Below are 1,153,433 nucleotides of genomic sequence, written 5' to 3'. Positions count from 1 at the left end.
ATTTCAATATAAGTTTTACATAATTAATTCTGTAAGTCGAGTTTTCCCAAGCATTGCAATTTTGAGCCTTGTCACTGTTCTTTCCGGGTGCGATAAATACCAGTTTGAACGTCAAGATTGTGTATTGTTGTAAATACTGATGAATAGACAGAAACTTCAGACATAATAGAAAGAATACCAATATAGTGAAAGTATGAAAACAGCCGTCCTACCTCTCCTGAACACTCAAAAAAGCACGGTCATGAACCAAAAAAATGGTTGAAATGGCTCTGAGCACTATGGGACTTAACTTCTGAGGTCATCAGTCCCGTAGAACTTAGAACTACTTAAACCTAACTAACCTAAGGACTTCAAACACATCCATGCCCGAGGCAGGATTCGAACCTGCGACCGTAGCGGTCTCGCGGTTCCAGACTGAAGCACCTAGAACCGCTTGGCCACTCCGGCCGGCGCTTAGGAAACAAAAGGAAGCCAAAAGCGTATTGCACAAGAAACAAACAGCCTTTTATTTAGGCGTTAGACGATCTGTATCTCTAAAAAGGTACAATAATAATGATTTAAATATACTTTCACTTCCTTAAACCCTATTCCCGCGTAACAATGGGGGCAGTTAACAAAGTATTCAAAAATGAAAAGATCGCCACCGTTATGAGGCACTAACAAATGAAGCGATGAAATACGCACTTGGCGTAGGACTGAACCCATCATCGACGAGCATTAACATGGATAGCTACGAAAGCAGGAATGTATGTGCCAGTTTTCAAGCTTTATGACTGTACGGGTGTCTTTTTATGCCGCCTTATACAGATCATCTGTAAGCACATATCCCGTAAAACTGAAGTGAAATTACCTTTTTCAGAGCACCCGTTATCGCTCGACAACGTCAAATGTACCTATTCGCGCCACCTGAGTGGCATTAAAAGCGATTCGCGTCCCTCTCAGGGTCGTTTTCTTCTTCTGTAGCAGTCCTCCGCATCGAGCTGCGTAAGGTGATGTTCATTTCTCCGGAAATGCAGCGCTTTGCCCATAATGATGATACAGCTGTTGCTGTCGTGACTGCGGGTAATAACAGAATGAAGTCATTAGTGCATGAGAACGCCCTGTAATTTATTAACCTCTGTCACGAACGAAGGAAAATTAGGCTCACGCTGTAATGAAACATTAAGTGTAGCGCCTGCTCGCGAATGTGGTGTAAATGCCGTTCCACTTTGTCGATAGAATATTGACGTGTATGTCTTCAGACAGAACAGAAGAATTGAATAAGAAACTCTGTCTGGGATTTTGCAGATACACTTGAAAGCTCTTTGGCTTCTAAATATTATCTGCTGTATTGTTCACTGTACCATAGGAGAACCATTATTTTTAAGATATATTTACCGTTACTCACACAGCTGAGTCGCCGATCTTCAAGAGTATATCAATTTTATATTCGTATATTGCCTGACAGATATTCAAAATTGTATCACTTTGAAATTCATATGATCAGTTTCAACCTTTCCTTTTACTCCTACGTAATATTACTTTGAATATTTGATATGAGAAATAGTTTGTAATATTAGGTCAAGGAAGCGAACCTCTCTTAAACACAATAAACACTTACAGTTACCAGGTGTCCAAACGTTTTGGTCGTGCATGCGTGACCTTCGTACTCACAAGCTAAGTCATGACGATATATTCTTTTTAATTTCTATGGAAACTTTACTATTTTTAAGCACCAAATTCCCTGGTTAAAACCATTGCAATATTTCCCGCTATATAGGTGAAATATTTTGACATTTCCCACACAATAAGTGACATTGGGAGTAAAGGGGCATGCTCTGTTGATTGAAACTAAATAAATTGAAAAAAGAAGCAAATTAAGGAGATGGAACCTGGAAAATTAGAAAGAACCAGAACTTGCTTAGAGTATCAGAGGGAGCATTGAGCAACGACTGACAAGGACACAGGACAGGAATTTAGGCTGAAAGGAATGGGTGGTTCTGAGAGATTAAATAGTGAACACAGTAGAGGATCAAATAGGTAAAAAGACAATGCCTAGTAGAAATTCTTGGATAACACAGGAGGTGATAAACTTAACTGATGAGAGGAGAAAATATAAAGCTGCAGTAGATGAAGCAGGCGAAAGGAAATACATACGCCTAAATAATGAGAGTGACAGGAAGTGCAAAATGGCTTAGCAGCAATGGCTAGAGCAATAATGTAAGGATTTAGAAGCATATATCACTAGGGGGAAGGTAGATACTGCCTACGGGTAATTAAAGAAGTCTTTGGAGAAAAGAGAAGCAGTTGTACGAGTATCAAGAGCTCTGACGGAAAACCATTTCTAACAAAAGAAGGGAATGGTGAGAGGTGGAAGGAGTATATAGAGGGTCCAAACAAGAGAGACGTACTTGAAGAAGTACATCAAGAAGAGGTATGTGTTTTAAACAAAGCACTGTCTCTTTATCTAATGAGTATCATTCTCGTGTTTCAAAGCAAACACTAAATCATCAGTTTTCTAAAACTTTGTTGAAGGACCACATTCTGTTTGAGATGTTTCCGTTCATCCTTAGTCACACTGCAAAATACTAGAACAGAATTCGGTTATTACATTTCAAGAATATCTATTTATCGTTTTTGGTAAGTTCAGTGACTCATTGAGGAATCGTGAATGCTTTGGGAATAAAAAGATATCTCACAAAAATTGAGAGAAATAAAAACAGCGTTAATGACCAAGAGTTTCGGTAGTGTTTATCACTTAGGCACCATTCAGCATTGGAAGAATTACGGACGGAATGGATAAATTGGTTAGCGTTGCTTGTCTGTGGTAGTCTTCGGTATGTAAATAGTGCTAAACTTCTTCATATGTGAAGTATATATAGTATCCACATCAAACCTCATAATTAATATTTGATATTACATTAAATGTATTCACAGTTGAGAATACGCACATCATCAGCTGTATAAGGGCATGACGACAGGGAAAATTTGTGCCGCACCGGGACTCGAACCTGCTTTACGCGAACGCTCGACTTGAACGCTTTCGCTATCCGCGTAGGCCTCATGGCTAGACCAAAACTTCCATGTGTCACCGTCCCTGTGTAACAACATGTACTCGTACACACATCACGTAACTCCAGCACTGGGGAGGACATTTTAGAAAGTCATTGCCGGGTATCGGTGGATAAATACGACATTGCAGTACTGTCTTGATAAAAAGAACGATGCAATGTTCCTTCAGACATGCATGTATGTCGAAGGGAACATTGCATCGCTCTTTTAAACAATACAGGGACTTTAATATTGTAATAGTTGATTATTTTGTAACATCATATAGTTAGTTAATCTGTTTTTCTTTCCATCTCGTTCTGCTGCGAAGCCGGCCGTTGTGGCCGTGCGGTTCTAGGCGCTTCAGTCTGGAACAGCGCGACGACTACGGTCGCAGGTTCGAATCCTGCCTCGCGCATGGATGTGTGTGATGTCTTTAGGTTAGTTATGTTTAAGTAGTTCTAAGTTCAAGGGGACTGATGACCTCAGATGTTAAGTCCCATAGTGCTCAAAGCCATTTGAACCATTTTTTTCTGCTGCGAAGCAGAAATCATCAGAGACTGCACATGGACAAAGTACGATTGAAGGTTGAAACTACCAACTGTGACATTACTTCATGACATATGAAGGAAGCACACCGTGCATATACTCTTACTTTCCTTAAAATACACTTTCGCCGTAAGTTAACATCATAAACGATGATCGGTCAAAAAGTTTCCCTTCGAAGGCCGTACATTCCAGAATCGGTATGCCAAGCAGGCAAAATTGCCGTGAGCTCTTAGGAAATCATCCCACCGCTGCATCATGTGGAAGAAATCCATTTGGTAAATCACTGTGTCCTGCTTCGTGAAGAAGTCCATAACTGGCTGCCGCACATCCTCGTCCGACAGGAATCGACTTTCTTCAAGAACCAAAGGGGTGTTAATCGTGTGGGGAGAGCTCGGGACTATAGGACATGTGCTCATATGTCTCTCACTTGAGTTGGTGTAAATTCTGCGTAACTTCGAGATCTGTTGGCGTCTTATGTCGAATCGCGACAGACATGGAACTTAGTGCTCCATTACACAGCGGTCATTTTCGACAGACATCCTGCCCCATATCTTCATTTGTGGACGGATTACAGTGGTGTTTGTCATCCGGTAACCAACAAAAGAAAAACAGCACAGTGGTCCTAATTAGGCGCATTTAGTAATAACGTCACCATAATGAGATTTTTCACTTTGCAGCGGAGTGTGCGCTGATACGAAACTTCCTGGCACAATAAAACTGTGTGCCGGATCGAGATTCGAACTCGGGACCTTTGCCTTTCACGGGCAAGAGCCCTACCACGACCCGTCCTCACAGCACTTGCCCACGAAAGGCAAAAGTCCCGAGTTCAAGTCTCGATCAAGCACGCAGCTTTAATCTGCCAGGAAGTTTCTTAAAGTCGCCATAGTTCGCGTTTCCACGTTTACGGCAAGCACGTCGGAAAGACACTAATGCCACCCTAAACACTTCCTTACGTGTCTGACCTTATACACTCTCAACGGAGTCGCGCTACGTTGCACATATGCTGCAGCAGCAGCACCGTCAAACGGAAACTTTCTAATCGCGCCTTACACGTCATTCATTTGCTACACTGTAAACCTTGTGGTAGCTTACAGTATCATACAGGTAACTTTTCCATCCAATTTCCGCAATTTATTGGCATAGACACAATTGAGAGCAAATCGTACAATATTCTTCTTGAACTTCCTCAAGAATTAATATCTGTTGTGACAGGAGCAGTTTCCCAGGACAAGATTTAATTTGGCAGGAGATTGTTCTTCTTCTTCTACTTCATCATCGTTTTCTGCTCCACATGGAGTAGGTGCCTGGCTGTTTGTACTTGACTTTAGGTTGCTCCGGCGGTCAAATTTCGTCATAGAGAATGTTGGTTTCAGCACCATAGTGTTTTTGTGGGTGTGGTCCTCTTGGAGGTGGTATATCGTTGCTTGATTCAGACCTTTAAACTGACATACCCAGTCAGTTTAACGTGGAGTCCAGCCCCACGTAGCACCTCAGCCTTCTTCACATATACAAATCATTGGTAGAGGTGAAAAGCCATAGTGAACCTCTTTTAGTTACATGACCAATGTTTATTGCACCATGTGGAATTTTTACGTACGTCTATCCTTCTATACTGTACTGAAGAGGTAGCGTCTTTGAATAATAGTCATCGTTGAGAAAAATACACTGAAGCGCCAAAGAGACTGATATAGGCATGCGTATTCAAATACAGATTTAAGTTAACAGGCAGGATACGGTGCTGTGGTCGACAGAGCCTATATAAGACAACAAGTGTCTGGCGCAGTTGCCAGATTGGTTACTATTGCTACAATGACAGGTTATTAAGAATGGTTCAAATGGCTCTGAGCACTATGGGACTTAGCTACTGAGGTCATCAGCCCCCTAGAACTTATAACTACTTAAACCTAACTAACCTAAGGACATCACACACATCCATGCGCGAGGCAGGAATCGAACCTGCGACCGTAGCAGTCGCGCGGTTAGAGACGGTAGCGCCTAGAACCGCTCGGCCACGCCGGCCGGCGGTTATTTAGATTTAAGTCAGTTTGAACATGGTGTTATAGTCGAAGCATGAGCGATCGGACACAGCATTTCCGAGGTAGTGTCGAAGTAGTGATTTTCCCACACGACCATTTCACGAGTGTACCGTGAATATCAAGAATCCCATAAAATATGAAATCTCCGACATCGCTCCGGCTGGAAAAAGATTCTGCTAGAATGGAACCAACTAGGACTGAAGAGACTCGTTCAACGTGACAGAAGTATAAACCTCTCGAAAATTGCTGCAGATTTCAGTGCAGGACCATCAACAAGTGTCAGCGTGCGAACCACTCAAAGAATCGTCGAACAAAGCTCTACTCCTCCCCTGAGGCCGTTAACACTGACAATGGACTGTTTATGACTGGGAACACGTTGTCTGGTCGGACGAGCCTCGTTTCAAATTGTATCGAGCGGATGGACGTGTACGGGTATGGAGACAACGTCAAGACTCCATCGACCCTGCATGTCAGCAGGCGACTGTTCAAACTGGTGGAGGCTCTGTAATGATGTGGGGGCATTTGCTTTTGGGATCCCTGATACGTCTAGATACGACTCTGACAGGTGACATGAACGTAAGCATCCTGTTTGGTCACCTGCATCCATTCATGTCCATTGTGCATTCCGACGGACTTGGGCAATTCCAGCAGGAAAATGCGACACCCCATACGTCCAGATTTAATACAGAGTGTCTCCAGGAACACTATTCTGAGTTTAAACATTTCCGCTGGCCACCAAACTCCTCGGGCATGAACATTATTGAGCATATCTGGGACGCCTTGCATCCTACTCTTCAGAAGAGATCTCCACTCTTACAAATGGTTCAAATGGCTCTGAGCACTATGGGACTTAACTTCTGAGGTCATCAGTCCCCTAGAACTACTTAAACCTAACTAACCTAAGGACATCACACACATCCATGCCAGAGGCAGGGTTCGAACCTGCGACCGTAGCGGTCGCGCGGTTCCAGACTGTAGCGCTTAGAACCGCTCACGGCTGGCTACTCTTACAAATTTAAGAGCAGCTCTGCAGAATTCATGGTGTCAGCTCCCTCCAACACTGCTACAGACATTAGCCGATTCCATGCTACGTCGTGTTAGGTTACTTTTGCGTGCTCGGCGTGGTCCTACACGATATTAAGCAGGTGTACAATTTTCTTTGGCTCTTCAGTGTATGTCGCATTCAAGGGCAAATATGTAAAGGACTAATACCATAATGGACACAGCATGAAACTTCATTGTATCCGGATTCATAAAATGAGCTTTATGTCTACGCCTGGTGCTTGCTGGTTGACCTGGAGACGAGGAAAGAGCGCATGCCCGTAGACAAAGGGAACAGTGATACAGTGATACTGGGTATGTGATTTGGGGGGTGGGGGGGTGGCGGGAATAGAGGACGGTGGAAGCTTAGCTCGAAGACGGGGTTGCTCTTCTCATCGCCACGGTCGCCTTGGTAGCCTATCAGGCCGAGTGAAACGTCATCTGGCCAAACGGCCGGCGCCGGCCACACTCCAATCGGTGGCAAGTCCTGCGGAACTCGAGTTACGAGTTGGCCATTGCGACGGCCAGGGCGAACAAGCGACCCACTCCACTCTGCTCCGGCTCTGCCGGACCGGACGGCCGCAGAAATCGAAACGCGCTCAGGCGGACAGAGCAGGTCAGGGAGGGCAGCGGCGTCGCGACGCCGGGCGTCGGCTGCACCTGCGGCTGCCTGACGGGTGGCGCCGTACATCGCCGCCCTGACGCCGATTACCACATAAAACTCCCCGAGACGGGCTGTTGGCGCGCCGCGGAATCACGCCGGACGCACCCACTGCGCTCCGGTACTTCCGTTGTCGAGATTAACGTGCGCGATTTATCAGCTGCGCTCATCTGTCCCTGTGGCCGTCGGGCAGTAGTCGTTGCTCAGAAGGCGCCGGTTGGCGATTTTAGCCACAATGTCGTGCCCTGTTACTTCGATACATGCTGGCCTTTGACGTTAGTCTCCGCAGTATTATTTTAAGTTCTTGTAAATCTGAACCGTCTAAGCAAGTAAATCAGATGATGTTTTCTTTGTGCATTAGGCGTTTTGTTTCTTTTTTATTATAGTACAATGTCGATATTATGTTATTATTCCGTCGTGGTGAGCAGCCTTATGACCACAGAATATGGATTGAGAGTAGACCGAAGAGAGACAAAGGTACTTAGGACTAGCAGAAATGAGATTAACGTAAAACGTAACAACAAAATTGGAGCGAGAAAGTAGATGAAGTGAAGGAATCCTGCTACCTTTGATGAAAAATAGCACACGACACACGAAGCAACCATTACATAAAAAGCCGATTAGCACAGGCAAAGAAGGCATTCATGACAAAGAGAAGCCTGCTCGTATCAAACATCGGCTTTAATCTATAACAGTAGTCAAACATCGCTTTGCAATACTAATTAAATTTAGCAGCTGAATTTTTCTTACTTAGCTGGGGGGAAATACATGAAAGTGGAAGATTTTTAAATTTCTCTTCCTTAGGCCAAGCCTGAGCAGATATCTTGTGAGAAGTCTGCGTAGTCTGCGCACTTTCAATGCGGGACGGTTTACAAACCGTGTTGGGCTCTGGGTTGGCAGGATTTCCCGGCCGAAAACTGGCCTGGTTGCCTTGCCCGTGTGTCGTCGGCATCGGCCTCCGAAATTAGGAGACTGCGACCGCAGCTGGCGCGACGAATGTGCACATCTTGTAAGCTGATAAACATGCGAAACCGCCATTTTGCCGTCTCCAGTCTGGGAAAACTTCGGAATTTTACATTCCAGCCAGTCAGTCGGATCAGCAGCATCGGTGCTGTGACGCGAGTGTCTTTGCTAATGAGTGGTACTAATCTCTGGTTAGTAAGTTGACATACAGTAAGCGATGGTGGAGAAGTTTTAACTGACTTCTTCTGCGTTTTAGTGTACTCAGGGAAAACCTTCCTCGTCACTGTAGTGCAATTCATGAATCCACTCCTCCAAGTACTCTGTTTCTGGGAGCGCAGAGAAGCGTAGCGAGGACAGAGAGTTGCTGCGGAGACGCATGGCCATGAGGCCATAAAATTATCCGGAGGGAGGCACCTGGTCACAGCCTGGCGCACTTTGCTGCGTTTTGAGCAAATGTTGTTGAGCAGCTTACAATTTGCAGGGTGTATTCCACTATTTGTGTTACTTCTTCAGTGATTTCACTTAAGTGCGTCATGGATCCAGTTTTTAACTTGCGTTTGCGAGCTCAACAGATCTGGGAAGCCAGACGCGGTTCCCTAGCAATCTTCCAGTTACTTTGAGGTACCTACTAATTTTTAACAGTACAGTCACAAACGAAGCTTCACCTAAGCAGTCATTTATCGTATTTTGGTGCACATCAACATATATGCTGTTATGTAATGGACTTTGTTAAACTAATTTTGAAATACATAACTTTTTCGAGTTTCATCAAAGCAGTTATCTTTGTCGTCATTAAGTGAGTTGATATTCAACTTTTGGTTGTAACAATGGATCAAAAAAGTCTTTAATGTGGAGACCTTATTTTCCTTTTAACAGCTAATATATTAAATCTGTTTATCGCATGATCTTTTTCGAAACATCAAATTTCTTTTTTCAAATGTTCCCACACAAATCATCAACACCTTCCACAATATTGCGTTGTACTTCGCCCGTATATACACTCTGCAAATAAATTTTGACAATGCAAAGGCCGTCACACATTTCCACACATGACGTCATGCATGGGTACTAATACAAACATACTGAAATTCAAATATGGCGTTTCGAAAGCGGTCATGTTACAAAAAAGCTATTATTACTCGTACATGGAAAGTAAGTTCTACATATTCCACCCCCTTCATGTTTTTTATACCTACTCATACAAGGCTGTCGTCTGAACTTCAGCTACTTTTACGTCATCGTAATATCATAGTGCATTGTTTATTGTCGTGTCGGATTCCGTAAAATGGGGTGAAAATTTAGAGCTGTCAATTCTAAAAGAAAAAATTGATAATTTAAAAATAATAAAAATCTTTATTATATGGGATTATGGTGTTGTGGTTAGCTTTACACGTACAATTAGTGTTGGGACCTAGCTCATGATTTCATAACATAAACAAAATAAAAAGTTGATATGTCTGTTCCTCCAGCAGAGAGAGGTGAACAGAAGTAGTGTTAATTCATCGTTTCTATTTGTTGGTCCTTTGAGTGAGGTGAAAAATCTGTTTTGGTTCTAGGAGAATACCAAACACAATGTAACTATTTCAAAAACAGTTTTACTCAGTACAAAACTAATAATACAGGATTAATTGTGACTTATAAATTCTTTTCTCCAAATAAACTGTGTTATATCCTTAATTACGTTATTGTAACGGTAAATAGATTATCTTGGTTTGTTTGTTAATACATTAAGTTACTAACATTATCTTTCAAAATAATAATGTTTTTCAATCTACAAGTCTTAGGTGCACAAGGAGATAACGGAGAACTTTCCTTGACTAAAAATGACTCCCGGCCTGTTAAAATAGGATATTTAGTCGACCTCGATCTTGCAAAAAAAGAAAAGGAAACAACAACAATCTTTGCCTTCTAAGTAACAAATTTTACTTGCATGGACTCTAAATGACTGCCTGCTGTTTCCGTATACGTTAATCACAGCATAATCTGCTGGACTGAGAACAGTGCTCCGTGGTTCTTCACTTCAGTCGAAAAACAAAAGTCAGATTAAAATATACTTTAAAAATGAACTTTTGATTAATGCAACAGAATTTGCAATTTATTTTCCATGTGCTTAATTTGAAATGTGTAACAATTTTAGATTAGTGATTACAGATCAAGTTAGAAAGCAAAATCAGAGCCACACCCGAAGTTTACCATAGAGTAAACAAAACATCATCTGATAGTGTCGCCAAATTTGAAACTGATGATTGCTCTGTCAGTCTGGTTCATTACCAACCAAAAAAACCATATATAATGCTATTCCCATTTGTCATCCGTCACAATAACACCAAATTTTTCTGGAAGTTTGGTTTCTATTCATGCCATTACTTATAATAAGCCCAATTTACAGCATCAAACGGGATTTGGGACTGAATTGTCATCCGTCACAATAACACCAAATTTTTCTGGAAGTTTGGTTTCTATTCATGCCATTACTTATAATAAGCCCAATTTACAGCATCAAACGGGATTTGGGACTGAATTGCAAATATTTTGGTAGGAGGAAGGTAGCTTGTTATCTTGGATGGAAATTCGTTGGTAGATACAGAGGGAACTTCAGATGTGCGCCAGTGGAGTGTATTGGGACAGGCAGACTATATTCACAGTAGCCTCAGACTTCTTGCATGTGTTGCAGTTAATATCTGTTATGAAGTACTAACAGAAAAAATTTGCACTAATATTAAGTCAGAGCTTCAAAAAATTTTTAAAGTAGTGCAAAAGTTAATAAATTGTCTTAAATATTAGTGAAATGGTGAAGAACGTAGGTGACGGGGAATAGAAAGTGCTGTATGTTTTACTGGATATAGTTTAAGTTTATCATTTATTGATATACGAGGTGCGACAATAAAGTAATGAGACTGATTCTCTTTGCAAGATGTAGCAACCCTGCAGGCTTGCGTAGGCACAATATCTTTGACCTTGGTCTATAAGCTGCTTCTAGTCCAGGCGCCACATCGATGCAACTCCTCAGTCGTGAGTTGTGCTGTAATAAGTTAACATGTGTTGGTGTCTCTCGTCACGGAAATGAAACCTCATAATATTGCGTCAAGGTATGCCATTTCTTTTTGCCTTAAATTGGGTGAAAACGCGACGATAACTTACAGTAAGCTTCAGAAGGCTTTTGGAGAGGAGGGAGTTCAAGTTTTTCGTTGGCGTAAAATGTTTAGTGAAGTTAGAACGCATGTTGAAGACGAAGACCGCAGTGGACGACCATCAACCTCACGGACGGATGTCAGCTTGGCCAGGGTGCGTGAACTCGTACGATCTGATAGAAAATTATCCATGAAAATGACTGCGGAAGAACTGAACATCAATCGAGAAACGGTTCGTCTAATAATAACCAAGATCTTGGTATGAGAAAGATTTGTGCAAAAATGGTCCCCAAAAATCTCACACCACAACAGCGAGAAACACGGAAAAATGTGGCAGCCGATGTCTGAGAGCAAACGGAAATAATTCCAGAATTGTTGAGCCGTGTTATAACTGGCAATGAAAGTTGTTTTTTTCAGTACCATCCATAGACAAAACGCCAAAGTTTGCAAAGGTGCTCAAAGGGATCACGCAGACCAGAAAAAGTCAAAAGTGAAATGCATGCTTGTGTGCTTTTTTGATTCCAAGGGAATTGTTCATAAAGAGTGGATGCCTCCTGGACAAACAGTTAACCAATATTATTACAAAGAAATTTTGGAAAGACTTCGTAAAAGAGTTTTTCGTGTCCGTGCCAACATTGCTGATAAGTGGATTCTGCATCACGATAGTGCGCGGTCCCATACTGCTCTGTCAGTACAGCAATTTTTAACCTCAAAACAAATTTCACTACTACCACAGCCACCTTATTCACCAGATATGGCTTCGTGCGCCTTTTTCTATTTCCAAGAGTCAAAACGGCGGTCAAGGGACACCATTTTCAATCAACACAAGATGTACAAAAAGCTGTGACGAGGATATTTCAGAAAATGAGTTCCCGAAATGTTGGCATCAATGGCAGAAGGACTGGAAACAGTGTGTGCAATCAGAAGGGAACTACTTTGAAGGAGACAACACTAAACTTGACTAAAATGGTAAGCAACATTTGTTTCACATCAGTCTCATTACTTTATTGTTGTACCTCGTACATAGTATCACCATATTACACTTAGTGGTATCAGTGATTTTACACACATCAATCACGACTCAACTTAATAGGCATTTGCGCCACAATTGTCAGCAAATTAAATAAAACTTTGATCTTGCCACTCACGAAAAACTTTTACAAGACAGTTCTCCATGGCTTTTAAAATGCTCAACACACACATTAAAATATACACAATAAAACACATCAATTTCACGGATATTAAACGCTTCACATAGCCGTAGCGCAGCAAGCACTCGCAAACTCTACACAGTGGAACGGTTATGGCCACCTAGTGGCCATCAAATTAAACTTCAAGTGCCGACAGCTCCCATTTACGTGGTACCATCTGTATACACTCTCGGCGCTATCACTGCAAAACACATACACGACAAGTGGTGACTCTTTTCATAACCCAAGAATCGTCGGATCGGCTTGAGTCACTTAAAGACATACGTAATGAACAGAAGGGAAGTCAGACTTAATATTAATTAAAATATATGACTGACAAGGAAAAAATCTTGTCATTGCAGACAAACCTCACACTTGTACTAGGTACAATTACACTTGAATATATAATTTAACAAGTCACGAATTCACAGTAGAAGGGGACGATTATACAAGACTTTAAAAAAATGACCAAAGTACACCACTGACATTTTAAAAGAATGTCACTTGTACACCGAATAAAACTCGCTGACTCCTAAGCAACGTCACTCAAAACTGAACAACCTAATGATTGCCACAAAAAGGCGCTTAACCACTGACAACTCACTCTCTAAATACCCGTCACACAGCTGTACCAGCGAGTACCAGTAAAGACGAAAGCGGACAAATAGCCTCTACCAGAGGGAGGCTCGGTGAACCACAACATACAGACCACGACTTCACTCCGACGATCACTGGCGCCGTGGCTATTCGTCCTAGACTGTGCACTTCCGACGTGGCTCAGTTGTCGCACCTTCGTGACTCCGTACATGGGATGGCTGCTCCCTAACGCTCTCTAGCCGACGGAGGGTTGTCTTCCTAGTCTGGAAGCTTCAAGCGTGATGGAGCGAGAAGGAACCCTAATAAGTGGTGCGAAGTGAAAAATCCTCCGCCACGTACTTCACAGTGGTTGAAGAGTGTGAATTCCGTGGAAATGCTGTTGTAGTAACAAAGCGTTTGCAGATCTTGAAGCAAATCTTCTGATGTAAAGATGCATTGTGACTTCCGATTGGTGTGGCGTTGGGCATGGCTAATACTCGTGCAGCACACACCTCATAGCCATGATATCCATCACTCAGGATGCATAATTCGTGTGTCTTATGCAAGCGAAGCGTTTAACTGTGTATCATTAACTCTAGATCGTAGGCGTACGCTAACAGATACGTCGCTTTACCTGTACACAGGAAAGGTCCGTGGGTAAAGTGTAATGAAGTTGTTAACACGCATTATACGGGCACTTTTTTTTCCAACCTCCGACTTTTCACGGAATGGAAGCCACAGTGAAAATCAAAAATGTTTCTTTGCAAAATGTACCAACACCTTCCAGCTACTTCTCTACATCGTCACCACTCGGACGTAGACATTTGTTGTAGCGTGGTACAACCTTTCGAATACCTTCCTCATAGAAGGCAACCGCCTGCGCTTTTCACCAATTTCCTGCATGGGTGTGCCGCACGCTGCCTGTCCCAAAATGCTATCCTCATAGTCAGCGGTTCATGTAAGCAAAGAGATGAAAATCAGAGGGAGCCGTTTTGGGCTGTATAATTGGTGATCAGTTTCCGTTGAAAATGCAGTAGGAGCGTCTTCGTTACACTTTCAGTGTGCGACCGACTTTCGTCTTGAAGAAGGAAAAGCATGACAATTACGTTCTGTAGATTGTATGAAATTGGTGAAAACCCCTCAACTGGCACTTCATACTGGGCGAGATACCTTTGTCCTAAGCATCTTTACGTGCTCACTGTACGCTCAGAATTGAAAAGTGGTATGTGAAGTGATCGACGGACGCACTAGGAGGTTGGAAAGAAAACAGTCCTCATATTAGGGATGTCACAGGAAAAATGATTTTTTTCTCATTTACAATTGTTTTCAGATTAAATTTTTACTCTACAGCGGAGCGTGTACTGTTTTAAAACTTCCTGAGAGTTCGAAACTGTAGACGTACTGGACAGTTTTAACTGAATAGCATTTGTCATTAAAACAAGATTTACCCTGCAGGTCAATCAGCTACATCTGCACAAGCACAGGAGGTCTTTCAGGTGAAATAGCAAACGGTTTGTAAACATTTAGGAGATTGGCAGTGTCCTGAAAGCATTTAGTAAACTATACTTTTAGTTCTTTCAAAGCCACAATGAATTCTTCTAACATCGCATTTTCTGTAACGACAATGAGCTTGAGGAACTCGACTGTGTTCGTCACAATGTGTCCCTTCTGTAACGCGATTTTATTTTGTAATGCATCTTCATCAAATCAGAAAGAAATCGTTTCTCACCTGCCACTGTGCAGTCAAGTCCACTTAAAATACGAGCTCTGCATTTATTCCGGATATTCTCATTCTCGTTCCTGCACTCCTTTTTCCCTCATACATTCACAAGTAGCGAGTTTTAAATCATATAATCTTGCTAGGCATGCTGCTTAACGTAAGCAATATACTTTGCAGCAGTATATAAGGTACCAGACTCTTCATTCAGTTCCATCTAAAACTGTTGCAACAGACAGTTGAATAATGCTTGAGACTGTTCATACCAGCAGTTTCTTCAGGTGTTGCATTCCTGCAAATTAGCATAAAGTGCAACTTGATGTACACAACAATGAATGTTATATGCGGATCGTTGTAACTTTTTGCTCTTCCATTGTGAACTAGATCTTTTAATGCCTTCTGCGCAGTATTGTGATATCATTTCGAAGCAAATTCGCAGTACCTGTCGCCTTTGCGATTCCATAATATACGTCGAGAATTCTCACCCCTCTCTTCTGTCATTCCCATTATTTTTAATGGCTTGTGATGATATACCGCTAGACCGTCCCTTTTTTTGCAAACAGCGACTGGACTTGTGAACGTCCTCCATACCACGAAGGAGTAGGAATGGGTAAACAGCCCTCACACCACGATTCTGACGAACTGAAGAGAGTTGTGCCGACCAAAAAATGCCACACCACAATACTAAATGAAATGTAGTGCTGTACCGAATGCTTCTAGGAAGGAACGAGCAAAGCCGAAACGCTTCGAACCTTGGCACATACGCACCCCGCACACCCTATCATGGGGTATTATATCTGGAATGGAATTTCAGTCTGCATCGGAATGTGCGTTGATCTGAAGTTTCCTGGCAGGTTAGTTGTTCAGGACTATGTTTAGAACCTGGGGCGTTTGCCTTTCGAGGACAGGTCGTGTACAGCCTGAAATATCCAAGCACTACTTACGTCCTATCAGCCTTCATTCCTAAAACAAGCAGTAAAGAACGAAACGTTTCAAGTAACAGAAGTACTATTATACGAAAACAAAAATACATCTAGGAAATGACATTGCATAAAAGTAAACAATGTTTATAACAATAACAATAAGGATAATAATAATAAAAATAATAATAATAACAGAAAATAGTGTAGTTGACCTGCCAGAGAGGTCACAGAATTGAGCTTTATAAATACGTCTACACTGTTTCCTTAGCAGTGCAGAATCCCCTAATACATTATTCGTCTTACACGCGCAATAATATCGCAGCGTAATTGTTTCTCCCGCAGTATCGCGTAGGAAATCTAAAACTTTCTCGCTCGATACGATACTCCGGCCGCCGAGTAATTATTTTGGCTGCGTTTATGCACAGGAAATCTCAAACTTTTAAACAGCTCGTTTCGTCGAGCAATTAGTCATTACGGCTGTAGCTACGACAAAGTTTCGAGCACGCAATTGCTAGAATTATACCTGGGGCCCGACACTAGAGACGGCAAGCCCATTACTATGAAGCAGTCATAGTTCTCTGTGGCAACAGTTATTGCGTTCCTGCGGAAATTTCGAAATAACATGAAGTTAAACTGTCCTTAAACAAATTGTGCACAGTTTACTAACCACTTTGCTTTTAAGGAACGCAGATACACAACTGTAATATCTGAGAAACTGCGAGAATGTATATATAATGTCTTAGGTACAGGTAACGCAATAATAATGTATAGTACAAAGTGACAACCATATGACGCTTCGGGACCATCAGGAACTTATTCTCTTTTATGTACGTTTTTTGGCGAACATTTCTAATGACCTGATATGTTGACAGCGAGGCTGAATATAATTTATGGTTAACTCTAAAACTAAACCAATTTGAAAAAATGAACGGTAAAATATGTGATATATGCCTGACAAATGCTCACGTAAATTATTTAAAGGCTAAACTTGTCCCACTAATTAGCTGCTATCAATAGATGAATAAAAAATAAGAAAACGCATGCTGGAAGAAATGTAACGACATTACATTAAACAAAATAAATACATATCTAAATTTCACAGAGTGTAAACGTGGTCCTGTATTTCTTACCCGATGGCTCTCCCGCAATATACTATAGGCCATCATAGCTGCAGGCACTTGTAGAGAAATGGCTCGGGATAGCTCTTGCAAGTCCTCATACACTGATGAATCTGAACTTCATCTAGTTAATAAAGTGTTTGTCCATCTATGAAACGCAATACAGCAGCCATTCTGTGTGGCATCGATTCTTCAAGCATTTAGTAAATTATTGACTAGACGTCTAAGCACGAGTGAGACTATTCACTTAAATTACGCACAGGTTGTTTGCTGACACGTAGCTGACGCACGATGACGCCAGCAGTATTCTATCGGGACTATATAAGGCAAATTTTGTGGCCATGACATCAACTTGAGTTCATTGTCAAGCTCCTCAAACCACTGTATCACAATTTTTTGCCTCCAGATACATTCAGTTATCTTGCTGGTCGATGCAGTTGCTGTCGAGGAGGACATCGAGGCCGGCCGCGGTGGCCGAGCGGTTCTAGGCCCTTCAGTCTGGAACCGAGCGACTGCTACGGTCGCAGGTTCGAATCCTGCCTCGGGCATGGATGTGTGTGATGTCCTTAGGTTAGTTAGGTTTAAGTAGTTCTAAGTTCTAGGGGACTGATGACCTCAGATGTTAAGTCCCATAGTGCTCAGAGCCATTTGAATAATTTTTTTCAGGACATCGAGCTTGAAGGGATGTAGGTGGTCCGCATCAACGGTCACATAGTCCACAACTGGCACTGTGCCTTCGATTACCATTAGAGGTCCCATGGAAGCCCAGGTGAATGTCCCCGTAGCATAATACGGCACCGACGACCTTCCTCCGTGACGTGGTGCGTGTTTCAATGTGTCGAGCAGCAGTTAGCCTGATTGGTTAGTTGGTTGGACCAGACAGTGAGGTCATTCGTCCCATTAGATTAGGGAGGGATGAGGAAGGAAATCGGCCGTGCCCTTTCAAAGCAACGCTTCCAGCATTTGCTGAATCGATTCAGATCAATCACCGAAAACCTAGATCTGGATGGCAGGACGCAGGTTTGACCGTCGTCCTCCTGAGTGCAAGTCCAGCGTGCTAACCACTGCGCCACCCTGCCTGGACGACGGCGTATCCGGACACGACAATCGACACCGTGTGACAAGAAACGTGATTCAGCCGAGCAGGAGACACGTTTCCATTGATACATGGTCCAGTCTAGATGATCCGATCCTCTTTTCAATGTGATTGACAATGCAGTTCTCTCGACTTCTGAAAACGTAGGAATTATCTTCTGCGCAGCCCCATGGACTGAAAGGTGTGCCCCGAAAGGTGCCTGAACCAGCTTTGTTCTCTGTCACCAGATCTTGTATTGATCGACAATTATCCTGTTTCACAGAATGGACTCGCATGCGACCTCCATGTTCTTTGATGAGGCCTCGACGTCGAACGTTTTGTCACTTATTCGTAGTTTCGCCCTCCTTAAACCACTTCCCATAGGTGTTCACTATAGTATCACGCGAACAGCGTTTTGCTTCACCGTTTTCGAGATGATCCGTCCCAGAAGCCGGACCGCAGCAATCTGCCCTTTCCAGAAGTCGCCTACGCCAGTGAGTTCCCTCATAATATCATGACAGAATGATTACTGTTCGTTCTGCTCCTTTAATACTGGGTGATTCCGTTCCTATGTTAAAAACTTTCAGGGACAATGGAGAAGGGTAAATGTATCAGTTTGAGATAAGGTATTGTGCACCGGAAATTAATGGGTCGAAAGTCATAAGCGATTATCGCCCTGATGATACGTCGTGTTACATGGTTGCGACTGGTGCACCACTCCTTGTCGACACCTTGCCCAGCCTGTCTCGATACACCAACACATCTGCAAATTTTATGCACGGTGTGGTAATACGCACATCCAAACACGATAGCATCTTTATTACATCCTATAACATCTCTTCGTCGACCCGTCATTATGGGCTCATTCCATACAACCGCGAGGCACAACACAACACATGACGATCATGACCTACGTCTGCTGTTGAGGGTCATATGATTGTCTAACACCAGTTTGACAGCATTTACGAATCTCTAAAGAAGCCAGTGTGCTTTCGTGACTTGTCAAGCTGAATGACAATGTCAACATTTCCTGAACCTCCAGACAAGCGAAATCTAAAACCAGTGATCCTCCAGGGAGATTAACTCGTCCCACAGTTCTAGAGACTGGTCCTTGTACTACAGAAAGTCCGTTGTCCAGTAAGACACAGAAATTTATTAGAAGTGAGTCGTTCGAAGGTACTCCGACTCTCGCGCCACGTCCTGTTCCACCTACGCCTGCAGCAGCTAGCAGGCAGCTTCAGGAGGTTCCTACTCAGCTGCACCGCCAGCAGCTGATAATCGACCCTTCGATCGCAAGGAGAGGACCCCTTCTTGCGAGCGTGGAAAATTTACGCTATCGCCGGGCGGACAACCTCTCTGCAGTCCTTATCGGATCTACTCCTGGGCTCGCGTCAGCAAATGCGCCGGAACTTCCGCTGGGAGTTTATCTCTCCACCGTTCATCTTCCGTTAAATGTTTGGGAACAGATCTTTTCGGCTAGGAACGCGATATAAAAAGCTGCTTCCACAACAGCGTATCTGATGAACTTGGCATAGTTGTCGTCGCGGTCGTCGTCTTTCAAAGAGGTATTAGTCATATGTCTATTCCGTCTGCATAAGGTTAATGTCCATCATGTTGTTGGTCGACCTATGGCTCTTCTTCCTTTCGGGCTGTGATTAAGCATTTTCTTGGGTAGTCTTTTATATTCGACTCAGTTCAAATATTTTTTCCGATGCTCAATGCATTCGGCTAAATTCCTCTTTCCTAGCAAGTACATTAAACCCGTGACCAACATTTTCAGTCCCCATATCTCTTCTTGTGTGCCCATGTATTCTCCTGAAGAATATCTCTAATACATGTATTTTTCTATTATCTTCCTTTTTATTTCTTCAACTCTCGCTTCCATTCAACGGTAATGTTCTTCTAATGGTTTTATAAAATTTATTTGTTTTTATTATTTCTGGTTTTGTAACTAAGTGTCCTGTTTATTGTTCCACATATTTTTTGAAATTTGTGAAGCTCTACAAGGGACATTCAATAAGTAATGCAACACTTTCTTTTCTCTGCCAATTTCATTTGAAAAATATGAGGAATTTCGTGTGGGATATCGTGGAATATTCCCACTTCAGCCCTTATAGCTCCATGAACTTCCGACAGGTGGCGACGATATGCATAGCGTCTGTAACGGAGATGCGGAACAGAGAGTTATCAATGAGTTTGTTTTGGTGGCAAAGCAGATCATCACAGATATTCACATCTACGAAAATCTGGCAGTGAACAAAAGCACGGTGAGTACTTGGTGAGACATCTGTCTCCATCGCAACAAGGTCGCGCAAACCTCGCCGATCTCAGACTTGTCGTCCCACCGCACAGAGTGACTCTTGTAATGTTGGAACTGGGTACTCTCCACTCGCGGTGGTTGACGAATCACAATCAGTCACCTCGCTGCTCAATTTGACGTCTCTGTTGATAGTGTTCACACACTCGCCGACCAGTTGGGGATCTCAAAGTTGTGTATCCAGTGGGTTCCTCGCCGCCCATCAGGAGACCATAAAGAGCTACGATGCACCACCTGTGCGGAACTGCTTGTGCATTACGAGGCTGATCGCAATCCGCGGAGTAGGACCACACCACCTCTGCTCCGAAGATAAACTTCGGAACCGTACCATCAGCGTTAAAATCATGGCGACGGTCTCCTAGGACTCTGAAGGGGTTATTCTATATAATGTCTCTCTGATTGTACAACAATTAACTCTGAACTGTATTGGGCTATCCTCAGTAAATTTAGGAAACTATTTCAGCGTGATTCTTCAGTTTCTCCCCGCGTATTTCTTACGTGAACAGTCCACTGGTGTACTACCAGTCCATAGTGTCCAACGGGTACAATATTCCTGCGATCAGACGTGTCGCCATCGTCAGATGCGCTGACGAACTGGTTTGTTCAGTTCGTCAGCGCACCTGACGATGGCGACATGTCTGGACTGGCAGTACACCCGTGGGCTGTTCGAGTATTTCAGCGTGTTCGTCCCCACAAAAATCCAAACGGACGTCTTTTCAACGGCAACGCAAGGCACCGCACAAGTCTACGAGACTCACGAAACTGTTTGGGTTGTTCTCCAACGGTCGGGATATCCCACCTTATCACTTGCATCTGTTTGGTCCAAAGAAGGATTTACACCGTGGGAAGCAGTACGTGGGTGACGTGAATGCTACTGATGCAGCAAGACGTTGGCTCAGACTTCAGCCAGTAGTGCGGTACGATGCGAGCATACAGGCCTTCCCATAAAGGTGACGTAAGGCCATCGCATTGACCGGAGATTATGTTGTAACCAAAAGCATGGGGAATAATATAGTATTCTGGAATCCTGAATAAAACCAATATACTTTTTGAACGCCTCTCGTAAATCAGTGTCGTTATCATGGCTTTATCACTGCTCAAATATTTAAAAGTTCAACCTTTAAGTTACTTGGTAGTTAATTACTGTTTTCTTCTGCTAGGACTTTGACTTGCAAGAACATAATTTACGTTGAAATTTTTTGATTATATTCTGTAATATTTGGTTTTGACAATGTACTGCTAACTGAGGGTCGTCCTCAACTTCTTATGTTATTAGATTATCATCTGAGAACAGCAATGGACTTATATAGTGAGTTTATCTAATTAAATTCCAGGGTATTTATCTGATTTTCCATTTTTAATGACTATAATTGATTATTATCTCAGTTTTGCTTTTCTTTCCTGTATTTATTAGAATTTTTATTTTCATGTTGCAAGCTTTTGTTCACCCTTATGAGGTGCGGTGGTTACCTTCACCGTATATTATTGAACACAATTTATTTAGATGAACTTGATCGAAAGCTTTTTCCAATATATACCAGTGTTTTGGGTTTCAGGATTAAATTCTCTAGCTTTTTTTAGAGTTGTATTACTGAAAAATATTGTCAGTACACGAACGTCTAAATCCACGTTGATATTGTGTCCATGGAGTTTTTCCCAACAGCATGCCTTAGTAAAATTTTCTTGGTTTTAAAGCCGCAGTTAGAATTTTATGCGAATTTACGCGGCTTGAAAACCGAGAAGATTTTATCCTCTTGGAAATGAGCGTCAGTTGGAACTGTTATTCTCATGCTCCAGAGTTTTGAGTAGACCTTGTGTACCATGTTAAACTACTGCCACTGTAGTTTCCACATTCGCTTCTATTACCCATTTTCAAAAATGAGATAATTTCCATCGAGTTTAACGAGCTTGAGATTTTATACCTTTCCCGGAATATATGAAATCGTAAAAACACAGAGGAAATATTTGAGAAAGCTTTGAAGCACATATTACAGTCGTACTATTATTAATAAAGAAGGTGTGTATAACGTACTATTATTAATAAAGAAGGTGTGTATAACAGAGTGGACACACCGTAACACAACATATCATCATATTTAATACGATGTAGGAAACTTCCAGTCGTCTCGGAATCGAAAACCACAGGTCCTGTATGATTTTCAGTAGGAACTTATACAGCTCTTCCTGCAAAATATTGCCTAGTTTAGGTAATGACGATTAGGTGAATATAGATCACGCACCCTTCTCTTCAAAGTAGACCAAAAAGGTTCAATTATTTTGAAGTATGATGACTATGGTGGCCAGGGGAAGTGCAACAATTCATCCTCATGCTCACAAAACCGGTTCTGGATGATGTTATGAATGGAAATTCGTCAAATTATCGATTTATTATTCATAAGGAGTTAGCGTACCGATAACGAATATTTAAGAGAAACTGTGATCCTTTATAATATTGGGAGGTTATAATTAAAATACAGTTACTCACAAAGGTGCAGTGTGGACTGTATTTATCGTATGACAAAGAACCCTGGTAGCTATTCTGATGCGTTAATGCAGAACCAATATATGCTGGAAAAAAATTGTTCTAATTATGGCCACCAGGTGCTAATCTGATTCTGTGAATGCAAGGAAGACGCACAGAAATGTTTCCATATGTAATGGATTAGGAACGGGACGTCGGCAGAAAATTTTTTAACCGTAACATTCGCCAAAAGCCATGTAGTTCATATATTATTTTATTTTATTTTTACTACCGGTTTTGGTATTCCATTATATTATCTTCAGGTCGCATATGCAGAAAAAGTCAAACAAGTGAGAAAGGCAAATTGTCGATTTTACTTTTTACCGCCGTTTTAATAGCTTGTTGAATATAATCACCGGGGAGTTCGACGAGATGCTGTGCAGCGCCAGATTAACATTAGTGGCCAAAATTCGAACTAATTTTTTTCTTGCGTTAATTCCTAATTAACGCATTAGCATATCTAGCAAGTTTCGTTGCCGTATGGTAATTACAGCCCACACTGGACCTCCATGAGTAGCTACACTTTAAATTACAATTAACCAGCATATTTAGAGCTTGAGAAATAAATGTAGATTACAAAAATTTGAATCAGCTATATAGATAATAACGGGATGTACAGGATCATTTTGGTGGTAATCGGCAAGAGTGGGCCGTTGCGGGGCACCACGCTTCATCCTGCTTCTCCTCAGAACACAAACACGTCACCACACTACACACAAGCACATGGCTGTCAACTACATTCGGTGTTCAGTGGACACACTTAAAGACGTAACTCTGGCGTGTAAGGGAAACACTATGTGCGCGGAAGGATAACGTTTTCGTATTAGAAGTCTGCATATATCCGTCCAGGTCTGTTGGCCAACAATTTCACAAGATGTTTCCATAAAGTGTTTTATAAAATGTATTTTAACCATCAGCTGTTTATTGTCCCTTTACTCATCTACCGGTTTCGATTATTAACCTTCATCCACGATGTAGGTTACAACAGATTAGTTAAAAACTTCCCATATTCTTCAAAACAGTATCTGATGTTTTCGACTAATCTATTGTGCGCTACATCCTGAATGATGGTTAATAACCGAAAACGGTAGGTGACTAATGGGACAATTATCATCTGACGATTAAATAAAATTCAGTAAGATTCTTTCACGTTTCTTCTAGCACTATTGCTGATCCACGTATCAAAAGTATGTTCGTAATCCTTCCATTTCTTACCTTACTGTTAACAGTATCCTGGAACGAGAGATATACATCAGAAATTTGTTTCTGCTACCGTTGCAGCAACTGTAGTATCATTATTGGATTTTCTCCTTCTCGTTTCAGAATCTCTGCTCCTTTTCTATTCTTCTGTCTCCATGTCTTCCTAGATCTGCAATATAGTCTAGCATGCCCCACTGGGTACTCTTTACCCTTTTCCCCTATACTTCTCGTTTGTTGATCTCTGGCATATTGCTCGAGGTGCCTTTTATTCTCCAGTTTTCGTTCACTTTCGCCTTGATTCTTAACTCCAACAAGTCCACCTTGAGTCCAATAGCCGGCATGGTCATGTGTCTTGTCCTATCCATTTATTCCCCAGGCTCGTCTCGTTATTCTATACATGTGTTTCTTGGTCACATGTCCCACAAATGTTGCCCTTCTCAATACGATGCCTCCTCATACTGTTTCCCGTACAGGTCCTTCATGACTTTGCATCTGTCTCTGACCAGCACTTTTAAGATAGTACTTTACTCACTTCGTCTCTCTGTGATTGTTCTGCAACTAGAGTTATCGTCTTAGCGTTATTGTCGCAGTGGCATGTAATACAGCATATTATCACGGTTGTCTTGTAGAGTCTCATCTTTGCATCTTTAGACATATTCTTCGTGTTCTGTATCTCCGATCACGTTGAAGGCTGATCTCATGTTCTTCATCCCCTTTACAATTCCCTAGTTTCTCCTGTTCCTTCGTGTTACGTATATTCCCACGTATTTAAATTTGTCCATCTTCTGTATGGTGCCTACTGGTGTTTACCGATCCTAAAATTTTTCTGGTAGAATTCCTCTGAATCTTAATTGCGTTTGTGAGAATTTCCGTTGTTATTCCTTGAACAGTAGTATCTATTCGTCTGTTCTGAGGTGGTTCCAAGATTCTGACCGGAGACAGAGTCGCTTTCCTTCAAGAGGTCCAAGAAGGCTACTATCATCTTTTTGTTTTTGCAGGCCCTATCTGCTACCCGTTGTTGTTAGACACCTTTTCAGAACTTTTGTACATTGATTAAGAATACTGAGTACTTATAAATGGTGGCCAAATCGAAATTTTTTATGACTTTATTAAATTCTGTAGTCTTTCCTTATTACATTGATATGTACATTATAGGGTTTAAAATGAAAAATGACCTATATATATAAAATTATAAAGTTGCGGCCATCTATGTCGCCATGTCCCCTTTATTTCTGTTACAGAAACCAGTATTATTTCGAAAAGAACTGTGAACTTTCTATTTCCAGCTATTATATGTGTGATACATTGTATATGTTGGTAACAGTGCAGGTTTCTAGTGTCTGTAAATGATTATCTTTGCTAGTATTTACTTATTTTTGCTAGCATTTACTTTTGTTTCGCTGAAGCAGTTTGTTCAGGTGTTACTGAATGTTTGTTGCCCAAGTGCTATGTATATTTGTGGACGTACGTATCCTTTAGAGTGCAATAAATACGAACTATGCGAAACATCAAGAAATTCAATAAAAGTAAATTCCATGGAAACCAGTTCGCAAACAAAGCAAGCCACACTGTTGAAAGTAACGTATGTATCAGTTCTTCAGGAAAGAAATTCCCAAATGGCATGCCTCCTGGTGATTAAAATTTTTGTGTTAACAATGATGCTGTTTGTAGTGGATTTGTTGTTGATGATGTGGACATCTTATCTTCTTTGATAAAGGAAGTGGCGAAATTTAAACAATGTGATGGTGTAGGCTGTTTGGAAACAACTGAACAACAACGTAGCAGGAAGGGTTTAGCGTCAAAATTAGTTGTTCTGTGTAGATCCTGCAATAAATGTACCTCGAAAATGGCTTCGAACATTGTACATAATTCATATGGTGTGAAATTGAAGTTATTGTTTGCAATGCGTGCAATAGGAAAAGGAGAAATAGGCTGCTCAAACATTTTGTGGTTTGAAGGACCTTTCTCCTCCTCCTCCTCCTTCAGCAAGTACATAAAAATACTTTTAGGTGCCTTGACCTTTGTGTCCAAAGCATCTATGAAACGTGCAGTAGAAGAAACTGTAAATATTAGTGAAACCAGGTAGATTGCTGTTTTACTTGATCGGACATGGCAACATCGAGGACATCGTTCCTTGAATGGTGTTGTAAGTGCTACTTCTCTGGAGAATGGAGATGTTGTTGATGTTGAGTGCTTATCTAAGTACTGCCACACCTGTCATGGTACCACTGAAGGACATATTGAACATCAGTGTTCTAAGAATTATGATGGTTATACTGGAGGTATGGAGTGTGATGGAGCTCTAAAAATATCTGAGAGGTCGGTGCCCGTTTATAAAGTTAAATATACAAAGTACCTAGGCGATGGGGACTCTAAAGCTTTCAATAAAATTAATGAGTTCAATGTTTATGGTGATATCTTGGAAACAAAACTGGAGTGTTGTGGACATGCGCAAAAGAGGATGGGTGTTAGACTGTTGCTACCTGACGGAAAATCACTGTCTGGTCGAGGCAGATTGTTAGAAACTGAAGTAGACCTTCTTCAGAGTTATTATGGACTGGCCATTAGATGAACTGCACATCTGAATGATGTTACAGCAATGATAAAATCTGAATGGGCCACCTACTTTGATAAGTTGTTCACAGATGACCATCCTGATCACGGACTTTGCCCTAAAGGAGCAGATTCTTGGTGTCGTTACCACAAAGCAAAAGAAAGAGGTCAAAAATACCATCTTAAGCATTCTCTTCCTGAGCCTGTTATGAATGAAATAAAACCAATTTTTGGAGACCTGAGTGACTCGTTTTGCCTAGTAAATGTCCTCATGGGGGCACGCAGAATACAAATGAAAGTTTCAGCCATTGCATATGGGAAAGATTACCCAAGAATGTTTTGCAGGACTAAATACATTAAAAGTTCGTGTACCAGATGCAGTGATATGTTGTAATGATGGAGTGATAGGAAGCTTGGAAGTCCTGAGAAATCTAGGCACAAAATGTGGCTCTAATATGGAAGATCAATTGCTTGCGTGTGACAGACAATGAGTGCACAAAGCTGAAAGTTTCTCTCTTCAAGTTACCAAAGAAACAAGGAGTGCTAAAAGGAGTGCCAAGAGGAAGTCTGAAGATAAAGAAATGCTGCAGGAAACGTCCTGCGGCACAGTTTAATTGGACTCATATCTTCATTCGCAATTTCCCGCAAGTTATATTTTTCAGAATTCAGGTACAAATATTTCCTAAAATTTATAATGCATTGTTCTAATTTTTTTCTGTAACTTATAATAGTCCATACCTAAGCTTTATTGTAGAATCACCTATATTATAGAAAAAATAAATTTTTTACTAGGAAAAAAATTATTAACAATTAGAATGTGATATTTTTTTATCCTTGACATATACATAATAGGTGGATTAAATGGTACGTCAATTTTAAGAAGAATTTTGGAAAAAATTTGCATGAATTACTTTGTAATTCTTTTAATAACCCTAAGCAGGTTCAAAAATATTCAAAATACTTCTAATTAGTTTAGAAAGGGTGCTGCATAACCTGATATCAACAAAAAATCTGTAAAACATACACATTATAAACAATTTCTAAATGAAATAGGTGTTGATTTTTATATAACATTGAGCCGGAAAAGTACGTTGTATCCTTAATTGTTACTGACGTCTTACACTGAGGCGGCAGAAGTCATGGGATAGCGATATGTACATATACAGATGGCGGCAGTATCGCGTACACATGATTAAAAGAGCGGTGCACTGGCGGACCTGTCATTTGTACACATGTGATTCATGGGAAAAGGTTTCCGACGTGATCATGGCAGCACGACGGTAATTAAGAGACTTTGAATGCAGAATGGTAGTTGGAAATAGATGCTTGGGACACTCCATTTCGGAAATTGTTAATGAATTCAATATGCCACGATCCACAGTGTCAAGAGTGTGCCGAAAATACCATATTTCAGGTATTACCTCTCACCAGGGACAACGCAGAGGCCGATGCCCCTGTCTTAACGATCGAGAGAGCAGCGTTTTCATACAGTTTTCAGTGCTAGCTGACAAGCAACACCATTTGAAATAACCGCAGAAATCAATAGGGGACGTGCGACGAGCGTATCCGTTAATATAGCGCGGTAAAATTTGTCGTCAATGGGCTATGGCAGCAGACGTCCGACGCGAGTGCCGTTGCTAACGACACGACATCTCCTGGGCTCGCGACCATATCGATTGGATCCTAGACAACTGGAAAGTCGTAACCCGGTTAAATGAGTCCCGATTTTAGTGGTAAGAGGTTATGGTTGGGTTCGAGTGTGGCGCTGACACCACGAAGCTCCTTACTTAGCTTGCATTTATCGTGAATCTCTTGCCCAACGTAAAGTCCCGAGCGACTGGAAAATAGCGCAGGTGACGCCTGTATATAAGAAGGGTAGAAGGACGGATCCTCAAAATTACAGACCAATATCCTTAACATAGGTTTGTTGCAGTATTCTCGAACACATTCTCAGTTTGAATATACTGAATTTCCTTGAGACAGAGAAGTTGCTGTCCATTCATCAGCACGGCTTTAGAAAGCATCGCTCCTGCGCAACGCAACTCGCCCTTTTTTCTCATGATATCTTGCGAACCATGGATGAAGGGTATCAGACGGATGCCATATTCCTTGACTCCCGGAAAGCATTTGGCTCGGTGCCCCACTGCAGACTCCTAACTAAGGTACGAGCATATGGGATTGGTTGCTACGTATGTGAGAGGCTCGAAGACTTCTTAAGTAATAGAACCCAGTACGTTGTCCTCGATGGTGAGTGTTAATCGGAGGTGAGGGTATCATCTGGAAGGCCCCAGGGAAGTGTGGTAGGTCCGCTGTTGTTTTCTATCTACATAAATGATCTTTTGGAAAGGGTGGATAGCAATGTGCGGCTGCTTGCTGATGATGTTGTGGTGTACGGGAAGGTGTCGTCGTTGAGTGACTGTAGGAGAATACAAGATGACTTCGACAGGATTTGTGATTGTTGTAAAGAATGGCAGCTAACTCTAAATATAGATAAATGTAAATTAATTCAGATGAATAGGAAAAAGAATCCTGTAATGTTTGAATACTCCATTTGTAGTGTAGCGCTTGACACAGTCACGTCGATTAAACATTTGGGCGTAACATTGCAGAGCGATATTAAGTGGGACAAGCATGTAATGGCAGTTGTGGGGAAGGCGGATAGTCGTCTTCGGTTCATTGGTAGAATTTTGGGAAGATGTGGTTCATCTGTAAAGGAGACCGCTTATAAAACACTAATACGACCTATTCATGAGTACTGCTCGAGCGTTTGGGATCCCTATCAGGTCGAATTGAGGGAGGACATAGAAGCAATTCAGAGCTGGGCTGCTAGATTTCTTACTGGTAGGTTTGATCATCACGCGAGTGTTACGGAAATGCTTCAGGAACTCGGGTGGGAGTCTCTAGAGGAAAGGAGGTGATCTTTTCGTGAATCGCTACTGAGGAAATTTAGAGAACCAGCATTTGAGACTGATGCAGTACCATTTTTACTGCCGTCAACTTACATTTCGCGGAAAGACCACAAAGATAAGATAAGGGAGGTTAGGGCTCGTACAGAGGCATATAGGCAGTCATTTTTCCCTCGTTCTGCTTGGGAGTGGAACAGGGAGAGAAGATGCTAGTTGTGGTACGAGGTACCCTCCGCCACGCACCGTATGGTGGATTGCGGAGTATGTATGTAGATGTAGATGTAGATGTAGAACCCAAGTTGTCAACAAGGCACTGTGCAAGCTCTTGGTGATTCCATTATAGTGTGGGCTGCGTTTATGTGGAATGGACTGGAACCTCTGGACGTTCTGCCACTTGGAGACAATTTGCAGCCATTCCCAAACAATGGTAGTATTTTCATGGATGACAATGCGTCACGTCACTGGGTCACAATTGATCGCGATTGGTTTGAAGAACGTTCTCGACAGTTCGAGGCGGAAGAGGAGAAGAAGGAGGAGGTGGAGGTTAATGATTAATGTCACATCCACAACGAGGTCTTTAGGGACGGAGCACAAGCTCGGACTATGGAAGGATTGAGAAGGAATGCGGCCGTGCCCTTCAGAAGGAAACATCCCGGCATTTATCTGAAGTGATTGAGGGGACGGACAGTTCGAGCGAATGCTTTGGCCACCCAGATTGCCCGACATGATTCCTATCAAACATTTATCGATCATAACCGAGAGGTCAGTTCGTGCACAAAATCCTGCACCCGCTACACTTTCGCAACTACCGACGGCTGTAGGGGCAGCATGGCACAATTTCTAACTCGGACTTCCAGCGACTTGTTGAGTCCATTCCACGTTGAGTTGCTGCACTAAGGAGGTACGACACGATATTAGGAGGTATCACTTTGTAACCTCCCCGTGAGAAATTTGAAAGTCAATGATTATATAAAAAATGTAAATGAGCCAAGCGTAACCTTCTTGCAAAATTAAAGAATAATAATGGCCCAAATGTAAACTCTCCACAAACATTAACGAATGAACATTGCTCATAAAACCCACAATAATGTTAATTAAATAATGAACCATGAACTGAATGTAACATCTCAACACAAATAATTAAAACTGATAAATCTTATAAGGGCACCAACGCTGACCTTCGGCCCTGTGAAATAATTAAACCTGACAAATTCTTACCTCAGTAAAACTGCATCTATATCTGCTCTTATTTTTCGGCATAGCTTCGTGCAATGCTGGCTTATATTTAATTTTGATTCTTGGAGGGAATGCATAGGAAATATTATTTAGCTTGAAATGAATCTTTTCTTTAAATGAGTTACTTTATAAAAATTTATTATTGGGGCATCATTTTGAACAAATTAATTACAATTAACATACGTTATTAGCTGAGCGCAATGCTGCTTCATTACCTTCTACAATAATATACGTATCGTCCATCACATTCCTGACCAGACTCGTGGGCAGAGCACACCGCGGACGCATGCCGACTCGCTACACACTAGCACTGACTGGGTACAACTATCCAACTGTCTACTCCCTCTGCCGACTCGCCACACACTAGCACTGTCGTCTCGCGCGGTCAAGCGCAGATTAGCCACTATAAATAACTCTCTGGTCAGAGATTCTGTCATGCGTCGCCATCGCTGGTAATGAATACACATGAAACGTACGCGTTTCATAATCCTCCATTGGGGGGGGGGGGGGGGGGCAATAATTTGGCAGCGATGGTGAGTCATTTGGACTTGTCATGAGCAACAAATTTTTTCTTAACTAATTAACTTTACAATTACAGAATATATACAGATATATATAGGTGTAGAAGGTGAAGTAAATATAGTGCACATGCGCTGAGTACAGAACATATCAGGCAAAGACAAAATATATACAATGAGTACAAAACATATTCACAAATGGCAAAAGTGTACACGCACAGCAGTACAGAACATATCATCAAATCTCAAAAAAAATGTATATGCAATGAGTAGAAAACATGTTAACAAAATGACAAAAGTGCATATGCGCTGTAGTTCAGAACATATCAGCAAATCACAAAATGTATAGGCCATGAATACAAATCATGATAACAAAATGACTTTTAATATGTTACAAGAATTAGGATAGGAAAGGGAAGGATTGCGTCATGGTTGTAGCACTTTAGGTTGCACGCTGCTGCACTGAAAGTCCATATCTTTCTACAGAAGCACAACACCAAGTGAGGCAATCTAAAGTTCTTTTCCCAGAAGTATTAATCAGCGTAGCCAAGACACTGAAATGCCGTAGTAATATTCCATGTTATCCTTTTGGTAGTACATTAGGTACACCAAAGAGTGGGACCATAATAGCATCTCATCTCTCATTGTGGTGGACAGCATGTCGTGTCAACACCACGTTCTTGTCTGTTACAGCAACGTAGAATTAGTGCAAAAACCCAAATATAGTGCTCCATGGTCATGAGGATATACAGGACAAACGGATATTGCAGTAATTCCAGGTAATTAGGTTAGAAGGTGAAGGACATTAAGTCACATACTAGTCTTCATTGAGAATTACACTAGTAATGGGTGGCACTCATTGCCCAGTCATTGAACATTTCTGTACCATGTACGTAGTATTACAGAATAATGTTCATGAGTAACTTTACAGAGAACATTGGCACTCATTGCCTAATTACAAACCATCAGAAGTCATTTACAGAGAACATTGGCACTCATTGCCTAATTACAAACCATCAGAAGTCATTTACAGAGAACATTGGCACTCATTGCCTAATTACAAACCATCAGAAGTCATTTACAGAGAACATTGGCACTCATTGCCTACTTACAAACCATCAGAAGTCATCATTGAAAATGAGTTAATAAATGGCATAATTAATCTAATTATAGTAAACATTGTCCTCATAGTTCATCTTATTATATTAATCAGTGGCATTCATTTGCCAGTTACAAAGCATTTTTTTGTGCTAGCAATGCATTGCGTTGGGATCGATAATTAATAACAATATTTGCTTTTGAGTTATTGCTGCAAATGAAGCTGTGTGACGTCAATCGTCATGAGTCAGCTGTATCAAGGTTATGAAACAAGTGGAGTAATTGTAATCACATTCATGAATGACACACACAAATGGGTAAGAAAAAATGCAAGTGCTAGAACAGGTTTAATGATTAACTGCTTATAGCACATTAATTTCATGAATAATTTCTCCTACAAAAGATACAAAAATGGATTATTAGACTGAAAGAAGAAACGCATTTTATGCTGAAAAGTAGTGAACTTCGAATTAACAGGTAGTGAAATGTGTATAAAATGTGTTCCCTAGCTGTCCTTTCCAAAACCTTCAGTCATCATACTATGCAATACAACACATACTGTCAAAACGAACTGCAACAAATACTTAAATAACTACAGAGCATAAATACATAAACTTCAACATCATCCTTATCTGTAAAGAAAAAACTTCATTATCCATCACTTCATTATCATAACTCCATTATTATCATCACCTGTAAAGAAAAACTTCATTATTCATAGCTGCATATTCTTCATCATTATTCGTCACCATTCATTATCATCTGCAAAAAAAAAAAAAATCACTTCATTATTCATTACACAACTATCCCTTATTTCTAACATATTTCCTCACTAAAACTAAGATGTGAAGTTCTGTCTGACAGCCTGCATCAATCGCTTCGTATTCTGAAAGAAAAAAGACTGCTATTCTACGATGTGTATAGTATATTCTTGTTAATGCTTGTTAATTCTGATCCATTTACTCTTCCTCATAAGGTTTTTCATCTTCTTTCGTTTATTCCGTAGGTGAAATTCCCATTTCTGTTTAATTTATTTCCTTTACACGTTATTTCTTTCTGAAAATGATGAACGAAGATTAATGTCTTGCATTTAATTCATATACCCATTAGATAAAAACTGGTTTATAGTGATATAATTAAGCATACAGCATAGCATGACAGAAAACGTATTATGTCAAAAAACATAGACAGTGTTCAGATGCAAAAATGTACACAGAATATCATAATGCAGCAGCAAAAAATGTAAAAATAGTCACGATGTTGAGATAACATAGGGCAAAAATGTCAAAGTCAACTGGTGTTGCTATATCTTCACTATTTCATAATGCATACAAACAAACAGGAAAACAATCATACATACATAAAAAATGGAAAATGTGCACGGTCTGATGTGTAACGACAAGAAAAGCGACCTGCTAACCTTACCTTGCCAGGCACTTGCCAAAAAATATACGACAATCGTCAGTAAGTAGTCACATAAATATAATTGCATAAGTCGTCATAAAAATTAGGAAATGGCACTACAGCATGTTAAATCATAAAGTATCTTCATTCAATAAAAGGTTTAAAATTCGATATGCGGTGGTTTCCTTTGGATTTTCTGGTTCTCAAAGTTTCGACGTGTACAACATTGGGGTGAGGAATGCTGCGAATCCGATATGGACCTGCGTAAACAAGTTCAAATTTACTGCACCTACCTTTTATTTTGTTGGATAAATAGTGTGTACGTACTAATATCTTCTGTCCAACGTGAAAGTCACGGCGTATACAAACCTGTTTTTGTTGTGTTCTCCGGCGCTCTGCGGCACGTTTGATGTTGCTCAGCGCAGTGTCCATTATTTCATGGTGTCGTAGTCGACGAGATGTAGGAAACGTTACTAATTCTATAATTTTGTTAGGTGGTTCGACATTTTTCAGTATAACAGACGGAGATAGCATAGTCGATTCATTTGGTATGGAATTAATTACATCCTGGAATGAGAGTATGTGTGTGTGCCAATCAATATGTCTTTTATGGCAGTATATTCTACACAGTTTACCAATTTCTTTCATTAATCGTTCACAAGGGTTCGAAGAAGCATGGTACCTGGATATATAGATCGGAGAAATGTTTCTAGCTCGTAACATACGTGTCCATATAGCAGATCGAAACTGTGGTCCATTGTCGGAAATTACTTTCAACACATGCCCTACATGAAATAGAAAATGTTTTACAAATACTTTAGAAACAGTTTTAGCAGTAGCTTTGCGTAACGGAGTGAAGGTAACAAATTTTGAAGTGAGTTCAACAGCGACAAAGATGTAGCAAAAACCTCTATTAGTTCTGGGAATCGGACCAAAAATGTCTACAGCGGCCATATGTCTCAATTTAACAGGTACAATGGGATATAATGGAGGAATATGTCAAGTCGTATCTGATTTCGCTTTCTGGCAGATTTTACATGACGCTAAAACTCATCGAATACGTTTCTCCATGTTGGTAAAATAACAGTTCAATCTCAGTATAAGAAAACATTTTCTAGCTCCGTAATGTGCATAACTTAAATGAGTATACCAGATCAATTTGTTAACCAGTCGTCAGGAATGCATAATAACCAATTGTTGCTGTCAGGGTGAGAGGGGCGAAACAGAATGTGATTGTGTACAGTGTAATGGTTTCTAATCGTAACATTATTCCTATCTTGCCAAAGGTGTTTAATCTCTTTCCGTAAGTTGTCTTTATTCTGCTCTTGTGCTGTGTCTTGTAATGACGACGAAGTAAAATTTTCAAATGCAACTTGTTGAATGTACATGACGCTGAAATTTGCTTTGCAGAAGTTGGTTGCGATGTCTTGCTGATTGTTGCTGAGAGAACGAGATAGTGCGTCTGCTACAACATTTTGTGTGCCGGGAATGTGAACAATTGTAAAATCAAATTCCTGCAAATAAAGTTTCCATCTGCTTAATCTGTCGTGATTAAATTTAGCCGAAAGTAAAAATTGTATCGCTCTGTGGTCTGTGTAAACGGTGGTATGTCTTCCATAAAGAAAATGCCGAAATCTCGTAAAAGCCCAAACAACACATAATGTTTCCAGTTCTGTAACAGAATAATTTCGTTCAGCAGGTGACACAATGCGACTTGCAAATGCGATGTTTTTAATTACTGTTGAGCCATCTTCTTCAATTTCCTGAAAAATATGTACGCCTAAAGCGGTGTTAGAACTGTCGGTGGCAATAGAAAAATTTCTGGTAAGATCTGGATGCGATAAAAGTGGTGCATTCAACAAGGCTTCTTTCAGGTTCACAAATTCAGAATGTGCTTGCCTATCCCAGGACCAAATAGTGTTTTTATCAGTCAATTGACATAATCTGGGGGTGTCTAAAGCAGAGTAATGAATAAATTTACGAAAAAAGTTAATTAAACCCAAAAAGCTGCGCAGTTGTTTTTTCGTCGTAGGAACAGTAATGTCACGTAAAGCTTGTAGTTTTTCCGGGTCAGGCGCAATGCCTTCTGCTGTAATTACATGTCCAAGAAATTTTATAGACGTTTTACCAAAGTGCGATTTAGTTAGATTAACTCTAAGTCCTTGTGCACGAAAAGTTTGCAACAGTTGTTCAAGAATCAGATTGTGTTCAGACCAGTTAGCTTCTGCAATAAGAATGTCGTCTACATACGTTGTGATTCTGTCTTTAAGTTCTGTCGGAAGTATTGTGTTCAAACCGCGAATAAAAGCTGCTGAAGAAATTGTTAAACCGAATGGTAATTTACAAAATTGATAACAGTCACCAAAACAGAGAAATGCTGTGTACTTTCTGCAGTTCGTATGGAGCTGAATTAGCCAAAATCCCGATTTAAGATCTAATGTAGAATAAATAGCAGTACCGTGAAATTTCTGTAGTAGTTCCTCTAGTGTCTGTGGTCGATCTGTTTCATTAATAATAATGTCATTGATGTGACGCGAATCAAGTACGAGGCGAAGTGAACCATCTTTTTTCTTAACAATATGGAGCGGGTTTATGTACGGACTAACTACCGGTTCAATAATTCCTTGGTCGAGCATATCTTGCAATTCCTTCTTAACTTGTTCTCTATGGCTATATGGAATGGAATAATGCTTGGCTTTAAATGTATCGTGCTGTTTGACTTGAAATTCATACATAAAGCCGGACATCGTACAAGGAATGTTGTCAAAAACTGGAGCTTGCTGTAAAAGAATTTTGTGTAGTTGCGTGCGTTCGTCGTCTGTATTTGCACTGCTCTGTTTAACTTTATCAGAAATCTTCTGCATAACGTCGTAGTCAGCTTGGTCTGGAGTATTATAGTTGTGTACGTGCGTATCTGTGAACAATGTGGAATTACAGTCTATGTTACGTGATACGGAAATGACCTCTGTACGATTAATTGTTTGTTCTTCTGCAGATAATGAGTGCTGAAATTCTAAAGCCAATTGTACGTTTTCATCCTTCAACATTAAATAGGAATTTTGAAAGTTAATAATTGCGTCGTGTTGTACCAGAAAATTCGTACCCAAAATAACGTCTGTTGTCAATAAAGGAACAATCCAAAAATTTGAGTGAAATGTGTAATCTGCAATATAAAATGATAAATGTGTCTGTAACTTTACATCTACTCCTCTACTCGATACTGCTCCTTTTACTTTAGTTTTACCTAATGGTAACGTAGGATAAGCATTCTCTTTGTTACACTCGTTGAAAGATTCTTCATTTATTACGGACATAGGTGGTCCGGAATCGACTACTGCTGAAAATTTTGATGAACCAATTTTAATTTCGATGACAGGATGTGAAATGGTTTTCTGAACAATTGGTCTTTCCTGCAAAAGAGTGTCTCAGATGTCGTCAAAAGTAATTACATTTTCGTGAACAACATTCTGCGTGTCTAAAGTAGTGCTTGTGGTACTGGAAGATGCGACCTGTACAGTATCTAATCAAATTCTATCTGACGTGTTATTATTTTCGGGAGGATGCTGTGGCATTTCCACTATTTGAACTGTTCTGTTATTTCTTCCAGACGTATTACGCTCTGGATGATACTTACTGTCGGGTTCATTCATGAGAATATGTTGTTGCTGATCATTTTACTGCTGGTAAGACCGACTGTTATTATACGTACGCTGAAAATTGTGATCATTAATTTTACGTCTGTCGTGATAGTCATTTCTATACGGTGCATTCCGATAGGAATTGAAGTACTGTGTTTTCTGCACGTAGTTATTTCCTTGCTGCCGTGCGTTACTATTTGTTGGAGCTGAGACTCTACGTGCACGCGGCGAAACATTGGAGCCTCTCTGACCTTGCACACTGCATTGTTGGTTAGGTATGTTAACCGGCTGGCTTTGATGCTGTTGCAGAGAAAAACGTCTATTGTTATTAAAATGTGGTTCTTCCTGCTGATAATTTTGTCGATACTGATAATCAAAATTTTGTCTGCTACTAAAGTTCTGGTGGTTGTCGTTCCTAAAGCGTCTATTACCTTTGCTATTGAAATTGCGTGGCTGATCGTAATTACTGCAACTTTGTTGGCCTTGGTTGTTATATGAAAAATTTTTGTTTACGAAGGAATAATCTGATTGCTGCACTTCCAAAAGCTGTAACAGATCTCTGAATGCAGAAATATCTTCCTTCTGCTGACCCGTTAAAAGTGACACTCTCAATGACCGTGGTAATTTAGAAACGCATAATTGTAATAAGTGCAGATTCACTGTATGGTTCACTTAGGTACTAGTTTTGTTGAACCATGTGTTCAAAAAATTGCGTGACAGTGGAAAAATTTGAGGTCTCATAATTTGGTAAACTAATTAATTGATCCTTAATTCCGCGCTGTGTCGTCTTCGACCAATACGCTGACAGAAAAGCATTCTAAAAATCTTCTACCGAATAACTTTGTCTCGCGATCGGTCTCATACGAGTTGCCGGTTCACCTTCCAAAAAACTACAAATAAATTCAAGTTTATGTGTTACAGGCCAAGTCGGCGGAAAAGCAAAGCTAAATTGTTGTATCCAATCCAGTGGGTGAATCTGTGTTCTGTCATTTTTAAATACTTTAAATTTTCTCACTGATGGAAAATGCTTATAATCAAAATTATCGTCTTTGTATGACGGAACAGGTTCAGGATTGTATGGGAATCTATTTGACTGTGACTGTTCGGAATCTAACTCACGTGCCCTCTGTATATTACCTAAGTTGTACTGGCTGTGTGAGTGTGAGAAATGTTCGGAATTCGCCGTATGCTGTGACGTGTTATTAACTGAAATATTTTTTATCTCTGTTACCTCTTGTTGTAAACTTGACAATTTTCAATGTAATGCATTATTAGACGAATCTATCTCACTGATTGCCTGCTGTAGATTTTGGAATTCAGGTGTTTGGTTAAACGAAACCGGTGAAGTATCGTCTGATTTGCTGTCATTGTTATTTTCAATAACGTCAATACGACTGGCCAATTCATCATATTTTTCAGTCAGTCAGTCAGTCAGTCAGTCAGAAGTATTAATCTGTTTTTGTAATTTACGTGTGGTTTCGTTCAATTTTTTAACGTCAGCTTTGATGACATCAGAATCCTGTGTTAGTTCTAATTGTTCGAGTCTGTCTGTCACTGTCTGAAAGTCTGCTGTGTGTGTGTGTCCGTTTTTTATTTTAGATCGGAAATTTCATCACGCAATTTGGTGTTCAACTGTTTGATGATATTAATTTCGTCGGACACTGTAGCAATATTGTTGTCTACGTATGTTTTTGCCTTCGCAAACAATTTACGTTTATCTTCCTGCCTCTGTGCAGTGATTGTTTCCATGACTTGTCGTTTTACTTTATTCTGATCCTGTATAAATTTACGGAAACGCGTATCACTGTTTTGTACGTGAAGATTAAAACGTTCGTCAATTTGAGTGTTCTGTTGGTCGAATTTCGCGTCTATCTTTGCATCCATTGTGCTCGAAAGTTCTGCTGTCATTAGCTTAAACTCGTCGCGTAATTGTGTTGCCATCTCAGAGCATTGTTTACCGATTGCACTAATTTCGTCTCTAAGTGATTCTGTTGCAGTTGTTTGCATATCTCTTAATTCTTGCGCAACAGATCTAATTTCTTCGCTACTTTTCCTAGCACAAGCCTCAATTTCCTCGCGTAATTGTTCCTTAGTATCATGACACTGCGCGGCAATGGCTCTAATCTGTTCACTAAGCTGTCTGGAATTGTTGTCTAATTTTTCATTTAACTGTCTGGAATTGTTGTCTAATTTTTCATTTAACTGTCTGAAATTGTTGTCTGATTTTTCATTAAGCTGTTGTTTGAGATTTTCGTTATTTTCATTAAGTTGTTGTTTGAGATTTTCACTAAGTTGTTTGTGATTGTTGTCTTGTTGTTTGAAATTTTCCTTAAATTGTTTGTTATCTTCATTAAGGTTGTCTTGTTTTTCATTAATTTCATTAAGTTGCTTCAAATTTTCATTAACCTCGTTCTTAAACTGTAGCAATATTGCCATAATTTGATCCATACCAAAAGTAGCTGTTGCATTCTCTGTACTGTGTGGTGGTGTATGTCCATTTGTCACATTTTGTGTATCCATTTGGATATTCTGTGATTCTTGAAAAAGTTTGCCAATCGGATGTGCACTGTTAGTCACTATTTCGGAATTAAATAAATCCGACGCATTCTGATTACACTGTCCATTTTCATTAAAAAAATCTGTCCGTTCGTCACGTAAATCCTGCAAACCGGTTGTGTTAAGCTGGGCAGCGCTCACTGCAACAGAACGCCCCGCGTCATCAATTGTCGTTAAATTAACAGACGACGAAATTGAATTTATCTGTTCATCAATAAGATCAAAATCAACATTGGTGATCGGTACACACTGATTGTCACTAAAGGAGGATTGTCATCATTACATTGTGTGTCACAATTACTATCGGTCAAGTTGTTTAAATCGGTTATTGCACTCACTATACCTCACGATGTACTATTAACAGTTTTTCGTGGCATTTTAACACTAATCACAATTATTCACAAATGAAACAAAGACAATGCAAAATCTAACAAACACTATTACCACAAAGAGCAACAAATTGCCGATGATCTGTGGAAGAAAGTGACAAAGTTAGTAAAAGCGTTGCGCCAAATGCTAATTATACTAAGTAAATACGAGCAGATATATGACTACTTATCACAAGATTCAAAAAGATATACGATCCTGGTCCGGATGTCGCCAAGTGTATCCTCCCCGTAAGAAATTTGAAAGTCAATGATTACATAAAAAATGTAAATGAGCCAAGCGTAACCTTCTTGCAAAATTAAAGAATAATAATGGCCCAAATGTAAACTCTCCACAAACATTAACGAATGAACATTGCTCATGAAACCCACAATAATGTTAATTAAATAATGAACCATGAACTGAATGTAACATCTCAACACAAATAATTAAACCTGATAAATCTTATAGGGGAGCAACGCTGACCTTCGGCCCTGTGAAATAATTAAACCTGATAAATTCTTACCTCAGTAAAACTGCATCTATATCTGCTCTTATTTTTCGACATAGCTTCGTGCAATGCTGGCTTATATTTAATTTTGATTCTTGGAGGGAATGCATAGGAAATATTATTTAGCTTGAAATGAATCTTTTCTTTAAATGAGTTACTTTATAAAAAGTTATTATTGGGGCATCATTTTGAGCAAATTAATTACAATTAACGTACGTTATTAGCTGAGCGCAATGCTGCTTCATTACCTTCTACAATAATATACAATAATATCGTCCACCACATTCCTGACCGGACTCATGGGCAGAGCACACCGCGGACGCATGCCGACTCGCTACACACTAGCACTGACTGGGTACAACTATCCGAATGTCTACTCCCTCTGCCGACTCGCCACACACTAGCACTGTCGTCTTGCGCGGTCAAGCGCAGACTAGCCACGGTCAGATATTCTGTCATGCCTCGCCATCGCTGGTAATGAATACATATGAAACATACGCGTTTCAACTTAACTTTTGGCACACCAGCATAGACAATACACGATTTAGCAAGTTTCATATTTCAGTCAATACAGATTTTAAAGAAAACGAAGTAAATATTCCTGAATTCCAATCAAGAACAGCTGCCAAGGTGAGAAACATAAAAGTCGATATCCTCGGGGTAAGGGAAGCAGCTTAAATCACTTAATAAAGGCAAGGACTCCGGTCCACATTGTATGCCAGTCAGGTTCCTCTCAGAGTATGCTGATAAAATAGCTCCATATTTGTCAGTTATATACAACCACTCACTCACAGAAGGATCCATACCTAAAGACTGGAAAATTCCTCAAGTAACACCAATACCCAAACGAGAATTAGGAGTAATCCGCTGAATTACAGGCCTATATCACTTATGTCGATTTGCAGTAGGGGTTTGGAACATATACTGTATTAGAACATTTATTGACACATAGTTTAATGAAATAAAATATATATATATTTATTTATTTATTATGTAAAAAAGAAAATGAAAATAAAATGAATCGAAAATGGATTTGCAAATGTGGGGATGGAAATGTTGCCTTATATATTTTTGTTATTTTTTCTTTCAGTACGAACTTTGTTGTAGAACCCCTTATTTACGTGTGGTAATAAAAATTCATTTAGACAGAATTAAGCACATTTAAATTTACGTGAACCTTCAACCCTCTCATGCTGATAAATTCATACTAACTGATTAAGAACATGTATTTGAAAATTGTATAAATTAAATTTTTTTTACGTATTTCGGCCTTGGCAACATTTTCTAAATGCTGTGGTTTTTTTTTTTTTTTTTATATTTACTGAATTCTTTCCTGGCGTTAGCTATGGAACACAAGACTGTCTCTGTTAGCATAAAATGGTTAAATATTGCCAAGCCGACCTGAACGTTTAATTATCATTGACAAAACACACTTCACTATACGTTCAAGTTATTTGCTTTAGAAATCGAAAGAACCAACAGATTGTTAAACTTAAACGTTAACTATCCGCCTATGAATGCACAAATGTGAAACCAGTAATAAATTCCGTCAGTCTCAGGATTGCTGTAAAAGAAAAATATTTTCGTAATTCACTGCTAGTTTTATCTGCTCCCGATTTACGGGTTTAGTTAAATTTTCTTAGCGGAACAATTGTTTAAATGTGCCGCCGCTGCAAATCGTTCGGTCGCGGCACAGCCCAGCAACACCAACGATAATTGCTAAAAATGCTGAAAATTCTTTAAAGAAATATTATAGATGACATGGGCAAACTAATTTACATTAGTAATACACAATTATGATAAATTATAATGTATTTAGACCACTACAATATTTCAACTTACATTACTTTGTAATTTCTCCTCTAATGGCGGCTAAAGATAGATATAGACAAAAGAAGTATACTCATTCATAAAATGCTACGTCGCAGCTTCCTCTCTCTCTCTCAGCTCTCGAGGAAGACGACAAAGAATGCACATTATGTATTCCTATTTATACTATTGCTGATTGTGAATGTCTCTTTGTAATCTTACAACATTATTTTCCTCTGTGGCTGTATTTTACATTTTTTTTATCGCAGGTATTAACATATTACGTAATTGCACAATGAGTATAGAAATATTACAATCATAAATACGTCGAGAATATTATTACAGAAAATATTACAATAATAACGAATGTCCTTTATACAAAATTAAATAATATCTTGTTGTTAAACAATTACAGTCCATACGAATTGCTTCATAGCGTACATAGTACAATTAAATGCCATTTCCTTTGATTAATAGTGTGTGTGCTGCCAGGGAACGTTACATTGCCCCCTGGCAGCATTTGGCAAAGAGTTTCTATACTTTGACACAATGGTGCCAGTAACTTTCTTTACAAATCTGTATTTTTTTATGGAATGGCTCTTTTAATTAGTCACAGGGTTAGATATGTTCATGGCTCCCCCATTTCGGCGAAGGCAGACAGGAAACCTGGGCAAAACTGTGCCGGAACCCAGCCATCCCAATTGGTTCATGATTAATCTTGTCTCTTTAACAGTCATTCTTTTGAATTGATTTAGCAGTTTGTCATCAACGGTTACATAATGTCACAGTCACATACAGTTCAACGAAAGTTTGTTGTTTGTTGTGTGTGATTAACAACTCGTAATTATCATTTTTGCGGTATACTGCAAGGTCACTTGTCCTAGGATATATCACTTAGTTTTTTTTAAATTATTTAGTAGAACGTCACTTTTCATAATGTTCCCACTACCTACGTGTTACAAATCCATCTCCTACACTTGTTAGTGTTCATTTTCTCTCGTCAATTTACGGGTATACATAGTAAGTGTTCAATGTTAGTCAAAAATCGAGTTCATTGACATGTTATGCAGTTTGTGTAAATATTTTGGAATATGTCAATAATGCTGTAGTTGGTGAGCGATGCGGAGTGATTGTTGAGCGGCGCTCGGCGCGGCGCGTCGGCTCCGTGTAGGTCACCGTCCTCGGTGTTGACAGCTACGGCGCGGAGAGGCGTGTGGCTGTCTGGTCTGCTACCGGCTGCTGCGGCCGCTGCATGGCTGAAGTAGCCGGATGCGCGTTGTATATCAGCTCGCCCGTGTGACATCTTCATGCAGTGCTCCAGCAAACATGGAACAAGTTCACAGTGTACTATCCTTATAGGCATTTTTCCTGCTGTGGGAAAGAACGCACGCAGTTATTGGCAGTTATTATTCAGTAGGCCTTCACTAGTCTGCTTTTGCACAATGTTTCGTTGTCACAGTAACACGTTTTATGGGCACACAATATTTTTTCACCATGTCATGACTTGTCATTAGTGACACGCAAGTTTTCACCTTAGGATAAAATGTATCTCTGTAGTCAATGCGCTTTCCTGGCGTCCCTTGACACACAAAGAGTTATAGTTTGACACTAGCTTGGTCCGTCATCTGTTATCGACTCACTGTTCGTGTCGTGCTAGTTCCTTGTCCACTTGCGCACACGGCGATGATACAGTTTCTTATTGCTTGTTCAAAACAACCTCGTGACGTATTGCTGCAGGTTTAACAGTCTCTGTCTGTCTCTGCCACACAATACTGCACTTTTGTTTAAGTTTTTTCAGTTACAATGTCCATTGTGCAATTTTTTTGTAACAGCACATTCGTAACTTCTTTGTTCGCTCTTTACCAAGGTGTGTGATAATTGCGTACATGGTAACAAATATTAAAATTTCGTATTAGTTTGCCCAAAAATCATCTATATTTATGTTCGAGTAGATTTTATTTGTGCATTCCAGCCGGATTAAGGCATATTGCTCAATAACTTCTTTGAAATTATGTCTCACTTTACTTGCAAGGTCCTACATAACTACAGTGTAGTCTCTGTAGGCTAAAATTGACTTGGACTGTATCGGGCTAGCTCTTTTTACTGATTCGATCTGCACATGCTTCAATTGAAGCTTCTTTGTGCGTAACTTTGCGTTACTTAAATTTGCAATAAGTTTGCCTCCCATGGTGCCCTCGGGTCACTACTGGGTGCATTACTCTCTTTGATAATACTGGTTTGAAAATAAAGTTCTCAGGGTCTCATATTAATATTATTCTGGGTTCGAACCTGTCAATCTGACAGCTACACACACACACACACACACACACACACACACACACACACACACAGATATATATATATATATATATATATATATACACATGTAATAGAGAAGACTGTAGCAAGAAATATTTCAAGTTTGACACACATATAGGATATTATGCAGCACACAAACTAATCACTACTAAAATGTTCCTCCTGACTGATCTCTGTCACAATTTAACACTACAAATAATTGCACTAATCAGGTTATCTGTGCACACATTTAGAGCATGTTTAAGCTAACACTAATTAAAAAGAAGATATAACACAAATAATCATAAACAAAAGGGAAAGTCAATCATATTCTTATAACTAAATACTTCAACACTAGTACATTATCTCTACAGATCACACATCATTAATGTTCATTCATTTTCAAAAGAATGGTGTACCTTTTTTACACATAACACATAGGACTATTAGTCATTTACTGTAGGAATATTTTCACATCCTTACGTGGATACAGTTCCCGTACTCTCCCTGACTGGGGATCTGCTAAGAGATAGCTACTATTTCCTTCTTGGACCAAGGAATGGAGTATGAGGCTCGACAGTAGGTTTTGTGAGGCTTCACCTCGATACTGTATTGATATCCCTTAGCAATTCCTGGTCGTTCTGAAAATACATCTGCATAGTTAGATAATAACTGTACCAAATCCTTCCGTTGCATTGAATTCAAATTTTCGGACTGTGATACTTTGTTCACAAGTGCGTCCACATTTGCTTTTAATTGATCACTTTGTACGTCTGGATAATAGAGATTTTGCCCTAGAGAATGATTGTCTAAATGTAGTATCCACTGATTCCTACATTTTATGTTAATAGCATTACAATTAGGCACAGGTACCTCTTCAGATCTGAGCTTGGACAATTCTATCCTCCTAACTGCGTTCATCAAACTTAAATTTCCCCGAGAAAGGTCGATTACTTCGTCCCTTTCTCTCAAAAAATCTACCCCCAAAATGCAGGCTACCTTTAAACCCTTTACTACCAGGAACGAGCACGCTATAGCTTCTCCCCCTATATACATCTCTACCCGCACTTGGAGTTTAATTATTTGTCGCTGTGCACTGATGGCTCCAGTGACTCTGCAATTGTTCACAGGAAAAGTCAGCATACGCTTTTCTTTCCCCAGTACTCTGAATAAGTTCATACCCATGACACTGACAGTAGCACCTGTATCTACGATTGCTTGCACATCAATATTGTTAATTTTGATCTCTATTATCGCTTGTACTTCGTCTTTGTGCTCCTTTATGCACGTGGGTGTTTCAGTTATTAATTCATGTCCCATCTGTACCCCGTCATTATACCTGAGGATACAGGTTTCCGATGTTTTGTTCTGTGTCGGGCTGCTCTCACTCCAAACCTCAGCCGGCGATGGAGAGCGTATCTCGGCTGAATCTAGTTTGTTGGATTACTACTGGTGGATGGGTGTGGCTGCTCTGTGTCGCTGACCTCCACTATGTATAAGTTGTGTTGCGTCGGCCACCACGATTGCGCAATTGACGCATTTTGTGGTGGCGGTCGGTTATTGTCATATCTTTCACTGTTTTGCCGGTCCGGACTGGGCCCCTGGTTCTGTGGCCAAGTTCGGTTTGCATCTTTATAGGTATTAGTGTTCCACGGCCCCCTGGCATTTTTCCATCTACTATTGCTTGGTGGGCCTGTTTCATATCGGTTATCGGACCTCCTTTTCCGGTCATTATTCACCGACGGACTGTTGCCGTTCGGGTCTCTACCTCTATTCCCGTTTTGTACATAATCTTGTCTCCTATTGTTACCTCCGCCGTTTCCGCTATTTGGTGGAGGCGTGTTATTTCGACCATTTCTTTAACAGTTTCCGTTACTTCTAGCCTGTTCAGAGGCTGCTTTAACATCCTCCTGAAACAGGTCAATTGAGTCCAGAACAGACAAGAAATGTTCCATGTCGTTCTCCGGTACGTGTATAAGTTTTTCCTTAACGCGTATCGGCAAGTGTGATTTCAAAAGTCTGATCAAATCCCGGGATGAAATCTGCTCGTCCCAGTAACGGGTCTTATTAATGTATTTCTCAAAATAATTTCGTAAATTGCCTAATCGTGGAGAATACGGCTCTGGATTATATACCTCTTTCCGTAATCTCTCCTGAATACATGTTGACCAATATTTGGCCAAGAATGACTTTTCAAATTGCTCATATGTGTCACAACTGTCGGCTGCTTCGGTTGCCCATAATGCAGCATATCCTTGTATGTAAGACATAACGAACTGTATTTTCTGTGTATGACTCCAAACGCTAGGCAAAATGTTTCTAAATCCCTTGATAAATACTACAGGGTGAACAGATTTCTTCTCCGTTGTAAAGTTCTGAAACTGTCGGTTTCTAATTAGGCTTTCTTCAATCACTATTTTGGAGTGACATTTGTTTGTTTCGCTAACATTGGTTGTCTGTTCCGTCTCGCAGTCGCAATTTTTCACTGCTGTATTTATATGCCTAGCATTGTTGGACCTGGCTGGCGTGACACACGCCTGTGCGTCAACGTGCAACAAGCTACTTTCCAGCTCCGCAAGACGACGGTTGACATTCCGCTGCCACAGCGGACCCACGCCTGTGCGTCGCCATGCAACAAGCTGCTTTCCAGCTCCGCAAGACGACGGTTGACATTCCGCTGCCACAGCGGAATGTCAGTGTGCACCGCCCTTTTTAGGTCCCGCACTCGAGCCCAAGTCTTTGGCCTCAATCGCGACGTGCACCTTCTCGTCTATTTTTTTTGTAAATTCGTTTTCAATTTTGTTCGCCTGTTCGGACATTTTCTGCTCTATTGCTTGACTTGTGTCAATTTCTAATTGTTCCATCCTGTTAGCCAGTACACTGATTTCACCCAAGTCTTTGGCCTCAATCGCGACGTGCACCTTCTCGTCTATTTTTTTTGTAAATTCGTTTTCAATTTTGTTCGCCTGTTCGGACATTTTCTGCTCTATTGCTTGACTTGTGTCAATTTCTAATTGTTCCATCCTGTTAGCCGTACACTGATTTCACCCACGATACTGGCGTTAGCCACCTGGATGTTTCGCACAGTTCTTGCACCGCTTTGGGTATGGTTTCATAGTTTTGTTTCAAACTAACAATCTCACTTTGCATAGCTTCCAAAGATTGCATTAACTGCAAATCTCTCTCATGCTGGCGTCGATCACGCTCTGCTTGTTCATGCATAAACGTAGCTTGGAAATTGAGCATGCGCTCGAACATAACTGTTAATGATTGCACTTCTGACACCTCACCACTCTCTGGTCCGTGTCTAGTGCTTGTGGGTGGCACAGTATTTCTACTTTCAACTGGATCACTGGCTGGCAGTGGCAACACTTCTTGCCTTTCTGCCCCCAGAGTCTCACATTGTACTTCCTGAACTACGCCGCTAGCATTACTTTGTGCCCCACTTTCTAACTCGGTATCACTGCTTGCTAACTGTTGTTCATTATCCATGTTTATATTTTTCTGACTACGCAATATAACCATAGTTATCTGAACTAAATATCCTAACACTCAAGTTTCACTGACATAATCACACAAGAAATGGTCATTTGTTGAAGCACACTTTTATATACTACGATGACTAACTACTCAAATGTCCTGTTATTTTAAAAAAAGAACATTAACAACAAGAACACCACTAATGATCCGAGAACACCGCACTTTACTACCCACAGGACAACTACACTGTAGCTATACCTTCTGGTGATCTATCTTGGGTGCAGCTGCCCCCTGGTATTGTGGTAGCTAATTAAGTTTTTCACATAATGAGCTCTTTTCCTCAGCTTGTCTCTGGGTATATAGTGTTCTCATGCAAAAAATCATATACAGGTATTACCACACAATATTGGTTAGGCAATACATACAATACATGAAAAAATTATTAATTGTTCTCCAACAAAGTTCGACTACAATAATTCCCTAGTTATCTCATGGGTATTTTGTGGCCACTGCTTATTCGAGCCCCACGTTGGGCGCCAATTTAATGAAATAAAAAAAAATATTTATTTATTTATTATGTAAAAAAGAAAATGAAAATAAAATGAATCGAAAATGGATTTGCAAATGTGGGGATGGAAATGTTGCTTTATATAGTTTTGTTATTTTTTCTTTCAGTACGAACTTCGTTGTAGAACCCCTTATTTACGTGTGGTAATAAAAATTCATTTAGACAGAATTAAGCACATTTAAATTTACGTGAACCTTCAACCCTCTCATGCCGATAAATTCATACTAACTGATTAAGAACATGTATTTGAAAATTGTATAAATTAAATTTTTTTTACGTATTTCGGCCTTGGCACACATTTTCTAAATGCTGTGGTGTTTTTTTAAAATATTTACTGAATTCTTTCCCGGCGTTAGCTATGGAACACAAGACTGTCTCTGTTAGCATAAAATGGTTAAATATTGCCAAGCCGACCTGAACGTTTAATTATCATTGACAAAACACACTTCACTATACGTTCAAGTTATTTGCTTTAGAAATTGAAAGAACCAACAGATTGTTAAACTTAAACGTTAACTATCCGCCTATGAATGCACAAATGTGAAACCAGTAATAAATTCCGTCAGTCTCAGGATTGCTGTAAAAGAAAAATATTTTCGTAATTCACTGCTAGTTTTATCTGCTCCCGATTTACGGGTTTAGTTAAATTTTCTTAGCGGAACAATTGTTTAAATGTGCCGCCGCTGCAAATCGTTCGGTCGCGGCACAGCCCAGCAACACCAACGATAATTGCTAAAAATGCTGAAAATTCTTTAAAGAAATATTATAGATGACATGGACAAACTAATTTACATTAGTAATACACAATTTTGATAAATTATAATGTATTTAGACCACCACAATAATTCAACTTACGTTACTTTGTAATTTCTCCTCTAATGGCAGCTAAAGATAGATATAAACAAAAGAAGTCTACTCATTCATAAAATGCTACGTCACAGCTTCCTCTCTCTCTCTCATCTCTCGAGGAAGACGACAAAGAATGCAAATTATGTATTCCTATTTATACTATTGCTGATTGTGAATGTCTCTTTGTAATCTTACAACATTATTTTCCCATGTGGCTGTATTTTACATTTCTTTTATCGCAGATATTAACATATTTCGTAATTACATTATGAGCATAGAAATATTACAATCATAAATACATCGAGAATATTATTACAGAAAATATTACAATAATAACGAATGTCCTATATACAAAATTAAATAATATTTTTTTGTTAAACAATTACAGTCCATACGAATTGCTTCATAGCGTACATAGTACAATTAAATGTCATTTCCTTTGATTAATAGTCTGTGTGCTGCCAGGGAACGTTACAATAGTCAACACGGATTCAGAAAATATCGTTCATGTGGAACAACTAGCTCTTTGTACTCATGAAGTAATAAGCGTTATCGACAGGGGATGTCAAAATGATTCCATATTTTTAGATTTCCAGAAGGCTTAAAACACCGTTCCTCACAAGCGTCTTCTAACCAAACTGCATGCCTACGGAATATCGCCTCAGTTGTGCGACTGGATTCGTGATTTCCTGTCACAAAGGTCACAGTTCGTAGTAGTAGACGGGAAGTCATCGAGTAAAACAGAAGTAATATCCAGCGTTCCCCAAGGAAGTGTTATAGGCCCTCTATTGTTCCTGATCTATATTAACAATATAGGAGACAATCTGAGTAACCGTCTTAGATTGTTTACAGATGATGATGTCATTTACCGTGTTGTAAAGTCATCAGATGATCAAAATGACTTGCAAAATGGTTTAGATAACATATCTGTATGGTGCGAAAAGTGGCAATTGACCCTGTTTAAGAAAAAGTGTGAAGTTACTCACATGTGATTCATTGGCAGAACACTTGGAGGGTGCAACAGGTCTACTAAAGAGACTGCTTACCCCACGCTTGTCCGCCCTATTCTGGAGTATTGCTGTGCGGTGTGGGATCCGCATCAGGTGGGACTGATGGGTGACATCGACAAAGCACAAAGAAGGGCAGCTCGTTTTGTATTATCGCGTTATAGGGGAGATAGTGTCACAGACATGATACGTGAATTGGAGTGACAATAATTAAAACAAAGGCGGTTTTCGTTGCGACGGTATCTTCTCATGAAATATCAATCTCCAGCTTTCCCCTCCGATTGCGAAAACATTCTGTTGGTACCCACCTACATAGGGAGAAATGATCATCACGATAAAATAAAAGAAATCAGGGCTCGCACAGAAAAATTTAAGTGCTCGTTTTTCCCGCGTGCCGTTTGAGAGTGGAACAGTAGAGAGACAGCTTAAAGGTGGTTCATTGAACACTCTGCCAGGCACCTTGTTGTGGATAGCAGAGTAATCACGTAGATGTAGATGTAGATGTAAAATAATTGTAAATTGACATAGAACACTGTATGAGGCTATGAAATTTCATCTCTGCACTCTAAGTTTACAGCCGGCCGAAGTGGTCGTGCGGTTAAAGGCGCTGCAGTCTGGAACCGCAAGACCGCTACGGTCGCAGGTTCGTGTCCTGCCTCGGGCATGGATGTTTGTGATGTCCTTAGGTTAGTTAGGTTTAACTAGTTCTAAGTTCTAGGGGACTAATGACCTCAGCAGTTGAGTCCCATAGTGCTCAGAGCCATTTTTCTAAGTTTACATATCTCATCACGAACGTCTGCGAACTTCGCAACAGTTCTCCGCAATTAGTATTCATTCGATACTGTTAGAAATGCGTGAAGTGATTCGAAACTAACTTGTCAAAATGTTTTGCAGAGGTGACAAAGGGACTCTGAAACACCCATTCGGGCGCGCCGTCACAAGGCACTTGCGATGCATGAAATCCACGAGCGGCCGTTCAGGCGTTGCTGTTTAATGGAGCAGGACGGGGAACGAGCACCATATAATTTATTGAGCGAACGTGCAGCTTCCAAGTGAGCTATCAGCTTCAAATATTTTGGCCGCGAGCGCTCTCCATTTCGACCAGCTGCGAGGCTTTAAACGCGGATATACGGGCCGCCGCGTCAAGTGTATGAAATACTTTGGGCCGTTTGAGCGGCGTGCTTGCAGCCGTTATGAATTAACAGTGGCGGCTCAGTCACGTCATGTGGGACGTGATACTGCCTCTCTAATGTCGGTGCTCTCAAAATTGTGTTCCCACATCATGTCATCCCTTTACGGTATTACGTCCCCGTTACGTATCGAGCGATGCTATAAAGCAATCAAAATGTGTCGTTGCTGTAACTTATGCCTTTATAAAGTAGATTTGCATATGTACCCTATGTCCTTATTCACAGTACTCGTTGGCTTTGTTTCCATCTCCGTCTTTGCCTACAGTTTTTATTGTCCACAGTTCCCTCACGTACCGTGGAACATATTTCTTGACATCTTAACCAACGACCATTGACACAGTCCACTCTTCTTGCCAACGTTTACCGAATGTCCCTCTCTTCCCCGATTCCACGGAGAACCTCCTCATTTCTTATTTTAATATTCCACCTCATTTTCAGCATTCTTCTACAGCACCACATATCAGACGCATCGATTCTTTTCTTTTCTGGTTTTTCCCGCTGTCCATAATTCTCCTCCACACAATTCCATGCTCCAAGTGTAGATTTTCAGAAATTTCTTCCTAAAATTAAGGTACGTCTTTGATACTAGTGAACTTCTTGTGTTCATAAATGCCCTCTTTCGCAGTGCTAATCTACTTTTTATGTCCTTCCTTCTTCCATCCTAAGTAGTCTTTCACTTTGTCTAATTCGTGATCCCTATTTTTTTTAAAATTATCAGCATTCTCATTTCCACTCTTGCTCGTTGCTTTTGTATTCCTTTGTTTCTCTTCTAGTCCGTAGTGTGTGCTGATTAGAGTGTTCACTCCATTAAACAGTTCTTGCAGCCCTTCGTCACATTCACTGCGGATGGAAATGTCACTATCGACTCCCACGACTCATATCGTTTCACCCTGAATTGTAATTCCACTCCTGAAACTTCCTTATTTCCATCATTACAGTTAGTAATACAAAAGTTTTCTGTCTCGACTGCCAAGTATTTTTAATAACATTTGCCCGGTTTCAATGCCTTATGCGCCATCACCAGATATAAAATGATTACCAAAGAACAGCACGTCATTGTGACGATCAGCATCAGAATCAACCATCTGACGACGGAACATAATACTTTAAAGCCGGCCATATGTTTGCAGACGTATTTTCCATCCAGTGAAACAGTTTTTTCATTACGTACAGTACTGTTAAAGCTACATCCCAGCGATGATGTTACAATGCGACTATTCATACTAGTTATTGAAAGCAACAGATCTACTTGTATAGCTGAAGGCGCAGCTTTCTAGCATGTGAGATAGGGAGGTGCGGCAGCCTCTGATGGAATCTGCACAGTCTGTTCTCGTCTGGTACATCGACAAGTCTGAGTGTGGTTTTTAGGTGATTTTCCAAGCTCATTTGAGGAAAATTATTGGGTTGCTGCCCAACTTCTGTCTCGCAAAACACGATACACAAACACTTACAGTGGGATAACACATCTGTGTGTGTGTTTGAGTGCGTGTGTGTGTGTGTGTGTGTGTGTGTGTGTGTGTGTGTGTGTGTGTGTGTGTGTGCGTGTGCGTGTTCCACGTTTCGTCCTAAACGATTGGACCGATTTCAACCAAACTTGGTACACATATCCCTTACTACCAGGCAACAACCACTGTGGGGGTAAGAATTACCTACCTACCTGTATCATAATTCAGGAGATATGACGTCATAAAGAATGAGATGTTTGAAAAACAATCGCATCAGGCATAACGTTTAAATTTATTACTTCTTTTTTACTAAGCCTCTTGGCAACAGGTTTTTTGACAGTACCCACATACGCCGCTGAGAGTACCTAGGCATATACATAGTTGTACGACACGTAGTTTAAAACATATGACGTCATAAACATTGAAATATGTGAAAAAACATCGCGTCATGCATGAAGTTTTAATACATTTATTTTTACATTGTAAACAAGCGAAACAGCTGTTTCCAGCGTACAGAAACTGTCCGATGTCATGTTTCTTGATTTGGAGACTGTACTTATACATTTAAACATTACGCGTATTTCTTTGTACGACTGTTTCATAATTTCAAAATTGTTTTCACGAATGTATGTGAATGAAATTTTATTCCATAATTCACTATACATTTCATTATATGTTTTCATTTCTAATAGAAAATTGTCAAAATGAATACCAGGGCCAAAGTGGGTTTGTCATGTAGTATATTCATACTCCCGAACGACAAATTACTAATTTAGGAATCAGTGGGCGACAGATACGGATAATTAATCACTTGGATATAAAAATTGCTGAACTATCGGGTATTAATCAATATGTTGTAAGTCAAAGTATAAAAAGTCCATGGGGCTTCAATTACAGTCAGGGTAAATATATACGTGGTCCAAATACTGAAGTCCCACAATGCGTGACCACGTGCAATTGGAAGTAAAACTCTCACGAACGCACACATTGATAGCAAAAAGGCGCAGATTAAACTCATTGAGAGAGAGTATGAGAGACTATAAAGAAATAATACGGGATGCTAGAACGTCCTTGTGCTCCTGCACAAGTATCTAATTACCCATTAGCTGTCATACACGTAAAGATTCTAGTGTGGGAGCGGGGAAATGCAACTAATCGAAATTCCACGACCATAATATGCCCAAAATGCAGCTTTAATTGTGGCGGACAACTAACAGGAGTTATATGGATTACTGAGAAAGATACTGCAAGTGCGAGTATACAGGATACAAGAAACGGACTGGTACAAAATTTGAAAGTGCTCAGAGAGCTTAATAAGCTACATATTTTAATATGGCTAAAATGTCACAGCTGCGCCGTTTCCCCGCCGTGGGTCCATGAAGGTTTTGGTGCCAGCGACCTTGAGAGACGATGTTCAAACGGCCTTGTGATATATGTTGCTTTAGTGATATTGCAATCTCCTGTGGATTTCTTTTTGTGTTGAAAGATGAAGTGTTCGGTGTGTGGGACACCGACGGGCACCCCAGAAGAGCTGCCACTGTACGTTGTTGCTGTTGTGGTCTTCAGTCCTGAGACTGGTTTGATGCAGCTCTCCATGCTACTCTATCCTGTGCAAGCTACTTCATCTCCCAGTACGTTCTGCAGCCTACATCCTTCTGAATCTGCTTAGTGTATTCATCTCTTGGTCTCCCTCTACGATTTTTACCCTCCACGCTGCCATCCAATACTAAATTGGTGATCCCTTGATGCCTCAGAACACGTCCTACCAAACGATCCCTCCTTCTAGTCAAGTTGTGCCACAAGCTCCTCTTCTCCCCAATTCTATTCTATACCTCCTCATTAGCTAAGTGATCTACCCATCTAATCTTCAGCATTCTTCTGTAGCACCACATTTCGAAAGCTTCTATTCTCTCCTTGTCCGAACTATTTATCGTCCATGTTTCACTTCCATACATGGCTACACTCCATACAAATTCTCTCAGAAACAACTTCCTGACACTTCATGTTAACAAATTTCTCTTCTTCAGAAACATTTTCCTTGCCGTTGCCAGTCTACATTTTATATCCTCTCTACTTCGACCATCATCAGTTATTTTGCTCCCCAAATAGCAAAACTCCTTTACTACTTTAAGTGTCTCATTCCCTAATCTAATTCCCTCAGCATCACCCGAGTTAACTCGACTACATTTCATTATACTCGTTTTGCTTTTTTTGATGTTCATCTTATATCCTCCTTTCAAGACACTATCCATTCCGTTCAACTGCTCTTCCAAGTCCTTTGCTGTCTCTGACAAAATTACAATGTCATCGGCGAACCTTAAAGTTTTTATTTCTTCTCCATGGATTTTAATACCTACTCCGAATTTTTCTTTTGTTTCCTTTACTGCTTGCCACATATACAGATTGAATAGCATTGGGGAGAGGCTACAAGCCTGTCTCACTCCCTTCGCAATCATCGCTTCCCTTTCATGTCCCTCGACTCTTATAACTGCCAAATTGTAAATAGCCCGTCGCTCCCTGTATTTTACCCCTGCCAACTTCATAATTTGAAAGAGAGTATTCCAATCAACATTGTCAAAAGCTTTCTCTAAGTCTACAAATGCTAGAAACGTAGGTTTGCCTTTTCTTAATCTAGCTTCTAAAATAAGTCGTAGGGTCAGTATTGCCTCACGTGTTCCAATATTTCTATGGAATACAAACTGATCTTCCCCTAGGTCGGCTTCCACCAGATTTTCCATTCGTCTGTAAAGAATTCGTGTTAGTATTTTGCAGCCGTGACTTATTAAACTGATAGTTCGGTAATTTTCACATCTGTCAACACCTGCTTTCTTTGGGATTGGAATTATTATATTCTCCTAGAAGTCTGAGGGTATTTCGTCTGTCTCATATACTTTGCTCACCAGATAGTAGAGTTTCATAACGACTGGCTTTCTCAAGGCTGACAGTAGTTCTAATGGAGTGTTGTCTACTCCGGGGGACTTGTTTCGACTTAGGTCTTCCACTGCTCTGTCTAACTCTTCACGCAGTATCAAATCTCCAATTTCATCTTCATCTACATCCTGTTCCATTTCCATAATATTGCCCTCAAGTACCTCGCCGTTGTATAGGCCCTCTGTATACTCCTTCCACCCTTCTGCTTTCCCTTCTTTGCTTAGAACTGGGTTTCCATCCGAGGTCTTGATATTTATACAAGTGGTTCTCTTTTCTCCAAAGGTCTCTTTCATTTTCCTGTAGGCAGTATCTATCTTACCCCTAGTGATATCTGCCTCTACATCCTTACACTTGTCCTCTGGCCATGGCTGCTTAGCCATTTTGCACTTCCTGTCGATCTAATTTTTGAGACGTTTATATTCCTTTTTGCCCGCTTCATTTACTGCATTTTTATATTTTCTCCTTTCATCAATTAAATTCATTATTTCTTCTGTCACCCAAGGATTTCTACTAGCGCTCGCCTTTTTGCCTACTTGATTCTCTGCTACCTTCACTACTTCATCCCTCAAAGCTACCCATTCTTCTTCTACTGTATTTCTTTCCCCCATTCTTGTCAGTTGTTCCCTTATGCTCTCCCTGAAACTCTGTACAACCTCTGGTTTAGTCAGTTTATGCAGGTCCCATCTCCTTAAATTCCCACCTTTTTGCTGTTTCTTCGGTTTTACCGCTGTGCGTATTATTCATAAAACCGGGTTTTTAGAGCGTGTCAGGTTATCATTAGCATGCAGATGCATTTTGTGCACTAATATAAATGGACGACATTTTCAGCGTCATCTTTTTAACAGTATTCTTCATACCGCAGTTTCATTACCGTCTCTGAACTTATCACTATTATTAAAAACTTGGTGGACACCTAGCGGGAAACGTCATCCGTGATGGTCCAAAAGCATGGCGCCCTGCCTCACTGGCACCAATTTTTCACCACAACTCTACCCAACATCGTGGACGTGTCATACAATGGGAAGGTCGTCACAGTGCTTGTTACCCATATTTCACCCGTGCTTTTGCAGCCTCCGTGAAGGAAGTCAGAACCGCGAGACCCAGAGTTCAAATCACGCCGTTTGCTTGCGGAGGAGGCCAAGGGAAGTATTTTAGACGCACCGCCGCTCATAATCGACACTAAAAGGCCTGAGCGGGCACCACAAAGGGTGTTAATGAAAGTACCCCTTCCATTGGACCGTTGATTTCCATACAATTCGCTGTCGAAAACGACAGTCTGCAGTGTAGTAAGCAACAGGATGACGTTCTTGACAAAGTTCAATATTGCTGCCACCCCCTTAGCGTTTCAAACCTACTCTATACTGAACGTGATCTGACTTCTGTGGAGTGTAGCTCGGCCGCAAGGTTTGCTGTGGTATAGGGGCGGAACCACTAGGGGCCGTTCAAAAAGCTTTGACGAAATTTGAACGTGATCCGAAGCAGCAAGGGGCTAGGCAACGCCTACGATAATCCCTAAAATACGGCTTGCCTACCCTTAGGCGGTAGAGCTGCCGCGAGACTAAATTGGTGTCGAAGTTTAGAAAATGTATATTTTTAAAATACTCAACAACTGGGGGGTCTCACATGCACTCTTTTCCGTTCTATACGGGCACATGATAATGTAGCACCCTCGTGATCACGCCAAAGGTGGTCGCGAAACATAAGCATTGAAAAAGCGTAAAACCACTTTGCTGCTTCGGATCACGTTCAGACTTCGTCGAATGGTTTGAACGGTCCTTAGGGGTTCCACAATGTATACCAGAGTAAAAATTGCGGTCGCCCTACGCTCCAATGGGGTCAGATTACGTTCATTTGGATTGCAGCACCACAATATCCTTATAGTAGTGTTGAAACGCCCACGGGGAAGCAGTGGTGTCGATCGTTGTCTAGAAAGTCGTCCTGTTGCTCATCACAACGTACACATCATTTTCTACATCGAAATGTGTGGTTTCATTAACGTCCTGTATGCTGCATCCTCAAGCCTTCTCGTGTAGATTCTGTGCGGCGGTACGTGTAACATGTTTCCATCGGCAAGCATAAGAAAACCGAGCGATTTCCACGATGTGTGTCACGAAGGGAAGGGGTGAAACGTGGGTAAGTGCGGGTGTGACGACCTTCCCATCGTGCGACATGTCCACGGTGGTGCTGGGCACAATTCTGTTGAAATTTGGTGCCAATGCGACATCATTAACAAAACATAAAGCTGACATCAACTTCTGAGCTATAACCCTTTTCTTCAGCATTTGTCAACACCTTGCTGTTTGGAACATCACTGAACCCGAGGGCGACATCGCATGGCGCCACGCTTTCGATTCATTACAGAGAAAGGTTGTAGGCACCATTGAGCTAAATTTAAGCCTTATGTGTTGAAATGGGAGACATTTAGAAGGTTTTCAGAAAGTGAACCTTTAATTTTATTGCGCAGCGTATTACTATTGGTGTTCCTGTCATATCCGTGAATATTGACAATTCCTGTTGGAACATCCTGAACAAGGAAATATTAATCTGGAGGTTTCTCATTCGCATTTGAATGTTGTTTATGAGAAGATCTTACACAGGCACGATTGAATCCTGTGGAGAATATGCTTTATCGCCACTCTACCTGCCCGCTCGCGTTGTTCGGAATCGTGTGATCCCACACGACTGAGATGTGAACAGGGACAGGATGGGCTCGGAAAGACCATATTGAACCAGGTACACTAAGCAAACGGCCCTACGCGACTAGCGCCAGAATGGACAAACATGTTGCTCACTTGGATGTGAAAGACCGTACATCCACATCACACACCTTGAGTGAGGAAATGGGCTTATTTGCAGCTATGCAAGTACCCACACTGTCAGTGCAACGACCTCGAGAGCACCACGGATTCTCGGCACTCTGAAAATCTTTGCGGCTTTCCTTGTCTTGGTAGCAGAGGTGCCCCGACATTGGTGGCCCCAGCAACAACATAGGATGAAGTACTCTCATCACTTTGTATTTCCAGCCGAGTCCCTGTTCTGCGAACGGAATCACGGGTACGCGTGTCGAGGCTCTGAGGAGGACGATTGTTGCCAGTCTACGTCATCATGCAATATCATCATTGTATGCGATGCTACTGAGAGCCAATACGATCACCTGCCGGTAATTTGGACAACACTCTTCGCATTTCTGACGTGTTATGGCTGGTGATAGTGCCTTATCTTCGAAGTCTCCCTTCAGTTGACCTACTTTGGTACCGAGAGTTTTCGAATGTTAACCTGATCAGCAAATTCTTCAGGTATTTGAACCAATGGAAACATCTAGAAACTGGTTTCAGAGAGACTAGAACGCCACTGCACGCTAGACACGGTGCTAAATTCTGGCGTAGTGTTGACGCAGTGTGGAGTGACGTATCTGTATCTCTCATCGAAGCTCTGTTACACTCGATGCTCTGTAAAATTAAACTCATTCTTGATGCCAAACGTGGCAGCTCTGTGTACTACACTTGTCATCCGCTAAGTCCTCCAATCAATTACAAATTTAATCGTGTATTCCTCCTACTATACTGTATACGTACGATAAGGAAAACTTTGTTACTTGTGTAACCGCTCAACGTCATTCAATACGATCACGACGACACCCCTCGATCGACGTTAACACTCGTGGTGTCACTCGCCTCCATACATGGCAGAAGACGTTTGAAAATTCGTGACGCTAGCTGAATGGTCGTCAATTGATTTAAATATATTTCCCGGCTGACTCTTAATTCAATTACTGCCACGGGGGTGAGGAGAAAGAACACATCCTGCTGGTACCAGCATTATGCGTATTTAGATGTTCGATTAATCTGAATGGTTTGCAACGTTCCAGCGATTCTATTCGAACTCTATGCTGATGTACTGACAAGGACCATTTTCGCAGATAAACATGCAAGTACGTAATGGATGTTCAGTTTCTCAATATAGTTCGTCGCACTCAAACATTATACATCCGCTGTAAGAACAATTTCATGCATTTACATTTTTGGTGTCCCACAATATCGGTTGGCTAAATATTATGACGATACGTTGCATACTACTTCCACAGATATTGTTTATCATGTAGTCAAGACTACGTAATGAAGCCAAAATCGTGGTTAAAATTGAAACGTAGTTCTTTTATTAACACTTATCTTTTCACTAATTAAATATGAAATATGAATCGGGATTGGAGATGATGATCCTATGCTTCTTTTTTAGTATTTTAGGTCTCCGTTAATTAATATCTGGTAGTTAATAAGCGAACTATTTTTTATGCTGGTGCGTTGTTTGTATCAGTTACCCCCGCAACCGTCCAAGGAAAAGATTCTATTAATGTTCCGCGCACACGCGTTTCACCATTTTATAAAATGCAAAATTACGTAAACTATAGCTTTCCGTTGCGCACAACTTTCATGGGTTCCACAACCATAATAGTTTCCCAAAAGTATTTTTCCCAGCTAACACAAAGTTCGAATTATGTTGTCGGATTCATTTTCACTCCACTCGACAATAAACGTCTCTCATCACTTCGTCACACGTAATGTATTTTAAACGTGTTTGAAGAGTCTTTAAATAATCTCCTTAACGAATTTCGCAGTCGCGTACCACTTTTTCATCAACTAGCCCGATCGCGATAACTGAAGGTAGAGAGCTCAATAATGTGTTACATGTTCTTTTATATGTATTAAAAAACAAACACGCGCCTATATCTTTCTGTCCCGCTTGGTCTTTGCTACTTTGCCTTTTATTACTTTTCGTTATATTGCTTCTTAGTAATAGTGTGCAGTTATTAAAGTTTCATATTACTTTCCCCTTTTTAATTCTTCCAAAATAAAGTCTATTTATCCCCCATTTTAATTAGTACGATGCTAATTGACACGCATGCCCGCAAAATACTACTTGCCACCCTTCCTAATGTTGCAGTTTCATTGGCAAACAGTGGATTGGTACCACTTTGGGAAGTACGTCGAGATTGCATTCGGGAAGATAACATGTTAGTAATATACAGAATGTTCGAAAGTCTTTGCATCAGGCGCCTGAGAGCGCTGGATTTTATAACTGGAACAACGTTTGTTAGTGACAACATGTTCACAGACACTTCCTGGTGAAACTAGGCGTCTTTTTATTGAATTCGCTCACCACTGAATGACGAAATTTCATCGAACTAACAGGGTGCACATCCCAACTGAGTTGCATCTGTTACTACCTACCGCAATAAAACGATAGATTTTCGACAAGAAAAGTTAACAATGAATGCCTCTAAAAAGAGAAAGATGCTTAAGAAGCGAATTAGGAACTTTAATTTTGCTTGATCAACACGTTTCGCGTGGAGCAGGTTACTGGATTATAGGCAACACACATAACCTACGCACGCAGCAGTGTGTCTACGTCCTATCACTTCTCAGAAGTATAACCAGTAATCAAACACGCCTAGCATCACCGGGAAGCATCAGCTAGCATTTTGTCTCGAAAAGAAGTTGTGCCCTATCCCGTGGTCTCCTAGACCTGGGTGTTTGACGCAAAGACTCTGAAACACACACTATAATAAGTTATGCAAAATAACACTGACTCACAAAATGTTTATTAATCTCACACAATATCCTCTTTAATTAACAGAGAAATCGCTCTATACTGAAGATGGAAGCATATCGTCAACGCTGATATCAATGAAGAAGTCCTTTTTTGTTTGGAGTACTTAAATTATCTTCAATAAACGTACTCGACCCCTGACCGATCTCTGGTAAGCCCTTGGTAGCTGCAAGACTGACACTACTTCAGTCAGTAGCAGGAAGAAGTGAAATGTTGATTTATCACATATTGCTGCAGCTCTCTTACTCTTGACTTTCCCGTCACCGACCCAAGATCGAAGAAGCTGTCGCATCTAGTACTTAAAACCAACCAAAGGTTATAATAGAAAGAAGAGGGAAATATATGGTAGAATTTGGTGCACTGCTTCTATATTAGTTACTATTATTATTGCTAAAAAATTTGCTTAAACATTAAGTTACAATATCCTAGGCCTCCAAGCTCTGCTACCCCACCAGAGACTACCACAACGAGCCTTGAGGCCATTAAATCCCAGTAAAACGGTACTGAAAGGAGTGATAATCCCACCATGGTTAGATATGCTCTTATAGAGCCGCTGTCACGAGGATTTATTTCATTCCGTTACAAAATAAAATAAAATAAAAGAATAAATAAAAATTACAGAAATGGAAGAAAGGCAGGGTTGGTTAGACTGAACCCATGTAACACACGCAATTCAGGACCCTTAGCTCGATGCCGTCAAGGTGTTACGGAAGATATGGCTGGAACGGTTAACGAGTGTAAAAGTAGTTTCTCATCCTGTACTAGAGAGATTGCAGATGTGACTTTGGCTGTTCGCTTTGCTCGTGGCACTTGTAGATGGAAGCTCTAGGACAGCGACTGGCGAAAACGTGAACGGGCTGTTCCTTTCGCCGACACTCAGGTCCTCCGTCTGTCTGTGTGGGAGCGGTTTATATAACAGCCCAGGCACTTTGTCTTGTTTATTTTCTTTTGTGTTCTGTATTTCCAAAAATTTAATAGCGTGTATGTGTGTGTGTGTGTGTGTGTGTGTGTGTGTGTGTGTGTGTGTGTGTGTGTGAGAGAGAGAGAGAGAATGCACCCGCGCGCTCGCGCGTGCGGAGGGAACCTTTGGCGGCACATGCAATATTACTTTTTCCATGACGATCATACCTTAATAGCAAGGTACAGAAGTTACTTTTTTGGGACACAGGTTCACCTCTTCCTACTGACGAGGTACCCCGGTACGCACTATTTTTCTCTCCAGCTTGTCTCCCTCTGCGTGGCAGCTTCAGAAACAATGGATACAGCTAAACTTGCCACATTGATCGTTTTTCCCAGTCTGTCCTGCCATGCTGTAAAATTAAAAACTGGTCAACAAATAAACGACTGAGTATCCCATTTTGGTTACTAAACTGATTCTATTCACAAGATACGGATTTAAAAATGGTCCTCAAATTTTTTCGACCTGCTTGGAAACAAGTTTTTAATGGAATTGTAATATTCGTAACTATTAGCTTACGAAGTAGTGATAATGTAATAACTTTTTAGGTCATTGTTGGAGAAGGTCAGCGTCAAAGTAGAATATTTGAAGTTTATTGCAAAACATTCTAGATCACAAAGGTGTCTTATTATTAGGTGACCGATTCCGATCATCACGTGATCATCTTCAGGCCTTCCAAATTGTAATATGATACATGCTATAAATTAGAGGGATATATAAAAAATAACTTAAAATTAGCTATAAAAGTACAAAACAAGATGCATCCATGTCGATGGACAAGGGCGTGCGATTGGCATGTTTATTCGAAACACACACTTTATTTCATTTACTATAAGCTAAATTCTTCCTCTTGGGTACAAACAAACGTGATGGTGATAATAAAAACGTAATTCGTGCCAGCTTCAAAGTGAAACAAATAAATAGATAAAAATATGATACGACACTGTATTTTCTGTCTTGTAGTAGCAATGTTTATTATATAGCTTAGTAGCATACCTACCGTCTTTTTGTTGCAGTAGAGACGACATTACATTGCATTACATTATATTACATGTTGACGTTTGCACGTTGTTGCTGATACGTGATAGAATAAAATGGCTTTGAGCACTATGGGACTTAACATCTAAGGTCATGAGTCCCCTAGAACTTAGAACTACTTAAACCTAACTAAGCTAAGGACATCACACACATCCATGTCCGAGGCAGGATTCGAACTTGCGACCGTAGCAGCCGCGCGGTTCCGGACTAGCGCCTAGAACCTCTCGGCCACCGCGGCCGTCATAGAATAGAATGTAATTTTTGAATGATGTAAGTAACTTAACCCTATATTAATATTTCTTTTCTATTTGAAGTTTGCCCTAATTTATGTTATTATTCTTACCACCAAGTTGCTTGATAATGATTAAAGTACCGAAATTAGCTAATTGGAGGTGAAATAAACTATTTATTTCGAAAAAATAAATTGTTTATTTCGAATAAACAAGCTGCCTAACGTTGTAAACTCCTTTATCGTTTCTCAAAGGAAATATAATACAGTCGCAGACAGGAGCATAAAGAACGCTGTGGAAGACAATTGAGTACCACCCAAAATCTAGCATTCGTTACGAACAATAGTACAAATTCCCTACACTGTGATGCAAGAAGAAGGCTAGCGAAAGAAGTACTTAAAACGCAACCTAGATCAATGGGGTCAGGTTCTCTTCAGCGACATATGTAGGATTCGTCTGACGATCGTCGTAGAAGAGTACTTAGGCAGGGAAATTAATGTGTGTCACGTCCTGTCGTGCGGGTCTGGCAGGAAGTCTGCTCGGCCATTTCCGAAACCGGCGGCGTGCACGGTTGTCGGTCGCCTCTCATCGATACCGACGCGAATGTGAGGCCTGCGCAGTGTTGGGACACGACCGTATAGTCTAATGTCTTGACCAAAAGTCAGAAACCTTGCCAGTGGGTTCGTCTTTCAAGATGATAATACGAGAGCACACTATGCTCCAGTTGAGAACATCTTCCTGCAAGAGGCATGTATCAACCGAAGGGTTTCGCCTATGGTACCATCTGACATGTACCCTGTTAAGAATGTTTGGAACCTATTCAAAATGGTAATGAGTTGTCACAAAAACTCTCCTCATACACGATGATACTCGGTAGCGTGATAGGGGGAGGGGGGGGGGCGTTGCCATCGAAGACTAGGACGATATTGAGCGCTAATGTCTTGACCACCGCGTTTTTGGCGTGCCAAGGAGGAGCAAAGCACGTTACAGTAGACTTCTAAGTATTTACTGTTACTTGTTATTCAACTTTCGGAAAGACAGCCTTTATCTTGGCTATTGTTTTTTTTTTTTTTTTTTTTTTTTTTTTTTTTTTTTTTTTTTTTTTTTTTTTTGCGGTAAGGTTTCTTTTTCATAATTTCGTAAGTCTTTGTCTTTTACTCCCCGCTCCCTTTCTACCCTCACCCGTTCGCGGACCTCCAGGTGGTGGAAGACTTCGCTGAGCGGTTAATAGTGTCATCCGATTTCTATTATTAACGAAATGTATAAATTGTGATTTTTATTTTAAAAATATATAGAGCGATTTTACGCGGTGAGAAATTCTTTCCGATGATACGAACCGACTCGAAGCTAAACACAAAGAACAATCTGTGTTTCCAGAAGCGGCGTCCTCAACGGCCATTCCTATTAGAGTGTTTCGAACCTCACTGATTTGAGGTTCCTCTATAGACTGTGCACATAAAATCACTATTCCGGCAACACCTTGCTCATAATAGAACTGAAAGGCCGTTTACTGTTGATACTGGTCGGCGTCTGAAAGATGTCCCTGGCTCTCTTCCTGATGGCTGACTCCATCTACACAAAGCAGGGGCAAAGGTGACCACACACTAGAATCTTCAGACAAAGTTCATTCAACAAATACCAGAAAGGTGTTGCGCTGCAATGATAACGGTTACGCACTTGAACTGAACAGCGAGTAAACATCAAGAGTCTCGTGGAACTTCAGAAATCATCAGCATAGACTAAAGACCGTAAGGATATGAGTGTATGCTGCATACTACTCTTCGAATAGCGTAAAAGATTTTCTGTAGACAGAGGCTCCGTAGAAGATCATAATGAACAAAGCTGGCCATGCACATCAATAACCGGCAAAAAAGTTCTTATAGTTCTGGAAGCAACATGGAAAGTCCTGAGTTTGAGTGCGAGTAGTACTGCTAAAATGTTGGACAGAGAAGGTGATCATTACGTAAGGTGAAAATGGCTCTGAGCACTATGGGACTTAACATCTATGGTCATCAGTCCCCTATAACTTAGAACTACTTAAACCTAACTACCCTAAGGATAGCACACAACACCTGGTCATCACGAGGCAGAGAAAATCCCTGACCCCTTACGTAAGGTGATCTACACACTTAGCGCAGCTGTGCAGAAAACAGCTGACACGCAAAAATAAAAAAAGTTTATCCTGACCTTTCCGAATCGACTAAGTGGGGAACCAGGTCTAAAAATAGCATTTTCACTACAGACTGTAGTACGTGGTGTTTAGTGCATGACCCAGAAACCAAGACGCAATTGACTAATGCATTAGAACTCATGACATTTCAGACAAGCTATTATATATATGTGCGCATTTCCTTTAGGATCGTCTTTCACACTAGGTAGTTCAGTGAGTCACGAAAGGACAGACGCTGGAAAACAAGAGAACTCATATGTTCTTCAGTCTAAAACCAAAGTGCAGGTTGAATCTTACGTAGAAGAGTACAGCAACCAGCCACTTTTGACAATGCTATTTATTTATTTAAACAGCGCCGTTACCGGTTTCTAACCGACGGGTTCTTCTTCAGACGACTAGTTCACGTTTTACATTAGCTATCGCCTTTTGTTTTCCCATTTATAGAAATTTCCTTGGGGTGGTGATGCCCTACAGCCAAAATAAGGTATGAGACAACGTTTTTCTAACCGTAATTGTGCCTCACAAAGATTTTAAGAGTTGTAAACAAATTATTATTATTAAAGGAAAGATGTTTCGGTTACTTACGATGAAGATTCCGCGCCATTATGTTGCAGTGCAGGCTGCTTGTCATCTCGCAGCAGCGAAAACTGCATAGTGCACTTTTTTGTATATAAACATGCACTAATGTGAAGCACCACTCACACACTAAGTAGTGTCATCACATGGAGGTAGGTATACAAAGATGGCGATATTACAACCATAACATTGCCAAAGATTTCCACTCTCAGAGATATTTTATTACGTACATGTATGTGACAGAAGAAATTTACAATTTGCTTAAGTTACGTTACTTGCTATTTACTTTAATAAATAACTGATTAAAATTAAGATGAAGAAATAAAGCAGGCACTTATAAAGGGTTACTGCAGTGATATTACGTAAATACACACATGAAAAAAAAAGGTTTGTACCACGTCGGTTCCGAGAGTTCCGGAACCTGTACAGAAAATTGGAATGAGATCAACATAAACATCATTTCTGTCCATTTTATTGCTCATGAGAAACACGCATTGCATGTTGTACCACCATATAGAAAGACCTTCAGGGTCTGCATGCCTGCATTCATTGTGGCATACTATCCACAAGTTCATCAAGGCACTATTGGTCCAGACTGTCCCACTCCTCAACAGCGATTCGGTCTAGATCCCTCAGAGTGGTTTTTGAATCACATCGTCCATAAACAGCCCGTTTCAATGTATCCCAGGCATGTTCGATACGGTTCATGTCTGGAGAACACGCTGGCCACTCTAGTCGAGCGATGTCATTATCCTGAAAGAAGTCATTCACGAGATGTGCACGATGGGGGCGTGAATTGTCGTCCATGAAGGTGAATGCCTCGCCAATATGCTGCCGATATGGTTGCACTATCGGTCGGAGGATGACATTCACGTATCGTACAGCCGTTACGGCACCTTCCATTACCACCAGCGGCGTACGTCGGCCCCACATAATGCCACCCCAAAACAGCAGGGAACCTCCACCTTGCTGCACTCGCTGGACAGTGTGTCCAAGGTGTTCAGCCTGACAGGGTTGCCTCCAAACACGTCTCCGACGATTGTCTGGTTGAAGGCATACGCGACACTCATCGGTGAAGAGAACGTGATGCCAGTCCCGAGCGGTCCATTAGGCATGTTGTTGGGCCCATCTGTACCGCGCTGCATGGTGTCGTGGTTGTAAAAATGGACCTCGCCATGGACGTCGAGAGTGAATTTGCGCATCACGCAGCCTGTTGCGCACAGTTTGAGTCATAACACGACGTCCTGTGGCTGCACGAAAAGCATTATTCAGTATGGTGGCGGTGCTGTCAGGGTTCCAAATCCGTAGGTAGCGGTCATCCACTGCAGTAGTTTCCCTTGGGCGGCCTGAGCAAGGCATTTAATTGACAGTTCCTGTCTCTCTGTATCTCCTCCATGTCCGAACAACATCGCTTTGGTTCACTCTGAGACGCCTGGACACCTTCCTTGTTGAGAGACCTTCCTGACACAAAGTAACAATGCGGGCACGATTGAGCCACGGTATTAACCGTCTAGGCATGGTTGAACTACAGACAACACTAGCCGTGTACCTCTTTCCTGGTGGAATGAGTGGAACTAATCAGCTGTCGGACCTCCCGCCGTCTAATTGGTGCTGCTCAGGCATGGTTGTTTACATCTTTGGGCGGGTTTAGTGACATCTCTGAACAGTCAAAGGGACTGTCTCTCTGATACAATACCCAGCCAACGTCTATCTTCAGGAGTTCAGGGTACCGGGGTGATCCAAAACTTTTTCTGATGTGTGTATTATAGAACACATTGGAACAAAAGTAAAAGACAAGGGCCCAATGTACATAAACCAATATTACAACTACGGATGTATTACGGCATACATTGTAAGCATAGTAAATGGGTTGGAATGGATGCGCATATATAAATATTCCTTTAATAATAATAATTTATTTACATCACTTAAAATCGTTGTAAGGCATAGCTACAGCTATAAAGACGTTGTCTAACATCTTAGTTTGGTTGTAGGGCACCACGACCTCAAGGAAATTCCTTGATATGGGGAAAGGAAAGGCGAAATCCAATGTAAAACTTGAACTAACCGTCTGAAGATGAACCTGTCGGTTCGAAACCGGCAACTGCACTGTTTAAATAAATAAGTTTATAGCACTGTAAAAAGTGGAAGGTTGCTGTAATTTTCTATGTATGAGTCAACCTGTAAACACAGCCACGGGCTCTAAATGTCAGTTTTTGACAAAATAGCATGAAACGAAAGTGGTACTGGCGTATTTGACAGATAATGCGTCGGCTTTCTTTTATGCACTTTGTTGACAGTAGGTACCAAGTTATAAGTTGTCAGTTGTTTCCTTTATGCCGCTTCTCAACTTCACTGTGATCAAGATGATTGGCTGACAAATAACAGGGTTCAAACCCGGACCAAACGATTGGCAGTCCTACACACGTCAGTTGAACCAGGAACAGTTGTTAGCTTCGTCTCGCGAGGTGGAAATTAAGAGAAGGGAGACTAGACGTCCTTTATGATCAACATGCAAGTTACCAGAGTACAGCCTAAAACGGAAAATAACATGAGCCTTGGGAGGGAGCGTTAGGGATTTTCGTTCATGATCTTTCAAATGGTTCAAATGGCTCTGAGCACTATGGGACTCAACTGCTGTGGTCATAAGTCCCCTAGAACTTAGAACTACTTAAACCTAACTAACCTAAGGACATCACTCACATCCATGCCCGAGGCAGGATTCGAACCTGCGACCTTAGCGGTTGTGCGGTTCCAGACTGTAGCGCCTTTAACCGCTCGGCCACTCCGGCCGGCCATGATCTTTCAGACGAACAATTCCGACACTCAGTTCATGTTCTTAGGGCAAGCCATTAAATAACAAAATACGAATGTCCAACTGATTCCTTCCGGCTGCGGTTCTACTGGTTCAGCTGCTGGCACACATCCCTGATTAACGTTAAAACAGTAAACGCAGCGTGGTTGTGCCAGGTGAAATTCTTGCCGAAAGTGAGGGGAATACTGGAGTGTTTGAAAAGATTAATAAGCGACGTCTGGGAATGAGTTTGTAGGCTGTGTAAAATTAATCTGACGAACATAATCTGAAAGATCTCAGTAAAAATGGAAAATTTAGAGCTTTATGAATGAAGTTATGTACCTTTCATCGTTTGGTAGGCCTTGAAATAAAGTATAATACTATAGCACGTAGCCGAAATAATCATAGACAATGGGCGATGCAATGACGTCAGGCGTAGTTTCCATGGAAATCACTCATTGTATTGTCGTACAGCTATAAAAGAGAAAGCGCTGGATATTTTACACTAGAGTCTCGCTGGCACTTAGATGGGAGCATCGCTTATGAAAGTGTACAGCCAAGCTAAGAGGCAGTCGCATCGTTAGCACGCAGTAGTGAACAACTAAGGGAAGAAGGCATCGGATCGTTAACTTATAATACTGTACAGCCAAGCAAAGAGGGCATCGGATGGTTAGCATCTAGTAGTGTACAAGCAAGCCAAGAGGACATCGCGTTGTCACAAAGAAGAGATGTTGCAAAAACAGCAAGAGGACAAAAACTGACGCAGGTGGCGATGTCGAAGCAGTGTGCAGAAGTAAGGTCAGTAAGTACTGGTGCCGCTTCGGCATGTAATGGGATCTCAGGCCAGGTAAAAACGCTTTCTCATTTCATTACCTGTCTGCAGAGTTCGGCAGCGACGCCACCGCTTTGTATACGGCGGTTGGAGCGTGAAAGCAGAGAGGTGGCGTCAGGTCGTGCTGGCTATCACTGCTGGTGGAAGACGCTGTAACGTCGTCAGTCGTGGCAGCCAGGTTCACAGAGAACTCAAGCTGGGCCGGCACCGGGCGTGTTCGTAGTGGGCGAGGCCACTTCAGCGCCAGGGGATCATCTGTCCAAGTTCTTGGAGGCGCTACCGTTGCTGATGGAGTTTTTGCTGCAGCAGCAATAAACTGAATGTTACCACGTTACTTATCAAATAAATGCAATAAAACCGACTGCATCTTGAGTTTCAAACGTTTTTAGTTCAGTTTTATCTGACGCATTGAGAGTGTGAAAGATTAGTACTCAGTCTTCAGTTCTGCAGTATTGTCTGGCGTATTCTGTTTCACATCGGATGTAAGTCAGGGACTGTACAGCAGGGGAGTTACACACGTTACAAAGGTTACAAGTGGAACGCGTCACGTTGCATCTGCCCTGAGCTGAACTGAACATTAACCTTCAAACCATCCATAGCGACTACGTGAAAAACTTGATGTTCTCTTAAACGAGCTGCTTGCTTATCCAAACGAATGTAGTTCTTAAATACAGGCAATGGGATCGGCTTCCTTACTCCAGAATAGACGAACTGCCTGTCTTGCAAACTTGTCTACCCGAAAGACTGCAGGCACTGACCAAATGACCAACTAACATCTAAAGCAGCTGCTCCAAAAAGCTGCAACCCACAGCGTAGCTTTATTGTGTTGTATTCTTTGCTGCGAACTGTCCAAGGACATGGAAACGTGACAGATACAGGAAGGCACCTGAGACACCCAAAGGTTTCTCGACCAGTAAGCCTACTGGTGGCTGTCTTAATTCAGTGTGTGTGTATCCCTGCAAAGATTTCTGCGGCACGTGCAAGCAGACGAGCAGCAGTGTACGAGGAAAAGTCATAATGAATTACCATCTAGAAAACGTAAAGATTCGTAATATGTTCATTGGTAAGTTCGTAAACCTGACTCATATGTAAATCCCGGAGCAACACTACCGTAGTACGCCGGTAGGGTAGCAAAAATTAAACGGTGCTGCCCATCTCGAGTTTAAATATGTCTCGAAGTGGTAAAATTTGAGGTATAGATAGTTCTTCAATATAACCTGGTTGTTTAGAAGTCCACAATATTCCAATTTTAAGTCCACAATACTCCAAATTTTCATTTAGTTTAATTAGTGATTTGTGCACTACGTTTGGTTTTCCTCTCGGGATTCCTTTAATTCTTTCTTTCTTCAGATTTTATCGCGTCAGTAGATGTCGTTACACGGTATTGGCACCACAGTATCCAAGCACCTGGATGCGATGATTCTGAGCCTCCATGATTTTCATAAAAGCGAGCATAAGCAAATGGAACAACATACCCCGAGCATTATTCGGGTTTCAGCACGCACATTCGACGACTAATAAACTTTGTGGTTGGTGGAGGATACAATGGGGCAACGGAACGGTACTGTGAGAAGTATTCGAGGCCATCTTCCAGCACGTATCAGGTGCGTATGAGATTCGTGTACCAAAGGTCATATTTGGTCTGGGCATACCTGTAAAGAAGAACATCGCACGGTAGAGTCTAGAATGGAATTTATATCAGTGCTGGTTTACTGCAAGGATCAGTGCTGCGGAAGACACACTACAATTTGTTCACCATGAGGTGTACAAGTCTATGTTATAGGGCTATTATCAACTGAAGAACATTCGGTTCTTCTGCCTCTGAAGTCGCTGCATTTCTTACCTGTTGGTCCCAGCTGCCGTACGTATCTTGTCCGGCATCCTGTAAGAGAGAATCTGGTAGAAAATGTACGCAACTCTACACTGAAAATGACGGCTCAGCTCCATCTCACAGTTACACTGGCACCTGCGTGTTTCCTGCATAGTATCAAAAGCTACCGTAAGGTTAATACATTCCTGGAGTCTCATGTCTCCAAATGTATCTCATTACATCTCACTATGACACTGCGCCTTTTTTAGCTGAATGTTGTTTGTATCCTGATCTGAGAGTCTTAAATGGCTTTCGGGACATATGCCCTCTACTTGAGAGATGACAAGATCAGTGTAAGACGGATCTTAAAATTTCTTGAGGTATCAGGATGCATCCCACAGCTGTTGGGGGAACAGATTTTAGTGATGAAGTAGTTGTCTCTTTTCCGTACCTTGCATTTGTGGTCAGCTGTACCTGCAGAAAGATTTAGTAATTGTATCCAAATATTCTTTCATTTTTGTAAGTAACATTTTATGTTATGACTGCCACAATTTTATTTAGGTGTGAGAGCATTTGCTCGAGCTATTGAGGTCCCAGGAAACAAGTATTCAAACTTCCAGTTTTGATCAAAGGAATCGCATTACATATAATTCTGAACATTCCTGAGAGATTAAAACTCTGTACTTGGTCTGTACACCAACCTAGGACTTCTGCCTTTACCAAGCATGTACTCTACCTAAAAATCTGACCAAGCACGACTTACGACCGGCCCTAATAGCCGTACATCCGTCAGTGTCTCTTATCCTACATCTCTACAGACACTCTTAGTAGACAGTGCTGTCAAACTTTATTCAGACCAAATAATTTAGTTATTTAAAAACGTTTTATGCGTTTTAGGTTCACTTGTTCGATACAGATTTTAGCCGAAGGCAGTATTAACTGAGGCAATTTCGGTGATGGTGAGCGTCTGCTCTACCATTAGCGCCCTCCCAGAAAGTGATATTGCCACGTATAGTCCAAAAATTTGTAACTTGTACCCCACCACTGTAAAGTTATTTTTCACAGAAGCCCTCTTCGGTTAGTACATGATCAGGTCGTTGAGCGCCAAAAACCGTCGTCGTCATCATCATCATCATCATCATCAACATCATAGTCGTCAGTACACAAGGCATGACTGATCGCCCAACTTCATGAGTCCTGAAACGGCATCAGGTTATCTATGTTGACAAAAACCTCACTATCGGCCAGCGGTACATATCGGCAAATCTACAGCCCGTCCACATTTCTGGAAGTCCACTTCCATGAAATAAACTGCTCATTACCTTGACGTCAAGTTAGACATCAGGTACGTGGCTACATCATTACGTTCAGAAACTGTGCAGGACGGGGCAAAATCGTGTCAACCGACTGTTTGCTGTCGAACGTCGTATGAAGGTTGGCAGAACTCCACGACGTCATCCAGAACAAGTCGCTGTCCCTGTCGATCGCTGGGTTCGCCGTCGCACTGTGATGAAGCGCGGTGGATTCACAGATTCAGAATAGTGCTTTGCGAGCTGCTCACAATCTCCCAAGCAACATTTCCAAACCGTAACTGCAACTTCTCGGTAATGGAGCAATTACCACAAGTCGTGGCATTTTCAGTATTAACACATCCGTTCAGTTAGATATAAAATCTGTTCCAATTGTAAACAGTATCTAGTGATTGTCTGCCTCGCCACAAATAGCAGTGTCATAATTCGCAGACAACACTGCTTTGGTCACCAGCAGTTGTCGAGTAAACGCTGCAAAACTCGCCTCTAGAGATAGCTGAGAGTCACAGAAAGTGGGAAAAGAACGACATAATAAGGTTCAACGCAGACAAAACACGCTCAGTCGTGTTTACCCGTAGAAGACGGTACTTGAGAAACAGGCTGTTAGTTAACAACACTGACGTCCTGTGGACCATCCAGGTTCGACACCTATGAATGATACTCGATGAGTCGTTCATATTCAGGACACATATTCAAACAAAGGGAGGACAAAATTATTGACCACCTGGTTTCCTTACTGTCAAGTGTTAACATGAACGTCAACACGAAGCTTACACGATATAAGGCACTCATGCTACCGGCTATGATATACGAAAGTTCCTCCTCGGGCTCGGCCTGCCAAACATCAAAATACTGGAAGTAATCCAAAATTGATGCTTGAGAGTAATACTGAGAGCGCCCTGAAGGACCTGAGGCAGGGAATTACACGAACAACTGGACATAGCCCCTATCAGCGAAATGATCAAGCTTCATACCAGGAAACTTCCTAAGACAGTCGAAAACTTAAGGGCAACACCACGACACCTAGGGTGGACGTAAACAGTCAACCCAGAACAATGGCAATGTGCGAGATCTCCACGCGCCGTCATAGACGACATCATATAGTAATAAAGAGAAAGCAATACCTGGAAAAGTCAATAGGACTAGAGCCCAAGTGTCCTGTTAACGATTCACAAATATTAAAATTGATCATGAGACCTAATGAAATAATTCCAGAATTCAAAGGAGATAGCACTTCGGGGAAAAAAGCACTTTTCGGAAGATTATACAAATCGTGTAAACACACACTGGTGTGTTGCCCAAGTACGGGCGCCTTTACCCTGTGCTGCCCTCACATTTTACATCCAGACGGCAGAGGAGAGTTGACGGTACCCTAGCATGACACTACAAAAGTAACGGGTCGCTTTAATGGTGTACCTGCATTTGCCGTTGCATATCACAGTGTGTCTTTATTGTTTTGTTGTAGTATGTTTCTTAAAGCGACTTAGAAGGCCGAAACAATAAGAAATCAACTGCGATATTTTTGTACTGTATTATTATGTATCCACCATCAACTATGCCTCAGATGGCGCATTATCAATTGACAGCGCACACACATCGGTTTTTTGTTACTACACGTACCTTAATTTGAATTTCATTTCCGTGAAGAACTCATACATGCTAGACAATACGAAATATCAACCATAGAAATATAGTATCGTCACGCTATATTCACAACAGTGAGTTTAAGCTGCTAGCTGCCTTCCATATCTACGCATTTAGGGTCCGAACTTTTGTATTATTTCGAGTACCTCGCAGCTACGCTAAGCCATTTCACGAAAGCAGCAGACGGTTTGTTCCAAAATATTAAACCTATTACGTTGCGTCATCCTTGTTATAAATCAAAAGCTCTTCTTTTTCGAAATGACGTACGTTCTAACGTAATTAAAAAGATTAAGGTGCTGCATGTTTTGCGGTCGACAACAAGATATCACTGTTATTTAAATCCTTATACAAATATAAGTGTCAAATTGTAAACGGAAATTTTATTAAAACGCCACACATGTACATAGGACGTGTAGTCATAGCCTTGTAATTATCCTCGTTTGCTTTTGTTACATGTCTGCAGTCCCAGTACACACTAAAATACCCATGCTACAATCCTGTAGCTAGAGGTGCCAAAAGCAAAATGACGCAACCCATCGATTAAATGCGGTATCTTGCACTAATTCGTTTTCTTCAGTTGAAAGGGAAATACACTATAGCAGTGCACGCTGAATGGTAGACGCATAAGGGAACTCTTCACCATCGTTAGTCGTATAGCAGTGGTCAGGTACTCAGACCCTTTCAGTGTGACCAGTCATGTCTGAAAGACGAGATGCCAATTCGCAGTTCATCTCACTGTGAAGAACTGCGAATCACAGACAAATGGAGAAACTGGCGCTCAAAGATTGATATACTGCAGTCGTTCACCGCCTTGTCCCATAAGTGTATTAAATATACGGCTATAGCTCTTGAAATATTAAACAGTTTACTTACTTTTTTCCGTCTCTCTCTTTCACATTGAAGCCACCTTATATATTTTATGTAAAGACCATGAGGATAAGATAAATTAAGGCTCATGCAGAGGCACATACATGGAGCTTTTTCCCTCGCTCTATTTGCGAATAAAACAGGAAAGGAAATAACTAATAACAGAACAAAAGTGGTGGTATAACGTCATTGGGTGCTATACTGGAAGAGTGCATAGAGTGAGGCAAAATTTTATAGACCAGAGAAACAGCATGTGAGTAGTAGGATAATGGTGGCCTGAGCCTATCTGGTTTGTGTGAGTTGCATAATTTCAGGGACAAGTATACATTCAGGGGCAAACCTATTGTTATGCTTATCATTTATGACCCCATGAGAGTTGATTTATGACCCCTGGGGATAATCAGTCCTTATGAGAAACCCCCCAGCCCTCTTGGAAATCCCCAAACCTCCTCTCTACCCCCCGCCAAGACAAGTAAACTTTGATCATAAAGTAATTGACTAATTAAATCGATCAAATAATTATCCCATTCCCCTTTGGGAAGCCCCCAGGCCTCCCTTCCCCTCCATGAGTCCCCACTTGTCCTTACAACATCTTGAAATTGGTGGGAAAAAGACCCAGAAGGGATGGACATTTGTTAATTTTCTTTATTTTGGGTGCTGACTTGGAAATTGGTGGGAACAGCTGAGCCCTTCCTCTCGACTCACCCTCCCCCCCCCCCCCCACCCTCCTCCTCACCTCGAAAACTGAAGGGAAACGTTTAGTCTGTGTTGAGCTGTTGGACTGTAAGGTGCAAGTATCACCTTATGCAGCAGCTAAAGGTCCCAATTATTTAATTAGACAGCTGGAGATTGGACCTGTTGTCTTGTTGGAAAATTTTTGTGTGTGTCCTCTCCTTGATGTGCAGGGATCGAGTGATGTAGTTCACAATGCTACCATTAGAGAACATCCCACTCCTCATTCATCACCCCCTCCCTCCCCACACCAACCAGAAAAAATTGGCGGCAAATGTCGCTGAGCTGGTGGACTGGAAGGATCCCACGACAGGTAATTCAACTACAGTGCACAAGGAATAATACTACATTGTTTATTCATAAAATTCAATTGCAGGGTTTGTATCTTCTTCTTTGGCAGGAAAATGTCATCATTCACTGTTGTTCTGGAAGATGCAGGTTTTGTAAAATACATCGAAAAGAAGTTATTAAATCTGTAAATACACTCCTGGAAATGGAAAAAAGAACACATTGACACCGGTGTGTCAGACCCACCATACTTGCTCCGGACACTGCGAGAGGGCTGTACAAGCAATGATCACACGAACGGCACAGCGGACACACCAGGAACCGCGGTGTTGGCCGTCGAATGGCGCTAGCTGCGCAGCATTTGTGCACCGCCGCCGTCAGTGTCAGCCAGTTTGCCGTGGCATACGGAGCTCCATCGCAGTCTTTAACACTGGTAGCATGCCGCGACAGCGTGGACGTGAACCGTATGTGCAGTTGACGGACTTTGAGCGAGGGCAAATAGTGGGCATGCGGGAGGCCGGGTGGACGTACCGCCGAATTGCTCAACACGTGGGGCGTGAGGTCTCCACAGTACATCGATGTTGTCGCCAGTGGTCGGCGGAAGGTGCACGTGCCCGTCGACCTGGGACCGGACCGCAGCGACGCACGGATGCACGCCAAGACCGTAGGATCCTACGCAGTGCCGTAGGGGACCGCACCGCCACTTCCCAGCAAATTAGGGACACTGTTGCTCCTGGGGTATCGGCGAGGACCATTCGCAAACGTCTCCATGAAGCTGGGCTACGGTCCCGCACACCGTTAGGCCGTCTTCCGCTCACGCCCCAACATCGTGCAGCCCGCCTCCAGTGGTGTCGCGACAGGCGTGAATGGAGGGACGAATGGAGACGTGTCGTCTTCAGCGATGAGAGTCGCTTCTGCCTTGGTGCCAATGATGGTCGTATGCGTGTTTGGCGCCGTGCAGGTGAGCGCCACAATCAGGACTGCATACGACCGAGGCACACAGGGCCAACACCCGGCATCATGGTGTGGGGAGCGATCTCCTACACTGGCCGTACACCACTGGTGATCGTCGAGGGGACACTGAATAGTGCACGGTACATCCAATCCGTCATCGAACCCATCGCTCTACCATTCCTAGACCGGCAAGAGAACTTGCTGTTCCAACAGGACAATGCACGTCCGCATGTATCCCGTGCCACCCAACGTGCTCTAGAAGGTGTAAGTCAACTACCCTGACCAGCAAGATCTCCGGATCTGTCCCCCATTGAGCATGTTTGGGACTGGATGAAGCGTCGTCTCACGCGGTCTGCACGTCCAGCACGAACGCTGGTCCAACTGAGGCGCCAGGTGGAAATGGCATGGCAAGCCGTTCCACAGGACTACATCCAGCATCTCTACGATCGTCTCCATGAGAGAATAGCAGCCTGCATTGCTGCGAAAGGTGGATATACACTGTACTAGTGCCGACATTGTGCATGCTCTGTTGCCTGTGTCTATGTGCCTGTGGTTCTGTCAGTGTGATCATGTGATGTATCTGACCCCAGGAATGTGTCAATAAAGTTTCCCCTTCCTGGGACAATGAATTCACGGTGTTCTTATTTCAATTTCCAGGAGTGTAGATCTTTTTTCGAATTGCGCAAGGAACACCGTCATAATATCGATGTCAAAACATAACTCATCACACATAATTACACCGTTACAGATCGCGGTAAACATATCTGGACAAAATACAACATTGCAGACACTTGCTTCTTTGTGCAAGCCGTCTGCAGGCTATCGGGCGATGACTGGGTCACAGCTGCATGCATGTCGAAAAGCAGCAAGAAACTGCGGGAGAGCCGGGACGCCATCAGTAGCAGCCCCCATTCCCCAACTAATTAATCCTCAAACAAAGCATTAGGTACCTGGACCCCTTTGATACCAGACTAAGATCTTGTTTTGCTCACAAACACACACCTCCCATATCAGGTCAGTGGAAGCAGCTGCGCCATGTGGTCACCTTGCTGTGCAGATACTGACTTGGTTAGTTCACAATACCACTAGCAGAGGATGCTGGTAGAAGAAACCTCCCCGCCTCTCCTCCATCCAATCTGCTCTTCTTCTCGTCCTTCTTCCTCTGGTAACTTCCTGTCAGACAATGCTTCAGGTGGGGATAACTCTTTGATATTGATACGTGAGCAATTCCTGTGGACGTCTTGGAAATAGTCCATTCACGGTACTCCAACTCAGTCTAATTAATTGACCAGTTATTCAAGTTGATACCATCTAAGTGGGGCAGTTTTCCTTGCTTCTTATTGGTGGATACTAGAACTGGAACATTTGGTGGAAATTCCGGGACTCGATTCCGCAACTGCCCTGTTTCCAAACCCCACTCCCCCCCCCCCCCCCCCTCTTCAGTTGGGCAGGAAATCCATTACGTTGCAGGAAGCTGAAATTTTCTAATTTCAGCTCAATTGTGCTACGTCCATAAACAATTTGCAGGTGACAGATCATGGGATTTGACTGGAGTATGCTCAATAATACTGACGGAAAAAAATAATTGATTAATCGGGAATTTAACGTTGTGACTGGGTTCTTATTGCACTACATAATCCATAAGTTGGTTCTCTCAGCTGGACCATGACGAAGAAGGAGAAGGAGGAGGAGGAGGAGGAGGAGGAGGAAAGGTCTATCAGGTGACAGGATGGTAATGGCAAAAAATACCATTCCCACCTTTCCATTGTAAGAGAGAGTCCACTGGACTGTATTCACAAGCAGTAAACAACACACACCTAAACCACTTTTCATTCCATAGTACTCGTGATCGCAATTAGATATCAAAGATTGCTGAAAAATTCATACATCCCATGTGCTCATGTCCCAATGTCCACACACTGTGTTTCAGTCCCGAGAATGCTCCTAAAGGCGGAAGAATCAGCAGTGGTCAAAGGCAATGAGGATGCATAAGGCAATGGCGGCCACCACGTTAAAGGCCTGATAATGTGTATCCACAGGACATGTGACATGCAATTGAAAAAGTGTCATGATGACTCTGCATTGGCAAAAGACTTAGGGGGCAGGGGGGATGGCGGGGTGGTGAGAGAGGTTGCCAAGAGGTAGGTGACCATGAAAAAAAAACAAAAAACAAAAAACAAAAAACATGGAATAACCAACGAAAGAATAACTTTCTACGAATCGTGGCGTGGAATGTCGGAAATTTGAGTGATGTAAAGAAGGTAGCAAATCTGAAAAGGGAAATGCTAAGGACCAGTCTAGATGCAGTGGAAGTCAGTGAACCGAAATAGAAAGAGGAATTGTCAGCGGAGTGTAGGGTCATATAGCAATAACAGCAAATGCTACAGAGGGAGTAGGATTAAATATGAAGAGGAAGGTAAGGCAGAGAATGAGTTACTGTGAAGAGTTCAGTAAAAGAATTGTTCTCATCACAATCGACAGCAAATAAATGACTGGTGACATGTACGTCGTGAGCAGAGGATCTACAGGGAGAGATAGTATATGAGGATGTCGAGTAGATAGTGCAGAGAGACGGAAACCATGTAGTTAAGAGTGACTGGAATGCATTTGCAGGGGAGGGAGTAGAACAAAGGGTTACAGAAGAATATGGCTTGGTAGTAGGAACGAGAGAGGAGAAGCACTAATTATGTTCTGCAATAAATTTCAGTTGATAATAGCGAATACTCTGTGCAAGAATCACAAGAGGAGGAGGTATACTTGGAAAACGCCGGGAGATAGTGGAAGATTCCGGTTATATTACATCATGGTCAGTGAAAATTCCAGAATCAAATATTAGATTGTTAGGCGTACCAGGGGCAGGTATAGACGCCGGTCACAATTTAGTAATGATGAAGAGTTTTTTTAAGTTTGAGAGACTAGTCGGGAAGAATCAATACGCAAAGAAGTGGTATACGAAAGTATTAAGGAATGTAGAGCTAAGCTTCAAGTTCTCTAAGGCTCTAAGTACTGGGAAGAATAAACGCCCAAAGAAGTGGGATACGGAAGTGCTAAGAAATGTAGAGATACGCTGGAAAATCTGTAAGGCTCTAGATCCTGCAATAACTAATAGTTCAGTAGACAGTTCAGTTGAAGAGGAATTAACATATGTAAAAAGGGCATTTACAGAAGTTGGAAAGAAAACCGTAATTACAAGGAATGTAACTGCGAGGAAACCATCATAACAGAAGAAATACTTAATGTGATCGACGAGAGAGGAAAATACAAAAATTTTCAGAGACATTCAGCAATACAGAAATACAAGTCCCTAAGAACAAATTTTTCAGTAATATGATCTTTGGTACGTCGCCTTACAGGGTTATCCAGTGAACTACGGTCAGAAGTTCGTTCTAACAACTCACCATCATCAACGTCAGTCAACTCCATCTGAACACCAAAATTCCTTATCTGCTTCTTTAGATGATGAAGAAGGAAGTACAGCGGAAGATGTAACCATACATGTTGTGTAGTTTTGTTTCTCTATCTTTTCCTCTTCTTACAATTTTCCCTGCCTCGTACTTTCTTCATTATCCGCAAATATTCGATCTACTGCTGCAAGGAAACCTTTACGTCCTGATTCTTTCTGTCGAAGTAAAAATATCCTGCCCTCTACCGAAACAATTTTTTCTGGAACATTGACATATGCCATATCAAATAAACTTTCCAACTTATTTATGAATTTTGACGGTTCTTAAACAAATCTTCACCATTTTTTTACTATTTTTGCAATTTTATCCTCTTCGAATGCAAGCTAGTAACTTTTTGTGAATATCTCTTGCCGGAATTCCTGCCTTCTACAAGAGCAGCACTTTCATTAACGGCTAATTTTACTTCCCGTATATCATAAAATAAAGCATGCAGTACTAGTCCATTTGATGGTAACTTGTGCGCAGTTATCTGGTGTTTTACATCTCCTACTAAAAAGCCAAATATCTTGGTAATACGCAATTGGAGTGACATATTAGATCGCGACCGGAAACTACTTGCAACACGGTTGGTAACAAGTAAACAACTCACTGCACTGCACGTGCACGTACTGGAAAGCTGAGTCGACGTGAGCGCGAGATTGCGAACATTTGCCCTCAAGTCGGCACAGGTTACAATGTTTCGATTGCAATAAAATTCTGTTCAGACATTTCTTAGACCCATTCAAAGAATGTTGGGAAGTGAGCACTCAAAAATATTAAGTCGGGAAATAAGGGACGCTCTATAGGATATCTATTAGGACACCAGGGAATACTTACCATGGTACTAGAGGGAGCTGTAGAGGGTAAAAGCTGAGAGAAAGACAGAGATTGTAACATGCCCAGCAAGTAATTGAAGACGTAGGTTGCAGTTGCTACTCTCAGGTGAATAGGTTGGTACAGGGAGAAATAGTGTCCAGCCGGACATCATATCAGTCCGAATACCGACGACAAAAAGAAAAGAAAAAAATGTCCGCTTTAACTGGCTTATGGAGGCACCATTTAGTTCATGGGAGGCTCTAGAGAAAACCAGGAAAACAGGGTTTTTGGGTACCAAGACCGAGCCACGTATTCTGGGATGACTATGAAAACTCTTCATATCTTCATCTGTCTTCCAGATACAGTGGTTCAAATTTGTTATACTTTTACACGAGAAATATGGACGTAATATCCGATGTAAGTATAAAACATACTTTAGAAAGTGATGTAGCACGGATAGATGTGCTGTACAGTGTCTGTGTTATCACCAGAAGGGCTCGGGAAACCCTATGTTGTAGTGCTAACGCACTTGTAAAATTCTTTTGTACATAAAATCCGATCCAAGGTGTAAAATCAGTGTTACGTCATTTCATTGTCACATACGTGTATTATCAAAATGTGTATGTGTGTGCACCATCCCCTGCCTCAGTACCTCTGCCTAACGTGCGTCCCCACGTCAGCTAATTGTGTGCTGTTATGTCACCCCTAATCTATGAAATCACATGACTAGCTATCCATGTGCCACCTGTCCCCTCTACCTGAACACCTGGTTAACTTACAGAGGGCTCCCCACTCTCCCACGAGCCGCCAGACTCTCACCGCTCTCCGGCCCTCACACCAACCCACCCCAAACCACCAACTCACCCCAGTACACTCACCATGGCAGTCAACTGAGCACACTATTGGGATACAGGCGAGTGCATGTGAGTGTGTGTGTCTGTGTGTGTGTGTGTGTGTGTGTGTGTGTGTGTGTGTGTGTGTGTGTGTGACTGTGTCTGTGTCTGTTCAAATGGTTCTGATCACTATGGGACTTAACTTATAAGGTCATCAGTTCCCTAGAACTTAGAACTACTTAAACCTAACTAACCTAAGGACATTACACACATCCATGCCCGAGGCCGGATTCGAATCTGCGACCGTAGCGGTCGCGCGGTTCCAGACTGAAGCGCCTAGAACCGCTCGGCCACTGTCTGTGTCTGTGTCTGCATGTTTCTCCTACAGATGGAAAATGTCGAAAGCTATACAAGCTCTGTACCTCTTGTTTGGGGGCCTATCGACAACACAGTGCTTCTGGCTTTCGGTGAGATGTTTCTTTTATTCCTAAATAATTCGTGTTAGGTATTTAAAATTTAAAATTACCCTGAGCTCAATTCCTTGTTTACATCTTGAGCAGAACCGTAAGGTTCTTATTCTTAATCTCTTTCAATTTAATTACCCCAACTTATGTTGTATTTTTGTCTGTTTTCTCCTACTAACACACTTTACAGCTTCTATCTTTATCTCTTATCAGTAGGTATGTCATTGGGATTTAAAGGATCGGTGCTTCATTTAGATGGGATACTTTCCGTTTTAAGCAGAAGTAAACTGCACAAGTGAGTACTAGAATCAGGATAACACTTGTTGTGGTTACACTAACGTCTGTTACGCTTTGCCTGAGTTTCTCAAGAGACTGTTTTACATATTGCACCAGCTAGACAGTTCAAATTCTTTGTTTCTTTAGAGAATTTCTGGTCATTTAAAGAGTTAGTAGACTGGAACCCAGAGTTTTGCAAGTAAGGTTATGTTCTGTGCAGGTAATATGCGTGATGGTTCTTCCAGTCAATATAACATTGGTCCAGAAAAGATAAACATTGCTGCTCCTGTGATAGTAGCTGAAAGATGAGTATTATGTTATGTTATGTTAACGGGGGACCTATAAACGACGGAGAGGCTCCGTCCCCGCTGCATCGCAGTGGTCCGCAACCCCACGACGACTACCGCAGTCCACTTCACCCCTCCGCCGCGCCACGCCTAACCCAGGGTTATTGTGCGGTTTGGCCCCCGGTGGACCCCACCAGGGAACGTCTCACACCAGACGAGTGTAACCCCTATGTTCGCGTGGTAGAGTAATGGTGGTGTACGCGTACGTGGAGAACTTGTTTGCGCAGCAATCGCCGACATAGTGTAGCTGAGGCAGAATAAGGGGAATCACCCGGCATTTGCCGAGGCAGATGGAAAACCGCCTAAAAACCATCGACAAACTCGCCGGCTCACCGGACCTCGACACAAATCCGCCGGGTGGATTCGTGCTGAGGACCGGCGCCTCTTCCCGTGAAAGATGAAAGTGTGTTCCTGGTATGTTACACTTGACACCGTTCCTGAATATTCCGCAGTTTCGCGGTTCTAATTTTGCCATCCATGTTCATTTCCCGTTTTTGTAACGTTTGACAATCACTGTTTCTGAAACCATGAAGTAAATTCAGTGGTCTCCAGTTTTTTGGAAATGAGGCTGTGATGCTAGTACTTTCCTTTCCCACTCTGCTGCTTGCATTTTTCGTTACTCTGCACTATTCTGCTGGACAAGTGACAACACTCTCTCTGGTAAAGCTGTTTAAATCTGCTATGGACCTAAGTACGTGAGCATCTTTTGGTTCTGTGATCAATACCACTTGGTGATTCTGTACTTGTACCCATTTATTGACAGTTTCAAACTTAATCAGCATAAGGTCAGATCGTAAAACATTGTTATAGTGCGTTTATGCCTACTACTAGAAACTGTATGATGATTCACAAACTAGCTCGGTCAGTACTGGTGTTGACAGGAGATTTGTGATAGAGCAAGGCTATATATTTCCAGTTACAGGTAAGATGTGCTGTAACCCTGCGGGAAAGTCCCACTGTGCTTGTTGTAACCCTAGGTGAAATTGCTGTAGGGTTAGCAGTGTCGCACACAGTCGTCCATCGGTGGCGTGAGGAACCACTTCTTACAACGTCTCTACTTAGATCTTTGTATCCGCCAAACTGTCCGCTAATGTTCGAAATAACTTCACTACTACAATCATTTCATCAAGTTCCCATAGGTGACTTTGCATCTAATTTTGACCACTATTCAGTGTATCCACAGTGCTCCGTGTATACTGCTGTTACTCTTTCGTTAATTCTCGCACTGTTTTAGTAATATTTGTTGTCCCTCGTTCCATGTCTGCTAGCTGCGTCGTGCCACAAATCGCCATTCGTTTTGTATCTTCTGCCAACTCCTACACGATTCCTAGGTGTTGTTCAAGCTTGCTATATCATCGTTGTCTGCTGTCGCTACGCTGTTTTGATAACATTCCACCTCCGCCTAACCATCCTCTTCTCTTTCATATTACTGATCGCCGAAATACTTCCATCCGTTTCTGCAACTGAACACTTAATTTTTCGTAGGAATATATTTATTTGTTTTCCGCTTCTTGTCATATAGGTTGGTTCAAATGGCTCTGAGCACTATGGGACTTAACTTCTAAGGTCATCAGTCCCCTAGAACTTAGAACTACTTAAACCTAACTAACCTAAGGACATCACACACATCCATGCCCGAGGCAGGATTCGAACCTGCGACCGTAGCGGTCACACGGTTCCAGACTGTAGCGCCTTTAACCGCTTGGCCACACCGGCCGGCTGTCATATAGGTACTTCTCCTTTCATGGCTTGTTTGTGCAACTCCGAGAACATGTTCTACAGACTTCTGACTTTGACTGCCACCTCCCGAATGTTGAACATGTCAACTTAATTCTCCACTAGTGAGCTGTGAGTAGCACATCTGCTTGTCTTGAGAACAAAATCGCCGTTGTGGGAGGCTGGTTCCGAAACTTACCTCCTCTGCCTAAGGGTATTAACATTATGCCCATGATAATCCTTTTGCACATAACCACTGGTACACCACCTAGTTTACTAGAATGTTGGACAAGAGGTTCCTCTGCCAAACTTTCCTTAACCATTTTGCAAACTGTTTCACTGGTTCAACTAGTATCCCTAACTTGATCGAATCGCGACAAAAGGTAACAGTACTTTCTGGCCATACACTATTTCGTATGGTGAAGTACTTGTTCCAGAGTTAACTTTTTAGAGATATCGTGTGACTACAAAATTTAAATAGGTATCCCTGTCTACATTCTTGATATTTATGTAATGGCTTAGCACTTTCGATATTGAGTGACATTATATGGCAAACTACTTCCTTTCGTCCATTCATTTGCAGATTGAATGGGCTGGTACATAACTTCTTGAGTCACTTTAATCAGCATAACTTTCATCAGATTGGATACAAAGTTATTCCCTTGATATGACATTTCATTCTCTGGTACATCTAATTTTATTATCGAGGTGTTAACGATTTCGGTTTGATGGTACTAGCTTTCCGTTACGGAATTTCAACCATCATTAGATATCTCAATAAGTGATCTTCAGTGACGAGTATTTACTTTCTACCAAATGGAGTTATGTTTAAAGATCATGACACATAACGCTCATAACGGCACATCCGCCTAATGGTTTTTCAGCTCCTGGTAACCTCGTCAGCTGTACCTTTGATAACATAAATTAGGTCTTTGCTGCACACTGGACGCAATTTTTGACATAAAACTCTACATCGCTACTCCATATTTTCCACCAAAACATTTCTCCAGCTTGTTTGTCCTTTGTCCTCCTAGACCGAGCGAGGTAGCGCAATGGCTAGCACACTGGACTCGCAAAAAATATTACTCCTATTACACTCATAAGACTAATACGAAAGGAACACTTCCACTTTTCAAAGCGAAAGAAAAATTGAACAGACAATTTCGTTGGAAATTCATACACTTAGTTTTAGCTAATACCTTTGTCTGATCATTGCTCAGCGACACTGGGTACTATCGTGTGCCGCATGACGATAACGCCTTCAAGAGGTGCAAGTTGCATGTCCCGTTCAATTATATGGCGTTCTATGACCATTTAAATTACACCTCACACATCTCCCAGGTACGATACAAGTTTTCTACAATTTCCTTTAAATTGTGACAGATCTATGGGTTCTTCAAGTTTGACAGAGGTCACTTTCCACATTGCATGCCAATCTCTGCTTCCAGTCACGGGTATACAAAACAACAAACATATACAGAACAGTAGAAAATTTCGACTCATCGCATTGCAATCATAGGTGACACATTTGGACGCAATTTGAGACCCCAGATGGTTGTTGCTGCGACGTCTCCTCCATGTTCGTCATTTACTCCTGGTCTTCACTGTCGTACTGATATCGCCCAGGACCTAGATCAAAGTGTAGGGTGCCGAGCAGAGACTTCCCTACGTTGTCAGGAAAGCACTCTGGACCTGTAGAGAGCCTTTCAGCGATAATAAAACGTGATTAGAAAGTCAAAATTTATTGATTTCGTTTCACAGTACAGCGTCTTCTCATCAGCCTTGGCTGATGCCTCTTTCCAGTGACACAGGGGAATTGGCTCAAATGGTTCAAATGGCTCTGAGCACTATGGGACTCAACTGCTGAGGTCATTAGTCCCCTAGAACTTAGAACTAGTTAAACCTAACTAACCTAAGGACATCACAAACATCCATGCCCGAAGCAGGATTCGAACCTGCGACCGTAGCGGTCTTGCGGTTCCAGACTGCAGCGCCTTTAACCGCACGGCCACTCCGGCCGGCCCACAGGGGAATTCTGCTGACTCCTATTGTTGGTTCGGCCTAGTTGGTGGTCAAGGGTGGACTTGAAATCTTGTGGGCTGCCACCGGCAGTCTGCAGGCAGACCTGTAGCATGTGAGAATGTCCTACACTGTTAAACGTCCTCAGTCCTGCTCCAAAGAATGATGGTGACCCATGACAACGCACTAGGATGTACTGGACCATCAGAGGTCTTGTAACAAGCTGATCCTGGCCCCAATGATCAGGTTGCTCCTGGCACTTGGAAGTGCCTGTAGTGGTGATCAGGACCAGAGGCATTGGATGGTACTCTCACCTAGCAGTGACAGTGACTTTACTGTGATAAATACTGTGAGATTTACTGATATTAGATGACCCTCCGATTCCTCACCAGCAGTCTGAAAGATGGTGGACAATGCAAAAGCCCACAACCACAAGGTCATGGATACTTGGATGTTGCCACCTCAGAAATGGCAAGCAGCATGTTCACAACAAGTGTTCGAACATCTAACATATGGATATCACTATATTCTAATAATCAATGAATCAAGTGCTTTAGTGCTAATGCCATTAGTCTTAATGTCCAACTGAATTCAAAGCTGGTGAACCATGGATTTATGGAGACAGGTGGCAGGTACTGACGTGAGGCTATGACCGTTATGTGGCCCAAATCTTTACTAGTGGTCAGCAGTCCTAGCATTCTGCTGTGGTTGTTTAACAAGTCCTTGAAATGTGTCATTAAATCAAAGGTCATCCTTGTTGCTTCACATAACAAGATTGGTTGGTTGTTTCGGGGAAGGAGACCAGACAGCGAGGTCATCGGTCTCATCGTATTAGGGAAGAACGGGGAAGGAAGTCGGCCGTGCCCTTTGAAAGGAACCATCCCGGCATTTGCCTGGAGCGATTTAGGGAAATCACGGAAAACCTAAATCAGGATGGCCGGACGCGGGATTGAACCGTCGTCCTCCCGAATGCGAGTCCAGTGTCTAACCACTGCGCCACCTCGCTCGGTACATAACAAGAGCTATCGAATATATCTACATCTCTTTCTCTCTCTCTCTCTCTCTCTCTCTCTGTTGACACTTTTGCTGAATGTGGAACTAGTGCCTGGCGATTGGTGTCGATGTAGCAATGTATATTGATGTAAGCGATTGCCTTACAGTGTTGATTCCTCCTTTCCGTTGCATAGCCATGTCACCATATGTTCCCAGTGTTGCCTGCAGCTGTGCTACTGTGAACCGAAGAAAAATTTAATTTCTTTCCCTTCTTTGCTCTTTGGCACAACAGTGCCTCCATCTATCTATCAGATGCAGTTTATTTTCATGTAGTTTTCCACTTGTCTGCAAAATGACGATCCAGTGAAGAAATGAATTACTTTATGCGTACAATACCTGCCCATTATTTGAACAGCTTATATTTTATTTGTACTCACATAAGACAAAACAGAAACTAGAGGAATCAAATGTAACCTATACCTACTGTGCAAAGATACATTTACACAGCTCGTTTACATAGAGTGGGAAAGTGGATTAGTGATGCTCCCACATCAGCCCCTCCCCCTCACCTTTCTTTTTAACCTGATACCACGGTATATTGAGGAACTTACACTTCATTTGTCGGGCACTTCTCATGAAAACGGTAGGTGGAAGCAAGGGTTACACCTTTTCTGCATTTACTGTGGGTCTGGTCCTGGCGGATGTTCGAGTCCTCCCTTGGGCATGGGTGTGTGTGTTTGTCCTTAGGATAATTTCGGTTAACTAGTGTGTAAGCTTAGGGACTGATGACCTTAGCAATTAAGTGCCATAAGATTTCACACAAATTTGTAAAAAAACTGAAACCAAAGTGGTATTGGCGTACATACCGGGTACCGCCTCGTCTTCCTTTTATGCAGTTCATAGACAGCAGTATTGAGGGAAATGTTGTCAGTTGTTTCCTTTACACAGCTTCTCAACTTCTCTGCGACAAAGGTGATTGGCTGATAAATAACAGGACTCAAACCCGGACCAATCGACTGGTAGTCCCACACCCGTCCGATGAATCAGGAATACGGGTTACTTTCGCCACCCGTTCTGGAAATTAAGAGAAGGAAGTTAGACGTTGTGTATGACCCACGTACAAGTCATCAGAGCACAGCCTAAAATGAAAAATAACGGGAGTCTTGTGAGGGGGAATTAGGGATTTTCGACCATGATCTTTTACAGGAACAGTTACGATACTCAACTCATGTGGTCAGGACAAGCCATTGAATAACAAAATACTAATGTCCATCTGATTCCTTCCGGTTACGATTCAGCTGGTCCAGCTGCTGACACAAGTCTTTCATTAACGTTAAAACGGTATAAATTGTGAGGTTGTGCCAATTGTTGAAAGTGAGGGAGGTATTGGAGTGTCAAAAAAGATTAATAAGTGACACCTAATAATGTGTTTGTAAGCTGCGTAAAATTAATCTGACGAACATAATCTGAAAGTATTCGGCGTAAATGGAAAATTTAAAGCCTAAACAATGAATTAATATATCATTCATCGCTTGTTTGGCTGTGACATGAAGTACAGTATTATAGCATGTAGCCGAAACAATCACAAACAATGGGCGAAGCAATGACCTCAGGAGTCGTTTCCAGGGAAATCACTCAATCTATTGTCGTACATCTATAAAAGAGAAAGCGCCGTGTATTTTGCACTAGAGTCTCGCTGGCAATTAGATGGGAGAACAGTTGGCAAAAGTGTACAGCCAAGCCAAGAGGACATCAGATCGTTAACTTCCAGCAGCGTACAAGTAAGCCACGAGGGCATCGTACCGTTAGCACGTAGTAGTGAACAATAATGCAAGGAGGGCATTGCATACTCAGCATCTAGTAGTGTACAAAAAAGCCAAGAGGACGTCGCATTGTCCAAGAGGACGTTGCATTGTCACAAAGAAGAGAGAATAGATGGTGTAAGAGCAGCAAGAAGGGCAAAATCTGCCGCAGAGGCGATGTCGAAGCAGTATGCAGAATGTCCTCAGGTAAGTAAAGTACTGATGCCGCTTCGCCACCTAAAAGGCTTCCAGGCCTGCTTCAAGCGCGTACTTATTTCCTTACCTGTCTACAGATTTCGGCAGCAAAGCCACCGCCTTGTACTGGCCGGTTGGAAAGTGAAAGCTGAGTGGGCGTGGTGGCGTCAGGTCGTGCTGGCTTTCACTGCTGGTGGAGGACGCAGCAACGTCGTCTGTCGTGGCAGCCACGTTCACAGAGAACTCAAGCTGGGCCGGCACCAGGCGTGTTGATCGTGAACGGCCACTTCAGCGCCAGGGGATCTTCTGTACAAGTTCTTGGAGACGCTACCGTACCGTTGCTGATGGAGTCTTCACTACAGCAGCAATGAACCTAATGTTACCATATTTCTTATCAACCGAATGCAATAAAGCTGAAAACTTAACCTGAATTTACTATTAACTGTTCTTTGTGCAGATTTATTTCCCGCAGTGAGTGTGTGAAAGCTGAGTACTGAGGCTTGAGTTTTCTAATAATTGTATTCGATAAAAAGTTGTCGGACATATAGTGTGTCACAAGGGGTGTACGTCAGGGACCGTACAGCAAGGGAGCTTCACATGTTACAAAGGTTATAAAGAGATCGTGTCACATTCCATCTGCCTCACGTTGAACGCAACAATAAACCTTCACAACATTCATAGCTATTATGTGCACAGCCTTCAAGCCTAAAAACTGGCGCTTATATTCTATGCTGCCGTATGATGGTACTGTACTCTCTTAAATGTTAAGCTGCTTGCGTGCCTATCCAAACTAATGTGCTGACTAAGTACAGGCGATGGTATTGATCCTAATAGTCCAGAATAACTTTGTAAGCGCATCTAGCAGGAAGACTGAAGGACCTGACCGACTAACCAACTAACATCAAAAGCAGCCGCCGCAGGAAGTTTCATGCCACATCGTACATTCTTTAGTGGCATATCTCGCACTGGGGACGACTCAAAGACACGCAGATATCTGAGACTTCCAAATAGTTACTGACCCGTCAGCCTCCGTTTTACCGGCTCAGAACAGAGTAAGTGGTAGTACTTGCATAGACGGGTGTGATACTTGCAAGACACACTACCGTGGTGTGCCTGCAGAATAGCAAAAGAAAATGGCACCGCCCTTCACCAGTTTAGCAAATGTTTTGAAGTGATAAAGTTTTATATCTACCCTTTCGTAATCCTTATGGAGACTTCATCAATGTAACCTGGTAGTCTAGAAGTCCGCATCTGCCAGTCCGTTCTCCCATTTAATGTCTTTTAAGTGATTTGTGCTCTGCATTTGGTTTTCTTGTCAGGATTCCTGTAATTCTTTCTTTCGTCATATTCTGGATATCGTGTCACCAGATTTGGTTATGAACGATATGATGCCCATGTGCCTGGATATGATGGCGCTGGGACGCTGCAGCTCTCACAAAAACGAGCACATGCAAAGGGAATACCATAACCCGAGTATCATTTCGGATTTCACCCGGATACTTCACGGTGTATATACAGAAATCCCCGTACATAAGATGGGAAAGGAAAAGGACACATGAAAGGGCGTACCCACAGTAATAGCATTATTTTTCCTTTGACACTTTACATTTATTTAAAGAACACATTACTCTAAAGAAAGGAATGAAATCAGTTATTAAAGAATCCAAGCCATAAACAAAAAGTCACTAATAAATACTAATAGCAAGATAATAGGTTACATTACAACATATCTTAATTAAAGCAATATGACCTTGGAATCATTAAAGGAATTACTCTCGGAAAACCTTAAGAACAGATCGCCACTGTTTCAAAATTTCGGAAAGAAATTAAAATTAATTTCAGTATAAATCATTGCAAGGAACATTTGCAACTGCACTTACTAAATCACAAGTCTAAACATTCAATATTCAGAATAGACCAACCATGAAAGCTAAATGCTAATAGTTACAATCCAGCAAGGTTTCCGTAACACACATAGAATGAATGCAATACGGAAGTGATGTCAAAACAATTAGAAAAACATCTAAAACATTAACCACTTGAGAACGTAAGCTCAAGTTTTTCAAAAATTAGCAAATAAGTACAGGCTTAAATAATCTGATTTAGAAAATGTGGACCTTAATCACAAAATGGATAATATTACCCATTTCAGGAGAGGCGTAAAATATTTGGCTGAAAATATTTGACATAAAAGCTTGTAAATAACTGCGTAGACTAAACAAAATTAAGAAATACGCTGCTAGCGCCACCTGGTATGTAGGATAGCCACAGAAATTTTTTAAGATCCATTAAGCGAGAGTCACAGAGATGGGCATATCACAACGTGATTGATATCTACCATTGCTACACCAAGAAGTTGTCATTCCATAATTTTACTTCAAAGACGTCAACATCCAAATGCGCACAGCATGGGCATAAGGGAGGATAATTTAGATGGAGCAAACTGAAGGGCGTGACGAAAACTTCGATACAGCCACCAACGATACGCTCACAAATAACCAGTCTGCGCACAAACAGAGCCAGCGGCCCACACAGCCGCCGCCCAACCGCTGTTCGTGTTACCCTCTCCCCACTTACCCAGACACCTCTTTCGACACGCTCCGGCGTGTTTTCCAGGCTTTGCGCCAGCGGTAACACACCGGAAGCTAAGGGTAATTCCTGCCACCTAGCGGGGTGCCAGCAGCCGAAGGGGGAAGAAAAATTGAAACGAAGCCGCCAAGGCTCATATACTTTGTTGGTGGTGGAGGATGTAATGGCCGCATCGGTACTCTGGTAGGTCTTCGAGACCATCTTCCAACATGTATACAGTGCTTTACACTGCGTGTGAGGTTCCCAGTGCCACATGCCGTTCTTCTTGGTTATACCTACAAGAAAAGATATCTCACAACAGTGATCCGAATGGGATCTGCATCAGTGCTGGTTGACTGCAAGGTTCGGGGCTGAGATTGACACGCTACAGTTTTCTCACCTTGAAGTGTATTAGACGTAGTGACTGGAATAGAGCAGCTATAAGCTCAAGAACATTCTACTGCTTCCTGCTTCTAATGTCACTCGTTTCCTGCCTGGTAGTCCCTACTTCCGTACCTGTGTTGAGCACAGTCTTGCAACTGGCAGAAGCTAGAAGAGAATTTACACAACCCTAAACTGAAAATAATGAAACAACTCCTTCTCATAATATGACTGTAAATTGTGTGTTTGCTGCACGGTATCAAACGATACTAGACTGATAATTAATTCCTGGTGTTTCAACCGATACCTCCAAATTAACGATTTCGTCTCACTATGACACTACGCCTTATTTTAAATGAATGTTCTTTTAGGCTGACTTTAGTTTGGCTGGACGTATTCTCTCTATGTAAACGGTTTGGCTGGATATATGTCCTCTATTTAAGCGATATTTGAGAGAATATTGCACTGGTATTAAAATTTCGTGAAGGATCAGGACGCATCCTGAAGATTTTAAGGAACAGATAGTGATTGAGTGGTTAGGTGCTTTCCAGTTCCTGTATTTGTGGTCAGCCACACCTGGGAAAAGATTTACTGGTTGTATCCAAATACATTTCGTTTCTCTAAGTAATATTTTGTGTTATGACTGCCACAATTTTATTTCAGTGAGACGACATCTCCTCGAGCTTGTAAGGTGTTTGTTCAATCTAAACCCATTACAAATACTTTTCAGCCTTCTGGCAGATCAAAACTCTTTACCTGACCTTAACTCCAACACAGAACCGTCGCCTTTCCTGAGCAAGTGCTAATCGACTGAGCTACACAAGCACTACTCACGAACCGCCTTCACGGCCGTATTTCTGCCAGTCCCCTTGTGGAACCCCTCTACGGCCCTTATGGTAGACAGTAGAGTGGAATTTTACTCAGGAAAACTACGATGAAGAGCCAAAGAAACTGGTACACCTGCATTATATCGTGTAGGGCCCACGTGAGCATGCAGAAGTGCCGCAGCACGACGTGACATGGACACGGTTAATGTCTGGAGGAAATGACAGCATGACTCCTGCAGGGCTGTCCATAAACTCGTAAGAGTACGAAGGGATGGGAATCTCTTCTGAATAGAGGGGGAGTTTGATGGGCAGCGGAAGTGTTCCTGGAGCCACCCTATAGCAATCGTCCAGCTGGAATTGCCCCATTTGTCGGAATACACAACAGACATAAATGGATACAGATGATCAGACAGAATGCTTACGTCCCTGTCACCTGTCAGAGTCGTATCTAGATGTATCACGGATCCCGTATCACTCCAACTGCACATGCGCCACATCATTACAGAGCCTCCACCACCTTGAACAGTCCCCTGCTGACATGTGAGCACCATGAATTCATGAGGTTGTCTCCATATCCGTACACGCCCATCCGCTCGATACAGTTCGAAACGAGATTAGGTTAGGTTAGTGTTGTTTAACGTCTCGTCAACAACGAGGTCATTAGAGACGGAGCGCAAGCTCGGGTTAGGGAAGGATGGGGAAGGAAATCTGCCGTGCCTTTCAAAGGAACCATCCCGGCATTTGCCTGAAACGATTTAGAGAAATCACGGAAAACCTAAATCAGGATGGCTAGAGACGGGATTGAACCGTCGTCCTCCCGAATGCGAGTCCAGTGTGCTAACCACTGCGCCACCTCGCTCGGTTTGAAACGAGACTCGTCCGACCAGGCAACATGTTTTCAGTCATCAACATTGCAGTGTCGGTGTTCACGAGCCCAGGGGAGGCATAAAACTTATCGTGCAGTCATCAAGGGTACACGAATGGGCCTTCGGCTCCCAAAACCCATATCGTTGATGTCTCGTTGAATGGTTTGCACACTTACACTTGTTGATGGCACAGCACTGCCGCAATCTACGCTGAACGATTCTCTTCAGTCGTCGTTGGTTCCGTTCTTGCAGGATCTTTTTCCGGCCGCAGCAGTGTTGGAGATACGATGTTGTGCCGGATTCCTGATATTCACGGCACACTCGGGAATAGATCGTACGGGAAAATCCCTAATTCACCGCTACGTAGGAGATGCCGTGTCCCATCTCTCGTGCGTCGACTATAACACCACGTTCAAACTCACTTAAGTCTAGATAACCCGTCACTGTAGCAGCAGAACCGATCTAAAAATTACGCCAGGCATTTGTCTTACATAGTTTGTTGAATACTCGTGCCTGTAGCAGTTTCTTTGGCTCCAATTGTAATTTTAATTACTTGAAAAGCAGTATTTGATGCGTTTTAGGGTCAGTCGTTCAATACATTTTTAATCGAAGACAATAGTAACCGGTCCAGTTTCCTCAGTGGTGGGCATTTGTTCCACCATTAGCGATCACCAAAAAAGTGGCATTACCACATAAAGTCACAAAAACTTCCGACTTATTTCCATTTTACTCCACCACTGAAAAGTTACTTTTGAGAAAAGGTCTCTTCGGTCTCTAAGTAACCAAGCCTTTGACCGCTCTAATTCGATGTCACCGTCGTCATGCGCATCATCATCATCATCACCACCACTACCATCGTCATTATCAGTACACAAGACTACGACTGATCGCCCAACTTCGTGAGTCCTGAAGGGGCACCTGGCTTTCTGTATAGACGAAACTACCACTATTCAAAATGGTTCAAATGGCTCTGAGCACCATGGGACTTAATATCTGAGGTCAACAGTCCCCTAGAACTTAGAACTACTTAAAACCTAACTGACCTAAGGACACCACACACATCCATGCCCGAGACAGGACACGAACCTGTGACCGTAGCGGTCTCGCGGTTCTAGACTGAAGCGTCTAGAACCGCTCGTCCACAGCGGCCGGTCCACCACTATTAGCCAGGGCGAAGCGTGCCGTCCAGTATATAGCCCGTCCACTTTCGTAGAAGTCTAGTGCCACGGACTAAACTCCATATTACTCGAAGTCACGTTGGACACACTGATACGTGGCTTCATTACGTTCAAGATAGTTTCAACCTACTTTCTTTGTTGTCGAACCCCGTATGAATGTTAGCAGATCCTCTCAGCGTTTCCTGTACAAGTCCCTGCGCCTATCGGCACTGGAGTTCGCCACCGTGTTATGGGAAGCGCGTTGGATTCACATATTCAGAATAGTGCTCTGCGAATTGCACATCATCTACGAAGTAACGTTCTCAAACCGCAGCTACAGCTGCTAAGCAATGGAATGCTTTCAGGAGACTGTACGATTGTTTTACTACAAGTCGCGGCATATCCAGAACTGACGTATCCGTGGTGTTAGATACGATTATAAATTCCACGTGTTGCCAGCCGGGTCCGTTGACACGATAATGAATATGTGATAGATGAAGTAAATAAGTGATGACGAACAACAGCCAGAGAGTCCTTCTCTACATGACTTACCAGAAAGAGTAGTAGCCTAATTCGCGGACAACACTGTTGTTTGGCAGCGGTTGTCGAGTAAACTCGTCGACTACCCTCCTCCAGAGGCAGTTGACACTCACAGAACAAATTTCAGAGAGCAATATGATATTGTTAAACGCAGACAAAACAAGTGCAGTCTTGTTTACCCGCAGAAGAGCTGTTAATTAACAACGCAAATATCCACTTAATGAACCAGGTTCGATACCTAGGAGTGATATTTTATAAGAAGCTGATATATAAAAGATATATATTGAAACGAAGAACGACAAGATGATCCGACTAATTTACGCCCTGGTTGCCGTACTGTCAAGTGTAAACATGAACGTCAATAAGAACCTTGGACCGTGTAAGGAATTCATGCTGCCAGCTATGATACACGGAAGTTCTTCCTGGGGTACAGACCTGCCAAACATCAAAATACTTCATGTAAGTCAAAACAGACTGTGCTTGAGACAGAGGTTCCTGATGGGCCCGAACCATGTATTTACACGAAGAACTGAGCATAGCCACCATCAGTGACGTGATCAAGCAACAGACCAGGAACCTTCTTGAGAAAGTCAAAAACCTAGAGCCAACATCACGACTCGTAGAGTGCACGAAAACAGTCAACCCAGAACTATGGCATCGTGTGAGAGTTCCCACGTGAGATCGCACAGGAATTAAGAGAACCCGACACCTGGACAAGTCAGTAGGGGTAGAATCCAAATGACCTGTCAATGATTGACAATTATGTAAATTATCATAGGACCTAATGGTAAGAATTCCAGCCTTCAAACAGTGTAGTAATTCTGGGAAAACAAGCTTTCAACTGCAAACTGTATACAGACGGCTGCGTTGCCTCAAAAGAGGCAGCTTCACTCTGTGCTGGCCGCAGTCTATAGCCAGGCGGTACGCTTGCATGACACTACAAAATTATCGGGTCGCTTTAAAGATGTTCGCGCTGTTCCCGTTGCATGTCACAGTTTGTCTTTATCGTTTTACTGTAGTAAGTTTCTTAAAGCAGCTTAGAAATGACTAAGTCTGTTGTGAAACAACAAGAAATCAACTGCGAAATTTCTTCACTAATCAGCTACGGCTCAGATAGCGTATAAAACGTATCAATTGCCAGCGCACAGACATTGGCTTCTGTTACTACAGCTATCTTAGCTCGAATTTGATTTCCGCGACGAACTCGTATGTGGCTGATAATACGAAGCGTCAACCAGTGAGCAAGCCCTTGCGTCGTTGTGGTATCACCAAGTTATATCCGCAACAGAGATTTTAAGAACGATTAACTGCCTTCCACGTTTGCATGTTTGGAGTCCATATTTTTAATAATTTGAGTACCCCGCAGCCACTCTAAATCATTTCACGAAAGAAGTAGATGGTTGGCTCCAGATTATAGTGCCGATTGCTTTGCGTTACCTTTGTTATAAATCAGAGGAGCCAAAAAGAAAATGGTGCCACCCATTGATAAAGTGGAGAACTGTGCGATAATTCGTTTTCTGCAATTAAATGGGAAAAACGCTTCAACTGCCTTTGCCGAGTTAGTGGAAAAATAACAGTTTAGCGTTATTGCGGTACAGTGTTCAGGTACACAGACCATTTTATTGTGATCAATAAGTCTGAATGACGAAGGGCGAAATGGCATTCTACTTTTCTATGAAGAACAGAGACTCGCAACGGAGCGTGAGGTCCTGATACTCGACGACTGGCGTATCGCAATTGAAGCGATAATGGAAGAAAAGAAAATTCGGTCATGGATTACTTTTCAACTTTACACGGCATTTTGAAAATAACAAAGGTCGCCTCCAGCTAGGTTCAACTATTGCCAGACCCTTGCTCATTCTGTTCATACTGTTTCTTTTGACTGTCAAATTTTGTCTCTCTCTTCGTATTCTCCTATTATGGCATCCAGTAACCTTTTAGCACCACCACTGTACCACTACTAGTAGCCATTTCGTATCCTGTTCCAGTCGCAAATAGAGTCAGAGAAATATATTAACTGTCTATATGTCTACGCAAACACCTTACTTTCTCTAGTCTTCGTGGTCCTTCCATAAAATGTATGAGGTGCTGTCAAATGAAAACAAAGCAGATGCAAAGAAGTAAATACACTGTTTATTATTTCGAAAGTAATCGTCAAAACTGTTAATAAATTTATTCCACTGTGAGACAAGAGGGTCAGTGACTAAATTTCAATTTCTTCCATTATCGCTTCGTCTGCGATTAGCCGGTCTTCAAGTAACAGTTCCTCCACATTTTTCACAATTCCCCGTTCTTCACAGAGAAATAGTGAGCCACTTCGCTCTTCGTGATTCAGGCTTGTTTCATCACAGTGAAGGAGTCTGTGCCACATGATCACTGTGTCAAAACGATGGTGAACCGGTTCCGTATACTTCGTCTAACTCAGCATGAACTGCTACTGCGTTTTCCTCTTCAACTGCAGAAAAGAACTTGCCACACGATATTCCACATTATCAATGGGTTGCCGGCCGGGGTGGCCGAGCGGTTCTAGGCGCTTCAGTCTCGAACCGCGAGACCGCTACGGTCGCAGGTTCGAATCCTACCTCGGGCATGGATGTGTGTGATGTCCTTAGGTTAGTTAGGTTTAAGTAGTTCTAAGTTCTAGGGGACTGATGACCACAGATGTTAAGTCCCATAGTGCTCAGAGCCATCTGAAGCACCTATCAATGGGTTGTCCCATTTATTTTTTTGTTCCTGTAGCTATAAGTTTCTCGCGCACGGATTTCAGTGCCTAGCGGCATTACAGACATGTAACAGCAAACGAACAAGGAAAGTACTTTATTTTTATCGAAATGATAATTAAAACTTTACGTGTACCGCATTCAGGTACTTGTGTGACGTTTTAATGTAATGAATTTCTGTACAATTTGTATTATTAGTACCGTGATATCTGCCTTTCCCTTTTCCATCGAAATTTGTGGTAACTTCCTATGGGAGCAAGCAGCTGAGGTCATCGGTCCCTAGGCTGACACATTACTTAAACTAACTTACGCTAAAGACAACACACACACCCAAGCCCGACGGGGGACTCGAACTTCCGACGAGCAGAACCGCGCGACTAGTGGCAAGCCGCCTAAGACCGCGCGGCTACCTCGCGAGGTCCTTTTTCATGCTCGGTTAACTTAGTGAGGTAAAGTTTTATACTATTAAAAGGTATGCTAAGTGTGTGTGAGTACCGTGACATCAAAACTAGCAGGACTTTCGCTAATGATTCCGGGTGCTGCTATGATCAATCCAGAAGTTCCTTTCATAGTCATTCTCTTCGGATACAGGAGGATTATTAACACTCCCCTTGATAGAAATCTGTTCCTCTGGCAATCGCGTTGGATATGAAACTGCTCCGTCCATACTTGTCCACTTATCATGGAATATATCATTGCGGTTCTGACGTTACAACTTAAATAGGAACTTGCTTAAACATTGCGACTCAATAGTCTGTCTTGCTTAGCCGTATAGTTTCTGCTTTATTGAGAGGTACATTGTCCAGAAGAGCTGGAAAGGCCTATACTGGTCGTACGTAAAGTACACCAGCGCCAAGACGTTATCAAAAACTTTCATTTCGCGATAACTGATGACACTGCCTCTAAAGCAGAGTTCCTAAACACGGTTTTCCAAAATTTCTTCACTAAAGGAGACGAAGTAAATATTCCAGAATTCGAAACAACTGCCAACGTGGCTTATTTAGAAATAGGTACCATCGGTGTAGCGAAGTAGCTTAAATAACTTACCCCTTAAATGCACGGTGTATCTGATCAGCTACATGCCACTTCTCTTCGATTCAAAGCACACAAGTTTTCCTTTTGCTATTAATACGTGTTGTGTCCGTTAGCATATATTCTTAACTTGGCGTATGCTACAAGACAAAAGCAGGTGGCACAATAGGCCTGCAGCAATCGATATTTCGCACAGCTGCGTCGCTCCCCAATCATGCGTTTTGTTTGTGAAGATAGATGTCCAGAACGTGTTTATGTACGCCGGTTACTTGATTTATAAATTTTCTGGTACATTCTTAAGCTACGTAGAAATGATTTAAACTATAATATATGTATATTCTAATTTAGAAAGTGTAGAAAATCTTCAAATACTATTTTTAGGTAATTAGCTACAACGTGAATTTATCGTATTTCCTAAACCATGAAAACAGGAGATCAGGAGGAAAATATCTTGCAGTGGCTGGAGATCCCATTAAGAAGTTAATATGGTCTGGACTCGTCATCTGATGACTGTTCACAAGGTTCTTCGTAAGATCCAATACACACTGATGGAAAAAAAGTCACAACACCAAAAAATACATAACACTTAGAGTACCGAAATTTCTAAAATAAATTTATGTAGGTAGTACACTTACACGATTAACATTGCAAAATCACAGGTAAGTGTAAGCGCGAGGTAGGCCATTGCAAATGTGAAATGCTAGTACCTTAATAACCTGTGTAACAATGAGAATTGCTGCGCTAGTATTAGTCTTAGTCGTAGTAAAGTGGAATTTTGTTAATAATTCAGTAAAGGCGCGGTTGGACGATGAAGTCTGGGGCCGATGGCAGTGTCTGGTAATAGTCAGCAGGTAGTAGGGCAGGCAGAGGAGACGCGGAGCTGCAGCGGCGTATTGCACATATGATTTGTTTGGAGGGGAGCAACAGCAAGGCCGGTGAACTGCAGCGTTACTTTAAGTTATTGCGATGTATGAGGCGAGGCAGTAGGCCAGAGCCGGGAGTGGCGATGTGTAAATGCCTGACGTATGGGATTTTACCCCTGCCATAGCCGGCCGGAGTGGCCTTGCGGTTCTCGGCGCTACAGTCTGGAGCCGAGCGACCGCTACGGTCGCAGGTTCGAATCCTGCCTCGGGCATGGATGTGTGTGATGTCCTTAGGTTTAGTTAGATTTAATTATTTCTAAGTTGTAGGCGACTGATGACCTCAGAAGTTAAGTCGCATAGTGCTCAGAGCCATTTGAACCAGCCACCCCTGCCATAGTTTCTGTCTCTCTGACACTACATCAGAAGCGAGGCGAAAAGCAGTATAAATAGTCAGGCACTTTTAGTTTGAGAGGTGTGTGTCAGGTCAGGTGAGAGTCGGGACGGACCTGTGCTTATAGAGGCCAGTCTGGCAGCGATGTTGTAAATATTCTATGTAAATCTGTAATCTATTTCTATGTACTTGTTGGGGTTATATTCCGCCTCCGGGGCCGCAACACAGGGGCGGGACGGAACGGCAGCCGGGTACTAGGATATTGGTCTGCCTGAAGGAGGGTGCTGAGAGCGGTCTGCAGCGGATCCAGGACGGGCCACGTCCACTTCCCATCTGGCGTACCGGGGTCTGGGTGAGGCGTACGCTGAGGGAGGTGCAGCAGCGCTGGAGCAGCGCCAGGGGCGGCGGCGGGTGTTGCCATCTGCAAGTACCACTAGCGGCAAGTTGTGGCACCGCATCAAGGAGGGCACGGGTTCGAGTCCGGTCCTGTCCTGGAATCAGCGGTGGCCCGAGGGCCACGGGTGACCAGTACATCCACCTTCGTCCCATGGTCGGACAGAGCAGGTCAAACAGGGCGGAGGGCAGCGGGGACCAAGGACTGTGACAATCTCCAGAATCACGGGCAGCTACGCGATGCAAGACGCAACGATTCGGCGAGCGGCGACCGGACAGAGCCCGGCCGCCTTCCAGCTGAGTGGCCTTGATGACGGAGCAGCGGTGTCGGCATACCAGGAGTTGCTGAGCCGGCTGGACTCGCGGGATAACGCTACGGGTGGCACGCCGACACTACGCTGTACCAATCGTAGTACTGTAAAGTATGTGAATAAAGCAATGCTTGCGAATACCGCTGTATCACTCTGCACTGCCCCTTGACGCTATTGAACTTGTTCGGCCTCCTGACGAAAAGCGGCGAGGTAGGTCCCTGGTTCAGCTCGGCCATCTGGAGTCCCGTGTTCGACCAACGACGGCCTGCAACAGAATGTTGAATGCAGGCAGGCAAACGTGCATGTATTGTGCAAATCGGTGTTGGGTATCAGTTGGTGGGATGAAGTTCCATGCTTGTTGCACTTAGTCGGCCAAGGGACTGTTAATGCTGGTTATGGATGACGCTGGTGTTGTCATGATACCCCTTGGACCTGGTGATCGAGCAGGCCAGGGCAACATGTCGTCAGTCTGTCGAGTATGTTGGGTTACAACAGTGGTATGTGAGCGAGCATTATCCTGTTGGAAAACACAACCTGGAATGCTGTTCGTGAATGGCAGCACAATAAGCCGAATCACAAGATTAACATAAAAATTTGCAGTTAGGGGGTATGGGATAACCGTCATAGTGCTCCTGCTGTCATGCGAAATCGCATGCACATCGTACATCCAGAGTGTCTAGCATGCAAACAGATCTGTTGCAGTGCTTCAACTGGCCTCCTTCTAACCAACACACGACACCACTGGCTATGGGGCAGAGCCATCTTTCAACAGAAACGACAACAGGTCTCCACTTCGCCCTCCAATGATGTCTCGCTTGACACCACTGAATTCGCAAGTGGCGGTGGTTTGGGGTCGGTAGAATGCACACTACAAGGTATCTGGCTCGGAACTGTCCTTGAAGTAACCGATTTGTAACAGTCCATTGTGTCACTGTGGTGCCAACGGCTGCTCAGATTGCTGCTGAAGATACAGTACAACGCGCAAGAGCCACATGCCAAACTCGATGGTCTTCCCTGTCGGTGGTGCCACAAGGCCGTCCAGAGCCCAATCTTCTTGCAACTGTACACTGAACAGCACAAAAAGCGGGCCACACATGAATTCCAATGTGTACGCTGCCCCCACTCTATGCAACCAACATAGCATAGCTTTATCGCAGGTACTCTAAGCCCTCAACAGTATAGTCGTTTGACTATATGCAGTGGGGGCCACAGGAGACTAATAGAGAACACTGCTCTTTAGGGCAGTCAGTCCAGATGCAAACCAATAATGTCATACAATCAATACTAAAAACATGTTATGAGACAGCTCTTAACGCTTGTAAATTGAACTACATTACACTGCATAAATCTTGTCACACTCATTAAATGACATGATGAGTTGTTGTTCGTGACCTGAGTTTGAACGCACTGTTAACCAAACGAAGACTACATGTCCAATTGATACTCGACTAGCCATAAAGATACATAAAATAGTGAAGTACTCACCAGTATCAGTTTACAAGGTCTAATGTTGAAACCTGGGGATAAACGTCGATACGTTTGGCGCTGCAAGTGGTAACCCCATGAAACTTATTTTACCCTTAGAAGTAATCACGAAAAGTATGTAATGAAGTGTAATGCAATGATATAAAGCTGTGGTGATGGATGGAGAGTAGAAAGCAGTACCTATATGAATTGTTAATTAACCACCATCAGATGTCAGATATTAAACATGATCACCAATATCGTGATACTGGAAACTGAAACGACGATACAAATGATTTTAGCCTAACAGGGATTAGAACGCGGCTACTTTCGTTATTGTCTTTTAAATATCTGTAGTCATGAAATAATTATTGTAGCGAGATGGGCATATGTTCTGCTAGAGGTAACGCAATGAATAGTTCAGATATTCGGCCTTGTTAAGTGATAGCGGAGAACACCTTGATATTTTACTTCTCCTTGTGCCTAGTCTAGTCTCGATCAGACATGCGACCTTTGTTTGGTTAAGAGTGGGTTATCAGGTTCGGATCACGAAAAACACGAGTATGATAAGATTTCTGAAGTGGCACTTATTGTAATTAAGTTTAATTTACAAGCGTTGGGAATGCTTCATCTCTAATAATGTGTTTTCTATTATTTACTGTACCGCGGTATTAGTTTACATCTGGACATACAGAATAGCGTTCTCTAGTTATCTGACGTGGTAACCATTGTACATAGTGAAGCTACTATACCCCAGAGGGTTTCAGCATTTAGAGCACCTGCGATACATTTACGTTATGTTGGTTTCTTTTTAGCAGCGACCAACTATTTTGCTGTCAATCAGAACATCGTGTGGTAGTGTATCATGAACTGCGGGCACACCGGAAAACCGGAGAACCGAAGAAGTTGCGATTTGATGCTACAGGATGATCTTGCAAAGCAGGCCGACTGATATGGACTAAGGCAGTTCTGTGTAGAATCGGCGAGATAAGGACTATGTAGAGAGCACTGACAATAAGATGGTACAGGTTATATGATGTACGTTAAGACATCAATGAATAATTTCCGTGGAACTTGAAGAAACTGTAGAGGGGAAACAATTGTAGGATGAGATAAAGATATCAAAAATTTTATGCTAGTGCTATTTTGAAATGAAGAAATTGTCTCAGGTGGGTAGTTCATGGGGTGCCTCATTAAACAAATCTGATAAAATAAGTGATTCAGAATATTAGCGAGATCGCCTCGGATTACCATCGAAGTAAAGCTTCGTCCCGGTGCGACGTTCCAACGGTTTGATTGTCCGTCGTGTCATGAAAAAAGGCGCCACTTGGTGAAAGTGATAGAAAGGTAATCCCGTGTCAGTTGCTCACCAGCTCGTCCTCACCAGGTGAAAGAGGAAGGAGCACGCGGCAGCGGCGACTGTGAGTCGCGGGTTGCGGAACGGAAGTCCGCAGGCGCAGACCGCCGCCCTGCCCCTGACGCCGCTGCGCCGATGCCGACGCCGACGCCGCCACCCGCCGCAAGTAGATTGCCGCGCCACCGGCGCCGACTGCATTACGTTCGCCAGCTGCGGCCCCAATCCCCGGTCGTAATTGCTTCATCAGCACCCATCCGACCGCGGCCTGGTGAGTCGCGGTTCGCAGGCACCGTGCCGGGGCGAGCGTACAAAAGAATAGTTGGGCAAGTGGCTCTGCCAGCACGCGGAACCACTTGTTCGCTTGCCGCACGAGAGGCTAGCTGTCTCCTGTGCACGTCCCGAGTAGCTGTTGTAAGCCTAGGGCAATTCCCTCAGTAGGTCGCCAGAGGAAAACACAATTTTTTTTAACGAGAATAAGAAATTTCATTCTATTCCTACTTTATTTAAGAGGCGATCAAAAAGTTTCTTTTCGAAGGCTGCACAGTCCAGAGCCGGTATGCCAGTCTGACAATCGGCAAAGTCGCCCTGGGCATTGAGGAGATCATCCCACAGTCGCTCTTGGTTGAAGACACCCCTTTGGTAAAATACCGGATCCTGCTGCATGAAAGAAATCTGTAACTGCTTGCTGCAATCCTCTTCCATCAGGAATCGTCAACACTTAAAGACCTTTTTTAATGAACCAAACCCCGTTTAATCTCATGGGGAGTGATCAGGACTATATGGCGATACTTCATTCTCTGTTCTTCAAAAAAAGAAAAAAATGTTCAAATGTGTGTGAAATCTTATGGGACTTAACTGCTAAGGTCATCAGTCCCTAAGCTTACACACTACTTAACCTAAATTATCCTAAGGACAAACACACACACACCCATGCCCCAGCGAGGACTCGAACCTCCGCCGGGACAAGCCGCACAGTCCATGACTACAGTGCCTTAAACCGCTCGGCTAATTCCTCGCGGCCTCTGTTCTTCAGCAGCCAAGAAAAGAATAACAGCACGTTGATCCTGTTTGGACGCATTTAGTAATGTCACCGTAGGTCGAAGTTCCGCATTTACCACTCACATGTCGTAGAGACACGATTAGGAAATTAATCCTTTGTCTGTGCTTACATACTCGCATAAGAACCGCACTACGTTGCATATACGCTGCAGCAACGCCCTTAAAAGGAAACTTTTTGATCACCCCTTATAAAATAATACGTATGTCGATGGTCACTAGATATGCTTGCGAAAGTATCCCTGAGCGTTTCGAAAAAATGATTGTGGCGTCTCCCTTTCTTAAAATGCAGATTTTAATTTATTCTGATGTTATACATGGTTGATTCCAATCCCGAGCGCTGACGTCTGGTCATAATGCAGTTCTTACAACATGAGGCGGGTGAGCCACCACTATAAAGAGCCTAAAGAAAAACCTCCTGTGAAAATTCAGTGACGCACTCTCCCCCATTTCGCCATACTACAAAATGTGCTGCCCTTCTTTGAACTTTCTCGATGTACTCCGCCAATCCTGCCTAGTAATGATCCAACACTGCGCAGCAGTATTCTAAAATGAAACGGACAAGCGTCGCGTAGGCAGTCTGTTTAGTAGATCTGTTACATTTTCTAAGTGTCCCGCCAATAAAACCTAGTCTTTGGTTAGCCTTCCCCAAAACATTTTATATGTGTTCCTTACAATTTAAGTTGCTCGTAATTGTAATTCCTGGGTATGTAGTTGAATTTTCGGTCTTTAGATTTGAGTTATCTCTCGTGTAACCGAAGTTTAAGGGATTCGTTTTAGCATTCACAAGGATGACCTCACACTTTTCGTTATTTAGCATCAGCTGCCAATTTTTGCACCATACAGACACCTTTTCTAAATAGTTATGCAATTTTTTAGATCTTCTGGTGACTTTAGTAGTCGATAAACAACAGCATCGTCTGCAAACAACCCAAGACGGCTGCTCAGATTCTCTCCAAAATCGTTTATACAGATAAAGAACAGCAAAGGGCCTATAACACTTACTTGGAGAACGCCAGAAACCCACATCTGTTTTGCTCGATGACTTTCCATCAATTACTACGAACTGTGATCTCTCTGACGCTAAACCACGAATCCAGTCACAGAACGGAGACGATATTCCATAAGCACGCAATTTGACTACAAGTCGTTTGTGTGGAAAAGTGTCGAAAGCCTTCTGGAATTCTAGAAATACGGAATCAATTTGAAATCCCTTGTCAGTAGCACGCAACACTTGAAGTGAGTAAAGAACTAATTGTGTTTCACAACAGTGGTGTTCCGTGTTGACTGTATGCCAGTAGACCGTTCTCCTCGAGATAGTTCATAATGTTCGAACACAATATATGTTCCAAAATTCAGCTGCATATCGATGTTAACGATAGGGGTCTATAATTTAATGGATTACTCTTGTAACCTTTCTTGAGTACTGGTGGGACTTGTGCAACTTTCCAGTTTTTGGTTATGAATCTTTCGTCGAGCGAATGGTTGTATATGATTGTTAATTGCATCAGCATACTCTTAAAGGAACCTAAGTGGTATATAGTCTCATATATTTATAAATTATAGAGCGCAGCAATAGGTCGTCCCCTTTTTGCAGATTTTTATCTGGCAAATCCAGATTTCGGCAAGTGCCTAGCCATTATCAAAGCACTATTTTCTAGTCTCAATGCATGTGAGTTCCCTGTTGTTCGCTACGCTCTATAATTTATAAATCAGATCACACTAGCTGAGTGCACCCACGTTCCTAATGGAAAGTAACATGATGGTATACAGTCTGGACCGGGAGACTTGCTATTGTTAAGTGATTTAAGTTGCTTCACTACTCCGAGGATATCTAATTTTAGGTTACTCATCTTGGCAGCTGTTCTTGGTTCGAATTCTTGAATATTTACTTTGTCTTCTTTGGTGAAGGAATTTCGCAAGGCTGTGTTTAGTAATTCTGCTTTGGCTGCACAGTCGTCGATAGTATTTTCCTTGCTATCGCGCAGGGAAGACATTGATTCTGTATTGCCGCCAGCTAACTTCGTATAAGATCAGAATATCATGGGATTTTCTGCCATGTTTCTAGACTAAGTTTCGTTGTGGAAATTATTATAATCATCTGTCATTGAAGTCCGCGCTAAATTTCGAGCTTCTGTGAAAGATAAACTATCTTGGACATTTTCCATCGATTTAAATTTGGTTTTTTTTTTCGTTGTTTCTGTAACAGTGTTCTGACCCTTTTTGTGTTTCGAGGTGGATCAGCTCCGTCGTTTGTTAATTTATTTGGTATAAATCACTCAAATGCTGCCGATACTATTTCTCTGAATTCAAGCCACATGTGGTCTACACATACATTGGTAATTTGGAAGTGGTGGAGATTGTCCCTCAGGAAGGCGCCAAGTGAATTTTTATCTGCTTTTTAATAGGTATATTTTTCGTTTATTTTTGGAGGATTTGGGGCTTGTAGTATTTAGTCTCGGTACGGCAACCCTGTGATAACTAGTCTCTGAATACGTTTTGATGCTTGTTATTAGCTTAGGATTATTTGTTGCTAAAAGGTTAACGTGTTTTCACAACCGTTAGCTATTCGTGTGGCTCATGAGCTAACTACTCGAAATAATTTTCAGATAATGCATTTAGCACAATTTCGGATGATGTTTTATGCGTACCTTCGTACTTCGAACCTCAAGTTCTCTTTGAATCTTTCAGCAATTCTATCATCTGAATTGGGAAGTCGGTAAAAGGATACAATTATTATTTTATTCCGGTTTGACAAGAATGACCTCTGCACATATTAACTCACATGAATTGACTGCTTTGAAAACTATTCCCGCCGCTAAGGAAACTGCTAACAAGAAAATGCAGACAAAATTTTAAGCTAAAGAATAAATGTTTGTATAAATTTACTTTTGCGTGGGGTAACTGCCACCAAAAATTGTGTAAACCATGGTTCTTTGTAGACTGCAATATTTTTCATTAGTTGTGCGACTGGTTTATGTCTTTTTCAAGCACCTACAATTAAACATACCAACGTGGAACGTATTGCGACATCAGTATATAATTTGTAAAAAACTGCAACATTTAATAACAATTGTTTTACGAACATAGCATAAGCCATTACTTCTACTTAGATGTGGGTAACCCTCACATAATGTATCTCATTCGGCATAGCACTTAAGTCGAGTTACCGTTCCACACATGAGGCTACGTTTTACATAGTCCATATCAGCATCACATATGGGTGAAACCACGTCATTACATTTACACGACCACATGACATGTTATCTGTAGCCACTCGCTCCACAAACTGACAGTCAAAGACATACACACGTAACATGACCGGTTATCGACTAACACATGTCAGAGTGTACGAGGCCTGCTCAGAAAGTAAGCTCCGATTGATTGCCAAATTGAAACCACAGTGAACATCAGAAATGTTTTACTTGTAACAATTAGCTACACCTTTCAGCTACTTCTCTACGTAGTCGCCGTTCTGACTTAGACTTTTGTCATAGCGTTGTACCAACTTTTCAATAGCCTCATCATAGAAGGCAGCCGTCAGTGCTTTCCGCCAATTCTCCACGCTGGCCTACACCTCGTTGTCTGTGTCAAAATGTTGTCTTCAAAGACAGCGGTTCATGTGACCAGAGATGAAACTCAGGGGGAGACAATTGCGGACTGTATTGTGGGTAATCTCACATTTCCATTTGAAAACGATGCAGGAGCATCTTCATTGCCCCTGCAGAATGTGGCTGAGAATTGTCTTGAAGAAGAAACAGCACGACAGTTATGTAATGTTAGCTGCATAGCTTCAGGCGAAATTTCTCACCAGGCCCTCGTACTTGGCGGCAGACACTATTTTCTAGACATCTTTACGCACTCACTGCGAGCTCAGAAATGAGAAGAGCGACGTGATGCTAACTGGGGTTATACTAGAGACACTACCCAACACATCTGTGCAAAGCTTTATCGGATTTTCATAGTCGTTTCCATTTCGCGACCGATCGGAGCTTACTTTCTGAACGCCCCTCGTATAATCATCACTAGCGCTCCATAAAATGTCAGCATATCTTACATTCCAAGATAGGAAACTAATAACTCAAATGAAGATATACAAACGACTGTAACCAGTAAACCTGCAGTGCAGTACGCCGTACATACAGGGTGCGACGCTTAAATCCGGACAAATTTCCCGCCACTTCGTAGTTCCGCCGGAGGTCGCGTCCGACGTTTTTGAAAGCCGTCGGCATCTAGTAAACAGTCATAACCTCAAAATGGCCGAGATGTTACGGACAAGTGCGGAGTACAACCGAAGAGCCGCGATTATCGAAAGTCTTCGCGCTTTGCGTTCGCCCACTGAAATAGTTCGATTCTTCGGGTACCCGACATCAGCTATTTACGATGCTGTGGCCAAGTATACTACGGAGAAGTCTGGAAAAGGTTCCGCTAACCCGGCGAGGAAACATCATTCGAGAAAACGCGTGTCACGAACTGCGGCAGTCATCGAAAAGGCTCGGGCGCTGACTTCGGAGGACCCGGGGCAATTGCTGAGGAAATTGGCCTCAGTATTGAATGTGAGCGAGTTGACAATGCATCGGATGGCAGAGAAGGACCTCGTACGAGCCATTTAGTCCAAAACTGGCTCTCAGATAACGTTGACGTGTTCCGCCCAAAGGAGTTGTGGCCCCCGAATACCCGGAATTTGAACCCCCTCGACTACTGTATCTGGAGCGTAGACGAAAGCGTTGCCAATAAGACGAGACACCCTAATGCCGCATCTCTACGCACCGCTGCCGAAGCAGCATTCGCGAATATGGTGTAAGAGGTATGCGCTGTCTGCGATATGAGAATCGCTGACCAGAGAGCAGTGTTGACTACAGCACGAACTGTGTAACTGTGGCAGTGAGTTGTGGCTAGTCGCTTGTCTGAGGTTGTCTGCGCTTGTCTACAGTCTGCTCTGGTCGGGAATCTGGAGATGGAGTATTATTGTATTAGGTAAAAAAGCAGCGTCGCGCATATCTAGTAATGTATCTGAACTGTCATCCAAATGTTTTAAAAATGTCCTAATAACAATTTTGGTAATATAAAGTAATTTTTTAAAAAAAAGCATTCATTTCAAAAAAATCAGTTGCTTCCTTTCACAAATCACAAATGTATAAGCCAGCATTGCACGGAGCTGTGCCGAAATTTTTTTTAGGTAAGAGCAGATATATTCGCCGTTTTTTTATTGAGGTAAGAATTTTTGCTTTTATTCAGAATGATCTTACAGGGCCACGACGCAGCACTGCTGTCGTCCAAATTTTACCAGGTTACTGAATTTATTTTTTATTATGAGGTTTAGGAAATTTTCTGTTTCGTGCTTACATTAAATGAGAAAAGAATTTTGTGGGTACATTAAATGGGAACCAGTTTTGTTCTGAGGTCACACAAAAATGAGAATCGCTATCCATAATAATTATTTTTAATTACAATTTTTAAATTTTGCGGGGAGGTTACACTTGGCGACATCCGGCCAGGATCGTATTTCTTTGTGAATTTCTGATAAGTAGTCATATATCTGCTCTTATTTACTTAAATGTAGTTTGCATCTGGCGCAACGCATTTACTAATTTGTCATTCTTGCTTTCACAGATCATGGGCAATATATTGCTCTTTGTTGTAATTGTGGTTGTTCCTTTTTCTGCTTCGTCTTTGTTTCATTTTGTGCTTAATTTTGATTTGTGTAAAAATGCCGCGAAAAACTGTTAACAGTACATCGCGATGTGCAATGAGTGAAATAGCCGACTCGAATAATTTGACCGATAATAGTTTCGACATTCAGTGTCTTAATGATAGTCCTCTATTTACAGACAATCAGTGCGTACCGATCACTAATAATGATTTTAATGCTAATTATGAACAAACAAATTCAATTGCGTCCTCTGTTAATTTAACGACAATTGATGACGCGGCACGTTCCATTATAATGAACGCTGCCCAGTTTGACACACCCGGTTTGCAAAATTTACGTAACGAACAGATAAATTTTTCTAACGAAAATGAACAGTGTAATCAGAATACGTCAGATTTATTTAATTCCGGTGTAGTGACCAACAGTGTACATCTGATTAGCAAACATTTTCAAGAATCACAGAATAACCAAATGGTTACACAAAACGTGACAATTGCAGATACACCATCACACAGTACAGAGAATAGAGCCGATAATTTTGGCTGGCATCAAGTTATGGCATTATTACTACAAATGAATGAAAAACTAGACAATGAGCACAATCAACATAATGAAAATCTCAAACGAATTAATGAATCGTACAAACAACGTAATGAAAATCTCGAACAGTGGAATGAAAAACTAAACAACAATTTCAAATAACTTAATGAAAATTAAGACAACAATTTCAAACAGTTGAATGAAAAACACGACAACCATTTTAAACAACTTAATGAATCGTGCAAACAATTTAATGAAAGTTTCAAACAGTCGAATGAAAAACACGACAACCTTAATGAACAGAACAAACAACTTAGTGAACAGATTACAGCCGTTGCCGTGCAATGTCACGATACTAAACAACAATTCCGTGAGGAAATTAAGGCTTGTGCTAGTAACAGTAGTGAAGAAATTAGATCTGTTGCACAAGAATTAGGTAATACGCATGCAGCCACAACAGAATCACTTAGAGATGAAAGTAGTGCAGTCACTTAACAATGTTCAGAAAACGCAACACAGATACGTGACGAGTTTAACTTAAAGTCAGCAGAACTTTCACGCACTCTGGATACGGAAGTCGATAAGAAATCTGAACAACAGATCAGACAAACTGACGAACGTATTAAAGTAACAGAAATGAAAAATGTTTTAGCCTCTAACACGGCACTGCATACTCCACATTCCGAACATTTGCCACACTCACATAACCAGTGTAACTTAGGTAATTTACAGAGACTACGCGATTTGGATTCCAAATAATCACAGACAAACAGACTGTTACACAAACCCGAACCTGTTCACACATTCAGAGACGATAACGTTGATTATAAGCAATTTTTATCCGTAAAAAAATCTAAAGTATTTAAAAATGACAGAGCACAGGTAAACGCTTTCGACTGGATACGACAATATACTTTTGAATTTTCACCGGCATTTCCTGTAATGCAGAAACAAGAATTAGATTTGATACAACGATTTGTTTTTGAATTTTCACCGGCATTGCCTGTAACGCAAAAACTAAAATTTACTTGCAGCGCGTAGTAGACCTCAGGAGATTCATTACACTTCGATGAATCTGTGCCGTAGCGTGCACAGGGCCCCAAGCTATTTCATCTTTAGTTTTCTGCACTGCTGCCTTCTCTTCTACTATCATTTATATCTATTAAAACAACTCTTCAACTATCGATCTATCTAGTATTAGGAATGTGTAAAGAAAATCTGATATGACAAATTTTACCGAAAGTGACAGTTTTCATTAGACACTCGCGAAATAAAAAGAAATACCAGCATAATTGTAATAAGTGAAAAAATTTTAATCATCAGTATCGTCAAAATTATCAGCAACAGGAACCACATTTTTGGTAACAATAGATGTTTTTCACTGCAACAGCATCAAAGCCAGCCGGTTAGCATACTTAACCAACAATGCAGTCTGCAAGGTCAACCAAGCTTTAATGTTTCGCCGCCTACACGTATAGCGTCAGCTCCCACAAATAGTAATGCACAGCAACAAGGAAATCAGTACATCCAGAAAACACACCATTTCAATTCCTATCGAAATGCACCGTATAGAAATGAGTATCATGACAGACGTAAAAGTAATGAGCACAATTTTCAGCGTACGTTTAATAACAGTCGGTCTTACCAGCAGCAGAATCATCCGCAACAACAAATTATCATGAATGAACCAGACAGTAGATATCATCCCGAACGTAATACGTCAGGAAGAAAACAGAACAGTACAAACAGTGGAAATGCCACAGCATCCTCCCGAAAATAATAGCTCATCAGATAGAATTTGACTAGATACAGTACAGGTTGCATCTTCCAGCAACGCAAGCAATGCTATTGACACGCAGAATCTTGTTCGCGAAAATGTTATTACTTTTGACGACATCCGAGACACTCTTTTGCAGGAAAGACCGGTTATTCAAAAAACCATTTCACACCCTGTCATTGAAGTAAAGATTGGATCATCCAAATTTTCAGCAGTAATCGATTCTGGATCACCTATGTCAGTTATAAATGAGAAAACTTTCAACGAATGTAACAAAGAGAATATCTATCCTACGTTACCATTAGGTAAAACTAAAGTAAAAGGAGCAGTATCTGGTAAAGGAGTAGATGTAAAATTACAGACACATTTATGATTTTGTATTGCAGGTCATACATTGCACTCAAATTTCTGGATTGTTCCCTTATTGACGACAGACGTTATTTTAGGTACGAATTTTCTGGTACAACACGACGCAATTACTGACTTTCAAAACTCCTATTTAATGTTAAAGGATGATAATGTACAACTGGCATTAGAATTTCAGCACTCTTTATCTGCAGAAGAACAAACAATTAATTGTACAAAGGTTATTTCCGCATCACGTAAAATAGACTGTCATTCCACATTGTTCACAGATACGTACGTAAACAACTATAATACTCCAGACGAAGCTGACTATGACGTTATGCAAATGATTTCTGATAAAGGTAAACAGAGCAGTGCAAATACAGACTACGAACGCACGCAACTACGCAAAATTCTTTTACAGCAAGCTCCAGTTTTTGACAACGTTCCTGGTACTATGTCCGGTTTTATGTATGAATTTCAGGTTAAACAGCACGACACATTTAAAACCAAACATTATCCCATTCCGTATATTCACAGAGAACAAGTTAAGAAAGAATTGCAAGCTATGCTTGACCAAGGAATTATTGAACCGGCAGTTAGTCCGTACATAAACCCACTCCATATTGTTAAGAAAAAGGATGGTTCACTTCGTCTCGTACTTGATACGCGTCACATCAACGACATTATTATTAATGAAACAGATCGCCCACAAACACTAGAAGACCTTCTACAGAAATTTCATGGTACTGCTATTTATTCCACATTAGATTTGAAATCGGGATTTTGGCAAATTCAACTCCATCCGAACTGCAGAAAGTACACGGCTTTTCTCTGTTTTGGTGACTGTTATCAATTTTGTAAATTACCGTTCGGTTTAACTATTTCTTCAGCAGCATTTATTCGCGGTTTGAATAGTATACTTCCGACAGAACTTAAAGACAGAATCACAACGTACGTAGACGACATTCTTATTGCAGAAGCTAACTGGTCTGAACACAATCTGATTCTTGAACAACTGTTGCAAACTTTTCGTGCACAAGTACTCACAGTTAATCTCAGTAAATCACACTTTGGCAAAACTTCTATAAAATTTCTTGGGCATGTAATTTCAGCAGAAGGCATTGCGTCTGATCCGGAAAAACTTCAAGCTTTACGTGAAATTACTGTTCCTGCGACGAAGAAACAATTACGCAGCTTTTTGGGTTTAATTAACTTTTTTCCTAAATTTATTCATTACTCTGCTTTAGACACCCCTTGTTGTTGTTGTTGTGGTCGTCAGTCCTGAGACTGGTTTGATGCAGCTCTCCATGCTACTCTATCCTGTGCAAGCTTTTTCATCTCCCAGTACCTACTGCAACCTACATCCTTCTGAATCTGCTTAGTGTATTATCTCTTGGTCTCCCTCTACGATTTTTACCCTCCACGCTGCCCTCCAATACTAAATTGGTGATCGCTTGATGCCTCAGAACATGTCCTACCAACCGATCCCTTCTTCTGGTCAAGTTGTGCCACAAACTTCTCTTCTCCCCAATCCTATTCAATACTTCCTCATTATTTATGTGACCTACCCATCTAATCTTCAGCATTCTTCTGTAGCACCACATTTCGAAAGCTTCTATTCTCTTCTTGTCCAAACTATTTATTGTCCATGTTTCACTTCCGTACATGGCTACACTCCATACGAATACTTTCAGAAATGACTTCCTGACACTTAAATCAATACTGGATGTTAACAAATTTCTCTTCTTCAGAAACGCTTTCCTTGCCATTGCCAGCCTACATTTTATATCCTCTCTACTTCGACCATCATCAGTTATTTTGCTCCCCAAATAGCAAAACTCCTTTACTACTTTAAGTGCCTCATTTCCTAATCTAATTCCCTCAGCATCACCCGACTTAGTTAGACTACATTCCATTATCCTTGTTTTGCTTTTGTTGATGTTCATCTTATATCCTCCTTTCAAGACACTGTCCATTCCATTCAACTGCTCTTCCAAGTCCTTTGCTGTCTCTGACAGAATTACAATGTCATCGGCGAACCTCAAAGTTTTTATTTCTTCTCCATGAATTTTAATACCTACTCCGAATTTTTCTTTTGTTTCCTTTACTGCTTGCTCAATATACAGATTGAACAACATCTGGGAGAGGCTACAACCCTGTCTTACTCCCTTCCCAACCACTGCTTCCCTTTCATGTCCCTCTACTCTTATAACTGCCATCTGGTTTCTGTACAAATTGTAAATAGCCTTTCGCTCCCTGTATTTTACCCCTGCCACCTTTAGAATTTGAAAGAAAGTATTCCAGTCAACATTGTCAAAAGCTTTCTCTAAGTCTACAAATGCTAGAAACGTAGGTTTGCCTTTCCTTAATCTTTATTCTAAGATAAGTCGTAAGGTCAGTATTGCCTCATGTGTTCCAGTGTTTCTACGGAATCCAAACTGATCTTCCCCGAGGTTGGCTTCTACTAGTTTTTCCATTCGTCTGTAAAGAATTCGTGTTAGTATTTTGCAGCATTGACTTATTAAACTGATAGTTCGGTAATTTTCGCATCTGTCAACACCTGCTTTCTTTGGGATTGGAATTATTATATTCTTCTTGAAGTCTGAGGGTATTTCGCCTGTTTCATACATCTTGCTCACCAGATGGTAGAGTTTTGTCAGGACTGGCTCTCCCAAGGCCGTCAGTAGTTCCAATGGAATGTTATCTACTCCGGGGGCCTTGTTTCGACTCAGGTCTTTCAGTGCTCTGTCAAACTCTTCACGCAGTATCATATCTCCCATTTCATCTTCATCTACATCCTCTTCCATTTCCATAATATTGTCCTCAAGTACATCGCCCTTGTATAGACCCTCTATATACTCCTTCCACTTTTCTGCTTTCCTTTCTCTGCTTAGAACTGGGTTGCCATCTGAGCTCTTGATATTCATACAAGTGGTTCTCTTCTCTCCAAAGGTCTCTTTAATTTTCCTGTAGGCAGTATCTATCTTACCCCTAGTGAGATAGGCCTCTACATCCTTACATTTGTCCTCTAGCCATCCCTGCTTAGCCATTTTGCACTTCCTGTCGATCTCATTTTTGAGACGTTTGTATTCCTTTTTGCCTGCTAGATTTACTGCATTTTTATATTTTCTCCTTTCATCAATTAAATTCAATATTTCTTCTGTTACCCAAGGATTTCTACTAGCCCTCGTCTTTTTACCTACTTGATCCTCTGCTGCCTTCGCTACTTCATCCCTCAAAGCTACCGATTCTTCTTCTACTTTATTTCTTTCCCCCATTCCTGTCAATTGTTCCCTTATGCTCTCCCTGAAACTCTGTACAACCTCTGGTTCTTTCAGTTTATCCAGGTCCCATCTCCTTAAATTCCCACCTTTTTGCAATTTCTTCAGTTTTAATCTACAGGTCATAACCAATAGATTGTGGTCAGAGTCCACATCTGCCCCTGGAAATGTCTTACAATTTAAAACCTGGTTCCTAAATCTCTGTCTTACCATTATATAATCTATCTGATACCTTTTAGTATCTCCAGGGTTCTTCCATGTATAGAACCTTCTTTCATGATTCTTAAACCAAGTGTTAGTTATGATTATGTTGTGCTCTGTGCAAAATTCTACCAGGCGGCTTCCTCTTTCATTTCTTAGCCCCAATCCGTATTCACCTACTATATTTCCTTCTCTCCCTTTTCCTACACTCGAATTCCAGTCACCCATGATTATTAAATATTCGTCTCCCTTCACAATCTGAATAATTTCTTTTATTTCATCATACATTTCTTCAATTTCTTCGTCATCTGCAGAGCCAGTTGGCATATAAACTTGTACTACTTTACTAGGTGTGGGCTTCGTATCTATCTTGGCCACAATAATGCGTTCACTATGCTGTTTGTAGTAGCTTACCCGCATTCCTATTTTCCTATTCATTATTAAACCTACTCCTGCATTACCCCTATTTGATTTTGTATTTATAACCTTGTAGTCACCTGACCAGAAGTCTTGTTCCTCCTGCCACCGAACTTCACTAATTCCCACTATATCAAACTTCAACCTATCCATTTCCCTTTTTAAATTTTCTAACCTACCTGCCCGATTAAGGGATCTGACATTCCACGCTCCGATCCGTAGAACGCCAGTTTTCTTTCTCCTGATAACGACATCCTCTTGAGTAGTCCCCGCCCGGAGATCCGAATGGGGGACTATTTTACCTCCGGAATATTTTACCCAAGAGGACGCCATCATCATTTAATCATACAGTAAAACTGCATGCCCTCGGGAAAAATTACGGTTGTAGTTTCCCCTTGCTTTCAGCCGTTCGCAGTACCAGCACAGCAAGGCCGTTTTGGTTATTGTTACAAGGCCAGATCAGTCAATCATCCAGACTGTTGCCCTTGCAACTACTGAAAAGGCTGCTGCCCCTCTTCAGGAACCACACGTTTGTCTGGCCTCTCAACAGATACCCCTCCGTTGTGGTTGCACCTATGGTACGGCTATCTGTATCGCTGAGGCACGCAAGCCTCCCCACCAACGGCAAGGTCCATAGTTCATGGGGGGGGGGCAGACACCCCTGACACCCCTAGATTATGTCAATTGACGGGTAAAAACACTATTTGGCTCTGGGATAGGCAAGCACATTCTGAATTTATGAACCTGAAAGAAGCTTTGTTGAATGCACCACTTTTATCACATGCAGATCTTGCTAGAAATTTTTCGATTGCCACCGACAGTTCTAACACCGCTTTAGGCGTACTCATTTTTCAGGAGATTGAAGAAGATGGCACTAGAGTAATTAAAAACGTCGCCTTTACAAGGCGCATTTTGTCACCTGCTGAATGCAATTATTCTGTTATAGAACTTGAAACATTATGTGTTGTTTGGGCATTTACGAGATTTAGGCGTTTTCTTTATGGAAGACACACTATCGTTTACACAGATCATAGAGCTATACAGTTTTTACTTTCCCCTATATTTACACACGACAGATTAAGCAGATGGAAACTTTATTTACAGGAATTTAATTTTACAATTGTTCACAATCCCGGCACACAAAATATTGTAGCAGATGCACTATCCCGTTCTCTTAGCAACAGTCAGCAAGATATCGCAACCAACTTCTGCAAAGCAAATTTCAGCGTCATGTACATTCAACAAGTTGCATTTGAAAATTTTATTTCGTCGTCATTACAAGACATAGCACAAGAGCAGAGTAAAGACAACGTATGGAAAGAAATTAAACACCTTTGGCAAGATAGGAATAATGTCACCATTAGAAACCTTTACATTGTACGGAATAATATTCTTTTTAGCCGCTCTCACCCTGACAGCAACAATTGGTTATTATGTATTCCTGACGAGCTTGTTAACAAATTAATTTGGTATACTCATTTAAGTTACGCACATTACGGAGCCAGAAAATGTTTTCTTATACTGAGACAGAACTGTTATTTTACCAACATGGAGAAACGTATTCGACGAGCTTTAGCGTCATGTAAAATCTGCCAGAAAGCTAAGTCAGATACGACTTCACATATTCCTCCGTTACATCCCATTGTACCTGTTAAACTGAGACACATGGCTGCTGTAGATATTTTTGGTCCGATTCCCAGAACTAATAGAGGTTTTTGCTACATCTTTGTCGCTGTTGAACTCACTTCAAAATTTGTTACCTTCACTCCGTTACGCAAAGCTACTGCTAGAACTGTTTCGAAAGCATTTGTAAAACATTTTCTATTCCATGTAGGGCATGTATTGAAAGTAATTTCCGACAACGGATCACAGTTTCGATCTGTTATATGGACACATATGTTACGAGTTAGAAACATTTCTCCGATCTATATATCCAGGTACCATGCTTCTTCGAACCCTTGTGAACGATTAATGAAAGAAATTGGTAAACTGTGTAGAATATACTGCCATAAAAACATATTGATTGGGACACACACATACTCTCATCCCAGGATGTAATGAAATCCATACCAAATGAATCTACTATGCTATCTCCGACTGTTATACTGAAAAATGTTGAACCACCTAACAAAATTAAAGAATTATTAACCTTTCCTACATCTCGTCGGCTACGACACCATGAAATAATTGACATTGCGCTGAACAACATCAAATGTGCCGCAGAGCGCCGGAGAAGACAGCAAAAACAGGTTTGTACACGCCGTGACTTTCACATTGGACAGAAGATATTAGTACGCACACATTATTTATCCAATAGAGGAAAGAATAGGTGTAAATTTGAGCTTCTATACGCAGGTCCATATCGAATACGCAGCATTCCTCACCCGAATGTAGTACACGTCGAAACTTTGAGAACCAGAAAATGTAAAGGCAAACACCATGTCTCCAATATTAAACCCTTTATTAAATGAATGTACTTTATGATTTATCACACTGTAATGCCATTTCCTGATTTTAATATGACCATTGATGCAATTCTTTTTATGTGACTACTTACTGATGATTATCGTATTTTTTTTCTTGGCAAGTGCCCGGCAAGGTAAGGTTAGTACGTCGCTTTTCTTGTCGTTACACATCAGACCGTGCACATTTTCCATTCTTCATGTATGTATGATTGTTTTCCTGTTTTGTTTGTACGCACAATGAAATGTTGAAGATATAACAAACACCAGTTGACTTTGACATTTTGCCTTATGATATCTCAACATCGTGTCTATTTTACATTTTTTTTGCTGCTACATTGTGATACTCTGTGTACATTTTTTGCACCTGCACACTGTCTATGTTTTTGACATATTACGTTTTCTGTCATGCTATTCTGTATGCTCAATTATATCACTAGAAACCAGTTTTTAATTAATGGGTATATGATTTAAATGCAAGACATTAATCATTGTTCATCATTTTCAGAAATCAATAACGTGTAAAAGAAATAAATTAAACAAACCACAGTGGATTACAGCAAATAAACAATTTTTTCAGCCTTCAGTTGCAAGGTAATTTTACTCGTTTACCTAGGTTTCGATTCCAGTAATGGACTCTTCTTCAGAACAAATAATTAAATTATTTTGTGATCCAAACACTGGCCATATCACAGATTAAAAATTAAAACAATAAAGACGCATAATCATAAGATTATGACAGTCAAAATTAAAACCATTAAGGCGAACGTAGACGGAGCTACGCCGGCCAGAAATCAGGACCACACGTCCTATGGTCCTGATTTCTGGCCGGCACAATACAGCCAGGAACTTCGTCAAAAATAATTGTCTTGGTAGGCCATTTGTTACGGTGTGGGGAGGCATAATGCTGCATAGGTGTGCTCGAAATCTTTTAACACGGTCCACTACCAGTCAACGTTATTGTGGCACTGTATCCCTTTCCCATGTCCGTCTTTTAAGGGTTGCGTTCGGGTCTGACTTAATTTTTAAGGATAACAATGCCCGACCGCATTGAAAGGTGGAGGTGAAGGAGCTCTTGCAACGAGAGGATATCCGGCGAACGGACTGGCTTGCCCTTTCCCCCGACTTTAACCTCATCGAGCATGTGTGGAATGCCTTTGGGAGACCTCATGTAGCACTTCCATGAGCACCAAGGAATATCCAGAAGATGTCAGCCGCTCTGATGGAGTACTGGAACGCCCTGCAACAAGAACTCCTTGTTAATCTTGTAGCCAGCATGTGAACAGGCTGTGGAGAAATCGAAGACGCCTGTGGAACTTACACACCCGCTTCGTGTAATGACCAGAGGACAATAATAAATCGCTGTGACTTCAGCGTAATTATTGTCTTTGAATATAAGTGTAATTTCTGTTTTTCTCATTGCTGTATCTTTCAGTTACCTTCCCTGCTATACAGTAACTCTTCTGTTACGTATGGTCCAAGTTGTCCATACGTTTTGCACACCAGCGTATATATTTACTGATGTCCATAATTTCTTTCCGTAGGAAGAAAGGTATAATGTTATCCCCTCGTGCACGTCTAGGTTTTGTGAATGCGCTCCACGTCTCAAACACAGCTTGCTGTCTGATGTTAATTTCTTATACATATATATTTCACACCTCACCTGATGGTGTGTGGCGGGGCGTACATTGTACACCATTGCGCTCCCAGTTGTGAATGCTGCGCCGGAGGGACAATATTATTGGTAAGCCCCCTTGTCTGCTCGAATGTTATCTTCATGATCTCGCTATATGTACATAAAAGGAAACAATACATAGGGTGACTCTTCTACAAACGGACGCTTTCGAAATTTTGACAGTAAATCACAGGGTGGCAGACAGCACCTCTCCTGTACTATCCACCATCCCAGTTGGGTGAGCATTTCCTTCACGCATTCGCGCTTAATAAATGAACCTAAAATGAAACACGGTGCTACCATATACACCTTTTCAGTTTCATCTATCAGTCCTATCCAGCGAGTGTCTCAGCTTAACGAACGTGTGTTTTCTTAAGATAACTTTTTCGAGTCTGGGTAACATTTCTTGGAGATCTGTCTCCATTTGCCCCTCTGGGCAGATAGAGACAGATCTCCATGATGTCTTATGAGACTATTTCACTTAAGCTCACTCTGTAAGCAGATTGTCAGACACTTCATTAATCGAAGTGCTGCCAATGAATGTTCGGTAATCAGGTAATCATAAAATAACGGGACTATTCCTCTATCTGTAAGCAATACATTAAAATTGTTAATGTAGATTATTGATTTGCCAAGCGCTGGACGCGCGGGGTAGCCGCGCGGTCTGAGGGGCCTTGTCACGGTCCGCGCGGCTTACCCCTTCGGAGGTTTTAATCCTCCCTCGGGCATAGGTGTGTGTATTGTCCTTATCGTAAGTTAGTGTAAGTAGTGCGTAAGCTTAGGGACCGATGACCTCAGCATTTTGGTCCCATAATACCTTACCACAAAGTCCCAAAGTTCCAAACATAGATCTTTTGCATACTTCCTGTATTTCGATACAAATTTCTAGCATTTCGGTATATCTGTATGCAAGAGAATTATCTACAAACAACCTCATGGAGCTTCCACCTCATCCACAAAGTCTTTAATATCCTCATAACCACTGCTTGACCAAAAAATGCAGCAACCAGATGATATGGTCGGATGTCAATGTAACTTCGTACAGGTATGTACCATTGGGAGGGTATGTAAAGAGTGAATGTGGGTCCATCTCCTTCATTATACAGATTTGTTGGAGGGCATTTTAATGGTTCCGCCTCAGCTCTTGTTTAATTTTCCTTTAACCGTTTCAAGCAAATTCCGGGATGATTCCTTTGAAATGGCACGGCCGAGTTTCTTCTCCAACCTTCCGTAATCCCATGGGATGATATAGCTGTTTGTTCCCGTCCCCTGAATCAACTAAACAATCAGTATTGCTTAATTTACAAGTATTTACTTTATTACGATGCACACAATTGGCCAGTTTTGAACCCTATAGGCCATTATCATGCGCTTGTTACGAAATGTTCTTGTTACCTATAGCACTTGAGAGTGGCCAATCATGCAAAACATAATAAGTATTTGGAAATTAAGCAAAATCCGAAGTGGAACCTCTAGAATGTCATTCGAACGTAATCGTGTTATTCGCGTGAAGCTTTATTACCAGATGTGGTATATAGGGGGCCTCAAGAGTGTCAGGTGTTGAATGATTAGTTTGAAGCACATGGAGATGCCTTGCACTTGCGTGAGATAGTGTCGTCTTGACATCACAGAGTATGAAAGCTGCCTCATTATGGGTCTTCATTTGGCTGGCTTGTCGAACAACTACGACGATGGATCACCGCAATGAGCACCGAGCTCATCGTACCACTTTCACATCTGCGTCTGAAATTCGACAAGAAGCAACGTTCTGCCACATCCTGGACCATTGTTCGGAGACCAGCAGCAGGTGGACTACGAAATTGTCACTCTATGCATAGGCTGCCGTTAGCGAGTCTGAAACGGTTTCGTGTAGTGCCATGACAAGGAAACATGGACTGCTCATGAATGGCATCGCATTGTGTTCAGCGATGAACTGCAGTTCTTAACTACCACAGATGACCATGGTCGACGAGTATGGCGGTGATCTGGGCAGAAATTCCGTTTCTCCAGTGTTTTGTAGAGGCACAGCGGTGTTATTACTGGCGTCATGGTGTGGGGAACCTCAGGGTATGGTTTCAGGTCACGGCTGGTAGTGACTGAGGGAGATGGCAGCGCTTCGTTACGTCATTGGCATCCTGCGTCTCCTTATGTTACATCTAACTCAACAGTATCGCTGTACCGTTCCTCCAAAGCACAGTGCTCGTCCACACACGTTGAGTGTGTGTATAAACTGTCTACATGTTGCTAAGATACTCTGGTGGTCAGCAAAATCTCCAGAACATGGATGGGGCCAGCTTGGACGCCAATTCTGTCCCTGTGCGTTTAGGACGTCAAGGACCAATTACAATTCTTTGCAAGGAACAGTTCAGCTTGGACGTCGGTATCTGCTGACTTTTAGTTCAGGTCAACAAAGAGAGTGATTCTGATTCACACGATCGTTCTTTGAGGATTTTCCGTTGAGTCCTACAGAGGAGATTTCCGGTTTCCTGAAAGGTGTAAAACACATTCCAAAATCCTACGAGGTCAGCGATGTGGGCCTAAAGCAGTGTGCGTTTGTTCTACTAACCTACATGGTTAACTGTTTCTAAACACTTGGAACGCTTCGTTGCTCCGGCGATCTACAGTAGACTTGTGCTAGAAGAGAAGAAACTTGTTTTACATGTACTTGCTTTTAAAGTACTTGCAGCGGGAAATGTCGTCAGAGATAATATACATATATATTTAAAAGCTTCGATGTTTACTTTGAAAAAAGTAATACTTCACGCCTAGAGATACCGAAATTTACTAGTTTATTTACATAGGAACGAACATAAGTGGTGATGGTATAAATTTAACGCAGTTAACGAAGAAACTATGCTGTTTTGCACTGCGAGTTGATAAGACCTCTTCCATATTGGTTACTCATCAAGTTATCCTTCAAGACTGTTAGCTTCTGGCTGCTAACAAGTGACTGGTGCGCCAGTGCATGTAGGTTTGTTCTTGAAAGTCACGACTGCTTACTTCAGTTTGATTACCGAGTAACAGTTCAGGCTAGGAAAATAAACATTAGATTGTCTTCAGACTGTGAGTTAACAATTACAAATTACGCAGACGCCAGTAGCTTTCATAACAGTGCTAATGCAGTTAGCACTATCAGGATCGGTATGATCCCGATAATTCATAGATTTGTGGCTCTATTACTGGAATATTCACTTCAATCATGCAAATCTGTTGGTACATGAGCTTCAACTCAACAGCAGAATAATCTCTCCAGCAACGGTTGTCCCTGCTGCTGTAATCGTGCTAACGTAGCACCGAGCAGTACAATTTCTGATGCTGAGTTATACTACCTAATTGCCTATTTACTCGGGGGTGCACTAGATCTTGTTTCACAATCGCCTGTTCCTCTTCCTTCCCTATATTAATCATCCACATGATTTTCCTTTATATGTGTACATGTAAGATATTTACGAATAAGGGGAATACATTCTTGGTATGACTCCTTAGTCGTTATGAGATTCATAAGCGTTGACTCTCCATTTCGGTATAGGATTTACTGCACGCTGATATTTAACTTTGTTTCTGTAGCTCTAATTTATGTCCGGACAGTGGGGGCAGCCAAAACCTTTTACACGGAATACATAAGTAAAAAAGACTCATGAGCGATCTTCTTACTTACAAAATTTGTGTGGTAAGAGACAGCTAAAGTTTCAGGTCCCTTCACAGTGCTCACTCCCAAACTGATCTGAAAGCGCACGCATTCACCGACAGCCGGAAATAATATTTTTGAGAACTCGTGACACCGGTCTCTGGTCCCTGTTACGTAGAATCATTTTACTAACCTTGCTCGTAGAATGTGCAACAATCAAATCAATTATAAAGACTTTAAAGCTAGTTGGCTGTTAAATTACATGCTGGGTGAGGCAGCTGCTACAAGTCACCCCTAAATATCGGAACGACGAATACATCGAGGTACACTTTTCGCAGCATGATGAACAAGGTGTCAAATGTTGTGATATACGGTTAGAATTATAGCATGGACCGCTTCGTAAGAACCATCTTGCCAGACGCGTGCCCCCCTTCACCTTCATCACGACTTCGTTAAAATGGCTCTGAGCACTATGGGGCTTAACATCTGTGGTCGTCAGTCCCCTAGAACTTAGAACTACTTAAACCTAACTAACCTAAGGACATCACACACATCCATGCCCGAGGCAGGATTCAAACCTGCGACCGTAGCAGTCGCGCGGTTCCGAACTGAGCGCCTATAACCGCTAGACCACCGCGGCCGGCTATCACGACTTGGACTCTGCAGAAAACATTTCCAGTGATGTATCTGAAAGTCTGTGGTAGATTGACAGAACATTCTTTCTCAGCAATCGAAGTGATTTTCGACGCTGGGGACTGGGGCGTTGCTGATTTTCTGATACATCCCAAAGAAGTTTAGTTGGGTTCAGGCCAGGACTGTAGGCAGGCCAATCCATTTCAGGACATTTCTTCTGAGCTGTAAGTCTTCTCGCTGGTTTGATGCAGTCCACCGCTAATTCCTCTCCTGTGACGACATCTCAGAGTAGCCGTTGCAACCTATGTTCTCAATTATTGGCTTCAGATGTTCCAGTCTCTGTCTTCCTCTACAGCTCCGTCTGGTACCGTGGACGTTATTCCCGGTTTCTTGACGGATTTCCTATTATCCTGTCCGTACTTCTTGTCAATGTTTAACATGTATTCCTTTCCTCGTCGATTCTGAGAAGAACTCCTCGGTCCTTACCAACATTCTTCTTTTGCATCACATGCCCAATGCTTCGACTCTCTCCTGTTCTGGTTTCACTACAGTCCATGTCTCACTGCCATACAATGCCGCGCTCCAAACATACAGTCTCAGGCATTTCTTCCTCAAATTAATACTTGTGTTTGATAGTAACAGACATCTCTGGGCCAGAAATGGCACTTTTTTTCCTTGATAGACTGCTTTTTATGGCCTTCTTTCTGCGTTCGTCATGGGTTACTTTGCTACCTTGTTAGCAGAATTCATTAACTTTATCTACTTCGTGACCACCAACTCTGACGGCATATTCCTCGTTGTTCTCATTTCTGCCACTTATTGTTACTTTCGTCTTTCTTACATTTACTCTCACTCCATATTCTGTACTCATTAGACATTCAGCAGATTCTTCAATTCTTCTTCATTTCCACTGAGGATAGCAATGTCATCAGCGAATCTCATCACCCTTGGACCTTGAATTTTAGTCTCACACTTGAACCTTTGTTTTATTTCCGTCGTCGCTTCTTCGATATACATATTGAACAGAAAAGACGAAAGACTACATCCCTGTCTTACACCTTTTTTAAACGGTTATTGTCCACAAACCATCGCTTCACAGGCACTGGTTTATGGCAAGGTACATGGTCAAGCTGATAGAAATAATCATCATCTTCGAATTGTTCCTGAATTGTATACAGTACACAATGCTGAAAAAAGTCTTCATATCCCACACATTTGGCGTTTCGTAAGTGTAGTAATGAGACCTCCCAAGCCAGCCACCAAAAATAACCCCACAACGTTACACAATCCCCTCCGGACTGCACCGTTGGGCACTACAAATGATGCCAGGTAACGTTCTCCAAGCATTCATCAAACCCAGACCCTCCCTTTGGACTGCCGCAGGTCAAATCGTGTTTCATCGCTCCAAATAATTCGTTTCGAGTCATCTACTGTCCAGTGACGACGTTCTTGACACTACCTCAAGCGTCACTTAGAATCGACTACAGAGATGTGTTGCTTACGAAGAGCTGCTCTGCTGTTGTAGCCCATTTTATTTAGCTTCCTACGCACAGTCATAGTGTACTGCTGGTACTGCTTTGGAACTCACGAGTGATTGCTTCCTCTGTTTTATGCGAATTTTGCAACTACCCTCCAAAATGCTCGATAGTGCCTTGTGCGTCGTACATGAGGTCTGCCCGATCTTGATTTTCATTTTACAATCACACCACTATTAGTCGACTTAGATAGTTAAAGAAGGGTTCAAATGTCCCTGATGGATTTCTTACGTAGGTACATCCACGGTCGAGGAAAATCAGCTCTCCTGGTCGACCCATTCTGGTATTGCTGTTTCTCTAGTGGCAACACTCCTCGCCACCTTTTTTATTGGTGGATATGCCTCTCGATTTGCATACGGTTGTACGAATGCTTTTTATCAGATGGTCTGTAACTTTCTTCTTTGGCTCTGAAAAGAGCTTTTTACTAGGAATACGACACAATTTTGGTATTGTTGTTTCTCTAGTGGCAACATTCCTCGCCACCTTTTCTGTTGGCAGATATGCCTCTCTATTTACATACGGGTGTACGAATGCTTTTTATGAGACAGTGTGTAACTTTCTTCTTTGGTTCTGCAAAGAGCTTTTTACCAGGAATACTACATAATACGTGAGAAAGTTGATCTAACAAGTATAAGAGTTCCAAAAACTCTGCCTCAGTGACAGCAAACGAGATGCCACAAGCAGCAACCAGATTGAACTAAAGGTAATCACAGATCTCAGTCTGCAACCACTGGTATTGTTATGAGGGCCACACCAGTACGTCAACCTCTTCGCATTGAGCAGTGTTTTGCGCTATAAAACAATTCCGGATGACAATACTGCAACCTTGAATTTCTCTTCATATTTGGTGCAGCAGGCAGACCTTTGTGGATCATTGAGGTACATTGGTTTGCAGCGCTCTTGTCTTGTTAGTACTTGATCGAGAATCACACATGATATGTAGCTGAAATCATCTTAAAAGTCTTTTTCCGATGGCACTGGAAAATGCATAACCTGTTGTGAATGTATTAACTGTATGCTACTATTAAGTCTGCCCACGAGTTCGAAGCAGCAGAAAAATGCTTCCCTGCTATAGTTCCTTAAAGGTGTCTGGTCGCAATCTTGCTACAAAACACTTGGGTGAGACGATGGCAATAGAACAGAAATTTGTGAACACACTAACGAATAACAAGTAACGTTTATTAAGAGTAGATTACATATGGTACCTAACATTGGTACAGTCTGATGCATGGCAGTTCATGTCCTATATCTAATTATAATGATATCTAAATAACTTTGCTGTTTCTTGGTAGTCTAATATATTGTCATTTTAAGAGATACAGTCCTAGTCTGCCACAAAAAGTGAATGATAAGCCAGCAGGTAGTTTCCAGAGTACTGTACTGAGTCAACCACATGTACTGAACAGAACTGCTGGCACAGACTGTGTAGGTGTTCGTGGCGAGTTATGTTTTGGTACCAGTGGGCAGGAGGATTCCCATGTCCTGCCATACAAAGCGGGAGCAATGTAGTCTGTGGTTACCAGTACTCTTTATGGTGGCTGTCCATTCTATCGGCGGACGTATATCACGCTCTGAAGGAGGTGGCGCGGAGACAGGAACAGCTCCATTATTGTGAGCGCCTTGTGAGGGCTGCTGCACAGGCAGGGAGTGGTTGTGCCTGTGTGGTGGCGGCCTCTAGTGGTAATTTTTGTGCACCTCTTGCTTGACACGCAAGAAACTCTGATACAAAAATGTCAATATGAAAATTCCTTAGCAACAGACTTTAAAGATTGCTTGGCATATAAGAAAATTCGCCACCTTGTCCAGTATCTCCTTCATTTTCTTCTTCCTGGTCTTACCCCATATGTCCACGGGGTCGGCATATTATTCTGGATGTGGCGTTGTTGGTGGTAGTGGGTGGCTGAATGCCCTTCCTAGCACCACCACTTCTATAGCCCCAGGCCCGGATCTAGGGGGCGGGGGCGGGGGGGAGGGGGGCAGGGGCAAACCGGAGTATCTACCCCGGGCGTAAATTTCAGGGAGCGGCAAATTTATATTCTTGAAGAAAAGAGCTTTGTTTTACAAAGTGCCTAGCATCCAGCGCCTGATCGTCTATGTGTTATTCATATGATTTTATAACGCATCCCAGTTGGTTTTTGAACATTTACGAACACATTCTAAATTGATCTCTGAACGAATCGTAAGTTTATTTTTGTATGCATGCGTAGTGTATGTGATATCTTTGCCAGGGGAATCCGCATCGCATGAAGGGAAAAAAAACTTTAGCAAAGACAGAAAAGGACGGAGGTATACGAGCTGAGCCCAATGAACCCGAACGGGTGAACGCCATTCGTTGTTTGTTTAAATGGTTGATTGGGCGTGCGAATAATCAGCCCTGTTGTAATTATTAGCTAAATCCATTGATTCAGATTAAGAGTAGAAATAACTGATTAAGAGGAATAACAGGTAAGAAAAATTACATATTATGGTTCAAATGGCTCTGAGCACTATGGGACTTAACATTTATGGTCATCAGTCCCGTAGAACTTAGAACCACTTAAACCTAACTAACCTCACAACACCCAGTCATCACGAGGCAGAGAAAATCCCTGACCCCGCCAGGAATCGAACCCGGGAACCCGGGCGAGAACGCTACCGCACGACCACGAACTGCGGACGATTACATATTATGTTCTCAGTGTATACTAGAAAATGAAATGTTGACAGAAAATTTTTTCCAGGTGGTAACACTACCAGTCGTACAGTCCACGGTTAGCAGCAACTTTAAACTGTGTTCACAGAACAGCGCGGAAAACGCCTTGTACGAACACTTATTAACGCCTAGCTAGAGAATAAAAGCTGGATAACTCTACCTGTGACTCTGGCATGGTTAGTGAAGTGAACTGGAGAAACAGTTACAGATTTGATTATGATAATATTATTTGTTAGAAGAGGAATGAGAAGAAACGGGGACATCATACGAATTATATGGAATAATGCGACGATTCCAAATTTATGTAAAAAATTCATACTACTACTTTTCGATCTCATGCTTGAGAACTGCAGCGTATGAATGAAATATCAAGCTATTTCCTAAGATAAAACTTTTTGCTTGTAGTAAGCCTAAGTAGCACTTCATGTTGGTACTTATGTTCTGTCATGTTATTTATATAAATGAGGTACACTATGTGATCAAAAGTATCTGGACACCCCCAAAAACACACTTTTATCATATTAGGTGCATTTTTCTGCCACCTGTTCTCAGGTACTCCATATCAGTGACCTCAGTAGCCATTAGACATCACGAGAGAACAACATGGGGCGCTCCGTGGAACTCACGGACTTCGAATGTGGTCAGGTGATTGGGTGTCACTTGTGTCATACATCTGTATGCGAGATTTTCACACTCCTAAATATCCCTGAATCCACTCTTTCCGATATGATAGTGAAGTGGAAACGTGAAGGCACACGTACAGCTCAAAGGCGTACAGGCCGGCCTTGTCTGTTGACTGACAGAGACCGCCGACACTAGAAGAGCGCCGTAATGTGTAATGGGCAGACATCTATCCAGACCATCACACAGTAATTCCAAATTTCATCAGACAAGTACTATGGCAGTTAGGCGTGAGGTGAGATAACTTGGATTTCATCGTCGAGCGGCTGCCCTTAAGCCATACATCACGCCGGTAAATGTCAAACGACGCCTCGCGTGGTGTGACGAGCGTAAATATTGGACGATTGCACAGTGGAAAAACGCTGTGTGGAGTGACGAATCACGGTGCACAATGTGGCGATCAGATGGCAGGGTGTGGGTATGGCGAATGCCTGGAGAACGTCATCTGCCACCGTGTGTAATGCCAACAGAAAAATTCGGAGGCGTTGGTGTTGCGGTTTGATCGTGTTTTTCATGGAGAAGGCTTGCACACCTTGTTATTTCGCTTGGAACTATCACAGCACAGGAATGCGTTGATGTTTTAAACATCTTCTGGCTTCCCACTGTTGAAGAGCAATTCGGGTATGGCGACTGCATCTTTCAACACGATCGAGCACCTGTTCATAATGTACGGCCTGTGGCAGAGTTGTTACACGACAATAACATATCTGTAATTGACTGGCCTGCTGAGAATCCTGACCTGAATTCTATGGAAAACCTTTGGGATGTTTTGTAACGCCGACTTCGTGCCATGCCCCTCCTCGGTGCAGCGCTCCGTGAAGAATCGGCTGCCATTCCCCAAGAAACGTTCCAGCACCTGATTGAACGTATGCCTGCGAGAGTGGAAGCCGTCTTCAAGGCCAAGAGTGGACCAACATCATATTGAATTCCAGCATTACCGATGGGGGACGCCACGAACTTGTAAGTCGTTTTCAGCCAGGTTTCCGGATACTTTTGATCACGTAGTGTACATAAAATGACCACTTGTACCAAAACAGTCTCGCTTATTTGACATTGTTACAATTGTTGCAATATTAGAAAGGCCTGTTTTGTTTTATGTAGTAGACAGTGACAAAATTGACGTAACCAAATCGAGAAATCATACCAGTCTTGGTTACTATTCGCATAACAGCTTTTTCAGTATATTTCCCATATATTTTTCATGTAACAAAACGTTTGACGAACTTTGATGAGGTAACAGACTCTTCGGCAGAAAGGAAGAGAAAAATATGCTAGGACCTGAGGATTGAAGAAATGTGTACTGTCTTGCCTGTCTCTTGTCTTTCCTGTTTTTATGTTTCCTATATTTAATTTTATGTCACACAAAAGAGAAAGTTATTAGCTAATAGGCAATAAAGAGTGCCAATTTTTCTGAAGAGTTCTTAACCTCCCTGTCACAAATAATCCCACCAAGTATTTATTGTGAATTTTTTTTAAGGGTGGGTAGGATACAAAACCGGCCGACTGGGATCAGAAGAGGCACCACGGGGGAGGTTTGATGTCTTCCATTACAAAATATGCACGTTTGAATCCACAGAGCCAAATACAGTGACGTGCGATGGAAGAATGCTGTGTGAAGAGGCGTGGTATTGCATATTGACACACTTAAGAACGAATAACATGCCTTACATTTCCTCGCGCGTTTATGTTTTGTATATCAAACTCTTCAGAAAAGTGTGCACTACAAAAGGAACGTATCTTTGGCAAATCAATTTTTTAATTTTTTTACGTCCTATTTGTGGAATTTTTTGTGGGACGTGGGTACCAGCCTAGTATTCACCTAATCGGATGTGGTAAACTCCTGAAAACCACATCCAGACTTTCCGGCACACTAGCTCTCGTTGTTAATCCGCTGGAAGGATTCGATACGGGGACAACGCGCCTCCTTGTGCGCCGGAAGTAGACGCTGTTATGCACCCGGCATCCAGGTGGATCGCTGTATTTTTCACCGTTATTTGGTGAAACCCATATCTCGATATACAGACTGAAGAAAAATTCACACACTCGGACTTAGTAACATGTTTCCCCACATACCAAGAATAAAAAAAGATTTGGAGATTTGTGGTAAGTTCTAAGGGACCAAACTGATGAGGTTAGCGATCCCTAGGCTTACACACTACTTAATCTAACTGAAACTAACTTACGCTAAGGACAACACACACTGTGTTGTCCTGCGCATATTTCTGCCAGTAAAGAGGCATTAAAGACTGGCAATTTGGCAACTCCGATAATCACATGTACGGTAGCTAACTTTGTCAGTATATAAGAGAAGAGCGGTGCGCTGCAGTGGATAGTTTTTGGTTTTTGGTTAGCGTGCAGGAGGTCGAGGGTTCGATTCTGAGTCGAGGCATATTTGTTTTTATTTGCCAGATCCACTCTGCCATATATTCCTGTAGTATATATCGTTTATTAAGCCACACATATCAGACATTTACATACTACAGTGTTTTGTAACGATGAACTTGACAAAAACGTAATCAGACAAGTCAGAAATAGACATTTGAAACAAAAGACCTGTAATAGGACGAATAACTACAAAAACAATATCAGTTTCAAGATGCTAAAGATGACTGAACAGTTAAATAACTCAACATATACTAGTCATTTGTACTACCTGTATTGTCGACATAAAATTTTTCTGAGTATGGTACCGCGTCATAATGTGTAAAACTTTTATGTCAACTGACTCTCGCCGCGGAAGTCTACGCAGTTGTATTAGCTGTAATATGTACGCTCAGATGTAATACATTAACAATCAGTGACAATAATAACTTCCATATTAATGATCGCATGACATTTTCAAAAGAATACGTTCTCCTCGGAGGAGACTCAAAGCGAACCCACCGCACTTGCAAACAGTGCGCGAACCGCTGGACCATACAGCCCTGGTCTCTTCGCAACATGGTTGCATCCACACTACGAACACACCCTATCAGTTATTCCACACGTGCTACTTCACGTGGCCGCACAGGAAGAAATCCAGGGTATTTAGGTCAGGTGAACGCGGAAACCATGAAAAAGGACCTCTCCGTGCACATTAATTCCAAAGTGTGGAGGTGCACCACAACCTCTGCCGAAATGAAGTGGAACATTTTCCAATGCGTCAAGCAAATAGTTTGAGAGGAATGCATGATATCTTGGTGGAGTGAACCGGTCGAGCAACAAGTAGGGACCCAAATTTCTGTTTCCCAGTATTCCGGCCCAGACATTGAAGCCAAGCGAACTTGACGTAGTGCGGCTGGTACATTGAGCACGTTGAAGAAGTGAATGCTGTTTCGTCCAACAATATTACAGTGTTTAAGAAGTCGTCGTTGGTCCTTGTTTTTGTTGGAACGATTCACAGAATTCATGTGGAAGACGACTGTCTGCAGAAGTTGCGTTATAGAATAACGACGGGGATGCAACCCATGTTCGTGCAGCACGTCAACGACTGCGCGTTGAGAGACATTCAGCTGCCTTGCTACGAATTGTATTTCGCTACGTATGTAATGTCCATAATAGCTTCCTCAGTAGCTGGAACATGACGAATCCGTGGACGACCTGAGTTACGCGATGGTGGAAGAAGAGAACCTGTTTCCCGAAGGCGAAGCTCAGACGACAAAACATGTTTTCATCCGGATGACATCAACCAGAATTATTTAATGGCGTATCACGACGGCAATACCACCCCGGTTGTCAAAAGCACAAAGGACCAGGATCATATCCTCATATTTATCGTTTGTGTATTATGCCATACTGTTGCCACACTGTCTTAGAATAACACAAGAAGAAAACACTGTTGTGTAGGAATGTACATGGAGTCTGTCACCGGCGCGTTACTCCGCTAGCAACTAGTCGCTGTCTGATAGAACGCATACAGTATAAACATGTCATAATGGGCTGTTCCTCCTAACGCGCATCACCTCTCTTGCAGCTTTTGTTCTGATTGATTCATCCCGACATTGCTAATTGTGTGAAGTTCATTTTCGAATTACACTGTTTCCCTATCGGTAATGGACATGATGTTTCCACATTACCATCGCTAATAATAATAACAATAACAGTAATAATAATAACAAGAGTAATGGAGCTATATACTTACTAACAGCATGCGCTTATCAGACTCAATGTTGAAAGACATAGTTAGTGGGTGCATTGTGATAATACATACAAATGGTAACCGAGTTTGGAAATTATTTGTAAATCATGCTGGTAGCCGTATTGGTGACATAAGGATCTGAATGTAGCAAAAATAATAGCTGGTACTAATCGATGGGCCCTTTGGGGGAGGGTACACAGAAAACAGGTTTGGAATCTTGTACATGCTGTGGTGCTAAACAATTCGCGTCCACGACGTGCAGAAGGCTGTTTTAAAAGCTAATAAATGAAGACAATTGTACTTCAATTTCTGTGTTCATAGTTTGTAAGTGCAAATGTTTTGTAGAACGCCAATTGTAATCGCGCTATGACGATTAAGACGCCAAATGCAGTACCACGCGGACTACATTTAGCTAATACAAACAAATACGCCTCGACGAGAATCGAACTCTCTACACCCTGCAAGCTAACGTAAAACGCTATGAACTGCACCAACTGCACAGAACTACGTCCCTCTGCTGGAAGAGGTAGTTACTGTACATGTGTAACAGTATTGCCAGATTTACAAACTTTAACTATTATTTACTCCCGGAAATACGCGTAGGACGAAATTTGTGAGAGACATTTCTGTATTGCTGGTATTTGAGGAATCGCGCTGCGAAGTCCGAGTGGACCAATTTTTTTTCACCCTGTATTACCTCAATCTAGATGTTTTTGTGACTTGTCTCAGCTGTCTCGCGCTCTCTCCGAAAATTGGTTTTATCAATATCACAAAATTGCAAAAATCTAACCCCGGACCACTCAACGAAAAAACACTCAGAAAACTAAGCAAAAAAGAAAATTACAGTGTACGTATATTTGGGCATCGATTAAGATCGCGGTGCCATACCAAACTCGCCAACTCGCATCGATACCACAGCAGTTAGCGGTGTCTCGCTGCAATCCACAGTGACGAGTTGGAGCCGCTTGCGGAGTCACACCCTTGTTCCCACCTTCGCAGCTTCGCTCCGCGGAGGTCGACATACAGTCGAGCACAGAAAGGCTCAGCCCCATTTCGTGACCTTCGATCCAGCAGGCAACGTCGCCTAGTTACGTAGAAAACATGTTATTCACGTCTTAGAGTCACCTATATTTAGAACTTCGTGATCTTCGTACTTCAAGAGTTTAGTAAGTGTGTACTTCAAGGGATGCTTTAATATTCAAACACAGTTATAAATACTCAGTGTATTCCTATGGCAATAGATTTATAAAAATAAGAAAATCCTTTTATCGTTCCTGTAATAAAGTGAACTCATATTCCATATGCTGTAGTTCCGCTCTACCATCTCCCAGACCAATCAACCTACCCATAGCTAGAGGATTTCATTTTCGTCAGGTCGGAACATATACAGGGTGGTCCATTGATAGTGACCGGGCCAAATATCAAACGAAAAAACTACAAAGAACGAAACTCGTCTAGCTTGAAGGGGGAAACCGGGGTTGGCCCGCTTGATGGCGCCGCCATAGGTCAAACGGATATCAACTGCGTTTTTTAAAATAGGCACCCTCACTTTTATTACATATTCGTATAGTAAGTAAAGAAATATGAATGTTTTAGTTGGACCACTTTTTTCGTTTTGTGATAGATGGCGCTGTAATAGTCACAAACGTATAAGTACGTCGTATCACGTAACATTCCGCCAGTGCGGACGGTATTTGCTTCGCGATACTTTACCAGTGTTAAAATGAACCGTTTACCAATTGCGGAAAAGGTCGATATCCTGTTGATATATAGCAATTGTGAACAAAATGCCCAAAGGGCGTGTGCTATGTATGCTGCTCGGTATCCTGGACGACATCACCCAAGTGTCCGGACCGTTCGCCGGATAGTTACGTTATTTAAGGAAACAGGAAGTGTTCAGCCACATGTGAAACGTCAACCGCGACCTGCAACAAATGATGATGCCCAATTTGTATTGTAATTTAAAAAACCTATCTGTTACCAACTGTTCGTCTAAAATTGTGAGCCATATGTTAGTGACTATCACAGCGCCATCTATCACAAAGCGAAAAAAGTGGGCCAACTAAAACATTCATATTTCTTCACGTACTACGAGAATATGTAATAAAAAATGGGGGTTCCTATTTAAAAAAACGCAGTTGATATCCGTTTGACCAATGGCAGCGCCATCTAGCGGGCCAACCATACCGCCATCTGGTTTCCCCCTTGAAGCTATACAAGTTTCGTTCTTTGTAGTTTTTTCGTTTGTCGCTTATTTCGTGAGATAATTGGACCAGTCACGATCAATGGAGCTCCCTGTATACTTCGCAAAGCGCCTTACAACCCGTCCCCCTCCTTTCCCATTTTGTTCACAAATGTCGCGTGGGAATAATAACTGTCGGTGAACCTCCGTATGAACTCTTAATTTCTCGATCTGTCTTGTCGTGACGGTTTCGCTAGACGAGTGTGGTAGGAGGTGATTCGTTGCTCGCGTCTTCTTGGAATGAAGGCTCATAATATTTCGATAGTAAACTTCACCGTGATGCAGAACACTTCTCTTGTAGCATCTGGCATTGGAGTTTACTGAACACGTTCGTAGCACTCTCGGGCGAGTGATCGATCACTTTACGAAACGCACCGCTCTCTGTTGAATCTTTTTAATCCCTCTTGGTAGGGATTCCTGATGAATAATACTCAAGAATAACGAGTGTTTTATAAGCCACCTCTTTCGTTGTCGAATTTTCCTGAAAATTCTCCAAACAAGTCATAATCTCATGTCTGCTATTCCTACTACTTGTTTTATGAGATCACTCCATTTTAGATCGCTCCGTATGGCTACTCGTGGGGGTCTCAAATTAGTTATTATTCCCATCCGGGCGCTGTGGACGAGTAGTTCTAGGCGCTTCAGTCCGAAACCACGCGGCTGCTACGGTCGCAGGTTAGAACCCTGCCTCGAGCATGAATGTGTGTGATGTCCTTAGGTTAGTTAGGTTTAAGTAGTTCTAAGTTTAGGGGACTGATGACCTCAGACGTTATGCGCCATAGTGCTTAGAGCGATTTTAACTGTTCCCAGTGGTTCACCGCCCATAGCCAATATTCGCCTATTTGTCCACAGCACACGATGGTTATTTACACTTCAGTTTCAACTGGCAGGGTCCACACCAATCGTCGACTCTCTGCGGGTTTGCCTGTATTTCGCTACAATACTGTAGAGTTGCATCCTTCTTGCAGACAAGAGCATCGTCCGCGAATATCGTCACAAAACCTCCAAAACTATCCACTGTATCATTAACATAACTTGTAAATAGCAGCAGGCGTGTAGCCCTCCTTGTGGTACTCACGTAATTACCTTTACATGTCGATTTTGTACTGTTGAGAAAGACATGTTCGGTTCCAACTGAGAAGATGTCTTTTATCTACTCACATATCTGTTCCAACCCTCGGTAAACTCGTATTTTGTTCACTTAACGACTGCGGAACTGAGCTAAAAGCCCTCCTAAAGTCAAGGAAAACGGAAGCAACGTGTGCAACTTTCATTCATAACAACGAGAAGTGTTTCTCTGACGTTGGAGGATCGCTGTGAAAAAAATGAAATTGCACATGTGCAATTAGTAGTCGCACACTGAGGCATCCCGGGAATCGAGAATCTCAGTATTTTTTTTTTTCCTTTTTTCGATGTAGATACCGGCAAGATATCGGTCTGAGGAATTCCAATACCGCATTATAATGTGTACAGTAATTCTTCAGACTAACTCAGACATACAAAAAGGAGCGAGCGGGAACTTCAGTTTATGTATGTAGATATAGAATATTTAATGAAATATTCTCTTTTAATAAATAAAAGATTACTCCAACTTACAGTTCATGTTTGCAAGCACTAAAGTTCGTCTATTATGCTTTTGACGGATGACGAATGCAATGTATATTCTACTGTCCAGAAATATATTTTTATTTGACACATTCTCAATTTAATAATTTTTACATCTTTTGCTTTACCTTACTGTGAAACCTTGCTTCTTGCCACATTGCATGACTGTAGGTCAATGGGAAATATACTGTAGGTTTTAATGAGTGAGGTTGGAGTATCAAAGTATGTGACATAAATGGCCGTATTTTCTGATTAAATTGACTTAGAAGGTTGAAGTTTTTACGCTGCGAAGAGAGTCTTTAATACCTGAAACAAATTTGAACTTGATACGTCTAAATTTTCCTGAAGAAAAGGATTCTTAACAGTCGGACAGAGAGACAGACAGATAACATAGCGAACCTGTAAGGGTTTCGTTTTTACAGACTGAGGCACGGTATGCAGCGACGAAGAGAAAACACAGTTTTCAGTATGTTCCTGAGAAAAATGGTTTTAAGAATCCGACTGACAACAGACGGACAAGAAAGCGATTCTGTAAAGGTTCCATTTTTACAGAATGAAGCTTAGAACCCTAATTATGTAAAATCCGAGAAGAAACCCGGTTCTCGATATGTTGCAGTGGGCTGACATACGTGTCGCAATGTTACTCAACATAGCTCAAAGTTAAAAATGATTTGGATTCAACACTCAAATTATAGCCTACTATCTCGATCACATAATTGTGTAATTTGTGAACTAAATGATTCCAAAACCGTGAAGAAAAATTCACACAAAGCAGTGTTCCGATACACGTCCTGTCAGATGGATATTCCTTTTTTATTGGTTCAATAAATTGCTTAAGGCGAATTGTGGATAATTTGGTTAAACAGTACACATATATTCCTTCTCTATCCTTTGCAATACGAATTAGTGCTTAGTTTCTAATGACCTCGCCGTTGAAGGAATATTAAGCACTAATTTTCCATTTTCCTATCCACATTTACTCATGCTAGGATGCTTCCTCCAATAAAGTTATTACTTACTCATAATTAACTTAACTCTCACTAATTATTTAAATTCCACCAGAAATGGTGTGCTTACTTATTCGTTTTAGTTCCTTCTTCAATGCTGTCACCGAAGCAATGTCTGTATTGAGAAGAGAGACATTCATTTAGGTGTAAGTGAAGCACTGTTACGAACCATATGTGGCCGGGTTAATCTGTTTCTAGGGAATACGCATATTTCGCTTTCTACATTGCCATGCATGGTTCATGATACATTATCTTTCATCCTTTTTTTTTACGGGCTTCTATGCTAACGTGTTGATTATAGGTCAGTGAACTTCCTGACCGGTAATTGTCATTCGACTCTGGAAACTGGCACTTTTTCTACAGTTCAATACCTTCCTTGCTGTTCGTTACTCTCTCCCAGTGGCTTTTCTTGGAACTTACTAGCCTATTATGTTCGTTGGCAACATTCTGTCGGTGATAAACATCGGGACAGTCAATAACGATCCCTTGGCACTGAAGCTACCTCTGTGTGGTTACTCTTGAAACCGAATAGAACATTTGGATGGTTCGTAGCCAGTCTTAGGCTTCAGAAGTAACAACATCACACTTGAACGACGCTTATCCGTCTTTGCAACAGGGCCAGTTTGTGCAAGATTCTCTATCGCTGTAGTTTATTATCTGTACTACATCCGCCTAGCACTGAACACCGATGCCAAATGAACATCCAATAACACGGTTTAGTTTTAGCGCCTGTGCGACCTCAAGTGAATTTTGTTTACAGAATTTAAGTCACTTGTATCCCTTTGAGACGGAAGCTTTGGTTCAAAAAATGCTTCAAATGGCTCTGAGCACTACGGGACTCAACTGCTGAGGTCATTAGTCCCCTAGAACTAACCTAAGGACATCACAAACATCCATGCCCGAGGCAGGATTCGAACCTGCGACCGTAGCGGTCTTGCGGTTCCAGACTGCAGCGCCTTTAACCGCACGGCCACTTAGGCCGGCGGGAAGCTTTGGTTTCTTGACAACATTGGGAAGTTAATCTCCTATACATCGTAATACCGTAATGATACTTCAAACTTTCAGAGATGATGGAAAGGGAAAATTTGTCAATCTGAGGTAAGCGACCCAAGTGTGGTAACTACAGTTATAAGCGGAAATCGTTCTGATACCTCTGGCAGTGGACCTCTTCTATAAAAACTCTTTGCTTTACATATTTCGAGAGGAAGTAGTACTAACCAAAACAAGGAAAATATATCCAATCAAAAAACGACTCTAAATGCGTACCACTAGGAGATGATTCACAGTACAGCTCATAGCTCGTAAGGTATCCTCTTTAGAGCTCATGTTTACTGAACATTTTTTCCATATTTTGGTCCATACTACCACCTCTCAAAATATGGAAAGCAAAGAACTTGCAGTAGAAGACGTCCACTGTTACAGGCATCACAACGATTTTTTCGACTCGGTAGTTTTTGTAGCAGGGGGCCTTACCTCAAATTGAAACATTTCTCCACCTTTATCATCCCTGAAAGTTTGTAACACGATCACAGAATAACCGTAAACCAGCACAGCTGTAATACTGTTTCGAGATGGGGCATTTCGGATTAGGTAGCGCTCATGTTCGTCCTGCATCGTCCGGGACTGAACCATATTAACCCACGTTTGTTCATGCTTACGTTATGCTAATGTTCGTCTACTTACATACAGCGAGCACAGTTTTGTTCAAAAGTTGTCTATCTTGCACTGTTTCTACACCTTGTGCTGCCTCCGTCCACGTTTTCATATGCATTGTATCGGCTGCGCTGTATGGCTTTTCATCTCATATTCATAGATGCAAACGCAGACCGGGAGCAGTGAAAGCCTCCCCTTGCCTCGCCCCCTCATACATCCAACACACGCACACACACACACGGATAAAGAGAGAGAGAGAGAGAGAGAGAGAGAGAGAGAGAGAAAGAGGCCTTTGCTTCCGTACTTATGGATTCAGGCTACAGAAACTTGCGAGTGGGGTAGTCTTGCTGGCATACGTGCTTCAGCAACGACACTTGAATCTATTTTCTCGCAAAGAGGGGATAACTTTGTTATGCGCCAGTTTCGTAAATTTAAATATTACGTATTTATGACCTTGCTCGTCCGACGTATGCAATAGGAGGTGTAGTTCACTTCACAGCAATGAATCAAGGCATTACGCTTAAGCAAAGTGCCTTGAAGCTTTCAAGTGTGTCCCTATTTACCGTGTAGAGATTATCACTTGTGGCACATTTACTTCAAAAAAGAGGCGCCCAGACTACAACTCCGTGAAATCTATTGTACGCTAAATTTCAGCCGTAACTCATGAATGAGGAAGGGACATTCTTGTGTTTAGTCCTGTAATATTTGTTCGACGTCTTTAGGCATTATCAAAAGCATGAAATGTTCCTGAGGTCAAACCTGGTAACCGACAATATGGGCTTGAAAGTCTCAGTTCTCACTGTTGACCATCACATGGCTGTGAAAATGGAATGTATCTCGTGGCACTGCAAGACAACTTAAGGCACCTGGTACAAGAAAGACCTCTGGACATGATGGAATAACGGTCTGACCAGGTTTTACACCGCAGTAAATTTAGCTTGCGACCAGACTGGCCCATCTTCCAGCGACAGTGTATGGCACGCCGCTGAAACAACGTACAGCAGTCTACCTCATGTCGCTAAAACAACGGAGTTAACCATTTATCTTAGTTCGCTGAAACAAAGATGCTTCCCACATGTTCGGATAAACGGACTGGTTGCTCCAGCCTTTAAGTATGGTCGTTGGACAGATACAGTGGCATCGTTGACCTATCTCTCTGACGTCCATAGAATTATTTAATAGATTTAGTACTTCTGTCCAGTAATTGGGCAACTGCCTAATACACGCCACAAAGGACTTTGCAAGCATAAGTCGCATTAAACTAATTTGGATACAGTAAGGTAAGCTTTTTGGACCTGTTTTTGTAATAAATCCTTCGTTGACCGGACGTTACATGAAACATATGACGTCATTTACGCAATGCAAAAACGAAATTGTGAATATTTCGCGGAACAATGGATAAAATGCACCTGACGTTTCTATAGAGGGACACCTGGTAGAAACACGAAGTCTACGTCCCTATCCCTCTCCATCTCTAACTTTTAGATGTATACGGAAATTCAAACGATGTACGTGTAATGGTACAACAAATGGAATAGTTATGTGCCCTCTTTTACACCCTATCAAATGTTTGCAGATATCTCTCTGTTTTCAGCAGCTGACAAGTGACCTGAAAGTAACATAGTCCAAAGGAGTCACTATTTATGGAGAAGTGAACTAAAAATTTCAGTATTGAATAAAGTAAAAGTGTGTCGTAACTTTGAAGAATTTCTTTGTATTTTTCCAGCAGCGCTTTGTGAGTGTCGTCAAATTAATGTGATATTTTTTCCCCTCTAATCTACCGCAGATTGTAAGCATGAACAGGTATGCTTGTTCTGACGTTAAAGGTTATTCTCATCTACATCTACATCTACATCTGCATCCATACTCCGCAAGCCACCTGACGGTGTGTAGCGGAGGGTACCTTGAGTACCTCTGTCGGTTCTCCCTTTTACTCCAGTCTCGTATTGTTCGTGGAAAGAACGATTGTCAGTATGCCTCTGTGTGGGCTCTGTCTGATTTTATCGTCATGGTTTCTTCGCGAGATATACGTAGGAGGGACCAATTTACTTCTTGACTCCTAGGTGAAGGTATGTTCTCGAAACTTCAACAAAAGGCCGTACCGAGCTACTGAGCGTCTCCTTGCAGAGTCTTCCACTGGAGTTTATCTATGATCTCCGTAACGCTTTCGCGATTACTAAATGATCCTGTAACGAAGCGCGCTGCTCTCTATGTCTTCTATCAACCCTATCTGGTACGGATCCCACACCAGTGAGCAGTATTCAAGCAGTGGGCGAACAAGTGTACTGTAACCTACGTCCTTTTGTTTTCGGACTGCATTTCCTTAGGATTCTTCCAGTGGCCACCCATAAAATTTAGAAGGTCGTCAAGGATATTATCTAGAAGGGACCTTGGTTTCTAGCGGTTTGTTACATAATAATTATGATTTATGTGCTATGTTATCCCAGTTACCTTCCCCCCCCCCCCCCCCCCCCTGTGAAAACACCTTCACAGTAGTGAAAAGACTTCCAACATTTTATCACCGAAATGAACAACAGCCCTTAGATGCAAAAGTGCTGAGATACAGTTACTATCACTGCGGGAATATCTCAGTGTGACGCTCTTCCATAGCATTCAATGAACCCCATACCAGATTCCCATCAGACAATTTAATCAGTGCACCTATCCATACTTCATTGTTAACGTCCACTTGATACAGCCGGAACAATCAAACCTTGAGTCAACTCCCAGCTTTAGACCTTGAGAGCGAACAGTAAAGCGTGCATTACTGTCCTGTAAAAGACATACAGAGCATACCGTCCCCATTTCTTCAGGTATTTTCAGTGGAAGACAGATAAAAATATGAAAGGGGTTAAGAAATCACATGAAAAGGAACAGACAAGGCTTTCGTTGCGAGACTGAATGTTGTAACCCCTAAATGCTCCAAAAATAAATGAAAAATATACCCATTCAAAGTAGCAGACGCCTTCCTGAGATACAATCTCCACTCCGACCAAATTAACAATGTAAGTGTAAACCAGATGTGGCATGAATTCCAAGAGTATCACTAGCAGTTGAGAGATTTACACCAAATAAATTAAATAACGACGGAGCCGATCCTCCTCGGTACACAAAACGAGTCAGAACACTATTGCAGAAACAACGAAGTAAACATGCCTAACTTAAACAGGCACTAAATCCCTTAGATTGGCGATCTTTAACAGCAACTCGAAATCTAACGCGGACTTCAATGCGAGATGCTTATAATAGTTTTCACAACGAAACTTTGTCGCGAAACTTGGAAGAAAATCCAAAGAGATTCTGGTTGTATGTGAAGTATGTTTACGGCGGGAAAAAATCAATGCCTTCTCTGCGCAATATCAATGGAGATACTGTAACCTCCCCACCGAAAATTATGTATGACAAAGTTAAATAAGAATGGAGCCACGAAGCAATATCGTCCCCACAGAAATATTTAAATAAAAAAAAATAATAAATGGGAGCCAAGTGTAACCTCCCGCAATGAAATCTATTGACAATGACAATTAAACAAAAATTAGCAATCTGACCCAAGTATAAGTTCCCCACAAAAAATGAAAGTCAATTCAGTGATAATAAAATCTCAGTGACAATGAAAACACAAACAGATCGAAATGTCGATCTTAGGGCCTGTTCATTAATTAGACTGAAATTCTTACCTTAGTAAAGCTGCATCTGCTCTTATTTATTTTTGCCATAGCTTGGAGGAAATGGATTGCAAAAATTTTGAATTTAAGGGAAGCTTTTCTTTAAGGAATATCAAGGGAATATTTGTTTCATTAAGGAATTCTTTGTAAAAAAATTGCTTTGAAAACCAGAATTATTATTGGGGCGATTGTTGCACAAATTAGTTACAGTTAATTTACATTATTAGCTGAGCGCATTTAAAAATAATATACCTCATCCTGAATCTTGACCAGAGTGCCATGTCGACGCTCGCCGACTCCTCACACACAACTGCACTCCACTACTGCTGCGGACCGACTACATCACACAACTGCACTGGGCTGCTACTACCGACAGACTGCACTGCTCACAGACTGCCCACTGACTACTGCTCGCAACTTTACTGCACGACTACTACTGACAGAGTACCGCTCGCAACTCTCGCGCGGTCAAGCGCAGACTAGCCACGATAAATGGCTCTCTGGTCAGAGACTCTGCAATGCCTCGCCATCGCCGCCACACAACATACGTGTTTCATAACCCTCCACTGGGGGGGCAAAAATTTGGCAGCGATGGTGAGTCATTTGGACTTGCCAAGCGCGGCAAAATTTTTTCTTTAATTAATAAACTTCTACAATTTACAGAATATTTAGATGTAGTACATGAATTAAATGTTGTGCACATGCACCGAGTACAAAACATTTCAGACAAAGACAAGATATGAGTACAAAACACAGTAGCAAATCAGAAAACTGTATATACAAATTATTTGACAGATAACAAAGTGCACACGCACTGAAAAAATTCTTTAGCATTTTCAGAACAAACAAACAGAATGGCAAAAAATCATGTTGACAAGTGACATGAGTGCACACGCACTGCAGTTGAGAACATATCAGCAAATGACGAAATGTATATACAATGAGTAACAAATGACATAAGTGCATACGCACTGAAGTATTGAACATACAGAATGAGTACAAATCATATTGAAAAATGAGAAAAGTGCACAGTCACTGAAGTTCAGTAGAAAACATATTAACACATAACATAAGTGCACATGCACTGTAGTTCAGAACATATCATCAAAATAAAAATGTATATACAATATAAAAGACAAGAGTGCACATATACTGTACTTCAGAACAAATCGAAAAAATGTCTTTAGCATTTTCACAACAAATAAACATAATGGCAAAAAAATCATGTCGACAAGTGACATAAGTGTACTCGAACTGGAGTTCAGCAAATCGAAAAAATGTATATCCCATGAACATAAATGATGTTAGCCAAAAAAAATGATCTTCGCTATTAGGATAGGAAAGGGAACGATTGCATCATGGTTGTAGCACTTTAGATTGCACACAGCTGTTCTGAAAGTCCATATCTTTCCACAGAAGTACAACACCAAGTGACACAATTTGAAGTTCTTTTCCCATCAGAATTTATCAGCGTAGCCAAGACACTGAACTGTCGTAGTAATATTCCATGTTTTCATTTTGGCAGTACATTAGGTACACCAAACAGTGGGACCATAATAACGTCTTCATCGCTCACGGTGGTGGACAGCATGTCGTGTCAACACCACGCTCTTACAAGGCACACCAACGTAGAATTAGTGCAAAACCAAATATAGTGCTCCATGATCATGAGGATGGACAGGACAAATGGATATTGCAGTAATTCAGGGTAGTTATCTCATAAGGTGAAGGACATTAAGTCACATAATAGGCTTCATTGAGAATTACAGTAGTAGTTTGCGGCATTCATAGCCCAGTTATTGAACATTTCTGTACCAAGTATGTAGTATTACAGAAAAATGTTCATAAAATTAAATTATTGGCATCATGGGTAACCGTATTACAATAAACAGTGGCAGTCCTTGGCCAGTTACAAAGCATATTTAGTATGACAGAATAATGTTCATCAGAAATCTTAATTGACAAGGAGAGTCAATTATTGGCCTAGCATTAACATAATACATTGAGTGATACAAATTATTGGCACTCATTGGCCATTTACCAAAACATGAAAAGTCAACATTGAAAGAAAGAGCTAATTAATGGCATAATTAATAACATAATTCATTTAGTGACATTAATTATTGGCACTCAGTGGCCAGTTATAGAACATGAAAAGTCATAATTGAAAACAGGAGCTAATTAATGGCATAATTATTAACATAATTCATTTAGTGACATTAATTATTGGCACTCATTGGCCAGTTACCAAAACATGAAAGGTCATAATTCATTTAATTAGATTAATTATTGGCACTCAGTGGCCAGTAAGTATTGAATAGTATAAAACATTGTTCATCATTCAGTATTATTCAGAACTTTCTTAAATGAGTAGCATTATTTGAAACTGGTGACACACACCATTAAGAAGTCATGATTAAAAATCAGTTAATTACAGTCATAGCATTAATAATCATGGGCATTATAAGTAGTCTCATTACAGTAAACAGTGGCAGTTATTTGCCCATTACAAAGCATTATTTTTTTTTTCATTAAGAAGTCATTACTGAAATGACATACTATTCAGAGCTGATCAGTATTATTCAGAATTCTCTTAAACTAGTAACATTATTTGGGACTGGTAATACATTTTTTGTTAGCAATGCATTGCTTAGGGTAATTATAGGGGAAAGCAAGAAGAAAAAAAAATTGCTTCTGGATTGTTGGTATAAATGAAAATGTGTAACGTCATCTGTCATAAGTCAGCTGTGGCAAGATTATGAAACAAGTAGAGTATATTTAACCACATTCATAGATTTAATGAACAACTGCTTATAGCACATTAATCTCATAAATAATTTCTCCTGCAAAAAATATATAAAAATGGATTATTCAGCTGAAAAGAGAAATGCATTTTATGCTGAAAAGTAGTGAACTTCGAATTAACAGGTAGTGAAATGTGTATAAAAATGTGTTCCATAGCTGTCCTTTCCAAAACCTTCAGTAATTATACTGTGCAATATAACACTTGCTGTCAAAACGAACTGCAACAAATACTTAAATAACTACATAGCCTAAATATAACTTCAACATTATCCTCATCTGCAAAGAAAACTTCATTATACATATCATCAAAAACTCCATTATCATCATCACCTGTAAAGAAAAACTTCATTATTCATAGCAGCATATTCTTCATCATTATTCATCAGCATTCATTATCATCTGCAAAAAAATCACTTCATTACTCATTACACAACTATTCCTTATCTGTAGCATATTTCATCACTAAAACTAAGATGTGTAGTTCTGTCTGACAGCCTGCATCAATCACCTTGTATTCTGAAAGAAAAAATTAGTTAAGACTGCTATTCTACGATGAGTATAGTATATTCTTATTAATGCTTGTTAATCCTGATCCATTTACTCTTCCTCATAAAGTTATTGCATCTTCTTTCGTTTATTCCGTAGGTGAAATTCCCATTTCTGTTGAATTTATTTCTTACACGCATCATTTCTTTCTGAAATTGATGAACAAAGATTAATGTCTTGCATTTAAATCATATACCCACTAAATAATGACTGGTTTATGGTGACATAATTAACCATACAGCATAACATGACAGAAAACGTAATATGTCAAAGACATTTACAGTGTTCAGATGCAAAAATGTACACAGAATAATACAATGCAGCAGCAAAAAGAAAAATGTAAAACAGTCACGATCTTGAGATGTCATAGGGCAACAAAAATGTCAAAGTCAACTGGTGTGTGTTATATCTTAACTATGTCACAGTGCATACAAACAAAACTAGAATACAATCATACACACAAAAAATGGAAAATGTGCACGGTCTGATGTGTAACGACAAGAAGAGCGACCTGCTAACCTTACCTTGCCGGGCACTTGCCGAGAAAAATACGATAATCATCAATAATTAGTCATGTGAATATAATTGCATAAGTGGTCATAAAGATTAATAAATGGCATCATAGCATGTTACATCATAAAGTGGTTTCATTCAATAAACGGTTTAATATTTGACCAATGGTGGTTGCCTTTCGATTTTCTGGTTCTCAAAGTTTCGACGTGTACCACATTGGGATGAGGAATGCTGCGAATCCGATATGGTCCTGCGTATAGAAGTTCAAATTTACTGCACTTACCTTTTATTCTGCTGGATAAATAGTGTGTACGTACTAATATTTTCTGTCCAATGTGAAAGTCGCGGCGTGTACAAACCTGTTTTTGCTGTCTTCTCCGGCGCTCTGCGGTACGTTTGATGTTGTTCAGCGCAATGTCAATTATTTCGTGGTGTCTTAGTCGACGACAGGTAGGGAAGTTTACTAATTCTTTAATTTTGTTTGGTGGTTCAACGTTTTTCAGTATAACAGACGGAGATAGCATAGTGGATTCATTTGGAATGGAATTAATTACATCTTGGAATGAGAGTATGTGTGTATCCCAATCAATATGTCTTTTGTGGCAGTATATTCTACACAGCTTACCAATTTCTTTCATTAATCTTTCACAGGGGTTCGAAGAAGCATGGTACTTGGATATATAGATCGGAGAAATGTTTCTAGCTCGTAACATACGTGTCCATGTAGCAGAACGAAATTGTGATCCATTGTCAGAAATTACTTTCATCACATGCCCTATATGAAATAGAAAATGTTTTACAAATGCTTTCGAAACAGTTTTAGCTATAGCTTTGCGTAACGGAGTGAAAGTAACAAATTTTGAAGTGAGCTCAATAGCGACAAATAGGTAGCAAAAACCTGTGTTAGTTCTCGGAATCGGACCAAAAATGTCTACAGCGGCCATGTGTCTTAATTTAACGGGTACAATGGGATATAAAGGAGGAATATGTGAAGTGGTGTCTGACTTAGCTTTCTGGCAAATTTTACATGACGCTAAAGCTCGTCGAATACCTTTCTCCATGTTGGTAAAATAACAGTTCTGTCTCAGTATAAGAAAACATTTTCTTGCTCCGTAATGTGCGTAACTTAAATGAGTGTACCAAATTAATTTGTTAATCAGTTCGTCAGGAATGCATAATAACCAACTGTTGCTGTCAGGATGAGAGCGGCGAAACAGAATGTCATTGCGTACAGTGTAATGGTTTCTAATCGTAACATTATTCCTATCTTGCCAAAGGTGTTTAATTTCTTTCCACACGTTGTCTTTATTTTGCTCTTGTGCTATTTCCTGTAATGACGACGAAATAAAATTTTCAAATGCAACTTGTTGAATGTACATTACGCTGAAATTTGCTTTACAGAAGTTGGTTGCGACGTCTTGCTGATTGTTGCAGAGAGAACGCGATAGTGCGTCTGCTATAACATTTTGTGTGCCGGGAATGTGAACTATTGTAAAATTAAATTCCTGTAAATAAAGTTTCCATCTGCTTAATCTGTCGTGAGTGAATTTAGCCGAAAGTAAAAATTGTATAGCTCTGTGGTCTGTGTAGACGGTGGTATGTCTGCCATAAAAAAGTGCCTAAATCTCGTGAAAGCCCATACAACACATAATGTTTCCAGTTCTGTAACGGAATAATTTCGTTCAGCAGGTGACAGAATGCGGCTTGCAAATGCGATGTTTTTAATTACTGTAGAACCATCTTCTTCAATTTCCTGGAAAATATGTACGCCCAAAGCGGTGTTAGAACTGTCAGTGGCAATGGAAAAATTTCTAGTAAGATCTGGGTGCGATAAAAGTGGTGCATTCAACAAAGCATGTTTCAGGTTCACAAATTCAGAATGTGCTTGCTTATCCCATGACCAAATAGTGTTTCTACCTGTTAATTGGCATAATCTGGGTATGTTTAAAGCAGAGTGATGAATAAATTTACGAAAAAAGTTAATTAAGCCCAAAAAACTGCGTAATTGTTTTTTCGTTGTAGGAACAGTAATGTGACGTAGAGCTTGAAGTTTTTCCGGATATGGCGCAATGCCTTCTGCTGAAATTACGTGTCCAAGAAATTTTATAGAAGTTTTGCCAAAGTGCGATTTACTGAGGTTAACTGTGAGTCCTTGTGCATGAAAAGTTTGCAACAGTCGTTCTAAAATCAGATTGTGTTCAAACCAGTTAGTTTTTGCAATGAGAATGTCGTCTACGTACGTCGTGATTCTGTCTTTAATGCAGACGTGTGTCGGATGGCGTCAAAATTAATAACATTTTCGTGAACAAGATTCTGCGTGTCTAAATTATTGCTTACGTTACTGGAATATGCAACCTGTACCGTCTGGTCAAATTCTGTCGTACGTCATATTATTTACGGGAGGATGCTGTGGCATTTCGACTATTTGAACTGCTCTGTTATTTCTTACTGACGTGTTACGCTATAGATGACACCTATTGCCTGGTTCATTCACCAGAATATGTTGTTGCTAATGTTCTTGCTGCTGATAAGATAGACTGTTATTAAATGTACGCTGATAATTGTGCTCATTATTTTTACGTCTGTCGTAATAGTCATTTCTACACGGTGCATTGCGATAGGAATTGAAATACTGTCTTCTCTGTACGTAGTTGTTTCCTTGCTGCTGTGCGTTACTATTTGTTGGATCTGGGACTATACGTGCACGCGGCGAAACATTAAAGTTTGGTTGACCTTGTAGATTGCATTGTTGGTTAGGTATGCTAAGCGGCTGGTTTTGATGTTGTTGTCGTGAAACACCTCTATTGTTACTAAAGTGTGGTTCCTGTTGCTGAAAATTTTGACGATATACTGATGATTACGATTTTATCTGTTATTAAAGTTCTCGTAGTTGTCATTTCTCGAGTGCCTAATGAAAATTGTCACATTCCGTAAAAATTTGTCTTATCGGGTTTTCATTACAATGTTTCTTAATTTTACATAGAGCAATAGTTAAAGAGCTGTTTTGATAGATATAAAGGATAGTAGAAGAGAAGGCAGCAGTGCAGAAAACTAAAGATAAAACAGCACTACCACAGCTCGGGGCCCTATGCACGCTACGGCATATATTCATTAAAGCGTAATGAATCCCCTGAGGTCTATTACGCACTGCATATAAATTTTAGCTTTTGCGTTACAGGCAATAGCGGTATAAATTCAAAAGCAAATAGTTGTATCCATGTTAATTCCAATTTCTGCATTATAGGCAATGCTGATGAAAATCCAATAGCAAATTGTCGCATCAGGTTCAAAGCTAGCTTCTGCATTACAGGTAATAGCGGTGAAAGTACAAAAATAAATTGTCTTATACAGTGCAAATCGTGTATCTGTGCTCTGCCATTATTAAATTCCTTACATTTTCTTACAAATGCAAATTGCTTATAATCAACGTTCTCGTCACTGAATTTGATAACATGTTCAGGTTTGTGTGTAAATCTGTTCGTCTGTGCAATTCGGATTTCAAGTTGCGTAGCTTTTCAGATTTTAAGTCGCGTGGCTTTTCGGATTTTAAGTCTCGTAGTTGCTGTAAATTGCTCAAATTATACGCACTGCGTAAGTCTGACAAATGTTCGTAAAGTGGCGTCTGCTGTGATGTGTTATTAACGGAAATATTTTTTATCTCTGTTACCTCTTGCTGTAAACTTGACAAATTTCTCCGTAATGAGTTATTAGACAAATCGACCTCATTAATTGTCTGCTGTAAATTTTGAAATTCCAGTGTTTGACTGAATGAAACCGGTGAAGTATCGTCTGATTTGCTGTCATTATTACCTTCAATGACGTCAATACGACTGGCCAGTTCATCACATTTTTCAGTCAGTATTTTTACCTGATCATCGGTTTTAGTGTCAGTGGCATTAATCTGTTTTTGCAATTTACGCGTAGTTTCATTCAGTTTTTTAATGTCAGCTTTGACGACATCGGAATCCTGTGTTAGTTCTAATTGTTCGAGTCTGTCGGTCACTGTTTGAAAATCGGTTGCGTATGTGTCTGTTTTCGATTTAAGGTCAGAAATTTCGTCACGTAATTCTGTGTTCGACTGTTTGATGGAATTAATTTCGTCGGACACTGTAGCAATATTGTTATCTACATATGTCTTCGCTTTCGCGAACATCTTACGTTTGTCTTCTTGTCTCTGTGCTGTGATTGTTTCCATTACTTGTCGTTTTACTTTGTTTTGATCCTGAATAAATTTACGGAAACGCGTATCACTGTTTTGTATATGGTGATTAAAGCGTTCGTCAATCTGAGTGTTCTGCTGGTCGAACTTCGCGTCGATCTTTTCATCCATTGTGCGCGAAAGTTCTGCTGTCATTGCTTTAAACTCGTCCCGTAATTGTGTAGCTTTTTCTGAGCATTGTTTAGCGACTCTGTTAATTTCGTCTCTAAGTGTTTCTGTTGCGGCTGTTTGCATTTCCCTTAATTCCTGAGCAACAGACCTAATTTCTTCGCTACTTTTTTTTGAACAAGCCTCAATTTCCACGCGCAACTGTTCCTTAGTGTCATGGCACAGCGCGGCAACGGCTCTAATTTGTTCACTAAACTGTCTGGAATTGTCGTCTAATTTTTCATTTAAGTGTTGTTTGAGTTTTTCGTTATCTTGTTTAACCTGTTCACTAAGTTCGTCTTGTTTTTCGTTCTGTTGTTTGACCTGTTCACTAAGTTGTTTGAGATCTTCACTCTGTTGTTTGTAATCTTCCTTATTTTGTAGCAATATTGCCATAATTTGACCCAATGTAACATTCTCTATTCCATTCACTGTGCTGTTTAATGGTGGATCTGCAATTGTCGCATTTTGTTTGACCATTTGGTCATTCTGAGATTCACAAAAAGGTTTGTCAGCCGGATGTACACTGTCAGACATTATTTCGGAATTAAATAAATCCGTCGTACTTTGTGTATCCTGTTCATTTTCGTTAGACACATTTGTGTGTTCGCCACGTGAATTTAGTAAACCGGTTGTGTTAGGCTGGGCAGCGCTCATTACAATAGAGCGTCCTGCGTCATCGATTGTCGTCAAATCAACAGAGGACATAACCGAGTTCGTTTGTTCATCATTAAGACAAAAGTCATCATTAGTGGTTGGAACGCACTGATTGTTAGTGAACGCAGGATTGTTATCATTACACTGCGTGTCACATGTCCTATCGGTAAAGTTGTTTGAGTCGGTAGTTTCATTCATAATACCTCGCGATACACTATTCACAGTCTTTCGCGGCATTTTTACAATAGTCAATTATTCACAAAACAAATAAGCACAATGCAAAAACAACACACAAATACAACAGAGCAACGAATTGCCGTTGACCTGTAGAAAGAAAGTCACAAGATTAGTAAAAGCGTTGCGCTAAATCCTAATTATATCTAAGCAAATAAGAGCAGATATCTGACTGTTTTTCAAAAGATTCTCAACGAAATACGATCCTGGACTGGATGTCGCCAAGTGTAACCTCCCCACCGAAAATTTTAAACTGTTATTATTTTAAATGTTAATGCACATTGAGCTAAGTGGAAGCTCCCCAGAGAAATTTTGAAACACAATAGTTGAATGTTAACAAGAATACAACTTAACGTAACCTCCCAGCAAATAAATTCAATCACAATGACAATAAAAATGAGAATCGCAATCTGACTCAAGGTGTAAGCTGTCACGAAAATAATGAAAAACAATTCAATGCTAATGAGACTTCAGTGACAATGTAAACTCAATTAAACCGAAATATCGGTCTTTGGCCCTGTGCAAAAAATCATAATTAATTTCTTACCTCATTGAAACTGCATGTCAGATTTCTGCTCTTATTGTTGGCCACGGCTTGGAGGAACTGCATCGCAAGTAATATTTTTTTTTTTTTTTAAATTTAACTGAAACTTTTATTTAAAGGAAATGGAAGAGAATCGTTCGTTCAATTAAATAGTTCGTTTGTTAAAAATATTGCTTTGAAATCAAAATTATTATTGGGGCACTTGTTGAAAATTAATTACAATAAATAAACTTTACATTATCTGATGGTTACCTACATTAACAATATACCTCATTCAGCATCTTGACCAGAGACCCATGTCGACGCCTGCGACTGCGTCCCGCTCGCGACCGTGACAGGACTAGACCACTACTGCCGACAGACTACATCACACAACTGCACTGGGCTGCTACTACCGACAGACTGTACTGCTCAAAGACTACTGCTCGCAACACTCGCGCGGTCAAGCGCAGACTAGCCACGATAAATGGCTCTCTGGTCAGAGACTCTGCAATGCCTCGCCATCGCCGCCACACAACATACGTGTTTCAATACTGAAAATTTGTGCTAAGTTCTATGGGACCAAACTGCTGATGTCATCGGTCTCTAGACTCACACACTACTTACATTAAATTAACTAACTAACGATAAGGATAACACACACACACACCCATAGCCGATGGAGTACTCGAACTTCCGACGGGGGAGCCGCACGATTCGTGGCAACACACCCCAGACCGCGCGGTTACCACATGCGACGAATGAACATACTATCGAAGACAGTGCTGCCAAAGCAGAGTTACTAAACACAGAGTTTCGAAATTCCTTCACCAAAGAAGACGAAATAAATATTCCAGAATTCGAATCAAGAACAGCTGCCAACAAGAGTAATTCAGAAGTAAATATCCTCGGAATAGTGAAGGAACTTGAATCACTTATTAAAAGCAAGTCTTATGGTCCAGAACAATTAGGTTCCTTTCAGAGTATGCTGATGCAATAGCTCCATACTTAAGAACCAAATACAACCGTTCGCTCGTCGAAAGATGCGTACCCAAGTCTGCTAAGTTGCACAGGTCACACCCAATATTCAAGAAAAGATAGTAGGAGTATTCCACTAAATTACAGGCCCATATCATTAACGTCAATATGCAGCAGGATTTTGGAACATACTTTGTGTTCGAACATTATGAATTACCGCGAAGAGAACGGTCCACTGAGACACAATCAACAAGGATTTAGAAATCATCGTTCTTTTGAAACACAACTAGCTATTTACGCACACGAAATGTTGAATGCAATTGAAAAGGGAGTTCAAATTGATTCCGTATTTGCAGATTTCCAAAAGCCTTCTGGTACTATACCATACAAGTGGCTTTTAGTGAAATGGCGTGCTTATAGAACAGTGTTTCAGTTACGCGACTGGATTGGTGATTTCCTTTCAGAGAAGTCACAGTTCGTAGTAATCGACGGAAAGTCGTCGAGTAAAACAGAAGTGATTTATGGCGTTTCTCAAGGTAGTGTTATAGGCCCTTTGCTGTTCCTTATCTACACTCCTGGAAATGGAAAAAAGAACACATTGACACCGGTGTGTCAGACCCACCATACTTGCTCCGGACACTGCGAGAGGGCTGTACAAGCAATGATCACACGCACGGCACAGCGGACACACCAGGAACCGCGGTGTTGGCCGTCGAATGGCGCTAGCTGCGCAGCATTTGTGCACCGCCGCCGTCAGTGTCAGCCAGTTTGCCGTGGCATACGGAGCTCCATCGCAGTCTTAAACACTGGTAGCATGCCGCGACAGCGTGGACGTGAACCGTATGTGCAGTTGACGGACTTTGAGCGAGGGCGTTTAGTGGGCATGCGGGAGGCCGGGTGGACGTACCGCCGAATTGCTCAACACGTGGGGCGTGAGGTCTCCACAGTACATCGATGTTGTCGCCAGTGGTCGGCGGAAGGTGCACGTGCCCGTCGACCTGGGACCGGACCGCAGCGACGCACGGATGCACGCCAAGACCGTAGGATCCTACGCAGTGCCGTAGGGGACCGCACCGCCACTTCCCAGCAAATTAGGGACACTGTTGCTCCTGGGGTATCGGCGAGGACCATTCGCAACCGTCTCCATGAAGCTGGGCTACGGTCCCGCACACCGTTAGGCCGTCTTCCGCTCACGCCCCAACATCGTGCAGCCCGCCTCCAGTGGTGTCGCGACAGGTGTAAATGGAGGGACGAATGGAGACGTGTCGTCTTCAGCGATGAGAGTCGCTTCTGCCTTGGTGCCAATGATGGTCGTATGCGTGTTTGGCGCCGTGCAGGTGAGCGCCATAATCAGGACTGAATACGACCGAGGCACACAGGGCCAACACCCGGCATCATGGTGTGGGGAGCGATCTCCTACACTGGCCGTACACCACTGGTGATCGTCGAGAGGACACTGAATAGTGCACAGTACATCCAAACCGTCATCGAACCCATCGTTCTACCATTCCTAGACCGGCAAGGGAACTTGCTGTTCCAACAGGACAATGCACGTCCGCATGTATCCCATGCCACCCAACGTGCTCTAGAAGGTGTAAGTCAACTACCCTGGCCAGCAAGATCTCCGGATCTGTCCCCCATTGAGCATGTTTGGGACTGGATGAAGCGTCGTCTCACGCGGTCTGCACGTCCAGCACGAACGCTGGTCCAACTGAGGCGCCAGGTGGAAATGGCATGGCAAGTCGTTCCACAGGACTACATCCAGCATCTCTACGATCGTCTCCATGGGAGAATAGCAGCCTGCATTGCTGCGAAAGGTGGATATACACTGTACTAGTGCCGACATTGTGGATGCTCTGTTGCCTGTGTCTATGTGCCTGTGGTTCTGTCAGTGTGATCATGTGATGTATCTGTCCCCAGGAATGTGTCAATAAAGTTTCCCCTTCCTGGGACAATGAATTCACGGTGTTCTTATTTCAATTTCCAGGAGTGTATATACACGACTTGGGACACAGTCTGAGCAGCCGTCTTAGGTTCTTTGCAGATGATGCTGTCGCTTATCGACTAATTAAGTCATCAGAAGATCTAGACAAATTGCAAAACGATTTATAGAAGATATCTGTTAGGTGCTAAAATTTCGATTGACCCTGAATAACGAAAAGTATGAGGTCATCCACATGAGTGGAACGCGTTAAACTCCGGTTACACGATAAATCAGTCTAATCTAAAGACCGTAAATTGAACTAAATATCTAGGAATTACAGTTGCGAACAACTTAACTTGGAAGGAACACATAGAAAACGTTGTGGGTAAGGCTACCCAAAGACAGCGTTTTATTGGCAGGACACTTAGAAAATGTAACAGATCTACTAAGGAGACTGCCTACACTATTGTTCTCCGTCACGTTTTAGAATATTGCTGCGCGGTATGGGATCCTTACCAGGCAGAATTGGCCGGAGTATATCGAAAAAGTTCAAAGATTGTTCAAATGGCTCTAAGCACTATGGGACTTAACATCTGAGGTCATCAGTCCCCTCGTTCAAAGATGGGCAGCACGTTTTGTATTATCGCGAAATATGGGAGAGAATGTCACCGGACTGATAAGGTATTTGGGCTGCACATCATTAAAACAAAGGCGTTTTTTGTTGCGACGGAATCTTCTGACGAAATTCCAATCACCAACTTTCTCCTCCGAATGCGAAAATATGTTGTTGACACCGATCTACATAGGGAGAAACGATCACCACGATAAAATAAGGAAAATCAGAGCTCGTGCGGAAAGATATAATTATTCTTTCATTCCACGCGTTATACGAGATTGGAATAATAGAAAATTTTGAACCCCCTGTCAGGCACTTAATTGTGATTTGTGGAGTATCCATGTAAATGGAAATGTAGACAATATTTTAACTGTCTTGGGTTGTTCGCACACTATGTACAAGTGCAAGGGTGTTCGAAAATCCCTTTACAAACTTCTAGAACTTGCAGAGGGGAGTGTGAACATAATATTTTTAACGGGAGCCCATGTCCGGAACGTCAACCAACGAGGCTACAGAGTGTCAAAGTTATAGGTACCGGCGCCTGTAAATATATGTACATTCAGGAATGATGCTGTTTGGATGTTACAAACTTTCACGGACGATGGAGTAGGATAGATGCATCTATTTCAGGTAAGGGTACCTGTACTGGAAAAGTACCGGAAAAGTTATAAGTTCTGATACATTTCATAGTATCGGTACAGTTGTTGCTAAGATTGTAGGGTAAGCAACTTCCAGAGGTGACAGTATGGACCAAACAAGAAAAACTATCCAGTAAATATGGGCACTAAAATGCATACCTGAGTAGCTATGAGCGCTTGTTTATCTTCGCCACTGAAAACACTTCTGACAGCTCTTAAAATATGCACTTTAGAACACATGTTTATTTAACTTGTCTTCTTGTTTTGGTTCATACTACCAACTCTGAAAGTTGACTACAGTACGTTCGTAGCAGCAGCAGTACCGGTGCATGTATTCCACTGTCAGATGTATCAGAACGGTTTTCACTTGTAACTTTGGACACGTGTGTTTCCAGTACAGGGACCCATACCTCAACTTGATACATTTGTTCTTCTCCATCATCCTTGAAACTCTGTAATATCATCACAGAATCTCCCTGTAACATTTACAGGCGCCGGCACCTACAACTTTAACTCTCTGTAGCGCCGTTGGATGACGTTTCCGGACATGGATTTCTATTCATAATATTATATACTCACAAGTCCTAGAAGTTTGTAACAGAAACTTCCGAATACGCTGCATAAGAGATATCATTCCGGTGGAAAACTATCACATGTTGCAGATACACTCAGCACTGGTTAATTGATTAGGGCCTGATGCAATACTGGCAGTTTACGCTGGACAGAAATAACAGGAAAAATAGAACCAGAATGTTTTGAATGCGCGGTAGTTTTTCAGTCACTGGAATCAACAACACGTGTCAATTGTCTAGTACTATCTGCTCAACGTAGCGTGAATCACTTAAATGTGGCCACAAAAAGGCATATACCAGATAAATTTTTTGGAAAACTCCCAAAGCACTGAAACGCTCTAAAGATTTGATACACTTAAAATGTCTCATTTGAGTGATTCATATGTAATCTTGTCAAATTTGGATTGAAGGAAGAGAAGGCGGAAGTTGAAAGAAGAGCTGCAGGCATCTTCGTGGGTATGTATAGTCAGTGCGAGAGCATTACAGATGTTGAAACTTCCTAGCAGATTAAAACTGTGTGCCAGACCGAGACTCGAACTTTCGCGGGCAAGCGCTCTACCATCAGAGCTACCTAAGTACGACTCACGCCCCGTCCTCACAGCTTTACTTCCCACAGTACCTCGTCACCTATCGAGATGTACTCAACAAATTTCAGCGCGGAAAATAAAAAACCTGCAGTTCATCTGTCAGAGCTTCCTCTTCAAAGTTTCTGAAAACCACTTTTCAATAAAAGGATTTTGGGTGTGATACCAATACACAATATAAAATAATCCAAATAATCTATCTCAGCCGTGCTGCAGCAACATTCTTACGCCTTAAGAATGTCCACTGTAACACCGCCAAAACTTCGATTATTTTAATATTTTATTATTGTATGTACTTTGTATTGTGATGAACCTATAGACCCAAATGAATTTAACTGAGACTAATACTAGCTATAGAAGCTGTCATATTTCTGTTAACTAGACATTTATCTCTTCTGTCTGGTCACCACGATGCCACAGTCCGGGATTACATTCAAACTTTCTGGTTACACACCTTCTGCGAATGGGATATGAAACGGAAAAATAATTGTTACACATGATGAATCATTCACTGCCTGACGACTGAGAAACTGATTATGACGGTGTGCCGTTCCTCGTATTGGAGGCGCATCAAAATTTCTTTTTTTTTTTTTTTTTCATACGCATATAAAGTAATAATACAAGTCAGCAGCTGGCTCGTGTTGTACGATCCTTCACAGCACACACTTTGCTACATAATATATCTGTCTTTCGGAAACTCAATGGAGTAAGGCGATTCAATTTTCCCCATGATGACGAGAACCTGGTGCCGGTTAATACATGAAAAGCTTTTTTGCTTGAAGATTTGTGTCTTGAAACTCGTTTCGCTGTGAGATCCGATCACATGGTGTGGAAATGTTTTCTTCCTTATGCCTACTTCCTCACAGTTCTTAGCTATTTTTAAAAAATAAAATCATTTCACTTGTTACGCTAACACTTAAACAACACTTGCTGGGTGCTCTTCACGGTAAACGGAGTGGCAGCTCTGGAGAGACATTGCTCTGAATATTGTCGAAGAATAGGTGATTTAGCTGGTACAATTATTTTAGTCAAACCATAACAGTCTACCAAGTTATGTACTAGTCTTTTAATTGCGTTAATTGCGCTCTTTCTGGTTAATTGCAGTAGTGGTGAGATTTTTGCACATTTTCTTAAACCACATTACCTTAACCGACTTGCTCCCGTCTAAGTATTTCAGTACCTTCTAGGCTGTTGCTAACGTTGTGTATAAACTCTTCAACAAGAGTTTTCCAGCATTTCCATATCTGTGATCTTGCGAGTGATAAGATTCAAGGTCGTACGGTGCTGTTCAAGTCAGGCACACACTCCCACAACCGGGCCACCCGTAGTTAATCAATGTGTAGGGATCTCTGTACATCCATCATCTTCTAGACATTAGGACAATAGATCTTGTCGCATCTTGTATGGTTCAAGTGGCTCTGAGCACTATGGGACTTAACTGCTGAGGTCATCAGTCCCCTAGAAATACTTAAACCTAAATAACCTAAGGATTGGAACCTGCGACCGTAGCGCCTAGAACCGCTCGGCCACTTCGGCCGGCCATCTTGTATGTATTAAGGATATAAACTTCAGTTACATTTACTGGTTTTACTCATATGCAAGCGGTTCCGGTGTCACAGTACACTATCTTCACATCTGTCTATGACCCCGAGTGATTACGTTGATACCGGTAACTAGTATTACACTTCCTGTAAAGGTCCAAAAACATCGGTGCCCGCTGAACTGAAGCTTCCTATCATCCATAGTGTGTAAGATGACACTACATCACCAGAGCTGTTGAAAGTAGTTTTATCCTTAATACATATAAGAAAGAGTCAGTTCTTGCAACGAAGCACTGACATTTCATGGCGACAGATACGGGCCTTCTATTTCCTTGATTACTCCTCCTGGAGGAGCGTGTTCGCGAAGTGAACGCGGTATGCTCGTGTATAATCATCTTAAAAGACCACCCTGATGAGCACATGGACCTGAAATCGTAAGGAGTACATTCCTAATTGTGTGCTTCCACAGTTTTCTGCTACGACCATCCGGCGTCAGAAAAATTCTGTACCCGTTGCCAAAGAGAATCTGACGACGTTGACTGAGATTCCATTCCAAATGTTCCGTTGCCCAAATTCTTCGCGCCCAACAGTTGTGGGCGGTCTTTATTGTTGTTCGTATTTTCACTGTGTGCTAATTCTGTTGCATATTCCTCAGGGTACCGACCACTCGTAATGGTGTTGATAGCGGGCGACCGCTATGAAGCAGATCGTTAATATGTTGCGTGCTACAGTAGCCGTTAAATGTTTTGCGGGCATTATCGGTGTCGAAAACACTTCTTAACGTTAAATAAAACTGCACTCACGGTCGTAGGTCGAAGTATTGGTGGACTAAACATCGCACACGTGCCGCATTATCCCTTTCACCATCGGATACACAGCACTCGGTAGCAAACTGCACTGAGAACTATTTATTAGAGGAAATACATTCCTTAAATTAATGTATGGGTGTGTGTGTGTGTGTGTGTGTGTGTGTGTGTGTGTGTGTGTGTGTGTGTGTGTTCGGGGGCCTTCAGTGACGAGGTTATCAGCATCCGTAAATTAGGCTGCGATCATTTTGCATTTTTGAGAATAAACTCGTCTGTGTCATTTAATGTATCCCGTTTCAATTCATCAGATCAAAATTTACAACTCGTAAAATAAATTTCATTGCTAGTTGCAATAAAATGTTTACACTACCTGACGACTCAACTTCTGTTTCATAGCGTCTTGCTGCATAAAGGGTCACTTCGTTTAAGCAAGGAGAGGGGACTGTTTCCACCATGTGCCCTGCCTGTGGGAAAATTTATTATGATACCCGATCACAGTCAGACAGTGTGAGGCAATCGAATTCGCCAACACACATTGAAAGAGTGGAAATAATCAGTCGTCATCTGCACAAATTACACAGGTTCCCAAAAAATATTTTTTGAAAGTTGTTTGAAATTTGATAACTGACTTTAACGTACTTTTCAGCGCTCATTTAAAAGATGCAATCCGTTTTTTTCTATCACCTCAGGTTTTCTCACAAAAAGGGAGTATTTTTGGATATAATAACAAAATTTAAGCAATTTATCACTTTTTTGCAACGTTATAAAATTTTATTTCATTTATAAATCATGTTCTAAACTACATTTTCAGTACACTTCTATTTCTCTTCAAGCTCACAAGTCCTTATAATAACGCTCTCGCTTTCTGTCGAAGCTTCTTTTATTGCTTTCCCGCTGTGGATTCGTTGAGGAGCATCTGTTTTTATCATCCAGCATCATGTTGACGTTCCATCTTCCTTGATATCTTCTTTCCATTTCTTTGGTGTCTTGGTGGAATCTTTCGCCTTGCTCTTCTCTTATGTCACCAAGGTTTTCAGGGAAGTAGTCAAGATGCTAGTGGAGAGATTGAACTTTAATGCTCATTTTACAGCCCAGCTTCTTAAAGTTGTCGAGCACGTCTACGATGATTGTCTTGTAGATTGGATGTATTTTGTTTCCTAGGAAACCGGTAACATCTAATTTAAAAGATGACCATGCAGCCTTTTCTTTTGTTTCCATTTTCTCCACGAAGTTGGGATGTTTCATTAGTTTTCTAATGTCTGGTCCGACAAAGAATCCTTCCTTTAGCTTTGCCTCGGGTAAATCAAGAAAGTGTTCCCAAAGATATCTGAAACACTCCCCTTCTTTTGGCAGTGCCTTAACAAATTGTTTCATCAGCCCCAACATAATGTGAAGTGGTGGAAGTAATACCTTTTTGGGATCCACAGGGCTTTTCCTCTCAACATTTTTAACCACTACCTCTTAGGTTTTTCTCAAGGGCCAAGCTTTTTTATGCAGTGTTGCTTTCTGTCTCTACTGTCCCATTCCCAGAGAAACCAAGGGAACTTAGTATAGCCACTTTTTTGACCAAGCAGCATTGAAATCACTTTTAAATCACCAAATAGTGTCCATTTGTGGTCTGAATAGCAGAGTTTGCTTAAAACCAATTCAAAGTTTTCGTAACATTTTTTTTAAGTGAACCGAGTGTCCAGCTGGTATAGAACCATACTTATTACCATTGTGTAGACGTACTGCTTTAAGGCTTCTTTTTGAAGAATGAATAAAAAGTCTCCACTCATCAGGAGCATATTCTATTTTTAAACGTGCCATAAGTCCAGGAACGTCTCTGTCGTCTTCACTATTACCTTGCTGAGCCAATGGCTTGTGATCATCTATATTATCCAAAAAATCTGGAGGAGAGGGTATTGGTACTTCAGGTCCATGAGGAACAGGGCGAATGTCTGATTGAATGTTAGGGTAAGAAGTATCCTTTTTGTTTTTCAAATGGAAACCTCATACGTTGCAAGAACAAAAATAGCTGTCATCACTATGATTTTTGGGCTCCCTCCAAACCATTGGTATTCCAAAACGTAAGGACTGCTTTTTACGTTGAAACCATTGCCTCAGTTCTTCAACACACACTGAACAAACTTCGTGTGGGGCCCAATGCTTATCCTCATCGCCTAATTTTATACCAAAATAGGTGAAATATACTTTTTCAACTAAATCGGAAATGATTCTTTGTTGCTTTTTAGCGGTATTGTTACCACAAATGTAGCAGAAGCAATCCCGCGAGTTTATACATCCTCTGGTAGCCATGGTCCATTGTCCATAAAACAACTTCATAACACAAGAGTACAGTCACTACTTTAAAGCACTAGTAACAACAACACGTGAACAGCACAGAGTGAAGAGGTATTGTGACCTGAAGGACAACAGCAGAGGCTCACTGCTTGGTGATGGCGGGGGAAGGGGCAGCGCGACAGAGAGTCACTGACATGAAAATACTGCTGGTTTCTCCTAATTACTCTTTATTTTACTTATATCTAGTGTAAAAACGGCTAAATAACGGTTTATGGTGATCCTAAAAACCAAAATTCAGACTCACTAGAGTGCTGATATATCAAAAAAAACTAAAACTGGAAAAGTGGACAAGCAGTTTGTGAAATAACTGTAGGCGACGAAATTTTTTCACTATTGTTCCCGAAATCAAATCGAAACCACTAAAAAAAATCACTGAAAAAATTTGAAACAATTTTTATGTCGTAGACCCCTGTTATTATTAAATCAACTTCTTGATTAGCTTCTGGAAATTAATTTGCCATCCTCACAAGATCATACAATTAAGCCTCGTCGGAAAGCAATCGTCAAGAAACTCTGGACGATGGAGTTCTGCAAAAATGGATATAGAATAAGAATATAGTGGTTACCAGGGTAGTAATCACAATTAACAGCAGATTAAAAACAATAAGTGTACAGTAAAAAAACATTATAAACGTACCTTCGTTAAAATTTTTACATAATACTGTGAAATAGTTAAAAAGTAAAATAAACAATGCGAAGATATGGTGACGAAGTAAACTTTGCATCATTTGCAAAATATTTAAAAAACCATGGCACATATGATGATTAGCACCCACTTGTTTGTGTTTTGGTTTCGTACGATCTTCGGGTTGTGGCTCTAGTACTCGATTTGGTTAGCAAAGCGAACAGGGACGCAAGTCAAGGCAATAGCAGAGCCGCCTCGTCATCACGCCCCGATGCGAGGTTAATCCGGGCAGCACCGTTAATGCTTTCGCCGAATGGACTGGCACATTGCCGCCGCATACTATTAGCGTAATTCGCGGCCCCGTGCTAATAAGGCCCACGTCCTGGGAGCCACGGGACAACGCTGCACGGCTAGGGGCGGGCAGTGCCGGACGCGACGCTCTATACGCTTACTACCCTCTGATGCGGCCCCAGACCTCCATTAGATCCCCGCTCACACTGATGCCGATTGAAATTACGATAACGACACAGCGTAAACCTGAGAACTCCGCCCCTATTAGCAGTGTGAATTTCAGACAAACAGCAAACTCTTGCGAAAACCGTACGGGCGAAGGGACTTTCTGCGTGATGTGTCACTCCCAAGTAACGTAACTCAATGGAACTTGGATCATACACAGAAAGAATTGCTACAATATAATGCAGGTGGAAGAAACACAATTAGATCAACAAAAATGACACTTTTAGTCAACGACAATAACTACGCGGAGGTCATCACGATTCTTGATGGTCCCCTAGAAGTTACAAAAGGCGGGGCATTGGTCTTAGAAGGGTGTCAGCAAGCCATTCAGCATTTGCCTCTCTACATCGTAACAGATGGGTCACCGAAACCATCATCGTCGAAAATCTTCCTGAGTGCATGACGTATTCCCACCTGTCGCCATATGAGGGTACGTTCAGCATTATCGAACATTGGTGGTCCAGGTGTTGTAGTGTGCGGTCGCAGGTTCGAATCCTGCCTCGGGCATGGATGTGTGTGATGTCCTTAGGTTAGTTTTAAGTAGTTCTAAGTATAGGGGACTGATGACCTCAGAAGTTAAGACCCATAGTGCTCAGAGCCATTTGAACCATTTTTTGTTTAGTGTGGGCAGGTGTGATGTTGCACGAGCCTACAGACCTGCAAATCTTTCAATGTGTTATCCACCGGTCACTGTAATTGTGACACTGAACTCCTTCCCCATGTGCGTCGTTTCTGGGGTTCATTGGCCCTGCTTCATTTTTGTGGATGACAATACGCAATCGTATCGAACAGCGCAGGTTGAGGAGCTCTTGGACCAAAAGTGTATTTGGCGAATGCACTTGCCTACCCTTCCCCCGTCTAAAGTCCCACCGATTACGTGTGGAATGCTGTGGGTAGAAGTATTGTAGAGCATCCGTATGCTCCAACAATCATCCAGCAATTGTTAACCGCACTGGTAATCGAACGGAACGAGTAAACACAAGAACTTCTTACCAACCTTGTGGCCAGCAAGGAATATGTTGCCCAGCAAGTATTGCCATCCACCGTTAGCACACATCCTATAAGAATCATTTGGCGCGTGGAGTGGCCGCGAGGTTAAAGGCGCCCTGTCACGGATTGCGATGCCTTTCCCGTCGGAGGTTCGAGTCCTCACGCGGGCATGTGTGTGTGTGTGTGTGTGTGTGTGTGTGTGTGTGTGTGTGTGTGTATGTGTTATTAGCATAATTTGAATCAAGTTACTTTAAGAAGTGCGTAAGTCTAGGGACTGATGACCTCAGCAGTTTGGTCCCTTACGAATTCACACACATTTGAAAACATTTCGAAGAATCATTTCCCACCTTTTCTTATGTCAAGAGGGCCTTCGTGAAGCACGCTGACTTCAGTGTAAGTATTGTCTTTGAATAGCAGTCTCATTTCTGTTCATCTCATTACGCATTTCTTTCAGTTACCTCCTGTACTATATTGTAGCAGTTCTTTGTATGTACAGTGCAAGTTTCATCCAGCTATGTTACTTTCCAGTAACACATCACGCGAAAATTACCGCCGTCCTTGACTTCTGCGAACCAATGCATATAGTTTATTAATGAAGTTTGGTGTTTATAATGTAAACTGAAAACTGGTTCGACAACAAATGTTAGCAGAATAATAAGGAGCTTTGTTCGTTGTTCACCCTTAACATGAAACAGTTCTACTAAGAAGTGACTAAATAATTAATAAACATAATCTATTATAACAACAAGAAAAAATTCCTGTTACTTAGTAGTAAGTCAGTAGTAACAGAAGAGAACATCGAAACTGGGGAACAGAAAATATTAAATCAAGTGAAAGAGTCTGTCATCTAGAAAACACAGTTTCCCAAGATAGGCGAACCGGAAAAGAGACGTCTGAATGAGAGAGGAACATGGGAAAATTTTTCCTGTCGCAAAACTGTTATTTTGGCATGAAATGCCTCTGTAATCGTGGAATATATACCTTAAATTGTACCTACGTCTAAAGCTTACTATGTATAAGGGCAAAACTCTATAGGTACAAGAAATCAAGTCTTACGGAAGTGGATACAGATGTTCGGTAGATGTATAATATGAAGAGAAGCTGGAAATGATAGGCGAGGCAGGAAATTACGGAATAGCCTAGTGGACCCCCCCCCCCCCCCCCCCCCCCCCGTGAACGTCTCATACCAGACGAGTGTAATCCCAAATGTTTGCATGGAAGAGTAATTATAGTGCACGAGAACGTGGACTTTTTGCGCAGCAATCGCCGACATAGTATAACCGAAGCGGAATAAGGGGAACCAGCCCGCATGCGCCGAGGTAGATGGAAAACAGCCTTAAAAACCATCCACAGGCTGGCCGGCACACTGGACTTCGATACTAATCTGCCGGGCGGATTCGTGCCGGTGACCGGTATGGCTTCCGGCTCGGGAAGCAGCGCGTTAGATCGCGCGCGTAGCCGAGCTGGCTCGGAATAACCCTACTAGGTGAAGTGACTGATTTTAGGAATATCTTCTAATACATTCTGCAATAATGAATTTAGCACTCGACTGATCATAAGGGGAGAAGGCCGGGGAGGGGAATATCGAAGGCAGACAAAGAATATTGTAAGCATATTTTATGCTTAAGGTCAGTTTCTTGAGGACATTATGTGTATAAGATACACATCAAGAAAAACAATACCTTTGTATTTTAAGAGTTGTATTGCTTTATAAAAAAGAGGTAAATGAATGCCGACTTTAAAAATAATGATGCGATAGACGTTAGATACAGATTGTGCTTAGTAACACAAAAAGTAGGCAACTCTAATATGCGGAAATGACAGCTAAGATAATGCGTGCATATGTTTTTCAGCTGAGTTATTGGTTATATTTGCTGCCGTAAATGAAAAACAGTATGCAGAATATAAAGTGCGTTTAACTGTCGTCGTAATTCAGTAGAGGTGAGATTCGATACGGTGTGAGATTCGATTCTATACATCCTAGAGCTGTTGATTCGTTCTCTAACATATTTTCACTTCAGGTGGATTAGGATTAGCTACTATTGTGTTGCAATATGCTGTTTAGCAATGACGTTTATTATTTTCTCTCAAGTTCATTGTCACCCTGATATCACTTGTTCAGTTACTTAAGATTTGCTGCACAGCTTCGGATGTGTCTACAGCTTTATATTCGTAAGGACGGAAGTTGCCGGTCGGGTGGCCGAGCGGTTCTAGGCGCTACAGGCTGGAACCGCGCGACCGCTACGGTCGCAGGTTCGAATCCTGCCTCGGGCATGGATGTGTGTGATGTCCTTAGGTTTAAGTAGTTCTAAGTTCTACCCGACATACTTACGACGATTTGGGAAGAGGGCTACACCCGCGAGTGACTGTGGCGTGTCAGAGGGTACTCCCGACCATGTGGTTTACGAGTGCCCCCTCTTCAATGATATTGCGACTACATTTCGAGACAGACTTCCAAACCACGATACATATCAACTGCTTAGACGTGAGGACACTTTCCAACTGGTAAATACATTGGCCAACGAGGTATCACGGAAAGTTTTAATAGAATACTTGAGGGACATGAACTAAATAACTGAGACAACCAACACTGATTGCGTCCAGAGCCCTATTCCCATACCGCCTGTGCGTGGACTGGCCGATTTTCCATCATAGTTGGAATCCACCACGTGCAGGATTCGGGGGAGTGGGCGTCAATGCTACCGATAAGGACGTGCACTGGATATGACGTAGGATAAGTTAGTTTGTAGGACTTAGTTTAGGAAAACTATGCTAGGGAACTGCAGCGAATCAACATGGTGGCCTGCCCAGTGCCAGGGGCATGCTCTTCGGGTTTAGCTCGATGAGCAAGGCTATCAAAGTAGGTTTATATCTCACTGGCACGCATGTGACGCTGTAGGCGATAGGAACTAGTTATAAGATATAGATACAAGTCCTAGGTACTAGATATTAAATGCCCACTGTGTGTAATACTAACTGTAGCTCACTTGAAAATTGTAATTAGCTGCAACATAATTACCAGTTGTATAATTATTATGACCCATTAATCAGACGAGGAAGTGGGTTGATATTGTATAATTATTATGGTTTGTAATAAAGATTTTAAAAAAAAAGTTCTAGGGGACTGATGACCTCAGAAGTTAAGTCCCATACTGCTCAGAGCCGTTTGAACCATTTTTTGACGAAAGTTACTATGAAGTGTGCTGAAATGTAATGCCTCCGAACTTTTTATCCTCTTCTCAATATATGTTGAGGTATTACACGTCATTCATATTACTCGAATCACTTCTCTGCACCGAGCGAGGTGGCGCAGTGTGTAGCACACTCGACTTGTATTCGGGAGGACGACGGTTCAGTACCGCGTCAGGCCGTCCGGTTTATGTTTTCCGTGATTTTCCTAAATCGCTTCATGCAAATGCAGGGATGGAAACAGCATGGCCTACATCCTTACCCATCCTTCCCTATCCCGATGGGTCCGATGACCTCCGAATCAAATAACCAACTATCCCGCTTCGGTGTTGCAGTTTGTAGCCCACTGTCGTTAGAAGGCTGCGAATTGCAGAGTATAACATGGCGGGCGTGAGAAACACTGTTTTGCTATCGAGTCTCATGAATTCGAAGAGTTCGTCCACGGCCGGCCGGAGTGGCCGAGCGGTTCAAGGCGCTTCAGTCTGGACCCGCACGACCGCTACGGTCGCAGGTTCGAATCCTGCCTCGGGCATGGATGTGTGTGATGTCCTTAGGTTAGTTAGGTTTAAGTAGTTCTAAGTTCTAGGGGACTTATGACCACAGCAGTTGAGTCCCATAGTGCTCAGAGCCATTTGAACCATTTAGTTCGTCCACACAGGGAGCACATCTTTCTTCATCATGACAATGCCGGACTACATACGAGCGCTGCGACAAACCGAACGTCCGACGCCTTGGGTTCACTGTCATCGATTCCACTTTGATAGTGATAAAGCGGTGCGAGCAGCGGTGAGGTTATGGCTCCGTTAACAAAGTCAAACATTATTCAGTGATGGGACCAACAAACTAGTCTCTCGTTGGGAGAAACGTGTTCGTCGCCAGAGTGATTATCTTGAGAAATAAATACGTAGACATTAAGAAACAAAGATGTACTATGTTAATAAAATGTGTTGTATTTAAAAAGCGTTAAGAGTTTTCACATAAAAAATTCGGAGACATTACTTTTCAACGCGCCTTCGTAAACTGTTTTCTGCTGCAACTGCCTTACGCAGTCAAATTTGTGTTTTGTAGTATAGACAGGTTCTGTTGGACTTATACTTTGCACATTGTGGAAGCTGGGCAACCCGTGAAACGAATGTACTCCTAGTCGCTATCTCATAACCCTTTCTTCCGGTATAAAATAGTCCAATTCATCACTAAACTATTTTTCATTTATTTTACGAACTTGTTGTGGATTCTAATAAAATTTTACAGTTCTTCTTTGCAAGCATTGCAAAAATTTGAATGACTGAGACTTCAAGAAGCTATCGAAAGCTAACACTAAGTTTTCTCACCTGAAAACTGTTACAGTGAGAAACATAGTTGCAAAACCTGTTCGCTCTAGTGAATGTACGCTCCTGCTGTAAATGATTCTGTAGCTTATAGATTCCCCTCAGTCCTATTACTTTCTTTTTGTTGCATCAAATGGGAATATATTTGCTCTTTGCACTTAGCTATACATAACGGGATTTTGATCCATTCGTTTGCGTGCCACTTCCCCCGGCTGATTCGCATTTGTTTCTCCTTCCACTGCAGATACAACAGTCACTAATAAATTATAAGTGCCACATACATATTCACCAGTCATACTACAGCATCAGCGCATGTTTATCAGTCGTCCATTTCTTCAGGGTTCTGACAGACGTAACACTCTCACATGATTCGCTACATTATGTTACACCTAATAGTGAATAATGTAGTATGTAACGGCACTAAAAATTTCCTTTACGTTGCTTAGACAACTGCGAATTCTTGAGGAAATTCTTTCTCTTGTCTCACGGCTACATTTCAGCCGGAAGTTACAAACATTACACTTAATTTTCCTTCTATTAGCGAATTCGATGCGACGCAGTAACATATCCTCCATCAAAACAGACGTTCAGTATCACGGTGGGGGGCACCGTCTGTTTACATATAGCCTTACGAATTTTTCCTTTCCCCTTCCAGATCAGCTTTCAGGTCGTGAGATGCAATATACGTCTGGAGATTCGAGTCGGTCGGTTTTGGAAAGAAGAAAGAGGGGCTACTTTCTCAGATGAAACTCTTTCGGAAATGAGGACTTTCCGAGTGGGTTGTTTTTCTTTCTTCACACTGTAGCCATCGTTGAGAAATTTGTCATGAGGCTGTATTGATCTTACCTCAAGCAACTTCACAGGGAGCCTCGCTGGGGACCGTCACGGGGGAAACCAATTCAATTACCCGTGCGTATTTGTGTGATGAGCTGAAAGGTGGACTGGATTTCCGCTGCACGGCACCGCCTCTGAAACCAGCTGTCAATAAAGGAAGTCTGACACACACACACACACACACACATACGCATGCACGCACTGACGCACCCAGATAAGCATCTAGATAAGGGACGATTCCTTTGCCCATGATTCCCGGAATAGTACTGTGCTGTCTTATCTTCAGCCTGTGACGTGAGTTAAATAAGTATTTTCCGTTAGGTGCCTCCATTGCCAGAAAAAACATAGAGACAATTCCGATATTATTAGCAAACACCGATGCCGTAGCACCCTAAGCCTGTACATTTTAAGAAATGTTTCGTGTACGTTGACCTCTACCCTCGGCGAATAGTGCCCATAGTGTTTTAGGCGCACTGTGTAATGTACTCGCACTTGGTGTAATGTGTTGTCTGTGCTGTTAATGAGAAAAGGAAAAGGGCATATAGCATAAATGGAACCACCGATCATAATGTCAGTATGTTATGATCAATTCACTATCATGAGTTGACAGTGTTTTTACTCCATTAGATTTTTTTGAGATGAGTACAGTTTAATTATACAGAGTAGTTACCTGGCGCTACCTGTCATTCCTTACCGACCGTGCACCGGTGATTCGTACTTCTTCCATCACTAATATTTAAAGCAGCTATCTTGGGCTACCCTTAAAGAGTGATAACTAAGGTAGCTACTTGACCATTTCTTTTTTATCCAATTCTTTAGTAAAGAATGAAGTAATGAAAATACTGAGTGTCGGCGCTACTTGTAAATAGAAAAATTTGATGGATTTGAATTCCAAAATTTAGTTCCATAGTAATTTGTGAATAAGGAATTCCTGTTAAAATTATTTGCAGATAAAGTAACAGAAAATATATTTGTCGTCTTGAATTTCCGTAAAAGAGATCTTAGAGATCATTCGATTAACGTCAGAAGAGACAGTCCGTAAAAAATAGTGGCAGGCTCTAAACTCACAGTACTGGCACAACGTAATTTAATTTGTCTCGAATTCTATAGCTAACTGTGTCGTACCTCCGGGATTCGAAAGTCTTCAAGTTTACATCAGGACAAATATTGTTATCATGATCTGAGCTACCTAACACCTTTATCTTAACACGAAGACTTTCCCGAAATCTCTAGTCTTTGTCAGTTCTTTGTCTTTCAAAAATACCTCCACGTGTCCACCAGAAACTGAATAATCTTATGAGGATTGCTTAACTGACGTGCTACAGAGAGGAAGAGCAGAGACATCCCTGCATGAAGTCAGGATAGCAGTTGGGTGCCTTTGAAGCGTCCCTGACACTAGTAAAAAAAAACATTGTCGAAGTTTATTAACCATTTTTACAGTCGTCTTGTTCCGCACCGGCATTATAGCCGATGCCTCATTCAGATGCTTGTTGGATTATCGCTAACGACTCCGAAGCAAGTTCTCGTCTGCAGGCCCAGGCAAAGATGAGTGACCATAACCCGCGGTGCGCTGCTGGTGTGGCTGTGGGCCAGCACGAATGGTCTGCTATAGTGTGCTCAATCACACTCCGAATCCTATGTTGACCCTTGATGGCCAATCCGCGATGTGGTGTTGTCGGAAGTCGTGTGGTCGGTCGATCTCCTTCCTACCATCCAGGTAAGTTTCAGCACCCGGCGGCGCCTCATTGTTGAACAGGAACCTGGACCCCCACGAGGCTCTGCTGCTGGGTTTTACGCTGAAGTTCGGTGCTGTCAGCACTCTGTGATGTGGTGCTGTTGGAAGACAGTTAGCGTCTCCGTCAGAAATGGTAGACGGTGAAAAGTAGGAAGTTCACCAGGCGAAGACCGTCATCTAAGGTACCTTTTCGGCTGGTTCGTAGACTGTTGTGGAGTATGTAGGACATAGATTCACTGATCGTAATTGTGGGATAGAGTGCTATTACTGTGAACGCTATCGATCCGAACGATCAACTCCTTGAGAGCTGGAGAGCTCGTGTATTTAAAGGGAGTTAACATGAGGCTATGACACAATGCTCAGTTCGTAATGGCCGCATGTGTCCTCCTTACTCTGCCATATTAGCTTAACAGGCTCTTAACTGCTGTGTAGGTTCTCTGATACTGGTTCTTATAAAACAGATACAGTTTATTTCGACATCTCTTACGGATACGCGTGTCACATTTCGGTTACTTTTCTGTTCCGTGCTATTTTCTGATGAGCTCGTCCTCTCTCTCTCTCTCTCTCTCTCTCTCTCTCTCTCTCTCTCTCTCTCGGCATGCTGTTGTAACTTGCCGAGGCCTGGCCCACTTACGAAAAAAAATGTTCCAATGTGTGTGAAATCTTATGGGACTTAACTGCTAAGGTCATCAGCCCCTAAGCGTACACACTTCTTGACCTAAATTATCCTAAGGACAAACACACACACCCATGCCCGAGGGAGGACTCGAACCTCCACCGGGACCAGCCGCACAGTCCATGACTGCAGCGCCTAAGACCGCTCGGCTAATCCCGCGCGGCTGTCCACTTACGACATGCCACTTAGTTTCTCGTTCTGTCTCTACATCTGGCTTGACAGCACTTTGCTTGTAGCAAGGTGAATGAGCTTTAATAAAATTTTGAAATTTTCAGTCCCTTACTATTCTGCGTCATAACAGAGCACTGCTAACTTCAAATGGCTCTGAGCACTATGGGACTCAACTTCTGAGGTCATCAGTCCCCTAGAACTTAGAACTAGTTAAACCTAACTAACCTAAGGACATCACACACATCCGTGCCCGAGGCAGGATTCGAACCTGCGACCGTAGCGGTCTCGCGGTTCCAGAATGCAGCGCCTAGAACCGCACGACCACTGCGGCCGACACACTGCTAACTCAAATATTATTATCACCAGATTTGAGCCAAAACCCATCATTGGGATTTCTTATTGACGTATGTTGCAATCCGACTAACGACAGGTATCAGTGGACGTTACTCGGTGTTTTATTGTATCCATACATCGGCGCCCTAGGCAGGATCTGAGGGGTTTCCCAAAATTTGCTGAAGATTAACGTCAGCTCCGAGAACACCTGGACAGAGCATGGTGTACAATGGAAGTACGTTAAGCAACTAACGGAAGAGGGTTAAGGAAGACTCTTTTGGATCTTTAAGTAACGATCAAATCGGCATGCTAAAACCAACTGCCTCAAGGGTGGAGGAGGACCAGAAGCATCTCATGGTCGAGAAGATGGAAGAGTTCAGGAGGCGGGGGTAGACAGAGTCCCGTAACCTAGAAAGGCAGTCGGTCTAATGGAAGAAAACCGGGAGTAAAAATTACCTGATCGTCCAGGATGAGGTCTGGGGGCTAACACCTCGTCACCTGTAAACAATAATGCCGAGGCAAAATTTTGGGTTAAAAGAGCCTGGGATGAACAGGTTGGTCTTTCTGGTAAACGAAATTTGGCACTGGCAAGGAAAGTGACTATCGGTACATGGAACATGCAGAGAATTGGCACTAAGACTAAGAATTTCATGAAGTAAAGAAATATAGTATGAACATAGTGGCCGTAAATGTGACGAACAAAAAGGACAAAGGTACAGAAAAAACAGAATGGTTGCATCCACTACTATAGTGGGATGACTAAAGAGGAGAGGTCCAAAAGTGGGGTCTCCATAGCTATTAAGAAAAAATCTCAGAAAGATTTAAACCCTGGGATCAGATTATGGAAAAAAATCCTGCAGGTGCAAATGAATTACGTAATTCGTGGTGATCATCGCGGTGTATGCTACAAATGAAGTCACCTACTTGAAAGAAAAAGAAAAATACTCTTGTTCAACTGACAGGATCACTAGAAATAATGGAATGCAGTGATCGAACGGCATTATTGGCCGGGAGGCCCCATCCGGGATTGTTCTGCCGCCGAGTGCAAGTGAAGAAATAAGAGAGAAGAAAGTTTTAGTTACTGGGACTCGAATGACGTACTGGGTGCAGAACAAATGACCTTATTGCTGTTGGCCAGTATGGGAAAATGTGTTAAATAATTATGGAGATAGGCTGACAGACTTTCGTCAGAAAAATGCCTTGAAAAATGGATAGTTCACGCCGAAGTCAATGCATCAATATACGTGGGGAAAACCGACACGTAAGTTTAGATTAGTAACTGACTGTGTGATAGCACGCCAGAAAACAAGGCTATCTATAAAGGACGCGAGAGTTTACGGAACTCCGCAAGCGTATCAAACTATTGTTTACTGGTTTCAGGAATCCAGTCGAACAGAAGGTGAAGAGTTGGCATCCGATATAAACTGTTTGCAGGAGGATTCAACGAGCTTCATCTATCACCACAAACTAGCAGAAATGACATCAACATATCAAGGATATGAACATGAATTAGGCAGTTAAAGTGGCGATACATGTAGAGGCCTTTGAAGTTCTGCCAGAGGAAATAAAATTGGGAAAAGAGAAACTGTTGAAGATAAGAAAGGGGGCCTATAATAAATGACCGAACACACGGTTTGATTATAAGCGGAAAACGTGTGGAGCGAACGGAATAAAAGCACAGAAGGCCATTAGTAAAGTTAAAAATAAGGCATGGCAGAATATATAAAGAAAACTTGGGTACTACTATTACAGGAAGAACGTGGAAGAAACTGAAGAAGAGAGGTGAAAACAAAACCTGTGCTGAAATTGCTCTAATAACCGTGACGGAATAGGAAAAGAACTACCAAGCCTTGGTGATGAAGAGCAGAAACGAATTCACATAAGGAAAGTTAAATGTGATGCAAGAGGACAAAAATTCATGAACACGACGGATAACATCGTAAGAAACCTGCAACACTATGAAGCATATCTAAAACGAAAAACCATCCGGTCCTGGTGAAATGAACATATAGTTAATGGAGACAGCTCTTGAGGCTTACGATACGATACCACAACACAGTCTGTATAAAGAATAGTGCCGTGTCAACTATTTACATCAAATTCGCGGAGGTATGTTCCTTCTATTCAACTAATTTAAGACCGGTTGTTTATTACCATACGAGTTTCGCTTCATGTATTTGTGAGGCATCTTCAGTGGCCTGCAATACATATTTCTTTCGACAGATATAATAAAAGTATTATGTGGTATTATTTTACATTCTGTCGTGTTTTGATCGTGTTTTTTAAGTTAGAATCAACTTTTATAGCACAAATTTCGTGATGTGAAATTTCCAGCACTGTTAACTCATGCGTGTGGTCCTGGATATGTATTCGTTAGTTTGCATTTTCAGCTGGCCGGTTTCCGGCGTTCTTTCTCCCAAATTTGATTCAATACATCGCACATACCACTTGCAGTTTCCATTTTGTGATCTACATATGTGTATTTTCGGTGCGTAGAGTTGCCAACTGTTGCTGTGTGTTTATCTGTCATCTTTTGTTTGTGTTGTGTGTGTGGTTTGATATTTTTCACTCGTGTGTGTGTGTTTACTTGTGTGTGTGTGTGTATTTTGCTGTGTAAATCTATCATTCTTTCTTAAGAGTGTGATATATATATATATATATATATCACACTGAATAGCCAAAGAAAATGATACACCTGTCTAATATCATGTAGAGCTCCACACCTGAAGGCTTCCTTTACTTCGGTCAGATTTTACAGTTTCCTGCAGTGATTAGCCTTCTTACCCATCTCTCTCTTGGTTTTTCTAGACACTTTTGTGTTTTTTTAATTGTTTTATTGCTTCTTCGCATATATGTTAAACAGAACTGGTTACAAGACTGAAACTTGCCTTACAACCTTTTTAACACGTGATATACCATAGATTATATCATTAATCCAGCCCTCGTTCAAATTGTCACACTCTCCAGTAGTAATTCTGCGTAACTCGCGCGGAGTACGTGGCCGTTGTCGACGTCCAAAAACACCTCGTTTCAATCTATCCCACACATATTTGATTGGTTTCATGTCTGGGTAAAATGCAAGTCACTCCACTCCGGTAATGCTGAAGGAACGTATTCACGAGAACGGCACAATGAGCACTTATCATCCATCAAGATGAAATCTTCAAGAGAATGTTGGCGATATGGCACCATTATTAGCTACAGAATCTCGTCCCTGTACCGTAGAGCAATAAGTGTGTCCTCAAGAACCGCGAAAAGTGTACGATGGCCCCACCTCACGCCACCCCAGGAACATTATTCCGTCACTTGTTGCACATGTGGGATATAGTGTTGGAGGCGATCGATATTTCCGAGTCGTCTTCAAACTCATCGGCTTCAGTTATTAACGCAGACAGATCCTGATTTCGTCGGTAAAAAAACCTAATGACTATCCTGAGGTGTCCATTCTGCATCAGTTCTTGTCCATCTGTAACGGAGTCCAAGATGTAGTCGTGTACGACGTGATGTTCGTCGTGGTCATCGCGAATGAAGATTAGTATCACGGATTCGTCTCCTCAGTTTGTGCGATGGCCAATGTCCTTGTAGCTGCTTATTCGAACGCCGAGTTCAGTTCTGGAGCACTAAGCCCACGCTTCCTTTGAGCCAAGAATCGTAGATATCGATCATCCTGAGCACCTGTCGAACGTGAAATGCCTGGGTGATGTAAGCCATCAACGCTATCGGTGAAATGGAACCAACGCCATGTCCACACCACATCACTTCGACTCCGGTGCAAACATCGAGCAACTTCTGTGGTTGACAAACCTTCTGCGTGTAGCGTGATGATGTGGACTCTGTCATCGGCCACTATTGCCCTTCCTGGGATGATGCATGTTCGCCGTACTGTTCCGTAGACGTGTCCAATGCGTCGTTACTGACGCTTTTCTTCCAGTTGCTATCCATTCGGGTCCGGCGTTCTACCCGTAGGTAGCGCTCATGGTACCTGTATGTATGTTCAGCGGTGACTTTCCGATCGGTGCAGGAATGGTCACAGTAACAGCCCACCTACACTAGGTATTGGCGATTCCGGCCGCTGTGGCCGAGAGATTCTAGGTGCTTCAGTCCGGAACCGCACTGCTGCTACGGTCGCAGGTTCGAATCCTGCCTCGGGAATGATGTGTGTGATGTCTTTAGGTTAGTTAGGTTGAAGTAGTTCTAAGTCTAAGAGACTGATGACCTCAGACGTTAAGTTCCATAGGGCTTAGAGCCATTTGAACCATTTTTTTGTATTGGGGATGCAGCACTTCTGTTGATGTGTGTCTTTTTCATCCTCACGTTACTGAGACATCGGATCTGCTCTGTTTGCAGGTTCCATCAGCAATATCGACGGCGCGGAATACCACTGCAACAAGACTGCGGTCCGCAAGGTGATCTCTGGCGTGGTGGGAGCAGCTTCCAGCGTCACGTCCATCCAGGTGGCCAACCTGCTGAGGCTGTTCAAGATCCCGCAGGTCAGTCCCGCTGCCGCACTGATTCCAGAAAGATACTACGCAGACCCCGCTGGTCGTGGCACTGTTCTTTTTTGAATAGCTGTCTTGTGACACAGAAGTGATATTAAAAAGTTGTTGAGGCCACTTGTTCTGACTTTTCGCCAGCCCAAGTGCTGGCATCGTCAAAGATTCACACTTCGGCGCTGACAGCATTAACAATACCATTCAGTAGCGCTGGCGAAGCATTAGGAAAGTCATTAAATGAACATCGGCCGGAGATCCCGAAGCAAAGACAACAGGCAATACGTTACAAAAAAATATGTTATGTAATCTTATAACCTACCCACTTAATGAGGTCATTCAGCTGACAGAGCTGACGTGCGCCTAATATATCCTAAACTAAGGCTGTCGGTTCCGTGTAGTAACATACTGGAGGGGAAATTATCGAACAGATAATTTTATCCACCATCATACGTAAAGTTCGAAATTTTGTTAAAATGTAGAATCTAGTTCAAATCAGGTGCAACAGCGATAGAGTAACATACCAGTTACATTTTGAAAAGCTAAACCAAATCTTCGAAATCACAGTTCAGCAGGTCACCAGTACAATAAGAGAAACCCTGTTAATAAACTAGCTGATTTTCAGGACATACGCAGCTATGTAAAGCATAGATTCAGGTGCACCGAAAAATTAATTGCCACATACAAGAGGCAAACTTATTTTGCGTGATCTAAACAAAATGATAGTTAAAGATTTGAAATACTTGCAGTCCTAATGCAATAATTTGGAAGAATGTTGGAAATAACTTTACCTAAATAGTTAATAATGGCACTAAACACTAACGATCAAATTGCAGTGTCGTGTAAAATAATTATACTAATTATATTCAAAAACACACCGAACAAAATTGTAGTCTAGTACACTTCGACGAAATACGCACAACCACACACACAACAAAACACTTTTTAAATACATTCAAGCACAAAGAAGTAGAAAATTCCTACAGTATAGTTTGCAGTACTGCTATTCGTTATATTTCGCTTCTAATATTATAATGGTTGTCTGTGTAGAACCTCTTTGTATAATAAACGATACTTAGCAAAGTATTATTAATATATAGTACGAATTAAAAGACTTTCAAACTCACGAAATTGACGTCATTATCTTAAGCATTTACATTGTAACCTCCCCAGAGAAATTTGAAAAGACAATAATTGAATGTTAATCGGAATAGAACCAAATGTAACCTGCCCACAGAAAAGCTTGGTAATCTTTATTCAAATCTAAATGGACATAGATCTAAGTGTAACCTCCCTGCAAAATTTCGAAAGGCAATATTTAAATGTTAATGAGAATAGAACCTAGTGTAACCTCCCAGCAAATAAAATAATTTATTGACAATGACAATTAAATGAGGAATAGCAATCTGAGCCAAATGTAAGCTGCCAACAAAAATGAAAGTCAATTAAAAAAAAATGAAATCTCAGTGACAATGAAAACGCAAATAGACCGAAATGTCGATCTTAGGCCCTGTTCTTACCTCAGTAAAATTGCATCTGCTCTTATTTTTCGCCATAACTTGGAGGAAATGCATCGCAAATATTCTTTGAATTTAACTGAAACTTTTGTTTAAGGAAATGCAAGGGAAATATTCTTTCAATTAAATAGCTCTTTTGTTAAAAAATGCTTTGAAAACAAAATTATTATTGGGGCACTTCTTGAAAATTAATTACAATAAATATACATTACATTATCTGATGTGCGCAATGCAGCTTCGTTACCTTATTTAACAATATACCTCATTTAGCATCTTGACCAGAGACCCATGTCGACGCCCGCGGACTGCGTCCCACTCGCGAATCTACCCGCAACTAGCACTGATGAACTACATGCTCTCGCGACCCGCTACGTACAACAACTTTCTCGCAACTCGACCGCAACTACCGACTCCCTATATGCAACTGAACTCTCGCGCGGTCAAGCGCAGACTAGCAACGTTAAATAACTCTCTGGTCAGAGATTGTGTCATGCCTCGCCATCGCTGCTACAAAACATACGTGTTTCAACGTATTCATTTTCGTTTGTATAAACACTAATCGACGATATTCGGAATATAAGAGAGTAGGAGAAATCTCAGTCGAACAGGGCTGACCACCACTTTGGAAGAGAGCTGTACTGCACCACACACATCTCCTGCCATCCGAGTACAAGTAATGGAGTCCCTGAAACATTCCGTGTGATCCTACACCATTAGTAAGGGGCTAGCAGCAGTTCGACTGCGCAGTTAACGACAGATGCGTAAACTACATTTGGAGTGTTGCCGCAACCGTGAAGCATGGACTGCCGATGAATGGCGTCGCACTGTGTTCAGCGATGAATCGCGAAGTTCCACCAGGCCGTATGACTGTTGGCGGCGGGTACGACGGGTGCTTTGGAAGAAGTCCCATTCTTCCATTGTTTTAGAGGGACATAGCGGTGCTAATCGTGGCATCAAGGTGCAGGTAGCCGTTGGCTCCGACATTAAGTCATGGCTGATAATGGTCAGGAATATCCTGCCGCCTCAAATGTCACCTCTCATGCAACACTATCGTGGTACCATTTTTCAACAGGACAATGATCGTTCACTCGTGGCACATGTCTCTGCATGACGGTGAGATACTCCCACGGCCAGCAAGGTCCCCAGATCTGTCTTCGAAAGATCATGTGTGGGCCCGGCTCCGACAATTCTGTCCTAGCGCTGGTTTCCAGTACATCAAGGACTTGTTACAACAAATGTGGATACATCGGCTTCGTGAGACCCTCCCAAACGGAAAAAGTGTATTTATCCAGGCCAGATTGAGTTCAGTGCCTTACTGATCTCGTATTGGCAAATTCTTTTTTTTCTTTTTTTTTCTAGAAAACTTATTCGATGTTATAATCACTACAATAACATCACACACCCTCCAGCTCTTGTGCTTCACTTTTCTTGGCTGATACTGCATATACGAGGGCTATTCGAAAAGTAAGTTCCGATCGATCACCAAATGAAAACTGCTGTGAAAATCAAAAACTTTTTATTTGTAACAGTTAGGTACACCTTACAGCCACTTCTCTACGTAGTCACCGCTCCGACTTAAACATTCATCGTAGCATTGTACCAACTTCCTAATACCCTCGTCGTAGAGGGCATCGCCTGTGTTTTCCGCCAATTTTCTACTCTCATTTACAGCTCCTTGTCTCTGTCAAAACGTTGACTTCATAGCCAGCAGTTCATGTGAGCAGAGATAAAACTTAGCGGGAGCCAACTACGGAATGTATTGTGGGTGATTAACCACTTCCCGTAGAAAACGGTGGAGGAGCATCTTCACTGCCTCTGCAGAATACGGGCAAGAATTGTCAAGAAGAAGGAACCGTATGATAGTTATACTATTTGGTCTGCATGACATCAGGCGAAATCTGTCACCAGGCCTTCATACTTGGCAGGAGACACTATTATGTAGGCATCCTTGCGTGCTCATCGTGCGCTCATAAATGAGAAGAGCGACGTGACGTGATCGACGGGCATACTACAGACACTGCCTAAGGCATATGTGCAAAGCTTAATCAGATGTTCACAGTGGTTTCCATTTCGTAACTATCGGAACTCACTTTCCGAAAAACCCTCGTGCGTTGGCTTTTTTCCGTCACATCTTGGCGGAGCAAATTTCTATTTAAGGTTTGCAAGCAAAGAATCTGCATTTTGTTTCCCTACTGTTTGCTTATTTCACACCAGTTTCGGCTTGTTATTATGTCATCAGGTAACAGCTTTCTAGCATTCGTAAGGGACGTCAATGAGTAAGAAACTAGGGAAGAAAATGTCATGGCTAGGAAATATCCACTCAAAGCGCTTCGAATAGAAGGCAACAGTTAGTCACTTATTTTGGTTCAGCTGTGTGGGAAAGAAGGTGAGAGTGGCTGAAATGCAGTTATAAGTGAGACATGTTTCAGTGCCAGTAAGACATGGATTCTACCTGCTAATGTTGCATAGACTTTGGCAGGTAAGTATTAGTGTTGTTTTTACATTAGGAAGAAATTTCTTGTTATAAATTGTGCAAGATGACGGTATTTTAGTACCATTGTAGCAGCACAGAAGTATTAAATTACAGTTTACAATATAAATGTTGCTAAATCAGTACATAAAAAACACACACAGCATTATAGTTTGTACAACGCAATATAAGAGAAGTGAAATCATTGTCGCAGAGGTAAGCGAGCACATAGCATAGATAATATTAGCAAGATCATATATATCCCAACCCATATACTAATGCCCCCATAGAATGTATAAAAATTAAACTTAGTGAAGTACGTTTGGTCATTCCAATAAGAAGAAGACTACAACAGACGCAAGCTCATATGGATAAGGGAAACAAAAGCTAAATACAGAGCAATATGTTTTGTACTATGCAGCGATCAATGCGATCACTGGAGTTGACGTCAGGTTGTGTAAAATCGGTTGATTGGGTAATGTGAAGTTTAAGAATGGGAATGTGCTCACGTGTAACTGTTCACTTACAACCAAGTGAGAATTTTATGCTAGATGCCTCTTGTCTTCAAATTCTGCAAATACGCTAATTTTTATTTCGTTTATTGGCCATATGTATTGTCTCTTTACCACAAAATATGTTCAGTAAATGAAGGGTCTAACTTTCATAATCTCCAGCTGCCTTGATGCTGAGTCAGCCTAGCTGCTACAGCTCTGCCTGTTTATGCAATATGCAATTTGTTACCATCAGCACAAGTGATTTTGAAAAGTCAGTTATTCCTTTCTATCTTTGCTATTGAGATGTAAACTGCTCTACCTCTTGTACAAAATGAAGTAGCTGGAATGTTTTACGTTATACGCTAGCGTTTTGGATATCTTTCTTATTTCCAGCTATGGCTGTTACTACAAAGGGCTCTATTGTGGGAAAGACGTGGATTATTTGTTTCTTGTTACGGATCTTGTCGACAATGTCAGGGTTATAGCCATTGCTAAGTTCAGTTGATCTGATAATGCAACATGTGTCAGACGATTAACCAGAAAATAAGACAGCACGCATTCTTCGATGTAACACAAAAAGATCTGATTCGTGTCAAAGTTCGATGTCAACATTAAAAAACTAGATCTGAGAATGGTTAACAAAAGGTTAGATGAACAAATAATTATTCTTAAAAACACAGTTATCTTAATTACCCTGTCTTACACAGTAACTGTACAAAATGCGATGGTATTAAATACCATAGCCTTTACGAATAAGGGAATGGGGCCTCACTTTCCGTCCCTTAAGTCTATTTGCTCCTTCCACTCACCACATCTGTTGCACGGGAACGTAATCTTGGAGAGCTAGGTAACTTGAATATGCATAGCGTAGAAGGAGCGGTGCGCTTTCGAAACAAAAGAGCATGACATGGCGGAGTGTGCCAGCACGAGCCAGGCGACATCGCAGATTGCGAAGTGTAGCAAAAACACAAGGAATGTAGGCTGCAGATGCACAGCCCGATCTCCTCCGGATTTCTTCGTACCGCGAGCTAAAATTCATCTCAGAAATGCAGCATGATAAGATATTACACAGATGCAAAAGAACCCAGCTGAGAGCAGTAGTTTCAGTTTTATTTCGGGACGAGATACTCTACCATGTCTGTACTGCAGCCCTCCAGTCCATTATTCATCAACTAGAACTTCACCTCAGGTACCTGCACCAAACCCAGACACTAACTGTGGAAAAGAAACAAAATTGCTCCAAATTATGAAGAATTACAATTGAAGATAGCTGTACGAATCTTAAAATGGAATGTAGTAACTTGCAGTCTCTTTAATCCTTTATTTATCTTATTTATCTTTCATCTTGTGCTTCAGGTTTTTATTGCTGTAACTGTTTTGTGTGTGCGTGTGATAGCTTACAATATCATTTGAAACTGTAATTGAAAGGATCCTTTGTTACAGAATGCAGTTTTAATCATAATACGAAAAAAATCAAGATTGTTGCGCCTGCTATAGAAAAACGGCATGTTTAAAAATGGATCCACTAAATAGTGGATAGCAGCCACAAAAATACTGAGTTTTTTTCGTATTTTAATTACAATTTGCTTCTTTAACACAGACACATACCTAATATAATTCCGCACAATACTGTAACCATCACATGTACATGCAAATCAATTCCAGTTATAAAAACTGAAACACAAGATTAAGAAGCAAACACGATATACAAATACAAAATAATACTAAATAATCTATTACAAATACTAAACAATCAACAATAAATATACAGCAGTACCCTTAAGAATGAACCAACTAAGGAGGCGCAGTGTTGGACTGGCATTCCGGAGGGCAAGGTTCAGATCCGCGTTCGGAGACCCAGATGTAGGTTTTCTGTGATGCCCTAAACAGCTTCAGTCAAATGCTTCTGATTCCTTTGAAAGAATGCGGCCGGTTTTGTTCCCCATCCTTGAAATATTGCGAGTTTGGGCTTCCTCCGTCTCTAATGACCTCGACGTTGACGGAATGTTGAACCTAATATTCCTTCCTTCTTCCTCCCAGACACCAGCAGCACAAAAATATTGAAAGGAGAGTACGAAATCAAAACGGATGACACTGTGGCATGCATATTTTCATAACGTCAGATGGAACTGCTTAGTGTCAAAATGACGACGGAGTACAAATAATATTTCAAGGATTCCGAGACGACAGACTCACAACAAAGTCAGGGATTAAAAATTTACAGCGTATTGCTTGTGATGGGATAGATGTAAGTCGAGGTAGACAGTCCGCATAAGAAATGCTCTATCGACATGAAATAGGAGAAATATCGAAGTCTGCATAGCAATGACAGGAATGCATCACAAGCAGAGAGAGATCTAAAGTAACTGGAATTAATATGTAAAAACCTAACATATGGACAAATGACAAAAAAGGTGCACTGGTAAAGTACCAATTATATTTCTCATTAGACATTTGGCTTTTAAATACTGTCACTATACATCACCCGTAACCCTTTTGTCGCATTTTTCAAACCTTGGACGAACCCTCGTTACCACTAGCCCAAGACCCACACCATCGCATAGCCACTCACAAATTTCTTCCCTAATTCGATGGAGAGGCGATTTTCCGCTGGCTTTCGCTGGCATGCTATGAAGTTATAGGTTTCTGTCTGTACCTTCGAGATGATTTTGAAGAGCGCCTGAAAAATGTAGGGTTAGGTTGAGCTTTTCTGGATGAGAATGGGGTTGAAATAAGGGCACAAGTGAAACTTGGTTCCGACATGTAACTTAATCCACCCCGAACACCAGAGGAAGTCGAAATGTGTAATGTCCCCATCTGATACCCGCTCGACATCAACAGCGACACGAATCCTCTCTCGTTGAAACATTGCGAAGAAATTTTGAATTTAAATCAGGTTATTAACATAACAACACCACCTCTGTGCTTTCACCGACCACGTACCAACAATGAGTCTTTTCCATCTTAGGGGCGAACAGGCTGCCTCCCCGTACTTGTTAGAATTGAGTCTGGTCTTTTATGAACAGGCCTCGTGTATTATGAATACTCTGTGAAATGCTGTGCGTTCTTTCCGGTTCTACCTGAACACAGTTCGCAGCTTGAATTCGAAAAGGTTCGATAATTGGTGGAGGGACTGGCAACTGGCCGTGATTTTAATTGGTTGAAACTAATTCCGTGTTAATAGGAACTGCGATCCATTAACGTTCGAAAACGCCGTTGGCTTACAATAAATCACTGCAGACAGTAACAACCATAAAATGTCTGGATATGACCTCCCGGAGTATCCTAAAGTGGAACGTTCACATAAAATTAGCTTTAGGAATTGTGGATCCCAAGCTGAGCTTTACAGGAAAAATATTGACGAAATGTAACTTATCCATGAAACAAGTAGCATATCAAACACTCGTTCGACCTTACTAGGAACTATTCTTCAGTCTCTGACTTTTACCTAGGTTTAGTGGAGATATAGAGAAGATCCAACGAAGACCGGTGTGGATGTTCACGGGACAGTTTATTAAGCACGTAAATGTTGCAGAGATATTCACGAAACTCAAATAGCAGACACAAGAGAGGCGTTGTGCTTCAAGGAGATGTTGACAGCTGAAATTTCGAAAGAATGCGTTCAAAAATAGGTTAGGCATCATATTACTACGTCCCACAAACGTTTCACGAAATGGCAACGACGAGAAATTAATGATCTGTTGGGGTATTAGCAACAACTGTTCGTCCAATGTACTATTCGCGAATGACCCAGGACAAAGGGAGAAGTAAGGTGGTATCCAAAGTACCCTCGGCCACAAAGCGTGACGTGGCTTCCAAGGATTGGATGTAGAAAAGAAATACTAAAGATCTAAAGTTATGTCATCAAGTTCACTTTTCAAATTTAGAAAGACGGCACAAATTATGTAACGTCGGTAAAATAACAAGACAAAACGCAAACGGCATTACCAAAACTTCACATGAACTTCGTTTTTCACATATTTTACAAGAAAGAAAACTGATGATCAGTCAGACGGTGAGCAGTTTTGCTTTAGGTAAGGTAAAGGCGCCAGAGGCAGTCCTGACGTTGCACTTGATAAGGGAAACAAAACTGAAGAGAAATTAAGACACCCTCATTAGGTTTCTCGACCTGGAAACATCGTTCGACAATGTAAAGTGGTGAAATTTGTTCGAAATTCTGAGAAAAGTAGTTGTAAGCTGTAGAGAAAGGCAGAAAATATACAACAAGTACCAGAACCAAGAGGGAACAATAAGGTTGGTACACCAAGAACGAAGTGCTCGGATTAAAAATTGTGTAAGAACGAGATATGGTCTTTCGCACCTACTGTTCAGTCTGTGCATCGAAGAAGCAATGACAGAAACAAAGGAAACGTTCAACTGTGGAATTAAAGATCAAGGTGAAAGGATATCAGTGATAAGATTCGTTTATGACGTTTCTAACGTCAGGGAAAGTGGAGAAAATTTACAAGATCTGTTGAATGGAATGAACAGTCTAACGAGTGCGGAGCACGGAAGAAAGACGAAAGTAGTGGGAAGTAGCAGAAATGAGAATAGGGAAGAACGCAACATCAAAATTAGTAACCACAAAGTAGATAAGTTAAGTAACTCTACTGCCGTGGAGGGAAAAAGAACTCATGACGGACGAAATAAGGGCATAAAGCAGAGCAGCACAGGCAAAAGGGTATTCCTGACGAAGCGAATTTTAGTAGTATCAAATATAGGCCTTAGTTTGAAGCAGGAATTTTTGCGAATGGATGTTTGGAGCACAGCATTGTATAGTAGTGAATCATGGACTGTGGGGAAACCGAAGTCGAAGCATTTGAGACGTGCTACACAAGAATCTTGAAAATTAGGGGGACTAATAATGTAAGGAATGAGGAGATTCCCCGCAGAATCGGTGAGAAAAGGAATATATGGAAAACACAAGCAGAAGGTACCGGAGGGTAGGAAATCGGTTAAACCATAACACAATAACTTACGTTGTAGTAAGAAGCTGTAGAGGCTGAAACCTGTAGAGAAAGATTAGGATTGGAAAACATGAAACTAATAATTGAGGACGTACGTTGTAAGTGATACTCCGAGAAGAGCAGGTTGGCACATAAGAGGAATTCGTGACGGAACGCATTAAACGAGTCAGAAAACTGGTGACTGAAAAAAAAATGAGAGAAATGAAATGAACATGCCGCTAGAACCTACCGAAATTCAACGTGTTTAAATATAAGTATAAAAGCATAACGGAAAAAAGTGTTTCATCATCAGTCATTAGGCCTGCTTTTTCCTGTTGGAGCAGGCCGTGTAACAGTGAGAAACATGAAAGCCAGAGAAGAAAGAAGAAACTTATTTCTGAGTTAGACGCGCATCTCAAGAGACGCAATAAATCCCTGCTGCTGACTTGACGCGCGTATATACCTAGCCAGGAGGCATTATTCTAGCAGACGTGTAGCACCACTTGTGCATTAAGTCGAATTAAAATCCGTCACCCAGAGCACTGTCGTGCTTCCTTTGTACCTGAGAGAAAAGATTTGTCATGTCACCAAGTTCATGTTCGCTTGTCTTCGTTGTTTCAGCGTACGTAACTATATTCCGTCCAAGGCTCTTAAGTAATACAGATGAGAGACGATAAGTATTAATGTCGACTAATTTTTCTTCTCACCACGTAATACACGTAGCGGAACGATTTCATCACCCCCAATTGCATAATTATGACGTCCAGGGTAATTTAAACATAATCCAATGATGTTAAACTTAATGTAGGCTCTTGTCATGGAACCGACACCATGAAATAAGATTTTGCCGAGAAAAAACTAGATGAGAACATCTTTCAGCTGTGGATATCAAATGGCTAATTAAAATAACTACTGAATAATATTTTCGTTATGTGGGGTACCACAGCCGTATATTTTTTGGATGATGTAATGACTCGACCTCGTCTGTTCCTTAACGTATTTATTTAGTTTCACTGGACTGGCTAATACCGGCCTTCAGGGCCATCCTCAAGTGCTTTAGGAGGCAACGCGACTGTTTAACATTCATGTCCGCTGTTAAGTAGTCGCATATATTACGACACGCTCGCACCTATAACACTTGAGAACATGCTAAGAAATAAATGACCTGCCATAACACAGATATAATTTCAAAACTTACAATGTGCAGGTGTTAAATATACTAACTGCATTCATGCTTACTACACTTGGGGTTCCCGGGTTCGATTCCCGGCGGAGTCAGGGATTTTCTCTGCCTCGTGATGGCTGGGTGTTGTGTGCTGTCCTTAGGTTAGTTAGGTTTAAGTAGTTCTAAGTTCTAGGGGACTGATGACCATAGATGTTAAGTCTCGTAGTGCTCAGAGCCATTTGAACCATTTTTGAACTTAGTAAGAGTGGCCAGTTGCAATATTTTAAATCATTTTCAGCGACAGCATGTCTGTCACAAAATACACATAGCCTTCAGAGCAGAAGCAAAAAATAGACCCCGTGCGTCTCCAGTTAGCGACTCGCTGGACCATGTTCCTCTGAAATCTTCGCTTAGATATGGAATAATGGAAAAGACTGTACTATCATTTCCGTTTTACTGTTAAATAGATGCACGTATTTGTATAAATCCTGCAGTAATTGCTGTATAACGAATAAGAAACGAGGTACCATACCATAAATTCAAAAATTAGAAAATGAATCAAAATTAAAACTATGTTTTCAACATCACGTAGAGACAGTACCAAACAACGGTATGATGACGCCATAACCAAGCGGTGATCGTAATATAAAATAGTCAACATCACAAGAAATTTGTGGCTCATAAAATTAGCAGTTTTTCACTTGATACACTCCTGGAAATAAGAACACATTGACACCGGTGTGTCAGACCCACCATACTTGCTCCGGACACTGCGAGAGGGCTGTACAAGCAATGGTCACACGCACGGCACAGCGGACACACCAGGAACCGCGGTGTTGGCCGTCGAATGGCGCTAGCTGCGCAGCATTTGTGCACCGCCGCCGTCAGTGTCAGCCAGTTTGCCGTGGCATACGGAGCTCCATCGCAGTCTTTAACACTGGTAGCATGCCCCGACAGCGTGGACGTGAACCGTATGTGCAGTTGACGGACTTTGAGCGAGGGCGTATAGTGGGCATGCGGGAGGCCGGGTGGACGTACTGCCGAATTGCTCAACACGTGGGGCGTGAGGTCTCCACAGTACATCGATGTTGTCGCCAGTGGTCGGCGGAAGGTGCACGTGCCCGTCGACCTGGGACCGGACCGCAGCGACGCACGGATGCACGCCAAGACCGTAGGATCCTACGCAGTGCCGTAGGGGACCGCACCGCCACTTCCCAGCAAATTAGGGACACTGTTGCTCCTGGGGTATCGGCGAGGACCATTCGCAACCGTCTCCATGAAGCTGGGCTACGGTCCCGCACACCGTTAGGCCGTCTTCCGCTCACGCCCCAACATCGTGCAGCCCGCCTCCAGTGGTGTCGCGACAGGCGTGAATGGAGGGACGAATGGAGACGTGTCGTCTTCAGCGATGAGAGTCGCTTCTGCCTTGGTGCCAATGATGGTCGTATGCGTGTTTGGCGCCGTGCAGGTGAGCGCCACAATCAGGACTGCATACGACCGAGGCACACAGGGCCAACACCCGGCATCATGGTGTGGGGAGCGATCTCCTACACTGGCCGTACACCACTGGTGATCGTCGAGGGGACACTGAATAGTGCACGGTACACCCAAACCGTCATCGAACCCATCGTTCTACCATTCCTAGACCGGCAAGGGAACTTGCTGTTCCAACAGGACAATGCACGTCCGCATGTATCCCGTGCCACCCAACGTGCTCTAGAAGGTGTAAGTCAACTATCCTGGCCAGCAAGATCTCCGGATCTGTCCCCCATTGAGCATGTTTGGGACTGGATGAAGCGTCGTCTCACGCGGTCTGCACGTCCAGCACGAACGCTGGTCCAACTGAGGCGCCAGGTGGAAATGGCATGGCAAGCCGTTCCACAGGACTACATCCAGCATCTCTACGATCGTCTCCATGGGAGAATAGCAGCCTGCATTGCTGCGAAAGGTGGATATACACTGTACTAGTGCCGACATTGTGCATGCTCTGCTGCCTATGTCTATGTGCCTGTGGTTCTGTCAGTGTGATCATGTGATGTATCTGACCCCAGGAATGTGTCAATAAAGTTTCCCCTTCCTGGGACAATGAATTCACGGTGTTCTTATTTCAATTTCCAGGAGTGTACTTCAATGAGGTTAGTTAACAGAGTAAACATATACGTATAACTAAGTGGAAATGAGACAAAAGCGATTAATTTCGTGCATAGAATTTACAACTAGGAGATTTGTAAACAAAGCCACTCACGTCTTTGAAAAAAGTGTTATTTTCGTGAGTATGAAGTGTTATGAACATCTGGGGCGTTTTAAAAAGTACGGCATTTGTTTAATAAAACATTCACACATTTGAAAATAATATTATTATACAAAAACACTGAGACAATCTATCACAGTCGGCTGTTCCGCACTGTTTTCTGTTATCAGTACAACTTCCAGAACTGATTACTTTTACTTTTAAAAACTCCAGTTTCAAATGATTATCAGTCTCAATAAACACTAAACAGTGGAATCGCGCAGATACATCAATACACATAAAATAATACACCCTTCTTTCACTATTTTCACCCAAATCTTCCGTGAAGATATATTAACTTTGTCTTTTAATTTCTGACGGATTTGTGCAACATGCTTTATAAATATTCGCTATGGGTGCTTCCCTGCAATGCTGCTGCCCCCAGCGTGCCCTTGTTTTCTTCTGGTCGCTCTCTGAATGGTCCTTCAGCTGAAAATACGTAGGGTGGACAGATCAGAAAACGCATGGCACAGCATTTGAATCAATCCGTTATTTTGAAACAGGAGCAGGTTTGACTTTTTTCGTCGCAGCTACTTCCCAGATAATGTTACTAGCTTTGAAATGTCTGCGACACGCCTTAAAAATGAGCCGTAAAGTTCAGTAATCATAATGTATTCACGCCAAGTGATCCCACAAACTATATATCATAATCTAAAACACACATTAGCAAACAGCAGGATGGCTATAATTAAGCTGTCGCTACTTGAGCCGGTGTAGAGGGACAACCATTTACCGTATGGAAACACAACTTGATGAATGATTTGCACATTGTGCCCTGCAGGATTTGCGCTGTTAGTAGCGATAGTGTCATGAGCTTCCGTTAGGCGTTGCTACTGGTACGGCGACGTAGGACTGAAACACAAGCATCAGGGTGTGTTACAGATGTAGACAGTCAACACGGCCTGGACGAAGTGTACAGAAAGGGCTTTGCTTGAAAAGCTGTTTTACCAAATCAACAGTAATGGTGCTGCTATTCTTTGCGAATATCGACACATTAAAGGAGTACGGAGAGGTCTTCTTTCTGCGCCTGGTTTGAAGAACACGATTCGGAAACTCGAATCAACTGGCGATTTGGGAAGCGCTCCTGGAAGAGGCCAACAGCGAGATTCGACCCAAATGGTTCAAATCAAATGGTTCAAACAGCTGTGAGCACTATGGGACTTAACATCGGAGGTCATCAGTCCCCTAGAACTTAGAACTACTTAAACCTAACTAAACTAAGGACATCACACACACCCATGCCCGAGGCAGGATTCTAACCTGCGACCGTAGCAGTAGCGTGGTTCCGTACTGAAGCGCCTAGTACCGTTCGGTCACAGCGGCCGGCCCCAAATCGTTGAAGAACTTACTGTTTTCATGGTTGACGCAATGCGCGATGTTCAAGCAGTGTACAGATTCGTCACAACAGCTGAATATTCCACGGCCCACCATACGAAAAGAGCTGCGAACTTCTGCGAAATGGTGTTCCTAAAGCGGTCCCAGGATGTCGTGGAAGCAGATTGTCGTCACATGGAGCAATGTTTGTAACATGGAACGTAAACATGGTACGCAGTTACCAACTGTTATCCTATTGTAAGGAAATTAAAATTTGTTTCTTTCTATGGTTTATTCGCTATTTCTTTTCCGCATCTCCTTACAAATGTTTTCACAAAGTTTCACTGTCATGCTATCATTTGGTCCTCTCAAGTAGCGAAAATTTAATTGTAACCATCCTGTAAGGTATGTGCTAAACGTGCCATTGAACAGGGTAGGTAGTAACTGCGACTAGGCGCGCAGTCCGGAACCGTGCGACTGCTACGGTCGCAGGTTCGAATCCTGCCTCGGGCATGGATGTGTGTGATGTCCTTAGGTTAGTTGGGTTTAAGTAGTTCTAAGTTCTAGGGGACTGATGACCACAGCAGTTGAGTCCCATAGTGCTCAGAGCCATTTTAGTAACTGTGAAATCCTGTCTCGTAATTGAATGGATCCATTATTGTCTTAGTGATGCCCTTTAGGAAACTTAAACATATGAACCTACATTTCTGCTGTGTAATTTCCATCTCTTTTCGATACGCAACACTTCATAACCAAATTGCGGATGGAACTTACACGACGGCCGCACGGGATTAGCCGAGCGCTATAGGGCGCTGCAGTCATGGACTGTGCAGCTGATCCCGGCGGAGGTTCGAGTCCTCCATCGGGCATGGGTGTATGTGTTTGTCCTTAGGATAATTTAGGTCAAGTAGTGTGTAAGCGTAGGGACTGATGACCTTAGCAGTTAAGTCCCATAAGATTTCACACACATTTGAACATAACACGACGAGTTTTTATGTCAAAAGCTGTTAAGTTTCGACGCTTCTCACTGACGTCACAATTTTGTGTTCTCGCAGTTGTACGGCCTTCCTATTTATTACTGTGTCCCATATATCTTTACACACCGTATCGGCATGTGCTGCTGTGCCGCTTAGGAGCTGCTGCTGCTGTAGTGATTGACCCGTACAACAAGTGCACACCACTGTATAGTCCTGAAGACAATATTAATTAGGTCGCAGGTTCTAATTCGATGGTTGATCTTCAGCGACTGAAGCTTTTGATCGTTAATAGTTGTCCGTCAGTACTGAGTTTTGTAATTTTCTAGAACCAAATCACGAAATATAAACCCAATTATGCTGCGCAATCAACCATAGAAAACGTTTATGGTCTGTAGAAATTGTTTTATCATATATATTTCCTAGGCACGACGACACTATGTGTTAATATGGCATCTACCTTAATCTATAGCAACAGGCGATATGAGTACTGTTGATTGCTGCAGCTTAAGTTCAACAGCAAAGAGAATCTGTATCATTATTTAAGAACTTTCAGTAGGATGCCTTTTCGTAATTAAATTCTCGTCTCTTCATTCCAAAACTGAAGTATAGGAGAATCCTAAAAACTTACCGTCGTTCGATCACCGCACAGACTCCCGTACGGAGGACGTAGCAATAAGCATCGCTGCTCTAGAGAAACAACTGAAAGAGTTGAAAGGAAATAAGTCGCCGGGTCCTGATGCAATCCCAGTTCAGTTTTACACAGAGTAATCAACAGCATAGCCCCGCCCCATACATAAACTTGCATTTATCTGTTTTTCGCCTAGCGCAAAGTCCCAAGCGACTGGATGTAAGAACGGTAAAATAACGGATTCGCAGAATAACAAATGAATATCTTTAACATTGGCTTCCTGCAGAATCTTTGAACATATTCTCAGTTCGAAGTTTGCTTGAGATGGAAAGGCTTCTGTCCAAAAATCGACATGGTTTTAGGAAGCATCGCTCGTGCGAAACTCAGTTTGCCCTTTTGTCGCATGAGATCCTGCGAATCATGGATGAAGGACAACAGGCTGATTCCATATTCCTAGACTTCGCTGAAGCGTTTGATATACTGCCCCACTGATGACTGTTAACGAAGATACAAGCATACGGAGTAGGTTCCCAGGAATGGGAGTGGCTCGAAGACTTCTTAAGTAACAGAACCAAGTATGTTGTTCACTATGACGAGTGTTCTTCAGAACCAAGGGTATCGTCAGGAGCGTCCCAGGGAAGCGTGTTCGACCTCTGTTATCTTCTATATGCTTAAGTGATCTAGTGGATTCGCTGAGCAGTAGTCTGTGGTCGTTGCATGATGATGCTGTGATGCAGGGGAAAGTCTCATCGCCGGCCAGAGTGGCCGAGCGGTTCTAGGCGCTACAGTCTGGAACCGCGCGACCGCTATGGTCGCAGGTTCGAATCCTGCCTCGGGCATGGATGTGTGTGGTGTCCTTAGGTTAGTTAGGTTTAAGTGGTTCTGAGTTCTAGGGAACTGATGACCTCAGCAGTTAAGTGCCATAGTGCTCAGAGCCATTTCAACCAAAGTCTCGCCGTTGAGTGATTGTAGGAGGATACAAAATGACTTAGACAAAATTTTTCGTTGGTGTAATTAAGGGCGGCTAGCTCCAAATGCAGAACAATGTAAGTTAATGCCGATGAGCAGAAAATACAAACCCACAGTGTTAGAATTCAGCATTAATAGTGTGCTGCTTCACACAGTCACGTCGATTAAATATCTAGGCGTAACGTTGCAAAGCAATGTGAAATGGAATGAGCACGTAAGGATTGTAGTAGGATAGGCAAATGGTCGACATCCGTTTACTGAGAGAATTTTAGAAAAGTGTGGTTCGTCTTTAAGGGAGACTGCATATAAGACGCTAGAACAACCCGTTTTTGGGTACGAGTGTTTGGGATCCGCACTAGGTAGAATTTAAGGAAGACTCGAAGCATTTTAGAGGCGGGCTGCTAGATTTCTTACCGACAGGTTTGAACAACACGCAAGTACTACGGAGATGCTTCGGGAACTGAAATGAAAATAGTTGGAGGGAAGGAAATGTTCTTTTCTATTAACAATAGGGAGGAAATTTAGAGAACAGGCATCTGAGGGTGAGTGCAGAACGATTCTACTCCCGCCAACATACATTTCGCGTAAGGACCATGAAGATAATATTACAGGGGCTTGGTCAGATGCGTAAAGACAGTCATTTTTCCTACGCTTTATTTGCGGATGAAACAAGAAAGGAAATGACAGGTAGATCCAGAGGGTACCCTCCGCTACGTACTCAAAAATGGTTCAAATGGCTCTGTGCACTATGGGACTTAACATCTGAGATCATCAGCCCCTATAGAACTACTTAAACCTAACTAACCTAAGTACATCACACACATCCATGCCCTAGGCACGATTCGAACCTGTGACCGCAGCGGTCGCGCGGTTCCAGACTGAAGCGCCTAGAACCACTTGGCCACACCGGCCGGCTTGCACGTACTATATGCTGGCTTGCGGAGTGTGTATGTATATGTAGATGCAGATTCCGTATGAGTTCTTGCAGTACGTGCGTTACATGACGCCTGAATTTAGGAAAACATCACACGATCTAAAGAATTTTTCCCTAGATCGGTAATTCATTAAATCGTTCTTGAGGCAGAATTTTATTTAACGACCTCACTAAACTACAGTCATCCGGAATAACAGTGGGGTCTGCGATTACTCTGAGAGATTGTGAAGTGAAAGTAAAATATATGAAATGCTAGTTTACTTTATTATATGAATGATTTGAAGATTTATTTAACTTTTTACAAACCATTTCCACTGGAATGTGCTCAATATTTACAACTGTCTTTGAATATTGAAGCATCACATTTAGTAAACTCTTCTCCCGAAGCAGAAACTTCACAAAGACCAGACTCGACTTACACATGTGTCCTAACTAGGTGATGTTGCCTGCTTGATAGGTGGTGGTGAAGTCGGAAGAGCGTTCCGTTCCTTTGCTGGGCTGTATATGGGCGTCTCGGTTCGGTGGCGCTGCGAAGCTCAGAGGGAGTATTGTTTTGCTAGCGTCACCAATTCGTCGGTGTAGCATGAAGCGAGACATTGTTAACTTCTGTGATATCGATCCCAGGTGACTACTTTGTTACAGCACCGGGACCTTTAAACGATACCACGTTTAAAATTTTCAAAATACTCGTCCACGTTCAAAATTTTTATTACTTAAGTACTACATATCCCTGTAATATAGCCAAGTCTTAAACAGTAACGAAATGTATTAACTGCTTCCAAATAACGGTGGCCAAACAGTTCAAAGTACAACTTTTCTTATCATTATTAAGCTTTGGTGGCCTGCTGCATAATGCTTTGAGATCGGCGGCACCATGTTCTGTCTATTCAACATTAGCAGAGTATGGTTTAAAATTGCTTCTCATTCTTCCAATTTCTGCCATGTTGCCGCAACAGTCACTTTAAATTGTGAATATTATAGCTCTTTCGTGAATAATACAGGGTCAGGAAGGCATTTTGAGCAGTTTTTCTGCTCTTAAAGGCATGTATGATCCAGTAATGCCACGCATTTAGCCTCGCTAAACTAACTTTCTTTTTGTTAGGAGTTTAGATTAACCAAGAAGCGAAGTGTGTGATGTTAAAAGGCTGAATTGTTAATCCAGCAGTTTCATTGACAGTGGCTGAGCGGTTCTAGGCGCTACAGTCTGGAACCGCGCGACCGCTACGGTCGCAGGTTTGAATCCTGCCTCGGGCATGGATGTGTGTGATGTCCTTAGGTTAGTTAGGTTTAAATAGTTCTAAGTTCTCGGGGACTGATGACCTCAGACGTTGAGTCCCATAGTGCTCAGAGCCATTTTTTTTTTTTAGTTTCATTGATACTGACTGACGAAACTGATCTTCCGTCTGTGTCGTCTTCCCGAAAATGCTGAGAATATATTTTGCTATGTGTGGACGTTTTACAATATTTCTCTCTCACAGCGTTCAATTAGAGTGCTCTTCGAGTTCTATTGACAGGAAATCTAACGTAAATTACAGAAATGTAACTACTACAGTAGAAGTAACCGGCGCAAGTAAAATTCGTGTATATAATCGTTTGAACGAGTCCACTTAGAAATGAAGTCTTGATTGCTATACACTTTAGACTATAATCAACAGGACTAGTACATTTGTAAATGATGGAAGCTGGCTTTTTTCCCACCAGAAGGTAACATTTTGCACTACTAACATGGCGGACGTCAGCTTCAAGTTTGTGACGTCATAACAACTTCCCTTATTATATCTCCGTCATTAACGCAAGGTCGGGCGAGTTTCTTCAGGATGCCTTCTTCGGAAAACGGACATCGATGGCTACATCTTGATAGGAAGACTGTTACTTCCGCCACTGCCACGTCCCGCGCTCGTAACACGAAACGTGAGGAATAACGTGAATATTTACAGTATCATATAATCATACAAAACATACGGGATTTTTCCTTTTTATTAACTTTACGAGACGTACAACTACTTACTGTCCATGCACGTACAGCCTACATTCCCCTGTAATATTCGCACTGGTGTCGATACAGTACTGAGTGAGACTACTTGTCTTACACATTATTCTTGTGTTACCATATCGCCTTCCTTTGACGTTAGTTTTCTACCGAAAAAACTCTCAGGGCGAAATTTCGTTAGAGACTTTTTTTTAAATATTATCATGCAAAGAATCGCGCTCTGCCTTCCGACTGCGCGAATATTGGTCCACCCTGTAACTCAGAAAGCTCTTTCTCAGTACTCTTTTGACAGCAGGAAATTGCTACGTAGAGACTTCTGTGTAATGGAAATAAAAGTAAACGTGCATTCTCAGTGCAGCTCAGTGGAGCGTGCTGTGTTTAAAATAGCTAAGAGGACCGGGCTGTTTTTGTACAATGCTCGGTTTGTCAGCATAGCTTCGTTTTAACCTAGGCGGCAACCGCTGTATTACTTCGCGACAAGAACGGTTGTCAACACATTTAGTTGGGCGCAGACTGGCAACGACCTTTGAACATTCAACAGCTATTGTGGGACACAGAACTTTAAGACATGTCTGGCAGAGGTTGTCGGCGGTCACCAGCTAAGAAGTACTGTACTTCCATACCTATCATAGATCAAAACATTGCATTATCTTGCATAAACTTGAAACATAAAAAAATACGAACGGTAGGAAAACGGAGGTAACGCCACCTACAAGAGAAGCGCCCATGTACTTGGAAGCAAAACCTTGTACATGGGCTCATAGCGACAGCCATTCTTCCACAAACGTAAAAGGGAGCATATAATGCGAATATACCACGTGGCGTTGTCCAGGCATTACACGGTGCCTATTGGAGTGGATACTGATTATAAAAAATTAAACGTCGAATGGTATTGTTGGCTGTAAGGCCCATCGGGTGAGTTCGGTCGCCTAATGGCAAAGTGTGTTCTTCCCCTGCGCACGTGTGTCGCACGTGTATTCGTCGACTACAGGAATATGCAATGAATGCATGTACAATGTAGTTTTATGTGTGTACTGCGAAGCACCCGTGGTCTTGGGAAAGAGTCTCTGATTAGCAATCGAAACGTCCTCGGTCCCGAGTTCTGAAACATGCCACCGATTAAATTTTGATTACTAATCAGCATTGCCAGCCGAAGACCTCCGGCATAAGAAGTCACCCTAATTTTGCCAATAGCCCTGTAAGAGGGTGGAGGAGTGGACAGAGGTTCAAGGCACTCTCTAGTCATTAGGGTGGGAAGCTGTCCCTAAAGGTAGAAGAATCAGTAAAGTTCAACAGCTAATGGTTAAAGACACGTAACGTGTATCCACAGACCATGTGGCCCGTGTTGTGATGATCTCTCCATTGTCAAAAGTTTCCGCAGTAACCCTCAGTCGGATCTCCGGGAGGAGACTGTCAAAGGGGAGGTGACAATGAGAAAAAGATTCAGTAACCCTCGAAATGGTAACGTTCTGCGAGTAGGGACGTGGAGTGTCAAAAGCTAAGCTTGAACGTGGTAGGGAAGGTAGAAAATCTTAAAAGGAAACTGCAGAGGCTTAATCTAGAGATAGTAGGGGTCAGTCAAGTGAAATGGAAAGAATACAAGTATTTCTGGCCAGATGACAATAGGGTAATATTAACAGCATCAGAAAATGGTATAACGGGAGTAGGATTCGTTATGAATAGGAAGGTAGGGTAGAGAGTGTGTTACTGTGAACGATTCAGTGATTCTTAGCAGAATAGACAGCAAACCAACACCAAAAATGACAGTTCAGATATACATGCCGAAGTCGCAAACTGAAAATGAAGAGATAGAGAAAATATAAGAAGATACTGAAAGGGTAGTGCAGTACGTATAGGGAAATAAAAATCTAATAGGTTATGGGGGACTGGAATGTAGTTGTATGGGAAGGAGAAGAAGAAAAGGTTACACGAGAATATGAGCATGGGATAAGGAATGAGAGAGGAGAAAGACTAATTGAGTTCTTTATCACATTGCAGCTAGTAATAGCGAATACTGTACTGAAGAATCACAAGAGGAGGAGGTATACTTGGAAAAGGCAGCGTGATAAGCGAAGATTTCAGTTAGATTACAGAATGGTCAGACAAAGATTCCAAAATCGGACACTGGATCGTAGGGCGTACCGGGGAGCAGATATACGAGAGACTCAGATCACAGTGGAGTAGTGATGAAGTTTAAAAGATTAGGCGGGAAGAGTCAATGCCCAAGGGAGTGGCATACGGAAGTACTAAGAAATGTCGAGATACGCATGAAGTTCTCTAAAGCTATAGATGAGGCAATAAGGAATAGCTCAGTAGGCAGTACAAAAAGGGTAACAGCAGAGGCTGCAAAGAAAAATATAGATATAAAGTAGGTAACTGCCAAGAAACCATGGATAACAGAAGAAATATTTCAGGTGATCGATGAAAGAAGGAAGTACAAAAATGTTCAGGGAAATTCAGGAACACACAAATACAAGTCGCTGAGAAATGAAATTCATAGGAAATGCAGGGAAGCTAAGACGAAATGGCTGAATGAAAAATGTGAAGCAATCGAAAAAGAAATGACTGTCAGAAGGACCGGCTCAGCATGTAGGAAAGTCAGAATAACCTTCGGTAAAATTCAAAGCAAGGGTGATAACATTAAAAGTGCTACGGGAATTCCACTGTTAATACGCAGAGGAGAGAGCGGATGGGTAGGATGGGTACACTGAAGGGCTCCATGATGTGATAGAAGAAGAAACTGGAGTTGATTTAGAAGATTCAGTGGATCCAGTATAAGAATCGGAATTTAAGAGAGCTTTGGAAGTTTTAAAGTCTACTCAGGCTGAAGGGATGTATAACATTCTATCAGAATTTCTCAGATCATTCGGGGAAGTGGATAGAAAACTACTACTGACATTGGTGTGTAAAATGTATGAGTCTGGCGGCCTACCATTTGACTTTCGTAAAAATATCACCCACACAATTCCGAAGACTGCTAGAGCCGACAAGTGCGAGAATGATCACACGATCAACTTAAAAGCTCATACATCATGAGAAATGAGAACAGCGAGAAACTTAACATAAGTATTGATAGTCATGAAGCAGATGAAGTTAAGAAATTCTACTACCTAGGCAGCAAAATAACCAACGAAGGGCGGAGCAAGCATGAGATCAAAAGCAGACTAGCACCGACAAAAAGGGTGTTCTTGGCCGATAGAAGTATACTGGTATCAGCAATGGCCTTTCATTTGTGGAAGACATTTCTGGGAATGTACGTTTGAAGCACAGCAATGTATGGTAGTGAAACATGGACTGTGGGAAAGACGGAACAGAAGAGAATCGAAGCATGTGTCATGTGATGCTACAGACGAATGTTGAAAATTAGGTTGCCCGCAAAAGACAAAGCTCCCGAGTTTGAGTCTCGGTCCGGCACAAAGTTTTAATCTGCCAGGAAGTTTCGTATTAGTGCACACTCCGGTGCAGAGTGAAAATCTCATTATGGCAGCCAGAAGACTTATGATTAAAAATTGATTCTGTTCTATGATAAGGATGATGATGAGAGAATCGAGGGCGTGAAACCGGGTGCCGACACATTGACTACACCCCTCGGATAACACAAGGTGGCCGCCGTCCCCGTCCGACGGATGGGCCACCATTACTTACACCGCACTTCTTTGTAAATTATGCAGCTCGCCAGCGGCCTGCAATCGGAGCAATATAGTTACGTTTATGTTTGTACATAATATTTTAAATTTAATCTGGCGAGCAATGCGTTGTGACCTCCATGGTCCTGGGACGTGGATTTGCAGTGTGGAGTGACTTGGTACACAGATGGATGATATGTTAAAAAAATTCAGAAGCGTGAAATCGGATAATGACCGCACAGCTCTGTCGATAAAGGTCATCTATTAAAACACTTTTTTAGCTATCTTAGCTTGTGAAGGTTTCTTCAGCTAAAATACATTGTAGATCGGCCCCAGAATGACCATCTCAGGAATATACAAATCTTTTATTTTATTAGGGTGAAGGCTTGTTTATTCCTGCAGAGTATGATATTTCCAAGCTGTATGGGACCAGATAGGAGGCTACTTAGAGGAACAGGGAAAGGCGGTACAAAATTCTAGAGTTGAAGGTGACACCTGTCGGCTGAGGATGACACGGCGGCCGGTTGATACCGTTGGGCTTTCCAAGGCCTGTTAGGACGAACTTTAGTTTAGTTTAGAAGGTTGAATCCCATTGCAGGGAACAGAACATGGAAATCGTTTCGCCCAACCCCAGCATTATAGGTGCAGAAAAAGTATTGTTCGAAGACTCTTTTTAGAAAAAGAAAAATTTTACACAGGTGTAGGCTTCCAGAGGAGTTGGAACATAAGAAACGCCGTTCCCCTCAGCAGCCATACTAAGAAAAACTTTCAGTTTAAAAATTAAGAAACAGGCTCCCTCATTGGTTCATAGGGTTCTTTTCTGTATATCGCACACTTATTTGGGTGTCTAATATTTCTTTCCTTCACAATTGTACGGTGGAGTTTGAGAGATTTTCTGACTTCCTCCCCATACAACAGCATGATTGGGTATCAATAAAGAAAGCCGCGGGAAAAAGAATTTGTTCAGTGTTATCACAAAATTATTACTGGTTGGAACTGGCAAAGTTCACTAATATTGGCTGGGGCGATAAATACTCTGACAGAAACAGCCAAGTTTCAGAGCGTTAAGTTTAGAGAACACTATCTGCTGGACGCTCTAAGATAGCCCTAAGAGGTAGCCTTATTGTCATAGATGTTTCCTCTCTAGAACTGAGTACAGAAAGCAGGCTGAACTCAGAATCTGCAGCCAGTACCACCGCCCCTTTACACACCCACAATGCACGAATACGGCAAGAATGGGCCAGCATCGCCATCACCGATTAAGTAGGGACAGACGTACGGTTTTAACATCTTGCACCCAGATAACAGCTTCATCGCGCACTTTGGTAATCTTACTGGTGTCCATACCAGCGTCTTTCTGCGTTCTTTTTTTAACCATTAACCGCCCTTGCAGTCACTGGTTGTTTCCACGATTTATTCTCATAATCATGCTTTTATCATGTTCACTCAACTCTTCCAAGATGCTATTACAATTACAATCCCTTGTCCAATTGTTAAATGTTCATTCTGTGATATCAGTGGATAATTGACATCTTGATACTTGATGAAACAACGCTGACTTGTTTCTGTTATATACGGTTGATCCCTTCTTTCATTAATATACACTACGTGATCAAAAGTATCCGGACACACCAAAACATGTGTTTTTTTATATTAGGTGCATTGTGCTGCCACTTACTGCCAGGTACTCCATATTAGCGACCTCAGTAGTCATTAGACATCGTGAGAGAGCAGAATGGGGCGCTCCGCAGAACTCATGTATTTCGCACGTGGTTAAGTGATTGGGTGTCACTTGTGTCATACGTCTGCACACAAGTTTTCCACACTCCTAATCATCCCTGGGTCGACTGTTTTCGATGTGATAGTGAAGTGGAAACGTAAAGGGACATGTTCAGCACAAAAGCGTACAGGCCGACCTCGTCTGATGACTTGACAGAGACCGCCGACAGTTGATGAATATCGTAATTTGTAATAGGCAGACATCTATCCAGACTATCACAGAGGAATTTCAAACTGCATCAGGATGCACTGCAAGTAATATGACAGTTAGGCGGGAGGTGAGAAAACTTGGAATTCATGGTCGAGCGGCTGTTCATAAGCCACACATCACGCCGGTAAATGCCAAACGACGCTTCGCTTGGTGTAACGAGCGTAAACATTGGACGATTGAGCAGTGGAAAACATTGTGTGGAATGACGAATCACGATACACAATGTGGCGAGCCGATGGCAGGGTGTGCGTATGGTGAATGCCCGAACGTCATCTGCCAGCGTGTGTAGTGTCAACAGTAAAATTCGGAGGTTGTGGTGTGATGATGTGTTCGTGTTTTTCATGGAGGGGGCTTGCACCCCTTGTTGCTTTGCGTGGCTCTATCACAGCACAGCCCTACGTCGATGTTTTAAGCACTTTCTTCCTTCCACTGTTGAAGAGCGATTCGGGGATAGTGATTGTATCTTTCAACACGATCGAGCACCTGTTCATAATGCACGGCCTTGGCGGAGTGGTTACGCGACAGCAGCATCCCTGTAATAGACTGGCCTGCACAGAGTCCTGACCTGAATCCTATAGAATACCTCTGAGATGTTTTGAAACTCCGACTACGTGCCAGGCCTCACCGACCGACATAGGTACCTCTCCTCAGTGCAGCACTGCGTGAAGAATGGGCTGCCATTCCCCAAGAAACCTTCCAGCACCTAATTGCAAGGATGCCTGCGAGAGTGGAAGCTGTGATTGGGCACAGCTGTTAATTATCATTTCAGCAAGAAGTTTCCATCTTCAAGACATTATCATTTCCTTTAAATTAATTTGCGTGATATTAGACGGTGCTCCGTATGTCACCAGATATCAGACTGTAGTATTGTAGCGGTGTACTGCTCCTAATGACTATTCACGTTAGTTTGTATAATGTGTCAGTCTGGCGATATACCACCTGACTTTCGAAAAAACATCATCAACACAATTCCGAAGATTGCAAAGGTTGACAAGTGTGAGAAATGACGCACAATCAGCTTAACAACTCACGCACCCAAGTTGCTTATAAGAGTAACATATAGAAGAGAGAACATGTTAGGTGACGATCAATTCGGCTTTAGGAAAGCTAAATGCACCAAGGAGACAATTCTGAAGTTGCGGTTGATAATGGAAGCAAGACTAAAGAAAAATATGAAGACATGTTTATAGGCTTTGTCGACCTCGAAAATGAGTTCGACAATGAAGAAGCAATGACGAATATAAAAGGAGGGTTCAAGAGTGGAATTAAAATTCATAGTGAAAGATAATCAAAGACAAGATTCGCTGATAACATTACTATCCTCAGTGAATATGACGAAGAGCTACAGGATCTATTGAATGGAATGAACAGTTTAATGAGTACAGAATATGGACTGAGAGTAAACTGAAGAAAGACGAAAGTAATGGCTTATAGACAAATGGAAACAGGGAGAAACTTAATATCATAATTGGTGATGAGGAGCTAAATGAAGTTAAGGAATTCTGCTACCTAGACAGCAAAAACGTCGTGAGAGACGAATCAAGAAGGACATAAAACGGAAACTAGCACTGGCGAAAATGTCATTCATGGCCGAGAGAAGTGTACTAGTTCAAGCTCCCCACTATGTTTCTGTAAATTTAACCCTAATTTACCTCCCACTCTATAAAACAGTCCGCTTATTAACAAAAATGTGTGCTCACAAACTGTTATCCAACTTAAATTCGTATGCTAACCTCCCACTAAACAGAACCTAATCTGAATGAAACTGTAACTGGTCGGAATACGACTTGTATTTATGTTAAATGCGCAACTGAAGTAAAACAATTATCTGGCCCAATCAAAATTTCCACTAATCTCGCGTCTAGGCAACATTGTTGCAGATTTCTCGAAATCACAACAGCAAGTAGACAGCGGCTAAGCTAGATTTCTTTTTTTTTTTTTTAATTAAATTTTCCAAACAATATTCAGCCTGTTGCTTACCATATGGTGCATTGTGGTAGTAAGTAATGATAAACCTTCTTTAAACGGTGGGGTGGGGAGCGTAACTGTTTCTATGAAATTATATTCCAAGACAACGATTTTAAAACGAAATATGTATTCGAAAATTAGAATGAAGTAGGTATTCAAAAATACAAAGTAAAATTTGACGAGATCTTCACACATAACGTTGTTCTAATACTAAGCTTAACAAACTGAACAATGATTTGAAGAGGGTACAATGCTAAAACACAAAGAATTGCTATAAAAACCAAACAGCTAAATCAATTGATATCTTAATGGATGACTCAGGGACGTGAGGTGGTCTTTCTCTCAGCTCTAAGCAAGTTAAGTAGCTGACATTAATTATTCTAACTAATTAACTGCGCAGTGCTGCAGTCTTCTCTCAAATTTCTTCGCATCAAAAATAGTAACATTCGCCAAAATTCTTATTCTTTTAGCCTTCCAGTATATACAATATATTCCCCCTTGCTGTCCTATAGAATACATCTTTCTTCATCCAATAGATTCAATCACCTGCCACATTTCAGCTAAGAATGAAACAGACTGTGCAGAGGCAAAAACTGTGCCACAAAAAGATCAAAGATTGTTTAACAGAAACGTTACTTGCTCTCTGCCTGACGTATACATCGATAACATGGAAAAACCAAAATGATATGCCCACTTTCCACTAGTATCAAACATGGGCCTTAATCTGATGTAGAAGTTCCTCAGAATGTACAGCATTGTGGGGTAGTGAAACATGGACTATCGAGAAACAGTGAAAGAAGAGAATCGGAGCACTTGAGATATGGTCTATAGAATAATGTTGAAAATAATATAAGAATTGAGGAGGTTCTCCGGAGATTCGGCGGGGAAAGGAATAATAAGAAAACACTGACAAGAGGAATAGACAGGATGGTAGGACATCTGTTAAGACATAAGGCAATAACGACCATTGTTCTAAGAGGAGCGCCGCACGGGATTAGCCGAGCGGTCTCAGGCGCTGCAGTCATGGACTGTGAGGCTGGTCCCGGCGGAGGATCGAGTCCTCCTTCGGGCATGGGTGTGTGTGGTCTGTCCTTGGGATAATTTAGGTTAAGTAGTGTGTCAGCTTAGGGACTGATTACCTTAGCAGTTAACTCCCATAAGATTTCACACACATTTGAACAATTTTTTTCTAAGGGGAGCTGTAGAGGGTAAAAACTGAAGACGAGACAGAGTTTGGAATACATCCAGAGAACATAGGTTGTAAGTGCTACTGTGAGATGTAAGGATTGGCATGGGAGAGGAATTCGTAATGGGCCGCATCAAACCAGTCAGAAAATTGATGACTAAAAAAACTGAATACCTGATTGTTGACTTTAAAAAAATTTGAAAAATAGCATTTTTCATCTCCTTCGCCTTCTTCTTCAATAGAGTCCCAAACCAACTTCTTCATAGTCCTATTCAATGGCAGCAGATCTTCAGGATCTTCTGAGAACTCTCCTTCTTCCGTACCCTCGCCATGTACACCAGTAATATTGCATTTATCATGTTTTCTTGCAGCTATCATATGCTAACGACATCCTGGTGTGTTTAACTAAGAACACTAAGAACATATCTTCCACTATATCGTGTAGAAATGATCTTTCTTCACTGTCAAGGTTGGCACAAAATTTATCTTAAACTAAACATCAAAATGTCAACGACGGTTTTTCGTATGCCACAAACGATTACTCATCGAAATTTCGTGAATGAGGTCGTCCCGTAGGCCTTGATGCCCTGTTAAACTATCGAAGGACAGTAAAAGTCCTCAGCATAGTCCACTTAGGCTAAATGCTCTGTGGCAGCACGTTCAGTACATTTGTTGCTTGTACGAAACCCATAAATTAAGAAAAATATTTCCATATAAAATAACACAAAAGCTAGTCTAGTCGCTAGCCCTATCGAATCTTTACTACTAGTCCAGCACGACACGAACAGTGAGTACTCGAGATCAGCTAACAGTGATATTTTTGTGTGTAACATCCGCTTTTATGATCTAAGCCTTTGTTAAGCTCCTAGGGTGGAATGCTACCGGATAGGTGACATGATTCTCACACACTCTGTTTGCTTCACCTACTTCTTAATCACTAGTTTCCTCAGTATGTCTCGCTGTGTATGAAATGCTTCCAATATTACAAGCAATTTATTGTACCTATGGATACTGGTTCCTTCTTCTATGTTTCAACGAAACGTCTGTAGAATGTACAAAGAAGAACAAAGGAAACTTGGTAGGCATGCGTATTCAGTACAGAGATACGTAAACAGGCAGAAAACGGCGCTGCGGTCGGCAGTACCTATATAAGACGACAAGAGGCTGACGCAGTTGTTAGATCGGTTATTGCAGCTACAATGGCAAGTTATCAAGATTTAAGTGAGCCTGAACGTGGTGTTACAGTGCGCGTACGAGTGATGGGACACAGCATTCACGAGGTAGCGACGAAGTGGAGATCTTCCCGTAAGCCCATTTCACGAATGTACCGTGAATATCAGGACATCGCTACGGCCGCAAAAAGATCCTGCATCAACTGGACCAACGACGACTGCAGAGAATCGTTCAACGTGACAGGAGTGCAACCTTTTCGCATATTGCTCCAGATTTAAATGTTGGACTATCAACAAGTGTCAGCGGGCGAACCATTCAATGAAACATCATCGATATGGGCTTTCGGAACAGAAGGCCCACTCATGTACCCTTGATGACTGCACGACACTAAGCTTATCGCCTCGCCTGGGCCGGTCAACACCGACTTTGCACTGTTGGTGACTGGAAACATGTTGCCTCGTCGGACGAATCTCGTTTCACATGGTGTCGAGCGGATGGACGTGTACGGGTATGGAGACAACCCCTTGAATCCATAGACCCTGCACGTCAACAGGGGTCTGTTCAAGCTGATGGAGTCTCTGTAATGGTGTGTGGCGTGTGCAGTTTGAGTGATATGGGATCCCTGATACGTGTAGATACGAACCTGACAGGTGACAAGTACATAAGCATCCTGTCTGATCACCTGCAGCCATTCATATCCACTGTGCAATCCGACGGACTTAGGCAATTCTAGCAGGATAATGGAACACCCCACACGTCCAGAAATTCCACATAGCGGCTCCATGGATACTCTTCTGAATTTAAACACTTCCACCGGCCACGAAACTCCCCAGACATGAACATTATTAGAATATCTGGGATGCCTTGAACGCAGTGTTCAGAAGAGTTCTCCACCCCCTCGCACTCCTACGGATTTATGGACAGCCCTGCAGGATTCATAGTGTCAATTCCCTCCAGCACTACTTCTGACATTTGTAGAGTCCATGCTTGTTGCGGCACTTCTGCGTGCTTGGGGGCCCTACACGACATTAGTCAGGTGTACCAGTTCCTTTGGCTCTTCAGTCTGATAACCAGTATCCTGCATCTGATCCACAACTGCGTCGATTCTAAAGGAGGTTCTGATTTCCTGTATCTACCTCCATTTGTCTTGCCTTGGTTGTCTTTCTTGTGTACAACAATGAACCAGTGAGCTCGGCATCCATTCAGTATTCTTCCATGTTTCCGCATACTAGTTTCATCTCTGCAGTTGACGTAAAACTGCTATTTCTCGCACTTATACGGGCCAGTTAATTTAGTCTCCACATGTCTCCGAGTGCAACGTCCTCCCTATCAATAATCATTACCTGCGTGTAACACAAACATCATGCTATGAGACATTTAAACAATGCCAATGCGACTGACAATACCGCAGAATAATACTAATAATAAATTCTTATTATTAGCTGGAACTCATCTAGCATTCACTGTAAAATACAAGCTGTAAACTGAAGTTTGAGGAATACCAGGTGAAATGTGGGAGGGAACGAGAAGGTCCTAGAATTTCAGGAAAAATATGTGCTGAAGCAATGGATGCTGTTTGTCAACATGGTAATTTGTCAATTTTCTTACATGCACTGAACTCGCAACTTTTTTTTTATTTTCTCTTCTTATAATATAGTACCCAACTTCTGCATTTGAAACCTTTCGAAAAAACAATCTCTTTCGTTCCTGTCTCTCATTCTTGTAATGACTCTTTTGTAACACTCGACAACGTGCGTAACTGAGTGAGACTGAATAAACGGCTTTTAATGTGCACTCATTGTCTGTTTTATTTTTTGTATTTGAAATAATATAGCCTCTGACACCGAGTAAACCACGCAAGCACACCGTAACATGAATCTCCGTACTATAGCCCCTAAAGTGCTGCTGTTCCAAGAATTTTACAGTATGACCTCTTTATTCATTACGAAAAGATATTGGGTTACTTTATAATTCGTTCATTGGGCATAATGTGTTAATACTCCTCCTTAAAACTCCAAATTGGCACGGAGCCCTTTAAGGGCGTTTCCAATTAAACTCTGGATGTCATGAATGACCATCAATCAGTGGAACAATCGCCCAAACACTGCCCTCCTCTTCCCTGCTTTCAATCTGACAAGAGAGGAACTATTAATCTGGGAGGGTACGAGAGACCACCATCGGCCGGCCCTCAGCTTTTTCATCCCAATGTGATCCGCCGGCAGGAAATTGCTGTACATAAAGTAGTGGTAGTCCGTAAGGTGGAAACCACCTCGTTAATGCGAGAAATATCGACTGTCTGCTGCTCATTTATTTCACAACAATAGAGTAATTTTGATCATGATTATCGTTCATAGACCTCGGAAGTTTTCCTGCTGTTCTCTCTCATGGAAAGTGAGCTGAGATTGTGTGTTATGATTTGTATTTCCTTCAAACTTAATGTAGCAGTGTATAGAAAGGCGATTCCAAAGATTCACTTTTGTCAAGTCATTAATAAACCTAATTAATGATTGACAATGGTTAACCTCAAAAAGTTTTTAATAATTATTTTAAAAACGTAAAAACGATTTTTTCCCCATGTGGCTTCGTCTGACTTGGAATTTTTAATCTTAACAGGCATCTTCCATCTTTAGCTCATAATCTGGCGCTTCACGTCATCTTTTTCGTTATCATCCCTTTGTGACACAGTTTTCCAAGTTTTCTGTGGAAAATTTTCACTAAATGTTGGATTTGAATACTCTAGTACTAACTGCGATGGGACAATTTTTTATGGCAGTTGTAGGCCGAGAAACTACTGTTTGTCGCAAAAAATGTGCTACCTGCTTGCGTTCTCGTATTTGTATGTATTTTGATAATTCCTCATGTAATACGTCTTGTTACTAATTACAACGATCGAGAGATGACCATAGCTATACATTATATAGAAAGCAAGAGGCTATAATTATCGTACATTCAGTAGAAGTGCTGATCGAGTTAAACTCCTTTCATAGCAGAAAACGTAAATACGTAACTTTTTAAAAGACACCATTGTGACCTTCGACACCTAAAATCTACTTCTGTGATTCCGGCTTTTCGCCATTCAAGCGGAAAACTGTGAAAACTTCGTGTATTAGAATGTTCGAAAATTTTCACTGAAAAATGTTCAGATTGGGCAAGAGATAAACAATCTTAACACTCGAAGGCCGCAATGCTGTCTAAAAGTTTTATGTGACTGTGTAAACCAGTCAAGAAGAGGCGTTAAACAGATCAAAATGGTTCAAATGGCTCTGAGCACTATGGGACTTAACTTCTAAGGTCATCAGTCCCCTAGAACTTAGAACTACTTAAACCTAACTAACCTAAGGACATCACACACATCCATGCCCGAGGCAGGATTCGAACCTGCGACCGTAGTGGTCACGCGGTTCCTGATAAACAGATCACATTTACCGAAATCTTGTGTAAGTATTGCTCTATTACTGCAATCAAAAATTCCTTACTACCTTTAAAAGATATTTAGAATTTAAAGATCTGTTAAATTTAACTTCTTCCTCAAACCAGGAAAAGTAATATTTGCTGAAACTAGTCTAATGACTGAGAACAAGCGTGAGAGAACCGTAAGTGGAGAAATACCTACAGAGAGAAAGATCAGCAAGGCGAAAACCTAAAAACGATACATCCAAACCAAGAAAAACCAAGGCATCTGTCCTAACCTTATGACCAGTGTTAGAGGGCAGTGCAGAAAGTAAAGTCAGTAGTATGCTCTGTGTGTCAAAAGCTACAGTGTTCGAGAGTCATAAAAAATAATACTTTATGTTTGTCAAGCCCAGTAACTGTTCGTTATCAGAAGTGACTGCTTACGCGCTGCTGGATCAAGTATGTTATAATATTTACAGCGATTGTGCGTAACAGTACGAACGCTTGCTATTAACACTATGTTCTCAAGCTTATTTTCGTTGTAATATCTCTGGAAATATACGGAGCTGCCAGAACGACTATGGGCTTTTTAGTGTTCTGCTGATCCATCATGTCGGAGTTATAGAATCGAATCGAGGACGGACTGTGTCAGCCCGCTTATTTCATACATGCCATGACAGCGTACAGATTTCGTCAGCGTTTTAAATCGTTTTTACGATTACACTCAATGGTTCGTGACTGGAAATGTCTCTGGAACATTTTTAGATGACCGTGTTCATTCTGGCAGTACGCCCAATGGGGGATTGCAACGTGCAAGATGTTAACTCTTTCTTTTTGCAACCTGGAATGAAAGTGAAAACCATGCATGGGCTCCACCTTTTATAGATTTGAATGTTATCTAGATGTTATGGACTACAGTGGAATTCCACTCCGTTACTAATTTTCACTACTTGGAATATTTTATTTGAAATGAATGTCATAAAGTCAAAGCAGATTATTTACTCCTTGACTTTTGAAGGTCATTCTACATAGTTCCGCACCATGTTCAGATAATGAAATACGGGATTACAACGTATACGAACTCTTTGTTTCTAGATTCTGAAGTACCCAGCAGACAGAACTGAACCTGGCAGTTCAATAATAAATATACACAGCTGACGGTGTTATTAGCTGGTTCATATTTGTTGATCAGTTGATGTCCAACTGTCTATTGGATGATGGATGTAAGACAAAAAAAAATATCGTTTCCGTTGTCCAGGTGTTATGGCGTGCGATAGAGTAATGTTTGTGACACTTTACTCTTTCTCTATGTGCGCCTTGCAACGGTACATTCTGACCTCACTTCATTTTTAAGGATGGAAATGTATGATTGCAATGAACATCTCAGGTGGAACACCCGAGAGGATATTCGGTGAATGGACTGGATTTCCCGTTTCCCCGCCTTCGATGCCACCGACCACGTGTGGGATGCGTTGGGGAGAGGTATTTCAGTACGTCTAGATGCACTTAACTCCCTCCAGCAGTTGTCAGCCGCGCTGGTCAAGGAAGGGAATGTCCTACCGCAAGAACTCCTTACCAACCTTCTGAGCCAGTACGTGAGGACGTTGCAAAGCATGCATTTCCGTAATTGGTGATCACGCACCGTATTAAGAACCAAGTCCCGTCTTTTATAATGTGCAGGGGACCATCATAAATCGTGATGGTTTCACTGAATTACTCTCTTCGTCTCGTTGCGTATTTTCTTCAGTAACATTCTGTACTTCGCTATACCAATTCTTCTTAAGCATGGTTCGAGTTTCGTCGAGCTACGTCATTGGGAGTGATATATCAGGCGAAAGTTAATTTCGTCCTTACGTTGCACGATAATGTAGATTTAGGGCTAACCACAGCTTTCTCTATCGTACTTCAACACTGAAGTTATTGATATTGCCAGTAAACCGAAATCATTTCTTACATTCATACCGATTCGACGAAGTATGGGTTAAAGATTTTAAGCAGTAGACCTTGGAAATTTTACAAATAGTGTTTTTGTTATAAAGACAACCGCAGCTGACGTAATCCAAGTTGCAGACATAAACAACGTTAAGCCGTATATGAACTTTTATTTACAGGAACACGGCGTGTTTCGTGATATCAGATCACATCTTCAGATGTATGTCTACAAGGTAGAAATTATACAATCGACATTATGATAAAAATAACGGGATATCTATCCTAATTGTGTAAGCTCAACGACAACCAGTATGAAATACTAACGCTTCAATAAAACATTAAGCCCGTGATACGGGAAAGACGGGACTCCTCAAAATAACTGTTACCCTCAACAAGCACAGCGTCATAGATCAAATTTCCAAGATGGAAAGACGGCATGTTAAAAGAGCGTTAGCCTGCAATGAAAACAGCAAAATAAGGAAACAAAATGGTAAAAAGTCCTAGATAGTGTTGCTGAATGCCCGATGGTTAAGAAAACTTATTTCATACCAGGGAGCGGAGGACAGCAACCCTTCAACCGCCTCGCCCTGGATGTTAACACTGGTAGTGAACGTGCTCGTGTGTGTTACGGAGGGCACTAGTGCCAAAACACACACACAGTGGGGAACATTGCAAACATTTTCGCCCGTATCCAAATATCATGGGAAAGACTGATGCCTGCGTTACACAGCAAACACAAAATACACTACTGGCCATTAAAGCTGCTACACCAAGAAGAAATGCAGATGATAAACGGGTATTCATTGGACAAATATATTATACTAAAACTGACATGTGATTACATTTTCACGCAATTTGGGTGCGTATATCCAAAAGAACCACCTCTGGCAGTAATAACGGCCTTGATACGCTTGGGCATTGAGTCAAACAGAGCTTGGATGGCGTGTACAGGTACAGCTGCCCATGCAGCTTCAACACGATACCACAGTTCATGAAGAGTAGTGACTAGCGTATTGCGACGAGCAAGTTGCTCGGCCACCATTGACCAGACGTTTTCAGTTGTGAGAGATCTGGAGAATGTGCTGGCCAGGGCAGCAGTCGAACATTTTCTGTATCAAGAAAGGCCCGTACAGGACCTGCAACATTCGGTCGTGCAATATCCTGCTGAAATGTAGGGTTTCTCAGGGATGGAATGAAGGGTAGAGCCACGGGTCGTAACACATCTGAAATGTAACGTCCACTGTTCAAATTCCCGTCAATGCGAACAAGATGTGACCGAGACGTGTAACCAATGGCACCCCATACAATCACGCCGGGTGATACGCCAGTATGGCGTTGTCGAATACATGCTTCCAATGTGCGTTCACCGCGATGTCGCCAAACACGGATGCGACCATCATGATGCAGTAAACAGAACCTGGATTCATCCGAAAAAATGACGTTTTGCCATTCGTGCACCCAGGTTCGTCGTTGAGTACACCATCGCAGGCGCTCCTGTCTGTGATGCAGCGTCAAGGGTAACCGCTGCCATGGTCTCCGAGCTGATAGTCCATGCTGCTGGAAACGTCGTCGAACTGTTCGTGGTTGTTGTCTTGCAAACGTTCCCACCTGTTGACTCAGGGATCGAGACGTGGCTGGCACGATCCGTTACAGCCATGCGGATAAGATGCCTGTCATCTCGACGGCTAGTGATACGAGATCGTTGGGATCTAGCACGGCGTTCCATATTACCCTCCTGAACCCACCGATTCCATATTCTGCTAACACTTACTGGATCTCAACCAACGCGAGCAGCCATGTCGCCATACGATAAACCGCAATCGCAATAGGCTACAATCCGACCTCTATGAAATTCGGAAACGTGATGGTAAGCATTTCTCCTCCTTGTACGAGGCATTAAAGCAACGCCGGTCAGCTGCTGTTTGTGTGTGAGATATTGGGCCGGCCGTTGTGGCCGAGCGGTTCTAGGCGCTTTAGTCTGGAACCGCGCGACCGCTACGGTCGAAGGCTCGAAACCTGCCTCGGGCATGGATGTGTGTGATGTCCTCACGTTTGTTAGGTTTAAGTAGTTGTAAGTTCTAGGGGACTGATTACCTCAGATGTTAAGTCTCATAGTGCTCAGAGCCATTTTTTTGAGGAATCGGTTGGAAACTTTCCTCATGTCAGCACGTTGTAGGTGTCGCCACCGGCGGCAACCTTGTTTCAATGCTCTGAAAAGCTAATCATTTGCGTATCACAGCATCTTCTTCCTGTCGATTCAATTTCGCGTCTGTAGCACGTCATCTTCGTGGTGTAGGAAATTTAATGGCCAGTAGTATATAAAATACTTCAGCATAAAAAAGTAGAGCAAAACCAGATAGACCAGACGCAAAATTTTGAAACTTTCTCTTTTAGGTGATTTTTACACAGGTATTCTCAAATTCAAGGAGAAAAAGTCACAAGGGGGAAAGCAGAAACTGGCGCAGGTATGTCCTTATCGCCTCTACAGTGTTGCTTTTCACTCATCATTCGGCGTCTGTGATGTCACGTTTGTTCTACAAATGAATCTGGAGCTCGCAGACCTAGTAACACGACAGGAAACTAAAGCACAAGCCTTAGCGGGCGAATTAATTAATGATTTTAGCTGACGCAAGCGGGCCAGTTGCACACAAGAGCCAGTCCACTTAGGTGAAATTGCGAGTGTTACTTTGACCGATTGCTTCCGTGGACGGTCCGTTAATTGGAGTGTTACCGCGGCGGCGTTCGCTCAGAGGACGCGTCGCGCGCTGTTTGCGGCGCGCACGCATCCCGGTGCCGTGTAATGAGACACTTAACGCCGTGGACGCCGGCATCCCCGGCCAGATGAAGACAAATTACGCGCATCTGTGCCGCGAAAGGCAACCGGAAAGAGCGACTGGGGAAAAGAACCGACCCTGTGCGAGCGGCGCTCCCTGTGAACTCCGCAGGGAAATATTCATCCGCGCTCGTAATTACTGAGATATTGTGCGGAAAATGCAGCTCGGAGAGCCACTGAACAACACGTGCGCTGGACGAATGAGTCTACGCTGAAAGTGATATTACAGGTGAAAAAAAATCACTTTTTTAAAAGATCCTGTGATCACCGTTATTAGGGATCAGTGTGGAGAGAGGCAAACTCGGTCTTTCACAGTTTGATATCTAGCTGTAGATTATTCTGTAGTTTTCAAAACACCGACCCCATCCGTGGGTTCTCAAATACACACTTTCTGTGTACATGATCATAAGTATTCGGACTTCAGTAAGTGATGTTTAGGGCCTATACCCTCCGCCTTTAGCGTGGCTTGAGCTTTGCTGGAGACACTTTCAATGAAGTGTGTGAATATCTGTGAGGGAATGGCAGTTCATTCTCTCTCAAGAGATGAAACAAGAGAGGGTAGTGGTATTTAAAGCTGGAAACTGTAGCGTTGTCGATGTTCTGAGACCAAACCTGTTCCATTGGGTTGAGTTCAGGATTCTGGGCAGGCTAGTCCATTTCAGGCTTGTTATTGTCCACAAACTATTGCTTCACACACGCTGTTTTAGGGCAGGATGATTGTCATGACGATACACACAATCATCGTTTCGAAACTGTTTCTCTACGCAGTGCACAATGCTATCAAATGTTTTCATATACTTCCTCATTTAGCCTTTTTCTTAAGTGCAGTATGGGTACCAAACACTAACGATGCAAAACACTCCCACACCGTTATATCACCTCGCGCGTACTTCACTGTTGGCGCTATACATGACGGCAGATAATGTTCGCGAAGCATTTGCTATACCCAAATCCTTTTTCAGATTACCGGAGGTGTATGCGATTCATCCGTTGTCCAGTGGCTTCGTTGTTCACACCACCTAAGCGTCTCTTCGCACTGACTAGAGAACTGCACGACATTCGAGAAGGTGGGCAATCATTTTACGCCGTTCTCCGTTCTGTTTGACTCCCTACGGATAGACATTGTGTCAGCTTGGCTGTTGGTAGCACTTCGGATCTCAGGAGTGATTCTTTCCACCGATTTCAAGCGAATTTTCACAACCACCCTGCGCAACGCTAGACTATCGCTGCACCTGAACACGTAAGGTTTGTCTTGTCTTGTTTTAGGAGTGCGTCTTTCCATTTTACAACCACGTCATCAACAGCTTTACAGAAGTTGTACTGTCAATGATGGATTTGTTATTCAGGTCATACTCAATCACTACTCCATCTTCCAAGTCACAGATCTCTCCTGCCCGACCAATTCTGCAGTTATTTTCTAACTCTAACAATACTCATCGTACAAAACCATTCAACAGCCAAGATCGCAGAAGATAGTTTTTTATTTAAGACAACCGGTTTCAACAGACTCTGCTGTCATCTTCAGGTATGTGAGAAAATTGCATATACATGGAATATGTCTCATAAGTTAAGAATTATCATTTGATATAAAAGTTTTTGATTGTTATTACAAAAACCGGAGGTGCACCTGCACATACAAATACCTTAAAATCTTTTTGTTGTAAAACATGTTCATTTTACGCTCACATCACACAGAAGTTTGAGACAGATAAAAATAGCACATTATAAAAGGTTTGTCTTCGCTAAAATACTTAAAAAACGTAAAGCACGTTGTGGAACAGGCTGTGCCAATATACGTATTGTTCGCAGTTGCTTTTTGCATCATACAAACACAGTACACAATAGCAAGGCTTTTTACGTATGCTGCACATATTCTGGACCTGAAAATGACAGCATAGTCTGTTGAAACCTGATGTTTTAAATAAATAAAAAAATACTTTAGGCCATCTTGGCTGTTGAATGGTTTTTAACAATCAAACAGATTGTCCTTTAGCTCTCTCAAAATGAGTAATTTCAAACAACACTCCACGTCTCCTATTATAATGCCGGGTCCACACCTTGTGACATATAATCAGATCGCGTCGTTGTCTTTTGGCCGTTGGTTGTTTAACGGTGCAGGTGTATCGTTTCATTATATATGGAACGTGATCTTAACTATATAAATAGCAAACAAGAACGTCAGGTTATGTTTTTTTTTCTTATTTTTAAGTGCAAAAACAATGACACGAATAGATGCACTGAAATATTTCGCTCTGTCATTGTAGCCACATTCGCATTAAGCAAAAGCGGTGAAGAGCCATTTTGAAAAGACGCTCTTGTACAGCAAAGTTTCTTCTAGCTACAGTGGTCAATAGCGTGTCAGGACTATCATTGCAACTGGCAAGGTGTCGCTCTTCAGCTGAGGCAGTTGAATGTATTCCAGTGCGTTGTGACATTCCCATGAAGTCAAATTAATCCTACCTCAGTATTAAGGTGGGTCTTATAACCAAGTGAAGTTTAATCTAATTTGAACTTACTTTGAAGGACAGCTATGCAGATAAGTCAGCGTATCCAAATGAAACCGAAAGTTCCTTACCGGTTCTTCTCGCCTGTGAATCGAGTTAATAGTAAACAAGTCAATAAAAAGTGATGTCTAGTGCAGGTATGTTGCTTTTGTCACGCTTCCCGTACCGTTCGGAAGGTAACCCCTGAAGGTCTTTGCGAACATAAACACAGCTACCATGTGCACTATCTGCAGGCAGATGGTTGCACTAGAATGGACTGTAGTCTTTCATTTTACATTAAAGTGACAGACGCATCAGACTCGTCGGTTGAACAGCAAAATGAACATCCGTCTTGCCACGAACAACAGTCATGATCAGTGATCGAGTCCGCGTCATCACTTCACGCGCAGACTGCTTGTCAATCTGGAAATTTACTCGACGTGTGATCCGGACTCAAAGTGATGTAGTCGGTTCCAGCTGACAGGTTGTGTTTAATATTTACACATCACAGGCTATCCACATTCGGCAGACGCACAATATGATATATTTATCGCTTTTAAATCAAAGGAACCGATTACAATGCTACAGAATTAATTCGGCCTTCGGAGAGACTACAGGACGTCCTGCATCGCATCATTCTTAGGAGGCGTTGGTATGATGCGGATCTCCATTCCCGACAACGAGATTCTGCAACCGATACTGGAACCGTATCGCCAACATCTTGGTGATAAATTCATCTTGATGGATGGTAAGTCGCGTGATTACGGTGCTGTCCTCCTAAAATGTTCCTTCAGTAGCCTACCTGCCCCGAGGAGATGAACCCAATCCAACACGTTTCGGATCTATGAAGCGAGCTGTTTTTGGGGATTGGCAATCACCGCGTACTCTGCGCGACTTTAGCAGAATCACCACTGATGGGCGGCACAATTTGAACCAGGGCTGGCTTTATGATTTTACCTAAGGTATGCTACGACAGATTCAAGTCTGCATACATGTAGTGGGGTGTTCCCCTTCTATTCGCGTTGCTCAGGAGAACTGTGAAAAACCTCCCATGGACCCAGACGATTTTGTCGTCAAAATTTTTTTTTATCTGGAAAAATGAAAATGAATGTATAATCGTGGCAGAGAGCCAGTTTTTGTTTTATGTGCCATCAGTTCCGAAATAGAGGGTTGACGCAAAACTTTTGTTTATGTGTGTATATGTTTTGATTGGATCGTGTTGAAAGGTGGCAGAACGGCTAAAAATATACAAATACAGAAATTACTAGGTAAATGTCAACACCAAAATTAATCAAAATGTTATCGTGGTGTATAATAAGCTATTCCGTTTGACGAGAGGGTTACGAAGCTAATATTGGTCTTTCGACAGATCATTTCAAGACTTATCTATGCATCGCGTTATTTGATGTTTTAAGTAAATAACAGAAATTAAAACATCATTTTTTAAGTGAAACTAATTATCAGAATCGAGATAATTTGACCTTATGCTTCGACTGAAATACATCAGTTGTTTCGCATGCCTGAGTAGCCGAGCGGTTCTAGGCGCTACAGTCTGGAAACGCGCGACCGGTACGGTCGCAGGTTCGACTCCTGCCTCGGGCATGGATGTGTGTGATGTCCTTAGGTTAGTTAGGTTTAAGTAGTTCTAAGTTCTAGGGGACTGATGACCTCAGAAGTTAAGTCCCATAGTGCTCAGAGCCATTTCAACCGTCAGTTGTTTCAAAAAGCTTTTCTAAAAGTAATGTCAAAACTAAGATATGCGGCAGTTTCGTAACAGTCGCGAGCGTTGCTACCTCTGGATCACGGGGTCCAGGGTTCGATTCCCGGTCAGGTTGGGGACTTTCTCTGCCTGGGGACTGGGTGTTTGTGTTGTCCTCATCATTTCATCATCACCATCATCATCATTATCATCATCATAGTCATCAGCATTCGTGACAGTGGCTAGATTGAATTGGGTAAAATAATTGGACTGCGTAAAAATTGGGACCTCGTACGGACGCTGATGAGCGCGCAGTTGAGGGCCCCACAAACCTAACATCATCATCATCAGTTTCGTAACAACCTTTGTAGGATTGGTTGTTGATGGAAGCCATCACATGCAAAACTTAATATGACAGAGCGATTGTGAGTTTACTCCGACTTATAAGGGTCAACAAAAAAGTTTCTGTCTTAGGGCGTTACAGCAGCGTATATACAACGTTGTGCGACTTCAAAGCGCATATAGAAGCACCGACATCCAGGCAAGGGTATAGTGTGGTATTCGTGTCTTTCCGACATGCGAGCAGTAAATGCGGAAACGTGAACTTATCTTGACGTTATTACCAAATGCATCCAACGTGGTGCTATTCTTTTCTTGGTTACCGGAGTACAAACACTGGTAAACATCCGTCGGAGAATGAAGAATGTGTATGAGACAGTAAATCTATCGAAAACTACCACTGTGGAATGGTGCTGTAACCTGCTGGAAAGATGAAGCTCGTCCTGTTCCTTGATTACCGGAAACTACTGCCTATTTATTTCAAGGAAACTGGTGACTCCATCACTGGGACACAGTACTACGCAACGCTGGAGAAATTACGGGGAGTAATTACGGCGAAACGTGCGGGGAAAGTGTGACAAGCGGCGCTGATGCTTCATGATAACGAACGTCACCATATCGCAAGTGTCGTCAAGCAGAAATACCCCAACTCAAGCGGGAAACACTCGAGCACCAGGTGCATAGTTCTGGATGCTCCCCACGCAAAGGAACTTGCCCCCCTACTTGCAGCGGTGTACCGTAGGTCTCTAGAAGAGCGTAGCGTTCCAAAGGATTGGAAAAGGGCACAGGTCATCCCCGTTTTCAAGAAGGGACGTCGAGCAGATGTGCAGAACTATAGACCTATATCTCTAACGTCGATCAGTTGTAGAATTTTGGAACACGTATTGTGTTCGAGTATAATGACTTTTCTGGAGACTAGAAATCTACTCTGTAGGAATCAGCATGGGTTTCGAAAAAGACGGTCGTGTGAAACCCAGCTCGCGCTATTCGTCCACGAGACTCAGAGGGCCATAGACACGGGTTCACAGGTAGATGCCGTGTTTCTTGACTTCCGCAAGGCGTTCGATACAGTTCCCCACAGTCGTTTAATGAACAAAGAGCATATGGACTATCAGACCAATTGTGTGATTGGATTGAGGAGTTCCTAGATAACAGGACTCAGCAAGTCATTCTCAATGTAGAGAAGTCTTCCGAAGTAAGAGTGATTTCAGGTGTGCCGCAGGGGAGTTTCGTAGGACCGTTGCTATTCACAATATACATAAATGACCTTGTGGATGACATCGGAAGTTCACTGAGGCTTTTTGCGGATGATGCTGTGGTGTATCGAGAGGTTGTAACAATGGAAAATTGTACTGAAATGCAGGAGGATCTGCAGCAAATTAACGCATGATGCAGGGAATGGCAATTGAATCTCAATGTAGACAAGTGTAATGTGCTGCGAATACACAGAAAGATAGATCCTTTATCATTTAGCTACAAAATAGCAGGTCAGCAACTGGAAGCAGTTAATAGCATAAATTATCTGGGAGTACGCATTAGGAGTGATTTAAAATGGAATGATCATATAATGTTGATCGTCGGTAAAGCAGATGCCAGACTGAGATTCATTGGAAGAATCCTAAGGAAATGCAATCCGAAAACAAAGGAAGTAGGTTACAGTACGCTTGTTCGCCCACTGCTTGAATACTGCTCAGCAGTGTGGGATCCGTACCAGATAGGGTTGATAGAAGATATAGAGAAGATTCAACGGAGAGCAGCGCGCTTCGTTACAGGATCATTTAGTAATCGCGAAAGCGTTACGGAGATGATAGATAAACTCCAGTGGAAGACTCTGCAGGAGAGACGCTCAGTAGCTCGGTACGGGCTTTTGTCAAAGTTTCGAGAACATACCTTCACCGAAGAGTCAAGCATTATATTGCTCCCTCCTACGTATATCTCGCGAAGAGACCATGAGGATAAAATCAGAGAGATTAGAGCCCACTCAGAGGCATACCGACAATTCTTCTTTCCACGAACAATACGAGACTGGAATAGAAGGGAGAACCGATAGAGGTACTCAAGGTACCCCCCGCCACACACCGTCAGGTGGCTTGCGGAGTATGGATGTAGATGTAGATTACCACGTCTTCGGCCCCTTAAAAAAGGCCTCGAAAGGTCGACGATTCCTGTTGGACGAGGACGTAAAGCAGGCAGTTACAAACACATTTGTGCAGCAAGACATGGTATCTTATCTAAAGGGTGCAAACCTGGTGCGTCGGCGGGATAATTGCCTCAGAGCTCACGGAAGTTTTTCCATGACTGGCACACTGATTCTTGACCGTACGGCCCCCAAATGGAAACTTCTTTATTGGCCCTTATACAATACATATTGGTATTCCTGGAGGCACTTTCCAAAAGACAAATGAATTACGAAAACTTGAAGCACATAGAAATCTGGTAAGGTAAATATAAGTACAGATATCTACATGGAAAAGGACGGACCATTTTTCATTACACGGAATTTACGTTTCGACGAACAAAGCATTTTTTATCTGTAGCAGGTGATTAGTAATACATCGATTTAAGGCGGTCGGATTTATGGAAAGAGTAGCGATTTCAACAGAATTAAATCATAATTTGGAAGTTACAGATCAAATCAGCGCAAATTACGATGTTATTAAATGAATGGATATATTTGTTCCTTTCTCACTGTTTTATTCTTGCAATGAAATTGATACAGGTTGGCGAGAGCCAAAGTTTGTGAAGAACATATATTTAGTATCAAATACCTACACGGCATCAGTCCATTTCGCAGTAAGTCAGCAAATAGAAGAAGTCAGATTAAATATGAAACATGATTAGTTCACGTCAGGCGAAAGAGAAGCTTGTGTAAAGAATGAATAACACTTCTCAAAAGATGCAATTCGTGCCAGTCATAACAAGAACATCGCAAAAAGACAATTTATTCTTTCGTGACACTAAAACCTACTTAATTAATTCCATCTCCTATAACTGCTCATCTCCTATAACTGCTCAACCTTGCACTAAATCTTTGCTAGTGTCACTACTGAATCTCTACCCTCCGCCAAAACCACTGCTATCATCTCTTTAGCAAACTGTTATTTTTGAATAAACCGCATTTTGACTAATTTCACTTTTAACCTTATAATAAAATTTAATCATATAGTAACGTAATTAGCAACTGTACTCATAAACTGTGAAGTAAATCTGCTGTGTCCAGAGTTAACTGTGCGTGACAGATTCTGATAATAACTTCATTTTTTAACTAATATGATTTACTAGGACACAACCTTCATTGTCAAGTTTAAACACTATATGAATACGTTAGCATGAACTGTGACGTTAGCTTTGACTTATAATAATAATTTTAAAGACTCTTACGGGAAAACACAAATTCAACTACATATCTGTATTGGTTCAACTAAGGTTCGCCAGAGAGAAAATTATTTTATTCTCCCTGCGCCAAACTGAACTTTGTGGCTAAGTAAATTTACAATGCTTTCCACCATTAAACTTCTCTTTGAAATAGCTAGCTGTTTACATTTAAAACATTTACTGCACCCTGAAGTCAACTCTAAATTTCAAATAATTCAGTCGTGACTTTCAACAGAATAAATAACAGCAGTGTTTGTGACCGTGCTGCAACAGTTTGTTCATTATCCGCAATGTTTTCGTTATTTTGACTAGTGATTTATTTTATTCACTTCCTACCTTGCTGACGTCACGCCAGGCTGTGCTACTGGAAGCTATGTGACTGTGTTCTTTTCTCGCAGTAAATGAATATCGATAGCTGCTTTCAGTGGCGGCCCACTACAACCGTTTTACGAACAAATTTCGTTGAACATTGTTGCATCCGAAATCTTGCTCCTGTGAGGCGTCGGATGCAAAATAAGTTCTAAATAATCCAAAGAATGATAATGGGTGGTATTTGAGGTGCTAATGCAGGAAACACAGTGCTGTTATAATCAAGAGTACACGCGTGAATAAGCTTTTTTGTTGAAAAATAAGCACATTTATTTATAAGTTCACTTCATTGAAAGTTCTTGCTATGCTCTTACTGTTCATGAAAAATTTATTTTTGTCCTAAAACTCTAATGTGCACATAATATTTTTTCCTTTTACTTACACAGTTCATTCACAGTACAAGGTCAGATCATGCGATTTCCCTTCCCTGCTAGTATTTATTTTTGAAATCTGATATCCCTCTAAACCTCTTGCCACTGTACTTCTTGATTCTGTAACTACCAGCTACGAAATTTCTCGGAGCTTAACACTTATGCTGTACGCCGTTAACATAAAAATGTTTTCAGCTTTCTTTTGTTGACCTCGAATCTTTCCTAAGAAATTACTTCTCTCTACTCCGTCCTCTAGTCTTGCTTCATTTAGCATATACGCCATTCTCTTGTACTCCAAGTAAACAGTAGCCTGACGTGAAGTTCGTCACACAGTTCTAAACTTCGTCATGTTGCGCTGACAGCACGATAGACTTCAACACGCGACAGTATCTCTCCAGAGCGATTTAACCGTCTTTCTGCATCGATAGACACTTTGTTTAACATTCCTTTTACGAACAAAGTCTAAAGTACTCTTACTTCACTTTTGACTTTTACCGAAACTCAGAAAAACCACGAATGATTTCCAAGATCATTTGCAAGCGATTTATATCGAAAGTGTGACTCTCATTGCACCATATTTCATTTTGTTGACAACGACAGAAGACTACAGTAACTTACCTTATTTATCATCCAGATCTTCATCATCAACAATTCCGCTCTCGTGATGCAGCCGGAAGCAAGTCCTTTGTGCTGTACCGAGGATATACTGTAGCTCTACCTCTCAGAAAAATTATGAGGTTCTCGCAAGAATCTTTTAACTCCCAAGCCGCAAACTGTGAAAATACAAGCACAGAAATATGTTTAGTTCGTCACTCTCACATAACAGAACTCAAGATAAAAACAACAGTAATCGCTTACAGTATTTGTTAGATAATTCTGTTTCTTTAATCCAGTAAAAGACTAATCTAATACTCTGCCTTATCGTCAGTTTGCATCTCTCGAACCACGTGTTTTATTTTTCTGATCATAATTCTTTTGTTACATTTCGAACAATATAATTGGCTAGGGAAATCAACGTCGGTCGTTATTTTAGCAAGTTACACACACGTCTCCCCATGACAATCGACGCATTTCTTAAAATCCCGATTCGGAAATAAATAATATACGTAACAAAGCTGTAAACACTTTCCACAGTACACAATCTCGGAATTAAACCGCACCAGGTGAGAATAGTGCAAGTCGACACTGCTCCAGCTTCAGTTCACTCATCTACAGAGCACTGCTGACGTCCCTTATCAACGCTATAAATAAAAGCAATAACTAACCGATATTCAGCGCAACGACCGTCGAACGCTAGGTATATATGGCTTGCAAGCTGCCTTGGCAACTACCAAATCACGTATTTATACTTCCAGTTCACAACTCAACTCTCAGCCATACCAGCGTTCTCCTTTTGTCGATTGAAATTCAGATTACATTTAATCCTAACCGAGAACAGCACACGAAATTAATTTGCATTTATTTAGTATATTATACAAATTTACATGACAAGGACATTTTCAGAAAAATACACTTTTATATAAGAGATATATTTATAAATGATTTAAATCGGTGTGAACAGAGATAGTTCAATAAATGTGAAAAATAATTACTCGCGAAATAAGTAGAAATAAGATAATCCGTAAATACCGTCCTATCAAGATAGAAAATTACACGTTAATAGCGTTTTCGTCAAATCATTGAGTGCCTGTCCCGATTTAACTAAAGAATTTGATTTTCTGGACAGTACCCCATGGGCGACCTTTGTATTAGCTGAAGAAGTACGAATCTAATCAACGGTTTCGTTCATATGCAGAAATCCGCAAGTAGAAGTTTATCGTAGAATTCCAGTGAAGCTGGGAACTATTTTGAATCTGACTGAAACGCTTTCGAGGTCTTGATGCCACACCGTTCTTGTATTATTTTGTATTTTTAATAATAAGAAGCAATCAAAATGAGTCATTTTAAATATGCTTTAATGAAAGTTTTTCAACCATAAAAGATATGTGTACAGACAAAATCATTGCACAGTGGGTAAGAGTAGCCGTCAGTGGGTTACGAGACGGTGTCTGTCTTATCAGCAGAGATAACAAGTCTGCTGCAGGAGAGTGGCCTACCTCCTAATACATTCCTCGAGAGGAGTACTTCTACAGTATGCAGAATGAGTATCTCTTTTTAACCATGGTGTGAAATTACATTTAGAATCAAGGTACAGGAAATTAATAGCGATCAACGTCGTTCGTACAATGCAGACCAATCATTTGAAACGGTTTCCATTATCGTCTATGAAGAAGCGTCAAAAGTTTCTGACATTTATTAAAGTGACATTATCACATCTGATTTACACAAACACGATGAGTTACATTCATAAAGGAACGTTGTGACTCTTAGATCATATATTTAATGACAGTCGTGTTTCTTAAAGACATTTTGCAACCCCTCATACGTTAGAAAATGGATCCGCGTTGGTTGATTTATGACAATTCCCAGCATAGAAGTTGTCTGATGAACGAACAGCCAATAAGTTGCAACACTTCCAGCGCTCTGTCACATCTTTTACGTTCATTCTCTTCCACTTCTATAAGTTCCGCCTAAGTTGCGTGGAAAGTTGCGTGTTTAGTTTCGCAGGCTGAATTCGAATCTGTACGGATGAATCATGGCTCCAAGCATTGTATTCCTCTTGTAGCATTCCGTGCAAAAAGCGGAAGAGTGCACGTTTGAAGATGCTGTCTACGTAAATTATGTTGAGCTGACGGACTTGAACTATCGTACTATACGCCGTATAAGAGTCTTGGAGACTTGTTAGGACTCTGTGCCACAGCAGGACAAATACTTTTCGACCCTCGTGGATACCGTTCTTGTTTGTTCTCTACATGATTCACAAGAAACACTTCATTCTGCTTCATTTCTTTTTTGTTCAGTTGCAGATAAATAACTGTATGGTGAGGGTGATACTGGATACCTTTCTGAAATATGACGAACAAAAATTATCACCTGTTTCAGCTCTGTAGTGAGATAAAAATTCTTACATAACATTTAACAATCATAAAACTGGTACTATCATGGACTATAGTCAGCTCCATCTACAAATACAATCAAATACTGTTTCATGGTAGCTGACAGTTTTGTCGCCTTACTAAGGATCAAAAATGGTTCAAATGGCTCTGAGCACTATGGGACTTAACATCTGTGGTCATCAGTCCCCTAGAACTTATAACTATTATAACTACTTAAACCTAACTAAACTAAGGACATCACACACATCCATTCCCGAGTCGGCATGGGTGGCAGAGCGGTTCTAGGCGCTACAGTCTGGAACCGCGCGATCGCTACGGTCGCAGGTTCGAATCCTGCCTCCGGCATGTATGTGTGTGATGTCCTTAGGTTAGTTAGGTTTAAGTAGTTCTAAGTTCTAGGGGACTGATGACCTCAGAAGTTAAGTCCCATAGTGCTCAGAGCCATTTGAACCATTTGAACCATCCATGCCCGAGGCAGGATTCGAACCTGCGACTGTAGCGGTCACGCTGTTCCAGACTGAAGCGCCTAGAACCGCACGGTCACAACGGCCAGCTACTAAGCATCATTATTAATAATATTTCCATTTTCTTAATTTTCGCAATATGAAGCAGCTATTCCAACAGTACACCATTTACCTTCTTTTAATGACTCAGTGGATCAAAGTGTGAATGTGTGAAACGGGAGTAATTTTTAATGAAGTACTTGTCTTGGGTTATAATAACCGCTTCATCTGTATTTACTCCTTAATCACTGGATCACTACCGGATTTGTGGCACTGAAAGCCACATCTTCAGGTGAACACATGATTAAAACAATAGAATGGAAAACGTCGGAATCTTTTTGCCAAACATTCGTTGTCGTTCAAAACAATACACCGCTAAAAGACATATGTCATAGATTAAATACTGACAGATTCCATACCATGTTTTTCTTTTGACAGATAACGAGTGTTTGATTAAAAGATTCCGAGGTTTTCCGCTCGAGTTTTTTAATCATATGTTCACCTGAAGATGTGGCTTTTAGTGCCACGAAACAGGTAGTGATCCCGTAACGAAGGACTAAATACAGATGAAGCGGTTATTAGTGCACAAGCCGCAACTACATGTCTGCATAAATTACTTGGTCTCTAGTAGACAAAACGAATGTTCTGAACTGTTCCCGATGATAACTATTAATATATTGGATAATCAGTAACGCTGCTAAGAAACATTCAGAGGTGTGCACAGATCGCACTACCATAAGATAAAATGCAACTTAGCCGCATCGTGACTACGAGTACTCAAATATCCAGTTTGTAACGAGAATGGACATTCAAATGCCAGCACGTAATTTTGAAATGACTCAGTACTTGAACTCAGAAGCACCTCCATTGAACAATGACGTGATTTATTCAAGAGCAAAGTTAATCTCATTTCAGCAGTTTCGTCACAGATAACAAACCTGCGCGTAGGTATCTGCAGTAATTATGCGCATAACCACTCATGTGAGCAAGTGGTGCAGAATCAACTTTTCTTCTTTCTGCAAACTGTCCATTATTTATGCTACTATATCTAGGCAGGACGTTGCTTAACGTTTTTACTAAGAATCTCGGAAAGTTCTTTACCGAACTGCTTCAAATTTTTACACGATCCTCTAATAAACAGTCCAACTGATGCAGGCTACCTTATTTCGAAACACATAAACGAAACATTGTTTAAAGTTGATTGCGCAAAAATTGAAAAGATCGTGACCGATTCAGGTGGAATGTTTTGACGACGCTCTAATAAACCTTTGGACACGCATAGGCTGCAATTTTTTTTAATATATAGGTATATAAACATATATAAACATACGAGGGTCACTCCAAAAGAAATGCACACTTTTTTTTAAATCCATCTTTTATTCTACATGTTTGAAAGTTTTACAGTGTGTACATACATCCTTTAGGAACAAAATTTTCATTTCTCCACATTATTTCCATCCCTCTCAATTGCCTTACGCCTTCTTGGAACCAGTGCCTGTATACCCTCATGGTAAAACTCTGGACCAACCTGTTGGAGCCACTATTTAGCAGCGTGCACAAGGGAGTCATCATCTTCAAACCTTGTTCCACGAAGAGAGTCTTTCTGCTTCCCAAAGAGATGATAGTCACATGGAGCCAGGTCAGGACCGTAAGGTTGGTTTTTAAGTGTTGTCCATCCGAGTTTTGTGAGCGCTTGCATGGTTTTTTGACTGACATGTGGCCGTGCATTGTCGTGCAACAGCAAAACATCCAGCTTTTGCCGATGTGGTCCAACACGACTCAGTCGAGCTTGAAGTTTCTTCAGTGTCGTCACATATGCATCAGAATTTATGGTGGTTCCACTTGGCATGATGTGATGTCCACAAGCACTTGAATGAGCATGGGAATTTGCATGATGCCACTCCATTGATTGCCTCTTCGTCTCTGGTGAAAAATGATGGAGCCATGTTTCAACACCTGTCACAATTCTTCCAAGATATTCATCTCCACCATTCACGTACTGTTCCAAACGTTCGCTGCATACCGTTTTTCTTGTTTCTTTGTGAGCCAGTGTCAACATCCTGGGAACCCACATGGCACAAAATTTTTTTAACGCCAACACTTTCAGTATTCTGCAGACACTTCCTTCCCCTATCCCAACGTAGCGTGACAATTCGTTCACTGTGATGCGTCTGTCAGCAGTCACCAATTCGTTAACTCTCTGCATATTGTCTGTAGTGTGTGGAGTACGAGGCCTTCAGGTGTCCTCAATATTGCTGTGCCCGCTTTCATCGCGTAACCTGCTTGCCCACCGACTAACTGTACTGCGATCGACAGCAGCATCTCCATACGCCTTTTTCAACCTCTTGTTGGTGTTTCCCACTGTCTCGTTTTCACAGCACAGGAATTCTATGACAGCACGTTGCTTCTGACGAACGTCAAGTGTAGCAGCCATCTTGAAGACGTGCTTTGTCGGCGCCACTTACGGGAACAGGGTGAACTAAGTTTGAAAACAAGCGGGAAGGATGTGTCTACACACTGTAAAACTTTCACATATGCAGAATGAAAACTGTATTTTTACAAAACTAGTGTGCATTTATTTTGGAGTCACCCTCGTATATAAACGAAAATGTTTTTAGAAAAAATCTTGAAAAGTTACTGAGAAATTTACTTTAAAATTTTACAAGATATTCTAATGAACATTCAGATGGACTTGGGTAATATATTTTTGTAATCAACAATGTACAGGTTTTCTATTCAAACTGACTGCAATAGAGAAAATGGTGTGATGTGCTTATAAAATGAGCGGTTCCGTTTCCTCTCTCACAGCAAGTTTTGACTACTATAGCGGAGCATTTGAGCCATTAGATAAATTGTTTCTCTTGACATGGTCTATCTTATTAATTTTAACCAAAAGTTGTACACACAGCGGTATGATGTTTCGTTTTCTTCTTCGTAATCGGATTTAACAAGGGGTAGGAGAGTTGTATTTATGGCTTATCGGCTTATGATTAGAATATTACTACGGAATCTAAATCGTTCGAAACTCTGGAATCCCAAGCGTTTCGCAGTGAAAACTGTACGAAATACACTCTTTTAAGGTACTATCTTCATGATCCAGCAGCAGGAGATGTCTCTCGTAACCCGTATACCAACTTGAGTTGTAATCAAGTCTTCGAAGAAAGCACTTGGGAATCCACGACGTCCAGAGACAGATGGCCCCAATATGCCAGAATCGACAATTGTTGAGAGGTGCGTATAGGGCGTGAAGATGGCGTACTGAATTGTCGAAACTGGTAGTGAAAATGAAATTTCTCAGTTTGCACTACTGTTTCTCGAAAGTTCTATCTTAAATACTTGCCAATTCGCTGTCCAATGTCTACAATGGAACAACAGAGACTATTGCAATAAAGCTTGTGCTACACGACCGTTATCCGCACGGCAGTCTAGTTCCCACAGGAGCGATAAGACAAGCAGCAACACACATCATGCACCAATAGCCTGGCTTGTAGCACGTTTCTCTCAGCTTCGTTGTGGACTGTTTACTCCAGAAAGGAAAGTTAAAAACAGTTTCGATTTGTTACAACTAAAACGCACCAAACGCAAACTGGCCAGCGACTGAATTTCTTACTGCTGACTTCGCAAAATATGCGCAGCCTTTTACTTAATTCCTAGGTATCACAATAACTATGGGCAATAGCGAAAAGAAAACGAGATCATTGTCAAGCTGTAATATCTGTAATACGCAAAAAAATAAATTCTATTTCCAAATAGTTCCCTGAAAATCAAATGAAAAAAAAACAGCATAGCGGAGGATATTCGCGACTCCCAAAACAGTGGTTCGTAATTTTTTACGTAAAAAATAAATCTGACTTAGAAACAACTACATATACAGAGGTAGCATTTAAACAAAACAATATTCTTAAGGCACATTAGATGACTTTAAATTTCCCTCTCTATGTGTCGTACAATACAATTGCGGGAAGCAACAAGTGCTCCAGTTTCCGTTTGGTGCGTTTTGTTTGTAACGAATCGAAACTGTTTTTACTTTCCTCTCTGGAGTAAACTTTTGGAAACAGTCCAGAACGAAGCTGAGAGAGACGTGCTACAAGCCAGGCTATTGGTGCATGATGTGTTGTTGCTGCTTGTCTTATTGCTCCTATTCCCACAGGAGGGATAAGACACGAGTGCTGTTCGGATAACGGTCTTGTAGCACAAGCTTTATTGCAGTAGTCTCTATTGTTCCATTGTAGACGTTGGACAGCGAATAGGCAAGTATGTAACGACAGGAATTCGTAGCGGTTCTGTGACGTTGTCGTCACAGTGTGAACCATTCAAGTCGTATCAGTTACATATTCAAGCACTCCACTAATGTAGGCTGATTCTGCGCAGTATTGCGGGTCGCGTATCGCATCGCATGTAATGTTGCCTCCGTCAGAAAAGCGCCTAATATTACTGATAAATCCCATCTCCGTGCATTGTGCAATTAGAATTATTATGTAGATCTATATAATGTACCCATACTCTTGTCTCGTGTAGATAACACTCTTGGCGACCGAGCACTGAGTTTCATTTTTCGAACTCCCTGAAGTTATCTTACATACTTTGATGAAGCATCATCTTAGAAAAAAGACAGAGCACAGTAATTGTTTAGCCATAATCCCGGAGCTGTTTCCAGAATGTGCATTTCACTCTTCTTTTATGAAACTTGTTGCTAGATATTAAGTCCGTTCACAGTGAAAGGTTCATACTAGCCACAACACCCAAGCTGTAGCTAAGCAATTTCTTACTCACATCTTTGTCTGTAACTGCAATATTACCCCTGTTTAGTTCCTTTCGATATAAAATTAATTATTCGCGGATATAGTGGCACATGTAGCACTGACCCTTCTGTTAATATATTTCCATACACTTCGACCATGGCCAAAAGCTTTTGCCAAAAATCAAAATATATTTGCACATTATGACAGCGCAATACTCATAATATTTCTCCTACAGATATCGGTATCCACAAACACACTTGTGGATTCCAGTTGTTAAGATAGCAAGAAATGATAAGAACCTTGTAGTATATCGATACACAGCAACCAAGGTGCTAACCTCCAGCACCTACATTTACATCTATCATCCCCAAACCGAGAGTATTCCATGTACACTACCACAGCCCTCATATCATGGTCGTTGCGAATGGGCGAGGCTTGAAGAAATAGTGGGAGCCTCCGTGTTAGCTTATATACTCTGAAGTGCCAAAGAAACTGGTATAGGCATCTGTATTTAAATACAGAGATATGTAAACAGGCAGAATTCGGCGCTGCGGTCGGCAACGCCCATATAAGACATCAAGTGACTGGTGCCGTTGTTAGATCGGTCACTGCTGCTAGAATGGCAGGTTATCAAGATTCAAGTGAGTTTGAACATGGTGCTATAGTCGGCACACCAGCGATGGGGCACAGCATCTCTGAGGTAGCAAAGAAATGGGGATTTTACCGTGCGACCATTGCACGAGTGTATCGTGAATATCCGGAATCCGGTCAAACATCAGATGTCCGAAATCGCTGCGGCGGGAAAATGACTCTGCATGAACAACGACTGAAGAGAATCGTTCAACGTGATCGAAGGGCTACTCGTACGCAAATTGCTGCAGATTTCAATTCTGGGGCATCAACAAGTGTCAGCGTATGAACCATTCAACGACACGTCATCGATGTAGGCTTTCGGAGCCGAAGGCCCACTCGTGTACCCTTGATGAAAGCACGACACAAAGCTTTAGGCCTCGCCTGGGCCCGTCAATACCTACATTCGACTGTTGATGACTGGAAACATGTTGCCTGGCTGGACGAATCTCGTTTCAAATGGTATCGAGAAGATGGACTTGTACGGGTACGGAGACAACCCCATGAATCCATAGACCCTGTACGTCAGCAGGAGACTATTCAAGCTGGTGGAGGCTCTGCAACGGTGTGGGTCGTGTGCAGTTTGAGTGATATGGGATCCCTCATACGTATAGATACGACTCTGACGGGTGACACGTACGTAAGCATCCAGTCTGATCACCTGCATCCATTTATGCCCATTGTGCACTCTGAAGGACTTGAGTATTTCCTGAAGGACAATGCGACCACCCACACCTCCAGAATTGCTACAGAGTGGCTGCAGGTACACTCTGCTGGCCACCAAACTCCCCAGGCATGAACCTTATTGAGCATATCTCGGATGCGTTGCAACGTGCTCTTCAGAAGAGATCTCCACAACCTGGTACTCTTAGGACATATGTATAACCCTGTAGGGTTCATGGTGTGAATTCGCTCCCGCACTACTTCAGACATTAGTCGAGTCCATGCCCCGTAGTGTTCGGCACTTCTACGAGCTCCTGGCGGCCCTACACGATATTAGGCATCTGTAGCAATTTCTTTGGCTGTTCAGTGTATATTTTACCATATACTTTCTTAGCCTGTCCACGAGATATATCTAGAAGGAAGCAATATAACGGTCAGCTCTTATAAATACGTTTTCGGAATTTTATATCACAACCTGCTGCGAGACAACTTTCTTGCAGCGTCTGCGACTGGCGTTTACTAAATTAATCAGTGGTGACTTACTCTACTCTTCCTTCTTTCCTCTATCAATCCTAAGCGTTAAGTGCCTGAGACTGACGAGGAATACCCAGTTATCGGTCTCAAACCAGGGCTTTGAGTGTGGACCACAGTTCCGCAGGATTTCTCCTATACATTTTAGTCCGGCATCTTCCTTTCCCACTGTTAATTAGTTAGGCTCAGTAGCCCCCTTTAAATCGCTTCGCTCACATACTCCTCAATGTTTAACTTATGTCACTGTTCGGCTGTGGTGTAATCACGAAAGCAGGTCTGTCCTCTTCTTTATGGGCAGTACGTAATATCTATTTGTATTCCATTTGATTGTATTGGTGCACAAATACGAACTCCTTTCCAAGCACTGATCACTGTTACAATTCTGTACTGTTGCGACTTGTCTGCATGTAACAGCAGACACAGCGAACATCTTAATGGAGTTCCCGAGGTAATCCTCTAGGCTGCTCACATAACTTCCAGAATAAAGATTTCATTTTGCTGCCGGATGGGCACTGTTTTGAAATTTGCCGGCATTTAAACTGTAAGCTGTAACGGAAATGGAACTCGGATGCTTCCTAAAAAAATGGTTCAAATGGCTCTGAGCACTGTGCGACTTAACTTCTGAGGTCATCAGTCGCCTAGAACTTAGAACTAATTTAACCTAACTAACCTAAGGACATCACACACGTCCATGTCCGAAGCAGGATTCGAACCTGCGACCGCAGCGGTCGCTCGGTTCCAGACTGTAGCGCCTGGAACCGCACGGCCATTCCGGCCGGCGGATGCTTCCTATTGGCAAGCGATTTGCAATACAGGCATTTAAATCTCGTACATTGAAAACCTCACTCAAGCTCTTCTGAATGCATAATGAGACTAGCATTCTTGATAGAAAGGATATTACCGAGAAATTGATTAGCCACAGTCTGGGGCACTGTTTCCAGAATTAATGTTTCACTTTGCCACAGACTTTTAATCTCCCTGGCAGTTTCACAGTATTCGAATAAGAATGCTATTTATACATTCACTCGATAAATATTACTAGCCTTAACTAATGAAATAATTCTGTATGCATTTAATTGCTTGAATCATACTATTACCTTTCAGAAACTTAAGTCGTATGGAGTTGATGACTTAACAGACTACTAGTTTGTACCACACTTTTTTTTGGGTCATCGGTATTTAGACTGGCTTAAAGCTGTCCGCCGCCAATTTCTCTCCTGTGCTAATCCTTCCATGTCAGAGTAGCACTTGAAATCTACTTCCTCAATTATTTGTTGAATATATCCCAGTCTAAGTCTTCCTCCACGGTTTTTATCCTCTACACCGCCCTCTAGTAACATGGAAATCATTCCCTAATGTCTTAACAGAAGGCCTACCATTCTCTCCCTCCTTCTTGTCAGTGTTCTCCATACCCTCCTAGCTTCGCCGATTCTGCAGAGAATCTTCTCATTCCTTACCTCATCGGTCATCTAATTTCCCATATTCTCCTGTTTCACCACATCTGAAATACTTCGATTCTCTCCTGTTCCGGTTTCCCCCTGTCCAAGTCTCATTGCCGTACAGTGTTGTGCTCCAAACATACGTTCTCAGAAATTTCTTTCTCACATTAAGACGTATGTTTAACACTAGTAAACTTCTCTCATTAATGCCCTTTTCGCCAGCGGTAGTCTGATTTTTATGTCCTCCCTGCTCCGTCCGTCATGGGTTATCTTGCTGCCAGGGTAACAGAATTTTTTAATTTCATCTGCTTCGTGATCAATAATTCTGAAGTTAAGTTTCTCGTTTTTCTCATTTCCGCTACTTTCGTCTTTCTTCGATTTACTCACAATCCATAATCTGTACTCATTACACTGTTCATTTCATTCAACAAATCCTGGAATTCTTCTTTATTTTCACTGAGTATAGCAATCTCATCACCGAATCCTAACATCGATATTCTTTCACATTGAATTTTAATCCCATTCTTGAAACTTTCTTTCGTTTCCGTCATTGCTTCTTCGACGTTTAGATTAAACATTAGGGTGAAGAACTACACCATTTTTAGTCCGAGCACTTCGTTCTTGCTCTTCCAGTCTTATTGTTTCTTCATGGTTCTTGCACATATTGTATGTTACCCATCTTTCCCTATAGCTTACCCCAAGTTTTCTCAGTATTTCCAATAATTTTCTGCATGTTATACAGTCGAACGCCTTCTTCAGGTCAAGAAATCGTATGAACGTGCGTTTAGTTTTCTTCAATCCTGCTTCCATTATCAACCGCAACTTAGGAACTGCCTCTCGGGTGCCTTTAGCTTTCCGAAAGCCAGACTGATCGCTATGTAACAAATCCCTAAGTTTATTTTCCATTTTTCAGCGTATAAATCTTGTCAGCAACTGGGATGCATGAGCAGTTAAGCTCATTGTGTGATAATTCCTGCACTTGGAGTCTTGTGTGGATAACGTTTTTCCGAAAGTCTGATGGTATATCGCCAGTCTCATACATTCTACACCCCAACGTGAATAATGGTTTTGTTGCCACTTCTCCCAATGTTTTTAGAAGTTTCGGTGCAGCGTTATATTTCCCTTCTATCTTATTTGATTGTAAATAGTCCAAAACTCTTCTAAATATTCATTCTATTACTGGATTCCCTACATCTTCCGCGTCCACTCCTGTTTCTTCTTCTTTCAAATAAGTCCTCCCCTTCATAGAGGCGCTCCATATACTCTTTCCACCTATACGTTCCCTCCTCTGAATTTAACAGTGGAATACTCATATGCTAAGTGAGCCATTCCGATAATCATTTCCTTTTAGATTTCATCACATTTTTCATACTATCATTTCGCCTTGGCTTTCTTGCGCTTCCTATTTATTTCATTTTTACAGTTCACTTTCTGGGACCTATGTTTTCCTCTCATACTTTTCTGAATGCTGTTTTTAGATATGTCCATTCTTCGTGTACCGCCACCGCCCAGGTCCGGACACTGTCTTAAGTAAACTTACGGTCTCCTCAGCGAATGTGGCGAAAAGACTGTAATAAAATCTTAACGCGTAACTTTATTGATATTTACGCCCGGCGAGAGCGTGAATAGAGCACTTATTTAGCGGAGCGTACACAAGAAAGAATGATGATAATATGGGGGACCGGAATCTATACTTTCGTAAAATAGTTCTTTGAACTCTGATTATTTAACAGCACTCGACTCACCGCCTTGTTAATACAGGATTGCATGAGGTGCTTTTAGAATCTGCTCCAAAATTGAAGTCTACGTGAAGGGTCCATAGAGACAAATACGTAGACGTTATCCTATTAAAATATTGCTTCACGATATCTTTACGTAGACAAATTAACTAAAAGAAACCTTTGAATTAAGGAAAGCATTTCCTTTTTTAAACGAAATAATCTTTGTTTTGCCGAGAAGCGGCCAATGTACACTCCTGGAAATTGAAATAAGAACACCGTGAATTCATTGTCCCAGGAAGGGGAAAATTTATTGACACATTCCTGGGGTCAGATACATCACATGATCACACTGACAGAACCACAGGCACATAGACACAGGCAACAGAGCATGCACAATGTCGGCACTAGTACAGTGTATATCCACCTTTCGCAGCAATGCAGGCTGCTATTCTCCCATGGAAACGATCGTAGAGATGCTGGATGTAGTCCTGTGGAACGGCTTGCCATGCCATTTCCACCTGGCGCCTCAGTTGGACCAGCGTTCGTGCTGGACGTGCAGACCGCGTGAGACGACGCTTCATCCAGTCCCAAACATGCTCAATGGGGGACAGATCCGGAGATCTTGCTGGCCAGGGTAGTTGACTTACACCTTCTAGAGCACGTTGGGTGGCACGGGATACATGCGGACGTGCATTGTCCTGTTGGAACAGCAAGTTCCCTTGCCGGTCTAGGAATGGTAGAACGATGGGTTCGATGACGGTTTGGATGTACCGTGCACTATTCAGTGTCCCCTCGACGATCACCAGCGGTGTATGGCCAGTGTAGGAGATCGCTCCCCACACCATGATGCCGGGTGTTGGCCCTGTGTGCCTCGGTCGTATGCAGTCCTGATTGTGGCGCTCACCTGCACGGCGCCAAACACGCATACGACCATCATTGGCACCAAGGCAGAAGCGACTCTCATCGCTGAAGACGACACGTCTCCATTCGTCCCTCCATTCACGCCTGTCGCGACACCACTGGAGGCGGGCTGCACGATGTTGGGGCGTGAGCGGAAGACGGCCTAACAGTGTGCGGGACCGTAGCCCAGCTTCATGGAGACGGTTGCGAATGGTCCTCGCCGATATCCCAGGAGCAACAGTGTCCCTAATTTGCTGGGAAGTGGCGGTGCGGTCCCCTACGGCACTGCGTAGGATCCTACGGTCTTGGCGTGCATCCGTGCGTCGCTGCGGTCCGGTCCCAGGTCGACGGGCACGTGCACCTTCCGCCGATCACTGGCGACAACATCGATGTACTGTGGAGACCTCACGCCCCACGTGTTGAGCAATTCGGCGGTACGTCCACCCGGCCTCCCGCATGCCCACTGTACGCCCTCGCTCAAAGTCCGTCAACTGCACATACGGTTCACGTCCACGCTGTCGCGGCATGCTACCAGTGTTAAAGACTGCGATGGAGCTCCGTATGCCACGGCAAACTGGCTGACACTGACGCCGGCGGTGCACAAATGCTGCGCAGCTAGCGCCATTCGACGGCCAACACCGCTGTTCCTGGTGTGTCCGCTGTGCCGTGCGTGTGATCATTGCTTGTACAGCCCTCTCGCAGTGTCCGGAGCAAGTATGGTGGGTCTGACACACCGGTGTCAATGTGTTCTTTTTTCCATTTCCAGGACTGTATATACTTCACTGAAAGTTCTTAGTTTTTGCTTTAGTATGAAATATATTAAATTAATTCCTTACTAATTATGATTGCGAATCTTTCGAAGCGTCCGTTGATGACGGAACGCAATGGAATTATAATGAAAATTTTCCTTCTAAAGACGTCTGACAAGAATAATCGATTGTACGGCCGTTCATGTTGTTTATTCAGCGTACTGAAAACCTTGAAAAATAAACCTCATTTTTACTTCTGCACGATGGTCACTCTGTACGTGGAAGAAAAATACGCAACTGGCATAAATTACGAAACATTCTTTAAAATTCACAACTTACAATGTAAATCACCGCCGTAGCGTACGTTTTCTTCAACGCTAGAACAGAGAGTGTGTGTAATAACGCTGGTCTTTTTGGTTTCTTGCACCATCGAGTAAAAGAACAATTACATTGCTACATAGATTTAATGCAGTTATAGGGTCTTTTGCTTTTTTATTATTTCGTTTCATTACACATTACCGTTCTGACAGTTAATTACAACCGCATTATCAGAGCCGCAGCGTGATATTTTCAGAAATTTAAAGTTTTACAATTTTCGTTTTACTTCGTTTTGTGTCCGACTTGTCGACGCACGATTCAATATTTTGTACCGCTTGTCGGTACACTCTTAAACTGAACCACTTATTGAGCTATTCTTTATCACAGTGTCTATAGCTTCAGAGAACTTCAAGCGTACCTCTTCATTCCCTAGTAGTTTCTTATCCTACTTCTTTGATCATTGATTCTTGCTCACTAGTCTCTTGAACTTCAGCCTACTCTTCATGGTTATCAAATTGTGTTCTGCTCCTGGGTACTCATTAGAATCCAATAACTGATTTCGGAAACTCTGCCGGACCATGATGTAATCTGAAATCTTCCTTTATCTTCCGGTCAAGTGTACTTCCTCCTCTTTGCAGTCCTGAATAGAGTACTCGCTATCACAATTTATTGCAGAACTCGATTACTCTTTCTCCTCTCTTATTCCTACTACCAACCCTATATTCTCCGAAACAAATTTTTTACTCTTTCCCGCATTCCAATCCCGCATGACTTAACAAACAGAATGTAACAGTTTAAGGTGAATAGTTGAAACAACGTTGGAAAGGGAGGAACTCTTAATGACAGGAAACCACTCACGAAGCCAGAGACAGTTCAAGTTCGAAACCACCGCTATTTCATCTATGTGAATAATCTTCCACTTAACATTAATTAACAAGAAGTGGTCCTATTTGTGGATCATGTTGATGTTATAATACATTCCATTAGAGAGAAAGCAACAGAAGAAATAGTTAATGATTTTTTATGAATGATTATCAACTGACTATCTGAAAATGGTTTCTCGCCTAATTGTGGAACTTCATGGTATACTCACTTTTGTACATCAAATAACTATACAATAACATGAACAGGAGTGAGTAAACGCGGGAGAATGCTGTACATTTTTTGGTGAACATACCAATGAAAACCCGAAAATATTACTGAGCTATTCAATCAGTTAAGTTCAGCTACATTTGGTCACCCTGTGATTGCTTGTTTTAGTAGCAAACCCATCTCCTAACATATTTTCTGTATTTACACTCAACAATGTCTTACGGAATAATTTTCCGGAATTAACTCGTCACGTGGGAAGTATTGATTGCACGTAAGCGTGATTTACGAATGATATTTGGTGTCCACTGCACTCATCTCACGGGTATCTGTTCAAGGAAATATTTATTTTGGTTTTTCCATATTGAAATTCGTCATAATTAATCCACATTAAATTTAAGAGTATTGGTGCCAATATCTACAAAACTACCTGATAAACTGGCCTCTATTTTCATTATTAATGCTGTCGGATGCTCAGAAAGGAGTCCATCGCATCAAAAAAAATAAAGTACGACGGCATGCTGAAAATTAATGCCTCCGAATTTTTGTAGGAAAACTCTCAATGCTTAAAAAAAAAAAATCCCCCGTGAACAATGGACCTTGCCGCAGGTGTGGAGGTTGGGAGGTTCGCGTGCCTCACCGATACATCAGCCGTACCGTAGGTGCAACCATAACGGAGGGGTATCTGTTGAGAGGTCAGGCAAACAAGTGGTTCTCGAAGAGGGGCAGCAGCCTTTTCAGTAGCTGCAGGAGCAGCTTCAAACATCAACCAAAATAGCCTTGCAGTACTTGTACTGCGAACGGCTGAAAACAAGGGCAAACTATAGCCGCAACTTTTTTCCGAGGGCATGAAGCTTTACTGTATGGTTAACTTTTGAAATGTGGTGCTACAAAAAATGCTTAAGATTGGATGGGCAGTCCGCGAGGTAATGAAGAGGAGCTGGATAGAATTGGGGAGAAGAGAAATTTGTGGCACAACTTGACCAAAAGAATGGACTGTTGGTAGTACACGTTCTGAGGTGTCAAGGGATCACCAATTTAGTAGTGGAGGGAAGTGTGGAGATTAAAAATTGTAGAGGGAGGCCGAGAGATGAATACACTAAGAAGATTCAGAGGGATGTAGGTTCCAGTAGTTACTCGGAGATGAAGAGGCTTGCACAGGATAGAGTTGGGTGGAGAGTTGCATCAAGCCAGTCTCGCTGGACTGAAGACCACAACAACAACAACATTAATATTCAACAATTTTATTCTGCATGTCTACATGTCTGCCAACGAAGGACCACTTTGTTGATACCGTCACTGTAGAATGTCTGATTTTGTTGACAGAGCCACAACTTGACCTCTGCTTACACCGCTTCGTCACTGTCAATGTGAAGTCCTCGAAGTAGTCCTTCAAATTCTGTAAAGAGATGCAAATCAGATGGAGCCAAATCGGCACTGTATGGAGGATGATCGATGACAGTGAACCCAAGGCGTTGGATTGTTGGCGGATGTCACAGCGGACGCGTGTGGTCCAGCATTGTCATGCTGAAGGAGAGAGTGCTCCGCGTTTGGGCTAACTGTTCGAGTACGAAACAAGATTACAGCCAGCTGTTTCTCTTCCGCTGACATAGTTAAGTTACACACTGACGTGCTGCACGCTACAGCCGGCTGATGTGGCCGAGCGTTTCTAGGCGCTTCAGTCTGGAACATTGCGATCGCTACGGTTGCAGGTTCGAATCCTGCCTCGGGCATGGATGTGTGTGATGTCCTTAGGTTAGTTAGGTTTAAGTAATTCTAAGTTCTAGGGCACTGATGACCTCAGATGTTAAGTCCCATAGTGCTTAGAGCCATTTGTACCATTTTTGCACTCTACAATTCGGAGACCTCTAGTGACAGAGGTCTGCAAATTGTAGATATGAGGAACAAAGATATAAAGTGTTATTAAAGTTTGTTGTGTTTAAAAAGCTTTAAGAATTTTCGCACAAAAAACTATGAGGCATTACTTTTCTGCAAACCCTCGTATTTTTGATTGTTTGCCCAGTAACGGAAAATTCTGAGAGGCTGCTAATCAGGTTTTAAATGTAGCGTATAATCATTTCTTCTGTTTAAGTCCATATAGGAGCTTTTATTTAATTCTTAGTTTTATGTTTAGTTGTATGAGCGGAACAAACAAATATGTTCATTAGGGCTAAGGCTAATGATGTAAATATATCTTGTAAACTGACTCGTTGAATATCCTGTCGATAAAAACTGTTATAATGATCTGTGGAACATATAACACAGTAACAGACATTCCGAGAGAACAAACACCACGTATATAACTAAGGTGACGACCACCAATTGCTCACTTCAGTGCGGATGTAAACGATGCTGTTACTCGTACGGGAGTCGGCGGAATGCCGCGAGTAACGAGTATAATAGGCAAGGGTCACTACTTCACGTTGTGGCCGAGCAGTTCTAGGCGCTTCAGTCCGGAACCACGCAGCTGCTACGGTCTCAGGTTCGAATCCTGCCACGGGCATGGATGTGTGTGATGTACTTAGGTTAGTTCGGTTTTAGTAGTTCTAAGTCTAGGCGACTGATGACCTCATTTGTTAAGTCCCATAGTGCTTAGAGCCATTTCAACCATTTTTGAAGCACTAGATTACTAGTGTGTGGGTGAGCTGAGAATTTGGGGCTGACGGGAAGCGTGCTAGGCCGGCCGCTGTGACCGAGCGCTTCTAGGCGGTTCAGTCTGGAACCACGCGACCGCTACGGTCGCAGGTTCGAATCCTGCCTCGGGCGTGGATGTGTGTGATGTCCTTAGGTTAGTTAGGGTTAAGTAGTTCTAAGTTCTAGGGGACTGATGACGTCAGATGTTAAGTCCCATAGTGCTCAGAGCCATTTGAAGCGTGCTAGGGTAGTCCCTGCACTTCCGATGACCACTGTATCTGCAAGGTACTGTGGTCAGTGCATATGCCTAGTAAGCAGCAGACAAGCGTTCGAAACCCAGTCCGGCCGAATTTCCAATTTCCCTCAGTGATGTAAACCAACCACCACTAGTACCTAACGTCGTTATTTCCTTTGGTCTATAAATTGTACCACTCGCTACGTATAAACCCGAAGATCTTTTACATCAAAAGATTAGTGAAGAACAATAGAGACACAGCGACTGCAGTGGCTATTCACAACCCAAACAAAGTAGCTGATGACCGCCTGCCACGCTTTCCTTTTCTCAGGAGGCCACGTGGAGGAGTAGGGGTTGGCGTGCCACCGGCACTGTGCACAATCGCGCTCGGTTGGCGGCAGCCTCACGCTATCGCGGCCTACTGCCAGACGGACAGAGGACTAAGTTATTTTTGGAATTCACGCCAGCGCTCGTTGTGTCAGCAGCGTCATCCGCACTAAAGTACTATCGCACGCAAGATGGAAGACCCATGTTCTCGAGAATGTCGACGACCAACCGTCCACCCACCACTTTCAAAACAGTAGAAGTCTCTCTAGAATCTAAGATGTAACAGCGGCGTTGTCATCAGCATGTATTAACTGTGTACGGCTCGTAAACAATTGCAAGAAGAGAGTGCTGAGACTTCCTTGAATATTCACGGGTGGAAAATGGACGCCATATTAATTCTGTGCCGGACGTACTCAACTGATAATTTCTCGATATATTCCCATTTCCCCAGAGATATTACCTGTGATTTGGACCAGATTATTTGCCACAAATATGTAAGTTCTTAGGCTTCGAGGCCAGATTCGATTGCCGGCCGCTGTGACCGAGCGATTTTAGACGCTTCCTTCCGGAACCGTGCTGCTACTACGGTCGTAGGTTCGAATCCTGCCTCGGGCATGGATGTGTGTGATGTCCCTAGGTTAGTTAGGTCTACGTTGTTCTAAGTCCAGGGGACTGATGACCTCAGATGTTAAGTCCCATAGTCCTTAGAGCCATTTGAACCAGATTCGATTGCCATAAAATTCTACCAAATTGCTGAGTATATCGTATTGTAATATGTGCCACCGTTTCGTCTGCTATTAAAAATCACTTTCTCAGTAACATTACACACCTTTCTAAAGGGCATTTTCTACGGTGGTCGAAATAGTGGAACATTTTACGAAATATATGTCAGTAGGCTTTCATGACCGTTGTCATTGAAAACAAAGAGCCCTTAGGCAGCATCATATGCCTCTTCAAAACAATTACACAGATAGACCAGTGAAATTTTGAAGAGCACAGTAGAAGGGTCCTAATGTCGAGCACTGAGATGTTCGGAGAGGAATATGACGCTGCACAACGACTCAGAAGATTTTACTATCAATTTTATTATGTGAAGCGGCCTACAAACCAGCAGAATGTTATGGAATGTGTTCAGTAGATAGCACGCCTGCTTAATTTTCTGCACAGGACATAGTAAATAAGCTCATCCGAAAAATCGACGAGGAAAGAATGATATGGATATACTTGAAGAAGGAACGTGCGTAAAGACGTCAAAGAATAACCTTCTAGTTGCCACAGGAACCAGTAAAGGGCAACAACTGTAGGAGATGAGACAGACTGATATATTTAGAACACGTAATTGAGTACGTTGGCTGCAAGCGTTACTCTGAGATAAAGAAGTTGACCCAGTACAGAAAGTCGTTGCGAGCCGCCTCGAACCCACCTGAAGGCTGATGCTAAAATAGTTCACGAAGAAAAGGGAGACATATCGTAATTTTCGATTAGCAGTGCATCACTTTGTGACCTCATAACGGATCTACTATCTGTAATCGATGGATGGGGATGTATTAAAGAAAACTCACTGTTGCATTAATACTTTAGGCAATCCAGACACTTATGGAGAAGAAACGTGCCGGGTCTCCAGCTATAAATGCTTAAGTTGTTTGGAGAGGAAAGGAACACGGTACGCCTATTCAAAATAGGCAAACTTTCTGTCAAATAAATGCCAGTGCACTTGAGAAACGTGTGTAATCGTCGAAGAATGATGAGCCTATCAGGTTGAAATATGCCAACTCGTGCTAAAGAACCTTTCGGTCGTTTTTCTGATTAATACCGGCTGGACCCCATGAAATCAGATACGAACGAGGGCGTACTGGAAATTAGCGCCTCCGAATTTTTTATTCTCTTCTCAATATCCGTGTCAAGAATATTACTCGTCGACTTTCCGCTTCGCTGACGTAAGCTGCAACCCTATGTCGCTAGATGGCTCCGTACTGCAGCGTGCAACATGGTGAAGTGTAACGTAAATGTATCGGTGAGTGAGAAACAACCAGCTGCAATCCAGTTTCTAACTGCAGAAAACACACACGTGGCACCCTATCCTTCACTGTGACAATGCCAGACCAGACGGGCGCAGCCCCGAATCCTCGCGAAACCAGGTAGGTAAGCAGGTAACAGGACCGAATCCTCCCAAACTGACACATTGTATGTTGTATTATAGACAACAATATAATTATCTCTGCCACGTTCCTTATGTAATTCCCCTACCCCTCCCATGTCTTAAACAAAAAATATTGATTCACTTACGCACGCTATACGCGTGACCTTGAACGGGACTTAGTCGCTGGCGCTCTGTCGGCTGGACTTCATCTCAATAAGATAAAAGATAAAACTTATAAACATACTCAAATTACACGCGAAAAATACTTGCATCTTCTACTGTAACTTCATTTGCTTTCCTTTGCTTGCTTGGAGTATTCATAACGTTTATAACTGCTACCTGCTTCAAACGGGAGGATACGTTCCCATCGTTTCTGAGATCTTTGCGGGCTTGGCAGGATTCGATACCATTTTTCTGACCGTGGGAAGATTCGGGACTGGGCCCGACCACACCTGCAACAATCAGATGCCTCGTGTTTGCTGTATTCTATCATCCTCCATAGCGTTCTGACTTGGCCGCATCCGATTTTAGATTGTTTCCAAAACCTAAAGAACACATTCGAGGACTTCACTTTCATAATGATGAAGGGTGCAGGCAGAGGTGAAGTTGTGGCTCCGTGAAAAAAGTCAACCCTTCTGCAGTGAAGGTATCAAAACACTGCTCTCTCGTTGGAATAAATGTGTTCGTTGCCAGGGTGACTACGTTGAGTAATATGTAAGTAGACATGAAGAACAAAGATGTAGAATATTAATAAAGTTTATTTTATTTAGAAAAATTTAAAAGTTTTCACATAAATAATTTGGCGGCACTACTTTTCAGCACGCTCTCGTAATAGAATTTGTCATGCAGTGGATCACACGATGAGAAAAGAAAGGGCGTCTTGAGTGAGTACTGGATGTTGGTTTTTACGAAGCCATTACTGATTAATAACTGGGGTTGATTATGTATCTACTGAATTGACAATACTATTCCACGTTAACCCAAATGTTATGTACTCTTTGCGAAGAAAGGCTCTAATATCCCACCAAGCAGGTACTTTTTACCCCACCAAATGTTTTCCCATGACGTGACTGAGAAATGTCTTGTTCGTGATGTTTTCTGTACTGAGGCCTACCTTCCTTCCCCCCAAAAAGGAGAAAACTTTAACAGTACCTGCCACATGGCTTTCCCGTGTGAAAACAGTGATCACACTCTCTTTTGCCCGAGACGGCTTCCTCCAGCTTTCTCTGAAGGCCTGTCGACAAAAACCCGCACCACCAGGATGTTCTTTTTAACAGGGTTAGTAGCTCTTAAGCAGTTTCGTTTTGCAATGGCCAGACGCACAACAGTTTTCCTTAGAGACGGTCGCCCGTAGCATGCCAGACGAAATTCGCAATCCAAAGGACCTTCCTACCTACCAGTAAGCAGTCAAGTTGCAGTCCTCTCCTCAGGTGGACCTCCCTTTAGAAATCACCACAAGCCCAGGGAGATGCCTGCCAACCGTAAACAGCTTTCCAGATCGCGTTTCCCGAGGCTCATCCATTTCTTCCGCTAAGATGTGCAACTATGAAATAAATTAACATGCAAATAGATAGTTGGATCTTAAAAAAACTGAAATGGGATGTTTGTCACTGGCTAGATCCTTGCGACCATTATCAGTACCCGTGACACTAACAAACAGGTTTCTACAAATCGGCTCAATCGGCTCACAGATTTCCGTTAACCAGTGCAACAAAACTGAAACAAAAAAGATGTGAACCTAACATCTCTAACTTTTGTAGTCGTGTCGAACTAAGCTATCTACAATATTATGGCATGCTGATAGTCATTACTTTGGAGCCATCTAATCAAATTGAATAAAAGACAATTTTTGTGTCATCGGCGTTTCACGTTTATTCTTCGCATAGCATCTTCAGTGGCCTGCTATATGTACATATTTTCGTTTATAGCATGTGGTTTTCATTTAGGAAAGCTGCCACATCCAGATAACCATTGCTGAGAACAACCATGTGATAAACGACTACATCAGTACAGACACTCAACTAAACTTAATAAAAGAAAAGATAAGCCAAAAAAGAAATCATTCCATTTGTACCTATAGCCTTATTAAAACAAATACACGCGTACACACACACACACACACACACACACACACACACACACACACACACACAGTCACCACACATACAAACAGTTTACACTTACCACAGGTACACATACAATAGGGATCTGGCAATTGGCATCAACATCCAAAATATAACATCAAAACGTGTGTTCAGTTCCTGGTGCAGTCGAGTATGAAAACGAAGTTTCAGATAGCAATTATGACAAGAAGAATAGCTGTAACAATTGAACAAGAACACATGTAGAGCAACATCCACAAAATGTGATGTATTCATAATTTAAAGTATAACATTAAATTATGACTACATCATAGAAAAGCAATAAACACCAGAATTGTATACAACCTGTATATACAACGTCCTAAATATAAACCAAATAATATAAACAAAAATATGTACATATTCCAGGCCACTGAGTATGCCTTGCAAAGAACAATGGCACAGAAACTATTTCATTCATATCTGATTAGACGGTCCTAAAGTATTAATTACCAACATATCATTGTATTATCCCAACCATGAGCTAACGAATTTTAAAGTGATATTGTAGCAAAATGAAAACTGTTTAGATTTGACCTGGCGAATGCAGTGTACAAATCTTACGTTATGGGTATTGGAATGACTCTAAAAGCACTGAATGGAACACCTCGTCTCATGGATTAAATAATTTCAGACAAAGATGGTATTGTACATTTAGTGCTTCCACAATGAAAAAAGTTACACGTAGACGGAGAGACCTTAACGTTGAAGTACGCATAGCATATGATTTTGAAATGAGTTTTGATCTGTTACATTTGAAGAACGTTTGTTCTATAGCGAGTTAGAGACGCTATCCAAAGACACTTGTTTAGTCTGTCTTGTTTACATCCACATCTACATCTACATCTATATGATTACTCTGCAATTCACATTTAAGTGCATGGAAGAGGCTTCATACTATCTCTCTACCATTCCACTCCCGAACAGCGCGCGGGAAAAACGAACACCTAAACCTTTCTGTTCGAGCTCTGATTTCTCTTGTTTTATTTTGATGCTCATTCCTACCTATGTAGGTTGGGCTCAACAAAATATTTTCGCATTCGGAAGAGAAAGTTGGTGACTGAAATTTCGAAAATAGATCTCGCCGCTACGAAAAACGTCTTTGCTTTAATGACTTCCATCCCAACTCGTGTATCATATCTGCCACACTCTCTCCCCTATTACGTGATAATACAAAACAAGCTGCCTTTTTTTGCACCCTTTCAATGTCCTCCATCAATCCCACCTGGTAAGGATCCCACACCGCGCAGCAATATTCTAACGGAGGACGAACGAGTGTAGTGTAAGCTGTCTGTTTAGTAGACTTGTTGCATCTTCTAAGTGTCCTGCCAATGAAACGCAACCTTTGGCTCGCCTTCCCCACAATATTATCTATGTGGTCTTTCCAACTGAAGTTGTTCGTAATTTTAACACCCAGGTACTTAGTTGAATTGACAGCCTTGAGAATTGTACTATTTATCGAGTAATCGAATTCCCACGGATTTCTTTTGGAATTCATGTGGATCATCTCACACTTTTCGTTATTTAGCGTCAACTGCCACCTGCCACACCATACAGCAATCTTTTCTAAATCGCTTTGCAACTGATACTGGTCTTCGAATGACCTTACTAGACGGTAAATTAGAGCATCATCTGCGAACAACCTAAGAGAACTGCTCAGATTGTGACCCAGGTCATTTATACAGATCAGGAACAGCCGAGGTCCCAGGACGCTTCCCTGGGGAACACCTGATATCACTTCAGTTTATAATCAGAACATCGACGCGTAGGAAAATAATTGTCAAAAGCAAGGTTGTAGTCATCTACAACGGTATTTAACAGTCACATTGGCGATATTGTCATGGAGTGGAAACAAAGGTTAACACTGAGGAACACATTAAATGAAGGAAGATGTATCATGATTTTCTAACATAAACATCACTTATCAGTGACACGGCATAGGAAACCGTGGCGGGGCAGTTCAGTAGGAAGAGTGGTAACAAAATAGGAAGGAAAAGAGAGTGAGTCGTCTAGTGACAGATCTGACTTGGAGAGTTGCTGATAAAACGGGACAGCGTTGTAGGTAGTGCTGGAAGTGTGTCAACGGGGCGCAAAGTCGGCCGAACTCGCTGGCCCCGCAACAGGTCCTACTCGACCTATTCAAAATTATCCAAGTACCTACACTGAAATGTGTTGGGACTCTGAATCTGGTCGGAACTAGAGGGCCCCGTACACACTAAGCGATACTGTGTGTAAACGATCTTCCTGAAGCCCATCGATCAAGGCAAGCGAGTGGATGCAGTACGTCTGGACCTACGAAAACCACATGCCTCAGTACTACACCAACACTAATGAACGAAAGTGTCATCACATTGCGTACCTAAAGAAATCTGTGACCGGATGGAAGATGTCCTACTAGGGCAGGCGTATCTCCTGCGGGCACCAGGGAAGTGGTTTGAAACCCTTGTTGTTCATATAGAACATTCGCATCCTGCACGACAATATTAAAATTGACCCAAGAATTTTGGCGTTGAAGCAGTTATCTATAAAGAATTGCTGTTTGAAAAAGGATACATAAGTTCTCATTCACATCTTGATAAGATTTCGAAGTCATGCAAAGATTATCAATTCGCTTTAAATTTTCAGAACATAAAATTTTGCGCTTCACAATAAGAAAAATATATCTGTGACTCATAACTGAAATTAGTCAAATCATATAGATTCCTGGGTGTAATATATAGTAGGGATATGAATTGGATAAAATAGGTTCAATTGCAAGAAAAGTAGGTGGTAAATTTCGTTTCACTTATATTCTGCGAAAATCCAGTAAGTATACATACTAGATTGCTTTAAAACACTCCTGCTTCCTATTCTAGAATACTGCTCAAGCACGTGAAACTCATACCAATCAGGACTACTAGGGGATACTGAACTTATACAAAGAAGGGAAACACGAATGTTCATAGGTTAGTTCGACCCCTGGGAGTGGAAAATCCCATGATACCGAAGGTAACAGACGATGAAGACAAACAATTGTCCCTCGAAGGTCTACATATAACACTAAAGGTGCAGTAATAAATGAGTAAATTAGAAATATACTACAACCCCGTACTTGTGCGCACAGTGGTATTTATGCGTAAACTGATTACGTGCATAGCGCGGATATAACTAACTACACATCTGACATGTTTGCATGGTTACAGACCTATGTAAGGCTCATTCGGGTTTGCATTCACTGGACTACGTCTCGTGCCTCACAAGTACACGGCGCGGTGATTCTGTATATTTGACGAGGGCAGTTATTTGCTGGGACATTCCGTATGCTCGGTATCCCATGTGCCTAACACCACTTAGTAGCAACCAATCTCAAGATGCTTGAATCAGGCGAAACGCGTAGTTGGTAAATATTTAATGTTTACAACACTGCGACGTAGCTTGACTGTTCGTTCATGATATACTGCTGGCTGCTGCACAATCCCTGCCATGATTTGGAAAAAAAAAATATTAATACCTGTTGCAATGCAACGTTCCCTGTGCAATATATCTCACAGTGGTTTTTTGGATTATAGATGCAGATTTTGATGTTGAAATATGTTATGAAAAACTTGTAGTTAGCTATTCCAATTATGTCTTCGGTGAGATAAGTATTCTAGAAATTTATCACGATTATTTAACTGTCTACAACTTCACTGCTTCGATTTCTGGTAAAATCTAAGAATAAATACATGTTATTTCTTCCAGTCACGTACAATCCGAATAGCCCATGCAAGTGTGTCAACGGTAAAACTATTTGCATTTAAATGAGAAAACAATTCTGCATAAATTTTGTGCGAGGTATGACACCGAGTCAGCGGTTTTTGTAGGGGGCCACTTGTATATTGTACGACATTGAAATTTTGTAAATGGTTAGTCAATCTGTTCCCACAGAATACACTAAAGCACGCATCCTTGTTGGAATCCCCCTGAGGGTCCGGGGTAAGAATAGGCCCGAGGTATTCCTGCCTGTCGTAAGAGGCGACTAAAAGGAGTTTCAACCGTTTCGGCCTTCCAAGTGATGGTCCCCCTTGGGGTTTGACCTCCATTTTTCAAAATTCTACAGAAGTACGAGCCTTTTGGGGAAGACGCCTTACGTGGTGTACCACTGGTCCTCAGTGCACTAAGACCTTGGCACTCAACATTGTAGGCGTTGTAACCATACCCACTATTCCTCAAATTGGGCCTAAACGCCTGATGGGTTGTACAAGTTACGCGCAGTGCATCTCCATCTGCACCTACGATCATGATGGACTTTCCATGGCACCAGAAATCCAGCATGGTAGCCAGCCCGTTGTGGTGGGGTCGTCATGTACCCTCTAGGTTGTAGCCCCCTGACAACACAGGGATCGTACTGCCAATACCTGAGCTGCACCCTCCCCACGTCGGCCAAGGAGTAGATGCCCGTCTCCTTGGGGCATCAGGACTCCCGGCAATGGTCATCCTGCCAGGTGGCCCTTGCTGAGGCTGGGTGGCGCCCGTGGGGAGAGCCCCTGGTCGGAGTGGGTGGTATCGGGGTGGACGTTTCGCAGATGAAACGTCAACACGTATCAGGTCACTCTGCGGCCGAGTCTTCCAAAAGGAAAGGTACTGTCTCTGGTTCTGGTTCTCCTGCCCTTTCCCCCTTGTCCACTCCCTGGGAGGAGGCACAGGCCCGCCAGCTTGGGGCGAAGTACTTCCCCCGCTATTTGGTCTGTTCTCGAACTGTTGGGGGACGTTCGCCACCTCCAAGCCCATGTTCTTTGTTCAGCACATTGAGGACATCTTCGGGGAAATCGAGGCTCTCAGTAAGATGCGTTCGGGGTCCGTTGTTATAAAGACCACCTCCGCCACACAGTCGGCGGCGCTCCAGGCGTGCGACCGCCTAGGGGACATCCCAGTGTCCATTGTCCCGCATCTGGCACTAAATAGGACGCAGGGGGTTATTTTTCATCGGGACCTCCTGCTGCAATCTGATGAGGAGCTCAGGGCCAACCTGGAGCGCCGAGGCGTGCATTTCATCCGGCGAGTCCAGCGCGGCCCCAAAGACTGTCGCATCGACACCGGGGTCTTTATCCTCGCCTTCGAGGGGGACGTTCCCCTGGAGAAGGTAAAGGTGATGTGCAACCAGTGTGACGTGCAACCTTACGTCCCGTCTCCTATGCGCTGTTTTCGGTGTTTGCGCTTTGGGCACATGTCGTCATGGTGTGAGGCTGAGCCCCTTTGTGGTGATTGTCGACGTCCTCTTCATGGGGAACATACATGCACCCAACCACCTCGGTGCGTTAATTGTCCTGGCATCCACTCGCCTAGATTCTCAGACTGCCCCACATATCAGAAGGAGATGAAGATACAAGAACTCAAAACTATGGATCGTCTCTCTTATTCTGAGGCCAGGAAGAAGTATGACCGCCTCCATCCCGTGCCATTGACCACTTTGTTTGCCTCAGTTGTGTCCACTCCTTCCGCGGTATCCTCACCCGTATCCTGTCCCCCCTCCGCCTCTTCCTCCATCCGGGGTCTCTGCCTCCGCCTCCCAAATCCCTCCCTTCCAAATCCTCCTCCCCCGTGGCCCCCGCCCCCTCCGCTCCAGGGGCCACCCTTCCTCCTCCTCCTCCCGCCCCCCACCGCCTGAGAAGCGATCCTCTTCTTAGGCATCCATCGGGGAAACGTTCTGGACCCCAGCTTCCGAGGTCCGGCGTTTCAAAACGGACCCCACGCGTGAGGACCTTCTTCGGGTCCAGCCCACCATCCCTGTGCCTCCTTGGACTTCCAAGAAGGCCTCCAAGAAGAAGTCTCTATCCCCCTCTCCACCCCGGCGTGTTTCGTCTGACGCTCCATCCATGAGTCGCTGCTCCCGGCCATCCTCAGTTTCACCGGGATGCTCTGCTGCCAGGCGCTCAGCTGGCCTCTCGTCGGCAAATGATGCTGCCCCTCCTACACAACCAGAGACAGCGGCCGCAGCTGGCGACGACTCGATGGAACAGGATCCGCTTCCCGACGGTTGTAGCATTGTTCCCTCGAAACCTGGCCCTCCGCGGCCGTCGAGGTGACCAGCTCTTCCCCCATCTCGTTCTCCCTCTTTTTTGACTAGCGATGGCCTTGTTACTTTGGAACATAAGAGGTATTCGATCTAATCGGGAGGAATTACAACTGCTCCTCCACCTGCACTGTCCGCTCGTCCTTGGTCTCCAGGAAACCAAGTTGCGCCTGACTTACCGTATTGCCTTTACACACTATACCTCGGAGCGGTATGACCTCACCCCTGTGGACGATATCCCAGCTCATGTTGGGGTCATGTTGCTCGTTCGGGACGATGTCTATTACCATCCCATCCCACTGACCACCCCACTCCAAGCAATAGCTGTCCGTATTACTCTTTCTGCCTTTACTTTTTCAGTTTGTACCATCTACACTCCATCGTCATCCGCAGTTAGTCGGGCTGACATCATGCACCTGATTATTCAGCTTCCTCCGCCGTTTTTACTGTTTGGCGACTTGAATGCCCATCATCCCCTTCGGGGCTCACCTACATCCTGTCAGAGAGGCTCCCTCTTGGCGGATGTCTTCAACCATCTCAATCTTGTCTGCCTCAATACTGGCGCCCCGACTTTCTTCTCGGACTCTACTCATACCTACTCCCACTTTGACCTCTCGATCTGTTCTACCACTCTTGCCCATCGGTTCGAGTGGTATGTCCTTTCTGACACCTATTCGAGCGATCAGTACCCCTGTGTCGTTCGTCTCCTGCACCACACCCCATCCCCACGTCCTTCGAGCTGGAACATACGGAAAGCTGACTGGGGACTTTACTCCTCCCTGGTGACATTTCCGGACCACGATTTTCTCAGTTGTGACAGTCAGGTCGAATACCTCACGGCTGTTATCATCAATGCTGCCGAACGTTCCATTCCTCGTACTACCTCTTCTTCACGTCGCGTTCCCGTCCCCTGGTGGAACGAGACTTGTAGAGATGCTATCCGTGCTCGACGACGTGCTTTACGCACCTTTCGTCGCCATCCTACATTGGCGAATTGTATAGGATACAAACGACTCGGAGCGCAATGCCGTAGAGTCATCAATGACAGCAAAAAAGTTTGTTGGGCCTCTTTCACCAGCTCCTTTAACAGTTTTACTCCCTCTTCTGTCGTATGGGGTGGCCTGCGCCGGCTGTCGGGCATTAAGGCCCACTCCTCGGTACCTGGCCTGACCTCCGGTAATGAGGTCCTCATTGATCCTGTGGCTGTTTCCAAAGCCTTCGGCCGGTTTTTCGCGGAGGTTTCAAGCTCCGCCCATTACCACCCTGCCTTCCTTCTCAGGAAAGAGGCAGGAGAGGCTCGGCGACCTTCCTTCCACTCGCTGAATCTGGAAACTTATAATGCCTCCTTTACTATGCAGGAACTCGAACGTGCGCTTGCACTGTCCCGGTCCTCTGCTCCGGGGCCAGATGCCATTCACGTTCAGACGCTGGCACACCTTTCTCCGGCGGGCAAAAGCTTCCTTCTTCGTACCTACAATCGTGTCTCGACCGAAGGTCAGGTCCCCATGTGTTGGCGTGACGCCGTCGTTGTTCCTATACCCAAACCCGGGAAGGATAGACACCTTCCTTCTAGTTACCGCCCCATTTCTCTTACAAGCTGTGTCTGTAAGATGATGGAGTGCATGGTTCATGCTCGGTTAGTTTGGATTCTTGAATCTCGACGGCTACTTACCAATGTCCAATGCGGCTTTCGTCGCCGCCGCTCCACTGTTGATCACCTTGTGACCTTGTCGACATTCATCATGAACAACTTTTTGCGAAGGCGCCAAACGGTAGCCGTGTTCTTCGATTTGGAGAAGGCTTATGATACCTGCTGGAGAGGAGGTATCCTCTGCACTATGCACAGGTGGGGCCTACGCGGCCGCCTGCCACTTTTTATTGATTCCTTTTTAATGGATCGAAAGTTTAGGGTACGTGTGGGTTCCGTATTGTCCGACGTCTTCCTCCAGGAGAACGGAGTGCCTCAGGGCTCTGTCTTGAGTGTAGCCCTTATTGCCATCGCGATCAATCCAATTATGGAATGCATTCCACCTAATGTCTCAGGCTCTCTCTTTGTCGATGACTTCGCGATCTACTGCAGTGCCCAGAGAACATGCCTCCTGGAGCGCTGCCTTCAGCGTTGTCTAGACAGCCTATACTCATGGAGCGTGGCAAATGGCTTCCGGTTCTCTGAAGAGAAGACGGTTTGTATCAACTTTTGGCGATATAAAGCGTTCCTTCCGCCATCCTTACATCTCGGTCCCGTTGTTCTCCCATTCGTGGAAACAACTAAGTTTCTAGGGCTCACGTTGGACAGGAAACTGTGTTGGTCTCTGCATGTCTCTTATTTGGTGGCCCGTTGTACACGTTCCCTTAATGTCCTCAGAGTTCTTAGTGGTTCATCTTGGGGACCGGATCGCACTGTCCTGCTTCGCTTGTATCGGTCCATAGTCCAATCGAAACTGGATTATGGGAGCTTCGTCTACTCATCTGCTCGGCCATCCCTCTTAACGCCATCTCAACTCCATCCACCATCGGGGGTTACGTCTTGCGACCGGAGCCTTCTACACTAGCCCTGTCGAGAGTCTTTATGCTGAAGCTGCCGAATTACCATTGACCTACCGGCGCGACGTACTGCTGTGTCGGTATGCCTGCCGGCTGTTGTCTATGCCCAACCACCCCTCTTATCAGTCCTTCTTCGCCGATTCTCTCGACCGTCAGTACGGGTTGTATGTGTCTGCCCTGCTGCCCCCCGGAGCCCGTTTCCGTCGCCTGCTTCGACAATTGGATTTTGCCCTCCCTACCACCTTCAGAGAGGGTGAGAGCCCGACACCACCTTGGCTCCAGGCTCCGGTTCATATTTATCTCGACCTCAGCTCACTCCCGAAGGAGGGTACTCCAGCTGCAGTGTATTGCTCACGGTTTGTCGAACTTCGTGCTCGACTTGCCGGTCACACCTTTATTTACACCGATGGCTCCAAAACTGACGATGGTGTCGGCTGTGCCTTTGTCGTCGGGGCCGCCACCTTTAAAGACCGGCTCCTCGACCAATGTTCCAGCTTTACGGCCGAGCTTTTTGCTCTCCATCAGGCCGTTCAGTATGCCTGCCGCCACCGCCATTCATCGTATGTACTCTGCTGTGACTCACTCAGTGCCCTTCAGAGCCTTGGAGCTCCCTATCCGGTCCATCCCTTGGTTCAACGGATACAGCAGTCCCTCCATTCTTTCGCTGATAATGGTTCTCCTGTCAGCTTTCTGTGGGTTCCCGGGCATGTAGGAGTGCCTGGGAATGAGGCTGCGGATGCTGCAGCCAAGGCTGCAGTCCTCCTGCCTCGGCCAGCCTCCTATTGTGTCCCACCATCTGACGTTCGGGGGGTGTTTGTAAGAGGCTTGTGTCGTTGTGGTGGGATGCTTGGTCATCCCTCCAAGGAAACAAGCTCCGCGCAGTAAAACCGCTCCCAACTGCTTGGACAACCTCCTCCCGACGATCTCGGCGAGAGGAGGTCCTTCTGACCAGGTTGCGGATTGGGCATTGCCGGCTTAGCCACCGCTACCTGCTCTCCGGTGACCCAGCCCCGCAGTGCCCTTGTGGTCAGGCATTAACAGTGCGCCACGTTTTATTGTCGTGTCCCCGCTTTGGTCAATCTCGTGTTGTCCTGTCCCTGCCATCTACTTTACCGGATATTTTAGCTGATGACGCTCGAGCAGCTGCTCGTGTTCTGCGTTTTATAACTTTGACTGGCTTGTCCGAAGACATCTAACAATTTTACTTATTTTATCTGCATCTTTGCCAAGCCTTTCTTGTGTCCCCCCTCCCCTTGAGTTTTACTAGATTCCATGTGCTCTAATAACTGTGACTGGGCGCTAATGACCTCAGTAGTTGAGCGCCCTTAAACCCCACCAAAAAAAAAAATCCTTGTTGGAAGTGCATTGTTGAACTTGACTACCACGATATTATCAAATTCCGGTGACCTAACGTATTACGCCTTTCACGCATAGGACAGACCCCGTTTTACTGAAGGCTCCGATATAGAACAAAAAAAAAACACTGTGGAGTGTGTTTCCGTTGTCAGAAAATTTATTCTCCCACATACGACTATAACACAAGTAGCACTGAGTGCAAACTGCATCCACAATATCGCAAGCAGCAACAGCCAAAACACACTGAACCACAACAACGAAAATGTACGAGATGGCTTCAGCATGTGATGTATCGAAATCAATAAAAGTCACTCGCATCCACACACATCATAAAAGACAGGAACAAAAGTGTTCCTTAACAAAAATTTTTGACAACATTTGTGACAGTGGAACTGTACATTGCCCAGAAGACCCATAACGTGCACTGTACTTCAAGCAAATTTTAATGCAATTAAATAATACTGAGAAAAAGTACTAACAAATATTTCTTACATAAATGGAACAACATTATCTGATGAAATTACCGCAAGATCTCTTACATTTTTTGTTGTTATTGACAGTTAGGAAAGGAGTAATCTCCTTAGTAAAATCAAACACTTCATTAAGAATTTTCACATTTATTAGATTAAAGTTAGGAACAATTGGTAGGCCATTGTAATTACGAGGTTAGTCAGTTAATAATTCGTGAAAACTAAACCGTAAGTATTTTTTGCGAAACAGTAAATCAATTAAATCGAAAGTACAGTTACAGTAACAGTCTGTAAATTACAAGAATAAATATTTTATTAAATAACTCATTTGTTTTCATTTTCTTTATTCTCAAGCCATAATTTCCAGGGACATTATTGCAAAGTAACAGTTCTTACAAAGAACTAATAGTTCGAATTGAAAATGATAAAGCCTTAAAATGTAACTTGTTATGAATTTTATGTGATCAGTGTGCTCCAATGTGGAAAACGTAGTAAATATTATATGTACACATTTGGAACTTTGATTTCCTGCACGATTTTGAAAATCCCAATTCCTTCGATTTTACTAGTTCCTCAAATGATGCTTCGACCGAGAAGAAAATATATGAGATTGAATTGCACGACTGTAGCTGATCATTTACGTTTGTATTCTCTCCAGTTCGACGGCTGATTTGAAGCTGCTTTCTACGCAAGTTGATCCCATGTAAGGCTCTTCCGCTCTGCAGTGCTGTGACCTATAACAGTTTGAACTTGAACACTGCAATCAAACCTTGATCAATGTCTAAAAATTTTACCCACCACAGTTCTCTCCAATGCTAAACTGACAGACCCTTGATGCCCTTCTTTTAGGCAAGTAGTGCCCAAATGCCCTAAGTTTCTTTTTTTCCCACTTCGATTCAGTACGTCTTTAGTTATTTTATTCGCATCTAATCTTCACCATTCTTCCATAGCACTACACTTCAAAAGCATCTATTCTTTTCTTCTCTGATCGGTTTCTCGTCCACTTTTCAGTTTTGTGGAAGGCTAGACTCCTAATACATTCAGAGAATTTCTAAAACATAAATTAACACCTGATGTTAAGAAATTTTCAGAAATACTTTTCTTACAATTGCCACTCTGCATTTTATATCGTCTCTACTTCTGCCATAATCAGTTGTGTTACTGTCCAAATAGCAAAACTCATCTACGTTTTCTGATTTGTTTCCCCTACATTCCATCATCATTGTTTTACTTCTGTTAATAGGTATCTTAGTATAACCTCTTTTGAAGACGCTATCCATTCCGCTGATCTGCTCGTCGAGGGACATCGCCATTTCTGAGAGAACTACAATGGTATCAGCAAAACTTAAAAGTTTTCATTTCTTCCCTCTGAACGTTTATTCCCTTTCCAAATTTCTCTTTTGTTTCCTTTATTGCTCTCTCAATTTAGAAAATTAATAACATAGGGGACAGGCTACAATCCGTCCCGCTCCCTATTCAAGTACGTTTCCTCCTTCACGCCCTACAAACTGGTTTCTGTAAAAGTTGTAGATTACCTATTTAAAAGAGTATATTCCACTCAACATTTTATAAAGCTTTCTTTAAATATACAAATGCTACAATCCTACTTGTGTCTATTTTTTGCCATAATGAACTATTTATTAACTTGCTGAACATCCCAATTTAAAAAACCCAGCCATAAACTTGTATTTAAAACAGATAGTGTGAGGCGATAGTCCATTTGAGATCTTCTCCTCCCTTTTGATATGAAATTAAATACGAATGACAGGTCTTCGTAGTAATTTTGATATCAAATTGTTTATTGTATCCACCAATGAGTGTCTAAGAGATTCACGTAGCAAATGTTAATTTGGTTTTCACGTGCCATCTCGCAAAAGATTTGATGAAGAATGCAGAAAGCAGAAATCTCGCCCGAGAGAATATTGTTCCCAGCCTGGTGGAAATACGACCCCGCGTAGCGCTACACGATCTGTATTAGCTCACATTCATGTGGGGGAGGTAAAATGTACTTGCGCCCGTGTGTATTAATGGTGTTGTGAAAAATTTTGGGTGCGCATGTGCTTTTCTGTACGAGATGTCTGATTGGTCTCCATACGGAAGCTGCACTGGTGGAAGGTCAAAAATTGTTACTTTCAATTTGATTAGGAGCCGTGTCTACCACCTGTTTAACTATGGGTAATGGGGTCGGGAACGTCATTTTACTCTGAGACTACGAGGAGAGCTAGAGTTTCTTTTTCAGAGGATTTCATCCTCCTCTGGAATTTGAACGCTTGTGAGCATTCCTCTTCATGACACGAGTTTCCAGTGATTCATAACTTACGAAATTTAAAGGCATTGTGTTTTCGCTGGGAAGAACTGCCGATTTCATCCGGTCGCACCGACGGCGTGTGCAGACGGTGTCATTAGCAAGTGACATCCAAGTGCTGTTTGCTGGCCAGCTACGGGTGCAGCTCGCAGTCACAGTACAACGTCCATTGCCGCAGCCTCCGGTTCAGTCACGATACGGACGCTGTGGGAGAGCTAAATAAATTTAAGTATAGTTAATGTGGGGGTTTAGTAAGCAACTTACGCTAAAATTCCCCTGCAGAAATATTGAGCCTGACCTCTCGATTCCATCCCATATACAGGGTGGTCCATTGATCGTGACCGGGCCAAATATCTCACGAAACAAGCGTCAAACGAAAAAATTACAAAGAACGAAACTTGTGTAGCTTGAAGGGGGAAACCAGATGGCGCTACGGTCGGCCCGCTAGATGGTGCTGCCATAGGTCAAACCCTATCAACTGCGTTTTTTTAAATAGGAATCCCCATTTTTTATTACATATTCGTGTAGTACGTAAAGAAATAGGAATGTTTTAGTTGGACCACATTTTTCGCTTTGTGATAGATGGCGCTGTGAAAGTCACTAACATATGGCTCACAATTTTAGACGAACAGTTGGTAACAGGTAGGTTTAATAATTAAAATACAGAACGTAGGTATGTTTGAACATTTTATTTCGGTTGTTCCAAAGAGATACATGTACCTTTGTGAACTTATCATTTCTGAGAATGCATGCTGTTACAGCATGATTACCTGTAAATACCACATTAATGTAATAAATGCTCAAAATGCTGACCGTCAAACTCAATGCATTCGGCAAGATGTGTAACGACATTCCTCTCAACAACGAGTAGTTCGCCTTCCGTAATGTTCGCACATGCATTGACAATACGCTGACCCATGTTGTCGGGCGTTGTCGGTGGATCGCGATAGCAAGTATCTTCAACTTTCCCCACAGAAAGAAATCCGGGGAGGTCAGATCCGATGAATGTGCTGGCAATGGAATGGTGCTTCGACGACCAATCCACCTGTCATGAAATATGCTATTCAATACCGCTTCAACAGCACGCGAGCTATGTACCGGACATTCATCATGTTGGAAGTACATCGTTATTCCTTCATGCAGTGAAACATCTTGTAGTAACATCTGTAAAACATTACGTCGGAAATCAGCATATATTGCACCATTTAGATTGCCATCGATAAAATGGGGGCCAATTATCCTTCCTCCCATAATGCCGCACCATACATTAACCCGCCAAGGTCGCTGATGTTCCACTTGTCGCAGCCACCGTGGATTTTCCGCTGCCCAGTAGTGTATATTATGCTGGTTTACGATACCGCTGTTGGTGAATGACGCTTCGTCGCTAAATAGAACGCGTTCAAAAAATCTGTCATCGTCCAGTGATTTCTCTTGTGCCCAGTGGCAGAACTGTACACGACGTTCAAATTCGTCGCCATGCAATTCCTGGTGCATAGAAATATGGTACGGGTGCAATCGATGTTGATGTAGCATTCTCAACACCGACGTTTTTGAGATTCCCGATTCTCACGCAATTTGTCTGCTACTGATGTGCGGATTATCCGCGACAGCAGCTAAAACACCTACTTAGGCATCATCATTTCTTGCAGGTCTTGGTTGACGTTTCATATGTGGCTGAACACTTCCTGTTTCCTTAAATAACGTAACTATCCGACGAACAGTCCGGACACTTGGATGATGTCGTCTAGCATACCGAGCAGCATACATTGCACACGCCCATTGGGCATTTTGATCACAATAGCCATACAGTAACAGGATATCGACCTTTTCCGCAATTGGTAAACGGTCCATTTTAACACGGGTAATGTATCATGAAGAAAATACCGTCCGCACTGGCGGAATGTTACGTGACTAATACAGCACCATCTATCACAAAGCGAAAAAAGTGGTCAAACTAAAACATTTATATTTCTTTATGTACTGCACGAATATGTAATAAAAAATGGGGGTTCCTGTTTTAAAAAACGCAGCTGATATCCGTTTGACCTATGGGAGCGCCATCTAGGGGGCCAACCATAGCGCCATCTGGTTTCCCCCTTCAAGCTAGACGAGTTTCATTCTTTGTATCTTCGTAGTCTTTTCGTTTGATGCTTATTTCGTGAGATATTTGGCACGGTCACTATCAATGGACCACCCCCTGTATATATATACTGGTGGTCAATGAAGGCAGGATTCAGTTACGATTGTGGACGGGGCCGTAATCAGTTACTATTGGTTGGCTTTTCTTTTAATCACGCACAATTTATTTAAAATGAACAACATATTAAAATAATGGTAATAATTTAATAATTGTTTCACGGCTGAAAGCCTCAATGGCAATAAATTAAGAATTGATTAAACTTGCTGCAACTTAGAATTACGGCTATTGAAATATAAAAGACAAATGACCAAGGTCTTAAAGCTCGGTGGAAAAACACAACTGAAAAAAATTAAAATTTTAAGACAAGTAACTACACTCACGGCTGAAGCCTTACTGGCAATAAATTAAGAATTGTTTCACGGCTGAAGGCCTTAAAGGCAATAAATTAAAAATTGTTTAACTTGTTGCAACTTATAAACTACAATTATTAAAATATTGAAAACAAATCACCAAGGTCTTGAAGGTTAACTGCCAAAAACTGCCACACCAGAAGTTAAAGACAAGTAGCGATAGTTACGGCTGAAGGCCTTTAACGCCAAAAAAGGTAATTATTAAAAAAATTTAACAAACATACTATCCAACAGCAAATATAATAACAAGGTTAATTCAAAAGGACAAGCAACTGATCACCAAACAGGTGAGACAACTTGGTAATACAATAATAAAATGATAATACAATAGACACAGTTGGTGCTCCAGGAATCGACCTCTGAGTAAGTCAGGCCCTAAACACTTTCGCGAGCGATGAGAAAGGCAGCCAAGAATTGCATTCACTTCACAAGATGGTAACTCATACTAGTGGCAGTCTAACGAATGGCTAATGATAATCTGCTGAAGCTATCTAACGTCCGCTAACCAGTGCAACGATGTAACACCACGCCAAACAAGGAACCGGCGGTCAGCATTATGTCTTCAGAAAGCTGTGTTTGGAGCGTCCGAAAGGAGAAAGGAAGATTACCAAAGTAAAGAAACACCAACCGACCTACAAATCAACGAAACAGTCAAAACTACACGCCTTACCGGACAGCAGCGGAAAGGCGAGAAAGCGTACACTGCCGTTACATATACTAACCTCCTGGGCAGTTCACTGGGACGTAGCGGCCACCAGGCAGGAAAAATACCGCTGGTTGAACTTAACAAACAGTAAGACATAGAATGCAGCAATTAGTAACAAGAGGTCGAGGAAGGCTAATTCGATCCGCCTTCTCCAAGCAATCCACTCACTGCTCTTCGTCTCGGCGACACTGTGAGCAGCAACACGAACCCAAGTCACTGGAGAATCGTGAGATCTCACAAGGGTGTAAGTTTTACTGCCAGGATTAAAATACACTCAACTTAAAGCTTGTTGGATCCGGTTTACGACTAAGTCATGCACCCTCGCGGCCACAGCCCTTCCATCCGGCAGTGCATGCGTGCCGCCAACGGTCCCAGCGTGTTCCAGCACTGCCCTCTTGCCTCCTCCGGAGACCCCAACCGAACTGCTCACTCACACGACCCGGAAGAACAACGACCAGCCCGGAGATAGGGCCACAGTTACTACATATCGATAACGCCGCTGCTGCCACTAGCGGACAGGCAACGCTTGCAAAACCAAGTGGCGCCAGTCACCACAAGAAGAATGCAAACAACCGCAACCATGTCAACTAAATGATACAGTCGGGCCTCCAACAGAGGACAGAAACCTACAACAGCACCAAAGCAAGCCGTAGCATGGCTCAATGCTGTTATTAATGTCAGGCGATCTAGATCGGCAAACCATTCACTCGAACTGTTCAGAATGTTCTTCAGACCAATCGCGAACAGTTGGAGCCCGGTGACATGGCGCATTGTTATCCGTAAAAATTCCATCGCTGTTTGTAAATATGACGTCCATGAATGGCTGAAAATGGTCTCATAGTAGCCGAATATCCAGAGGATCCAGCCCTTTACATGTAAACACAGCCCACAACATTACGTAACCACCACCAGCTTGCTCAGTGCCTCGTTGATAACTTGGGAGCCGGCCGATGTGGCCGAGCGGTTCTAGGCGCTTCAGTCTGGAACCGCGCGACCGCTACGGTCGCAGGTTCGAATCCTGCCTCGGACATGGATGTGTTAAGTCCCATAGCGCTCAGAGCCATTTTTGATAACTTGGGTCCATGGTCTGCACTATATTGGAACCCTACCATCAGCTCTTACCAACTGATATCGGGACCATTTGATCAGTCCACGGTTTTACATTCGCACAGAGTCCAACCAATATGGCCACCAGCCCAGGCGATGTGCTGCAGGCGATGTCATGCTGCTAGCAAAGGCACTCTCATCAGTCGTCTCCTGCCATAGCCTATTAACGTCATATTTCGGCACACTGTCCTAAAGGATATGTCCATTGATTTCTGCGGTTTCTTCATTCAGCTTTGCTTGTCTGTTAACACTGACAACTCCAATCAAACGCCGCTGTTCTCGGTCGTTAAGTGAAGGTCATAGACCACTGCATTGTACCTAGTTGGAGGTAATGCATAAAATTTAGTTTTATCGACACACTCTTGACACTGTGGATCATGGAATATCGAATTCCGTAACAATTTTCGAATGGAATGTCACATGTTCCTAGCTTCAGCTATCATTTCACACGCAGAGGCTGTTAATTCCCATCGCGCTGCCATAATCACGTTGGAAACCTTTTCATATGAATCACCTGAGCGCAAATGACAGCTTCGACAATACACTTCCCTACCTTGTGCAGGTGACTACAGGGTTATAAACACAAAATCAAATAGGGGTAATGCAGGAGTAGGTTTAATAATGAATAGGAAAATAGGAATGCGGGTAAGCTACTACAAACAGCATAGTGAACGCATTATTGTGGCCAAGATAGATACGAAGCCCACGCCTACTACAGTAGTACAAGTTTATATGCCAACTAGCTCTGCAGATGACGAAGAAATTGAAGACATGTATGATGAAATAAAAGAAATTATTCAGATTGTGAAGGGAGACGAAAATTTAATAGTCATGGGTGACTGGAATTCGAGTGTAGGAAAAGGGAGAGAAGGAAACATAGTAGGTGAATATGGATTGGGGGACAGAAATGAAAGAGGAAGCCGCCTGGTCGAATTTTGCACAGAGCACAACATAATCATAACTAACACTTGGTTTAAGAATCATGAAAGAAGGTTGTATACATGGAAGAACCCTGGAGATACTAAAAGGTATCAGATAGATTATATAATGGTAAGACAGAGATTTAGGAACCAGGTTTTAAATTGTAAGACATTTCCAGGGGCAGATGTGGACTCTGACCACAATCTATTGGTTATGACCTGTAGATTAAAACTGAAGAAACTGCAAAAAGGTGGGAATTTAAGGAGATGGGACCTGGATAAACTAAAAGAACCAGAGGTTGTACAGACATTCAGGGAGAGCATAAGGGAGCAATTGACAGGAATGGGGGAAATAAATACAGTAGAAGAAGAATGGGTAGCTTTGAGAATTGAAGTAGTGAAGGCAGCAGAGGATCAAGTAGGTAAAAAGACGAGGGCTAGTAGAAATCCTTGGGTAACAGAAGAAATATTGAATTTAATTGATGCAAGGAGAAATTTTAAAAATGCAGTACATGAAGCAGGCAAAAAGGAATACAAACGTCTCAAAAATGAGATCGACAGGAAGTGCAAAATGGCTAAGCAGGGATGGCTAGAGGACAAATGTAAGGATGTAGAGGCCTATCTCACTAGGGGTAAGATAGATACCGCCTACAGGAAAATTAAAGAGACCTTTGGAGATAAGAGAACGACTTGTATGAATATCAAGAGCTCAGATGGAAACCCAGTTCTAAGCAAAGAAGGGAAATCAGAAAGGTGGAAGGAGTATATAGAGGGTCTATACAAGGGCGATGTACTTGAGGACAATATTATGGAAATGGAAGAGGATGTAGATGAAGATGAAATGGGAGATATGATACTGCGTGAAGAGTTTGACAGAGCACTGAAAGACCTGAGTCGAAACAAGGCCCCCGGAGTAGACAATATTCCATTGGAACTACTGACGGCCGTGGGAGAGCCAGTCCTGACAAAACTCTACCATCTGGTGAGCAAGATGTATGAAACAGGCGAAATACCCTCAGACTTCAAGAAGAATATAATAATTCCAATCCCAAAGAAAGCAGGTGTTGACAGATGTGAAAATTACCGAACTATCAGCTTAATAAGTCACAGCTGCAAAATACTAACACGAATTCTTTACAGACGAATGGAAAAACTAGTAGAAGCCAACCTCGGGGAAGATCAGTTTGGATTCCGTAGAAACACTGGAACACGTGAGGCAATACTGACCTTACGACTTATCTTAGAAGAAAGATTAAGGAAAGGCAAACCTACGTTTCTAGCATTTGTAGACTTAGAGAAAGCTTTTGACAATGTTGACTGGAATACTCTCTTTCAAATTCTAAAGGTGGCAGGGGTAAATTACAGGGAGCGAAAGGCTATATACAATTTGTACAGAAACCAGATGGCAGTTATAAGAGTCGAGGGACATGAAAGGGAAGCAGTGGTTGGGAAGGGAGTAAGACAGGGTTGTAGCCTCTCCCCGATGTTGTTCAATCTGTATATTGAGCAAGCAGTAAAGGAAACAAAAGAAAAATTCGGAGTAGGTATTAAAATTCATGGAGAAGAAATAAAAACTTTGAGGTTCGCCGATGACATTGTAATTCTGTCAGAGACAGCAAAGGACTTGGAAGAGCAGTTGAATGGAATGGACAGTGTCTTGAAAGGAGGATATAAGATGAACATCAACAAAAGCAAAACAAGGATAATGGAATGTAGTCTAATTAAGTCGGGTGATGCTGAGGGAATTAGATTAGGAAATGAGGCACTTAAAGTAGTAAAGGAGTTTTGCTATTTGGGGAGCAAAATAACTGATGATGGTCGAAGTAGAGAGGATATAAAATGTAGGCTGGCAATGGCAAGGAAAGCGTTTCTGAAGAAGAGAAATTTGTTAACATCCAGTATTGATTTAAGTGTCAGGAAGTCATTTCTGAAAGTATTCGTATGGAGTGTAGCCATGTATGGAAGTGAAACATGGACGATAAATAGTTTGGACAAGAAGAGAATAGAAGCTTTCGAAATGTGGTGCTACAGAAGAATGCTGAAGATTAGATGGGTAGATCACATAACTAATGAGGAAGTATTGAATAGGATTGGGGAGAAGAGAAGTTTGTGGCACAACTTGACCAGAAGAAGGGATCGGTTGGTAGGACATGTTCTGAGGCATCAAGGGATCACCAATTTAGTATTGGAGGGCAGCGTGGAGGGTAAAAATCGTAGAGGGAGACCAAGAGATGAATACACTAAGCAGATTCAGAAGGATGTAGGTTGCAGTAGGTACTGGGAGATGAAAAAGCTTGCACAGGATAGAGTAGCATGGAGAGCTGCATCAAACCAGTCTCAGGACTGAAGACCACAACAACAACAACATGTACAGCTAGAGTAGCCATACATAAAAAAGGCGATTGTAGATGGAAAGTAGTGGCAACTTACAAATTGATTGGATGGTGGATTTGGGGGAGGGGACCGAACAGCGAGGCCATCGGTTCAGGGAAGGATGGGGGAGGAAATCGGCAGTGTCCATTCAAAGGAATTATCCCGGCATTTGCCTGAATCGATTTAGGAAAATCAAGGAACACCTAAATCAGGATGGCCGGATGCGGGTTTGAACCGTCATCCTCCCGAATGCGAGTCCAGTGTGCTAACCACTGCATCACCTCGCTCGGTTTACAAACTGAATCACGTAACTTATGATACTGGTTGCTTCTCACTCGATTTGTTTCATGTCTGCTCAAGTCAGAAACCGACTAAGATGGTGTCCGTTAAGAAGAATGGTTCTGTAGCATGACTAGCTCTACATCTACATCTACATCCATACTCCGAAAGCCACCTGACGGTGTGTGGCGGAGAGTACCTTGAGTACCTCTATCGGTTCTCCCTTCTATTCCAGTCTCGTATTGTTCGTGGAAAGAAGGATTGTCGGTATGCTTCTGTGTGGGCTCTAATCTCTCTGATTTTATCCTCATGGTCTCTTCGCGAGATATATATAGGAGGGAGCAATATACTGCTTGACTCTTCGGTGAAGGTATGTTCTCGAAACTTTAACAAAAGCCCGTACCGAGCTACTGAGCGTCTCTCCTGCAGAGTCTTCCACTGCAGTTTATCTATCATCTCCGTAACGCTTTCGCGATTACTAAATGATCCTCTAACGAAGCGCGCTGCTCTCCGTTGGATCTTCTCTATCTCACTTTGCTCTATCATTACGGTGTAAGTTGAGCTTCATCACGATAATCATTTGCCGATAACAAAGTCGAAAAGACAAAAGCATGAGACAAATACTGTTAGGCGTAACTGTAGATCTTGATCGGTATTGTATATTTGTTTGCATTTACTTACTTATTAATTTTTTAAATACAAAAAAAATGTTTCAAGTGCTCTGAGCACTATGGGACTTAACTTCTGAGGTCATCAGTCCCCTAGAACTTAGAACTACTCAAATCTAACTAACCTAAGGGCAGCACACACACCCATGCCCGAGGCAGGATTCGAACCTCCGATCGCAGCGGTCGCGCGGCTGCAGACTGTAGCGCCTAGAACCGCTCGGCCACACCGGCCGGCTTTTAAATACACCTCAACGCGTTTAGGCCACAGCTGTCATCAGAATCACATTTTAAAATCTCGACACACTGCATCTTGTCAATAATGCGTACACTAGTACCATTAATAGTCATGACTAGACATTGTATAGGGTAACAATTATTGAAATATATGAAATAAAATAGTCATAACTTCCGAACGGATTGCGTTAGGGCGTTCAAACTGCACGTATGGCCGCGGGGCACGATGGGAATTAGTATGCGCATGCATAGTTTAGTTCAGCGACGAAGTCCACTTTCATCTGGATGGGTTCGTCAATAAGCAAAATTGGCGCATTTGGGGGACTGAGTACCTACATTTCACGACTGTGAAGTCTCTTCACCCCCAACGGGTGACGGTATGGTGTACAACGTCCAGTCACGCAATAATCGGTGCGATATTTCTTGATGGCACAGTGACTACCGAACGGTACGAGAATGCATTGGAAGATGCTTCCGTGCCCATTATCCAAAGTGAGCCTGATTTCGACAAGATGTGGTTCATGCAAGACTGAGCTCGACTCCATCGAAGCAGGAGAATGTTTAACGTCCTCTGGGAGCACTTTTGGGACCACTTTCTCGCTTCGGGGTACCCAGAGGCCACTGGTATGGGCCTCGACTGTTCGCCATATTCTCCGGATCTGAAAACAAGCGACTCCTTTCCTTCGCGCTATATTAGAGACAAAGTGTACAGCAATAACCCGAAAACCATTGATGTGCTGAAAACAGCCATTCAGGAGGTCATTGACAGCATAGATGTTCCGACACTTCAGCGGGTCATGCAGAATTTCGCTATTTGTCCGCGCCACATCATCGAAAATGATAGCTGGCATATCGAACGTGTCATAACCTAAATCTGAAAGTCTGTAGTGACGTTTACACGTTGAACAAAGTGTATACACGATGTAGTTTGTACCTAACTTAAATTTTTCATGTAGTTCAATAATTGTCATCCTGTTAAAGTGTAATTGTAACTGACTAGGTAGAGGGTCTCAAGTTTTCCTTTTTTTATGTGATTCTGATGATGGCTGTGGCCGAAACACGTTAAGGTGTATTCAGAAAATTAAAGATATAATAGCGACAGAGATGGATAAGTATAATGATTAGTGATAATGATCGCAGGCACATGCAATAGCTTTAGGTGGTTGATAGGCACAAATATTGTTCACATTTTTTGAGGAGGCAATGATCAATAGCTACTAGAAAGATTTGGAAAATCCTGGGTTGCATACAGCTGTATTGTCACTTTACTAAACAACCAGTTTCGGCAAGCTACGCACGTATAACGTGACAGCGTTAATCAGATGCAGAGAAAGTCATAGCTATTAACAGACGTCATCAACAAGTTAAATCCAAGTATAAGAATGAGTAAGAGCTTAATTAGTCTTTCGGTATCACTCGCAAAGCAAAATGTAACGATAATGATCCCGCAAATTGGATAGCAAATAACGCAAAGAGGCTGCAGAAGGATTTCCATTAAGCAAAATTTCTGACGCTGCAGAATAGAGAACATGAGACGAAATGGCATTATGTGCTCGCGATGGACGTCGACAGACATTTAGCTGCAGTCACTCGTTTTACTGCCTGCAGGCGTCTGTTTCCTTTGAAGAACGTCTACATTCCGAGCTGTCGAACCCTAAAGTTGGCTGCGCATCAGGGGATTAGTACAATTAAAGCTTTACAGTCTCTCCTATCCGAGCGCGCGACGCAAAGAGAAGAAATGGGAAGTGAGGTGGAGTAATGGGCGAGCTGAAGAAATTCTAGAGGGACGTGAAGTAAAAGACTCGACAGTTGGGGGAGCCGTTAAAGGTGAGGACGCCGGAGGACGCCGCAGTCACCTGGCGCGGCACTTCAAATGGAGCGCGTAATTCGCTTAGCGGACCGCTCGCTCCCGTCCCCTAATGAGTGGCAGCGCGCGGTCGCGCAGCGCCGAACCGCGTCGACTCGCTCCGAATCGATAATCGGCGGCGGTGGCGGAGGCGGCGGCGGCAGCAGCGGCAGAGGCGTGTGGCGGGTTGCGACGGTGCTAGGGGTGGGCGGCTGCCGCCTCTCTGGCCAAGTTGCGCCGCAGCTGTTCCTGAGGCGGCAGCCGGCAGACGCCGGGCCCCTTCTGGCCGGCCCATTCACAGCTTTGCGCAGTTTCGCCGCTAGCAGACAAATTGCTACCGCAAGCGACACAGCAATGACTTACTCCGGCACTATATATTTCCCGCCACAAGACACTCCGTCGTATTTCATCGTAAAAGGCACACATTCCGTTCGTATTAATCTGCAGTGCTCTTAAACCGTGAGATTAAGTGCTTTTCCCGAAGAACTCCAGAATTCGCAGCTGTCATAACCTCGTGGATATTTTTTTACTATTTCATTACATAGCGCCTGTCTGTTTTGGAGAAATCGTTGTCTGTACACTGAATTTTATCGTCCGTGCAGGTTACATATACCGGATCTCTCTCCTAAGCGACCTCAAGCGCGCTTTCTCTGTTGTTTCAGCAGACATCTACAATGTCTCCAGAATGAGATTTTCACTCTGCATCGGAGTGTGCGCTGATACGAAACTTTCCTGGCAGATTAAAACTGTGTGCCGGACCGAGACTCGGACTCGGGACCTTTGCCTTTGGCGGGCAAGTGCTCTACCAACTGAGCTACCCAAGCACGACTCAAGGCCCATCGTCACAGCTTTACGTCTGCTAGTCCCAACTTTACAGAAGCTCTTCTGCGAACTGGCAGAAGTAAAGCCGTGACGATGGGCCGCGAGTCGTGCTTGGGTAGCTCGGTTGGTAGAGTTCGAGTCTCGGTCCGGCACACAGTTTTAATCTGCCAGGAAAGTTTCATCTTCAATGTCGTTTCTGTAATGTGTAGCTGGAGGCAGCCAACACACTTTCATGTGGTGCTCAGTATCGACGAAAATCATCGGTTTTGTTTCCAAATACAAAGAAAATTATTTTCAGATCGAAATTTTACATTACCTATACGATAGAAGGATCTCAGATTGATTTAGTGTGATATTCGTTTGTCGATACTTATTAACGGACAGTAAAACGCGAAGAACAACCAGTACTCTAGCAGCGAGAGCACTGCCCTGCCAGCGCTGTTACTGCCATGGAGCAGCACTGCTCAAGCGCTGCTGCAGTATAGATTGTTCTTCCTGCTTTACTGTACCTGTTTGTACATATCGATAAAACGAATATCACACTAGACCAATTTTTTACGCTCTATGGAATAGGCACGTAATATTACACATCAAAGATCATTTTGCTAATAACAGGAAACAAACCGATGCTTTCTATCGACAGTGCGCTTTACTTGAAAGACGTGTTGTGCAGCACTTTTTTGGGTTGACTACAGCTGCATATTGCATAAACTAAATTGCAAATAATCTGCCTATATCCTAGAGAAAAAGCGACTAACGTCTGTAACGTTTTGACCGGTTTCAGTGTCACTGAGTCATCTTTAGATCTGACCATGTCGACTACGAGATTAAACCGTAAATTTCTAAAAGCGATATACGAGGGTGTCCCAGACTATATTTCATTTCATCCCCCCCCCCGTTGGCCGTGCGGCCTAACGCACGGCTTTCCGGGCGGGAAGGAGAGCCTGGCTCCCGGCACGAATCCGCCAGGCGGATTTGAGTCGAGGTCCGGTGAACCGGCCAATCTGTGGATGGTTTTTGGGCGATTTTCCATCTGCCTCGGCGAATGCGGGCTGGTTCCCCTTATTCCACCTCAGCTACACTATGTCGGCGATTGCTGCACAAACAAGTTCTCCACGTAACCGTACACCACAATTATTCTACCACGCAAACGTAGGGGTTACACTCGTCTGGTGTGAGACGTTCCCTGGGGGGTCCACCGGGGATCGAACCCTGGTTTCGCTGTGGGGCGGCGGAGAGGTGAAATGGACTGCGGTAGTCGTCGTGGGGTTGTGGACCACTGCGGCTGCGGCAGGGACGGAGCCTCTCCGTCGTTTCTAGGTCCCCGGTTAACATACAATACAATATTTCATTTCACTTTTTTCCGTGATTGATGGTGCGCCATTTGTCTCAACATTACAGACGCAAGTATGTTATACTTAGGTCCAACCGCAGGTGGCGGGATTATCACTACAAGCGTTATTTCTGCACAGTACTGTCGTATTTCTAGCTCCTGTCATCATGTGACCGAACAGTGAGGAGTGTGATCATTAAGGACATCGCTGTATCACGTGGTGCTGAAGGAAGCTGGGTGTTAACACTGAGAATATTCGCAGGCGATTAGCGGCAGTGTGCAGAGAGTATGCACAGTCATCAAACATGCTCTTGCAACAAGACAATGCTCGTTCCCATACGAGTCGTAAAACCGCGGCTTCCAGCACTTAAAAGAGGGGCCTGACACTGCCACGCCCACCATTCTCTCCTGACCTGCCCCTTTTCACTTCTGTAGGCCCTCGTCGAACAACTTTTGTGGAGTCTGTCACACTCATTGCAGGACAGCTACTCAACCGTTCCTGGATGTCTGTGAAATGGTACTCGTGCAGAGGTTTCTTCATAACCCCGAATAGGTGGTAATCAGAAGGGCTAAAGTCAGGAAGTATATGGTGGTTGTGGCAGTACCACATTTCAGTTATGGCGTCTACATCTGCATCTACATGGATATTCTGCAAATCACATTCAAGTGCCTGGCAGGGGGTTCATCAAAACACCTTCACAATTCTCTATTATTCCAATCTCGTATAGCGATCGGAAAGAATGAACACCTCTATCTTTCCGTAAGAGCTGTGATTTCCCTTATTTTATCGTGGTGAACGTTCCTCCCTACGTAGGGAGGAGAAAGTTGGTGATAGGAATTTCGTGAGACGATTCCGTCGCAACGAAAAACACCTTTTCTTTAACGACTTCCAGCCCAAATCCTGTATCATTTCTGTGACACTCTCTCCCATATTTCGCTATAATACAAAACATGCTGTCTTTCTTTGAACTTTTTCGATGTACTCCATCAGTCCTATCTAGTAAGAATCCCACACCGCGCAGCAGTATTCTAAAAATGGACGGACAAGCGTAGTGTAGGCAGTCTCCTTAGTAGGTCTGTTGCATTTTCTAAGTGTCCTGCCAACAAAACGCTGTCTTTGGTTAGCCTTCCTCACAACATTTTCTATGTGTTCCTTGCTATTTAAGTTGTTCGTTATTGTAATACCTAGGTATTTAGTTGAATTTAGGTTTTTAGATTAGACTGATTTATCGTCTAACCTAAGTCTGAATTCCTTTTAGCTTTCATGTGGATGACCTCACACTTTTCATATTTTTCCGATTCGTGTCGGGACGATTGTTGTCATGTTGCAAGAGCACTTTTCGTGACGGTGCACACTCTCCACAAGCTGCTACGAATCGTCTGTGGATAAGCGCATTTACATCCTTCTTTCACGGTAGAGATGAATAACTGAATAACTGGTCACAAGTCACGCTTGGAACACGTCTCCCCATTCCATCCCCCCCCCCCCCCCCCCCGCACCGCCATCACCACCACCACAAAAAAGGAAGAACTACGCTTTCAGCAAACTATGGATTCAGGACCACACTACGCCGTTGGCGCAGTCGATGCCTAACATCCTTTCCTAAGAGGCGGCATGGCAACATGGCGATTCGACGGACTGCACTACACTGAACCATCTATTTCTTTATCATCTGGTCCATTTAAAACGGGCAGCTTTGTGTACTGCCGTGCGCAGTGCATTGTGCGAAATACCCCACCCCAAATGTCAATTGCATGCTGTTCCTTTCTCAGTGTTGGTTCTGAAACGGTTCGAGATGGATTTGTATTCACAGACAGCAGTAGTTCCTCTCAGGTTTGAAATCGACTGTCTCTGGCAAGACGAGACACCCGTCTCTGGTGTATGTCGGTCAGCGTATTTTTACGACCAATATTTTGACGTCATGTTACTTGGCACACCTTGCCTTACAGACAAATTGGACATTCCACTTCCTTACACGGGCAAATAAGGCAACTTCATTAACTGTATGGTTATGGGCAAGTCGAACCACAATAACTCCTTTGTAACAATCTCTCACGTCTCCACGTCATCCCTGCTCCGCTAATTCCATATACCAAAATGTCCCATACAAACCACTTGAATCCCACATGAACTTCTTCTGTCGTGGAGTGTCACGTGAGCTTAAGCCACTTATGCACCATCTGCAGCACTCCAAAGAACGAGTAATATTTTGTCCAGATAACTTACCCGTCATAAGAGAAGCTAAAGGATGATCATTGGGAGTGTGCGGTAATAATTCCACTGATACAACAAATTCCGAGCGTGGCTCGGTGCTGTTGATTTAACCCCTCCAAAAAGTTCAGCTTTTGTGTGCTACATTGTGTAAATTACTTCATCCAGTGTCGTTTTTGACTTGCAATGAAATTATTGGATCGTGTAAATTAAATGCGCTCTAGATTCACGAGTAGAAAAGAGGAAGAGAGAGAGAGAGAGAGAGAGAGAGAGCCATGTGAACTTCTATATTGCCACTGGAGGAGTCCGTAGTTAATAACAGTTTCGTGTTTGTTGGCACTGTAATCGAATAACAAGCACTACACGCGACGTTATTAACATTTTCCACGCTGCAAGGGGAAATACTAGTAATGTTTTACATGCTACGATGTGTAATTTGTTGATTCCGAATCTGCTTCCTATATAGCTTGCTCGCACTTGGAACGTGCTCGGAAACGAGTGCGCGTGCGCGCGCGCGGCGCACACACACACACACACACACACACATACACACGCACACACACACACACACACACACACACACACACACACACATACACACACACACACACAACATATACAATTCGTTAAGGAAAATTCTCTAACACGGATATGAAGACCTAAATTAATTCGCAGACTGCATTGAGAACCAAATGAAACAAGAAATAAACAGTAACGCTGCATACAGGGCCTCGTACCAGTTGGGCCATCAGCCTTTCAAATGAGAGGTTGTAATCACGCTCTGCGCTCCTAGTCGTTTCATTTTGCGGACTGATGCCTCTGGAAAATTCTGCTTCGAATGCTCACACCAGTGAGGAACTCATTTTAGATGGCCGTATTACGCACCAACCTATTTCAGAATACTCGAACGTTACAGATTCTCATCTGTTACAAAAAGTTCGTACCGTTTCCTAAATGTATTGGGAAAGTTTCTTAATTGCATATGTTTCATTACGATACTGCGCCTTCTGAAAGACCTCGTGTGTCTTTAGCGCTTACGCTGAATCGAAATACGTATCTGATTCTAGTCCGTTTCCTTAAACGTTAAGAGCTCTGTGTCGATACCAAATGGCGAGTGCTTTTTCGTGATATTGTTTTCTAATTATTTGCCTTTGTAGAACATCAAAAGACAACGTAATTTAATATTTCCTCTTCTTTTCGAAAGGATGAAAAATGGTTCAAATGGCTCTGAGCACTATGGGACTTAATTTCTGAGGTCATCAGTCACCTAGAACTTAGAACTACTTAAACCTAACTAACCTAAGGACATCGCACACATCCTTGCCCGAGGCAGGATTCGAACCTGCGACCGTAGCGCTCGCGCGGTTCCAGACTGTAGCGCCTAGAACCGCGTGGCCACCCCGGTCGGCTCGAATTGATATTTGTGACATTTGACAATATATATTGTATTTATTTCGCTAACTAGATTTCGTACTTATGTCATTTTCAAGTGTTATAACGTTAAAAATCGTCCGTCTTGTATGAAACACAAGTCGTCGTCGAAAAATACATATCATGTTATATAAAACAGTCGTCTCGTAAGTAGGTGTGAGAACGTATCAGCGGTACAAAAAAAGATATTTTCTCACAATTTCTTTGAGGCAAGTGGTCGGTTGCAGGCAGGTTCGAATTCCAGTGTGGCATAATCTTTTCCTATATGATCAGTAGAAGAATTGCAAAATTCTCAGGTCTGAGAAGTAATGGGCCAGAGTCTTAGGCAACATTCTTTCTATTTACTACACTGTCAGGTTTTCTTAACATTCGACAGCTTCGAGAAGCTGCAAAATAACATCGGAGGGATCTTTGTTGATAACACATGTTTTTAAAGCTGTTGAGCTGTAGATTTCTGTTTTTTCTCCCCAATGACACATATTTCAAGAATTTAGAGGCTTATTATTTTTTCCACTCCTCCAAGTAATTGACCTTAAAACGCTATCAGAATAGCGCAAAAAATATGTGTGCTCTGCCTTAGAATCGAATTTCTCAAGGAAAGTAGCAGACACCCATACCTAAGTAGGGGAAAATCTTCGTTTCCATTTTATGTGCCCCTGGGAGATCAAAATTAATTTCAAATCTAATTATATTTTCATTTTGTGTTCTGTCTCTCTGGCCAATATTTCTCGTTGTGGTATGCGATTTCCTAGTGTTGACTACGGATCAGATTTTGCCGTATCGATGACCTTACAGTCTATCGCTCTTTTGTACAACTACGTCTACACATCGTAACACACTAGCGGGATGAAGGGTACTTATTTTGAATAACTGTCGTCCCAGCGTCCTTTCCTATTCCAGTCATGGATGGAGCACTGAAGAGAGGACCGTCGCTAAGTTATCATGTGAACTATAATCTTCCTAATTTTACATTTATTTTCCTTTAGCACGATATATGTTGGAGGAAGCGAATGTTCGTTTCTGCCATCCACTTCACCGTGGTTTGCGGGGCACTGATATAGGTGTAAAAGGTATCCTAAAGCAGTTTTAATAGTTATAACGATTGTGATAGTTGTATTACAGAAACTAAACATTTATGGTCATCATTAACACCCCTTGAATCTCTGTACTCCATTTGTCTGTGTCAAAAGCAAACCTCACGAGCAACTGGGAGAAAGTTTTCTAAATGCGTCTATCTGAGGATGAACGTGGTTATCAGCCCGGTATTCACCGTCTAAAACCCACATCCACGCTGGCCACCTCACAAGGCCTTGTCTTAGTCCGCGAGGCGGATTCGATTCGGGTCACACACGGCTCCCATTGTTCGGGAACCAACGCGTTCACGAATCTGGTAGTAGTATCTCGTATATTAGGTATAGGACAGTCATTGGCGAAACTGTCATTTCTACTCTGGCGATTAATGTGAAAAGGTGTCCGACGTAATTACAGCTGCACGACGAGAATTAACAGACTTTGAACATGGTATTGTAGTTGGAATTACACGCCTTGGACATTCAACTACGAAAATCGTTAGGAAATTCAATATTGCGAGATCCACAGTGCCAAGAATGTACCGAGAATACAACATTTCAGACATTACCTCGCACCAAGGACAACGCAGTAACCAACGCCTTTCATTTTACGACCGAGGGCAACTGCTCTTGCGTAGTGTTTTCAGTGCTAATACACGCGCTCATGAAATAACAGCAAAAATCAACGTAGAAGTGCGACGAAATGTGGTGTTAATGGCCTGTACCAGCAAGCAGCCCACGTGACTGCCTTTGCTAAGAGCGCATCACCTGCAACGCCGGGCTTATGATCATACAAGTTGAACCTTTCTTTCTTTCTTTGTGTGTGTGTATGTGTGTGTGCGTGTGTGTGTGTGTGTGTGTGCGTCATCGGTTTGCTGACTCGTTTGATACGGCCCTCTACGAATTCCTCTCCTGTGCCAACCTCTTCATCTCAGAGTACAACTGGCAACATACGTACTGAATTATTTGCTGGATGTATTCAAATCTCTGTCTTCCTCTACATTTTTTGCCCTCTACAGCTCCCTCTAGTACCGTGTAAGTCATTCCCTCATGTCTTAACAGATGTCCTGTCATCCTGTACGTTCTCCTTGTCAGTGTTTTCCACATATTCTTTTCCTCTCCGATTCTGAGCAGAACCTCCTCATTCCTTATCCAGTCAGTCAATCCTAATTTTCAGCATTCGCATGTTGCACCACGTCTCAAAAGCTTCGATTTTCTTCTCTTCCGGTTTTCTCATAGTCCGCGTTTCACTACCATACAATGCTGTGTTCCAGACGAACATTCTCAGAAATTTCTTCCTCAAATTAAGGCCTATGTTTGATACTAGTAGACTTCTCTAGGCCAGGAATGCCATTTTTGCCAGTGCTAGTCTGCTTTTGATATCCTCCTTGGTCCGTCCGTCTTTGGTTATTTTTCTGCCTAGGTAACGTATTTCCTTATCTTCATGTACATTGTGACCATCAATCCTGACATGATTTACGCTGTTCTCATTTCTGATACTTCTCATTACTTTCGCCTTTCTTCGATGTAATCTCAATCCATATTCTGCACACATTAGACAGTTCATTCCATTTAGCATATCATGTTATTTTTCTTCACTTTCACTCAGGATAGCTATGTCATCAGCGTATCGTATCATCGATATCCTTTCACTTTGAATTTTAATTCCACTCCTGAACCTTTCTTTTATTTCCATCATATCTTCTTCGATGCACAGATTGAACAGTAGGGACGAAAGACTACATCCCTGTCTTACACTTTTTAATCCGAACGCTTCGTTTTTCGTTGCCCACACTTATTATTCCCTCTTGGTTCTTGTACATATTGTATATTAGCCATCTCTCCCTACATTTTACCTCTATTTTTCTATGGATTTCGATCATCTTGCATCATTTTACGTTGTCGAGCGTTTTGTACCGATCGGCAAATCCAATGAACATGTCTTGATTTTTCTTTAGTCTTCCTTCCATTATGAACCGCACAGTCAGAATTGCCTCTCGGGTGCCTTTACCTCTTCTAAAGCCAATCTGATTGTCATTTAGCACATTCTCAATGTGTATTATCCTTATTAGAACTTGGATGCATGAGCTGTTAAGCTGAATGTGCGATAATTCTCGGACTCGTCAGATCTTGCTGTCTTCGGAATTGTGTGGAAGATATTTTTCCCAAAGTCAGATGGTATGTCGCCATACTCATAGATTATGCATACCAACGTGAAGAGTCGTTTCTTCCCCACTTCCCCTAATGATTTTAGAAATTCTGATGGAATATTGGCTACCACTTCTACCATATTTGATTTTAAATCCTCCATAGTTCTCGTAAATTTTGAGTCTAATGTTAGATCCCTTATCTTTTATAAATCGACTTCGGTTTCTTCTTCTATCCCCCTCATTGAGGTGAAGATTTTCCACCTATCCGCCCTCTCCTCTGCATTTAACAGTGGAATTCCCGTTGCACTCTTCATGCTGCCACTCTTGCTTTTAACGTCACCAAGGATTGCCTTGACTTTCCCACATGCTGATTAAGTCCTTCCGACAATCATTTCTCCTTAGATTTCTTCAGGTTTTTCATTCAGCCATTTCGACATAGCTTTCCTGCACTTCCTATTATTTCATTCCCCAGCGACTTGTATTTCTGTATTCCCGAATTTCCCTCTACATTTTTGTAGTTCCTTCTTTCATTGATCAACTGTAGCTTTTTTTGTGCTAGCCATCCTTTCTTCGCCGCTATCTTCTTTGTACCAGTTCTTTTCTTACCAACTTCTGTGATTGCCCTTTTTAGAGATGACCATTTCTCTCCAAATATACTGAACTTTACTGCCTACTGAGCTATTACTTATTGCTGTTTGTACAGCCTTAGAGAACTTCTAGCGTCTCTCGTCATCCCTTAGTACTTTCCCACTTCCTTTCATATTGATTCATCTTTACTAATCTCTTGAACTTAACCCACTCATCATCAGTACCATTTTGTTATGTGAGTTTGTATTTGCTCCTGGTTATGCCTTACAATCCAATATCTGATTTCGGAATCTTTGTCTGACCATGATGTAATCCAACAGAAATCCTCCCGTATCACTCGGTCTTTTCCAAGTATACCGCCTCCTCTTTTGATTCTTGGACATAGTATTGGCTATTACTAGCCGAAATTTATTACGGAACTCAGTCTTTCTCCTCTCTCATTCCCTGTCACAAGCGTTTATTCTGCTGTAACCTTTTCTTCTACTCAATCCCCTACAACTGCATTCTAGTCCCCCAGGGCTATTAGATTTTCATCTCCCTTTATGTACTGTATTACCCTTTCAGTATCCTCATATACTTTCTCTATCTCTCCATCTTCTGCTTGCGGCGTAGGCATGTACATCTGAAATTTGTTGCCTGTGTTGGTTTGCTGTCGATTACGATAAGAACAGGCCTGTCACTGAAGTGGTCACAGTAACACACTTTTTGCCCTACCTTCCTATTCATACCGAATCCTACTCTCGTTATACCATTATCTGCTGCTGTTGATTTTACTCTACACTCATCTGACAAGAAATCGTTTTCTTTATTCCATTACACTATACTGACCCCTATTATATCTAGACTAAGTCTTTGCATTTCCCTTTCAGATTTTCTAGCTTTCCTACGATATTCAAGCATCTGACATTCCACGCCCCGACTCGTAGAATGTTTTTTTCCGTTGATTATTCAGTCCTTTTATCATGGTCACCTCCCTCTTGGCAATCCCCTCCCGTAGATCAGAAAGGGGAACTATTGCGGAATCAATGAAGAGATCATTACGACATTCCAGTGGATACACGTTATGTGTCTTTAATGCAGTGTTTTCCATTGCCTTCTACATCCTCATGCTGTTGATTATTGCTGATTCTTCCGCCTCTAGTGGCAGTTTCCCACCCCAAGGACACGAGAGCGCCCTTGAACGTCTGTGCCCTCCTCCGCCCTCTTTGACAAGGCCTTTGGCAGAAGGAGGTTGAGTTTTTATGCCGGAAGTCTATGGCCACCAGTTAAACCCTATACGACTGAGAAATTGTTGCCTGGTCAGAGGAATCCCGTTTTCAGTTGGAAGAAGCTGATGGTAGGGTTCGAGTGTGGCACAGACTCCACGAACTTATGAACCCAACTTGTCAACAAGGCATTATGCAAGCAGTGATGGCTCCGTAATCAAGTGGGCTGTGTTGACATGGAATGGACTGGGTCACTGCCTGGAAATAGTTGTGTTGCGCTACTTTTAGCTACATTGCAGCCATTTATTAACTTCTTGTTCCCGAAAGAACGAAGGAATTTTTATCGACGACATTGCGCCATGTCACTGGCCCACTGGCGCAGTTGTTCGCGACTGGTCTGAGGTATATTGTGGAAATTCGAGCGAATTGTTTGGCCACCCAGATAGCCCGTCATGAATCACATCGAAAATTTATGCGACGTAAACGAAAGGTCAGTTCTTGCACAACATACTAAAGAGGCAGCATGGCTCAGTTATTCTGGTGGGGACTTTCAACGACTTGTTGAGTCCACGCCACGTCGAGCTGCTGCATTACGCCTGGCAAAAGGAGATCCGACACGATATTAGCAAGTAGTTCATGACTTTTGTCACCTCAGTTCCCTTCTTTTGTGTGCGAGACGCACTTTTAACATGGAGTTGGTAGTGGACTCAGTGTCTTCGCCATTGGTCAGCTTTCTACGCCAAGAAAAAGTCTAGATCAAGCAGTACCATTGGCTGAACGAAATATTTAGAGCAAACGCAACTGACTGCCTCTGTTGGTCGAATGGTACCAAGCGTCTGGCTCTTTGAAGCGCACGCAGAAAGGCAATAATGTCATGGTCAATTACTCTCTGTGGTCTGTGGAGCAGCAGCAGCATTCTCTGACCACAGTGGGCGCAGGTGCTTGGCCGGGATTCAAAAGCCTCTGAGCCCGTCGCTTCTCGATTTCCGTGAAAATGCCCATTTCCAAAAGAAGGCTCTCTCGATCTAATGAGATTCACCGAGTGCCTTCTGCCAACAAAAGAGGCTGTAGGGGCGTTATGGCGGCACACCACATCAGCGCGGCAAACGTCAGACTACCTCACAAGCACAATGCTCCAGTATATTCAGCGAAATAACAGCAAAAAATTGGCAAACTGAGTTAATATCGCATACCGATATGTGACAGTAACGTCACAACATGACTGTAACCTCTGAAAACGTTTTCATGGATAATGACGAAGTTTAAAATGACACAGAACAAAGGGTTGGTCTCAAAGAACACTGACGTGCGTTCCAGATGGTGCTAACAAAGTAATTGTGAACAAATATCACGATACTCTCTCACAGCTATACAAAACTGTACAAGACCTTTACGAAAAGCGCAATTTCACACATTTTCTCAGGTAACATAATGAAAGAAGTGACTAGTTAACGAAGCACCTTCAAGAACAAGCTGACAAGATATAGGTTCTATACTGAAATTTCCAACTTTCAACGCTATTTAATGTTTTTACAACATTATTTTATTGGTATTGTCGCTAGACGGCATCTGTTGATGGACATATTATGGAATTACCAGAGTAAGAAGTAACGGCTGCACAAGGAATCTGAGAAATAATACTGATATTACAAAATAAGAAAGGAAAACGTCTAAGAAAATTATAGCCACAATTACAGCTTCTACACATTGTTCAAAAGAACTGGGGGGAACACGTGTATCAACGTCCGCTTTGTTAAATATATTTTGGTAGGCAGTAACTGTGATGTTGTTGCATATTTTGAGGTCTTGGGTTTCACTGTTGTCAGTAACTAAAATTATTCACCATCTATTGATTGTGTTATGCATTACGATGTCAGGTGCCCTTCAGAAGGAAATGAGTACCGGTGTCCCACTGTGAGCTACACAAGAGGACGTTTTATTCAACCAGTCACATGCGATGCAACATCTTAATGCAGTGCAATTTACAAGGGCAGTCTGTCTGATCCATAAAAGATGGACTTCCGGTCGTGTTGATGTGGATGGCAACGCATCTGCATGTGTCATATATAGATAATGGATACGTTGTAGGGAGGCAGGTCAGTTTACAAGACGAGTTGGATTAGGATGTTGACGCATTAAAATCCCAGGAGAAGACCGATATGTGGATATCTGTGCATTGCGGCGTTGTACGGATACAGCCAGAGCTCTGCAAAACGATCTCAGAAGGGCCACTGGATCCGCTGTGACAGTAACGAACAGGCAACGACCCAGACGTCCTGTTCGAGTACCCCGCTTGACAAAGCAATATGCTACAGCTTGCCTTCAGTTCTACCGTTCCCATGTCAACAGGCTACTTCGTCATTGGCGGAAGATTTTATTTACAGACAAGTGCAGGTATCTTCTGACGCAAGGTGATGGCCTTGTTCGTGTACAGAGGCCCGCGGTGCGGTAGCTGCCCAATGTTGTGCAGGATATCGATAGATTTCCTAGGTTCTGTGAAGTAGGGAGGCTTTAGTGTCAGCAGCCATACGGGCCTAGTTGTGGTCCATGGTTGCCTTACCACCGGGACTATGTGGTGGCTACCGCATACGGTGTTGGCCATGAATTCCTACTAATTCCGGGATCTATGTGGCGGTTGTCAGCAGGAATGCCATGCGAAGCGTGGACTTTGACGTAACGAAATCGTCGGCGGTGAGTCCAGACATAAACCCCATAGCGCATATGTGGGACATACTTGACAGTGGTGATCATCGTCATCTTGTTCCACCAGAGACACTCTAAGAACTCTCATTGTCTCTTGCTGAAGAAATGGAACGAATACCTCTGTTGAATTATACGGGGCATGCCATGTAGATGTCAGGCACTGATGAAACACTCACACAGGGCATACTAGTTGTTGAACCTCTCAAAGTCCAATGACAAGCAACCAGGATGGTGGGATGAATGACGGTTCCCACTTTGTTATCGGCACCTATCGGTCATAACAGTTCTTTTTATGTAAACAATCGAGGTTGTAATAGTGTTTTGTTATGTACTTAATTTGTGAAAGATGAAGATATAGGTTGGTAACAGACGCTCTACGTCATGTGCTCCTAATATTTTTGAGCACTGTGTATTTCAAAAGTTATTCTCACAACGCTGTCCGCAGTTCAATGTGTGGAATACTAAAGTTACCTAGGATATTACCATGGAACTAAAAGCTGTCTACAACTCTTACAGATACTAGACTGCAATTCTGTGAAAGGGAGGAAGCAACTGGGGAGGGAGTACGACAGAGTAGTAGCCTACCCCCATGTTTTTCATTTTGCACGATGAGCGAACAGTAAAGGATACTAAAGAAAACTTTAAAAGGGAATCAACGTTTAGGGAGAAAAAACAAAAAGTTGCGTCTGCCAACATTTTTGGAGTTCTGTCAGGGCTGGCAGAATAATTTCCAGGTCAGTTAAGCGAAATGGACATTGTACTGAAAAGAAGTTGTAAGCTGAGCATAAATAACAGAAATTCAAGCATAATAGAGTTCAGTAGAATTATTTTAGGTGACGCTGGAGATTTAGACGAGTAAACGTAGCTCTGAAAGTGGTATGCGAGTTTTGTTGTTTGGGAAGAATACTAATTAAGGACTGCATAACTAAAGAGAGCGTCATTGCGGACTGGCAATAATAAACAACACTTTCCTGGAAAAATGCTACCATCAGATATAAATTTGAGTTTTAGGCATACTTTTCACAGAGTATTTGTCTGCAGTGTTGACTTTTATTGAAGGGAAACAGAACAAAAGTAAGAAAGTGGAAATTTTAGAAGTGAGGTGCTGCAAAAGCATGCTGACGATTACATGGGTACAGCGAGTAAGTAATGAAAAGAATATAATTTAGCTGGAGAGAAAAAAATGGTTCAAATGGCTCTGAGCGCTATGGGACTCAACAGCTGAGGTCATCAGTCCCCTAGAACTTAGAACTACTTAAACCTAACTAACCTAAGGACATCACACGCATCCATGTCCCAGGCAGGATTCGCACCTGCGACCGTAGCGGTCGCGCGGTTCCAGACTGAAGCGCCTAGAACCACTCGGCCACTCCGGCCGGGCTGGGGAGTACAGAGCTTTATGGAACTTGAGTAGTTTGGTGAAACACACGCTGAGGCGACAATTTGTTAACCGACGGAAGTATGAGGAGTAAAAATATTTTAGTGAAGATAATGGCATGAATACAACAAACATGTTCAAATGGATGTAGTCTGCAGTACTTACGCAGAAATGAAGAGAGCTGTACAACTCGGACAAGTGTGGAGATTTGCACGAATCCAGTCTTCAGGGCTGAAACCCCAACAGTAGGTTATCGGGTAATTTACTACCGAAAGTATAAGCAAAAGGAGAGAACAAGGAAGGAAAGGGACACCGCAGTCAGTCGCAATCCTATAATTTTTTTTTATACTTACAAATCTAGATTTCGGCTGTAAATAGCCCTCTTCAGCACTGAAATACAAGTAATATTCTGGATGATTTTAGCAAGTCTGATCTTTAGATATTTGTATTTATGATACGTTGCACTTGCCCAGCTCGGCAGATTCTTAACCAACTTTGATTCCATCAGAAACCGTTGTTCACAGCGACCGTAGACTACATATATAAAAATCTAAATACCAGACTTGAAAAAACCATCCAGCATATTACTTGTATTTTAATACTGAAGGTGGGTATTTACAGCCGAAATGTAGATTTGCAAGAATAATGAAAACTAATGGGATTGCGACTGACTGTTGTGTGCCTCTCCTTCCTAATAGTCTACGGTCACTGTGCACAACGATTCCTGATTGAATTAAAGTAGAAGTGCATTGGTTTTACTAAAAACTGATTTGTAGCAGCGTGCAAGTAACAAAGGGAGTGCGCCGCTCATTCTGCACGGAGGGAGACGGAGCATACTTTGCTACTTCGCCATCGTACTCTATGTCTGTCCCACACCACTCGCTCTAGCCACTGAGCAACCTGGTAACTGGCAATTCTGGGGTGAGCGCCACATCGAGCCACTGTTCCTGCTTCCGACTAGCCATAGAAATTATCGTTGTCGGACATTAACGTAAAATTTTACTTGTTCGCTTTACGCCCTTCATACTGAGCCCTACAGTGGTCAAATAACTTCAGCACAACTAGAGTAACGTGAAGATCATCGCTAATAGTTTTAAGTACCCCACCATAGCGTATGCTACAGACACAAGCGGCAAAATTATGCTGTTGATTGGCGCATTACTTAGTGCAGTACCCCTTGCTACCATACATCAGCTCACGACGTGCATCCGGAACAGAGTAATAAGATGATTGACTGCTTCTTGTTTACAGGACAGATATCACTGCAACAACCGATCAGAGAATGAGTCGGATCATACATTGTAACCGGCCGGAGTGGCCAGGCGGTTCTGGGCTCTACAGTCTGGAACCGCGCGACCGCTACGGTCGCAGGTTAAATTCCTGCCTCGGGCATGGATGTGTGTGATGTCCTTAGGTTAGTTAGGTTTAAGTAGTTCTAAGTTACAGGGGACTTATGACCTCAGCTGTTAAGTCCCATAGTGCTGAGAGCCATTTTTGAACCATACTTTCTATTCAGTTCACCGTTGTCACGTTGTCCTGCCGCAGGTGTAGCCTGTCAGCTTCAGACCAAGACTGCAGCCGATACTGTGACAGTCGTGAAACGTTCCACTGTTACCATTGTTTACGTATGTCTGGCTTTTATTTTACACGACAGAATTCCCTTAGCAATTCCGGAAGCCTACAGAATAGTGATAAAACTATTATAAACCTTCTACACGAACCTAGTAGTTCTTGTCAATAGACGGTGTGTCAATAGACGGTGTGTGTATGTTTCCTGAAAGGGAGCGCCCAGCTGTTGCTGTCGCATAGTGTGTATGTGCAGAGGAAACTAAAACCGACGTCGCCCCTTTCGCATGATCGACTGTCAGTGACTTTTGTAAAGGAAGAAAGATGTAATGGGATTTGGAGCCAGGGCAGTAATTAGGTGACACTTAAGTCTGCGAAAGGCCGATCAGCTACCCACGTGCTTCCGCCTCACAGCCTACCGTCCGACGGAGGTGGGCGAGACAACAGGAAATACTGGAACCCGACCTGCTGACAGTAACGACCGCCGTTCATTGCCTCTGTTCTAGATACTACAGCATGACACGCAAACGTCGCGACCACAGCAAAGTCAACAGGAAAAAGTAGCAATTAAGTCCGCGTGAACCATCATGTCAGCATCCAGCAGTTCTTACGCTCGCGGGTCTGTCAACAGAAGACCTCTAGAATCTCGGCACTGGAGCATGACGCAGCCATATGTACTCGTAGCAATCACCGACGGGCACGAGGGGAACCTAACAATCCGGCGACGTGGCAGCAGCTGTAGGGTTCACAGTCGGCAGCCTGGGCCGGTACACTGGGAGATGCCATGTTATTCACCTCGCCTTCCGCCCCACCCTCTCGGTCTTTACTTGCAGTTCCAAGCCGATGACTGAAAGCTGCAACAAAGAAGTTACTGCAACCATGATCGGCCTCCTCCTGCTGCACCTTCTGCAGCACCGAATCACAGTCCACTTCCAGCCACCCCGGAAATCCCATTACAGCAAACTGTGCTAAAGTTATCCACTCACGAAAACTGTGGTTTAGACTTTCACGTAATATTATGTGATTCTCATCGGCCCTGATATCATTCCTTGTCTCGGAAAAAGTGAACCGCCGCCCCAAAGCATTTAGAACAGGTTTACATCGTTGGCAGAGGGTGAGTGCGTGTCGCTTTGGTTTTATGTTTCCCTTTCCTTTTCCCAAGGCGGGCACTAAAGCCCTGAGGCAGCGGTGAGTGCCGTACGCTGACCAACTGGGGCAAGGCAGCCCATAAAACGCCGAGCGAACAGCTCCTCGACTGAGGGCAGGGAGTTTGAGCGGGTTTACCTGCGCGCGACACAGGCAGCGGCGAGCCTCGTATTTCGCATCCGAGGATCAGACGGGGATTTTAATTAAACGGTAAAGCGGTGGCCGCGATAAACGCCGCTAATTAAACACCGCCCGGCCGGACAGCCGGGGCAGAGCAGAGGGGGGGGGGGGGGGGGGGGGGACTAGTTGTCGCGCCGCAGTCGTGCGCCAGCCCACTCAGCAAGCCGTTACTGCCTCGTTCCCTCCGCTGCAGCCAAGTATAAAAGCTGCCGGCCAACTTCTGGGCCGGACGCAGATGCATGGTGGCAGCTCAAGGGCTGGACTAGCTGCTCGACGCGGGAGCAGCTGCTCAGGAATCCATGGCGACCACACACAACGTCCACAAACGCGAGACACAACATAATCGTATTGCCGAGGTATTTCTTGTCATCAAAATGACATGGATTCGGGGTTCAAAACCCCGAATTTTGATTAATAATCAGCATTGGAGGCCGAAGACTTCTGGCATAAGAAGTCAACCTCATTCTGCCAAAGGCCTTGTCAAAGAGGCAGAGGAGCGGACAGAGGTTCAGCACAGTCTCTCATCCTTGGGGTGGGTAACTGACCCTAAAGACACAAGAATCAGCAATGATGCAGAAGGCAGACACAATGTGTATCCACAGGACACGTGGCCTGTAACTGAAAACGCGTCAGGATGATTCCTCCATTACCAAAAGATTCGAGACTAGTGCCCCGTTCCGATCTCCGAGAGAGGACTGGTAAGGGGGAGGTGGCGTTGAGATTAGGATTGAGTAACCAACGAAAGGATAACGTTCTACGAGCCGAGGCGTTGAGTGTCAGAATCGTGAAAGTGGGAGGACAGCTAGAAAATCTGAAAAGGGAAATGCAATGGCTCAATCTAGGTGTAGTAGGGGGTCAGTGAAATGAAATGGAAAGAAGACAAGGATTTCTGGTCAGATGAGTACAGGAGAAGATCAATAGCAGCACAAAATAATGTCATGGGTGTAGAATTCGTTATGGGTAGGAAAGTAGGGCAGAGAGTCAGTTACTGTGAACAATTCAGTAATAAGGTTATTCTCATCAGAATCGACAGAAAACCAACACCGACGACGATACTTCAGGTATACATTCCGACGTCACACGCTGTAGATGAAGAGACAGAGATAGTACCTTTGGATATTGAAAAGGTAATAGGGTACATAAAGGGAGAAGAAAATGTATTAGTCATGAAGGACTAGAATACGATTTTAGCGGAAGGAGTAGAAGAAACGGTTACAGAACAATATAGTCTTGGGACAAGGAACGAAAGAGGAGAAAGAGTAATTGAGTTCTTTAATAAATTTCAGCTGGTAGTAGCGAATATTCTGACCAAGAATTACAAGATGACGCCGGGTGATAAGGGAGGATTTCAATTAGCTTACATCATGGTGTGACAGAGATTGCGAAATCAGATGTAGAGCGTACCCTGGAGCAGATATAGAATCAGATCAGAATATAGTAGTGACGATGAGTAGGCTGAAGTTCAAGGCATTAGTCACGAAGAATAAATACGCAAAGAAGTACATCACTGAGGTGTTAAGGAATGACGAGATACGCTTGAAGTTCTCTACGGCTGTAGATATAGAAATAAACAATAGCTCAGTAGGCAGTACAGTTAAAGACGAAAGGACACCTCTAAAAATGGTAATCACAGAAGTTGGAAAGAAAAATGTAGGTTCAAAGAAGGTGACAGTGGACAAACCGTGGATCATGGAGAAATACTTCAGTTGATCGATGAAAGAAGGAAGTACAAAAGTGTTCAGGGAAATTCAGGTAAACAGAAATACAAGTCGCTAAGCAATGAAATAAATACGAAATGTCTCCATGAAAATGCGAAGAAATCGAAGTCGGAAGAACTGACTCAGCCCATAGCAAAGTCAGAACAGTATTCGGTTAAATAAAAAGCAAGGGTGGTAACATCAAGATCGCAACGGCAATTCCTCTATTAAACGCAGAGGAGAGAGCGGGTAGGTAGAAAGAATACATTGAAGACCTCTACGAGAAGGAAGATTTGCCTGGTGAAACAGAAGAAGAAAGAATAGTTGATTAAGAAATAGGGTATCCAGTGTTAGAATCAGAACTTAAGAAAGTTTTGGAGGACTTAAGATAGTGATTGCATCAGAATTTCTAAAATTATTGGGGAAGTGTCAACAAAACAACTATCCACGTTGGTGTGTATAATATATGAGTGTGGCAATTTACCATTTGACTTACGAAAAAAATCATTCACTCAATTCCTAAGAGTGCAAGATTAACGTACAGTCAACTTAACAGCTCATGTATCCAAGTTACTGACAAGAATACTCTACAAAATAAGGGAAAAAAATTGAGGATGTGTTAGATGACGACCAGTTTGGCTTTAGGAGAGGTAAATGAACTAGACAGGCAATTCTGACGTTGCGGTTGATACTGGAAGCAAGACTAACGAAAAATGAAGGCACTTTCATATTATTTGTCGACATGGAAAAAGCGTTAGCCAATGTAAAATGGTGGAAGATGTTCGAAATTCCTAGAATAATGGGTATAAGCTGTAGGGAGATGTGTGTTATACAATGTGAACAAGAGCCAGGAGATGATAAGAGCGGACAACCTATGAAGTGAAGTGCTCGGATTAAAGAGAGTGTAAGACAGGCATCTTGTCTTTCTCCCCTACTGTTCAACTTGCCCATCGAGGAAGCAATGATGGACATAATCAATGATACGATTCGCTAATGGCACTGCTATCCTGAGTGAAAGTGAAGAACTACATGATCTGCTGAATGGAATGAACAGTCCAATGAGTACAGAATAAGGACTGAGAGTAAATCACAGAAAGACGAAAGTAATGAGAAGTAGCAGAAATAAGAACAGCTAGAAACTTAACACCATGATTGATCGTCACGAAGTAGATGGAGTTAAGGAATTCTGCTACCTAGGCAGCAGCAACATAACCAATGACGGACGGAGCAAGGAGAGCATCAAAAGCAGGCTAGAACAGACAAAAGGGGCATTCTTTACCAAGGTAAGTCTACTAGTATCTAACATAGGACTTAATTTGGGGAAGAAATTTCTGAGAATGTACTTTTTGGGCACAGCATTGTGTGGTAGTGAAGCATGGACTGTGGTAAAACCGGAAGACATGATAATCGAAACATTGACATGTGGTGCTACAGACATTTGTTGAAAATTCGGTGTACTGATAAGGTAAGAAATGAGGAGGTTCTGCGCAGAATCGGAAAGGAATATGTTGAAAACAGTCACAAAGAGAACGGACATGATGATAGGACATCTGTGAAGACATCAAGGACAGACTTACATGGTACTAGAGGGAGCTATAGAGGGCAAAAACTGTAGAGAAATAAAGAGATTGGAATACATCCAGCAAATAGTTGAGTGAGTAATTTGCAAGTGCTACAGTGTGATGAAGAGGTTGGCATTGGAGAGGAATTCGTGTCGGATCGCGTCAAACCAGTCACAAAACTGATGACACAAAAATCTTTCGGAGCCCGGATAAATAGTGGCAAAGTTTGACCATAATCCTTTCCTTTGTGGAGACAGTAATCATCCAGCCTTAAGGGGAGACGTATGAGAAAATGAATAGGTACATAGTTGCTAACGTAACTTTCACTGTTTGAGAGACAATGGAACCAAATTTTGCACATGTTTTCATTATGTTACTGTCTGTAGACGGGGATTCTTTTATGAGATAAGATGCTATATACTTTTCGAACACATATCAGTGCATGAGGAAAATCGCTATATCGATCACTTTCAAAATGTGGTAGGTTATTCACGGTAACTAGATAAATAAATCTGTTTACCACCTTTTCAATATCAGTTTTAGAAAACTCGCAACAATTATTTTTTAATTTATGTGTATGATACATAGCAACCTTGAAAACTTTTGCACCACAGGAATCTGTGTTTTAGTATGTACAACGTCTGTAGCATACACTCATGCTCATAAATTAAGGATAATGCTGATACATGGTGAAGCAATGCTCTGGTGGTCGGTTTGCGGATTTAAATCACCTCAGGGTATGACCATGCGGTGCATTTCATCTGCGGTCGTCGCACGATGGCGCTGGCAGCAGTCCACATACGCAGAGGTGTGTTGGTGCATGTCAAGTACGGCGCCACAAGTAAGTGCGCAGACTTTTTCAGACGTGCTAATGGTGATTGTGAGTTAAAAATGGATCAAAGAACACATATTGATGACTTTATGAGTGGTACAGTACTAGGGCGACTGGAGGCTGGTCAAACACAGCAGGTCGTAGCACAAGCCCTCCGTGTGCCACAAAGTGTAATCGCAAGATTATGGCAACGATTCCAGCAGACAGGAAACGTGTCCAGGCGCTACGGTACGGGACGTCCACAGTGTACAACACCACCAGAAGACCGATATCTCACCATCAGTGGCCGCAGACGGCCACGGAGTACTGCAGGTAGCCTTGCTCGGGACCTTATCGTAGCCACTGGAACAGTTGTCTCTAGACACACAGTGTACAGACGAACGAAAATACATGGTTTATTCGCCTGGAGTCCTGCAAGGTGCATTTCGCTGACCCCTGGTCCCTGGAAAGGCCATAAAGCCTGGTGTCAAGAACACAGTACATGGTTATCGGAACAGTGGTCCCAGGTTATGTTCAAGGACGAGTCCAGGTATAGTCTGATCAGTGATTCTCGCCGAGTTTTCATCTGGCGTGAACCAGGAACCAGACACCAATCCCTTAATGTCCTTGAAAGGGAACTGTATGGTTGAGGTGGTTTGATGGGGTGGGGTGTGATTATGATTGGTGCACGTACACCCCTGCATATCTTTGACAGAGGAACTGTAACATGTCAGGTGTATCGGGGCGTCCTTTTGCACCAAAATGCCCGCCTTTGCAGGGGTGCAGTGGATCCCACCTTCCTCCTGATGGATGGTAACGCACGGCCTCACCGAGCAGCCATCGTGGAGGAGTACCTTGAAACAGAAGATATCAGGCGAATGGAGTGGCCTGCCTGTTCTACAGACCTAAACCCCATGGAGCACGTCTGAGATACTCGCGGTCGACGTATCGCTGCACGTCTTCAAACCCCTACGTCACTTCAGAAGCTCCGACAGGCACTGATGCAACAATGGAAGGTTGTACCCCAGCAGCTGCTCGACCACCTGATCCACAGTTATGCCAACCCGCTGTGCGGCCTGTGTACGTGTGCATGGTGACAATGTCCCACATTGATGTCGGGGTACATGGACAGGAAACAGTGGTGTTTTGTAGCACATGTGTTTCGTGACGGTTTTCTCAACTTATCACCAATACCGTGTCGTGTGTGTTCCCTATGTGCCTATGGTATTAGCGCCAGTTTTGTGTAGTGCCACGTTGTGTGCACCACATTCTGCAATTATCCTTAATTCATGAGCATGAGTGTATTTCACCTTTTTTATCTGCAGTGGTTCAGCAGTAAACGTTTCTTATACACTGAAAAACAAAAGTTGTGGGGAGAATGCAGATAAAATTTTATTAGCTCTATGCCAGAGACAAGAACTTTAGTGTCGTCCACAGCCACACATTCTTCGTTTCGGCCTTCATGTAGCTCTTTCTTTCTAAACTGATTCTCCTGTTGCGCACTTTTGGTTGTACGCTTCACTGACATTTCTAGAACTAGCAGTACGCACCTTATCAGTCTTCTTCGATAGGTTTCAGTGAGCCAACCTGTATCGAATCCTGGTGTGATAAGTGTACTAATTCTTCCTGTCTCACCATCACGGAACTCCAGACAAGCACCGCATCACGTGAGGAAATTGTAACAAGCGTGGATGAGCAAAATGTTGTCTTTGGGCGTCTCTTATAAATAAGTTATTAAAGCTTTCGTTCGGGTTTTATGTTCCACAATGAGTGCATTTATTTAATAAATCGTAATTAATCGCGTCGTAAATGTGCTGACTCCTTTCTGCATTTTACTGATGTTGACTCTGATCGAAGGAAATCCCGCATTGTTTGAAACAATATTTCTACGTAACTTGTAGAACGATTGAAAGACTGAAAATCGCAGACAGAATTAAAATGCAACAGGAATGTCTAGTGGCAAAAAATTTCTGCATTGTGTACAAATTTTACATGCATGACCGTTTAAGGAAAAAATAATGACTACCTCGTAATGTTTTTTTTAATTATATATTTCAGCCTCATGTCACAAAAGTGGTATAATTACCAGTTTCGCCTAATTATCAATTAATTTTCAGACGATCTGTTTTAAAAGAAAGACAAAGAGCTATGGTAAAATGCTACAAAATTAAATTAGAAATCAAATTAACTTCTATACGTAACAGTACTATCGAAACACAGGATTGGTGGACCTAGAGAAAACGATCCAATAGAAAAACATTGCAAGATGTTCCAAATACTCAGGAAAATGTGGTGTAAGCTACAGAAAAAGACGGGTGACATAAGTATGAACAACAGGACACGAATTTAAGGTAGTGGGACGTACTAGAGGTTTACATAGCTGCAGAGTGTACCGTGCTGTATAGTATTACTCATTACTTTCCGAAAATACTAAGTCTCTAAAAACTGGCGACACAAGTAAACTCTCTTTTCGGCTTTTTTACCGAACACCAATTAATATAACTTCAAAAAATAAAAACGTCATATATTATTAACTTTCTTATTAGGCTTTCACAAATTACACTGAGCTTCGAGCAACTACAGTCTAAACATGCTAGTTTTACAATAGTACAGATAATTTATAAGCTTTTCCTGTCATTAGGAAGCGTGTATGCCCATTTAGAAACCACACACAATACACACTCACCATTTAAATTAAGCCTGATAGTTAAAAGCAATTTATTTGTTAAACACTACCACCCCTTTCACCAGTCTGTTTCCCAAAACTTCGGAAAACGGCCTTACATGAAGAATATCTTTACATGAAGATAGTGCGTCAATTTACCAATCGTCAGCTACAGTAGTGCAAGAGTCCTACTTCTCTGACAACCAGATTCTATCAGTAATAAATAGAACTGTAATTCACTATAATTATTTTCACCAGCGCAGTCACATGGCAAAAGTGTCGCTTACTGGTTATTAAATCTGCCGATTCCCCAAATTCACGTACCTTCTGTCTTAGCACGTAGGCGAACGTCAGCTGCACGTTCCTCTGTCTTCTCTGATGCCTTACCGATCCAAACATGATGATACAGGATGATCGAGCAGCTACGCTCTCCTTGCTGCATCTGTCAGCAGTGCCCGGCGGTACCGTACGGCCCGTCTCGGTGCGCTCTCTCTTGGTGATCGCAGTTACTTGCAGAAAACCACGTCACACTCGTGCTGCCTGCTTTATCCGCAACTCCGCTCTCCAACTCATCTCCCTCTGCCCCCTCTCTACAACAGCCAGATATCGATTACGTAGACCAGCTGCTTAGCTTGCGTGTCTGAAAAACAGCCTAAAAGCTACGGCTCAACACCGATCTAGTTGATACCTCAGCACGGCTCAGCATACAAAAACCAAGAAGAAGGAAAAGTAAGTTTGGAAGACCAAAGGCCAAGAAAAAGGGCTCGGCGTGTAAAACAGGGTTGTAGTCATTCAGCCCACTGTTCAGTCTATTCGTCGAAGAAGCACCGACGGAAATAAAAAATAAAAAAAGGTTAGGGAGCAGGATTAAAATTCGAGGTCAAAAGATATCAATGTTAAATTTCGCTGATGTCTTTACAGTCCTCAGTGAAAGTGAAGAAGAAACGCAGGACATGTTAAACGGAAATAACAACCTAATGGGCGCACACTATGGATTAAAACCAAACCAAAGAAAGACGAAAGTAATGAGAAGTAGCAGAATTTAGACTAGCGATAAACTTAATACCAAAATTGGAGATTTGAGTTGCCACAACATTCTTTACTGAACAGTCTGTCAATGTAAGAAGAATACATTAAATGATGCCCTTTTTAAAAGACATGTATATGTTTTCATGGGAACTAAAATAACTAAGGCACTCCTTTACGTTTGCCTTCTTTATTGTATCGTATCCTGTTCTTATCCCCTGGTTGTGATCTAACTGCTGTCCCAAAACCTTCTCCCTGTCTACCTTATTAATGCAATAATTTGAATATTGTTTCATTATACGTTCAGCTGATCTGTGAGCATTCTAAATGGAATACATTGCATCTTCTAAAAAATTTTAAAGACACCTTTGCATATAACACCTTTTGTCTTTTTCAAGTATTTCCTTATCTGACCATTCACTAATTCTGTACTTCTACCATGCACGCAAAGGACACTTTAGAATCTTTTGACATTTAAAATGGATTCGTAATTAATGTACAGGATAGTCCATTGATCGTGACCGGGCGGAATATCTCACGAATTAAGCGTCAAACGAAAAAACTACAAAGAACGAAACTTGTCTAGCTTGAAGGGGGAAACCAGATGGCGCTAAGGTTGGCCTGCTAGATGGCGCTACCATAGGTCAAACGGATATCAACTGCGTTTCATAAAATAGGAATCCCCATTTTTATTACATATTCGTGTAGTACGTAAAGAAATATGAATGTTTTAGTTGGACCACTTTTTTCGCTTTTTGATAGATGGTGCTCTAATAGTCACAAACGTATAATTACGTGGTATCACGTAACATTCCGCCAGTGCAGACGGTATTTGCTTCCTGATATACTACCGGTGTTAAAATGGACCGTTTACTAATTGCGGATAAGGTCGATATCATGTTGATGTATGGCTATTGTGATCAAAATGCCCAACGGGCGCATGCTATGTATGTTGCTTGGTATCCTGGACGACATTATGCAAGTACCCGGACCGTTCGCCGGATAGTTACGTGTTTAATGATACAGGATGTGTTCAGCCACATGTGAAACGTCAACCACGACCTGCAGCAAATGATGATGCCCAAGTAGGTGTTTTAGCTGCTGTCGCGGCTAATCCGCACATCAGTAGCAGACAAATTGCGCGAGAATCGGGAATCTCAAAAGCGTCGGTGTTGAGAATGCTACATCTACATCGATTGCACCCGTACCATATTTCTATGCACCAGGAATTGCATGGCGACGAATTTGAACGTCGTGTACAGTTCTGCCACTGGGCACAAGAGAAATTACCGGACGATGGCAGATTTTTTGCACCCGTTCTATTTAGCGACGACAGCGGTAACGTAAACCGGCATAATATGCACTATTGGACAACGGAAAATCCACTATGGCTACGACAAGTGGAACATCAGCGACCTTGGCGGGTTAATGTATGGTGCGGCATTGTGGGAGAAAGGATAATTGGCCCCCATTTTATCGACGGCAATCTAAATGGTGCAATGTATGCTGATTTCTCACGTATTGTTCTACCGATGTTGCTACAAGATGTTTCACTGCATGACCGAATGGCGATGTACTTCCATCATGATGGATGTCCGGCACATAGTTCGCGTGCGGTTGAAATGGTATTGAATAGCGTATTTCATGACAGTTGGATTGGTCGTCGAAGCACCATACCATGGCCCGCATGTTCACCGGATCTGACGTCCCCGGATTTCTTTCTGTGAGGAAAGTTGAAGGATATTTGCTATCGTGATCCACGACAACGCCTGACAACATGCGTCAGCGTAGTGTCAATGCATGTGCGAACATTACGGAAGGCGAACTACTCACTGTTGAGAGGAATATCGTTACACGTATTGCCAAATGCAGTGAGGTTGACGGACATCATTTTGAGCATTTATTGCATTAATGTGGTATTTACAGGTAATAACGCTGTAACAGCATGCGTTCTCAGAAATGATAACTTCACAAAGGTACATGTATCACATTGGAAAAACCGAAATAAAATGTTCAAACGAACCTACGTTCTGTATTTTAGTTTAAGAAACCTACCTGTTACCAACTGTTCGTCTAAAATTGTGAGTCGTATGTTTATTACAGCGCCATCTATCACAAAGCGTAGAAAGTGGTCCAACTAAAACATTCATATTTATTTACGTACTACACGAATATGTAATAAAAAATGGGGATTCCTATTTTAAAAAACGCAGTTGATATCCGTTTGACCTATGGCAACGCCATCTAGCGGGCCAACCATAGCGCTATCTGGTTTCCCCCTTCCAGCTAGACAAGTTTCGTTCTTTGTAGTTTTTTCGTTTGACGCTTATTTCGTGAGATATTTCGCCCGGTCACAATCAATGGACCACCCTGTATACAAGAAAGCCGGCCGCTGTGGCCGAGTGGTCCTAGGTGCTTCAGTCCGGAACCGAGCTGCTGCTACGGTCGCAGATTCGAATCCTACCTCGGGCATGAATGTGTGTGACGTCCTTAGGTTAACTAGGTTTAAGTAGTTCTAAGTCTAGGGGGACTGATGACCTCAGATGTTAAGTCCCATAGTGCTTAGAGCCATTTGAACCATATACAAGAGGAAAAAAAAAACAAATCACCATAAAACTCGTTTGTACATAATACCTCATTCTTTCCGAATGAGAATAAGTATCACTGTAAGATGATCATAAAATTGAAATACGCTGTTAGTGCCATATACACTATGTGATCAATAGTATCCGGACACCTAGCTGAAAATGACTTACAAGTTCGTGGCGCCCTCCACTGGTAATGCTGGAATTCAATGTGGTGTTGGTCCCACTTAGCCTTGATGACAGCTTCCACTCCAGCAGGCATTTGTTCATTTAGGTACTGGAAGGTTTCTTGGGGAATGGCAGCCCATTCTGCACGGAGTGCTGCGCTGGAGAGAGGTATCGATGACGGTCGGTGAGGCCTGGCACGAAATCGGCGTTCCAAAACGTCCCAAAGGTTTTCTGTATTATTCAGGCCATGACTCTGTGTAGGCCAGCCCGCTACAGGGATCTTATTGTTGTGTGACCACTCCGCCACAGGCCATGAATTATGAACACATGCTCGATCGTGTTGAAAGATGCAATCGCCATCTCCGAATTGCTCTTCAACAGTGGGAAGCAAGAAGGTGCTTAAAACATGAACGTAGGCCTATGCTGTGATAGTGCCACGCAAAACAACAAGGGGTGCAAGTCCCCTCTATAAAAAACACGACCACACCATAACACCACCGCCTCAGAATTTTGCTGTTGGCACTACACACGCTGGCAGATGACGTTCGGGCATTCGCCATACGCACACCCTGTTATCGGATCGCCACATTGTGTACCGTCATTTGTCACTCCACACAACATTTTTCCACTGTTCACTCGTCCAGTGTTTACGCTCCTTACACCAAGCGAGACGTCGACAGGCATTTAACGGCGTGATGTGTGGCTTATGCGCAGCCGCTCGACCATTAAATCCAAGTTTTTACACCTACAGCCTAACTGTCATATTACTTCCAGTGGATCCAGATGCAGTTGGAATTCCTCTGTGGTAGTCTGGATAGATGTCTGCCTATTACACATTACGACCCTCTTCAACTGTAGGCAGTGGACCGGTGTGGCCGTGGGTTCTAGGCGCATCAGTCTGGAACCGCGTGATCGCTACGGTCGCAGGTTCGAATCCTGCCTCGGGAATGGATGTGTGTGATGTCCTTAGGTTAGTTAGGTTTAAGTAGTTCTAATTTCTAGGGGACTGAAGACCACAGATGTTAAGTCCCATAGTACTCAGAGCCATTTTTCAACTGAAGGCTGTCTCTGTCAGTCAGATGAGGTCGGCCTGTACGCTTTTGTGCTGTTCCTGTCCCTTAACGTTTCTACTTCACTATGACATCAAAAACAGTGGAGCTGGGGGTGTTCAGGAGTGTACAGACGTATGACACAAGCGACACACAATCACCCGATCACCTTCGATGTCCGTGAGTTCCGCGTAGCGCCACATTTTCCTCTCTCACGATGTCTACTGAGGTAGCTGATAAGGAGTACCTGGCAGTAGGTGGCAGCACAGTGCACCTAACATGAAAAACGTATGTTTTTGGGAGTGTCCGGATACTTTTGATCACATAGTATAGGTATTTCTAGTGACAATAATTACTGATGTATTGATTCTAAAAAAAACGTCTGTCAGGCACACTGATCGTGGGTAACATGAGATATGAGCTTAAAATGACGTATGACTTTATTGTTCAGGGCAATACACATACAATGGATCAAAGGGAATTTTATGATGCCTTAGTTCTAATGTGTTCCCTGCTAGAATAAGCAACATACACAGCTCTCAACCACTATGCTTTCGTGAAACTTCAACATCCTACCTCCCTCCACTACTTTGTTTTATAAGGCTGTACTTATTGTATCGCACATGCTGTTTAGTTTTATGGTTTCATTGTTTACTACCTTCCATTACCTATTTCACTCAGTCTGGGTACAGAGACGCATTGTCAACAACGTTTGGTCAACAGACCGACGACTTTGTTCGTGGTTTTCGAGAGGCTTTGACGGTCTATGTCCTGTCGAATTCATGCCAGATGGAGGCAACAAAAAGATATACTGAACATTTTAAGTATACTGAATGAGTTCATAGCATTATATGGAACTTAGCTGATTTGCAAACCACAAACAGACAGTTAACAAAGCACAATGTTTGCTTTTCAATAATAACTCTGTTGGCAACATCTGTTCGCACGACATATCTTTTAGTAATTTGATGTGTGGAATGCGGTCTCAGTTAATTCAAAAAAATGTTCAAATGTGTGTGAGATCTTATGGGACTTAACTGCTAAGGTCATCAGTCCCTAAGCTTACACACTACGTAACCTAAATTATCCTAAGGTCAATCACACGCACCCATGCCCGAGGAAGGACTCGAACCTCATCCGGGACCAGCCGCACAGTCCATGACTGCAGCTCCCTAGACCACTCGGCTAATCCCTTGTCTCAGTTAATTAAAATATTTTTTATTTTATTTGTTTTTCCATCCTGGCCTCATTTTGTCAAAGACCATTTGATTCATGCTACTTTCCAACCTATCATTTTTGCTTTTCTACTGAAGCAGTAGCATTACGGACCGTCATATAACTATTGCTGTCAAGAGACTATGTGCTGAGGCACAAAAAAAAGTATAACTTTAGAACACTGAAATTTCGAGATGCAGACTGAGACGTTTTTAATTAATCCAGGTAGACGAATATGTATGTGAGTTATAGATACTGGCGTCCTTAAGATATCTTCAGTGCTTTTTAGAGTAATTACAGTTTTTTTTATATTCTCCCGAAAAATTTCAATTTGCTGTAATAAAGGCTTACGGGATAGAGCATTAACGAATGATACGTTCTAGTTCCACTAAAATTAATATCTGCAGTATCCTATATATAGTACTCTACGTCACTGGGGCGTACATGCCTCATAAACAGATTGCTGCGTAAACCCGTGCCCTTCGCTGTTGCCTGAAATTTAGAGTGAAACATAGCATTTAGAGGTCACTTTACCCGAATGGCTCGAGATATTTTATAGCCGTTCGGTTTTAAATCAACACCAGGCTAAACTCTACAGCCCATTCATACATATGTGTTAATGGATTTCAATTCTCAGAGAACGATTAAACTGTCGGTAAGCGGAAAGTAATCACACTGCAACGTTCGCACTGTTTTCTCTCAGTGTAATTGCGTTGAAATGTTTTACGAGTGAATATGAAAGGAAATAAAAGCTGCACATAAATTAAGACCGTCATCGCAATGGACACAATATCCAGCAAAATTAATGTACTTCAGCGAGCGTTAATCCTATTGAAGCGCTTATGTACACCATGAACGTATGGTTACAGTGCTTTATCTGGCTGAATCATCTAACTGATGAAACTAGACCTAAACACAACGTACTACTGGTAAATTCCGCAGAAATATTGCGCAAGTGTCATGTTAAATTTTTGAAACAACTGATTACGACTGTTTTGAAGCTACCAGACAAAGAGTCACATCGATGAACCGTAGTAATGCGGACGAGACCGTGCGGGCCGGCCGCGGTGGTCTCGCGGTTCTAGGCGCGCAGTCCGGAACCGTGCGACTGCTACAGTCGCAGGTTCGAATCCTGCCTCGGGCATGGATGTATGTGACGTCCTTATGTTAGTTAGGTTTAAGTAGTTCTAAGTTCTAGGGGAATGATGACCACAGCTGTTAAGTCCCATAGTGTTCAGAGCCATTTGAACCATTTGAAGACCGTGCGGTACGTAAACTGAGCGGCTAGAAGTTACGGCAAAGTTTGAAGACGGCCGAATGTTGGCGACTATGTGCTACCCACAGCGAGATTGCATACATACATCTGAGCAATCTGTCGCAATTAGGTGTGTAGTGCACGTGGCCGTACGTCTCTACTTTGAACGTGGTACGACAATCGATGCAGAGTACATGAGTCGTAGCTAGTATTGCCAGACGTCTCATATTTCCCGGAACATCTTGTATTTCCGGCATAACTTTAAATGTCTTCCCGTGACAGGCTCTGTCCTTTATTTCAACTTTGTTCGATTAGTATTGTAAAATCTTTCGCACTACAGTTGGCAAACACCTATTATCTACGCATGATGATCACACGAGCTCTGCTGTTAGTCTATGATAGTGCCATGCGGCGCCGATATTCGCAGATCCCCACCCTCTCGCGCGGCGCCATGCGTCTCTGCCTCTGTGTTTATCACATTTTTCTATTTGTTTTTTTATCCATCCCAATTCCTTTCTACAATTTTGTGTTTAATGTTTTCGTTCTTCTGCTAAGTCGTTTCAGTGCTATGTCAACGAGTGTTAACAACACCGGAATGATTTTTTAATTTCATTCTTGATTGTCAATCTAGTTTACAACTTCGTTCATTGTTTTGCGAGAACTGCTGTGTGTTGAACGTGTTACGCTTGTGAATTTTTTCTGAAACTATAGACAAAACGAGTGACGTAAGTGACAGTGACACAGATAATTCGTCTAGAAGTGGTAGAATACCTTACAAGAAAAACAAAAGGCATACTAATTATAATCCGAAGTGGGAAAATAGTTATTCCTGGTTAAGATAAGTAAAAGAAATATCGTAAAAGGCGTACTGTCGCCTGTGCAATAAAGGTTTCTCGCGTGCTCATCGAGGGGTCGCTGATGTAAAACAACATGCATCTATTAAATCTCACATGGCTGTTGTTAACAACAGAACATCAACTACCTGACCCAAATATTTCTCGAAGCCTGACCCATCTGCCTCGGAGACGGACAATATTACTGCTGGAGAACTCGCGACTGTTTATCACGAGGTAAAGCTTCCTCTTAGTTACAGTAGTACCGATTATTCACACAAAGCATTGCCATATACCTGAAGTGATTCAAAAATCTCTTAAAGTCTTAGCTGTGGAAGAACAAAAGCGAAAGCTATTGTATGTGAAGTATTGGCCAAAGAATATGTTAAAATATTTTAAAGACCATCCGAGAAAAAAATCTATACTTTTCTAAACCGACAGATGCAAGTAATAAAAAAATTAAAAAATATTTCCAATTTGCTTACTATTCTTTGATTACGATGCCGGGGTTGTAAACCGTCTACTGGAAGTTGTAGACTGAAACAATGAATGCGAGTACCAAGTTTTGAAATTATTAATAGATACATTGGAGAAGAATGGATTCCTTTTAAATAAAGTTTGTGCAGTCACCGCTGACAACACTAATGTAAACTTTGGCAGAAACTATTCCATTTATACACTTCTTTTAGGTGAGAATGATACAATTGTCAAAGATGGTTGCCCCGTCCATATTCTCCACAATGCTGCAAAATAAGAGTACTGATATACTGGAAGTATTTGAAGTTTCTGCATAAATTAATGTTTTCGTTAGAAACAACAATGAACCTGTTTGGATCAGATTCTCAGTCAATGTACAGAACGTTCGTATGACCATGTGCAACTGGCAGAAAAACTGTTCATTGGGATAAGATATTGCACTGCCTATGCTATTCCGAATTATGATGCAATGTTCCATCGGACATGCATGCATATCATATTCATATGACCATGAGAGGTGCACGGATGGCCAAATGGTTCACAGTCTGCCTTCGGCGGTGCTGCGGCACGGACGTCTGTTTACGTCGCTGGCATGGAAGCTCAGGCGCGAGCAGCTGTTTACCTATTTGGCGTACTCGCACGTTTCGAAGACTCGATATACAATGGCACATGCATACCGAAAGTCGACTGTCAAGATTAGTTTTTCGAATGAATATGCGAAACCGAAAACCTATGAAATTGAAAGGTTAATACGAGACGAAGTTAAACCTGACTACAATGAACTTACTGGAATACACCTCTCCATAGTGAGCAGAATCGTTTACGTCAAACTGATTAACGATGCAGTATGTGACAGAATCATTCGAGATACTAAACGTGGACTCAAATTTCGTCACTCTGATGGACATGTTGGAGAAGTAACTATCGATCACGCAGGACTAGACTTGCGAGGCATACGTATTTTCGAACGTCCCTTCGAGGTTCCGTCTGACTTGGTGATTGCCGCCTTACGCCCATATGGAAAAGTGCTTAGCCAGGTAGAGGAAAAATGGTCCAACTTCATGACCTACCCCGCTTTCAGTGGGGTGCGTCGAATCAAACTAGAACTGACACAACATGTACCCTCATATTTGTTAATCGGCGGATGCAGAGCAATAGTCATCAACGATGGATAACCCAAAACATGCTCTGGATGTACGCAGCGAAGGATTTTGAAAGTTCCAGTTGGCGAACCCGTGCCTACGTCCACATTGACGCCGCTGACACTAACGTATGCGGACGCGTTTCGAACAGATCCCATCCTGAAGAATGACCAGCTCCAACATCCTGACAGTATACAGCAACCGATAGCAGCAGAGACCGCCACCTGTGACGAAACGACGTACACGTCTGCCACTGCGGCGAAGACGACGCCGTTAGCCGACCGGAAAGGATCTATATGTGGTATGGAAAGTGATCCTACGGTTGTGCCGACAGCTGCTTTCGTCCATCAGCACCGGGAGTCACTTCCGCACTCGGACACGGAGGCGCACACGCGCAAACAACGATCGTCGAAGCGCCACAAGAAACGACGGGAAGAGCCGTCGGACACATGCTTAATGCATTCCGCGTTAGACGGATTTGTGCGTAACGACGATTCAGAGGATCCGGATGGCATCGGGAGGTTCTACCTCCCACACAGCAATACGATGCGAATCAAACGAGGCCTGGGGTTGAATACAGACCCACCAGACGGAGAACCGCCGGAAGAAATCCCTCCACCCACCGCAGCAACACCTCCGCCTTCGATCAGCCCGGCCGGAGAAACCCGACGAGAGATGGACCTCCAGCGCAGGAACTGGGCCGACGAAACCAATACTGATCCACAGACTGACGACGCAGCCGCATTGGCGAGTGCGGGGTCCACCGGGTGTTATCCATGCAGAAGACGCAGACTGTCCCACAGACAGCATGTCGCCGAGCAACAGCACGCAAGTTAACTTAAGCTTTCACATGTGCTTTACACACTGAGGAACAGCGGCAGACGTATCGAACAGCCTCTATTAATGTCAATACAATTAGAACGCCGGTCTAATTGCAATTATTACGAGACGTGCTGCATGCGTCAGACGTCGACATGGCCCTTCTGCAGGAAGTTTGTGTCGAGAGCTTCCCCGACCTCTATGAATACCATACATACATTACACCCACTACAGACGACGGCAGCGGAATAGCGATACTTCTACGTGGCGGCATAGCAGCCGAGGACGTGGTGTACCTGCCGTCAGCGCGTGGACAGGCGCACACAGTGCTAGGAGTACGGATCAAATAGTTCAAATGGCTCTGAGCACTATGCGACTTAACTTCTTAAGTCATCAGTCGCCTAGAACTTAGAACTAATTAAACCTAACTAACCTAAGGACATCACACACATCCATGCCGGAGGCAGGATTCGAACCTGCGACCGTAGCGGTCGCTCGGCTCCAGACTGTAGCACCTAGAACCGCACGGCAACTCCGGCCGGTGAGTACGGATCGTTAACACCTACGCACCGTCGGGATCCGACAGACGACACGATCGATCCCGATTTTACGCAGAGGAGATTGCACCACTATTCTAAGACCGTTATGAACGTGTCTTATTTGGAGGCGACTTCAACTGCGCGCTCGCATTAAAGGATCATCACCCACACTATGATTCATGCCCGTACCTACGGCAACTGATACAGGACATGAATCTCATCAATACATAGGAGACGATACATGACGACCGACGCGGATATACCTAGGTCACAAGCCACTCTGCAAGTCGTCTCGATCGAATTTACGTAACACGTCGTCTCGAATCTGTGGTCCTCGATGCGGAATTGTGGTCCGTCGCCTTTTCAGGTCACATACGTATGCACGGTCTTCCTTAGTCGTCAACGAGTGTGGAGGAGTCGCAGTGTTTGGAAAATGAATACAGCACACCTTAGGGAACCTGAGTGCAGACGCTTAATCGAAGATCCTTGGCACGCATGTGAACGACGCCTCCCGACATATGCAACGACGTTGCAATGGTTGATGGAATACGTTAAGCCTGCATTGCGCCGAGCGTTAATTACATACAGAAGAGAGCAGATGATGTGGAGGCGCCACGTGACGGAATTTTATTTCACGATGCTCCGCGAACTTTCTGTACAAGCGCCTTCACAGGATCGAACGGCTGCTTTAAAAAGAGCGCAGGCCCAAACAATTTCCATAACGCGCCGCCGTCTGGAGGCTGTCGCAGTCCGTGCAAGGGCCTTTGAACGAGTCCGTGGAGAATCACCGTCGATGTGTCACGTTATCAGATAAAAACAACGTAGCCGCTGAACCTTAGTACAGACGGTCGTACTGCCGGATGATCTCCGTATGACAACGCAAAAAGACATTGCCAACGCCTCTGTGCAACAATACGGTCATCTCTAGGAAGAAACGGAACATGATCAGGCAGCATTTCATGAGGTCCCACGAATGCTATCCGCGTGCCTCGACGAGACGGCCGACCAAGAGTTACCAGCGGAAGTCACAGTTGGCGACGTAATGGAAGCGGTTGATAAGGTAGCGTCACACAAATCGCAGGGTCCCGACGGGTTTCCGTTAGAGTTTCATAGCACATTTGGAGATCTCATGAATCCGCGATGGTCTGCAATGTACCACGAATCGATGTCTCCCAATGTGCCTCTTCCACCCTCCTTCATGGAAGGAATGATCATCCCTATCCAAAAACCATCCGGCGGCACAGGGATCCAGGTCTACCGGCCACTGACCCTTCTTAATTGCGACTACAAGATCTACACCAAGATACTTGCAGCACGCTTTAAACGCGTACTACGCCAAGTGATGTCACTCGAGCAAACCAAACTAGGAGGGGACAGACATATGCAAACGGCACTCAGGGACTACCGCGATGTTATCGCACTGGCAACATCATGTCGCCTCCGGGGTGCACTGGTATAGATAGACTTCAATTTCGCCTTTGACAGGGTGATCCACGCCTATCTCATGGAAGTGATGACGCAGATGAAGTTTCCAGAAAGTTTTGTCACCGTCGTTGTGAGGCTACTCCACGACGCCTCATGCAGAGTGCTCATCAGTGGACGCATGGTGGGGTCCATCGCCATCTCACGATCGGTCAGACAAGGGTGCCCACTGCCGACGATATCGTATGCCATCGCTGTCGAGCCGCTGCTCTGCGGGCTCCGGAATCGACTCCAAGGAATGACGATAAGGCACAACAAGTTTATATGCAGAACATACCAGTGTCTCTAGCACGGCCAGGCGACGAGGCAAGAGCGGCCTTGCACTGGATTAATTTGTATGGTATGGCTACTGGAAATCGTATGAACATGGCAAATTCGGCATGAACATCGGGAGAGGACTCCCGACAGGAAGTGTAGTACCATTACAGCCGATAAACAAGATGAAATGCCTAGGAATTATCTTCACTACAGACGTTCGAAGCACGACGGCACTGAGCTACAGACATCTTCTGCAAACAGTTCGTGCGAGTGTCCTAGGTTACAGTTTAAATGCTCTGGACATGATACAACGGGTCACCTTGGCCAACACTTACCTAGTTTCTCGCATCGCGCACCTGGCACAAGTTCTTCTCATGTCGGTGGTGTTGGCACGCTGAATCCTGGTGGCATTAGGTTATATTGTGAGCACAGGTCTGCTTTTTAAGGTCGGATACGAAACCTTCACCCTTCCTAGAAGTCGTGGAGATCTCCACCTTCTCGTTTGGCACCGGCAGCGGTGGCTCACATCTCACCATCGCTTGCCCATATGCGAACCTCTTTTGTGGAACACAGCTATGTACATATGAAACTACCGACTACCAGGGCGGCAACGTCACGTGATAAATGTCGCATCTTGACGCGGCCGAATAATTCCGTTGAGCGCCGACAAGCAGAAGTTACATGGTCAGTGGTATGGCGTACAGTACTCCAACCGCACCTTGATACGGGGACGCGCGCACTGTGGTATCAGGCGGTAAATGGGAAATACGTGACTCGTTCCAGGTTGCGTACAATTCATATGGCGGATGACCCACTGTGTCCACACTGAAATGTTATAGACACAGGGGAACATCGCCTGATACGCGGGCCTTCGGCGTATGTGTGGTTTGTGGTCCAAAACAATGACGCCTTCCTCCTTCGGTTGGTGCTGCAAGCAATTGAACCACGGATACTACTTCTCTCAGATATGACCTATTATCCCCGAACGAAGACGTAGTGACTTGGATTTGGGGTCTGACTGTGCTTGACCTCTTCCGATATGGCAGTAAGAATGTACTCGACTTTTGGGCCTTACTACAAGAACATCACTCACAGATTATGAGACATCCGAGATATCGAACGTATTACGCTAATTTTTTAGGAAGTACCTTCGCTTGCCCCCACCCAGATGGGGTGCCCCCGGGTAGGAGAATGTAATTATTGCCTATAACTATTCAGAACAAGAAAGGACCATGACAGTGGAGAGTTTCCACTACCATATGTGAAGATGTACCGGCACCAACGCGAACTACAACGGGATTAGCGAGGAACGCGCCCACTAATGGGTACGTGGTCCGTTATTTTTTTTTATTGTTACACCATTCTGTAAAAAAAAGTCCACTTATTTACGTTTCTTTAAAAAAAAAGAGTCGGATAGAGCGTCTGCCATGTAAGCGGTGATCCTGGGTTCGAGTCCCGGTTGGGGCACACATTTTCAAAAAAAATGAAAAAATAAAAAAAATGGTAAGGCGACCACTCGTGATAAGTAGGAAATCCCGGTTCGAATCCCGATCTGGCTCAAATTTCCATTGTCGTCATTCCATAATACAGTTGATGGTTGTCCATATTCGGAACTGTGAAAACATTTCATGTAACTTCTTTAGGATGTTCTACTCGCGCGTCAGAATGGTCTGAATGTCGGTTACGTCGTCAAAGCGTCGACCCTTGATGCGACTTTCTCTACTTTCTAGTTTAGTGATGCGTTCATACCGCTATATTCAAGTTTCGGTACCCGCGATGAGTGTTTCGAGAAAATAATTGTACAAGTTTTGCATTTCCATGAAGTCACGGCAGGTGACTAAGCGTCGTTGTTTTTGTTCTGGAGTCAGGGTGTGCAGGGCGAACTTCGCACACACTGTTCCCTTCTCGTCGGGAAAATGTCTTGAATACCTGATTTGGAGATGTTGCGGCGGTTTGTGACGCAACAACGCCGACACCCTACAGCCGCACATCCACTACTTAACAGTGTCTGCTCGCAAATGACTGGTCAGATACAGATCTGTTGTGTACAATTGTAGGTTCAAGCTACCACCGCAGTTTCTGCGCTGACGTCGCTTATAGGCCAGGAAGATGTGTGTACATTCGGCGGAGTGACTGGCAGCATACTATTTAATTTATACAGTCACATAAATTATGCCTATAATATAATGTCTTCTTTACACGTATCGAACATCTAATTAGTATGATAACTATCAGTAGTTCTTTGTGTAAATTTCCCTCTGTAGGAATGAAAGTCACTATTGCTCCATTCATGATTTGATATGAACTTGCAGAAGTAACAATTCAGTGTTGGTACGACGTACCGCATTGATCGGACGTGACGGCAGATCGAACGAGGTGTCGCAGTGGTTAGCACACTGGACTCACATTCGGGAGGGCTACGGTTCAGACCCACGTCCGGTCATCCTGATTTAGGGTTTCCTCGATTTCCCAAAATCGCTTCAGGCAAATGCCGGGATGGCTCCTTCGAAACCACACGGCAGGTTGCCTTCCGCTGTCGGTGTGCAAGCTAGGCGTGTAGTTTTGTACTCAAATCGCAGACAGCGCTCTGGTCATGCAACATGCAAAGTATTCAATAAATTTGACACTAATCTGACAGCTGCTCCAGACTTGACGGCAGCTTCTCAGCTGGCACCGCGAACATTTTCTTCTGTAGAGTATGGTCCCAAAACATAACAGGTGGAAAAGGAAGATGGCAATGTAGAATTACGCGGGTTTACATATCAAGTTCCGATACCATATCTTCGTTTCGTGAATACAAAACGACTGAGCTACCATTTTTTTTTTTTTTTTTTTTTTTTTGTCATCAGTCTACTGACTGGTTTGATGCGGCCCGCCACGAATTCCTTTCCTTTTCTAACCTCTTCATCTCAGAGTAGCACTTGCAACCTACGTCCTCAATTATTTGCTTGACGTATTCCAATCTCTGTCTTCCTCAACAGTTTTTGCCCTCTATAGCTCCCTCTAGTACCATGGAAGTCATTCCCTCATGTCTTAACAGATGACCTATCATCCTGTCCCTCCTCCTTATCAGTGTTTTCCACATATTCCTTTCCTCTCCGATTCTGCGTAGAACCTCCTCATTCCTTACCTTATCAGTCCACCTAATTTTCAACATTCGTCTGTAGCACCACATCTCAAATGCTTCGATTCTCTTCTGTTCCGGTTTTCCCATAGTCCATGTTTCACTACCATACAATGCTGTACTCCAGACGTACATCCTCAGAAGTTTCTTCCTCAAATTAAGGCCGGTATTTGATATTAGTAGACTTCTCTTGGCCAGAAATGCCTTTTTTGCCATAGTGAGTCTGCTTTTGATGTCCTCCTTGCTCCGTCCGTCATTGGTTATTTTACTGCCTAGGTAGCAGAATTCCTTAACTTCATTGACTTCGTGACCATCAATCCTGATGTTAAGTTTCTCGCTGTTCAAATTTTTTCTACTACTTCTCATTACCTTCGTCTTTCTCGGATTTACTCTCAAACCATACTGCGTACTCATTAGACTTCATTCCGTTCAGCAGATCATTTAATTCTTCTTCACTTTCACTCAGGATATCAATGACATCAGCGAATCGTATCATTGATATCCATTCACCTTGTATTTTACTTCCACTCCTGAACCTTTCTTTTATTTCCATCATTACTTCCCCGATGAACAGATTGAAGAGTAGGGGCGAAAGGCTACAGCCTTGTCTTACACCCTTCGTAATACGTGCTCTTCGTTCTTGATCGTCCATTCTTATTATTCCCTCTTGGTTGTTGTAAATATTGTATATGACCCGTCTCTCACTATAGCTTACCCCTACCTTTTTTCAGAATCTCGAACAGCTTGCACCATTTTATATTGTCGAACGCTTTTTCCAGGTCGACAAATCCTATGAAATTGTTTTGATTTTTCTTTAGCCTTGCTTCCATTACTAGCCGTAACGTCTGAATTGCCTCTCTCGTCCCTTTACTTTTCCTAAAGCCAAACTGATCGCCACCTAGCGCATTCTAAATTTTTTTTCCATTCGTCTCTATATTATTCTTGTAAGCAGCTTCGATGCATGAGCTGTTAAGCTGATTGTGCGATAAATCTCGCACTTGTCAGCTCTTGCCGTCTTCGGAATTGTGTCGATGATGCTTTTCCGAAAGTCAGATGGTATATCGCCAGACTCATATATTCTACACACCAACGTGAATAGTCGTTTTGTTGCTACTTCCCCCAATGATTTTAGAAATTCTGATGGAATGTTATCTATCCCTTCTACCTTATTTGACCGTGAGTTCTCCAAAGCACTTTTAAATTCCGATTCTAATACTGGATCCCCTATCTCTTCTAAATCGACTCCTGTTTCTTTTTCTATCACATCAGGCTAACCTTCACCCTCATAGAGGCTTTCAATGTACTCTTTCCACCTATCTGCTCTCTCCTCTGCATTTAACAGTGGAATTCCCGTTGCACTCTTAATGTTACCACCGTTGCTTTTAATGTCACCAAAGGTAGTTTTGACTTTCCTGTATGCTGAGTCTGTCCTTCCGACATTCATATCTTTTTCGATGTCTTCACATTTTTCCTGCAGCCATGTCGTCTTAGCTTCCCTACACTTCCTATTTATTTTATTCCTCAGCGACTTGTATTTCTGTATTCCTGATTTTCCCGGAACATGTTTGTACTTCCTCCTTTCATCAATCAGCTGAAGTACTTTTTCTGTTACCGACGGTTGCTTCGCAGCTACTTTCTTTGTACCTATGTTTTCCTTCCCAACTTCTGTGATGGCCCTTTTTAGAGATGTCCATTCGTCTTCAACTGTACTGCCTACTGCGCTATTCCTTATTGTTGTATCTATAGCGTTAGAGAACTTCAAACGTATCTCGTCATTCCTTAGTACTTCCGTATCCCACTTCTTTGCGTATTGATTCTTCCTGACTAATGTCTTGAACTTCAGCCTACTCTTCATCACTACTATATTGTGATCTGAGTCTATATCTGCTCCTGGGTACGCCTTACAACCCAGTATCTGATTTTGGAATCTCTGTCTGACCATGATGTAATCTAATTGAAATCTTCTCGTATCTCCCGGCCTTTTCAAAGTATACCTCCTCCTCTTGTGATTCTTGAACAGGGTATTCGCTATTACTAGCTGAAACTTGTTACAGAACTCAATTAGTCTTTCTCCTCTTTCATTCCTTGTCCCAAGCCCATATTCTCCTGTAACCTTTTCTTCTACTCCTTCTCCTACCACTGCACTCCAGTCGCCCATCACTATTAGATTTTCGTCTCCCTTTACATACTGCATTACCCTTTCAATATCCTCATACACTTTCTCTATCTGTTCATCTTCAGCTTGCGACGTCGGCATGCATACCTGAACTATCGTTGTCGGTGTTGGTATGCTGTCGATTCTGATTAGAACAACCCGGTCACTGAACTGTTCACAGTAACACACCCTCTGCCCTACCTTCCTATTCATAACGAATCCTACACCTGTTATACCATTTTCTGCTGCTGTTGATAGTACCCGATACTCATCTGACCAGAGATCCTTGTCTTCCTTCCACTTCACTTCACTGACCCCTACTGTATCTAGATTGTGCCTTTGCATTTCCCTTTTCAGATTTTCTAGTTTCCCTACCACGTTCAAGCTTCTGACATTCCACGCCCCGACTCGTAGAACGTTATCCTTTCGTTGATTATTCAATCTTTTTCTCATGGTAACCTCCCCCTTGGCAGTCCCCTCCCGGAGATCCGAATAGGGGACTACTCCGGAATCTTTTGCCAATGGAGAGATCATCATGACACTTCTTCAATTACAGGCCACATGTCCTGTGGATACACGTTACGTGTCTTTAATGCAGTGGTTTCCATTGCCTTCTGCATCCTCATGTCGTTGATCATTGCTCATTCTTCCGCCTTTAGGGGCAATTTCCCACCCCTAGGACAAGAGAGTGCCCTGAACCTCTATCCGCTCCTCCGCCGTCTTTGACAAGGCCGTTGGCAAAATAAGGCTGACTTCTTATGCCGGAAGTCTTCGGCCGCCAATGCTGATTATTTATCAAAATTTAGGCAGTGACAGGGATCGAACCCGGGACCGAAGACTTTTAGATTATGAATCAAAGACACTACCCCTTTTTTTTTTTTTAATCTCATTTTGTTCGCTTTTGTTCGTTGTGTCTGCTCGGGGCGGACGCCGTAAGACATCCATTTATGTTCGTTGTTGATTGATTGACTCAGTTTTTTTATTACAGAGGGCACGTAACCCTCTGACCGAACACGCTGAGCTACCGTGCCGGCTATCCCGTAGACCACGGGTAGGCCATATAGAAAAGCTTATACTTCATGAATGCTACGTAATACAAGGTCAAAGATCTTCGGAGTAATCACAGTTGTGATAATGATTTCCAGCATACATCATAGTACATGGAAACGAAACACTATAAATACCTCAGTTAGTAGTCTCTGCAGATAAACCAAGACCAGACAGACCTCATTTACTGACAGATAGGGACTTTCTAACATTGAAGACGGTTGTTGTAAAACATCGTATGAAATCAAAGGATGAAATCACTCGCGAGTCCTAAAGTGTCGCCAGAATCCCCAATGACTGTGGTCTTCAGTCCGCAGACTGTTTTGATGCAGCTCTCCGTGCTTACGCTATCCTGTGCAAGCATTTCGTCTCCGAGTAACTACTGCTACCCACATCCGTCTGTATCTTCTTAGCGTTTTCATCCCTTGGTCCCCCTCTACAATTTTTACCCTCCACGCTTCCCTCCAGTACTACACTGGTGACCCCTTGATGCCTCCGAACGTTTCCTTCCAGTCAAATTGTGCCGAAATTTCCTCTTCTCCCCAATTACGTTCAGTACCTCCTCGCTGGCCGCTGTGGCCGAGCGGTTCTAGGTGTTTCAGTCTGGAACCGCGCTACTGCTACGGTCGCAGGTTCGAATCCTGCCCCGGACATGGATGTGTGTGATGTCCTTAGGTTACTTAGGTTTAAGTAGTTCTAAGGCTAGGGGACTGATGACTTCAGATGTTAAGTCCCATAGTGCTTGGAGCCATCTGAAGTACCTCCTCATTACTTATGTGATCTACCCATCTAATCTTCGGCATTCTTCTGTAGCACCACATTTCAAAAGCACCACAGTTCAACAGACTGGGGTACAGTGGTCCATCAGTCACACATTTAAGAGTCAGTATAAAGATTGCTGTAGCTGATGTAAAGAGTGACTCCTCTGGACAACGAATCAGTGGAAACGACTGATTTTTGGTGATGAATCTGTCTATACCCAGTCACAATCCGATGTGATGGTTTATGTTTGGCTAATGCTTGGAAAACTTTATCTGCCATCTTTTATAGTGCCAACGGTGAAGTACGGGGGAGATTTTGGTACGGTAGGTATATTTTTCTTCGTTGGGATGCGCTCCTGTTATTACGCTTAAGAAAACACCAATATGGTACTATGTGAACACATTTTAGAGCCCTGTGTACTGCGTACAGCAGAGGAACAGTTCGGAGACGATGACTGGATCAGCATCACAGTGCACCCCTTTATAATGCAGCAAATGTGATGCAATTGGCCTTCCAAGAATGCTGACCTCAATCCAACAGAACACTTTTGAGATGAGTTAAAACGTTGACCTTGCTCCAGACCGAACTGTCAAACCTTCTCTGGTTTCGGCTCCTGAGGAAGAATTCCATTCCTCCACAGACATTCAGTTACCCTTAATCGGGCAGGTAGGTTAGAAAATTTAAAAAGGGAAATGGATAGGTTGAAGTTAGATATAGTGGGAATTAGTGAAGTTCGGTGGCAGGAGGAACAAGACTTCTGGTCAGGTGACTACAGTGTTATAAACACAAAATCAAATAGGGGTAATGCAGGAGTAGGTTTAATAATGAATAGGAAAATAGGAAAGCGGGTAAGCTACTACAAACAGCATAGTGAACGCATTATTGTGGCCAAGATAGATACGAAGCCCACACCTACTACAGTAGTTCAAGTTTATATGCCAACTAGCTCTGCAGATGACGAAGAAATTGAAGAAATGTATGATGAAATAAAAGAAATTATTCAGATTGTGAAGGGAGACGAAAATTTAATAGTCATGGGTGACTGGAATTCGAGTGTAGGAAAAGGGAGAGAAGGAAACATAGTAGGTGAATATGGATTGGGGGAGAGAAATGAAAGAGGAAGCCGCCTGGTAGAATTTTGCACAGAGCACAACATAATCATAACTAACACTTGGTTTAAGAATCATGAAAGAAGATTGTATACATGGAAGAACCCTGGAGATACTAAAAGGTATCAGATAGAGTATATAATGGTAAGACAGAGATTTAGGAACCAGGTTTTAAATTGTAAGACATTTCCAGGGGCAGATGTGGACTCTGACCACAATCTATTGGTTATGAACTGCAGATTGAAACTGAAGAAACTGCAAAAAGGTGGGAATTTAAGGAGATGGGACCTGGATAAACTGAAAGAACCAGAGGTTGTACAGAGATTCAGGGAGAGCATAAGGGAGCAATTGACAGGAATGGGGGAAAGAAATACAGTAGAAGAAGAATGGGTAGCTTTGAGGGATGAAGTAGTGAAGGCAGCAGAGGATCAAGTAGGTAAAAAGACGAGGGCTAGTAGAAATCCTTGGGTAACAGAAGAAATATTGAATTTAATTGATGAAAGGAGAAAATATAAAAATGCAATAAGTGAAACAGGCAAAAAGGAATACAAACGTCTCAAAAATGAGATCGACAGGAAGTGCAAAATGGCTAAACAGGGATGGCTAGAGGACAAATGTAAGGATGTAGAGGCCTATCCCACTAGGGGTAAGATAGATACCGCTTACAGGAAAATTAAAGAGACCTTTGGAGATAAGAGAACGACTTGTATGAATATCAAGAGCTCAGATGGAAACCCAGTTCTAAGCAAAGAAGGGAAAGCAGAAAGGTGGAAGGAGTATATAGAGGGTCTATACAAGGGCGATGTACTTGAGGACAATATTATGGAAATGGAAGAGGATGTAGATGAAGATGAAATGGGAGATACGATACTGCGTGAAGAGTTTGACAGAGCACTGAAAGACCTGAGTCGAAACAAGGCCCCCGGAGTAGACAATATTCCATTGGAACTACTGACGGCCGTGGGAGAGCCAGTCCTGACAAAACTCTACCATCTGGTGAGCAAGATGTATGAAACAGGCGAAATACCCTCAGACTTCAAGAAGAATATAATAATTCCAGTCCCAAAGAAAGCAGGTGTTGACAGATGTGAAAATTACCGAACTATCAGCTTAATAAGTCACAGCTGCAAAATACTAACACGAATTCTTTACAGACGAATGAAAAAACTAGTAGAAGCCAACCTCGGGGAAGATCAGTTTGGATTCCGTCGAAACACTGGAACACGTGAGGCAATACTGACCTTACGACTTATCTTAGAAGAAAGATTAAGGAAAGGCAAACCTACGTTTCTAGCATTTGTAGACTTAGAGAAAGCTTTTGACAATGTTGACTGGAATACTCTCTTTCAAATTCTAAAGGTGGCAGGGGTAAAATACAGGGAGCGAAAGGCTATTTACAATTTGTACAGAAACCAGATGGCAGTTATAAGAGTCGAGGGACATGAAAGGGAAGCAGTGGTTGGGAAGGGAGTAAGACAGGGTTGTAGCCTGTCCCCGATGTTGTTCAATCTGTATATTGAGCAAGCAGTAAAGGAAACAAAAGAAAAATTTGGAGTAGGTATTAAAATTCATGGAGAAGAAATAAAAACTTTGAGGTTCGCTGATGACATTGTAATTCTGTCAGACACAGCAAAGGACTTGGAAGAGCAGTTGAATGGAATGGACAGTGTCTTGAAAGGAGGATATAAGATGAACATCAACAAAAGCAAAACAAGGATAATGGAATGTAGTCTAATTAAGTCGGGTGATGCTGAGGGAATTAGATTAGGAAATGAGGCACTTAAAGTAGTAAAGGAGTTTTGCTATTTGGGGAGCAAAATAACTGATGATGGTAGAAGTAGAGAGGATATAAAATGTAGGCTGGCAATGGCAAGGAAAGCATTTCTGAAGAAGAGAAATTTGTTAACATCCAGTATTGATTTAAGTGTCAGGAAGTCATTTCTGAAAGTATTCGTATGGAGTGTAGCCATGTATGGAAGTGAAACATGGACGATAAATAGTTTGGACAAGAAGAGAATAGAAGCTTTCGAAATGTGGTGCTACAGAAGAATGCTGAAGATTAGATGGGTAGATCACATAACTAATGAGGAAGTATTGAATAGGATTGGGGAGAAGAGAAGTTTGTGGCACAACTTGACCAGAAGAAAGGATCGGTTGGTAGGACATGTTCTGAGGCATCAAGGGATCACCAATTTAGTATTGGAGGGCAGCGTGGAGGGTAAAAATCGTAGGGGGAGACCAAGAGATGAATACACTAAGCAGTTTCAGAAGGATGTAGGTTGCAGTAGGTACTGGGAGATGAAAAAGCTTGCACAGGATAGAGTAGCATGGAGAGCTGCATCAAACCAGTCTCAGGACTGAAGACCACAACAACAACAACATATAAAGTGTCCCCAGCAGAGTTCAGGCTGTCATGAGGGCGAAGACACTAATAGATATCAGTATACGTTCGATGATATAGTGTATATTTCAACTATTCATAGTAACATCCATTTAATACTCCAAATGCTACTGCAAATTTTAACGATCTTGTAGGCCGAAAAGTCCCTGATAACGTCTTAGAGGCACCAAACATGTTAGTTTCAATTTTGTTTTCTTTCTTTTTATTTTCTGCAGTGTTATTTTAAGGTACCTGAGTCTGTCTACTTATTTTACTTTCACATTTCTTCTTGGAAACAGAGTAACTGTAACCTATCGTTCTGTTTATTCCGATTATCCTCTCACGCAGAACCTATTCTGATCCTATAAATTCAATAACTGTGTAATAAATGTTAATATTGTGCCTGTTGTTATCGTATGGAGTTAATGAGCACATATTTCTAGGTATTCGTCATTGAGCCGTGGCGGCTGGCGCTAGGGTGTTCGACTTGCATCGCTTATATCGATATTCGGCTGTCCTGCTATCTTTGACTGCTCCCCCGGCGACTTTTCCAGGTGAACGTGTCACGAGTGAGTTCTCTGTCAGCGCTCAACGAGTCAACTTGTGTTGAAAAAAAGCCCACGTCCATAACCGTAGCGCATGGGCCTCACCGTGCTTACCGCCCTTTTCTTTCGGCGCGCCCCGGATATAAGTGCTGATCATTGGGCGCCTTGACATGCAAGATTGTGGTGGGTTCGTCGCCTCACGCTGAACAGCTTCCTAGCTTGTAATTTGCAAGCTCCAAATTACGTATGACTTTTATTCTGTGTTTAACTAAGAAGACCGTTGAAACTTATTTTGGCATGAGTAACTGTCGGAGATGATCCTGAACTTGGTTCCACAGTGGCTGTTTTAAGGAAGGCTGATGTTCCTTATTCCATTTTGATCAGCCGTGGAGTGTGTGTTTTATGTGCTTTTCATGCAAATTTTAACTTGCTTTAGGGCATATTTCCAGCTTTGGGACTGGCTGCGGTTGTGTACGTGCCCGGCAGCCGTAGAGTTAATGGTTTAAATTTGGTATGTTTATTTAATGTTGAAAGTGCCTTAAAGCAACTGGAAGTGATATCTAAGTTTCCTGCTAATTAGCTGCGAGACGGATAATGTTAGAGTATTGCTCCTTAAGAATTTGGGGGGCGTGCTTATTATATATTACAGAGTGGCTGTGATTTGACCTTGTTTTCATTGCAATCTAATCTGTTTGTGCTGTAGGACATTTGTTAGGACTGCTCGTTTCCTGGCGTCGGCGCGGCTATGGATTCTTGTCAGGACCGCTCACTGTGGGACCGACTATATAAATATATACCGCCTGTGCACATGTCGTGGGGAGTGAATGCTCGTATTGGCTGCCGGCCGTAACGTTATTGCTTCCAAACACTGCTATGAGCCTTAGCGCTGTTCTCTAAAGTTAACTGCAATTTGGGAATCATTTTCAGTCATTATCATTAAGTAAGCCCACCTTGTTAATATTGCCGTTTCTGTCAGTCATTTTATTGGTTGAGTTATTACTAGCCCTTCTTATTTAACACTTACGTTAATCATTCGTGTATCTCAAATAAACGTGCGACTTATTATTCCTGTGTCCAAGTTTTGCTACCTTGGTTGGCTCACTTTGTATTTTTAGTATATGTATGTTTCACTCTGGACCATTATGTGGGCAGTTCAGTTTTATTAAGCTTTAAAATCTCTTTGTTCTTTATGAAGTTGTGGTATTATGTGGCTGTGTAACTTTGATATGAAGCGTATAATGTTATTAGTCTCTGGAGACATGGTTAAATAAGAACGATTGTTTGTGATTGATTACTCACCGTGCCTACTATTAATGATTTTGGTTGCGGACGCAAAATAATATGATTCTTATTGGTGTTTATTAAATTCAATCAAAGGGAAGATTTGCATATTGCGTCAGTAAGAGGGCAAATGTCCGATTTGAAGTTTATTATAAAGTCAGTTTTGAGTCAAATTAAAATTGTAAAACAGTCACAAGCTTGCCCATCACCAGTGATTCCGGGCTTCCTATTTCCTTTAAATAACTGTGGTGAGATTGTAAATTTGATTTTCTAAAGAATTGGATAGTACCACGGTTCAGTCATTATTCACAGTTATTAAAAGATGCTCTGGAATGGAAACAGTCACTATAAGTGTAATTTCAGTGAAATGTTTTGTAGTCCTAATCTTCTGTATACATTGCCCTCATATGTCACCTATATAAATTGTTAATGGCGAAATCTGAATCTCAGTAAATGTTTCTCATGACTTTCATTTGCCCTTTTTTATGTGCAAAGTTATCAGGTACATTGGGATACAACCGTAACGTAATATACAAACCCTAGCGTGACTTTACGACCAGGCACCCGTATAGCAACCTGAATCAATAATTTAATCCGATGTGGCTGCAGGAGAATATCTCAGCATACTCAATATCCCCCCTTTCCGGCGGAGGGTTTCATTTCCTCCCTCCTCGCTATGGGCAGGACAGCAGACAGGAAAATTCCATCCTCCCAATACGCGTGCTATCTTCGAAATAGGGGCATTGCATGGTGTCGGACTTTGGAAGCGCGCGTGGTTTTTATCTACGCGTGATGGATGGGCGGTAAATCAATGGGCCGCCACGCCACGGCCACGGCACACTGCTCCATGCCACGCCCTGCGACTCGCCGCGCCGCCGATGCCCCACCCTGCTTCTGCGACAATGCCTGCCTGCGCTGCACTCCTATCCAGGCAACGGCGACCAGCAATCTTCTTCCGCATCCTCTAATTACTGTTTTCTTTTTTTTTCTGCTCTGATGGACCAACTAAGGACCACGTGCCAGTTTAAATTCCGTAGTCATTACAACAATACGTGGCCTTGGGTCCACCGTGATGCAAAGCATTTTTGTTATTCATTTACTCCCAGACTAGTTTTGGCGACAAATATCGCCATCATCTATAGATTCTTTGATTCTAAAACATGTAGAAATAGCATACTTCTGAGACACTGTAAAACCTTATTACATATGTAATGCTTAGTTTCAAATGTTATTTTATTTATTACAAATCACGGCGTGGTTTTACGATTGTTGCCTCTATTTACGGCATATTTCCTGCGTTCTTTTGTTGCCGTTTTCCTCGGCTTACATCATGTTATCTGCAGCTGTATGATCGGCTGTTCGTAAACAAATACAAAACGTAAACTTATGTATGTCAGCGGATTGCGATAGTTTTATGGGTACAGCGAACACCGACCAATGGAAGAGTTTCAAGATAAAACTGTTGTCCTTAAACACCGTTTTCTTCTTTTCTTCGAGTACTCTTTCATTTGTTTATTATGTTGTTATTTCCTTTTTTCTATCCACTTCATAGCGGTTTGTTGCACTCTTCTACCTCGGAATTCTTCCATATTCAGTATTTTTTTCTTAAACATTTCTCTACCAGCTGTTTCTTCAATTTTTGTATTTGCTTTTTCTAAATCCGTCTTTACTTCGCGGATTCAACTGGTTGTTGGTATCTTATCTCACAATATTTTAAGATCTTTTCGGTTAATCTACTGTTTTGCAGTCGATGTAAATGTTCTCTGTGTTTCGAAAAATTTCATCATTACTAAGAAATTTCCAACCTTTCCTAGTTTTTCGTGGGCCTAATATTTTCTTTATGATTCGTCTTTCTAGTATATTTAATTTACCTGAATCATATTTTATGCTAGAATTTCAGATGCATAAAGATATTCTGCCTTCGCTGCTGTATTGTAATGCCTTATTTCTGCATTTTTAGACCGACATTTTTTATTGTAAAAGTCTTCGGTTATATCAAATACGCTCCCCATTTTATGTATCCTTTCCTCTATTGCAGATTTTTCCTAAACATTTTCTTGGATTATCTCCACAGTGCAGGTTTGACAGTTCCCTATATATCGACGGCCCCATACGTTTCCAAAAAATACTCATCGTATTTCATAAGACTATACATATATTCGAGATGGAGTAGATTGCCCACAGATCAAGCTCTAGTGGCAAGCAACATTGCGTCTAGAACGCGGGGTTCCAGTCTCGATTCCCAGCTGGGTCTCAGATTTTCATCACTCGTGCTGTCATCATTAATTGGACACGTGCTCTAGGGGCAGCGTCTTTCATTCATAATCAAAAGCGTCCACGGTCCCGGGTTCGCAACCCATCACCTCTAAAATTCTGATTAATAATCAGCATTGGCGACCGAAGACTTCCGGCATAAGAAGTCACACTCATTCTGCCAACGGCCTTATCAAAGAGGGCGGAGGAGCGGCAGAGGTTCAGGGCACTCTCTTGCCCTTGGGGTGGGAAACTGCCCCTAAAGGCGGAACAATAAACGATGATCAACAGCATGAGGATGCATAAGGCAATGGAAACCACTGCATTGGAGAGACATAACGTGTATCCACAGGACATGTGGCCTGTAATTGAAGAAGTGTCATGATGGTCTCTCCATTGGCAAAAGATTCCGGAACGGTTCCCCATTAGGATCTCCTGGAGGGGACTGCCAAGGGGGAAGTGATCATGAGAAAAAGCATGAATAATCAACGAAAGGATAATGTTCTACGAGTCGGGGCGTGGAATGTCAGAAGCTTGAACGTTGTAGGGAAGCAAGAAAATCTGAAAAGAGAAATACAAAAGCTCAATCTAGGTATAGTAGGGGTCAGTGAAGTGAAATGGAAAGAAGACAATGATTTCTAGTCAGATGATTATAGGGTAATATCAACAGCAGCAGAAAGTGGTATAAAGGGAGTAGGATTCGTTATGAATAAGCAGGTAGGGCAGAGAGTGTGTTGCTGTGAACAGTTCAGCGATAGGGTTATTCTTATCAGAATCGATAGCAAACCAACACTGACAACAATAGTACAAGTATACATGCCGAAATTGAAGAGATAGAGAAAGTATATGAAGATATTAAAAAGGTGATACAATACGGAAATGGAGATGAAAATTTAATAGTCATGGGGGACTGGAATGCAGTTGTAGGGGAAGCAGTAGAGGAAAAGATTACAGGAGAATACATGCTTGGGACAAGGAATGAGAGAGAACAAAGACTAATTGAGTTCTGTAATAAATTTCAACTAATAATAGCGAATAGTCAGTTCAAGAACCACAAGAGGAGGAGGTCAGGTGATGCGGGAAAATATCAGTTATATTATATCATGGTCAGACAGAGATTCCGAAATCAGATTCTGGGTTGTAAAGCGTACCAAGGAGCGGATATAGACTCGGATCACAATGCAGTAGTGATGAAGAGTAAGCTGAAGTTTAAGAGGAAGAATCAATACGCAAAGAAGATAGGTTTGAAGGTCCCTAAGGCTGTAGATACAGCATGAAGAATAGTCCAATAGGTAGTACAGCTGAAGATGGATGGACATCTCTAAAATGGGCAACCACAGAAGCTGGAAACAAAAACATAGGTACAAAGAAGGTAACTGTAAAGAAACCATGGGTGACAGAGGAAATACTTCACCTGATCGATGAAGGAAGGAAGTACAAAAATTTTCATCGAAATTCAGGAATACAAAAATACAAGTCGCTAAGGAATGAAATAAGTATGAAGTGCAGGGAAGGTAAGACGAAATGGCTGGATGCAAAATGTAAATAAATCGGAAAAGAAATGGTAGTCGGAAGGACTGTCTCAGCATATAGGAAAGTCAAAACAATCTTCAGTGAAATTAAAACCATGGGTGATAACATTAAAAGTGCAATTGGAATTCCATTGATAAATGCGGATGAGGGAGCAGGTAGGTGGACAGAGCAAAAAAATGGTTCAAATGGCTCTGAGCACTATGGGACTCAAATTCTGAGGTCATCAGTACCCTAGAACTTAGAACTACTTAAACCTAGCTAACCTAAGGACATCACAACACCCATGCCCGAGGCAGGATTGGAACCTGCGACCGTAGCGGTCGCTTGGTTCCAGACTGTAGCGCCTAGAACCGCTCGGCCACCCCGGCCGGCAGGAAAGAGTAAATTGAAGGCCTCTATGAGGAGGAAGATTTGTCTGATGTGTTGGAAGAAGGAACAGGAGTCGATTTAGAAGAGATAGGGGATCTAGTATTAGAATCAGAATTTAAAAGAGCTTTGCAGGACTTCAGATCAAATAAGGCAGAAGGGATAGATAACATTACATCAGAATTTCTAAAATCAGTATAGGAAGTGGCAACAAAACTGCTATTCACGTTGATGTGTAGAATGTATTAGCATGGCAGTATACCATCTGATTTTCGGAAAAATATCATCCATTCAATTCCGAAGACTGCAAGAGCTGACAAGTGCGAGAACTATCGCAAAATCAGCTTAACAGCTCATGCATCTAAGTTGCTGACAAGAATAATACACAGAAGAATGGAAAAGATAACTGAGGATGTGTTAGATGAAGAACAGTTTTGCTTTCGGAAAGACAGAGGTACCAGAGAGGCAATTCTGACGTTGCGGTTGATAAAGGAAGCAAGACTACAGAAAAATTAAGACCAGTTCATAGGATTTTTCGATCTGGAAAAAGAGTTCGGCAATGTAAATAGCTGCAATGTGTTAGAAATTCTGAGAAAAATAGGGGTAATCTATTGGGAGGGACGGGTAATATACAATGTGTACTAGGACCAAATGGGAATAATAACAGTGGACGACCAACAACGAAGCGCTCGTATTAAAAAGAGTGTAAGACAGGGACGTAGTCTTTCGCCCCTACTGTTCAATCTGTACATCAAAGACGCAGTGATGGAGATAAAATAAAGGTTCAGGAGAGGAATTAAAATTCAAGGTGAAAGGATATCAGTGATAAGATTCGCTGATGACATTGCTATCCTTAGTGAAAGTGAGGAAGAATTACATGATCTGCAGAATGGAATGAACAATCTAATGAGTACAGACTGAGAGTAAATCGAAGAAAGACGAACGTAATGAGAAGTAGCAGAAATGAGAACAGTGAGGAACTTAAGATCATGGTTGATGGTAACGAAGTAGATGACATTAAGGAATTCTCCTACCTAGGCAGCAAAATAACTCATGTCGGACGGAGCAAGGAGGACATCAAAAGCAGACTAGCACTGGCAAAAAGGCATTCCTGGCCAAGTGAAGTCTACTAGCATCAAACATAGCCTTGATTTGAGGAAGAAATTTTTTGAGAATGTACTTTCGGGGCACAGCATTATATGGTAGTAAAACATAGACAGTGGCAAAACTGGAACAGCAGAGAATCGAAGGATATCTGATGTGGTGCTACAGACGCATGTTGAAAATTAGGTGGTTTGATAAAGTAAGGGATGAGGAGGTTCTGCGCAGAACCAGAAAGGAAAATAATTTGTGGAAAACAATGACACGGAGAAGGGACAGGATGATAGGACATCTCTTAAGACATCAGGGACTGACTTCCATGGTACTAGAGGGAGCTATAGAAGGCATAAACTGTAGAGGAAGACAGAGTTTGGAATACATCCAGCAAATAATTGAGGACGGAGGTTGCAAATGCTCTTCTTAGATGAAGAGATTGGCAGAGGAGAGAAATTCGGGGGGGGGGGGGGGGGGCGGGGGGGAGTCGCATCAAACCAGTCGGAAGACTGATGACTCAAAAAAAAAATTTATGCATTTTCATCACAAAGACGTGCAAGCCTCCACACAACTCCAGTTGAGTTCTCCTGGCCAATAATGGCATATGATCACTTAATACCTGGTGTAATGGGTCGACATTCAACACGAAATGTTGATGAAGAATTTTTTTATTGCCATCAATACCGTCGTAATAAGTCACGTACACACTTAGCCAACGTAATCCAACGAACGACGGCCAACCACTTCGTAGTCCAATATTTGCTTATTGCGTACGGGGGCAAGTCGGAGCCAACGAATCGGTTCATCTTGGCTTCGGCTCAGTCTGCTCGCGATAACATCAAAGCGTTATTGGACGTCAGCTAGAATGTTCGTTGGTACAGTAGCGTTTTGCTGTGTCCTAGAACAGGTGTGTATTCAATTTTTTCAGAACGCTACAGCAATAAGCTGCACTGAAACCTGGTTTCGCAGGATAAAGTTGATCAGATTATGGCTGTGGTGAGGGCCGTAATCAGTTTATGTCAGTTGCACAAAACACACAGACTTTTGTTTTCCTAAGAACCACTTAATTACACATAGCCTTAAAATGATCAAAATAAAATAATATGGCATAAGGCCTAGTTAAGAAAACTTTAGACACCTCCTGGGCTGGAGGCCCAAAACCACACCAAAAACAAGAACAGCTGAAGGCCTGAACACAAGTTATAAAAATTTGCTTTAAAGCATACACACGGCTGAAAGCCATACTAAAAAAATATTTCACGTAAATACTTGGCTGAAGGCCGCACTTAAGAATTTCAGATAGAGCAATTTTTTTAAAATATTCATTTTAAACAACTTAATCTTCAAATTTTAATTTAACACGGCTGAAGGCCTTATCTTAAAAATATTGTACGTAAAAGCTCAGCTATTTCCCCTGCAGGCAATGGCCCCTTTCTCTAAGGGTGTGTATTTATTGTTTTTAATGCAACTGGAGTATGGAGTGGAATATAGAGACAGAGCTAAAGCAGATAGTTTTATCGTGAATTGGGATATTTATCGGCCCTTACGAACTGTGATTACAAAAACAAGTTGAAAAGTTTAGGCGTTTTGAGAGCAATAGGTGGGCCGTTAGAAATAAAAGTACACGATGTTAAAAATAAAACGGCGTCTTTTGTGACATCTTTTCGCCATGAACGATAAACAGGAACAAACAAAATTGGGAATAACCACTAATCTTTCTGCTGCAGCTAATATTCTCCTAAAAGAGTTCAAACCTTAGGAAATTTAACTCCTACACATTTCAAAATCTTTCATTCGAAAAAATTATGGAATAGCGCATATTCCAATTCAACTTTAACTGAGACATTGATTTTGTCCCATCACCTGCCCCTTATTTCTTAAAGGAGACGTTGTCCACTAACGTCGTTTCTTCTTCTTTTTCTAATGATCAGCTACCTGCAATAAAATAAATCCTGTACATGGGACGACTGATAAATCCACTTCTTCTCACATAACATCTGTCGGTAAAACTGTAATTAAAACGCTATAACAGTAACAAAATGGAAGCAATGTCGACCAGTTATCAGAGCCAACTGCTATTCCACATGGTAGAATACCTTGACCCTGCCGGCCGCGGTGGTCTAGCGGTTCTAGGCGCGCAGTCCGGAACCGAGCGGCTGCTACGGTCGCAGGTTCGAATCCTGCCTCGGGAATGGATGTGTGTGATGTCCTTAGGTTAGTTAGGTTTAAGTAGTTATACGTTCTAGGGGACTGATGACCATAGTAGTTAAGTCCCATAGTGCTCAGAGCCATTTGAACCTTGACCCTAAGCCCTTCGTTTGGTGAGGATGAGAAGTCAAATGCCAGTCCACTGGAGACCAAAGTTCGGCCGAATCCAGTGTCTGTCGGTCGTCGGCCTTCGTTGGCCTTGTGTGTATGCCCCAATTCTCTACGCTGACCTGCATTTCTTTGTCTGTGCTTTAGTGCTGTCCTCATAGCCATCGGCCAATGTGAGCAAAGAGCGGAAAGTCGGAGGGAGCCAGGTCTTGGCTGTAGGATAATCATTTCTCATCGAACACGCTACAGGGGCATGTTTATTGCAGCTGCAGTTTGCGAACGAGCATTGAGACGAATGAGGACAACGCCTGATGACAACATTCCTCTTTTCTTCTTCTGAACTGCCCTTCGTAGACGATTTTCTCGAATCACCTGGTCAACTCACTGAGCAATATCAACGGTTGAGACTCACTTCCTTTCCTGAACGACCGCATCACGAACGTCTGTACATCCTGCTTCAAAGTTCCCGCATAATTGCCGCACTTTTCTGTCACGCTTGACAGTTATGTTATGAGGGCTTCATTAACCTTGCGGAACCCTTCAGCATGAAGGAATCGAATGACAGCACGCACTTCACACCAAGTGGGAGAGTACTGTTCTGGGCATCTTTACACACTTGCAGTGAACTCAGAACGGAAAAGTGCAACGTGTTATAATCGACAGACATATTTCAGACACTGGCAACACATCTAACAAAACATCATCGGATTTTGCACTGCGTTTTCAATTTTGCAACCTATTGGTCCTAGAAAAAAAAATATTCCTCGAATAATTATTAATCGATAAGCCACTCACAGTCCATCTATGGTTAAACGCTGTTGTTGTTGTGGTCTTCAGTCCTGAGACTGGTTTGATGCAACTCTCCATGCTAATCTATCCTGTGCAAGCTCCTTCATCTCCCAGTACCTCCTGCAACCTACATCCTTCTGAATCTGCTTAGTGTATTCATCTCTTGTTCTCCCTCTACGATTTTTACCCTCCACGCTGCACTCCAATGCTAAATTTGTGATCCCTTGATGCCTCAGGACATGTCCTACCAACCGATCCCTTCTTCTAGTCAAGTTGTGCCAAAAACTTCTCTTCTCCCCAATCCAGTTCAATACCTCCTCATTAGTTACGTGAGCTACCCACCTAATATTCAACATTCTTCTGTAGCACCACATTTCGAAAGCTTCTATTCTCTTCTTGTCCAAACTATTTATTGTCCATGTTTCACTTCCATTCACTCCATACAAATACTTTCAGAAACGACTTCCTGACACTTAAATCTATACTCGATGTTAACAAATTTCTCTTCTTCAGAAACGCTTTCCTTCCTATTGCCAGTTTTTTATATCCTCTCTACTTCGACCATCATCCGTTATTTTGCTCCCCAAATAGCAAAACTCGTTTACTACTTTAAGTGTCTCATTTCCTAATCTAATTCCCTCAACATCAACCGACTTAATTCGACTACACTCCATTATCCTCGTTTTGATTTTGTTGATGTTCATCCTATATCTTTCTTTCAAGACACTGTCCATTCCGTTCAGCTGCTCTTCCCTGTCCTTTGCTATCTCTGACAGAATTACAATGTCATCGGCGAACCTCAAAGTTTTTATTTCTTCTCCATGGATTTTAATACCTACTCCGAATTTTTCTTTTGTTTCCTTCACTGCATGCTCAATATACAGATTGAATCACATCGAGGAGAGGCTACAACCCTATCTCACTCCCTTCCCGACCACTGCTTCCCTTTCATGCCCCTCAACTCTTATAACTGCCATTTGGTTTCTATACAAATTTTAAATAGCCTTTCGCTCCCTGTATTTTACCCCTGCCACCTTCAAAATTTGAAAGAGAGTATTCCAGTCAACATTGTCAAAAGCTTTCTCTAACTCTACAAACGCTAGAAACGTAGGTTTGCCGTTCCTTAATCTAGCTTCTAAGATAAGCCGTAGGGTCAGTATGGCCTCACGTGTTCCAACATTTCTACGGAATCCAAACTGATCTTCCCCGAGGTCAGCTTCTACCAGTTTTTCCATTCGTCTGTTAGTAATTCGCGTTAGTATTTTGCAGCTGTGACTTATTACACTGATAGTTCGGTAATTTTCACATCTGTCAACACCTGCTTTCTTTGGGATTCGAATTATTATATTCTTCTTGAAGTCTGAGGGTATTTTGCCAGTCTCGTACATCTTGCTCACCAGATGGTAGAGTTTTGTCAGGACTGGCTCTCTCAAGGCCGTCAGTAGTTCTGATGGAATGTTGTCTACTCCCGGGGCCTTGTTTCGACTCAGATCATTCAGTGCTCTGTCAAACTCTTCACGCAGTATCGTATCTCCCATTTCATTTTCATCTACATCCTCTTCCATTTCCATAATATTGCCCTCAAGTACATCGCCTTTGTATAGACCCTCTATATACTCCTTCCACCTTTCTGCTTTCCCCTCTTTGCTTAGAACTGGGTTTCCATCTGAGCTCTTGATATTCATACAAGTGGTTTTCTTTTTCCCAAAGGTCTCTTTAATTTTCCTGCAGGCAGGATCTATCTTACCCCTAGTGAGATAAGCCTCTACATCTTTACATTTGTCCTCTAGCCATGCCTGCTTAGCCATTTTGCACTTCCTGTCGATCTCATTTTTGAGACGTTTGTATTCCTTTTTGCCTGTTTCATTTACTGCATTTTTATATTTTCTCCTTTCGTCAATTAAATTCAATATTTCTTCTGTTACCCAAGGTTTTCTACTAACCCTCGTCTTTTTACCTACTTGATCCTCTGCTGCCTTCATTACTTCATCTCTCAGAGCTACCCATTGTTCTTCTACTGTATTTCTTTCCCCCATTCCTGTCAATTGTTCCCTTATGCTCTATCTGAAACTCTGTACAACCTCTGGTTTAGTCAGTTTATCCAGGTCCCATCTCCTTAAATTCCCACCTTTTTGCAATTTCTTCAGTTTTAATCTACAGTTCATAACCAATAGATTGTGGTCAGAGTCCACATCTGCCCCTGGAAATGACTTACAGTTTGGAACTGGTTTCTAAATCTCTGTCTTACCATTATATAATCTATCTGATACCTACTAGTTTCTCCAGAATTCTTCCATGTATACAATCTTCTTTTATGATTCTTGAACCAAGTGTTAGCTATGATTAAGTTATACTCTGTGCAAAATTCTACCAGACGGCTTCCTCTTTCATTTCTTAGCCCCAATCCATATTCACCTACTATGTTTCCTTCTCTCCCTTTTCCTACTGTCGAATTCCAGTCACCCATGACTAATAAATTTTCGTCTCCCTTCACTACCTGAATAATGTCTTTTATCTTATCATACATTTCTTCAATTTCTTCGTCATCTGCAGATCTAGTTGGCATATAAACTTGTACTACTGTAGTAGGCTTGCGTGCCTCAACAATACAGATAGCCGAACCGTAGGTGCAGCCACAACGCAGGGGTATCTGTTGAGAGGCCAGACAAACGTGTGGTTCCTGAAAAGGGGCAGCAGCCTTTTCAGTAGTTGCAGGGGCAACAGTCTGGATGATTGACTGATCTGGCCTTGTAACACTAACCAAAACGGCCTTGCTGTTGTGGTACTGAGAACGGCTGAAAGCAAGGGGAAACTACAGCCGTAATTTTTCCCGAGGGCATGCAGCTTTACTCTATGGTTAAACACTATAAAGCCTAATGCAGTGGTATTTTAATTAGTTGTACCTACTCCACTGACCGCAGCAGCTTTCCAGATTTACAAAGACTGAGAAGAGTGTCCCATCTGGCTCTGTTACAAAGCGAACTAATTAAATCATTGTTCGCAAAAAAAAACGCGGCTCCACTGCCACGCGTCCGTCCGATTACCTTTTTTGTTCCTTTCGAAAGTACACGTCAGCCAGCGTTATGAGATTACATTAACTGATTTAATCTACTTTTCAGAAGTATTAGTTTGACTGTCATATGGTTGCAGCAGCACCTAATTATCTTTTGAAGTCTACAGAATGAAATATCTGCACCGACTATTGTCCAAACGCCAGCTTATCAGTTTCGCTTTAGAATAATCAAGTGATTCCAGTTTCCAAATATGATTCCTTTCATGACACAGATTCCTGTATTTTTGTTGTGTGTTCAAAGAGATTGTATAACGTGAAATGAAACAAAATGTTTATAATTACACACTGTCTAAAAATTGCATAACATAATGGCACAACGCACAATCCTCCCCGCGACGGACCATTGCATCAGAAAAATGTAATAAAATAATTTAGGCTATTATATCATGCCTCTTTTATATATATGGTCTCAACCGCAGTAAACTTCTTCAAAAAAATCATTTTCCTATGTCGACTGTTATTTTACTTTGAAATAATCACATTTCGTTATTAATAGTTAATTTCGTCACGTTGGCACTATTTGGCTACATCACACCAAAACTTATTTTATGCTTACAGCATATTAAGATCTCCACAGCAATGTGGAGTGAAGATACATGTCATGACATCACTAAAAGTTCAGCATAACCATAGTAGGTACAGATATACCTGTCTCAGATGAGAAGCCCATATGTAAAACGAAAAAAGTACAGTCAATATGTAAGTTTTGTCACGGTAATGAAAAAAGTAGACAATGAAGCAAAAACCTAATAAACCTAAGAAATTTTTTTATGTATTTTCAGGTCACTGTTTATCTTCTAACCATCCTGCTACACTTCTGTCTTCTGTGTATCACTTCCAGGTAAATTGCATAAACGTGTTTTTGTTTCACTGCTCGTTTATTCACGCGAACGAGGAAAACATATAAGTAGCTCCTAAATCGAAAGACGCTCTCTTCCTTATGGAGGCCTACAGAATAAAAATGAATATATAGGGGCGTAATATTTTCAGTTGAAAACATTAAATGTTGAGGTAGCAGTTGCATTGAAATTAGAATTTTTTTTTTTTTTTTTTTTCATCCGTCTACTGACTGGTTTGATGCGGCCCGCCACGAATTCCTTTCCTGTGCTAACCTCTTCATCTCAGAGTAGCACTTGCAACCTACGTCCTCAATTATTTGCTTGACGTATTCCAATCTCTTTCTTCTACAGTTTTTGCCCTCTACAGCTCCCTCTAGTACCATGGAAGTCATTCCCTCATGTCTTAGCAGATGTCCTATCATCCTGTCCCTCCTCCTTATCAGTGTTTTCCACATATTCCTTTCCTCTCCGATTCTGCATAGAACCTCCTCATTCCTTACCTTATCAGTCCACCTAATTTTCAACATTCGTCTGTAGCACCACATCTCAAATGCTTCGATTCTCTTCTGTTCCGGTTTTCCCATAGTCCATGTTTCACTACCATACCTACCATACATTGCTGTACTCCAGACGTACATCCTCAGAAATTTCATCCTCAAATTAAGGCCGGTATTTGATATTAGTAGACTTCCCTTGGCCAGAAATGCTTTTTTTAACATAGCGAGTCTGCTTTTGAAGTCCTCCTTGCTCCGTCCGTCATTGGTTATTTTACTGCCTAGGTAGCAGAATTCCTTAACTTCATTGGCTTCGTGACCATCAATCCTGATGTTAAGTTTCTCGCTGTTCTCATTTCTACTACTTCTCATTACCTTCGTCTTTCTCCGACTTACTCTCAAACCATACTGTGTACTCATTAGACTGTTCATTCCGTTCAGCAGATATTTAATTCTTCTTCACTTTCACACAGGATAGCAATGTCATCAGCGAATCGTATTATTCATATCCTTTCACCTTGTATTTTAATTCCACTCCTGAACCTTTCTTTTATTTCCATCATTGCTTCCTCGATGTACAGATTGAAGAGTAGGGGCGAAAGGCTACAGCCTTGTCTTACACCCTTCTTAATACGAGCACTTCGTTCTTGATCGTCCACTCTTATTATTCCCTCTTGGTTGTTGTACATATTGTATATGACCCTTCTCTCCTATAGCTTACCCCTACTTTTTTCAGAATCTCGAACAGCTTGCACCATTTTATATTGTCGAACGCTTTTTCCAGGTCGACAAATCCTATGAAAGTGTCTTGATTTTTCTTTAGCCTTCCTTCCATTATTAGCCGTAACGTCTGAATTGCCTCTCTCGTCTCTTTACTTTTCCTAAGCCCAAACTGATCGTCACCTAGCGCATTCTCAATTTTCTTTTCCATTCTTCTCTATATTATTCTTGTAAGCAGCTTCGATGCATGAGCTGTTAAGCTGATTGTGCGATGATTCTCGCACATGTCAGCTCTTGCCGTCTTCGGAATTGTGTCGATGATGCGTTTCCGCAAGTCAAATGGTATGTTGCCAGACTCATATATTCTACACTCCAACGTGAATAGTCGTTTTCTTGCCACTTCCCCCAATTATTTTAGAAATTCTGATGAAATGTTATCTATACCTTCTGCCTTATTTGACCGTAAGTCCTCCAAAGCTCTTTTAAATTCCGATTCTAATACTGGATCCCCTATCTCTTCTAAATCGACTCCTGTTTCTTCTTCTATCACATCAGACAAATCTTCACCCTCATAGAGGCTCCCAATGTATTCTTTCCACCTATCTGCTCTCTCCTCTGCATTTAACAGTGGAATTCCCGTTGCACTCTTAATGTTACCACCGTTGCTTTTAATGTCACCAAAGGTTGTTTTGACTTTCCTGTATGCAAAGTCTGTCCTTCCGACAGACATATCTTTTTCGATGTCTTCACATTTTTCCTACAGCCATTTCGTCTTAGCTTCCCTGCACTTCCTGTTTATTTCATTTCTCAGCGACTTGTATTTCTGTGTTCCTGATTTTCCCGGAACATGTTTGTACTTCCTCCTTTCATCAATCAACTGAAGTATTTCTTCTGTTACCCATGGTTTCTTCGCAGCTACCTTCTTTTTACCTATGTTTTCCTTCCCAACTTATGTGATGGCGCTTTTTAGAGATGTCCATTCGTCTTCAACTGTACTGCCTACTGCGCTATTCCTTATTGCTGTATCTACAGCGTTAGAGAACTTCAAACGTATCTCGTCATTCCTTAGTACTTCCGTATCCCACTTCTTTGCGTATTGATTCTTCCTGACTAATGTCTTGAACTTCAGCCTACTCTTCATCACTACTATATTGTGATCTGAGTCTATATCTGCTCCTGGGTACGCCTTACAATCCAGTATCTGATTTCGGAATCTCTGTCTGACCATGATGTAATCTAATTGAAATCTTCCCGTATCTTCCGGCCTTTTCCAAGTATACCTCCTCCTCTTGTGATTCTTGAGCAGGGTATTCGCTATTACTAGCTGACACTTGTTACAGAACTCAATTAGTCTTTCTCCTCTTTCATTCCTTGTCCCAAGCCCATATTCTCCTGTAACCTTTTCTTCTACTCCTTCCCCTACAACTGCATTCCAATCGCCCATGACTATTACATTTTCGTCCCCCTTTACATATTGCATTACCCTTTCAATATCCTCATACACTTTCTCTATCTGTTCATCTTCAGCTTGCGACGTCGGCATGTATACCTGAACTATCGTTGTCGGTGTTGGTCTGCTGTCGATTCTGATTAGAACAACCCGGCCACTGAACTGTTCACAGTAACACACCCTCTGCCCTACCTTCCTATTCATAACGAATCCTACATCTGTTAGAATACGGCAGCAAAATATGCGAAAAAATATCTGTAATCACTATGGGACTTAACATCTGAGGCCATCAGTCCCCTAGATTTTGAACTACTTAAACCTAACTAACCTAATGACATCACAAGCATCCATGCCCGAGGCAAGATTCGAACCTGCGACCGTAGCAGCAGCGCGGTTCCGGATTGAAGCGCCTAGAAGCGTTTGGCCATAGCGGCCGGCAAATGTGCCAAAATCTGGACAAATTCTTCTTTAATTGGTGCTGTAAAAACTGAACGACAGAAGCGTCTCTGTTCTGAAAATTATTCTATTCAAACAGCCAAGTAGCGAAGTAAAAACAATGCTGTTTTCATCGGTTTTCTTTTTTTGTACTGTGTTTGAAGCAAGGTCTTCAGAGATGAATAACTCTCGCCTAATAATTATAGATAAAAGTAGTGCACATGTCCACCAATGTTGTGGCTTTGTACGACAAGCCTTCAGACATTATGCACCATTTTACTACTGCAACAATTGCTGATATATTCCGAAAGACCGTGAGGATAAGCTGAAGATTATTGGATATGGCGTACAGCCTGCACGCAATCTTTCTTGAGTACATCCAGATGTTTGAAAGAATTTTCAGTCGTAAAATTGCAATTTGAGTCTTTCCAATGTCATTTTCTACCCAGCGATGCTGCCTAGAGGACAGCATGTCATAGACTAGGCTAGGACTTCACTGAGATTTCAGTTGTAACGATGTAGACAGCAGCGTCGAACACCAGGGCTTAGTGAGACTCCTATAATTAAGTAGTGTCTCACTCATCAGTTGTGTGACTCGAGGTAAACGGAACATCATTTTCCTTACAGGAATGTTGAGCGGCTTTACTCCAAAATATTCTTAATTTTTAAAAGGAAGATTATGATTAAACGTCCCGTCATCGACGAGGCTATTGAAGACATAACACTGCTTCCCATTTTCAGAGGAGCGATAGCAGAATTTGTCTTACCCTTAACATTATGAAAACAGCAACAATCGTGAATCTGGAATGGCAGACGGGATGTGAACGTGCGTCTCCCTGCGAGTACGCTGTGCTCAGGGAAACATTTGATTATAAGATCTATAAGATCACCAATGGTACAAGGACGTCCCATTACGTCCAATGCTGGGGTGCTTGCCACTATCGGAGAGCCCTGGCAGTAGTGACAATATGTATGGGAAAAATGAATTGGAAGTTTGTGTTGGGGAGGGCATTCAGAGTAGGTAGTTCGTGCAGCAATGTTGAGTGTTGTACTGCAGTGGTGTAATGGTTAGCATTTCTGCCTAGCAAGCAAGAAGACCCGGATTCGAGTCCTAGCTGCAGCACAATTTTTAATTCATTTCGTCTGCTTCGATCATTATCAATGGTGTATTGTTCACATTTACGTTCCCAGGAACTTCCTTGACTCTATAGTGGTTCTTGGTCTCACGGCTGTCCCAAAGGCACAATAAGCAGCAATGTTTCGTGAATACAGCTTGTAAACCTGTAAGGAGTGCAACAACAATTAAATCGCCGCAAAGTTTCCATCTGTGATCCTTAAATTTGATTGCCTTTAGCAACACAGCCATGGTTTTATAAAGTGTGGAACCGCGCGACCACTATGGTCGCAGGTTCGAATCCTGCCTCGGGCATGGAAGTGTGTGATGTCCTTAGGTTAGTTAGGTTTAAGTAGTTCTAAGTTCTAGGGGACTGATGACCTCAGTAGTTAAGTCCCATAGTGCGCAGAACCATTTTGAACCAGGGTTTCATAAGTTTCTTTCATGTGTACTGCGTAAGTCAAAGGTATCGATGGAAATGCATTGCCATTATGCAATAGTACTGCTTTAAAGCTGGTTTTACTGGAGTCTATAAATAGTCGCCACTCTTGTGGATTGTGTTGTACACCTAGCTGCATCATCAGACCATTGACATCTCTACATGCACGCACTGAATTCTGTATATCGAAATATTGAATGAAGGTAGCACCTCTTGATCCGAAAAAGGAAATTTTTATTCCTGGAGCTGAAAGGTTCCGCTGTTGCAATCTTGACCCCAAGAGTTCAGCTTACTGTTTCGAAAGTTTTAGATCGCGAACCAAATCGTTCAGTCCCTTCCGATTAAAGAGCTGAGGCGAAGTGTCATTATACTGAGGGTAGTACCCTTCTATATGGTCCATACTTTCTGATTCACTTGACGTGGTGTCTGGTTCCGTGGCTTTCAAGTTACGGACAGGAACAGGGAACTCCCCCATCATGGTGCACAAGCAAATGCACTGAAGATAAATTTGGATACTTTATTTTGTGCCTAGTTCTGCTCGAATATCACGAAATATTTGTAAGACAGAAGTAACAGTCTGAATAATGGTCATTAGGTACACACCACACCATCGGAACAGCGAATTCCAGGGCGAGGCGTTTTCCTTTCAACTACTGACTTAAGGTTGTAGTATAGGTTATGCAGGCAATATGAGGTGCAAAATTTTTATCTTTATCACCAACAGGACAATCAAAATACAATTTATATGGCTTTTTAACCAAATCAGTTATTGGTTTACTTTGTGCTTTTGGAGTGAATTTCCCACACACATAACAAAAGTTGTCGGGGTGGTTTCGACAGCAACGAGATTTACAAGTTGCCATTTTTCTTAGTGTAAGTTTTAAACACAAAAAGTTTGCACTATCTTTCACAGGAAACACTGACTGAGGATATCTTTCACACCACTGGATTACTACACCTACCATTTACTGACCATTTGTAGATCTTCTAGCTCTCCTGTGCAAATCAAAAACAAACAATTAAACATCAGAACAGAAGAACAGTAAAAAGCGAAATACTGAACACCAAAAACAAAAAAAAACTTTAAAAACGCAAAACTGGTAAGTGCTAGAACATTTTGAAAGGTATATCGGATTCTACATATCAAATTACATGCTAGTTGATGTATCATATCCCAGATGCTAAATGGTTCCGTGCGGTTAACGGCGCTGCAGTCTGGAACCGCAAGACCGCTACGGTCGCAGGTTCGAATCCTGCTTCGGGCATGGATGTTTGTGATGTCCTTAGGTTAGTTAGGTTTGACTAGTTCTAAGTTCTAGGGGACTAATGACCTCAGCAGTTGAGTCCCATAGTGCTCAGAGCCCCCCCCCCCCCCCCCAAATGGTTGTTGAGTAGTGGAATTTAACCATGTTCAGAATTAAAAATAAATACCGGAGGACTTACTCAGTCGAAACCGATTATAAAAGCAAAATAAAAACGTGACCTATATTGTCTTTTCTTCTTGTGGACATCGAAGTAATTTGTTAGATTCGCTACTACAAAGCACCTCTTTAATTGTTACGTCACTTTCATCTCGTACCTCTATACCGCAATCACGTCCGCCTGCTTAACAGAATTGTTATCGTGTCTGTTTATCGTGCAGCGGGCTCGGGTTCGATTCCCGGACGGGTTGGAGATTTTCTCTGCTCGTGGACTGGGTGTTGTGTTGTTCTCATCACCATATCGTCTTCACCGACACTCAAGTCGCCAATGTGGCGTCACCGGCAATAAGACATGCACCTCGGCAGCCGAACATCCCCGCATGGGGCCTCCCGGCCATCATTTCCCCACCATCATTTCATTTTACCGCAATCACGAGCAGGAAAATAACCAGCAGTAACGGGACACGAGAGGGCTGCGGTACGCAACAGAAGGGTGGGCCTGTTGCCACAGCGCGTCTGTTATTTAAATTCGATTGTGACAAATAATCGTCCATGGAGAAGGTGTCAGATTTATAAATACAAAATTGTCGCGTCTTTTGATAATCAAAAGTATTCTATCTATATGCACAAGCCATGTGTCCAAGAGAATTGTTACTTTGTTACACAAACACATTGCGAATGTTCTCGCATAAGCCACCCCTCTGTTAATAGCAGCATAGCACTCACTTGTTTCTGGACAAAACAAGTTAATTACTCACCGGAAATACGTTATTCGTAATTCTTTTAGATGTTCGCAGTTGCAAATAATTACGTAAAACGCAGCGGCACGTTTGCTTCAATATGGGCGTTATTAACCAAGAGTGTTGGAAAATGTTCCATTGCTACTGCTCCTGTTGTACTGCATCGAATTGGAGCAATGAGCTATAAACAAGGTGAATTAATTTCTTAGTTGAGGTATTACGCCTAAAATCTCTCTGTCAAAGAATGAAAGTTATCTGTTTATCATGCAGATGCACGAGAGGATTTCAGTTCTATCGTTCATCCGACTGATAAAGGGCTTGCAGCTTACTTTTCTCCGACAATTGCTCCGCATAACTGATGTCGTTTACTCCCATGTTTATTTTTGCCATGAACGCCCGGATTTGAGCGAAAATAATCATTTTCCTAATCGTGTGATAGCGTCAAAAGTATGCGAAAAGTGCCGAATTGCACAGTGTTTATAGTAGCCATTTTACGGATTTGCGGTAGTGGTTGTTATATTTTAACAGTAATAATTGGTAGCATACTGTCTTCTGTTCTCCACACAACAAAGCGTTTCCAGAGACGATGTTCGCATCATCAGGTTGTAAAACTCAGTTCATGAGGTTAAAACACTGAAAAGTCTGCAAACACAACTGCGGCGTTCGTAATATGCAATAGAATTAAAAACATATTGGACACTGAGTCCTCGTCTTACACTAAAATGTAGACACCTTCCCGTAGTCATCCCATACCCCAATGTACCTCAGATCAGTCCAGGTCCTCCTGATCAACTGTGGCCTCCAAGAGTGTCAGTTTGATGCTACTCCAGCTGTACAGGAGTCGCTGTTGAGCTGACAGGTCCGAGATTTTATGCAATATTACACAGCATTACACAGCAGAACCTCAGACATGTCAGGTCAAAGCAGCCCCCGAACACCTGGAGAAGCGTCAACTTGACGCTTTGTAGCTCACAGCTGGTGAAGGAGGTGGCTTGAGGCGAGATACGGTTTGAGACGGACGACTTCTGACAGAAGTCGGCGATGTCAGTGTAAGGCGAGGACCTATTGTCTGTTGTATTTTATTTTATGAACTTCGCGTATGTAATGATAGATCTTCCAATATTTTAAACTCATGAACTGAGTTTGACAACATAATGATAAGAGCACTGTCTATCAAAACGCGTTCTTCAGTTGTCTACAGGACACAAAATGTTGGAATGCTATCAGTTAATACTATTAAGCACTGTTGTGTTCAAACTTGTCTTCGGGTTGATGACAACTTTACTCTTACGGAATTAAGGCTCGTGCACCACGTAGCCAGCTCATATTGTCGTCGTATCAGTCTTTTGTCAGAAACTTTCCGTACTGCTAGTAATTCGTTCAATATCTTTTTCGTCATTGTCGTTACAGATATAACACATACATCCTAAGGAAATGTGTAGTGTACTGTATTCATGAAAATAATACAAACTTTCAACGAAATGAAGACACGCGAATGGATCAATCTGAGATAACCGTTCCGGAATACACAAGGATTACAAACCATTATGAGATAATTCTTAAGGGTATTTTTGCTCTGTCGTTGCACCTACAAAATTGCGTATTTTTTCATCAGGCGCGTTTCACTTTATTGAGGTAGAGCATCATCACTGGTCTGTAATTGTGTTATTTACATTTGGATTTGCTTTTTAGATCGAAAAACATTTCGTTAGGAATAGGTTGATTTGTACCGATGATTTTTCGGCTGATTTCTGGCTTAGATCAGGAAATGCCGTCTGCTAGCACATCGATGTTTTTCTGTTTTTGACACTGATAATTTTTGTCTAATTTATAGATGTTTTACACCACTATGCATTTCTCACGCCAAAATTTTATGCACATGCTGTATTTTGTTTCTTTTTGTACTTCAAGGATGAGTTGTTGTTTGTGTTTTGTAGCGTTGCCAACATAACCTTTCCGCAACTTTGTTTTTAATTAGATTTTTGCATGTATGTAATTGTGTGTAATTCTAATTAATTATGTTTCTGTGTATTTGTGTATCAAAATTTAAGCAACTCAATTACAGACCACTGACGATGCTTTAGCTCAATAAAGCGAACGAATCTGGTGAAAAAAATCACGCATTTTTGCAGTATCAACGACAGACTAAAAATACCCTCGAGAATTTTAAAGCAACTACGGGCACCATGACCACACAAATTAAGAATTTATGGGCACACAAATGAAGAATATTATGAGATAGTTTCTAATTGATTTTCTGGCACACCTGCACTACTTCACGCCAAGCTGGGAAGTCAGAGGGGCCAAATTGTTAAACATTTTTAGAAGAAAAGCGTTAGTTACTCAACTTAAGACGACTATCTGAAAAGTTATTTGTATTTTATTTTTTATATCAGTTCGTTTGTTGTATTTCTATTTTAGATTTCTGAAGATCGAAATAATTCCGAAACGCATCATGCACACTTTGTGGCCAATAAAGCCATTCTTCATTTGCTGTATGATTTTTTATGCGTTCTAGCCATTTTAACTACTGTTCCGCGCATAATTATTAACATAAACCATTGGTACACTGACGACGTTAAAAATCCAAGTAGACTCACTTTTGTAAGACTCTTATTAAACTGTACAACTTGCACAAGATGCTACGTTATCAAGAGTTGTTCAAACAGGTGTCCTCTACCTTCCATGCGAACAACACACTGTAGCAAGAAATTTTGTTATATCTGTTAGAATAACGTTAACACCGATAATATGTCAGTCATCATTTTCACTGGTTTATAAGCTGAAGAGCCAAAGATACTGTTATACCTGCCTAATATCGTGTAGGGGCCCTGCCAGCACGCAGATGTGCCGCAACACGACATGGCATGGACGTGAAGTAGTGCTGGAGGGAATTTACACCATGAATCCTGCAGGGCTGTTAATCAATCCATAATAGCAAGGCATCCCAGATACGCTCAATAATGTTCATGTCTGGGGAGTTTGGTGGCCAGCGGAAGTGCTAAAACTCAGAAGAGTGTTCCTAGAGCCACTCTGTAGCAATTCTGGACCTGTGGGGTCTCGAATTGTCCTCCTGGAACTGTCCGAGTCTATCGGAATGTACAAGAGTGAATGCAGATGATCAGACAGACCTGTCAGGATCGTACCTAGATGTATCGGGGGTCCAATATCACTCCAACTGTACACGCCGCACACCATTACAAAGCCTCCAGCTGTTTAAACAGTCCCTTGCTGACATGCGGGGCCCATGGAATCATGAGGTTTACCATTTGAAACGAGACTCTTCCGTCGTGGAGTCATCAGTGGTACACGAGTGAGCCTTCGGCTCCGAAAGTTCATATCGATGATGTTTCGTTGAGTGGTTGGCACGGTGACACTTGTTGATGGCCCAGCAGTAAAATCTCAGCAGCCTGCGGAACGTTGTACTTCTGTCACGTTGAACGATTTCCTTCGGTCGTCGTTGGTGCCGTTCTTGCAGGATATTTTTCCAGCAGCTGCGACGTCGGAGATCTGATGTTTTACCAGATTCCTGAAAGTCACGGTACACTCGTGAAAGCCGGCCGACGTGGCCGAGGGGTTGTAGGCGCTACGGTCTGGAACCGCACGACCGCTACGGTCGCAGGTTCGAATCCTGCCTCTGGCATGGATGTGTGTCATGTCCTTAGGTTAGTTAGGTTTAAATAGTTCTAATGACATTAGAAGTTAAGTCCCATAGTTCTCAGAGCCATTTGAACCATTTGAACCACTCGTGAAAAGGTCGTACGGGAAAATCCCCACTTCATCGCTACCTCGGAGATGTGTCCCATTGCTCGTGCAATAACAGCACGTTCAAAGTCACTTAAATCTTGATAACCTGCCACTGTATAAGCAGTAACAGATCTAAAAACTGCGATAGTCACGTGTTGTTTTATACAGGCGTTGCCGACCGCAGCGCTATATTCTGCGTGTTTACATACCTCTGTATATAAATACGCATGCCTATACCAGTTTCTTTGGTGCTTCAATGTACATTATGCATACCTATGTGATATGTATATTACACCTCTACTTCTGCGTGTTTACATACCTCTGTATATAAATACGCATGCCTATACCAGTTTCTTTGATGCTTCAATGTACATTATGCATACCTATGTGATATGTATATTACACCTCTACTTCTATTTATTTCTGGTTTTGTATCAAATATGAACCATTTATGTGCACTTAAAGTAGTTGTTGTTGCTGTGGTCTTCAGTCCTGAGACTGGTTTGATGCAGCTCTCCATGTTACTCTATCCTGAGCAAGCTTCTTCATCTCCCAGTACTTACCGCAATCTACATCCTTCTGAATCTGCTTAGTGTATTCATCTCTTGGTATCCCTCTACGATTTTTACCCTCCACACTGCCCTCCAATGCTAAATTTGTGATCCCCTGATGCCTCAGCACATGTCCTACCAACCGGTCCCTTCTTCTTGTCAAGTTGTGCCACAAACTCCTCTTCTCCCCAATTCTATTCAATACCTCCTCATTATCCAATCTTCAGCATTCTTCTGTAGCACCACATTTCGAAAGCTTCTATTCTCTACTTGTCCAAACTATTTATCGTCCATGTTTCACTTCCATACATGGCTACACTCCATACAAATACTTCCAGAAACGACTTCCTGACACTTAAATCTATACTCGATGTTAACAAATTTCTCTTCTTCAGAAACGCTTTTCTTGCCATTGCCAGTCTACATTTTACATCCTCTCTACTTCAACCATCATCAGTTATTTTGCTCCCCAAATAGCAAAACTCCTTTACTACTTTAAGTGTTTCATTTCCTAATCTAATTCCCTCAACATCACCAGACTTAATTCGACTAATTCCATTATCCTCGTTTTGCTTTTGTTGGTGTTCGTCTTATACCGTCCTTTCAAGACACTGTCCATTCCGTTTAACTGCTCTTCCAAGTCCTTTGGTGTCTCTGACAGAATTACAATGTCATCGGCAAACCTCAAAGTTTTTATTTTTTCTCCATGGATTTTAATACCTACACCAAATTTTTCTTTTGTTTCCTTTACTGCTTGCTCAATATACAGATTGAATAACATCGAGGAGAGGCTACAACCCTGTCTCACTCCCTTCCCAACCACTGCTTCCCTTTCGTGCCTCTCGACTCTTATAACTGCCATCTGGTTTCTGTACAAATTGTAAATAGCCTTTCGCTCCCTGTGTTTTACCCCTGACACCTTCAAAATTTGAAAGAGAGTATTCCAGTCAACATTGTCAAAAGCTTTCTCTAACTCTACAAACGCTAGAAACGTAGGTTTGCCGTTCCTTAATCTAGCTTCTAAGATAAGCCGTAGGGTCAGTATGGCCTCACGTGTTCCAACATTTCTACGGAATCCAAACTGATCTTCCCCGAGGTCAGCTTCTACCAGTTTTTCCATTCGTCTGTTAGTAATTCGCGTTAGTATTTTGCAGCTGTGACTTATTACACTGATAGTTCGGTTATTTTTCACATCTGTCAACACCTGCTTTCTTTGGGATTCGAATTATTATATTCTTCTTGAAGTCTGAGGGTATTTCCCCTGTCTGATACATCTTGCTCACCAGATGGTAGAGTTTTGTCAGGACTGGCTCTCCCAAGGCCGTCAGTAGTTCTAATGGAATGTTGTCTACTCCCGCGGCCTTGTTTCGACTCAGGTCTTTCAGTGCTCTGTCAAACTCTTCACGCAGTATCATACCTCCCATTTCATCTTCATCTACCTCCTCTTCCATTTCTATAATATTGTCCTCAAGTACATCGCCCTTGTATAGACCCTCTATATACTCCTTCCACCTTTCTGCTTTCCCTTCTTTGCTTAGAACTTGGTTTCCATCTGAGCTCTTGATATTCATACAAGTGGCTCTCTTTTCTCCAAAGATCTCTTTAATTTTCCTGTAGGCGGTATCTATCTTGCCCCTATTGAGATAAGCCTCTACATCCTTACATTTGTCCTCTAGCCATCGCTGCTGCGCCATTTTGCACTTCCTGTCGATCTCACTTTTGAGACTTTTGTATTCCTTTTTGCCTGTTTCATTTATTGCATTTTTATATTTTGTCCTTTCATCAATTAAATTCAATATTTCTTCTGTTGCCCAAGGATTTCTACTCGTCCTCGTCTTTTTACCTACTTGATACTCTACTGCCTTCACTACTTCATCCCTCAGAGCTACCCATTGTTTTTCTGCTGTATTTCTTGCCCCCACTCCTGTCAATTGTTCCCTTATGCTGTCCCTGAAACTCTGTACAACCTCTGGTTTAGTCAGTTTATCCAGGTCCCATCTCCTTAAATTCCCACCTTTTTGCATTTTCTTTAGTTTTGTCGAAACCGACGTATTGATTCGCATCCACCTCCAGGTAATGTGTTCTTTTCTTTAGTATTGTAAGTCACAGGGGCCAGGATTTACTATCTGTTCTTTTATCAGTATAGTGAAATTTACATATGCATATAAACTGCTATTGACCCAAGTCATGCTACTTGTGAAAGATTCTTTGCATAAAGCCTAAAAATTACCTCAGCTTGATAATTACAATGAGAAAACAGTCGCATTCTCTTAACGAAGACTGCATCAAATCGTATTATCTTGCAAAATCACTTAATGATTTATTCTAGTCATGTAGATCACAGATTTTGCCTGTTGCGTAATATTGTAATGCAATCAGATTTTAATGAGAAGTCAACCAATAATCTAAAAGTAGCTTTACTCTAGCAGTAAACAGAAACGATTTGCAATCTGCATTGTTTTGTATAATGATGTTTGTATGTCTTCGAGACAGATAATTGACTTTGAGTCCCAATGCCTAAATTAACTATTAGTAACAAGGTCATGGTCAAAATTTGGTAAAGTAAAACATCACACTTGTATAATATTGTACCAGAGAGGTTGTTATAAGCCCTGGTATACGAATAATGTCAGAGTGAGAACTCATACCAGGAAATCATGTATGGTCACACAATGTATCACGAAGAAACATTTTTCAGATGATCCGACAGCAAAAAACGGGGTCAGCCAACAAACAGGACCACTCTTCCCTCGTCCTTCTCCTCCTCCTCCTCTTTCGCCCTCCTCCTCCTGCTAGCAAACTTTCAGTGACCGGCTGATACTCGTGTTCACGGGCAACAGGTGAATTGGAGCTTCATAAGTGTGTGAAGATCTAATGGGATATCTTCCAATATCACTGAGGTCTATCTCAGAGAAACAGTATTCACTGGTAGAGTTAAGCGAATATCAAGCAGAAATTGGCATATTAATCAATAACTGACTATCTCCTCTCACACGTTCACTGCGGATCTTTGTCAATGGATCTTCGCAAGTGTAGCGTGGAGGTAGTCATTGTATTACCTGTGAATGAACGAGGTGTGACAACTGTCCCTGTATTACTTTCCATACAATGCCGTGGACGACAGCAATTCCATGTGCAGCTGACCGAGCTACGACTCCTCATCCACAGTCTTTACAGTCCATCGCAGTCACCAGCCGTTGTACGACTGGAACCAGTTTCCCTGCTTCCCTGAACTGATGGAAGGCACACACCGTACCTCAGACTTGGGTACCTGTCCCGTTATGTTTGCAAGCTGCTCTACATTCATCATTTCTTTCTATGTACGTTAAAATCATTCCCCCTAAGCCCATAACCATGTACAGAGTTATTTCACTCGAACTGATCTACTGGATACTTCAGCTTTTAAACATAGACTGCTATTCCACAGAGGTTTACATCTAGAATGGCCATATCAGTTCACACATCACATTGATACATTACGCCATCTGCTGTGTATTAGTGGAGATTCCGGTCCTCACCCTCTCATCATGTACGCCTACAATGTTCGCGAAGATATACATAGTGAAATTAATTTATTACTTCGCATAAACAATAAATGGCACAATCGTAGCTTCCATAGTGATGGAAATTATCAGGAAGTCAGTTGCTAAGAATCATGCTGGAAAATCAGTGAATTTATTCCATTCATTTAATTTCTGTATCTAATCAGATGCATTTATCGTGTTCAGGTTCAAATGTACTTTTTCCAAAATAAAATCAGTCGTCAGCTGCATTATTGGAATATTTTATTACAGTTAACTAATTTCGACAATTAATCTGTTATCTTCGAAAGCTCAGTGCCGGCTGATAACATGTAACAGGTAATAAACTACCGAAAATGACAGATTAATATGTCGAAACCGGTTAAATGCAATAAAAAGTTTAGAAACTTCACCTGATGACTCATTTAATTTCGAAAAATACATACCACAGTTATTGAAAAAATGACAGCAAAGAACAAAGTTTACATGTATGAAGAGTGCGCAAAATAATACCAAGTGAATAGTCAAAATTGTTTTCTTCTGTGAAGAAATAAAAAAGTTAACTATTGCCATACCTCTACGTGCTATTTGTTCTTATGGCTATCTAAATAAATAGCGTAAAGTGCGTTGGTCTACAAAAAAAGTATAACTAATTACCTGCCTTCTATTTTCTTGTGTTTGTTTAATATTTGCAGTACTGTAATACACTCTTATTTACCAAGAGGTAATAATTATTAAATTGCTGCTTACGTCGGCCTGTTTTACATGGTTTATGTTATAGTGGGGTAATTAAGCTTTAACACATCTAATTTAAAGTTCTTTTTACTCTATAGGTACCCTGTTCCTTTCCCTCTCACACCCGGCCAGCACTGCACTTTCCTAGTCGGGAATCTGTGTAGTCCGTTGTCTTCTTCCACTGCTGTCACTTCTCCTTTATCTTTCGGAACACTCTTGAAACATAGTGTTCACTGGATGTCTCCCACATGGTTCTGGGTCTGAATGAACCTGTCTGCTACCCTTCAGTCTTCGCTGATCTTGTACTATAGAACAGACTCTTAGGTGAACGCTCGACATAGAGGTAATTTTTACAAGAAAATTATTGTTGTATCGTGTTTGTGTTTTTCACAGTTCATATGAAGCTGATTTTTGCTTTGGGTGGAAATGGTAGTAATTGGTAAATTCACTGTGGAGCGAATGAAAGAATTAGAAGATCCAAAAAGTCCACTACAAAATGTACAATTTTCAACTAAATAAATTAATTTTATTGCTCGTGTTTGCAGATAAATGCGTTATTTACTTGAGCTTTACTAGACCAGGAGGCAATTCCACAATAGTGATTACTGAAAATATACAAAATAAATTAGCAAACATGTCTTCAGTCCACTGCAAGGTGCCTCTGATCATATACATTCTCAAAGTAGATTTCCTGATTTCGTCAGTTAGTTACATATTGTATAGATTATTTGAACGGCTCTTTTATCGATATGATTTGGAACGAATCAGTTTACAGGATATGTATACGTAAGTTTTTCTGGTGCTGGAATGTCATCGAATAGAACTGTTTGATCTTTTTACTACGGAAACTTAGCACGATGGACAAACATGAAAATCTGGGTCACTACCCGCGGTTTTGCGGTGTATTCGTAGCTGTTTACTGCGCTTGTCGGTACAACAGCCATCGCGATATTCCTCGCTGTGTAGCACAAATTATGAAATCGGTCGGGCGCTCCGCGACACTGATCACATACAGTCGAGATTTTGACTGCGATTTTCCTGTGGCAGATACTGCCGACGTGCGCTCCTGATCAGAGCTGGGCAATCATTTTTTTTTCCTCGGCGAAATTTTATATGGTGTGCCTCGTGGGACTGGCAGTCGTAAACTCTTTACGGCGGATACGTCATGGTTCGTTTTACGCAGTAGCAGTAAATAATTATATGACTCCGTAAAACTCTGTTGATTCTGAGCGACATAAGACGCAGCACGCGGGACTCCACGTAACAGTGCTGCACTACTCAAAGAAAAACACTGCGAAAGAGTTTTTTGTACCATCTGAAATTCGAGACCGTTTTTGTAACCTGAAAAATCAATATTTACAGAAAAACAGTATACACTTAGATTATGTCATGGTGCGCTAGACTAAATAGAGCTCCTTGTTTGCCATTCTTCTTACGTTAGTTTTGAGTACATAGCTGCACTCATTTCCCACTCAGTTTCCCATTCAGATTTCATGTCCATGTTGCTAAAATTTATTAACGCTGCTTTTGCTTTTATAAGATAATAGGAAAGAACGGCATAACCTGTAGCTTGGTGTTACACTTTGTTTTAGTTGTTTCAGTATTTCAATAGAAACAGGGTATCAGGATACACTGTAAGGGGGAAAAAAAGCAAATTATCTGACTAGGACGAAAATCGGTATATAGGATGTACACGTACAGACAAACAAGAGCTTCACAAACTGAGCAAGTTGGTCCACAGCTGCCCCTTATTGAAGAATGTTGTTGTTGTTGTTGAGGTCATCGGTCCTAACACTGCTTTGATGCAGCTCTCCATGCTACTCTACCCTGTCCAAGATTCTTCATCTCCCAGTACCTTCTGCAACCTACATCCTTCTGAATCTGCTTAGTGTATTCATCTCTTGGTCTCCCTCTACGATTTTTACCCTCCACGCTGCCCTCCAATACTAAATTGGTGATCTCTTGATGCCTTAGAACATGTCCTACCAACCGATCCCTTCTTCTAGTCGGATTGTGCCACATAATCCTCTTCTCCCCAATTGTGTTCAATGCCTCCTCATTAGTTTTGTGATCTACCCATCGAATCTTCAGAATTTTTCTGTAGCACCACATTTCGAAAGCTTCTGTTCTCTTCTTATCCCAACTATTTATCGTCCATGTTTCACTTCCATACATGGCTACATTCCACAGAAATACTTTGAGAAACGACTTCCTGACGCTTAAATCTATACTCGATGATAACAAATTTCTCTTCTTCAGAGACGCTTTCCTTGCCATTGCCAGTTTACGTTTTATATCCTCTCTACTTCGACCATCGTCAGTTATTTTGCTCCCCAAATAGCAAAACTCCTTTACTGCTTTAAGTGTCTCATTTCCTAATCTAATTCCCTCATTATCACCCGACTTAATTCGACTACATTCCATTATTCTCGTTTTGCTTTTGTTGATGTCTATCTTACATCCTCCTTTCAAGACACTGTCCATTCCGTTCAGCTGCTTTTCCATGTCCTTTGCTGTCTCCCACAGAATTACAATGTCGTCGGCAAACCTCAAAGTTTTTATTTCTTCTTCATGGATTTTAATACCTAATCCGAATTTTTCTTTTGTTCATTTCCTGCTTGCTCATTATACAGATTGAATAACATCGGGGATAGGCTACAACCCTGTCTCACTCCTTTCCCAACCACTGCTTCCTTTTCATGTCCCTCGACTATTATAACTGCCATCTGTTTTCTGTACAAATTGTAAATAGCTTTTCGCTCCCTGTATTTTACCCCTGCCACCTTCAGAATTTGAAACAGAATATTCCAGTCAACACTGTCAAAAGCTTTCTCTAAGTCTACAAATGCTAGAAACGTAGGTTTGCATTCCCTTAATCTATCTTCGAAGATAAGTCGTAGGGTCAGTATTGCCTCACGTGTTCTAATATTTCTACGGAATGCAAACTGATCTTCCCCGAGGAAGGGGGAAGGATATCGTGCCGAATTTTATTCAATAGGCGCGTTAGATCGTCAAAATTCCGAGCTGGTCGTAGGGCCCTGCCCATAATGCTCCGAACGACCTCAGTTGAAGAGAGATCCGATGTCCTTGTTGGTCAAGGTAGGGTTTCGCATGCACGAAGAGACAAGCAAAAGAAATTTTCGCCATGAACAGGCAGGCATTATCTTGCTGAAATGTAATCCCAGGGTGACTTGCGATGAAGGGTAACAATACGAGGTGAATAATATCGTCGACTAATCGCTGTGCTGTAAGGATGACGCGGATAACAACCAAAGGAATTCTGCTACGAAAAGAAATGACAGACCATCACACGTGGTTGTCGGGCCGTAAGGCTGGCGGCAGGCAACTTGGTAACCCACTGCTGTCCCTGGCGTCTCCAGACACGTCTTCACTGATCATTGGGGCTCAGTTAGAAGCGGGATTTACTGTATACCCCTCTACCTCAGTCTACAATATTCTAGGCCCCGTTTTGTTACCCTTCTTGGCAACGATCCCGGGCTTATATTTCAGCGAGATACATCTCGCCCACACATGGATCTATTGCTTGTCTTCGTGCTTGCCAAACCCTTCTCTGGCCAGAATGGTCGCCACTCTAAGTTGAATTCTTTCAAGTTTGAGACGTTCCGATATGTTCCCCAATAATAGTTCAAAATCAAGCATTTGTGCAACATAATGACTGTAGTGGAACGTGCATTAAGTTTGGCTCACAAATTTCCATCGAAATCTAAGGTCTTTTCTCGAGTGCCGCTGTTTAGTACAAATGTATCATGTACCAGCATTTGAGTTTTAGTGTTAGTGATACATTTTCTGTGCTATACCAATAAGTGATGAAATCCCTGAACTAGCAGGACAGAACGGGTGAGTTTATATTTGTGGAAAGGGGCCAAAACAAGTTGCTGTCAGGTACACTCCACATATAACTTTTATTAGTTAAAACCGTTATAACACAAGCAGGAATTAAAAACTCTCAAGGTTTTAACGAAAGAGCTCCTTTCCTTTGATTTAAATCGGCTGAAAGCCACATACGAAAATCCAGGGCCCAAGGCCTAAGCAAGGAATTTACAACGATAAAAACAGGCTGAAGGCCACACATTAAGCAAGAACAGTGTTACAGGTTAAGACCAAAACAAAGATTTTGAATGTTAGTTCTAAATAGGCTGAAACCCGGCTGAAGACCGTATATCAACCAAACAATTTAACGGCTTAAAGCCTAGGAAAAAGGGCTTTCAATTTAAAAAGGCTGAGGGTCTTAGCTTCAAATATTTCATGAAAACTCGGCTGTAGGCCTCATACTAAAGAATAGCAATTTTATGACATAAGGGCAAGACCAAGATATTGAATTTTCAGTTTAGAGAGGTTAAAACTCGGCTGAAGGCCACACACATTTACTTAACAATCAAGGGAAATCACTATGTAAAACAGAAGGAACGGCGGTCAGAATGTTCGAAGGGTCGGATTGGGAAGTAACACTAACGCACATTTAGGTGAGAGAAGCAGCCCGACCGACAACCTCTTAATCGCAAGGCAACACGACCAAGGGACGGTTCACGACCGACCGACAATCTGACAGATTTCCAACAGTCAGATCCAACTACACAGATAATGGAAAATATATATCGTATCGATCGATGAAGAGTAAACCGAGATACCAATAACTTCAACCTGGGCCTCACCAAGAACAAGGCATCAAACATCACTCAAGACGAGTTTAAAAGAATCCGAAAGCACAAGTCACAACTGTCAAGTCACTACGGGAGGCTGCAGATTCTAGGCAACAAACACACTACTTATTATCACACCCGTCATCTGCTGAGAAAACAACAATCCACAAATAACGAACAAATCGTAACAGTCGAGTTTTAAGAACAGGCAACTAATTACTCTATTTGAGGATCCTGCTTCGGAAGAAAGCGAAAAGTTCCTCACGCAGCTAGCACCTCCAGATGGAACAGTGCGTGCCCGCCGCCAAAAGCCCCGGCCTGGCTTCGTGCTGTGGAGACTGCGTCGCTGCTCAGTTCCAACGAACCGACAAGGTCCGAAAACATCCCAACTCGGAAAATGGTGTTCGTCCAGAGGATCCAAGATGTCGTCGACTGAGACTCCGGCCGAGCAAACGACCAACCGCAGACCACCTCCGCCGACGGCGGTCCCGGCGAATACTAGCACCACACGGACCCGACTGTTGCTGGCTGCCAACTCTTCCACGACTGATACTGGTGGCAGTGCTCAGCAGACCACATGTCGCCATGCGACGACCAGGCGACCCACCGACCGACCGACCAACCAATGGCCTTCAGTCTGCGTCGACCACGGTCCCGGCGCGTACTTGCACCGTGCGGACCCGCCTGCTACTGACTGCCAACACTGTGCCCGAATGCTGCTCCCAACTGAACTGACTTCCTTCGGACCGACGAGGTCCCGGAGACAATGGCTCGGACACAACAATGCAGAGGGAACACAACCGACATCTCTGCACAGGAACGAACCGACCGAGAGACCAACCAACGGTGTTCCACGCTGGTACTAGCTGTGCGGACCTCACTGGGGCTCCGTGCCCGACTGCGTTGCTGGTCCGTCCCCCGACTGATTCCACTGCTGGTCCGTCCGCAACTGAACTCCAGACACACGACGACCCGGAAATACTATCGGTTGCTCCAGAGATGGTACGACAGTGCACTTATCAATAAGCGCTGCTGCTGCCACTCACGGGCAATAAGCTAGAAGTTAGTGACACCAGTAAATGGAATAAGAAAACGAGACGGCAGAATCGTAAAAGAAGATGACAAATAATAAATGGTATGAACACCAGTCACGCATGGCTCACGTACACTGGGGAAATTGGTAAACTGGATAGCTAACAACAATGCGTCCCGTGGTGGCGCGGCTGCAGATGCATTGGTCCAGCCCATTGCTGAAGATAAGACCTCGACTCCAGGTAGAGTGGCGCTGATCGGCACTGAGTGAGGTAAGTATCAATTTCCAAGAGATTTTTAATGTAGCTGCTGGAAAACCTTTCGTGATGTGAGGCCGTGGTGCAAGAAACTCCTCTGTTCCTGACGTTTCGTCCGGGACTGCGCTGGACATCCTCAGAGGCGCTCCTCCGCTGAGTCTTGCCGACTGACCGGTCGGACGTCCGAGAGTAACATACACTCCTGGAAATGGAAAAAAGAACACATTGACACTGGTGTGTCAGACCCACCATACTTGCTCCGGACACTGCGAGAGGGCTGTACAAGCAATGATCACACGCACGGCACAGCGGACACACCAGGTAGCGCGGTGTTGGCCGTCGAATGGCGCTAGCTGCGCAGCATTTGTGCACCGCCGCCGTCAGTGTCAGCCAGTTTGCCGTGGCATACGGAGCTCCATCGCAGTCTTTAACACTGGTAGCATGCCGCGACAGCGTGGACGTGAACCGTATGTGCAGTTGACGGACTTTGAGCGAGGGCGTATAGTGGGCATGCGGGAGGCCGGGTGGACGTACCGCCGAATTGCTCAACACGTGGGGCGTGAGGTCTCCACAGTACATCGATGTTGTCGCCAGTGGTCGGCGGAAGGTGCACGTGCCCGTCGACCTGGGACCGGACCGCAGCGACGCACGGATGCACGCCAAGACCGTAGGATCCTACGCAGTGCCGTAGGGGACCGCACCGCCACTTCCCAGCAAATTAGGGACACTGTTGCTCCTGGGGTATCGGCGAGGACCATTCGCAACCGTCTCCATGAGGCTGGGCTACGGTCCCGCACACCGTTAGGCCGTCTTCCGCTCACGCCCCAACATCGTGCAGCCCGCCTCCAGTGGTGTCGCGACAGGCGTGAATGGAGGGACGAATGGAGACGTGTCGTCTTCAGCGATGACAGTCGCTTCTGCCTTGGTGCCAATGATGGTCGTATGCGTGTTTGGCGCCGTGCAGGTGAGCGCCACAATCAGGACTGCATACGACCGAGGCACACAGGGCCAACACCCGGCATCATGGTGTGGGGAGCGATCTCCTACACTGGCCGTACACCACTGGTGATCGTCGAGGGGACACTGAATAGTGCGCGGTACATCCAAACCGTCATCGAACCCATCGTTCTACCATTCCTAGACCGGCAAGGGAACTTGCTGTTCCAACAGGACAGTGCACGTCCGCATTTATCCCGTGCCACCCAACGTGCTCTAGAAGGTGTAAGTCAACTACCCTGGCCAGCAAGATCTTCGGATCTGTCCCCCATTGAGCATGTTTGGGACTGGATGAAGCGTCGTCTCACGCGGTCTGCACGTCCAGCACAAACGCTGGTCCAACTGAGGCGCCAGGTGGAAATGGCATGGCAAGCCGTTCCACAGGACTACATCCAGCATCTCTACGATCGTCTCCATGGGAGAATAGCAGCCTGCATTGCTGCGAAAGGTGGATATACACTGTACTAGTGCCGACATTGTGCATGCTCTGTTGCCTGTGTCTATGTGCCTGTGGTTCTGTCAGTGTGATCATGTGATGTATCTGACCCCAGGAATGTGTCAATAAAGTTTCCCCTTCCTGGGACAATGAATTCACGGTGTTCTTATTTTAATTTCCAGGAGTGTATGTACCGTAGAAAAGGGGACGTGGTCGAAGTAACACGTGATTACCCGATATAATCCTTGTCAAAGATAAAACTTAACTATCGATTGCCGTCTTGTCAAAGATAAAATTGTCTAGCGATTCTGCAAAGCTACCGTCCATATGTCGCTAAGTTTCACTGCCTCCTCTTTCCTATTAAAATTATCCTGTTGGTTCTAAATTTCAATGGCTTCTCTACATAGTCGTGGATTAAAATTTGACGTTGTAGATAAAATTTCTGTTTCAGAAAACTTCACTTCATGGTTTCCTGCCTGAAGAGCATTCTCTGCTACAGCTGATTTCTTTATTTTTCCTAGTCGGCGAAGACTTTTAGCCGTTTATTTACGCTCCTCATGGTAGTTCCAATACAAACTTTACCACATGTACACGGAATTTTGTATACACCACATGTCGACAAAGGTGGGTGTTTATCCTTCACAGATCGGAGCACTTGACTTATTTTCTTTGTTGTCCTAAAGACTGATCTGATATCATGCTTCTGTAAAATCTTACCGTTCTGATCCGTTGCTTTTTTAATAAAAGGAAGTGGAATTGTATTTTTCCGTCGTTATGGTTCAGGATTTTTCGAGGTATGAAGACAGATTTCTTTGCCCTTTTCTATATATCTTTCGCCGATGATTCTTAGAAGTCCAATGGCATCTCGTGTTTCCTTTTCGCTTATGAAACTGTATTGTTCTTCGCAAAGTGTTTCTTCCACCGTTTCAAATAGCCTCCTATTTAGAATTCGAAGAACTACTTTTCTGCCTGCGATATTAGGCTGATTGTCCTGTGATCTGCACACTTTTTGGGATTATTATCTTTCGGATTATGACTATTATACTTACGAGAAAATCTTCTGGCCATTTCCCTTTGTCATAGATGTAGTTTCAGAGAGAGGTCAACTTATTTTCTCCTGTTAAGATTTCTTTAAGATTTCTGCCGGAATATAATCAACACCACACGCTTTGTTGTTTCTAATTTCTCATTTATCTCTCAACCTAGGATAAACTCTCCTCTTTCATCTTCATTTACTGATTCTTCCTTCTCAATCTGCAAATCGGAAGGTCTTTGGCCCGCTTCATAGAGGGTTTCAAAATATTCTTTCCATCTATTCTCTACAGCGTGTGGGTCACTTAAATGAGTTCCATCTTTCCCTTCTATCTCCACATTTGCTTTGTTCTTCGTTCCCTGGGATACTATTTCCTTAGCTACTCGATACATATTTTCGTACTTGCCCTTTCTCACCAGTGTCTCACTTTTTGAGTAGATTTTTGTCGTCCATATTTCCCTGGCCTGATCAGTTACTCTTCTCAGCTCATTATTCAGTCTTCTGTATTGCCTTTTTCCTTCATCAGTATGTGCGATTTTCCATTTTCTTCTTTCTGACATATTCACGATCATGTCATCGGTAATCCATGGTTTACTTCTCCGCTTGAAATTTACCAGACCAACAACATCTTTCCTGGTTGCTTTCAGGGTGTCTCTGAACTGGTTCCACTGTTAATTTATGCCGTCCGTTTTTCCATTTTCTTCTTTCTGACATCTAAACGATCATGTCATCGGTAATCCATGATTTCCTTCTCCGCTTGAAATTCACCAGACCAACAGCATCTTTACTGGTTGCTTTCAGGGTGTCTCTGAACTGGTTCCACTGTTCCTTTATGCCGTCTGTCTTTTCTCTAATTTCCACTTGTCTTGTAACTCTTCTTCAACCTTTTTGGTTATTCCTTCTTCCTTTAGAGCATCCCAGTTAAATTTCTCTCTCACTTTACCAACCAACATTCTTTTCAACCTAACCTGCACATCTGCTACAACTAAGTTGCGGTCATAGTTAATATCTGTTCCTGGATAATCGTTGGCATTTCTCATGAATGTCCGAAATCTACTCTGTACCAGTATGTAATCGAACTGGTATCTGCTATTGTTTATATTCGATGTCCGTGTGTACCGTCTTCTTTTGTGATGTTCAAAGAGCGTGTTTCAAACTACCACTGAGTTTTCATTACAACATGATCATCCTCGCACCCCTTTCGTTCCTGTTACCCAATCCAAACTTTCTAACGACATCTCCGTCTTTCCATTCACGAACCACCGCTTTACAAACTCCCATTACTATGACGTACGCCTTTTTCTTCTCTCTCTCCACCAGTGATTCAATTCTTCAGTCTCATCGTCGCTGTGTTGGCTGGCTTGCTGTATGAGAACTACATCTTTCTTGTGGCCTTTCAACTCAGCACCATCAATCTGCTATTTATGTATTCCACCTTCATTATCATGGTTTTTCCTTCTTCTTTACCATGATAGCTACTTCACTCATTCCGTTTTTTTCCTCGTCTGAATAAAATAGTTTGTAGACACCGATCTGTAACACACCATTGCCTCCCCATCTCACCTCACACATTCCGAGAATATCTATATTGTTGTATTCCATCTCTTTCTTCGCATTTTCCAGTTTGCCAGATTGTGAGACGGTGCGAACGTTCCATGTACCAGTCCTCAGCTTTTCCTCTTTCCTTTTATTTTTATTTTTTTATCTTTACACTTTCAGTTAGCCGCGATGTGTGCTCCTCCTTGAGATCCGACTGAGGGGATATTTTACCTCCGGAATCGTTATTTTCCACTGCACATAGAGGGCCATGTCAAATGCACCTTGAAAATAGTAATGTGGTAGTTTCCCGTTGCTTTCCACATATGATACCAGCCACCCACTCTGGGTCAGACGCTGTTTGCAGTCGCTCACTCTGAGTCAGACATTGCAGTTGCCTGTTGGTCCGCGGGAGGTACATGATTTCCCTCCTACCACCAATATCTGAGAAGGGTTCCCCAATCCGCCACCTGGAGACGCGCCCTCTAGGGCTTTCATGCTCTCCCGAGGGCAGGAAACCACAAAGTGAAGTTTTCTGAAACATGAATTTTATATTACAGCGTCAAATTATAATCCACGACTATGTAGAGAAGCTACTGAATTTTATAAGCAACAGGATAATTTTAATACACTCCTGGAAATTGAAATAAGAACACCGTGAATTCATTGTTCCAGGAAGGGGAAACTTTATTGACACATTCCTGGGGTCAGATACATCACATGATCACACTGACAGAACCACAGGCACATAGACACAGGCAACAGAGCATGCACAATGTCGGCACTAGTACAGTGTATATCCACCTTTCGCAGCAATGCAGGCTGCTATTCTCCCATGGAGACGATCGTAGAGATGCTGGATTTAGTCCTGTGGAACGGCTTGCCATGTCATTTCCACCTGGCGCCTCAGTTGGACCAGCGTTCGTGCTGGACGTGCAGACCGCGTGAGACGACGCTTCATCCAGTCCCAAACATGCTCAATGGGGGACAGATCCGGAGATCTTGCTGGCCAGGGTAGTTGACTTACACCTTCTAGAGCACGTTGGGTGGCACGGGATACATGCGGACGTGCATTGTCCTGTTGGAACAGCAAGTTCCCTTGCCGGTCTAGGAATGGTAGAACGATGGGTTCGATGACGGTTTGGATGTACCGTGCACTATTCAGTGTCCCCTCGATGATCACCAGTGGTGTACGGCCAGTGTAGGAGATCGCTCCCCACACCATGATGCCGGGTGTTGGCCCTGTGTGCCTCGGTCGTATGCAGTCCTGATTGTGGCGCTCACCTGAACGGCGCCAAACACGCATACGACCATCATTGGCACCAAGGCAGAAGCGACTCTCATCGCTGAAGACGACACGTCTCCATTCGTCCCTCCATTCACGCCTGTCGCGACACCACTGGAGGCGAGCTGCACGATGTTGGGGCGTGAGCGGAAGACGGCCTAACGGTGTACGGGACCGTAGCCCAGCTTCATGGAGACGGTTGCGAATGGTCCTCGCCGATACCCCAGGAGCAACAGTGTCCCTAATTTGCTGGGAAGTGGCGGTGCGGTCCCCTACGGCACTGCGTAGGATCCTACGGTCTTGGCGTGCATCCGTGCATCCGTGTGGTCCGGTCCCAGGTCGACGGGCACGTGCACCTTCCGCCGACCACTGGCGACAACATCGATGTACTGTGGAGACCTCACGCCCCACGTGTTGAGCAATTCGGCGGTACGTCCACCCGGCCTCCCGCATGCCCACTAAACGCCCTCGCTCAAAGTCCGTCAACTGCACATACGGTTCACGTCCACGCTGTCGCGGCATGCTACCAGTGTTAAAGACTGCGATGGAGCTCCGTATGCCACGGCAAACTGGCTGACACTGACGGCGGCGGTGCACAAATGCTGCGCAGCTAGCGCCATTCGACGGCCAACACCGCGGTTCCTGGTGTGTCCGCTGTGCCGTGCGTGTGATCATTGCTTGTACAGCCCTCTCGCAGTGTCCGGAGCAAGTATGGTGGGTCTGACACACCGGTGTCAATGTGTTCTTTTTTCCATTTCCAGGAGTGTAGAAAAGAGGAGGCAATGAAATTAAGTGACTTATGGATACTAGCTCTGCAGGATCGCTAGACAATTTTATGTTTGACAAGATGACAATCGATAGGTAAGTTTTATCTTTGTCATGGTTTATCTCTGCTCACGCGTTACTTCGACCACCCCCCCTTTTGTACGGTACATATGTCGCTCTCGGACGTGTGACCGGTCAGTCGGCAAGACTCAGTGGAGGAGCGCCTGTAGGGATGACCAGCGCAGACCTGGACGATGCGTCAGGAATATAAGAGTTTCTTGGACCACGACCTCACATCCGTAAACGTTTACCAGCAGCCATGTCATCCGGTCGTGAAAGCCTTCATTCTATGATTTTTTAATGTTTAGCCGGCCGGTGTGGCCGTACGGTTCTAGGCGCTTCAGTCTGGAACCGCGTGACCGGTACGGTCGCAGGTTCGAATCCTGCCTCGGGCAAGGATGTGTGTGATGTCCTTAGGTTAGTTAGGTTTAAGTAGTTCTAAGTTCTAGGGGACTGATGACCACAGATGTTAAGTCCCATTTTGCTCAGAGCCATTTTTTTAATGTTTAAGTGGATTTTTTCCAGGGAAGTTGCAGTAATAATTCGTAAATATTTTTAAATTTTGAGAAACAGAATGCAAATTTTTTTCCTCGGGAAGTTGGAAAAAGGCGGAATTTGTTGAGGGACATAGTGAAATATTCCCGCTTCTGCCCCTACAGTTTCATGGAGTTTCGACTGGTAGTGGTGGTATACGTAACCCTCAAATCGGAGTCTGTAACGGAGTTGCTTTTTATGCAGAGAGCTGAGGTTCTTTTGTCGGAAAACCAGAGCACGGCAAATATTCATAGGCGCTTGCAGAGTGTCTACGGATACCTAACATTGAACAAAAGCACGATGAGTTGTTGTGCAAGTTCTCAGTTATCCTCGCAACAAGGTCGCACAAGCCTGTCCGATCTCCCGCGTGCCGGTCGGCCGCGCACAGTTGTGACTCCTGCAGTGTTGGAGCGTGCGGACACTCTCATTCCAGATGATAGACGGATCACAATCAAACACCTCACTGGACAACTGGACGTCTCTGTTAGTAGTGCTGACTCACTTGTCCACGAGGTGTGTGTCCGCTGGGTTCCTTGCTGCCTAACGGAAGATCATAAAGAGCTACGAATGACCACCCGTGCTGAATGGCTAGCGCGTTAAGAGGCTGATGGCGGCAATCTTTTATCGAACATGGTCACAGGCGTTAAAATGTGCGTTCATCACTTAGAACCGCAAACAAAACGGCAATTCATGGCGTAGCACCACCCAACCCTCCTCCGAATTAAAAGCCGCACCCTCAGCCGTGAAAGTAATGGCGGCCGTCTTCTGACACTCTGAATAGGTTATTCCGTTTGATGTCCTCCCTCATGCTGCAACGATCAGCTCCAAAGTGTACTGTGCTACGCTCAGGAAATTTAAGAAACGAAAATTTAAGAAACGACCTCAGAGTGTCTGTCGCCACAAAAATGCAAACTACACAACAACGCAAAGCTTCACACAAGTCTACACTCCAGATAGGAGCCCACAAAACGTCATTCAACTGTTTTTTTTTTGTGCTTCTTACAGCCCGGATTTCGCACCTTCCCACTACGGTCTGTTTGATCCAGTGAAGGATGAACTGCACGGGAGACAGTACGTGGATGACGGGAGGGTTACTGATGCAGCAAGACGTTGGCTGTAACATCAACCAATAGAGAGGCACCCTGCGGGCTTACAGGCATTCCCGTTAAGGTGATGTGAGCCCGTCGCACTGAACAGAGATTTTGTTGAAAACTGTGAGTTTGCAGCCGAGAGAGTGAGAAATAATGTGGTGTAATGTAATCCTGAATAAAACCAACCTATTTTCAGAAAAAAATGTGTTTCATAGCACTATTCTTTTTTGTGATGTATTTGTTAAAATTCACAGAAATATTCACAGCATAGAAATAAACAGCGTGGCGGAACCCTAAGCATATTAATCTGTCTTGAGATATGGATGTGGAGTTCCCTTTGGTTTCCCATATTTCCTATTCGCTGAGTCTGTTTCATTTTTCTTAACTGATGGTGGTGGTTGTTGGGATGTTCAAGGGGGGACTAAACAGCTAAGGTCATCAGTCCCCCATTCCAAAAACAGGCGAGACGAATATTTGCGGAGCAGGTAAAACCCCAAGGGGAAGGAGACTCCCCCCCAGGCACTGAAAGAACACAAATGCGGCAACGAACACTACAGACAAGAAGAGTACAGATGAACACCAGACAGAAAGAAACAGAAGAAAAGAAGATGGCCGGAGACTGGTTGACTGACCACGAGATCAAAAAAAAGGGGAAAGAGTAACTGAAATTTCAGGCTTATGGAAAGGGCATTTTCAGCTTTGCCAATAAGGGTCTTAGTAATCATACTAACCACTAAATCTGGTGGCTTCGCAAAGTGTAAGAAATTCTTTTGTCATTCGAACATACGTCACTTTTGCGAACCTAGAGCAACAATTTCCATTATATCAACAGAACTATCAGCACACCCTTTTATTAACACATTCAGCACTGTCAGCTAACGGTATTCTCCTCCTTCTAAGAATCTACAGATACTTTTCTGTCAAGCACAAAACATCTTCGAGATAAAAGGATTTTTCGGAAAGAGGGGTTGACAATTTTTTCTAGTAAATGTACTTCACAAAGCTGAAACTTCACAGGGGCCTCAGTTTTCTGAAACAACCGGTGTTTTAAGAAAAATTCGACAGTACATATTGAAAAGTGTCTTAGTCTTCTTTCGAGTCCGGCTAAACAAGACTATCGTTGCAGTACTAAACGCCATAGTTTACAGAATCTCTCAATAGATATAGTTAGGAATATCGACAATGAAAAATATTCATTTACGTATCTTGTTTTTATATAATGAATCGTTTAAGTAATGATATATGTGATATCCTTACGTAGAACCTCATGTTTTAGGACTCCATATGCAACGTGTATCTCAAACAAGCCAGAGTCTTTCTTTGCTGTGTGTGTGCGCTTTTCATCTTGAAAACACTTTTGGAAAAATATGGACTGAACGTAAACGCTTAAAACTAGAGCAAACTTTAGAATTTCAGGAGAGAATATAAGAAAAAACTAGCATCAATTACATTATTGAAGCTGAAAACTCCAATTTTCGCTTTTATCTTCTTTAAGAATGAAATTTTTAAGGAACTTCGCCCTCCGAAAACCACTACAACTTCCGTTTCCTTATTGTTCACTCATTCATGATGAGTATGGATCTTGTGGCGTCCTTCCTTTAAAAAATATTTTTTTTTTTTTTTTTTTTTTTTTTTTTTTTTTTTGTAACGTTACCTAACTTCAGTAAACACGAGCTCCACATATGTCACATAGGTGTCGAAATATGTATTCAGTTCGATGAGGAAAATGGTGCAGTTCTTTAGAAATTATATTACAGTTATTATCGTTGACTGTAATTCTAAGAACTCAGTACTTTGTGTATGGAATGTCTCATTGCACAAACTACCTGGGAAGAGAAAACACGCGAGACAAGAAAAGCGATCGTGCTCCTACTTAGTAACGATTCGCCCATAACTGAATACATACTGTACACAGAAAGGAACCGATGTTTCAGGGAATTAAGAATCGGTACTATAAGAAAATCGCTAGGGCCGTTCCTCTCTAATTGTTTCAGCATGCTACATTCACTAATTTACAGCATTAAAAGTATTTCTGGTCCTGACGTTTTGAATAACAAGTTAGCCTGTACTCATGCAATGGATTTAACCACTTTATCGACTGCATTGAGTTCGTATCGGATATTCCCCAAGAAACTGAGCACCAATTTGTTACAAGCTAATGCGTTTCGGTACTTGCGTGTTTTCTTTCCACACGCGATTCGTGTCCGCCTTGGCCTGAGTCGGTAGCCTTCTTACTACAGTTCATTAATCTCAGCAGGTCGAGTTGATAGTGAGTCAGAGTATCGAACACGTTTGGTTTGTCACACGTTATCTCTCTTTCACGCAAATTGCGTCCGACTCAATTCGAGTCAGGAATTATCGTATTCCAGTTCCTCACTTCTAGTTGCATTTCATTAGCATCATAAAATCTCTTTGGCCATTCTTGTGACTAGCCACCTGAGTACGAGGCGCGACATAGCTTAAAGTGTGCATTTGTAATTCCAAAGAGCTGTTCCCGATTTGTTCGCAATTTCTCATATGTAACTTGTAAGTAGGGACAGCATTCATACAGTAATTTTAATTGGATTTAATTAAAAATTTGCCTCTTTGTTTTCGTCAAATAGTAGACGCAGCATGTACAGACAGTGGGTGTTATCTTTGATGAAACACGCTGATATTATTTCGTCCGCAGAATCTTTATTATTGGCAGCAACAGGAATTAACAGCGGAAGCTGACGAGGAAACTAGCAGCAGCAATGTTGCGTTGATACGGTGAATCGTCAGATAGGGCAAAGCTCTTCTTGATGCTCGGCCAGTCAGTTGATTTCGTGCACAACATTTAATTTCTGTGGTTCGTTGTGGACAGCCACAAATCAAAATGGACAATGGCGAAAGGAACTATGGCTATTTAGTTGCTGTTCTTGAACATAGCACTACAAGCAGGATAGATTAGAATTCCATAATCACCCACATGCGACTGCTGCCGGCTGTTCTTTCTCCTGCGACAATAGTTATGGTGTTGACGTTACTATGAGGACGTGCTGAAAAGAAACTTCTCCGAATTTCTTATGCGATAGGTCTTGAAGTTTTTTAAATGAGACAAATTTTATAAATATTCCAAAGAGTCGTTAAAAGTAAACGTTCGCTAAATGAGAGGACGTCATGAAAAACGAGTGATCATAGGACACTGAAACTTTTTGTAAGGACACGCGAAAAATAAACAAGGAATAAAGTGTTCTTCACCTCTTCACAAAATATTCCAAGGCCACATGACGTCAACTTCAATCCTTCCAAGAAACGTAAAAGCAAAGCCTACTCGAATGTCTGCAGCACGTGGCAAAAGTTGCTTGCTAATGTGAAGCTGGTAGCGATACAGTTCCACAATTCGCACTTTTCGAGCGGTGGACCATGGAAGGTTCAGGTGTCGTGACACAGCTCATGCACTGGTTGAATATCGCACAGTGCGTCCAGCATTCTCAGCCATGGGAACAGTAACTTCTTCAAAAATTTGTGGCGAAATTGACCATCGGCCTGTCCCAGGAGTAGTTCCCAAATCTCCAGTTAATTCGGACTTCCAAGTCACATTCTTCAACCCTGGTGGGGAAAGAGGACCACTCGATATTTGTGAAGAGTTGCAAAACATTTGCTGTTGTTTTGACAAAACAGGTTTACGAGTAAAGCTCTAGCCATCTTGTAGAGAGACCCATATTGACTTTATGCAACGGTAATGCACACTAATGTTTGTATTTCAACCCTACGTCACCCTACCAGTACCGATGCCTAACGGCAAGTCAAGACAGTAACACCACTAACAACGCATCCTACAACCCATAGTCTGAACATCATTTCTATAGCTTTGAGTACCCATACGGTAAATAATTTTTCGTTTACAATGGCAGAAGGAACGAAAGTTTAACCCTAGCAATACATGTTTTTTTTTTTTTTAATGTTGAAATTTTTGGTACGGTGCTAGATTATTGTGTTAAGAGAAAGGTGAGCACGAAGTCGCCGCCCCCCCCCCCCCTGGTACTGCGAGGCTTAATTATAACCACATTGTACATCTCCATTCGTCGTCTACTTGTTTATTTCTCAACATAGTCAGCCTGGCGAGAGACCTGTTTGTTGATAGCGCCATTATATTGTTGATGGAGCCACAACCTCACCTCCGCTTACACCTCCTCGTCACTATCAAACTGAAGTCCACGAAGTTTTTCTAGAAGTTCTGGAAACATGAAGATCTGGTAGGGCCAAGTCGGGACTGTTTAGAGAATAGTGATTGACAGTGAACGCAAGGCCTCGGACTGTTGGAGACGTCGCAGCTCTAGTGTGTGGTCTGGCACTGTTGTGCTGAAGATGAGGGTGCTCTACATGTGGACCAATTCTTCCAATTCGTGCTTTCAACTTTCTCACGCACCGCGTGGTTCCATTACACACCGCCATGTTAATATGCTACAGTTCAGAGCCCTCTAGCGGAAGATGGTTGCAGCTTGCGTCATCGAAGAGGAAAATCGACCGAGTAAAAGGCATGACACGTAATACCTCAGCCGATATTGAGAACAAAAATTTCGGAGGCCTTACGTTTCAGCACGACCTCGTAGAAGGAGCAGCAGCAAATTTGTTGTGGAGGGAAGGACCGTGTGCTTGAAGAAACGCTAAAAAAACTCTATTCCTATATAAACATGGCTCAACCGAGTCCACTGTTCACTCTTTTAACGTTTCCATTTGATTATTAATGTTATTATGTTTTTAATAGGTTGTACTAATTCCTAAAAAGCCAGATTAATATCTACCGATCGTTGTGACGTATAACGCAAGTTCAGTTCAGTAAACATGCCATGAAATAAACCGAAATCTGTAGGAAACTAATCTGAGCTGTACCACTGCCTGTACCGCAGTTACTCCCACCATAATTAGATCTAAACTCATTTTCGTTGTACTCTCTGCAAGTGGTGCACTCGGAGGAGAGATACTCGTACACGCAAACATTTTTCGACTACTGTATTTCCTGCCCGTGCGGTGTAACAATCACTACCTAGTAACAATCAAAACAGCGATACTGCACTTTGTTTACATTGCAGCTACATAGAACTTCTATTGGCGAGTAATGCATAGGTTATAAGAATAAGTACCCTGATTGGTTATCTAGTTACGGCAGCGTCGTGAAACGCAATGCAGCAATCCATCTCTCACCAGTCGCTACATTTCTACGTCGACAAATACACTGATGAGCCCATACATTATGACGACCTGTTTGGCAGCGTTTGGCCCAACTTTGGAACGTAATTAAACAGAGATTCTGCGTGGCTTCGTTTCGAAAAGTTGTTGGTAATTTTCCGGAGGTACTTGGCACCAGATTACGGACTTACGAGCAGTTACCCGTAAATTATGACTCGGCGGTTTGTGAGGGCGGAGCTGACACATGATAGCGTCCCTCATTAGTTTCAGCGGATACTGATCGTGCGAGTTTGACAGACAGGATTTCGTCACTTCGTTATCATGTCCCTCACACCACTATAGCGCGTTTCTGGCCTAGTAACATGGATAATTATCCTGCTGTAAGATGCCATCGTCGACGGGGAAGACATCAAGCGTGAAGAAAAAATGGCTCTGAGCACTACGGGATTTAACTTCTGATGTCATCAGTCCCCTAGAACTTAGAACTACATAAACCTAACTAACCTAAGGACATCACACACACCCTTGCCCGAGACAGGATTCGAACCTGCGACCGTACATGTCGCGCGGTTCGAAACTGTAGCGCCTAGAACCGCTCGGCCACCTCGGCCGGCACAAGCATGAAGAGATACGAGTGATTTTCAGCAATGTCCACGTAGTTGAGAGCTATCATAGTGCCTTTAATTACTGCCACAGACCGAATGGAAGCCCAAGTGAATGTCCCTCATAGCACAGTACTGTTTCCATTGGCCTGCGTAGGTGGCGCGGTACGTGCTCCGAACAACAGTTTGCCCGTATAACGGTGGATCCGAACACAGCCATCGACCTGGTATAACGAGAACCGTATTTCATTCGACTCAGAGAGATCTTTGTACAGATCCACGGTCCAGTCTCCATTATCTTGTACCCACTGTAATCGTAAATGACGATGTCGTTGGATCAAGTTGGGAACATCAAGATGTCGTTTGGTCCATAGCCCAATTTTCAACAATGTGCCCCGAAACACTGGTGCCTGCACCCGCATTGCCCTCTAAAATCAGATATGTCACAGATCGCCGCCTATACTTCGTCGCCTAGCCATGGTTATACAGTCCAAACACATTCCATAAATGCTCGTGACAGTAGCGCTGACAACCGACCAGCATCGCCGAGGTGCTCATTCCCAGGCACGGACGCTTAACAAGATGCCCTTTTGTCGAAGTTGCTGATGTCAGTGCATTTCCCACTTGCTACTCTATCGTAGACATACTGTTCCCGTTACGCCATGATATTAGTCATACAGGTAGTGTAGGATAGTAATGGTACATAGAGATTTAAAGCAAAGGTTCAGTTGGACCGCCTAAAAGAAAGAAATACCACTACCTAGATCAACAAAATGTAGCAGACTAGCTAGCTTGTGATGGACACTGGAAGAACAAAAAAAGAAAAAAAGAGATGTTTTGAGAATAGAGGCCAACTGCAACAAGATATAAAAAGGATAAGGAAAGCAGTGGAATATTATATAAAACTATTTGAGTTAAAGATGAAGTACTGAAACGGAGAAAACTTGTTTTAGACTACTACAGAGGTTATGAGTTAAAGCTCACGCATTCCAATAGCTTGCCGGTGATGGCGTCAGAACATAATAAGATTGAGCATTTTGGACCCTAGCAGGAACTTTGAAGGGATGCTCACATTTTCTAACGCAGCCGTAGGTTAATAAGTAGTAGGAGCTATTGGAAATGATAAAAGTCTCTAAACCGGCCCAAGCAATAAGCAATATGTTTGCGCATTGGCAGATAACTAAATTTAGTGTGATCATTAACGCTCTACACCAACAACATGGAAAAAATGAACAACTTTTTTAAGAGGCTAAGGCGTTCACAGAGCTATAACACTATGAAAAGAAAAACGGTGTTGACGACAGGCAGATTACGGCCAGTGTCTTCAGTTTCGCACCACAATGCAGGAAGCACTTGTGAATGAACATTTCGCCTACAGACTGATATTCAGCGACGAAGCAACCTACCATTTATCTCGATAGGTTGATTGCCACATGTGCCAGTGTCCAGCACTGAACTTCCTCATGAAATTACGTCGCATGAACGTGATTCACCGAAGGTTTCCTATTCACTATCACAGACGAAGCTGAATAAGTCGCTTTTCTTCTGTGAGGAATGGGTATCTGTTTTCTTGATATGTTGCAGTTGTCGTTGTTACCGTGACACTGCTGATTCCCAGAACTTCATCCTCCAGCAAGATCGGGCACTCTTCATTGGAGCATCGATGTTGGTCGCTACTGAAAAGACCAACTTCCACATCGCTAGATTCGGCGTTGTGTTGAAGATGATGTAGCTCTTTTCCCTTGGTCCTCCTGGTCACCAGATCTAAAGCCTTCTGAGTCTTTCCTTTGAGGGTACATAAAGAATCGTATTTAAGTATCCCCACTACCAAGAACACTGGAACAGCTCAGATAATGCATCAATACTGCTGTGATGACCATTGCTACGTAAGGTATGGATCGAACTATTGTTTGGACGTTTGTCGTGTAGGCAGAGGGCATTCGTAGAACACCTGTTGATTTCAAATTCCGAACTTGGTGAGCTTATGGTTCTGTTCATCCTTCAGTCATATTTGTACACGTATGAAAGAGGTGATGTTGATGACGATGTTGTTGTTGTTTTTCTTGTTGTGGCGCTGGTCTTAAGTCCAAAGACTGGTTTGATGCAGCTCTCCACGCTACTGTATCCTGTGCGAACCTCTTCATCGCCGAATAACTATTACAACTCACATATTTCTGAACCTATTTGCAGTATTCATCTCTCGTCTCCCTTTACAACTTTTACTCCCCCCCCCCCCCCCCACCCACACACACACACACAACACACACACACACACACACACACACACACACACACACACACACACTTCCCTCCAGCACTAAACTCGTGATCCCTTGATGTCCCAGAATGTGTCCTATCACCTGTTCCTTCTTTAGTCAAGTTGTGCCACAAATGTCTTATCTCCCCAATTCTATTCTGCTCTTACGTGATCTACCCAGCTAATCTTCAGCATTCTTCTGTAGCGCCGTACTTCAGAAGTTGCTACTTTTTTCTTGTCTAAATGTTTTGTCGTCCATGTTTCACTTCTGTAGATGGCTATGTCCCAGATAAATACCTTCAGAAAAGTCTTCCTAACACGTCACTCCCATTTGTTACTAACAAAGTTCTCCTCTTCAGAAATGATTTTTTTGCTACTGTCAGCCTACATTTTCTATCCTCTCTACTTCAGACATCATCATTCATTTTGTTGCCCAAATAGCAACAACCCTCTATTACTTAAGTGTCTCGCTTCCTAGTCTAACTCCCTCACCATCACCCGGTTTAAATCGACCACATCATCTAAGAAGAATCGAAGGGTCAGTATTGCCCCGCTTGTTCCCACATTTCTCCGAAATCCAGACATTTCTTCCTCGAGGTCTGCTTCTACCAGTTTTTCCATTCTTCTGCAAAGAATTCGTGTTATTATTTTGCAATCATGACTTATTAAACCTTTTAGTTCCGTAATTTCACACCTGTCAGTAACTGTTTTCCTTCGAACTGGTATTACTACGTCCCTGTTGAAGTCTGAGCGGCGATCTGTAAAGATAAATATAAGGAATACAACTAGTCTTTCAGGCAGTGTTTCGAGATGATGTCCAGGCTGTTTTTGACCTACGTAAAGTCAGTGAAGTATTGATGTTCGTTGCGGTACTGTGTCTATTAGCTTGATGAGGGTGAAAACATTTTCAGTCTTTGGTGTTACAGCCTTTGCATCAAATTAATTCTCTGGAACAAAGAAGGATCGCAGAGTAGGAAGCGAGACCTCGAAGAATCCATTTATCTGAAGGCGGCAGAAAGGTATCGCTTCAGTCCCCCGGCACGGGAGCTTTACGACAGAAGGGAACAGGGGAAGATATCGAAGACTCGGGCGGCTGTTCGTGCGTAAGCGATACGGGCTGCCGCTTTGATGGAGCGCCCGCCACGTCACGCGCTGCCTTGATTCGCACCCGGCCCGCAGCGGGCATCCTGTTTTCCCGGAAGATCGATTTTCCGGGAGGCGCTCCGCTTCCACAAACAGCGGCCGGCCGGGCTGTTTTCCAGACGCAGCTGGCGTGTTTTCGCAGCGACGCGCCGCCGCCTGTGCAGAGAGACCGTCCGCTCGCCCGTGTTTATTTGGAGAGCGCTGGGTGCAATCATTGCTCGCTGTCATCTGGGGAGGCCGACCAGAGGCGCTCAAAGGCTGCGCTTTTGCGTAGACCGCTGCTGTTGTCCTGACGGTGCGAAAGGAGAATGCTGGCTGTCTTCTATACAACGATCCGAATAGGGTCTTTCGATAACGCGAATACGTTGTCTGAGGGCCGTGGAACAGTCAACGTGCCATGTAAAGATCTATGTCTACCTCTAACATTTGCCACCCTCCTTACGTTGTGTCGTGGAGGGAACTTCTGGTACCGATATCATTTGCTCTATCCACTGTGCCATTCAAGAATGACGTGTGAGAGGAGTGATTGTCGGTAAAGTTCTGTATAATCCCTGATTTCTCCCATTTTCTCGTCATAGTCATTGCGCGAGACGCATGTGAGAGGAACGACCATGTTTCCGCCGGACGGAGTGGCCGAGCGGTTCTAGGCACTTGAGCCTGGAACCGCGCGACCGCTACGGTCGTAGGTTCGAATCCTGCCTCGGGCATTGATGTGTGTGATGTCCTTAGGTTAGTTAGGTTTAAGTAGTTCTAAGTTCTAGGGGACTGATGACCTCAGATGTTAAGTCCCATAGTGCTCAGAGCCATTTGAACCATTTGAACCATGTTTCCTGACTCTTCTTCGAAAGTACTAAATTTCGAAACTAAATCTCTCCGTAGTCCACAAAACTTCTCTTTGGATCATACTAATTTACACTCAATCAACTGCGTGGGCTCATTTGTCGGTTCAATTCATTTAACCGGTACTGCAATTCTCGTTCACTTATCCTGAGGATAGCAATTGTAATGTAATACAATATTTAAAAAATTATTTGTTTTGTGATTCTTAGTGTAATGTAATGAAATAAAATATGAGCCGTGACTTATACAAAAAAGAAACACACATTAATGCAATGGCTCAGCATAAAAGCGAAATAACTAATGTAGGAATATTATTAACTGTGTAATACGTTGTTCAATTTAGCCCGACGTGTATAAGCACTCAGTAAAATAGCTCAGTTCTCAGGGTAGTTACATAATCGTAGATACATCGTGGTTTCGTCTCGATTCCCCAATATAAGATAAAAAGAGTAGCATCTAAAAATGAAATCCTGTAATGGAACTGGAATCCTGTGACCAGACCTTTTCTGAATTGGATGTTATCTCGTTATATAAAGAAACTCTGTAAATAAAATTATTAGTAGCTGCCTCCGGTCTCGTGGGATCTGAAATAAAGTTAATTATCCTAACCGACGGCACGTCTCGTAGATGAGCTAAAAGAAAAATGTTAAAGATTTTTCTAAGATGGCGCCTAACAATGAAAATTGTTTGATAAGGCCCATATCTCCTTAAGACAATAAAGGTATCAGATTTACAATAGACTGATAACATACACAAATTCTTTTAACAAAATAACCATTATATTTTCCAGGTTTTGAGTACAATTTACATTATAAGCTGGTACAACAAGATGAGCTTTACACAATAACGTCCTCTTAGGTCCGAATCCAAGCAGTTAAGATAAGCAAATGACAAAGGAAAGATATTTCATACATAGAAGCGCAAGAGACCATGTAATATCATGTTCATTGCAGTTCTATCTCTTCTTCTTTGGCGTACATGTCGATTAGTTATAAAATTTGTCGTAATATTTAGTTTACATTCTTTTTTTAAACCCAAGTCCACCCAGGAGAAACAGTACACAATGTCGTCAGTACATCGTATCATTGAAAATCTTTCACTCAGAACTGTAATTAAATTGCTGAACCCTTCCTCTTATTTACATTATTGTGTCTTCGATGTACAGATTGAACAGTAGTGGTTGCTTCAGTACTGAAAGTACCGGGCAGTGGGAAACTGAACTTCATTCGTAGCAATAATAAAGCTTATTTGACCTCGCAATTCTGCGGTAAATTGACAAACAAGATAACAATTTGAAAAGTGCAGTAACAAAGGCCAGCTGCTTCAGCAGGACAAAGCTAGCGCGCTCCCCAGTGACACATCTGGAGACAGGATTCAAACCCGGCGTGGGTCATCAGTGTGGACGCACCGCGGCACACACCGGTCGAGCAACGCAAGTGCTGGGCACTTCTAGAACACATATAAGAAGATGTCTTAAAAACATAACAAAATGGAATACAAGGGCCAACTCGCACTTTTAATAAACCAAAAATGTGCAAAGGTAAATGAGATGTCCACTGATTATATGGTGCCTCTTTTAAATACCCATTATTAATGTGACGCCGCAGAATGAAACCAAAAGCCCCTTCCCTGAAATAACAACATGCAAAAGAATTGGTTCCGACGGAGGTTCAAGTCCTCCCTCGGGTATGGGTGTGTGTTTTTGTCCTTTGGATAATTTAGGTTAAGTAGTGTGTAAGCTTAGGGACTGATGACCTTAGCAGTTAAGTCCCATAAGATTTCACACATTTTGAACAAAAGAATTAAAATGATATGTGGGTACCAAGATGGCAGAACACATCCCACGGTTAAATGAATGTTCAGATGTGCAAATAAGTGTGATATCTTATGGGACTTAACTGCTAACGTCATCAGTCCCTAAGCTTACACACTACTTAACCTAAACTATCCTAAGGACAAACACACACACCCATGCCCGAGGGAGGACTCAAACCTCCGCCGGGACCAGCCGCACAGTGCGTGACTGCAGCGCCCCCAAACCGCTGGGCTAATCCCGCGCGGCGGTTAAATGAATGAACAACAACAGTTCGGTAACGTTCGAGACAGTTCCAAATATTCAATTTTTTGAAATTTCCTTTCAGATTTAAAACTCTGTGCCGAACCGGGACTCGATTTGGGGATCTTTGCCTTTCGCGGGCGAGTGCTCTAACGACTGAGCTACCCACGCACGACTCAGGACCCGTGCGTGTCCGAGGAAGTTTCATTTCGGCGCACACTCCGCTGTAGAGTGAAAATTTCATTCTGCAAACATCCCCCAGGCTGTGGCTAAGACATGTCTCCGCAATATCCTTTCTTCCAGGAGTGGTGGTTCTGCTAGGTCAGGAGAAGAGCTTCTGTGAAGTTTGGAAGGTAGGAGAAGAGGTACAGGCGGAATCGTTGCTGTGAGGGCGCGTCGTGAGTTGTGCTTGGGTAGCTCAGTCAGTGCGCGGGCACATGGGACGCACTCCCGGACGGTCAGTTGCTCAGCTGTCGTTGATGCAAGTCTCCTTTCGGCACGCTAGCGGCAAGGACGTCTTGTTTACGTCTTCGCAGCGCAGAAAAAAAATGGTTCAAATGGCTCTGAGCACTATGGGACTTAACTTCTGAGGTCATCAGTCCCCTAGAACTTAGAACTACTTAAACCTAACTAACCTAAGGACATCACACACATCCATCTCCGAGGCACAATTCGAACCTGCGACCGCAGCGTTCGCGCGGTTCCAGACTGTAGCGTCTAGAACCGCTCGGCCACTCCGGCCGGCCTCGCAGTGCAGCAGCACGCTCACTGAGTTGCTTACGTGATTCTGCCGTCTTAGCGCGCTATATTTCCTTCGAAAGAGAATGGCTTATGCCCACAGAAAATGGACACTGAAGATTAGCTTTTAACCTGAATATGCCCGATCAAAAGCACTTGACACCGAACAGTTTATCAGAGATGAAGTCAAGATTGACTGCAACGATCTTGTTGGCATCCACCTTTCTATAGTGACCAGTGTGGAATACGTCAAATTGGTTAACGAAGACATATGTGACAAAATTCTGTGTGGCACTCGAAGTAGTCTTAAATTCCGTCACTCTGATGCACACATCGGTGACGTAACTGTGGAACTGTGGACGGACTGCGGACGATCCATGTATTCGAACTTCCTTTCGAGGTACCTTCAGAGGTAATGGTATCTGCATTCCGCCCATATGGAAAGGTGATTAGTCATACAGCCGAAATGCTGGGTGGCCTAGCGGTTCTAGGCGCTACAGTCTGGTACCGCGCGACCGCTACGGTCGCAGGTTCGAATCCTGCCTCGCGCATGGATGTGTGTGTGATGTCCTTAGGTTGCTTAGGTTTAAGTAGTTCTAAGTTCTAGGGAACTGATGACCTCAGAAGTTAAGTCCCATAGTGCTCAGAGCCATTTGAACCAGCCGAAATGTGGGTTCAATTCACTACACAACCGGTTCTCAATGGAGTACGACAGATCTCCATAGAGATAAGCAAATATGTGCCGTTCTACTTATATATTGGTGGCTGCCGTGCAGTTACAATTTATGATGGCCCGCCGAAGGCATGCTCGTGATGTGGCAAAGAAGGACGCCTCCGTTACAGCTGTCTGTAACGCAGAATCACACAGTTACCGCCAAGGGACGTACAGGGCACGACCGCTCCGACAACGTTCCCGCTGACGTTTGTCGAAGTTCTCCCTAAGGACCGCGATCACCACTGGCTCCTGCTACTGACACATCGTCGTCTCCGGTAATACCTCAGCCTGTTGCGGACGGACCGAAGCCCTTGCCTCCTGCTCCCATCATGTGCAGTGGTGAGCAATATCTAGTGCAGGGGATGGCCCTTCACTCCATGGTTATACTCCTACCGATGCTTTTGTGCCTGACCATCCGGATCCCTAGGCGTCTTTGGACACTGAAGCTCACTTGCGCAAGCAACGGTCGCCGAAGAGACGTTGGAAATGGCGGATCGTCCCGTCTGACACCTGCAGGGCGCAGTCTCAAGACGATGAGGGTCACAACTCTCAAAATGTTCTCCCGATGGACGATTCCGTGCTAGAAGCACCAGCCTACCCCCCGTCGGAGGTACAACTATCTTCGCATGCACCAGGCGCTATACATATGGACGCTGGACAGCAGCTGAGCCAGCACCACTTTTCCACCGTCGACGTGACGCTGCCTTCGAACTCCTCAGGCACTCCGCTGGACGCACACAATCCACGCACCTTTGCGTGGTCTGACAATATAGACGATGAAACACCTACCATTGTGACAGCAGCGAATGCTGCTGCTCCAACCCACGACTGCTAATCGACAGGATTACTGAATATGTGCAGCCTGCTGGGACAATGTTCCTGCTCTTCGTGCCTCCATGAGCGTCCCAGTATTCCCAATTCCAATTCCACGACAAGCTTACAGGACTGGCTTCATCAATGTCAATACCATTGTTACACCTGTTAAACTACAATTGCTCAGTGAAATGTTGAGGGCGTCGGATCTAGATGCTCGATGTTGCCCTTCTGCAGGAGATTCACCTAGCGACGTTTGCTAATGTCTATGTCTTGTTTCTTATCTCGCAATGTGCTGACGGTGGTAGTGGGACGGCTACTCTTTTAAAGGAAGTCATTGAGGTAGACTACGTGATTTATTTACCATCGGCTAGGGGTCTTTCTGTGACTTTCCACGGTGTCTGAATCATCAATGTTTACGCTCCCTCGGGCACGGCGAAGCGACGGGGACTGTCACAGTTCTATTCAGAACAGGTCGCCCCTTTGTTTGTGGGCGGCTACGACCGTGTTATACTTTGCAGCGACTTCAATTCTGCGTTATCCCAGAAGGACCAACGTCCCCATTTCACCACATCCCAGGAACTCAACCTGTTCGTGCATGAACTGAACCTCACCGATACGTGGGACCGCGTGCATGTCGTCTTGACCGTGTCTACGTTTCCCAAGGAATCTTGACTTCCAAGCTTGACGCTGAGGTATGGCCTACCGCCCTCTCCGACCATAGCGCCTACATTTGCACTGTTTCGCTCCAGAGGCAGAAGTCGTGGCGCGGTCGAGGCCTGTGGCAGCTGAATGTCGCGTAACTCGAGGATTCGGAATGCAGGCAGGTCGTAGAGACGAAATGAAACAATTATGTGAGACGACTTCTAGCATATCCTTCAACACTCCGATGGTGACTCGACTGCACCAAGCGTGCTTTACGTCGTTCGGCGATGAATTACGGTCGCGACAAAATGCTGTGGCAGCGACTTACCATGGAATACTATTCCACAATTCTCCGCGAAATCGAAAGCCATGTACCCCCTCTGTTCATTGATAGGTTGAAATTCATCTGATTAATGCAAAGTTAATTTCTTTTGTGTGTCGCCGCCTTGAAGGCCCAATAGTATGGGGAAGATGTCACGACCGTGTACTAGGAGAACCTCCATCTATGCATCACGTCATCAGAGAGAAGCAGCGCTGTCTGAGAAAGCTGGTCAACGCTCTCGACATGCCAGATGGTAGCCGACTGACGTCCCAGAATATCGCAAACACCTTTGTGGATTACTACAAACAGTTATATGCAGCAGAGTACTAGAACATGGCGGTAACGACTGATGTCCTCCGTTCCTTGCAGGTACCCTTGACGGGACTGCTACGGAGATTCCCACAGCGACAATTACGGGCGATGACGTCGCTGATGCTCTTCATAAAGGTGCGGCGAACAAAGCCCCAGGTCCCGACAAGTTTCCTCTGGAGTTTTACCGCACATTCCACGTCTCATGGTTGCACGCTGGACTGCGATGTACGAAGAACTGATGAACCCTGATATTCCCCAAGCCGTCGGGAGGTCGGGGAGATGGAGATTATCGGCCGTTGACCATGTTAAATTGTGACTTCAAGATTTTTACCTAGATTCTTGCCACCCGCCTTCGGCGCTCTATCTCTCAAGTCATTTGTTTGAATCAAATATGCTTTGGTGGTGACAGTAACATTCAGACGGCACTCGGCGATTACTGTGACGTCATAGCCCTGGCCACGACCTGCCGCGGTCGTGGTGCCTTAGTGACAGTAGACTTGGACTACGCCTTTGATAGAGTGAGTCATGATTTTCTAGAAAACGTACTCCAACGGATGGCCTTCCCCCACAGATTTATACACATCGTCTTGCGTCCCCTCCGAGGTGCCACATCGCGCGTGCTGGTCAACGACAGTGTCGTGGGCCCTATTAATATCATGCTGTCAGTCCGTCAAGGATGTCCGCTGTCGATGCTCCTTTTCACCATCGCCACTGAGCCAGTTTGAGCAGCCGGTTGACAGGGATAACACTGAGGTGTGCAGTTTGTGTGGGGCATCCATGTGAACCTGAAGAAATCTAGTGCTATGTTCATCAGTAAAGGTCTTCAGCAGAGAAAGTGGCTCCATTCGCATTAGTGGATCAGCTCCAATGGTAGGTGATCACCTTCAAGCGTGATTGACAGCGCACGATCTCTTAACTATAAACGCCTGCTTCAGGCTACCTGCACCAGTTTTTGTGGCAATCTCCTGAGAGCATTGGATATGTTACAACGGGTGGATCTTGTTAACTCTCATGCAGTCTCGCGGCTACCCCATTTAGCACAGATTTTACCGATGCTAAAGGTAATGGCACACAGACTGCAGGTGGCGTTCGGCTGCTTCGTATGCGCGGGTCTTATCTTCAAAGTCCGCTACGATACACTGACACTTCCTCCACAAGATGGCGACCTCGACCTTGTCAGCTTCCAAGCGAGAGCAGCTGCCCCTTATGTAAGTACGATGGTTAAATCGTGTACCCGCCGCCGAACCGGATTATCTGGAAGCCTGATTGACGAACTGGCCCATTCCTCTCGAGTGGCGCCCATTGCAGTAGTCCATATTTCTTTCTCTCTCTTACAGGTCAGGCCCTTTTTCATGGAATACAGTTATGTCCATGCCAACTTGCCTGGTGCCAAGAACCCAACGACATATGATGTTCACTGCCTAATGATGAGAAATCATGTTCGGAATGTTGTGGAAAGCCGATATCCTACAATCGCATAGCCTGTGGTCTAGCGTTGTGTGCACCATGTCCTCCTCGACACAAGCGCTCGTGCGACCTAGTATCTGGTCGTTAATGGAAAATACATGACACAACGTCGTCTACATGCCATTAAAATGACAGATTCACCACTGCGCCCTCGTTATGACACGCTTGATACGAACGGGCGTCGAATGAAGTGTGGATCTTCTGCAGAGGTGTGGCAGCTGGTTCAGAAGATGCTTGTCTTTCTTCTACGTACGGCTCCTAATGACATTACTCCGAAATCACTTCTGTTACCAGACTTATTTTCCACGTAAGAAGACCAACGCTGTGACCTGGATAAAAGGCCTCTCAAATTCTTAATTGTTCCATGAAGGCGATAAGATTGTTCTTGATTTTTCGACGTTCCTGCAAGATCGCTGAGCCGTGGCTGACTCATGTTATGCGTTCGATAAAACCTTGATTACTGTTCTCTTTTCAGTCTCCCGCGGTTATCGCTATTATGCTGTTACCCTCTCACTCCGCGAGTGGCAGCAGCAGTGTGTATCGATATTCGCACCTTGTACTATCTTTGGCCTGGCGCTTATAGTTCCGGCTGTGCTGTGTGCGGGCAGTTGGTCGGTTGGCGAGGAGCAGTGAGGAAATCTCCGGGCTTAGTTTGGCCGAGGCCGCTGGCGGCGTCCACGCGCGGTCGGAGTGTGTGGTGCTGTTCCCATTGCTGCGAGGTCCGTGGCTCACCGATCCTGGACACGAAAGTTGAGTTTTGACTTAATCTACCACCAAGTAACGACTATTCACATTTGTCCGTTGCATTTGTCGGCTGTTGGGACATTCCCGCGAGCAAAGCAACAACGTGTGTTTTCAAGTTGGCAAATTTTAGCCACCCTCCGGTGCAGTTTAACTGTACTTGGTTATTTTGAATTGAAGTGCACCAGCGGAATCTTCTGCCTTGTGGCAGTTACGTTCCGGCTACCTGCCCTGGTCGTTTACGTAAATTCAAGCAGTGTATTTTCCTCATCGTGTTGTCGCTGTTCAGCACGGTGTGTAGTTTGACAGCTGAATGTGTAATTGGTTGTGGACGCCAATACTTTCTACGTTGTTCCATTGAACTCCCTGTTATGTGCTGGTCGGGTGGAGGGGAAGTTATCTTGTCGGTGGATGCGCTGACTGTCTGTCGGTTCTGGTAAAAATTCCTTACAGACTTGCCTATTTCCTTGTTGTTAATCAATAATACTGCTCAATCTCTAAAAACTGAAAAGAATTTTATTTTCCATTTTGCGTTACACATTTCTGCACCGTATTTTAATATATCGTGAGTTCAGGTATTTTATACAATTAATAAGGAAAGATAAAGACAAAAAAATGAAGACGGTAGAACAGTTACCCGCGACAGGCACAGGTCCCGTCTTCGAGTCTCGGTCCGGCAAACAGTTTTAATATATCAAGAAGTTTCACATCAGTTCACACTCTGCTGCTGAGTGAAAATATCACGCTGTATACAATTTTTTGCTTGACGACGACAGCATCATACATCTTTACCAAAGTAGATTACATAAATGGCTATCAATCTTGTAAACAATACATAATATAGAAGAAGAGTGAAAAATCTGAAGACTGTGATTTATAGAGTAGCGGGAGAAGCTCTCAATGAATAGAAGAAGTAAGGAAAAGAAATGGACTCAAAATTTTAGAATGAGGATATAAGAAAAGGCGTGAAAGAAAAACAGGATGCGCATGTAAAATATTTAAGTAACCCAACGCCACAGCTGGAAAGATGCAACACTATAAGGAGGGAAGTGATAGTGCTAAATGTGTAGGGAAAAAAATCACTCCGCATTCACGAGAGGCAGCATATGACCTATAAGGTTTTAAAAACTGTAAACACAACAGAGAAAGAGAACACACAAGTAAACAATATCAAAGACGAACAAAGGGTAAATTATTACAAAGGATTATGATGTACCGATACAGCAAAAGAACTCAAACTGAAGCAATAGGTTAGAAGAAATTAGATGAAATACAGAAATACAGTCTGACGTAGTAATATCTGTCAAACATCAGGTAACAACAGAACAGTGACAGGAAGACATGGTATTTAATGCCGAATTGCTAATATATGGAGGAATGATGTTACACCTACGACAGCTACATTGACGAATGTTGGAGGAGCAAGAGTACACTCAAGGATTGAAGGATTTCTAGATTGGTACAAATTTTTAAAAATGGAGGGAAAAAGCCTATGCAGTAACTACAGGAGTAATACCAGCTAACCAAGGAGTACGACAAGGCTGCTGTATCTCCACAACTATGTTCAGTATTTACATACACAAAATAATGCCTTTATGGAAATCAGAATCTCGAAAACGTATATACCAACACAGGATAACGCTTTTAAATAACTTACTATGTGCCAACGGTGCAGTGATACTACTGAAACAAATGAGCTACAAATCTGACATGGATATCTCAACAGAAAAAAACTAAGACACTGGCCTTCAAAGGGAAAGAACAAACTAGAACTAAAATAATGAAGATGAAAAGATTTTAGAGCAAGTGAATCACGTGATCTACCTACGACACTACGTGACATACCGCTACAGCAGAGATATAAAATTAACCCCAGTGAATCAGGCAGATACATGGAACAGTTAATAGAAACCTTAAAAGCAAAATTAAGAAAAGTACTCAAATTACATTCTACGAAACAGTTGCAGTCCCTACAGTGCTCTGTGAAGTGGCACCAGGGTGAGTAACAAAAGAGGACGAAAGCCGTGTTCAGGCTCAAGAGATAAAATTCCGAAGACGTGCTGAAGGCTGTACAGTTGAAGACTAAAGAATCAATATGTCAGAGAAGAACTAAAATTTTTTAATCCAAATGATAAACTTGTAAATTATGGGTGAAAATGGAACGATCACATAGAAAGAATGGAGAGTGACAGACTCCTCTTAACGCCTAGAAATTACAAGTGCCTTGGAACAACAGACAGAGGAAGACCTTGACAACGATGGGCACCGTAACAGGCAACTTCGCCCAGTTCCTGAAGACAAGAAAAAGAAAAAAAAAGAAAAAGGAAAACGCCCTCAGACGATACAGTCTTTTGGCAGGGGTCCTGCCGGAGATGGCAGACTCGCATTGGTGTTGTGGCTTCATTCCAACTGCTGCCAGTTCCCTCCTCCGTGAGCTGCTCCCTATGCGACTTCCTGTCCACGTCTCAGCGGATCGGCTGACAGGGCGCTGCTGATCTGACGCATTCCGGGTAGCGGCGTGATCGACCGTGATATAACACAAAGTCAGGCTGCGTATCCATTTTCCAGACAGAAAACCTCCCTGCTCGGCTACTGAACACGGACTGTTGGTTCCGCCCGGTCGATCCGGTACTGCTACGCTCTGTCTTCTGTCTCGTTCCACACGACCAGCGTGCTAGCGGAAATCCCCGGACTCAAATCGGACGAAGCGACGAGTCCTACCCCAAAATGAATCCCTCAGCGGTCTCCTATCTCTGTAAAGGCTCGTTTACATATAGGCACCTATCAGCTAGTCGCCGTGCGGCTGTGCTTACCCCACAAGTACACTATGTGATCACGTTTTTCATATTAGATACATCGTGCTACCACCTACTGCCATATCAGCGACCTCAGTAGACATCGTGAGAGAGGAGAATGGGGAGCTCTGCGGAACTCACGGACTTCGAAAGTGGTCAGGTGATTGGGTGTCACTTGTGTCATACGTCTGTACGCGAGATTTCACACGCCTAAACATCCATAGGTCTATTGTTTTCGATGTGATAGTAAAGTGGATACGTGAAGGGACACTTACAGCACAAAAGCGTACAGGCCGACCTCGTCTGTTGACTGGCAGAGACCGCCGACAGTTGAAGAGGGACGTAATGTGTAATAGACAGACTTCTATCCAGACCATCATACAGGATTTCCAGCCTGCGTCAGGATCCACTGCAAGTGCTATGACAGTTAGGCGGGAGGTGAGAAAACTTGGATTTCATGGTCGAGCGCCTGTTCGTAAGCCACACATCACGCGGTAAACGCCAAATGACGCCTCGCTTGGTGTAAGGAGCGTAAACATTAGACGAATGAACAGTGGAAAAACATTGTATATAGTGACGAATCACGGTACACAATGTGGCGATAAGATGGCAGGGAGTGTATGGCGAATGCCCGGTGAACGTCATCTGCCAGCGTGTTTAGTAGCAACAGTAAAATTCGGAGTGGTGTTATGGTGTGCCGGCCGGAGTGGCCGTGCTGTTCTAGGCGCTGCAGTCTGGAACCGAGCGACCGCTATGGTCGCAGGTTCGAATACTGCCTCGGCCATGGATGCGTGTGATGTCCTTAGGTTAGTTAGGTTTAATTAGTTCTAAGTTGTAGGCGACTTATGACCGAAGTTAAGTCGCATAGTGCTCAGAGCCATTTGAAGCCATTTGTTATGGTGTGGTCGTGTTTTTCATGGAGGGCGCTTCCACCCCTTGTTGTTTTGCGTGGCACTATCACAGCACAGGCCTACAATGATGTTTTGAGCACCTTCTTGCTTCCCACTGTTGAAGATCAATTCGGGGATGGCGATTGTATCATTCGACCTGTTCATAATCCACGGCATGTGGCTTAGTGGTTACACGACAATACCGTCTCTGTAATGGACTGGCCTGCACAGAGTACTGACCAGAATCCATAGAAAACCTCTGGGATGTTTTGGAACGCCAACTTCGTGCCAGGCCTCACCGACCGACATCGATACCTCTCCTCAGTGTAGCACTCCGTGAATAAGGGGCTGCCTTTTCCCAAGAAACCTTCCAGCACCTAATTGAACGTATTCCTGCGAGAGTGAAAGCTGTCATCAAGGCTAAGGGTTGGCCAACACCATAATGAATTTCAGCATTTCCGATGGAGGGGGCCACGAACTTGCAAGACATTTTCATCCAGATATCAGGATGCTTTTGATTACATAGTGTAAGTTGAGGCACAGGTATAGGCGCTTTCCTCTTTCTCAGCTTGTGCACATGAGTGATCCTATTCACACCTAGATTGTTTACCCACGTCGGCGCGCTACGCTTGCAAGTAGCCTACTCGTGTGGTGATAGCGCTATAGACTGTGTTAGTATCACTGACAGTGCTCTGCGCCCTCAGTAAGAGACTCTGTGGTTGGACGGACTTGCAGTTAGCTGTTGGCGGTTAGCAGGTAGCGAGCGGACGGTTTTGACGTGTGTCCATGAAGATTTAGTGTTGGTAGGACATGCATTGTAAAATGATGATTCATGTATTTGCTAATGTTTGGGTAGTCGAATTATTGACGACTATATAATTTTTGGAACTGGATGTCACATGATTAAAGTAAAATCTGCTAAATACCTTGTTTGCTCTTCAACAAAATCTTTCTTTTGCTAACCATATGCCTACTAGCAGTTAGAATCTTTTTATTCAGCTGAATGCAGTTTGCTGCTTGCTGTAATTGCTGTAGTTCGTGTTATGAAGTGACTTACGAAATGTATGGGTTACTGTTAGCATTTCTTCTAATTCAGGGCCATCCTTTTAATTATTTGAAGTCACGTCCATTACAGAGCAGTCAGATCGCGTTGGGCTTGTATATTGTGGGTAATAAATGAATTGTCTGAGTTGTCTTTGTCAGGGAAACTTCCGCAGGTCAGTGTTGAAATGATAAAAATAAGTAACGAGACAGTAGTTTCAGCTGCACTCAGCAGTTTCAGTAAACACAAAGAAGTTTCACCTGTCGACCCTTAGTCGAGGATACTCCACTGGAATCTTCTGATTTTCTTGTAGTTTGAATAATTAGAGAATGATTAGAAATTAGTTATTGTTTACCGCTAGCGCGTAGTTGTATATATGGAATCTCCTTTGTAGTTTCTTATTGTAGTACTGTATTGTAATGAGCAAAGCAGTTATGGCATGCATGTGGATTTGCACTATCTCGCTGTCGCTTTTGCAACTAATTAGATATTCATTATTTTCAGTGCTATTTTAGTGTGGCTTCCTATTTTTGCATTTAAGACCTTTATTTTTTTGTATGTTATTGTGTGAAATAGTGTGATAATCATGGCGAATGAAAAGTGTAAAACTTGGCTGCAAAGCAAAGTGAGAATTGACAGTGACGACGAGCGTCGCTTGTTAGCACCATCTAGTAACTAACTGACAAATGTTCAAGACAATAATTTGGTAATAGTGCAGAGGGACATGGACCAGGCAGTAAATAACGGGATAGAAATTGTAACAGTCAGTGAACAGGGAACGATAACAGTTCGCCACAGGAACGCTAAATAACAGAACAAAATATTGCAAATAGCGTACATTCAGGTTTTGCGTCATTACACTTTTCTCAATTAAGTCAAGACACACTCTGTGCTTTTCAAAATACAAATATTGCCGATGTAAATGCACTATTAATTCAAAAATTAAATCAAACAGACCAAAAGCTTCAAAAGTTAGACACAATGGAACAAAATCAGAAACGAACACAGCTACAACTCAAAAGTTAGACATAACTGAACAAACGCTTGAACAAACACTTGAAAATTTAACCGCTGAGATACTCAAAATCGAATAGAAATATCAAAAAATTTCTGAAGATGTACAAAAAAAAATTGTGAGTATTTTCAGCCTATTTTTTTGCGACGTGACAACACATTACAGAATCTTGAAGCAGCCATAAAAGAACTGCAGATCATTGAACACGAAAATCACGACACCTGGCAGGCTAAAACTGACTCAATTGCATCTATTGATATGGTCACGCAACTTGTAAAAAATCAGGAAAACTTAAGGGATACGGTACATGCGATTACGACACAAATGGACACACTAAAACTTGGTTCAGAAAAACACACGGAGGAAATCAGCACATTATGGGGAAAAGTAGCCCAACTTCCGGATCAGTTAACAAATTTATCTACGAAGGTACATGATGATTTGAATGATACAGGATCTGTAGCATTAAATGATACAGAGGACTACGAGGAAATTAGGAAATTCAAAGTCAGAAACAAATCAATACGCAACACAAAAGAGAAATGCGGGAGGTGCAAGATCAGTTGGCACAGGTGATACAAGAACTGCATATTTCAGAGGATACTCGCGCTCCGACACAGGAAGAGGCATTTAAGAATACTGAAAAGTCGCAAAGTAATAACACACGGTATTTCGGAGATTTTGAGAGGAGTTGGCAAGGTGCAGCGAGCCTTGAGATGGAACCGCCGACACGACGTAAGAATGGCCGATTTGAGACTCGGCATGACGATGACTTTGACTATAAGCTCTTCAACATAACGCGTAAATTTAAAACATTCAAGAATTCTAGTAATGATGTACATTCACAAGCATGGCTTCATTAATTCTCTCATTGTTTTCCTCCCAACTGGTCACTAGAGCATAGATTAGAATTTATGTGTGGCTATTTAGAAAATGAACCAGCGGTAAGAATGGTATCGGTTATTCGCGACTGTCACAGTGAAGGCGATTTTTATCATGCCTTCCTTTCTGCATACTGGTCTCAGGCTATTCAAGATCGAGTAAAACACAGTATTATAATTATGGAACTTTTCGAACGGTCTGAATTTTCCAGCCCGGTAAAATATTTTAAAGATATGTTACCCAAGAATCAGTACTTTTCAAACCCGTACGGCCCCTCGGAACTTATTCGCATTTGCTTAATTAAGTTGCCTGAACACTTAGACATATTATTTTGGCTGGACGTTTTAAAGATGATATCGAAGCTTTTTAGGGACATTTGCAACAATTGGAAATCGACACAGACAATCGTATGATGCGAAAACAGGAAAACGACAACAATTACAGGTCACATCCATCACAATTTCGTGACGACGTAATAATCGGACACGAAAAGGCTACTGTTATAACGCAAATCGTGACCAAAAGAGATATCACCCGTATGACAACCATTGGCAGAATAACAGTAGTTACAGAGAAAGATCACATTTCCGTGGTAATAACCATGACAAAGACAACCGTAGAAATAGACAATATGGGAACCGGAATAATTATTATCAAGGGAGACAAAATAACTTCAGACGCAACAGTCCACCGCGTAATTACGATTCCGGGAGAAATTCTCCACCTCTTAACCGACAAGAAAGGAATTACAGAAATTACCGACAAGGCGACAGACGCTATAGTCATAATTACAGACCTGAATTTAATCAGTACTGGCGTGATTCAAATAGGACAGAGCCTTCTCGACAAGCTGAAATTGTAGAAATTAGATCTCCAAATCCCAGTAACGACATGCGACAACAAAGAGATAATAGAATATGAATCGCACCGCAGGCAGACACAAAACGTACTTATGAAGTTGACGACGTAGCTGCCGTGACTATCAATTACGTATATGGAAATGGAAGACATTAGGGACATTTTACTACAGGAACATGACATGTAGTAGAAAAATATTGCATATCCTGTAATACACATCATAACAAATAACATAAAATTTACGCCAGTACTTGACTCTAGCAGTCCTATTGCAGTAATTTGTAAAACAGCTTTCAGTAAATGCAACAAATCGATTGCCCCACATTTCCTTTACGTAAGATTAAATAACAAGGTGCAATGTTTGGAAAAAGTGTAGATGTACGCCAACAAACTAACTTAGAATTCTTTAGTCAAAGCCACAGATTTATTATGAATTTTCTTATAAAGCAATTTTAAACTTTCACGACACTGAAATAAGTTTAAAGAAAGAAGGTAAGTCTATAGCTTCGAAATTTGAAGATTGGCTCTCAAACCATGACGAGGAAATCAATCGGCTTTACCTTTTGTCAGATCACAGATTGGGACTCCCAACGGAATTTGATACTAACAATCACTTTGCAAGTACTGACAGGGATGGTATTGATGACGTATTAGATACTAACGTTCGAATTCAGAAAAAATTCAAACAATTGCTAACTGTAATGACACTGATAGGCAGGAGCTTTTTGACACCTTACAAGCTCATTCCACAGTTTTTACTCACAAAACTGGCAGAATTAAAGGATTTCAATACAAATTTCGTGTTCGTGAGCATACTAAATTTTGCGTCAGATCATACGTAATTCCGGCACATTATAGGGACGGTGTTAGAACGGAAATACAATCTATGCTTGCTTAGGGCATTATTGAACCACCGGTAAGCTCATACAATAATCCATTACATGTCGTCGAGAAGAAAAACGGATCCATCAGGTTTGTCTTAGATTCCAGACAAATAAATACCATAATCATTCCTGAAACAGACAGGCCGCAAACGTTGGAAGAACGTCTCCAAAATTTCAGTGGCGTGAGAGTGTTGTCTTCTATTGATCTCAGATCCAGCTTTTATGAAACTGAACTTCAAACAGAATGCAGAAAATATAGAGCTTTTCTTTGTTTTGGCGTTTGTTATCAATTTTGGAAACTTCCTTTGGGTTTGAACATTTCTTCGGCAGCATTCATCCGTGGACTAAATTCCATATTACCTGAGTTCTTAAAACGACACATCACATACGTGGACGATATTTTAATAGCAGAAGCCTCTTGTGAACAACATCATCGTATCCTCAACAGTTGTTACGTATTTTTGCTGAATCTGGAATTACACATAACTTGGAAAAATCTGAATTCGGTAGGACAAAAGTGAATTTTTTGGGTCACATTATTTCATCTGAGGGCATTCTGCCGGACCCTGAAAAGTTGGAAGCAATCAGAGCCATTCCAGTTCCGTCCACAAAAAAGACAAGTTCGCAGTTTTCTATGTCTCCTAAATTTCTACCGTCGTTTCCGGAATATGCAAATTCTTGTAACACCAAAACTTTGTCCTCTCACTGGCAAAAACACTATTTGGAACTGGGACGAACAGGCACAGTTGGAATTTGATTTTTTGAAAGAAGCGCCACTTAACTCGCCAATCTTAATTCACCCAGATCTGTGACCCGATTTCTGTCTTACAAGTGGAAGGCCTCAGACACGGCCAACCGATTCGGCACAAGTTTGGCAGGTCTCTTGTGTACAACCTAAAACGAAGGAATCTGATATATTTTGGTTCGACACCCCCGCGTTTTTGAGAAAATCATCCCTAAAGGTTATGACGAGCAATCGACTCAAAATTGGGAGGATCGATAGATAATTGTAAATAGAGCATTTTTCTTCATCAGGTCTGGGGTCCGAAAACGCATAGTTTTCCAGAAAACGAGGTAAGAAACTTTTACAACTTGGTAAACGCTTTTCGTCGACAGTACCGATAGAACAACAGCCAAGGTAACTGGCTCGGAAACGGAGAACCCGGGTTCGAATCTCGAAGAAACGTAGCGAGTGTTCTTTTCGTTTGTATTTTTCCATATCTCAAATGATAGGGATAGGAGGGTTAATAAGATAAGTAAATCAATAATGAATGATAATAAGGTAGGCAAATAAATTTCTCAAACCTCTTGGGATAGTAAACAACTAAAATGTTACTCCAGGTCACTTTACAGTGGTTCTTCCAGTCACTGTTACATGTCCTCACTTTTCTTCGAACAACTATATGGATGCTACTTGTCATATAAACATTCGAAACAAATATCCTCATGGCACCGAGAACATCTAATGAATGCAATCTTTCGATAGCTACCCTGTTCCTTCCGAAGAGTCGGCGGAAAACAAACTTGGTTTACATTTTAAAATATGTCTTTTTCGGGAATTAATTTTGATGCGCACCACGCATACGATATCATCTCCTGAAAAATCGGTGCTGAAAGTTGGTTATCAATTATGCTGTGATTAGTTATTGCATCCGTGCGGTTGTGCAATTCCCGCTGGGTTTTCAGAAGCACACTGCAATTCTGAAGCCTGAAAATAAAGTTTTTAACCTGGCGATAGAAATAAACATCACACGGCTGGCACACAGGTGTGCAGTTTGGCGGTATTACTTTTACTGTGCACGTCGGCTGACCCTCGCCATCTATAAACATTGTGTCATATATTGTAGTATTAATTTGTCCACTCCAGGAATCCAATATTAGACAAAACTTGTTATCAGAAATGTGTGGTTTTAAAACATTCTCAAGAAATGTTCTGTAAATCGCATTCGTCAGTTTCCCGGATTTGGAGCAGGTAATGTAAACATTTTTCAACAAGTCGGTTAAACGATTGACCTCTTCTATAACCTGAGGACCAAATGTGACATTTGTTTCTTGTAAACACAGGAAAACCTTACGCAACACTTTTCCAGAGGCTTTGATGGCATATTGCGCCGTGTACGAATGTGTTAGTTTGTTTTTACTACCAACTGCGACAAGGGTTCGTTTTTCTCCCCTATGCGATAACGTGCGTCGAATGTTCACCCGACACTCGCATCCTGTTTGATCGGTGTTGATCACATAATCGCGATTGAAACCGGCCATAAGTGACGCCGTTTGCTTGCTGAAAAGAGCCGCTACTTTCTGTATACCATCTATATTTTGTACCTCCTTATGAGAGACGTATTTAGTGACGTTCCGTTGACTAATTTTATACTCATATTTGAAATTTCTTGCCCAAAATAATGATGCAGAAAATGTAAAATCCTTGTTGGCCATATATTGAAGTGCTGCACCTGCAGCCCACTCCTGAAGTTACATTCTCTTTACGATAACGAGATTTGACAAATCGGTCGTATGTCCACTTATTTATCGCCTGGTATTTGTCGTATCTTGTCTCTCCTTTAACGAAATCACTTTCCCACAATTTCAGGTCCTCCTTCCTTTTCAGGGCTGTTGTTGCTCCATTCAAAAAAATGTTCAAATGTGTGTGAAATCTTATGGGACTTAACTGCTAAAGTCATCAGTCCCTAAGCTTAGACATTAATTAACCTACATTATCCTCAGGACAAACACACACACACACACACACACACACACACACACACACACACACACACATCCCGAGGGAGGACTCGAACCTCCGCCGGCACCAGCCGCACAGTGTTGCTCCATTCTTTTGCAGTGTTTGTACGTTCCAATTTGGATGATTCCTGGCTAGCGCTACCGCCTTTACTTTTACTTCAAGGGACATAGCACCGTAGTTCAATCGTTTAGTAACCGGTTCGTAATACTCATTGGGAACAGATGAAGCACATATCCCCAGTGACGTGGAGATTTCCAAAGCGTTATGACCATTTTGAGATTCACTAGTCGGGATATCTTCTACTGAATCACCTTCTGCTTCGTCTTCATGGTATAGTACTTCAGTATCAACAAAAGTCATTTCGTTCGTCAGCTCCAAAAATCGCTCGACGAGAGCCGCTCCTACGAATCTGGAACGCCGAGAAATAGAACTGCCTGCTTCCGGTAGTGCATTGATAATACATCTGTCTTGCAACACTTTCACAAACCAAAACACAGCGTCGGTACCTTCCGGTTTGTCATTGTCTGTGACAGGCTTCCAACTATATATTACAGCGCTAGTCGAAGTGTGTACATCCTCCATTATTCAGATTAGGCACCTGAAAGATATGACACAACAAACAATAACTAGTTACTACGGAATAAACAGGCAAGCTAATTACTACAAACTACATACAGTACTCGTCATATGTTACTTACGCAAGAACACTGTATTCATTCACAAAACGTATTTCATTCGGTGCATTAACGAAGGAAAAATCACTAAATGTATCCGCGAGGTTTGCGACAGCCTAAAGACGGAAAACAAGTCTTTTCGATTTACTTCTATAAAGCTCGTGCTGGAAACCTTCACTCTTCCAGATTCACAACTATGATATGACGAAGAGGCAACCGGGACAACATAACTCTCCCTGCGTGCATTCTGTCCCGTGCCTCGCTGTAAACAAGCGTCGCGCGGTTGGCTATCTGTGATCCCTCGTGAGGAATTTGCAGCACTCTTACTCGGAGTTATCATGTGACAAGGCTTAAAAGTTTCAAACTCACGGCTTTTGGGAAATTAGTTTGCCTACCTTATTATTATCATTCCTTATTGATTTACTTACCTTATTAACCCTCCTATCCCTATCGATTGAGATATGGAAAAATACAAACGAAAAGAAAAACATCCGCTAGGATACTCCGATTCCCAGTGAGTTACATGGAAAAATACAAACGAAAAGAATAACACCCGCTAGGGTTCTCCGATTCCCAGCGAGATTCCTTAGCCGTTGCGCTGTCGGCGAAAACCGTTTACCATGTGGGTACAGATGCGGCAGTTGTAAAAGTTTCTTTCTTCGATTTCTGGAAAAGTATGCGTTTGTGGACCCCATACCTGACAATGAAAATTGCTCTATTTACAATTATCTATCGATCCCTCCAATTTTGAGTCGATTGCTCGTCATAACTTTTAGGGGTGATTTTCTCAAAATCGCGAGGGTGTTGACCCAAAATATCTTAGATTAGTTCGTTTTAGGTTTTACACAAGCGACCTGCCAAATCTGAGCCGAATCGGTTGGCCGTGTCTGAGGCCTTCCCCTTTTAGCACAGATTCTTCTAAATTTGGTCTTGGTGCGCATGTATTTCAAGAAGCCATAAAAAAGACATTTCTGTTCAGAAAACCATCGCTTTTGCTAATCGCGTGCTAACAAAATCTGAGAAAAGTTATTCCGTCACTGAATTGGAAGCTTTAGCTATCGTGTGGGCATTTGACAAATTTCGTTTCTTTTATTTGTGGCAAACATGTAAAAGTTTATAGTGATAATCGAGCATTACAATTTCTTATGTCATACAAATTAATTCATGACAGGATCAAACGGTGGGCATTGTTTCTGCAAGAATTCCGCTTCACAATAGTATACATTCCTAGTATGGAAAACATCGTTGCGGACGCACTATCACGTGCACCGTTTTGTCTTGAGGAAAGCACACAGAAACTAACACTGAGAAAAATTTCAGTATTCTCTACATTCAAAAAGTAGACTTTGAAAACTTCGTCACTCCATCTTTAAATGGCATTGCTCATGTGCAAGACAAGGACCCGATTTGGAAATATATTAAAGGTAATATCATGAAAAGACACACACACACACACACACACAGATTCGTCATTAATTTCTGGTTAAAAACAACATACTCTTCTATCGTTGCACTGTTTATGACAAGGTATGGGTACTTTGTATTCCTGACGGTTATGTTAGTAAGCTCATCTGGTAGTTTCATTTTAGCTACGCACATTTTGGTCCACCAAAATCATATTCTTCGGATGACTTGTTATTTTAAAAACATGGAAAAGAGCATTAGGAGAGTCTTGTCATTTGTAAACTTTCTCAAAAGCTAAACCATCTACCATCTCACATCGTGCTCCATTGTTTCCTATTATTCCTACTGGATTAGAAGAATTAGTTGCTGTTGATCTTCTAGAACCCCTTGCCAAAACATTGAGTGGGTTTTCGTACGTTCTCGTCGCTGTTGAACGTACTTCAAAATTTGTTTCTTTCACACCGTTACGCAAAGCCACTGGACGATCTGTATACAATGCCTTTGTTAAAAATTTCTTACATGAAGTTGAACACGTTGCCAAGGTCAGTTCAGATAACGGACCACAAGTCATATCTGCTGTTTGTCACGCATGCTTCGGAATTGTAAAATCAAACCTGTTTTTATTTCATCGCACTCTCCACAATGTAACCAGTATGAACGCATTATGAAAGAAAATAATATGCTTTGCAGGCTTTACTTTGACAGGAAGCATCAGTAGTGGGACAGATACTTACACTTATTTCAAAACATACTGAATGAAATGCCTCACGACTCCACTGCTTTACCACCTATTTTTGTACTAAAGAATGAGGAACCACCAGACAGAATCAGAGAGCTTGTACCTTTTCCGAGTACACGTAAAATTCGACATAAAGTCGTAACTGATTTGGCTATTAAAAATATAAAGTCTGCTGCAGATAAAAGAAGAAAACTACATGGTAAGACAAACGCAAAGAAACTGCATACTGATCAGAAAGTTCTCATTAAAGTGATAATCGAGCATTACAATTTCTTATGTCATACAAATTAAATCATGACAGGATCAAACGGTGGGCATTGTTTCTGCAAGAATTCCGCTTCACAATAGTCTACATTCCTAGTATGGAAAACATCAGACAGAATCAGAGAGCTTGTACCTTTTCCGAGTACACGTAAACTTCGACATAAAGTCGTAATTGCTTTGGCTATTAAAAATATAAAGTCTGCTGCAGATAAAAGAAGAAAACTACATGGTAAGACAAACGCAAAGAAACTGCATATTTATCAGAAAGTTCTCATTAAAGCCTATTCATTGTCACATAATAAACATTTGAGTCACAAATGCTTTCTGATTTGCAATGGACCTTACACGATCCAATGTATACCGCATGATAATTGCGTTGAAGTTGAAACTCTACGTACTAAGAATTACACCACATTTCTCATGTAAAACCGTTTATTGAGAAATAAGTTGCTTTATGACTTAGTCGTTGCTATAAAATTTTTCACTTCAAGTTACTATTACGCTTCGTCACATTTAGCATGCAGTCATGTTTTTCAGTTAACTATCTAGTCAAGAAGCTGTGAAACTTATTAAAACAGTAATTTTACGAGTTTATTTTTATAGGGAACAGACGACACAGTCTCACTGTGTGTAGAATTTTGCTTGTTAGTTACACGATTACGTCACGATTATAAGGGTCACATATACTGATGATGAGATTTTACTGCAACATTTTGGTTCACCCTGCGTCAAATTTTGGAAAAGAAATGGGAACACAATAAATCAGTTCATTACCTTTTCATAGATTTTACAAAAGCATATGATTCAGTATTGCAATCAAAATTGTACAGAATTCTTGTGGTACTTGTAATACCAAAGAAGTATATTAGACTTATAGAAGCGAGTTTGAAAAACACAAAAGCTAGAGTACGCGTGGGGAAATTGGAGTCAGAAGAATTTGTAATAAAGAACGTACTTAAGCAGGGAGATGACCTGTCTCCACTACTTTTTAATTTAGTCCTAGAATATATTGTACTAATGGCTGCAGATAATTCAGAGGGCTTGGAGTTAAATGGAAATATTAAGATATTATCGTCTGCAGATGATCTAAACCTCATTAGCGTCAGGAAAGAATCTGTAACAGCAAATGCGAATTCGTTAATCAAGACTAGTGAAGATGTAGGTCTAAGGATAAGTGAAGACAAAACTAAATACCTGGTTACTACTAGAATGCCAACAGCAGTAGATCAGGAAATGTTAAGAGTTGGAGACATGCAGTTTGAAAAAGTGAACACATTTAAGTATCTAGGCGTGGACATCACTTCGAGAAATCAGATTGAATCCGAACTGAAGAAGAGATTACGGGCGGGAAATGCGTGCTACTTCTTACTGGATAGATCACTTTCATCACGGATATTGTCTAGGAATTTAAAGATTAGAATATACAAAACTATTATTCTACAAGTTATGCTGTATGGGTATGAGACTTGGTCTCTCACCGTGCAAAATAAAAAGCCGTTTCGAGTATTTGAAAACAAAATTTTGAGGAAAATTTTCGGAGCAAAGAGGGATGACATTAGCGGAGAGTGGCGAAAACTGCATAACGAAGAAGTTCACGAACTCTATTCAAGCCCTGACATAATCAGTATTATTAAATCACGTGGGCTGCAATGGGCGGGTCACGTAGGGCAGGGCAGCGCGCAGAGTACTGGTAGGGCACATAGAGGGAAAACGTCCTGTGGGGATCCCGAGGCGTAGATGGGAGGACAATGTGAAGGCTGATTTGAGGAGCCTAGGTATTGAAGGTGAATAGAAGAAGTAGCCCAAGACAGGGACAGATGGCGAAAATACATTGCTGCGGTAATGGACTCTCGAGTCCGGTATGACCAGTATGTGAGTGTGAGTGAGTAAAGTAATGAACGCTTCAAGTTATTTTATAGATGGGACTTCGATTCTTTGAGCAATCGGGGGTTTATTGATGATTTTACAAATTCCGAAAAATTGTTACCTATACCCTCTGCCTTATCTCATCGAAATCCTTACAAAGGAATTCCAAAGACAATCTCTGATATTAGATCCCCTCTCTCTTTCTTATCGCCTTCTATTTCTTGTTCTATCACATGGGATAGCTCTTCATCTTGTAGAGACCTACTTTGCACTCCTACCACCTGTCTGCTAGCTCCTCTGCGTTTAGCAGTGGCATCCCCTTAGCACTCATGATTTTGATGCCTGATACGCAATCAGTCCTTTGGGCGACTATTTGTCTGTTAGTTTCCTTCAATTCTTTTTCTTTTTCACAGCAAATTTCGACTTGAACTTTCAGGGCTTCCTATTTATTTCATTCCTGACTGACGTATGTTGCTGTATTATTGTCTTCTCCTTTTGTTGATCAATTGATTTCTTCTGTTACCCAATATTTCTTGCCAATTGTCTTCCTTATAACTATGTTTGCCATACTTCTGTGATGACCCTTTTTAGATACGTCCGTTCCTCTTCAACCGAAATGCCTATTGTGGGATTCGCTTATGGAGTATCTGCAGTCTCACGGATCATGAAACGCAGCTCATCATATTTCAATATTTCAGATCCCACTTCTTCCTACACTGGTTCTTCCGAAAGCCCTTCAAATTCGGCCTGCACTTCATCATTACTAAATTGAGACTACTGGTGATTCGTTGACCTGTTATGGGCAGACTCCAACCCCAAAGACAAGAGTGTCTCCCAAGTCTCTGTCCGCTCCTCCGCCTTGTCTGACAATGTCGTTGGCAGAATGAGGGTTCACTGCTCGTAAGGAGAGCTTCGACCGCCATGGTTGACGATCTAATTAAGATTTCAAGCAATGTTGGGATGGAACCCGGAACCCACGACAGTGTGATTACCAGTACATTATTACTATATAACATTATCACGCCCGGTTTCATCCCACTGATCCCACTGCGATAATGAGTGTTCTCATATTGCATGTGCTGCATACATAATGTGGGTGTAACAACTCTTCACTTCCAGTATGTGTTCTTTGTAACTAATACTGAAGTTTATGATAGTTATCCCAATATCTTTCGATTGCAGCTGTTAGATTTTAATTCAGAGATCCATGAGCTATTGCGTTTATAATTTTCTTCAGTCGCTTATTTTAGTATCTTTTGAATTGTGCCATTAGTTTGGAAGGATTGTATACTACCTCGCTATTGTATCCACTTCATTGTCGATTGCTGATGAAACTATTTAGTACTTCCTCGTGATTATTTATTTTAAAACCTGTTTTACAGAATCTGTGTAGCATAATTTCTGATGCCTGCCACATTTTTAAGAAGTGGATGGTTTAATTCCTAATGCTTTGACATAGTAACAGATTTTCTTTCCTGAAAATATTTAAATTCTGTCTCTTGTGGGATTTTCAGCCCTACACTTGATATTTTTTTCTTAATGTTGAAATTCAATTTTTTATGGTCATTTATTAAGATGTGATTCTTGAGTTTCTCCCGGCGTATTTGATAATCAAAATATCCACGGGTGTGCTGCCGGTCTATAGTGTTCAACGGGCACAATATTTCGGCGATCATACATGTCGCCATCATCAGGTGAACTGACGGACTGAGCTCCTGTGAACGTGCTGGCACGGAGATCCGTACGCTGTGGCTGCTCAGAGGGAACTGGGCTCGGTCGCGGCGACGGCCGATTTAAATACCCTCCGCCCGCGGCGCGCTCCCTCCGCCGTCCGCGCCCCGCGCGACGGTCGCGCGGTGGAACAGATTGCGACGGCGTCTGAGATGACGTCGGAGTGATGGCTCTGTCCGCGGCGGTCGCTGAACATTGTTTGTCGGAAAATCACGCCATGGAGTATGACCGCACGAGGATTCTGGTACAGACGTCGAGATACTGGGACAGCGTTGTTAGAGATGCCATCGAAATTCGCACCAATGACGACCTCATAAACCGTGACTGTGGCTATAATTTTAGCAAGGCTTGGGAACCAGCGATTGGGTTGATCAAGAGTAAATCGAGCAAACGTATAGTTGTTTGCTGCTATGTATGAATGTGGGGTTCCCATTGGTATGCCTTTCTTTTGTAAATAGAATGAATTCATAAATTGAAGGTAGTTGTGCTTTGTGATTATTTTACGATTTTTGTGAATTGTGTAAGTTGTGATTCAGATTTCTGAATTTTTAATTATTTACTCATTTTCATAAGTGTCTTCAAGTAGGGCAGACGATATCATTTTTGCAGGTGATCGGTTGTGTGTATCTTTTACAAATGAACATCACCATCCACCAAAACTCCCTTCACACACCAACATATCACTGCAGTGTTACCCTGTACAGTTCCCATGATGCCTCAGCTGATCTACGAGGCAGATTGAATGGAGCGCTCAGGAAAACTAACGCCTTATTTTAGTTCGTGTCGGTAGCTGTTCCAGATAATGTCAGTTTTGTAGGTTTACACCAGAGGGAAATTTTCACTATGTGGCAGAGTGTGCTGTTTTGAAACTTGGCGCCCGTGTACTCGTAAATCGAACTTGGAACATTGCCTTGAAATTTGTACAGTAGGAGAGAGAAATTGGTTGAAGTAATGGATAGCTCAATCGGTAAGAGCACTGCACAGTGCGGCAGTATTCTGGGTGCGAGTACCCATCTAGCATACAGTTTTGATCTGCCTGGAAGTTTCTGCCGTTGCTTCAAAGGCTTCCATAATGGTTGCAGGATCCAGGACGTGCTAGGCTCTACTAAGGACAAGATGGATGCATTACACACTGCAGGCGTGTACAAGGTGGAATGCGAATGTGGAGAGGCATACATTGGTGAGACTGACAGGCCAATACCAACACGCATTCGGGAACACGAGCACTATATTCGTCTAGGGCAACACAACAAATCTGCAGTAGCAGAACATTAGCAAGATTTCGGAAAGGAAATAAAATTCAGCGAAGCTTGTGTGTTGGCCAAGCAGCCAGTTATGACGAAAAGCAAAATTAGAGATGCCATCGAAATACTTAAACATCCTAAGAACATGAATAAATAGGATGGACTCAGGCTTTCCCCATATTGGCTGCCAACAATCAGAGCCCAACAGACCGCACTGTCAACTCGAGGCGCGAGCACTACCGGCGAGTAATTGCCACCGCGCGGCCGACGTTCAGCACTTGGTAAACAGGAGCCAACTTCTCATTCACCGGTGACCACCAATCGTGGCACATAATACAAGAGCTAACAGACAACAGAGGTTACGCTCTCCCTCCACCGCAGTAACCTATTAAAAATAATGTTCCATCTCCTTCTTCCTTAAGTGACCAATGAAATAAACTATCTTTTAAAATTATCACGTAATGGCATGCGCAGTGAACAGTAATAGCAAAATATAAGGGACACTGCATAGCTAGAACGCACCAATAGACCCAGAAGAAGACCGCTGCAACCGTGGCCGAAACAGTGGTCAGCGTGACGGATTGCCGTCCTACCGGCCCGGGTTCGATTCCTGGCTGGGTAGGAGATTTTCTCCGCTCAGGGACTGGGTGTTGTGTTGTCTTCATCATCATTCCATCCCCATCCGGTACGTAGGTCATCCCAATGTAGCGTCGAATGTAACAAGACCTGCACCGAGGGGCCTACCGCCCAATGACGCCAAACGCTCATTTCCATATATATATATATATATATATATATATATATATATATATATATATATATATATATATATATATGGGGGGGCCGCTTGCTCTGCGGCAGTTACTATCTCCTTTATGTGACAGCAATATAAATCCCGTTGATTTTATGTGCAACTGACGGCTATCTTTCTGCCGTGGAATGTCAATATTTGCTAAGAGCACGTCTGATTTATGCAGTGACATCCCATCTGTTCTCGGTCGCGTACGGCTGACAGTATTACGCTAAAACATAAGTCATCAATATATGGGTTTCCAATGAAAATTTAAATTTTTCGTTCAATAATACAGGGCCTCTGTTTGCCAATCTGTGTTATTCTCGATTAAAAAAAAAAAGGAGACTGGGCCACGTGCGCAGTAATTCACGAGAGACCTTTTTCAGTCACCAGGAGCCTGTGTGACACGTCGAAAAGAGCTGCGCTGATGGACGGCCTGTCAACCACTTTGGCGCTTCCAATTACTTCGCTAATAACGAACACAGCTAGCAAAAAATGCCCTAGAATTATAGCCGTAATATTTGCGACGTTTGCGCGCCCGTTATCAGTTTCACAGGATGATGAAATTTTTCCCGGGGTCCAATGTAAGCCAAGGTCTTTAGTCCTTAAGGTCTGTTCTCTACACTGGTTTAGTATTGGTAAACTACTGGCAATTTTCTTGGATCAGTGGGTGTAATTAGACAAGAAAGCAGTCTACCCGTATTTGACTTCAAGTTGTATCGAGTAGTCTCGTTGTAGAAATAAATTTAAGTATAAGACTATAACAACTTTATCTATTCTAGTTCTGTATGAGTTCTAAATATGAGAGCCGTGGACTGGGCTACTTGATATCATGATATTATAACAGTGTGTCGGACCGTGATTCGAAATATTTTCACAGCTTTAAGTCGTTTGGCATTTTGCACATGTGGATCACAGCATTAACTTTAATTATGAAGTCTACTACAACATGACATGCGGTTGTAACTAGTTGCAGGATATTTAAGATTTTTAGCAGCTCTGTGGTAGTTGAATACAAAATGTCTTTTGCTAGAACGTCCTACAGATTATTAGAACGTTTTCTTGGGCTCAGAATGGCCTTCCATTGACACCCACGACATGTGTGACAAAGCTGATTTCAGATGAATTAAAGGTATCTCACAGTATAAAACTGTCATCAGTCTGCATTTGACCAGCACTTTACATGTCGAATTAATATCCAGAAACTTTTTGGCAGATCAAAGTTGGATGCTGGACTGGTACTCGAAGCCGGAACGTTGCCTTATGCGGCCAGTGCTGTTACTGATCAAGCTATCCAAATACGAATTACGGCCCGGCCTGACAGCTTCACTTTAACAATTCCTCTCTCCTACATTATAAATTTCGAGGTAATATTTCGGGTTCAACTCACGGTCCGGCACATTTTCAATACAGCACATGCACTACTACAGACTGAAAATTTACTTCTGGTACACACCCACAAAACGGACAGTATCTAGCACACCCATCGACATAATCTAATATAAGGCGTTTTCATCTTGCCAGCCACCAAGTTTTATTATTTCATAGTATATTATGGTTTATATGGCTCCATTATTTTCTGTGTAAATTCTGATACAAATTAACATAGGCTTGCTGCGACAGACTTCCTGCGTGCTTCTTCAACCTGCCTACTAGTTTAGCTGAGACATCGTGGGAACAGTAGAGGGTAACAGTAAAGCGATATGTTGAGGTGGGAAGGGAGTTTGAGTGGACGGTGTAATGGTGCAGATACCCTGGTTATGTTCGTGTGCAGAAGATACCCACATCCGATCACCTGCGTAAATGATTTCCTTTGTACACTTCTGTCCCACGCGAAGACACATTATGAATCACAAATCATATATCTTATTTCCCAACTCAGCATCCGTTTTTTCTCAACACATACTAAACGTACAGGGTTGAATGTGGTATCGTTGAAAAGATTTCTTAACGGCTTGTGACACTGCATACCGCTTGTTCGCCAAATGTTAATGTTAGTGGGAAATTATAACATAAAAGAGACTTTTAACGACCATAGGCAAAAGGGTATCATGAATGCCTAGCTTCATAACGAATAACATACTCCCTTTTTATGCCATTTTACTTGTTTTAAAGAGCTTATTAACTGGATAATTTGTACACAGTATTGTCATAGCCAATAACCGTGACCATTGCGTTTGTAGATATTCTCTGCCCGTAGCCTCTTCGAAACTAATATACTTTTCGAAACGAAAAACATAATTGTCATTGTCGCTTTGAAATGTTATCCATCTATTACTACTACGGCCTAACATGCTTACATAAAGTACGAACTGCAATTAAAATCTCAAAATATAGTTGGGGTTATTTTGACTTAGTGATATACCAGGTAAGAAGCGTACAGTACATCCTAAAACATACATCTCGCATTATTGATTTCTTTGTATTTTATATTCGTATTTTGCATTAAACTTCTTAAACGAAAATATTACGGTAGAAAGAAATTACAAGCAAATCCGTAACAGTCAAACATTGACATAAGCAGTAAATTACATTTCGTTGGTTCTTTCATTTTGTGTTTGTATTTGCTCGTTAGTTTTTAACTTTTGTCAACAACAGGGTGGTGGAGAAATTAATATCATAAAAATAAAGGACAAGTTTATTTATGGTGACATGGAAAAGAACATTAGAAGCTGTCAATGAACAGCGTCGCTCCAAAAGGGTAGCTTATGGTCAAACACCGTCTCAGAGAGAAAGACAGCGTTCCCATAACATAGTCACTATTTAAAACTACAAAAGTGCGAAAGTTTTCGTATGGGTCCACTGGTGAACAACAAAGTAAGTTCAGAAATCTCAAACACCACTTATACAACTTAAACAAATCGTAAAATAAACACAAAACACAGCAACTTTCAGTTTCTCAATTCACTCTACACTACTGGCCATTAAAATAGCTACACCAAGAAGAAATGCAGATGATAAACGGGTATTCATTGAACAAATATATTATACTAGAACTGACATTTGATTAGATTTTCACGCAATTTGGGTGCATGGATCCTGAGAAATCAGTACCCACAACAATCACCTCTGGCCGTAATAACGGCCTTGATACGCCTGGGCATTGAGTCAAACAGAGCTTGGATGGCGTGTACAGGTACAGCTGCCCATGCAGCTTCTACACGATACCACAGTTCATCAAGAGTAGTGACAGGCGTATTGTGACGAGCCAGTTGCTCGGCCACCATTGACCAGACGTTTTCAGTTGTTGAGAGATCTGGAGAATCTGCTGGCCAGGGCAGCAGTAGCACATTTGCTGCATACAGAAAGGTCCGTACAGGATCTGCAATATGCGGTCGTGCATTATCCTGCTGAAATGTAGGGTTTCGCAGGGATCGAATGAAGGGTAGAGCCACGGGTCGTAACACATCTGAAATGTAACGTCCACTGTTCAAAATGTCGTCAATGCGAACAACAGGTGACAGAGACGTGCAACCAATGGCACCCCAGACCATCACGCCGGGTGATACGCCAGTATGGCGATGACGAATACACGCTTCCAATGTGCGTTCACCGCGATGTCGCCAACCACGGATGCGACCATCATGATGCTGTAAACAGAACCTGGATTCATCCTAAAAAATGATGTTTTGCCATTCGTGCACCCAGGTTCGTCGTTGAGTACACCGTCGCAGGCGCTCCTGTCTGTGATGCAGCGTCAAGGGTATCCACAGCCATGGTCTCCGAGCTGATAGTCCATGCTGCTGCAAACGTCGTCGAACTGTTCGTGCAGATGGTTTTTGTCGTGCAAACGTCCTCATCTGTCGACTCAGGGACCGAGACGTGGCAGCACGATCCGTTACAGCAGTGCTGATAAGATGCCTGCCATCTCGACTGCTTAGTGATACGAGGCCGTTGGGACCCAGCACGGCGTTCCGTATTACCCTTCTGAACCCACCGATTCCATATTCTGCTAACAGTCATTGGATCTCGACCAACGCGAGCAGCAATGTCGCGATACGATAAAACGCAATCGCGATAGGCTACAATCCGACCTTTAACGATGTCGGAAACGTGATGGTACGCATTTCTCCTCCTTACACGAGGCATCACAACAACGTTTCACCAGGCAACGCCGGTCAACTGCGGTTTGTGTATGAGAAATCGGTTGGAATCTTTCCTTATGATAAAAAGTTGTAGGTGTCGCCATGGGCGCCAACTTGTGTGAATGCTGTGAAAAACTAATCATTTCCATACCATAGCATCTTCTTCCTGTCGGTTAAATTTCGCGTCTGTAGCACGTCATCTTCGTGGTGCAGCTATTTTAATGGCCAGTCGTGAATTTACAAAAGAAAGGCACTCTAATGGACACCCCGATTTGATAGATATTAACAATATATTTATGAGTGACAGTGAAAAACAAAATTCATGTCAGAAGCATGAACGTGGTAGCGAAAGTAGAGAATCTGAAAAGGGGAATGCAAAGGCTTAATCTAGACATAATAGGGGTCAGTAAAGTGAAGTGGAAAGAAGAGAAGGATTTCTGGTCAGATGAGTATAGGGTAATATCAACAACAGCAGAAAATGGTATGACAGGTGTAGGACTCCTTATGAATAGGAAGGTAGGGCAGAGGGTGTGTTACTGTGAACAGTTCAGTGACCGGGTTGTCTAATCAGAGTCGACAGTAGACCAACACCGACAACGATAGTTCAGGTATACATGCCGACGTCGCAAGCTGAAGATGAACAGATAGAGAAAGTGTATGAGGATATTGAAAGGGTAATGCACTATGTAAAGTGGACGAAAATCTATTAGTCATGGGCGACTGGAATGCAGTTGTAGGGGAAGGAGTAGAAGAAAAGGTTACAGGAGAATATGGGCTTGGGACAAGGAATGAAAGAGGAGAACGACTAATTGAATTCTGTAACAAGTTTCGGCTAGTAATAGCGAATACCCTGTTCAAGAATCACAAGAGGAGGAGGTATACTTGGAAAAGGCCGGGAGATACGGGAAGATTTCAATTAGATTACATCATGGTCAGACAGAGATTCCGAAATCAGATACTGGATTGTATGGTGTACCCAGGAGCAGATATAGACTCAGATCACAATATAGATGTGATGAAGAGTGGGCTGAAGTTCAAGACATTAGTCAGGAAGAATCAATACGCAAAGAAGTGGGATACGGAAGTACTAAGGAATGACGAGATACGTTTGAAGTTCTCTAACGCTATAGATACAGCAATAAGGAATAGCGCAGTAGGCAGTACAGTTAAAGAGGAATGGACATCTCTAAAAAGGGCCATCACAGAAGTTGGGATTGAAAACATAGGTACAAAGAAGGTAGCTGCGAAGAAACCATGGATAACAGAAGAAATACTTCAGTTGATTGATGAAAGGAGGAAGTACAAACATGTTCCGGGAAAATCAGGAATACAGAAATACAAGTCGCTGAGGAATGAAATAAATAGGAAGTGCAGGGAAGCTAAGACGAAATGGCTGCAGGAAAAATGTGAAGACATCGAAAAAGATATGATTGTCGGAAGGACAGGCTCAGCATACAGGAAAGTCAAAACAACCTTTGGTGACATTAAGAGAGCAACGGGAATTCCACTGTTAAATGCAGAGGAGAGAGCACATAGGTGGAAAGAACACATCGACAGCCTCTATGAGGGTGAAGATTTGCCTGATGTGATAGAAGAAGAAGCAGGAGTCGATTTAGAAGAGATAGGGGATCCAGTATTAGAATCGGAATTAAAAAGAGCTTTGGAGGACTTACGGTCAAATAAGGCAGAAGGGATAGATAACATTCCATCAGAATTTCGAAAATCATTGGGGGAAGTGGCAACAAAACGACTATTCACGCTGGTGTGTAGAATATATGAGTCTGGCGATATACCATCTGACTTTCGGAAAAGCATCATCCACACAATTCCGAAGACGGCAGGAGCTGACAAGTGCGAGAATTATCGCACAATCAGCTTAACAGCTCATGCATCAAAGCTGCTTACAAGAATAATATACAGAAGAATGGAAAAGAAAATTGAGAATGCGCTAGGTGACGATCAGTTTGGCTTTAGGAAAAGTAAAGGGACGAGAGAGGCAATTCTGACGTTACGGCTAATAATGGAATCAAGGCTAAAGAAAAATCAAGACACTTTCATAGGATTTGTCGACCTGGAAAAAGCGTTCGACAATATAAAATGGTGCAAGCTGTTCGAGATTTTGAAAAAAGTAGGGGTAAGCTATAGGGAGAGACGGGTCATATACAATATGTACAACAACCAAGAGAGAATAATAAGAGTGGACGATCAAGAACGAAGTGCTCGTATTAAGAAGGGTGTAAGACAAGGCTGTAGCCTTTCGCCCCTACTCTTCTATCTGTACATCGAGGAAGCAGTGATGGAAATAAAAGAAAGGTTCAGGAGTGAAATTAAAATTCAAGGTGAAAGAATATCAATGATACGATTCGCTGATGACATTGCTATCCTGAGTGAAAGTGAAGAAGAATTACATGATACGCTGAACGGAATGTACAGTCTAATGAGTACAGAGTATGGACTGACAGTAAATCGAAGAAAGTAGAAGGTACTGAAAAGTAGTAGAAATGAGAACAGCGTGAAACGTATCAGGATTGATGGTCACCAAGTAGACGAAGTTAAGGAATTCTGCTACCTAGGCTACCTAGCTCCCCCCATGAACCATTAACCTTGCTGTTGGTGGGGAGGCTTGCATGCCTCAGCGATACAGATAGTCGTACCGTAGGTGCAAACACAACGGAGGGGTATCTGTTGAGAGGCCAGACAAACGCGTGTTTCCTGAAGAGGGCGGCAGCTTTTTCAGTAGTTTCAGGGGCAACAGTCCGGATGATTGACTGATTTGGCCTTGTAACACTAACCAAAACGGCCTTGCTGTGCTGGTACTGCGAACAGCTGTAAGAAAGGGGAAACTACATCCGTAATTTTTTCGGAGGGCATGCAGCCTTACTGTATGGTTAAATGATGATGGCGTCCTCTTGGGTAAAATATTCCATAGGTAAAATAGTCCCCCATTCGCAACTCCGGGCGGGGACAACTCAGGATGACGTCTTTATCAGGAAAAGAATACCTGTCATCCTACGGATCGGAGCGTGGAATGTCATCGCTGAAACGGGCAGGTAGGTTAGAAAATTTAAAAAGGGAAATGGATAGGTTGAAGTCAGATATAGTGGGAAGTAGTGAAGTTCGGTGGTAGGAGGAATAAGATTTCTTGTCGGGTGAATACAGGGTTATAAATATAAGATCAAATAAGGGTAATGCAGGAGTAGATTTAATAATGAATACAAAAAGAGGAATGCAGGTAAGCTACTACAAACAGCATAGTGAACGCATCATTGTGGCCAAGATAGATAAGAAGCCCAAGCCTACCACAGTAGTACAAGTTTATATGCCAACTAGCTCCGCAGATGACGAAGAGATTGATGAAATGTATGATGAGATAAAAGAAATTATTCAGATAGTGAAGGGAGACGAAAATTTAATAGCCATGGGTGAATGGAATTCGTTAGTACGGAAAGGAAGAGAAGGAAACGTAGTAGGTGAATATGGAATGGGCATAAGGAATGAAAGAGGAAGAGGCCTGGTAGAATTTTGCACAGCATAACTTAATCATAGCTAACACTTGGTTCAAAAATCACGAAAGAAGGTTGTATAAATGACAGAGGCCTGGAGATACCGGAAGGTTTCAGATAGATTATATGATGGTAAGACAGAGATTTAGGAACCAGGTTTTAAATTGTAAGACATTTCCAGGGGGAGATATGGACTCTGACTAATATCTGTTGGTTATGAACTTTATGTTAAAACTGAAGAAACTGCAAAAAGGTTGGAATTTAAGGAGATGGGAACTGGATAAACTGACAGAACCAGAGGTTGTATAGAGTTTCAGGGAGAACGTTAGGGAACGATTGACAAGAGTAGGGGAAGAAATACAGTAGAAGAAGAATGGGTAGCTATGAGAGATGAAATAGTGAAGGCAGCAGAGGATCGAGTAGGTAAAAAGACGAGGGCTAGTAGAAATCCCTGGGTAACAGCAGAAATATTGAATTTAATTGATGAAAGGAGAAAATATAAATATGCAGTAAATTAAGCAGGCAAAAAAGGAATACAAACGTCTCAAAAATGAGATCAGCAGGAAGTTCAAAATGGCTAAGCAGGGATATCTAGAGGACAAATACAAGCATGTAGAGGCATTGTCACTCGGGGTAAGATAGATACTGCCTACACGAAAATTAAATAGACCTTTGGAGAAAAGAGAACCACTTGTATATCAAGAGCAGTTCTAAGCAAAGAAGGGAAAGCAGAAAGGTGGAAGGAGTGTTTAGAGGACGTATACAAGACCGATGTACTTGAGGACAGTATTATGGAAATGGAAGAGGAGGTAGATGAAGATGAAATCGGAGTTATGATACTGTGTGAAGAGTTTGACAGAGCACTGAAAGACCTAAGTCTAAACAAGGCCCTGGGAGTAGACGACATTCCATTAGAACTACTGGCGGCCTTGGGAGAGCCAGTCCTGACAAAACTGTACCATCTGGTGAGAAAGCTGTATGAGACAGGTGAAATACCCTCAGATTTCAAGAAGAATATAATAATTCCAATCCCAAAGAAAGCAGGTGTTGACAGATGTGAAAATTGCTGAACTATCAGTTTAATAAGTCACAGCTGCAAAATACTTACACGAATTCTTCACTTACGAATGGAAAAACTAGTAGAAGCCGATCTCGGAGAAGATCAGTTTGGATTCCGTAGAAAAGGTGGAATACGTGAGGCAATACTGACCCTACGACTTATCTACGTTTCTAAATTTTCAGTTTTCGTTAAGCAGGACTTTTCAAAGATATGACACGTCATTGAAATTTCCTGTAGCCAACAGATCACACAGTCCTTCGGATTAAATCTCCTTGTTTCAGTTGTGTAGGTTAAAACGTTTTACAAAGTAAATTCTTTGGGAATAAGGGATAGAGCTCAAGCATAAACATTCCCAGTAACAAATTCGTGAAGATGTTTCATATCAAAACAGTTGTATACAGATGACCGCTTATGTTGGACGTTCACAATGACATGCAACTGTTGTGCCTGAACACTAACATACAAAACATTTTCCAATTCAATAAAAGCAACATAAATTCATAGTTTAATAACAGGCACACGAATCAGTGCGTGGCTGTGGGTTGAGTGACAATCCCGTCCAGTTTCTTTACTTGCAACACCCGCGTCAAGATTTCCGTAGTCCCTGTACCTGTTTCCTGGTGACCATGAAACAAACATAAACAAACCAGACAGCATTCTGTGACAGAGGATATCATATCGTGTATAATACTAGCATCACTTACAATATATCGCAGTTCCCTTGTGAGTCAGGGTGCGCTGATCGTCGATATAAATATCAGAAGAACACACTTACTACTACACAGAGCTCCCCTTCCACATGACGCATATCTCAGGGACCTCTAACAGTGCATGACAGAGAGAACATGGAACCAAGATTATCGACTTGTATCTTATTCCCTTTGTGTATCGACCGAGGGAAAAATATTATCCATGTGCCACTGTCAACTGATTGGTAGTTAGCCTAAAGAAGCTTGATATGCTGTTGGGCGGTAGGGCCGGGCCAGAAGATAAGAAAACAGCGTTCACAACTGAAAGTATGCATAATTTTTTATTTAAATAAAAGCCAAGAACCTTATTACGTCAGTAAAACAGCTTAAAAAAAAGACAAGTAAGAAATTAACAACTGGTCGAATATTAACGAGGAAATGAGACTACCAACTGACGTCAGCAAAAGATCTTTTAAATAATTAAGAAACTAAGCAATTCATCAAAAATTAATAGTTATTTGCGTCTTAATAATCGAAAACCTTAACATTTACAATTTTTTTCGATTGGCTTTTATATACAATACCTCAAATTACTGCGGCAAATTCGGTACAGTCAATAGTAGCAACATGAGCAATGCTTCACTTCCGTTGGTGACGTAAGTTCGAAAACGGCAAAAGTTATACAGATACAATTCAGCCCCGTGACCGGCGGAATAACCCGACGGAAGGGTTGGGCGGTGTGAACTCACCAACCACAGGTGTGTCGGTGCATGGGGTAGGTCCTTAGGAAAGTAGTTACAGTTCAGTGTTTTAGAAAGGGCGACACATATTTCATACATTACCGTTAGCAGCCAAACATAAATACATTTTAAAAAAATTTGTGATCCCCAAATTAATTGGCAAAAAGCTAGTCTTACTAATTATGCAGCAGGAACAGTCATTAAATGTTATTTTGAAATGGAAGAAAATTCAAACACGCTGACTTTTAACATGTTTCACAGTAGGGCTCTAGCCATAAGTAACGAATCGGGCGGCTCTTCCTAACGTAAACACTATTTTAAATGGCTAAGGAACCGAATCTCAGATGTCAAACTTTATCTACAGTCAAAATGAACATTCTTATTTTAGCAGAATTTACCGTAGAAAATCTCAGGGTGGGTCAACTTGCAAACCCAACAAAATGTTTTATAAATACTTAACGAAAATGATTACAGTCAAAAGGCACTGATTATACTAGACTCACCCCACTAAAATGTTTTACAACGCTTAGCTAAAATGATTACAGTGAAAAGTCACTGATTAAATTAGACTCACCTCACTGAAATGTTTTACATTGCTTAACTAAAATTATTACAGTGAAAGGCACTCTGATTAAACTTGACTTCACCGTATTGCAAAGGAAGAACAACACACACTTCAGTCCTCAACAAGATCCATGATAAGCCACTCGAACTGTGATCAATTTAAATAGGCAGTTCTGATTAATGAACTCCACTATCTCTGTAACACAAACCACGGAACTTTCAGACATTTCACAAACAATTGCGACTAACGTCTGTAACGAAACAGTTCCTTCCATTAAGGCAAACTACAGCACTGTGACTTTAACAAAGCAAGGCGCGAAAGCCACAGAAAGAGCCTCTGATGAACTGGTACCGAAGTGGCACTCAAAATCTCCTCACGTTTGGCACAGACAATTTTTCAGAGTGCTGTCACCACCACAGCAACCCAAAACACCGTCTTCGCGGGATGAGGTCTGTGCTCCGCGAAAACAATTTGCTATCGCCTCCAGACCGTGGGGTAAACCGGGCTCGCGCTCTGCTAGTGCTCCTTCCAAGTAGGCCAGCAGATTCCAACCTTCCCTCTGGTGCCGGTCAAAGCTCCTCGCGCGGAAAACCACCAAAGATCGTGCCCGCTAGCGCAGTCTAGTGATCGACTGCTCGCTGCGAACCAGCACGGCTCACGCTGTACTCTGTATGCCCCATTACATCTTTTTCTCATATTTCTCATACTGTCACAATGCCTGCGTGAGATATTCGAAGGTGGCAGCATAACGATCGCACATACACTCCTGGAAATTGAAATAAGAACACCGTGAATTCATTGTCCCAGGAAGGGGAAACTTTATTGACACATTCCTGGGGTCAGATACATCACATGATCACACTGACAGAACCACAGGCACATAGACACAGGCAACAGAGCATGCACAATGTCGGCACTAGTACAGTGTATATCCACCTTTCGCAGCAATGCAGGCTGCTATTCTCCCATGGAGACGATCGTAGAGATGCTGGATGTAGTCCTGTGGAACGGCTTGCCATGCCATTTCCACCTGGCGCCTCAGTTGGACCAGCGTTCGTGCTGGACGTGCAGACCGCGTGAGACGACGCTTCATCCAGCCCCAAACATGCTCAATGGGGGACAGATCCGGAGATCTTGCTGGCCAGGGTAGTTGACTTACACCTTCTAGAGCACGTTGGGTGGCACGGGATACATGCGGACGTGCATTGTCCTGTTGGAACAGCAAGTTCCCTTGCCGGTCTAGGAATGGTAGAACGATGGGTTCGATGACGGTTTGGATGTACCGTGCACTATTCAGTGTCCTCTCGACAATCACCAGTGGCGTATGGCCAGTGTAGGAGATCGCTCCCCACACCATGATGCCGGGTGTTGGCCCTGTGTGCCTCGGTCGTATGCATTCCTGATTGTGGCGCTCACCTGCACGGCGCCAAACACGCATACGACTATCATTGGCACCAAGGCAGAAGCGACTCTCATCGCTGAAGACGACACGTCTCCATTCGTCCCTCCATTCACGCCTGTCGCGACACCACTGGAGGCGGGCTGCACGATGTTGGGGCGTGAGCGGAAGACGGCCTAACGGTGTGCGGGACCGTAGCCCAGCTTCATGGAGACGGTTGCGAATGGTCCTCGCCGATACCCCAGGAGCAACAGTGTCCCTAATTTGCTGGGAAGTGGCGGTGCGGTCCCCTACGGCACTGCGTAGGATCCTACGGTCTTGGCGTGCATCCGTGCGTCGCTGCGGTCCGGTCCCAGGTCGACGGGCACGTGCACCTTCCGCCGACCACTGGCGACAACATCGATGTACTGTGGAGACCTCACGCCCCACGTGTTGAGCAATTCGGCGGTACGTCCACCCGGCCTCCCGCATGCCCACTATACGCCCTCGCTCAAAGTCCGTCAACTGCACATACGGTTCACGTCCACGCAGTCGCGGCATGCTACCAGTGTTAAAGACTGCGATGGAGCTCCGTATGCCACGGCAAACTGGCTGACACTGACGGCGGCGGTGCACAAATGCTGCGCAGCTAGCGCCATTCGACGGCCAACACCGCGGTTCCTGGTGTGTCCGCTGTGCCGTGCGTGTGATCGTTGCTTGTACAGCCCTCTCGCCGTGTCCTGAGCAAGTATGGTGGGTCTGACACACCGGTGTCAATGTGTTCTTTTTTCCATTTCCAGGAGTGTAGTTTACGTAATGCCAAAATAATAAAATCAATTAAAAATGAAACTGGAACTTACTGCATTGAAATTAATGTCCTTTTCTTTAACGTTTCCACAATGTGAACTAACTACAGGTATATTTTATAAAATTGCATTCACAGTGGATAAAAGTAAGTTTTCGTAATAAACTTAACAATGCTGATAAATATATTTATAGAAATCTCAACGGGGGCTTATGACGCTCCCATCACGCATTAACGCTAATCCTAACACTCATGCGTTCAAGGACTATAGTTCCCCGAATATTTCTGTTATACTTCCGTACTAGTTGCACCGACTTATTACGACATCATTGCGTTCGAAGTTTGTTATCATGCTTACACGATAAGGACTCTAATCAGTAGAATCATATAAGTGAGGCTCTGAGAATCATAAGAACCTAAAGCACACTGCCATCGATTTCGAGACTGTAGTATGTATGCATGTTCCTGATATCTGTTGATCTTATCGTGATCCAGCTGCATGATTGCTCTACCCCTGCACTCTACATATAAACATTTCTGAAAAGCAGTTTCACAGATTTCTGATATATTCACTTCCATAACGGCCCAAAGCACAAAGTTTCACCGAGCGAGGTGGCGCAGTGGTTAGCACACTGGACTCGCATTCGGGAGGACGACGGTTCAATCCCGTCCCCGGCCATCCTGATTTAGGTTTTCCGTGATTTCCCTAAATCGTTTCAGGCAAATGCCGGGATGGTTCCTTTGAAAGGGCACGGCCGATTTCCTTCCCAATCCTTCCCTACCCCGAGCTTGTGCTCCGTCTCTAATGACCTCGTTGTCGACAGGATGTTAAACACTAACCACCACCACCACCACCACCACCACAAAGTTTCATATCTGCAGGAACGTGTGCTATCTACACCGGTACCCGTTTCTTCATTAAAGCTGGAAGCTCTTGTAGGAATGCCCCATCCTAGCCTCACGTTCATTGGTTTCAGCATTCCAGTCCTTAAAACGAACGCTGGGGATTTCAGAACCTTTAAGAGTGTTACCGAAGCCACAACCAGACGAAAAGTTGATGTTCGTGATAATAATGTACATTTAAGACATTTTAGAAAGGTGAAATTTTCAACAGATTGCCATAAACTGTTGTTTGAAGTAACATATTATTTAACTGAGTCGTGGGAGCCCACCGTTAGCTCAAGCCACATCGAGGGAGAGTACAGTTTGTCGTTTCTACATCTACATCTACATCTACATCCATACTCCGCAAGCCACCTGACGGTGTGTGGCGGAGGGTACCTTGAGTACCTCTATCGGTTCTCCCTTCTATTCCATTCTCGTATTGTTCGTGGAAAGAAGGATTGTCGGTATGCCTCTGTGTGGGCTCTAATTTCTCTGATTTTATCCTCATGGTCTCTTCGCGAGATATACGTAGGAGGGAGCAATATACTGCTTGACTCTTCGGTGAAGGTATGTTCTCGAAACTTTGACAAAAGCCCGTACCGAGCTACTGAGCGTCTCTCCTGCAGAGTCTTCCACTGGAGTTTATTTATCATCTCCGTAACGCTTTCGCGATTACTAAATGATCCTGTAACGAAGCGCGCTGCTCTCTGTTGGATCTTATCTATATCTTCTATCAACCCTATCTGGTACGGATCCCACACTACTGAGCAGTACTCAAGCAGTGGGCGAACAAGCGTACTGTAACCTACTTCCTTTGTTTTCGGATTGCATTTCCTTAGGATTCTTCCAATGAATCTCAGTCTGGCATCTGCTTTACCGACGATCAACATTATATGATCATTCCATTTTAAATCACTCCTAATGCGTACTCCCAGATAATTTATGGTATTAACTGCTTCCAGTTGCTGACCTGCTATTTTGTAGCTAAATGATAAAGGATCTATCTTTCTGTGTATTCGCAGCACATTACACTTGTCTACATTGAGATTCAATTGCCATTCCCTGCACCATGCGTCAATTCGCTGCAGATCCTCCTGCATTTCAGTACAATTTTCCATTGTTACAACCTCTCGATACACCACAGCATCATTCGCAAAAAGCCCCACAGTTTGTAGATTCTCTGCAACTTTGAAATACGAAAACATAACAAAACGACTAGACCAAACTTAAAATACTAAGTTTAACAAATCTACTAATGTGAAGAGAGAGTTTCATCTGAACCTCAAGCCAGAAAATGTACTTTACGAAAATGATGATAACGAGGACCATGAAGTGTTAGAGATACGTCGTAATTGTGTGAGTGGAGCATTTAGTATCTGTTCTTTATGTTCTGATTCTACTTTCACATTAATTCCAAACCACACAACAGTCAAAAAGACACAGTTGGCACTAGCATGTGTACGAAATTAATAATAATAATCCTAAATATTAGCTAAAATTTCATAATATGAAATGAGTACGAGATTTTTATAAGAAATATAGAATGTTGAGAGTTGGTTAAAAATTCAAGTCAAATCTATGGACTAGTAGTCTTTCAACAAATCTGATTTTACATAGCTTGATTTTTCTCAAAACTGTGTTTCTGTGTTTTGGGCCCTTATGGTTATCAGTGCCTCAATTAATCGCACTAGCGTGTTATGTGCGTTTTCCTTTACAAGTAACTACAATGTCCAGGATCCCTTCTGAAAAATCAAAGTTTAACTATATATGACGGTAGTATCTGTTCCCGAAAGAACAGTTACATTAGATGACCATGCAGCTTTGCTAGAATGAAATGATAATTAAATGGACTCCCTAGCTGCAACCAGGCTTTGATATACCTCTTTGGGGACATGTTGAAAATGTGTGCCCTGACTGGGACTCGAATCCGGGATCTCCTATTAGGCGCACTACGAACGTAGTGGTGTGGACATGTTGGGAATGTGCGTCTCACGGGGAGCGTGCAAGGGATAATCCCTGCAGGCGCAATATTGTCTGTGCCCTCGGTGGCTCAGATGTATAGAGTGGCCACCATATAATCAGGAGATTCCGGGTTCGAGTCCCGGTCGGGGCACACATTTTCAACATGTCCCCAATGAAGTATATCAGCTAGGGTATCCATTTAATTATCATTTAAATCAAAGTTTTCCATTTTGCCTTCCCCCATTCAGACTTTACAGGATCCTCCCTTCTCGCCCTGTTGACATTGGTATCCGGACACTCCTGTGTGAGAGCTACGTACTAACAAGCATAAAATGAAGCTGGGAGTATATATTGTCAGTAGAAAAACAGTGACAGTAAAGCGGATCGGTCGGGAGATCTCACTGACATCCTCCCTGGATTAGACATTGGATGTCATCTGAGTAACAGATCCAGCAGGAACATTTCAGCCCTTCTAAAAGTGCCAAGTCGACTGTCGATGACGTGATTATAAAGTTGAAAAGCAAAGTTACAACCTCAACTAAACCAAGACCTGGCAGACCCCGTATACTGACGGACATGTCCCGTCGGCCATTGCGTTCCGTCGACCATTGCAGAGGGTGGTTGTAAAAAATCAAACGAAATGAACAAAAGGAATCACTCATGACTTCCAAAGTGCTACCAGCAGTCAACCTAGCAAATGTCTACGCGAAGGAAGTTAAAAAGAATGGGGTACAATGCTAGTGCAGCTCCTCATACGCCCAATATGGGGAGCGTTCAATAAATAATGCAAGACATCTTTCTCGGCCAATTTCGGTTCAAAAAAATTAGGAATTTGTTGTGGAACGTTTCTGAATATTTCCGTTTCAGCCTCTATACTTTCAAGAAGTTCCCACAGGCGGCAGCGCTAAGCGTATCTATAAAAATTGCCTCTGTAACGAAGGTGCTTCACAAACAGAGAGCTGTTGCTGAGTTTCATTTGGCGGAAAACCATAGCATCGCAGATATACGTGGACGCTTGCAGATTGTCTACGGAGACTTTTCAGTGAAGAAAAGTAATTTGAGGTGTTGTGCGAAGTCCTGCGTGCCGGCCAGCTGCACGCAGCTGTAACTCTTGCAACGTTGGAACGTACGGACGCACTCATTCGAGGTGATCGCAACAAACGCTTCGCTACTTAATTGGTCATCTCTGTTGGTAGTGCTGACACATTCGTACCCCAGCAGGGGTACTCACAGGTGTGTACAATTCAGGGTTGTATGGAGGACGATCAGTGACAGTTAACACAAGGATGTAGGATTGCTGCAGATGTTGCTGTGTTCGTGTGTGACCTGGCGTTGTCATGCTTAAAGAAAGGGTGCGGAACTCCATTAAGCACGCTGTTTCTCACGGACCGACATAGTGACTTTAGGGTACCGCCATGTTATACGGTACAGTTCGGAGCGTTCTAGCGGCAAAGGGCTGCAAATATGTAGACGTCAAGAATAGAGGTGTAGAATGTTAATAAGGTTTTCTGAGGGTCTCTCACGCACCGACGTGCCACATTACATGCTACATTTCTGAGTCCTCTGGCTGCAGAAGGTTGTAAATTGAGTCAACGAAGCCGAAAGTCGACCGAATTATTTGCTTGACATCTAATACCTCAACCAATAGTGAAATTCGCAGGCATTACTTTTCACTTCAACCTCTCGCCAAATTGAAGATCATTTTTGCAGTCAGAGACAAATTTATTCCTAAAGCCATCAATCTGATAAACAAAGAAAGCCTTCCTCAAAAATCAACATAAATGCTTTTATATTTGAAAATTTATAGCAGTTATAACAACAATAAAATTAAAATAATATGATTCTACGACGGCCGACTTTTACATTAAATTAGTCTTACTGGCACATTTTCTCTTGAGTTTCCTCTAAAAACTCTACGAGTTATACAATATTTAACAGCTATCCACAAATGTTAACAGGCAAATCTTGTTCATTGTGGGATCTTCATATTCGAACACGTTTCTTCTGTTTTTTTAAATAACTAGTTTCATCTCGTTTCTGTGGCATACGTTGATGAACTGAACACCGCGGTTCTTTCCAGCTGAAAAAAAATTCTTCCAAACACGATCATTAGTTGCGCTCGAAGCACTGCGTGATAATTATGGTTTTGGTAGAGTTCACTTTTGTGGATTGTCAGTAGATTGCAAGGAAATTCCGCATCGTATTTTGTTGACTGAAGGAAAGAAAGCTGACTCTGGAATGCTAGCTAGCAGTATTCCAATTACAGTCGCAGAGGTTGTAATAAGTGGCAGGCTAGATTTCTGCTTCCATCAAAGAACTGCAGAACATGAGAATCAATTTCGTTGCAGCGCTGTGTCAACAGACAGCTTTAGGCGTCCGTCGTTAAACCACTGTTCGTCGCTGTGAAATGAGATTCTTCTTGAGAGGACATTTATCTCTCGTTCAGTTTCAATCCTGATTCCTGTATTCTGTTGACTATTAATTCTTTGGTAGTAGCAGCCTTCATCCCAGCCTGTTTCTCATATTCGCGTCCGATCGCAGAAAGACGTATCATTCTACATGTTAATGTTTCTTCATCAAGAATTTATTTTTCTTCTTTTGTAAAATAAACAGTTCTGCATTACGTGACAGTGATCGTGTGATATAGTCATTATTTGTCGGTAGAAAAGCGCCGCGGTATTATTTCTCGAAACGTCCGTAACAGAAACTCGCTTTCGCCATTGATCCGCGCTGGTTTGAACTTATCAAATATTCAGTACAGATAGAGAATTCAGAGCAGCCACTTTTTGAAATATTCATTTGTCTTCTTAAAACAGTCTTAGAACCTTTTGAGGTTCGTCTTGAAATGGGGCATGAGGAACTTACATACACAGCCTCAAAAAAAAAAAAAATGAAGATCCAGAATACATAGTCGGCTGTCGGTATAACATCGTACACGGACACGCCATTGGTGCGTAAGTAAATGACTACATATTCATTCGCCTCTGACAGAAAACACGACCGCCATAGGACATTAGTGTTGTCACCGGGGCTGACAGGATACATAAGCGTCCATATTTTGAGTGATCACTGTGAAGAACGGAGATGCCGTGTACGCATATGAGACAGCCTTATCAGCCCCTGATCGAGTCAGAAAGAGGCGCCTCTGTGGTTCTGCATTTGACCGCCTGGTCAGGTCGCGCAGTATCGTGATTTGGTGGGCATTCGTATGTGACAGTGGCCAGATGTTGTACTGCATGGGAACATGATGGCAGGCGTATTCGTCCTCAAGGTGAAACATCCCCTTTGAAAATTAAGAATGACTGTGCTGGCAAACTTCTAAGTTATTTGATTTTCAAACAACTGAGCAAAACTCATTGTACTCAAACTGTTTTTTCCTTACTTATTTTGATCATCACTAAACTGATACACAATATTTTTAGCGCAACGCAATCTGACTTTCAATAGTCCCTACAAAAGAATAGCCCTGACTAACAAGAGCCTATACCTTTCATGAATCACTTACAAAAATCTTCGTTACTCGAACTACTGCAATACAGAGAGCCCCAATACTGCCAGCTAAATTAAAAGTTCTAACTACTGAAGGCACTAACTACTGATAGGCATAGTTAGTAAATGAAAGATTTTGATAGAGAATAAACAATGTAGTTACCTTAATAGCGTTCAAAAGTTACAAATTTCCTTTACTGATGGACACACGTCCAGATCGTCCGCTCAAAACTCTGGCATCTCTTTCCCCACATCCACCACTGCTGGCGGTTCACCTCCAACTTCCCAACGCTACGCGCTGTTCACATACAACTGCGCAACACTACAATAGCGAATATTCCAACAATGCCAAGTAGCCACAGACTGCACACAGCACAGTCAGTGATTTTCATACAGAGCGCTACGTGGCGTTACCAACATGAAAACCTAAACAGCCTACTTACAAGGTCAGCCCAAGGCAGGACCATCGTACTGTGTACCAAGCAAGTCATAACGCTTTTACGTCTGCGGCCGGCGTCTGCAAGCAGGTTATGGACTCCATGCAACATTCGGTGTCACACCGCACCGCTGCCCGGAGACTAGCAGTAGCTTCGTTATGGTATTACCGTTCCATACGTGGGCAACTGCGAACACCACAACACAAACGGTTTCGTAAGGAGTCCTGCCGTGACCAGCAAACATGGACTGCTGATGAATAGCACCGTTTTCCATTCAGCGATGACTTGCAGTTCTGCTCTGCCCCGGATGACCAATGTTGGCGAAATGGAGAAGTCGAACTCTCCTAATGATCTGGGGAGACAAGCTGCGTTATACCTGGCGCCTTGGCGCTCAATTCCGTCAGGTATGACGTTACGTCACCGATGTTAGTAACGACGGAAATCTGACAGCACATCGGCAAATTGCGGATATCCTGAGTGCATATGCAACATTATCGCGGTGACATTTTTCAACACTACAATGCTGGACCATACGTGGCACCTTTCTCTATGAACTTTCTGCGTACTGGTGATTCCAGTGGCCAACAAGATGTCTAGATTTGACCCCATAAAGAATGTGTGGGACCAGCTCGGACGTCAATTCTTCCCCATTTCAAGTATCCAGGAGAACAAGGATCAGTTACAACAGTTGCCGTCCAGCTTGCCTCAGAAGAGGGTACAACGGCCTTACGACACCCTGTCGAACCGAATTAGTGGATGCATCCACGCAAGAGAAAGTAAAACGTTATACTGATCAGTGTGCTCCTACTGCCAAAATTTTGTGATCATCGGAATAACACCGCATACCCTGTCAACCCGTGAAGATTCATTTCGTTTCTTCCTCACCTTATGGGCACTTCATTTTGTGAAATAGTGTATTTATCTTCGTAGCGTGATATTGGGTACTGGCTCCTCCTTAACAAAATAGTAAGCACTTTAATTTATCGCATTGTGTGATAGTAATGTTGCAGGTTGTACCGAACACGAATTTCTGTTCTTACTGCGGCAGTACGGTCGATGTTTCAGGGCAGCTTCAATTTCAATTGCCTATTGGCCACAGAATTAACCATCTTTGACTTTAAACGCTGACTGGTATAATGTCTCTACATCTATGTAATACACTGGATGCTGGCGGAGATGCAGCGACAAGTGCTTCATTTTGTGACCAACAGGCAATTAGAACGGGAACTGTGATGTAGGTATTAACTATTGCACAGCCCGTACTGTCACGGTTTCTAAATAAGTTGTTAGAGGAGATTCAGTAAAGAACTGCACACTTCGTCACGTGTGCGGCTGGTCAGAGCGTGAGCACAGAGAAATACTCATCTATCTGGAAAGCAAGTGAGCTGTGTTTATTGTCTTTCGAGACTGTCCCTTGCAACGAGAATGATTCAACATATTGTGTACGAGCTCAAGAAACAGTCCGGATAGTAACGTCAGCAATTTACCCAGAGTCTCTTTTTTCTCGCGCGCCATTCGTGTCTGGAACTCGAAAATACACGTGATGCACCCTACACAACACCAAAGGTAGCTATTGTGCACTTCTGAAATAAAATCTGTACTCAGATAGAGAAATTTTTGTCATAAACGTTGTTGTTAAATACATTCTACCCCATATTCTTTTTTCGATTTTTGAGCAGAAACAGAATATCTGCTACAGAATAACGGAAGTTCCTGTTCCACAGTAATGGGCGGAAGGCATAAATAACGTTGCTTCGGAATTTCTAAAATGGTTGGGGTTAAGTGGCATCCAAATGATTACTCACTTATACGATTATCAGTTTTGATTTGGATAGGCAAAAGCACCAGAGGGGCACTTCTTACGTTGATAATGGAAGCAAGACTTGCGAAAATTAGACAAGTTCCTAAGATTTGTCACTCTAGAAAAATCGCCCCATAATGAAACGTGGTGGAAGATGCTAGAAATCAAAAGAAAATAGGTGTAAGCTAGGGAAACAGAACAGAAGATCACGAACGAAGTGCTCAGATTAGAAAGGGGAGCTAAGACATGAATTCAATCTATCACCTTTCCGTTCAATCTGCACATGGAACAAGAAAACACGGAAATAAAAGAAAGTTTAAGGAGAAGGAATAAAATTCAGCACGAAGGAATATCGACATGGATGATATTGCAAACATCAGTGAAGGTGAGAAATAACTGCCTGAACTGTTAAATGGAATGAACAGTCTAATGATACCACATTAAGAGAGCCCGTTTAATAAGTAATGCAATACATTTTTTCTCGGTCAATTTCGGTTTAATAAATGCGGAATATGTTGTGGAACATTATGGAATATTCGCGCTTCAGCCCCTACAGTTTAATGAAACTGCGATAGGTGGCGGAGCTTTCCAGATGGTGTCTTTGTAACGGAAGTACGTTCCAAGCAGAAATCTGTCATTGATTTTCTTTTGGCGGGAAACCAGAGCATCGCGGATATTCGTAGGTGCCTGCACTATATCTACGCAGACATAGAAGTGAACAAAAGCACGGTTAGTCGTTGGACGAAGCATTTGTCACTATCGCAGCAAGCTGCACCGTCAAACGGTAATATCATGCTTGCAGTCTTCTGGGAGTCTGAACTGGTTATTCTGTTTGATATCCCCTATCATGCTGCAACGATCAAATCTGAAGTGCCGCTTTTCCTCTTGAATAAATCATCCAATTTTTCTGAAGTTGTAATCATTTGTTTCTCTGTAAATATGCATCACGTCTATCAGTCTTCCAACGCCCTTCTCGCAGGGCCCATGAATGTCCCTACCGATCAACCAAACTTCAGTTACCCTGGCCTTAACTCACTACTTCTAACTCCGATATGAAAATATAGCTGATAGCGGAAGTTTACTCTATTAATGCACATAAACGATCCACCACGCATTTAAATGAAATGATTTGTAGAGGGAAACTAAGAAAAAATTCAATACTTCTCGTAATTACCGCCAAACGTCTGCAAACTTTATAATATTTTTCTTCATCTTATGTGCACTTATCGACTTGAGTACGCGTTATCATAGCTGTTGCTTTCATTTCTCTATGTAATCAGTCTTCTGAAGTGTTTGACGCGGCCAGCTACGAGTTCTCCTCCTGTGCCATCCTCTTCATCTCAGAACTGTACTTACTAGAAAACGTCATCAATTATTTGTGGAAATACATATTTCCTCATTCAGTTTTCTTCTTGTAAGGCTCCCGAAAGTGCCATGGAAATTATCCCTTGATGTCTTAACACATGTTATCCTGTCCATCTTCTTGCCAATGTTGCCGACATTTTTCTCTCCTCGCCGGTTCTGTGAAGAACCTCCTCAGTTCTTATCAGACCGCCTGATTACAGCATCGCTTTATACCATCCCATCTCTAACGCATCGATTCTCTACTTTTCCGGTTTTCGCACAGGACATGATTCGCCACCGTACAGTACTTTGCTCCAGACGTAAATTATCTTCCTAAAGTTAAGGCCGGTGTATGATTTTAGATTTCTTACGACCGATTATGTCTCTTAAGTCCTCCTTGCAGAGTCGGTCATGTGTTACGTTGTATCCAAAGTAACAATATTCCTTCACTTCGTGTAGATCGTAGTGCACAGTTTTGATGTTAAGTTAATCACTAATCTCATTTCTTATTCCCTTAATCACTTTCGCCTTTCTTCGATATGCTCTGCATCAAAATGCAAGGGGTGTTCACTAAAATGATGCAGCACATTCTTTTTCTGAAAGCATGTTGGTTTTATTCAAGACTGCAGTACACCACATTATTCCCCACACGTTTGGCTGCAAAATCCTATTTTTCAACATAAGCTTTCAATAAGACGGCCTTGCACCATCTTACTGGAGGGCTTGTATGCCCGCATGGTACCACTCTACTAATTAAGTCTCAGTTCGTGGGCTAGTGGCTAGCGTTCCTACCTCTGAATCACGGGTCCCGGGATCGATTCCCGGTCAGGTTGGGGATTTTCTATGCCCGGGGACTGGGTGTTTGTGTTGTCATCATCATTTCATCATCATTCTCATCATTCATGATAGTGGCTAGATTGGACTATAACAGAAATAGAACTGTGAAAAAATTACTTTGTACGGGCGCTGATGACCGCGTAGTTAAGCACCACACAAACCAAACTTCATCAAACTCTACTAGTCAACGTCAGAGTCAGCGTCTTGCTACATTAATAAACTCCGTCATCCACCTACTACTTCCAGTAGATTGCGTCCTTCATTGGGCCAAACAGATAGAAGTCGGAAGTTGCGATTTCCAGGCTGTAGGGTGGATGAGAAAGAACACCCCAATTAAGTTCCGTGAGCTACTGTCGGGTGCGTAGACTTGTGTGAGTTTTTGCGTTTTCGAGGAGGAAGAAAAGTTCGTTTACATTTTCGTGGCGACGAACACGCTGAGGTCGTATCTTCAGTTTCCTGAGGGTAGCACGGATTGAGGGAGTCAGTAACGTGTTGTCCCACCTCTGGCCCTTATGTAAGCTGTTATTCCGCTTGGCATTGATTGATAAGAGTTTCTGGATGTGGACAGAATTTGACATTATCTCACTCAGGGTTACCAACCTGACTGTCGGCCGCCATACGGCCGACAACTAGGAGTTATGTTCTGGGTTGCCATTCCACTTACAAGCAGGACTTCTTTGGTTATCATCCGCGACACCCTTACAGCACTGTGGGATGTCGACGATATTCGACGCCCCGTTTTGTTTCACGTCTTGGCATACCATCCTGGGCTTGCGTTTTTTCAGCAAGATAAAGGTCACCGGCACACAGAGTTTCTACTGCTTGTCTTCGTGCTTGCCAAACCATACCTTTGCGAACAAGTTCGTCGGATCTTTCCCCAATTGAGAACATTTGGATCATTATGCGCAGCGTCCTACAACCAGCTCGGAATTTTGACGATCTAACTCGCGATTGGACAGATTTCGGCACGATATACCTCAAGACGATATCCAACAACTCTACCAATACATACGAAGCCGAATAACTGCTTGCGTAAAGGCCAGAGGTGGACCAACGTGTTACTGACTTGCTCAATTTGTGACGGTCTTTCTGTTGAATAAATCATCTATTTTTGCTGAAATTGTAATCATTTGTTTTTCTAAACGTGTAAATCACATCTATAGACTTCCGTCCAATTATTTAAGTGTTACCGTTGTTGCCCGCCATTGGGGGATCGAATAATATCATACTTTACCGCTCAGTAACTTGTATTGGTCACCAGAGAAAGCCGCGCGGGGTAGCCGCGCTGTCTGAGGCGTCTTGTCACGTTCCGCACGGCTCCCCCTGTCGGAGGTTCGAGTCCTACCTCGGGCATGGCTGTGTGTGTTGTCCATAGCTTAAATTAGTTTAACTAATGTTAAGTAGTGTGTAAGCTTAGGGACAGATGACCTAAACAGTTTTGCCCCATAACATTTTACCACAGATTTACAAATTTTTTTCACCAGAGAAAAATAACGTACGTTCATTGGACAATAAATTTGATTTGTACAAACTTAAGTCACTTGTAATTGCGTTAGTGATTTCAAACCGGCACCTATGTTTCAGCCTAGCAGTTAATGGAATTCTGACCAGTTATCAGTAACGATTATAGAGATTTACTTTTAAGTGAGAGTGACATCATTTAGGTAAAAAAAAGTCCGCTCCTAAACAAGCAGAAACCGATTGCTACACATTTTTTGTCATAGACGCGGCATAGAGTCTTTGTGCTTTTGCCGTTCGTTGCACATCGAGCTACTCCGCATTGCGCGCTTCGTCGTTGCATCCGTCGCTTTTTCTCCTCTATGACGATTCGGTCTGAGCTGGAACATTGTTCCTGAAAATGAAAAACGTTAACATTTGGCAGCTCTAATGGGTCAGATTCTGTCTGAATGTAGTATTTTCTGACATGGTACAACTCATAAACCATACTAATAATAAAACTTAAAAACTCCAAAACTACTAGACGAATTTCCATGGAGTTTTCGCAAATAACGTGAATATAGTTCAAGGTTTAGCATATGCTTTATTTCATCAAAATCAGATAATGGAAGAAAGATACTGTGTTTTACAGCTTTAGGAGTCTGCTCGCCATAGTAGTTCGGATGTTTATGTCTGTGACAGCGTAGTGTCTTAGATACGTAAAACGTCAAAGGACTAATAGATAGTGCCGTTACTTTTTTTACCTCAGTGACCGAAGTATTATCGAAAGTTTACTTCACTGACAGAATTAAGTGCCGCAGTCTGGTCTTTACGAATACAAACTAAGAAACATTGAACTTAATCGGCTAGGATATATGGATTTACTGATTTCGCTTTGAGCATTAAAATATTAACGAAATTTCTTTGCTTCTTTCGGTAGGTGTTGTTTATATCACAGTTCTTGGCTAGGAAAAACGGATTCATTGACAAAGTTTTGCTATAAGGGTTCCGTTTTTACCGATTGACGAACGGAACCATAAAAAACTATGGTACACAAAGGTCAAACTTCCGTTGCGAAGAACGGGCCAAGACGTAGGACAAGACAAGCGCAAGCTTTGAATTGTGAGTTTACTTTTCCGCCATCATGAGTCGAATGGCATCAGTCAAACAATTAGACACACCCGACCATAAATCAAGCTTAATTTATCCCTGCGATTAATTCACGCAAGCCATTATGCTGCCCAAGCCGAAGACAGTGAACTACCAGTCACTTATTTTGTGCAACGATCCTACCCCACATTTCACTTACGTTATATTGCACCACGAATTACTGCTTGTAAAAATCTGCCTCCTCGGCCGCTCCTTTACGAATTGAGCCAGTATAGGACACTATGCAATTTTCCTGACTCTTGTACAACGTAAAGTTGTTCTGGACAGAGCACTGCCCAGTTCTGTGGCGGTCACACTAACGTCTGTAGTACTGGACGTCGATTCGCAAGGAGTTGGCGCGCTTTGATGTTTCGAGAGCAGAGCAGGACCGAGCGTCTGGGGGCCATTGGCTTCTTTGCCCTGGCGGAGCAGAGAAAGGCGTGCTTTCGATCCAAGCCTAACGTGGCTTTTTCCAGCATGAGGTGTTTATAAACTCTGATCCTTTTTTTTTTACATCGGCGCATTCTTACCCCTGCAGTGCCTGCTCCACTTGCGTGTAGTAAACCGCAGAAGCGTTTGCCGACTCAACGCTAGGCATCAACTCTTTGTGTGCATCCCCTACACATAAGTTAGTGTTAGTTAAGTGACCACGTAGGCGTTCTCTCTCACAAGGTGCAGTGTTGGCTACCAAATTACGAACGCCATGGCAGTGTCCAATACGTCACTGTCTTTGCAAGGCAGACTGAAGGACAACTCACCTCATAAGCCTACGTGCAGAGTGTATGTGATGTTGCAGTCTGAGACAATGGAGGCAGATGCTGTAGTGTGTGTTCAATCAGAGTTTATGTCCCAGCAATATATACAGTACAAGACGGAGTCAGCCGTCGACACAAACAGGTTCACGTCCACCGCAGCGTTCTGTCGCCGCCTGAAAGCGGCCATGCTGTATAGACTGCCACCATCACGTGCTATCATCACATTTCGTGTTCCAGTATCCGCTCGTCGCTGTGTATAATATTTCTTCTGCCGTCTAATTCCAACAACACGTAACTGTTGTAGATTCACGTCCTGTATGAATTCCTGGAAATTTCCACGTATGACAGACCTGTGACCTGGAAACCGATTGTATTGAGAGAGGGAGCTGCCTGGCCTATGTCAACTAAATATTTGATAAGATTGGATTAGATACGCTTTTAGTAGCATAAACCTACACCGAGGAGGTTCTCAGTGACGTTAAACGTGTCACAAAACAAGAGTACACAATAGTTATCGACACTATGTGTCTTCGGGAGAAGGTGAAACAATCCTCATGGCTGTGCAATAAGTTCATCTTATACATGTTTTCATTTCAGTAACAGTAACAAACTTGTCACAAAACATGGAAAGGGGTGATCCACAAATTACGTGACACGTTAAAGGGGAGGGAGGGGTCAACAAAGTGTGACATCGCGTGACACGTGGGGCCAGGAGGCGCGGGGGGGGGGAGGGGGGGAGCAGGAGGAGTCAATCACAAGCTTCATGGCGTTACACACAGAAATTTAAAGCATTAGAAAACTAAACTCAACCCTAACGAAAAATTTTAAAATATTTTCAATTCTATCAATATTATTAAATAATCTGTCAATTTATTTTAATCACTTTTTTCTGGATTGGCGAGTCCACGCTCGCTGCAACTGCGGTGTCGCGCGTCGGCTGCCTTTGGCATTCGCCGAAAGGCCAATACCGCCTTTGATACTTGAGAAAAACCATCGTCGCTTGGAATTCTTCTGTGTTTAGATGTTCATATCATTTACTCTACCCTACCACGTTCAAGCTTCTGACATTCCACGCGCCGACTCGTAGAACGTTATCCTTTCGTTGCGCATACCCTGTTCAAGAATCACAGGAGGAGGAGGTATACTTGGAAAAGGCCGGTTGATACGGGACCATTTCAATTAGATTACATCAAAGTAAGACAGAGATTCCGAAATCGGATACTGGATTGTAAGTCGTACCCAGGAGCAGATATAGACTCAGATCACAATATAGTTGTGATGAAGAGTAGGCTGAAGTTCAAGACATTAGTCAGGAAGAATCAATACGCAAAGAAGTGGGATACGGAAGTACTAAGGAATGACGAAATACGTTTGAAGTTCTCTAACGCTATACATACAGCAATAAGGAATAGCGCAGTAGGCAGTACAGTTGAAGACGAATGGACATCTCTAAAAAGGGCCATCACAGAAGTTGGGAAGGAAAACATAGGTGCAAAGAAGGTAGCTGCGAAGAAACCATGGGTAACAGAAAAAATACTTCAGTTGATTGATCAAAGGAGGAAGTACAAACATGTTCCGGGAAAATCAGGAATACAGAAATACAAGTCGCTGAGGAATGAAATAAATAGGAAGTGCAGGGAAGCTAAGACGAAATGGCTGCAGGAAAAATGTGAAGACATCGAAAAAGATATAATTGTCGGAAGGACAGTCTCAGCATACAGGAAAATCAAAACAACCTTTGGTGACATTAAAAGCAACGGTGGTAACATTAAGAGTGCAACGGGAATTCCACTGTTAAATGCAGAGCAGAGAGCAGATAGGTGGAAAGAATACATTGAAAGCTTCTATGAGGGTGAAATATTGTCTGATATGATAGAAGAACAAACAGGAGTCGATTTAGAAGAGATAGGGGATCCAGTATTAGAATCGGAATTTAAAAGAGCTTTGGAGGACTTACGGTCAAATAAGGCAGAAGGGATAGATAACATTCCATCAGAATTTCTAAAATCATTGGGTAAAGTGGCAACAAAACGACTATTCACGTTTGTGTGTAGAATATATGAGTCTGGCGATATACCATCTGACTTTCGGAAAAGCATCATCCACACAATTCCGAAGACGACAAGAGCTGACAAGTGCGAGAATTATCGCACAATCAGCTTAACAGCTCATGCATCGAAGCTGCTTACAAGAATAATATACAGAAGAATGGAAAAGAAAATTGAGAATGCGCTAGGTGACAATCAGTTTGGCTTTAGGAAAAGTAAAGGGACGAGAGAGGCAATTCTGACTTTACGGCTAATAATGGAAGCAAGGCTAAAGAAAAATCAAGACACTTTCATAGGATTTGTCGACCTGGAAAAAGCGTTCGACAATATAAAATGGTGCAAGCTGTTCGAGATTCTGAAAAAAGTAGGGGTAAGCAATAGGGAGAGACGGGTCATATACAATATGTACAACAACTAAGAGGGAATAATAAGCGTGGACGATCAAGAACGAAGTGCTCGTGTTAAGAAGGGTGTAAGACAAGGCTGTAGCCTTTCGCCCCTACTTGGCAATCTGTACATCGAGGAAGCAATTATGGAAATAAAAGAAAGGTTCAGGAGTGGAATTAAAATACAAGGTGAAAGGATATCAATGATACGATTCGCTGATGACATTGCTATCCTGAGTGAAAGTAAAGAACAATTAAAAGATCTGCTGAACAGAATGAACAGTCTAATGAGTACACAGTATGGTTTGAGAATAAATCGGAGAAAGACGAAGGTAATGAGAAGTAGTAGAAATGAGAACAGCGAGAAACTTAACATCAGGATTGATGGTCACGAAGTCAATGAAGTTAAGGAATTCTGCTACCTAGGCAGTAAAATAATCAATGACGGACGGAGCAAGGAGGACATCAAAAGCAGACTCGCTATGGCAAAAAAGGCATTTCTGGCCAAGAGAAGTCTACTAATATCAAATACCGGCCTTAATTTGAGGAAGAAAATTCTGAGGATGTACGTCTGGAGTACCGCATGGTAGTGAAACATGGACTGTGGGAAAACCGGAACAGAAGAGAATCGAAGCATTTGAGATGTGGTGCTATAGACGAATGTTGAAAATTAGGTGGACTGATAAGGTAAGGAATGAGGAGGTTCTACGCAGAATCGGAGAGGAAAGGAATATCTGGAAAACACTGATAAGGAGGAGGGACAGGATGATAGGACATCTGCTAAGACATGAGGGAATGACTTCCATGGTACTAGAGGGAGCTGTAGAGGGCAAAAACTGTAGAGGAAGACAGAGATTGGAATACGTCAAGCAAATAATTGAGGACGTAGGTTGCATGTGCTACTCTGAGATGAAGAGGTTAGCACAGGAAAGGAATTCGTGGCGGGCCGCATCACACCAATCAGTAGACTGATGACCAAAAAAAAAAAAAAAAAAACATTTTCTCGACACCTGACTTTCGCTCAATGATGGAAGAGCTTTCCTTACTTCTGTTTTTTGTGATTTTCTTTTTACCTAACAAATCTAAGAAAAAAACTGATTTAGCTATTCTTTACCGCAAACGATAATTACGACATGTACATGCAAACTAGGCTGGTAAAAGTAAACAAAATACACAAGGCGAAGTTAATACCTTTCGGCGAAATTCGAAAAATAATGACAATGATGTCGGTGAAGTGGATACGAAAATCAAAGTAAGGCAAATAAAATTGACGAAAAGTAGAGCGAAATTTATAGATTTTTTTTCTGAAAATTCCTTCGTCGTCAAAACAACTAGATACCTTGAGCCTAAAAGTAAGTTTGAGTTTCATATTAACTTTATATTTCGCTTTCTCCCGCTAAAAATATATTTAGTTTCCGTGGCAAGTTGAAAAACGGAACAACTCAGTAATGTTCAGTTGTTATGTACTACTTATTATAAAACAAAGTCGGCAGCCGCATCTTTCTGTCTGTTCTATTTGAGGTAATCTTGAAAGGTACGTGATAAATGACAATGCGGTTTCCACTATTGCATAGATGCATTCTTCAGGGTAATTTAGTGTACATAGTGGGTGAAATGCCCTTATTCATCATTTTACATGTTTATTTTTAACAGCAGGAAGAAACCAAACAGGAAGTATCAGAAAACACTAAAGACATTAACATACAATCAAGTGCAAGCCAGTGACTTCAAAGAGTATCTAAATTAACGCCTAGTGAGTACATTTCTACGAATAAAATTGTAGTAGTAGAATCTGAGCACATTAGCTTTGTGTTAGCACACAATGCCGAGCGAGAAAGTAACAAAAAAAAATTAACAGCATCAATGAAACACAGTCAACAAGGAAAACAACATACTTAAGAGAAAGGTCAGCACAGCGAAACGACAAAAATAATCGTAATTCTAGAAAACAAAAAATTCTCAAGATTTATGAAACTAATTCCGACTTAGCAGCAGCTCTTAAAATTCAAAATACTGTTGGTTAGCTTATAGTGGAGGAAAATCAGTATGGTTTACTTGAAATCATAAAGAAGAATGCAGTTTTTGGTGGCGCAGCTGATAATAGACATCGCACTAAATTATAAGCTACTGCAAAACATCGGATGACTAACAAGCAGAACTACGTAAAGAAAGCTACACTATCAGTCGATCAGGGTTCTACTTAAAACTCCTTCCCAGATGAGTCAATACAGAGGAAGGATAAAATCGGGTGGTAACTGATCTTGTCATACTGTCAGACCAGACTCTACGTTACATGTAAAGCACACAGATGGTAAATTCTATACAGCTACGATAAGAAACCTTGAAGCCTTACTTTCAATTTTGGGCCCTGGTCAAGTATTCTTTTTATCGATGGATGACAAAGCACTTGCGCCATTAGGTGTTGCAGCAGTAAATGCTCAACTACCATGTTATTCCACCTTCACTACTGTATAAAATTACCAGATCATGATTTCGTGGTCGCTGAAAAATACAAACTTATTCCCTCTTTTTATGCACGTATTGTAACAAAGGAAGATGGTGAAAGGAAACCTGAAGCTGCAAGACAATATGGACCTACATTCGTAGCGATCTGCACAGGAAAACATTCTTCCTATAACACAGAGACTCATGCCACAGACGTACATAGACTTCCTGAACTACCTGCTTTGGAAAAGTTAGCGAGAAATCGAGGAATATTTGTAAAACGGGTGCTTATTTTTATTCGAGATCCTGATACCGTCGTAAATAAACGATACAAGCCAGTTATAGTTTTAGCTCTTCAACATTTTAAAGGTTTTGACATGGATGCTATTTACGTAGCCATAAATTTTCCAGGAAGAAGTGCATTAACAAAATGGAACGACGAAAGGCACCTCTTATTCCGAACTTGATAGCACTGTATTGAAACATGACAATTTCGATTCACTACTTGATTCCTGCAATCGAACTATTGAACCTGCAGCTAGAAAAACAGAGTTTTGGGAATGCAGGCTTACTGTTGGCTAATATTTGGAGCGAACTTTTCACTGATGATTTTAGTGCGTTTGTTGAATACATTGTGCCAACAGACACCAGACTGTTCGTGAAACACAATAATTTATTTTTTTACAAATTGTAAAATGCGAGCATGTCGTTTACTGCGGTGTGCGCCGACATAGCCTATAGTGGAAATCGCGAAAAGTGTTTTTACCACTACCCGTTTTGATTAAACGGACTTCAGACGGTATGTACCCATAGGAAATAAAGATTCGAAAGGTAAATTCGGTTAGCTGTTAAACAGCTACCTTTGGATGTCCGAGCGTCATCACATTTGAAGCAAGTTCCGTACGATGACTGTTGCCCCAGTGTCGAGGCAAACTTATTTAAACGATCGTGTGTCATCTTTGGCCTATATTTTTTATAATACAAAGCCAACAAACAACACTTTCAGTCACATGAGAGCCAACATTTTTTTACAATCACAAAGATTCATCCTCAAAGAAATGCAGCTACATGTGCCAGGGAAATTCTTTGATTGGTAAACGATGGTGATGATATTTCGTTGGATGAAGAAGATGTGGACACATCGAATGTTTCTAATATTACCCAAATCGATAACGAAGTGTCTGCTATACTGGTAATCAATAATGTAAAGAAATGGGTTCAAAGTACGGTATCGTTCAATTTATTTTTTGTATTTTGTAAATTTTCTAAAAATGTTTTTATTGCTGTTTTGAAGAAAATAGATTCTATAAAGAAATATATAAATAATTTTAGAAGTGCTGTTTTAATTCAATAATTATTAAATTTAAAACTGCGAAATATATGACGTCACACCAGGGGGAGGGGATCACAGAAATGTGACAACCTCTGACAATGGGTGGGGGATGAAGGGGAGAGGGGGTGCCTCCAAGAAACACGAAATTTGTGTGATGCAATTTATGGACGGCCCCAAATGTTCAATACATGCGTGTGACGTGTATATGATTATTGTTTAGTGTACTGTAGCCACGTATCATCAAAAAGAAAACATTTTACCAAACTTATTTACACTGGTTACGTTACTGCAATGAAGATATGCAGAAGTATAATCTGACGTAGAATGTTATTTGGTATTATTAATTACGTAAACATGAATAGGTTGTACAGAAAAATTCATCAGTGGAGTAGAAGTAATTGGCCACCAATAAATTATTAAGGTTCTTTTAAACTGAACTTTATTATTAGTTAAGCGCCCTAACCTCCTGTGCGTGCTGGCAAGTTGTTGAAAATGTGTGTTCCTTAATGACGGACGTCTTTATGGACCAAAATTAGTAACTTTTAAACCTTTATAAAGACTAAGAATATTTCTTTTATTGATTCCATGAAAAAAGCTGTTGGCTTCAATAACAGATACATTATTAATCAAAAATTTCATTATTGAAGAAATTATTCCTGAACAGTTACTTGAAAAGGTTTCCGCAGTACGTTCTTGTATTTACACCACAAATAATTTGTATTATACACTTTTTGACTCAGAAAACTTTTTCTGGCTTGATGAGCTACCGCAAAAAAATGTTCCCGTAGGCCCTTATAAAGTGAAATTAAGTGACGTGAGGCTGCTTTTTCTATTTTTATTACTCCTATGTCTGACAACATCCACATTCCAAATAACGATTTGTTTAGGTGCTTCAGCAGTTCAGTGATATTTCCTTCATAACTGAATTTGTTATCAAGTTGTTTTCCCAAGAATTTAATACTGTCAGTCACATCTGTCCGCCTGTTATATTTTGACATATGCAGAGAAGATTCTCTTTTTTTAAATTTTAATGACTAAGAATTGGCTCAGAACCTTAATTAATTCTGATCTACACAATGGCGAAGTGAGTATTTATTCGGAAACTTCTTTGAGTCATACAGTTTCAACAAACGTACGTGGAGTAGCTACGTTGACAGGAGCTTCTAGACAAACAGGGTGGATAGTTATCTGATCCGGATAGGTTCTACTGAAGGACTCTCCGGTACTTGAAGCTACAATAAATGTACACATTACAACGACATGTATACAGCCACTGATGCTATCACGTTCTCGCTTCATGCAACACTTTCTCTGGACTCCACAAACTGGAAGTGGACATAGAAATGGAGTAAGGTTACTCTTCTGCATAAGTGCATTTTACCCATTAAGACAGTGAGGCAATATAACGTTTTGTGATCATAATTTTCTGGGTATGGTACAGAAGTTTTGATGACGAAAGGCTGCTAAACATTTTATGTTGCCTGATAAGCATGCTTCCTACAGTAGAAACTGAAGGCAAAATATGTTCGTTTTACGTTATTTAGATATTTATGAACCGTGGGACACCACCAGCACAAAAGTATCTCTCGACTTGTTATTTACCTCCATTGTGAGCCGCGGGATAAAGTTACCAGCATAAACGTGTGCCTTTTCCCATTTTCTTGAGTGAGATTGCGTAAGCGCACGAATATGTGTCGAGATGCATGCAAAGAGACGAGGACATAAATTCCTCTCACGAGCTGCTCGTCAGAGTAGTTGAAGACAAACAGCCCGAGACTGGCTGAACAAGAGGCGAATATAAATATCTCTCCGCCGCTCCCACAATCGAACTGGAATTCCGTATTATTCTGAAAGTGTTCTGTACTTTGTAGAGTTTTCAGCGTGCTGAAAGCAGAAGAAATAAATTATCAGCATCAGCTCCGAGCGAAAATTTTAGTACATAGAAAAGAATTTTACTGCTTGTTCTGCAAAGTATGATAAAATATTCATTCTTACCTGAAAGCTTCTAAAACACTATTCACAGTCCGATCTTGCCTACCCACCTCACCACTGTTAAAAATGTATGGACAAAAGTTATCAATTTCCTTTCATTTCTAATACATTAATTTGGAAATTTAGTTGTCGTGATATTTGCAGGAACATATCTCATTAGCAATGCATAATCTCTGATTCATGCAAACTTACATTAAAGTTAATATATTCATCTTAAAATTTTTCCACCGTTTGTTCTCAGAATTGTTTCAGTTTAAAATTAAAATTTAAACGAATGCAGATTTTGAACTTTTTTCTCTAAATTGTCGACAATAATCTCTCCCATCTACAACTTTATAGGACCCTTTCAACCAGTTATGTGTAATTCTATAACGCACCTTACGCTGCATTGTCTTCCTTCCTATATGTCCGAATTTTTCATTAATATGTACCTTCTTGCCTCTGAAGCATAGTGAATAGATCACAGACCACAGAACTATTCACCCTTTGTCAATACCAAACTTTTTTTTTTTGGTCATCAGTCTACTGACTGGTTTGATGCGGCCCGCCACGAATTCCTTTCCTGTGCTAACCGCTTCATCTCGAGTAGCACTTCAACCTACGTCCTCAATTATTTGCTTGACGTATTCCAATCTCTGTCTTCCTCTACAGTTTTTGCCCTCTACAGCTCCTTCTAGTACCATGCAAGTCATTCCCTCATGTCTTAGCAGATGTCCTATCATCCTGTCCCTCCTCCTTATCAGTGTTTCCCACATATTCCTTTCCTCTCCGATTCTGCGTAGAACCTCCTCATTCCTTACCTTATCAGTCCACCTAATTTTCAACATTCGTCTATAGCACCAAATGCTTCGATTCTCTTCTGTTCCGGTTTTCCCACAGTCCATGTTTCACTACCATACCATGCTGTACTCCAGACGTCTTGATTTTTCTTTAGCCTTGCTTCCATTATTAGCCGTAACGTCAGAATTGCCTCTCTCGTCCCTTTACTTTTCCTAAAGCCATTCCCAATTTTCTTTTCCATACTTCTGTATATTATTGTTACGAGCAGCTTCGATGCATGAGTTGTTAAGCTGATTGTGCGATAATTCTCGCACTTGTCAGTTCTTGCAGTCTTCGGAATTGTGTGGATGATGCTTTTCCGAAAGTCAGATGGTATATCGCCAGACTCATATATTCTACACACCAACGTGAATAGTCGTCTTGTTGCCACTTTCCCCAATGATTTTAGAAATTCTGATGGAATGTTATCTATCCCTTCTGCCTTATTTGACCGTAAGTCCTCCAAAGCTCTTTTAAATTCCGATTCTAATAGTGGATCCCCTATCTCTTCTAAATCGACTCCTGTTTCTTCTTCTATCACATCAGACAAATCTTCACCCTCATAGAGGCTTTCAATGTATTCTTTCCACCTATCTGCTCTCTCCTCTGCATTTAACAATGGAATTCCCGTTGCACTCTTAATGTTACCACCGTTGCTTTTCATGTCACCAAAGGTTGTTTTGACTTTCCTGTATGCTGAGTCTGTCCTTCCGACAATCATATCTTTTTCGATGTCTTCACATTTTTCCTGCAGCCATTTCGTCTTAGCTTCGCTGCACTTCCTATTTATTTCATTCCTCAGCGACTTGTATTTCTGTATTCCTGATTTTCCCGGAACATGTTTGTACTTCCTCCTTTCATCAATCAACTGAAGTATTTCTTCTGTTACCCATGGTTTCTTCGCAGCTACCTTCTTTGAACCTATGTTTTCCTTCCCAACTTCTGTGATGGCCCTTTTTAGAGATGTCCATTCGTCTTCAACTGTACTGCCTACTGCGCTATTCCTTATTGCTGTATCTATAGCGTTAGAGAACTTCAAACGTATTTCGTCATTCCTTAGTACTTCCGTATCCCACTTCTTTGCGTATTCATTCTTCCTGACTAATGTCTTGAACTTCAGCCTACTCTTCATCACAACTATATTGTGATCTGAGTCTATATGTGCTCCTGGGTACGCCTTACAATCCAGTATCTGATTTCGGAATCTCTGTCTGACCATGATGTAATCTAATTGAAATCTTCCCGTATCTCCCGGCCTTTTCCAAGTATACCTCCACCTCTTGTGAGTCTTGAACAGGGTATTCGCTATTACTAGCTGAAACTTGTTACAGAACTCAATTAGTCTTTCTCCTCTTTCATTCCTTGTCCCAAGCCCATATTCTCCTGTAACCTTTTCTTCTACTCCTTCCCCTACAACTCCATTCCAGTCGCCCATGGCTATTAGATTTTCGTCCCCCTTTACATACTGCATTACCCTTTCAATATCCTCATACACTTTCTCTATCTGTTCATCTTCAGCTTGCGACGTCGGCATGTATACCTGAACTATCGTTGTCGGTGTTGGTCTGCTGTCGATTCTGATTAGAACAACCCGGTCACTGAACTGTTCACAGTAACACACCCTCTGCCCTACCTTCCTATTCATAACGAATCCTACACCTGTTATACCATTTTCTGCTGCTGTTGATATTACCCGATACTCATCTGACCAGAAATTCTTGTTTTCCTTCCACTTCACTTCACTGACCCCTACTATATCTAGATTGAGACTTTGCATTTCCCTTTTCAGATTTTCTTGTTTCCCTACCACGTTCAAGCTTCTGACATTCCACGCTCCGACTCGTAGAACGTTATCCTTACGTTGATTATTCAATCTTTTTCTCATGGTAACCTCGCCGTTGGCAGTCCCCTCCCGGAGATCCGAATGGGGGACTATTCCGGAATCTTTTGCCAATGGAGAGATCATCATGACACTTCTTCAATTACAGGCCACATGTCCTGTGGATACACATTACGTGTCTTTAATGCAGTGGTTTCCATCGCCTTCTGCATCCTCATGTCGTTGATCATTGCTGATTCTTCCGCCTTTAGGGGCAATTTCCCACCCCTAGGACAAGAGAGTGCCCTGTACCTCTATCCGCTCCTCCGCCCTCTTTGACAAGGCCGTTGGCAGAATGAGGCTGACTTCTTATGCCGGAAGTCTTCGGCCGCCAATGCTGATTATTTATCAAAATTTAGGCAGTGGCGGGGATCGAACCCGGGACCGAAGACGTTTTGATTATGAATCAAAGACGCTACACCTAGAGCACGGGTTAGAACCAAACTTACTTTCTCAATATTCTTGAGTTCTTTTTATTGTTCTTAGTCCTAGCATAGATTCCTAACATACATCTCTTATCGTTACGTCTGTCCATTCAGCTATAATGTAATGTATACAGTATTTGAATATTACAGTATTTGTTCAGATTAGGCTAAATTAAATCCACCTGTCACTTCGTACTAATTGATATGACTTGTTTAGACTTCGTACTGTGATAATTAGGAAGACATGTCTATGAGAACTATAGAAGAATGCTGCTTCTAAATGCTTATTACAAACCCTGCGCATCAATTATTAATAGTAGAAGGAGAAAAATAGCTGACACCCTCCTGACGATTCAACCAAATAGCTTTAGAGAGATATGATCTCATAGTGATGGTGTTACTACTGCACGTCAATTACAAAACGACAATACAGACTGAAGACTAACATCGCAAACATGAATAATTACGAACGGCATTCGTTAGATTGGCCAAAAGTAAGCTTTGGAAGACTTGGAAAACGAGGGTACACAACGCAATCCGTAAAAAGTTTCCGACAACACTTAGAAACTGCAACTGACGTAGGAAAAGAAAGGACAGCATCAATAAACATCATCATAGGAGTTCGAGTAGGGTGTAGCATTCCGCCTCAATATACTCGATATACTTGGTTGGATAACATTCTTAGACATTGGAAACCGGAAGTTAAACAAGGTGAGAGATTCCAGAATGAGATTTTCACTCTGCAGCGGAGTGTGCGCTGATATGAAACTTTCCTGGCAGATTAAAACTGTGTGCCCGACCGAGACTCGAACTCGGGACCTTTGCCTTTCGCGGGCAAGTGCTCTACCAACTGAGCTACCGAAGCACGACTCACGCCCGGTACTCACAGCTTTACTTCTGCCAGTACCTCGTCTCCTACCTTCCAAACTTTACAGAAGCTCTCCTGCGAACCTTGCAGAACTAGCACTCCTGAAAGAAAGGATATTGCGGAGACATGGCTTAGCCACAGCCTGGGGGATGTTTCCAGAATGAGATTTTCACTCTGCAGCGGAGTGTGCGCTGATATGAAACTTTCCTGGCAGATTAAAACTGTGTGCCCGACCGAGACTCGAACTCGGGACCTTTGCCTTTCGCGGGCAAGTGCTCTACCAACTGAGCTACCGAAGCACGACTCACGCCCGGTACTCACAGCTTTACTTCTGCCAGTACCTCGTCTCCTACCTTCCAAACTTTACAGAAGCTCTCCTGCGAACCTTGCAGAACTAGCACTCCTGAAAGAAAGGATATTGCGGAGACATGGCTTAGCCACAGCCTGGGGGATGTTTCCAGAATGAGATTTTCACTCTGCAGCGGAGTGTGCGCTGATATGAAACTTTCCTGGCAGATTAAAACTGTGTGCCCGACCGAGACTCGAACTCGGGACCTTTGCCTTTCGCGGGCAAGTGCTCTACCAACTGAGCTACCGAAGCACGACTCACGCCCGGTACTCACAGCTTTACTTCTGCCAGTACCTCGTCTCCTACCTTCCAAACTTTACAGAAGCTCTCCTGCGAACCTTGCAGAACTAGCACTCCTGAAAGAAAGGATATTGCGGAGACATGGCTTAGCCACAGCCTGGGGGATGTTTCCAGAATGAGATTTTCACTCTGCAGCGGAGTGTGCGCTGATATGAAACTTTCCTGGCAGATTAAAACTGTGTGCCCGACCGAGACTCGAACTCGGGACCTTTGCCTTTCGCGGGCAAGTGCTCTACCAACTGAGCTACCGAAGCACGACTCACGCCCGGTACTCACAGCTTTACTTCTGTCAGTACCTCGTCTCCTACCTTCCAAACTTTACAGAAGCTCTCCTGCGAACCTTGCAGAACTAGCACTCCTGAAAGAAAGGATATTGCGGAGACATGGCTTAGCCGCAGCCTGGGGGATGTTTCCAGAATGAGATTTTCACTCTGCAGCGGAGTGTGCGCTGATATGAAACTTTCCTGGCAGATTAAAACTGTGTGCCCGACCGAGACTCGAACTCGGGACCTTTGCCTTTCGCGGGCAAGTGCTCTACCAACTGAGCTACCGAAGCACGACTCACGCCCGGTACTCACAGCTTTACTTCTGCCAGTACCTCGTCTCCTACCTTCCAAACTTTACAGAAGCTCTCCTGCGAACCTTGCAGAACTAGCACTCCTGAAAGAAAGGATATTTCGGAGACATGGCTTAGCCACAGCCTGGGGGATGTTTCCAGAATGAGATTTTCACTCTGCAGCGGAGTGTGCGCTGATATGATACTTTCCTGGCAGATTAAAACTGTGTGCCCGACCGAGACTCGAACTCGGGACCTTTGCCTTTCGCGGGCAAGTGCTCTACCAACTGAGCTACCGAAGCACGACTCACGCCCGGTACTCACAGCTTTACTTCTGCCAGTACCTCGTCTCCTACCTTCCAAACTTTACAGAAGCTCTCCTGCGAACCTTGCAGAACTAGCACTCCTGAAAGAAAGGATATTGCGGAGACATGGCTTAGCCACAGCCTGGGGGATGTTTCCAGAATGAGATTTTCACTCTGCAGCGGAGTGTGCGCTGATATGAAACTTTCCTGGCAGATTAAAACTGTGTGCCCGACCGAGACTCGAACTCGGGACCTTTGCCTTTCGCGGGCAAGTGCTCTACCAACTGAGCTACCGAAGCACGACTCACGCCCGGTACTCACAGCTTTACTTCTGCCAGTACCTCGTCTCCTACCTTCCAAACTTTACAGAAGCTCTCCTGCGAACCTTGCAGAACTAGCACTCCTGAAAGAAAGGATATTGCGGAGACATGGCTTAGCCACAGCCTGGGGGATGTTTCCAGAATGAGATTTTCACTCTGCAGCGGAGTGTGCGCTGATATGAAACTTTCCTGGCAGATTAAAACTGTGTGCCCGACCGAGACTCGAACTCGGGACCTTTGCCTTTCGCGGGCAAGTGCTCTACCAACTGAGCTACCGAAGCACGACTCACGCCCGGTACTCACAGCTTTATTTCTGCCAGTACCTCGTCTCCTACCTTCCAAACTTTACAGAAGCTCTCCTGCGAACCTTGCAGAACTAGCACTCCTGAAAGAAAGGATATTGCGGAGACATGGCTTAGCCACAGCCTGGGGGATGTTTCCAGAATGAGATTTTCACTCTGCAGCGGAGTGTGCGCTGATATGAAACTTTCCTGGCAGATTAAAACTGTGTGCCCGACCGAGACTCGAAATCGGGACCTTTGCCTTTCGCGGGCAAGTGCTCTACCAACTGAGCTACCGAAGCACGACTCACGCCCGGTACTCACAGCTTTACTTCTGCCAGTACCTCGTCTCCTACCTTCCAAACTTTACAGAAGCTCTCCTGCGAACCTTGCAGAACTAGCACTCCTGAAAGAAAGGATATTGCGGAGACATGGCTTAGCCACAGCCTGGGGGATGTTTCCAGAATGAGATTTTCACTCTGCAGCGGAGTGTGCGCTGATATGAAACTTTCCTGGCAGATTAAAACTGTGTGCCCGACCGAGACTCGAACTCGGGACCTTTGCCTTTCGCGGGCAAGTGCTCTACCAACTGAGCTACCGAAGCACGACTCACGCCCGGTACTCACAGCTTTACTTCTGCCAGTACCTCGTCTCCTACCTTCCAAACTTTACAGAAGCTCTCCTGCGAACCTTGCAGAACTAGCACTCCTGAAAGAAAGGATATTGCGGAGACATGGCTTAGCCACAGCCTGGGGGATGTTTCCAGAATGAGATTTTCACTCTGCAGCGGAGTGTGCGCTGATATGAAACTTTCCTGGCAGATTAAAACTGTGTGCCCGACCGAGACTCGAACTCGGGACCTTTGCCTTTCGCGGGCAAGTGCTCTACCCACTGAGCTACCGAAGCACGACTCACGCCCGGTACTCACAGCTTTACTTCTGCCAGTACCTCGTCTCCTACCTTCCAAACTTTACAGAAGCTCTCCTGCGGGCACACAGTTTTAATCTGCCAGGAAAGTTTCATATCAGCGCACACTCCGCTGCAGAGTGAAAATCTCATTCTGGAAACATCCCCCAGGCTGTGGCTAAGCCATGTCTCCGCAATATCCTTTCTTTCAGGAGTGCTAGTTCTGCAAGGTTCGCAGGAGAGCTTCTGTAAAGTTTGGAAGGTAGGAGACGAGGTACTGGCAGAAGTAAAGCTGTGAGTACCGGGCGTGAGTCGTTCTTCGGTAGCTCAGTTGGTAGAGCACTTGCCCGCGAAAGGCAAAGGTCCCGAGTTCGAGTCTCGGTCGGGCACACAGTTTTAATCTGCCAGGAAAGTTTCATATCAGCGCACACTCCGCTGCAGAGTGAAAATCTCATTCTGGAAACATCCCCCAGGCTGTGGCTAAGCCATGTCTCCGCAATATCCTTTCTTTCAGGAGTGCTAGTTCTGCAAGGTTCGCAGGAGAGCTTCTGTAAAGTTTGGAAGGTAGGAGACGAGGTACTGGCAGAAGTAAAGCTGTGAGTACCGGGCGTGAGTCGTGCTTCGGTAGCTCAGTTGGTAGAGCACTTGCCCGCGAAAGGCAAAGGTCCCGAGTTCGAGTCTCGGTCGGGCACACAGTTTTAATCTGCCAGGAAAGTTTCATATCAGCGCACACTCCGCTGCAGAGTGAAAATCTCATTCTGGAAACATCCCCCAGGCTGTGGCTAAGCCATGTCTCCGCAATATCCTTTCTTTCAGGAGTGCTAGTTCTGCAAGGTTCGCAGGAGAGCTTCTGTAAAGTTTGGAAGGTAGGAGACGAGGTACTGGCAGAAGTAAAGCTGTGAGTACCGGGCGTGAGTCGTGCTTCGGTAGCTCAGTTGGTAGAGCACTTGCCCGCGAAAGGCAAAGGTCCCGAGTTCGAGTCTCGGTCGGGCACACAGTTTTAATCTGCCAGGAAAGTTTCATATCAGCGCACACTCCGCTGCAGAGTGAAAATCTCATTCTGGAAACATCCCCCAGGCTGTGGCTAAGCCATGTCTCCGCAATATCCTTTCTTTCAGGAGTGCTAGTTCTGCAAGGTTCGCAGGAGAGCTTCTGTAAAGTTTGGAAGGTAGGAGACGAGGTACTGGCAGAAGTAAAGCTGTGAGTACCGGGCGTGAGTCGTGCTTCGGTAGCTCAGTTGGTAGAGCACTTGCCCGCGAAAGGCAAAGGTCCCAAGTTCGAGTCTCGGTCGGGCACACAGTTTTAATCTGCCAGGAAAGTTTCATATCAGCGCACACTCCGCTGCAGAGTGAAAATCTCATTCTGGAAACATCCCCCAGGCTGTGGCTAAGCCATGTCTCCGCAATATCCTTTCTTTCAGGAGTGCTAGTTCTGCAAGGTTCGCAGGAGAGCTTCTGTAAAGTTTGGAAGGTAGGAGACGAGGTACTGGCAGAAGTAAAGCTGTGAGTACCTGGCGTGAGTCGTGCTTCGGTAGCTCAGTTGGTAGAGCACTTGCCCGCGAAAGGCAAAGGTCCCGAGTTCGAGTCTCGGTCGGGCACACAGTTTTAATCTGCCAGGAAAGTTTCATATCAGCGCACACTCCGCTGCAGAGTGAAAATCTCATTCTGGAAACATCCCCCAGGCTGTGGCTAAGCCATGTCTCCGCAATATCCTTTCTTTCAGGAGTGCTAGTTCTGCAAGGTTCGCAGGAGAGCTTCTGTAAAGTTTGGAAGGTAGGAGACGAGGTACTGGCAGAAGTAAAGCTGTGAGTACCGGGCGTGAGTCGTGCTTCGGTAGCTCAGTTGGTAGAGCACTTGCCCGCGAAAGGCAAAGGTCCCGAGTTCGAGTCTCGGTCGGGCACACAGTTTTAATCTGCCAGGAAAGTTTCATATCAGCGCACACTCCGCTGCAGAGTGAAAATCTCATTCTGGAAACATCCCCCAGGCTGTGGCTAAGCCATGTCTCCGCAATATCCTTTCTTTCAGGAGTGCTAGTTCTGCAAGGTTCGCAGGAGAGCTTCTGTAAAGTTTGGAAGGTAGGAGACGAGGTACTGGCAGAAGTAAAGCTGTGAGTACCGGGCGTGAGTCGTGCTTCGGTAGCTCAGTTGGTAGAGCACTTGCCCGCGAAAGGCAAAGGTCCCGAGTTCGAGTCTCGGTCGGGCACACAGTTTTAATCTGCCAGGAAAGTTTCATATCAGCGCACACTCCGCTGCAGAGTGAAAATCTCATTCTGGAAACATCCCCCAGGCTGTGGCTAAGCCATGTCTCCGCAATATCCTTTCTTTCAGGAGTGCTAGTTCTGCAAGGTTCGCAGGAGAGCTTCTGTAAAGTTTGGAAGGTAGGAGACGAGGTACTGGCAGAAGTAAAGCTGTGAGTACCGGGCGTGAGTCGTGCTTCGGTAGCTCAGTTGGTAGAGCACTTGCCCGCGAAAGGCAAAGGTCCCGAGTTCGAGTCTCGGTCGGGCACACAGTTTTAATCTGCCAGGAAAGTTTCATATCAGCGCACACTCCGCTGCAGAGTGAAAATCTCATTCTGGAAACATCCCCCAGGCTGTGGCTAAGCCATGTCTCCGCAATATCCTTTCTTTCAGGAGTGCTAGTTCTGCAAGGTTCGCAGGAGAGCTTCTGTAAAGTTTGGAAGGTAGGAGACGAGGTACTGGCAGAAGTAAAGCTGTGAGTACCGGGCGTGAGTCGTGCTTCGGTAGCTCAGTTGGTAGAGCACTTGCCCGCGAAAGGCAAAGGTCCCGAGTTCGAGTCTCGGTCGGGCACACAGTTTTAATCTGCCAGGAAAGTTTCATATCAGCGCACACTCCGCTGCAGAGTGAAAATCTCATTCTGGAAACATCCCCCAGGCTGTGGCTAAGCCATGTCTCCGCAATATCCTTTCTTTCAGGAGTGCTAGTTCTGCAAGGTTCGCAGGAGAGCTTCTGTAAAGTTTGGAAGGTAGGAGACGAGGTACTGGCAGAAGTAAAGCTGTGAGTACCGGGCGTGAGTCGTGCTTCGGTAGCTCAGTTGGTAGAGCACTTGCCCGCGAAAGGCAAAGGTCCCGAGTTCGAGTCTCGGTCGGGCACACAGTTTTAATTTGCCAGGAAAGTTTCATATCAGCGCACACTCCGCTGCAGAGTGAAAATCTCATTCTGGAAACATCCCCCAGGCTGTGGCTAAGCCATGTCTCCGCAATATCCTTTCTTTCAGGAGTGCTAGTTCTGCAAGGTTCGCAGGAGAGCTTCTGTAAAGTTTGGAAGGTAGGAGACGAGGTACTGGCAGAAGTGAAGCTGTGAGTACCGGGCGTGAGTCGTGCTTCGGTAGCTCAGTTGGTAGAGCACTTGCCCGCGAAAGGCAAAGGTCCCGAGTTCGAGTCTCGGTCGGGCACACAGTTTTAATCTGCCAGGAAAGTTTCAAGGTGAGAGATTCATACCAGGACACTCACTTAAATACTTTACTCTGCGTCGATGATCAACTAATTACTGAGAAGACAGGAAATGACCTTCAATGTGAAATATACAGCCCAATCAAATACATCAAAATCTTCATCTAAAAATTTCTTTTACTTTCCAGATTAGTACTAGATGAACAATCAACAGAAGATGTGCCACGTTTCGAGCTGTTAGGTTAGGATATTAGACCAGCTATGAATATGAAAAGTATCTCACTAATACGAGTACCTACGTCTTGCACCATTTTACATTGTCGAACGCTTTTTCCAGGTCGATGAATCCTATGAGCGTGTCTTGATTTTTCTATCAGTCTTGCTTCCATCATCATTCGCAATGTGAGAGCTGCCAGTCCACTGCCTTTACCTTTCTGGATCCTCATGGTCAAATACATAACTTTATTTTAAGAGAAGAACTTTTATATGTACTCTATAAATGGAAAATTAGAGCAAGCGTTCATAAAATCGAAATAGCTTGTCAAAAGAATGGGAGAAGGCGGATTAATTAAATAACAGACAGTTGTAAACCAATAGAAAAGACAGATTTAGGACGACCGAGGAACAGATGAGATCAGTGAAGATAGATTGTAAATCCAGTCTATGAAGCGAAGAAGCAGAGTGTAGTCAGCAGATGACTTATTATTGCCCAAATTTTCATAACGGTATTCACAAACAAGATTTTCGTTAGATTTTGAAAACATGGTGTATTTGGTCTAGAGGGGCAGCATGGTTATTTATGAAGCTGTGCACATATACGTCGTCATAGCTACTTACGTAAATCAATAGTAAGGACTCGCATATAGACGCACAAGAGTTTGACGAGCATACCTCACACGAGTTTTACAGATTCAACGACATTTACGGGCTGCACAGATTTAGCAAGAGATTACACGTAGTTTCAATATTTCATAAACTGCTTATTTGCGGCAAATACATTGTACCGGTACGGCAATATATATTTTCACTAAAAATTTGGTACAATACTTCTACAAACAATACAAATCTTATAATTTAACGACTGATTGTGGTTTTGAACAGTAGCATGGTGAATTATTAGCAGAATTGTCATCTCATTTCCATAGGAATTTTCTTTAATTATCTTGGGTAAATGAAGAAGTGCGACAGCTGTCAAATGATCCTTTATTGAAACGACCGGTTTTCCAGCTTACATCTTCATCCTCCGGTGTACATATGAGGGGGAAAATGGAGGAAAAAATAAATAAACAATACTCTCTATATCCCAAGCTAAAAAGGATTTAGTAAATAACGGATAAGAATACTCACACTCAGTTCGTATATAATCCAGACTAAGGTAACCGAACGACCCAGCATCCTCAGCCAAATAAAAATAAAACTTCCGTTGAAGGACGTGTTGTAAGGTAATAAAAGCAGCAGAACGGTGAAATCTTACGGAAAATGTGTAATTTAGGAGGAGATAGTTAATAAAACGGAAATATAACCAGATAAACCCACCGCTAGGAAAGCAATATAATGCGGAAAAGACTCGTGTGGCTGTAGAATGCCGCGCTATGCAGCCGGAAGAACAAATCAAAAAAACACCACGGAAAAACAGGAAACCAAAAACACAAATGTAGCATTAATATCCAATAAAGACAGGTTAGGAAGGGGTGGGGAATAGTTACAGAGAAACGGATGAACCAAAGACGCTGAAAAATGGAAGAAGGGCGATATTAAGGAACTTACCAGACTGTGAGTGATTACATCGGCCATACTTTAAGGGCTATCGACATCAGATTTCGAGAACATCTGAACTTAACCAATTCAAAATTAGCTTTGAGTACAAGGGAATTCCATCACTAATTTGACGAACAATCTAAAGTAAAGGTCCAACCCTACCTATTTTGGAAGACATTGATATAATGTGTTGTAAGAAACCTCTCACACAACACAAGTTGTCGAACTGAACTGAGCTGAGACGTCGCAGTCTCCTTGCAAATTTCGCCTGTCTAAATAGGGTTACTTGAGTTTAGTCACACTTTCATCGTTACAGTACTATATTTTTTTTATTTTATGTTAGATATTTCCACCCCATTTGCTACTTGCTTTTTTCCCCACTTAAGATTGTTTCACTTATCTTTCCCTATTACCCGATCACTATTTTACTTTCTTCCATTCCCTCTCTTCTTAAAATCAACTTTACATCTTTCACCTTCTTTAACTAATGTTTTTCTAAGCCGATGATTATTGGCTATATTTGGCGTGTTGTTCCAGGTTCCGCTATGTTTTTCCATCTTTATATTAATCATCTACGTAAGCTTGCCACCTGACTTTCACTGTTCACTTCATTTATATCATTCATTGTTTCTCTCATGCTTGCGCAGTGCCGCTTATAACCTAGTCTATGCTGCGCTGGCTTTTTGGGTAGTTTCCTTGACCCTGCGTGCTCAGTGTTCCACCGGCTCTTGCATGTGGTTGTTCGGTTGATCTGGTTACGTGACTGCTGAGTGTCAGATTCTCGCTCAAAAGTTCCTCAATATCGCCCTTTTTCCATATTTCAGCGTATTTTGGTTAGTCTGTTTCTCTGTAACTATTTTGCCCCCAAAGTGACTTTCTTGGCTACTAATGCTCCATTTTTATTTTAGGTTTCCTATCTTAGTGTGATTATTTATCTAATCTGTTTTTCTGACTCCATACCACCGTATGCTACTGCCACACAAGTCTGTTCGGCTTATGTTGCTCTTCCAATGGTGAGTTATCTAATCATATTGCCTTTTTATTAATACCGTCATTTTAATTCCACATTTTCAAACATTGAATTTTCGACCATGATCTCTTTTATTGTAGGATTCCTTGACATATCGAGCGGTCGTATCCATCGATCTGCAGATTTTATTACCTTCGACCGACGTTTTCATTTGATTTAACTTTAGTCTGGATTTTATATGAATTGGTTGTGAGTACTCTTATTCTTATTTATTACATCCTTTTTAACATGGAGTATAGACAACATTGTTTACTTATTTTTCCCCTATTTTTCTACTCAGATGTATACCTGAGGACTCAGCCATAAGCTACGAAACCAGTCGTTTCAATACAGGATCTTTTAACATCTGTTACGGTTCTGCACTCAAGACGTTCAAAATGGTTCAAATGGCTCTGAGCACTACGGGACCTACCTTCTAAGGTCATCAGTCCCATAGAACGTAGAACTACGTAAACCTAACTAACCTAAGCACATCACACACATCCATGCCCGAGGCAGAATTCGAACTTGCGACCGAAGCGGTCGCGCCGTTCTAGACTATAGGGCCTAGAACCGCTCGGCCACCCCGGCCGGCCAGTCAAGACGTATTTCCACAACTGTGGCTGCCCGGAGTATAGTGTTTTGTTTTTTTATTTACCTGTGGTTGCTAGGTCTTACTATCATTTGATTAGTTTTTAGCCATTTTCGTACGTATCCAGCACAGTGAATTCTCCTACCGTCAATTTGTCTCTCTCTCTCTCTCTCTCTCTCTCTCTCTCTCTCTCACACACACACACACACACACACACACACACACACACACACACACATACACAAAGAAAACGCAAATTTACGTGAACAGATTTCGGTTCTCTTATCTGTAACTATGAAGTACAAATGCTTTAAAGGCACATTTAAAATTCATACCCACTTCCGTTTTAGGACATAAACTCACGAACATTATTTATAATGATAACCCTAGACCACGGAGGTCACTAACCCTTTTCACTAACAGACTTCAAGTGCACAATTTCACCTTTGTCCTGAAATCTGTTTAGGAAACAACGTTGAACCTAAATATGAATATCCGTACCGAAATATGAAACCGAATGCTTTATCTTAAAAACCATGTCTTTACAACATCTTCACCTACCTATGTTAATTTAAAATACTGAAGAGCCGTAATTCGAGGTTTCAAACGAAAATGAGAAAGCCCTAGAAATAATGGCATCCACGCAAAATTAACTTTACGATTCTCCAAGGAACGGAAAAGATTGTTTTTGATCGATTAAATCAAGCTGATTGCATGAGAATGACTCCTCGAGTTGGAAAACTGCCATAGTAAATCTACATTTAGAAAGAGAGCTGAATAAAATGTACAAATTGTAATCAGCCTTCTTAATGTAGAATAAATTTTTTTTTTTCAGAATTCACTAGCTGAAAGATTACGGACATGAATAGCTGGAAGTATGATTATTGAGGAGCAATCGGGTTCTCAGAATGCAGATCCTGTGCATTCAATGTTTCATAATAAAGAAATTTATTCGAGAGCTCCACCACCTTCCAAGGTACTACGTAAATGCTTTCGACAAGCTAAGAAGAAAAAAACCGTGCTCTCCCCTACCAAATAATTGAATTCATCAGATATGTGTATGGAAACTACACAATTTGTTTTAAGACAAACCTTCTTTGATTAAGGATACAAGGTACTTATAAATGGTTAAAAGAATCAAAATTTTTTATGACTTTATTAAATTCTATAGTCTTTCGTGATTACATTGATACAAACATTATAGGGTTTCAAATGAAAAATGACCTATACATATCCAGTTTTAATGTTACAGTCATATATGCCGCCAAGCTTTCAATAAAATTGAGTTCATTGTTTATCCTGATACCTTCGTAAAAAAACTGGAGTGTTGTGGACATATGCAAAAGAGGATGGGTGAAAGATTGGGGAAGCTACGAAGAGAAATGAAAGGAGAGTTGCTGTGTGATGGAATATCTCTGTCTGGCCGAGGCAGATTGACAGAAACGGAAATAGATCTTCAGAGTTATTATGGACTGGTCATTACACGAACTTCACCTCTGCATGAGGTTATAGCTATGAGAAAAGCTGTATGGGTCACCTACGTTTATAAGTTGTCCACAGATGACCACCCTGTTCACGGACTTTGCCCTAAAGGAGCAGATTCTTCCTGTGGTTACAAAAAAGCAAAAGAAAAAGGTCAAATATAACATCATAAGAATTTTCTTCCTGAGCCTGTTATGAATGAAATTAAAGCAATTTTTAGAGTCCTGAGTGACCCTGTTTTCCTTAGTAAATGTCTTCATAGGGGCACTCAGAATACAAATGAAAGTTAAAACCAAGGCATATGGGAAAGGTTACCCAAGAATGAGGACTAAATACATTAAAAGTTGGTGTATTAGATGCAGTGAAATGTTTCAGTGGTGGAGTGCTAGGAAGGTAGGAAGTCCTGAGAAATTTCGGCATAAAATGTGGCTCTAACACGGAAGATCAGTTGCTTGCATGTGGCAGACAACAGGTGCATGAAGCTGAAAGTTTCGCTCTTCAAATTACCACAGAAGCAAGAAGTGCTAAAAAGAATGCCAAGAGAAAGCTTGAAGATGAAGAAATGCTGCAGGATGAAGACTATGCTTCAGTAATGTTCTGGGGCACAGTTTAATTGGACTCATATCTTCATTCCCAATTTCCCGCGATTTTTATTTTTCAGAGTCCAGGTACAAATATTTCCTAAAGTTTATAAAGCATTGCCCTAATTTTTTTCTGTGATTTTCAATAGTCAATTCTTCCGTAGTAGACCTAAGCTTTATTGTAGAGTCAGTTAAATTACAGAAAAATAACATTTTTATCAGTAAAAATGTTATAAAAATTAAAATGTAATATGTGATATTGTTTATCCTTGTAATATAAAGAATAGGTGGAATTAAATAGGTCTAGTACCTCATCCATCATGTTATGCATATCTGGCAAGAATTTTGTCTCCTTCAAATGTATAATATTGGATTGGTACCTCAATTTGAGGAAGCATTTTGGAAAAAAAAATTGCACCAATTTATTTTCAATTTTTGTAATAACACTAAGCAGGTTCAAAAATATTCAAAATACTTCTAATTTGTTTATAAAGTGTGCTGCATTACCTAATATCAACAAAACATCTGTAAAACATATACATTATAAACACTGCCTGAAAGAAATAGATGTTGATTTTTACATAATATTGAGCCGGAAAAGTACCCTGTATCCTTAAAAAATATAGAAATTCGTCAAGGATGCAGCATATTTTTAATTTTATTTAAACTCTCCTGACAATGCTATTAGACAGTGGAAATTGTATGTGGACAATTGTAAATTTTGGTGAATATGGAGGGACCAAAATTCGTCATGAGTCCCACATTTGGTGATGACCAAGTGGTCTTCGCAAGTAACAAAACTGTATTTCGAATGGGATTGTTTGAACTCCGCAAGATATTTAAGCACAACATGCCTGGAGTACAGCCTGTGTGGAACTGCATCATGGGTTGTGTAAATAACTGGAAAGAACGGAATGAAGCATTTCAAACATTGTGCAACATAAATATGCTGAGAATTAAATGTACTAGTAAGATACGAGGAATTTCTCTACATATTCTTCGAGGAAAGAAATATGTGGAAAACATTGCCTGCAAATTTTGTGATGGTTCGTCATAAATGAAATGAGTTCGAAACGGACATGATCATTGCACGCGTATGATGTAAGAATTGAAATACATTTACAATCGAAATTAACTTATCTTTTGCTACGCAATGCCTTCTTTTTTGTGACTGCTGGTCACGAGTCTAACACTTCCGCCGAAATAGATACATTAACAAATTGATTGAAATAGATGCATTGATAGAACCAATCTAACACTTTTGATGAAACAGACTGTTGCTGTGATACAACTCGAAGCACTAGCACTGTTCAATGGAAACTCTTTGTCGTAGTACTGTTCAAAGACAAAATTCACAAACGCTTGCAATGACTTGCAGATTAACTTGAAGAGTCTAATTGGTTTTCTCTGACTCTGTTGTCGTCGGACTCGACGGTGACTGGAACGTAGCCTGGCATAGAACTACTCGTGTGTCCTTGAATCAGTCGATATCAAGACAGGCCGCCGACACTGGCGCGGAGAACTTCTGTGGGCGTGTCTTGCTACTTCCGTCTCACAGGTGTGGCCAGCGATGCTCCGATAGCAAGGAACAGCTTTGTGGTGTCGATACCAGCCGCCTGCGCTGTGCCTGTCGACTACAGCACAATAAGAAGGGAAAGAATGATAGGACATGTGTTAAAACATCAGCGAATAGTAGTGCAGGGAGCCAAAGAGAGAGAAAACTGTAGAGGAAGACAGAAATTCGAATATACATTTAAAAAACAGTTGTCGACGTTGGGTGTAAGTACTACTCTAAGATGAAGGGGTTGGCACAGGAGAGGACATCGTGGAGGGCCGAATCCTCTGTGCCCCCCCCCCCCCTCACTCATTGCCAAAAAAAAAAAGAAAAGAAGAAGTCAGAGACAACTGACAAGACGATATCGCGAGACTCGATAAATCCACAACGAAGCCATAAGCCACATTGTGTGAACAAAAACGTCTACATCTCTTAATACGAGGGCTATCCACAAAGTACATTACGTTTTCGTTTGTGTCCGTTAGGGGCGGGGCTAGCGTGGCCATCTTGGTGTCATGGCATTCCGCCGCTCAGTCGGCATCCTGCCGTGCTAGAGAGGTTTGTGCTGTACTCCGCTGAGTTACTGTGACAGTTTGAAACGTCAGCGTTAATTGAAAATGCCGCGAAGTGTGAAGTGCGTGCTGTAATAAGGTTTCTGACTGCAAAAAATTGTACACCGATAGAAATCTATCTACAGCTTTGTGAAGTGTATGGGGACAACATAATCACTGAAGGGTGAGTTCGTCAATGGGTCATAAAATTTAAAAATGGCCGAACTAACGTTCACGATGAAGAGCGAAGTGGAAGACCCAGTATAGCGACTGCCGAACTTGTCGAAAAAGGCGATGCCGCGGTCTGTGAAAACCGTAATTTCACAATAACTGAACTCTCTATGAGTTTTCCACAAATTTCACGAAGTTTGTTGCACGAAATTTTTACCGAAAAGCTTGGTTACCACAAGTTTTGTGCAAGATGGATACCAAAAATCTTGACAGAGATTCACAAAAATCAGCCAATGGCTGCAGCGTTAACGTTTTTGGACGCTTACGAGAAAGATGGGGACTCATTACTCGATCACATCGTTACTGGTGACGAAACATGGGTAACGCATGTGAACTGCGAGACAAAATTGCAGTCAATGCAGTGGGGGCACACAAATTCCCCCCCAAAAACCCAAGAAATGCATGCAGACAATGTCGGCAAGGAAGGTGATGGCGACTGTCTTAGGGGACAGAAAAGGTGTGATTTTGGTGGATTTCGTGGAAGGAGGCACTACAATAAACTCTCAAAGGTATTGCCAAACTCTGCACAACCTCAGAAGAGCAATACAAAACAAGCGCAGGGGAAAGTTGGGCTCAAAGATCTTGCTGATTCACGACAACGCCCGGGCCCACACGGCAAATGTCACTCGTTAAGTTCTCGAATCTTTTAAGTGGGAGTTGTTTCCTCATCCGCCGTACAGTCCCGACCTGGCACCGAGCGACTTCCACTTATTCCCAGCAATGAAGAAGTGGTTGGCTATCCAGCGTTTTGATTACGACGCACAGCTTCAAGAAAACCACGTGGTTGAAGTCGCAGGCGGCCGAATTTTACGACGAAGGAATTTCCAAGCTCGTCCATCGCTACGATAAGTGCCTTAATTTAAATGGCAACTATGTAGAAAAGTATTATTTAAGTGTGGCTTTCATCTGTATATAATAAAAAAAATTCCAATACTCTATTTATTTTTAATTCCAAAACGTAATGTACTTTGTGGATAGCCCTCGTATATTTATTTATTACGTCGTTTTGGCTATAGTCGTCATCAGATCAAAAGTTAGAAGTTGTAAAATAAGGTTCCATGTGAGTATCAAAAACGAATGCATGACACTGACCCTCGTTTTACAGGTTCTAAGTTTTGATGTATTGATGGCACTCGCCGGAATGACGTAACAAATAAAGAAACATATTTGGCGATCTAGACGGGTACCAGTCAAGTTATCACAAACATCGCAATCCATCATCCTCTTTCATGAAAGTAACACATGACTTGAAGCTAACCGTTAACAGACGAGAGGAGATTATAATGTGCTTCTTAGATTTTATCAAATTCTTCGACCCTTTCGATTTCTGTATTTTACTTGTCAAACTTAGCAACGCAAATTTTTCTCTAGGTGCTGTGCAATACATTTTTAAATTTTTTTATTGGGTTTTGGGACTTACCCGTACAGTTATTCCAGGAGTGTAGTGTCATAAATCAATTGCTAAGTCCAAGATCACTTGTTAAATCTAATTACTTCAAAAAGAATATTTAGTTTTAACAAAACTTGCATTCAATACAAAGAAAAAATGAATAAATGCTATTATGATACGAACTTAAGGACAACACAACTCCCAGTCCCCAACCGAAGAAAATATCCAACCCGGCCAGGAACTGAACCCACTCCACTTCGGTAGCAATCCACAGCGCTGACCGTGCAGCTACCAATGCGTACCTTTGCAATCCTTCCGCTCCCACCTGACCTCTCGCCATTTATGCGTCATGTCCGGCACAGCGAAGTCACCATGGACACACTCAGTAGCTGGTGGCCTCCAGGTTTCGATACTATATCCCACAGTCTTTACTCTAAACTGAATGACGTGTCTCAGTAAGTACCACTTGTATGCTGACAATCCCCAAGTATATTTTAGTGCAAAACCAAACCTGAAGACAGCTAACGAGAATCTCTGTGCTGACCTGTGTACGCTATCTAAATAGCCGTAGACTATTCAAACATTCAGGCTGTCCTTATTTGACATTCTAGGCACATTAACCGGAAATGGATAAGTACAATTTTCTCTGCAAAGAGTCAACGTATAATAATAGATGAAAACAAAAATTGGGCTCAACACACAGCTGCAGTGAGCGGCGTCTCCCCATAATCTCCAAAAATGTAAAAATCTCTGCCCTTCCTGTCTGAAAAAGAAAGCTGTACAAACGCTTCTGCTTCAATGGTTGATTACAGTGTTACCCTGTAACGTTTTTCTCGTCGCTTGGAATTGTGTATGAAAGCCTTATAACGACAACGTCAGTATTCCTAAAGGCCCGCTTTATTAGGTCACAGTCTCCCATTACTTTTCCAGCAAATTTTCCGTACAGCTAGTCTCATTAAATAATACATCCAGGGATACTATGATCACTGTTTGAAGTGAGACATCGACTGATAAGTGATAAGGAATTATAATATATTCAAATACTCAGGAAACATTACCAGTTTTGATAACATCCAGCATTTCAATCTACATGCCACAATTTGCTACCGACAGCTACCACACTAAGCAAAGATCGATCGCGGCATGGACACGCTATAAAAGCATTAAGACGGCTTCCTAGCAGGCCGACGAATGCACTATCCAATCTCGGCTCACTCCGTTCTGGTCGAGAACCAAACCGCAACTAACTCGCACCACAACAGTAACTGATCTCCAGCATATTGTGAACAAGCAAAGATAAACTTCTGTTGGTAGCCACGGCTAAACACGGCTGCAAAATACTAACACGAACTCTTTACAGACGAATGGAAAAACTGATTGAAGCCGACCTCAGGGAAGATCAGTTTGGATTCCGTAGAAATCTTGGAACACGTGAGGCAATACTGAACCTACAACTTACCTTAGAAGATAGATTAAGGAAAGATAAACCTATCTTTCCAGCATCTGTAGACTTAGAGACAGCTTTTGACAATGTTGACTGGAATACTCTCTTTCAAATTCTAAAGACGGCAGGGATGAAATACAGGGTGCGAAAGGCTATTTACAATTTGTACAGAAACCAGATGGCAGTTATAAGAGTCGAGCTGCATGAAAGGGAAGCAGTAGTTGTGAAGGGAATGAGAGAGGGTTGTAGCCTATCCCCGATGTTATTCAGTCTATATGTTGAATAAGCAGTAAAGGAAACAAAAGAAAAATTCGGAGCAGCAATTAAAATCCATGGAGAAGAAATAAAAACTTTGAGGTACGCCAATGACATTGTAATGCTGTGGGAGGCAGCAAAGGACCTGGAAGAGCAGTTGAACGGAATGGACAGTTTCTTGAAAAGAAGATATAACATGAACATTAGCAAAAGCAAAACAAGGATAATGAAACGTAGTCGAATTAAATCAGGTTATGCTGAGGGAATTAGATTAGGAAATGAGACACTTAAAGTAGTAGATGAGTTTTGCTATTGGGAAAGCAAAATAACTGATGATGGTCGAAGTGGAGAAGATGTAAAATGTAGACTGGGAATGGCAAGGAAAGCGTTTCTGAAGAAGAGAAATTTTTTAACATCGAGTATAGATATAGGTATCATCAGGAAGTCTTTTCAGAAAGTATTTGTATGGAGTGTAGTCACGTATGGAAGTGAAACATGGACGATTAATAGTTTAGACAAGAAGAGAATAGAAGCTTTCGAATTGTAATGCTAGAGAAGAATGCAGAAGATTAGATGGGTAGATCACGTAACTAATGAGGAAGTACTGAACAGAATTGGGGAGAAGAGGAATTTGTGGTACAACTTTACTAGAAGAAGCGATCGCTTGGTAGGACATTTTCTGAGGCATCAGGGGATCACCAAACTAGTATTGGGGGGCAGTGTAGAGGGTAAAAATCATAGAGGGAGACCAAGGGATGAATACACTAAGCAGATTCAGAATGATGCAGGTTGCAGTAGTTACTTGGAGATGAAGAAACTTGCACAGGATAGAGTAGCATGGAGAGCTACATCAAACCAGTCTCTGGACTGGAGACCACAACAATTGTTGTTGTTGTTGTGGTCTTCAGTCCTGAGACTGGTTTGATGCAGCTCTCCATGCTACTCTATCCTGTGCAAGCTTTTTCATCTCCCAGTACCTACTGCAACCTACATCCTTCTGAATCTGCTTAGTGTATTCATCTCTTGGTCTCCCTCTACGATTTTTACCCTCCACGCTGCCCTCCAATACTAAATTGGTGATCCCTTGATGCCTCAGAACATGTCCTACCAACCGATCCCTTCTTCTGGTCAAGTTGTGCCACAAACTTCTCTTCTCCCCAATCCTATTCAATACTTCCTCATTAGTTATGTGATCTACCCATCTAATCTTCAGCATTCTTCTGTAGCACCACATTTCGAAAGCTTCTATTCTCTTCTTGTCCAAACTATTTATCGTCCATGTTTCACTTCCATACATGGCTACACTCCATACGAATACTTTCAGAAATGACTTCCTGACACTTAAATCAATACTGGATGTTAACAAATTTCTCTTCTTCAGAAACGCTTTCCTTGCCATTGCCAGCCTACATTTTATATCCTCTCTACTTCGACCATCATCAGTTATTTTGCTCCCCAAATAGCAAAACTCCTTTACTACTTTAAGTGCCTCATTTCCTAATCTAATTCCCTCAGCATCACCCGACTTAATTAGACTACATTCCATTATCCTTGTTTTGCTTTTGTTGATGTTCATCTTATATCCTCCTTTCAAGACACTGTCCATTCCATTCAACTGCTCTTCCAAGTCCTTTGCTGTCTCTGACAGAATTACAATGTCATCGGCGAACCTCAAAGTTTTTATTTCTTCTCCATGAATTTTAATACCTACTCCGAATTTTTCTTTTGTTTCCTTTACTGCTTGCTCAATATACAGATTGAACAACATCGGGGAGAGGCTACAACCCTGTCTTACTCCCTTCCCAACCACTGCTTCCCTTTCATGTCCCTCGACTCTTATAACTGCCATCTGGTTTCTGTACAAATTGTAAATAGCCTTTCGCTCCCTGTATTTTACCCCTGCCACCTTTAGAATTTGAAAGAGAGTATTCCAGTCAACATTGTCAAAAGCTTTCTCTAAGTCTACAAATGCTAGAAACGTAGGTTTGCCTTTCCTTAATCTTTCTTCTAAGATAAGTCGTAAGGTCAGTATTGCCTCACGTGTTCCAGTGTTTCTACGGAATCCAAACTGATCTTCCCCGAGGTTGGCTTCTAATAGTTTTTCCATTCGTCTGTAAAGAATTCGTGTTAGTATTTTGCAGCTGTGACTTATTAAGCTGATAGTTCGGTAATTTTCACATCTGTCAACACCTGCTTTCTTTGGGATTGGAATTATTATATTCTTCTTGAAGTCTGAGGGTATTTCGCCTGTTTCATACATCTTGCTCACCAGATGGTAGAGTTTTGTCAGGACTGGCTCTCCCACGGCCGTCAGTAGTTCCAATGGAATATTGTCTACTCCGGGGGCCTTGTTTCGACTCAGGTCTTTCAGTGCTCTGTCAAACTCTTCACGCAGTATCATATCTCCCATTTCATCTTCATCTACATCCTCTTCCATTTCCATAATATTGTCCTCAAGTACATCGTACAACAATATATTTATAAAATAATCAGGTTCCTTCTGCAGCTGCAGGAAAATCAACTGAGGGTAATAGAAATGGTTTTGCTCTGATGGAAACGAGTGTTCCTGTTGTGTTGTTCAGATGAGAGCGTTAAGATCGAGGAAAGATATAAGGGACTAGATACAAGGCAAGGCGATAGAGGAGATAGAGAGTATGGAAATCTCTGCGATTTTCTACGCGTAATGAGGACAACTGTGCGTAATATAATGAAATACAATAAAAAAATCGAACTCGTAGACATATTGTATGCAGACTGTGAGTGTATAGTGTATTCATACGGCAAACATATTGCATGTGTCGACACTGTACACTCACAGCCTGCATACAATATATCTGTGACGTTCGACTTCTTGATCGTATTTATCTTTCGCACAGTTGTCCTCACTACGTGTAGTAAATTGCAGAGATTTCCATACACTCAATCTCCTCTACCCCTTTGCCTTGTATGGAGTCCCTTATATCTTTCCCCGACCTTAATGCTGTTGTTTGAACAACACAACGGAAACACTTATTTCCATCAGAGCAAAATTATTTCTATCCCCCGCAGCCGATTTTCCTATTGCAGCGGAAGGGAGCTGACTGTGTTTGATTTCCCTCATATCAGATAGCTAGATAATATTTGAAGCTTCAAAAGATTGTTATGTCATTAACTAGCTATTACGATGACAGTAATGTCTGCCTTTGTTCTAGTACACACTCGTTACCGCATCACAACTATGTACTCTTCTGACAAGCCAGAACTTCTTCATTTCCCGAAACGGTTAGGTGGTGCAATCTACCTGGAGATTTTTCTCTCAGAAATCAGTGTCAGAAAATTTCCCCTTGGTCACCTGTAAGTATATTTTGTATCACTATTGTTATTATTGTTATTATTACTTTTAGCAGCAGCAGTAGTAACAGTATCGATAGTACAACATGCTTCTGATAAATTCGGTGAATAATCTCAGAAAATAAAGGAAACAGGAATTACAAATGAAATACCTTCACTGGCACACATAGTTAATACCATTAGATACAGCACACTTCTGACATGGGGCTTAAAGCTGTTAGACACTGTCAGCAAACGCTGCTCGTGCAATCGCTCGAAGCACCGTGGTCACGGGTTGTCAGATATTCGCATCGTCACGGGAGATGAGACCTGCTGCTACAAATACGATATGGAGATCAAACGACTATCAATGGAATGGTATTCATCGCCTCCCTCGGGTGAATATTTTTAATGGATCAAGGCCTTGCTGTTGGAAAATGGAATCAACATTTTCTTAATCTTGGATTTTGCCAGCTCTTTTTTTTTTTTTTTTTTTGGAGAAGGCGAAGTCTTTGAACACCATGCTGTCGCTTGGTTACCAAGTCTCATTTCCTGTAATGATGCGGATATCCAACACCGCGTGGCCACGTTGCTTCCGGCGATTTCACAAGGAGAGTTTTCTGATAGTTTCCAACACCTTTACATCCGATGTCAGAAAAGTGTTGTAGCTAATGGTGATTGGTTTGAAGGTAAGCAGAGGTATTTTGTTTTTAACCCCTGATTACTCTATTTTCTGAGATCATTCAACGAACTTTTCAGACGTAACTTAATTAAAAGTTTTACAAAATGCGAAACTGTTTTTGCATATCGTCTGATGACGATCGTAATACTTGAACAAAACGTTTGTTTCATTTTCTGAGTGCATGGCTCTCCTGTGCAACAACTGGACAAACGGCTGCTTGAGATGGTTTAAACCAGTGGTTCCAATCTTGGTGGTAATTACCCCCTCAGGATTAAAAAAAATTCTGAGGGGTAAAAACTAAGCGATTGGATTACATTTCTGTCGATTATTTTCAAAAGATCATTACTATTATCACAATTCTGTACGACTCTAACACTCATTACGTAAATTACCAGTATTCACCTTTTCTCAATTACTAGCATTAATGCAGTGGAGGTTACAGATTCCTCACATAGTCCCCCCACTACTTACATATCTTGTGCTTTGTTCCATACATCGCTGATGATAAAAGTGGGCCATATACGTAATAAACGCTGTATGTCTCAATAAAACGTCTTCTCCAATTTGTAGATAGTACCAGCAGTAGTCCAGAAATTGCTTCATTACTCGCTTCGAAACAGATAAATGAATTAATTGACAACACAACACTGCAGTAACTACATAAAGACTACCCTAATGCTGAACACAGTATTACTATTATTATAATTATTATTATTAGAGTTGTTAGAAACAAAGCAACAGTCGGAAGTCGTCCAGTTTCTGCCAGTTCAAAAGTAAGTGGCGCAGGAATCAAATGATTTACAACCGTTCAGTTCAGAACACACATCTGAACTTGTTTGATTTTACATGGGGTTGCAGTGTGCAGGTCAAGCAAGCGCCGCAATAGAGAGGAGTGATAAAGAGTAAGTGTGTTTAGTAACAAATGTGTACCCTCACTGTGGATAGTTAGTTTTGTTATCTGAGAAGGAATTGTGGGTATCACGTGCGATGCACGACGAATTCCTTCATCATTCATTCTAACACCGATACAGACACAAACTCAAACTAAGTATCATTCATCTTTCATTCTAAAAATAAAAGCGTTCAAATTAAAGTCTTTCATTCTATAGTTAGGTTCTAAAGTAGGTGGTACTGTGGGGGAGAGGGGGCAACAGACGGCAGAAGGTGAGTGGAAATACTAGCTAATGTCTGATTGTACTTAGGAGTAATGTTCTAAGAAAGATTTGGAACCACTGGTCTAAACAGTTATTTGTAAAGATAATCGTGATTCTGTCGGAAAATAAAAATAATTTTGAAGGATAAACGTTATTAGTTTTTAGTAGTCTTATTCATATTGGCATTAAAACTAAACTAAACTCAGTCCGAACAGGCCATGAAGGCCCAACGGTACCAACCGGCCGCCGTGTCATCCTCAGACTACAGGCGTCACCGTATGCGCATATGGAGGGTCATGTCGTCAGCACACCGCTCTCTTGGCCCTATGTCAGTTTCCGAGACCGCAACCGCCAATTCTCAATCAAGTAGCTTCTCAGTTTTCCTCATAAGGTCTGAGTGCACCCCGCTTGCCAACAGCGCTCAGCAGACCCGATGGTCACCCATCGAATTGCTAACCCAGCCCGACAGCGCTTAAGTTCTGTGATCTGACGGGAACCGGTGTTACCTACGCGTCATGACCGTTGGTAAATTGATATTAGATACATTAAATTCCTTTTTAATTCTAGTAATACCATATCATTACTACTTACGATATAAAACTTAATGCCACTCCTTAACCAATCTTGATGTCAAAGATACTGTACGTCTGACACACTTGTCCGATGTAATCTTCAAAATATTTACTACTATTTTCATTTCGGAGGAAACAATGTTAAAGGAAAGTGTTCTTAGATTGGCGTGTTTAATTTTCATTTGCATACCGCCGATAGTAATTACAAAATATTTTCAAAAACTACGTCTCCTTTGCCAGAGCGCTCTCGCTAGTGTATTAGAAACGCCAGCTGGAAGGTTGGCAGCTTGAGGTCGCCGGACTTGGCAGCCAACGGGCATCCCAACACAGAAGCGTCCACCACCCGCCCGCTGCTTCGGCCACAGCCATTAGCGGTCCGCAAAGCAAACTCATCAGCTGCGGGTCCAATAAATATTTCACAAGTCGCGGATTTCAGCTTAATGGAATTTTTCCGCCTGCCGGCTGCTCTTGACGAGCGCTGTGCGGCGCGGTCGTTGTGCTCCGGTCGGCTTTTCCGCTGGCGTCAGTGCTGAGTGTCGCGTGTTTTTGCAGGAAATACGGCTTTCTCCAAGGTGTGTTGAAATCCAGTGTAAGTAAATTTTCATGATGGAAGTCACCAACAGCCTTAATAAATTTAATCAAAGACTTTCTGGAGGAAATATGCCAAACAAATCATTAATATGTAACGCACCACTAACTCTGGGCATTTTTCCAGAGAGATTGGAATATGCTGTTGTGAAATCGGTCTACAAGGAAGACAACAGAAGATATCTCAATATCCGCAAGCCGATCCAAAATTTCTGAGGTCATGTATTCTAGAATAATACCCCATTTGTGCATTAATAACATCTTCAGTAAATTACAGTTTGGCTTTTAGAGAAGTTGCTCAACTGAGAATGCCATTGACACATTCACTCGCCAAATTTTACATGCATTAAATAACAAAATAGTCCCATTTGGTACTTCCTGTGACCTATCAAAGTCATTTGACTGCGTGAATCACACTATTGTCATGGACAGACAGAGAGTTTATGGAATTAATAGTACAGACAACCAATGGGTAATGTCATGTCTAACCAAAAGAAGACAAAAGGCACAGTTCATAATTCAACCAATGTAATCAGAGTAGATTCTTCTGATTAGGGAGACATCACTTACGTGGTTTCATGGGACACAATCTTAGGTCCACTATTGTTCCTCTAATATGTAAATAACTTTCCGTCTAATATACAACAAGTAGAATTACTTCTTTTTGTAGATGACAGTAGCATTATAATCCAAAAAGTAATCTTTTTAAAAGTATTATTTAATGGTTTTCTTGTGAGTACTATAACTCTCAATTTCAAAGACATAGAACATATTCTGTTCTGCACATCTGGAGTTACTACACCAATGACAAGTTTAACACATGATGAGGAAGCATGAACTATGGAGGAAACTTCAAAATTTTTAGTTCTCCATATTAATGAGAGCTTGAACTGAAAATAATAAATAAAAAATTTGGAACTACAAAAACATTTGCACTACAAACTATTGCAATTCTTGGGGAGAGACATATCTGTAAGTCGACATATTTTGTATATTTTAAGTAATTAATCTCATAAGGAGTAATGTTCTTAATAAAGGAACTGTTCAATGTTTACAAATGTGTTGCAAGAATTCCATGTGGTATCAACCCACGATAATCTTCTATATATATGTTTAGGACGTATCCGCGTGCGTTGGCTTCCTATAAACAACCTGTCCCAGCATACTGTTAAGCTTCCTCCTAGCCAACACACCAAGGAATGTAAGCCAGCCACCCTTTTCCTCATCCATAGAGAAGCGAACAACCAGCTGGATTGGATTCAGATGTTCTAAAACGCTGTTCTTATTCTCATTTCCAGCAGGCCAAACAAAGAAAGTATTGTTTACATACCTAAAAAAGTCAGGTTTCAATGCCATTTACTGTAGGGCACTTTCCTCGAAATCCTCCATAAATAGATTAACAGTACTAGGTGACAGAGATATTCCCATCGTAACTCCAACTGTTTGTTCATAAAATTGGTCACTAAATAAAAAGTAAGTGGAAGTCATCATATGTCGCAATAGATTAGCTAATTCAACACCAAACCTAGCCTCAGTTGAGTGTAAAGAATAGAAACCTTTAAAAAACTTGCCTAATTTGCTTACTTTCATTCTATTAGGTCATACAGAACCATATTCCGGGGCAACTCACCAAACTGAGAAAAGATTTTTAATGTGCGAAAGCGTGTAGTAAGACTTATTAATGGTGTAAATTCAAGACCATCACGTAGAAAGCTGTTCAAGGAACTTTGTATTCTGACAAATGCTTCTCAATATATTTATTCCTTAATGACATTTGTTGTAAGTAATATATCTCTATTTCCAATCAACAGCTCAATACATAGTATCAACGGTAGGAATGGAACAATCTACATTAAGAACTAAAATTAATTACCGCGGTCCAAAAAGAGGTCCAGTATTCAGGAACACATATTTTCAGTAAATTGCCAGCAACCATTGCAAACTTGGTTTCAGACAAAGCACGGTAAACAGGGTGTGAAAGACTTTTGATAGACAACTCCTTCTATCCTATAAATAAGTATCTTAACAGGGACTGTTAGACCAGCTTAAGTAAAAATGTCTGTTAGATTTCGGTTTTGACAGCACTTGGTCACGACGGTCAAGATTAGATATTTTGTGTATGATAAATTTACTTAAAGTATATAACTATGTTTCATTCTGACATTGTATTCTGCAAATATTAGCAGTTCCAGTTTCCTGTAATGTATTGATGTATTTTGACAATCTCGTTACAAATGCTCAGGGTAGTGAGTATTATATTCAATTGTTTTATGTTTTTTATGTTATACTTTCTGACTTGTTCCACACCCACGAGAATCATCTCATTTTTTGGTCTATAGAATGACACTAAATCTAAACTGATCTAATTAGATATTCGTCTAAATTTGTGTCTGTAAGAAAGAAAGTAACTACTACTCCTTTCACGTATTTCGATTTAATCCTATAGCAGTAACAATTTAGCATTGGTAACTATGAATAAATATGTGATAGCGGAGCTTATACGTGTAATATTTAAGTTTAGATCTCATCATAAAATGGTAACGACAGAGTCCCCAATTCCACATGACTATATCCGTTTAACGCTGGCGACTTGCGCAGTTTGATTTATTCATCCCATAGACATGACCACTCAACTGAGGCACACAGTATTTACAAAGGAAAGTATTAAATTTTTGGGTTCTGTCTGAAATCATTACCTTATGTTGAACGTCGATTTGACTGTTGTGATCTAAAATTTGCCAAAATAAAGCTTAATTTAATTTATATTATACTTTCGTTTATTGTAAGCAGGAATATCATAAGTTCATTTTTCTTTGATTATCCTGTCACTAGCGAAACACGAGTAACCCAGTGGAAACTATTTCGATAAATTATAGAGGGCTATGCGACAGAAACGGAATGGAATTATTTAGATGTCTTCCATTTTCACAGCATATTGGAGCATGTTTGCGCAGCGCCGGCGGCACATATGGGTCGTGTTTCATCAAAGCGAGGTCGCGAACGTGAGTTGCTCTCGCGTGGCTATTTATTTGAGCGTAAGCTATCGCGCAATTAAACACAACGCTACATGTTGTTACGGGGCGCCTGTCTTAACGAGGCGTGGTGGTACTGCGCTACAATTACGCTTGACATCTGTTTCAAATGAAACACATCGGCGCTCGTCAACCATTCGATGGCGAACATAATTAAAAGTACCGTGTGTTTCTGCATTCTTAATCATAACGCTTCTTTAACCGCAAGTTGTTAAACGACAAGAAAAATTAACAGACGGAGAACGTGGTGTTTTCGAAGATTGCAGAACCAGCCTTTTACGAATTGTGTTGACGTTTTTGAAACATTGTTATTGATTAAGAGAACGTTTTCAGCGTATTGTTACTCACAGAGATTTCTTTAATGGAGTTCCTCAAGCAATTTTCAGCTAAGTCTGGTACACTGTATTAGTGACTAGCGCTCACATGAATAGTAGTACCTCGTGTGTAATACAGACTTCATCCGTGGGACTTTTACAATTCTCTCAGGTGCATCCCTATCGAAATGAATAATCACGACTCTGCAGAACGTGCAAATGAAGTGCGGGAAATGCATGACATGTAGCTTTTAGCAAGACTGTACACATTCGATCTAAAGACCAAACATTCATCACAATGATTTTAATACGAAACCAGATAATTGTAATGAGACAAACTGGCGAAATAAATTTTCATAAGTAATTGAATTAAGGTTGAAATAGTCAAACAAAATCCCGAAGCATAATAAAGCTGGCCAAACCAGATTGTTTTCAAATTGCTTTAGATGTTTATCTTAGATACGCACAGCATAAGTGAATGGTGGCCTCATATACTAAACACTGAAAGATATATTTCTCAGTATCTGAAGCAGCAGTGCAGAATCTATAATGAATTCGTACAGACAGAGTATTTTCAGACATCAGCATGCGCTAAATAATTACACACTTTTACGCATTAATTCACAAAAAGGCGTAATGCTTACTCAGCGGATAGCCCAGAATACTATCCATCACAAATACAAATTATGTAAGCGCAGCTAAATACCTACATGTTCTCAGCTGCCCAAAAGATTAAAGATTTCGCTTATGAAATTTAGTCATTCACTGAAACGACTTCAGAGATTCTAACTCCTGGCTGAAACCAGAGTCTAGATATTAAACAGTTTACACACGCGACCCAAAATTATTCTAATTCCGTTATCACAGAGCGAAACATTCGTGCCACAGTACTGCTCAAATAATTATCATAAAAGACCTCAGCCGACAGACTGAAGAAAGACGCTCAGTGAGCGATTGGAAACGAAAGATCTTGTGCTCCGTTGTGCACGGTTGTTTACAGACTCGGTCGGATGACCAGTGCTTAATTCAGTGAAGATACTTTCACCCTGACCATCATTCGAATTTCGTACAATAATTTCACATGAGTACATACGATAAAACATTCGTTAAATCTTTGCGGTCGGTTTACGACCTCTTAATAAAACATATGTATTGTTATAAGAATTTTAAATAAGTCTTAAACATATGAAGAGTCACATCCGGCACTAGTCAAGTCACTTACTTTAAATATTTTATAACTCATGAATATAAATAAATGTCCGTCGAAAGTTGTTGGATTATTAAAAAAGATACTCAAACTGACAATATCTTTTTTGTATGTGTAGAGGATCTCATAGTTATCGCAGTATTTACGTAAAATTAACGAAATTGTTTATAGCATTATGTGTATTAGTTTACTTAGAAATTGATGTGATCATACGATTTCTAACATCATCCTAAGTTTAAATTACGAATTGAGCTCAGTTGTTATAGTTTTTGATTTACAGACATGGTTCAGTTTTCAATGAGCTCGTCCCATTTTCACAGTTGTAAAGCTGTTATTATTTTCTTTTTTTTATCTAGGTTTCCAGTAAGGCATTTTATATATTTCCAGTAGTACTGCATTTGAAGACCTAACATTCTAAACGGGATAGGTACCATTTCTTTCAAAATTTATTTATTCGCTCTAAAGGCGCTGGATCTATGCTTGTATATTATACCAAAAGTGCTTCGTCATATGACGAAGGTAACGTATCGTAACAGTGATCAACAGATCGCACTGGTTCTCGCTCTACGGCCTTCTTCATTTTAAACGTGCTTGACAGTCAGCGTAAAGCAACATCAGCTTAACGCACAGTTGCCACATGGATGTGTTGTGGACACGTTTCCGCTTTGGACAAGCAAGGTGTTGCTAGTAATGCCTCAAAATGTTCTCGTCTGTGAAAGTTAGACAGCATAATGCACGAATTAAAGAGGCACATTATGCTAAGAGTACTGGGAAAGCATGAAGTATAATGCGACTTCTTCAGCTATGCTTGGAAGCAACACTCGTACAGCTGTACCAATAAGTGTTTGTTCCAATTCTTACACTTACTCTACTTACACCAGATTTCATGTTCTGTGTTCATACTCATGACAACAGTGAGATTATGAAGTGTTTGTGGCATAAGAGTGAAGGGTCTCGTGGATCTAGAAACATATCATGTTTATTACATGTCCTTCATTTCACTAAAAATACTGTCCATGTAACTGGTAACAAAAAGAAACTTGTGATTTGTAGTGACAACTGCTGTGCTTATGGGTCTGTTCGTAGTGTCTTGTGGCCTATTTGATTATAAAGAACCTGAGTATCTTGTTTTAGGTCACAGTTTCCTATATTGTTCTAGAAGCTTTGTCTTAATAGAAAATAGCAAAAAGATAGTTAAGTGTTGTGTACGTGATGATTTACAAGAAGTAGTTATTTAAGCACACCCTTGTTTACCATTTAACACATCCAGAATGAAGGAAAAGGACTTTATTGACTTCCAGGTTGCCTCTGATAGTACCACAAACATAAAAAAAGCTACACATCAGTTCTTCTGCACAAATTAAAATTACCTCACCTGGAACAGCGCGTATCAAAAGTACATTCAGTGGTTCTGAACAATGGGAAAGAGTAAACATCTTAGAGAATGGCATATCTGTTGATTATTTCATTCACACACCCATCAGTAGTGCAAAATACACTCTAAGACGAAGAAAATATCCACTTGCTGCTCAAGATAGGGTTTCGAAAGCATGAAGACAAGTAACAGAAACACTCGCCATGTGTGGTCAGGCATTATCTTGCTGAAATGCAAGAGTAGGATACCTTGTCATGAAGGACAACAAAACGGGACGTAGAATATAGTCGACGTAACACACCGCTGTGTTGTAAGTGTGCCACAGATGACACCCAAAGAGGTCCTGCTATGAAAAGAAATGGCACCCATAATCACCATTCATGGCTATAGAGCAGTATGGATGGCAACAACAATTTGATATCCCACCGCTGCCCAGGGCGTGTCTAGACACGTCCTTGCTGGTCATCGGACCCATGTCCGCCTTCTTAGCTGGGTGGTAACGTGCTTGCCTCCCGTGCACTGGGCCCGGGCTCGATTCTCGTCCGGGTTGGAGATTTTCTCCTCTCGTGGACTGGGTGATGTGTTGTCCTCATCATCATTTCATCCTCATCATCGGCCGCAAGTAGCCCAATGTGGCGCCGAATGAAATAAGACTTGCACTTGGTGGGCGAAACCGAATGGGATATACCGGCCAACAGTTCCATACGCTCATTTCGTTTTTATCGGGACCTATTTCGAAGCGGGGCTCATCACTGAAGACAGTTCTGCTCCAGTCCTTGAGATTCCAGGCCAGGCCGAAGACGTGTCTGGAGACGGACAGCGGTAGAATACCAATCTGACGGTCGCCCACCTCACGGGCCAACAGCCAGCTGTGATGGTCTGGGGTGCATTTCATTTTATAGCAGGACCCCTTAGGTTGTCATCAGCGGTACCCTTACAGCACAGCGGTGCGTCGAGAGTGTTCTACGCCAAGTTTTGCTGCCCTTCATTTCAAACCATCTTGCGCTTACATTTACGGAAGATGATGCCGACCAACACAGGGCATGAGTTTCTGCCGTTCGTCTTCGTGATTTCCAGATCCTACCTTAGCAAAGTCGGTGGATCGCTCCGCAGTTGAGGATCTTTGGAGCCTTATGGACGGTGCCCTACAACCAGGTCGGAATTTTGACGATCTGTCGCGCCAACTGGACAGGAGTACATCCAACAACTCTGTCACTCAGTGCCAAGCCGAGTAACTACTTGAATCTGGTCGATAGGTGGACCAATGCGTTATTGACTTGCTCAGTTTGTGAATCTCTTGCTCTTGAATAAATCATTCAATTTATTTTGAAATTGTAATCATTTGTTTCTCTGTACGTAGACATAACAACCACCAATATCCGTCCCATCCGGGTACTTACTATTTTGATGTGCTGCTTTTTGTCTCTTGAAAAATGGCGGACTTGCAGTATAGTTTATATTCGCTGGATGACAAGAAAGGTTTAAAGTTATAAAAAAGTGCATGCTAAATTTGTATGTCGTTTCCTTATTTTACCTGAGAAGATTACTTTTGGTCCTTAGCACATTTAGATCATAAAGTCTTTATTTAGTGTCAATATTGCAGGTCGTAGGGCTCCTCCATCTTAGCTCATCCCGCGACCACTCCGCCGGAACTCACACACACCTCTTCCCACGTTGGTAAAACGCCGATGATCGCTGCTCCTCGTCCCTTGCCGGCCACCACTATACCTCCAATTGGCACTCCGTCACGGACAAACTATTCTCTGTGGATCCGTCCAATTCAGCTTGCCTGTCTGCAGTCAAGCGGACGGCTGGCCTCCCCAACAAACATTCACGCCGGCCTACAGCAGACCAACCTGCAACAACTGAGCCGGATGCTTGTTATGTCACAGCAAGTCATCCTTGATAGTTTTTTTTTTTACTGGCTTTCAGATTGCGCCTTTACGATCATACCAGTAGCGAAATGTTAATAATCAGGCAACGAACGTGAGGACAACACAGTACCCAATTACCGAGCGGAGGAAATCTCCGACACGGCAGGGAGTCGAAACCGGGTCCTTTCGGTTAGCAATCCGCCGCGCTTACCACACAGCTACCGAAGCAGACCTTGGTCGTTCTCTGCTTCAATAAAACCTTCTGCGTATGTAACTTTTCGTCATGTAGTTACTAAAATCAACATTTTGCCATCATTGCAAGTGCCTTAGTTAGGGTGTAAGAAATTTTTAATTAAATCTTAACGTTGCAAATAACTGTTCAGTCAAACTTCAATAGCTGGTGCGAATTATATCTGCGGTAAATCAGTTCTTGACAAATAAATCAAATTACTGCACACAAGAACATTTAGCGTAACTGATTTCGCATATAATACTAAAAGCGTAAAAATAAGCAAGGATAAAACTTCGGAGGAAATGATAAAAACTGTGTAAATTTACTGAGGCCAAACATCTATAGACCATTAATACATAATAATATGAATACGGATTAAAATTAAATGCGAAAAATTTTCTTGCTAACCGTCAGATACAGATCAGATTTTCCAGTGATTATTAATATTACCGTAATCTTATTTACTAGATTAAATTTTTTTATTAGACATGATGATTTAACTATCTAACTTCTGTATGTTAACGAACCCTATATTGCGGAAGTGAAAAAGTGATACTGATATGTGGGGTTCACAGAATGGATTGTTAGAGAGCGGCTCGTATTGTCAGCTAATAAACAGATTGCAATAAAACTTCGAAATTGTATCTGTTGACTAAATATAAACGTCTATTGACTTAACAAACTAAAAATAGGGTGGTGTTTGTCGCAGGTGTCTAGTGCGAGTTGTTTACGAGACTTCATATTTTGAAAAATTCCCACATGGACATTTATACAGTTCCTGTGGTAGCACTCACTAAAGAACAACACAAATGCATACACTAGTTATGTGAATTCTGGAAAGTAACGAGGCAGTTGACCATCACAGCTTCATTTGGCCTTCACAGGTTGTGTTCAAAATTACCACCGGCAACGGCAATAGACCCTTACAGTCTGGTAAGGAACGACTGTTGCAAACGTGCTAGCATTTCAGTGCAGGCCGAATAGGTTGCAGTAATACGTCGTTGCACATCATCGAGTGTAGTTGGTATGCCCTTGTAGATAGCATCTTTCAGCTTTACCAACAGAAAAAGTCTACAGCCATCAAATCTGGGGAATGGCCCGGCCAAGACAAAGGTTCTCTGCGTCCAGGCCAACGATTTGGAAACAATTCGTGAAGACATGCTGTAATACTTCGTGCACTGTGGGATGGACAGCTATCATGTTGGTACCACAGGTTCCTCCTAGTCTGCAGGGAATGTCTTCTAGCATCCATGGAAGTTGTTCTACTACGAGGGGCTGCGATACTTGTGCGCTTTCAGTGTTTCGTCTATGAAAAACGGGCCTGTGAGCTGATGGTCCACTATCCCACAGCACACATTCACACTCCATGGACGCTGACGTTCCACATGGCCAAGCCAACGAGGATTGTTAGCAGACCAATAACGCATGTTTCGGCGGATTACCTAATCATGATTGATAAATGTGGCTTCATCACTAAACAAGATGCATGATAAGTCTGGAGTATCCTGTCGTAACGCCCGTATACAGATATTCATAATAGTTTCCATGCAGCTCTTTATGGAGAATGCGTAGGACACTTGCCTGACTCACGCCACTTCCTTGTCCGATTGTGCAGGAGCTAACGTGCGGATCGACTGCAACAGCAGCAAGAACACTAATTTCCCCCTCCTCTATGGTCATTTCGTTCCTTCTTTTATGTTCTCTAAGTATTGGAAATGAAATGAAGTCCCATACTTCTTTACAGAGCGTAGGGGAACGATGCGGGAGACCCGCACCACTTTACTAAGCAAGGTCCTAGTGGAGGTGGTTTGCCATTGCCTACCTCCGATCGTGATGGGGATGAATGATGATGATGAAGACGACACAACAACACTCAGTCATCTCGAGGCAGGAAAAATTCCTGACCCCGCCGGGAATCGAACCCGGGACCCCGTGCTGAGAAGCGAGAACGCTACCGCGAGACCACGAGCAGCGAGCTCTGTAAGTATTACACTACCACTTTTACGTAACTGGTGGAAGAGGTTGATAAATAGTTGCGAGATGGTTGACGCCTATTGAGATATCTTGCTGCATGCACCGTACAAGAACAAACTGCGTTCGTTGTAGTCCCTCTATACAGCATGATCACGTCTGCTTTTTCTGCATCGTCCATTCACGACCTGCCACACACCACCTGACTGGCTGTGAGCACTATGCGACTTAACTTCTGAGGTCATCAGTCGCCTAGAACTTAGAACTAATTATAACTAACTAACCTAAGGACATCACACACATCCATGCCCGAGGCAGGATTCGAACCTGCGACCGTAGCGGTCGCTCGGCTCGAGACTGTAGCGCCTAGAACCGCTCGGCCACTCCGGCCGGCTCCAGCTGACTAGCAAGTCGCAGTGCACTCAAGGAACCTTATTCATAAAGTCACTTCATTGTTAATGTTCATCGTAAGTTGGCATAAAATTGTGGAAGATGTTTCAGATAAACGATATTTGCCAGCGTCGTAGTTGTGTAGATAATGGCAACAGTATCACAAAGCCCTCTGGGTACGCCTGTTACTAGTCACTATCAATTACATGTTCTAATTTTCTCCAGATTAAAATGCTGTGCTGACACGACTATCTTTTACATGATAGATTGCGTGATAGAACCTAATGGAAGGTGAGTAGATGGAATTAGGAACACGCGCAGTAACAGGATGAATATTTATTGCTGAGATTATATTTACTCCGGGATTACTTCACAGCGCCATTTGACAAACCACGTAATCCTAAGGTCAGAATGAAGTAGTACAGCACAGCTACAGGTGTCTAAAAGATGTTTCAGAGCTCTGTTTTTGTTAGATGATCCTACAAGTATACACTCGGTTTTCCGTAGTATGTTTAACATCTCTTTGTGCTCAAGGCCTCTGATAGCCTGCTGCATCGCCCTTTGAAATGAATCCAACAGAAAACTATTGATTTTTGCGCATCAGGCAGGGCTACATTCCCATCGTATAACACTGGAAACTTGAATTTCACTGAGGAAAGTTTTTAATAACATTCCTTTTTAATATTCCATTATTTACATAGCCACTTCTGCAGTCTGTGACTTTCTGTTGTATTTAATTAAAAATTTTAGTCTTTGTATTACGCTCGATGATAACAGCTGTGCTTCCACACGCATAAATACGTAACTTACCACGGAAGTTCCTACTCTTCTCTCGGGTATATCACGAACAGCACGTTGTTTGACATGAAAACACGAAACGCGCCTCTGCTCCCCGCCCGTGCATAATTTTTTCAGCTTCGTCGAGGCTCGGGAGGCATTTGGGTCAGAGATTAATTTCTGTTAAGCTTTGTAAAACTCATTGGCTGTTTTATCTATGTCGTTGAAGCAAATGATTCCATAAATGAAAAAGATACGCATACGAATTATGAACTGGATATCTGAACGTAGAATGGTGCTAAGTAATACAACTATAAAAAATATAATATCGTATTGTAAAGGTTCAGTTTGTCAGGGACCATCACACATAAAAATGGTAACATTCAGATACATTCCAAAATGTGACAGTCACTATACTGTAGTGATTCCAAATCCAGTCATTTGCATCATGTAAGAATGGTGGTAACTCTCCTTAATTTGTCTTCTCGCATGTGGAGCCTAAGCATAGAGTTTTTCTGTCATTGATAAAGCTCACGAGGAAACCTCCATCCGAGGCATTTGAAGATGGTGGGAGGGGCTGAGAAAATGAATTTTCTCATTTACAAAACATTTTTGGCACTACGACAAGGAACAGAAAAGTTGCGAGACCATATGACTCGGAAAATAACAATCACGTAAACATTCATACAGGGCGAACTTGAAAGATAGTAAAGAAGCCTAAGATCTATAAACCAGTTACCTTCATTCAAAGCCATTTTTATGACTAACGAATTTTTTTTTCAAAACTGCCAATAAAATATCTAAAAAAATGTTGAAAGTTGAAAGCTTAACGTGTGATTCAATGTTTCTAGGAAATCCTATTACTTAACGGTGAGATAAATCGTTATAAAAATGTTGAATGCTAATTATACTGTTTCATATGGGCATATTTTAGAAATCCCTACATATTTATGACCTATCTTTAAATAAATATAGCAGCCTTTCGTTATTTGTTGGTCAAAGAATAAAAATACCATTTGTTGGTCAAAGAATAAAAGTCTATATGCCGAGTCTACATTATATAACTATGACGAAAGATGCAACATATTAAAACTAAAGAATTCTCTCTAGCCCGTAATGAATATAACTAACAGGAAAACTACGAACCATCCGAACGCCGATATGCTATTTTGCAGTCAGAACATAACAGGCTTCTTATGCAGAATAGTACTAAATTTCTTCGCAGGAGCTTGAAATTGACGATTAGTATTATATCTACAGCGACTTGACGTTTTAGCAGTTACCTTTAAATCAGTGTGTAATTTCACTGGATGTTATCAACTATTTGCAGTGTACTAAATCAAAGACTTTTAAATCTGAATACTTTGAACCGAGCGAAGTAACGCATCGGTTATTGTACTGGGCTCGTATTAATGAACGGTGGTGTTCAAATCGACGCCCTGACACCCAGAAAGGTTTCCCAATCGCACGTTGTTTATTGTTTTTAATAATCTGGTAAGATCCTTGTTACTGATGTCAATGGTATACATAGTGCTGTACCCTTACAGAAGTCTCTGTTTGTTCAAAAACTCTGTGTAATAATACGAGGAAATGTCTCGTTGTCTTTGTCTGCCTTTGACGACGACCAGATGTTAACTTTCTTTTCTTGTTACGTATAATAAAGAAAGACTCATAAACTGTTTGAAAATGGATATAACCCTGGTGAAGCTTTCGATCAGGAAACATTACACTGTTGTGTGCCCTCTGCAAAAGCTACCAAATCTAATGTCCCATAGCCGCTTCAAAATTACCACTGTAACTTATACATGTAATCATTGCCGGCCGCGGTGGCCGTGCGGTTCTAGGCGCTGCAGTCCGGAACCGCAGGACTGCTACGGTCGCAGGTTCGAATCCTGCCTCGGGCATGGATGTGTGTGATGTCCTTAGGTTAGTTAGGTTTAAGTAGTTCTAAGTTCTAGGGGACTGATGACCTAAGATGTTGAGTCCCATAGTGCTCAGAGCCATTTGAACCATTTTAGCCATGTAATCATTATCTTTCTTTTTCTTTCGCATTGTTTTAGGTAGTAAAATTCGATTTTCACATACAATCTAGAGTGAAATGAATGGAACGCGGATGTAAGGATTGTAGTAGGGAAGGCGAATAATCGACTTCGGTTTATTGGAAGAATTTTAGGAAATTGTGGTCCATCTGTAAAGGACACCGCAAATTGAACACTCGTGGAACCCATTCTTCAGTACTTCTCGAGTGTCAAGATCCCCCACCAGGTCGGATCGAGGGAATACATCAAAGAAATTCAGAAGTAGGCTGTTGGATTTTTTACCGGTAGATGTGATCAACACGCAAGTATTACGAAGTTGCTTCGGGAACTCAAATGGAAATCCCTAGAGGGACGGCAAAGTTCTTTTCGAGGAACACTGCTGAGAAAATTTAGAGAACCGGCATTTGTAGCTGACCTCAAAAAGATTCTACTGTCGCCAACGTATATTTTGCGTATGGAGCACCACAATAAGAGAAATTAGGGCTCATACGGAAGCATATAAATAGTCTTTTTCCTGGAGTGTTTTCTTGGCCGATTAGCTGAATAAATTGTAGGAAGAGTGAGTCAGCAAATTTTGGAGAAAAAGACAACCCAAAGGATCAAATGAACGAAGACCCTATCTAATTTTTCTATACAGTGCTTGCCAGTTCAACAAATTCTACAACTCCGAATGCCAGACGAACTTGACAGAACCAGAAAATAGAACAGTATGCACTACCTGTAATGCATTCCGGCAGAGTACATGTGGAAATGTCGGTTCAAATATGGTAGAACACTGGTGTTCCTTACTCCCAAGTTCCTTATTATACTTCTGTGACGAATCTTTAATGAAAGCTAAGACCATATTCTAATTTTTCTAAGAGACATGGTGGAAGTATTCCCGTTCACCGCTCAAGATGTTATAAAATGCGTTTTGTGAATGACATTTGGCAAAGGCTTTTCACAGTGTAACACTGGCCCAAGTCGAAAGAGAGAGGAAACTATCAAAGCTGTAAATTGTATGTGTGATGGAAGGACGTGAGAGACGAAGTAAGGAGACGAAGTATATGCCTTTTAGCGTCATTGTGTAACAGTCCAAATCCAGAAAAAGTTATTTTAATGAATATAAAATATCATAAATAACCTGTAATAACTGCAAGCATATGGTCAACAAGCCTTACGATTATCACACTTTGCGCGCTATTGTGAAATTAGTTTACATACACTACATTCGAGCATCTTGAAACAAAACTATGAATATGTCGACCGAAAGATGCAATGAAAATAATTGTGGTTGCGTTACATGACGTAAACAGTGTTCAAAATGAAAGGCGAAGAATGTTGTTTATCTTTATTAGTGCTTCTTTCATAGCGAATTACATTAGTAACGTTAGTGAAAATTTCTCACTGCTGTGAGGCCCAACAATAATCGAGTGCCGAGCTGATATATCTATAATTCTTTGTAATACTTTCCTCACGTTCGTATGGCTGACTCCCAATTAAGACTAAGAAGTAAATATTTAAATAGGACAGTTTTTGGGTTAGAATTGTCCATGTCCCTAGCTGTCACTGAGTCTGCGGAGGACCTGGGTCGCATTCACGATACTACCAGCTACTTGCTCTTGTTACGAGAACTATAATGACTCTACCTATAAGACCAGCTAAGAAGAACGGTAGTGGTACAAGAGGGAGAGAATGTACACCCTCACACAGCATCAAATAAGGTCGTAGGTGGATGATGCGGTCAGCGTCGCTTGGTCTCAATGACCTGGTCGCGGGGTGACCAGGTCTTCTCTCCCTCCTTCCCTCCTTCATCCTATCGGTCCCTTCTGTCAGTCTTCTGATTGATTTGATGTGGCCCGCCAATATTGCCTCTGCGGGACAAACTCTTCATCTCAGAGTGCCACTTGCACTCAAAGGCTTCAGTTATTTCCTCGATATATTCAAAACGCTTTCTTCTCCTTCAGTTTTTACTGTGTAGAGCTCCCTCAAGTACCAAGAACGTTATTTATTGCTGTCTTACAGATATGTCCTTGCATCCTTTACCTTCTTTTTGCCAAAGTTCTACGCATGTTCTTCTGCTGACCGAATTTGAAAAGAACCTTCAATTTCTTATCCGTCCACCCAACTTGCAACTTTATTCTTTAGCACCACTCCTTACAAGCCTCGATTCTCTTCTTTTCCGGTTTTTTCAAAGTCCAGTTTAAAAAAAATGTTACACTGCTATAACACTGACGATTGAGTTAGGGGAAAATAGGCTGAAACGTGACTTGGGGTTTGTGTTAGTGAAGGCACTGGAGTAGGGTAATCGACGCAGCTGTGCAACCTATACTGTTACGGTGGTGCAGTGGCTGACATATCTTCCTACTAAGCAGGAGACCCAGGTTCATGTTCTGGCCGCGGCACAAGTTTTAATTCATTACTTCAGCTTCTATGATCAACGTAGATAATTTATTTCACTTATTCAGTTGTATACCTATGCCACAATTCCCCCCTCCCCCAAAAAAAGTTAGAAAATAATGTTGAACTATAGTATTTTTGAATGTGAATAAGAGCGAAAAAAGAACAATATTAATTTCAATAACAATTATGGCACTGCCTAAGTACTTGTTTAGATACACAAATAAAAATACGGCTAAAGAAAAAGTGGAGAGATTCTGAGACATGTATTATGAATAGGCCGGCAATCTACGGAATACGCGAAAATCATTTAACACAGATATCAAATGTCTGGATCAATTACGAAGAACTTTTTCTTTTCTATTCTATTTAGTTGTTTATAATAGTAAAGAGACAATGAACTACTTCAGTTGTCCAGTTTTAAAGAACGAGTTGTGCTGAAGGTAGCAAAGCATGGCACTTTCTTAATTTTCAGTCTTTTGCTGGTGTGAATTCCACAGAATCCGCGTGGATTATTGACATTGCCTTTGACATCGTTGAATTGGCTACGACCTTGCGTAATACTCTCTACGAACGAACTTGCTATCATATTGAATGAAATGATCTCTGTTGCAGGTCAACACATTGGCATCAACAGCATTACAATTGAGATTCTACCCTCAGACGTGCCTAAAGATGTGTTCCGCCTATTCTTTTGTGGCTTATTTAGGTACCAACATCTCTCCTGCATTTGTGTTTCGGACCAGAAGCAAGACAGTTGTGTTACTCAGTCCGAGCAGTCGTACTGTGGAGAGGAGGCTAAGCAAACCACACAGCATCAGAAACGAACGTCTAAAGCAAATTTACAGATCTCTGTCGAGAAGACTGTCGTAGATGGGTGACACTCGGTCTAGTCAGAGCTACGTCATCACCATCTGTTTTCGACGTCAACGTCCAGTAACCACTCACAGATGGCAGTTGACAGCACTAGCATGCACTTGTCGGGGGGACGCGGGAAATAGTGCAGTCGTTGTCGTAACGCGTATTTATCTGAAGGTGAAAAGGGCATGCTCTTTGGCTTTCGGGCCGAGGGTGGAAGGTTTTCACAAACGACTAACTTTGTTAACTGTTTGCATGCCACCATGGTTAAAGTATACTGTGCATGGCCAAACGTTGCTATACAAAACGGGCACCAAGACAATTGTGGACGGGCTATAGATGATAGGGACTAACGACGGCTGCGGAGATGTGTAAGATGTGGAGATGTGTAAGAGCGAATAGATGTGCAACTGTAGAGCAGTTCATTGCTCAGATGAATCAAGCTGCCTTGTCTCATCAATGACTGTTCAGCGAACGTAGCTGTGTATGACCTTCCACAGTAGGTGCCTGGTTCATGCACTCATGCTGACTACAGTTCACCGGCGATGGAGGCTGGAATTTGCTCGCCAGTACCGCTAATGGACGTCCACTTGGTGACGACAGGTGGCCTTTCAGATAAATCATATTTTATGCTCTATAGGACAGATGGCCGTTGGCATGTAAGACGTGAAACGTCTGAAAGCAAATGCTGCAACAATCGTCGGAGCATTATGGTGTGGCAAATATTTTCGTGGCACTGCGTGGGTGATTTCGTTATTCTGGAAGGCACAATGGATCAACAGGAGTATACATTTATCCTTGGGAGCCAGGTCCACCCCCACATGCAGTTCGTGTTTCCTCTGCACGACGGCATCTACCAGGAGGATAAAGCAACGAGCCGGCCGCTGTGGCCGAGCGGTTCTAGGCGCTTCAGTCCGGAACCGCGCTGCTGCTACGGTCGCAGGTTCGAATCCTGCCTCGGGCATGTCCTTAACTTAGTTAGGTTTAAGTACACCATGCTCATAAATTAAGGACAATTGCAGAATGTGGTGCCACACAACGTGGCACCACGCAAAACTGGCGCTAATAGCATAGGCACATAGGGAACACGCACGACACAGAACTGTAAGTCCACGGTATTGGTGATAAGTTGAGAAAACCGCCCCGAAACAAATGTGCTACAAAACTCCACTGTATCCTGCACATGTACCCCGACATCAGTATGGGATATGATCACCACGCACACGTACACAGGCCGCACAACAGGTTGGCATACTCTGGATCAGGTCGTCGAGCAGCTGCTGGGGTATAGCCTGCCATTCTTGCACCAGTGCTTGTCGGAGCTCCTGAAGTGTCCTAGGTGTCTGAATACGTGCAGCGATACGTCGACCGAGAGCATCCCAGACCTGCTCGTTGGGGTTTAGGTCTGAAGAAAAGGCAGGCCACTCCATTCGCCTGAAACCTTCTGTTTCAAGGTACTCCTCACGATGGCAGCTCGGTTAGGCCGTGCGTTATCATCCATCAGGAGTAAGGCGGGACCCACTACACCCCTGAAAAGGCGGACATACTGGTGCAAAATGACGTCCCGATACACCTTACCTGTTACAGTTCCTGTGTCAAAGTCATGCTGGGGTGTACGTGCACCAGTCATAATCCCACCCCACACCATCAAACACAACCTCCATAGAGGTCACTTTCAAATACATTAAGGGGTTGGTATCTAGTTCTTGGTTCACGCAGATAAAAACCCAGCGGGAATCACTGTTCACTTCGACTCGTCCGTGAACATAACCTGAGACCATTGTTCCAATGACCAAATACTGTGTTCTTCACACCAGGCTTTACGAGCTCTCCTGTGACCAGGGATCAGTGGAATGCATCTTGCAAGTCTCCAGGCGAATAAACCACGTCTATTCAGTCGTCTGTAGACTGTTTGCCTGGAGACAACAGTTCCGGTGGCTGTGGTAAGGTCCCGAGCAAGGCTACCTGCAGTACTCCGTGGGCGTCTGCGGGCACTGATGGTGAGATATCGGTCTTCTTGTGGTGTTGCAACACAGTGGACGTCCCGTACTGTAGCGCCTGGACAAGTTTCCTGTCTGCTGGAATTGTTGCCATAACTTTGAGATCACACTTTGTGGCACACGGAGGGCCCGTGCTACGACTTGCTGTGTTTGACCAGCCTCCAGTCGCCCTAGTATTCTACCCCTCATAACGTCATCAATATGTGTTCTTTGAGCCATTTTCAACACACAGTCACCATTAGCACGTCTGAAAACGTCTGCACACTTAACTCGCTGCACCGTACTCTGACATGCACCAACACACCTCTGCCGTATCTGGACTGCTGCCAGCGCCACCGTGCGACGACTGCAGCTCAAATGCACCGCATGGTCATACCCCGAGGTGATTTAAACCCGCAGACCGCCCACCAGAGCGTTTTTCACCAAGTATCAGCATTATTTTAATTTATGAGCATGAGAGTAGTTCTTAGGGGACTGATGACCTCAGATGTTAAGTCCCATTGTGCTTAGAGCCAATTGAACCATTTGATAATGTAACGCGTCACAGAGCTTACAGTGTACATGCATGGTTCGAACAACACCAGGATAATTTTACCGTACTCCCCTAGCCACCAAACACCCCACATTTAAACCCAACCGAGAATCTGTGGTACCACCTGTATCGGGCTGTTCGCGCAATGAGTGCATAAACCAAGAAACCTAACGCAGCTGTCCACGGCACTGGAGTCGGCACGGCTCCACATCACTGTCGGTACCTTCCAGAACCTCACTAACCATCTTTCAGCATGGTAGCAACGGTCCGCTCTGCAAATTGTAAGTACTCACACTTTCTACAAGTGGACACATTAATGTTGCTGGACAGTATGTTAGAAGGAGGGATAATTCGGAAAGAAGTCAAAAAGCCAGTGAAGTCGACCATTTCAAGTTCTACTGATGGTAAATAGAAGGCTTTCTTGGACGTATCATGTTCAAGATCTTGTGCAGAAACAATAATGATCTCCACTATCTCTGGCACGGTAACGTGAAGGCTTGTTTACTTTCCTTGCTATGTCTCTATTACTTCGTATGGTGTATTTTGGGGCAACTCTGTCCACTCACCAAGGACACTCTTACCCCAGGAAAGCGCAGTCAGACAGACCTTCGGCGTCAGCTCGTGAACATCGTATTGACCGTTGTTCGAGGCGTCTCGCAATTCTAGCTCTACAGTCCCTGTACATAAACTCAGTACTGACTCACTCAGAAGAAACTGCAACATTCATTTAATGAGCACTAGAAGGAATAACGATATGTCCTTGGATGAGAAAGTTGTGCCCTAATAAACAGGTTTCGGTTCCAATAGGCTTTCAGCAACACTGATAAATCTGTGTTAAACCCTAAGTCCTCACACCCAAGTAGCAGTATTTCAATCTGGCCTACTCCTGTTTTGCACAGGCGTTTCACTCAGCAGAAGAGAACGTTTCTCTGTAATGTGTATTTACTTACAATCTCCTAAAATCTTTGTGTGCTTCATTAAGTCTTTAATTATTTCGTTAACAAATGTTCTAATCAGCTTGTATGGTCCCACAGAAACTGATAAATAGATAAGAGAAATTTAAAGATCTTTAAGAATTGAAAGAAATAGGTTCGATGGGAAAAGAAGTTAAGGTAGTACGAATAAACAAAATTAATGTAATACACAACTCTTTATGAATGCCTACAAGGAAAAGAATCTAGCGTTCGTAGCCAAATTAAGACATTACACGCAGCAGATATTTTGAGCTTTGTAAGTACGGGATTACTTACGGCCTAAAACTTGTGGAACGAAGAATGATTTCTCGGGGTGAAGGGGGGGGGGGGGTTGTTGTTGAGAACTCGTAGAACACCAAGAGATCGGAGAGAAACAGGAACTGTATTCCCAGATAAAGAGGGTCTCAAGAAAATGATTATGGTCTACGGAAACATTCTTAGATAGTGCCAGGGAAGGTTGACAAATCAATTAATGAAAGTTTTCGTTAAGAAGAGAACAAAACAGTTTGAACCCGAGAGGTGCGAATAGATCTCGAAAAAACGCGAATATCGGGAACGGATATACAGCTAGGTGACTTTCAAACAAAAAATTCATATTGCCAAAGGTTTCCAGAAAATTGTAGATTCGTGGAAAAATATTATGGACAGAAGGGCTTAGAAAATCACAAAATATGAGGATCAAATAGTATTGTACACTGATAGAGACCATGAAAAAGATGCTGATTCTCGTTACCTTGATCCTAAGCTGAAATTAGTTAAAAGAGAAAGGAGAGGAAGGAGAAAAAGAAAATACCATTAAGTGTGCTTCGACTACGTATACATCGGCATTTTTGTTTACTAGACCTACAATGATTCTGGCAGGAGTATGAAGGAGTAGGGCTATAACTGTGGTATGAAAACTAGTGGTTACTAACAAACTTCAACTTCTGGGAAAATACGTAGAGGTTGTAATTAAACTTTCGCTACTTGAGGGGGGGGGGGGGGGGGGGAGGCTTGTGAAAACGGAGTAATGGTAGGATAATGAAACTTTGTGGAAGCTTTTTAAGGACATGCGGAAGAGATTAACGTATAGCCGGCCGCAGTGGCCGAGCGGTCCTAGGCGCTACAGTCCGGAACAGCGCGACTGCTACGGCCGCAGGATCGAATCCTGCCTCGGGCATGGATGCGTGCGATGTCCTCAGGTTAGTTAGGTGTAATTAGTTCTAAGGTCTACTGAACTGATGACCTCAGATGTTGTCCCATAGCGCTCAGAGTCATTTGAACCATTTTTATAACGAATAAGCGATTGAGAGAAACACATTTCGTACCATGTTTACTTTGAATGCCACAAATGTTGCTCAATGAGACGACCATCTGCATCCATGACAGCCTGAAAGGGCGCTAGAGATTGGTATACTGCACTTACCGAACAGTGGATCATAGAATATTCAGCTGTAACGGCACAGCTCCTGCGCCGCTTCTTGCGCAGAAGTAACTAAATACAAGCGAGTAAATATTCAATTACATTGTACAGTTCCGGCTCTGAGCACTATGCGACTTAACTTCTGAGGTCATCAGTCGCCTAGAACTTAGAACTAATTAAACCTAACTAACCTAAGGACATCACAAACATCCATGCCCGAGGCAGGATTCGAACCTGCGACCGTAGCGGTCGCGCGTTTCCAGACTGTAGCGCCTAGAACCGCTCGGCCACTCCGACCGGCAATTCACTAGTCTAGAGCCATTATTTCTATAGTATTATTCCAGCGTTTCGAGTCCTTACTAAGCAGGTATAGTTACAGGCAACGAAAAAATATAGAGCTACACTGCCAGTATTGCAACTCGTCGCTGAGTTCACACGAAAGTGCAACGATGGTGGGATCTTTGGAAGAATCGCGCCGTTGTTCTCGACAAAATGTTTGGAAGAAAGGCGGCGTTGTTCTCTCTAAAACCAATTGCTAAATTTCACTAGATCTGTTTTCTGGGAGAACTATACGGCCAGTCTCCTCCCACGGTCTTTTATCTTGTTAAGGGCTCATGATAGTCGGATAAGAGGGATTCAGGCGTGAACAGAGGCATGTGGAGTTACATTTCTGCCTCTCTGGACACGCGAATGTTGTAGGACCAAATATCGCTAATGTTGTTAGAATGTACTTTTTGTCATGTATCGTAGAGTGGCGTGGGGAGCACACAGGATGAATCACCTAAAATTTGCACCGCAAAAATTGCGGAAAATTTAAGTGCTGCTGATGTGCTGCTTTCGCGGAAAGGATTGGTAATCAGGGGCTCGTATTGTTAGCCAATAAACAGATTGTAATAAAAATTCGAATGTGGATTTATTGCTGAAGCATACACTTTTTATATGGAACAATGTCTGTTGACATTAACAAACGAAAAGTAGGGTAAATTAGAATGTCAGTGGTGTGTGTTGTAGGATTCTAGTGCAAGTCCTTTCCGAGATATCGTATTTTGATAAGTTCCCACATTGATGCTTGTACAATACCTATGGTAGCACACACTAAAGAACAAGTGCACACACTATTTACGTGGATTTTGAAAAGTAACGAGACAGTTGACCTTCACAGCTTGTGTTCAATTTGACCACCAGCAGCGGCAATACACTTCCAATCTGGTATGGAACGACTGCTGTACACGTGTTAGCATTTCAGCGGATACGTCAGAGCAGGCTACAGTATTACGTCATTGTATATGAACGGTTGTTGTTAATATGTCCTTGCAGGCAGCGTCTTTCAGCTTTCCCCACAGAAAAAGGTCTACAGGTGTCAAATCTAGGGAACGGGGCAGCCAAGGCATAGGGCCTCTGCGTCCAATCCCACGATTTGGAAACAATTGGTGAAGACAAGCTGTAGTACTTCGTGTACAATGGGTTTGGACAGCTATCATGTTGGTACCACAGGTTCCTCCTGACCTGCAGGGGAACATCTAGCATCTGTAGAAAGTGGTCTGTTAGGAGGCTGCGATACTTGGGCGTGTTCAGTCTTCCGTCTGTGAAATACGGGCTATGAACTGACGGTTCTCTGTCCATGACATGGACGCTGATGTTCCAGCTGACGAAGCCAACGGGGATTGTCAACAGACCAGTAGCGCGTATTTCAGCGGTTTACGTGGCCATGAATGGTAAATGGTACTTCACCATTAAACAAGATACATGATACTCCGATGAACCAAAACATTATGACCACCAGTTTAATAACATGTTGCTTCACTATTCTACAACTCTTTGACAGGACTCGAGAAGTATGTGGTACTGGATTTGTCTACGCACAGGTCACGCAAACCCCGCAATTTACGGGGTGGTGGTTTACGGGAACGCAGCTGGTGCCGGATATGTGTTCCAAGGGTACAGATCAGGCATATTTGCTGGCCGAGACATCAATGTAAGTTCACCATAATGCCCCGAAAACCACTGTAGCTCGATTCTGACCTTAAACACGAACAGCTGTCCTGCTGGAAGACGTCTTCGCCATAGGGGGAGACTTCAAACATGAAGTAATGCAGGTGGCCCAAAATAATGTTCACATAGTTCAATACTGTCATGATGCCTTCAACTACCAACACAGATCCCATGGACGCCCAACTCAGTGTACCCCATAGCGCGATTCTTCTCTCACCGACCTGCATCTGTGGCGCGGTGCATGTTTCGTGCAGCGATTCGCCTGGATGACGGCGTGTAAGGACCCTGCCATCGACATGGTGTAACAAGAAATGCGATTCATTCGACAGGCTACACGTTTCTATTTATCCACGGCGGAAACTCAGTGATGCTCTGGCCACTGCTAGCCGACGATGTCGTTGGATCTCCACATCACACGTAGGTATCGTGTGATGTGGAGCTCTAAGTTCAACAATGGTCTTTGAACGGTGTGATCCGAAACACTTTTGTGTGCACAGGCATTGTGCTCTGTCGTCACACTACCACAGGTCGCTGCCTAACCTGGATTACAAAGTGGGGGATCCTCTACGTTGAGTAGTAAGACGTTGTCGTCCAGTACATATCGCCTACTCGTTATGTCACTGTCCTTCAGCCACTTACCATAGATGCTCACGACAGCAGTACGCTAGCAGGCGACCAGCTTCATCGTTTCAGAGAGTCTCGTTTCCAGCCGCAGCGCCACAATAACGTGCCCTTTGTCAAGACCGCTTGTATCACTGAATTTCCAAATTTGTCGCCAATATCTTCGCTGTAATGAAAGCCCATACTTCTGTTCCACTTACATTCTTTCCTTATTGTGTCAGGTGCCCGCTACATCACCAGTAGGCATTCAGTCTCGCACTAGTCTGTGGTCATAACACTTTGGATCATGAGTGTATATCTGGAGAATCCGGCCTTAATGTCCATGTACTGAAGTTAATACGGGTCTCATAATTGTCTCCATGCAGCTGCTGATGGAAGCTGACGTGGTAGGAATGGAATCCACCACCTGACACGCCAAGAAACCCTTCACTAAGCAGTGCTTGGCAAAGAGTTCCCACAGGCAAAGGGGGGATCGACATAACCTAGTGTATGGCTCAGATCCCTCCCCCTTCAAGGAAAACACTTGGGGTGGGGAGGAGGAACGATCACTGGACCACAGATTCAAGGGACGACCTGTGATTCAGCAGCTCGATTACTAAAGCTAAATCTGAATTGACTTAAATGCGCACTGAGCTGTCCCTTGGCGTATGGCCCACAAAGCGTGTGAGCATTTTTGCAGTAACCCTCTGCTCGACTTTACTCTGTACCAAAAATATTTTTAGAAAAAGCGCATCATCCACCTTAAGCGAGGCAGGGCACCTGATTCTTTTATACTGGACAGCCGGCATCCACTGTACAAAGTGAATGTTGTTGCTTGCAGACTCCCAGTTTTTCTTGATGATCTTCGGATTATTATGCTTAGGCATGACGTCCTTTATGAACCACAGATTTTATATTGGTAAGTTAACCGAAAAGGGAAGCGTCGAACTGGGACAAGTAGTCTCATGAATTTCATGCACAGCTTTATTAAATGCGAAATTAAGAATGTTGATGGGCTGATCCCATTGATCCCACTTAGTCTAAGACTATGGGTGAAAAATAATCGAGGCTGACTACAGTTTACAATTAACTCGTTCCGCAAATTATGGCTGCGGGTGATAGCGAATGATTGTGATGTGGGAAATAGCATTATTAAAAAACAAACCTCCCGAATTCCCGGGAGAGGAAGGATGGCGCATTATTGCTTACTACGTGCTCCAAACACCGAATATATTTTGACCAGGTGCTCAATAGTAACCCCAATTGTCAAGGACTTCTTCGAAAGCAGTAAAACAAAAGAAGTAAATGCGTCAAACACCGCAAAGATGTGCCGGTTACCACTTTTAATGCAACACAGAGACCTCACGTTGCGCCGCGCGAAGTGGCCGCGCGGTGTAAGGCGCAATGTCACGGATTGCGCGTCCCCTCCCGCTGGAGGTTCAAGACCTCCCTCGGGCAGGGGTGTGTGGGTTTTACTTAGTTTAAGTTAGTTTATGAAGTGTGTAAGTCTAGGGACCGATGACCTCAGTTGTTTGGTCCCTTAGGATTTCACACACATTTGAATATTTGAACCTCAGACTGTCTGTAAACTGTTTTGCGCATGATTCTTGGCATTGCTCGACCCATTTCCTTACATCGTTATTCCAAGTCAGCCACATTAAATGATCTTTCATATGCAGGACAGTACTGTAAACACCAAGATGTCTTGTGCTGCATAGTGAGTGATGAAAGTATTTAAAAACTACTGGAATCATTTCCTCTGAGAGACAGTTATTCATCTTCCCATCATCGTGGGTAGAGAAAGATCCCTTTGTTGATGGAATAACACAGGACCTGTTTACTGTGTCTCTTCCTTTGATTGATGACTTTTATTCAAGCATCCTCATCTGTTTTTTTTTTCTTCTAAGTTACCAAACGGTGTGGTAATCTATCCCAGAAAAGCAGAAACTCGCACGCACCTCTGATAAGCTTGCAGACTCTCAACTGATTTCAAGTCCCCTCGGAACGTGCGACTGAGAGCATCAGGCACTAGGATGTCGGAACCCCTGATACACTTTACATGAAAATGTATGGCCTCTATGTTTTATGGGGCCTAGTCAATACCTAAGTCAAAGCCTGGTTATCTGTTTCCAATCATAAGAATTTGTATTCACTGTAGAATTTAAAATTCTCGAATCTGAACGGACAACCAAAGCTTTCAATGCATATATTAAGTATTTGATGTTGATAGGACATGGGAATCTAACCCCTATTAAGCTACATAGTTAAATAAAACTTCTGCAGCCTTTTTTATGCGTCTGTTCAGTGGAAACGTATAAAAAAAAACAGGTTATGAACTTACATTTAACACGTTATCCTCCAAGCAAGAACTGAGCTCCAACCGTTGGATGTTTATTTACAAGTCGAGCAAAATTTTAACAATGTGCTACAACGTGCTGGCATATAGTAATCATAATTACATTGAATATATTGATTTTACATTTATAAGTCGAACTGTTTAAATATGTTTATATTTCATGATTAATGATTTAATATTGTGAGGAATGAAATAAAACAAAGAAACATTGATAGCTGTGGATCGAACCATTCAGTGGACTTGGCCACTTGCCATGGCACTGTTCCAGAAAGTGCCCTTCTAAAATCCCTCAGACTGTATGCTTGCACAATGTGTTACAGGCAATTTGAAAGAAAAATTCTGACCTGGTGCTGTGAGCAACATAGCACCCACATTGCAGGAAGGGATGACTTCACATCAAACATCAGAAAATGTGTGGTAGAAAACAGACAGCTGTGTCAATCCTCTGAGTTGGTAGTATCATGGGTGACCATCATTTCAGCACTAGACACTGGTTTCTAGTTATCGCAGAGGGAGAGCTACAAAAGATACATCTGCGTACCAGCATGCATTTGAAGACAGATGATGTCATTTTAGGGCAGTTCCCGGCTTGCATTTCAAGAGATATGGCGTAATTTTAGTGCTATTTATGGGTTGCATTGGTATAACTTGAAACCTCCCAACAGATTATTTCCGTAACCTCGGAATAAAAAATGTGACTAACCTCCCAATGAAAATGTGACTCGTACATAATCTTTCAATAATTAACTGACTGTGAATCTAAACTGGAAAATCTAGATGTCAGCAATGTTGCGTCCTGGCCCTGAAAAGTCATTCTGAATAAACTGAAGATTCTTACCTCAATTATGTCGCCGCATAACGCGTATATATCTTCTCCTATAAGAAATTTTTCTGCCACAGCCCAGTGCAATGCTGGCCACTAGATTTTGTTATGTATAAAACAAAAACAACCGTTTTTTCTTTACGATCATTGGCATGACTATGGATAGGATAAATTAGTAAAACCTTTAAATTCAGATGAATGACTGTCGAAAGTTATCTTCATAAGAAAGATTATTAATGAAAAATTATTGAAAATTATTTGCATGAGACTTTGATATAACAATAGTACAAAATGAGTTGCAAATTACATATGCGTGCGCCAATAAATAATAATAATTTTTGCATTTATCTTATACTACATCGCTCAGCACCGCCATCATTCTCCACGATCGGCCTTGGTAATTCCATACAGGACACAAGAGCTCTCTGTGAGCTATGCAACTAGACAACTGCTCTCTAAGAGCGACCTGGCCCAACCGCCCGACTGCGAGCTACTACTAGTACTACTACTACTACTGACACTGCTCTCTGGTCTGCGGTTATCTTATAGCTTACATATCGCAGGCAGCGCGTGAGCAAGCCATCGAAGTTACATCTGGTCGAGTGCGCTAGCAATAAATTCCTTAGTCATGGACCTCTTACAGACTGTAGTGCAATAGTTATAGTGTGCTGCAGCACATTAGCATATGATAACGAACCGCCGCTGATAGTACGAGAAAAGGGAATTCATGACTCATTTAGTACAATATCACGAACAACTGTATTCTTTTTTAGATACTTAGTGAGAAATAAAACTTCTAAAAAAGCCTTCATAAATGTCCCTAATTTTAAGCACAAAAGTTTTCTACAATTTCAGTTGCATTCGTCTAGAGCGTATATGTCTAGAGAATAATCCAAATCGAGTAATGGAAACATCCGATGTCAGGGTCAGAACAATCGTATGGTACATAGGGTACATGTACAAAGGCTTCATAGAGTAAATGAAGGAGTGACTGATAAGCAACGAAGTGCGGTATTTATCTGCGGTATCGCGCCAAAAGGCACAGACGCCCCACATGCCTGCTGCGTGCTCCATTGGGCCATACGTCAACCTCTATATCTGGTATTCTGAGCAGACCGTCGTATGTTCATGACGTCATAAGTAAGGCAGCTTGGTTGGTAAGCACGAAACGGTGAATGTCTCAGAAGGTCAGGGACCGTTATCCCACCCGGTGGTAGCCATCGTAGCAGGCAAGCTCGTTGTAGCTTCAAGTAGCATTTTCATGGCAATTTTGGAACCTACTGCTGCATTTTCATACTTCGTAAATGGAAACCTGCCTACTTCATTCTCGCGATTTACATCAGTTTTATAGAAGTAATTAAGTAAAATACTGTATGTGTATTTTTGGGTAGTGTTGCCTTTTGGGTTCGCTGTCTCGGCAGAACTCAGGGGCTGCAAACCCTTTATAAAACAAAACACTGAGTAAACTTCTCATCGGTGGTATTTGAGAGATATCACGAGACATCCATATAAAACTGCAGAAGATCAATGACGTAGAAACAAATAGAAAGAAAGGAGGAGAAAAAAGGAAACGTCATTATGTATGTGACTACCAATCGAAGACTCTGGGGTGCAATCCCACTTCGATTCCACAATTTTTTATTTTCATTTTATTTAATTTTTTATTTATTTTTTTCATTGCGAGTTTCATCCGTGCCAACTATTTATTAACGTGAAGAATGTGAAGTTACACAGGGTACGAAGGGCACGTGATAGCGGATAAGCCGGTTATAATGTTAGGTTAGTTATTACTGTTTTCTATGGATCCCACATGCTCAACAACTATTGAGACAAACGAGTGTTTTCTAAGCAGTCTCCTCTGTAAACACCCTCTTTAATTGTTCTCGTAACATGCCTTTCTAACTTGGATGTTTCGTTCTTTCGAAATTTGCACATTACTGTATTAAGAAGTGGAATTTGTATAGATTTAAAAGACTGAATTCCTATTGGTGGTCATAGTATTCCTAATTCAAATGTTGGTGCTAATCTTCTGCTGAAAAAGCCTCAGTAGAATGATACGAAAAATACAACTTCTCATGCAGTAAATAAAATAACGAGGTATGTCCACAAAGTAAGTTCCGTTTGGTTGTATTAAACAAACGTGTACAGATACAGACAAAATATTTAATGTACAAAAATCTAAAACTGTTAAATTACTTTTCTACATAGCTTCCAAAATTTTGTAGGCACTTGTCATAGCGTGGCACAAGTTTTTGTATCCCTTCTTCATAGAAGTTTGCCGCCTGTGAATTCAACCATGTGGTAACGTGTTCTTTCAGCTTGTCATCATCGTTGAAGTGTTGACCACCAAGGACAAAAAAAAAAGGTTCAAATGGCTCTGAGCACTATGGGACTCAACTTCTGAGGTCATTAGTCCCCTAGAACTTAGAACTAATTAAACCTAACTAACCTAAGGACATCACACACATCCATGTCCGAGGCAGGATTCGAACCTGCGTCCGTAGCGGTCTCGCGGTTCCAGACTGCAGCGCCTAGAACCGCACGGCCACATCGGCCGGCCCACCAAGGACAGATTTTAGGTGTAAGAAGAGATGAAAGCCGCTAGGAGCGAGGTCCGGGCTGTATGGAGGATTGTGTGAACCAGTTCATCAGTAGCCACAGACGGGCGTCCACTTCTTTCTTCATCGTGCACTTGATCACGTCCTTCATTGAACAGTCTGACCCATCTTCTAACAGTTTAATCACTCATAGCATTTTGTCCGTAAACCTCGCAGATTTGTCGATGAATTTCCTTTGGTTTAACTTTATTTGCATTTAGAAAACGAATCAAACACCTGATTTCACACGCGGCGACATTTTCAATTACGGCTGACATTATAAAGAAGCACTAAAAAGCACACGTCGGCAGCAGCGATTTGAAAATGGCGTACATGTTTTCTCCTTGAGTCAGAGTAACTGCCGCGCATGCTCGGAACTGCGATCGTAGCGCTGCTGCGGATAGAAATAGAAACGGAACTTACTTTGTGGACGACCCCCGTATTTCGCATCGCAATCCAAGTGAGACAAATCTGATGTCAAGGTCTCTGTCTCCTAGGTAATCCAAATTACTGGCTCTGTTATGGAATGTTTCCAGATCTAATTTACATTCGATGGCACGTTAATTCGTCCACGGCCGACATCTTTCTGATGCTCCGAAAAATCATGACGTTTCATATCAAATGCATGACGGATATTTCTACTACTAAACATGCACTAGTGCGAAAGAGATGTTTAGTGGATCTAATATGCGACGCAGGTGTCTCCAAACTAGTGAAGCTCTTAACATTTCGCTACCAAGTCACATTAGTATTACAGCTACGAATGGATGCAGTACCGTGAACGAACTGCAAATACTACAGAGACCTCTAACGATTTGTAGTTAACAACTTGACTGTCTTTCTTATGACGTTATGAACGTTAAACAATCGGCAGATCCGATGCCGGTCTCTCCTGAACGGGCATTGAACTCGATGGTTGCACAGTCTCATGAGGTCTGATCGGGTTTCTGTATCTATGTCATGTACAAAACCTGTTGCAGAATGCTAGAAATACACAGTATGTTGTTATACTTTCCTATTATTATTAGTGCTTTACCCGTTAAAAGCAAGCCGTGAACAAGTCTCGGATGAGATACAAGGCCTGACAAAAGAAAGTGAAACACCGAGAAGACATAGGCGGATTACAATGTAATTACGTATACGAGCTACTCCATTTCAAACTGAACAATAAATGAAAAAAGCTGTTCTCGTATTTTTTAAATCATTAATAGTTTTTATATGTGTCAGTACTTGTAAATGAAAAAAACCTTCATAAAGTTCTCTCTTAAATGTTTACCAGTTTTCGAGTAAAAATACGGTAAAATTTGCGTTGTTTTCCGAACGCGACATTTTTTCTGCCGTGTTGCTCAAGAACGTCATTTTGGGTTTCAGCGAACTGCAGTTGATTTTGAAGCTGACTGCATGTCGCTGATGGAAGTATATAACAGTAACATAACAATAATTAATACATTTTAACAGTTTCTTATTCTTGTATTAAGCATAAGCAAATTTTTCCACAAACACTGAACGTCAACATCTTTTTAACGCACATTGATTTTAGATTTAAGTTTCATGGAGTCGCCTGTCTGAAACGTGGAAAAAAATAATCAAATAATAAATATTTAAGGTCACTCTGTACTTACGTTAAACTACCTTGTAACCTAAACGGCAGGCAACAGACAACAGCCCGCATCTCGTGGTCGTGCGGTGGCGTTCCCGCTTCCCACGCCCGGGTTCCCGGGTTCGATTCCCGGCGGGGTCAGGGATTTTCTCTGCCTCGTGATGGCTGGGTGTTGTGTGATGTCCTTAGGTTAGTTAGGTTTAAGTAGTTCTAAGTTCTAGGGGACTGATGACCATAGATGTTAAGTCCCATAGTGCTCAGAGCCATTTGAACCTTTTTTTTGGATTAGGACTGTTGATATTTTTAAAAATATCATCATTATTTTAAAAATGTCATCATCCGCTCTGTACATAGTGAAGAAAAATATCGATATATGAGTGGAAAAAATATTGACGTACCATTTTTGAACAGACAACAAACTAGTCATTATTCGTGGGTGTTGCCACTGTTTCTATTTACTTTTTTTTTCTTCATCAGCGCTATGCTGAAGATTCCATAAGAAGTTTAATACTATTGGTTTTAAATCAAATGCTGAACAATATTACATATTTTTTCCCTTTAACTTGGGTTTTTCAGAAAAAATGTGAAACGTGATGATAGTTACATTAGTTTTAAGTTCTGAAAATACCGGATGAATATCGCCTCAAACTATATAATACTACCTTCATTTTGAATTGTACCTGAGAATTTTACTTTGAATAGTTTCTGAGCCAAGAGTCGGAATTTTTATGAATTATCGTTAAAGAAAAGAAAAAAGGCTTGGAAGTGCTTGGTTGCCACAGCTGCGAGTTTGCAAAAGATATTCACTTACTTCAAATGCCAGAAAATTGAATACTCCCCCACCCCACCCCCCACCCCCACCCCACCCCTAAAAATTTGCAAGGTTCTAGGCCGTCCAAAGTTAAATGAAACAGGCCATACGTACACACAACGACAGGTATATAAATGATTAGATTTGCAATTCTCTTCGACAGATAGAGTATTTACGTGAGTGCATTAGTGTTATTCGTGTTGAGCGTTGTTACCAGGCCTGGTACGGTATTTGGAAGAACTGAACAGAGTCATATGTCGAGTGATGACTGCGAAGGATACGGAGATGCAACGTATTGTTGTGAGCGTTATCAGCACGTACAGAGTTTGAACGGAGCCACATTGTGTGTCTCACAATTTCTGAATGCTTGAATCGTGAAATTTGCAGATATGTGAGGCATTCGGATGTTATGTTAGCCCGATGTTTGACTGCGTGGGAACGTGAGGGCAGGCATATTCGTTACCAAGGTTACGGTGGACCAAGTCCGAGCACCACAAAATAGGGTCGCCATAGTGTGAATCAAGCACATTGTATATCTTTTCGTATCGACGCCTGCCATCCGACAACAAGTAACGCACTCCCTGCTTTGCCATACTGCGCAATTCGTTGGAGAGTAGCAGCAGACGCACTGGCAAATAACTGTCCCGCATGTAGGTGCTTCTAATGTAACACAAGAACAACAAGAAGGAGTGCGTTTAGAGTGGTGCCTTCACCAGGAAGCATGGACTGCCCATAAATGGTTCTGCACTCTATTCAGGTACTAATCTCGGCTTTACACTGTCCTGGGTGACCGTCGTCGACTAGTATGGCGCGGACATGGGAAGACGTCCCTTTCTTCAAATGTTTGGGAGAGGCACAGCGGTATTACTCCTGTAATCATAGTGTGGAGAGCCATTGGGTACAAGTTTATGTGACGGCTCGTAGTGGTTCAGGTAACTGGCGTCACAACGATACACCACAGACATCCTACGCTCTCGTGTTTAACCTCTCATACGACAGCGTCGTGATGCCACTTTTCAGCAGAACAATGCTCGTTGACCTGTTTCTCCAGGAACCGTCTGCATTATACTAAGGATCTCCTCGCGCCAGCAAGATCTCCACATCCGTCCACCATAGAACAAGTTGAGAGACCTTGGGCACCAACATAGTCAAAGTGCCATTAGCAAGTATATCAGGGACCAGTTACCACAGTTGTGGGCGACCTTGCCTCTGAAGTAGACAAATCGGTCTTAAGATATCCTTCTCAACTGTACTAGTGCATCCATCCAGGGTAGAGGGGGTGCAACGCCAAATTGAGGTGGGCTCATAGTGCCAATTTTTTTGTAAATTTTATTTGATATTGTGATCACTGAAATCACATCACTTACCCTGTTATATCAATGAAGTTTCGTTTCCTCCTCCCATTCAGGATGCTCCATGTTTATGGCAGGCAGTTTATTTACAAGATAATATTGGAAATTTTTTATAGCAGAATAGCATCGGTTTTTTCTGTAGTTTACGATCGATGTTCTTAATTTCATACCAGACTCGCAGTAACGTGCAAGCGACCGAGCGATTGTTGAGAAAATGCTCTGATGGTGAACAAGAGAGACGAGGGGTGAAGTTGCAGTTGGTACGGTGCACCCAGCGGCAGGACCCTGGCCTCTAGGTCTTACGAAGGCGCCGAGGCGGATCAGGGGCCTCGCGAGCTCCCAGGAGAGCAGCCGGCCAGCAAGCCTCGCCCTGGCGGCAGCGGCAGCAGCAGTGGTTAACCCGCCGCAACCAGCTCCAACCCCTCCGCCAAACTTCTGCCCGCCGCTCGGCGCTGAGGCTCTTCAGCGCGGTCTCTAAAGAGCAACTTACAACTGGCGCGGCCCGCCCACGGGAAGGAAACAAACAACCACGGCGAGCTGATATTAGATAGCACCGAACTCGTTGTATCCCAGTAGGGCCGTTACACTGCTTGCTTCAGTGGGTCAGCATCTGCAGTAACAATGCTGTTATAGAGATTCTAGGGCACCGCAGGGGACTGGTAAGCACAGTAGATTAATTCCCACAGCAGGTAGAAGAACATCTGCTTCGTTTTGAGTTTTGTGGCTGACAAGACTTAGATTTTTGAGAGCAGCGGAAGCATCCATTTAATGACAGATGATGATCCAAGTTAAGTTGAGTTTTGGCGGCAAGAGAGGAAAGGTGGGGCGGAGAGTCCACTGTGCAGTAGTAGTTCAGAGGATGCCGAGGGCTATTGTTGTTCTGTTGGGCGAGAGAGTAGACGCTGTTCGGTGGTGTAATGTATAGATGGAAGAAGTTGCAATTGTCAGAATATATTTGAGAAAGGAGATGGGCTTTTAATTTATGATTCTGGTGTAATGGAATATTTTCGTTAATATATAATGAGGTAAAAAGGTATTACAGTTTTCTTTAATGACCATCCCTCTTGCTCACAGGTACAGTCAACAAAGCATCTGGCTCGTGTTCATTTATTAGACGTGTAATTCTGATTTCTATGTGCAATTGTAGTATTTCTGGTTTTTCAATTAGTTCATTGCAAATGGTGTCTAAAATATTTTGTCGTATTGAGAAAGAACCGAGCCAGATACATGTACGTTGAGTCACACTACCACACACAGAACAGTTACACTTCTGCTTTGTTGTTTCGTAGCTTTTATAGTTGCAGGGGACTTAATTAATCAATTGTGTTAATGTAAATTCCTTGTCATTCTTTATTTTTATTTTATGCAGTCAGATTGCGTGCTAATACTAGTCAGGGACACACACACACACACACACACACACACACACACACAAATTTAAATTGAAGTCTCTGTAATCTTTATACAGGACAGTTACGCGACCATGACTGATCAATATAAAATGTCAAATCAAAAACACATTCAGCCCTCTATATTTCCAATTTTACTTTATTTTTGCTGCGGTGTTACACTGCGCTATCTGCTATCTTCAGGCCCTCTTACCGAAATTCAATCGATGAACAAAGGGATCGCATTGTTAAAAAGAATACCACTGAGTGCCCCTACTTATATTCTTCCTGAATGTCGGTCAGGGAGCGTGAAGATGGCATACTGTTACACAGAAACGGACAGCAGAAATAAAATAAAATTGGAAATACAGACGGCTGGAGGTGTTTTTGATTTGCCATTTTAAATTTAGCTTCATCTCACCCCCGCTTTTGAAATGCTTGAAATTCCTAGATTTATAACGATAACAAAAATTAAGTGTGTAAAAATAAAAAACTGTTTATATCAGTATTCCGTAAATTCCCTTAGTATAAGTTGAAATTGCAATTCAGTTCGAAGAAAAACAGCATCTGGAAAACAATTGACATAAAACTTGACCGGCGGCCGGCCGCTGCAGCGTTTAGATCCGTGCCGTCGCGATACGGAACAAATAAAATCGCCACCTAGATAATTCACTAAGTCCCGCTACGTGCAGAATTTCGCAAAGTTGTAGGCTGCAGCAGTTTCTGGAGGAAGTCTTGTCTACTGTTCGAGCTGCTGCGTTAAACGTACGCATGTGGTCTAATGGTAAACCTCGCGTCTCTGAAACCAACGCCTGGGAATCGAAACCACTCGTTATCTTTCGTCTCAACGTAGTGGTACGACAGCTACAGTGTGTTTCACATCCTGACACAGCGGTCATAACAGTTCCGTACAATAACATTTTTACGACAGGTTTCTTGGCAGACTGCCTCTGGACGCAATATGCATCTGAGCTCTACAGGTCACATTTTCTGGCACACGTCAGCGGCTGCGGCAACGGCGCTCCAGTCCCTAAACCTTTGTCGAAACAACCAGCTGTGACTCTTCACTTTGTATAGCATAAAATTCCACATTGTGGTTCAGTGATTCTCTTCAAGAAGTGTCTACGACCTGTACTTTACGCTCGATAGCAACGGAGACAGACGTCTCTTGTTAATATGATGAATATTGTATTACACTAATATGCAAGACATGAGTAGGTATCAGAAATGGTTTTACAGTTTGTGATCGAATTAAAATACCTCACTACATCATAATCTGAAGACGATCACTTTCAACAGGGACCGAAACGTCGGTAGTATACTGACAATGCGGTCACAAACCCACAAAATTTTTGTTTAATGTGATTTTAGCTCGTTTCTTCTCCTTGTAGAGGCGATTCTTCATGCAAATTATTCTCAAGAATTCATAAGTTTTTTTCAACCCACATATAATGGCTCTAAAAATGTTATTGTCAATGAGAAAATGTTTTAATGATTAGTGAATATTACTTTCGGTTATTATCTAGCTTTTTAGGTTTGCCATAGTTCAAAAGCTCATTAACAGAAATTGCGACTGGCGTATTTCCGTTGGGTTCGAGCCTACACACGTAAAGCGCCGTTCACTAATTTGCCATAGATTTATTTCACTGAGTCTTGTAATGAATTATTGCAATTAATAATACTTTTCACCTTAGTCAGGATAAGAACATGATTTTAAAATCAGGGGACTACACTTCTGTGGCTAGTCCTGAAACACTACTATGTAGACAGGCATTATAACACAAAATTCCATGTGAAACCTCTCATAGAAATTAAACAGCAAACAGTTTAGATTAACTTCAATTCTCATTTACTTACTCTCACACTATTTTACCGAGAAAATAACTGTGCTGAGTCTTCGTTTCACGTAACGAGGACAGCAACACAGAAAACTATTTTACGTCCACCTACTTGGAAGACACCATAAAATATTGGCTGCGCCATGTCCACTTAGTCCTGTGAAGGAAAGGACTAGTATTTATTGCGCTGAAATGAGCGCTGAAAGAAAAAGGTTTAAATTCAATTTCGCCGCTTAATAGCGGCGATGTGGTCGATCAGGTGCTGATAGATAGTTTTGCCGTCGGCCTGCTATGAAAGCTTAAATAATGCAGGTATTTAACATAGGGCACGCAAAACTACGGAATAAACACACGAAATAACCAGTTTTAAACAATTATCTATTTTAACAGTTAATTCACTACATATACGGTTGTGAGACCTAATACAGTTACGTAAGCCGTTATTATATACACGAGAACAAGAGAACCAGAGAACAAGAGAGACGATGAACAAGGTGGGGGAGCGTACAATGACTCCTGTCATTACCATAATATGTCTGTACGACGTATATCATCTGTAACTCAGAGTGTTAATAAGTTTTACAAAATTTATTATTTCTGATAATAAATGTGTCCCTGCGTCTACATGACGTATTCTGCTAATTTCATACAGTCTCATATAGATTTCGCCGAACTGCATTTTATGACAACATATGGGGACACCATGCACTTTAGTAAATGTTTGTTGTGTGTGTGTGTGTGTGTGTGTGTGTGTGTGTGTGTGTGTGTGTACCTACCTTGCAGTGTATGAGCCATAGAAAAGCAGAAACACTGCGCGTTTCAAGGTCCTGGCGAAATTAACGCTGTTCGAATGTGATAAATAAGTTATTCTGTTAGGTTTAGACCAAAAAAGTCTTTCATTTTTGAGGCTACACAGAATGAAAGGAATTTCCTAACGCCAGTGTTCCAATGGTTCAAATGGCTCTAAGCACTATGGGACTTAACATCTGAGGTCATGAATCCCCTAGACTTAGAACTACTTAAACCTAACATAAGGACATCACACATATCGATACCCGAGGCAGTATTCGAACCTGCGGCCGTAGCAGCAGAGCGGTTCCGGACTGAAGCGCCTACGCCAGTGTTAGCAAACGTCTATGTAGGGTGGAGAATTGCCGTTACAGAGGTTTAGCACACAAGAATGATAATAATTAGTATGTTCATAACGATTCCCCTGACATGTGGGTCCTATTTGGCTAATAAAACTCAAATTCCTATAGTCGACTGTGAAACGTCCCCTTTGAACAATTATACATGACTGTGTTTAAACTGACATACAATATTTTTAGCGCAACGCAATCTGACTTTCAAAAATCCCTACAAAAGAATGGCTCTGACTAACATTAACCTATACCTCTCACAAATCACTTACCTCACCAAAAATCTTCTTACTCGAACTACTGCAATACAGCGAGCGCCACTACTGCCAGCTAAATAAAAGATTCAAACTACTGAAGGCACTAACTACTGATAGGCATAGTTAGCAAATGAAAGATTTTGATAGAGAACAAACAATGTATTTACCTTACTAGTGTTCAAAAGTCATAATATATATAGCAGTTCATGACATCCAGTCTTACAAATTTCAAAACTCCGCCATTTCTCTCCCCACATCCACCACTGCTGGCGGCTCACCTCCAACTGCGCAACGCTATGCGCTGTTAACATCCAGCTGCCCAACACTACAATGGCAGACAACAATGCAAACTAGCCACAGACTGCACACAGCACAGCCAGTGATTTTCATACAGAGCGCTACGTGGCGTTACTAGTATAAAAACCTAAACAGCCTACTTACAACTGTTGATACGAATCTCCCCAGAGACGTTTGTATAATAAAGCAGCTTGGTGTTCACAAAGCAAACACACTAAGACCATTAAAACAGCTTCCTGAATCGTGCTTGAGAGAAGACCTGATGTGCAAAGGTTTTATTCTCAGTTCCTGAAAGAATGTCTTCTAGCAGTCTGCAATCCCACTAACTGCGATTATAACCGTCAACTTACACACCCCCTCATTATGCAACATTAAAGATAAGAACAGTTGTTACTTCCCGTTGCCCAAAAATTAAATTTTCTACCTCTGGGTCTCATCTTACGTGAGGGTCATATAGATTGAGTCATCGAAGTGGAAATGAAATTCCAACTGAATTTAGCGAAAAAATTCAGGACCACATGCGGAAGTAAATTCACTATTAACGAGTTGCCAAATAATTGCACGATGTTGCCAATTCATAGATGTGCTAGGGACAGCTTTCTAGCGAAACGCTTATAATCGTCTTACACGTGCTGTGAGAGGGGCCTTTTAAGCTACGCGTGTTTAAAGCAAACAAGTTAGATTTTGTCCAAAATCAAATTTTTTAAAGATTTTCGGTGTGGAAGGGGGCTGCCAACGCCCATGTTACATAATTTCAGGGTAGGGATAGGAAAGCTAGTGATATTAGTTTTTTCCATGCAGCACACGGCTTGTGAAACAATGAAGTATATAACTTTCCATCACGATTACAATGTCCCCGAAATACAGACTCCTAAAACACTTACTTAATAGTTTGCAACGAAATCTTACGAGTATATCAAAGAAATAAAACGTAATTACTAATTACCCTTGCCCATCACGTCGCGAAACAGTAAGATTTCAAATACTTTGCATCTCGAAATCGACTATCTACATGCAGTCTTGTACCACGTAGAAAGAGAATTTCAAGACTACCGGGAGAATGCGGAAATATGTTGGCGGGGATGGAAGCAAGAAGAAACGCAGTTAACTAATTATTCGATGCCACGCTGTAGTTCATTCTTTAGAGAGTTCAGAAGAGAAGAAACTGAAAATTATGTTCACTGACACAAAACTACACCGCAGGTGACGGTTGTGTGCAGTTCCGTGCGTTCATGGGTTTTTTTCACCTTCGGATTATGTATATGGTATAATTCTGTATGTGCTAACTAGCCTCTTCATTGCTTTCGTGACGTTTCTCTATTGTCTGGTCCCTAAATGATGAAAAGAATCAAAATCCACGTCACTGATGGTTCATCGAAACTCTCCAGCGACTATTTGCGTGTGTTGTTACTTGGTAGTGATAAAGGAGACCACTGTGCCTGCTCTCACGGGGTATTGGATGGACGTTGCCAGAAGACTTCAGAATTTTATTCCAAATTTGCTGTCACAGGTGAACCAAGCACTAGATTACCTGGAATTTCCGTAAGAGTTTCCGTAGGTATGTGAACAACAGCAAGAAGAAATCTTAAATTATCCACTGCCGTAACACATTCGAACAGTAGCATTCTACCATTAACAGTTGTAACTCTATACCGGCAACTGTGCCATGAGTAAACTGTGGTCGTGGTCACAAAATCGCAGCTATCAATAGCAGTGAGATCAAGTTTCGTGTGAGATGTGCATGTACATCTGCTGTTGGGTTAGCCTATTCGGCGTCTTGGGCCTGATACAAGTCGTGTAAGATGTTCCTTTCCGTTTTGGTTTCCGTCGAATTGTGTGTTTTACTGAAAATTGAGGAGAAGTAAGCTGAATTTCTATTAGTCGGTGTCGTGGCTGCAAACGCTGAGGTGCTTTGCCTAATCAAAATGACAACCTACATTAACTTTACTATTCTTTTCCTCTCTTCCCATTCCTAAAGATACAAGAATCAGATCTATTTTTTGGGATCTCATTCTCTGCAGACTTTACAGGCGCTCGCTTGTTCAATGTGCAGCATCTACCTTGGGGTGATCGTGGCGGCCGCCGGCGCCGCCGCTGCTCCACCCCTCGTGAAAACGCGAAAACTCGCGGCTTGGTAGTTGGTAAACTGTAGTTGAATTGTGAGGCGATGTTGAGTGGATTGCGTGGGGAAATGAGACGGTGAAAGTGGTGAACGATTTTCCTATGTGGTCTGGAAAGCACCTGGTGACAGAAGAAGTAAAACGGATACTTAATGTAGTTGGCAATAGCAATATGGACACACGACATTTCTGAAGTTTGGAGAACACAGTATCCTGCTCTACGCTGCCTGTCCACATCTAATCATGCTGGATTCCAGTTACAAAAAAGTTTCCTTCTTGACCAAGCATAATCAAGACTTTACAACGTTGTGTCTACTGCTTGGCAACTCTGTTGTCGTAACAGTGATTTGCGAGTATGGGATTGATATATCCTGCAAATTGCGATTGTTTTTTTGTTGTCACCTCGATGAAATATTCTGAATAATTCCCACTTAATGTATCACATCGAGTTAGTTTGAGTAAAAGCCCTTATTGCATAAGCTATCCCTACTCTCATCTTTCGCCTTGCAAGCTGTGTACCTCAGCTATGAGTATGACAATGTGGTAGCATATACTGTTGCAGTGCCTTGTCCACCTAGTTCTAAGATTCTCTATTTTCAAAGTTATAGCTTTTTCTAGATCAGTTCCAATTTTGTTGTAATAACTGTGTCTTATCAATCCCCTTCGCTCTACTTAATTTGATCTGTTAATTGTCACAGGTAAGTGACGCCTCTTAACCCTCCACGTCAAATGTCCCCTGGCATCGTAGGAGGCACCATAGTCGTCTGCTTCGCGAGTAGCACATTATATCACCAACAAAACAACAGAAATTCTCTGAAAATATTCTAAACAACTGTCAGCGAAACGAATTTGTATTTTGTTCGCCATTTTGGTATCAAACAAGATGGTAAACAATACGGAAGCAATGAAAAAAACTTTTAGTACGCATTACATATGCCAGGTCTGGAGGTGAAAAATTTATGAAAGTCTACAACAACGCATTTGCCAGTTTATTCTGATTTGCTTCTGCCTCATTAGTATACATTCAATTTTATTTTGTAAATCTACAACTAGGCATCGATGTATTAGTTTCTTATCAGAGTAACTTCACATTTAGGTGCTTTCCTGATATAGTTGCGCATAATACAAGCCAGACATAATTACAGTCCGTTCGATGTCAATAAAGTGTAGCACATTAGTGATTCTAGCTTTGGGCAAGGTCGTTTTGCACTCACTTTCAGTTTTGTTATAATAAGCTTTCACAGCAGGCCTGTCAGGATAGTGTGGAATTCATTTGTATTTTCCTCTGTCGTAATCTTTTGTCCGTTAGAAGCGTTATCTTAGATCGACGTTTGGTAGCACAGTTCTACTCAGGGCTGGCTGGAGCAGGTTGTGGATAGAAGTGAGGACATTGTGAGATCCCATGAAGTTTTTCATTTGGGTCTTGTCAATTTTTCTGACGAAAAGCACTGCGTTCGTTCACTCTCTTTCGGCATTGACGCTAAGTGACCCTGCTAATATTCTCGTTAAATTATCTGTTCGTACTGATGAAGTAATCTGGATGTTCACTGCATTTATATGACATCGAAATCGTAAATATAATTTTTCGATCCTAGGAAGGTCATTCTACGCTCAAAATACAGCTGATTTCGATTCTCGTCTTACGAATTGTCTGCGTTAACTATCACCAGAGCAATGGCTGAGAACTGAACGCAGCTTTGCCATGTTACCTCCGTGGCACCATGCTTGTTTCGTGATCTGCAGCAAGGATAGCTGCTGGTTCAGTTCTCGTTTGCCTATCGATGTCTAGTGTCAGTGTCGTCGTAACTGCCGTCTGCTTCACGTCTGCTGTGCAGCGAGCTACCTTAATTTAAGTATTAACTGTATTTTTCTTACTTGTCACTTCTTCTTCCGTGTGTATTTGCTTTTAGGAAGCTTTAATTGTCGGGTGCTATTAATAGTGTTCCATAGATTTCGTGTTTGTTTTGAATACAGTCAGAGAGAGTCCCTTTAGTCAGCCATAGTGCCAGTAGAGTCAGTGTCGTCGTAACTGCCGTCTGCTTCACGTCTGCTGTGCAGCGAGCTACCTTAATTTAAGTATTAACTGTATTTTTCTTACTTGTCACTTCTTCTTCCGTGTGTATTTGCTTTTAGGAAACTTTAATTGTCGGGTGCTATTAATAGTGTTCCATAGATTTCGTGTTTGTTTTGAATACAGTCAGAGAGAGTCCCTTTAGTCAGCCATAGTGCCAGTAGTGCTAGTGTTTGTTTTCAATACAGTCCAGAGACAGGTAGTGCTATTTTCATTGTTTTCTACAAGAAGTGCCTAGCAACTACAGTTTAGTTAATCAACAGCCGCCTTTAGTGAATTAGCAGTCTAGTTAAAGGTTGATTAACTCTCTTCAGTAATTTGATTCCTTAGGATGGATAGGATGTGTGACTGCTGTGTACGGACGCAGGAGGAACTGGCCACTGTTCGCGAACAGCTGAGCGTGTTCATGGCAGCGGTCAGCCGTCTTCAGGCTGCTGCCTCGGAGTGTAGCGGCAGTGGGGAGTCTGGTGCGTCGCAAGGTACACCCCAGGTGTTACATGCTTCACCCACTGTCCCTGCTGTCGAGACATCTTCGCGTGTACTGGGCGCGGTTGGGCCACCCTCTCCCCAAGGGGAGTGGCGGGTTCAGCGGCGTTCGCGGCGCACGAGGCGGAGGGTCAATGTGGAGGCTGGCCGTGTGGCATCGCCCGCTCTGCCTGTGAGTGGACATGTGGCTGCTCCTTCAGCAAGGTCCGAGCAGGCACACGGGGGGAGGGGTTTATTAGTTATTGGGAGCTCCAACGTTAGGCGGGTGATGGAGCCCCTTAGGGAAATAGCGGGAAGGTCGGGGAAGAAGGCCAGTGTTCACTCCGTCTGCTTGCCAGGGGGTCTCATCCGAGATGTGGAGGAGGCTCTGCCGGCGGCGATAGAGAGCACTGGGTGCACCCGACTGCAAATTGTTGCTCATGTCGGCACCAATGACTCCTGCCGTCTGGGTTCAGAGGTCATCCTCAGTTCGTACAGGCGGTTGGCGGAATTGGTGAAGGCGGAAAGCCTCGCTCGCGGGGTGAAATCAAAGCTAACTATTTGTAATATCGTTCCCAGAACCGATCGCGGTCCTCTGGTTTGGAGCCGAGTGGAAGGCTTAAACCAGAGGCTCAGACGATTCTGCGGAGATCTGGGGTGCAAATTTCTCGACCCCCGCTATCGGGTGGAGAAATGTAGGGTCCCCCTGAATAGGTCAGGCGTGCACTACACGCCGGAAGCGGCTACAAGGGTAGCGGAGTACTTGTGGAGTGCACATGGGGGTTTTTTAGGTTAGAGAATCCCCTCCCTAGGCCCGACAAGACGCCTCCTGAGACGCAGCAAGGTAGGAGTAGGCAAAATGCAACAGGGAATAACAATATTAATGTGCTAATAGTAAATTGCAGGAGCGTCTACAGAAAGGTCCCAGAACTTCTCTCATTAATAAACGGTCACAACGCCCATATAGTACTAGGGACAGAAAGTTGGCTGAAACCAGATGTAAATAGTAATGAAATCCTAAACTCAGATTGGAATGTATACCGCAGAGACAGGCTGGACAGTGAAGGCGGAGGCGTGTTTATAGCGATAAGAAGTGCAACAGTATCGAAGGAAATTGACGGAGATCCGAAATGTGAAATGATTTGGGTGAAGGTCACGGTTAAAGCAGGCTCAGACATGGTAATTGGATGTCTCTATAGGCCCCCTGGCTCAGCAGCTGTTGTGGCTGAGCACCTGAAGGATAATTTGGAAAATATTTCGAGTAGATTTCCCCACCATGTTATAGTTCTGGGTGGAGATTTTAATTTGCCGGATATAGACTGGGAGACTCAGACGTTCATAATGGGTGGCAGGGACAAAGAATCCAGTGAAATTTTTTTAAGTGCTTTATCTGAAAACTACCTTGAGCAGTTAAACAGAGAACCGACTCGTGGCGATAACATATTAGACCTTCTGGTGACAAACAGACCCGAATTATTTGAAAAAGTTAACGCAGAACAGGGAATCAGCGATCATAAAGCGGTTACGTCATCGATGATTTCAGCCGTAAATAGGAATATTAAAAAGGGTAGGAAGATTTTTCTGTTTAGAAAAAGTGACAAAAAGCAGATTTCCGAGTACCTGTTGGCTCAACACAAAAGTTTTGTCTCAAGTACAGATAGTGTTGAGGATCAGTGGACAAAGTTCAAAACCGTCGTACATAATGCGTTAGATGAGTATGTGCCAAGCAAGATCGTAAGAGATGGAAAAGAGCCACCGTGGTACAACAACCGAGTTAGAAAACTGCTGCGGAAGCAAAGGGAACTTCACAGCAAACATAAACATAGCCAAAGCCTTGCAGACAAACAAAAATTATGCGAAGCAAAATGTAGTGTGAGGAGGGCTATGCGAGAGGCGTTTAATGAATTCGAAAGTAAAGTTCTATGTACTGACTTGGCAGAAAATCCTAAGAAATTTTGGTCTTATGTCAAAGCGGTAGGTGGATCAAAACAAAATGTCCAGACACTCTGTGACCAAAATGGTACTGAAACAGAGGATGACAGACTAAAGGCCGAAATACTAAATGTCTTTTTCCAAAGGTGTTTCACAGAGGAAGATTGCACTGTAGTTCCTTCTCTAGATTGTCGCACAGATGACAAAATGGTAGATATCGAAATAGACGACAGAGGGATAGAGAAACAATTAAAATCCCTCAAAAGAGGAAAGGCCTCTGGACCTGATGGGATACCAGTTCAGTTTTACACAGAGTACGCGAAGGAACTTGCCCCCCTTCTTGCAGCGGTGTACCGTAGGTCTCTAGAAGAGCGTAGCGTTCCAAAGGATTGGAAAAGGGCACAGGTCATCCCCGTTTTCAAGAAGGGACGTCGAGCAGATGTGCAGAACTATAGACCTATATCTCTAACGTCGATCAGTTGTAGAATTTTGGAACACGTATTGTGTTCGAGTATAATGACTTTTCTGGAGACTAGAAATCTACTCTGTAGGAATCAGCATGGGTTTCGAAAAAGACGGTCATGTGAAACCCAGCTCGCGCTATTCGTCCACGAGACTCAGAGGGCCATAGATACGGGTTCACAGGTAGATGCCGTGTTTCTTGACTTCCGCAAGGCGTTCGATACAGTTCCCCACAGTAGTTTAATGAACAAAGTAAGAGCATATGGACTATCAGACCAATTGTGTGATTGGATTGAGGAGTTCCTAGATAACAGGACGCAGCATGCCATTCTCAATGGAGAGAAGTCTTCCGAAGTAAGAGTGATTTCAGGTGTGCCGCAGGGGAGTGTCATAGGACCGTTGCTATTCACAATATACATAAATGACCTTGTGGATGACATCGGAAGTTCACTGAGGCTTTTTGCGGATGATGCTGTGGTGTATCGAGAGGTTGTAACAATGGAAAATTGTACTGAAATGCAGGAGGATCTGCAGCGAATTGACGCATGGTGCAGGGAATGGCAATTGAATCTCAATGTAGACAAGTGTAATGTACTGCGAATACACAGAAAGATAGATCCTTTATCATTTAGCTACAAAATAGCAGGTCAGCAACTGGAAGCAGTTAATACCATAAATTATCTGGGAGTACGCATTAGGAGTGATTTAAAATGGAATGATCATATAATGTTGATCGTCGGTAAAGCAGATGCCAGACTGAGATTCATTGGAAGAATCCTAAGGAAATGCAATCCGAAAACAAAGGAAGTAGGTTACAGTACGCTTGTTCGCCCACTGCTTGAATACTGCTCAGCAGTGTGGGATCCCTACCAGATAGGGTTGATAGAAGATATAGAGAAGATCCAACGGAGAGCAGCGCGCTTCGTTACAGGATCATTTAGTAATCGCGAAAGCGTTACGGAGATGATAGATAAACTCCAGTGGAAGACTCTGCAGGAGAGACGCTCAGTAGCTCGGTACGGGCTTTTGTCAAAGTTTCGAGAACATACCTTCAGCGAAGAGTCAAGCAGTATATTGCTCCCTCCTACGTATATCTCGCGAAGAGACCATGAGGATAAAATCAGAGAGATTAGAGCCCACACAGAGGCATACCGACAATCCTTCTTTCCACGAACAATACGAGAATGGAATAGAAGGGAGAACCGTTAGAGGTACTCAAGGTACCCTCCGCCACACACCGTCAGGTGGCTTGCGGAGTATGGATGTAGATGTAGATGTAGATGTAGATGCTTGACTTTTGTCAATTTCTTCTGCAGATAGCCAGTATGAAATTTACTTACGAAATGCTGAGAAAATGTTCGCATTGCGCCAGCTGAACGATCAGCCTATTTTTACTTATTTTTATATTTAACCATCAACGCTATTCTGTGATACAATAAACTTCTTTCATTATTAATATGTTATTCCGGAAGAATGGAATATTGAATGTTTCTGCACGCTGAATATTCACATTTACCACAGCGTCTTGTATTCAGATCAATAGGAAAATCCTAATAAGAAAAGCCGACAACGGAAGGCCATGTTGCAGGCATAACTTTGCAACGATTTTTGTTGACTAAACACCGTGATGACAAATAAATCACGAAACAAGCATGGTGCCACGGAGGTAACATGGCAAAGCTGCGTTCAGTTCTCAGCCATTGCTCTGGTGGTAGTTAATGCAGACAATTCGTAACACGAGAATCGAAATCAGCTGTATTTTGAGCGTAGAATGACCTTCCTAGGATAGAAAAATTATATTTACTCAACGATCGAATATATAGTATGAAGTCTGCCACTGCTACAGATAGCTACGAATCTGTGACCACGACCATAGCCTACTCCTGCCTTAGCTGATGGTTGTAGCTTTACAACTGTAAATGGCTGATTATGTTTGATAATTTTGTTCTGGTTCTGTTCGAATGAGTTAATGCCAATAGGGAAATAAATCTGGTTTACAAATACCAAACAACAAAACACAGAAAACACATGGGAAGATTCGAAAGAACCATTAATGACATGTGGGAACTTTTCGATTCTTTTTATCTTTTAGGGACCAAACACGAGGGGAACATTACGAAAGCAATGAACAGGGTAGTTAGTATGTAGCAATTTGGCACCTCTTGTCTGATGACACGGGACTTCAGCAACCACCTTCATGCCCTGCCAAGATGGAGCCATTATCTGTTGCGGGGGCGGCAGCTTTGTGCACTAATAAGTATCTACGTGGTCGACGGTAACTTAATCTATGCATAGTTAAACATTTTTTAAAAATTGTGGTAAAATTTTCTAAAGAGTTGTAGAGACCGCTTGTAGCCGCCTATAGTGGAAACAAGGTACAACCGGTTTTGCGATGATGAATCGCTGCTTCATGTTAAATTTTGCTGGATTACATTAAGCCACTAAGCCAATATGATCTCCCGACGTTCTCTAAGACACATATTCAGGCATAATCAGTGCAATGAATGTTCGACGATCCGTCACTATTTTAGGTAACATTGGTCCAGATCAGAATATCGCTTAGTAATGACCGGTAATTATCTGATTATTTAAGTATCTTTCAACATCCATTGCATTGATGATACCAGGATACGTGTCTTATAGAACGTTGGGAGATCATAAAATGTTTAATGGCTTAATGTAATCCAGCCAGATTTAACCAAAAAATCCGATTCATTATTGTGAAACCGGCTGTACCTTAATTCTACAATAAACGAGAATTAGCAGCTGCAAGTGGACTCCACAATTTTGTACAAGATTTTGCCACAGAAAATTATTATTATTATTTTAACTTCGTGTAACAAGTTTTACACGCTGTATACTCCCAGATCACCTACAATACTGATCGTGTATTCTTTCTACTGTTACGCATATGCACGGTCTCTTATTACTATTTCAATGGTCAGCAGCGGGTATGTGTGTGTGTGTGTGTGTGTGTGTGTGTGTGTGTGCGTGTGTGTGTGTGTTCTGTTATAATTTGTTTGAATAAGGAGAGTCATGTAGGGATTAGGGTGGTTGCATGAAGGAGAAAACATAGAAAAGTTTTAGCGGTGCTGATCGGAGGAGATGGTGTCCCAACTAGAGAAATTTCTTGTTTATATTTAATATGAAACTATCTGCTCGCTTTTATTTAGGAAGTGCATGGTTCGCCAGATTATTTAGGAACTGAGCAGATGTCTCTTTTCAGTTGTTTTCTTGTAAATATTAGAAGTGTTAGAAACATGAGTAGGTGTTTTCTATTGCTTATCCTTGAGTGATCTGTTCCACACATCTGTCCTCTTTATATCAGACGTCAAATATCGCCTTAGTATATTCCATTTACTTCCGTTTTAAGTACTGAACCGCCGCGCAGGATTAGCCGAGCGGTCTAAGGCGCTGCAGTCCTGGACTGTGCGGCTGGTCCCGGCGGAGGTTCGAGTCCTCCCTCGGGCATGGGTGTGTGTGTTTGTCCTTAGGATAATTTAGGTTAAGTTGTGTGTAAGCTTAGAGACTGATGACCTTAGCAGTTAAGTCCCATAAGATTTCACACACATTTGAACATTTTGTGTACTGAACCGCTAAATTCTGGAATAGATCTGATTCTGCTATTATTTTACGGAACTTTTTTATACGGAGTTGTGCTGTGAAATTTTTGCACCTCGTCTTCCGTAAAATGTGATATTCTGTGTGTAGTGTGCGCCTTTTCGTGGTTGTACGAGGGAGTGCTGAAAATTAATACCTCTCAATATTTTATTCTGATCTCAGCATTAGAAAAAAAGTCGCAGAACCAAGAAGGAGTTGTGTGACATAGAACTAAAGTTGATAGGCCTGTTTCTATATCTGAAAGATGACCCATTCAAATTTTGCGTCAGTTGCATAAGTGTGGCTCTAGCAGCGTGACAATGAGGATGCAAATCAGGTTTGCTCTAAATACAAGCTGCACTGGTCGTGAGCGTCAGTTACCTTTCAGGTTGGACCGTGGTGAGTTGATGCTATGCCTTTAAGACGACAAAGACGCCATTACCAACACGTCACTCTGGCGCATCACAACTGCATCTGCAGCACCTCGTCGAGGAGCAGCTGGCACCACAGTGACACAACGAACTGTTACAAGTCGGTTACTTCAAAGACAGCTGCGAGCCAGGCGCCCTGTAGCGTGTATCCGACTGACCTCAAACCACCACCATATGCGACTTCGGTTGTGTCAAGCGCGGGCTCATTGGGGGCAGGGTGCAAGTCCGTTGCGTTTTCTGGTGAAAGCTAATTCTTTCTCGGTACAGGTAGATGCTCCGAACTGTAGCGTATAACATGGCGGTAGTTTAGGTACTCATATCGATTGGTGAGAAACTGAAGCACAAATTCGAAGAGTTCGTCTACACTTTGAGCACCGTCCCCTTCAGAATGACAATGCTAGAGCACACACGAGTGCTGCAACAATCCATCTCTCGGGTTCATTGATATCAGTTATCCTCTATAGAGTCCCAAGTTAGCCGCATCCGATTTTAATAATTTCCAAAACTTGAAGGACACGTCCGAGGACTTTATCTTGATAATGATGAAGCGGTGCAAGTAGAGGTGAAGTTGTGGCCCCGTCAACAAAGTCAAACGTTCTACGTGACGGTATCAGAAAACTGGCCTCTCTTTGGGAGAAAAGTATTTGTCGTCAGGATGACTGTGTTGAGTTAGAAATATGCATACATGAAGAAAAAAGATGTTGACTGCTAATAACATTTGTTTTATTTAAATTGACTACATTCAGAAATAAGTAATTAGATGCGACAAACAAAAATGTAGACTTTTAATAAAGATTGGATTATTTGTATAGATTTAAGAGTTTCCACATAAAAAATTCGGAGATATTACTTTTCAACACGCCCAAGTATCTCATCGAGAACCGGTTTTCTGTTTCCTCTTTTTGACCCTGTGTTTATGCTGCTCTCATGTCTCGTATTCTTGTTTACCTGATATCATATGCTTGTGAGCTTGGTGGTTGTGACTGATTTTAACGGATTTTTGTCATGTTTTTATTAGGTCGCTTTCTTGTCTGTCTGTCTGTTCGGCACAAATTTTGCAGTTACTTTCAAACTCACTTCCCGATGAGCTACAGACTTGAAACGTTAAACATAGCTCGGAACAGGATGATAATGCGCTAGTAACTCGTTCCAAATTTTCCGATGGATTTTAAACTAACTTCCCGATGGTCTAGAGACTTGACACTTTCAACATAGTTGAGAAGTGGAAAACAATCCAATGTTAACTCTCTTTAGTGTCTGGTGTGTGGTGGAGGGTACTTTGTGTACCCCCTTTGCCTGTTCCAGCCGCGAAAGTTTCACGGTAAGAGCAATTGCTGGTAAGCATCAGTGTGAGAGTGAATCTCTGTGATTTTTACCTTTTCTGAGATATACGTAGAAGGAAGCCATCTACTAGATGATTGTGGTGAATCGAAACTGAAATAAACGTGAAATTTACCGGTCTCTCTTGTAATCTCATCAAAATGTTGGAACTCGCTTGACAAATTTCACAGATACACAACTATTTAAACAAAGTACTTTTAAACAGAACACGTTGATAAAATGAACTAAACTGTATCACGTGGTTTCTCCTAGCCCATACAGATTGCTAAACTCATGCAGAGAGCCCTGGAAATTTGTGCTTGTCAATTTTTAATAGTTATTACAATACTTGTAAACTTGAAGTAGGTAATAGTAAGGAGTGAAGAGAGCAGCTGTCGCTGAGAAAAATCAGAGGGAAGTTCATATCCTTTGCAGTGCAATAGAATTGTTAATTACTTAGGTGATCTATTTATGCATCAGTTAGTTATTGTATGCGCCCCACGTTTTTCATTTTATATTTTACATTTATTGCCATAGCTATTAGAAATTCAACAGCACAAAGTTTCAGTATTGTCTTTACGGCGTTAGGAATCAATAAGGGCTAGGAATATTTATTTTACATATTCAGTCTGTTTTGAGAACGTGTTTTTTTAATTTGTTGTTAAGTTTCATTACCATACTTTTCTGTACCTTGTTCCTTTTTGTGCGAATCATAGGCAATGCGCAGTGATGGCCCATGTGGCAGTGTGCAGTTGTACGAGACAAACTTAAAGTAGCAAGTAGTGTGTGCCAACATTTTATGTGTTGTTATTTATTTACATTCGAATATACAGCAGGCACTACGTAAAGTTCATGGGTAAGCGCAGGCGACTGCTGCGCGACTGTAAGCTTTGGACAGATTTACGGATTCTTCTGGTATCAAGACGCCACGACTAAGAGCTCCTGTGTTCTCTGTGCAGGTTTCGTTCTTCTCGACGAGTCCGGAGCTGAGCAACAAGCAGCGCTTCGAGTTCTTCTCGCGCACCATCCCCTCCGACCACTACCAAGTGAAAGCCATGGTAGAGATCGTGCGTCGCATGGGATGGTCTTACATATCAATCATCTACGAAGAATCCAATTACGGCATCAAGGTAAGTAACTTACGCGCTGCGCAGTTTCGCCTAGTGTGCGCCACATACACACGCCGTCCAGTCATTTTAATTTGACCACCTGTCAGGAGCCTGAATAACCACCTTTTACAGCAAGGACTGCTGAGAGACGTGCAGAAAGAGAGTTAGTGAGGTGCTGGAAGATACCGATAGTGATTTGGAGCCATGTAGACTCCAGAGCAGTGGCCAGCTGTGCTAAGTTTGTCGGTTGAGATGGTTTCACTGATTCTCGATTGGGCTTAAATCCGGAGAGTTTGACGGTGTTTTTAGAACTGTGCACGTACAGGTCGACCTGTTGGACACCTTGCATTGTCCTGCTGGAAGAAGCCACCGTGTCGAGGAAAAATAGACTGCATGTAGGGATGGCAATGGTCCTCAAGGCTAGAAGCAAACTTGTATTGATCCATTATGCCTTCCAGAATGACGAGATCACCCAGGGGTGCCAATAAAACATTCCTCAGACCATAACGCTTCGACGATTGCTGCAGTTTGTTTCATGCTGTTCACGCCAACGGCCATGTGTCCGATGGAGCATAAGACAGCGTTCATATGGGAATGCCACCTGCCGCACTCAGTGGACATCCAGTTGCGGTACTGGCGTGCAAATTCCAGCCGTCGTCGCCGATAAACAGCAGTCAGCTTTGGTGCATGAAATGAAATGAAATGTCGTGTGACGAGGGCCTCCCGTCGCGTAGACCGTTCGCCTGGTGCAAGTCTTTCGATTTGACGCCACTTCGGCGACTTGCGCGTCGATGGGGATGAAATGATGATGATAAGGACAACACAACACCCAGTCCCTGACCCAGCCGGGAATCGAACCCGGGCCCTTTGGATTGACAGTCTGTCGCGCTGACCACTCAGCTACCGGGGGCGGACTTTGGTGCATGTATAAGGCGCCTGCTGCGGAAGCCAATATGCAGCAACGCACGCTTAATGGTTGCCGAGGAGACAATGTTGGTAGCCCCTTGGTTCACCTGGGCGGTCAGTTGCTCAACAGCTGCACGTCATTTCGTCCGCACACAACTTCGCTGCCGTCGTTCACCCTGTCGGTTTTAGACAGCGCTATTCTGCCATTTAGGGTACACTTAAAGCACAGCGACACGCTAACATTTCAGATAGGTAGTCATTTCGGAAATACTTCCATCCTCGGTCCGAAAGCCAATCATCATACCATTTTGGACGTCAGATAAATCGCCCCGTTTCCGCATTACGACAACCAGAGCACTGTTTTTCTCTTCTCCCCCCCCCCCCTCCCACCACCGCGACACAGTGAACTCATCTCTCTGGTCTTAGAAGCGTGCACGTGCAGTGCGAGTTGTCTGCGCCCCCTCTCCCTCCCGATACGCTTTGTATACCGTCCATTGCTAGTAGTGCCACCTGCCGTCTGGGAGTGGTCATTGCGCTTTGACGTCGAGCATAGGCGGTGGTCACATTAATGTGGCTGGACCGTGTATCACATGTATTAGCTACAGTCAAACATGGGGTAAATCTAGTGTCACATCCTTTTCCCTACGTAATAAATGTTGCTCAGACACTCGGAAGGTTTTGCTAACGTTCTGCTACACCGTCTTACCAAACACTGTCGTTCCTCAACGATTTGAGTAAAAGATACTGCTCCTATAACGGGTAACAAGTAACCATTAGCAGTTTTAGTAGTGTTAAAAAAAAGCACTTTTTATCTTTTCCAAAGAATTTTATTTGTTCAGTCATACTAATTTTATCCGTTTCAAAGTAGTCCCCCTTTGGACCGATGATCTCAGCAGTTTGGTCCCATAGAAACTTACCACCACTAGCCCCATGAGATTTTAAAAACATATGCTAGCCCATTTTCCGATCACAGAAACACCTTTTGGACTTGGTAATTAAGGAAGCCTTTAGCTCGGTGTCTCAGCTATGCGTTTTTGATATCAGACGTCAGAAATGCTGACGGCTAAGCTACGGAGTAACTTTTATCATTATCTTATGAACTTTCTAAGTTTTATCGATGGAAATGTTTTAAATTTTCACGCGATAATGGCATAAAGTGACTAATGAAAGAGATAACAGAAAAAATAAATTAACCAACATAGTAATTAACTCTTGAGAAATATTAAGCTAATCCATTACGGATATTTTAGAACCCGTGACTGTTAATTGAATGTAAATACATAAATATACAACTGTTGTACAGCACATGCTGAATGCTAGCGAAGTTTCGCTGTCACATTGTAAATGAATACAGACTTTGGCTATCAAAATGGAAGGAGACAGATGGACACTAAGGAAAAATGCCGCCCATACCGTCGCCAGACAGCAACCAGAATTATGTTACGAATAGTGAGGTAGCTTCCAGAAAACCATCTGAAGATAAACCTGAAAAGGTTCGAAAACCGGTTCATGAAATTCAGGAAAATGACTTGTTGCAGTTTTATGTGTTAACATTCTTGAGAAATATTAATGAACATCATTCGTTCCTGTGATTCGGTGCTGGAGTACATCGTGACCGGGTGTTCCTTAGAAGCCGAGGCCATTGAAAGGGATTCCTCGCTCACCACTTTTCTGCAGTTTTCTTCGCCTGACAGATTACAATAATTTCGTATTTGTGATGAGGTAGTTTCCTGGACATTACACTTGCAATACAGGAAAAGATATTGGAGTGGCTCGAAGACTACTTATGTAATAGAACCCTGTACGTTGTCCCCGATGGCGAGTATTCATGAGAGACAGGCGATTCCCAAGGAAATGTGACAGGATCGCTACCATTCTCTATATGCATAAACGATCTGAAAGACAGAGAGAGCAGCCATCTGCGGTTGTTTTCTGATGATAGTGTGGTGCGTGGGAAGTTGTCATAGTTTATTGAGGATGTGATATGACGGACTACTTTTCTACTTGGTGTGAAGGGTAAGAACTTGCTCTAAATGTGGAAAAATGTAAGTAAATGCAGATGAGTAGGAAAAAAGTCATATAATTCTCCAATGCAGCATTAGTATCATGCTACTTGAGACAGTCATGTGGCTTAAATATCTAGACATAAAGTTGCAAAGCGGTATAAAATGGAGCGAGATGTAAGGATAGTAGTGGGGCAGGTGAATTTTAGACTTCGGTATATTGGGAGAGATTTAGTTAAGTGTGGACCAACTGTAAAAAAGACTCCATACAGAATACTACCGCGATTTATCTTTGAGTACTGCTTGAATGTTTGGTATTCCAACAAGGTCGGATTTAAGGAAGATAATGAAGCAATGCAGAGGCGAGCTACTAGATTGTTACCGATGGGTTCGACCAACATTCAAGTATTACGGAGATGCTTCGGAAAGTCGAATGGGAATTCCTGGAGTGAAGGCGATGTTCTTCTTGAGGAACACTATTGAGAAAAATTAGAAAACCGGCATTCGAAGCTGACTGCAGAACAATCCTACTGCAGCCAACATACATTTCGCGGCCACGAAGATATATAAGAGAAATTAGGACTTGTTCGGAGATATATAGTCGATCGTTTCGCCCTCGCTCTAATTGCGAGTGGAGCAGCAAGGGAGATGACAAGTAATGGCACAACTTACCCTCCGCCACGCACCATTCGGTGACTTGCGGAGTATTTATGTAAATGAAGAATAGATGTACGTGCAGATTAAAGTCTGACGCTAGCCTGTGATTGGGCTGTTGGCCTGACTGCACACAGCCTTTCTTCGCCGCGACAGTAGCAGTGGGAGGGAGTTGGGCCCATCGCCACAGCCGCCTTTCACCCCCGAAAGAGATCCGCGGCACTCATTTGGCAGCAGTCGGAGTGGACCTGGAGCTACCCTGGAGGGAATGGAACCAGGAAAACTCCCGGCCACGATCCGAAATCCAACACGGGACCTCCAAGATTTTAGTTCAGTGCTCTACTCGTTAGACCAACACGGTCACGCACGTATAATACTGCGCAATGAATAAAAGTTTGCCAGCAGTTATTTACATTGAAAGTAACACTAATTGAGAGTAAAAATTTCTTCATAAAATACACTCGTCGAAGGTAATTTACTTTGACACGATTTTCGCCTTTCATGCTTTCACAGTGGTCCTGACAGCTTGTTATTTACTTTCCATACATTTCACGGAGCGGAAAACATTTAACAGAATAGTAAACAATGGAAAACAATGTAATTGTCTTTTTTTTAATCTTCACTCTGAGGCAGAGTGTTAAACGAAACACGTTCGCATAGTGTCAAATATCTGTGTCGAATTAGCATTCGCAACAGTGCAGATACTTTTTGCCAGGTTTTATAAAACTATCTCTGCTTCCATTGCATTCTTCATACGATGAACTTTCAACTTGTTCTTGTATTCTTCCGTAACCAACAAAAGCCTTCTGTTTGATAATATTAGGTTGATGCATAAGTTCGAAGCATTTTTACTTTGCATGTTGGTATTCCTGTTATTAGGCGTTTACCTATTTTCAGTTTTTTATCTGAAGTCCACTCTTGCTATTTGAGTTTACATATTGTAATTCTGTCATTTGGAGATAGTGAGTGGAGCTGTGGACGCTATAATCCGTTCATCATAGAATAAACCTGATGCAAACATTGCAATATGTATTCTTCCGCGTTTGCTGGAACATCATTGGAGTTTCACGTAGGACTGCAGCCAAGCTGTCTCGAATACCGTCAAGTACGATAATAAGGGTAAGTTTTGTGCTGTGCGTTACACGCACATAGGCTTAGCGGTAATACGAGACAACGGCTTTACCGGCGCATTTAACTTGGACAGCACTGGCCGGTCTGCGGGTACAGCTAGCCTGCAGTGACGTGGCCAGCTGCAGTTCACACGTAAAAAGAAACGAGCAGAGGAGCAATACAGCTTCGAATGTCATTTAATTTTTAAGCAGAATGAAATAATTCACTGCAAATCTCCCACAATACGCTCCTTAGACGACTAGACGAAAACCGCAACACATTATCGTTCTTAGCTAACGTACTATTGTAATTAAAAACAAGAATAATGAAAATTCATGACTTAACCACAGGATAATTTTTCTACATAAGCTGTGTGTAACGTAAGAGAATACTGAAGGATTTCACCGTACAGTTCAACATTGAAGCAACTGAAAGTATTACTTAGTCAGTCGTCTGGTAATCTCTTAGCTCCTTCCTTATCCGAATCCGAGAAATACATTTCAGTTCTGGAAGCGCCACCTGCTATGTTGATAACGAGCCTTTCAACAACAAAATGCACGAAGCCAACCAGGCGCAGCATTTTCTCTTCTTATATGACGAGCCGTTCTATATACCGCCAGCGTTCGGCAGTGTCGTGTGAAAAAGCTGCGTGCGTTAGTTTCATTACGTCTGGCAGCTTAATGATCTTGTTACTTCTCGGGCCAAATCCCGCAGCTTGTCTCCAGACCAGTTCTGTTGGGTTCATATTGTAATGGTACAGTAGCAAATGTAAAAATGCAGCATTTGTGTGATGTACTCGATACTGTGAAAATGATTGTTTTTAATGTTTCTACGATTCTTATCTACCTCTGTGTTATAAAACAGTGGACATAGTCCAAATAAAGAGGATTTGGTTTTTAATTTTTCCCTTAAAAATTAAATTGTTATGTTTTCTTAATTTAAACAACTTTTATGAACAGTCTTTCATAAAACATCGATAATCAATAATTTGTATTTGAAATGGAGACAGGAATTTCGCGTCTAATATGTAAATAGAAACAAGACGACGTGTATTATTCATAAAAATGAGGATGAGTTGTATAATTACGGGATGTAGGTATTTCAAATTGAACGAGAAAAACAATGATACCAGAGAGATTTGAGCTAACGCACGAAGAACTATATTCGATTTACCGTTCATTAGACTACCGACTGCGCCACACATTTAACTTCGATTACTTCTCAACTGCAATATATACAAATCTGGGGAAACTTCAAAGCCACTTACTTCCGTTCAAATGGTTCAAATGGCTTTGAGCACTATGGGACTTAACTTCTGTGGTTATCAGTCCCCTAGAACTTAGAACTACTTAAACCTAACTAACCTAAGGACATCACACCCATCCATGCCCGAGGCAGGATTCGAACCTGCGACCGTAGCAGTCCCGCGGTTCCGGACTGCGCGCCTAGAACCACTAGACCTCCGCGGCCGGCCGTACTTCCGTAAATTTATGAAAAACGTTAAGAACAGCCTATTTCTCGGCACTTTTTAACCGCGTTCCACACGCTTGTTTCACTAAGGTCCAGAAAGCAGCCTCAACCATTTTCATAGTGCGCATTAACAGCGCGACAATCAGAGCACAACGCTGCAGAGGCTGTGATTGTACACAATTTTTTTAAAATAAAAATTACGTAGCTAAAGGGTGATTAATAAAAACGTTGATGGCTGTTAATACATTTGAATATCTTTAAGTCTCATTTAACGTAACTTATTAACAATATATCTAGTACATAAGTAGGACCTACTTCTAAGAGCGTAACAACACCAGCGTACGTGTGCTACGGCTTCTGACCAATCATCGCCTTTGTGTTTGTTTACATCAGGTTTATTCTTATGATGAACAGATTATAGCAAATGGAGTGCTAAGTGCAGTCATCGGAACATTTCTTTCATATTCTCCTGTTTAAGCTCAGTAGAGGGATAACGGCAGTGGAGGCAGCTAGAGGCATTTGCGCAGAGCCTGTACAGATCACGGCTAGAAAATTATTTTATAGTTTTAAGGAGAATCGTTTTGACATTAGTGACTCTTCACATTCAGGAAGAACTTCGGGTTTTCATGAACATCGTTTAAATGCATTAATCCATAATGATCCAAGTCAATGTTATAGAGAACTCGTAAATTTGATGAACTGTGACCATTCCACCATCGTGTGACATTTGCATGCGGTGGGGGAGGTTTAAAACTCGGGTGTGTAAATACCGCATGCTCTAAACCAAAATAGCAAAAATCAGCTGGTGGCCTTATGTGCTTCTCTGCATGGCTGTCATCAGTCGGTTCGTGAACAACATCGATGGTTCCTGTCCTGCATCCTTACTGGTGACAGGAAATGGTGTATGGATGTTAACATAAGAAAAACAAAGGGAAAGTTGAACCCAAGCAAAGGACCAGTTCCCGTACAAAAACCTGCTAACATCCGAAAAAGATAATTTTATGCATCTTGTGGGACAGAGATGGTGTGGTGTGCTACGAACTGCTCCATGAGATTTACTCATCATTGCTGGCTTCAAAAAAAAAAAAATGGTTCAAATGGCTCTGAGTACTATGGGACTCAACTGCTGAGGTCATTAGTCCCCTAGAACTTATAACGAGTTAAACCTAACTAACCTATGGACATCACAAACATCCATGCCCGAGGCAGGATTCGAACCTGAGACCGTAGCGGTCTTGCGGTTCCAGACTGCAGCGCCTTTAACCGCACGGCCACACTTCTGAGGTCATCAGTCCCCTAGAACTTAGAACAACTTAAACCTAACCAAACTAAGGACATCACACACATCCATGCCCGAGGCATGATTCGAACCTGGGACCATAGCGGCCGCGCGGTTCCAGACTGTAGCGCCTAGAACCGCTCGGCCACTCCTACCGGCATCACTGCTGGCATTTACTGTAAACAACTGAGGCGCCTTGCAGACGCAATCCAAGATCTACTACCAGGAAGATGGCATGAAGTGAAGCTACTCTACGATAACACCCGTGCGCATTCTGTTAGACTAACGCAAAACACTATAAAGGAGTTAGGATGGGATGTCAATTCACACCCACTTATTCACCTGATCTTGCGCTCTCAGATTTTCAACTTTTCCGCGGTCTATGGAACAACCCCCAAGAAATTTCCTTTCCGGATGAAAATGCGCTCCGAACATGGCTCGACGAGTTCTTCACCTCAAAACCATGTGATTTCCACAGTCGCGGAGTCGGAAAAGTTACCCCACCAATGACAGACTGTTGTCAATAGTGAAGAAGAAAATATTATTGATGACTGAAGTCTCTGGTATTTGTGCCTGTCGTGTTTAATGAACTTATGGAAAAACGCTACGAACTTATTCAACAAACCTTTAGCACCCCTTTTGAATAAAGAACACAAATACTGCCCATACTAGTTCTTGGCACTACCTACACGAGCGACGCAACTGTTACCTCCTAAATCGTCTCGGGCATTTTATGTAGCTTAAGTTTGAAATGTTATCTGTCCCTTCAAGGAGCTGATGTTTTTCACGTCTTTTACACGGGTAGATACATTCCCGATAGCACTGTCATGTCACTACCGTTCTTTTTTATTCAGAATCAGTCAGAATCCTTCCCTTTTTTATGTAGATCACGAGTATAGTTGTCTAAAACGTATACCAAGTACATGCGATATGATTCGTCGTCTTTTTTTGTGCAATTCACTGGATTTTGTTAACCAAGGACATTATGAGACATGTGTTTGACCATATTTGTAATTTTAGAATCCAGTTGAGATGATCATTTAAAAGATGTGCTGTTGATACAATAATGACTCCCAATGGCTGTGTGCAACTTTTGGTAATCAAAATCATATCTAGTTTGTTCAACCACATGTAAACGACAGAATACCCAATACGTATCCCATGAAATGCTTTGTTTAATGACTATTTTTTCTTACCTGTTTACTTGCAACAGCTTCCAAACAATGTAGTGAGAACGCATCTACCTACATATCTGTTTTTCTTGGACATTTTCATACGTGCAGTTAGTGAACACAAAACACAGAAATTTAATCTAAAAGGAGGACGCAGTCGCCCTACCAACTGTTCGTTAGTCGCCCGCAGTATGCCCAGAAGTTACCGGCTCCAAATAAAGTAACAGAGGAGCTTTCATTTGCCGGTGCTTTTACTGGTTACGTAAGCTGGCTATCAAACTATAATTTTTCTGCTGAAACAATGTTATTCTGATTCAGAGCCTCCTTCCGTCAGGACACTAACAAAGTATGAGAATGTTCAAATGTTATCTTCGGTATGGTTACCAACGAAAGACCATTAAGATCTGAGAAATCCTCTACACTCCCACGTAAATTAATGGAACAAGGATCCGGAGAAATAGCTGGACTGAGAGCGCAGAATAAAAGCTTGGAGAGGTGGAATTAACGGAGCAAAAAAGAGGAAGTGGAACACCCATTGAATTATGCAACGGCAGCGGATCTCCAGGATCGAATAAAGGCCATTGCAAAGAATCTCTAGACCAACCAAAGGAATTTGTGTGCCGTTAAAAATGGCGTATAATCTCCTAGCAGAGCACAATGAAACATTGCTCTGCAGACCTCAACGTCTATGTAAATATCGGGCCAACAAAAGGTACTTGCGATAACTGGATTAAGATGTTAAATCGAAAAATTACCTACAGTAAATAAAAACGGTAATCCAGAACTAATCGAGTGTGAAGCGGCGGAGGCAATGCTAAATAAGGTACGGTCTTCGCACGCTCGTTTCTCCATTGTTCAAGTAAATACAGTTTTATTACACCCAAATCTGAGAATTACGGTAGTATCATAATGATAACATATTCATTTGAATGGGTCACATATTTTCCTTATTACTACACATTGAAATTTTGTTTTTTTTTACCGAAAAAACTATTTGTAGTTCGGCACTTATTTGCATAATTTCTACATCTACATGCTCACTATAGAAACAACTGTCAGTACCACATTTTTGTACATTTAAATCAAACCCTTGCACCACATCGAACTGTTATGACTGTTATGACACGAATACAACATCTGATACGTCTATTGGTTTGCGGTTCTCCTCCTTACTCTTCTTCACCACTCCTCTCCACTTTTCATGTAAAATCACGAGATAACTGATTGATACACTCAAATACATTATTCTCTACTACCGACACCGAACCCTGAAGTAACTTCCTCAGGCTCAGGAATTCCTGTAGAAATTTATTCTATTTCCACCGTAATGCTCCTACTACAATGTGTATAGAGAGACCATTAGAGAGATATTGTTTCCGTCGACCAGTGCTTTCTTTTTACTGAAATGCTCAGAAATATCATTGGATCTCGTATCTTTCGACAGCCGATATAGCACTGTTAACTCAGTATGAAGATTTCACGTGCACGTTGACTTCATGCATGGTAACACTAGTCTCTCACGTTAATAGTGGAGGGCAGTTTCATGGTATTCTCTTCCTCCAAGGACAAGTGACAGCTATAATTACACTCTGAAATAAAAAAGAAGCACCGCTCCATGAAAGTAGTTATGTAAATTGATCACAAATTGATATTCATACAGGTATCGACGGAAAACTCATAATTGTAAACTTTGACGGCCGATGGATGGATGTCTGACACTGCACCGCAGTTTCAGACGACGTTCGGTGCTAGAAAGGCGCGTGAACAAAATATTTGTCTAACAATCGGCGGGTGATGACTGAAGCCAACGTTGTCTCAAAAATCTACGGATACCAGTCACTGAATGGCGACCCTTAATTTGTCTGGACCGGAGATGGTAATCTTCCTACGCGTCGGTTAGTGAACCTGAAGATGGCGTAATTATCGCCGAAACTTGTTGCTCGATAATATAAAAACCTGGAAGTTTAGAAGGTTGAAAGGAATTTTGACTTGAAATTCTATTCAATATATGCAGGTGTCAGCATGTAGTTGGGCTCAAAGAAGCCGACTGGAGTAATCGACGAATCACTCGACATCTGAATAGGAGCGGCGCCACTATTCTACGATGTTGGCAGAAAAGAGTGAACAGTGGTTGAACACAGCGTCGAGAATTAAGTCCTCGGCCTAGCGGGATGACAGGACTTGAAGACCGAATAATCGTCAGAGATGCACATACAGCCCCTGATTCATCATTATCATCGATCCGACGTGCAGCTGATGCTTCGGTGTCCACAAGGATAAAATGACACTGTTACTCTTAAAAGAAACATTACTTAATTAATTAATTAATTAATTAACTTGCTTGCTCTTTGATTTTTTGTCTTTGACAAAGATAAGACAGGAACTGCATTAAAAAAAGTTTCCTTCGAATTTTTTTGCCTAGACGTATACTGGTACATTATAAAATTTTTTACAATTTTGATAAACATTTTTGGAAAGCAGTGATCAATTAATTGTTATATTTTGACTAAAGTTCAGTCTTGATTACGTCATGTATGTTTTGATGATACAGGTAACCGGTTTCGGTTCTTTCTACAAAACCATCATCAGACCCATGGCTCCCTTAGGATGGTAGGTGGAGCTCTCCTCGCTGCTACGCAGCGTAGCAGCAAGGAGAGCTCCGCCTACCATCCTAAGGGAGCCATGGGTCTGATGATGGTTTTGTAGAAAGAACCGAAACCGGTTACCTGTATCATCAAAACATACATGACGTGATCAAGACTGAACTTAAGTCAAAATATATAAAAATTTTTACCTGTCTAACATTAAAAAAATCTGGGAAAAAAATTGGCTATAGATGAATATATTTTCTTTGGGCTGCTGTAGGGAGAGAACGGGTTAGGTACAGGACGAGTTGGCGGTCGGAGGTTTCCGCTTCTCCAGTTCTCAGAGAACGCCGGGCAAGGTTGTGATGAAGACTCCGTCTCTCTCTGGGCCACAAAGGTACTCACATTTTCTAGAAAACACTTTAGAAATGAACGAGTTGAACACACAAGCTGACGACGAATTATTCGCGTCGTTCGGACCTTGATTGTAGCTGAATCGCCCAGTATTGTTAACTCGCGAAGAAATCACAATGCATGCATTGCAAAACACACTAACAGTTTTTTTTTTTTAAGATCCGGGTATCCAACACCGAATAAAAGTTAGTAAACGATATTTACCTTTTTCTTGATAATCGCGATTAAATGTTGACCTCTGCACTTCGCATTACTTCTACAAGCAAACTTGAGATGGTTGAGATGGCTGTGAGCACTATGGGACTTAACAGCTATGGTCATCAGTCCAAGGACATCACACAACACCCAGTCATCACGAGGCAGAGAAAATCCCTGACCCCGCCGAGAATCGAACCCGGGAACCCAGGCGTTGGAAGCGAGAACGCTACCGCACGACTACGAGCTGCAGACTACAAGCAAACTTATCTCCGACAAAAAAAAACACAATGTCCAATCGGCATTACTTGTTTTCAACAATTATAAGAACACATAAATGCTCCTCTTCTTTTTTTCTTTTTCAGCAAAGAGCGTTGTCGTCAGAGCAAAGAGCGTTGTCGTATCAAATTCCGGCAGCGCATCATCGCTGGTATTCGCAGCCGGAATATTACAATCGTATTACGTTACGTAGGGATATTACATAGCCCCTCATAGTAAATTGATGTCACTGAGTTGTAGGTTGTTGCTGATTATTACCACCGGCTGGCACGAACAATCATACTAACGTTCTCAGGAATGAATATTGCAATGAAATTGGGGTCCATCCACTCGGGCGCGGTCGGCCGGCGGAAACCCGAGATCCAAACTCCCCAGCGAGCCTCACCAGACCAGTTGTAATTATCATATTTAGCAAATCAACGGAATTTTTAATCACACATGTTAGTTTGCAGCATGAATAAAAATATGTTACATAGTAAGGAACCAAAAAGAAAACACAGAGTCCGCAGCTCGTGGTCGTGCGGTAGCGTTCTCGCTTCCGACGCCCGGGTTCCCGGGTTCGATTCCCGGCGGGGTCAGGGATTTTCTCTGCCTCGTGATGACTGGGTGTTGTGTGATGTCCTTAAGTTAGGTTTAAGTAGTTCTAAGTTCTAGGGGACTGATGACCATAGATGTTAAGTCCCATAGTGCTCACAGCCATTTGAACCATTTTTTAGAAAACACAGAAAATCGTGTAACTGTACACAGAAATGTTTAGAGTCTCTGAAAACGGAGTTATTCGTACAACGCAAAATTCATTTAACAGACAATTATGTTCTGGATATTATGTCGACATGCGGTGATAATGGTAGGATGTCGACGGCGCGATGCCGATGGTATAGCAGGATGGTAAGAAGTTGCGACACATCGGGATGGAATGGTGGTCAGTGGTGATGGCTTGTCAGGTGGTTCGATGCGAAGCCGTTAGTGAAAGACTGGTGGCTGGGATGGAACTGCTAAGACCTCACAGCGCCAAGATAAATTCAAATGGCTCTGAGCACTATGGGACTTAATATCTGAGGTCATCAGTCCCCTAGAACTTAAAACTACTTAAACCTAACTAACCTAAGGACATCACACACATCCATGCCCGAGGCAGGATTCGAACCTGCAACCGTAGCAGCGCCAAGATAGAAGTTCTCGCAACATGCAACAAGGTACGAAAGAATGAGCGAGGACAGAAAGGCGAACTACAGCGCCTGTCTGAAATAAAACGGGTTATCGTTCAATTCTACCCAACTAGCTCCAATGTATGAGCAGTCCACTTTGGTTCGTGTTAGTACCTGCACACCAGTGTGTCCAGAAAAAAAAGTCACAGCACGGTGAAAACAGTGTACACTGAGACAGCTTCACAACACCAGATACGTTATCCAGAGTATCCGCAAGTACATTAAAAAATGACACTAGGACTCTTCAGAGGAGATTGGTGCAAACAGTCACGTGTACTAGCGACTGTCTTTGCATAGTAACACTAGTCTGCCTAACACCACAAAAACAACATCACTGTCAATCGATAACACTTCCAATGAAGTTTCACTGTCAGACTGCACACAGGCCTAAAGCAACTCACAGGAACAAAGTTCACTGTCTTTATATCGCTAAAGGCGATTTCACACAATTCCGAAGAGTTCTGACCAGAACAGTCACTAGTTAGCATGAGACACAGTAATCGCGACAATATACAACACAAAATGTTACAGTGCATTTTCAAATTTAACTTTCCTGTCAAACAGCAACAATGCTACCCGTCTGTGATCTAACGTATATACATATATGCTCATAGCCTGAGCAGCATGGAAAGAATATTGTCTTACGATTTGAGGTTCAAAAAAAAAAACTAGACTAATAAAAGAACTTCAAAAGGGATGGGATACCCTTTTCAGACGAAAGAGTCCACAAAATTCACTTAACGTTAAGACACAAAATCAGAAACTTGCAGAAACTGGCATAACCTACAGAAAAAAACAATATGCAGATTATACTACAAGTACTAACAACCGACAAGAAAATCAAGCTTGGTGAAAGTAACCGTAACTAAACCACATAGTTATACCCCTACATCTGAAATTAAAGTTCACTGATTTTAGAACACCAGTTCATGGCACACAATGGTGGCATATTATCAACACATATCATAGGAAACATCCGCCTCCGTAGCGTAGCGGTAGCGTTACCGGCAACCACGCAGGGGGCCGGGTTCGATTCCCAGCAGTGGGTTGGGTGTTGTGTGTCCTTCATCATCATTTTCATCATCATTGACTCGCAAGTCGCCGATGTGGCGTCACCTAAAAAGGACTCGCAATACGGCGGCCGAACTTCCCCGATGGGTCCTCCTGGCAAACAATGACATACGATCATTTCATCATTTCATTTCATAAAGAACAAATTACATAACTTAAATAACTTCTAGTTACGGATCATATAGTTACACAAATCATGACATACACTACTGGCCATTAAAATTGCTACACCAAGAAGAAATACAGGTGATAAACTGGTATTCATTGGACAAATATATTATACTAGAACCGACATGTAATTACATTTTCACGCAAATTGGGTGCACAGATCCTGAGAAATCAGTACCCAGAACAACCACCTCTGGCCGTAATAACAGCCTTGATACGCCTGGGCATTGAGTCAAACAGAGCTTGGATGGCGTGTACAGGTACAGCTGCCCATGCAGTTTCAACACGATACCACATTTCAAGAGTAGTGACTGGCGTATTGTGACGAGCCAGTTGTTCGGCCACCATTGACCAGACGTTCTCAATTGGTGAGGGATCTGGAGAATGTGCTGGTCAGGGCAGCAGTCGAACATTTTCCGTAACCAGAAAGGACCTGCAACCCGCGGTCGTGCATCATCCTGCTGAAATGTAGGGTTTCGCAGGGATCGAATGAAGGGTAGAATGACGGGTCGTAACACATCTGAAATGTAACGTCCACTGTTCAAAGTGCAGTCAATGAGCACAAGAGGTGACCGAGACGTGTAACCAATGGCATCCCATACCATCACGCCGGGTGATACGCTAGTATGGTGATCACGAATACACGCTTCCAATGTGCGTTCACCGCCATGTCACCAAACACGGATGCGACCATCATGATGCTGTAAACAGAATCTGAATTCACCCAAAAAAATGACGTTTTACCATTCGTGCACCCCCATTCGTCGTTGAGTACACCATTGCAGGCGCTCCTGTCTGTGTAACCGCAGCCATGGTCTCCGAGCTGACAGTTCATGTTCCTGCAAACGTCGTCGAACTGTTCGTGCAGATGGTTGTTGTCTTGCAAACATCCCAATCTGTTGACTCAGGGATCGAGACGTGGCTGCACGATCCGTTACAGCCATGCGGGTAAGATGCCTGTCATCTCGACTGCTAGTGATACGAGGCCATTGGGTTATGTTGTCCCTTTATGTATACAACTCTGAAATTATATAGACCAGCGTGAAGTAGTTTGCATTGTTGCAAGAATGTGAGAGCTTGATGATCGTATTACACGGTAGTGCGTGCTCCAAACAAGTAATAGTGGAATTTTCGAAAAGCCCACATAACCACCAAAGCTTCCGATTTTGTGGTTGTGTAGGAGCGCTCACAACATGATAACACGCGACTTGCGTAAGCTACGGGACAGAACGTTGGCTGATTATTGATTTCCTTGATTTGAAACAAACAGCAACCTAAACCAACGCTCGATGAATCAATCATCAAACCAAACTCCAAAGTCATATCTGGTTAGTGTAACAATTTTGCATCCGCAAGAGTGTCTTTGATAAGCTAGATTGCAACTTCACAGTCATTTGTCCACGTCGACTGTACGTTTTCTCGTAGAAGCCGGTGTAAGGACTCTGCATTCATCACCTGTTTGTTTAAAAATCGCCTGTAGAAGATCGTCATTTCTATGAAAGATTTTAGCTGCTTCTTGTTTGATGGTGTGGGACAATTATTGATGGCGCTCACTTTTGCTGCAACTGGCATTATTCCCTTATTATCTATTATATGCCCGAGGAAACGGATCCGTTCAAGTGAAAAATGAGATTTTTGAAGGTTAGCTGTCACGCCTGCTTTCCTAAACGCATTTATATCTCTCACCAAGAGCTTAATGTGTTCTACCCAAGAAGATGTAGCAACGAGAAATCAACAAAAAACGTATGTTGACTACGCCGTTCAGGTCCTAAAACGGCATCCAGTGCTTGGATAAACACACCAGAGCTAACATTTAGGCCAAACAGAGGAACCTTAAAATGATAGCTTCTCCCTGCATAAACAATTGCTGTTTACTTCCTCGATTCAGGTCTCAGCATTATCTCCCAGTAAGAACTTCCGAGATCACAAGTTGAAAAGAATTTCTTGCCATGAAACTTCTGTATAAGCTCATCGATATTTTCTGGATGAGTGCGAATAGGAACTATAATCTTATTTATCTGTCTTGCGGCCAAATCTAGTCGAACTTTGCCCTCTGGTTTAGGGACAACCAATAAACGACTACACTATGGGCTTTTGGATGGCTCAAACAAGTTCCAATCCAACATTCGTTGTAATTCTTCATCGACAGATCGTCGAAGTCGACAAGGAACAGGATAAAAAGTTTGGCAATATGTACTATGTGGGTACACTTCTAAATTACACACATAGCCTTTCACTACACCGATCTTTCGCTAAAAACATCGATATTCTGCTGCAATAAGTCTGCCAATTCTTTTCGCTGTCGATCGTCCAAACAGTTAGATTCAGACGTCTTTTGAGATATAACATCAGTTAATATGCATACTTGATAAACCTCTTCTGCATTTGATCTCCGATTCTTCTTGAAACACCTTACAAGCTTCATTGTTGAACCCCGACAATATCTTCCGTGGCTACAGTCTTCTCTAATCAACTCCAGACACACATTCTCATCATCAATCTTAAAAGAGGCACAGCCCGCAGAGAAGTTGAATTTTACGTCCTCCTCCCGAATACTCTCAATCCCCAAAATACAGTCCTCTATTAATTTATTTATTACTAGGAACGTGCATAAAGTCGCTACATTTCCTATTCTTAATTCAATAAGAGTCTGCATCTTTACCTTCTGTGCCTTGGTACCGATTGCACCTATAACTTCACAATTACTCACGGGAAAGACCTGTAGTTTCCGGTGTCGCGTCAACCTCTCAAAAAGTGCTGCGGAGATTGCATTCACATTTGCACCAGTATCAAGAGTTACTTTAATGGTATGGCCATAGACTTCTGCATATATCGCCGGTATAGCAACGGTCGTACGCTTGGCTGTACAATGCTGGACGTCATGCGTAAGTTCATCTACTAGTCTCTGTCCGTCATTGCATTGGAACATAACTCTCTTGCCGGAGTCCCTTACACAACAACCGACCGATTCTCCGGGGCATGATCCGGTCGTCTTTAGTATAAGGGATGGGTTCTGGGTTTCTCAGTGACATCCGTAATCAATGGCGGTTGCTCTCTCCAGTCATTTATATTTGAAGATTGCTGGTTAATATTTTGTGGTTGCCAGTTCGAATTATTCCCGTGGAATTGCTGATTATTCTGACTATGTGGGTTGTGGTTATTCTGATTCGTGGTTTGCATCGGTTTGAATCTTCGCTCGTTAGGTTTCATTTTCCCCCAGCGAGTTTGGAAATGCACCGCATTGGCATTCAATCTTTGGCCGCCGTTCAGCTGTTGTTTGTTATGCTGAGCTTTGAAGCCTGAGCTCTGCTGCGCTCTATTATTATTATTATTGCCACTCGGTCCTGGGTGATACGCAAAGTTCTTGTTTACACTAGTCGACGACCAATTCCCATTATTTGTAGTTCTTAAATCTTCGTTTAATAGGTTTATGGTGTTGACGACAGAGAGAAAGTCTTCGACGTTGTCTTCAGGAGCATACATGAGTTTCTCACGTATCTCGACCGGTAACTTTGCCTTAATAATCTTCAAAATATCCCCCTGTGGGACTGGAGTATCTCAACATCTAATGTTATTCAGGTACATCTCAAAATACTGACGCAAGTTCCCACTCTTGACTGAAAATGGTTCTGAATTATAAACCTCTTTTTTCAGTCGTTCTTGAATTCCCTTAGACCAATATCTGTTAAAGAAAGCTCGCTCAAAATCCTCGTAGGTACCATAGGTTTCCTTAATGTCCGTGCACCATAAACTACCTTCCGCTTGTACGTATCCAGCGACATAAAAAATCTTTTGCGCGTCAGTCCATGCAGAAGGTAAAAGACTTCTGAACCTGCGAATGAAAATGACGGGGTTAGCAGTTTTCTTCTCCGGACAGAAGGCTTGGAGCTGCCGGTGCTTTAGGAGCTTTTCCTCCATCAACATCTAGGCGTATACATTGTTGGGTGGTATATTGCCGTAAATAGAGTCAGACACCACATGTTCACCTTTTGTCGTAGGCGTCGGGATACTCATCACCGAAGCCGAATTCATCACATTTTGCTTCGGTTGGTCGGAAAATGTGACATGCCCTTATTTCCTTTGGTGACTTGGAACATTCTCCAACTGATTTGGTTATATTGTCTTTCCATTTCGAGAACTCCTGACCAAATTGTTGGCTTATCACATCAATATCAGTCAGGGTCGTTGTGAAATCTGATTCATTAGCCAGTTGAACGTTTTGGACAGCTTGTTGCTGTTGTTCATTAACACGCTGTGTCGGCCTCCCTTCTATAACTGCGACACAATCTGATTTAACAAGTTCCAATTTGGACACAGGAGAATCTTCGGTTGTGGTAACATGTTTCACTTCGGTTTTGATTTTAGAGATTTCCTCAGGAACTTTCTCCTGGGACAGGTTAAGATTTGCCATTTCCGTAGCAAGGTCACTTTGCTGAATGCTTAAATGATCCACTTCGCATCTCAAATTCTCAAAATCTTGTCTGGTTGGCAATGACTCAACCATAGCAATATACTCTTGCATAATTAGCCTGATATTTGCTTGTTCAGTTACTAGTGCCTCCCGCTGATTAATGAGAACCGTCTTGTTTAACAGAGATACTTGCCTGTTCTACTGCTTCAGTATGAACCACAGTAGAAATTTTTTCATGTTCTGCTGCCATTGATTTTTGTGCTGAAGCTGTCCTAGGCTGTTCAGTTGCTATAGATTGCACTTTGGCGGACACCGATTGTTGATTTGCAGTTAACGACTGCAGCGCTTGGGATATACTAAGTAATAGATCTTTAATGTTAAACTCCTCAGTCTTACGTTAGCTGTGATCATTACAAGTACTGAACTATCAGTGGAAGGGACTTCCTCAGCTGACTGAATGTTGTCCATTGTATTCTGTTCCCGTTCCATTGTCGACTGCAACACAGAAACTCACGTTATAGCACACGTCTTATCAGTAGCATACATAGAAGAAAATTATACAAAATCCTAACAAGTTCCCTAACTTTACAAGAGGTCCTGTCAATTGGTCGTAATTCTAAAATCTAATTGGTACTCATAAAAGAATAATTAATTAATTAATTAACTAGCTTGCTCTTTGACTTTTTGTCTTTGACAAAGATAAAGCAGGTACTGCATTAAATAAAACTCTTATTTGAATTTTTTGCCTATATGCATACATTATAAAATTTTTACGTGTTTAAGATAAAAAAATCTGTGAAACAAAACTGATTATAGATGAAAATGTTTTCTTTGGGCTGCTGTAAGGAAAGAAGGGGTTAGGTACGAAACGGGTTGGCGGTCGGAGGTTTTGCGCATGGACATCACAGCTACCGATTTCCATCTCATGCGGATACTTCCGGATGCGTCGATTTTTTTTCTTTTTTCTCCTTCACCCTGTTTATGGAAAATTATGATTACATTTAAAGAAGGACCTCATTTCCACCAAACTGTCATTTTAAATGTGTTGATTACTAAGCACTACTAACTAGCTTCGAGTGCGTGCTGATTCTCAAGTACGCAATGGATAAGAGCCCATCATTCTAGTAAGTAACAAAAATTCAGTACCATGCTGAATTACTATGGCAAAGTCATCAATGGACACAACCCCGTAATAAACATTCCGATTTTTATTATATGCTGAAGAGAATGACGGTTACTGAAACTTTTTATCATCCGCGTAAAATGTGAAGTTGCCATTCAGATATTCAACCAGGTTATTAATATACAATATGAATAACTAGAATCCTAACTCGCATCTCTTGGGCATGCCTGAAGTAATTTCTACATCGTCGTTGACTCTCCATCCAAGATAACATACTACTCCCACCGTCCCCAGGGATCCTTAGTCCATTCAGATATCACCTTTTTTTCCCCCTTATGAGCTTAGTTTGACTAATGAGCTCTGATGTAGTACTGATTCAAACGCCGTTCGAAAGTCACTATACCTGTAGCCATCCAACAACCTTGATTCGTGGCTTTCAGAACGTCATGGAAGAAAAATGCGACTAAGATCGCATGACCAGTAATTCACTTAAAATATGTTGGTTTTCGAGAAGAAGGTTATTCTGTTCGATATTCAATGAGATTCTGTAAGACAGAGATAGGATTCTGCAAAAGGTGGGTAACAGCGTTATAAGACGAAAGTTTTATCACATTTGCTTCCTTTCCTGTAAAACCGAGTGCGACATGTGCTTTCTTCAAGCTATTTGATTCACTGGTTTTTTGGCATGTTGGTGTAAAGAACATGCACCATAGTCTCTAATCTGCCTTACTATCTGACGACTGGCCAATTATTTGAAAACTATATTCGTGTTAGTTCTTCTAAGTGGGCGCTACGGTTTTGATAAACGTAAGTTCGTAGGCTTCCATGGCCGGTGTCATTTTGGACAAAATAATGTTCGGTGTTGGAGCCCTTCTTTGTAACTACTAAAGCACATTTCCGACGTTGCGACAGACTTGCTGCGAACCTCTTCAGGGCGGTCCTCTGAAGTAAAGAAGGTTGCTTTCATCACTTTGTTAGTGAAAATGAGTAGTTCATTGAGCATTAGGTGCGAGTGCTCACTCTCAAGAACATAAATAAAATCCGAAACGTCATCGTCGACCATATGTTACAGAAATCGCGATACTTATTACGAGATTGTGTCCATTGACGCTTTTGCCATAAGTAACTGTGCACGGTGTGTGATTTTCTTTAAATAGTTACTTGAGAAACAACACACGCTCGAAACTACCTAGTAGTGCTTAATAACAAACTCATTTAAAATAACGCTTTGATTGAAATGATGTTGCTCTTCAAATTTGTCTATTAAATTTTATCACAAATTCGCATATGTTTATTGCTGTCAGTTGTCAGAAATGGAATACCATAAAAGTGCCCTCCTCTATTAACGTGAATGACTAGTGTTACCATGTATTACAAAATTCTGTTCTACATAGCAGGTGGTGGCGATATTTGGCAGCTCTGTCTTCATGGCTTCATAAATTGTGGATAACATTAGTTTATTCTAGGAGTGAAGTGCTTGCAACGACACTTCTCGTAATACAATCACCATTACCTCCTGCTACACACTCCAAATTATTGCACAATGCTGTCTCTTCACATTAATAAACGCCTCGTTCGACCTAATTGGAATGCAAGCCAGGAATTTATTGAACAGAATTTAATGTAGAATAACAAATATGCATCGTAATGCAATTACAGATTCATACCACTGGATCAAAATACGAGTAGCTACCCCGAGCAGTAAACACGGCTCTGCTCAGGACACGAACTCCACGATCGCTGCCGGCGGCGAACGCTTCCCAAGTTGTTGTCAAGCGGTACTGGAGTCTCTGTCTCATACTGCTGGCCAGTCAGAGGCGAAGAAAAGCAACACTACCATATAAGGCAGTGCTACGTTCATTCACTGATATGTGGAGTCACTGTCTTGGCTCGTTACACTCGCAAACGCAACTCATTATACTGCACAGAAGAGCGGTTTAAGCCATGTTGTACAACATTGCGGTTTGCGCCAGGCCAGTTAGCCACAAAACTCTAAGAGCCAAAGTCTACTGTATTTGTAGCTGAGGCATAACTTGCTGTAACTATGCCGTCGATATGCAAGTTAAATCGCATCAATTACATAGCCACGCACCGGCTGCTGAAAGATAAGAGATGCACTGCAATTTTTGACCATTCTAGTACAAAGTAAGCCAAAGTCAATGCAAACGGTGTCTCTGTAATGGCCTCCCTACCACAAATTTCTAGTTTGCCCCACGAACTCCACATCTGGCTTTCGTGTGAGCAGCAATGAACGATCTGTTAATATTTTTCAGTCAGTGATCTCATGTACTTAGATGAAAGAGAGAGTGAGAAAGCGGTGGAGTGCGGGGGGGGGGGGGGGGGGGGAGGGAGAGGGGGGATAAAGTGGGAGAAAACCACTCAACATACCCAGCAGAATATGTACCTTCTGAAACATCTCGGACTCACTGCGAACTGATACGGCAAGAAACCGCAGAATATTTCACTGTATCGACACACCACGAAACTCTTGATGTGTATAGAGGGTGGTCCATTGATAGTGACCAGGCAAAATATCTCACGAAATAAGCATCAAACGAAAAAACCAAAAAGAACGAAATTCGTCTAGCTTGAAGGGGGGAAACCAGACGGCGCTACGGTTGGCCCGCTAGATGGCGCTGCCATAGGTCAAACGGATATCAACTGAGTTTTTTTAAAATAGGAACCCCCAGTTTTTATTACATATTCGTGTTACATGTAAAGAAATATGAATGTTTTAGTTGGACCACTTTTTTCGCTTTGTGATAGATGGCGCTGTAATAGTCACAAACGTATAAGTACGTTGTATCACGTAACATTCCGACAGTGCGGACGGTATTTGCTTCGTGATATATTACCCGTGTTAAAATGGACCGTTTACCAATTGCGGTAAAAGTCGATATCGTGTTGATGAATGGCTATTGTGATCAAAATGCCCAACGGGCGCGTGCTATGTATGCTGCGCGGTATCCTGGACGACATCATCCAAGTATCCGAACCGTTCGCCGTATAGTTACGATATTTAAGGAAACAGGAAGTGTTGAGCCACATGTGAGACGTCAACCATGACCTGCAACAAATGATGATGCCCAAGTAGGTGTTTTAGATGCTGTCGCGGCTAATCCGCACATCAGTAGCAGACAAATTGCGCGAGAATCGGGAATCTCAAAAACGTCGGTGTTGAGAATGCTACATCAACATCGATTGCACCCGTACCACATTTCTATGCACCACGAATTGGATGGCGACGACTTTGAACGTCGTGTACAGTTCTGCCGCTGGGGACAAGAGAAATTACGGATCGATGCCAGATTTTTTGCACGAATTCTATGTAGCGACGAAGCGTCATTCACCAACAGCGGTAACGTAAACCGGCATAATATGCACTATTGGGCAACGGAAAAACCACGATGGCTGCGAAAAGTGAAACATCAGCGACCTTGGCGGGTTAATGTATGGTGCGGCAATATGGAAGGAAGGATAATTGGCACCCATTTTATCGATGGCAATCTAAATGGTACAATGTTGCTGATTTCCTACGTAATGTCCTACCGATTTTACTACAAGATGTTTCACTGCATGACAAAATGGCAATGTACTTCCAACATGATGGATGTCCGGCACATAGCTCGCGTGCGGTTGAAGCGGTACTGAATAGCATATTTCATAACAGGTGGATTGGTTGTCGAAGCACCATACCATGGACCGCACGTTCACTGGATCTGACGTCCCCGGATTTCTTTCTGTGGGGATATTTGAAGTATGTTTGCTATCGTGATCCACCGACCACGCCTGACAACATGCGTCAGCGCATTGTGAATGCTTGTGCGAACATTACGGAAGGCGAACTACTCGCTGTTGAGAGGAATGTCGTTACACGTATTGCCAAATGCATTGATTTGACGGACATCATTTTGAGCGTTTATTGAATTAATGTGGTATTTACAGGTAATGAAGCTTTAACAGCATGCGTTCTCAGAAATGATAAGTTCACAAAGGTAATGGGGTGGAATGGTTAAAAGCATACAAAAGCATAGGTAGAAAAATGAAAACAACAGAAAAAATGTTATTGTGATGTATTGTGATGTGCAAAAAATGGTCAAATGTGTTTGAAATCTTATGGGACTTAACTGCTAAGGTCATCAGTCCCTAAGCTTACACACTACTTATCCTAAATTATCCTAAAGACAAACACACACCCATGCCCGAGGGAGAACTCGAACCTCCGCCGGGACCAGCCGCACAGTCCATGACTGCAGCGTCCTAGACCGCTCGGCTAATCCCGCACGGCGTTGAAAGTGCATCGTCCGTAGAAATGAATTAGTAGTATCTGAGGCCACAGCTGCAGCGGTTGCAACGCCGGCACCAGCTGCGCCTCAGTGGTACTCCGGTGACATCTGTTACCAAACTGAATATTCCCTCTGTTAAGACGGCGAGCACCGCCTGGTGCAATCGCTCTTGTTCGCGGAATACCTCTCGCTGCCGGTGTACCACTTGCTGCTGTGCCTCTAGCTGGTGATTCTGCGGCACAGATATTGTAGCTTCTGCAGTTGTGCAGCTATACAAGTCGCGTCTGAAAATAACAGATCTTTCATGCCCAATACCCGATGTCATGCAACATAGCTCTAGTACAATAAAAACAGGACAGATGACCGAAATATTCATCATCATCATCATGATTTAAGACTGATTATGCCTTTCAGCGTTCAGTCAGGAGCATAGCCCCCTTATAAAATTCCTCCATGATCCCCTACTCAGTGCTAACATTGGTGCCTCTTCCGATGTTAAACCTATTACTTCAAAATCATTCTTAACCGAATCCAGGTACCTTCTTGGTCTGCCCCGACTCTTCCTTCCCTCTACTGCTGAGCCCATGAGTTTCTTGGGTAACCTTGCTTCTCGCATGCGTGTAACATGACCCCACCATCTAAGCCTGTTCGCCCTGACTGCTACATCCATAGAGTTCATTCCCAGTTTTTCTTTGATTTCCTCATTGTGGACACCCTCTTGCCATTGTTCCCATCTACTAGTACCTGCAATCATCCTAGCTACTTTCACATCCGTAACCTCAACCTTATTGATAAGGTAACCTGAATCCACCCAGCTTTCGCTCCCATACAGCAAAGTTGGTTGAAAGATTGAACGGTGCACAGATAACTTAGTCTTGGTACTGACTTCCTTCTTGCAGAAGAGAGTAGATCGTAGCTGAGCGCTCACTGCATTAACTTTTCTACATCTCGCTTCCAGTTCTTTCTCTATGTTGCCATCCTGTGAGAATATGCATCCTAAGTACTTGAAAACGTCCACCTGTTCTAACTTTGTTCCTCCTATTTGGCACTCAATCCGTTTATATTTCTTTCCCACTGACATTACTTTCGTTTTGGAGATGCTAATCTTCATACCATAGTCCTTACATTTCTGATCTAGCTCTGAAATATTACTTTGCCAACTTTCAATCGAGTCTGCCATCACGACTAAGTCATCCGTTTATGCAAGACTGCTTATTTTGTGTTCACATATCTTAATCTCACCCAGCCAGTCTATTGTTTTCAACATATGATCCATAAATAATATGAACAACAGTTGCAGCCTTGTCTTACCCCTGAAACTACTCTGAACCATGAACTCAATTTACCGTCAACTCTAACTGCTGTCTGACTATCCATGTAAAGACCTTTAATTGCTTGCAAAAATTTGCCTCCTATTCCATAATCTCGTAGAACAGACAATAACTTCCTCCTAGGAATCCGGTCATATGCCTTTCCTAGATCTATAAAGCATAGATACAATTCCCTGTTCCACTCATACCACTTCTCCATTATTTGCCGCAAGCTAAATATCTGGTCCTGACAACCTCTAAGAGGCCTAAACCCACACTGATTTTCATCCAATTGGTCCTCAACTAATACTTGCACTTTCCTTTCAGCAATACCTGAGAAGATTTTACCCACAACGCTGATTAAAGAGATACCTCTGTAGTTGTAACAACCTTTTCTGTTTCCATGTTTAAAGATTGGCGTGATTACTGCTTTTGTCCAGTCTGATGGAACCTGTCCCGACTCCCAGGCCATTTCAGTTACCCTGTGTAGCCATTTAAGACCTGACATCCCACTCTATTTGATGAGTTCCGACTTAATTTCATCCACCCCAGCTGCTTTATTGCACTGCAATCTATTGACCATTTTCTCCACTTCCTCAAATGTGATCCTATTTCCATCATCATTCCTATCCCATTCTACCTCGAAATCTGAAACATTACTGATCGTATTTTCACCTACATTGAGCAACTCTTCAAAATATTCCCTCCATCTGCCCAAGGCATCCACAGGATTCACCAGCAGTTTTCCTGACCTGTCCAAAATACTTGTCATTTCCTTCTTACCTTCCTTTCGAAGACTGCTAATTACACTCCAGAATGGTTTTCCAGCAGCTTGACCCATAGTCTCCAACCTGTTTCCAAAGTCTTCCCAAGATTTCTTCTTGGATGCTGCAATTATCTGTTTGGCTTTGTTTCTTTCTTCAACATAACTGTCTCTGTCTACCTGATTTCTAGTATGTAGCCATTTTTGATACGCCTTCTTTTTCCTTTTACAGGCTGCCTTGACTGTGTCATTCCACCAAGCTGTTTGCTTCCTCTTACTTTTACACACTACTGTTCCAAGACACTCTTTAGCCACTTCTAGTACTGTGTCCCTGTACCTTGTCCATTCCTTTTCCAATGACTGCAATTGACTACATTCAACTAACTGGTACCTTTCTGAGATCGCTGTTATGTACTTGTGCCTGATTTCCTTATCCTGAAGTTTCTCCACTCTTATCCTCCTACTTATGGACCTGACCTCCTGCACTTTCGGCCTCACAATCCCAATTTCACTGCAGATTAAATAATGACCAGTGTCATCAAAGAATCCCCTGAATACACGTGTGTCCCACACAGCCTTCCTGAGTTCCTGATGTGTTATTATATAGTCAGTGACAGATCTGGTTCCCCTGCCTTCCCAAGTATACCGGTGAATGTTCTTATGTTTAAAAAAGGAGTTTGTGATTACTAAACCAATACTGGCACAGAAATCCAAGAGTTGTTTCCCGTTCCTGTTGGCCTCCATATCCTCTCCAAATTTACCCATAACCTTTTCATACCCTTCTGTTCGATTTCCAATCCTGGCGTTAAAATCACCCATGAGCAGAACACTGTCCTTGTCCTTTACTCTAACAACTACATCACTGAGTGCCTCTTAAAAACTATCCATCTTATCTTGATCTGTCCCTTCACAATGCGAATATACTGACACAATCCTAATTTTCTTGCTAGACACTGACAAATCTATCCACATCAGTCGTTCGTTTACATACCATATTGCAACTACGCTGGGTTCCATTTCTTTCCTGATGTAAAGCCCTACACCCCATTGTGCTATTCCTGCTTTGACTCCTGACAGGTAGACTGTGTATTCTCCCGCTTCCTCTTCTTTCTCACCCCTTACCCGAATGTCACTAACAGCTAAAACGTCCAGCCCCATCTTACTTGCAGCCTCGGCCAGCTCTACATTCTTCCCAGAGTAGCCTCCATTGATATTAATAGCTCCCCATCTCATTACTATTTGTTTGCCAAGTCGTATCTTAGGAGTCCCTGGTTTTTCAGTTAGAGGTGGAACTCCGTCACCTCCAAAGGTCCGAGGCATTTTGCTCTGATTGTTGCCAACATCATATTTAAAGTACCAGGGAAGCAGGTTGCTAGCCTTACTTGCACCGAGTCCCATTGAGTTTTACCCCTAACGGTTGAGGGACTAACCGGTGGATTTGGTAGTCTTTGCCGTATGAGCACAAAGGTGACCACGACTCAGAATATGTTCGAGGTGCCCAGCCTTATTCCAAAGTAACTTGTATCCCGACTGTCGGGACCACTTACTTGGTCACTCATACGTTGCCCGTGGTTCATGAACTAGGACATGACTACAGGAACCCACACATGAACCACCCGAAATATTCATGCTCTTAGGATGAATTTTCACTCTGCAGTGCAGCGTAAACTCATTTGAAATTTCTGTGAATAAAACACTGTGTGAGTCAGGAACTCAGACCTGACACCACTAAAGCCCACGCACGTGTGGAGAGAGCGGTGGAGGTGGGTGCTGTGGGCAGGTGCTGTAGTGGAAACACCGAGCGCTGGAGAGGAAGTGCCACTCTAAACTGAACCCCACACTCACATTTTTTGTAAATATTAAGCAGGGCCCCTCCATACCCACACTTGCGTGGTGACAATTCAAAAAGTACTGTCGCTTCTGCTTTCGTTAATATCTAAAAAGAATTCCGCTGAAAACGCAGCGATTTATTTTTGCCTGGCTTGTTAATCATTTGTAGCTTTCAGAGGCGTCTCACGAGTGGGGAATATTGAGTAAAACCTACACACTTCTCTCGTTGCCATGTTAAATTTTGTTTCTTTTGCCAAAACATAGCGGAGTTTACACAGTCTCACCTCACTAACATTTTGTGCAGACGCAATTGTGAAAGAGTTGTTTATTAAGTTTATTAAGTGAGGAACCGAGGAAAAGTAAGGTCAGCATCTTATGAAAAAGCACATCCTCGGCACAAAATAAACGTGTAGTACTTCACTTATGTTGTTCCAAAACTCATAGCATTTATTCTTTCACCAGCTGTCGATGGCCCTTAAAAATTAAATACTTTGAAAAAGTCTTTAGTTAGTGGAATACCCCGTAGATAAAGTTTTTCATAATAACCATATGATAATTTACTCTCCTCTTTCTGTGCTATCATTTTTCAAAATCTGATTTCGATATCTCAAACTGTTTATGAAATATGAGGAATGTTGCGGATATTTCTGGCTTTATCACTGGCGCGGCGTGATCGCTAATGAGTGTGCTACATCATATCAATTTTATTTACATTGGTGACAGATAGAGACCTCCACCCAAGTATAAAGATAAATTCAATATGTTAGCTAAATTTCTTACACAGCAACGTATTATGTAATGTGCACCAAACGCAAATTCATGGCAACTCCTATTTTTCATAGTAAACTTTTTCCAATTTCGCGAAGTGTCTTACTTCCACGCAAATATCGCAATACGTATGTCCATTAACGCAATGATGGACACATCTTAATAAACCTGACACTTAAAGCTGCAAGTAGTTTGTGTAAAATCCTTTGAGAAAGGCTGTAGAACGTGCATCTCGATTCGTCGTTGCCGACCTGCCGAAAGGTCTCAGCGTCGCCCCCTACCCCCCCCCCCCCCCCCCCCCGGCCCTTCGGAACAGACGAGTGAACTCGCCCAGCGCTTTGGACGAAGACCGGGCACTGAGCATCGGCCATCGTACCCTGCACAGAGAGAACCTGTCAGGGGCAAATGCCCTACGGATTTCTTCCTTCGTTTTTATTTTTTTATGTTTCTATTGTTTTCCCATATTGTTAAGGGGTAACAACCACAGTTCCTCTTCGAATCGAAGAGAAAACTCTGTGTGTCAAAACACAACCATGTCACTTCTTCTGAAACAAACAACACTCCTAGTGCAAAGTAAATAGTATCCTCTACTGAAGAAACCAACATTACCCTTTTTCAACATATCTACTCTTGTAAACAGACCCCCTATTCTAAGACAAACATTTCTCCAAACAAGTCTCCTCTTCTTTGTCTAAAATAAACGAGTCTGCTCGTTCAGATCAGCGCTTCCTTTCTATCGCAAAAAATTACACCACTTCTAGCACAAACAAGGCTCATCAACCATAAAAACTAGGACTTCTTCCTTAAGCCTACGACACTCCTATGAAACATAAGCTATACACTTAGAGAACGAACAAACAACCTTCCCTTCTCCAGTGATCTTTTATCCGTCTAAAACAATAAAAGACACATCTTCCAAAGCAAGACATGTTCCTCTTTTAACACTAAGGTCAGCAGCGGGCGTCTGCTGCCTGCGGCCCGTGGCAGTTGGTAGAAACTTGCAGGCCGCTCCAATTCAGGATAATCGGAGGCCATCTGGAGAGTCAGGCGATGGTGACCACTTACAAGGAAACATCACCAAGCTGACGTCATATTTTAAGCAGAAAAAAGCAGTTTCCATGACATCAGCCCCAGAAACCGTTCTTCCCAAACCTTGGGGCCATAATTTCGACAATATGCAGTTATGATCTTCCGAAAGCAAGTCTTTTAAACTCTCACACACACCTGTTGTTTGCTACTCGCTCCACCCCCACTGCGGCAAAGTACTGTGCAGTGCAGTGAGTAAGAGGTTGTCCAGCTGGATTTAATCCGTATTGCACCACGTTACTTTTCCGCGGGGGCACATCAGTCACAAATATTACAAGATGGTAGATCAGTTTGAAATCACTCGGTGACGTACGAGTTAAGTTTTTGAAAATTATACTACTTAAAATGCTTTTCTCTTTCACCAACTCGCTCTGCGACACAGAACGTGTGCCTCACTCTGGTACATGCGCTTCTTTATACTATTTTAGCTTTGTGTTTGTACAAGACTTTCTACGACTAAACTTACTGCAGGAAAAGAGGACATCTTGAACGTTGGAAAAGAGTTCGTGTCAGTAAGTGTGGACGGAGCCACGCATGCACATGTGTTGAAGTGAGCACTGATGCAAGGCGACTAGGCACCTTTAGGGTTCTTCCATACATCAGACACGGCATCCATATATTGTGAGATGAACCGCTGTACATTGAACATTACGAATTCTTCAGCGTGAGAGGTGCAGAACATCGTCTTAGGCGTTACTAACCTTTTCTGGATCTTCACTTCTGGTGTCTCACAATCTGTCTTGTAAATTGCCCTCTTGCTATAAATGGATCTGATGATCAGCTTTGTAATGTACACATCTGATTATCTGAATCAGATAAGTAGGTTACACTAATTAAGAAACATTCCTAAAGTTTACTGCTGGCAGATGAAAATATTTCTTTACATGACTGACAAACGTACTGGCATTGTGTTTAAAAAGTTCGCCGCTAACTGTCTGATAAATATGTGATGCTTCCAATTTAACGAGTAGATCAGGATTACATAAGATAAACTGAACTGAAAATTAACATAATTTCTGACTCATACAACTACCTCATCTTTACGTAATGATAGCAAACCACAGACTGCAAATTTCGTGAGGTTTACGTTTTTCACCCCGGCTCTGATACACACAGATAATTACAATTTATTTCTTGGGAGGTGGCGTCTATTGATAGACCCGCGTAATATCCAAAATTTGGTAAAATATAAGCTTATTAAATCTTACTGAACGGTATAAATGACGAAAAAGTTAAAAGGAACAGACACACAGCGGACAGCGGCATAAGTTTGTTTAACTAAGACTAGTAGAAGAAGAAATTGGTAAAAATAATAGCTATATTTTCAGATAACTTAGCGGAATGCAGCCGGGTGACATAGTTGATAGCCGTCGATGTTTCGAAAGGTGCAGACCCTGTCGTTTTCAAGGCCAAACTGCAGGTTGTGCACATGCCGAAATATCGGCGGTTGCCGACGACTTCACCCAGTTGAATTTCCGTAAACTATTCGAACACTGTAAATGCCGAGTGTAGCTCAGGCATCACATAAAAGGTATACTTTATTCGGGTTACTTTAAGATGCACGGGGATTGCCAAAGCTCAGCAAAAAGTTTCGAATAATAAAATATTCTGATTGAATTAGTTATCAGATTAACAATTAATTTTGTGAAAATTTGCACTTGCATTTCAGGATTACGAACTTGTGGGACTGGATTTTGGAAATAATTACATGATTGAAACATTTTGGAACACAAAAATTTTTGAAATTTCTTAACTTCTGAAACATGATTATGAAGAGGAGATTGAAGGCCTCTAAATGAGCTGCATCAATTTAGAAACAAACAACTTGTTTCTAGGGGCGCCCTCCTCTCCAGCCCTATCTCTCAGTAAGAGGAAAAAATGTAGTTTAGTCAAAGAATTTTACAAGAAAATGATTTAGAAGGTGGTATTGCCCAAGTTTTTAACAGGGTTGGAACTGGAACATTATTATGGGTCTCTAAAAGTCACCAATCTGTTTCCAAAATATTAAAATAACTCCATATCCCCAGACCCAACATCCGGCCCCCTCCCCCTACAAAATTTCATATGGGCGCCCTTCTTGTTACTCATAGAAATATCATCTTCAAGCGGTTCATATGCGTAGCTAATTTCTAATCGATCTGTAATGAAAATGTATCCGTAGAAAACCAAATGCACTCTTCGTTGAGTCCGTAGTTTACGGTATAGCTTAACACATAAGACCTCTGCGAAATGAAATACATATTAACACATTTACTTATAATATGTACAAGTTGAAACATGGTAAATAAATAACTTTGGTGATGCTATCAGTCCTTCAGTCATGCTGTGATGAATCAGTGTCTGAACTGACCTTTACACAAACTGTTTCACTTGCCAGCGTTTATAATCTACTAGCTGTTAAGATTCATAGCGTCGTGCTATATCGATGTATTCTCACTGCTAGACTTCCTAGATCGGGAGCGGAACTCCGCGAACAGCGTCTTAAAAAGACTTGCCGACGGGACAACTGAATGGAGTGCGTGATGCGAAACTATGTCGTCTGTTGGCATCCGTAGTGCCAGCCAACGGAGACGGCGAGCGCTTGAGAGAGCGGGTTTCGCGGAGGCGCACTCGTGGAAGGATTAAAGATAAAGGCGGCGCGCCGCGCGCCATGTGCGGTCGACGAAGACACCGTCCATACCACACTTCGTCATCAGTCCGAAAACTATTGTATGAGTAATAAATTTTAAAGAAATACAGTGTGAATTAGAAATTGGCTATTTCGTATAACTGTTGCGTATGTACTACTGATTAAAATACACTCCTGGAAATGGAAAAAAGAACACATTGACACCAGTGTGTCAGACCCACCATACTTGCTCCGGACACTGCGAGAGGGCTGTACAAGCAATGATCACACGCACGGCACAGCGGACACACCAGGAACCGCGGTGTTGGCCGTCGAATGGCGCTAGCTGCGCAGCATTTGTGCACCGCCGCCGGCAGTGTCAGCCAGTTTGCCGTGGCATACGGAGCTCCATCGCAGTCTTTAACACTGGTAGCATGCCGCGACAGCGTGGACGTGAACCGTATGTGCAGTTGACGGACTTTGAGCGAGGGCGTATAGTGGGCATGCGGGAGGCCGGGTGGACGTACCGCCGAATTGCTCAACACGGGGGGCGTGAGGTCTCCACAGTACATCGATGTTGTCGCCAGTGGTCGGCGGAAGGTGCACGTGCCCGTCGACCTGGGACCGGACCGCAGCGACGCACGGATGCACGCCAAGACCGTAGGATCCTACGCACTGCCGTAGGGGACCGCACCGCCACTTCCCAGCAAATTAGGGACACTGTTGCTCCTGGGGTATCGGCGAGGACCATTCGCAACCGTCTCCATGAAGCTAGGCTACGGTCCCGCACACCGTTAGGCCGTCTTCCGCTCACGTCCCAACATCGTGCAGCCCGCCTCCAGTGGTGTCGCGACAGCCGTGAATGGAGGGACGAATGGAGACGTGTCGTCTTCAGCGATGAGAGTCGCTTCTGCCTTGGTGCCAATGATGGTCGTATGCGTGTTTGGCGCCGTGCAGGTGAGCGCCACAATCAGGACTGCATACGACCGAGGCACACAGGGCCAACACCCGGCATCATGGTGTGGGGAGCGATCTCCTACACTGGCCGTACACCACTGGTGATCGTCGAGGGGACACTGAATAGTGCACGGTACATCCAAACCGTCATGGAACCCATCGTTCTACCATTCCTAGACCGGCAAGGGAACTTGCTGTTCCAACAGGACAATGCACGTCCGCATGTATCCCGTGCCACCCAACGTGCTCTAGAAGGTGTAAGTCAACTACCCTGGCCAGCAAGATCTCCGGATCTGTCCCCCATTGAGCATGTTTGGGACTGGATGAAGCGTCGTCTCACGCGGTCTGCACGTCCAGCACGAACGCTGGTCCAACTGAGGCACCAGGTGGAAATAGCATGGCAAGCCGTTCCACAGGACTACATCCAGCATCTCTACGATCGTCTCCATGGGAGAATAACAGCCTGCATTGCTGCGAAAGGTGGATATACACTGTACTAGTGCCGACACTGTGCATGCTCTGTTGCCTGTGTCTATGTGCCTGTGGTTCTGTCAGTGTGATGATGTGATGTATCTGACCCCAGGAATGTGTCAATAAAGTTTCCCCTTCCTGGGACAATGAATTCACGGTGTTCTTATTTCAATTTCCAGGAGTGTGTATCAGAAATGGAAAAAATAGTATTGACGTCAGCAGAAGTATAATAACAAGTAGGATAGTCCCACAGTGCTCTGTTACAAGTTCACTGGGACCGTGGCGTAGCTTATGAGGCGAATCACCGCTGAAGTGAGCTGCTTGCCCCTAATGATTTTAGTGACTGCTTACTGACCTTCACGAGTAGTTTCGGTACAAGTCGTCAAAGCCAGCAGCACTGTTGTTACTGCCTGCTTTAATAATTAGCATAAAGTACGGTAAAAAACGTCTGTGCGTATCTGACCACGGGGAAAACAGATTCAGAATATCAGAGTGGGCCAATATTTCGGGAATTTCCCACACCTTGTAAGTCACACAAACTGAAGACGTCGACGCTTTAAAATAATTCACGGGGATTTTGGCTCTTTGTAACAATAGGGCAAAAAAGTCAGTAGAGAAATAGGGCGCTCTGATATTCCTACCTTCCCCAAACATGGGGAATACGCTAGCGCTTGCACACACATACATACACACACACATACACACACGCATACACAGCGGCACTCTCAGCACAGTCTATAAATCAAATCGCATATGATCATTAGCAAATGCTGATCAGATGAGCATAATTTTTTGTCTAAGTTGTTGAAAGGTGCAATAACGACAAAACTTTTGTTTGTTGATTGACATACTTCTGTTTATAACAAACAAATTATTACCACAAACTGCCTATGTGTTTTAAACAAAGAAAATCATTTAGTACCTTCCTCAGAGCCACAGATGCACTCTGTTTTACAGTTACATATTCTTCATGTCGTGTCCCTCTGTTGAAAGGATCGTTTCAGGATTGTACAGAAGACGTCAGTTACACAACAGAAACTGAGCATTTGTCTCGAATAGACAATGGAAAGCTACTAAACGTAAGAGGGAGCCGCTTGTTAGGTGACACCATTTATTGCTTGCTAATAGCGACACTTGTAGCAGCGACAACAGCTCCCTCAGTGGAAAACATATTGTAACTTAGTAGCCCTGCAACAAGATGGCGACAGGAGGCAGTTGAACTACTGCCTGATATCTGAGATACCTGCGGTGGGATGTGGACTATGTGCGCTGAAAACCAGCTACTGGAAGCGACTCACTGCATCAAATGAACCACCTCTGTGTGGAAGGGTGCTTATACTGTGCTGGGCGGGACGGGAGATTTAATATTTTTGTCAATCGCGAATTCTTTGATCTCTTGCATAAAATGACTTGCAGATTACTAATTATATTTCCCCACAGTCGGCGGCAATGAGTAAGCGACATCAGTAATCAACGGAATTCATACAACTAAAGGTTGTGATATTAAGGGTTTGATGAGCGAATGGAACAGATTGATTGGATGATCAGAATACATGAGCTTCTACTGCTGTATTTTTCTACATCAAACTACAAATCTCAGGGCCTATTTGACTGGACATGGACACGACTCACCTTTCAAGGAGAAGGAAGGCAGAATGAATAATCCCACCGTTCTTCGTAGCCATTCGTCGTGTGGTGATGTCGGCTGGGTCGCTGGGTCGGTACGCGCTTCGTAGAAGCGGCGGCGAATCTGCAGCTCTCATCGGCGGCCCCATCAGACCCAGATACTGTCTCATGTGGTCCCGTGTGTTGCCTTAACCGGAGTAACGATATCACGATGTCGGGAGGAGGATGTAGGCGACGGATGGAAGAGCCTCCACGTCTTCTTACTTCCAGTCTGTCTCACCGACTGTCACTTTCATCCCTCTCCTTAGCTCATAGACTTTGAATTTTTCCTCCTTTCAGAGCTGTCATTAGAGGACTAAATTTGCAATGCCGACCAAAGAATGATGGCCGTTTGATGACAAGACCTCCCAGTGCACTGTACAATTGTTCTACCTTGCGTGGGTTGGTGTGCGACTAGAGAACTAGCATCTTTCGCATGTTTTCACTGTCAAGGTTGTTCCCAGCATTGGTCACATATTGTTCCGATGTTTTTCTATATTCCTTAGCTGCCGTGTAAAGAGCCACACAATACTTCTTTGTAATGACTGTCTTTGCGTGAGACCTGGACACTTTTATATTTGTGCTTCACCTAAGAATCTGTCGGAGTTCGTGATTTATGAACAACATCTCGTTGCATTGGGTGTACTACCGGTGGTCTGCGTTTATCTAACACAATATTTCGACGTCTAACCTCGGCGTCTTCAACAGATGCTTCCTGTGACTGAACGACAGCTTGCTTTGTGTCATCTGGAAGCTGCAGCTTCGTTAGGTTGAAGGGTTAGCAGGTCTGTTTGCTTTTCGTTCTTCTTCCTCTGGTTGATTTTCATCTCATCGCGTCCTGGTTTATTTCTTCTGGTTTGACACTCTTCCTTTTCCTTCCTCTTGAGCCCGAGCAGCCGCGCGGGATTAGCCGAGCGGTCTAAAGGCGCTGCAGTCATGGACTGTGCCGCTGGTCCCGGCGGGGGTTCGAGTCCTCCCTCGGGCATGGGTGTGTGTGTTTGTCCTTAGGATAATTTAGGTTACGTAGTGTGTAAGCTTAGGGGCTGATGACCTTAGCAGTTAAGTCCCATAATATTTCACACACATTTGAACTTTATTTTTGAGCCCGAGCTGCGTTGCTACTCTCGTAGCAAGTCCGGCCATCTCGTTGTTTCTCGCCAGTGAATCTGATTTCCCAGATTCCTGACGAGAGGATTCGTCGATCTTCTCGTGTCGGCATAGAAGACTCTCGCCGACTGCTTGAAGCGATCCTTCAGCATCGGCACGTCCGTTAGCCGATGTAGTTCGGCCGTGCTGAAGTCACGCGGAAGATGTAGTGCCAGTCTCAGGCACCTGTTCTGGATATTCTGGAGACTGCTGATATGAGTCTCGGCGGCATTCCCCCACACGACTGTGGCGTATTCCAGCACGGGCCTGATAAGTGCCAGATACAGCATCTTTCCGCAGCGTGGAGACAGTGTGGTCGTGGGACTTAGGAAGGTTTAGAGGAGGCGCATTCTGTCAAGGGCCTTACCCCGTATTTCCCTGATGTGCCTCTTCCACGTAAGGCGCCGATTCAGTGTGACCCACAGTAGCGGTCGGTGTTCGAACATGGTATGGGGCCTCCCATGATGAGGATTGGTGGCAGAGCTTCAGGTATACGTTTCCTCATCAAGATCACAGCTTGGCTCTTCGCTGCATTGAACTCGAGCCGCCACTTGGTGGCCCAAGCTCTTAGCTCGTTGCAGCCTATTTGTAGTCTTCCTCGCATCAGATGTGGGTACAGGGCTGTATCATCAGCATACAGCTCTGTTGCACCCGTTGCGTTTGCAGCATGTCCACTGTAAATAGGGTATACAAGAGCGGCCCCAATACTGAGCGCTGTGGGACTCTGGCGGCTATTTCCTGTGCTGTTGAGGTCCCGTCTTCCACCTTCACATCGAAGGTACGTCCCGCCAGGTAGGAGTGGATCAGGTGGGCGTGTGTCACCGGAAATCCCTGTACGAGTAACATGTGGACTAGTCGGTCGTGCCACACGCTGTCGAAGGAGCGGGAAACGTTTAGAAGTACCGCCCAAGGTACTCCCTCTTCTCCATCGCCCCCATCGCCTGCTCCACTAGTCGCTGCAGGTGGTGTGTTGTCCCGTGCACCCTTCTGAAGGCGAACTGCTCGTCGGGAAGAAGGCCTTCTTCTCCGACGTGACGGCGCAGTCTCCTGACATAGGTTCAGTCAAATACCTTTGAGACTATAGGTAACCGGCTGATGGGCCGGTAATTTTGCGCCAGCCTGTTGTCTTTGCAAGCCTTAGGGATCACCACCACCTCCGCATGTTTCCAGGTGGAGGGGTAGTGGCCGGTCCTCAGGATGGCGTTGAACATCTTCGTGAGTAGTTTCACAGCCTCTGGGGGGACCTCCTTCGGGATTGCACCGCCGACGTTATCTCACCCACCCACTTTGCGTGGGTCGAGGTGCAGTAGCTGCCGTTGAACTTCTTCTTCCGTTGTGGGTTCGATGAAGTTCTCAGGATCTTCTGCCACGAGGTATACACGGAGCCAACCTTCCACCATTCGGATACGGTCATTATCTACTTCTTCTTCAACTAGCGTGAAGTTGGCCGTGAAGGTAGCGGCCAGTACCATAGCTTTGGCACCAGGCTCGGCCACTGCATGCTGTCCGACGTGTTGCCTCCTGCGAAGGAACTGCTTAGTTGCTTGCCAAGCAGTGCCGTCTGCGACGTTCAGGGTCGCTATCCTCCCAGCCCAGTCCCTGTTCCTGTGTTCCGCGGCCGCGTACTGTATGGCGCGGCGCATTCGGTAGATCCGATTTTTCGTCGCCGCCTGGCGGGTGACGTGCCACTCTCGGAGCAGCTGTTTCTTCTGCTGGATCATCTGCAGGATGTCCGGCGGTAGCTGACGGGAGAAATCCTGCACCTTCTGACGTCTGTACTGCGTTGCTACATCAGCCGCGCTGATCGTGAGATGCGTGAACACTGCGAGTGTGGTGTCCACACCATCAACATCAGGATCCGGTACCGCGGTGTCTCTGACAGGTGCTCCCGGAAGTGTTCCCAGTCGAAGTAGGTCTTGCGTCCTTCAGGTAGTGCTGCCCCGTCCGTGCTCAGATCGGAGATCACTGGCACGTGATCTGAGGACAGGGCCACATGTGTCGTTGCGACTGCGTCGTGGGTCACTCCTTTGATGACCGCGGTGTCCAGGACATCCGGGCGGCGTCTCTTGGGATAGTGTATAGGGTCGTATGGCACTAGCACTTTCGCCTCATTATCTGTGGCCACCTTAAGAAGCCTCCTGCCGCTGGTTGTGGCTACCCTAGAGTTCCGCTCCGGGTGCTTGGCATTGAATTCGCCGCCGATAAACGTGTTGCTGCGCATTGACAACAGCGTCTCGAAGTCCTGTTGTCGTAGGAGTTCTCTAAGTTTCCGGTACTCGGCGATGACGGTCACTTGACCCACTGAAGTGCTGATTGCGACGCCTGTTGCTTCTATTTGCGTCGGCTCTGGTAGCTGGATTTGGTGGTGTCGCAGTGTTCTTACGTAGACCACAGTTCCGCCACATGCTGTTAGTCTATCGTCACGATACCACCTATAGTTAGGTGCCCTCGCGTTTACTCCGGGCTTTAGCCACGTCTCACACACGAGCAACACTCACGGCCTCGTCGCGTAAAACCTGCCTAAATTCGCCCTACTGCTGTCTTATGCTGTTTGCGTTTCATACGCAGATGGTGAGACCTATCATGTGATTAGGCATCATGGGTGTTGTTGGCTTCTCTTGTGGTGTTGGCCTAGTTTGCCGCAATCAGTGCAGACACGATCATCTGTGGTAGTTGGATAGCAGCTGTTTGAACTCCCGCAGCGTCTCTCGTAGTTCTGCGGCCTCGGTGGTTACAGTGGTCGGAGGTGGTGGGACGGGCGTAGGTGGTGGGTGGTCGCGCTGTGGCGGCCTCCCTCCTCCGCACCCACATAACCGGCCGGCCCTGCCCGGCGTCTCGTGCTCCTCTCGTGGCGGGCGGAGAACGCCTTCCGCTGCGTGGGTAGGCCGCTCCGCCTGCCGCGGCTGCTAGGCGTGTTGCTGTGCCGGTCTTGCAGGCGTTTCCCATGCGGCCACTGCCGCGGTCGCCGCTGATGCTGCAGTAACGTAGTTTCTTCCCGGATGAATTCTCCTCGCTGGTGCCTGCCACCCTGTCGCAGCTGATTTTTTGAAGGTTTTGCAGCCGCGAAAGCTGGCGACGTGTTCGTCATTGCAGTTGCAGCACATGGGTGTCTTCTTGATCGGGAACGGACACCCGCCTCACGTGCTCCCCAGCACACTTTACTCAACGCGTGGGGACATTTTGCAACATTTTGCCAGGTGGTCAATTCCCTGGCACTTGAAGCATTGAAGCGGGCGTCTCCGCCTCCTCAGGTTTTAAACTGTGACGCCGCTGATTCTACCCACTCTCGTTTCTTGAAAGATCCTCCTACGTTCCGGTGTGTCATCCAGTATGACGTCGAAGAGCGGTGTGTCTGCGTTGTCTTTCGGCGACTTCATCCGGGATACCGTCCTTATGGTGTTTCCTTTGGCCTCAAGAAGCTCCTTCAGGTACTGGGGGTCCATACTGAAGGTCAGGCGGTGGAAGACTACTTTGAGCGTCTTTGTAGGTGAGTACGTGAACCAGTTTAGACCACGGCTGTCAATGAGGTCAGTAACGCTATTGTAGTCTTCCGTGGTTCGCGTCACGATTCTGTACATATCGTGACTTGCTGTCTTCGTAGTAAAGTTGTTCTTGATTACCGCGAGGATCATCTGTTCTACTTCCTTAAAGGAGTCCGGCCATTTCATCATGATGGGTGGTGGCGGGGGCCCCTTGCTTCTCTGCTGCTGGTCTGCTGTCTCCTCCTCCTTCCCTTCGAGCTCAGCAAATCGGTTTTTAACGACCATGATTGCAGCAATAGCCAACTGTACAGCTCTTCCAATCTTCTTGCGTTTGGGCATTTGAAATCCATCCGCCTCAGTGGTCGTCTCAGGGGCTTTGCACCATTTAGACGACGCTTTTCTTCGCGTTTGCAGCGTCGGTACGGTGGTGGCAGCGGCGGTAGTCGCACGTTTTCGGTAGCTTTCCGGACTCGTTTCCGCCGGGCACTTCCTAGTGCGACTTTCCTCCACCTCCATATCCTCCACGTCTTCAGCTTCCTCTTCGTCGTTCCCCAGCATGAACTGGGCCGTCCGTTGAATGGTATCCACGAAGACGTCTTTTATCTACTTTCGTGGCCCGACTTCAGGCCAGGGGACTGGTTCTTCGGTGGGCGATGTTACCCTTTCGTGTGTGTTGATCTTGGAGGTGGTGTTCTTTGGTCCGCCCACGTCGAGTGCACGTGTTACTGTGTAGGAGGGCATGCCTCCTGCGATAGTAATAGTGCGCTTTTGTCTCTTCTTGTTCCCTTTCTGGGAACGGGGTGCTGTAGGTTGCGGACAGGGTGTGGCCGCCGGTAATATAATTACCCCCCGGCCGGCGACTCCCCCCGCATCTAGCTTCCTCGACCGAGGTCGAAGTGCATTACAGCTACTCGGTCCATCAGCTTTGTCTCGTGCTATTGCTCTTCATCATCTGTCGTCTTCCCGGAGCGAGACGTCTTAGGTAGCGGACAGGCCGCATCCGCCGGTATAACCGGGAGGCGACTTCCCCCGCTACTTGCAGTCTCTGCCGAGGCATTGGCCGCATAACGCCGTCTCATCTCGCTTCCTTCCTCCCTCTGGTTCTTCACTGGCTGTTCCGTCATAAGCAGAGGGTCGGATGGGGCCGCCGACGGAGCAAGCTCCGCCGGGAGATGATCCGCCGCTCTGCGCTCGTCTTCTAGTCCCAGGAAATCAGCCACCTCGACTTCCGGGTCACACAGCCGGTCCATCTCGGTTGGGGGGCCGGATGGGAACGTCAACAGAGCAAGCTCTGCTGATCGTGGATTCGCCACACCCTTCGCTTCAGCGTGCGTTCAGCACTGTGAGCCATCTCTGAGCTCCTCTCCGGACGGTCTCTGAACGACAGGCTGACCGTGTCCCGTATTTATGTTTGGACGGTGTCTGGCGTTCCCTACGCCGTCCGCTCCCGCTGCGACCATGTCGGTTGATCGCTAGATGTTCCATCTTCCGTCCGCGCCCGCTTCCGCTGGTTCCACGGTGGCGGCCGTTTCATGGAGTACCCTACTAGCTCTGCGCCAGCCGGGCCCGTTCCTCGCACTGTCGACAGGCTGCGTTTTGCTGTTGGTGACCGTTCCGACTTTCTCCAGCGCCCAAGTCATTCTCTTGGTCTTATGTTTCCTTCCATTTTTGTAATGGTTCCAAAGCCGGGTTCCACGACGTGCTGAGTTGGTATCCAGCTTCCCGGTTTATCAAGCTCTCTGGCATCTTGATTTTAATCGATTCAGTGACGACGCTGTCCCAAATTTGGGAGTCTGAGATAAGATCCTGGCTTTATCATAATTCATGGTGTGCCCAAGTTCCAAGCAACGTTCTTCTATTGCCGATTTAGTGGCTTGTCGTAGCCTGATATGTCTTTGGTGCTCTTATATCAACGGTCCTGGTGGTCTGACCTATTTAAGATATACCTCATTCACATGGTATATGGTAGATACCAGGTTTTCTGAATCCCATATCATCCTTAACCGTTCCAAGAAGCGTCCTGATCTTCTCCACTAGAGAACGACCCCACCGATAGAGTGGGCAGGAAAACCTGAGCTCTGCTCAAGGAAACAGGATGGCCTGAGAAGGTTGTCAAGCACCTGAAAGCTAAGGCACCAGTACCACTTAGATTATATGGAATGCCCAAGTTCCATAAAGAGGGTATACCGTTGCGTCCTATGGTAATCAATATTGGTGCAACCACCTATCCTACAGCCACCCATCTTAAGAAGATGTTAGCACTGTGTGTGGGAAAGTGATCCACCACATCCGCAACTCATCAGGCTTCGTGGAAAGTCTCAAAAACCTACGAATCTCTAACAAAGACATCATGGTCTGCTTTGATATTGTGTCTCTGTTCACTAGGATGCCACTTCACGACACATTCGATTTAATCAGTGAAAAATTTCTTGGAGCTGTGTTGCACCTTTTCAAGCATATCTTAACATCGACCTATTTCGTATGTGGAGGCCAATTTTATGAACAGACTGAAGGGGTGGCGATGGGTAGTCCCTTATATCCGGTTGTGGCAAATCTGTTTATGGAGAGATTCGAGGATGAGGCACTTACAATCACTGGCTACAAGCCGACCTGTTTCTATAGGTACGTTGATGACTCGTTTGTCATCTATCCACATGGTCGGGAAAAACTGCAGGAGTTTCTTGACCATCTGAACTCGAGACACCGCAGCATTAACTTCACAATGCAACTAGAAAATAATGGTCAACTTATTTTCCTTGATGTCCTGCTGAAAAGGAAGACAGACGGCACATTAGGCCATAGTGTGTATAGAATACCTACACACACCGATTTATACCTACAGGCTGACAGCTGCCATCATGCGGCACAGAAGATTGGGGTGCTGAGAACACTTGTTCATCGAGCCAAAACACTGTCCGACTCAGACAGCTTGACAGCAGAGTTAGAACACCTACTGCAAGTGTTACTCAACAAGGGACATTCGTAAGGCGCTACATCCCTCCAGACGACATGATACTAAGGGAGAAGAACAAGAAGAGACCAGGAGGGTAGCATTTCTACCGTGTGCAGGACCTATATCTGCTAAGATTAGCAGAATACTGAAAAATCACAATATCAGGAGTGTGTTCCACCCACCAAACAAGATCAGGGCGCTTCTTGAAACGGTTGAGGATGATCTAGGATTGAGAAAATCTGGTATGTACAATATACCATGTGAATGCGGTATGTCTTACATTGGCCAGACCACCAGGACCGTTGATATAATATGTAAAGAGCACCAAAGACATACCAGGCTACGACAAGCCACTAAATCGGCAACAGCAGAACATTACTTGGAACTTGAGCACACCATGAATTATGATAAAACCAGGATCTTATCTCAGACACCAAAATTTTTGGACAGCGTCATCACTGAATCGATCGAAATCAAGATGACAGAGAACATGATAAACCGGGAAGCGGGATACCAACTCAGCACGGCGTGGAACCCGGCTTTGGACCTATTACAAAAACAATGGAACAAAACACAAGAGCAGGAGAATGACAGGGACGCTAGAGAAAGTCGGAACGGTCACCAACAGCAAACGCAGCCTGTCGACACTGCTAGGAACACCCTGGCGGGCGCGGACCTAGTAGGGACGCCATGAAACGGCCACCACCGTGGGAAACAGCGGAAGCGGGCGCGGACGGAAGACGGAACATCTGGCGACCAACCGACACGGTCGGAGCGGGAGCGGACGGCATAGGGAACGCCAGACACCGTCCAGACATAAATACGGGACACGGTCAGCCTGTCGTTCAGTCAGAGGAAACACCTGATGAAGACGCCGAGGTACGATGTCTAAATATTGAGCTACACAAACGCAGACCACCGGCAGTACACCCGACTCAACGAGATGTCACGAAATCGCTGGGAAAGTCTAAGATATTACAGCCTCCTTACTGTCCACAAAACATCCTTTTTAAGCACGCAGACTCCTTCCTAAGTTCTTCACTTTTGCACGCCTCCCTTTGTGAATTCTTGGCGTTTTGAGTGTATGCTCCATCCCGTTGCCTGTGGGGGTACCTGAATTCTAGACAAGTTCTCGATTTTTTAAGTCTGCAGGAAACGGCTGCTGCCACCGACAATATTCACAGACCTCCATTTGTGCATCCTTGACGTTTTTTCTTAGACCCTGCATGGGTCCACAGTTACCTGCAAGGCTTTTTGTTGTCCACCAGGCTCTTCGCAAGGTGTCCAAGGTTAAGCAAGGTAAGAGCACCCTCCCGGCTACCGCTGTAAGCTGTAAGTGGCCACCAGGGGGGGTATCATAGTACGAATGTTAATGTTTTATGGATAGAACTTTTAAGTAATAAATACAAAAAAATTAAAATTCTATATTTTTATTGCTGAAACTATAAAAAATTGTATAAAAATTTTAATGGTCTTGATCGCATAAAACACATTACAAGTGATTACTAATCTTTATTGTTAAACAACCACCTTCAGATGAGATATCTGAAGATGGCTGTTTTACAGTCAAAACTAGCAGCCAATTGTAAGGTAATGTATTTTGTGTTTGCCCGCATCTCGTGGTCGTGCGGTAGCGTTCTCGCTTCCCGCGCCCGGGTTTCCGGGTTCGATTCCCGGCGGGGTCAGGGATTTTCTCTGCCTCGTGATGGCTGGGTGTTGTGTGTTGTCCTTCTGTTAGTTAGGTTTAAGTAGTTCTAAGTTCTAGGGGACTGATGACCATATATGTTAAGTCCCATAATGCTCAGAGCCATTTGAACCATTTTATTTTATGTCAACAAGACAATTAAGAGCTTTAATAAAATGTGTTTAAAGTTTTCGAAATACAAAAGATCGCTTATTTCCATCACCTGGTAATATCAGTCTCACTCCATTACTGTTCCTTACGCTTTTTAATATAAAACATACATAATTGGTGTCTTTTAAGACACCAATTATGTATGTTTTATATCAAAATTGGTGTCTTTTAAGACACCAATTATGTATGTTTTATATCAAAAAGCGTAAGGAACAGTAATGGTGTGAGATTGATATTACCAGGTGATGGAAATAAGCGATCTTTTGTATTTCGAAAACTTTAAACACATTTTATTAAAGCTCTTAATTGTCTTGTTGACATAAAATAAAATGGTTCAAATGGCTCTGAGCACTATGGCCTATTATCTTCAGCAGTTTCTATTACTGACGATCAAGGATGTTCTGAGTATCGTTGCCAAATAAGAGAAATGGATTACGTTTCTTATTACAAGCTTCTTTATTTAAGAGGGGCATTATCCCTCCCGTTATGACGAGTACCAGAATTTCTTAAATTAGCTCTTCTTCGCATAATTCATGGACTGTCAGAACATTGATAGAATCTCAAAAACGACGGAAGAAATTGGTTATGTTCTTCCGTATGATCCTCGTCCTCTGTATCTGCAACCACACACGAGCAAGTAGGCCTAGTAATATTCCTTGTCAGGCCCGGAAGCTTACAAAACGGATTTCCGCATGGCTTCGCTGCTATTACACACTCAATCACTTCTAGACGTGGTTTAATTACTGTAAATTGACAATCTTTGTTTCCAATATTCACATATAATATGTACATTTCTGGACATACCATGTCATTATACTTCTGTGAAGACGATATTGACATCTGCTAAACCAATACTAAGCTTCTGAAAATGACAAATTAATTTTGTCATAACCGGTAAAGCGTGATACAAACATATTTGCAACTGAGGACTGAATTTTATGCTGAAGAAAGTTACGCCTAGGTATTTAATCGACGTCACTGTGTGAAGCAGCATACTGTTAACGCTGAATTATCGTTTTTCCTACTCACTTGCATTAAATTACGTTTTTTTCTACTTTTAGAGGATGCCCCTATTCATCACAACAACTAGAAATTTTTTCTAAGTTTTCTTGTTTCCTCCTAAGTCACTCAACGACGGCATCCTAGTGGACACACATAGCCTTCAGCAAACAGCCGCAAATTGCTGCTTACCTCTCCGTCATGTTATTTATGTATATAGAGAACAAGAGCAATCCTATAGCACTTCCCTGCGGCATTTCTGAAGAAAGCTTCGTCTCTCAAGATCACTCACCATCGAGTACCACGTTCTGGGCTCTGTTACTTAAGAAGTCTTCGAGCCACTCCCATATCTTGGAACCTATTCCTCAAGCTCAGACCTTGGTTAGCACTCTGCAGTGGGCAGCGTCTCAAACGCTTTCCTAAAATCTAGGAATACCGAAGCTGTCTACCGCGCGTCATTCATGGTGAGCAGGATATCATCAGAGAAAAGGGGAAGCTGAGTCTCGCAGTAGCAATGCTATTTAAATCCGTGCTGATGCGTGGACAGAAGCTTTCCGGCCTCAAGGAAATTTATTACTGAGAATGTTCAAGAATTCTGCAGCAAACCAAGATTAAGGATATTGGTCTGTAATTTTGTGTGTCTACTCTCTTACCATTCATATACACAGTAATCACCTGCGAATTTTTCTAACCGCTTCGGACTTTGCGCTGGGTGAGAGATTCACAATTAATGCAGGCTAAATAACACGTTCTTCTCCTTTCCGTGAAATGTTGCAGCATTAATTTTCTACAAAAGCAACACCTTTTTGTCGGTGACAGTGTTAACGTATTTGTAGCGTTTAGAAAAATACGCTCCCTCTTTCTTGAATACTGTCAGCTATAATAATTTTTATCCAGATATAGCTAAAACTATTTATATCATATAATTTTGTTTTTAAAGACCTTAACTTACCAGCCAAATATCAATAGCCGCGCGGGATTAGACGAGCGGTCTGGGACGCTGCAGTCATGGACTGTGCGGCTGGTCCCGGCGGAGGTTCGAGTCCTCTCTCGGGCATGGGCGTGTGTGTTTGTCCTTAGGATAATTTAGGTTACGTAGTGTGTAAGCTTAGGGACTGATGACCTTAGCAGTTAAGGCCCATAAGATTTCACACACATTTGAACATTTTTGAACAAATATCAATATTTATAAATATCAACTGCTGAAATACATGCGTTCGCGCTATACAGACCTCTCAAATTCCAACTGCTGAAGTAGTTCAGTAAACTATCACAGCACTGTGTCATTTCCTCTACTTGCAACCCGAAATATTGCAAATCTGCGACGTGTGCCAAATGCTCAAAAATGCTTCTTTATACAACTACAGCAATGGATACAAAGCGTCACAAATTTAAAACGAGTCTCATTTATTATTAACTCTGAGGCGCGCGTATTTTTTTTAATTAAATGACATGTTTCGACCACTCTGGATATCTTCGGATCTAAGAATTTTAGTCTTATCGAGGTTCGGAACTTGGTATCAGAGTACTCTGATAAGAAGTTCTGAATAGGCAGGGCGAGTTGCTGACGCAGTTACTTAGGTCTGAAGAGTGGTAGAGAGTGGTAGAAACACATAATTTAATTTTTTTTAAATGTACAACTGAGACTCAACAATAAATGATAATTATTTTAAATATCACTTCAGCTGCTGATTCTCTCGAGAAGAATATGTCTGCTAGAGTATCAGCTATTTGTTGAGCTCGTCTACAGGGGTTAAGGCGTAATTCGTGTTCAGCAGATGTAACGCATAAATGCTCTTACTGTTACAGGCGTTCGAAGAGCTGGAGACACTGTTGGCTCGCCACAACATCTGCATCGCCGTCAAGGAGAAGCTGGTGAAGGACTCGGGCGTCGCTGAAGAGGCCGGCTACGACAGCATCGTCAACAAGCTGCTCACCAAGCCGCGGGCCAGGGGTGAGTGTGCCCAACCGTGGATAGCAGAGGCGCGTGGCCCAAGGCGCTAGCCATATAGTGTACAACACACAGCACAACTTATTAGTCCCGCTATTTTCAAAGATAATTCCTTTTTTATCATTCTTCATTACTTTTTTTCGTTTGACTGTTGAATGACAGCTATGGTGTCACATTTATTATTTGCGGAAGAATCGGAAGAAGCGGTCGTCGTAGAAAGAAGTTAATATACTGTCACAGTAGTTATCCGAGGGTTACACCGAAGCATGCGCAGAAAGTATGTGGGAACGTAGATTACCATGTAAATCAGTAACTACTGCAAGCTGTAATACCTCATGTGTGTGAATTTAGACATCGTTACTGGAAAAACTGGTAGAAGCCGACCTCGGGGAAGATCAGTTTGGATTGCGTAGAAATGTTGGAACACGTGAGGCAATACTGACCTTACGACTTATTTTAGAAGAAAGATTAAGGAAAGGCAAACCTACGTTTATAGCATTTGTAGACTTAGAGAAAGCTTTAGACAATGTTGACTGGAATACTCTCTTTCAAATTCTAAAGGTGGCAGGGGTAAAATACAGGGAGCGAAAGGCTATTTACAATTTGTACAGAAAACAGATGGCAGTTATAAGAGTCGAGGGATATGAAAGGGAAGCAGTGGTTTGGAAGGGAGTGGGACAGGGTTGTAGCCTCTCCCCGATGTTATTCAATCTGTATATTGAGCAAGCAGTAAAGGAAACGAAAGACAAATTCGCAGTAGGTATTAAAATCCAAGGAGAGGAAATAAAAACTTTGAGGTTCGCCGAAGACATTGTAATTCTGTCAGAGACAGCAAAGGACTTGGAAGAGCAGTTGAACGGAATGGACAGTCTCTTGAAAGGAGGATATAAGATGAACATCAACAAAAGCAAAACGAGGATAATGGAATGTAGTCGAATTAAGTCGGGTGATGCTGAGGGAATTAGATTAGGAAATGAGACACTTAAAGTAGTAAAGGAGTTTTGCTATTTGGGGAGCAAAATAACTGATGATGGTCGAAGTAGAGAGGATATAAAATGTAGACTGGCAAAGGCAAGGAAAGCGTTTCTGAAGAAGAGAAATTTGTTATCATCGAGTATTGATTTAAGTGTCAGGAATTCATTTCTGAAAGTATTTGTATGGAGTGTAGCCATGTATGGAAGTGAAACATGGATGATAAATAGTTTGGACAAGAAGAGAATAGAAGCTTTCGAAATGTGGTGCTACAGAAGAATGCTGAAGACTAGATGGGTAGATCACATAACTAATGAGGAGGTATTGAATAGAATTGGGGAAGAGGAGTTTGTGGCACAACTTGACAAGAAGAAGAGACCGGTTGGTAGGACATGTTCTGAGGCATCAAGGGATCACAAATTTAGCGTTGGACGGCAGCGTGGAGGGTAAAAATCGTAGAGGGAGACCAAGATATGAATACACTAAGCAGATTCAGAAGGATGTAGGTTGCAGGAAGTACTGGGAGATGAAGAAGCTTGCACAGGATAGAGTAGCATTGAGAGCTGCATCAAACCAGTCTCAGGACTGAATACCACAACAACAACAATATACTGGAATCAGAGACTATATAGACTCTGATACACCTCTTTAGACCTAATGTTGATAAAGTTAACACAATCGAAATACGCTACCGGAAATTTGACGATATCATGAGATCGAAAGGTGATAATGAAAACGAGATGGAGGGAGCACTACGTACCACAAATGAAATTCAAGTCAAAATAAACCGGTCATTTATTTAAAAAAGTTCGCTTTTCCACACAAGAAAACCAACGGATTAACAATACAAATTTGTTAGTCAGAGCCGCGCGGGATTAGCCGAGCGGTCTGGGGAGCTACAGTCATGGACTGTGCGGCTGATCCCGGCGGAGGTTCGAGTCCTCCCTCGGGCATGGGTGTGTGTGTGTGTGTGTGTGTGTGTGTGTGTGTGTGTGTGTGTGTGTGTGTGTGTGTGTGTGTGTTTGTGTTTAGAATAATTTAGGTTAAATAGTGTGTAAGCTTAGGGACTGATGACCTTAGCAGTTAAGTCCCAGAAGATTTCGCACACATTTGAACATTTTTTGTTAGTATCATGTAGTTGTTGGTCGTCCAAACTACAACGAAAAGAACGTATATTTGTTATTGGTACCTAACAGCACAGTGAAGTAGGTGCACCTTTATAAAATGGTTAACACCCACGTAACGACCCAGTGTTGCACATTATGCTCACTAATCTCTTGCCGTCTCGATGGGCCTGAAGAGAAGAGTTAGCACGAGATCTGCAACAGCCTGGAATCAAAGTACTGCGCTAAGCCGTTAGAACGACGTCCCAGCGCAGAACACGATCCCAGCGATAGAGCACATGAAGTCGCCTCTAAGACGATCGATCCAAGAGTGTTCCCGACCATGCGTCCCTGCAACTAACACCCAGTTTTAGCAGGCAAGGCAGGAAGCACCAATGTCGCAAAACGTTATTTACTTCTGTCCAGTGGCGTGAAATTATTACAATGTTAAATAATTTGCCATCATAGAATGTATCAAATAGATGGTCAATAAGGACTCACTCTCCTCTCAAAGTTTGTTGCAGAAATGTGCGTCTGATGTTAATTGGTGATAGGGGAATCAGAACGTTAGTAGAACGAAAAACCAGTCCAAAGTTGCAAATTTTACTTTTTTTCGAACTTTGGACTGGTTTTTCGTTTTACTGATTAAAGCTGACCCGCAGCTACTTCATCATGAAGTTCGTAAATCAAAACGTCGTTTATACAATTTGGGATTTCCAGCACGCCGAGTGAACGAGACGGGAACTCCACCAGGTTCTGTTTCCGCAGCAGCACTCCTGTCCTCTTCAAGAACAATGAGTTCTTTCCAGATGTTGTCAGGTGGCGGGCCAGCTCTGGACGCAAACCAGCTAGCCCCAACACCGAAATTCCCGTCCTTCTTCGAGTGATACGAGAATACCGCAAGCCTTACTCGAGTGCCTGACAACCGCCTAAGCCAGGGACTTAATCCTTTGAGTGGCGAGTGGTCTGATCCGTTATCCCTGTGTTGGATGTCTTGGCCGTTCACCAATTCCTGGGGAAACGAACTGCAAGGTTCCCATAAATTCCCCTGGCCAAATCTACACAAGTTCAGACAAACAACCCCTGCTGTTTTTACTAAATACAATACTTCGAATCCATCAGAGTTAAATTAACTGATGAGAATCATGTGTCCCGCATATCTCCAGCCATAAAAAGGAGCAGATAATGTTAGCTTATTAATTGAAGGAGGCAAGCGAGATGGCTCGTAACCTTCGAAATCTTATCTTCATATTTTCTGTTTACTGAAAAAAAAACAAGAAACTGACCAGCTTTATTTGTCTCACACTGAAGCATTCCACAAGTCAAACAGCGACTGTCTTCTTGTTTCCGACTGTTACTAACAGGGATCAGAAGGCAGTAACAGAAGTAAGTCATAATTTTTCTCTCGAATACTAGATTTGGAATGCACAGATTATCCATTCTGCACAATAACCCAGCTCCCCTGTCTTCACACTGAAGTTACATCTGGTTCACAAAGCTCTACTAAAATCACTTAAAGAACAGACAAATTCTAAAGAGACCCTTGCAGCCTTTCTCTCCAGTCACAGAAAGACCGAAGATATATGGTCTGAGGGTGTCAGAATAAATGAACTTAAAAGTATAGCCGCGCGGAATGGCCGCGCGGTTAGAGGCGCCATGTCACTGACTGCGCGGCCCTTCCCGCCGGAGGTTCGAGTCCTGCCTCGGGCATGGGTGTGTGTGTGTGTGCTATTCTTAGTATAAGTTAGTTTAAGTAAGTTTAAGTAATGTGTAGGTCTAGGGACCGATGACCTCAGCTGTTTGATCCCTTAGAAATTCATACAATGAAGGCTTTCATGACAGGATGTTTCAGCTGCTGAGAATTTTTCCGGGTTGTATGGACGTGGTCCACGGAACTCTTCAATCCCTGACGTTTCGTCCAAAGCTACGTTGGACATCTTCGGAGGTGCTCCTGGTTGTGCTGAGTCTTGCCGACTGACGAGTCGGACGTCGAAGAGCGGCCTAAATACCGTGGAAAGTTGGCGTGTTCTGGATGTCACGTGATAGCAGAGATAAATCTTGCCAAAGATAAAATTTTTTAACTATCGATTATAGTACGTCAAAGATAAAAACTTCTCATCGATTCTGTAGCGCCACAGTCCATGTATCACTGAGTTTCATGGCTTCTTCTTTTCTGTTAAAATTATCCTCATGTTTATAGATTTCGATGGCTTCTTTATATAGCCTTGGATAATAGTTCGTCATAGTTCATAAAACTTCAGTTTCCGAAAATTTCACAACGTGATCACCTGATTGAAGAGCATGTTCCGCCACGGCTGATTTGTCTGTTTTCCCTAGTTGGCAAAGACTTTTATGTCCCTCCAACCGTGTATTCACACTTCTCTATGTAGTTCCAATGTAGACCTTGCCACACGTACACCATTTGCAGACGGAGGGGGATGTTTATCCTTAACGGAACGAAGTGCTTGGCCTATGTTCTTAGTTGTTCTGAAAATCGGTCGAACATCATGTTTCCTTAGAATATTGCCGATTTGATCCGTTACTTTTTTAATGAAGGGTAGAGAAACGGTGTTCTTCCATCGCTGTGTCCTATCGTTGTCCGCTCTTCAACGTCCGACTCGTCAGTCGGCAAGACTCAGCACAAGCAGGAGCACCTCCGAAGATGTCCAACGTAGCCTTGGACGAAACGTCAGGGATTGAAGAGTTCCATGGACCACGGCCATACAACCCGGAACAATTCTCAGCACCCTTAGAAATTCACACACTTTTTTTTGAAGTGTAACGAAGAAGATGTTACTGGGAAGATGCCTTTTAAGAATTTAATTTTTAATAGTTGGCAATAAGTAACAGACAGCGTTGTTTAATCTGTTTTCGATGGCTACCGAAAAAGTAAAGAACAGTTCCTCCAATAACACATTTCATCTTGCACAGAGGGTGAAACTGCTGAGCGACGGGCGGACTGACGGCGAAAATCCCTCATAAGAGCATCTGCAGGGGTTGCCAAGACGGCGGAGAGGGAAGGGGGTGGTTCAGTACATCATCTAGTGGCATGGAGTGGTGGGGGGATGGAGGTGGGGGAGGGGCTTCTACGACGGCATAGCAGAGACGCTCGCGACGGAGCCATCGTTCTTCATAAATCTGCTGCGGGAATAGAGAGTTTTCCAGCGCCGTGGGCAGCGTCGTTGTAAATCACACCCGCGCCGTCACACGCCCCTGCCGCCACCACCGGAGTCGATACTGAAAAATGCGTTACCTTAGGCGCACCGAGGTAGGGGGCAGGGTAGAGCCAGAGCTGCCTCGGGTAGGCTAGCTGCGTGCTCAGTGCCGCACGCGACCGTGTCTAAAGCCATTAATGGACTGTCACAACGCTTATTACTTACTTTTATATGGCATAGAAAACTCGCAAACTCCGAAGAATTGGAAGCCAGAATTCATGCAAAGCAGGAAAGGATTCTCGTAAGAAACTAATCTTATACATAACGTCTACAGGAACATACAACAGTCCACACTAACAAAGTACAGTAGTTAAAATTTTTATCAAAATCGTTATTTTTGTTATTGGCCCTTCACACATTTCGTCTTCTGTGGAAAGTCTACACCACCCAACACCAGGTGTGGATCTAAGTTCGTTTTTCGGATGTGGTTGTATTTTGTTACCCCCATGTCGCCCACGGCCACGTATAAATTTTCCGCAAACCACATTTCTAAGATGCCACAGAGTCCCTCATTTTAAAATCGGAGTTCAGAGTAATCAATGTTTCGGAAAGCATCCGAAAAACTGAAATTTACGTATTAAATGATTATATTGCCAACAGACTATCGCAATGTTGACAACACCATAATTTAGACCAGGGCTGGCCACGGCTTGTCAAACAACTGGTCATCTGCATGTGGACCGAAGTTCGGACTGTCTCGGCTTTGCTCGGTCCATCTCGGAAGCATTCGGTGCAGTGCGACATTTCATTAAGTATTGCTGTGTGGCATTTACTGAACTCGTACGACCGATTACACTGTCAGTTGCAACAGCATTCGATGGAATTAAACGAAGAGTATCGAGACATTACACTTTACTACAAAGTACAAATGAATTTATAAAGGAACAAAGAATGCAAGAACGAAAATTAGAAATCCCAAATGGATTGCAGACCTCACATTTTGAGTGCACTTGACGCCACACTGCTTTTAGTAAGACACTGCAAGTTGAGAAACAACGAATTTCTGATTTGATGACGCATTTAAAAAACTGCTTTGCATAAAAGACACATTCAGATAAGAAACACAGTCCAGTTCCTTAAGGTCACTGACGTTGAAGAAAAAGATAGGTCGGAAGAATTCATCGTGACCTTGAGAGAATTGAGGAGACAGTTTTCTAAACATTTTGAAGACTCTGGAAATCTTATATCTGCTTTCGAAATAGTCTGCTGCTTCATTTGAAAGCAGCCCCCCTGCATGTGCAAATAGACTGATAGTGTTTAAAAATTGTTCAAATGGCACTGTGTACTATGGGACTTAACATCTGAGGTCATCAGTTCCATAGAACTTAGAGCTACTTAAACCTAACTAACGTAAGGACATCACACACTTCCAGGCCCGAGGCAGGATTCGAACCTGTGACCGTAGCGATCGCGCGGTTCCAGACTGAAGCGCCTAGAACCGCTCGTCCACCCCGGCCGACACTGATAGTGTGATTCTCGTCTTAAAGACAAATTCTTTTATATTAAAACTGTACAGGACGTCTTCATTGTTTCCCTCAGGTACTGTTACCACGTCTCCATACTGAGGTTTCAAAGGCGCGACAATTTCGTTTTTGCTATTTTGTATTGTAGTTCAGTCACAGGTAGGATTAGTCGGCTCCTGAATAGGCGCAAAGTAGGTTCAGTCTTCACGGCTCGCAGCAAAAATTTGATATCAGGCATGTGAAAGATGCTGTTAGTCTCAGGACGCCAGGAATTCCCTTAGTAATGTGTGGGTGTGGTTAATTTTAAGTTAGACGAACCTGTGCACTACTGACCAGGGCCGTATAGACCACGAGGTGTTTTCCATCTACTGCGTCCAGAGAAATCAACAGTAGTGAAATATGCACCGAAAACAGTCACCAAACTGAAGTGATATCTATCTTTGAATGGATGTAGATATTTGGGACAGCATTCTGAAAGTATCATAGAGATATAAATTTCTAATAATACCCTTAGTAGAGACGGCAGCTAGGAACAGTTAGGGGATCGGCCAACTGAAAGTTGAATTGGTAGAGGTGGGCGCCAACGAACAACTCACCTTGTACAACGATGGATTGATAACAAGTGATGTCACGGGTAGACGCACAGCCTTTCAAGAATAGCAGCAGCAGCAGCCACACGACAGTCACCACTTGACATGGCCTAGGAGAACTCATCCAAAACCCTGTGAGTTTTTAATCCCTCAATGCCAATGGATGTTAGAGGCTACTTCGTTAGTTTATATGGCTTTGAGACCATTCGTTCACACATTATTTGTTTATATGTCACAAGTTTCCATGACGTAATCTCAAACTTTAGAGACTCTTCCAAAGAAAAATGGAAAATTAGATTTTAAAGTCATTATTGATGGATTACAAGTTTTTCAAAAGAAACAGCCGATATTTCCGTTAAGCGATTTAGAGAAGGCAAACAAAACCAAAATCTGGGTGGCTGAATGGGGATGCTAACCATCTACCTTCCCAAAGACGAGTCCACTGGCTTATGTTACCATGACGCAACCTCATTTGGTGTGATTCTTCAGTGATTCACGGATAGAGATGGGTTTATGGGCCAAGCAACAGCCAAATGTTTGTGACATGATGACAAATTTCGTAACTGTTGCCGTGTCATAGGAACTGTGATCTCAGATGTTACAATAACTGAAAAAACATCGCCTTCATTGTAGTTTCTTTTATTAGTGTCTATCATTTTCAATCTGCTCTGCAGGTCATCTTCAGATACGGGACAACAAGTTGCAGTTTGTCAACAGTGGTACGAATGAAATAACATTAACGTATTAAAATGACAAATGTTTCTGTGACTGGAATGATGATGTGCACGTGTGGTGTTCCATATCAGTGTCATTTCAATGACAATTTTTCGGTTTTATCGCCGGCCGGGGTGGCCGCGCGGTTCTAGGCGCTGCAGTCTGGAACCGCGCGACCGCTATGGTTGCAGGTTCGAATCCTGCCTCGGGCATGGATGTGTGTAATGTCCTTCGATTAGTTAGGTTTAAGTAGTTCTAAGTTCTAGGGGACTGATGACCTCAGAAGTTAAGTCCCATAGCGCTCAGAACCATTTGAACCATTTTTTCGGTTTTATTCCTTTAGTTTACATGACCTACACAATGTTTCCTTGTGGCTAACACATGTGATCAAAAATAACTAATTCTTAACTTACAAAATGTATATAATAAATAAAAGCAGTGTAGGATGCTTTTCAACAAACATAATTTCAAACTCATCTTTCACAGCGACTCTCTTTCTTTAGGATAAGAGTAAAGAAGCCTATATATATATATATATATATATATATATTAATCTCGCATTTATCATTAAAAATAGATTTTTGTTATCATCTACAGAGAATTAGAAATGGATGTCAGTGAAACCAGTTTTAGAAACATAAATCCCTTAGAGGCAATTTTGCAGACAATTCCTCTGGCCTAGGGAATCGATAAAGATATGTTAGCCCGAGCATTAATGGTAGACTTAAAATAGCTACATATTATAATTGATCCTTTTGGCTTCTTCACTCCTACTATATGCATTGCACATGGAAAAATATTACTCCAATATTCTGTAATCTATACATTTCCATTCAGCTTGATTGCACATGGTGAAAGGCAGTGGATAATCTCTTCAAGACTAAGATACTGCTGATGACATGAAATATATGTGGGTTTGAAACCCTGTTGCACAGTCTAGTGTATATTCAACCAGGTGTTCATATTGTACACATAACTTATCATGTTCTTTGAACGGAACTGCGACTGAAACTTAGTTCACCTAGACATCGATTTGGAAACCAAAAAGCGTAAAAGCATTTAATCCAGAAATTTTTTAAGAGTTTACTACTAACAAGATTACACAGCTTCGCCTACAATCTCTCTCTTCAGTAGAATCCATTGTCCATGAGACAGGTGTTACCACTCCATGCTGAGGACACTGCAGGTGTGGTAAGCCGATTCATGAGCAGCATTCCAGCGTGTTTCCAACGGGTAACGCTCGCCTACATACTGTTATTATAACCAACGTGTTCTACAGTGTGTCGACATGTTGCCTTGGCCTTCTCAAACAGCTCGTCTCTCTCCAATCGAGCACATGTGGACGACACCTTCATGTCATCCACAAAAAACATCAACGTATCTGTATAGACCGACTACGTGTAACAGGCATGGAACTCCATCCCATAAACAGACATCCGTTACCTGTACAACACAATGCGTGCACGTTTGCATAACTGGATTCAACATTGTGGCGGATACATCGGTTATTAACGTTCCATCATTTCACATTTGCAATTTCTTACTCACGCTTTGATTTTGCAACGTAAATCCCTTACTTCTGTTATCTAAAACAAATGTATTCCTTAAATTTGATTACTATATATTAATTACTTTTCGGTGTAGCGATTTTTTTCCGTCACTGGATGATCGCAAATAGTGCGGAACGATGCCTGCTTTTCAAGCACATATTTGGATCCGTTGGCGGGCAAAATGAAAGCGTTTCGTTTTTCGTCAGCAGCGAGGGTATATTAGCAGTTCGAGGTGCGTATTGAGAAGCAGTGTGTCGCAGTTTATCAGGGAATGTCATTCTGAGGAAGCAGCGCCATATATTCGCGCGTGACGGTAGCTGTAGCCGTGGCCATGAGCCACCAATACCTATATGCAACGGGGCTTTGATTTACTGCGAGAGGGACTTTGACCATACTTGATTCGCATAGTATAAAACTGAACTTCCGTGAGAACACTATTTGCTTCATCCGTTCCGTTTTGCGAGTGTGTGGGCCGCTCGCTTCCAAAAATCGCATGGCGAGTGGAACATTAAACATTCCCCTTTTAAGGCAAGCTAATCTTGGATTGGTCCAGCTGATGGTTGATACAAACAGAATTTGTAGACCTGTGAATAGGATTCTGATTCTGAACTGTTGTAGGTGCTGAGGAAAGGAAAAAACGATCTGGAATATATTTTATTAGTGTGATACAAAGAAAACTTGAACATAAAGATTCTTTCTTTTAAACCATGATTAAATGATTTCGGAAGCTACTTCCTGACGACCTCACCGTAACAAATAAGAGCTTTTTTTTTCAGCAATGGTGAGCTGGAAATGTGAGAAAGTGTAACGGAGGCTATAGGTATCTCGTTTTCGACTATTTTCATGTTGCCTACCTCAGTAGTTTACAGGCCCTTGCTGCATGGTGGACTATAGTGTTGCGATGAAACCGAAGAGACTAAAACGAAATGTATGCCCTTACCCAGCCATTAACACTGTAGCGGGTCAGGGTTTAGTCGCACTAGATATTGAGCGTCAGTGACAGAGGGGAGCAAAGGTCATTATTTTGTCAGTGATGGCGGGAGGGAAGGTGACACTTTGTGGGTCGTGGAATGGGTGTTTTACTTGGCTCAGTGGGTGAGGTGTGAGAGACTAATTGGTGGTCCCACTAACCACTGACTGACACATTAGACCGTTTAAACAAACAGAGTAATACATTGTGTTTTAACTCGCTGAACTCCTCGCGGCAGCCGTGCGCGCGGAGGCGTAGCGTGCAGATTCCAGTGACTGCTGATGCGGCGACGGCTGGTGCTGCAGCGGAGTGCCAGCTTCCATTCAGTACCGTATCGTGACCCAGTGCGACGGCAGCACGGTATTCTCCTTGAGAACTCGCTCGTTGCGTTATTAACAAGCGGCTTCTGGCGAAGTTCGTCAACCTCTAGGTTCACCAGTGACCCATTTGGTGAGGCCGCAGTCCCTTCGTCCCCACCGGCCACCTGGGTAAGTAACATATGAACTTCTTTCTGGTAGCATCTAGGATGGCATCTTGTGCGTTGACCTATTCACGAGGTACCGACATCTTCTTCTGTTGAGCAGCGTAGCTGCTAAATCGTAGTAGCGAAGTATGACGTCCGCTGTCTAAACATCGGTCTGCCCATCCCGGCGACGTTTCTTTGTATCTTCTTTCTCCCCTTGAAGGAACGCTTCATGCCCATTGTCGGAGGTAATTATTCGGTGTTTTTGCCAATGTCGTTTCTAGCCGCTGACCTATGCTTCTCACGTTGGTCAGAAACTGTCCAACATCGACAGACGTGCCGACTTTCCATTGTTTTACCTGTATGCTGGCGTGGTCGCCCATTGCCCTGTCGTCGTTTTCCGCCTCGCCAGATACATGAGTTCAGTATGCTGACAGTTCCTGGAGCATTGACTGCTCATGTGCGAAGTGTTCTCCTTGGAAGCATTGCCCGTTTGCTCAGCCGCCGATCTGTCGAAGCGCTGACTGCTGCTACGCAGACTCTACTGGTTATCGGCCTCCTTGTTCCACTGCTGCCGCTTTAGAATACTGCGGCCTAACGTGTCAAAGACTCTAAAATTTTCACTTAACCTATACTGAGTCTTTACGTATTTTTCTGCCAGATCTCTGTTTGAAAAACCATAAATAACGCATAATTATTATACACTGATGCCTTTACTTTGTGAGATTTGACAATGTTTGGCTGATCGCTCATCGTTGGCTCAAATGACTCTAAACAGGGCCGACCATGGCGTGGCAAACGACACGCGGGTGGGTTGTGCAGGCCGTCGGCCGGCCAAGGCTGATCCCATCTAGCTTCCCAAAAGTACCCGTTACAGCACTGCTCGCAGCATTTCCGGTGGAACCCGAACAACGTGTTCCTATATACTTATTTTCAAATTAGGTAGAGGCCGAACGTGTCCCTGGTAAATGCGTTTTTTTACACGTCCTCAGAGCCAAAAATAACATGGATTCAGACCAGGTGATCTTCTAGGCCATGCATCTGGAAAACCTCAGGAGATAACATGTTCGTGAAATGTTACAATAAGCAGATCCTTTGCTGAGGCAGCTCATTAAGTGTTGTCCACCTTGCATGAAAACAGTGGTTTCCACACAGTTGTCCTCTTCCAAAGCAAGAATCATATGGTGAATTAGAGACTCTTGATAGCATGCAGACCTCATGGTACGAGGGTTCCCAGAAAGTAATGCAGCTCATGTTTTGGGATGTGTTCAGCAGCACTCAGAGTTGTGGGGGGACGAGCGTTATCGGTTGCTGTGCTGTGGAGGGGCATGTGGTCAGCACACCGCTCTCCCGGTCATAGGGAGGCCGAAGCCGCCGGAAGCGAGTCTTAAATTTTGTTAATGTGTAAACATATGCTTCTGAATTAATGTTACCGCCTCTTGGTATCACGTCAATGAGAATCACACCTTCACAGTCCCGGAACATGGTGATTATGACCTTACCGGCGGAAGCAGTTGCTTTGAATTTTTTCTTCTACGGGGAGTGGGAATGGCGCCATTTCATCGACTGTCGTTTTGCTTCGGACTCAAAATGGTGAACACAGGTTTCATCAGCTGTCACAATACGGGACAAGAAGGCCTCGCCCTCAGCTTCAAAACGTTGCAACAAATCAAGGCAAACGTTTTTTTCTGTGCGATATGTGATCCACCGTTAGGAACCGCGGAACCTATCTTCCACACACTTTTGAATATCCAAGAGTGCGGATAATTGCATACACACTTCCTTTTCTGATTGACAGATGCAGCGCCAACTGCCGAGTCGTAATGCGTCCCTCCTCGCGAATTACAACATTGGCTCGCTGCAACATGTCAGGTGTGATAGCCGTGGATGGTCTCCCCGACCGTTGCAAATCGTAGAGCTCCGCCGAACCACCTTCTGATCACTTCACCCTGCGTACTAAAATGGTTCAAATGGCTCTGAGCACTATGGGACTTAACATCTTAGGTCATCAGTCCCCTAGAACTTAGAACTACTTAAACCTAACTAACCTAAGGACATCACACATATGCATGCCCGAGGCAGGATTCGAACCTGCGACCGTAGCAGTCCCGCGGTTCCGGACTGCAGCGCTAGAACCGCACGACCACCGCGGCCGGCCCTGCGTACTCAGAAACCAAATGTACTTCTGTCGACAGCAGATACTCTATAGACTTTGCACAAGCGTTTGTGAATATTCCCCACAGTTTCTTTCTCTGGAGTGAGAAATTCAATGACGGCACATTGCTTGTAATGTACATCACCTACAGACGGCATTTTGAAATAGTCCTTCAGCTACGCTAACTATCGGAAGTAACGGAAACTGTCGCGCTCATTCAGGAGACTTCAAGTAATACATACGTAATATTGTTTACTGCTGAGAAAAACTGCGGTGCGTTACTTTCTAGGCAACCCTCGTACACTTGACAGGCTTTCTGATGTGTATTCTCTTCAAAGAAGGACTGGCCGATAATAAAGGTGCTTGTGAATCCACACCACACAGTCACATACGGCGAGTTCAATGGCTCTTCGTGCTCAAAACTCCATTTAACAGTATCTCAAATTCGGCATTTCTCTGTATTCACTGCGATATGTAGTGTAAAATGTGCCTCGTCACTCCATAGAATGCTGTCTTTCCAGAAACCGAAGAGCAACTCCAGAACATTGCTGCGTATCAAGAGGTTTCAGTTTGCTGGACCGTCTGGATCTTTCACGGGTACCAGTGTAAAACACAACGCAAAAATTTACGTATAGTTGACCGTTAAATGGACAATTCTCGTGACACCGCACGAACACTAGCACTTCCCAGGATACATGCTACATGGTCAGTCATACAGCAACGACCACCTCGTCAATATTTTTCACCGGGATACGACGCCTCTCTCTCCCAGGTGCCTCACCAAGCTTACCCGTATTTTCGAATTTCATTATCACGCTCTTTAAACCATTTAATGAAATCAGTCCTCACCTCAAAAATTTCGTTCGACGATACTCTCTCAATGCAACACTGTAATTGCTGCCGATCACATAAAACCCTTTTCACTAACAGCTCACTAACAGTCTCTCTTCTACATAACCATACTGTTCACTCACGTTATGGCTTGTCAAATGACAGAGTGTGCGTCATACTGTCATAAAAAAAGTGTACAGCGACAGATTTGCACCTGATGGCTACAGTTGGAACTAATTTTGTTTACAGCATAAATCGGTTCAGCATTAATGCATTAGCATATCTACCAAGTTTCGCTGCCATGCGATAATTACAGCCCACGCTGGAACTCCGTGAGTAGCTGCACCTTGATTACAACCACGCGAAACTTTTTTCTTTTTACTTAACTAGAGGTTTGTAGGTATACACGTGATCGTGAATCCGCCCTTTGAGTGCGTTTTCTTCCACGACGGATTTTTGTAATCTACATATTGATGAACTTCCATCGTAGCTGTACTGGAACTAATAGTAACAGCTGAAGTCGTAACTGTTGAGCCCGTTGTCGTATCAAAGTAATTTCGAATCGCTACGCCACTGCCTCTCGTACGCCAAAAATAGACAGACACGGCAATTCTGCCATACGAGAGTCGGTTCAAATGGCTCTGAGCACTATGGGACTCAACTGCTGTGGTCATTAGTCCCCTAGAACTTAGAACTACTTAAACCTAACTAACCTAAGGACATCACACACATCCATGCCCGAGGCAGGATTCGAACCTACGACCGTAGCAGTCGCACGGTTCCGGACTGCGCGCCTAGAACCGCGAGACCACCGCGGCCGGCATACGAGAGTCGGCCGCTGCAGCGTCAGGACACGGCGACATATGGTGGCCGCAGGGCAGTAGCTGTGCTCCGGCCACATACCGTAGCCCCGTTAACACCCCTTGTATAATGCAATGGGCTAATGGAAAACTGTACGGCGGAAACCACGGCGTGTAAAACTAAGAAACTAAACGATTATGACGATTATGAAGACTGCCGACTTCGTTCCAGTCGGATACGAACTGCTTGTTAGGAAAAAAAACCATGGCAAGTGACAACATTCATTCGGTACTCGGTAGTACTAACTATTTTCTCAAAGAATAAGAAACTGCAGTAAGACAACTGTCAAGATTATTTGGTGAGATCCTTTAAAATTAGAAATGAGAGAGCAACTGAGGAAGTAGAGAACAGAGTGGCTACCTGGCAGACAGGTCTTGCACTATTAATATTTGCACGTTTAGACAGGTGTCTGACAAGAGAACGGCACCTAAGTTAAGAACACACTTGCTTAAACACACTTTTATTAGGTCTATGATAGTGTATCTCTTTGTAAGATGTGTGAACAGATGAATAACTGGAAAAGACATACGCAATCCGTTACAAAGCTATTCAGATAACACTTGTGTTAAAGTTGGGAAGCTACTATCACAGAAATTTAAGGTTACCAAAGAACTGAGATAATGATATTGCTAACCCCCTGCCCTTTTTAAAACGTTTTTGAACTAAGTACTGAAAAACTGGAACTGGAAGAGCAAAAACATGGGAATTACCCACCCAAAGGTTACAAACGATGGTTATTTTCGCGTATGAAGAAGAAGCTGTATGCTATAGGGGTGTTTCGGGAATAATCATCTGTGTACAGAAATACGATATCAACGACCAGTCGAAGCAAAGAATTCTAGTAAACGTGGGATCTAAAGTAGATACATCAGAGGGTCTATACAAGGGCGATGTAGTTGAGGGCAATATTATGGAAATGGAATAGGACATAGATGAAGCTTAAATGGGAGATATGATAGTGCGTGAAGAGTTTGAGAGAGCACTGAAAGACCTAAGTCGGAATAAGGCCACGGGAATAGACAACATTCCATTAGAACTACTGACAGCCTTGGGAGAGCCAGTCCTGACAAAACTCTACCATCTGGGAGCAAGATGTATGAGACAGGCGAAATACCCTCAGACTTCAAGAAGAATACAATAATTCCAATCCCAAAGAAATCAGGTGTTGGCAGATGTGAAAATTACCGAACTATCAGTTTAATAAGCCACGGCTGCAAAATACTAACACGAATTCTTTACAGACGAATGGAAAATCTGGTAGAAGCCGACCTCGGGAAGATCAGTTTGGATTCCACAGAAATGCTGGAACATGTGAGGCAGTATTGACCCTACGACTTATCTTAGAAGAAAGATTAAGGAAAGGCAAACCTACGTTTCTGCCAACGGCCTTGCCGCAGTGGTAACAGCAGTTTCCGACAGATCACCGAAGTTAAGCGCTGTCGGGCTGAGCTAGCACTTGGATGGGTGACCATCCGGTTTGCCGAGCGCCGTTGCCAAGCGGGGTCCACTCAGCCCTTGTGGGGCAAACTGAGAATCTTCTTGATTGAGAAGTAACGGCTCTGGTCTCGGAAACTGACCTATGACCGGGAGAGCGGTGTGCTGACCACATGCCCCTCCACATCCGCATCCAGTGACGCCTGTTGGCTGAGGATGACACGGTGGATGGTCGGTACCGTTGGGCCTTCATGGTCTATTCTGGAGGATTTAGTTTTTAAACCCACGTTTCTAGCATTTGTATACTTAGAGAAAGCTTTTGACCTTGTTGACTGGAATACTCTCATTCAAGTACTGAAGGTGGCAGGGGTCAGATACAAGAAGCGAAAGGCTATTTACAATTTTTACAGAAACCACATGGCAATTATAAGGGTCGAGGGGTACGAAAGGGAAGCAGTGGTTGAGAAGGTAGTGAAACAGGGTTGTAGCCTATCTCCAATGTTATTCAATCTGTATGTTGAGCAAGCAGTAAAGGAAACAAAAAATTTTGGAGCAGGAATTAAAATCCATGGAGAAGAAATAAAAACTTTGACGTTTGCCGACGACAGTGTAATTCTGTCAGAGACAGCAAAGGACCTGGAAGAGCAGTTGAACGGAATGGACAGTGTTGAAAGGAGCATATAAGATGAACATCAACAAAGGCAAAACGAGGATAACGGAATGTAGTCGAAATAAATTGGGTGATGCTGAGGGAATCAGATTAGGAAATGAGACACACAAAGTAGTAGATGAGTTCTGCTATTTGTGGAGGCAAATACCTGATGACGGTCGAAGTAGAGAGGATATAAAATGTAGCTTGGCAATGGGAAGGAAAGCGTTTCTGGAAAAGAAAAATTTGTTAACATCGAGTATAGATTTAAGTATTATTACGTCTTTTTCTGAAAGTACTTGTACGGAGTAAAACAGACGCGATTTCTGGCGTTCTCCAAGGTAGTGTTATAGATCCTTTGCTGTTCCTCATCTATATAAATGATTTGGGAGACATTCTGAGCAGACGTCTTAACTTGTTTGCAGATGACGCTGTCTTTTATCGACTAATAATGTCATCAGAAGATCAAAATAAATTGAAAAACGATTTAGAAAAGATATGTGAATGGTGTTAAAATTGTCAGTTGACCCTAAATAACGAAAAGTGTGGGGTCATCCACTTGAGTGCTGAAAGGAATTTGTTAAACTTCGGTTACACGATAAATCAGTCAAACCTAAGGGCCTTAAATTCAACTAAATGCCTGGGAATGAAGAAAAACTTAAATTGGAAAGAACGCATAGAAAATGGTGTGGAAAAAGCTAACCAATGAGTGCGTTTTATTGGCAGCACACTTAAAAACTGTAACAGATCTACTAAGGAGACTGCCTACACTACGCTTGTCCGTCGTCTTTTAGAATACTGCTGCGCGGTGTGTGATCCTTACTGGATAGGACTGACGGAATATATCGAAAAAGTTCAAGAAAGGGCAGCACGTTTTGTATTATCGCGAAATATGGGAGAGAGCGTCACAGAAATGATAGATTTGGGCTGGACATCATTAAAAGAAAGGCGTTTTTCGTTGCGACGGAATCTTCTCACAAAATTCCAATCACCAACTTTCTCCTCCGAATGCAAAAATATTTTGTTGACACCGGCCGACATACAGAGAAAGGATCCCCATGATAAAACAAGAGAAATCAGAGCTCGTACGAAAGATATAGGTGTTCGTTCTTTCCGCGTGCTATACGAGATTGGAATAACAGAGGATTGTGAAGGTGGTTCGATGAACCCTCTGCCAGGCACTGAAATGTGATTTGCAGAGTATCCATGTAAATGTAGAATTTTTACGATTTTATTAATTATAATGATCAAAAAACAAATTCGAAGAGCTTGTATTTTTGTTGGGCGTGATTTTTAAGTAACTGTCTCAAATTTTATTTAATGAAAATAACTTTTAAAGAAGGAATTTCAGACTTCTTTTACGAATTAAAAAAAAAAGAATTGTTCCTGTAAGCTTCTAGAGTCGACATAACTTTATAAAATGCTTGTGGGTGATATTAATATTTCACTGTCATATGCTTGGTGAATATTAGTATTGAATGCTTATATTTTCAAGAAACGGATACTAGCATATGATTTTTAGTATTTACTAATGCTAAAATGTTCCATTTATTTATTACCGCACCAAAAATGATTAAGTAAATGTTAAAGATACCAGCAATTAGTGTAAGTAAGTATAATTAATCAAACAAAACATTTAAGCTATAACAGAAAAATACTGTTACAATAGTACAAAATTGTTAAAATGACGATTAACGCAAACAAAACGTGAATTAATTAAAAATTATATATTTCCGCTGGTATTGTACTTCTGAGGTGAAACAACTGTAACATTGGCGGTTATCTTTAACACAGAGTAAGTACAAAAGAAATTTTGTAATTTGTCCAGAAGCCGAGATATCAGAGATTGTATTAATAAAAGCGCAGATCGCTTAGAATCAATTTTCAGAGTGACTGCGCATCTGTTCCCCACTCCGCTGCCCTTTCCTGCAGACGCAATGCGCGCTTGCTCATTTCACTTTCTTACTCAGTTACTAACAATAAAAATCAATCAAACGCATCCTACTATTTGTTCTTGAAAATATAATTATTCGGAATTTACCTCCATCAAGAACATCGTTATAAAATGTTAACTGCGTCCACCAGATTTTTTTTTTAAGTTTCTCGTATCTTGGCTGCAGAAGTTTGTAGAATATTGTTTTTTTTTAATTTCGTGAAAAAATGTGAGCACGTTTTTTCTTTGAAAGGCATTTTCATAAGACAAAAATCGAGATAGTCAGTCAGAGAAATTATGCCCAACAAAAGTCCACAAGTGATGGAAGCTGGAGAAATGAATTGAAATTTGTGCCATGGACGAGACTTTAACGTGGTTCTCCTTGCTTGTTAGGCAGGAAAGCTAACCATTACACCACCACAGCTCTAAGATTAACATTGCTGCACGGACTGCCTAAGTCCAATTCCCTCCCCAGCACATACTTCAGTTGAAATCATCAGCTTATTTTCCTCCACTTAGATCGTCGCTATTGTCGAGGCTCTCCAGCATTGGAGTAGCACGCCACCATTGCACGTAATGGGTAAATCCTGCACCTCACGTGCAGGTGACCTTATAGATCTTTAAATTTGAGAGGCTCCTCTTTATCTACGATTATGATGGAAGCCGAAGAAATGGCCACGTCCGACCACCACAAAAGAGGGTCGCCGTAGTGTGAATCAAGCACACTGTATATCGTTTCGTATCTACGACTGCCATCCGACAGCAAGTAACGCACTCCCTGCATTGCCACACTGCACGATTCGTTGGACTGTTCAAATGTGTGTGAAATCTTATGGGACTTAATTGCTAAGGTCATTAGTCCCTAAGCTTACACACTACTTAACCTAAATTATCCTAAGGACAAAATCACACACCCATGCCCGAGGGAAGACTCGAACCTCCGCCGGGATCAGCGGCACAGTCCATGACTGCAGCGCCTCAGACCGCTCGGCTAATCCCGCGCAGCTAATCATTACACCACTGCAACACCATGACCAATATTGCTGCACGGACTACATATGTCCATTGCTCTCCCCACCACAAACTTCAATCCGTATCATCAAATTATAGTTCATTCCTTCGGCTTCCATCATTATCGTAGATAAAGATGCGACTCAAATGTCTCAAGGAAAATTTAACAATAAGATCTAAATGTCCAAGCTTTTCGATGTCATGTTTTGATCCTTGTAATTAATACTAACGTGAAAATTTCTGACGCACCGACGAAGATACTTTAAACATCGTTATGTTACACGCTACAGTTCGCAGTCCCATAGCGGCAGAGCGCTGTAAATATTTAGGTATGAAGGACAAAGATGCAGAATGTTAACGGTTGTTTTATTTAAAAATCCTGAAAAGCTTTCACATAAAATATTCGGAGGCATCACTTCTCAGCACGTTCTCGTACAACAGCCGCACCCACTACTAAAGCTGGAAACGAACTCTCAGTCTCGACTGCACTCGTACACTGTGCGCACGAAACTCACTGTTGAGTCCAGAGAGGCTACTTGCTCTCTCAGTTCGCTGACGCTATTGCCTATAGACGCAATAACGTTAACCTCGTAGCTCGCACTAAAATTTTGAATGTTTCTGGGAGTTCGTTCCAAATTAAATTGTTTTCCTCCCAATTCGAGTGCTCGCCAAAGCCGTAAATTCCGGTGTGCGAGAGTGGCTGGGCCACCTGCGGCGCGGTGTGTTCGACAGGCGGCACCTGCCGGCGCTGCGGAGTGCCTACTCTGTAGGCGCGCCGGGTCGGCCGACGGACAGCCGCGCTGAGACACAGTCGGCGCTTCCCCGGCCGCTACGCTGCAGCCCGCCCGCCGCGTTATTAAAATTCTTCCGGCGGCCGCCGCGCTGCCAGCGGCGTGTGACCCAGTTCTGGCGCCTGGCCTCCCCCAACTGCGAACCCATCCGCAGCCAGACGCGCTGCCTCAATGAAAGCCTGCCCAGCTGCTCAAAATTAAACGCGCCTTGTGTCATTACGAGCTGCCAAGACTTACGACCGCTGCCGGTTGCTCCGTCAGGCCATTACTTCCCTGCGCTGCATCGAGCTTATAAGTTTCTAACAGAGATGTCGGACAAAACTATGTAAACACTGCGAGAAAGACATGCTTGAACATAAATTCAGATACCAACCAAATCTACGGGATGCGCTGTTGTACACTACTGGCCGCTACTGCTACACCACGAAGATTACGTGCTACAGACGCGAAATTTAACCGACAGGAAGAAGGTGCTGTGATATGCAAATGATTAGCTTTTCAGAGCATTCACACAAGGTTGGCGCCGGTGGCGACACCTACAACGTGCTGACATGAGGAAAGTTTCCAACCGATTTTTCATACACAAACAACAGGTGACCGGCGTTGTCTGTTGAAACGTTGTTGTGATGCCTCGTGTAAGGAGGACAAATGCTTACCATCACGTTTCCGACTTTGATAAAGGTCGGATTGTAGCCTATCGCGATTGCGGTTTATCGTATCGCGACATTGCTGCTCGCGTTGGTCGAGACCCAATGACTTTTAGCAGAATATGGAATCGGTGGGTTCACCGTGCTGGATCCCAACAGCCTCGTATCACTAGCAGTCGAGATAACAGGCAACTCATCCGCATGGCCCCCCGTCTCGATCCCTGAGTCAGCAGATGGGGACGTTTGCAAGACAACAATCATCTGCAGGAACAGTTCGACGACGTTTGCAGCAGCATGGACGATCAGCTCGGAGACCATGTCTGCGGCTACCCTTGACGCTGCATCACAGACAGGAGCGCCTGCGATGGTGTACTCAACGACGAACCTCCGTGCACGAATGGCAAAACGTCATTTTTTCGGATGAATCCAGGTTCTGTTAACAGCATCATGATGATCGCATCCGTGTTTGGCGACATTTACATCTACATCTACATCTATATGATTACTCTGCAATTCACATTTAAGTGCTTGGCGGAGGGTTCATCGAACCACAATCATACTATCTCTCTACCATTCCACTCCCGAAAAGCGCGCGGCAAAAACGAACACGTAAACCTTTCTGTTCGAGCTCTGATTTCTCTTATTTTATTTTGATGATCATTCCTACCTATGTAGGTTGAGCTCAACAAAATATTTTCGCATTCGGAAGAGAAAGTTGGTGACTGAAATTTCGTAAATAGATCTCGCTGCGACGAAAAACGTCTTTGCTTTAATGACTTCCATCCCAACTCGCGTATCATATCTGCCACACTCTCTCCCCTATTACGTTATAATACAAAACGAGCTGCCCTTTCTTGCACCCTTTCGATATCCTCCGTCAATCCCTGCTGGTAAGGATCCCACACCGCGCAGCAATATTCTAACAGAGGACGAACGAGTGTAGTGTAAGCTGTCTCTTTAGTGGACTTGTTCCATCTTCTAAGTGTCCTGCCAATGAAACGCAACCTTTGGCTCGCCTTCCCCACAAAATTATCTATGTGGTCTTTCCAACTGAAGTTGTTCGTAATTTTAACACCAAGGTACATAGTTGAATTGACAGCCTTGAGAATTGTACTATTTATCGAGTAATCGGATTCGAACGGATTTCTTTTGGAACTCATGTGGATCACCTCACACTTTTCGTTATTTAGCGTCAACTGCCACCTGCCACACCATACAGCAATCTTTTCTGAATCGCTCTGCAACTGATACTGGTCTTCGGATGGCCTTACTAGATGGTAAATTACAGCATCATCTGCGAACAAACTAAGAGAACTGCTCAGATTGTCACCCAGGTCATTTATATAGATCAGGAACAGCAGAGGTCCCAGGACACTACCCTGGGGAACACCTGATATCACTTCAGTTTTACTCGATGATTTGCCATCGCGGTGAACGCACATTGGAAGCATGTATTCGTCATCGCCATACTGACGTATCACCCAGTGTGATGGTATGGGGTGCCATTGGTTATACATCTCTGTCACCTCTTGTTCACATTGACGGCATTTTGAACAGTGAACGTTACATTTCAGATGTGTTGCGATCCGTGGCTCTACTCTTCATTCAATCCATGCGAAACCCTACATCTCAGCAGGATAATGCACGACCGCATGTTGCATGTCCTGTACGGGCCTTTCTGGATACAGAAAATGTTCGATTGCTGCCCTGGCCAGCACATTCTCCAGATCTCTCACCAATTAAAAACGTCTGGTCAATGGTGGCCGAGCAACTGGCTCGTCACAATACGCCAGTCACTAATCTTGATGAACTGTGGTATCGTGTTGAAGCTGCATGGACAGCTGTACCTTTACGCGCCATCCAAGCACTGTTTGGCTCAATGCCAGGCGTATCAAGGCCGTTATTACGGCCAGAGGTGGTTGTTCTAGGTACTGATTTCTCAGAATCTATGCACCCAAAATGCGTGAAAATGCAATTACGTGTCTGGTCCAGAATAATATATTTGTCCAATGAATACCCGTTTATTATCTGCATTTCTTCTTGGTGTAGTAATTTTAATGGCCAGTACTGTATTTCATCACAAACGGCCTGTGCAAAGTCCCCAATACTTCGCAAGTATTTGTTGTTGTCTGAACAGTATTGTGTGTAGAGAGTGCATTATGTGCCGGCTACGTGAATTCGAATGTGGACAAATTGTTGGTACTCGTACAATGGGTGTTTCCCTAACCCAGGCTGCTGACGTGTTTATTTTCTCAACAGGCAACGTACCGTGGATTTATACCGCATACTGGTATCTCAGAAGAACATCGTCCCTTAAGTTATGACATCTCTCTTACTTTATGAATGCACGTGATCTATTTACCGGTGCGTTAATATAATTACTTATATATTTGCACCTGGAGTGAACGTAAGTAAGGGCGATGCATAACAAAGTATTTTTCTTGTACTTATCTTGTAATTTGCCTGAGTCTTGTAGGTGGTGATTCCTTTTAATTAAAGCTCCAGGTCATACAATTTGCGCAGGTTTATTTGTTGATGATAAAATTTTTCCAAAGTCATTGCAGAATACATCAAACTTCATATATAGTCTCTTTTACAACCCAACAGTTGACAGACTGACTTACTGACCGAAAAGACTTGACTACAATGTGAAGAAAGGGCCAACTGACGCTGCATTGCCGCTTTTGCTTATATATATATTCCAAACAGTGAGTGTTCATTACTTCTTTTATTACTACATCGTGAAATTAATGGTTAAAATTAAAAGTTATAAATATACAAAAGGTTGACAATCAGATTACCTACAGCATAAAATATTAGTTCATTATAGATGAGTTTTAGGCTAGAAATTGTACAATTTAAGATTGAAAATTAAATATGACTTTTTTACAATAATGCGTTTCATTAATTTAATAAATACAAATCAATTATCGATCGGAAAATATTGCTAACATTTACGTAATATATACACAAGTTGTTTAACCTCCTTAATGACTCGTAACTTTGAAATATGCATCCAAACGTAAGTAATACAGATAATTATAAGTGCTAACAATGATCAATTAATTATTTTAGTAATGATATTAATTCTGGTTTACAAATTTGGGTTTGAAATTACATTTCACTTGAAATTACGTGAATGTAAATTTGGTTCTTGCTTTTTGATCGATTTACAATAACGTTTTCCAAACTGAACTTTCGAGATCTAATTGCAGTAAATTAACGAAAGTAATAACGATGCTAACATTTATAACTACTTCTAATCAAATGAATTACGCACTGGTTGTTATAGTTCTGAGTAAATGTTGATGGTGTAAGTAGGCTGTTTAGGTTTTTATGTTGGTAACGCCACGTAGCGGTCTGTATGAAAATCACTGACTGTGCTGTGTGCAGTCTGTGGTTGGTTTGGCGGCCGGCGTGCCCGAGCGGTTCTAGGAGCTACAGTCTGGAACCACGCGACCGCTACGGTCGTAGGTTCGAATCCTGCCTCTAGCATGGATGTGTGTGATGTCCTTAGGTTAGTTAGGTTTAAGTAGTTCTAAGTTCTGGGGGACTGATGACCTCAGAAGTTAAGTCCCATAGTGCTCAGAGCCATTTGAACCATTTTGTGGCTGGTTTCCATTGTTGGAATATTTGCTATTGTTGGGCAGTTGGATGTGGACTGCGCATAGCGTTGTGCAGTTGTACGTGAGCCGCCAGCAGTGGTGGATGTGGGGAGAGAGATGGCTGAGTTTTGAGAGCGGACGATCTGGACGTGTGTCCGTCACAAAAAGGAAATGAACGATATATATATTATGACTTTTGAACACTATTAAGGTAAATACATTGTTTGTTCTCCATCAAAATCTTTCATTTGCTAACTATGCCTTCAGTAGTTACAATCTTTCATTCCGCTGGCAGCTTTGGCGCTCGCTGTATTGCAGTAGTTCGAGTAACGAAGATTTTTGTGAGGTAAGTGTTTCATGAAAGGTATAGGTTATTGTTAGTCACGGCCATTCTTTTGTAGGGATTATTGAAAGTCAGAATGGGTAGGGCTAAAAATATTGTCAGTTTAGTGATGATCAGAATAAGTAAAGAGAGAAATGTCTGAGTACGTTCAGTTTTGCGCAGCTGTTTGAAAATCAAATAACGTAGAGGTTTACCAGCATAGTAATTCATAATTTTTCTAAGGGGAAGTTTCAATGGTGCATAGTGATTATTACGTTACATATTTACAAATTATTTAATTATTCGTAAATTTTGTTTAAATATCATTCATCGTATGATATAGTACAATTACATAACAGGAAAAGGTGTCATAGTGGCATGATTTTTATTCTTTGTGTTACAGAAAGTACCGATACCCGGCTACAAATTCCGGGTATCGAACATTATAGTAATGCTGGGGGGGGGGGGGGGGGGGTTGGGTATGTTACAAAGTCACAACGCGAACGAAAGCGCGTGTTTCATTCATCGTCGTAGACGGTAATTGAATATGATTGTGACTAAAAGTAAGAGGACGACAGCTGCAAATGTCTCTGCAGAACTGCATGCCGCACTCGCAAACCCTGTCAGCACCAAAAGCTGGGACGTGCAGGGCGTGTTGGGATTCAAAAACTGCTCATCTGTGATGCAAATGCTCGTAACAGGAAAACGTGCTGCGGATGCCATTGCTATGGAGCAATGGAAGAAAGTAGTTCTATCGAATGAGTCTTGTTTCACATCGTTTCAAACTTCTGGTCCAGTTTACCACCCGATGGGGATCCGCTAATGGTTTTGGCAGCTGTGTAGTAGTTTTCTGTGATCCCCGTGGTTACCTACATCTACATCTACACCTACATCTATACTTATACTCCACAAGCCACCCAACGGTGTGTGGCGGAGGGCACTTAACGTGCCACTGTCATTACCTCCCTTTCCTGTTCTAGTCGCGTATGGTTCGCGGGAAGAATGACGGCCGGAAAGCCTCCCTGCACGCTCGAATCTCTCTGACTTTAAATTCGTGATCTTCTCAGGAGGTATAAGTAGGGGCAAGCAATATATTCGATACCTCATCGAAAAACGCACCCTCTCGAAACCTGCACAGCAAGCTACACCGCGATGCAGAGCGCCTCTCTTGCAGAGTCTACCACTTGAGTTTGCTAAACATCTCCGTAACGCAATCACGCTTACCAGATAACCCTGTGACGAAACGCGCCGCTCTTCTCTGGATCTCTATCTGCTCTGTCAACCCGACCTGGTACGGATCCCACATTGATGAGCAATACTCAAGTACACCCTGCACTGTCGCATTACTTGCAATGATTATATCACCATTTTGGCTGATCAAGTCCATCCCATACTTCAGTGTTGTTTTTCGATGCTGATACTGTGTTCCAAGACGAAATAGTTCCTATTGACACAGCTCGCTTCTTCGAGGACTGCTTCTGTGAGCACGAGAATGAACTGCCGCATCGGACCGCCACAGTCACCAGGTGCTATTGAACCTTTGTTGTCTATTTTGGTGAAAAGGGTGCATGAGCGATATCCACCTTTATCATCGTCACCTGAACTTGCCACTGTTTTGCAGTTAGAATGCTGTAAAAGTCCATTGACAGCCCTACAGGACCAGTGTTTGTCCATTCCGACCCGAGTGGAAGCTGTTTTGAATTCTGACGTGTTTCCTATACCGTAATGGGCATGGTAATGTATTAAAGTTGTGATGTTTCTGTGGTTTTGTCGATTCCTTGTTCAGTAGCACACAATTAGGCTAACACTCTGCAGCGAATTGTGCGCTCTTTTGAAACCTGCTGAGTGATTTAAAGCCTGCGCCAGACCGGGACTCGAGCCACGAGGACCTTCCCTTTCACGACCAACGCTGTTACCGCCGGAGCATTACCCGCCAAACGTGGGCCTCTGAGTTCGTCCGACACAAAGTTTTAATTAGTCAGGAAGTTCCTTATTGTAATGCACTGGTAAAGAGAGGTTTCTAATTTCCTTTAAATACACTGAGTTTAAAAAGTTATGATGTAAGCACAAATATCGTGTCGGACCTCCTTTTTCCGGCGTAGTACAGCAACTCGACGTGGTATGGATTTACCAAGTCGTCGGAAGTCCCCTACGGAAATAGTGAGCTATTTCTCTTTCTACCTGCCCATAATTCCGAAAGTGTTGCCGGTGCAGGGTATTGTACACGAAATGACCTCTCGGTTATGTCCTATTAATGGTCGATGGGAGATCTGGGTGGCCATATCATTCGCTCTAATTGTAGAGAATGTTCTTCAAACCAATCGTTGATTGTAAACACGAGGTCCGTGAATGGTGGCAAATGGCCGAACATAACCGTTTCCAGTCAATAATCGGTTCAGATGCACCAGAGGACACAGTCCATTCTATGAAAACACAGACCTCACCACATCTTGGGTCCATTCCTTCGTGGGGTCTACGCCACACTCTAATGCCACCATCGGCTCTTACCAACTGAAATTGGGACACATGTGACCAGGCCACGGCTTTCCAGTCGCCTACGGTCCAACCGATATGGTCACGAGCCCAGGAGAGTCGCTGCAGGTGATGTAGTGCTGTCAGAAAAGTCATTCGCGTCGATCGTCTGCTGCCGTAACCTATTAACGAGAAATTTCGCCTGGTTGTCCTAATGGATACCTTGGTCATACGCCCCACATTGATTTATATGGTTATTTCACGTCGTGCTCCTTGCCCGTTAGCACAGACAACTCTGTGCAAACGCCGCTGCTCTTGGTCGGTAAGTGAACGCCGCCGGCCACTGCGTCGTCCTTGATGAGAGGTAATGCCTGAAATGTGGTGTTCTCGACACACTCTTGACAATGTGGATCTCATAATACTAGATTCCGTAAGGATTTCCGAAATGAAATGACCCATACTTCTAGCTCCAACTACCACTCCGAGTTCAGAGTCTGTTAATTCCCGTCGTGCGGCCATAATCACGCCCTAAACTTCTCCACATTAATCACCTAACTACAAATGACAGCTCCACCGATTCACTGGCCTTTTATATCTTGTATACACGATACTACTTCCATCTGCATGTCGCTATCCCATGACATCGCCTTGGCGTCTAACATCGAAAAGCAGTTTCTGTACCACGAAGAAATCTTCAGTAAAAATCTAAATTTTATTTCCTTTAATCTTAATTACAGGTCTCATGAAGCTAGTAGTGGAAACAGTGAAGTAAATGAAGAATTACACACTGAAGCGCCAAAGCAACTGGTACAGGCATGCATACTCAAATAGAGTGATATGTAGACAGGCAGAATACGGCACTGCGGTCGGCAGTGCCTGTACAAGACAAGTGTCTGACGCAGCTGTTAGATCGGTAACTGCTACTACAATGGTAGGTTATCAAGATTTAAGTGGATATGGAAGTGATGTTATAGGCGGCGCACGAGCGATGGGACACAGCATCTGCCAGGTAGCTATGATGTTCGGATTTTCCCGTACGACCATTTCATGAGCGCACCGTATCAGGTATCCAGTACAACATCAAATATCCGACAACACTGCGGCCGGAAAAAGATCCTGCAAGAACGGGACCAACGACGACTGAAGAGAATCGTTCAACGTTACAGAAGTGCAACTCTTCCGTAAATAGCTACGGATTTCAAAGCTGGACCATCACCAAGTGTCAGCGTGTGAACCATTCAGCGAAACATCATCGATACGGGCTTTCGGAGCCAAAGGGCCACTCGTGTACTCGTGATGACTGCGTGACACAAAGCTTTAGGCCTCGCCTCGGCCCGTCAGCACCCACGTTGGACTGTTGATGACTGGAAACATGTTGCCTGGTCGGACGAGTCTCGTTTCAAATTGTATCGAGCGGATGGATGTATACGGATATGGAGACAACCTCATGATTCCATGGACCCTCCATGTGAGCAGGTCTGCATTTCATGTCATCTCTAACTCGGCTATCGTCGGTTTTTTGACACTCATATTTCCAAAATTCATCTGCTGCTTGAAATACTTCATTTCCTAATCCAATGCAATGTGCAATACAACGTTCGGTTGCCCTTGTTTTACTTTTGTTGATTTTCATCTTGTAACTTCTCTTAGAGACGCTAGCCGTTCAACTCATGTTTGAAGTCCTCTGCCATCTCACAGGACTACAGCGTCATTAAATCATTCTTCTTGAACTGTACTCTCCAATTCTCTCCTTTGTTTGTTTTTTGCTTGTTCATCGTTTGTTCGTTGCTTGTTCAATGTTCATACTGAACAACATTCATATTGAACAACATCTGGGATAGGCAACAACCCTGTATCACTCCCTTCGCTGCTCCTGTTTCCCTTTCAAGCCGTTTAACACTTGTAAACTTCCGCTCCGTTCTGCCTTCATAATTTCGAAAATTATATTCTAGGGAACATTGTCAAAGACTTTCTCTATATCTAAAATGCTATAAGTGTAGGTTTCTCGTTCTTATCTCATAGGATGAGTGAATTTCTTAGAAATGCCTCTTTGTTTTTAGATTTCTCCTGAACCCAGACTGATCATCCCCAGTGGCTGCTTCTGACAATCTTTGTAGTGTTATGCAAGTAATACCGTATGTTTTACATATTGTAATATTTGTCTGTTATAACAATTTTCTCTCTCTGCAGGCATTTCCAGTGTCACGTAAGCTACTACTATATGCTTTACCATAGGCCCGCACGACCGCCACGGTCGCAGGTTCGAATCCTGCCTCGCATGGATGTGTGTGCTGTCCTTAGTTCTAGTAGTTCTAAGTTCTAGGGGACTTATGGCCACAGCAGTTGAGTCCCATAGTGCTCAGAGCCATTTTTTGAACCATAGGCCCCTGGCCTTTGGGTAGTTATTGTCCAAGGATTTCTTTTCTGTCCTGCTGTCTCCAACGTCGTTTCATGACACTTCCGTTTAATTTCTGGTGTTCCTGTAGCTCTTTTCATTAGAAAGGGTTCCAATTTCTTCATCTCTGGTTGTACGTTAGAGCACGTTTCACTTCCATACAGTGCCGTGCAGCACGTATGCATTTCCGCATACTTCAGTTCTATAATACCATTCGACGCGATTGGATTCCTTTAACTCCAGTAAATTACCTTCTCTTACGATAATCTGCTTATTACATCTCCTCTGCTTGAACCGTATCGTGTAATCTGGCTTTTTACGCAATAAGCTCTCAGTTCTCCTGCTGTTGTAATCTTCCTCAATTTTGAAGTTTAATATGTCTCTATTTGCCTTCGACAACTGATGACTTCAGTTTCAGCTTTCTTCCCCTACATCTAGGGGAAGAATATAGAGGAAACCGGCAACACCAAATCTTCAGAAGACATTTCCTGAAAGAATTTTTCTTCTTATTCCAAATATCTAGCCCATTTAGGCTGACCGTTTCGTTGGACAGCATTCGTATGTGTCCTCTCACATCTCTAATACGTTCCAGATTTTTAATTCGCTTACGTCGTTTCATCTTCGACGCGAAATTAAACACTGGCGGTTACAAGCTATTACTGTGTTTCACCCTATTCAATACAGCCTTACGAATTTTAATTTTCCAGTTCTATTATTCCTACTGTTTAGGTATTTTAAATCTCCAGTTTATAGCGTAACTCCTCCCTAATCCTCTGGAAGACTTACGTTTGGCAGAGGATACTACTAAGAAATCTCTCAACGAGTTTATTAACATATAATGGCTATACAGGAAGTAAGGTCCGATCGGTCGTGAGATGGAAACTACATTGAAAATCAGAAATGTTTTATTTGAAACAGTTTGCTACACATTCCAGCTAATTATTTGCATAGTCACCACTCCGACTTAGACAATATCCGTGCCGGCCGTTGTGGCCGAGCGATTATAGGCGCTTCAGTCTAGAAACGCGCGACCGCTACGGTCGCAGGTTCGAATCCTGCCTCGGGCATGGATGTGTGTGATGTCCTTAGGTTAGTTAGGTTTAAGTAGTTCCAAGTTCTAGGCGACTGATGACCTCAGATGTTAAGTCCCATAGTGTTCAGAGCCATTTGAACCATTTGAATTGGAACAATAGCCGTAGCGTTGTACCATCTTTCCAATGCCCTCGTCAATATAGACAGCCCCCTGCGCCCCCTGTGCTTTCCGCCACGTCTCTATCCTGGACTGCAGTTCGTTGTGTGTCCAAAACGTTGTCTTCATAGCCAGGGATTTGTGTGAGCGTAGATGAAAGTCAGAGGGAGCCAAGTCCAGGCTGTATGGTGGGAGATCAAACACCTACCATCGCAAACTCTGCAGGGACGTCCTCATTGCCCCTGCCGTGTGCGGACGAGAATTGTTACGAAGAAGAAGTGCATGACAGGCACATTACATGTGGTTGCATGACGTCAGGCGTAAACTCGCAGCGGGAACCCATACTTGGTGGAAAACGCTATTGTTTTAGACATTTTTGCAAGAGCACTGTGTGCTCAGAATTGCAATGAGCGACGTGACACGATCTACAGGCATGCTAAAGACACTGCCCAACACATCTGTGCAAAGCTTCATCGGATTTCCACTGTCTTTCCCATTTCGAGACCTATCGGACCTTACTTTGCGAATAACCCATGTAGTTCCTGTGTTTGCTGAGTTCAGAAATAGAGACCTATATAAAAAAGCTCGATGACTCTGGATGTACACTCTCCTTTAGCACTCGCTCGCTATTTGTATTTGTTGTGTATCTTTAATAAGCTTCTGCAAATAGTGCAATCTGTCTATACAAAACAACAGTGAATAGAACTTCATTAATGCTACCTTTGGTAAATGTAATAGACCTACATCCTTCGTGGTTAAGTGGTTTAAGACACTGATTACTGTCGTGAAACCATTGGGATCGGTTCCTGGCGAGGTTATCGGATTATTGGTTCAAATGGTTCAAATAGCTCTGAGCACTATGGGACTTACGATCTGAGGTCATCAGTCCCCTAGAACTTAGAACTACATAAACCTAACAAACCTATGGACATCACACACATCCATGCCCGAGGCAGGATTCGAACCTGCGACCGTAACGATCGTGCGGTTCCAGGCTGAAGCGCTTAGAACCGCTCGGCCACACTGGGCGGCTATTGCATTATTATAGGATGCTAAACCAATGAAAGTTAATGACCTCATGTTTTATTTTTTACAGTTTTCATTTTTTACTTTTTGGCATACGCAAAATTTTGATACTGATGAGAGAAGGAAGCGATGGGACCTACCGATGATTAAACCACAAACGTTACTATCGCAAAAAGTGTTACGCATCTGATTAACTAAATTAAAATGTTATCAGTGCCTAAACTAAATATACGAGCATATTAATCATAGCATTTGGTATTTTTTTAAATTAATTTAGTTTCCAGAACAGAACAATGCCCTAAGGATACGTAACATATAAGTAACAAGCTATGTATCGGGTACATTTTAATGGGAGGTATCATTCTTAGCATGTTTTTGTTTGAGATGTTTCGGTTTGATGATCTGGGATTGTCAATGTTTTGTTTCAGTTTAACTTCAAATTACGTTATCTTTAATTGGGACAAACTGTGCACTGATAATTATTTGCAGCTGTGATTGTCGATTACAGCCAGACAGCCTCGTATTTTCCAGTATAATGTGTTAAAACATGTCGGCATATAATATTGAATAGTGAAACCAACGTTCTAAAGCGCGTGGTTATTAAACCCTGATTATTGAAGAACCAACAAAAAATATTATTTGGCCTTCAACGATTTAGCGAAGATTTTGTGTAGTCCGCACCTCGTGGTCGTGCGGTAGCGTTCTCGCTTCCCACGCCCGGGTTCCCGGGCTCGATTCCCGACGGGGTCAGGGATTTTCTCTGCCTCGTGATGACTGGGTGTTGTGTGCTGTCCTTAGGTTAGTTAGGTTTAAGTAGTTCTAAGTTCTAGGGGACTGATGACCACAGATGTTAAGTCCCATAGTGCTCAGAGCCATTTGAACCATTTTTGAAGATTTTGTGTGGAGTGGGGTTTGAGCAAGGGGTTGTGAGATTGTGTGCTTATTTATAAATAACTTTTATTTACAGCTGTATATTACAACATGGAAGCTCAAACAACATGAACAAAAAATCTTTTAACAGTTAAAATCAGATATTAACAATATTCTGCCCAGGCATTATTCTTACCCAATATCGATACAGCAAAATAAAAATAAAAACAAACCTTACGCTAAACAGATCCAAAATAGTCCTAACCAATAATCTTATTCGGCACAGGCACCAATCAAGAAACAAACATCGCAATATCCGCCCATAATAGTTTTACAAGGGGGCACCCACAATCACGCTATTAACTAAGGCTAGCAATTGCCATGGAAAGAGAAGCACTGTACCAGAATCAACCTACACTGACTACCCAACGAATTCTAACGGACAACACAACAACAATCAAAGGAGATCCACACAATACGGGAAACCTTATGGCTATATACAATGACTGAATCACAACCTCTGCGCATGTACAGAATCATTATACAACAAAATAATAGTATCTTTTGCAACACGGCCCGCTGTGCAATACAGACTTTCAGTCACACAACTTACGTCTTAGCCACGCTTGGAAACACCACAACAGGCACCAGCATATTTTATCAGGCTCGGTATCTGCCTCAGTAATACAAATAACTTATTTCGAGAAAATTTATCAGCTCTCCGGTAATAGGACAACAGGCTGTTACTATGCACAATTCTGCAATAATAAACTCTCCACCATTCCTCTTCTCTGGATGTGGGGCTGCCTTCTTCTGGCCACCGGGATAGATACCGTCCACTATCGAAGTAAACAATGTCCTCGTGCAGCTACGCCACGCCTGGTGTTGACCTGTATGATTCTGCAAACGCGCTGCCCGACTCCACGGCGCTCAACGTTCTAGTTCCTCTCACTCGCTTTCTAATCACCTACCAACTACCTCGCTCTGCCACACCTGCAGCACATTCCGCGGGTAAATGCGACCAACCCCTCGGCCAGTCGCAACGATACAAGACAGTTCTGGACGGCGTGCCACCAATCCTCGATGCCACCCCGTGACTTGTCTGCTGCCACGACAGTGGCCTCCTGTGCTGGCACAACTTGATGTCCACTCCTGCTTCTTGCTGTTGCCTGAATCCCGTGCCGACTCCTTGGCCAGTCACGCCTGACACAAACGTCTTTGTGTGTCCATCCTTCTAGTTACAAAGGCTTCTAATGTTCGATATGAAATGAAAACACCTGCAACCGTCCCTTTTTCAGTTGCTTCATTTACGCAACCAATTTCTTTGTTCCATTGCGCTATCTTCAGGCCGACCAATGTAATTTGGTTGGAAGGGGGGGGGGGGGGGGGGGGGGAGAGATCAAACCCGTGTGCAACAGTAACAGGAGCCAATGTTAAGTAACCGATATCCTTAGACCTCTGGTTTTGAGCGACACTACCCCTTCGTTCATCAACCGACGACTGACGAAATCGGCTGTAGCCTTTTCACGGGTATCATCTCGCACTTGCCAGAGACTTAGATGAACCATAATAAAAGTAAATTTCGACATCCCGATGTTCATGTGAAAGCCGTCCACCCAAATACGAGTATAGTGTCTACCACTGGACGATTCTCCAGTCGCTATGTGAATACAAACAGACACTGTTGCTTGTTGGCCCTTTAATCCTAGCGCCAGCAGGGAGGCATTAAATGCTTTGGGAAGAAATCCTGATTAATGATCGCATCGGCTCAACGGCCGCCCACAGGTCTCTGAAAATGGGTAGAACTGGTTTCAGGGGCTACTTGATTAATGTCCAAAATGTGTTGAGTCACAAGACCTGTAAAAGAACTACATGGAGGAGGAGGAACAGACATCGGCATGCTCACATGTTCATGGAGCGTTGTCCTGCCTTCCAGTCACAATTTGTATCCGTTGGAATGGTTCAGTTTCTTGCACGTATTACATTTCTAAAGTGAGATGTTGTATGAGAACAAACGCTTGCACATGATGGATCAGCGTACATTATTTACCGACGATCGTCCGAGACAGACGTGTCTAGTGGCCCGATTTCATCCTTTGTAAGTAAAGTATCACTCACGTGAAAGTACTGTTACTGGAGCACTGCATCCGGTTTGGTGAAGCCGAGTGAGCGGTGGTCGCGCACTATCACTTGCTGTCTACGCGGTTCGGTCTCACTCGACATCGAGTCGACGAAGCACTTCCATTTAACAAGCGCGTAGTCCATTACACGCGGCTAAGGAAATGTCACAGGCATCGGACTTGTACACACACTGCAACTGGGCGACGTATGCGCATCCGTCTGAGTTCCCCAGGCGGATGTGTAATTTGGCAGTGTAGTGTTGCTTCCCCCTAGCTGCACGAAGTGTTTTCGCCCTTTCTCTCGCACGTCTCAGCCGACTAAACAACAGGCGGATTGAGGAAACACACACAATGTTCTAACGTCTATCACGTGTTCGAATGGTTCTCTGTTGGCAAGTGATATTCTGGTCTCCGAGGTATTAATACACTACTACTATTTGCATGTACCGATTTAGTTTGCGACGCAACAGCCCAGGTGGCCCTTCTCCTCATTTCAAGAGTCGAACGCTGGCCATGCTAATCTCTACAGCCTGTGACTTGCAGCAGTAAATGTGCGAGTTCCTGGTTCCTCTACCTTACAACGAAGTGGTGCTTCTGGGTTTACGTCCCTTCATCTGTTGCTATGACAGCGAATATCTTTGATAATCTAATGGTAAGTACAGTTAAGACTGGTTCATAAATTTGTGTCAAATGAAATAGTGTGTTCCCAGAGACCTTTTCAAGTCTCAAATATATATGGTCTGTACAGACCGAAGCGAAGAACGTAAATTTGTACCAAGGCACCGTTTCAAACACGGGTCTCCTGCTCACCAGGCAGAAATGGTAACCACTACGCCATGCAGTTACAGTGGCTTTCCATAACTGCACAAACTACCCTAATAGACCTCCCTCCTCAATCCAATTCTTAGTCATTTCTCAGCTCACTAGGTGTTAGCCCTAATCTCGAACAGCGGAGGGAGGCATGCTGGGATAATCCGAGCAGTTGTGCAAAGTCACTGACCCGGGGTGGCGTAGTGATTAGTGCGTCTGCCTAATGAATAGGAGACACAGGTTAGTACAAATTCTCATTCGTCGCTTCAGTCTGCAAATTTATGACATATAAATTTGTGTGCCACACCAGGATTCATACCTGGAGATTCTAACGCTTTTAGTTATCTAACATTGTCAGAGACATGATGTATTATTTCAATAAATGTAGATTTCTTTTGTAAAATCTTTATTAGCCAAGATAGCATACAGGAGCTCTGATAACTAGTTACGATCGTTACCCATCATCTTCAGATTAAAATATACACAACAGTGTCGTAGATTGGAGACACTTTGTCGGTTGGAGCATTCCCTTGTGTTCCCTGTTGATGACATGTCCTCATCTTAGATACCCATGGACGAAAGGATATTCTGAAGAACGATTTAATCAAATCCTCAGGGACTATCATTGCACTTCGTGGTCGTAGTAAGGCTGATACCTTCCATAGCGCAAGATGACTCATAACCTTTGAAACACGTATGTATTCATTACCAGCGATGGCGAGGCATGCCAGAATCTCTGACCAGAGAGTTATTTATCGTTGCTAGTCTGCGCTTGACCGCGCGAGTGTTCAGTTGCGAGTTGCACTCTGTCTGCAGTAGTAGCAAGTTGTCGGTCGGCGGTAGTTGTAGCGAGTGGACGGTTGTACTGAGCGGGCGTAGCCATGCGTCGACGGCGTGCTGTTCTTCCGAATCAGGTCAGGATTGTGGTGGACGATGTGTATTATTGTAGAAGGTAATGAAGCAGCATTGCGCTCAGCTAATATCGTATGTTAATTGTAATTAATTTGTTCAGACAAATGCCCCAATAATAATTTTTCTATAAAGTAACTTTTTAAAGAAAAGGATTCATTTCAAGTTGAAGAATATTTCCTATGCATTTCCTCCAAGAATCAAAATTAAATACGGGCCAGCATTGCACGAAGCTGTGTCGATAAATAAGAGCAGATATACATGCAGTTTTACTGAGGTAAGAATTTATAAGGTTTAATTATTTCACAGGGCCGAAGGTCGGCGTTGCTGCCCTTATATGATTTATCAGGTTTAATTATTTGTGTTGAGATGTTACATTCAGTTCATGCTTCATTATTTAATTTACATTATTGTGGGTTTTATGAGCAATGTTCATTCGGTAATGTTTGTGGAGAGTTTACATTTGGGCCATTGTTATTCTTTAATTTTGCAAGGAGGTTACGCTTGGCTCATTTTTATTATTCACTTTTGTGGGACTTTCTAATTTCTTGCGGGGGGTTACACCTTCTAGTCGCATCGCCGGATGCATGATAAACATCAGGTATGTAAGACAAAAGTGCATTTTCCGCTGGAAAAAGAACGCAGTCCATCTGATGATAATATGATCTTCGAAATGCGCAGGGGACTACAAACAAAAAATGACTGAAGCAGAACACCGATAGCTGTTGTGTATTATCTAATCATTTTCAGTCCTTAAAAAAAAGAGTCCACAACGAAATAATTTCATTCATTTGTGTTATGCTCGTTGTCAATTAATCCAATATACCAATCATGTACGCTCACTGTATTTCGTCTGCGTTTGCGCATTATGCACTCTCTCTCTCACTCTCTCTCTCTCTCTCTCTCTCTCTCTCTCTCTCCCCCCTCTCTCGCCTTCTCTCTCTTTCCCCCACTCCTTATATATGAGGGGCAGTCGTGTCGTAATTAGGAATCTTTAGTTACTGATATTAATGAACGCACCTTCTATTCATAATATCTGCAAGTGCTGTTGAAGCGGTCCTACATGTTTTCTATGACATGTAGGCAACTCTTGGAAGACTAGTGCATGGTTGAAAGAGAGATACAGTGGACACCTAAAGCACAATAATCACTAGAAACTTTTATGTAAGGGGCAGTCCAAAAGTTTGCTTTCGAAGGCCACACTAAGCCCTTGCTTACACGTCGGTGCTTATACACCCGCATCGCACTCAGTTGCTTATACCCTGCAGCAACGCACTCACACGGTAAAGTTTGGATCGCCCTTATATAAAGAAAGAAAATCTTATCCACGCAGGTCGTTTTCGTTCAAAATGGTTCAAATGACTCTCAGCACTATGGGACTTAACATCTGTGGTGATCAGTCTCCTAGAACTTAGAACTACTTAAACCTAACTAACCTAACGACATCACACACATCCATGCCCGAGGCAGGATTCTAACCTGCAACCGTAGCGGTCGCGTGGTTCCAGACTGAAGTGCCTAGAACCGCTCGGTCGTCTTCGTCAACAAGAGTAACTGGAGCGCGTCACATGGATAACTTTCCTTCCGTTGCAGTATTCGGGACTGTGTAAGTCAAAGGAAACTAAAATAATTACCAGTGTTCAACTTGCTTCGACAACGAATACATACTCGTACTATAGGTTATTTCTTCTACGTCACAAATTCTCTCATCAATATTCTTTCCACCTCGAATAATAGCCACAGCTTCCCACTTGTGGTCGTCAGTACCTTCAGTTTTGCAACCTCGAAATAAAAATACCTCCACAATCTTTCTCAAACTTCTCCTGCACATATGACGCATTGTAACTAACCTCAGACTCATATAAAGTCTAAAAATAGTCCTGCATCACCAGCATACAGGACGTAGCAAGTAGCGGAGGAAGCTATCTCCTATAAATGCGGATGTCCGCAGCTCGTGGTTGTGCGGTAGCGTTCTCGCTTCCCACACCCGGGTTCCCGGGTTCGATTCCCGGCGGGGTCAGGTATTTTCTCAGCCTCGTGATGACTGGGTGTTGTGTGATGTCCTTAGGTTAGTTAGGTTTAAGTAGTTCCAAGTTCTAGGGGACTGATGACCATAGATGTTAAGTCCCATAGTGCTCAGAGCCATTATAAATGCGGATGTCCCGCTGACGCAGGAACGTACAGTAGCAACTGTTGAACTAGTGTCTTGGACGCCACACAAGTAAAGGAATAAGAAAGAGGCCTGGCTACAATAAATGATTCTAGTGATAGTGTCTATCTCTGTAGTGCTGATTGCCATCCACACTTAAGACAGAGAAATTGCTTAGCTCTGCATCTCCAAATTTTTGTCATACCTTGAGTTTATTGTTGTCAGGTTACTTCGCTTGCAACTTGTATCATACTTTGCATTTAACGTTGTCAGGCTATTCCGCTTGCTTGCAGCCAATGCTATTCCTTTTAATTACCTACAAGTAGTGAACTGATGGTGGAAGGCTGATGTTAATGACCTGTTAGCTTTTTTTCAGTTTTGTAATTTGGAATATGCAGGTTAATTTTAAAGACTTGAGGTCTAATAAGACCTCTCTGTTAAGCATCTGTAAATTTTTTTAACTTAATTAGGTTCTCAAAATTTTTTAAATTTCGTTCAGTCTTTTCTGAAAATTATGTGATATAAACCAACAGTTGTGCTGTGGGAAATTAATTTAATTAATTCCGGAGGTAGCTGCTCAGATTGTCTTGCATCATTTTCTGTGTGTTGATAAATTGGTTTGTGTTTTTTTAACAAATATGTTAATAAATTTGTGGCCCAGAATCATTCCAATCAACACAAGCTCCCTACCATATTGCAATAAAGTCCGCAGGAAATTAATGTGACGAAGTAAAATCGTTAGCAGAATGGCAAATCGTCAGCGGAATGCTTGCTGCGTTGGTGGTCCGATAAAGTGCTCAGCTGGCCTTTCGTATGCTCGCATGCCAGTTTGATACGCCAGGCCGATTACAGGCAGTCTGCGCTGCCTCAGACTGCAAAGCGGCCTCTGTGCGAAAACCCAAAGCTGCCAGCGGCTGTCAGTCTCTCGCCGTATCCCGCTACGCGGAAGACGAACTGACAGACTCCGACCCGCCATAGAGAGAGAGAGAGAGAGAGAGAGAGAGAGAGAGGATCCTACACAAATGACGGCTCTCGGCTTCCCTTTCATGTCAGACTTCCCTTGCGTTGCTTGTCGCTCACACGCCCCTGATACTGGATTTTTGTTTTTGTGTATTCTGAACAACTATTAAGAGACAATTTTCCTTAATCAGATTGCATTTATCCGATTTTATCTAAGATAATGGTATAAATTGATCAATATTGAGTATGGCCACCAGGGCGAAATCAGAAGACCTACACTTTTATCCACATCCTTACTCAGCAAATTACTGTGAAATGCATATCAGAGGATACTTCTCATTGTGAAATGATAATTAAATGGACACCCTAGCTGCAAACACGCGTTGATGTACTTCATTGGGGACCTGTTGAAAATGCCTGCCCCGACCGGGACTCGAACACGGGATCTCCCGCTTACATGGCAGACGCTCTATCCATCTGAGCCACCGAGGGCACAGAGGATAGTGCGCCTGCAGGGACCTATCCCTTGCACGCTCCCCTTGAGACCCACATTCCAGACATGTCCACACCACTACATTCGTAGTGCGCCTAATAGATGTTTGCCCATCAGCACGAGATCCCGGGTTCGAGTCCCGATCGGGGCACACATTTTCATCATGTCCTCAATGAATTACATCAACGCCTGTTTGCAGCTAGGGTGTCCATTTAATTATCATTTAATTTCTGGCAAAGCTGCATGGTCATCAACGGTAACTGTTCTTTCGGGAACAGATACTACCGTCATATATACTTCTCATTGTATTAGTGATTAGGGCTTCTCCCCGTTGCATTCACGTATGAAGCGTGGGAAGACTGACCGCTTAAACGCCGTTGTAATTATTCTGTCCTCTCTATATAGGGTGAATCACGAGATTTTCCCCGGTTGCTGAAGATTATTCCTTAGGTTATTTGGGACAAAAAATGTAAATACAGTAATGTGATCAGATCCATAATTAAGGAGCGACATCAGAGTTCCGAAACATGTCAAGGTGTGTGGAGTGCTACACTTGTGTTCAGAGGACACACGATCAGTCTTAGGCAGACAAGTGCAGCGAGTAGTACGTTTGCATAAAAACCCAGTTGTTGATACTGCAGTCACTGTTTACTGTTATTGTCTCCTGTGTACAGTTCACTTTGCGATGCCCTACAAGTTTTCATCGCATGATATTGAGAGATGGTGTACATTTTGGACTTCTGTGATGGTAACGCTGTTGTTGCCGAATACCACCGTCGGTATCCTAATCGTAGGATTCCGAGTGCCAAAACATTTAGTGGAACAAATCGAACATTGCTAAAAATTGGTACTCTTCCCTGTATTCATGTTCACTCTGAAAGACATCGTGACGTTCAAGAAGAGGAAAACATTCTTAATTCAGTAGAGCGCAGTTCTCGTTCAAGTAAAAGACGCCTAGCTACCAGATTGAACGTTACACAATCTAAGGTATGTAGGATTCTTCACGTGCAGAAAATTCACCATCTAGAGCCACATGATTGCGCCAACCGTTTGCACTTTTGTAACTGGTTAAATGGAAATCGGCAGCTCTATCGCTTCATAATGTACAGTTATGAGGCAACCTTTACAAGAGATAGCGTCAACAACATGCATAACATGCGTGACTGGGCAGACGAAAATCCCCATGCCACGGTAGTATCTCAATTTCAAATCAAATTCAGTGTCAATGTGTGGTGTGGAGGGGTGTGTAGCAAGTTACTGTTTACGTTTATTCTCCAGGCAAATTTAAATGGTCAGATATACGGTAACATTTTACGAGAAGACTTACCGCAACTTCTTGAAGATATTCCTCTGGAAACAAAGACGTCACATGTACGTTCAACACGACGGGGCACCTGCACACTTCCACCATGTGATAACAGCTTATCTTAATCAGCAATTCCCACATCGATGGATAGGTTGCCGGCCCTATCAACTGGCCTGCCTGATCCCTAGATTTAACACCCTCGATTACTGCATCTTGGGGATGGATGAAAGACATCGTGTACGAAGTTAAGGTGTAAGCACGAGAAGAATTGACACAACGCATTTTTGATGCCGTATCGTCAATAAGGAACAAGCATGTGAAATTACGAAATGCTACTCGGGCGGTTAACCCCCGTGCGAATCTTTGTCTTCAAATACAGGGAAAAAATTTTGAACACCTGCTTTAAATCCACTCTAAATGCAAGAGACTGCTACAAAATTGTTTAAATTAATTATTATGTGCGTTTTGATAATGAAAACCTACAATGAAAAACTTTTTCTTCCATTTTCCAGAGTTTTTCAATTACTATAGCTCCTTAATTGTGGATCTGATCCCATTACTTTATTTACATTTTTTGTTCCAAACAACCTAAGAAATACCCTCCAGAAATCGGGGAAAAACTTCGTGACTTACCCTGTATGTAGGGGATTGTAGTATACTCCTGGATTCGCCACAACGAAAGATGCCTCTTGAAACTCAGAAGCAGGCTTTCTCGGAATAGTTTGTATCTTCGAGGGATATGTTTTTAGACCTGCGATCGGTCGTAAAATTAAATCTACACTGACAATCCACCGAATCTTTGTGTCGATCTGTTGCTCAGTGTTTCTAGTACGTCCGTCTATCGCATCACGTCCTACATTTCGGTTCAGAGCGCAAGCGGGCATGTAAATATGCCTGCGAGGTAGTGTCTCCCGCCAAGTGAGAACTCATATTGGAGGTTTTCGCCTAATTCCATGCAAACCACAAAACGTAACTGACATTCGTTTCCTTCTTCATGACAGTTCTCGGTTGCACATTTCAGGGGCAACAAAGACGCTCCTGCAGCGTTTACGATGGGAGGGGTTTGTTCATCCACCATGCAGCCGGGACTTGCCTCTCTCTAATTTTCATATCTTCGCTCACGATATTGGAAAGTTGGTACCACGTTACGACAAATGTCTGTCTTGGAGCGGCTACTATCTAGAGACATACTTGAAAGGTACACCTAAATATTGTTCTATGAGCGCAGTATACAGTAACTGCCGCTGTCACACCTTAGCAAAGGATCTGGCAGAGAACCCGAGAAAATTCTGGTCGTACGTAAAATCGCTAAGCGGATCTAAGGCTTCCATTCAGTCTCTTGTTGACCAGTCTGGGTGTGGCACTTTAAGACAGAAGAACAAAAGCCGAAGTTTTAAATTTCGCATTCAGGAAATCGTTAAAGCACGAGAACCGTACAGACATACCGTCATTTGATCATCGGACAGACGCCCGTATGAACGGCATAGAAATAAGCATATCTGGCTTAGAGAAGCAACTCACAGACTTGAAAACAAATAAATCACCAGGTCCGGATGGACTCCCAGTTCGATTTTACAAAGAGTACTCTACGACAGTGGCCCCTTACCTAGTTGCATTTATCGTGAATCTCTCGCTCAGCACATATCCCCAAGTGACTGGAAAAAAGCGCAGGTGCCTCCAGTGTATAAGAAAGGTAAAAGAACAGACCCGCAAAATTACAGACCTATGTCCCCATAAAAGAAGGTTGTATACATTAAAGAAGCCTGGAGATACTGACAGGTTTCAGATAGTTTATATAATGGTAAGACAGAGATTTAGGAACCAGATTTTAAATTGTAAGACATTTCCAGGGGCAGATAGACCACAATCTATTGGTTATGAACTGCAGATTAAAACAGAAGAAACTGCAAAAAGGTGGGAATCTAAGGAGATGGGACCTGGATAAACTGACTAAGCTAGAGGTTGTAGAGAGTTTCAGGGCGAGCATAAGGGAACAATTGACAAGAATAGGGGAAAGAAATACAGTAGAAGAAGAATGGGTAGCTTTGAGGGATGAAGTAGTGAAGGCAGCAGCGGATCAAGTAGGTAAAAAGACGAGGGCTAGTAGAAATCCTTGGGTGACAGAAGACATATTTAATTTAATTTACGAAAGGAGAAAATATAAAAATGCAGTAAATGAAGCAGGCAAAAAGGAATACAAACGTCTCAAAAATGAGATCGACAGGAAGTGCAAAATGGCTAAGCAGGGATGGCTAGAGGACAAATGTAAGGATGTAGAGGCTTATCTCACTAGGGGTAAGATAGATAATGCCTACAGGAAAATTAAAGAGATCTTTGGAGAAAAGAGAACCACTTGTATGAATATCAAGAGCTCAGATGGAAACCGAGTTCTAAGCAAAGAAGGGAAATCAGAAAGGTGGAAGGAGTATATAGAGGGTCTATACAAGGGAGGGGTACTTGAGGACAATATTATGGAAATGGAAGAGGATTTAGATGAAGATGAAATGCGAGATACGATACTGCGTGAAGAGTTTGATAGAGCACTGAAAGACCTAAGTCGAAACAAGGCCCCGGGAGTAGACAACATTCCATTAGAACTACTGACAGCCTTGGGAGAGCCAGTCCTGACAAAACTCTATCATCTGGTGAGCAAAATGTATGGGACAGGCGAAATACCCTCAGAGTTCAAGAAGAATATAAAAATTCCAATCCCAAAGAAAGCAGGCGTTGACAGATGTGAAAATTACCGAACTATCAGTTTAATAAGTCACGTCTGCAAAATACTAACGCGAATTCTTTACAGACGAATGGAAAAACTGGTAGAAGCCGACATCGGGGAAGACCAATTTGGATTCCGTAGAAACATGGGAACACGTGAGGCAATACTGACCCTACGACTTATCTTAGAAACTGGATTAAGAAAAGGCAAACCTACATTTCTAGCATTTGTAGACTTAGAGAAAGCTTTTGACAATGTTGACTGGAATACTCTCTTTCAAATTCTGAAGGTGGCAGGTGTAAAATACAGGGAGGGAAAGGCTATTTACAATTTGTACAGAAACCAGATGGCAGTTATAAGAGTCGAGAGACATGAAAGGGAAGCAGTGGTTGGGAAGGGAGTGAGACAGGGTTGTAGCCTCTCCCCGATGTGGTTCAATCTGTATATTGAGCAAGCAGTAAAAGAAACAAAAGAAAAATACGGAGTAGGCATTAAAATCCATGGAGAAGAAATAAAAACTTTAAGGTTCGCCGATGACATTGTAATTCTGTCAGAGATAGCAAAGGACTTGAAAGAGCAGTTGAACGGAATGGACAGTGTCTTGAAAGGAGGATTTAAGATGAACATCAACAAAAGAAAAACGAGGATAATGGAGTGTAGTCGAATTAAGTCGGGTGATGTTGAGGGTATTAGATTAGGAAATGAGACACTTAAAGTAGTAAAGGAGTTTTGCTATTTGGGGAGCAAAATAACTGATGATGGTCGAAGTAGAGAGGATATAAAATGTAGATTGGCAATGGCAAGGAAAGCGTTTCTGAAGAAAAGAAATTTGTTAACATCAAGTATAGATTTAAGTGTCAGGAAGTCGTTTCTGAAAGTATTTGTATGGAGTGTAGCCATGTATGGAAGTGAAGCATGGACGATAAATAGTTTGGACAAGAAGAGAATAGAAGCTTTCGAAATGTGGTGCTACAGAAGAATGCTGAAGATAAGATGGGTAGATCACATAACTAATGAGGAGGTATTGAATAGAATTGGGGAGAAGAAGAGTTTGTGACACAACTTGACAAGAAGAAGGGACCAGTTGGTAGGACATGTCCTGAGGCATCAAGGGATCACAAATTTAGCATTGGAGGGCAGCGTGGAGGGTAAAAATCGTAGAGGGAGACCAAGAGATGAATATACTAAGCAGATTCAGAAGGATGTAGGCTGTTGTAGGTACTGGGAGATGGAGAAGCTTGAACAGGATAGAGTAGCATGGAGAGCTGCATCAAACCAGTCTCAGGACTGAAGACCACAACAACAACAACAACATGTCCCTAACTTCCGTTTGCTGCGGAATCCTTGAAAACATTTTCATTTTGAATATAATAAACTATATTGAGGCTAAGAAGCTTATGTCCACGAATAATCAGCATGGTTTTAGAAAGCATTGCTCGTGTGAATTTCAGCTTGCCCCTTTCTCACATGATATGCTGGGGACTATGGATGAAGGGCAGCAGGCAGATTCCATATTTCTAGATGTTGGTAAAGCATTTGACAAGGTGTCCCATTCTAGGCTGTTAACGAAGGGACAGCATAATACGTTCATAGGTACGTGAGTGGCTCGAAGATGATTTAAATAATAAAACCCAGTATGTTGTCCTTGACGGCGAGTGTTAATCAAAGACAAGGATATCGTCAGGGGTGTCCCAGGGAAGTGTTATAGGACTGCTGTTGTTCTCTATATACATGAAATATTTGGCGGACAGGGTGGGCAATAATCTGCAGTTGTTTGCTTAAGATGCCATGGTGTACGGTAAGGTGTCGAAGTTGAGTGACTGTAGAAAGACAGAAACCGATTTAGACGAATCGCAGCTAGCTCTAAATGTGGAAAAATGTAAGTTAATGCGAATGAGTAGGAAGATCAAACCTGTAATGTTCGGATACAGTATTGCTAGTGTCCTGCTTGACACAGTCAAGTCGTTTAGATATATGGCCGTAACGTTGCAAGGCGCTATGAGATGGAACGAGCTTGTGACAACTGTGTTAGGTTAGGTGAATGGTCGGCTTCGCTTTATTGGGAGAATTATTGGAAGGAATGGTTCACCAGTAAAGGAGACCGCATATAGGACGCTGGTGCGACCTATTCTTGAATGTTGCTCGAGTGTTTGGGATCCGCACCATGTCGGAGTGAAGGAAGACATCGAAGGAATTCAGAGAAGGGCTGCTAGTTTGTTACGGGTAGGTTCAAGCAAAGTGTAAGTGTTACGAAGATGCTTCGGGAACTCGAAAGAGAATCCCTGGAGGGAAGGTGGCGTTCTTTTCCGGAAGCACTATTGAGAAAATTTAGAGAACTGGCATTTGAAACTGACTGCCAAACGATTCTGCTACCGCCAACATACACCGCGCTTAAGGACCACGAAGATAAAATACGAGAAATTAGGGCTTATACGGAGGAGTACGGACAGTCTTTTTTTCCTCGCTCTGTTTGCGAGTGGAACAGTAGGGGAAATGACAAGTAGTGGTACGGGGTACCCTTCACCACGCACCTTACGGTGGCTTGCGGAGCGTCTATGTAGATGTAGATGTTAATAAAACATTTTGATTTTTCACTTTAGTTTACACTTCGCAACCTATCGGAGGATGAAGAAACAAAAAACCAAAAAGCCCTTTTGTATTCAAGCCTGTCCTAGTTTAATCATTTCAGCGTTTCCGACACACTTGGTATGAGTCCAACACAATCAAGTAATATTTCACTCCTAATGGGTCGCACGAGTGTTTTGTGAGTAATCTCTTTTAAAGATTAATCTTTCTGGGTTTTTTAGGGAGAAAGAGGCGGAGGCTGGGGGTGTTTCACTAGTCTATTGAATGGCTTGATGCGGCCGACCAAGAATTCCTCCCCCTGGCATAAACTCTTCATCCCAGAGCAGCATTTGCAATTTACGTTCTCATTTATCTGTTCGACATATTCCACTCTATGCCTTTCCCTAAGATGTTATGTGCTACAGCTCTCCCTAGCGCCTTGGAAGTTATTCCCTGATGTCCTGTCATCTTATTTCTTCTTCCTGACCGAGTGAGGTGGCGCAGTGGTTAGCACACTGGACTCGCATTCGGTAGGACGACGGTTCAAACCCGTCTCCGGCCATCTTGATTTAGGTTTTCCGTGATTTCCCTAAATCATTTCAGGAAAATGCCGGGATGGTTCCTTTCAAAGGGCTCGGCTGATTTCCCCATCCTTCCCTAATCCGAGCTTGTGCTCCGTCTCTAATGACCTCGTTGTCGACGGGACGTTAAACACTGATCTCCTCCTCCACCTTCTTCCTGTTAGTGTTTTCCACACGTTCCCTCTTCGCCAATTCTCCTGATAACCTCCTCATCCCTTATCAGTCCATCCAATTTTCAACATTCTTCGGTAGCACCATACCACAATCGCCTCTACTCTAGTTTTCCCACTGTCCATCATTCAATACCATAAAATATTACGTTCCAAACGCACATTCTCAGAAATTTCTTTCTGAATTTAAGGCCAGTGTTTCATTTCAGCTGAATTATCTTAGCCAGGAATTCCCTATTGGCTATGATAGTGTGCTTTCTACATTATCCTTGCTTCGTGTGTCATGTGTTAATTCGCCTCCAAGGTAGGAGAATTTCGTAACGTCGCCTAATGTATGGCCTCAGTTTTGTTGTTAATTTTGTCGATATTTCATTTCAGGTACTCCTCATGATTTTCTACTTTCTTTTGATTTACTGTCAATAACAGTGTGTACTGATCAGACTGTTCATTTCATTTAAAGGGCGCTGTAATTCTTCCTCAGGTCACAGCGAATATTACCATTGATGTCGTTCATCATGTATTGTAACCCCACTCCTGATCCTTTCTTTTAATTCTGTCATTACTACTTCGATCTACGGATTGAACAGCAGGGACGAAAGACCATATCCTTTTCTAATGATTCTGTAATACGAGTTCTTCGTTCTTGGTATTTCATTCTTATTTTCTCTCATCGTCCTTGTACGAATTTTATATCACCAGTATTTTCGTGGAGCTCACAGCTCTTTCCTCTAGAAGTTCAAAAGTCTTGCACCACTTTATTTTGAACGCTTTTTAGAGGTTAACAAACCCAGTGGTCGTGCACTGATTTTCTTAAGTTTTCCTTCCATTATCAACCATAACGTCACAGTATTTCTCTGGTGCCTTTCCTTTTGCTAACGTCAAAATGATCGTATGATCGTAAACTAACAGGTTCTACATTTTCTTTTCCAGCCTTCTGTATGTCCCTCTTATCAGCAACTTTAATGCACGAACTGTTAAGCTGATTTGGCGAAAGTTTTTGCACTTATCCGTTCTTGCTATCTTTGTGATTGTGTATGTAGATGATATGTTTCCGAGAGTGTGACTGTATATTCCAGACTCATAGACTCTAAAAAATAACTTGAACAGTCGTTTTTGGGGTTCTGTACCTCAATCGGTGAAAACGATACCCTTATAAGATCACTTTCTCGTCTGTCTTTTAAGACCCATTTTTCTCAGAAAGGGTAGCCGTACCAAGTTAAAACTTATGTCATGTGCTAAGATTTAAGTTTCCTTTACGGTTTAAAATATTTAAGTTTTTAAGTCTGTGCAGTCAACAGACAGGCCATTCGCGTAACATAATTTGATACCCACAAACTCACTCATTAAAACTTAGGGTACTTCACGTTAACACAGAATCATGAATTTGCCAACAATCAAGGTTTCACAGTGCATGTAAAGAAAAAAGTCCTAAAATTGTTAATTTATAATTATTTATATGCATATATACATTTTTTTCCATTAGAAATTTACATTGCATTCGTAATCTGTCAAAAAGGGATTTTGATCCGGTTTTCAGTAATAGGTAGCGTGATTCACTATGAGGGTTTATGTATATTATTTATAAATATTTCGTGTTAACTAGTTGAACTACGATGAAATTAAGTCCCCCGCAGTTGTGAAAGCGTCGCGTACGCCATATAGCGATGGTAAGCGTATGATCGCCCGACTCCCATGCTGACAGTGTGTGCCTCTCCAATACTGTCTTTGTAATCGTCGATCGTAAAGTAATACTGGTAATTAATGCAGAACTGTGCTTCCATTGCTCAGGATGAGGCTCCGATATCCCATCAAATATACACTAAAGCGTTCCACGGTACAGTTCGACATTTGCGTTAACAGCACTAGCCCTAAGGATAGCTGTACTGCATTGTTCTCTGGCGACTTTCATCAGATCTTAGCAGTAAGCGCAACAGGAAGGAAAACAGAAGAAGTCAATGTATCTGCAGTTTCCAGTTAGCACAGCACTCTAATGTAACTCCTAAATTAATGACATAAATGCGAAATTACAAAGCAAATTTTTAACTTGAAATTAAAACGTTCTCGTAAGTCTTGGAATTCCCAGAATCGATAGCTTGTCAGTATCGATAACAGCCAAAAAAGTCGTCATTCTCGATTCCCAGGATGGATCACCTATCTCTATACATCTACATCTACATCCATACTCCGCAAGCCACCAGACGGTGTGTGGCGGAGCGTACCTTGAGTACCTCTATCGGTTCTCCCTTCTATTCGAGTCTCGTATTGTTCGTGGAAAGAAGGATTGTCGGTATGCTGCTGTGTGGGCTCTAATCTCTCTGATTTTATCCTCATGGTCTCTTCGCGAGATATACGTAGGAGGGAGCAATATACTGCTTGACTCTTCGGTGAAGGTATGTTCTCAAAACTTTAACAAAAGCCCGTACCGAGCAACTGAGCGTCTCTCCTGCAGAGTCTTACACTGGAGTTTATCTATCATCTCCGTAACGCTTTCGCGATTACTAAATCCGTTGGATGCTCTCTGTCTCTTCTATCAAGCCTATCTGGTGCGGATCCCACACTGCTGAGCTGTATTCAAGCAGTGGGCGAACAAGCGTACTGTAACCTACTTCCTTTGTTTTCGGAATGCATTTCCTTAGGATTCTTCCCATGAATCTCAGTCTGGCATCTGCTTTACGAACGATCCACTTGATATGATCATTCCATTTTAAATCACTCCTAATGCGTACTCCCAGATAATTTATGGAATTAACTGCTTCCAGTTGCTGACCTGCTATTTTGTAGCTAAATGATAAGCGATCTTTCTTTCTATGTATCCGCAGCACATTACACTTGTCTAGATTGAGATTCAATTGCCATTCCCTGCACCATGCGTCAATTCGCTGCAGATCCTCCTGCATTTCAGTACAATTTTCCATAGTTACAACCTCTCGATACACCACAGCATCATCTGCAAAAAGCCTCAGTGAACTTCCGATGTCATCCACAAGGTCATTTATGTATATTGTGAATAGCAACGGTCCTATGACACTCCCCTGCGGCACACCTGAAATCACTCTTACTTCGGAAGACTTCTCTCCATTGAGAATGACATGCTGTGTTCTGTTATCTAGGAACTTTTCAATCTAATCACACAATTGGACTGATAGTCCATATGCTCTTACTTTGTTCATTAAACGACTGTGGGGAACTACACTCCTGGAAATTGAAATAAGAACACCGTGAATTCATTGTCCCAGGAAGGGGAAACTTTATTGACACATTCCTGGGGTCAGATACATCACATGATCACACTGACAGAACCACAAGCACATAGACACAGGCAACAGAGCATGCACAATGTCGGCACTAGTACAGTGTATATCCACCTTTCGCAGCAATGCAGGCTGCTATTCTCCCATGGAGACGATCGTAGAGATGCTGGATGTAGTCCTGTGGAACGGCTTGCCATGCCATTTCCACCTGGCGCCTCAGTTGGACGAGCGTTCGTACTGGACGTGCAGACCGCGTGAGACGACGCTTCATCCAGTCCCAAACATGCTCAATGGGGGACAGATCCGGAGATCTTGCTGGCCAGGGTAGTTGACTTACACCTTCTAGAGCACGTTGGGTGGCACGGGATACATGCGGACGTGCATTGTCCTGTTGGAACAGCAAGTTCCCTTGCCGGTCTAGGAATGGTAGAACAATGGGTTCGATGACGGTTTGGATGTACCGTGCACTATTCAGTGTCCCCTCGACGATCACCAGTGGTGTACGGCCAGTGTAGGAGATCGCTCCCCACACCATGATGCCGGGTGTTGGCCCTGTGTGCCTCGGTCGTATGCAGTCCTGATTGTGGCGCTCACCTGCACGGCGCCAAACACGCATACGACCATCATTGGCACCAAGGCAGAAGCGACTCTCATCGCTGAAGACGGCACGTCTCCATTCGTCCCTCCATTCACGCCTGTCGCGACACCACTGGAGGCGGGCTGCACGATGTTGGGGCGTGAGCGGAAGACGGCCTAACGGTGTGCGGGACCGTAGCCCAGCTTCATGGAGACGGTTGCGAATGGTCCTCGCCGATACCCCAGGAGCAACAGTGTCCCTAATTTGCTGGGAAGTGGCGGTGCGGTCCCCTATGGCACTGCGTAGGATCCTACAGTCTTGGCGTGCATCCGTGCGTCGCTGCGGTCCGGTCCCTGGTCGACGGGCACGTGCACCTTCTGCCGACCACTGGCGACAACATCGATGTACTGTGGAGACCTCACGCCCCACGTGTTGAGCAATTCGGCGGTACGTCCGCCCGGCCTCCCGCATGCCCACTATACGCCCTCGCTCAAAGTCCGTCAACTGCACATACGGTTCACGTCCACGCTGTCGCGGCATGCTACCAGTGTTAAAGACTGCGATGGAGCTCCGTATGCCACGGCAAACTGGCTGACACTGACGGCGGCGGTGCACAAATGCTGCGCAGCTAGCGCCATTCGACGGCCAACACCGCGGTTCCTGGTGTGTCCGCTGCCTGGTGTGCCGTGCGTGTGATCATTGCTTGTACAGCCCTCTCGCAGTGTCCGGAGCAAGTATGGTGGGTCTGACACACCGGTGTCAATGTGTTCTTTTTTCCATTTCCAGGAGTGTATATCGAACGCCTTGCGGAAGTCAAGAAACACGGCATCTACCTGGGAACCCGTGTCTATGGCCCTCTGAGTCTCGTGGATGAATAGCGCGAGCTGGGTTTCACACGACCGTCTTTTTCGAAACCCATGCTGATTCCTACAGAGTAGATTTCTAGTCTACAGAAAAGTCATTATACTCGAACACAATACGTGTTCCAAAATTCTACAACTGATCGAATATAGTTCTGCACATCTGTTCGACGTCCCTTCTTGAAAACTGGGATGACCTGTGCCCTTTTCCAATCCTTTGGAACGCAACGCTCTTCTAGACACCTACGGTACGCCGCTGCAAGAAGGGGGGCAAGTTCCTTCGCGTACTCTGTGTAAAATCGAACTGGTATCCCATCAGGTCCAGCAGCCTTTCCTCTTTTGAGCGATTTTAATGGTTTCTCTATCCCTCTGTCGTCTATTTCGATATCTACCATTTTGTCATCTGTGCGACAATCTAGAATCTTCCTCTATGAAACAGCTTTGGAAAAAGACATTTAGTATTTCGGCCTTTAGACTGTCATCCTCTGTTTCAGTACAATTTTGGTCACAGAGTGTCTGGACATTTTGTTTTGATCCACCTACCGCTTTGACATAAGACCAAAATTTCTTAGGATTTTCTGCCAAGTCAGTACACAGAACTTTACTTTTGAATTCATTGAACGCCTCTCGCATAGCCCTCCTCACACTACATTTTTGTTTGTCTGCAAGGCTTTCGCTATGTTTATGTTTGCTGTCAAGTTCCCTTTGCTTCCGCAGAAGTTTTCTAACTCGGTTGTTGTACCACGGTGGCTCTTTTCTATCTCTTACGATCTTGCTTGCCACATACTCATCTAACGCGTATTGTACGATGGTTTTGAACTTTGTCCACTGACCCTCAATACTATCTGTACTTGAGACAAAACTTTTGTGTTGAGCCGTCAGGTACTCCGTAATCTGCTTTTTGTCACTTTTGCTAAACAGAAAAATCTTCCTACCTTTTTTAATATTTCTATTTACGGCTGAAATCATCGATGCAGTAACCGCTTTATGATCGCTGGCTCCCTGTTCTGCGTTAACTTTTTCAAATAGTTCGGGTCTGTTTGTCACCAGAAGGTCTAATATGTTATCGCCACGAGTCGGTCCTTTGTTTAACTGCTCAAGGTAGTTTTCAGATAAAGCACTTAAAAAAATTTCACTGGATTCTTTGTTCCTGCCACCCGTTATGAACGTTTGAGTCTCCCAGTCTATATCCGGCAAATTAATATCTCCATCCAGAACTATAACATGGTGGGGAAGTCGACTCGAAATATTTTCCAAATTATCCTTCAGGTGCTCAGCCACAACAGCTGCTGAGCCAGGGGGCCTATAGAGACATCCAATTACCATGTCTGAGCCTGCTTTAACCGTGACCTTCACCCAAATTATTTCACATTTCGGATCTCCGTCAATTTCCTTCGATACTATTGCACTTCTTATCGCTATAAACACGCCTCCGCCTTCACTGTCCAGCCTGTTTCTGCGGTATACATTCCAATCTGAGTTTAGGATTTCATTACTGTTTACGTCTGGTTCCAGCCAACTTTCTGTCCCTAGTACCAGATGGGCATTGTGACCGTTTATTAATGAGAGAAGATCTGGGACCTTTCTATAGACACTCCTGCAGTTTACTATTAGCACATTAATATTGTTATTCCCTGTTGCATTTTGCCTACTCCTACCTTTCCGCGTCTCAGGAGGCGTCTTGTAAAGCCTAGAGAGGGAATTCTCCAACCTAAAACATCCACATGTGCACTCCACACGTACTCCGCTACCCGTGTAGCCGCTTCCGGCGTGTAGTGCACGCCTGGCCTATTCAGGCCCTACATTTCTCCACCCGATAGCTAAGGTCGAAAAATTTGCACCCCAGATCTCCGCAGAATCGTCTGACCCTCTGGTTTAAGCCTTCTACTCGGCTCCAAACCAGAGGACCGCGACCGGTTCTGGGAACGATACTACAAATAATTAGCTCAAATTCCACCCCGCGAGCTAGGCTTTCCGCCTTCACCAACTACGTCAACCGCCTGTACGAACTGAGGATGTTCTCTGAACCCAGACGGCAGGAGTCATTGGTGCCGACATGAGCAAAAATTTGCAGTCGGGTGCACCCAGTGCTCTCTATCGCCGCCGGCAGGGCCTCCTCCACTTCTCGGATGAGAACCCCCGGCAAGCACACAGAGTGTACATTGGCCTTCTTCCCCGACATTTCCGCTATTTTCCTAAGGTGCTCCATCACCCGCCTAACGTTGGAGCTCACAATAACTAATAAACCGCTCCCCCCGTGTGCCTGCTCGGACCTTGCTGAAGGAGCGGCCACATGTCCATTCACAGGCAGAGCGGGCGATGCCACGCGGCCAGCCTCCACATTGACCGTCCGCCTCGTGGGCCGCGAACGCCGCTGAACCCACCACTCCCCTTGGGGAGAGGGTGTCCCAACCACGCCCGGTACCCGCGAAGATGTCTCGACAGCAGGGACAGTGGGTGAAGCATGTAACACCTGGGGTGTACCATGCGACGCACCAGACTCCCCACTGCCGCTACACTCCGAGGCAGCAGCCTGAAGACGGCTGACCGCGGCCATCAACACGTTCAGCTGTTCGCGAACAGTGGCTAGCTCCTCGTGCGTCCGTACACAGCAGTCACACATCCTATCCATCCTAAGGAATCAATTTACTGTAGATTGAAAACAAACACTAGCACTACTGGCACTATGGCTGACTAAATGGACTCTCTCTGACTGTATTCAAAACAAATACGAAATCTATGGAACACTATTACTAGCACTCGACAATTAAAGCTTCCTAAAAACAAAAACACACGGAAGAAGAAGTGACAAGTAAGAAAAATACAGTTAATACTTAAATTATACTTAATAATTATGTTTGTACAGAACCGTCGGTAGGAACCGTGCGCCTGCTACAGTCGCAGGTTCGAATCCTGCCTCGGGCATGGATGTGTGTGATGTCCTTAGGTTAGTTAGGTTTAAGTACTTCTAAGTCTAGGGGACTGATGACCTCAGATGTTAAGTCCCATAGTGCATAGAGCCAGTCAGAACTTTCGCTACACGAGTCCTCCCACATATCCGTTCAAAATGGTTCAGATGGTTCTCAGCACTATGGGACTTAACATCTATGATCATCAGTCCCCTAGAACTTAGAACTACTTAACTTAACTAACGTAAGAACTTCCGCTACATGAGTCCTCCCACATATCCGTTCAAAATGGTTCAGATGGTTCTCAGCACTATGGGACTTAACATCCATGGTCATCAATCCCCTAGAACTTAGAACTACTTAAACTTAACTAACCTAAGGACATCACACAACACCCAGTCATCACGAGGCAGAGAACACATATCCATACTTATTAGACATTCCGAAGGACGGCGCTATTTGATCGCAAGTCTTCTATCGTTCTTTTTCACTCTAATACTAGATCCCCTATGGCTTCCATATTAACTTCCACATTTGGTGTAAAATACAATATATAGAGTGACCTTAATAATCTAGTTGAAACAAGCTCACATACCAAAACGTGAGTTCCGTTGAGTGTTGTGACCCTGGAAGAACAAAGCTGTAACGCGATACGTGACTCAGTTGCTGGTGAATTCGGGTGGGACTCATCTGATTTCTGTGCCAATAACCTTAATGAACTCACGGATCTCTCATTACACCATGGCCTGAAGGTGTGAGACTTTTTTTGTGGCGTTTTGTGCAAGGCTCAGTATATTTTCCTCCTCTTCCAATAACTTTGAAGTCTAAAGTGGCATAATATCAATAGAGATAGCAGTAACGCCATACATGCTCGCATCAGAATGGGACGAGGTAGACTATGGCTAGATGTCTTCCATGTGCCCGCTGGAGGACATGTTTTACTTACGACAATCGTATAATGGTCATCATGTTGCCATACTTTTTACTGGAAAGGTGTGCAGCGTCTCGTTCCACATGAAAGCCATAAATCGTAATTACAATCCAGAAAACGTACAACTATCTAATTAACCAATGACTTGGGGCACATTATCTCTAAACTCGTGTAGTCGTTAAGACGCTGGACTCGCATGCAGGAGGACGGAGGTTCAGCTACTTGTCCAGTTTTTTTTTTTTTTTTTTTCGTCATCAGTCTACTGACTGGTTTGGTGCGGCCCGCCACATATTCCCTTCCTGTGCTGACCTCTTCATCTCAGAGTAGCACTTGCAACCTACGTCCTCAATTATTTGCTTGACGTATTCCAATCTCTGTCTTCCTCTACAGTTTTTGCCCTCTACAGCTCCCTCTACTAACATGGAAGTCATTCCCTCATGTCTTAGCAGGTGTCCTATCATCCTGTTTCTTCTCCTTATCAGTGTTTTCCACATATTCCTTTCCTCACCGATTCTCTGTGGTTAGCACACTGGACTCGCATTCGGGAGAACGACGGTTCAATCCCGCGTCCAGCCATCCTGATTTACGTTTTCCGTGATTTCCCTAAATAGCTCAAGGCAAATGCCAGGATGGTTCGTTTCAAAGGGCACGGCCGACTTCCTTCCCCATCCGCCCTTAATCCGATGAGACCGATGACCTCGCTGTCTGGTCTCCTCCCCCAAAAAAATCAACCAACCATCTCCGATTCTGCGTAGAACCTCCTCATTCCTAACCTTATCAGTCCACCTAATTTTCAACATTCGTCTATAGCACCACATCTCAAATGCTTCGATTCTCTTCTGTTCCGGTTGTCCCACAGTCCATGTTTTACTACCATACAATGCTGTACTCCAGACGTACATCCTCATAAATTTCTTCCTCAAATTAAGGCCGGTATTTGATATTAGTAGACTTCTCTTGGCCACAAATGCCTTTTTTGCCATAGCGAGTCTGCTTTTGATGTCCTCCTTGCTCCGTCCGTCATTGGATATTTTACTGTCTAGGTAGCAGAATTCCTTAACTTCCTTGACTTCGTGACCATCAAACCTGATGTTAAGTTCCTCGCTGTTCTCATTTCTACTGCTTCTCATTACCTTCGTCTTTCTCCGATTTACTCTCAAACCATACTGTGTACTCATTAGACTGTTCATTCCGTTCAGCAGATCATTTAATTCTTCTTCACTTTCAATCAGGATAGCAATGTCATCAGCGAATCGTATCATTGATATCCTTTCACCTTGTATTTTAATTCCACTCCTGAACCTTTCGTTTCCATCATTGCTTCCTCGATATACGGATTGAAGAGTAGGGGCGAAAGGCTACAGCCTTGTCTTACACCCTTCTTAATACGAGCACTTCGTTCTTGACTGTCCACTCTTATTATTCCCTCTTGGTTGTTGTACATATTGTATATGACCCGTCTCTCCCTATAGCTTACCCCTACTTTTTTCAGAATCTCGAACAGCTTGCAGCATTTTATGTTGTCGAACGCTTTTTCCAGGTCGACAAATCCTATGAAAGTGTCTTGATTTTTCTTTAGCCTTGCTTCCATTATTAGCCGTAACGTCAGAATTGCCTCTCTCGTCCCTTTACATTTCCTAAAGCCAAACTGATCGTCACCTAGCGCATTCTCAATTTTCTTTTCCATTCTTCTGTATATTATTCTTGTAAGCAGCTTCTATGCATGAGCTGTTAAGCTGATTGTGCGATAATTCACGCACTTGTCAGCTCTTGCCGTCTTCGGAATTGTGTGGATGATGCTTTTCCGAAAGTCAGGTGGTATATCGCCAGACTCATATATTCTACACACCAACGTGAATAGTCGTTTTGTTGCCACTTCCCCCAATGATTTTAGAAGTTCTGATGGAATGTTATCTATCCCTTCAGCCTTATTTGACCGTAAGTCCTCCAAAGCTCTTTTAAATTCCGATTCTAATACTGGATCCCCTATCTCTTCTAAATCGACTCCTGTTTTTTCTTCTATCACATCAGACAAATCTTCACCCTCATAGAGACTTTCAATGTATTCTTTCCACCTATCTGCTCTCTCCTCTGCATTTAACAGTGGAATTCCCGTTGCACTCTTAATGTTACCACCGTTACTTTTAATGTCACCAAAGGTTGTTTTGACTTTTCTGTATGCTGAGTCTGTCCTTCCGACAATCATACCTTTTTCGATGTCTTCACATTTTTCCTGCATCCATTTCGTCTTAGCTTCCCTGCACTTCCTATTTATTTCATTCCTCAGCGACTTGTATTTCTATAGCCCTGATTTTCCCGGAGCATGTTTGTACTTACTCCTTTCATCAATCAACTGAAGTAACATCTTCTGTTACCCATGGTTTCTTCGCAGCTACCTTCTTTGTACCTATGTTTTCCTTCCCATCTTCTGTGATGGCACTTTTTAGAGATGTCCATTCCTCTTCAACTGTACTGCCTACTGCGCTATTCCTTGTTGCTGTATCTATAGCGTTAGAGAACTTCGAACGTATCTAGTCATTCCTTAGTACTTCCGTATCCCACTTCTTTGCGTATTGATTCTTCCTGACTAATGTCTTGAACTTCAGTCTACTCTTCATCACTACTATATTGTGATCTGAGTCTATATCTGCTCCTGGATACACCTTACAATCCAGTATCTGATTTCGGAATCTCTGTCTGACCATGGTGTAATCTAATTGAAATCTTCCCGTATCTCCCGGCCTTTTCCAAGTATACCTCCTCCTCTTGTGATTCTTGAACAGGGTATTCGCTATTACTAGCTGAAACTTGTTACAGAACTCAATTAGTCTTTCTCCTCTTTCATTCCTTGTCCCAAGCCCATATTCTCCTGTAAATTTTTCTTCTATTCCTTCCCCTACCACTGCATTCCAGTCGCCCATGACTATTGGATTTTCGTCCCCCTTTACATACTGCATTACCCTCTCAATATCCTCATACACTTTCTCTATCTGTTCATCTTCAGCTTGCGACGTCGGCATGTATACCTGAACTATCGTTGTCGGTGTTGGTCTGCTGTCGATTCTGATTAGAACAACCCGGTCACTGAACTGTTCACAGTAACACACCCTCTGCCCTACCTTCCTATTCATAACGAATCCTACACCTGTTATACCATTTTCTGCTGCTGTTGATATTACCCGATACTCATCTGACCAGAAATCCTTGTCTTCCTTCCACTTCACTTCACTGACCCCTACTATATCTAGATTGAGCCTTTGCATTTCTCTTTTCAGATTTTCTAGTTTCCCTACCACGTTCAAGCTTCTGACATTCCATGCCCCGACTCGTAGAACGTTATCCTTTCGTCGATTATTTAATCTTTTTCTCATGGTAACCTCCCCCTTGGCAGTCCCCTCCCGGAGATCCGAATGGGGGACTATTCCGGAATCTTTTGCCAATGGAGAGATCATCATGACACTTCTTCAATTACAGGCCACATGTCCTGTGGATACACGTTACGTGTCTTTAATGCAGTGGTTTCTATTGCCTTCTGCATCCTCATGTCGTTGATCATTGCTGATTCTTCCGCCTTTATGGGCAATTTCCCACCCCTAGGACAAGAGAGCGCCCTGAACCTCTATCCGCTCCTCCGCCCTCTTTGACAAGGCCGTTGGCAGAATAAGGCTGACTTCTTATGCCGGAAGTCTTCGGCCGCCAATGCTGATTATTTATCAAAATTTAGGCAGTGGCGGGGAAAAAACCCGGGACCGAAGACATTTTGATTAAGAATCAAAGACGCTACCCCTTGACCACGGATAAGTTTCCCGGTGAAAACTTTCGTGGTTTTCTTAGATCACTTTATGGAAATTCTAGAATGCTGCCTTTAAAAAGGACACTGACGATTTCTTCCTTATTCTTCCTCTTTCCGAGCTTTCGCCCAGTCTCTCTAACTTATTCACCGACGGAACGTTAAATCACCACCTTTATACACGTACAGCCTCTTAAACCCTATTCTACACAAAAACTGTCGTTAATACTTCAATGCAGCGCCATCTGCATGAGTCTCTATAACTCAGAAGGTCTGCTGGCCGTTGTAGCCGAGCAATTCTAGGCGCTTCAGTCTGGAACAGCGCGACCGCTACGGTCGCAGGTTCGAATCCTGCCTAGGGCATGGATGTGTATGATGTCCGTAGGTTAGTTAGGTTTAAGTAGTTCTGAGTTCTAGGGGACTGATTATCTCAGATGTTAAGTCCCATAGTGCTCAGAGCCATTTGATCCATTTCAGAAGGTCTGCATGACAGTGGTCGGCATCTGTGTCCTGTGAAAACTGCATCTGAACTTGTTATGAATCATTTATGTCATTCGACTGTAGCTGTAAATATAACCTTATTTTAAAAACAGTAGACATATGGTATGAGTGCATGAAAAGCATAACCGTAGATTAGAACTACGCCGAAGTGTGTTGGAAGAGGAGGTGGAGCTGATATAGAAGAAATAGGTGATTTCGAAATTCGATCAGTGTTTTGCCTAAGGATTGAATGAGCTGAGACTAATTGAGTTAGCTGGCTGGAGATGATAATGTACCTTTGGACTCACCGGAATCTCTGCGAGATACAGAACTATAAAGTTATTTCGGTTGGTGTCAAAAGTGGTTGAAACAGTTTACTTACCAATAAATGTGCGAGAATGCAGTATCACGTTAACAAAGAAGACACAAGTGGATTAACATGAAAACTGTCATACGATTTGTTTGGTAAGTGACACTTGCCAGTTGCTGGCCAGAGTAATAAACAGAAGAACAGGCAGATTATTTTAAGACGAACTCCACGAAGATAAGTTTGGTTGCAGTGAGGGAAAAGATACGAGAAGCAATTCCAGCACTCTGCTTTACAACGGAAGGCAGACTGAAAGCGTAAATGGCATTCGATGTTGTCATCAAGAAATATTTTTCAGCGATAATTCACCACCATCAGTCATTCGTAATTTTTGTATTCTAAAGCACATGGAATGTGGATTTTACATAAGGAAATAGCGTTAATTTTAAAGCGTTGTTGTTATTAATTTCGTCTTTATTTTCAACATAGTTTCTTTTTCCTTTTATTCTCCATATAAGTCACCATATTAATTACCGTATTGTTCCTTCACATAACATGCTATCTGCAAAATGAGACCCTCTTTCCAAAATGTACTTGATATCTCAAATAGTTTTCGTATTACGAAACTGAATTTATGAGTTTTACGGTATAGCAAATGGCCAGCTTGCTACGAGACTACTTTAAAAAATTCATCTTACTATGCAAAATACGAGTCGCTGAGAAATGAAATAAATAGGAAGTGCAGGGAAGCTAAGACGAAATGGCTGCAGGAAAAATGTGAAGACATCGAAAAAGATCTGATTGTCGGAAGGACAGACTCAGCATACAGGAAAGTCAAAACAAACTTTGGTGACATTAAAAGTAACGGTGGTAACATTAAGAGTGCAACGGGAATTCCACTGTTAAATGCAGAGGAGAGAGCAGATAGGTGGAAAGAATACATTGAAAGCCTCTATGAGGGTGAAGATTTGTCTGATGTGATAGAAGAAGAAACAGGAGTCGATTTAGAAGAGATAGGGGATCCAGTATTAGAATTGGAATTTTAAAGAGCTTTGGAGGACTTACGGTCAATTAAGGCAGAAGGGATAGATAACATTCCATCAGAATTTCTAAAATCATTGGGGGAAGTGGCAACAAAACGACTATTCACGTTGGTGTGTAGAATATAAGAGTCTGACTTTCGGAAAAGCATCATCCACACATTTCCGAAGACGGCAAGAGCTGACAAGTGCGTGAATTATCGCACAATCAGCTTAACAGCTCATGCATAGAAGCTGCTTACAAGAATAATATACAGAAGAATGGAAAAGAAAATTGAGAATGTGCTAGGTGACGATCAGTTTGGCTTTAGGAAAAGTAAAGGGACGAGAGAGGCAATTCTGACGTTACGGCTAATAATGGAAGCAAGGCTAAAGAAAAATCAGGACACTTTCATAGGGTTTGTCGACCTGGAAAAAGCGTTCGACAATATAAAATGGTGCAAGCTGTTCGAGATTCTGAAAAAAGTAGGGGTAAGCTGTAGGGAGAGACGGGTCATATACAATATGTACAACAACCAAGAGGGAATAATAAGAGTGGACAATCAAGAACGAAGTGCTCGTATTAAGAAGGGTGTAAGACAAGGCTGTAGCCTTTCGCCCCTACTCTTCAATCTGTACATCGAGGAAGCAATGATGGAAATAAAAGAAAGGTTCAGGAGTGGAATTAAAATACAAGGTGAAAGGATATCAATGATACGATTCGCTGATGACATTGCTATCCTGAGTGAAAGTGAAGAAGAATTAGATGATCTGATGAACGGAATGAACAGTCTAACGTGTACACAGTATGGTTTGAGAGTAAATCGGAGAAAGACGAAGGTAATGAGAAGCAGTAGAAATGAGAACAGCGAGAAACTTAACATCAGGATTGATGGTCAAGAAGTCAAGGAAGTTAAGGAATTCTGCTACCTAGGCAGTAAGATAATCAATGACGGACGGAGCAAGGAGGACATCAAAAGCAGACTCGCTATGGCAAAAAAGGCATTTGTGGCCAAGAGAAGTCTACTAATATCAAATACCGGCCTTAATTTGAGGAAGAAATTTATGAGGATGTACGTCTGGAGTACAGCATTGTATGGTAGTGAAACATGGACTGTGGGAAAACCGGAACAGAAGAGAATCGAAGCATTTGAGATGTGGTGCTATAGACGAATGTTGAAAATTAGGTGGACTGATAAGGTAAGGAATGAGGAGTTTCTACGCAGAATCGGAGAGGAAAGGAATATGTGGAAAACACTGATAAGGAGAAGAGACAGGATGATAGGACATCTGCTAAGACATGAGGGAATGACTTCCATGGTAGTAGAGGGAGCTGTAGAGGGCAAAAACTGTAGAGGAAGACAGAGATTGGAATACGTCAAGCAAATAATTGAGGACATAGGTTGCAAGTGCTACTCTGAGATGAAGAGGTTAGCACAGGAAAGAAATTCGTGGCGGGCCGCATCAAACCAGTCAGTAGACTGATGGAAAAAAAAAATGAAAAAAAAAGTAATGCAAAAGCGTTGTCAGTCTAGTGTAATAGTATGATGTAGCTGATTGAGTGTGGATCACCTATCTGCAAGTAAAATGAATTTGTTATGATTGGCTGATACTACGGAGTAAAACATTCTAAGAATGTATTTCAGCTGTTGCAGAAAAGGATCATTTTTTGCAACGGACAGAAAGAGAAAGTAATAAAGAATTTTGTCGTCTCTTGAACAGAAACCATTCACAGTCTTTAATTGTTAGTAAGCTATTATAGCTTCAGTTGTTTGCTCATTCACTTCACGGTGAGTAATACATTTCGTTCCCTTACATGTTTGTGATTCAAATCCTCAGTTACTTACGCAAGTGCTTTCTTCTTTCCTTACCTTCCGTCATAAATATCTATTATCTCTTGGGAATCCCAGCCACCTCCCGTTAAAACCAAAACAAAAACCGAAACGACTTTGGAGAACTGTTGCTTACTGCAGTGCACTGTAATGAAGATAAACTATAAGCAATAATGTAACTATAAAAACAAACGAGACTGTCTTTTCGCATGTCAACAGGTGTAATTCTTGTAGCTGTTAAGCTCTTTAACTGCAGTGCTTAATATCATTATTCATGCCCCGCTTCGAAATCAGTTCTCAGTAACGGTTTCGCTTGAATTGTCTTTTACGAGTGGTACTTTGTCGCAAGTAGTTCTGACGTAAATGCGCTCTAGATCCTACAGCAACAAGAACCATAATGACTATGGCGGTCAAAATAAGAGTATTATGCGCTACAGTTCTTAACTGACACTCTCATCTGAGAGACTGATTCAATCTCTTGGAAATAAAATGGTGTCAGGCGATCTGTGCATGAAGAAAGAAAATTGTACGCAAACAGCTCCACAAGTTTTCATCTTGTGTTGGTCTTTGTACGAAGACTATTTTGCAATATGAATGTATGAAACATATTACAAAAGGCAATTCTATTAATGTGTGATACAAAGAACATAAAAAAGAATTACTGATAAATTTGAATCACACACACACAGAATCGAGCACTAAATCCACGTTTCGCTAGTATTGGTGAATTCGAAAATTTTACTGTACGGACGCACATATGAGAGCAAAATAAAAGTTTCTAGCACGATAAAGACTACGAAGTAACAAGTCGTTAAACTCACATACTAGAGAGTGCCTTTCGATTGAAAACACTGTTATACATAATAGCGTGTATGATAAGCATGGAATAAACGTAAACTAAAGTGAAATTCGCGTAACTGGAAAGGAATTGGGAAACTCTGCCTAGTAAGCGCCATATTTGAAGAGAGTTCATGAGAATTGGAAATGAGCTGTAGTCAATAAAGCAACATCACGTAATTTAGTATCTTAGTCGGTGGAAAACGTTATTACCGGCTCAGGAATCCAGTCAGCAACGAAAATAAACAGCCTTGCATCATCAAAAGTCTCCGATGTGTCCTCTGATATTGACATCGGTCACGCTTCAACCGATGAATAATTTCACAATGTGGAGAGACATAGCAAGCTATCCTCTGGTCTGAGTTTTAGCTGGAAGACTAGATTATAAGCAGATGCATCGCAGCACCTAAAATCTTATAACTCAGTGCAAGTCACAGAATGCCTCGCACTTTGGTATTCGACTTTCCTCTCCGATATTTGTACAAGTTAATAAATTAAACGATGCAGAATGCGGAGATATAAGAGTGGTAAACGACTGACCCCAGACTTAGCAGAAAAACCGACGAAGTTTTTCACCACATCAATTTATAAAAGCCATACTTTGGCAAATCGAGCAAATTTAGTCTTCAAGTCAAACGTACAACCTACAATTATGTGAGTCAGAAACACAAAAATAAGTGAAAGAGTGTGAACTTCTAAAATAAATTAAAGGCGCTAAGAATTCAATGAAAGACACTGAGGACTTCAAAAAACTTTAAAGGCGCCAATAATTAAGTTCAAAGATACCATTGAACATGAACATGAAAAATTATTTTAAGGACGACAATAGTAACTCAAAATAATTTTACGCTAAAACACTCCTTTGAAAGGCTCAGATACCAACCTCATTGCAACAGGCTTCCACCGATACAGGTTAAATTACAATTCTCGGTTTGTAACAGAATCGGCAGACAATAACTTTCCATGAACACCAAGGCCTCGCTCTGAGAACATTGCCCCAGAAACTGGTTTTTACATTCAATACCGGTCCCAATATGCCATCAAGATAGTTCTTACACATACGGAATCAAAATAGTTAAGTTTTATTACTCCACAATAGAAAAAAAAATCTGTTACAACACGTACAAATACCATAAATGCAGTTAGAAATCCTTACAAGTCTCAGTATAGATCGCCGTGTTCCCAAGAATATTATCAAAAGTCAGAAGTTTTTCTGTTTCAAGGTAATTCATTATTTCGAACTTATAATACTATCAAGAATTTTTTGAGAATAAAACCGTCTACATTGCATAATAATTTCTTTTTATTTGTTACGTTGTTTCGGATTGTTATCAACAGATTTCAAAGAACGTAGAACTTATTAAGCATAGGTCACTGTCAGTGTTTTCCAAGTTGTAAGTTTTTTGATATTTGATGACGACAGTAACTGAGACGGCGGAATAACTAAGAAATTTTGTAAGTACTCTAGACGTTTGTGTTCAAAAAATATTCACAATGATGGCAGAATACATGAGAAACTTATTTCCTTAGTCATTAATGCTCAAGAATCCGCAGCAAACCTACATTAAGAATACTGGTCTCTAATTTCGCTTTTTTGTCCTTTTAATATACCGGAGGCACCCATGCCGAATATTGTATATAAACCTGGACTGGCATTCCATTCGGACCTGGCCACTTATTTGTTTTTAAGTTTTTCAGTTGTTTCTCAACGCCAGGGTTGTCTACCTCTGCGTCCTCCATACAGGAGAGTGTGCGATGGTCCTACAGTGGTATGTTTGTGGATACTCCTGCGTTAATGTTTCTTTTTTTATAAGTGTGATTTAAAACTTCAGCTTTTCTTTTGCTGTCTTCTGTTGTCGCATCCGACTGGTCGACCAGTAACTGGGTGGAAGCTATCGGCCCGCTTGGTGATTTTACATAGGATCAGAATTTTCTCGGGTTCTCGGCAATATCTTTCGCCAATATAGAGCATCTATCTATTTATAGACACTATTTCCTACTACTTTTTGTCCGTCGACTTTTCTACCTACTTTTTTGAATCGAGAGTACAGTAGTTTTCTCAGCTTTTTCCGAAATTTTATAACCACGGTGGGTATTTTCCGTTATTAATCCACTTACTCGTCACATACATCTAGAGAAGGCGATTTGAAGTTCAAATTTTGCCTGTAATTTCTCTATATCCATCATACCGTAACTATTTGATGTCCATGCATCTTCACGATACATACCTCTTCCCGTACCACCTCATCTAGGTCTCATACTGCCTCTTCCTAGAGCACATCCGAACCAAGTATCTAATTCAGAAAACTCATTCATAATATCCCATATCCTACTTCTTATCTCCAATTCAAGCAATGTGCTGCGTAATTAAAGCCATATCCCAACTTTTTTGTTACACCCTACTTGTTGGAACGTTAACCAACTGACTGGTCCAACCATGACAACATACGCCACTCTCGCCAGGTACATGCCACAATCTACAATACATTCTTCTAACATAATCTCAGTGTATCCCCTTGTTTTTGCTGCTCCAAAGTCCCTTCCCCCCTTTTTCCTCCCAACAGCCCACATACTCAGGTACATCTCACGGCTCCTTCGAGGCCCCATTATAGAAGTCAGTGCAATATGATCCTTTTCGTACATCATTACCACCATCAGATCATAGTAGCATCTACATCAACTTCGCGTACTTCAGATCATAAACATGTAATTCGTGTATAGTTTTAAAGTCAGTATTATCATCATTTTTGTTTTTGATGGAGTATCATTTAGAACTATAAACAAAAGAGGCTGAAGCGCTGTCATTGTACGTTGTTAGCTCATCACCGTTGCGAGAGTGGGGGGTGGGGAGAAAAGGAACAGGCCGTACATTGTGATGACAAGCTGATATTTTGTCTGCCAAGCTACGTTGAAATGGAATACTCTAGCAAGTGTTTGGATTCAGTCTGGATGGGCTGTTCGCGTTTCGAGATGTTATTTTCCTCAAAACGCAATCGGCCATTGTCCTAATTTAAAGTGTGTTGCAGTTTTCTTCACCATTTGTATGGGTTAATATGTTTTTTTTATAATTTTTTGGTACGTTACTGTTCTGTAATCTCATTTTAATGTAATTTTATTAACGTGTAAGGATTCTTTTTGTGATTGGCACCGCTTCTTATGTGAGAGACTCTTGGGCCTGAGTTTCCTGCTGGCTTGTCCCTTTTGTCCTGTTAGTTGTCTGTTTGTGTGTAAGATACATTTTATATGGATAATTTTACTATTGATTACGCCTTATGGCTCTGTCACAGCACTGATATGGATTATTTTACTGTTGACTAAACCTTATGGCTTTGTTTCTCTTTTCACATGATATGTGGCACATAATTTTATTTTATATTTCCGCTGTATATGTTATTTTATGTTTCTTTTGCTGCACATATAATTTCCATGAAATGGTTGACTGGTTGTAATATAACCTATTTTTTAGATATTACTTATTCTGAGGAAGACAGATTTATATCTGGTAAATCGTAGGTAACGGTTTGAATAAACTTTCGACGTGCAACTGGTTGCCCGTGTGATTCACATTCTGTTCTTTGAGTAAAAATTTCTGCTCATTAAGGATCCTAAAGGAATATGCAGATACCGGTTTACAATCAGAACTCAGCGAAGTTCTCGACGATGGTCTTCAATTAATTTTGAATTGGGTTATGATCGTGACAACACAGACCCTGCCATTATGTCGATTCCACTTGTGACACTGAAACCGAACTCGACCGACAAAATTTCGGTCGTTTTCAGGGTGTGTCCTTACAGAGTAAAAATGAATTTATGATTCATCTGGTTTTTTTTTTACCCGAACTCTCTTGATTTCTGTGAAAATACGGTACGTTGACAACAATGAAAAATCTCCATATTATGGCTGTCATATTTATGGAAGTCTAGGGTGTCCAGAGAGGAATGATATACTTTCAGTTTCATCCCCACCGATTAACAAAGTAATCAATCATGTGCACTGCGATACTTTCCTGAACAAAATGTAGTATATGGATATTTAAATGAACCACTGCATTTGTTAGTTCGTCAGCATAACAACACTGGGCGAATTCCACGTAGTCACACACTGCTTGGTGCCATATACCGCCATCACATAAAAATATTCAGAGTGCACTCTACTTGGTGCGATATCTCCTCTTCTAATTAAAATAAGTGCAGGCATCATCTACGTCTATAGTTAAGGGGACACTCCAGAAATCGCCTGAAGAAATTTAACACAACCACGGCCAACCTACATGTTTATGGTCCTGGATCTGAACCCCTGTCGTCCGCAAGCACCACTGAACCACCCAGCTCAGCAAGAAGGAGAAGCATAGCGCTTCCACTGCCTCTCCTTCTCAGTGAAGCCGCGACGGATCCGGGCAGTATAAGAGGAGCAGGAAAATCCCCACCCCTACATCCACCCACCGTCACTCGAGAAGATTTTCCTTTATTAAATTTATCTCGCTTTGAAAGCCCAACGGCCATTCCGCTGCTCTTTATTAAAGGCGAAGCAGTGCTATCTGACGGCATATATTTCTTTATCCCTGAAGTTTGCCCCCTTTAACGCTCATCACAGCGTCTGGTGTTAACATGAATGCCCTGCCTTATGTTAATACTTCCATGCTCACAGAATACACGCTGAGTACCATTCGTCCTTGTGCCATTCATTATTAAATTCAACCTGTCAAAAGCACATTGCACTGTTATAAACATTTCTTATAAACATATCTTCTCAATGAAAATCCGATATTCGTCATAATAAAGTTCCACTTTTGTGTATACTACAGGCTGTGAACATGTGTGAGAAATCAAAGGATAGAAAACGTTAAGTTTATCCTAAACCTGAACCCACTCTAAACATCATCTAATGACTGCACAAACCAGTGATATGGATTTTACGATGCACAATGGCGCATACTCTTGTGAGTTCACATATGCATACAGGCTGAACCTAAAGAAGTAAGGAAACATGGGGATTCAAAGGTCCCAATATCATTTCATTCTGTAATAACCAGTAGAAGTCAGCACTCGTATGTTGGTCTACAAGCTTATCCTAAACAGAAATCCCTATGCGTGAAGACACAGGGAAAAACGAGTAATATACAAACTATATAGGAACCAACAAAAAACAGTAAGATTGGAAGATCGAGGGAATAGTAGTCGGATTAAAAACTGAATGAGGGAATGCAGTCAGTCTCGCTACTGTTCAACCGGTACGTCGAAGAGACAACGTGGACAATAAAGATTGTGGCGTGGGATTAAAGCTGAGTCTGAAAACATATCAACGGTGTGATTTGCTGAACTCATTGAAACTGACGAATTATAGGACGTTCTGAAGTAATGAAAAAGCTAGTAAACACATAATACAGTCTGAGAGGAAACCTTTAAAATACGAAAGTAGTGAGGAGAAGCAGAAATGACATTTGCGACAAGCTTGACACGAAATTGGGGATCACGTAGTAGACGCTGTGGCACTTGTGGAATTAACTGAATGTCAAACTTTAGCGTGGTGAGTCTCCATCAAATAAAATATAATAACTAATTGAAATTGCTGTTCTGCCTGCTTCCGCTTTGTCTTCTCCAGATGAACGTTATCTATCTGAATATTATCTGTCTCATGACCGTGGCAGCAACTGCAATAAACCCTACAGCAGGTGCTTCAACCATATAAAGTAATAAAAAAAGGGACTGGGAGAAAGCCGCGAACGTGTAGCAAAAAAGGCAGTAAATCAATGGAATAATTATATACCGATCATTTAAAACGCAATAGAATGCGCAGTAGGGTTTTATAATGTCGGACTTAAGGTAGCGCGTCTGTGTATCCAATTTGAATGCAACAGATTGAAAGGTGGTTACACTGAGTCACAGCGCCAGGGATTGCGCCAAGGAGTATTATTCAGCCGCCTCCACTGGCAGTGCTTGTTGAGATGTGGTGGTGGAGAGTTCTTGTTGAGAAGTCGTAGTAGGCAGTTCTTATTGAGATGTCGTGGTGGAGAGTGCTTGTTCAGATGTAGCAGTGATGTTTTGATGGGCTAGACACCAGATGCTGTTCGAATGGAGATATTGTAATGATCAGAGTACTTTTCGTCGATATATATAAAGGTAAAGAAAATTTTCTTATTTTTTTGTTTCAAATGTGTTAAACAATAATGCCCCTTGGTCACAGGTTCAGTCAACAAAGCATCTGGCTCGTGTTCTTGTATTAGACTGTATTTCTGGTTTATTTTAATTACTTCAGTATAAATGGTGTTTAAAATATCTGGTCTTATTGAGGAAGAACCGTGTCAGATGTATACGTTGAATCACACTTCCACACACAGAACAGCTACACTTGTGTTTTGTTGTTTCATAGGTTTTATAGTAGCTGGGGACTTAATTAATTAATTGTGTTAACAAAAATTTCCTTTCATTCTTTGTTGTTATTCGATGCAGTCAGATTGCGGAGTAATACTAGTCAGGGCCAACCGGTTACGAGACTGCGTAACCGTACAGTCAGCTACTAAAAAAATTAAAAATATTTGCATAATAAAAATTAATTAAGCCCCCACGTGGCCACCCTGCCAGGATCGTCCCTTGGAATTATTCTGATTGTAAAAATAGCAGACAGTAGTATTGTTGAAGTACTTTGTAGTTTAGTAATTGTAGTCTATATTGCATGTGTAGATTTGGTAATTGTCATTCTTCTAATGGTATTTTTGCAGAATTTAATTTTTGATGTCTTGTATACCCATTTGACTATTTTGTGCAATTATGCAGATTTCAGTTGTTCCTTAATCGTGTTTGTCGGGAAGTATTTCGTGTGAATGGTATTGTTGGAGATAAAGTGTCATATTGTGTTTATTTTTCATATAGTGACGCGTTTTGTATGTTTTGTAAATGATTACACAATCGATGAGAAAGGCAAAAATGATGGATAGTGAGAATTACGAAATCGTTAACATGGCGAACTCGCCAACAGAGGAAAACAGTATCATGAATAATGAAGTAGAAAACAATTTAATAAGCAGGGAAAATAGTCCAGAATCAGTTCAAAATTTTTCACAATCAAAACATTTTCGGAATACGAGATTAATGACAGAAGACTCTGGAATAGTATCGAACACAGATAGCTTTACAGCTTTGACGGAAGAAGTTGGTTTTGCGGGAAATGTTAGGGGCGAAAAGAATTTCGATCCAGTTAATATGGAGCAGTTGATGAGTGCAATATTTAATTTGGGATCTGAATTAAAAACAGTGGGATCACAGTTACGATCTGAATTTAAAACAGAGATGGGAACTTTGGCAACACGGTTAAAAACTGATATGGGAACAATGGAAACACAGTTAAGATCTGAATTAAAAACAGTGGGATCACAAATAGGAACAATTAAAACAGAGATGGGAACTTTGGCAACACGTTTAGAAACTGATATGGGAACAATGGAAACACGGTTAGACTAACGAATAGGGATATGTTTCAAAAACATGCAAGATGAATTAAAGAAAGAAATTAGAGAAGAAGTACAACCGATTTTGAATGCTCACAATAATAGATTAATTTCAATAGAAATCAGACAAAAGGAACAGGATAGAGAACAAGAAGAAAGAGATCGTGTGATAGTACAAAAATTTTCAGAGTTAAATTTACAACGTGCACACGATAAGGAAGAAATATTTGAGAGAATCGAGGAATCCGTACCAAATGACAGAATCAATAACCTAACACAACAATATGAACTGTTATCTACTAAATGTGTCAATACTGAAATCCGAGTCACGACACTTATGGAAGACGTAAATAAACAGAAAGAAAAAATAGGTGACTTATTTGAAAGAGTTGAGGAGATTGCAGATAGATTGACAAGTCTTAGTTTAAATGGGGACAGAGATTCGGATGATACAGCTCCATTACCATTTGCAGTAACCGAAGAGTACCAGAACATAAATAAGCATGTTGAAAATCAAGGAAAATTTAATGAACGCGTTAAAAGGGAATTTGAGGCATTACAAAAGCAAGTCAAACAAATTGAAGGCGAAATCGTAGGAAAAGACAGCAGAAGAAATTTAGAATCACAGATAGCAGAGGGGTTAGAAGAAAATAATTTATTTCATTTACGAGAAGCAACAAGAGAGCGCCAGGCGCGCGAACTTGACAATAATCGACATTCGGACTGGGACAGACGCGGTAGGTCTTTGTCGCCACGAGGAGACAACTTTGACTATAAACACTTCATAACTGTTCGGAAATTTAAGATCTTTCGAAATTCTAAGAATGACATACATCCTTGTTCATGGTTAGAACAATTTATGCACGCACTTCCACCAAATTGGCCAGTAAGTCACAAACTGGAATATGTGCGGCTATTAAAGTCCTCAGGGGATTCACTACACTAAGTGAATATGTGCCGTAGCGTGCACAGGGCCCCGAGCTGTAGTGGTGCTATTTCCCTTTTAGTTTTCTGCACTGCTGCCTACTCTTTTACTATTCTTTGTATCTATCAAAACAATTCTTCAACTATCAATCTATCTAGAGAGTCGTTAAATAATAACTGGATATGACTATTTTACCCAAAAATGATTTCGGAAATTACCGTTTGAACTTACTGTACCTTCAGCAGCATTCATTCGTAGTTTAAACGAAATTTTACCTGTTTATCTTCGGGACAATATTACTTCATATGTTGACGATATTCTTATTGTTAAACGTTCTTGGAGTGAGCACAACAAAATTTTGGATTCATTATTACGTATTTTTGCAAGAGTTGGCATTACAGTGAACTTGGAAAAATCTGAATTTGGTCGTTCTCAGGTGAAATTTCTTGGTCACATTATTTCTACAGAAGATATTCTTCCTGATCCAGAAAAACTAGACGCTATTCGTAATTATGCTGTTCCTACCACAAAACTTAATGTTCGTAGTTTCCTTGGTGTCTGTAATTTTCTTAGACGCTTTGTTAGATTGGACAATTTGGCCACACCTCGTTTATGAGAACTATCTGGAAAGAATTCTAATTGGTGTTGTGATGAGGAAGCTCAAGCAGAATTTGAACAACTTCGTGATGCTTTAGTTGCTGCTCCACTTCTTTCACATCCGGATTTATATAAAGATTTTTGTTTGGCGACGGACTCATCATATAAAGGCCTAGGTGCACACTTATTTCAAGAGATAGAAGAAAACGGCGTTGTAGTACAGAAAACTATTGCATTTGGAAGTCGTGTTCTCTCTAAATCAGAAAAGAATTACTCGATTACGGAACTTGAAGCCTTGGCTGTTGTATGGGCTTTCACAAAATTTCGAACATTTTTGTTTGGCAGACACACTAAGGTTTACACCGATCATCGAGCTCTGGAATTTCTTATGTCAACAAAATTAACTCATGGCAGATTGTCACGATGGGCGCTGTATCTACAGGAATTTGATTTTAGTATTGTTTACATACAGGGTTCTTCAAATATTATTCCTGATGCTTTATCACGTGCACCTATGGGTTTGAAACAAAGTGCTGAGGAGGACTGCAAAGAAAACAATTATTGTTTGATGTATATTCAAGGTGTTGCGTTTGAGAATTTTATTTCGTCTTCGCTCCAGGACATCGCTAAGGAGCAAAACAAGGATCCAATCTGGAAGGGCATTAAGGAGAAGTGGAGGAGAAAGGAAAGCGCAGCGATTAGACAGCATTATTTAGTTCGCAATGATATTCTTTTTAAACGAAAGTCGGTCGACAACTCTGTTTGGTTAGTTTGTATTCCTGATGAGTGGTTTAATAAATTGATTTGGTGCACACATTTCAGTTATGCACACTTTGGTCCCAGAAAATGCTTTCATAAATTACGAGAAAATTGCTGCTTCAGTAATATGGAAAAACGTATTCGATCTGTTCTTGCCAAATGCAAATTATGTCAAAAGGCTAAGCCGCCAACTATTTCTCATAGACCACCGTTGTTTCTTATCATTCCAGCGAAATTAAAGGAGATGGCTGCAGTCGATTCGTTCGGTCCAGTGGTTCGTTCTACTAATGGTTATGCCTACATTTTGGTAGCAGTGGAATTGACATCAAAATATGTGTGTTTTACACCTTTACGCAAAGCAACAGCTCGTTCAGTATCTAACGCTTTCATCAACCATTTTCTTAAAGAAGTGGGTCATGTTGATAAGGTTATATCAGATAATGGATCGCAGTTTCGCTTTAAAATTTGGCTTCGTACTCTACAGCATCGTAAGATTAAATCAATTTTCATTTCACTTTTTCACCCTCAATCTAACGCTTCAGAGAGATGGATGAAGGAAATCAATAAATTGTGTCGTTTTTATTGTCATCAGAATCACAGAACTTGGGATCAGTAACTTCATACTTTTCAAAACATTCTGAATGAACTCCCTAATGATTCAACTTCTTTACCGCCTATATTGATATTAAAAAATAAAGCACCGACAAATCGCATTTCTGAAATCGTTCCTTTTCCGCCTACACGGAAACTGCGGCATTCTGAAGTTGTGAACCTGGCTCTGCAAAATATTGCAGCTGTGGCTGCTAGAAGAGAGAAATCAGCTAAACGTCCTGGTCGTTTATAAACTTTGTCAGTTCGTCAAAAGGTATTAATTAAGTCTCATCGTTTTTCTCACAAAGGAAAGGGTTTGTGTCGCAAATTTTTTCTGCTTTATAACGGTCCATATAGAGTTCGCAAAATTATTCATGATAACACTGTTGAAGTACAAACTCTTAAATCTCGACGCTCTAAGGGAACACATCATATATCTAACGTTAAAATTTTTGTGGAATGACACACTTTTGAGACATCAGCAGTTATACGTAAACACACGGAGAGTACAAGGATACCGCGCCGTGTTCTGGCGGCGGCGCATACTCAAAGCAACAGTCAAGTCTGCGCGCCGCACAAGGCATTCGTTGACCGCAAACAATTACTTCCTACGTCACGCGCCTACAGCTGATCGAGCGCTCAGTGCGAATGCACTGACAGCCGTAAACAAATACACAGTCTAAATTCTCCGATTAAATTCAGTATAAAGCTATAGTGACTTGATAAATTATGTTATTAACGTTCAGTATTTTTCAGGATACGGTTGTATAAAATATTTAAGAACTTCAGGTAAATTCTGTGTGTGTCCGACGTTAAGAGGACTTGCTATCGAGAAATTTTCAGGAAGAATGTAATTTCGGTGAAGAAACTAATAAACTAAAATGGGAACTATTAATTGAGTTTATTTTTCAGGTAACATATTTCCACTTAGGTACGTACTCTAGACGTAATTTGCTGCTCGCGATTACGTGATTTATACTTTGTGTTATCTAATTTTGACAATGATTGATTAATGAACAGGGTTGTTACTTATGTATATTATGCATCGCTTGGCTGCTATGCTTTTTCACTGATGTCACATTATTTTTTTATGTGCCTGCTGTGCTTATTTATTTAAATTATAATTGTCACCTTATTAATTGTGCTGATGTGGTTATGTATGTAGGTTACACTTTGTGATTTATCTGCTTGCGCCTTCATGTTTACTTATTAAGATTACGTATGAACATTTATTTGCTTATGCTGATATGATGCTAATGACCTGTTTATTATGTAAGATACATATTTGCTGCTTTGCGTATGGATTGCATATTTACACATTTCTGTTTTGTTGTCACAACTACTCTTTAATTTGGTATATAGAAATGCTAATATACTGTGTACGAACATGGAGTTTAGGTCACACTATGGTATTAATTATAGATTGTTTGCTTGGCAGAGACTCGTTGTAGGGATTGTGCTGCATCCACTTGCTGACATTCTGTTCTCTACTGGTATATTTATTCGCTGTTTCATGTTTTGCTTAAGCTCAGTGATTTATATTTTAAGATAAGAAAATGAACTGCTATAATTCGACGAACGACATTAGTACAAGAAACTTCATAGAAGTCACATGAGCTGGAGGTTTTATGGAAGCCGTATAAATTTATGCTAATAGAAAGGAAGCTAACGACATGAAATACCAACACTGGGTTTAGACCATTGACAGTTATTACACTGCATTCTTCGTGAGCAACTGAAATAGTAAGTGACACTTGACACAAGAAATACTCCACATGTTTGCTTCTGTTTTGCCATGATTTTTGATGTGGTGTACACACTGTGAGATATTACGATTTATTCACTCAAAGTCTTATGTGATCTTTCATACTACGTACTCGCACCTACTTACTGAAAGTTATTCAAACTGAAGGCTGTTAGAGGTCATGTACGCATTTCTTTTATTTTATGATGGACAAGGTAACCAAAATGTATTTCATAATTCATAATGAGTAGAAGATTTGGTTCAGGAGGACTACACAGAGGTTGTGTGTGGATATTGTGACTTCGGATTGCATGGGATGATGAATCGAAGTTTGCACTAGGATTTTATCTGTACTTGTTCGAGGAGACTGACTAGAGGAAAGAGTTGTTATGGAAGTGAAATTATATTGGTAATAAGGTTTATATGTATCGACGTATTGAAGAGGTATTATTGAGGTATTGAGATTGTGTGAATTTGATGATTATTGGAGTTTTAGTGGACAAGAGGTAAGGTAAATGATATTGATGATAAGGTTTATATGTATCGACGTAAGAGCTATTATTGAAGTATTAAGATTATGTGATGATAATGATTATTGGAGTTTTGATGGATAAGAGGTGAAGTAAGTGAGGAGCATTTTTTGTTTGTTTGTTGGTCTATATGGAACAAGGAGGATGAAGATAGCAGACTAGAACACTCAAATGGAAATATGATTGTCTACACACACACTTTGTTAAATCAATAAGCAGTATATATATATATATATATATTTTTTTTTTTTTTTTTTTTTTTTTTTTTTTTTTTTTTTTTTTTTTTTTGGAGAAAGGAAGTAATTGCATATCTTGGCACACTGACAGCTGTTCAGAAACCGTACATTTTGATTTGGCTTGGCAAACATTGGTCTTGACATGATGACTATGACGTTGACTAACTATTATTGACTGTTACACACTGCTGCCATTACTACTTGATACACATGTCGAACATCAAATCTTTGACAGAATTGCATTTACACAGTTAACACTATACAGTTACACAGTAGTACTTAAATGTGGATAAAAGATGAGTGAGTGTGTTTTGTGTGTTTTCCTTTCCTAATCCCAAATAATTGGTACCGACCTTTCTCCTAAATATTATTTTACTTGTTTGTTGTGGCTTGCACTGACACCCATAAATATTATAGGTTTACTGGTATTTGTGTATTTGTAATAGTTAATATGACAATTATCTGATATCAATTGTGTGTTTATTATATTTTGTATGTTTAGTGTAAGAGCAATGACAATAATTTTGTAAAAGCAATTGTGTGTGCATTCAAACTGTTGTTCGTGTTTGCAACTGCTCAACATTACTGGGTGCCACTAATGGAACTGCTTCTACTGACATAATGTCACTTGTTGGTGTCTGCACCTGCTCAACATTGCTGGGTGCCACTGATGGAACTGCTTCTACTGAAATGTCACTTGTTGGTGTCTGCACCTGTTCAACATTTCTGGGTGCCACTGATGGACTGCTTCTGCTGAAATGATGTCACTTGTTGGTGTCTGCACCTGCTCAACATTGCTGGGTGCCACTGATGGAACTGCTTCTACTGACATAATGTCACTTGTTGCTGTCTGCACCTGTTCAACATTACTGGGTGCCACTGATGGAACTGCTTCTACTGAAATAATGTCACTTGTTGGTGTCTGCACCTGTTCAACATTGATGGGTGCCACTGATGGAACTGCTTCTACTGAAATGATGTCACTTGTTGGTGTCTGCACCTGTTCAACATTACTGGGTGTCACTGATGGACTGCATATATTGAAATAATGTCACTTGTTGGTGTTTGCACCTGTTGACCAATGCTGGGTGCCACTGATGGACTGCTTCTACTGAAATGATGTCACTTGTTGGTGTCTGCACCTGCTCAACATTGCTGGGTGCCACTGATGGACTGCTTCTGCTGAAATGATGTCACTTGTTGGTGTCTGCACATGCTCAACATTACTGGGTGCCACTGATGGACTGCTTCTACTGAAATAATGTCACTTGTTGGTGTCTGCATCTGCTCAACATTGCTGGGTGCCACTGATGGAACTGCTTCTACTGAGATGATGTCACTTGTTAGTGTCTGCGCCTGCTCGCCATTTTTGGGTGCCACTGTTGAAGCTGTTTAATTACTGCTGATGAAATGTTATGAGATTGCTATTTGCACCTGTTGATCATTGCAGGGTGCTACTGTTGGAACTGTAAACTACTCTGAGGAGTTCTACTTGTTTATTGAACTATTGAAAGAATTTTATGTGAATATTTGTATAAACCGATTTTTTTGTGTGTTTACTGTTTATGAGATGTTATGAGACTCTTACCTGCACCTATTCGTCATTGCTGACGCTATTGATTGAATTGTTTAACCACATGATACTTGTGTAAACTATTATGTAAAATCATATGTATGCAAGCATTTGTATTTTATATATTAGGTTATTGAAGGGTCAGTGCAAAGCCAAAATTTATTTAGGTATGTGATATTTACTTATTAATATTACTTTTTAATTTTTGACTGTATTTTTTGAACGAATTTGGTGGTATTTTCATCACCAATGCTGGCAAAAATACCATCAAATTCTAGCCTTTGGAGGAGGGGCATATGAAAGGTGGCTACACTGAGTCACAGCGCCAGAGATTGCGCCAAAGAGTATTATTCAGCCGCCTCCACTGGCAGTGCTTGTTGAGATGTGGTGGTGGAGAGTTCTTGTTGAGAAGTCGTAGTAGGCAGTTCTTATTGAGATGTCGTGGTGGAGAGCGCTTGTTCAGATGTAGCAGTGATGTTTTGATGGGCTAGACACCAGATGCTGTTCGAATGGAGATATTGTAATGATCAGAGTACTTTTCGTCGATATATATAAAGGTAAAGAAAATTTTCTAATTTTTTTATTTCAAATGTGTTAAACAATAATGCCCCTTGGTCACAGGTTCAGTCAACAAAGCATCTGGCTCGTGTTCTTGTATTAGACTGTATTTCTGATTTCTACGTGCAATTATAGTATTTCTGTTTTTTTTTTAATTACTTCAGTATAAATGGTGTTTAAAATATCTGGTCTTATTGAGGAAAAACCGTGCCAGATGTGTACGTTGAATCACACTTCCACACACAGAACAGCTACACTTGTGTTTTGTTGTTTCGTAGGTTTTATAGTTGCTGGGGGCTTAATTAATTAATTGTGTTAACGGGAATTTCCTTTCATTGTTTGTTGTTATTCTATGCAGTCAGATTGCGGAGTAATACTAGTCAGGGTCAACCGGTTACGAGACTGCGTAACCGTACAGTCAGCTACTAAAAAAATTAAAAATATTTGCATAATAAAAATTAGTTAAGCCCCCATGCAAGCTCCTTCCTACTCGTCGTGTAGCCAGTCCTCCACGGCACGTAGAAGTTACAAACAAGGTAACGTGAGAAAGTATATTAAGAGAAAGACGTGACATATTATTGGTGACCATGAGGGATACGAGATTCAGATACAAAGGGTAGCAAGTATGGCAAATCTTACCCCATCAGCGTCAGTGACTGGTGTTCACTCAGCTCGCAGAGCGAGTTGCGTGCAGTGATCGAGGTAGGCGCGTTCCGACTACCGCGGCGTGACCCGATTCCTACCCATGTGATTCTGCACCTCACTTAACCCGAAGTAATGGAGTTCACTACGGGTTAAGTAAATCTGTTGGCTACTTACACAATAATTATTTATAGCGAGTTAACAGCTCGAAGAGCTTGTTTCCGCGGCTGTACTGTTTGGGAGGAGACACAGCGACATCTCTGGTCTAGGAAAAAAATGGTTCCTGCACTGGAGTAGCAGTGAAAGATTTTCCAGCGCTTGAATTGGTTATTCTGCGGTAGCACCAGGCAGGCATCCCCACCAAAAAAAGTGTTTCCTTTAAGGGAACGCGTCTGTGTATCCAATTTGAATGCAACAGCTCCTTCCTTTAACGATTTATGCTTTCTTGTGACTTTCTCAACCGGCGTATTTGGCCATTATTAAAATTACTTTGGCTTTACCATCCGATGATACATTATTGAAGCAACACATCAGATGTCCAGAATATAAAGAAAAATAGAAATTTTAATAGAAGTTTGTGTATTAAATTTTGCTACTTGTTAAATATTCATGCAACTGGCCCGTGAGTGTGGCCACTGGATTTATAATTTTGCCTCCTGTATGAATCCATGATTATAAATAGTATTAATCGAATAATTAAGTTGTTTTAAATCTGCTGTATAACAGGAGGATTTCTTCCAACTTAATAAAAACAGCTGAAGACATTTATTTCAACAACTGCATCCAGTCGAAAATTGGTTCCAGGTTAACTAGCTGCATAGCAGTTAATAGTGATACTAGACGACGTGGCTCTTTGAGGCCACTACTTTCTAATATAGTCATATATGAGATGATAAAAAGACATTTAAATATATTTGTAATGAACTTTCTAGCACTGAAAATATCGAAAAGGAAGTTAAAGAACAAGTGGCAAGAGCAAACAAAGTGCCAGGTTGTTTAAACGATACAATTTAGAAAAACAAGCATATAGGAATAGATGCGAAGGTAGGAATATGCAAAACAAAAGTGAGACCATTTGTGACAGACAGCTGAGACGAGACCATAAATATCGAAAATAAAAAGACATTTTCAAACCACAGAAATGAAAGTTCTGCGAAAGATTACAGGGAAGACACTGAGACACAGTCGAGAGACTAATGAAAGCATTAGAAAAGGGTGTAAAATGGACTCCATTAATGAGTAGATATATAAGAGAAAGCATAATAACGAACACATACAGGGATGAACGGAAGATTGTGCAAATCATAAGAAATAAATCTGCATCTCGTAAAAGCGTTATTTGCTATCCAAGGAAAAGACGGACTGACAACCTCAGGGTAGACCGAGGGGTACTGAAGGAAACAAGATCTATCCTAGGAAGAAAAGAAGAAGAAGAAGATAATTAAGTCCTCTATCTTTGTATGGACTGGACAGCGCTGTCACTAAGGCCTGTTCACTTTTAGGTAACACATTTAGGAAAAATCTCAAGTTTACCAAATTTTACATGCCATTTGCCCGAATTGTCCCACTACCTGTTTTATAATTTAATATGCAGATCCCAAGAGTCAAATAATTAATCTTTCATAAAAACTGCAGACAGTATTCACTATTGCAAATGTAGATCCATGTAGATAGTAGATGGTTACAAGTCTCATTATTTCTCTATCCTTCTCCCTGTGGAGCCGGCCGTTGTGGCGGAGTGGTTCTAGGCTCTTCGTTCTAGAACCGCGAGACCGCTACAGTCGAAGGTTCAAACCCTGCTTCTGGCATGGATGTGTGTGATGTCCTTAGGTTAGTTAGCTTTAAGTAGCTGTAAGTTCTAGGGGACTGATGACCTCAGATGTTAAGTCCCATAGTGCTCAGAGCCATTTGAACCATTTTTTCTTTCTTCTGGATATGGTGACAGACTCTTGTTATTTTGTCAGCCTTGGGGCCTTTAACTGGCTTAGAGAAGGGAAGTTCATTTAAGAGAACAGAAAAGTAAAGATAAAGCTGCTGAGAGTCATTCTCCATGAAAGTAAAGATCAAGAGAAGATAGTCGGTTGTGTCTGCCAAGTAGTAGTGTTGAAGACGCCAAGCAGTGTGCCACAAAATTGCATTATGTGAGAAGTGAAAAGGAATCCTTTTATAGCTTAGATAAGACGATGGAACACAAGCCTTCGAATCATGGGAGTAGACGTTTAGTACAGGTGTACCCTGACGTAATGCTTTCCTAAATTCTAGTAAGGGGTTCTCTTGTTGATTTATAGTAATTACTTAGGTAGTAGGGTGACTCCACGCGCGTGCCTATGGGCATGGCTTTTGATTGGCAGGAGCTGAAAATCTGTCATGTAGTGCAAGAGATTTTCTGCCTTCCTCCATCACCCTCAACAAAATCCACAAGAGTAAGAAATTGTTGAACTTGTTTATTAAATTAACATTGGTCGGAACTCACAAAGTCTGGTGCGATTGGCTGATGAGATTCCGACGCTGTCAGTACCAGCTAAGTTCCGTAGATTAAAGTTAGCACAAACTTCATTCAGGGAGATAGAGGAGAAGACTTTGCTTTAGGAAGCTGTAGAAGATACTTGCTCCAGCACGTTGCAGGGAACTGCAGAAATGGGTGCCTCCAACTGAGAACAGAGTACAGAGGCCGAGCCAAACATAGAATTTTAAGCCACTACTGCAGGTTTCTTCTACCCCTGCACGGCTTAAGAGTGGTGAGGATGCACTATTGCTGTAGTCACTGAAACGGCGAATGAGGAGTCAGTTAATTTGTAACAGGGTTTTATTTCGCTAATTCAGTTTTCACAGCCAGCTACTTGCAGGCACCTTGTGTTTGTTCATGCTTTTCTGAGATTTTACTGAAATCACTAACCTTTTTTGCAATCGTTGCCCTTATTAGCGACATGGTTCCTTATGTTTCTTTTATGTATCCACCAACCTCTGTCAAGGAGGTGGTTCGTAATTGCAATCCCTTGTCCATTTATTAAATATTTATGTTCATGGATAAATCATTTTTTATATATTTTGGCAATAGCCCAGATGGCTGTAGTGACCATTAGCTTCCTTCTGTAGTTTTTTACATTCCTTCGTTAATATGTCCACGTGAAATGTGGTACCTGCACTTCCATGCTCTAGTAATTTTCACTTAGTTAGATGTTATCGACTGTACAACCTCGTTGGCTAAACAGCTCAACAGACACCTCACGGAAACCACCTGGATTATTCAGTCTTCTGTAACAGTTAGCTGAGTACTGGATATGTTGTAGCGATAATTGATTAGCTTGCTCATTTCTAGATAGATTACTTTTTTACTTCCAATTTCTCTTCTTTCTGTTGAAATCTCTCTGTAATTAAGTATACCGTGTAACATCTTGCCCACTCCTCTAATACAGGGAGCCTACGAAGCTGTTTTCTCGGATAGCTAGACAACCATTCACGCAAATCTTATTAAGGTAGTTTATTACAGTAAATTGAATTACCAAAGTTTAACTTAGCGGATTTACAGTGAGGTGTCGCAAGCAAATGGCGAAATGCTAATAATCAATGTCCTTCGATGTATACAATTTCCATGCAAGCAAATGATACTGTTCACACATCTGGCTCGTCTTCCAGTCAGGCTCTTCTAGTGTGGCCGCGGCTAGCTGGAGCGGCGGTTGTATTCTCTTGGTAAAGTGCCGCTACTGTCGTGGCGTCGTCTTAGTCAGCGTTCTATTGGCTGACGTCGTCTCACAGCCTTCTCTGTTGTATCGTTCCAGGCCGACGTGCGGCGCTTGACGTTACGCCGGAAAGTATTGCAATCATCTTGTTCATCAAATGTTGAACGTACTTGATTAGTGTTTCAGTCACTTTTCTTCAGCTTTCCATTTCTCCAACTGGTCACCAGGTTACGTGTAAGCGAAGTTTTATTTTTCCGAGACTTCTAACTGAGACTTCGAGTCGAGAAATAATTTTTACAGTTGCTAGGGAGCTGGCCTAACGATTCAACCCCCCACCCTGGAGGACCGGATAATATTTCAAGTTGCCATTCCCTAGGCAGATCGCCTTCTCAGGGTTCCGAGGTCTGCTTTTATTTTATTACTCCATTTGGCCAAAGTGAGTAATTTCATGGCAACATCCTCGAAGGAATAGAAGAGGAAGACCATGGAAAGCGTGGTTTAGTGGTATCCAAGAAGCGCTAGAGAGAAGATATGCGAGAAGAGATACGAGATGCGGTGACAGCTGTAGGACTCCCGCAACAAGGATTAAACTTAATTAATTAAATTCCAACTGTCGTCTTCAATTTACAGCATCACTACCGCCGATAGCACGAGCTTCAACACATCTGCTCTCCGCATGACGCGTTCGACGACACACTTGTCGTTGGATGGCAAGTCTTCTAGCGGTAGGCACGAGCCGGCCGCTGTGGCCGAGCGGTTCTAGGTGCTTCAGTCAGGGAACGCGTTGCTGCTACGGTCGCAGGTTCGAATCCTGCCTCGGGCATGGATGTGTGTGATGTCCTTAGGTTAATTAGGTTAAGTAGTTATAGGTCTAGGGCACTGATGACCTCAGATGTTAAGTCTCATAGTGCTTAGAGCCACTTGAACCATTTTGATAGGCACGCCCGCCCCCACTGTCCGTGCTGCCCAGAGCGAGCGCCAAGTCTCACTAGCTGAATGGCCCTTGCTGGAAGAATGACAACTGATACCCACGTGAAAGTGCCTACACCTTGTTCTCGGTGTGTGTCAACGTCTATTGCGACTCATCAGTCCAGGCTACGTTTCTTCGCACTTTGGGCACCCATTTACGGTGCCCAGTCCTATCCCGTGCCCATCAAGGTCTTATTTAGCTGCACATTACCTACGCTGCACCCTACAGGCCAGCGCAAAACAATTGGTGTAAGACTGTCTTCGGTTTAATAATCGGTGCAGACTACGTTATAATCGGAAGTAAATTATTTTGTACCGACTTTTTCCGCTGTCTCAGGGGACAGCTGATACAAATTAAATCGGTATTCACTCTCATATGTTGCGTCACATTCCTATCGGAGTCCTTTCAAATGGCTCTGAGCACTATGGGACTCAACTGCTGAGGTCATTAGTCCCCTAGAACTTAGAACTAGTTAAACCTAACTAACCTAAGGACATCACAAACATCCATGCCCGAGGCAGGATTCGAACCTGCGACCGTAGCGGTCTTGCGGTTCCAGGGCGTCCTTTCAGACGTATGGGACTTAAACTAGAAAAGCTGCAAAACTTTAAAAGAATTGTTAACAAAATGTCGGCTTTTAGAAGTGAGTTCGATGCTAGTCTGTTTCTCTTATTTACGTAAACACTTTGTTTCATAATTTTTCGCTGTTGGCTAATTTCACCCACATGGTCCCTTTCCAGCTACCTCCGTCACAGGGAAACACTGTAAGCTCCTATTTTATTTTCCACACGTTAGTTTGGAGGAAGCTCCCATCTAATGGTACTTCTAATAAAAGTTGTTTATGAACGTGGTGGTAACGGACACAATACAGATGTGAATTCCATATGCAACATGATAAAATTGAACCCTACATCGTGTCTCTTTCGCCGTGCCAGCGCCAACCACGCTAAATCCATTCGTTCACATTTAAAATAAAAAAAATAAAATAAAAAAACCTAATGCCTTCCCTGAAGTGAGAACTAATTTCCTCCAAACCAGAACCCAAAAAATTGTTTACTTCCTGTTGTCGTGCACAGATTGTTGATCTCTGGATGAAAAGGAAAAATCATTTTCAGATAATTTTAATCGCCGGCCGAGGTGGCCGGGCGGTTCTAGGCGCTACAGTCTGGAACCGCGCGACCGCTACGGTCGCAGGATCGAATCCTGCCTCGGGCATGGATGTGTGTGATGTCCTTAGGTTAGTAAGGTTTAAGTAGTTTTAAGTTCTAGGGGACTGATGACCTTAGAAGTTAAGTCCCATAGTGCTCAGAGCCGTTTGAACCATTTTTTAAAATTTTTAATCGCTTTCTACATACTTCGGGAAACATACCGTGAAACAGGTATCTTACTGACTCGTGACGCCAGAGAAAGCTCAGGTGACAACTACGAGCGTTCTAAGAGGAAATTCCAAACCATCATCTTCAAGCAGTAGACCTTTTTTTTGACAGCTACAGTAACACCAGTGCCTTGGTCTTTCCTGACTTCTCCCAGCTGGGTTGCTTCTCCTGCTATGGAGGAGTTATCTTTCTCCTCTCATTCTTTCGACATGTTCACATTAGTTTCTCTTATTTTCTTACATTTTATTGAAGATGTTAAATATATTCAGTTCTTCCTTCACTTCCGAATTTCTAAATTTGTTAGCTCTTGTCTATCTCTTCAGTGCCTTACAAGTCTCATCTCCGCTGCTTATATGCGACTCTCTTGGCAATTGTTAATAACCCACGGGAACAAGAACTGGTACTGCCATTGTCTTATAAAATTACAAAATTTCAGCCTTGATTCTTTTCTCGTTTCATTTTTTTGACATTCGTTTATACTGCCAAACTTTACTAACTTCTTCTCTATTTCTTCGTAATACTTATACGTGATGTCGCAAAACTGTTTGACCTATTCTGTTATCCATTATATTTCTTGTCCGGACAAGGTGTTGCCTTTAAAAGCCATTCATTTTATTTTCTGCTCTAAAATCGTAAAATGGTAGCCTTAAAAATAAAATAAACAAATGCGTTTTTCCAAATGCGACTGTATTTTTATAAGAATGCTATTTTTGTGTCGTGCTAATTGTACTTCCATCAACTGGTAACCACGAATTTTATCAGCATTAGAACTCTAACATTGTTACGGCTGCGCCTTTCTTTGTCGTGCAATACCAGAACTGCTGCTGCGGTTGTACCCATAATTGAAAGTGAATAGCAACGTAAAAACAAAATAGAGCTATTACTATAATAGGACCCATTTTTATGTTCTTCCGTACGATCTATAGCTACAGATGACCGCGAAATTGTAACTAATCATCATAGAAAAGAAGAGCACTTTAAAAGCGGTAGTGCCAACCGAAAGTTCTTTTATTTAGTCTTTTTATTTCATTACAAGATCGGTAAAACTTCGTAGGATTAAATAATAAACCTCAGTTGCTACGTTATAGCCTTTTTTATTCGGAAATGCTATATTTGTGGGTTAATTTTCACAGAACTTCTTCTGGAAGGGCCCAGCACCGCAGGTTCGGGCTAGGAGTTTAATAGTGTTAAGCACCGTTCTGGTACATCTACATACATCTACATTTATACTCCGCAAGCCACCGAACGGTGTGTGGCGGAGGGCACTTTAGGTGCCACTGTCATTACCTCCCTTTCCTGTTCCAGTCGCGTATGGTTCGCGGGAAGAACGACTGCCGGAAAGCCTCCGTGCGCGCTCGAATCTCTCTAATTTTACATTCGTGATCTCCTCTGGAGGTATAAGTAGATGGAAGCAATATATTCGATACCCCATCCAGAAACGCACCCTCTCGAAACCTGGACAGCAAGCTACACCGCGATGCAGAGCGCCTCTCTTGCAGAGTCTGCCACTTGAATTTGCTAAACATCTCCGTAACGCTATCGCGGTTACCAAATAACCCTGTGACGAAGCGCGCCGCTCTTCTTTGGATTTTCTCTATCTCCTCTGTCATCCATACCTGGTATGGATCCAACACTGATGAGCAATACTCAAGTATAGGTCGAACGAGAGTTTTGTAAGCCACCTCCTTTGTTGATGGACTACTTTATCTAAGGACTCTCCCAATGAATCTCAACCTGGCACCCGCCTCGCCAACAATTAATTTTATGTGATCATTCCACTTCAAATCGTTCCGCATGCATACTCCCAGATATTTTACAGAAGTAACTGCTACCAGTGTTTGTTCCGCTATCATATAATCATACAATAAAGGATCCTTCTTTCTATGTATTCGCAATACATTACATTTGTCTATATTAAGGGTCAGCTGCCACTCCCTACACCAAGTGCCTATCCGCTGCAGATCTTCCTGCGTTTCACTGCAATTATCTAATTCTGCAACCTCTCTGTATACTACAGCATCATCCGCGAAAATCCGCATGGAACTTCCGACACTATCTACTAGGTCATTTATATATATTGTGAAAAGCAATGGTCCCATAACACTCCCCTGTGGCACTCCAGAGGTTACTTTAAAGTCTGTAGACGTCTCTCCGTTGAGAACAACATGCTTTGTTCTGTTTGCTAAAAACTCTTCAATCCAGCCACACAGCTGGTCTGATATTCCGTAGGCTCTTACTTTATCAGGCGACAGTGCGGAACTGTATCGAAAGCCTTCCGGAAGTCAAGGAAAATGGCATCTACCTGGGAGCCTGTACCTCATATTTTCTGGGTCTCATGAACAAATAAAGCGAGTTGGGTCTCACACGATCGCTGTTACCGGAATCCATGTTGATTCCTACATAGTAGATTCTGGGTTTCCACAAATGACATGATACGCGAGCAAAACACATGTTCTAAAATTCTACAACAGATCGATGACGGAGATATAGGTCTATAGTTTTGCGCATCAGCTCGACGACCCTTCTTGAAAACTGCGACTACCTGTGCTCTTTTCCAATCATTTGGTACCTTCCGATGCTCTAGAGACTTGCGGTACATGGCTGTTAGAGGGGGGGCAAGTTCTTTCACGTACTCTGTGTAGAATCGAATTGGTATCCCGTCAGGTCCAGTGGACTTTCCTCTGTTGAGTGATTTCAGTTGCTTTTCTATTCCTTGGACACTTATTTCGATGTCAGCCATTTTTTTTGTTTGTGCGAGGACATAGAGAAGGAATTCCAGTGCGGTCTTCCTCTGTGAAACAGCTTTGGGAAAAGGTGTTTAGTATTTCAGCTTTACGTGTGTCATTACGATGGTAATCTCTTGCGTCTGTGACGCTTAACGAGCAAAGAGACGTAAGTCGATCGATTCCGCCGCTCACGGCGTAGAGGCTTGAGAAGGCACTTCTAAATGGTATGGCTACCCGCCGGTTTTTTTTTTTTTTCAGCATTTTGTTGACTAATAATGTGCTGCATTGTTGTTAGAAGCTGAGATTATCGATGACAACCCATTTAATCAACACAATGTTGTCCACGAGAGTTGATACTGTTTTCACACCTCTTTCCCCGAATGGAGCAACTCAAGATGAAAATCCAAGCCCCCGCAAGATCTTATGCATCAGACACATACGAGCTGGCAACAGTGAAGTACTGTGGTATCGTGCGTCTTGGACGACACACTCTCTGCTTTCACGCCGCCGGCATGTAGGTCGTCGAAATAGTAGGGCTGTTGCATATTGCATGTATTCGTTGCTGAGTTACAGTACTCTGATATGTGGTTCTGAGTAGAAAACACGGGTTGCTGACGCAGGTACTTAGATCTGTACGTGATCCAGAGTGATCGAAACATGCAATCTAATTAAAAATGTGCAACTTTAAAACAATAAATGAGAATTACTTTGAGTGTTCCACGAAGCTCGAAGTACGGTTTCGTTACCTCCCGAAAAGTTTCGTTACATGTTTTCCTCCTTGCATTCAGTTCGTGCACGACTCAGAACTAGTCGGTAGTTATTGTATTCGTCCAGTTGTTTACCGTCGGAGGTCTCGGAGTAACGAAAACGTTTCGTTACTCGCCCACCAACTTTCCCGCTCGTTTATACAGATCGGTAGGTCTAACATTCCTCCTGTTTGGGTATTCTCAGAAGAGTAAATTGACAGTGACACGCAATGCCGAATGTATTTCCTCACTCGCCATGTTTTTTTTTTTTCCGCATGTAAATCGTGTTCACTTCGGGCTAAATCGACAGTATTCGTAATCCTCCAGTTCCTTCCTTTCACACGTTACGGTTTTCGCCGTACAGCAAATCGCCGGCTTTTCGACAGCCCACAACATTATAAACTGGTTTCAACAGGGCTGCGGCAAGCGTCCGGAATACAACTGCTGCTGCCCCGCGACGGAATGTAGCCGCGTTTAGCCACTCCAGAGGCCGGCCGCCCTATTCCGGAATATTGCCTTGTCTACCTGTCTGTGAGCGACATGAGGCAGTGGGTGACGAATCAGTTTGGAAATTATTTTGATGTGACAACGAGTTCCAATTCCACAACTTCAGGTGTAACGACTGGTACCAGTGCAGCAATGGTGAACGTTTGTCAGTATGTACAATAGAAAAAAACGTTCATGGAAGATAACCCACTCAATTCGCGCATTCACGAGCGTAGTTATACCCACAACTTGCCAGGATAGCAAATAAATGTTTAGCTGTTATGGTTACATCGCTAATGACATTCTGTAACTAGTAACGAATATTCTGTAACGTTATGTGTTTCAACAATACCGAATATGTGGGGTAAAAAGTTGTCAGTTTTGCAGCCCTACTCCAAACTAATCCATTCGACATACTGATACCAGCAATCGCTCCACAGGAGCTATTCTAAATCAATTTTTCATCTACACTATGATTACAAAGGCGAGTCTTCGTTTAACGTTGTTATCACAAATCTCTAACTCTTGTTGGAAGATTTACTTAAAATTTTTGCACTATAATGAACATTCTGAAACGATGAAAGAGAGGAACGTTGAAAAACCTCGAAAAGTTCCCTACCTATTTACTTCAGATTTTTACGCGATACTTTAATAAACGTTCAAATGGACATAGGCTAAATATTTTTTTAAATAACAATCTACAGGTTCTAGGTTACCACTGACTGCGAAAAAACTGCTGTGCTGTATTTTAAAGCGAAAATGTGCGGTGTTTTCTTTCTCACTGTCAGTTTTAGCTGCAGTGCTATGGCATTGAAACCAGTAGACAAATTGTTTCTCCCAAACGTGATGTATGAACAACGCTATCTTTTATTTTCTTCCTCGCAGCTAGCTTTCACTAAAAACAGACAAGTTCTGTTTAAGACTTACCGGCTTAAGATCAGAATACAACTACAGAATCTGAATTTGCAGTAACCATAAACAAGGTTCATGGTCAGAGAGAGAGAGGGAAGAGGGGTGAACAGACAGGAGGCAGGGCGGAGCAACTGGAGAAAGAGAGGGGGAGGAGGAGATGGTCGGAGAAAGGGGGAACAGGTAAATTAGTAGGTAAAAACAACTCTCGTGCATAAATATCAACTGCGAAGCGTTGCCGGGTTCCCTAGTGATTGGAGGCAGGCTTGATGAGAAGTATGGTTATTAGAACTTTCTGGCAGCCTTCACTACCACTTTTGAAAAGGAGTCACTACATTCGTCACTACATTCGTTCTTACAGATCTTAACATCAAAATCAGTGTAGTACCATACTAAAGGATGCGAGAATCCTGCATCGCCGCTCCAGGTGAGGTGCTAATGGAGGTAATTTTCCGTTACCTTCCTCCGACCTACTTGATGTGACAGTTGTGTACCTACGTTGTGCGTATGACAGTGGTGAGCGCTTCTGCACTGTAGTCTTTGATTTGTCTAGAGATTTGAAGTGGGTCTAGAGATTAGATTAGATTTACTTTCATTCCAATTGATCCGTTGTGAATAGGTCCTCCGGGATGTAGAACACGTCAGAAGAACAATAATACGTGACAAATATTTACAACTAAATCTAATGTACCTTCCACAGGTCCCAAGTGGAATGATAGTATTTTTTTTTTAATGAACACTATATGAATGCATCATTTTTCAACACTCATTTACTAAGATCGCATTAATGCACTAAATTTAAAATTAAAAAAAATGTTTTTTATTTATAAGGTAATAAACATATAATAGAACTACTGCGCGATGCGATCACATGGCCTTCATATGGCTTACTCCTCTCGTTTGGAGCTGTACCGCAGGTTGGGAGTGGGAGCGATAAATGGTTTCATAAAACGTAAAGGGCTGCTTAACATTCATTAATCAAAAATGTTGGAATGGCAAAAAATCGAAATCTATATAATTGTGTGCCGCAGAAATTAAACATTGCAGAGTTTACAATGAACGGCTTTTTTCACTCCTCCAAAAGAACGTTCCTTACAGTGAACCACCACTCACAAAATGCTATTTACAACGGACAGTCTCATGATCTGCAAAAAAATCACATTATGATTTGGCCAAGACGAAAGGTTATAATCCGTAGATCCACTAAGACTTCGACGTTTGACAATAAGATTCCATCTAAACACGTAACTAAAGTAGTTCATTTCTTAGTAACATACTTCTTCCAGCTTTTAGTTTTAAGGAAAAACAGCAAGCTAGTGTACAGCGAAATAATCCGAAAGTTTGTGTGCGCGTATGTGTGTGAAGAGAATGTCTGTTACTCCTTCACGCTGAAATGGCTGGATGGATTTGGATGAAATCTATAATGGAGATACATTACATCCTGAATTAACACTTAGCCTACCTTATACATACCTACCAATCAAAAGAGTGGGGGGTGGAGGTCAGTATCTGAAGATGAGAACACTTAGAGACTTGCAACAAACTTTCCACATAATATCAAACTTTTATTAAACTTTCACTCACAAACAACCCCCACAAAATGATAAAGGTACAAAAGTATATCGCTTACTACATTTTCGCTGTTCATGCAATAAAACTGCTCCATAAGTCATGAGGTTTTAGTTTATTACTTATTACTTTTATTACCAACTGTATTTGCGACATTTTGCAGACAGTATTCACATATGCCACTGAACGTACCAGCTAATTATATCATTGTATGACACATATTTCGGGAGATATAACGTCATAAACACTAAGAGGCGTGAGAAAAAGCAGCATCATGTATCGCCATTAAATTTATTACTTCTTTGTTGTTAACTCTATTCGCAGCACATTTCGCAGACAGTATTCGCATTAGTCGCTCTATGTATCTGCAAAAATATATCACTGTACGACCCATAGTTGAGGAGATATGGCGTTAACTACTGAACTGCAAAAAAACCTGCCACGTCATGCATGACGTATGACGTTTTAATTCATTACTTCTTTGCCATTAAGTGACTCTACTCATTTCGCAGCCAGTGGCATATACACTACTGGCCATCAAAATTGCTACGCAGATGATAAACGGGTACCCATTGGACAAATATATTATACTAGAACTGACAAGTGATTACATTTTCACGCTATTTGGGTGCATAGATCCATAGAAATCAGTACCCAGAACAAACACCTCTTGCCATAATAACGGCCTTGATACGCCTGGGTATTGATACGCCTATGCAGAGCTTGGATGGCGTGTACAGGTACAGCTGCCCATGCAGCTTCAACACGATACCACAGTTCAACAAGAGTAGTGACTGGCGTACTGTGACGAGCCAGTTGCTCGGCCGCCGTTGACCAGACGTTTTCAGTTGTTGAGAGATCTGGAGAATGTGCTGGCCAGGGTAGCAGTCGATCATTTTTTGTATCCAGAAAGGCCCGTACAGGACCTGCAACATGCGGTCGTGCATTATCCTGCTGAAATGTTGGGTTTCGCAGGGATCGAGTGAAGGGTAGAGCCACGGGTCGTAACACACCTGAAATGTAACGTCCACTGTTCAAAGTGCTGTCAATGCGAACAAGAGGTGACCGAAACGTGTAACCAATGGCACCCCATACCATCACGCCGGGTGATACGCCAGTATGGCGATGACGAATATACGCTTCCAATGTGCGTTCACCGCCATGTCGCCAGCATCGGATGCGACCATCACGATGCTGTATACAGAACTTGGATTCATCCGAAAAAATGACGTTTTGCCATTCGTGCACCCAGGTTCGTCGTTGAGTACACCATCGCAAGCGCTCCTGTCTGTGATGCAGCGTCAAGGGTAGCCGCTGCCATGGTCTCCGAGCTGATAGTCCATGCTGCTGCAAACGTCGTCAAACTGTTCGTGCAGATGGTTGTTGTCTTGCAAACGTCCCCATCTGTTGACTCAGGGATGGAAACTTTCCTCACATGAGGACGTTGTAGGTGTCGCCACCGGCGCCAACCTTGTGTGAATGCTCTGAAAAGCTAATTATTTGCGTATCACAGCATCTTCTTCCTGTCGGTTAAATTTCGAGTGTGTAGCACGTCATCTTCGTGGTGTAGCGATTTTAATGGCTAGTAGTGTATATATACCACTGGATGTACCTGCTAAATTCTATAATTGTATGATCCACAGTTCAGGCGATACAACACCTAAACACTGAGCTACGTGAAAATGTAACTGCAGGGTGAAATTCGCTGCATATACAGGTGAAATATGTGCACCAATACTTGTGAAGTATGTTAAGTAAATATGTAATATGTTTGACATGAGCGTACGCTGGCAAAGCCATGGGTCAACAGTTCATCCTAAACCCCTAGAACAATTTCAAGTAAATTTGGTTCACAGATTACTATCTGGGTAAGAATCACCAGCCTCCTTTTGGGGTCCCCTATAACGTGGAGAGAGATGGGGAGAGGAGGAGATGGACAGCCAGTGATGAGAAAGGACATGATGGAAAGGGAAAGGGCAGGAGGAGATGGACAGAGAGAGAAGAGAGGTGGAGATAGACAGAGAGAGGGGAAGGAGTATTGAACAGAGAGAGGGGGCAGGTGGCGGTCGATGGGGGGAGGAGAATATGGACAGAGAGAGAAGGGAGAGGAGAATGCTGACGGAGAGAGTGGGTAGGCGGAGAAAGACAGAGGGTGAGGAGTGGAGGAGCTAGGCAAAGGGAGAGGCTGGGGAAAATTGACTAATAGAAGACTGGAATAACACGTACCCGACCATTTTCTTTAAAAATAACTTTTAAACCATGGGTGATAATGACCTCGCCTTTGGTCCCCTCCCCCAAATCAACCAAACAACCATGGGTAACACCGCAGGGTGTAGCTGGCTCTTCACAAAATGATTAGAACGTGCAACAAAACACGGGTTTTAACAACACCCTCTTAACTCAGAATTTAAAGTTTAACTTGCGTAGAGAAAAAAAAACTATTTAAAATAACACTGCATTAAATAAGTAGCATGAAGTTTCAAAGCCCCGACAACGTCATGTATAATATAACCTGTCGCACATATTTAACAACAATAAAAAGTTGCTTATTTAAAATTAAAGGCACATATTTAATAACAGGAAAAAGTTACTTATTTAAAATTAAAGGCTAAAGAATAATAAAATAGTACAATTGTAATGGCGTCCGCCCCGGTAGCTGAATGGTCAACGTGATGGATTGCCGGCTGGGTCGGGGATTTTCTCCGTTATTGTGCTTTCTTCACCACCATTTTTCATCCCCATTCGGCGCGCAGGTCGCCCACTGTGGCGCGTGGCGTCGAATGTAATAAGACCTGCACCAAGACGGCCGGACCTGCCCCGCAAGGGGCCTCCCGGCCAATGACGCCAAACGTTAATTTCCATTATAATGGCCACCCCAGTGATTCATAATTTTAGGTATGAAGCGTACAGAAACCACCAGGTTAAATGTTTGCGAACTGGCAAATTCTTACGAATGGGTCATGTCCCACTGCCGCATCACTCCCACAGCAGGACAGGAAAATGGCCATCACCAGGTCGGAATGGCGCCGACTGTGATACGATCTAGTTCATTCGTCCGAACCAGAACACCAGGTGTCTAGAAACGAACCCACGCAACACACTAACAGTCCCTATGGCACTAGTTGAAACACATTTTACAAATAAGAAGTCAACAGTAAATAATAGTGAGGACCTACCGTTTTCATACTACCACGATATTTCAATCCACAACATAGAATATTCTCAAACAGATGCGCCAAGGCTACGTTGAGAAGCTTGGTTTGGAAAGTTCACGGCGCCGGGCTCTTTCGTAGGCTCACAATCGACTTCGGCAGACCGGGGGCGCCACCGAACGGAGCCACAGGTCGCACGGACTCGCGTCAACGACAAAGTGTCGCGAAGCGGAGCAGCACCAAAGGGGAAGTCGACGAGCTTAGCGTCCCCATCCGAAGGGCGTATCACCTGTAATAACGTCACATGCCCTCACTTCATTAGACACTGCAGATAAGCTTCGAATTTAATCCAGGATACTGGCGCAGCGACTGCTGATGGGAGACTTTACGACACCACCTCTCCTCCCCTTGCCGGCCGAATATTGTCAGCGAAAATGTTCAGAATTCTAAGCGTGCATTAGTGACAGCGACCATTAGTTTGTCTTCAGCTGTGCTTGCAGTAATGCTTCACGATGCAGACTTTCCACCATGGAAAAATCTTTTATACCCGTAAGAAAGTTGTCATGAAGAATCAAACACAATTTAAAAATAATAGTATCATCTATCAACATGACCCTTGGAACAAGAATAACTTCCTCTGAACACAACTTAAACATAATTTAACACAGAAAGGAGCAAAATATATAACCACAAAAATATTTGCCAATAGCCCTTTCCCTTACCTCCCTTCGTGAATTAAAGGCGAAGGAAGGTAATAAAAGTTCAAAAATCAATTAAGATCATTTTTACTTGACAGTTCCTTCTACTCCATAGATAACTTTCTAAATAGATGGTATATGTGTAGTTGCGTCAAATTTATCAATTTTTTTGTTGCTCTTACCTGAGGGAAACAAATCTTTGAAATCTATGTTGGTACTTGATATCTGTCTTTTTTTTATTTTCTCGAAGAATAACGATGCCCAAAGATGTCCGTCCAACCTCGTGACACCTCGTGACGAATGAAGACATCAAGCGGTACTGTAATTTCTGCCTTCGCTGTTCCTGCTAAGATGACATTTCCCATTTTACACCAGTGTACACTAAAATGGTTATAATACAAATACGAGGGTGTTCGGAAGAATAATTCCTCCGAATTTATGTGAAAACTCAAACCTTTTTAAATAAAACAAACTTTATTAACATTCTACATCTTTATTCTTCATGTCTACATACGTGCAACACTATTCCACTGAGGGCCTCGAATTGTAGAGTGTAACATGGCGGTGTAACGTAACTATGTCGGCGCAAAAGAAACAGCTTGGTGTAAGGTAGTTTCGAATTACAAGAGTTCGTCTACACTTGGACTGCCGTTTCCTTCCTCATTGCAGTGCCAGACCACATACAAGCGCTGCGACATCTGCAACAATGCGACTCCTTGGGTTCACTGTCATAGATCATCTGCGAAGCTTCACTTCGACAGTGATGAAGTGGTATCAACAGACAAGCCCTTCATTGGGAGAAATGTGTTCGTCACCAGGGTGACTATGTCGAAAAACATAAAAAATTCAGAGGCGTTACTTTTCAGCATGCCCTCGCGCATTCGGAATAGTGTATGAAGGAATATTCAGATGAGACTAATATTTTCAGTTTCCTCACACTCGCCGATTTTCAATACTGATCACGACATCTGTCATAAAACTTAAGAGACACTATCCTCTCGTAAAAAACGGAAAGACACACAAAATTGTTACACGTGCTGTTCTTCACAAAAGTTTTCTTTAGTAATTAACCTTTCCTAAGCATAATTTTGTAAAATGGCCACATTCTTCCGTTTATTTAAGCTTACACAACAGTTTCATTACGTTAGTAAATTGCTTGCAGAGTTTCATCAACGTGGAATTACACGTTCTTTATTCCACTTTCGTAGATCCCTTTCAGTCACTCTTAGCCCTTGAGTCGTTGAAATCCTGATTTTCAATCATTCCATGCCCAGAAAATCTCACGCCAACGCTCCTTTTCTCTCCTCTGCTTCCACCTTCCGTTAGCTGTCCGTACATCTGATTGAATGTCTCTGGGCATGCCACACACACAACAGCAAAGGTACATGTGGAGCACTTCACTTACATAGACACAAATGTGGCAGGGTGTAGGAAATCTGCGACATGAGTGCGCAGTCTGTGTTACCTATAATCCAATCATCTGCTCCGTATGAAACGGGTAGGCCCAGAAAGTTAAAATGCTTGATTCGTTTCTAAAATATCTTTATCCACTTAGGGACACTCATTCTGAAGGTTTGCTTGTTGATCAATTTATTGTATGCATATACAATTAACGTAGTTAACAGACAATTCTAATTCGGTGAAATCTCGCCCCTCAGCGCCGACGAACTCAATAAAAGGACGCCTTTCATCGCTCGGAACGGAAAGCGAAAATTTGGTCCCTAACAAAAGTCGTTCTCTATCAGATGTCCTGTCACTCGTAGGCGTTTGGTACGAAGACTCTGAAGAACGCTGTATATACAGGGAAATTTTTCTACACTATATGATCAAAAGTATCCGGACACCCCCAAAAACACGATTTTCATATTAGGTGCATTGTGCTGCCACCTATTGCGAGGTACATCATATCAGCGACCTCAGTAGTCATTAGATACCGTGAGAGAGCACAATGAGGTGCTCCGCGGAACTCACGGACTTCGAACGTGGTCAGGTGATTGGATGTCACTTGTGTCATACGCGAGATCTCCGCATTCCTAAACATCACTAGGTCCACTGTTTCCCATGTGATAGTGAAGTGGAAACGTGAAGGGACACGTACAGCACTAAAGCTCTGTTGGCTAACAGAGACCGCCGACAGTCGAAGAGGGTCGTAACGCATAATAGGCAGACGTCTATCCAGACCATCACACAGAAATTCCAAACTGCATCAGGATCCACGGCAAGTACTATGACAGTTAGGCGGGAGGTGAGAAAACTTGGATTTCGTGGTCGAGCGGCTGCCCTTAAGCCATACATCACGCCAGTAAATGTCAAACGACGCCTCGCTTTGGGGTGACGAGCGTAAAAAATGGACGATTGCACAGTGGAAAAACGTTGTGTGGGGTGACGAATCACGATGCACAATGTGGCAATCCGATGGCAGGGTGTGGATATGGCGAATGCCCGGTGAACCTCATCTGCCAGCGTGTGTAGTGCCAACAGTAAAACTCGGAGGCGGTGGTGTTATCGTGTGGTCATGTTCTTCATGGAGGGCACTTCCACCCCTTGTTGTTTTGCGTGGCACTTTCACAGCACAGGCCTACATGATGTTTAGAGCACCTTCTTGCTTCCCACTGTTGAAAAGCAATTCGGGCATGGTGATTGCAGCTTTCAACACGATCGAGCACCCATTCATAAAGCACGGCCTGTGGCGGAGTGGTTGCACGACGCTGAGATCCCTGTAATGGACTTGCCTACACAGAGTCGTAAGCTGAATCCTGCAGAACACCTTTGGGATGTTTTGGACCGCCGACTTCGTGCCAGGCCTCACAGACCGACATCGATGCCGCACCTTAGTGCAGCACTCCGTGAAAAAAGGGCTATCATTCCCCAACAAACCTTCCAGCACCTGATTGAACGTATGCCTGCAAGAGTGGAAGCTGTCATCAAGGCCAAAGGTGGGCCAACACCATATTGAATTCGAGCATTACCGATGGAGGGCGCCACGAACTTGTAAGCCATTTTCAGCCAGGTGTTCAGATTCTTTTGATCACATAGTTTAAATGGGGCAATCTGTAGAAAACGATCACTGAGAGTACGTGGACATCTGACTGCGTTCCAAAGGAGGTACACCCTCTTGAAGGTGGACATAAAAAGATTCGTGACAGTGTACGTCCAAGTGCACAATAGAACATACCAGACAGGCATCACGTAGTGGCTACATTAGTCTTCGTAAATCCGAATACACGTCTACCAGCAGGGGAGGCAGCGTCACCGGCAACAAGTGCAGGTAGGCCTCGAGGAGTTGTGCGAGGTTGACTGATCCCATGTGGTCGTTGCCAGAAACCTCACGTTTATTCCCTTTCAGTGGGTCCGCTGCGTGTCTGTGAAATTATTGCTCAGCTGTGAAGGCTGTCGATACTTGGAAGAAACAGCTGAGAAAGAACAACTAAAAAGCATCGCAGTATGCCTTTACTGTAATTGTCCGTACCTTTTACCACTAGAATGTTGCTAATTTCGGTATAAGTGACAAAATTTTCATGCACACCTGTTCCTTGCCTAATTGTTGGGTTAAGCGGACACGGATGAAGACGTAACCACGGCACATTCTGTAGTGAAGCGTAACACATTCCTCATGACTGACGACGATTGAACAGCGTCCTCACTGCAGTTACTTCTGTCTTTATATATTCTCGGAGCTGATGGCGAAGGAAGCACTCGCCCCAGAACTGCTTTCAGTTTCGGAAGCAGTGTTCACCCAGCACCCTTTCTGACTACAAAATTATTTATATCGCTGTTAGTTGAAGACCCACAATGATCCCAATTTTCTCTTAGTAAATCAATGCTCTGTTTATATTGCAAACAATTCTCAGCCCTGTAACTTTATCCTCTAGAATTTTTCAGACGGAAACGAGGATAGACAGGTGTCTCTGAACTGTCTCCTAATTTCTGTACCTTTGCTGAACAGCAATATCATAGTTAGAGTGGGTACATTTTCATTATTACATCTATCAACTACATGCTGTCATTTCAGCTTTGTATCTCACACACAAAGGTAATTTGACCTAACTCCCTTTTATAGTTTTGGCATGAAAATAGGTTTTTACTTAATAATTCAAAAAGTGAAGGAGGTAGCAGCTATCTTGGCATCGCAGAATTGTCGTATACACAGTTAAGTAGGCTGTAACGTCGTGTCAACGATGCGCTGTGCACTAAACCTTCATAAAGGAGAAGTCCCTCAGAAAGTACTCAATTTAGTCGTTTATAATTCAATTCCTTACGCTTTCTGTTTCCACTACGGAATTCTCTTGATTCTCGTCGAGTTTTGTTTTTCTCACCTTGTTAGCAACAGCGTTGACATCCAATGACACAATCTACGCCCCACCTGCACAAAACTGGTGCCGATTTTCTTTGTCATTCTCACTTGATGGTTTAGCGGATCTATTGATGCATGAGAAACTTCTTCCCATAATGTGAACGTTATTATACTTGGATGATCAGCCCAAAGAGGCTTTTAACTTCGTTTACTTACTGATATAGCATATGCAGCCACGTAATATGATATTTGTGTACTTCATTTTTATATTTTCATGTTTATGTAACAATTATGTTTGGACTCAAAGGTATTTCATAGGAACTTTGTTATGAACCAATTTACTAATGCATAATGTAATTTTAAACAGAATCCAGAGTAACAACTCATCTAGCTTGATGTCATGTGTATTCCCACTTTTGACACCAGTTGTACAGGATGGGCGTTATGGAATGAATAGGATTATTTTTAGATAGAGGCCATTTATTGGCGAAAGCATGTTAAAAAGGGGTTACATGGGCCTAGGGAGGTGAGGGTAAGCCAGAGCGTAGAGTTTGGCGAAATATAGTTCGCGAAGCTACCGAAAGTTGTTGTCTGCCAAAACTAAGTCCACAGTGCCGCAGCACCGGGAGAAGTGGGTGATGTTCAACGCTACAGGGCGCGCATCCGACTCGCAGGTGAGCAAGAATACAAGAGTGTGGGCCCGGCGACGGGCGGCCGGGTACATTCGACGCACCACGCGGCTTCCTCCGCCCTGATTGGTCAGGATCGAGCAAACCGTGCGGGCGGCATGGAACTTTCCAGAGCGTCGCCTGTTAAGCGACGCCTGGGGCGGCGTAAGCACATGAGAGAGGCGCGTGATCAAGGTGCCCTTCCTCGGTGCTGACTTCCTGTTACTAAACCGTGCTACGAAAGAATTTACAGACAGCTTGGCCGCAATGGAAAAATGAAGTTACCGTTTGAAAGCTCATATAATAAAGTAAAATCCCCTACTGTCTGGCTCATCCTTTACAGAAAACTTCTACCACATGTTTTTTATGCTAAACTAACCCTAATTATAGCGGTAAAACATTCTAAGCTTAATATTAAGCGCTTTTAAAATTTCGAAATACGATGATTTGAGAAACTATCGGATCGCAATGAGATTAGAAATGTATTTCATTGGGTTAGTTTTACGTAATATGACCAAGTTTTGCAACAATATTTAAAAATTTTATTTCAGTTAAGATCGTGTAACGATCTCTTTGTCGCTCTGTTCACAGCACGCATTAGGCGCTGCCGTCTTGACCATGGCCGACCAACAGAGAAAATTCAGTATATCGCTCGCCACATTAGACATACCGATAAGTGCTTGCTTTTCCCACACACTGACCAGCGCCCCTACAATCTCTCAATCATAACGTCATTTTGATTGTGGTATAACTCGCGATGTTAAAAATACCCAGTGACTGTGTGTCTTACAAAGCACTTGGTCCCAGACAGATGTTGCGCGCTAATAAAAAGAGTTTATCCAGTTGCTGACGGACGTTATCTAAAAAACGATTTACGTGAAATGTCTGCAACGTCGTCGAAGGAGTTACAACGGCTCTTCTTGTTGATGATTTGGTGCGTGAGATATTTACTTCCCCAAGAATCGTAATTAATCGTTCGTAATCGATGTTTAACTGATTAATGATGGAATATTAATGATAAAACCAATAGTCACATCCACAACAAATTCCCTACAAGCTGTTCGTAATTTCAAGTATCTAAGAAATCGTAACAGTGGGCTTGTTATTTGAGACAAAGATCCTACACAAGCGCCGAGCGCTACAGTCAAATATTGTCGCTGCGCGTAATTATTACTCGGGAGTTTCATGTCAATAATTTTGTAGTGTTGGCAGAAGAGCCAACACTGTTTTTCTAGAGGAGGCCGAAATGCACACGTTTAATTACACGCTGACTGGCGTGAGGTCTGGAACAGGGCAATATCTTGAGAATGTCAAATAAAGTACGTAGTTGATATAATACTTAACTTTAATCCACAATTGTAGAACATCGCTCTTGATGATACATGCTTCATATAATAAATATCAATTGAATACGGCGCCTTGCTAGGTCGTAGCAAATGTAGCTGGAGGCTATGCTAACTATCGTCTCGGCAAATGAGAGCGTAGTTGTCAGTGAACCTTTCCTTGCAAAGTCGGCTGTACAACTGGGGCGAGTGCTAGTACGTCTCTCTAGACCTGCCGTGTGGTGGCGCTCGGTCTGCTATCACTGACAGTGGCGACACGCGGGTCCGGCGTATATTAACGGACCGCGGCCAATTTAAAGGCTACCACCTAGCAAGTGTGGTGTCTGGCGGTGACACCACAATTTCATAGAATTTTAAATCACAAATGCACGACTTGGCACGAGAGGGTGTTTTATTGCACAATATCAGTCATTTCCTAACCGAGCCTTGAGAAGAAAACTTTCCCACTTGTTGTGGGGATTTAAATTATATGCTTCGTACCTATCACTGAAGTTCCATAAACCACTGGCTATTATGAATGAAAATGGTCTATCAGTGTTCGTTGCCTAAATCACTGTCGAAGTAAGCGGTAGCGTTCTCGCTTCCCACGCCCGGGTTCCCCGGTTCGATTCCCGGCGGGGTCAGGGATTTTCTCTGCCTCGTGATGGCTGGGTGTTGTGTGATGTCCTTAGGTTAGTTAGGTTTAAGTAGTTCTAAGTTCTAGGGGACTGATGACCATAGATGTTAAGTCCCATAGTGCTCAGAGCCATTTGAACCATTTGAACTGTCGAAGTAATGTTTAGTTCAATTATCTAGTTAAAAGTTAACTTTATTCTAGTAGGTAAAAGTCCTCGGTTCGAATTCTAATGCCGTGATATTTCAAGTCAGATGATCGTATTACTGCGTCATAATAGACCGCAATTATTCAATTTCAAAAACAATCTAAGCGCTCCTACATGTACGAGCATTCAAAAATATGTCCTGCTTCGGCTAACTCTCGTAACGTAGTGACAATGCATTGAATTATACTTAGTCATTACGCGCGATTCCCAAAGAGTAATCACACGGAGTATTCTTAGGTATCGTTGGTTCTACTTTGCGAATGTTAATTTATGCTAATTTTGCGTTTTATTATGATTTTAATTTTAATTTTACTGAAATTTAATCTTTCTTTCGTAGATTGCTAAATTTTCGAGTCTTAGATTCATCTACATCTACATCTACATCTACATCTACATGATTACTCTGTAATTCACATTTAAGCGCTTGGCAGAGTGTTCATCGAACCACAATCATACTATCTCCCTACCATTCCACTCCCGAACAGCGCGCGGGAAAAACGAACACCTAAACCTTTCTGTTCGAGCTCTGATTTCTCTTATTTTATTTTGATGATCATTCCTACATATGTAGGTTGGGCTCAACAAAATATTTTCGCATTCGGAAGAGAAAGTTGGTGTCTGAAATTTCGTAAATAGATCTCGCCGCGACGAAAAACGTCTTTGCTTTAGTGACTTCCATCCCAACTCGCGTATCATATCTGCCACACTCTATCCCCTATTACGTGATAATACAAAACGAGCTGCCCTTTTTGCACCCTTTCGATGTCCTCCGTCAATCCCACCTGGTAAGGATCCCACACCGCGCAGCAATATTCTAACAGAGGACGAACGAGTGTAGTGTAAGCTGTCTCTTTAGTGGACTTGTTGCATCTTCTAAGCGTCCTGCCAATGAAACGCAACCTTTGGCTCGCTTTCCCCACAATATTATCTATGTGGTCTTTCCAACTGAAGTTGTTCGTAATTTTTACATCCAGGTACGTAGTTGAATTGACAGCATTGAGAATTGTACTATTTATCGAGTAATCGAATTCCAACGGATTTCTTTTGGAACTCATGTGGATCACCTCACACTTTTCGTTATTTAGCGTCAACTGCCACCTGCCACACCATACAGCAATCTTTTCTAAATCGCTTTGCAACTGATATTGGTCTTCGGATGACCTTACTAGACGGTAAATTACGGCATCATCTGCGAACAACCTAAGAGAACTGCTCAGATTGTCACCCAGGTCATTTATATAGATCAGGAACAGCAGAGGTCCCAGGACGCTTCCCTGGTGAACACATGATATCACTTCAGTTTTACTCGATGATTTGCCGTCTGTTACTACGAACTGCGACCTTTCTGACAGGAAATCACGAATCCAGTCGCACAACTGAGACGATACCCCATAGGCCCGCAGCTTGATTAGAAGTCGCTTGTGAGGAATGGTGTCAAAAGCTTTCCGGAAATCTAGAAATACGGGATCAACTGGAGATCCCCTGTCGATAGCGGCCATTACTTCGTACGAATAAAGAGCTAGCTGCGTTGCACAAGAACGATGTTTTCTGAAACCATGCTGATTACGTATCAATAGATCGTTCCCTTCGAGGTGATTCATAATGTTTGAATACAGTATATGCTCCTGATTTAATTACTTGTTATTGTCCTAATAATAGTGATAAATGGAAATTCGTTCGCTTATTCACTTTTCTGGGAATTTGGAACTTGGGGGGAAATCTTTGGGGTATTGGGAGCTAATTTTTGATTTTTATTTCTCGTCCGAGGAAGTGGCATTACAGAGTACTGTGACCAGTGGAGATAACTCCGAACAGGGCTGGAGGTACTTTGTTCTCGGATGCAGCCTGTATTTTACTACAGCGTCCGCAGGCGTACAGCGGATGTGCAGTCCGGTCCTCCCACACCCCAGCGAGCGCCCTTCTGAAGGGCTGAAGGGCCGGCAGGGCCGGCCGTCGCGACGCTCCTAATGGCGCCGCTTCCCGCAGCTAGGACCCCAAAGCTTCGAAGACGAAGAGACTCCGATATTTACCGCCGCCGCTGCCAGCGGAGGCGGCCGGATCTCTATCTCCTCCGTACCGGCACACTTCAAAGAATTCCATTTTCCATTTTTATTGTATACGCAACCCGTTCCTTTTCGCACAGAAATACATCGAGCAAAAGACACGGCATTTCCTCTTCCTAGGAGATCAAAGGAAGACACGAACAGCATTATTACGGTTGTGTACGACGTTTCCCCGTAATTCCCACATCTTTTGCGACAGACGGAAGATCGAGGACGGTGCCAAGAGGCGGACAGGTATGGATTCAGAGGCTGTTCTCCGATGCAGACTGCCCAGGCTGCGTGTCACACGGCGAAGGGGATTACGTGCTAGCAGGCAGTATTTCACTCCAGTGCAACATCTCCATTCAGCGCTTAGAATTAAACTTATTAAGTTGTACTGTTGTAATTAGGGTCAATTTACCATAAAAACATGTGGTAGAAGCTTTAAAATAAAGCTACCTCCTTCACTTTCTGAATTATTAAGTAGGAACCAATTTTCATGCCAAAACTATAAAGACGAGTTAGTTTAAAATGTCTTAGTGTATAAGATACAAAGCTGAAATGACAGCATAAATTTGATACAAGTACTAATGAAACTGTACCAACTCTAGCTATGATTATTACAATGAAATTAACACCCTTAGCTGCTTACAGGCATTGACATACGTCAACGGGGACAGATGAAAATGTGTGCCCCGACCGGGACTCGAACCCGGGATCTCCTGCTTACATGGCAGACGCTCTATCCATTTTTTTTCCATTTTCAGGCTTACCACCTTTGCTGGCATACATTTTGTTGTACTACCGCATAAATTGGGTCTACTATGTCCATATGTTGACAAATAGTGGCTAATTAGAGAATTAATCAATTAAGGAAATGAAGAAAACAGAAAATGCCCAAATGAAAGACAGTAAGACATTGCGGATAGTACAGATACAAAAGAAACATGCTCTTGTAGCAATGAAATGAAATTCGTGTCGGGGGCGACACCTGCTCGCGACCCGACGTTCGATAGAGCAAGAGAGCCATCTATCGACTCGTTCTCCAGACGTTGGTGTAAGACTGGGTCGTCTTCTCGAAATTAACTAAGGGTCCGTAAGTGTGATCGATGTCTATCTCGGTTTCTTCGTCTATCTCATCTCTCACCCGTCGCACCCCATCTGACCGGCGGGTCGGTAAATGTAAGTCGCAAGTAACTAGCGAAGTCTTGCCCATATCTCTTATACTGTTGCAGCTTCGTTTGTCCATCCAGGAGAAAATGCCAAAAATCAATTTTGTCCTTTTCCGATTCGCTATACACGTTGCCCACCACCATTCCCCGTACCCATGTCACTGCATTGGTTTTTTTGGACCTGAAAATAAGATTCTTGGGGGGAAAAAAGTGTGTCTGACGAAATTGTGTGAGGGGCGGAGCGTAACAGGAACGCCAATATCTGTTGTGCCAAGTGCCACACTGGAGCCGTCCCACTACATGCTAAACGATGTTCATCAGTGTCCACTGTTGCGCAGCCTAAACATAGTGGAGTGTCTGCCAAATGAATCACGTGCCGCCGTTGATTCGTTGCGAACTTCCTATTTACCACCACATACCATGTTGAGCGTACCAACGTTGGGAGGTAAACGTTCCGTATAACGCGCCACATCTGTCGCCAGTTCTTGTCTGGGTACTTCTTTTCCAGGGTATTCCTGGGGCACCGGCGCAGTGAGAGTTGGTATACATCTCGCGTCGTCGGTAGTAGTGTTGTTGGGAAGGAATCTCTGACATAGCTAAGCTCCAAAAAAAAAAAAAAAAAAGACTTGAAATGTGACAGCTTCGGTGAAATATGTCCCACATTGACTGGGAGCAGCATTGAAGTGGGCGCTAGTACATCGGCCAACGCATCCGAGATATTACGAAATTGACCGCGCCACTGTCGGAAAATCGTACTGACGAATAACGCCCGTGCCTTTTCATATACGTTCACTAGACCAAGTCCACCCTCTCCAGGTGGTAGCGTAAGCGTTGTGTATTGGATCTTAAACAGGTGTCCCACACTCACGTAGGTTCCGAAAGTTGCTTGTATCCGTGATTCCATTGTGCGCGTTAAAGGCAGGACTTGTGCTACGTGAGAGAGTCTCGGTCCTAGGTATACGTTAACGTAGGTCACCCTCTGAATCATATCCAAGGCTCTTAATTTCTGTAACAGCACCATTGTCCGCATCACCTTCAATATGCGTCGGTAGTTATCCGCTGCTGTCCGCTGCACATCGGTGTGGAATGTAACACCTAGACATTTTATGGTCTTAACTAACATGAGCGGGCCTTCCTGCCCCGTTGTAATCCTCGACCGACATTCATGCAGCGTGATTTCTGTAGATTAAGCACGCTTCCTGCCGCCATCCCGTATCGCTGTATCCATGCTAACGCCGTACGTACTTTGTCGCCTGTCCTTGCCACCAGCATCACATCGTCAGCATAAGCGCGGCAATGAAAGATCAGTTGTGGTAACGGCACTCCCTCCAACCGTCTTCAGAGACCATATAGACAGGGTTACAAAGCCATTGTATACAAAGATATCGAAAGGGAGCAACCTTGACGAACTGACCTTGAAATAACAATGTCATCAGTGTCCCGCCCATTCACCGAGACCTTTGATCGCACGCCGTGTAACAGTCGCATGATCACTAGAATGAAGGCCTGTGGGATTCCCAATCTGCCCATCACCGCATGCAAAAAGGTATGATCCACTCTGTCGAACGCATGATCGAAGTCAATAGCGACGAGTGCTCCGTGCACTCGGCATGCCGCTGCTAATGCGATGATATCTCGGTAGTCACCGAGCGCCGTATGTACGTTACTCTTACCGCCGAGGCAAGTTTGATCTATGAGGAGTCTATCAGAAATTGAAGACCGTAGGCGAGCCCCAAGGATGCGCGCGAAAATCTTACAGTCGCAGTTCAAGAGACTGAGTGGTCTATAATCTCCTGGCCTTCTGCCACCCCGTGGTTTGGGTATTGGGATCATGATACCCTCCGTGAATTCGGCAGGTGTCTCAGTCTGTGGTAACAGGAGTTCGTTGTCCATCTGAATCCAGGTGCGTCCCATGAGGTATGCAAAGGCGCGGTAAAATTCATCTGGGAAGCCGTCCTGTCCTGGGGACTTGTTCGGAGCCCCTTGGCAATTGCATCTGTCAGCCCGTCCTCTGTTATCGCTGTGATGAAAGTCTCTGCATCCAGTGGTGGTCCTCTATCTGGCATTTCCGAGATGACATCATGTAGTGTCTCGTGGTTCACTTGTACAGGTCCATATAACTGGCGCAAATAGTCAGTGAACACATGCGCAATATCACGCTGGTTCACAACTTGCTGGCCAGTTTCAGAGATTAGTTCCCTGATCAATGTCCTGCGTCGTCGTTGGCGTTCACGTGCTACGTGGTGCATGGAGGGGGTTTCGGCAGCAACTGTGTCCGTCAATCTCGCCCGGACCATTATACCTTCCATTCTTAGTCTCGTCAGCTGTGATAACTTGGCTTTTATCCTGCACATGGCCGTGTGCCTTTCCGGCCTTGGTTGTTGGGTCATCAGCTCCCTCAGGGCTGTAAAATAAAAATCAGCCGTCGTGCGGTTCCACTGCGATTTGTCCTGCCCGAATCGTATCAACGTTCTCCGTAACGTTGGTTTCGCGCATTTGATCCACCACTGGAGAACCGAGGTGTATGCTCGTTGGCGGCGAACGCAGGTCTCCTAGGCCACCTCTATCGACCGGCGACATGCAGTGTCACGTAAAAGTGCCCAATTCATTTTCCAGTGACCCTTACTCCGCCATATCTTCTGACGCGTTAGTGAAATCGTACAGATGTACGCCATATGATCCGTAAAAGCTGCTGGCCAGATTTCGGCATCCAGTATCGCCGTCCGTAGATCTCGTGTCACATACACTCTATCAAGTCTACTCGCTGAGTGTCCCGTTACAAACGTATAACCCGGTCTGTCGCCATGCTGCAGTTCCCAAGTATCCAGAAGCGCCATTTCGGTAACCAACGCACGCAGTGCCATGCGTGGCACATAATGAGGTACTTGGTCCTTTTTGTCGACGACACAATTAAAGTCGCCGCCCACTATATAGTTATCATAGTGTCCAGCGAACAACGGTGCTATCTCTTCGGTGTAAAAGGTCGCCCTTTCTCTTCGTTTTCTGGAGCCAGATGGCGCGTATAAATTGATGAAACGAACACCGTCGACAGTGATCGCTATGCCACGTGCCGAAGGGAGAGACGTGACGTCCTCCAGTCCTATTCCCTCCCTGGTGAGAATCGCCAAACCGCATCCAATTTAATCGTGCACTGAATAATGTGCCTCGTAGCCGTAGAACTCTGGCGGCGATGTGAAACGCACTTCTTGTAGGAGTACAATATCCATGTCCATAGCGAGTATCATATCTTTCAGCATTTGAATTTTAAGCGGTGTCCGAATGCCATTAATGTTTATAGTTGCAATGCGGTACGCCTGGCGTGTGGTCATCAGTTGTAGGGCGGTGTCATTAAGCGTCTATCTGCATCCCCGGCGCTCCTCATCACACTAAGTTGTTCAACATTTCCCGACCCCTCCCGGCCTCTGGCCAGGACTATCCTCAATCGTTGCGTTCGTATTTTCATTCTGTTCCTGTTGGTCCATTTCTTGCGCTCAGTCCCCCAGCATATTTCCGGAACTGGTAGAAGGATGGGAGGCAACGGTGTCACCGCTCTGATGTTGGACAATTGTCATCTCCACTTCTGCCTTCCGATCACCAGAAGGAGAATTCAAGTTATCGTCGCTGTGTAATTCCTGCACCGTCATCTCGGTATCTGTTGAATCCACTGGTCTCAGGTCGATACTGTCGTTGTCGCCCACTGTCCCCTCGGGACTATGGCTATTTTCAGCAGAAGTCAGTCGACGCTTCTTTCTTCTCTTCGGCGAACGCTGTTTCCGTTGCCTTGCTTCCGCATCGGCTGTTTGGGTTGCGTATCCTCCGTCTTGGGCCTGGCCTATCACGCTCTCGGTGGAAGCACTGGCAGCCACCACGGATGAGCCTGGAGCGGCCGTCAGCTGCATCTCTTGTGTGGTGTCCTGTGTCTGCTGTGGTGGAACCGGTGGTCGGAGTTCCAGTCCGTTGGTGTCCATGTTCTCTATAGGGGGCAGCTGCTGGTGCCCATCGGAAATCTCCCTCACGTCGCCTCTCAGGGCTTCCACAAAGGTCAACGGTAAGACAGTCATCTGTTGTGGTGCCTGAACGTCATCCAGTGGGGTTTGCACTAAACGTCGCTGGAGGCATTCCGAGCGGACGTGACCTTCTTTCCCGCACCCCGAGCAAGTGCGAGGCTGCCCATTATAGATTATAATCGCTCGGCAATCTCCAATGTACAAATAAGAGGGGACGTGCTTTCGCAGTTCTATCCGTATTTGTCTCACCCGATTTAAAACGGGGTACATGGTAAAACTCGTCCATTTTTCGGCCACATGGGATAGAACTGTACCGTATGGTCAAAAGGCGTCGGTAACAAGTTCAGACGAGACCTCAAACGGAAGTTCTAAGACTCGTATAGTGCGGATCCCCATTCCCGCGTGATCGACCGTAACCGCACCAACATTCCCGTCGGCATGACAGAAACGATACCCGTTCGGTGATCGTTGTAGAAGTCTTTCGCAAGCAGTCTCGTCAACAAGCTTGACGTAGACGACGCTTGAAACGATCGATAAATTGATTTCCACGATTTCCTGTGGGTCGATTTTTACCTCTTCTCTAAAGAAACATTCGATCTCGTGTGCCTTTGGTCGTGTACAGTCGTTCGCAAAACTGAACTTCAAGGTCGTTTTTCTGTACGAGTGTGACATCTCGTTCTAGACTCACAACACCGCACACGCAAAGCTGCACCGGCGTAAACAAACAGGCGCGCGCACCACAGCGCGGCCGGCAGGCAACACGGTCCGCACTGTGTCACTGCCGAAGGCAGACTGAGACAGAGAACAGCGCGACTGCAGGGATTTATCTCTGGCACGCCTCCCGCGAAACCCACATTCTCAACGTATTGTCCCACACTACATTCGTAATGCCCCCGCCCATTATACTCATTACTCGCAGCGCGTTGCCGATTCCCGTAAGTGTTCGGGCACTGTTTGTGCATTCGCACAGAAGAACAAGATGGTCAAGTGGCCGGTGAGCCTTAACTATATATATATATATATACTAAAATGGTATCTGTTCTTTGGGACAACTCCAAAAGAACAGATACCATCTTAGTATATATCTAGCTATTATACTGCAATTCAACAAAGATACAGAAATTAGAAGGAAACAGTTCCGAGTCACCTATTTATACTAGGGTCCTTCAAAAAATTCTGGAGGTTAAAATTTAAAAGTTATCGGGCTGAGAATTTTATGCAGTGCAAACAGAGTATAGATTTACTTAGACAAACATTGAATCATTGTGGGTCTTGAGCTAACAACGATATAAATAAAAATTTTGTCAAAAATAGTGCTGGGTGGGCACTGCTGACGACGTTCTAAGCAGTTCTGGAGCGAGTGGTTCCTTCGCCGTGCGCACCGGGAATATATAAAGACTGAAGTGTCTGCACAATGAAGCTATTCGATCATTAAAATTAAAAGGAAGGTCAGCGTTGGCCGTAATATTGATGGCTTATTGATAGCAAAATCGATTTTCAATCACATAGTGATCATCTTCAGTGCTGTGGTGTACAAATTAAGCTCATAGGCAATGGTATCAAGTTATTATCAGTAACCAAAACTGAGAAACGATCACAATAATAATAATAATGATTAATATCTCCAGCTGAGCTCACTGCGTCGCTGCCCACGGCGCTCAGTTACGACTCAGCGCCCGCGGCCCACATGTCTGGCCCGTTGGTGTGATCTATCGGCATAACACTAGTAGAAGTAACGCAGTATTATGACTGTGTACTGTGGTACTAACATTTTAAGTCTGACAAGGCCAATATCTGGCATGTTTTATTTTAATTTTATATGGTGCTATTTCTGAAGAGGGCTACATTATTATAGCCGAAACCTAGGTAAAGTTCCTTTGTTTATGCAACTGGAGGCTGAAATGTAATATAATTCCTGATATTCACGGTACACTCGTGAAATGGTCGTACGGAAAAATCCCCACTTCATCGCTACCTCGTAGATTCTGTGTAATAACGCTCGTGTACCGTCTATAATACCACATTCGAACTCACTTAAATCTTGATAACCTTCCACTGTAGCAGCAGTAACCGATCTAAGGACTGCGCCAGACATTTGTTATCCTATATAGGCGTTGCCGGCCGCTGCGTCGTATTCTGCCTGTTTACATATCTCTGTATTTGAATACGCATGCCTATACCACTTTCTTTGGCGCATCAGTCTAAGATGCTAACAATATGCTGTGGTCATGTGGTGCAGTGTGAGCAACATGATGCAAGAATATGATGCATGCAACTTATTTTTGATGCAAATAATGCGATAGTTACAACCTGTTGAAGAAGGGCACTAATTGCCTGAATTCTGTTAAAGAAATCAAATTTAGCCGGCCGCTGTGGCCGAGAGGTTCTAGTCACTTCAATCTAGAACCACGCGACTGCTACGTCGCAGGTTCGAATCCTGCCTCGGGCATGGATGTATGTGCTGTCCTTAGGTCAGTTAAATTTACTTAATTGTAAGTCTAAGGGACTGATGACCTCAGATGTTGTCCCATAGTGCTTAGAGCCATTTTTTAAATCAAATTTGTTCTGTGTAGCTGGTTGTTGTTAATTTCAACAAACATACATAGAAGATTCACATTCTCCTTTTAACTTGCGCGGAACTTTTGAAAGCACACTCTGCCTTCCGCATCACAGACATTTCTAGGCTGCCAATTACATACTTATAGCGGTTTAAAAAATGATACACTATAAATAGCAGACAAGTTTTCCTGTTTGAACAGTAAAGTAACTGATGTGAGAAGCCAGACGAAACGTGTCCGACACCATAGGTAGGGGGAGGGGAGGGGGCTCTATAGACTAGGTTTTCAACCCCTCTAGAGGAGCTAACCCTGAAATAAAAGCCTGGTTCTCCAGTTTGGGGGTTGAGCGTAGGATCGATATCCCTGCCTTGTGAAAAGCCTATCATCATGAATAATTTAACAAGGAATGCCAGACTGCAATTACGAAGGCGGACTGTGCCAAGGTACAGGAACGTAGATATACCGGTGCTTAAATTTGTAATATGGAACGTGCGTACAGTGCTCCAGATAGTAGCTATCAATCGTATTGCGGAGGAGACGCCAAGGTATGGAATGGGAGTGGTTGCACGTCAGGAAATCAGTTCGAAGGCAAGGGGTGAGATTTGTAGATATGAATTCTCCCTATATTATTCAGCTAAATACGAAAGACAAGGGGAACATGGAATTGGGTTTATAGTGTCCAGACATAGTCGTCATAGTTCTCACATCCACGTAACGAAAGAATACGTACCCTGCGTATCAAAGGAAATGTGACCTTCGTGAACGTATATGCACCAATATATGCACCAACAGAAGAACCGTATGAAGACATGGCAGAGGAGTTCTAGGATCAGCAAAAAGAGATTTGTGATAGAATACATCTACATCTACATTTATACTCCGCAAGCCACCGAACGGTGTGTGGCGGAGGGCACTTTACGTGCCACTGTCATTACCTCCCTTTCCTGTTCCAGTCGCGTATGGTTCGGGGGAAGAACGACTGTCTGAAAGCCTCCGTGCGCGCTCTAATCTCTCTAATTTTACATTCGTGATCTCCTCGGGAGGTATAAGTAGTTGGAAGCAATATATTCGATACCCCATCCAGAAATGCACCCTCTCGAAACCTGGACAGCAAGCTACACCGCGATGCAGAGTGCCTCTCTTGCAGAGTCTGCCACTTGAGTTTGCTAAACATCTCCGTAACGCTATCACGGTTACCAAATAACCCTGTGACGAAGCGCGCCGCTCTTCTTTGGATCTTCTCAATCTCCTCTGTCATCCATACCTGGTATGGATCCAACACTGATGAGCAATACTCAAGTACAGGTCGAACGAGTGTTTTGTAAGCCACCTCCTTTGTTGATGGACTACATTTTCTAAGCAATCTCCCAATGAATCTCAACCTGGTACCCGCCTTACCAACAATTAATTTTATATGATCATTCAACTTCAAATCGTTCCGCACGCATACTCGCAGATATTTTACAGAAGTAACTGCTACCAGTGTTTGTTCCGCTATCATATAATCATACAATAAAGGATCCTTCTTTCTATGTGTTCGCAATACATTACATTTGTCTATGTTAAGGGAGAGTTTCCACTCCCTGCACCGAGTGCCTATCCGCTGCAGATCTTCCTGCATTTCGCTACAATTTTCTAATGCTGCAACTTCTCTGTATACTACAGCATCATCCGCGAAAAGCCGCATGGAACTTCCGACACTATCTACTAGGTCATTTATATATATTGTGAAAAGCAATGGTCCCATAACACTCCCCTGTGGCACGCCAGAGGTTACTTTAACGTCTGTAGACGTCTCTCCATTGATAACAACATGCTGTGTTCTGTTTGCTAAAAACTCTTCAATCCAGCCACACAGCTAGTCTGATGTTCCGTAGGCTCTTACTTTGTTTATCAGGCGACAGTGCGGAACTGTATCGAACGCCTTCCGGAAGTCAAGAAAAATAGCATCTATCTGGGAGCCTGTATCTAATATTTTCTGGGTCTCATGAACAAATAAAGCGAGTTGGGTGTCACACGATCGCTGTTTCCGAAATCCATGTTGATTCCTACATAGTAGATTCTGGGTTTCCAAAAACGACATGATACTGGAGCAAAAAACATGTTCTAAAATTCTACAACAGATCGACGTCAGAGATATAGGTCTATAGTTTTGTGCATCTGCTCGACGACCCTTCTTGAAGACTGGGACTACCTGTGCTCTTTTCCAATCATTTGGAACCCTCCGTTCCTCTAGAGACTTGCGGTACACGGCTGTTAGAAGGGGGGCAAATTCTTTCGCGTACTCTGTGTAGAATCGAATTGGTACCCCGTCAGGTCCAGTGAACTTTCCTCTGTTGAGTGATTCCAGTTGCTTTTCTATTCCTTGGACACTTATTTCGATGTCAGCCATTTTTTCGTTTGTGCGAGGATTTAGAGAAGGAACTGCAGTGCGGTCTTCCTCTGTGAAACAGCTTTGGAAAAAGGTGTTTAGTATTTCAGCTTTACGCGTGTCATCCTCTGTTTCAATGCCATCATCATCCCGGAGTGTCTGGATATGCTGTTTCGAGCCACTTACTGATTTAACGTAAGACCAGAACTTCCTAGGATTTTCTGTCAAGTCGGTACATAGAATTTTACTTTCGAATTCACTGAACGCTTCACGCATAGCCCTCCTTACGCTAACTTTGACATCATTTAACTTCTGTTTGTCTGAGAGGTTTTGGCTGCGTTTAAACTTGGAGTGAAGCTCTCTTTGCTTTCGCAGTAGTTTCCTAACTTTGTTGTTGTACCACGGTGGGTTTTTCCCATCCCTCACAGTTTTACTCGGCACGTACCTGTCTAAAACGCATTGTACGATTGCCTTGAACTTTTTCCATAAACGCTCAACATTGTCAGTGTCGGAACAGAAATTTTCGTTTTGATCTGTTAGGTAGTCGTAAATCTGCCATCTATTACTCTTGTTAAACAGATAAACCTTCCTCCCTTTTTTTATATTCCTATTAACTTCCATATTCAGGGATGCTGCAACGGCCTTATGATCACTGATTCCCTGTTCTGCACATACAGAGTCGAAAAGTTCGGGTCTGTTTGTTATCAGTAGGTCCAAGATGTTATCTCCACGAGTCGGTTCTCTGTTTAGTTGCTCGAGGTAATTTTCGGATAGTGCACTCAGTATAATGTCACTCGATGCTCTGTCCCTACCACCGGTCCTAAATATCTGAGTGTCCCAGTCTATATCTGGTAAATTGAAATCTCCACCTAAGACTATAATGTGCTGAGAAAATTTATGTGAAATGTATTCCAAATTTTCTCTCAGTTGTTCTGCCACTAATGCTGCTGAGTCGGGAGGTCGGTAAAAGGAGCCAATTATTAACCTAGCTCGGTTGTTGAGTGTAACCTCCACCCATAATAATTCACAGGAACTATCCACTTCTAATTCACTACAGGATAAACTACTACTAACAGCGACGAACACTCCACTACCGGTTGCATGCAATCTATCCTTTCTAAACACCGTCTGTATCTTTGTAAAAATTTCGGCAGAATTTATCTCTGGCTTCAGCCAGCTTTCTGTACCTATAACGATTTCAGCTTCGGTGCTTTCTATCAGCGCTTGAAGTTCCGGTACTTTACCAACGCAGCTTCGACAGTTGACAATTACAATACCGATTGCTGCTTGGTCCCCGCATGTCCTCACTTTGCCCTGCACCCGTTGAGGCTGTTGCCCTTTCTGTACTTTCCCAAGGCCATCTAACCTAAAAAACCGCCCAGCCCACGCCACACAACCCCTGCTACCCGTGTAGCCGCTTGTTGCGTGTAGTGGACTCCTGACCTATCCAGCGGAACCCGAAACCCCACCACCCTATGGCGCAAGACGAGGAATCTGCAGCCCACATGGTCGCAGAACCGTCTCAGCCTCTGATTGAGACCCTCCACTCGGCTCTGTACCAAAGGTCCGCAGTCAGTCCTGTCGACGATGCTGCAGATGGTGAGCTCTGCTTTCATCCCACTAGCGAGACTGGCAGTCTTCACCAAATCAGATAGCCGCCGGAAGCCAGAGAGGATTTCCTCCGATCCATAGCGACACACATCATTGGTGCCGACATGAGCGACCACCTGCAGATGGGTGCACCCTGTACCCTTCATGGCATCCGGAAGGATGGCTACGAAATAGTCCTTGGTGACTATAATGCCAAACTCGGCAAGGAAGAGGCTTTCAGAGAGTGTTTTGTAATGAAGGTTTGCACGATGAAACTAGTAATAACGGTATGAGCATTGCCCGGTTTGCCCAGTTTGTTTCTGCGGGCAAGTTAAAGGCAGTAAGTATTTGTTTCCCAAGGAAAAACATCCACAAATTGGAACAAATTAAGAAAACCAAATAGACCATATATGGGTAACGTAGATGTGGGCATCTGACATGAAAAATGAGCGCACTTTTCGAGGAATTAATTCGAATTCTGAACCTTCCCCAGAAGGAGCCAAAATGAAGCAGAAACTTGCTACGGCTGTCAAAGGAAATTAGAGCGAAATAAAGAAATGGAATATAGAATAACTGAAAGATATGTCTAATGTTCAATATTATCACAACAGATTGAAAGAGAAGTTACAAACAAAAGACTGTGAAAACCATACAGACAACGAATGGAAATGTGTCAAAAATGCCTTTCTGACAATAACGCTGAAATACTGGGGGAAACAAGGAGACTTAGAAGTGAAGGCTGGTATGATGATGATTGCAGGCAGGCAGTGGAACAGGAAAAGGAGGTAAGGCCAAAGTGCTTGCAGCGAAATACAGGATCAAATCAGGCACTCTATACTGATGAGAGATTAGAGGCAGCAAGTGTGCGTAGGAGAAGAAAAGAGGGAAGCCATAAAGAGAAAGAAAATAGAGATGGCAGAGCACTGTCAAAGGAATGAGAGCAAGAAGGAAGTTAAAAAATAAACTCAAGAATATAATCCGAAAACAACAGTATGTAAGGGCAAAGAGGGAAATTTGCTGACAGACGGACAGGATGTTCTGAATAGATGAAGAGAATACTTCAAGATAATTTTGGAGGGCAATCTTACATGGAGCGTGCAGCCTCTCTTTTACATTGCACATACGGGGACAGAAGAACCTACGTTAGAGGGTACAGAAGGTAGTGCAGTATCTAAAAAGCTACTAAATACCAGGAAATGATGGAATAAAAGCAGACCTGTTGAAAATGGAGAAATTCGTCTCCATAAGTGAATCCACGAACTTATCAAGTTGATATTGAATCAGGAAAGAATCCCAGAAGAGTGGAGCTTAGGGGTAATCCTACTAATCCATAATAAGAGAGACAAGACTTCTTGTTAGAATCAATAAGATTCTCTCTAGTATTATTTACAACATACTAGTTTCACATGCAGAAGTGCTTATGGGAGAATACAGCGAGGATTTCGGCCTAATAGGTCAACAACAGATCAGACGCCATGAGAGGAAGAGTATATACTCGTAAAGATCAGATGTGCACTTGCTAGAGGTATTTTCTGAAAAAAAAAAGAAATTTGTTAACATAGAACTTAGATTTAAGTGTTTGGGAGTATTGGAACTGTTTTTCTAAAATGAACCCCTATACGATAGTGTAGCATATATGATAAACATTTCAGACAGGGATACAAGTTTTAGAAATATGGTTCTAAAGAGGAATCTGAAGATTAGAGGTATATATCTGGTAACTAATGAGCAGTATGGAATAGAATTGGGCAGATAAGATATTTGCGGCAGAACTCAGCAAAAAGAGGGGAGGGGTTAATAGGATGCATCCTGTGACATTAATGAAACATCAGTTTACTAATTGAGGGCATGGTAGGGCATAAATATTGTAGAGAAAGACCAACGCTTGTCTTCTGTAAGCAGGCTCGAATGTATATAGGCTGCCGTAGCTATGCAGAGATACTTGCACAGCATAGACCAGCTTGGAGAGCTGCATCAGACCACAGAAGCAACCCCAAAAACAACAACAGTGACAACAACAACATTTGTTTACATCCTCATCCTAGCGTAGCAACATGTCCAGCAGAAAGTGAAGCGTGCCCCATCAGTAGCTCTCCAACAAAAAAGAGTCACAGCTGAAAATACATGAAACTAAGCCACCGAACCGCATTCGCCCCGCACAGGAATAAAATAAAGAACAGTTCTCGAAATACGAGAAAAACGAGACTATCATGTGCTTTAAACAACATTTATTGCAGAGAGACGAGCATTTATTTCATACCCATCCACGAAAGCGTGGCAACGTTAATAATCGCGACACGTTGAGGGAAACAGAGCTGGCTGTACGAACACGAGCAGAAAAAACACACGGGCTCCCAGTCGTTCCGCATCCGCAAATTCTCCGCACTGAAACAGCGCTAGCGGCATTTTATGAAACCAGGGGATTTAGCATGCAACAGGATGGACATTTTATGCGGCGTGTATCCCGTTGCATTTTGTAAACAACACAACTACTTCAAGTCTCCTTTGATCAAAGTCAAAGAAGAAGAGGATATTAAAGCTAAGGGCTACCATGGAATCAAATTTAAGGAGTTTCTTGATGGTATACATATAAGTAAACCGAGAAAACTCAGTGCTGCACTTGCGTGACTAAACGTTTGAGAACCATATTTGGGATGCTCTGTTTCTACCGCGAACTGTAACTTTTTAATGTTTTATTTTATTTTTTTATTTTATTTATGTATTTATTTATTTTTGGCCTTGATCTGATCGGAGGACGCATTTTGTGAATAAGTCCGTACTGCCGTATAATTTCGGTGTTAGGCAATTCGAGGGACCTTCTAATAAAATTTTTGTAAAAACAGTCAATAATCGACACTTGCAAGTGGTAGGGAATCATTCAAAAACAAAAGACCTAGGCTGAAATAAAATAATAGGCAGACTTTGGTAGCAAAATTATGTCTTCAGTATAGAGCCAGACATTACCTGCAGGGGAGCAGGATACTGAACTCACGTTACTTCAGTACTGTGGGGATATTATTCAGAGAACAATGTGGCGAATAGCCATTAGGAAAAGAAGTTGCACCTTATCGTAGGTTCTCAGGACAAAATGATAGTCATACACTTAAACCTTTGAGTCCCAACAATATGAGAAAAACATAATTTTAAAATTTTCCAGGAAATTAGCTTTTATTGTCATGGTAAACAACGAACACAAGAAGAAATTGTCAAAAGTAAACAATCAATTCTTTTAAGGAGATGGTTTCACTTGGGGACCACTGGGATGTACAGTTCTTAATCTCCCATCATTTCATGTTATACATCGGAAAGCAATTTTGTAATTTTTTCTCCACACAAACCCACACATTGAAACTTCAATGAATTCATAATGCCCCAAACAAATTTTAGTCCTGAATAACAAGTAAATTGTGCCTAAAATTTAAGAATTCGTTTAACGAGCCATAAAAAATTTTCCGCTCGAAGGCCTTACATGACTACCGGTGTTCGTCCTTTGGCGGCCAAGACAAGAATAACACCACATTGGTCCCATTTGATCGCATTAGGTAAGAACGTCGATATAGTTGCCGCATTTATCTCACGTTAATCCTTTACCTACATGTCCGTGCTTCTGTCTACATTTACATCTACATCCATACTCCGCAAGCCACTTGACGGTGTGTGGCGGAGGGTACCTTCAGTACCTCTATCGGTTCTCCCTTCTATTCCAGTCTCGTATTGTTCATAGAAAGAAAGATTGTCGGTATGCTTCTGTGTGGGCTCTAATCTCTCTGATTTTATCCCTATGGTCTCTTCATGAGGTATACGTAGGAGGGAGCAATATACTGCTTGACTCCTCGGTGAAGGTATGTTCTCGAAATTCCAACAAAAGCCCGTACCGAGCTACTGAGCGTCTATACTCCTAACGTAGTATAGAAAAAATGGTTCAAATGGCTCTGAGCACTATAGGACTTAACATCTGAGGTCATCAGTCCCCTAGACCTTAGAACTACTTAAACCTAAACTTAAGAACATCACACACATCCATGCCCGAGGCAGGATTCGAACCTGCGACCGTAGCGGTCCTGAGGCCATCTGTCCCCTAGACTTAGAGCTACTTACGTTAGTTATAACGTAAGGGCATCACACACATCCATGCCCGAGGCAGGATGCAAACCTGCGACCTTAGCAGCAGCACCGTTTTGAAGAGCCTAGAACCGCTCCGCCACAGCGGCCGGCCCTAACGTAGTAGCGCAACGTTGCATGCAGGCTACAGCCACGCCCTCGCACGAAAATATGTGATCGTCCCTTATATCAGTCAAAAGAACGTACTGTCCCAGTGCTTTCATTTCGAAACAACTGATAAAAGCAGTAGGACAAACTCAAATTTACATTACGATTACTTTCTAACTATTTGCTTTCACTGCCAATGATCTCCTCAATATGATCACTCAAAAAAAAGTCACAACCCCGTAAAATCATACAGCACTTTCTGTGAGCGCTGTAAATGTCTCCACGTAGAGGTACCTTAGTGTACCAATAGATGTCTCTGCCTTGCAGTAGCACCGGTGGTTTCATCCGTAAAGCGCTGGCACCTCGAAACGAAAAAATGGCTGTTTGAGACAGGCGCTAGAGGTGCTCAGAGGGTTAAAAGGGGACACTGGCCGCTTAGGAGAACTGTATACAGCATAGAAATCGTATCAGCTGATCATGTTATGCTCCGCCGCTGGCAAAAGTCATGGCAATCAAATGGTGCGTACATGCCACACAGTAGTATGGAATGATCGCAATAAGATGATGTGGAGACGTGGTAGAATGGCAGAAATAAGCAATCGTGTTCCGACGGGCCCGTGATCACACCATGAATGATGTTGCCCCATTTATTCGTGTATCAACGCGAACAGTCCGACGTGTGGACATGGAATGATGTACTACTACTCGCAGCTAAGTAACACGGCTTATGAAGGGTAGTAGCGAAAACTTCCTAATCAACGCATACTGAAGAGGTGAGTCACAAGTTGTCGATGGCAGTATTTCGCTCTCGACAGTGACTACTGGTCTCCGTGAATTCAGGTTTATCCCAACACGCAGTTTCCGAGTGAACAAAGCGAAGGTAATTGCTTGTAATGGGCATTTGCAATCGAGAACCTCGTATAAAACCATTTCTCACAGCAGTACGTGAAGCAGCACATCTTCAGTGGGCCAAACAACACAAAAAAATGGACATTAACTGACTGGAGGCGCGTGCAGAGTTGCACAAATACGTTCATGATTTGGTGAACACTCAGGCATCCTACCTCATCTGGGGTGGGGGCGCTAAATCGTTCACTATTAATTCATATTGAAAACGTTTCCGACTGTTTGGTACAGCGGGTGAAATGTAGCATCAGTATCCCCTCAATTTGGTGGCTCTACGCAATATTATCTTCATTGATGATCAATGAAGAGTTTCAGATGGATGTGAAATACCTGAAGAATCCTATGGATTATCTTCCCAACTGGACTGAGGTCACTGTCAAAGGTAGAAACAGTATTTCGTGGTATTAGCTTACTTTTTCCTGGGGTGACTAGTTTTTCTTCCGATGTGCCTACCACAGCTAGCAAGAGCATTGAAGAAGGAGCTTGCAGTGTTCCATCTGTGCTGATCTCAACTAAAAGCTGCCTGTGAGGAATTATTTATTGGATAAGGACTTTTTTGGTTGTTGCTGTGACAGTGTGTCGCCATGCTGCAGAGAATTAGACGAAACCACATCAGTCTTCATCCACTAAAAATCTTCTATCAAATACTATTCTTCAATAGTACATCTTTAACGCTAACAAGGAGACCCACGAATAATTTTTAATGTTCAATACCATTCGTCGGAAAAAAGTCTGCAATTTTTGTGAAACAAACTGATTTTCAGTACGTCGATGTTCCAACAGTTCGGTAATACCTATTGGCAACGGCTTCTTTCATATACCTTTATAATAAAAATATCTTTCGATAACCTTTTCTAGTACATAAGCGTTTGAATAATTGCCACAATTGAAATCACTAACTGCACTTCGTTAATATAGATTGAATGTCACATCAGTTATGAATCACGGTAAGAGATAACACTCGCAGCACGAATCGGAATGAGACATGACAGAATATCACTCTGATATTCGTTATAATTTTCTTGTAAGACGCCATTACAGATATAGGATGTAAGTGCCGATATTGTTATTAATGGACCAGGACTGTATACTGAACAACATCACTTGTTTTTTCGTCATTTGGAGACTAATAATTAAATCCATTACAAGACGTGCTTTTAGATTGGTTAGTACCTTCAAGTACATGTAGCAAGAGGAAACCATTAAGGAAACCATTAAGCTAATGTTCCCCTGGGCAGCAGGTTAGGTATTGAAATGTGGATGTGTTGGACCCAAAATGGTTGATCTGCACCATTCAGCTACGATCGTGCAAGAGACATCAGGTCGTAAAGTTTGTGACGTGTTTGTGGGAAGACTGTTCAATGCAGGGAAAAACAACCAACGCACTGATGGCGGTAGCTACATATCAATGCACCACACACAAAAATGTCCACTCTCGTACCCGCTATACCCTGTGTACAACAGTCACATGTGAATGGTGTTAGTTCTTTAACAAAGATTAACGTTAATAGGTCTGTTTATCTAACTCGGCATAACTCACATGCACTGTATTCGTAACATCCGTAAATAGTTTTAGATGCCGTTTAACTACTAAATCACTACTAATGATGGCTAACTGAGTCTCAACAGTTCATCAAACCTCTTTAAAATTCAGTATGTATTTGCATACTCTCGTGCTAAATAATTAATCAAGTACCGCACTGTTAGCCATCAGGGATAGCGAACAAGCAATATGTAATAACATTTATTCATTGAACTTCCATTTAGCTTATTTGAGCTATTACAGTTCCAATAAAGTCTTCCTGCAACCAGAAACCCTCAAAATTAAATACACCCGTATTTAATACCTCTCCTATCCAAGGCATCGCACTAGAACTTTGAAATCCCTCGGCTAGTAGGACAGAGCGGATGAGGTTATATTTGTGGAAAGGGGCCAAAATAAGTTACTGTCAGTTGCACTCATCATATAAACTTTATTTCTTAAAACAGACAATCACACAAGTAAGAATTAAAAACTCTGAAGGTTTTAACGAAAGACCTCCTTTGATTTAATTTAGATCGGCTGAAGGCCACATCCAAAATCCAAGGCACAAGGAGTAAGTAAGGAATTGAGGTACAGGAGTTCTTCTGAAGGTTTCACTTCTTTAGAAAAAAAATTTTTATCTTCAATATAAATAGGCTGAAAGCCTTAGCTTAACTTTTTCCCACAGAACTCGGCTGAAGGCCTCACATTAAACAAGAACAGTGTTACTGCTTAAGACCGAGACAAAGATTTTCAATGTTTAATTTAAATAGGCTGAAAACTCGGCTGAAGGCCGCATATCAACAAAAGAATTTAACAGCTTAAGGCCTAGGAAGAAGAGCTTCCAATTTGAAGAAGCTGAAGACCTTATCTTAAAACATTTCGTGTAAAACTCGGCTGAAGGCCTCATACTAAAGAATAACCATCTTACGACTTAAGGGCAAGACAAGGATTATGAATATTTAATTTGAGAGAGATTAAAACTTGGCTGAAGGCCACACAACATAGCAGAAAACAATTTTACGGCTTAAGGCATGCAGGGAAGAGCTTCTGAATTTCAACTAAAATAGGTTAAAGGCTTTATCCTAAAATGCTTCACGTAAAACTCGGCTGAAAGCCACATACGAAACCCAAACAATCTCACGGCTTAAATCACAGACAAAGAAATTTCCAGTTTTTAATTTAAGCTGAAAAACTCGGCTGATGGCCACATAAAAATTAGAAAATATTTCTTACAGTTTAAGGCCTAGACAAAATTTTTCAACTTTTGATTTGAAAAGGCTGAAAGCTCGGCTGAAGGCCACATACCAAACAAGAAAACATTTTTTATGGCTTAAGGGCTAAGAAGAAATCCTTGCAATTTTAATAAGCTAAAACTCGGATGAAGGCCACACATAGTACTTAAGACTAAAAAGGAAATCACTATGTAAAAGACGAGGAACGGCACTCAGAAAGTTCCAAGGATTGGCGTGGGAAGGTGACACTAATGCATGTTTAGGTGAGACAGGCAGCCAGACCGATAACCTCTTAATCGGAAGGCAACCCAACCGTATTTAGTACAGCAATAAACTAACATCTATAACATTACAACATGTATTTAAACTTTCTTGGCGTTTCTCAGCGAAACATATCAGTGTTTACCAGGATTTATCGTGAACACCTACAAGCTTCTGAATGTCCTGAGGTGGATTATAAAAATTGTACATCTAAATTACGGCAGCTGAGAAGGAAACGGAGTATGGAGGTCAGCATATTCTTCGAAATTTCCGTTTCAGTAAAATGTCATGTGTGAACAAATGACAAAAGAAATTTAGAAACGATATTGAATGAGGGTCTTTCTGAATAGCTTCAATGCCAATTATTCATTAAAGATATCTTCAATGACAATCCTAATCCAATTCAGTGATGTTAACAACGTTTCATTTAGTTACCTATGGCAAACGATCTGCCACACTGGTGAAACGGTTACTGAAAGTATCAATGTATTTTCGTACATCAGCCTTATTTTGCTAACTATTCTGAATGAGTGCGGTGATTTTTTTATCGCTAAAGAAATCATTTTTACTTATCGTCGAAAAAGTTTTATACTCGTGTATCTGGAAATGCTGGAATATGCCACAACTGAAAACCGATAGTCTGGACTTCATCTGCCAACAGGATGGTGCTCCACCCCGCTTCCATCTGATGTTCGTGAATTCTTAAACAGATAATTGAGAAACCGACGGATCGGTCGTGATGGGATTGATGATCAGCAATTCATGTCATGGCCTCCGCGCCCTCCCGACCTAACCACTTGCGATTTTTTGTGTGTAGGTTTATGTAAAAGACTGAGTGTTTTCGAATCCTCTACCAACAAACCTACCATAACTACAATCTCGCATCAACAGTGTTCCAGTGTTGGGACATGATGCGCCGAACAACTTCACTATCGACTTGCTATCTACAGAGTCAGTAAGTGGAACATATGATTTTTTTCTGTGAGCGTGCGCAAAGCCCTGTGACAATATGTGAAATTAATATAACTGCAGCAAATCGCCACAATCATTCATAATAAACTTAGCTGCTAAGGTTCAGTGACCGTGTCAGAATTATATTAGAACAAATAAGCCCTCGGTCACAAATATTAAGTCAAAATTGACCAGGTTTCGACGCTACTATGAGCGTCGTCTTCAGAATTAGACTAACTGTTCTAAAACATATTAGGTATATAATACAGTAATAAAATTAAAGTTTGTACTGACTGGAAAAGATGCAGTACTTACAAGTCACATATAAAAAAAGATCTAATCCGGAAAGGTGACGTCATGAATAGTTGTGAGATGGCGAGCCGCTAAGGGCTGCTCGTACTGTGAACAAGGGGTGCAACAAGACTCCATCTGCCTTCCGCGTGTAGTAGAATGTAACTCCGATACAATAACCCCCTCGTCTTCAACATCTAATCATAAGCATATCCACTGCCTGAAATGAAGCCACTTTGCCGTTATGTTGCGAGCGTAGTTACGCTTCGCTCTTTAATGGAAAAAAACTCTCGTGAAATCGCAGCTAAAAGCTCCCCTAATTGCTGCTGAAAAAGTCAGAATGTTAAATAACTGAGTAATATCTCTGCCAGAAAATGCTGCTCCCACGTTCACGCCGTGGCCTCAAGACAGTGGATTCACTTTGAATTCAGCACACGAAGAGGGTGAAAGGCAGACCTATTGCGCCTTAAAACTGGACGTTTTCGGCTAAAGGGAGACAACCTGACAGATGTTAGCCTCATAGTGGCCGGCGCATCTGGTAACTACTTTAGCTATGAAGCGGGCAACGGCGCGGTTATTTGTGTTTCCTCCTACAGAAAACATTTCCATTCACTTGCGGTGACTTCTTCTTCTGAATTCCGGTCCACTCGGCTTCCCTCCTAAAAACGATGATGTTTCTCTACTGGAAAATCTGTCGTAGAACAAACAGCATTATACGAATCTGACGGGTGCAAAAATATTTTTCAGTATTAGGTTAGCTCAGGGATTAATTGAAGGTAGTGTGGAAGTAAAAACATCAATACAGGGAGTTACAAAAAGGTACGGCCAAACTTTCAGGAAACATTCCTCACACAAAAAGAAAGAAAATATGTTATGTGGACATGTGTCCGGAAACGCTTACTTTCCATGTTAGAGCTCATTTTATTACTTCTCTTCAAATCACATTAATTATGGAATGGAAACACACAGCAACAGAACGTACCAACGTGACTTCAAACACTTTGTTACAGGAAATGTTCAAAATGTCCTCTGTTAGGGACGATACATGCATCCACCGTCCGTCGCATGGATTCCCTGATGCGCTGATGCAGCCCTGCAGAATGGCGTATTGTATCACAGCCGTCCACAATACGAGCACGAAGAGTCTCTACATTTGGAACCGAGGTTGCGTAGACAAGAGTTTTCAAATGCCCCCATAAATGAAAGTCAAGAGGGTTGAGGTCAGGAAAGCGTGGAGGCCATGGAATTGGTCCGCCTCTACCAATCCATCCGTCACCGAATCTGTTGTTGAGAAGCGTACGAACACTTCGACTGAAATGTGCAGGAGCTCCATCGTGCATGAACCACATGTTGTGTCGTACTTGTAAAGACGCATGTTCAACATTACCTTCCTCCAATTGGGCCAACTGGCGGTGAATCGAGGAAGTACAGTACACACTGACGAAACTAAAATGAGCTCTAACATGGAAATTAAGCGTTTCCGGACACATGTCCACATAACATCTTTTCTTTATTTGTGTGTGAGGAATGTTTCCTGAAAGTTTGGCCGTACCTTTTTGTAACGTCCTGTATATTGTGACTTGTTTGACACAGAACTACGGCAAGCCCGTGCTAATATTAATTTACATTTCCGTCATTCACACGCAATCACACCCACTCGTACAGTTTGACCACTGTGAATGTTCAGTTTGCCGTCAGACCTTGTACAGCACGCCACGCGGATGTTAGTTATTCAAAAGTCACAGTGCAACGTGGGCCTTAAATATTTAAAATTAACGCTCCGTGAGTTATTATTTTAGACATCATTCTGTATATTCACTAGCATCTTAACGGCACATTTAAACATTTCCTACGCTGACAGTTTTAATCTGTGTATAACTGGATATGACTAGGTGAATTAATGTGAATAAAAACGATTTACTTCTGTCTGTTTTAAGCACATTCACCTATTTTAGTAAAGGCTCTAATAATGTTGTTGTTGATCACTCTTAACACACACACACACACACACACACACACACACACACACACACACACACACACACACACAAATGTTCGCTGAAATTCATCACACTTTTAGTAAATTATTGATGCTCCTTCAAACAAAATCCTTCCAGTAATTGTGATACGTAATGGCCAGAGAACTACCTATGTACGTGACTTCGTCAGTATCTGAATGATAACTTCCATGAAGGATATAGCGGAGTGATGAGTTACCATGAATATGGCTTATGCAAGTCAGTGAGATACAGTAGAAGTGGTCCAAATTTCAGTCGATTCATTTCAACCACAAACACACACACACACACACACACATATATATATATATATATATATATATATATATATATATATATATATATATTTCGCACAGTGTGCAAGCCGTCTATAGGTGTTAGGCGTTTCCACAGATTGTGATACTATAACTTACTGGCTTAGAGTCACCGTAACAGCACCTAAATTTTACAGAGCCACATGATAATCCCAAAGGCAATCATCTTTCTTCATAATGGGTATGACGTAGTACGGACTTTGGCTATATTCAAAAAGACCCATAAGCTGGTAATAATAATACTTCGAGCGTCAGTAAATTATGACTGTTCTATTAACCCGAATATTCCCGAGTGTTGGGAGCCACTGTACCATAATACTCAACCACATTGTAGTTGTACTTTAATCTCTGGGTATACTTCAGATCACAGTTTCCTCGATCTGCTTTTGAGCGAAATGTATTCAAAAGCTTAACTGTCCATATAAATTAATATTAGTGGTGGGGAGTATACTTAGAGAATTCAGTGAATGCCGTAACTTTCAGTAGTCGTAGATCAAAATTCTACGTCTGTGGCAACACCGCTCACAGGTCAGACTTGGTGGTCCAGTAGTAAAATGCGTGCTTGGAAACCTGAAGTTTGCACACTGAATATTTCAGTCAGCCTTTAACATAGCCCTCAAACAAACAAACCACCATCCAAACAGGCCTTGAAGGTCCAACGGTGCCCACTGTCAGCCATGTCATCTTCAGCCCTTAGGTGTCACTGGATGTGGATATGGAGGGGTATGGATCTCCCGGTCATTGTCAGTTTCTGTCACTAGTGTCGCTACTCCTCAGTCAAGTAGCTCCTCAATTGGCCTCACTAGAGCTGAGTGCACCCCGCTTGCCAACAGCACTCGGCCGACCCGGATGGTGACCCATCCCAGTGCTAGCCAAGACCTATAGCGTTTAACTTTGGTCATCTGACAGGAACCGATATTACCACTGCACCAAGGCCGTTGGCCTAACCTAGCCCTCAACATGCAAAAAACTCGCCAGTAACGACGGATAGTTCGGGTTCCACGTTATAATGTTGTGCCCTTTTCCCCAGTAACGTTACTGACTTAGGTGAGGGTCACGCAAGCCGCCGAGGTGATATCCAATCGAAAGAACCAAGTCGCAGAGCAACACTGAATTATTATTATACCGCTCACATTAACAGGGTCGGATTACAATCACAACAATTTACAGCTTACACACGTGAAACGTAGTACACAAGCCATTGTACAATGTACTGCCACGAACTTAGATGCTGCTATAAGGATGAGCTGAAAAGTAATGCCTCATAATTTAAATTATCAAAGCTTTTTAAATAAAGCAAACGTTATTAACATTCTACATCTTTATTCTTCGTGTCTGCAAATTTCTTCCTCAACATAATCTTAGCGGCGAACACCTTTCTCCCAACGAGAGACCAGTTTATTGATATCGTCATTGCAAAAGTCTGACATTGTTAACAGAGGCACAACATCACCTCTGGTTGCACAGTTTCATCACTATCAAAGTGAAGCCCCGAAAGTGTTCTTTTTAAGCTTTGGAAACAGATGAAAATAGCTGTGGCAAAGTCGGGATTGTATGGAGGATATTATTTTGCAGTCTCTGTTTTACGGTGTGCCATGCAATATCGCTCAGAAAGGCATGCATGCATGTATGTCTGAAAAAACAGACACTGCTACGATCTACAGCTGTATGAAACACCAGAAATGGATTCCCAATTGCGAATACTATTAGACTTAAACTCACAATTTGATGGTGATATATGAAAATTTGTGCTGGATCGGAACTCGAAGCCGAATTTTTCGCCTATTCACTTAGGCTGTCCCAGCACGCCTCCCTGACCGACCCAAACCACCGTATGTCACCACGTGTTGACGCCCTACACTCGAACAGCTTCTGTGATTCCCGCACAGGGAGAGACTTATTGTTTTTAAGGCATGTTCTAGCTGTGTAACTGATGTTCAATTGTATTGCCAATTCCAAATACATTTCTTTTGTGTGTGGAGCATGTCCGATAACAGTGAAACCAAGGCGTCAGATTGTTGCAGCGGTCGCAGCCCTCTTGTGTGATCTGGCATTCCCATACTGAAGTAGAGTGTGCTCCATGTGAGGACATAGTCTTTGAATTCGAAACTCGATTCCAGCATGGTATTTCTCACGCACCGACATAGCTACATTACATACCGCCATGTCACATGTTACAATTCGGAGACCTCTAACTGCAGAGGACTGCAGAGATGTAGACATGAAGGATAAAGATGTAGAGCGTTAATAACATTCGTTTTATTTAAAAAGTTTTAAGAGTTTTCACATTAAAAAATTTCAGCCCTACCTCGTTTTATCTAAGGTTATAGGAAAAATTCTTAACGCAGATAAAGGAGCAGGTCACGTTTGAATCAGATTTTCGCATGTTGATTTGCACCTTAACATATGATTATAAATAACTTTTAGCAAGTAAGAAGTCAAATCTACGTGCCGTGTCTCAGCCGTGCTGCAGCTCACGTTGGTGCCATTGGTAGGTTGGCATCGTGGCGTCTCGTTTTCTTCTTGTGTTTACTGGCGCCACTAAGTTTGCTAGCGTTGTCTGTCTGCGAGTGGCAGCAGCAGCGGTTATCGATATCTAGTACAGTGGTATTATCTTTGGAGGGACGTCAAGTGTTTTCTGGGTCGGAGTGTGTCAGCGAGTTCAGTTGGGACGGAGTAGAAGTGAGGTCTGGCAGCGCGTAGACATGCCTGGACCGCTGGTGGCACGCAGGCACTGCCGGATCGAGGGGCTGTGGTTGCGAGGGCCACAACCTCGTTGTCCATCAGATGCAGGACGTTTGAGCTGAGTGAACATTAACCCAGTAGTGAAACCTCCACTATTTTGAGATCACGCCGTTTGTTCGCGCATTGTTGCTCGCAGGATCGCTGAGACAATGAGCCACGAGTGGAGTGTTTGGAGTTGGCGAAATTAGTTAGCCTTCTACCACTTCTTATTATTAATCACTGAATTCCTTGTGTTATTACTGGTGAAGTTCAACCAGCGGTATTTTTCTGCCTAGTGGCCGCTAACGCCCCAGTTGCCTGCCCTGGAGGTTAGCATATTTTTGCGGCAGTGTAGGTTTCCTCGCCATTTCGCTGCTGTCTGGTAAGGCGTGTAGTTCGACAGCATCCTTGATTATGGTTCGGATATTTTGTTTCTTTTGTACTACTTTGGTCATAGTGGTTTCTTCTGCTTCTGGATGTTCTAAACACCCGGATTCTGAAGGCGCAGTGCTGTCTGCCGGTTCCGCCTTGCCTGGGTTATTCTATCGTTGTATTGGTTATCAGATGTTAGGTAGATCTTGCAAGAGTGTTGGTCTGCGTTTAAACTGTCACTAGTTTCAGTTGCCATCCGGTTAAGTGAATACAACTCTTGGCTGCCTGACTCATCGTTTATGAAGTTGAGCGACTTTCCCAGGTCGATCCTTGGAGCACTGTCTGAGGCCCATTTCTCTCTCGATTTGGTCAGATTGTGATGATTGTTTTTTTTTAATTTAATTTTGAATTATTACTGTTTGGGTTGTCAGCTAACAAAGAGTTTGAATTTCTTGTTAATAAGACCTTCAGCCATGAGTGTAATTTGTCTCAAGAAATTTTAATTAGACAAAAATCTTAACACTGAAATGTTGATCATTGTTCATTAAATATCTCTTGAAGAAGTTTAATTGCTTCTCAAAAATTTGCTATCCAGGCCCTTAGCCCTCAAATTGTTTGTTTGAGATATTACTATTGGGGCCTTCAGCCAACAAATAATTTGAAGTTCTTGTTAATAAGGCCTTTAGCCGTGAGTGCAACTTCCTTAAGAATTTTTTTAATTAGACATTGTGTCTTTACAGTCAAATTTGATAATTGTTCCCTATTGTCAACTTTACTAGCAATTGTTTCCGAATAAAGTGTATGTGATTTAAAAATAAAAAAAAAAAAAAACAAGCAACCAACGGCAACTGTTTACGGCCCCGTCCACGTCGAATCCTGCCTTTCTCTAAGTACCAGGTCTCAGTGTCTTTGTGAGCATTCAATACTGTTGTTCAGAGATTGTGGTGGATAGCTTACTAATTCTGTAAGTCATCTCAGTGAACAACAATTTTTTTCGTTGGTGGGAGTGCCAGTAGAGTAAGAACGAAACAGGTGTTTCTCGCCTTTACTTCCCACCAAAAGTTCGTGTTTTAAGGGGCGATTCGCCCGCACACCCATCCCCTATACTGGTTCGGGGTGTCGATTGATCTTTAAAGCTTACGAATCCACTGCGTACAATGGCTCCAAGTTCTCTAGCAGCTGCCGTACCTTCGATCTCGCCAGTTCATGACGCTTAGTTCTTAATGCTAACGTAAAGCACGAAAATATACAGAGCTCCTTTTTAATAAAATGACACCTCAAGAAGCTGGTCTATAATCTGACATTGTGTAGTATTTGTTTTTTTATTAACTGCTCAAGTTACTAACCCACATAGTAACGTGACAATGCCAATCATTCGTTCCAGTTTTTATTCGAGTGTAGTCTACATCTGTATTCGACAACCAACTCACGGCGTGTGGGGTAGTATTCTTGTAGTGGTGCGGTCATTTCATCAACTCCATACACTTCGCAGTTGCATTCGCGAATAGTACATTGGAAGAACAATTCTCGATAAACCTTCGGTGCGCTCTATTTTTTCTGTTTTTATCGTTGTGATCATTTCACGAGAATTGAGTGGGAGGAACTGATATGTTGCCCGGCTCTTCTCTGTGCGTATGCTTGCATAATATCAGCAGTAAATCTTTCTGTGACTTACGCCCCTCTTGTACCATCTGCCACTGCAGTCTGCTGAGCACCTCCGTAGTGCCAGCGATCGTCGGTTCTTCTCTCTGTCTCTCTTTCTCTCACACACACACTCTGTGTGTGTGTGTGTGTGTGTGTGTGTGTGTGTGTGTTCAGTTGATTCACCCTTGTAGTGGTCGAAACTTTAAGGCAATTACATGGTAGTCAGAAACAGTCTGAAAAGCTCCCGAGGGTGTTGCAGGGGGAAGTTGTCCTGAGAAATAACTCTTTAAAAAATTCGACACATTGTACCGTTTCCGAGTTATTTAGCACTGAAGTCAGTCAAGTAGGTCGTCGTGAGCGCAAATTAAAGCGCTAGGAGACGCTAAAATTGAGCTAATACACAATCTGAGCGTCCTTGCTTTACCACTTATTCAAACGCTCATTGCCGGTTAAAATGTGCCTTTTTCAGAAGCGATAAATTTAAGCTAGGTGAGAAATAGCTACTCATAACACTACAATGAAAGCGTACGGAACAAACCGCTATGTTGCGTAGCTACGCAAGATCCCTTTACCCTGCCTGGTTGGGCATAGCTTGGCTGTGATGGGGGTAGAGCAGCCTGCCCATTCTGCTGACAACGTGCAGCGGCTTGCCTGCCTGGCTAACAGGGAAGCGTGGTGGTAGGTTAAATGCGAAACGGGTACATCTTTGACGTGCTCTGCGAGCGAGCAGCGTCTGTATGCGGCCGTAGCTTGGCGGCGCGGCTTAAGGCGCTTCAGCAGCCAAGTGCCATCTCTCGCACGTAGGTGTAATGTATCCCCTTCTCCGTCTGCACAACAAGAGTCTTCTCCCGCCTCTATAAAAAGTGTTCCCCTAAGGCGATCCCTTTGCGTTCCTATATCCTTGGGCGTTGCCACATACATTGCGATTGTCTGGCTCTTATTCTTTTCCGGAGCAGTCATTTTATCTTCGTTGACATGGCTCAAATGGCTCTGAGCACTATGGGACTTAACTTCTAATATCATCAGTCCCCTAGAACTTGGAACTACTTAAACCTAACTAACCTAAGTGCATCACACACATCCATGCCCGAGGCAGGATTCCAACCTGCGACCGTAGCGGTCACGCGGTCCCAGACTGAAGCGCCTAGAACCGCTCGGCCACACCGGCCGGCTTGGTTAAGATGATCAGTCAGTGCGGGAGACGACCTATAAATTTGTACTGTAAACTTCTTATGAAAACTTTCATTTATTTGCCAATCACGGTGTGTTAACACTTTAGTGGATTACTTGTTTCGGCGAAATGTGTTGACTACTCTACATCTACAAAAGAAAATATGCTGAGGTTACAAGCTTAGTCCAACATAAAATAGGACATTCACAAAATCGCCATTAAAAAAATTACGTACCCATGCAATCGGGCAGTGACAGGTACATTATACAACTGTTTAAACAACTCTGTCACAAGAAGAGCATATAATGTGCTGTATGATAATAAGTCTCATTAAATACAGTTCATATGGACGGATGAACACAAGACAATAAAGAATACGTCTAATAAGTAAAATTAAATGAGAACATACCTTAAAAATGCATACATTAGAATAACGTAGATGTGCCACCAGACTGCATGTACCACATAGAATTTGTATCGCATGAACAAAACAGATACATCTGGTATAATCTCGTTTTATGATTTAACGTCATGTTGGCTACGACAGAGTAATTGACGACTAGATCTAGAATACAAAGGAAATGCTAAGTGCTGAGAGGTACCACCAGAAGATAGCGCTAGGCAGCGCATGCCATCAATTATAAATAATGTAATACGGTCCAACTTTTGTGCAACATTAGAATTAACAAAGCTAATTTAATTACATAGTATGCAGCAAGTAATCATTACGGCATAATTAAATGTAAAGAGACACAGCGTGCTGTCATGTGTCTTAGATGGTGGCCCAAGACATATGGCCCAAGACATAGGAATAATTCAATGAAAAAATAATTTTTGACGTAAAGATGATATAATACAATATGTGCAATATTAACAGATTACGTCTTACATATACAGAATAGAAATGCCTTTAGAGAAAAAAATACGCAGTCGACGTATACAGAGAAACCAAATGACACATGACAAATTAACAATTATATAGTGAGGAATAGTAAAAAAGAAAAAAAAAGAAAAAAGCCAGCACGCAATCAGGGATAGAAATATACATACATTTCATTTATAAAAGTTTCTTAATTACATATATGGAAGTTTGGGTCGGTCCGGGAGACGTTCACGGATAGCCAGAGTGCTTAAGATGACCATTCGTGATAAGTGGGAAATACGGCAGAAATTTTCATGAGTCGCTAACAGGTAGAACATCTCTACCTAACACAGCTGGTGCCAATAAATTTGCATTCAGTGAAAATATTTTGAATCTATTTCGATGGGATTTTAATCGTTATTAATGTCAGTTCATCCAGACATGCAAGTACACATTTATACCAGCTGGGATAATATTTCGTGGTGAAGCCACATTTTAAATTATTTCGCAAACTGCACGTTTGCGGACTCATATTTAGTAGAACACACTGGTACTACTACAGCTGGAGATTCCTTCCATTAAACATGCTACGTTAGTCCCGTCACTAACTTTTGTCATTCACTGAAGCCCTTCGAGATGAACGGTAAAGGAAATCGCGGCTGACAGTAAGCGTTTGTCCTTGACTATAGATGGCGCCTGTCGGAGACACGCTACAGATGACGCTTGGTGTTCCTCGGTTGACGGTTATCCCGCCAAACTATCTCGGCGGCTGTCTGCTGTTGCTCTTCCATCAGCAAGGGGAGGCAGCCTCTCTCGTCGATCTCGTTTCCCGAAGGTGATGAAAACGTGATTGGTAATTCGAAAGAGCCTAGCCTATCCCCAGTGACGACGAGAAAAAACGCGGTGAAGTAGTTATCGAACTTCGGCGCTAAACTTGTCATGATGCATCTCTTGAAAACAGTGTGCCATCTTCATTTTTCCGCCACGCGGGGTAGCCGCGTGGTCTCAGGCGTCTTGTCACGGTCCGGGTGTCTCCCCCCGTCGGCGGTTCGAGTCCTCCCTCGGGAAAGTGTGTTGTCTTTAGCGTAAGTTAGTCTAAGTTAGATTAAGTAGTGCATAAGCTTAGGGCCGATAACCTTAGTAGTTTGATCCCAAAAGACCTTACCACAAACGTCCTTCATTTTTCCGCTTGTGAATGTAATCACAATGTACGCACGCAGTTTTCTTCAGGTCTTTCTAGAAAATTTACTATGTATTTGTTCTTGTTTCTGTACTGACTTTTTGTGGTAATATTCAGTCAGGAACTGAAAAAATATCAAGTAGTTATACGTAGTGGTACCTACGGACACGTATTGTGTCATTCACTGTGTCATTCATATGGAAAAACGACATTTTGGCTATGGAGTGCGTGATTGACACTTTTGTAAATTTTTTTCTTTGTTTATAGACGTAATCACATGTTTATGACTCAGTCATAACCGGTTTCGGCCATACAATGACATCTTCAGATTCTAAAACAATAGAAAAGAAAATTTATATTAAAACCTAAAAATAAGTGCATTATTTAACCACGCTTATTAGTAATCTAACTGAATTTATGCGAAATACATATAGTTCATACGTGAAGGCGGCATACATTGAACACAGGTTCATGCGTTGTCAAACAAGCTATAAAATGTAAAACACCGGTCTTATAAAAATTTTGTTAGATTTTTTTCAACCTCTTTGCGCTAGATGCATGCGTCCTCTATAAGACAGTCTTAATTTTTCAAAAGCGTAAAATATACAAATTTACTATTAATATTTAGGTCAAAAGTACATAAAATGTAAGATTACAGAACACATCGTTAAATCAATAAAATAACATTTAAGAACAAGGAGAAAACATTGCTATAGATGAAAATAGTAGTAGCACTTGTAGAGTGTATTTCTGACGCCAGATGGCGCTGTATTTTCGGGTATTGCCTGTTTATGACGTTGTCCATTGGACAACAGGGACGACACGGGCAGAGTAACCGCACATGAAGGCATAAAGTGCAGTGTTTGCGTCGACCGTGGTACAGATAAAGCAAATTGAAGACTCCACTTATTTGGTAAAATACTGAGATGATGTTTGTTATGAAACAGTTGTGCGATCTACATCTGCATCGATACTCTGCAAATCGCTGTTAACTGCTTGGCAGAGAGCACTTCCCATCGTAACAGATGTTAGGGCTCCTTCCCGTTCCATTCACGTATGGAGCGCACTGTAATTAATCCGATCTTTTCCTCTTCCTAGAAACACAACTTAAAGCGGGCACTTGAAGATAAGAAGGCTTTCTCGGGATAGTTTGCGTTTAACTTCAAGAGTTCGCCAGCTCATTTTCTTCAGCATCTCTATGACACTCTCATGGGTCAAAAAAATCGGTTCAATATGCCTTGTTGGTCCTATTTGGTAAGCGTCCCACAAGATTCATCAATGTTCTAGGATGGGCCGCACGACTGATTGCATTTTGCTAGTGTTCTATCTACGACTGAGAACATATCATCGTTCCATTTCATATCTCTACGAAGTGCAAAACCCAGGTATCTGTGTGGACTGAAAGAGTCCAGTTACAACTTGTTGATATTCGAGTCATAGGATAGCACATTTTTTTGAAAAATGCACCATTTAACATTTTTGAACATTTAATGCCGATCTTTGCACCGCTATGAAATCTTATGAAGATCTGACTGAATATTTGTACAGATTTTTTTCAGGCAGTAGTTCACTACAGATAACTGTATCATCTGCGAAAAGTCGGAGGTCGTTGTTCATATTGTCTCCAATATCATTAATATACAACATGAACAGAAATGGCTCCCAACACCCGAACTCTACGTCTGTCGATGACTCTCCATCCAAGATATCATGCTGCGTCCTCCCTACCAAAAACTCCTCAATCCATTCAAAAATTGATACCACTTATAATCGTACTTCGGCTTACAGGCATAGATGTGATACTTAGTTAAATGCTTTTCGGAAATGAGAAATAGCACATCTTCCGACTGCATTGACCTATGGCTGCCGGCCGGAGTGACCGTGCGGTTCTAGGCGCTACAGTCTGGAACCGAGTGACCGCATAGTGCTCAGAACCATTTGAACCATTTTTTGAACCTATGGCTTTCAGGAGGTTGTTTGAGAAAAGTGCGTATTGGTTTTCACAAGATCGATGTTTTTGGCATCCGCGTTGACTGGCACGGACTAGGTCATCGTCACTTTTGAGCTCATAATACGTCTATGATTAATAAACTGATGTCAAGGATACTTGAGAGTAGTTTTATGTCGCTTCTCCTAATCTTTCTGTAGATGCGTGTGACCTGTGTTTTCTTCTGATTGTTGGACATGGTTTTTTCTTCGAGGGCTCTTTGGTAGGTTACATTTAATAGAGCATAGAATCTTATATGGGTTCCATCGGGCCTTAGAGGTTCGTTCAGTTTTAGCGATTTCAGCTGTTTCTCAGCACCACTGACACTAATGACTGTTATTCTTTTTCGCAGCGATGCGAAAATTGGGATATCACCGGATTTTCGTTTGTAAAGTAACATTTATAAACTGAGTTTATCTTTTCTCCCTTTCCCTTGCTACTCTCAATTTCAGTCCCTGTTACGTTCACGGTGCAGCAGTACAATAATCAACGCCTATCGCAATGTTAATATATGATTCAGTCATATCTTCGTACTGTCCAGGCTGTAAAAAAAATTTACGATTGTGAAGGTTACGGCATTTTTTCAAATGCAGTCTCACAAATACACTCCTGGAAATGGAAAAAAGAACACATTGACACCGGTGTGTCAGACCCACCATACTTGCTCCGGACACTGCGAGAGGGCTCTACAAGCAATGATCACACGCACGGCACAGTGGACACACCAGGAACCGCGGTGTTGGCCGTCGAATGGCGCTAGCTGCGCAGCATTTGTGCACCGCCGCCGTCAGTGTCAGCCAGTTTGCCGTGGCATACGGAGCACCATCGCAGTCTTTAACACTTGTAGCATGCCGCGACAGCGTGGACGTGAACCGCATGTGCAGTTGACGGACTTTGAGCGAGGGCGTATAGTGGGCATGCGGGAGGCCGGGTGGACGTACCGCCGAATTGCTCAACACGCGGGGCGTGAGGTCTCCACAGTACATCGATGTTGTCGCCAGTGGTCGGCGGAAGGTGCACGTGCCCGTCGACCTGGGACCGGACCGCAGCGACGCACGGATGCACGCCAAGACCGTAGGATCCTACGCAGTGCCGTAGGGGACCGCACCGCCACTTCCCAGCAAATTAGGGACACTGTTGCTCCTGGGATATCGGCGAGGACCATTCGCAACCGTCTCCATGAAGCTGGGCTACGGTCCCGCACACCGTTAGGCCGTCTTCCGCTTACGCCCCAACATCGTGCAGCCCGCCTCCAGTGGTGTCGCGACAGGCGTGAATGGAGGGACGAATGGAGACGTGTCGTCTTCAGCGATGAGAGTCGCTTCTGCCTTGGTGCCAATGATGGTCGTATGCGTGTTTGGCGCCGTGCATGTGAGCGCCACAATCAGGACTGCATACGACTGAGGCACACAGGGCCAACACCCGGCATCATGGTGTGGGGAGCGATCTCCTACACTGGCCGTACACCACTGGTGATCGTCGAGGGGACACTGAATAGTGCACGGTACATCCAAACCGTCATCGAACCCATCGTTCTACCATTCCTAGACCGGCAAGGGAACTTGCTGTTCCAAGAGGACAATGCACGTCCGCATGTATCCCGTGCCACCCAACGTGCTCTAGAAGGTGTACGTCAACTACCCTGGCCAGCAAGATCTCCGGATCTGTCCCCCATTGAGCATGTTTGGGACTGGATGAAGCGTCGTCTCACGCGGTCTGCACGTCCAGCACGAACGCTGGTCCAACTGAGGCGCCAGGTGGAAATGGCATGGCAAGCCGTTCCACAGGACTACATCCAGCATCTCTACGATCGTCTCCATGGGAGAATAGCAGCCTGCATTGCTGCGAAAGGTGGATATACACTGTACTAGTGCCGACATTGTGCATGCTCTGTTGCCTGTGTCTACGTGCCTGTGGTTCTGTTAGTGTGATCATGTGATGTATCTGACCCCAGGAATGTGTCAATATAGTTTCCCCTTCCTGGGACAATGAATTCACGGTGTTCTTATTTCAATTTCCAGGAGTGTAATTACGTAGGCTTCCGCAGCCAGAGTAGTTGACATAAAAGTTTTCTTTGTAGTGTACCGCGTCCTAACGTAAAAAATTACACTGGAAAAACCAAAGTTTCGACTGCGGTCACAGTGGCGTTTTTTCTGGGTCTACTGATGTGCTTTAACTTTTTTTTTCATCCCATTTTCTTTTGTCGATGGGAACATGAGTTGATTTCATTGCACGTGATTATGCAGCTAAAATGTTGCGAAACCCGTTGTGCTTATAAATAAAGGATTAAAGCTGAAGCGGTCTTATTTTCAAAATGATATAACCATTCTATGGCTGCCCCAACTAAACATAACACTCGAGCTCAATAGGTTGCGTGCAAGTTCGTGGCCAGTGACTGCGGCCGAAACAGGTTTAATAGGCCATGGCAACAAACAAAAGAAAGAGAGGTAGGCAAAATATCGACAAACAGCAGCGAGTAGCCCGCTTACCTTACGTGAGGAATATCACTGACCGGATTGGTAAACTCCTCCGTCGGCTTCGTGTCCAGCTCGTATAACACGGTAACAGCTAGATCCAGGATGCTCTAAGCTCTACGAAGGACAGAATGGAAGCTTTACACAAAGCGGGGGTGTCGAATTTCAGTGGGGAAAAGGATACGTCGGTGACACTGGTAGGTCGATAGCAACGCGCTTACGAGAACATGAACGGTACGCTCTTCTGGGGCAGACAGCAAATCTGCAGTGGCGAACACCGGCACTCTGTGGCAAGCAAATCAAATTTAACGAAACCCACATATTGGCTAAGCAGCTGACTTCGACGAAACGCAAGAATAGAGAAGGCATAGAAATAATAAAACATCCTAACAACATGAACATAGAGGATAGGCTTGCCCCATCCTGACAGCCAATCCTCAGAGTCCAACAGGCCGCACCAACACAACACGAAGCGAGCACTACCTGCGAGTAATTGCCGCACCGCTGCTTTTGTCCAGCTGGAGGAAAACAGGATCCCACGGCTCATTCGCCAATGAGCACCAATCGTAGTAAAGCAATAGACAACAGTAGATCCCCACTCCCTCCTCTTAGCAACCAATTATAATAAACTTCCCACTGCTTCCGTCTCTGATGACCAATCATAACAAGGACCTCTGTGCATTATTACGTTACGTCATCCTAAAATGATCCGTGTTCTAAGGCAATCGGCTCTCAGCCGTGTTGTGAAGAGGACGTGCGCCGGGCTCTGTGCAGCGGTCCGCGATGGGGCCTTTGTGGTATTGCAGTACAAACAGATGGCCCTTTCGTACAGAAAGACCACGAAAAAATTAACTTTCCATGCTCAGGACGCACGAACTAAGGCATACGAAGTAGAGCGTTTCCTGCGTGAAGCAATACACGTCGATCCGCAGGAACGCCTCGGTATACATCTTTCGATCGTCTCCAGCACAACTTACCTGAAATTACCTGAAGTAGCGTGTGTTTGGTTTTTAGTATTTCAAATGTGTTATTTGTACTGGGGTTAACTAGTGAAACCACATAAATATTGATCACTAACGCTAGCAAAACTGTTTCACACACAATACAGAACGCTACTTAATAACAAATATTCCTGCCACAAACACGTATTTAAACAAACAGCTTGCAGTGCCTGAAGGTTTCAGTCCATTTATTTATGAAATACTACAAACTCCTGACAACGTTAGAACGAATTTCACCTACTAATCAGTCTGATTCTACCCACAGTATTTTTTTCACTTAGCAACTTCCAGCCATGTTCCACTCCATTTCATTGTAAATATTTAATTCGGTACCGGTACGTATAAAAATCCAATTTCTGAATGTAGTAGAGGGCAAACGAATTAGTACGCTCAAGCCCTACAATTCGGACTGCTACCTCACTGCTTCAGTTTATCTTTCGCCATTTATTAAAAAAATTAAGAAAATAAATAATGAAGCGAAATTACTTATAACAATGAACAACAAGCAACTGATATCAACTACGGAACGTCATGATGAAAGGAAATAAGATCTGCGCGTGGACGTGTATCGCGAGGAAACGAGCTAGGGGATCACGTGATCAAAACCTGAGGAACCTTGACACTTGACAGTGCCGTGACGTGACGGGACGGGGCGGCCAATGTGGATGCCGCTATTTGAAATGCATTGCAGATTGTTTTTGACGGGGCCGGCCGGAGTGGCCGTGCGGTTCTAGGCGCTACAGTCTGGAACCGCGTATCCGCTACGGTCGCAGGTTCGAATCCTGCCTCGGGCATGGATGTGTATGATGTCCTTAGGTTAGTTAGGTTTAAATAGTTCGAAGTTCTAGGGGACTGATGACCAAAGCAGTTAAGTCCCATAGTGGTCAGAGCCATTTGAACCTCTTTTGTTTTGACGGGACGTGACGTGGCGATTAGAATGAACTGGCTTTTGGTTCCGCAATTTCGAAGCTGTACAGCGAATTTTTTATCACAGATGGTAACTCATAACCTCACTTTCAACGTTCGATACTGCCCGAAGTCAATTTATGTGACAGAAAATGCCAATGAATCCTGACGGGAAGGTGCCGTGAGATGTTGTGGCGGACTTCCAGTGTGATTTGCTGTTTCGAGCATCACCATTGAGTCTAACCTCCTTGGCTTTCCTAAAACCAAAGATACTGCAGCTAATTCTCAGATAGTGAATTACTGAATTCACTTGATTGGTACTTCGTGGGTCTAGTGACTGTCGACAAAGGAGGACTCAGAGTAAGGACCTGCCTTTTGAAGTTCCGACCACGCTTATCGTGGACGAGCTGTGGCCGTACGGAGACGTACTCGGTCACGTAGAAGAAAAGTGGTACACGTTCGAGGCGTATCCTACTCTGAAAGGAATGCGTCATGTGCGAATCGAACTGCACAAACACATCCCGTCGTACGTGACCGTTGTAGGCTGTCGAGCGATCGTCATTTTGATAGTCAACCGCGGACTTGTTTGGGATGTGGTCGGAAAGGGTATGTTCGCTCTGAATGCTTGCAAAAACGCCTCGTACAGATACCACGCGCGGATACGACCCCTGCATCACAACCGACGACGCTGCCTATCACATACGTTGAGGCAGTGAGGAACATGGCGTACGCTGACGTTGTTCCGTTCCAGCTACCGACTCCGCAGGCCCGGCCTCTGAGCCCACAACGACGCAGCCTCCATCGGAACCGGCTCGACAGCAAAGACCACGTCTGAACTCCAGCCGTGTGAGGAAGGGGAGCACCAGAAGATCGATTCAAGCTCGGTCACGGAGATATGGAAGGTGCCTACAGTTCGTCGTGATCCGCAGGACGCAGACAGACGTTCCCGCAAACAGAAGTCGCCCAAATGAGGAAAGAAGAGGAAACGCTTCGCAAGATGGTGACACGTTACAGGAAGAGGAAGACAATTCCTCTTAGGCCCGGGCTGTGGACTCCACTCCAATGGTTCTTGGTTCGCTGTTGGCAACGTCCGCCTAACGACACAGACAGTTTGACGATGCACAACCCACTGACGAGCCTCCTGGCGATTTTGCTGCTACGGCACCAGATCAAAGTCATTCGCCCCCTAACGTACCATGCCTCCAGCTTGGTGACTGAGCTTCTAAGATGGAAAGAATGATGTCAGACTCGAGCGAGCACTTGATGCCCACGGTAGTTGGCTCGTCGAATGAACATCTTGTCGCGACCTATCAGTAACATACAACATATATGGTGCGGGTGACTGGGACAATCAGACGGGCGACATGCGCTTACTGACTTAAACGGCTGCAGGATAAGTCATCGTACTATCCAATTGTCCAGTTGTATCGGATAAGTACATTCAGCGCCAAAGGCATTAGTTCCACGAACAAACACTAGCTGTTAAAGGACATGATTCGAGCGGTGGTCATTGAATCGTGTTTGTCGATGCACGACCCAACTACCAACGACGGTGGTGGTACGGCCATCCAAAGGATATTCAGTGTTTGCCATCAGAGCGAGACGTTGGGTTCGCCATCGGTGCTGTCCGTCAAAAATGGTTCAAATGGCTCTGAGCACTATGGGACTTAGTTTCTGAGGGCATCAGTCCCCAAGCACTTAGAACTACTTAAACCTAACTAACCTAAGGACATCACCCCCATCCATACCCGAGGCGGGATTCGAACCTGCGACCGTAGCGGTCGCGCGGTTCCAGACTGTAGCGCCTAGAACCGCTCGGACACCCCGGCCGGCTGCGGTCCGTCCTGTGAATCTGTTTGCCCCGTCTGGTGCTGCGAAACGTCGAGACCAAAATCACTATTAGTCTACTGACGTAGCTACATTGTTTCAAGGCACTTCGTGGTGGGTGGGCACTTTAACAGCGTCTTTCGCCCTGAGTATCAGATACCTCACCATGTCCTGTGTCCGGTCCTTCATACAGAGATCGGAGACGTTACTTTTCACAACACGTGGATAATAATCCACGGTGACCGGCGCGGATACACACACTTCACCAGCCACTATGTCAACAGGCTGGACAGTACTTACGTTTCCTGCGGCCTTAGGGCAGAGACTGTCGGTGCAGAGCTGTGCCCCACTGCAGTCACCGACCATCAGGCCTACATCTGCGCATCGCCCTGTCGACAACGGATGAGCTGTAGTAGAGGGTCTTGTACTCTTAACGTCAAAATTCTCCGGAAGAGGCTTGTCATGTAGCCATCAGTGATACCTGGCACAAATGTGAGCGACGGCGTCACACCTATGATTCCGCGATATAATTGTGGACACACTGCACCAAACCAGCTATTCGCCGCACGCTCACGGCGTAACAGGGCACTTTGGCAACGATCGGCCACTGAGATTTACTACACAACTCTGTGGGCACTAGCGTCGCAACAACCTTCGCCAGGGAGCGGAGCGGTCGTCCACTGGACACAGGCACGGCTTCTGCAAGTCACGGTTTCCACATTAAAAGGCACGCGGATTCGAGGGGACTTCAAGATTCCATGCCAGAGAACATAGATATCGAGGCAGTTATTACGGCGGATGGGCTACGTGAAGAGACACATACCGCCATCTCCCGTGATCTCACAGATTATTACCACACTCTTTATGTGGCAAGTCAACGGCAATCCAATGAAGTTGAGGACGTCCTGCACGACCTGCCACTTTCTGGTCAAGGTGGCGCAAAGTTCTTGGAGGCTGTCACACTGGAAGAAATGCGCGTGGCCGTGTCGCGGGAGGGGGGGGGGGGGGGGGGGCAAGAAACAAATACACTGGAGCTGATGGTCTTCCTCTTGTGTTTTGTAACGCCTTTCCTGACCTGATGGGGGAAGTTTGGTGACAGATGTGCTACGATCTCCAGGGTGTAAACTGTTGCGTCCCCACCCCCCCCCCCCCTGCACCCCCCGAAGTTTTGGAGGGTATACTAATCCCTGTGCCAAAAGTAACCGTTGGGGAGGGGGGGGGGGGGGGGGGGGAAGGTGCAGAGACTTGAGGCCATTGACATTAGTGAATTCGGATTGCAAGCTGTTCGCGCGCATTCCTGCACACCTCCTCGCTACTTTTAAAGATGCCATTCACGTCGATCAAACATGTCTGGGAGGTGGCAGAATTGGCAGTAATATACACACGGCGTTAAACTCTTATAGACATTTGGTAGCGCTCATGTCGGCATTTCGGGTAGAAGGCGCCCTCGTGTCGGTTAAACTACTGCGCATCACCCTGTTGCCCAGAAGCCGGCCGGAGTGGCCGAGCGGTTCTAGGCGCTTCAGTATGGAACCGCGCGACCGCTACGGTCGCAGTTTCGAATCCTGCCTCGGGCATGGATGTGTGTGATGTCCTTAGGTTAGTTAGGTTTAAGTAGTTCTAAGTTCTAGGGGGATGAGGACCTCAGAAGTTAAGTCCCATAGTGCTCAGAGCCATTTGAACCAAGTTGCCCAGAAGGTAATACACCGCATTTTTTTCTCAGCCGAAAACACTGCTACGAATGCGAAACGTTACGTATGTATTACTTGAAGTCTGAGTTAGCGCGCCAAGTTTCTGTCACTTCCAACAGACAGCGTAGCTGCAGGACAGTTTCAAAATGGCGTCTGTAGGTGATGTACGTTAAAAGCAACGTGCCGTCATTGAATTTCTCAACGCAGAGAAAGAAACTGTGAGGAATTAGCACAAGGGCTTGTGCAAAGTCTATGGAGCATTTGTTGACGACAGAGGTACAGTTAGAGTTATATATTAATACCTTAAGCGGCTGACGGGCGTTGATATAGATCAACGGGGACAGGTGAAAATGTGAGCATCGACCGGGACTCGAACCCGGGATCTCCTGCTTACATGGCAGACGCTCTATCCATCTGAGCCACCGAGGGCACAGCAGATAGTGCGACTGCAGGGACTATCTCGCGCACGCTTCCCCGAGAACCACGTTGTCACCTATATACGTCCACACACTACATTCGTAGTGTCCCTACCAACACACTCATTTCTCGTGGAAGACATACTTACCAGGTCCCGTAAGAGTTCGGGTAATATGTGTGCATCCGCACAGAAGAAAAAGGTCATGCCTGGTATTGCCAGAACTGTATACTTATATGGGTATGGTGTCTGCTTTTTCGGACATGTTCGAAAGAACAGACACCAAATCCATATAAGTAAAGAGGTAAAGTTAGTCACTGGGCACGGAGGATGACGTCACCAGAAAGCGATTCGGCGGAGCTCCACGATTTGCAGCGGTCGGAGAGACCATCCACGGCTATCACATCTGACGTGTTTCAGCGAGCTGATGTTGTCATTCGTCATTAGAGGACACCATTCGTGGAAGACATTTGGAGGACGATGAGGAGGTGATTCACACAGTGACGCACTGGCTCCGCCACCAGAACAAGAATTGGTAGCGACAGGGGATACACGCCCTTGTTTCGCGCTCTAGGAAGGCCTTAGATCCGGATGGAGATTACGTAAAAAATAGGGTGTGTAGATAAAATATCATTCTTTTGTGTGTGCAATTCTCATTATGTGCAATAGAGAATAGTTGAAGGAAAAATGCGGTGCGTTACTTTCTGGGGAACCCTCGTAGATCACACATTCAACCGAGTTGAACACGATGTCTTGCAGGCTGTCTTACAGAAGATGGGTCCGTCCCCATTGTCGGCAGGTTTGGTTCTCCCTCTCATCCACGGGGCCTCTTCCACTGTCCTAGTCAATGGCTACCGCTCGCCATCGTTCACTACTGAGGGCTAAGTGCGACTAGGCTGCTCTCTGTGACCATCTCTCTTCACTGTCGCCCTCAAGCCTGCGCTTCGTGGTCTACGGCAGCGTCTGAAAGGCATTCGCCTCCACAGTGAGCATTTTAAATGTTGTGCCTACGCGGACAATGTAGCGTTCTTGGCGAGGTCGGCAGAAGATGTACGTACGGCGATCGCGTGGCTTCAGCGATACCGCGCGGTGGAAGGGAGCCATATCAACCTGCGGAAGTCGCACTTCATGGATGTAGGCAGAGAACTGAACGCCAGTACGCCATTGCCCATTACAAAGGTCCCGTTGATGAAATGTTTGGGAGTGACTTTCCGTGGGAACGTACAGTGTACAGCTGCAGCTACATATCGCAGACTACTTAATAAGATCTTCACGCAAGTTCGTCTCCATATATTTCGAACACTTGAATTGATCACAGGGGTACATTTTGTGGGCGTCTACCTCTATTACATATAGATTCTCCAAATGTCCGCAACGGTGAGTGCCAGGTTCAGAGCGTCCTTTGGTGATTTCGTCAGCATTTGTACGGCGTTCAAGATGCATTACGAAACACTGACGTTGCCCACACATCTTGATGGCATTGGAATGCGTATCATCTACGTACTTCGGACAAGGACACCCTCAGTGGTACACTGACTGAAAAGGTGGCGCCTCAGTCTCTCGAGGTGCTGATTCCTGTTGGACATATCGCACCTATATGATCGACATGAGTTATCTGTTAGATTTCCTACCAGCCACGTGGGCTCCTAGTGAGCCATGGCGCCATTGAGTTAGTAGACTGTTCCGTCTGGCGCCACTGGCTCAGGTGTGGCATCGACTATCCCTCTTGCAGCCCCATGCCAATATCTGTGAAGAAGAGTTGGCATCTGTGAGTTGTCTCCTTAGAAGGTCAAACTTTACAGAAGCCACCCTGCTACGAGGTACTGGCGGAAGTAAAGCTGTGAGGACGGGGCGTGAGTCGTGCTTGGGTAGCTCAGCTGGTAGAGCACTTGCCCGCGAAAGGCAAAGGTCCCGAGTTCGAGTCTCGGTCCGGCACACAGTTTTAATCTACCAGGAAGTTTCATTGTCATTTTGTTTGCTGTTTTACAATACAGCACTTCAGATTTCTTTTGCAAAGATTAAAACCTTATTCAACTTAAAGTTTAAGGTCAAAAGAATTTTGCAAATCTGCTCATTTTGTTAAAGAAAATTTTATTGTTAAATGCTGCGTTTATCTGTAAAACAGTTTATATATTGTTAAATAAACAGGTCGGGTGAAAAGAAAGTTATATTGGTGGGTCCTTCCTTCCACGTTTTCCTTAATTCCAGTAAGTACCACGTATCACCTGGGACTAAGAAATTCCACCGCTGCTTTCAACAGACACTGCCTGCTCATGTGACTGAACGGCGACATCAGGCGGTTGGCTGGAAGCGGGTGTGGGCTGACATCCATTCGCCTTTCCTACCCACCGCGGTGAGGGCGCTGTGATACGTGTCAACGACTGAAAAATTCCCCACCCGGCAAAGTTTATACGAGATCCAACTTGCCGAGGACCCTCTCTGCCCCACATGCGCCGCTGTCGACACCACACCGATATGCACTGTTTCGTTTGTGATACGGCTGCCGACTGCTGGCCCCCCCACGTTGGATGATGGCATTGTTGCTGCGACGGACGGCTCATTTTGTAAAGGCTACCGAACTGATCCATACCGACGTCACTTGCCACCCTGCTACTCATCATCACACCACGTTGTGGGTTAAAGGTAAGGTGCGGTCATACTTATTTCATTGAGGGCGTTGCAGAGTAGTTAGATTTTTGGCACTATTTAACTAGCAACTACACTATTTTACGGCGCAAGGCGTCGTATGGTTTGCTCTTTGCGAATTAGTTGGGTTCATTGATCATTGCGGGATACCGTGTGTGAGAAAAGACCGACGATATAGCACATGATGGACTCATGATGAACATCAGCAGTAATTGTGGGATGTTTCACCCTCGCCGAACGAGAAGACGACCTGGATATCCCACCTTATGGCTACTGTGTACACCCCCGGAAGAATATTTTAAAAAAATTAAAACAAAAAATTGAAAATTTTAAAAAATCAAACAAAATTTAATAAATTATTCTACTTTTATTGTATCCTTTTCTACAAAAAGAGCAAAGATGTATTTCATTTTTGTTCGTGGGTGCAGCCTGAAATGCTGTCCTAGTTAGGGTGAAAGTGGCGGAGACACTATTTATTGTTTCTAATTGTAGATCTGATACGTTTATGGTGGTAGTAGGGGTGTTAGGCACCAACGCCTAAAGTGTAAGAGGTCTACGTAAAACAGATTAAAAAAGGGGTAACGTCTCTGATTAGCAATAAAAACGTCCTCGGTCCCGGGTTCGAAAAACGCGACCGCTTAAATTTTGAATTAAAATCAGCATTGGTGGCCGAAGACTTCCAACACAAGATGTCACCCTCAGTCTGCCAGTGACCTTGTCAAAGAGGGTGGACGAGCGGACAGAGGTTCAGGACACTGTCTTGCCAATGGGATGGGAAACTGCCCCTAAAGGCGGAAGAATCAGCAGTGATGAACGGCATGAAAACGCAGAAGGCAGTGGAAAACACTGCACTAAAGATACGAAAGTTCTATCCAAGACGTGTGGTTGTAACTGGACAAATGTCATTATTATCTCTAAAGTGTCAAAAGATTCGAGAATAGTCCCCCTTCGGATCACCGACAGGGGACTGCCAAGGTAGATGTGACCAAGACAAAAAGATTGAATAACCAACAGAAGGATGACTTTCTACGAGTATGAGCGTGGAATGTCAGAAGTTTAAACATGATAGAGAAGCTAGAAAATCTGAAAAGGGAAATGCAAAGGCTCAGTCTAGACATAGTGGGGTCAGTGAAGTGAAATGGAAAGAAACCAAAGATTCCTGGTCAAATGAGTATAGAGTAATATCAAGGGCAGTAGCATTCGTTATGAATAGGAAGGTAGTGCAGAGAGTGTATTACGGTGAACAGTTCAGTGACAGGATTGTTCTCATCAGAATCGACAACAAACCAACACCGACAACGATTGTTCAGGTACTCATGGCGACGTCGCAATCTGAAGATGAAGAGATAGAGAAGGTATATGAGGATATTGAACGGGTAATTCAGTACGTAAAGAGAGATTACAGTCTAACGGGGGACTGGAATGTAAGGGAAGGAGTAGACGAAAGGGTTACGGGAGAATATGGGATTGGTACCACGAATGAGAGGAGAAAGATTGAGTTCTGTAACAAATTTCAGCTAGTAACAGTGAACACTCTGTTCACGAATCACAAGTGGGGGTGATACACTTGGAAAAGGCCGGGAGATACGGGAAGAGATTCCGAAATCAGATATAGGGTTGTAAGGCATACCCAGGAGCAGATATAGACTCAGATCACAATATATCGTAGTACTGATGAAGAGCAGGCTGAAGAGGCTAGTCAGGAAGAAACAATGCGCAAAGAAGTGGTTCATTGAAGTACTAAGGAACGAAGAGATACGTTTGAAGTTATCTAAGGCTGTAGATGCAGCAATAACGAATAGCTCAGCAGGCAGTACAATTGAATACGACATTTCTAAAAAGGGCGCTCACAGAAACTGGGAAGAAAAATATGCGAAGAAACTATGGGTAACAGAATAAATACTTCAGTTTATCGATGAAAGAAATAAGTACAAACATGTTCAGGAAAATTCAGGAACACAGAAATACTAGTCACTGATTTTTTAAATAAATAGGAAGTGCAGGGAAGCTAAGACGAAATACCTTCCTGATAAAGGTGAAGAAACCGAAAAAGAAATGTTTGTCGGAGGGACTGACTCAGCATATAGGAAAGTTAAAACAACTTTCAGTGAAATTAAAAACAAGGGTGGTAACATTAAGAATGCAACCGGAATTCCATTCTTAAATGCAGAGGAGAGAGCGGATACATGGAAAGAGTACATTGAAGGCATCTATGAGGGGGAAGATCTGTCTGATGTGATAGAAGAAGAAACAGGAGTCGATTCAGAAGACTTAGGGGATCGAGTATTAGAATCGGAAATTAAGAGAACTTTGGAGGACTTAAGATTAAATAAGGCAGGAGGGATCGATAAAATTCCATCGGAATTTCTAAAATCTTTAGGGGAAGTGATAACAAAACGACTATTCAAGTTAGTGTGTAGAATGTATTAATCTGGTAATATACCGCCTGACTTTCGGAAAAATATTATCCACACAATTCCATTGACTGAAAGAGCTTACAAATGAGAGAATTATCACACAGTCAGTTTAACAGCTCATGCATCCAAGTTGCTGACCAGAATAATATACAGAAGAATGGAAGAGAAAATTGAGGGTGTGTTAGATGACGATCAGTTTGGCTTTAGGAAAAGTAAAGGTACCAGAGAGGCAATTCTGACGTTGCGGTTGGTAATGGAAGCAAGAATAAAGAAAAATCAAGACACGTTCATGGGATTTGTCGATCTGAATGTAAAATGGTGCAATACGTTCGAAATTCTGAGAAAAATGGGGGTAAGCTGCAGGGAGAGATGGGTAATATGCAATATGTACAAGAACCAGTAAGAGTGGACGACCAAGAACGAAATGCTCGGAGTAAAAAGCGTATAAGGCAGGGATGTAGTCTTTCGCCCCTGCTGTTTCATAGGTGTACCGAAGAAGGAATGACGGAAATAAAAGAAAGGTTCAGGAGCGAAATTAAAATGCAAGGTGAAAGAATATCAATGATACGATTCGCTGACGACATTGCTATCCTGAGTGAAAGTGAAGAAGAATTACATGATCTGCTGCATGGAATGGACAGTCTAATGAGTACAGAATATGGACTGAGAGTAAATCGAAAAAAGACGAAAGTAATGAGAAGTTGCAGAAGTGAGAACAGCGAGAAACTTAATATCAGGATTGATGGTCAGGAAGTAGATGACGTTAAAGAATTAAGCTGCAGGGAGAGATGGGTAATATGCAATATGTACAAGAACCAGTAAGAGTGGACGACCAAGAACGAAATGCTCGGAGTAAAAAGCGTATAAGGCAGGGATGTAGTCTTTCGCCCCTGCTGTTTCATAGGTGTACCGAAGAAGGAATGATGGAAATAAAAGAAAGGTTCAGGAGCGAAATTAAAATGCGAGGTGAAAGAATATCAATGATACGATTCGCTGACGACATTGCTATCCTGAGTGAAAGTGAAGAAGAATTACATGATCTGCTGCATGGAATGGACAGTCTAATGAGTACAGAATGTGGACTGAGAGTAAATCGAAAAAAGACGAAAGTAATGAGAAGTAGCAGAAGTGAGAACAGCGAGAAACTTAATATCAGGATTGATGGTCAGGAAGTAGATGACGTTAAAGAATTCTACAACCTAGGCAGCAAAATTACCAGTGACGGAAGGAGTAAGGACGTCAAAAGGAGACTAGCACTGGGATGAAGAGTATTCCTGGCCAAGAGTGGTCTGTTGTTGGTATCAAACATAGGCCGTCATTTGAGGAAGAAATTTCTGAGAATGTACGTTTGAAGTACATCATTATATGGAAGTGAAGCATGGACTGTGGGGAACCAGCAGCAGAAGAGAATCGAAGCATTTGAGATGTGGTGTTACAGATGAATGCTAACTACGTGGACTGGTAAGGTAAGGAATGAGGAGGTTCTGCGCAGAATTGGAGAGGAAACGAATGTTTGGAAAACACTGACAAGGAGGAGGGACACCGTGCTAGAATATCTGTTAAAACATCACGGAATAATTCCATACTACCAGAGTGAGCTGTAGAGGGTAAGAACTACAGAGGACGTCACAGATTAGGATACATCCAGCAAATAATTGAGGACGTGAGTTCCAGGTGCTACTCTGACATGAAGAGATTAGCACAGGAGAGAAATTCGTGGTGGGTCGCATCAAACGAGTGACAAGAGTGAAGATTCAATAAGGTCATGCTCAGTGAGCAGCAATGACAAAATGTAAACAACTCTACACAGCTAAAGTACGTTGTCCTTCAGATGTTTTTAACTGTGCTGCGTGTCCACATTTTAATCACTGTTTTTAAAACAATTCGTGATGACAGCGTTATTTCTTGCATTCTACCATCAACATCACCTTTTAAAATAATTTTAAATACTTGGTAAATATGTCTACTTTTTTGTGTTTAGTCTCCAAGTTAGAAAATTTCTACTGGCTGAAAATCAGGTTGATTGGACCGCTTCCAGGCCGCTCGCGCCTATATGGAGCTAGGGGGGGGGGGGGGGGAAGAAAACGCTAGAGCACATCAGTAGACCCAGAAGATGTCCACTGTAACTGTGGCCGAAACGTTGGTTTCTCCTGTATCGTTCTTACTTTACGATGCGGCATGATACTCAGCAAACGTTTATGTCAACAATATCACTTGTTTGCTATCGATATGATGAAAAAACTTCGCTACCAAGTTCTACAAGTCTCTTTTCAAAATCCTTGGAACGCATAGCGCTGCTTTGTACATAGTGGAATTTGAAACATAAGTGACAGTTTATGCAGAGGCATACAAATAGTAATCTCCGCCACGATCCATAGTGACTGTAAAGGGAACCTTAACAACGGTTCGTTAAAGTATCCTCCTCCTCCACATACTTAACACTGATTTGTAAAGTACAGAACTAGACGTAAAAAGTGAATGAAATTCAACTATGAACAATTTGGCACTGAGGGAGACAATCATCCCTTTTAAAAATAAACGGTCAGACTTTGATATATCGTTGAATTCGTTGTAATTGTAGGCAGAGCCCCGCCTTAGTTGGAAAAAGTGTAGGAAACGAATATGTGTCGCCTGATTTGAAGAACCGTATCGACAGTTGCCTGTAGTGGTTTACATGTTTGAACTCCACTTTGTCGAGCTGATTGTCAATATTGGCCCTATCCGTTGCGAATCGAGCGTCCAACGAAGTATTACTGTTAGCAAAAGTTTTTTTAACATTTTACTTGTCGTTTCCGATGAATGACCAGACATTAACGAGACGCGGACATATGAAAAGTCGACTTGTGAATAGACGTCAAATGGAACAGCAAGCATGTGGTGGATTCACATGTATGTGCTACACAGAGAGTAATCAATGAGGAATTTACACCGCATTCAACTCCCGGTACACTCTATGCCCTTTAATCAGAATTTTTTCGCCACCTGCACCAGTGTTCAGTGTAGCATACTCGTATAAACCCACAATGGGCGCTAATCGAACGGATGAGATCCGTCGCAGATTATATTTTACTAACGAGGGACGGAGGTTCCAATTCAGATACGGCTTGATGTCCGGCACTGAATTTACTAGGATCTCGTTAGCTGTGATTTGAAAATGCAGATGGGTTATGGCGCGATAAAATGCTACCAGTTAAGGACGTAGCCGGGCCGAGATATAGACTCGAGTATAAAAAGGAGCGTCATTCGAAAGAGGAATGCGTCATGTCCGAGCGGATCCTAACTAATCTGTTTTCGCGGTGGCGGTTCAACAGAGAGAACGACAACTCTTCGAAGCCGTCTTCCTACAAGTCTTCCGAGCTTTCGACAGGTATGGCACAACACCCGCCCTTGTAGACTTCGTCTAGAGGAGAACTTGTGTCACATATTAGTTTCCTTTCAACATACGTCCAGGGTGCTATGTCCTGGTCGTGCGGTAGCGTTCTCGCTTCCCACGCCCGGGTTCCCGGGTTCGATTCCCGGCGGGGTCAGGCATTTTCTCTGCCTCGTGATGGCTGGGTGTTGTGTGCTGTCCTTAGGTTAGTTAGGTTTAAGTAGTTCTAAGTTCTAGGGGACTGATGACCATAGATGTTACGTCCCATAGTGCTCAGAGCCATTTGAACCATTTTTTTTTTGCTATGTCTTCAGACCGCAACATTAACGCTGATGTTTCGCAAAGGTTGATACTGTGGCTTATTCTCTGCGTTCATTTCACTCCTGGCTTATTGGTCGCACACCACATACGGCTCTCACTGTATGCAGACGGTACGGTTGATATTTTTTATTTATACACTCCTGGAAATGGAAAAAAGAACACATTGACACCGGTGTGTCAGACCCACCATACTTGCTCCGGACACTGCGAGAGGGCTGTACAAGCAATGATCACACGCACGGCATAGTGGACACACCAGGAACCGCGGTGTTGGCCGTCGAATGGCGCTAGCTGCGCAGCATTTGTGCACCGCCGCCGTCAGTGTCAGCCAGTTTGCCGTGGCATACGGAGCTCCATCGCAGTCTTTAACACTGGTAGCATGCCGCGACAGCGTGGACGTGAACCGTATGTGCAGTTGACGGACTTTGAGCGAGGGCGTATAGTGGGCATGCGGGAGGCCGGGTGGACGTACCGCCGAATTGCTCAACACGTGGGGCGTGAGGTTTCCACAGTACATCGATGTTGTCGCCAGTGGTCGGCGGAAGGTGCACGTGCCCGTCGACCTGGGACCGGACCGCAGCGACGCACGGATGCACGCCAAGACCGTAGGATCCTACGCAGTGCCGTAGGGGACCGCACCGCCACTTCCCAGCAAATTAGGGACACTGTTGCTCCTGGGGTATCGGCGAGGACCATTCGCAACCGTCTCCATGAAGCTGGGCTACGGTCCCGCACACCGTTAGGCCGTCTTCCGCTCACGCCCCAACATCGTGCAGCCCGCCTCCAGTGGTGTCGCGACAGGCGTGAATGGAGGGACGAATGGAGACGTGTCGTCTTCAGCGATGAGAGTCGCTTCTGCCTTGGTGCCAATGATGGTCGTATGCGTGTTTGGCGCCGTGCAGGTGAGCGCCACAATCAGGACTGCATACGACCGAGGCACACAGGGCCAACACCCGGCATCATGGTGTGGGGAGCGATTTCCTACACTGGCCGTACACCACTGGTGATCGTCGAGGGGACACTGAATAGTGCACGGTACATCCAAACCGTCATCGAACCCATCGTTCTACCATTCTTAGACCGGCAAGGGAACTTGCTGTTCCAACAGGACAATGCACGTCCGCATGTATCCCGTGCCACCCAACGTGCTCTAGAAGGTGTAAGTCAACTACCCTGGCCAGCAAGATCTCCGGATCTGTCCCCCATTGAGCATGTTTGGGACTGGATGAAGCGTCGTCTCACGCGGTCTGCACGTCCAGCACGAACGCTGGTCCAACTGAGGCGCCAGGTGGAAATGGCATGGCAAGCCGTTCCACAGGACTACATCCAGCACCTCTACGATCGTCTCCATGGGAGAATAGCAGCCTGCATTGCTGCGAAAGGTGGATATACACTGTACTAGTGCCGACATTGTTCATGCTCTGTTGCCTGTGTCTATGTGCCTGTGGTTCTGTCAGTGTGATCATGTGATGTATCTGACCCCAGGAATGTGTCAATAAAGTTTCCCCTTCCTGGGACAATGAATTCATGGTGTTCTTATTTCAATTTCCAGGAGTGTATATTCCTGTCACAAATATCATAAATGGTATAAACAAAAAATACATTACATTATATTATATTTCAAACTGTATACTTGTTAGGAAAACGTTAGGTGCTTGCAGTACGTCACTGAAGCATGATTACTGCACCTCATAACTACGTAGGCGTTGGCTCTTAGCACTATGGGACTTAACATCTGAGGTCTTCAGTCCCCTGGAACTTAGAAATACTTAAACAACTAACCTAAGGACATCACATACATCCATGCCCGAGGCAGGATTCGAACCTGCGATCGTAGCGGTCACGCAGTTCCAGACTTTGGCGCCTAGAACCTCTCGGCCACCCCGGCCGGCTACGTAGGCGTGTTTAAAAGTAATTCCTCCTAAGCTTTTATTTGAAAACTCAGGGCTTTTTAAATAAAACGAACTATATTAACATTCTACATCTTTATTCTCCATTTATACATATTTATTTCTCTACCTACTCACCCTGGCCAACAACACATTTCTGCCAACGAGAGACCGGTTTGTTTATACCATCACTGCAAAATGTCTGATTTTGTTGATGGACATGAACAATTATGGTGAAAGGACAGAGAACACTCACATCTATAATTTGTCGACGGAGCCTCAAACTCATCTCTGCTTGCACCGCAGCATCATTATCAAAGTGAGTTCCTCGAAGATGTTCTTCAGGTTTTGGAAACAGATGAAAATCGGATCTTTATGGAGCATGATCGATGAGAGTGAACGCAAGGCGTTGGATTGTAGCCGATGTCGCGGCACTCGGGTGTGCTCTGGCATTGTCAGGCTGAAAGACACACATGTGCGCGAAGTCTTCGCATACGAAACCCCATTAAAGCACGTTGTTTCTCACGCAACGACTTTGTTACTGTACACAACGTCATGTTCCGTGCTGCAATTCGAAACTGTATAGCGGCAGAGGGCTGAAAAAATGTAGCAATAAGACTAAAGATGGAGAATGTTAATAAAGTTTGTTTTACTTAAAAGTCTTTCAGAGTTTTCACATAAAATATTCCGAGGTATTACTTTACAGCAGTCTCTCGTATTATCTACTGCATACACCCCAGGTTTTTCCTTTTAATGTTACAAGTTATTAAAATAGGAATATTTCGCACGATGCAGTTGCAGACGTCAGGCTAACTACCAGCCATATCCTGGCGAAAGCTAAGCCACCAAAATCTAATATTAGCCAGTAGGAACGACGTTGCTTACGGTTATTACGTGAGAATGAAGACTTGGTTGTCTTGCCCGCCGACAAAGGGAATGCCACCGTGGTTTTGAACTCTGCAGACTACCACCTGAAGATGCTACATTTATTAGAAGACGACACCTACCGCAAGCTTAGTCATGATCCCACACAGGCCATAGTCAAATACAGGGAAGTTATTGAAGGATTCTGGCTTACCAGATGTAGTGGTGAAGAAATTAACGCCTCGAGCCGCCAGACCACCCAAGCTCTATGGATTACCAAAGATACACAAGGAAAGCCTTCCTCTGAGGCCCATTGTTAGTGCAATCAGTTCGTCCACGTACAGACTTGCTAAACATCTGGCAGGATTATTAGCATAAAAATTGGGACATTGCGAACACCATGTTTTCAACTCGCAGAAATTTGTTGAGACACTCAAGCGAATGAAGATAGGCCCAATCGACCTAACGGTTAGCTTGGACGTTGTGTCATTTTTTACGAGGGTGCCAATACAAGATACGCTGGATCTTTTGTCCCAACATTTTCCGTCTGGAATCATTAAGTTGTTCTCTCACGTCCTAATGACAACGTACTTTTTGTACTGCGATCAACATTAATGAGATGACGGACGGCACAGCCATGGGATCACCACTGTCTCCAGCAGTCGCAAATTTCTTCATGGAGCACTTTGAGGAGCAGGCTCTGCAAACTGCGACATTACGGCCACGGCCGTCTTGCTTTCTACGATAAGTTGATGACATCTTCCTGATATGGCCTCATGGTGAAGATAGACTACAGCAGTTTGTCCATCATATGAATGGTGTCCATCCCAACATTAAATTTACTGTCGAGTTGGAGAAGCACGTCAAGCTACCATTCTTGGATGTTTTCGTTGAGCGGAAGGCAGGAGGCCAACTTGGTCATTCAGTGTACCGGAAACTAACACACACTGATCGTTACTTGGACGCCAATAGTTTCCACCACCCTGAAACAAGAAAGCTGTCCTGAACACGTTGGTTCATAGAGCCAAAATTATCTCTGACGACGACCACCTACAATCTGAATTGCAGATACAGCAAAAGAGACATCCCCAACGCTTTCAAGGGCAGCCGACGAAAGACACCAGGTGGATCAGTAAAAGAGGCCAAACGGACTGTATTCCTGCCATACTGTGGAGCAACTAGCAGTAAGTTAGGACGTCTGTTGCAGAAACATGGGCTAAGACCAGTGTTCCGGCCCGCCCCCAAGATACAAGATTAGATTAGATTAGATTAATACTTGTTCCGTAGCTCATGAATACGACACTTAGTAATAATGTGGAACGTGTCAGGTTAATAAAAGATGTCTGTACAAGATATTACATTACACAAAATATTGGATGACACTAATTTTTTTGTTTTTTTTTCACCCTTAATTTATATCTAAAAATTCAGCAAATGAGTAGAAGGAGTTGTAATCTAGTATCTGTCAGGCTTTTGATGCTTTTTGGTAGGTAACCAAAAACTTTTGTGGCAGCATAATTTACCCCTTTCTGTGCCAAAGTCAGATTTAACTCTGCATAGTGAAGATCATCCTTTCTCCTGGTGTTATAGCTATGCACACTGCTATTACTTTTGAACTGGGTTGGATTATTAACAACAAATTTCATAAGTCAATATCTAACATTCTGCGTGGTGTCTGTTGCTCTATGTCGTGTCTCCCTACCACTTTCGCGCAACGACGCTCTGAGCGTGTTTTGTAGGGAATTGACTAGTTTGAACCTGGGACCTGTTGCTGGCAAGGAGACGCCAGACCACACATGACATGTAGAGTTCAGAAGAGTTCAGTGAGACTAGCGATGATATAACCAAATACTTAATGATTTCAGCGTCAGTTCCACTGCACTCCCTGTAAAAGAATCTTAATACTAACTAAATTTAGTGGAAGGGGTTCAAGACTTCCCTATTTTTAGTTAGCTGGTAAAATAACGTCGAAAAAGCAGTTCAGTTTACCATTGGAAATTTTATTTTACTCACAAAACATTGTTTATAAATTGCACTATTGGTAAAAGGAAATGTTTTAATACAGGATGATAAAAACCAACTGCGTTCAACAAAAATGTGAACGAATATTCCCTGAATGGGTTTCCAAGTTCTACAATGGATCGAAGGATGACCTATGCCATATCACATCTATAATCTAGGTTTAAATTAAGTTTCACAAAAGAGAAAGCTATCAAAATGGTCTACAATGACCTTCAATTATCTTTAATTACTTATCTAACTTGTCGCAAATTACAGTGGCTGATGTGGCTTCTCAGTAATTATATAACAGAAAAATCATCGCGTTTCAGATTTTAACTTACGTAGCAAATGTGAATACCATGAGCTTCAATTGACGATCGACACTAGTATTACGTAAAAAGGGGATGTAACAGATGAGACTTCTGCAGTTCTGAGTGAAGCCTTATGTGCTCAAAAATGCGGCATCGCCTGCGTTCATTACTTTGTCGGTGTTCGTCAGGGGGCAGCGGCCGGCGCAGCTCCATCCAGCTCGCCGTCTCAGAAGCAACTCCTTTCTAACTTCTCCTTACAACAATTTACTGAAGTTGGTTTAAAAAAAAACTATCTGACCGATCAGGGTCTCAAGGTTAACCTTAAGCTCCACCTACAAAAATTCTGTCCATCCAATGAGAAACGTTATACGTTTCGTGGTGGAGCAATGTTTTTAAAGTTTGCAACGTAACAGAGACGCGAAAAAGTCTCACGCTAAAACTTGCGGCTGTTGTGGCCATTTTTGTGTTATCGTAAGCTCTATACTGTTATTGTGGAGGGCTCTAGCTTTTAACATGGGCTGGGGGGGGGGGTGGTCCTGGTGGTTAGCTGGCGACGTGGGTGTCCGTCCCTTATCGTAGGGCCTTCTAGCTTAACACGGTTCTGCTCTCGGCTTCTGTTCTCGTTTCTCCCCTCGGAACTGCGTCTGTCTCACGGTGGGAAGGTATGACATGCATTTAGGCACTCTTGTGTTAGTCTGTGGTATTCCATTTGCTCACTCGTTACTCGTATTACTTTGGTTAATTTAATGTCACGATTTATTCGGAGCTATGTGACATACTACTGGATTTGCTTATCATGTCAGGGTTTTCATGGAAAGTGTTGGATTTGCCTGACACCTTACTAATATATATACTGTGAGGTTAATGTGAGGATCCCTAGATCCTTAAATAGATGTCTGCAAGATTATTCTGATTAAACGTTTTTGAGTAATGAATACTATTCTACTCAACAATGAATTACCCCAGAATATGATGCCGTACGAAAGCAGTGAATGAAAGTAGGCATAGTAATCTAATTTACTGAGATTTTTATCACCAAAATTTGCAATAACCCTAATAGCATACGTAGCTGAACTCAGACGTTTCGTCAGACCATCAATGTGTTGCTTCCAGTTTAACCTCTCATCAATGGACACACCTAAAAATTTTGAAAATTCTACCTTAGCTAGAGACTTCTGTTCAAAGTCTATATTTATTACTGGAGTTGTGCCATTTACTGTACGGAACTGTATATACTATGTTTTATCAAAATTTAAAGAGAGTCCATTTGCTAAGAACCACTTAACAATTTTGTGAAAATATCATTTACAATTACATCGCTTAGTTCTTGGTTTTTGGATGTTATTACTATACTTGTATCATCAGCAAAAAGAACTAACTTTGCATCTTCTTCAGTGTGGAATGGTAAGTCATTAATGTATATCAAGAACAGTAAAGGACCTAAGACCGAACCCTGTGGGACCCCGTAATTCATAGCCCCCAGTTTGAGGCATCAGCTGTTGTTTTAACATTACATGAACCACTTATTTCAACTTTCTGCATTCTTTTAGTTAAGTATGAATTAAACCATTTGAGCACTCAAACCATAATGATTTAGCTTATCTAAAAGAATTCCATGATTTACACAATCAAAGGCCTTTGAGAGATCACAAAAAATACCAATGGGTGATGTCCGATTATTCAGAGCATTTAATAGTTGATTAGTGAAAGCGTATATAGCATTTTCTGTTGAAAAGGGTTTCTGAAAACCAAACTGACATTTTGTTAGTACTTTATTTTTACAAATATGGGAGGCTACTCTTGAATGAATTACTTTCTCAAAAAATTTTGATAGAGCTGTCAGAAGAGAGATTGGGCAGTAGTTGTTGACATCCGACGTATCCCCCTTTTTATGCATTGGTTTTACAATGGCATATTTCAGTCTATCGGGGAAAACACCCTCCTCCAAAGAGCTACTACATACGTTGCTGAGAATCCTACTTATTTGTGGGGAACAAGCTTTAAGTACCTTGCTGGAAATGCCATCAATTCCGTAAGAGCTTTTACTTTTCAGTGAGTTTATTATTTTACTGATATCAGAGGGAGAGGTTGGTGGAAATACAGTTGTTTCAAACTGCACAGGTATGGCCTCTTCTATTAGTACCCTTGCCTCTTCTAGTGAATATCTAGATCCTATTTTCTCCACAACATTTAAAAAATGATTATTGAAAATATTTTCAATTTTTGATTGTTTGTTAGTACACTTGTCATTCAGTTTTATGGCACTTAAGTCTTCCTGTGCACTTGGTTGCCCTGTTTCCCTTTCAATAATATTCCAAATTGCTTTAATTTTATTATCAGAGTTACTGATGTCAGACATGATACACATGCTTCTGGACTTTTTTATAACTTTTCTTAGTACCGCACAATAGTTTGTATAATATTAAACAATTTCAGGGTCAGTACTCCCTCTTGCTGTTAGATACAGTTCTCTTTTACGGTTGCAAGATATTCTTATTCCATTAGTTATCCAAGGTTCTTTATATGTTTTCTTGGAATTATGTTTAACTGTTTTCTTGGTAAAACAGTTTTCAAATACCCTTAAAAATGTATCGTGAAATAAGTTATATTTCAAGTTTGCATTGGGTTCCTTATACACTTCATCCCAGTCTAGCTGCTGTATGCTTTCCCTAAAGTTTGCAATATTTATGTTGTTAATTGAATGCATTGCTTTGAAAGTCTGATTTGATATACTGCTATGTCATGTACTGTAACTAGCTGTGCACCATGATCTGAAAGACCATTCTCAACAGGATAAGCAATTATGTCCTTAAACTTATCTTGGTCTATAAAAAAGTTATCTATCAATGTACTGCTGTTCTTTGTTATCCAAGTAGGAAAATCAATGACGGAGCTCAAATTGAAAGAACTGAGTAATACTACAAGGTCATTCTTCCTATTACACTCTTTCAGGGAATCAACATTGAAATCCCCACAAATGATAATTTGCTTCCCCCTGTCTGACAGATAGCACAACAAAGCATCCAAGTTTTCTAGAAATAGCTGGAAATTCCCTGAGGGGGACCTATACATTGTTACAATTATGAAAGTGCCATCATTTAGTTTAAGTTCAGTGGCACATGCTCCCATATATTGCTCTACACAAAAAAATTTTAGTTTCTAAATTTTTTACACTGTGGAAGCTTTTGACATATATGGTAACTCCTCCTCTCATCTCTACTTACATGTGCAACTAATTTGTACCCATTGATGCTAACCTTTTGCATATCAGTGACAATGTGATGCTCAGACCTTCATAGTACATCTATTACATTCTATATCTTCTAAACAAAGCAGAAGCTCATGAATTTTATTCTTCAATCCCCCAATATTTTGATGAAATATACTAACATTATTTTTCACTTTACTTTTGTGAGTATCTTGAACTTTTTTAACATCTTTAGTACTTGCCTGGGTGAGTTTCCCACTGGATATGTTGCGTCCTGTTAAAGAAGACATTGCTCTTGGAGTGTCCATTGTGTATGGTGTACCCTGTGAATGTGGCAGCATGTATATTGGACAAACAATTCGCACGGTTGCGGAGCGTTGTACTGAGCACAAGCGCCATATAAAACAACGGAAGCTTGAGAGGTCGGCCACAGCGAAGCATTGTCTACAAAATGGACATAAAATACAGTTCGAAAATACAAAAGTGTTGGCTCATGCTTCTACATATTGGGACTCCGTTATAAAGGAAGCGACCGAGATTCATTTAAACAACAACAATTTCAACAGAGACCAGGGAAAAACACTCAGCATGGCATGGGGGCGGGCGTTGGACATCTAAAGGAAGCAAAGACAGATGTGCGACGCAGGAGCGGCAGTTTCAAACGTGACGCCTGCCCCTGGCGCCACCTGACGTCACCGGTGCTGCCATGGGCAATAGCTCCGATAGCTGCCCGGGTCGACTTAGGCGCGCGCGCCACACTGGGTCGATCTGATTGGCTGCTGATGATGTCACATGCCTATTAAGGGAGAAACCGCAGCAGCCCCGGCAGTCAGTGAACTGCTGACGACGATGGCGAAAATGGCCATCGAAAGCTCGAGGATTTTATTCGAATTGACGAGGCTGGAAAACCGACAGCGTTTTGTTCATGTATGCCGTCGCGAAAGACTCCGAGGACACATATTAAAATAGTTACTAAAAACTCACAATCACAAATTTTCAGAACTATCAGTAAGGGGTTAGGAATCTGTATGGGGCTGAAGAATAATTGTATACTGTTTAGTTTGATTTAAAAACGTTTTATATTAAAATTTTATTCATTGAAATAAATACTTTCTGCTTTTTAGTCTTCTATGTATGTGAAATTTATCAATGGATTTCAAACATTTTAATGAGATCATAAACGAAATTTGTGTTAAAGTTCAGGTGAATTTCAGTGGCTTTTCACTTGATCGTATGTGATGAAGAACAGTGTTCTACCTACCTATTGAATAGTCTAATTTTGTTTCGCGAAATAATAGAATAATGAAGCAAGAAAATAATTTTGTTGATTTTTATAAGATTTTTTTTTTAGTGTTGCAAAACATTGTGGCCAGTATGTGACTAGTATAGGTTAACGACTCAAAGAACCAGCAGAGGCTGGTCAGCCCGACAGGGTCTGTCAGCAACGGCTAGCTTAATGTCAAGAGGAGGACAGCAACAAGAGGGAAACGGACAGCAGGGATGGCACAGCGGAATAACAATGTTCAAACGGGTATCCTAAGGCACAGAAAAAGCTGAGATCAAACGAGTGGCGTGTAATGAGAATAATATGAGAACGCACGCAGCAAATACACAACTGAAGGCAAAGCCATGGCGCGGCTGGAATTACACTGCAGCTACAAGCTGCTGGGTGGCGTGGCCACAGCTGGCCGCAAGGCAAGTGTTGCAGAGTCAATAGTATCGCACACACGTGTAACAGTTCCATCTAGCGCATACCTCCTGGAGCGCATTCCGTTACTACCTGCACAGTATGCTGGTCTTCCAAAGTTCCCGAAATGTCAGGAAAAACGCCATTAAGGGAATTGGGTGGATCAGACAAGAACGTGAGTTAATACAACGTTGTCATCCGAGCCTGTGATACGCTTAACATTTCAGTTCTCTAGCTAATGGAGGAAGTTAGTTTATAATCAACTGCAAAATCTGTTCTAAACAGACAGACAGATAACAAACCGATTTAAGAAGAAAGTGTTAGGGAAATTACTAGTGCAAGACGTAGAAAATATAAAAATGAATCATACTACACAGGAAGCAAACAATAATTCAGAGATATATCGAATCAGTATTGAGATATAAAGAATCCGTTTTTTTGGACTATAATCTCATCAAATGTATTTGGCTTTGCTAGTAACAAGCGTATCTTACCACAGATGATGGACAGTTCTTGAGGTGCATCGTTTATATTCTTCTCTGTAGTCACAGAGCTAACAGATTTGCAGGCAAGGCCGTACCTTATTCGTTTAGTTCTAGATTTAGTCACTCTTGTGTGAAGTCAATTCAGTAATATGCATGCCCACTTTGTCTCTTCGTGTATGGGCGGAAGTTCTTCAGTAGGTGCCAACCATTTTAGCATATTATTGTTGAATGTTTGCCATATTTCTAGACTCGTCTGCTGGATTGAGATATTCGTTTAAGTTCACAACACACATCCTTGTCTTGAGGCATTGGTGAGTGGGCTGGTGGCCAGTTATTGCGTGTGCTTTGGATGTGGACGTCAACATTTCCTTTCTCGGTGGATACTTAAGGAGCACATTCCTGCTATAATGCCACCAGTCTCATACAGCTGGTGATAACAAGGCAAGTCTCATTGATGGGTACACCCATTTGTTTGGCATGGCATGATTTGAGCTATACTAGACATGCACACTTGGTCGCAGAGTAGCACAGTGATAAGCGCTGAGTCTCAATGCCTGTCGCTGTGCACGTCAGGCGGTTCTGGTTGCCGTGATATTCGGAAGGGACATAAGCGCCCATCGTTTTAGGTGACACCTCCAACATGCCGTTTGTTGTACAATCACACTGGCTCTGACGTGCCGCCTGCATTTCACATCGACAAAAACCAAACCAGTTCCAACTAGTCTGTAGCCCATCAACATCCATGGAAATCTAGCGCAGGGAAGCAGCACAATGCACTACCTCGGCATTCCATAGGACACACTGCCCACATTGTACCAGTACGTCTGGCCGGCCGGAGTGGCCGAGCGGTTAAAGGCGCTACAGTCTGGAACCGCACGACCGCTACGGTCGCAGGTTCGAATCCTGCCTCGGGCATGGATGTGTGTGATGTCCTTAGGTTAGTTAGGTTTAAGTAGTTCTAAGTTCTAGGGGACTTATGACCACAGCAGTTGAGTCCCATAGTGCTCAGAGCCATTTGAACCATTTTTGAACCAGTACGTCTGAAAACTGCTGGCGAAAGCCATGGGTTAACTAATGAGCCTCTACACGCTTCTAAACCAAGTACCAACATTACCATCTCACCTGGATGTCACCATTCACTCCATTATCTTTTGTGGTTTTACACTTTAGGGCGGTCAGACTGATATGTGCTCTCAGATCGCGAAGTTGTTCAGGTATCTGACGGCATTATAACAGGAATGTGCTCTGTAATGCTTATCTTTAAGTACCTACCGAGAAAGAAAATGTTGACGTCCACATCCAAAGCACAGGTATTTAGCTCTATTGTCCCTGTAAGTACACTCTGATGTGTCTTAAGTTAAGGTGGCTAATAAAGACAATTATACATCTACAAAACGACAATATATTAATAAGTATTTACATTAGGTATACTTCATACTAAACTGAGATATACAGGGTAGTTGTAATTAAAGTTTCGCTACTTACGCCAGTGTACACAGACAATCCCTTTAGCATATGGGTTCCCAACTTAACTGGAATGATGTTGAAACTGTGCGCAGCAGAAATTACATTCTTAGTACTGTTAGTGTCATAACCTACGTTTGGACGCCGTTATTGGTACGGCAATATAGATCGAAACAAGGCATCAGCGTACATCACAGCTGCAGACAGTAACATGGGTCTGGACGAGGTGAGCGGGGATTTATTCGTAAAGCTGCTTTATCAGCAAACGTGCTACTGCTTTACGCATTAGAGGAATACGGAGAGTTCTTTCCGCCCAAGTGCCGAATTTCGAATTAACTGGTGATTTGGGAATTGCTCCTGGGACAGGCCGACTGCTTACCGTGCCATATATTGTTGAAGAAGTTACTGTCACCGTGGCTGAGAATGCTGGACGCAATACGCGATCTTCAAGCAATGTACAAGCTGTGTCACGACAGCTAAACATTCCTTGGTCCACCGTTCGAAAAGTGCTGCATACAATTGTGTATCGTATCTGTAGTACTATTCCAGGCTGTCGTAGATGCAGAAAGTCGTCACAATGAGAAACGTTTGTAACCTGGAACGTATACGTGGTACGGAATTAACAAATGTTACTCTCTCACGTGGAAATTAAAACGTATTTATTTCGTCGTTTATTCGTTGTTTCTATACCGCCTATCGTTAGAAACGTTTCCACAAAGCTTCATTGTCCTACGACCATTTATTTTTATTTATTTATTTATTTATTTATTTTTTTTTTTTTTTTTTTTTTTTTTTTTTTTTTTTTTTTTTTTTTTTTTTACATGGGGGCCTTCTCAAGTGGCGAAAGTTTATTTAAAACCACCCTGTACGTAACTCTGTGCAGCTTTATGGTCTCGGGGTTGCTGAGTTACTCGTATATACAATGAGATTATTGTTCTTGATAGAAACAAATAGTCTTGAATGGGGATGCATTTAAGTAGAGGGCGAGGGCGTAGCTCTGAGTGAGACTGCTTAAAAACATGTCCGGCCAAGCAGAGTCGAGTCACGGGAAGTGAGGTGATGTCTATTTAGTGTCCTCTGGTGGCACGTATGAATGAAACCTTCTCCCCACCTTCTTTAGAGACCTGGAGCGATGGAGAACAAGCTCGCCCGAAGGCAACCTGGCGAGATATTTACACTGAAGCGCCAAATAGATTGGTATAGGCATGTGTATTCAAATACAGAGATATGTAAACGGGCAGAATATGGCGCTGCAGTCGTCAACGCCTATATAAGACAACAAGTGTCTGGCGCAGTTGTTAGATCGCTACAATGGCAGGTTATAAAGATTTAAGTGAGTTTGAAAGTGGTGTTATAATTAGCGCACGAGCGACGGGACACAGAATCTCCGGGGTAGCGGGGAACCGGGGATTTTCCCGTACGACCATTTCACGAGTGTACCGTGAATATCAGGATTCCGGTAAAACATTAAAACTCCGACATCGCTGCGGCCGGAAAAAGATCCTGCAAGAAAAGAATCAACGACGACTGAAAAGAATCGTTCAACGTGACAGAAGTGCAACCGTTCCGTAAATTCCTGCAGATTCCAATGCTTTGCAGTCAACAAGTTTCAGCGTTTGAACCCCAAGGAAACATTATCGATATGGGCTTCCGGCGGCGAAGGCCCACTCGAGTACCCTTGATGACTACACGACACAGAGCTTTACGCCTCGCCTGGCCCGTCGACACCGACACTGGACTGTTGATGACTGGAAACATGCTGCCTGATAAGACGAGTTTCAAATTGTATCGAGCGGATGGACGTGCACGGGTATGGAGACAACCTCATGAATCTACGGACCCTGCATGTCGGCAGGGGACTTTTTAAGTTGGTGAAGGCTCTGTAATGGTGTGGGGAGTGTGCATTTGGAGTGATATGGGACCTCTGATATGTCTAGATACGACTCTGACAAGTGACACATACGTAAGCATCCTGTCTAATCATCTGCATCCATTCATGTCCAGTGTGCATTGCGACGGACTTGGGCAATTCCAGCAGGACAATGTGACACGCCACACGTCCAGAATTGCTACAGAGTGGCTCCAGGAACAATCTTCTCAGTTTAAACACTTCCGCTGGACACCAGACTCCCCAGACATGAACATTATTGAGCATATCTGGGATGCCTTGTAAAGTGCTGTTCAGAAGAGATCTCCAACCCCTCGTACTCATACAGGTTTACGGACAGCCCTGCAGGATTCACGGTGTCAGTTTCCTCCAGCACCACTTGAGACATTAGTGGAGTACATGCCAGGTCGTGTTGCGATACTTCTGTGTGCTCGCGGGGGCCCTTACACGGTATTAGGCAGGAGTACCAGTTTCTTTGACTCTACATTGTATATGTACCGTGGGGGAGGTCTGCGCTAAGGGCTTTCGCTCTGGCAAATGATCCCTACCAGTCTGCGTCCTGATATTCGTCTTGCAATCCACTGGGAAGATCTGCCGAGAAACTGTAGGAAGGACGCCCATCCAACGGAAAGAAAGGTCACTGGTAGCGCGTTGGCGGGGGATTTCAATGTGCCGTCCATTGTGTAGCTGTGTGTGGCGCTTCGTCTGTCGTCGATGATGTTACCGATACGTCACACTCCATCAAAGGATTTGCTGCTAACAATACAGGCACATGCCGAATAAACTGAAACATTCCTTCAGTGACCACTAGACGGAAAAAAAAGGATTTGCATTTTCATAATATTCCCTTAAAAAGGTGTACGCCATCAGCAGAGCTACAAAATGGAGTAAGGTTTCTTTGTGACACATTCCTAGCCTGTGTCGGAATTCCTCGCAGATGTTGAGAACTTTCCTCTGTAATTGTTATTTATTCGTTTACTCTGTTACAAATGTTTCAGGGTTTATTAATTCTCTCGTTTATATATCTTCTAATTAGCGTTCTCTAAACTGTGTACTAACGCCATGACCAAGTAGCTCTGGCTCGCCCGGTGTCGTAGTGTGCAGAGAAACCGAACGTTTCGTCACCATCTGAAGGAATGTTGAAGGTTCTATAAAAATCCGACCTATTTGCATTAGTACCGAACCAGGACGTGACTCGGGTCCTCGTACAATCTACAACTGGCTTTAAGATGTCCTCTACAAATGGGGAGAAATTCATTCGACCACGGCATTATAGAAATAAATGTAATGTTTCCGACGGTGAAACTTCATATTTTGTACATCCAGCTCCTACGTAGCATGTGGAATCGTGTGCTGCGCTTGCCACGCCATTTTCCAAGGGGAGCGTTTTTAGGAGACTGAACGATTCCTTAGTGATAAAACACGTCTGCCAAAATCACTACATTAATGCACCAGCCGAAAAATGCTGCTACCAGAGCACCAAAGCAGGCGAATACGCTCGTGTTCAGAAGACTGACTGAAGAGTGAGGTACCAGCTGCCTCATTCCATCTTCCTCGGCACCCTTAAAACGTTTCCCGAACGTTTTGTCATGCGAACATATTTGCGCTCTTTTTAACATGCAACTTACCTCTCACTGCCGCAAGCTTCCCTAAGTGTAACTCAAACATACCCGCTAGTCCATCGTTGTAAGTCGCTTATGCTCATCCACTCCCACTTCTCCCCATTCTCTCTCACTCATTCAATCCAGATAATTGTCATGATCTCTTTGTCTCTCTCTTACTGTTGCAAGTAGGCTGCTTAGGTTTTTTTATTGGTAACGCCACCTCTGTATGAAAATCACTGGCTGTGCTGTGCGCAGTCTGTGTCTAGTTTGCATTGTTGTCTGCCATTGTAGTGTTGGGCAGCGGCAGCTGGATGTGAACAGCGCGTAGCGTTGCGCAGTTGGAGGTGAGCCGCCAGCAGTGGTGGATGTGGGGAGAGAGATGGCGGAGTTTTGAAATTTGTCATGAACTGCTCTATTTATATATGATGATATCAAGATTTATTAAATAATTATTTTCTGATCCACATGAAACTACACAGAGACAGGAAGAAAACAAATACACAAGGGTACACAAACACATAGTGGGATAACACCAATAGGAAAGGACAGGGTTCGTTTTCAATGTAATATGTGGTAGTGCAGTCCAACCCAAAACTTCATATATCTTTCCTCTTATTTCATCCTTTGTTTCCACCAAAAAAAATTCTATCTAAGCATGCTTTCTGTATTTATATGTTCACACATTTCTTACCTCAACATTTATTTCCAAGAAAATCCTACCTAAACCAGTTTTCTGTACTTTTTTTCGTATAACTTCTCAATGCATTTCTTCCAATTCATCGCAACTCATTCTCTTAGAGGCTACCCCCTCTTAAGCTTACTTAAATCTACTGAGCTCAGATGCTAAACTAAGGGACGAGGCAATGCAGCAGCACAAAATAAGTAACACAAACAGCAATGACCAAAAAAATGGAAAATTGCAAAGCAAGCTACAGTAAATCTAAATTACCAAGCAATGCAACATTACAACTAATATGAGCCAATGTGCAGCAACAAGAAAAATAAATCAGTAGTAAACTGGCTTAGCAGAGTAACACAAAGTCAAATTGCCTGGCAAACAGCAGTAACTTACCCGTATACCTAAACATGACATAGCTCAAGCAGAAAAAATATTACAGTAAAAACAACAATGCAGATAAGGGAAATGTATATTCACATCTTAATGTCTATGTAATTAAAGTGGTGCACCACAACAACTTATTGTAAAAAAAATATTACCATGTACTTGAAAAGAATATTATGTATGCAGTTACAGTTACTAGTCGCTTCTTATTGTTCTTTCCTTTCCAAGAGCTCCTCTTTCGAAGAATGTGGATCACAAAATTATTATTTAATAGATATGTTGACAGAAAGTGTTCACATTAGCAAATGCATTTAATTTTATTTTATAAAACCAATGCTGCAACACAGCTGGAAACCAGATATTAAACAAAATGAGCAATCTCTTAACTACAAAGACAATAGATGTAAAATGTTTCTAATCATTTCATTAGACATTTTAGTAAATATCATAAATTACGAGCTCCACAGTATGCTTTCAACAAGGAAATGTCAATAGCGAGGACAATGGCCTCCCCTTTCTTTTATTCTACCTGCGCTTCTGATGAGGCACTCACTAATGACTTGTTCTCCTGGCGTCTGGCACAGCTGCGTGCCCACGACGCATTACGTGCAGGTGGTCACTTAACTTTCTTACGGAAATATTTATGACAGCAGTTTCCACTACAGTGACAGTCTCATATAAAAATTTCACAGGTGGAGAATTTACGTTGCAAATGTGTAGAAACAAAATCCTATGAATATAACAGTGTCCAAAAAAATTTTCGCCGGCATTGTGTACACGTTTCTGTTGGTCATAGTATATGGACAATATGTGAGAAGTTGGGACTGTTAGTGTTTGCACGTGTGTTACTAATTCAGCAAGGGACTGGATAACAGCATTGCTGGTTCTAAGGACAATTTCAAAAACTTTGTGAGTGCACAAGTGGTGGTTTATGGACTTGCTATATTCTCCGCAAGACTCTTCGATAGTGAATGTGCACCTGCACAATCGCAACAGATGGCTGCTGGCCATCTCTACAAGGACTACAGTGGGTCTGCACCTCTGGTGGCCCACCAATACCGTAATCTCTACCAGGACTACAGTGGGTCTGCTCTGTGATGACCTACCAATACTCTTCAAAACTTCGACTGACTCTGCAGTGGGTTTGCTCTGTTGTAGCCCATTACCTGTGTGCATGTCGAGAGTCAGCGCTGTCTTTCCGTTGGAAGGACAACACTACTTCTTCAAGACTGCATGGAAATCCACTACTTCTGTGTGCAATTTCTTTTACTAATGAGACTTTGCGAAAAAAAAACTGTAATTACTATTATGATGAATGATCAGGACTGTCTTTATGGACTGTGACAAAATTTTAGCTTTTGACCAACATTGTATCAATAAGTGTGTGCATTTGATTTCTTTGTTATTGTAATTATGAAAAATTTTTTCAAATCTGTATTGGCCACTGCCCAAACCAATTTGTAAAATTTTTTGTGGGGAGCATGGGGGCTATGTAAGTAGGCTGCTTAGGTTTTTTTATTGGTAACGCCACCTCTGTATGAAAATCACTGGCTGTGCTGTGCGCAGTCTGTGTCTAGTTTGCATTGTTGTCTGCCATTGTAGTGTTGGGCAGCGGCAGCTGGATGTGAACAGCGCGTAGCGTTGCGCAGTTGGAGGTGAGCTGCCAGCAGTGGTGGATGTGGGGAGAGAGATGGCGGAGTTTTGTAATTTGTCATGAACTGCTATATATATTATGACTATTAAGGTAAATACATTTCTCTATTAATATCTTTCATTTGCTAACTATCCCTATCAGTAGTTAGTGCCTTCCGTAGTTTGAATCATTTATTTAGCTGCCAGTAGTGGCGATCGCTGTATTGCAGTAGTTCGAGTAATGAAGATTTTTGTGAGGTAAGTGATTTGTGAAAGGTGCAGGTTAATGTTAGTAAGGGCCATTCTTTTGTAGGGATTTCTGAAAGTCAGATTGCGTTGCGCTAAAAATATTGTGTGTCAGGTTAAGCACAGTCTTGTATAAATAGTTCAAAGGGGACGTTTCACTGTCACTGTCTCCTGTCTCAATACATCAGGCTCCTTCTTTCTGTTCAACTACTACTCTCTCCTTACTAACATTGTTTCCCTCTTGCTCTCTGTCACTACCTCATTCATTCCTTCCCACTACTGCTGACTGTCACTATACTTACATTTACATCTACATGGTCACTATCACACTTAAGTGCCTGATACAGCGTTCATCGAACCGCTTTCACACTATTTCTCTATTATTTCACTCTTGAACAGCAAACGGAAAAAATTGACACCTATATCTTTCCAAATGAGCTCTCTTATTCTACTATGATGATCCTTTCTCCCTATGTAGGTCGACGTCGGTAAAATGTTTAAGCTTTCGGAGAAGAAAGTCTGTGATTGAAATATCGTTTTAATGATATCTACCCCAAATCCTGTATCATGTCAGTGGCACTTTCTCCCCTAATTCTCGATAATACAATGCTGCACTTCTTTGAACTTTCCCGATGTTCTCCGTTAAACCGGTCTGATAAGCATCCCACACCGTGCAGCAGTACTCCGAAAGAGGATGGACAAGCATAATGTAAGCAGTCTCTGCAGTAGATCTGTTGCATATTCCAAGTGTTCTGAAAATAAAACCGAGTCTTTGGTTCGCCTTCACCACAACATCTTCTAAGTGTTCTTTCCAATTTGTTGTTCGTTATTGTAATTTCTAGGTATTTAGTTGGATTTATGGCCTTTAGGTCTGAGTGATTTATCATGTAACCGAAGTTTCACGTGTTCCTTTTAGTACTCATACGGATTATCTCACTTTTAATTATTTAGGGTCAATTACTAACATTCTCACCATACAGATATCTCGTCTAAATCGTTTTGCAATTTGTTTTGATCTTCTGATGACTTTACTAGACGATAAACGACAGCATCATCTGCGAACAACCTAACCCAGCTGCACCCATTATCCTCTAGATCGTTTATATCATTAACGAATAGCAAAGGGCCTATAACACTACCTTGGAGAACGGCAGAAATCACTTCTGCTTTACTCGATGGTTTTCCGCCAATTACTGCGAACAGCTACCTCTCTGACAGGAAATCACTAATCCAGTCGCATAACTGAGACGATATTCCATAAGCACGCAATTTGATAAAAGCCTTCTGAACCGTGCTGCGGCTCGCATTGGTGCTGTTTGTAGGTTTCCGACCTCTGTTGCAGGCCAGACGGTATCGTTTAGTTGGCATGGTTGCGGTTGTTTGTCTTCTTCTCGTGTTGACTGGCGCTACTCGGTTTCGCCACCGTTGCCTGTCAGCTAGTGGCAGCAGCGGTGGTAATCGATATGTAGTAACTGTTGCCCTATCTTTGGGGCGACGTCGTTGTTTTTCCGGGTCGTATGAGTGGGCCAGATCGGTTGGGGACTCAGGAGGAGCCAGGTCCGCGCAGTGCGGAAACACGGCGGGATCGCTGGCGGCGCACATAGACTGCCGGATTGAAGGCGCACGACCTCGTCGTAAACCGGATCCTCCAAGCTTTAAGTTGAGTGCATGTGGATTCAAGTAACGAAACCTCCACCATTATGAGATCTTGTGATTTTCCAGTGACTTTGGTTCGTGTTGCTGCTCGTAGTGTTCCCGAGGCGAAGAGCAGCGAGTGGAGTGCTTGGGGAAGGCGGATCTGATTAGCTTTCATGGACTTCTAATTACTATTTATTGCGTTCGATTTGTTACTATTTGTTAAGTTCAACCAGCGGTATTTTTCCTGCCTCGTGGCCTTAAACGCCCCTGTTACTTGCCCTGAGGGTTAGTGTATGTAATGGCAGTGCACGTTTCCTCGTCTTGCCGCTGCTGTCCAGTGAGGCGTGTAGTTTTGAGAGCTTTCTTGATCATAGGTTGGTTGGTGATTCTTCTACTCTGGTGGAAGTGATTCCTTTCTAGTTCCAGGCGTTACAGCTGGTTTAAATGATTGTGCTACCAAATTTACCATCATTTTGTCTCACCTGTTTGGTGATCAGTTGCTTGTCCTTTTTATATTAACCTTTGCTGTTGTATTTGCTGTTTTACTGTATGTTTTTTTAATTTTTTATATAATTGCCATTCTTGGCGTTACAGCAGGTTTTAATGGTTGTGCTACCAAGTTTATCATTATTTTGTCTCACCCGTTTGGCGATCAGTTGCCTGTCTTTTTAAATTAACCTTTGCTATTGCATTGCTGTTTTACAGTATGTTTGTTAAATTTTCTTATAATTCCCGTTCCTGGCGTTAAAGGCCTTCAGCCGTGACTGTGGCTACTTGCCTTAAAATTCTAATTGGGGTCACATTGGCTTGTTTTTGAAACACTATTTGCTGTGTCTGTATTTTATGCTCATCTGGTAAATTGTAACGCACTGAAAGCGCTATTAATTACACAGTTGTCTATTCCTTCATTAATAACTTGTGATATCTTTATTTATTGCTGAGTCTGGAATTACCGTTTTAAAATAAATGAGTGTAATTGCAAAAGGGAACCAATAGTAACTGATTACGGCCCCGTCCACAATAGTAACCGAATCCTGCCTTCCTTGACTACCAGATTTCACCTTCTGGAACTCTAGACATACGGAGTCAATTTGAAATCCCTTTTCTATTGCACTCAGCAATTCCAGGAAGCAAAGAGCTAGTTGTTTTCCACAAGAACAATGTTTCCTAAATCCAGAGAAGAGAACTGTAGAGCAAGGGCGTACACATTCTCCATGACAACGCTCGCCCACACATCGCTCGGCAAACCGTTGCTCTCCTGCAACAGTTTCACTGGAACATAACCACCCATCCACCCTATAGTCCTTACTCGGCGCCCAGCGACTGTTCCCTAGATTAAAAGAACATTTGACCGGAAAGCGATACAGCTGCGACGACGAGGGGAAAGAAAATTTTCATAACTTTCTGTACAGCATGGCGGCGAGCTGGTATGACATGGGCATACAAAAACTGCCACAGCGTCTACAAAATGCGTCGACATAAATGGTGATGATGTCGAAAAATAGCTGAATGTTCAAGCTGTAAACTGATGTAAGCCATTGTAGAAATAAACAGGTCTATGTAATTATAAAAAAATAGGAGACCTTACTTTTGGGTTTACCCTCGTATGTTTTAGCAGCACTTTCATCGACAATATTTCCATCGCTATCGCACAGATAAGGCATCGATTGCATCTTGCCGCTAGCATACTTTACATACGACCTGAATCTCTTTGCATTCTCAGTCAGGTTTCGAAACAAAGGTTCGTTGTGGAAATTAGTATAAGCATCTCACCCTGAGGTCCTCGCTAGATTTCGAGCTTCTGTAAAAGATCGCCAATCTTGAGGATCTTACGTTCGTTTTAATTTGGCATGCTTTTTCCATCGTTTCTGTAACAGTGTTCTGACCTGGTTTTTTTTTTTTTTTTTTTTTTTTTGTGCCCTGGGGGATCAGCTCCGTCTTTTGTTAATTTATTTGGTATAAATCTCTCAATTGCTGTCTATACTGTTTCTCTCAATTCAAGCGACATCTGGTATATATTTACATTGTTAATTTGCAAGGTGAGGAGATTGTGATTCTGGTAGGCGTCAAACGAATATTTAGCTGCTTTTTTGAATAGGTATATTTTTCTTTTATTTTAGGAGGATTTGGAAGTTACAGTATTCAGTCTAGCTGTGTAAAGCCAATACTCACTAACCCCTGTATCTGTTTTGATGCTCAAGATTAGCTCAGGATTATTTGTTACTACGAGGTCAAGTGTGTTCTCACAACAGTTTACTATTCGAGTGGGCTCACGAACTAATTGTTCTAAATGATTTTCAGAGAATGCCTTTAGCACAATTAAGGATGATTTTTTATGCGTATCCCCGGATTTAAACATGAATTTTCGCCAACGTATCGAGGGGACATTCAAGTCACCACCAACTATAATTGTGTGAATCGGGTATCTGTTTGAAATTAAACTCAAGTTTTCTTCGAACCTTTCAGCAAGTGTAGCTTGAGTTGGGAGGTCGATAAAAGGATCCAGTTATTATATTATTCCGGTTGCCAAGAATGACCTCTGCCCTCACTAACACTCAAAAATTATTTACTTCAATTTCGTGACAAGATAAACCACTTCTAACAGCAACAAACACGCCACCGCCAACTTTATTTAGCCTATTGTTCCCGAACACCGTTAAGGCGTCGGCACACGGACCGTGCATCCGAACGTTGAGCGTTGAGCGTGCCCAGTTTCTGACGTCATAGCGTGGAATGGCACGTTCGGGAGTCTTTCCGAACGTGCAGAGCAATATCTGGCATGTCAGATATTCTGAGCGTGCGTCTGAGCGTTGACCAATGAGGTGGCACAACGCCACCTACGTCACACGCACGCCGTCTCCCTTCAGTACAGAGTTGTGAGGCGCCATATTGGCATTCATTTCAAGCCTATATATACATATATATGCCGTTTCTGAGCACTGGCAAATTGAGAATCACTGGAAAACCCATTGTTAGTTGTGTGATTCGTTCCAATAAAATAATGAGAAACATCATATTCGTGGCAAGAGAATTATTGTAACTTGCGTATTACGAGAGTAAGCTAGTTGAAGGCAGCGACACACTGAAGATCCACCCAAAACACATTGTTCCTGGTACAATTTGTTACAATTAAATTTCAATTAATAACATAATTATCTACGATTAACGTTTTTAGCAAGGCGTAACACAATATTTTTTAAAAAAAGGGAGTCCGTTGCTGGTGTAGTATAGTGAGTAGCGTCTCTGTCCAGTAATGTAACATTGATGGGACAGTAGTTCGCGTCCTAGAACTTCCAAATTTTTTTTCCTAGAATTCGTGTTTTTATTTAGTTCTGACGCTTTATTATTACTTTAATATACGAATATGCTGTAATATTTGATGTTATGTAAATGTAAGTTCACCTTGTTTGAGGGGTGACTTTGTTCGATTGGCTTAATTACGGGACAGCTTGCGCTGTTTTTATAAAGATATTTTGCTCCTTTTTCTTTTACGCTTCGTAATTCACATGTTGCAAAGATTCTGCTACTGGGTAGAAAGAGTGATCAAGTAAGATTGACCTTGAGGTTTTACTAAAATGTGGGAATGATGAAATAATGTTTATCTTATGTGGAGAAGTATTCCAAATTTGTACCGAACTGTTTGTAATAGAACTTTTATTAGCCTGTGTCCTTGTTGATTGGACATGATACTTTCCTTTTCGTGAACGATGGAGGAAATGTGCGTTTTAATACAGCTACCGTGGGAAATGAGTGTGATTTACGAACTAGAAACATTCCTCAAACTGCCGCTGGAGTGCGTTGCGATCGCGTCTATCACGTTGGGGCCCACGTACCGTATGCACGAGTCGCATCGTTCCTGAGCGTTCAGCAGCACGTTGAACTTGGCACGCTCAACGTTAACGTTCGACAGCACGGTCCGTGTGCCGACGGCTTTAGACCCTTCACAAAAATTTCGGCTGAACTTATCCCCGTCTTTAGCCATTTTCCAGTGTTTATAAGGATCTTAACATCAGTATTTGGAGCTCTGGTACTTTCCCAATATAGCTACGACAATTTAGAACTGTTATAGCGGTGGTTCCTAGAGCTACGTTCTTCCTGTGTTCTACCTACGTGCATCCTTCGAGACTGACGCTCTCTTTGTGTTTGCCCTAGACCCTCTAATCTAAAAACAACTCCCATTCCACACCACACAGCCCCCGCTACCCGTGTAGTCACCTCCTGCGTGTAACGGACTCCAGACTTATGTAGTCGTATGTCGATGAATCTGTAGCCGATCTGGCGCAGAACATTTTGAGCCTCTGATTCAAATCGTCCACTCAGCTCTGCACTGGAAATGATAATTTCTGCTTTCATCTCGCAAGCACGACTGACAGCCTTTACCTCTTTAGATATCCATTCGAAACCAGAGAGAATCTCTTCCGATCCAAAGCGACACACATCATAGTTACCGACGTGAAGCACCGCTGCAGTTGGCTGCAACCTTCATGGCATCCAGGAGGACCTGTTCCACGTCTGGAATGAATCCACCTGGTATGCACACTTAGAGCACCTGACTTTCCGCCCCTCCTTCGCAGCCATGTCTCAAAGGGGCTCCATAACGCACGTAATATTGCAGCTCGCAAGTACCAATTATCCTACCCTCTGAGACTGCCCGAATCTTGCAGACTGAAAGGTTTCCTCTGGAACAGGACAAGCGACTGCATCCGGCTGAGGGACATTGTCACCCACAGATATCCCCTGGAACCTGTTTGCCAGAGTAACCAGGGAGGCGTTACGTTCGACCCTCAGGAAGTCTTTCGCAACCTGCCACGCCCCGAGGTGACCTCCGACTCGACCACAGGTGAGTGGTTAACCTCAACATGAGCAGCTGGCTACCGGTGTAGACCGATTGGCAGGCTAATGGGTAGTGCTGGACGCCCTTTGGATCCTCACGGCTGGTCCACAACAGTGATGCCCATGTACCGCAGGCTCAAGCTTCGTCACAGTCAGTATCCATACTAAAGACAGTAGAATACTACACCACACAGACAAAGAAATGACTATAGGCTCGTGCTGTGGAACTGCACTGTAGACACTAACGAAAACGGAAGAACCGTGTCTAATAGATTGAACTAACATGCTGAGATTCAAAACTTAAACTACCAAAGCACATATGTGAGACTAAATAATTCTGTCCTGGTTAGGCACATGTAAAATGTCACAAAATCGGTTACCTTCCGACACAAACGAAAACTCTAGAAACTGTATCCAGTAAATATTAAATTAGCACGCAGAATTTGAAAAATTAAACTACCAAAGCACTTATATGAAAATATATAAATCGTTCTTGGTTAGGAAATCCTAAAATGTCACGAAATCTGTTACTTCCACGTTCCTGCTGTTGCTCAGCCGGTGGATGCTTTCTCCTTCCCATTGTCATAGATTGTCTCTCATTATCACTCGCTTTCACCTACATGAATTTTCTCCGATTCTTTATTCCTCTTCACCTGGCACTGTCTCCTTAGCGCTTTTGTGACATTGTCAATAATGTTTCACTGCCACTGTGTTCCTCTCTTTCTCTCACATTGGCATTATTTTCTTCGCTCTTTATATACCATAACCGTTGTGTACTGTCTTCCAGTACTTATTAGTTTTTTGTGTCTTACCCACTGCCAATGTCTCCTCTCTCTCTCTCTCTCTCTCTCTCTCTCTCTCTCTCTCTCTCTCTCAGCATAAGAAAGTATGAATTTGTTCGCATGCAAATATTTTAAAGGTGCTCAGAAAGATAGAATGAGACGGCTGATACCCCACTTTTAGTGAACCTTTTAAACAGCAATTTATTCGCCTTTCTTGTGCTGAGATAGGAACATTTTTCCGCTGGTTCCTTTCCTTTCCCTGCTACAGTAGGGCATGTCACTCGTATGAAAGTAGCTTTCTGGGTCAGTGAAATTTTGTTAGTTTACTTATGTGAAACTGAAGTAACGCAGAACTAATTTTACGCCTCAGAGCGGATTTTTCGTGCACAAAAGTTCTACGTGTGCTTCAGTACTACAACATGTGTTTCCCAGAACACTTCTGATGATAACGAAGACTCTTCATGCGTTTCTGACGAAGAGAAATTTGTTAACATCGAGTATAGATTTAAGAGTCAGGACGTCGTTTCTGAAAGCATTCGTACGGAGTGTAGCCTTGTATGGACGTGAAACGTGGACGATAAATAGTTTAGACAAGAAGAGAATAGAAGCTTTCGAAATGTGGTGCTACAGAAGAATGCTGAAGATTAGATGGGTAGATCACATAACTAATGAGGACGTATTGAATAGGATTGGGGAGAAGAGAAGTTTGTGGCACAACTTGGGATCGGTTGGTAGGGCATATTCTGAGGCATCAAGGGATCACCAATTTAGTATTGGAGTGCAGCGTGGAGGGTAAAAATCGTAGAGGGGGACCAAGAGATGAATACACTAAACAGATTCAGAAGGATGTAGGTTGCAGTAGGTATTTGGAGATGAAGAAGCTTGCACAGGATAGAGTAGCATGGAGAGCTGCATCAAACCAGTCTCAGGACTGAAGACCACAACAACAACAACAACAACAACAACAACAACAACATATCACTTTATAAACTACGTCTTAGACTCGCACCGGATTTTATGTGTTTATTGCACCTGTGCCACTAGGTACGTTTGAACATCTCCATCTCGGAAATCGATAAAGATACCAAGAAAATTTCCAAGGCTTTTTGAGATCCGGATCTTTGGAATATATCGCAAACATCACAGTCATTTGCTGTGCTAGCCGTCTTAGAAGCCGCGGCTCTGCTTTAGTACCCAAAACCCATATTCTTGGGGTGTTTCTCGAGAACGGATAAAGACCTTTGAAAACTGGGGGAGGGGGGATGACACTTACAGATAAATGCCTACAGAACATACCGTTAACATTTGCGTGGTTCATTGAGCTTAGTTATTTAGATATCCTAACGGCGAAAAAATGGTGGAAAACGCTTTTTTCGGGTTTTCTCAGAAACCTTCCATGAACTAAATGGTGCCTCCATGAGCCCCTTAAGGTGAACTGTAGACCACGTCTAACGCAAAAAGGACTAACTGGTTTTCTCCATTTTCCTAAGCTGGAGGAAGTGTGTAGTATTCAATCTTTGATCTCGCACTGCAGGATAAATGAAGTAAGACGATCACTCGGTTGATTATACAAATGGTCCCTCGTCCAGGGAACATCCAAAACACTTGGCCATACCTTTCTATCGCCAACAGAACAGGAGTAAGAGAGCTGACAAAAAGCCGATTTTATGAATTACGTTTTGCAAAATACGCGTGCTGCCGATTGCGTACCGATTATTCTACACAAAATCCATCGTAGTTTCATTACCAGAATCCTAGATATATGACGGCAGCAGAAGTAAAATGTGTTATAGTAAAGGACAGCTCAATGTAACAGACACGCATTATCAGCATCTAAGCAAAGCGAAAGGATAAAGCAGAAGGCTGTGGATGAACTTCAACAAGTATGGGGAATGGTGGAGAATGCCCTGTAAGAATTTCGCGGCTGCTGCTATCTCACGATCTGAATTGAGTACAGGAAGGGAGCACGCGTGATGCTAGGGCCCGCAGCACCTAACGCAACCAGTCTTCGAAAAGTTGTACATGAAAATGGAGTTTTTAACCTTGTTTCACCTCTGCAATAATAGTATATCACGACAGCACCTACAGAATATTATGTGATTCCAAAACAAGCTATTTGTATCTCTGAAAGCAGTAGCACAAAATCTAATATTTCCCTGATATGGTGATATTTCTCCTTCCGACATCATTTGGGTTTACGAGCCATTTTATATTTCCACTTCGTTTGACAGTTCTTTATCAATTGAGCGCAATGTAACACTGAACTTTTCACTCACGCAAGAAAGCAGTTACCCTGTTCTACTCAGCTTCAGAGTTCATAATCATTCGCATTACTATATTCTTCCACGGACTCCCAGTTTTCAGAAAAGTCATATTACAATAAAGATTATAATGCAGAAACAACAAAAAACAAGAGATAAAAATGAAAAAGAGGAAGAAAACAAGACGTGTGTGATAAGTCAAATAAATGTCTAATATAAGGGGCAGTCAAATGGAAACCACACACAGGGAAAAAAGTAAGTAAACTGATTATTATTACAAAAACCGTCGCCATAACTGCTAATACATGTATCCCACTGTGCGACAAAGCAGTCAACGAGTTCATGGAAAAAGTTTGCAGTTGCGTAAGGAATCACGATTTTACTCAGACGTGCAACTTCTTTGCCTGAAGCAAATTGACGACCACGAATGTGTTTCTTCAGGACTCCACACATATGCTAATCGTGTGGACAGAGATGTGGATGATGTGTAACGGCTTCCCAACGAAACTTCTACAGCGTATGCTACTCTAAACAAACCTGGTAACATTTTGGCGGACGGGGCAAGGTGGATACCAACAGTTATGGCGGTTGCTTTTGAAATAATAAACAGATCACTTACTGTATAGGACTCCGTTACGGAATAGGTAAACACGGAAACCTTATAGGACTACTTTGTTATTCGCCCGCCCGTTCGGGTACCTGTCTGTCTGTCCAACTGTTAAAGACTTAGCCGACCGCACTAGCCGTCCGGTTCTAGGCGCTGCAGTCTGGAACCGAGCGACCACTACGGTCGCAGTTTCGAATCCTGCCTCGGGCATGGATGTGTGTGATATCCTTAGGTTAGTTAGGTTTAATTAGTTCTAAGTTCTAGGCGACTGATGACCTCAGAAGTTAAGTCACATAGTGCTCACAGCCATTTGAACCATTTGTTAAAGACTTATTTTCCTCAGGGACGGGTGGACGTATCAGATTGAAATTAATGTCAGATACTAAGGTCTACGGTCCCTTTGCTGTGTAAAAATTTAACCTTCTAAGTCAATGAAATCAAAGATACAGATGTTTATGTCTCATATTTCGATACTCGTAAACTCAGTCATCAAAAACTACAGGGTACATCCCGTTGACCAAGAAACATGATCGGCAAGAAGCAGGGTTTCATAGCACGACACTTTCACTACTGGCCATTAAAATTGCTACACCAAGAAGAAATGCAGAGAAATATATTGGACAAATATATTATACTAGAACTGACATGTGATTACATTTTCAAGCAATTTGGGTGCATAGATTCTGAGAAATCAGTACCCAGAACAACCACCTTTGGCCGTAATAACGGGCTTAATACGCCTGGGCATTGAGTCAAACAGAGATTGAATTGCGTGTACAGGTACAGCTGCCCATGCAGCTTCAACACGATACACAGTTCATCAAGAGTAGTGACTGACGTATTGTGATGAGCCAGTTGGTCGGCCACCATTGACCAGACGTTTTTAACTGGTGAGAGATCTGGAGAATGTTCTGGCCAGGGCAGCAGTCGAACATTTTCTCGTGATGACTGGTGTTCTGTGATGTCCTTAGGTTAGTTAGGTTTAAGTAGTTCTAAGTTCTAGGGGACTGATGACCATAGATGTTAAGTCCCATAGTGCTCAGAGCCATTTGAACCATTTGAACATTTTCTGTATCCAGAAAGGCTCGTACAGGACCTGCAACATGCGGTCGTGCGCTATACTTCTGAAATATAGGGTTTCGCAGGGATCGAATAAAGCGTAGAGCCACGGATCGTAACACATCTGAAATGCAACGTCCACTGTTCAAAGTGCCGTCAATGCGAACAAGAGGTGACCGAGACGTGTAACCAATGGCATCCCATACCATCACGCCAGGTGATACGCCAGTATGGCGATGACGAAAACACGCTTCCAATGTGCGTTCACCGCGATGTCGCCAAACACGGATGCGACCATCATGATGCTGTAAACAGAATCTGGATTCATCCGAAAAAATGACGTTTTGCCATTCGTGCACCCAGGTTCGTCGTTGAGTTCACCATCGCAGGCGCTCCTGTCTGTGATGCAGCGTCAAGGGTAACCGCAGCCATGGTCTCCGAGCTCATAGTCCATGCTGCTGCAAACGTCGTCGAACTGTTCGTGCAGGTGGTTGTTGTCTTGCAAACGTCCCCAGCTGTTGACTCAGGGATCGAGACGTGGCTGCACGATCCGTTACAGCCATGCGGATAAGATGCCTGTCATCTCAACTGCTACTGATACGAGGCCGTTGGGACCCACGACGGCGTTTCGTATTACCCTCCTGAACCCACCGATTCCATATTCTGCTAACAGTCATTGGATCTCGACCAACGCGAGCAGCAATGTCGCGATACGATAAACCGCAATCACGATAGGCTACAATCCGACCTTTATCAAAGTCGGAAACGTGATGGTAGCATTTCTCCTCCTTATACTAGGCATCACAACAACGTTTCACCAGGCAACGCCGGGCAACTGCTGTTTGTGAAGAGAATGGGTTGGAAACTTTCCTCATGTCAGCACGTTGTAGGTGTCAGAAATGCTCTGAAAAGCTAATCATTTGCATATCACAGCATCTTCTTCCGGTCGGTTAAATTTCGCGTCTGTAGCACGTCATCTTCGTGGTGCAGCAAATTTAATGGCCAGTGGTGTAAATTGTAATTATAACAAACGGAAAAGTATTTTGTCGTTTTTTATCAAACTGTTTGTCTGTCCTTGTGTTCAGACCCCTTTTCTCGGGAGTGGGTAGACATATATCCTGTCTGTATCGATATTGGTAACAGACAAAACTCGTAGAGATGCTCCATTTCCAGGATGGATGAATTTTCTACAAACGTAATTCGGTGCTCTAATCCTGCTCGCACTTCTCCGGATTTTTTACCATCTGTCTTGTTTCCATTTGACTCCCCCTTATAATTTTCCGTATACTTTATCGTATTACGGAATATTGCAGTATTTGGCGTCCTGAGGTTCAATGAGATGTGACTATTAGGTAATCCACTCGAGTTGTGGTTGTTACAAAAGCTAATACATTAGTTCACTTGAGAACATATACAAATGTCTGAAAGGGATTTGTAGATGTTTCTTTTTCTGACATTTAGTCGAACCCCAATTAGTATATATCCAAATCCATAGCTTTTTTGCGGAGAATCATCGGTACGAAGCTCCAATTGATGCCTGAGGTGGTATTGAGATTTGAATAACAAAAAAAAGCTTCAAAAAATGTTTGTTTATTTTTAATTTGCAGCACATACACCAGAATCGCTCCAATATCGTTCTCATTAATATTCGAAACGAAATTGCAGGGCCATCTGAAATGACGCGTTTCAAGTCTGTCACTGCATAATCTCCCCTCCTTCACCGTAGGCAGCTTCATATCTAATTGTCGTTATTATGGCTAACGAAGTTATGCGTCATACTTGAAACACGTTATTTGTCTTTCAGTTTCATCTTACACTAAGACCGATTTTAGACAATGTTCTCTCACTGATTGTTCGCATGCAGATCGTGCGTATAATATGTCTGACACGAGGATAGAATGCCTAAAACCCGCAAAACAAAAACTACTAGAAAAACGCCAAACTGAAAACTATGCAGGTCACTGCCGCGAACAACGTATAATGTGCCAACAAAGATCGATTCTAAGTCGATGGTCGAAAACACTGAAATAACTTAAGCATAAATTACGACCCATGAGCCAACTCAGAATCGTCGTAAACACCAACTCTTACAACGAAAATCCAATCAAAGTTCAGTTTCAGAAAGCGGGGTAACCAGTTTTATTTGAAGATCGACGTACACAGGCTTCAATGGCAGAATGTGGGCTGCCGATCGGGCAGTCACTTGAAGTATTCGTTTACTGTAGCAGCTCTCACTGTTGCAAATTTCACTCATTTTGGGTATTCGATGATTAGTTTCAGGCCGAGAGTTTTTTCCATATCATCCTACAGGACAGAAAACCAAATTTACACTACCACACAATACAGGAGTTACCAATTTTTTAAGCACATTCCAAAAATACAGAACATTTCGTTTCAAGACTTACGTAACAGTTTAATGGTATTTCTGAAAATGTAAAAACCATGTTAAAAAAATATATACGTATTGTGAAGAGCAAATTAACAATTACAGCGCACACAGATAACCGACAGTTTACTCCTCCCGTTGATGCAAGGAAAGCTCGGGAAGAAGGCGCCCTATCAGGATATAGGAAACCTTTGGTATTTATTACAATATTCTCCAGCCATCAAAAGCACGGCAATTAATGCAGCAACAGTACAAGTAGACAATGATAGTAACACTTCTAAAATCTTTACCGAAAACAATCAAATACATAAAATCACTGAACAGTAGAACAAGCAGTTGGTAGTTGATGGTTGGAGAGACAACATCATTGTTACAGTCTACGTAAACCAGTTCATATATGTTGGCCATTGACGGAATCTTGTATACGATTGGAGCTAACCCCCTCAGCGACAGTTACGGCCTGAAGATGGTGTACTGAGGAACCGAAACTGGTAGACAAGTAATAAATAACATAGAAAGGACGGATGTAGGTGTTTCATTTTATTACATATATTTTGGACTGCGTATACCGAGGAAACGGTAGAGAATTCACTTTTTCTTGTTACGGGATAATTTTAGACGAAGTCGAAACTGGTGCAGATTGAACCTTTTTGTAGACAGTCACAATAGTTAAATATGGCCAGTACTAGAGACTTAACTAGTATTATTTCAACGTATGTGGAAAGAAGTATTTCCATTTTTGTAAGACATAAAGCGAAGGATATAGTTTCCAGAATAGAGGAACTGTATTTTCAGTCAATTTATAGTGCGCTAGGTAAATGTCTCTAACTTAGGAACTGAGAAATATTTATGTATTAGAAATAAACTGATAGGTACTTGATAATGTATCAGTCCCAATCCTAATTCGTTCGTCCATAGATTAAGAATCTGCAACATTTCACTCAGTATCTTCAAACTTTTTACCTTCAGAATGATCAGTATAAAGATGGGAATTACAGTGGCAGAGTACGTTTATCCACAGTGTGCATCGTTCGGGTAAGCTTAGTCGTGTAAAATTAGGAACAGAATGAAATATTAACATGAAACATATTTCGAATACTTCATCTAACATGCTTCCAAAATTCGTGCAAGACGAAGCACTTCATTAGTAACAGGTATTGATTAAACCATCGACTTAACCTCACAGAATGATATGTAATGGGTTAGGTGAGTACTGAGACCAAGTAATTGACACATCACTACCTCTGACTAGGATAACTCCCGTAAAGTTTTGCTCAGGCGAGTACCCTAAAATGTAACAGAGTGCCATCATGCGTGAAGTGTGCCTACATCCCTCTACGAGCCATTTCTGGCGCGTCATGTACACTTTTGACAACTGTTCATGAACACCCAAAAACTCACTGTCACACGTATGCAAATGAGGCTGTAGAGATAATTCACTGCCTCGCAACACGGAAAACAGGCATTCCGTACATCACGTTAATACGTCTACTTCTTCTCATTTTTACGTAAAAAGTCCGTGAACGACAAGTAGTAGAGCGGAGTGTCGCACTTAGCAACACGATGTTTTTCGGTCGGTACTTTATCCTAGTGGGTGATTTTAGAATCACATGAAGTAGAGCACACTAGAGCCGACTACAAGCAGTTTTATTGTTGCTAGACGTGAGATTGTGTTTTAGGCAGCATTTGTTCATTTAAATGCTGCATCATATATTAAACCTATCTGGAATAGACTGTTAACTCTTCACTTACAGAATTTTATGGTAAGTGAAGTGCTATGTATTTTTAGAACCATTTGAGTAACATGAGGACAGTTACGCCATACTTCGTCGGTCGTGAACCATCTTGCTCCCTGAAAAGAAAGGTCTTTTACCACGGAACATGCGATACTTGCCTTACGCGGGAAATTAGTAAGAATATGGGACAGTGAAATTTTTAAAGGACGTACGGCCGGCGTTACTTATCACGCGAAAGTATCAACAGCTGCCAATCGGGAAGCATAAACATTTCGACACCATTACTCGGTCAGGAAGTCGGCAACCTCAATACTTCTGTGTGCAACTGCGATCAAGCTCATCAGAAAATGGTTAGGAGAGCACAGACCGAACTACCTTTGTTATTCTCGTAACAATATGAAACAGACACTAGATAGGACGGTACATCGCCTAGGAGAAGTTTCACTAAATAGTAAAGACACTGTAACAAATTCATTAAGCAAATGTAGCAAAACTGAAGACCACTGACCTCAAGAAGAGCAGAAACGATTTGTTGATTACGAATGACGTCGTTGAGCGTAGTCTCTGCTCTACGACGCAAATACTCCACCTCCACTAGCTTAGAGCTTTCGATCAGTAGGATAGATGGCGTTCACGTTATTCGCTCTCGATTCTCTTTCTATGGTATAGTAACCTCATGTGTTTGAGATTGATCTAGTGTTGGTCTTACACTTGCCGTCTTACGAGAAGATCAGCGATACGTAGCCACTGATAATGAAGGCAAGCATCCAGTAGCGAAGTCAGCACAACAGCCAGAACTGATGGGTAGTCCAGGGGCCTACCAACACGACTCCTGTCCAGGGCAAAAGCTGACCATCATGCCTCGCCCTTGCGTCCGCTCACTCGAAAATACACGACAAATTCAAGACCGCCAGAGTGTACCATTCAGCCCTCTATCCGTGTCATCACTTCTTGTGACAACGTATTTCAACCCGTCACTTGCTGTAACCAACATTGCCTCAAAGGATGCAGTGAACTTTGCAGTAAAATTCATGTCGCTATCATGGGTCGCTACACTCTATTTCAAAGAAGTGGAGTGACACAGATATATCTATATTTGCAGCAAACAAGCGAGTAAACACCTACTGCGTGGCAAACGTTAGTAAATATTTTACATTTTGTGATGATGAAAAGCTGCGGAGTATAAAGCCAACTCCCAGACATTTTTAATACGGTTATCAATATTTGATGCTACGTTTCCTCACATATGAATGCAGTTATTTTCGTCGCAGTGAGCTTCAGTTACTGAGAACGCAATACCTGTCGTTTAAAGCTCACAGTATGGCGGGGATAGTATTAGAGCTATGCCCTCGATTTAGGGTGGAAAAATGGACACAGAGCGGCATGAAACTGGGGAGATTACTGTATTTTAGATCATAAAAAAATGTTATAATTTTGCAATTAGCCACCTTTCTAAATTGCTTTGGGCCCTGTCGATCGAGAAATGCAGCCATGCAGTCCCTTCCAACCATAAAATTACATAATTCTCACGAATGAGCCAGTACGTTGAGTGGGATATAGAGCAAACATAAGTAGTAGGGTACAGCCGCTGTGGGCAGAGAATGTGCTGACATCAGTATCAGAGCGTTATCATCAGTGGTATCATATTACAGGTGAGACGATTGTGCACGTCATATTTTGCTGACTTCAACATTAGAACTTCCTCATCTGGAAGGTCATTCCAGGAATTATAACATCCTGCCACTTGCCTATATTGGTGACTTTGATTTGAAGCTATGTATCATTCACCATAGAATAATGAAACCAATATATAGCATATTTCTCTATAAATAACTAAAAACTAACATTTACTTGTAAATATAAATAACGAATAACTATCAAGTATTTGTTGAACATGTGTTCTACTCTAAATACCATCCCACAAACCCAGAAAATGCTCAATAGATACAAATGCAGTTTCGCCTCCCAGTTCATCCTGCCACCAACAGATGGCTGCACTATAAAATGGATCAATGTTTGATAGTTGTACCACACCAGTAGATGGCTCCACAGTTAAAAATCGTCCTTGTTTAAATGCGTGTGAATTCCTAAGACACCAAACTGCTGAGGTCATCGGTCCCAAGACTTACATACTCCTTAAACTAACTTATACTAAGAGCAACACCACACACACACACACACACACACACACACACACACACACACACACACACACACGCCTGAGGGAGGACTGGAACCTCCGGCGGGAGGTGCCGCGCAATCCGTGACATGGCGCCTCAAACCGCGCGGACCACTCCGCGCGCCAAATCGTCCTTACACCGTTGGTTGTACCAAGAGTAAGGAGTTCTCTATGTTACCAACAGATACTTCTACATTAAAAAACACAACTGAGTCTTAAGTTAAAAATTTTCCACAGCTAAGATGTTTTGCAACATTCTAAAATGTCTTCAAAATACGTCGGCAGTGCAAAATCTGCAATGTTAACAGTAAGTATCCATGGCTTAGTTGAGGTTAATACTATGAAATAACACTGTCACAATATTACAATTAAAACATGCAACACGGTTTTAAATTCATTATTTTTCACTTCTAATATGTTGAAATAATTCTAAAATATCTGAAAAACACATCAGCAGCGCTAAAAACTGCTATGTTTACATTGCTGTTTACAGTTAATACATGAAAAACGCTGTTTGATGTCACATTATTGTAAAAATCGTGTGCACTGTAAAAGAAAAAGTGCATTAATTTCCACCTCGACACATATTTGTCAAATTAGTGCCCCTAAAAGTCAAAAGTATGTGTTGTAATGTAAAAAAGTAGGAAACAATAAGGTGAGCTTATTATCAGAAATATTACTTACACAAAAGAAGAACACGTAGACTACAGCTTGTAAACATGAAACCAAAGACGGTAAACAGTGAGAGATGTGACATTTCTAAAGACAATATCAGATCAATATGTCACAAAAAAGGACTTACCATACCATAATGTGCTTTGTCTCACACTTTGCAAGCACAAATAAAATATTGCAACATCTAAATTGTCAGTATAACTTTTATAATATTTGTTTATCGTAGTACAAGCCAAAACGCTATGAAAAATAGATTTCGTAAGCCTTGCAAACACGAAGAGTCACTGCAAAGAGTCACTACATTAAGCGAAGCACAAGACTTTGTATGACCACACTCCATACAAATGGTAAACAATTGCCAAAACATATATTAAAGTGATGCTGTTCACTATAACCTATAGACCTGTAGCTGTAGATGTGGAACTTATCGTCTTAAAAAAAAATAGGTGAACCACTACCGGAAATGACGTTAGAAATTCTACCAGACAATGATGATAGCCCTAGCTGAAATATAAGCTCAACAGCAAGCCCTCAACCACATAGTTCACGCCTGGCACTCTAATAAGCAAAGCTTAAACAAAATGGCTCTAAATATTACGAGGTATGGTATCTCAACATAGCAGTTTAACAGCATGACAGTGCCTGTCAGCAGAGACGAAGATATCGACGTCGTAATAAATGGAAAATAGAGGGTAAATATTATGATTACAGCACCAATAGCGGTGAGGTATGATCAATTTTTGCAAAGTGACGAAATTATATTCTGTTATAGAGTAGCTATAAACAGGTCATCTAGTACATATCTAAATAGCCTTCCACAAGAGACAACCACACGATACATTCTGTAGCGGGCTATATCAGGGAAATGCCATGTTCAGTCAGATGTCTGGTCACTCTAATAAAGTGGTTATCAAAAACACTGCCCACTCCTGGGCTTGTGATTTGCCACACATAATGTATAAATCTTCCTCTACAGTTGTGGGCCACCCACGTTAAACAGTTAGCCCTAACTGTCTCATCGTGTAATATAACCTTAGTGTTGCTCTATATGCGAGCTCTACCTAGGAAAAACTTTATAGATCCATCAGAGCCGGTTGGTCACGCTAATGTAGATCAATAGAGCAGTGTGTGACGTAGACTAGGTACGCTGTGCACAAATTAAAAGCGGTCGTAGCATATTTCTTAAAAAACAGAGTGCAAATTTTAACGTAAGGGTATGTAAAACACTCTCGGCTTTCTTGCCGCATCAATTCGGGATAAAATCTCTAGCTTTCGACGATAACTTTCATCGTCATCGTCCGGAGCAACTGACGATCTTCACTACTGATGCAGTGGCCTGAACAGGATAATGGAAACTGTGCATTAAGATATCAGTCGGTATGCCTCAGCTTGCGGAACACGGAGTGGCCGAGACGCCCGCCCGCCTATCGTACTAAAACGTCAGAGAATGGTAACCTTCCCTCCTTCTCCACCTCAACAGTGAACCGGATGTTGGGATGTATGCTGTTCGTGTGTTCCAGGAACTGTTCGAGAGTTTTTGCGCCGCGTGGCCGGACCATAAATGTATCGTCAACATAACGATAAAATAAGGATGGACGGAAGGGAGCAGAATTTAATGCACGTGCCTCAAAATTCTCCATAAAAATGTTTGCCAATGATGGGCACAACGGAGAGCCCATCGCCATACAGTCCGTCATTTCACAAAATTTACTACCATACGAGTAGTAGGTGGTCGTTATCACATGCCGGAACAACTTTACAGTTTCAGGAGGATAAAGATCCGCCAGCATTTTCAAAGTGTCCTCCACAGAAACTTTTGTGAACAGCGATACCGCATCCAGGCTGACTAAAACGTCATTTGGACCAAGTCTAATCTGACTGATTTTCTCAATGAACATATGGGAGTGTTTGATGTGATGTTTACAAGGGCCAAGAGTCATCAACTTTGTTAAGAATGTGGCCAGCGTGTAGGTTTAAATGGTTCAAATGCCTCTGAGCACTATGGGACTTAATTTCTGAGGTCATCCGTCCCCTACAACTTAGAACTACTTAAACCTAACTAACCTAAGGACATCACACACATCCATGCCCGAGGCAGAATTCGAACCTGCGACCGTAGTGGTCGCGCGGTTCCAGACTGTAGCGCCTCGAACCGCTCGGCCACTCCGGCCGACCAGCGTGTAGGCAGGAGAACCAATTGCACTGACAATAGGTCTCAAGGCAACATTATCCTTGTGGACTACCGACACACGGACGGGCGTCTCGCTCACTCTGTTTACCGCTAGCCGACGCATACCGATTTATATCTTAATGCGCAGTTTCCATCAGCCTGTTCAGGAGAAAGCCGTTCCGAACACATTGGTATATAGAGCAAAAACTTTTTCTGACGAGGACCACTTGAAGTCCGAAATTAACCAGCCGAAGTTTGTGTTCCGAAAGAATAGCTATGGTGCACGCGCTTAAAGGTAGGGTTTTCCAAGAAAAGGAAACGAGAAAATGCCGCATACTCACAGGATGAACCACCATTTCGGTTCTTCCTTTTTTGTGGTGCTTTATCCAGTAAAATAGGAAGAGTCCTGGGCAGACGGGGTGTAAGACCGATTTTTCGTCCTCCTAAGAAAATTTAGGAGATGCTGCGCCTTTTTAAGGACAGCCTCGGCCTCAGGTCATGCATTCCAACATTCAAGAGTGTTTAAAATTTCTCTAACCCACTGGACAATTAGGCACAGTTTATGGATGAATGCACGCGTGGTTGTTTGCAGCTCAAAGCGAAAATCCCACTTCACCATGACATACCGTGATCGACGAAGGCAAAAAGACCTCACGGTGAATCTGTACCCGCGTCGACAATTACCGGTGCGTAGCGCAATGTTCTAAACTACTCACCTGCTTGACAATTCACATTTTTGGGGTACCAAATTAAGCGTGCTTTCACTTTACTTCCGGGGGGAATTTACAATATTCACTGTCAGAATTGAAACAGTTATACTGACTGGTCAGACCATTTGTGCAGTTCCCGACCGCTGTGCAGAACACCAACGGCATATTAAAAATACAGAACTAGGGAAATCTGCAATTGCGGAGGACAGCCTCACTAACAAACATAAAATATTGTTTGATGACACAAAAATTTTGTCCTATGCCTCCACATACTGGGATTATGTTATTAAAGAGGCTGTTGAAATAAGAATATGCGAGAAGAACTTTATTATCTGAGTGGTGCATGGAAACGAGTGCTCGTTGCAGAGAAGCGGCAGAGACATTCCTTGCAGTGTTTACGTTCCCACAGAATCAGTGGCGCCACCAGCTCAGACACTGACACCGTCTGCGAAAGCAGTACGTAATCGCCGACCATTCAGAAGCCGACCAGGCAGAAGCGGTCCACGGGCTACATAAGGCCACCAAAGCAGCAGTGAAGACACATCCACGACTACCGCCGCGCCGATTGGGATGCCTACTGGGAATCCATTGCCTCACGGGTCGAAAGCCATCCCCTTACCTTTCACCATCCAGCAGACGTCACTATGCCTCTTCCTTCCACCACAAGACCATCACTGACGCTGTGGAGACCCTCATTCCTACCAAACTCATCCACCCTCACTGCCCTACACTTCCTCCACAGGCTGTCCTTCTCTGTGAATCCCGCAGGCTCTACCGTTCCTTCCTCACCACCCTTGATCAGGATACACTCCTCCGCCACCGGCAATTACAGCACATACGAAACCTCCTCACAGAAGATAACGCCGATAGTGTTGCCAGAAATGTACACGCCTCAACTCCACCCTCCCTGTCAACTCCTCCAAGTACTGGTCGGTTTTCCACTGCTCCACATTACCCCCTTCTCCACGACGACTGCTCCTTCCCTGACAACCTCAGTAAGGCTAACCACTCTGCTTCCAACTGCCATTCCTTACGATCCCCATTTTGATTGTTCCCTCTTCCCCACTGTCCTTGAACGCACGGATACCTCTGTCCTTCCACTCGCCCCCCCCCCCCCCCCCCGCCAGTTTCCAGTACTAGGATCAGTTTCCCCCTTCAGACATAAACACTCCCATTACCACACATGACATCAAACTTGTCCTCTGCTCCAAACGCAACACCAGCCCTGGTCACGACAGTGTTACATACCGCTACTGCTACCTCAAGAAATCCCCCTCCCCTCCTCCCATCCTTCCTGGCTGCCCTGACCACCCTGTGCAACGTCCTCCTCTCCTCCGGCTTTTACCCTAATCTGTGGAAGACTTCCTGTGTCCTACTGTTCCCTAAACCCAACAAACCCCGCCTCTGACACCTTTTCCTATCGTCCCATCTGCCTAACCTCCGTGTTCAGTAAGGTCTTCGAGTCCATCCTCTTACGCCGTATTCATCACCACCTTAGCCAGCACCACCTCCATCCCCTTACCTAGTGCGACTTCCGGCACTCCTTCTCAACCAACATTCTTTCCCTCCAACGTAACTCCCATCACTCTGCTATCTTTGTTTCCCTCGACCTCCAGAATACCTATGGCCGTATCTGGCATCACAGCAACACAGATTAAGTTGTTATACCTGTTAGCACCTTAACAGGCGACACGTTTCAAGTTGTGAACAGTATGTGTGTGCGCATTTTCACGTGCACGCATGCACTGGTACTGTGATGCGTACTACTATTACCAATTCGCAGTGCCAATAACCCTGGACGAGGAGAGAGATGGAACCCAGGCGGCGAGATCCTGAGAAGCGGAAATTGAAGCCATTCTACTAACTTGTAGGGGGTAGACAGGCGGATGTCCTCGCCTAGCTTGAGAATGGACACATTGCGAAGATGATGATGATGATTGGTTTGTGGGGCGCTCAACTGCGCGATTATCAGCGCCCATACAAATTCCCAACCTTTGCTCAGTTCAATCTCGCCACTTTCATGAATGATGATCAAATGATGAGGACAACACAAACACCCAGTCATCTCGAGGCAGGTGAAAATCCCTGACCCCACCGGGAATCGAACCCGAAACCCCGTACTCGGGAAACGAGAACGAGACCACGAGCTGCGGACCATTGCGAAGGGCCTGGCGGTCAATAAGAAGAGTGCCAAAACTGATAGACCCTGCAGCCATTAGGATGGAGTGTCAAGAATGCACATGTGAAGGCTTGTGCATTCGTCCGACTCGCAGCAGCCATTTTTAAGTACGTTAGAAACCAGGAATGTCTCAAGAAGACCCCCACTCCATAGGCACTGAGAAAGAGCATACACAAAGCGCCAAGAAATCGCACAGGGAGGCGTGTGAAACTAAATAACTGCAAAAGAAGTCAGCAAGCTTAAAAAAGTGTTTTCTGGACAGTATAGATTTCCTTACAAATCACGACCGCCAGCAAATTTTGAGATGAAGCACAAACAAGAGACTGACCAGATCTGATGCAGAAATCGCCTTACGGAGAGGTGTTGCGTGGTTGCTTTCACAGCAACTTAGGAATGCAGGAGAACATCGGAACACTGTACGACAACGCTGGGAACAGGTTTGACATTGAAACCTTGAGAAAGACGCCAATTCCAGAGTCGTACATCAGCTCACGTAATACAAAGAATTTCCAGCCTGCTCTGGGAGGTGTGACAATGAAACAGCGATCAGTCACGGGGCAGTATTGTAAATTTAGTCCGCGAATGGTAATGTCGAAAGGATAATAATTTCAAGGAGTAGTTGAGCTGAGAGGTGGATGAAGAGTAAAGGGGACTTTCGGCGAGACAGCGCTGAAGCTAGAGACCATGGGAGGCTCTTCCATCCATCATCAACATACGCCTTCCGACAACGCGATGACGCTGCTTGGGCTACGGTAACACACAGCGACCTGTCCACGTGGACATCGCTCCGCGCCCTCGCTGCACAGCCGCGGCACTCCGAGGAGAGCTGCCGACTCGCGCCGCGCAGTTACGAGGCGACATACCGTCCCTTCCAAGCAAGGGCCTGCCACGGTCGTCACCATACGACAAACGTCTATGAAGAATGGTGAGAAGATTCATTCCCCGTCGTCCCCCTTAATAAATGAGGGATGTCCACACCCACTCAAATAGGCCCTGAGATTTTTTATTTTTCTCGGTGTGCCTGAAAGCTGCTGAAATAAATACATCTACATGTATACTCTGCAAATCACATTTAAGTGCCTGGCAGAGGGTTCATCGAACCACCTTCACAATTCTCTATTATTCCAATCTCGTATAGCGCGGAAAGAACGAACACCTACATCTTTCCGCACGAGCTCTGATTTCAATTATTTTATGGTGGTGATAGTTTCTCCTTATGTAGGTCGGTGTCAACAAAATATTTTCGCATTCGGAGGAGAAAGTTGGTGATGGGAATTTCGTGACAAGATTTCTTTTAATGATTTCCAGCCCAAATCCTGTATCATGTCTATGACACTCTCTCCCATATTTCGCAACAGTGCTGCCCTTCTTTGAACTTTTTCGATGTACTCCGTAGTCCTATCTGGTAAGGATCCCACACCGCGCAGCAGTATTCTAAAAGAGGGCGGACAAGCGTAGTGTTGGCAGTCTCCTTAGTAGATCTGTTACATTTTCTAAGTGTCCTGCCAATAAAACGGAGTCTTTTGTTAGCCTTCCCCACATTTTCTATGTGTTCCTTCCAATTTAAGTTGTTCGTAATTGTAATACCTAGGTATTTAGTTGAATTTACGGCTTTTAGATATGACTGATTTATAGTGTAACCGAAGTTTAAAGAATTCCTTTTAGCACTGATGTGGATGACCTCACATTTTTCGCTATTTAGGGTCAACTGCCAATTTTCGCACCATTCAGATGTCTTTTCTAAATCATTTGTTTTGATCTTCAGACGACTTTATTAGTCGATAAACGACAGTAGCATCTGCAAACAACCTAAGACGGCTGCTCAGATTGTCTCCCAAATCGTTTATATGGATAAGGAACAGCAAAGGGCCTATAACACTACCTTGGGGAACGCCAGAAATCACTTCTTTTTTATTCGATGACTTTCCGTCAATTACTACGAACTGTGACCTCACTGACAGGAAATTACAAATCCAGTCACATAACTGATACGATATTTCATAAGCACGCAATTTCACTACAAGCCGCTTGTATGGTATAGTGTCAAAAGCCTTCCGAAAATCCAGAGATACGGAATCGATCCCAAATTCCTTGTCAATAGCACTCAACACTTCATGTGAATGAAGAGCTAGTTGTGTTTCACAAGAACGATGTTTTCTAAACTCATTTTGACTGTGCGTCAATAGACAGTTTTCTTCGAGGTAATTCATAATGTTTGAACACAATATATGTTCCAAATCCTGCTGCATATTGACGTTAATGATACGGGCCTGTAATTAAGTGCATTACTCCTACTACCTTTCTTGAATATTGGTGTGACCTGTGAAACTTTCCAGTCTTTGGGTACGGAACTTTCGTCGAGCGATCGGTTTTATATGATTGTTAAGTATGGAGCTAATGCATCAGCATACTCCGAAAGGAACCTAATTGGTATACAATCTCGACCAGAAGACTTGTTTTATTAAGTGATTTAAGTTGCTTCACTACTCCGAGGATATTTACTTCTATGTTACTCATGTTGGCAGCTGTTTTTGATTCCAATTCTGGAATATTTACTTCGTCTTCTTTTGTGAAGGCATTTCGGAAGGCTGTGTTTAGTAACTCTGCTTTAGCAGCACTGTCTTTGATACTGTCTCCATTGCTATCGCGCAGAGAAGGCATTGATTGTTTCTTGCCGCTAATATGCTTCACATACGACCAGAATCTCTTTGGATTTCCTACCAGGTTTCGAGACAAAGTTTCGTTGTGGAAACTGTTATAAGCATCTCGCATTGAAGTCCGCGCTAAATTTCGAGCTTCTGTAAAAGATCGCCAATCTTGGGGATTTTGCGTCTGTTTAAATTTGTCTTGTTTGTTTCGTTGTTTCTGCAACACTGTTCTAACGCGTTTTGTATACCAAGGAGGATCAGCTCCGTCGTTTATTAATTTATTTGATACAAATCTCTCATTTCAAATGGTTCAATTGGCTCTGAACACTACGGGACTTAATATCTGAGGTCATCAGTCCCCTAGACTTAGAACTGCTTAAACCTAAGTAACCTAAGGACATCACATACATCCATGCCCGAGGCAGGATTCTAGAGGACTGATGACCACAGATGACAGTCGCATAGTGCTCAGAGCCATTTGAACCATTTGAACAGTTTACTACACAGTGAAGAGTCATGTAAATTTAACTTTCGTTATCATTTTGTTTATTTTGGTATGGTGAACCAAGTACAAACTCACGCTACCGACAATTATGGTTATTGTTATCTGGCTTCAAAACATTAATGATTATACGCAACGGAATTTATCTGTCCGTACCAGTTGTTCGGCTGCCTTTATTAACTAAATCTGGCTGCGTGGAAAGTTATCTAAGGCATTTGCGACACGCAACCCACTGACATTCCTAAGTCATCTTCTTCGTCTGAAGAAAAGTTCTGTCCTCACGCAACAGGATTCAATTCTTTGTTACCCTGAGACGAGGGATGCTGCGTTGGATTACAGCGTTCCTTCCTTGAAATAATTTCGTTGGACAACGATGTTTTGAAATGAGAGAACTCTACACGTTTCTTTTTGTATTATCAATTATTATTTGCGCTGTTATGTTCAGACATCAGTTGTTATCTTAGCTGTTATTACCTGCTGGACTATCTATGCTCAACATGTTGCACTTTGTCAAGATAGAACTTGTTCGTGAACTGTTATATTCAATATTCCAAACTTTCTTCCGTCTACCCTCTGTGCCCTTGCTTGGAGTCACCTCCAGGGGCGTATCCTTTCGGCTGACGCCCTGGTGTAGCGCATCTACGTCATTTCCGACGCTTGCCACGTATTGCATCCCAAGTCCTCACGTGATTTAACTATGAGAGCACTAACCTTTCAACACTTTCGTTTACTGTGCGGTGCTTCCTTCAAACTGCTACATGTTCTGAGTTTTTAGTTTAAAGTTACTTTATCTGTACAGATGAGTCAAATGAAAATTAGTAAGATGGAAAAAAGTAAGTAGACTGTTTATTAATTCAGAAGTAGCCACCGTAACTGTTAAAACATTTTTGCCACAGTGGAACAAGACAGTCATTCCTTTCATGGGGAAGTGTCTCAGGTATCTTTCGGACACATGGTTGTAAGAGATGTGGACCTCTTCTTCCGAAGAAAATCGAGGCACAGAATGTGTTCTTTCAGGGCTCCAGAGGAGAGATCAGGACGGTGTGGAAGACGTGTTATGGCTTCCTAGCGAACCTCCTGCAGCGTACTCGAAACAATGTTGGTACATGTGGTCCCCCCTACACGCGCTGGGAGACCCTTAGACGCTTACGAGGCAGTGGCGATCTCTTTTGAATAGCACGTTGCAAATCATTCCAGATACGCTCAATAATATTTATGTCTGGGGAGATTGGTGACCATCGGTAGTGTGTTCCTGGAGCCACTCTGTAGCAGTTCTGGACGTGTATGGTGTCTCGTTGTCCTGTTGGAATTGCCCTAGTCCGTCGGAATGCACAGTGGACATGAATGGATGCAGGTGATCAGACAGGATGCTTACGTACGTGTCACCTGTCAGAGCCGTATCTAGACGTATCAGGGGTCCCATATCACGCCAACTGCACACGCTCCACACCATTACAAAGTCTCCATCAGCTTGAACAGTCCCCAGCTGACATGCCTTCGGCTGCGAAAGCCCATATCGATGATGTTACGTTGAATGCTTCGCACGCTGACACTTGCTGATAGCGCAGCACTGAAATCCGCAGCAATTTTCAGAATAATTGCAGTTCTGTCACGTTGAATGAGTCTCTTCAGTCGCCATTGGTCCCGTTCTTGCTGGATTTTCTTTCGGCCGCAGCGATGTCGGAGATCCGATGTTTTCCAGATTCCTGATATTCACGGTACACTCGTGAAACGGTCGCACGGGAAAATTCCCACTTCATCGCTTCTTCGGACATGCTGTGTCCCAGCGCTCGTGCACCGACTGTAACACCATGTTCAAACTCACTTAAATCTTGATAACCTGCCGTTATAGCAGCAGTAACCGATCTAACAACTGCACCAGACACTTGTCTTATAAAGGTGTTTCCGGCCGTAGCGCCGTATTCTGCCTGCTTACCTGTCTCTGTGTGTTATCACGCATACCTACACCAGTCTCTTAGACGCTTCAGTGTGTTTGGGAGCCCTTGGTGACGCCAGCCGCGCCCCCTGTGCCGCAGGTGCCATCATCTTCGGCTCGGACCAGGAGGTGGCGGGCGTGATGCGCGCGGTGCGGCGCTGCAACGCCACCGGCTCCTTCTCGTGGATCGGCTCGGACGGCTGGAGCGCGCGCTCGCTCGTGTCCGACGGCAACGAGCTGGAGGTTGAAGGCACGCTGTCCGTGCAGCCGCAGGCCAACCCCGTGCAAGGCTTCCACGACTACTTCCTGTCGCTCACCGTCGAGAACAACCGCCGCAACCCCTGGTTTGTCGGTAAGTAGCCGCCCCTCTCCGAGCGCTGCGCAGCTGGCGGTAGTTTAGCATGATACGTTGATGAGCCAAAAGGTCAAGCTTGCCCACCGCTAGATTGAACATCGCCTCGCAGCGTTTCGGGTACAAAACGCGGAAAGTGCACCGTCAACTAGGGCGATTCACAAACAACAACTTATGTACACATGTTATTCCAAAAACGTTTTCGTGGAAGTAGGGGCCAGGAAGTGCTGGTGAAAAAACACACATTGATAAGGTTATGTTTTATTTTAAAAGGCTCTCTCAGTAATAAATTTTTAAGTCTGGCATTGCTTTAAAAAAAAAAAGAAATACAAAATAATTTGAAGTAGCTTGACAATTTCCATTATGAAAAGGAGATTACCAGGTATGACATTAACAACTTGCCAATAATGAGATTTTAACTTATATATATATATATATATATATATATATATATATATATATATATATATATATGACAACAGTCAAAAAACTCTTTTAAAAATAGCTCTGTGTAAAGGATATTGCAAGGTTTGACGTTAACAATAAGAAGATTTTAAACTTGTTATGTCAATAAGGGAACAATTCCAAAAAAAACTTTAAGTTTCTAGCTTGTACTAAGCACAAATAGTTCTCTCGTCAGTTACATAACTTATATTTGTTACAAGATAAATGTTAATAAGCCAGCATACGAACTTTCACATTAAAGGCAGTTCGCAACAAAAAATTATCCTTAGCTCGGTGAGGGATTGACACGTGTAAAGGGGCCCAAATCACAACAGGCGGAATAGTTACTGGTGGTCTACAGGGCCATAGTAGATCAGCCCCAAACTTCTATTACAAGCCGCCACCTCCCCGAGTTACCCAAAACCAGAAGATGTAGCAAGGGCGGTGCCTGGACAGACTCCGAACCACAGAGACCCGCGACACCGACCCTAAATCACCCGATCGAGATGTGAATGAAAACGGCCCGACCAAGAAGCAATTACCACATTCCCGCGGACAGGCAAACGGAAAACTGTGGTGGGACGACCCCAACAAAACCACTAGTGAAGAAACTCATACACTTCACTAGAACTTGAAAACCTTCTCTGTTTCATAAAAACATTACTCAACTTCTCACACTCCACCCCAGCGCCGGGAACACGTTGCACTTCCAAATACTCGTCAGAGCCAACCGCTTCCAGTGGTTTCAACGGCCGATAAGAAGACATACGGTCCCACGCACTGATCTCCTGCACCACGGTTTCTAAGCTTCATAAGCCACGTACATGCTGGTAAGGCAGACTTAGCCCCTGACAGCCAAGAGGTCGGCCAAAGCACGTGGCGAGCAGTTGACGACCCCCAACAGCAGGGCCCCGCTCGCGCCACCACCTCGATCGTCACGCGACCGTACACTTGCTCCACCTCCCGCCAGAGGGCGCTAGCGATCCAAACAACGCGCCAAACCGAAAGCGCCACCGCAAACACTAGACACGAAGCGAAAGCACTCCGCCTGGAGCGCTTTTCGAAGAGCCGCACACAACTACGGCTCATAAAGGGTGTTAAAAATGCCAAATAGTTTGGGAGATAGTAGTAAACATCCGAACAAGGAAAAAATTCCAATAAACATGGGTTCGGAAAAGCAAACTTCCTGTAAATTTGTTCATAATGGCTGAAGACGGTTGGTTGTGGATATACCGTCTTCGTGGCAGGTAGTATAACCGTAATAGGTGACAGTTATTGAACGATGTGTAAAAAACGTAAATTAGTTTCAAACTACGGCGTGCACACACCTTATTCAACATGTAAACGTCACTACAGGTACTCGGATTTAGGTTATGTCATGTTCGATATGCCTGCCATCACTGACTATGATGTCGCGCAGGCGAATAGCGAAATTTTGCGTGACCCGCTGAAATGTCGAAACATCGATGCTGTCGATGACGTGCTGAATGACTGTTTTCAGCTCAGCTATGAATGGTTTCAGGATTATCTTTAATGTAGCCCCGCAAAAAGGAGTCGCATGTGAAATCTGGCTTCGCAGGATAGAGTGGATCAGGTTATGGTTGTGGAGGTGGCCGTAATCAGTTACTGTTAGTTGCACAAATCACACAAACTTTATTTAACTAAGAGCCACTTAATTATACATTGCCGTAAAAGGATCAAATTAAAACAATACGGCCGAAGACCAAGTTAAGAAAACTTGCAATACCTTCTGGGCTGAAGGCCTGAAACCACACCAAAAACAACGACAGTTATAAAAATTGCTTTAAAGAATACACGTGACTGAAGGTATTACTTAAGAAAAAAAGATTTCACTTAAATACTCGGCTGAAGGCCATACACAAGATTTAACAACTCATGGCTTAGGGCCTGGATAACAAGAATTTCAGATAGAGCAAATTTTTAAAGATCAGTTTTAAACAAATCAATTTTCAAAATTTTAATTTAAAGCGGCTGAAGGCCTTATCTTAAAAATATTTCACGCAAAAACGATGTTGCAGACCACACACAGGACATTGAACAATTCAGGGCTTAAGGCCTGGATAACAAGGACTTCAGATAGAACAAACCTTCAAAATTTAGTTTTTAAACAAATCAATCTTTAAATTTTAGTTTAAGTCGATTGAAGGCCTTATTTTAAAACTAAAACAAACTAAATTAATAGACGGCTGTAGGCCTCAGGCAGTACATCAGACTAAAATGAAAATCACACTCTAAAACCAACAGGACAGTGGTGCTCATAAATGTTCCAAGGGTGGGCCTGAGGAGGTATCTCTAACGTAAGGTGAGGTGAGATAGGCAGCCAAGAGTAAGGCGATCCGATCCAGGGACGGCTAAAGCGTACCAATAACCTAATCAACTCCCTTCTGCCCGACCAACGGTACGACAACGGAAAATATCAGCTGAGGACGAAGATACCAGCCACACTATGTCTTCAGAATTGGAATCTAAAAACAGCCAAGGCACAATAATCACTCTTAAGAGAAAAGTGTGAACAAACAACTAAACAGCTGTCGACCTACGCACCATGCCAGACAACATCAACATGGCGAGGAAAACACACTGCCAGAAAACTACGCTAACGACCAGGGCAGGTAACTTGGGCGTTAACGACCGTAAGGCAGAAAATACTGCTGGTGCACTTCACTAATAAGTGACAGTCAATTTAATAGTTAAAGACCATACAGGAAGAGAGCTGCAAAATTTCGCCAACTGCAACACACCATACGTTGCTGCTAGCCGGAACGACCCAGGAAGCAGCAACTGGCAATGAACGAAGAGATGTCACAGCACTTGAGGTTTCATAACAGGTTAACTGATCACTCAACGTCAGTGTCCAGGTTTGGTGGGCAACGAACTTTGTAGCCCTCGCAGCTAGCGCCACACAAACCGACCATGCGTGCACGCTGCCAGCGGTCCCGGTCTGACCTTGCACCGCGGAGACTTCCTCCCTGCTATGTCCCAACCGACCAACTGCCACACACACCACCACATGGAAATAAAGCGATGACATCAAAGATGGTACAACAGTACTAGTCTCGATAAGAGCTGCTGCTGCCACTGATGGTGGCAAGTCAGCTACTCATTATGGTAATAACTCAGGGAGAAATAAGATGCCACCCAATTGCAACAAACTGTCAAAGAGCAAACGGTATTCAATGCGAGCCAGCCACGGCTCAGCATGTGTTCAGATCCGTACAATATGACGGCCAATCGAGGCCCATACCCATTGGCCTCTGGGTACCCCAAAGTCAGTATGCAGACCCCTAGCTGCTCCTCCAAGACATCAAACACTCTCCTGCTTCGATGGGGTCGAACTCCATCTTGCATGAACCACACCTTGTTGAAACCAGGGCCACTTTGGATAATGGGGAAGAAATAATCTTCCAAAACTTTCACGTGCCGTTCGGTAATTACCATGCCATCGAGGAATATCGCACTGATTATTCCGTGACTGGACATTGCACACCACACAGTCACCGATTGAGGGTGAAGAGACTTCTCGATCACGAAATGCGAATTCTCAATCTCCCAAGTGTGCCAGTTTTCCTTATTGACGAACCATCCAAATGAAAGTGGGCTTCGTTGCCAAACCAAACCATATTTACCTATTAATTCCCGTCATCATGTCCCGCAGCAAACTGTGCAGTTTGAACGTACTAACGCAAACCGTTCAGAAGTTATGACGATTTTATTTCATATAGTTCAATAATTGTCACCCTGTAGGTGAAACAAATACTGTATGGACAAAGTCGTTGCCCTGTGGTGATTCGTCAACCGGTTTTACTACTGTACATGTCTCACTGTATCGACGTGCAAGCTGACTCGAGCTCACTCTGCAACCGTGAGCAACTGAGCGGCTCACTGCGAGTAATGGGAGGGGAAGGGGAGGGGAGAGGAGGGGAGGAGGAATCGGATTGGTTGGTTAAGTTTTTGGCGGGGGGGGGGGGGGGCGTCAGGGAGCAAATAGCGAGGTCGTCGGTCCCATCCGATTACGTAAGGATGGGGAAGAAAGTCGGGTATGCCCTTTCAAAGGAACCCTCCCAGTATTTGCCTGAAGTGATTTAGTGATATCACAGAAAAATTGAATCAGAATGGCAGTACCCGGGTTTGAACCGTCCTCCTCCGGAATGCGAGTCCAGTGCTAAGCATTGCGCCACCTTGCTCGGTGAGGAATCTGAACAAGGCGTTTCGGCTCGAGTAACTTTTGTCACCGAGTCTATTCTGTTGCCGCAGAAAAGTGATATAGAGATGTACCGCTTCACGGCGGCTAATTAATGCCTCTCGTTGTAAATTTACTACCGAAAACTTTGCATTGATGAGAAATTACTATGTAATGAAACATGACATTTCTTTTACTTGTCGAGGCAAAGAAGATGAGACAGCATTGTACGAAACATGATGTTTGTTGTTCCAGCTTTATGATGGATGTCGTTTCCACACAAATTTAAATTTCCATCAACATGTGTTTTGTGACTATTTTATTTACTCGTTAAACATGCAATAAATAATACTTATTTTGCTTTTCCCTAAAGCATCACGTTCTGAGCACTGCTAATTCTAAGGTGATCTTTTAAACTAAAGCCTCTCATCGAGCTTTCGTTCTCTTCATTGCGGAAGAAAAGTTGCTCGCACAGATATGAAGGTCCAGACATCGACATAATCTTAGCTGAATACTTGTATTGAAAACTTTTTATACGACTGCAAGACTTATTTTATGATGAGATTTATCGGTTAACTGCCTGTCACGCTGCAAGTCTTTAAGTTCTAAATATAGTTAAACGTCCTACACTGAAGTGTTGTAAATTGATTCTGGTGTGTCTGACCTTCGCTTTGATGTATCCAACCCGGTCATAATCCTGCTTTTCACCGATTTTGAAAGAAGTATTCTCCACTTTAAGCAGTCTCCCAGAAAGTACTTAAGACTGCGTTTAAAACTACGACTAACTTCGCACACTGTCATTCTGAAGACAACGCACGGTTTTCAATTTCCCTGCGCTACATAATGGCTTCTGACAACCACATTTTGACGCGAGCACTCTCAGCTCACGCAATGAGCTATCTCCTGAGCAGACCTGCTCTAACATATCAGTCTGAGCATTGGGCAGTCAACAGGCAGTTGTGTTGTTCGCGTTATGTTGTAGGTACTGTAGTTTTAGTTTTGTTAGTATGTGTTATTGTGCAGTAAATTGCTTGCAGAGCTGGGTATTTATCGTAGAGTCGCTATTTAGTACTTACAAAAATGACTTAATTGTTATGTTTTCTGTTACTGTGATGTTCGTGCTGTTTTGTACATGAATGGTTGATTGCATTCTACATGTTACCGATGGGGGCATGCTCCAGAAATGAAATGGCAGATATGATTTTCTGCTAGAGATTAGCAACTGGAAGCAATCTGCGAGCCCGTGTCCTCCACGCGGAAAAATATATCAACTCGCAAAGAACCATCTGATAAGCTGTTCAACAGAGTTCTTCAGTTTTCTAAGGACACAGGTGTGACGCGCGCACCTCCCGCCAATATTTCAACAAAGACTTAATCATTCTTATACCAAACAATTAAATATTATATGCGGAGATAGGAAATCACGGGAACAACTGAAACAGCACATCACTTCACTACAATTTGCATTTATTGTAACACTTGATAACAGACCAAGAAAATGTCGCGTGTTACACTTGACAGATAACAGCACCAGAACAATAATAAACACCTAATTCAGTTTTCTGCACTTTATTTAAAGTTCAACAGGCGAACACAATTTAAGTTCTCCTATAAACATAAATATGTGCGTAGGCGCCTTAAAGAACAGGTTATGAAACACTCACTTATAACATCAAGGCAGGCAAATAAAGTGAAAATAATTAGCAAGTTTACTCATCGACTAGAACATTAAGGTGAATAACAGGAAAGTGCACTGTCCACAACACCTTAGGGCGACAGTTAACCTCCAATAAGTTCCTTTGTTTACAATATGACATTAAGAACAGCTCAACAGTAATAAAAAACATTTAGATTCCCCGCGCATAAGTGCGATTAAAAACTGGTGGAAAAATACTAAATTGGAAATTGACAAACAGGAGCCGTACGCCATCTAAAAACCCTAAAAATGGCAACTTAATGGCTACCTGGAATAACAAAACTTAGCATGCTTATAGATTGACTAGAATAAAGGAATAAATAACACATACACTGCTTCTGACGGCCGAAAAACTGTGTTGGGCTATTGAGCAGTGATTAATTTAAGCTAGCCACAACAAACGCTAACCAGGTTAGCAGCGTATTTAACGACAAGTGTCGAGCAAGAACTCTGGTCAGAAGGTAATGGAACCAGTACTAATTTACAACTAACTACAGCATTGAAATCAACTGATGACAGGTTGACCATTACCGATGTGGCGTACGGTGGACAGTCAATAGACTGAACACTCAGTTGAAACCCAAGTATGCTTAGCCCAAACACCTAGTTTGAGAACAAAACAACCATGAAACAACAGGATAATATTGCAGCTAGCCTTAACCGGAGGTAGGACTAAAGTTTCTCTTTCAATTAAAGTTTCCAAAACAACCAAAACTAGCAGGATTCCCTTACACGGTAGACGTGCCAACACTTCCGTTCATACCCAAGTACTAGCTAGCGCAACATAAATCATTGTCATTTCGGATAATATTTTAAAACAACATAATTAAATACCTTTGTTTACTACAAGTCTTAATTAGTTAACAGGTTAGGCTCTGTTATTGATGCCACGCAAAGAGATACCAAGTTAAGGTCTACAATTCTGCTTTGTCATTTAATACGCGTCGTGACGAGGAAAGAAAGAATTCAACTAATTAACTGAAAGTCACTACTTGGATTCAGTATTTGACGATGTGCTTAAAATCAACGGACAAAGGTGAGAGTCAAGTTTACACTCGCAAGCAGCATACGTAGAACACGAGCATAAGGTGAGCATTAAATAAACTGCTCCTTGTTCAATCATTTACACACCGACGAAACAATCTTCGCCGAATTACTGCAGATGTCGGAATCCCCAGTTGCTCGCAAATGACGCAAATAATGGTCAAAACGTCTTACTTTAAGTGCGATGACACCCGCAGGACAGGAGTTTCGATGGACAACCGGGCCTCATCCCCTTCGATCCACCTGCGGCTAAGACAGTAACATTGGCTCCTATCACGGCTTCAGCGATGCATCACACCTGACACGAGTCACGCCAAACCATCAACAAAAACGGCGGGGCCTCCTGAACGCTCCCAGACGTCTACAATCAGAGTTCCTCCTCCCAACCGACGCTCTCCCGCAAACACGGCAGGCAGCCGGCCGCAGCAACGCCACAGTGCCCTCTGGGTAGGGTAAGAAAACAGCAGAGCGCGAAGCGGGAATTTCAGAAGGAACGCGCTACAGACAAGGAGGAAACGCAGAGAGCCAACCGTGACATTTCGTCACGGTTCAACAGGTTCTCTAGCACCCCACAAGGTGGACGGCCTCGGCAATCCACATATCTCCGATGTAGGAACGTTTGCTATATTTATTGACTGACCGAAGGGCCTGGAACCAGTGTGCGGCAATCGGCAGCAGCAGAAGTCGTGGGTCATCCTGTTGTCTACGTGGTATTACACCAGCATTTGCTCTATCTATGCCATCTTCAACGTGTCCAGGTTCTGAGATCAGACCACCGTAGCAGACTGCAGTTCTATCAGAGGCACTTGCAGAAGTGTGTTTACGTCGAAAATTTTAATTAACTGTTAGACGGGATTCACTAGAGACTGCAGTCTGAGTATTCATAACCAGCATGTGTGGGGTGACGAAAATCCCTACAACAAGACTGAAAAACAGTACATCTAGTATTTCAGTTGATACGGCACTAGCTCAATCGCACATTTCGGAATGTCCAGTTTTGGAAGAAGATCGGTTCTGTATTCAATAGGCAGCAACATTTTATTTTTACCGGGCGATGTTTCGATGCGTACAGGAATGTACAGAAGAAGTACAGGTAACAGACAGGCGAAAACTACCCTAACGTTCTTCGAACTTATCGATTACGAGCAAAAGTAAAATACCGATAGCTCCGTGAATTTTGAATTAGGTGCAAAATGGTACATAACGTTCCGATCCCTTTTCCGTACAAATCTAAGTGTGAACCTGTAATCCACTGAATTATTTTAGGCGGTTGTTGAGAGATATTTATGAGTATTTTAGCGTAAGGGACCTATTGTCTCCGATGGCTCGTCACAGATTAATGATGTAATCACGATTTATTTAGTCTGCTCCCCAAATTGCCTTTGTTTCTGTAATAAGGCATTTAAAACACTGAAATACTCTGTAAGATGTCATCTTCATTACCCTGTAAGTACCTGTTTTTCCTTAGTGCCCATGTACACACGCCAAAGTGGAGTATTATGATGTGGTTGCCTTCACTGCAGCAACAACTCAAGAAGAGAACACGGCAAGTACCATCGCTCAATTTCCCAGGAACTTCGTTCAGTGGAATAAGTGTCAAAATAAAGGAATACGTATCTCGGCTTATCCGTAGATACTCGACCTTTTCTGAGAAAACGACGGTCAAAATTTTCGAGATATGTCTAAGGTACTTTTGTGCCTTTCGCCGTGTGACCACGAAATAGTGACATTTTAATTTTGCACCCCTTGTTATTTATTTTATTTTATTTTTATTGTTTCCATTCATCTACCTTTGTCCGTAGAATGTTTCTGCATGAATGTTTCTTATCAAATTAGGGGATACAGGGTGAGTTATAATAATTGTAAAATTACAACTGCGTTTCTCAGTAACAGTCGTACTTTGTTATATTATATATATGTGTGTATGGTATGTTGAATGGTTACAATCGTTTCAAATTCTCTGACTCTAATATTTCATTCTCAAACCAAATCTTATACTATTTCTTATATTCTATTCATTTATTTGTCTGCAGGAAGATTTGGTACTTTCCCTTGGATGATACCGATCGCAGAAACATCCGAAACACAGATATTCACGAAAGAAACGTAGTTTACATTGATGAAGATTTCGTGCTTTGGCAATAATCTCGCATCGAACCATGCATAACGCATCATTTTTTTCCAAAAACTGGTGCTTTGCAATTCATTGCGCATCAAGATACACTGCAGGAATCTCCGCTAAAACAATTTCAAATAATTTTCACATTTTTAAACTCATTCATCTGACATAAAATTATAGACAAATAATGACATAGTAACGTCAATATATACTGGAAAAAATTCATTTAGGAATCTCCTACAGAGAGGGGTATATGAATAAAATTGAGTTTTGAACGCAGGACGCAACATGTAGAAGCCGTAACCCTAACCACTGTGCCATCATTTCGTCTGAGGATATCGTGCTGTAAGAAACACATAATACTTCGAAAACATTCGAAAATTTTGAACGTCGTTTTTCCAAAAACGGTCGAGTATCTACGGTCAAGCCGCGACACGTGTTCGCTTAATGTGACCCCTCTCCCACAGACCGAAGTTTCTGGGAAACCGGGTTATGGCACTTGCTGTGTTCTCTTCATCAGCCTTGAGACGCTATGTTGTTCCTCCATTGCAATAATCTACACACGAGTGTCAAATCAGCCAATTCTTCATCAGTACCACTCATCACGCACAACTAACACTGTCGATAAACGATCGCAAGGCAGAAATGAGCAGCACTGAATCGAAGCTTCAGGACAAAGATCAAAGTGTGCGTTACTGTTGGCTGAGTGAATGGAGCAAGTTTATTTCCAAACAAGACACACATTGCATACCGTTGACAGCTGAACTGTTTTGCAGATAAAGAGTGAAACGGGGCTAGAAATGAAATGCAATTATTCTGTAATGAGCCGCTGGAGACCAAGGCACCCAGATAACAAAATAGCCGTCCGGAGTGGCCGTGCGGTTCTAGGCGGTACAGTCTGGAACCGCGTGACCGCTACGGTGGCAGGTTCGGATCCTGCCTCGGGCATGGATATGTGTGATGTCCTTAGGTTAGTTAGGTTTAAGTAGTTCTAAGTTCTAGGGGACTGATGACCACAGCAGTTAAGTCCCATAATGCTCGGAGCCATTTTTGATAACAAAATACTCAGAAACTGCCCCTGAACTAAGAAATTGTCGGAAAAGTTTAGTTTCACCCTATATGTCGCGACAGGCAGCAATATTAAACCCTGAAATACAGAGCAGCAAGTATTGTAGTCGATCTAGTACTAGCTCAGAGAATCATTTAGAATGTGTAGTTTCAAATTCAAATTGAGTATTACGCATTGTTTATACAGTGTGACTTTTAGATGCAACACGGATATGTCGTCATTTAATAGTCCACTGCAATTGTTTAATCAATTACGTCAATTAACGTCAAAATTTCTATCAATACGAACGACCTACGGCATATCTCTGTTGCCGCGACGGGCAGCCGCGTGGGAGGCTCCCTCATCTGTATGGATACGGACAGCACAAGCAAAAGTATGCAGTATTCGATCCGTGAGGTTCGCCAAGTGGCCTGGAGAAAGTCCATTGTTTCCAAAGTTAAGACCGTCCTCCAGCTGCTTCACTACCGAAACTTTTAGTGGTTTTGAAAACAGCGTGCTTAGTTTTTGGAAAAATTTTTTGTATATCAGTTTTGTGGCCGAACATCATTCCTGTCCTCACACTCAACAGTTATCTTAAGAGAAGGTGCAGAGCATATATTTGGCGGTGACCGCCAACTTTTTTTCAGACAGCGCGCGGGATGTACAGCCAGATAGCATCGCACGGTGAAACGCAGTCATATCTATCTGCTATAACAAAATGCTTATCTGACAAGTGCCACCAAAGCAGCACTTCTAGTTGTTATTTGCTACAAATACCATTCATAAGTGTCTCTACGTTTAATGCAGAAAATACAAAACATTCTGATGTGAAGCAGTGCATACGGCGTACGAACGTCAAGAATAAGACATATTCTCCATTTATTACCGTTTCCTTGACGTCCTAAAAATAATGGTCATCGAACAGACACAGTTTCTTTTATTTTATTTCATATCTTCTGAAGCCATTTTAGTTTTCACTACTGGGATATCTATCGTTGAAGTTAGAAGGCTCTAAGTTTTGAATACATATTTTTCGTCCGTACATGTTATTTTTGGAATGAGTCAGTGTGGGTCTAATAGCTTTCTCTTCTACTGGGGAAATACAGAAAATATATTTCCGCACAACAAAAAAAAATCGGAAAACCAATACGTGTAGCTTATTATCGAGAACGAAACATTCGTACTTTCTGCACTGGCACAGAAGAAATAGTGGAGGTAATTAGTTATCCAGAACATACATACTAGCATGATACTCATCGTCAGAATAATACTGCGTGACCTTCATTTTCTACAACCAATAATTTGCCCTGTGGATGTCAATAAATGACGATTAAAAATTAATCTAAAAATAAAAAATATGTGGCTTGTAAACTGCATGTGTTACTGCAAATATATCTCATAAGACACAAATCAAATGTTTCACTTTAATAAATCACTACCGGACACGAAGGAAGTGTTAAGTGGAAGCAGAAGTTGAACTGACCAAGGTCTGAGCCCAGACCGTCAAGGCATTATCCTACTTGATTTCTGAGACACAAAATTGAACTGTTTGGTAGACAAAACCATCTTTTTTATACGTTCTAATGCTAGTAACATGGAAATTATGTATTGCAACAACGACTATTCTTGAAAAAATAGCAGGTACAACGAATTATTATCGCTTAGACATTACTAATGGCATATTACAGCATGAAAAACGTACATCACGCGTGAACGAATAATTTGTCGATCGACGAAACGTCTTTACGGCTCCCGTCTTCTGGGTTGACTTAAGTACCCACTGCTTGCCATTTTCTTCATTTATCGTAAATTTTAGAGACGTGGAGTCACTGTCACTTCAATTTTTCAGTTAATACCTGAACAGTCTGGAATTACTCATAACTGTCTTTAAAATTACGTAGGTAGCTCATACTAGTTACATTCATTACGTCCTCATCAATCAAAATTCCGTTTACAAAATTACTGTGAAAATTTAATGCCAGTATCATCGCCACAGATCCGACCCATAGCACGATTCTGTTATCGACGTTAATTTACGTAAAATGAATCGACCAACGACGTATAGAATTGCACAAAGACAAACAGTATTTCTACCTGCAAATAACTATGGCATGGAATAGGTACTGAGACGTTGAAATCGGTCTACAACAGCACCGCGCAAATCCAGCTATAGTAAATAACAAAACAGGCGAAAACATGGTGCCCTGACCTCTCAGCCAATCAGCGATTACATCACCAGTGCCCACTGTATATACTGGTTCCCTATACTCTGGTTTTTTGTGCGCCATCTGTCTGTAAATCGTATAAACTTTGTTCTGTGTGTTGCTGTATTTGAAGTGTTTGTCTATCGCTTTTTCTGAGGCGGAAATTGACGACTTGCACAACATTTGACTAAACTAGTGTCGAAAACTGCCTAAAAACCACACTCTGTCTAGCTGGTGTACCAGGCAACGATAGTTAATCCGCCACGTAACGAGCTTCCCTCCCCATCTCGCAAGGTACTTTTTTAGGACCTCCATTCTATCCCCATAACCCGACCTTACGCTTCCCAGAAATGCTTTCTTCGTCGGGCTTCTATGCCACAGTTGTTTTCTTCCAATTTTTGAGACTCGTCTTATCCTAGAAAAAATTTAAACCTCTCTTCCAGAAAAAAAATAAAGCTTTTCAAAGTGTTTAATGCCTTCCTCAAAACAGTTAAAACTCATCTTCAGGAAAATTAACCTGTATCAGGAAGAAGACTAAATTCTGATTTAGAAAAAAACGAAAACTTCTCTGCGCAAAAATCTTGTCTTCGAGACACATGAGCAGGTCTCGATAGACCACTGTGTTTATAAATTACTTGCTTTTAAGAGCTGCAGTAAATACTGGTTTCCGTAGAAAATGGTGCATGCCTTCTTGATTCCTTTCAGCATTATCTGTACGTCGTGTGATTTTCCGCACACATTGAAAAGTCACCTTGCGTATAAACAAAAAATACATACGCAAAACAACATATCAGGAGCATTACACTTGAAATATACCTGCATAAAATGGGGGGGAGGGGGGGGGGGGGGGGAGCAATCATATTAAAGCCTGGAACAAAATGCAGACAGCTGGGGGTAACCTAGTTAAAGATTTCAGAATGTGTGTTTTCAGGTCATGTTGGATGCTTTTGGTATAATTAGAGTGTCACTTTTTGACAAGTTCATCATCTCTTGAGCGTGCTTAGCCGATGACAGTCAGTTTCTCACACGTATTTCAAGCATTTGCTCTACTCATAACAGCTATTCCACGGTTACAATGAATAACCATCTGTTTAATTTCGCTCCCAGCCATATTGAATTATTTGGTACCTATTACAGACGCAGCAGGAACAAATAAACGTCCTGGGATCTGGATGGCAGCTATAATTATTAATATCTGTGCAATCGGTCTTCCCTACAATGCTGTAAATTTTTCCATTAATCAGCCCAATAACTTCCACAGAATGTGATTATTCTGGCGCTTCATTGTTTTTCAGTGTTTTGCACCACTCTTCAAAGCGTCGCAAACAAACGACATCCATCACAGCTTCTTTCATCTATTGCTAGGCACCTCTTTGTGTCAACCTGCCTCATTTTTCGTAACACACACACACTCGCTCTCAACCGATTGCCTTAGTAGTACTAATAATATAAATTTCAAACATACATAGGTACCAAATAATATGTAAAATATTTACACTGAATCAAATAATGATAGTGTGCATTTTACTGTAATGACTGATATGCATTTTTCAAAGCGAGGTCTCGTAGGATTACCAAGTTGTAATCGTTCGCATCTCTTTTAAACACTGTACATTCAAGATGGTCTGCACATTTAATCAAAGGCATGTGTAATCTTGTTCTTGATCTAAATTTCCCTCTTTTTTTAAAAGAAAATGTATTTTTGCTCTTAATCGCTTCTTTAAAAAATGCCTTTTCCGTTTGAACGAGATAGCTTTTAACATTACAAGCCTCTGCAACATCTTTAAAATATGTCTTTTAGTCATATGGTATATAGTACAAGCAACGTGCGCACCTGTAGATGAGGGTACCATAACGTTATGTGTGCTTCGAGTCGAGCTCGGACGATCTATTTCCGTATTCAGAAGGACGTATTTCCGTCCGAATCTAGAGCTCACCTGCGAAGAAAGTCTAGTTCGAAGGGTCTCAAAGTCATCTGCCAGATACAGTTTCGTCACTGCAACAGTGTAACATAACGAGAACACAGCAAATAATGTTTCAGCAGCCGAAGTCACTATCACGCAACGCAGTTATCAGTTCCAATCCTGGTGTTGAAAAAAATTTTCAGCGACTGTGAAGAGCAAAGGAACGAGATGAGTTTGTAAAAATTTCATGATCATCAGACTTTACAATAATGTCATGGATTAAATTTAAAACGTGTCAGTCTTACCTCTTGGACTGACATGTCTTGCCACACTGCTAGTGGCAATTCGTTGTTCAGATGAAGAGAAGGCGTTGGTGACATTCGTGAGACTACGTATTGGTGCAGCATTTCACCCTCTCCCTTCTCTCGTGTAGTCAAACAACAACTCGAGTACGATATTATGCTACTCACGCAAAACTCAAACGTCAGTGTCGCCACTCAGTTTCACAAGTGTTATATTGCATATGCCTACCGCCAGTATGGCCCGTAGTTTAAATGGTTGCAACCGATAATGAGCTAACGTTACAGAATTTATTAATCACAGCTGCCAAATCATAACTAAGTGTATTTTCAAGAACACATCAACTTATTTCTACACCTTTTTGGCGCAAGTTGTCTGGGAACCGAGAAAAAAAAATTTTCTTAACTTTCTATGAATAAAAACTTATTGTGATAAATTTCAGATCTGTAAAGTCTAACAAAAACATAAATTTTCAAAAAATAATTTTTTTATAAAAATACTGCCGATAAATGTGCCGAGGTGTAACACACCTTGCAAACATTTCACACGTAGCTAAAGTGAATGGGAAAATCAGGTTGCAAAGTTCATTTTCATTGATCTGTTATGACCGAGGTTGTTAGTGGCAGATGAATACCGACGTTTTCCCGACTCATTTTAGTGAAATCCATAGAAGACTGAATATGCGTTCCAGGCATAAACATTGTTTTCTTAAAGAACTCCGCCGGCCGGAGTGGCCGAGCTGTTCCAGGCGCTACAGTCTGGAACCGCGAGACCTCTACGGTCGCAGGTTCGAATTCTGCCTCGGGCATGGATGTATGTGATGTCGTTAGGTTAGTTAGGTTTAAGTAGTTCTAAGTTCTAGGGGACTGATGACCCCAGAAGTTAAGTCCCGTAGTGCTCAGAGCCATTTGAACCATTTGAACAGAACTCCACATACAGCATTTTACAACTAGTATTATTCTCCATCAGAAGACTATGGAAAGAAGGCACGATTAAGTTCTATGTCTCGATTCATTCAACACTTTATCAGTCACTCATCACACGATAACATCCAGGCCTTGATTGCAATTTTTGAGCACCCATGCGTCACTCATTTCTACTCTCCGTAAACGTTAGAAGGCTAGTAATGGATGATCATAGCAAAATTGCTGAGGGAATAAATAATGCTGTGAGGATGTACTCTGTCAATACAGGAGGCTGAAAAAAAACACCACGAGAAATGCATGCTAGAAAAGAAATGCAGATGCTAGCCTAGGCATCAGGTAACGCTATTGTACACTGAAGGGCCAAAGAAAGTGGTACACCTGCCTGATATCGTGTTGGGCCCCCGCGAGCTCGCAGAAGTGCCGCAACACGACGTGGCATGGACTCAACTAATGTCTGAAATAGTGCTGGAGGGAACTGGCACCATGAATCCCGCGGGACTGTCCAGAAATCCATAAGAGTACTGAGGGGTGGAGATCTCTTCTGAATAGCACGTTGCAAGGCATTCGAGATATGCTCAATAATATTCATGTCTGAGGACTTTGGTGGCTAGAGGAAGTGTATCAACACACAAGAGTGTTCCTGGAGTCACTCTGTAAAGATTATGGATGTGTGGGGTGTAGCATTGTCTTGCTGGAATTGATCTAGTTCATCGGAATGCACAATGGAAATGAATGGATGCAGATGATCAGACAGGATGCTTACGTCTGTGTCACCTGTCAGAGCCGTATATAGAGGTATTAGGGGACCCATATCACTCCAACTGCACATGCCCCACACCATTACAAAGCCTCCGTCAGCTTGAACAGTCCCTTGGTGATATTCAAGATCCATGGACTCATGAGGTTGTCTCCATACCCGTACATGTCCATCTGCTCCATACAATTTGAAATGAGACACGTCCGACCAGGCAACATGTTTCCAGTCATCAACAGTCCAATCTCGGTGTTGACGGGCCCAGGTGAGCTTTGTGTTGTACAGTCATCAAGGGTACACGAGTGGGCCTTCGGCTCCGAAAGCCCATATCGATGATTTTTCGTTGAAGGGTTCGCACGTTGACACTTGTTGATGGCCCAGCAATGAAATCTGCAGCAATTTGTGGAATGGTTGTACTTCTGCTACGTTGAACGATTCTCTTCAGTCATCATTTGTCTTGCAGTGATGTCGGAGATTTGATGTTTCACCGGATTCCTGATATTCATGGTACACTCGTGAAATGGTCTTACGGAAAAATTCCCACTTCATCGTTGCTTCTAGAGCTGATTGTAATGTTGTCACAAGAAAAAGCTACCTTTTTACTCGACATACCGACCTTATGGCCTGTGGCAGAAGTAACGCTGTATACGACCATCATTTCCATACATTCCTTCTCCCTTCGTGAATCGCACTTAGGAAGACCGATTGTCGTTAAGGCTCTATGTTGGTTTTATGTATCTGATTTTATTTCCGTGGTTATAACGCAAGATGTGCGCAGGGGGAAATACAAATGATGAGCATCTACATAACGCTGTCACATTTATTTACGCGCTGCTCTTTCTTAGCTAGTTCGTTATACATACACGAAGAATTTTAGAATAATACTATATATGTTAGCTTAATACAATATTAAATAACAACGTGAAGTTAACTAATTCACACAACCAAGCTTTTAATTACGTACATGTGACGTTTCGTAATGATTCGTACGTTGTTTGTGAAGTACTTTCATACTCAAATAATTGCAAACATGTTTCCAAAAGTAATCCATTTATATGTCATATCTAGAGAGCGCATGGAACACACAAAGACAGACACGCACAGATATTGAATGTGTGATCTTCCAGTAACATATATTACTACCGTGTAAAAAGGTTCTAGAATGAAAAACGTGTTTTATTATTCATATATGTAAAATACGGTAAGTATCGTTTAAGACGTATGATTTAACCACCTTTAACTTCCTAGGGACATTTGCTGGACAATGTCATTATTAATCATGGATACTCTATAAGTTCTTATTCTTTACTGAATGCATATTTTGTTCAAAATCTGATCGATCAGTACACTCTTATATTCCCGAACGGAATGTCTCTGTTTCTTCTTCTTATTGCTATATGTGTGCTTTTGGAGTGTTGAAATCAGACTTTTCTAGGTTTTCTGGTGGAGTTTCTAATTTGATGAAGACATTGTTTATACAGAAATAACTGTTGTCCAGACTGGTTCTGACAGTCTTGTTCTGTTCCCCATGACAAATTTTTGCCAATGTGTCTCGGGAAACCCACGCAATATGCACTGAAGCGACGAAGAAACTGGTATGGGTATGCGTATCCAAATATAGAGATATGCAAACAAGCAAAATACGGCAACGCCTATGTAAAACAACAAGCGTGTGGCTCAGTTATTAGAACGGTTTCTTCTGCTACAGTGGCAGGTTATAAAGATTTAAGTGTGTTTGAACTTGGTGTTATAGTCGGCGCACGCATGATGGCACACAGCATCTCCGAGGTAGTGATGAAGTGGGGATTTTCCCGTACGACCATTTCACGAGCGTAGTGTGAATATCTGGAGTCCGGAAAAAACATCAAATTTCCGATATCGCTGCAGCTGGAAGAAGATCCTGCAAGAACAGGACCAATGACGATTGAAGAGAATCGTTCAACGTGACGGAAGTGCAAATTTCCCGCAAATTGAAGCAGATTCCAATTCTGGACCATCAACAAGTGTCAACTTGCGAACCATACAACGAAACATCATCGATATGGCCCTTCGGAGCCGAAGGTTCTCTCGTGTATCCTTGATAACTGCACGACACACAGCTTTACGCCTCGCCTGGGCGGATCAACACCAACACTGGACCGTTGACGACGGGAAATATGTTGTCTGGTCGGACGAGTCTCGTTTCAAATTGTATCTGGTGGAGACACTTGTACGGTTATGGAGACAACCTCATGAATCTATGGACTGCATGTCAGCAGGGTATTGTTCAAGGTGGTGGAGACTGTGTGGTGGTGTCGGACGTGTACAGCTGGAGTGATATTGGTCCCCTGATGCGTCTAGATACGACTGACTGTGATAGGTGACACGTACGTAAGCATCCTGTCTGATCACCTGCATCCATTCATGTCAATTGTGCATTCCGACGCACTTGGGAAATTTCGGCAGGACAATGCAACACCCCAAACGTCCATAATTGGTACAGAGTGGCTACAGGAATACTTCTCTGAGCTTAAATACTTCAGCTGGCTGCCAGACTTCCCAGACATCAACATTATTGAGCATATCTGGAATGCCTTGCAACGTGCTGTTCAGAAGAGATCTCCACCCCCTCGTACTTTTACGGATTTATGGACAGCCCTGCAGGGTTCATGGTGTCAGTTGTCTCCAGCACTACTTCAGACACTAGTCGAGTCCATGCCATATCGTGCTGAGGTCCTTCTGCGTCCTCTCGGGGGCCCTACACGATATTAGGCGGTGTGCCAGTTTCTTTGGCTCTTCAGTGCATATGTAATCCATTCAAGAACATTTCATAAAAGTACAGACACTAAACAAGCCAGCGTATCGGAGCGAAGAGCAGTTTGCAACCAGGTGCTGCACTCTGACAGCTCAAGTATTGCGTCTTTCAACTTACCGCAAAATGAAGGAGATGAACTAGAATTTTAACAGCATTTTCATCGCAGGCTGATCCGGGCATATGAAATCGTAATATCACAAATCTGTCACATAAATAACCTCTTTTCTGGAGCCATAAACGGCATAATTTCGTTTGAGAAAAATATATCGCAGGTTAATAAGGTTACGAATACAAATTAGTTTCTAAAATTTACTATCACCTCAAAATTATGTGCCAGGCCCGGACCCGACCCGGGATCTTGCCTTTCGCGCGACACCGCTATTACTGTATTATTCCGGGATTTATTCTTGACGTTAACAAGAAGATCAAATGAAATCGGATCCGAAAAGTCTGTCAGAGAGGTATGAAGCATTTATTATTCACGGCATAAAAATTATACACTTATCACAATTTATACTAAAAAAATTTTCCGAGGCGAGCAACTCTGGCTTCCATGCATCCCCCTTGAGTTTGCGTTCCATACTTCGTCGTACGTTGTGAAAACTTCTTTTGTGTTCCGTATTCGGTTGTATCTATTTTGGATATGTTTCCTCAGGACATCAACATTGGTTCGGGAAATTGAATACATCAAGGGTTTTAAATATCCCCAAACGAAAAAGATCCATTAGATTCAAAGGTGGTGACCTGACCGGCCATGCAATGGATTCTCGTCGCCCCTCCATCAATCTACCTGTTCGGAAACTGATTGTTGAGATACTGACGGACTGTGCGTGCAAAGTAAGGTGGAGCAACTCCGTGCATAAGCCACGTTCTTGGACAGCGTTCATAAGTACATCATTAAGTAGATGAAGTAACACGTGTCTGAGATGTTTCAGACACTTTTTTCCAGTAAGACGTTGCGTAAATACACTATCTGATCAAAAGTATCCGGACACCTGGCTGAAAATGACTTGCAAGTTCGTGGCGCCCTCCATCGGTAATGCTGGAATTCAGTATGGTGTTGGCCCACCCTTAGCCTTGATGACAGCTTCCACTCTCGCAGGCAAACGTTCAATCAGGTGCCGGAATGTTTCTTGGGGAATGGCAGCCCATCCTTCACGGAGTGCTTCATTGAGGAGAGGTATCGATGTCGGTCGGTGAGGCCTGGCACGAATTCGGCGTTCCAAAACATCCGAAAGGTGTTGTATAGGATTCAGGTCAAGACTCTGTGCAGGCCAGTCTTTTACAGGGATCTCATTGTCGTGTAACCACTCCGCTACAGGTTGTGCATTATGAACAGGTGCTCGATCGTGTTTAAAGATGCAATCGCAATCCCCGAATTGCTTTTCAACGTCGGTCGTTATGGCCGAGCGGTTCTAGAGGCTTCAGTCTGGAACCACGCAACTGCTACGGTCGCAGGTTCGAATCCTGCCTCGGGCATGGATGTGTGTGATGTCCTTAGGTTTGTTAGGTTTAAGTAGTTCTAAGTTCTAGGAGGCTGATGACCACAGTAGTTAAGTCCCATAGTGCTCAGAACCATTTTGAACCAAGCGAGGCGTCGTTTTGGCATTTACCGACGTGATGTGTGGCTTATGAGCAGACGCTCGACCATGAAATCCAAGTTTTCTCACCTCCCGCATAACTGTCATTGTACTTGCAGTGGATCCCGATGCAGTTTGGAATTCCTGTGTGATGGTCTGGATAGATATCTGCCTATTACATATTACGACCTTCTTCAACTGTCGGCGGTCTCTGTCAGTCAACAGACGAGGTCAACCCGTACGCTTTTGTGCTCCATGTGTCCCTTCACGTTTCCACTTCACTATCATACTGGAAACAGTGGACCTAGGGATGTTTAGTAGTGTGGAAATCTCGCGTTCAGAGGTGTGGCACAAGTGACACCCAATCACCTGACCTCGTTCGAAGTCCGTGAGTTCCGCGGTTTGCCCCATTCTGCTGTCTCACGTTGTCTAATGACTACGGAGGGCGCTGATATGGATTACCTGGCAGTAGGTGGCAGAACAATGCACCTAATATGAAAAACATATGATCACATGGTGTAGGTAGGGGCTATTGAGATGATCATGAAGAATTGGATTCCAGACCTTGAGGTTGAACTTCCGTTAACGTCTGTCCGTCGCATATCATGAGGGTTTTTTCATACACTCACATGTGAGTGTTGTGATAAATGAAGGTCCCATCACGTTAAAAGTCATCCTCATAAGTGAATAAGCTACCTGGTAAGAAACACAACAGACTCCCCTAACGTGCGTCGACATATATTCATTCTTTGCCGAATGTCTGCCTCATTTAATCTTTGCACCCACTGCAGATGATACGAGTACAGAAGATTTTTACGCTGAATGTTCCAAATCGTTAAGTGTATAACGCCTTCCCGTCTCGCAGTTCCCCTTGTACTAGTTGATGGAATTTCACAGTACGAAGAACCGTTCTTCAAGCTTAGGCTTCTGTTCATCCAGAGGTCTCCCACCATTTGGAACTGTATTTCCGAATGAACCCATCTCTCGTAAGTGTTGGTGGAGTCGTATAGACATTCTTGCTCAAGGAAAGTACCACCAAGGGTAAAGTTCTGCACAATGTTGACTGACTGCGTCTGAATTGCCATCTACTAGGTCGTACGTTTAGTGCATAACCACTTTACAGAAACATCCAGAATCGCAATATTCACTTTTTACTTAAATGGTTGGTAGCATATATCCCTATTTATTCCTCTTTAGTTGTCCTTTACCTTGTTTACGCCCACCGAGCGAGATGGCGCAGTGCTTAGCGCACTGGACTCCCATTCGGGAGGATGACGGTTCAAACCAACGTCGAGCCATCCTGATTTAGGTTTTCCGTGATTTCCCTAAATCGCTCTAGGCAAATGGTTCCTTTGAGAGGGCACGGACGACTTCCTTCCCCGTCCTTCCCTAATCCGATGACACCGATGACCTCGCTGTTTGGTCTCTTGCCCCAAACAACCCAACCCTTGTTTATTTCTGCTTTCTGAAATATCTACCAACCCGCTGCTCATCTTGAGTCGCCCCTTCTCCCTCTCTCCCCTCCCCTACCCTCAAGCCTCCATTAGCAGTATTTTGGATATACCTTACATTCTGTAGTCCGTTTCCTTTTAATTACACTGACTGATACTGAGATTTTCGTCCTGGTGAATCCTCTGGCTGATACTTTTATTGATTAACGCAGCCTTCGATTCCGGAGTGAACTACAATCTGTTGGTGGCTACGGGTATCTGTACGTTGGGAGTTAGTATGTTAAAAAATTTTGTGTAGTTTAGTTCAGGTTTAATAAAATGGTCTGGGCTCTTTTCACCAGCATATAGAATTTGTAAGAATTTTTATGGATAACACATGTGACTGATTTGCTCCTTTTGTTGCTTAATATAGTCTCCGTTCTGAATCTTAACGATTCGTAATCAACATTCTGCATAATGTTGCCTTTTTGTTCCAAGTTTTAACAAGTTTGTTCTCACAACTGTTACGTTTAGACTGTTTTATATTCCTCTCAGGCTTTTAGGACTGCATATAACTGAGTATACTTAACACACCTGTGTTAATTATTGTCGTCTTGGTTTATTTTATTGCTTAACATTTTGGGCAGTTCGCAAAGGTGCTTGTTCTATGGTCTCTTATCTTCTTGTCATTCCCTTTTACCAATCCCTTCTATTGGCTCCTTCCACGCAGGCGGTGGCACTAACAGCCTGAGAGGACAATAGAGCAGTCTACACTTAACAGTTGTGAGAACAAACCTGTTAGAACTTGGGAGAAAAATACACCATTGTGCAGTATGTTGATCATGAACCATTAAGATTCAGAACGGAGAATATAGTAAGCAACGCAATGGGCACATCAGTCACATGTGTCATTCTTAAAAATTCTTACAAAAGCCATATGCTGGTAAAAAGAGCCCGGACTATTTTATTAAACTGGTAATTACAAGGAAACGGACCACAGAATGTAAGGTACATCCAAAATACTGCTAATGGTGGGTTGAGGGTAGGGGAGGGGAGAGACAGGGGGAGGCAGCAAGATGAGCAGGGGGTTGGTAGATGATTGAGAAAGCAGAGAGATAAACAAGGTAAAGGACAACTAAAGAGGAATAAATAGGGATATATGCTACCAACCATTTAAGTAAAAAGTGAATCTTGCAGCTTTGGCTGTTTCTATACCGAAATGGTTATGCACTAAACGTATGATACCGCAGATGGCAATTCAGACGCAGCAAGTCAATTTCATGCTGAACTTTACCCTTGGTGGTACTTTCCTTATGCAAGAATGTCTGTACGACGCCACCAGCATTTACGAGAGATGGGTTCATTCGAGAATGGAGTTCCAGATGGGATGAACAAATGCCTGAGCTCGAAGAACGGTTCTTCGTACTGTGAAATTTCGTCTACTTGTACAACGAGAACTGCGAGAAGGGAAGTCGTTAATGACTTCACGATTTGGAACATTCTGCGTGAAAATCTTCTGTACCCGTATCATCTGCTGTTGGTGCAAGGATTAAATGAGGCAGACATTCAGCCAAGAACAACTTTCTGTCAACGCAGGTTACATGAGTGTGCTGCGTTTCTTATCGGGTAGCTTATTCACTGATGAGGATGACTTTTAACGTGATGGGACCTTCAATTATCATAACAGTCACATGTGGGAGTATGAAAACCCTCGTGAAGTGCGACGGACAGACGTTAAGGGAATTCAGCCTCAACGTCTGGCGGTGACTTATTCATGACCATCTCAATGGCTCCTACCTGTTTCCGTAACATCTTATCAGAAAAAATTATCTGTACTTTCCCAGACACGTGCCACACATTTCCTCCTCCACTCCAACGTTTTCCACTCTTCCTCCATACCTCCCTGTTTTTTCTGGAGCTGCTCCATTCCTTGCCTCTCACTAGGATGGCCACTAACCTTTGGCTTTAACTCTTCATATTTTTTACGTATCTGAAACTACTACTTTATTGTTTGATTATATACATACATCAAGTTGTTTTGTGCCTCTATGTGTCCTAACATTTAGTGCCGTTTGGTGCAGCGTAAGAGACAGTCTAGCGCTTTAATTTCTGTCTTTACTTATGAAGTGTCGTTGAAAATGGTTCAAAACGGTTCAAATGGCTCTGAGCACTATGGGACTTAACATCTGAGGTCATCAGTCTCCTAGAACTTAGGAATAACTTAAGGACATCACACACATCCATGTCCGAGGCAGGATTCGAACCTGCGACCGTAGCAGTAGCGCGGTTCCGGATCGAAGCGCCTAGAACCGCTCGGCCACCGTGGCCGGCTTGAAAATTGTTTATAGTCTTATATATTCTTAGGTCTGTTTCTGGTTAAGAATCTGACGAATGTGATATATCGTGATAGGTGATGATGATTTTTCTGTTTCATTCTACTTTGGTTTCTTTCAACACTATTTTATGGTTCATAGTAAACGGTGTCACGTCTCGCTATAGCATACGACTTTTGTTTGTATACTCAGTACGTGGCGGTGTTTCTGCTTACTGTTCGTTGGTACTAAGTGCCTGCTGTTGGGAAAATTTTAAAGAGCTTAAGTGTGGTAACTGGCATGTACTTTTATTGTCTTAATTGGCAGTTGTAATGAAGACATTATGTACATCCTGATATTCCATCCTGATATGGTACCCCCTATCCGAGGTATCCTTGCGACCAGAGGAAGTAGACTATCAGTTCTGTTTTTGTTCTGTCATTGTTCATGATTAAATTTGACTTTGTTATGCTCTCCCATGAGGCACTGCCTTATCGTAGCACTGTCCGTGTGGGCGGGAGAGTTTGTTTGCTCCAAGGAAGCTGAGAGCTATATCGGTGGTAGCGTAGCTACTGGCAGGTCCAACCTAGCTGGGCAGGTCTCAGCATAGGAGCCAGACAAAGTGTGCCTCACAATGACCCATCTTATATCCTATATATCCTATTCCCTACCCTCTCCTTAGTTACCATTCATTTTCTTTCTCTAATTACCTTAGCACACCACTGCCTTGTGGTTGGTCTCGGGAGGGATGAAGTCTAAGGGAGAAAACCCTGAAAGAAAATCTGGAGTGGGGCCCCAAAGGCGGTTGGAAGGCATACTACGTCCCCTTTCGGCATCTCCTGCAACCGAAGTGATACCAGACGTATTGGCTTGCCTTTCCTCTGGATATTATCATTTAGGTCGAGAGGGAGACCGTGATGGTTGGGCAACTCACGTGTCTTCAGATTTATCGCTCAGGCTTGTAGCATCCTGGAGAGGACACTTCAGCGACGTCCAAGGACTTCGGCACAACACGGGAAGAGGCAGTTACCGGTTATAAGCTCTGTCTGATTGGCGTAAGACTCTAGTGCCAGGGGCCACTTCCGACGGCGGGAGAGATCATTGCATCTCATTGGAGAGCTACCGCCCGCCTCAAGATGGGAAGCCCCCAGCCAATAAGGTGCTGTCCCGCCACTATCCGCCTGCTTCACGGGTTGTGTGGAGCTTAGAAGTATTCTTCGGCAAGCGAGTTGATATAGTACACCTACTAAAAACCAAAATGAAATAATAAAGAAATCATTATTTCGTATTACCACCTGGAATGTTAGGACCATGTGTCCAAGGTACATTGACGATGCCCAAGAGGTTGATTTCACCCGTAAGACTGCCGTAATTGACAGAGAGCTCCATCGTCTGTTGACATCGCGGGACTGCAGGAGACGAGGTTTCCAGACGCGGGCTCCATCAGGGAGGATAATTACACATTCTTCTGTCAGGGGAAGTCTCAAGACGAGCCAAGATTTCATGGCGTAGGATTTGCTGCTAAAAACACCCTCCAGGACTGTAGTGTGCCACCATCCGGTGGAACACAGCGAACTATTGCTTTAGAAATATGCTCCTCAAGCGGCTCTGTCAACATCCTAAATGTGTACGCTCCCACCTTATCATCCATCCTGGAAGAGAAGGATCTGTTTTATGATTTACTCAGCGACAGAATACCCAAGGTACCTAGCACGGAGACACTGTATATTCTAGGGGACTTTAATGCTAGAGTTGGATCAGATAATGGCATATGGCCGAATTGCCTGGGACATCATGGGGTGGGAAAAATGAATGAAATGGCCAGAGACTGCTTGAAGTTTGCTGTTTTTATGGACTCTGCATTACAAACACATATTTCCAGCTTAAGGATCAGCAGAAGGTGTCCTGGAGACACCCTCGCTCTCATCACTGGCATCAACTTGACTTAGTCATAGCTAGGCTTACTGGTCTCAAAAATGTACTACTGTCACGAAGTTATCATAGAGTTGATTGCAACACTGACCACGCCCTGGTGGCGTGCACATTGAGGCTCACTCCTAAGAAATATCACCACGCTAAACCGAGAGGCCATCCCCGTATCAACACAGATCATGTTCATGACACACAAAGAAAGCAGGATTTTGCCAGTAATTTCGAAAGTGCTTTCCCAGGAAACGTGCAAGCAGAAAGGAATGTTGATAAGAAATGGGCAAAAACTCTCGGGTGTAATCTGCAACTCAGCAGTATTGGCCTATGGAATAAAAGGAAAAAGAAATAAGGACTGGTACGAGCAAAATTTGGAAGAAATGAAACCAGTCACTGAGGCTAAACGGAAAGCCCTGCTTGCTTACAAAAGAAACCCAAATGAAAGAACTCGAGATGACCTACGAAAAGCAAAGAACAGGGCATAGCAAACATCCAGGAATGCGCAAATAACTACTGGCTGAATTTACGTGCAGGTATACAGAAAGCAGCCGATTCTGGGGATGCTAAGGCAATGTACGATGGCATTAAGAAAGCAATCGGACCAACTGTCAGAAAAACAGCTCCTCTGAAGTCCAAGACGAGTGAAGTCATTACTGATGAAGGCAAACAAATGGAACGCTGGGTTGAACACTACCTCGAGTTGTATGCAGCCGAGAATGAAGTTAGCAGGGATGCATGTGACGCCATCAAACAAATGCCAGTTATGGAAGAACTAGATGCAATGCCTACTATGGAAGCACTCAGAAGAGAAATTGATTCTCTTGCAAACGGAAAGGCCCCAGGTGAAGATGGGATCCCTGCAGAAGTTATTAAGTATAACAAGTCTGTTCTTCTCAAGCATTTATATTCACTTATCACAACCAGCTGGGAAGAAGGTTATGTCCCGATGAGTATGCGGAATTCGAGGATAGTTACTCTATATAAACAGAAAGGGAAAGAAGTGACTGTAACAATTACCGAGGCATTTCATTACTAAGTGTAGCCGGGAAAGCTTATGCAGGAGTCATCCTAATGCGATTACAAATCTTAGCTTCCAGAATCTACCCAGAATCTCAATGTGGCTTCAGGCCTGGCCAATCAGCCGTAGATATGATCTTCTACTTAAGACAGCTACAAGAGAAATGTCGTGAGCAGTAGAGGCCACTTTATATTGCTTTCATTCACCTTGTTAAAGCGTTTGATTTAGTGAACAGAAATGGGCTTTTCAAACTGTTGCAGAAGATTGGATGCCCACCTAAACTACCACAAATAATTGTCTCTTTCCTTGAGAAAACACAAGCAACAATCTGCTTCAACGGTAAAACATCAGAAGCATTCCCTGTTAATAGCGGTGTGAAACAGGGGTGTGTGTTAGCTCCTACATTATTTCGGATTTTCTTTTCCCTTCTGTTCAGATTTGCCTTTGAACACTGTGAGGAGGGAGTATATCTAAATACGAGGTCTGATGGAAATCTTTTCAACATTGCTCGCCTCAAGGCCAAGACCAAAGTAAATACAGTTGTTATCCGTGAGTTGTTATATGCGGACGATGCAGCTCTAGTAGCTAACACAGAAGATGAGCTGCAGTATATAATCAACAAATTATCACATGCCTGTGAAAAATTTGGTCTACTCATCAGCCTTCAAAAGCCTAAGATCATGGCGCAGAGCACTACCAACCTTCCATCCATCAGCATTGATGGCAATCCTCTCCAGGTAGTTGATGACTTTACCTGCTTGGGATCCACAATATGTAGCAACTTGTCCATGGACACTGAAATTGCTAACAGAATCGCAAAGGCATCATCTGTCATGGCTAGACTGAAAAACAGAGTATGGAACAACTGACTGCTTACCATAAAAACTAAATTAAAAGTCTACAACGCTTGTGTTATAAGCACCCTTCTCTATAGCTGTGAGACATGGACAACTCTTTCTAAGCATGAATCTCGACTCAACAGCTTCCATCTCCGCTGTCTCCGGAAGATCCTTCAGATCTCTTGGAGAGACAGAGTACCCAACACCGAAGTCTTTCATTGTGCAAGCACAACCATTATCTTTGCACTCCTGAGTCATCGACGTCTAAGATGGTTGGGACATATCAGGCGCAAGGATCCTGAACGGATACCGAAACAACTGCTGTACGGAGAACTTCAGGAGGGTGTGAGGCCAGTGGGATGACCGCATCTTCGTTTCAAGGATATCTGCAAGAGAGACGTGACCAAGACCAGAATCAATCCAAGTCGCTGGGAAAGCATTGCAGATGACCGTGTCAAGTGGCGAGTAACTGTGCGCAACGGCTCTCAGAGGACGAACGCACACAGGAACAAATCAGGAAGAGGACAAAGCGAAGAGACAGAGCGGCTTCTGTTCGAAGTCCCTCAAATTTCACATGTCGAAACTGCAGTAGGGACTGCCACTCTTGAGTGGGGCTTTTTAGCCACAGCAGACGCCGCAGACTCTGAACCAAGCATGTTACACCATCATCCCTCAAGGATGGACGGATGCCATTATTGGTTATACGTATTTGTAAAATCTTAACTTTTTACACGCCATTTCGGAAAACATTGTTTTGTGCGACTGGTACGTATACCCTGATACGACACGTTCTGTATCTTGTTATACACTGAGATGACAAAATAGCGATATGCACATATACAGATGGCGGTAGTATCGTGCATACAAGTTATAAAAGGGCAGTGCATTGGCGGAGCTGTCGTTTGCACTCAGGAAATTCATGTGGATAGGTGTTCGAAGTGATCATGGCCGGAATGGTAGTTGGAGCTAGATACATGGGACTTTCCATTTCGGAAATCGTTAGAGAACCATTATTCCGAGATACACCCGACAATGCAGCGGCTGACAGCCTTCACTTAACGACCGAGAGCAGAGGCACATGTATAGAATTGTCAGTTCTAACAGACAAACAACGGAGCGTGGACTAACAGCAGAAATCAATACCGGACGTACGACGAACGTATCCACTGAGACAGTACGGCGAAATTTTGCGTAAATTGGCTATGACAGCAGACATTTGACGCGATTGCCTTTGCTAACAGCACATTATTACCCGCTACACCTCTCCTGCGCTGGTTACCATATCGTTTCGACCCGAGATGATTGAAAAACCGTCAGATGTCCCGATTTCATTTGGCAAGACCTCTTGGTAGGGCTCCACTGAGGGGTAGACCGCGCGAAGCCATGGATCCAAGTTGTCAGCAAGGCACTGTGCAAGCTAGTGGTTGCTCCATGGTCGTGTGGGCTATGTTTACAAGGGATGGACTGGGTCCTCTGGTCTAGCTGAACCGATATTTGCTTGTGAATGGTTATGTTCGGCTACCTGGAGACCATTTGCAGCCCTTCACGGACTTCATGTTCCCGAACAACGATCGAATTTTTCTGGATGATAATGTACTGTATCACCGAGCCACAATTCAGGTTTGAAGAACATTTTGGATTCTACGAGCGAATGGTTTTGCAATCCAGAATGTCTGACATCAATTCCATCAAACGTTTATGGGACGTAATCGAGGGGTCAGTTCTTGCACAAAATCCTGCACCGGCAGCACTTTCCCAATTATGGGCTGCTATATAGGCAGCACGGTTCAGTATTTCTGCAGGGGACTTAGAGCACTCAATAATTTTTGCAACAGTTTATTCGATATATGGTAATTCTGTGTCTCGCAAGATGATTTGAAGACTGGTTCAGTTAACCAGAAACTAGGCAAATCAATTCAGTAAAAAGGGAATCCTGCAACTTCGACTGTATCGAAACCGAACCGGTTAACATAAGTTGCTGTCCTGAAAATAATGTAGCATGCTGGAAATCCATAGTACATTTCAGACACTGGATACACAAAACAAAATAAATGCCATGACCAACTGTAAACAAGAAAATGAGTGAGAATGCACATTTGATGTAAACTGCGCTATCAAGAGTCACAACAGGAAATTCCTGGCATACCTCCGACCCACGTGCATTAGAACTTTTTGTAATGTTTTGATATCAAAAATAAATTGCTCTAGTTTCTCACACATGTATTTATACATACTGTACATTTATTTATTCCATGTAATTTTATTTCTTTAGTGGGCCATCCTTCTTCCGTTATAGATCCTCCATAAATTGCTAGAGAACTTCTTAGGTTCAAGTCTTATATTTGGTTTCTTCACGTTTGTACGTTCGCAAGTTTGGAATTCTTTGACATGTAGCATCTTGTTTTGTAAATCTTGGAGCTTGAGATACTGTTGTTGATAAGACTATGTTGAGCTGTCCGGTCGGGAAGCACGTCTTATTCTCACAGCTTCAGTTCTGCCAATACCTCTGTGTCCTGAGGCACACGTGGATAGAGCAGTGAGTAAGAGCCTTATCCGCAAAAGTCACACACTTTTTTTAATTACTAGGTGTCAAAACAGTGGAAACTTTGCATCAGTGAGAAAGACTCATTTTGAGAAAGTTGGTTTCTGTTTTAGTTTTGTTCCGAGAGCATTCCTCTGAATGGAAACACAATATCAGTATTTTGAATGCTTTCGAAAATTATATTGAGGTGGAAGAGTTAAACGGGGCACTCTGCAAGCCAGAACTAAAATTGGACATGTTGTTATCGTTTTCAGTCCAGAGACTGGTTTGATGGACCTGTCTATGCTATTCTATCCTGTGGAAGCCTCTTCATCTCCGAGTAACTACTGCTACTTACTTCCTTCTGAATCTGCTTAGTGTATACACCTCTTGGCCCCCCCTCTACGATTTTTACCCTCCACGCTTCCCTCCAATACTAAATTAATGATCCTTTGATGCTTCAGAATGTGTCCTACCAACCGATTCCTTCTTCTAGTCAAGTTGGGCCACAAATTTCTCTTCTCCCCAATTATATACAGTATCTCCTCATTAGTTACGTCGCCTACCCATCTAATCGTCAGCATTCTTCTGTAGTACCATGTTTCGAAAGCTTCTATTCTCTTCTTCTTTAAGCTGTTTATCATCCATACATAGCTGCACTCCATACCAATACTTCCAGAAAGGACTTCCTGACACTTAATCTGTACTCGATGTTAACAAATCTCTCTTCTGCAGAAGCGCCTTCCTTGCCATAGCCAGTCTACGTTTCATATTCTCTCTACTTCGACCATCATCGGTTATTTTGCTTCCAAGATAGAAAAACTCATCTACTACTTTAAGTGTCTCATTTCCTAATCTAAGCCCCTCAGTATCGCCTGATTTAATTCGACTACATTCTATTCCAGTGGACATAGTGGTGATAAAAGATATACGACTTTATGCGAGATAGCACGTTAATGGGATGTTGAGCCGCACCCAACCAAGTGCAGACTAGGCGGGAATACCTCGCCCTCCCATATTCTGAATTATCCGCTCTAAAGCGGCACAACGCATTCTGTCCCATGCTGCAGTGCGATAATCTGCTCCTGTGGCAGGACGCAAACGGCCTCCGTCTTTCAGGAATGGTTCGCAGCCGGCCCGCCCGGTTTATGGAAACTAATACCCGTTCTTCAAGATAACACCAACCCTCTGTAGTCGGCACGGTATTATTGCGGTTTAATGACCCTGCATGTATCGCTATCGCCCGACCTTGATGTAAGCGCTTTATCCGGGGCCCGGCAGCACGTAAACATTGGCAGAAGAGATAACGATCCATTTTCCACCGCCATATTCCTGGACTGCGGGCCGTGTTTCAGTGGACCAATGGCTTACGGGGATGTGCAGCATAGCGTCGTTACGAGCCAATTATTATTCGCGAGCTCTCTGTCCTGTGCTTGCTTTCCTTCTGTCATCCACTGCCAGCCATTCTACGCCCAAGCATGCCGTGGGTATTTATGTTAGCACTAGTAGTCCTGATTACATTGCCTGTAATATCTCTGTTGTTAATCGCAGCTGCTATAAAAAAACAGTCTTTAAAAGATGGAGAACAGCCTAAACGAGTAGCATAACCTTTCATTGCGTGCGCCGCCGTCTCTTGTGCTTCAGTGCCCCACCGAATGACACTCTCATTAAGACACCGTCTCGCTGCCTACTCTTTGTTATTTTAAAGCCGCCCCAGTCTTTTTAACTTTCTCGCCCTCTGTACTTACAACACAGAAGTGAAATCTTTTCTCCTTTTATTAGCTTTCGCTTTGTAGACGTTCCTTCTTTTTATTTCCACCATTAATTTCTTTTCGTGCTCCTCCGACTTCGTTATAGCCGCGCACTCCCAGAAGGCTTTGCACCACCAACACGCCCCTCTTCGTCCCCTTCCGGCACCTCCCTTCCCGCTGTCCGGTACGGCGCACAGGGCTTTCGAATAACTGGCCAATAGTGACACCGCTTCTTGTGCCCATTGCAGAGTTCTGGGAGGACCACTTCCACTGCAAGTACCCCAACAGCTCGCTGACGCCGTACAACTCCAAGTACACGACGCCGTGCACCACCAAAGAGGTGCTGACTCGCAACAACACCGCCTTCGAGGATCAGCTACAGTTCGTCAGCGACGCTGTTATGGCCTTCGGATACGCCTTCCGGTAAGTACTGCGAGCGCTCAATAATTCATTACACAAAGGCCCACATTTAATCAATGTGCGGACCCAATACGGTCAATTGTATGTCATGTGATCTTTCTCCAAAATACCGGGTGGTTGAAACTAAAGTGCAGATACTCCTAGAGGTCCGGTGTGGGCAGCGAAACTTGGTACATATTCGTTAACGCAAAACCGATTTAAGCTGGAAAAAAGAACCAATTTTGGCCATCAGGTGCATATCTGTGGCTGTGAATGTAAGAAAGACCTATATACACTACTGGCCATTAAAATTGCTGCACCAAGAAGCAATGCAGATGATAAACGGGTATTCATTGGAAAAATATATTATATTAGAAATGACATGTGATTACATTTTCACGCAATTTGGGTGCATAGATCCTGAGAAATCAGTACCCAGAACAACCACCTCTGACCGTAATATCGCCCTTGATACGCCTGGGCATTGAGTCAAACACAGCTTGGATGGCGTGTGCAGGTACAGCTGCCCATGCAGCTTTAACACGATACCACAGTTCATCAAGAGTAGTGACTGGCGTATTGTGACGAGCCAGTTGCTCGGCCACCAATGACCAGACGTTTTCAATTGGTGAGATATCTGGAGACTGTGCTGGCCAGGGCAGCAGTCGAACATTTCCTGTATCCAGAAAGGTCCTTACAGGACTGAAACATGCGGTCGTGCATTATCCTGTTGAAATGTAGGGTTTCACAGGGATGGAATGAAGGGTAGAGCCACGGGTCATAACACATCTTAAATGTAACGTCCACTGTTCAAAGTGCCATCAGTGCGAACAAGAGGTGACAGACGTGTAACCAGTGGCACCCCATACCATCACGCCGGGTGATACGCCAGTATGGCGATGACGAATACACGCGTTCACCGCGATGTCGCCAAACACGGGTGCGAGCATCATGATGCTGTAAACAGAACCTGAATTCACCCAAAACAAAAATGACGTTTTGCCATTCTTGCACCGAGGTTCGTCGTTGAGTACACCATCGCAGGCGCTGCTGTCTGTGATGCAGCGTCAAGGGTAACCGCAGCTATGGTCTCGGAGCTGATAGCCCATGCTGCTGCAAACGTTGTCGAACTGTTCGTGCAGATGGTTGTTGTCTTGCAAACGTCCCCATATGTTGACTCAGCGATCGAGATGTGGCTGCACGATCCGTTACAGCCATGCGGATAAGATGTCTGTCATCTCGACTGCTAGTGATACGAGGCCGTTGGGATCCAGCACGGCGTTTCGTATTACCCTTCTGAACCCACCGATTCCATATTCTGCTAACAGTCATTGGATCTCGACCAACGCGAGCAGCAATGTCGCGATACGATAAACCGCAATCGCAATAGGCTACAATCCAACCTTTATCAAAGTCGGGAACGTGATGGTACGCATTTCTCCTCCTTACACGAGGCATCACAACAACGTTTCACCAGGCAACGCCGGTCAACTGCTGTTTGTGTATGAGAAATTGGTTGGAAACTTCCCTCATGTCAGCACGTTGTAGATGCCACCGGCGCCAACCTCGAGTGAATGCTCTGAAAAGGTAATCATTTGTATATCACAGCATCTTCTTCCTATCGGTTAAATTTCGTGTCTGTAGCACGTCTTCTTCGTGATGTAGCAGTTTTAATGGCCAGTAGTGTAAATGTTTCTATGTATAATGGATTGTAACAGAACGTGTACACAAAGGTCAAACAAATGAGAAATGTATAACGCTTATTTTGTTATTAATCGACGCTTTCGCAACTTGTTCAATATGAGCACCGGAGATATAGACGAGATGCTGTTCAGAGCCAGATTTGTACCTGGTGGCCAAAATTGGAATTGATTTTTGTCCATCGTAAATCGGATCCACATTAGGATTCGGTATATATCAAGTTTCGCAGCCATACGATAATTACAGGCCACAGTGGACCTCCTTGACTAGCTACGTCTCAATTACAACCACTGTGTAAATGAAGAAGTTCTATGAAATGTTATTGGCGCACAAGATATTCGTCAGGTCTAGCGAGTATGACAACCACATCGTACAGAAACACTTACTGTGCAGACGCGGATAAGCAGGCTTCAACAGTGGATTTCTCATAGCAACAGGCATGCTGAGGAAATAATGCAAAACTATACCAGCCGATGCAGTGCCAGACAGCGTCAGCAACATTAGCAATGTTCAGAAAGCTCAAACAGCAGAAATAAAGAAGTAACTGAAAATATAAGTTGCTGAAAATGTAAATAACATTTCTTCAACTTCTGACATCGCCATATAACCTGGTTTTTTACGGGACCCCCAGTCACTATTATGACTCTGTGATTCTGTTGTAAGTTGCTGTCATAAGGAGGTGTAACGTTTTTAGACCTATCAGTATAATGTGCCAGTCCCATGCTCAATTGACTCCACCGTAATTTTTGAATCTGTAGTATATGATATGTACCATACAGTCAACCGGTTACAACAGGATTATACTATACCCTGCTTTCGAACCATGGTTGGCTTCATCACAAATTCTGAACAGTTACCTAAAGAGATTACAAAATCATTAACGCAGTGGAAAACCAATAATATATTGTTATTATACTGAACACATTTGTGAGGAGACTGTACTCACATGTAGTAACAGTTGAATAGATTTAAGAGTAAAATGCTTTCCTCATATGAAATACTTCATAAGAAGATGAAAATCGTCAACTGCCCATGACGATGCAGTGGACGACAACTTAAAATGTATATAGCACATGAATGGACGAGATTAATGATTTTATACATTGCTGATGCGCCGGCAAAGGCACGAGAAGGATTGTGATTTGTAACCAACGCAACCCTTGTACCAAACTGCGGTAGCAACCTTGCCGTGGTACAGAGAGTACAAGGACGGTGGATAAGCAGCAGAAGATAGCCGTTGAGTCCAGGCCTTGTGAAAATTCTCTTTCGAACGATACTGAAGTCAGAAAGAGTGCAAGGATCGACGGGCCACAAAAAACCAAACAGCAGCCAGTGCGGATTAACAACAAAACACCTCGCTGAAACCCCGGCTTGGCTTAGGCACAGTTTGGCAACAAATTACGTATGGAAACGCACTGTCGCCAGCAGACTGCTATATTATATTGAACCACAGAGTTGAAGGAAACTCAGTCAATGCTGAACTACAGATCCTAATCAACGATTGAAGCACTAACGAATACAAAACTTCAAAGCAACTAGTAATCAATAATTTCCTATTCCTGCCCAGAAAAAAGATTCAAGTCTGAAGGAAGGAAGATGCTTGGCAGAACAGAAGATGGACAGCCCCTAGACTGATGTTGAAGAGAAGATGGGCGAAAATATTTTAATATACACCTTTCCAAACATCCATCCTATTGTACACTGGTAATCTGCAAAGTGCTACAAAAATATAAATACCTTCAACAACGTCTTGAGAAGAAAAATACATGTTTTTAAAACCAATACTACACAAGATTCCACACTAAACGGTCTACATTACTATGAGGGCCACACCAAACTACAGCAACCTCCTGTTGCAAAATTCGATGAAGAAATACGCTGCCCACCCCAGGGTTAGCCGACGGATATCTCGTACAAGTCCCACCTTTGTGCAGTGACATTCTTCACCAACCTCATTCAAGAACATTCGTAGACATTGTGTGAAAATAGAGGTCAAAATAGGTAAAGATCAGTGTCAGACAGTGAAAAAGCTGCAAAAAGTACAAGAATTAACATAGGACTTCGAAGTATTAATATCGATTCATTCTCTATACAACATGTGTAAGTGTCTGAATAAGAACAGTCTTTGTATAACCTTCGTTTTACGAGTAAAGCAAGAGTATATTTTGTAAAGAAATGTTTCATGTACTTACAATATTAATTGAAATAATATGTTAAAAAGAAAACCTGTTCTTATATATTGTGTCTTAAACATAACATTTTTAATTTACTGTCTATGAGTGTAATATTTTAAAATTTTATTCACGCGTTATTATGAAAGGAACATTTCTTAAAAAGCACATTGTCTGTTTGGAATAATATTTTTTTTAATAATATGTGTGTATGAACATCGTTTGCGACTATAATAATTTTTGAATTTTGCATGAATCAAAATTTTGACATGAGTAGGATTTGCTAAAGAATAATTTTGATACTTATATTAGTGTTGGTTATATTTGTATTAGTCATAATTTTTGTAAAACAAACAGCAGAATGTAAACACTGAATTTTTGAATTAAGTCTAAAATCATTCAACTTTTTGACTTGATTTAAATTGTAAGTTGTTTAGAAAACGGCATTAAAAGATCTATGTGAGAGGCTCCTCATCTTCGATATAAAATCTAAAACACGCACAACACATTTAAATAAATAAGAAAAAGAAAATTGATATCAGTATAAAGATTTATAGTCCTCACTTGAGGGAGACTATTAAATCATTAAGAAAGTTAACCATGTTAAAAATTAAAGTATACAAACCAATAGAGTTAAATGGAATAAAGACTAGACTAAATGGTTGACAAGTAACCAATGCTTGAGAAAAAGTATAACTTTTGACTGACTTACACAATGCCTTAACCATTGTCTCACTTCAGTGCAAAAATTATCGTGGATTGGTGGTGATATATAAGGTGTCAAACAAGTAACACACATTACATTGAATTTCTGAAACAGTTCTGTTTAACGCGATATGTCACACGACGTAGTTACGTGAAAATGTACGAATTTCATTGATAGGCAAAGCGAACAAATAAACCAACATCTCGTGAATATAAACCATTAACACACTAGTAATTTCCCAGACCCGAGCTATGAGACGCATTTTTGAGGGAAGGAGAATATTTAGACGGCAACGCCCGGCCCCTGTAGGCCAACAACTTCACAGTGGGACATACAGCGGACACAATGAGACGCCGGAGCCACTGCACAGGCCTCCAGCAAAACCAGCCCTTGTCCCTGCTTTTAACAACGACGCTTTGGAAAGCCTCTCTACAGAAAATCCGCCGGAGATCACGGATAAACTTCCGGAGAAACACAACTCAGAACTCTGGTGACTTACTGTAACTCCCTGTGTTAAAACTCGCATAAATGAAAAAGCTGTTTATCTCAGTGTTACATAGAAGAAGCTGAACTCTGCCCTACGAGAGAAACGACACCCGTGCTATACTGCAAAAACTCTAGTGGATGGAGTTATAACAAGTACAAATGCTGTGATTGATCAGACGAAACACACATGGCCACCAGCTTTGATATAGGCAAATTGCAGACAGAGTAACTCGCTTCTTCTCTTGCAGAAAATCGTCGAGTGTTTGAGCAAGGTAACTCGCGCCGCGCTGAGACAATTACAAGAGCCATTGGCTCGTCTTAACTCATAAGGAGTTAAACTGCAAATTCTCCTAGTATGGTGAATCGCTTACGTCTTACAACTTTGCCACTGGTTCGACATGGCCTGTAGTCTTAATGTTCTTTGTCACTACCGATATATTATACCATGAAAGTGATACTATAAATACATTGTATTCAGAAACACCAGTGAAGTAGACCGCATGGCGCTGCTTCAAATTCGAAGAGTTCCTTTACACTTGGAGCACCCTGTTCTTCAGCGCGACAATGTCAAACCACACACGAGCGCTACGACATCTGCCACAATCCGACACCTTGGGTCCACTAGCTTCGACCATCCTCCTTACAGTCCCAACTTGGCCCCATGCGATTCTCACCCGTTTGCAAAACTTAAAGAATGCCTTCGATGACTTCCATTTGATACTGATAAAGCGCCGCAAGCAGAGTAATGGTATCAACAAACTGGTTTCTCGTTGGGAGAAATACACTCCTGGAAATTGAAATAAGAACACCGTGAATTCATTGTCCCAGGAAGGGGAAACTTTATTGACACATTCCTGGGTTCAGATACATCACATGATCACACTGACAGAACCACAGGCACATAGACACAGGCAACAGAGCATGCACAATGTCGGCACTAGTACAGTGTATATCCACCTTTCGCAGCAATGCTGGCTGCTATTCTCCCATGGAGACGATCGTAGAGATGCTGGATGTAGTCCTGTGGAACGGCTTGCCATGCCATTTCCACCTGGCGCCTCAGTTGGACCAGCGTTCGTGCTGGACGTGCAGACCGCGTGAGACGACGCTTCATCCAGTCCCAAACATGCTCAATGGGGGACAGATCCGGAGATCTTGCTGGCCAGGGTAGTTGACTTACACCTTCTAGAGCACGTTGGGTGGCACGGGATACATGCGGACGTGCATTGTCCTGTTGGAACAGCAAGTTCCCTTGCCGGTCTAGGAATGGTAGAACGATGGGTTCGATGACGGTTTGGATGTACCGTGCACTATTCAGTGTCCCCTCGACGATCACCAGTGGTGTACGGCCAGTGTAGGAGATCGCTCCCCACACCATGATGCCGGGTGTTGGCCCTGTGTGCCTCGGTCGTATGCAGTCCTGATTGTGGCGCTCACCTGCACGGCGCCAAACGCGCATACGACCATCATTGGCACCAAGGCAGAAGCGACTCTCATCGCTGAAGACGACACGTCTCCATTCGTCCCTCCATTCACGCCTGTCGCGACACAACTGGAGGCGGGCTGCACGATGTTGGGGCGTGAGCGGAAGACGGCCTAACGGTGTGCGGGACCGTAGCCCAGCTTCATGGAGACGGTTGCGAATGGTCCTCGCCGACACCCCAGGAGCAACAGTGTCCCTAATTTGCTGGGACGTGGCGGTGCGGTCCCCTACGGCACTGCGTAGGATCCTACGGTCTTGGCGTGCATCCGTGCGTCGCTGCGGTCCGGTCCCAGGTCGACGGGCACGTGCACCTTCCGCCGACCACTGGCGACAACATCGATGTACTGTGAAGACCTCACGCCCCACGTGTTGAGCAATTCGGCGGTACGTCCACCCGTCCTCCCGCATGCCCACTATACGCCCTCACTCAAAGTCCGTCAACTGCACATACGGTTCACGTCCACGCTGTCGCGGCATGCTACCAGTGTTAAAGACTGCGATGGAGCTCCGTATGGCACGGCAAACTGGCTGACACTGACGGCGGCGGTGCACAAATGCTGCGCAGCTAGCGCCATTCGACGGCCAACACCGCGGTTCCTGGTGTGTCCGCTGTGCCGTGCATGTGATCATTGCTTGTACAGCCCTCTCGCAGTGTCCGGAGCAAGTATGGTGGGTCTGACACACCGGTGTCAATGTGTTCTTTTTTCCATTTCCAGGAGTGTATATTCCGGGCAAGGATGTGTGTGATGTCCTTAGGTTAGTTAGGTTTAAGTAGTTCTAAGTCTAGGGGACTAATGACCACAGATGTTAAGTCCCATAGTGCCCAGACCTATTTGAACCATTTTTTGAAAAGTATTCGTCGCCAGGGTGACGATGTTGAGAAATAAATACGCAGACATGAAGAATAAAGACGTTGAATGTTAATAACTTTTTTTTGTTTAGAACGCCTTGAGAGTTTTTACATAAATAATTCAGAACATAATGTTTAATACACTCTCGTAAAAATTCCTGGGTGTAATAATCTCTAGGGATACGACATGAAACGATCACATAGTCTCAGTTGTGGGTAAAGCAGATAACAATCTTCGGTTTATTGGTAGTACGCTGGGGAAACACAGTCACTCTACAAAGGAGATTGCTTACAAATCACTCGTGTGACCTATTCTTGAATACTGCTCAAGTGTGTGGTATCCATATAAAATAGGGCAAACAGGGGAAACTGGACGTACAGAGATAAGCGCAACACGGATGGTCACAGGTTTGTCTGAACCGCGTGAGAGTGTCACAGAGATGCTGAAGGAATTAAACTAGCACACCCTTGAAAACAGACGTAAACTGTCCCGAGAAAGTCTACTAACAAATTATCAAAACTGTCTCTAAATGATGACTCTCGGAATATGTCGCTTCCGTAGAGAGGATAAGATTAGATTAATTGCAGTACGCACAAAGGCAACTGAACAGCCATTCTTCCCTCGCTCTATACGTGAACGAAAGGGGGCAAAAATCCTAGTAACTGGTACAATGGGATCCTTTGCTATGCACTTTACAGCGGCAGCCGCCGAGCCAAGAGGACGCGCAGCATAGCAGCAGCAGCAGCACGTGTGTGATAAACTGTAAATTAATTTAGTCTTTGTTTTTGGTTCAAGTGCTTCTGCAAAGAATCGAACTGTACGTGCGTATTTTACCGTGTAGACTAGAGGTTAGAAAATAAATCGTAGTTTTTGTTGTTGCGTAAGTCTTGTGAATAATCTTGTGTAGGGCGGTTTCCTAGTGTAAATTTTCCTAATGTGAAACTCTGTCACGCCACTAAGTTTTTTATTTTTGTGCTAGTAGACAGCGCACATTTTAGATCAGTGCGTTCTAGTTTGAATATTTGTCTCGTGCAGTAACTTTCCGGCAAACAGGATTTCTAATAACAGGTATCTGTAAATACGTACATCAACTTCAGTAGAGAAATTTATTCCGTATCTGCAAATACATCAACTTCAGTAGAGAAATTTATTCCTTTTTAATAGCTTCCGGTCTCAGAAAACAATGATAAATGTGCACAGCAACTTTTAGTGTTACTTTATCCTCCTCTGGTATATTTTCAAACTCAGTAGCGCCATTTGAGACCCTGTATCTATTTTATACACATTACGGTATGGCTAGGGACTGTGCTTGTTTTGAGCGGATACAGGGTGAGTTGGCTGCTGTCCATAAACAGTTGGAAGCTGCGTTGGCTACCGTCGACAAGCTTCTAGCTAATGCTCAAAGTTGTGATGACATCGGGGCGCAAGTGACGAGACCTGCGGCCTTTGGTGCCACTGGAATCCCCTGGTGACCCGGAGGTCGCTACAGTTTCTGATAAGCAACATCTGACCGGTCTGTCCTCATTCCTGAGAGGGTGGCAGACAATGGTAGGTTCGCATGTCACTGGGCAGAAGACGAAAGAGGGAGCAGGCCATGCGGCTGGCTCCATATGTCTTCGCAGCAAGTGTTGATAACTCTGAGCCAGCACGGGATGCCTGTCCTGATGGATCTGCGGTCGATTTTCCTGCCCAGTCCGGACAAGTGCAAAAGGTGGGTGTGCTAGTCATTCGGAGCTCCAATATTAGGCGGGTGATGGAGTCCCTCAGGGAGATTAGCAGCCAAGGCGGGAAAGAATTCCAATGTGCACTCGGTATGTTTGACGGGAGGTCTCATCCGTGATATGGAGGAGGTCCAGCCGGCGGCTATCGAGCGTACTGGGTGCAGCCGGCTGCATGCAGCGGCACATATCGGCGCGAATGACGCCCGCCACTTGGGTTCTGCAGCCATCCTCGGCTCCTTTCGGCGGTTGGCTGATTTGGTGAAGGCAACTAGCAACGCACGCGGGGTGCTGGCTAAGCTGTCTATTTGTAACATCGTACCCGGGGTTCATCGCGGTCCTCTGGTTTGGAGCAGAGGCTCAGACGACTCTGCGACTACATCGGATGCGAATTTCTCGGCCTCCCCTATCGGGTGCAGAATTATAGGGTTCCCCTTAATGGAACAGGCATGCACTACACGCAGGAAGAGGTTACCAGGGTAACGCAGTACATGTGGCGTGCAGTTGGGGCTTTTTTAGGTTGGAGAACTCCTCCCTTGGGAGCAAAGACGATTTGCCTGTTAAATCAGCCACAGCGACCTCAGAGAATCTTGGTCCTCGCAGATCAGAGATAGAAAAGATTAGTATGATTTTAGTAAAGTGTAGTAGCATCCAAGGAAAGGCCCCAGAATTAGTGCACAGGTAGTATTGGGAACAGAAAGTTGCTTGAAACCAGACGTCAATGACAACGAAATCCTAAGTTCAGATTGGAATGTTTACCGTAAGGACTGGTTAGTCGCCAATGGTGGCGGCGTGTTTATTGCAACAAAAAAATCAATAAAATCTAGCGAGGTTATCAAGGATTCCGAATGTGCATCACCGCTCAGTTTTCACTGGAAGTTCTCCATGATCTGGCTTCTGACCATGAGCCAGTACTCTTGCAATCTAGGTGAAATTGAGTTTCAAAGAACGGTCAAAAATGGATGTTTAGGCACCTGGGTCAGGATCTGTAGCTGTAGATAGCTTCAGACATAACTTGCAGAATATTATTAGTAATTTTCCTGATCATGCTGTAATAGGGGGTGACTTCAACTTGCCAGGTATAGATTGGGACTGTTATGTCATCAAAAATGGTGTCAGAGACAGAGAATCGTGTGGCATTGTTCTGGATGTCTTGTCCGAAAAGTACCTTGAGCAGTTAGAAAATCAACTCGAGAGGGTAACGTCTTAGACCTCCTGGCAACAAATAGAGCTGAACTTATCGAATCAGTTAACGTACAGGAAGGTATCAATGATCATAAGGCTGTGACAGCATCTATGACGACGGGTCCTACAAGGAATGTTAAGCAAGGTGGGAAGATATATTTGCTCTGCAAGCGTGACAGAATACAAATTTCGCAATATCTCAGCTGTCAGCATCAAATATTCGGTGATGAGTACGAAGATGTGGAGAACAAATGGAAAAAATTCAAAGACATCGTTCAGTATGCCCTAGACAAGTATGTTCCGAGTAAGGTTTTAAGGGATGGGAAAGTTTCACCATGGTTTAATAGCCGTGTTAGAAAAGCGCTACGTAAAAAAAGAGGACTTCATCTCGGATTCAAGAGAAGTAATAACCTAGCTGACAAACAAAAGCTGAACGAAGCAGAACCGTGAATTTTAAACTTTCAAAACATTTTCTTAAAAAATTTACTTTATTTACTAGCGATTCACCAAGAACATTAACACATTTAATCATACTAGGTGAGTGTGGAAGTTGTTGCCAGGAAGTAACTGAATGAAAATAAAATTACCTTTAACAAATTTGAATTTTATTCCTAAATACTTTTTCATAAACAGATTAATTTTTTTTTTTTTTTTTTTTTTTTTTTTTTTTTTTTTTTTTTTTTTTACAGTAGAAGCCTTCGGGCTGAGAAGCTTACACTCCCTTTCAACCCGGCCGTAGTCACGACCGCTCACAACGACCTCTGAAAAACTACACTAGTGGAAATCTGCAACACGTCAGATTACTTTAAACTAAAAATTTCAACAACTCACACAAACACATTAACTATGCACCCCGTAAGAGGGATGGAATTGGTGCAAACACTCACACTAAAAAAATCATTTGCCACTGAAAGTGCAATTTGTTTTTAAAAGGACCCTTACGGTGGAAGGGTGACAACTTCATGAATAAAAATGACTATTTAAATAAAACCCATGAAATTCAGATTTACATAAAATGTACAACATGACAGAGGCAGCTATTAACGTACGGCAGACCGACAGACACACACTAACTGCTTAACAAATGCGGACGAAAGACAGGCGAGCAAGCTGGGGACGAGAGACTGACCAAGAAACAAGTAGAATTTAACAAGTAATGAAACAACATATCTGTAATCACTTAACTTCTAATAAACGGCGATGTCTGGCGAAGACCTGGCGCAGCTCCCCCAAAACGCTCTCCCGAACCGTCCGCTGCCAGCCGCTTCAACGGATGCAGGAAGGCGCGCCGATCTCCCGTCTCATGGCGTCGCAAATCGCCCAGGCCAGACCGATGTCGTGGGTTGACTGCTGTTGCTCTCGTGTAGGCCGCGAAGTCACTACTCCTCGCTATACGGAGCGGCCACTGGACTCACGTGGTGACCTCATATGCGCCGACGCTCCAGGCGAACAAGTCATCCTGTGTCCCAGTGCGCGACCGACCAACCGATCGATCCAACCGCCAATGTCCATTGCCTGAGCAAACTCGAGCAGACTGGCGACCTAACACATATTAGCACTCCGGACGACAGACTGCCCCACCCTGACTCGGCTGACCAACTGACTGACTCGCCGAGACTGACAGACTGCCCCCAGACTCACTCCGACTGACCAGCTCAGACTGACTGCCCCCATGCTGAGGTTTTTTTTTCCTTTATTGAATTTCAATTCCCCCCGAAGGGGGCGGACTGGCAGCAGCTTAGTATGCCGTTCTTCAGCCTACAGACTTTGTTAGAAAGATGAAGAGAATAAATAATAAAAACAGGCGATAAAATCGGAGACTTAAAGAGTAACACGGCGAAAAAAAATCGTGGAACTTAAAACAAAGAACAGAGGGATGATGACGCTAAGAAAATACATACAAAGCAGACAGGTAAAACAATAGACAGACAATTAAAAAAACACGGAGACAGTCTGGTTTCTGTTCGCAAAAGACATAAAATTCACACCCAGCGACAGCATGGTTTCTGTTCGCAACATGAGAAAGACGAACAACACTGAACAGTCACTGGAACACTGCACTAAAATGTTGGCAAATGTGACATACCACAGCCGAGAGCAGGTGGGGGGAAACTGGACAGATGATGGGAAAATAAAAAAGGGGGGGAGCCGGGAAAGGAGCTGATGGAGGATGAGGACCCATAAGAGGGGTGGGGGGGCGCTGGGCAGACGCGACAGGGAGTGGGGTAGGCAGAGAAGGGGAATGCAAAAGGACTCGGGGCGGGGGGGGAGAAGGGAGGTAGGGAGAGGTTTAGTGGGGAGAAAACAGGATGGAAAAAGAGGGAGCCCAGGGAAAGGACAGAGGAAAGGAGGGAGAGTGAGGATCAGAGTTGATAGGAGAGATAAATGGAGAGAGAGAGGGCATCATCCGGAAGGGGGAGTTGGTGGAAGCCACCTGGGAAAGGAGATGTAGGGTGTCCATGCCGAGCTCATCGGGCCCCTTAAATGTGCGTGAATGGGCAACTTTTCCCACCAGAGGGAGACACAAAAGCTGCGATTGCCACAGCGGCACCTCCTCCAGAAACGGAGGGCAACTGCTTCACACCACGCGCTGCAGCGCGCTCTTCAAACAGCAAATTTTACTACGGCTCAGAAGCGAAAATGAGCGTAAGGAGAGCAATGAAAGAAGCGTTCAATGATTTTGAAAGTAAGACGTTGTCAACCGACCTGAGTAAAAACCCTAAGAGGATTTGGTCGTATGTAAAATCAGTAAGTGGTTCAAAATCACATATTCATTCTCTCAGCGACCACATCGACACCGAAACGGAAGATAACACAGAGAAGGCCGAAATACTGAATTCGGTCTTCCGGAGTTGTTTCAACGCAGAAGATTGTAACACTGTCCCTCCTTTCAATCGTCATACGAACATTGAAATAGCAGATATTGAGATAACCGATCACGGGATTGAAAAGCAGCTACAATCGCTTAGTAATGGAAATGCTTCAGGACCAGATCAGATACCTACAAGATTCTATAAAGATTATGCTCCCCTTCTAGCAGTAATTTATCGTAGAACGCTTGAGCAACGAAAGGTACCTAACGAACGGAAAAATGCGCAGGTCGTTCCCGTTTTTAAGAAAGGCCGTAAGTCAGTCCAATACAATTATAGACCTATATCGTTGACGCCAATCTGGTGTCTGTTGTAGAATTATGGAACACGTTTTATGCTCAAGAATTAAGGAAACTAAATCGACAGATGTAAGGGTAACATCCGGAGTACCGCAGAGAAGTGTGATAGGTCCGTTGCAGTTTGCAATATATGTAAATGATATAGTAGAAAGCGTCGGATGCTTTTTAAGGCTATTCGCAGATGATACAGTTGTCTGTACCAAAGAAGCAACGCCAGAAGATAGTAAAAATTTGCAGAACGAACTGCAGAGAGCTGATGGATGGTGCAGACTCTGGCAGTTGACCCTGAACGTAAATAAATGTAACATATTGCGCATACATAGAAAAAAAATCAACTACTGTACAGTAACACTGTTGATGACAAGCAGAGGCTCACCGACAATCATTCTTCCCACGCACTATTCGAAAGTGGAACAGGTTTGGAGGGATCAGATAGTGGTACCGAAAGTACCCTCTGCCACACACCAGTAGGTGGCTTGCGGAGTATGATGTATATGTAGATGTAGATGGTTGCTGCCTATACATATGGAGAGAACAGAAACCCTTAATGCCAACCAGGTGGACAGATAACTTACAACTGGCACCAAGGTAAATTTTTAGTTTCGATGCATAAGTTAAAAATTCGCTCCAAGTTACTGTTGCTATTCATGCATTCTTGTGGATCTGGATAAATTATTTTGGAACATCTTGTATTTGTCACATTCATATGTACTTCGCTTCTTAGTTTCAGGTTGATGGACACTTGCACGAAAATTAGAAGGATGTAACAATTTCAGGGTCCTAGGAAAGCGATGTAGTTTCAGTACAGACCTGACTATATCACGTAACATTCTAAGGCATCGAGGGTTGACTTCTTCAGTTGTTACTTGCTGTATAATTTTTCACTGCTGACTTCTTTACTTCCGGGAACTTCAAAGCATCTTATCTTTAGTGTCTAGTCATTAACATCGATGTTGGTACTCGAACGTCTGATTTTATGACAGTATGTTGCTAAGTAATCTGAGTATTCTTGACTTATCAAAAAAATATAGATGACACAGTGGCCTCTGCGCATCTCTTCCCGCGTAGCGGTTGGCGAAGTATAGAACTGACAGTGATGGGATGCACACTGAGTTCCAGCCTTCGAATATCCGTGCAGCACCTTCCAAACCAAGCTACGAATCACAGAATTTCCACACAACCGTCTGCTGCCTTTCAGCTGTGATAAACGATCATCCGCGTTGCTCTGTCCTACGTTTCAATTCGGCTTTTTATTTTAGCTGATCAAGCAGTGTTATCATCTATAATTCTAATGTAACTTTTGATTGTAAAGTAAGAGTAATATTTATATTTTTAATGCCTATATGTGTACAACAAAATGGATTTTTGTATTATACTTGGTAACAGGTATGAACAGATTAACCTAATGTTTCGTTTCACTTTGAACCCTGCTCGGACCATACTTTTAGGCATGTCACGACATTTTTTTGTTTTGTTTTCGACTGCATGTACGATCTACTGCTAGCATATACGGGTGATTCAAGAAGATATGCAAATATTTTAAAATGTTTTTCTACAAGTAACACTAAAAAAAAAGTTCATATAAACATAGGTCCGTGAATGTTTAGCTACTGCATATACAGAGAAGCAAAGAAGTAATTTCCTGAAATTTTTAATTTATCAGCTACTTGGCCCAATTCGTTTTTTAAATTTCAGACAATTGCACAAAGTTTTCAACAGATGGCGTAGAGAATTTAATTTTGGAAAAATTGTCGTAATAATGTTAACTGAAACTGTATGAATGTGTCAGATAATCTGCTTTTATTAATACAATAGCACACGTGAATTCACGTTAAACCGGAAAAACAAACCTCAGTGTTGAGGAAGTTGTACAGTGAACATTCAATTTCACAATACAATCACAACAAACGTTCAAAAATGTCTCCGCCGATTCCATGCATTTATCTGCACGTGTATGAACAGATTTTGTTGTTCGTTTCAGTGTCATGGGGTTGTTCTTAATTTCGTCTGTTGCATTCATAATACGAGCCTCACTTGCATTGATTTTGTTCTCATAAACTATGTCTTTCATCCATCCCGATACACAAAAATCTATTGGTATTAAATCGGGCGATCTGGGTGGCCACAGACATGTAGCACCTCGACCAATCCATTTCTGGGGAAAATATTCATTTAAATGTGTACTAACAGCGTTAGTGAAATGTGGAGGCGCGCTGTCATGTTGGAAACACATTTACAATCGCGTAGCAAGTGCAACATCTTCGAGCAAGCGGGACATTTCTTCTTGAAGGAACTGTAAGTTAGACGTCCTGGGAAAATTAATGGTCCAATAAAGTGTGTGTGATTATACCACACCACACATTTATACTAAACTGCATTGCAAAATTGCATGTGGGTTTGTTTCAGACCATACGTGCTCGTTGAGTGAATTGTTTATACCATCCCGAGTAAACTGTGCCTCATCAGTAAATAAAATATATTTGTGTAACTGCCGATTCGTATTATACCAGTTGCACAACTCCAAGCGAAGGACAGGATCTCTCAGATGTGAATGGTGAAATTTTTTTATCGTAAGGATACAGATTATTGTAATTAAGTGTACGCCATACCTTAGACTGTGAAATGCCTAATCGTTGAAAGATACGTGTACTGGTACCCGGGCTACGTTGAACAGCACATCCATAATATCCTCCTCATCGTCTTCACGTAGCGAGCGCCCGTACTGATTATGAACACTAGATAGAGAACCTGTGTCCCGTAACATTCAAAATACTCCTCTAATGGTCCGCGCATTCGGAATCCTCCGAGTTGAATAACGTACACGATAATTGTTAACTGCAACCGTAGCATTACCATCACATTTGCCATAAATAATCACCATATCGGTGTATTTCTTTGTAGTAAATTTGAAATCCATCTCTATTTCACAAATAATCTACAAACTACAACAGTTACTATGTGGCTTCACTTAAATACACTGTTGTTATTATGTGTTTTCACTGAACAATACAGAAAACTAACTCGTTACAGCGTTAGGAAACGACTGAAAAAACTCAGTAATGGTTGCCAACAATAACGTTTCTACAATCTTAATGGAAAGTAAACAAATTTACTTGTATAATAATCTTTGCTTCTCTGGATGTTCTGGAAAGCTCCTGCAGATAGAAGTCTGGGACACGTTTTATTATATTCACCAGATCAATAACAACCAAATAAACGGAAACTGTGCTTTACTTTAACCTCGTACAGTTTTGTTGTGGCTTCATATTACCGAAGTTGCTAAATTTCAGGCAAAATCTTTTATTAGCCGTAACTCCGTTATTAAACATTTGCTGACCTAAGCTTATACGAAGTTTTTTCCTTCAGTTTTACTTGTAGAATAACATATTAAAACATTTGCGTATCTTGGTTAATCACCCTGTATATTACCGTATAGAAAAGACATTTGATAATGAACAAGTACTCGAATCTGGCAACAGTGACGAACAATAATTTTGTTTAAATAACACACAGCCTCAGCGGAACTCTGACACGTTTTAAACAATTTTTTTATGGCTGTTGACCCAATTATGAGGAAAACAATTGATGCCAGGTCTAATTAGAAAAGTTGTTTCATTCTTAATGCTAACAAACAAAAGGCATTAAACTAGCAAACTGTACCTCAAGGTAACTATTAGTGCTTATTTTTAGTCAACCGAGTATTTCATTTCCAGTACACAACTGTTTTCTTCGCAAGTTTTCTTAAAATGGTGAAACTGAATAAAGTTGACAACGAACAAAGACGTAGTAAATTTATTACGCTTGAACCGCTAACGGCTAAACTCTGACAACAGCTTACAACAGCTGCAGCAGACGTTGTATTGTGCTTCGCCGCGTCTCTAAAGCTATTTACGTCGCTGAATGGCGCTATTCACACTTTTGTTCCACTGTTCCCAGCTGCCAAATACAATTTAATAGCAGCCACTTTTTGTTCGTATTTACTTTTTTCGTTCCCTCGTTTTTTCTCTGACAAGTAAGCTAGTGTGATTTTTCGCAGTATTTTTACTGTGGCCATAGAAAAGCTTCTATGCAAGTCGTTAAGGATTGCTGTTAGTGTAACTACTGACATTTAAATGCGTCCCATGCTCTTGACAGCCTTTTTCCATCATCTGAATTGTGCTTGGTTTCATCCCAGATCGAAACGTAACTTTGCACTTTATGTGGACTTCTTTTTATTTCATAAGGTCCATCCGCCTGCAATTATTCATCTATGTAGTACACATCAACTTAGTTATGCTTTAGTCTAAATCTTACACATAGTCCGATTATGATTGTATGTTTCCCGAATAAGATGACGGAATGTTTGCAGTGCAAAATTGTAAGACATTTATCATACAACAGTGTCCAGGATGACCAATGCTGAAAACGAACATATGCAGTTGAGAAAAAGAATATAAGCGGATAACCACTTCCTCAGCTACTAATAAGTGTATAAAGATAATAACAAATGACTGTACGTTAGAGCCAGTAAAGAGTGTTCAGGATATAATGTGTGATCTATATACGTAACAGATAGGAAACTTGTCAACAGTTCAATCATACATAGTTATTTTGTGCACACTAACATGCACTTATCTAAATATTTACTTTTACGTACTAAAGACTGTGCACTGGCAAAAAATTATCCAGCACCTTGTTGCAGCATCCCATCACCCTCCTCCCTCACTCCTCCCTCCCACCATTTATGAACATTACATATTCATGTTCGTAACGTGTAGCTTCGTTCGATATTTTAACAATCTGTGTTATATGCAGCTTGTAATAAAGTAACTCTATCTTTATTCCCCTAATCCTTCCTTCCCCCACTCTCCCATCCCCTCCCCTCCCCTCCCCTCCCCTCCCCTCCCCCTCTCCTTCCCTGCTTTATTAAACAGAAGTAGACCATTGATGTTGTTATGGTAATACAAGCTTTGCGTTGTATCTCTGTTGTTGGGAAGTTATTACTTACGCTGGATTTGGGGGTTAACTGGCGCTCACGCAAGTGTAGTCCGGTAACCGCTATAGGTTACAACTCACTGTAAATACGGTAATGTCCTTATAAGTGTAATGGTCGTTGAAAGAACAGCTGTAACCCTGGGTCGCTGTAATTGGCCAGCTGTATATCTACCAGTACGGCGATTACGTTTCTCAGTAATCATCAGGAACCTTCACGATGTTTGGAAGTGGTTGATTACGATTAATAGATGCTGATGGCATAGGCAATTCTGTGACTTTTTCGTCTCAGGTTCTTGGATAGAAAGTCCGTTTCTCTGGAAGGTATGATGGTATTCGTTGGTTGAAATCGTAAAATTGATTGTTTATTTGCATATAGTTACAGGGTGTTGCACCATCCATCATACGCAAGTCTAGAGGTTGTAGAGGGGACTTAGTTCATCAAGTTTTACATAGGAACCCATGTCCGGAAACCATTGGTTCCAATGTTACAAAGAAAACAAGAAATTCTCACTCGTGCGGTAGATGTTTCTTATGAAGAAGGCTATTATGATAGGCTACCCACATACACGAATGGTGTTATGACGCGATATCACCTGATGTTCTTTGGTTCCACCTGCCTTGTTTGCATGCTTCCAGATGACATTACGCTGACTGGTATTGCAGTAACAGAGTGCCTGAGTACACATTCACAGAGTATGCCGATATGTCGTTAATATAAGGTGAAGCTCGGCATAATTGAAGAGGAGCTCAACGTCCTTACCAGATTGCTTTTCAAATCATGTGACTCCAACTCATCCAATGTTTGCCAGAGTAGAACAAGGGCTACGGGAAAGTGGGAAATTCACAAGCGATAGAGCTAACCGTGGTGCTCCGAGAAGGCGTCCAAGGAAGTGCTTCAGCAAGTTGAAGCGAACATATCGTCGAGTACTAGAACCATTGCACATGACTTGCACGTGTCTTATTCGTCTGTCTGGCGTGTTCGGGATGAACAGAAACCCCACCCATACCACACTCAGATGGAAAGTGCGTGCTCTCGGCGGGTTTGTTCCAGGAGTCTATTTCTGTACGTGGTTTCTACATCGTTATGTGGATTTCCTTCAGTTTCCAAGGCGGATTTTGTTTAGCGATGAAGCGCATTTCAACAGGAAAGGTGCTTAAAACGCTCTAAATAGCCGTATTGGGGATTAAGGAAACACCAAAGCCACGTGCACACGAAGATTTCAGCACACCTTCAGCTTCAAAGTCAGGGCAGGTATTACGATGATCGTGTGATTGGACCGTACATCCTTCCTCTCCACCTAAAGGGTGGACTTGATATTTCTGCAACAAGCTCTGGCACAGTTTTTGGAACATGTGCCATTGGACATTCTTCGCGAATTGCGGTTCCGGCTTGATGGAGCGTTCGAAACCATCTAAACATAATCTACAGGACCAGGCGGATCGGTCGACGTGGATAACATGCTTGACACCCCCTTTGAACTTTTTCTTGTGGGGTTACGTGAAGAGTCTTTCTTACTGGACCCCTGTCCAGTAGAAGGACGATATGGTTGAATGGATCATGGCTGCGGCAGAAGTAATTAACTATACACCACGCACAGGGTAGAGTTCATGCTAACTTACTGCCCAGATACACTGTGTGCATCGAACTTGGTGGTCGTCATATCGAACAGTTGTTGTAATATCTCAGTAAATAGGAGTGAAGTCTGTACATCTGGTTTTCCTAGTAGCATCGAAACGAACCGTTTCCGACATGAGTTCCATATAAAACTTGAGCTAAGCCCCTCTACAATTCTGGAACACCTTGTACACTGCAGACTGTATAAAAATTGTGTTCCAGTTTTCTGACACTCGTTTTGGGCCATTTGAAAATTGCTTTACGGACTAGTCTGCCGAGCCTGCACAGCTGTTGTCGTGGTGTTCGGTCCGAAGACTGTTTTGATGCAGTTCTCCATGCAGCTCTATCCTGTGGAGGCTTCAAGACATCTGCATAACAGCTGGAACCTACATCCACTAGCCGCAGGTTATACAACCAAGCAAAGGTCTCCGCCACATTTCCCACCATTAGCAAATTGATTAACTACTCCTTGACGCCACAGGATGTGCCCTACCACCTTACCATTCTTTAAGTTGTGTTACAGACCTCGTTTCCCACCCAATTCGATTCAGTATTTCATTAGTTACTCGCTCTACCTACCTAGCTACCAATATTCGTCTGCAACATCATATCGTATTCACTTCTCGTCTAAACTATTTGTCGTCCACATTTAATTTACGTATAAGGCTACACTCGAGATAAATATTTTCGATCGCTCAAATGGCTCTAAGTACTATGAGACTTAACATCTGAGGTCATCAGTCCCATAGACTTAGGACTACTTAAACCTAACTAACCTAAGGACATCAACACATCGAGGCCCGAGGCAGGATTCGAACCTGCGGCCGTAGCAGCAGCGCGGTTCCGGACTGAAGCGCCTAGAACCGCTGGCAAATATTTTCGTAAAAGGCTTCTTATAGCATAAATGTACGAGGAACATTCAGTATCTAATACAATACATTTTTTCTCGGACAGTTTCGGTTGGAAAAATGCAGATTTTGTTGTGGGACATTGTGGAATATTTCCACGTCATCCGTTATAGTTTCATGAAGTTCCGATTGCTAGCCGCGCTGTACACACCCTTAAAAATGGCGCCTGTAACAGAAGTGTATTCCAGCAGAGAGCTGTCATTGAGTTTCTTTTGCAGGAAAACCAGAATATCATACATACTCATAGGAGCTTGCAGAGCGTCTACGGAGCCCTGGCAGTGAGTCGTTGGCCGAGACCTCAGTCATCATCGTAGCGGTGTCGGACAGATCTGTCCGATCTCCCTCGCGCAGGTTGGCGCTGTGATTGCTGCAGTTCTGGAACGTGCAGACACTCTCACTTGAGATGATCGACGGATCACAGTCACACACTTCGCTGCGTAACTGGACAACTCTGTTGATAGTACTGACACACTCGTCCATCAGTTGGGGTACTCGACGGTGTGTACGTGCTATGTTCTCGCCACCTAACATAGGACCATAAAGAGCAACGAAGGATCATCTGCGCAGAAGTGACTGCGAGTTACAACGCTGATCGTGACAATTTTTTGTGGAACATCGTTTCAGCCGATGAAACACTTCGAACCAGAAACAAAACGGCAATCCATGGAGTGGCGCTACACCAACTCTTCTCCAAAGAAAAAGACCAAACCCCCACCCCCAGTATGTAAAGTCATGTGGTCGTCTTCTAGGACCGTCAAGGGGTTATTCTTATTCATATCCTCCCTTATGGTGCAACGATCGACTCGGAAGTGAATTGTGATACCCTCAGCAAACCGAAGAAACGACTTCAGCGTGTTCGTCATAACAGAAATGCAAACGAACTTCCCCTTCTCCATGGCAACGCACGGCCTCACACAAGTCTGCGGACCAGAGAAGAGCACTTCATTGTACCGTTTTCACTCATCCACCTTACAGCCCAGATTTCCCGCCTTTCGATTTACATCTGGTTCGCCTGATGAAGGATGCACTCCGCAGGAAGCGGTACTTGGATAATGGGGAAGTTGTTGAAGCAGCAAGACTTTGGCTCCGAAGTGAACCAGTACAGTGGTACCGCGTAGACATATAGGCCCTCCCTATAAGGTGGCATGGTACGGAGATTAGGTTGCAAAATACGGTTTTGTAGGGGAAAGACTGGGGAACAATATGATGGAATCCTGAATAAAACCCACCGGCTTCCACAAAAAAAAGTGTCGCATTACTTGTTGAACGATGGAAGACTCAGGGGCAATGTGTTCCAGTCTGACTGACATGAAGAACTGTAGTAGTTAATCTTCCAGTTACTGGATTGGGAATTGTGCCCTAAGTTACCATCGATTTCTGCAAGATACATTCCATATTGTCACCTCCCCGAGTAGCCTTTTTCATAGCTTCTTTGAAATTCTGACCCATCATTTTGCTTTGTCATGTGAAACTTGGTAACATGGAGCTATAGTCAAGTGTTCAAAATTTTTCTTTAACAGGAATCTAATAATTCCTTTGATAGAAATTGTATCCCATTGTCTGATTTATGGTCTTTTCCGCCCCAATAGCTGAATGGTCAGCGTGACGGATTGCCGTCCTACGGGCCCAGGTTAGATTCCCGGCTGGGTCGGGGATTTTCTCCGCTCAGGGACTGGGTGTTGTGTTGTCTTCATCATCATTTCTTCCCCATCCATGGCGCAGGATACTCAATGTGGCGTCGAATGTAATAAGACCTGCAACGAGGCGGCCGGACATGCCCCGTAAGGGGCCTCCCGGCCAATGACGTGAAACGCTCATTTCTATTTCCATTTATGGTCTTGGGGAGGTCTTATACGACAAAAAATTTTAGGTCGTTTTTGGGTGGGTTGTTTGGGGGAAGAGACCAAACAGCGAGGTAATCGGTCTCATAGGATTAGGGAAGGACGGGGAAGGAAGTCGGCCGTGCCCTTTCAGAGGAACCATCCCGGCATTTGACTGCAGCGATTTTAGGGAAATCATGGAAAACGTAAATCAGAATGGCCGGACGCGGGACTGAACCGTCGTCGTCCCGAATGCGAGTCCAGTGTGCTAACCACTGTGCCACCTCGCTCGGTAGGTCGTTTTCATTGTGAACTATAGTTTCTGAGGTTACTTCAGATATGTATGGGAACTTTTAATAGGCATCCACAACATAAGGCCCAAAATATTTTTCAGAGTTTCTTGCGGTCAGTTTTTGAAAATAATTTTTGTGGTTGCAAAGAGTGTTGTACTTGGAGGATAATGCACATCAATTCACATTAAGTTTCTTTTCTAAGTTTTAGTCTAGTGAATGATTTTAGAATCACATGAAGGAATGCGCATTATAAACTGCCGTAAAAAATTTCTGGTATTTTCTACTGGTTTTTTTAAGGCATTTGATTTGTGCGGCAACTGTAAATATTACAAGTTCTGCATACATAAGTGGTTTATAACACATTAATATGTATATAATACAGTAATGTAACCAGTACCTTCGTTCGACGTCAACGTGCAGTAACTACTCGCAGGCGGCAGGGCGGCTCACTACCTGTCGAGAGTATATAAAACGGGCTGACGGACGCAGAAAACAGTGCAGTCGTTGTTGCACTGCGGAAACAGAGAAATTTAGCTGACGTCCATAGAGGCATGATTATTGGCTCTCGGGCCAACAATGGAGGCATTCCCGAAAAGAGTACGTTTGCAAACTGTTGACGTGTTGTCATGGTTAAAGTATACTGTTCATGGCAAAATGGCGCTATCCAAAACCGGCGCTGAGGCAACTGTGGTTCACCACAGGCCATAAATGACACAGGTAAACTACGGTTGTAGACGTACGAGGTGCGACAGTAATGAGACTGATGTGAAAAAAAATGTTGCTTACCGTTTTAGTCTAGTGTTGTCTCCTTCAAAGTAGTTCCCTTCTGATTGCACACACTTTTTCCAGCGCTTCTGCCATTGATGGTAACATTTCTGGAACTCATCTTCTGTAATATCCTCCAAGACCCTCGTCACAGCTTTTTGGACATCTTGTGTTGTTTGAAAATGGTGTCCCTTGACCGCCGTTTTGACTCTTGGAAATAGAAAAAATTCGCACGGAGCGATATCTGGTGAATAAGGTGGCTGTGGTAGTACTGAAATTTGTTTTGAGGTTAAAAATTGCTGTACTGACAGAGCAGTATGGGATGGCGCATTATCATGATGCAGAATCCAATTATGAGCAATGTAGTAATATTGGTTAACTGTTCTTCCAGGAGGCACCCACTCTTTATGGACAATTCCCTTGGAATCAAAGAAGCATACAAGCATGCATTTCACTTTTGACTTTGACACGCGATCTTTTTATGGTCTGGGTGATCCCTTTTCGAACTTTGGCGTTTTGCCTCTGGATCGTACTGAAAAACCAACTTTCATCACTAGTAATAACACGGCTCACCAATTCTGGATTGATTACCGTTTGCTCTAACATATCGGTTGCCACATTTTTCCGTGTTTCTCCCTGTTGTGATGAGGGATTTTTGGGGACCATTTTTGCACAAATCTTTCTCATACCAAGATCTTCAGCTATTATTGGACGAACCGTTTCTCGATTGATGTTCAGTTCTTCTGCAATCATTTTCACGGACAATCTTCGATCAGATCGTACGAGTTCACGCACCCTGGCCAAGTGGACGTCCTTCCGTGAGGTTGATGGTCGTCCACTACGGTCTTCATCTTCAACATTCGTTCTGCCTTCTCTAAACATTTTATGCCAACGCAAAACTTGAACTCTTGACAAAACCTCCGCTCCAAAAGCTTTCTGAAGCTTACCGTAAGATGTCGTACCGGTTTTGTCCCAATTTAACGCAAAAAGAAATGGCATACAGTTGCACAATATTATGCGGTTCCATTTCCGTGACGAGACACACAAACACGTGTTAACTTATTATAGCACACCTCACGACTGAGCAGTAGCATCGATGTGCTGCTTGAACTAGAAGCAGTTTATAGACCAAGGTCAAAGATATTGTGCCTACGCAAGCCTGCAGGGTTGCCATATCTTGCAAAGAAAATTAGTCTCATTACTTTATTGTAGCACCTCGTATGTATTGGCGAATAGACGTGAAGCTGCTGAGCAACTGACCATACAGATGAACCAAGGGGCTACCAGCTGCGTCTTTTTCAACAATTCAACGTACGTTGCTACCTATTAGCATCTGCAGCAGGCGCCTAGTTGGTGACGAACGCGCAAGTGGGCGTCCATTAAGTGGGGCGGCAAGTGGTCTTTTCAGATGCATTACGTTTTATGCTCCTTCGGAAATATGGCCATTGACGTGTACAGAGTGGAACGTCTGACAGCAAACACCGTCCAGCACTCATCGGGAGAGTCTAGGACGAAGGAGGGAGCGTTATAGGGTGGAGAATGTTTCCGTGGCATTCCCTGGGTGATATCGTCATTCTAGAAGGCAAACTGGATCAACACAGGTATTATGGCATCAACTAGCAGGACAACGCAATGTGTCACACAGCTTTCAGCGTACTTGCGTTGTTGGAAGAGCACCAGAATGAGTTTACCCTATTTCCCTGACCACAAAACTCTCCTAATTAAAACCCAATCGAGAATCTGTGGGACCATGTCAATCGGGCTGCTCGCGCTGTAGATCATAAGCCAAGAAACCTAGCGCAGCTGGGCACAGACCGGAGTTGAGATGGCCCCACATCCCTGTCCGTACCTTTCAGAATCTCACTGACTCTCTTCCTGTACATCTCGCATTGGTTTGCGCTGCAAAAGGTGGTTATTCAGAATTCTGACATATAGTCACATTAATGTAATTAAACCCATTAGAAGGATACTGCTAATGCTTCAGTTTCAGAGTTTTATGGCTAGCAAAATCCTGTATATTTTTGAAACTAGTTACATAACCGGCAGACGGTTAAGCCATCTTGTACTTGAAAAGGAAGAAGGTCTTCTACCTTGAAGACGTGATATATGTAAATTAACTGAGATTAATGCCATAAAACAATTTTTCCTGTCTTGAAACTGGGAATTTGTGCAAGTTTCTAATAGCTTCCACTTCAAAAGATTTTCAACTTGTAACTGGCTTTTTAATAATACTTCTTAATTTGACTTCACTTGCTGATTATTGGTGGGTAGTTGAGTAACAATGTAATACAATATTTTCTCTATTGCAACGTTTTTAAATTTGAATGGAATATATGTTCCGAGGCGTAGCCCACATTGTACCTTGGAATGATTTTTCACATTTGGTAGAACATTACTTTTACAGTGTTTTTGTAATTTCAGGAAATGACAGAATCACAGTGGCACAGTGGCTTTACAGAACTGCATGGTCTACGCTAGCACGCCTCCCTCCTCATTTCCAATTCCCATCCAAGCCTCGACCCACTTGGTATTCCTACCAAACTCTAACAGCATTCAGAGACTCTCTGTACTGAAATAGCACCTCAGCATCGAACGAAAGGGGGGATCTTGCCTCAGACCCAGCCATAGGTGCTTTAACCAAATGAAACTACATAGTTCCAAAGACCTTTCCAAATATCAAATATCTATAATGTATACGTGCAGACTGAAGCAACGAATGAAAATTTCTACCAAGCCCAGGATTCAAACCCAAGTCTCTTGTCACTCGGCAGATGTGCTAACCACACAGGTCTTTGTAACCATACAGCTTCATTTGATTAAGTCTGAAAAGTTTTCCAACGTACGACACTCTTATCTATAGTTTTGCATTCGGCAAAATTCACATTGGGAAACAAATTCTTCGATTTATTTATCCACATTGGCGATCAGCAATATCATTCTTCCATTTGTTTCAGCCATCATGAAGTGTCGTCTGCTAAATTTTGGATATGACATCCTTTGTGAAACCTGTCTGAAAAAATAACAGCCATGATAGTTGCTGATAGCAATTGTTTCCTCAAAATATAATTGCAAAAATTTTTGTCCTTTGGAAATTTCTTGGACAACCATTTTACATAGTTAATTACATGCTCCATATATCATTTGGACCACTATTTTATTGGTATGATATGGAACGAATCGCATTACTCGGCATGTATACATGAATAGTGTTAACTTTAATGAAAACACTCTTTTTTTCGTCTTACTCTTGCAACTTAAGAAAAAAATTCTTCTCGTTACCGGTTTTTAACCATAAATTCGCGCATGAAATTTTAGGTTACATTTAAAATTTGTTTCGCTATCCGTCAGACATTTTATGTTATTGGCCAAATGATCAAAGATTATTAAATTCTTTCTTGAGCCGCTGACAGCTTTAATAAAGGTTAATAAACATCTTTTTCACTCCAGCGCTGTAGATAAGGATCTCACTGTTCTTCTTAAATTGTTGTGGATTATTTATGACGAATTTCTTTAGCGAATGTATGTATTGTGACGACGTATTTGAAATGCCTAGCTTCTTGACAGGATACCTACATGATGTCCGTAGGTGACAACTACATAATTTTCTTAATGCTCGCTTGTGCAATTAATACTTTCTTTCTAAGTAGTGAGTTACGGGATAAAATTATTTCAGAAGGCATTATTGAATGAAAATACCCAAATTATGTCAGGAGGTTAGTTCGTTTGTTTCCCAAACCGGCAATCAAACGAAGAGCACAAGAACTCCTGATCATACGCTACATCCGTTGTCAATATGATTATTTGCTTTACAGATCTGAATAGAGTGGGTTTTTTTATTCAAAAGTAAAGGGAGTCTATTTTTCTGAGAACCACTTAATAGTTCTTTGGCGAGCATTATTTACGATTTTTTTGTTGCATCCTCTCTAACGGGATTCATTATAATACTACTATCGTCTGAAAAAAGTACCAATTGTGGTTCTTGAACTTTAAGTGGAAGATCATTCACATATGTAAGGAGTCGGGGTACACTCAAATTTGAGCCCTGTGGAACACCTCTTGTGATTTCTCCTTAGTCACTAAAATGTTGTCTGAATTATGCGGCACAACGTTTTGCGTTCTGTTTGTTAGGTACGTTTCGAACCAGCGTGTGTAAAGCCATCAACTTCGTAATGCATAATGCAGGATCATTTTTAATGCTGCGTCTATGCTCATGACTTCTAGGATTTTCTTCGATCGGCTGGAAATGAATTTATATGTTCGTTAGTTTCTTCATCAGGTTAGCAGCAGCGTTCTTCAAATGTATCAGATTTTTCATATGGACCAGCATGCGGCCTAGATAAGGCATCAGCATTCCCATGCTTTTTTAAAGACCTGTATCTTAGTTCTTAGTTACATCCAACAATGTAACTGCCTGTCATTGTAGTCTCTGCATTGTAACCACTGACCGCTGTTTGTTTGGAGGGAACATTGAAACCAGAGTCTTGCGATCTGTTTTCACTTCAAACCTTCTTCCACACAGCTGATGATGGAATTTCTTGAAATCGTAAATTATGGAAAGTGCTTCTTATTCAACTGACTGCGCCTGGACTGATGTTAGTTTTTCATCAATTGACAGCCATCAGTGGATGCTTTTTTGTGGTTCCATTGATTTGACAACTACCATTACTTTTTCCTTCAGACAATCAGGGCTGTATCGGATGTTTCCTGTTAAATTTGAATTGAAGTATCCTGGTTATCCAGCAATTAGTAGGCATCTAGGTTTATGATTGGGAAGTTACACCACTGTCGATTAGGATTTTCATTTTGCAAGAACTGATTTCCAATTACATGGATGTTTTCCGCATGTGCTAGGTCCTGATACTTCATTACTCCTGATTTCTTCCGATGATGTGACTTTGCTTGCTTCCTTTTGTATTTTCTTGGTCCATCACTTTGAAGATAGATGCTTCATGGAAGTGAAAGGAGGCTTGTTATTTCTCTCCAGGCACATGGTGAACGTGTAATTGGTCTACTTGCGGATATTGCACACTGCATTCCTGACTTTGTATTCACTCCGACTATGGTCCATTCCATTCTGGGAAAGACTTGCATTTTTTGATGGTTAAGATCATTCCTTTTGATGACCTTTTTGAATGTGGCCTTCTGAATTTTTAGTGCACGGTCAGTTGAAAAATTTCAGGCGAATCTATATTTTCTCCCTTGACTGATTTCACAATGCGCTGAGAAGCTTGATATGTATCAGTAATCTTTAAAAATTTAGCCATTCAGGACTACTGTACTGCAGGGCTGAATTCCGCATTACATCGCAAGATATGCAATATAATGGCAGCCATGATTGCTCTAACAGTCCAAGCTATTTCTTGGCAATGATGTTCGCATATAAAATTGCAGTCCCTTACGACACTCCTGTAAATCAGTCATCCATTCTAGATATGTCCGCTCAGGCTTCTTCTTTGGGCTGAGGAATTTGCAGGTGGCCACCGGCCATGCGTTCTGCTTCAAACGGGTCAATAGTTGCTTAATCAGCTCATTATGTTTTTCTTTACTGACTTCCTTACCTCCAAAGAACTTCGTCAGGATGTCGAACGTGTCATTTTCGACGCATGGCAGGTAATATTCGGGTTTCAAGTCGACGTCTGCCACCAGATGTGCCCCGAAATGTTAATCCAGGTAGCACAGGTACCTGTCCCTTTCATCTTTCGAACGATGGAAACGGTGGTATTTTTAACTTTTCGTTACGTGCCACTGCGTTTTGTCAGCAAATTCAACAACAGCGGTTGTCTTTTGACGCTTCCTTTAGCTGTTCTATAACTGCTGCTGCGTCGATGCGGACTTCTGTTGTTGTCATTCCATCAAGTGCCGCTGCATCTCCATGGACCAGCGCTGTGGAGCGTCAACATTTTGATAAGCTCCGCCATTGCCATTCTGAAGCGTCTTTACGGTTCTTTGAATCCTCTGGCTATAGGCCATGTTAGCTGTAATTCTTACGACAGCCGGTATAACAATATACACCCATTTGTTAACTCAGAAGAACACAAAGACAAATGTTACTTCTCTGAGTCTATCTTTCGCATAGCAATCCATGCGTCTGCAGCTATACATTTCTCCTCTGTCCATCATTTTGCCCTTCATGTTAGCCTAATTTTTAAACTTGTTTCCATTTTCGCTAGGTTCACTTCCTTTCATCAATTACATTGATGTGTTATCCGTTGATTTCTGTCGAGCTTCATTTTTTTCTCTATTTCATCTTCTGCTGCCTCCACTGTTTCATCTGTCTTGCACCGTATTCCTTCTACTTTTTGTCTAAGTCTCCCTATGAATCTCTTGACAAGCTCTACGTCTTTCAACTTTGCCAGGTCAAATGTCCTAAATTTTTTACATTTGACGCAATTTCTTGTGTTCTAATCTGCAATTCATAACCAGTATGTGATGTTAAGAGTGCACATCTATATCTGAAAATATTTATCAGTTTTAAATCTGGTTTCGAAATTTCTGTCTTTCCATATATAGTCTGTCTGCAACCTTGAGGTGTGTCCAGGTCTCTGCCACGTATACAGCCTACTTTCATTATCCTTACAAAAGTGTTTGTTATCATTAAATTGTGATCTGCGCATAATTGTGCCAAGCGGCTTCGCTATTCACTACTTTCCTCATGTTCTCCTACTATTTACTCTTTTCTTTCTCTTCCTACTATCGAATTCCCGTCGCGTACCATATCCGTCTCTCTTAATGAGCTGAGTAATTTATTTTATCTAATTGGCACTTTTGAGAGACTCTGGATGTCATGTAGACATTCTGAATTATTCACATAAATGACCAGTGGCATAGATCAAAATTACATGATACTTAATTTTATTCATAAGACGCGTCGTAATTCAGAACTAGGACTTGTTTGACGCCATGGGAATGACGTCACAAGCCACGACAGTAAAAGAAGCAACCTCAGATGAAGGTGGGCGGTCGTGTGGGCAGTTCTGGAGATCGCTGAGTTAGTTTCTGTTTCTCCGATTTTATTAAATATTATGTTAGCAACACTGACTAAACGAAAATTTTGATAACAGCTGTCTCCACAGACTTGGCAAAGTTATTGGTTACTGAAAGTTGTCATTTCGCTTAGGTTGTACCAAGCAGAATGACAACTTTCAGTAACTGATTAAACCAGTGTCATGATATTTCTTTTACTAAAATGTAACTTTCACAGTCGGAAATATTATGTCCATTACAATTATCCGGGCTGTTATGCCGTGGTCGGTTGATGAATTCTGTGTCGATTCCCAACGTTTCGTCTCCGACTGCGGGAGACATCTTCAAGGGGGTCCGTAGCTCGATGGAAGGTCCAACACACCGACTGGCTCGATACTGACTGCCGCTAAATTCCGTGTCCGCGCGCTCCCGCACCGCGGCGTGACGTCACGTGTTTTGAAAACGTCAGTGCAATTGGCCGCTGTCCGTCGCCGTTGATCGCCGTTGCCATCACCCAGTAGTGGACGGGTGGTACACATCTTCTTTAACACCGGCATCCATATACCGTTTAATTTCTCGCCTTCCTCCTTTCGGTTGAAATTATTTGGGTGTTAAGCGATTTCGATTGCCTCCCTGTAGAGCCTTTCGTAATATCCGCTTGTGGCCGCTAGTACTTGCGTCTCCTCGAAACGAATACTGTGGTTCCCTGGCTGGAAAGCATGATCCGCAACAGCTGATCGTTCCGTTTCTCCTCTTCTACAATTTCCCTTGTGCTCTTCCAAACGTTTAGAAACAGTTCTTTTAGTGGTACCCACATAAACATCACCACAGCTGCATGGGATTCTATACACTCCAGCTTTTTCCAATGGTTTGCGAGCTTCCTTGGCAGGCTTAAGGTATTCCTGTATCTTCCTGGAGGGCTTGTAAATTACGGTAATATTCCGCTTCGTCAAGATCCTCCCTATTCTTTCCGTTACATTTTTAACAAACGGCAGGAAAACCTTAGATTTTTCAGTAGCCTGTACGTCAGTATGATTTCTGCGTGGCTGCCTCAACGCACGTTTTATTTCGGCGGACGAATATCCGTTCTTCATTAGTGCATTGTGGAGATGTTCCATCTCAGCGTCGAGCAACTCAGGTTCACCAATATTTCTAGCTCTGTCCGCTAACGTCTTGATAACACCCCTCTTCTGTTTTGGGTGGTGGTTCGAATCCCGGTGCAAATAACGGTCCGTGTGCGTGGGTTTGCGGTATACTGAGTGGCCCAAACTACCATTTTCGTTTCTAAAAACAAGCACATCGAGAAAATGTAATTTGCCGTCTACCTCCTCCTCCATTGTAAACTGAATACACGAATACCTTAAGCCTGCCAAGGACGCTCGCAAACGATTGGAAAAAGCTGGAGTGTATAGAATCCCATGCAGCTGTGGTGATGTTTATGTGGGTATCACTAAAAGAACTGTTTCTAAACGTTTGGAAGAGCACAAGGGAAATTGTAGAAGAGGAGAAACGGAACGATCAGCTGTTGCGGAGCATGCTGTCCAGCCAGGGAACCACAGTATTCGTTTCGAGGAGACGCAAGTACTAGCGGCCACAAGCGGATATTACGAAAGGCTCTACAGGGAGGCAATCGAAATCGCTTAACACCCAAATAATTTCAACCGAAAGGAGGAAGGCGAGAAATTAAACGGTATATGGATGCCGGTGTTAAAGAAGATGTGTACCACCCGTCCACTACTGGGTGATGGCAACGGCGATCAACGGCGACGGACAGCGGCCAATTGCACTGACGTTTTCAAAACACGTGACGTCACGCCGCGGCGCGGGAGCGCGCGGACACGGAATTTAGCGGCAGTCAGTATCGAGCCAGTGGGTGTGTTGGACCTTCCATCGAGCTACGGACCCCGCAGTCCCGCAGTCGGAGACGAAACGTTGGGAATCGACACAGAATTCATCAACCAACCACGGCATAACAGCCCGGATAATTATAATGGACATCTTTTCTTTTGTACTGAACAATAATAAACAAACATTACTCAGGACGACCAAAGACCACAGTCTAGTATTCTGGTGGTGGGTGCTCAGGCTCGATGATAAATGCTCTGCAAAAAATGAGCACGTTATAAATTCTGCCTTTGGGAAAGAAATTTGTAAACCGATTTTTTCTGCTCTCACAGTTAGGTTTCCTTTCTGGCATTTGGCATTTCCCGATGTGTCTGTTATCGATGAAATGTCATCTGAGATTGCCATGCAGTCAGTATACGTGTTATCTTTCTGGTTTCCCAGAATAATACAGTGAGGACGGTCTAAAGATGAACGTTTTATTGCAGAACATGTAGAGGGTGAAAGCATTCTCGGGGGCAATTGAAATTAAACATTATAATACAGCACCGAGGCCAGAGGCTCTACATGGCACCGAGACACTAAAGCTAGAGCGTATGGATGACATGGACAAAATTTTGAAAATGGAAACAAGACTGGTTAGAAGCACACTTTACCCAAGTAGCAGAAGCAGAACACAACAGGCCTCTACTTACATAAATATGTGATCATGTAAATAATATAATACACAAAATGCGTAAAAAAAGAATGTCGGTCTTTGGATATTCGGCTATAATGGATGATGACAGATTGACGAAGCAAATCTTCAGTAAAATTACGAAACTTAAAGGGTAACCAACAAGGTTTAGGTAGAAACTGAATGACCTCAAAGATGCAAACGTCAGCATAAGAAGTTGCTTTCACGGATGAAGAAGAAAGAAAAAGAAAACAGCCTCATGACACCGAACATACCCGGAAGCAGGAATCAGAACATGCTAAATGAATGTGGCCGAAAAGGAAGAAGGAAGCAAGCCCCAAGAATTAAAATATTGATTTAACGTGCTTCATTAAAGGGTGATTCGAGTAAATGAATAAAACAAAAGTATCACGTTCGTTCGTTGACCTGAGCCGGAGATACACTCCTCGGACGTTTCTGTGAATCGATCGTTCTCACTGTCCGATACATAGTTCTTGAGAAAGTGCAACTCATGTAGCTGCAGTCTCTGAAAACGATGATGTAGCAGACAGTGTTTGGTTTATACATACACTTATGGCGAGATATCTGTTCTGTTTAACAGCGGTTCCCGTAAATCGTGCTTTCCATAGTCTTCAGCTAACATTGCCGCCCGAGGCCTTATGAATTATACATTCTGTCGCTTTCAACGCCACTGAAACGGAGGTACTGTATCTGGCCTGCTTGAAACTGACAAATAATTCTACTTTACAAAACAGGCTCAAAATCGCGTTCTGTAACATTAGGTTCTGAAATATATCAAGACAGTTTAACATTTATTATTACTGTTAAACACTGCATTCAGTCGGGAGAATCAGTCGTGTGGACAATTTGTTCCTTTTACGAAAGATTGCGAATTCCAGATGTGCACGAAGCCTTTTTGGACGATTTAACACAGACTCAGTGATTGCAGGCTCTCTTCGACACAGCTGAAACTTCCCCACTAATTACAGGGCCAACGTGATCATCAAATGATTCAGAAAAAACTCATTCGTTCATTCACTCCAGAACAAAAAAGTCACAAACCTTATTTATGAAGGAAATTGTGTATTCAATCCATCTCCATTACATGTCCAGATCTCCGGTGATTCCACGTCTTAATTATTTTCCATTTACAGTCTCTTTCTCTTCAAACAAGCCGCTAGTGGCACAAATGTTAACTGGCTCGCTTTAGCGAGAAGAAAAGCAAAATATGTATCTCTCAGAAACACGTCAATCCCTCAACAGATACTCCAGAAGCTGTCCTAGTTACCACTCCAACAACCATGGAGAATGCATATATGCATCTCTGTTATTTCAAAGAATAAACGCACTAGAAAATACTTTGGCGTCGTCGAGCTGTCGCCGCATATGTTACGAGAAAATCAGATCAGACACTTTTCCAAAGTGAATGAATGTGGATGGTTTGATTGGCAATGATTAATTGGTGCATGGTAGAGGGTATTTTCTGTGGGGACATTACAATGCCCCTCGCAGCGAGCGAAGTTTGTGAGCCTAATTTTGATTTACCGAACACACTTCGCGAGCTATCTATTAGTGTGGGTAACCCGGAAGTAATGAGTGTCAGTCCTCCGACTGAAAAAAATTAATTATGTTTAAGACAGACGAAGAAAGGAAACATTGAAAACAGAAGAAATGAAGAGACAGGTACCGCGGCTGTATTGCTTTTACGTGCATCAAGGTGTTATGTTTGCTGTGCACAACCAACGAAGATGATCTTTCATGAAACTGTTATCAGGGTCTACCCATTCGGGAACTTTCTTAAGCAGGGAAACCTTGGAAAACCTCTTAAGCCTAGACCCCCAGCCTACGGTACATAGAAGATAGGAAAGCCTACAGAAGAGAAAAAATAATTTTGAAATTGATCTCTAAATGAAAGATAGGTATCGATTTATATAACGATGTGGAGAAGAGTGATTTGTGCCTCTAGCTAAAAAAAAATTTACAATAAATAACTCGAGGTTTTTTTTTTTTTTTTTTTTTTTTTTTTTTTTTTTTTTTACAATCTTGTTCCCAGGACAATATCTTACGGTGCTGAAACTCCCCCGGATCTTGCATGTCCCCGACGTCCACATTTGTAGTCGGTCTTCTACGCGGCCCGCAATGGGAAGAGTAGAAGGGACAGGGAGACAGGGATACCAGATTTCATATGCAACATGCATTCCAAAAGAATTAGCAATGATCGAAAGGGAAACTCTTCCTGTAAGAGAACTAGTTAGGTTGCACCGTCCAAGATTCTCCTTTTTGAAAACAAAATCCCTATGGCTCTATGCATCCTTTTTCTTACGATGTACCGCAAGGAATTTAGCCATTGACTTAAAGTTTCCATTTATCCACTGACTAATGCTGTTGCCGAAAACATCATAATATTTACTCTAGTTTGAATTTTCTTTTGGACTTCGCATCACCACTTGTGGTTGTAAGTCCAAAAATTCTGACACATTTTCTGTCAATGATTTATTCTTCGTAATTTAAAGGATTCATGCAACTTGCAGTAGATTTTGGATTCAAATCATCGAATAATGGAAATTGTGGTTCATTTTATACAAAGACATAATCCATCATTTCCTTGAAAAGTCATACGATTTATCTATACTCATAAAATTTTTATCCTAAATACATATATTTCTCCGCTTGATTGCTGTAATGTAAAAGTTATTAGTAGTGAGGAATGTGGATTCACTTCTTTCATTTATTCTCTGATTCATCCGGCATTCATACATGCACATATATGGAAATGGATTTTCAAACAAAATTCCAAAGTGAACAAGACCCATTAAATAACTACTAATTCTATGAATCTTAGTTTCTTTTGACATTCAACAATAAATCAAGAACTCTTAACGTCTAATTATGACACTTTTTTGAAATTCAACATCAATCAGTTTCCCCTCGCGTTTGATGCGAGTCTCTTACAAAGCATATCTGTGTCGTCTATATCGATTCTAACTCTCGCGCAGACGTCAATTGTTTTGCGCGGGAAATTATCTTTGCGGCGTTAACCGTCACTCATGATTCACTGCCTAAGCGCATCACTTCACATGTTTACACATCTAAGCGTGCACTTGAAATTATATATGAACATTCACTGGGAACCTCTTTTGATTATGCAGCGTCATTTTCGGGAAACATTTCTTTCTTCTTGAAGGTCATTCAGATCCTTTATAAATCTTGATGACAGCAATGCTAAAGTTCCATGTTTACCCGAACACAGGGGAAGCCTATCTCCACTATTTTCTTTATAGCACTCGATAGTAATAGTTAGTCACAATTTCTACAATCTGTGTCACTGATTAATTATTTCAGCTTAAAGTTTTCTAACACTAAACACACACAGTTTATTGTTATGTTTTTACGAGCGTTCATCTCTGTCACTCGCAACACCATTCCTCCCTACCTTCTAATCTTCATTAAATTTTTTCAAGTCTCTATGGGAAAATAACCCTTTAATTTTGTTAGATCCCGGGTATGCTAACAGATAAGCCCCAGGGTTCGGAATTTGTAGAATGATGTATGGGCCAGTATATAATAACTCCCATTTCTTTATACTCTTCTTTATTAAGGATGATTTGGTATGTCTTTTGACTAGTACCTTCTCTCCGACATGGTACACCTGTACCCTCTTGATTAATTTGTCATATTGTTGTTTTCTCTGATCAGCCTTTTGCGTCATATTTATGATGGCTTGTCTTATTTTTTCTTCCCAAGGCATCTCAGTTTCCTGAGTTTTGGGCATGTGTTCAGTCCAGAAGTTTTCTTCTGTTGCTCGAACATCAATATCCAGTGGAGGAGTGGGGCATGTTGTTGAATATCTGCTCAATATTTCCTTTTGAACTTGAGCCTTTAACTTCCAGGAAACAGGATAGAAAGTCCTACAATACGTTTCGTGCGGCTTAACGTAGAGATGGCATATGTATCCCTTAATAACTCCTGGCCTTTCATCGAAAACGTTTTCATACGTTAATAATAATTCATTGAGCTGCTTCTTCTGATCTTCGATAATGCAGTCGGATTCATTTAACTTTTCAAACACTAATTGACCGAAATCTTCTTTGACTTGGAACTCATTAATTACGTGCTCTTTAGAATTTTGAGCCGTCCTGATTACTTGCACACTGATCCCACAATTATATTTTCTCGTAAGGCTTTTTTTTCTCAACAACTCCAACTCAATTTCTTGTTTATTAACATTCAACCAAATTTTTCCTGTTTTAAAATCTATTCTGCATCCGTATTGTCGTAGGCTGTCGACTCCGATAATGCAATCTACCACCAAATTTTTCACAACAAGGAATGTGCTTAATATTGCTACATTTCCGAATTCCACACCAAGTAGTGACTGCACCTTTACATTAGCCGATCGAGCCCCAACGGCGCCTATTATTCTGCCATCTTGAACTGGAAATACTGGTACTCGTCTTATATTTCTGATCCTGTTGAATAGTGCCTCCGAAATAACATTTGTGGTTGCAGCTGTGTCTAAAACCGCCACTATAGGTATGGTCTCCATAATGACTAGCACTTCGGCTACTGCCACCTGTTCCTTATCCTCATCTTGTGGTTCTAAGTCCTCGGTCAGTTCATCTGCCAGTAATCGTCCATCATTATACGTTAGCATGGGTACACATATCCTGTTGCCCCTCAACCAATTGTTGACCGCTCCTCCGGGGCACGAGTGGGTCCTTCAAGTTTGTTGGATTTTGATTTGTCTGCTGGTTGACATCATCCGTCACTTCGGTAATTACCGGTTGATTGGTAGATGTCCGTCCCCACTGATGTTGGCTATTTGAATTCATTCCCCCCGGTTGATTCCACTTTCTATTATTGTTATTATTCCAGGCTTGGGGTCTGAAATTTCTTTCGTTCCCCCACACGGGATTGTATCTTTCCCGTTTCTGTTGTTCCTTGAATAGCCCCTCGCAAGACCATTGCCGGGATTACTATTGAGATTTTGAGGGGTTTCTCCATTATTTAACGATCTCTGTTCATTCCCTTTAAGTGTCGATTGATCGCCATTGGTATAACACATACTTCCACCTTGCCTACCCTTTGGCGGAGGTTCTATCTCCCTATATTGGAATCTGTTATTACGGGCTTTCTGGTTGTTCTCTTCGATAATATCTATATGGTCTAACGTCGTGAGGAACGACTCCAAGTCTTTGTCGTTGCCGTAAATCAATTGATTCCGGATGCTAGTTGGTAGTCTTGCCTTAAGTATGGTTATTATGTCTGGCAAGGGCATAGTTCTGTCCCAGTATCTCGTTTTATCTATATATTTTTCGAAATACTTTCTAAGGCTTCCTTTCGAAAAGGAGAAAGGCTCTGGGTAGAGCACCTCCTGCCTTAGGCGTTCCTGTGCCCCTTCTGACCAGAACTTTGCTAAAAATGCCTTCTCAAAATCGTTATATGTCGAGCAAACAGAAGTCATGTCCGAGGCCCAGATCGACCCCGAACCTTGTATATATCCTGTAACAAAACTGATCTTCTGCCACTCCGACCAATTTCTGGGTAGCACTCCTCTGAAACTTCGAATAAAAACAATTGGATGGACCCCCCTTTTGTCAGGGCTAAAAATCTGGAATTGCCGATGCTTTATCATTTTTTTCTTCGGCATGGAAAAGGCTTTCGTAATCTCCGTTAGATAAGAATTCATGCGAACAACCAGCTTGTGGCAATTTAATGTCTGAATTACTTACACAAGTCGATATTGTGTGCGAGTGGACAGTGACTGGCTCTATAGTCGCTGCCAACTTCTGCTGCTGCCCTGTATTCATTTGTTCTGAGCTTTGTTGTGAAGCGCGAATTGACTCTTCTATTGTTTGTTTCCAATGCTCCAAATCAGCACCTAACTGCTATCGCATCTCCTCAAGTCCTTTCGCAAACAAATTCTCTTCCTGTTTGCCAGATAAACTCTGGAATGGCTGGCTCTGAGCACTATGGGACTTAACATCTGAGGTCATCAGTCCCCTAGAACTTAGAACTACTTAAGCCTAACTAACCTAAGGACATCACACACATCCATGCCCGAGGCAGGATTCGAACCTGCGACCGCAGCAGCCCGGCGATTCCGGACTGCGTGCCTAGAACCGCTAGACCACCGCGGCCGGCCACTCTGGAATGCTGCCTTAACATTTTGCTCAACGTTTTCACACATTAGCCTTTTGTTTTCTAATGTGATTTCGGATAATTTACCCGTTAATACGTTAATTTGGTGGTCTATAACGTCTTGACGCTCTGTCAGATGTTCAACGCTTTCCTTTAGGTTAGCCTGTGTACGTGCCAATTCAGGAAGTTGCGCAATTGCACATGACATGGTGTCTTGCTTTTGTACTAATTGCGGAACCATTTCCACTTGTTCCCGTACAGTATCTATCTTAATAGCCACATACTCCTTCATTTCGACACGTACGCGGTGAGTAGATTCCTCACATTGTGCTTTCACCAATTCTATTTTCGTTCCGTCTCTTCGGCCTAATCTTTGAGTTCCTTGGTATTCGCCTCTATCCGCTGCTCTAACTCGAAAAAACTGTCTTGTAACTGCTGCTTAATCTCAGTCTGGACTAATTTCATTTCTTCTTGAGTTTGAGTGACTGTCACTAATTGTGCTTTAATATCGGTTTTCAGATTTTCCTGCCCTTTAGTAACTGAGGCTAATTTCGCGTTAATGTCTGTTTTCAGATTTTCCTGCCCTTCAGTAACTGAGGCTAATTTCGTATTCAAATCATTTTGCCCTTCAGTAACTGAGGCTAATTTCGCGTTAATGTCGGTTTTCAAAGTATTTATGCTCTCGGTTATCATCTGCCTCTGTCTCATGATCATTACCAATGGATCTAATCCATGCTGCGTACTTGCTGTTACACCTTCAGCCGTGTCTACAGGGCGTTCTATTGCGCTATCCGTAGCCATTGGTCCTACAACACTTCTTACTGCATCATTATTATCAGTGATAACAGCTGAAGGCTGTTGCGTGCTGCTATGCTCTGCTTGACTCATCCTAAACATTGCCCTAGTTAAAACCATATAAATGTTCTACTGTCACTATATATAACTCCCTTCTACTGTCACTATATGTAACTCCGTTCACACAAGAGTACTTCTGTGTCTACTTTCTTAATGTACATGTACAGATAAATGCAACTCGGACAGGTCAATCAAAACACATCTAACACGAACAGTATTAATCAATGTTCAAATATCAAATAACACTAAAAAGAAAACCGTATACTTCAACTATACTGGCAAGCTTTAATATTGAAAGTATAGATCTGACCTTAACTCCGCGCACCGCGAGCTGTCTTTCGGCTTTATTTGTAGATCCAATTATATCACCTGCGAGTCTTTCCTCTCTTTTCCAAGCGTCAGTTAGGTTAGCCCGTCGTAGTTGACATGAAACAGAGAACAAAATTATTTTAGCAACGTCCAAAAACGTGTCCTGTCACGGATTGGCATTTTAACATTTATTATTACTGTTAAACACTGCATTCGGTCGGGAGAATCAGTCGTGTGGACAATTTGTTCCTTTTACGAAAGATTGCGAATTCCAGATGTGCACGAAGCCTTTTTGGACGATTTAACACAGACTCAGTGATTGCAGGTTCTCTTCGACACAGCTGAAACTTCCCCACTAATTACAGGGCCAACGTGATCATCAAATGATTCAGAAAAAACTCATTCGTTCATTCACTCCAGAACAAAAAAGTCACAAACCTTATTTATGAAGGAAATTGTGTATTCAATCCATCTCCATTACATGTCCAGATCTCCGGTGATTCCACGTCTTAATTATTTTCCATTTACAGTCCCTTTCTCTTCAAACAAACCGCTAGCGGCACAAATGTTAACTGGCTCGCTTTAGCGAGAAGAAAAGCAAAATATGTATCTCTCAGAAACACGTCAATCCCTCAACAGATACTCCAGAAGCTGCCCTAGTTACCACTCCAACAACCATGGAGAATGCATATATGCATCTCTGTTATTTCAAAGAATAAACGCACTAGAAAATACTTTGGCGTCGTCGAGCTGTCGCCGCATATGTTACGAGAAAATCGGATCAGATACTTTTCCCTTTTCCAAAGTGAATGAATGTGGCCCTTTATCATCCGCGTATTCAAAGCGGGGGGGGGGGGGGGGGGGGGGACTTTTTCACTATCATGTAAAGCTATAAGCAACATTGTCTTTTAATATTTTCCTCTACTTTTGATCATGCTGAATTTTGGACTACTTATAAGATAACTTTGCTTGCGATTACGTTTAGATTAATCTTCCGGAAACTACAGTGCATTAGAGACGTCAGCGGATACGGGTAACATATGAACAAGTCACAGTTTCCAGCTACGGCACTTTTTCAAGTTATCTCCGATATTTCCATTACACGACGAGTAAATCTGAGTCCAGCCGGTGGAAACTAAGTAGGGGGGGGGGGGGGGGAGGGGGTGTGCAATTTAACCCACGTAGGTTTGTAGGTTTAGTCGTCGGTTGCTGAGTTAGCAACCAGTTCGCTCTGAGCGGATGTATCGGATACTCTCGTAGACGATCGGAGAAAGGAGGGAATGCCTATCTGTCGAACGGCAGCGAGCGGACATTCACACTTTCTGTTACAGTATTTTACGTAGCACATAATGAAGCCTTTTCACTGGGAATTTTATCATTTTTTGTTTGGGAGAATAAACTACATATTCGTTAAAACAAGAATCAGAGGTATGGTAGTTTCTTAAAAGAAAGCGATGCATTGAAAACATGAGAGGTTTTTTTTTAATAGGTTGCTTGGATTTTAATAATAGCAAAATTATTTTTAATATATTCATTCAGTGCCAATATTTTTCGTGTTACAAAAAGTTTATAAATTTTTTTATTATCAGTTTACATGTTTCACGAGCCCTCGTTGCACTGTTTTTCTCTTCTGCTTTCCACGTTGAAAATAATATTCTTTCAGATCAAAAATAGTCTTGGTTGCGAAATTATTTAATGTCAATGACGCGTTTCAACCTTTTGGGGCATCATCAAACTATCGACAAAAACAAGAGACCAATCAGTTGGATACAAACTGAGGAAAAGGACATGGTCCTATCTGGCACGGCTAAGCAAACAACGTGAACTTGCGTAAAAGTAGCTGGATACGTGACCCATCAGCCATAAAACCACATAATATAAAACAGACACCAATGTAAACGGATACAGAATCCAGGGGTCATGAAACATCTAAACCATGAAGTGAACCTAGCGAAAGAAGAGAAACAGCCAGAATAACACCGAGAAATACGTAATACCGAGAAAGTACAAATATGTGGCGGAAGCATTTTGCGCTGTTATCATATGTTACCTTGAGCACACCAGACGGCTCCGCCGTGGCAGTACGAGATACGGCCACGCTTATAAAACCGCGGTAAGAGCCGCACGCGGCACAATATGTGTATTGGCTAGCACACAAACATTACAAAGGAAAATTGAGACACAGGTCCCGCGCACAGTGCGGCAAGAACTACCCAGGTGGCGCGAAAGGCCGGCTTCAAGCACATTTTCGAAAACTAAAAGTGCGTTGAACTAGTAATTAAAATGCATGTAAGCAAACCAATACAGATACTTAAAACCCAAAAATAAAATAAAAGTACACCATATAAAGCACAAAGAATAGTTAAAGTGATTAGATGAAAAACAACTAATCAAAATATGTCATTAAAACTCCGTCACATGGACTAAAGCAACTAAATTTTAGAGTACATTCGTAGCGTATGTATTCTGAATCGATAAAACTTCAACGTAGTAGGATCGGGGACAGTCTTAAGTATCGCAAACGGGAAACAAAAATTTTCTCGGTAGCTAAGATAAAGAAACATAAGTTATGAAGCGTAAAGAGGTAGTCATCACAAATAAAAAAGTCATTAAATAATTTTGCGACTGAAACCGTTTTTGTTCTGAAACACTTTAAAACCGGTTGCTGTATCAGCCTGCCACGACTGAACGGGAAAGCGCTCAGTAATATTCTTTTTTCTTTTTTGTTTGCATCACCCCCACTGAATCACATAAACACGAAATATTCTAATTATTTTCGTATGCGTACGTATCACAAACTTTTGGTAAAAATGGAAGGCAGTCAGTTCGATCCATCTGTCTTGAGGTCCAAACTTCCCGTGCAAATTAGAAGAAGAAGAATATTTAAGCGGTGACATACCGCCACCTGCGAAGAAAAGAAACATTTCTCCCTAAGAAGCTCAAATGTTCAAATGTGTGTGAAATCTTATGGGACTTAACTGCTAAGGTCATCAGTCCCTAAGCTTACACACTACTTAACCTAAATTATGCTAAGGACAAACACACACACCCATGCCCGAAGGAGGACTCGAACCTCCGTAAGAAGCGCTAGCACAAGTATCGGTGGCACCCTTCAACCTTCCACACACTTCCACACTCTTGAACAAATTTGTGGCCGAATTTATTTAATTTATTTCGTAATCGATCACGAAGAACGAATTATAGATTTTCATGACAAAATTCAACTTCGTTAAATGTAATATGACTCATTCCACGTCACTGCCATCCCTGAAACATGAAGTTACCGAACTCTCGTTTGCCATTTTCCTATATTTTCGATCATGCTGAATTTTGGACTACTTCGATACAAAAGGACCGTTTTCTACGCAATGACTGTTTACACAAAGAGGGATTCTAAAGTGACAGTTTCTGTACCTGCTAAGGATCGTTAGCAGATACCAAAATGAACCGAATTATCAATGGTAGCTGCTGTCGGTGTTACAAATGTAAGTCTCTTTAAATACAGATCCCGTCAGCTGCGAAATTAAAATGAAAATGCGAAGCAGCAAACGTTTGAAAGAATTCGAATAAAACCGTTATCGCCTGAAAACCAGTTGCATGCCATTTTGGTGACTGAAGTCACATCAAGGCTGTCTCCAACATGTGATACGCAGCTTTAGAAATATTTCAGTCGTAATGCGACGTTAATGAAAAACTTCTTTAGTTCCTTTTCCAGCTCTCCTCGCAGTAATAAATCCACGATCGAGGAAAGAGACAGCGTGATGGATAGCGTAATAAATTAATTAAAAATGTTTGCGCACGTTTCACTTCAGAGCTTTTTTTCTTTGTCGAAATTCATATCGTCGTCCCCAACCCCCGCGCCTGACAGATGGCTTCCCCGCTGTCGAGCTGCAAGGCGGCTGTATGGTTTCAAGTACGACGTGGACATGGCCCCAGTTCCAGCTCGTCCCCACTAACGAAAAAGAAGCAGTACAGAAACGACTGCACGGTGACATGAACAATATCGTGGTTAATAATCCCTTATTGTGGAATACATAAATCTTGATGTGCTCTTAGTGGCGTTCTGCTTCGCGATGTCTCTCCAAAACTGAATATTGTATACAAGGTAACAAAAGAAGGCAGATTAGCCGTAAATCTGTAATTTTTTGAGAAGTGTGATACAGGCTGACACTGAGCAAAAATATGGCCGTGCAGAAAATGTTAGTATATCGAACGATGCTCATAGACGATCTCGAGACACGTTATTGATCTATGTCACTGAACGGCTATCCCGGTTCATATTTCATCGTTGCATAGCTGCAGGTTGCTATCTAGCGATTTCCAAGGGTAACAAAAATTTTATTTTTAATATTTCGCGTGGTTAGTGACAGAATTTAAAAATTTAAAATTTTGTCATAATCTACTCACTAAGAGGTGCAATTTTATGTTAAATGTTTAACACACTAAGATAATCACCACAAGTAGAAACTGTCTGTATGTGTTGAGACAGTGTAACGCAAAAACCAAGTTTACTTTTATCCAGTATTAGTGAATGTGAGCACTAAGTGACTTGCAACAAACTACACATGATTCAGACTTTTAAGAAAACATTTCTCACTGTCATCCTCCTGAAAATTATGAAAGGAGTAAAGCTCATCGCTTACTATATTTTCACTGTTCATTCAGTAAAATTGCCTCATCAGGCAAGACGTTTTAATTTACTAGCGAATCCAGCGCTAAATGACTGGAATCGGATATACACTACGTGATCGAAAGTATCCGTACACTCCCAAAAAAATACGTTTCTCACATTAGGTGCATTGTGCTGCCACCTACTGCCAGCTACTCCATATCAACGACCTCAGTAGTCATTAGACATCGTGAGAGGGCAGAATGGAGCGCTCCGCGAAACTCACTGACTTCGAACGTGGTCAAGTGATTGGTTGTCACTTGTGTCATACGTCTGTACGCGAGATGTCCACACTGCTAAACTTCCCTAGATCCACTGTTTCCGATATGATAATGAAGTGGACACGTGAAGGGACACGTACAGCACAGAAGCGTACAGGCCGACTTCGTCTGTTGACTGACAGATACCGCCGACAGTTGAAGACGGTCGTAATGTGTAATAGGCAGACATCTATCCATACCATCACTCAGGAATTCCAAAGTACATCAGGGTCCACTGCAAGTTACACGGGAGGTGAGAAAACTTGGATTTCATGGTCGAGCAGCTACTCATAAGCCACACATCACTCCGGTAAATACCAAACGACGCCTCTCTCTGCGTAATGAGTGTAAACATAGGGCAATTGGAAAAAATAGTGTGGAGTGATGAACCACGGTACACAATGTGGCGATGCGATGGCAGGGTGTGGGTATAGTCTGGTGAATGTCCGGTGAACGTCATCTGCCAGCGTGTCTAGTGCCAAAAGTAAAATTCGGAAGCGGTGGTGTTATGGTGCGGTCGTGGTGTTCATGGAGGGGGCTTGTTAATTTGCGTGACACTATCACAGTAAAGGCCTACATTGGTGATTTAAGCACCTTATTGCTTCCCACTGCTGAAGAGCAATTCGGGGATGGCGATTGCATCTTTCAACACGATCGAGCACCTGTTGACAATGCACGGCCTGTGGCGCAGTGGTTGCACGACAATGACATCGCTGTAATGGACTGGCCTGCATAGAGTCCTGACTTGAATGCTAGAGAACACATTTGGGATGTTTTGGAACGGCGACATCGTGCCAGGCCTCAACGACCGACATCGATAACACTCCTCAGTGCAGCAGTCCGTGAAGAATAGGCTTCCATTCCCCAATTCCAACCTTTCAATATCTGATTGAACGTATGCCTGCTAGAGTGGAAGCTGTCATCAAGGCTCAGGGCCAACAGCATACTGAATTCCAGCGTTTCCGATGGAGGGCGCCACGAACTTTAAGTCATTTTCAGTCAGGTGTCCGGATACTTTTGATCACATAGTGTACATCCTGATCTCCTTCGTCCGCCTCTTTTCCGTCTATCACATCCTCCCCTTCTCTCTGTAAATGAACTCCTTCCCTTCTCCCTGTTTACCACCTCCCCCCCCCCCCCCTCTGTATCCATTTCCTTCCCCCTTCCCCCTCTCTGTCAGTCTCCCCCCCACCTCTCTCTCCCCCACTCTCTCTCTCTCTCTCTCTCTCTCTCTCTCTCTCTCTCTCTCTTTCTCTGACCCTGAGCTTTGTTAATTATTGTTGCAAACAAAACCTGGATTTCGAATTGAAGTCGCTTACACTGAGTGAGTAAATCGGATGGGATTATTGATACACGGGGTGTAGGAGAGGTCTCTCCAACTGCTGGATCTGTGGCGAAAATAGCTTCAATGACAGTATCTCGCATAGTTTAAAACTTCTTTCTGTTAAAACTGACTGTTTGCTCTATTCACAACACATTTTGCAAGCAGTTTTTACATATTCCACTGAATGTACCGCACCTTTAAGATATTGTGTAACTGTACGACGCATAATTCGAGAGATGCAACGTCAAAACGCAAAGATTGGGTTAAAGATAGCTTTTGCTTAAAACAGAGTGCAAATTATCCACACTATATTCACTCAATTTTTGGTAAAGCGAGCACTTAGCGACTTCCAAGAAACCTTAAACATAATTGGACTCTCATATTAAACTTTTTCTTGTTTTCAGATATTCAACACTTTATCTCATTTCTAAAGTAGTCAGATGTTTGAATCTATTTTATACATGGAAGTTCGATTCTTTAACGAATCCGGAGTTTATTGCTATACATTAATGAACCAAAACATTATGACTACTGCCCACCGCGACGTGGTATGACGCCAAGTGGCGCTGTGGGCACGTGACGCGGTAACAAAAGAATGTAAGCGGAGTTGACAAGGACGGCGGACCGCCGTGGAGAAGATATAGGCTGCAGATGGGGAAATCCATTGAGATAAGCGATCTTGACAGAGGGAAGATTATTACACTAATGGCCAATAAAATTGCTACACCAAGAAGAAATGCAGATGGTAAACGGGTATTCATTGGACAAATATATTATACTGACATGTGATTACATTTCCACGCAATTTGGGTGCATAGACCCTGAGAAATCAGTACCCAGAACAACCACCTCTGGCCGTAATAACGGACTCGTTACACCTGGGCATTGAGTCGAACGGAGCTTGGATGGCGTGTACAGGTACAGCTGCCCATGCAGCTTCAACACGATACCACAGTTCATCAAGAGTAGTGACTGACGTATTGTGACGAGCCAGTTGCTCGGCCACCATTGACCAGACGTTTTCAATTGGTGAGAGGTCTGGAGAATGTGCCGGCCAGGGCAGCAGTCGAACATTTTCTGTATCCAGAAAGGCCCGTACAGGACCTGCAACATGCGGTCGTGCATTATCCTTCTGAAATGTAGGGTTTCGCAGGGATCGAATGAAGGGTCGTAACACACATGAAATGTAACGTCCACTGTTCAAAGTGCTGTCAATGCGAACAAGAGGTGACCGAGACGTGTAACCAATGGCACCCCATACCATCACGCCGGGTGATACGCCAGTATGGCGATGACGAATACACGCGTCCAATGTGCGTTCACCGCGATGTCGCCAAACACGGATGCGGCCATCATGATGCTGTAAACAGAACCTGGATTCATCTGAAAAAATGACGTTTTGGCATTCGTGCATCCAGGTTCGTCGTTGAGTACACCATCGCAGGCGCTCCTCTCTGTGATGCAGCGTAAAGGGTAACCGCAGCCATGGTCTCCGAGCTGATAGTCCATGCTGCTGCAAACGTCGTCGTCCTGTTCGTTCAGATGGTTGTTGTCTTGCATACGTCCCCATCTGTTGGCTCAGGGATCGAGACGTGGCTGCACGATCCGTTACAGCCATGCGGATACGATGCCTGTCATCTCGACTGCTAGTGATACGAGGCCGTTGGGATCAAGCACGGCGTTCTGTATTACCCTCCTGAACCCACCGATTCCATATTCTGCTAACAGTCATTGGAGCTCGACCAACGCGAGCAGTAATGTCGCGATACGATACACCGCAATCGCGATAGGCTACAATCCGACCTTTATCAAAGTCGGAAACGTGATGGTACGCATTTCTCCTCCTTACACGAGGCATCACTACAACGTTTCACCAGGCAACGCCGGTCAACTGCTGTTTGTGTATGAGAAATCGGTTGGAAACTTTCTTCATGTCAGCATGTTGTAGGTGTCGCCACCGGCGCCAACCTTGTGTGAATGCTCTGAAAAGCTAATCATTTGCATATAACAGCATCTTCTTCCTGTCGGTTAAATTTCGCGTTTGTAGCACGTCATCTTCGTGGTGTAGCAATTTTAATGGCCAGTAATGTATTACGCAGACCCTGTGAACGAATATCTCGAACACGGCGAAGCTGGTCGAATGTTCGCATGTTACTGTCGTGAGCATTTATGGAAAGAGATAGAAGGACAATGAAACTACCACTAGGTGCTGAATGGTTGGACGTCCACGACTCTTCACAGAGCACGGGGGTAGGAGGCTTCTCTGCTCTGCAAAGTAGTACAGATGGTGATCTGTGGCATCTCTTCCGAAAGAGCACAATGATGGTGCACGAACCAGTGTTTCGGAGCACACCGTTCGTCGTACATTTTTGAACTTGGAGCTCCACAACAGACACCCCTACTTGTTCACACGTTGATCCAATAGTATCATCACTTACGATTGAAGCGGGCGTGGGACCATCGGGATTCGATCGTCGATGAATGGAAATGTGTCGGCTCTTCCGGTGAATCACATTTTTGTTACACGCGGTCGATGGTCGTCTACACAAACGCCGTCGTCAAGGTGAACGGAGCTCGGAAAGTGCAGCCCGCCACGAACGCAGGCTGGTGGGAATAGTATTACGCTATACGCGACATTCTCCTGCCTTGCATGAGACCTGTGGTAGTAATTTAAAGATAAGCTGACGGTTGCGAACCACCTGCAGCCCTTCATGCTTGATGTCTTCCCCGAGGACGATGCCATCTTTCAACAGTGTAATTGTCCGTGTCTCGGAGCGAGAACTGTGCCACAGATGTTTGAGGAGCATTATAGTGGACTCACGTTGATGTCTCGGCGAGCAAATTCTGCTCATGTAAATCCTATAGAAACCATCTGAGTCGGTATCGGGCACATTTACAAGCCTACAAACAAACTGTCGGATAGCTCATAGGCAGAATTAGTGATGTAGTTCGTTCCAAAGACGGGTAAACAAACTATTAAGCACGTGATCAGAATGTTTTAGCTCATCAGTGTATTTAGGAATAATTGAAGACTTCTTTTTCTTGTGTCTTTTTTCCCGCATCGGCGCTGGTCCAGCATGGTTATTAACGTTTTTGGCATGGTTAGTTTAAGGGGTGCCCTGATGCCCTTACTCTCGCCACCCCACCCTCTACTTACCCATCCATCGACCTTTCCCCCGGACGGAACCTAGATACCACAAGTGTCTGTGTACTCAGTTATTCATGTGAAAGTTAGCGAAAATATTCTAAATGTTTATTTACTATTAAAAACAGTCTTGATCACGGTTTATTTATCAAGGTGACCGGTTTCGACCGCTACTGTGGTCATCTTCAGACCATTGAGTAGGAACCTCTTTCTCCAACAGAAAGAGGTTCCTACTCAATGGTCTGAAGATGACCACAGTAGTGGTCGAAACCGGTCACCTTGGTAAATAAATCGTGATCAAGACTGTTTTTAATAATAAATTTTTATAAGACATTGATCACTGCCTTTCCCGTAATGTATTCAAAAGTAATTCTAAATGTTTGCCTGTCGTATAAATAAGGGTTCAAGCCCACTGTTCATTTATTCGGTTGTGACACCGCCTAAAAACCACATCCTACACAGCAGCCCTCGTTGTTAATCCGTAGCCGCGCGGTCTCAGGCGTCTTGTCGCGGTACGTGCGGCTCCTGTCGGAGGTTCGAGTCCTCCCTCCGGCATGGGTGTGTGTGTTGTCCTTAGCATAAGTTAGTTTAAGTTAAATTACGTTGTGTGTAAGCTTAGGGACCGCTGACCTCAGCAGTTTGGTCCCACAGAACCTACAACAAATTTCCAAATTTTTGTCAATCCTCCGGGTGGATTCGCTTTAGGGCCGGCATACCTCCCTGTCCTGGAAGGGGCTCGTTTAATACACATGATATAATTAGTGTAAATCACACAATGTGATGAAGAGCTGTTCTGTTTGTACCACATATTTTCAAGCATATCCTTCAGTGCTGTGAACACCAAAATTTTCTTTTTGTTTGTCAGAGCAGGTTATTAATTAAGTTTCCCAAACATCATAGTAATGCGAATAAAAGCTTCATTAACGTCTTCCCAGCGGAGATCCCTACGTTTGTCATTTCATCTTGGTTTCAGACGGATCATTTTGCTAACATTTTCCTTAATAGGCCTCGTGTTGATGTCGTTCTGAGCTAGGTCCGTAAATCGGATGCAAGACTATACTGTCGAGTAAGTTGCTTCCTGTGCACTGAGATATATTCCTCGGCATACAATAAATCCTCTCCTGTTTTAGTCATAAGGTTTGAATGAACACATCGAAATAATAAAGTGACGTAATTTTTTTTGTTTGTATGCTGGTTGCGCCTGTACTCTAGCAAACTTTGATATCTCAGTTTCAACTTCTTTCTAGCGATTACAATGTGTAATACGCTCCTGTTATTTCTTTGTTAGTGGATATTTGTACCGAATACGTAACGGATCGAAGCAAAAAGTTTATATTGAGACTAACAATTTCGTATGTGTAAGAAATACTTTTTCATGTATGTTCTTGCTTGATAGGAGGGACCAACACGTGGTCAGTGTATGCTGCTCCGACTGAAATTAAAGAAATCAAGAAAAATAAAATAATCCGAAGAATCTGTCATGTCGTAGATTAATCTCGTCACAGTAAACGTCTTGACAGTTGGATCATGTGCATTCAATGCGTTCGCATTGTAGTCGCTTCCATTTACACGTATGGCGATGTTAATCGATTGAGTAACAAGCATTCGTACTCAGAAGCGCGCTCAACGCCGGAAATTACTGCCTCCACCGGATATTGAGCCCCGAGCCATTGTCTATGAAGATCAAGCGTTGCCACAGGGCTGCTGTAGGATATAATTGTTGGTTTATCTTATCTCAAAAGCATTCATTTCAGGTCACTACGTCTTAGTTGAAAACTGTCTCTTTGTGGTTCATAAATTTTTATTGTGACCATTTGGTGGTTTTGAAATAGGCAAGTGGGTGTGGAAAGTTCCATGAATACACGACTATCTGTATCTTACAGTGTATTAAAAAAGTGAATGTGTGCTTGTGCATGTAGAGATAGTTCGAGAAGTGCTACGTAGCGTAGGATAAGACCGGTAAAACCTCGATTCTTTGAAGAACAGAACTCCATTGCATAAAAGTGTTTCAAACTTCTGATTACTATACAAATGATTTAGTGTGTTAAATATTTGACGTTAAGCTTATAAGCGAGAAAAAGTTTAGCAAATCTTTGAAATTTAGTTTTACACTTACCGAAGTGTCCTCGCTATCAAACAGTGAGTGAGTATAGGATGAATAATTTGCGCTTCGCTTTTAAGCGAAGTTTTCCACGCATCCCTGTGTAATAATGATATCTCCTGAATTATGCGTCATACAGTGATACAATTATGCTCTAATATTCAGTGGTATATTGTCTGCAAAACGTATTGCAAATAGAATTAGTAGTAAATAAGTAAGAAATTAAATCGTCATGCCTGATGCGGCAGTTTTACTGTATGAACGACAAAAGCTGGTAAGCTATAAATTCTTCATCATTTGGTGAGGGGGGAGGGGGGGGGGGGGAGAGCGGATGTCAGCGAGAAAAAGTTTTGTTAGAACTTGGAGTTTTCATTTAAAGTTTTTTGCAGGTCAGTCACTATGTGCTCCCATTCTCAAATACTGAATTAACCTAGTCTGGGTATATGCGTGCGCTACGTTACTCTACCTTAAGACATACGAGGGTGTGCTGAAAAGTAAATCATCCGAATTTTTTTGGTGAAATCTCTTGAAGCCTTTAAAATAAAACGATGTTTATTTACATTACAAATCTTTATTCTTCATGTCTGTATATTTATTTCTCAACATAATCACCCTGGCTACAAACACATTTCTCCCAACGAAAGGCCACTTTACTGATACTGAAAACTCACCCCTTCTTGTTTGTTTGATTTTATCATCTGCTGTTTTGAGTCTGAGTTTATTCATACCTACTATGGGCGATTAGTTGTCCCGTTTGTTAATAGTTTTGATGGTTGTAGTTTGAAGCTATCTCTCACTGCTTGCTATAGCTAGTGACAACAGTGTAACCTTCTACCGGCCGGTGTGGCCGAGCGGTTCTAGGCGCTACAGTCTGGAACCGCGCGACCGCTACGGTTGCGGGTTCGAATCTGGCCTCGGGCATGGATGTGTGTGATGCCCTCAGGTTAGTTAGGTTTAAGTAGTTCTAAGTTCTAGGGGACTGACGACCTCAAAAGTCCCATAGTGCTCAGAGCCATTTTTGGTAACCTTCTAATTACGGCCCGGCTAATTAGATGAATAATATTAATTAGCTTTCATCACTCAGTTTAACAGAAATCATTCACAACGGATAACGCTCCCTGACACTGTCATAAGCCAGCACAATCAGTATCGAGGGGGGTAGAGATTTTCTTTTGCCCATAAATTGTTTTCCTTCAACTTGTGATTCCTTATTAGCTTGAACTTAATTTCTTTCAGTTGATTAATTAACTCCTGAATCGAATGCAATCAGTTATTGGAAATTTGCTTTGACTGGGAATGAATGAAGGTTTCCTAATACTGGGATTTTGATACAAGGAATTTATTTCTCAAATTGACAGTCATATTATAGTTTCATCTCCCCTTGAGATTAGGAGTTTTATATCTCCGAGGCTGAATTCAATAATTCCCAGTTGGGATGAATCTTGCTTCCTAGGGCTAATATAAGATCGTCATACTATTAGGTAGCAGGAAGGTTTCACATAATGGAAATAATCTCGTCTCACAATACAGGATTCTCACTGACATGCAAGATACTCTTTATATTATCTACTGCGATCTCAGTATCACTGGCAGTGCGAACGCTAATCATCGGAAATCAGCAGACTTCGGTTATGACCATCAGATCTCGTAAAGTAACTGCTATCAAAAGCCGTTGTGCTACTTGAATGATTTAGAAGTACATCATTCACTGGAACACTAATATTAATTACATTAGCAAGGAAAGGAATCAAATGTAAGCTTGGTATTCACTTCAGAGAAAGTTTTCAAACAGGAACTGGGTACACGATCACTCTCGTGATTTTTGCTAACTATGGTTAATTGAAAGTGGTAAAATTACGTTAAATGTTTGTGTTGGTAGAGAATTTACTGTGGCGTTTACAGAATTTAATTGACACAAGCATTACAAAATTCTGTCGTAAATGAGCTACCACCACGGTTTTGAAATTAAACCGAAATTCAAGAACAATTCACAACACTATCACGATTACATAGGCAAGTTATAACGACTCTGAATACACTTAATTAATATTGCATCCTGAACCTCTGTACAGTACGTAAAGCGTACGCAACCATACGTGAGAGACCATGTGGTACCGCCACCCATCACAAACAAAACAAGAAAAATAATTATAATTAATCAATTAAAATACACTCTTTGGGCTGTTGCTTTCTTTACCAGTGACTGAAAATTAATAAAGAATACAGTCTGATGTTTACTGACCGCTGAGAACTGGGCCCGTAACTTGCCACGAAATACGTGGTTGCAAAGCAAGTACAAAGAAGACGATCCCAAATTTGGAAAATGATACCGGAAAATTACCTCAAGTCAGTCTGCATCCAATCTGGTAAGTATTCTAGCTAATACGTGTTCATCTCGGAGTCACAAAGAAAATCAACGAAATGTTAAAACTGACCCCGTTGAACTATTCTAATTAAACTTCTGACATATACAACAGTTATCAGCAGCTGGTAATAACTCGTAAACTTTGAAATTTTATACCTTAAGGCTTCCTTATGTGTTCAACGCGAAGTGTACTCAACACTATCACTCAAAGAAAAGACCATAAAAACCAAATTAGATTCATAAACCTGTACGTAGAAATGAATCATTTTATGCGCCCTCTTAAATGGAGAAGTTTTAACCACTGACTTCCAAAAATAAGGTGCCACGCTGAGAACATCACCATACTCTAACTGTCGTAGCTACGCTATTACAGTCATCTAAATTGTCAAAAACACGAATGTCATCACGTCTTCGAGCATTTCCCAGTCTGTGTTGACTTTAACTAATATAGTTCGAGCGTGATCCAAGATAAAATAGCTCATTTAACACCTAGTTTTCTTACCATAACAGTACACTCGACTCTTAAAAATGATACAACCCGGGTCCAACGTCTTCCAATCTGAACCAGCTGGGGTGGCGGGAAGGAAGGAGGGGAGAGGGGTGCGAGAAGTCATCCACTGACGGATCTACCTAACGCCCTGAAAACTATGGGTAACTTGCGGAGACCTTTGCAAACCTCTTTGCTCAAGTTTGATCACAGATTTCTCTTCGCAAAACCACCACCCTCTACTCATCTCTGTCTAGTTCTATCTTTTTTTTTCTGCAACCCAAACAATCACACTGTCATCCACTCATTTTCACGGGAAGGTAAAGAAAGGGCTAAGGAAGTGAGATTAGTAAAATAAAGCACAGTTTAAATGCATTTTCAGATCTAAATGACAATTGTATAAACGAATTATTTCGAGTAGCTTCTTCTTGTGCTACCACAGACTCCAATTACCAATAAAACTGTCTCTTATATTACCACCCCGGAGGGCTTAAATGAAGCATACGAACAATACCATTTCAATACTGTCACTGTAGAATGTTTGAATTTGTTGACGGAGCCACAATCTCACTTCTGCTTGCAACGCTTCATCACTAGCAGAGGGAGCCCTCGAAGATGGTCCTTAAGTTTTGGAAATAGATGAAAATCGTGTGGGGTCCAAGACGTGGCTGTTTGGAGGTTGGGTTGCCAACATTTTTTGTCAAAATAAGGGAGATTTGGACCCAACAAAATTAATAGGCGTAAAACAATTTATTTAAATCTTAAAACAGGTTTATTGCAGGGCCCAACCAAAATTCTTCTTCATAACGATCTGAAGGTCTACACAATTTTTTACTTATAACTATATTTGTTTACACTTTTGGCAGCAGTCTGAAGTTTGCGATCATTCATCACTTATGTAACAAAGATTAACACTTATTTGTAGTCCAGCTTTCATAAAATCTAGATTGCATCGGTTCCTTTCAGCTGACCATTTGCTGTTCATCAAAGAAAAAAATTTTGCAGTGTGAGCATTAGATGCTAGACTGAAAACAAAGCCAAGAATGTTATTTATCTCTTGGGCTTTAATTCATTTGGCCTCTGCCTAAATCATCACGGATACCCACTTTTCAACTGTGCAACCGTCAGTGGCAATTTTTGCAATTATTATATTTTTCAAAGAACAAAATTCATTGTACAGGCTACCCTCATTTATGTCTATCTGAATATGAGAAAGCATGTTCTGAAAATCATTAAAATTAACCTAATTCTTTAGGCACAGTGGGAGCAAGAACGGACTTGTAGCATTGTCGGAAATATTTACATTTTTTACAATGGAAGTATGAAAGGTATCATAAAATACAGCAAGATCATTTTGAATTTTCTTATGATTGACAGGATTTAATCTATTTAAAATCTTGTGTGCATTGCTTCCAAAAAACGAGTTAACTTTTCTTTGCAAAATTTTCTTTGATAAAGCTTCAATGGCGCTACAGGACACCATTATAGTTAAATCTGAAATCTCTGGATATTTTGAGGTTTCCAAAATAATATTTCCAATGTAACATTTTGCTTGGATCCTTATCACCAAAATACACTTTCAAAGCTTTACGTGTTACATTTGTGCTTTTGAAAATAACTTATTGTTGGCTCCCAGTTCTTTATTAACCTATCAACAGCTGGTGTGAGAGACAGCCACCTAGTAGGCACTTGCCTTAAAATTACACACCAATCAGTACCAAGAAGATGAAAAAAGATCTTAATTCTTCCCTGCGTTCTGCTGACACTGAAAAATGTCCATAAATATTAACAACTATCATTTCTATGTCTACATCTACGACATCATAAGCATATTTAGTGCCATTATGGATTATGTGCAGTTTGCTTAAAATATTTTGCTATTTTTCTAACTCTACAATTCACCACGAACTTATTTCTGCCATAATTCATACTAGCATTATCGGCACTATAAGAAGAAATGTTATTTGCATTTAGTGAATGAGATTCTAGAATTTTTTTATCAAAGCATGAATACCACTACCACTCTCATCTGCTTGTTCCACAAAATCTAATAGTTTATTTCTGACGCCAACAAAAGGTTCAAAGTACCTAATTACTTTAGGAAACATTTTCCTGTTCTTGAAATTCGACGCATCTGTAGCCACAGAAAGAAAAGGTGCTAGACTTCTCTGGATCATGAAGCACATCTAGGAAATCACTTACACTTCTAGGCGCTAATACGTTTTTTGCAATAGACTCTGCTTTAGTCCTACCATAACGTATTTTTTTGGTCACATCCGAATCCATAAATACGTTCTTTGCAAGTTTATTTGGACAGTCCATGCTAATATACCTTGTTTTACTTCCCCTAACTCTGTTTTTCTGTCCTTCGGTGTTGGCGTGCTGCTGACGGTCTGTATTACCACTATGTGCTGCGCTGAATTCACGCTCGCAAAGGGTGCAATTCGCTATAGAATTGTTTCCTTTTATAGGATTAACTCATAAATGAGTTTCTTCCCATTTCTTCCGATATGTACAGAAGTACTTTCCTCTCTTTTTATGCAGAGTTTTGGATTCTTCCATTTCGCGTAACTCGGATTAGGCGGAATGACAAAGAAACACGATAATCGCAACGTGACTCGCAACACAGTGTTATGTTTTGTGTTCCCTACAAATCGAACTGTATCGATAATACTATGCCGTATCGATTAATCGATGTAAAGATCGTCCAACAACGAAATTTGAAAAATATGCGGCAGGTTTAAAACTCAATCGGTGTTATTTTATCAAATACGGGAGATTGTATCTCCCGTATAAAATAAAAACGAGAGACGGGAGTAGGCTTAAAAATTCAGAAGAATACGTTAGAGTTGGCAACTCTATTTGGAGTATGATCGGAGACATTGAACACAATCCTTCTGATTTTTGCAGACGTCGCGACGCTCGTATGCAGTCTGACGTTGTCATACCGAAGCAGAGGGTGCTCTTCGAATTCACGCTTCTTTTTATGAAAGTCTAGCGGTGCACAGACATCGCTACGCTACACATCGCCATGATGCACACTACAATTCGGAGCCCTCTAGCGGTAGAGGGTTACAGCTTACCTCAGCAAAGCGGGAAAGTCAACCGAGTAATATGCATGACATGTAATACCTCAACCGCTATTGAGAATAGAATAGAAACTTCGGCGTCATTACCTTTCAGCATGCGCTCGTAGATACAGTTTCTAACTGTAACAGTTGTCTGTTTTAAATATTTAACGTAAGATTACGCGTCTTAATGAGTAGATATAAAAGCATTTTAAAATTTAAACTTCGTCAATAATCGTACGAAATATTGAAATGTGTTGCCTCTGGAAGCCGTTAGATAGCAAACTGCAATTGGGACTATTTGCCGTGAATCAGCTTAGGCCTCTTGCAATATAGATAACCTCAAGCAGAGTTATCCACTGTGACCATACGAACGTAGAGCACGTGAAGACACATAAATTGCCCAATTCTTGTACGAATATACGCATTTCTGGAGGAAAGAAAACTGTCAATGATGAATACCACTCAGGTCTCAGGTACCAACAAGTATGGCTACACACAACTTCGAACGAGTGTGACTGAGGCTGGCACGAAATGGGTGACCGTGAGAGAGAAACTAGAGAACGCCAGCATTTGAATAAGTGTAAAAACCTATTCGAATTTGTGCCGAGCATACTGACTGAAGGGCGAAAGGCTACAAGGATGGACATTACTGGAGATTTCGTGGATGTGTGTGACCGACATCTAACTTCTGTCACAAGATGATCTTTTGCAGCCTGTAATACCGACCGAAGCTAAATTATGATGGCCGATCGTGGATTAATCAGTTAATTTGGTAAGTGATTCTTCAAAACCGGGACCGTGACAAAGTAAAGCTATCGTCAAACTGAAGGTTTCTGTGAACACCACAGTGTGCTACGAGGGCTTTACCCTCGAAATGAACTACGGTGCGACTAGGCATTTTTACATCAACAAATGTTGCCAGAGTTGAAAGAACTGATAGTGACACAATGATGCGGTGTCTCCACAGGTATCGTACCCCATACTTTTGGATCCTTAGTCCGCCATACAAACGCTGAGCCATTTGTCCCGAAAGAGGATGGGAGGCACCGGCGTTCTCCTACCTCCTCCCCACCTTTCGCTCGCCAGTTGGGTTTCCATTAACCGAGCACTCAATCTAAACTGTTTTCTCCCGTGATTTTGTCCTTCCTTGGAAATTGAAGTGCGAGCGAAAGGTGGAGTGGAGGAAGGAGACTTTCCCCTTCAACTCCCCCGAAAAAGTGCTTCAGTGCTAGACTACAACAGAAAATAAAAAACTAAACCAAATCACCGTCCTAACATAATCAAACTAAGTAAATTGTATTTTTTATAAATATTCTTTGGCAAGCTAAAAAATAAAAGCTTCGCACTAAAGATTCTGCCTTATTTTCTTGTCGGACTGACGGCAAGACTAGTATATAATGTTCTCTGAGATTCACTGGTTACTGCACTGCATATATCATTAGGAGTAATGAGAAGGAGACTTTGAAATACTCTCCTATATTTTGGTGCCAACTATTTATCTGTTACGTACTGCTATTGCTTGGTGTCACATCGTCAATCATCGCCCTCAGTGTCTTTTCGCCATCGAAAATTTTCCAATTTGGCAATAGGTTCCCTTCAGCGACACTGCATGCAGGGAAGTTCCATTGATTTTCAAATGATACAGCACAGCAATCAGTGGTTCTTTTCTTGCAGGTTTTGTTCGGCAAATCTAGATTTCGGCTAGTGCCTAGTCATTATCAGTACACCATTTCATAGTACAAATGCATGTTCTAGTACGTCAGTACCTGTTGTTCGGCCTTCTGTCACAGTTCTTTCGAGTAATCTTGTTACTTATTAACATTTAAAGGCAACAAAATAGATCGATTTTTAGCACCTACGTTTTCAAATGGCATCCATTTTGAAGTGCAGTTCAGGAAATTTTATTTTTGAGATTAACGCGAGAAAGAACTTAATTCTGATGATGAAAAGATGTTTAATTTTGTTTGCAGACCTGTACATCAACCGTACGAACCGTTAAGTTGCGTAATTATGCAGAGGTAATTTGGCCACCATTTCGTCATAATTTACTGGCAAAAAATAATTTACTAGCATTTAAGATATGTCCTTTCGTTTGTTAATGAGGATTAGTGAAAAAAAGTAACTTTTGTCAGAAACAATTTTTGAACGTGAGCCTAAGACTCCTAGACTCCCTTAAGAAGTCATAAACGTTATGCCTGCTGTCAAAATATTGCTTAAACATTCACTTAACATGAAACTTCCTGGCAGATTAAAACTGTGTGCCCGACCGAGACTCGAACTCGGGACCTTTGCCTTTCGCGGGCAAGTGCTCTACCAACTGAGCTACCGAAGCACGACTCACGTCCGGTACTCACAGCTTTACTTCTGCCAGTACCTCGTCTCCTACCTTCCAAACTTTACAGAAGCTCTCCTGCGAACCTTGCAGAACTAGCACTCCTGGAAGAAAGGAGAATTGGGGAAAAAGAGGGGTTTGGGCACAACTTGACTAGAAGAAGGGATAGGTTGGTAGGACATGTTCTGAGACATCGAGGGATCACCAATTTAGTATTGGAGGGCAGCGTGGAGGGTAAAAATCGTAGAGGGAGACCAAGAGATGAATACACTAAGCAGATTCAAAAGGATGTAGGCTGCAGTAGGTACTGGGAGATGAAGAAGCTTGCACAGGATAGAGTAGCATGGAGAGCTGCATCAAACCAGTCTCAGGACTGAAGACCACGACAACAACAACAACAACAACATATCCAAAGTGATCCTGATTTCGACATGATGTGGTTCATGCAAACCGGACCTCGACCCCATCGAAGCAGGAGAGTGTTTGATGTCCTGGTAAAGCACTTTGGGGACCACATTCTGGCTCTGGGGTAACCATAGGCCACTGGCATGGGCCTCCATTGGCCGCCTTATTCTCCGGATCTGAACACATGCGACCCCTTTTTTGGGGCTATATTAAAAACAAGGTGTACGGCAACAGCCCCGAAACCATTGGTGAGTTGAAAACAGACATTCAGCAGGTCATCGACAGCATCTATGTTCCGACACTTCAGCGGGTCACGCATAATTTCGCTATTCGTCTGCGCCATATTATCGCCAATGATGGCAGGCATATCGAACATGTCATAACCTGAATCCAAATATCTGTAATAACGTTAACATGTTGAATAAAGTGTGTGCACGACGTAGTTTGTAACTGATTTACGTTTTTTTCATATAGTTCAATAATTGTCACCCATATGATGGAACATCACTCGCCTGATACGGTTCGAGCAGGTGATCTGTTCTAAATCTGTTGCTACGTGGTCTGACATATTGTTTGAAATCATACTTAAGTATAGTTATCGAAACATGGGTATAATTGGGCCACTGCACTTCACAACCAGTAAAGACAGGTCTTGTGCAAAAGATTTTCATTGCGGATCTGTGTGGTCCACCACGAATTCTTCTCCTGTGGCTCTTCATCTCAAAGCAGCACTTCAACATGGTAATTATTTGTTGGATACATTCGAGTCTATGTGTTCCCCAAAAATTTTTACACTGCGGCCTCTGGTCCATATCCTTGATTCTAGTGTTTTCTACGTCTTCCATTGCTGGCCTAATCTGTGGAGAACCTTTACGTTTTTTATTTTATCAGCCTACTTAATTTTTTGAATCCTTCTGTAAAACCAAACGTGAAACCATTTGGCGCTAGCTTAAAAATGAATTACAATTGCATAGAATAGGGCATCATTATATGCTACACTTGGAAGCCTTGTGAGAGGCCGTTGACTCTAACTACATCTTTCACCTCCTCCAAAGATGATGTTCCTACACTGATTGACACACACGCGAACATGTAATACAGCGCTGTGAGAGTAAGATTGTGTGACAAAAGAAACTAGGTCTGAATTAAACTGTAACTGAACTGAACCTGATGGTAATTTGTAATGCAATGCGTGTCTGCAAACAATCTTACTGTGTCCTAACAGTGATGTTAAATTGGCCCTAACAAACTTTCGTGACAGCTCGAGGCAACGGAAACTCGGTGCTGTTCGAAAGTGGTGAATGTTAGAGTGCAGTGTAGCAGCCAACCAGATAAAGAAAACCCCGTCTAAGTGCAGTGCAAGGAAAAGCAACCATGCCAAGCACGTCAGGTTTTAAGCTTTAAGTAATTGTGTTCCGCTAAGAACAATGCGGTGACAATTACAAGATAAAACTTTAGTAAGGGGGTGGTGAAATCAAAACTGAATCTGCTGAATGGTTCTGAAGAAGCTGTCATTTAAAAAACTCTATTATGAAACTGGCTTTTACCGGTAATAATAATGTTTACCAAATTCACTTCTTATAAAAAAATATATAACTGGGCCATATAACTTAATGGTAGCGGAATAGTGAACTTATGATTGTGAGTGCAAGCCATGTGAGCAGATAATTCTGTTTAATCTCGTCTCGACAATCAAACTAACCGTCCCGAATCCATAAGGAAAAAACATACCGAAGATTTTCCTTTTTCAAACTCATCATAAATTACACGCGATCAAGCAATGCAGCGGCGATATTACCTGAATATCTCCACACTTATAAAATCAGTCTTTACAAAACCATATTTCCAAAAAGCAGCATCATGTATGTTCTGCTAGTTACTCTCCCAAACTGCTCAGCAGCGTGACCGACACATGATTCTGTTACTAATTACACGCTAATACTACACAGACAACGGCAAGCTACTGACAACGAAATATCACATTGCTTGTACCCAGAATCTCCTCGGCGTAACATATAGACTATTAAAGATATCTGTATCATAAATATCTAGTGTACAAGTATGAATTATGATTACTCGAATGAAAAGAGAACTCACGTCACTCTCATTGACTACCAAAAATAATCAAGAGACCGTACATCACCTTACATGCTCATCACTCCAGAATAGCATCTTCATTCCCTTGCAGTGACACAGCATGTTGGTCCATTGCGTAGTTATACTCCTTAATAGTACGGAATATTGAAGCTGAATCTTGGAAGAGCACTTAGTCCCATCTTGCTCGAATGTCAAAACCCTGCGCTCATCGTTCGTTGATACTGACCTGTTTCTTGAATAGTGTTGTGTTGAAAGTGCCAGTACACTCTAAATTTGTTTCAACCCAACGAAATAAAAATTCCTTTGTCCGTTTTGTCCAACCCACAGCCTCTCAGGCTGTCTACAAAACACGATTCCAGTTTTTGCCAAATGTGCCCATCACACAAATTCTGTACTGTATTTTCTTCACTACATTCTGTCGCATTTCTCTTCGTCTGCATCTGACTTCGTTAAATTTCGCAACACGGCTCTATAATTCCCACCCATAGAAGAACCTCTGAGCCATCTGAGTTAACTGTACGCTACAAGCCACGTGGTTGGATGGTGATCCTCATAAAAATTCGCTTTGCACTATCCTGTTCATTGTTGCGAATTGCACGTAGCACCAGTCAAGCCAATTACTGTCACCTATCCAGACACGAATATGCAATCTCAGCAAGTATCGAATAAAAGTAAGCGACTTGCACCAAATATTTCGACGCTGTTCAACAGAATTATGTATCAAATCAGGAAGATGAACCCATCCTGGAAATGTGCAATGGAAACTAAAATATACTATTGAAATGACCGAGGACAGTCTCTGTTATTAAGATTTCCCGGGAATTAGAAATTGCTGTCAGTAGTTTGAGATGCCATTGTTCGAGATCTCAAGCCATAGCAATCTCAAAGCACTTACTGTACAGCATATAATAGATGCCAGCACCTATGTCTGTAAATTTTACGTTAATTTGTTTTATTTCGAGCGCTGACGCGCAGTAATTCTCTTAAAGGTTCAGCATCTACACACAATTCCGCAATTCACCATTCGGTGCGTGGCAGATGGTACCTTGTACCGCTGCTAATCGATCCCGTTCCTGATCCACTCGAAAATGGATCGATTATGAGCTTCCATGTGAGCCCCGAGTGCTCTTATCTTGTCTTTGCGGTCTTTACACGACTCGTGCGTTGGTAGCAGTAGAACAGTTGTGCAGTCTGTAACGTATTCCCGTTCTCTGAAATTCCACAATAATTTTTTTTGGGGGGGAAATACGGTCTTTTTCCTCCAAGGATTCGCATTTAAGTTGACGGAGTATTTCCATAATACTCAAGTGTCGATCGAACGTACTGTTAACAAATCTACCAGCACGCTGCTGAATTGCTTTGATGTCTTCCTTTAATTCGACCTGATGGGGATCCTGCCAATAAAGATGCACTCAATAATGGTTCGCGTAGGTGTTCACTGGACGGTCTCTTTTATAGGCGAGCGATACTTTCCTAACGATGTCTCGATAAAACAAAGTCGACTATTCACCATCCCTACAAATCGATCGTTTCATTTTAAATCGCTTTGCAACGTTACTGCTAGATATTTAAAAAGCGTGGCTGTGTCAAGCAGCACACCTCTAATACTGTATTCGATTGTTACAATATTGTTTCGCCCACTCAGTTGCATTAACTTACATCTTTCCATATTATTAATAAGCTGCCGTTCATCACACCAGATATACGTGGATTGGCCAAAAGTATGGAAATAATTGGCAACCAATGCCACGCCACATGGGCATTGTCCTCTATGCCTTGCGAGCGTCAGAACAGTGTTCTGTATCGTGAGTGCATTACGTCGGATCTAAGTTAATTCAAAAGCGGGGAAATCGTTGGTGCCCCTGTGCCATATGCTTCCGTAACGAAAGTAAACTAAGTGTTTGGTGTTTCAAGAGGCGCCATATGCAAGATTTTCACCACGCCTAGGATAGCGGAATAACATCATCCGGTAAGTCACAACGCGGACGAAACGGTGTGTTGGATGTTCGTGACAGACGGTCATTGAAGAGTAGTGCGACGGACGATAACAGGACGACAGCAGCGGAAGTCACTGCAGAACTGAATGTCTCACCCGCGAACCCAGCCAGCACCAGCTCCATAAACAGAGGATTCCGGCGTAAGCTGGAATTCCAAAACCACTCATCAGTGACTCAAAAGTCCGCAACCGGGAAAGCCACAGAACCTGGACTACGGAGCAATGGAAAAAAAGTCATTTGATCGGCTGGATCTTGTTTCACATACACTACTGGCCATTAAAATTGCTACACCAAGAAGAAATGCAGATGATAAACGGGGATTCATTGGACTAATATGTTATACTAGAACTGAGAGGTGATTACATTTTCATGCAATTTGGGTGCATAGATCCTGAGAAATCAGTACCAAGAACAACCACCTCTGGCCATAATAACGTCCTCGATACGCCTGGGCATTGAGTCGAACAGAGCTTGGATGGCGTGTACAGATACAGCTGCCCATGCAGCTTCAACACGATACCACAGTTCATCATTACTGGCATAATGTGACGAGCCAGTTGCTCGGCCACCTTTGACCAGACAAATGGTGAGAGATCTGGAGAATGTGCTGGCCAAGGCAGCAGTCGAACATATTCTGTATCCAGAAAGGCCCGTACAGGACCTGCAAAATGCGGCGGTGCATTATCCTGCTGAAATATAGGGTTTCGCAGTGATCGAATGAAGGGTAGAGCCACGGGTCGTAACACATCTGAAATGTAACGTCCACTGTTCAAAGTGCCGTCAATGCGAACAAGAGGTGACCGAGACGCATAACCAGTGGCACCCCATACCACCACGCCGGGTGATACACCATTATGGCGATGACAAATACAGGCTTCCAATGTGCGTTCACTGCGATGTCGCCAAACACGGATGCGACCATCATGATGCTGTAAACAGAACCTGGATTCATCCGAAAAAATGACGTTTTGCCATTCGTGCACCCAGGTTCGTCGTTGAGTACACCATCGCAGGCGCTCCTGTCTGTGATACAGCGTCAAGGGTAACCGCAGCCATGGTCTCCGAGCTGATAGTCCATTCTGCTGCAAACGTCGTCGAACTGTTCGTGCAGATGGTTGTTGTCTTGCAAACGTCCCCATCTGTTGACTCAGGGATCGAGACGTGGCTGTACGATCCGTTACAGCCATGCAGCCTATCGACTGCTAGTGAAACGAGGCCATTGGGATCCAGCACGGCGTTCCGTGTCTCCTCCACCGATACAAAGCACCGTCCTCGTCACAGTGGAATTCCCTGCCACGTGGCCGATGGACCACGTGCTCGGGCCGATGTCCGACACCACGCGGCCGGCCTGCCGAACCCGCGCTAGCCGAACGCCTCGAGCGGTGGCCGCCATCTCTGAACTTAGAATATTTTCAAGGCGCCACAACTCGCCCGTTACTCCACATCTGCAAGGTCGCATCACTGCCAAGGAGTATGTGACCATTTTGCCTGACCAGGTACATCCAGTCGTGCAATGTTTGTTCCCTAACGGCGATCCTACGGTGATCCTGTGTTATTAGACTACAGGACCCCTGTTCAAATAGCTGGCATCGTCCAGAACTGGTTTTGTGAGTACAGAGATGAATTGTCGTATCTCCCCTGGCCACTATAGTCACCAAATCTGAATATTACGGAGCCCTTGTGGTTTACTTTGGAGATAAGGGTGCTTTAGGCAAGCTAATGTGTTGTGTTTTTGCGTTTCTGTCCTTTTGGCTACTCGAGGGCATTCTGTTCACGGCATCCAGTCACCCTACAACGACATTTTCCCGTTCACCTCAGCGCCATCGAGAAATAGTTGCAGATTGCTGCTAACGCTATGCATCAAATCTTTTATGTACAGAGAATAAAGTTTTCCTACGAGACTTCCCTGGGGCGCTTCTGACGTTACCCATGTCTCCTATGAACACTCGCCGTCTGTGAGAACGTACAGGATTCTATTACTCAAAAACCATCTTTCAGCCACCCATATATGGGAACTTTGTATGCTCGGATCTTCGTTCGCAGTATATGTTGTTGCACTGTGTCTGCGCTTTCCAGAATATGGAATCTGCATGTTCCTCTTCATGGACGTTTCGCAGCATTTCGGACGCCAAATGCTGAGTTTCGTACGAGAGCTACTTTCAATATCCGAGCTGATTTGTGAATAAAAGCATTTCTGTAACTTCCTGACACATTAAAATAACGACCTTTCATTTTAATAGCTTTTCTGACACAAGGAGTTTATTTTATTCGAACTCAGAACATGCTCAAGAATGCTGCAGCAAACAGACGTTAAGCATATTGGTCCATAATTTAGCGGATTTGTTGTTTTACCCTTCTAACACACAGGAGTCAACTAGCTTCTCTACTAGCTTGGTGCACTGGAGGAACGATTCGCGATATTGTAAAAGCTAAATGACCTTGCACAACTATACTATACGCAGACAGACAAATTTGTTATAAATTTCGTAAAAAGAGTACTGAAGAAGTATCAATAATGTGGTGATGTCATACTGTCGTTAATCCGTGTGTAGACGCTAATACTTATTGTGTGACGCTGTTGCAGGGACATGCACCGAGAGCTGTGCCACGGAAGGCCCGGCTTGTGCGACGCCATGAAGCCCATCAAAGGCATGGAGCTGCTCAAGTACCTCCGGAAGGTCGACTTCGTAGGTGAGCATCCAGAGCCGCTTGCCGCGTCCAGCTGCTGACCTCATGACGGGAATAACGCTCCCTTCAGGAGTGCTGCAATACGAGAGCCACTGCGCTGCTGCTCATTCAAGGCCTTCTTCTCAGTGTATCCAGCTCTGTTCTGCCCGCCTAACGAACTCAACAGTCGGCCGTTGTCAAATGATAACCTCACTGCTTTACTCTTTTGCTGTTAGAAAATTCCTGAGATTTTTTGAAGCTTCGCCTCGTGCTTGATTAATATGATAGTAATTAATGGTGACGCACTGAACGGAACAGAGTGTTATAACTCTTTACTTTAACTCCGACATGTTTCATTGATGTTGCAGGTGATTTACAGTGAAAAGCAAGTAGACAGATGGAGTTATTGTCATAAATTTCGTTGTGACTTTTTTATGGAAACTGCTAACTTAGCTTCACATTTCCTTGTTAGTGACAGTGTAGACGCTAACAGTTGCTGCTTGAGTGCAACAGCGCGTATCCTTAACAGCACGACATCTGCAACTAGAAACGAATGCCCCTATCTTTACAACAAACACGCAACCAAAAATGCCATTCCTCTATGTCATTAGTCCGTTCCACATAATATTTCATGATTTCTAACGTACTCATCTATCGAACTGCTTGTTTACTAGTACTATTTACTAGGTTCGGCAATTACGCTTACAGGTTAATAAACGTCTTATTTAGGATGAAATTCATGAGATTTCAAAATGAAAGAAGATTTATAAGCTCCATTTCAAATTACATTTGTTGGTACTTTTATGGTTCTGATGTGACAACTATTTCACTGTATACAGAAAGTACTCTGGTATCGTGTTACTCCAAGCTCATGTGATACGCCACTTTGTTTCTATCTTTATTAATTTCTTTATTCTGTACCCCACACGGTTATTTCTAAAAGTCACGACTATATAGAGAAGCAATCGAAATATGAAATCGTAGGGATAATTTTAACAGAAAAGAAGAAACAACGAAATTTAGTGACATATGGATTCGACAGATAAATATTGTCGTTGACAGACGACAGTTCGATAGTCAAATTTTATATATGGCAAGGATTACCTCTGCCGATCACGTGCAAGTTTCTACCACGTCCCTTTTTCACGGTATTTATATCGTTCTTTGACATCGGATCAGTCAGTTGGCAAGCCTCAGCAGAACCAGGAGCACCTCTGAAGATGCCTAACGCAGACCAAAAGAGTTTCATTGGCCACGACAACACGGAAGATCCAACAGCAACTAAGACGACAGGTCCTGAAAGTCCCCACTGTATATTTCGAAAAGCGTAATCATTGCGAATAATTCCCAAAAAGCCATGACTAAACGAAAGAAAATACAAATGGGAATTCGAAGCTCTGTAATGAGACTCTATCTTGAAGATACTATTTGACAGTAACAAAACTAAAAGACAAACCGAAACTGAAGATGCCTCGAAGAAAAACTCACTCGCGCGCAAACACACACATACACACACACACGCACGTACACACACACACATACACACACACACACACATACACACACACACACACACGAGTGACATTCCGTGTGTCTACTCCCATCTCGACTCGTCTGTCACACATAACGTAATTTAAGTCACCTGGACCAGTCTGGACTGTTCTTGCATACATCTGGTTTGGGCAGCAGGCAGCATGAAGCCTGAAAACTGTTGTAGGAAAATGAGGGGTCATCAAGTACTGACCCACTCAAGCCACGTAGCTGCAAGGCAACTGTATGTATAACAAAGGCCTGAAAACACATTGGCGGCGCGGTTCCCCTTTGAGGTTTTAGATCAGTAGCCGTGTACTGGTGAAATATACATACTGAACTTCTACAGACATCGAGTTTAGATCTACATCTACATTTATCTACATTTATACTCCGCAAGCCACCCAAAGGTGTGTGGCGGAGGGCATTTTACGTGCCACTGTCATTACCTCCCTTTCCTGTTCCAGTCGCGTATGGTTCGCGGGAAGAACGACTGTCTGAAAGCCTCCGTGCGCGCTCTAATCTCTCTAATTTTACATTCGTGATCTCCTCGGGAGGTATAAGTAGGGGGAAGCAATATATTCGATACCTCATCCAGAAACGCACCCTCTCGAAACCTGGCGAGCAATCTAAACCGCGATGCAGAGCGCCTCTCTTGCAGAGTCTGGCACTTGAGTTTATTAAACATCTGCGTAACGCTATCACGGATACCAAATAACCCTGTGACGAAACGCGCCGCTCTTCTTTGGATCTTCTCTATCTCCTCCGTCAAACCGAAGCCAGCGGTATTATTTATATTATATTGATTGCTACATTCCTTTTTTTTGTTTTTTCGAAATTATTCACATCACAAGTAAAGGACGCCAATTGGTCTGAAGCTGATGTAGTGTTTCATCCCATAGTTTCAGGTTAATGGCTGCATGATTTATCACCTGTTTCTGTATGAATAAACGAATGAATAAATGAATGAATGTGGACTATTCAAGCGGTCGTCTGGCACCCTAATTCACTGAGTATAATTAGATAACTTACGTTCAGTCTTCGTTTCGAGTAGAAAGATTGTCGTGTCATAAACAGAAAGTGGTAGTCCCTCAGTGTTGTGATAGTGTGAACGTTAGAAAATATTCATTGCCTGAAACATTTCAGCACTCGTAGATGAAATAATTATAGCTCAAAAGGGTCTCAGGTGCTCAGGTAGATTCTTTCCACAGACAGACTTAGTGCGAACAAAATTACCCTTTTTATTCTCTCTAGATAAAAGGCGTACTGAATTCGTATTTGCTTAGTGAGCTGCAGTTTGCCCATGAGATCCAAGCCAAGACCAAATACTTTTAAGCGAATGGTACTTCCTAGTGCCAGTCGAAAGTATCTCCAAAGCTTAAAATTATATTGCTGTTGTTTATTTATTTGTGAGTTGTGCTCAATGTCATGGTGATCAGCGCCCTTATGATCACCGCACACGATAAATAGTTTGTAACGAAGTTAGTCAGCACTGTTATTCGCCTCCGTAACGTGTGTCGTTTTTATGAAGTCACTCGACTCGAAGTTATCCTTTAAGGATTTTGGTATTAGAAGAATCATTGGGCGTCAAGAATCACGAACGACACGGGTGATAGTACTCCAGTTACTGGATGGGAACGTGAAATTCAAAGATCCTTTCATGTTATTCTAGTGAACGAGATTATCTGGGGCACTGCTCTAACCCAGTACTTTCTCAGCAACCCTACACAACTGTAAATACATAGAACAGAACTCTATATCCTAGAAATCAGAAGAATGACATTTTTATTCGTCTTTCCTTGGTATACAGTCATGGTGCAGTCTGTGTTGCCAGTGTGGTGTAGGATAGTGGTGGAGTGTATTTCAGTATTGAGCTTCCTTACGTTATCGGATATTTCATGACGGACCTTGTTCATTGTACCAACTAATGAAGTTTCCTTTTCTTTGAGTTTCTTAGCAGGTTGAGGAGACTTGAAAAAGTTCTCTGCTGTCGCATTTCTTCCTTGATTTACAAATGACTCCATGAGACGCAGAACGAGATACTCTCCAAGTGGTTGCTTCTCTCCATGCATGTCCTCTTTGCAGAGGTATGGGGGAAGCATCACATATATACTTTGTTGTTACATTGACAACCAACCAGAATTTGGGACCATATTTGTCTGGTTTGTTGGAAATGAATTGAGTAAACCCGCATCTTGTTTTTCTTAGTAATAGTTGCTCGACAATGGTTAATTATATTTTCTCCAGAGCGGTAAGAACGAATACTGTTTTCAATTAACTTTCCCAAAATTTCAGATACAAGAGCGAATATGTTGGTTTTCAGGCGTTTAGATCGGGTTGATATTTCATCGAAATGGCGAAATCTGTAAAACTCCTGAAATCTGTCCCTTAGCATAATGTCCTTGATAAAAGTATAGCACGAAGTGTGCTACCAGCGATCGTCCACAGACATACCTTTAGTATAAATGATACCCCAAGCATACATGATGGCAATCAGTTTCTTCAGTTCATCAAGTGACACAGTCCAGTCATTGTTTTTTTTAGTACTGTTCAGGCATTTGATTCTGTGTATTTCTTCATAGCATTGCTTCGTCAAAAATAAGAGGGAAGGCACTGGTGACAAAGTTGTCAACTCGTTGGCAAGCGGAAGCAGTGGGACCTCCTCTCTCCTTCAGCCGACCTTCTTCCAGAAGATGAAAAATAGGCAGACTCCCACAAAGCTATATCCCTAGAAACCATCTTTGTAGGCGCATCCAACTGTGCGTGCTGTGATGAAAGAGGCCGTGATTGACGCACATCAGCATATAAATCCTGTCCGCCCCCGGTAGCTGAGTGGGCCGGCACGGTACCTCAACTTGTTCGGTCAGAGGGCGCAGTCCGCTTTTAGCAGCGGTGGGGCAAGTTCGTCGTGCCTGTGTCCCCCTGTTAGCGCACCGCGCGCGCGAGTGTTTACTTCCGCTGCGGCGAGTGTCACGCGTCCGTGTTTCGGTAGTGCCATGGCGCACTCGTATCGCAAGTCCTCAATTAAGATCACATTTCAAGCGGACTACGCAAGACCTCGAGCACTTGACATTGAACGTTTCATCCGGGAAGAACTTCATATTGCACCTCAAGACATCATTGGGATCCACTCTTCTATAACACAAAGGTCGTCTACATAAAACTGATCAATGAAAAGGCGTGCACTGATGTTGTGTGCTGACATATTCATGGACTTAAATTTAAGCATTCTGGTGGTCCCATAGGAACTGTCACGATCGACCACGCTGGATTAGGCCTTCGCATTCTGAGGGTCTTCGAGCTGCCATTCGAAGTCTCGCCAGATGTTGTGATGACAGCTTTCAAACCGTACGGCAACGTGCTAAGCCACTTGGCTGAAAAATGGCAAACGTTTGAGACGTACCCCGTCTTAAATGGAGTGCGACAAATTAAGATTGAACTGACGAAGCATGTGCCATCCTATTTAGTAATTGGCGGCTGCAGAGCCATTGTCATGTACGACGGACAACCGCGCACTTGCGCCGGCTGTGGCCAGGAAGGACATGTCCAATCGGCCTGCATTCAACGCCGACTGACTCAGACACCGGTTGGTGAAGTTCCGTCCCCGGCGACGCCTACTTCACTCCCCATCACGTATGCAGCGGCAGCTCTTCCTGCCCAGGATCGCAACACCATATTGCAGTCAGTGGTCGATGACAGTGTGGCGGACAGCATATCCCTCTCTACGACGTCATCGGCAGACTTGCCTCAAGACGGTGATCAATTGTGCCACCAAGACTAGCCTAAAGAGAGGATGAAACGGAAATTTTCCCGACCTCTGCCTTCCTACCGATGGAGACCGCATCAGATGATTGTCGCCCGCACTCTGACGCAGAACAACATGTCCGGAAACAACGGTCCCCTCTAAAACGCAAGAAACGGCGCCATACGCCATTCGATGATTTCCTGCTTCAGATGTGTGACCCGGACGAACATCCGGCGTCGGACGACACTCAGGACTCATACCACCACAACTCACCCTTCCCATCACGATGCTACGGCGGATCGCCGGATACAATTTCTGATCCTCGGTCTGACAACATCACTTCTGCTACTGAACATGCGCGCAAGCGCTCTACTGAAAGCACTAATCAACAGTTACCAATTGCTGCATCTGATTCTTGGGCGGATGATGTCGAGGATGAGCCACAGCACCAGGAGGATGCCGAAGACAGAGATGCTCCCTCGGCTGTACCCAGCACCAACCAACCACAGTGACTACGGCTGTATCGTCAGCCTCTGTGGGGCCGCCCCTGCCGCCCACATCTGGCCTCCTACACAACCCAGTTGCCGACCTGGCTGACCAAACGTACCGTCGAGCGACGATTAACATCAACAACATGCGTGCTCGACGTAAACTAGCGATGCTACTGGATCTACTCAACGCAGCAGACATCGACATTGCGCTCCTTCAAGAGGTGTATGTCGCAGACTTCAAGGAACCCTATGGCTACAAGACTTGGGTCTCACATGCGTCCGCCTATGGCAGTGGTGTGGCGATCCTCCTCCGCGAGGGTATATCCGCAGAAGACGTCGAGTATCTCCCTGACGCCAGAGGCACGGCTCTTACTATCCAGCCCGTCAAACTTATTAACATCTATGCACCGTCAGGATCTGGTCGGCGTCGCGAACGATCCACCTTTTTCGCTCATACAATTGCGCCCCTCTTCATGGGCCGTCAGGACGCCTTAATAATCGGAGGGGACTTCAACTGTAGCCAAACACCTAAGGATCAGTTACCACATCATTCTCCCTGCGCAGAACTTACGACAATTATAAATAATCTTCAATTGGTGGACTCGTGGGAACATGTTTATGGCGATCGACCCGGATTTACTCACTACACCAGTCATTCCTCCAGCCGCATCGACCGGATTTACATCTCGCGCTCCATAGCTGTGGGGACAAGAGCTGCCGAAGTTTGGCCCACAGCTTTTTCTGACCACGAGGCCTACATCTGCGCTCGGCCGCCAGAAGGTATGGCACAGCCGTGGTCCTTGGAAGTTGAACGTCGCCCACCTAGCTTCTCAGGAATGCCGCCGCCTTATAGAGAACACGTGGGACTCTTGTAGCTGCCGGCGTGGCACCTACCGGTCTACACTGTCGTGGTGGTTACTCTGCGACAAACCAGCCCTCCGGAAGACCTTGATAGGCTACGGCCGAGATGTTGCAGCATGGAAGAGACATACCATGGACTTTTACTACAGCATCTTAAGGGGATGTACAACACTGCAGTACTCACCTGCATGGCAGGTGATGGTGAACCGTGCCAAGGCACAGATCATCAGATTAACACGTTGCCACCTTGAGGGTGCGATCGTCGTAGCGGGCACTCAAGACAGCTTGGCCCAGGAGGAACCGTCCATGTACCACGTCATTGCAGAACGACGGCGCCGACGCAAGACACTGATCCAAGCTATCACGACGGAAGACGGACGACGCCTGGATACCCAGCGCGACATAGGAAACGCCCTTCATGCTCACTAAACCTGACTGTACTCGGAACACTGACATCCCCCAGAGGTGATCGCCGAAGTCTCTCAACTCACTTATGGCACGATCTTTCCGACAGCGGCAGCGGATTTGACTGCAGATGTAACGGAAGAAGAAATCATTGAAGCAATACAGGCTGTGGCTGCTCACAAGTCCCCACGACCTGATGGCCTTCCTCTGGAATTTTACCGGACATATCAACAATTGCTGGCACCAGCATGGACTGATATTTGCCGCTTTCTTATGTCTCCCACGACGCAGATCCCTGGGGCTTTCCTAGAAGGACTGATTGTGCCCATACACAAACCACGTGGCGGATCCAGGATCAGTGACTATCGGCCCTTGACCTTACTCAACAGGACTTGAAGCTTTTCACTCAGCTTATGGCGGCACGCCTAAAGCGATCAGTACGCTATGTTGTGTCGCAGGACCAGGCATCGTTAGGTGGTGACCATAATATTTGCACTGCATTGTGCCGATATAGAGATATGATCGCGCTAGCCAAAGCTCGCCAACTGTCAGGAATTTTGGCCTCACTCGACTTTAGCCAGGTCTTTGACAGAGTCGACCACACATTTTTGGTGGAGGTACTGCGACACATGAGGTATCCGGACGTCATAGTTAATGTACTGATGCATCTCCTACGTGGCGCGATGTCCAAGGTGTTATATATTGGCCGTCTCACGCCGCCGATACAGGTCCAGCGATCGGTGCGACAAGGCTGCCCTCTTTCGGCGATATTGTACGCCCTCGTCTTGGAACCACTCCTTTGCGGCCTCCGACAACGCCTGACTGGGATGTCCCTTGGTGGACACACTTTCTGCTGCACTGCCTATACGGATAATCTGGTACTCCATCTTCGTAATAATGACGATGTTCGTGCAGCACGCGGCATCGGGGAGCAAACTCAATCTCCACAAATCGCAAGCTCTGTCTATAGGCAGAGGCCTACCCGACGAGAGCGTCGCACCACTACGAATCAGTGACACAAGCCGCTGTCTTGGCATTGATTTCATATCTGACATGAAGCGTTCAACAGCCCTTAACTACAGGCGTTTATTGAATCAGATGAGAGCAGGAATAAGTGACCACCGTCTGAGACATCTAGACCTCCTGCAACGGACACGATATGCTAACGTCTATTTGGCGTCACGTATCCCCCATTTTGCACAGATACTCCCGATACCACCTACCCTGGCTCACCGCATGTTGGCGGTTTTGGGATCCTTTGTTCCTTTGCTAATACGGGCATGTTATTTAAGATTCGTTACGAGTCCCTAACCCTCCCGAGGAGCAGAGGGGGTTTAGGCCTTTGTCATGTTCAGAACAGGGCGAAGGCCCTGTTCGTCAGCTGTCACCTGCAACTACGGCGACAAAGTCCGACGTGCCTCACAAGTCTCTTACTGGAAGCCTTACGACCAATCTCACTCGCACCCCCTGTGATGATATCGCACATCCGAGCACCTACATTAGCCAATTCTTCCTTGAATTAAGCTACATCCGCACCGCACTACTACCCACACGCTTGATGATGACGAGGGCGATATATGCTGCCATGCAAATGAACAGGACGCCGAATGTGATTGAAAGCAAATACCCCACTACAAAGTGGCGCGCTGTGTGGCAGGCAGTGAATGCCACCACCCTTGATACTGACGTACAATCTGCATGGTACGTAACTGTTAATGGGGAACAGTTGTGCCAGTCCCGCCTACATCACATCCACCTCGCTGATTCACCCTTGTGTGCCACATGCCAAGTGATTGACACGGATGAACATCGTTTCGAATGCGGGTCGGCAAAGGACGTTTGGTATTTGGTGCGTCAGATATTGGCTTTTCTCACACGCACGCCTCCCGACAGGATAACTACCCGATCACTTCTTTTCCCCGATAAGATTTATTTCCCAAGAGCAAAAACGAACTATGTGACATGGATCAGCGGCCACGCTGTTCACTACCTATTCGGTAATGGCGAAAATACAGTACCCGATTTTTGGTATTACCTCAACGAACGACATTGTGCGATCGTCAAGAACCCTAAATATAGGCAATATTTTTCTAATTTTCTTTGGAGCGCATTCCATAATCCGCCTCGCAGCTGGATTATCGATGACATGAGGAAATAACCATAGCACCTCTTCCCAGTTCCTTTTTTTATGAGATTGAACAAACAACGGAACAACACAGCAACGAGGCGAAAGACATCGAAAAATTCGCAGCGGGCTATAGTATGGAGCATCCTTTGTCGTAACGGGACGACTTCCTATTATTCTGTTTATGTAGCCGAAGAGAAACTGCCTTCCTTTTATCCATTTGTATAAAAATAAAATAAAATAAAAATTTAAAAAAGCAGAAAAACAAACCTTCCAAAATCCTTTTTTCCTTTTCCTCATTTTTGTTAAAAAAAGTGGCTAGGATAGCTGGCTATTAACAAAAAATGCCATTTGTGTTACGTACGCATTTTGTTATTTTAATTAGTGTAGGTTTTGAGCATGTCGACATGCTAATTAAACCATAACTTGAAAAAGTTGCAATTATTACAACTTTCTGGCTTCATTTCACTAGTTTTTTTATTGAGACTAAACATCTTAAGAAAAAAAAGAAAAAAGTGGTAAAAAATAGAAATATAAAAAATAGCGTAATTGATTAGGTAAGAGCTTATCATGCAGCGAACGCGGGTTCGATTCCCACTGCTCGCAATTTTTTTTTTTCATTTTATTTCATTCCCCGCATAAAAAAGAGGGCTAGCTGCCCTCTGTAATAAAAAAACTGAGTTAATGGCTCAACTACGAACTGAAACGGGTGTCTTGCGACGTCCGCCCCGAGCAGATACAACGAACAAAAACGAACAAAAGGAGATTTTTGTTTGAAAAAAAGGTGGTCAGCGCGACAGAATGTCAATCCTAAGAGCTCGGGTTCGATTCGCGGCTGGGTCGGAGATTTTCTCCGCAAGGGGACTGGGTGTTGTGTTGTCTTAATCATCATCATTTCATCCCCATCGACGCGCAAGTCGCCGAAGTGGCGTCAAATCGGAAGACTTGCACCCGGCGAACAGTCTACCGGACGGGAAGCCCTAGCCACATGACATTTATTTTAGCATATTAATCATTTTCCACTAATCGCTCCTCGGTCATAATGTCTTCATCTCTATTTGTCTCAGGTGCAAAATCATCATCTTCATCGGTGAAGTTTATTTCTGATTCAATTTCGGAATTCTCTAAGAAATGTAACACTTCTTCATCAGAAAGTCCACGCTGATTAGACATGCTCGAAAACGTGTTTCGCGGGCTAAGACTTACCTGAATGACACGATATAAACTGTGGTGGATTGGAATTTACACGTGCCAGGTTGCAAAAATGAGCAGCAACTGCTCTGCATGACTACTGACTGCTGCCACTTTGTTGTTCGGTAATTTGTGTACATTCAGAGCAAACTGACCCCTTCCGCCGTTCTAGCTATATCGAATGAAATGTAGAAGAAAACAAAAATTTTTAAAACCTATTGCTGCATCGCAAAGAGGAGAAAAAATTAGGAAAAGTCATATGATTTCATTAATTAAGTAAGTAAATTAAGTATGACAATGAAGGAAAAAGCTATGACACTGGTCATTTTGACCACTTCCGCCGTTCTAGTTTTAGTGATATATCATTTTATTTGAATTAGGAGACAGACCGCTTGCTGATGATACTAGTATAGTTACAAAGCCAAACAAAGAAGCACCAACAGAGAAAATAGTAAATGATGTTTTTGTGAAAGCTGCTGACTAATTTTGCACAAATGGTCTAGCTTTACACTTTGAAGAAATACAACTCATGCAGTTTTATAACGTAAAAAAGTGCTACCTCATATTAACTTAATATACCAACCAGAAATAATAAAAATAAAAATTGCAACTCGAGAAATTCTAATATGTTTAGGTAAGACTACTTTTGCCATAGGGATAATAGCCTATATACAAGTCAATTAACAGATTTTGCATATTTTCATTCACTTCATTATTTTATGGGATAATATTCTGGGAGGTCCTCACTTCGACAAAGATATTCGTTAGACAAAAAGAAAGTAATTAAAACGATATGTGGGGTTCACAGATGCACATCTTGCATATATCTCTTAAATCAGATGGAAGTATTGACTTTAGGCTCTCAGTAAATTCACTCACTCATGAAATTAGTTATCAACAATTCGTCTGAGACTGAGTCTAACAGAGATATTGAAAAGTACAATATTGCAAGGAAAGAATGATTTGCATTACACTTTCATGAATCTAACTTTGCCACCGAAAGCTGTGAAATACGCAGCTATAAACCTCTTTGATAATCTTCCTATGCAAATAAAATGCCCTGCATCTACATCTACAGCTGCATGATTACTCTGCAACTTACAATTAAGTGCCTGGCAAAGGGTGCATCGAACAAACTTCAAGCTGTATCTCTACCGTTTCACTCTCGAACAGCGCGGGTAAAACTAACGCTTAAATCTTTCCGTACGATCTCATATTTTATTATGATGATCATTTCTCCCTACGTAGATGAACGCCAACAAAATATTGTTACACTGTGAGCATGAAGTTGGTGATTGAAATTTCATGAGAAGATCTTGCCGCAACGAAAAACAGTTTTGTTTTTATAAATGCCACAGCAATTCGCGTAGATATCTGTGGCTCACTGTTCCCTGTTTAGCGATAGTACAAAACGAGCTGCCCTTCTTTGAACTTTTCCGATTCCTCCGTCGATACTATATAATGCGGATGCCATACCGCACAGTAGTACTCCAGAAGATGGCGGGCATCTGCAGTGTAAGCAGTCCCTTCAGCAGTCCTATTGCGTTTTCTAAGCATTCTGCCAATAAATCGCAGTCTTTCCTTTGCTATACCTACAACATTATCTATTTGAACGTTCCAATTTATCAGTCATTGTAATCCCTAGGTTTTTAGTTGACTTTACAGTCTTTAGATTTGTGTAATTTGTGTATAACCGATACTTAGTTGATTCCTTTCAGTATCCATTTGGATGACTTTTTACATTATTTAGCGTCAACAGCCAGTTTTTGCACCACACACATATCTTGTCTAAATCATTTTGCAACTCTCTTTGATCATCTGATGACTTTATAAGCGGTAAATCACAGCATCATCTGCAAACATTCTAATAAGGGAACCTCCCTATCACACCCCCCCCCCCCTTAGATTTAGTTATAAGTTGGCACAGTGGATAGGCCTTGAAAAACTGAACACAGATCAATCGAGAAAACAGGAAGAAGTTGTGTGGAACTATGAACAAAATAAGCAAAATATACAAACTTAGTAGTCCATGTGCAAGATACGCAACATCAAGGAGAGTGTGAGCTCAGGAGCGCCGTGGTCCCGTGGTTAGCGATTACAGCTGTGGAAGGAGAGGTCCTTAGTTCAAGGCTTCCCTAGAGTGAAAAGCTTAATTTTTTATACAGCCTATACAGGACAGAAGGATTAGGCATTGTACAATTTTAGTGTGATTACCATTCCTCCAGGTTGTACACCTCTTGTGCAACCGTTAGATGTGTTTGGTTTTCGGCAAGTGAAATACTTTGTGAAAAGATTCTATGATTTTGCGAAGCTGCACAGGAACACAGAGCAGTATTGTTTACGTGATCGTGTGTCAATTATCAAAGTTCAGGCACTCACACATAATCAACTTCGCTCTCCAAAATTACAGGACATGTTCAGATTTGCTTGGACATATGCAGGATTTGACGGTCTACACGCGGAAAAATTTGAAAACGTTAAAAACATATGTTTAGACAGAGCACAGGGAAAACTGTGCGACTGTAAAACTGTTTCATTCATTTGTTGCAGTTTATGTGACTAACTCTTACGTTTTCATCACTTTTTTGGGAATGATTATCACATCCACAAGAAAACCTAAATCGAGCAAGGCAGAAGAATCTTTTTACCCATTCGCCAAGTCTACAAGTTAGGTGGGTCGACAACATATTCCTGTCATGTGACACACATGCTGTCACCAGCGTCGTATAGAATATATCAGACGTGTTTTCCTGTGGAGGAATCGGTTGACCTGTGACCTTGCGATCAAATGTTTTCTGTTCTCATTGGAGAGGCACGTCCTTTCGTCTACTAATCCCACGGTTTTGCGGTGCGGTCGCAAAACACAGACACTAAACTTATTACGGTGAACAGAGACGTCAATGTACGAACGGACAGATCATAACTTTGCCAAAATAAAGAAAGTAAACTTTTCATTCGAGGGAAGCCTTGATCCAAGGACCTCTCGTTCCACAGCTGCTCACGCTAACCACGGGACCACGGCACTCCTGAGCTCAAATGGTTCAAATGGCTCTGAGCACTATGGGACTCAACTGCTGAGGTCATTAGTCCCCTAGAACTTAGAACTAGTTAAACCTAACTAACCTAAGGACATCACAAACATCCATGCCCGAGGCAGGATTCGAACCTGCGACCGTAGCGGTCTTGCGGTTCCAGGCTGCAGCGCCTTTAACCGCACGGCCACTTCGGCCGGCACTCCTGAGCTCACATTGTCCTTGATGTTGCCTACGTTGCACATGGACTACTCAGTTTGTGAATTTTGCTTATTTTTTCATAGTTCCACACAACTTCTTCCTGTTTTCTCGATTGATGTGTGTTCAGTTTTACGAGACCTATCCACTGTGCCAACTTATAACTAAATCTGAGGGGGGTGCGATGGAGAGGTTCCCTTGTAAGAGGGCTGCTCAGATTGTCTTGTAAATCGTTTATGTATATCAGGAAGAGTAGAGGGCCTATATATACGCCACGTATTACTTCTGTTTTACTTGATGACGTTCCTTCATTTAGTATGAACTGTGACTTTTGTGACAGTATATCACGAATCCGTAGGCACGCAATTTGATTCGAAGTCGCCTGTGAGGAATGTTGTAAAAGTCCTTCTGTAAATATAAAAATATGGAATCAATTTGACATCCTCTACTTTTGCGGGGATAGAGAGCTATGTTTCACAACAACGATGTTTTCTGAACCCATGTTCGCTGTTTATCAATCACTCGTTGTTTTGAAGATAATTCATAATGCTCTAGTACAGTTCATATTGCAGAATCCTACTGCAAGTCTACGTTAGCAGTATGGGTCTGTAATTCAGCGGACTACTCCTACATCTTTTCTTGATGTGACTTGTGCAACTTTCCAGTGTTTGGGTACAGACCTTTCGACAAGCGAACAGTTGTATATGACTGGTAAGTATGGAGCTATTGCATCAGCAAACTCTAAAAGAACCTAACAGATACAGCTGGACCGGAGACCTTACCTTTATTAGGTGATTTGAGCTGCTTTGATACACCGAGGATACCAGCTTCTAAGTTACTCGCGTTGCCTGTTGCTCTTGATTCGAATTCTGGAACATTTACTTCGCCTTCTTCGGTGGTGGAATTTCAGGAAACCGTATTTGGTATTTGTGCTTTAGTCGCACTGTCATTAGTAACATCACCGTTGCTATTGCGTTGTGAAGGTGTTGATTGTGTTTTTCCGCTGATGTACTTTACCTATGACCAGAATCTCTTCGGATTTTCTGCCAGATTTCGAGACAGAGTTTCGTTGTGGAAACTATTAAAAGCATTTCTCATTGAAGTTCGCTACAGGGAGTAGAAGCATGTTCATGTGTAGGCATAGATTATATTTGTTTCTCCCTAACAGCTACTTCTTTACCATAGAAGAATATTCACGACTAAAAACAATTAGTCATTTGTACAGCAAAATAAATGTAAATAGTTAGCATCTAGTCATATAAATATTTTTCTTTTGTTAGAAAAAGTATGTTCTATATTTGCGCTATTGACACGTTCTGCATCATAATGTTTATCGCGAATATAATTTATAGAAAATGTAACTAACTAAATAATGTGTGTATATTAAATTCTTATAAATGAAGTCTGAGTAACTCAGTAGGAGGTAGAGCTCGTAAATTTGTCACAGTGTAACTTGTCTAGAAGCTTTGCAGTATTAGCTAACAGAACTCAGAAAGAGAGAGACTGAGTCTGAAAACGACTTTGAAGATGAAAACAAAGACACACTTTCATCACAAGTTTCAAGAGCAAATCTCTTTTACGAATAACTTTAATATCTATGCTTACTATCTAATTTTATTCTGACAGCACTTTGTAGGGCCGTCTGAGTAAACCTGAAGTTGCTGCACCGTTAAAGGAAAAGGGACCAAAAGGGAAAACTACTGAAGTAAGGGAAGTTAATTTGTCTCACAAATCAGTTGGCAGAACTTGATTCAAAGCGCATTTCATCAGCTTCGGCCTGTACTTTGCTGCCAATTCGAGTCGATACAAAACGTCGGGGAGCCCCCCAGCTCCACTCCAAACTTCCGCGTTCGGCCAGTGGTCCCTGTTATTGCTCTTACTTTATTCATGGAACTCTGCTAAGGTGTATGTCGAGACTGTCGTTAAGAAAACTGGGACCGAGCACAGGACAGTAAATACACAGAACATGGTTCGTGTGCGCATTGACAAATTCTTACCACGATTTTTATTTCTTTCTGGTCATTACAAGCAACGAATACGAACAACAAAAGGAGATATGGTAAAATTCGCCTGCCGATCACCTCCAACGTGAATGAGAAGTAAAGCAAAATGTAAACGGCTGATTTTCTTGATATGTGAAATTTTCTGTTTAGAAGAATAAGAAAAGACACGAACTTAGAAAGAATATTACTTTCCTCTTCAACAACTCGCATTACAATACGAATGTAGAAAGGTCAATAACTTTTATTGTTCAAAATTTTTCCATTATCCTTTCTTAAGACCTTTAACTACGAAGTACAAGTAATATGAAGTGAGGTTCTAAAGACATTTTCGTCGACCGTTACTCCTTTTCCAGGATAAACGTTTTACACACCTTTCACTCGATTTCTGTTATATGCATGTTTTGTATGACTGTAGAGTTCGATTTTGCCGTGGCAAGTGTAGTGACACATCGGTGTGCACAGTAGTAGTGAGTGGATATTGCACGATTTGTCGAAGCTTGCGGGATCATCTCATGTTCATATGTGTACAGTTCACACTCAAACACAGCAGCAGTAGTATGCAGGAAAAGACGCTGGATCTCTCTTTTGCGAAGTTCTTCTTACGTATCAGGGTTCAGGGTTAATAATGGTCCTACTTCTTTATACGTCGGACCACTATTCACTGTAAAGATCCTGGTAAAGAAGCTTGGAACAACTCATGTACTGAACATGTCCTACATATCTGGCTTTTGTCCAGCAGTGGTGACTTGGGTGATAATACGTGAGGTACGGATATAGGTTTCCATTGTGAGGACGGGGAGGGATGCGGAGGTCACGGTTTCTTAGGGTATTCTCCCCAACCCCAATACACAGCCTGGCAAACAAGTTAAGCACATAGAAGACACGATCGGATGTCAATGTAACTGCTTACAAATGATCGGCTGTTGTGTAAATGGTTGTAACTGCAGTTCTCTGCGACAGGTAGAACGGCCATACGGGTGCATTAGTATTGTTCGTGTAGTGTAACAGGTCTGCTAAAGAAACTGCTAACGCTACGCTTATCCGCCCTCTTCTGGAGTACTGCTGCGCGACGTGGGGTCCATAAGATATAGGACTGACGGAGGAAAACCGAAAAAATCTAAAGAAGGGCCGCTCGTTTTGTATTATCGCGAAATAAGGGAGAGAGTCAACGGATATCATACACGAATTGGGATGGCAGTCATTAAAACAAAGGCGGTTTTCGCTGCGGCAGGAGCTTCTCATGTAATTTCAATCACCAACTTTCTCCTCAGAGTGTGAAAATACACTCCTGGAAATGGAAAAAAGAACACATTGACACCGGTGTGTCAGACCCACCATACTTGCTCCGGACACTGCGAGAGGGCTGTACAAGCAATGATCACAAGCACGGCACAGCGGACACACCAGGAACCGCGGTGTTGGCCGTCGAATGGCGCTAGCTGCGCAGCATTTGTGCACCGCCGCCGTCAGTGTCAGCCAGTTTGCCGTGGCATACGGAGCTCCATCGCAGTCTTTAACACTGGTAGCATGCCGCGACAGCGTGGACGTGAACCGTATGTGCAGTTGACGGACTTTGAGCGAGGGCGTATAGTGGGCATGCGGGAGGCCGGGTGGACGTACCGCCGAATTGCTCAACACGTGGGGCGTGAGGTCTCCACAGTACATCGATGTTGTCGCCAGTGGTCGGCGGAAGGTGCACGTGCCAGTCGACCTGGGACCGGACCGCAGCGGCGCACGGATGCACGCCAAGACCGTAGGATCCTACGCAGTGCCGTAGGGGACCGCACCGCCACTTCCCAGCAAATTAGAGACACTGTTGCTCCTGGGGTATTGGCGAGGACCATTCGCAACCGTCTCCATGAAGCTGGGCTACGGTCCCGCACACCGTTAGGCCGTCTTCCGCTCACGCCCCAACATCGTACAGCCCGCCTCCAGTGGTGTCGCGACAGGCGTGAATGGAGGGACGAATGGAGACGTGTCGTCTTCAGCGATGATAGTCGCTTCTGCCTTGGAGCCAATGATGGTCGTATGCGTGTTTGGCGCCGTGCAGGTGAGCGCCACAATCAGGACTGCATACGACCGAGGCTCACAGGGCCGACACCCGGCATCATGGTGTGGGGAGAGATCTCCTACACTGGCCGTACACCACTGGTGATCGTCGAGGGGACACTGAATAGTGCACGGTACATCCAAACCGTCATCGAACCCATCGTTCTACCATTCCTAGACCGGCAAGGGAACTTGCTGTTCCAACAGGACAATGCACGTCCACATGTATCCCGTGCCACCCAACGTGCTGTAGAAGGTGTAAGTCAACTACCCTGGCAAGCAAGATCTCCAGATCTGTCCCCCATTGAGCATGTTTGGGACTGGATGAAGCGTCGTCTCACGCGGTCTGCACGTCCAGCACGAACGCTGGTCCAACTGAGGCGCCAGGTGGAAATGGCATGGCAAGCCGTTCCACAGGACTACATCCAGCATCTCTACGATCGTCTCCATGGGAGAATAGCAGCCTGCATTGCTGCGAAAGGTGGATATACACTGTACTAGTGCCGACATTGTGCATGCTCTGTTGCCTGTGTCTATGTGCCTGTGGTTCTGTCAGTGTGATCATGTGATGTATCTGACCCCAGGAATGTGTCAATAAAGTTTCCCCTTCCTGGGACAATGAATTCACGGTGTTCTTATTTCAATTTCCAGGAGTGTATTTTATTGGTTCCTACCTTCATAGTGAAAAATGATCATTATAATCAAACATGAGAAATAAGAGCCCTCAAGGGAAGATTTAACTGTTCGTTTTTCCCCGCGCTGTTCGGTTCGGGAGTGGAACAGTAGAGAAGTGGCTTAAAGGTGGCTCGATGAACCCTCTGCCAGGCCCGGAACGCCCGCTAAATCACGCAGGGCTAACAGGTAATTAGGATTGTGGGAAGGGCCAAGGGAGTTGCGGTCGGGTTCATTTCACAATTGTAATATATCATCATTTAGTTCACAAACACACTTTTGGAAAAATTAAATTTGCTTCGCGGCTGAGGGCCCCCAAACAGATGCTTTAGAATAAGTTCAATTTTGAAAAGACAACCGGCCGGGGTGGCCGAGCGGTTCTAGGAGCTACAGTCTGGAACCGCGCAACCGCTACGGTCGCAGGTTCGAATCCTGTCTCAGGCATGGATGTGTGATGTCCTTAGGTTAGTTAGGTTTAAATAGTTCAAAGTTCTAGGGGACTGATGACCTCAGCAGTTAAGTCCCATAGTGCTTCGAGCCATTTGAACTATTTTTTTTTATTTTTTTTTTTGAAAAGACATGACACACAGCTAAATTTACGAATAAGATAAGTCGTATACATATGTGAGATCAGTATTCGGAGCGGCTGAAGGATTAAATCTTACAAATTCCAAATATACTATGATGACTGGCTCTGAGCACTATGGGACTTAACATCTATGGTCATCAGTCCCCTAGAACTTAGAACTACTTAAACCTAACTAACCTAAGGACAGCACACAACACCCAGCCATCACGAGGCAGAGAAAATCCCTGACCCCGCCGGGAATCGAACCCGGGAACCCGGGCGTGGGAAGCGAGAACGCTACCGCACGACCACGAGATGCGGGCATACTATGATGATTACTGAAGGCAGAAGGCCACAATGTTTTAAGATGATAAAAGGGTTGATGGCCCACAAGGTGCACCGAAAGAGATAAGCAAACGCAATAAGATGGCTGAAGGACGCAAAGTTAAATTCTGTAAATTAAGGAAACATATATTGCAACAATCGGTAAAACATTACATTAAGTTTAAAAATTTTCTTTTCGCAACACCAACAGCGGAAGGCCCACAATAACTTCTATCAGAGGAAATTACAATAACCTTTCAATAGCAGAGGGTGAAAATGTTTGGACTTGAAGGAAACTCTGAGAACATGTTTCCAGGGCTGAAGGCCCACAACTAACCTTGCCAAATTAAAAATATAAAATACAGTTAAATTACGACAACATTAAGACTGCCAAAAGGATAATTAAGAGAACGGCACTCAGGAGTGTCCAGTAGATTGGTCTGCCCTCGTTCACTTAGGCGAGACAGGTGGTGAGTCCAGCTACACTTAATTCGAGCGAACCCAACCAAGGTACAGTCACAAACCGACCGACCAACCGCTTGCTTGCCACGACGGAGTACACGAGAATTCAAGGCCCCCAAAAAATTGCAAGTATCACTATCCCCAAACAAACACATATGTGAACTGAGCTGCCAAAACTACACACTATGTTGGGCAGCAACAACAGGTGAGGAAAAGACACTGCCTAAAAACTACATTAGCGGCCAGGGCAGGTAACCAGAAACTAACGGCCATAAGGCAGAAAATTCCACTGGTTCACTTAACTACGAAAGAAGATAATACGGTTAACTTCACCCAAAATGAACACTGCCTGAATTTACGCTAGCGGCCAGGACAGGTAACCAGAACACTAACGGCCACAAGGCCGAAAATTCCGCTGGTGCACTTGACTATGGGTAAATTAATTTGATCAAATCCACCTGACGGCGGCTATCTCAAACACTTCACTCGTTGTTGCTCACAGGAAAACCTCCACAACAGCAACGCCGGAACCAACAACGTAATGCTCAATACCACTCAATCTTCACGTCATGGATTGGCGAGCGACGATGCTCGTACCGATCGGACAGCTCCAGACAGACTACGACACTGAGCAGAGACCGCCAGCGGCCCCAGTCGACTGCGCCACACGGAGGTGTCCACGGACCAACCGATCGACCAACAATCAACCAAAAGTCAGACCCAGCTTAAGTGATGCGTGGCGGCAACTGTCGGGTGGGCGATGTTCACGCAGGACTCACTGCTGCTGCAAGCCGGCGACTGGCTGGCCCAGGCTGCGCACGAGACGCGTTGCAACTGACCGCCAGGGCCCAACTCACAACCCGAACTGCTGCCGCACGTTCCGACTGACTCCACGACACATGACAACCGGGAAGTAATAGCAACCGAGCAAAGGTCCTATCAGAGGGGATATATCAATACGCGCTACTTGCACCGATGACGGTAAGGCAAAATAGCAACTCAGTAACGCCAGTAATTTAAATCAACGTGATGAGATGGAAATGCGTTAAAACAGGGTCTAAAATATCAAATGCCGGCCGGAGTGGCCGTGCGGTTCTAGGCACTACAGTCTGGAACCGAGCGACCGCTACGGTCGCAGGTTCGAATCCTGCCTCGGGCATGGATGTGTGTGATGTCCTTAGGTTAGTTAGGTTTAATTAGTTCTAAGTTCTAGGCGACTGATGACCTCAGAAGTTAAGTCGCATAGTGCTCAGAGCCATTTGAACCATTTTTTGAAATATCAAATGGTGGGATGGCGAGCCGTGCACGGCACAAGGCCTTTAATTGTGAACTGCAATGTAATCATGTAGATGTTGATGCAGGGCATAGAGGGAGCAATAAGAGAGTCAAATATTGAGTACTGTAGAGGAGACGGGGATGCCGCGAACTAATGTGAGACAGCGCCTGACAGAGTTTGGAAGGAGCCTCATTGTGGGTCTCCATTTGGCCAACTGGTCGAGTTGTGCAATATACGGATTTGTGAAACATTCTGATGTGACAGCAGCCCATGTTAGACTGCATGGGTTGGTGAGGGCAGACATATTCGCCGTCAAAGTTCCGGTCAACCACCTCTCACCATAGCAAGGGAGGATCGCCTTATTGTGCAGCGACGCCCTTCACGTCCGAGAACAAATAACGGACTAGGCAGTTACCGAGCTATGCACAGACTGCCATTAATGTCAAACGTTAACAGATGCATTTGGAGTGATGCCGTGACTAGGCTCAAATGGTTCAAATGGCTCTGAGCACTATGGGACTTAACATCTGTGGTCATCAGTCCCCTAAAACTTAGAACTACTTAAACCTAACTAACCTAAGGACATCACACACATCCACGCACGAGGCAGGATTCGAACCTGCGACCGTAGCAGTCGCGCGGTTCCGTGACTAGGAAACATGGACTGTTGATGAGTGGTCTCGCATTGTTTTCTGTGATGAATCACAGTTATACACTACCCCGATTGACCAACGACGACGAGTAAAGCAATGACTTGGGGAGGTGGGGGGTAGGGGGAGGTCCCATTCTTCTAACGTTCTGGATAGGCACAGTTGTGTCACCGTGTGGGAAGGCATTGGGTATGACTTCAGATCAGCGCTGGTAGTGACTGAAGGAACTGTGCTGGCTCAGTGGCATGCCCCCACATCGTGCGTCCTCTTGTGCTACCTCTGACGCAACAGCATCGTAATTCCATTTTTCAAGAGGACAGTGTTCGTCCACAAGTGCGCGTGTCTCTGTGGACGCTCTGTGTGATGCTGAGATACTGCCAAGGCCATCAAGATTCCCAGATCTATCTTCGCAGAACATTTGTGAGAGAACTCGAACGTCAAATCGTTCCCTGTGTCGGTATCTAGCATACTGAGGACCAGATACAGATGTTGTGGACCAGCTTGCCTCAAGATACAACGACTTTATGAATCCTCACCAACCGAATCAGTCCATGAACCCAGATCACATTGTGTGGAACATCAGACGGTTAAGTGATCTCATAATGCCAAGTTCTAACATGCCACATATGCCTACGATAGCAATAACATCAACAACAAAATATATACACTGAGGGGACCAAAGAAATGCGATGGAGTTATGTACATATGAATGTGGCGTTGGTATCGCGTACACGAGCTACAAAAGGGCAGTACCTTGGCGGAACTGTCATTTGTACTCAGCTGATTCACGTAAGAAGGTTGCCGACGTGACTGTGGCCACACGACGTTAATTAACAGACTTTGAACGCTTAGTGGTAGTTAGACACATGGAACATTCCATTTCGGAAATCTTAGGGAGTTCAATATTTCGAGATCCACAATGTCAAGAGAGTGTCAATAACACCAAATGTCAGGCATTACCTCTCACCACGGACAATGCAGTGGCCGTCGTCATTCACTTAACGACCGAGGGCAACGGCGTTTGCGTAGAGTAGTCAGTGCTAACAGACAAGCAACACTACGTGAAATAACCATTTTTTCCACTCCACGTGAAATAACCGCAGAAATCAATGTGGGCGTACAATGAACGTATTCTTTGTAACAGTGCGGCGAAATGTGGCGTTAATGGGCTACGGCAACAGACGACCGACGCGAATGCCTGTGCTAACAGCACGAAATCGTCTACATCGCTTCCTCTAGGCTCATGACCATATCGGTTGAACCCCGGACGACTGGAAAACCGTGATCTGGTCGGATGTGTCCCGATTTCAGTTGCCAAGAGTTCATGATACGGTTCGAATATAGCACACACCCCACGAAACCATGAACTCAAGTTGTGAACAAGGCAAGTGGTGGTGGCTGCATAATGGCGTGGGCTGTGTTCACATGGAATGGACTGGGTTCTCTCATACGGCTGAACCGATAATTGACTGGAAATGGTTATGTTCGGTACTTGGAAACCATTTGCAGCCATTCATGGACTTCATGTTGCCAAATAACAACAGATTTTTATGGGTGAAAACGCCACATGTCACTGGGCCACAATTGTTCGCGGTTGGGTTCAAGAAGATTCTGCACAATTCTAGTGAATGATCTGGCCACCCAGATCGCCCCTCATGACTCCCATCGAGCATTTATGGGACGTAATCTAGACGTGATTTGGTGCACAACATCCTGCACCAGTAACACTTCCGCAAATATGGACAACTATACAGACAGAATGGCTCAATATTTCTGCAGGTGACTGCCAGCAACTAGTTGAGTCGATGCCACATCGAAGTCCGACACGATATTAGGAGAAATCCCACGACTTTTTTCACCTCATTGTAAGGGTATATCCATAATTCAGTCGTCGGGCTGGCTAGGCCGCATAAAAAGTCATACAACAGTTGGAGCATGACTCGAGTAATCAGCAAGTATGCATGACGCGTTTCGGAATGTTTCCCTTCTTCAGAAATCCAAGTACAAAGGTGGCCCAAGGACACGGTCGTCATATGTTACATGCACAACTGGCAACGATCTTGTCCTTGGGATACCTTTACATTTGGATTTCTGACAATGGAAATCATTCCGAAACGCTTCATTCATATGTTGTTATTAATAAAGTCATTCTTCATCTGCTGTATGACTTTTAATGCAATCTAGCCACCCTAACAACAGATCTACGCATATTTACTAGAATAATTAAATATATCAGTCTTTAAATATCGTAGCAATAATATTACTTTTTCACTCGTTGCTTAGTACATACCGTAACATTGAACAAACTGCAGGTGTATATGTCATGAAATAGATTTAAGAGCAATGACGGACACAAACTCTGATAATTTTCATGTGGCCACAACTGACAAAATATTAAATGGAAGTTTGCGTTCACCATAATCACTTCCTCATATGTAATGCATCTGTGATCTTGGGGTAGGGTATTTGATTCATAATCAAAACGCCTTTGGTTCCAGGATCGAATCCCACGACTACTTAAATTATGATTAATAATCATCATTAGCGGCCGCAGTCTTCGGCATAAGAAGTCCCCTTATTCTGCTAACACCCTTGTCAAAGAAGGCGAGGGAGTGGACAGATGTTCAGCGCACTGTCTTGTCCTAGGGGTAGGAAACTGTCCCTAAGGGCGGAAGAATAAACAGAGATCAATGTCACGAGGATGCAGAAGGCAATGGAAGCCACTGCATTAAAGACATGTAACGTGTATCCACAGGACATGTGGCTTGCAATTGAAGAAGTGTCATGATAATCTCTCCTTTAGTAAAATATTCCGGAATAGTCCCCCATTAGGATCTCCGGGAGGGGACTGCCAAAGGTGGGCTACCAAGAGAAAAAGATTGACTAATCAACGACATAATAACATTCTACGAGTCGGAGCGTGGAATGTCAGAAGCTTGAACGTGGCAGGGAAACTAGAAAATCTGAAAAAGGAAATGCAAAGGCTCAATCTAGATACAGTAGGGGTCATTAAAGTGAAGTGGAAAGAACACAAGGATTTCTGGTCAGATGAGTATAGGGTAATATCAACAGCAGCTGAAAACGGTGTAACGGCAGTAGGATTCGTTACGAATAGAAAGTTAGGACAGAAGACAGAAAGTGTGTTACAGTGAACAGTTCAGTGATAGGGTTGCTTTTATCAGAATCGACAGCAAACCAACACCGACAACGATAGTTCAGGTATACATGCCGACATCGTAAGCTGAAGATGAAGAGATAGAGAAAGTGTATCAGGATATTGAAGGGGTAATACAGTATGTAAAGGGAGATGAAAATCTAATAGTCATGGGGGACTGGAATGCATTGTAGGGAAGGAGTAGAAGAAAATGTTACAGGACAATATGGGCTTGGTACAAGGAATGAGAAGGGAGAAAGACTAATTGAGTTTTGTAATAACCTTCAGCTATTAATAGCGAATACTCTGTTCAGGAATCACAAGACGAGGAGGTGTACTTGGAAAACGCCGGGTGATGCAGGAAGATAACAGTTAGATTACATCATTGACAGACAGAGATTCCGAAAACAGATACTGTATTGTAAGGCATACCCAGGAGCGGATATAGACTCAGATCACAACATAGTATTGATGAGGAGTAGGCTGAAGTTTAACACATTAGTCAGGAAGAATCAATACGCAAAGACGGAAGTACTAAGGAATGACGAGATACGCTTGAAGTTCTCTAAGGCTATAGACACAGCAATAGGTAATAGCTCAGTAGGCAGTACAGTTGAAAAGGAATGGACATACCTACAAAGGGCGATAACAGAATTTGGGAAGGAAAACAAAGGTACAAAGAAGGTAACTGCGAAGATACCATGTGTCACAGAAGGAAAACTTCAATTGATCGATGAAAGGAGGAAGTACAAAAATGTTCCGGGAGACTGAGGAATACAGAAATACAAGTCGCTGAGGAATGAAATAAATAGGAGGTTCAAGGAAGATAAGACGAAATAGCTGCATGAAAAATTTGAAGATATAGAGAAATAAATGATTGTCGGTACGACTGACTCAGCATACAGGAAAGTTAAAACAAACTTCGGTGACATTAAAAGCAAGGGTGATAACATTAAGAGTGCAACGGGAATTCCACTGTAAAATGCAGATGAGAGAGCGGATAGGTGGAAAGAATACATTGAAAGTCTCTTTGAGGCGGAAAATTTGTCTGATGTGATAGAAGAAGAAACAGAGGAGTCGATTTAAAAGAGATACGGGATTCGGTATTAGAATCAGAATTTAAATGAGCTTTGGATCACTTACGATCAAATAAATCAGAAGGGATAGATAATATTCCACCAGAATTTCTAAAATAATTGGGGAAGTATCAACACTTTGGTGTGTAGAATGTATGAGTCTGGCTACATACCATCTGACTCTCGGAAAAAATCATCCACACAATTCCGAAGACGGCAAGAGCTGACAAGTGCGGGAATTATCGCATAATCAGCTTAACAGTGAAACGTCCCCTTAGAAAAATTATCAGTGACTGTGCTTAAACTGACACACAATATTTTTTTAGCGCAACGCAATCTGACTTTCAATAATCCCTACAAGAGAATGGCCCTGACTAAATTGACCTATACGTTTCACAAATCGCTTACCTCACAAAAATCTTCGTTACTCAAACTACTGCAATACAGCGAGCGCCACTTCTGCCAGCTAAATAAAAGATTCAAACTACTGAAGGCACTAACTACTGATAGGCATAGTTAGCAAATGAAAAATTTTGATAGAGAAAAATCAATGTATTTACCTTAATATTGTTCAAAAGTCATATTATATATATACCAGTTCATGACATCCAGTCTTACAAATTTACTGTCACTGTCCAGATCATCCGCTCTCACAACTCCGCCATCTCACTCCCCACATCCACCACTGCTGGCGGCTTACCTCCAACTGCCCAACACTACAATAGCCAACAACAATGCAAACCAGCCACAGACTGCACACAGCACAGCCAGTGATTTTCATACAGAGCGTTACGTGGCGTTACTAATAAGAGAATCTATACAGCCTACTTACATAGCCCCCATGCTCCCCACAAAAAATTTTACAAATTGTTTTGGGCAGTGGCCAATACAGATTTGAAAATTTTTTTCATAATTACAATAACAAAGAAACCAAATGCACACACTTATCGATACAATGTTGGTCAAAAGCTAAAATTTTCTCACAGTCCATAAAGACACTCCTGATCATTCATCACAGTAAAATTGCAGTGTTTTTCTCAAAGTCTGAGTAGTAAAAGAAAATGCACACGGAAGTAGTGGATTTCCATGCAGTCTTGAAGAAGTAGTGTTGTCCATCTAACGGAAAGACAGTGCTGACTCTTGACATGCAGACAGGTAATGGGCCACAACAGAGCAAAGCCACAGCAGGGTCAGTCGAAGTTTTGAAGAATAATGGTAGGTAAGTCATCACAGAGCAGACCCACTGTAGTCCTAGTAGAGATTATGGTATTGGTGGGCCACCAGAGGCGCAGACCCACTGCAGCCCTTGTAGAAATAATGGTATTGGTGGGCCATCAAAGCTGCAGACCCGCTTCAGTCCTTGTAGAGACGGCCAGCAGCCATCTGTTGCGACTGTGCAGGTGCACAATCACCATCGAAGAGTCTTGCGGACAATATAGCAAGTCCATAAACCACCACTTGTGCACTCACAAAGTTTTTGGAATTGTCCTTAGAACCAGAAATGCTGTTAACCAGTCCCTTGCTGAATTATTAACACACATGCAAGCACTAACAGTCCCAACTTCTCACATACTGTGCATATATTATGACCAACAGAAACGTGTGCAGTGAAATGATACTTAATTTGAAGAACTTGTGTCTATAGAATTATAAATTTACAACATAAGAATACAATTACAAAGGTACAAAATACATCATTAAAGAACATAACAGTACAGATAACATTTGTAGTAATACAGGCTTTACAAAAGAATAAAAATAAACATATACATCAGTGTTACAGGAATTATGATACAAGTAAATACATAGAAGATCAGAATAGCTTTTGAAACATCAACTTCACACACGAGCATTAAAACAGAACAGAATAAATAATGTCTAAATATCTTTACAAAGTAAATAACATATTATAAATGCAAATTATATTTGAGGATAACAGTATTCCTCATCATAGTGAATGTAGCTGAGTATTAGAAAAATTCTCCAACATAAGTCTTATCAGATAAACACATAAAGACAGGAAGTACACAAATACACAAGGGTACACAAACACATAGCAGACTAACACAGGAGGAAAAGACAGGGTTTGTTTTTAGTGTAACATTTGGCACTGCAGTCCAACCCAAAACTTCATTCCATAGATCTTCCGTCTTATTTCAACATTTGTTTCCACCAAAAAAATCCTATCCAAGCACGATTTCTGTATTTATATGTTCACATATTTCTTACCTCATTATTTACTATCCATTATTTTACCTCATCATTTATTTCCAAGAAAATCCTACTTAAACCTGTTGTCCCTAAACCCAAAATCTTGTTCATATTGTCTTTCAAAATCCTTTTTTGGCCAAACCATTTTCTTATAGCTTCTCAATGCATTTCATCCAATTCATCACAACTCGTTCTCATATATAGCCTACCCCATCTTAAGCTAACTTAAATCTACTGAGCTCAGATATATATATTAAGGGACGAGGCAATGCAGCAGTACAAAACAATTAATACAAACAGCAATGACAAAAAAATGCAAATTGGCAAAGCAAGCAGCAGTATATATAAATTAGCAAAGCAATTGCAATATTACAACTAATATAAGGCAATGTGCAGCAAACAAGAAAAATAAATCTGTAGTAAAACTGGCTTAACAGAGTAATACAAAGTCATATTCAGTAACACTATGCCTGGCAAACAGCAGCAGCAAATGCTCTAAATACCTAAACATGACAAAGCTCAAGCAGAAAAAATATTACAGTAATGATGGCCATGTCTAGTACCTATGTCACATCTTAATACTAGAGTCATGCATTACCTTGACTTACTCTAGCAGACAAGTTACCAAACCGTTAAAAAATTATTTTTGCAATTCCTGTGAATGGAAATGTCTATTTGTGCTCTCTTTTCTATGAAAGTACATCATAAAATTATTCTTTACTGGGTCTGTAGACAGAACATAGTGATATTAGTACATCTATTAAATTTTATGTTAACCAATGCTGCAGTGCAGCTAGAAACTAGATATTAAACAAAATGAGCAATATCTCAACTACAAAGACAATAGATGTAAAATGTTTCTCATCATTTCATTAGACATTTTAGTAAATATCATAAATTACGAGCTCCACGGTGTAATCATATGTTTTCAAGTTTGAGCGTGTCGTATTTGCGGTGCTTTCTACAAAGAAATATCAATAGCGAGGAAAATGGCCTCCTTTTTCTCCACCTGTACCTCTGAAAGGCACACACTAATGGCTTTTTTTCCAGGCGACAGTCGCACAGCTGGGTGCCCACGACGCATTACGTGAAGGTGGTCACTTAACTTTCTTAACGAAACATTTACAACACCAGTTTGTACTACAGTGACAGTCTCATATAAATATTTAACAGGTCGAGAATTTGCGTTGCAAATCTGTAGAAACAAAATCATATAAATATAACAGTGTCCAAAAAATATTCGTCGGCATTGTGATACATTCACGCATTTACACACATTTCATAACTCTTAAAGTATGATTCTTGGTTTCCAACATCCTTTTTCACAAGTCAGAGTCCCTAACCACTACTCATTATTCCTTACCTTATGACACATATACATATTCGTTGACACTTCTTCAATATTTCATCATAACAGATATGTAGCATAATCAAATTCATCATATAGCATCAGCTTATTGATGAGAAACATACCTCAACAGCATAATACACATCGTCGTCATAATAATAACATCATAACACCTCAGTCAAATCTCAAAAACGTCGTAGCTTTCTGCAATAATTTCAAAAGCTAAAAAAATTCTTGCTCACTTCAATAGTGTCATCTACCTCAAACGTACTTTAAAAATCGTCAGATCGCGTTGCGCTAAAAAAATATCGTATGTCAGTTTAGTGTTGATCAGAATAGGTAAAGAGCGAAATGTCTGAGTACGTTCAGTTTTGCTCAGCTGCTTGAAAATCAAATAATGTAAGAGATTTATGAGCACAGTAATTCAATAATTTTTCTAAGGGGATGTTTCATATGGCGACCGATATGAAACGTCCCCTTAGAAAAATTATCAATGACTGTGCTTAAACTGACACACAATATTTTTTTAGTGCAACGCAGTCTGACTTTCAATAATCCCTACAAGAGAATGGTCCTGACTAAATTAACCTATACGTTTCACAAATCACTTACCTCACAAAAATCGTTGTTACTCAAACTACTGCAATACAGCAAGCGCCACTTCTGCCAGCTAAATAAAAGATTCAAACTACTGAAGGCACTAACTACTGATAGGCATAGTTAGCAAATGAAAAATTTTGATGGAGAAAAAACAATGTATTTACCTTAATATTGTTCAAAAGTCATTATATATATATATATATATATATATATATATATATATATATATATATATATATCAGTTCATGACATCCAGTCTTACAAATTTACACTCTCTGTCCAGGTCATCCGCTCTCACAACTCCGCCATCTCACTCTCCACATCCACCACTGCTGGCGGCTCACCTCCAGTTCCCCAACACTACAATATCCAACAACAATGCAAACCAGCTACAGACTGCACACAGCACAGCCAGTGATTTTCATACAGAGCGTTACGTGGCGTTACCAATAAAAGAACATACACAGCCTACTTACAACAGCTCACACATCCCAGTTGCTGACAAGAATAATATACAGAAGAACAGAAAAGAAAATTGAGGATGCGTTAGATGACGATCAGTTTGGCTTTAGCAAAGGTAAAAGCACAAGAGAGGCAATTCTGACGTTGCGGTTACTAATGGAAGCAAGACTAAAGAAAAATCAAGTTCATAGGATTTGTCGACCTGGAAAAAGCGTTCGACAATGTAAAATGGTAGAAGATGTTCGAAATTCTGAGATAAATAGGGGTAAGCTATAGGGAGAGACGGGTGAGTGGACGACCGAGAACGAAGTGCTCGTATTAAAAAGGGTGTAAGACAAGGATGTAGCCTTTCACCCCTACGTTGAATCTGTGCATTGAGTAAGCAATGATGAAAATAAAAGAATGGTTCAGGAGTAGAATTAAAATTCAAGGTGAAAGGATATCAGTCACACGATTCGCTGATGACATTGCTATCCTGAGCTAAAGTGAAGAAGAGTTACATGATCAGCTGAATGGAATGAACAGTCTAATGAATACAGAGTATGGACTGAGAGTAAAACCGAAGAAAGACGAAGGTAAGGAGCAGTAGTAGAAATGAGAACAGCGAGAAACTTAATATCAGGATCGATGGTCACGAAGAAGATGAAGTTAAGGAATTCCGCTACCTAGGCAGCAAAATAACCAGTGACGGACGAAGCAAGGAGGACAGCAAAAGCAGACCAACAATGGCAAATAGGGCATTCCTGGCCAAGAGAAGTCTACTTATATAAAATATACGCCTTAATTTGAAGATGAAATTTCTGAGAATGTACGTCTGGAGTACAGCATTGTATGGTGATAAAACATGGACTGTGGGAAAACCGGAACAGAAAAGAATCAAACCGTTTGAAATGTGGTGCTACAGACGACTGTTGAAAATTGGTGGACTGAAGGAATGAGAAGGTTTTGTGCAGAATCGGAGAGGAAAGGAATATGTCGAAAACACTGATGACGAGAAGGGACAGGATGACAGGAGATCTGTTAAGGCATGAGAGAATGACTTCCATGGTACTAAATGGAGCTGTAGAGGGAAAAAAACTGTGAAGGAAGACAGAGACTGGAATACATCCAGCAAATAATTGAGGACGCAGGTTGCAAGTGCTACTCTGAGATGAATTGGTTAGCGCAGGAGAGGAATTCGTGGCTAGCTGCATCAAACCAGTCCAAAGAGTGATGACCCAAGAAAGGAAAAAAATTAGTCTATGATTGATAAGACAGCTCTGCTATGCACTCGTGTAAATGAGAGTAATGCTGTTTGTTTTAGTCGTCAGCTGTTTACCGGCAGGAAAGTCTGTCTTTCAGTAATATTTGTCCACAGTCGAGGAACTTTCCGTCTTGCCTTACTCATCTCCCCATGATTTGCTGGTTCCGCCTGTGGACTCACGAACGTGGCCAATAAGTTGATTGCAATAAGTATGGCCAGTCCACCCATCTGTAAACCGACGACGACATTATTGCACTTGGCCTCCCGTGACCATTGTCTGAAACACGCGATTACGTTATTGAGCCGTGTTGCGGCTCGCATTGGTGCCGTTGGTAGGTTGGCATCGTGTAATAAGGATAGCGGCGTCTCAGTTTCTTCTCGTGTTTACTGGCGCCACTACGTTTGCCAGCATTGTCTGTCCGCAAGTGACATCAGCAACGGTTATCGATATCTAGTACCCTAGTACTATCTTTAGAAGGATGTCAAGGGTTTTTCAGATCGGGGTGTGTCGGGTAGTTCGGTTGGGACGGAGCCGCAGTGAGTTCCGGCAGCGCGTGGGCACGCCGGGACCGCTGGCGACATGCAGGCGTTGCCGGATCGAGGGGTTGTGATCGCGAGGGCGACGACCTCGTTCTCCGCCGGACCCAGGACGTTTGAGTTGAGTGAACATTAAGCCAGTAGTGAAAACTCCACTATTTAGAGATCACGCCGTTTGTTCATATGTTGCTGCTCGCAGGGTCGCTGAGACGAAGAACAATGAGTGGAGTGTTCCGGGCTAAGTTGCCGTGGTCGATCTGTAGAATTTCTTCTCCCTGACGTTTCGTTCTCAACTACGGAGAACATCTTCCGAGGTGAGTCGACTCACCTCGGAAGATGTTCTCCGTAGTTGAGAACGAAACGTCAGGGAGAAGAAATTCTACAGATCGACCACGGCAACTTAGCCCGGAAGAGTTTACTGATAAAGACGCCGGCCGTGAAAGCCTACATGGAATGAATGAGTGGAGTGTTTGGAGTTGGCGAAATTAATTAGCTATCCTCCACCTTTTTTTTTTATTAATGATTGAACTCCTTGTGTTTATTGATGGAGTTCAACCAGCGGCATTTTTCTGCCTAGTGGCCGCTAACGCCCCAGTTACCTGCCCTGGAGCTTAGTGTATTTTCGTTAGTGTATTTTCCTCGCCTTGCCGCTGCTGTACAGAAAGGCGTGTAGTTCGACAGCCTCCTTGACTGTGGTTCGGATATTTGTTTCTTTTGGACTACTTTGGTCATAGTGGGTCCGTTTGCTTCTGGGTGTTCTAAACACCAGATTCTGAAAACGCAGTGCTGTCCGCCAGTTCCGCCTTGCCTGGGTTATCCCATCATTTTGTTGGTTATCAGACGTTAGGTAGATGTTGCAAGAGTGTTGGCCTGTGTTTAAACTGTCACTAGTATGAGTTGCCATCTGGTTAAGTGAATACAACTCTTGGCTGCCTGTCTCATTGTTTACGAAGTTGAGCGACTTTTCCCAGGTCGATCCTTGGAGCATTGCCTGTGCGCCATTTCTCTCTTGATTTGGTCAAATTGTGATGATTGTCAATAAGGCCTTTAGCAGTGAATGGAATTTCTCTTAAGAATTATTAGTTAGATATTGTCTCTTAATAGGGAAAATTTGATGATTATTCTTTTTTATAATGTTTTAATATCTCTTGGAAAAGTTTAATTCGTTTTTAAGAATTTGATATCCAGGCCTTCAGTCGGCAAATTGTTTTTTTGAGTTATTGCTATTGGGGCCGTCAGCCAACAAATAAGTTGAATTTCTGGTCAATAAGGCCTTCAGTCGTGAGTGCAACTTGCTTAAGAAATTTTCTATTGGACATTGTGTCTTAACAGTCAAATTTGATAATTGTTCCTTATTGTCAACCTTATTTGCAATTGTTTTCAAATAAAGTGTAGGTGATTTAGAAAAAAGACTGAGCAACCAACGGTAATTGAGTACAGCCCCGTCCACACTGAATCCTGCCTTTCCCTCAGTACCGCGTTTCTGTTATAGTAAACAAGTACAGAGAAGACTTGGGAAAACGCTTCGTACTGTGAATGCTTTCAAGGCAGTTGTGTTTACATTATTAAGTGTTTCAGAGGGTGATCGTGAAATAACAAAATTTTGTTTATTTATTTTGAATTTGCTTTCGACATCCAGACTACAGAAAATAAGTTTTAAATTAAACAAAAAGTAGCAAGGCACACAAATAAACAGTATTACAATATAAACATGGAATTTTGTAGCCAGCCTTTCGCGTCATCTGTACGTACTCGTATGTGGATGTCGTTAAGACACCCGTCAGGAACACCATACACATCAAACTTAAAACAGGTGCATGGTCTATTCCCTTCCGCAGTCAGTGGTACTTTGTTTCTCCTGCTCATCCGCATTAACTTGTATTTTCCACATCACGCCGACTAGAAATCATCTTGTATCCTCCTAGATTCAACGACGACACCGTACCGTTCACCACAGCATTATCAGCAAACAACCGCAGATTTCTGCCCAACCTGTCCGCCAAATCATTCATGTTTAGAGACAATAACAGCGATCCTCTCACACTTGCCTGGGCACCCCCACGATACCCCTGTCTCTGTTGGACATTCGCCGTCGAGGACAACATACTGGATTCTATTATTTAAGAAGACTTCGAGCCACTCACATGTCTATGAAACTATTCCATATGCTCGTATTTTCTTTAACAGCCTGCAGTGGGGTACCGTGTAAATCACTTTCTGGAATCTGTCTGTTGCCCTTTCTCCATAGTGCGCAGCGTATAGTGCGGAAGAAGGGCAAGCTGAGTTTTGCACTGGCAATGTTTTCTAAAATTCTACTGATTCGTGGACATAAGCTTCTCGGTCTCCAGAAAATTTATTATATTCGAACTATTCTGCAACAGATCGATGTTAGGGATATTGGTCGCTAATTTTGTTAGTCCGTTGTTTTGCCTTTCTTATACACAGGAGTCACCTGCGCTTTTTTTCCAGTCGCTTGGGACTTTGTGCTGGGCAAGAGATTCACGATAAATGCAAGCTAAGTGACGGTCCAATGCCGCAGAGAACTCTCTGAAACCACGAACTGGGATTCTATCCGTACCTGGAGACATTTCTTTGCAACTCCTTCAGTTGTTTCTCTGCGACAAGGCTAGTTATTACTATGTCGTCCATACGCGAATCTGTTAGATGGTTAAACGACGGTATGCTTGTACGATTCTCCTGTGAGAACGATTTCTTGAACTTGAAATTTAATATTTGGGCTTTCGTTTCGTCATCTTCAACTGCCACACCAGAGTAGTCAACAACTGACTGAATGGGATCCTTAGACCCACTTAGCTATTTTACATAGGAACAGAATTTTGTCGGGTTCGCCGCCAGATCTTTAGCCAAGGTATGACGGTGGCAGCTGTTGTACGCTTCGAGCATAGATCTTTTCACAGACGCACGAACTCTACGCGTTCTCTTTTGAACCCAGAGTGCGACGGCCTCTGCTTCTTCGTCAGTTCCCGAGTCTTATTATTGAACCATGGTGGGTTTTTCCCGTCCTTAATAAACTTACTAGGCACATAATTCTTTAGACCACGATTTACAATCTCCTTAAACTTTGCCCACAATTCCTCTAAGTCCATCTTACTGGAACTAAGTGATGTGAATTCACTGTCTAAGTGAGATGCGAACAACTGCTTGCCTACTCTTTTTAGCAGAGAAATACTCTCATAGCCTTCTTGACTCATTTAATAACTTTCGTAATCGTAATTTCTATAGTGAAATTATGAGCGTTAATCCCCGTTACTATACTGACGTAGCTTCAAGGTCTAATATATTTCCATTGCGTGTGGGCTGGCGAACTAGCTGCTTGAGACAGTTTTCAGAAAACCCGTTCAAAAGTACTTCGCATGACTGTCTGTCTGTACCCCCTGCAATGAATACATAGACATCACAGTCTCTACTCAGTAGGTTAAAGTTATACATAATCTGGGTATTTACGCACAAGTGGCCATAGACATTCTTTGAATAACTCTAGAACTGTCACAGCAGAATCGGGTGGCCGATAAAAACATCAGATAATCAAATTTGGTTTCACCCAGACATGTCATGGGCGACCAGATAACTTCGCTGTCCCTCTCAAGTTCGAACTCAATAGAAATAATATTCATGTTGGCTGCAATGAACCCTCCCCTTTCTGTGGCCTCTAATCTGTCTTTCCGATACATGTTCCATGACTCGCTAACTAGCTCAGAGTTTTCCACTTCTACTTTCAGCCAGCTCTTGGTCCCGAAAATAATTTGGGTAGTAAATTCGGAAACCTTGCTACGAACACTTCGAGAATTTACTGATGAAATTTTGACAAAGTGTCTTTACTCTGAACACGGTCTGGCTTCCCTTGCTGCTCATCGGCTGGCGAGTGTTCATCAGAGTATCTTAAACTACCGCCTGGCCTAAAGAAACCCTCATGTGTATTCCTCAAGTAATCTGCTACCCGAGTAGCTGCTTCCTTTGTGTAGAGCGCCCCTGACCTATCAAGGGGAGTCCTACAAATAACCAGCCGATAATGCAGGTCTAGAACTCTGCAGCCAAGACCTTCACAGAGTCGACGAAACCTTTCATAAGCTGCGACATCATCGCGGAAAAACACAGTGACCCGTATATGTAATAAGTTTCCTTTAATTTACGTCTATGGTCACAATCTTTTCTGTTTAACAGATTTCCGGTTTCGGTCTTTAATGACCATCATCAGATCTGTCTCATAAAAACAAATAGTTGACTATGCCACTATGGCTGCAGTGCATTAGGACTTTGTTTTTATGAGACAGATCTGATGATGGTCATCAAAGACCGAAACCGGTAATCTGTTAAACAGAAAATATTGTGACCATAGACGTAAATTAAAGGAAACTCGACGGAACCTTTGTTTGAGACACTCCACTCGGCTCCAAACCAAAGGACTCCGATCAGCTCAGGGAATAATGCTGGAAATTGCGAGCTCTGCTTGCACCCACGCGTGAGGCCAGCAGTCTTCACCACTCCCGCCAGTCGCCTGTATGAACTGAGGATAACCTCAGAACCCATGCGACTGGTATTTAGGACTTCTCTCATGTCTAATTGCTTTGCCCATGACATTTAGACTTAGTTTTTTCCTAGCTTTAGACGCATAAGTATACTTGCGGTTTTTGTTGGGTTGATGGTTAAATGCCGCTCACTGCAGTATTTTGCAAGCGTTAAGTAATGGATGGTGACAGCTTTCCCGCGGCCCAACCTGTGAGTAGAGTGTGTAATGGATTAAGCGAGATGACTCATCAAGAACGAAGAAAGACGGCTCGAATCAAATGTCACTCAAATGCGACGGCCGAAACCCTTGCTGCCTCCCGGCCTATCCAGACGTACAGTGAGAATATTACGATAAAAAGCCACGAGAAGCCGATCGAAGTGCAGTAACCCCCAGGTGCAATAAAATTGTGGTCGACTAACACCTTGCTGGTATTTTCTCCACAGCCGATCAGAATGCAAGCCCAGTGAGAAACAAACTGAAAAGTATCCGTATTAAGGGTAGTCCTCTTCCAACGAATGAGAAATAGGTGATTTTCGTGACTTTTTCAATTAAAATAAAAAGTAATTCGAAGTCTGCTGATACAGCTTTATTCTTTACAGCTTTGTCTTTAACAAATAATTTTTGTGTCCACATCGGATGCTCCCTGTAACAAACTTAACTAGATGGGAGGACCCCTTGCAGACGGAGCATTGGCCAACGGCAGGAATTACCATTTCTCTCATATTGGACCAACAAGAAAACAATATTGTATAAACATTTTCAATACTTTTCTATCAGCATGCATAGGATAACTAAAAAACATTAAGTTCTAACACATAAAAAATGTAATACTTTCGCCCAAAAAGCCGTGCACCGAACATAGACTATTGAAGATATCGCAAAATGGCTACGTAATTTAATTTAGAACTCTGGCATCAAATTCCAGTCAAAATCGTATTACCGTTCTCAAGTCATGTTTACCGTTTAAATGGTGCAGCATGTTCGAAATCCTGAGGAAAATAGAGGTAAGCTACAGAGAAAGAAAGGGAATACATAACATGCACAAGAACCAAGAGGGAACAATAAGAATGGAAGACCACGAACGAAGTCCTCAGATCAAAACGGATGTAAGACGAGATGCTGTCTTTCGCCCTTCCTGTTTCATCTGTACCTCGAAGTAGCAAGGACGGAAATAAAAGAAAGGCTCAAGAGTGGAATTAAAATTCAAGGTGAAAGATGTCAGTGATAAGATTCGTTGTTAACTTTGCTGTCCTCAGTGAGAGTGAAGAAGAATTACAGGATATGCTGAATGGAATGAACAGTCTAATGAGTACAGAAAACTGATTGTGAGTAAATCTAACAAATACGAAAGCGTTGAGAAGTAGCAGAAATGAGAACAGCGAGAAACTTAATGGCATAATTGGTGACCACGAAGTAGATGAAGCTAAGGTATTCTGCAGCTTAGACAGAAAAATAGCCCATGATAGATGAAGCAAAGGGGACATAAAAAGGAGACTAGCACTGACAAAAATGGCATTCCTGTGTAAGAGAAGTCTGCTGGTATTAATTATAAGTCTTAATTTGAGGAAGAAGTATCTGAGAATGAACATCTGAAGCACAGCATTGCATAACAGTGAAACAAGGACTGCGGGAAAACTAAAACAGAATAGAAGCAATTGAAGTGTGGTGCTACAGAAGAATGTTCAACATTAGGTGGACTGATAAGGTAAGGAATGAGAAGGGTCTCCGCAGAATCTGTGAGGAAAGGAATATATGAAAACAGGACCGGATGATAGAACATCTGTTAAGGCACCAGGGAATAGCTCCAATCGTACTAGAGAGAGCTGTCGATGGTAAAAGCTATAGAGGAAGACAGAGACTGCGATATATCCATCAAATAATTCAGGACGTAGGTTGCAAATGCTGCTCAGATACGAAGAGGTTAGCACAGGAGAGGAATTCGTGGCAGGCCGCACCAAACCAGACAGAAGAGTTATGATTCAAAAAAATTAAATGCCAGACACTGCACCAGGTCCAGCGTAATTTTGTTACATTTTTTGTAGGTAACATGAAGTTTAATTGTTAAGAAATATTTTCTGAAGTACTCGTGTGCAGTGTAGCCTTGTATGGGGGTGAAACATGGATTATAAACATTCACACACTAAGAGAATAGAAGATCTTGAAATGTGGTGCTTCAGTAGAATGATAAAAGATTATATAGGTAAATCGGCTTGTTAATGAGGAGGCACTGAATCTGCTTAAGGAGACAAGATATTTATGGCGCTTCTTGACTAAAGCACAGGACTGGTTGGTAGGACATATCCTGAACCACGAAGGAATCAACAGTTTAGGAATGGACGGAAGTGTATGGGCTAAATAATTTAGTGGGAGGTCATGGCATGAGTGCAAAAAAATGGTTCAAATGGCTCTGAGCACTATGGGACTTAACATCTGTGGTCATCAGTCCCCTAGAACTTAGAACTACTTAAACCTAACTAACCTAAGGACATCACAAACATCCATGCCCGAGGCAGGATTCGAACCTGCGACCATAGCAGTCGCGCGGTTCCGGACTGAGCGCCTAGAACCGCTAGACCACCGCGGCCGGCGCATGAGTGCAAATTACAGGTTCAAGTGCATATGGGTTGCAGTAGTTATGCAAAGATAAAGAGTCTTGCACAGAGTAGACTAGAGTAGAGTGCTGCATCAAACCAATCTTTGAGCCAAAGACAACCATAACAACAGCAAGTTATCAATACTATTATATATGAAGGCAAGACATCGTTGAAAGATCTTACCAAAAATTTCGAAAAGTTATTGAGCGATTTATTTGAAATTTCTACACAATGCACTAATAAACACTTGGATGGACACAGACTTTATATATATATATATATAATACTTCAACTAAATTTACAACATTTATAACCTAGCTCCAAAAGGAATGGAGATAAAGGCAAAAACGTGTTTTTCCTGTGCATCAGGCTGTCCTTCATAACATGTTGTGTGAGAAAAGTATCAGCCTGCCAAATCAACCTGCATTACAGTACAGGATAAACGTAAAGGGAAAGAAACAATTTTCCAGGCTCTGACATGTACACTGTCCTGCATGCAGTTGTGTTGTGTTTTTGTAGTATTGGACAGCCTTATTAACCAGTTTCACATGGTGGCATGTATTTCAGCAGTAAATAAATGATTTTCAAGCCCCTGAAATGTAGCCCACCCTGTGTGACAGGCATGTTGTGGAAGCAGTATCAGACTGCTTTATTGAACTGCATTGCTGGGGCTACAGATGCTGAAGAGTATGGCTGTGGACATTTGGAGATAGATAGAAAAGGTGATGGACAGGGAGAGGAGAGGAGTCAGATATGCCTGTGGAAGGTGAAAGCTGTAGAGGGTAGTGGACAGGTGAAGGAAGAGGAGTAGGAGGTGGATATAGTCAGAGGGAGGGGGCAGGAAGATATGGTCAGAGAGTGGGGATGAAGGAACTGGACAAAGAGAGAGGGAGAATGAGTTGAAGAGACAGGAAAAGTGGGTAGTAGGAGACAGAGGTGAGAAGATCAGGTGTACAGACAGAGGGAGGAAGAGGTGGGCATAGAGACGGGAAGGAAGAGGAGGACGTAGTATGTCCAACATACAGGGTGAACATTAATAAAACTGACAACTGCAGGACGATTCCCTGACTGGAAATGGAGGAAAACAGGTCCTATGAACATGTGTCTGGAACTGGACTATTGCCACGGTAGATGGCGCTGAGGAATAAAAGTTCCTCTGACCACATGACATGTATTTCTGGGTGTTCCAGGTTGTGGAGTAGCAGCCATTGTGATGTAGGATGCAAATAATCGTACGTTGGCTTACAGCATGTTAGAGGGGGGGAGGGGGGCTTGCCTGGAGCTCATAATAGGGTTCGTCTCAATGTCCTGTAGAATCAGGTCCTCCAATCTGCTGTAGGCACGGTCTGCTGACTCCATGCATGTTCGTCCCTCTGCAAGAACCCATGATCACATAAACGCCCAAACAGGGCTTCACATAAACGCCCAAAAAGGGCTTGAAATGTTGTGTCATGTTGTTGATGTCTTGAGCATACTTATTTTGCTACAGGCATGCAGCTTGTCGACCATTCCCAGTTGCTTGGCAGTACACAAACACCATATGGGCTTGCATCCGTCTTGAATACCGGACAATACTGCTGCTTACAGTACGAAGGGTCAGTCAGACAGCCTGCAATACACACAGAACAGACGACATTTGGTCAAAATGGCTCTGAGCACTATGGGACTTAACTACTGTGGTCATCAGTCCCCTAGAACTTGGAACTACTTAAACTTGACTAACCTAAGGATATCACACACATCCATGCCCAAGGCAGGATTCGAACCTGCGACCGTAGCGGTCGCGCGGTTCCAGACTTTAGTGCCTTGAACCACTCGGCCACTCCGGCCGGCGCATGTGGTCAGAGAAACAATCATTATTCACCGTGGCTATTATACATTTCTGGAGACATGTTCATAGGATCTTTTTTCCTCCATTTCCATTCAGGAAGCCGTCCCTGCAGTTTGTCGGTTTTGTTACTGTTCATCCTGCACGTGTCAAATGCAAAAGCAGGTGAAACTGCAGGAAAAATGCTTCTCGGAAAGTTCTTGACCAATTTACACCAAAATTTTTACACGTTACTCAAATAAACATGCAGACTAACAAAGGCTACATATTTTTGTAAGTAAGAATGTACTGTTTTTCTGTTAAACGGACTGTGAGAAAGAAAATGCTGTGCTTTGAAAATGTATCGTTTCCTTTCTTTGCTCACAAGCAGTTTTAAAGATGCTAGCACGGAATTTAAACGAGTAGACAAACCGTACGTCCGATTCTAATATTGTCCAGCTTAATATAAGTTGTGAAGATAATCATTGTACCCAGTTTAGCATACAAGCACATTGGTGGTTGTAAGCTAAAATAATTAAAATGTTTCTGCCATATATTTTGTTTCTCCTTCTATAAGTTTTAACAAAAGCTGTGTCGTTATGTTCGCTTCCTCGCAGTCAGTATTAACAGACAACAGGAAAGCTGTATTTATGATTTATCAGTGATTAGAATACTACTGTGAAACCAGAATCGTCCAAAACTTTTTAATCCTATCCGTTGGCAGATCAAAACTGTGAGAAATACTGTCATTGAAGTAACTACCCTCACAGATCCCGTATACCATTGATTCCAACCGATTTGCCTGTTCATTTCAAGTGATTACAGTTTCCAATCAAGCTTTTGTTCGCAGTAACGATAAATAAGGCTCAGTGTCAAAGAGAGGTTTACAGAGGTAGGGGAGAAAGGTGATTAGAATGTATATCCAATATTCATTCACGTTTAGCAATTGCTAAGCATTGTCTACAAAAATGCTTCGCAATTGCTAAATAGTAAACATGTAGAATGAAAAGCGATGGTTTTATGGCGCTTCTACTGTGTCTGTAGATAACCCTTCATCCACTACAGCGTTTTGCGGTCTACCCGTTAACAGATTTTCTTGTATCGGTAGGTGTCGATATGGTATAGAATCACAAGGTTTACAAAGGTCTAGAAACACTGAATCCACCTACTTACTGCAATCCACTGCTCTTACAAGGGAAGTCTCTTGGATCGAACAAGTATTCGGTGAGCTAAACGTATTTAGAAGCTTTACCTACGACTGTGATTAGGATGGTGAAAGCATTAGACTGTGTCATTGCTGTTTGACCACTATCGGACTTCAAAAATGTACATGAGGTTCCTCAACAAAATGTGCACAACAATATACAGAATCACAATAGACATGTGTGGCGAAATCAATATCTGAACAATCCTCAGAATCACATTCTTGAGCTGCAAAATCAAATGCCACTTCAATCACATTCTTGATTCAGTGACATATGCGGGAGTATCGTACCCAACCACTTTCCAGGAACATTGAAGCACAGAGTGAGTGATACACTGGTTATGAATAACAGAATGTAGTTTCGTGATGAAAATTCTATTTCTTAATTTAGTGTCGAAGTCACTGCAGGGAGTCCTCATAGTCTGTCATCCCCTTGCGTATATTTTACATTTCCAGAAGGAATGTACATCCAAAGGATGTACGTTTTGTTGTTTTTCGCGAAATAATCAAGCATTTAGTGTCTTTACGGGCAAATGAATCATTTACTAGAGCACTGCAAGAATCACGAAGTAATATACATTTCTCGTTATTGCAACACTGTTAATAGCAACATTCACGAAAAAGGTTTGATTTTTTTCCCACTTTTAAACAGTCTCCCCAGACGTTAGTTCATTAATAAATTCACTTTGATCAATGTTCCAAATGCAATCTCGCTGTATCTGGAAACTTGCAGTTTTCTGGTTTACGATGTCGACGTAACAGGCCCCAGACTGGCAAATACCTTGATTTTCTTATACATCTCTGGCTGTCATGAAAGCAGTGATGTGTCTGCAGCACATTGCCTATTCTTTCTTGAGACGTGGTATGCAGGCTGCAGAAGAATTAAACTTTGTGTGCCCAGTTTCTTTTGTTTTGTGTTGCCCAAAATTTCAGGTACCAGTAATAGATACATTTGCCTTCAGTCCTTGCTATGTCAGATTGGGATAGAAGGTGTTTTACCTACAGTTCCTCGATTGCCTTGTTTCGTTGAAATCGATGTTCATTACATCTTTTATTCTCCACGTAATGAAACAATACTTCGACGTTAGATGTGCTTTTTATAGCTGTATGTCTCCTGACCAACGATCCGTAGGTCGTGGCTTTACATGAAAATATAGCAAAATCATCAGAAATACGTTCTAGACGTTCTTCTGAAAAGTTTGTTAAAATATCAACTATACTGGATTTCTTTTATGGTGAAGGTTCATAGTCACCAGAATTGTTAGTTTCTCTTTAAGGAGTATTGTTTCCGCCATTTCCACTGGGGTTACAATCTCTAACACTATTAATCCATTATCGTCCATAAAACGTTTTCTTCGTATACTATCATATCCAAGGTAGCTTCAGTTGAGCAGTAAAATGAATATTCATGTTTCTGAACAATCAGATCCACCAAAACCGTCGTTCTATACCGTCTTCCGTTGAATAACGCCTTCTTAACCTGAATACCACAGTATTTAAAAGGTTCCAAACGTTAACGGTTTCGTTCATCCTTGCTGTATATGTATGACAATATTGACACACGTATGTTAAACAACTACTTGGTGAAGTAACTGATTCATTGGCGTGTTAACCCTCCGTCCTTGAATACTGCAAGCTGTGTTGTGTACAAACTAAGAGCAACACAATCACACACCGTTTCAGGCGTAATTAGAAACTTGAATGGGTCTGTGTACAAATTTTTAAACACAAATTCCTGTTCGAGCCGAGAGTCGTCCCTTGTTAGGGGTATATCAATTGCTGTCATGCAGTCGCGAACTGCCGTAAGGATTCACCGGCGCTTCTGCGTGTTGGCAGGTCTGAGCGGCGACAAGTTCCGCTTCGATCCGAACGGGGACGGCCCGGCGCGCTACAACATCATCCACTTCAAGCAGCTGCGGCCCGGACACTTCAAGTGGGTGCGCGTCGGCGAGTACAAGGAGGGAGAGCTGCGACTCAACATGTCAGGTGAGACAGCCGAGCAGCGTCGAGAAGTAGTCGTTCAATACCTGTGTTCCCATTTCCGTCCAGATGGCATCTTCAGTTTATATATCCCTTCAACTCAGGCGACAGCCGCCGCAAAGGCCTCCCGTGGTACCGAATCGTTCACGCGAGCGAGCTCAGCTGCAACGTACCAGCTAGCAGGTGCAAGGCACGAGAAAATACTCAACGAATCAATGAGTATATTCCCCGCCCATCTGTTTCATTGGGCTGTAGACCGGCAAAGGTGAAACTAAAAATACACGAGAAATTAATCTGCGCTGGTAACGGATTGAGATGCGAAATAAAAGCCTGCAAATGCTATCAACTGATTACCACAATAAACAACTTTGCACCTTATGGAACATTACATTACTAGTTCTGTCATTATGCACAATATAAAAAAGCAATCACACTGAAAAACCTTCGTTCATTCCTGGTCATGTTTGTTAAGTAAGGGGCACCTAGTCATGGGAGACGGTGTAGCAAGGAAGGTTTATAAATGGAATAGGGTTTCACAAATTACTAAAATTTTATTCGGATTTAAAAAACCACGTGGGGTCTTTCTCCAACGTAACTCTTGAGAAACAAAAGTAACATGCAAAAATGAAGCGAACTGCGGGGGAATTTGATTGACATTGTTAGGAAGAGTGAAAGAAGAATAGATCACAATTACTCAATCTGCGCAACGTACATTTTCAAACAACCAAGAGAAATAACCCAGTGAACTCCACCTTCAAGAAACGCAAACAACCAGATGAATGCGAGCTGCTTAGAGAACGGTCTCTGAGATATGAAACTAAAATATGAAAGTAACACCTGATACTACAGCAAAAAAAACGGCACATACAAGGGGCATCAGGAAGTAAGAACACAACATTGTTAAAAATCGAAAAATGAATATATTTGAACGAAACTTACTTGATACGTGCCAAAATACGTTGCTCTTTCTTCTCCACATCATCGCCGCTGAGACCAGTCCACTATTGAAGCCTGGGTACCAGATTTTGTATATCCTGATCGTGTACAGTTCATTCCACCTCATGAAGCCACTTTGTCACAGTCTCCTTGGACCCCTCGTAGTTCGAAAAGCGCTGTTCACAAAAGAACTCCTTCATTTTAGCGAAAAGTTTGCGTAAAAATCGTAATCCGAGGGTGGCAGGTCAAGGTAGTACAGTAGCTGAGTCACAATGTCCCATCCAAACGACCAGATCAGATCTTGACTTACAGGATCTGGCGTTGTCAAGGAAGAGTGATACACCACGAGTCAGCACTCCCCTTATTCGTCTTTGATTCTCTTTCTCAACTTCTGTAGGATCTTACGGTGTGCAGCAGATTTGATGGTGGTCCCTTTGGCCATGAAATCGACTAGCAAGAGCCCTTTCCGGTCCCAAAACGCGGACTCCATAATTTCCTTCTCTGAAGATTGAACTTCGTATTTTTTGGAGGATGGAGAATGGGTATGGTGCCACTGCAGAGAGACCTTTTTTTTACTCAGGAGTATAGTGGCACACCACATTTTGCCCCCCGTCACAAATGAGTCTGCAAAGAACTCTTCCTCAGTTTGAAAGCGTTTAAGAAATTCGCATGCACCCGACGCTGAGTCAACATTTTTGAACCCGCTGTGCACACAGTTCCTTAAACCCGTCTTTCTGACATGATTTCACCCAGGAGACTTCGTGAAACTTGCGGGAAACTTTATTTCAGGGAGTCAAGAATCACACGACTATCATCGCGAACTTTTTCTTCGTCTCGTCTTAAATGACAAACGCCCTCCCACGTCTTTCTTCGTCGTACGTGTCGGTACGGCCGTTGTTAAGCAATGTAACCCACTTGATAACATTTTGACCATTCATTATCTCGGATCCGTAGGTTTCCATACGCTGACGTTGGATACTGGCCGCCGATTCTATACGCAAAGTGAGGAAGCAAATGGCTGAACGGATTCCACACCTGCTGTAGCTTGAGCAAACAGAAGGCGCACTGCATGTAGTGTTATGCTACTGTGACCACATTTTGTAACTAACTGAGGCGCTCGATGGTTTCCTTCGACCGTTACGAACCCCTCTACACTACACAGGAGCCAACACCGAAAAAAATTCCCTACGTCATACACAGCCCTTGTATTCTTACGTTTTGTGTATCTTCGAACAGCACAGTCAGCACGGGGCGACAGCCAGGTAGCGAATGACAGCAGCACGGAACGACTCCCAGGAAACGAAAGATACGAATACTACGAATACCAGTAAGCCCACACTCCGTTGGAGGGAAGGCAGGAATGCTGGTTGCCAATGCGACGATCATAAATGTGCCTCGAAGCATGAGAACAAAGGGAAACGCAGCAATAGTTTTCCTGACGTGGCATGCAGCCACGCATAAACAGTTTACTAGAATGCTATCGAGTTTGAATAGTCTTTCTCTATTGGAGGACGTAGCAAGCACGGTCTCTAGAAGGGGAGGCAATACACAGGTTTGACCGAAAAGAAATACTGTTGAGATGGAGCAACATTTCTCGTGTTTCATTGGAACCGAGAGGCAGGATTATTTTTGATATCCATGCTGAATAGGTACTTACTACATCTCCAATGAGCACTTGAGGGCTAAGGCAGAGCTGCTTCTGCGTATCAGCAATTAACTTCTGGAAACCTCAACTTCAGAATGCGCCGAGCAGTTCTCGGGAACCACTGTAGACTACGGCCCAACTCAGCTTTATCTGTCACAACTGCACAGTATACACTAGATGTCTCGTAATCCACAATTTCGCGTGAAAACCTTCCGGCCACCATTCGACAGCCCGCATTGCCCACTTTTTCTGCGAAAATAAAGTGCAACTGAACTGTTAAAGTATCACGAAGCAATTTCTACCAGCCATGTCACACGAGTTTCTGTTGATCCTTACATTTAAACTCATACACTATTGCAGATTATTACTTTTTTCATGAAATATATAATTAATTTTACGCGATAAAGACAAGCACATGTTAATACATCTGCGTTCTGGAAAGTAACATTCAGCCACGCTCAACAATAAAAAATGTTTTTCCATCTTATGTGAATCCTGATTGAGCAGCTATTTTTCCTGCGCTGTTATTAGTATTCAGTTTTATTTGATCTATGTCATTAGTAGGCTGTTGTACGATCTATTGTCGGTATAATTTTCTTTTCATTGTTTCAATAAAGGAGTGTTTACATATTACTTCGCTCAAAACAAAATGCCAGAGAATGAAGAAATAAAACAGGGGATGAACTAAAACTTTCACTAACTCTGGGTTTCCAGGCACGTGTTTTATCACAACCTCACCGGGCCTTACATTCTGTAAAACTATTATCTTTCCTATTTTTGTTTTATTTCTTACATCATATGACTAGCGAGGTAGTGAGAGCATGCTTTCCTTGGTCTGTCGTAGCAGCGGAAAGGTCTCCTTGGTCCGTCACATGACGGAACTCTTGCTCAAAGGATTAGCTCTACGCACACATGACACATACATCATAAGATAAAGAATGAAAGTGCTTATTGCTGTCAAGACGACTCCATCCATGTCGAAAACGTAACAAATGATACATTTCTGTTTCTGATAATGGTGGCGAACCAGGCAGAGAAAGCATTTTATATGCTAGAATTTGCCTGTTGCCAGTCGGTATTGAGTGTGCACAAAGCTTTATGTGCCAAGTTTTATCGGATGTGTCAGGGAGGACAGTGGGATATGTGAGAGACATCTACCCCTCGAGTGAACGCAATCTGAACATCCCTCGGCAACAATGTGGAAAATCCATCGATTAAGAATGAAGCCATACAAACTGCAGTTCCTGTAAGCCAAAAGCCATAATGACACATTACGCCATCTGTAGTTCTGCACTGATACGCAGAACTATTTTGAAGTTGAGGATTTCACAAGCAAATTAATGTTCAGTGACGAAGCCACATTTCATCTTTTTGGAAATGTCTGCCGATACAACACATGCACAAGGTGGACGCAGAACCCACAAGCAACTGTCGAATACGTCTGCGATTCCAAGAAAGTTAACATACCCTGTGTCGTGTCCAAGAACACAGTCTGTCCACCCGCCTTCTTCATTGAGAGAACAGTCGATGGTGTAACCCATCTCGACATACTGCACTTTTGGCTCATGCCACAACCTCAAACTGTTAACAGGATTTACTCTTTCACGAAAAGTGGCACCCTCTACATTTGCACAGTTGTGTACTAGATTTCCTGAATGAGACGCTGCCACATCGTTAGGTAGGCCTTGTTGCGGCGGCTGACCTAGAACTATCGAGCGGCCACTTCGGTCTTCAGACTTGACGTCCTGCGAATTTTTCCTGTGGTATTACATTAAGGGTGGTGCTTGCGTTCCACCTTTACCAAAGAACCTCGAAAACTTGCGACACAGCACTGCAACAGCTGTTTTTATAGTAACTTCTGATATGACGGGCTGTGTGTGGGCAGACTTGATTAGATGTGTGCCGTTTGACGAAGGTGGTAATATGGAACATCTATAAACATCTTAAAAACATTCATAGCTTGTCTTATACATACAGTATCATTTGTTACACGGTTCTTGGCCATTTATCTGGACCGATTTTTTTAGACGTTTCATGGACTTTATACAAAGGCTATTTCTCTCAACGCCCGATCCTTCGCGAAATTAAAACCACGGTGAAAATCCGGTGACGTTTTGTACAGATTTGTTGTGCAGTGTCCCTACCTTGCCCGTGTATCGCGTAACGTTTCACTTTTCAGTTCTGAACGCACAGTGAGCATGTACATATGCCTAGAAAGTAGTGTCTCCCACCACGAGTATTGTCCTGCTGCTGAGGCGGTTCGTCTGACTTCACGCAGCCCGCATAATGTAACTGTCATGCATTTCCTTCCTCATGTCATTTCTCGGCCGCTTACCGCACGCGCAACGAAGGTACTCTAGCATTTTCAGTGGGAAGTTTTTGGCCGCCAACTATACAGCCCGGACTTTGCTCCCTCCGATTTTCATCTCTTCACTCACATGAACCTCTGGCTATGAGGGCAGCATTTTGGAACAGACAACGAGCTACAGAACAATATAGAGAACTGGCGGAGATAACAGACAGTTGCCTTCTATGACGAGGGTATTGGAAAGTTGGTACCACGCTACGAAAAATGTTCCAACAGCGACTATGAAGGGAAGAAGCTGGAAGTTATAGCTAAATGTTGCAAATGAAACACTTTTAATTTTAATAATCGGCAACCAATGCTGGACTATCGCAATAAAGTCATGAGATGTTCCGTTGACTCTTATAATAACATGTTACGCGTTTTGGGATTACACCCACCTTCAGACATCTGTTACAAAAAAGTACAAAACATAAGTGAACAGCACACTCAATACGTCTCAACGTTACACAAAATGAGATCTGGTCATATGAGTTACATACCACAAAGTTCAACTCCTTCCTAACCAACCAGGCGTACAGCCTTGACAACTCAAAGACAGTGTCGAATAACATACGACCGCGGCACAAGCAGTCTTGAAGCAGAGCGTATACTGACGCTAAACAAGTCAACTAGCAGCGAAGCGCCCTCGGTAGGGGGCGCTGCATGGTCATGTGCTCCATGCGTTCACATGTAATTTAATGGTGAATATATTATTATACTGAAACGCGTAACATGTTCCAATAAGAGTCAATTGAACATCTCATGGCTTCATTGCGATTGTACAGCATTGATTGCCAATTATTAACATAAAAATGATCGCAGGACTCAGACGGGATTTTATGTCCTGTATATCGCTTCTAATTCTCGTTGTGTTTTCCATTTCGCGACCTACCGGTGGTTGAAAAAGAATACCCCTCACACTAACCATGTGTTATATCTGCTCCAACAAAGTCCAGTTGTATTCCTTGATAACCGGAGTTTTTCTGCCGCTTCAGAGATCCAGTTCAAGCTGGGACACCCGCAGCCGCCGGAGTCGGTGTGCTCGCTGCCGTGCGAGAGCGGCCAGGCCAAGAAGTACGTGGAGGGCGAGAGCTGCTGCTGGCACTGCTTCAACTGCACGCAGTACCAGGTGAGTGGCAGGGACTCCGTCTGGTCGACCCGCGTTCTCCATAAGGCTGCTCACACTGATAGCTGCAGTGCTCCGTTTTCCACCCGGAATCAGTGAGTTAGGTTACTGCTTTTACTTATTCTGTAATAATTGGTAGTATTCAAGCACTTCGACTGTACTTTAGACAACATAGCAGAGAGTTTCAAAAGACAACGTGCTCATCACTGAGTCTCCAACACTCAGCTCATTCAAGTAAACCACTAAGACCAATCACAACACATTTTTGGAGATCATAAAATAAAATAAGACATATTCGACCATGGGTCCATGGTTGCTTCAAGTTCGTGCACTTTAAAGTTTCGTGCTGATTTGCATTATTTACTTAAGGTTGCAACTTAAGTCTGCGAAAAGTCTCTTTGAACTTTGACTATAAATTTAATCCAACGCTTATACGTTTAGCTCTGCTATCGCTTGAAGTAATAGCTATCTAGCAGCAATGACTTATTTCTTTAAAAATTCTTAACGTTAACATAAACTTAATAACTGAGAATTACGCTCTAATTTTGGGACGTATGCTGTGATAATAAACAAAGCTAATATTCTCTATCCACCTGTTCAAAAAATTGTTCAAATGGCTCTGAGCACTATGGGACTTAACTTCTGAGGTCATCAGTCCCCTAGAACACAGAACTACTTAAACCTTACTAACCTAAGGACATCAAACACATCCATGTCCGAGGCAGGATTCTAACCTGCGACCGTTGCGGTCGCGCGGTTCGGGACTGTAGCGCCTAGAACCGCTAGACCACCCCGGCCGGCTCCACCTGTTCCCTGTGCTTCTTCTGGGAATGTAGCATCGTAATTAGCTAGTGTGCCCAAGGAACCACTGCACATGCGCAGCTGTTGAGTGACACATAACGTCAATCCAGTGGTCACACTCTCTTCCCTCATTTGGAATGGGTTGTTTTGGGGCAGGAGAACAGACAGCGAGGTCATCGGTCTCATCGGATTAGGGAAGGACGGGGAAGGAAGTCGGCCGTGCCCTTTCAAAGGAACCATCCCGGCATTTACCTGGAGCGATTTAGGGAAATCACGGAAAACCTAAATCAGGATGGCCGGACGCGGGATTGAACCGTCGTCCGTCCGAATGCGAGTCCAGTGTCTAACCACTGCTCCACGTCGCTCGGTTTCCCTCATTTCCAAAGATATTACTTGAATCTGAACATCTACGATCACCAACCTCTAGCTGTCACATCAATGAGGTACTAAATACTTATAACTATGCACCTTAATTAAAATTGAAAAAAACAGTGCCAAATAAATCTTGTTTTATTGCCCTTCGTTTGCACGTTGAGACCAAAGTTATATTTCTTTTCATGAATGAATATTTCAATCACTTCCAGAACCTAGAGTTTCCCCCCTTTCTTTTCCATGTGCATCTTTTCTAATGCGTCTTTTATTCTCTATAAATAATGACCTAATTCCTATGCCGGCCCGGGTGACCGAGCGGCTCTAGGCGCTTCAGTCCGGAACCGCGCTGCTGTTGCGGACGCAGGTTCGAATCTTGCCTCGGGCGTGGATGTGTGTGATGTCCTTAGGTTAGTTAGGTTTAAGTAGTTCTAAGTTCTGGGGGACTGATGACCTCAAATGTTAAGTCCCATAGTACTCAGAGCCATTTGAACCTCACCTAATTCCTACATAACGTTGTCTACTGCTAACATGACATCGCATAGGTGCGTGCGATCTTCAAACGATAGAATAAGCATGACCTTAAGAGTTCTTCAGGTTGCTTACTTACAAGAATTCCCTTGTTATAGGTACTAAACTGCCTGACAAAAATAAGTGACCTGTCCTGAAGGAGATTAGGAAATGAAATGAAACTTCAAGACTGAGAGTTAGTTGATGTTAATGCCGTGATTACAAAATCGGGAGTCAAACTTACGGCAGCCCACTTATCAGTACGACGTTGCACCCCCTCTGGCCTGGATGCATGCATAAATTAGGTTGGACAGGGTGTCATCCTCTCCTAAAGCTAGCTGGCCGACAACTGTTGCAACTTATCTGTCATGTCCTGATTACAGGCTTTGGGACGAATTTGAGGTCCGGGTTGTTCACACATGTATTTTGTAAGAGACCTATTTCGAATATCTTGCAGGCCACAGGAGTACCACAACATCACGCAGCGTGTTCAAAGAGATTTCGAGATTGTAGTAGGTCGTCGTAAACTTCGTTCCACGATATTTCGGCTGGAAAACTGCCAGTCATCTTCAGGTGAGCCGAACGAGGAACAGTCCAGCCGAAATATCGTGGAATGGCCGGCCAGAGTGGCCGAGCAGTTCTAGGCGCTACAGTCTGGAACCGCGCGACCGCTACGTCGCAGGCTCGAATCCTGCCTCGGGCATGGATGTGTGTGATGTCCTTAGGTTAGTTAGGTTTAAGTAGTTCTAAGGTCTAGGGGACTGATGACCTCAGAAGTTAAGTCCCATAGTGGTCAGAGCCATTTGAACCAATTTGTGGATTGAAGTTTACGACGACCGGCTGCTATCTCGAAATCTCTTTGAACAGTTGATTCGCCAGGAAAATTTTAAATTTTGCATCACGCAGAGTGTTCATAGACACTCTTTCCACTTGTGGATGAACATTATCATGTTGGAAACTTGCACCACAACAGTAACATCGCTTGAGTTGTAACAGACAAGGATGCAGGATGTCGCTGACGCACCGTTGTACCATCAGAATATTCTCATTCACTACCAGCCACGACCTGAAGTCAACCCGACGGCTTCGTATTTCATGACTCCAGGAGGACCACCACTCTGCCTTTCAATAACATTGGAAGAATGGGACTTACGCCGTCCCCGCCCCCCCCCTCCCCTCCCCTCCCCCACAGGCCCAGATCATCGGCATACTAGCCGACAATGCTGATTCTTCGAGGCAGTACAGAACTGCGATTCATAGCTCAATACAATGCGACGCTATTCATCCGCAATTAATTGCATTCCCATTACGTACCACTCCAAACGCAGCCGTCTGTGTTGTCGTGCTAACGGTGGCCTACGCATTCCTTAGCCCAGTTGCTGTTAGTCTCCAACCAATGGTGCGGTATGACACACAATGTCCCAGGAACTCCATCACTTGTTTTCAGATGACGGACGCAGATGCTAAGGGTTTACGTTGGGTTTGGTGGACAATATGGCGATCTTCCCTTGTGGCCGTCAGAAGTGGTCGCCCGAAACCATGACAACGAGTATGCCTGCCCTCACATTACCATGTCGTCCAATATCGGGCCACTATCAAATCTTGATGCATATTTTAAGTTTTTCAATGGCATTAGCCGTACTTGGCACTGAAAAGAATTAATGGTGACAGATGAAAATTTCTGCCCGACCGTGACTCGGACCCGGACCTCCCACATAGAATGAGCGGTCGCCTCAACGGCCTCGGTTATCTGAGCACACTTCCCATCCGACCCAAATTCCTAATCCGTTACGTTTGAATGCTCCATAAATATGGATATTGCACGATTCGAGAAGCCGGTGAAATAGAGACGCACGAAGTCTGCTCATAAGGCTGTCTCACACTAGTAAGCAGCGTCTCCGTATCCTTCACAGTGATCATTCAACACGTGGCGCTGTTCACTCCTCTGATATACCCGACCAGCCCTGCTAACAACACTAAACACGGACATCATTAATGCGCTCTGGTATCCGTTCTACCAGTCACAGAGAACTGCAACTCTAATCATTTACATATCTGCTGATCATGCGTACGTGTTCGAAGTTACACTGACATCCGTCCACGTCCTGAGTACTGCACTTTTTTGTCAGGTGGTGTGAAGTGACGTTTTTCGGGTATGGTCCATCGTCAGACTATCAGAAAGAAACTTGATAGAAATTGTCGTATCAGACGGTAACTCTACCAACAGCAGTGCCCGCAACTCTTCCATAAAGACTTTTTGTTTTTTTTAATTAGATTCTATTATTTTTGCGATTTGAAGCACTTTATGGGTGAGCCCTTTTCCCTGCTGATTTCGTAATTCCTGATTCCGCAAACGTCCTTGTGCTCCAGGAGATAAGCCACTTTTCGAAATTACAACATTCGAATCATCGACGTTAATTATTTTTTGTACTATTATTGGCCAGTTTCGATTACGATGTCATCATGAAACAGTAACTGTCGTACCTGAAAATAGATCGCCAAGGGCCGGCCGGAGTGGCCGAGCGGTTCTAGGCGCTTCAGTCTGGAACTGCGTGACCGCTTCGGTCGCAGGTTCAAATCCTGCCTCGGGCATGGATGTGTGTGATGTCCTTAGGTTAGTTAGGTTTAAGTAGTTCTAAGTTCTAGGCGACTGATGACCTCAGAAGTTAAGTCGCATAGTGCTCAGAGCCATTTGAACCATTTTTTAGATCGCCACGCTCTCCAGCCTTCAACATCTGGTGGGAAAACATAAACCCTCTGACAAGTAGCCTGCTGGAGCTTGTTCCCATTCAAATTTTAGGCACGACTACATGTCTTAAGTTTCATATTTGCCGTCGGTTTGCTGGTGACTGGACAGTATGGTGGTCTCTCCTCACGCGCGACAATTAAAAAATGGTTCAAATGGCTGTGAGCACTATGGGACTTAACATCTATGGTCATCAGTCCCCTAGAACTTAGAACTACTTAAACCTAACTAACCTAAGGACATCACACAACACCCAGTGCGCGACAATTACCATTTGATTGTTGTATCATAGCCGAAATTTGCAAGTAGTAGTTAATGAACAATAAGTATAATTACAGTCGATGACGGAAATGTCATTTCAGTGGGTTTTTTTTCGATTGTGGTACCTGCCCGATCAGAAGTAAGCAACTTTCATTAATATGTTTTCTCGATGACAGTGTTGTGAATGCAGCAGGACACATACACAGTAATGTAAGTGTTGTGTACATAGTTCCACGTAGTCAGTGCGTACACAACTTTCCCATTAGAGCGCGCCCCGCTAAGCACAACGGCGCAGGCGCAGCACTCGTCCGTCTCCGCACTGAGATGGCGCTGCCATTGAGACGGACCAAATTCTGCTTCCGCCGATCTGCGTATTAATATGTAATGTAGCCAATGAGATTGCTGCTAACGTAGAACCTTTTCTCCTCGCGGATCACACTCGCGCAGTGATACATGTACGCGCAAGGTATTATAACGAGTGTACAGACCCCTGATTAGTGGGTTTGCATTGGTCTGTACCAGTCTATAGTCAAGTTTCAGTCTGCGCCTAATAAGATTACCATATTCCTGTACATAGCCATGAAGATAAATCTATAGACACTTTTGTCAATTATCAGAGATATATGTGAGAATAAGATTAATGTACCAATACCAAAGGGACTTCAGATTGTCAATTGTAAATAGCATCCAGAACCAAGTTAAGTAATTTTTATGCTTGTTATTATTTTAATAAATGTGTGTGAAAATTAATCAAGTTCTGTTTAAAGTTGGTCACCGTCAATCTGCTACTCTAACCGTGAAAGTGGCATTTCTATCGTCTGACCTAACGGCAGAAGATAAACACGCCACGATAAGACCACGAGACATATTGCTGACACTCGCCTACTTCGTTAGAGCGACAAGTCAAATAATCTGATGGTGTGTGTACTGAAGGTCTTACAGTACGCGCACCACAGTAAGTAATGATACAAGACCGGAAGAAACAAACACTCGTAGGAGAGTATTGTTTTCAGGCGTCGCACAAATCTGGACCGCTCATGGTCTCATGCTACGCTTATGTTTGCATTTTCAACACTATCTAACAAGTCTGGCCAGTTATGTACGTCCTTCGATAACGACGTCATCATCTAACTGCAGTCGTAGTACTGGCGACACGACGAGGAAAAAACGAAGAGTTTGTTTTTTATTTATTTGTGAGCAACGGTATGGGCCATAATTTCAGGCGCCTGCACTGTAAACGCTTCCTGCACGAACGCAGGTGTGCGCCAACGCAAGGCCCCGCGTTTACGGGCGACCGTAAAGCGGGTGCGGACAATGCGCTGCTGGGACGGACCCGCCCCGCGCGCCGCCAGCCACCACCAGCGTCCATTGTCCGCAGCTGGGAGAGCAACAGGTGTCAGATTTAGCCACTCCGCGCCCGCCGCCGCAGCAGGTGGCGCTTCAGCTGTCGATCCCCCTGCGCGGCGGGCATTGACAGACACAGCGGTCCAGGACCGTGTCACAAATCTTGTAGGCCCACCGAAGGCGTTACAAAGCTGATTTGCGCGCATTAGCTCCGAGATCCACCCAGACACGTATCTAGGTTTCGGTGGGTCGCAGTTTGATACAGTCTCTTCCCCTCGCGGCGTTTCACCTTGCTTGCCTACCGCTTCCGCTAACAAATGGCACTCCGTAAAGGCGACAACATGCCGTGTGGCCTCAGCATTTGAGTCGATCCTACTTGCAAGAGTTGGCTCTGAGCACTATGCGACTTAAACTTCTGAGGTCATCAGTCGCCTAGAACTTAGAACTAATTAAACCTAACTAACCTAAGGACATCACACACATCCATGCCCGAGGCAGGATTCGAACCTGCGACCGTAGCGATCGCTCGGCTCCAGACTGTAGCGCCTAGAACCGCACGGCCACTCTGGCCGGCACTTGCAAGTGTGAATCAAGCAGCTGCTCTGAACATTAATTAATCGAAATTAATCGTCGGGACCTATATGAAGAGGAGGGGCAGGAACATTGTCCTAACAACTGAAAGAACCCAAATTTGACTCCATAATTCAGATAAATTGGAAAAAAAAGAGAATCGCAACACAAAGATGGAGTTGGGCGACGTAAATGAAAGTTGGTAGACGTGTTTCTCCAGCTGAAAGTTGCTGTCTGTTCAAGTTTCGCGCCAGTTGTGTAAAAGTTCGCTAGTAGGGCCACTATGTGGATGCAAGTCAGCTTCGCATTCAATATACGCTGAAAGAGTTGTGAGTGCTAATTACCTTCGAGGGTGGACGCAGTGAGTTAATGAAATTAGAATAATATTAATACCGTCAGCTGCTCACGGGCATTGATATAAATCAAGGGGCACAGGTGAAAATGTGTGGCCCGATCGGGACTCGAACCCGGGATCTCATGCTTACATAGCAGACGCTCTATCCATCTGAGCCACCGAGGGCACAGAGGATAGCGCCACTGCAGGGACTATCTCGCGCACACCTCCCGCGAGACCCACATTCTCACCTTGTTATGTCTACACGCTACATTCGTAGTGTACCACCCCAACATACTCATTACTCGTGGAAGACATCTTTACCACGCCACTATTGACTCCTCAATGACTTTGAACGGGGTTGTGTAAAATGGCTGCGAGAAATTGGATGTTCTTTCTGTGATACTGCAGAAAGACTTGGAAGGATTGTAGCCACTGCACATGACTGTTGGCAGCGGTAGACACGAAAATGTATGATCGTAAGAGGATCGGGCTCCGCATAGCCACGTAGCACTACCGAGAGGAAAGACCATTGTGTTCAGCCTATGGCTCTGGCACATCATACTGCACCTGTTCTATTGCTACTCATGACAGTATACCAGGGGGTGTTTTCCAACAGGATAACGCTCGCCGTCATACAGCTGTTGTAACCCAACATGCTCTACAAAGTGTCGACATGTTGCTGTGCCTCTCGAATCGAGAAGATATGGGACATCATCAGACGACAACTCCAGCGTCATCCACAATCGGCATTAAACGTCCATGTATTGATGGACCAAGTGCAACAGGCATGGAAATACACCCCACCAACTGACATCCGGCACCTGTACAACACAATGCATGCATGTTTGCCAGCTTGCGCTCAATATACTGGTGGTTACATCGCCTATTAGCGTACCAGCAGTTCACATTTGCTATAACTTATTTCACGCTTAAATTAATCTGTGATTTTGCAATGTTAATCACTTAAATAGGCTACCGACACAAATGCCTTCTCGAAATTTCATTACTCTACTTTCATTATTTGTTGGTGTTGCGATTTTTTCCGTCAGTGTATATTCTGAATTCCAGGTTTGTAAATGAGCTACTTCAAAATTACCACAAGATAGTAAACTCAGTTCAGTAGTGGATCGTACCAAATCCACATACTGAAAAATAAACCTGGACAATTTTTTCCGTATCTCTGTTTTATCAAATAACTGTAATTTAGACGGCCAGCTTAAAAATTTGAGAAACAGCGATAAGGGTCACCAACAGGGACAACAACATTTCCTTAAGACCTGTATAGTTTAAACATTAAATTAGATACAATCCACTGGTGGAGTATATCATCTCACAGCAGCTTCAAAAATAACCGCATGGTCCCACCTTCTCTCAAGCATTACTTATGGTATACGGGGGATCAAAAATCTTCACTGATCTAAAACACACAGAAGAAAGAATTATAGCACATGTCTTAAAATGAAATAATCAACTAAATACTTTACACTCTGAAATGGAAGAAAAACTTTCTTGGGTAATGTGGTCTGAGAACCAAGTAACGGTGCTAAAACAGATCTTAAACTGCGGCCTTCTGAGAGTAAAATTCTACTCTTAACAGTGTCTTAAGTAAACAAGACTTTATCAACACATGGAAAGAAACATGAAAATTTTAAAACAACCTTCCCAGAACATGATTTCAAATGCACCTTGCGTGACACGAATCATAGATTAACCAAAATCTCTATTTCTCAGGAAAATAGATCACAAATGTTAACCAAGCGCAGAATTAGTCAAAAATATATTTACTCTTAAATCAATTAAAAACCTTTAACAAGAGTAAAGGTACCTGCTGCTAAATTTACCACTGCATGGATAAGCATCAGCATGAGAACACAAAACATAACAGCACTCAGCCAAAATAAAATACTGAAACGTGGGGTAACCGTACTGTAATTACAAAATAGACTTGAACATAATGGTCTCAAGCACTGTCACACTATCAAACGAGATTAGTCGGTGACATTCTTAGTACCAAAGCTGACAAGTGTTTGCGTAGCTCACTGTTTATTCGTTTGCATTCTCCTTCTTTCGCTACAATGAACTCCTCGAGCAATACGGCGAAGTCCAGCCAAATTGTCAAATGACACAAACCGTACTTGTTGTGCCTGTTGATCTTTAGATAAAAGCGACATTGCATTCAGCACCGCATACACAATTCGTAATCTCGACGGAGCATTAACGAGCCAGCAAGCATAACACTTTCATGTCAATGCTCATTTTAAATCTAAGCCGGCCGCTGTGGCCTAGCGTTTCTAGGCGCTTCAGTCCGGAACCGCGCTGCTGCTACGGTCGCAGGTTCGAATCCTGCCTTGAGCATGGATGTGTGTGATGTTCTTAGGTTAGTTAGGTTTAAGTAGTTGTCTAGGGGACTGATGACCTCAGATATTAAGACTCATAGTGCTTAGAGCCATTTGAACCATTTTTTAACTCTAAACATAACTCTAATTACACTTCACTTGCAGGTGACCCTGAGAACATCTACTATATATGCGACCACCAAGGTAACAGTGTGCCAACCCTGCAGCATCTCCTACACATGCAAATAACTCCCCTGCCGTTCCACAAGAGTCTCTAGCTCTTGCACTCGCTGGAGATTATAAGACCTTCAGTCGATCCGCGTACAGCACTTCAAAGCCTCATCGCATCACCTCACTGCCGCCTAGGTCCGCCCCGATAGCTGAGTGGTCTGTGTGACGGATTGCCGGCCTACGGGCCAAGGTTCGATTCCCGGCTGGGTCGGGGATTTTCTCCGCTCAGGGACTGGGTGTTGTGCTGTCTTCATCATCATTTCATCCCCATCCGGCGTCGAATGTAATAAGACCTGCACCAAGGCGGCCGGACCTGCCCCGCAAGGGGCCTCCCGGCCAATGACGCCAAACGCTCATTTCCATTTCCATTGCCGCCAAGCGGGACGCTGAGGAAGGCCTTGTCAAGAGATGTGGCCCCGGTGTCTTTGAACATCGATAACGTACAACCTCATCAAAGTAACATAAAATAAATATTATGCACTGAGATCGGGAGGAATGAGCGCACTAGCTTTCAATATGAAGCTCACAGCATTTAAAGTACCCACGAGATCCTCTTTGATGGACACGGACGCTACTTGATACCTGCTCCATGACACCGACAAAAGTGAGGTTGACTCGCCTTGCTGCGTTCCATTTAAAAATTTGATGTCAACAAGAAAACAGTAGACAGGACGGGCAATATCTTCTTTTGCCACCTTAAACGGCCATTACTACAAGAAGCTATTTGTTTTACCAGTGAGTCCTCAGGGGACCCTCCACATCTGTTTGGTTCCCATTACCTGGCTGGTCCTAACCGCAAACTACCTCCAAGGAATATATCCCTACGCTCCATCAAACGGCCATCTCGGTGACCACCAATAACTGTAGTCTGAAAGCGTTGCCTTAAAATTAAACTCGTTTTTAAGTGTTCCTATACAGAGGGAATAATATTCAGCAATTTCTGTTAAACTCTCGTTCGGGTACACACAGAAAATTGAGGAGGTGGGTGGGAGGGTGGGGGGGAGGCGCGCAAGGTTTTCACTTATTTTAATATCTAGGTTAATCTAAGTTAATAAAGCAAATGTGAAACTGCCGTGTCTGTCTGATTGTGTGTTTTAACACACGTCTCCAAAACTAGTAAACGAATTTTCATGGGGTTTTCGAAGATGACAAGAGCATAGCTTGGGGCACTGTAGAGGCTTTAGTTGATCAAAATCGGATCACGGAAAACAAAAGATCGCAATTTAAACTGTTTCTAAAACGGTATTCGGTGCTTGGTTGTTCGCGCACACTAATCTCCAAAACTACTAGCCGAATTTTCATAGCGTTTTCGCAGTATAGGCTTCATTTTCTCAAAATCGGTTCACGAAAGAGGACGATATTCTCATTTAAGGTTTTATCTAAATCCGTCGTATCTGTGTATTTCTCTCTTTGAACTTGCTAATCCCCAAAACTAGTAGACGAATCTTCGCAGCGTTTCCACAGGTAACTTGAGCATTGCCTGGGACATCGTACAGGCTTTATTTTACCAAAATCGTATCACAGAGAAACACATATTATAACTGAAATATTTATCCATACTAATATTATAAATGCGAAAATAATTCTGTCTATTGCGTTTTCATTACTAACCCGTTGAATTTCGATGAAAATTGGTACAGAGATAGCTTGAACCCTGAGGAAGAACTGAGATTACTTTAGAGACTGTGTAGTGCAAGATATTTATTGATTTTAATAATATTACGCAAATTAGGGAAAAATATTTACTCTTTCAAAAAGCTATTTATTCTTTGACTTTTACACTTATCACATTTGTGAAAATGCTTTTATTGTCTAAGCTACACGATATGATTTAGGGTAATGAAGACAATGCTTAGACATCTTCGTTGTAACTTTTAACTCACCATCACTCATCATAATAAAACTGCTCATATGCAAATGCAGCTGCAGGTAACAGCATGTCCTCTAATAAAATAAATGTAGTATAACACCGGCTCCCTGCTCTCCATCCCCCAGAACTAACTTTCTGTCATCCCCCATTTTAACTTAGCCCTGATAACTATGAGTGTAATAATAATAACACTAATAAAATCTATGGATCATTTAAAACAACAACCAGTTAAGTGAGGAATATGCAATATTCATGGTTTTTTTCCAGACGACCAAGAAATTCAAACAGCACAAAAACAAACTGAAAGGCTTAAAGAAACAGCAGAAAGAATAGGTCTTCAAACATCAGTTGAAAATATAAAATACGAGGGCTTGCTCGAAAGTAACACCTCCGAATTTTTTATGTGAAAAAGTATTTTAAGCAAAAGAAACGTTATTAACATTATACATCTTTATTCTCCATGTGTACGGAGGATGATCGACGACAGTGAACCCCTGGCGATCTCGCAGCACTCGTGTGTGGTCTGGCATTGTCATGCTGAACGAGAGGGAGTTCCATGTGCGGATGAAGCCTTCGAACCCGGAAACGGCACGCTGCTGCTCACGTAGCGACACACTTACTTTACCCACCGCATTGTTACACGCTGCAGTTCTGAGCCTTCTAGTGGCAGAGGATTGCAACTTGCGTCAGCGGAGCGGGAAAAGTCGACCGAATAATATGAAAAACATGTGAGACGGCAACCGATACTGAGAACAGAGCAAAAAATTTCGGAGGCATTACTTGTACATGTCCAGCGACAAAGTGGCACCCATAATTCTAAGTTTCTCATTTCAAATGTTTATTACAGTTTAATATAATTATTCGAATACAATGTTTCGTCAACATTCCGACGCAATCGGTGAAGAACTTTCTTAGATTTAAGATTTTGAACAAATGAACATTTATGTTTTATGAAGATTTCCCCTTTCATTATTACATATATATTTGTATATTATATGTCCCTATGTAGTAGATATATAAATACACGTGCTTATTCGAATGCAACGTTGAGTCAAAATTTCAGAGCAATTGGTGAAGAACCTTTGGAGATTTAAGCATTTGAACAAATTCACATTTTCATGTATATAAATAAAAATGTAAACGTTCGTTTGCGTATTCAAATACAGAGTTATGTAAACAGAGAGAATACGGTGCTGTTGTAGGCAACGCCTATATAAGACAACAAGTGTCTGGCGCAGTTGTTAGATCGCTTGCTGCTGTTACAGCGGCATGTTATCAAGATTTAAGTGAGTTTGGACGTGGTGTTATAGTCGGCATACGAGCGATGTGACACATCATCTCCGAAGTAGCGATGAAGTTGAGATTTTCCCGCACGACCATTTCACGAATGTACCGTGAATATCAGGAATCTGGTGAAATGCCAAATCTCCGACATCGCTGCGGCCGGAAAAAGATCGTCCAAGAACGCGACCGACGACGACTGAAGAGAATCTTTCAACGTGACAAAAGTGCAACCCTTCAGGAAATTGCTGCAGATTTCAATGCTCGGCCTTCAGTGTCAGCGTGCGAACCATTCAACGAATCATCATCTATATGGGCATTCGGAGCGGAAGGTCCACTCATGTACCCTTGATAACTGTACGACACAAAGCTTTACGCCCCGCCTATGCCGACATTGTACAGTTGATGATTGGAAACATGTTTCCACTCGTTTCAAATTGTATCGAGCAGATGAACGTGTACCGTTATGGAGACAACCTCATTAATCCATGGAACCTGCATGTCAGCAGGGGACTGTTCAAGCTGGTGGAGGCTCTGTAATGGTGTGGGGCGTATGTAGCTGGGACCTCTTATATGGCCGGCCGGAGTGGCCGTGCGGTTCTGGGCGCTACAGTCTGGAACTGAGCGATCGCTACGGTCGCAGGTTCGAATCCTGCCTCGGGCATGGATGTGTGTGATGTCCTTAGGTTAGTTAGGTTTAAGTAATTCTAAGTTCTAGGCGACTGATGACCTCAGAAGTTAAGTCGCATAGTGCTCAGAGCCATTTTGAACCTCTTATATGTGTAGGTACGATTCTGTCAGGTGACACGTACGTAAGCATTCTGTCTGATCACCTGCTTCCATTCATGTCATTTTGCACTCCGACGGACTTGGGCAATTCCAGCAGGACAATGCGACATCCCATACCTCCATAAATGCTACAGACTTGCTCCAGGATCACTCTTCCGATTTTAAACACATCCAATGGCTGCGAAACTTCCCAGTTGTGAACATTATTGAACATATCTGGGCTGCTTAGCAACGTGCTCTTACGGATTTATGGACAACCCTGCAGGATTAATAGTGTCAGTTGCCTCCAGCACTACTTCAGACATTAGTCGAGCACATGCCACGTCGTGTTGCGGCACTTCTGCGTGCTTGCGGGGGCACTACACGATATTAGGCAGGTGTACCAGTTTCTTTGGCTCTTCAGTGTATTTACAGAGATTTCTTGAAATCACCTACTTTGAAGAGGACGTTTCCATTGTCGTGGTTGTTGTTCCAGACAGAGGTTGTCACCCATAAGTAGATTAGAGGTGCACTAAGGTTATTTCTTCGTCTACGAGCTACAGGGTTTGAATCTTGTCTGTTCAGCACTTCGCACCTTCGCCCTTAATTATTTGCTGGTTGTATTCCAATCTCTGTCTTTCTCTCCAGTTTTTACTCTCTATAGCGCCCTCGAGTACCATCGAAGCTACTCCCTGATTTCTTAACATATAACCTATCGTCCTATCCCTTCTCCTTGTCAGTGTTTTTCACATATTCCTTTCCTATCCGATTCTGCGCAGAACCTCCTCATTCCTTATCTTATCAGTCCACCTAGTTTTCAACATTCTTCTGTAGCACCACGTCTCAAATGCTTCGATTCTCCTGGTTCGGTTTTCTCATAGGCCATGTTTCACTAGCATATAATACTGTGCCTCAAACGAACATTCTCAGAAATTTCTTCCTTTAACTAAGGCCTGTGTCTGATACTGGTAGGCTTCTCTTGGTCAGGAATGCCCTCTTTTCCAGTGCTATCTGCTTTATATGTCCTCCTTGCTCTATCGATCGTGGGTTATTTTGCTGCCTAGGTACTAGAATTCCTTGACTTCATCTACTTCGTGTTTCCCAATGCTGATGTTTAGTTTCTCTCTGTTCTCGTTTCTGCCAGTTGTAATTACTTTCGTCTTTCTTCGATATATTCTCAATCCGTATGCTGTACTTGTTACACTGTTCATTGATTCAACAGTTCCTGTAATTCTTCTACATCTTCACTGAGGATAGGAATTCATCAGGAAATCTTACCATTGATATCCTTTCGCCCTGAATTTTAATTCCAGTCTTGAACCCTTCTTGTATTTCCTTCGTTGTTTCTTTGATCTATAGATGGTATGGGCGAAAGACTACATCCTTATCGTACATCCTTTTTAATCCGAATACTCCGTTCATTGTCTTCCTGTCTTATTGTTCCCTCTTGATTCCTGTACGTGTTGTACATTACCGCTCTTTCCTTATATCTTACCACTGTTTTTCTTGGAATTGCGGACATCTTCCTCCAGTTTACATTGTCGAACCCTTTTACCGCGTCGACAAATCCTATGATCATGTCTTGACATTTCTTCAGTCTTGCTCCCACTATGAATCGTAGCTTCAAAACTGCCTCTCTGGTGGCTTTACCTTTCCTAAGCCTGACTGATCATCATATAAGAGATCCTCAGTTTCCTTTTCCATTCTTCTGTACATTATACTTGTCAGCAAGTTGTATGCATGAGCTGCTAAGCTGACTGTGCTAAAATTCTCGCACTTGTCGGCTCTTGCTATCTTCGGAATTTTGTGGAAGATGTTTCTCCGATAGTCTGATGGTATGTCGCTAGTTTCACACATTCTACACACCAACGTGAATAGCCATTTAGTTGCCACTTCCCCAATGGTTTTGTAAGTTGCATGTACAAGAACAGAGCATATAAGTTGAAAATTCGGCATAGAAATAACAATATGTGTATATTTCAGACCACTGATGATGCTAGAAAAAACATTTGGTGTGAATTTAAAAAATCCATATTTAAAGTGAATCGTACTGATAAAATAAATAACTGAATGAAAGATTTTTTTCTTTCACGACACCCACAATCTTCCACTAAGTTAACCTGTTTAGTGTTATGTAAAGTTCCCAACTTGTAATGTAGTTTGTGACGTCTGTAGTAAAGTTATATTTGTGTGTGTGTGTGTGTGTGTGTGTGTGTGTGTGTGTGGGTGGGTGGGTGGGTGTATGTGTGTGAGCGCTTGCGGCTACAGATGCACAGGAGCCAGAGACGTTGATTGGCAGCAAAGAAGTATATCTTTAGCTCCACGTTGTACTTCTTTGCTGTCAATCAGCGTCTCTGGCGTCTGTGTATCTGTGTTCACAGCCACAGTGGCGCGGTCTTCGCCCTTCCTATTAATTATGTCCGCCTGATCGCCTCCTTCCTCTCTCATCGCCCTTCCTATGTTACCAAATACAACACCGATTCCTACACCATCTACCCCTCCGAAGTGTGCCCCAGAGTTCCATCCTCCCCCCCCCCCTCTTCTCTATCACTCCAACCCCCATCCACCTCCTCCAATATGCCGATGACAACGCCTTCCTTGCCCTCGCCCCCACCCTTCAATGCTCCCAACACCTCCTCCAATCCCATCTTGACCAGTTCACCACTTGGTGCAACCGGTGACTACTCAAGGTCAATCCTTTCAAAACCCAGGCAATCATCATAGGCAACACCAGCCCTTCCTTCTGTCTCCTGGATTTCTATCTTACCATCTATGGCCACCCCATTAACCTCACCCCCACCCTCGACTGCCGCCTTTCCTGGACCCCCCATCTCTGGACAGTCCAAGGCACAAATCCGTCTGTCTCCTCAGACTCCTCTCTGGCTGACCTTAGGGGCTGGACCCCTCCACAATCCTCCACACTTATAAGTCCCCCATCTGCCCCATCCTTTGTTATGCTCACCCTGCCTGGATATCCGCCCCTCCCAACTACTACGAGTCCCATCAAATCTTTGAACGCCATATGCTCTGCCTCGCCTATCGCATCCATCTCCCATCCCCCAAGCAGATCCTTTACAACCTGATTCCTTTCCAACACCTTCTCCTTTTCCTCAGATGGATATGGATCCTTTACACCTCCTGCAAGCTTGATCTTCCCCACCTGCTTGTCTCTCCCATCCTCTGCCATCCCAACCCGTTTGCCACACCTGTACTCCTGCGCCACACATGCTCTCCATCTTCTCACTCTCCACACAGTTGCCCCGAGGTGGCTTCCACCAACTCTCCCTTCCTGATGATGTCCTCGTTCCTTCCATATACCCCTCCTATCAGGTCCAGTCCTCCCCTTCTTTTCCTTCCCCCTTCCTCCAGGGCTCCCTCTCTCCTTCCCACCTTCTTTTCTGCCTCCTCCCTCCTCTCTCCCAGTTCTCCCACTCCCCCCCCCCCCCACACCGGACTCCCACACCCGACACTGCCCTCTCCCTTCCCCTCTCCCTTCCCCTCACCCTTCCTTTCTGCCATTGGCTTCTTCCCCCCCTCCTTCCCCCCTGACCATTTCCTGCACCCAGTGGCAGCCCCCCCCCCCAATCTCCCCAGTGTGTTCAGTGCGCCAAAGATCGTCACCAATGTGCTACAGTGTTCCATTCGTCAGTGTTCTTCCTCAGTGTGTTCTGTCGTTCGTGTGTGAAACTGTTTGTCTACGTCTGTGTGCACTGCTGAACTTATTTGTATAACCAGTGCCTTTCGCGAACGCCTTCGTGTCATTTCTTACATATGTCTCCTATTTTTACCACTCATGTGTGTCTGTTTTACTGTCTCCATGTTTACTGTTTTTCTGTGGCCGAAGAGCGGCGTCGATAGGCCGCTGCCAGCCTACCTTTTGTAAGGTATTAAAATAATAATAAAGACAAAAAGCTGGTGTTTTAGTCTTTCGGCTCGCTCTGAAGGTGGTTGAACAATTGACAGCCTAAATATTAGAAGAAGGAGCTGAATTTATGCGGCTGCACACACGAAATTAAATGGAGCATTCACTGAGCAGCGAAAACATGGAGATGAGCAATCAACATGAAATCTCTGAGTGAGTCAACCAGTGCGTAATCTTTCCTTGCATACAGACTGTAGATCTAAGTTATTCCTACCTACTTCGTGCGTTAACGCTATCCCACTAATCATTTCTATAGCTAAGTTCTATGTTTGCTTCGTAACAGTTTGACATGTTTTGCTTGCCGTCTTCATGTTGTTGCAACTTTGACGTCCAGTCGTACGTTTAGTGACATCAGGTTCGCAATTAATCACAAAAGTTTCGTGTGACGAGTATCACCTATAAGAAACGAATAGTTAGTTATTCATATGAAAACTTTTGCCCAGCTTGTTTACCTTCTAAGCAAATACGCATACTCTAGATATTAGCAAAGTTGATTATTCGTATGACTTATGCTCAACCTGATACAAACATTTCAGCTTCCATTATCTGTCCTCATGTAGTCACTGTTCCTAGGAACGTGTCAAATACAATAACGAAAATAACAATAACGATGATTTAATGCCACCTAACGTTCGCAAATGCTGCTGAGCAATTAGTGGAAAGACACTATCCGCAGAATACCTGCTTCCATAGGTCACTGCGTGTCGAACCGTGGTGCAGCAAGACAAACACAGAACAAAAATTAGCGCCGGACTAGCTTTTGTAGCCCTGCCATTGTACAGGCTACGAAAAACTGATGTCCCACGCTTCGCTGTAATCGACAAAGTAAACGCGGATTAATTGACTTCAATGAAACGCGCTGAAAGCGTTAGATCTACCAGTTCCTCTTGCTAACTGGTCATTTTTGACGCATTTGACGACTATTATTAGCGCGAATGTGACAATAATTGAGACGCAAATTAAAATGTGGCACTCTTTTCTGTTTACTCGTATTAGACGCAGGTTGATGAGGTAATGTCCGACTTCCTTTATTGTATTTGAGAGGGGGGGGGGGGGGGGAGAATGTTCATCCGCCTTTGAGTGGTTTTATGGAGGTCTACAACGACTTCTTCTCCCGCGCCAACCTCTTCATCTCAGAGTATCACTTAAACTTAATAACTTCAAATATTTGTTGGATAAATATGCCATTCTTCCTTCCCCTACAGTTTTTACCGTCCACAGCTCCATCTAGTACCACGGAAGTTAATCCCCGATGCCTTGCACCTCACCTGTTATCCTGTCCCTTTCCCTGGTTTGTTTTTTCGACATATTTTTTTCCACGCTAATTCTGCAGAGAACCGCCTCATTTCCAATGTTATCAGTTCACTTATTTTTCACATCTTCCCTTAACTTCGTATCTCAATCATTTCGATCCGTCTCATTTCCGGTTGTCCCACAGTCTGCGATATGCTTCCGTATAATGCTATGTTTGTCATTAAGACCTACTTTTGAAAAGAATAGGCTTCTTTTGGGGAGGAATACCTTCTCTGCATGTGCTAGGCTGCTCCTGACCACTTACTTACTTCGTCCTTAATGAATTATTTTACTTCTAAGTTAGCAATCGTTTCTTGTACTACGTGGTCCCTAATTTTGATGGTAAGTTTAATACTAATTTCATTTCTCGTAACATCGTCTCCCTTCTTAAAGAAAGGGTCATTTTTTTAGACCCCATCATTTTCCCCCATTGCGGCTCATGTTTGAAATTCACCTGGGTGGTGCCTCCAAGCTACCTCTGTAATGCTGCAGAAATATGGCACTCTGCATTATCACCCTCTTGCTGGGGGACGCTTCAAACAGCAAGTAGTCGCAACACGCCAAAAAAAGGCTAGAGCTCAGGAGATCATTTGCGGCGTAAGGTGCGTTAATGATGCCACATTGGCACCAAAATTCTGCTTAATGTCACTAGGCTTCAGGAAGTGACAAAGAGCGTCGATGAAACCACCCCTTCCCTTGAGACGTTCATTTACACACATTCCACAATTGAAAACGACAATCTGCATAGAGATGTGCAACAGAACGACGTTCTTAACAATCTTTGCCACTGCTCACACCTTCTAGACTATTCATTCCTTCTCTGACGACATAGTAGGGCTGCAAACCCATTGATCTGACCCTTTTGAAGTATAGTGCGACTGCAATATTTTCTCAGATATACGGGGTGGAAGTACTAGGGGGAGTTAAACACTTTCGACGAAATTTGAGAGTGACCTGATATAGCAAAGGGTGTACACGCTTTTCCAGTCCTCCTGTATCGCACAAACATTCATACGTGGGTGAATAAAATGGCAAAGGGTCCCTCTAAGATCCTCCAATCCAACGAAACCCTCAATGCCACGCGTACATCTTCGTTGAGCACTTTAAAACTGGGCCTATATAGTGACAGCTCATAACCGATTCTAGGCGCCTAAGAGCACGCAACGGCTTCCAAACCCCTCAGGTTCTGCATGACCACAAACAGTCTCTAGAGCAGCAATGTAGAGCTACTCAGCTCTACAAGGTCGAGTTGTGGCGTGCCCACAGCTGCCTAGAAGTCGATCATGGATTGTCTCTGTACATGTACATTTTTAAAGTGCTAAACAGAGGTGTGCAGGTGACATTGAGGGGTGTTGCCGAACTGGGAGGGGGGGTATTAGAGGGAGCTACAACAGGACGCGAAATAGGCGAGCTGAAAGAACACAGACATTCTTGCTCTCGCCACACTTCCATACAGCGAATACATGCATTACCATGCACAAAACTCAAATTTTTACATATTTTAAGAATATTTGTAAATGCTTTACCATTTTATTACACTGTCTGACAAAAACGTTAAGAACCCTGAAAACATGATCAGATGTGAATGTAATTTTGTACATGTACATACCATTGGCGTGTATGTAAATGATTAGAGTTGCAATTCTCGGTAACATAGGGGGCGGCCACCGTATACGTTCATCGCCAGAACATTACGACCACCTACCTTATAGCCGATATGTACACGTCTAGCAGCGTCATCCGCAGCTCGTGGTCTCGCGGTTGCGTTCTCGCTTCCCGAGCACGGGGTCCCAGGTTCGATTCCCGGCGGGGTCAGGGATTTTCACCTGCCTCGAGATGACTCGGTGTTTGTGTTGTCCTCATCATTTCATCATCATTCATGAAAGTGGCGAGGTTGGGCTGAGCAAAGGTTGGGAATCTGTACGGGCGCTGATAACCGCGCATTTGAGCGCCCCATAAACCAAACATCATCATCTAACACCGGCAATGCATCGTGGCATGGAAACAATGAGGTCGCTGGATGGAGTTGGAACTACATCTGCACGCACAAGTCACCTAATTCCCGTAAATTCCGGGGAGAGGGGCGATGAGCTCTGGCACCACATTCAATCACATCCTAGATGTGTTCGAACCACTTCATCACACTCCTGGCCTTGTGACATGGCGCATTACCTTGTTGAAAAATGCCGCTACCATCGGGAAACTTTATCCACTTGATCCATAAGGGGATATACGTGGCCTGCAATCAATGTACAATACTCCTTGGCTGTCATGGTGCCTTGCACGAGCTCCACTGGACCCATGCATGACCACGTGAATGTTCCCCAGAGCCGAATGGAGCTGCTGCCAGCTTGTCTCTGGCGCGCAGTACAGGTGTCAAGGAGCTGTTCCCCCTGGGAGACGACGGATTCGCGCCCTCCCATCAGCATGATGAAGAAGGTATCGGGATTCATCAGACCATGCAATGCTCTGTCACTGCGCCAACGTCCAGTGCCGATGGTCATGTGACCATTTCACTTGTAGTTGCTGGTGTCGTGGAGTTAACGTTGGCACATGCACAGGTCATTGGCTGCGGAGGCCCATCATTAGGAGTGTTTGGTGCATTGTGTATTCAGACACACTAGTTCTCAGTCCAGCATTAAAGTCTGATGTTAGTTGCACCACAGTCCACAGTTCGCCACCTGTGCCGAGCCTGCGACGTCCGACATCTGTAATGAGGGGTGGCCACCCAACCTCACGTCGTCCGGACGTGGTTTCACCTCGGCTTCGCCACGTGCTGAAAATACTCACCACAGCACTCCTCGAACACCCGGAAAGTCATGCAGTTTGCGAAATGCTGCTGCCGAGCCTCCTGACCATCACAATCTGCCCTCGGTCAAACTCAGCCTTCCCCATTCTACATACCGACAGCACGCTTACTGATACTACATACACGGAGCATACGTCTGGCTAGCAGTCATTCTTCGCCAAGTGATGCCGCTATAGCCTGGACGGGTTTGTATCTATAGTAGGTCATAATGTTCTGGCTGATCAGTGTATAAGGGGCGTGAACAGCGTCGGATGTTGAGTGATGATTGTGTAGGACACGTCAGATACTACACACTCTTGTGACACAGTCTTATCAACAGCTTACAGAATTTTCAAAGGGGCATCATAGTCTCCATTTAGCTGCCTGGTAGAACCGTGCAGTATCCACATTTGTGAGGCATTGAGCTGTGACAGTGGCCCGATTTTGAACTTCATGGGAACGTAAGGGCAGGCATAGTCATCATCGAAGGTTCCAGTTGACCACGTCTAACCACCAGAAGGGATCATCACCATACTGTGCACCAAACACTACGTAACCCTATCAAATCTGCACTTGTCATTCGAGAATAACTACTGCACTCCCTCCAAGATTCTGTGACATCTTGCACCATTGATCGGAGTCTAGGAGCAACTGCACTGGGCAATTAACGCTGCATTCATAGACTAGGGTTAGCGTTTGGAGTGGTGCTATGACCAGGAAGGATGAAACGCTGATGAAGTGCTTCACATTGCGATCATAGGTCTACCGCGGCTCTGTAATGTGCAGGATGACCATCGGCAGTGGATGTGACGGCGATCGCGATGAAGTTCCATTCTTCCAGTGTTTTGGAGACGTACAATGACGTTAATGTTGACGTTATGGTGTGGGGAGCCATCGTGTATGCCCTCAGGTCACGGCTGGTAGTGATTAAGGAAACTCTGATCACTGATGGCACAACGGGTATCTCACAGCTAACCTTTTTCCTCATATGTTACTTCTCATGCGACAGTTCTGTGGTTCTGTGGTTCCATTTTTCACCAGGACTCCCTATCAGCAAGACCACGAGATCTGCTCCTGATGGAGCATGTGTGGGACCAGTTTGGACTTCAACTCTGTCCCAGTGCCAGTATACATGATATCAAGGAGCAGTTACAATATTAGTGAGCCAGCTTGCCTCAGGAATGAATATAACGGCTTTATGATGATCTTCCCAATCGAATATGTGAACTCATCCAGGGCAGGGAGGGTGCAATATCACACTGATAAATGGGCGCATACTGCCAAATTCATAGTAAATTGTAACCACTATAACTTCACATACCCTTTCAACCGGTGAAATTTCATTTCACACCCTCCTCCCCTTCTAGGTACTTCACATTTTTTGTCAGGCAGTGGATATTGTTCACCACTGTGTGTTTTTAAACGGTTTGTCTGTAGAGCAGGAAGCCCGTGCCGATGACATTCTCCAACCCCCGCCCTTATAAAGCGAGGGAGTGAAACAACAATAAAGTGGAAAAAAATGAGTCCTTGCAGGTAGTCAGGAGGAAATGTTACTTGGGAAACACATTGTTCTCTCAAGACAGACCACGCCGCCAACGGAGAGCAGTCCCCCCCTCCAGTGACAGGTGTATGTGTGGATACAGATCCGGCACCCGACGGACGAGACGCAGTGCCTGATGTGCCCGCTGGGCACGACCCCGGACACGGCGCGCACGCGCTGCCGCGACATCCCCGAGGTGTTCCTGCGCGCCAGCAGCGGCTGGGCCATCGGCGCCATGTCGCTGTCCGCCACGGGCGTCCTCGTCACGCTCTTCGTCGCCGGCGTCTTCGCGCGCCACAACGACACGCCCGTCGTGCGCGCCTCGGGCCGCGAGCTCAGCTACGTCCTGCTCACAGGTGCGTGCCGGCGCTGGCTCTCACTATTACCAGCTACCTGCCGCACACAGGGTGTCTCTAGTCAGAGTCGTCTGGCGCATCGGCAGCTATTTTTGATTTCATGCCATTTCGTCGAAAACTGTTATTTTGAGACAATGGCTATGATGATTCTTTCAAAAAAGAAGCCAGGAACCAGCCACTATTGATAAAGCTATTAATTTGCACAAGTAGCACCGTAACTGGTTTCGAATCGACAGGTTCATCTTCAAGCGGCTCTTCACGTCAAGATGCACATTTGTTGAAGTTTACATAAGTTTTTGGAACTTTAATTCCCACTGTGCCTGACACTAAAAAACGATGTTAGAAAGTGAGGCGTAGCGCCTTCGAATCGCTCCTGTCACTTGTTAGGACGATATCGTTAAAGGCATGAGTCATCGACAGATGTCACCAGCTCACATGGACCTGAGTTACAGAGCTGCACGTAGTTGTACTAGTAGGCGGCAGAGGTCCGCAGTTGACGGACAGTGCTAGCAGTCGTAGTCAAAACAATGTTGTAAAGTTATGTTTGATTAATATTTAATGTATTTGCATAATTATAATTGTTTTATATGCGTAGTATTAGCAGTGTGAGTGTTGTATGAGTGAAGAAGAACAGAAGTAAATGAAAATTGTTTTCTTTATTCATGAAGTACCAGTTAAACTATACAGGGGATTTACTATAATTAAATGTGCAGTCAGTTTATGGTACTAATAAATCGTGAATAGAACACAAATTAATCGGTAATTTCAGAAGGAGTAATTTTATATTCGATACTTTTCTAAATTTATTTATTTAGCAATTGCCATAGAAAGAAATGTTTTACTATGATTGGTCATTGAATCAGTTGTATAAGGGAATTACGACAATAAAAATTTGTGCCAGACTGTGACTCGAACTATCTCACTTTAGGCGAACGGTCGCCTTAACTGCTTTGGCCATAGGTGCAGCACTCAGGCCAAACACGAATTTCTATATGTCGCACTGAGCGGGGTAGCGCAGTGGTTAGCACACTGGACTCGCATTCGGGAGGACGAAGGTTCAAACCCGCGTCCGGCCATCCTGATGTAGGTTTTCCGTGATTTCCCTAAATCGTTTAAGATAAATGCCGGGATGGTTCCTTCGAAAGGACACGGCCGCTTACCTTCTTTGTCTTCGGTTGGACGCCGTTGTGGTGGTAAGAGTTTGTTAAGTAGAAGTGTATTGTGGCTTTTAAGGACACAGCTCGAACATTATTTATCAGGGGATGCAATATTTGATAGTCGTAATCGTACTGTCCACACATTCCAATTAACCTGAAAAAAACCAGGTGAAGAGTTGTGCAGCGTTTAGTTGCACAAATAAATTCGATAAAAGGTTCAATATTATTTTTCAAAGGTTCGTCGATGTTTTTAGATGTTTCGAATGCTAAAGCACTTCCATAATAACTATGTCTACAACGTGTTAATATAATAAACGTGCAGGTTTGCTGTTTCGAAACCACAGCTTTCAGAAAATGGTTAAATGCTGTGAGAAGACAAGGTTTCCGACTGACAGAAAACCACTTCGATTCGGAACATTTCGGGAGTAGTTGTCTCCTTCTGAACAGTACAAATTACAGTAGGTTGAAACATGGTGCTGTTCCATCTGTCTTTCCTTTTCCGAACCATATACAGCAGAAAGTGAAATATATTTGTAAATCATAGGGCCTACCTTTCTTTAGCTATAGAACTTTAAAGACATTCAAGTGTAAGCAGGAGGAGAGTACGTTAACCACCACAATAGCCGCTCTTCAATTTCTTCGCTATTCACCACAGAACACTTACGGGATCATGGGGCCTTGTGTGTGTGTGTGTGTGTGTGTGTGTGTGTGTGTGTGTGTGTGTGTGTATGTGTGTGTGTGTGTGTGTGTGTGTGTGTAAGGAGGGGGGAGGGGGGGGGGGGTGCTATATGCAATGTGGCTACACAAAAATCAAAGAAGTGCACATATGTTCTAAGGTATTTCGTGGATACAAGCTTACAATATTTCAAGAAATTTAACACGGGATTTCCGACGTGAGTCAAATATAATCACAACAATCGATATTAAAGATTTGTTTACACTGTATTCGAAGTACAGATACGTTTACACTATATAGCAGTTCCGAGCTTGTGCTCCATCCCTAATGATCTCGTTGTCCCCGGAACGTTAAACATTAATCTCATCCTGCTCCTCCTCCACATATAGTCGTTCCTGCGTCACAACCTGTACTCGTACACGCATTATGTGATCCCCGTACAGGGGAGGAAATTCCAGTTCAAAGTCGCGTCTTGGTATTGGCGGATACAAACGACATTGCAGTGCCTGTGTTGTTAAGAAGAACGACGCTCAGGCGCTGCTATATAGTGCAAACGTAACTATCCTTCGAATACGATGTAAACAAATATTTAATATTGATTATTGTGATTATATTTGACTGACGTCGGAAATCCCGCGTCAAACTTCTTCAAATATTGTAAGCTTGTATCCACGAAATACCTTAGAACATATGTGCACTTCTTTGATTTTTGTGTAACCACATTCCATGTACCATGTAGCACCCCCCCCCCTTACCTTACACACACGCGCACACACACACACACACACACACACACACACACACACACACACACACACACAAGGCCCCATGATCCCGTAAGTGTTCTGTGGTGAATAGTGAAGAAATTGAAGAGCGGCTATTGTGGTGGTTAACGTACTCTCCTCCTGCTTACACTTGAATGTCTTTAAAGTTCTGTAGCTAAGGAAAGGTAGGTCCTATGATTTACAAATATATTTTACTTTCTGCTATATATGGTTCAGAAAAGGAAGGACAGATGGAACAGCACCATGTTTCAGCCTTCTGCAATTTATACACTTCAGAAGGAGACGACCAATCCCGAAATGTTCCCAATTAAGTCGTTTTCTGTCACTCGGAAACCTTGTCTTCTCACAGCATTTAACCATTTTTCTAAAAGCTGTGGTTTCGAAATAGGAAACCTTTAATTAAATGCACGTTTATTATATTAACACGTTGTAGACACGTTTATTATGGAAGTGCATTAGCATACGAAACACCTAAAAACATTGATGAACCTTTGAAAAAGAATGTTGAATCATTTATGTGAATTTATTTGTGCAATTAAACTCTGCACAACTCTTCTCCTGCTTTTTTTCTTTTTTTTAGGTTAATTGGAATGTGTGGACAGTACAATTACGACTATCAAATATTGCATCCCCTGATAAATAATGTTCGAGTTGTGGCCTTAAAAACCACAATACACTTCTACTTAACAAACTCTTACCACCACAACGGCGTCCTACCGAAGGTTCAAAATATCCCGCAATTGCGGGCCCTCGGAAAGAATAGAAAGTTTTACAAGGGCTTTGCACACAGCAAAAAGTTTTCACCAAATGGGAAAATGTGCACAAACATGGCGATATTACAAGCACAATAAGTGCCAAGGAAATTCTCTGTCAGAGAGAGAGAATTTATATCTACATTGATCTGACAGTAGAAAATTTACAAAGAAAGAAGCTTATTTTATATTCATTTAAAATCAAAGCGCATTAATTGCAAATAGAGTTAACAAATGCAGCAACCAGTTTGCTGGGAAATGTAACTTAAATGATATTAAGTAAATATTATTATGTAAATATTATAGTATACACAGGAAATAAAATAAACGGTGAGAAATAAATAAATATTACGACAGTAGAAATTGCATTAACACATGATGCCTAATTGAAAGGTTAACTTATCTAAATTTTCTACTGTCAGATCATTGTATATATTATAATATCTCTGAAAGATTTCTTGGGGATTGTTGTACTTGTGATATCGCCATCTCTGGTGCGTGTTTGTGTGACTTTATACAACACGGCTATACGCAAATCAAACAAATACCGCATATCAGGTTACCTTCCATTCGGAAAGCGGTTGCACTCAGTGACTGTTATATCGACTTGCAAATTATAGATTGCAGCAATCAGTCGTCCTTTTTAAATTTCATCATGCAGATCCAGATTTCGCCTAGAAGCTAGCCATTCACTATGCTAAGAATACAAGAAGTACATACTCAGATGATGTCATAAAAAGTTACAAGTAATGGTTTAACTAATATGGTTTGTATATTACATACCACTATTATTTTCACTTAATGCATGTCAGTCCCTGTTGATCGGGCTTCACGTGCAGTTCATTGATTACTACTGTTTGCAGAAGGCAGGCTGTGTGGAGAATACATCGGTTGGTTACATGGCCTTCCGCAAACAGCAGTATTCAAAGAACTGTAGGTGAAGCCCGATCAACAGGGACTGACATGCATTGAGCGAAAATAATAGTGGTATGTAATATGCAAATCATATGAGTTAAGCCAATACTTGTAACTTTTTATGACATCATCTGGCTATGTACTCTTTGTATTCTTAGCATTGAGAATGGCTAGCTTCTAGCCAGAATCTGGATCTGCATAATAAAATTTAAAAAGGACGACTGATTGCTGCAATCTATAATTTACAAGTTCCGCATACATTTTAAAGTATTTCGTGGCTACAAGCCATCTACATTCCAACAAAACGACTTGAGATTCGATGGGAGTAAAATATAACTACAGGACCCCAGTGATAATGATTTGTTTACACTGTGTTCAAGCGTTATGAAAAATAATTATGTTTCAACAGGTCGTTTCTGAAATCATTTTATGTAGGCCACCGCAATCTCAAGAATCTTTCACCACAAAGGGGAAAGCTAAAATCTTATTTAAACTTTAACCAATGTGCGTCTTGACGTGAACATCCTTTAGAAGATGAATTTGTCGGTTATAAACCGGTTACGGCGCTATTCGTGCAAATGAACTGCGTTATCAATAGTGGCTGGTTGCTGTTTTCTTCTTTGAAAGAATGGACTTGTATTTTCAATTTTTGTTTTTGCACTGTATATGTGGAGTCGGCCCAAACAAATACAACAAACGTTTCATGCGAAGCTCGTTGTCACTAGAAAGCGTCGGTTCCATTTCCGTTACATACTAAAAAGCGGACTTTTGCCTGCCCATTCAATAGATCGGTCCCACATTAGTCGAGTGCGATATTCGTTTAATCGACGTGCATTAACAGGAACAGTAAAACACAGAGAATAACCAGTATTGTATAGTATTGTAAGTTAACCGGGGGCGTAGAAACGACGGAGATGCTCCGTCCTCGCTGCAGCCGCAGTGGCCCACAACCCCACGATGACTACCGCAGTCCACTTGACCCCTCCGCCGCCCTACACCGAACCACTCTTTCAGCGTTATTGTGCGGTTCGGCCCCCGGTGGACCCCCTCCGTGGAACGTCTCACACCAGACGAGTGTAGCCCTATGTTTGAGTAATGGTTCAAAAATGGTTCAAATGGCTCTGAGCACTGTGGGACTCAACTGCTGAGGTCATTAGTCCCCTAGAACTTAGAACTAGTTAAACCTAACTAAGCCGGCCGAAGTGGCCGTGCGGTTAAAGGCGCTGCAGTCTGGAACCGCAAGACCGCTACGGTCGCAGGTTCGAATCCTGCCTCGGGCTTGGATGTTTGTGATGTCCTTAGGTTAGTTAGGTTTAACTAGTTCTAAGTTCTAGGGGACTAATGACCTCAGCAGTTGAGTCCCATAGTGCTCAGAGCCATTTGAACCATTTGAACCAAACCTAACTAACCTAAGGACATCACAAACAGCCATGCCCGAGGCAGGATTCGAACCTGCGACCGTAGCGGTCTTGCGGTTCCAGACTGCAGCGCCATTAACCGCACGGCCACTTCGGCCAGCTTGAGTAATGGTGGTGCACGTGTACGTGGAGAACTTGTTTGCACAGCAATCGCCGACGTAGTGTAGCTGAGGCGGAATAAGGGGAAGCAGCCCGCATTCGGCGAGGCAGATGGAAAACCGCCTAAAAACCATCCACAGACTGGCCGGCTCACCGGACCTCGACCCAAGTGCGGTGGGCGGATTCGTGCCGGGGACCAGGCGCTCCTTGCCAGCCCAGAAATCCGTACGTTAGACCGCACAGCTAACCGAGCAGAGAGTAACCAGTATTCCAGCAGTGGCTGAGTAGCACTGCCGCAAGGCTGTGACAGTCACCGTGGGCTAAGGTAGTACTCCAGTCGCTGCTTAAGTACTGGTGATTCTCCATGTTTTACTTGTTATTACAGATCCATATCGCGATAGGCTAATTACGGGCCTCTGTATCGAATGGGCTCGTAAAATGCCGTTTTAAAAATCATTTTGTCTGTAACAGGAAACAAACCTACGCTTAAGGTCAAGACTGGCCGTCGCATGAGAGACACGATGAGCAGTACTTGTTTTGACTGACTGCAGTCACACAATGCACAAACTAAATTTACAGATATCTGCCGAAACATCAGAGAAAATGCGCCTGACAACTTTCAGAAGAGACATCCAGCGTACACTAACTGCTGGGAAGTATGCAGATGCAGACGCCCCAGTGTAATGTAGAACTGATCGCTGATCACGGTATGTAACAAGTGGCGGACCCGCCAGTGTGAAAGGAGGCGGGGAGTATTGTGTCATCAGTAGTGAAACTGTAAGAGAAGAATAGGTTGGTCAGCACAGCTCATTGAATTCGAACGTGGACCAGTCTTACAAAAAAGAAAAGAAAGGCGCGAAAGTAATGAGAGCTATTAACTAAAACTTAATTAGCGATTTGAGGAAAAATTTAAAATATTTCACGAACAGAAGTTGCTAACTATGTAAACGAAATGTCAAAAGTTCATCTCTTCAAGGCTTAGCTGTAAAAATATACAAGGGTTGGATTTATTTACAGCTCATACAACATAGATACGTGTTTCTAAGTTTCAGTGACCTTCAGAGTAGTCACCAGGACTGTGATAACCCATTTCCAGCGACGTGGCAGTCGTGGGATACTCTTAGCAGTGCCAGTTGTGTTGACAGTTCGAGCGGCGAATTTGTAGCAGTTCTGAAGCGAATGCCGTGAAGTGTTTGCTTCAGTTTAGAAATCGAGCTGAACTCACGAGGGCTTAAGTCAGGGGAGTGCAGTAGGTGGTATGGCACTTAGCAGCCCCATCAGTCAAACAAATCAGTAAAAACTTGCACTGTACGTGCTTGAGCATTGTCCTGCGAAATGATGGCCAGGTCCTGCAGAAAGTGTCATTACTTCTGTCTCTAAGCTGGTCGCAGGTTGTGTTCCAAAAGTGAACTGCATAGAGACAGAAGTAAAGACACTTTCTGCAGGATCTGACCATCATTTTTCAGGACAATGCTCAAGCACGTATAGTGCAAGCTGTTACTGATTTGTTTGACTGATGGGGTTGCTAATTGCTATACCACCTACTGCACTCCACTGACTTAAGCCCTCGTGAGTTCAACTCGATTTCTAAACTGAAGGAAACAGAATGAAATTTTTGCTCTACAGCGGAGTGTGCGCTGATATGAAGAGCTGACGAGGTACTGGCGGAATTAAGGCTGTGAGGACGGGGCGTGAGTCGTGTTCAGGTAGACAGTTCGGCGCTAGCGGCCGTGCGAAGTGGAGGTCCGATACTTCCGCCTGTGCGACGTGTGCGAGTGTTTGTTTACTTGTGGATTTAGTCTGCGCGCGGGCTAGTAACAACGATCATGGCAAATAAGTACAGGAAAACTACATTATGATTCAATTTCTGCAAAGACTACCAACGACTAAAGGCTTTTGCAGTGGAACGATTCATTCGAGAGGACGTCAAGATACCGCCAAACGATATTGTCGGAATTCACCTGTCCATCGTTAGTCCCACGGTGTATGTTAAGATGGTAAATGACGCGGCGTGTGAGAGCATTCTACAGGCGACAAAAGCAGGTCTCCGGTTTTGCCATAGTGACGGGAATGTCGGCACGGTAACTGTAGAACATGCTGGTCTGGGTGTACGGACAAAACATGTTTTTGAGCTGCCATTTGAGCTCCCGGCTGACGAAGTTATCGAGGCTTTTAAGCCATACGGCACGGTACATGGTCACACAGCAGAACGCTGGAAACAATTCGCCACGTACCCCGTTCTTAACGGGGTATTGATCTTCAGAAGCATGTACCGTCCTATCTGACAATTGGTGGTTGTCGGGCGGTGGTGATTTACGATGGTCAACCACGTACATGTTCTGGCTGTGGCCAGGAGGAACACCTCAGGTCGAACTGTATGCAACAGCGGATTACGCAACTGCCTTCAGATGTGCGGGAGCCGTCGCCGGCGCTGACAGTACTACCGATCACATATGCCAAAGCCCTCACTGCGTCCGCTGATGACCGAAAAGACACAACCCCGGTGGAAGATCAAGATGGCACTCTCCGAAACATTGTAGCAGACGTCGGGATGACAGAGGATGCTGCTCCATCGAGCATACAATCTACGGCGACAACATCAGATGAGACCGAACTCCCACCAAGCACACCGATAGTACACGAAGCAGTTCCAGCCACTACGGATGCTGTTCCGTCTGGAACGCACTCTGTGACGACAACATCAGTTTCGACCGAACTCCCACCAAGTACAACCATGGGACTCGAAACACTTTCTGTTCCTACGGATGCTTTTCTGTCGGGCAGCGTGATTCCCTACAATCTGAGGACACGGAAGGAAGATCACGCAAACAACGTTCCCCGAAAAGGAGGAAACGGCGTCGTCGCACGACATCTCCTAGGGATGACTCCCCTTGCCCCGACGACGATGTGCCTGTGGACCAAGAAGACCCAACAGCCTCTACGAAACAGGATGAGGCAATGGAAAATGTTCGATCAGACCCGCAGCGGTCTGTCACATTGACGGTACCGGGACGTGGTGATGCTGAAGAGGAATCACAACCAGTTGGCTCTCCCGACGCAGATGCTGTGGCAATGGACACGAATATATCACTGCCTGCAAAGATGTGGTATGACGATATTGAGGAGACGCCGGACATCATACAGAGGCAGCAGGCACTCACGAAGACGGCCTAATAATTGCTGAAGGTGAAGGGAGAGGGGCGAGAGAACGTCTTCTAACTCAGCCCCCAGCGCCGATGCAGGGAGATGTTGTTGCGCATCGACAGAGTGGGATTCAACGCCATGCGAACCGTATTGCGACATTAAATATAAATGACGTGCGTTCACCGGCCAAAATACACCTACTGAAGGAAACGATTTGGCCATCTGATGTGGATATTGCGTTGCTGCAGGAAGTCCACACAGCTGCACTCCCATACATCGCAGGCTACCAATCCTATTCGTCACATGGAGATCACAATGGGAGTGGTGTGGCAGTTTTCGTGCGAGATGGCTTCCCAGTGGAAAACGTGTGTTATCTTCCGTCGGCCAGGGGAATGGCTTTCACGACGTTTGGGACACGCATCATCAATCTTTATGCACCGTCGGGAAACAATCGGCGGCGGGAAAGGGCGCGATTTTATGCAGAAGACATTGCCTCACTTTTCCATGGGCGTTATGAATGTGTAATAATTGGTGGAGATTTCAACTGTGTTCTCAGCCAGAAAGACCAATGACCGCAAGCAAACATCAGCCAGAAGTTGCGAATCGTTGTCAACGACCTTGTACTTAGTGACACGTGGGAATTACGACATGGAGATGCTGCGGGATACACCTATGTGACAAGTCATTCGCGAGCAGGTTAGATCGCATTTATATCTCACGGGCTCATGCAAATGATGTCCAGGACGCGGAACGCTGGCCATTGGCATTTTCCGATCACAGCGCTTACATCTGTACGGTGCTTCTTCCCCGTAGACAGGTGTGGAACAGTAAGGCCCCGTGGAAATTAAACATTCAACATCTACATGATCCTGAATGCCGTCACCGGATCCTTGAGACATGGACGATGTGCGAGCGCAGGGTTGGAAGGTATGCGATGAAGCTTGATTGGTGGCTGACTTGTGCTAAACCGGCACTTCGCCGTACGTTCATCTCGTATAGCAGGGAGATGGCAGAATGGCGCCGCCGTACGACCGACTTTTATTTTGCAGCGCTGCGCGACCTGTACGATGGTCCACCGGGACAGGACGTCTGGATCGAACGCAAAAGGATAAAAGCTAAACTAGTGGCTTTAGTTCGGAAACATCTTCAGGGAACCATGGTGCGCACCAGATGTCACGATACGATAATGCACGAGATTCCTTCCATGCACCACGTCGTGAATGAACGAAAGCACCGACGACGCGTTTTGGTACGGGAATTAATTACCCGCGAAGACCGAAGAGTGACGCGTCAAGCGGACATTGTCTCTGCATTCGTCGACCATTACCAACACATCCATCGGGAAGAAGCAGTCCCTGTCGATGACCTCGAACGTATAGCCACGTACGTCTCCCGTACACTGACGGTGGAAGCCGCGGGAACCTTACTGGAAGCCATTAGCTGCGGGGAAGTACATGATGCGATCGCAAAGGGTGCGTTGAATCGGTCCCCAGGCATTTATGGACTTCCTGCTGAATTTTATCGAGAATTTCGCAACGAAATGGCACCGCGATGGACGGAAATGTACAACGAGATGTTAAATTCCGATGCGCCTATTCCACCGGATTTTATGGAAGGCCTCTTGGTGCCAGTACATAAACCGAAGCCAGGAATTACGGTCACACATTATCGCCCCATCACCCTGCTTAATGCCGACTATAAGATCTTTGCACGGTTGCTAGCGTCCCGATGTCGTATGTTAATTCGTAACGTTCTCTCTCCAGAACAGACGACACCGGGTGGATCGGTGAATGTGTAAACAGCTACTGGTGAATGCCGTGATATGATAGCGCTGGCGGAGGAGTGCCGGCTTAAAGCGGCGATGGTGGCGGTTGATTTTGACAGTGCTTTTGATAAGGTGCGCCACAACTATCTGTACGCTGTACTGGAACAAATGGGATTTCCAGACCGTTTTACTGGTCTCATTAGAAGGATTTATGGGGGCGCACAATCCTTGGTACAGGTTAATGGGCGTATAGCAGGGCCCATTCAAATTCGACGATCCATTCGCCAGGGCTGCCCTCTTTCGATGCTGCTGTTCGCGATAGCGTTGGAACCATTAATAGGGAGGCTAACAAATTCTCTTTCTGGGATGGAACTGCGGGGCTACACCTTCAAATGTCGTGCCTATGCGGACGACCTCCTGCTGCTCGTTCGTTCTGAGGAAGAGGTGAAGACGGTCCTTGAACTGTTGTTGGACCACAGTGTGACGGCGGGTAGTGCAGTGAACATGAACAAATCGGCGGCAATGCCGGTTGGAAGGGGCCTTACGCCGGAAGAAATCAGTCCGTTTCCTTATGTGCAACGATTCCGCTATCTTGGCATAGACTTTACCTCATCTGTAAGACATACTGCGGCAGTTAACTACCGACGTATTTTACAGACAACACGTACCATGGTTCGACAACATCTCCCAAGGCGCCTTGATCCTTTGCAGCGAGTCGAGTATCTGAACACTTATGTGGTTTCTCGAATGGTGCATATTTCGCAGATCGTGCCCCTACCACTCACGCTCGGACGTCAATCAGCACTAGGCTATTTTGTGATGACCGGATCGCCCCTCAAGGTGCGATACGCAACGCTCAGGCTCCCTACGGACAAAGGGGGACTCAGACTTAACGACGGCGCTCCTTCTAGGCACGATGTACAAGCAATGGCGAAGCGGGCGTGATTCCCTTACATCCCGCCTACTGGATCTCCTAGTTCCAGCGTCCCTCACACCTCCGGTGGCGGTGGGCAACATTACGTCACATTTTGCGCGTGTACCGACATTTATCGTGGAACTTAGTTATATCAGAGACGAGCTTCCGCGAACGAGACCACCATGCGCGAAGGATTTTTATGTTTGGCTGCTACGACGGATAAGTCGTAATGTCAATGAACTCAAACACCCCAAGTTGCATTGGCCGAAGATTTGGAGACATGTGCACCAAAAATTCCTTCCTGCCTTCGTTCGGGCAGTGTGGTTCTCTGTCACCTGTGGCAAGTTCAACACCAACCAACGATTCCATGCAATTGGACTAGTGGACACTCCACTATGCCCGAAATGTCGCCAAGTGGATGACGACCATCATCGCTTAACTTGTATCGCGGTGGAGGACGTATGGCTCCTAGGAAGACAAATGGTGGCTTGCTGCCTCCGTGTGACCCCGCAACATATTACACCTGCTTCCTTCTTACATCCGGAGAATGACTACTTTCCGGCGACTAGATCACACTCGATCATTTGGGTCAAAGGTTGGACGATCGCGTACCTCTATGGGGATGCTGCCAAGTCGCGACTCGACTTTTGGTATTTCTTGCAGCAAGCCCACAATGAGGTTCATAGATGGTCACACTATCGGAAAACCTTTGCCAACTATCTTCAGGCAGTCGTCCTCGACCCCCCACGCAGTTGGGATGTGCCGGGTGCAGTCGGTGTGCGCATTTGACAGCTGATAATGAACCTCACGTTTCTCTCACCGCTCCATATATAATGCACATACTATACCATGAAATGATCTACATGTTCCTTTTCACAGAGTGATCTTCATGGAAAATAAATAAATAAAAACAACATCCCTGTATCCCTGTTCCTTTACATTTGTGATTTGTTTTACAATGATTTTTTTGTTTTTTTTTTTTTTGTTTTTGCAGAGAAAAAAAGACAAAAAACAAAAAAGAAAAAAAGGGGAAAAAAGAAAAAAGTTGGTAGAGCCCCTGCCCGCAAAAGGCAAAGGTCCCGAGTTCGAGTCTCGGTCAGGCACACAGTTTTAATCTGAAGGAACTGCTACAAATAGACCGCGTCGTTCGAACTGTCAACACAACTGGCACCGCTAAGAGTATCCTACGACTTCCATATCACTGGCAACGTGTTATATACAATGCTGGTGTCTACTTTGAAGGGCAGTAAAACTTGAAACACGTACCTATTTTGCACGAGCTGTAAATAAATAGTTTCCACTATTAAAGTTCCAACCCTCGTATGTTGGTTTAGAAATTGTGGAGTTGTTTCTTTCACGTTGGAAAAAAATTTAATAAATATCAAATTACAGCATAAGTTGAAGCTTCTCTATTTTCTGTTAACCTATACACTCTTTCTAATAATACAGTGTCGATCTATATTTAAATATATTATAATTCATGCTTTCTGAAGAAAACTTGAAAAACAAAAAATAAATTAAAAATGGTCGTAATTTTTGTGAAATGATCTGTGCAAAAGTAATAAATAAAAGAAGTTAGAGAAACAATCATTTCACAGAAACATCACCGATATTCTTCTAAATTTTTTTTTTCTTTTTTTAACGGCGGCCTCAGTGCTTACTGAGCTGTGTGTTTGTGGCGCCGCCCGCAGGCATCCTGCTGTGCTACAGCGTGACGTTCGCGCTGGTGCTGCGGCCGACAGACGTGGTGTGCGGCGTGCAGCGCTTCGGCGCGGGCTTCTGCTTCACCGTGGTGTACGCGGCGCTGCTCACCAAAACCAACCGCATCGCGCGCATCTTCCACGCGGGCAAGCGCTCGGCGCGCAGGCCCTCCTTCATCTCTCCGCGCTCACAGCTTTGCATCTGCAGCGCCCTCGTCGGCGTACAGGTACGTCTTTGCCGAGCTCCTACCCGCCTGCTAATTGTTACAGAGCGGGAAACTGCAGGGTGGCGCGTATTGCTTCTACCAATTCCAAATGATAACGGAAAAAAACAAAAACATTGTTAATGCAAGTAGTAATTCAGTATGTTAATGACAAACAAGTACATAAATAATTACTAAAGTACCATTTAATGAAATGGCTCCGAGTGCGAGCGTGCTCGGTGGCTGCCACCGGCCATCCTACACTACTGCCCATTAAAATTGCTACACCACAAAGATGACGTGCTACAGACGCGAAATTTAACCGGCAGGAAGAAGATGCTGTGATATGCAAATGATTAGCTTTTCAGAGCATTCACACAAGCTTGGCGCCGGTGGTGACACCTACAACGTGCTGACATGAGGAAAGTTTCTAACCGATTTCTCATACACAAACAGCAATCGACCGGCGTTGGCTAGTGAAACGTTGTTGTGATGCCTCGTGTAAGGAGGAGAAATGCGTACCATCACGTTCCCGACTTTGATAAAGGTCGGATTGTTCCTATCGCGATTGCGGTTTATCGTATCGCGACATGGCTGCTCACGTTGGTCGAGATCCAATGACTGTTAGCAGAATATGGTAACGGTGGGATCAGGAGGGTAATTCGGAACGCCGTGCTGGATCCCAACGGCCTCGTATCACTAGCAGTAAAAATGACAGGCATCTTATCCGCATGGCTGTAACGGATCGTGCAGCCACATCTCGATCCCTGAGTCAACAGATGGGGACGTTTGCAAGACAACAACCGTCTGCAGGAACAGTTCGACGACGTTTGCAGCAGCATGGACTATCAGCTCGGAGACCATGGCTGCGGACACCCTTGACGCTGCATCACAGACAGGAGCGCCTGCGATCGTGTACTCAACGACGAACCTGGGTGCACGAATGGCAAAACGTCATTTTTTCGGATGAATCCATGTTCTGTTTACAGGTCATGATGGTCGCATCCGTGTTTGGCGACATCGCGGTGAACGCACATTGGAAGCGTGTATTCGTCATCGCCATACTGGCGTATCACCCGGCGTGATGGTATGAGGTGCCATTGGTTACACGTCTCGGTCACCTCTTGTTCGCATTGACGGCACTTTGAACAGTGGACGTTACATTTCAGATGTGTTACGACTCGTGGCGCTACCCTTCATTCGATCCCTGCGAAACCCTACATTTCAGCAGGATAATGCACGACCGCATGTTGCAGGTCCTGTACGGGCCTTTCTGGATACAGAAAATGTTCGACTGCTGCCCTGGCTAGCACATTCTCCAGATCTCTCACCAATTGAAAACGTCTGGTCAATGGTGGCCGAGCAACTGCCTCGTCACAATACGCCAGTCACTACTCATGATGAACTGTGGTATCGTGTTGAAGCTGTATGGGCAGCTGTACCTGTACACGCCATCAAAGCTCTGTTTGACTCAATGCCCAGGCGTATCAAGACCGTTATTACGGTCAGAGGTCGTTGTTCTGTGTACTGATTTCTCAGGATCTATGCACCCACACTGCATGTTATCATATGCATTTCTTCTTGGTGTAGCAATTTTAATGGCCAGTAGTGTTTATCGTGGTGGGACAGGACGCTCGTAGTGCAGAGCCGCTGGAGGCGTGGCTCACCTGGGTGTGCTCCATTGGGTCCACCAGATCCCGCACGATTGCTATAGGCTTCTGGTGGAAACTTGCAGTTATGTTGCCAACTTTGTCATGACTGAGAGGTGGTATCAATATGTGATACTACAGTATGTAAAACTTATCAGCAGACCTTACTACACTTTGAAAGTATGAGGGACATAAAATAAAGTGACAAATCGATGTAGAAATGAAATACTTTGTAGGAGAAGTTTTATACTTTCATGACTTCATGTTGGCATCATTGGGATGAGCTGAGAATAGCTGACATATAAAAATGGTTGAGGCGTGTGTGGCTCGCGTTCTTGCCGTTCATAACTTGGCGTCGTGTAATAGCGATAGTGGCGTCTCGATTCCTTCATGTGTTAATGGTGCCACTGAGTTGCTAGTATTGTTTGTCCGCAAGTGGCAGCAGCAGCGGTTATCGATAGCCAGTACTGTGATACTATCTTTGGTGCCACGGATAGTATTCTGGGTCGTCGTGTGTGTCAGGCAGTTCGGCTCCGGACCGATCAGCGAGGAGGTCCACAGCGCGAGGGCAGGCTGGGACCGCTAGCGGTGTGGTAGCAGTGTCGGACCGAGGGGCTGTAGCCGACGACCGAACCCAGGACGTTTGAAGTAGAGTGAACCGTGTCCAGTACTGAAACCTCCACTGTTTGAGATCTCACTGTTGTTTGCATGTTGCTGCTCCCAGGGTCGGTGAGACCAACCACAACAAGTAGAGCCAGTCTGGTTGGCGGAAGCTATTAGCCGCCTTCTACTCCTTGATGTTAGTTTGGATTTAGTATTATTCTTATAAGTGAAGTGCAACCAGCGATATTTTCTGCCTTGTGACCGCCAAACGCGAACTCCTGAAAAAGCGGACCCATACCGAACGAGATTAACGTTAGAGAAAAGAAAGAAAGTTGTAGTGGTGTCTGATCGGAATCCCTTTATACACACATCAAAAAAAAAGTTTTGCATCAACTCAGTTGCGAGAGTTCCGGAACCTGTACAGAAAACTGGAATAGAGATCAACATAAACATCATTTCCGCCTTTTTTATTGCTCACGAAGACAACACATTGCATGTTGTACCATCATACAGCGAGACTTTCAGAGGTGGTGGTCCAGATTGCTGGACATACCCAGTAGCACGTCCTCTTGCATTGATGCATGGCTGTATTCGTCGTGGCATATTATCCACAAGTTCATCAAGGCACTCTTAGTCCAGATTGTCCCAGTCCTCAACGGCGATTCGACGTAGATCCCTCAGAGTGGTTGGTGGGTCACGTCGTCCATAAACGGCCCTTTTCAATCCATCCCAGGCATGTCTGGATGACATGCTGGCCATTCTAGTAGAGCGATGTCATTATCCTGAAGGAAATCATTCACAAGATGTGCACGACGAAGCTCGAATTGTCGTCCACGAAGACGAATGACTCGCAAATAAGCTACCGATATGGTTGCACTATCGGTCGAAGGATGACATCCACGTATCTTACAGCCGTTACGGCGCCTACCATGACCACAAACGGCGTACGTCGGCCCCGAATAATGGATCCCGCCATGAACGTCGGGAGTGAAGTTGCGCATCATGCAGCCTATTACGCACAATTTGAGTCGTAATACGACGTGCTGTGGCTGCACGAAAAGCATTATTCAACATAGTGGCATTGCTGTCAGGGTTTCTCCGAGCCATAATCAGTAGGTAGCGGGCATCCATTTCAGCAGTAGCTTTTGGGCTGCCCTAGCGAGACATGTCATCTACAGTTCCTGTCGTTCTGTATCTCCTTCATGTCCGAACACCATCGCTTTGAAAATTAAAGCAATAACAGTCCTCGGTCGCAAACGTTTCGGCCGCTTCTAAGAGTGCCTTCATCAGAGATCGATCTCCGTCTAATAGGGGCTGCTCATGCATGGATTTTCCATCTCTGAACTGTCAAAGGGTGTGTATCTGTGATACAATATCCACAGTCAACGTCTGTCTTCAGGAGTTCTGGGAACCGGGGTGATGCAAAACTTTTTTTGACGTGTGTAGTATGTGTCAGTGCTCAAGGTCAATACTTTGAGCACTTAACATTACAAGAATTTAAAAATATATACCAACTGTCGGACCGTACCTGAGTTCCGCGTTTGCTTATATTTAGTGAAGCAGGGCGGACGTCTGAGAGATCTCTTCTCGTTGACAGTGGGACAGTGATTAGCACCGATGTTTATCTTATCACTTTCGATCAATTAGCACCCACATTAAGTCGCTGTAAATCTCTTGGAAACCTCTTTCAAGTTTCGCAAACAAAATCCTACAGTTCTATCAAAAGAAAGGCAGTATTATAACTCGGTATCTGTAACTGTTAAAATATAACTTGCACATGCAGGAAACTTCGTCACTTTGTCCGCTATAGGCCTAACTTACATGAGCGAAAATGGCAGCCTATACATATAGTCGTTGTTGATGTATTTTGCGGTGCTGCTATTAATTGCCGCACCCTGTACATTCTGGGATTTTATTATTTATGAACTATACTCTACAAAATTGTTATTTTATTCCAAACAGGTAAAATAATTATTTCTTATGTCTCTCTTCTTATTTGTTTCTCGTCTTCACTCACGAGGAGACCACACGGCAATCGGATTTTTGTAATTCTTTATATGTATGGTGCGTGAAGTTCAGAACTCAAATACCAGTGACCAAAGCATTAGACGCCACTCTCAAAAATTCTCGAGAAAATGAAGTTTGAAGTTTCCTGAACTACTTGAGTATCAAAGTATGATCAGCTCTCCACCAGGCTATGTGATCCTGTGGAAGAATGCTTCGCTGCCATCTATAGGGCCTTCGTTCGACTTCCGGTTGACGCACATTTTTAAACAAAGGTGTATTTCCGTGAAGCGTAAAATACGTAAAGATGGAAAACAGCAGTAGCGCTCGAGACTGGTAATCGCTGGTTCGAGTTTTGTTTTGGACATTTTTTGTTTTTTTTATTTACGTGATTTAAACATAAAATTCATCAAATACGTGCAAATTAACACATATCTAATTACGTTTTCTGAAAAGTGCGCCTTTTCTTGTTTCTAAATGCATATGGCATACAAAATCCAGCTTTCATTGTAAATGTAAAGTCTTGAACTCTGATCTTTTATAAAAAAAATATTTATAACGAGCAATGCTCGCAGAACATGAACCTCACTTTAAATATTTGCAGTGGCCAGGAATCGAGCGCTGGCGCCACAAATGCCCCTCCCCCCCCCCCCCCCCCCCATCCACCCCCACATACAGACACATGGCGAGCGAGCATTCTGCCATATACCCACACTACCTATCGTGAAATCGACCTAATTTTAAGATGTTAAAAGATTCTGAAAAACTTAAGTCTATTTTCTCAATACTTTTTGAGACTTGCATGGATCCGCTTTGGTTGGTTGATATTTGAGTTCTGATCTTCACGTACTATAAATACAAAAATATGCGAAAATCGTGTGGTCTCCTTGCAGCTGAATTTATTGTATCCTAGTTTACATGCTGCAAATTTCTAGCACACATGGACCATTCTTCATGCGCAAGGATACAGAACTCGATGCTCATCCGCAACGTATATCATATGACAGAGAGCAACAGGAAAACGTTCGTATTTCAGTGCAGTTTCCTAATGCTCTGTATGATATGATATACGCTGCGGATGCACATCGAGTCCTGCGTGCTTTTGCCTGAAGACTAAGACATGTGATAGCATGTACAGTCGAAAACAATAAACATAGTTGAGAGAATAAGAAAAATAAACGAAAAGAGGGGGAACAGAAAGCATTTATTTTCCTCCTTGAAGTTCTTAATAATTGGTACTCCAAGCATCTTCCATCACTACGAAAGGTGCAAGATTATACAGACTCGTAGCTTACTGCAGAAACTTTGCTGCGCTATTCAGCATTGTGCTATATCAATCGACACCTTTCATCGAATTTTTTCCTTCCGTTATGTGGATGACTGAGTTTATCGGATATAAAATGCTAATCAAACACTATGTCCAACGTAGTATGTAGATTACCAATTCACACCGGAAACATCAACTGCCGATAAGCTACACTGTCAGCATAGTAGACAGAAATATTTTGGGTGGAAACGTTTCCTCTCTTCCCTCTGCCTCACCACCCTTCTCGTAGCTACACACTGCCAGGACTTGTCCAATAACGACAGTCTGCCAACCATATCGGGACGTGTATTATCCAACAACTCCATTTTTTAATAAAATGGGGGAGAAGTTCGTTGTATTTAGCTAACGTCACTGTCTTTTTCTACTGTGTACAGCAGTCTTGTGAAAATAGTGGCTGATGAGGAAATTCCCAGCTTACTGTGACTAACTTTGAGTAGTGGTGATCACAGAATGGTACTTTGTACGTGTTACAGTTCATACAAGGGAGCTACCTTCGGGGATCCGTGGTCTCCCAAAATGTGTATTTATCTAGGAAAAAAAACTGTCCAGTACGAATCTGTTGTCAGGCTCAAAACAAAGGTATAACCCAACAATAAGACAAGTCTTCGCACTCTGCAGTTTTATGAGCACTGACAGAAATTAATTTCACGATAGGGTATTTAGTCTGCTTTCCTATTCCACGGAGCTATACTGACTGAAGAGGAAAATGGACTGCTAGTGTCCTCCGAGTGAGAGAGAGTCAGTCAGGACTTATTCTCAGTGTCGCATCCTGTTTTCCTTCGTAGAATTCGAGAGGACACTGACGGAATTCTACCTTGCACGTACAATAGTCGGCTGGAAAGTAATGCCTCTGAATTTTTTATGTGAATCCTTAAAGCGTTTTTTATTTAAAACAAACGTTATTAACATTCTACATCTTATTCTTCATGTCTACATTTTTTTTTCAACATAATCACATCAAAGTGAAATCCTCGAAGGCAACCTTTAAGTTATGAAAATCGAGTTGGGAAATATCAGCACTTTATGGAGGATGATCGATGACTGACTCAAGGCGTCGGAGTGTCGTATGTGGTCTGGCATTGTCATGCTGAAGAAGGTGCTCCATGTGTAGACGAACTTTTCGAGTTCGTAACTCGATTGCAGCACGCTGCTTCTCACGCAACGACATAGTTGCATTACACACTGCCATGCTACTCGCTGCAGTTCGACAGACCTTTAAACGAGGACCTACAGTTTAACGTGGTCTTCTAACACCCTTGCAACTAGGTATTTCTCATGTTGAAAATGACTTCTGGCTGTGAATGAAGTGGTACGCGACGGATAAAAATGAGTAACCGAGTTATCGAACCGGTTATCGAACATGAGACCTCTGGACCCATAATCTGGCATTTAATCGTTACAGAGGCATTTTATGGAGTTGACATGTTGTTCGTAATAAGTGGTATCCCCAGTGATAGGGAATTACGTGTTTAATTCAGTTCAGGTCAGAATACCACCGTTTCGAAAGTGTTTCCTAGGATTTATGTAATACCACAGACCTATAAATATAGGCTCAATGCTCAGGATCGGTTTAAGGTCTAAGCGACACAAATCGTTGAATCGCTGCTTGGAGCGCCGAGGTTAGAAGGCCGCCCAAGTGCAAGATTTATATGCAGTGCCTATTGGCAGCGAAAATTGACACGGGTGAAGGCGTGGGAGGGAAAAGCGGGCGGGGGAGACGTCAAATTATAAGTCACTTGTCTGTATAAATTGTTTTCGAACCGATCCTGCACAATACAACATAAAAATATATGTTACCAGTATCAGATATTTTCTACGGTAGAAGTTTGAGGGTGGAGGGGCTTACGGAGGTTCAGGGCACTCTCTTGTCCTTGGGGTGGGAAACTGCCCCTAAAGGTGGAAGAATCAGCAATGATCAATGGCATGAGGATGCAGAAGGTAATGGAAACCACTGCATTAAAGACACGTAACGCGTATCTACAGGACATGTGGCCTGTAATTGAAAGAAGTGTCATGATGATCTCTCCTTTAACAAAAGATTCCGGAATAGTCCCCCATTCGGATCTCTGGAACGGGACTGCCAAGGGGGAGGTTACAATGAGAAAAAGATTGAATAATAAACGGAAGGATAACGTTCTACGAGTCGGGGCGTGGAATGTCAGAAGCTTGAACGTGGGCGGGAAACTATAAAATCTGTGAAAGGAAGTGCTAGGCTCAATCTAGATGTAGTTGGGGTCAGTGAAGTGAAGTGGAAAGAAGACAAGGATTTCTGGTTAGATGGGTATAGTGCAATATCAACAGCAGCAGAAAATGACATAACGGGAGTAGGATTCGTTATGAATAGGAGGGTAGGACAGAGAGTGCGTCACTGTGAACAGTTCAGTGATAGGGTTGTTCTTATCACAATCGACAGCATAGCAACGCCGACAACGATAAAAAAGCGTTCAAATGTGTGTGAAATCTTATGAGATTGCTAAGGTCATCAGTCCCTAAGCTTACACACTACTTAACCTAAATTATCCTAAGGGCAAACACACACACACCCATGCCCGAGGGAGGACTCGAACTTCCGCCGGGACCAGCCGCGACAACGATAGTTCAGGTATACATGCCGATGTCGCAAGCTGAAGATGAAGAGACAGAGCAATTGTATGAGGATATTGAAAGGGTAATACATTACGTAAAGGGATATGAAAATCTAATAGTCATGGGAGATTCGAATGCAGTTGTAGCGGAAGAAGTAGAAGGTTAAAGGAGAACATGGGCTTAGGACAAGGAATGAGAGAGGAGAAAGACTAATTGAGTTCTGTAACAAGTTTCAGCTAGTAATAGCGAATATTCTGTTCAAGAATCACAAGACGAAGAGGTGTACTTGGAAAAGGCCGGATGATACCGGCAGATTTCAATTAGATTACATCACGGTCAGACAGAGACTCCGAAATCAGACACTGGATTGTAAGACGTACCCAGGAGCAGATATAGACTCAGATAACAATATAGTAGTGATGAAGAATAGGCTGAAGTTTAAGACATTAATCAGGAAGAATCAATACTCAAAGAAGTGGTATACGGAAGAATGATGAGATACGCTTGAAGTTCTCTAAGGCTATAAATACAGCAATAGGGGGTAGGTCAGTAGGCAGTACAGTTGAAGACGAATGGACATCTCGAAAAAGGGCCACCACAGAAGCTGGAAAACTCAGGAATAGAGAAATACAAGTCACTGAGGAATGAAATAAATAGGAAGTGCAGTGAAGCTAATACGAAATGGCTGCTGGAAAAATGTGAAGACATCGCAAAAGAAATGACTGTCCGAAAGACAGACTCAGCATACAGGAAAGTCAAAACAACCTTCGGTAACATTAAATGCAAGGGTGATAACATTGAAAGTGCAACGGGAATTCCACTGCTAAATGCAGACGCTAGAGCGGATAGGTGGAAAAAATACATTGAAAGCCTCTATGAGGAGGAAAATTTGTCTGATGTGATAGAAGAAGAAACAGGAGTCCATTCAGAAGAGATAGGGGACCCAGTAAAGAATCAGAATTTAAAAGAGCTTTGGAGGACTTAAGATCAAATAAGGACGAAGGGATAGATAACCTTCCGCCAGAATTTCTAAAATCGTTGGGGGGAAGTGGCAACAAAACGACTATTCACGTTGGTGTATAGATTGTAGGAGTCTGGCGCATATCATCGGACTTTCGGAAAAGCATCAAGCACAAAATTCCGAAGACGGCAGGAGCTGAAAAGTGCGCGAATTACCGCACAATCAGCTTAGCAGCTCAAGCATCCAAGTTGCTGACAAGAAAAATATACACAAGAATGGAAAAGAATATTGAGGAAGCGTTAGATGACGATCAGTCTCGCTTTAGGTAAGGTAAAGGCATGAGAGAGGCAATTCTGACATACCGGTTAATAATGGAAGCAAGGCTAAAGAAAAATCAAGACACGTTCATAGGATTTGTAGATCTGGAAAAAGCGTTCGACAATGTAAAAGGGTACAAGATGTTCGAAAATCTGAGAAAAATAGGGGTTAACTATGGTGAGAGACGGGTGAGTGGACCAGCAAGAACGAAGTACTCGTATTAAAAAGAGTGTAAGACAAGGATGTAGCGTTTCGCCTCTACTGTTCAATCTGTACGTCGAGTAAGCAACGATAAAAATTTAAAAAAGGGTCATGAGTGAAATTAAGATTCAAGGTGAAAGGATATCAGTGATAATATTCGCTGATGACATTGCTATCCTGAATGAAAGTGAAGAAGAATTACATCATCTGCTCAACGGAATGAACAGTCTAATGAGGACGTAGACTGCAAGTGCAACTCTGAGATGAAGAGGTTAGCACAGGAGAGGAATTCGTGGCGGGCCGCATCAAACCACTCAAAAGAGTGACGACCAAAAAGTCGAAGAAAGACGAAGGTAATGAGAAGTATAAATGAGAACAGCGAGAAACTTGACGTCAGGATTGATGGTCACGAAGCAGATGAAGTTAAGGAATTCTGCCACCTAGGCAGTAAGACAACCAATGACGGACGGAGCAAGGAGGACATCAAAAGCATACCAGCAATGTCAAAAAGGGCATTCCTGGCCAAGAGAAGTCTACTTATATCAAATATCGGCCTTAATTTGAGGAAGAAATTTCTGAGAATGTATTTGTGGAGTACAGCATTGTATGGTAGTGAAACATGGACTGTGGAAAAACCGGAACAGAAGAGAATCGAATCATTTGAGATGTGGTGCTGTAAGGAATGTAAGGAGTGTAAGGAGTAAGGAGTGTAAGAAATGGGGAGGTTCTACGCAGAATCGGGGAGGAAAGGAACATGTGGAAAACACTGATAAGGAGAAGGGACAGGATGATAGGACACCTGTTAAGACATGAGGGAACGACTTCCATGGTTCTAGTGGGAGCTGTAGTGGGCAAGAACTGTGGAGGAAGACAGAGACTGGAATACATCCAGCAAATAACTGAGGACGTAGACTGCAAGTGCAACTCTGAGATGAAGAGGTTAACACAGGAGAGGAATTCGTGGCGGGCCGCGTCAAACCAGTCAAAAGAGTGACGACCAAAAAAAGTGACGAATTCAACCACTTCAAACCAAGTTAAGAATCCTGTGACCGACTAATCATTTCACAAAATAATATTTTATAGTAAATGCTATCACATCACTTAGACAAATACCGTCATGTCAATCATCACAATGTTCCTTGGAATGCAAGACTTGCTTGACGTTTCATATTAGCAGTTCAAGATGTTCTGGCGATCACCACAGACTAATGGGCACCAAGTGCACTTAATGATCTATTTTCTATCTCGCTGTGTTGCTTATGTTGTCCCTCGTCTTTCAATAGAACAATGGTACTAAAAAACGCAATTGTAAAAACTATATAAAAGGAGAGTGATAAAAATTATGAAATTATTGCCAAATGTATGCAAGCGTAAACCTTCTCCAACATTAAAATTAACTACGGACTTTAGCACTATTACCGTCCAATTCCGTACTGGCCTCAGAAAACATTCAAGTGTCAATACATTTTTAGCTATTCTTAAGACTTCTTACAGCCTAGAGGTTTTGTGTGACTCGGTAGAATTCAAGTTACTGCGTCCTATTTTTTATGTGTAAATTCTTAAATCTGTTGAAATAAAACAGACGTAATTAACATTCTATAACTTTATTTTTCATGTCTAGATATTTGCATCCTTCTGCCGCTAGAGGGCTCCGAACTGTAGAGTGTAACACGGTGATGTGTAATGTAGCTATGTCTATGTGTGAGAAACAGTGTGCTTAATCGAGTTTCGAACTCTAAGAATTGGTCCACACATGAAGCAACCCCTCCTTCAGCATTGCAATGTCAGAAGACGCACTAGCGATGCTACATCTGCAGCAATTCGACATCTGGGATTCGCTGTTATCGATCGTCCTAGATACAGTCCCGAGTTGGTCCCATCCGATAATCATCGGTTTCCAAAACTTACAGATAGTTTTCGTGGGCTTTACTTTGATAGTGATGAAGCTTTGCAGGCAAATGTGAGGTTGTGTTTCCGTCAATAAAGACAAACATTCTACATTGACGGCATCAACAAACTGGCATCACTTGGGAGAAATGTGACTGTATTGAGAAATAAATATGTAGAAGTGAAGACGAAACATGTAGAATGTTCAGAACGTTTGTTTTATTTAAAAAACTGAGAATTTTCACATAAAAATTCGGATGCATTCCTTTTCAGCATGCCCCCGTACGTTTGAGCTCATAAGATATTCTAAGTTTCTTCAAGACCAGGATATCGATGGTATTGGACGGTAGTGTTTTTGTATCGCCTTCCAATTCAAACACCTCAATAAAAAAGTTTCATGAAGACTTACAGATTAACGCTTACGATGATTACCTGTCAACTGATTGTGTCTACAGGATGAACCCGAAATCAACCAATAAATATTTTGAGATTATTGCTGGACAGAGAATGTAAGTACCTTGGTGAAAGTGAACCACGGTCTTCAGTGGTTCGTCATAAGGTACTTGCATTTCATTTCTTTTCTGATCCCCATTCTTCTTTGTATCTATATTGCACTGAAAATATCTGCGCAACAGAACAAGTGGCTACGGTATACTCTATCTCACTTGTTTTAAAACAAACCTGTTCCATACACTCACCTTACGTGCTGTCGACCGCACAAATACCCACTTTACCCTTCCCCCTCAAGCTTGTATTCCTTGTTGGTCGGTTCCATCTTGGATTTGTTTTCCGATAGTGTTAGTTGTACCTTAACAGTGATAGATAGCAGCAGCCATAAATTTATTAGTGATGAGTTAACCGACGTTCACCTCGTGTGTGTGTTCCTTGAATGAAATGGGATAGGGGCACAAAGACAAAGCTGAGTTGCTCCCGCAGCGACGGCAACCACATCGTAGCATTTTCGCATAGCGTACTACCAGGTGTTCAGGTGAATTATTGTTTCCATTTTATACAAAAAATTTTGATGGCCGATTCAGTCTTCTTCACCTGCTCCGAGTTTCACTGTTACGTGCACTCGTTGCCTGGACTCCGACAACTCTGTTAACTACTGACTGTCTCGCGCCTCTATTTACTGCTGGCTACTCATTCCCGAAGCCCACTACGTACCGATGTATCATAAAACGCACATTTTCTCTGCGTTTCCCATATCTGGTGATGTGATTTGTTTGGTTGTTACATCTGTACGTAGGTGCGCGTGAGAAACCGAAGCTTTAGGTGCTAGGATCGAAGATACTGGGCATGGGAGATATGCCATAACAATCCATTTGGAAGAGCATGTGTTACAATTAGATTGTGACAAAGGTGCCACCGGTAGTTGCGGCGTTCTACGATCTCATAACAAGGGCCAAAAATTGTTTTGCGGAGATGCACAACTACTGCAGCAGTATCACCGCACAAGGTGCATTCATTGCACGCAGCGGTCATTCCATGCGGAGTAGAGTTTGCAAATGGGTCCCCACAATAAGTGCAGGAAACCACAGTTTAGCTGCTTTTGTGTTGGGCCGGCTAGGGTGGCCGAGCGGTTCTAGGCGCTACAGTCTGGAACCGCGGGACCGCTACGGTCGCATGTTCGAATTATGCCTAGGGCATGGATGTGTGTGATGTCCTTAGGTTAGTTAGGTTTAAATAGTTCTAAGTTCTAGGGGACTGATGACCTCAGAAGTTAAGTCCCATAGTGCTCAGAGCCATTTCTTTTGCTTTTGTGTTGTTTACAGAGTGCACAATTACAAGAGGGAGTATGTTCGACAGCAAGGATAGCCACGTGTGGGGTAACTAAAACCCACACAAAGTGGTATCCTGATGCTGTCAACAAAAGTTTGCTGTGAATGTGGTGAGGTAGTATTGTCAACGATTATGTGATTGGACCTGACGTACTTTCCGATAAACTGAACGGAGTCGTCATGATCCACGCCTTCTTACAGGTCCTGGAAGATGCGCCAATGGGAATTTGTCGGCTTATTTGGTTTCAACGTACGAGCAAAGTCTGTACTCGATGTTAGGAACCGCATTGATGTACAGTTTGAATTACAGTGAATTGGCTGAGGCGTTCCTGCTTCGATGTCATCTCCGTCGCCAGACATGAATACAATGGACTGTTTCTTCTTGTGGGGGCATGTGAACAGCCTACTTTACGAGACTCATATAGGAACCCATGTGGATCTCATTATTAATACGTCTGCAGCCTTGGAGATAGTCCACCAAATTCCTGGGATTCTTGAGCGTGAAAGACCGTCGGATGTAAACCGCTGTGTCACTCTTCCGTGATCATATGGTCGATACTCGGACAGCGTCTCTACCGGAACAATTCTACATTTGTTACGCGCTGTATTGTACGCTGGCGAACAGACTGAACATGTGAAAAAAATTGTAAGTAATTTGTTTACAGGTTGTCCAATGGCCCTGTGTTTTATGTTTAAGTTCTGGTGTTTGTGTATCACAGGCTCTCTCACTGTTGTGAAGGTGTTTTCATAAAAACAAAGGTAATTTCGCAACAAACCGATTAAATCATAATTATACTACTAAAATGTCAATGGTACTATTGGCCTGGATATCTCGGGCGGTGGGTCCAGCCGCCTGTTGGAAAGGATGTTCTTCCTCAGCGCACATTAGCCCCTTCCCTCAGGATATGAGGGAGTTGTGTCATACGTAATGTTGTAGAGCTTGGATGCGTGTGTAGTGCAGTATTATATGGTTCAAATGGCTCTGAGCACTATGGGACTTAACTGCTGTGGTCATCAGTCCCCTAGAACTTAGAACTACTTAAACCTAACTAACCTAAGGACATCACACACATCCATGCCCGAGGCAGGATTCGAACGTGCGACCGTAGCGGTCGCGCGGTTCCAGACTGTAGCGCCTTTAACCGCTCGGCCACTCCGGCCGGCCGCAGTATTATATTCGTGTTGTATGATGAGAGAGGGGAAGAGAGTGAACGCCCCCATCCTCGCTTAATGAGACACTGTAGAGAGGTTTGGAATTAAACCGAGGACGTTGGCGGAAAATCTGGTGATCATCACTCTGCACCACCACCCCTCTTCCTCTTGCCGGCCAAATACAAGCAGTGAAAGTTAAGCCAATCATCTGCGTTCGAATCGAGCGCAACCGCACGGGCGTGCGTTAACAACTGTTTATTTAGTTATTTATTTGCATATTTATGGAAAGGCCAAACGGAGGCTCGGGCGGTGACGGAGGGGAGGGGGGGGGGGGGGGAGGCAGAGTGGGCAGGGTCCAAAACAAGAGTCCCCCCTCACAGCCACTGACATAATGTCTCATAGGAAAGTGGAAAACATGGAAAACAACAGTAGTGTAAGGCATCTTTATTTATTTTTACTTTTCTTGTTTATTTTATTAATTTTTTTATTTATATTTTTTTTACTATTATAAAATTGTAGGGAGCGTACATCACCTAAGTAGTAGAAAACACAGAAGACTGAAAAAATAAATAAATACTTAAATAAATGCAACCCGCTTATGGCGTGCCCTCCCATCCGCGGAGGTCGAGGGTTGGAATCTATCATAGGTGTTTGAATATCAGATAGTGCCGGAGGTGGGAGTTGGTGTCCCCAGATCCCGGTACGCCCCAACTAAGTGACCCTTCGAAGAGTGCTGCGTGCTGCTTGCGTTCGAGCGTTGCATGGGCTGTTCGTAAATAGTTCCAGAAGTCAAAGTAATGGCTCAGAGCACTATGGTACTTAGCTTCTGAGGTCATCAGTCCCCTAGAACTTACAAGGGAACCTCCCCATCTCGATTGATCTGTGTTCAGTTTTTCAAGGCCTATCCACTGTGCCAACTTGTAACTAAATCTGGGGGGGGAAGGGGGAGGGGGGGTGCGATGGGGAACTTCCCTTGTTAGAACCACTTAAACCTAACTAACCTAAGGACATCACACACATCCATGCCCAAGGCAGGATTCGAACCTGCGACCGTAGTGGTCGCGCGGTTCCAGACTGTAGCGTCTAGAACCGCTCGGCCACTCCGGCCGGCTTCCAGAATTCGAGGCGGTATTTTGCTCCCTCACGAAAAAGGTAACTGACTGTCCACTCCTTTACCCACATAATGACATGATATTTGGCGGTGGTAAAATATGTGTTCATCAGGTATAGAAATATATGCGGTTCGATCGCATCAGTGGGCACGCACACGTAGCAGACAATCTTTTGATACACGAATTGTCAACGTCGTGCAAGGGGCGCAGGTCAGACGGTGATCATTACTGTCGAGTTGCTGAAAAAACGGGAATCTGACAAATCGATATTGCACAGTCGCTGTTTTGTGGTAAGTTTGCTGTTGTCTGTGTGATACCACATCGTCCAAACGTCGGTAGGAAGGAAGGGCTGGGGATGGTACTCTACATGTACACCGCCAGTTTCTTACGAGGAACACGGCGCAATAGAAAGATGCAAAAATTCCTAGCCGACCGTGTGTCTGGGAGGCCGGTGTGTGTGCAGATGTAGCGACGAAGAAGGGCGAAATGTGAGGTGAGGCGTGGTTTGGCCCACAGACACAGGCGGTGAGGTAGACGAAGGCAGGGGGATCTTATGCAAACTGCGTGTTAGGGACGTGCTCCATCCGGTGCTTTGTATTCCCTTTGTACTCATACACAAGGCCGCAGCTTACATCCAGATGTTGACAAGTCCGAGGCACCTTTCCATGGCTGGCAGGGTGAGACTCATAACGGACTTTAAACATGGAGCCAGCCATAACACCCAAGGTCCACATAAAGGTCGCACCTAATCGCCATCGGCAGAGGGAGCACCTGTGTGATATGGACAACTAAGAAAGTTAACATGTTGAAGGGTCTCCAGAGGTTCTGGTAGACTTCGTTGTGGATGATGTGTAACAGGAGACGGAAATTCGTGTTTTCTGTGCATCTGACGCTGGGGGTAAAGGTAACGCCCAGGTACCGGAAGTTCCACATTAGTGGCAGAGTTGCCACCTCATCTTTCTGAAGGACTTGTCCAAGGTACATTGCTGAATATTTGACCACGTTCATTGCATTGCCTGCAACAACCCCATAACACGTGATCAGTTAGAGGATTGCTCGGATCTCAGAGCTGGAGTGGATGGGAAGTGAGGTCATCAGTATATGCCTAGCAACAGAACTTGTGTTTGCGAAGAGTGAGTCAAGGTAGCTCGGTCGACAGGACAATAGCATACAGGGGGTAGAGATGGAGCACCCTTGCCGAACAAAGTAGCGGATGCTTACCTGCCTTGCCAAACGTTCGCTGACTTGGACTCGGGAAATTGCACCACTGTAAAGAGGCTGGAGGACGCCAGTGATGGGAGGTGGGATGTCTATGCAAGTTGTGACCGAAAATTGGAAATGTTGGCTCACTTTAGCGAAGGTGCTATCGAAATCTATAGCGACGGCCGCTGCACGTATTCCCAGTTAAGTAGCAGCATTCGCCTGTGGCAGTCTGTATGTCAACCTATCCCCTAGCGTCGTTTGTTCTGCGCAGGGGATGTGCGGAAGTATCGATGGGAGGTGCATTACCTGTAAGCTGGCGAAGATCTTGTAATCTACATTGAGCAGAGTGAGCGTTAGATAGTTTGTGACCGTCGAACCACGGGATTGGCGTAGGCCCTCAGCAGAGGCAGGCCACACTGCTTGGTCAGATGTCATGAATTTCTGGAACATAATCGTCCACTGCAATGCCATGAGCTTCCAAAGGGCTCAGTAAAACTCAGTCGGTAGGCTGTCAATGTCGAGCGATCTGTTAATTGCAGCCGCGCGGGATTAGCCGAGCGGTCTGGCGCGCTGCAGTCATGGACTGTGCAGCTGGTCCCGCGGAGGTTCGAGTCCTCCCTCGGGCATGGGTGTATGTATTTGTCCTTAGGATGATTTAGGTTAAGTAGTGTGTAAGCTTAGGGACTGATGACCTTAGCAGCTAAATCCCATAAGAGTTCACACATTTTTTGTTAATTGCAACCTCATAGAGTGTGTCGTCGACTTCATCTCATGTGACCCCCAATGGTAAAGTATCCGTCTCCAAGTGGGTGAGGGTTCACATGACATATTGGAAGATGGAGCCATCATCCTCTTTCCTGTAATTGTGCCAGTGTGCTCGACGAACGTGTAAATGATGTCCTTCTGTTTGACAATCCACAGACTGTGGCTTGACCAGTGTGTCAATGATCTATCTACGATGCCGTCGTTCATCGGACTAATGTGATGCATGGATGAAATTCCCAATCCCACTTGGTCATGGTGTCGAATTTGTGCCACCACCCTCTTCAATTTGTGGCACCTCTGCACAATAATCCTTCCCTTAGTTCTGTGCCATTCCATCTGGTTTTCTGGGGTTTATGGTGGGCATCCAGATCTTGGAGGATGACACATTAGAAGTTGATGGTGTTTTGATGCCATTCATCCAATTCTTTTCCATATCTCATTAGTGTCCTCCTGATCTCTGGCTTGGTGCAGTCCACCCACCACATTAGCGTTCAGCAGTATCTGGGAAGGCATCGCTCACAGGCTGCCCATGTCTTGGTGACTCGATGTAAGAGCAGTGGTCATAAAAGGGCAGTGGCAGTGTAAGATCATACGAAAGATATCCTGTCTAGATGGCTTGCGGAATGGCCAAGTCGGTCTCCATGTCGGACTTCCCACATATCGCAGAGCAAGAGGTCTCACACCACTAAAGTAGTTCCTGGCAGATCGCATAGTGGAGAGCCTGATCTTTTGGATGCAGAAAGCAGTTATATCACTCCTAGCAGGCAGTGTTTATATCGCTCTAAATACAGGGGGCGATGTCTTCAGAATAAAACCGGATTCTTTCATGTCATTGGGTGGTGCCTGATGAGGCATAAACATTAATGAAGCTCGTCTCCATGGCAGTGAGAGCCACGCCCCAACTGATGGAAGAAAGGTGACAGGAATTCCCTTGCAGAAGTAGGTGGGCACTCCATGGTCTATGGGATCACCTGTGGAGGCATGGGGGACTTCCTGCAGGAGGGCAATATTGATATCAGAAGCCCAGAACATTTCCCACATACGACGGATTTTCAACTGTGAACTGATGTTGCTGGTGTTGATTGTTGATGCCTTGGAGGCAGACGCTGGTGTATCGTCCATATGGTCCTCTGAAGATGGAGTAGTGGTTCATGATATGGTATCGAGAGAGTAAATTAACCTATTAAATACGTCAGTGTCTTCACGTTGCTAGGGGGTGGGACGGGCGTAGGCACACCGGTAGGTGTCGCCACACTCACATCGTCTCCTTCGGCAGAGGCCGTTTTGTGAGCGTCGTTCGGCCTCTTCTTCGTCCTGCTATATCTCTGCCAGAGACGGCTCGCCACCTTCTCTTGCTACCTTTCGGAGAACATTATTTCCCCACATGACCATCTGTGTCCAATAATGGCAGGAATTCGCATCGCTTCGTCAACAAGGCTGCTGTGGGGATGATGAGCGAGTCGATCTCCATCTTGTTGGGGAGGACTGGGTCAACAGTCTGCAGCATCTGCGCCATCGGAGCGAGGTCGACGGCCAGCGAGACAGCAGGCCGTCCGAGCTACCCTCCGTAGGGATATGCTCTGGCTCAGTTGTAGTGTGCGGGTGTCGTTGCGAGGCGGCAGGAGAAGCGAGAGCAGGTGCGTTGGTCTCCGGGAACAACATTGTTTACGACGAGGGTGGCCCGTCGGCGGCTGTCAGTTGCGTAATGAGCCCCAGTAGGTATTCTAATCTAAAGTGGCTTTCTTTGGCCCACCCGGAACAAGTCTTAGGCTGGCGGTCGAGCACGATTATTGCACGGTATCCTCCAATCTGTAGGTAGGACGGAATGTGGTTGCCGACATCAATGATTGTCTGCCGGACGCCGTTTAGGAGACGATATCTCCAAAATTGTGTCTATTTCTCCTCAGTATGGCCATGGACTGTGCCATATGATCGGCGTGCCGCGACAACTTTCTCTGCTGGAAGTTCGAATGGCAATTCGAAAACGCATAGCGTACGTATGCCTGAACCTGCGTGGTCGATGATCACGCCGTCGGCCACTGTGGCCGAGCGGTTCTAGGCCCTTCAGTCCGGAACCGCGCTGCTGCTACGGTCGCAGGTTCGAATCCTGCCTAGGGCACGCACGTGTTTGATGTCCTTAGGTGAGTTAGGTTTAAGTATTTCTATGTCTAGGGGACAGATGACCTACGATGTTAAGTCCCACAGTGCTTACAGGCATGATAGAAGTGGAGCCCCTGTTTAGTCTCGAGTAGGATGTGTTCGCACGCCGCGTCATTGACGATTTTAACATAGACCTTGCTATTCACGATCGACAACTTTATTCCTGTAAAGTCGGTCGCCGGGATCTTGACTTCATGTCTTAGAAAACATTCAACCTGGAGTGCCTTGAGTCGGACATAGTCGTTGCAGAAGGCAAATTTGAGTGTAAGTTTAAGGTAGCGGTTCACTACGTATCGTAGACGCTAAGCCGGCATGTAAGTAACGGACGTCAGAACGTAAACAAGGCGAACTCTCGCTCTGCACGTGGAAACGCAATAGTGCGTCTATACTGATGCCTTGCCAAAGGCAGACTGCACCTTAATTACTGCGGCTGGCATTACGTCATTGCTCACTGACGAGCATAGTTATTACAATAATTATTTTGCCTTACTGAACAGTAGTTGACCATGTATAGTAACAATAAACCAGTTATCAATACCAATTTCAGACGATTTCCATGGCGAAAATTCAAAAAAAAGTGTGTTAATTATATGTGTTCAGTACGTAACAGGAATGCTTCTTAAAATGAAAGAAGAAACTGCAATGCGATATAAATTGACTGTGAATAGCTTTCACGCTTCAATCATCTTGTTTTCCTGCACGAGTGAAACTCACGTCGAAAAAATAAAGTTGCCTAATTAAGTGTTGTTTGTTTGCAAGCACATGTCTGCAGTTCTGGTGAGTACTGAAATCCCCATGCCACAGAACCACAGAACGCCAGTAGATGAGTCAAACTACAGTGGTACAGACCATCTCTACTTCAACAGTCGGCTCCGCCGTTTGGTCCTTGCTCCTCTAGCGACGCTCGGTGATACTGTGGCGAGGAGTTTCGGTATTTACCAGAACTGCAGACATGTACCTTCAAAGAAACAAAACTCAGAAATGCAAGTTTATTTTTTCGAGGTGGTTGTTAAAACTTTACGACGCAGCGGTTTTGTTTCTAAACTACGGCTGCCGGCAGGTTCTGATCAACGGCGTGTGGATCCTGGTGTCGCCGCCGCGCGCCGTGCACCACTACCCGACGCGCGAGGACAACCACCTGGTGTGCTCGTCACACATCGACGCCTCCTACATGATCGCCTTCGGCTACCCCATCGTGCTCATCGTCGTCTGCACCGTGTACGCCGTGCTCACGCGCAAGATACCCGAGGCTTTCAACGAGTCCAAGCACATCGGTGAGTACACCTCTTAGCTCGCGGCAATTCAACACTTCTTACATGTCTCCTGCAATCCGTGGTTTCTCTCGAGACATAACACACTAAACTAGTGGAGAATAGAGTGATAAAACACTGTAGCACACCAAAAGGATTTTTTTATTTTAATCCATATTTCGTTGACGTTCTGCAGAATACGCCAAGGAAATTAAAACGCAGAAGCCGTGTTTATTTTGATATTAAGTCAACATTGCACCTGCATGATATCATTGCAATTAAATAGCAAACAAACTATTGCTTCTCTTTACATAATACTACCCCATTTTCTTTATGCCACCTATATTGAATACAACAGTGGTTAAGGACCTTGGCCATACATGAAATAACATGAAAATCATCGCTGAATATTCAATACACACCCTGAAATTCAGGCTAAATACATACGAGGTACAATGACGCTATGGCTGATGTGTCACGTGATACACTACTCCCTGCCACTGCACACTGCCCCACTCATTTTCTTACGTACGTACCACATACCACTATACTGCAGAATAGACGTCGATTGCTTGACGGGGTCGAGGGTTGGAGCGTGTGTGTGTGTGTGTGTGTGTGTGTGTGTGTGTGTGTTTGTGTGTGTTTTTTCAGTGAGTGCAGTTAAAAGTGTAATAATTAATATCATACTAGCATAAGTTTTTGGTTCAATTCCGCTACAGATTTCGGATTTCAGTGGTTTCCTTTCATCTATAGCTTAATTTGGATCCTTTTCTTCTTCAGGTGGAATTTCAAAAATAAAATTTAAGCTATATATTCGCTTTTTTTTTCTTCTGTTCATCTTCTGTCTGAAACTACTTTTTACATCCTTCTGAATTTTGTTATCCCATTAATCGACTATACTATCAGTTTAGTTTTGAATTAAGTTTTGTCCTATATAATTTTATTTGTGATTAACTATTATTTGTGTGAGTATCAATTGGTCATGGCAAATGATCGCTTTCGATTAACCTAGAAATTTTCCAGTCTGATACTGTTCCGGAAACCAGCTCTTCAAAGGGGTGAAAATTTTCTGATATTGGCTTTATTGCTAGCGATAATTTAAAAGTGGCCAATATCGCCGTTTAAATGCATTAATTCGCATTTTTAACCAAAATACCTTCTCAGCACATTTGTTGTGCATACTGATGATTCTTTGTGTTCACCGGTAGAGTTACTACTGTGTCACTCAGATAGTATTGCTGGATTTTCTTACTGCGTCTCTACTTTTCTAGTTCTTGAAATAACAAAAAAACATGACCACTCTTTAACGTCTAGTCAACCACCAACCATCCAGGTATACGCTTTAGTTCATTTTGAGACACTATTCGAAACCTAAATTAGGACGTGTCCTTGATAATATTTGATAATTGAGCATTAGGCCGTGGTCTAAGGCATGTTTCTGTACCTTATGTTTCGTCTTCTAATGATGAATACATCATCAGAGGCTATAAAGACTCGGTAATTTCAAATTTAAACAAGCGTAGCAAGTCGAACTTCTTATATGTATCCACAAAACATTCAAGTTTTTCTTTTTTTAAATTTCTATTGCCTTTGTGTACCTCTAAGCGCAGTAATGATTAGACGTCAGTGACACAGCATATTACTCTCCACTCTTTTGGCTATAAACCCCATTTTTCTACATAATCTCCATTCAGTGCGACGACCTTACGTCACCTTCCTGGAAGTGCCTATATGGAAACACACTACTGACCGATGTCGGAGTCATCTTCTTGCTCGATCAATAACCTAATCATCCGTGTACTGATACCCACGGAAAGCGTCCTCCATGGGGCCAAAGAGGCGGAAGTCCAAGATCCGGGCTGTGGGCTGTATGAGGAAAACCAGTCCAATGAAGTTCTCTGAACTCCTCTCTGGTGCGCAGACTTGTGCGAGGCTGTGCGTTGCTGTGGATAAGGAGAGGTTCGTTTGATTTTTGTGGCGAGAGATAAGCTGATGTCATTTCTTCAATCTCCTGAAGATAGCACAGTACACTTCAGAGTTGATCGTTGCACCATGAGGAAGGACATCAAACAGAATACTCCCTTCAGAGTCCCAGAAGACCGTCTCCAATACTTTACCGGCGGAGAGTAGTGCTTTGAACTTCTTCTCCGGAGGAGTTCTGCTGTGGCGCCACTCCATGGATTGCCTTTTTGTTTCCGGTTCGAAATAATGAACTCATGTTTCATCGCCTGTTACTATGTTCGCCAAAAAGCTGTCACCATCATCCTGATAACGCGCAAACAATTTGACACAGATGGTCCTTCGTTGCTCTTTATGGTCTTCTGTTATGCGGCAATTAACCCAGCGTTCATATACCTTTGAGTACCCAACTGGTGGACGAGTGTATAACCACTACCAAAAGAGACGTCTAGTTGAGCAGCGGGGTGTTTGATTTGCTCACTTGGAATAAATGTGTTAGCACGTTCCAACACTGCAGGCAACAGCTGTGTGCGCTCGGCCGGCACACGGGAGATGGGACAAGTTTGCGCGACCTTGTTGCGGTGATGACACACGCTTCGCGCAACGACTCAACCTGCTTTCGTTCACTGCCATATTTCAGTAGACATTCTGTAAGAGCCCATGAATATCTGCGATGCTCTGATTTTCCGTCAAAAGGAACTGAATGACAGCTCTCTGCTTAGAACGCACCTCCACTGCAGAAGCCATTTTGAAGGCTACGGGTGTCGCCTCCACCTATTGGAACTTTATGACAATATAGGGGCTGAGGCGGAAGTATTCCATGATATCCCACAACAAATTCTGCAGTTTCCAACCGAATCTGGCAATGAAAAAATATGTTGCATTACTTATTGAACGCCTCTCGTATTAAATTGCTCGCCCTGAACAGAACCAAATCGAAAGAACAAGACAGATTGGGAACTCTTTTGAAAAATTTTACCATTCGAAAGGCTGACTTATAAAGGGACGTGTTGTCCTGACGGATGAGTAAATTTTAGTTCACCAACTATGAAAATGCCCTACAACAAGAATCAGTCAGTGGCCTTTCCCAATAGTTAAAACGCCATCAGCAGCATTTTTACCATTGTTAAAAACGATTTTCTCATTATGCAACAGACAGTTCTCTCGCCAGCTTTGACTCATTTTTCGAAGGTGGATCCACTATCATCCGCAACCAAGTGACAATGCAGACATTTCTGGGGTCGTGCTTCTAGCCGAAAAATAATTTTGAATTGTTCTTCATGGAACATTTTTTACCTGGAGTCATAAATTGGAAAGTCTAATGCACACTCAGCTTCTTCATACCGGTAACCCATATGTTACCTTTCGTCTCGGTGGTAACACTAATTTTAAAGGGCTAATATTTTATCGATACGCCGGGAATTTATTTACTGTGTCATCAGAAGTAGTCCGCCACCGTAGCTGAGTGGACAGCGCCCCGATTTGTCATGCCGGGGGACCCGACTTCGATTCCCGGCTGGGTTGGAGATGTTCTCCGCTCAGGGACTGGGTGTTTGTGTCGTCATCATCATCATTTCATCCTCATCGACGATCAAGTCGCCGAAGTGGAGTCGCCTCAAAAGACTTGCACCAGGCGATCAAGTCTACCAGTCGGGAACCCCTCACCACACTTTTCATTTTCATCAGAATAAAACTCTAACGGGTGTCTAGACCGTGCCAAATCTGCAATGCTCATACTAGCAAGTGTAAATCTATTTAATTTGTAATGAAAGATCATCTACGCTGGTACAGACTTCCGTGGGCTCTCATCAACGTTTTTTGTATCAAACCCAAAGTTTTCCTAAATAAAAGTTTCTTATCATTGCCCAACGAACGTATTTAACGTTTCTACGAATCGTAAGGCACAGGCCACTTAATGAAGCTACAAACAGAAGCTGCGCGTTCCGTGTATCTGCAATGAAAGAACCGTAGTGTAATCGCGCCTAGGAAAAGTCAGACAACTACATAGAATTTCCAACTATTCTCAGAAATTTCTCAAATTTATCAATGCACTGTTGCATCCATAAGGGGCGATCAAAAATGTTCCGTTCAAAGGCCATACAGTCCAGAACCGGTGTGCCATTCAGGTGTAATCGTCGTGAACATTGTGGGAATCATCTCACCGGCGCATCAGGTTGAAGATACCAGCCTGGTAAAACACGGTGTGTTAAAAAATCCGTAACAGGCGTCTGCCCATCCTCGTCTGACAGGAATCGTCAAACGTTAAACGCCTTTTTTAAGCGACCGAAAGCGTGATAATCGCGCAGGGAGAGATCAGGACTGTAGGGCGGTTGCCCAAGTGTCTTCCACTCGAGTTGGAGTAACTTCTACGTTAAGAAATTTACGATGTGAGAAAGTGCGTTTTCACGAAGCAGTAGGACCCCTTGGCTCACCATCTCACAACAGTGCGATACTGCAGTGCCTGTGTTGTTCAAATTACGATGGATTGTCCCTTCGTACGAAGGTGTAGGTTATAGACACAAGGTTGACGATATATGGAAGTTTGGCTCTGACTGTGGAGCGTGCTCGGATAGCCCAGTCCTAAGGCGAACGCTCGCGATAAGCGGGATATCCGGGTTCGAATCCCGGTCGTCCTTATTCGCAATTGCGGATACATTTCATGCAATCTACAACAGTGGTTTTCGACGGACATGCTTCCCCATATACATTCTTCGTTCACTAATGATTGTCTACATGTGTCTGACCTTCGGCAGTCAAGAAAACAGTAACAGCACATTGATGCTGTTTGGAAGAATTTGGTAATAACGTCACCATATTCCACGTTTCCATATTTATCGCGTGCATGTTGTATAGCCACGAATCCCACACTAATTCCTTGTCTACATGTCTATCCTTGTATACCCGTATCGGAATAGCGCTACGTTGCTTATACGCTGCAGTAACGCCCTCATACGAAAACTTTTTGATCACTCCTTATACTATATGCATCACCAGAAATTCCTCTGTGAAGATTTTAACTTTACTGTATCAGATTTTTAACTTTCCTACTAAAAAAACTGCTATAAAATATTTGAACAAGAGATGAGAACTTCGGAGTATAACGAGAGTAGACAGTTTAAAATTTGCTAGCCACAACGGGAAGTTGGCTAAGCGAGCGTCAAATCAACAGAGCTGGCTCGCTGTTGTGTTCCGGGAGCACGTTCGCTCACGGTGCGGTTTATCTGGGCCCCCAATTAGCGTCCATATCAGCTGAAGCGTTATGCAGGAGATGGAAAAGATGTGGAAAGGTTTTACAGCGGTGCTTTTGCGCACTGCACGGGCGCTTGCCTAACGACCAGAGGCAGAGAAAATAAAAGCCAGTGAGTCTTTTCCATCCGTGCAATGAAAGTGCCTCTGTCGCGTTTATATTCCGCTGTCGAAACCCATCGCAGAAATACGCATCTGGCAAGTACGGACCGTAATAAATCCACTGACATGTCTCTGTCTCCCTTCAATAGCGACGAAGAACAACTTCGATTTTCAGTTGATGAACTCTCCAGAGAACGTTGGTTTCCTGTGTAAGTGCTTTCTCTTTCCGAAAAAAATTTTGTATCCCGCTAAACGCAAGTAACATCATATTTTTACAACTATTGTAATTCAGTCAAGGATTTAACATTTGAGAACCTACATAATAATGAAGTTTACGACCAGAAACAAACCTTATTCGAAATGCGCCATATGGGTGAAGATCCGTTTAAATGAAAAGCGCTTACCAATATTTCTCGCATCGATTGAACTACAACAACTTCACAGAAACAAAAATACAGGTCTCAAGGAGGAAATATAAAAATACGTTAGACTACTGAATTGTTCTATGAATAAAATAAGAAATTATATTTGTTTTCCACGAAACTATTTGGCTGCAACTGAATGTTTCATGTGAATAACGTTGCAGCCAACAAAAAGTTGTAGGCTGTACTGAATAAATGTTTCACGGTTCCTGCACGCTCTCTCTTTCGCTGCCAACATACACAATCCGAAACATGGTTGTGAATACCGCTGTGAAGGGCAAAAGACAGACGATTAACCTGCCTTCAGAATGACAGAAGTGTCCCAGTGTCAACCCAAGAAATGGCGGAACCCAGACAAAAATGAAATACTAGGTGCAGGAGTTTCCGTTCGTCCACAACAGATGATGCCATGCATCTAGTGGGACTAAGATGAAATCGTTTACTGCGAGACATTTCCCAGTTGTCTCATCACACCTGCTCACGTTTAACGCCGACAGCTTAGCCGCTTTACGATTACAAACAAATATATTTAGGCTGGAGAAAACTATTTCAACACTATAACGCATGATCACACACCGCTAACAAGGCAAGAGCAGAATATCCAGGATCTTGGTACCTTCCACTGTCTTCGGTCTTGTTCCCAAAGACTTTCACATATTTTGCCCTCTCTTCCACCATATTCGTGGCAAGTCTTACGTTAAAGACGGTGCTTTTCGAAATTTTTCACAATTTCTTCAACTCAAAAACGGTAGGTTCCGTTAGGGGCAGTAACATGCCATTCTTCTTGACTAATCACGTTCATAGATACTAGAAAAGAGCAATGTAATACAACCTGAAAAATTGTGCTACTGAAGTAGCACTGGGTAACCCAGCGGTAAATATTAATGTGTGTCCTAAATGAACTGAAGACTGTTCAATTTGTGTAACAAGAGTCAGACGACACTATTCTCTAACTTAGTTGTTGGTGGTGAATTACAACATAAATTTCTTGCTTTAGACTCTGATAAGTAAATGAGCCTTATGCTGAATTACTTACGAGTATATCGATCTTAGCCCGCCCCGTTAGCTGTGCGGCCTAACACTAGGGGCCGAACCGCACGATAACACTGGGTGCGTCGTGGGGCGGCGGTGGGGTGAGTGGACTGCTGTAGCTTGTTGTGGGGTTGTGATCCGCTGAGGGCTACGGCAGGGACGATGCCTCTGCGTCGTTTCTAGGTCCCCAGTTCAATCCAATACAATACAATATCGATCATACCTAAAAAAGGAAGTTTGATCTTCGAATACTTAGGTAAAGCTGTCACTGGCAAACAATGAAACATGCATTACGCTTGTGGCAGGAAATTTCTCAGAAACCATTAGCACACAAAACTGAGCAGTAGAATCACATGCACAGTTTTGGTCCTCTTCCACCTATTTAGTTACGCTCCTAAGTGTTTGGGTCATTCAGTACAGAACATATGATAGCTCCAATCGTTGCCACTCTGTACTAAGTGTTACAAATTTAGACGCAGTCGTCTTATAACATTTTCATTTCTGGTGTCTTCTCCTTACCACCATTCTCTCTGTCATGTCTTTTTCTGGACGTCAAACGAGTTAAAACTGTTAGCAGCAAATCGTCGTACCTCTTCACGAACTCATTTTTCGTTATAGCTCTCTATGCTATTGGACCACGAAGAAACAGCGAGCATCACTTTGCACCTAAACATGTGTGTATCGAGACAACTGACTAAGCATAGTTCCTGTAACGGTCAAGACGTCACTCCTATGTGTTTATTCGTTACAGAGTTATACGATATTTGCGCTTTACTACTGGAGCAGATTTACTGATTTGATTATCATCGACGAACAAATACAGTGGCTCGCGACGAGGACCCATTTTGGGGACCAGAGAATTTCGTCGTTTCGTCTCCACGTCCGGGCGCGGTGATTCTGTCGTTTCTAAGGCGGAGCCTGCAGACGTGGGAAGAGCTAAGAACAAAGTTGGGGCCCCCTTCTGTTAAAAGACGGCGGTAAGATGCGGGCGCTCGGTCAATATTCATTTCGGGAGCAGCAGCATGCCGCTGCCTGGCAAGGAGACAAGACGCAGCGCGCGGCGGCGACCTAAGGACTTGAATTCCTTATTTAATGTACCTGCAGTTTCAGAGTTCCAAGCGACTCTGTATTTATGCTGCAAATGGAATAAAACGGTGTTTGTCTTTTAGCGAGGAGTGGAAAATCATTTGGAAGATAAAAGCAATTCTACGCTCTTCATCACGTACTCGTTCCCACTGTGGACATAGATAACTGTTGTTAGTTCGCGTCTTTCAGAATTAATATTCTACGGTGATTATTTTTCTCTTTCAGCGTTTCGCTTTTCTCTGCCGTCAGTAGTTGACAGTTATCGCATTTCTACCAGTTCGGCTACCAGTTTCAAGTTTCGTTCTGACATTACCATTAACTAATCTGCACAGTCCATCTCCGTTTAATAGACTCTGAAAATTACTTCCCAACTGAAGCTACTTTGATTTTTAATTAACTGAAGGGTACAGCCCTCTGAAACTATATTTTCGTCGTAACACCTCTCGGGTCCCCATCCGGTAAAGTACACTGGTGTGCAAGATTTACGAACGAAAGTAACTTCCGCATGATATGTCACTGCCAGGTACCATACCTCAACGAAACTTGGACCTTACATAGAAAGAACTGCTACGTTGTAGTACAGAATGTAGCTGAAAGAAATGCGCAGCAGACGAACAAAACTGACAAATTTATTCAAAGGCAGTAATTATGGTAGTCTTCTGAACATTACAAAAGGATGGACATAGTTCTTAATAGGGTGTGTGGCCACCACGGATGACAATGCATGCTCTTCAAAGTGATCTTTCACTGGCCACGATGCTGGTAAAGAGTTCTTGTTGGAGGACGTTCCATTACTGCACCAGTGCGATTGACAACTGCTGGTGCATGTGGACGTGCTACCATTCGTCTTTTCACCGCATCCCACATGTACTCGACGGGATTTGAGTCATGGAATGGACAACCTAGTCCATTCACCGAATATCCTCTCATTACAACAGCTCCAGCACTTACTCTGTTCGACGTTGTCGTTCGTAAATATGAAGTCGGGAACGATTATACAGTCCGGAACCGAGCGACCGCTACGGTCGCAGGTTCGAATCCTGCCTCGGGCAAGGATGTGTGTGATGTCCTTAGGTTAGTTAGGTTTAAGTAGTTCTAAGTTCTAGGGCACTTATGACCTCAGCAGTTGACTCCCATAGTGCTCAGAGCCAGCCAACCAAAACGATTATTTCGACCATGTTCCTGGTGCATTGCGTGTTCCCTCCTTTCGCGATATGAGTGTAAGTCCAAAATTGCCAAACATGATCATTTTGGTGGTCCATGTGTTGTAGCGTCGGGAGCCACTACGTTGCATGTGTGTACAGACCTACAAATCTTTGAACGCGGTACAATCACCGGTCAGCGCTATTGTGACACTGCACACCTTCCCTAAGTGCGAACAGCGCAGGTAGAGGATCTCCTCGAACGGGAGGATATGGTCCAATGGTTTGGCCTGCCCGTTCCTTCTGATATAAATCCCAATCACGACGAGTGGGATGCGTTAGTGTGACGTATCTCAGCACGACCACATGCACCAACCGATTGCAGTTGTCATCCGCGCTGGTGGAGGCATGGAATGTCCTACCACAATAACTCTGTATCAGTCTTGTGGTTCACATTGTAGAAAATGCATTAATGTCCGTGTTGGTTCAAATGGCTCTGAGCACTATGGGACTCAACTGCTGAGGTCATTAGTCCCCTAGAACTTAGAACTAGTTAAACCTAACTAACCTAAGGACATCACAAACATCCATGCCCGAGGCGTCCGTGTTGGTCGCACTTCATACTAAGAACCATGTCTCGCCTTTTTTAAACCCATGGGACCGTTATCAAATGGTTCAAATGGCTCTGAGCACTATAGGACTTAACATCTGAGGTCATCAGTCCCCTATAACTTAGAACTGCTTGAACCTAACTAACCTAAGGACATCACACACATCCATGCCCGAGGCAGGATTCGAACCTGCGGCCGTAGTAGTCGCACGGTTCCAGACTGAAGCGCCTAGAACCGCTCGGCCACCGCGGCCGGCGACCGTCATCAATCGCAGTGACTTCAGTGTAATTATTTTCTTTGAATAAAGGTACCATTTCTGCTCGGGTCATTGTGTATTTCTTTCAGTTACCTCCTCTGCTGTAGTGTACTATTGCAGTTCCTTATATGTACGGTTATGTCACTTGACAGTGAGACATTGTGCGAAAGTTACTTTCGTTCTTAACTTTTGAAGACCAGTGGAATTATGTATTATATTTTTCTAAATTTTGAACTCACCGGTTCTCTTATTGGGGGGGGGGGGGGGGGGTAGTCGTAAATATTTAATTATGAACTCTAAAAAAGAAATTATTTTGTTTCAGATAAACATTTAGTGCACATTTAAATCAACATGCGAGCGTAGCGTAGCAAGTAAGACAATATTACCACTGGGGATGCAAACAAGCCGCGTATGAGCATCTACGGGAACGCACATTTACGGGAAGTTGTTGAAAGACTGTAAACCCACGAATAGGCGACAAGATATTTGTCGTCCAAGCTTCATCACAGAACGTAAAGGTCGGGCACCTGCCCGTAAGATAGCCGGTGATCTGTGCCAAATCTGACCTCATGGTACACAACATCCGACAATTTAGATGAAATAAGGGAGAAAAGAAAAGCAAGTGGCGTAATCTCTACACTGGCTTGCGACAGAATCGGTGCTCGCACAAATTTCATTCAGTCTTCATGTGGCAGATATCCTTGACTTGTCATGTCGCAAGTTTCAGTATGCAGACGACCAATCATTTTCCACCCAGAGCGATAACTAACGAAGTGCCTCAAACACTGCACGAATATAATACCAAAATGCATCTCACCCCGGATGGCACTAAAATGTAGGTGGTGCTGCTTCTAACTATCGATTCCACTGACACCTCAGCAGATGAACTAAGTTTTGGCGTAATTGGAACTGTAAAGTACAATGAGACCTCAAAATACCTAGGAGTAACATTGTACTGAGTGGTAGCTGTGTTTTTGAAAAAGACGACATTTTTTTAAAGAATTCGTCCACATCAAAGTCGTCACTTTAAAAACAGTTCTCTTTGCACATTGGACATTTATGCCATCGCTTTCCGAGTCCCCGACACACTTGTGGAACTCGAGATTTGGGATAACTTCAGCTCTCTCAGTGATGTGGTTTTTTTTTTTTTAATTTCTTTTATTCTTGTGAAACGGCGGCCCCAAAGATTTTCTTTATTTTTTGTTAACAGAAAATAGCCACATAAGGCTTTCTCTGGCGAATATTGCATACAATATTTTTTTGGTCAGATACTCAGAAACAAGCAATAGAGTGAGAGGAGTTGTATTACCGCAGTCCAAATTCTATGAACTGTTTCACCACAAATCCAAACTTTTTTTGTTTGCTTTGCACAAAGGACGTTGATCTTTTAAGCAGTACTCCATACTGATCATTCGCCTATGTATAAAAAGTTCATCGTGCAGTAAACTGCTAAAGTCAAAGAAGACTGTGAACATATCCTTCGCACTTGATCACGCTTTTCAAGCTTTTTCCGGCCTTGGGGATACGCAATGTTTCCTCCAGGACGACTGAGCCTTAGTTTCGACTTCATATCCGTGAACCAATGTATCATTACCTCTCACGACACGTCGCACTGGATCTATAACGCTGTTGACTGCACCAAGCGACTCCAGAGCTACTCGCCGGTGTTTTTGTTCAAAACAAGCATTTTCAGCAACATCTGCAGTCACATGTTTCATACTCAAAACATGAGAAACAATTTCATGGCATGAACGATTCGATATACCATCACCAACAGCTACTTCTCTCACCGTGACGCGATGATCGTTCATAAAAATTTCTCTCACTTTTTCCACTATTTCATAAGTTGAGCTTTGTCCTGCAATGTGATGGTCAGTTTCTGCAGAAAGTGTCATCACTTGTGTCTCTAAGCTGGCCGTAAGTTTTGTTCCAAAAATGTACAGCGTAGAGATAGAAGTGATGAGACTTTCTGCAAGACCGGACCATCGTTTTGCAGGACAACAGTCCAGCACGTACAGTGCAAGCAGTTACTGATTTGCTTGACTGATGGGGCTGCTGAGTGCTATAGCACCTACTGCACTCCCCTGACTTAAGCCCTCGTGAGTTCAACTCGATTTCTAAACTGAAGGAAACTCTTCACGGCATTCGCTTCAGAACTGCTACACATTCGTTGGGCAATAGACCGCGCCGCTCGAACTGTCGAACACAATTGGCACTGCTAAGAGTATCCTACGACTTCCACATCGCTGGCAACGTGTTATACACAGTGCTGGTGGCTACTTTGACGGTTAGTAAAACTTTGAAACACGTACCTATTTTGTACGAGCTGTAAATAAATAGTTGCCACTATTAAAGTTTCAACCCTCGTAAAAATACTCAACATCATTTATTGTCTTTTTCCTCCTTGTATGCCCGCATCTCGTGGTCGTGCGGTAGCGTTCTCGCTTCCCACACCCGGGTTCCTGGGTTCGATTCCCGGCGGGGTCAGGGATTTTCTCTGCCTCGTGATGGCTGGGTGTTGTGTGATGTCCTTAGGTTAGTTAGGTTTAAGTAGTTCTAAGTTCTAGGGGACTGATGACCTAAGATGTTAAGTCCCATTTGAACCTCCTTGTATGTATGGTTAGTGGTTTTCATGCCGCTGATGTTCCATACTGATTCTTTTGAAATAGCACTGATGTCTCTGATATCCCAGATGCCTTCCATGCTATAATACACCTGTCTGCAAATGCTTCAAAACCATCAAAATGTGGATGACTACCTGCCACAATAATTACAGTCATCCAAGTACTACCTTCAAAAACTGCACTTACAAGAACAGGAAAATCGAAATACATTGAGCTGCTGTACACAGGAAAGTATGGTCGAAGTCTTCAATAACGTCGACTCGGATTTGTAGATGTCTGCTAACCCGCGATGTACACTTACTTACGTTCCAGTAGACCAAAGCTATACGAAACGCTGTCCACTGGAACATATGTAAGTTTATACAACTGTTTGAAATTTATATCTAATAAAAATGCCGGCTCGTTAGCAGTTTTCGTTATCCAAACATGTCACAAAGTGGTGTCAAATACTAAAATATTCTTGTGCAGCGCACGAGGGAACGGCATGCTGCTGACAAATACATTAACTTAATTGGAGAAGTTAAATATATGAAGATGGGCATCGTAGTCCGAAAGGGTGTTATGGCGTTGAAATCAGTCATTTTAAAAGTATTTATGGCTGGTTGCTTTCATCACCATGTCTTAGCGATTCACATGATCCAGCATAGATAAAACAATATTTTCGTAGTAGTCACTTAGCGCATAAATTGACTGTGCATTACTCCATTCAACATACTGTACAACAAAACCATACCATAAAATTACACCTAAATTAGCTGAAGTTTCGCTTCATAGGAGTGCAGCGATAGTGTTTACAGGTTACGCTGCCTGATAGAAAAACGTAAACCACCCAGAAAACATGGTCGGATGTCAATGTCATATAGTACACTACCACACCATGAGCGCGTATGTAAATGATTAGATTTGGAATCCTCCGATGGGGTCCAACAACATATTAATAAGCAGGTTCATACTGCGAAGTTCCTTGAAAATTTGACTCGATTTTGTCATCACTTAAATGACATCACATACACTCAGAACTCGTAATGTTTCACTTTGTCTCCTCCTCCCCTTCTGGATGCTTAACGTTTTCTATCAGGCAGTGTATAGTAATCGACCTTAATTTCATCAGAGCATAATTTACAACATATACTGAAGCGCCAAAGAAACTGGTATAGGCATGTGTATTCAAATGCAGACGTATGTACACAGGCAGAATACGGCGCTGCTGTTGGCAATGCCTATTCAAGACAAGTGTCTGGCGCAGTTGTTAGATCGGTTACTGCTGCTACAATGACAGAGTATCAAGATTCAAGTCTGTTTGAAGTGGTGCTATAGTCGGGGCACAGCAAGGTAGCGATGACATGGGGATTTTCCGGACGACCATTTCACGAGTGTACCGTGAATATCAGGAATATGGTGAAACATCAAATATCCGTCATCGCTGCGACCGGAAAAAGATCTTGCAAGAACGGGTCCAAAGATGACTGAAAAAAACAGTTCAAGGTGACAGAAGTGCAATCCTCCCGCAGATTGCTGCAGATTTCAACGCTGAGCCATCAACAAGTGTCAGCGTGCGAACCGTTCAACGAAACGTCATCGATATGGCCTTTAGGAGCCGATGGCCCACTCGTGTACCCTTGATGACTGCACAATACAAAGCTTTACGCCTCGCCTGGGCGCGCAACACCGACGTTGCGCTTTAGATGACTGGCAACATATTGCCTGCTCGGACGAGTTTTCTTTCAAATTGTATCGAGCGGATGGAGTGTATGGGTGTGGAGACAACCTCATGAATCTATGGACCCTGCATGTCAGCAGGGGACTGTTCAAGATGGTGGGCTCTGTAATGATGTGGGGCATGTGCAGTCGAAGTGATATGAGATCCCTGATACGTCTAGATACAACTCTGACAGGTAACACGTACGTAAGCACCCTGTCTGATCACCTGCATCCATTCATGTCCATTGTGCATTCCGACCGACTTGGGCAATTCCAACATGACAATGCGATACCCCACGCGTCCAGAACTGCTACAAAGTGGCTCCAGGAAATATCTCAGTTTAAACACTTCCGCTAGCCACCAAACTCCCCAGATATGAACATTATTGAGCACATCTGGGATGCCTTGCAACGTGCTGTTCAGAAGAGATATCCACCCTCTCGTACTCTTACGGATTGATGGACAGCCTTGCAGGATTCGTGGTGTCACTTCCCTCCAGCACTACTTCAGACATTAGTCGAGTTCATGCCACGTCGTGTTGCGGCACTTCCACGTACTCACGGGAGTCCTACAACACATTAGGCAGGTGTACCGGTTTCTTTGGTTCTTTCGCTCCTCAGTGTATATGGCCTTGGTCGTGGGTGATGAATAAAAGAAATGGAATATACCATGTCATGCAAAAAAATCTACATGCTAGAGCGCAGATTAGACTAGTGTAGTCGTTTGGTCCCAAATACACTCACGGGAAAAGATCCCAACACCAAGAAATAATTAACGTAGAGAAATAAAATTTCAGGATTTCATTTGTCTAGATAACATAGTTAAGTGACTAACATCGCAAGATCACGGTTTAAAATACAGCCACATCCGCATCATAATCCTCAAGCCACCTAATGATGTGTGGTGGAGGGTACTTTTTATACCCCTAACTGAGCCGTGCAACCTTGTTCCACTCGCAAATAGCGCTTGGAAAGAGTGACTGTCGGTAAGCTTCTGTAATGGCTCTAATTTCTAGAAATTTTCTCCTCTTGGTCATTACGCGTGACGTATGTGGAGGGGGGGAGTAACATGTCGTCCGACTCTTCCCTGAAAGTGCTCTCTCGGAATTTCAATAGTAAATCTCTCCGTCATGCACAACGCCTCTCTGGTAGCGTTTGTCAGTGAAGCTTGTTGAGCACCTCCGAAATGCTCTCGTGCCGACTAAACGACCCCGTGTCGAAACGAGCCGCTCTTCGTTGGATCATTTCTATCTCTTCCATCAGCCCTATCTGGTTGGGACCCCAGACAGGTGAACAGTACTCGAGAATCGGTCTAACAAGTGCCTTATCAGCCACTTCATTCGCGGGTGGGTTACATTTCCTTAAGATTCTTCCTATGAATCTAAGTCTGGCATCCGATTTTCCCACTATTTGTGTTATGTGGTCATTCCACTTAAGGTCGTTCTGGATAGTAACTCCTAGATATTTTACGGCAGATACTGTTTGCAGCTGTGTAGCTCTACGGTAGTGGATTCCTTTGCCTACGTAACTGCAGTATGTTACATTTATTTACGTTCAGTGTTAAGTGCCAGAGACTGGACCATTCATAAATTCTCTGGAGGTCATTCCGCAAATCGTTACTATCTTCTGGCGTTGCTACTTTGTTATAGACAACCGCATCATCTGCAAACATGCTTAGAGAGCATCCGACGCTTTCTACCATATTATATATGTATGTTGTAAACAGCAACGGTCCTGCCACTCTTCCTAGGGCTAGACCGGGAATTACCTTTACATCTGTTGATTTTGTTCCTTTAAGAGCGACGTATTGAGTTCTGTCTGCAAGGAAGTCTTGAATCCAGACGCAAAACTGCTCCGATACTCATTAAGCTAGTCTTTTTTCTTCGCAAAAGGACAGTGCGGGACGGTGTCAAATGCGGTCCTGAAGTCAAGGAGCACGGCATCAGCCTGAGCATCATTGTCTACGCCGCTGTGTATCTCATGGACAAACAGTGCGAGCTGAGTTTCGCAGAGCTTCTGTCTGCGGAATCCATGTTGGCTTTTATAGAGGAGGTTTTCCTTCTCTAAGAACGTCATAATTCTTGAGCATAAAACATGTTCCCTAATTCTACAACAGACTGACGTCAACATTATAGATCTGTAGCTGTATGCGTCTGTTCTATGGCCCTTCTTAAAAATGGGGACGACTTGCGCTTTCTTCCAGTCACTAGGTACCCTTCGGTGCTCAAGCGATCTACACTTAATTACTGATTGGAGAGGAGCAAGTTCTTTCTCATTATCTATGTACAATCTTATAGCGATTTTTTTCTATTCCAAAATCGGTGCCATTTCGACGGTCGTACGATGATTGAAAGGAGGGATCGTGTTACCATCTTCTGCAGTGAAATAATTTCGGAAGACCGAATTCAGTATTTCGGCCTTCTCTCCGTTATCTTCCGTTTTGGTACCAGTATGGTCACTGAATGAATAAATAGATGATTTTGAGCCACTTACTGATTTTACATACAATCATAAGCTCTAAGGGATTTTACTCAGATGGTTAACGAAGTTTTACTTTCAAAGTCATTGAACGCATTTCTCATTGCTCTCCTTACGCTCATTTCCGCTTCGTTCACCTTTTGTTTTTCAGCTAGATTTTTACTTCTCGTGAATCTAAGATAAAGTTCTCTCTATTTACATAAAAGTTTTGCTAACACAGCTATTAAAACCATGGTCGGTCTTTTCCATCCCTTAAGACCTTACTAGGAATGTACGAGGTGCATTCAAGTTGTAAGGCCTCCGATTTTTTTTCTCCGGACTGGAAAGAGATAGAAATATGCGCATTGTTTTAAAATGAGGCCGCGTTCATTGTCAATACGTCCCAGAGATGGCAGCACCGTACGGCAGATGGAATTTTACCGCCAGCGGCGAGAATGAGAACTGTTTTAAATACTTAAAATGGCGACGTTTCCCTTACTTGAACAGCGTGCAATCGTTCCTTTTCTGAATTTGCGTGGCGTGAAACCAATTTAAATTTATCGACAGTTGAAGGAGACATGTGGTGATGGAGTTATGGATGTGTCGAAAGTGCGTTCGTGGGTGCGACTGTTTAATGAAGGCAGAACATCATGTGGCAACAAACCGAAACAACCTCGAGCTCGCACAACCCGGTCTGACGACATGATCGAGAAAGTGGAGAGAATTGTTTTGGGGGATCGCCGAATGACTGTTGAACAGATCGCCTCCAGAGTTGGCATTTCTGTGGGTTCTGTGCACACAATCCTGCATGACGACTTGAAAATGCGAAAAGTGTCATCCAGGTGGGTGCCACGAATGCTGACAGACGACCACATGGCTGCCCGTGTGGCATGTTGCCAAGCAATGTTGACGCGCAACGACAGCATGAATGGGACTTTCTTTACGTCGGTTGTGACAATGGATGAGACGTGGATGCCATTTTTCAATCCAGAAACAATGCGCCAGTCAGCTCAATGGAAGCACACAGATTCACCGCCACCAAAAAAATTTCGGGTAACCGCCAGTGCTGAAAAAATGATGGTGTCCATGTTCTGGGACAGCGAGGTCGTAATCCTTACCCATTGCGTTCCAAAGGGCACTAACGGTAACAGGTGCATCTTACGAAAATGTTTTGAAGAACAAATTGCTTCCTGCACTGCAACAAAAACGTCTGAGAAGGGCTCCGCGTGTGCTGTTTCATCAAGACAACGCACCCGCACATCGAGCTAACGTTACGCAATGGTTTCTTCGTGATAACTTTGAAGTGATTCCTCATGCTCCCTACTCACATGACCTGGCTCCTAGTGACTTTTGGCTTTTTCCAACAATGAAAGACACTCTCCGTGGCCGCACATTCATCACCTGTGCTGCTATTGCCTCAACGATATTCCAGTGGTCGAAACAGACTCCTAAAGAAGCCTTCGCCGCTGCCATGGAATCGTGGCGTCAGCGTTGTGAAAAATGTGTACGTCTGCAGGGCGATTACGTCGAGAAGTAACGCCAGTTTCATCGATTTCGGGTGAGTAGTTAATTAGAAAAACAAATCGGAGGCCTTAGAACTTGAATGCACCTTGTATTTGTCTAGGGCATATTGCACGATTCCTTTGAATCCGGTGTAACCAACAGAATCTTGAATCCAAACGTGCAAACGTGCATGCATTGTGTTGTTCAAGTGCCAGACGTCAGTTTGTGGGTCGGAGTTCCAACACTGTTGCACTTGGTCGGTCAATACAGGGGCAGTTAACGCTGGTTGTTGATGACACTAGAGTTGTCGTCCGATGATGTCTAGAGACAGATCTGGTGATCGAGCAGGCCAAGGCAAACAAGTCGATACTTCGTAGAGTGTGTAGAGTTGCAACAATGGTAAGTGGACGAGCGTTATCCAGTAGGAAGATACCCCTTGGAATGCTGTTCATAAATGGATGCACAACAGCTTGAATCACAGACTGACGTAGAAATTTCCAGTCACTGCGCGTGGCATAACCACGAGAGTGTTGTTCTTGTTATATGAAATCGTACTCCACACCATATCAGGTGTAGGTCCATTGTGTCTAGGCCGCAGAGAGGCCTACTAACAAACACACACTGGCACCGAGGTTAGAACCTTCTTTCATCAGAAAACGCAACAGACCTCGACTATCTCCAAGGAGCTGTCGCTTGACACCACTGACGTCGCGAAAGGCGGTGGTTTGGGTTAGTGGAGACCACGCTACAGGGCATTTGGCTCAGAGTGGTTCTTGAAATAACCGATTTGTAACAGTTCGTTGAGGCGATGTGATGCCATCTGCTACAGGAATCGCTGATGCAGATACAGGACGATGCGCCACAACCACAAGCCGAACACGACGGTCTTCCGCTTCGGTAGCACAACGTGGCCGTCCGGAACACAGCTTCTCTTAGCCCTGTTACACGATCTCGTTCATACTTAGTGTGCTGCTGATAATTGCTGCTACGTCGTTTTAAAGGCATTCTTGTCTAACATCAACTCACTAAACCCAATCTCAAAGCAACTGATGCTCACGGCCGTTACAGCGCCTATTTACAGCAAATGTCATATGTATCCTCACAGTGGCGCTGCTAGCGTCAGTTTCATGCGACTGATGCGAAATTTTAATAGACGTCATATTACAATTGTTGAAACACGCCTACCAACTTTCATTTATCTCGCAGAACTCCTCCTTGGTGCTGGGATTTTTTGTCCATCAGTGTAGTTTCTGAGAGTGTAAGTGCCACACGTAAAGACACAACGCAGTCTCTTCGTGTAGTCCAGATTAAAAGGAATTACAAAATGCAGCATTGTTAATTTACTTAACAAAATAAAAAAATATGCCAAGATTACATTAGTTCGCACAGCAAACGTTCTATAAACACAGACGCTGCTTAAAACACGTCACATACTAGCAATTTGGTTAATAAAGACTCATTACAGCAGCTTTTGGCAGTTTCGTGTTGGCGTTCTTTAAACTGAAAAAATGTGACAACATTCAACTGATATGGCTACTTTAGATCATTATCATCAATACAAAACGCAAGTAACCTCAAGGCCTCCTCGCATGCTATTGCAAAAAATCCACAAGTTTCGCATTTAGAACTGGCTGCCTTACCATTGATGATAATGGTGTCATCTTCGAAAACCGTAGCGGACCAATAAAATATAAAGACTGACGCGGAAACTGTAAGATTTTTCAGTTATCAAAATGGTTCAAATGGCTCTAAGCACTATGGGACTTAACATCTGAGGTCATCAGTCCCCTAGAACTTAGAACTACCCACACCTAACTAACCTAAGGACATCACACACGTACAAGCCCGAGGCAGGATTCGAACCTGCGACCGTAGCAGTCGCGCGGTTCCGGACTGAAGCGCCTAGAGCCGCTCGGCCACTGCGGTCGGCTATTTTCAGTTATATCATGAGTCCACATCTCACGGCAGAGCCCATGTTAGACAAAACAGGTATAATCCAGTTTGCATGGACAGATAATGAAAAATGAGGAGAGATCAATAGCTTCATTGGAAAACAAGTTACACACTGAAGCGCCAAAGAAAGTGATATAGGCATGTGTATTCAAGTACAGAGATATGTAAACAGGCAGACTACGGCTCTGCGGTTGACAACACCTATACAAGACAACAAGTGTCTGGCGCAGTTGTTAGATCGGCTACTGCAGCAACAATGAAAGATTATCAAGTGTGTTTCAACGTGGTGTTATAGTCTGCGCACAAGCGCTGGAACACAGCATCTCCGAGGTAACGATGAAGTGGGGATTTTCCCGTACGACCATTTCACGAATGTACCGTGAATATCAGGACTCCCGTGAAACATTAAATCTCCAACATCGCTGCGGCTGGAAAAACATCCATCAAGAACGGGCCCAAAGATGACTGAAGAGAATCTTTCAAGGTGACACAAGTACAACCCTCCCACAACTTGCTGCCGATTCCAACGCTAGGCCATCAACAAGTGTCAGCGTGCGAAACATTCAACGAAACATCATTGATATGGGCTTTCGGAGCCGAAAGCCCATTCGTGTACCCTTGCATGACACAAAGCTTTACGCCCCGCCTGGGCCCACAACACCGACGTTGGACTGTTGATAACTGGAAACGTGACGCCTGGTCGGACGAGTCGTCTTTCAAATTGTATCTATCGTATGGACATGTATGGGTATCGAGACAACCTCATGAACCTATGACCCTGCATGCCAGCAGGGGACTGTTCAAGCTGGTGGGCTCTTTAATGGTGTGGCGCATGTGCAGTTGAAGTGATATGGGACCCCTAATACGTCTAGATACGATTGACAGATAATACGAACTTAAGCACCCTGTCTGATCACCTGCAACCATTTAAGTTCATTGTGCATTCCGACGGACTTTGGCAATTCCAGCAGGACAATGCGCTACCCCACACATCCAGAATGGCTGCTGAGTGGCTCAAGAAACACTCTTCTGCGGTTAAACACTTCCTCTGGCTGGCCACCAAACTTCTCAAATATGAACATTACTGATCATATCTGGGATGTTTTGGAGCGTGCTGTTCAGAAGAGATTTTCACCCCGTCGTCCTCTTATTGATTTACGGTCAGCCCTGCAGGATTCATGGTGTCAGTTCCCTCCTGCACTACTTCAGGCATTAGTCGAGTCCAAGCGACGTCGTGTTGCGGAGCTTTTTCGTGCTCGTGGGGAGGGGGCCTACACGATATTAGGCAGGTGCACCAGTTTACCTGGCTCTTCAGTGTAGGATTGGATTGTTTGGGGGAAGAGACCAAACAGCAAGCCGGCCACTGGTGGCCGAGCGTTTCTCGGCTCTTCAGTTTGGAACCGCGCGACCGCTACGGTCGCAGGTTCGAATCCTGCCTCGGGCATGGATGAGTGTGATGTGCTTAGGTTAATTAGGTTTAAGTAGTTCTAAGTTCTAGGGGACTGATGACCTGAGATGTTAAGTCCCATAGTGCTCAGAGCCATTTTTTGAACCAAACAGCGAGGTCATCGGTCTCATCGGATTAGGGAAGGACGGGGAAGTAAGTCGGCCGTGCCCTTTCAAAGGAACCATCCCGGCATTTGCCTGGAGCGATTTAGGGAAATCACGGAAAACCTAAATTAGGATGGCCGGACGCGGGATTGAACCGTCGTCCTCCCGAATGCGAGTCCAGTGTGCTAACCACTGTGCCACCTCGCTCGGCTTCAGTGTAGATTTTTGTTTGTTTTTACATGCCTCTCTGTTTAACAAGCATGAATAGCCAAAGAACCGTAGTTTCTGTCTTGTTGATTAATTGCATAGCATGAGGTACAATTAAGGGGTAAACTCATAACATGCGTTGATACATTATGAACGGAAACATCCAACGAATGTATTCTCTACTTTCAAAGTTTCCGAGATTAAACTGTCAACTGTCGTAACAGTTCAGGTGATAGCAAAGTAACAGATTATTGTTTAAAAGTCTCACAAAACTCCTCAAACATGAACATTATTGAGTATATCGGGGATGCCTTGCAGCGAGCTGTTCAGAAGAGATTTTCACCACTTTTCACCGCTTCAGTACGGTCTGATAAATACACTCTTGCTTTTAAGCGCATGATGTAGTTCATATACTGCGAACTGCATTGTAGAGTAGTAACTATTGGCATCCGGGCGGCTAACATGCCTACATATCCATGCTAGTAGCGTTCTCGACGTCGTGATGTCTTATTGTCAGGTCCATTTCAGCCTCGCAGTGCTTGGGTTCCACGCCTTCATCTCCTTGACTGAGGGCTGTTAACGAAGGACATTTCACATAATACAATGATCTGCTAGTAAACAAAGCTTTATTTTCTTCTCACTTCAATCTAATCCTCGTCGGGAAACATAAAACTTGTAACAGAAGCCTATATGGCGACACTCCTTGTGTGACGTAAGTAATGAAAATAAGATTATAAGAGGGGTCACAATAATTTTATTTTTATTGTGACGCCACAACAGTGATGATGTCATATAGGCTGCAATAACAACTTTTATGCTGTCTCGTGATTATCAGATAGATTGAAATAGATGGCAAGTAATGGCTGGTTTATTAGCAGCTTATGGTGCCATACAGAAGTGACCACCGTTAAATATTAACGAGCTAGGGGAACCCATCTGTTATATGCTGTTTTAATTTAAACAGCTTTTTTATGATGTCGCAAAAGCCGATTGTCCGTCTAACGTATTGCTAAGCATAATTAGATGTCCATTTCGTAGTGCTGGCGCAGAGGACTCGACATGCTATAATTATTTACATGACGACGGACTAGGCAGTAGTTGTGTGAGGTCATGGGATACGAGCAGCTGACGAGGTTGGAAACTGGTCATGATGTAGTAGACAGCTACTGATCGTATTTCATTGACAAATTCTCTTTGCGATTCATGAAGAAAATTTGTACCACCAACCCCAATTTACATTGCAAATGGTGTAGAAAGACGTTTTGGGGATTCTAATATATTTGGTTTTTTTATTTTATCCGCTGCCATTTAAAAATTACCTGTCATCTAGTTACTAATACAGGTTGTGTTTCCACAATACGGTATTGAACATTTAGAGAATATGGAGCTTATTTGATTTCTTCTTATTTTAACGAAGTTCAACAATCTTGAAGCTTTAAATACTTGTAAACTTAAAACTAATTAGGAAACGGAATACTTAAAATTAACAATTTATATACTAAGAAGATAGAAAATTAAGAAGATAGACAGAAGTTCAGATTTACAGAACGCCACCACCGATGCTGTCCAGGAGGGAGTGCCTCAGCAATATTTTGCGCCTCTCGCCTTGGTGTGATTCTACGTCAAAGTTAAAAAAGTTACTTTCATAGCCGCGTGTGCTATCCCAATTGCTACGTCTCTCTTTCAATCTAATACTAATTGCTTATGAACACTTGTTTTCGTGACACTTCATTGACTATATATTTAGTCCTTGTTCTATGTTGGCCTGTCTTCGCCTCTGCTGCTGTCATCATCCGATCTGCTAAGACTACCATTGCCCTCTGTCTCGCTATTGTCTTTAGAACTATATGTTGCTTGTGCTCGTCGCTACCTTTACTCTCGTCGCTGTAAGTGCTCTTCATGCAGCACTCTAGAACACTGTCTGCACAGTCGTTGACATCGGTCCACAAGGTCTGATTGTGTAATGTCGGCGTGTGATTGGCCTAGTCGTGTTTTGTGGGACGAACGGTCACAGTGCAAAAGTATGTGTTAAGGGTCTCTCTCTCTCTCTCTCAGCCTCCTGGCCGAGATTTACGACCAGTAAATGAGTGGGGTATGCCCCATGGTCAGTTAATAAACGAACCACACCCAGGCTGAAATTAAAATGTTTCATCCTCAGTCACTTCCTAATGTTGTCCGTCCCGATAACAGCCGGCACGGTAGCTCAGCGTGTTCGGTCAGAGGGTTAGCAGCTCTCTTTAATAAAAAAAACTGAGTTAATCGCTCAACAACGAACTTAAACGGATGTCTTACGACGTCCGCCCCGAGCAGATGCAACGAACGAAAGCGAACAAAATGAGATAAGAAAAAAGATAGCTGAGTGGTCAGCGTGACGGATTGCCGTCCTACGGGACCGGGTTCGATTTCCGGCTGTGTCGGAGATTTTCTCCGCTCAGGGACTGGCTGTTGTGTTGTCTTCATTACCATTTCATCCCCATTCGGTGAGTAGGTCCCCCAATGGGGCGTCGAATTTAGTAAGACCTGCACCAAGGTGGCCGGACCTGCCCCGAAAGGGGCCGCCCGGCCAATGACACCAAACGCTCATTTCATTACTTCCTAATGTTGGGGAGGAATGCATATACTCTACCATCGTTTCCACAGTTACCCACTCGTTTTTCCATAAATTCACTCTCCAGGTTTTATAATTACGACACGCCCATTTTCCTCATGACGTCATTAGGCGTGAAACGTTTCTGAATCCACTTCACTTCTACTTTTTTTACCACCTGACGTTGCTTCTCTACATCATAACGTAAATTGTGTATTATTTCTGAACTTGTACTATACACCTGTAGGCGTTGTCTCTCAGCTCCTGTTACAAAGAAGTATAAAAAATATCTACATGCCGAACATATTATGGATTAACGTGCGACAGAGAGTAACTAATAATTGTGATTGGTTACAGTAATTTATAAATTCAGTCGACAGTACGTACACTGCCAGTCTAGAAAGTTTCGAGACTGGTCCCCAAAAAAAAAAATGGATAAAAGTTAAGATGGTTGTTTTAATGTTTCAGGAGCTCTACACAGTCTCCCCGTACTTTGTACACGCACAGAACGTTTATACAGCCCTGTGAAACCGGCAGAAAAGTCCTTTAGGATGTTGTACAACTAGCATGTCACATTGGCTTGAATGTCGGTTATATCGTCAAAGCGTCGATCTCTCATGTAAATTTCCGCACTTTGTCGCTTTGTGATAGGTTCGTATTGATAACAGCACGGCCGGCCGAAGTGGCCGTGCGGTTAAAGGCGCTGCAGTCTGGAACCGCAAGACCGCTACGGTCGCAGGTTCGAATCCTGCCTCGGGCATGGATGTTTGTGATGTCCTTAGGTTAGTTAGGTTTAACTAGTTCTAAGTTCTAGGGGACTAATGACCTCAGCAGTTGAGTCCCATAGTGCTCAGAGCCATTTGAACCATTTGATAACAGTACGTCTCGTCAACCGCGATGATTTTTTTTTTTTTTTTTTCAGCAAGGAATAGTCCGCGCTTTGCATTTCACCCGAGTCACACAGGCGTCCATGCGTCGCTGTTTTTTAAGGGAGTCAAGGTGTGCGGAACAAATTTTGCTCCTAGTTTTCTCTTCTACAGAACATTCTGAAGAGTATTTTGAACTCTTGATTTAGAGATTTTGCTTCATTGCGATTTGTGACACCGTAGCAACGGCTACACCTCATCTACATACCACAACCCGCTCGCAACTGACTGGTCGAATCCACACCTGCCTTTTACAGTTGTTAGTTCATGCTGCCACAGTAGTATAGCGCTGACGTTATGTTATCTGAAGACGATTCATTCTGTGAACTCTCCACATGTCAACCAAGGACAATGTCCTCCGTAGTCTTTGCAAAGAAGTGTTGTCCTTAGGTTGCAGGATATCCTTTAGTTATCTTTTCACTCAGACTGGCAATCAATTACATATTTGGAAACAGATATTTATCAACTTGCCGTTCGACACTTTGCTCAAACGTACCACTTTTCTCCTAGAAGCAAACATACACTACTGGAAAGAAATCTGGTATCATCAAAGATGTCATTTCTCTGACAAGTGAGGCGACAGGTAGTTCCTGGTTGAAGGAGTATATGGTAACATTGTCAGACCAAGTGAAACACGCACGTCATATTAGAAGATGCCCAAACAGTTGCATCAACATACAGTGTCCCCTCTCTGGTGGCAACGCTGGCCTGTACTCTAGCACGCAAACGACCCCAAAGATGCCGTATGGCATCCTGCAACAGAATGTCCTAAGCATCTTGCATCTTTTGTTGCAATTAGACAATGATTCTTGCAGGTCCTGTAGAATCAGTAAGTTCTCGCTTCATGAAGTCCCATAAGTGTTCATTTGCGGAAAGATCTGGTCATCTTAGTGGCTATATCAGTTGTTGTACACATCGAGGAGCCCTTCGCGTCGCAGTAACTGTATGTAAACTTGGACTGTCCTGCTAAAAAAGTACATTACCTTCCGGTTGAACAAATGGCAGTAGCACGGAGATAATAGCGCGTGCATTTTAATGGGCACTGGTTATTTTACCAAGCAGAAACACCAGATATGACTGCGAGTTATAGCTGATGTCCCCCCACACCCCACATTCGTGGGAAGATGCACTCTCGAATAGGCAACTCACCAGATATATGCCATACACTTGTACGTCCATCACTCACATTCATTCAGAAAGAACACACTCTCGTCAGTGAAGACAACGGAGCGCCATTCCACTCTCCAGTCAACTCTTTCGCGTCACCAGAGTAACATGGCTTGGTTCAAATGGCTCTAAGCACTATGGGACATAACATCTGAGGTCATCAGTCCCCTACACTTAGAACTACTTAAACCTAACTAACCTAAGGACATCAAACACATCCATACCCGAGGCAGGATTCGAACCTGCGACCGTAGCAGCAGTGCGGTTCCGGACTAAAGCGCCCAGAACCGCTCGACCACAGCGGCCGACTAGCCTGGCTTGGCAGTGTCTTGTTGTCATTGGTAGCCTTATTAGAGGAAAACGTGATTTAATCCTGCTGCAAGCAGACTGTTCCCAGTGGTCCGTGATGACACGGCTGCTGCATCATAAGCCCGTATTTCGTTCCTAGATGATGTTCGTTCGGCCACCACCGCTAGCACAATGCATCGAAGATGGTTCAAAAATGGTTCAAATGGCTCTGAGCACTATCGGACTTAACATCTGCGGTCATCAGTCCCCTAGAACTTAGAACTATTTAAACCTAACTAACCTAATGACATCACACACATCCATGCCCGAGGCAGGATTCGAACCTGCGACCGTAGCGGTCACGTGGTTCCAGACTGAAGCGCCTAGAACCGCACGGCCACACAGGCCGGCGCATTGAAGATGACGTGTGTCTGTACTGCGCGGACGTCCAGGATCTGGACTACAGGTATGGGAATGTTCCACAGGCCACTGTTGAAAGCAGTTACACACTTCAAAACACTGAACCCCAAAATATGCAGCAACCTGTCGGTACGTCCATTCATCTTGCCGCAGGCCATAGTGCGACCCCATTCAAATGGCTGAAACTGTTCAAGAGGAGTACGTACCCGTCGGTGGGCTATGGTTGTACTCTAGAATGAATATTGCAAACGCTCTTCACCTCTAAACTTAGTACAGTTACTACCAGCAGAGTTAAAACAGAAAGTGCACAGACAGGCCTCATGAGCGCCATCTGATCGCTGATGATCGTGACAAATGAATCACCAAAACTAAAACCCCTCAGTATGCATATATTGTACCCTGGTTCCACTGATCACAGTCCTTGAAGGGGTATACATTCCTCCTCGGAAGTACGCAGAAAATTATAGTACAGCTCTAAGTGGAACTGTGTCTAGACATTTGAAGTGATACAAGTTTTAATGATCCCTTTTGGCACAGGGGTTGACATTCGCAAATGAATTATCGTTGTTTCTGGGCTCAGCACTCTGAACTTCACGGAATGAGCATTATTTTGATTATTGCTTTGTGGCTCTGGCGAAAACGATTGACGAGAGAGCTGATTTTAAGTCTTCTGAACATCTTACAGGCTTAATAGTGTACATGAAATATGTCACCTGCCATACCTCCAAGCTACTGTAGTTTGGTACTGTTAACCACACTCCACTGCGTATCACCAACGTATCCATCGACACAGGAGTATCATCGTAGTGGTTCTTGGTGTTGCAGGTTTCACAATCTAACAGGTGCGGCAGTGAAAAAAATCAAATGGCTCTGAGCACTATGGAACTTAACTTCTGAGGTCATCAGTCCCGTAGAACGTAGAAATACTTAAACCTAACTAACCTAAGGACATCACACACATCCATGCCCGAGGCAGGATTCGAACCTGCGGCCGTAGCGGTCGCGCGGTTCCAGACTGTAGCGCGTAGAACCGCTCGGCCATTCCGGCCGGTTGCGGCAGTGAAACGGGTGATTTGGCAACCCTGTAAATAGAACATGCGTTATTAATCAGCACAACTAACCTTAGCCATAGACCCTGCCTGATACTGATGTTCAGTCGAGACGGTGTCGTGAACTGGTGAACAATGCAAGTTTCCCGTAAAGATGTTTTACAAAAACAATGACAGATACGTTGCCGCGTAGCTCGTATTTCGTGCTCATTACAATCTTGCACGCATTTCCCCAGCCCCGTCGGCACATCCTATTTACAAAACCGTCAGATACGTGGCCCCGTAGAACGTATTTCGTTCTCATTACAATCTCACACGCAATTCCCCAGTCCCATCGGCACATTGTAAAGTGAGGGTACAGAAATTTATGTAAACGGGTGCTATGGTACGAAATAGAAGTGGAAATGCAAAATCCATGCGCACACTTGAGACTGTTGCAAGAGTGGAAGAAGCCTTCAGCCGAAGTCCCAGGCATTCTGCATACAAGCACGCGCTGCAACTTGACACATCGGAGCGCAAGTACAGCGAATATTGCACAATGAACTGTGACACCACCCATTAAAAAGTTCTGGTAATGCGAAAACGGAATGTGGATGACCTCCAAAGTGGTTACACTTTAAAGTGGGAATTGGAATTCGTGAACGATAACCAGGCCCTGATTATGAGCGATAAGATCAATTTTTAGGTGTCAGACTTTTTTCACAAGCAAAACTTTACATTCTGGCACGTGAAAATCCTAAAATTTTTCATGGAACGTCACTTCAGTCACAGAGCAGTTGCGTGCTGCTGCGCATTATCGTTTGGGATCATAGGGCCCTTTTTTTTTTTTTTTTAAGACAATCGCTTCAATGGTTCAGTTGGCTCTGAGCACTATGGGACTTAACATCTATGGTCATCAGTGCCCTAGAACTTAGAACTACTTAAACCTAACTAACCTAAGGACATCACACAACACCCAGTCATTGCTTCAATGCTGTTACTGTAAATACAGAACGTTATGTTCACCTAATGAACCATCTAGAAGTGCTACAGGTCGCTGATATTCCTGTAAATGCAAACACATTCTTCCATCAAGATAGTGCCATTCTATTAACGCGCTACAGAACATATTTCCTGACAATCTCATCTCCAAGAACGGGAGAAATTTCCTGACCTCCAAGATCCGCTAATTTTTCTGCGTGTGATTTCTTCCTTTGGTTCATTTGAAAGCTCAGATCTTCTGGCGTGACCCACTGCACACTGTCCAGGAGCTGAAGGATCAAATCGGAGATGAAGTTAATCGAATCCCAGAGCCAATCCTGCAAGATGTGATGGTCAGCTTCCGTAAAAGTCTTTAAATGTGTGTGAATCAAAATGGCGGCGGCCTACGTAACGTCATTTTCTAGTGATGGACATTTTAAATTGCAAACAATGTAAATTCACGTTGGTGGATGTTTCAAAATCGCCCGTTTCACTGCCACACCTGCTACACGGCATACGTTATCTGCCTGTCATTTGTGCCACTAGTCTTCGGAACTGCACTACTGGCCATTAAAATTGCTGCACCAAGAACAAACGCAGATGATAAACGGGTATTCAAAGGACAAATATATTATACTAGAACTGACACGTGATTACATTTTCAAGCAATTTGGGTGCATAGATGCTGAGAGATCTGTACCCAGAACAACCACCTCCGGCCATAATAACGGCCTTATACGCCTGGGCATTGAGTCAAACAGAGCTTGGATGGCGTGTACAGGTACAGCTGCCAATGTAGCTTCAATACGATACCGCAGTTCATCAAGAGTAGTGACTGGAGGATTGTGACGAGCCAGTTGCTCGGCAACCACTGACCAGACGTTTTCAATTGGTGAGAGATCTGGAGAATGTGCTGGCCAGAGCAGCAGTCGAACATTTTCTATATTCAGAAAGGCCCATACAGGACCTGCAAAATGCGTTCGTGCATTATCCTGCTGAATTGTAGGATTTCGCAGGGATCGAATGAAGGGTAGCGCCACGAGTCGTAACACATCTGAAATGTAACGTTTACTGTTCAAAGTGCCGTCAATGCGAACAAGAGGTGACCGAGACGTGTAACCAATGGCACCCCATACCATCACGTCGGGTGATACGCCAGTAAGGCGATGACGAATACACGCTTCCAATGTGCGTTCACCACGATGTCGCCAAACAAGGGTACGACCATCATGATGCTGTAAACAGAACCTGGATTCATCCGAAAAAATGACGTTTTGCCATTCGTGCACCCAGGTTCGTCGTTGAGTACACGATCGCAGGCGCTCCTGTCTGTGATGCATCGTCAAGGTTAACATCAGCCTTGGTCTCCGACCTGATAGTCCATGCTGCTGCAAACGTCGTCGAACTGCTCGTGCAGATGGTTGTTGTCTTACAAACTTCCGCGACTCAGGGATCGAGACGTGGCTGCACGATCCGTTACAGCCATGCGGATAAGATGCGTGTCATCTCGACTGCTAGTGATACGAGGCCGTTCCGTATTACCCTCCTGAACCCACCGCTTCCATATTCTGCTAACAGTCATTGGATCTCGACCAACGCGATCAGCAATGTCGCGATACGATAAACCGCAATCGCGATAGTCTACAATCCGACCTTTATCAAACTCGGAAACGTGATGGTACCCATTTCTCCTCCTTACATGAGGCATCACAACAACGTTTCGCCAGGCAACGCCGGTCAACTGCTGTTTGTGTGTGAGAAATCGGTTGGAAACGTTCCTCATGTCAGCACGTTGTAGGTGTCGCCACCGGCTTCAACCTTGTGTGAATTCTCCTAAAAGCTAATCATTTGCTTATCACAGCATCTTCTTCCTGTCGGTTAAATTTCGCGTCTGTAGCACGTCATCTTCGTGGTGTATCAGTTTTAATGGCCTCTAGTGTAGCAGTCACTTGCCGCTGCCCGTCGCCTGCATGTGTGTCGCCATAGAACGCTTTTGTATTTGGATCTTTGCGTTCCAGGCTTCACAAAACTTATGAAGCTCGTAACCTGGTTGGCATTCTGGTCGCTGTATTCAGGCCCCCAACCGTTGCGCATTACCACATGTCTGTAAACAGATACCTATTGTGTATGTGGTTCTGTGTGTTCCAGCCGTTGTGTATGTGGGTCGCCGGCCGAAGTGGCCGTGCGGTTAAAGGCGCTGCAGTCTGGAACCGCAAGACCGCTACGGTCGCAGGTTCGAATCCTGCCTCGGGCATGGATGTGTGTGATGTCCTTAGGTTAGTTCGGTTTAACTAGTTCTAAGTTCTAGGGGACTAATGACCTCAGCAGTTGAGTCCCATAGCGCTCAGAGCCATTTGAACCATTTTTGTGTGTGGGTCTTTTGTTCCAGGTTTCACAATGTACACGACGTGCGTGATCTGGCTGGCGTTTGTGCCGCTCTACTTCGGCACCAGCAGCCACGTGCCGCTGCGCATCACCAGCATGTCCGTCACCATCAGCTTGTCGGCTAGCGTCACGCTTGCCTGCCTCTTCTCGCCTAAACTCTACATTATCATCGTGCACCCTGAGCGCAACGTTCGCCAGAGCATGATGCCGGTAAGGGTACCACCGAATATCCATAATTCTGTAGATATATGCCACTATTACACTACTTTTATGTAAGACAAATGATCACTGTAATTTACGGTACTGAAATTTACAATTTCTGTGTCAGGCATGAATAAAGCAGGGGTTGGAGAAAAATACGGTAACAACGCGAGAGATGTGTGCTTGAACATAAATGCAGATTCTGACCATGAACGGCAACTGTGAAATATCCTCAATACGTCACAAGCGTCAGTCATGGTCTGAATAGTGTTCTGCGTAGTTTTGAGAGCACTGCGTTGGAGCCAAGTGCATTTGAATGTGGGAAACTTTTTTATCCTAGTATGGTGGGTGCTTCCGCTTCAAAGATCGACGAAATGTTTGTTGTTTTTTTTCAAGAGGAACCGATCAATATTTATATCGCATACGGGGAAAGCGGGAAAAGCCATCCGTTAAGTTAGAACGCGGACGAAAGCGTGTGCTGAGTGATCCTGACACAAGGTCGTTGAAGGGGCTAGTGACCAAAAACCAGGGGACGCCAGCTGCCAAAGTCACTGCAGGACTGAATATCACACTCGTCAACTTTTACAGCACCAAAAACAATACGAAGGAAGATCCAGAAGCGAGCTGGAATTCCAAAACCATTCATCAGTGATGCAAACACCTAAAACAAACGTGGTATAGAAGCCCTAAAGCTGAGACCATGGAGCAAAGAAAGGAAGACATTTGGCTGCATGAGTCTTGTTCTCACACTGTTTCCAACTTCCGGCCAAGTTTACGTCCCAATATTGGATCACGGTGGGGATTTGGTGATGATTTCGACTGCCATATTCTGATATTCCATGTGTCCCACTGTTGCCAAGGATTTTATGGCCATTTTGCCTGATCAGGTCCATCTCATAGTACAATGTTTGTTCCCCCAATAGTGATTCTGTGTTCCAAGACGATAATGTTCCTTTTCACACAGCTCGCATCACCCAGAACTGGTTTTGCGAGCACGACAATGAATTTTTAAATCTCCCCTGGCCACCACAGTCACCAGATATCAAATATTTTTGAGCTTTGTGGCCTACTTTGGAGAGACGAGTGCGTGATCGCTATCCACCTCCATCATAGTTACCTGAGCTTGTCATTATTTTTAGGAAGAATGGTATAAGATTCCCTTGAAAACCATGCAAGAGCGGTATTTACCCATTCCTAGAAAGTTAGAAGCTGTTTTGAATGCCAATGGGTTTCCTGCCCCTAGGAATGGTAATGTGTTGTGTTTCTGGTGTTTTCATATTTTTTCCCACCTCCTATACATCCTAAATGGATGCTTGCCGTCATCCCTCAAAACCTCCCAGACTAACCGGAGTGACCCCTTGTGCCCAACCGCTCGAGTGTCGTAAGTGCTTCCTCGAAGCGCTCGAGAACAGTCCCCTCAAATGCAGCATCCCGTCGTGTTCAGGGTCTTCCAGCAATACCATGATACCCCGCTAACGAGCCTGTTTCGCCAAGTCGCCGGTGAATGGCTGTAAACGGGTGTGGATGGCGTCTTCCTGGGTGCCGTCGAGCTTCATGCGCATTACCGTCGCTTAGTCCACAAACAAAAACCATATCTCGTTGTTCTTCAAACGAATACTGTGCTGTCAAAAACCATATCTCGTTGTTCTTCAAACGAATACTGTGCTGTCATGCTTACTGTATGACTAAATCGCAGGTGACCTGTGTGTGTGTGGTCCGAAGCGAAGCTTACATGTGAATGCGACGTGAGGTGGAGACAAACAGCAGACCTATTCGACACGTGTGCGTATCATGTTAGGGCAGTGACGGGGCGGGGGACGTTTGTATGTGTGAACCGACAACCATAGCACTGCCCGTCAACCGACGAACGGCAACAGGGCAATCCCACGGCCAATCGGAGAGCGTGGCGCCAAGTTTCCATAATTTAAAAATGGTTTGTTGTCACTCTACACAACATTAGTAGTTTTGCTTCCTACCGGCATCAGCTATACAGGGTTAAAATTTCGTAACTCAGTTTTTCTCCACCCTGTATTCCCGAAGTTCTCTGACTGATGAACCATGTCCATTGCAACTTAATTCAAACATTCGCAGTCGATGAGTCCTGTATGGACGGTGTATCTTTATATTCTGATAAAATTTATAAGCTATAGGATTAGGAGCACACAAGAATATCATTAACTGTCATAGCAGCTTTTTGTCAGATTATACAGCGCCTCTAAGGAAGCAAGATTAGTAGCTGTACAAGGGAGATTGCTGGTTTCAGCGTACCAGTGAATGCCAATGAATCATGATTTCCGTATTTCCGATGCGTGTGCATAAATACGACGTCTAGAGGCAGCGAATAATAACCGTTTCATGTGAAGAAATTTCCAACATTCCACTGCAAAACATCGACGCATCAGGAGAGTAAGGTTAGCGAAATAGTAAAAATATCATTGAAAATTCATATTTGACATTTATACCCTTTTCAAGTCACCTCAAACTATTCAAAACCATAAAATAAATAGAGTAAAAATTGCACTTATCCATTGTAGTCGTGCAAGGGTACATTGTAAAGTACTGTATTTTCTTCTTTTTATTCGGGTTTTCCTATTCCTTAGCTACTAATTCTTTAGTCTGCTACATCCTTCGTTCAAGTACGACGTGCAATACATTTCTCTACACAAATTCCGGTTTATCTTAGGTTGTGTGATAAATCGCTGCACATAAATGCCCTTCCTGGTTCCATGCTAAGCATATAGCTGAACATATCTGGTGGGGTGAAAGGGATATGTGGTGTAAGTTTTGTAGTATTGACAGAGGAAAAACTTTGGTGACACCAGGAGAAGAAACTGACAGGAATCACATGTTAGTTGGGTTTGAATATGAAGCCAGAATGACATACGTGTTTTCAGCGGCTAAGGGTAGGAACTATGACGGTTGAGTTGTTACAGGAGGTGGACTAGGTATAAGAATTAAATTTTTGTAAGTCAGATATAGATTTTTCTATTTTATATCCTGATAGCACATGAAATGGGAATCATTTTTGTGAAAACTAGGAATCTCCAACGTTAAAACGTGATTTTCTGAAAGTTTTAGAAGTTCTCGAGCTGTTTCTATTGAATTACAGTATCTTCAATAAATAACTTTTTATATGAATAACCAACTTAGAAAGACCTTTTGATACCTCTCAGTGTCAAAGCTACGCTGCGAGTGCCTTGCATCAAATAGTTCAAGATTCCCTCCAACAGAGCTGAATCTTAAAAAATCGATATTTTTCATTTTCATTTTTTCTAGCCCCTTCAAAATTGTGCGATACGACTTTAAGTATGATTTACTGGAAATTATCACGTATATAGTGCACAACCTTTAATAAGTGTGAACTCTACTTCTTCACTGTCAAAATATTGTTTCAATGTGTTTTTTTTTTCATTTTAAATTACATTTTGATCAAGGTACTCTGCCACTCTCTCATTCATTGCAGTTATCTCTCCAGTACCACCCCAAAAACTATACCTCCTGGTATAAGCATCAACCCTACAAAGACCTAGGTAGACCTCTACCTGACAGTCCATAACACAAAAACTTAAGATACTTAGTACGCCTTCATATCGAAGAACGACTTGCTCTTCACCTTGCTTTCCGTAACTATCTTCTCCCACTTGCAATCTGTATCAAATGGTCGAGATCCCACATGTCTTTAAATAACTGTAGCAGCTTCACCAAACGCCTTATTGTGTACCCCATCTTTTAGAACCAAACGCCTCCCTTCTCAGACAGACAAATCAACCACATAAACTGTGTAATCTGTGAAGTCTGCACTATCCTACCCTACCCTTCCCAATCCAAGAAAAGGCACTTTTTTTCCTTGTCTACTTGCTATCTTGCCCATCTTCTATCTACTTGGCCTCTATTACACTTTCCTACACGTAAGTGCTTATGTAACATTCCCACCCAAAACTCTAACCTAAGAGTACCAGGCATTCGTACTATAACAATCCTATTAGTCGTAAAGCAATGCACATCATCAACGTAATGCAACATATCGCAAAATTTCCGTGCTAGTATGTGAATACCTATATGCATGACTTTTAAACTGTTTTAACCCATTGTTGATTTAGACCTACGGTAGCCATGTCGTCTCTTAGAGAAAGACGGAAATAAAGAGTAAACAAAAAGAAATAAAAGCTCTCCGCACGTGCGTTCAACATTGGTTTACAATTATCAATATACTACTTTGTCAGAAAATTCAGGTTCTGAAACTTCCTGGCAGATTAAAACTGTGAGCTGGACAGAGACTCAAACTCGAGACCTTTGCCTTTCACGAGCAAGTGTTCTATCATCTTTTTTTGTTCAATATAGTTCGTTGTGCTTAGTCTGGGCGGACGTCACAAGACATCCGTTCAAGTTGATCGTTGATACCCTGACTCAGTTTTTTTTATTACGCAGCCCTCTGACCGATCACTCTGAGCTACCGTGCCGGCACCATCTGAGCTACCCAAGCACAACTCACAAACCCTCCTCACAGCTTTTATTCCGCCAGTATCTCGTCTGCTACCTTCCAAACTTCACAGAAGCTCTCCTGCTGATCTCGCAGAACTAACATTCCTGGAAGAAAGAATATTGTCCAGACATGGCGTAGCCACAGAGGAGGTAGGTAGGAGAGGAGGTACTGGCGGAATTAAAGCTGTGAGAACGAGTCGTGAGTCGTCATGGGTAGGTCAGCGTGTTCGGTCAGGGAGCAGGCTGCTCTCTGTAATAAAAAAAAAAAACTGAGTGGAGGAATAAAGAACGAACTTCAACGGATATCTTGCGACGTCCGCTGCTACCAAACAACGAACAATAAGGAACAAAATGCAAAGAAGAAAAAAAAGGGTAGAGCACTTGCCCGCGAAAGGCAAAGATCCCGAGTTCGAGTCTCGGTCCAATACACAGTTTTAATCTACCAGGAAGTTCCATATCAGCGCACTCTCCGCAGAAGAGTGAAAATTTCAGTCTGGAATTAAGGTTTTGATTTAGGTACAGTAACAGTAAGTAGTACGATTTTGATTGTTATACCAGCTTAAACATCGATATATGCAAGGTAAAGGACACAAAAACATTACATAGTTTACATTGTTAGCTTACAGAATTAGTAGTTGATTTCTGAAGCCAGTCATGTTAAAATAGCTGTAAATTTACAAACCAATATGAAATGGAATGAAGATTTTATATCGATAGTTCGGATTGTGTACGGAAGACTTACATTTGTCAGGTGGAATTTGTTAGGTACTTTACTAGGATCGTAACACGCAGTACTTGAAAAGATCCTCAGAGAACTTAAATGGGAATCCTAGACAGTGAAACGGAATTATGCGAATATCCTACTGGAGATATACATTCGTCTCTCAAAAATTCCAAGAAACATTTTAAACAAAAAAACCTAATTTTGAAATCAAATCGCACTGGTGTGCAAAACTTAAGGTCGGCAGTAACTTTCGCATGATATGACCCTGCCAAGTAACGTAGCTCGATGAAACTTGGACCATACATAGAAAGAACTGCTACGGTACAGTACAGTACAGTAAGTGGAAGAAATACGCAATGAGATGAATAGAAATGACACACTGAAATCCTCACAATTTATGATGGTCCCCTGGACATTACAAAAGGGAGGACATGATTCTTAATAGAGTGTGTGGTCACAATCGATGACGATGCATGCTCTGCAACATACTCTCATGCTAACTACAAGCCTGGTAAGCAGTTCTTGTGGTAGGGTGTTCAATGCTCTCACCACTGCAGTTGACAACTGCTGGATGGCCGTCGGTGCATGTGGACGTACTGAAATACAGCTTCCCAATGCATCCCGCATGTGCTCAGTGCGACTGAAGCCGGGGGAACGGGAAGGCTGAATATTCTCTCATTGCAAGAACTCCTCCACCAGCGCAGTTACATGCGGTCGCACATTTGCCATCCATAAAAATGAAGTCGGGGTCAAATGCAGCGCCGGAAAGACGCACTTCGAGAAGAAGTACAGTGTCACAATAACGTTGAATGGTGAGTCTACTGTGCTCAATGTTTTTGAGATGAGAACGCGGATGCAACATTATGCCACCGACTCACTATAACGTCTGAATCACCAAAACGATCATGTTCGATAACGTTCGTGGGTGCATTACATGTTCCCTCTTCTCGTCTTATCAGGGTACATCCAGAATCACTACTCAGACTGAACCTTTTCTCGTCCGAGAAAAGCACGCGACCCCACTCCTTGTTGGTTCAGTCCCTGTGCTCTTGGCACGGTGGCAAATTGTGCAACCGATGTGCATGTGTCAACGGAACACAGCGTACTGGTATACACCCATGCAGTCGCCGATCCACCGTGGAAGGTGAAACTGCGTGCCTTTCAGTCCTGTTAAATGGGATTGCAATTGCACCAATGTTTGATGTGGGCCCCTTCTTGCCTGTTGCACAACGTAGCGGTCATCTGCTGCTGTAGTTGACTGTGGTCGGCCACCTCCTCTCCTTCGTCCAGCAGTGTCTGGTTTGAAACGCTTCCCAAGCGCTTGAAACAATGCTGTGAGCAGTACCAAACTCCAGGGTTACAATCGCCACACATCGTTCTTCCAGTTTCCCGATTATTCTTGACCGTGCGAAGTCATCCAAACATCTCCAGGCGATGTTGTAGTGAAGAACACCACCACAGTGCAACGTAACTGCTCTCCGATTAACACACACTATCTTTTCCAGTTCCTTCAACTGTCTCGAATTGCGATGCCAGTCCCATTTTGGCGCTATAATCACGCTGACCTAACGCCATGTGACTTCCAGCTTCTGTACACGACTGTCAGACCTCTGGCAACATGTTCTCACACTTTCATTTTTTCCACCGAGCACACTGAACTCACATTCGGAAGGACGACGGTTGAAACCCGCGTCCAGCCATCTCGATTTGGGGTTTTCCGTGATTTCCCTAAATCGCTTCAGGAAAATGCAGGGGTGGTTCCTTGGAAAGGGCGTAGCCGACTTCCTTCCCCACCCTTTCCTTATCCTATGGGACCGATGACCTTGCTGTTTGGTCCCCCCCCCCCCCCAACCAACCAACCAACCAACCAACCAACCAACTACCGAGTAGTTAATATGTTATGTTACTTTAGTTATCTCGTCCTTAACTTTTGCAGAGCAGCGTATATTCAGAACGTTGACAAAATTTGTCTCAGTTCATAGTAGGGATGGGAAAAACCGCCCAGTTAAAACCGATACCTGATTTTAGTCCTAAAAAACCGTTATTTTTCGGTACTTGTTTGATCTCGGTTATAGCAGATGCTTTAATTTTTTACTGGTAACAGGGTATAAAACCGATATATAAGTATTCCATTGCAGTCGATCTAAAATTTTTGGTTTTTAAATAAAACTTTTTGAAAATGTGTAAGTTATGTGACTTCTGATAGATTGGTGTCGTCTTTTAATGATACTGTATGTCACGAGTGGAGTCAACTTACAGATCAACACATTACAGGAAAAGTATTAATGAATAGATTGGCTGGTAAATATTGGCCAATGGATTACTTGATTCGTTACTGAAATTCTAACTTTATAAGTTGCGTTGCGACAGAGTTACGAAAAAGTTTTCAGCGATCCAGGAAAGGATTTGCTTTATTATAATTCCAGTCTTGCATCACAATGTATTTGTAATACATTAATTTCAGTAGGTAAAGACTATCGTCAGGCCTAGAAAAATATAACCACTTAGAGGTAGCCTTATTTACATACGCGCTCCTAACTCTACCAATGTAAAGCAGAAGACACCATAAACAACTGTTCAATATGTACATACCAGAATTGCATTACACATATCACGGCATTACATGTCATGGTGCTGTCAAAGTCATCACCCATTTCGACTTCGTCAAACAAATAACACTGTGGTATGTATAGAGCACCATTTAAGCGTATGTAAAGAGCACCATTGAAGCGTACATACTGTACATGAAGAGAGAGAGAGAGAGAGAGAGACAGAGAGAGAGAGAGTTATACCGACGTGCATCAGCAAGGAAATTGTGTCCACGTCGCCGAAGCACGTCAGTTTACATGATTTCAAGGAAGTACATTCCTCATGCTCAAGTATATAAAGAACTTAGTTATAAAAGACACGTAGAAGATAGTACGGAAATTCTTTTGCTTACACGCCAAATAAAAAAAAATGTAATGGAAAAGGGTGCTTTATTAAAAAAACCGATGTCAGGTGATTACATAGTCTCTTTACACAATCTAAGCAATTAAATTATGCAAAGAATTACAGCTCACTAGGAAAAACATTATCAAATGTAGACGTACGCCCAAGCAACATGCTCGCCAGATGGGAACTCGCGATAAACTACAGGCACAACAGTAAAATGGAATAAAAATATCACTGGCCGTCAAAGCATCATTGCCACAAGCCATCCATAAGACAGTCAAACAGTCAAGTATCAATACGTTAAAATATGTGGTATAAAAATACAAAGTCTAAAAGGTATAGTAACACATTATGACGTATCAGGAATCCCAAGTCATTGTAACTGTTCATGACATTTCAGATGTTTGGCTAGTAAATACAAATTTATTAGTGGCCGTGCTACGCTGGTGCATTCCACTCGCTAATCAAGAGTAGATAAAGTGGCTCACAGAAAATTAATGGGACGAGTAAAAACGTTACTGAGAAACAGTATTAGCTATTCTTCTGATCATGAGTAGCTTTTTTATTATCAAATAAGTTAAACAATTTTGTATACTGTGCACAATATCTGTGTACAAGGCAATCAGTATTAAATACACGGACGAAAAGACGGAAGGCATCATAAGAATACGTTAACAAAAGACTAACGCGCTCTGGGAGGCACACCCGCCCTTGCTTCTCCCTCACTCCATACTCGAATCTAACAGAATTAGGAGTAGTCTTCGTCCTAAATTGTACACAGGTTTCAAGACAAAGACATAATAGACGTTTTAATCCAATAGCATTTCATCGTGGAGGTAATTTATAACTAGTAAGAAATCTAATTATCTGCTGACCATTTTTCTTCACATTTCCTTTTGTGGTGTTAAGTGGATGGCGGAGTCTGTCCAGATGACGTTATCTTTCTAGTATACAAAAACAAAAAACATCTCCAGCTTCACTTCCAGATAACTTTGTCCAATCGAAATGTTTCCTTCCCTGACGTTCTTATCTTCCTTTCAGCTGACTGATGGTTCAAGTGGGATTTACAGAGAAAACACCATGTTTAATCGCCATTCAAGATGGTTTTCGGAACGATGTCTCCTGCTTCTGCAATTAGCATTCACGCCTGAGCGTCCTGGTTAAGGAATCTTATCGGACACGTGTATAAACAAGCCGGTAGCCGAATAAAACCTCATGCAGAACATTATGAATAGTCGTGAGGCATAACGGGACTTTTAATAATATCTCATCGACTGTTGGTCGACTGCCTGCCTGGATGGGCTGAATGTTTCTGCCGTTGGTGGAAGAGAACTGACATCAGCAATAATAGCAGGCGGCTTCAATGCTTGTGCGACCTTCATCAAAACGATTTGATTTTCCAACACCTGCTGTTTTTTCGCAGTCTCTTTTTCCTAAGCTTCTTCCAATGTTTTCAGATCCTGTGATAGACATTTTTCGTAATAGAACACACACACACACACACACGCACACACACACACACACACACACACACACACACACACACACACACACACACACACTGAAGGAAATTTTTACACCATGAATTACCAGATCGATATTTATCATACTTTGTCAAGATGTTCATCACATAACGGGTATTTAATGGTTAAATTTTCATTCCAGCCTGAACTGATGTCCAGCATCAAAATCAGTATGTTGTGCGGTCACCATAGGCATTAATACGTTCTTGTATTCTCTGTGAAATGGAAGCAAACAGCCTCCAGTTGTCATCATGAAGAATTTTTAACATGCCTGAAACACATGCAACGTCAGTTCAAAGAGATTAATGGCTGGAGGCATCACAAACTTGTTCTGTGGGTAATAAATCAGGGTAACGCGCTGGCCACTCAAGGATTCGTACATTCCTCCAGCAGTACATAAAGTGGACTGCAGCGTGGAGTGTCGCATTGTTCTACTAGAATACGCCATTGGGTACTCTGATCATGAAGCTATAACAACTTGGTTTACCTTTTATACCACATAGTGTCAAGCATTCAGCCTCCCTTCAACAATTACCAAGTCAGCCCTGTTGAATCTAATTCGAAGAAGTGGAGACGTATGGGTCCCAATAATCACTGCTTCCTTTAACCATTCACCATGTAGTCTACGCACACGCTGGCGTTGGTCTGAGTGCCACAGGTGGAAGCAAGACTCATCGATGAACACCACAGGACATCAGTTAATGTCCCACATAACTCTAGCTCTGTACCATGCAAACTAGTGACTGCTGTAACTCCACACAACATTCAGCGAGTCGATGACATCATTCGCTGGGACCGTCGGGTGACTGCAGATGATTTGTGTCGCATTACCTCCCTCAGAAAAGGCAGAATGGTGATTGTTCAACAACTTGGAAATTCAAAGATTTGTGTATGGTGTTATGGGTGAACGAGGCATGCCACTAGAAATCTCAACCCAGATTTTAGTACTCTTGTCTTGAAGGTGTGTGATAACACACTGCCCCTAACCCACGCCCAGATTTCAGTTGTTCTTATCGGTGTAATTGTCAGACAGTCGAAGAGTCGTACAGTCTTCCCGTGGTGTAGGGCTTCTGGAAGGACTCGTGCCTCCTCTCTTGAACTGATTCCACTCGTTCTACTGTCACTGCACTGCATCCAACTGTAATCTGTTAGTACGATGGTCTAATGTCCAGCGTGACAATCATTCGACCTTCCCCAAAGTCCGAATGATGGTGGTAAACTGCACGAACACGTCCTCTGGGCACATTGTTCTGCAATTCCTGTTTGAAAAGTTCTAATAATTTTAGACAACAGGTAGCCATCAAATATTCACACCATTCTTCATATGTAGCACACTACGTTATGCAGATGATATTGCTATAGTCACGGAGACAAAAGAAGATCTATAGGAAGTCCTTAGAACAGTGGACAGGATTCTATGCAACCAGTACGGAATGAGAATAAACAAGAAAGAGACTAAAGTGATGGTATGCAGTACAGAAGCAGAATATGAACCTCTGAGAATGATAATTGGAAGTGAGGAGCTGGAAGTGAGAGGAATTTACCTACCTGGGAAGCAAAATCACAAGGAATGATAAAAGCCGGAAAGAAACTGTGAGCAGAATAGAACGGGCCAAAATTGCATTAAATCTGAGAAGGAACTTACTCACCAGCACGGACATCAGTCTGACAATAAGGAAACGTATCATGAAAGCTTTCGTTTGGAGTGTGGCCCTATACGAATGTGAAACTTGGACAATGGGAAGAGAAGATTCAAAATTGTTCAAATGGCTCTAAGCACTATGGGACTTAACATCATAGGTCGTCGGTCCCCTAGACTTAGAAGTACTTAAACCTAACTAACCTAAGGACATCACACACATCCATGCCCGAGGCAGGTTTCGAACCTACGACCGTAGCAGCCGCGTGGTTCCGGACTGAAGCGCCTAGTACCGCTCGACCACAGCGGCTGGCAGGGAAGAGGAGAGAAGACGGCTAGAGGTCCTGGAAATGTGGTGTTATAAAAGGAGGACGAAGATCAGCTGGAGAGACAAAGTAACAAATGAAGAGGTGCTTAGAAGAGTACAGTAAACCAGATTTTTTAGAAGGCATATCCAAAAAGAAGAGAAACTTGCAGGGCACATCCTAAGATAAAGCAAAATTGGAACAACAGTATAAGGTGCTATTAAGGGATGGAATTGGTGGGGACGACCAAGGATATCATACGTTCAACAGATCATGAATGATATTGGACGTAACACATACGTGAAAATGAAGAGGAAGGCAGACAAAAGAGAGGAATGGCGCTCTGCTGCAAACCAACCTCAGAGTTGAACACTAAAAGAAGGAGAAGAAGAAGAAGTGACGGCACAGCGGTGCGTCACTATCATCTGTCAACCTCATGTATTATCTCTCATGTGACAGAATTGTGATGCTATTTTTCGACAGGACATGTTCTTCGACACATGCAACGTGTCTCTATGAACAGCCTGTCTATTGTTGAGGCACTACCGGAGCCACACAAGATCGTCATATCTGCCCCCGGTAGTCCATGTGTTCGACCAGGTCAGACGTCAACTTCGTCACAATGCTAATGCCTCGGGTATCAAGGACTAGCTACAACAGTTCCAGGCCATCTTCCCTCAGGAGAGAGTACAATGGCTTTCTGATGCCGTTCCATACCTAAACAGTGCACGCATCCAGGCCAAAGGCTGTGCAACATCATATTGATAAGCCACCTCATACTGCTAATATCTTTATAAATATGACTCGATTTTGTAATCAATGAAATAATATCACATACTATCTCAAATCGAAGTTTCATTTCATTTGCTCTTACCCTTCCGAGAGCTTCACTTTTTTGTCAGTCAGTATATATCCACGAATGGTATTTGTACATGTAGATATCATACAGTGAAAACTAACTGCATTGTCACTTGATTGAGAGCTACATAAGAAAACAGCAGGAAGTAGCGGTATCGCGGACTGACAACCCTCCGCTTCCGCCTGCAGGTGCGGTACAGCGCCAAGAGCCCCGCCGTCACGGGAACCACGCAGACAGGCAGCATGATGGCCGCCGTCGTCTGCGGCCAGAAGCCGCCGATGCACCCGACGGGCATCTCATCGCAGACCACCGACTCCGGTGAGTAGGCACTCCAGTTACTGCCGTTTCCCAAATTACCGCAGGCGGCACCTAATTCTAGCGTCAAAGAAAGAAAAGCAAGGTATCTAAAAGATAAGTGTGACCTCTAGCTAAAGCTTCTACGCAGTCAATGTCACTAGTAAACTCCAGCCTGTAGACATTAGCTTTGCAGGTACTCTGTTTGAATCCTAGTGTTAGACGAAATCTGTCTCCATTTTTTGGTCAAATAAGGGTAGAGAAGACATAGTGCCGGCCTGAAGTTATTGATGATCACATTTTGTTCTCGTGTACTCATTTGAATCCAATCCCATTCGCAGTATCTCGTGAAATGACAAGGTATGAGACGTTTGTAGTACCATAAGCTTGTTCATTTGTCTTGTGCCCACAGTAGTTAGTAGCTCTGTCACAACTCTGTTTTACTGTCTCACACACACACACATACATACATACACACACACACACACACACACATACACACACACACACACACACACACAAACACAAACACAAACACAAATCAAACCAAATAACAACACAAACAAAAGACAGACCAACACATAGCAACAGTCGGCAACACTACACATGGGAAACACACATATGTTGGTCACAAAATGGGAAGTGCAAGTGATACATGCGATGTGAGAAATGTGGGTGAAAGAACGCCAGAAATCGACCAGGTGCGTATGGAAACTAGCAAATACATCTCCAGGACCACACACGAGTTAACAGCGCTGGAAATCGTAAGTAACACCGAACGATAAGCTCACATTACGGAACTTGTGCTACAAAAGTTGCTTCTAACCTAAAAAACAAGAGAAAACACGACTACCACATAATAATTTTATTGTATGTATAAAAGGAAACATGTATTTCAGGCCACCGATGATGCTTCCCAGATAAAAGAAGCGAAACGCGTTTGGCAATAAACAAACTGTCTTCATTTAGTTGCATAGACGGTGCATACCACCACGAACTAAGAGCACCTAAGGGAAGGACGGAAAACAGAAAAATATGACAAAGTTAAGTTTTTTTTATTATTTATGGCACATGTATGTTTTCTCTACAGAAATGAAAACCAGAGGTACAGTTCGCGATGGCAGATTTGTTTTCTCTCTTGTAAACATCATATCTTTTGAAATAGGTAGTCTTTGAAGGATAGCAACGGCTTCACAATATCTGCTGCAATCCTACAACAGGAGTCAGGTCAATGCAGGCAACCCGCCTAACGGCGTTAGAGCATTAAAGCATAAACTGTGACGCCGTTTCCATTATTTACAGTCTAATCTAAATATTCCGGAAGGTATAGGATTCAGAGCAGTGAAACAGTCTGTTATCACTAATTGTACATCATCTTTCCAAAAAAAAAAAAAAAATCTGCCATTTAAAAAAGCGTAACTTTTGTGCTGAAAGTGATATTAGTTCACTTGTAGGGATTGTAGGATTGTACATTCCTTCCCACTGTGTGAACCCCTGACAAAGATGCGTCACTGGCCAATTACGTTTTTCACATTTGTTTCATTTCAGAAATACAGAGGGGTTCAAAAAAATTTATCCACTGTTTAAAAGTCCATAACTTGCAAACTAATTGACGGAGTTGTCTCATTTTAGATTAAAGTGTAGCTTAAAGTCAACTTAAAGATATCACTGTAGGTGTTCGAAATGGTCACCATTAACATCCACACACAAACTATGCCGCCGAACTGCAGCACGAACTACTGACTGCAACGTGTTCAATTGGATATTTGCACATGAATGTACGATGGATTCTCGAAGTTCATCCAATGTGCGTGGCTGTTGTCGATAAACGACGTCCTTTAGTGTTCCCCACAGTTACAAGTCCAGAGGAGTTAGGTGTGGGGAACGTGGTGGATACTCCACAGCACCTCTACGGCCTATCCATCTTCCTGGTAGATTTTCGTCGCGATACGCCCTAACACGATTTTGGTAGTGGGCTGGGCACCATCTTGTTGAAAGTAAACTCTTTCGTCTCCATACAAGTCTGGGATAACAGGTAAAATGTATGTCTGAAGCTTCTGAAGGCACACTTCACCGGTAAATGTGCCGTCAAAGAAGAATGGCCCAGTCAAGCACCGGAAGACAACTCACACCACACATTTACTCCTGACAAATTCACGGCTTTGTCTATATGGACGTTAGGATGTTCGGCGGCTTCAGTAGATGCAATTGTGGCGATTTACTGTACCTTTGAGTTTGAACTGTGCCTCATCAGACCACACAATCATCTCTGCAAACTCTTCATCGTTGCGCACTATGTTCGTAAACCACTCGCAGTACTCCATTCTACGATCTGGGTCGTCCTCGTTCATTGCGTGTAGCAATCGTGGGATGTAGCACTTACACTTTGCTGTCTTCAAAATTCGCCGAACACTTGAGCGACTCACTCCAGTTTCACGGGCACACTGTCTGACAGACTTCTGTGGTGAGCGAGTGAATTGTTGTAACACACGACGGGAGATAGCTGGACTTGTTACTGTCACAGATCGTCCAGATCGTTGTTTGTGTACATCTTTAACACAGCTTTCGGCTTCAAATTTGTCTCGAATGCGACGAATCGTTAAACGTGTCGGTGGCTCTCCTTGATACTCATTTCGCTATTGCCGTTGAACCTCATTAATGTTTTCGTACTTAAAATACCACTTCCAAACTGACTTCCTTTCATCGAATGTAAGCCTTGCGCCAGCCATGTTTATTCGAGTAACTATGTTCAACTAAGAACAAAACAGTGACCGTCTGGCGACTGTCATCTGACAAAACAAAACAACGCAATACAACTCTTCTGTGACGATTGCCGTAACTACAAACTATTACACTACCAAAGATGAGACAACTCCGTCAATTAGTTTGCCAGTTATGGACTTTTAAACAGTGGATACAATTTTTTGACCCCTCTGTACATGAGATGGCAAAGTTAGCTGGGGCACCCTGCATATACAAGTCGGTGTGAGACTGCACCCTTGTTGTACTATGTTAACTGCTATTGGTTCTGTGCCCGCTTTGCCTACATTAATTAAAACTTTATTTAAACAGAAACTTTTTTATCATTTGCATTAACTTATTTTCCATTATACTCCCAGCGTATACCTATTCACTCTATCGAAGGCTTCCTCACAGTCTACAAATGCAATATGAGATTCCAAATAATTTTCTCGTCTCTTTTCAGTTATCTGCCGCACTATTGCAATATTATCACTGCATGATCGTCCTTTTCTAAAACCACTTTGTCCATCTAGGAAGAGGGCGTCAGGCTTTTCTTTTAAGGATGTTTTTAATTACTTGTGGCTACAACTTTTTCCAGTGTTCAACAGATATTTTCCCCTATAATTTCCACAATCACTTCTAGTGCCTTTTTAATAGAGTGATATTATTTGCGCCGCATGTATCATCTTCATTTACCAACTGTGGTGTGCGTACTGTAAGACCTTCGGTACACACACCATCAGATTATTTGACTTGTCGCTCTAACGAAGTAGGCGAGTGTCAGCAATATGTCTCGTGGCCTTATCGTGGCGTGTTTATCTTCTGCCGTTAGGTCAGACGATAGAAATGCCACTTGCACGCTTAGAGTAGCAGATTGACGGTGACCAACTTTAAACAGAACTGGATTAATTTTCACACGCATTTATTAAAATAGTAACAAGAATAAACCTTATGTAACTTGATTCTGGATGCTATTTACAACTGACAATCTGAAGTTCCGTTGGTCTTGGTACGTTAATCTTATTCTCACATATCTCTGATACTTGACAAAGTGTCTATACATTTATCTTCATGGCTATGTACAGGAATATGATAATCTTATTAGTTGCAGACTGAAACTTGACTACAGACTGGTACAGATTAATGCAGACTCGTACAGACTGCTGCGGACTAGTGCAGACAAATGCGGACTGACTAATCGGAGGTCTGTACACTCTTTATAATACCTCGAGCGTTCAGGTATCACTACGCGAGTGTGATCCGCGAGGAGAATGGGTTCTACGTTAGCAGCTATCTCATTGGCTGCGTTACATATTAATACGTGGATCGGCGGAAGCAGATTGGTCCATCTCTAAGGCAGCGCCATGTCGTAGTGCGGAGACGGACGAGCTCTGCGCCTGCACTGTTGTGCTTAGCGGGGCGCGCTCTAGTGGGAAAGTTGCGTACGTGCTGACTACGCGGAACTATGTACACAACACCAACATTCATTTAATAAATGCAACAGTTCTAACATTAATCCTCCACATCTGATAAATTCCATTTAATGCTGTCGGTCCTGCTGCTTCTCTATTTTTCATCTGCTCTAATGCTTCTTGTGTCTCCTCCAATCCAATACCGTCCTCTTGGTGTAGTTCATCACCTGTTCTTTGTCCTGGTCTGTTTTCGTTAGTTCATATTTTTCATTGTTCCTGATAGTGTATTATTCAAATTTCTTTGCCCTTTATGTATAATTGTACGGAATCAAACACTGAAAATGATCTACGTGGTACACAAGACATGGCTTTTACGCCCCTGAAACAACTCAAGAAACAGGAAAAAGATTTTAAAGTAAATATATGTCTAATTATTGATATGAAACTGAACAGGGTGTTTTATGTACGGCGCAGTCCTATACCCAGCACTGTGGGGGAACCAATAGTAAGAAGGAAAGCGCCGGATACCGCATGTCAGAGCACTGCATTCTCGTAAGCGACGTCCGTTCCCACCATCACAACATAGCGGCAGCAATGGGCCCAGTATGCATTGGAATGCATTTGGAATTGCAGTTTCTTTTTTAGCTATCGATTTGCCGTGTTTTCTACGGAGAAAGTGTATGCTATATACATGAGAGTAACCAAGTATTACCGCAGCGATTGAATATGGTTACGAACAACGAAAGTTAAAATGCTAATCATATATTGAATGTTATTGATGGTCATTGATTTAGCTGTGGAACTGTAAATTTGCGTGATTGAATTGCTGATAAAATAATGCTGGCATCCAGTTTGCAGTTAAAAATCACACATAGCAACGAGGCATTCTTTCCACAGATCAAATGAAAAAGATTTACGTTGGGGAACGTGATAATGGATTGTAATCGACAACTTTGATTATAATCAACACAGATAACTTCATTCCAGCTAAACGGTTTGCTCCCGCGAGCAAATAAAGCAAATGAATCCGTAGGACTCGTTGCAATTGAAAATATTGACTGCGTATCACAAACTGCAGCCTGTGCGCAAATGAGTGCCTCGCACCTGCAAGGCTCCAAAGCATACGCGCTTATCTGTTTCCCCTACTTCGGCAGGCAGTGTATCGATCAGCTAAAGCCGAACTAGACATAATAGGAGCGGCCTACACAAAAAAAAAAAAAAAAAAAAAATTTGAAGCCCCACAAAATAAAGGAATTTGTACTGTGACGGAACAACACTTACGTATTCGTGTAGTAAAATGTCGTTCCCCCACGTGTTAATGTGCATAAGTGACAATTTTGGCAGACAACGTCACTTCTTGCGCTCTACTGTAAGTAAAGATATAGTGTAGGCTGTCAACACATTCTGTACAATCTCTAGAGTATCTTAGTCGGTAGCCACTTCTCCTGATTTATCTGGAATAGAATGCGGACAGCAGTTATCTTTAAAAAGTAATTAATTACATAAACCTTATCTCAGTATAAGCTTATTACAACAAATACCACTTATAATTTAAGTAGCAGAGTTTATGGTTATGTGCCGCAGTGTGCTAATAATTGCTACACACGATGAAATTATTACTGTGCAAATGCCTTTATTATTGATCTAAGGTTACTCAGTTCCAGCTGAAGACGATTTTGTTTATTAGGTTATTAAAGTTGTACAAACAGTCATTTACGCACCCGCATCTCAACCAGCAGTGATTAGAGATATCAGTTCTTGCACGCTTTGTTTGTACCCGTAAAATCGCAAGTTTGGGAAAGAGTTCAACGTTACAGTTAAAGCCAGTAAATCAGTGTACACGCTACTTTTATAACTTTAAACACGTAACGCGTACCATTATAATAATCACTAATTAAAACGAATTTTCTGCATATAATGAACAAGGTTACGCGCATTACACCGTCGCTATTAACACAACGAAAACGTCACAGTAGGTATTTGAATTTATCTGGCAAACGTTGTGTATTTCAACAAATTTCCTTATCATACTATATCTTTTCAATAAATAAACCTTCGAAATAACTACTATCAGAAAATGCGTCTACATACGCCGTTGATTCATTTTATCATCGTTGTCTGCGTTAAAATGTCGTAGACTCAGCGTACCTCTTAACTAATCACAAGGCTATCAATCACCTACCACTTAAGACACTTTGTTATCATTAGTTATTAGGTAAATAATGATTTACGTTACTGGTTTATTAAAGAAGCCCAATTTTTGTAAGTTATATTTGGCGATAAATTAATATCCAAAGATGTAACTGGTGACTCAGTCAGCGATGTAATATTCTCTCGCTACAGACTGTATGTTTTGTTCACGCAGTTTCCTATCTTTAAGGTAAACAGAACTGCTCTGAAAGTTGTTAGACTTTGGTTATTAATTATTTTCTGATAATATTATATGAGACCTGATGCTAAATTACGAAATCTTTGAACTTTAATTACTTCTCACACTTAAATACTAGTATCAAAGAACATCTCTGCCTGGTAACAGCCAGTCCTATTTTCATTAATGAATTTTGTTATTTCCACTCAAACACAGATTCCCTTGCTTTCTTACGGGGCAGAAATGGTCTTTTGCTATTCTTTCTGTTATGTTAATAATTTCAATTTTCTTTGAAACTAAGAGCCGGAACTTCTTTTTTTAAGTTTAACACCCTTTTACTTTAGTTACTTTTGTGTACAGAAGAAGTCGATGATAGTGGGCAAGTGACAGCAAATTCTAACCCAAAATAAAGCGAGTCAACATTTAAAAAAATATAAGCAAAAAACCTATGTGCCATCACCACCTTAAGCCATGGCATCTAAATAACAGGACCAAAATTAAACCTGTTCAGGCGTTGGCTGATCGCGACCCTCCATCTTTTCCTACATTAGAAATCACTTGTCACAAAAAAAGTCAGTAATGATAAAGCCCTGCCATGCATAATTAAATGGTTCCAATCAATTATTAATAGACTTTTAAAATAAGATGTTGGCAATGAGTGAGCCAAATTAACACTGTATGACCAATCATTTATCTCGATCCAGAATTCATTAATGCCAGCGAAATGTCAATCATCGCCAGCTGAGTTCCTATTTCTCAAAACTAAAACCAATTGCCATTTTGCAAAAATAACGTTCCACTCTTTTCGCTCAGTGACTGTAGAATTCTGCAACTCTCCACGTCGAACATTCAATTCTATCAGATTGTACCAAATTCGTTCGCCAAACAGTTATCGTAACACTCAGCCATAAATGAGTTGGCGGACTGGGACAATAATACGAATTTTGAGAGCCATCCTGATCAGCAAGTGATCCCCATTTATAGTCACGAATCATTAACCATGGTCTGATCGCACAGTTTGTCGTAACTCTCGCTTCTAATAAATATTTTACCCTCTCCTCACTATCAAACAACCAAATATGTTTCGTTGCCTCAAACAATCACCACGTTAACCATTTACTTAGAATTCTCTAGCGGAAACTCGCAATATCTATCCTTGAGTATTTCAAGTTTATCAGTATTTGTAAAAAATAAAAAAATTCACTCCACACTGCAAGTACTGCTATTCGCTGCGGTTGACTCCCATATGCTAGCAATAATTATTCACATGTCACCTGTACCCAGTTCAGTAAGGCTCTTCTTTGCTGACTCTTCCCCAAGAACACCACGACTATTTTAATCGCCTGTAAAACGTTTTAGGAACAAATTACTAAACAAATGTAATACTTCTAACAATTGATTCAATTTTTAGATTGCCTTTGACTCTTCTTCTCGTGGCCAGCTGCAGTCTGCGCAAAGTAAATAGCATCTTCGCAGCTAACATTCGAATTTCAGCCACGCATCAACGTTGGTACACTATAAATGTGGTTCGAAAGGACACATATAAGCAACATAGAATAATAGCATCAAACACACATTCAATACGTCTTAATTATAATCCGGCCACTGCGACAATACGGGTAAGACGAAACAGACCACTGTGATGACACTTCACATAATACTATTTCCTTTTGAAACGTCACAAATTCCATCGACTGGCCAATTCAGATACTGTTGCTCGACTTCAGTATCGCAGATGGTCTGTGCATGATGGGTGGGTCGATTTTTTAAATTCTCTTTTATTGTTTTCGATGAATCACGGCTACATTTATTGGAAAACGAACTCTCAGAACAACCGACGTTAAAGGTGTGGAAAGCCTCATCCGTTACATCAAGAATTTCTGGATGGTGTAAAAACAGGAGTGTGGGGTGCAATTAGTGTAGCTCGAATTATTGAACATGTCGTTTCCCATTAAACCATAACTTCTGACAGATATTCTGAAAGCGAACAACTAACGAAATTATATTGAGCTATTTCTTTTAGCACAATGGAAGAACATATCAACAATGCGTCTATGGCAATATCATGAGGATAGTTTCTATAGTCAAAAAATACTAAAAGTAAATAAATAAACGATTAAATATTGCACAAATGGAAGAGGTAGGATCATCAGCATCCTGTCATTAGAACGTAAGTATAAATAGTTGGAGACCATAGTGCATAAAAAGCCAAGACGAATATATGATGGTGTGTTTGTGTGTGCGTGTGTGTGTGTGTGTGTGTGTGTGTGTGTGTGTGTGTGGTGTTGTTGTTGTTGTTGTCGTTTAATTATATTCTGGCAACCTGAACGGTACACACAGAAACAGTGCTTTCACATGTTCATGCTAGAGGAGTGACTAGAATCCGTCATCTCCACTGTAAAAAGTAACGACAGTACACAAACATCTCAGAGACACCCGAGTACAAACGATGAAAAGGGAGCGTGAAGCAAAGATGAATTATCACGTGAAGTATATTCCGGCTTTTTCAGTTGTCTGAAGAGAACAACGGAATGGTACAGTGTGGGATTGTGGGAGTAAAAGGTAGGAAGAAAACTGAGGTCGCCAACTACTTTCTGTTTCTCTTGCTGCAGAACACATTCTACAACCTCTGCTTTAGTACACATTACCATAATCTGTCGTTGAAGTCGCTCTGTTGAAACGTCTACAAGTATTTGGTGTATGCTGTCGCTTTTTCATTACTCATGTAAGTCAGCAGAAATCATGTTAAGCAATATTTGTGCTATATTTGGATAATGTATGCCTTTCCTCCTACTCGTAAATCCAACAGTTTTTCGTGAATGCAGTATATGGTTCAAAGTATCCAGACACCTATTAGTGGACATTAACATGTTGTATGTCCACGCTTCGCCTTTATGATGGCTTTAACTCTGCTAGAAACACTTCCAAAGAGGTGTCTAAATATGTACGGAGGAACGCCAACGCATTCCTCTTCAAGGGCTGTAAATAGAGAAGTAATATTGGACTTTGGAGTCTGGAGCGAAGTTCACGTTCTAAGTCATCCTAAAGGGTTTGTATGGGAGCTTTCATTTCAGGAATGATATTGTCCACCGGCCGCGGTGGCAGAGTGGTTCTATGCGCTTCAGTCCAGAACTGCGCTGCTGCTACGGTCGCAGGTTCGAATCCTGCCTCGGGCATTGATGTGTGTGATGTCCTTAGGTTAGTTAGGTTTAAGTAGTTCTATGTCTAGGGGACTGATGACCTCATATGTTAAGTCCCATAGTGCTTAAAGCCATTTGAACCATTTGAATGATACTGTCCACAAACCATTGCATTATAGATTCTGCTTTAGTGCTTAGAGCCATTTGAGTCATTTGAATGATACTGTCCACAAACCATTGCGTCTTAGATTCTGCTTTATGCAGAATGCGTTGTCATGGTCATAAGGACAATCTTTGTATCTGAAATATTCCTGTGCTGCAGGCAGTACACAATACTGTAAAATTTGTTCATGTCCTTCCGCATATAGTGTTTGCTTCAGAGCAAAACGGGGACTAAACCCAACTGCGAAAAAAGACACCGTCATACCGTAATATCACTTCTTTTGTGCTTCACTGCTGACACCACACATGATGGCAGGAAACGTTTTCCAAGCATTCTCCAAACTCCAACATCAAACCCTCCTATTCTTTAAAGGCATTCACAGAATTGAAGCCTGCGTTTCTTGATTTATTCCAACTATTGCCCGTTATTACGGCATGATTCTTCTTTTTTTTTTTTACCTTGTGCCTATATGGCTCATTAGTTTGTGAAAGATTTTGCAGTAAGTTTCTCGATTGTACACTCCTGGAAATGGAAAAAAGAACACATTGACACCGGTGTGTCAGACCCACCATACTTGCTCCGGACACTGCGAGAGGGCTGTACAAGCAATGATCACACGCACGGCACAGCGGACACACCAGGAACCGCGGTGTTGGCCGTCGAATGGCGCTAGCTGCGCAGCATTTGTGCACCGCCGCCGTCAGTGTCAGCCAGTTTGCCGTGGCATACGGAGCTCCATCGCAGTCTTTAACACTGGTAGCATGCCGCGACAGCGTGGACGTGAACCGTATGTGCAGTTGACGGACTTTGAGCCAGGGCGTATAGTGGCATGCGGGAGGCCGGGTGGACGTACCGCCGAATTGCTCAACACGTGGGGCGTGAGGTCTCCACAGTACATTGATGTTGTCGCTAGTGGTCGGCGGAAGGTGCACGTGCCCGTCGACCTGGGACCGGACCGCAGCGACGCACGGATGCACGCCAAGACCGTAGGATCCTACGCAGTGCCGTAGGGGACCGCACCGCCACTTCCCAGCAAATTAGGGACACTGTTGCTCCTGGGGTATCGGCGAGGACCATTCGCAACCGTCTCCATGAAGCTGGGCTACGGTCCCGCACACCGTTAGGCCGTCTTCCGCTCACGCCCCAACATCGTGCAGCCCGCCTCTAGTGGTGTCGCGACAGGCGTGAATGGAGGGACGAATGGAGACGTGTCGTCTTCAGCGATGAGAGTCGCTTCTGCCTTGGTGCCAATGATGGTCGTATGCGTTTTTGGCGCCGTGCAGGTGAGCGCCACAATCAGGACTGCATACGACCGAGGCACACAGGGCCAACACCCGGCATCATGGTGTGGGGAGCGATCTCCTACACTGGCCGTACACCACTGATGATCGTCGAGGGGACACTGAATAGTGCACGGTACATCCAAACCGTCATCGAACCCATCGTTCTACCATTCCTAGACCGGCAAGGGAACTTGCTGTTCCAACAGGACAATGCACGTCCGCATGTATCCCGTGCCACCCAACGTGCTCTAGAAGGTGTAAGTCAACTACCCTGGCCAGCAAGATCTCCGGATCTGTCCCCCATTGAGCATGTTTGGGACTGGATGAAGCGTCGTCTCACGCGGTCTGCACGTCCAGCACGAACGCTGGTCCAACTGAGGCGCCAGGTGGAAATGGCATGGCAAGCCGTTCCACAGGACTACATCCAGCATCTCTACGATCGTCTCCATGGGAGAATAGCAGCCTGCATTGCTGCGAAAGGTGGATGTACACTGTACTAGTGCCGACATTGTGCATGCTCTGTTGCCTGTGTCTATGTGCCTGTGGTTCTGTCAGTGTGATCATGTGATGTATCTGACCCCAGGAATGTGTCAATAAAGTTTCCCCTTCCTGGGACAATGAATTCACGGTGTTCTTATTTCAATTTCCAGGAGTGTATTTCCTGTCACTTGAAGACTTCATCTACATTCATCTACACTCTGCAAGCCACTGTACAGTACAAACAGCACCTCCGTGTTTATAATTTTGTTCCAGTGTCTGAATTTATATCTTCACTAAAAGCTGTGTATTCTACCAAAGAAACAGCTATCTCGTCTCGACCGATTTTGCTGGTTTCTCTGTGATCTATACAATCGTCCCAAGATACTTAAAGCTGTCGACTCTTTCAGTGCTGATAAGGTCTCTTATTACTACTTTGCGTCCACACGTGAAACGAATTTGGTTTCATGAAATGAAATCTGAGGTACCAGCTGCTTTTTCTTTTAACAGCTCCTATATTTCTAGATACTACTTCCGGGTCATCAACATCTCGTGGCTTACTTTGCGATTCAGATATTAATTTAGGTGAGACTAAGAGTACATAGGAGATTGGGGTGGGGACTTAAACGCCAACTAATTGTGATCCATTGACTGATAAGGGACGTTCCGGCAGGTGACCGTAACAAATGTTAATAATCAATATTGTTCCAGAGACTTTTTCAAGTCTCAAAGATCTGTGATGTATATATGCAGACTGAAGCGGCCTTGGTGCACATTTTCATTCGCCGCTTCAGTCTGCATACATAAATGTCAATGAGGTTTAATCAAATAACCAACCACAAAACTGTAGGGGAAGAAAGAAATTGAATAATGGTCTCATCAGGGGTACAACATTCTCCAATGGCAGAAATGGCACAGTAACTTGTTGTGCAACTTACAGTTATAATACCAGCAACAAAGAGAGAGCAAGGGAGGAAGACAGCGATTCACTTTAACGGTAACGGCGATATCATTAGAGATGGAGCCAATCTCGGGATGGAGAAGACTGAGGAAAGAAATCGGCCGATCATTTTTGATGAGCCAACCAGTAATTTGCCTTAACCGAATTAATGATATCAAGAGACACCTGAATCTAAATGACCATATGGGGTACTGAATCACTCTCAAAAGTGAGTCCATTGTCTTACCACTGCGCAACTCGATAGCCAGCAGGTCGAGCTGAATGTTCGCAAAAGGTTTTAGGACTGGCATTAAGCATCTTGTAACTACTGTCGTCAGAATTAATCTTTATAAATTATGATAAATTAAACGTGTTGCTGTTGTTGTAGTCGTAAGAGTGATTCGATGCGACTCACCTAAGTAGCACATCCTTTGGAAGCCTTTCATCTCTGCATAGCTACTTGACATACACTTCAACCTGATTACTGTAGTCAAGCATTTATTTCTCTGTACTGTTTACACCACCCAATCTTCCCTCCATAACCAAACAGACTATTCCCTGACGTCACAGGGTGTGACGTCTGCTATCATCCAATCCGTTCTTTTAGTTTCGTTGGGCGGCAACTTTTTTCCCCAATTTGATTCAATATCTAACCGGGATACGGCTATATGATGGGAGTGGAGGGCTGAATATTAATTGTGACGAGGTTAATTTGATTCTGATTTATTAATTAAAAATTCATACAGAATAGATGTCCTTGACGGTGATTGGCGTGTGATATCCATCTGTTGCATGTGATACGGGAAGGCGTCTTTGCCATCCTGCTCACGGAGTATCAGACACGGCAGAATCTCCAACTTACTGTCCAGGGGAAGCCTGAAACTATCACCATAAATCGATAAAACGGTCGTGGTTATAGCACAATCCTGGATTAACTAAAGCAAATCCACTAATAGCAATTTAATTTGCCCTTTAAAGCACTCCAATTGAAATCTCAGCATATTTAATAAGATCTTACCTTCAATCAAATCAGTTACTACGTATGCGTAGGGAGAAGGAGAACAGGCTCTAAAATTACAGATGCATTGGGCCCATCATCACTCACCAATAAATGTTATGAAAGCTAGTCAGCCAATTAGAAGCTGAAATAATGACATCGCCAACCAAATTTTAAAAAGAATAACTGGACTGTCAATTAATAGATGTCCTTAAAAATAACCAAAGCTGCCTTGGCAAATTAGTAACAGAGCTTAGAGTAAATCCCCCGAGAAAGCAATAAAATAAGCTACTGCCGTAAAACACTATTCAAATACCACCGCTAGGTCTATTTAAAATATAACAAAACATCAATGCGATAACTGTAACTTCATAATTCACAACCGTACTAATCCTTCCGCACTACAAAATCCGCTGGCTCATAACCAGACTGAAATAAAGTGACTACGTTCTGCAAGACTTAAACAATCAATTCCAGAAAACGACCAAGTAGAGGAAGTCAAAGACATAAAGGCATTTTAGCTTGTAGGTGTTCACAAACGCAGTAACACACGGCTTTGACGCTCAATTAACTGAACCAAGAGTTAATGAAAACTCCATCGCAAACAAAACCAATTTGACACCGACTAACCTTTTTGTTACAGTCAGTCCTTACTGTATATACACAGCAGCAGCGTAAAGCATGGTTATCCTTCGAGGCGCTGTGCCATACGGTGCTTATCTTTGTGTAAATGAATGTGAGCGGTGACTGAATCGTAACTCGGTAAATTAAAAACACCACTAACAACTTCACCGAGAACGGTGTAACGATCTTCAATCACACCAGCGAACACTCAGAGCCAACAGCAGCACTAAACGACGGATTACACCGTAAACATATCAAGCAGCTGCAATTAAACTATGCAAACGATGAAATCATTTTCCAGTTTCGGGCTTCTGACTTACGACCACGACCTGCGGAATCAGAGTATCAGTACTATGGCAAACGCCAAAACTCAACGTCGCCACCGCTCTTAATCACGGACGACATGTCACTGAGAGCCTCCCAGACAACACTCCACATCTCGTGACACGCCGTCGACAATGGTAATACTCAAACGTCGATAAACTAACGATTAATCGATAGCATCTGAACTATTGTCACAATCGGTAGTCTGGTTTTACTATCGACAATCATATCTACATCTACATCTATACTCCGCGAGCCACCTTACGGTGTGTGGCGGAGGGTACTTATTGTACCACTATCTGATCCCCCCTTCCCTGTTCCATTCACGAATTGTGCGTGGGAAGAACGACTGCTTGTAAGTCTCCTTATTTGCTCTAATTTCTCGGATCTTTTCGTTGTGATCATTACGCGAGATATATGTGGGCGGTAGTAATATGTTGCCCATCTCTTCCCGGAATGTGCTCTCTCGTAATTTCGATAATAAACCTCTCCGTATTGCGTAACGCCTTTCTTGAAGTGTCCGCCACTGGAGCTTGTTCAGCATCTCCGTAACGCTCTCGCGCTGACTAAATGTCCCCATGACGAATCGCGCTGCTTTTCGCTGGATCATGTCTATCTCTTCTATTAATCCAACCTGGTAAGGGTCCCATACTGATGAGCAATACTCAAGAATCGGTCGAACAAGCGTTTTGTAAGCTACTTCTTTCGTCGATGAGTCACATTTTCTTAGAATTCTTCCTATGAATCTCAACCTGGCGCCTGCTTTTCCCACTATTTGTTTTATGTGATCATTCCACTTCAGATCGCTCCGGATAGTAACTCCTAAGTATTTTACGGTCGTTACCGCTTCCAATGATTTACCACCTATGGCATAATCGTACTGGAATGGATTTCTGCCCCTATGTATGCGCATTATATTACATTTATCTACGTTTAGGGAAAGCTGCCAGCTGTCGCACCATGCATTAATCCTCTGCAGGTCCTCCTGGAGTACGTACGAGTCTTCTGATGTTGCTACTTTCTTGTAGAGAACCGTGTCATCTGCAAATAGCCTCACGGAGCTACCGATGTTGTCAACTAAGTCATTTATGTATATTGTAAACAATAAAGGTCCTATCACGCTTCCCTGCGGTACTCCCGAAATTACCTCTACATCTGCAGATTTTGAACCGTTAAGAATGACATGTTGTGTTCTTTCTTCTAGGAAATCCTGAATCCAATCACAATCCTGGTCCGATATTCCGTAAGCTCGTATTTTTTTCACTAAACGTAAGTGCGGAACCGTATCAAATGCCTTCCTGAAGTCCAGGAATACGGCATCAATCTGCTCGCCAGTGTCTACGGCACTGTGAATTTCTTGGGCAAATAGGGCGAGCTGAGTTTCACATGATCTCTGTTTGCGGAATCCATGTTGGTTATGATGAAGGAGATTTGTATTATCTAAGAACGTCATAATACGAGAACACAAAACATGTTCCATTATTCTACAACAGATTGACGTAAGCGAAATAGGCCTATAATTATTCGCATCTGATTTATGACCCTTCTTGAAAATGGGAACGACCTGCGCTTTCTTCCAGTCGCTAGGTACTTTACGTTCTTCCAGCGATCTACGATAAATTGCTGATAGAAAGGGGGCAAGTTCTTTAGCATAATCACTGTAGAATCTTAAGGGTATCTCGTCTGGTCCGGATGCTTTTCCGCTACTAAGTGATAGCAGTTGTTTTTCAATTCCGATATCGTTTATTTCAATATTTTCCATTTTGGCGTCCGTGCGACGGCTGAAGTCAGGGACCGTGCTACGATTTTCCGCAGTGAAACAGTTTCGGAACACTGAATTCAGTATTTCTGCCTTTCTTCGGTCGTCCTCTGTTTCGGTGCCATCGTGGTCAACGAGTGACTGAATAGGGGATTTAGATCCGCTTACCGATTTTACATATGACCAAAACTTTTTAGGGTTCTTGTTTAGATTGTTTGCCAATGTTTTATGTTCGAATTTGTTGAATGCTTCTCTCATTGCTCTCTTTACGCTCTTTTTCGCTTCGTTCAGCTTTTCCTTATCAGCTATGATTCGACTACTCTTAAACCTATGATGAAGCTTTCTTTGTTTCCGTAGTACCTTTCGTACATGATTGTTATACCACGGTGGATCTTTCCCCTCGCTTTGGACCTTAGTCGGTACGAACTTATCTAAGGCGTACTGGACGATGTTTCTGAATTTTTTCCATTTTTGTTCCACATCCTCTTCCTCAGAAATGAACGTTTGATGGTGGTCACTCATTCTGCGATTTGTGCCCTATCACTCTTGTTAAGCAAATATATTTTCCTTCCTTTCTTGGCATTTCTTATTACACTTGTAGTCATTGATGCAACCACTGACTTATGATCACTGATACCCTCTTCTACATTCACGGAGTCGAAAAGTTCCGGTCTATTTGTTGCTATGAGGTCTAAAACGTTAGCTTCACGAGTTGGTTCTCTAACTATCTGCTCGAAGTAATTCTCGTTTATAGTACAATTCTTCTTTAATTGACACGCGAAAAACTGTCGGATTCCATTACTTCCATGACGTATGGAGTGCAAGGGGCCAGTAGATTGCATGTTGGTATTTAGTCAACATCAAACATTGTGGCGCCTTAGCCAGTCTATGCTGTTTATGAACGTATGTTGTTAATAGACTGGCCGGTGTGGGAGAGGGGACGTGTCAGAGGGAATTTTCTTGTTTCTCTTCCAGTGACGACAAGTCGCAATCACGAGCATCTCGTACCGGTCAAATGCTTATGGTAAAAATTACACACGTAAATAACATGGATTCATGAATGCGCATTATGTGGAGGGTCATCTTCGAATGTGTGAGCGTACTTACGAGGGTTGAAACTTAAATAGTGGCAACTATTAATTCACAACCGATTCAAAAGAGTTACATGTTTGCACCTTTTACTGTCCTTCAAAGTAGTCACCAGTGTTGTGCAGAACCCGTTGCCAGCCATGTGGAACGCGTAGTATACCGTTAGCAGAATGGAGCGGTCTACTGCCTGTCGAATCTCCGGAACAGTTCTGAAATGAATGTCACGAAGTGATGCCTCCATCTTCGGAATCAAATCAAAGTCACAAGGACTTAATTAGGGGGGGGGGGGGGGAGTTTATGGTGGATGGTACAGTACTTCCCAGTCCCATCGACCGAACAGAGCAGCCACAGCTTGCGCTGTATGCACCCGCGCATTGTCTTGCAAAATGATGGGTGGGTTGCGCAGGAAGTGTCGCCGCTTCTTTCGCAAAGCTGGTCGCCGGTGATGCTCCAAAAACGAACAGTAATACTGTGTATTGACGGTCTGCCATGGAGGAACGTAATGCGTTAGTAGAACGCCATCACAGTCGTACACGAGGATCACCATAACTAGACCGCTCCATTCGCACCATCAACAGAACAGGCTCTGCTAACGGTGTACTACGCCATCCACATTGCTGGCAACGGGTTCTACATAACGCTGGTGACTACTTTGAAGGACAGTAACAGGTGCAAACATGTAACTCTTTTGTATCGGTTGTGAATAAACAGTTGCCACTATTTAAGTTCCAACCCTAGTATTTGTAGCAAAGAAGACAAAAGTAAATAAGCCTGTTTTGATACAACGCAGTTATTAGTGGGAAAAATGACATTTTTATGATTTTTCAAGCGTTTGTTCAAATTTTCATGATTTCCTAAGGGACCAAACTGCTGAGGTCATCGGTCCCTAGACTAACACACCACTTATACCAACTTATACTAAGAACAACGCACACACCCATGCCGGAGGGAGGACTCGATGGATAAGGTGATTCGAAAACAAAAAACAACGAAGCGATCCTAAAACCCCTGTGTCACTTCGTTAATGTAGAAGCACAAACGTCGTTCATATGTTGGTTGCCCGTTTTGTGTTCAACTAGTGGAGCTTGTTCTGTCGGGTACACAATAGTTCCCGCAAATTGAATATAATGAAAGCATAACATGTTGAGCCTCAAGATTTTTATTTGTGTAGTGGCTGGGCATAATCATTAAAACGTACAGCTTTATTTACATGCTGTCTGCATTCACAGTACTGCAGTGCACATTGATTAGAAATTCGGGCGAAATGTGAATGTTTCAACCGATGTGAGACAAAACTAACCTCATTTTGCCAAGAGTTGACTGCGAATGTCCGGGAATGGTTTTGTAAAAACTCCTAATCCTCTAGATATTTCTTAAGCTCTTGCCCATTAATGATGAAACCCCTTGTTTGAAACTGGCGAAGGAGGTGAATTAGCTGACCATTATTTTTTTTCGACCTTACAGCATTCTGAGACCTGATTAATAATTTTCCGAGCGTCACGAGGAAGAATGCTGCACCTAGAGCTTCTAGCTCTTCGGGGTATCGTAGGAGATGACCTCAATGTGCCTAAAATAGTTTCTTCGTCACTCACTTCGTTGTTTAAACGACACACTGCCACAGGATTGTTCTTCGACGTATTTACAGTGCCACAACTGTTGAATCGCTCTCATTGGCAGCAGTGAGACTAAGAGGACAGTCGCCACGATCTGTTCCGAATGGTACAGACATGAAATGATCAGTACTTCCCGCGCGCCACCGATAGTTTATATCGGTCGAGGAAATCCAGCGCTTCCAAGATTGCCTTGTTTTTTTGAGAAGTCCATAAATAGAATTTTTCGTTAAACTTCCTGGCAGATTAAAACTGTGTGCCCGACCGAGACTCGAACTCGGGACCTTTGCCTTTCGCGGGCAAGTGCTCTACCATCTGAGCTACCGAAGCACGACTCACGCCCGGTACTCACAGCTTTACTTCTGCCAGCATCCCGTCTCCTACCTTCCAAACTTTAAAGAAGCTCTCCTGCGAACCTTGCAGAACTAGCACTCCTGAAAGAAAGGATATTGTGGAGACATGGCTTAGCCACAGCCTGGGGGATGTTTCCAGAATGAGATTTTCACTCTGCAGTGGAGTGTGCGCTGATATGAAACTTCCTGGCAGATTAAAATTGTGTGCCGACCGAGACTCGAACTCGGGACCTTTGCCTTTCGCGGGCAAGTGCTCTACCATCTGAGCTACCGAAGCACGACTCACGCCCGGTACTTACAGCTTTACTTTCAGGAGTGCTAGTTCTGCAAGGTTCGCAGGAGAGCTTCTGTAAAGTTTGGAAGGTAGGAGACGAGATACTGGCAGAAGTAAAGCATGATGAAAAACTAGAGAACCATGGATCAGCAATAGAACTGAAGGGTGAGGGATCAACTAGTGAGCTAGATCAAGTGCAAAAGGTGCAACCAAAAAATCGAGAAGCTCTATAAGAAATTGTTCTAACAGAAGTCAGTTATAAGACGCCAGTTCTAAACTAAAGAAAGAACTTGATTCTCTCAATGCACAAACGATCGCTATCAACATGCTGCCATACAGAACTTCCGACCATCAAGGTTTGAATAAATTTGTTTATGCCTTAGGTATGAGTTGTCAGGTAATACTACTCTTAAACTATATGAGGAGATTAAAAATAAGCTAGAAAAAAGACCTTGCAAAATGTAATTTTTTGAGTGTTACAACGGACATGTAGACAAGCAACGCAAATGAAGGCATACTGGCACTGACTTGCCACTTTGTAATGGATGAAAAATTAGTTAGTGACAAAAATAGCACGTCATCACATGGCAGAATCTATGGCACTCGTAAGTAACATTTTTTAAAATGTTTCCTTCTTTAACTTCTCAATGCCATGCTGAGTTTCGGTTCATCCTTGTGATCGGTACATGTCGGTACAAGTCAAGTCGGCATAGCTTGTAAAGTTTTTCTTGGCAGCTTCATTTCCCCCCCCCCCCCCTCCCTCTTGCCGATAGAAATCCTAAGACGTCCTGTCATTTGTGTTCTGTCTACATACACTGCCAACCTTAAAATACTATTGAATGATTGCGTTTCAACAGGCTAAATTTATTTTCTTATTTATTACTACAAATAAGTAACACATTTGTCTCTGTAATGAGTTTTCTCAAAACATTGATACTGCCGCGCACCATTTATATCAGATCGCCTAAGGTTAAGATTTGAGAGTCCGCCTTCCGTAGCGAAGCGGTAGCGTTACCGCGTGCCACGCACGGTGCCTGGGTTCGATTCCCGGCAGGAGACTGAGTGTTGTGTGTCCATCATCACTGATCGCAAGTCTTCGAAGTGGCGTCAACTAAAGAGGACTTGCAATACGTCGGTCGAACTCCCCCCCCCCCCTCCCCCCCCTATGGGGCCATCCGGCCAACAATGACATACGATCATTTCATTTTTTTCTTTTTTTTTACATTTGAGAGGTTCATTTCAAGTTTGTGCCATAACAGAGCTGTTGTGGCTTACCAACACAAGTACAAGGATAGCGTACCAATAGGGACAAGAAAGGAGGCATGAAGAGCGCCAAAAATAGAAATAACAATCATCCATTTATTGCACCATTACACACGCACATCATGATTATAAGACATTATAATTGCCATACTCAAATCTATTATGACAAACAATATGTATTACGAAGGGCACACACAATGGACTTTAAGAAATTACAATGGCACATCAACTCCGCTATGACAAACAGTGTGCATAATGAAGGCCGCACAATTTTACCAATGTAAGAAATTAAAATAATACTAGTATAAAATTAACTAAAGTGCCTTGAAGGAAATGTTTATGAGAAGCACACGACGGGGCCGCAAGGGAGGAGGCAACACAATACTTAACTCAGGTGCACCAAAACAAACAACGGACACCAGGCCGCGCCAACAACGGACACGTAAGGCACGCAACTACTCTCTCCGTTGCGGTTCCGCGCGTTCCACCCAAGTAATAGCTACCTGAAACATTTTAATACTTGGAACAGTACACCAGTGATCAGCAAATTAAAAAAAACAATAACGTGACATAAAAAAACAATAATTTAAGAAAATCACATCATACGACTATGAGCTTAAGGTCTTTCGGTAATTAACATATTACGAAACAGGTAAAAGGACATGTTCCACTATTAAATGTTCCGTAATTACACTACTAAATTTCTCAGTACCCAAGATGCAATTAACGCAACAAGAATTAAATCATTTAAGTGATAATATTACTTTAAATTAATAATAAAGTCATTTCATATACCAGAGGACCAAGAATGGCCCGATAAGTACTCCCCAGTGAAGCAGTTCACACAAATGGTACTCCACGGCTCCGAGCACACAGCCCCATACAAAATGCAACACAACCACAGCGACCCGGCGTACTACCAGAACCACCAGGCAGTAAACCAAAATCGTACTAAGCCAAAACAAGCACCGACTTTTAAAATAACGAGACCTAGCCCGTGCCGGACAACAGACCAAATGCCGGGAAATCCATAAGAAACCTCAGCCAACTTAATACCAAAACAACAATTTATGAACAATATGCGAAACACAAGACCTCTTAGTCCAAAGGCCTCCGTCTAGTCGCGAAGGTGGCTCCGACCCGCCTGCTGAGGTCCCAAGCGTCGTACGGAGTGCCGAATCAAGCTTAAACTTCGTTAACGGAAAGCAGAATCACCACAAGACAAAATAACTGCGCAAGGCAAACTCTAAGGAGTGCCGCTCGAAGACTATGCACTTGAAGATCAAACATAAAGCACCCAGACTAATGCGCCGCTGAACGACGCACTTCCATCACCAGCGTCTAGTAGAGTACGGAGAGCAGCGTACCCCATCGATATACATCCATGGGACGGCAAACGAGGATAGCAATCCCAGCGACGGAGAGACAGGAGGATGAAATGACATCCCTCCGCACATAGAAGGTATTTGAAACTCAGGCTCGACAAACTACAACAGGCGAGATTTTGCTCCCCCTGCGAATCAAGTTAAACGGCACACCACGCCGCTGTCCACACTATTAACCGCAAAACCACGGTCAGGTCTTCCCATCGGGCCCCACTCGGCGTCCAGACGCAAACAACCGCAGCCGAGCCGAACTGTCTTCACGCCAAGGCAGCCACCTCTTACCTCCTCACACGCCTCCAGCTAAGTAAGCTCCGGCCAGCGATCACACACGGAAACAACCGCCTAACGCCAAAGCGCCGTCTGAGTGAAAACTCAGCATTAAGATCGACACGGACTTGGAAATAAGCAAGCACCGTAACAAGAGTAATAAGTGAGAAACGAACGCGAACCCCAACACTGTCTAAACCAAAATTAATTCAGCATCGCCAAATCAACTGGTCGTGGCAATACTGTGTTGCTGTCTTCCGAGTATATGAACCACGCGCTTTGGTGTGTGATTTATACGAAAGTTCTTCCATTGTGTTAGCGAGTCGGAACAGAATTAAAACTTCTGATGCTTATAAAATGGTGTCAATATCATTTCACATCTTTTGCCAAAAAAGGCTAACCAAAGCAAGTTGTGAATGTAGGCCATATTAACCGAACTGGAATTTTTCAGTGGGAATTTAAGCCGTTGTTTACGGATTTGCAGCATGCTGCAGATGGAAAATAGGTCGGCAACTTGATTTTTTATCAAGAAATAAAAAAATAGATACTTCTCAATGCAACTTACGACTGAGCTACAACCATTTATTTCTATTTTAACCTGTTGTATCGCTATTGCAATGAAGCCGACGAAACATGTCTATCAGGATCTGTCAAGTTCCATCTTTGAGCGACCCGGGTGTATTATAGGCATACATCGGTATGATGGAAGAAGATGCCAGCAACGCTGTCTCTCCCCCACCTATCTTTACCCTTCATTACTACTGTGCCCTTTATACCGCTGCATGCGTTTCATTCGGCGAACGGCGAAACTCCCAAGAAAACTTCTACAAGCTACACACTTTACGTCGACTGCATTAAGATCACGAGTGCTGTTCACCTCAGCTATGCAGCAGCTGTAGCACTACAGTAGAGTGATGGCCCTATTATTTCGTATGCAGTGTCAGCTCAACTGAGGAACACCCCTGGTCTCTTCTGTGCCCTTCTTACCCCTGTGTGCAGTTTATCTGCTGTATTCATCAGCAAATATGTACACCTAAGGTAGCAGCATTGCATGGCAGACCATACCTCCGCATACTTATTACTCGCGGTAACCCGCCAGGATAGCCGAAAGCGCTAAGGCGCTGCTTCCTGGACTCGGGTAGGCGCGCCGGCCCCCGATCGAATCCGCGCAGCGGATTAACGACGGCGACCAGAGTGCCGGCCAGCGTGGATGTGGTTTGTAGGCGGTTTCCCGCATCTCGCTAGGTGAATACCAGGCTGGTCCCCACGTGCCGCCTCAGTTACACGACTCGCAGACATTTGCAACACATTCACACTATTTCACGATGTACACTAGACGCAGACGGCTGGGGTACACTAATTCCGTCCTGGCGGGAGGGGGGGGGGGGGGCAGGAAGGGCATCCGGCCACCACTCAATCCGTACTTAAACCTGCCGACCTTGCGCACAATGCCGGATAAAGGCAGTAGCGAAAGAAAGAAAGAATACTTATTACTTGTGGTGACCTTCATCCCCTTCTTCTTCATCCTCTTCCTGCTTTCCCCATGCTTCTAAAACTCTGAAGTTCAACATAGGATCGACAAGTAACATGTTGGCCCGATTTTTACGAAAATAATTTTTTTTCTGAATGAAAGTAATTTTTCACATAACAAGACAATGAAAAAATATTTTTTCTTGAAAATATTATGCAAAATTTCGGAGATATTGGCAGTTAATTTTAAAATTACATTTTTTTCAGGTCATCAATCAGATCTTACTAGAATACAAGACTAGTAGTGGTTACAGACATTGCTGCAGTAATGAAAAAATTGCCGAAATATTAAGGATTCAACATTCACGCCGCTTTGCCTACTGCATCAATTTAATAGTACAAAGGTGTTCCAAAGTGGAATAATTTTCCAAAATTTTATTGAAAACGATGGCAATTTTGAGTTTCTTTCATAACTCTACACTAACCAGTGAAAAACTGCGCAACGCTCAAAAAGGACTGAAACAGATACAGGAGCTGCTGACTCAATGGAACACCTCATGCTACGTGCTCAAAAGGATTTTGGAAGTGCGAAGTGAGTTTGCGACTGCAAACAATGAAAGTGCAAAAGCATTGCCTTCCCTCACAGCAGAAAATTACTTAGCTATACAAAAGATAATAGGGCTTCTTAAATATTTTGAAGTAGCAACAACAACAATCTCTGTGGAGCCATACGTCACTGCTTTCTTAATTATACCTCTTATACGAGGTATTTCTGCAAAGTTGACAGACTTGGAAAGCACCTTAAATTTAATCAGTCAGTGAAAGACTGAAATCATTTCACACAGGGACTGTTAATATGCTTGCGACCTTATTAGATCCAAGGTTTTTTTATTTAAAAAAAAAGAAAGAAAGAAAACCTTTGTTTCAGGACATTTCAAGAGGCAGATAACGCTGTACAATTACTTCAAAAAGAGTATGCTGTTATCACTGCATCAACACCAAGAATAATACCTGAAACAGAAGCATCCGTGAGCAGTGCTAATACGTCTATTGATACGTCTATCAGTTTGAAATCAGCAACAGTGTAACGTCGATGTCATTACACCAGTCAGTGATTCCATGATTGACCTACGTCAATATTTTAAAAAATCTGTAATATTCCATCATGCTTTTGTATTAGAAAATCGGGTAAAATCTAATAGTACGTTGTGTGTTAAATATTTAGTGGCTATGTGCTGCCCTGCGACATCATTTCCTGCAGAGAAGGTTTTCTCCAAAGCAGGAGAAATAATGAATGAAAAGGCAACAAACTAAAGGAGAAGAATTTAAATGCATGACTTTTTATAAAACAAAATTCGCATATCTCGTAATTTGTATGCCAAACAATAGATTAAAGGTCAAGTATTTAAATACCTTTCTTTTTATAAAACAAAATTTGCATATCTTGTATTGCTGTCTTTAATCAATAAGAAATTCTTACAAAGCTAAGGCAAAGGAACTATTCAATCGATGTCTACGGTGCGAATTCAAAAGTGCCGGAGAGAAAACACACCGGCACAATACCTCTTCATTAGTTATCCAATCCGCCCCTCTAATCTGCAACACTCTTTTGTAGAAATTCATTTCAAGTGTTATTTCCTTCTTGTATCTACCGTTTAACGTCCACGTTTCACTTCCGCACAAGGCTACGCCCCAAAAAAATAATCTCAAAAAAGATTTGCTAATGCTTGAAATCATATTAGATGTTTAAAAAGCTCTCACCTTTTCCTCTTTACTTCTGCCTTTGTCAGTAACTTTCCTCCGCAAATAGCAAAACAGATCTACTGCCTTCAGAGTCTTAAAGTTTTTATTTTTATTTCCTATGTGTGAAGCTATATTCCCTTTCCATATTTCTTCTTGTTTTCCTGTGGTGCTTTCTCAATGTATGCATTGGATAACATGGAGGACTGATCCGATTTAAACAACATTGGTCTTAGCCCCCTGTTGTCCGCACGGAAACTAAGTTTATTGTACTGTATCTCTGTTATTCTAGTTAAGCCAACCATGACCTTTAAAGGGTAGCGGGAGACCCTTCACTAAATCACTACTAATCACAATTTCTTCAGGAATCAGTTACCCAGAAATATTGTATCTTCTGGCGCTGAGTGCTTCGCTCTGGAAGATGAAGTGTTGTGCGATTTTATTCCTCATACCGCACAGGCTGTACTTAAGGGCTTGTTTCTCTACTCCAGTTGTGTGCAGATGTTTCTTGAAATACCTATGGGCAGCCAAGAAACTTACCATGAGTCTATTCTGATTCCTGGCCAATCTCAGTATTACAGGAGTTTCGGAGTCATGAGCTTGTCACATTTCTGTTTTTGGGTTTTAGTACAACGTTCTGTGTGCTGCCTCCTGATCCAGCTACTTGGTTTAGATTTTACCATCGCCTTTGTGACAGGATAGGACAGGTTCTGGTCCAACAAAGAGAGTCGTCGCCCCTGCATGAGGGATAGGCTGCAACCACGGCTCACTCCTTTCATGTCCTTCAACTCTTATAATTCCAGTCTCGTTTTTCTTTCCCTCTGCCATTATCCCTGTTTCCTCATAATTTGCATGAGCGTATCCTACTCAGCAACGTCAAAAGCTTTCTCCGAATCTACAACTGCTATAAATATAGTACTGCCTTTTTTCAGTCTATTTTCTAACATAAAGCATAGGGCCAATAGTAACTGTAGTGTTCATATATTACTCCCCAACCCAGTCAGATCTTGTCTGAGGTCGGCCACAGTCAGTCTTTCCACTCTTCTGGAAATAACACACTCTAAGATGAAAAATAAATAAAAAAAGAACGACGCACCACAGAGGAATTATCTGAATGAGACGGAAATTCGTACATGTGATGTACATTTATGCACAAACAAATGATTGCAGTTCCAGAAAAAATGGTATCTTAGTCAAGAGAAAGACCTTCACAAATTGAGCGTTGTCCCACTTCTGGCCCATATGCAAGCAGTTATAGGCTTGGCTTTGATTGACAGAGTCGACGGATGTCGTCCTGAGGATATCGTGCCAAATTCCGACCAAATGGTGGATCAGGTCGTCAAAATCCCAAGCTGGTTGGATGGACCTGGCAATGATGTTCGAAATGTTCTCATTTGGAAAGAGATCCGGCGACCTTGCTGGCCAAGGGAGGGTCTGGCAAGCACGAAGAGAAGCAGTAGATGCCCTCGCAGTGTGCGGGCGGGCATTATCTTGCTGAAATGTAAGCTCAGGATATCTTGGGATGAAGTGTTACAAAACAGATCGTAGAATATCAATGACATATCGCTGTGCTATAAGGGTGCCGCGTATGACAACCCAGACAATCACTTCTAGTTGTCAAGCCATACGGCAGGCGATAGACAGGTTTGTATCCCACCACTGCCTGTGGCGTCTCCAACGCGTCTTCGCTGGTGTTTGGGGCTCGGTTGGTTGGGTTGTTTGGGGGAAGAGACCAAACAGCGAGGTCATCGGTGTCATCAGAGTAGGGAAGAATGGGAAAGGAAGTCGGCCGAGCCCTTTCAAAGGAACCATCCAGCCTTTGCCTGGAGCGATTTTGGGAAATCACGGAAAACCTAAATCAGGATGGCCGGACGCGGGATTGAACCGTCGTCCTCCCGAATGCGAGTACAGTGTGCTAACCACTGCACCACCTCACTCGGTTAGGGCTCAGTTCCATGCGGGCTCGTCAGTGAAGACAATTCTACTCCAGTCAACGAGTTTCCAGCTGAAGACGTATCTGAAGACGCGCCAGACAGCAGTTGAATAGCGATCTGACTGTCGCCAACCATACGGCACGACATCCAAGAGTGGTTGTCTAAGGTGCCATTTCATTTCGTCCGCTGCACCCTTACAGTACAGCAGTACTTCGACGATTTTCGTCCCCCTGTTTTGTTGCCCTTCATGGCAAGCCAAGCTGGGTTTACATTTCATCTAGAAAATGCGCACTCACATACGGCGAGAGTTCCTACTGCTTGTCTTTATGCTTGCCAAACCCTACCTTCCCTAGCAAGGTTGCCAGAGCTCTCCGCAGTTGAGAACGTTTGGGGCATTATGGGCAGGACCCTCCAACCAGCTCGGGATTTCGACGACCTAAAGCCCCAATTGGACAGAATTTCACACGATGCCTGTCAGGAGCACATCCAACAATACTATCAGTCAATGCCAAGCCGAAAAACAGCTTGCACGTTGTCCAGAGGTGGACCAACAATTTGTGAAGCTCTTTATTTTCTTTTATTTTCTTTTAAGTGTTGTAAGGTGTCATCATTTTGAGCCACATTACAACTACCACTCCGGAAAGAAGACCCTTTAATAGTATAAACATCGAGACAGAAAACCATTAACGATACTGACATCGGCTAGGGATCTTAATTTATGGCAGAATATCTGCACGTTGGGCGATAGTGAAGAGGACAGAGACGGGAGGCTGTCAGGAGAACGGGAAAGACACAAGCGAGGCAGGCAGGACTGAGAGCTGAAGACAACAGCGCCAGTAAGCTCCTGGAAACTCCAGGCGGGTGGACCGCGGCTTAGCGGGAGCCACGTGGCCGAGGACAAGGAGAAGACACAGGGGCTCGCTCACAAAACGCGTGGCGGCGTGTAGGTGGTTTTTCCCAACGGCCGGAGCGGAAGCTTCTGGAACAGTCTGGAAGCTTCTAGAAGCTTCGGTCGGTTGCAAAATTGAGATTGGTCGGCGCTCAGAAACGAACACCTTCCAGCAACATGATTGGCCACGCATATTAAAGGGGGGAGAAAAAAGAACAGGAGCTACGAAAAAGCGTAGCGACTGAGAAACACTTGTTCCTGGGGCGTCGAGGAGAGAGGTTGGTCCTGGCGAGGTGTGTGACCTCGTTACTGGGACATTCTAGCGAGAGCCTGAGGATCGTCTGGTGATCCACAGCAGCCGTGGAGGTGCCTACGGAAGCTTTTGGTGAGGTAGAATTTATGTTATCTCGCTGAGGCGAGAACCTTTGCAGCGATAAGCGTTAGATCACTGTAGTGGTCGTACATTCGCAATGGCGGTTAGGGAAGTAAAGTAAATTGCTGATCACGTGTCTTTTTCGTTCTATGCTGAGGCTTCACATTGCTTGTCGCGAGTGAAGTTCTAAATATAATTGCAATTGCCATAGCTGATGTCAGTATTCCGCGCTTGAATTAACGACCGCGAATATATCACAGGACAGTGCCAGACAGGCGATTACCAAATGTGAATAGCCAGAACTATAATGTTGCTCGTACTGTGTAACCTTGAATAGAGTGAATTGCAGAAGAGTAAAGAATTTAACACTACTGAGTGTATCATTTCATAGCTGATACTTTCCTTTGTCATTATCTCCTTATTTGTGTATTTCATGTTTGCAACCACCTGGTGGAGGCAGTGTTTGTAGGTCAGCACATCTGAACATTCTAGTATATACTGAGGATATGGTTAGAAACCAACCAGATTTGCATACGACTAGTTAACGTCACATATAGAGCAAAGGATAAGCTTACCCTTCTGGAGAGCGTATAAGTGTCAGGGCGACAAATTAGCGTTACAAAATCAGTTGTGCTCAATTTTTCACTTATACGTTCGGCTCGCAGGCTTACCCATCAGCAGAAAAGAGCAAAACAGAAGCGGTAGCTTATAGTGTGTATGTTAGTATTTCGCAACCATGAATTATTAAACGGAGGGGTCGGTAATATTCACACCAGTCGTTACCTTTCTGTTACAGAATTTATCTTAAGAGTTTCAATTCTGTCCTCTAGGGGTGTATAAACGTAACCACAAGAGATGCTACTTTTTGTTTCAGGTATGGAGCTGGAACTGCGTGAAGACGTGGTTCACCAGCGCCGACCAGTGGTGCACGGCTGCGTGCTGCTGCTGGTGAACCGCTCGACTCAGACAGAGCCGCCACCCGCTGAGCCGCAGACGCAGCCGCAGCAGCAGGAGCAGCAGGTGCAGACCCAGGCGGTGGCCGCGGAGCACGGCAGCAGCAACGGCCCCGTGGCAGGCGGCCAGCCGCAGCTGCAGGCGCAGCAGCAGCAGCAGCAGCTGCAGCAGCCGCAGCAGGTGGACGTGCAGTTATAGCGGAAGCGCAGCAGGGCCCACCGGCACTCAAGCCGCAGGCGGCGCTCACCCGTCCTCGTGTGAGAGACACAGCCTGCGCTGCGCCGGTTGCTGAGGCTCAGCCCTCGGCGTTCAGCACTGTTGCTGGAGACTGAACGCCCCTGCCACGGCGTCAAGCGATTACGTGAAAGATTCCAAAGGTGCCGAGACAGTAACTGAGATTCTTCCATTCCCCTTTTTTCTTCCTGTGGACTAGGTAAAGTTTTTGCTATCGATTTCTTCTGTATGTGTGATCCGGGTTCTCATTGTCAACCCAACGAACTGTTCAGTGTAACGAAACACTATATGAAATGAAGAAGAATAGTCGTAATTACAGTTTGTTCAGTATTATGAAATGAAAAACGTAGTCCTGTAACAGTGTCGGAAAAGCTGTTCAAACTGGAGCTGACTTTTGTCCTGTCCCTTATGCCAAGCATACCCTTCATGTACATAGTCTGTCATAAACATATCTGTTTTACTCCTGAGCGAATGCATTCGAAGTAAACCGTGTTGGTTACCATTGTCTAATGACTTCTTGAAATTAGCCTTTAGAGTAACTCTCGACACTTCTACAGTACAGAACTTAGTTTCATTTCCTAGGAATTAGTAAATTCTCTCACATGGATGCTAAATAGTATCTACGTTCCTTAAGTGTAGAGGTTTGGGAGATGGTAATGGTAAAACAGAATGTGTCACATGTTGAGCCCCTGTGGCACATTCCTCTTATCCGTCAGTTTCCATTGAGAGTTGTACAACATTGTTACTGTCATATATGTACAAAGTATTAAAATCTGTGATTAAGTAAATTAAGAAATATGTGATTCATTAACCATTTAAAATCATCTGCAAATGATATACCAAATAAAATAGGAGGTAGCAGTCACATGTAAACCCGTTTCATCTGTGTATGGGCAACTGTCAACATTAAACCATATGAAAATTTGCTTTTAACTCACTTCCAACAAAAATGAAATTGTACCATATTATATTGTAAATAAAGAAATATTACCAAAAATAGTCAGCTTTATCTTTCTTGTTGTCTCCATAAGTGTGTCAGTTGCTTACCACCCAAGCGTGCCAATGAAGTAAAGATATAGGTGAGTGGAAAGAACAAAACAGAATAGTATTTATCAGTTTGCAACATTAACGTAGGTAAATATACATGTTTGCTTGTAATGTTATGTAATATCTCGTCCTTCAAGGCCTACCAAAAAGAAAGGTAGAGGGAAATTATTTTACCCTCGTGTATTATGAACTGTCTGTATTGTAGGTATAAACTTGAATTCTACAAGCATTTCAAGTGCGAAACTTAGCTGTATGTGTTCACCCTTTAGAACGAAGTGTATATAGATGTCAGGTCCAAACTTATATAATATCATTCCAGCTTTCTGAATGGATCGAAGGCCCCATTGCAGATAGGAATTAGTACACGGTTCTCAAGAGGCAGAAATTCCAGGTGTGAAGTAGTTTCAGGTCACCCCGGGCAAATCCTAAAAGCCCATGTATATGAACTACACAAATGCATACGTTCTGCTCCCTGTCGCTCAGCAAATTCTGATATTCATCCGAAAAGTAAATATGTGGAAACTAAACATTTTTTTATCTTACTCATTACAAATACCTACTATTAAGTGATGATTCAGATATGATATGTGTTATATTTGTACTCGCTTAACGGTTTCGACAATCAGCCCGCTTCAGCAGACGTTATAATTTCCTACCGCACAGTGCCACTTCAGAGCAATGCTACTTACTCCTCTAATGTGCCTCTACTTTGCGAGCAGCTGACCCAGTTGTGAGCTTATGTAGTTGCAATCTGATGTGATTCTCCTTTCTTTGCCGCTAATTTTTCGAGAGCCAAGTACCAGCGAATGTTGTTCTTACATTGTGACTTGATTACGTACCAATGAGAAAGCGAAAATAAATAATACAGTCTACTATTCGAAAACCACTCAGTTTAAAACCTCAACATTGCAAGAAAAATGTGGCATGCAGAGATCTGGAAAATCCATTCCGTCCCTGAGCACAATACAAGGCGCAATGAGGTCGCACAAGCACGCTTTATAACACAGATATTTACAAATTATAAAAAAGTTAATTTCTGAATGTTCATTAAACATATCTTTTTTCCCTTGTGTCTGATTGGAATTAAAGAAGGCGCAGAAAATATTGTGATGATTAAAATAGGCGTGTTAAACTTCAAGAGGCTTCATGAAAAATATCGTGAACATGACACGCTGCGTAAGCAAACACAATGAAGTGACAAAAGTCGCCGGTCGGTGTGGCCGAGCGGATCTAGGCGCTCCAGTTTGGAACTGCGCGACCGCTACGGTCGCAAGTTCGAATCCTGCCTCGGGCATCGATGTGTGTGATGTCCTTAGGTTGGTTAGGTTTAAGTAGTTCTAAGTTCTAGGGGACTGATGACCTCAGATGTTAAGTCCCATAGTGCTCAGAGCCATTTGACATAAGTCATAGGATAACTCCTAACATCGCGTCGGACCTCCTTTTGCCTGGTGTAGTGCAGCAAATCGACGTGGCATGAACTCAACAAGTCATTGGAAGACCCCACAGAAATACTGAGCAATATCACCTCTATAGTCATCTATAATTGCGGAAGCGTTGCCGGTGCGGCATTTTGCGCACGAACTGACCTCTCGACTGTGTCCCATAAATGTTCGATGGGTGGCCAAATCATTCGCTCGAATTTTCCAGAATGTTCTTCAAACTAATCGCGAACAACTGTGACCTGGTGACGTGGCACATTGTCATCCATAAAAATTCCATCGTTGTTTGGCAACATGAACTCGACGAATGGTTGTAAGTAGTCTCCAAGTAGCCGAACACAACCATTTCCAGTCAATCATCGCTTCAGTTGGACCAGAGGACCCAGTCCATTCCACGTAAACACAGCCGACACCATTATGGAGCCACCATCAGCTTACACAGTGCTTTGTTGACAACTTGGGCCCATGGCCTCGTCGAGTCTGCGCCAAACTCGAAACCTACCGTCAGCTCTCACCAAATGAAATCGGGACTCATCTGACCAGGCCACGGTATTCCAGTCATTTAGTATCCAATCGATATGTCATGAGCCCAGGAGAGGCGCTGCAGACGATATCTTGCTGTTAGCAGAGGCACTCGCGTCGGTCGTCTGCTGCCATAGCCGATTAAAGCCAAATTTCCCCAGCACTGCACGTTCGTCGGACATCCCACATTGATTGTGAAGTTATTTCAAGGAGTGTTGCTTGTTTGTTATCGCTGACAACTCTACAGAAACGCCGTTGCTCTCGGTCGTTAAGTGCAGGCCGTCGGCCACTGCATTGTCCGTGGTTAGAGGCAATGCCTAAAATTTGGTATTCTCGGCACACTCTTGATTCTGGATTTTGGAATACCGAATTCCATAAGATTTCCGGAACGGGACGTCCCCATGCCTCTAGCTCCAACTAGTATTTAGCGTTCAAAGTGCGTTACTTCCCGTCGTGTGACCATAATCACGAAGGAAACATTTCCACGTGCATAACTGACAACAAATGACAGCTCCGCCAATGAAATGCACTTTTATACCTTGTGTACGCGATACTACCGCAATCTTTATATGTGTATACGCTATGCCATGACTTTTGTCTCCTCGTGTAATGCTGTTGTTGCTGTTGTATCTTCAGTCGAAAGACTGGTTTGATGCTGCTCTCCACACTAGTCTGTCCTGTCAAAGCCTTTACATCTCTGCGTAACTACTGCAAGCTATATACATTAAAATCTGCGTACCGTAGTGAAGCACTGACCTTCCTCTGTAATACTTCCCCCATATTTCCCTTCATCACCGAATCGACGATTCGTTGATGCCTGATGATGATCCTACTAAGCGATCTCTTCTGTTAGTAAAGGTGTGCGACAAATTTCTTTTCTCCTCTATTCGATTCAGTAACTCTTTATTAGTTATTTCGAGCTACCCATCTGACCTACAGCATTCATCTGTTTACACACGTTTCAAAAGTGTCTATTCCCTTGGATAGTCCACTTACTCCAGTGGTGGCCAAATTCTTCACGGAACATTTCGAAGCACGGGCGCTGGACTTGGCACCTTGGAAACCTAAGGTGTGGTACAGATACGTCGGGATACCTCCATTGTTTGGTGCCGTGATGAGGAACAGCCTGGTGTCTTTCTAAGACACATGAACGGTCTCCAAGCCAACATAAAATTTACCTTGGGGGTAGAGAAGGTCCAAGAGCTACCATTTCTAGATGTGCTGGTCACGAGGAATGGTAAAAATCTGGAACACAGCGTGTATCGAAAACACACACGGACCGATACCTACACAAACTGTCAAATCACCACCGCAGCCAGAAAAGAGGCATGATCAACACGCTCGTAACGCGAGCGAGACGTATGTGTGAGCCGCAGTACCTCAGACGCTGAATGCAACACCTGGAAAGCGTTCTGAGGAGCAACGGGTACTCCATCAGTTACATAAGAAGTGTCACAGAGTCAGACACTCGGCGAAGCGACACATCGAAAAGAAAAAGAAATGTCGGGTATGGCCTTTCTGCCTTACATTCCCAGAGTGACGGACAGAATCGGCGGTGCACTGAACAACTTGTAAACCGACAAAGAAGATCGAAGAGCGTCTAAGGTCGGCAAAGGAGAAAAAGGGCCCACTTGCAATGTCGGGAATACCACGTACATATGGAATAGTCTTTGTCGGGATGACTGGCTGATCAATCAACACCAGAATCACCGAACATAAGTGGCATTGCAGATTAGGGCAGGAGAGAAATCGGGCGTAGCAGAGCACGCACTGTGTGAGACCGATCACATAGTGAAATTCACCGACACGGAAGTTCTTGCATTAGAGACGAACTATTTCACCCGTTTGTTCATGGAAGGTATATAAATACACAAATGTGACAATAGCTTAAGAAGAAGCCTCAAGCTGAATGGATCTTGGATTCCACTGGTGCACAAAACGATCATTGCAGATATAAAGGGGAGGACCGTGGTGGAAATGACTATAGAAAAGCCCTTGGACGTTGGTGCTCCAGGTATGTATAACGTGCGGACACGAACTAGACTCCAATCCACCACTGGCAATAGAAAGCGAAGCTTTGACTGGCAGCCACTCGTGCTGACGAAACGTTAAAAGAATTGTCAAACAAACGTCGGCCGAAGAACAGGAGACAGAAGGCAACAGACAATTTATTATTCCCGTCTTGTCTGAACTATTTATCGTCAACGTTTCACTTCATAAACAATACTTCGTAGTTTGCCACGACGATCATGAAAAGAAGACCTCATTTTGGGATACCGGCACATACTGGCCTCTTCTTTTCCAGTAAGTGTTCTGACAGACAAGCTGTGCAATGACTTCCTCTCCATCTTGTATTGTTGTAGCTGGGGACTACAGAAACTGTTGCACTACGCTAATCTTGCCTTTATGTCGACGTCTTGGTCTTCTACATTACGGCCATTAAAACTGCAACACCACGAAGATGATGTGCTACAGACGCGAAATTTAACCGACAGGAAGAAGAGGCTGTGATATAGAAATGATTAGCTTTTCAGAGCATTCATACAAGGTTGGCGCCGGTGGTGACACCTACAACATGAGGAAAGTTTCCAACCGATTTCTCATACACAAACAGCAGTTGACCGGCGTTTCCAGGTGAAACGTTGTTGCTATGCCTCGTGTAAGGAGCAATGCGTACCATCAGGTTTCCGACTTTTATAAAGGTCAGATTGTAGCCTATCGCGATTGCGGTTTATCGTATCGCGACATTGCTGCTCGCGCTGGTCGAGATTCAATGAGTGTTAGCAGAATACGGAATCGGTGGGTTCAGGAGGGTGCTGGATCCCAACGGCTTCGTATCACTAGCAGTCGAGATGACAATCATCTTATCCGCATGGCTGTAACGGATCGTGCAGCCATGTCCCGATCCCTAAGTCAACAGATGGGGACGTTTGCAAGACAACAATCATCTGCACGAACATGTGCATGGACTATCAGCCCGGACACCATGGCTGCGGTTACCCTTGACTCTGCATCACAGACAGTAGCGCCTGCGTTGGTGTACTCAACGACGAACTTAGGTGTACGAATGGCAAAACGTCATTTTTTCGGATGAATCCAGGTTCAGTTTACAACATCATGACGGTCGCATCCGTGTTTGGCGACATCACGGTGAACGCATATTGGAAGCGTGTATTCGTCATCGCCATACTGGCGTATCACCCGTCATAATGGTATGGGGTGCCATTGGTTACACGTCTCGGTCACCTCTTGTTCGCATTGACGGCACTTTGAACAGTGGACGTTACATTTCAGATGTGTTACGAGCCTTGGCTCAACCCTTGATTCGATCCATGCAAAACCCTACATTTCTGCAGGATAATGCACGACCGCATGTTGCAGGTCCTGTACGGGCCTTTCTGGATACAGAAAATGTTCGACTGCTGCCCTGGCCAGCACATTCTCAAAATCTCTCACCAATTGAAAACGTGTGGTCAGTGGTGGCCGAGCAACTGGCTCGTCACAATACTTCAGTCACTACTCTTGATGAACTGGGGTATCGTGTTGAAGCTGCATTTGCAGCTGTACCTGTACATGCCATCCAAGCTCTGTTTGACTCAATGCCCAGGCTTATCAAGGCCGTTATTACGGCCAGAGGTGGTTGTTCTGGGTACTGATTTCTCAGGATCTATACACCCAAATTGCGTGAAAATGTAATAACATGTCAGTTCTAGTATAATACATTTGTCCAATGAATACCCGTTTATCATCTGCATTTCTTCTTGGTGTAGCAGTTTTAATGGCCAGTAGTGTACCTTAGCCAGGGGTGTTGAATCATTTCTTCTGTCGTCGGTTCTCTTTGAGCTGTAATAGCAAATCCAGTTGTGTGTTTGTTTGTCTGTATTTAGTTATTAGTTCCTGCACCGAAATGCCGCGCGGGGTTAGCCGAGCGGTCTAGGTCGCTGCAGTCAAGGACTGTGCGACTGGTCCCGGCGGAGGTTCGAGTGCTCCCTCGGGCATGTGTGTGTGTGTGTGTGTGTGTGTGTGTGTGTGTGTGTGTGTGTGTGTGTGTGTGTGTTTGTCCTTAGGATAATTTAGGTTAAGTAGTGTGTAAGCTTAGGAACTGATGACCTTAGCAGTTAAGTCCCATAAGGTTTCACACACATTTTTTTGCACCGAAATCTCTATTTCATTTTCATTTCTTACGCTTTCCTATAGATTCACGTATTAATACTGAACGTGTTTTTTCTTGCTATACATGCAAGTTATTAGATCATAAAACGGCAGTTTAATTTTAATTTTGAACGCATCTCTGTAAAAGTACGTATTAATTTCTAATGTATGACAATAATCCATTGCCTCCTACACGCTCTGCTGAATTTTTAGGGCGTAAAAGAAAAGTTATTTTCCTTGTGTTCGTCTCTGTTGTCTTTCGACAGAAGAATGTGTTAACACAATGCAGTTTTAAGTTTGTTTTATCCGCTACCGTACACCAAGTACAGTTCAGGAACCATATTACATTTTGATTGAGCGCGACAAGACCGCTGACGCGTCCTTCAGAACAACGAATAGCAGAGTACGGAAACAGCTCACAGCGCTCCCACCCAAATCGGCAATTGTGGAATGATCGGGTCATAGTTATTATTTAAAACGTTTTTTGTTAGGGGGCGGGGGCATATAATATGGTGTGCCTAGGGGTAAATCCGCCGCTGCACATGCCAAGGTGGACAAGGCAAGACACTGCGAGAAGTCTGTGTGGTTTACTTTTTCTTTATTACGTAAATGTTTCCATGAACCGACAAATGCATAGCCATAGTCTCTATTGAAGATAATTTCACAGTATAATTTCAGCTGCTTCCCTTACCACAGACTCCCAATAGGTTGTCGTGTGAGCAAGTATTTTCATTTGTTCAGACAAAATCTTGTGCATATTTAACAGTCAGTGCTCTGCAACGGCTGATTTAACATGACACTGATGTTCGACACAGCGATCGGCAAGTGTCTGTAGAGACTGGCCACCACGACGTTTGCCACACTCGCAAAGAATATATAATTCCCGAGGCCAATAATACATTTAACTGGACGCAACATTTCTTTAACCTTTCTGAGTGGCCAGAAGACTGCCTGTTTAGGACTCTACCTATCTTGCTAGTAGTTGCACCGCAGCATAGAAGCTGTGCCACATGTTGGTCCTCTTGGCTTGTTTGAACGGCCTCGTGTCTTGATTTCCTCGCCATTGGTCTAATATCACAGATAGGATGCCCATTCCCTCTCAACACTGTCTTCAAATGGCTAATCTTGGAGCCAAGGTGGTCTTTGCCCAAAATAGTCCTGTCTCTGTGTAGTAAGGTGTTCAGCATAACTCTCATCTGTGCTGGATGGTGAAAGATAGGTCCATTGAAATACAGATCTGTTTGAGTTGGTTTTCTGTGCACATAATGGCCCAGTCATCTCTCTGATTTCCGTCCAACCAACATCTCTAAGGAAGGTGACTTCCTGTCCTTTCCACCTCCACTGTAAATCTGATGTTAGGATGTATACTAGTCAAATGATCAGCGAACTGCCAAGTGTCAGGTTCATATTTTGATTTAGGCTATGGACGTTACTACTGAAGCAGTCATATGTAGGTTTGGCACATGCTCCGAGCTATGAATTCCTTCGACAGTAGGCCTACCCTCACAACAGTCTCAAACTGGGTCTATATCGCTGGAAAACAATAGCAATTATACAGGGGACTAAACAGTAAGTACCAACCTGAGAACACTTCCATTTCATCTGTGTCGTGACAAGTGAGAAGTGTGGCACATGCCACTTCCCTTGCCGCAGAGTGCAAATAGAAGTGAAGCTGGGCCATGAATGCTCTCCTCCACAACTCTCATTACCAGACAATCTAAGTAAAGACAACCTCTTAACTTAGTATCTTGAATATATCATCACTATTCCCAATAAGCTGAACTTTGACCACTCCATGTCCACTTATGTCCAGAGTGCACCAATATGGCACTCCCAACCCCCACTCCCAGCTTTCAGCACTTACACCCAGCACCATACCAAATTAGATATACTAATTCTACATCTACATCTACATTTATGCTCCGCAAGCCACCCAACGGTGTGTGGCGGAGGGCACTTTACGTGCCACTGTCATTACCTCTCTTTTCTCTTCCAGTCGCGTATGGTTCGCGGGAAGAACGACTGTCTGAAAGCCTCCGTGCGCGCTCGAATCTCTCTAATTTTACTTTCGTGATCTCCTCGGGAGGTATAAGTAGGGGGAAGCAATATATTCGATACCTCATCCAGAAACGCACCCTCTCGAAACCTGGACAGCAAGCTACACCGCGATGCAGAGCGCCTCTCTTGCAGAGTCTGCCACTTGAGTTTGTTAAACATCTCCGTAACGCTATCACGGTTACCCTGTGACGAAACGCGCCGCTCTTGTTTGGATCTTCTCTATCTCCTCCATCATCCCGATCTGGTATGGATCCCACACTGATGAGCAATACTCAAGTATAGGTCGAACGAGTGTTTTGTAAGCCACCTCCTTTGTTGATGAACTACATTTTCTAAGGACTCTCCCAATGAAATTCAACCTGGTACCCGCCTTACCAACAATTAATTTTATATGATCATTCCACTTCAAATCGTTCCGCAGGCATACTCCCAGATATTTTACAGAAGTAACTGCTACCAGTGTTTGTTCCGCTATCATATAATCATACAATAAAGGATCCTTCTTTCTATGTATTCGCAATACATTACATTTGTCTATGTTAAGGGTCAGTTGCCACTCCCTGCACCAAGTGCCTATCCGCTGCAGATCTTCCTGCATTTCGCTACAATTTTCTAATGCTGCAACTTCTCTGTATACTACAACATCATCCGCGAAAAGCCGCATGGAACTTCCGACACTATCTACTAGGTCATTTATATATATTGTGAAAAGCAATGGTCCCATGACACTCCTCTGTGGCACGCCAGAGGTTACCTTAACGTCTGTAAACGTCTCTCCATTGATAACAAAATGCTGTGTTCTGTTTGCTAAAAACTCTTCAATCCAGCCACACAGCTGGTCTGATATTCCGTAGGCTCTTACTTTGTTTATCAGGCGACAGTGTGGAACTGTATCGAACGCCTTCCGGAAGTCAAGGAAAATAGCATCTACCTGGGAGCCTGTATCTAATATTTTCTGGGTCTCATGAACAAATAAAGCGAGCTGGGTCTCACACGATCGCTGTTTCCGGAATCCATGTTGATTCCTACAGAGTAGATTCTGGGTTTCCAAAAACGACATGATACTCGAGCAAAAAACATGTTCTAATATTCTACAACAGATCGACGTCAGAGATATAGGTCTATAGTTTTGCGCATCTGCTGGACGACACTTCTTGAAGACTGGGACTACCTGTACTCTTTTCCGATCATTTGGAACCTTACGTTCCTCTAGAGACTTGAGGTACACGGCTGTTAGAAGGGGGGCAAGTTCTTTCGCGTACTCTGTGTAGAATCGAATTGGTATCCCGTCAGATCCAGTGGACTTTCCTCTGTTGAGTGATTTCAGTTGCTTTTCTATTCCTTGGACACTTATTTCGATGTCAGCCATTTTGTCGTTTGTGCGAGGATTTAGAGAAGGAACTGCAGTGCGGTCTTCCTCTGTGAAACAGCTTTGGAAAAAGGTGTTTAGTATTTCGGTTTTACGCGTGTCATCCTCTGTTTCAATGCCATCATCATCCCGGAGTGTCTGGATATGCTGTTTCGAGCCACTTACTGAGTTAACGTAAGACCAGAACTTCCTTGGATTTTCTGTCAAGACGGTACATAAGATTTTACTTTCGAATTCACTGAACGCTTCACGCATAACCCTCCTTACGCTAACTTTGACATCGTTTAGCTTCTGTTTGTCTGAGAGGTTTTGGCTGCGTTTAAACTTGGAGTAAAGCTCTCTTTGCTTTCGCAGTAGCTTCCTTTGTTGTTGAATCACGGTGGGTTTTTCCCGTCCCTCACAGTTTTACTCGGCACGTACCTGTCTAAAACGCATTTTACAATTGCCTTAAACTTTTTCCATAAACACTCAACATTGTCAGTGTCGGAACAGAAATTTCCGTTTTGATCTGTTAGGTAGTCTGAAATCTGCCTTCTATTACTCTTGCTAAACAGATAAACTTTCCTTTTTTTTATATTCCTTTTAACTTCCATATTCAGGGATGCTGAAACGGCCTTATGATCACTGATTCCCTGTTCTGCACTTACAGAGTCGAAAAGTTCGGGTCTGTTTGTTATCAGTAGGTCCAAGATGTTATCTCCACGAGTCGGTTCTCTGTTTAATTGCTCGAGGTAATTTTCGGATAGTGCACTCAGTATAAGGTCACTCGATGCTCTGTCCCTACCACCCGTCCTAAACATCTGAGTGTCCCAGTCCATATCTGGTAAATTGAAATCTCCACCTAAGACTATAATATGCTGAGAAAATTTATGTGAAATGTATTCCAAATTTTCTCTCAGTTGTTCTGCCACTAATGCTGCTGAGTCGGGAGGTCGGTAAAAGGAGCCAATTATTAACCTAGCTCGGTTGTTGAGTGTAACCTCCACCCATAATATTTCACGGGAACTATCCACTTCTACTTCACTACAGGATAAACTACTACTAACAGCAACAAACACGCCACTATTGGTTGCATGCAATCTATCCTTTCTAAATACCATCTGTGCCTTTGTACAAATTTCAGCAGAATTTATCTCTGGCTTCAGCCAGCTTTCTGCACCTATAACGATTTCAGCTTCAGTGCTTTCTATCAGCACTTGAAGTTCCGGTACTTTACCAATGCAGCTTCGACAGTTTACAATTACAATACCGATTGCTGCTTGGTCCCCGCATGTCCTGACTTTACCCCGCACCCTTTGAGGCTGTTGCCCTTTCTGTACTTGCCCGAGCCCGTCTAACCTAAAAAACCGCCCAGTCCACACTACACAACCCCTGCTAGCCATGTAGCCGATTGCTGTGTGTAGTGGACTCCTGACATATCCAGCGGAACCCGAAACCCCACCACCCTATGGTGCAAGTCGAGGAATCTGCAGCCCACACGGTCGCAGAACCGTCTCAGCCTCTGATTCAGACCCTCCACTTGGCTCTGTATCAAAGGTCCGCAGTCAGTCCTGTCAACGATGCTGCAGATGGTGAGCTTTGCTTTCATCCCACTAGCGAGACTGGCAGTCTTCACCAAATCAGATAGCCGCCGGAAGCCAGAGAGGATTTCCTCTGGTCCATAGTGACACACATCATTGGTGCCAACATGAGCGACCACCTGCAGATGGGTACACCCTGTACCCTTCATGGCATCCGGAACGACCCTTTCCACATCTGGAATGACTCCCCCCCGGTATGCACACGGAGTGCCCATTGGTTTTCTTTCCCTGCTTGGCCCATGCTTTGCAGGGGCCCCTTTATGCACCTGACATTGGAGCTCCCAACTACCAGTAAGCCCACCCTCTGTGACCACCTGGATCTTGCAGACTGAGGGGCAACATCTGGAACAGGACAAGCAGCCATAGCTGGCCGAAGATCAGTATCAGCCAGAGACAGAACCTGAAACCGGTTTGTCAAACTGGAGAGGCCTTCCGTTCAGCCCTCCGGAATGTCTTTCACCCCCTGCCACACCTCGAGATGACCTCCCACTCTACCACAGGTGAGGGATCAGCCTCAATGTGGGCAGTATCCCGGGCAGCCACAGTCGTAGTCCGATCGGGGGATGCGTGGGACGAACTGGCCGTCCCCGAAAAACCCCCATCCGGACCCCCACAGTGATGCCCATTGGCAACAGCCTCAAGCTGTGTGACCAAAGTCAACACTGCCTGAAGCTGGGAGCGAAGGGATGCCAACTCAGCCTGCATCCAAACACAGCAGTTGCAGTCCCTATCCATGCTAAAAACTGTTGTGCAAAGAACGTCTGAATTAATCTAGAGAGAGCACAAACAAATCGACACAAAATTTAAACGGTTATTAAAATACAAGATTGACTAGTAAATGTAGTAATGCTGCTACTTGCGCACTGCTGACACACTGCTTGGCGGCGGAAGGAGACTACGCAATTTTACACTATTCAGGTACTAAAACGCGATGCTACAACTCTCAAATACTATAATACGCCAAAAATTTATGAATTAAACAATGCAAGCACCAAAAACACGCAAAGAAATTAAGAATTAATCTATGTAACAAATGAGTGAGCTAGGAGTATACGACTTTCTGCTGGCAGCTGCTTATCCAACGGCGGCAGGGAGCACACTGGCTGTGACCAACCGACACTGGCCGTTCAAAACAAAAACAGAAGACAGACGACTACGCGAATTTACACTATTCAGGTACTAAAACGCGATGATACAACTCTCAAATACTATACTACGCCAGAAATTTATGAATTAAACAATGCAAGTACCAAAAACATGCAAAGAAATTAAGAATTAAACTATGTAACAAATGAGTGAGCTAGGAGTATACGACTTTCTGCTGGCAGCTGCTTATCCAACGGCGGTAGGGAGCAAACTGGCTGTGACCAACCGACACTGTCCGTTCAAAACAAAAACAGAAGACAGACGACTACGCGAATTTACACTATTCAGGTACTAAAAACGCGATGCTACAACTCTCAAATACTATAATACGCCCGAAATTTACGAATTAAACAATGCAAGTACCAAAAACATGCAAAGAAATTAAGAATTAAACTATGTAACAAATGAGTGAACTAGGAGTATACGACTTTCTGCTGGCAGCTGCTTATCCAACGGCGGCAGGGAGCAAGAGACGTTAAGAAAACACTGTCCAGAACACACAATCTATCTGCCACTGTTTACGATTTCCTCAGTTGATTCATGTTTGCTGGGTGTGATTATTATACTTGTCTCATCAGAAAAAGCAACTAGCTCTGCATCTTCATGAATATAGGATGATAAGTCATTATTATATGTTAAGAACAACAAGGGCAGGGAGCAAACTGGCTGTGACCAACCGACACCGTCCGTTCAAAACAAAAACAGAAGACAGACGACTACGCGAATTTACACTATTCAGGTACTAAAAACGCGATGCTACAACTCTCAAATACTATAATACTCCCGAAATTTACGAATACGGTTCGCGGGAAGAACGACTGCCAGAAAGCCTCAGTGCATGCTCGAATCTCTGTAATTTTACATCCGTGATCTTCTTGGGAGGTATAAGTAGGGGGAAGCAATATATTTGATACCTCATCCAGAAACGCACCCTCTCGAATCCTAGTTAGAGGGCTCTGCTGATTTTTGCAGACTATCAACCTTACCTCCTACTGTCAACTTACCCTGTTTTGTTTAGTTCTGACTTGTCATCTGTTTTCTTCAAATTCATATAACTGATACTCTGTCCTACAGAGATCTTTAATAATGTTATATGTGGTATCTATCTTTCCCACACTCATGCATGCTTCCATGGCTTTGCAGTTCTCTTCTAAGTTCACTTAGCCATTTTGCACTTCCTGTCAGTCTCATTTTATTAGATGTCTGTATTCTTCTTTGTCTACTTCAATTGCTGTGGTTTATATCTCCTTCTTTCATTAATGAAATTCAGTATCTCATATATTATCTAAGGTTTGCTGAAGGGTCAGTTAAGCAAAATGGATAATGTCTTGAAAAGAGTACCTATAAAAGCAAAATGAGGGTAATGGAGTTTAGTCAAGAATTAAATTAGCCAATGCTGAAGGAATTACAGTAGGAACTGAGACACTACACACAGTCAGTGAGCAGTTGCTATTTTAGCAGGTAAAAAAACGTAAAGCCTGAAATGAGGCGGATATAAAATGCAAGCTGACAATAGCAAAAAACATTTTCTGAAGAAGATGAAATATTTAATATTGGATGTCCGTTTATCTTAGGTACTCATTTCTGAATGTATTTGTCTGGAGTACATCATTGTACTTTTAGTGAAACATGGGTGATAAATAGATCAAACAACGAGAGTGCAGGAGGACTTGAAATGTGATGCTACAGAAGAATGCATAAGGTTAGACAGATGACTGAATAACTAATGAATAGATACTGAATTAAACTGGCTTTGAAATAAAGTTATGCCACAACTTGACCCAGAGTAGGGACTGGTTGATAGGACACATCCCAAGATACCAAAGAATCGTCAGTTTGATAACAGAGGGAACTGGGAGAGGGGGAGCGGAGTTAAAAATTGTAAGAGTGAGCCCATGTCTTGGTTAAAGTGAACAGGCTGAAATGGCTAAAGGTTGCAGTATTTATGGAGAAATGAAATGGCTTGCGCAAGACCTATCTTGTGCAAGACTAGCACAGAGAGCTTAATTAAACCAGTCTTTAGATTGAAGACCTCACAACAATAGTGATGTTCCTTTTGTCTAAGTCTATTACTATCTGTTTCTAGTAAGAGCAGCTTATGATTCACTTTATTTAAATTAAATAACATGATGGTTTATAAGAATAAGACCAAAAATGTTTTTATTGAACCAATGTATGTAGATAAAAGTAGTGTCTTTTATTTTTGGAATAGTGAACTTGAATAGTATTCTTTCATTGTCAGCAAATGTAACAGTTTTATGAAGTGTAAGGATAGAGTTAAAGTGTAATCCATCGAATTGGCATAAGATTTTTATACTCTCCTGGAACACTTTAATAGCATGAAGAATTTCTGAATTCTAGCAATGTAATGATTTCTGTAACTTCTTTAGAATTTGTGTAGGAACTTCAAAGAAGAGAGTAGATTCAAGCACACACTTTACTGTAAACAAGAAAATTTAATACTATATTACTGATATTGAAGGAAGTGAGATGGAATAGTAAAGTTCATTAGAAAAATAGTGATATTCCACAGGGGTTCATCCAAGCATTGCCAATGTACTGACTTCCAGATGAGGAGGTAGATGACCTGCACGAAGGGTTTCAAAAACTGATAAATGACAGATAATGCCACCAGAAGATGATGACAGGAGATTTTATTCAGATAGAATAAAACTAGTGAACAATTTTGTGATAAGAGGCCTGTCAGAATGACAGGAGACATATCTCACATAGCTAGAAAGAAACAAACTTTGTTGTGTGAACTCTTCTAATAACACATAGGAAAACCAGAATAAATTAAGCATTTAGTTCTGATTCTTAGAAACAGAAGACTTCAGTGACACATAAAAATGACAATTGTTTGACAAAAGTACATGTCAAAATGGAAAAGATGTTGGTGGTAAAAAAATAAAAAAGAGGTGGCAGCAAAGAATATCTCAAATGGAATAAGGTATACTTTAAAGAGAAAGTAAGAGTTTAAGTAAATGATTAATAGAATGTGATGCAATACGCTTTTGCAGCCAGAGACTGTGGTAATATGTGTGTGTGTGTGTGTGTGTGTGTGTGTGTGTGTGTGTGTGTGTGAGCTGTCTAATTCTGATGAGTGCCTTTATTGCTGAAGGCTTTGAAGGCTTACTTGTTTGACAGTGTTTTTGTTGTGTCTATCTGAAAATCAACATCTCTGCCAAATGGTGAGCAGCAATGTACCCCTTTCATAAAATTGTCATACAATATGATGAATTGTACAAAACAATTTGCAAATATCTCAGAGTGGATATGAGAGCATTATTGAAACTTATGTAACAGAACCAATGAAAAACAACCATTGTAGAAACTTAAGTTGGGTAAGCATCACATTTCATCAATTAATGTGGTAAAATGGAAATGTTGTGTGGCTAGGGCCTCCCGTTGGGTAGGCCGTTCACCTGGTGCAAGTCTTCCGAGTTGACGCCACTTCGGCGACTTGCTTGTCAAAGAGGATGAAATGATGATGATAAGGACAACACAACAATAAGTCCCTGAGCAGAGAAAATCTCCGACCCACCTGGGAATCGAACCCGGGCCGTTAGGTATGACAATCCGACATGCTGACCACTCAGCTACCATGGACGGACAATTAATGTGGTAGTGGCATGAATAACTAAGAATAATGAGAAAATTGTACAACCAGGTATCCAGATTTCATTTTTCTATGATTTCCCGAAATCACTTCAGACAAATGTCAGGATGGCATGTTTGTACAAGGGCATGGCTGATTTGCTGCTCCATCCTTCTCTACCCTGATGTTTGTGTTCTGTTTCTAAATGACACTGCATTTGATACAATACTACACCCCAAAATTTCTTTCCTCCCTTCCTTTCTTCCTTCAAAAGTGTACAAATACTTTAAAAGTTTGTGCAGTTCTGTAGACAAATCAGGAACCCAGAAGGTTAATAACGAAAATAATAATATTTCAGAAATAATGCCAACTGAGGTGTATAAAGCCTTCATAGTGTGAAAGGCAGAAGGGTGACTGGAGATGTTAAGGCTTCATAACACCCAAAGAAAGCAGGTGTTGACAGATGTGAAAATTACCGAACTATCAGTTTAATAAGTCACAGCTGCAAAGTACTAACACGAATTCTTTACAGACGAATGGAAAAACTAATAGAAGCCGACCTTGGGGAAGATCAGTTTGGATTCTGTAGAAATATTGGAACACGTGAGGCAATACTGACCCTACGACTGATCTTAGAAGCTAGATTAAGGAAAGACAAACCTATGTTCCTAGCATTTGTAGACTTAGAGAAAACTTTTGACAATGTTGACTGGAATACTCTCTCTCAAATTCTGAAGGTGGCAGGGGTAAAATAAAGGGAGCGAAAAGCTATTTACAATTTGTACAGAAACCAGATGGCAGTTATAAGAGTCGAGGGACATCAAAGGGAAGCAGTGGTTGGGAAGGAAGCGAGACAGGGTTGTAGCCTCTCCCTGATGTTGTTCAATCTGTATATTGAGCAAGCAGTAAAGGAAACAAAAGAAAAATTCGGAATAGGTATTAAAATCCATGAAGAAGAAATAAAAACTTTCAGGTTCGCCGATAACATTGTAATTCTCTCAGAGACAGCAAAGGACTTGGAAGAGCAGTTGAATGGAATGGATAGTGTCTTGAAAGGAGGATATAAGATGAACATCAACAAAAGCAAAACAAGGATAATGGAATGTAGTCGAATTAAGTTGGGTGATGCTGAGGGTATTAGATTAGGAAATGAGACGCTTAAAGTAGTCAAGGATTTTTGCTACTTGGGGAGCAAAATAACTGATGATGGTCAAAGTAGAGAGGATATACAATGTAGGCTGGCAATGGCAAGGAAAGCATTTCTGAAGAAGAGAAATTTGTTAACATCGAGTATTGATTTAAGTGTCAGGAAGTCGTTTCTGAGAGTATTTGTATGGAGTGTAGCCATGTATGGAAGTGAAACATGGACGATAAATAGTTTGGACAAGAAGAGAATAGAAGCTTTCGAAATGTGGTGCTATAGAAGAATACTGAAGATTAGATGGGTAGATCACAAAACTAATGAGGAAGTATTGAATAGGATTGGGGAGAAGAGAAGGTTGTGGCACAACTTGACCAGAAGAAGGGATCGGTTGGTAGGACATGTTCTGAGGCATCAAGGGATCACCACTTTAGTATCGGAGGGCAGCGTGGAGGGTAAAAATCGTAGAGGGAGACCAAGAGATGAATACACTAAACAGATACAGAAGGATGTAGGTTGCAGTAGGTACTGGGAGATGAAGAAGCTTGCACAGGATAGAGTAGCATGGAGAGCTGCATCAAACCAGTCTCAGGACTGAAGACCACAACAACAACAAGTAATGATACAAGATGGCGGAAAAGTAAGATGAAATATACTTACAGACTTCATTTACAAATGCTTTTATTTATTTTCGAGATTGCGGTACAGTGCAGAGCTGAAAAATAAAAAAGGGCTAGCTAATAATCTAACTGCACAGAAGGTGAAAAAAGTAAACTTCCATTTTGCAGATGAGAGAACTTGCTGTATGTGAAATGGAAAAACACTACCAATATATATCTTTTGATCACAAAACACAAAATGAGTGCATCAGATGTCAAAATCAGAACAAAATTAGGAAAGCTAGAGAAGATGAAACTTGCATGTAGTTTGGGTTATAATGAAAACAAGGCTGGTGTGGATCACAGTGGCCAGCTAATGGACAACTACCCTTTTGAGATGAAGCAAACAAAGTGGTGAAAGAAAGTTTTTTTCACATTTTCATGATAATTATTATAAATTTGTATGTTTCATGTAAGAAGTTAAAGCCCACTAGCAAATAATCTGCTAAATTCATTATTGAATTGGCAGCAGCTTTGAGGAAAAAAGAAAGCCTGGTTGAGTCAACTTCCATCCAAAATAGTTCACCTATAAATATACTCACTGGGGGACATTTTCTTAAATTGATTCTGGCTGCAAAAATGTCAGAATTTCCATAGTGGAGATGTATGGTTTGTGCAGAATGAAGCAAAGCAAGATCTAGGAAAATTGAAGAAAAGATACCAGGCTGTGGTGCAAAGAACGTAATGTATGATTTTGTTTTCCAAAATGCTTCAGATTTTTTCATACCAAGGCAACTGAAACTATGTAATTTTCAGTGAAAAACTACATATTCAAATACTTTTGGTTTTAGTGCCAACAAATTCTAATTCTATCTGCTTTTAGGAAACAAAATAAAAAAAAACACAATTAGTTGCGAAAATGTATTTTCATTTCAGTATTTTAAAAAAAAAAATGTTCATGGATTTAATTCTATCTTTCTTTGCAGTATTTCTTTTTTTTTTTTTTAAAAAAAAGCATCTTTCAAACACAATAAACTGACTTAAATGATGTGCAGAAGAAGATGCCACAAAAAATTCAGACAAATCATTAAAAGTGCATTACTAGCCACATGAACTACACTCTGGCTGCCCAGTCCTCAAAGTGTTAAATCTAGGACAATTCTGCAATTAATTTTGCTTCAAAATATGAGACAAAGACATGATAGTAAGCTATTGAAATCATTACCAACCAATTAAATTAATCAAGGAAGGGAGCATGCTGACTTTTTGAAGTGACTATAGCGTGATGCATCTTTCGTACTGCAGTGTTGCCACACAGTTTTCAGTGAGGTTAGTAAGAAGTTGTAAGAAAGCTACCAAGAAGTATTGCAGTAGCAACCATGGTAAGTGCAGTGTGGTGTCATGTGGGTCAGAGTAACACATATGTAGAAGGATTGTGAGACAAACTAGCTGTACACAGAGGAAAGTTTCATTGTTCAGTGGTAATAGCTGAAGCAGGCAGGATGATGTCACGACACTAGGGCAAGACCCTTGTTGTGAACTACATGATTGGAGGCTGGATGATATTATAACAAAGGTACTCTGAACCATATAAATAGGTCTGAATTTAGAGTCAGATCTGTCCAGAGTCCAGCAGCACCACCATGACACAAGATCCAAGCCAGATGATGAGACAATTGGGCAGCATCAGTTACAGCAGCCATTGGTTCAAGCTGGCATCAGGCCAGCTACCACCTGCACTGAGTCACAGTATCACTGACCAGTTGCCCACACCAGTCATCACCAAACTCCAGCCAGAGGACAGTGGGTTGTGTCCCATGCATTGCAGTCTTCACTCACCTCCACATTCGATGCATGCAGAGCCTGACTCACAAAGAGCGGTGATTCCACAGAGGAATGCTGCCACAGCAGAAGTAGGGGAATACTGTTAATTTCAAGGCCATGGCCTACTGTCAGCTGTGGGTTGCCATCAGCATTACAGGGCACCTACATGCACATCTCCTCACCAGGGCAGAAGCAGCCACCATGAGTTGATATTGGCGAGGTTCGTCAGATTGAGCCATGTCTGCCTCACATTACTACTGATGTGACATGTACTTCAAGTTGAATAAAACATTTCTCTATGTCATCAATGTGTCTCTGGGTCCACTGGCTCATCACAACAACCACTCGCCCTACCGAGTGCTGTCTGCATTCTACAAAGCGGTGTCAGGAGAGCTGAAGTTGCCGCCAGTGAATGGTGGAGGATGTACCAGCCCCTGCAGTACAATGTCTGAACTGTATCCTGAAATATCCTTATCATAGGGTGAGTAGGACTGTTATTTATGTTATGGTGACAATCATGGGGCCAGAGATAGGAGGCTTCATCACTGAAGAGTTACTTTTGTGATGCTTGGAGAACCAGCGGATGTCATTCAGTTTAAGGGTAATTCTAGGGGTGAATGGCTAGAGCCTGAATTATGTACTTGGGCATTCTGCACCTTGTGCTGAATCTGTGGCATTTGTTTGTTTCATGTGTCATTGTTTTGGCTATATGACGAGACCACGTAGGGAGTCCAGATAGCTCATGATTATACTGAGGAAATAAGTGTAGTTAATGTTAGTATCTAAGGAGTATTGTGCCCTTGTTGTTGAGTTGTTACTGCTGAGACTTACAAGGGGATGCAATGGAAAAATAGAGACCCATGGTATCACCAGTGAGGAAGCTGTGCAATCATTGATTAATTAGGTTGAGCAGTGAAGGGCAGAAAATTTATTTGTCAATAACAAACTGGTAGAAAAGGTGAATGAGTTGGGCTGTTGAAATTGCAGAGTCTAGGCATAGCTTCAGTTGTTGCAAACCTTGTTACTCCTGTTTCCGGTAGGTCATCTGAGGATATGTTATCATTTACAGAAGAACTAGGGGGTTGATCAAACAAGCAGTTGTTGCAAATGGCAAGACTGCAATTGTTGGGGCAAGTGATGTCATTTGTGTGATGCACAGAGGCACTGGACAAGATGAAAACTTTTTAACAACTCACTCAATGATTGGTAGAGGGATATAGAGATCAGAATAGCGTTTAGTTATTCAGTGAGTAATTGACTATAATTTCCAAGAGGTGTAATGAAACCATAGAGAGGATTAGGAAATGTACTGTGCACACATTTGAGTTGACACAAAGCGATGAGGCAAACAAGATGTTGCTACAAGAAGTTAAGCAATGGGCACTCAAATCTTTCCTGAGGTGCTTAGCACTAGAAATATCTAGGCAGGTACACACTGGTGTGCCTAGGGATCTCCATGTGGCAATTAGGCTAGCAATATAATTTAAGAAGACTGATGGTGTAACACGAGTGAAAGACTGGAACATGTGTTTACAGCAAATATAAGATGTTTCAATTGTGGGTGTACAGGGCATATGCAGCGGCAGAGCTGCCATCCACAGAGTAGGGTGGTACAAAATACCAGTGGTTTGGTGGGAATAACAGTAGGAGTGGTATGGATCAGCAGTGGTATTGTGGGAAACATGGCAGGGGTGGTAATAAGCATCCATTAAATTAGAAAGGGAAATTCAGAACTGCCAAAACGCATTCCCACTAAATGTGAGTGCAGTGAATAAGAATGCAGAGGCAGAATGTGCCATAGTGGGTGTAGTAGGTGGCAAGAAGTATATCATTTTGTTGGACATAGGAGTGCATGTGTCATGGACTTGAGAGATTTAGTGTGTAGGACACAATGGGACCCACCTCATAATTTGCATGGGGATAGGGGATAATGATATGTTGCTATTGGGATTGGTACCAATGAATTTTCAATTAGAGGCAGCAAGGTTTAGGCAGTGTGTAGAATTGATGTCATGCAAGTGATGGCTATGGCCTGATCCTAGTGATAGATTCTCTGCATCAGCATCATGCCATAACTGACCTTTGACAACATGTGCTGGAACTTAGTAGGATGACAGTCCAGCTAGGCTAAGCTGTCATCAATATATGACATAGCTCCATTCAGCAGTACTAACAGTCCTCCAAAGTAGAACGTTCAGTCAACGATTTAACAATTGCAAATTTCAGGGAAAGCCTACAGCAGTTAGACTGGGATGAGGTGTACCGTGAACCTGACGCCAATTTAAAATATAATTTATTTCATGACAATTTTGTAAATGCATTTGTAAACTGCTTCCCCAAGAAAATAGTTAAATATACTCATAAGAAACTATGTAACAAACCATGGCTTACTAAGGGTATAAAAATATCTTGTAACTGGAAAAGGGAAATGTATCTCACAGCAAGAAAGAGTAGTGACCCAGAAATATCAAACATTATAAAAACTACTGTGCTATATTATGAAAAGTTATTAAAAAATCCAGAAATATGTATAACATGTCTGATAATATAATTAAAACAATTTGGAAAATTATTAAAAGAGAAACAGGTCAACCAAGAGCACAGGGAGACAGTATTACCATCAAATTGAGTGAAAACTTTACGAAAAAAAGTCAGAAGTTGAAAATATTTTTAATAATCATTTTCTAAATGTTGTGGTTATAGTAGGATCCAGGTGTTCATTAGAAGATGCTATGCTGTTAATGGAAGAGGCCATACCTATGCAATTTGATACAATTGAAATCTCACCCACTTCTCCCTCTGAAATTAGAAAAATAATAAACTTGCTTAAAAGCAAAAACTCACATGGAATTGATGGCATTTCCAGCAAAATACTAAAAGCTTGTTCTCAACAGGTAAGTAAGATTCTCAGCCACCTGTGTAATAGCTCTCTGGAACAGGGCATTTTCCCTGATAGACTGAAATATGCTATTGTTATACCTTTGCATAAAAAAGGGGATGGATCTGATGTCAACTATTACCATCCAATCTCCCTTCTAAGAGCTTTATCCAAAATTTTTGAGAAAGTAATGTATTCAAGAGTAGCTTCACATATCTGTAAAAATGAAGTACTAACAAAATGTCAGTTTGGTTTCCAGAAAGGTTTTTCAACAGAAAATGCCATATATGCTTTCACCAATCAAATTTTGAATGATCTGAATAACCGAACACCACCCATTGGGATTTTTTGTGATTTCTCAAAGGCTTTTGATTGTGTAAATCATGAAATTCTGCTAGACAAGCTCAAGTATTGTAGAATGAGTGGGACAGTGCCCAAATGGTTTAATTCATACCTTGCTGGAAGAGTGCAGAAAGTTGAAATAAGCAGTTCCCATAACATGCAAAGATCAGCACATTCCTGAAACTGGGGAACTATCAAGAATGTGGTTCCACATGGGTTGGTCTTGGGTCCTTAATATATACACTCCTGGAAATGGAAAAAAGAACACATTGACACCGGTGTGTCAGACCCACCATACTTGCTCCGGACACTGCGAGAGGGCTGTACAAGCAATGATCACACGCACGGCACAGCGGACACACCAGGAACCGCGTTGTTGGCCGTCGAATGGCGCTAGCTGCGCAGCATTTGTGCACCGCCGCCGTCAGTGTCAGCCACTTTGCCGTGGCATACGGAGCTCCATCGCAGTCTTTAACACTGGCAGCATGCCGCGACAGCGTGGACGTGAACCGTATGTGCAGTTGACGGACTTTGAGCGAGGGCGTATAGTGGGCATGCGGGAGGCCGGGTGGACGTACCGCCGAATTGCTCAACACGTGGGGCGTGAGGTCTCCACAGTACATCGATGTTGTCGCCAGTGGTCGGCGGAAGGTGCACGTGCCCGTCGACCTGGGACCGGACCGCAGCGACGCACGGATGCACGCCAAGAACGTAGGATCCTACGCAGTGCCGTAGGGGACCGCACCGCCACTTCCCAGCAAATTAGGGACACTGTTGCTCCTGGGGTATCGGCGAGGACCATTCGCAACCGTCTCCATGAAGCTGGGCTACGGTCCCGCACACCGTTAGGTCGTCTTCCGCTCACGCCCCAACATCGTGCAGCCCGCCTCCAGTTGTGTCGCGACAGGCGTGAATGGAGGGACGAATGGAGACGTGTCGTCTTCAGCGATGAGAGTCGCTTCTGCCTTGGTGCCAATGATGGTCGTATGCGTGTTTGGCGCCGTGCAGGTGAGCGCCACAATCAGGACTGCATACGACCGAGGCACACAGGGCCAACACCCGGCATCATGGTGTGGGGAGCGATCTCCTACACTAGCCGTACACCACTGGTGATCGTCGAGGGGACACTGAATAGTGCACGGTACATCCAAACCGTCATCGAACCCATCGTTCTACCATTCCTAGACCGGCAAGGGAACTTGCTGTTCCAACAGGACAATGCACGTCCGCATGTATCCCGTGCCACCCAACGTGCTCTAGAAGGTGTAAGTCAACTACCCTGGCCAGCAAGATCTCCGGATCTGTCCCCCATTGAGCATGTTTGAAACTGGATGAAGCGTCGTCTCACGCGGTCTGCACGTCCAGCACGAACGCTGGTCCAACTGAGGCGCCAGGTGGAAATGGCATGGCAAGCCATTCCACAGGACTACATCCAGCATCTCTACGATCGTCTCCATGGGAGAATAGCAGCCTGCATTGCTGCGAAAGGTGGATATACACTGTACTAGTGCCGACATTGTGCATGCTCTGTTGCCTGTGTCTATGTGCCTGTGGTTCTGTCAGTGCGATCATGTGATGTATCTGACCCCAGGAATGTGTCAATAAAGTTTCCCCTTCCTGGGACAATGAATTCACGGTGTTCTTATTTCAATTTCCAGGAGTGTATTAATGACTTGCCATTCTATATTCATGAAGAGGCAAAGTTAGTTCTCTTTGCTGATGATACAAGTATAGTAATCACACCTGACAAACAAGAATTAACTGATGAAATTGTCAATAATGTCTTTCAGAAAATTACTAAGTGGTTCCTTGTAAGCGGACTCTCACTGAATTTTGATAAGACACAGTACATGCAGTTCCGTGCAGCAAATGGTATGATGCCATTAATAAATATAGATCTTAACCAGAAGCATATAGCTAAGGTAGAATATTCAAAATTTTTAGGTGTGTCCATTGATGAGAGGTTAAATTGGAAGAAACACATTGATGATCTGCTGAAATGTTTGAGTTCAGCTACTTATGCAATAAGGGTCATTGCAAATTTTGGTGATAAACATCTTAGTAAATTAGCTTACTACGCCTATTTTCACTCATTGCTTGCATATGGCATCACATTTTGGGGTAATTCATCACTGAGGAATAAAGTAGTTATTGCACAAAAGCGTGTAATCAAAATAATAGCTGGAGTCCATCCAAGATCATCTTGCAGATATTTATTTAAGGATCTAGGGATATTCACAGTAACTTCTCAGTATATATACTCTCTTATGAAATTTGTTATTAACAACCAAACCCAATTCAAAAGTAATAGCAGTGTGCATAACTGCAATACTAGGAGAAAGGATGATCTTCAGTATTCAAGATTAAATCTAACTTTGGGGTGAATTATACTGCCACTAAAGTCTTTGGTCACTTACCAAATAGTATAAAAAGTCTGACAGATAACCAACAAGTATTTAAGAAGAAATTAAAAGAATTTCTGAATGACAACTCCATCTACTCCACAGGGGAATTTTTAGATATAAATTAAGAAAAAAAATTTAAAAAACTAAAGAAAAGTTGTTATATTAACTTGATTATGTTGTTAAATTAACTTAATTATGTCATGTATTGGAAAATTTGACTCGTTCCACATCATTACGAAATATCGTATTCATGATCCATGGAACTAGTATTAATCTAATCTAATCTAATTTAATCTAATCTGTTGCAAAGAGCAGCTGTTGTACAAGGCAGTCCAGATAAACTGATAACAATGACATTAATCTGCATAGTTGTGAGTTGAGGGGACTGGAAGTCACTGTCAGTGAATGTGATGCCTCACTTTCCTATTTGATATGTTGTGACTAGTGGAACTGCTGGCAGCTAGTAAGATATTACATGCAGCGTAGCGTTTAGTATGATGGAAGTATTGTACATGTACAGGAAAGGGAGAGATGTATGGTGAGGGATAATTACAGTGTGCAGAAGGTTAAGTTGTTAATGGAAATGTTAGTGGCAACATTAGTAATTCAAGAAGAGGAAAATTGCTGCACAGAAGGTGTAGGCTATGAGAAAGGTTACAGATGTCACTGAGACTGCATTGAGTGAGAAGGTGAACCAATTGTAGAGGACAGAGAGGGCACAGATGAAGAACAGTAGCAAGAATTTCATGACTTGTGCTTTCCATGAGGGTCATTGCCTGCAACACCCATGACTCAACACAAGTTTCTAAAAGGGAATGAAGCACCAGTGTACCAAGGGCCATAACCAAAGGCCATGCAGAGTACTATGGTCCATGCAGCCAATTTTGGAGGCGTTTATCAATCAGCAGTTGGCCAAAACCATAATAGAAGAGAGTAACAGCCATTGGGATTGGGGGGGGGGGGGGGGGGACGAATTGTAATCATACTGAAGAAGTCTATGGACAGATTGAGGGAGTATCCATTTCGCTGTGACTAGAGCCATTTGAACAGCAAGATTGTGACAAATGCTTACTCCACTCTCAATGTCAAGGAAACTATTGATAACCTTGGATAATACTAGTACAGGGTGTTTCAAAAATGATGTTATAACTTTAAAAACTCATGTAAATTTATTGAAAGAAGATATAGAACTGGGATTAGTGTTATTTAGTAGGTAAACACATCAAGTTTTCTTTTTTTTTTCTTTACCTTGAACTAAAGATCTTGTATGTGGATTCAGCTGGTTATCCTGGACACATCCCATCATAAGTCATTTCTTCCCAAACTTGCTGTAGCACTGCAGGTGTAACTTGCTCAGTGGCAGCGTAAATTCTTGCTCTTAGTTCAGGTAGAGAAGCCGGCACAGGAGGTAAAAACATGTTATCCTTGATGAACCCCCATTAAATAAAAAAAAACTTTAAAAAAAAGTGGTGTCAGAGAAAATCTCAGACGTTAGCCAGGTAATGGGGTGACACATCATCTTGCATGAAGTAAACATTTTGTTCCTTGTCATCCTCATTGCTCTATGGTATCAAAAATTGTTGTAACATATTCAGATATACTATCCTGTTGATGGTTCTCTCACAGAAAAAAGGGGCCATACACTTTGTTCTTGCTCAATGTACAAAACATGTTCAGTTTAGGGCTATCACGAATATGATGTGGATTTTCACTGCCCCAATTCCTACAGTTGTGTATGTTTACCTTGTCACTTAAGTGAAAAGTCAACTCATCAAGAAAGATGATTTTGTCCAAGAAATGTTAATCCTTATGTAATCGATTTAACATATCTTCGCAGAAGTTCTTGCAAGTGTTTTTATCAGTGTCTTTTATTATTTGTATGATCATCAATCTGTATGGTTTCAAATGCAAATGATATCTCAACACAAGCCAAAGAGTCATATGTGCGATTTTCAGTTCATGAGATGCACACTGGGTCGATTTCGTAGTGCTGTTGACAAAATGTCTTATTCACTCAACTATATTGTCAGATATGCTTGGACAACCTGACGTTTTCCCATATCTTACAGAGCACCCTGTTTCTGCAAAACATTTATGCCACTCATAAATTGTAGACCTACTAGGAGGATCTTTAGCATACTTGGTATGGAAACTACACTGAACTGTTGTTGCCAACTTCGATTCTTCAAACCAAAACACACAGCTAGCATGCTTGGGTCCAGTGTAACTGCTGCTAGCACCCTTTATGAAGTGATTCAGCACTAGCAAACTAAGAGCCAAAACTTGATATATTTTCCTACAAATTGACACTACGATCATTTCTGTAGGTACTATGAATTAATTTATGTTAATTTTCAAATTTGTAAAGTCCTATTTGAAACACCCTGTATTTATTGACAATGTACTTGAAGAGTATCTACCATCAATTAAAGTGGTCCCAGAGGATAGAGTAAAGACTGTGTTTTCAGTACTATGGAGACATTACCAGTACAGAAGAATGCTGTTTGGTTTAAAGAATGAACTAGTAACATTCCAGAATTTGTTGGTCAGAGTTTTAAAATGGATTGAAGCCTCATCAACGTTTTGAGTATCTGGATCACCTTATCATCTTTTGAAGATATATGCAGGGACACAGGCAACAACTGAGGGAAATATTCGAGACATTACAGACAGCTCATTGACAGTGTGTTCTGAAAAATGTCAGTCTATATTCAAATAAGTGAATTACTTAGGTTGTATAATTAGTGAGGAGGGTGTGAGGACTGATCCAAAATTGGTACAGGTGGTAAGGGATTTTCCAATCCTAGGAACAAGCAAAGCATTACAGTTTTTCCTACTCTTTACAAACTGTTAAAGAAAATTCATGAAGGGGTTTGCAGATAAAGCAAAACCACTTATGCAGTTACTAAGGAAAAGTATCAAATTTGTGTGGTCTGTGGAATGTCAGAAGGCATTTGATGAGTATTGTAATGTGTTGGGGTCGAGTCCTTTGTTGGTGTTTCCACATTTTTGGAAGGAACTTATATTATCATGAGATATGTCAAACTATAGTCTTGGGGGCATTTTGAGTCAGGGAGTCAATGGAGAGGAATGTCCTATTGTTTTTTGCATCAAGACAACTGAATGGAGCTGAAAGGAATTATTCAGATAATAGTATGGTGAGTCAGGTGAGATGGCACAAATCTTTCTGTGCCCCTCATGTGGAACAAACCTTATTACTTTCCTGGAAGCAAAACCTAATAAGACAACACTCACAGATTCAAAGATTTGTAGATTTAAGAGGTCTGTAACAAAACTTCTTGGTGAACTGTCTCTGCATGATTGTGGCACTAATTTGTTACATTGTAATATCTGTTGTGAATGAGTGGGTGTACATCCACTGGGTGCTGTTGTCTCTCACCATGTTTACAAGATATTAAGAATTCATTCACTTATCTCCCCTTGCTGTTCATTCCAGCAGTCAATGAGAATGATGACAAGATATGAAACTGGTAAAACAAGTTCTTGTTTCAATCGTGGCAACTGCAGAATTTACAAATGTGGGAATATGTGATATGCATCATGCCACAATTCCCACATTCACAATTTTCTTAAATGGAAATAAAGTAAACTCCATCTGAAAAGGTGTCAGATGGCCCAATGGTACCTACCAGCTGCTGTGTCATCTGCAGCCAATAGGCTCACTGGATCTGCATATGGAGGGGACTCGGGTCAGCACACCATTCTCTCACCCACAGTCAGTTTTCATAAGTGGAACCACTGCTAATCAATCAAGTAGCTCCTCAACTGGCCTCACAAGGGCTGAGTGCACCCTGCTTGTCAACAATGTTCAGCAGACCCCAAACAGTCACCCATCCAAGTGCTAGCCCAGCGCGAAAGTGCTTATCTTCAGTGATCTGACAGGAACCGGTGTTACCAATGTGGCAAGGCTGTTGCCTCTTAAATAGTAATAGTCATCATTTAAAAGGTTTTGGAGCTAAGAAAAAGGTTCCTACACTCACTCTATTTCAATACATTAAGCACTGAAGAGAACAGGCATGGGAGAGAGAGACAGAAAAGATTCAAAGAGGGAATAATACTAAGATGATGTAGGATACAATAAGATATAATTGGGTTTTATAAGTAGGTTTTTCAGCTGGAAATTTACTAAAAATTCAGTTACATCACAAATTCCTTTGACACTTGTAACTTAAAAGACTTTTCTACTATTATCAATCTTCAAGGCCAATGTTATTAGCTATTTTCATGTGCCTCTCATCAGTGATGTAGTTATTATACTTCCCTTTATCTGTGTGTAGTAACCCTATAGAGTGAAAGTGCATAATAAAACAGTGTCATACAAGTGCCTCCACAGCGAACCTAAAGAGGTCATCTCCCATCCTAGATAGATGGGGAAGCAAGTGCTGTATCTGTACACAGCAACCCAATATAAGCCCACTGTGGCAGGCCCTCAGCCTCTCCCATGTTTACTTGCTTATTGTATGCTCACCTACAGGACTGTATATTGTTCTGTTCTATAGTTATGAAACTTTGTACTGTTCTGTACTTCATTCAGTGTTATTATGAATCTCTTCATGTGGGGGCACAATAAACTTGGTTGGTATTAATTCTCATACTGTGTCTGTACAATGTTACAAGATACACTATGTGATCAAAAGTAAACGGACACACACAAAAACATGTGTTTTTCATGATAGGAGCATTGTGCTGCAATCTGCTGCCAGGTACTCCATATCAGCGACCTCAGTAGTCATTAAACATCATGAGAGAGCAGAATGGGGCACTCCACAGAACTCATAGACTTAGAATGTGGTCAGGTGATTGGGTGTCATTCCCCACTCCTAAACATCCCTAGGTCCACTGTTTCCAATGTGATAGTGAACTGGAAACGTGAAGGGACACATAAAGCACAAAATCATACAGGCTGACCTCATCTGTTGACTAACAGAGACCACTGACAGTTGAAGAGGGTCGCAATATGTAATACCGTATTTACTTGAATCTAAGCCACACTTTTTTTCCATTTTTTGTAATCCAAAAACCCGCCTGCGGCTTAGAATCGAGTGCAAAGCAAGCGGAATTTCTGAAAAATGTTGATAGGTGCCGCCACAACTAACTTCTGCCGTCGAATATATGTAGCGCGACACAGGCATGCTTTGTAGGCACAAAGATAAATACTGGCGCCAAAACCTCTGCGTCAGTAAATAAATTAAAAAAAAAAGAAAGTGGAAGATGAGCTTTTTTCTCCGCCCCGAGTTTTGACCACTGCATTTTCATACATTATCCAACAAAGTAAATACAATTTCCGTATTGTTCATCTTCGAATGTAGCAGAATTTCAATGTACTACGAAAATCCGTCTGGCAAGACTGTTTGGGATGTTTGTCAATATGGCCAACTCTACGTTCTGAATTTTTTCCTGCCCCTGAGAAGAGATGGTTGCTAATAGGAACCTGATGAAATGTGAATCACATGCAGTATTCTCTTCACCATAAGAATAATATGAATATAAACATTTTGCCATGTAGTCTTTCGTGTTTGCTGCTATCTCATTTAAATCCTGCCTGCCTAATAAGCTATGAAACTTGAGTGAGGCAACAGCAAACGCGGAAGAATATACGTATCGTGTCATGTTTACATTCGTATTATTCTTATGCCTAGTAGTGACACAGTCAGAAATGAAGCACGGCAACTGACTAGATTTTTAAATCTAAGATGAGTCTGATTTCTGTGCAGAATTTGATGTACTAAAGAAGCGGCCGCAAAGATTTTCAAACGGAGAAACACTTTCGCCTAACTCTCGTTCAGAACATGTTCTATCATACGCAGTCTATTATTTGGTTCTTGTTGATCATTATCAAAGGAAGCAGCAGTGTAAGTAACAAAAAATAGCAGTCTCTTGCCATTTTTTAGCTAATGAGACAATTCCTCTCTTTTTTTTACTGTACCTGGTGCCAGCGCGCACAAAAGCAAGCCATGCCGCGAGCGGCGACAGACCGTAAACACGCACTATCAGAATGCGACGAACAGTACAGTAATGCATTTTCTGCTTAGAGTGATGTAAGCACCTAGAACAAAGAAAATGGCACTTATCAGATCTAAGCAAAATAAGCAATCGATTCAAACCAGACGAAGCACGTGAAAAAGGAAGGGTACCCGTATAAATACGGACGGAGCGCCTGACGCATAGCAATGGCTACCTGGTAAAGCTTAACTGCTAAGCTTACGACTCGAACCAAACTACCATAGCTGTATCGTCATTCATTCGACCTAAATTGTGTCTCATATGACATTGGACCAACATTGTTTCGATTTGGAGGTGTGGCTTAAAACTTTTCTCTCCCCTTGAATTTCGAGTCTCAAATTTCAAGTGCGGCTTAGATTCGGGAAATGTTTTTTTTTCCTTTATTCGAGTGTCATTTTTCAGGTGCGGCTTAGATTCGAGTGCGGCTTAGATTCGAGTAAATACGGTAGGCCGACATCTATCCAGACCATAAAATGTTGTGTGGAGTGATGAATCATGGTACACAGTGTGGCAATCCAATGGCAGGGTGTGGGTATGGCGAATGCCCGATGAACATCATCTGCCAGCGTGTGTAGTGCCAACAGTAAAATTCGGAGGCGGTGGTGTTATGGTGTGGTCATGGTTTTCATGGAGGAGGCTTGCACCCCTTGTTGTTTTGTGTGGCATTATCACAGCACAGACCTACATTGATGTTTTAAGCACCTTCTTGCTTCCCATTGTTGAAGAGCAATTTGAGGATGGCGATTGCATCTTTCAACATGATCGAGCAACTGTTCATAATGCACAGCCTGTGGTGGAGTGGTTATATGACAATAATATCCCTGTAATGGACTGGCCTGCACAGAGTCCTGATCTGAATTCTATAGACCACCTTTGGGATGTTTTGGAACACCGACTTCATGTCAGGCCTCACCGACTGACATCAATACCTCTCCTCAGTGCAGCACTCCATGAAGAATTGGCTGCCATTCCCCAAGAAACCTAACAGCACCTGATTGAACGTATGCCTTTGAGAATGGAAGCTGTCATCAAGGCTAAGGATAGGCCAACATCATATTGAATTCCGGCATTACTCATGGAGGGCACCATGAACTTGTAAATCATTTTCAGCCAGGTTTCCAGACCCTTTTGATCACATAATGTACTTGGCAATCAGTTTGGTATTCTACTCCACATGTTTTGTTTCTTTGATTCAATATACAATCAAATGTCTGTGGAAGAAGTTATTCAATCCCTTGTTGAAGACAACAGTGAGTTATCACCAAACAACAGTGAGCTCTCATTTGCAAACAGCAAGCTTTCACTGACCAGCAGCAGGCTGTCAACATGGCACTAAACAATTTGGCGCCTTCATTGATGAGCCAGTTTCCACCACTGTTGACATAACCCAGACCATTTCCTCCATGTGATAATCCTGCAGAAGATTGTAATGTGTATGAAACATGCCTTCAGCAATGTTTTAAAGCTTTTGGAGTCACTGACCCCAAACTGTTAAAGTCTTAATTTTTGTCACAAATTTCTCCTCATGTTTTCACTTTTTGTGCCAGATAGCTCCTCTTCAGGAACCTGCCTGTCTCTCTTCAGATGAAATGTGTCAGTTGCTCTCTAATCATCATTTCAAACATACTCATGTAATCATTGCTCACATTGAGTTGTATCATTGTCAAAGGTGTCCACAACTGTCATACAGAGCTAGGCCAGAAAAACTTCAAGGGCTTAGTCATCATTGCCAGTTTGTTACCGAAGCCTACTGTGACTCATGTGTTCATTTGAAGATTTTTGATGCTGTAACACACCTGGTCTCTGATAGGTAAGTTCGTTAATACACTTTACAAAGTGAAAATCTCTCCCTCTAGGTGTTCTGAACATTGCTGAGTCTTTTGAAGTATCTAGGGCAGCAGGAAATCAAATAGAAGCTTCAAATCAAGTAGCCACCATTGCTCTCTCTCCTCCTTAGCTGCCATCTGTTAACTCACAGGTATAAGACAACATCATGGCTGTGCAACCATGGCCTCCATGCTGCATGGGGCAGTGACATTCCTAGCAGCAGTAGCACAACAGTAGCTGCATGCTTTTTTTAAATAAAAAAAAAGAGCAGGCCATGTTTCTGAGGCATTGGGCAACATGCAACCACTGTAAAACTGTGAAAAAAAGGAATATATTGAATATATTGTATCTGTGTGCAACTCTGAACCTCCTTCAACAGATATGAACATGGATGTGAACAGCACTTCCCAAGTGATGGTAGCCTCAAACAGACTCTACATTGAAGTGTGTGTGATGGACAAATTGTTGAAAATGCAAATAGACACAGCTACAGCACTGACTTTGTTAAATTCTCAAACCTAGGTGAATTTTGAATTATTGGAATTGCTCTCTGTCTCTCATTAGTTGGTGAATTATATCAGACAAAAAATACCTATAGCCTACTGGGTCATTTTTCTACTGCCGTAGTGTACAGAGCAGTTGTTCACCCTTTGAGCTTTCTAGTAATGGATGATGCCAACACTGAAAACTTATATGGGTTAGATGCTTTCAAAATTTTTGAATTTTCTATTTCTGACAAACTCCATCTGGTATTTGATCAAGTTCCATACCAACAAATTGACGCACTCAGTTCAGAATATATCTAGCCTGTTTTCAGAAGGTATAGAGTGTGCCATTGATCTCAAGGCTCAAATCACAATTCAACTGATGGCGCATCTCATTTTCTCCAGTCCTGCCCAGTCCCAGTAGCTTTATGGGAGCAAGTCAGATTGAAACTGGATATCTTTAGGTGTTATCACACATTTCTTCTTGAGTGAATGGCCTACTCCATTGGTAACTGTCAAAAAACATTAAAATGTCTGTCAATTCAAAGTCTATTATTAACACCTATCCCTTACCCCATCCGGATGAACTCTTAGCATGGCTTTCCAAGGCCAATATTTTTTTCTAAAACAGACTTGTCAGAAGCCTACTTACCACTACCTCTGGATGTTGATTCTGAACATGTCCTCCCAGTGCATTCACAGCATCCATGCCGCAGTGCATTAATTACCTGGATACTATTGTGGTCTCAAGTTCCTCAAAAAATGAACATTTGTAGAACCTTTGTGCCTCATTCAAGGTACTACCGGCCACCAGTCTGAAAATGTGACTTGGTGGAATCACACTTTTTTCAGCCATTTATTGTCTATGTCAGTTTTGGAGTCTTGCATGTTGGTGTCAAGCTTTTGCACCAGCATGTTTGTACTGGTCCGTGACTGGCAGTACCCAAGATCGATTGACAATGACAAGGGATCGTACTGTACCAACGTCTCTATGCCATTATTGCAAAGTATCCTGTTGCACAAAGTACTTAGGCCACCAGCCTACCACCACACCTTTAATTAAGTACAGTTTCTTATTTTTAAACAGATGTTAAGACTGCAGAATGCTATCTAATTGCAGAAGATTCCAGTTGGAGAGGAGCCTCTGATAATGACAAGAAACTAGCCCGCGCCACAATCACACTGGCAATGAACTAATCTTACACGAAATCAGCCTTAGTACAATTAATATTGCAGCCACGTCAACTGCTGACCATGCAAACAACAGCCTGTCTGCCAAATAATGGGAACAACAACCTTTCCTAGACATGATGCTGAAATCATACGAAGCCACGATAGAACTATGAATAATCACTTAACAATATTCACACACCAATGATTACTGAAGTTAAGCGGTAGTCAATAAATGGGCCTATTTAATGAACCACTCTCATTGTCTACGATACTGATCTTGTCAGAGCAGCAAATTATTTTAATTTCAGTACCTGATTATCTTGCGTGATGATAAATGTGACATCCAACTAGCAATTGTTATCTTTTGCAACGAGCTTTTCACAACGCAGGATGTACTCACTGACATAAACTCAGAACTGTTTTATTACTTGTACTAAAATACCAATCTGTCTACCATCTTGAAATGATTATTCTGTTTATGGACACTTCCATCACTACTGTTAGGAATTAAAACATTTTTAATTCTCCCTTAAGTATTTTTCCAACTCGACACAGCGATAATATGTAAGTGATGAGACTTCGCATGCATCACAGAATAACAAATCTTTGTTAGTAGCAAAATCTTTGGCCTTTCCATAAGTAATTCAATTACTTCAATTAAACTTATTCATCATTTAGAAAATTTATCCCTTAATTGAAATCTTTTCTTTAATATTGAGAAGATCTACTTTCAGTAGATTATTTATAATTTCATTATTTTAAGAACCTTTTACCAAGCACATTTAGAAACACCACATTATATGTGATATCAACTCAACTGTATCAATATCTCTGAATTACACTCGTTTATACTTCCGAAAATTATATAGATATATTCACACCAGATACCAATTAAATATACTGGAAAGTTTACATTAACCCCAATAAAATTGGATTTATTTTCTTTCTAGGTATCTCAATACATTTTGGTTATCACCAGTGAATGAGTGCCAGCAAATATATTATCATTCCCCACAATACGGAAACAAGTATAAAAAAAATCAAACAAAAATCCTAAATGTCACCACCAGTTTTCAATTAACCTTAAGTTACAATTTAAAAGCAAATCTTGACCTCTTCAGGTGTTGACCACACGCGACCTGCTAAGTTCCCTAACATTTAAATCAGCCATTCATCACCTAGATGAATCAAGTTTTGGTTTAGCTACGTGTGGCTCATTAAATTGTTCCTTCAATTTACTATCGCTTGTCTACTCTAGGAGCCAAATCACTCTCTGCTGCAAGCTAGTGGTCTCGAAAATACAACTACCAACACGTGTCCGAGGCTTTCCCTTCTTGATACACACATGCACAATACGCAAACCACATCAATAAAAATGACAAGCAACCCAATTACCTCTGGGCGCGTCGCGACCACTCAACATACAATGCAGATGGGATATTGGTCACGCTGATTGCACAAAACTCAGCACCTAACAAATCAATCTCTCAATTAAATCAGGCTCAGGTGGGACTCACCCCAGGAAATTTTATGAACGAAACTGTTCCCACAACTATAATCAACAAAATTCCGTGCACTCTCCCAAGACTTAGGTGTCAACTGAGTAGCCTCAATACACCACGCAGTGAAACGCTATAAGATCAGACCTGATATACACCACTACCACCACTTAGTCGGTGAGAGGTCTATCCGGGAACTAACTAACCCTTTTCATTGTACAATAGGAACCATTTAAAACGAACAAACACGCAACGCCATGCCAACTTTTAGCAATTAATGTAATAATCATCGATGCTGTCGATTCTTCGCAATAGCAGCCGGCTGCTGCGCATCGCTCAGGCGGCATCTCTGGATGCAGCGAGGGCGACATGGTATATCATTGCAGTCGCGCATGCTCGCCACCTGCTATTCCGTAGATGCTCTCATATCATCTAGAACACAATTTGATTTTGGTTTTACCACATCATACATGTATATTATCATGACCACCAGGTGTTATCATTGATTTATCATGCAGGACGCTCAGCACCAGTAAGGGCGAATGTACCCCATGCATTTTGGCACAGCATATGTTGATGCCATTACAGCTTTGCCATGTCCTACCAATGTCAATGTGTTACAAACTTTTCTCGGGGAGTTGTGTACTACCATAAATTTCTTCATGATGCCGTATTGGCCCAATCACTTCATGCTCTCTAACATAATGATGTTCCTTTCCAGTGGTCACCCACCTGCAAGCATGCTTCTATACTATTAAGGTCAAAATTACTCTTGGCTTCCAGCTTGATTACCTTCCAACAAGGCCAACATATTGTTTTGCCCACAGACTCCTCACAGTATGGCCTTTGGGCCATTCTGATTCGCAAATATGTGGACAGTTCTGAATGCGCTATTGCATATACTTCCAAAACCCTGAATCAGGTACAACAGTACTACTTGCAGATAGAAAAAGAAGCCCTTGCTATTGTGTATGCACTCCAAACATTCCCTGTTTTCCTATATGGTCTAAATTTCATTTGATTACTGATCATAAACCTCTTGTTTCTCTTATCAACCCTTCAGCATCATTATCAGACAAAGTGGTCCATTGCCTGCAACAATGGGCTCTGTTTTCATTGTACTATAACTATGAGATTTGTTTCTGACCCACAGCACAACATGCTAATGTGGACGCTCTTTCTTAGTTGCCAATTGGCCCCAATTCAGAATTTGATCAGAATGGACTGTTGTGTTTACATTTAGATGTCAAAGTCCAAAACACCATGGATGATTTTCCCTTTGCCACTTCTCAGATTTCAGCATCTGTCATGCCCAATCCTGTCGTACATCAAGTTGTTCAATTTGTCCACCACGGCTGACCAGAAAAACCACCAAGCCGAGCATCAGATCCTTTGCATAATTATTATGCTTTCCGCCACTGCCTCTCAGTTCTTGAAAGCTACCGAAGAGTAGGCATTCATGGTTGTGATCCCATACACAGTGCAGCAGGAAATTATGCACCTACTCTACCTTGACCACTGGGATGTTTCTTGTACAAAATAACTGGCCCACCACTACATTTTTTGGCTCGTCATTGACCATGATGTCATGTGCCTTGTGACATGACAGTCTCCACACAATGTGCAACCCATCATGTGGCATCACGGCCTTTATTTCCAATGGGACATTCCTCAACACTCCTGGCAGCATATTCAAGCTCATTTTGCCTTGTAATAGCTGCCACTTTCTCAAAATTTCCTTATGTGGCTCACTGCCCATCCACATCCACAGCAGCTATGGTCGTCTACATCTGCATCTACATGCATACTGTGCAAACCACCATGAAGTGTGTGGCAGAGGGTACATCCCATTGCACTAGTTACTAGGGTTTCTTCTCATCCATTAATGTATGGAGTGCAGGAATAATGATTGTCTGAATGCCTCTGTTCATGTTGTGATTATTCTAACCTTATCCTCCTGATGCCTGTATGAGTGACACGTAGGGAGCTATAGTATGTTCCTAGAGTCATCATTTGAAACTGGTTGTTGAAACTTTGTTATCAAACTTTCTCAAGATAGTTTACGTCTATTTCAAGAGCCTGTAAGTTCAGTTTCTCCAGCATCTCTCTGACACACTTCCATGAATAAAAAAAAAAAAAAACCTGTTACCATTCATGCTGCCCTTTTCTGTATATGATCAAAGTCCCCCATATTCTTCAGCAATATTCTAGAACCAGTCACATGAGTGATTTGTAAGTAATCTCCTTTCTGGACTGATTGCACTTCCCCAGTATTCTAACAATAAACTGAAGTCTAGCACCTTCTTTACCCATGACTGAGTCTGTTTGGTCATTTCATTCATTTACCTACAAAGTGTTACACCTAGATATTTGTATGAGTTGGCTGATTCCAACATTGACTCATTGATATTCTAGTCACAGGATACTATGTTTTTCTTTCATTTTGTGAAGTGCACAGTTTTATGGTTTTTAACATTTAAAGCAAGTTGCCAGTCTTTGTACCACTTTGCAGTCTTGTCAAGATCTGACTGAATATTTATGCAGCTTCTTCCAGACAGAACTTCATTATAGATAAATACATCTTCTGCAAAAAGTCTGAGGTTACTGCTCTTAATATTGTCTGCAAGGTCATTAATATACAACATGAACAGCAAGGATCCCAACATACGTCCCTGGGGCACACTTTACATGTGACCATGTCCCAATTACTTTTACATCTGACAATGACTCTCCAACCAAAATAATATGCTGTGTCCTCCCTTCCATTAAGTCCTTAATCCAGTCACAACTTTCACTCAATACCCTATTCAATCATACTTTTGACAATAGGCATAGTTGTGGTACTGAGTCAAATGCTTTTTGGAAACCAAGAAATACTGCATTTACCTGCCTACCCTGATCCAGAGCTTTCAGTATGTTACATGCGAAAAGTGTGACATGGGTTTAACATGATCAATATTTTCAGAATCCACACTGAGTAGCATGGAGGAGGTCATTCTATTCATGATACCTCATTATGTTTGAGCTCATAATGTGTTCTAAGATTCTATAATAAATCAATTTCAAAGAAATTGGATGATAGTTTTGTGGATCACTTCTACCACTCTTCTTGTTGACAGGTGTGACCTGCACTTGTTTCCACAAAATAGGCACAGTTTTTTGTTCAAGGGATCTACAATAGATCATAGTTAGAACAAGGGCTAATTCATCTGCAAATTCAGAATATAATCTGATAGAGATTCTGTCAGGCCCTGGAGCTTTGTTCAGTTTTAACAGTTTCACTTACCTTTTCAGTGGTATGAGGACTGAATTGGGGCAGTTCTGCTGGGTTTTCCTCTGTAAAGGAACATTTGAAAACAGAGTTAAGCATATCAGCTTTTGTTCTGCTACCCTCACTTTCAGTTCCTGCCTCATTCGTTGGGGGACTGGACACTAACTCTGGTGCCACTAACAGCCCTTAAATAGACCAGAATTTATTTAGGTTTTGTAAAGGACCATTTGATGATATTCTGCTATGGTAGTCATTGTAGGCTTCACACATTGCTCTCTTAACAGCCAAACATGTGTCATTCAATATCTCTCTACCTATAGCCCTATGCTTTTACTTATACCTATTATGCACTAATCCCTCTTTCTTAGAAGTTTATTTACAGTGACTGTACACCATGGAGGGTCCCTCCTGTTACAAATGTTCTACATACAAATACATCGCTGCATGCTCAATTATTCTTTTAAACATAAGCCGCAGTTCCTCTACATTGTGGTTACTGATACCAGTTTCAATGTTGCTGTTCTCAAAGAGGTCAGGTCTATTCATTGCCATTAGATCCAGAAATATTTCCATTGTAAGTGGGGTTCCAGATAATCTGTTCTAGGTAGTATTTAGAGAAGGCATTTAGTAATGTTTCACAGGAAATCTTATCACACCACCACTAACAAAACTATAATTTTTGCAATTGATTGTTGGATGATTAAAGTCTGCACTGATGATTGCAGTATGACTGGGTAACTAACATACAAGTGAACGAAGTTTTTTCTCTAAAGTTTTCAGTTACATAATGAGATGAGTCTGGTGGGTGATAGAAGAATCCAATTACCATTTTAAGTCCACCCTTCATACTGAGTCTTGCCCGCATAATCTCACATGCAGTTTCAATTTCCATCTTCCCGGATTTGAGTTTCTTGTCTATTTTGGTAAATACAACATGTCCATTTCCCTATCCTTTCAACACACACTTAATTTTTTTCCAAAAATGTCATTGCTATCAGTTTTCATTGGCCTATTCAACAAATTTTTCCTTGGAAAGATTGCTGTAAATGCTTGTCAAGGAGAACAGCTTGCAGTTTATGTCTCAAGATTTTGAAGATTTGTGTACCAAGGGTGGCATCCAGCATATTATAGCCCCTCCCTCTAACCCACAGTCCAATGGCAAGGTGGAGCAGCTGGTCTGCACATTCAAAACATATATGAAAAAATATACCACTCTGTCTTCTCCTGGGGAAGCCCTCAATAGGATCTTGAGTTCATACAGGTTCACTCCAGACAGTGACCATGTCCCAGGACAGCTGCTTCATGGCCAGCAACCCTGTAGGCTGCTTCAGATGCTCCAACCATTACACAGCCACCTTTGGCACCCACCATGTAGTGATTCTATTTGAGTTCTCCTATCTAGACCTGTGGATTTGGCCAGTGCTGTAAGTACATACCAGCAGTCATCCATCACTGCCAAGGCCACCACCTCTGTGTCATGACACTATGACCAGTTCCAGCCACATGGAGCCGTCTGCACATTGGAGAGCCCTCCACCCTGTGGCTGCTTCCACCATCTGCACTGGACCCTGCTGCATGATCGACACCTCCTTCAGCTCCTGTGCCATCTTCACTCTAGGTGCTGCTGATGCCAGATGGAGTAGTCAGAGCTTGGCCACCTCCATCTCTGCAGATTCTGTTGCCAATGCTGCCTGCACTGCTGCCTCCACTGCCGAATGCCATGTGGACATGACACAGCACCATCATTGCCCCTATATGGCCTCCCACAGGGGCTTGGGTGCCATATCTGTCTGCACCAGTACCATTTCGGACCATATTCTCCTGGACAGCACAATCTCCATTCCAGCAGTTGTCATGAACCAATGAGACATGGACATCTCCGCAATGAACATTTTTCCCCAAGGAGAAGGAATATTGCAACCCTATAGAGTAGTGGTTGTCAATTTTTTTTTTTTTTTTTGCCTAAAAGCGAAAATTGACACTGCAGGACAACAGCTAGGGACACAAAGGAAGAAGGGGGAATGGGTAAAGTGGCTACTCAAAGACAATTTCAGTTTTCACCAAACCATGGTTACTGATAGAAGTTTACCACTTACACATTTTGAATCTATATGTTATAAGGTATCAAGTCAGATGTTTTCAAGTGAAAAAGAAAATAACTCACTGGAACTACATGTACTTTTCTGAAGGGTTACATAGCGACCAATTTTCCATACCTAAGCAGGTACTGTGGTCAGTGTCAGTGCCATTTCAAAAGGACCCTATGTTTGTTTTTCTGATGTCTGGATACATTTCCTAGGCATCTTCATGCCCTAGTATGTGAAAGAATACCAATCTGCTGCAGCAGACCATTTTCAATTGGATTTTTGTATTGAGCCTAATATAACAGAACAGACACAGTATTAAACAGTATAACTTAATTAATGCAAAATTGTTAAAAAGAGTTTAGGTTTTATCTGTTGTATTATGCATGTTTGTTGAAAGTAACTAACTCTTACCCTGGTAAATACCTTACCCAGTTTTCTCAATGAATAATGTCGCCACTTTTCCAATCGTTCACCATGTCAGCTTTAACGATCCACACAAAAAACTATCCAACTGAAATAAACAACAAGAAATTACATTTGTGGGTCAAAACACTCCCCATAGATGTGTGAAAATAAGAATAACACAAATGACTTATCTTACATGAGACAACTCAACAAAAATTATTAAAAAATAACAGAACAAACTTTCTCTGTCACTGTCACTGATAACAGTTGTGATGTAAATTAGAACTAGAGTGACCACTTCTTGACAAACAGCAATGCTGCTTATGGCTAAATATATGCAATGGCAACTTTTCCATTGTGGCCACTTTACCACACCCTACCAATCTTACTATTATTTGGTAACCTACATAAATGCTATATTGAGTAATGACAATAACTGCAATGTGTGTGACAATCGCAAATACGTACCGAACACATTGAATGTCATTTTTCTTTTATTCATTGCATTGTATTACAATGACCTAAAACATCTTAAAATATTACAGTCTCTGTAAGTACTTCTGTTTATTACTGAGCAAGAAAAATACACTCTTAAGAAGCTCTTAACATTAGCTGACATTTTTCAGTTCTGCTGTTAGTTGCCAGAAGCACATTATTCTAAAATACAGCTGAGACCTGCTGACCACACAAACACTTGATTCATGGCACATGCAGCCCACAAGCCAAAATTTAATGATCACTGCTCTGGAGCGAGTGTGTGTAATCAAACAGCACACGATACAATTGTCCCCATGGCTGGCCTAGAGAGGTCACCTTGCAACCTGGACAGACGGCACAGCAGATGCTGTACCATGTGTACAACAGCCCAATAGAAGCCCAGTGCACCAGGCCCTTGGCCTCACTTATGTTTACTTGCTTATTGAATGCTCACCTATGAGACTGCATGTGGACGTTTTCTATAGTCCTGAGGTTTTGTACTGTCCTATACTTCATCCAATGTTATTGTGAATGTCTTAATGTGGAAGCCGAATACACTTGGTTGGTGTTACTTCTGATACTGTGTCTATACAATATTACAAGATCGTGCATCAACTGTTTTTCACTGACCACTCTTAGTAAAGAAGATAATTTGTAAATTACTTGTAAACGGCACAACATTTACAATATATTTATAGTTTGTTTCCATGTATTATGTCAACAGGAGGAAGTGTGGGAAGAGCCTGCAGAAGTAGATTAGGTATCTGATTGAAACTCCAGGTAGGAATATTCATAATTGTTACTTACTGTAAGGAAGACACATTAAGTTGCAAACAGGCACACTTAAAAGAAACTTACATTGAGTTGTTTGCCACAGCCTTCATCATCAAAGAATGACACACACTATACTATGATTTATAATAAAGAACAGACTTTACTTGCAGCAAATTACACATTCCCTCCATCTTCTTTTCTTGTTTCCATGACTGTCACATGGTGATCCAGCCCTCAAGCAACTTGAATTGAGAAATACTGGGAGCCTTCATGCAGTAGCATCAATGTCTGCTTGTTGATCTTTGAGATCCTACAATACCATAGCAAGTAGCAGCAAGAACTCCACTACTGAACATGAGCAAGGTGCATAGGTGGCAGCATGTGTAGGTGGCATCTGTATGAATCAATTGTGCTGTTGCCACATAAGCCATGTTAGCAATATATGTTTGTTTGTTAGTAGTAATTTCTTGACTTCCCATAGGCAAATAATAGAAGCATGATGTATAGTGGAACTCACTCACCTCTCCCAGTTAATTCTTAAGGTGCCTTTCTTTCTTGGTTTCTCTTCCAGTCTATATTCACCCTCTCTCTGTACCCTCACCCTTGGTGGGAACCTATGCCATAACCCATTTGGGACAGCCCTGCTTGCAGCACAGTTGGTTAAACTGTGCCCAGAGGTGAAAGACTATCTTTGATTGTGACAATGCATTGAGTTTATCATTCTTGCTGGATCTGTGTGCATTTTCTTTCTTTTTTTTCTATGGACCTTGATTGTGTGCGAATCTATAAGTAGTAGCTAGTCATCAGTCATAAGCCAAAGACACAAGAAGGTGCTTGCAGCCATTTTCCATTTGGGCACATTGACATGCGAGCTGTGCATGGGACATTATACAGGTAGTTATTGATTCATAGAGAATGTTCAGTATTTGACTGATTAGTCACATCAAGAAACTTGACTATTTGAAGTTTCAGTGTGGCAAGTTTACTAAAATCTGTGACAAACAAGAGATACACAAGCATTGTGTAATTCCATTGTGATTTTTGTGTTACAAATGGAAAAAATACAATAAAATAGCTATTTTATTAACTGTTATAGACTATTACCAACAATGGCCTTGTCCTCATCATAGTCCAATCCTAATTAAAAATATTTGATAATGATAACACTGAAAGAATGTCTTTGAAATTCTGCTGCTGGTGCTGCTGATGCTGATGCTGATGTTGGTGAAAGGTAAGCCATCTTTGCTGACTTCAGAAGAGGTTTCGGCACAAATATTGGTCTAGATTCTATGGAAAAAAAAGTAATATTAAGGAGGAGGTATTTGCACTCAATAATTATGATATAAGAGAAGCCCTGTGAAAAATTTCTTTCAGTAGTATTTGGATCAAAACATGTACTTGGATGACACCATTAATGATAAGAATTTAATTCTAATTTTAACAAAGCATTTGCCACAGGACATTCAGCAAAAAATATCATGAATGTTTGACCCCCTTGATGAATAATCGCAAGCTAGTGAGTGTTTGGAAGAATTAGAAGGCAAGCAAAGAGGTAATAGTCATTTTCACAATTTATTCTGAACCATCATTTTCTGTACTGTGAAGCCAACAGACCAAGTAATACCAATCAGCCTGAGACAGGGATGTCCAACATCCACACTTGTTGTATTCATTGTCCACTATTACTTAAACTAACATAATTAAAGAAGAACCGAGCAAGTGTAAGTATATCTAGATGTATAGAGAATATTATTAGGATAACACTGCTGAAAACTGCAACATGATATGAGTAGCAGATCACAAGATTATTACAATTTAATTAAGCTGGTCAGTCTCAATTCATGAGCAACTGAAGCGAGTGGGTTCTAACAATACTGCAGAGTGGGGCAGTGTTGGCCAAGAAATGGAAGTCATTGGGGCACAAGTGTAACAAATGTTTTTGGAAAGTTTGAAGATTGTGGATGGATACAAAATGTATCCCAAACAAAAATGCTGCATAGTTTGCAGCAGCAGACACCCCTTCTTTCTGAAAGTTTGGAAGAGTCCAAAGTAACATAACAAGTAGGGCCTTAGGATATTAAGGTTTGTAATAGTTAGGAGAAGGATAAAATTCTGGCAGATATCATTCTACAAGCGTCTCACTTGAATGTATTGATGGAAGGCATTTTAATATCAAAAATGTTCACAGTATGTCATTTTTGCTCTGATGGGACGGCAGACAGGGGGATGTGCTGTTGTTCGGTAGAACAAAACTGGGATATGAACCAAGTGGATGTCTAGAAACAGCATGGCAGTTATGGCCAAGTAAGCTTTGTCTTTATGCATATTAATAAGTAATGTGGTCAGTAGTCAAGCCACATAGGAAGTGCATTTCATTGGGTCATTGTAAGTGTGTTTTGCTTTGTGACATACTCACAGACTTAGACAATGTCAGACAATGTGCAAAGCTTTTGCCAGTCATAGTGCCATTGCTAGAATGCCAGTAATTAAGTGGGTTGTCTTTATTGTTCCACTGTGTGCTGTCTCAGTGTTGCAAAATTATCATTGTCAGACAATGTGCAAAGCTTTTGCCAGTCATAGAGCCATTGCTAGAATGCCAGTAATTAAGTGGGTTGTCTTTATTGTTCCACTGTGTGCTGTCTCAGTGTTGCAAAATTATCATTGCTGATGACCATTTGGTTGTGGCAGGGAGAGATTTCAGTTGTTTTGTGTTCATTGCAAAAGGGTCAGCATTTCCAAAACAATCCTATCACTGCGTGGTATCAAGACCTGTGTGTCAGGTAAAGTTTCAAACAGAGTAGAGTGTAGGAGATTATTATTGTGCCTTCTGTTGCAAGTAACTTGTTTTTCACATTGGTAGATTTGGGATGAGAGGCAAAAGTTATGTTCATGATTGCACTGTGAATTCACATCAAAACAGCAGGAACTTTGTGCCATTGCTGTAATGAATGTTCACATATGAAATTGGAGGACTCTGGGCCTCAACAATGTATCAACATTTTACCCCATTTTGTGTGTGATTGGTTGGTGAGGGTAATGACTTCCCCAGTGTATTCTTTTTGCATTACTTTCATGCACAGTCTGGGGTCCAACATGTAGTTGTCTGTCCTGAGGCAAGTCAGGTAAGTTTGACAGGTGTGGGTGGTGCATATGGACTTCAAATATGCAAAACCACAAAGGTAAGTCTGCTAATCACTTGATCCATATAGCCCTTCTAGGCTACAGAATCTTGATACAGGTAGTTTATAGGTTGCACGTTTTGTTTCAGAGTTTGGACTGTCATGCTTTTCTCTCATAGCATGTTGTGTGTTGTGTTGTGTTGTGTTGTTTGACACAGATAAATTAATAAGTCCAATTCATATAAAATATACGAGGGAAGATCAAAATGGTTACAGAGCCATCAAGCATCATCTGAATAATCATCACTGATCATGATACAATGTTATGAGGAGAGACTGGTAATGTAATGATTATTGAAGGAGTTATATGCAAATGCACACTGACAGGTGTGAAAATGGAAAGCTAACAGTTTGGTATTCTAATGAGGAGCAGAGGTTCTCTAACAAACCCACATTAAAATAAATTTAATTTTGGAAGTGCCTTATTCCAAAACTAAGGAAAAAAGTAATCGGTTGTGCTATGGCACACAAATAAATTAAATATAGATGAAATTACAGGAGATATCTTCAACAATGAAGAAAATCTACTGCCAACTACTATGGATTCATTGTTTGTGGCAAGAAAATTCCAGCTTGGCTTGAATCTGGGAGCAAAAGATAACTACATTGAGAGAGTTTTACAACAAGTTAAAGATATTACTATAATAACAGTCTTTTCCCATCAACTAACAACATAGAGCATATTGTTACTACTATTGGAAAGCAAAGTCATGCTACAGTAGGACCAACCCAACTACAATTTCAGTTGGTCAGCGAATGGTTTGCATCAAGTGCTTTGGTTACAGATACTTCAAGCCTAGCAGTAGCTGGATTCTTGGCAACAGTTGGTTGACAGAAAAACAGTGCAAAATGACTTTTGGATAGGGGTGTTTAATAGACCAAGCATAGCAGAGGATCTGTGAGGTTGGTTTATTTGATGTATTTGTAATAACTGGTTAAAAATAATGTTGATGATGGGATCATGGCTCAATTTTGTATAGAAAATTCACTGTCTGGATGTAAAGATAACAAAGTAATACCAATTCATAGAATACTCAGAAGAAGTTTTGTCATTTAACAGATTTGTTGGAATCTCAAAAGGAAGAGTAATGTTAAGTTTTTCATATAGATTTTTTTAGAGAAGGCTTGATTGATAAAAGAATGAAAATGTCAAATTAAATCCAATCTTCATATGCTGAGTCACGATAGGCACAGTAAAAAGAATCATAACTTTCGGCCATTAAGGCCTTTGTCAGCAGTACACACACACACACACACACACACACACACACACACACACACACACACACACATGCATGTGCTCACACATGCAAACGCAACTTTCACACACGTCAGAAGACTCAGAGAGCTGAAACAATGTAGTTTCAGCTCTCTGAGACTGCAGACGTGTGTGCAAGTTGTGTCTGCATGAGTGTGAGTGTGTGTGTGCATTTGTGTATGTGTGTCTACTGCTGACAAAGGTTTTAATGGCTGAAAGCTATGATTGTGTGAATCTTTTTATTGTGCCTATCATGACTCAGAATCTCCACTATATGGTGAGTAGCAACTTTCCTTCCCTGGTATTGTTACATTCCATCCTGGATTTTCCATTGTTTGAAATTTATTTTAAATTTATGACACTTTTTGACACTAATCCACTGTCTAATGGTGGAATATTGTGGTACAGTCCCATTTAAGTGCCCATCAATGAAGAAAGAAAGGTGATTATAAACAAATTTAACAAATTAAGCCAGAACTGCACACTTCAAGTAAATTTTTAGTAACCTCATAAAGGTAATAAACATCTGTTTTGATGTTACACACTTCACACTTTATTTCACAGACCATGGAGACAATCTTGGAGACCTCTGTTCATGTCTTCAAAAGCATGTATTGTCATATCTTGCACTAATAATGGCATTCAACCTTTCAGGGTTGCTCCTGATCATTGCAGTAATGTCCTGTTGATGAATCATATCCCATTCTTCCAAGAGGGTGTTCTGAAGGTCATGTAAAGTCTCTGGATAGTTCTGATGGGCTCTTCTTTCCAACCAGTCCCAAATGTGCTCAATAGGCTTCAAATCAGGGATTCAAGCAGGCCAACCCATAACTTGAATTACTGTTTCATCCAAGAATTCCTGTACAATTCTCTGAACATGTGGGCATGCACTGTTGTAACTTAGTGTAAAATCATCACCAGTAAATGGAGAGAAAGGCACAAAATTTTCCAGAATAATTTCCACCACATACTGATATGCAGTAAGGCTCCCATGCTCCAAGAAGATCAAATCCATACTTGCCGCTGTATTGATTTCCGTCCACACCATTGCAGAACCACACTGAAAAGGCATCCTGGATGAAAATTTGCAAGGTGATTACCTTTCCCCTGGTCTTCTCCAGACCCTCTCTTCAGTCAGGCAACCAGAGGTCAAATCATGACTCACCAGTGAACAACACTTGATCCCATTGTTGCACTGTCCAGCCAAGATGTTCCCTTGCAAAATGCAGTCAAGTAGTGCAGTGGTCTCTGGTGAGTTGTGGACCTGTAGCAGGTTTTCTGGACTGAAGACTGGCTTTTTTCAGTCTTCTTTGAAAGTTTCTCTCACTAAAATTGACCTCTCAAACCTGGTAGAGTCAATTTCATGCTTCAGTAGTGGTGGTGCGATAGATGCAGAGGACTTGAAGTTGTAACAAGTGGTTATCTCTCTGCAATGTTGCTATTCTCAGGCCAGTTCCTGGTCTCCTTGCATATCCTCCAGTTTCCCTGTAGCTTTGTACAGTTCTGAAAATCATAAAAGGTGTTGTCCCTGACACTTCTGCAACTTTATGCACGCTGGGCCACAGCGTTTGCAGCTTGTTCAGAACTTAACAACAAGTTTACTCCAGAAATCTGATTATGAAAATAGCAGAAAGTTCCTGCAAACAAGTGTGATTGAAACAGGAACAAATCAGGGTACAACAATAAGTGTGACAAGAGTAGGAAAACATTATTTGCTCACATTCAGTGATATGTTTTATAGGTTGTGTGGAAAACAAAAATTCAGGCTAGTACAATAAACAATCAACACTTCTTTGTTTGCTTTCAAAGCAATGTCAATAACATATCCCATCTCAAAAAATTGGTTTAAGTGCTTCAACTTGATTAAATAGATAATTACACAAAGATTACACATCGTTTATTGGGTGTTGCATTTTTTTGTGCTGGTCAGTGTAGTCGCAGGTTGTTCACAATATCCTTACCAAGATTTCAGGGGCTTTTTGTGGAAACACAGGAAGCAATCTCCGCCCACCAAAGATTGACAGCTGTGGGTAGAGGGTGTCAGGTTGGGTGGGGGTGGGGGTGGGGGAGGGGAAGTTTCTACTAACATGACATTGGTTTGCTACTTGGAATGCTGCAAGTTTACCAACTATTCATCATCTTGTTTTCTTATTGGCAATTTAAATTATTCCATAACTGATTTTTTTTGTAGTAAAGAGAAGCTGGTTTGATTGCACTGTGTTTCTGATTACAATTTCTTGTATGTATTGTGCTCTGAATTGCATGGTAAATGTGTTGTTTGTATTCTGCTTGATTTCTGATCACATCTGTAACATTGTGTGGAATATATCAGTCCACACTTTATTGTTCCAGACAAAACAGAAGCTGTTTTCAACACATAGTGTTCTGTGGACTTACGTGTATTTGTCACTGCTTCCAAATCTGTGTGTGAACTGCCTGATTTAAATGCATTGTAGGTGTGTTGCCTTTACTCTACTTAATTTTTGTTTGCATCCATTTTCTATATTATCTGGCATTCAATGGAGAACTTCATGTTAACACCTTTTGATAGATCTGGTATTCAATTTCTTACATCATGTCATTTATAATTCTGCTTTGAATGGTGTTGCTTCAGGAGTGTCTGCATTTAATAGTTATTTGCAGAGTATGTATGTGGATGTAGAGTACTGGTATGCTTTGTAGTCTTACATACTACAGCATTGTTTCTTGTAAATGCAAAAATGCTTAAGTAGTTTCACAAATGTGTTCACATGTTATTAACAGGTACTACAAACAATACATGTTAATGGAAATCACTGTACTAGAAATGTCCTTTCAATCCAATGAAAAGTTTGGGAGTCTCCATTAACTACAAGAAAGTAAGAAAAAACAGATGTGAACAAACATAACATGAGTAATATACTTACAATGCATTTAAATCAAACAGTTCACACTCAAATGTGTAAGCAGTAACAAATAGATGTAAGGCCACAGAATACCATACAATGAAACCAACTTCTTTCTTGTATGAAATCAATTACTCTACCCAGTACTGCATTATGGATGGGAGAAAAAATTGCACAGAAAATGAACAACATATTTACAATGCAATTCAGATACTGCAATACACACAAGTAGATCATAATAGGAACAGGACACTACAAAACTGGCTTGTTTGTCATATTACATCAAATAATTTTTATATTTTGACAAAGGCTTAAGTGCCATTATTTCCACTTGATAATTGCCATACAGTCAAAAATGCAATATTGGCTTCCACAAATAAATAACTCTAACGTCAAAAGATGACCACAGACTCATTTATGACATTTTACATGACTGAGAATCCACCCATGAGAAGCTAATCTTAGTTTTTGATTGAGATTTTTTGAATACATTACTTTGTAAGGTCACAAAAACATTCCCAAGTACACAATTTACAACCAGACAACAAGACTCTCCCATAAGATGTAAAGGAAAAATATTACTATCTAATATTCACATTTCGCAAAGCAAGAATACTAATTATTGTGCCGTATATTTGAAGTTCAGTGCCAGGCCACTATGAGTGCTACTGCTGCACTCTGTTTCCATTGCATAACACATCTTTCCACTTCTTATAACTTAGGGTTTCTCTGGTTGCAACAGTGCTTACTGGTTTGGCATGGAACAGCACAACAATCACTTCTATCGGCTATGGTACACATAGGTCATGTATTGCTAGATCATGAATGCTGGCAGTGGTCAAACATAGACCTCTCTTCGCCTGAAGTTGACTGACTTCTACACATTTTAGCTGATCCAGGACTACACAGCCCTTGCCTAAGTACATTGCAAACAAAATATAGCTTATTTGTTTAGTAAATGTAAAAAATATAAAAAGAAATCAAGTAGATAACCATTAAAGGTGAAATAAATGGTTATCAATTGTAGCCTTCATTGTCTACATCACAGTCCAATCCAAATTAAAACCATTAAATAACAACAACAACAAAAACAAGAGTGATTGGACTTCTTGTTTGATAAATGGTAAGATAAGGCAGAATAGGAGAAGAGAAATAGACCTAACGTGACATGTTCATTATGATGGTGGGCTTTTTGAGGAAGTATCATATGGTCAAATGGCTACAAGGAGCCTCTATATAAGGTCAATGGGAAGACACATATTGAAGGTTGTGATTCAAATTGTAGAAAGCCACATGTGAGCTTGATCTGTTCTGTATTCACAGGTGTTTGCAAGGGGAAGGAGGGAGGTGGATGACAGTACAGCTTAGCTTTCAACATATTCCTGTGGATGTCAGAGTGATTACATCGGTTCCACTTGCTGATAGATCACTCCCTATGGACTCATCTGGATTTAACACAAAAGGTTTCAAGTAATGGTTAACCAATAGGTCAGGGGTAGCTATAGCGAACATGAGACATGTGTGTTGTAACCCACAAACTGTTTAATGAAACAGAGGTTCTAATTAATCCTTGCTTAGTACAAAGTTCCCTGCTAACATATATGAATAACAAACTGTTATCAGTTCTGTTCAATTACAAATAATGCAGAGAATAAGAAAATTAATAAATGCTGGCACGGGACAGTACTAACTTAACGTTTGAATATCCAAACAAAGTTTGTGTGGTTAAGAGGATGGGAAGAAACCATAATCTATGTGTGAAACATGGAAAGATAAATTGACAGTGGTCACACAGTAATTGAATTAGCCAGAAGAATGAGAAACTATGCACGCAAATAACATTGTTAGTTGAGTCATGAGTGAGCATACAATCAACCAAGAAAAGTACTAGACTCACAAAAAGTGGCTAATCCTAGCAGCCTACCTGTAAACAAAGGGAACTCAACTACCCTGCTTGCCCAGGTTGCAATCTCTCTCTATATTCAGAATTCGGGTGCAGGGAGCATAGCAGGTGCCATTATCTTTTGCAGATTATGATGCATTTGCTCTCTAATGGATCCACAGACAAAGTCCCTTGACCAAGTTCTCTCCTCCATATCTTGACCTGAAGTGTGTTCTCTACCAACCCTTAGTTCTTTCTTCACTCTATGAGTCTGCACAATTCTCATGCACCAATGAAAAAGACTCAGCAAAATACTGGGCAACAATATATTTAATTACCAGACACCTGTCTCCACTTCTTGCAAAAGCTTTACAATGTTCACCAATCATTACACAACTAAGCATGCAGTTCTCAAACAATTCTGAGTTACTCTCCATTCAACAGCTAAGTTTGATAGTCAGCCAACATGCTCACTACACTTCTTAAGAATTGGCATCTTGAATTCTTCTGTTCTGCCATTTCTTTACATTAGCAATGAGGAGACCTGTTACAACTTTTTGGCCCAGCATAAAGTGGTAACAGAAAGTCAGCACTTTTTTTCCAAATAGAAAAGAATTCCCATTCATAATGTGGCCTAGACACTTCTCATGGAAAGCTGAGATCTTCATCTGTCACCGACTGTGCCTCATGCAGTATTCCTAGAAGGCGTATTTTTGGCACAAAACATGGTTCCTCTGAAGTGTGTTTTGTTTGAATGGCCTTGTTCATACAAACTGAGACTCTCTGTAAGTGAAGGGCCCACCATGCTACATTAATCATTTCTGTGAAAGTAGGCTCATTACCCTACATTGTGCAGGGTACATTACACAAAAAACTGCAGGGATGAAACCCATAGGCAACAGCACTGACAACAGCCAGGTCATTGTCTCGTACCTGCTCTGGGTGGGACCTCATGCTTTCCTCAAAAAGGCAGGCCACAGGTCCCAGGCAGGTCCATTTGAACACCTAGTTACTGGTCTCACACATTGCATTCAGAATGGTTCATCACAAACCCAACTGAAGTACAGAGAAAATTACATACAAAACCCACCAGGGAAGACAAGCAATTTGTTTAGAAGTAGACAGTTTACTCCTGGCTATAACTGTCATTATTAACTGCAAATATTAACTGTTTTATTATCATTTGGGAATAAAGATCAGACAGTAATGATTTTAAATAAATTATGAACTGCATATGACACTTGCCAATCTGACAATAGACTGATGTGTATCAACACTCCTACCTCCAAAGAAGAATCCACACAAATGTAGTCGCATTTAGACTAGTGACAGTTTGACTACAGCATGAAAATTTGTGTCAATGAGATCTCCTACTGTTGATGGGAAGGGTTGGTCAGGATGGCCAGAAAAGAATTCTTCACCAAGGGAACAACTTATTACTCCTTCCTAAACCCATCACATCCATTCATTCCAACTGCTGGCATAATAGGGTCATAAAATTTATTTCAGAGACACAATACAACACGAGGACACCAGCTTATAAATTTCGTCCATCCTCTCTCTGAAATCTTACAATGGTTATTCTTTAGACTTTTCCATATTCATACTTAGATATTCTTACATTTTTGCATTTCTTACTGACTCTGACCGATTCTCACTCTCATTACAGTGATGGCTTACTTGACTGCTCATTTTCACTCTTTATTTGAACAGTTTAGTATCTTCATCAATATTCACACACATCTCTATTGTACATGTCAATACAATTAACACATACAACAATGAAAACAATCGATTTTTGATGTCACTGTAATTTCTAAGCTAAGTAGTTTACATTTTCTACTACGACTTTCTCTCTCTGTTTACCCCGTTTTTAAAATTTTGTCTGTATCCATGACTTTCCTAATTGATATACTTTTTCTTTCCCAATCATTTTTTTCATATCTTATACATTGCCCACTCATTAATTCTTATTAACAGTTGCCTGTACTCATGACTTTTGTATGAATTTTTCTGATTTTTCCAAAGTGTTTATTGCTTTTCTACAGTTGTTCTATCTTTTATCCACCCTCTGCTTATCTTTTTTGCCACTCTCATGATTTCTAACACTCAAACTGTCCTCCCTTGCCACGATGAATCCCGTCTCATATTACATCTGTTCTTTATGAGAAAATGTTTTTGCGGTATTAAAATTAAGGTCCCACATTCTGTTTCTTCAAACCTGCTTCCTCTTGGAGTTATTCCAAAAGACCTAACACTGAAAGTCCCTGTTTCTGAATGTAATCCTACTATACTCTAGGCTCTTTTACAGTTTCAAATACAGCAGTCTCTTGCTCTTACGTGACTAATCTCTGACCTATATGCCTCATCAGTCAATTTCCACTCCACCAGACTTCTCTCTTGCTACAAAATCCTGAAGTTATCTTCCCCTCATGTTCCCTTGGATGGTATCATATGCCAAGCTAACTTTGAACTGCAACAGCATGCCAGACTTCTACTCAAAAAGTTATCCCACCTTCCCCTAAACTGCATCAACAGTGGTGTTTCCCTTCCTGTCCCTCTGCAGCTTCCTAAACAGCCACACCATCAACTACCATGCTTCTCCTACAAAGTGAGCTTGGCCAACCCTCTCAACATCCCACAGCCTTCACCATTGCCCCGCAGGCCAAGAATAACCCCTAATCACAAGAACCAGTCACAACAGTACAGTGTCCTCAGCCACTCGTCTAAAGCACTCTCCCCTATTTAATTGTCTGTATTATCTAAGAGCCACACTTTCAGTCCTAAACCTGCATTTGATCATGCTGTTTTGGTGAAAGACCTACTTTCCTTCACACATAATGTCAACTGGAAGTATCAGTTTGCAACTCAATCCCAAAACATTTCCAACAGCAAACCTGACATTGAATCCTGCCTTGAACAAGTCCAACCATGATCCCAACTTGATCCACCACCACTACCTCAAAATCATATCTTACAAGCCTTCCAAGAATTACTCACATCCAGCATTGTGTTCCTCAGGTCCCTACAACAGGACCCTAACTTGTCCTCTGCAGAACTTCATACTCTACATTCCCTAAAAGCTGATTACTTCATCATTATCCTCCCAGCAGACAAAGTATATACCACTGTGGTACTTTTCCAGAAGAAATATGTTAGTGAAGGTCAATGCCAGATGTCTGGCACCTCTACATACAGCATCTGCCATGAATATTTCAGCCCTGTGATTCAAACTTACCTGAAGTCCCTCCCTAAAACCTCAGGCCCCTCACAAGGACTAGTACCTCAATCCATAGAAATTCTCACCTCACCCAAACCATGGTCCCCCACCTTTCACCTTCTTCCTAAGATGTACAAACTCAATCATCCTGGCCATCCTGTAGTTGCTGGCTTCGGAGCACTCTCCGAACATATATCTGCCTTAGTTGATCAGCACCTGTAACCCATAGTACAAAGAGTTCCCTCCTATGTCAAAGATACAAACAATTTCCTAAATTGTCTGAACTCCATGCCCGTCTGACTCCCACCAAATACCTTGCTTGTCACTATTGATGCCACCTCCCTCTACACCAACAGCCCCATGTACATGATCTGTCTGCTGCTGAACATTTCCTCAGTCAGTGCCTACCTGATTCCAAACCTATGACATCCTTCCTACTCACCTTAATCAACTTTATACTTGGTAATAACTACTTCACCTTTCAGGGGCAGACATACAAACAGATCAGGGGTATGGCCATGGGAAACAGGATGGCTCCTTCCTGTGCCAACCTTTTCATGGGTCAGTTGGAGGGGGTTTTCCTGGGATTCACAAGTCTTCAACCCCTGGTTTGGTTTAGATATATTGATGACACCTTTACCATATGGACTCATGATGAAGCTGACCTGTTAGAAGTCCTGGAATCTCTGAATACCTTCTCCCAATTAAATTTCACATGGTCCCATTCCAAATCCTATGTCACTTTCCTTGATGCTGATTTCATCCTCACCAAAGGCCAGCTACACATTTCTGTTCGCAATAAACCAAGTAACAAACAACAGAACTTACATTTTGGCAGTTGCCACATTTTCCACACCAAATGTTGCATCCCACACAGCATTGCCATCCTTTCCACACCAAATGTTCCCTCCCACACAGCCTTGCCATTCAAGGCAAATGTAAATTACTCCACCAGCCTAGTTCAAAAGCAGATTTCCTGGACCATCACATCCAATCATAGATAGATTTTCATTGCTCTCCCAGTCTCTGAATATTCTTGTCAGACCCTAACTTGCCCTATGCACCTTCCTACCACCACCTATAGCAGCCCTGTAACTGGCAAAACATATACTATCAAAGGGAGAGCCACCTGTGAAATGATAGATGTCATATACCAGCTGTTATGTAAATACTGTATGGCCTTTTATGTTGGCATGACTACCAACAGATTAACAGTTAGGATGAATGAATATAAGCAGAGGGTGTATATTGGCAAAACACAATATTCTGTTGCAGAGCAAGCTGTATAACATGAAAATTGTGACATCGGTGCCTGTTTCACCACACATACCATCTGAATTTTGCCCCCAGACACCAGCTTCTCAGAACTCCACAGGTAGGAACTAGCACTACAACGCATTATTGATTCTTGCCACCCACCTGGCTTTAATTTATGCTAATTTCTTCTGTCTCAGCATTTCTTCACAGTAACTAATCTTTCTTTCACTCCGTTTTAGTTTTATATGTCTTTCATTGTCTTACCTGTCTATTTTTCACCACCTCCCCTGCCACCTCTGTAATGTACAATACACTTAGCTTTTCATTCTTATTAACTCATGCAAGATGGTTAGGCAGTAATCTCTATCTTGCATATTACCCTGCCTTCCACCTTTAAGCTCTCTCATCTAGCGCAGTCCCCAACAATCAGTCTTCCCTTCTCATCCCATCCAGTAACTCTCCCCTGCCCCACAGTTCTGGGTGACTTTCATAAAATCTATACCTTTTTCTAGACCTCTCAAGTCCTTTTCCTTCACCCCTCTTCCTCCCATACAACCCTTCTGCATGAAGAAGGAGCCACTGGCTCCAAAAGCTTGCCTAATCATAACCTTCTTTTATGTGTGTGTTGTGCCATTGCTTGATGGGTAGATTTCTTATCTATCCAACCAAATAACACATACAGCTATTTAAAAATAGAACTCTAGAGTTCAATTAAAAATAAAGAAAGTATCAATACATGGTTTCACTCCTGCAAGAGCTTCTGAAAAGTTTGGAAGGCAGGAGACGAGGTACTGGCTGAAGTAAAGATGTGATGGCAGGGCATGAGTCATGCTTGGGTAGCTCAGATGGTAAAGCACTTGCCCGCCAAAGGTAAAGGTCCCAAGTTCGAGTCTCAGTCCGGCAAAAAATGTTTCTTACTAGTTGAGACTTTAATCATCCAACAATGAACTGGGAAAATTACAGTTTTGTTAGTGGTGGGCATGATAAGACATTTGTTATACTGTCTACTTGATAATCTATGTTTAATGGCTTCTAATTACTTTGTAATTACTGTAATTCACAGTGTGAAACTACAATGAGAATGTAAGCAACGTGTTTATTCAGGCTACTGGATCATATATTGGAATTACATGTACACTAAAAAATAATTTACTCATATTTGAAGCAGGAAACATGGTAGGAATACTAGGAATAATGTAGTTTCAGTGCATTTAACAAAAATGTAATCAGCATTGTTTATTTGAATCACTTCACTTATTTATCCATAAAACAACAGATATATGTTTGACGTTGTATTTTGTTTCATGTATTGCAATGGAAACTACCAAATGATAACATTTTGTGTAATTTTGAATAGCTGCAACTGTAATTAACAAAATTACTGTATGTAACACTGTTCTAGTTGTCAGTAAATGTATGTAAGAATCATGAGAAATCTCATAAGGGGGCCAGTACAGTGTGACATTTAGAGTGTGCTGTGTGATTTAACAGAAAGTCAAGGAATAAGCAACATTCAGAGTTCTAAATCTGAGTACACCTCAATCACTTGTCGAACTTTCATGTTGTCAGAGAACTATGATGTTCTCTGGGCCTTCATCATTTTAGAAATTTACTGGAATAATTGACTGCAATGGAGAAACAAAAAGAAGTTAAGTTCACACCAGCATCTTTTGAACAACCTGAGCTACATACGACCAAGTTCAAGAACTTTTATTTCAGCTACCTTCTTCAATATTAATATTTATAAAGACTTTTACTTTGGTTTATTTATTTTTTCAACAATTATTATCCTCAGCAAGATGGTTACATTGAATACAGTGTGAGGATTTGGGATCATGATTTAATTTGGGTCTAAGTGCTAAAGTCAGATTGTGAGTTTAGCTCTGCCACTCTAATATGAAGACTGAAAGATGATTTTATTAGAGAAGCAAAACTTTAGACTGTATGCTGAAATTTTCTGCAACCAAAAATATTATGAAGATAAAGAAACTGAACTGTGGAACTGAGAATATCTGTAGCTGCAATCAACTTGGACATTGTAACAACCGAGATATTTCATCTAGTATTATTTAATCTATCCTTCAATGTTGTGATTTCAGTAGGCCACATGAAGAGCTTTTCGTTTGTTTAGAGTGTGTGTGTCCAATATTTTCATGATGTGTGAAGATAGTAAAGTGGTAAATTTGTTACAAAATAATGAGGAGAGAGGTCAAGACAATGTCTGTGAAATAGAATTAGAAGGGGAAGCAGTAAATGGAGATTGAGACGGTATCTCTTCACCAATTCCAGGTTTCAGGCATGAGGAAATAGCTGGCTTTTTAATGTGCTTGCAAGACTCATTTGGGAGAAATTAAAGAAACAAAGTCAGAAGCTAGACAATTAGATTGGGAAGAAACTTGAAAAACAGAGTGAGAAATTAGACAAAAAGCTGGATCAACAATGAAAAAAATTAGATAGCCTAGATGAATATTTTGGAGAGGCAAGATAAAACATATCAGAAAAGATTTAAAATATGTCAAAGTTCACATAGATAAAATGATAAAGGTAACTGAGGGATCAGAAATGGACTTAAATGATTTTAAAATGCATGTGAACACAGAGCACACTGAGTTTGAAACTCATATTACTCTTGTAGAAAACAAAAACAAGTTAGAGAATGATCTGATCAATGAGATAAAAGGAATGACAGATGCCTAAAATGCATACATTCTATCACTGAAATGAAAGTAACAGTATCAATTTGAAATTAAATGAATCAAATACAATATTTAATAAAGAAATGTCAGGAGCAAAAGGTGATGTTGGTACAAGTGTGAGTAATATTTCTAATGTTAGGGCAAAGGTAGATGAAACTGAGGATCATGTTCCAACATGACATTTTTGTAGCTTCAGTGGTAGTACTTGGAATAGTAAAAACACAAAAAAATTTCACAGGAAAAATAAATTTCACCCCATGGACTTTACTTGCCACTGTAGGGATAATTTTACAAACAGTACGTCAGACAACTTGTAAATTAAATTTGTAAACAAATTTTTAAATGAGAAAGCACTGTCATGGGCTAACCAGAATGTACATACAGATAGGACTTTTTGAGAATTTGGAAAATGTTTCTTGAACAAATTTTGGTCTGCAACCATACATGCCAGGATCAAATAAAAATTTGAACGGATCATGTTTAAAGAAAGGTAGCATTCACATGAAACATTTTTATGAACAGCAACTTAAAACATTTTTACACTTAGATAAACCATTACATGAGAAAATAGAGACATGCATTAAAAGGGTGATGCAGTGGCGATGTTTAGTATACAGATCAGATGACTCTATTGAACAATATTTAAGGCATGTTGATAAACTAGATATGGTGTGGGAAAGAAATGTGAGACAGAGGGATAGGCAAACAAAACATGGATTTTATCAGAATTGGGGTGTGGGGGAGGGGGGGGGGAGGGGGGGGGGAGGGGGGGGGAGGGGGTGGCAATGATCATCATGAAGACAAGAGATAACAGAAACAATATCATGATAACAGTAATAGAAGGAAAGTCACTGGAATGACAAATGCTGGATCATTACAAGGGACATAATAATTGGAATGATAGACATAGGGATGGTGAAAGAGGTCATGAGCAAAGAAGTAATTATTGGGAAGGAAATTGATAAGAGGAATTTTTAAAATAGAGGGAATGGATCAGAAAACTAAACTGCACCTCATGGGGAACCTGTCAGTTTGAGGTGAGGGAAAATAGATACCAAAATGAGGCTAATAATTTTAGGAGAGGAAGACATAATTTTGAGATGAAGATCACAGTAGTTCACACCAAGTTAGCAAGATTGAGTTTAGCAGAGAATTTTGGGAAGATATATTAATGGAAATGAAACAGGGAGAAAATAGGAAGCAGAGGACTGAAGTTGAACTTCACAATGGTGCCTTGACAAACTTATTTGATAAATCTTGTAGCAAGAATGGAGTTTCAATTAAAGATACTAGTGATGATGATTGTGATGAGTTTGGTCTTATGAGGTTAATAAGTGATGAAGATATAGCAGAGAATGTTGAACCTATTTGTGCTGAGGTTGAATATGTTGAGGCTGAGAATCATGTACTTGAGGGGGGGAGAAGATAGGATAGGTAGTAGCTATGATGGTAATGATAATGCTGATGGTGCTTGTGCCATGAATCATGATGTTATTGATGATGATTTAGGTAATGATGGTGTTGATGACATTTCTGAAATTGGAAGTGAAGAGTATTCGGTTTTGTGAGGAATTTGATGGGATGATTTATGTTGAGGTTGAAGAGGAAAGACTGATGAAATAAAATGACAAGAGTGCAGTTGTAGGTCTTGATGATGTTTAATGAAGAATAGGGAAGTACATAATGATCTGCTTATAGCAGTTAATATCAGTGAAACAACGAAGTGAGCTGATTAATGATGAGATTCAGAAGGTTACCTGTGATTATTTTGATAATGTTGGTAACAGTATTGAAATGCATGATTTTTAAAAGGAATTTTTCAGCATATACATTCATTGGAGAGCTTACAGCCTGTGGAAAGCAGAAAATCTGTTAAGAAAGTATGTGTTTCACAGAGATAGAAGAGAATTTGTTGTATGAAGACTAAAACATTGATAATTTTAAGGTACAGGGGAGTTCACATACTTGCATTCAAACTGATAATTAGAGGGGTAATTTTCTGGTTGAAACTGGAAGTCGTATTTGTGGTATATCAAAAATGCTTAGAGACAGAATAAAAGATTGGGAGAATTTTGTTGTGCTTCCTGTAACTGGAGTCAAAATTAAAGTTACCTTTGGAAAAGGCAGTAAAGTTATTACCAAAGAAGTTTTTTGTTTTTCAAGATAAATGATATTTCTTTTGTGCAAGGATGGTTAGTGACTGAGGATTTGAATGAAAGTTTTTGATAATGGGAATGAATTGGATTGTCAAGACTAAATTAGGTTTAAATTGTAATGAGATGAAATTGTCATTTACTGAGCCTGAAAGGGGAATTTCTGAGAAACAGACATTGTGATGGTAAATAACAGTAATAACAATCAGATCAGGGGGTAGAGGAATTTGACGATAAAGGATACTATGAGTAAGGTGAAGTATTTTGTGATGAGAAAATGAGCAATGATTCTTATAGGGATTGTGTAGCAAAAACGATAGGGAAGCTAAAGTACTGAGTACAGAGGATAAAGAGGACCTAGAAAAAATTTGTGGGTTGTTGTTGTTGTTGTTGTGGTCTTCAGTCCTGAGACTGGTTTGATGTGGCTCTCCATGCTACTCTATCCTGTGCAAGCTCCTTCACCTCCCAGTACCTACTGCAGCCTACATCCTTCTGAATCTGCTTAGTGTATTCATCTCTTGGTCTCCCTCTACGATTTTTGCCCTCCACACTGCCCTCCAGTACTAAATTGGTGATCCCTTCATGCTTCAGAACATGTCCTACCTACCAATCCCTTCTTCTAGTCAAGTTGTGCCACAAACACCTCTTCTCCCCAATTCTATTCAATACCTCCTCATTAGTTATGTGATCTACCCATCTAATCTTCAGCATTCTTCTATAGCACCACATTTCGAAAGCTTCTATTCTCTTCTTGTCTAAATTATTTATTGTCCATGTTTCACTTCCATATGTGGCTACACTCCATACAAATACTTTCAGAAATGACTTCCTGACACTTAAATCAATATTCGATGTTAACGAATTTCTCTTCTTCAAAAAGGCTTTCCTTGCCATTGCCAGTCTACATTTTACATCCTCTCTACTTTGACCATCATCAGTTATTTTGCTCCCCATATAGCAAAACTCTTTTACTACTTTAAGCATCTCATTTCCTAATCTAATTCCCTCAGCATCACCCGACTTAATTTGACTACATTCCATTATCCTCGTTTTGCTTTTGTTGATGTTCATCTTATACCCTCCTTTCAAGACACTGTCCATTCCGTTTAACTGCTCTTCCAAGTCCTTTGCTGTCTCTGAAAGAATTACAATGTCATCGGCGAACCTCAAAGTTTTTATTTCAACTCCATGGATTTTAATGCCTGCTCCAAACTTTTCTTTGGTTTCCTTTACTGCTTGCTCAATATACAGATTGAATAGCATCAGGGAGAGGCTACAACCAAGCCTCACTCCCTTCCCAACCACTGCTTCCCTTTCATGTCCCTCGACTCTTATAACTGCCATCTGCTTTCTGTACAAATTGTAAATAGCTTTCACTCCCTGTATTTTACCCCTGCCACCTTTAGAATTTGAAAGAGAGTATTCCAGTCAACATTGTCAAAAGCTTTCTCTAAGTCTACAAATGCTAGAAACGTAGGTTTGCCTTTGCTTAATCTATTTTCCAAGATAAGTCGTAGAGTCAGTACTGCCTCACGTGTTCCAACATTTCTATGGAACCCAAACTGATCTTCACCGAGGTCGGCTTCTACCAGTTTTTCCATTCAACTGTAAAGAATTCGCATTAGTATTTTGCAGCTGTGACTTATTAAACTGATAGTTCGGTAATTTTCACATCTGTCAACATCTGCTTTCTTTGGGATTGGAATTATTATATTCTTCTTGAAGTCTGAGGGAATTTCGCCTGTCTCATACATCCTGCTTACCAGATGGTAGAGTTTTATCAGAACTGGCTCTCCCAAGGCTGTCAGTAGTTCTAATGGAATGTTGTCTACTCCCGGGGCCTTGTTTCAACTTAGGTCTTTCAGTGCTCTGTCAAACTCTTCACACAGTATCATATCTCCCATTTCATCTTCATTTGCATCCTGTTCCATTTCCATAATACTGTCCTCAAGAACATTGTCCCTGTATAGACCCTCTATATACTCCTTCCACCTTTCTGCTTTCCCTTCTTTGCTTATAACTGGGTTTCCATCTGGGCTCTTGATATTCGTACAAGTGGCTCTCTTTTCTCCAAAGGTCTCTTTAATATTCCTGTAGGCAGTATCTATCTTACCCCTTGTGAGATAAGCCTCTACATCCTAACATTTGTCCTCTAGCCATCCCCGCTTAGCCATTTTGCACTTCCTGTCGATCTCATTTTTGAGATGTTTGTATTCCTTTTTGCCTGCTTCATTTACTGCATTTTTATATTTTCTCCTTTCATCAATTAAATTCAGTATCTCTTCTGTTACCCAAGGATTTCTACTAGCCCCCATCTTTTTACCTACTTGATCCTCTGCTGCCTTCATTATTTCATCTCTCAAAGCTACCCATTCTTCTTCTACTGTATTTCTTTCCCCCATTCCTGTCGATTATTCCCTTACGCTCTCCCGGAAACTCTGTACAACCTCTGGTTCTTTCAGTTTATCCAGGTCCCATCTCCTTACATTCCCACTTTTTTGCAATTTCTTCAGTTTTAATCTATAGTTCATAACCAATAGATTGTGGTCAGAGTCCACATCTGCACCTGAAAATGTCTTACAATTTAAAACCTGGTTCCTAAATCTCTGTCTTACCATTATATAATCTATCTGAACCTTCTACTATCTCCAGGGGTCTTCCATGTATACAACCTTCTTTCATGATTCTTGAACCACGTGTTAGCTATGATTAAATTATGCTCTGTGCAAAATTCTACCAGGTGGCTTCCTCTTTCATTTCTTAGCCCTAATCCATATTCACCTACTATGTTTCTTTCTCTTCCTTTTCCTACTGTTGGATTCCAGTCACCCATGACTATTAAATTTTCATCTCCCTTCACTAGCTGAATAATTTCTTTTATCTCATCATACATTTCATCAATTTCTTCATCATCTGCAGAGCTAGTTGGCATATAAACTTGTACTACTGTAGTAGGCGTGGGTTTCGTGTCTATCTTGGCCACAATAATGCGTTCACTATGCTGTTTGTAGTAGCTTACCCGCACTCCTATTTTTTTATTCATTATTAAACCTACTCCTGCATTACCCCTATTTGATTTTGTATTTACAACCGTGTATTCACCTGACCAAAAGTCTTGTTCCTCCTGCCACTGAACTTCACTAATTCTCACTATATCTAACTTCAAGCTATCCATTTCCCTTTTTAAATTTTCTAACCTACCTGCCCGATGAATGGATCTGACATTCCACACTCCGATCCATAGAACGCCATTATTCTTTCTCCTGATAACGACGTCCTCTTGAGTAGTCCCCGCTTGGAGATCCGAATGGGGGACTATTTTACCTCGGGAATATTTTACCCAAGAGGATGCCATCATCATTTAATCATACAGTAAAGCTGCATGCCCTCGGGAAAAATTACAGCTGTAGTTTCCCCTTGCTTTCAGCCGTTCACAGTACCACAACAGCAAGGCCGTTTTGGTTAGCGTTACAAGGCCAGATCAGTCAATCATCCAGACTGTTGCCCCTGCAACTACTGAAAAGGCTGCCGCCCCTCTTCAGGAACCACACGTTTGTCTGGCCTCTTAACAGATACCCCTTCACTGTGGTTGCACATATGGCATGGCTATCTGTATTGTTGAGGCACACAAGCCTCCCCACCAACAGCAAGGTCCATGATTCATGGGGAGGGGGGAGGGGGGGGGGGAGGGGAGGGGGAATTTATGGGTATATAATAATATTTTTGATGAGAGACCAAGTAGAATGAAGAATGATCAGTGTAACTAAAGCTGAAACCTCATGACCCATTTTTCATTAAGCCTTATGGTGCACCCATTTGTACGACAAAAGTGGTTGAAAAGCAGTTACATAAAATGCACAAGTGGAGAATAGTGGAAAACAGTTGTAGTCGATATAATAACCTGTTGCTGGCAGTTTCTAATTAAGATGGTGGGATTAGGCTAGTTCTAAACTCTAGACATTTGAAGAAGTACTTGGAGAGAGAAACTGATCACCCAGAAAACATAGATGAGTTACTGAATAAATTTGAGACTGCAAAATACATGACTAGTCTTGACTTAACATCTGGTTTTCAACAAACTGAATTACAATGTGGCTATAGGAATTATACTGCATTTTTGTATAATGGTAAGTGTTTTCAACATTGTGTGGTTCCACTTGAGTTGAATGTTTCTGTAGCTGAATTTATTAGGGCCTTGGATTATGTTTTGGAGATATAACTTTTGGCAAAATAACTAATTAGGTAGATGATATTCTATTATCCAGTAAGACCTGGAAGGATCATATTGTATGCTTTAAGTGAAATTGGGGAACAACTGTGACAGGTAGATATGAGTTTGAAGTTATAGAAATGCAAATCTGCTGTGAAACAACAAAATTTACTACGCATAAGTTTAAGAGGGAGCTAAAATCATTCTTCGTTCTTGTAGGTTTCTAAATGAAAAGTAAGTCAGGACTCAAACTTTAATTGCATCTTGCATAAACAAATTGTTGTAAAAGAATATTATATGTAAATGGAATAAGGAAAGTCCTATTGCCTTTGATGAGACAAAAGACCAACTTAGTAGAATGAAATTCTACATAGACCAGCTCTTTCTTTGTCATTCTGTTTAATGACTGATAGCAGCAATTAAGGCTTGGATGTTCACTTCTTTCAGGAAAAAGTAGTAAATGGAGATTATAGAACATAATTCAGTTGTATTTGCCAACAGAACTTTACAGAAACGTGAGAGGAATTACACCATCACAGAAAAGTAGCTTTTAACAGTAGCCTGGGATTTCAAGAAATTCAGGAATTATAAAGTTAAAGTTTTTTCAGGTCATAAAGCCTTATTTTATCTTCAGGAATGAAAATTTTATCATGGAAGTATCATGAGGTGGGCAGTTTATTTAGAACACTTTGATTACACAGTACAGTACAATAAGGAAAAAGAGAGTGTTATTCCTAATGCTTCATCTGTGTTACCAGTGGGGAGATGATGATGAACACAGGAACAGAAATCAAGAGAGTAATTTCAAAATTATCTATATGAAGGGAGTGAAAGATGAAAAAGATAGCAGCAGCAGTCAGTTCAGGATAAACCAAAGTCATGGTGATCATTGGAAGTTAAAATTTACTTGGGGAAGAAAGGTTACAAGAAAGTACAGCTATATTATTAATTTCACAAAGGGACACTATCTTATGAACACAGTCCAGACAGTAACAGATGGAAAGTTTATTGGTCTAAGCAGTACATTCACACACTCTTTAAGCCCACACGTGAAAGCTTTTCTCACTGTAATTTGTTGAAATGCATACCAGAAACACAGGAAAGTGTTTATTTCCATAATATTAATAGGAGAGTCATGAAATCTCTTGTCACTTGTGATAGATGTCAGAGAATCAAAGTTAACAACCCAACATGCAGAGGCTATTTGTAAAGTGTAATTCCTAACAAACAGTTGGACCTAGTTGGTATTGGTTTATTTGGCCAACTTCCTAATCAAAAGGAGGATACTGTTATATATTTGTCATGGATGGCTTATTTTCTAATTCATTAAACTTTATCCTCTGAAGAAAGCTACTAGTAGGAAAATTATAACCAGATTACACAAGACTGTTTTCACACTGTTGGTATTGCAAATGCTGTTCTTTCTGACAGTGGAAGTGAATTTATATCAAATACCTGGAAGGATTTTACTGATTATTATAACATATTGTTTCTATTTTTTCACCACCTTTGTTGGAATATATATAAGGGAGCAAGGCTGTCTGCACAGAACTTACTGTAGCAAAGATAAAATAAACTGGATAGATTGCTTTGAAGATGTTCTAAACAGTTTAGAACACACTACAACTGGCTTTTTTCCATATGAAATCTTCTATACTAAGAACATGCTTACCTTATCAGTGAAACAGTTGAATTTCCATCATGTAACAGTACTTCTGCAGTTGAAAGAGATGCCGTTATTAGGAAGACCATGGAATAAAATTATAGTAAACGAAAACAGAGACATGACAAAAAAGTGAAACTTAGACTATTTAAGATTGGAAACCTTGTATTAACTACGAGTTATGTCAAGTCAAATTTTATAAGCAGTGAGATTAAGAAGTTTTTTTGACATATACATTGAACCATTTGAAATTGTAGAAAATCCACATTCAAATGCATACAGATTTATCCATTCAGAATCTAGGAAACTTTATGGACCTAGGAATTTAACACAGCTGAAATTATAGAGACAAACAAACTGAACTGATTTTGTTTATTTAAAATTTCGTTTTACATTCCATCAGGGGGTTGCACACTAGTTGAATCACTGATTGGGAAAAGGAAGAAAGTCCAATCACCTCTGTTTGGAGAAAACTAAAAAATGAAAAACTTGTTAATACTTACAATATTGTTCCTACAGTTTTGTGATCCATTACAAACTTGTAGAACTAAGTTATCTGTACACAGTGATGAGTTGTTCCAGCGCATTTGATAAATATTTTCGAAGCTATCCTCTTTGGAAAACGGTGGACATTTCCCCCTTTTCCAGTAAATGATTCTCTCGTGGGAAGTTTGCAAAGAATGTCACAGTACCATAGGTTCACACAACTATTTAATTTTATTTATGTTACTAACCATTTGAAAACATTTATATTTATTTAGTAAAACATCTTAATACAATACAATATAAAAAAAAAGTTCAATTAACAATATTCTTTAACATTTTATAATCTTCTTCATCAGATTGTACTATGTTGTCTTTTTGGAAGTCTTAATCTTCTCCATCAGACTGGAAATCATTATTTCCTGTGGGCCACTGTAGAATGTTGTTAAAAACTCTTGATACTCTAATGGAATGTACTTCACTATTTTATTAAGGTCTTGCAGCTTTTTCATATTTATAGGAATCTTATTGGTGTATGCCATAGTTCTGGGATAATCAGGTATTTGTTTTCCTTTAAAAACCCGTATGTATTGCGAAGCAGTCCATTCCAAACAAACAACATACACTGGATTCTGATGGTTATAGATCAAATTTAGCAAGTGAAAATATTTCCTTTGCTTGGCAATTTTTGGCAAATGAAGATTTTTTAAAGTAGTGTGACCACCATTCCTTAAAGTCAGTAATATCTTTACATTCAATAATCTTGACTTGAAACAAAGTCAGTGTTTTTCTTGAATTAACTATCATCTCAACATACCATTTGACAGAGTATATTCTATCTTGTTGTCATATGAGTCTTCATTATAGAACAATCCCTATCATATTGGAGAAATGAGTGACCTCGAACAGGAAAATAATGCTGAATTATTTGAAATTTCCCAGTCACTGTGAGATACATCAGGTACCGTAGAGAATTGTTGTTTTTATTTTGCCTGCCATAAGAATTACTGAACACATGTAGTTCTTTCACTGAGCCAGGTAGTCCACTTACAGGGCTATTACAAATGATTGAAGTGATTTCGTAAATTCACTGTAGCTCCATTCATTGACATATGGTCACGACACACTACAGATACGTAGAAAAACTCATAAAGTTTTGTTCGGCTGAAGCCACACTTCAGGTTTCTGCCGCCAGAGTGCTCGAGAGCCCAGTGAGACAAAATGGTGACAGGAGCCGAGAAAGCGTATGTCGTGCTTGAAATGCACTCACATCAGTCAGTCATAACAGTGCAATGACACTTCAGGACGAAGTTCAACAAAGATCCACCAACTGCTAACTCCATTCGGCGATGGTATGCGCAGTTTATAGCTTCTGTATGCCTCTGTAAGGGGAAATCAACGGGTCGGCCTGCAGTGAGTGAAGAAACGGTTGAACACGTGCGGGCAATTTTCATGCGTAGCCTGCGGAAGTCGACGAATAAAGCAAGCAGGGAGCTAAACGTACCACAGCCAACGGTTTGGAAAATCTTACGGAAAAGGCTAAAGCAGAATTGCTACAAGCCCTGACACCCGATAACAAAGTCAAACGCTTTGAATTTTCGGCGCGGTTGCAACAGCTCATGGAAGAGGATGGTTCAGTGCGAAACTTGTTTTCAGTGATGAAGCAACATTTTTTCTTAATAGTGAAGTGAACAGACACAATGTGCGAATCTGCGCGGTAGAGAATCCTCACATATTCATGCAGCAAATTCGCAATTCACCAAAAGTTAACGTGTTTTGTGCAATCTCATGGTTTAAAGTTTACAGCCCCTTTTTCTTCTGTGAAAAAAACGTTACAGGACACGTGTATCTGGACATGTTGGAAAATTGGCTCATGCCACAACTGGAGACCGACAGCGCCGATTTCATCTTTCAACAGGATGGTGCTCCACCGCACTTCCATCATGATGTTCGGCATTTCTTAAACAGGAGATTGGAAAACCGATGGATCGGTCGTGGTGGAGATCATGATCAGCAATTCATGTCATGGCCTCCACGCTCTCCCGACTTAACCCCATGCGATTTCTTTCTGTGGGGTTATGTGAAAGATTCAGTGTTTAAACCTCTTCTACCAAGAAACGTGCCAGAACTGCGAGCTCGCATCAACGATGCTTTCGAACTCATTGATGGGGACATGCTGCGCCGAGTGTGGGAGGAACTTGATTATCGGCTTGATGTCTGCCAAATCACTAAAGGGGCACATATCGAACATTTTTGAATGCCTAAAAAAACTTTTTGAGTTTTTGTATGTGTGTGCAAAGCATTGTGAAAATATCTCAAATATTAAAGTTGTTGTAGAGCTGTGAAACCGCTTCAATCATTTGTAATAACCCTGTATGTAGTCACTGATAAATGTATGTACTTCATTTGGACCTCGACTGCCTTGCCCTTCATGGTAGTGGTAAAACTATGCTGTATTGTCTTTCAGATTATGGATTCCAAACACAAAAATCCACAGTTTTTGTAAGTAGAACATTTCCTGTACAAGAAGACAAGGAAGTGGAACATTTTGCACATAATCAAACACCAGGCCAACTGCATCATTCCTTTCAGCACACAGTTTTATCATCTCTTGTTTTTTTTTTTTTTATAAAACTTAGATGCTCATCACTTGTGAACCATCGATCCTGTGACAGCCATTTGTTTTGCAACTTCATTCAGGAACAGAGATTTAACTTTGGCTAGAAGCTCCTCACAGACAGAACAGACATCTACTCATGGGTGACCAAATCCATGATAAAAATTTTCATTGAAGTATTTGAGATAATATTCATACTTCACTGTCAATTCTGGGTTTTTACCATAAAACAAGTCATGCATCACTTTCACATTTACGTTGGAATCCAAATATACAATATTTTTGCCAATGTAGTGACACTGGTGGGTTGGGAAAGACTGAATATGAGCATCAGTCTTAGCAATGACATCAGATCCAACTGTATTTCCTCTGTTAATATGCTTTCCTCTACAGTCATCTGGAGACTGGGCATTAACAAGGAGTGATGTTATGTGTACAACAGCCTTATCACTTACAGCATGCAAACTACAAAATGATTTGTGACATACTTGTATCCTCTCAGTCATAGCAACGAATCTGTATGTACCTTTTTTCACAAATGTTGGATTTTCTTTTCTGTTCCTTCTCCTTTGTACAGGTGAATGCTGTATCAGTCCCAGTAAATACATATCTGTCTCCTTCTTAGTTTTACCGTTTTACAATATCCTAATTATTTCCATTTGATCCTCATCTTTGAAATGTTCAAAACACATTTTGGAACAACTGCAATGAAACAGAAATTTGGAGCAAGATACAATATACCAGTACTTCACTTAAATATTTAGCAGTAAAATGAAGACAAATATCACATGAAAACATGGGGTTGTCAGATCTCTACATGCTGCCATGGAATATCTCAGACCAGACATTCCAAGTTACTTCCATAATATGAATTTGACCCTCACTACCCCAGCAGAAGTAATATCCATACTAAAATTTTTAAAATCAAAAACATCTAGTTGGTATGATGAAATATCAACAAAGTTAATTAAAGAATGTGATTATGAGTTAAGTAACATATTAAGCTATCTGTGTAACCAGTCATTCATCAGTGGAATATTTCCTGAATGGTTGAAATATGCTGAAGTTAAGCCACTGTTTAAGAAGGGAGATAAAGAAATAGCATCAAATTTCCATACTATTTCACTTTTGCCAACATTCCCAAAAATTTTGGAAAAGGTAATGTACAATCAGCTTTATAACCATCTTATCACAAATAACATACTGTCAAAGTCAGAGTTCAGATTTTTAAAGGGTTCTGGTATAGAGAAGGCTATCTACACTTACAGTGAAAAAGTACTTAATTCATTAGACAAAAAAAGCAACTGGAATATTTGGTGATCTGTCAAAGGCATTTGACTGTGTAAATCACAATATCCTTTTAAGTAAATTAAAATATTATGGTGTAACAGGAAATGCTGCAAAATGGGTCAAGTCTGATATCTCTGGCAGGAAACAAAGGGTGTTATTAGAAAAGAGACATGTATTAAGCTATCAGGCATCATCCAACTGGGAACTAATTACATGTAGGGCCCTTACTTTTTTCTTGTGTATATAAATGACCTTCAGTAACATTACCAGATGCCAAATTTGTTTTGTTTGCCAATGATACAAACATTGCAAAAAAAAAGCAAATCAAGTGTAGTCTTGGAAAGATCGTCTATAAAAATATTTGTGGACATTTATCACTGGTTCCTAGCTAATTCTTTGTCACTAAACTTTGAAAAAACACATTACATGGAGTTGTTGTAACATTCTTTGCCCAACATCTGGTGATGCTGCTTACATTAGTGAGTGGACAAAAGAAGAATGTCTGGACACTCTTCTCTATTCCACTAATCAAAAACTTTAAAATGCTGTACTTTCTATGTTATTACTGGTTTTTTCTTCCAGTTTCCACTCTTCAATGAGTGTCCACTCACTAAAGAGTAGACAGCTCAAAAATTAAATGTATATCTGAGCTTATTTTCGAAAAAAATGGACTTTCTTCCTTTTTCCAATTAGTGATTCAATTAGTGCATCATGTGTGTGGTAAATATAGGACCCCAGCCATGTGACATTTGCTTCTACAGTAACATGTTTCTTATTGTTTTATCTCTAATTTGCTCACCTATGTTTATATACTTAACTATTTGGTTTGGATATGCACATACTTGGTAGAAGATGGAACTTTGATTATGAAGATTTACTTGGTTTTCCTTACACATTTACAAGGGGTGGGCGATAAAAAATAGCCAGAATTTCTACGTAGAAAGCATTTACTTTATGCATTTTAATTTATACAAATACAACCTTAATCTCCTTCAAAGTACTATCCATTAGCATTAATGCACTTGTACAAACATTCATTCCAGTGTTGGAAGCACTTTTAAAATTCATTCTCTTTGATACATGTTAGCGCCTTCATGACATTGCATTTTATGCCTTCGACATCAACGAAGTGTTTCCCTCCCAAGTCTCTTTGCATCCTCAGGAACAGGAAGAAGTAGAAAAATGCTAAATCTGGTGAACAGGGCATGTGGGTCAAAGTAGTCTTTGTTGAAGCCAAAATTGGCAAGCACTGAGGGCCCAGAGTATGTGTGGGAACATTGTTGTGACAAAGGAACCACTTGCCAGCATTCCACAAAACCAGACATTTTCACATCAGACTTCTGTGCAGCCTTTCATAACCTCCAAATAGAACTGATGGTTACTGTTAGCTTTGAGGGACAAATTCTATATTGTCAAAAAAATATTGTCTTCATATTAGATTTCAGCCGCCAAGCTTTTTTGGACAGTGTGGGTCAGCTGACTTCCTTTGATTTGACTGTTGTTTACTTTTTGGATTAGACTCATAGTACCATGACTCATCACCTGTGATGATTTTGTTGAAAAAAAATTGGATCATCTTTGAATGCAACCTCATTTAATGACAGGCTGGAATATGATGATCCCTTTGATCTCTGACGAGAAATCTCAGCACAAACTTTGCTGCCATTCTTCAAATCCATAAATCTGTAGTCAAAATGCACTGAAATGAGCTCTAGGACAACCTGGTTGTCATCAAGTTAGCTGACTGTCCTGCATCAGATTTCATTGATCAGATCATGGGTTTTCCCGATGTTGTCCTCACCTCGAGCATTTGAAGAGCAATTGGAATAGGGCTGATCTTCAATAGCCATTTCTTTCTCTTTAAACCAAGAAAACCATTCATACACTTGAGTTTTACTTAGAGTGTGTTCTTTGTAAGCTGTTTGCATCATCACATCAGTTTTTGCTATCCTACAAAAGCCCTCTCCCAGAGCAACCTGGTACAACAAGTATACTGTGTGCAGCATTATGATTCTGATTATATTTGGGTGCCTCTCTCATGTTCTTCTCTTATAATATATGCACCAGGAACAATTCTGCCATGTTATAATGAAAAGATTTTGCTTAGATTATGTCAGACACATTTATGTATATCGTTTGTCTACTAAAAGTTCATGATTTGCAAACTAACTGTACTCTGCCATGCGTCTGGCAAACTACTAGGTGAATTCATTTTATATTTCAACACTTCTTACCTCTTTGATATATAGTATTTGATCAGCTATCATGGCTAGAGAGTTATTACACTCATCTGGACAAGCCGTGTATTTTCAAAGCCTTCACACCACATACTCAGATAATTAATTATTTACCACTGAAATTACCTGAAGTTCAACACATATGAAATGGCTTCTTACACACATACATTGAGCCCACAGTTACTTATGAGTGGAAGATTTATTTAGCTATGTTGATCACACTGATACACTGTTTATTACACTACACTATGGTGCTCTGATTATATAAAGAAGGAGATACTGCTATGTTTGTTTGTTCAGATCAGTATTGTTTTCATTTTACCTTTTTCACTGTCATGTAAGATGCTTGATGAGTAGATAAATACACAGATGAAGACTGATGATGCATACTGAACTGAAAGTACTTTACATGTTGTTTTTGAGATTATGAGTTACAGTTTATGGTATTAACACACTGGGGAGATATTGATGGTGGATTTGTGGATTACTCTGCTGCACTTTGAGATATGTGCTGTTATGTGGAAGAGAAACTCAAATTTAATAACTGAAGGAATCACTTAGTAAGTCAAAACTGTACCTGACTTCCAGTGGATAATGATACCACACTGTTCTTGTTACCATTTGGCCTAGTCTAAACTGTACCAGACCAAGTATTGTTTTACATTCCATTTATCTAGACAGAGAGTGGAGGTCTTGTGCTACTGGCTGCCCATACAATGATGCTCAATTTCTACACAATTTGAGTGGAGGACATGCTTCTTTTGTGAGCTGCAATATAAACTACAAACATAAATGACACATTGTAGCTATATTTTGTTCATTGTTCGTTTGACCATAATGAATGAGAAGCATTAACTGATATAGACATTTTCACATTATTCTTATCATTACTCTGGGTTTACTAGTAACTCTGATAAATTGATGCATTCACTACCAGAGACATGGAAATATATGTTTCTTTTATGAAATGTATTATTGCTTAGGTATAGTACTGAGAAGAGTTATTAACTATGTTTTGTTGAGAAATTTTTACATTAGGAGAAAGACACTGTGATACACAACCGGGTGTATAATGCTGTAGTATTGACACATTCTTTGATACAAAGTTGACAATTCATGTCATTCCACTACTCTATCCTCATTATTTCACTTTTTAGGAAGGGAGAGGATGAGTCTACTTTTGGTTTTATGTTTCAAGTCTGAGCTTTTATTGATTATGTGACCAATCAACAACATCCCAAATTTGGATGTAGTCAACATCACTACATTCAGTAATATGGTTTTTCATTGCTTGATACTTGAAGTACCTACATCTACGTCTACATCTAGATCTGTAGTCCACAAACCACCTTGAGGTGCATAGCAGAGAGTACATCCCCTTTTATCAATTGTTAGGGCTTCTTCCTATTCCATTCACATATGGAGCATGGGAAGAATGATTATTTGAATACCTCTGTGCATGCAGTAATTATGCTAATCTTATCCTCATGATTCCTGCATGAGCAGGGGGGGTTGTAGTATATCCCTAGAGTAATCATTAGCCAGAGCTTGAAACTTTGTTAATAGATTTTCTTGGGATAGTTTATGCCTGTCTTCAAAAGTCTGCCATTTCAGTTGCTTCAGTATCTCTGTGACACTCTTCCACAGATTAAACAAACCTGTGACCACTTATGCTGCCCTTCTCTGTATACATTCAATATACCCCTATCTAGCATAGGTCCCACACACTTGTGCAATATTCTAGGATGGGTTGCATGAGAGATTTGTAAGTAATCTCTTTAGTAGAGTGATTGCCCTTCCCCAGTATTCTACCAATAAACCAAAGTTTATCACCTGCTTTACCCATGACTGAACTTACATGATCATTCCATTTCATATCTGTACGTAGTGTTACACTCAAGTATTTGTATGAGTTGGCTGATTCCAACACTGACTCATTGATATTATAGTCATAGGGTACTACATTTTTTTTTTTTTTTTTTTTTTTTTTCATTTTATGAAGCGCAAAATTTTACATTTCCAGACATTTAGTGCGAATTGCTAATCTCTGCACCAAGTTGAAATCTTATCAAGATCTCATTGAATATTTATGAAGCTTCTCTCAGAGAGTACTTCATTATAGACATCTGCACCATCTGCAAAAGGCCTGATTTTATAATTAATATTGCCTGCAAGGTCATTAGTATACAACATAAACAGCAAGGATCCCAACACACTTCCCTGGGGTACATCCAAAGTTACTTCTTCATCTGATGATGATTCTCCATCCAACATAACATGCTGTGTCCTCATTACCAAAAAGTCCTCAATCCATTCACACAACACCCCATACAATTGTACTTTTGACAATAAGCATAGGTGCAGTACTGATTCAAATGCTTCTCGGAAATCGAGAAACACTGCATCTACTGGATTGCCTTGATCCAAAGCTTTCAGTAAGTCATGTGAGAAAAGTGCAAATTGGGTTTCACATGATCGATGTTTTTGAAAATGATGCTGGTTGGCATTGGGGAGGTCATTCTGTTCAAGATACCTCATTATGTTTGAGCTCAGAATATTTTCTAAGATTCTACAACAAATCAATGTCAAAGATATTGTACAGTAGTTTTGTGGATCACTTCTACTACCCTTTTTGTAGACAGATGTGACCTGTACCTTTTTCTATGAACTGGGCACAGTTTTTTGTTTGAGAGCTCTATGATGGATTATAGTTAGCAAAAGGCCAACTCAGCCACAAATTCAGTATATAATCTGACAGGGATTCCATCAGGGCCTGAAGCTTTATTCAGTTTTAACAATTTCAGCTGTTTCTCAACACCATTGACACTAATACTTATTCCATTCATCTTCTAAGTGATACAAGTATTAAATTGGGGCAATTCTCCTGGGTTTTCCTTTGTAAAGCAACATTCGAAAGTGAAGTTAGGCATTTCAGCTTTTGCTTTGATACCCTCAATTTCAGTTCCTGTCTCATTCACTAGGGATTGTAAACTAACTTTGGTGACACTAACAGCCTTTACATACAACCAGAATTTCTTTGGGGTCTTATAAAGATTACTTGACAGTATTTTGCTATGGCAGTCACTGAAGGCATCATGCATTGCCCTCTTGACAGCCAAACATGTTTCATTCAGCATATCTCTATTTATATTCCTACGCTTTGTTTTACATCTATTACGCAATAATCTCTGTTTCTTAGAAGTTTCTTTACAGTGACTGTATACCATGGAGGTCCCCTCCTATTGTGTGAACTATCCAGACCATTTTCAACAATTCTTTTAAACTTGAGCCAGAGTTTCTCTACATGCCCCTGACCTGTGCTGAAAGTTTCAAGTTCCTCTTTTAGATATTACACTCGATATTACTGAACATATGTATCTTTCCACTTGGTTTAGTGTCTTTTGTACTTTGGTATTCATTGTTGCCACCACTGTATCATGGTCACTGATACCAGTTTCGATGTGGACATCCTTAAAGAGGACAGATCTGTTTGTTGCTATTAGATCCAATATATTACCTATCTTTTCTGGGTAGTTTTCAGAGAAAACATTTAGTAAAGTTTCACAGGACATCTTATCATGCCCACCACTAACAAAACTGTATTTTTCCCCAATTCATTGTTGGATGATTAAAGTCTCCACTAGTAATTACAATATGGCAGGGAATGATGTACAAGTGAACTGAGGTTTTCTCTGAAGTTACGTCAAGAGATGAATCTGGTGGGCAACAGAAGGATCCAATTATCATTTTATGTCCACCCTCGATACTGAGTCTTGCAAAACAAACTCATATACAGCTTCAATATCAATCTCGGTGGATTTGAGTTTTTTGTCCACTGTGACAAATACAACACCTCTATTTCCCATTTGTCTGTTGTTTCAATGTACCCTTAAATTTTTCACAAAATTCTTACTGCTGTCGATTTCAGATTTCAACCAGCTTTCTGTACCTAGTATTATGTGAGCTTCACTGCCTTTCAAGAGCGCTTTAAACTCTGGCACTTTGTTGTAAATGTTTCGGCAGTTTACCATCAGGATTTTAATACTCTCACCGGTGGGAGGCAACTCTTTTGATCCTACACTGGTACTTCTGGGTTTCCTAGAGCTATCATTATCTGAATTGGAAGGAGAGTCACCTAATCTAAAAAATGCAAGTGTGCACTCCACATACAGTCAGCTACCAAAGTAGTAGCCTCTGATGTGTAGTGCACACCTGACCTGTTTAAAGGGACCCTACAGTTCTCAACTGTATGGCCCAAGTCCAGGAAGTCACAGCTAGATGTCACAAAACTTTTAGAGTCTCTGGTTCAGTCCTTCCACCCTACTCAGAAACAAAGGGCAACTATCAGTTCTGGGGATAATGCTGCAAATTGTGAGCTCTTCTTTGCTGCCTTGGTCAGCAATAGCCCAACTCCATACTGGTGATCCTCTTCTTCTTCACATCCTGAATTCAAAAACGTAATTCCATGCAATGTCTGCATTTCACCAAACTCTGACCACCTCACTTCACTCAGTCCCAGGATGCACGCACACTCGCAGCATGCACGCATGCACTCCGCTGCTCGACTCGCTGCTGCTCACATCGTTACTGTCACTCGCACACGCCAACGCCACTAGCCCAACGTCATGGCTGGATGGAAAGGGAAGCAGGTTGCAGCCACACTGGAAATTCTCATCCATGCGATGGGGAACAACAGTGGCCGTCAACGGCCGCCAAAGCGCAAGCGCACTCAGCAGAAGAGCAAGATTCAGCAGTGCTACAAGTGCCAGCAGCTGGGCCATACTGTGCGTGATTGCAAGAATGTCGTCACGTGCTTGAAGTGTAAGGTGGCTCATGACACGCGCAGTTGCACGAAGCCCCGTGGGGCGGCCAGCAGCTGCACGAACTGCGGCGGTCCACACGCCGCCAACTCATGTAGTTGCAGCTACCTTCGGGAGTCATGTCGTCAGCCCGCCATACCACGCGCTGCGGTGGGGTCAAGCGCCTGCCCCCCGGCTCCGGGGAGGGGTGCGAGCCGCGCCGTCACGAAGCAGAAGCCGCCACTGATGACACCATGGCCAACCTCCATGCCACCTTTGCGGCAGAACGGGCTGCGCTCAAAGAAGAACTTGTCGAAGTTCATCGGCAGCTCCAGCAGCTGCGCGAGGAGATGCAGGTTCTGAACAAGAAGATGGTTCCCACCCCCGCACCCGCCTCCCCTGTGGTGCATCCGGGTGGGGTGGACGCCGTCACGCAGATGGACCTACTGTCGCAGAAGGACGTGGCCACTCAAACGGACGTCGCCCCGGAACCTGTAGCAATATAGGAGACCGGGGAGACACCCATGGACGTGGCACCATCCTCTCCTTCCCCAACTCCAGGTGGGAAGGCAAAACAGAAGGGGAAGCAAGAAGAGGATGGCAATCTTCGCATGGACATCATACCCATCCCGGACAGCACGGACATGCCAAACGTGCTGAAGAAGATTGCCACCATGGTACGGGATGGGCGCTTCAACACCCAAAAGAACCCGTACCTCTTCGCCCAGCCAGAAGGGGTACGGAAGCCGTCGCTCCCACACAGGCCGTTTGAGATACGTGGCGGGCATCGGACAATTCTGATCGAGTTCGTCACCAAGAAAGATCTCAAAACTATCAACGCGAACCCGGTCTTCACGCCGCGTGACTGGGAATACATCCTAGAGGATGCAGTCATGCGGCTGAGGAATGAGGTTCGCGACGGTATGAGGAAGCTGTCTGCAGACCTGCAGACAGTGCTGCAGAACATCTCTCACGAGACAAAGAAGACCTAAAACATCAAAGTCCACTAGTATGCCTGCATGCCAGTAGCCAGGACAGGACAGACACCGGACAACGAGAGGACAAACCATACAGTGAGGCCACATCACCATCACATCACCAGGAACAGAAGGAATGACTGAAATAAGTCTAAACTCCTACTCCTCAGGCCAAGGCCAAGGCCCGTTTGTAAAGTGTCAGTGTCAGCGTCACTCAGTCCCAGGATGTCAAGCTTATAGTTATTCATTTCCCTTGTCACTTGTTTCAGCTTGCTACTCTTCCTCAAGGTTCATATATTCCAAAAGCCAATTTTCGTTTTCCTTTTCATGCCAAAAGTCGTTACCAGTTTATCAATCCGGTTTTGTATTCTCATCTCGGTTTCAGCAATCAGGTTATTTAAGAAGGGTGGGTGATTGGCCCACCACTTCTGATTGCCTTGGTGGGGCTGCCACCTTATCGCCCAGGCACTGATGATTTGCCAGATGTTCAGCATATGGGCTTGGCATTTCCTCCGCACCCCTGTACGTGGTTTAACCACCAGCATCGGTTAAGTGGGGGAAACGGAATGGAAAAGAAAAAGGATAGGCTAGGGATAGGAAAAGGATAGGAGACAGGTTTTCGATAGATCATTGTGGGACACACTTGGTCTGGCCCCTCCCCTTCAGCCTGTCTGGCATGGGTGGCGCTGGTGGTAGCTACGCTACCGCCGGCATAGCCCTCTGGATCCAAAGCAGGCAAACCCCCTCACCTGCATGGACAGTGTTACATTAAGGCGGTGTCCCCTGAGGAGGCTAAGTACATTAAGACTTGATATTTGAAATGTTATTACAATAAAATATATTTTAACAAAATTAAATTTTCACTTTTAATCTTATGCTTAATTGTCATGCAATACTTGTGCACTACACGCAGATGCATTAAGGTGATGTGGCACTACTAGCAGTGAACTGAGTTAAGTCCCAGCACACTCACTCACTTCTGTAAATCACACACGATGCAGTGCTTGTCTGGCTTCATCACCCCCTATTTATTTTTGTGAAAAAATTTATTTTTGAACAAAATTAAATATCTAGAAACAAGGGATGTAATTATTTAGTTTACCTCTTTTAAGTAAAATTGATTTTTAGAGAATTCCTTATTACTACACATACAAACTAATCATGCTTATATACACATAGAAAATATGATATAAAAGACTTTCACAAAATCATTTACAAAAGTTACACAGAAATGTTACATAAATTTTGCAATAGTTACAAAGATATTATTATTATTATTATCATTTATTAATTCTTCAATCTTTACCTGAAAAGAAACACACATGAATTTTTAACTTTACAGAAACTCACATTTTTCACCACAATTGTAGGCACTAAGGTGGGCTTCTGTACAACACATTTCACTGAATGATTGGAACTGTCGGAGGAGAATTTACTTTTTTCATTTTATTTTATTATAAAAAGGAAAGGGTGTGCTCCACTGCAGATTGGTTTGTCTTTGCATCCATTTCCACTACAGCTTGTAGTCAGACTTTCATGCAGCCTCCATGTCCCTGAGAAACGAATAACATAGCCTAAGTTTCTGTTCTCAACTTACATCTAAGGGGGGACAAAGCACAATTTATAGTCTGTTTCCTGGAAATATTTCTAATAACTGAGCTGCTGTCAGAAAGACAAGTAGCAACAAGTTACATCTGAGAAAACAAGTCATTTTTCTTCATAATTTAGCTTGAATCACAAACTTCGTGTTCATGCTTTTCTTTCTTTCATAAATGATATCTTTTATGTAATCGAGTTAGCTTTATGTTCTTAAATAGTGACCTTTTTGGCTCATTGGTAATTTATTTTATTATTTCAAATGTTTCTTTAACTCAAAAGATTGAGTAACCTTTGCAAGTTTTACTTTTGTTTGGCTCAATTATCATATGGAGTAGTATACTAAAGATGTCATTTGCTTAACAGCACTTACTTTGCTTTGTTGTACACATTATTAAAAATATTATTTACTCTCAACATATCGATATTGTGTGGTCTGCATTTCCCAACATATTTGTAGGATTCTATTGTCTATTTTACCAATTAAACTTACCAACTGCCTTAAGCAAGATTAAGTGTTTTCCCCAATTTTATTGAGATGTGAGGGAACTTATTCATCAATTCTCCATCATTTAAATATATATATCAGCCTACTTACTTCACTTCTCCATTTTCTTCATTTTTCGAAATAAATATACTTCGCCAATTCTTTCTCCCTTTTTCTCCTTGTCAGCCTACTGACCTCATTATTTCTCTATACATTTTGTGTGATCCTCACACCACTTCCACACATCTCCCTTTAATTAATGTTAAAACACTTGTGCTTGCCTCTAGGAGCATTACAATTGTGGCGCCGTTGAGGTCGACACCAGCATCGATCTGCGTATCGTCTTTGAATTAAGCTAAGATTATCTTTGTGCAGTTCTGCCATGTCAGTTCTGTGTAAGCCTTTGATGTGTTCAGGTGAATAAACGAACTACTGCAAAATGGGAGTGTTGTTTGGTGTAACCAACCCGAACTTCCTCCTCACTGGTGACCCCGAGTTGTAACGTCTTCCGTTTTCGCCGTTTTACTGTGTCCGCAACCTCCACGTCAGTTATTTTCGCGTGTATTACATCAACACAGCATTTGAACAATGACTTTGGCCCAATGCCTAATGCTGGATTTTGTGATCAACATGCATCGTGTTGTGGGCAATGTACACCCGCCAGGACTGCAACACGATGCCTCTCACTCGACGATTACGCCAATTTCGCCAGACATTTTCGAGCCTGCAACAATAAGTGAGGTTAGGAGTGGGCATTACTCTGGCTATCAAACGCCTTTGTTCCCACCACATGTGCCCTCCCTCATCGACTGTGCAGTTACCTCTTACGGATCTCCATGCAGTGCAGGACCAATGCTGATTTCTGCAAATGCTTTGTTGGACTACCTACCACCAACAGGACAATGATTTGCCATGCCGCAATCTGTGCAGTACCACGCAGACACCTGCCATGTGGCCAGAATTGCTTCGTTCACAGGTCAACCTACTCAGAATCTGACCACGCCCATGCCTGCCTCGGTTCAGCATCAGCACTTGCCTTCCTACTTCAATACCTCAGCCTGCAACAGGAACAATAACTTGTTATCTGTGCCTGACCTCCACCTCTGTCCCACTGCTACACCTCAGTGTTTTGTGCCACGACATTCATCTTATCCGCACACCGTTTTGAGTGGAGTGACTATGAACAGTGAACTTTCACATATTCCATCCCACATTCGACATCATTTCCCACACTGTGCTTCTGGACAGCCAGCACCTCTGCAGCCTTCCTGCAACACAGGTGGCCCCAGCTCTGATCATACATCAAGCTTTCCGCGGACTAACACGCGTTCTCAAACTTTGAACTTTTTCTCACCTGTCGCCCACGCGCTGGCTCCAGTTGAACTTCCACTACTGTTCTTGGCACATCTCGGTGCCTCATCCACATCGGTCTTCCATGACACATCAATCCAAACACACCCACAACGTCTTGAGCTTCTGCAACCGCAATCGACACGTTATGGTGTCTCACCCGCATCGGCCTTCCGCGTCGCGACGGATCGCGCTCAACCACAATGTGTCACCTTCACGCTGCTTCCCAAACAGCCATTGTTGCCACATCCCCTGGAGGCACACTCTCCTGGAATACTATAGCAACAACAGCTCGTTTCAGGCAGTGCTCCAACGAACTCAACTCAACATGTTCTTCTGACCATTGTACAATGCTTACTGACACTGCTGCTGTTTAATCCCGACAGAGCTACAACTTGGTTCAAAATTGCAGACGAAGTGTTCGACCTTTACAAACTCGACGAGTCAACCAGGTTTCTGTACCTCATCATCCACCTGCACGACCAGGAGGACTTTGCTGACCTGGTCGACGCCCCGGACTCATCTACCCGGTACACTTTAGACAAAGAGACAGTTCTACGTCAGCTTGCCCACTCAACTGAGGCAGCAATACACAAGTGCTCCACGTCGAGCAACTAGGCAACGACAAACCTTCCCAGCTCTGGAGACGGCTACGTGCCCTGGTCAGCACTGATCATTCTCTGACACAGCTCTCCTTGCCATCTGGTCAGATAAACTATCTCCTCACATCCGCTTTGCTCTGGCTCAAAGGACTCCTGAACCTGTTGAGCAAAGAATGACGATTGCTGACAAGCTACACAATGCATCACTGTTCCACTTCGCCAGCCACTGCCTATGTGACAAGTCTCAGGTTCAGGCTCATCGCCCTGCGGCCAGACGCGGCCGGGGCCGTACTGTGCCAACTGTTCCGCTCGCTGCAGGAAGCAGTAAACAAGCAACTGGGATGTCACCAGCTCTTCCCATTGTCATGCCCCCTCCTGCAGCTGAACCTGCTGCAGACACCGAACCTCGGCCACCATCACTGGCAACGAACTTTCTGCAGGAAATGCAGCCGCACTACCCATACTGTTACTTCCACACAAGGTTTGGTGAGGCGGCACGGAACTGCAGACCACCCTGCTACTTCCCAAACGCCAATCGCAGGTAGGTTCAGGTGCAGCCTCCTGCACACAACATGACAGGCACCCCCCAGTGTTCCATTCTGTCTGGGAGCGAGCAAATTTCGTCAGGATACCTTTTCCTAGTGGACACAGGCGCCGATGTTTCACTGCTGCCCACGTCATTAGCGTCATCGAACATCTGCCCTCATCATACTTCACTGCAAGCCATGAATTCAACTAAACTACAATGCTCGCGTTCAACTTCACACGTCGTCTTTCCGCAAACCGATAACTCGAGTGGACTTTTTTAGTGTGCGAAATCGACGAGCCTATACTAGGCACTGACTTCATGCGACACCACAAACTTTCACCGGACCTATTGTGAAACACGGTGTTTCACCATCTGTCCAAGACTCACTTCCCCTGTGCTCCATCAAGCAACCCCCCCCCCCTCCATGACACATTGGTCCAGGCTCATCTCATCCATACATGCTTGTCTCTGTCAATGACGTTACAAGAAACCACACATAAGTGCCTTGTCAATCTTCAACACATTGCTCGCCTAGGCAAGGAACACTTTGAGTTCTCCCTCTGGCTCCATGAAACACAGTTCCAGCTCTCCGATGCAGCAAAGGAATTAGAGACACTACAGCAAGGATAAAGCAAGGTCAGTAAGTGCGCCGAATGTGCTTGCAGTCCCAGCAATCGAACTTCCGTGTGTTTACCTCCCGCTACCCCTCGCAACTGTGCTTCAAGACTGCCATAAAGTGTACTGACAGTTCTGCAGGGCCACATCCTCCTAGCACGGCAGCGTTTGACACTTGACCGGACACAAGTGCACCTGCGCGACGAGCGTCACGTGTTCCCGAACTGACAGCTCCTACCCCGCCCCTCCCGGACAGCACCTCAAACAATTCAACTTTGGCTCCTACGTGCCGCTGTGCGACCGCCATTGACAACACAAACAGTGCAGTCACGCCAAGCATTTCGCCCGCGACCATGCTGCCACAGGCCTCGCCCTCAGACAATGTACTCACTAACATTTCACGAGCTCTACCGAGCTCACCCGACCACAGTGCCACTGCTTCGGGCCGGCGGCCATCTTGTCACGTTGACTCCTGGGACACTTCACATCCTTGGCTCCCGTCGGATCCTCCGAGTGGCTCCGACCACTACAACCACGCCTCACTTGCCCCGCCCACCACACATTGTAAATAAACCGCCTCCCGTGCCACCGGCAACATTTCTGTCGTCACCAACGGCATGGTTCACAAGCTTTGCCTCACGCTAGGCCCCCTGATCTCCAGTAAACCACGCCGACTTTGTCCCGAGCGCCACTCCAATCTTAAAAAACAGATTTCTGAACTACTAAGCTCCGGCGTCATTGAGCCCTCTGCCAGTAACTGGTCTACGCCCATACACATGACACACAAGAAAGACGGGTTGTGGCGCATGTGTGGAGACTACTGTTGACTAACCGCACAAACAATTATGGACACCTACACCATACCCAACATTGCCGACTTTACCAGTTCCCTCACAGGTGCAACCACGTTCTCTGTCATTGATTGCAAACGGGCCAACCATCAGATCCCCATGGCACCTGAAGACATCGAGAAGACAGCAGTCACCACCCCGATCAGATTATTTAAGTTTCGATTCATGCCCTTAGGTCTGAAAAACCAACCCAGATCTGGCAATGCTTCATCAATGAAGTGCTGTTCATACTAAAATTCTGCTTTGCATATCTTGATGACATTCTTGTGTTCAGCTCCTCCATCAAGGACAATATTCGACATGTGCAAACTGTTATGAACACTCTCACGACAGCAGGCATCGAGACCAACCAGGACAAATTGCAGCTACATCAACCCGCTGTCACTTTTCTTGGTTTTTGGGTATCTGCCGACGGCATTTCACCCCCCCCCCCCCCCCGCGAGAAAGTACAAACAATACTAAACCTACCCAGATCTTCGCCAATCAAAGAGCTCCGGCGCTTTCTGGGGACGGTTAATTATTATCGCTGACATCTACCTCGGGCTGCAGAGATTCAGGCTCCACTGATGGACGCCTTGGCAGGCACCAACACTTTGGATCTCGGGCCGTTCCATGGACCCCTGCTATGACTGCCTCTTTCATTGCCCTCAGAAATCTTCTTGCCGAGGTCTGCACCATCGCGCATCCTCATCCCAATCCTCAGCTTTTCATCACCACAAAAGTGAGCGATACTGCCATCGGCGCTGTCCTTAGCCAGACAGTCGACGGCCAAACTTCGCCTCTGCAGTTCTTGTCGCGCAAGCTCACCAATGCACGACGGAAATATTCCACATTTGACAGGGAGTTGTTCGCGGTCTACAGAGCAATCAAGCATTTTAAGACTGATGTTGAGGGACGCCCTTTCTATATTTTAACAGACCACAAACCCCTGGCTGCGGCCATTACAAACCCGCCAGCTGACCCGCCTCCTCGCTGCTTCAGATACATGGACTTCATATCTCAGTTCACCACCGATGTCAGACACATAAAGGGTGCTGACAATATAGTTGCTGATTTCCTTTCATGAGTCGACTCCATCCATTCGCTGTTAGACCTCTCTGAACCGCCTAACCTCCAACCCGCTGAAGAGGAAACACAAAACCTGATTTCAGACTCTATCTCTTCACTACACTTCGTCCACACCACCTTCCCTGGCATTTCTGGTGAGATCTGGTGCCACGACAGTACGGGCACGTTACGCCCCATCATCCCAACCACACTCCGTTGAGCTGTCTTCAATGCATTGCATAATTTAGCCCACGCCGGTGTTCATGCATCTGCCCACCTTGTAGCGGAGCGCTTTGTGTGGAGAAATGTCAACAAGGACTGCCAGCAATGGGCACGCTCCTGCGTCACATGCCAACGCTGCAAAGTACACAAGCACACTTCACCCCCCCTCGGCGCCTTTTCGATCCCTTCTGGGCGTTTCCAGCATATTCATGTTGACATTGTCGGCCTTCTCCCCCCCTCTAACGGCTTTCGCTATGTTCTCTCGTTTATCAACCGAACAACTCGCTGGGTCGAGGCTGTCCCCCTCCCCAATATTACGGCAGAAACTGCTGCTTGAGCTTTCATCGAGTCATGGGTATCACGTTTTGGATGTCCAGCTATCATCACAACTGACCAAGGCAGAAAATTTGAGTCGGCCCTGTTCAACGAGATTTGTAACATCTGCGGCATCCGGCACATCCATACCACAGCATATCACACGCTAAGTAACGGGCTAGTTGAGCGCTGGCACCGCACTTTCAAGCCAGCTCTTCGATGCCACAACTCTCTATGGACAGAGGCACTTCCCCTTGTGTTACTCGGCATTTGTGCGATCTATAAGGAAGACCTCAAAGGCGCCAATAGCCGAGTTCATATACGGCCAGAACATTGTTTTCCCTGGCGAACTTGTGAGACCTTCCGCTTCTCTCCCTCAGTCTGACTTACCTTCCTTCGTGGAGCACGTCAGATGCCCCTTCTCAACCTCCATATCCCTCCACCCGCCAGCCACTCCCGCCCTAAAGTTCATGTCCTGAAATCTCTGGACAATTGCAAATACGTCATGCTCCGAGATGACACTCTCCGTGCTCCCCTCCAACCTCCATATACTGGCCCATACCAGCATACCGGCGCTCACCAACACCTGTGACATACAGATAAAAGATTCAGCTGTTACAGTCTCTCTCATCAGACTTAAGCCTGCTCATGTTGAGCCTGCTTCTACCCCCCTTCAGGTCACGACCATGCCACTCACTGACGCAGCTCACAGTGCTCCTACCACTCCCTCCACGTTGGACTTACATACTCGGTCGAGTGACTTCCAGCTCCAATTGTCGAGCTCTTCTCCGACCTCGCCCTCTACTCCGTTCTCACACAGTCCGTCGAGTGATCACATGCCCCCCACGTCGAGCTTACCTACGATCACGCCCTCACCACCAGGGCCTTTGCCAGGTCCTTCGACCTCTCCCCTGTCGCCTGCCTCGCGCTGTCGAGGTTTCTCACGCCCCCCCATCTTGAACGTGCCCTCGCTCGAGGTGTTTTTGCCTGTCCCCCTGGACATAATCCACAACATCTCAATAATACTGCGTGATGATACACTGTTCATCATGTGTTTCCCTTCACCCAGTGCTCATGACACGACCTGCGCCTTTCCCTGCCACCTGGTGAAATGTGTTCCCCTCTCGACCGACGTAAAACTGGACATGCTTCATGTGTTCGCCACACCCACCGGAGACATCATTGTCGTCGCTCCGTTCCACCCGCAAACCGCTGGCCTACCTGTTGCCACATGACCAGCACGCCCAGTACGACGCCCGGCTCGCTTCAGCGACTTCCAGTTTTGGTAGTCGAACCTTCCTTCATAACATCTACAGACACAGCTCCCCAACAACACTGTTGAGTTGACCGTGGTCCAGCTCCCGCAGACCATCCCTGCCCTGTCGACACCATAGTCACCCCCCCCCCCCCCGCCTCTCAAGTGTACTCCGTACTGAGGGGAAAGGGGGGGGGGCGGGGTTGTGGTGCTGATGAGGTCGACACCAGCATCGATCTGAGTATCGTCTTTGAACTAAGCTAAGATTATCTTTGTGCAGTTCTGCCATGTCAGTTCTGTGTAAGCCTTTGATGTGTTCAGGTGAATAAACAAACTACTGCAAAATGGGAGTCTTGTTTGGTGTAACCGACCTGAACTTCCTCATCACATTCTTACCCTTTCTTCTCTTCAGACAATTTAATTCCCACTAAAATTACTACGTTACGCAGATTCTAATGGATTAGATTTACGCATTTCTAGCTTCAATAACTTCTCATAATGCATAGTGTGTCTCTATTATTGTAGTTACTAACCCTTTTTATGGCTCTTATTTTTATCTGTTTACTTCTTCTACGTTTTTCCTCTTATTGGCACCCAAAACATCACCATTTACCTGTCACATTCATTAGCAAGTCATCGTTTCAATGTAGTTATGTCTGGAATCAATTATTCACTATGAAGACTATTCACTAGGAAGATTACTTACTAAGCAGACTTTATAACCTAATATAATATACACAACATGAAGACACATGTGATCCTTACTTACTATGATAGAACAGAAGAAGGGATTGGAACTTGAAATGGAAATAAAGTTCCATCTAGCTGGGACCGCACGGTATGCCAAACCATGTATCCACCAAAGAGTGGCAGACTCCCTACAGTAGATAGTTACTGTTATTTTTAAATCTCTTCAGATCCACAATATTTTGTAGACCTAGTTCCTTTTTACTCCTTGGGTATTCCAAGCGGTATTCATTTGCATGAATGGTCCATGATAGACATGCATAAGCTTTTTAGTTTCCACTGAAATTTTTTTTGATTTTACTTTAGTCTTGACCAATACTAGTTCACCTTTTTAAAACTAGTGGGGGAAGCTTTTGCGTCATGCCTTTTTTTCTATCCAGGGCTCTTTTATGTATATTTACTCTGGCCTGTGCTTTCTTTTCATTCAAAGAGCTCTGAGTTAAAACTAGGAAATCAACCATGCTGGAAATTATGTTATGGGGTTCCTGACTAAACATTAGTTCACACAGAGCAAAACCTGTGGCATTGTGATTAAGATTATTGATTATTTCTTCAAAAATTTTAATACAATCAACCCAAGTCGAATGCTTCTTGGCACAGTAAGTTCTGCACAGTCTGTTTAATTCCTGCATAAATCTTTCACTCATATTCCTCAGCAGAAAATATGCCAAGATCCTAATATGGCAAATTCCAGTCTTTTCAAGACATACCTTAAATTTTTCAGATACAAATTCATAACCATTATCTGATAAGAGATTCTTTGGCTTGCCAGTCTTTACAAAATAGTCCTTTTCTAGCTTGTCTACAAGCATTTTGCATTAGCCCTCTTTATTGGATATAGTTTGACATATTTGCTAAAACTGTCAATCACCATAAAAACAAGGGTACATCATCCATGAGATTTCAGGAGGGGTCCAAAAAGATCGACTGCACATAACTCCAGGGTTCACTTCGTTCTACATAGTGCATCTCTCCTTACACTATTCTATTTACTGCACGTACCTTTTGCTACTCTAAGATGCATGTTATCAAAAATGACTTTCTCACTTAATTTAACAATGCATTTTAGCCCCATAATGGCCATATCTTAGATGCACATAATCTATCAGCAAATCCACGTGCTGTGAAGGAGAACACACTTTCCATTCTGCTGAATGTAACTTCCTTCTTCTGAATGTTCAAATGTGTGTGAAATCTTATGGGACTTAACTGCTAAGGTCATCAGTCCCTAAGCTTACACACTACTTAACCTAAATTATCCTAAGGACAAACACACACACTCATGCCCGACGGAGGACTCGAACCTCCACTGGGATCTTCTTCTGAATAAAATTCCTTTATGTAAGTAGTAATATTGTGCTACCTTGGGATAATTAGGGACTCCTAAATGGCTTGTGACTAATGTCAACTGACGATCATCATTCTGCTCCCATCTTAAGTTTTTAAATATTTTCTTCAAGGCACTCTCCTCTCTCAGTTCATGTATGGACAACATGCTTACTTCATTACCATCTGCTAAGCAGAGTTCTGATTCATTGCATAACTCAGCACTGCTTGATAGCCCATATGCTACCTGATTGTACTTTCCCTGTATATAATTAATTTCAAGGTCGAACTGCTGAAGGTACATGGTCCACCAAGTTAGTCTTGGATGCCTCAATTTGCATGCCTTTAAAAGTGTAAGTGCTTTGTGATCACTATAGATTATCACCTTATGTCCTAACAAATAGTGCTCAAACTTCTGCATACCAAACATGATGGCTAGTGCCTCTAATTCTGAAATCCCAAAATTTCACTCAGCAGATTGTAGTGAACAACCCACAAAAAGCAATGGTTTTATGACCCTCTTGGTTGCCTTTTGTTTCCATATGAAACAACTCTACCGCAACCCCATAACCACTTGCAGCAACTGTCATGCAAAAGGGTTTTGTAAAATCTAGATGGTGCAAAAGCAGACTATTAATCAAACAGTTTTTTAGTCCTTCAAAAGCAAAATGGCATTCTTGAGTCCAAACCCAGGGGGTATTCTTCCTCAACAAGTTGAGTAAGCACAGAGCATTAAACAAGTGATTTTTAACAGAACGTCAGTAGAATCCAAACAAACCGAACATCGAACTGCATTGTTTTTTATTTCGGCATGCTACAAACTTTTCAATGGCTGATAATTTGGATGGATCAGGCAATATACCATCCCTACTAATTGCAAGGCCCAGGAATTTTATTTTGTCCTTTACACATTCAGTCCTCTCTAACTTCAATTTCATACTTCCATTTTATATAGTTTCTAGCACCCTGTCCAGTAGACTGCTATGTTCTTCCCATGTTGGCATTGTCAACAGTATTTCATATACATAAATAGTTACCTGATCTAATAATTCCTGCCTAATACATGAGTCATTACTCTTACAAAGGCACACACAGAAATATTTAATCCGAATGGGACTACTTTGTACTGGTAGCACACTCCTTCATACAAAAAGGCTGTATATTTACGTGATTCCTTTGCCAAGGGTAAATCCCAGCACCCACAAGTAATGTCCATTGGTGTGAGGTATCTAAGTGCTTGGAATTTTTGAATCAGTTTGTCCATATTCTGTGGATGATAACTTTCTCTGATTACAGTTTCATTTAATCAGTGTGCATCCAGTACTAATCTAACACTTCCATCACACTTAGGCGCAACAACAAGATGATTATTATATTCACTAACTGCCTGCTCAATGACACTTCATGCCAACATAGATTGAATTTCATTCCTAACTGCTTGTTTTCTGGAAACATGTATCTGATAAGGTTTCTTGAAAAATACCCACCCAGGCTTTATACTCAAACGGCATTCATACCCTTTAACTTCACCAGGTGCGTTTGAGAATACATTATGATGCGTAGTTAATACACTCTTCAATTCTGCTCTTTGAATATCAGAAATTTGCTTTTTTGATTGTACCTTTTCCTCTATTTCTTGTAGGATGTATCTCTCTTCAACATTAGCATCTTGCACATTATTACTGAATTCAGTACTTTCCTCTAAGTATCCTTTATTCTTCATCACTCTAATAGGCAGTTCCCAGGTTCCATTATTACCACCTATATTACTTCCTATAAAAGATTCTCTTATTACTTGAGAGTCATGTAAGGTTAAAACTAAGTTGTTCTGGTAAAAATCAATCCTTCCCTGATACTTTGACAAAAAATCAGTACCTATTAGCATATCGACCTAGCACTATGAAACAAGGATGCTCTATTATTACGTCACTTATACCAATGGGTATCAAAGCTTTGTGCTGAACTGGTCTAGAAACTTTTCCAGTAGCACGTATTATTTTTAATCCACTTCCTTTCATGATGGTTAATTACTGTTGTTGGGAACAGAATCAAAAAATGCTTGGGACAAAGCACTTGCTCCACTGCCACTGTCAAGAAGACAACTCACTGTTACAACTTATATGTTAGTTTTTATAATAGGGTGTGTTATTTTACACTGAACACGTTTCTCATACACATCTTCTAATAAATCCTTCTCAATTTGGTTCCAGCTAAAGTAGTTTTGATCTGCTGCAAGTACATTCACAATTAAATTTTGGAGCTCATCAATCTTACATTATTAGCTGCCTTTTCCATCCTGTCCACTAATTTTACGTCAAAGCACTTAACTACTCCAGCTACTTCTGTTTGCTGCACATCCGTCAAACCATCCTCTGACTCTGGACAACTGCGTACCTGCACAACATTGTTATTTATAATACTGTCATCAGCTTTTATCATTTGTGACAAGTCAATACAACTACTAGGTTCCTTGACCTCATTACTATTGCTACCCCCTTCATTCATCAATGTCTCCTCCATAAAACTTTGCAAAACTGATTCTGTTTCTACTAACTCAACTTTAGCTTTTAGATTGCCATCATTATCGAAGATGTAAGCTTTTACACCATCTTTTTCCGTATCAGACTCAAAACCATTAACTACTTCTTCCCTATTACCTACAGCATATTCATGTTCTTCTTTAACCCATTTCTTCAAAGTATTCAAAATACTGTCCACTATATTATGAGAGTGGTTTGACACACCACTAGTACTGTCTGTTCCTATTTTCTCATCCCTATGTTCTATTTGCATGTGCTGGCTGACTGTTGTTTGCATTTTTGCTACGGGCTGTGTTACTGTTACTGCCTTCTGAGTGCCAGCTTCCTCATAGATGGGATTTAGTTTCCCACACACAGCCTGTTATGTTCATTTGATGCAGCTTTAGATAAGGTAGCATTTTGTTCCCCTTCTTATCTCAATGGCACTGTGTTTACATTGCTGTTTTCTTCATAATAATTGTTATGGAAGTATGGTGCGTGTCTACCCCCTCTTCCTCTACAACGGCCTTGATTTTGATAATTTGTCCTTGTATTCCTAACCTCCATACTTTTAACATTCACATTCCCACTGTCATAATTTCTGTTTTGTATGTGATTGTTAGAAGATCTGCTACTATTTTGCATCTGCTCCTCTGCAGTAAGTATTCTTTCAGCTCACTCTAGATATGCAATGAATTTATTTACATTACCTCTAGGAGCTGAAATCATTCTTTTTTGCCAGTACCAAGGCAGCTTACCTTCTAAACTCATAATAACAATATCTGATTTCATCTTTTCTGTCAGATGTGACAGTCGTGAAACCCACTTTCTAAAGAAATCTTTTACTGGCTCATGTCCTGGAGCAAACTTTTTACAACTCCAAAACTCTTTTAAAACATCGTTCTGTTTGTTGTGTGACCAGTATTAGTTAAGAAATGGAGATTTAAATTCAGATAGTCTTACATTTCATCATAATGTCAGCTGACCACTGCAAAGTATCTCCTGACAAATGACTGCTTATGAAGGAAATTTTCTCCCTTTCTGACCACGCATTAGACAGAACATCTTCAAAATCATTCTAGAATTCTAATGGATGAATTTGTTTGTCTGGATCAAAATGTAAAAACTGTCGACACCCAATAAAAGCGGAATCAACTGAAGAAACATGTTGTACAATAGTATTACTACTACCACCAGAGGTTACTCCATTTCCTAGCAATGTTAGTATTCAGTCCTTCTACTTGTAATTCTACTGCCTGTACCCTGTCAGAACATCTTTTGTCCACATCTTCACAAATTTTATTACAAGTTTCTTTTACTTCCTTAGTATTTTTCTGACAGTTATCTACTTTAATCTTTATTTCCTCTATTCTTCTATAGCAAAGTTTGGATTCGTTGCCTATTCTTTCTGACAACCTCCTTTCCAAAAGTTCATCTGCATCTTGAAAATCTTTGCAAACCTTTTCAATTTTGCATTTGAATGTACTATGTGCTTTATTTAACTGCTGCCCTCCTTTGACTTGTAGATCATGGTGGATAGCATCAATTTTATAATTTAAACTACTCAATTTGGAGGTCATTTCCTCCTTTAACTCTTTATTACTATCCCTCATTTCCTTATTACTAGACTCAATCTTATTTTCTAGTTCTTTATTACTATCCCTGAGCTCCTTACTAGTAGATTCAATTTTATTATTTAATTCTTTATGATGCGATTCGAGTTTGGCAAACAATAATTCCATCCAATTTGGAGTCTCTACATTGCAGCTTGGCATTTCCATTGATTTTAAAGGGGTTTCTTGCATTACCTGGCCTGGCTTAGTTTGAGACATATTGAGCTCTGTTTCATTATCTTATAAGGTTATTAATTCTCTCTTCTCCTTTTTGACCTCTATTTCAATTACTTTGCCATCAGAAAATGATTCTAACCTTTCAGTATCATTGAAATTCAAATCAGATTCTACCTTTTACAAATCACACTCCAACTTTATATTTATTGGTTCGATGGAACAATCCTTATTAAACTCAGTTTCTGATTCTGAGGATTCATGGTCAGAGACTGGTTCCTTCTTAACATTTATATAAGTATCCACATAGTAACCTGTTAGCAGCAATTAACAAATATTTTAAATATTCTTGACTTAAGTTAATTGCTTGCTTAATTGTGCGGTGTACCAGCAACTGTGTTGCGACACATTGCAACGTGATGCAGGCAGCAGCAGCAGCAGCAGCTGTGGCGGTGAAGATGACTGCGATCGCCTACTGCAGTAGCTCCAGGGGGGGACCCACACTAACAGTTACTTTTATGAATTCTAAGTGATCCAGGATGGTGTACAGTCCTTGTGAGTTTACTATCCATTTTTACAGCAAATGCACGATTTGTCACAGTCCATCTCTGACATCATCTGAGGCAGAGTGCGATCTGACAGTTAACAGATGTGGATCTTACAGTGGCTGAATGTGAAGTGAACCTTTCTACTGCCTCTCAGGCTATATTTATATATGTGCTGCAGTGGATGGCCAAGGGAATGTCTGTTGTCTACTGCCATAACACATGGCAGCAGCCTCAGAATGACCACTTTCTCAGACACACTATCATTAATAACACGGTTATGAATCAATTCAGACTCTTCTTAATTTTTACATGTATTTAAGTAAGTTGTTTGAAAGCACAGAAAAAGTTTCAGCTCACTTCAATAAAAACTTTGCCTTCTAGAATTGTTATAGTGCAACTAACAGTACATCGTTACCTCTGAACCATACCTTTACTAGAATTTGCATCGAATGTTGTTGTTATTAAAGTTCTAAAATTTGGCATAGCTCTATCATTTAGTAGGTTTTATCATCTGCTGTAAGCGAAATTCTCTACTATTAAAATGACAGGTACTTAATCTACTACAAATGGCTATATTTTAGTTACAAATTTGATTTTCACTTAATTAGTCAAAAACTATAAGAGGTAGCTTAACGTGGTCTCTCAGTTATTATTTATAGGGTGAAATGAAGCATAAAACAAATTTTTACATTTCTAAGTCCAGTTTTCAGCGCCTTCCATTTTTCTTAAAAACGTGGATTCCGGTTGTAATTATCGCTCTTTAGCTTTGAAACTTGCACCATTTATTTATGAGCTCCATAGGCACATTCTGATCAAATTCTGTCTTTCTAGCTATATTATTTAGCGCCACTTATTTTTTCTTAAAACTGCATTTTTACAGAAACTATCAAGTCTAGTTACATTAAGACTTGATATTTGAAATGTTATTACAATAAAATATATTTTAACAAAGTTTTAAGCATAAATTTTCACTTTTAATTTTATACTTAATTGTGGTGAAATACTTGTGTGCTACACGCAGATGCGTTAAGGTGACACGGTGCTACTAACAGTGAACTAGGTAAGTCCTGGCTCAGTTGCTCACCTCTGTATCTCACACATGATACAGCACTTGTTTCACTTCAACTAGCACTGTCCTGTTCTTCGTAAAAAATTCCACTTCTCGTCTGCATCTCCATGAATAGCAGTGCTGCACTCCCCAGAATTACTCTCCCATAGATCTTGCCCTTTGGTCTTCTGCCAAGTTCTTGTCATACTGAGTCAGTCCCAAGATCCCTCTGATCATCTGTGACCAATGAAGCATCAACAAAAGCCCTCAGATTGAAGATATCAAAATTCAGATCTCTATCTTCAAAGATGTTGCATCCCATGTATTCAGTATCTTCAGCTTCTGACTCACCAGTGACCACATCTTCCCAGTCTTCACTATCATCTCTGTATTTGTCTTCATCATCTTCACCTCTTACATAGGTTACTAAATTTGCACTTAAGGGATTACTGGGACCTGTGGTTGATCAGATACACAATCCCTTTACTCCTTGGATCCTGTTCCACCATCACTCAAACATCTCCATCATACATTCTCATTACTCTCATTGCTATGACAGCAAATGGCACTTCATTCAGCTCCTGGTTGCATGTTAAAAGCTCATCTCCACATCCTAACACTGAGGGACCATCATCGTTAGTAGCCAAGAGTACTAACATACTGAAACTCCCTTCTCCTGGTTCCCCACAGTTCTCTCTCAACCTTTATTTGACCTCTTGATCATCCATCCATACCACAGCAAACCTTTCCTTGAGGTGCAAAATTATTTTGCAAAGTTTGCTTTAACAGGAAGTTATTGAACAGCTAAAAAGTTCATGCTGAGCATGTGCAATGACATTCAAAATCAACCCTAACTTCTTCCTTCAGTTCTGCACTTTTGCTGCTCACTGTACTGAGCACTCTCATTCCACACCTTTTGAATACTTACCATCACATGCCTTGTATAATTCTTTGTCAAGCACAGAGACCTGACTCCCTGAATCCAGTACATGTGGTGCTATGTTACCACTCTTATATACATTAATTATTGGGTAGGCAATGCTCTCCCCTTCACTCTCCTCTTGTGATAATGTTTACTGAAATTCACCAAAGTCAATAAGATAAGCTCAGGATAGACTTATAGTTTCCCTTTCAAGTCCAGAACTTCCACTGTTAGTCAGTCTCAGAGCAAATCATTCCATTTGTCACACTGAGTATTAGAGTTGTAGATCTCTACTACCTCCACTCCCTGTTGAAATTGACGATCATACCTTCTGTCTTTGTACCACCATTCATCCAGCCTAAAATGCGGCGACCAGTGACCTTACTATGTGTGTCTTTCATCTCAGTGGGTTTCTGTCTCTCTAATTGAGGTTGTGAAGTTCTCACTTTTCTGGGAAGCCAAAGACATTCTACTTTAGGTACTCACAGTAGAATATCTTTGGTTTCCCTCTGAATACCACACCTCCATCCTTACTACCCTCCCTGTTTACCTTTCCCTGTTGCTTCATAACCTGGGTTGAGAGTAACTGAATCCACCTTCCCTTCTTCCCTTTTTTCCCCTTTCTCCTCCTTGATGAAGGAACAAAGTTCCAAAAGCTAGGAATGTAAATTTTTTGTTCTGTTTTGTGTATCTATCGGCTATACTGAGCTGAGGTAAGTACTGGCCAGCCCCTCTATCTCTTTGTTAGTATTTGTTTCATACAGTATTTTCAGTTTTACTTGATCCTGGTTTGCCTTAGACCAATATTTATAGAGAAATGCATGCTTGAAAACTGTCTTATATTTTACTATCTTCCACAATGAGTGACAAGTACACTGTGTCTTCTTCACAGAGGTCTTCACATATAAAATTAATCTCCTAAGCATGGGATCATGACGATGGCAATGCACCCTGGAACTGATCAGTCAAAATCTTTGGATGCAGGTTGTTTGATGGGTCACAAAAGGATGATATTGCAGGATTAAGATGAAATGTCTGCATCTCTCATCTTCACCACAGTCGTAGTAGTTTATCCCAGTGTGAGAAAATGACTGAACGCATGTTTGCTAATGCAGCACAGTCTGTTAGTCAGATTGTGCATTCCTCATCTTCTTGTCTCTTCTATGCCTCACTCATTCTCAGTTCTACCTCTTTCACATTGTCACTTGGACTATTACTATTATCAGTATGTCACTGTATCTGGAGAAACACCTCTTGACTGCACTGATTTATGTTTGTCTGAATCTCTTCATGATCTCTCATATTTTCCAGAGACTTGCATCATAATGCAATAATAGCTGTCCCACCATTGTTATTAGT

At 42.7% G+C, this 1,153,433-nt stretch overlaps 1 protein-coding gene across 1 annotated transcript; it reads left to right on the top strand.

Moving 5' to 3' along the window:
* Window positions 1–181,254: 181,254 nt before the first annotated feature.
* LOC126474016 (metabotropic glutamate receptor 4-like) lies at window positions 181,255–1,054,314 on the top strand. The gene is made up of 14 exons (XM_050101416.1): window positions 181,255–181,393; window positions 518,147–518,317; window positions 566,333–566,477; window positions 769,517–769,768; window positions 802,828–803,002; window positions 870,447–870,553; window positions 914,712–914,861; window positions 920,779–920,912; window positions 943,980–944,232; window positions 957,551–957,786; window positions 978,532–978,745; window positions 1,010,360–1,010,565; window positions 1,023,211–1,023,340; window positions 1,053,067–1,054,314. Exons 2-14 carry the CDS (start codon window positions 518,243–518,245, stop codon window positions 1,053,342–1,053,344), a joined length of 2,355 nt encoding a protein of 784 aa, XP_049957373.1. The 5' UTR covers window positions 181,255–181,393; window positions 518,147–518,242; the 3' UTR covers window positions 1,053,345–1,054,314.
* The last annotated feature ends 99,119 nt before the right edge of the window (window positions 1,054,315–1,153,433 follow it).

This window comes from Schistocerca serialis, chromosome 4 (assembly GCF_023864345.2).
Source record: "Schistocerca serialis cubense isolate TAMUIC-IGC-003099 chromosome 4, iqSchSeri2.2, whole genome shotgun sequence".
In the NCBI taxonomy this organism is placed as follows: domain Eukaryota; kingdom Metazoa; phylum Arthropoda; class Insecta; order Orthoptera; family Acrididae; genus Schistocerca; species Schistocerca serialis.
The sequence above is the reverse complement of the archived record's forward strand: the minus strand, read 5'-3'. Positions and strand labels throughout refer to the sequence as shown.

What these genes read in the sequence shown, in the direction of transcription:
- LOC126474016 (XM_050101416.1), top strand. Translation starts at nt 518,243, where the DNA reads ATGGTAGAGATCGTGCGTCGCATGGGATGGTCTTACATATCAATCATC. An exon ending in TCAACTGCACGCAGTACCAG is followed by an intron (nt 920,913 to 943,979) that starts GTGAGTGGCAGG and finishes GTGTGGATACAG; the next exon opens with ATCCGGCACCCGACGGACGA. An exon ending in CAGCTACGTCCTGCTCACAG is followed by an intron (nt 944,233 to 957,550) that starts GTGCGTGCCGGC and finishes CGCCGCCCGCAG; the next exon opens with GCATCCTGCTGTGCTACAGC.